The sequence below is a fragment of the Triturus cristatus genome, chromosome 2_2 (assembly GCF_964204655.1).
Source record: "Triturus cristatus chromosome 2_2, aTriCri1.1, whole genome shotgun sequence".
Classification (NCBI taxonomy): domain Eukaryota; kingdom Metazoa; phylum Chordata; class Amphibia; order Caudata; family Salamandridae; genus Triturus; species Triturus cristatus.
Window position 1 is genome coordinate 415885570 of NC_140582.1, and position 1153433 is coordinate 417039002.

Here is a 1153433-nt window from a genome sequence, read left to right on the forward strand (position 1 = left end):
AATAGGCAGTGTACTGCTTCCCACACAAAGGGCTGATTGCATCCTACTGATAGTCTGGAGCCAGTACTCCGAAGAAAGGCCCTGTGTGGACTTCAAAGACCCTACTTTGAAGTCACCCTACGTCAAAGGCACATTTGGGTGTAAGTACTGGGTGTCTGATGCCACCAACTCAGACACTTCTAGACCTACAATTGGACTCTGCCAGAAGAACTGCTGTGCTGTATAAAGGACTTACACTCTGCTGGACTGCTGTTGTTGAAGCCCTGCTTTTCTCTTGTGCTGTCCTGCTGTCTGTTGCTCTCTGACTCTGCTGAGGAGGCCTGGACTCTGCCTTGCACTGAAGTGGTCCCCAAGGGCTTGCTGGCTTGCCCCCTGTTGCTTAAGACTCAGGGATATCAAAGTCTCTACTCCTGCTCCTGTGCCTGGTTCACTGGAAGTGGACCCAGATACTTGCATCATGGAAATCAATGTATCTCCAGTCTGCATGTAGCAGAACTGGCGCATCGACACAGTTGTGGGTGTAGAATTGGTGCATCGCTCTCAAAACTAACGCATTGCCTTGGGAGCCTTGGGAACCCCAATGCATCTGAACCACACGGCTGTGTGGAGGGATCGAAGCATACTTCGACTGCTTGGAGAATCCCGGCTCATCGCACTTCAGAACCAATGCATCTCAGTGCTTCATCAGACGAACTGATGCATCTCCACCCATTCTGCATCTATTGACACATTGTTCTACTACGCCCCACATCTCGGGGTTTCTACCAGGAAAATGTATTTTGTTCACTGGTGCCTGCATGGGTCCAGTAGTCAGCATGTGCTTCATCACAGTCACCCCGAAATAATGACTTTGTTTTTTGCATGTTTCCTCTGCTAATGTTTTCTCTAGATATCAAGAGTCCAATTCTACAACTGCATTTTGTAGTAAGTAGTACTTACTTACTTACTACAAAATGCAATTCATTAAGTTATGACCGGTGACCTCCCTCTCTGCTATTATTTGGAGAACTTTGCCACTTTGGAGGAGAACTCCACACAAGTAGGTAAATTAATAAGTAATAAATGGTGGAGGAACAAGAGGGAATAGTAGCATCATGGGGAATAGGTACTACTAAAATAGAAGAGTTTAGGGAAATTTAACAAGGTTTTTAAGTTTGACATGCTAATAGAAAACAACCACTCACAAAAGATATGGGGCCTGATTGGCAACTGGGTTATTCCCTCACAAAGAAGATGAATGTACTGTTTGACTTATTACAAACCTTACTCCATTACCCTCCCGCGTAATTCTAAATCAGGCCATTGGATAATTGCAATTAATAAAATACAATTCTATAGTTACTATGGCCCTTAAGGTGTCAAACAAGTCTTAAATGTATTTCAGGGTATTCTGACAAAATAATCAGTATAAAAAACTTGTGAGACATAAATAGTGTGTCAGAAATATTGCGACAATATTGACAATATTGCGATGGCAAGAAAGTCATGGGATCAAACATACAAGGTAGAAAAATATTTTTTTATATGTTTAATATTATTTTATTATATAAAGTTACATACAATAATGTTTTTTATAATATATTTGTCGATAATAGTGTTGTGAATTAACTTGGTAAATTTAGTCATTAATGTAGTTATATAGTATTATAAGTTATTAGTGTTATAGCATTATTCATGTTTATTTTGCAAATCATCACAAGAAATGTATTTTGAAAAAAAAAAATTAACTAGGAATTGTAATTCAGTAATTGGTTTTTGGGTTTGTAGGCAAATAGAGGGGGATATTTTTAAGACGCAAATTATTATTTTTAATATATCATTATTTTTAAATGCTTTATTTAAATTGTTATGTAAATACATTCATTGATTATTATTTTTATTATTTGGTGATTTGTAGACAATTCCTATTTGGTTGAGCAATAATTTTTTTTTCTAGTATTAATTTCAATTGTTTTATTTGCTTTTTAATGTGATGATAATAATCTATCATTTTTTACACTTTTTCATTAGTTTTAGTTGTTTCTTGGTGTTTGTTTTTTAGGTTAGTAGGGCGGAATTTTAAATTGAAAATAGGTCAAATTTTTTAAAGAATTTTTATTTGATTGTTAATAATACATTTGTTTACCAAATTTGATTTCACTTGCTTTATACTTATTGAATACATTTATTATTCTTTTCTTGAATATCTTTTTATTGGCAGCCGTCAAAATTATACAGTGTAAATCGTCAACAAGGAAGTGTATGACAGAGGGTCCAAGTGGTGAAGGCATGCCAGCAGCCACCAGCTCCTGTCTATGCTTTCGACACCCTCTTGGAAACACTGGTCATGACAATTCTTAGCCAGACGAGATCAGGTACCCCCTGGGATCCCTGCCCCCTTGAGATCCTCCACCTGGCCCTGAGGGCTACAACTAGCTACCTTACAGATATCTTCAACTGTATTTTCTCCAATGGGTATTTTCCAATACCATGGAAGAAGGCATCTATCCTCCCACTCCTGCAAAAACCGAACCTGGATAGCACTGATCCAAGTAAATATTGGCGTATGTCTCGACTACCCCTCCTAGCTAAGGTCGTAGAGAAGGCCATGAACACAGAACTCACTCAGTTTATAAAGGGTAACAATCTCCTTGACAGTGCCCAATATCGTATTAGAAGCCAGCATAGCACTGGGTTGGCCCTGATTAATGTGTCGGAGGAAATAAGAGATGTCCTGGATAAGTGTTGGAAGACTGCCCTGATCCTCTTAGACCTCTCTGCGGCATTTGACATGGTGGATTATGATCTCCTAATAAACCGATTGTTTTCTGTTGGGATTAGGGGCAAGGCTTTGGCCCTTCTGAACTCTTTTCTCTGTGACAAGGAGCAATGGGCCCGATTCACAGATCTAACTTAAGACAAAATCCTAAACTTACTACTTTTGGTATTCACAGAAGGCATTTCGTAGTGGTAAAGTTAGGATTTTGTCTTAAGTCTGTCTTAAGTCTGTCTTAAGTTTGTCTTAAGTCTGCCCTAAGTTTGTCTTAAGTCTGCCTTAATTCTGTCGTAAGTTGTCTTAAGTCTGTCTTAAGTCTGTCCTAAGTTTGTCTTAAGTTTGTCTTAAGACTGTCTTAAGTCTGTCTTATGTCTGTCTTAAGTCTGTCTTAATTCAAACTTAAGTCAAACTTAAGACAGAATCCTAACTTTACTACTACTAAATGCCTTCTGTGAATACCAAAAGTGGAAGGACAGACTTAAGACAGACTTAAGACAAACAAGACAGACTTAAGACAAACTTAGGACAGATTTAAGACAGACTTAAGACAGATTTAAGACAAACTTAAGACAGACTTAAGATAGACTTAAGACCAACTTAAGACAAACTTAGAACAGACTTAAGACAGACTTAAGACAAACTTAAGACAAATTTAGGACAAATTTAGGACAGACTTAAGACAGACTTAAGACAGACTTAAAACAGACTTAAGACAAAATCCTAACTTTACTACTACTAAATGCCTTCTGTGAATACCAAAAGTAGTAAGTTTAGGATTTTGTCTTAAGGATTTTGTCTTAAGTTATTTCTATGAATCGGGCCCAATGAGTGGAGCTTGGCGGACACACATTGTCCTGGTTTACCTTTCCATGCACGGTGCCACAGGGCTCCTCGTTGAGCCCAACACTTTTCAATCTATACGTTGCCCCCTCTGTGCTCCCATTAGGTCTTTCGGATTCAAGACAGTGTTGTATGCCGACGACACACAAATCATAGCGTCCTTTTCAGGGGACTCAAATAACACTGCTCGGAGATTTCAGGACTGTATGTGCAAAGTTGGGCATTGGATGTCCCAAAACTGTTTGAGGTTGAACACGGGGAAAACCAAAGTACTTTTATTTGGGCAAGATACTTCCTTTTGGAAACCCAACTAGTGGCCTCAGGAAATGGGTGAGATCCCTACTCCCGCCTCAAAGGTGAAAAACCTAGGAGTCTACTTTGACACCAAGTTGTCCTTTGAGGGGAAAATTAATGCAATCCCCTCCATGTTTTTACATGATTAAAACTATCAGGAAAATTTTCCCCTACATTCCGTCAGAAGCCCAGAAATCAATGGTTACAGCCTTGATCCTGTCAAGAATAGATTATTGTAGTGGGCAGTTTCTAAACATATAGTCACGCCTCCTCAACAAAATGCAAGTCCTCCAAAACGCAGTAGCTCGCCTTTTACTTGACATCCCAAAACGTCAGTCAGTAGCCCATGCCCTCCCAATTTTACATTGGCTTCCAGTTAAAAGAAGAATAGAATTCAAGGCCCTCTGTATCGCTTTCAAAGCAGTACATGGCCTGGGCCCCGACTATTTCGCAGACAAGTTTAAGTGGTATACTCCAAAAAGGCAGCTGCGCCCTGCGACCTCCACAACTCTGATATGCCCCAGGGCCAAAACGGCCTCCTGGGGGGGAGAAGTTTTATCTTAGGTACAATGAGATTGTGGAATTCCCTCCCACTGGCACTCAAGAGAGAAAACAATCTACTGGGATTTTGTAAACTTTTAAAGACTCAGCTCTTTAACAACTAGTCCATCACAGCATTATAATTACCCACTCTGGTTAGTATATCAGGGGGAACCACCGCACCTAGAAACCTATGGGTATTAGTGTGCATTATAATCAAAATTTCATTTAATTTCAAACAAGGTAAATAATATAACAGAAGATGATGTTTAGGGCATGTTTTTTTTCTCTTAACTGTTCTCCTCCCCTTTTGTAAAACAAAATACCCAAATTTGCCCCAACCCCATTCCCAATTCCCAAACCATTCCTATCCACAACAGACAGATTTGATGGGCGGTAACATAGAGTTTAAGTTGATTTCCGGTGTTGAAGACTTATTTAGGAAAGTTGGCAAGAGGTCGCAAATCCATATGTGTAAACAGTAAAGGTAAGCTGCAGAATAAAGAGACCAATAATATAATTCAACATCAGGGAGAGTGCTTATGGGTGATGTGTATTATCCTTGATGCCACACATGAAAGCTTTGACAAGTGAGTCCCAATCCTGGGAAATGAGGTATTTACATAAGCCCACCCTCTCCTTCCCTGTGTAGATGTACACTCTCGGACGACAACCAGGGGGGTGACGTCCTGGCCCAAGTCTGTACCATCGGTGGAGTAGGGGCTCTTCCAATGTATTGGAAAGTGTAATTTAGCTATAAATAGGGTTATAGCCAAAATTTTAGTTGAGGCCCTGTCTGAGTTTAAGTGAGAAAAGAGGCCCAGTATCAGCTCCTATAGGGAATAATTCAATCTATGCCCCGTAACTTGGCAAAATAGATAAGTTATTTCCACCCAGTACTTGGTCAGCAACCCATCACAGGACCCAATGCTCTAGGTGCAATTTTTAGAACCCTCATGCTAGATGAGTACTGTCCCATGAATGGACTTGAGTCACTGTATTGGTAAGGGGTTTTCAGGCACATGCATCAACCACTTTTGCTAGCGCAAGCGCTGTAATTCACAACAATCGTCCGTTTGTGCCCGCAAAAAGGGCATTTGCAATGCATCAAGGGTCAAGGCACTTGCAATTTGAGAATTTGCAATGATTTGCGATTTCTCAAATTGTGATTGCATTTAAGGAATCACAATTTGCGATTCCTTAAATGCAATGCAAGAACCACTTTAGAATAGCGATTTCGCTAATAGGGGGCGCAAATTACCATGAAGTTGAGTTTGAAGGTAATTTGCAAAAAGTGCATTTTTCAAAGTTTCATGTTGTGCACACACATGCCCTTTGGGCATGTGTGTGCGCAAAATGGGTGCACATCACTATTTCAGGAGTGCAACAGGGTGTCATTTTGACACGCTTGAAATTGTATGTGCAATTTGCGAGTACCTATTGGTACACGCAAATTGCGCATGCAATCTCCCATTCATTTCTATGGGCCTGTAGGCCCATAGGATTGAATGGGTACCCAACCCTTAATTGCGACTCACAATTTGCGAGTCGCAATTAAGGAATTTGTAAGAATCACTATTTTCTCAGCGATTCCTACATGCAAAGGCATTTGCGCTTCCTAATTAGCCAATCCTTATTTTTCGCTAATAAGGAATCGCAAATGGCATGTTTGATGCATGTGCCTGTTTGAGTCTTGGACCTGAACTAGAGTTCTCAGTGATCATTTAACTTGTAAGCAAGAGAGGAAGAGGCCAGAGGGGATCTATAACTGTCCCTGAGAATATGCTTTTTATTTAAAGATATCTTCATTTGTTTGCCCTTTTTAACCTCTCCAAAGCCCAGCACTTTCTTCACTTTTTCATACATTTTGACTCCACCAAAGTCCAACACTTTCCCTACTGTTGCATAGATTGGAGTTGGGATTTAAATCTGACCCCTTCAAAGTCGAACAAGGTCTCTACTGTTGCTTACATTGCAATGGGATTAGTAAATTTGACCCGAAGTCCAACACTTTTCCTATGTTCCTTATGTTGTAGTGGAGTGGAATTAGCAAATTTAACACCTCTAAATGCCTCCAAAGTCCAGCACTTTCCCTATGGCTGCTTATCATGGAGTGGAGTGGGAGTAGTACATTTAACACCTCCAAAGTCCAACACTTTCCTAAATGTTGCTCAGGTTGGAGTGGGAACAGTAAACCTAAGCCCTATTTTTGTTCCCATTGAAGTGGGAGTATAAATCTGACCCCTCTGAAGTTCAACTCTTTCCAAAGATTTGCTTACACAACCTTCAAAATTTAAACTCTTTCCCTAATTTTGTTTACTTTGAAATAGGAAAAGTAAATCTGACTTCTCCAAGTCCAACACTTGTCCTAATTTTTCTTATGTTGAAGAGAAATAGTAAATCTGACGCCTCCAATAAACAACATTTCCCCATACAGTTGCTTAGATTGGCATGGGAATAGTAAATCTGATCCCTCTAAAGTCCAACACTTACCCTAGTTTTGCTTATGTTGGAGTGAGAATAGTAAATCTTATCCAATTGAAAGTCAAACCCTTACCCTACTGTTGGTTAGGTTTAAGTACCATTTGGGATTATGGCTCTTTTTAACACAATGACTTAAAGAAATAATTTAGAAACATAACATTAAAATTCCAGGTACGTTTAAAGCACCAGTAAAAAGAAGACAATTTTATTGAGGGTCACAGCAGCTAACTGTGAAAATTGGGGAAACAAGCCTCTTACAGATAACTCTCACCCACAAATTAATTACCCAATATATTAGAAACATTTCCAAAGAAAAAGGCGAGGTCTCAGAAATTAAGAAAACGTATGGGTATGATACAGAGTATGCAGTTTATAAAAAAAACTGGAACTAGTGCTAAGAAATTATGTAAAGTCTTCAACACCTTTTAATATGAAACAGTGTAAAGACAAATTACCTAATTATAAATGCCTGTTAAAGACAAAGAAATACAATACTGCTAAAACCTGGAGAATTAACATAGTATACAATCATACAACCAATCATATCCGCGATCTGAGGACTTTTTGAGAACACATCAAGATACACAGACTTCTTCCTTCAGCCCTATGTTCATTAACTCCCAGCATACATCAGGGACACAGGAGATTTTTTAACAAAAATATATGGTCATACATGGAATGACAATCTCGTATTTATGACATTGGATGTGCATACATTATACACCAGTATAAGACACAAGGATGGCCTGAATGCATTGTGCCACTTTCTGGGGAAACGGCCTATTGGTCTACTTCAACACACCATGATGCTGCTACAAATGGCAGTATGGTGTTTAGACAACAATTTATTTATTTTTGACAGACACAAGGCACAGCCATGGGTACTTGCTTAGCCCCAGCTATGCTAATATGCATATGGGCTGGTGGGAGGAGCAAGTACTCATGAAGACACAAAGTACATCTATGACTGAAAATGTGAGTCTGTATGTCAGGTAGATAGACGGCATCTTTATTTTGTGGCAAGGCTCAGATGAAAGTGCTAAAAGCTTTGCAAAAGAAATTAATAACAACATCTTTAATATAGCATTCAGCTGTACCACCAGTAGAGATTCCATCAAACTCCTAGATTTAGAAATGTATGCAGAAAATAACTAAATACGATCTAGGACATACAGAAAACCTACCTTAGGTAACGCAATCCTCCACGCTAGTAGCTTCCACCCCAGAGGCCTCAAGGAGAGCATACCATGTGCAAAATGCCTCCGGATGAAGCGTAATTGCAGCACACATGAGGGATTGAGACAATCTACGAAGGGCTTGTTTGAGAGATTAAAATGTAGAGGATACAGCACTAGAACATTATACAGCGCAGAACAGAAAAGTGCCAATGCCAAAAGGGAAGACCTGCTATTCTCCAAAAACACTAATAAAAAAACACACAATAAGGAGACAACACCCAGATTGATTACAGGTTTCAATGCTTACCATACTAACCTCCGTAAAATATTGCACAGGCATTGGCAACTAGCACGAAGCGATCCGGTCATAGGTCCCACCTGCGCCAAACTCCCCCAGGATTACATTTAGAAGAGCCAAATCCATGCACCAGGAACTTGTTTGTAATGCACCAACAATAGAAAAGGGAGCTGGCTGACTTAAACCACAGAGAGTAATTTACAAATGCTTTAAATGTAAAGCATGCAAACATGGTATAAATACCAAAACAGTCCCCCTGCCACTTAGACAGTCGCTTTTTGAAATTCTGGCAGTAACACATGTAAAACAGACTTTGCAGTTTATGTTCTCCAATGTACATGTGCAAAACAGTACGTGGGAAGCACTATACACCCCGTACACGTGCAGATATTACAACATCTTAGGGCCATCATTCACGATGACCCCACATATCCGGTAGCGAGACACATGAACACATGCCATGGTGGTAAGGCTCAAGAACTTTTCTTCTTTGTGATTGATAGTGTCCCCAAGAACATTAGAGGAGGGAACAGACAGCTATTACTCAGGAGAATAGAATCAAGGTATATAATTCTACTTGATTCCAAAATCCCAAACGGGATGAATGCAGACGAGGCACTAAATGTACATCTTTGATAAGCTAGCTGCTTGGCCTGTTCCTGATCCCTTTCCTTAGCGTTAGGTTCTTACACTTTAATCATTTTTGTAATTTTCTATTGGCACATTCTTCACGACTTAGTTTTAAATTTCTCAGTAGTTGCACGGGTTGCTAACTTCCAATCAGATCAACAATAATGGAGAAAGAGATCCTGGGGTAATTGCCCACTTGGGAATATACATCGTTCCTTTCCTACCCTACATTTATCAACAAACTCACCCATTACTTAGAGATGTCTGTATCTATGCATTTATTGGTGTACATTAAGGCATTTACTCCTTAAACAGCTCTAAGAATAACCGCATCCTATATTAATTGATAGGATAAGGTGAGAGAGATTTCTCTGTATTAGAATGAGGGGTGGAAAATGTTGCAGATGTAACTCTTCCCTTTCCCCTCTCTGTTGGGATGCAGATATACCCATAATCGACGCTGGTAAAATCAGTGTATTTTAGTATTAATGAGTATGTGGTTTATGTAATCTCACAGTTTGTATATTTTTGTTTATTTAGAAAAAACTGTTGTGGCGAGAGCACCAAAGTCTTAAACAACAGTGTGATACAATGTAATTTTGCACTGTCATGGTTTAACATGCCAATTCTTCAAGTCCTCCGCCTTAGATGGTTGCTGTGACAACTGACTGGATGTGCTTCACATACATATACTGAGTAAAATCAGAGATACCTGTGTAGTGAGCAAGGCAGTCCGCCGCAGAAAACGCGTCTAGGTCTTCCTTTAGGAATTAAAAATCTTTCTTTGATAAATTTCCCATGGAGTCAGCGCCTGTTCTTTATGGATGCCAGGATTGGTAAACTATATATATATATATATATATTACCTACTGGCGGTCGCCAGTAGGTAGTTATAGTTAGGACCCTGTTTCCATAGGAAAACCGCAACATTCTATTTGGAATAACTTTGGCGCCGGTCGACGAATCCTCGCGAAATTTTCAAAACTAATGGGGCGCTACGCTACACTCCTACCCTGAAAGTCTCGGGGGGATTCGTCAAGCAGGGGCTGTGAAAAAAGGGGGGTCCCAAAACGCTTTTTTCCCATGCATTTTTCCATAGGACCTTTAGACACAGCCACAGCCCGAACGGCTGAACAGAGTCACTTGAAATTTGGCAGAGAGGTAGTCTACAGGTCAAGGAAGTGCCTTTTCTATGTCTGGTGTAAATCTGTTCAGTAGTTCCTGAGAAAATAGCATTTAAATCAATATATATATCTGTGGCAGCTTACGGTGCGCTTACGGTGCGCTTACGGTAAGCTTACCGTACGTGTACGGTGCCGTGCGCGAGCGCGATTCTGATTGGCTGTTACAGCTTAGTAAACATTCGAATCGGTCGAAACCAGGAAGCGGCGGCCGCCATTTTTTCTCTCGCACTCTGAGGGGGGGAGGAAAAACAAAGGTTGAAAACATGTAAAGGGGCATGTTAGACAGCTCCTAACCACCTACCCTTGATTAAGGTTTCCTAATAGAACCCCCAAACAAAACACTGCAATTTAATTTTTTTTCGAAAAAACGCTGATTACGCTTACCGTACGCGTACGGTAAAAATTTAATATAAAAAAAAACTATCCACACTTTCCCACCCCCGTGTGCAAAAGGTGCCCGCAGGGCACCTTTTGAGCATAGCATATTCCATATTAGGAACAATTAATAGATTACCTTTCACAACGAAGCGCATAATATGTCCTCCGTGTGCGGACGGTGCGGACGGTGCGTGCACGGCACTAACTGCGTAAAGTGGGCGCGCGGTGCGCGAAGCGCACCGCGTGCTCACTGTGCGCGCACGGTGCGCGAAGCGCACCGTGCGCGCACGGAACGAACTGCGTTAAGTGGGCGCGCACGCCACGAACGGCGTAAAGTAACTTAGCATTTAAAAAACCATACAAATTCACTGAAAAAACCATAGGTTTCACACACGTTATAGTTAGGAATTAGCATTTAAAAAACCTTGCAAATTCACTGAAAAAACCATAGGTTTTACACATGTTATAGTTAGCTGGACATTTTACAGATAAAAAACAATTGAAATTCCCCCGTTATAGTTAGTGCAGGCAACTATAACTCACGCGACCGCAATCCTCTGCTGATGCTAATACTGTATTTAGACACTTATTTGCCCATGTCTTCTTCCATTAAATTTTAGCTATACATATATTACAAATATTTTTTTTTCATAAAGACACATATGTCATCAGCAGAGGATTGCGGTCGCGTGAGTTATAGTTGCCTGCACTAACTATAACGGGGGAATTTCAATGGTTTTTTATCAGTAAAATGTCCAGCTAACTATAACATGTGTAAAACCTATGGTTTTTTCAGTGAATATATATATATATATATATATATATATATATATATATATAGCCTTTGTATATTCTAACATATGCCAAAGGCAAAAGTGGAACTGGTCCAACCAATTTTGTCCGCAGATTGACAAAGCAAGAAAGCACGTCAACAAATCTATTTCTGCTTTCCTCAGAGACAATGGTATGGGTTCTATATACCACAACAACTTGCGTTACAACATGCAAGCCATTTATAGAGGAGACGGTGTACATTTCACTGATGAAGGCAACAGAGTCTTCCTCTTGAACTTTAGACTCTGCATCGGTACTTACTTATAGGTACCAAAAAACACTTCATAAACAAAACGGCTCTTTCTAGAGCCCCCAATATCTAAACACTTAAATTTGTTTTTTACTTCTATTTTTTTGATTGTGTTTTTTTTCGACCGTACGCGTACGGTAAGCTTACCGTACGCGCACCACGTGATTTTTCTAAAAAAATTTTACATTTATTTTTCATAATTTTATGACCTTCTTGGACCCCCGACAAATGCTAGGGGGTCTGCAACTCTCTTCGTTGCCCCCTTTTCACGTTCTCCTCCTTTGTTTATCAGTGTGAGACACACAAAATGGAGGCCGACACTTCCTGATTTCGACCGATTCGAATGTTTACAGTCATTTAACCACCAATCACAATTAAGCTCACGCATGGCAGCGTGCGCGTACGGTAAGCTTACCGCACGCGCTCGGAGCGCGCCTATAGATATATATATTGATTTAAATGCTATTTTCTCAGCAAATACTGAACACATTTATACAAAAGGCACATCCCTGACCTGAGGACTACCTCTCTGCCAAATTTCAAGTAATTCTGTTCAGCCGTTCGTGCTGTACCTTGGACTAAAGGTCCTATGGAAAAAATGCATGAGGAAAACACGTTTTGGGACCCCCCTTTTTCTCAGCCCCCACTTGACGAATCCCCCCGAGACTTTCAGGGTAGGAGCGGAGCGCCCCACCTATTTTGAAAATTTCGCCAGGATTCGTCAATCGGCGCCAAAGTTATTGAAAATAGAATGTTGCGGATTTCCTATGGAAACACGGTCCTAACTATAACTACCTACTGGCGACCGCCAGTAGGTAATATATATATATACACACCGGATTTCAATTAAGAACTTTTAAAAGCACGCAGAGGCATTTGACAGGAAGCTGGAAGTTTGACCGTGACTGCAACGAAGGCCTCTGAGGAAAGAGAGTGAATCTCTGAAACGCGTCAGGCCAAGGGGAGAAATACCGGAATCGAAGGCTGCCTGTTATGTTTAAATAAAGGATGTTCCTTTTGCCTCCAGTGAGTTGCGGCCTCAAGCGTTAGGAGCAAAAATTTGGGTAATGTTTTGTGGCGGCTCCAGTCACAGAGGGAACGTGCTATCCCGAGCAAGGAAAGGGAACCACACAGATGAACTGTCATTTGTAATTGGCGCTGAAGGCAACATAAATTAAGCAGGCACAATTTGATTTTGGGGGCCTAATGGAGGGCTTGAAACAGCACCCTAAATATTTCGTACAGAAACGGGCCCACAAGGGTGAAAATTAGCGTAAATGATGACAAATACCAGCGTGCATTGTGGAATAATTGGACTGCCAATGACACACCGGATTTCAATTAAGAACTTTTAAAAGCACGCAGAGGCATTTGACAGGAAGCTAGAAGTTTGACCGTGACTGCAACGAAGGCCTCTGAGGAAAGAGAGTGAATCTCTGAAATGCGTCAGGCCAAGGGGAGAAATACCGGAATCGAAGGCTGCCTGTTATGTTTAAATAAAGGATGTTCCTTTTGCCTCCAGTGAGTTGCGGCCTCAAGCGTTAGGAGCAAAAATTTGGGTAATATATATATATATATTCACTGAAAAAACCATAGGTTTCACACACGTTAGTTAGGAATTAGCATTTAAAAAACCTTGCAAATTCACTGAAAAAACCATAGGTTTCACACATGTTATAGTTAGCTGTACATTTCACTCGTAAAAAACCAGTGAAATTCCCCCGTTATAGTTAGTGCAGGCAACTATAACTCACGCGACCGCAATCCTCTGCTGATGCTAATACTGTATTTAGACACTTATTTGCCCATGTCTTCTTCCATTAAATTTTAGCTATACATATATTACAAATATTTTTTTTTCATAAAGGCACATATGTCATCAGCAGAAGATTGCGGTCGCGTGAGTTATAGTTGCCTGCACTAACTATAACGGGGGAATTTCATTGGTTTTTTACGAGTGAAATGTACAGCTAACTATAACATGTGTGAAACCTATGGTTTTTTCAGTGAATTTGCAAGGTTTTTTAAATGCTAATTCCTAACTATAACGTGTGTGAAACCTATGGTTTTTTCAGTGAATTTGTACGGTTTTTTAAATGCTAAGTTACTTTACGCCATTCGTGGCGTGCGCGCCCAGTTAACGCAGTTCGTTCCGTGCGCGCACGGTGCGCTTCGCGCACCGCGTGCCCACGTTATGCGCACCGTGCGCACATGGGGGACATATTATGCGCATCTTTGTGAAATTTAGTATCTTTAAAGTTCTTAGACATTAATAAGCCATGCTCAAATGGTGCCCTACGGGCACCATTTGCACACGGGGCGGCGAGGGTGTAGATAATTTATTTTTAACAAAAAATTTCCCGTACGCGTACGGTAAGCGTAATCGGCGATTTTCCCAAAAAATGTTTTTATTTTTTTTGGGCTTGGGGGTTGTTTGGGGACCCCTATATCAATGCTGGGTGGTTAGGATCTCAAGAAACTGCCTCTTTAGACATTTTTTGGCTTCGTTTTTGCTGCCCAACTAAGAGAGCGAGAGTGAAAATGGCGGACGACGCTTCCTGGTTTCGACCGATTCGAATGTTTACTAAGATCTAAGAGCCAATCAAAATCGCGCTCGCGCACGCCACCGTACGCGTACGGTAAGCGCAACGTAAGCGCACCGTAAGCTGGCTCAGATATATATATTGATTTAAAGGCTATTTTCTCAGAATCTACTGAACAGATTTACACCAAACCTACAAAAGGCACTTCCTTGACCTGAGGACTACCTCTCTGCCAAATTTCAAGTAATTCTGTTCAGCCGTTCGGGCTGTAGCTGTGTCTAAAGGTCCTATGGAAAAATGCATGGGAAAAACGCGTTTTGGGACCCCCCTTTTATCTCAGCCCCCGCTTGACGAATCCCCCCGAGACTTTCAGGGTAGGAGCGGAGCGTAGCGCCCCACCTATTTTGAAAAATTTGCGAGCATTCGTCGACCAGCGCCAAAGTTATTCAAAATAGAATGTTGCGGATTTCCTATGGAAACGTGGTCCTAACTATAACTACCTACTGGCGACCGCCAGTAGGTAATAAATATATATATATATATATATATAGCAGCAACTCCTCCACCAAGTAAAGAAGCAGAGGCCACAGCGGGGAAACTGGAGGAAGCGGTTTATTTGATGCAAGGCATAATGCATTTCGGCCGTAATTCGGCCTTCCTCAGATGCCATCAATATTTCTGGAGACTCCTTCCCCCGTTTAAATTCACCCTGCCACAGTTCCATTGGGTGGAAATCGCCACACCCCCTCATTGAGTTAATTGCTCACTGTTTGTAGTTCATGGGAACTGCAAGCCCCAGAGTTCATTGCCCAGGTAAGTGCTGCATGAGGTGTGTCCATATGGATTCTGCGATATGCGGCAAAGTTACGGTGAAATAAAAGTCAATATCCAGTTTGTTAGAATCACAACTTGCCTTCACCAGTCCCCGAACGTTCCAACCTCCCAACAATCATCGTCAGCCGGGCAGGGATCAAGAGGACAATGCTCTCCGGTCCTCCGTGAAATCACGGACCACGTAGCAGCCGCCTCGGATTCCGTTGTGAGGAGAGGCGGGCACCAGGCAATTCCAATACCTTGGATGTGAGAACAAGCCGCCGAAGCAGAAACCAGATGAGCCTGTGCCACTTCGAAGAACGGGGCCCCTGTAGCGCGTTTCTGGACACCGCGCAAAATATAGCAGCAACTCCTCCACCAAGTAAAGAAGCAGAGGCCACAGCGGGGAAACTGGAGGAAGCGGTTTATTTGATGCAAGGCATAATGCATTTCGGCCGTAATTCGGCCTTCCTCAGATGCCATCAATATTTCTGGAGACTCCTTCCCCCGTTTAAATTCACCCTGCCACAGTTCCATTGGGTGGAAATCGCCACACCCCCTCATTGAGTTAATTGCTCACTGTTTGTAGTTCATGGGAACTGCAAGCCCCAGAGTTCATTGCCCAGGTAAGTGCTGCATGAGGTGTGTCCATATGGATTCTGCGATATGCGGCAAAGTTACGGTGAAATAAAAGTCAATATCCAGTTTGTTAGAATCACAACTTGCCTTCACCAGTCCCCGAACGTTCCAACCTCCCAACAATCATCGTCAGCCGGGCAGGGATCAAGAGGACAATGCTCTCCGGTCCTCCGTGAAATCACGGACCACGTAGCAGCCGCCTCGGATTCCGTTGTGAGGAGAGGCGGGCACCAGGCAATTCCAATACCTTGGATGTGAGAACAAGCAGCCGAAGCAGAAACCAGATGAGCCTGTGCCACTTCGAAGAACGGGGCCCCTGTAGCGCGTTTCTGGACACCGCGCAAAATATAGCAGCAACTCCTCCCCCAAGTAAAGAAGCAGAGGCCACAGCGGGGAAACTGGAGGAAGCGGTTTATTTGATGCAAGGCATAATGCATTTCGGCCGTAATTCGGCCTTCCTCAGATGCCATCAATATTTCTGGAGACTCCTTCCCCCGTTTAAATTCACCCTGCCACAGTTCCATTGGGTGGAAATCGCCACACCCCCTCATTGAGTTAATTGCTCACTGTTTGTAGTTCATGGGAACTGCAAGCCCCAGAGTTCATTGCCCAGGTAAGTGCTGCATGAGGTGTGTCCATATGGATTCTGCGATATGCGGCAAAGTTACGGTGAAATAAAAGTCAATATCCAGTTTGTTAGAATCACAACTTGCCTTCACCAGTCCCCGAACGTTCCAACCTCCCAACAATCATCGTCAGCCGGGCAGGGATCAAGAGGACAATGCTCTCCGGTCCTCCGTGAAATCACGGACCACGTAGCAGCCGCCTCGGATTCCGTTGTGAGGAGAGGCGGGCACCAGGCAATTCCAATACCTTGGATGTGAGAACAAGCCGCCGAAGCAGAAACCAGATGAGCCTGTGCCACTTCGAAGAACGGGGCCCCTGTAGCGCGTTTCTGGACACCGCGCAAAATATAGCAGCAACTCCTCCACCAAGTAAAGAAGCAGAGGCCACAGCGGGGAAACTGGAGGAAGCGGTTTATTTGATGCAAGGCATAATGCATTTCGGCCGTAATTCGGCCTTCCTCAGATGCCATCAATATTTCTGGAGACTCCTTCCCCCGTTTAAATTCACCCTGCCACAGTTCCATTGGGTGGAAATCGCCACACCCCCTCATTGAGTTAATTGCTCACTGTTTGTAGTTCATGGGAACTGCAAGCCCCAGAGTTCATTGCCCAGGTAAGTGCTGCATGAGGTGTGTCCATATGGATTCTGCGATATGCGGCAAAGTTACGGTGAATATATATATATATATTCACTTAAAAAACCATAGGTTTCACACATGTTATAGTTAGCTGGGCATTTCCCTCGTAAAAAAACCAATGAAATTCCCCGTTATAGTTAGTTCAGGCAACTATAACTCACGCGACCGCAATCCGCTGCTGATGACGTCAGATATTACATCACTGTATTTAGACACTTATTTACCCATGTCTTCTTCCATTCATCTTTAGCTATACATATATTTCATTTTTTTTTTTTTCAGAAAGACACATACTCACTGTGCGCGCACGGTGCGCGAAGCGCACCGTGCGCGCACGGAACGAACTGCGTTAAGTGGGCGCGCACGCCACGAACGGCGTAAAGTAACTTAGCATTTAAAAAAACGTACAAATTCACTGAAAAAACCATAGGTTTCACACACGTTATAGTTAGGAATTAGCATTTAAAAAACCTTGCAAATTCACTGAAAAAACCATAGGTTTTACACATGTTATAGTTAGCTGGACATTTTACTGATAAAAAACCATTGAAATTCCCCCGTTATGGTTAGTGCAGGCAACTATAACTCACGCGACCGCAATCCTCTGCTGATGCTAATACTGTATTTAGACACTTATTTGCCCATGTCTTCTTCCATTAAATTTTAGCTATACATATATTACAAATATTTTTGTTTTCATAAAGACACATATGTCATCAGCAGAGGATTGCGGTCGCGTGAGTTATAGTTGCCTGCACTAACTATAACGGGGGAATTTCAATGGTTTTTTATCAGTTAAATGTCCAGCCATAACATGTGTAAAACCTATGGTTTTTTCAGTGAATATATATATATATATATATATAGCCTTTGTATATTCTAACATATGCCAAAGGCAAAAGTGGAACTGGTCCAACCAATTTTGTCCGCAGATTGACAAAGAAGAAAGCACGTCAACAAATCTATTTCTGCTTTCCTCAGAGACAATGGTATGGGTTCTATATACCACAACAACTTGCGTTACAACATGCAAGGCATTTATAGAGGAGACGGTGTACATTTCACTGATGAAGGCAACAGAGTCTTCCTCTTGAACTTTAGACTCTGCATCGGTACTTACTTATAGGTACCAAAAAACACTTCATAAACACAACGGCTCTTTTTAGAGCCCCCTAATATCTAAACACTTAAATTTGTTTTTTACTTCTATTTTTTTGATTGTGTTTTTTTTCTACCGTACGCGTACGGTAAGCTTACCGTACGCGCACCACGCGATATTTCTAAAAAAAAATTACATTTCTTTTTCATAATTTTATGACCTTCTTGGACCCCCGACAAATGCTAGGGGGTCTGCAACTCTCTTCGTTGCCCCCTTTTTACGTTCTCCTCCTTTGTTTATCAGTGTGAGACACACAAAATGGAGGCCGACACTTCCTGATTTCGACCGATTCGAATGTTTACAGTCATTTAACCACCAATCACAATTAAGCTCGCGCATGGCAGCGTGCGCGTACGGTAAGCTTACCGTACGCGCTCGGAGCGCGCCTATAGATATATATATTGATTTAAATGCTATTTTCTCAGCAAATACTGAACACATTTATACAAAAGGCACATCCCTGACCTGAGGACTACCTCTCTGCCAAATTTCAAGTAATTCTGTTCAGCCGTTCGTGCTGTACCTTGGACTAAAGGTCCTATGGAAAAAATGCATGAGGAAAGCACCCTAAATATTTCGTACAGAAACGGGCCCACAAGGGTGAAAATTAGCGTAAATGATGACAAGTACCAGCATGCATTGTGGAATAATTGGACTGCTAATGACACACCGGATTTCAATTAAGAACTTTTAAAAGCACGCAGAGGCATTTGACAGGAAGCTGGAAGTTTGACCGTGACTGCAACGAAGGCCTCTGAGGAAAGAGAGTGAATCTCTGAAACGCGTCAGGCCAAGGGGAGAAATACCGGAATCGAAGGCTGCCTGTTATGTTTAAATACAGGATGTTCCTTTTGCCTCCAGTGAGTTGCGGCCTCAAGCGTTAGGAGCAAAAATTTGGGTAATATATATATATATATATATGTATATATATATATATATATATATATATATATATATATATTCACTTAAAAAACCATAGGTTTCACACATGTTATAGTTAGCTGGGCATTTCCCTCGTAAAAAACCAATGAAATTCCCCGTTATAGTTAGTGCAGGCAACTATAACTCACGCGACCGCAATCCGCTGCTGATGACGTCAGATATTACATCACTGTATTTAGACACTTATTTACCCATGTCTTCTTCCATTCATCTTTAGCTATACATATATTTCATTTTTTTTTTTTTCAGAAAGACACATATGTCATCAGTGATGTAATATCTGACGTCATCAGCAGCGGATTGCGGTCGCGTGAGTTATAGTTGCCTGCACTAACTATAACGGGGAATTTCATTGGTTTTTTACGAGGGAAATGCCCAGCTAACTATAACATGTGTGAAACCTATGGTTTTTTAAGTGAATTTGCAAGGTTTTTTAAATGCTAATTCCTAACTATAACGTGTGCGAAACCTATGGTTTTTTCAGTGAATTTGTACGTTTTTTTAAATGCTAATTTATGTATTTATTAATATATTTTTTTAAACAAAACTTTTTCTCGGCGCGAGGACGGTGCGCTTTGCGCACCGTGCGCACACAGTGGCCTCGCAGTGCGCTTCGCGCACCTCGCACCCACTTTTCGCAGTTAATGCCGTGCACGCGCGGTGGGCACGGAGCGCTTCGCCCCCAAGGGCCAAATACATTTTTTTTTTTTTTGAAAAATCATGGAGTGCGCGCACGCTGCGCGAACTTCGCCGAATTTTTTCCGTTTGGGTGGTGCGCGCAAGGTGCGCGCACTCGGCGATTTTTCGAAAAAAAATTTAAAAAAAAATTTGCCCTTGGGGGTCCTTCTGGGACCCCCTGACCATGGCTAGGGGGTCAGGAACTGTCCACCCTTCCCCCTTTTCATGTTCTCCACATTTGTTTTTCACCCCCTCAGAGTGCGAGAGACAAAATGGCGGCCGACACTTCCTGGTTTCGACCGATTCGAATGTTTACTAAGATCTAACAACCAATCAGAATTGCGCTCGCGCGCGGCAAGGTGCGCGCACCCAGCGCGCACGCTGCACGCGTACAGATATATATATTGATTTAAATGCTATTTTCTCTGGAAATACTGAGCAGATTTACACCAAACCTGCAAAAGGCACTTCATGGACCTTATGGCTACCTCTCTGCCAAATTTCACGTAATTCTGTTCAGCCGTTCGGGCTGTAGCTGCGACTAAAGTCCCAATGGAAAAATCCATGGGGAAAACGCGTTTTGGGACCCCCCCTTTTTCTCGGCCCCCGCTTGACGAATCACCCCGAGACTTTCAGGGTAAGAGCGGAGCCGAGCGCCCCATTAGTTTTGAAAATTTCGCGAGGATTCGTCAATCGGCGCCAAAGTTATTCAAAATAGAATTTTGAGATTTCCTATGGAAACTCGGTCCTAACTATAACTATCTACTGGTGACCGCCAGTAGATAATATATATATATATATATGTATATGAGGGTTTGGCCGTGTTGGAGTCATTTCTGAGTAGTAGACCTAAACCTGAAAAGATCCCGACGAATTTCATTTTGGAACTAGCCACATTTGCCCTTAAGAATAACTATTTTTGTTTTAAAGATGACTTTTTCCTGCAAACTAAAGAAGTTGCGATGGGGTGTCCTTTTGCCCCAGAGCTGGCAGTCCTTTTTATGTCTAAATACGAGGATCGATTTGTCTATAACAACAACCCTTTCACAGTCTACATCACGAATTGGGTTCGATACATCGATGATGTTTTTTTAACTTGGACTGGAGATGAAAACCAACTACAAGAGTTTGTCCACTGGCTAAACAATAGAACACCAGACATAAAATTTAGTCTGAACTACTCCACATGCAAGATTCCATTTCTAGACGTGGAGATCTACCCCAGCAATGGCAGTCTAGTCACCACACTATACAAGCAAAAAACGGATAGAAATAAAGCATTACACTATTCAAGTAATCATCCACGCAGCTTAAGAGATAATCTGCCGTATGGCCAATTCTTGCGAATTCGTCGAAATTGTACATTCAAGGATGAATACTTGTATCATGCCGACAATTTGAAAAACAACTTACTATCCAGGGGCTACCCCAAAAAACTACTAAAGAAAGCCATCAAACGAGCCTGGTGGACCCCACGCGAAGCACTCCTGGAGAGAAAGGATAAATCTAAAACCAACAGGATTGTGTGTGTATCGACCTATAGCCCCACGTCAAATTGGCCCAAGAACACCATTTCTCAAAATTGGCATCTGATCAAAAATCTTGATGTTTCACTCAAAGATACTCCGCTATTCGCTTTTTTAAAAAAGATAAGAGCATCGCCAACCAGCTAGTCCGAGCTGCACTACCAAAAACTAAAAGTCCGGACATAAGAAGTCTCCTTAATTTACCTCCAATACAAGGGCATCACAAATGTGGGACATGTGTGTGTTGCGATTCCACAATCGAAGGGAACCATTTCACCCACAAGGGTGTTCATTGGAAACATAATACTTTCTCAAACTGTAAAACGAAATATGTAGTATACGGTATTTTTTGCCCTTGCGACAAGCTGTATATTGGGAAAACAAATCAGGAAATAAGGATAAGAATACAACAACATAAATCGAGGGTACGTAAGAACGTGCCTAATGCCCCGCTGGTGAACCACTGGCATCTTAACAACCACACAGAAAAAGATGTGAGATGGACTGTGATCTCAAAAGTCACACAAGACAACCGAGGTGGCGACCTGGACGCCAAATTGGTCAAGAGAGAGGCTATGCTTATCATCAAGTTCAATACATCAGTGGATGGACTGAATGAGTTATCCGAGATTTACAATCTGTAAAAAAATCCTTCAAGCTCTCATTAACCAACAAAAATTTGGTCCTTTTGACACCTTACGTGGTGCTTTATGAAATACACGAGGCGGTACATGTGTTTTAATGATGATGCACATCCTAGCACACCTTTTTCCACCCTTGGAAACTGAGCCCCTGAACAAGCTGACTGAGGTTTATTCTTTCCTCGGTCAGAACAGTTGGTGAATGGATTATTATAATTTATCAAGAGCCCAGTGAAGGAAGACTATCAACATATGGGTCAAAGAATAGCCCATGAACTAACCCTTGTTTTTGTATAAACCCGAGTGTTCAGCTATACAATGCCGTTCAGTTTGTTCATTCATATTGCACAATAAAGTTTTTTGTCAAAAAAAACGGCCGATAAATACAGCCTGAAACCGGGACAGATATTCCAACAACCACGGGCTTCCAAACATCACACTTCTAAATTACATCCAAAAGGCTGCCACTACATCGACCTTTTGATTCTCTAAGATGTTCTAAGAATTTCTGCTGTGAATTTTTTCTCCCGTTGTAAGGACACAAATCGTGGCCAAACTACATCTCCCAGAAACCTCTGGAGCTCCGCCCTGTAATTGGATGCCGTAATGTAACTACAAAATGGCTACCAACTTATTGCCCAAGCATTCGTCTTCGTGCACGGTCCACGATGGCTCCAATGGCGTCCGACTAACGGGACAAAAAGGTAAATACGATTAAGAGACCTCATAGGAGGTAGCTAGTGTGCGTGTGGTAATAGTGCTAACAGTACGGAGAACCATGGTCTAACGACTACCTTTCCTATATGTCCCCAGATTCCGGCTGGTGAATTAATTTACACGCTGCTCCTGACTAGCACATTCAACTCTGACCAGGAGGAGTAAGGGGTTATAGATGCACTCATAAGACACCGTATGCCCCTGCAAGTAAGATTTCGATCTTCACACCACTCCATATTGCATCCATTTTTGCAGCCATTAGACATCAGTTTAGACGTTGTGATCTTTCCTTTAATCTTTTTTCTTAAAAAACTTTTTCTACACTGCTGTCCACAGATCTTCCCTTTGGACGTTCATTTATCATCCATTAAAAGCCTTGGTTGCGTACTCTCAAGCTATAGGTAAGGTTCTTGAACAGAGTTTAGCGGCCCATTAAAACTTTTGTGGAGGGGCCAATTGGTGCTGTTCGCTTTTTGTTTCCCAGAGAGTTTTGGTCCTGATGAGAATCCCCGGTGAAGGGATTCGAAACGCGTTGACCCACCTTGACCTGTCTTCGCCTTTGGCCAATCAACTGCAAAAACAACTTAAAAATAAGCGTTTTTGAAATAGTGCAAGTGTTATTCACTGATGGCCTGTTGTTATTTCTTGTACATATAAGTGTAAATTATAAATTGAATGTTGTCTGTCGTCTGAATGTCTGAGGTACGCTAGCTGTGTGGTCATTTATATGTGTTTATGTAGTGTAAATATTTGAAATGCACCTTTTTGTAATTGTTAGTTTTTTCTGATTATTTTTGTAAATGCTTGAATCACTCTAATATAACCGTGCAAAATAATAAGAAAAATTTGCATAAAAATATTTTTGATTAAAATCAATCAAAAAATGGATAAAATGGATATGTTTAATTCAGTTCATTTGTCAAAATCTCTTTGAAAGTTCAGTGCAGCATCGGCACTCTCTTTGTTCTATTTACTCAAGCGTTAGGAGCAAAAATTTGGGTAATATATATATATATATATATATATATATATATATATATATATATATTTTCACTTAAAAAACCATAGGTTTCACACATGTTATAGTTAGCTGGGCATTTCCCTCGTAAAAAACCAATGAAATTCCCCGTTATAGTTAGTGCAGTCAACTATAACTCACGCGACCGCAATCCGCTGCTGATGACGTCAGATATTACATCACTGTATTTAGACACTTATTTACCCATGTCTTCTTCCATTCATCTTTAGCTATACATATATTTCATTTTTTTTTTTTTCAGAAAGACACATATGTCATCAGTGATGTAATATCTGACGTCATCAGCAGCGGATTGCGGTTGCGTGAGTTATAGTTGCCTGCACTAACTATAACGGGGAATTTCATTGGTTTTTTACGAGGGAAATGCCCAGCTAACTATAACATGTGTGAAACCTATGGTTTTTTCAGTGAATTTGTACGTTTTTTTAAATGCTAATTTATGTATTTATTAATATATTTTTTTAAACAAAACTTTTTCTCGGCGCGAGCACGGTGCGCTTTGCGCACTGTGCGCACACAGTGGCCTCGCAGTGCGCTTCGCGCACCTTGCGCCCACTTTTCGCAGTTAATGCCGTGCACGCGCGGTGGGCACAGAGCGCTTCGCCCCCAAGGGCCAAATACATTTTTTTTTTTTTGAAAAATCATGGAGTGCGCGCACGCTGCGCGAAGTTTGCCGAATTTTTTCCGTTTGGGTGGTGCGCGCAAGGTGCGCGCACTCGGCGATTTTTCGAAAAAAAAATTTAAAAAAAATTTGCCCTTGGGGGTCCTTCTGGGACCCCCTGACCATGGCTAGGGGGTCAGGAACTGTCCACCCTTCCCCCTTTTCATGTTCTCCACATTTGTTTTTCACCCCCTCAGAGTGCGAGAGACAAAATGGCGGCCGACACTTCCTGGTTTCGACCGATTCGAATGTTTACTAAGATATAACAACCAATCAGAATTGCGCTCGCGCACTGCAAGGTGCGCGCACCCAGCGCGCACGCTGCACACGTACAGATATATATATTGATTTAAATGCTATTTTCTCTGGAAATACTGAGCAGATTTACACCAAACCTGCAAAAGGCACTTCATGGACCTTATGGCTACCTCTCTGCCAAATTTCACGTAATTCTGTTCAGCCGTTCGGGCTGTAGCTGCGACTAAAGTCTCTATGGAAAAATCCATGGGGAAAACGCGTTTTGGGACCCCCCCTTTTTCTCGGCCCCTGCTTGACAAATCACCCCGAGACTTTTAGGGTAGGAGCGGAGCAAAGCGCCCCATTAGTTTTGAAAATTTCGCGAGGATTCGTCAATCGGCGCCAAAGTTATTCAAAATAGAATTTTGAGATTTCCTATGGAAACTCGGTCCTAACTATAACTATCTACTGGCGACCGCCAGTAGATAATATATATATATATATATATATGTATATATATATATATATATATATATGTATATGTATATATATATATATATATATATATATATATATATATATATATATATATATATAAATATGTATGTATATATATTGAATAAAAGATCTCCCGACGTTTCCCCCGAGTGGCCTCTACTTCCTCCTTGTGGAGTGGATTATTGTGGACATTGTTGCGCTGGCCAGAGGCGCATTAGAGGCCCCGTTCCCTGAAGAGACCGGAGTCTCACTGGCACCCGCTGCGGTTGCAGCTTTCTCGTCGTCATGGGATTGACATGACTCCGGCCCGCCTAGGAGTGCACGCCATGCCAGAAGCTGCTGCGGATTGCAGTCCATTATCTATGGGGAGCTAGGATCACTGAAATGCTGGCTCACGGCCCGGCTAGCAAACGCACATCAAGGCTGGAGTGTTGAAGGGGACTCGAGGGCGATCTACGGAACACCGTTACACAAGAACTCTTGAATTTTGACACTCGGCACCTTTTAGTTGTATTACCATGACCCACATAGGTTTCATTTCAAAGGTCCCTCGCAGGCAACACTTACCCAGCTATAGAGCATTCTGGGAGCTGTAGTTTAACTACAGCGAAGTTGTGAACACGTGACCATTGGTCAGCGGACTACCACCAATGGGAGAGACTATGGTTAACTAAAGGTGAGGGTGGAGCCATATCTTGTTCACAGCTGCATCTGAGGAAGGCCTCACAGGCCGAAATGCATTATGTTTTTGCTGTTTGAATAAAAGATCTCCCGATGTTTCCCCCGAGTGGCCTCTACTTCTTCCTTGTGGAGTGGATTATTGTGGACATTGTTGCGCTGGCCAGAGGCGCATTAGAGGCCCCGTTCCCTGAAGAGACCGGAGTATCACTGGCACCCGCTGCGGTTGCAGCTTTCTCGTCGTCAAGGGATTGACATGACTCCGGCCCGCCTAGGAGTGCACTCCATGCCAGAAGCTGCTGCGGATTGCAGTCCATTATCTATGGGGAGCTAGGTTCACTGAAATGCTGGCTCACGGCCCGGCTAGCAAACGCACATCAAGGCTGGAGCGTTGAAGGGGACTCGAGGGCGATCTACGGAACACCGTTACACAAGAACTCTTGAATTTTGACACTCGGCACCTTTTAGTTGTATTACCATGACCCACAGAGGTTTCATTTCAAAGGTCCCTCCCAGGCAACACTTACCCAGCTATACAGCATTCTGGGAGCTGTAGTTTAACTATAGCGAAGTTGTGAACACGTGACCATTGGTCAGCGGACTACCACCAATGGGAGAGACTATGGTTAACTAAAGGTGAGGGTGGAGCCATATCTTGTTCACAGCTGCATCTGAGGAAGGCCTCACAGGCCGAAATGCATTATGCTTTTGCTGTTTGAATAAAAGATCTCCCGACGTTTCCCCCGAGTGGCCTCTACTTCTTCCTTGTGGAGTGGATTATTGTGGATATATATATATATATATATATATATATATATATATATATATATATATATTACCTACTGGCGGTCGCCAGTAGGTAGTTATAGTTAGGACCCTGTTTCCATAGGAAATCCGCAACATTCTATTTAGAATAACTTTGGCGCCGGTCAACGAATCCTCGCGAAATTTTCAAAATAGGTGGGGCGCTACGCTCCGCTCCTACCCTGAAAGTCTTGGGGGGATTCGTCAAGCAGGGGCCGAGAAAAAAGGGGGGTCCCAAAACGCGTTTTCCCCATGCATTTTTCCATAGGACCTTTAGACACAGCTACAGCCCGAACGGCTGAACAGAATTACTTGAAATTTGGCAGAGAGGTAGCCATAAGGTCAAGGAAGTGCCTTTTGCAGGTCTGGTGTAAATCTGTTCAGTATTTCCTGAGAAAATAGCCTTTAAATCAATATATATATCTGAGCCCGCTTACGGTGCTGCAGAAAGAAAAATTAGGGCACATTTTGAGTGACTTCTCAAATCCTCTTCTATTTCATTAAAAAATTCTGACATGCAGACTGAAACATGCACTTTCAATACCAGCAGCAGTTTTCCCTGGTGAGCAGTAGCTTTACTACAGTGATCTAATGAGCAAAAAGAGTGCTAACATTCTGAATTTATGGCAAATGTGTGACACATCTGAATGCCTTCTTGATGGAATCAAAGTAAAAAACTGAAAGTATTTCCTACTGAGGAGACTGCAGTAAATGAGGAAATTAGGAAACTTTATAACAAATAAGTCTCCCAAGATGGCCACCAGAGACAAAAGAGCCCAAATGTAGCCCAAATATCACCCAGATGTAGCCCAAGTATAGCCCAATGACAGAATGTCCCAGAATGTTCTTAAAAACAACTAGAGCGCTTACTGTCTTCATTATGACAAAAGTAAGGCACACCTGAAGCCATCTTGATTGGAATAAACTGGTAACACTTAAAACATTTAATTTAAAAAGGAACACAATGAGGAGGTTCATTTTGCCATAGAAATTATGATTAATGCTGAAGAAAGAAAATGAGGGCACATTTTGAGTGACTTCTCAAATCCTCTTCTATTTCATTAAAAAATTCTGACATGCAGACTGAAACATGCACTTGTAATACCAGGAGCAGACTTCCATGGTGCAGTAGTTTTACTACAGTGATCTAATGAGCAACTAGAGTGCTAACATTCAGAATTTATGGCAAATGTGTGACATATCTGAATACCTTCATGATGGAATCAAAGTAAAAAACTGAAAGCATTTCCTACTGAGGAGACTGCAGTACATGAGGAAATTAGGAAACTTCATAACAAATAAATCTCCCAAGATGGCCACCGGAGACAAAAGAGCCCAAATGTAGCCCAAAATCACCCAGATGTAGCCCAAATATAGCCCAATGACAGAAGTGTGCAAAACACTTATTATTTTGTGTTTTTGCAGTGTTATATAGTGCAGACTTGTCAGGTATTGGAGTGCTTTACATGAGCATTGGTTACATCACACAAGAACAAATTCATTTTGGTTGTAGACATGGGGAGATTAAGTGATTTGACCAGAATCACAGAATGTCGAGCTGAAGCAGAAACTTCAACCTGGTTCCCCAGTTGCAAAGTCTGCAGTTCTGGAAGTAACACCACATCCTCTCCCCTAAGTGCAACATTTAATCAAGTGGTCAACTGGATAAAAAAACATAAAGATAACAAATAATTTAAAAGTGCTTTGTCGCTATTTGAAAACTCAGAAAATATGTCCTTATTTTAGTCTTTTAGAGCACTAACCATAATTTTGATGCCAATAAGACCCTCTCATATATGTAATTTCTAAAGGAAATGCTCTAGGTATTACAGTTTTGATTACATCAAGATGATGTCAGGCGTTCCACACTTTTGTAATAAATATAGAATGTTAGCAATCTAGTTGTTCATTAGGATACTGTTGAGAGGCAGAGGCCAGGGGCACGGACTCTGAAAATTGAAGGCAGGTAGGAGGGTGCAAAGGCAACAATTTAACCACACTGAGCAGGCAGGAAGGGCCGTGGAAGCACAACAGACTATGGAGGGCAGTGGAAAGGGGGGCAGGGGCAACAAACCAACAATACAGGACTTGCAAGAGAGGCTGTTGGAGGGAAGATCTATTACGGGTCAAGGAAGCTAGGGGCGGTCCCCAGATCCCCGGGAGCCACCACAGAACTGAGCAGGAGAGTGAATCAGGGACAAAAGGGGCACCTTAATTTGAGCCGGGATGCCTAGGAACGCTTGCTCCAAAAATGAAGAAAACAGACATATGAGACATGGAATTGGAGGCAGAATACAATGGCAGTTTAATGAGAAGATGCAACTTCAAAGAAACCGCAGAATAGAGACATAAAGTACAAAATACAGAATCCAGATAATCATACAGCTGTCATAATATTCTCTGTATCTCAATTAATGTACTGACAGAGAGAGAGAGAAAACACATCTATAAATGCATCATGAGAAACAAGTTACACCAAGGAAAATGTTACCTAGGAACACTCACGTTTACTCTTAGAGCAAGCATTCCTGCAATTACAATACAAAATCTTTTAAATGCAAAAGTAAAGAGAACAATGGTTAAACATAACATGACATTTCATATAGGTAAAATAGAATAAGATACTTCAAGCAAAGCAGAGCAAGACATTTTAAGCAAAGGAAGACAAGAGCTCCCAGCTCTTGGGGAAAACCTGCACTGCCTGTTAACCTACATACAGACGGCGAGGTAGTCCGTCGATATCTGTGGGTGCTCCCTTTTTATATCATTTTGTGGGCTCCTTTGCACGCTACATCTACCTACGTATGCTACCCAAAAGCTTCGTCTGCAGATTTTACCAGACATTTCGTCATTTACCCACTTAATGCTGACAATGGACTGGGTGAAAAGGTCAGTCTCTCAGGCCAATCGCTTATCATAAGTTCCATAGAGCAAGCAGAAAATAATGGGTATTGTACGGGAATTCAATATATTCATGTATAAAATCTCCTCAGTTCTCCTAACTTGACGCTCTGCGGTTGCCACTTCCTTAAAAGCGGGAAACCTGCCCAGGAAGCAAGTACCAGTCCAGGATGCAGCCTACTGTATGTCGACAGCTTCAGGGGGATGTTGAACTTTGATACCGAGCACGGAGCACTCGGGTAGGGTGGGGGCTACTAGTTTGGATCAGAAGGCCTCGCAGACCTGCCTTCAGACTGCTATACACTAAAATTGCAGAGCTATGGTCAATTTAACAAAGAGGCCTACATATTGAACAGAAGGGCCTACACAGGGGTTTTATGCTGGCTGAGTGGTAAGGATGTCTCAGGATAATTATATAGCAACACAGGACCCGCTGGTCAATTTAATACGGCCTACAAATGCAGCTGGCAGGGCAAGGACAAGGGTCTCATACTTCAGGTGTGGACAGAACGGGCCAGGGGCCCCCTGCGATACAAAATCTACCCTCCTTCAAGGCTGTGGCAATGTAATAGACCATTGTGGGCAGAAGGAAGAGGCAATGGTAGTACAACCATACATGCCAACAGACCCGATTCAGCCAGTAAACGTCCAATGTTTTTAAGCTCAAATGGGCTTTATTTGATCTGTCTCCTGTCTACAATATCCTCTTTTTCAATGTAACTCGAAGGGGAAAATCAATACCCCAGTTTTTTTTCAAAATCTCCCTCTTACCAAGTTCAAAATGTTCGCAAGTATGGTACATTGGATCATGGAAGGAAATGGGATAGGGACATGGACTTGGATAACAGAGGACAGGAGGGACATGGAGAGGTGCACCAAACTGACCCTGCAGGGCAGGCATCAGGGTTTGCAGCAGCACAATACACCACACAGGGCATGCAGGACGGGAGTGCAGCACAACAATCCATAGAAAGCAAGAGGGAGGGGACAGGACCATGCACATGGACAACAGAGAACAGAGGGGCAAGAGGCAATGGTAGCTAGCTGACCATAATGGACAGACAGGAGAGAAAGCTGCAGTATAACAGACCATAAAGGGCAGGAGGGACGGATCAGGGGCATTACAATGGAACAGACAAGCCAGGAGGGAGGGAGTAGGGCTGGGGGCAAGGGGGCAGGGCAGGAGCAGCAAGATAGCCATGGAGGTCAGGCAGGATGGGCACTAGAAGCAAGACACACCATGAAGAGCAACAGTGAGACTGTGATGGCATACACACAGACCATGGAGGGAAGGTGGGAGGGGGTCAGGGGCAGCTAACTGACCACACAGGGAAGGTGGGAGGGGCCATGGCAGCACAGAAGACCATGCATGGCAAGTGGGAGGGTTAGTGGCAGCACAATGGCTATGATGGGCAAGAAGGAGGGTGGAGGGGCATGCACAAAGGACGATGGAGGATAGAAGGAAGGGTCAGGACCTGTGCACAGACAAGAAAGTTCAGGGGAAGGGACCTCACAACAGACCACACGGGGCAGGCAGGAGGAGCAGTTGCAGCACAACAGACCAGGGAGGGCAGAAGGGTGTGGCAGTACAATGGACCATGTAGGACAGGAGGAAGAGGATAGGGGCATGGCATGTGGACAGGCAGGGTGGAGGTGGCAGGGACAGGTTACAGTCATCTGACAATGCTAGGCAGGTGGGAGGGGAGTGGTAGCTCAACAGAATACTCAGAGTAGATAGGAGTGGCAGGTCCATGGGACATGGTGGGCAAAAAGGATGGAGCAGGGGCATGCACAAAGACATCGGAGGGCAGGGGGAAGGAGAATAGGGGCAGCAAGCTAAGCACAGAGTTTAAGCAGGAGGTCAATGATGGGGCATAGAATTGGGCAATGGAGGGCAGGAGGAGTGGACTGGTACATCATACTAAATTGAGGGCAGTGGCAGCACATCAGACCATGCATGGCAGGAGGGAGGAGGCTAGTCCATGGATTCACACAACAGAGGATAGGGAGGAAGGGGATGGGGCAGCAAGCTAACTGTTCAGAGAAGGCGGGTATTAGGAACTTTATTGTTTTTAAAACATTGTGTCTGTGCGAACTACTTAAAATATGAACAAGTATGCAGCATAATCTCACTTTTATTCAGGAAGAAGAGGACGTTTGTGACTGTGACTCCGGGCTCAATTGGCAGAAACACCCCCTGACCCTCCACCCCCTATCGCAAAATGTAATGCCCGTGAAAAGGGTAGGTGAACACAGTGTTATATAGAACATAGTCCTGAGAGCACGATTGAAAATGAAAACTAGATATAGTGTATGGTATAAACTATGCACCAAAAAGTGTGACATAAGATGAACCGGGCGTGAAATATAATATGCAATACATTGTGCGCAATGACAGATTCATTGGAGAGCGCGAGATAGCACAGGCACTAGCGCGTGCTATGCGATATGCGCCTTGGAGTGTAATATGCACAGGGCAGTGTTGTGTAACCTAACTAGTCTCTAAAGTTGTAATATAAAATATTTGCTGGGGAGTGTAACGTTGCATATGCACTGTGACAAAGATATGGATCCCAGATTGTAATATGTATGGCATAGCACTGTGCGTTATAACATAGGCATCGAGGAAGGCACGTTAGATGGGGCAATATAACCCGTGCGAAGACAAGTGTGGCATGACATATTCACGGGGTGGTGTTACAGTGCACATGGGCTAGAGAGTGTCATAGCATATGCACTAGCTAGTGGAATACAACACAGAGGTGTGTGGCACTCGGCAGGCAATGGTGGGTGTAACACAGCGTTGGGCTCTGTCAGGAGCACGCTGTGACTCTCAAGTGATGTTCGTCCCCTTTCCAGAGAGTAAAATAAAAAGTATTACACATCCGGCAGTGGATGTGTGTTTTATTAACCGTGAGGGGGGTTTCTTGCATGGTTTTGGTCGAATTTTTGTCGAATCCCCTTTGAATGGCTTGGTGTGCATGTGTATTAAATGTGCCCGTCAATAGCTACCCATGTTTGTATAAATAAACGACAAGGGTGTCTACCAGGATTAGGCACGGTAGGGCATCAGACATGTCAGAGCTTCACTAGTGGTGTAAATACATTCCACGTGGATTCATTGCATGCATAGTCGCCTTTTAATGAATATCACGCAAATCGTCATGGTGATAGGTACGTACGGTTTGTCCAGCATGTCCTAGGTGTGTCTATAAATATATATTTTTTAAAAATAATAAAAAACAGTGGCCGGCCCTGGGGATTGGGGTCAAAAAAATATAATTAGGAGATTGGCCCTGGGGGATGGGGTCATCAGGGCCAATAAATTAGAATAAGAAGGGGAACCAAACAGCCCCCCTTCTTAAAAAACTAAAATAAATAAAAGACTGGCATCATGCCGGAGGCCATGCCCCCTCCGTGCAGCACTCTGCAAACGCGCCCCCAACAGGCATCTCCAGTATGCGCCAGGGAGCTGCGCTGCAGCCAGGTGTTCTGAGGCCAAGCCCCTTTTTACACCTCTCTGCAACGCAGCTCTGTGGCGCTTACTGGAGGTACCTAGTGGTCTAGTTTGACCCTAGGGACCCTTAGGATTCAGGGGGACTTAATCTCTCAACTTAGAACAGCCACAGGGCGCGTTTACACAGTGGTGAAGGGAGGGGACGGGGCCTGAGGTGACGTGTGCAAACACGCACTATGGCACGTTTTAAATTGGGGATATAATTTCCCTTCAATACTGAGGGCCCCTGGGGGCTAACTAGCCCACCAAGTGCTTCCAGTAAGCGCCACTGAGCTGCATTGCAGAGAGGTGGTCCAGGCTGTGCCACTTTTTACACCTCTCTGCAACGCAGCTCTGTGGCACTTACTGGAGGTACCTAGTGGGCTAGTTGGACCCTAGGGACCCTCAGGATTCAAATGAACTTAATCTCCCAACTAAAAATGGACACAGGGCGTGTTTACACAGTGGTGAAGGGAGGGGACGGGGCCTGAGTTAACGTGTGCAAAAACGCCCTGTGGCCTGTTTTAAGAGGTAGTTTTAATCCCCATGCCCTATTATACACTAGGGGCTTACAGAGGAGGTCATGCTAATCACAGGGGGACCCCAACGCATAATGTTCCCTAGTGTATGTAGGTGTTTTCACTGTATTCTAAGTGTCTTTTAACATAGCACTGGCTCTAGGACTGGTTAGTCAGACTCAGTTACCACCAGTATCCGTCTGAAAAAGTTGAGGGTACAGGATGATTTTGCAACAAGGCTTCTTTCTGCTCTTCTTTTTGTTCTTTCTGCACGTTATCCTTCTTCCTGCACTTATCTTCGTATTTGAGGACTTCTGTTGCTTCTTTCTGCACTTCTTTTGTTTCTTTCTGTGCATTTTTTCTTCTTTCTTCACATGTCCTATCTCTGTAGGCATAGTTAGAAATTAGCATTTAAAAAACCTTTGAAATTCACAGAAAAAACCATAGGTTTCAGGCACGTTATAGTTAGGAATTAGCATTTAAAAAACCTCAGAAATTCACTGAAAAAACCATAGGTTTCAGGGGTGTTATAGTTAGCTGGACTTTTCACTTGTACAAAATCATTGAAATTCCCCCGTTATAGTTAGTTCAGCTAACTATAACTCGCGCGCCCGCAATGCACTGCTGATGACGTCACATATTACATCACTCATGACATGGTCAGTGACATCACTCATGACATCACTGATGACATCTCAAATGACATAGGTTTCACACATGTTATAGTTAGCGGAAATTTTACTGATAAAAAACCAGTGAAATTGCCCCGTTATAGTTAGTGCTGGCAACTATAACTCACGCGACCGCAATCTTCTGCTGATGACATATGTGTCTTTATGAAAAAAAAATATTTGTAATATATGTATAGCTAAAAATGTATGGAAGAAGACATGGGCAAATAAGTGTCTAAATACAGTATTAGCATCAGCAGAGGATTGCGGTCGCGTGAGTTATAGTTGCCAGCACTAACTATAACGGGGCAACTTCACTGGTTTTTTATCAGTAAAATTTCCGCTAACTATAACATGTGTGAAACCTATGGTTTTTTCAGTGAATATATATATACATATTACCTACTGGCGGTCGCCAGTAGGTAGTTATAGTTAGGACCCCTTTTCCATAGGAAATCCGCAACATTCTATTTTGAATAACTTTGGCGCCGGTCGATGAATCCTCGCGAATTTCTCAAAATAGGTGGGGCGCTACGCTCCGCTCCTACCCTGAAAGTTTCGTGGTGATTCGTCAAGCGGGGGCTGAGAAAAAAGGGGGGTCCCAAAACGCGTTTTTCCCATGCATTTTTCCATAGGACCTTTAGAACGAGCTACAGCCCGAACGGCTGAACAGAATTACTAGAAATTTGGCAGAGAGGTAGTCCCTATGTCAAGGAAGTGCCTTTTGTAGGTTTGGTGTAAATCTGTTCAGTAGATTCTGAGAAAATAGCCTTTAAATCAATATATATATCTGAGCCCGCTTACGGTATGCTTACCGTACGCTTACGGTAAGCTTACGGTACGCGTACGGTGGCGTGCGCGAGCGCGATTCTGATTGGCTGTTAGATCTTAGTAAACATTCGAATCGGCCGAAACCAGGAAGCGGCGGCCGCCATTTTGTGTGTTTCACTCAGAAAAAAAAGAGTGAAAACAAGAAAAGGGGGCAATGAGGAGAGTTACAGACCCCCTTACATTTGTGAGGGGGTCAAAGAAGGACTGTAAAGTACAAAGAAAACATTTATTGATTTTTAAAAAAATCACGGGGTACGCGTACGGTAAGCTTACGGTAAGCGTACGGTAGAAAAAAAATAAAAAAAATAAATGAAATTCAGATTTAAGTGTTTAGATATTAGGGGGCTCTAAAAAGAGCCGTTGTGTTTATGAAATGATTTTTTAGTGGTACCTACAAGTAAGTACCGATGCAGAGTCTAAGGTTCAAGAGGAAGACTCTGTTCCCTTCATCATTGAAGTGCACACCATCTCCTCTATAAATGTCTTGCATGTCATAACGCAAGTTGTTGTGGTAAATGGCACCCATACCATAGTCACGGAGGAAAGCAGAAACAGATTTGTTGACGTGCTTTCTTGCTTTGTCAATCTGCGGACAGAAATGATTGGACCAGTTCCATTTTTGCCTTTGGCATATGTTGGAAAACACAAAGGCAGTTTTAGGGAAAAGTGAAAACAGTTGTGCAAAGGTGTCCTTCATAAGCATTTCCAGACCTACCCCAGTCAAAGTGCCTAGGTCATTGCCACCACAGTGCACTATTATGAGGTCAGGGTGTTGGATTTGCATGAAGGATTTCACCAATGGCATCAATTGGTGCCACTTTAACCCTCTCTGACCAATCCATTTAATGTCTACATTTGGCAAAGCAAGGTCTCTCACCATATCTGTTTTCTCTGCAAACTTTTCACTCCAGAAGACATAGCTGTGCCCTACAATCCACACTGTGAACATCTTCAAAGGAGAACTGGATGCACTCAGGAGGTGTCTTTCAGTAGAATGGCAATATGAAAAGAAAGACAGTTTGGAAATGGAGGCATACATATTTTTTTCAAAACAAAAAGAACTGATTGGCTGTTTCATACCATTCTAGAATAAAAACTAGGCTGTATGTGTAAATTAATAGAAGCATGTTTTGTATTGGTACAAAAAAATGTGTTACCAAAGAACAGTACTATGGATTTGCTGTTAGGTTTGAAAAGTCAAGCACTCTTGCTCTGTGGAATTGAAACATTGTGTGGCGAACTTCTGACCTAACTCCACACAGCAGTGTTCCATGAGCTGTTGCTATGGTAGCAGGCAGAAGTCAAGTTGGGGGAAGGGTACTAGGCAGAAGTCAAGTTGGGGGCAGGGTACTTTTGGAAAAGGGTTGGTTTTCAACCAATAGAAATGTGTGATTACATTTGAAAAAAAGGGGGAAGCACTGAGATTTGAAACTTACATGTATATGTGTGGAAAAATAGAGGGAAAGTTTGCCATTATCTGGTTCTGCTGAGAGGAGACAGGTGAACAGAACAGAGATCCTGGCTCTGATAATCTGCTGTTTGAGTGCCACATTTCTTTCACAACTAACTAATTTTAAAGGTGAGGTTAGAGTTTGAGAGGAGATGTATATGGTAAATTAAGAAATGAATAATAGAAATGGAAATTCTTTTTGTTGAAGTTGTGTTTATCATTTTCTGTTTTGGGAGAAATTTAAATGTGAGGAACATGTAAAATAATATGGACTATGTTTTCACAATAAATTAAGGTGTACTGGAAAAAAAAATAATAGTTTAAGGGTTTGAGGTTGGACTCAGTAATGCAAATACATTCAGCAGACTCTTAGCACACACCCATCTGCTTGCCATGTATAATCATGCACAGTATTTACAAGCGAGTGGGGTTTTCAGGTTTCAGTCTGTAATGCAAATACATTCAGCATCACTAAGGCTGGTTGCCCTTGCTGGAATGTAGACAGCCACCCAGGTTACACATGGTGGTGGTCTGAAAAAGCAGTTTGGGCATGTGCATTTAAAAAAATCAAAAAAGTGGTTTCATAATGTGTCAGTCTGTAAAAGTGATTTTCACTTGCCAAAAAAAAAGAGCAGTAAGTGTGCATTCAAATTGGCAAAGAAATTTCGTTTTGTGACTAATGTGAAAACATGACTCTGTGTGGAAATAGGAATTACAGGCAGAGATTTATTGCGTTTTTTTCTGGTGATTTCACAGTTGCATTAGTAGGAAAAAGGGGGAGCGATTTTTTGGGGGAAGAAGCAGACTCTTAGCACACACCCATCTGCTTGCCATGTATAATCATGCACAGTATTTACAAGCGAGTGGGGTTTTCAGGTTTCAGTCTGTAATGCAAATACATTCAGCATCACTAAGGCTGGTTGCCCTTGCTGCAATGTAGGCAGCCACCCAGGTTACACATGGTGGTGGTCTGAAAAAGCAGTTTGGACATGGGCTTTTTAAAAAAACTGAAAAGTGGTTTCATAATGTGTCAGTCTGTAAAAGTGATTTTCACTTGCCAAAAAAAAGAGCAGTAAGTGTGCATTCAAATTGGCAAAGAAATTTCGTTTTGGGACTAATGTGAAAACATGACTCTGTGTGGAAATAGGAATTACAGGCAGAGATTTATTGCGTTTTGCTCTGGTGATTTCACAGTTGCATTAGTAGGAAAAAGGGGGAGCGATTTTTTTGGTGCAGAAGCAGACTCTTAGCACACACCCAGCTGCTTGCCATGTATAATCATGCACAGTATTTACAAGCGAGTGGGGTTTTCAGGTTTCAGTCTGTAATGCAAATACATTCAGCATCACTAAGGCTGGTTGCCCTTGCTGGAGTGTAGCAGTCTGGACATGGGCTTTTTAAAAAATCTGAAAAGTGATTTCATAATGTGTCAGTCTGTAAAAGTGATTTTCACTTGCCAAAAAAATAGAGCAGTAAGTGTGCATTCAAATTGGCAAAGAAATTTCGTTTTGTGACTATTGTGAAAAGAAATGTAGTAATATATTTAAATAAAATAAAGGAATTTTTTTTTTAGTTTTTTTCAGGTATTGCTGAAGAGCAGTGAACAAAATTTAAGATGCCTACAAAATCCAGAGTTCAAAAAACGCTAAAAAAAACCTATATTTGAAGACAACTAGAGGACCAAAGTTAGTAGAAGATGCTGATGTTGGGAAAAAGAAAAAATCTTCTGGTAAGCAGAAAAAACAATTTCTTAAAAATATATTCAAAAGAATGAAAAATGTACAAAATGTCTGTACTCGAAAGGATGTTTTTAAAAAAAAAGGAGAGGAAAAAATTGACAATTTAGTTAATGCAAATATACCTTCAGCAACTGAAAAGATTTATATAAATAGAAAAACAGCGTTTAAAGAGATACGTAGAAAAATGTTTCAGAGAAGAGTTATGTCTAATTTGATGAAGGATGTGAAGAAATATAAGAAAAAGACAAAGTTTTATAAAAGAAAAAAAGAAATAGAAGCCATTGCAGCAAAGGCATTAGAATTAAAAAGGAAACTATTCATATTAATTTTGAATAGGATGCGTACATTAGACAAAATGGTTAATGTACTCAAATCACATAGCAAAAGGAAAAGAGTAGTGAACAGAACAAACTTTTGTAAAGTGTTTTTAGGCAAGTGGATGCATAGTTCAAGTAGTGAACCTTTTTTTAATGAAGAAAGCTATTTTCAAAGTAATAGTTTGCTGCATGCAGTTGACACCAGAGGTCGTTCATACGAAGTAAAAAATGGTTGCATAATGGAGAAGGAGATAATGGTTCCAAGAGATGAGGTACAAGTGATGGCAGATGAGGCAATGGGGAGACGTCCTAAAGCCCCAGTGTACACTTGGAATTGTAGTAGTATTTGCACTGTGCGTCAGGAATCTATTGACAAATTTCGAGAGTTTCTAAGAGAATATAGTAAAAAAAGTATAAAACAGAAGATTAAGGTGCTTCAAAGTCTGGATCCATGCAGAGTGAGAGAGAATACTGGTTTGCAGGGTCATTCTCTGGCTTGTCTATCTAGAAAAGTGTGCAATAGTGTTTTCCATCATTTTAGGATGCTGGCTGTTCATCATACTGAAATGAGAAAGTTTGTGAGACGGTTGTATTTTGCTAAAAGTCCAGCAATAAAGTTAGATGAATTGAATAGGGCTCTGTTCCGAGGAACGGTATCAGATGTAGAGAAGGTTGTTGATGAAATTCAGTTTTGTTACTTTGGTCCTGAACAAAACAGTGCAGAGAAGGACACACTAAATGAGGAAGAAGTGGAAGAGAATGTACAACCATTTGTAAGTGAGACATTTAATGATCACATAACAAAATTTGAAAAAATCTCTAATGAAAGACCAAATATTACTTGTATTTGTTGCCGCAGAACTCATTATAGAAAACAAACCAGGTATGTTGATCTGTACAGAAAGAGTGAAAATGAAGATAATTATAAGTGGAAGGATTTTGCCACATATATATTTCTTGAAAATTGTTTTGAATTGGGTGAAGTTCAGCGTATTTGTAGATACTGTTACAACAAGTTAGAGGAAAATAGAATGCCGACCAGAGCTGTACATAATAATTTAGAATTGGATGCTATTCCTGCTGAACTTTCTGAATTAAATACTTATGAGTCTATACTCATTCAATGTGTTCATCCGTTCCAGACCATAGTACGTATGGAGCCCAAAACTGGTAAATTACCTCCTTCTGATTTACTGAGAGGTTTAAAAGGTAGAGTGGTGTATTTGCCCTTGGATTTGAAAAAAAATATGGAAACTATTGATGCGGATACTTTGGAAACTGAACCATTAGTTATTCTGGTTAATGGTGTACCTACAAAGAATAAGAAGATTTGGCAGGAGCTGGTAGATGTACGGAAAGTACAAAGAGCAAATTTGTATTTGAAAAGGAATAACAAATGGTATGAATCAATTTATATAGAAGAAGAAGAAGAAGAAGATTTACAAGAAGACACAGAAACACCAACTGGACAAATTGAAAAAGTGGACAAGTCAAAGGAAGAAGAAATTTATGAACATTTTAGCATACATCCTCTTCATTCAAAAGAAGTTATGGGAGACAATATTGATCTCTTTCAGATGAAGAAAGCAAAAGGAACTCCCGTGAGTGTATGGGAGGAGAGCTTGGAAGCTCGATGTTTTCCCCAGCTGTTTCCTAAAGGAAAAGGAGGACGATACGATGAACGTCCAGAACAGATTCCAGCTTCTGAGTATCGGACTACAAGACTATATGCTGAAGATCCCAGATTTCGACAAAGTATTCCTTATTTGTTCCATCTTTTATTTGAAAGCGACTTGTCTGCACTGTCTTATGCAGTAAATCACATTTTAAAAAGTGGAGTACATTTACAAAATGTGTCTGCTAAGGATTTTATGGAGAAAGTGCAGCACCGAGATGATCATTTGGAAACACAACTGATCAATCTGATGGCTTGTCAGCGTGGGACAAATGAATATTGGTACCGACGCCATGGTGAATTAAAATGCATGTTACGGAATTTAGGAACTCCAACATGGTTCCTTACCCTAAGCTGTGCCGAGTACGCTTGGGATGATTTACTGGATTTTCTACGAGAGGCAAATTCAAACATTAAAAACATCGAATACAAGACAGCAGGAGAACTGTGCTCATTGGATCCGGTTAATGTTTGCAGATATTTCAATCATAGATTTGAGGCTATGATGTCCTTCATCTGCAATAAAAAAAATCCACCTCTTGGAGAAGTAGTGGATTTCTTTTGGAGAAAAGAGTACCAGGCAAGAGGTGCTCCTCATATTCATATGCTGTTGTGGATCAAGGATGCCCCAAAGTTTGGAACAGATACTGATGAAGCAGTGTTATCTTACATTGAAGAATATGCAACATGTGCTATACCAAAAAGCACAGAAGAGAAAAAGTTAAAGGAGCAAGTTTTACGTTTCCAAAGTCATCGGTGTGGAAAATACTGTCGACGGAAATACAAGAGCAAAGAAAAATACTACACTAAATGTCGATTTGGATTTCCTAGACCTGTTCTTTCAAATGGAAGAGTTAACAGTTTTATGTCAGCTGTGAGACATACTATCACAAGAAAATCACCTAAGAATACCTACAACCTTAAAAGAAAAGAAGAATCAAAAAATATAAATGACTACAACCCAGTCATTTTATCCATGTGGAACGCTAACATGGATATACAGTATGTAGCTGACAATTCCATTGCTGTTGCTCGATATGTAACGTCTTACATTACGAAATCAGAAAAAACAGAATTGAAGGAAATGTGGGAAGAGATTTCTCACGAGAAGACTGTCAGTAAGAAGCTGTACAGTTTCAGTTTGAAGATGTTATCGCATCGAGAAATTGGATCCTACGAATGTTCAGATAGGTTATCTTCTGCAAGTCTCTACTCGAAGTCAAGAAGAATAATTTGGGCAAGTTTAGGCCTTGCAGCAATGAGAAATCGGGTACTGAAATCTGTAGGAGAAATTGAATATTTGGCCGAGAATGACCCAGAAAGTACAGATATTTTGAAATCAAACATGTTGGACACTTATTATCCCAAGAGAAGTCATCATCTGGAGAACATGTGTCTCTATGAAGTGCTGCAGAACTACATTTATTCACGGAAAGCCGCAGAAGACATCAACAATGGAAAATATAAAGTCGTTGGTGAAGAAGGATGTTTGGTGAAGCAAACAAAAGGAAGTTTGATAAATCACCGGCAGATGAGTTGTGACACTACTGACAAGAAGGAATTTTACTACTTGGCTCTTTTACAGTTGTTTAAACCATGGCGTACAGAGGATGAACTACTGGGAGAATTTCAAAGCTATGAAGATTCTTTTAATACTTGCAAAGACAGCATACAATGCAGTACATTCTCAACTTATCTGCAAATGTTAAATGAAGAAATTGAACAGGAAACTACAATTGCAGCAGAAATAGCTAGAGACAGTTCTCAGGACAGCCAAAGTTCAGGAACACTCAGTCAAGATCCCCTAGGACAACCAATCGTTGAAAATGAAGCATCAATAGCCATGAATGAAGTGGAAACGGCTATGAATCAAGCTCAAGAAGAATTTATAGACTTAGAAAATTTGGAAAGACAACTGAATCAAGAGCAGCAACAAATTTATGAAGAGATCAAAAACAAAATTGATCACGGATTTCTACATGGAAAAAAAGAGTGCTCATGCACATCATTTCATCCAATCAGGATGTATGTAAGCGGACAAGCTGGAACTGGAAAAAGTTTCCTAATAAAAGTCATCAGAAGCTACCTACAGCAAAAAACGGATTCTACTTTGTCTTGTGTGGTTACTGCTCCAACTGGGTTAGCAGCATATAACATAAAAGGAATCACTTTACATCGTTTGCTAATGTTACCAGTGGAGCATGAGAACAAAATACAATACAACAAGCTAACTGGAGAAGCATCCTTGGAAGTTTCAAGAGTATTGAAGAAGATGCAAGTTCTCATTATTGATGAGGTGAGCATGGTATCAAACTTAATGCTTGCCTTTGTGCATTTAAGAATGCAGCAAATTTTGAAGACAGACTATGACATGTTATTTGGTGGAAAACACGTCATAGTTTTTGGAGATCTTCTGCAGCTTACTCCAGTTAAAGGACAACCAGTATTTAATACTGTCACACATGAAGACACGAAGAAGTCATTGGGAAGCATCGGAAATACAAATATTTGGTCCTTCTTTGAGTACAAGGAACTTACTACTAATATGAGGCAAGCAAGCGATGAAGAATATGGAAGTATTCTGAAAGATATCAGAATTGGACTACTCACAGAAGTTGGCAAAAAAGCATTACAGAGTCGGCTGCTACATAATTTATTTCCAAAGGAAGAAATAGTTGCAGAGAAAATATACAAGAATATTGCAGAAAACAAAAGTGTCATCTGCTTAATGCCAACTCTACGTGAATGCTCAATATTTAATGAGGAGCTTTTGAAATTGGAAAAGGAAGAGATCAGGAAATTGGAAGCAGTGGACAAAATTGAGGATGGAAGAATTACTGTCACAGTAACAGGCAAACTGAAAAATAAATTGGACTCACTAGAGAAGAACATCTCCAAAACAGCTGGATTAGAAAAAAATCTATATGTTTGCATGAACTGTAGAGTATTTTTAAGAAGAAATTTGGATGTTGAAAAAGGTTTAGTTAATGGAGCTATGGGAAGAGTTGTGGGTTTTATTAATTTTCAGAAAAAAGAAGGAATTGAATGTTTAAAAATAAAATTTGATCAGATAGAAGAAGTTAAAGATATTTGTCGTTGTACAGTTCGTTTCATGCTTGTGAAAGACTTATATGTACGTAGGAAGCAGTTTCCGTTTTCTCTAGCATATGCTGTAACTATTCACAAGTCTCAAGGATTGACTGTAGATTGTGCTTTTGTGAACATTGGTTCAACTGTGTTCAAAGAAGGTATGGCATATGTTGCTTTGTCACGAGTGAAAACATTATCAGGTTTATTCATGATAGACTTTGATGATTCAAAAGTTAGTGCTGATACAAACTGTGTAAAGGAGTATAATAGATTAAGAAGAAGCTATGCTCCTCATTTAGGTCAGTATCCTGTGTTGGAGAAACGTGTAGTTTCTCGTAAAAGAAAAAATGAGAATATCTGTAATGAAGATGTAGAGAAGAGGAAAAAAAAGAGGAGTGATGTAATTGCAAGCAAAAAGAAAAAGGAAAATGAAGAACAGGTTGTAGGATGTCATTTTGAAAATAGCTCTGGTGTCAACTGCTACGCAAATGTAGTGCTGAATGTTGCATTTTATCTGGAAAGTTTGCAAGAGCAGATAATAGTAAATCAGGGAAAAAGATTCTGTTCAGAGCTGAGTCTCCTTTTTCAAAAGCTGAGTAAAGATAAAACTCAAATAGAAAGTGCTACTGAAATTAGAAAACTTTTAGATATATGTTCAGGACGAACACAGTTTTCTCAAAATGAACAGCAAGATGCACACGAATTTTTGATGTATTTTCTTCAGGTAGTGGAAGAAGAAGGAGTTCCCATTGAAATTTTTTTTGGTCTCTCTTATAAATGGGAACATAGTTGTGAAAATTGTTATAATATATGTGGCTCTAATGTTGATAATGAAAGGTTTATTTATTTGACATTGCCAGAGAGTAAAACAGTCACTTTTGCAAAATTAGTTAAAGATGCTAATCATAGCATGAAATGTGGTGAGTGTAAATCTGACATGTTTTCAACATTAATTTTAAAGGAATACGGACAGTATGTAATTTTAATGATGCAACGATGTAGAGCTGATGGTTCAAAATTGGATACTTTAATAAAGAAGTTTACAGGACAGCAATTATCAATTTCAGGAAAAACTTTTGTAACTGTTGCAATAATTTTCCATGATGGACCTACTGTTACTTCTGGACATTACACAGTTTATCTTAAATGTGGAAAAGGCTGGACACTGTGTAATGATTCCCAATTGATTTTCAAACAACGTTTGCCTTTTGATTTAGCAAATTCCTATCTAATCTTCCTGAAACCTAAATTTTAGAGAGATTTGGCAAGATCTGGACAAAATAATTTTACCATTTTACTGGATTACCATTGCAATTTTGTAAAAAAAAGATTTTTTAAATTATCATTTGGCCTAATGGAAAGATAACCAATTGTAATGTGGACTTTTTTAATTTTTAATGAAACTTTCAAAAACCAATAATTTAGAGATAATCGGTAACATCTGCACAATTTAAATTTTGGAATGTTATTGGACTGCCATTGGAAATTTTTTCAAAAATGATTTAAAAAATTACTATTTGGCCATGTGGAAAAGTAACCAATTCTATTGTGGACTTAATAAATTATTCAAAAAATTGTCGTGAACCAAAATGTTACAGAGAATCGGTGAGATCTGGACAAATTAAACTTTAGAATTTTATTGGATTACCGTTGGAAATTTATTCCAAAAAAAATTTTTAAATTACTATTTGGCCTAAAGGAAATGGAATCAGATGTATTGTGGAGTTATTTGAGATATAATATTGTGATTATACTTCTGAAACAAACATATCAGACGGTATTTTAAAGAAATAAGTATTGGTATTAGATGATATTTTTTTAGATAATTATGCATTTCTATAATGTTAAGTTTAAGTAAAAAGAGATTCTGGGCTTTTTTAATACAATCTTTGTGATTGTTATTTTTTTTTGCCCGCTGTAAAATGATGAATGCAATTGCTTTCACAATTTATAGTGAAATGCAATATATTCTGAAAACAGCAAAAATAAGGCAAAAATATTTTTTGAAAAATATGTAAATATGTGTACTGTATTATAAAATGTTTTAAAAATATTAATGCTTTTTTCTTTTTTTTCAGATTGATATAGAAAAATTTCGAAAACTAGAACCATTTTTAAAGCTATTTTTTTAAAAAACAAATGAATAAATATTTTTTTGAGTGGGTATGGTAAGTCAATAATAATAATTGTAGTCTCTCAAGGACCTTGTAATGTGATAATTGATTTTTAGTGTTTTTAAAAAAAAAAAAAAAAAAAGTACGCGCACCGTACGCGTACGGTAAAAAAAAAAAAAAAAAAAGTTTTTAAAAACATATGTAAAAAAAAGATGAAAGATAAGGTTGGCTCTTAAAAGAACCGTTGTGTTCATGCAGGGACAGAGGAAAGAAAACATGGGAAAATTATTCAAAGCGACAAGTGTGCTGATCTATTTTGTTGTTCACTAGGGAAACACTGGTCTCCCTATGGCAAATTAGATCTTGACAAAAGGCGCATCGAATATCAACCCTCCGAAATCGAGGGTTCATTTCCAGAGGGCCAGCAAAAGGAGATGCTCCCCCCACAGATGAAGGGCTCACCTGACCTGCAGAAGAAGGAGTCAGCTCTGCAGATGATGGTCCAGGCTGAGCTGCTGTGGATGTACTTGCTTGTCTTTCTGAAGAGTTACCTCCAAAAAGATGACCATGTGTCCTTCTGTGTACATCCTTGAGGTGTCTCTTCATGGTATGATTCCCAAAGGAATACTTCCTGTCAGGATTACCTCTTGAAAGTACACGCTGACACAGCTTGCAAGTTACTAAGGGTGCATTCACCTTTTGCTGGCCTTCAGGAAAAGTAAAATAATCCCATACATAAGAGGGCTTTTGTTTCCTCGCTCTCTGCCTCAAAACAGTGCTGCTAGTGCTAGCCTCACTCTCAGAAGAGCTCTGCTGTTCTGCCATTGTATCACAAAGACAACCCAGCTCCTTCTCCTAAGGGATCACAAGCAGAAATGAGAGGAATGGGTGTGGTGTAGGAGAGTTCTAGAACTGAAAGTAGTTTCAACCAATCAAAAGTTGTGTTTCATGATCACATGACCTACCGTACGCTTACGGTGCGCTTACGGTACGCTTACGGCAAAAGTGCGCATGCGCGTAAAAAAGACACGCGCTTGCGCGCATGCGCATAACAGACACTACCCGACACTTCCGCGTAACGTGCGCGTGTAGCGTACGCGCGCACGCGTCCCACGCGGAGTACGCGCGGCTACGCAAATTGCGTAACTATACGCAAGCAGCGTAGAAAAATTACGGGCGTTGCGTAAACCGTACGCTTACCGTAAGCTTACGGTACGCGTACTAAAAAAATAATAAAAAAAAATAAAAAAAGTACTGCAAATAAATTTTACATGTTTATTTTAAAAAATATATAAAAAAAAAACATATTAAAGAATTTTACAAATTTAACCATAGTCTTTATAAAAGGTAAGAAAAATAAAATAAAAATATGTTAAAAAAAATAGAAGAAAAAAAAAACAATTAGCATTTAAAAAACCTTGCAAATTCACTGAAAAAAACATGGGTTTCACACACGTTATAGTTAGGAATTAGCATTTAAAAAACCTTAGAAATTCAGTGAAAAAACCATAGGTTTCACACACGTTATAGTTAGGAATTAGCATTTAAAAAACCTTAGAAATTCAGTGAAAAAACCATAGGTTTCACACATGTTATAGTTAGCTGGACATTTTACTCGTAAAAAAGCAATGAAATTCCCCCGTTATAGTTAGTTCAGCTAACTATAACTCGCGCGCCCGCAATGCACTGCTGATGACGTCACATATTACAACACTCATGACATGGTCAGTGACATCACTCATGACATCACTGATGACATCTCAAATGACATCACTGATGACATCACTGATGACATCATCCTTGTGATAGAGTGGCAGACCTCCTCTTCCCCTAATAAAACCTTTGATACACACAATCAAAAATAGAGACTAAAATTTTCAAAACAATGGACATACCAATACCAGTTACAACAACCTCTTCAGTAATTCTAAGATCCACATACACATCCACTCATTCACCAACAGTCCAATACAGTCACTCATACATGTACTCACTCATCATATGTACTCATACACCTATACATCCTATTACACAACGCCACTCATCCATAGAGTTACTCACACATACTCACTCATGCTAATAAAGAAACAAACATCCATTTACTTGCATATACAGTTAAACACACACCACCACACTTACTTCTACGGAAACTTACACATACTTAGTCTTTTTAACAATCACTTATAGAAACACATACTTATTCATACATGAACTCTTTCAATCTCTCACTCTCACATATACTCACATATATAAACCAATAGTCACATATACTAGTTTTAAACATATGTAGTTACTCATAAAGACACTATTGAGACAGTCATTCACTCACTAACACACCCATACACACACTCATCCACCCATGCAGTCCTGCACACATGCTCTGTTCAACACATACAAACAGTGAGTCACTCATTCATGCACCTATGCACTACGTCATACCCCCCACCGAACCATGCAGACACTCATACTGATACTCAAAAAACCAACTAATAACCTATATAGACACCCATGTAGCTACTCTCCAACCCATGCAGCCACTTATACACAAAGTGAGAGACTGATACAGATATTTATATATTTAAACATTACTCACTAAGCCATGTATTCACTATGATACACTTAATCAGTCAGTTACACAATCAATTTTTCAAAAAGAAATCATCCATTTAGACAGTAATATACCCATTTATTCTTCCATCGACCTTGAGATATACATATATAAAACATATTTAATTTTCAGAAAAACACACATTCACTGGATGATGTCATCAGTGAGGTCATCAGTGATGTCATTTGAGATGTCATCAGTGATGTCATGAGTGATGTCACTGACCATGTCATGAGTGTTGTAATATGTGACGTCATCAGCAGTGCATTGCGGGCGCGCGAGTTATAGTTAGCTGAACTAACTATAACGGGGGAATTTCATTGGTTTTTTACGAGTAAAATGTCCAGCTAACTATAACATGTGTGAAACCTATGGTTTTTTCACTGAATATATATATGTATATTACCCCCTGGCAAGTGTCAGTAGGTAGTTATAGTTAGGGTGCAGTTTCCATAGGAAGAGCATTTTTTCGTTTGACAATAACTTTGGCGTCGTTTGACAAATGCTTGCGAAATTTTCAAAACTGGCAGTCAGTCACTTCAGCTGATGTCTTGAATGTTTCAGAGCAATCCATTAAGCGGGAACCTGCAAAAATGGGAGAGTCCCAAAATGCTTTTTCTCTGTGCTAATTGTCATAGGTAACTTTAGACACGGGTACAGTCCGAACTGCTGAACGGAATTACACCAAATTTTGCAAAAAGGTAGCTCTTGGTCCAGAAAGCACTCTTTTTGTTGAATGGTGTGAATCTGTTCAGTATTTGCTGAGAAATTTAAAGATATATCAGATATACAACTGTGGCTGCGGTGGATCCATGACCCCTCACACTCTTGTGCCTGAGATTTGATTGGCTGCCAACACTTCAAACCAGGAAGTGTTGGCAGCCATCTTGTGACTCGGTTGAACTGAGTCACAAAAAAAACTTTCAAAAAAAAGAAAAGGGGGAAGGGTAGAAACACCCTGCCCCCTAGGCATCTTGGAGTGGTCGCACAGAGACCCCCAGTACCAAAAATAGCTTATGTGTTTATATTTTCTGTGGGAATTGCGGGGGATCCACAAATCCAGCTTAAAAAAGAAATGAAGCGCAGGTTCCGGTGCTTCGTTTAATTAAGGCGGAGGGTGGGCAGGTCCTGGGGGCAATTAAAAATAATGATGGGGTCATGTGGGTCTGCCAAAGGCCTGGGGACCACCACCTCCCCGGGGCTGATGAATAAGGAAATGCAGGGGTGACAAGGGGCCCTCCTGCAGCCCCAGGGACAGCCACCTTCCAGGGGCTAACTCATGCAAATGCAGGTGGCCACACAGCCCCCAAGCAGCACCGAGGACCGCCACTTCCCCAGTGCTACATTCAAAAATAATAAGTGGGTGGCTCCGGCTGGGGACTGCTACCGCCCTGGGGCAACTCTATATTTATTTACATATGGGGCGGTGGTTAATTAATGTTGGAGGGGGCTGCATGGCCCCCCTCATGGAGCCATAGATGGACCTAGGGACCACCAACTCCCAGAACCAGCTCCAGCAATGTCCCGGGGTACTCACCACAAGACGTTGCAATTTGCAACGGCTTGGGGGAGCATTAAAAATGCTTGCCTTTCCATAAAGCGGAGCAGAAATGTTTTTGGAGAGAAGGAGCTGCATGTCAGCAGCACCATCTCTCCAAAAGCAATGCCGGCTCCCGCAGGAGGTGGGGTGCCAGCAGGGACTGTGAGGGCTTTTAGGCTTTCCCCACGGTCCCCAGCAAGGTGGATATGCCCCGGGGGATGATATCCCCAGGGAAATATTGGCAAGGGGAGCTGTGCCGCACTGGCCACCTCCCCATTTAAAAAAAAATGTTATGTTATGTTATGTCATGTTATAGAAATGTATTAAGCACACTTATACCCAAAGGTGTCCTGGCGCTACGCTCTGACTCACAGGAAACAAAAGAGGGGTGCCTTATACCGTGACCATGTCTAAAAGAAAGGAGCTCCGAGGCATTCCTGAGATGCAACAGCAGACTTTTCCAGGCTTTCGCAGCACAAAAGGAAAAGCTGTTGCCTCCCCAGCTAGCTTTTGTTATTTGTGGAACAGCTACTAGTCTTCCTTCGGAGGAGCGCAAAGCTCTACTTGGAACATTCCATTCAAGGCATCTGCTCAGAAATTCCGGGCCACTGCCCATCAATGACTTAAAAACAGTGCACAGTGCTTTAAATTGTGCTTGTTTTGTTACGGCAGCCAATGCAGTTGCCGGATTCCCTCTAGAGTGGAGGCAAACCTTGGTATACCTGTTAGCAGTCTGGCTGCCACATTGTGTACTAGCTGTAGTGTGTACATGTTTTTTTTTCAAGTTCAGGTACGGACTATTACAGTAATCCAGCCGAGACATAATGAGGGCTGAGACTGCTGTCCTGAACCCGTCAACTGGAAGGAAAAATTAGAATTTTCTCAATAGTCTAAGGAGGTAGAAGCAAGTAGATACCACTCCGCTGACCTGGTCACCAAAATCAAGTTTGTGATCCATGATCACGCCCGAATTCTTGGCTTTAACTGTGGGACCTGGTAACCTTCCCATTACTTCAGGCCCCAGGTCAGGTGTCCATAGATTGTGATTGTTCCCAAATATAATTACCTCGGTCTTGCCTGCGTTCAATTTCAGGCAATTGGAGGCCATCCAGCCAGAGATATCTTTCAGGCAGTCATGGCATCTGGAGGCCATAACTTCTTCGGTCCCTCGTTGTATGGACAGCACAATTTGTGTGTCATCTGCATAGGATGTTAATTGCAGTCCAAAGGATCTTATCAGTGCCGCCAACGGGCTGACATAAATGTTAAAAAGCGTGGCACAGAGGGAGGACCCCTGCGGCACCCCGCATGGGAGAGCAAAAGGCTTAGATTTGTCCCGCCCCAGATCTACTGTTTGGATTCTGTCAGCCAAGAAAGATTTCAAGAGGCTCCAGGCCCTACCTTCTACTAGGGGCGGGCGGAATTTGCATAGTCGCGCTACGCAAAGCTCCGTCAAACGGTAAAAAATCTCTGCGAGCACGCAAAAGTTCCGCGAACACGCAAATTGCTTTTTCCGCCCTTTCGCAATGCTTTTTTCCTGTTTGCGAATGCTGTTTGCGTGCTCGGGGAGAAATATCTTGCAAACACACATTTTTAAAGCACGAACAAGCAAAAAATTCCGCGAAGCCGCGGATCGCGGAATTTTTGGCAATTCCGCGTTCTCCATGGAATGCAAAATTACCTAAATTCCGGAAATTTCGCGAGCAGAATGAAATTTACCGCCCAGGCCTACCTTCTACCCCCGCCTTTGATAATCGGTCCATCACCACATCGTGATGGACCGTATCAAAGGCCGCTGACAGACCCAGTAAAATCAGGACCGTCACAACTCCCAGATCAACCACTGCTCTAACCTCCTCTGTGGTCTTGATAAGGGCCAGCTCCGTGCTGTGTCCTGCATGAAAGCCAAATTGCGTGGGGTCAAGCGCGTTGGTACTCTGAAAGAAAGAGCTGAGTTGCCTATTGATGGCATTCTCTATCATCTTAGCTGGCAACAGGAGTCGAGATATGGGTCTGTAATTGTTGGGATTGTTTTTATCCAGCTTTGGGTTTTTTATTAGGGGAAGTATGGACGCGGATTTCCACATTCTGGGATATTCGCCTAGGTATATGATGGTGTTAAACAAGGGTGTGAGGGTGGTTGCAACGACCTCAGGAATGTTTTTCAGCACCGCAACTGGACAGGGGTCTCTGGGAGACCATGACCGAGTTGCCTGCAAAAGGTTTTTGACCTCTGAGGTCTGTAGAGGATTAAACCCCTCTAACCTATCTGACGCCGACGTCACCCCGACTTGGGGCTGGCTGCCCCATCACTCATCTCCCCTTGAGCCTTGGAAAAGGAGAAGAAGATAACTTCCACCTTATTGAGGAAAAAAGAGGCTAGCGAATCACACAGTGCAGAGCTACTGTGCGAGTTGGGTTTGGTTGGATTAGTCAAATTAGTGATGGTCCTAAACAGTTCTCTGGACGATGATTTGGCCTCTTTTATGTGCTCCCCGAAGTATGCTTTTTTGGTTTGTTGTACCCTTTCCTCCATGCCCTCTCCAGTCTCTTACAATCTGTTTTGTGCTTTTGCAAGTTAGCTGAAAACAAAGGTGCTGAGGTCTGGGCCCGCTTGGATGTGCATAACTTAGCCGGTGCAAATTTGTCACAAGCGGTTTCGATCCACCTCGAGTAGAGCGCCGCTGCCTCATCTACATTAGCTGAAAGATTAGGAGTAGCTAAGGTCAGAAAAATTCCCCAAGTCAGTGCTATCTATATTTTCCCAAGCCTGAATTGAAATGCTCTCCCTGGGTTTGGGATTAGACTGATTGAGAGGCGTTTGTAAAAGCGTAAAAATAATGCCCGCATGGTCAGACCACGGGAGTGGCAATATTTCCGATATAGCAAGACCGGTGTTGTTAGAGAATATTTCGTCCAAGGTGTGCCCCGCAACATGTGAAGGGCCAACTACCCATTGTTCTAAACCCCCTCCGCTCATTAATTGCATCAGTCTCATATTGTCCAAGTCTAATACATCCTCCAAATAAAAATTAAAGTCTCCCATGATCGTGAAGCAGTTCGCACACAGCCCCTCCTCCAAAAGCGAACTAATCGAGTCCAGAAATGGACCTCTAAGGCCTGGAGGACGATATATCTACATGGCTTTGAAAGTGTCCTGGGGGAGAAATGTACGCTGATTGACAGAGCTTCACAGGCTTGATTTGAGACTTTCGAAAGAGTGGGCCCAAGACTATTGTAACAGCCAACCCTCCACCTCTTCTTAAAAGGTCTGTCCAGCATGTGGCGCAAATAATTTGTGGGCAGGGCCTTAACGATATCAGGTCCTGAGGTATTGTCCGTCCATGCCTCAGTTATAAAGGCCATCATAATTTGGTGCTCTTCAAATGAAAAGACAATACTCCAGGCTGTGATTTACCAGGGACCTGGTGTTCAACAGTAGACAATTAATGTGAGCGGCTGCACGTCGCTTCATAGGGCCCTCCACCTCCTTGAAGGGAAATTTGCTGGGCTGGGCCAAGATGTGAGGGAGGGGACATTGGCAGTTGGAGAAAGCCGCTGCTAACTCTTCTGGCCTGACACTGGGCATAAACCTAGGGCAGCATGCCTTCCCACCCTCTGGGTCCAAACTCCCCAGAAAGTTAGAAGAATATGTTAAGGCATCTGGCCTAATTGAACCCAGGGGACTGGCCCCGAGCCCGAACTGAGTGCGGACGGGCGCAGATGGGCTTGCCTTAGGCGCGCCCACTGTGGGTGTCCGCTGTGCGGTCGCGCCAGTGTGGGTTTAAGTAAAAATGAAAGCCCACCCCATCCAATAGCAACAGAGTTCCCTGCCCCCCTGTCCCACCAATCAGCCGATCTGCTGAGCAGCGTCAGCAAGGGATTCCAGAGGGTCGGGTCTCGATGTCATGCACAAGCAGAACTCAGGTAAACAAGTTTAAAAAGTTAAAATCTTAAGGCTAAAAAGTATACGAGCAGCACAGCTGTAAATAGATTAAAACAGCGTTTTTTAAGCGGGAAACCTGGCGGGTATTGCACACAACCCGGGGATCCAGGAGTCAGCGCTGCGCAGTCGCACCAGCGTAGGTTTAATTAAAAATGAAAGCCCACCCCGTCCAATAGCAACAGATTTCCCCGCCCCCCGTCCCACCAATCAGCCGATCCGCCGAGCGGCGTCAGCGAGGGATTCCGGAGGGTCAGGTCCCGATGTCATGCACAAGCAGAACTCAGGTAAACAAGTTCAAAAAGTTTAAATCTTAAGGCTAAAAAGTATAAGAACAGCACAGCTGTGAATGGATTAAAACAGCGGGAAACCTGGCGGGTATTGCACACAACCTGGGGATCCAAGAGTCAGGAGATGGAGGTCTGGTGCCCGGTATGGGGTCCCCGGGGTGGAAAAATCCCTGCGCTGGCCCCCCTTCCCAATTTAAAAAAATAACATATAGGGAAGGCCCCGGGGGATGGTGTCCCTGGGTCAAAATTAGCCCAGGGAAGGAAAAGGCCGGGCCCTGGGGATGGGGTCCCCGGGGCTGTAATCAGCCCAGTTTGGGAGGCCACATGGCTCCTTCCCCATTTAAAAAGAGTGGCCCGGGGGATGGGGTCTCTGAAATCGGCTGAAGGAAGGGGGGGCTATGCAGCCAACCTTCCTTAAAATAAAAACATTAATAAAAACATTAATAAGAAAAAAAACTACAGCACGTCACCAGAGGCCACAACCCCTTCACCACCACTCTGCAAAGGCACCTCCTAGCACGCTCCTGGTTGTGGAATGAATTCCACTTTTATCCTGAGGGCCTCAGGACTAAAGTGGACTACTTCCCCCAACCAGTAGTGCATCAGGAGGCACATTTGCAGAGTGGTGGAAAAAGGGTGTGTGGCCTCTGGCAACTTCTAAGCAATTCAACTTTGTAGGTGTTAATGGAGGTGGCAGGAAGGGTAGTTGGCCCTCAAGGGCCCTTAAGAGCCAAGGAGACTTCATCTCCCAACTAGTAGTGCGCCAGGAGGTGAGTTTGCAGAGTGGTGTAGAGAGGGAATGTGACCACCAAACATCTTCCAGCAAATCCACTGTGTGGGACTTACTGGAGTTAACAGGTGGGGTAGTTGCCCCCCAAGGCTCCTCTGGAGCCAAGGGGACTACTAGTAGTGTCCATGAGTCATGTTTGCACAGTGGTAGAGAAAGGGGTCATGGAGTCTGACAACCTCTCAGCAGTCATCCTATGAGGGACTTATTGGATCTAACAGAAGGGGTAGCTGGCCCCCGAGGATGGCCTTAAAGCTACTCACATACCTACTCACTCACCATTATAGTAATTAAAGTAATATGTGAGGTCCTCAGCAGTGTATTGTGGGGATGCAAGTTATAGTTAGCTCAGCTCATTATAATTGCTGAATTTCTCTGTTTTTTGAACGAGTGAAACATGAGCCTAACTATAAAGTCCCTGTAACCTTTGGTTTTTTAAGTGAAATTATATATATATGTGATATAATTCTGAGTATACCGTATATGTAAAAGCAGAGTTCAAGTACCAGAGAGAATATCTAATTTTATATCTAAATTAAATTCTACCTTGTGGGCATGTTAGAAATATGAGTGAAATTCTAGACACCGAGAGATGTACAATAAGTAAGTCAATTCATGAAAGAAAAGGAGTAACAAACCATTCTTTAGCATATATGTTATTCCTGCTATGGGATTCAAATGCAAAAAAACCTATGTCAAAATTGAGTTGGGATTGCAGAAGAAAGGTTCCAACAATTAGTAATTCTCTAGTTTTAGGTCCTGCCTTAGTACTAACCGCCAAATGTTTGCATTGAACAATTTGGTGAAAAAGTACTCCCACACAGGCAATCTTTTGGTCTACTTTGTGGACTTCTGCACCTCTGTTGATCATGTGGACCACACTTTACTGTGGAAGAAGCTACGTACATTTAGAATGCTAGATGGTCTTTTGTCTATGATCTAATGTCTCTGTATTAGAACATTGGCTAGAATCCAAAAACTGAAACTGTGTAATGACCTTTAGAAAGGCTGTGATCAGCTTCCATTTTATTCACAGTTTTTGTAGCTTATCGTTTCAAGATGATTTTGAGATTTAGTTGTAATTGCAATCCACCAAGGGTATGGTCATATTCTTCTTTCTGAAGATGACTTAGCAGAATTAGATTGCACAGTAGCAGTTCTGTGGTTCTGTACTGTGAACAGATTAAATTGACTTCTAGAGTTAGTTAAACGCATTTACTGCAAATGATTGGAAAAGGGTACATTTTATTTTGAGACTAGGAAATAAAAACTAGTGAATACCAATAGCCACTGAAATCTAGGGATTGTATTTGAAGCTTCACTAAAATGATATGTACACAATTCTTTGGTTTGTAAAACTGCATTTGCAGGTACTAATGGAATGTGTATATGTAAAATATTTTTTTAAGGATGCACCATTAAGCAAGCAATAAAAAGGGACAGATTATATTATATATACAGAACCCCAGGCATGGAGGGTTCCACAGCTGGAGGAAGGTAAAGGGAGGAGTAAGGTCACAGGGGGTGGGGGATGGAAGCACTAGTAGAAAAAACATAATAAAGACCACAAAGATCATGTTGGATTAGGCTCCAGAATCTCAATGCAACTTGGGGATCAGGGTGAGGGGAGAGCGATGGAGAACTCTAGTGTAGATGTCTTAACATCGTATAACGGCAACTGTTAGAATAGTCTTATGCAACACTAATAATGTTAATCATCAGAATTTATGTAGATCTATTTTATTGTGGCTTAAGGTGTCAAGGGCTCAGATAATTTTGCTCCACGAGACACATTTAAAAGCATAAGCCACACTTCCAACGATGCCAAGTTTTATAGCATCCATCACAGCATCCATTATAGGTCCATCACAACCCCCTTTTGTACCAAGTTTTATAGCAAAGGCATTTGCACCACTACTAATTGAGCCTCGTGAGATTTTGTAAGTGTCTGGTTCGCAGTAAGCTCCACTTCAGTTGCCACAACCCTTGATTACAAGTCGGTCCATCTCTCCCCGAATAAACTACAGGTTTTAGTCAATTTATGAATCACTCCCTGCACTTTTCGTATTGCTGCTTGAGCCTTGTGTCCATCCTGTCTCGTCTCATCACGATGCAACGATATGGCTTGGAATATTGCTTCAAGCGTCGGGGTGGTGGTTCCCCCCTGGTTCGAAACTTGTTGTCCACTAGACAGTTGGCCCGCAAGTTGATTTATAGGGGTGTAGTCCCACGTGAGGTCCTTAGTTCCCGACTTTCTTTTTTTTCTTTTTCATAACAGTTTTTACTTTGCCACCATTAGCCTCATCCATATCACTGTTGGCCAGGTCCGTGGAGATATCTGAAAGATCCTCCGACCATTCACCCCCATCTGACAGTGAAAAAAAATAATCGCCAGACTCCTTGTCTGGCTCTTTTCCATCCCCAAAGTCTTTTTCCACACTCCCATTATTTATGCAGCCTGCTCCTAGAAGCTCATATGTCTGAGAAGTTGTCATTATCTGATAGTCCTGGGAAGAGGTTATTACTGTATTAACTGTATTAACCTGAGAGGAATCCTGCCCTCCAGTGCCCGCATTAACTTCACCTGGATTCTCATCAATAGTTATTGTGTTAGAGCCGGCGTCTGGATCATGCCCGGTGTTCCCCCGCCCCCCATTCACAGTCACAATTACTTGGGGATTATCTCCAGGCCTACCTTAAAGTTCATCCAGCTTAGTTCCCTGTGAGTCCGTATTCATATTGGGGGGTCCTTTTCCTTCATTTCTCCCCTTCTCCAAGCTGCACTCCTGGATCTGCCCAATCTGCCCGATCGTGTTGTTCTGGCACACCTCGCTGTGACTCAGAGCTGTTTTCTCTGCAGGGCCTCTCATTAGATCAACCACAGAGGGGCCGGCCGGTCGGCTCTTCACTGCTGCCCCACCTCTTCCTCTTCTCTCCGGGCATGAGTCTGCTGGCTGTATGCGGCACCCCCGGCCGGGGGTCCGCGCCGGCGAAATCAACGCTAGTGCTGGCACTTCCTCACTGGCTTCTCCCATCTCCGACTGGCCCCGCAATCCTAGTTGTGCAGCCCTTGTCTTGGCGGCAGCTCCTGTTGTTTTTGGTCCCATCGCCTCCGCCTCGATCTCAGTCTCTGCGAGCTTGGATTCCCGGTAAGGTTCACTGCCACTGATGTGAACTTTGGCAATCTCCGTCGAAAAGTGCCTCAGCACCTCAAGACCAACTAGTGTCCTTATTAGGCGCAGGTAGTGTCCGCAGCTCTTGGGGGTGATTAATGCCTCCTCATAACGACTTTCTAGGGTCATCACTGTGTCCCCTCTCTATTTCCACATCGGTGAATCAAGCTCTCTGTTGGGGCTGCACTCTGCTACCGTCTCAGACGACCGCCTTCTTGCCTCTCACAATGCTGTCCTGCTCCTCTGTATTCTTTCTGCTTTGCTCTCTAGTAGTGTTTATCAAAAGAGAAATGTGTCCTGAAGAGATGAGACCTGTAGGTGAAGATCCTTGTCACCTATGTAAAGGTGATATAATATGTTAATTTGTTTGAAAACCATGGTGAAATGTTTATGGTATAGGTTTAAAGAGTTGGGGGACACGATTGTCCCTTGATGTACTCCCTAATTTAGATGTGAAAGTGTAAAGAAATTATTTTTTATTTTGATCTTTTGAGATTAGTTATACAAGCAGGCAGAAAATCAGCCAATTGAAATCCATTCTTTTGTAGAGTACTGAGAAGGGTATTGTTATTCACTGTGTCAGAAGCTGTAAATTAATCAGGAAAGATGAGCAGACATAAGCACATCTTGTCTCGTAGGCGTTGTGCGTCATTGACACTTAGGGTCCCAATTTTATGTTGAATAGTATGGGATAATTAACCACACAGTAAACTCACATGCTCATTTACTGTGCAATAAATCAGCCCAGTACTGTGCAGTATGACCTAAACCCCATGGAATGGGGAATTAATATGCGTGGTTGGTCTGTCCGGCTGTAAAAGCACATGGAGCGCGTGAAGTGGAGGGTGAGGAAGAGGGGTAAGGGGAGAAAGGTAGGGAAGGGGAAGTATTTTCTAGTATAGGGTATTATTGTATGCTTTCCCCTGTTAGAAAACACATGAGAATGCGATTCGGCTGATGTTGCAGCCAAAGTCTCAAACGATTTTTCTGGCTGTTTTCACGGGCTAAAGAAATCCAGCGAGGTTCTACCACACCTGGAAAAATTGAGTGTGGAAAAACTGAACACCTAGTAATCAGGTCGAATGACATTAATACGTGAAATATGTTTTTTTTTTTTGCCTTAGTCTTAATATGGCTCTTCAAAGAAATGTTCATGAGTGCTGCATCTGTGTCTAAAATTGAGCTGCATACTGTCTAGAAGGTCATGTTCCCCAACACTGTTTTTGAGTTGTGACTCTATGTATCTTCCTAGAACTTTAGCTGTAAGTTGTAGGTTTATTACCAGTTTAAGGGGTCTATTAGGATGGTGTGAGGATCGCCGCCGCCAGGCTGGCGGTGGCAATCCGCATGCCATCACACCACAATTTACCCCCTGCCATATTACTATGGCTGGGGTACCGCCGCGGACGGAAAGTCTGTACGCTGCTTTTCAGCCGGTCGGATTGCCAGCCGGGCGGAAAAAGCACACAATATGGTGGCGGTGCCTTGTAGGCACCGCCATCCACATTAGTATGCCTGCGCTGGACATGCCTTTCCATGGCGGAGAGTCCGCCATGGAAAGGCATGTGGTAAATGGCTTTGGGGGCCCCTTGCGGGCCCCCGGGGGATGGGTGTCTGCACTTGGGGGTGCCTATGGTACCCCCCTTCATTGCCACGCACAAGGTGGTAGGCACCATGTGGTGCCTGTCACGTTGTGCATGCTAGTGCACTACATGCAGATTTTACATTGCGGCAGGTGCTGCTTACGGCACCGCCCGCCGCAATGTAAAAGATGCGAGATGTGACTGCCAGGGTGGCAGTCGCATCATAATTGGCCTAGCGGGACTGCCGCACCTCTGGCAGTCAGTCCCGTTTACCGTTACGGTGGTGGGCAGACTTTGTCATAGTAAAGGGGCCCTAAGTTATTTAAGCCCCCTGGTTCAGCCACTAGTTGTTTTAGTAACAAGGTAACCTGACATATTTCATGACATTCAGAGCCATATTTATCAAGTAGTTGCATCGCACTTGCCCCATTCAATGGGGCGCAAACGCGACGCAACTACTAAGTGGAATTTATCAAGCCACATGAGGCCACCTTGTGTGGCCCTGAGTGGCTTGATAATTCTGGAGTAATGAAACACAGGGTCAATCACTGCACTGAATTACTGTGCCCCAGGGAGGAGTTCCATGGGTGGTGCATGGGTGTTCCCATGCAACACCCATGGATTTTGACTCATTCCCACATTTACTATAAGTAGTAGCCGTGTGAATGTGCCAAAACAGCTATGTCTCATCTGGTGAGAAGTATCGAGTAGAAATATGTTTGTTTCTCCTTATTTCTTCCTCTTTTTATGTGTGTTGCATTCCGCACCACACATAGAAAGAGGAAAATGTCTCAGGGCATTGTTTTTCTGAAGGAAAGTGTCCCTTCATGCACAAAAACAATCCTGCGTACAATGCAGGCACCTTGTACCAAGATGCAAGGGTGCTGGCTCTATGCAGCACATTGTACGCCAGTGCTGGGAAAAGACAGGAATGTGCGATGTGATGGTAAATATGTTGCATTCCTGCCCTTTCCCTGTCCAACTGCACAGCGCAGCAAGTTCACTTGCTGCGCTGCATGACTTGTTGATAAATATACCCCTCAGGGACTACAACATCTATCTAAAACGTGTTGATAAGTCTCATTCTGTAAGAGATAGACACATATCTTTTAGAATACTGACTAGTATCAGGTCAATAACCCTCCGAACACTGTTTGATGTACCGGCCAATCTGCCATTCTGCCATTTTCCCAGTGGGTTCCAGGTTAGGAGTCTTCTACGAGAGGAGAAATGGGGCTACCATAACTCCACTAGCCCCCCATTTCCCCCTTATAGTCATTGTCTGCTGCACTTGGGGTTGATCTGAACACTTTGCCTTTGGTTTGCAGCTCAGCGTTCCTTCCAAACAGGTTATTTCAAATATTTTTCTTTCTGTTGCTGCCTTATTTCGCAGTGATGTACTTTCAAGTTTGTCCCAGTTGATGTTCGATATTTTCAGACTTCAATCAGTGATTTGCTATTCTTAAGACACGACAGTTATTACTCTCGTTTTTGTTGAAATCTTTACAAGAAAAAAGTTGCTTCTTTCTCAGTTTGGTGCATGACATCAATGCACACTTTGAATACATCTTCTAATAAGCTCGCGTTAGCAGCTTGCTATGAGAGAACAGAGAACTTTAATAGGACATATCACATTTCTGTCACAAAACACATTGGCGATCATGTTTTAATAAATGTGCTACATCTTCAAAGGACTTGTCAAAATTCGAAAACTGATCATGTTCAAATTGATGAGATACTTTGTTTTAATGGCTGTTTTTGAAAACTCTGATTACTGCCACTGTCAGCAGGAGGAAATACATGGTGACACAGTGCACATCATCAGCCCGTGCAGTCTACAAAATGACAGTTTGTGTTTTCTTTATTCTAATTTAAAAAATGTAATAGTTTTTATTTAAAACGAACTTGTATTCATGTAAACCAGGCCAAGAAAGGCTTTAGAATGCTATACACAAAATACAAATATTCCATATACAAATAGAGGTACCTGGAGATAAAGATACTATATTATTGTGCATTGACAATCATGGTATTATCTGACGTTGAGTCAGGATAAGGCACCATAGTATGGTCTCACCCTCCGTTAACGTCTGTGTAGGGGACAATCCAACATGATATTTTAAGAGTAAGTGTGAGAAAATTCTATAATGTGCTAGTCTGAAATGTGGAGTTGTTGGGTTCTATTTGACTGGAGAATTTTTCGAAAATGGTTGAGTCAGTGCACATTTCTTTTTGAACTTTGTTTTTTAAAGTCTGCATAGGTGTGTTCCTCATAACTGGAACCACCAATTAATCAATTGTCTGCCGTGCTTTTTCGAGAGTTGGGATAAAGGGCCTTGGAGGAAACACATATGGTTAGAAATATAGGGGCATATTTACAATAACTGGCACATCCCTGCATATCAGCAGGGATGCGCCAGTTATTGTGCGCCACAGCTCCGCCACCATGGATGCGCCGCATTTACAATGCGGCGCACTATGGTGCAAAAACGGCACAGATGCGTGCCGCATCTGTGCCGTAAAAGTGGCGCATTGCTGGAGTTGCATCGCAAGAGCGACGCAGCTCCAGCAATGGTCTGGTGGCCCTATCTTTTTAATGCTGCGTCAATCCTTACGCCTGCTTCAGGCAGGCGCAGGGTTTTGACGCAGCATGGGCCTAAAAGTGACTGAGTGAAATCTTGTAGATTTCACTCAGCTACATTTAGGAGGCGTTCCGGCGCCGGAACGCCCCCCCTGCGCAGGAACGCCTACATGTGGCGCAGGGCTTTACAATGTGACTCATCTCCCAGATGCGTCACATTGTAAGTACCCCACACCATGGCGCAGGATTTGCGCCACCGCTGCGTCACAAAAGTGATGCAACGGCGGCGTAAATGAGGCGCAAGGGGCTTGTAAATCTGCCCCTAATTTCATGCTTCAATAATGAGCAAATTCAATGCAGTTAAGACTGGGGTCATGTGCTCAAATTTTGTTGTGTTGAAAATGCGGCGAGCAACTACATTAAGTCGTTCTAGTATTAGTTAGTTTAGAGTGGGTTTTGGGAGGCCATTTTGTAAGCACTGCACAGTCTATTTTATAAGCTCTGCCATTGTTCATACATGATAGGAACAAGTCTTGAAACCAAGCGCTGGGATGCCCGTTTGGGTAGTCATGCGTTATACCAGTACAACTGAATAGAACTGAATGTAATCATTCTCAGGGTTTTCATGCTTCGAAGCAGGCATAGTTGATGCAGAGCACATGCAGAACTGATTTCTATGCCCTAATCAAGGTTTAGTTAGTAGTCTAGAATGAAGCAGCATGAATTTTCATCATAATGATTTGCGAGGCGCTGACCTATCATAGGGTAGTGTTCCAATAGGGGTCATGATAGGTTGGAGGAGAGTTTAGTTTTATCTGAGTTGACATCAAACTTTCTTTTACATAACATATGGTTGCAGCCTAGCAAGTGTGTCCATCAGTTCTTTAAATGTTAATAGTGAGGAATAGCTGATTGAACTCAGTGTATTGATGACATGATGTTCCAATACTTTTTCCCGAAACTTGGTTCTAAAAATATATAAACGAGTTTCAGGAAAAAAGCAACCCTGTGGAACTCGACATGGGTATTTCTATGATCTCAGAAGGTATTGTTTATTTTGACCTATTATGTCCTCTTTGAGAAGTAGCAGCCGAGCCGAGAATCTAGGATAGACCTCATGAGGAACACATAAATGGCCTTAGTTTTAGGTAAGAGAATACAATGTATTAAATGTAATTTAAGCCTTGAATATCCTCATCAATGATAGCTTGCACAGGATAACACCCTAGATCATATCTAGGGGCAGATGTACAACCGTTTTTTGCGGTCGCAAACTGGAATTCGGTCCGTTTGCGACCACAAAATTGGTCAGCCCCATGTACAAACCATATTTTGCGAGTCGCTAACCTACTAGTGACTCAAATTCAAATTCAAAAGTTGTATTGTTTAGTTTATTAAAAACAAAACAATGTTCCAATAAACAAGATACATTGTACCATTTTAAAAAAGCACACAGAAATAAATACATGTTAAAATTCATGTTTACATCCGTTTCTTTAAACATTCGGGTTGGAGGTGTAAGGTCGATATGAATAGGTGAATCACCACTTTATCATACAGTACGTGAATGATTTTTAAATTTATATAGTACAGTCGATGTTAAAAGATACAGACAATGGACTCTGAAGCAACGCTGTGCCTCACCAGTGTCCATGTTTTAACACTTTCTAGCAGCTGATTAAACATTTGGTTAAATGTCAACTAAACTGCGTTCGAGTCAAGGTATTTTAATATAGCAGTTCTTAAGGTGCAGATGCCTCTTCAGTAGTGTATGGCGCTGCGGGTCTAAGGCTGGGCAGATACATATTAGATGAACATGACTTTGAGCCCTGATACTTCCACCGGGGCAGGTTTGCATTGGAGGGCAGCTTCCCCATCGGTAGTGCTGAAAACGTCGTTTTTAAATAGGGAGAAAAGGAGAGACCCAGGTATGCAGCTGACTCTGATTTTGTATAAGAATGCAATACCATCTATGCGTGGGCTCGCTTGCTGGTCGTTGTTTTATCTTCTATAAGCAAGTGATTTTTTGCCGCCTTCTTTATGATAAGCTGAAACGAAGCCAGAGGTAGGTTCTGCTGCCAGAGGTCTGCCATCCTGGTGATTTTTAGAGATGCTTGTAAATACTTTGTGTAGGCAGACTAAGGGTCTCCTTGTAGAGTGGCCCGGAGCACGTTATTGATCTCGAACCCACGATTGAGCCAGATTTTATACCAGATTGTTATCACCACGTACCTTCTGTATAGTTGTTGTTGTTGTAGCCCAAACTCTAATTGGACCTGGGCAGTTGAGGAGGCATTTGGCAGGGAAGATACCTTTTTGTACACTCGTGTTTGGAGGCTGTCCAGGATAGCTGCATCATTCCCATGCTGGACTTCGCTTGGTAGAAGTTTGGCTTTGATGCATGCTAGTAGTTGAGTGAACAGTGGGCCTTTTATGATTTTTGATAAACTACAGAACACCAATATTAGGGCATTGCCCTTTTTTTGTGTGGCCTTATTCTGCTTTTGAAAAGATAATCTGCTGTCCAGATGTATCCCAAGATATTTATAACTGCTCACCACTTCCAACCTCACGTTGTTAATTGTGAACAATGTTTGTTTATGGAGACAGTGTCTTATGATCACGACTTTTGGTTTTGTGGTATTTATTTTCCATTAGGTTGGTCTTGGCGCAGTTACCCAGCTCATTAATTTCTCTTTCCAAGCTGATTCTTGTGTAGCTTAGGAGCACGGAGTCATCTGCATAGGACAGGTGTGTTAATGGCAGTGTACCCAGACGTGGAGGATGTGAGTTGACCTCATCCAGGCTTGGTGATAAATCCGCCATAAATAGGTTGAACAGGTATGGGGCCAAAACACAGTCTTGCCTCAGACCCTCACTTGTATAAATCTTCCTAGTGAGCTTCTTGCCATTGGCTATTTTTACCTGCATCCAAGGGTCAGTATATAGGTTCGGTATTGGTTTTAATATCGATTCTGGTGGACCCTACTGCTTCAGTTTACACCATAAAATGCATCTACTGACTCGGTCAAAAGCCGCCTTGAAATCAACAAAGCATAGATGTAATTTTTGTCTGCAATTAGGCCTAGCGCGAGGGCATTAGTGATTGTACCTGTGCCCCGGCGGAAGCCATACTGATTGATGGGGATTATTTTGTTAGCGTCGGACAAGCTTATTAAGTCGGCTAAAATCAAGGAGGCATAATATTTAGCCTCAACATCTATTAACGTAGCTTGCTGGGTCTGTGTGCTCCCCTCCTTTCAATACTGGATTATTTATTGAGCCTCCCCAGCTTTGCGGGAGGCAACTCGTTGTGCCTACCAAGCGAAACGGACAATACATTCTAGTTGCCCAGAAGTTAGGATCTTGCTTGTAGATTGCTTAGGGAATACCATTCAGACCCGGGGCCCCTTCGAGCCTACTGTTTACTATAACCTTGGAGGTTTCTTCTTCGGAATACGGTGAGAATGGTTGATGTGTTGCCCCATCACACTTAGAGTTATTTCCTGCTATTATTGCATCCTTGGAAATCATATCAACCCTATAACTCTTCTTTTTCGATACTGCGTTCGATGTTTGGTCTGCCTGTGCATAGTTTCGGTGCAAGGTTGTGTTTTGGTGCTCCGCTACAAGGGAGATTGATAATTCGAGGGACTTTTTCCCACCCTCGACTGATATTGAGAAGGTGGCAATTAGGTGTTGTACCCAGGCAAGTTCTGTAACACAGGTCACGTTTATGACTTTCAACATTCTCGACAGTGAGTTCACTTGCTTCCAGAAAGCTCTTCTGTTTGATCATGTATTGAGGTTTGGCCCACAAGTTGACGCGTTGTGTTCTTTTATCGTCCCAGATTTGATTTTTATGCTGCTTCTTCAGTTGTTGTACTTGCTCCCATGTGGCAGTAGATGTGCTATGTTGCTGTGCAGACCTAATAGCTCTTCTTAGTTTTTTTTCTTAAACTTCTGATGTAGGGATCTGCTATGGTTTATCCTCTTGCTACTTTGCAATTTTGTCGGTGTCACTGATTGGGAAAGATTTGCTAGGAAGGTGATCCAAATGTCAATGGTTAAGCATTTTGTGACTCAAGGGTTGCCATCAGGTCTTTTGCCCTCATGGCTATGTGAGGTAATGTGTTATTTGTTTATCGCAATCGCTATTAGCGACTCACAAAATATGGTTTGCGACTCGCTATTAGGAAGGGCCATGACAAGGGCATCCCTTCCTAATAGCAAGTCTGACTACAATGTATGATTGTTTTACGACCACTCGCAGTTTACCGCCCTTTTCAAAGGAGTGGTAAGCCACTTGCAAACAGGAAGGGTCCCCAGGGGACCACTTCCCCTTTGTGAATGGGTGCGAAAATATTTTTTAAGAGCAGGCAGTGGTCACAGAGACCACTGCCTGCCCTTAAAAAAGTTAAACTGAAAAGTTTCATTTTTCTTTTTTAAATGCATCCCGCTTTCTTTTTTGGAAAATGGGCTGCATTTTTTTTTAAATACAGCTTTATTAAAAAATCAGTCACAGACATGGTGGTCTGCTGACCCCAGCAGGCCACCATCCCTGTGAGTGCTAGCCATTCCCAATGGGGTCGCAAATTGTGACTGCTTCAAGAATATTAATGAGGCATGCAATTTGCGACCCCATTGGGAATTGCAAACAGTATCTGAGACACTGTTGCACATTCACTTTTGTGAGTCGCAAATTGCAAGTCACAATTTGATGCAATTTGCGGCTTGCAAATGTGAATGTTTGTACATCTGGCCCCTACTGTCTTATTGATAGATGCTAATGGCAGCCCTTTCTTACACATTTGGTTGTTCTTTTATTTTGCCCAGAAATAGGGCGAAGAGGTCTCAAAATAACTGGAGTGAATAAACTTGTTCTGTCCATTAACCAGCCCCTTTTATTTTTGGGTGTCATGTTCCAGAAATTAGCCATCCTACATATTCCATGAAAATGTACAATGTTGACATCAATATTTTTATTGTGGTTCACATGCATGTCATCTATCAGGAATGTTGGATATGGTGGATGTTTGTGTTGGCAGGGAGCTGGTAGTGCGTTTTCTCACTCCCTGTGCATTTTTCGCTTTTAATGGGGGGCTGTTTCACTCACCAGGGTATTGTTTTTAAAATCCTCTTTTGTGCTGCTTAAGGGGTGATATTTGTGATCACCTTCCCTCCAGTACTATTCACACTCTCCCTGATTTGCCGGGTCCATCAGTGCGAGCGGACCCACCATCTTGGGAGTTAGCGTTGCAGCTCTCCACGACGGGTTTGAATAAATATCGATGACGGCGCGACCGCGCAGTGGAAGCGCGGAGGGCGCACGCAGCGGGCACGCCAAAGGCTCGCCAAAGGCAAGCCCATCTGCACACGTCCGCGCTAAGGACGCGCTCAGCGCCAGCCATGCTACCCCTTTTGCTGGAAATCTGGGACCTGATAGAGGTGGTCGCCCTGTCAGCTATACTAGTGAAGAGTGTCACTATATTGGTGAGTGGGGTAAAGATAAGGGGGACTTTAGGTTTGCTGAGTCTGCTTCTTCGACCTCTGACTTTCTGAGTAAAGATCTTTTGAACTGTTGGATACTAAATTTAAGATCTTTGCCCAAGCACAGTGTGGAAATTCAATTGATGTTGGAACTTCATCATTTGGAGGTTCTGTTCATGACAGAGACCTGGACCCACTTAGACTGTGAGGTTGATCCTGGTTGGGCATGCCCGCCCTGTTACACAATCTGCCATAAACCAAGATTGAGGGGGAGGGGTGGCGGAGTCGGTGTGAACTATAAAGACACCTGGAATTTGGTCACCATCGATATTGATGTGGTTGAAGGTTTTGAATTACTTGGCTTTGCTGTTAAAAACGATCAGGCTCATGTTTTAACAGGGATTATCTGTTATAGACCCCCCGGGGCTTTTAGTGTGCTTCACCAACAGTCGTTGCTGGAGATCTTTACCAATATGGCCGCCGCTCACCGCAGATTGGTTATTCTGGGTGATTTTAATCTTTGGTTGAACGGACCCTTTGATTCAGGCTACTCTAATGTTCTCCACTCATGTGAGGACCTTGGCCTTTTTCAGCAGGTGGAAAGGCCAACTCATAATGGTGGGCACATACTTGATCTGATTTTCTCAGAGGCTCGTCACTTTAACAACGTGAAAATGTTTCCTATGGACTGGTCAGACCACTTTTTGAACAAATTTTTTGTGGACATTGCAACTCATAATTCTCGGGTAGCTGGTATCTTGAATGATTACGTTGGTAGAGATTGGAAGGCTCTCCTGCGCAAGAGGGGTTTGGCCCCTTTGTTTCAGGTATAAGACTGCTTCTCAGCAGACAAGCAGGTGGAGGAGAACTATGTATCCCTCTGCATGAAGATTACTGTGGTTCTAGACGCGCTAGCTCCATTAAAAAATCATAGAAGCAAGGGTAGACCATCGGCCCCTTGGTTTAATGATAATTTAAAAAACCTGAAATCAGTTTGTAAACGTGCTGAGAGGACGTGGAGACGGGGCTATTTGGATAAGGACAAACACGCATGGAAATTGAAGATTGTATATTATAAGAAGGAGATCAACAGGGTCAAGGTAGAATATTTTACTACTTTGATTCTTACTGCCCCCAATAGCTCAAAAAGCATTTTTAACATCTTGAATAGCCTCACTAGCCCTGAGTGCACTAAGAAGCGGATACCCCCCTCTCAAGAACTTTGCAACAATTTAGCCAAGTTCTTTCATGATAAAATGAAAATTATCATTGATGATCTGGGGGGGGATTGTCAGCAACCGCCACCTGGAACCACTGATACTATGGGTCTCAGTGATATTGTAGAGAGAGGCACTGATGCTTCTATTAGCACCTCAGAAAGCCTGGCCATTAGTTATTTAACGGAGTTTAGGCCTCTGGATGTGGAGGACTTCTGTAAGGCGGTTCGGGGTACCTCTTCTGGCTCCCCATTGGATCCCGTGCCACATAAAATTTGGAAAGAGTTTGAGGCAGAGCTGTTTCCTACACTTCGGTCAATCTGCAATTAATCCCTCCCTAGTGGAGTGGTGCCGTCCCATTGGAAACAGGCACTGGTAACACCTCTGCTAAAGAAGCCCTCTCTTGACCCGGAGTGTCCCAAGAACTATAGGCATATTTCTCTTTTGCCTTTTCCGGCCAAGATTGCAGAACGAGTGGTCAGCAGTACTCTTTCTAATCATCTGGAACAGCATAAATTGTTGGAGGAGGTCCAGTTTGGTTTTCGGCCTGCTCATGGCACGGAGACAGCCTTGGTGACCATGATGGATGAGCTTCAGATGCGGGCAGACAGGGATCAGGCAGCTGTTCTCATTTTGCTTGACCTATCTGCCGCCTTCAACACGGTCAACCATGGGACTCTGCAGAGAAGATTGAGGGAGGTGGGGGTGATGGGCTGTGCCCTTAAGTGGTTTCAGTCATTTCTTTCAGACAGAAAGCAAGCAGTGTCCCTCCCCCTTACCAATCTGCCTTTATTAATATCTCACATGGCATGCCACAGGGCTCGGCAATCAGCCCTATTTTATTTAATATCTGTATGAAACCCCTGATTGCGGTCATCAAAGAGCATAATATCAACATTGTAAATTATGCAGCTGACACGCAGCTGATTCTCTCCTTGGAGGGAGATCAGTCGACCTCATTGGAAGTGTTTCACTGCTGCCTGCGTGACACAGCTCTGTGGCTGAAGGGAAACTCGTTGCAGTTTAATGCGGGTAAGACCGAGGTGCTTTATTGTTTGGCTGACAGGGTTCCCTCTGTGTTGCCCAGCAACTTTTGGCCCAGCGAAACTTCAACCGTAGTTAGGCCAGTTGAAACTGTCCGTAACCTGGGGGTTATGTTCAACAATAAACTTACAATGGAGGCTCAGGTTACTAGAACAGTGGGCAGCTGTTTGGCTATTATTAGATCTCTGTGGAAAACTTTCCACTGCTGCCTCCCCATGCGCGTGCGCTAGTGGCACGAAGCACCATCCTAAGGAGATTAGATTACTGCAATGCCCTTTTGTTAGAGTCTCCGAAATTTCTTCTGGACAGACTTTTGAGGATTCAGTCAACGGCAGCCAAGCTAGTCTTAGGCTGACCCAGAAGGTCCTCTTCCTCTTTGGCCTTGGCAGAATTGCATTGGCTCCCGCTGGGACAGAGAATTCAGTTTAAGTCCCTCTGTTTAGTGTTTAAAGCCCTGCATGGGCTGGGAACTATCTCTATGCAGAGGAACTTTGGGGCATATCAACAACAACCGGCGATAATTATCGCTAAGCGCACTTAGCGCTAGGATAATTATCGCCGGCTGGCGTTGATTTTTATCGCTGAGATAGCGTGCTATTAGCAACGCTTATCTCAATAGCGATAAAAATCCTCACGCTAAGTGGCTAACGTGAGATTAGCGCTGGAAACCCAGCAATAATCTCATGTTAGCTTGTTGATAGGGACAGACAAATTTAGCCATGATATCCTCCTTCCATAGGATATCATGGCTAAGTCAGAAAAATACCAGACGTAAAAAAGCAGCGTTAACCGCGGTTAGTGCTGCTTTTTTTGTCCCTAACAGGGTTAGCGATATTCTTGATAATAGGAGAAATGTGGCTTAGCGACATTTCTCCTATTATTTTACTCTGGAACGCCCCCTTTGCATCTCATTAGAGATGCAAGGGGAAGCGTAGAGTAAAAGGGTGCTAACATGCGAATTTGCATGTTAGCACCCTGTTGTTGATAGGGTGCTAGTTTTATCTCTGCTTTTTTGGCTTTTAAAGCCAAAAAAGCAGAGATAAAGCCCTTGTTGATATGCCCCTTTGAGTGGTATGTTCCAGTTAGAAGCCTCAGCTCTTCGTCGGCGAGACTGGTTAAGACTTCAAGGTTGAGGAAAGTTAAATTGGGTGGTAGAATCTTTGGTGTAGCAGCTGCTAGACTTTGGAATGGACTCCCATTGGAAATGAGACAAATCAGTGATCTCCTTCTTTATAGAAGGAGACTAAAAACCTGATTGTTCCCCAAAGTCTAGTAAGTTGTCTGTTTTTTTCGGGCACATTTTTTTACACTGTACTCTGAGTTTGCTAGCACCAGAATTCTTGTTAGGTGACAGAGCGCTTTACAGATGAAGTAAATACATAGAAATAAATATTGTTAGAAATGGAGTCTCTAGTTTGAAGTGGTTTGCCCCCTGTCCAAGTAAGGACCCTCACTCTAGACAGGGTAAGTAAGTTACACACCTAAGATTCCCCCTGCTCAACCCCTTGATAGCTTGGCATAGAATATTCAGGATTACCCCCGAGTCAATGTGTAAAGTATTTGTACACAAACACACATACACACAGTAAATCAGTGAAAACACTACAAAAGGACTCCACACCAGTTTGAACAATAGCCAATATTCATCTTAATGAAACAAGACCAAAACGACAAAAATCCAACATACACAAGTCAAGATATGACTTTTCAAAGATAAATAAAGTTGTAATTCTTAATTATCAATGGATGAGCGTTATCAGGACAAAGAACCTTAGATGCATCAAAAATGAAAAATGATTTGAGGCACAGGGGATGTGAGGTGCCGAAAAAGCAGGTGATGCATTGACTCTTTACTGCTTCAGAGGAGGTGATGCGTCAATTCCTTACTGCTAAGCAGGGGAGGTGATGCGTCAGTTTGTTACTGTTGTAGGGGAAGTGATGCATAGTTTTTGAGCACACAGCCTTGGTTCCACACTACAGTGCCCAGGAGCCATGCGTCAAAAGTCAAAGAATGAAGCATCGATGCCCCAGGACAGTTGGTCACAAGCTTTGGTGATGCAGTGCTCGAGACTCATGTAACGGCAGTTCTTCGGACGCACAGCTATGAAAATCTGGGGCCTGCATTAAAAGCCACTGTCATTGAGTCAATGGGGCCCATACTCTGGTGCAGGCAGTAGCAAGTTTAGGTGCTGCTGCACCGAATCCAAACAACGCTAGGAGTCGATGAGTGGATTTGTTTCTTGGTATCACTAGAACTCACTTCCAAGGGCCCAGGAACTGGATTTAGCACCACTTGGCAAGACAGGACTCTCAGCAGAAGAGCCCAGGTACTAGTTGGTGAAGTCTTTGATGGCCCTGAGACTTCTTAACAGGAGACAAGCTCAAATCAAGCCCTTGGAGAACCTTGGGAGCAAGATGTATAAAGCAAAGTCCCGTTCTTTCACTCCCTGGACTGAAGCAGCAAGCCAACACAGCAACGTAAACAGCAAAGTGGCAGTCCCTTCTGACAGCAATCTACATCTTCTTCCTAGCAGAATGCCTTCAACCGAAAAGTTTTCTGAGTATACGGTGTCACAGATCCAGCGCTCATACCCATTTCTGCCTTTGAAGTAGGCATACTTCAAAGGAAAGTCTTTGTAGTGCACAAGACCCTGCCTTTCCTTGCCCCGGCTCTAGACACACTACAGGAGGTGGAGTCTCCTTTGCATGAGGACAGGCACAGACCTGTTCAGGTGTCAGTGTCAACTTTTCCTCCACTCTAGCTCAGGAAGTCTATCAGCCAGTTGATGGCCCATCAGTATATGCAGGGCACACCTCAGCTTCTTTTCTGTGACTCTCTAGAGTGAATGTACAAATAGCCCAGCTGTCATCCTAACACAAACATGTATGCAGAGACAGCCAGAGGCACAGAATGGTTTAAGTCAGAAAATGCCAACCTTCTAAAAGTGGCATTTTCAGACCAGCAATTTAAACATCAGCTTTACAAAACTATGTATTTTTAAATTGTGAGTCCAATGACACCAAACTCAATCTTTCTATTAGCTCCCAATTGGAAGATACACTTGTAAGAGGTTACAAATTAGTTCCAATGCTAACCTATTGGAGAGCTAGGCCTTGCTGAAGTGAAAAACGAAATTAGCAGTATTTCACTACAAGGACACAAACAACACAACAGTACATGTCCTACCTTTCATATACACTGACCCTGCCCTTGGGGCTACCTTGGACCTATCTTAAGGGGTTTCTTACATGTAATAAAAGGGAAGGTTTGGGCCTGCCAAGTTGGTGTACTTGCCAAGTCGAAATGGCAGTTTAAACAGTGCAGTGGCAGGCCTGAGACATGTTTTCTGGACTATTCATGTGGGTGGCAGATTCAGTGCTGCAGGCCCATGAGTAACATTAGATTTACAGGCCCTGGTCACACACAGTGCTCTGTACTAGGGTCTTACTAGTAAATCAAATATTCCAATCAGGGGAAAACCAATTACCATTACATTTTAGACACTGATGAGCAGTGGTCAAACTTCCAGAATCCTATCACCAGCAAAAATAAAAGGCAGCACACAGTCAAAAACAGAAGGTCAGAGGCAAAAAGACAGGGGAAACCACACCAGGAGATGTCAGGTCTAACAGTACACTGTGAAATCTTTGAATTTTTATAACTATATTAGAACAATTGATTTTGTAAATATAGTATTTGATTATATAACCCCTGTGTCTGTATGTTTATCTATCATTGTAGGTGTTCTGTAAGGTGTTTGGACAAAATATCAAGTTGCAAATATCAGGAGACAGAAACATCAGAAATAAATATCTTGATATTTAAACATTTTGATCAAAGAATAGCGTTGGCAAGAATAATGTTTTTGAGATACTTAATGTTGTTTTGAAAAATATAGATTTTTAAATAATGTGTTCAGTGATATAGTGTTTAAAATACAGCTTTTTAATTATTGCAATGTATTTTAGTTTATATATTACTTTATGTTAATTTTGTCATCAATTTGTTTTTTAATGTAGAAAGTAATTTTAAGTGAATTTATTAAATTTTTATAGTCATTTATAGTGTGATATTGGGTTGTTTGGTTTGTAGGGGGATAGGGTGGGAATCAATTAAGTATTATTTATTAATAAATTAATACATGGTTTTTAATTATATGATTGATATTTATTATGCACATTTCGTAATACTGCTTTAATTTTGTTATGAGTTTTTTGCGGGCTGTTAGGTTTATAGTGCTTTAGGGTGGGAATATAATTAAGGAATAATTTATTAATTTAATGTTGATTAAAAAATATTGATTTTTATTTATGCAATTTGTACAATACTTATTTAATTTACATATAGTTTCCCGCAGTGAAAAAAAAAACGAAGTACGGGCTTCCACGCATTTTTTATTTAGCCCCCGGGGGGGCCATGTCCCGGGGGCAATATGCATATTTGAATGGGGGCCCAGAGAGGCCCCCCAGACCCGGGGACCACCACCCCCTGGGGCTTTAATATAGATAGGTGGGGGGCTCAAAGGCCCCCCCAAATGCCCCGGGGAACGACACCTCCCCGGGGCACTAAAATATTTAACATAGGGGGTCCGTTACGGACCCCCAAGCCCCAGAGACCACCACCCTCCAGGGCTTTAAATTAAGTGAGAGGGGGGCCATGCGGCCCCCCTCCTGGAGCCTTGTCATGGCCCTGGGGACCACCACCCCCTAGGGCCGGCTCCTGCAGTGTCCCAGGGTGCCCACCCCCGGGACACTGTAGTTTGCAATGACAGGGCGGGAGCCTCGTGGCTCCCACCCTGTCATGGCAAACTGCTTTGCTTCATTGAAGCGAGAGCAGAAAAACCTGCTCTCACTTCAATGAAGCAAAGCAGATTGCTTTTCCACATGGGGAGCAGCTTGTTAGCAATGCCGGCTCCCGCAGGAGGTGGGGAGCCGGGACCGCGGGGGATTGGGGACCCCCCCACGGTCCCCAACGGAGGTGGCCAGGCCCCGGGGGATGGGGTCCCTGGGCCCAGAAGTGGCCCGGGAGGGGGGGTATGCAGCCCCCTCCATAAAAATATTTTTAAAAATTGGCCATGCCCCGAGGGATGGGTTCCTCGGAGCCCAGAATTGGCCACGCAGCCCCTTCCCGTAAATATTATTATTTTTTTTTAAATAGGGGGTCAGGTCCTGGGGGATGGGGTCCCCAGGGCCCCAAAAAAGTAAAAGGAAGGGGGGCCACACAGCCCCCCTTTCAAAAAAATTCAACAACAAAAAAAGACACGCGATCGTCCCTAGGCCCCGCCCCCTCACAAAAACACTCTGCAAACGCACCCTGTGGCGTGTTTTAATTTGGGGAATTAATTCCCCTTTAATACTGGGGGTCCCTGGGGGCCAACTAGCCCTAGAACCTTCAGTATGCACCAGGGGGCTGCGTTGCAGATAGGTGTTCTGAGGCCACGCCCCTTTTCACACCTCTCTGCAACGCAGCTCTGTGGTGCTTAATGGAGGTAGCTGGTGGGCTAGTTGCACCCCAGGGACCCTCAGGATTCAAGGGGATTTAATTCCCCAACTTAAAATGCGCCACGGCGCGCGTTTTCACTAGGGGTGGGCGGAATTTGCGAAATCCACTTTCGCAAATTATCACGAAAATGTTCAAAATTATCGCAAACACGCGGAAATATCGCGAAGATGCGGAAGTTTTTTTCCCGCATGTTCGCGAGATTTTCTGCATGGTTGCGGCTCGCCAACTTACCCATGTGGTTGCTCGCGGGTGCGGCCATCTTGTTTTCAGTTGTCTCGCGGTGCATGATCACGAGAAGAAAGACGTGATCGCGCGACGCATGATGTCACTGCAGGCGCGAGACAGCGCAAATGGCTAAAAACTATACAACATCTCATGGAGAACGCGACTGGATCAACAAAACTTGTCGGCGAACGCAGGGATTCAGGTAAGGCGATCGCGTGCGAGAATGTATTATTTTACAGCGTGGGCAAGAAACAAATTATCGCCAAGCTGCGGAATGCGGAAATTTTGACATTTTTGCGCTTTCCGCGGAACGCGAAAATGTCAAATTATCGCAAAGCCCAGGCATAGTTTTCACAGTGGTGAAGGGAGAAGGTGGGGCCAGAGGTGACATGTGTGCAAACACGCCCTGTGGTGCGTTTTAAGTTGAGGAATTAATACCTCTTTAATCCTGAGGCTTCCTGGCTGCCAACTAGCCCATCAGGTACCTCCAGTAAGCACCACGGAGCTGCGTTGCTGAGTGTTGTAAAAAGGGGCGTGGCCTCTGAACACCTCTCTGCAACGCAGCCCAACTTAAAATGTGCCACAGGGCGTGTTTGCAAACATGTCACCTCAGGCCCCGCCCCCTTCCTTCACCATTGTGCAAACACGCCCCCTGGCGAGTTGTAAGTTGGGGAATTAATTCCCCTTCAATACTAAGGGTCCCAGAGGGCCAACTAGCCCACCAGGTATCTCCAGTATGCACCAGGGAGCTGCGTTGCAGACAGGTGTTCAGAGACCATCCCCCTTTTAACACTTAATTTCCCATCTTAGAACTGACACAGGGCGTGTTTACACAATGGTGAAGGGAGGGAACGGGGCCTGAGGTGACGTGTGCAAACACGCCCTGTGGCGTGTTTTAAGTTGGGGAATTAATTCTCCTTTAATCCTGAGGGTCCCTGGGGGCCAACTAGTCCACCAGGTGCTTCCAGTAAGCGCCACTGCGCTTTGTTGGAGAGAGGTGGTCCAGGCCGTGCAACGCAGCTCTGTGGCGCTAACTGGAGATACCTGGTGAACTAGTTGGACCCAAGGAACACTCAGGATTCAAGGGGACTTTATTCCCCAAATTAAAACAGCCACAGGGCGTGTTTGCACACGTCAGCTCAGCCCCCCTCCCTTCATCAGTGTGCAAACGCTCCCTGTGGCACGTTTTAAGAGGTAGTTTTAATCCCCCTGCCCTATTATGTACTAGGGGCTTACAGAGGAGGTCATTCTAATCACAGGGGTACCCCAACGCATAGTGTTTCCTAGTGTATGTAGGGGTTTTAACTGTATTCTAAGTGTCTTTTAGCATAGCACTGGCTCTAGGACTGGTTAGTCAGAGTCAGTTACCACCAGTACCCATCTGAAAAAGTTGAGGGTACTGGATGATTTGGCAACAAGGCCTCTTTCTGCTCCTCTGTTTGGTCTTTCTGCATGTCTTCCTTCTTCCTGCACTTTTCTTCGTCCTTGTGAACTTCTTTTGCTTCTTTCTGCATTTCTTTTTCTTCTTTGTGTGTGTTTTTTCTTCTTTCTTCACATGTCCTACCTCTGTAGGCGTAGTTAGAAACTAGCATTTAAAACACCTTAGAACTTAACTGAAAAAAAAGTAGGTTTCAGCCACGTTATAGTTACAAATTAGCATTTAAAAAACCAATGAAATTCACTGAAAAAACCATAGGTTTCAAGCACGTTATAGTTAGGAATTAGCATTTAAAAAACCATAGAAATTCACTGAAAAAACCATAGGTTTCAGGGGTGTTATAGTTAGCTGGACATTTCACTCGTACAAAACCATTATAATTCCTCCGTTATAGTTAGTTCTGCTAACTATAACTCGTGCGCCCGCATTCCCCTGCTGATGATGTCACATATTACATCACTCATGACATGGTCAGTGATATCACTGATGACATCAATGATGACATCTCAAATCACATCACTGATGACATCATCCACGTGACAATCAGATACACCTCATCATACACTAGTATAGCCTTTCATCACTCACTGTAAAATACAGAGTACCATATTTGAATCCATTGACACTCAAATACAAGTTTCTAAAAACCCACTCAGTGATTCCTAGATCTACACACACATTTAATCACTTACCTATAGATTCACTCATACATGCTGTCAATGATCAAAAGAGCACTATCAAATATACTTATACACCTATATCGACATTACACACCAGTACACATCCTATTCACTTATGCAGTCATCCTACTCACTTATCCAAACAATGGATCATACTTACATTTAGTCAGCTACACACTTATGCAAACACCACTTCATTTATTCATATAGATAGTAACTCATACTTAGTGTGTTATAAAATCACTGTTACAAGTATACAGATATCCATACAGTCACTCATAGAATCACTGAGTCTTATGTATAGTTATTTATATACAACAACTGTCACATACACTGCCTTTTATTTTTCTAGTTTGTTGGACATATATTTGCTCATCACCACACCCATAAAGATATTCACTCACCCAAACAACTGTAATAACATGCAGTCTTAACCTCATATACCTACTGAATCAACTATTCACACATCTTTGGGCAGTCACACACACCCCACCGAACCACACACACATTCACTCTCCCATACAAATACTCAGTTAACTAATCAAAAACTAATATAGACCTTCAGGTAGCTAGTAACCAACTGGTGCAGCAGTTTACTGACACAGTGATACAGATATTCACACCGTTTAATCACTATCAATATATTTAGTGAGACACTATAAATTAGTCAAGTAAACAGTCAATCACACTGCTAGTAAATCCTCCATCCAGATATTTATATATCCACTCATTCTTCAATGCAGATTGCTATATATATAATACATATTTAAATAACGAACCAAACCAAATTCACTGGATGATGTCATCAGTGATGTCATTTGAGATGTCATCAGTGATGTCATCAGTGATGTCACTGACCATGTCATGAATGATGTGATATGTGACATCATCAGCAGTGGATTGCGGGCGCGCGAGTTATAGTTAGCAGAACTAAATATAACAGAGGAATTTCAATGGTTTTGTACGAGTGAAATGTCCAGCTAACTATAACACCACTGAAACCTATGTTTTTTTCAGTGAATATATATGTATGTATGTATATTATCTACTGGCGGTCCCCAGTAGATAGTTATAGTTAGGACCGAGTTCCCTTAGGAAATCTGAAAATTCTATTTTGAATAACTTTGGCGCCGGTTGACGAATCTTCGTGAAATTTTCAAAACTAATGGGGTGCACCGCTCAGCTCCTACCCTGAAAGTCTCGGGGTGATTCTTCAAGCGGGGGCTGAGAAAAAAGGGGGGTCCCAAAATGCATTTTCCCCATGCATTTTCCCATAGGACCTTTAGTCGAAGGTATAGCCCGAACGGCTGAACAGAATTACTTGAAATTTGGCAAAGAGGTAGTCCTCAGGTCAGGGATGTGCCTTTTGCATATATGTTGTCAATCTGTTTAGTAGTTTCAGAGAATATTGCAGTTAAAAGTACATAAATATCTATATGCGCGCACCGTGCGCGCACCGTGCCGTGCGCGAGCGTAATTCTGATTGGTGGTTAGATGTCAGTCAACATTCGAATCGGTCAAAATCAGGAAGTGTCGGACGCCATTTTGTGTGTGGCAGTGAAAAACAAAGGTGGAGAACGTGAAAGGGGGGCAGGGTAGAGAGTTCCTGACCCCCTAGCCTTTGTCAGGGGGTCCCTGAAGGACCCCGAAGGGTGAAAAAAACATTTTATATTTTTTTCAAAAAATTGCGGTGTGCGCGCACGGTGCGCGCACGGCGGCAAAAAATTCATAAAAAAATAGAATTAAATATCAAGTTTAAGTGTTTAGATGTTGGTTGGCTCTAAAAAGAGCCGTTGTGTTCATTGAGTGTTTTTTGGTACCTATAAGTAAGTACCGATGCAGAGTCTTTAGTTCAAGAGGAAGACTCTGTTCCCTTCATCTGTGAAATGTACACCGTCTCCTCTATAAATGCCTTGCCACACCCCTCACTATTTCTTCTTATTTCCTGGGAAAAGGAGCTGAACAGGTATCAATTTTACTTGAAAATGGCAGAACAGCAGTCTACTTCAGGGAGTGAGGAGGAGATCTGGATGCACTCAGAAGCATTGGTTCATAGTAGTTTGTGTTCCAGAATCTTCAAACACCACACCCACTCCCCTCACTATTTCTTCTTATTTTATGGGACAAGGAGCTGAACAGCTATCAATTTTACTTGAAAATGGCAGAACAGGAGTCTACTTCAGGGTGGTGAGGAGGAGACCTGGATGCACTGAGAAGGTGTCTTTCAGTAGAATGGCAATATGAAAAGAAAGATAGTTGTAAAATGGAGGCTTACATACTTTTTTTAATAAAAAGAACTAATTGGCTGTTTCAGACCATTCAACACTAAAAACTAGGCTGTATGTTTACATTTTTAAAAGCATGTTTTGTATTGGTTCAGAAAAATGTGTTCCCACAGAAGATTACTTTGGATATGCTGTTAGGTTTGAAAAGTCAAGCACTCTTGCTCTTTGGATTAGAAACATTGTGTGCTGAACTTCTGACCTCTCTGCTCACACCAGTGTTCCATGATCTGTTGCTATGGTAGCAGGCAGAAGTCATGTTGGGGGTAGGAATCATTTGAAAAGGGTTGAAATTTGCAACCAATAGAAGTGTGTGTTTCCATTCAAAAAAATGTGGGAAGCAATGTGATTTGAAGTTAACATGTATATGTGTGAAAAAAAGAGGGAAAGTTTGCCATTTACTGGTTCTGGTGAGAGGTGTACAGCTCAGAGATTCTGGCTCTGATAATCTGCTGTGTGAGTGCCACATTTCTTTCTCAACTAACTACTTTTAAAGGTGAGTTATGAATTTGAGAGGGGATGTATGTGGTGCATTTTGATATAAATAATAGAAATGTGTTTCTTCTTTTAAAGTTGTGTTTTAAATTTTATGTTTTGGAAGATATTTAACTGCCTTGAACTTGTAAGATATTATGGAGTATGTCTACACCATAAGTTAAGGTGTACTGGTATCACTCAGGAATACTGTTTTGTGCCTAGAATCACATCATGAGTCTGTGTGCACACAGGAATTGTTGTCAGAGATTTAATTTGTGTTGCTCTTGTTCTGTAAGACTTGCACTCGCAGGAAAGGGGCAGCTTGTTTTCTTGCACTGTGATGGTTAGCATTCAGCACAAATCAATATCTCACAAATGAGAGGCAAATGCTAACACATTTGAAATCAACATGGTAGATTTTCCTTCCACTCCTGCAATGGGTGAGGTAGTTCCTACATGTTGAAAACTCCAATTAACCCTTACCACACATGTACTCTTACATTCATCTCTGCAGTCTTCATGCAGTTGTGCAAGTGTCCATGCAGATCTCTCTTGCACCTGACAATACACAGTCTCCAGGAGCGCACTCTTAGCACACAGGCAGCTGATTTTCCTGCACTCCCATGCTTACTATTCAGCACTGTGTGGTATTTCAGATAGCAGTGTGTAACGCTAACACATTTAACGTCACCAAGGCTCATTTCCTTTGCTCTAGTCTAATCACTCACCCAGGTTCCACATGCTCATGGTCTCGAGTAGCTGTTAGGACGTGTGCTCTTTTCTGCCTCTCTAAGCTATAAGGAAAATGTGTCAGGCTGTTACAGTAATTATCACTTGCTCTACCACAGTAGTAAATGTGCTTTGAAATTGCCAATCAAATATCGTTTTCTGCCTAGAATCACACCATGAGTCTGTGTGCACACAGGAATTGTTGTCAGAGATTTAATTTGTGTTGCTCTTGTTCTGTAAGACTTGCACTCGTAGGAAAGGGACAGCTCATATGATACGATTTGAAAAGCTCAAAAAAATATAGTAATATATTTAAGTTACATAAAGGTATTTTTTTCTTAGTTTCTTTTAGGTATTGGTGAACAACACTGAAATAAATTAAACATGCCTATAAAATCAAGAAAGAGAAAAGAACAGCAAAAACATCTATATTTGAAGACAACTGGACAACCCAAATTAGTTGAAGAACCTCATGTTGGAAAAAAGAAAAAGTCTTCGGGTAAGCAGACTAAGGATTTTTTTTAAAATATCCTCAAACATAGAAAAAATGTAAAAAATATATCCACTGCAAATAGTGTTTCAAGTAGAAAACAACAAGACAATAGAAAGAAAATACTAAATGCTAATGTACAATCAGAAGCAAGAAAGAATGACTTAAAAAGAAAAACTGAATTTCAAAACATTCGTAGAAAAATGTTTCAGAGAAGAGTGATGTTCAATTTGCTATGGATGTGAAAAAATATAGGAAGAAAGCAAAATTTTATAAGAAAAAGAAACATATTGAATCAATTGATGCAAAGGCTTTGGAATTAAAAAGAAAACTATTCATTTTAATTTTGAACAGGATCCGTACATTAGATAAAATAGTCAATGTAATGAAGTCAAAAAGCAAAAGGAAAAGAGTAGTGAAAAAAAATAACTTTTGTAAAGTGTTCTTAGGAGAATGGAAGCATAGTTCAAGTACTGAACCATTTTTTAATGAAGAGAGTTATCTTCAAAGTAATAGTTTGCTGCATGCAGTTGACACCAATGGTCGAGCTTATGAAGTTAAAGATGGTTGTGTAATGGAAAAGGAGAAAATGGTTCCAAGAAATGAGGAAGAAGTGTTAGCTGAAGAGGTTATGGGGAAACGTCCTAAAGCCCCAGTGTACACTTGGAATTGTAGTGGTATTTGTACTGTACGATAAGAATCTATTGATAAATTACGTGACTTTCTAAGAGAATATAGTAAAAAAAAAAGAGTTAAACAGAAGATTAAGGTGCTTCAAAGACTAGATCCATGCAGAGTGAGAAAGAATACTGGTTTGCAAGGACATTCTCTGGCTTGTCTTTCTAGGAAAGTTGGTCAAAGCGTTTTTCACCATTTTAGGATGCTGGCAGTACATCATACTGAAATGAGAAAGTTTGTGAGAAGATTGTATTTTGCTAAAAGTCCAGAACTAAAGTTAAATGAGTTGAATAGTGCTCTGTTCTGTGGATCTGTATCAGATGTAGAGAAGGTTATTGATGATATTCAGTTTTGTTACTTTGGTCCAGAGCAAGAAAGTGCAGGAATTGACACAGTTATTGAGGAAAATGTGGAAGAGAATGTAGAACTCACTGTTAGTAAAATTTTTGAAGATCAAATGACAACATTTACTATCACCTCTAATGAAAGACCAAATATTAATTGTATTTCGTTGCCCGAGAAGCCATTATAAAACTCAAACAAGGAATGTTGATCTCTATAAAAAAAGTGAAAAAGAAAATAATTATGAGTGGAAGGATTTTGCTACATATTTATTTCTGGAAAATTGTTTTGATTTAGGTGAAGATCAGCGTATTTGTTAAATACTGTTATAACAAGTTAGAAGAAAATAAAATGCCAGCTAGAGCTGTACATAATAATTTAGAATTGGTTGATATTCCTGCAGAACTTAGTGATTTAAATACGTATGAGTCTATACTCATTCAATGTGTCCATCCGTTTCAGACAATAGTTCGTATGGAGCCCAAAACAGGTAAATTACCTCCTTCAGATTTACAAAGAGGTTTAAAAGGAAGAGTTGTCTATTTGCCATTAGATTTGAAAAAAATATTGAAACAATTGATGCAGATAGTTTGGAAACTGAACCATTAGTTATTCTGGTTAATGGTGTACCTACAAAGACTAAGAAAATTTGGCAGGAGCTAGTAGATGTACGAAAAGTACAAAGAGCAAATTTATATTTGAAAAGAAATAATAAGTACTATGAATCAATTTATATGGATGAAGATGAAGAAGTTTTACTAGCAGACACAGGAATACCGACTGGGCAAATTGAAAAAGTGGATAAGTCAAAAGAAGAAGAAATTTATGAACATTTCAGCATACATCCTCTTCATTCTAAAGAAGTTATGGGAAACACTATTGATCTGTTTCAGATGAAAAAAGCTAAAGGAACTCCTGTGAGTGTATGGGAGGAGAGCTTGGAAGCTCGTTGTTTTCCCCAGCTGTTTCCTGCAGCAAAGGGTGGATGATATGATGAACGTCCAGTACAGATTCCTGCTTCTGAGTATCGGACTACAAGATTATATGCAGATGATCCAAGATTTCGTCAAAGTATTCCTTATTTGTTCCATCTTTTATTTGAAAGTGACTTGTCTACACTATCTTATGCAGTAAATCGCATTTTAAAAACTGGACTACATCTACATAATGTGTCTGCAAAGGATTTTATGAACAAAGTGCAACAGCGAGATGATCATTTGGAATCTCAATTGATTATTCTGATGGCTTGTCAGCGTGAAACTAATGAATATTGGTACCGACGCCATGGAGAATTGAAATGTATGTTACGGAATTTAGGAACTCCTACATGGTTCCTTACCCTAAGCTGTGCTGAGTACGCTTGGGATGATTTACTGGATTTTCTTCGAGAGGCAAATTCAAATATTGAAAACATCCAAAACAAGACAGCAGGAGAATTGTGCTCATTGGATCCGGTTAATGTTTGCAGATATTTCAATCATAGATTTGAGGCTATGATGTCCTTCATCTGCAATAAAAAAAATCCACCTCTTGGAGAAGTTGTGGATTTCTTTTGGAGAAAAGAGTACCAAGCAAGAGGTGCTCCTCATATTCATATGCTGTTGTGGATCAAGGATGCCCCAAAATTTGGAACAGATTTTGATGATGCAGTTTTATCTTTCATTGAAGAATATGCAACATATGCTATACCTAAAAGCACAGAAGAAAAAAACTTAAAAGAGCAAGTTTTACGTTTCCAAAGTCATCGGTGTGGAAAATACTGTCGACGAAAGTATAAGAGAAAAGATAAATTCTACACAAAATGTCGATTTGGATTTCCACGACCTGTTCTTTCAAAAGGAAGAGTAAACAGTTTTATGTCAGCTGTGCGACATACCATTACAAGAAAATCTCCGAAAAATACCTACAACCTAAGAAGAAAAGAAGAGTAAAAATATATAAATGACTACAACCCAGTCATTTTATCCATGTGGAATGCTAACATGGATATTCAGAATGTAGCTGACAATTCTATTGCTGTTGCTCGGTATGTCACATCTTACATCACTAAATCTAAGAAAATGGAATTGAAATAAATGTGGGAAGAGATTTCTCACGAGAAGACTGTCAGTAAAAAGCTATACAGTTTCAGTTTAAAGATGTTATCGCATCGAGAAATTGGGTCATACGAATGCTCAGATAGGTTATCATCTGCAAGTCTGTACTCCAAATCCAGAAGAATAATTTGGGTAAGTTTAGGCCTTGCAGGAATGCAAAATCGGGTACTGAAATTTATTCGAGAAATTGAATGTTTAGCAGAGAACGAACCCAAAAGTACAGACATTTTGAAAACAAATATGTTGGACACATATTACCCACACAGAAGTCATCATCTTGAGAACATGTGTCTCTATGAAGTGCTGCAGAACTACATTCATAAACGGAATGCCACAGAAGACATCAACAATGGAAAATATAAAGTCATTGGTGAGGAAGGATGTTTGGTGAAACAAACAAAAGGAAGTTTGATTAATCACAGGAAGCTGAGTTGCGACACTACTGACAAAAAGGAATTTTACTACTTAGCACTTTTACAGCTGTTTAAACCATGGCGTTCAGAGGATGAATTACTTGGAGATTTTCAGAGCTATGAAGATTCCTTCAATGCATGCAAAGATAACATAGAATGCAGTACTTTCTCAAATTATGTACAAATGTTAAATGAAGAAATTGAACAAGAAGCTACAATTGCAGCTGAAGTAGCTAGAGCCAGTTCTCAAGACAGTCAAAGTTCTGGTACGCTCAGTCAAGATCCTCTAGGATAACCAATCGTAGAAAATGAAGCTGCAATAGCCATGACTGAAGTGGAAACAGCTATGAATCAAGCTCAGGAAGATTTAATAGACTTACCAAATTTGGAACAACAACTGAATGATGAACAACAACAAATTTATGAAGAAGTCACAAAACAAATTGATCATGGATTACTACATGAAAATAAAGAGTGCTCATGCACAACATTTGAACCAATCAGAATGTATGTGAGTGGACAAGCTGGAACTGGAAAAAGTTTCTTAATTAAAGTAATTAGAAGCTACCGACAGAAAAAAACTGATTCAGCTTTGTCTTGTGTTGTTACTGCTCCAACTGCGTTAGCAGCATATAACATAAAAGGAATTACCTTACAACCTTTGCTAATGTTACCAGTAGAGCATGAGAACAAAATAGAATACCACAAGCTAACAGGAGAAGCATGTTTTGAAGTTTCAAGACTGTTGAAGAAAATGAAAGTTCTCATTATTGATGAGGTGAGCATGGTATCAAACTTACTGCTTGCCTTTGTCTATTTAAGAATGCAGCAAATTCTAAAGACAGACTATGACGTGTTATTTGGAGGAAACATGTTATAGTTTTTGGGGATCTACTGCAGCTCACTCCAGTTGAAGGACAACCAGTATTTAATACTCTTACACAAGTCAGACACGAAAAAGTCGTTAGGAAGTATAGGTAATGTGAATATTTGGTCATACTTTGAGTACAAAGAACTCATTACCAATATGCGGCAAGCAAATGATGATGATTATGCAAGTATTCTCAAAGAGATCAGAATTGGACTACTCACAGAAAATGGCAGAAAAGCTTTACAGAGTCGATTGCTATGTAATTTGTTTCCAACAGAACAAATAGTTCCAGAGAAAATATACAAGACAATTGCAGAAACAAATACTGTAATCTGCTTAATGCCAACACTACATGAATGCTCTATATTCAATGAAGAACTTTTGAAATTGGAAAATGAAGAGATTATGAAAATGGAAGCCGTGGATAAAATACAGCATGAAGGAATAACTATTACATTGACAGGCAAATTGAAAACTAAATTGGATTCTCTAGAGAAAAACATATCGAAAACAGCTGGTTTAGAAAAGAATCTTTATGTGTGTATGAACTGTCGAGTAATTTTAAGACGTAATTTGAATGTAGAAAAAGGTTTAGTGAATGGAGCTATGGGTAAAGTTGTGGGTTTTGTTAACTACCAGAAAAAAAGATGGAATTGAATTTTTAAAAATAAAATTTGATCAGATTGAAGAGGTTAAAGACATTAGTCGTTGTTCAGTTCGTTTTTTGCTTGTGAAAGACTTATATGAACGTAGGAAGCAGTTTCCATTTTCTCTAGCATATGCTGTAACTATTCACAAATCTCAAGGATTAACTGTAGATAGTGCTGTTGTAAACATTGGATTTAGTGTGTTTAAAGAAGGTATGGCATATGTTGCTTTGTCACGAGTGATAAAATTATCTGGTTTAAAAAGTTAGTGCTGATACAAATTGTTTAAAGGAGTATAAGGATTAAGAAGAAGCTATGCTCCTCATTTAGGTCAGTATCCTGTGTTTGAAAAACGTGTTGTTTGTCGGAAAAGTAGAATTGAGAATATCTGTAATGAGGATGTACAGAAGAGAAAACAAAAGGAGAGTGATGTGATTGCAAGCAAAAAGAAAAAGGACAATGTTGAAGAGGTTGTTGGTTGTCATTTTGAAAATAGCTCTGGTGTCAAGTGCTACGCTAATGTAGTGCTGAATGTTGTATTTTATCTTGAAAGTTTGCAAGAGCATATAATACTAAATCTTGAAAAAAGATTTTGTTCTCAGCTGAGTTTCCTTTATGAGAAGCTGAGTAATGATAAAACTAAAATAGAAAGTGCTTCTGATGTTAGAAATCTTTTAGATGTCTGTTCTGGATGTACACAGTTTACTAAAAATGTCCAGCAAGATGCACAGGAATTCTTAATGTATATGCTGATGGTACTGGAAGATGAAGGGGTAGAAATAGAAAATATGTTTGGTCTCTCTTATAAATGGGAACATTGTTGTGAAAACTGTATGAACACATGCAGCACTAATGTTGATTCTGAAAGGTTCATACATTTAACATTACCAGAGAGTAAAGCAGTGACTTTTAGTAAATTATTTAAAGATGCAAATCACAACATTGAATGTTCTCAATGTAAATCAGAAATGCTATCAACGTTATTTTTAAAGAAATATGGACAGTATATAATTTTAATGATGCAATGTTGTAGAGCTGATGGAACAAAATTGGACACTTTAATAAAGAAGTTTATAGGAAATCAATTATCAATATCAGGAAAGACTTTTGTTGCAGATGCAATAATTTTCCATGATGGACCTTCTATAACTTCTAGTCATTACACAGTTTATCTAAAATGTGAAAAAGGCTGGACACTGTGTAATGATTCTCAATTGATTTTCAAGCAACGTTTGCCTGCAGAATTACCAAATTCCTACTTAATTCTTCTAAAACCAAAATTTTAGATACAAATTGCAGCATCTGAAGAAACCATTATTTCGATTTTATAAGATTACCATTGGATATTTCACCTAAAAAGGGTTTAAAAATTACCATTTGGCCTCAAGGAAAGGTAAATGTTTTTATTGTGGACTTCTTTGACAGATATTATTTTGGTGTATGTGCTTAAGCAACAAGATTTACAGACGTTATTTATTGCAAATAGTTATTGTTCTTAGAAGATATTTTTTAGATATATGTTACATTTCTATCAAGATATGTTTTACTGAGGATAGATTCAGGGCTTTTTTAAACAATCTTTCAGATTGTTTATTTTTTTTGCCCGCTGTTAAGTGATGAATGCAATTGATATCACTATTTTCAGTGAAATTCAATATATTCTGAAAACAGCAAAAAATGGCAAAAAATTACTTTGTTAAATATGAAAATATGTGTACTGTATTCTAAAATGTATTGTTAAATGTTACTACTTTTTTTCTTTTTTTTCAGATCGAGAAACAAAATTTAGGAAATTGAATCCTTTTTTCTTGCAATGAAAAAAACCCATTTATTTCTAATTAAGTTATTTTGTTGGTCAGGTAAGTTTAAAATATCTGTATTTCCAACCCCTTCATTTTCATGCTCCCTTTTGTTCACTTCTCCTCACTCTGCTTTTCTCATTCCCCTTCTCTCTCTCTTCTTCCTTTACTGCTCTTTCGTAACTCCCTCACTTCTTCTCTACTACTCCCCTAGGTTTACTGCCTCCATCACTATTTTTTCAACCATGTTTCTCTCCCTGTCTCCATATGTCTCAGTCATTCTAACTGCCTTACTCCTTCTCAGTTCCTTGCTCTCTGTCTCTGTTTCTGTTTCTCTCCCTTTGTCTGTCTTACCCTTAATTTCCTTAACATCTCTGGGGCAGATTTACAAGCCCCCTGTGCCACCACTACGTCACTTTTCATGATGTACTGGTGGCGCAGGGGGCTCCTCCATATTTACTAGGAGAGGAAAATCCACCCTGCGTGACTTTTCCTCTCCTTGTAAATACAGCCACTTCACACGCAGCACTATGCGTTGAAGGGGCGTTCAATGGGTGTTGTTGTGGGTGTTCCCACGCAACACCCATAGAACTAGACACATCTCCAGATTTACGAGAAATCGTAACTCTGGAGATGCGTGTGAATGCTACGCCACCCTAGAGGTGGCGTAGCGAGGCACAACGAGGAGAAATGTTTTCATTTCTCCTCGTTTTTTCCTCTTTCAGTGCGTGCTGCATGCTACACCACGCATTGAAAGAGGAAAAAGCCTCTTGTGATTGTTTTTGTGCAGGAAGGTGTCCCTTCCTGCAGAAGAACAATCTCCCCACCACGCAGGCATCCTTGCAGCATGGTGCACGGGGGGCTGCACCGGCGCATGGCTGCAGTTTGTGCGCCAGCGCAGGGGAAGCATAGTGATGCGATATATTCTTGTAAATATGTTGCATCTCTGTGCTTCGAAACTAACGCAGCATGGCGCAGTAAAATTACTTGCTGCACCGTGCTGCGTTACTTTGTTATAAATCTGCCCCTCTGTTTCTACCACTCCTCCTCTCTCCATCACTCATTTTCCATCTATGTTAATTTTTTAACTTTCTCCCTCATTCTCCTTCCCTCACCTTCCCTAACTGTCACTATCCTTTACTCATAGTCACTCCTATTCTCCTACTTCACTTCCTCCTGTCTGTATCTCACACCCCTTCACCTTTTCGCATTCTTTCCTTCACTCTCCCTCACTCTGCTTTGCTCATTGAAATCCTGACTCCCTTTCTCTCACTCCAGTTTCCTAAATCCTTCCATCCCCTCACTCCCCATCTCTCACTTTCTCTTACCCCATTTTTTAATCCTCATACCTGTTATCTCACCATCACTCCACTTCTCTTACTTTCAATCCCTTTACCCTGCTGTACTTCATCCGCTTCGTCTGTTACTCCCTTTAACTATCTCCTTCCCTTACTCTCCGTTTCTCACTCCCCCCTCCCTCTCTCTCCATTACTCACTGCCATTCCCTTACTCATTTACTCTTCTTACCTGTATCCTCTACCCTTAGTCCTTTTGTTGCAGTCAGTCTTTCACTTCCCTTTCATGACTGATTATACTTTCCTTTTCTCACTCATTCTGTCAGCCCTTTCCTCCTCTTCACTCAGTCATTTCAATCATTTCAATCATTCATGTATACACTACAAATTCATTCAATAAAATTACAACACAGTATATTAGGAATATAGCTCTTCTTGGGGAAGTGAAGTGAGTTCTGAAAAGAACTGTTTTTTTGTCTTTTTTGTTTTGTATTTTTTTTTCTTTTTTTACATTTTTGTATTTTTTTTGTTTTTTTTAGAGCAGCAAAAAAAAAACAGGGAATGAAAAAGTGTTCAACGGGAACAAAAAAAAAATGGAAAAAATTATAGGGTGGAGCATGTGTGCTGCTGGATTTTGTTCTCTATTAAGTTGATGCTGCTCTCACCATAACAGAGAACAACATTGCACACATTGCACCGTATATGAACCTTCTGGAACAGAGGGTGGATATCCAGAGGACTTGATGCAGGTGAATCTGCTGCCGCAGATGATGTGCTCGGCTGAGCTCCTGGAGGGTTGTCTCTTGTGGCTCTTGTCGATTCACAGGCATAAGCCACAGGATGCACTTTTTGAAAGTGCCTCAGCATAGTATAAATGCTAAAGGAGTATTTTTTTTTGGGATCTCCTCTAGAAAGGACAACTCCACAAACAGTGCAGGTGACTTTTGGGGCATTCACCTTCTTCTGCCCCTCTGGAAAAGTAAATAACTTCCATATGAAGGAGTCCTTTTGTTTCCTCGGGCTTGGTGGCACAAAGGTCTCCTCTTCACTCTCTGTAGAAGATTGCTGTTCTGCCATTCTCACGTAATGGAAAAGCTCTCCAGCTCCTTCTCCCAGGAAATAAGAAGAAATAATGAGAGGAGTGGGTGTGGTGTTTGAAGATTCTGGAACTGAAACTACTATGAACCAATGAAAAGTGTTGTTTCGTAATCACATGACTTGCCGTTTGTCATTTGAGATGTCATCAGTGATGTCATGAGTGATGTCACTGACCATGTCATGAGTGATGTAATATGTGACGTCATCAGCAGTGGATTGCGGGCGCGCGAGTTATAGTTAGCTGAACTAACTATAACGGGGGAATTTCAATCGTTTTGTACGAGTGAAATGTCCAGCTAACTATAACATGTTTTTTTCAGTGAATATATATATATATATATATAACCTACTGGCGATCGCCAGTAGGTAGTTATAATTATGACCAAGTTTCCATAGTAAGAGCATGTTTTGTTTTGCTTATAACTTTGGCGTCGTTTGATGAATCTTCATGAAATTTTCGAAACTCATTCTTTGTTCATATCTGTTCCTATATGGGAAGTATGGGGGTGATTCGTCAAGGGAGGCCGGCAAAAAGGGGGTCCCAAAACGTGTTTTTTCCATGTTAATTTCCATAGGAAACTTTAGACAAGGCTACAGGTCAAACGGGTGAACCCCAAATTTGGCAGGGAGAAGGGTCTTGGTCTAGAAAGCATGCTTTTGTCTATTTGGTGTAAATCCGTTCAGTAGTTTTTTAGAAATATCGAAATTTACAGATATCTATATTTGGGATTTCTGCTATCTGATTGGCTGAGGCGTTACGAGCACGAGCTTGCTGCTTATTGGTTGTGAGCGCTGCGAGCTGTTGCAACTAGGAAGTGTTGGCCGCCATTTTGTGATTCAGTCGAAGCAAAAAAAGTGGGAAAGAGGAGGGTAGGAGCACTGTAACCTCTGTGGGGTGTTTAGGGTGTGCTATAGACGGGGTGTGAAGCGAAGTATTCACCCCTAGCGGTGTGAAAGTGCTGGGCTATGGAAATTAAGTGAGGTATTGCCTAGAGTCTGATGCCGCTAAGGTGAGCTGGTGCGGGAGTCAGGGATTAAAGCGTGAGCCCAAATTGTGTGTCATATGCTGTGAAGTCATGTGCCGTGGCCACTGCACTACACCTGTGGAAGTAGTGTCAGCAATTGTTTATACCTACTAGGATGAACTACTGACCCGTACTGGTCTGAAAGTCCTGGGGTATGGGAAATATGTGAGGTATTGTGTACAGTATCATGGTGCCAAGCTGAGCTGCTGCCGGACTCGGAGATGAAAGCGTGAGTCCAAACAGTGTGGCATATGCTGTGAAGTCATGTGCTCTGGCCGCTGTGCCACATCTGTCCACGTAGTGTCAGTATGTAGTTATACCCACTCGGAGGAACTTTTGTTTCGAACATTGTAACTTGTGTATGGTGCTTAGGGGTGTTATACAGGGAGTGCGAAGGTAAATTTGCTCGTATCAAATCAATTAGGTATTTGAAAAAAGTGCAAACTACTCACTCCTATGGGTCTGAAGGCGCTGGGGGTATAAGCTGAACTGCTGACGGACTTGGGGTAAATCCGGTGAACTACTGACCCCTACTGGTCTGAAAGTGCTGGGTACAGAAATTAAGTGAGGTATTGCCATGAGCTGCTGCTGGACCCGGGTATGAAACTGTGAGCCTGTGTTTGCTATGCTGTGAAGTCATGTGCTCTGGGCACTGTGCCACACATGTCCAACTTGTATATGGTGCTTAGGTGGTATTGTACAGGGAGTGCAAAGGTAAATCAATACGGTATTTGTAAAGTGCAAACTACTCACCCCTATGGGGGAGTAGAGGTGCTGATCAAAGCGAGAGCTCTGTGCTGCAAAGTCAGATGGTCTGGCCGCTGCGTCACAGCTGTGTGGAGAATACATTTTGGCGAGGGTCCGGGAGTTCCCGTTACCTAGCCCTAAAATAGCGGGCCTAAGATGTCAGTTATAGGGTGGCTCTAAAAAGAGCCCTTGTGTTGATTAGTTGGAGCTACATATAAGTGCGGATGCACAGCTTCAAGTTATCCAGGAAAACTCTATTTCCGTGATCTGTGAAGTGTACTCCATCACTTCTGTAGATATCAGCCATATCAAAACATATGTTGTTGTTGTAGATGGACCCCAATTTGTGGTCTATGAGGTATGCAGACACAGCTTTGTTGAGTTTCTTCCCAAATTTTTCAATCTGAGGACAAAATAGTTTTGACCATTTCCACTTCTGTCTTTTGGCATATATTGGAATATACAAAGACAGTTTGAGGGAAAAGTAACATCAATTGTCCAAAGGTATTCTTCATAAGCATTTCCAAACCTACCCCAGTCAATGTGCCTAGGTCGTTTCCACCACAGTGCACAATCATGAGGTCAGGGTGTTGGAGATGCAAACAGGTTTTAACCAAAGGCAAAAATTGGTGCCACTTCTACTCTCTCTGTGCAAACCATTTAATGTCCACATTTTGTAAACCTAAGTCTAAGTCAATATGTCTCTGTTCTGCATACCTCTTGCACCAGAAAAGATAGCTATGTCCTACGATCCACACTAGCATTTTGAAGGTATGGCTGGAAGGTATGGAAAGGTGTCTGTAGCTCATGCAGTTCCTTGGTAGAATAAGAGATATGTTTAAAGATGGGGAACTACTTTTTATTGCCATACAAAACGATACGTGATTGGGAGATAAAAAGCATTCTTTTTTAAAAGTAGGGTGCACATTCGTTTTGTTGAAAAACATCTTTGTGATTGGTTAAGAAAAAGCAGTTTCAACGTGGAGTACATATCATAGGATAAAAGTTGTCAACTCAACCACACCTGCTACTTGCATTTGGAAGGCACTGTTCGAACTTAAAACAATCGTGAACTTTTAACATACACTTGCCGTTAAATGTTCGAGAAAATGTTGCAAAAAAATATGGTTAAGTCTAAAAACATTGATGAACTTTTAACCTGCACGTGTTGTAGAATGTTCTAGAAAGTGTGTTGATAGAATATGTTGCACTTCTGACTTCTATGTGTTGTTGAATATGAAAAAAACTGTTTATATGGAAAATTAAAAAGAAACCAAGAGAGAGAAGTTTTGAAACCTAAAAGAATCAAGGAACTATTCTAATTTGTTCTTTATATGTATTTATGTGTGGAGCAACACAATTATAGACAGAACAGCACCAGGAAGAGGAAGAAGCAGGGAGTGGGGGAATGGGGGGAGATGGGCAGAATGGCAGACATGTACAATTAAGTATAGCACAAGTATAGACAAACAATGGCCAACATGAAACACACCAACAAGTAGCACAAGTCACACAAGTCGCCAACATCACACCAGTGAACGAGCATAGGAGTGAAAACCACGCTGCATTCATAGAGGATGTGTACAAAGGCAGGTCGTTGGTGTTGTGGGATGTCTGCGACCGTGGTCATCATGGATGAGATGCCCAGCATGTGGCACATGGGTGAGCTCACTGTCTGTTACGTTGCAAACAGCTGCTCCTCCTTCCCACAAGCTCCCACACTTTTGTACGGTGCGTTATTGTATCTCGTGCACTCATATGGCACACCATTGTAGTGCCTACTTGCGCATGTGCTGCTGCATTCCAACTACACCATCACAGTGCCATTTGGAGATGATGCATGCCACTTTACAACATCGCATGCTGCAGCCCTTGTGGCAGGCCACACTTGAAGGCAGAGACACACTTACCGCACTTCCTGTACACGGAGATGTCCGAGACACCCCGTTTCCGTTGTCGGATAGGCACACCCCTGCGCTGACCTGTGTACTCCAGATCAGCACATGCCGGTTGTGCATGCAGGAGGATTCATGCGTAGCTACATGTCCAGGCTCACTACCAATGCTGAGGTGATAGCACACTGTGATGTTGCAGGGCTGGTGCCTATCATGCTAACACAATGACCAGAGGGACACACTTGCTCAGATGCGGGTTTGGGGGGCGTGGGCGGTCCCGGAGTTGTTCCGAAGAGTCTTGTGGCCCTCATGGGTATCCCTGTATCATGCTCGTTTATTCTATGGCACCTGTGGGTGTTCTGGTGTGGCTCTTGGCTGTGTTCTCTTTCATGGTGCAGGTAGTCGTCCTGCTTAACACCATCAGAAAGCAGGTGTAAAATCCCAGGGGCTAACGTAGCTTATCGCCGCAATTTGTTTTGTATTGCAGTTGGTGTGAAAGTTGTGTGTGATTTTTTGCATGTGCAGGACAATATACGAACTGGGCAGTGTATCTCATCAAGATCCAGCACCTGATGCCCGATTTCCAATCAATATAAATACAATAAGGTTTCCTAAATGATTTTGTGTGTACACTGTGAGTGCAGCCACTACGTCAGTGAAATTCAATACAGGGATTTAGTATTTAGAATAAATCGCAAAGGTGCACCTCGTGTCTTTTTGCACGGGAACGGCTGGACTGCATTTCATTATCAGCACTTTAATGGAAGTAAAGTTGAGATAAATCTAACACACTATTCAGAAGTTGGTGGAAACTGCAGACATCATCAGTATTTCCGCGATAAGTCCTCCAGAATTTAAGACCATGGTGAATAACAGTAATAAGAACAAGAAAGAGTTACACAGCAGTTAAGAAAACAACCAGAAACGTTATTAATTTTTTTTCAAGCTTTATTTTTTTTATTAACATATATCAACGATAAAGCAATAAACAACATTTATAAAAAAAAATACAATATAACAAGGTGGAACACTTCTGTGGGGACTATGGATGTGGACGACAGAGCCTGGAAAATAAAGCACAAAATAAGGACGTGTGTAATGCGCATATCAAAGGAGAGAGACATAGAGAAAAAGAGAAGGAAAAAAAAGCCAGAGAGAAAAAGAGAGGGAAGGAAAGAAAGGGAGTGAGAAAGGGAGAAGGAAGAGAGAGAGTTAGAGAGATAGAAGGAAAAGAAGGAAGAGAGAGAGAGAGAGAGGGAGAGAGAGAGAGAGAGAGAGAGATGGGGGGAGGGAGAGAGAGAGGCACTGCCGCCCCTGTGCATCCATGAGCAAATAATTATCTGGTGCCACCGGAGTGTGCATCAGTGGGCACTCCACATGCCCGTCAAAACTCATCCCAGATATGTCTCTGAGTCCTGAGTAATGAATGGCGGAGACCACATCAGGTGCTTGGCGGATCGCACAGATGTCGCTGAGTCCTGAGTCATGAATGGCGGAGACCACATGATCTTCTCCACGGCCCGGCAGATCTAACACATGTCGCTGAGTCCTGAGTCATCAATGGCGGAGACCACATCAGCTTTTGGGGCCGCTATGCCTGTGGAAGTTAAGTTCGTGCCACGTGGTGATAGGCCCCTGATGGCCATATGAGCTTCTGGTGGCACAAACCCTGTGCATCTGAAGTCCGTGCCAAGGGGGTGGTAGGCCCCTGAGGGCCATACAGATTAGGGTGTGAGTAACCTTCTGCGCACGTTTTGAAAGACTCTTTATGGTTGAGAAATGTAGAGCGTCCGGCATCTAGTCAGCACCGGCAATAAAGGATGTGACGTTGTCGATCTATTATATTTGCGTGGTCACATGGCCTGTGACGCATGTGCCAGATGGGTGTGGTATGTGGGTAAAGCTGCCCTCAGGGAGTGGGCGGCAGATGTGGAGAACTAGACCACTGGAACAGCGAGTACGCCTGGGACAGGTAGGTATGTGGGGCAGTCGTCGGAACATAATCTGAGTGGCGTGGCGTGGTGTGGCATTGCGTACGACCGAACAGGGCAGGGATAGCTACAGTGGCCCGGATGGCTTGTAGTACTGCATCTGTGAGTGGAGCCGACGGGCCGCAGCTGTCCCTCTGCGAGCCTTGGTGCGAACTGTTCATAACTCACACTACATAAGTATTGAAAAATCATTTTGTGATTCAGTCAGTCAGCTGGCATTTGTCCGAGGTATTTGTGAAAACATATCGGAGTTCTTTCTGTGATAGATGCCACTTTGATGCTGCCTCTCCCCACATCAGCAGGTAACGCACCCTCTTCCCACATTACCATCATACCCCCAACAACCTTCTTGGGCCCGGAAGTGTCCTTGTGCGGTTGGACAAAGAGGAGTCTTAGACATGTATAGATTTACATATAAAAAAAATATTTAAAGAAAAGAACAACAAATAAGACTGAAGGGAGTCTGGTGCTGTGGTCGCTGCCATGAAGTTGGGGTGACTGCCATTTAGGATTCAGGACACAGTTACACATGTGGGATTGGTTTGTGTTAAAGAGAGTTAGTGGGACGACGTGTCACCGGCCTTGCATATCGAAATATGCCTCATAAATCGAAGGGAGTATGTTGTGTGGTTGCTGCCTCGGAGTTGGGGTCACTGTCATTCAGGACTCAGGACACAGTTACACATGTGGGATCGGCTTCTGTTAAAGAGGGTTAGTGGCACCAGAATAATTGAGAGTGTATGAGCCTGTGATGATGCTTGGTGTGGACGGGCCGCACTGGGAGCAATGTGTCTTGGCTATAGGACTGCGTCATGTGGAATCACGACTCTATCTGAATTGTGAGGCCCGCTGATCATAGTGTAGGCAATAGGTAGCGGTGAGCAAGGGCCCACAGCCATGTGCATACGTTGGTGGCCTCACCGGCCTGTGTAGTGCAGGTTCAGTGGCACCACTTGTTGCCAGCCTTCTATATGAAAATACTCCTCACTAATCGAAGGGAGTGTGGTGGTGTGGTCGCTGCAATGAAGTTTTGGGTCACTGCATATGGAAATATGTCTAACTGATCAAAGAGAGTTTGCTGCTGTTGTGGCTGCCATGGACTTGGGGTCACTGCCATTCAGTTCTCAGGACACAGTTACACATGTGGGATTGGCTTGTGTTGGACAGTGTTAGTTGGCACCACATGTCCAAAATTCAAATTGTGAGGTCTGCTGCCCGCAGTGTAGACTGCTGAGTGTTCGTTTGTGCTTGAAAATGAATTTGGTGATTGTTCTAAAGGTATAACTGATATAAAAAATGTTCAAGAAGAAAGGATACTAAAGGGATATTATGTAGATTTGAGGCCTGTAATAGTTACTTGCCTAGTGGACTCTGTAGTCAATGAATGAAGAAATCATTTCCACTGGGAGCCCTAGTGAGTGCAGTGTAGGCGCATGATGAAAGGCTGAAATAAGTATAGAATACACTAACGAAGTGTTGTATTTTCTGAGTACAATCTTGTTGTTAGAAATTAGCATTTAAAAATGTAATTGCGAGCTGTACTGCCGGCAGTGTAGACTGCTATTCCATTTTAGTTTTCATTTGAAGATTAATTTGGTCATTGTAATAAAGCTATAACTGATATAAAAAAAGTTCTTGAAGCTAGGATACTAAAAGGGTAATATATAGGATGTAGGACTGTGATACTTACTTGCCTACTGGAGTCTGTAGTTGCATATGGAAATATCCCTCACTGATCAAAGGAAGTGTGGTGTTACGGAGTTGGGGTGACTGCCATTCAGGACTCAGGACACAGTTACACATGTGGGATCGGCTTGTGTTGAACAGAGTTATTGGTACCACGTGTCCCCGCCGTTGCATATGGAAATATGTCTAACTGATCAAAGAGAGTATGCTGCTGTGGTTGCTGCCATGGACTTGAGGCCACTCCCATTCAGGACACAGTTACACATGTGGGATCGGTTTGTGTTAAAGAGGGTTAGTGGGACTACGTGTCGCTGGCCCTGCATATCGAAATATGCCTCAGTGATCGAAGGAAGTGTAGTGCTGTGGTCGCTGCCACGGACTTGGGGTGACTGCCATTCAGGACTCAGGACACAGTTACACATTTGAGATCGACTTGTGTTGAACAGGGTTAGTGGTAGTACATCTACATTCGTAGTTTGAATTTCATAATGTGTACGACGGCAATAAATATAAACATAGTTGGGATTTTCACCAGAAACTACTTTAAACTTTGTTATTCCTTTTTCAAACTTCACAACAGGATTATCTTCCATTTGTTGATCAACTGCTAGACATATCCAACTGTTATTTTCTGTACAGTTCTCTTGACTAGCAAAGAAACGTAAGTCTATATCATCACAAATTTGTTTTAAAACATTTATATTAAAACTCGATTTCGTGCCGCAGGAAAACCTAGACTTATCCAGATGGTTCCTGTTGACTTTGAATATAAACTTGCAAATGTCTATCGATCCAAACATTGGTAGGAACCAATTTCTCAATGTGAAAGCATCTTCAAACTGAAGCTGCACATTTTTTTCCTATGTGTCTTCTCCTGTGAAATTTCTTCCCACATTTCTTTCAATTCTGTCTTCTCAGAGTTGGTAATATATGACGTGACATAGTGAGAAACAGCAATTGAGTTATGTGCATCATATTGTATGTTCATATTTGCATTTCACATCTTCAAAATCTCCGTATTGTAATCATTATTGTACTTTGATGCTTCTGTTCTTTTTAAATTATAAGTATTTTTGGGTGATTTTCGAGTGATGGTATGTCTCATTGCTGACATAAAACTGTTCACTCTTCCTTTGGAAATTACTGGACATGGAAAGGGAAATCGACAGTTTGTGTAAAATGTATCTTTTGTGTTATCTTTTCCTCTGCAATACTTTCCACATTGATGACATCGATATGCAAATACGCCACACTAATCGAAGGGAGTCTGGTGCTGTGGTCACTGGCAAGTTGGGGTCACTGCCATTCAGGACTCAGGACACAGTTCCACATGTGGGATCGGCTTGTGTTGAAGACGGTTAGTGGTACCATTTGTCGCCGGTCGCCCACAGTGTAGGGCAGAGGTAGTGGTGAGCTAGGGTCCACAGCCACATGCATATGTTGGTGACCCAAACAAACCTTGCGTAGTACAGGTTCAGTGGCACCACGTGTTGTCAGTCTTCCATGTGGAAATACCCCTCGGTGATCGAAGGGAGTCTGGTGCTGTGGTCGCTGCCATTGAGGACTCAGGACACAGTTACACATGTGTGATCGGCTTGTGTTGAACGGGGTTAGTTGGCACCACATGTCGCCGGTCTTCCACAGTGTAGGTTGGAGGCAGCAGTCAGCAAAGGCCCACAGGCAGGTGACGTTGACTTGAGCAGCACAGATTGGGAGCATTTGGTCTTCATAACCCATTATAGCTCTTACACAATTTGCGTCACTACTAATGTTGAATTGTGAACCATGTAACTCCAGTGTAGGGCGGTGGCAGTGGTCAGGATGGGTGCACAGCCACATGGCGTTGAGTTGAGCTGCACAGTTAGTGGCATCTGGAGTTCTCAGCATGAGCGCACCCTGCGATGAGACGTAGTTCCGGCGGGTTGCACCGGGAACAATGTGTTTTGTCTAATTAATTCTGCGTTGATAAGGCCACGTGGCGATGACTTTTGGTGCAGAGAGCTAGTAGTACTTGAAGCACACAGCGTGTGCGCACCCTGCGATGATGCGTGGTGTGGGTGGGCCGCACTGGGAGCAACGTGTCTTGCGAACTGGACTGCGATATCTGCAATCACCCCTACATCTGAATTGTGAGCTGTGCTGTCCGTAGTGTAGATCAAAGGCAGTAGTCAGTACAGACATAAGTCTGCGGTGCTGTGCCGCTGGGTTCGCAGGGGCCCAGTGTCGAGGAGGCCCGCGGTTATGGCGCTGCCAGGTGCCTGGATGAGGGCTGCCGTTCTGACAGACTCGTTGGTTTTCCCACAAGTGAACCACGCCTAGGGCCTGGTCTATTTATTCTAACTCCTACGCTGGAGTGGCGTACGTTGGAGCAGCCCACTCTGCTTCTGCTTCCAGGGGGGACAACACAGCTACATGACCGAGATCTTCCCACTGCCTGAGTTAACATGGTTGCGTCCACTGTGCACTACACTACAAGTATCAATAGTATATCTCCACATGGAGAGGTTTGTGCTTTGCATAGTGAGGTCTGTGCAGCACATGAGCATTTCACTTGGCATTGTGTGCTTCATCAGTGATGGGTGACTTGCCTCCTTCATATATAGTTGGTTGCTCATCTCCCAACATTCAGCTATTGTGTGGCTGAGGGGCATGGCGTTTTGGGAAGGTCCGTTGTTCTGTTTTCTGCTGCCTCGGTGGTAGTAGACGTGGTGGTCCGGGGGGAGGTTCTGGTGGTGGTGGGGCTGGGGCTGAGTGTTGTGGCGTTGTTGGGTGCCGGAGCTGCATGATCAGTAGCTGTATCACGTGTTGGTCTTTAGATGTGACTGTGAGTTGGGTCAAAATAACGGAGTATATAGTGAACCTCTTACACCAGTTAAAGGTTGATGTTAATTTGTTACTGCTAACTCGGCTTATCGCCTGCTTTTTGGATCACATTGCAGATTTGGCTGGTCGCTGAAAATGTGGGGAAGTGGTGTTTTCGTGTTTTTTTTGCATGGGAACGACTACTGTGTATTTCATTAGCGTTAGATGTGGCTCTTGTTTGTGGCGATTTTGTTGGTGTAAGGTATTAATGGAAGAGTGGTGAGATTTGCAGTTTTCACCAAGTTTAGAATGGGATGATAATTAAAAAACACAGAAAAAAAGATAGGTTTAATGAACATTGCAAATAGAAATTAGCATTTAAAAAACCTTTGAAATGTACTGAAAAACCGTAGGTTTCAGGGACGTTATAGTTAGAAATTAGCATTTAAAAAAACCTTACAAATTCACTGAAAAAAACATGGGTTTCAGGAATGTTATAGTTAGGAATTAGCATTTAAAAAAACTTTAGAAATTCACTGAAAAAACCATGGGTTTCAGGGACGTTATAGTTAGCTGGACATTTGACTCATATAAACCAGAGAAATTCACCTGTTATAGTTAGTTGAGCTAACTATAACTCGCGCCCCCACAATGCACTGCTGATGACGTCACATATTACATCACTCATGACATGGTCAGTGACATCACTGATGACATCACTGATGACATCACTGATGACATCATCCACGTGAAAATCAGATTCACCTGATTAGACCCTAATATAACACTTGATACACCCAGTCTAAAACACAGACTATAATTTTCGAAAATGTGAACACACCAATACCAGTTAGTGCATATCCATCCATTCATTCACCTATACACTCACTCATACATACAGTCAGCCCTCAATACAGCATTATAATATCCAGTCACATATCTATACAGACACTCACACACTGCCTGTAATTCGTAGAGTTATTCACACACCTAGTCAGTAATGGAAATAATCAATAACACTTTCAGTTACTCACCTGTACAGTTATACAGATACCACGTCACTTATTTAAACATATACTAACACATACTTACACTCTAATACAATAACTAATACAAGGACACACTGATCCATACAGGCACTCTCACAATCACTCATTCTCACATATAGTCATTTATATAGTCCAACATTCATATATACTGCCTTTCACATATGGAGTTACTCACATGTACCACTGAGGCATCCATTCACTCACCGAGACACTCATACACACACACACTCAGCCATACAGACCTTCACAGATACAGACTTGAACACATACACCTAGTGAATTAGCCACTCACACATCTATGCAGAGAGTCACAACCCCCCACTCACCCATGCAGACACTCATGTACTCATACAGGTACACAGACAAGCAATGAATAGCTCATATAGATCATCATTTACTTGCTAACCAAACCATGGAACTGCTTACACACCAACTAACAGCCTAAACTGTGTGAATGTCTATATCAGTCACTAACACATGCATTAAGCAAGACACAATTAATTAGTCACTTATACAGTTAGTCACACACCTACTGAATCATCCATCCTGAGTCTTATACACTCATTCATTCTTCAATACACATTGGCATATAAAACATATTTAAACTTTACAGAAACACACATTCACTGGATGATGTCATCAGTGATGTCATTTCAGATGTCATCAGTGATCTCATCAGTGATGTCACTGACCATGTCATGAGTGATGTAATATGTGATGTCATCAGCAGTGCATTGCGAGGGCGCAAGTTATAGTTAGCTCAACTAACTATAACAGGCGAATTTCTCTGGTTTTATAAGAGTCAAATGTCCAACTAACTATAACATCCCTGAAACCTATGGTTTTTTCAGTGAAATTCTAAGGTTTTTTTAAATGCTAATTCCTAACTATAACATCCCTGAAACATATGTTTTTTTCAGTGAATATAAATATACATATATATATATATATTTCTCCAACCGCTAAGCAGAACAAAGCGTGACGCACAATCTCAGAATGTATTTAAATTATTTTATTCTGCTCCCATCTGCAGACAAACGCGTTTTGGCCATGCTGGCCTTTGTCAATGTACTTATATATATATATATGTAAAGAGAAAGAGCAAGCTTGCAGGTAATCACGTTAGATTAACACTGTTTGAAAAGAACCATTTGGTTTCTTAAAAAAGCCCTCACTCACCAACCTGGTTGGTGACATGCTTCATCATTGGGCCCCACCAGGAGTGGCCAAGTGCCACCCTAGTGTGCTGCAACGCCAGATTACTGCGGAGCTGGTAAAAAAATTGTTTGAGTGAAAGGTGAATTAGGTGAAATTTAAAAATGTCCAAATTGTGTCAAAAAGAACTTTATTGATTTTGCCAATCAGACATAGGTAAAAAAATGTGTGGGATAAAGAACTAGAATTAAAAGTTCATGTATTACCCCTAAAAGTGTGGTCAACAACATGTTTCTTCCTACATGAATGTTATTCAGGCTTTCATCAGGACCAAAGGTGTAGATGTGAGAACCCGGCAGTATGAGCTCGCTAAGGCCCACCCTAACCAAGCGTTTATAAGTGTTAAAAACATCAAAAAACACTCAAAATAGATTCCGTCATGTATAGAGAGGAACCGAGTTTATTCTGAAAAAAGGTTCATTGTGATAAACGGAAACATACAACATAGAGAAACACAAAAGACAAACAAATATGTGTCAGTATACTTCTGAAGATGTCACAATTTAGACACATCTTACCCAGTAGTATACTTTGATATTTCGCCACTTTTGTGTTGGCCGATTTTCACTTGCTAGTATATACGTTACTTGGGTATTTCGATCTCCCATGAACCAGAGAGGGATCGTTTTTACGTTTTAGCATTCAGTTGGCAGTCCTTGTTAGTTGCACAAGTTCACGGATAGCAACACCGGATTTCTGGTTATTACTATCATAAGTGCACCTCGAAGAGCACGTTTGCATGTCTCTAAATTGTGACATCTTCAGAAGCATACTGACGCATATTTGTTTGTCTTTTGTGTTTCTCTATGTTGTACATTTCCGTTTGTCACAATGAACCTTTTTTCAGAATAAACTCGGTTCCTCTCTATACATGACGGAATTAATTTTGAGTGTTTTTTGATGTTTTTAACACTTACAAATCCTTGGTTAGGGTGGGCCTTAGCGAGCTCATACCGCCGGGTTCTCACATCTACACCTTTGGTCCGGATGAAAGCCTGATTAACATTCATGTAGGCAGAAACATGTTGACCGCACTTTTAGGGGTAATACATGAACTTTTATGTCTAGTTCTTTATCCCACACATTTTTTTCACCTATGTCTGATTGGCAAAATCAATAAAGTTCTTTTTGACACAATTTGGACATTTTTAAAATTCACCTAATTCACCTTTCACTCAAACACTTTTTTTTACCATCTCCGCAGTAATCTGGCGTTGCAGCACACTAGGGTGGCACTCGGCCACTCCTGGTGGGGCCCAATGATGAAGCATGTCACCAACCAGGTTGGTGAGTGAGGGCTTTTTTAAGAAACCAAATGGTTCTTTTTAAACAGTGTTAATCTAACGTGATTACCTGCAAGCTTGCTCTTTCGCTTTGCCACTAATTTGATACACTCCTTTGTTGATTGCTTGATTTATTTTGAGGGGAGTAGGAGTGTCTCTTCATTGTTCCCTTCCTCGCCTGTTGATTCCCGTATATTATCTACTGGCGGTCGCCAGTAGATAGTTATAGTTAGGACCCTGTTTCCATAGGAAATCCGCAACATTCTATTTGGAATAACTTTGGCGCCGGTCGATGAATCCTCGCGAAATTTTCAAAATAGGTGGGGCGCTACGCTCCGCTCCTACCCTGAAAGTCTCGGGGGGATTCGTCAAGCGGGGGCTGAGAAAAAAGGGGGGTCCCAAAACGCGTTTTTCCCATGCATTTTTCCATAGGACCTTTAGACACAGCTACAGCCAGAACGGCTGAACAGAGTTACTTGAAATTTGGCAGAGAGGTAGTCCTCAGGTCAAGGAAGTGCCTTTTGTAGGTCTGGTGTAAATCTGTTCAGTAGTTCCTGAGAAAATAGCATTTAAATCAATATATATATGTGGGCGGAGCCTAACCACACATCTCATCCTCCTGAGATCTGATTGGCTGTCAGCACTTCATCCAAGAAGTGTTGGCAGCCATCTTGGGACCAATATACATGATAGCACCTCATTAAAAAGCATTGCAGTTAATAGAAGATTTTAAGACTTTAGTTACATTATAAATCATTTGTTGATGGTACCATACTCATTTTAGGAATTGTGGTATGTTCTAAGGTGATTTCACCATGTGAAAAAGCCTTCTGCTGGGATATCATGATTGAGAGAAAAATATTTTCTCATGCTTTTACCACAGAGGTTTGGAAGGTGATCTATAAGCTAAACTGAGAGCTTATTTTCTGTAAATTCACATTATCTTTCTCAGTCATGTGAGAATGAAGTCTGACATTCTCAGTAAAACATGTACATCCAACAAGGGCAGAGACTGTCAGTTGATTCCTTTGTGTTCTACTGCAGCTTTCCAGAGTGTTCCAAAGAACTACTAGAGCGCTAACCGTCCTACTTATGATAAATGTATGGCACACCTGAAGCCATCTTGCTTGGATTAAAGTGGTAACTCTTAAAACATTTAATTTAAAAAGGAACAAAATGAGGGGGTTCATTTTTCCATAAAAAGTATGATTAGTGCTGCAGAAAGAAAAAGTTAGGGCACATTTTGAGTGACTTCTCAAATCCTGGCATGCAGACTGAAACATGCACTTTCAATACCAGCAGCAGTTTTCCCTGGTGAGCAGTAGCTTTACTACAGTGATCTAATGAGCAAAAAGAGTGCTAACATTCCGATTTTATGGCAAATGTGTGACACATTTGAATGCCTTCTTGATGGAATCAAAGTAAAAAACTGAAAGTATTTCCTACTGAGGAGACTGCAGTAAATGAGGAAATTAGGAAACTTCATAACAAATAAGTCTCCCAAGATGGCCACCAGAGACAAAAGAGCCCAAATGTAGCCCAAATATCACCCAGATGTAGCCCAAGTATAGCCCAATGACAGAATGTCCAAGAATGTTCTTAAAAACAACTAGAGCACTTACTGTCTTCATTATGACAAAAGTATGGCACACCTGAAGCCATCTTGATTGGAATAAACTGGTAACACTTAAAACATTTAATTTAAAAAGGAACACAATGAGGGGGTTCATTTTGCCATAGAAATTATGATTAATGCTGAAGAAAGAAAATGAGGGCACATTTTGAGTGACTTCTCAAATCCTCTTCTATTTCATTAAAAAATTCTGACATGCAGACTGAAACATGCACTTTTAATACCAGGAGCAGACTTCCATGGTGAACAGTAGTTTTACTACAGTGATCTAATGAGCAACTAGAGTGCTAACATTCAGAATTCATGGCAGATGTGTGACATATCTGAATACCTTCATGATGGAATCAAAGTAAAAAACTGAAAGCATTTCCGACTGAGGAGACTGCAGTACATGAGGAAATTAGGAAACTTCATAACAAATAAATCTCCCAAGATGGCCACCGGAGACAAAAGAGCCCAAATGTAGCCCAAAATCACCCAGATATAGCCCAAATATAGCCCAATGACAGAAGTGTGCAAAACACTTATTATTTTGTGTTTTTGCAGTGTTATATAGTGCAGACTTGTCAGGTATTGGAGTGCTTTACATGAGCATTGGTTACATCACACAAGAACAAATTCATTTTGGTTGTAGACATGGGGAGACTAAGTGATTTGACCAGAATCACAGAATGTCGAGCTGAAGCAGAAACTTCAAACTGGTTCCCCAGTTGCAAAGTCTGCAGTTCTGGAAGTAACACCACATCCTCTCCCCTAAGTGCAACATTTAATCAAGTTGTCAACTAGATAAAAAAACATAAAGATAACAAATAATTTAAAAGTGCTTTGTCGCTATTTGAAAACTCAGAAAATATGTCCTTATTTTAGTCTTTTAGAGCACTAACCATAATTTTGATGCCAATAAGACCCTCTCATATATGTAATTTCTAAAGGAATGCTCTAGGTATTACAGTTTTGATCACATCAAGATGATGTCAGGCGTTCCACACTTTTGTAATAAATATAGAATGTTAGCAATCTAGTTGTTCATTAGGATACTGTTGAGAGGCAGAGGCCAGGGGCACGGACTCTGAAAATTGAAGGCAGGTAGGAGGGTGCAAAGGCAACAATTTAACCACACTGAGCAGGCAGGAAGGGCCGTGGAAGCACAACAGACTACGGAGGGCAGTGGAAAGGGGGGCAGGGGCAACAAACCAACAATACAGGACTTGCAAGAGAGGCTGTTGGAGGGAAGATCTATTACGGGTCAAGGAAGCTAGGGGCGGTCCCCAGAGCCCCGGGAGCCACCACAGAACTGAGCAGGAGAGTGAGTCAGGGACAAAAGGGGCACCTTAATTTGAGCCGGGGTGCCTAGGAACGCTTGCTCCAAAAATGAAGAAAACAGACATATGAGACATGGAATTGGAGGCAGAATACAATGGCAGTTTAATGAGAAGATGCAACTTCAAAGAAACCGCAGAATAGAGACATAAAGTACAAAATACAGAATCCAGATAATCATACAGCTGTCATGATATTCTCTGTATCTCAATTAATGGACTGACAGAGAGAGAGAGAAAACACATCTATAAATGCATCATGAGAAACAAGTTACACCAAGGAAAATGTTACCTAGGGACACTCACATTTACTCTTAGAGCAAGCATTCCTGCAATTACAATACAACATCTTTTAAATGCAAAAGTAAAGAGAACAATGGTTAAACATAACATGACATTTCATATAGGTAAAATAGAATAAGATACTTCAAGCAAAGCAGAGCAAGACATTTTAAGCAAAGGAAGACAAGAGCTCCCAGTTCTTGGGGAAAACCTGCACAGCCTGTTAACCTACATACAGACGGCGAGGTTGTCCGTCGATATCTGTGGGTGCTCCCTTTTTATATCATTTTGTGGGCTCCTTTGCACGCTACATCTACCTACGTATGCTACCCAAAAGCTTCGTCTGCAGATTTTACCAGACATTTCGTCATTTACCCACTTAATGCTGACAATGGACTGGGTGAAAAGGTCAGTCTCTCAGGCCAATCGCTTATCGTAAGTTCCATAGAGCAAGCAGAAAATAATGGGTATTGTACAGGAATTCAATATATTCATGTATAAAATCTCCTCAGTTCTCCTAACTTGACGCTCTGCGGTTGCCACTTCCTTAAAAGCGGGAAACCTGCCCAGGAAGCAAGTACCAGTCCAGGATGCAGCCTACTGTATGTCGACAGCTTCAGGGGGATGTTGAACTTTGATACCGAGCACGGAGCACTCGGGTAGGGTGGGGGCTACTAGTTTGGAGCAGAAGGCCTCGCAGACCTGCCTTCAGACTGCTATACACTAAAATTGCAGAGCTATGGTCAATTTAACAAAGAGGCCTACATATTGAACAGAAGGGCCTACACAGGGGTTTTATGCTGGCTGAGTGGTAAGGATGTCTCAGGATAATTATATAGCAACACAGGACCCGCTGGTCAATTTAATACGGCCTACAAATGCGGCTGGCAGGGCAAGGACAAGGGTCTCATACTTCAGGTGTGGACAGAACGGGCCAGGGGCCCCCTGTGATACAAAATCTACCCTCCTTCAAGGCTGTGGCAATGTAATAGACCATTATGGGCAGAAGGAAGAGGCAATGGTAGTACAACCATACATGCCAACAGACCCGATTCAGCCAGGAAACGTCCAATGTTTTTAAGCTCAAATGGGCTTTATTTGATCTGTCTCCTGTCTACAATATCCTCTTTTTCAATGTAACTCAAAGGGGAAAATCAATACCCCAGTTTTTTTTCAAAATCTCCCTCTTACCAAGTTCAAAATGTTCGCAAGTATGGTACATTGGATCATGGAAGGAAATGGGATAGGGACATGGACTTGGATAACAGAGGACAGGAGAGACATGGAGAGGTGCACCAAACTGACCCTGCAGGGCAGGCATCAGGGTTTGCAGCAGCACAATACACCACACAGTGCATGCAGGACGGGAGTGCAGCACAACAATCCATAGAAAGCAAGAGGGAGGGGACAGGACCATGCACATGGACAACAGAGAACAGAGGGGCAAGAGGCAATGGTAGCTAGCTGACCATAATGGACAGACAGGAGAGAAGGCTGCAGCATAACAGACCATAAAGGGCAGGAGGGACGGATCAGGGGCATTACAATGGAACAGACAAGCCAGGAGGGAGGGAGTAGGGGTCTGCACATGTAAACAGAGGGCTGGGGGCAAGGGGGCAGGGCAGGAGCAGCAAGATGGCCATGGAGGTCAGGCAGGATGGGCACTAGAAGCAAGACACAACATGAAGAGCAATAGTGAGACTGTGATGGCATACACACAGACCATGGAGGGAAGGTGGGAGGGGGTCAGGGGCAGCTAACTGACCACACAGGGAAGGTGGTAGGGGCCATGGCAGCACAGAAGACCATGCATGGCAAGTGGGAGGGTTAGTGGCAGCACAATGGCTATGATGGGCAAGAAGGAGGGTGCAGGGGCATGCACAAAGGACGATGGAGGATAGAAGGGAGGGTCAGGACCTGTGCACAGACAAGAAAGTTCAGGGGAAGGGGCCTCACAACAGACCACACGGGGCAGGCAGGAGGAGCAGTTGCAGCCCAACAGACCAGGGAGGGCAGAAGGGTGTGGCAGTACAATGGACCATGTAGGACAGGAGGAAGAGGATAGAGGCATGGCATGTGGACAGGCAGGGTGGAGGTGGCAGGGACAGGTTACAGTCATCTGACAATGCTAGGCAGGTGGGAGGGGAGTGGCAGCTCAACAGAACACTCAGAGTAGATAGAAGTGGCAGGTCCATGGGACATGGTGGGCAAAAGGATGGAGCAGGGGCATGCACAAAGACATCGGAGGGCAGGGGGAAGGAGAATAGGGGCAGCAAGCTAAGCACAGAGTTTAAGCAGGAGGTCAATGATGGGGCATAGAATTGGGCAATGGAGGGCAGGAGGAGTGGACTGGTACATCATACTAAATTGAGGGCAGTGGCAGCACATCAGACCATGCATGGCAGGAGGGAGGAGGCTAGTCCATGGATTCACACAACAGAGGATAGGGAGGAGGGGGATGGGGCAGCAAGCTAACTGTTCAGAGAAGGCGGGTATTAGAAACTTTATTGTTTTTAAAACATTTTGTCTGTGCAAACTACTTAAAATATGAACAAGTATGCAGCATAATCTCACTTTTATTCAGGAAGAAGAAGACGTTAGTGACTGTGACTCCGGGCTCACTTGGCAAAAACACCCCCTGACCCTCCACCCCCTATCGCAAAATGTAATGCCCGTGAAAAGGGTAGGTGAACACAGTGTTATATAGAACATAGTCCTGAGAGCACGATTGAAAATGAAAACTAGATATAGTGTATGGTATAAACTATGCACCAAAAAGTGTGATATAAGATGAACCAGGCGTGAAATATAATATGCAATACATTGTGCGCAATGACAGATTCATTGGAGAGCGCGAGATAGCACAGGCACTAGCGCGTGCTATGCGATATGCGCCTTAGAGTGTAATATGCACAGGGCAGTGTTGTGTAACCTAACTAGTCTCTAAAGTTGTAATATAAAATATGTGCTGGGGAGTGTAACGTTGCATATGCACTGTGACAAAGATATGGATCCCAAATTGTAATATGTATGGCATAGCACTGTGCGTTATAACATAGGCATCGAGGAAGGCACGTTAGATGGGGCAATATAACCCGTGCGAAGACAAGTGTGGCATGACATTTTCACGGGGTGGTGTTACAGTGCACATGGGCTAGAGAGTGTCATAGCATATGCACTAGCTAGTGGAATACAATACAGAGGTGTGTGGCACTCGGCAGGCAATGGTGGGTGTAACACAGCATTGGGCTCTGTCAGGAGCGCGCTGTGACTCGCAAGTGATGTTCGTCCCCTTTCCAGAGAGTAAAATAAAAAGTATTACACATCCGGCAGTGGATGTGTGTTTTATTAACTGTGAGGGGGGTTTCTTGCATAGTTTTGGTCGAATTTTTGTCGAATCCCCTTTGAATGGCTTGGTGTGCATGTGTATTAAATGTGCCCGTCAATAGCTACCCATGTTTGTATAAATAAACGACAAGGGTGTCTACCGGGATTAGGCACGGTAGAGCATCAGACATGTCAGAGCTTCACTAGTGGTGTAAATACATTCCACGTGGATTAATTGCATGCATAGTCGCCTTTTAATGAATATCACGCAAATCGTCATGGTGAGAGGTACGTACGGTTTGTCCAGCATGTCCTAGGTGTGTCTATAAATATATATTTTTTAAAAATAATAAAAAACAGTGGCCGGCCCTGGGGATTGGGGTCAAAAAAATATAATTAGGAGACAGGCCCTGGGGGATGGGGTCATCAGGGCCAATAAATTAGAATAAGAAGGGGAACCACACAGCCCCCCTTCTTAAAAAAATAAAATAAATAAAAGACTGGCATCGTGCCGGAGGCCATGCCCCCTCCATGCAGCACTCTGCAAACGCGCCCCCAACAGGCATCTCCAGTATGCGCCAGGGAGCTGCGCTGCAGACAGGTGTTCTGAGGCCAAGCCCCTTTTTACACCTCTCTGCAACGCAGCTCTGTGGCGCTTACTGGAGGTACCTAGTGGTCTAGTGTGACCCTAGGGACCCTTAGGATTCAAGGGGACTTAATCTCTCAACTTAGAACAGCCACAGGGCGCGTTTACACAGTGGTGAAGGGAGGGGACGGGGCCTGAGGTGACGTGTGCAAACACGCACCATGGCACGTTTTAAATTGAGGATATAATTTCCCTTCATTACTGAGGGCCCCTGGGGGCTAACTAGCCCACCAAGTGCTTCCAGTAAGCGCCACTGAGCTGCATTGCAGAGAGGTGGTCCAGGCCGTGCCACTTTTTACACCTCTCTGCAACGCAGCTCTGTGGCACTTACTGGAGGTACCTAGTGGGCTAGTTGGACCCTAGGGACCCTCAGGACTCAAATGAACTTAATCTCCCAACTAAAAACGGACACAGGGCGTGTTTACACAATGGTGAAAGGAGGGGACGGGGCCTGAGTTAACGTGTGCAAAAACGCCCTGTGGCCTGTTTTAAGAGGTAGTTTTAATCCCCATGCCCTATTATATACTAGGGGCTTATAGAGGAGGTAAGGCTAATCACAGGGGGACCCCAACGCATAATGTTCCCTAGTGTATGTAGGTGTTTTCACTGTATTCTAAGTGTCTTTTAACATAGCACTGGCTCTAGGACTGGTTAGTCAGACTCAGTTACCACCAGTATCCGTCTGAAAAAGTTGAGGGTACAGGATGATTTTGCAACAAGGCTTCTTTCTGCTCTTCTTTTTGTTCTTTCTGCACATTATCCTTCTTCCTGCACTTATCTTCGTATTTGAGGACTTCTGTTGCTTCTTTCTGCACTTCTTTTGTTTCTTTCTGTGCATTTTTTCTTCTTTCTTCACATGTCCTATCTCTGTAGGCATAGTTAGAAATTAGCATTTAAAAAACCTTTGAAATTAACAGAAACAACCATAGGTTTCAGGCATGTTATAGTTAGGAATTAGCATTTAAAAAACCTCAGAAATTCACTGAAAAAACCATAGGTTTCAGGGGTGTTATAGTTAGCTGGACTTTTCACTTGTACAAAACCATTGAAATTCCCCCGTTATAGTTAGTTCAGCTAACTATAACTCGCGCGCCCGCAATGCACTGCTGATGACGTCACATATTACATCACTCATGACATGGTCAGTGACATCACTCATGACATCACTGATGACATCTCAAATGACATCACTGATGACATCACTGATGACATCATCCTTGTGATAGAGTGGCAGACCTCCTCTCACCCTAATATAACCTTTGATACACACATTCAAAAATAGAGACTACAATTTTCAAAACAATGGACATACCAATACCAGTTACAACAACCTCTTCAGTAATTCTAAGATCCACATACACATCCACTCATTCACCAACAGTCCAATACAGTCACTCATACATGTACTCACTCATCATATGTACTCATACACCTATACATCCTGTTACACAATGCCACTCATCCATAGAGTTACTCACACACATAGTCACTCATGCTAATAAAGAATCAAACATACATTTACTTGCATATACAGTTATACACACACCACCACACTTACTTCTACGGAAACTTACACATACTTAGTCTTTTAAACAATCACTTATAGAAACACATACTTATTCATACAGGAACTCTTTCAATCTCTCACTCTCACATATACTCACATATATACACCAATAGTCACATATACTAGTTTAAAACATATGTAGTTACTCATAAAGACACTATTGAGACAGTCATTCACTCACTAACACACCCATACACACACTCATCCACCCATACAGTCCTGCACACATACTGTGTTCAACACATACAAAAAGTGAGTCACTCATTCATGCACCTATGCACTACATAATACCCCCACCGAACCATGCAGACACTCAGACTGATACTCAAAAAACCAACTAATAACCTATATAGACACCCATGTAGCTACTCACCAACCCATGCAGCCCCTTTACACAAAGTGAGAGACTGATACAGATATTTACATATTTAAACATTACTCACTAAGCCATGTATTCACTATGATACACTTAATCAGTCAGTTACTCAATCAATTTTTCAAAAACAAATCATCCATTTAGACACTTATATACCCATTTATTCTTCCATCGACCTTGAGATATACATATATAAAACATATTTAATTTTCAGAATAACACACATTCACTGGATGATGTCATCAGTGATGTCATCAGTGATGTCATTTGAGATGTCATCAGTGATGTCATGAGTGATGTCACTGACCATGTCATGAGTGATGTAATATGTGACGTCATCAGCAGTGCATTGCGGGCGCGCGAGTTATAGTTAGCTGAACTAACTATAACGGGGGAATTTCAATGGTTTTGTACAAGTGAAAAGTCCAGCTAACTATAACACCCCTGAAACCTATGGTTTTTTCAGTGAATATATATATGTACACAACATCCAGCTCCCACAGAACCCTCCATGGAAGAAGGCACAGACTTGAGGCAGTCAGGATGCAGCATCTGTTTTATTTAATCAAGTCATCCTCAATCCCAAAGATAAAAGAGAGATGCAGTTTGGCTGACTAGAAGCCTTTAATATAATATGTATGGAACTAGATTCCAAAAGTCCCAATGGTTTGAATGCCACAGAGGACTTGCACACTTATCTATAAATAAGCAAAGATGGTAAAAAATTACCCAAACAGCATGAGACTCTGCCGCCTTTCTAAAACTTTTTTGCTATAAGCATTAGTACACAAGTGTTACATTTTTTCTCTCTTTTTTGTTGCACATCAATTTAATATTTGGTAGAACTTACCAATATGATGCAGCAACTAAGAGCCTCACAATTCATAGAAGTCTCCTTAAAATAAGGATTTTAAATTTGTTTGTTATATACTCATGTTTTTTAGTTTTTTGTTTAGGAATCTAATAATTATTGACAAAGGCTTTTGTCTAAAAATCAAGGTGATTTGCACATAAATTGCACTTTTTTTGCACATTAGATTAGTAAGTTAGGGATGCCAAATATGTTACAATGATACAACATATGATGAAAAATCATTACAACAAATCAAAATTCCCCTTAGGAAATGAATGGCACTTGTCGATCATTGTGAGACCGTTTTGATTATATATATGGACAACAGGAACATATGCATGGATAAAAAAAAGTTTTGACTTGATATTTAAATCAGAATGATTTTTAAAAATGTGGATTACCACTTTTTATCTATTTTTATGAAAACTGAAAACAGGGTTTTTATAATTGTTCATAATATGTTAGAAATGTTATTTATACATATTTATTTATTTATGTATTAATAAAGATTATTTAAGAAGTTTACAAAAACTAATAACACTGTTGTTCATAAAATAAGATGCCGACATTTGTATGTATTTATACATGTTTATACACAAGTTCTCGAAAAAGTTCTTCAAACAATGTATAAGGTATTTAACCAATATGTAACAAAAAGACGCAAACCCGAAACAAGCTACACGAATTGGTAATTAACACACTCTCACTTTAACACTTTGAGAAAAAAAGCACTGAAAAAGATTTATTTAAATAATCAGGTAACTTCATGGCGTGTCATGTGATCAAGGCTCTACGGAGTTGAAACGCGTCATGGCTGGCATACCTTGAGGAAAATAAATCAATTGTATGCACTGAAATGCGGTCCGTGCTCCTTTCTTTCAGCACAACGAAACGCTAAACGGCGGAGGAGTGTTTCGGATATATATATATATATTCACTTAAAAAACCATAGGTTTCACACAGGTTATAGTTAGGTGGATATTTCACTCGTAAAAAAACAATGAAATTCCCCCATTATAGTTAGTTCAGATAACTATAACTCGCGCGCCCGCAATCCACTGCTCATGACGTCACATATTACATCACTCATGACATGGTCAGTGGCATCACTCATGACATCACTGATGACATCATCCTTGTGAAAGAGTGGCGGTCGCGCGAGTTATAGTTATCTGAACTAACTATAACGGGGGAATTTCATTGGTTTTTTACGAGTGAAATATCCACCTAACTATAACCTGTGTGAAACCTATGGTTTTTTAAGTGAATTTTCAAGGTTTTTTAAATGCTAATTCCTAACTATAACGTGTGTGAAACCTATGTTTTTTTAAGTGAATTTGTACGTTTTTTTAAATGCTAAGTTATGTATTTATTATTATTTTTTTTTTCAAGGATTTTCACCGTTCGCGCACCGTGCGCGCGCTTTGAGCGCAGGGTGCGCTGCACGCACCGTGCGCGCACCCCGTGATTTAAAAAAAAAATGTTTTTTTTTCCTTGGGGGTCCTTCTGTGACCCCCTGACAAAGGCTAGGGGTCAGGAACTCTCTTCCCTGCCCCCTTTTCATGTTTTCCACCTTTTTCCCCCTTTCCTTTTCAGTGCGAGAGACAAAATGGCGGCCGACACTTCCTGATTTCGACCGATTCGAATGTTTACCGACATCTAACAACCAATCAGAATTTCGCTCGCGCACGGTACCGTGCGCGCGTGAAGATATTTATATGCTTTTACTTGCTATTTTCTCAGGAAATACTGAACAGATTGACACCAGACCTGCAAAAGGCACTTCCCTGACCTGAGGACTACCTCTCTGCCAAATTTCAAGTAATTCTGTTCAGCCATTCGGGCTGTACCTTCGACTAAAGGTCCTATGGAAAAATGCATGGGGAAAACGCGTTTTGGGACCCCCTTTTTTTCTCGGCCCCCGCTTTACGAATCACCCCGAGACTTTCAGGGTAGGAGCTGAGCGGAGCGCCCCATTTGTTTTGAAAATTTCGCGAGGATTCGTCAACCGGTGCCAAAGTTATTCAAAATAGAATTTTCAGATTTCCTGTGGAAACACGGTCCTAACTATAACTATCTACTGGCGACTGCCAGTAGATAATATATATATATATATATATATATATATATATATATATATATATATATATATATATATATATATATATATATATATATATATATATACATATAGATATATATAGATATATATATATACATATAGATATATATAGATATATATATATATATATAAAAATTTCACTAAGAAAATCACAGGTGTCAGGGACGTTATAGTTAGTTGGACAATTCACTCGTACAAAAACCAGAGAATTTACCCGTCATAGTTATTTGAGCTAACTTTAACTCCCGCCCCCACAATGCACTGCTGATGACGTCACATATTACATCACTCATGACATGGTCAGTAACATCACTGATGACATCACTGATGACATCTCAAATGACATCACTGATGACATCTCAAATGACATGACATCACTGATGACATCATCCATAGACTGGATGCATTTTTTAAAGTTTAAGAATGTTAATTATAGATACGCAAATGTGTATTGAAGAATGACTGGGTGTATGAGTGTCTGAATAAATGATTTAGGGGGTGTCTGACTGACTGTTTAAGTGAGAGATTAAACATGTTTTAGTGAATGCATGGGTGAATGGCTTATCTGTGTGAATGTCTGAATCAGTCTGTCAGTTTGTGTGTAAGTGGCTGCATGGGTTGGTGAGTAGCTACATGAGTGTCTATATGGGTTAATGATTGATTGTCTGATTACCTCTATGGGTGCCTGAGTGTCTGTGTGGGTGGGTGTGTAGGTGTGACTCCTTCCATGGAAGTGTGAGTGGGTGATTCAGTGGATATGTGGGTTCATGAGTGCATCTACAAGGGGTTGTATGGGTGAGTGAGTGTCCGTATGGCTGTGTTGGTAAGTAATGGATGGCTCAGTGGTATATGTGTGAGTAACTACATATGTGAAAGGCAGTATATGTGAATGATGGAGTATATACATCACTCTATGTGACAGTGAGTGATAGTGAGAGTGTATGTATGGAGGAGTGTGTGCTTGTGTCAGTGATTGTATAAGAGAGTAAGCATGTGTTAGTATCTGTATGAATAACTGAGATGGCATGTGCATAACTGTTTTGGTGAGTAAATTACAGTGTGATTGAGTCTTTGGGTGACTGACTAAGAGTGTGAGTATCACTGTGGATGAGTGGCAGTAAGTGAGTGTCTGTATGAGTGTATGAGTGCATATATCTGAGGCTGTATTGATGAGTGACTGCGTGTATGAGTGACTGTATCATGAGGGAGTGGATGTGTGTAGACCTATGAATCAGTGAGTGGGTATGTACTAACTGGTATTGCTGTGCCTACAGTTTTCGAGAATGGTAGTCTATATTTTAGAGTGGGTGTAAGGAAGGTTATATTAGGGTGTGAGGAGATGCATCAGATATTGAGTGGATGATGTCATAGTGATGTCATCAGTGATGTCACTGACCATGTCATGAGTGATGTTATATGTGACATTATCAGCAGTGCATTGTGGGGCCGCGAGTTATAGTTAGCTCAACTAACTATAACGGACACATTTCTCTGGTTTTGTACGAGTCAAATGTCCAACTAACTATAACGTCCCTGAAACCTCTGTTTTTTTCAGTGAATTTCTAAAGTTTTTTTTAATGCTAATTTCTAACTATAATGTCCTTGCAACCTATAGTCTTTTCAGTGAATTTCTAAGGTTTTTTAAATGATCATTTCTAACTATAACGTCCCTGAACTATGGTTTTTTTTTCAGTGGCGCATACTGATGTACCTGGTGCGCTAGTTGGCCCCCAGGGACCCTCAGGATTGAAGAGGAATTAATTCCCCAACTTAAAACACGCCACAGGGTGTGTTTGCACACATGTTACCATAGGCCCTGCCCCCTTCCTTCACCATTGTGCAAACGCGCCCAATGGCGCATTTTAAGTTGGGGGATTGACTCCCCTTCAATACTGAGTGTCCCAGAGGACCAACTAGCCCACCAGGTACCTCCGGTATGTGCCAGGGTGCTGCATTGCAGAAAGGTGTTCAGAGGCCACGCCCCTTTTTACACCTCTCTGCAACACAGCTCATTGGTGCTTACTGGAAGTACCTAGTGGGCTAGTTGGACCCTAGGGACCCTCAGGACTCAAGGGGACTTAATCTCCCAACTTAAAACGGCCGCAGGGCGTGTTTACACAGTGGTGAAGGGAGGGGACGGGGCCTAAGGTGACGTGTGCAAACACGCCCTGAGGCACGTTTTAAGTTGGGGAAATAATTCCTCTTCAATCCTGAGGGCCCCTGGTGGCCAAATAGCCCACCAGGTGCTTCCAGTAAGCGTCACTGCGCTGCATTGCAGAAAGGTGGTTCAGACCATGACCCTTTTTACACCTTTCTGCCACGCAGCTCTGTGGCGCTTACTGGAGGTACCTAGTGGGCTAGTTGGACCCTAGGGACCCTCAGGATTCAATTGGAGTTAATCTCCCAACTTAAAACGGCCACAGGGCGTGTTTACATGGTGGTGAAGGGAGGGGATGGGGCCTGAGGTGACGTGTGCAAACACACCCTGTGGTGCATTTTAAGTTGGGGAAATAATTCCGCTTCAATCCTGAGTGTCCCTTTGGTCCAACTAGACCACCAGGTGCTTCCGGTAAGTGCCACTGCGCTGCGTTGCATGGAGGTGATCCAGGCTGTGCCCCTTTTTACACTTCTCCGCAATGCAGCTCTGTGGCGCTTACTGGACATGCCTGGTGGGCTAGTTGGACCCAAGGGACACTCAGGATTCAAGGGGAATTTATCCCCCAAATTTAAATGGCCACAGGGCGTGTATGCACACATGTCACCTCAGGCGCCCCCTCCCTTCACCAGTGTGCAAACATGCCCTGTGGTGTATTTAAAGAGGTAGTTTTAATCCCCCTACCCTATTATGTACTAGGGTCTTACAGAGGAGGTCATGCTAATCACAGGGGTACCCCAACGCATAGTGTTCCCTAGTGTATTTAGGTGTTTTCACTGTATTCTAAGTGTCTTTTAGCATAGCACTGGCTGTAGGACTGGTTAGTCAGAGTCGGTTACCACCAGTACCCGTCTGAAAAAGTTGTGGGCACAGGATGATTTTGCAACGAGGCCTCTTTCTGCTCCTCTGTTGATTCTTTCTGCACACGTCTTGCTTCTTCTTGCCCTTTTCTTCGTCTTTGTGGACTTCTGTTGCCTCTTTCTGCATGTCTTATGCTTCTTTCTGTGTGTTTTCCCTTCTTTCGTCACATGTCCCACCTCCGTAGGCATAGTAAGAAACTAGCATTTGAAAAACCTTTGAAATTCACTGAAAAAAACAAAGGTTTCAGGCACGTTATAGTTATAAATTAGCATTTAAAAAACCTTAGAAATTCACTGAAAAAAACATAGATTTCATGGGCGTTATAATTAGTTGGACATTTCACTCGTACAAAACCATTGAAATTCCCCCGTTATAGTTAGTTCAGCTAACTATAACTCGCGCCCCCGCAATGCACTGCTGGTGATGTCACATAATTCATCACTCATTACATGGTCAGTGACATCACTGATGACATCACTGATGACATCTCAAATGACATCACTGATGATATCACTGATGACATCATCCAGTGACCGTCTGCAAAGTTTAAATATGTTTAATATATTTATAGGGAAAGGCGTATTGAAGAATGAGTGGGTGTATACGTTTCTGAGTGAATGATTTACTAGGTGTGTGACTGACTCTATAAGTGAGTGATTAAACATATCCTACTGAATGCATGGGTTAGTGACTAAACTGTGTGAATCTCTGTATCCGTCTGTCTGTTGGTGTGTAAGCGGCTGCATGGGTTTGTGAATAACTACATGAGTGTCTATATGAGTTATTCATTGATTGTCTGAGTATCTTTATGGGTGCCTGAGTGTTTGTGTGGGTGGGGTGTGTGTGACTCTGTGCATAGATGTGTGAGTGTGTGATTCACTGGGTGCATGGTTTCAAGACTGCATCTGTGATGGACTGTATGGGTGGGTGAGTGTGTGTATGGGTGTGTTAGTGAGTGAATGTATATCTCAGTGGTACATGTGTGAGTAACTACATATGTGAAATGTAGTATATATGTGTGTTAGAGTATTTAAATGGCTATAAGTGAGAGTGTGTGATTGTGAGAGAGGTTGTATGGATGAGTGTGTGCTTGTATCATTGATTGTATAAGAGGGTAAGAATGTGCTAGTATTTGTTCAAGTAAGTGAGCTGGTGTGTGTATAACTGTATAGGGGAGTGTGATTAAATATTTGCATGACTGACTAGGCGTGTGAGTATATCTATGTATGAGTGGCAGTGTGTGAGTGTCTATATAGGTGTATGAGTGCATATGATAGTCCTGTACTGAGTGACTGTAAGTATGAGTGACTGTACGGGTGAGTGAGTGGATGTGTGTGCAGACTTAAGAATCAGTGAGCGGGTATGTAGTTATAGGTCTTGGAGTGTCTATTGTTTTGAGAATGTCAGTCTGTAATTTAGAGTGGGTGTGAGAAGATGCATGACATCACACGAATTATGTCATCAGTGATGTCATTTGAGATGTCATCAGTGATGTCATCAGTGATGTCACTGACCATGTCATGAGTGATGTAATATGTGACATCAACAGCAGTGCATTGCGGGTGCGCGAGTTATAGTTTGCTGAACTAACTATAACGGGGGAATTTCAATGGTGTTGTATGAGTGAAATGTCCAACTAAAAATAACGCCCTTGAAACCTACGTTTTTTTCAGTAAATTTGTAAGGTTTTTTAAATGTTCATTTCTAACTATAACGTGCCTGAAACCTTTGCTTTTTTCAGTGAATATATATATAAATAGGCAGGCAGGTGCATGGATGGATGGATAGATGGATACTCTGGTCGAAACGTGCCGTTTTTTGTATGTATTTTTGTCACTGAGTTCATTAAAATAATGAATAACTGATCGCCGTGAGTTCTGGGATGGGAGACAAGGAGGGGATATTTGTATTGACATATATTAGAAACATGCTCACACCTTTTCTCTTGCACATGGTTATCACACTTCTCCTTTCATGTCCTATTCACTACTCACTGTTGTTGAGTCAGTAATATCACTTATAAAACATGTGTCTTCTGCCCCAAATTCATGATTAGAGTGTTCGACATTGAACTTTTAGAACTTTAAAACTAGTTTTCAATGTGACATAACTATGATGTGAGGTCCCAGTGCCCCCAGGGGCAGCAGCGCTTTGCACAAGGTTGTAGCGCTTTTCTAGATATAAAGGGCTCAGGTTTGTATTTGATAGCGCCTACTGTGGGGCCTTGCCCCCAACAGCGCCTTGCGAGTCGTGGACTGGTAACAGGGCGCTGTGGTCGTGTTCGACTGGATGCTCTGGGTTTAGGCGTCTGACAGAATTTTAGGATCGTGGGTGTCCATTATTATGATTATGGATGTCAGGCAGAATTTTTTAATCGTGGGTGTTTGACATAGCTGTATGTTTGTGCGTGTCTTACAAAAGTTGCGTTTTTTTGCTTTCTGACTCAATGTTGTGATTGTGGTGTCTGCCACAATGTTTTTGCAGCAGGTGTCTGCCAGAATGTTGTGATTGTGGTGTCTTCCACACTGTTGTGGCTGCAGGTGGCTGCCAGAATGTTGTTGCTACAGGTGTCTGCCAGAATGTTGTGATGATTGGGTTTTCTGCCACACTGTTGTTGCTGCAGGTGTCTGACAGTATGTTGTGATTGCGGTGTCTGCCACACTGTTGTTCCTGCAGGCTTCTGACAGAATGTTACATTTGGGGTGTCTGGTAGCAAGCTACGTGTGCAAGATAGGTGTGGCTATGTTTGCCTGATATAATGTTATACTTGTGGATATCTGAAAGACTGGGGCTCGATATCTGTGGCTAACACTGTGGGCTTGCCATAACGGGAACGCAATGTGGTTTCCAGGTGTGTTGTATGCAATGTGAGGCTGGGTGTCTGACAAATACATTGTGGGTTCTGTATTTCTGCAGAAGGATATTTGGGTGCCTGACCAGGTTTATTTATGTGGTTTCAATGTGACTGACTGTAGATTGTGGCTTTAAAATGTGGACTACAGTGTCTGACAGTGCACATGTGTGGTTTCAGTATGTCTGACTGTAGATTGTGGCATTGCAATGTAGGCTACAGTGTCTGACAGCACACAGGTGTGGTTTCAGTATGTCTGACTCTAGATTGTGGCTTTACAATGTCACTTGATGTGGGTTATGGATATCTGACTGTAGATTGTGGCATTTGCAATGTGGGCTACAGTGTCTTACAGCGCACGTGGTGTGGATTATGGATGTCTCGCCGTAGATTGTGTTTTCCCAAAGGGGGGCTATAGTGTCTCCAGTACATGGTGGGGGTAACTCTCACAGCACATGCCCCCTGCCCCTCTTCTCCATATAAACTCAGCTACACAAATAACAATGTTTCTTCTTGTGTGACGTGTCACACCGCACCCAGGTTTGTGTTTCCAGGAACAAAGGTGTGATTATGTTTAACACACGTCTTTGTGCTGTTCACAGCTCTCTAATGTCTGTAGAGTCAGTAATATTTTGGCGAGAACATACATACATCAGAGAACAGTATAATATTTGTGTGATGTATGTATTGGTGTTCTTATTGATATATCCTTTAATCAACGAGAAATATGACAATGTTATCATAATTAGGGATCATTTAAAAAGCTATTCTACAGTATTTAAAAATGCAAAACCATACATCGCCCACATGCACACAGAATGCATACAAAGATGACCCCTGGGTTCTGCTCCAAGGACAGAGATGTACTAAGCAAACAGGCTGAAGACAGCCACATTTGTATATTTCACCACAGGGTTTTAATATTATAGAGTGTTATGTGATGTGTTGTTTATTTGGGCGCCGATAGTATGTAAGTTACGTGCTTTTTCAAACAAGGAACGTTTTTTTTATTTAACTGAAAGTGAAATCCTGCACAGACTGTTCTGTTGTCTGTATAAACTGAACATACACAATTTTAGTGTGTACTTCAGAGGGTACTTTTCATGCCAGGACACTACAAACAACATATCTCGACTACGGAAGATGGAGAGTTTTGAAGCTGCTGTCAGCAGGGTTCAGGTGCCCCGACTGTGACTGAAGGTTCAGACTTTGTTTGCATGTCATTCCCACGACACTCCCTGAATAAAGGGTGTGTCGTGGAGCCGGCATCATGCATGAAATCTGTGTTTCATCACAATTACGTAATATGGTCATTAACATGAAACCACTGTGGAATATGTGCTTTAAAACCGCTGCGTAGCCCACTCTCTTTCTGTAAATAAGCATGGGTGTGTGCAGACATGTACATGTATGTGCATTGCATGATTATAAACATTCATCCTTAGGCACATGTGCACATCTGCACGAGTACTGGTGTGCGCCTAATGTCATCGCGTGCGCCTGTGTCTGAATAAATGTGGTACACCCCGGATGTGCACGTGCTTTGAAAAGAGGGGCTGATGGCCCCCGCTTTCCAAGGTCCCCCACAAAGAGCACTTTCTCTTTAGTGCTTCCCTAGATATCTCTGACCTTCTCTGTCCTTACCTCAATGTTATGTTTATGATTCTTGGAGCTCTAAAATTACATATGCAACTGTTTTTGTCTTACCGCACACCTGGAAGTTGTTTTTGTATCATGCAGCTTCAACTAACCCAAAATGGTTTTAAAAAAATCAAAGTTTAAATCAGAACAGGGGCCCCAAAATATGTGTTACCTGGGCCCCAAAAATCCTAAAGAAGGCGATGGCTTTGAATACTTAACGCTGTAAACCTTTGTATCGCGCACACTTGTGCATTGCACACCGGATCCTGTTTAACTTTTATTCTGCTCTAGGACTACCCTCAACTGCCCACCCCTCCCCCTTTCCCCCCCGCACTCAAATCCTACACAGCTGCTCAAATAACAATTGTTTTGTTACACATCCCTCCATGCCGCATCTCTCCCATTTATAAGTGCTGTAAATACCAGTTGTCCCTCTTACTCAATGTAATGGTGTTCAGTGTATCGGCCTCAGAAGGATGTAAGCCTTCATGTGAGCTCGGGATCGGCGGGCACCATCTTCCTGAGCCATCCTGACCGATGTGTCATCAAGTCCCGCATACAAAAGACGGAAAAATGTTAATAAAAGTGAACAGTCTGTCAATAAAAGTGAACAGTGCAGCGATTGGTGGGGGTGGTAACTCTGGTGACAATTTATTTATTTATTTATACAATGTATCGAGCGCACAACTGCCCGTGGGTGTCTAGGCGCTGTAGACTGTAATCACCGTCAGGAGGGTGCATATCTTACAGAGCCATGCCAAGGACGAACACAGCCCACGTGTCCGTTGGGCTGCGAGAGGGCTGTGGGGGGTGGGGGCCCCTCTAACACTCACACCAAACATTGTCACACTTGTGCAGGCCCCTCCCCAGGTGCCCACTCGCTGGCATGGCCCCTTTTATCCGGAACAGCAGTGTGGTAAGTGGCCGCCTGCCATTAAATTATCAGCGCCCAGACAACATAGACACTCGTTAGCAGGCTGCACTGGGGAGGGGTTGTGACTGAGGCTCCCTAGACTCCTCCTCAGCATCAGCAGAGGGGCTGCCCCTTCTGCCTTTTTATTCTGCTTTCATGCTCAGTGCATGACACTGTGGGCTGCCTATACACCCCCTTCTATCTGGGGTGGTGAGCTAGGGGAGAGCCGGACTCATCTCTCTATTAGTGGACTGCCTGTCCTCGCTCCGGACACTCTGCCTGCCCTCTCTCAGGCTATTACAGAGCGTTAAAGCGCCCCCGATAAGGGCCCCTCTCTGACAGGGAGAGATCTTATCCATGGCATTACCGGCTTCCCCAGTCTGAGGCATATTACATAGATATTAACGGCACTTCTACTAAGCCACCTCCAAATAAACTCCCCCCCAACCTCAGCCAGAGCTCACTCCAGCTCTCCTCCCAACTGCTTTTCAGATGCCTTTTGCTCAACGGCGCCTTATCGCTTATTGTACCCGATGCCGCAATGTTATTAAATGGAAATACCACGATTTATTGCATATTACACACACCATGACTTTATTACAAATAGATGCAGGGGTGTGGGGGCCCTCGTGGCCCAGGCATACATTATCAACTTTGCCCCGGGACCTGGCCCACCCGGGGGCTTATAGAAACGAAGAGCGGGAGCCCGTGCTTTGTTTTTTTTAATTTTCTCGGCCGGATTCGCACACCAAGCGAGAATTTGGCCGATTTTTTAAAATAAAAATGATTTTTTGGCCCCTGGGGATCCTTGTGAGAGCTCCTGTGCAGGCTTAGGGGGTCAGGGTGTTTGTACCCTGCCCCTTTTCTTGTTTTTTCACCTCTTTTTCACTGTTTTCTTATGACTCGATTGAGTCACAAGATGGCTGCCAACACTTCCTAGTTTGGAGTGTTGGCAGCCAATCAGGGTGAAGCTCATGCCCAGGAGGGTTCGCGAACCCTCCTCGGTGCTCAGATATTGATATATTTCTTTTTTACATTTCTCAGGAACTACTGAACGGATTTACACCATTTAACAAAAAGGTCGCAGTCTAACCCAAGACCCACCTTTTTGCCAAAATTGGTGTAATTCCATTCAGCTGTTCGAGCTGTAGCCTGTAATGAAGTTCCTATGGAAATTAACATGGAGAAAAAGTGCTTTGGGACACACCAAGGGTAAAAACAGCATGGCATCAACAGTGGTGAGCAGAGCAACCCATCAGGAATGTTTTAATATATTGAAGATCAAGTAGCAGCGGCACCTACAAGAGATTTTAACTTCTAAAGTCTCTAAGTACCATGAAGCACTGGGCTGACACGCCTATAGGGCGGGACTTAAGAACACCTATTTACTCACCTTCTCGCTGGTGATCCTAATATGCCATTCCTGTGACAAAGGGCGACAGGATGCCCGAAACGCATTAGGAATATAACGGCTGAATCCTGCTGTGCTGACAAAGTTGTGTGCGATGCTGCCTGGTGAAATAAAGATGGTTTCAACGCTGTGTGAGGGGCTCCAATTGTGGGTGCTTCTTCGATTGGAATATTGGCGGCCTACCCAGGTCACAGAGAACCCCGCACTGCGGTAGTGCGGGTCCGGCGCAGGTATGATACCTACGCGGAAGGAACAACGTGTGGTTTCACCGAGGGTAAAAACAGCATGGCATCAACAGTGGTGAACAGAGCAACCCACGGGGAAGTTCTAATATATTGAAGATCAAGTAGCAGCGGCACCTACGAGAGGTTTTAACTTCTAAAGACTCTAAGTACCATGAAGCACTGGGCTGACACGCCTATAGGGTGGGACTTGAGAACACCTATTTACTAACCTTCTCGCTGCTGATCCTAATATGCCATTCCTGTGACAAAGGGCAACAGGACGCCCGAAACGCATTAGGAATATTACGGCTGAATCCTGCTGTGCTGACAAAGTTGTGTGCGATGCTGCCTGGTGAAATAAAGATGGTTTTCACGCTGTGTGAGGGTCTCCAATTGTGGGTGCTTCTTCGATTGGAAAATATATTTATATATATATATATTCACTGAAAAAAACATAGGTTTCAGGGGCGTTATAGTTAGCTGGACATTTCCCTCATACAAAACCCTAGAAATTTCCCTGTTATAGTTAGTTCAGCTAACTATAACTCGCGCCCCCGCAATGCACTGCTGATGACGTAACATATTACATCACTCATGACATGGTCAGTGACATCACTGATGACATCACTGATGACATCTCAAATGACATCACTGATAACATCACTGATGACATCATCCAGTGACTGTGTGTTTCTGTAAAGTATAAATATGTTTTATATATTTATAGTGAAAGGCCTGTAGAAGAATGAGTGGGTGTACAAGTGTGTGAATGGATGATTTTCTAGGTGCGTAACTGACGCTATAAGTGAGTCATTAAATGTATCTTACTGCAGACTAGTGACTAAACTGTGTGAATGTCTGTATGTGTCTGTGTCTGTGTATAGGTGTATAAGTGGCTGCATGGTTTTGTAAATAGCTATATGTGTCTATATGGGTTATTGATTGGTTGTCTGAGTATCTGTGTGGGTGCCTGAGTGTTTGTGTGGGTAGGGTGTGTGTGACTCTATGCATAGATGTGTGAGTGGGTGATTCTATGGGTGCATGGTTTTAAGAGTGCATCTGTGATGAACTGTATGGTTGAGTGACTGTATGTATGGGTGTGTTAGGGATTGAATGTATATCTCAGTGGTACATGTGTGACTAACTATGTATGTGAAAGGCAGTATATATGCGTGTAAGAGTATATAAGAGGGTATATGTGAGAGTGTGTGATTGTGAGAGTGGCTGTATGGATGAGCGTGTGCTTGTATCAATGATTGTATAAGAGCGTAAGAATGTGGTACTATTTTTATGAGTAAGTGAACTTGAGTGTGTATAACTGCGTAGGTGAGTAACTGGGAGTGTGAATAATTATTTGCATGACTGACTAGGTGTGAGAGTACCTCTATGGATAATTGGTGGTGTGTGAGTGTCTATGTAGGTGTATAAATGCATATGATAGTCTTGTATGGAGTGACTGTAAGAATGAGTGACTGTACAGGTGAGTGAGTGGAGGTGTATGTAGACCTAAGAGTTAATGAGTGGGTATGTAGTTATTCGTATTGGAGTATCTATGATTTTCAAAATGGCCGTCTGAAATTTTGAGTCGGTGTATCAAAGGTTATATTAGGGTGTGAGAAGATGCACTAATTTATCACATGGATGACGCCATCAGTGATGTCATTTGAGATGTCATGAGTGATGTCATCAGTGATGTCACTGACCATGTCATGAGTGATGTAATATGTGACGTCATCAGCAGTGCATTGCAGGGGCGCAAGTTATAGTTAGCTGAACTAACTATAACAGGGGAATTTCTAGGGTTTTGTACAAGGGAAATGTCCAGCTAACTATAACGCCCCTGAAACCTATGGTTTTTTCAGTGAATTTCTAAGGTTTTTTAAATGCTAATTCCTAACTATAACGTGCCTGAAACCTATGGTTTTTTCAGTGAATTTCAAAGGTTTTTTAAATGCCAATTCCTAACTATAACGTGCATGAAACCTATGGTTTTTTCAGTCAATTTCAAAGGTTTTTTAAATGCTAATTCCTATCTATAACTTATCTCTAAAGATATCATGAAAAGCATTCTTTTTTAAAAGTAGGGTGAATATTAGTTTTGCGGAAAAGCATCTTTGTGATTGGTTAAGAAAAAGCAGTTTTAACGTGGAGTACATATCATAGGATAAAATTTGCTCAGCTCAACCACACCTGCTACTTGCATTTGGAAGGCACTGTTCAAACTTTAAAAAATCGTGAACATTTAACCTGCAAATGTCCTTAAATGTTCCAAAAAATGTTACAAAAAAATATCGTTAAGTTTTAAAACATTGATGAACTTTTAACCTGCACATGTTGTAGAATGTTCTAGAAAGTGTGTTGATAGAATTCGTTGCACTTCTTACTTCTATGTGTTGTTGAATATTAAAAAAACGGTTCATATGGAAAATTAAAAAGAAACCAATAGAGAAGTTTTGAAACCTAAAAGAATCAAGGAACTATTCTAATTTATTCTTTACATGTATGTATGTGTGCAGCAACAAAATTATAGACACAACAGCACTATGAAGAGGAAGAAGCAGGGAGTGGGGGGAGGGGGGAAGATGGGCAGAATGGCACACATGCACAATTAAGTACAACATACATATAGACTAACAATGGCCAAAATGAAACACACCAACAAGGAGCACAAGTCACACAACCAGCCAACATCACACCACTGAACGAGCATAGAAGTGAAAATCACGCTGTGTACAAAGGCCAGTCGTTGGTGTTGTGGGATGTCTGCGACCGTGGTCATCATGGATGAGATGCCCAGCATGTGGCACATGGTCGAGTTCACTGTGTGTTATGTTGCCAAATGGCTGCTCCTCCCTCCCACGAGCCCCCACACTTTTGTACGGTGCGCTGTTGTATCTCGTGCACTCGTAGGCACACCATTGTAATGCCTATTTGCGCATGTCCTGCTACATTCCAACTACAACATCACAGTGCCGTTTGGAGATGGTGCATGCCACTTTACAACATCGACTGCGGCGGCTCTTGTAGCAGGCCACACCAGAACACAGAGACACACTTACCGCACTTCCTGTACACGGACATGTCCGAGACACCCCGTTCCCCTTGTCGGATAGGCACACCCCTGCACTGAACTGTGAACCCCAGACCAGCACACGCCAGTTGTGCATGCAGGAGGATGCGTACGTAGCTACACATGCAGGCTCACTGCCAACGCTGAGGTGACAGCACACTGTGATGTTGCAGGGCTCGTGCCTATCATGCTAAGACAATGAACACAGGGACACACTTACTAAGATGTGGGTTTGGGGGGCATTGGCGGTCCTGGAGTTGTTGAGATGAGTCTTCTGGCCCTCATGGGTATCCCTGTATCTTGCTCATTGACTCTATGGCACCTGTGGGTGTTCTGGTGTGGCTCTTGGCTGTGTTCCCTTTCATGGTGCAGGTAGTTGTCCCGCTTAACACCAGCAGAAAGCAGGTGTAAAATCCCTGGTGCTAACGTGTCTTATCGCCGGAATTCGTTTCGCATTGCAATTGGTGTGAAAGTTGTGATGTGATTTTTTTCGTGTGCAGAACAATATACGAACTGAGCAGTGTATCTCGTCAAGATCCAGCACCTGACGCACTATTCCCAATCAATATAAATACAATGAGATTTCCTAATAGATTTTGTGTGTACACTGTAAGTGCAGCCAATACCTCAGTGCAATTCAATACAGGATTTTAGTATTTAGAATAAACCGTAAAGGTGCACCTCGTGTCTTTTTACACGGGAACGGCTACTCTCCATTTCATTATCAGCACTTTAACGGAAGTAAAGTTGAGATAAATTTTACACACTATTCAGAAGTTGGTGCACACTGCAAATATCACCAGTATTCCAGCGATAAGTGCCCCAAAATTTAACACCATGGTGGACTCCATCAAACAACAGTAATAAGAACAAGAAAGAGTCACACAGCAGTTAAGAGAACAACCAAAAACGTTATTAATTTTTTTTTCAAACTTTATTTTTTATAATAATAAATATATAAACGATAAACTATTTTCAAACTTTATTTTTTTATTAACATATATATGAACAATAAACTAATAAACAAAATGTAACAACAATAATACAAAACAACAAGGCGGAACACTCCTGTGGGGACCATGGATGTCGACGAAAGACCTGGAAAATCAGAAAGATTGTTAAAAAAAAAACAACATGGTATTCTCAACAAAATACCACGAGAAACAAAGCACAGACATATAAAATGCATACAGCTAACAAAATTTTATAAGTTTAACTTACAAAAACTGTAAATGTTGCCGCTTTAAAATATTTACCGAATCTGAGGAATTTTTTTTGCAGAAGGCACCACGCCCACAAAGTTTTTCTTCAGTGGTGAGGAAATGTTTTACTTTTCCCAAGGGGCAAACAAAGACCAATGCCACCTTCGTCACTCGCAAGATTTGTCAAAGAGTTCTGTTACGAGAGGATCCTAACAAAAAATACTCGTGCGGCATAGCAAGTATGATGAAACACCTAAGGACCCTTCATCCAAACAATCTTGCACGAGAAGAGTGCAAACAGATGAGAAACACTCCTGTATCCGTAAAAAAGAATCACAAATAAATGTATATTAATAACTTTCAAATTTATACTATTCCATTACTGTACAAACACATTTTATATAAAAACTGACTAAGAAACTATAGCCCTGAACCACAAGTGTGACGATCGTTAAAACACTACTTGCATAGTGCATACTACTTTGAAGCAGTTCATGTCCTAAAGCCTACCTCACTAAAAGACCACATGCTAACTGACTAAATGATTACAGTACTATAAGGAGACACACTGGGTGAGTGACAGGGTGTTTGCTAGAAGAGTATGAATACTAACTAGGGAATAGAAGGTGTGAAACACAACTGTGTAGGTGATTAGAGGACTGCATCCATACTGCATAGGCATTTAAAGCAGTCCATGTGCTAAGGCCTGGCTCACTGCATGACTACTTGGGTACTGACTGAATGATTAGAGTACAGCAAGGAGAGTGCCTAGGTGAATTTATAAGTGCTAGGCTTTTCGCACAGGGAATGGATTAGTACTTGGTACTGAATGGGTCACTAGAGGAGTGCAAAGGCAGTGACAAGTGCTGGACTGTATGGATACTGAATAGGAAATTGAAAATGTGAAAGACAAGTGTCTAGGTGGTTAGAAGACTGCATGGATAGTGCATAGGGGTTTGAAGCAGTCCATGTGCTAAGGCCTGGCTCAGTGTATGAATACTTAGGCACTGACTGAATGATTAGAGTACTGCAAAGATAGTATCTCGGTGAATTTAAAAGTGTTTGGGTTTTAGCACAGTGAATGGATTAGTACATGGTGCTAAATGGGTCACTAGAAGACTGTAAAGGGAGTGACAGGGTAGTTCCTGGAAGTGTATGGATACTGACTAGGGAATTGAAGGTGTGAAAGACAATTGTGTATGTGGTTAGAGGACTGCACGCATAGTGGATAAGGGTTTGAAGCAGTCCATATACTAAGGCGTGGGTCACTGGATGAGTACTTGGGTACTGACTGAATGATTAGAGTACTGCAAGGAGAGTGCCTGGGTGAATGTATTAGGGTTTGGCGCAGTGAATGGATTAGTGCATGATGCTGAATGGGTCACTAGAGGAGTGCAACGAGAGGGTGTTTGCTGGAAGTGAACGGATACTGACTGGGAAATTGAAGGTGTGAAAGACAAGTGTGTAGGTGGTTAGAGGACTGCATGCATAGTGGATAGGGGTTTGAAGAAGTCCATGTGCTAAGACCTGGCTCAGTGCATGAATACTTAGGCAGTGACTGAATCATTAGAGTACTGGAAAGAGAGTGTCTTGGTGAATTTATAAGTGTTTGGGTTTTGGCACAGTGAATGTATTAGTACATGCTGTTGAATGGGTCTCTAGAGGACTGCAAAGGAAGTGACAGGATGTTTCCTGGAAGTGTATGGATACTGACTAGGGAATTGAAGGTGTAAAAGACAAGTGGATAGTATGTTAGAACACTACATGCATACTGCATAGACATTTGAAGCAATCTATTTGGTACTTAGAAACTGACTAAATAATCAGACTACTTCTAGGACAGTGCTTAGGTAAAACTTTTAAATTTTCAGCTCTGCCACAGTGAACAGAATAGTACATGGTACTGCACCTTAGTGTCAAACCCTGACTCATTTTATCAATGCATAAGCAAAGACTAGCTTCTAATGCTACTAAAACTTGACAACATGAGAGGTTTTAAATTAGTTATCTGTCAGCACATACACAATGTTACCAAATGCTTCTATCACAGTGGTTCCCAAATGCACACAGACTCACAGTGTGATTCTAGACAACAACCACTATACCTAGGAGTTTACCAAAAATCATTCACTACTGTGGAAGTGGTAAGGGAACTGCACACAATCTTCATATTTCAGGACTGTACTTTTATGTCAAAGCCTGACTCATATAATCAAAGCATAAGCAAAGACTGGCTTCTAATGCTACTAAAACTTGACAACATGACCGGTTTTAAAACAGTTATCTGTCAGCAAATACACGATGTTACGAAATGCTTCTCTCACAATCCTTACCCAAATGCACACAGACTCACAGTGTGATTTTAGACAAGCAACACTATCCTAGGAGTTTACCAAAACTCATTCACTAGTCTGGAAAAGTTTATTGTACTGCACACAATCTACATATTTAGCTACACCACATCAGTGTCAAACCATGACTCATTTAATCAACGCATAAGCCATAACTGTCTTCTAATGCTACTAAAACTTGACAACATGACATGTTTTAAATCAGTTATCTGTCAGCAAATACACAATGTTACCAAACACTTCTCTCACAGTGGTTCCCAAATGCACACAGACTCACAGTGTGATTCTAGACAAACAACACTATCCCTAGCAGATTACCAAAACTCATTCACTACAGTGCAAGTGGTAAGGGAACTGCACACAATCTACATATTTCACGACTGCACTTTACTGTCAATGCCTGACTCATTTAATCAACGCATAAGCAATGACTGGCTTCTAATGCTACTAAAACTTGACAACATGAGAGGTTTTAAATTAGTTATCCGTCAGCACATACACAATGTTACCAAATGCTTCTATCACAGTGGTTCCCAAATGCACACAGACTCACAGTGTGATTCTAGACAACAACCACTATACCTAGGAGTTTACCAAAAATCATTCACTACTGTGGAAGTGATAAGGGAACTGCACACAATCTTCATATTTCAGGACTGAACTTTTGTGTCAAAGCCTGACTCATTTAATCAAAGCAAAAGCAAAGACTGGCTTCTAATGCTACTAAAACTTGACAACAAGACCGGTTTTAAAACAGTTATCTGTCAGCGAATACACAATGTTACCAAATGCTTCTCTCACAATCCTTACCCAAATGCACACAGACTCACAGTGTGATTTTAGACAATCAACACTATCCTAGGAGTTTACCAAAACTCATTTACTAGTCTAGAAGAGTTAATGGTACTGAACACAATCTACATATTTAAGTACAGCACATCAGTGTCAAAGCATGACTCATTTAATCAACGCATATGCAAAGACTGGATTCTAATGCTACTAAAACTTCACAACATGACAGGTTTTAAAAAAGTTATCTGTCAGCAAATATACAATGTTACCAAACGCTTCTCTCACAGTGGTTCCCAAATGCACACAGACTCACAGTGTGATTCTAGACAAGCACCACTATCCCTAGGAGTTTACCAAAACTCATTCACTACTGTGCAAGTGGTAAGGGAACTGACACAATCTACATATTTCAGGACTGCAATTTTCTGTCAAAGCCTGACTCATTTAATCAAATCATAAGCCATAACTGTCTTCTAATGCTACTAAAACTTCACAACATGACAAGTTAAAACAGTTATCTGTCAGCAAATACACGATGTTACCAAATGCTTCTCTCACAGTGGTTCCCAAATGCACATAGACTCACTGTGTTATTCTAGACAAACAACACTATCCCTTGTACTATACCAAAACACATTTCTTCATCTAGAAGTAGTACTACATTTTAGTATAGAAATATAACACAACTCATTTCACAAATTCATAAACAATGACTAGTTTCTAATTCTACCAAAATATAAAAACAGCACAGTTATCTGTCTACAAATACATGAAAAACACAAATGCTTATCACAGAATGGTTTCTACATGCACACACATTGTAGAGAAAAAAAGTACTCCCTACACTTTAGCAGGAGAAATACATTAGTCTGATTAAAATCAAAATAGTCTACATACATCCCCTCACAATTAAATAACTCATCTTTCAAGTTCTTTCGTAGATTAAGAAGTATATAAATCACTCACCATATTTTCTTTTACAGAATCTCTGCACTGTTCACCTCTCAGCAAAAACAAAGAATGGAAAAGTTTACCTTTCATTTTCCACACATATACATGTAAACATCAAATCACAATCCTTCACACATAAACTCAAAAGCAAACACACATTTCTATTGGTTAAACATTTCAACCCTTCCCCCAATCTGCCTTCTGCCTGTTACCATAGAAACATGTCATGGAACACTGCACTGAGCTCACAGGTCACAAGTTCAGCACACAATATTACTAAACAAGACAGGAAGTGTGCTTGACTTTTCAACATATCAGCTTATCATATATAATGTTCCTTACAATCTGTTTTTGTTAACCAATAAGAATCATACCTTTAAAAAACAGAAATATACACCCTACCTTTCAGTGTAGAAAGTAGTCATACAACCAATGATATCTTGTCTTTTTTAAAAAAACATTGCCGTGGATCCGCGCACCCAACGCGTGAGAATCCGTGCACCCAACGTGTTAGGATGCGCGCACCGTGCATGTATTTCGCCGTTTTATTTTTTTTTAAAAAGGGGGCCCCAGGGGATCCTTCTTGGACCCCCTAAGCACCTCTAGAGGGTCAGAGTATTTCCACTCTGCCCCCTTTATATGTTTTACACACTTATTCCCCTTGCTTCTTCAACCTCGCTTCTACCGAGGCAGAAAATGGCCGCCAACAGTTCCTGGTTTTGAATGTAGAGAGACACTCGACAGCCAATTAGCATTCAGCGTGCGATCAGGAGGGTGCGCACTTGGTTTGGGGAGGGTGCGCTTACGGTGCGGGTAGGGTCCGCGGATCCTCCCCGGCCATAGATATCACTAACTTTTTTACCCTAATTTTCTCAGGAACTACTGAACAGATTCACACCATTTATGCAAAAGACACGAGTCTGAACTGAGGACTACCTCTTTGCCAAATTTGGTGTCATTCCGTTCAGCGGTTCGTGCTGTAGCTGCGACAACAGATCCTATGGGAAATTGCATGGGGAAAACCGGTTTTGGGACCCCCTTTTTTCTCGGCCCCCACTTGACGAATCACCACAACACTTTCAGGGTAGGAGCGGAGCGGAGCTGACCAAAAGTTTGGAAAATTTCGCAAAGATTCCTCAATCGGCGCCAGACTTATTGGGAATAGAATGTTGCGCATTTCCTATGGAAAATAGGTCCTAACTATAACTATCTACCACCAGTAGATAATATATATAAATATATATATATATATATATATATACATATATATATATATATAAATATAGATATATATATAGAGAGAGAGATATAATATATGTATACGTATATGTATATATATATATTACCTACTGGTGGTCGCCAGTAGGTAGTTATAGTTAGGACCTATTTTCCATGAAAGTTTCGTGGTGAATTGTCAAGCGGGGGACGAGAAAAAAGTGGGGTCCCATAACGCGTTTTCCCCATGCAATTTCCCATAGGACCTGTTGACTCAGCTACAGCCCGAACTGCTGAACGGAATTACACAAAATGTGGCAAAGAGGTAGTCCTCAGTTCAGACTCGTGCCTTTTGCATAAATGGTGTAAATCTGTTCAGTAGTTCCTGAGAAAATGAGACTAAAAAAGATAGATATATCTATGGCCTCGGAGGATCCGCGCACCCTAAGCGCACCCTGAGCGCACCCTCCCTGAACCGAGTGCGCACCCTCCCGATCACGCGCTGAATGTTAATTGGCTGTCGAGTGCATGTCTACATTCGAAACCAGGAACTGTTGGCAGCCATTTTGTGCCTCGGTAGAAGCGAGGCTGAAGAAGTAAGGGGAATAAGTGTTAAAAACATATAAAGGGGGCAGGGTAGAAATACTCTGACCCTCTAGTGTTGTTTAGGGGGTCCCAGAAGGACCCCCTGGGGCCCCCATTTAAAAAAAAAAATCGGCGAAATGTGCGTAGGGTGCGCGGATCTGGCCGATTAGATAATTAATAGGGGGAGGGGGGTTGCGTCGCCCCCTCCTGGAGCCTTCGAGGACCCTGGGGACCGCCACCCCCAAGGGCCGGCTCCTACAGTGTCCTGGGGTGCCCACCCTGGGGGAGTTTCTCGCACTCCCATAGCAAACTTCGTTAGGATTTTGAAAGAGAGAGCAGGGAAACCTGCTCTCTCTTTCAAAATCCAAACGATATTGCTTTTCCACACGGGGAGCTGCATGTCAGCAGCTCCCCTTGTGGAAAAGCAATGCCGGCTCCTGAAGGACACGGGGAGCTGGCTGGGACCGTGGGGGCGTTGGGGCTCCCCCCACTGTCTCCAACGTTTTTTTATAAGCCCCGGGGGATGGGGTCCCCGGGGATAATAAAAATTAGTCATAGGGGCTATTTTTTTTTTTTACGTTAAAATTAGGAGTTGCGCATCCTAACGCGTTGGGTGCATGGTTTCTCTCGCATTGAGTGCGCGTTTCCTAACGCATTGGGTGCGCGGATCCAAGGAAAAAAAACTGAAATTTTTGGGAGATAAACATAAAGCTTAAGTGTTTTGTTCTTGAGTGGCTCTAAAAAGAGCCGTTGTGTTCATTGAGAGTTTTTGGTACTTATAAGTAAGTACCTATACAGAGTCTAAAGTTGTTGAGGAAGATTCTGTTTCCATCATCAGTACATCTCTTGCATATGAAAGCGCAGATTGTTATTGTAAATGGACCCCATTCTATAGTCTCGGAGAAAAGCAGTAACAGATGGCAGTTTTGGGAAAAAGTTAAAACAATTATGCAAAGGTGTCCTTCATAAGCATTTCCAGACCTACCCCAGTCAAAGTGCCTAGGTCATTGCCACCACAGTGCACTATTACGAGGTCAGGGTGTTGGATGTGCATAAAGGTTTTTACCAATGGCACCAATTGGTGCCACTTTAACCCTCTCTGTCGAATCCATTTAATGTCTACACTTGGCAAACCTAGGTCTTTGTGAATGTCTTTGTTTTCTGCATACCTTTGGCTCCAGAAAATATAGCTGTGTCCCACAATCCACACTCTAAGCATGTTGAAGGGAGGTCTGGATGCACTCAGATGGTCTCTGTAAATGAAATGGCAGTTTGAAAAGTAAGATTTTTCTAAAATGGTGGCTAAGATGCAGTTTTGAAAAAAGACAAAAAATCATTGGTTGTTTGACAACCATCTATGATCTGTTCCTATGGTAACAGGCAGAAGGCAGATTGGGGGTAGGGTTCAAACTTATGTCATTTGGAAAGGGTTGAAATGCTTAACCAATAGAAATGTGTGTTTGCTTTTGAATTTATGTGGGAAGGAATGTGATTTGAAGTTTACATGTATATGTGTGGAAAATGAGAGGGAAACTTTGCCATTCTTTGGTTTTGCTGACAGGTGCACAGTGCAGAGATTCTGTGTAAGAAAATCTGGTGAGTGACTGATATACTTCTTAATCTACAAAACAACTTGAAAGGTGAGTTATTTAATTGTGAGGGTATGTATGTGGTCTATTTTAATCAAACTAATGTATTTCTCCTGCTACAACAGGAAAAGGTGGACGATATGATGAACGTCCTGTGCAGATTCCTGCATCTGAATATCGGACAACAAGATTATATGCAGGAGATCCAAGATTTCGACAATGTATCCCTTATATGTTTCATCTTCTGTTTGAAAGTGACTTGTCTGGACTTTCATATGCAGTAAATCACATTTTAAAAACTGGAATGCATCTGCAAAATGTAACTGCAAAGGATTTTATGGATAAAGTGCATCAGAGAAATGATCATTTAGAATCTCAGTTGATTAATCTGATGGCATGTCAGCGTGGGACTAAAGAATATTGGTACTGTCGTCATGGAGATCTGAAATGTATGCTACGGAACTTGGGAACTCCTACATGGTTTGTTACACTAAGCTGTGCTGAGTATGCTTGGGATGATTTACTTGAATTTCTTCGAGAGGCAAATTCCAATATAAAAAATATTGAATTCAAGACACCTGGAGAATTGTGCTCTTTGGATCCTGTTAATGTATGCAGATATTTCAATCAAAGATTTGAAGCTATAATGTCTTTCATCTGCAATAAAAAGATTCCTCCTCTTGGAGAAGTTGTGGATTTCTTTTGGAGAAAGGAGTATCAAGCAAGAGGTGCTCCTCATATACATATTTTGTTATGGATCAAGGACGCCCCCAAATTTGGAACAGATTCAGATGAAACTGTTTTGTCTTTCATTGAATATTATGCCACATGTGCTGTACCCAATAGCAAAGAAAATAAAAACTTAAAACAACAAGTCTTATGATCCAAAAGCCATCGATGTGGAAAATACTGTCGACAAAAGTACAAGTCAAAGGATAAGTTCTATACCAAATGTCGTTTTGGATTTCCACGTCCTGTATTATCCAAAGGAAGAGTGAACAGTTTTATGTCAGCTATGTGACATACCATCACAAGAAAGTCTCTGAAAAATACCTTCAACTTAGAAAGAAGTGAAGAATCAAAATACATAAATGACTACAATCCAGTTATTTTATCCATGTGGAATGCTAACATGGATATTCAGTATGTTGCGGACAATTCCATTGCTGTTGCACGATATGTAACGTCCTACATTACTAAATCAGAAAAGACGGAATTGAAAGAAATGTGGGAAGAGGTTTCTCACGAGAAGACTCTAAGTAAAAAATTATACAGTTTCAGTTTGAAGATGTTATCGCATAAAGAAATTGGAGCATATGAATGTTCAGATCGGTTATCATCTGCAAGTCTACATTCCAAAAGTAGAAGATCATTTGGGTGAGTCTAGGTCTTGCAGGAATGCGAAATCGGGTACTAAAATCTGTGCAAGGAGTTGAATATTTAGCAGAAAAAGAACCAGAAAGTACAGATATTTTGAAAACGAATATGTTGGACACATATTACCCAAACAGAAGTCATCATCTTGAGAACATGTGTCTCTATGAAGTGCTGCAAAACTACACTTATAAACGGAATACTACAGAGAACATCAATGATGGAAAATATGCAGTTATTGGTGCTGAAGGATGTCTGGTGAAACAAAGGAAAGGAAATTTAATTAATCACAGGAAACTGAGTTGCGACACTGCTGATAAAAGGGAATTTTACTATTTAGCCCTTTTGCAAATGTTCAAACCATGGCGTTCAGAACTGGAATTACTTGGAGATTTTCAGAGCTATGAAGATTCATTTAATGCTTGTAAAGATAGCATACAATGCAGTGCTGTTGCAAATTATGTGAAAATGTTGAATGATGAAATTGATCAAGAAGCTACACTTGCAGCTGAGATTGCTAGAGACAGTTCTCAAGACAATCAAAGTTTTGCTGCACTGAGTCAAGATCCACTAGGACAACCAATTGTTGAAAATGAAGCAGCAACCGCCATGAATGAGGTGGAAACAGCAATGTATCAAGCTCAAGAAGATGTAATACAGTTAGGAAACTTGAACAGAAACAAATATATCAACAAGTGAAGGAGCAGATTGACCATGGATTACTTCATGAAAAGAAAGGGTGCTCATGTACATCATTTCAACCTATCCGAATGTATGTGAGTGGTCAAGCTGGAACAGGAAAAAGTTTCTTAATTAAAGTAATTACAAGTTATCTGCAGAAAACAACTGAGTCGCATTTGTCTTGTGTTGTCACTGCTCCAACTGGGTTGGCAGCCCATAACATTAAAGGAATTACTTTACATCGTTAACTAATGCTACCAGTAGAGCATGAGAACAAATTGGAATACCACACGCTATCTGGAGAAGCTTGTTGTGAAGTTTCAAGAGTCTTGAAACTTCTCATTATTGATGAGGTGATGCTTGCCTTTGTGCATTTAAGAATGCAACAAATTCTTAAAACAAAGTATGACGTGTTATTTGGAGGAAAACACGTCATAGCTTTTGGAGATCTATTGCACCTGACTCCGGTAAAAGGACAACCGGTATTTAATACACTTGCACATGAAGATACCAGAAAGTCTCTTGGTAGTGTTGGTAATGTGAACATTTGGATTAATCTTGAATACAAAGAACTGACAACAAATATGCGACAGGCAAATGATGCTGAATATGGAAGTATTCTTCAAGATATAAGAATTGGAATTCTTACAAAACATGGCAAACAAGCTTTGGAAAGTCGATTACTTTGCAATGTCTTTCCAAATGAAAATGTAGTTCCTGCAAAATTGTACATGAAAATTGCTGAAAATAAATCAGTGATATGTTTAATGCCAACACTGCGCGAGTGTTCCATATTTAATGAAGAACTATTGAAACTGGAAAATGAAGAAATTATAAAAATTTTAACCATCGATAAAATAGAGCATGAAGGAATCACTATTATTTTTACTGGAAAGTTGAAAACGAAACTGGATTCTTTAGAAAAAAAATATAAAAAACAGCTGGTTTAGAAAAGACAATGTATGCGAGCGTAAACAGTCGGGTAATTTTAAGTCAAAATTTGGATGTAGAGAAAGGGTTCGTTAATGGCGCAATTGGTAAAGTGGTAGATTTTGTTAATTATCAGAAAAAAGAAGGAATTACATTTTTAAAAATTTAATTTGATCAGATTGAAGAAGTTAAAGAAATTGGTTGTTGTTCAGTTTGTTTTTTGCTTGTTAAAGATGTATATGTCCGTAGGAAACAATTTCCATTTTCTCTGGCATATGCAGTGACTATTCATAAATCTCACGGATTAAGTGTAGACAGTGCATTGGTGAACATTGGATCTACTGTATTTAAAGAGGTTATGGCATATGTTGCTTTGTCGCGAGTCAGAACATTATCTGGTTTGTTTTTGATTGATTTGATGAGACAAAGGTTACTGCAGATGCAAACTGTGTAAAAGAGTATAATAGGTTGAGAAGGGTGTATGCTCCAAATTTAGGTCAATATCCTGTATTTGAAAGCGTGTGGTTGGTCGAAAAAGAAGGTTTAAGAGTATCTCTTCTGAAGGTGTTGAGAAGGGAATAGAACAAGATAATGTTGTGATTGCAAATACAAAGAAATTGGACACTTTTGAAGAGGTTGTTGGTCATCAGTTTGAAAATAGTTCAGGTGTCAACTGCTATGCTAATGTAGTGGTCAATGTTGTTTTTTATCTTGAAGGTTTCAAGAACAAATTATGCAGAATCGGCAAAAAAGACTTTGTTGTCTGTTTTTGAAAAATTGACAACAGATACAAGTAAAATACAATCTGTTTCAGATTTTCGTAATCTTTTGGATGTGTGTTCTGGTTCTACACAATTTACACAAAATATCCAACAAGATGCTCAGGAATTTTTAATGTATATGCTTACCATTTTTGAAAATGAAGGTGTAGAAATAGAAAATATTTTTGGCCTTTCTTACAAATTGGAACATCATCGTGAAAATTGCATGTTCCACTAATGTAGACACTGAAATATTTCTGTATTTAACATTCCCAGACTGTAAATCAGTTTCTTTTAATAAATTAGTTAAAGGTGCAAATCAAAACATGGAGTGTAACCAATGTAAATCAGAAATATTATCCACATTATTTTTAAGAAAATATGGACAATATCTAATTTTAATGTTTGCAACGTTGTACAGCTGATGGAAGAAAATTGGATACTTTAATAAAGCAATTTGTAGCAAAACAAGTATCAATATCAGGAAGGACTAGCAATTGCAATAATTTTCCATGATGGTCCTTCCACCACATCTGGACATTACACTGCCGTCTAAAATGTGACAAAGGCTGGACACTTTGTAATGATTCCCAGTTGGTTTTCAAACAACGTTTGCCTAGGGAATTGCCAAATTCCTACCTAATATTTTTAAAGTCAAAGTTTTAGGAAGATAATTCACTCTCTGAGAAATTTATTTAATAGGACTATCATTGGACAATTTACATAAAAACGAGTGCAAAAATACCATATGACCTCAAGGAAAGGTATATGTTTGAAATATGGACTTTTTCGTGCTCATTGACTCGGTGAATATTTTTAAGCGACAACATTTACAGTTTTTGTAAGTTAAACAGATAAAATGTTGTTAGCCATAAGCATTTTATATATTTGTGATTTGTATCTTGTGGTATTTTACTGAGAATAGCATTTTTTTTTTTTTTAAACAATCTTTTTGATTGTTTTTTTATTTGCCCGCTGTTAAGTGATGAGTACGATTGAAATCACTATTTCTATTGAAATTCAATATATTCTGAGAACAGCAAAAAAGGCAAACAAATTAAATTGTTGAAATTATGCTGTGTTGTAAAAAATGTATTATTACATGTTATAACAATTTTTTCTTTTCTTTACAGATCCTAATTCTAAAATAAGCAGTTTACATAAAAAAACAAATCTGAAAAAAATGTATATCATTTTTATTTTATTACTATGAAGGTAAGTTTAAGTAAATATAAATATGCAGACTGGGCAAATCTGCAAGAACCTACAAAGATTGAACATTTTTTTTAAAACAGTCAACTTCTGCACAAAAAAAATAAACACAAGTTTAGCACTTGTGATTTTGCTGCGCTCGGCAGATAAGTTCAATTAACTGCTCTCCATAACATAGCAGTTTGTTGCATTTAATGCAACAAATTTTTAGTTTTTTAGTGTAGGGGGTCGTGTGGGGGGTGGTATTTCAGGGTTTAGGGCAGTGCAGCAGTGTTCGGGCAGTGTAGGGGGTTGTGCAGGAGGTGGTGTTTCAGGGTTTAGGGCAGTGCAGCGGTGTTCGGGCAATGTAGGGGGTGGTGCTGGGGGTAGTGTTTCAGGGTTTAGGGCAGAGCAGTGGTGTTCGGGCAGTTTAGGGGTCGTGCTGGGGTTAGTGTTTCAGGGTTTAGGGCAGTGCAGCGGTGTTCGGGCAGTGCAGGGGGTGGTGCTGGGGCTGGTGTTTCAGGGTTTAGGGCAGTGCAGTGGTGTTTGGGCAGTGTAGGGGGTAATGCTGAGGCTGGTGTTTCAGGGTTTAGGGCAGTGCAGTGGTGTTCGGGCAGTGTAGGGGGTCGTGCTGGGGGTAGTGTTTCAGGGTTTGGGGCAGTGGAGTGGTGTTCGGGCAGTGTAGGGGGACGTGCTGGCGGTAGTGTTTCATGGTTTAGGGCAGAGCAGTGGTGTTCGGGCAGTTTAGGGGTCGTGCTGGGGTTAGTGTTTCAGGGGTTAGGGCAGAGCAGTGGTGATCGGGCAGTATATGGTGTCGTGCTGGGAGTAGTGTTTTAGGATTTAGGGCAGAGCAGTGGTGTTTGGGCAGAGTAGGGGGTTGTGCAGGGGGTGGTGTTTCAGGGTTTAGGGCAGTGCAGCGGTGTTCGGGCAGTGCAGGGGGTGGTGCTGGGGCTGGTGTTTCAGGGTTTAGGGCAGTGCAGTGGTGTTTGGGCAGTGTAGGGGGTAATGCTGGGGCTGGTGTTTCAGGGTTTAGGGCAGTGCAGTGGTGTTCGGGCAGTGTAGGGGGTCGTGCTGGGGGTAGTGTTTCAGGGTTTGGGGCAGTGGAGTGGTGTTCGGGCAGTGTAGGGGGACGTGCTGGCGGTAGTGTTTCATGGTTTAGGGCAGAGCAGTGGTGTTCGGGCAGTTTAGGGGTCGTGCTGGGGTTAGTGTTTCAGGGGTTAGGGCAGAGCAGTGGTGATCGGGCAGTATATGGTGTCGTGCTGGGAGTAGTGTTTTAGGATTTAGGGCAGAGCAGTGGTGTTTGGGCAGAGTAGGGGTTGTGCTGGGGGTGGTGTTTAGGGTTTAGGGCAGTGCAGTCGTGTTCGGACAGTGTAGGGGGTTTTGCTGGGGGTGGTGTTTCAGGGTTTAGGGCAATGCAGTGGTGTTCGGGCAGTGTATGGGGTCATGCTGGGGGGTGGTCTTTCAGGGTTTAGGGCAGTGCAGTGGTGTTCGGGCAGTGTAGGGGGTCATTCTGGGGGTGGTGTGTCAGGGTTTAGGGCAGTGGTGTTCGGACAGTGTAAGGGGTCTTGCTGGGGGTGGTGTTTCAGGGTTTAGGACAGTGCAGTGGTGTTCAGGCAGTGTAGGGGGTCATGCTGGGGCTGGTGTTTCAGGGTTTAGGGCAGTGCAGTGGTGTTTGGGCGGTCTAGGGGGTCGTGCTGAGGCTGGTGTTTTAGGGTTTGGGGCAGAGAAGTGGTAATCGGGCAGTATATGGTGTCGTGCTGGGGCTGGTGTTTCAGGGTTTGGGGCAGTGCAGTGGTGTTCTGGCAGTGTAGGGGGTTGTGCTGGGGCTGGTGTTTCAGGGTTTAGGGCAGTGCAGTGGTGTTCGGGCAGTGTAGGGGGTCGTGCTGGGGGAAGTGTTTTAGGGTTTAGGGCAGTGCAGTGGTGTTCGGGCAGTATAGGGGAACGTGCTTGGGGTAGTGTTTCAGGGTTTAGGGCTGAGCAGTGGTGTTCGGGCAGTGTAGGGGACGTGCTGGATGTAGTGTTTCAGGGTTTAGGGCAGAGCAGTGGTGATCGTGCAGTATATAGTGTTGTGCTGGGAGTAGTGTTTTAGGTTTTAGAGCAGAGCAGTGGTGTTCGGGCAGAGTAGGGGGTCGTGCTGGGGTTGGTGTTTAGGGTTTAGGGCAGTGCCATCGTGTTCAGGCAGTGTAGGGGATTTTGCTGGGGGTGGTGTTTCAGGATTTAGGGCAATGCAGAGGTGTTCAGGCAGTGTAGGGGGTCATGCTGGGGGTGTTATTTCAGAGTTTAGGGCAGTGCAGTGGTGTTCGGACAGTGTATGGGGTCATGCTGGGAGATGGTGTTTGAGGGTTTAGGGCAGTGCAGTGGAGTTCGGGCAGTGTAGGGGGTCATGCTGGGGGGGTGTTTCAGGGTTTAGGGCAGTGGTGTTCGGGCAGTGTAGGGGGTCTTGCTGGGGTGGCCATGCTGGGGGTGGTGTTTCAGGGTTTAGGGCAGTGGTGTTCTGACAGTGTAGGGGGTCGTGCTGGGGCTGGTGTTTCAGGGTTTAGGGCAGTGCAGTGGTGTTCGGGCAGTGTAGGGGGTCGTGCTGGGGCTGATGTTTCAGGTTTTAGGACAGTGCAGTGGTGTTCGGGCAGTGTATGGGGTAGTGCTGGGGCTGGAGTTTCCGGGTTTTGGGCAGTACAGTGGTGTTTGGGCAGTGTAGGGGGTCATGCTGGGGCTAATGTTTCAGGGTTTAGGGCAGTGCAGTGGTGTTCTGGCAGTGTAGGGTCCTTGCTGGGGCTGGTGTTTCAGGGTTTAATACAGAGCAGTGGTGATCGGGCAGTGTATGGTGTCGTGCTGGGGCTGGTGTTTCAGGGTTTACGGCAGTGCATTGTTGTTCGGGCAGTGTAGGGAGTCGTGCTGGGGCTGATGTTTCAGGTTTTAGGACAGTGCAGTGGTGTTCGTGCAGTGTATGGTGTAGTGCTGGGGCTGGAGTTTCCGGGTTTTGGGCAGTACAGTGGTGTTTGGGCAGTGTAGGGGGTCATGCTGGGGCTAATGTTTCAGGGTTTAGGGCAGTGCAGTGGTGTTCGGGCAGTGTAGGGTCCTTGCTGGGGCTGGTGTTTCAGGGTTTAGTACAGAGCAGTGGTGATCGGGCAGTGTATGGTGTCGTGCTGGGGCTGGTGTTTCAGGGTTTACGGCAGTGCATTGGTGTTCGGGCAGTGTAGGGGGTTGTGCTAGGGCAGGTGTTTCAGGGTTTAGGGTAGTGCATTGGTGTTCGGGCAGTGTAGGGGGTCGTGCTGGGGCTGGTGTTTCAGGGTTTAGGGCAGTGCAGTGGTGTTCGGGCAGTGTAAGGGGTCATGCTGGGGGTGTTATTTCAGAGTTTAGGGCAGTGCATTGGTGTTCGGGCAGTGTAGGGGGTTGTGCTGGGGGTAGTGTTTCATGGTTCAGGGGCAGTGCAGTGGTTTTTGGGCAGTGTAGGGGAACGTGCTGGGGGTAGTGTTTCAGGGTGTAGGGCTGAGCAGTGGTGTTCGGGCAGTGTAGGGGACGTGCTGGAGGTAGTGTTTCAGGGTTTAGGGCAGAGCAGTGGTGATCGTGCAGTATATAGTGTCGTGCTGGGAATAGTGTTTTAGGTTTTAGGGCAGAGCAGTGGTGTTCGGGCAGAGTAGGGGGTCGTGCTTGGGTTGGTGTTTAGGGTTTAGGGCAGTGCCGTCATGTTCGGGCAGTGTAGGGGATTTTGCTGGGGGTGGTGTTTCAGGGTTTAGGGCAATGCAGTGGTGTTCGGGCAGTGTAAGGGGTCATGCTGGGGGTGTTATTTCAGAGTTTAGGGCAGTGCAGTGGAGTTCGGGCAGTGTAGGGGGTCATGCTGGGGGGGTGTTTCAGGGTTTAGGGCAGTGGTGTTCGGGCAGTGTAGATGGTCTTGCTGGGGTGGCCATACTGGGGGTGGTGTTTCAGGGTTTAGGGCAGTGGTGTTCGGACAGTGTAGGGGGTCGTGCTGGGGCTGGTGTTTCAGGGTTTAGAGCAGTGCAGTGGTGTTCGGGCAGTGTAGGCGGTCATGCTGGGGCTGGTGTTTCAGGGTTTAGGGCAGTGCAGTGGTGTTCGGGCAGTGGAGGGGGTCGTGCTGGGGGTAATGTTTCATGTTTCAGGGCAGTGCAGTGGTTATTGGGCAGTGTAGGGGGATGTGCTGGGGGTAGTGTTTCAGGGTTTAGGGCAGAGCAGTGGTGTTCAGGCAGTGTAGGGTTCATGCTGGAGGTAGTGTTTTAGGTTTTAGGGCAGAGCAGTAGTGTTCGGGCAGAGTAGGGGGTCGTTCTGGGATGGTGTTTAGGGTTTAGGGCAGTGCAGTGGTGTTCGGGCAGTGTAGGGGATTTTGGTGGGGGTGGAGTTTCAGGGTTTAGGGCAGTGCAGTGGTGTTCAGGCAGTGTAAGGGGTCATGCGGGGGTGGTGTTTCAGGGTTTAGGGCAGTTCAGTGGAGTTTGGGAAGTGTAGGGGGTCTTGCTGGGGGTGGTGTTTCAGGGTTTAGGGCAGTGGTGTTCAGGCAGTATAGGGGGTCTTGCTGGGGTGGTCATGCTGGGGGTGGTGTTTCAGGGTTTAGGGCAGTGATGTTTGGACAGTGTAGGGAGTCTTGCTGGGGGTGGTGTTTCAAGGTTTAGGGCAGTGCAGTGGTGTTCGGGCAGAGTAGGGTCCTTGCTGGGGCTGATGTTTCACGGTTTAGTGCAGAGCAGTGGTGATCGGGCAGTATATGGTGTTGTGCTGGGGCTGGTGTTTCAGGGTTTAGGGCAGTGCATTGGTGTTTGGACAGTGTAGGGGGTTGTGCTGGGGCTGGTGTTTCAGGGTTTAGTGCAGTGCAGTGGTGTTAGGGCTGTGTAGGGGGTCGTGCTGGGGGTAGTGTTTCATGGTTCAGGGCAGTACAGTGGTTTTCGGGCAGTGTAGGGGGACGTGCTGGGGTAGTGTTTCAGGGTTTAGGGCAGAGCAGTGGTGTTCAGGCAGTGTAGGGGTCATGCTGGAGGTAGTGTTTCAGGGTTTAGGGCAGAGCAGTGTTGATCGGGCAGTATATGATGTTGTGCTGGGAGTAGTGTTTTAGGTTTTAGGGCAGAGCAGTGGTGTTCGGGCAGAGTAGGGGGTCATGCTGGGGCTGGTGTTTCAGTGTTTAGGGCAGTGCAGTGGTGTTCGGGCAGTGTAGGGGATTTTGCTGGGGGTGGAGTTTCAGCGTTTAGGGCAGTGCAGTGGTGTTCGGGCAGTGTATGGGGTCGTGCGGGGGGGTGTTTAAGGGTTTAGGGCAGTGAAGTGAGTTTGGGCAGTGTAGGGGGTCTTGCTGGGGGTGGTGTTTCAGTGTTTAGGGCAGTGGTGTGCAGGCAGTGTAGGGGGTCTTGCTGGGGTGGTCATGCTAGGGGTGGTGTTTCAGGGTTTAGGGCAGTGATGTTCGGACAGTGTAGGGGGTCTTGCTGGGGGTGGTGTTTAAGGGTTTAGGGCAGTGCAGTGGTGTTCGGGCAGGTAGATGGTCATGCTGGGGCTGGTGTTTCAGGGTTTAGGGCAGTGCAGTGGTGTTCGGGCAGTGGAGGGGGTCGTGCTGGGGGTAATGTTTCATGTTTCAGGGCAGTGCAGTGGTTATCGGGCAGTGTAGGGGGACGTGCTGGGGGTAGTGTTTCAGGGTTTAGGGCAGAGCTGTGGTGTTCAGGCAGTGTAGGGTTCATGCTGGAGGTAGTGTTTTAGGGTTTAGGGCAGAGCAGTGGTGATCGGGCAGTATATGGTGTCGTGCTGGGAGTAGTATTTTAGGTTTTAGGGCAGAGCAGTAGTGTTCGGGCAGAGTAGGGGGTCGTTCTGGGATGGTGTTTAGGGTTTAGGGCAGTGCAGTGGTGTTCAGGCAGTGTAGGGGATTTTGCTGGGGGTGGAGTTTCAGGGTTTAGGGCAGTGCAGTGGTGTTCAGGCAGTGTAAGGGGTCATGCGGGGGTGGTGTTTCAGGGTTTAGGGCAGTTCAGTGGAGTTCGGGAAGTGTAGGGGGTCTTGCTGGGGGTGGTGTTTCAGGGTTTAGGGCAGTGGTGTTCAGGCAGTATCGGGGGTCCTGCTGGGGTGGTCATGCTGGGGGTGGTGTTTCAGGGTTTAGGGCAATGATGTTTGGACAGTGTAGGGGGTCTTGCTGGGGGTGGTGTTTAAGGGTTTAGGGCAGTGCAGTGGTGTTCAGGCAGAGTAGGGTCCTTGCTGGGGCTGATGTTTCACGGTTTAGTGCAGAGCAGTGGTGATCGGGCAGTATATGGTGTCGTGCTGGGGCTGGTGTTTCAGGGTTTAGGGCAGTGCATTAGTGTTTGGGCAGTGTAGGGGGTTGTGCTGGGGCTGGTGTTTCAGGGTTTAGTGCAGTGCAGTGGTGTTAGGGCTGTGTAGGGGGTCGTGCTGGGGGTAGTGTTTCATGGTTCAGGGCAGTACAGTGGTTTTCGGGCAGTGTAGGGGGACGTGTTGGGGTAGTGTTTCAGGGTTTAGGGCAGAGCAGTGGTGTTCAGGCAGTGTAGGGGTCATGCTGGAGGTAGTGTTTCAGGGTTTAGGGCAGAGCAGTGTTGATCGGGCAGTATATGGTGTTGTGCTGGGAGTAGTGTTTTAGGTTTTAGGGCAGAGCAGTGGTGTTCGGGCAGAGTAGGGGGTCGTGCTGGGGTGGTGTTTAGGGTTTAGGGCAGTGCAGTGGTGTTCGGGCAGTGTAGGGGATTTTGCTGGGGTGGAGTTTCAGGGTTTAGGGCAGTGCAGTGGTGTTCGGGCAGTGTATGGGGTCGCGCGGGGGGGTGTTTCAGGGTTTAGGGCAGTGCAGTGAGTTCGGGCAGTGTAGGGGGTCTTGCTGGGGTGGTCATGCTGGGGGTGGTGTTTCAGGGTTTAGGGCAGTGATGTTCGGACAGTGTAGGGGGTCTTTCTGGGGGTGCTGTTTAAGGGTTTAGGGCAGTGCAGTGGTGTTCGGGCAGTGTAGATGGTCATGCGGGGGCTGGTGTTTCAGAGTTTAGGGCAGTGCAGTGGTGTTCGGGCAGTGGAGGGGGTCTTGCTGGGGGTAATGTTCCATGGTTCAGGGCAGTGCAGTGGTTATCGGGCAGTGTAGGGGGACGTGCTGGGGGTAGTGTTTCAGGGTTTAGGGCAGAGCAGTGGTGTTCAGGCAGTGTAGGGGTCATGCTGGAGGTAGTGTTTTAGGGTTTAGGGCAGAGCAGTGGTGATCGGGCAGTATATGGTGTCGTGCTGGGAGTAGTGTTTTAGGTTTTAGGGCAGAGCAGTGGTGTTCGGGCAGAGTAGGGGGTCGTTCTAGGGTGGTGTTTAGGGTTTAGGGCAGTGCAGTGGTGTTCGAGCAGTGTAGGGGATTTTGCTGGGGGTGGAGATTCAGGGTTTAGGGCAGTGCAGTGGTGTTCAGGCAGTGTATGGGGTCATGCGGGGGGTGGTGTTTCAGGGTTTAGGGCAGTTCAGTGGAGTTCGGGAAGTGTACGGGGTCTTGCTGGGGGTGGTGTTTCAGGGTTTAGGGAGAAGTGTTCAGGCAGTATAGGGGGTCTTGCTGGGGTGGTCATGTTGGGGGTGGTGTTTAAGGGTTTAGGGCAGTGATGTTTGGACAGTGTAGGGGGTCTTGCTGGGCGTGGTGTTTCAGGGTTTGGGGCAGTGCAGTGATGTTCAGGTAGTGTAGGGGGTCTTGCTGGGGGTGATATTTCAGGGTTTAGGGCAGTGCAGTGGTGTTCAGGCAGTGTAGGGGGTCGTGCTGGGGCTGGTGTTTCAGGGTTTAGGGCAGTGCCGTGGTGTTCGGACAGTGTAGGGGGTCATGCTGGGGCTGGTGTTTCAGGGATTAGGGCAGTGCAGTGGTGTTCGGGCAGTGTAGTGGGACGTGCTGGGTTTAGTGCTTCAGGGTTTAGGGCAGAGCAGTGGTGTTTGGGCAGTGTAGGGGTCATGCTGGGGGTAGTGTTTCAGGGTTTAGGGCAAAGCACTGGTGTTCGGGCAAAGTAGGGGGTCATGCTGGGGGTGGTGTTTAGGGTTTAGGGAAGTGCAGTTGTGTTTGGGCAGTGTAGGGGGTCATGATGGGGGTGGTTTTTCAACGTTTAGGGCAGTGCAGCGGTGTTCGGGCAGTGTATGGGGTTGTGATGGGGGTGGTGTTTCAGGGTTTAGTGCAGCGCAGTAGAGTTCGGGCGGTGTAGGGGGTCGTGCTGGGGTTGGGGTTACAGGGTTTAGGGCAGTGGTGTTTGGGCAGTGTAAGGGGTCTTGCTTGGGTGGTCGTGCTGGGGTGGTGTTTCAGGCTTTAGGGCAGTGGTGTTTGGGCAGTGTAGCAGGTCTTGCTGGTTGTGGTGTTTCAGATTTTAGGGCAGTGCAGTGGTGTTCGGGCAGTGTAGGGGGTCATGCTGGGACTGGTGTTTCAGTGTTTAGGGCAGTGCAGTGGTGTTCAGGCAGTGTAGGGGTCGTGCTGGGGCTGGTGTTTCAGGGTTTAGGGCAGTACAGTGGTGTTCGGGCAATGTAGGAGGTTGTGCTGGGGCTGGTGTTTCAGGGTTTAGGGCAGTGCAGTGGTGTTTGGGCAGTGTAGGGAGTTGAGCTGGGGCTGGTATTTCAGGGTTTAGGGCAGTGGTGTTCAGGCAGTGTAGGGGGTCGTGCTGGGGCTGGTGTTTCAGGGTTTTGGCCAGAGCAGTGGTGTTTGGGCAGTGTAGGGGGTCGTGCTGAGGGTGGGGTTTCAGGGTTTAGGGCAGTGCAGTGGTGTTCGTGCAGTGTAGGGGGTCTTGTTGGGGGTGGTGTTTCAGGGTTGAGGGCAGCGGTGTTCGGGCAGTGTAGGGGATTTTGCTGGGGGTGGAGTTCAGGGTTTGGGGCAGAACAGTGGTGTTCGGGCAGTGTAGGGGGTCATGCTGGGGGGGTGTTTCAGGGTTTGGGGCAGTGCAGTGGTGTTTGGGCAGTGTATGGGGTCATGCTGGGGGGGGTGTTTCAGGGTTTAGGGCAGAGCAGTGGTGTTCAGGCAGTGTAGGGTTCATGCTGGAGGTAGTGTTTTAGGGTTTAGGGCAGAGCAGTGGTGATCGGGCAGTATATGGTGTCGTGCTGGGAGTAGTGTTTTAGGTTTTAGGGCAGAGCAGTAGTGTTCGGGCAGAGTAGGGGGTCGTTCTGGGATGGTGTTTAGGGTTTAGGGCAGTGCAGTGGTGTTCGGGCAGTGTAGGGGATTTTGCTGGGGGTGGAGTTTCAGGGTTTAGGGCAGTGCAGTGGTGTTCAGGCAGTGTAAGGGGTCATGCGGGGGTGGTGTTTCAGGGTTTAGGGCAGTTCAGTGGAGTTCGGGAAGTGTAGGGGGTCTTGCTGGGGGTGGTGTTTCAGGGTTTAGGGCAGTGGTGTTCAGGCAGTATCGGGGGTCCTGCTGGGGTGGTCATGCTGGGGGTGGTGTTTCAGGGTTTAGGGCAGTGATGTTTGGACAGTGTAGGGGGTCTTGCTGGGGGTGGTGTTTCAGGGTTTAGGGCAGTGCAGTGGTGTTCGGGCAGAGTAGGGTCCTTGCTGGGGCTGATGTTTCACGGTTTAGTGCAGAGCAGTGGTGATCGGGCAGTATATGGTGTCGTGCTGGGGCTGGTGTTTCAGGGTTTAGGGCAGTGCATTAGTGTTTGGGCAGTGTAGGGGGTTGTGCTGGGGCTGGTGTTTCAGGGTTTAGTGCAGTGCAGTGGTGTTAGGGCTGTGTAGGGGGTCGTGCTGGGGGTAGTGTTTCATGGTTCAGGGCAGTACAGTGGTTTTCGGGCAGTGTAGGGGGACGTGCTGGGGTAGTGTTTCAGGGTTTAGGGCAGAGCAGTGGTGTTCAGGCAGTGTAGGGGTCATGCTGGAGGTAGTGTTTCAGGGTTTAGGGCAGAGCAGTGTTGATCGGGCAGTATATGGTGTCGTGCTGGGAGTAGTGTTTTAGGTTTTAGGGCAGAGCAGTGGTGTTCGGGCAGAGTAGGGGGTCGTGCTGGGGTGGTGTTTAGGGTTTAGGGCAGTGCAGTGGTGTTCGGGCAGTGTAGGGGATTTTGCTGGGGGTGGAGTTTCAGGGTTTAGGGCAGTGCAGTGGTGTTTGGGCAGTGTATGGTGTCGCGCGGGGGGGTGTTTCAGGGTTTAGGGCAGTGCAGTGAGTTCGGGCAGTGTAGGGGGTCTTGCTGGGGTGGTCATGCTGGGGGTGGTGTTTCAGGGTTTAGGGCAGTGATGTTCGGACAGTGTAGGGGGTCTTTCTGGGGGTGGTGTTTAAGGGTTTAGGGCAGTGCAGTGGTGTTCGGGCAGTGTAGATGGTCATGCTGGGGCTGGTGTTTCAGAGTTTAGGGCAGTGCAGTGGTGTTCGGGCAGAGGAGGGGGTCTTGCTGGGGGTAATGTTCCATGGTTCAGGGCAGTGCAGTGGTTATCGGGCAGTGTAGGGGGACGTGCTGGGGGTAGTGTTTCAGGGTTTAGGGCAGAGCAGTGGTGTTCAGGCAGTGTAGGGGTCATGCTGGAGGTAGTGTTTTAGGGTTTATGGCAGAGCAGTGGTGATCGGGCAGTATATGGTGTCGTGCTGGGAGTAGTGTTTTAGGTTTTAGGGCAGAGCAGTGGTGTTCAGGCAGAGTAGGGGGTCGTTCTAGGGTGGTGTTTAGGGTTTAGGGCAGTGCAGTGGTGTTCGGGCAGTGTAGGGGATTTTGCTGGGGGTGGAGATTCAGGGTTTAGGGCAGTGCAGTGGTGTTCAGGCAGTGTATGGGGTCATGTGGGGGGTGGTGTTTCAGGGTTTAGGGCAGTTCAGTGGAGTTCGGGAAGTGTACGGGGTCTTGCTGGGGGTGGTGTTTCAGGGTTTAGGGCAGTAGTGTTCAGGCAGTATAGGGGGTCTTGCTGGGGAGGTCATGCTGGGGGTGGTGTTTAAGGGTTTAGGGCAGTGATGTTTGGACAGTGTAGGGGGTCTTGCTGGGCGTGGTGTTTCAGGGTTTGGGGCAGTGCAGTGATGTTCAGGTAGTGTAGGGGGTCTTGTTGGGGGTGGTGATTCAGGGTTTAGGGCAATGGTGTTCGGGCAGTGCAGGGGGTCTTGCTGGGGGTGATATTTCAGGGTTTAGGGCAGTGCAGTGGTGTTCAGGCAGTGTAGGGGGTCATGCTGGGGCTGGTGTTTCAGGGTTTAGGGCAGTGCCGTGGTGTTCGGACAGTGTAGGGGGTCATGCTGGGGCTGGTGTTTCAGGGATTAGGGCAGTGCAGTGGTGTTCGGGCAGTGTAGTGGGACGTGCTGGGTTTAGTGCTTCAGGGTTTAGGGCAGAGCAGTGGTGTTTGGGCAGTGTAGGGGTCATGCTGGGGGTAGTGTTTCAGGGTTTAGGGCAAAGTACTGGTGTTCGGGCAAAGTAGGGGGTCATGCTGGGGGTGGTGTTTAGGGTTTAGGGAAGTGCAGTTGTGTTTGGGCAGTGTAGGGGGTCATGCTGGGGGTGGTTTTTCAACGTTTAGGGCAGTGCAGCGGTGTTCGGGCAGTGTATGGGGTTGTGATGGGGTGGTGTTTCAGGGTTTAGTGCAGCGCAGTAGAGTTCGGGCGGTGTAGGGGGTCGTGCTGGGGTTGGGGTTACAGGGTTTAGGGCAGTGGTGTTTGGGCAGTGTAAGGGATCTTGCTTGGGTGGTCGTGCTGGGGTGGTGTTTCAGGCTTTAGGGCAGTGGTGTTTGGGCAGTGTAGCAGGTCTTGCTGGTTGTGGTGTTTCAGATTTTAGGGCAGTGCAGTGGTGTTCGGGCAGCGTAGGGGGTCATGCTGGGGCTGGTGTTTCAGTGTTTAGGGCAGTGCAGTGGTGTTCAGGCAGTGTAGGGGTCGTGCTGGGGCTGGTGTTTCAGGGTTTAGGGCAGTACAGTGGTGTTCGGGCAATGTAGGAGGTTGTGCTGGGGCTGGTGTTTCAGGGTTTAGGGCAGTGCAGTGGTGTTTGGGCAGTGTAGGGGGTTGTGCTGGGGCTGGTATTTCAGGGTGTTAGAAAAGGTAGACGGACCGGGAGGGCCGGCCGGGGTCAGGGGGAGAGGTCTCCGGGGAGAGCCGTCTCCAGCGATCGTACAGACAAGTAACTTCCCCCCCACAGACAGGTATCACACACGGATAAGGTTCAGTGTTCTTTATAAGCACTTATTTAAGATACGGTGGAATGGTACAAGGAGGTCTGGACTCAGGGGTCCCCTCGATTAGAGTCTCGCAAGGTAGGGAAGGGGGTAGCGTGACAGTCTATTTACCAATCAGGTAGTTCGGATGAGAGGATGACGAGCTCACAATCCTCGAGCTTGGTGGTTAGGTGGTACGGACCGCGGCAGCGCCAGCAGGTCCCGGTGCGGGTGGTCGATACAACGGGCCGCGGCAGCGCCAGCAGGTCCCCGGAAGATGTACGGTCCGCGGCAGCGCCAGCAGGTCCCGGTGCGGCTGGTCGTTACAACGGGCCACGGCAGCGCCAGCAGGTCCCCGGAAGATGTACGGTCCGCGGCAGCGCCAGCAGGTCCCGGTGCGGATGGTCGTTACAACGGGCCGCGGCAGCGCCAGCAGGTCCCAGGAAGATGAAGGTTGCAGAAGGCCGCGGCAGTGCCAGCAGGTCCCGGTGAGGATGGTCGTTACAACGGGCCGCGGCAGCGCCAGCAGGTCCCAGGAAGATGAAGGTTGCAGAAGGCCGCGGCAGCGCCAGCAGGCAGGACGATGGTTCACAAGAGCGGCTACGGCAGCGCCAGTAGACCGTCAAGGTTGAGTTCACTCGGTGTCTCTCGACTCCAGGATACAACTGCCTTCCTGCTCCGGAGCTGCCTCAGTTATAGGGCTGGTGCCCTTTGATGTCCGGACCCTCGCACTGGGAGGTCGGAGGGTCCGGGATGAAGGTGTCCAGACACCCAGCAGGGGGTGGAGCCAGTGCCTGGGGGAGCTGGGGGCGATCGGCACCTGGCGGGGGAGAGTCCTTGATACTTCGTTCTCCCATTGACCTGCCAAGTGGTCCGCTCACCTCCTGGGTGGATGGTGGTGCCGGGATGTCGGGGCCGGCCAGGCCCGGGGTTAGGGTCGAGGTGAGGCCATGCGGCCGCGTGGTGCAGGGCCCAAGAGGGCGGCTTGACTCGGCCGGGGAAGCCGGTGGGGCTGGGCCCCGTGATGAGTAGGGGTCCGAGGGCAGAGGGTCCGTCGGGAGACGGAGTACGGGTGCTTGTCGCGGGGATATGCCAGGTGGGCCGGAGTTCGGGCCCTGTCGTGCGGGGGGGGAGCAAGCCGTCTGTGAGGCCTGTCCAACATGCGTCCCCCCCAGCTGAAGGCGGGGAGAGTCACCCATCTCCTTTGGGACTCTCTTCGTCGAGGCGGAAAAAGCGGGACAGGCCATCCGCGTTGGCGTGGTCTTGGCCTGGTCGGTGCTCCACGGTGAAGTCCATTCCCTGCAGGGAAATGGACCAGCGCAAGAGTTTCGGGTTCTCCCCCCGCATCTGCATCAGCCATTGCAGGGGTCGATGGTCGGTTTGTACCCGGAAGTGGGTACCGAAGAGATAGGGTCGGAGCTTTTTGAGGGCCCACACTACTGCAAATGCCTCCCTCTCGATGGTGCTCCAACGCTGCTCTCGGGCCAGGAGACGTCGACTGATGAAGGCCACCGGCTGGTCATGACCTTCGGGGTTCAACTGAGAGAGGACGGCTCCGATGCCGTGGTCGGAGGCGTCGGTCTGCACCACAAATTCCCGACTGTAATCGGGGGCCTGGAACACAGGGGCGGTGCACAGGGCGGCCTTCAGCTCCTCGAAGGCCGCTTGACAATCAGGAGTCCAATTGACCCGCTTCGGTTGGTTCTTGGATGTGAGACCCGTGAGGGGCCCCACGATGCTGCCGTAGTCCTTCACGAACCGCCGGTAGTAGCCGGTGAGCCCCAAGAAGGCTCGGACCTCGGTCTGGGTGACGGGGGGCAGCCAGGACTGGATGGCCGCAATCTTAAGTTGTAGTGGGGCCACCAGTCCGCTTCCCACTTGGTGCCCAAGGTAGGTCACAGACCCTTGGCCAATTTGGCACTTGCCGGCCTTAATGGTGAGGCCGGCCCGCTGGAGGGCTTGTAGGACCTCTTGGAGGTGACGGAGGTGGTCGGACCAGTGGCGGCTGTATACAGCGATATCGTCCAGGTAGGCAGCGCTGAATTCTTCGAGCCCCGCCAAGACCTGGTTCACAAGGCGTTGGAACGTGGCGGGGGCATTCTTCATGCCAAAGGGCATGACCTTAAATTGATAGTGGCCATCGGGGGTGGAGAAGGCTGACCGTTCCTGAGCCCTGGGGGTGAGGCCGATCTGCCAGTAGCCCGCCGTTAGGTCGAAGATACTAAGGTAGCGGGCGGCCCCCAGCCGGTCGATCAGCTCGTCTGCTCGGGGGATGGGATGAGCGTCGGTCCGGGTGACAGCGTTCAAGCCCCGGTAGTCGACGCAGAATCTCAGTTCAGGTGCGGTGCCGGGGGCAGCGGCCTTGGGAACTAATACAACCGGACTGGCCCAGGGACTGTCTGAGGGCTCGATGACCCCGATCGTGAGCATCTTGGCCACTTCCTCCTGTATGCAGGCCCGTACCCGATCTGGTACGCGGTAGGCCCGGTGCCGGACAGGGGGACTGTCCCCGGTGTCTACGTCGTGCAAACACCAAGGGGTGACCCCGGGGGTGAGGGAGAACAGGGCAGCGAACTGCAGCAGGAGGTCCCGGCAGTCCTGGCGTTGCTCCGAAGTGAGGGCGTCAGAGAGCCGGACCCCGTCCACGGAGCCGTCCTTCTCCTGAGTCTTCAGGAGATCCGGGAGGGGCTCGGAGTCTTCTTCTGTACCACTGTCTGTAGCCATCAAGAGGCTTAGTTCGGAGCGCACAAAGTGTGGTTTGAGCCGGTTGGTGTGGAGGACCCGAAGGGGGTTCCGGGAGGACCCCATGTCGATGAGGTAAGTGACGGGGCTTTTACGCTCGACCACTTTGAAGGGCCCCGTCCACTTATCTTGCAGGGCACATGGTTCGGTGGGGGACATCACCCATACTTGCTGCCCAGGCTCGAATTCAACGGAGGAGGCATTGTGGTCATACCACCTCTTCATGTCCTCCTGGCTGGCCTCGAGGTTCGCCTTGGCCATCTCCCGGAAGCGCCGGGTCTGGTTTCGTAAGGCCAGGATGTATTTGAAGACGTCTGGAGGGGTCGTTAAGGGGGCCATCTCCCAACCTTCCTTGACTAGGCTGAGGGGCCCTCGCACAGGGTGCCCGTACAGGAGCTCGAAGGGGCTAAAACCGAGGGACTTCTGGGGAACTTCCCGGTAGGCGAAGAGGTGGCACGGGAGCAGTACATCCCACTGGCGACGGAGAGGCTCTTCCAATCCCCCAATCATCCCCTTGAGAGTGCAGTTAAAACGCTCCACTAGTCCGTTCCCTTGGGGGTGGTGTTTAGGGTTTAGGGAAGTGCAGTTGTGTTTGGGCAGTGTAGGGGGTCATGCTGGGGGTGGTTTTTCAACGTTTAGGGCAGTGCAGCGGTGTTCGGGCAGTGTATGGGGTTGTGATGGGGTGGTGTTTCAGGGTTTAGTGCAGCGCAGTAGAGTTCGGGCGGTGTAGGGGGTCGTGCTGGGGTTGGGGTTACAGGGTTTAGGGCAGTGGTGTTTGGGCAGTGTAAGGGATCTTGCTTGGGTGGTCGTGCTGGGGTGGTGTTTCAGGCTTTAGGGCAGTGGTGTTTGGGCAGTGTAGCAGGTCTTGCTGGTTGTGGTGTTTCAGATTTTAGGGCAGTGCAGTGGTGTTCGGGCAGTGTAGGGGGTCATGCTGGGGCTGGTGTTTCAGTGTTTAGGGCAGTGCAGTGGTGTTCAGGCAGTGTAGGGGTCGTGCTGGGGCTGGTGTTTCAGGGTTTAGGGCAGTACAGTGGTGTTCGGGCAATGTAGGAGGTTGTGCTGGGGCTGGTGTTTCAGGGTTTAGGGCAGTGCAGTGGTGTTTGGGCAGTGTAGGGGGTTGTGCTGGGGCTGGTATTTCAGGGTGTTAGAAAAGGTAGACGGACCGGGAGGGCCGGCCGGGGTCAGGGGGAGAGGTCTCCGGGGAGAGCCGTCTCCAGCGATCGTACAGACAAGTAACTTCCCCCCCACAGACAGGTATCACACACGGATAAGGTTCAGTGTTCTTTATAAGCACTTATTTAAGATACGGTGGAATGGTACAAGGAGGTCTGGACTCAGGGGTCCCCTCGATTAGAGTCTCGCAAGGTAGGGAAGGGGGTAGCGTGACAGTCTATTTACCAATCAGGTAGTTCGGATGAGAGGATGACGAGCTCACAATCCTCGAGCTTGGTGGTTAGGTGGTACGGACCGCGGCAGCGCCAGCAGGTCCCGGTGCGGGTGGTCGATACAACGGGCCGCGGCAGCGCCAGCAGGTCCCCGGAAGATGTACGGTCCGCGGCAGCGCCAGCAGGTCCCGGTGCGGCTGGTCGTTACAACGGGCCGCGGCAGCGCCAGCAGGTCCCCGGAAAGATGTACGGTCCGCGGCAGCGCCAGCAGGTCCCGGTGCGGATGGTCGTTACAACGGGCCGCGGCAGCGCCAGCAGGTCCCAGGAAGATGAAGGTTGCAGAAGGCCGCGGCAGCGCCAGCAGGTCCCGGTGAGGATGGTCGTTACAACGGGCCGCGGCAGCGCCAGCAGGTCCCAGGAAGATGAAGGTTGCAGAAGGCCGCGGCAGCGCCAGCAGGCAGGACGATGGTTCACAAGAGCGGCTACGGCAGCGCCAGTAGACCGTCAAGGTTGAGTTCACTCGGTGTCTCTCGACTCCAGGATACAACTGCCTTCCTGCTCCGGAGCTGCCTCAGTTATAGGGCTGGTGCCCTTTGATGTCCGGACCCTCGCACTGGGAGGTCGGAGGGTCCGGGATGAAGGTGTCCAGACACCCAGCAGGGGGTGGAGCCAGTGCCTGGGGGAGCTGGGGGCGATCGGCACCTGGCGGGGGAGAGTCCTTGATACTTCGTTCTCCCATTGACCTGCCAAGTGGTCCGCTCACCTCCTGGGTGGATGGTGGTGCCGGGATGTCGGGGCCGGCCAGGCCCGGGGTTAGGGTCGAGGTGAGGCCATGCGGCCGCGTGGTGCAGGGCCCAAGAGGGCGGCTTGACTCGGCCGGGGAAGCCGGTGGGGCTGGGCCCCGTGATGAGTAGGGGTCCGAGGGCAGAGGGTCCGTCGGGAGACGGAGTACGGGTGCTTGTCGCGGGGATATGCCAGGTGGGCCGGAGTTCGGGCCCTGTCGTGCGGGGGGGGAGCAAGCCGTCTGTGAGGCCTGTCCAACATGCGTCCCCCCCAGCTGAAGGCGGGGAGAGTCACCCATCTCCTTTGGGACTCTCTTCGTCGAGGCGGAAAAAGCGGGACAGGCCATCCGCGTTGGCGTGGTCTTGGCCTGGTCGGTGCTCCACGGTGAAGTCCATTCCCTGCAGGGAAATGGACCAGCGCAAGAGTTTCGGGTTCTCCCCCCGCATCTGCATCAGCCATTGCAGGGGTCGATGGTCGGTTTGTACCCGGAAGTGGGTACCGAAGAGATAGGGTCGGAGCTTTTTGAGGGCCCACACTACTGCAAATGCCTCCCTCTCGATGGTGCTCCAACGCTGCTCTCGGGCCAGGAGACGTCGACTGATGAAGGCCACCGGCTGGTCATGACCTTCGGGGTTCAACTGAGAGAGGACGGCTCCGATGCCGTGGTCGGAGGCGTCGGTCTGCACCACAAATTCCCGACTGTAATCGGGGGCCTGGAACACAGGGGCGGTGCACAGGGCGGCCTTCAGCTCCTCGAAGGCCGCTTGACAATCAGGAGTCCAATTGACCCGCTTCGGTTGGTTCTTGGATGTGAGACCCGTGAGGGGCCCCACGATGCTGCCGTAGTCCTTCACGAACCGCCGGTAGTAGCCGGTGAGCCCCAAGAAGGCTCGGACCTCGGTCTGGGTGACGGGGGGCAGCCAGGACTGGATGGCCGCAATCTTAAGTTGTAGTGGGGCCACCAGTCCGCTTCCCACTTGGTGCCCAAGGTAGGTCACAGACCCTTGGCCAATTTGGCACTTGCCGGCCTTAATGGTGAGGCCGGCCCGCTGGAGGGCTTGTAGGACCTCTTGGAGGTGACGGAGGTGGTCGGACCAGTGGCGGCTGTATACAGCGATATCGTCCAGGTAGGCAGCGCTGAATTCTTCGAGCCCCGCCAAGACCTGGTTCACAAGGCGTTGGAACGTGGCGGGGGCATTCTTCATGCCAAAGGGCATGACCTTAAATTGATAGTGGCCATCGGGGGTGGAGAAGGCTGACCGTTCCTGAGCCCTGGGGGTGAGGCCGATCTGCCAGTAGCCCGCCGTTAGGTCGAAGATACTAAGGTAGCGGGCGGCCCCCAGCCGGTCGATCAGCTCGTCTGCTCGGGGGATGGGATGAGCGTCGGTCCGGGTGACAGCGTTCAAGCCCCGGTAGTCGACGCAGAATCTCAGTTCAGGTGCGGTGCCGGGGGCAGCGGCCTTGGGAACTAATACAACCGGACTGGCCCAGGGACTGTCTGAGGGCTCGATGACCCCGATCGTGAGCATCTTGGCCACTTCCTCCTGTATGCAGGCCCGTACCCGATCTGGTACGCGGTAGGCCCGGTGCCGGACAGGGGGACTGTCCCCGGTGTCTACGTCGTGCAAACACCAAGGGGTGACCCCGGGGGTGAGGGAGAACAGGGCAGCGAACTGCAGCAGGAGGTCCCGGCAGTCCTGGCGTTGCTCCGAAGTGAGGGCGTCAGAGAGCCGGACCCCGTCCACGGAGCCGTCCTTCTCCTGAGTCTTCAGGAGATCCGGGAGGGGCTCGGAGTCTTCTTCTGTACCACTGTCTGTAGCCATCAAGAGGCTTAGTTCGGAGCGCACAAAGTGTGGTTTGAGCCGGTTGGTGTGGAGGACCCGAAGGGGGTTCCGGGAGGACCCCATGTCGATGAGGTAAGTGACGGGGCTTTTACGCTCGACCACTTTGAAGGGCCCCGTCCACTTATCTTGCAGGGCACATGGTTCGGTGGGGGACATCACCCATACTTGCTGCCCAGGCTCGAATTCAACGGAGGAGGCATTGTGGTCATACCACCTCTTCATGTCCTCCTGGCTGGCCTCGAGGTTCGCCTTGGCCATCTCCCGGAAGCGCCGGGTCTGGTTTCGTAAGGCCAGGATGTATTTGAAGACGTCTGGAGGGGTCGTTAAGGGGGCCATCTCCCAACCTTCCTTGACTAGGCTGAGGGGCCCTCGCACAGGGTGCCCGTACAGGAGTTCGAAGGGGCTAAAACCGAGGGACTTCTGGGGAACTTCCCGGTAGGCGAAGAGGTGGCACGGGAGCAGTACATCCCACTGGCGACGGAGAGGCTCTTCCAATCCCCCAATCATCCCCTTGAGAGTGCAGTTAAAACGCTCCACTAGTCCGTTCCCTTGGGGGTGATAGGGGGTCGTGAATCTGTAGGTGACCCCGCATTGTTGCCAGAGGGACTTCATGTATTTAGATATGAAATTCGTACCTCGGTCGCTGACGACTTCTCAGGGAAAGCCTACCCGGGAGAAGATCCCCATCAGGGCCCGGCCAACCACCGGAGCTGTCACTGTCCGTAGGGGCACCGCCTCGGGGTAGCGGGTGGCATGGTCCACTAGTACCAAGATGAACCTGTGTCCTTGTGCCGTGCGGGGGTCCAGAGGCCCCACAATGTCTATCCCCACCCTCTCGAACGGGGTGGTGACCACCGGGAAGGGTTGCAGAGGGGCCTTCAGCTTCCGACCACTCTTCCCGCTGGCTTGGCATGTGGGGCAAGATCGGCAGTGGTTCAGGACGTCATTCCTCATTTTCGGCCAGAAAAAGTGGGTCACCAGGCGACTGTACGTTTTGTCCTGGCCCAGGTGTCCAGCCAGGGGGACATCGTGGGCCAGGTGGAGCAGAAAGTCTCGGAAGCGGAGCGGTACCACCAGAACTCGACCGGCCCCCAGCTCGGCGATTCTTTGCTCGCTGTAGAGCAGGTCGTTATCCCAGTAGACCCAGTGGGTTCCGGTGGTGTCCCCGGCGTTTTGGGTACTGGCTTGTTGGCGGAGTCCCTCGAGGGAGGGACAGGTCTTTTGTTCCTGGCGGAACTGTTCTTGGGTGGGCCCCCCTTCTTGACGCCACTGGGCCAGATCCGGAAGGTCCTGGGGTTGCGCGTCTTCCTCGGTAGTCGGGTCCGGGAGGTCGGACTCGCCGTTGTCCTCTACGGGGGCAACCGGGGGCGGAGGTGCTGGCCATTCGGTTTCTTCTGATCGGGGGGCGGCCCGGGCGGCCATGGATCGGGTGGTTATGCAGGCCCAGTCCGGGAGGCCCAGCATCCCCAGGTGCTCTCTTTTCTCGACGGTGGCCCACGGGGAACTCTCAAGGTCATTCCCCAGGAGGCAGTCCACGGGGGCATCGTCCCGGACCGTCACCTTCAGTAGGCCGGAGACCCCTCCCCATTCAAACGGGACGCAGGCCATCTTACACATACTCTCAGAGTTATCTGCCGAGCGGACGGGGCAGAGAATGTTCGGCAGGATCTGCTCGGGCTTCACCAGATGACAGCGGACGGCCGTCACGCTGGCGCCGGTGTCACGCAAGGCCTCGGCTCTCTGTCCATTAATGGTCACCCACTGACCGTATTTTCTGGTGTTGGCAGGTAGGGGAGCCCGCGGAACCATGTCTCTTCCCCCTAAGCACGCCAGGATCATGGCGGCCGGTTCCCACCCTTGCTGGGCCGGCTCGTACTCTTCGGGTCCCTCCGATGATTGCTCTTCCCCTAGGGCAGCGGCAGCTACCTGGCGGGGCTTGGATGTTTGGTTTAGCGGGCAGTTCGGGTCATTGGCGTAGTGGCCGAGTCGCTGGCATCGGTGGCACGTGACGTTGGCTCGGTAACCAGGCCGCAACGGGGGGTTGCCCCGGCCGGCCGGAGGCGGGGTGCTGGCCACGGGTGTTGCTGGTAAGGCGTCTCTCCCTCGCCCCTGGCCCCCTCCTCCTCCCCGAGGACGGTGCTGGCCTTGGTTGCTTCTGTTCTGGTCGTGTGGCCCTCTCCGGCCCACTCGGGTGCTTTCCCACCGGTCAGCTTCGGCGGCGAGCTGCCGGGGGTCAGTCAGCTTACTGTCGAGTAGGTGCTGCCTGAGCTCGACGAAACAGTTGTTTGACAGGTGCTCCCATACCATAAGGTTGAAGATTTGTTCGTAGGTGGTGACCTGACTTCCCTTGATCCAACCCTCGAAGGCCCGGCTGAAATAGTTCATGTATTCTACCCAAGTTGTACCTGGGATCCGGGTGCAATCTCTGAACCTCTGGCGGTACATCTCGGGCGTGAGGCCGTAGCGGGTGAGGAGGGCAGCCTTCATGTGGTCGTAGGACGACATTTGGTGATCGGGGAGCTGCAGCAGGGCATCGCGACCCTCGTTGATAAATCTCCCCCAAAGTCCGGCTCCCCAATCACTCCGGTCGATCCGGTGGGAGGTCATTGCGATCTCATAGGCTTTAAACCACTGTTGTATGTCGTCTTCTCGGACATATTCGCGGACAACATCCTTGGGGATGTGAACTTTTTTCTCACTTGGCCCCGGGGTGTGTGGTCGCTCAGGCACCCCCAGTTCCTTATTCTGTTTGCGCAGTTCTATTTCCGCTAGTCGGCGCTCGTGCTCGAGCGTTATTTTCTTCTCTTCCAGCTCTCTCTGTCTCTGCTTTTCTTCTCGTTCCTCTCGAAGCCGCATATGCTCGAGGTTGAGTTTCTGTTCAGCTAACTTGAGTTCCCCATCCATCTTGAGTCGTGCCATCTCCAACTCGTGTAATCTGACTCTGTCTCTTTCTCGGATCTCCTCTTGCGAGAGGCCCGTTCCCCGCTCCTCGGGAGCCGTGGCGTTCCCTTCTGGTGTGCTGCTGTTTTGGTCTGGTGTGACGCTGCTTTGGTCGGAGGGCCCTGTGACCCCAGTTTCTGTCCATGACTCAAGAGCGCGCTTTAGATCATCTTTGGTACTCAGGCCGGTGGTAGCAATGCCAAGTTCTATGCAAAATTGTCTCAGTTCGCGGTGGTTGTATTCTTCTAATTTCTCCATTTGGAATTTCTCGGTGGAGCTGCTATCTTTGGTCGACATCGTGCTTATGTCGTGGGGTGAGCTACTCTCTGTACGATTACGCGTTGATTCGGATCGCGCCGCTGGCCACCAATGTTAGAAAAGGTAGACGGACCGGGAGGGCCGGCCGGGGTCAGGGGGAGAGGTCTCCGGGGAGAGCCGTCTCCAGCGATCGTACAGACAAGTAACTTCCCCCCCACAGACAGGTATCACACACGGATAAGGTTCAGTGTTCTTTATAAGCACTTATTTAAGATACGGTGGAATGGTACAAGGAGGTCTGGACTCAGGGGTCCCCTCGATTAGAGTCTCGCAAGGTAGGGAAGGGGGTAGCGTGACAGTCTATTTACCAATCAGGTAGTTCGGATGAGAGGATGACGAGCTCACAATCCTCGAGCTTGGTGGTTAGGTGGTACGGACCGCGGCAGCGCCAGCAGGTCCCGGTGCGGGTGGTCGATACAACGGGCCGCGGCAGCGCCAGCAGGTCCCCGGAAGATGTACGGTCCGCGGCAGCGCCAGCAGGTCCCGGTGCGGATGGTCGTTACAACGGGCCGCGGCAGCGCCAGCAGGTCCCCGGAAGATGTACGGTCCGCGGCAGCGCCAGCAGGTCCCGGTGCGGATGGTCGTTACAACGGGCCGCGGCAGCGCCAGCAGGTCCCAGGAAGATGAAGGTTGCAGAAGGCCGCGGCAGCGCCAGCAGGTCCCGGTGAGGATGGTCATTACAACGGGCCGCGGCAGCGCCAGCAGGTCCCAGGAAGATGAAGGTTGCAGAAGGCCGCGGCAGCGCCAGCAGGCAGGACGATGGTTCACAAGAGCGGCTACGGCAGCGCCAGTAGACCGTCAAGGTTGAGTTCACTCGGTGTCTCTCGACTCCAGGATACAACTGCCTTCCTGCTCCGGAGCTGCCTCAGTTATAGGGCTGGTGCCCTTTGATGTCCGGACCCTCGCACTGGGAGGTCGGAGGGTCCGGGATGAAGGTGTCCAGACACCCAGCAGGGGGTGGAGCCAGTGCCTGGGGGAGCTGGGGGCGATCGGCACCTGGCGGGGGAGAGTCCTTGATACTTCGTTCTCCCATTGACCTGCCAAGTGGTCCGCTCACCTCCTGGGTGGATGGTGGTGCCGGGATGTCGGGGCCGGCCAGGCCCGGGGTTAGGGTCGAGGTGAGGCCATGCGGCCGCGTGGTGCAGGGCCCAAGAGGGCGGCTTGACTCGGCCGGGGAAGCCGGTGGGGCTGGGCCCCGTGATGAGTAGGGGTCCGAGGGCAGAGGGTCCGTCGGGAGACGGAGTACGGGTGCTTGTCGCGGGGATATGCCAGGTGGGCCGGAGTTCGGGCCCTGTCGTGCGGGGGGGGAGCAAGCCATCTGTGAGGCCTGTCCAACACAGGGTTTAGGGCAGTGGTGTTCAGGCAGTGTAGGGGGTCATGCTGGGGCTGGTGCTTCAGGGTTTTGGGCAGAGCAGTGGTGTTTGGGCAGTGTAGGGGGTCGTGCTGAGGGTGGGGTTTCAGGGTTTAGGGCAGTGCAGTGGTGTTCGTGCAGTGTAGGGGGTCTTGTTGGGGGTGGTGTTTCAGGGTTGAGGGCAGCGGTGTTCGGGCAGTGTAGGGGATTTTGCTGGGGGTGGAGTTCAGGGTTTGGGGCAGAACAGTGGTGTTCGGGCAGTGTAGGGGGTCATGCTGGGGGGGTGTTTCAGGGTTTGGGGCAGTGCAGTGGTGTTTGGGCAGTGTATGGGGTCATGCTGGGGGGGGTGTTTCAGGGTTTAGGGCAGTGCAGTGGAGTTCGGGCAGTGCAGGGGTCATGCTGGGGGTGGTGTTTCAGGGTTTAGGGCAGTGGTGTTCGGGCAGTGTAGGGGGTTATGCTGGGGGTGGTGTTTCACGGTTTAGGGCAGTGGTGTTCAGATAGTGTAGGGGTCTTGCTGGTGGTGGTATTTCAAGGTTTAGGGCAGTGCAGTGGTGTTCGGGCAGTGTAGATGGTCGTGCTGGGGCTGGTGGTTCAGGGTTTAGGGCAGTGCAGTGGTGTTCGGGCAGTGTAGGGGGTCGTGCTGGGTCTGGTGTTTCAGGGTTTGGGGCAGTGCAGTGGTGTTCAGGCAGTGTAGGGGTCGTGCTGGGGATGGTGTTTCAGGATTTAGGGCAGTACAGTGGTGTTCGGGCAATGTAGGGGGTTGTGCTGGGGCTGGTGTTTCAGGGTTTAGGGCAGTGCAGTGGTGTTTGGGCAGTGTAGGGGGTTGTGCTGGGGCTGGTATTTCAGGGTTTAGGGCAGTGGTGTTCGGGCAGTGTAGGGGGTCGTGCTGGGGCTGGTGTTTCAGGGTTTTGGGCAGAGCAGTGGTGTTCGGGCAGTATAGGGGGTCGTGCTGAGGGTGGGGTTTCAGGGTTTAGGGCAGTGCAGTGGGGTTCAGGCAGTGTAGGGGGTCTTGTTGGGGGTCGTGTTTCAGGGTTGAGGGCAGTGGTGTTCGGGCAGTGTAGGGGATTTTGCTGGGGGTGGAGTTTCAGGGTTTGGGGCAGTGCAGTGGTGTTCGGGCAGTGTAGGGGGTCATGCTGGTGGTGGTGTTTCAGGGTGTTGGGCAGTGCAGTGGTGTTTGGGCAGTGTATGGGGTCATGCTGGGGGGTGGTGTTTCAGGGTTTAGGGCAGTGCAGTGGAGTTCGGGCAGTGTAGGGGTCATGCTGGGGGTGGTGTTTCAGGGTTTAGGGCAGTGGTGTCCAGGCAGTGTAGGGGGTCATGCTGGGGTGGTCATGCTGGGGGTGGTGTTTCACGGTTTAGGGCAGTGGTGTTCAGATAGTGTAGGGGTCTTGCTGGGGGTGGTATTTCAAGGTTTAGGGCAGTGCAGTGGTGTTCGGGCAGTGGAGATGGTCGTGCTGGGGCTGGTGGTTCAGGGTTTAGGGCAGTGCAGTGGTGTTCGGGCTGTGTAGGGGGTCATGCTTGGGCGTGTGTTTCAGGTTTTAGGGCAGTACAGTGGTGTTCGGGCAGTGTAGGGGGTCGTGCTGGGGCTGGTGTTTCCGGGTTTAGGGCAGTGCAGTGGTGTTCGGGCAGTGTAGGTGCCTTGCTGGGCTGGTGGTTCAGGGTTTAGGGCAGTGCAGTGGTGTTCAGGCAGTGTAGGGGGCCGAGCTGAAGCTGGTGTTTCAGGGCTTAGTGCAGAGCAGCGGTGTTCGGGCAGTGTAGGGGGTCGTGCTAAGGGTGGTGTTTCAGGGTTTAGGGCAGTGCAGTGACGTTCGGGTGATGTCATCAGTGATGTCATTTGAGATGTCATCAGTGATGTCATGAGTGATGTCACTGACCATGTCATGAGTGATGTATGTGACGTCATCAGCAGTGTATTGCGGGCGCATGAGTTACAGTTAGCTGAACTAACTATAACGGGGGAATTTCAATGATTTTGTGAAAAGTCCAGCTAACTATAATGCCCCTGAAACCTATGGTTTCTTCAGTGAATTTCGAAGGTTTTTTAAATGCTAATTTCTAACTATAACGTGCCTGAAACCTACGGTTTTTTCAGTGACTATCAAAGGTTTTTTAAATGCTAATTTCTAACTATGCCTACAGAGATAGGACATGTGAAGAAAAAAGAAAAAACGCACAGAAAGAAAAAAAAGAAATGCAGAAAGATGAAGAAAAGTGCAGGAAAAAGGATAACGTGCAGAAAGAACAAACAGAAGAGCAGAAAGAAGCGTTGTTGCAAAATCATCCTGTACCCTCACCTTTTTCAGACGGATACTGGTGGTAACTGAGTCTGACTAACCAGTCCTAGAGCCAGTGCTATGTTAAAAGACACTCAGAATACAGTGAAAACACCTACATACACTTGGGAACACTATGCGTTGGGGTCCCCATGTGATTAGCATGTAAGCCCCTAGTATATAATAGGGCAGGGGACTAAAACTACCTCTTAAAACCCGCCACAGGGCGAGTTTGCACACGTCACCTCAGGCCCCGTCCCCTCCCTTCCCCACTGTGTAAACACACCCTGTGGCCATTTTAAGTTGGGAGATTAGGTCCCCTTGAATCCTGAGGGTCCCTAGGGTCCAACTAGACCACTAGGTACCTCCAGTAAGCGCCACAGAGCTGCGTTGCAGAGAAATGTCAAAAGGGGCACGGCCTAGATCACCTCTCTGCAATGCAGCGCAGTGGCACTTACTGGAAGCACCTGTTGGGCTAGGTGGCCCCCAGGGTCCCTAGGGATTGAAGGGGAATTATTTCCCCAACTTAAAATGCGCCACAGGGCGTGTTTGCACACGTTAACTCAGGCCCTGTCCCCTCTCTTCACCACTGTGTAAACACGCCCTGTGGCCGTTTTTAGTTGGGAGATTAAGTCCATTTGAATCCTGAGGGTCCCTTGGTTCCAACTAGCCCACTAGGTACCTTCAGTAAGCGCCACAGAGCTGCTTTGCAGAGAGGTGTAAAAAGTGGCACGGCCTGGACCACCTCTCTGCAACGCAGCTCAGTGGTGCTTACTGGAAGCACCTGGTGGGCTAGTTAGCCCCCAGGGGGCCTCAGGATTGAAGGGGAATTATTTCCCCAACTTAAAACGCACCATAGGGTGTGTTTGCACACTTCACCTCAGGCTCCGTCCCCTCCCTTCCCCACTGTGAAACACACCCTGTGGCTGTTTTAAGTTGGGAGATTAAGTCCCCTTGAATCCTGACGGTCCCTAGGGGCAAAATACCCCACTAGGTATGTCCAGTAAGCGCCATTGCAGAGAGGTGTAAAAAGGGGCACGGCCTGCACCACCTCTCTGCAATGCAGAGCAGTGGCGCTTACTGGAAGCACCTGGTGGGCTAGTTGGCCCCCAGGGTCCCTCAGGATTGAAAGGGAATTATTTCTCCAACTTAAAACGCACAAAAGGGCATATTTGCACACGTCACCTCAGGCCCCGTCCCCTCCCTTCACCACTGTGTAAACGCGCCCTGTGGCCGTTCTAAGTTGAGAGATTAAGTCCCCTTGAATCCTAAGGGTCCCTAGGGTCAAACTAGCCCACTAGGTACCTCCAGTAAGCGCCACAGAGCTGCGTTGCATAGAGGTGTAAAAAGGGGCGTGGACTCAGAACACCTGTCTGCAACGCAGCTCCCTGGCGCATACTGGAGATACCTGTTGGGCTAGTTGGCCCTCAGGGACCCTCAGTATTGAAGGGGAATTAATTCCCCAACTTACAACTGGCCAGGGGGCGCGTTTGCAGAGTGCTATTTTTTTAAGGGGGGGCTGTGCGGCCCCCCCTTCTTTTTCTAATTTATTGGCCCTGGGGACCCCATGCCCCAGGGCCTCCACCCTAATTTTTTTGTTGAAAAAAATAATTTCGGCCCTCCCAAGGTCTAATCAGCCCCGGGGACCCCAACCCCCGGGTCATGGCCTTTTTTTAAAAATTCTTTTACCCCCCTCATGGTTAATAAAACACACATCCACCGCCGGATGCATAATACTTTTTATTTTACTCTCTGGAAAGGAGACAAACCTCACTTGAGAGTCACAGCATGCTCCTGGCTGAGCCCAATGCTGTGTTACACCCATCAGTGCCCGCTGAGTGCCACACACCTCTGCGTTGTATTCCACCAGCTAGTGCGTATGCTATGACACTCTCTAGCCCATGTGCACTGTAACACCACCCCGTGAATATGTCATGCCAGACTTGCCTTCGCACGGGTTATATTGCCCCATCTAACGTGCCTTGCTCGATGCCTATGTTATTACTCACAGCGCTATGCCAAACATATTACAATCTGGGATCCATATCTTTGTCACAGTGCATATGCAATGTTACACTCCCCAGCACATATTTTATATTACAACTTTAGAGACTAGTTAGGTTACACAACACTGCCCTGTGCATATTACACTCCAAAGCGCATATCGCATAGCACGCGCTAGTGCCTGTGCTATCTCGCGCTCTCCAATGAATCTGTCATTGCGCACAATGTATTGCATATTATATTTCACGCCCGGTTCATCTTATATCACACTTTTTGGTGCATAGTTTATACCATATACTATATCTAGTTTTCATTTTCAATCGTGCTCTCAGGACTATGTTCTATATAACACTGCGTCCACCTACCCTTTTCACGGGCATTACATTTTGCAATGGGGGTGGAGGGTCAGGGGGTATTTCTGCCAAGTGAGCCCGAGTCACAGTCACAAACGTCCTCTTCTTCCTGAATAAAAGTGAGATTATGCTGCATACTTGTTCATATTTTAAGTAGTTCGCACACACATTTTAAAAACAATAAAGTTCCTAATACCCACCTTCTCTGAACAGTTAGCTTGCTGCCCCATCCACCTCCTCCCCATCCTCTGCTGCCTGAATCCATGCACTAGTCTCCTCCCTCCTGCCATGCATGGTATGATGTGCTACCACGGCCCTCCATTTAGCATGATGTACCAGTCCACTCCTCCTGCCCTCCATTGCCCAATTCTATGGCCCATCATTGACCTCCTGCTTAGCCTCTGTGCTTAGCTTGCTGCCCCTATTCTCCTTCCCCCTGCCCTCCGATGTCTTTGTGCATGCCCCTGCTCCATCCTTTTTGCCCACCATGTTCCATGGACCTGCCACTCCTATCTACTCTGAGTGTTCTGTTGAGCTGCCACTCCCCTCCCACCTGCCTAGCATTGTCAGATGACTGTAACCTGTCCCTGCCACCTCCAACCTGCCTGTCCACATGCCATGCCCCTATCCCCTTCCTCCTGTCCTCCATGGTCCATTTTACTGCCACACCCTTCTGCCCTCCCTGGTCTGTTGTGCTACAACTGCTCCTCCTGCCTGCCCCACGCGGTCTGTTGTGAGGCCCCTTCCCCTGAACTTTCTTGTCTGTGCCCAGGTCCTGACCCTCCCTTCTATCCTCCATGGTCCTTTGTGCATGCTCCTGCACCCTCCTTCTTGCCCATCATAGCCATTGTGCTGCCACTAACCCTCCCGCTTGCCATGCATGGTCTTCTGTGCTGCCATGGCCTCTCCCACCTTCCCTGTGTGGTCAGCTAGCTGCCCCTGACCCCCTCCCACCTTCCCTCCATGGTCTGTGTGTATGCCATCATAGTCTCACTGTTGCTCTCCATGGTGTGTCTTGTTTCTAGTGCCCATCCTGCCTGACCTCCATGGTCATCTTGCTGCTCCCGCGCTGCCCCCTTGCCCCAGCCCTCTGTTTCCATGTGCAGACCCCTATTCCCTCCCTCCTGGCTTGTCTGTTCCATTGTAATTCCCCTCCTGCACTTTATGGTCTGTTATGCTGCAGCTTTCTCTCCTGTCTGTCCATTATGGTCAGCCAGCTACCATTGCCTCTTACCCCTCTGTTCTCTGTTGTCCATGTGCATGGTCCTGTCCCCTCCCTATTGCTTTCTATGGATTGCTGTGCTGCACTCCCGTCCCGCATGCCCTGTGTGGTCTATTGTGCTGCTGCAAACCCTGATGCCTGCCCTGTAGGGTCAGTTTGGTGCACCTCTCCTCCTGTCCTATGTTATACGAGTCCATGTCCCTACCCCTATTCCTCCTGCTTACCATCATCCAATGTACCATACTTGCGAACATTTTGAACTTGGTAAGAGGGAGATTTTGAAAAAAAAACTGGGGTATTGATTTTCCCCTTTGAGTTACATTGAAAAAGAGAAGATTGTAGACAGGAGACAGATCAAATAAAGCCCATTTGAGCTTAAAAACATTGGATATTTCCTGGCTGAAACGGGTCTGTTGGTATGTATGGTTGTACTACCACTGCCTTTTCCTTCTGCCCACAATGGTCTATTATATTGCCACAACCTCTCTTGCCAGTCGTGTATTGTTGGTTTGTTGCCCCTGCCCCCCTTTCCACTGCCCTCCATAGTCTGTTGTGCTGCCACTGCCCTTCCTGTCTGCCCAGTGTGGTCAAATTGTTGCCGCTGCACTCTCCTACCTGCCTTCAATTTTCAGAGTCCATGCCCCTGGTCTCTGCCTCTCAACAGTATCCCAATGAACAACTAGATTGCTAACATTCTATATTTATTACAAAAGTGTGGAACGCCTGACGTCATCTTGATGTAATCAAAACTGTAATACCTAGAGCATTTCCTTTAGAAATTACATATATGAGAGGGTCTTATTTGCATCAAAATTATGGTTAGTGCTCTAAAAAACTAAAATGAGGACATATTTTCTGAGTTTTCAAATAGCGACAAAGAACTCTTAAATTATATGTAATCTTTATGTTTTTGTATCCAGTTGACCACTTGATTAAATGTTGCACTTAGGGGAGAGGATGTGGTGTTACTTCCAGAGCTGCAAACTTTGCAACTGGGGAACCAGGTTAGAGTTTCTGCTTCAACTCAACATTCTGTGATTCCGTTCAAATCACTTAATCTCCCCATGTCTCCAACCAAAATGAATTTGATCTTGTGTGATGTATCCAATGCTCATGTAAAGCACTCCAATACCTGACAAGTCTGCACTATATAAAACTACACAAAAAATAAGTGTTTTGTCAACTTCTGTCATTGGGCTACATTTGGGCTACCTCTGGGTGATATTTGTGCTGCATTTGGGCTCTTTTGTCTCTGGTGGCCATCTTGGGAGATTTATTTGTTATGAAGTTTCCTAATTTCCTCGTTTACTGGAGTCTCCTCAGTAGGAAATGCTTTCAGTTTTTTACTTTGATTCCATCAAGAAGGTATTTAGATATGTCACACATTTGCCATAAATTCTGAATGTTAGCACTCTAGTTGCTCATTAGATCACTGTAGTAAAGCTACTGCTCACCACGGAAGTCTGCTGCTGGTATTAAAAGTGCATGTTTCAGTCTGCATATCAGAATGTTTTAATGAAATAGAAGAGGATTTGAGAAGTCACTCAAAATGTGCCCTAATTTTTTTTTCTTCAGCACTAATCATAATTTCTATGGCAAAATGAACCCCTTCATTTTGTTTCTTTGTAATTTAAATGTTTTAAGTGTTACCAGTTTATTCCAATCAAGATGGCTTCAGGTGTGCCATACCTTTGTCATAAGTAAGACCGTAAGCTCTCTAGTTGTTCTTAAGAACACTCTGGGACATTCTGTCATTGGGCTATACTTGGGCTACATCTGGGTGATATTTGAGCTACATTTGGGCTCTTTTGTCTCTGGTGGCCATCTTGGGAGATTTATTTGTTATGAAGTTTCCCAATTTCCTCATTAACTGCAGTCTCCTCAGTAGGAAATACTTTCAGTTTTTTACTTTGGTTCCATCTAGAAGGCATTCAGATGTGTCACACATTTGTCATAAATTCAAAATGTTAGCTCTCTATTTGCTCATTAGATCACTGTAGTAAAGCTACTGCTCACCAGGGAAGTCTGCTGCTGGTATTCAAAGTGCATGTTTCAGTCTGCATGTCAGAATGTTTTTATGAAATAGAAGAGGATTTGAGAAGTCAAAATGTGCCCTAATTTTTCTTTCTGCAGCACTAATCATAATTTCTATGGCAAAATGACCCCCCTCATTGTGTTCCTTTGTAAATTAAATGTTTCAAGTGTTACCACTTTATTCCAATCAAGATGGCTTCAGGTGTGCCATACTTTTGTCATCAGTAAGACTGTTAGCGATCTAGTTGTTCATTAGAACACTCTGGGACATTCTGTCATTGGGCTATATTTGGGCTACATCTGGGTGATATTTGTGCTACATTTGGGCTCTTTTGTCTCTGGTGGCCATTTTGGGAGACTTATTTGTTATGAGGTTTCCTAAGTTCCTCATTTACTACAGTCTCCTCAGTAGGAAATGCTTTCATTTTTGTACTTTGATTCCATCAAGAAGGCATTCAGATGTGTTACACATTTGCCAAAAATTCAGAATGTTAGCACTCTAGTTGCTCATTAGATCACTGTAGTAAAGCTACTGCTCACCATGGAAGTCTGCTGCTGTTATTGAAAGTGCATGTTTCAGTCTGCATGTCAGCATTTTTTTATGAAATAGAAGAGGATTTGAGAAGTCACTCAAAATGTGCCCTAATTTTTCTTTCTGCAGCACTAATCATACTTTCTATGGCAAAATGAACCCCCTCATTTTGTTCCTTTTTAAATTAAATGTTTTAAGAGTTACCACTTTATTCCAATCAAGATGGCTTCAGGTGTGCAATACGTTTGTCATAAGTAGGACTGTTAGCGCTCTAGTTGTTCTTTAGAACACTCTGGGAAGCTGCAGTAGAACACAAAGGAATCAACTGACAGTCTCTGCCCTTGTTGGATGTACATGTTTTACTGTGAATGCCAGACTTCATTGTCACATAACTGAGAAAGATAATGTGAATTTACAGAAAATATGCTCTCAGTTTAGCTTATAGATCACCTTCCAAACCTCTGTGGGAAAAGCATGAGAAAATAGTTTTCTCTCAAACATGATTCATGATATCACAGCAGAAGGATTTTTCACATGGTAAAATCACCTCAGAACACACCACAATTCCTAAAATGAGTATGGTACCATCCACAAATGATTTATAATGTAACTAAGTCTTAAAACCTTCTATTAACTGCAATGCTTTTTAATGAGGTGCTATCATGTATATTGGTCCCAAGATGGCTGCCAACACTTCTTGGATGAAGTACTGACAGCCAATCAGATCTCACAATGAGATGTGTGGTTAGGCTCCGCCCAGATATATCTATCTTTTTAACTCTAATTTTCTCAGGAACTACTGAACGGATTTACACCATTTAAGCAATAGGCATGTGATTGAGCTGAGGACTACTTCTTTGCCAAATTTGGTGTAATTCCGTTCAGCAGTTCGGGCTGTAGCTGCGTCAACAGGTCCTATGGGAAAATGCATGGGGAAAACGTGTTTTGGGACCCCCCTTTTTTCTCGGCCCCCGCTTGACGAATCACTGTGAAATTTTTAGGATAGGAGCGGACTGGAGCTGCCCAAAAGTTTGGAAACTTTTTGCGAAGATTTGTAAATCGGCGCCAACGTTATTCCAAATAGAATGTTGCAGATTTCCTATGGAAAATAGGTCCTAACTGTAACTACCTACTGGCGACTGCCAGTAGGTAATATATATATATATATATATATATATATATGTATATATTACCTACTGGCGGTCGCCAGTAGGTAGTTATAGTTAGGACCCCTTTTCCATAGGAAATCCGCAACATTCTATTTTGAATAACTTTGGCGCCGGTCGACGAATCCTTGCGAATGTTTCAAAATAGGTGGGGCGATATGCTCCGCTCCTACCCTGAAAGTCTCGGGGGAATTCGTCAAGCGGGGGCTGAGATAAAAGGGGGGTCCCAAAACGTGTTTTTCCCATGCATTTTTCCATAGGACCTTTAGACAGGGCTACAGCCCGAACGGCTGAACAGATTTACTTGAAATTTGGCAGAGAGGTAGTCCTCAGGTCAAGGAAGTGCCTTTTGTAGGTTTGGTGTAAATCTTTCCGGTAGAATCTGCGAAAATAGCCTTTAAATCAATATATATATATCTGAGCCAGCTTACGGTGCGCTTACGGTACGCTTACCGTACGCGTACGGTGGCGTGCGCGAGCGCGATTCTGATTGGCTCTTAGATCTTAGTAAACATTCGAATCGGCCGAAACCAGGAAGCTGCGTCCGCCATTTTGTCTCTCGCACTGAGAGTGATTTTTAAAATATGAAGCCCAAAAACATGTAAAGGGGCTGTTTTGACAACTCCCACCCACATAGCCATGTTGAGGGAGTCCCCAAAGATCCCCCAAGAGCAAAAACGGAATTTTTATTTTTTCGGCAATTTCGCCGATTACGCGTACCGTACGTGTACGGTCAAAAAATTGAAATAAAAAAAACACTATCCACACTCACCCCACCCCCTGTGCTTCAGGTGGCCGAAGGCCACCCAATGTACATTGCATATCACAGTTGATAACAAACTAAATATCGTAAACATGGAATTAAAATTTCGAAATTATAAAAACACTATCCACACTGACCACACCCCCTGTGCTTTTGGTGGCCGAAGGCCACCAAAGGTAAAGGGCTTATTAAAGTTGATAAAAACCGTGCACGGAACGAACTGCGTTAAGTGGGCGCGCACGCCACGAATGGCATAAAGTACGGTAAAAAAAACGAAATAAAAAAAACGCTATCCACACTCACCCCAACCCCGTGTGCTTTTGGTGGCCGAAGGCCACCAAATGTACAGGGCAGATTGGTGTTGATAACAAACTAAATATTGTAAACATGGAATTAAAAATTCGAAATAAAAAAAACACTGTCCACACTGACCCCACCCCCTGTGCTTTTGGTGGCCGAAGGGCACCAAATGGACAGGGCTTATTAAAGTTGATAAAAACCGTGCACGGAACGAACTGCGTTAAGTGGGCGCGCACGCCACGAATGGCGTAAAGTAACTTAGCATTTAAAAAACCGTACAAATTCACTGAAAAAACCATAGGTTTCACACACGTTATAGTTAGGAATTAGCATTTAAAAAACCTTGCAAATTCACTGAAAAAACCATAGGTTTCACACATGTTATAGTTAGCGGAAATTTTACTGATAAAAAACCAGTGAAATTGCCCCGTTATAGTTAGTGCTGGCAACTATAACTCACGCGACCGCAATCTTCTGCTGATGACATATGTGTCTTTATGAAAAAAAAATATTTGTAATATATGTATAGCTAAAAATGTATGGAAGAAGACATGGGCAAATAAGTGTCTAAATACAGTATTAGCATCAGCAGAGGATTGCGGTCGCGTGAGTTATAGTTGCCAGCACTAACTATAACGGGGCAATTTCACTGGTTTTTTATTAGTAAAATTTCCGCTAACTATAACATGTGTGAAACCTATGGTTTTTTCAGTGAATATATATATATTTTCACTGAAAAAAACATAGGTTTCGGGGGCGTTATAGTTAGTTGGACATTTCACTCATACAAAACCATTGAAAATCCTGTGTTCTAGTTAGTTCAGCTAACTATAACTCGCGCACCCGCAATGCATTGCTGATGACGTCACGTATTACATCATTCATGACATGGTCAGTGACATCACTGATGATGTCACTGATGACATCTCAAATGACATCACTGATGACATCACTGATGACATCATCCATGTGATAATTTCATGCATCTTCTCACACCGTTATATAACTTTTGATACACACACTCTAAATTATAAACTTCCATTCTCAAAACCATAGACACTCCAAGACCTATAACTACATACCCGCTCACTGATTCTCAAGTCTACACAGACATCCACTCACTCACCCATACAGTCACCCATACTTATGGTCACTCAGTACAGGACTATCATATGCACTCATACACCTATATAGACACTCATGCACCACCAGTCATCCATAGATGTACTCGAGCCCCCCCACACAGGAATAATTTTAAAAAATAGGAGCCCCGGGGGGTGGCGGTCCCTGAGGCAGCGGAGGGGCTTGGATGCCCCCCCATGAAAAAAATCAAAGCCCCGGGGGGTGGCGGTCCCCGGGGCTGCAGGGTGGCCGCGTGTCCCCACGTAAATCATTCTGCAAAGCACCGGGGGTTGGTTGTCCCCGAGGCAACGTGGGGGGATTGGGGCCCCCCCACACTTTTTTTTCTTCCCCAGGACCTGGCCCACCCGGGGGCTTTATTTAAACGAAGCGCGGCAGCCCGCGCTTCTTTTTTTTAATTTTCTCGGCTGGATCTGCGCGTCCTTATGGGACCCCCTGAGCAGGCCTAGGGGGTCAGGGTGTTTCTAACCTGCCCCCTTTTCGTATTTTGTGCATTTGTTTTTCGCTTTTCACAAGATGTCTGCCAACACTTCCTTGATTGAAGTGTTGACAGCCAATTAGCATAAATCTCGTGATCGGGAGGGTGCACGGATCCTCTGTGCCTCTAGATATCACTATCTTTATTTCTTACTTTCTCAAAAACTACTGAACGGATTTACACCATTTTTAAAAAGGTTGCTTTCTGAGCCAAGCCGTACCTTTTGCCATATTTGGTGTAAATCCGTTCAGCAGTTTTTACTATAACAGTGTCTAAAGTTTCCTATGGGAAAATGATTTTTTCACCACTATTTGTTGAATTTCTCAGGAACTACTGAACTGATTTACACCATTTAAAAAAAGGGCACTTTCTGAACCAAGGGCTACCTTTTTGCAAAATTTGGTGTAATTCCATTCAGCAGTTTGGGCTGTAGCCTTGTCTATAAAATTTCCTATGGGAAATAACATGGGGAAAATGCGTTTTGGGAGCCTCCTTTTTTCTCGGCCCCCGCTTGACGAATCAACCCCAAACTTTTGGGATAGGAGCTGACCAGAACAGGCCATTAGTTTTGAAAATTTTGCGAAGATTCGTCAACCGGCGCTAAAGTTATTGGGAATAGAATGTTTCAATTTTCCTATGGATAATAGTTCCTAACTATAACTATCTACTGGCGATATATATGAAAATATTTAACATTTACTACTTCAAAGTCTGTTTATAGTAAAAAAAATATTTATGGAATATATTAGTGTCAACGATATTTTGTTCTGATATTTTGGTGCTTACCATTATAAGTATAGGAGCAACATATTATGGCAAATTATATGTTTGACACAATATTTTTGTCAACAATACTTTTTACCACAATATTGTGTCACTGATCCTTTCTGTAAGCAACGCAAAGCAATTCACATGTAGTCCCTGTCTTCCCGACCTATGAGCGATTTTCAGGATTACCACTGATTATGAAAATATTTTGCATCTAGATAAATTATTTGGAAAATTATATTATGTGAATGTCCAGAAATGAGGCATGGATCTGTGTTTCCTGGACCTATGATAGAACCCATTTCTAAAGCAACCCCTTCGGCAAGGAAGGTAAAATGTTTAAAGTTTTAAAACAGGGTGGATAATAGTATACATTTTGGTGCATATTTACAACAGACTGGAGAAGTGTGGCGTTAAGAAAACATTGCTAACGCCACGCTTCTCCATTCTGAAAGTGCAGAGATGCGCCGTATTCACAAAAATGCTACGCACCCCTGTCTTTCCCTAGCGCTGGCCCTGAGTTCAGCTGCCTAGCGCCAACGCTGGCCCCCTTGCACCATAGTGCAAGAGTGTGTCCATTGGGGGAAATTATTGTTTATGTGCAGGAAGGTGTCCCTTCTTGCACATAAAGAATCATTCATGGTGTTTTGATACGTCTATGTGTGATGCTTAATGCCGCACACATAGAAGTTGAAAACTGCATTTTTTTTAAATGATTGTTTATGTGCAGGAAGGGGGACCTTCCTACACATAAACAATAAGAGGCAATTTGCTGTTTCTATCTGTGCTTCACAATGCAGTACAAAGGGAACCAGCAAAAACGAGGAGAAATAAAGCATTTCTCCTTGTTTTGCCTGTTTAAGACCAGGTTTTTCCTGGTCTTTATTTTGGCACTGCCTCCCATTTACGCTGCACTTGTAAATAGGGGGGGAGCATCAAAATCAATTGGTGTTGCAGTGGAAAGCCCACCACAACACTTTTATTACCCTCCCCTTTCACGCTAAATACAGTGTGTAAAGGTGCCTTATTTACAAGAAAGCTTTAGGTCATGTTACGTGGCTTAACGCTGCCTTGCAAATAAAGCAAGGCCCCTATCACCATCACAACGTTACTCAAAAAGTGACGTTGTGGTGGCAATAGGGGCTTGTAAATATGCATCTTAATCTACTTAAACCATTTGTAAAGAACCAGACCATTCCATTTTTTAGATGTGATTCAAGGATGTTGCTGGTTTTAGATATTACATATTCAGAAACTTTGCATCATGAGTGTGTGCTTAGAATGGCAAAAAGGAGCAGATGGGAGTATGGTACAATATTTTTGTCACCTGTGAGTTGAGTTAAGATTGGAGTGGGAGGTCCTGAGGTGTAGATGTCTTCCTAAGAGACAGTCAGCCCATTGTATATTGCGGCATGTTGACTAAGACTATAATAAAATGATAATTTGCTGCACAATATTAACGCATAGAGGTTACTCGTTTCTTATCAGTAATGCTTGCTGTTGTCAGCCAAAATATCTAGAAAATTGTTTTTAATTTGCTTGAATAGTTACACAACTCAGAAGCTGAGCACCCAGTTCTGGCAAATCTATGACAAGTCAGTGAACTCCCTCGAACCCTTCTGCATGGCTTTGTCCCCTGTCCTTATGATGAGAACACTGTCTCTTTAACATCATCTGAAGGAACAGTGCCAATGTGCTCTATTCAAGCCTTGAGTAGGACTAGGGGCTACATTCTGATCCATGCCACAAATAGCAATCCATGCAGTGAATTCTGAGCTTTGCTCTAATTATGGAAACTCCATTTTAGCTCTTCATAGAATTCACCAGGAAAATCCTGCAGAAACTTATTAAGGGGAAAAGTCCAGATATAAAGGCAAAAAAAAAAAATTTGTTCTGATAAATACTAAGGGGCAGATTTACAAGCCCCTTGCGCCACTTTTGCCTCACTTTTAACATGGGAAAAGTGACGCAAAAGTGGCGCAAGGGGCTTGTAAGTCTGCCCCTTAATCTACATGTTATGCCTCCATGGACAGAACTCAAAATAGAAGATGTTTACTACACCCGTAAATATTTCACCTTGGGAAATCAATAACTTTCACCGGTTTTCTGAATCCACAATCTCTTCTCAACCTAAATCTTAAATGTTTGACTTTAAAACCATAAATAAAGTATTTCCCCATCGCCAGTCTAGGGAAATCACTGACAGGGACAAACTGAATGTCAAGAAACATTTTCGGGGAGATGAACGATCTGCTGTTGTAATAAGGGCCTTGCACGGGCAATTCATGTACCTATCTGTCGACATTCTCTTAAGTGTCCGAATAACATAATGTATGTTCAGAAACAAATAATGGATCAATTCAATATTTAAATGAACAGCATGCATAATCTCTTTCCCGCTTCCGAACTGAGGGGCATATCAACAATAGACAGCGATAAATACCGCAAAGCGCGCTTAGCGCTTTTGTATTTATCGCCGTCTATCGCTGAAATGTATCACCCGGTTAGTGCATTATTCACAACGCGTTTCTCCCGATCGATACATTTCCAGTGATAGGGGGGAAATGGCAACAACATCGCCTGAAAACACACGTTGAAATCATGGATACGGAGATAATCTTGCTGATACGACCATGTGGTCGTATCAGCATAATCCACCAGCAATGTTAAAACATACACAACACAGGTTTTTTGCAGACGTCTGGAAGCAGTGTTAAGGGCGAGTTAGCTCTAAAATGAATATTGCTACGCCGCTCGCGGCTTCGTTGTAAATATCGCAAAGCCCCGTTAGCGATATTCCACAATGAAGTTTCACGAGACACGCCCACCTTGCATCTCATTAGGGATGCGAGGCGAGGCGGCATGAAACCGGGCTCTAATGCAAGGAAACACGCGCTAGTGTGTCGTTGTAGATAGAGCAATAATATTATCGCCGCTTTTCGTCCGAAAATGGATGGTAAAGCGGCGATAATATTATCGCAAGCCCTTGTTAATATGCCCCCTAAAGCGCTTAATAGACATACATAAATGAAGTTTCTGTGCATATTTTCAAAAATTATATTTGTAAAGAAACAAATTAGAACATGATATTTTGAGGAGGACGCTCACAGGAAAACGACTGATGCGGAGGATGGCACGGCACACATAGGAAACTGGGTGCAGTGTGATATTGGTTAGAACAGATTTGATGAGAGGCATTCAAGATCTTGGCCCTGGTAGTGCATGAGATTGCTTCTTGGTCCTGTGACGACCTATTTTGATAAAGGCCAGATTAATTTATTTCTGCACCTCCTTTTGTTGCATGGGTACATTGCTATAAACTGCTGCAGGCCTTTTGTCTCGTCTGAAGATTTGTTCATTTCAATTTTCATGTTCCCAGTGGAATGTCGTCAGCTGTGGCTGGAGAAAAAGACTTCATGTCGTGAGAGCTGTTCAGGGTTTCTATACAAGTTTGTGATGTCTTTATTTTACCGGTAAAAATAACTTCTGTAAACTTTTTGCCATTTCTTCATTCTCAGCAACTCTGTGAAGTTAATTTAATATTGCAACCTGTGCTTAATTTCAGTCGGTGGTTGCATATGGAACCCACTGGCATTCTTTTTGAGGACCAGGACACATTTTTCATCATCAGACTATGACCCAGAACAAGAGAGAGAAAAATCAGTAAAGGGGAAATGTAGGAGAAAGAAAAAGATGGGAAAATAGCACATAATGGAGAAAACATGGGTAAAAAGAAGCTGAAATAATTAAATAAAGGGGCAGGGAATGTGTGGTGGCCGAAGAAAGAGCCATGAGGTGGAATCAAGGCTAGACAGCCTTGCAATTGGCAGCCTGAAATTCGGCAACGCTGACGGCAATCTTAAACTCCACCGTCACTTATTATTTTAGAAATTAAGCACTTATTGTAACTTTACTTGGATAATAGAAGCATATGCGCTCTATGAAGCAAATTGTTACTGATCATGAAAGCATGTAATTTTCAAATGTTACTGCCAAAACTTGTTCCCTTTTTGTTGTTTTTCACTGACCCCATAGTTACATTTAGAAAAGGTGTGCAGTTCCTGAGAGGACGTGGGTGGAAGACAGGTCTTTCTTTGTGATGCCCTCACACACCCCGAGAGGAGTCATGTTTCATCATTGGGCTTGTGCCCCTCGTCAGGCCGGCGCTGCAATCACCTGACGGGCTCCCGAAACCGGGGCTCTTTGCCGGGGATCTTTTGAAGAAGAAGCCATAAGGTGCGTGCGGGTGTGGGGGCAGGGTAGTGCACAATGAGGTGAAAAAAGTTAAAATAGGTGTAGAGCAGTCCTCAAATCAAATTTTAATAGAAGTAGGTAGCTCTGGCCTAATTAAAAAACAAGTGTGTGCCCCTGTGTGGGAGATAATGTTCCTGGGGGCAATCTATGTGGGAATGGTCAACATAATTCGTGCCTGGTCTTTCCCCTAACGGGTGAATTGGCACTTCGTCAGGAGTGATAAAGAAAAGTGAAATTAGTGTACTACCGCCTGGTATTCAGAATTCTGGCATAAATTACCAGGGGCGGTAGAAATGCCCTAGTTGATGTGTACTGGGGAGTTCAGTAGACTCCTAGAACAACGTCAAGGGACTGACGGGGATGGCCAGAGCACCTTGTTGCTCCGGTGATAGGCGTGGATGAGCAACTAGCTTCAGCGCCCCAGTTAATTTAATATTGCAACCTGTGCTTAATTTCAGACAGTGGTTGCATATGGGACCCACTGGCATTCTTTTTTGAGGACCAGGACACCTTTTTCATCATCAGACTATGACCCAGAACAAGAGAGAGAAAAATCAGTAAAGGGGAAACGTAGGAGAAAGAAAAAGACGGGAAAATAGGGCATAAAGGAGAAAACATGGGTCAAAACAAGCTGAAATAATTAAATAAAGGGGCAGGGAATGTGTGGTGGCTGAAGAAAGAGTCATGAGGTGGAATCAAGGTTAGACAGCATATGCGCTCTATGGAGCAAATTGTTACTGATCATGAAAGCATGTAAGTTTCAATTGTTACTGCCAACACTTGTTCCATTTTTGATGTTTTTCACTGACCCCATAATTACATTGTCATCTATGGACTTACGGACTGTAATTTCGGAAGAGAATGTGATTTGTATGCAATTTTTCAAAGATGCCTGAGCCACTCATGTTGGGACTGTATACAAATTTCTTTTCGTGGGTCACAAATAATGTTTTTTACTTTTGCTTGAACCACTTGGTCCATCTGTTTCGGGTCCAGTACCCATAGACAACTCTTTCCAATGCTTTTGCTGAGGATGCAGACTCCTTTGTTTCCATCACCAAGTTATATTCACTGTTGATATCTTGCTAAGGGAGTAAAATGTCCAGATTGAGGAAGAGGATGAATGCCTCGAGTCAACCACAAATCTATAAAGCATTTAAGCCCACAGCTACTAACGTTTTTCACCAGTGATTTCACTATGCACCACAACACAAAAATATAATGTATTACTAACCTTTGGAAAGTCCTGCAGGTACAGAACTAAACAGCTTTGTGTTGCATATACGTCCAAGTATAAGTATAAACATTTCCAACTTACATCTTTACTTTTCTGGTGTATACAGAGAATAATGCTTTTTAGTGTCTTTGTTGATAACAGATAATTACCAGTTTGTTTTCATTATACAATTTGAGACACAAAGTGGAATAGATGTTAGCCATTGTTTTCTTACCCAGAGCTTGAATTTGTGGCACCCCCATCTCTGCCCACCCTGGTAGTCTGATTGCGTTAAACATTCACATTAGCATAACGCTGACAGGGAGTCCTGAATCAATGTGCTATCTTGAACAACAATATAATGGTCATCATGGTCTTAAAGAGGTTCAAACAGTACATCTTCCATCCTGTGGCATGGTATTGAGCCTCTGTTTTTCCCAAGTCTGGAGGTAGCATGCTGGTCTCCTCTGGTTCAGAGTAAGGAGTGATTCATGTGATGATGGAACCTATTTGAGACAGCAAGGGGAAATGGATGGCCGAAGCCCCTAAGAACCCAAAACACAACTTGTTTTAGCGGATTGTAAATTTGGTGCCCTCAGAGCTTTAAAAAGGAGAATGGAAATACTGGGATAATTGGAGGCTCTTTAGCTATCTGACTTGGAGGTACAACCTTATGTTACGGGTGGGATTGTGGACATGGCTTGCAGCAGATCAAGAAAATTCAGCTGAGCTCCATACATCTGGCTCCAGTCCCCTGCTCATCCTGGGGATCCCAGCACCCAGACAAGCCGTGAACTGCTGAGGAACTGAGCAGGGAGTGGCGGAGTGCTCTACCATAGGGACAAGAGCAGCCAGTCCTGTTGCTGTGTAGTCAATCCAGTGGTGACGGTGAAGCTCTAACGGACCCATCAGTGCCATGGACTAAGGTCTGCTCCTGCTTGAGGAGGTGGCCCAATCTCAATGACTGGCTCCTAATGTGGGGGCTGTGACAGTTGTAGGCCTCCCATGCATATCCTGAGGTCCTAGGACAAACAGGACAGGTGGATTCCTTGTACCACAAAAGAGGAGAATTTGGCAGATGAAGCCCTGAGAGGCGCACAGAAACTCCATGAGGTGAGTGACCCATGGCAACATCTGTAGCCTCCTTAACATAGATGTCGGGCCCCCAGGCACTGCATGGCTGAAAGTACAGAGTGGGACTGAGTGCACCACTGGCCAGTGATCATTTTGCTGGTGAAAATCTTGAACTGTGGAGTGTGCAGGGTGAGTACTTAGGGGAAACTCATGTTTGAAGGACTGGGGAAGAGTGGCTGTCTCCATAAACACAGCCATCGACCATCTGGTGTAGGGTCTTTGAGGGACTGGCCTTCCCTGATCCAGTTGAGAGCAAGCCCCTCTATGCTGGTTTTGTAGATTCTTTGTATCAGAGTGTCATGGTCAATGGTGTCAAAGGCTGCTGAAATGTCCAAAAGAAGTTTTTGTAGCAACCCGTTATGGTGTACTGTGTTTTTAGAGTCATCCCAGATTGCGTTGACATTATATATTTGCCTCTTTTTCGGCTGAATCATGTTTGGTAGTCTGAAAGTATTGAGTTATCTTCACAGAAATGTGACATCTGTACTAATGCTGCTCTTTCTATCAGTTTGCCCAGGAAATATCCATTTGTAATTGGTCTATAGTTGGGGTAATGCAACCCCAGGTTAGTTCTCTTTAATAATGGGAGTATTCATGCCTTTTTAGGTCGTTTGGAAAGATTTCCATAGGTAAAGAATTAGAAATGATTCTTCTTACTGGTGTGGCAGCTGAAGTAGTTAAAAGAATGTTCTTGAAGATTTGTGGTGGAAAGGGTCAGGAGTGCAGCCTGGACTGCGTGCTTTGACGAGATCCATGGATTCACTTTGCGATATTTGCTTGAAGGAATGCAGAGGCTGGGTTAGCCTATTCTTTGAGAGGATTTTTGTAAATGGGTTAGTGCTGGTGTTTTTCCTTTATTTTAAATAGGAGCACAACATGTCTGCTTTGGTTGTGTAATGATTTTCCAATTTGTCAGTGAAATCTTAAGTAATGGGATGTGTTCCTCCTGTTCGTTTAGGTTTACAAAATTCGGTGAGAATTTTATAAAATTCTTTATTTGCATGTTTACTATTTTGAATTCTGTCTAAATAGTACAATTTTTTAGCTTGATGGTTGTCTTGCATATTCTGTTACGTTTGATTAGGTGAAGTATGTCTTGATTGCTGTTCCTTTTGCACCAGGTGCGATGCTGCTTTCTAATTTGTTGTTTTATCTTTTTTAGTTCTGTATTTCACTAAGGTGCTTGTTTTCTTCTTTCCTGTTTTGTTGTTCTTAGTGGTATTAGGATATTAAAAGCTTCCTGTAGCCACTCATAACGTTTTTGAATGGAATTTGTTTTGTCTGCATTTGTGTGTTTCTTAGTATTCAAAATTTAGTTTGTTCCATGCTCAATATGGGGATGCATTTGAGGTAGTCTTAGGTGTGTTGATTTGTGGTGTTTTTTGTTGGAAAGCTACCAAATGATGGTCTGACCATGTGACTGGAATAATCCTTTGACAGGTCACTAAGTCTGGATTTGCTAAAAAATATTTCTAGGATGTGTCCAGCGATGTGTGTGGCACTATGCACTATCTAATGTATGTTCAGCGTGACTAGGCTAGCGATGATAGTTTTTGAATGGGGCATATTGGGCTTGTCAAACCAAATAGTTAGTTCACCAAGAATGCATAGGTTGGATTGTCTGGGAATGTTGCATTGCTAGGTGGTAGTCTGTAAAGGAGGAGGAAGTTAAAGAAGGACGTTTTTGTATGGTTGTATCTTGGTATGAGGGCCTCACAATCTTATATGAAAATGTCATCAACTTTGGTGAGATGTATTATTTGCTTGAATATAGCAGCAAGTCTACCTTCTCTTTTGGCTATACAATTTCTGTGACAGTTTGATAGCCTGGAGGAACGGCATCATGTAACACTGGAGCCATGTCATCTCCCAACCATGATTCATTTCAGAAGAGTAAGTGGCGGAGTAGAAAATCTCACCACTTGTTGCCAGTTTCTTCCTCTTCAGAGTACCCTTCCCTTCTCCTCCCTGCCCAACCAGATAACAGCACTAAGTTTATGTTTGTGCAGGGTTTGCTCACCAGTGCCGATACGGTCATATGAATCACACAAGTCTTCTAACTCTGAGTCCGGGGCACAGAATCACAGGTATTCCATTCACAATCCTCCTCAATGGAAGTGTCAGGCAACCCATTCATTCAATGAAGTGAGAAACACTTTCACATCACAACCACTAAACAACAGGCAAACATTTAACTATCCAATCATAAGCCATCATACAGTATGCAATGCTCAACTGCCAGTGAAGAGCGATGACTATTCTTTTAGCCAATCACTAAAAAGAGTTTCTTCAGTGAATTTCAGCTAATATGGATTTCCCATCAGTAAATAAAATGTTTGCGCCCCGTGATTGGTTGTGAATGATCTTTATTACAGCTTTACATAGAGAATAGGCACCAAGTTACAAGGGTTTGATCTGAGACCCACCATTTATTAATTGTGGCGTCCTCCGCTCCTGCCTCCCTGCAGTGCTACAGGGTTTCCATGTGGTCTCCCTTTAGAAAGAGGAGCAATAGGAAGGGTATATTATTTTTAAGAGCTTTGCGTTACTCTCCAGGGAATCATGTGGTGAGGCAGAATGCAGGGGCTAATGTTTCTGGTTCCATTGCTTAGCGGGAAGAGGTTTGTACTGAGCATCAGCTGTTCACATCCCAGCAAGCTGCATAACAGCAACCAAGCTGAAGGGCAGCCCAGCGGCAGCAAATGACAGGGTGCACTGCTTGCTCCCCACCAGGGCTTCCTCAGGCAGAACAGTGGGCAAGCAGAAGCAAGCCACAGGCAAGTGGGAGGATAATGTGCACACTGGAAGCCTGTGCCATGACTGATATCACTGGCCACACAATGGTAGCATTGGACAGGTAAGGCAGCAGTCTGAGAGCGTAACTCTCTGGTGGATTTGTAAAAAATGTTTTGTGGCTTGCTGATGAAGCTACTATAGCGTTTACTACTCATATTTCAGACCAATGTGCTGCTGATTCTTCCCACTCCACAGAATTCCCCAGAATCTTGCTTTTCATTTTACTCTGGAATTCCACAAGTTGCAGCCACCCCTACTTAGAAGGCATTTTGTTGGGTCTGCATGAATAGGTGGTGGACATCGTGGTTCAGAGTGAGTTGGTGAGGTGTGTTGTGCAGCAGACATGGAGATGCAAAGTTGTGAAGAGTGGCATGTTGTTTATTTTGTTTTCTCTGCTTAGGTTGAGAGATGTATGGGATAAGAGGGATGGTGGAGTGTGGGGGTCATCTTTTAAGGCTCTTTTAAGGCTCTAAATTGGGCAATGGATGAGAAGTGGGTGAATAAGAGTTGTTGTGTTGACCTATTTGTGAGCATTGGTGGTGAAGATAGAACATTTGAGAGTAAAGACGGTTCAGGATGTTCAATATTCGTGTAGCATATGTTTCTATTTTGTGGCAGAAACTAATACAAAATTTTGTGTGTGTGAGATTTTGATGTGCTGCTGTGTGAGTTGTGTTTTGTTTTTGTGGAGTAGTTAGAGGAGATATTGATGTAGTGTTTTTCTGAGAAGATTTGTAAGTGAAGTACTGTTTGTGAGTGGAGGTTGAATGGTAAAGGGGTGGTGATGTGTTTTGAAAAAGAGTGCATGTGATATGTGAGAGGAAATGGACAAGAATTATAAGTGTTTGTGTTAGATTTGATAACCGGAATATCTAATATGTTTGGTGGAGTGGAGTGTGAGGATTGATTGGTTTTGTGTTTTTGGTAAAAACTAAAGAGGAAGAGGGTGTTGATAGATGATGAGATGGAGGGTTGAGTACAGGTTTGGAAGTGACAGAAAGGGGTCTGTTAGGAACAAGTAGAGGATAGAGCTGGTGTTTGTATGAGCAGGGAGTGTGTATTTGGATGGAGTAAAGTTATGTAAAATGTGGCTTAGTGTTATGTTGTTGATGTGTTGATTAGTTAGTGGTAGGTAGGGGTAGAAGGGTGTATAAATGTGGTTTGCGATTTTTGTAGTGGGGGTTGAGACATTGAAATGTGGATAGAGTTTGTTTGTAGGACTTGAGGGGAGTGCATTTGCTGTGAGTGTTTTAATAAATGTGATGGTCTTGATGAGTTAAGGTGGTGGCTGATGAATGGAAAAAGGTGCAGCCTCTCTTCCCTTAGCCTGGACGCCCGGGCTGAGATGCCCAGAGCCCTAAGGTTAAATAGCCCTAGGTCAGGTGACCTTTGGCCAATGTGAACCCTTGTCCAACCCTAATAGCCCTAAACCCAGGACCAAGATAAGACCTGTCCCTTTCAACCAATCACAACCCTAGCACTAGCAACCTATCAAAAACTAAACCTTAAGTCCCAAGTCCAATAGAAACCCTGCCACATATTCACTTTCACTGCTTGTTTTGCCATCGCACCCTGTAGCTGGGGTGGGACTCGGTCCCCTAGTGCCCCTCGGGCAGAAAGGAGGGGCCAGGAGAAGCCCAAAAAGAACAAAGGCACCAGAGCAGTCCTGCTGCGCTGGACGCCTATTCACTTTCACTGTAGCTGGGGTCAGACTCAGTCCCCAAGCACTCCTCAGGCAGGAAGGAGGGGCGAGGATTAAAAAATACAGAATGAGAATTTCCCACACCTATTGTGTGTAATTCATTTTATTGTGTCCAGGAATACAATGAATATTTTCACTACTGGGGCCAGAATGGATTCAAAGATTCAAAAGTTTGCACAATAAAGTATAAACTGCTTTGGGAACAGTGGCCCCTTACAATCTGATGGGGCTTACAATTGTGTCTTGGCGGCAGTGAAGTCATGCTCTACAGTCCTGTTGGTTTGGCCACAGTGCTCTGCTGACACCGGAACTGTTATAAAGGATTTGCGATTCTTCATAGGGACATAGGCAATTTGCACACAACATTCTGACCGTGGCCCCGTGTTCAGCTTTCGGGCTTACAAAGAAGCCATGGCAAGTTTTGGGTGTGGCATTGTGGTATGTCTCTCCGTATCATCCGGAAGGAAATTCGATTGTGGAAAGGAAAAAACGGGACTTAAAGCAATCCTTAACAGCAAGGGTCTTATGCTCTGGTGGCAGTTGGATCAATCACCTATATGGGGCCCAGAGAGCACTTAATAAAATGCCAAGAAGCTCCCTGGAAGGCTGTACTCCTTACGAGGTCCTGTTTGGGACCTGACCTCAATGGTGGCAGCACAGTGTAAGATGAAAAAGCTTTTGACATCAGTGATCGTTTGGTTGTTTTCCAGGAACTCAATTAATTTCGGGCACTACAAAGTTACGTCCAAGTAAAACGCACCAACATTAAGGAGGTTAAAGCTGTTCCAGCAAGACCTGCAAGGGTCCCAAATATCGGGTACCTGGTCAGAGAAAAGACTAAAAAGTATTTGGGCCATGTTACAGAATGCCTGTACCTGTCCTGGCCATCGAAAGAAGAAGAACAGTACTTCTTCTGCCCTATTACCTGCAAGAAAGAAAAGAGATTCATCTCCATTAATCTGATCAAACCACACTATGTGACCGATACTGAATAGCAGGCTGCATAGGCTCCTGGGTAACCGCCAGTCTCCTCTCTCTGCCAAACAGGAAGTTCAGACAGAAAGACCAATAACTTTTGAAGATTCTATTCTACGAAGTAATGGAGTTGCCAAAAATGGAATGGAACTCGTACCTATTGAAATTGAACAACAACAAAATTCAAAGGAAACACAGATTTCAATTTGGGCCAATACTGACATCTAGGTGAATATGTCTCACAACGAGTCATCTGCCAGTTCCACAAAACCTGCTGAGCTACCAGGGATAGATCGAACAGCATCTGCCCACTTTATAAATTTTGATGCCATTTCTCTGGGTCCCAGTGAACCTGAGTCATGGCCAGCCTCTGTTTCCCTCAAAGAAAAAGTATGTAACATCTACCTTTGGCTGAAAAAGACTCACTTTGTTTCTCCCTGGCTACAGCTCTGGATTGCAATTGGTCTACTGTTCCTAGTCCTCTGGATAGGTGAGGTGACTGTCTTTTTCCTGCTTCTGAATGGACATTATCTCCCAGAATGCTCCCCAGTACAACATGTGAACTTGGTCCTGAAACCTCATACGTCATCTCAATGTAAATGAAGAGACCTGTCCATTGTGAACATTACAGTAGTTCCGGTTCCTGAAGGAATAGTTTGGGACAGGGTTTCCTATGATGTATTTGGTCCCACTGAACTTTTGAAAATACTATATGTATTTAAAATGTCTTTGAAACTGTGAGTAGCATTCTATCTGATTTAGAACAATGTGCTGCTTTATCAAACAATGAATTGTATTATGAAACATCAGATTTTGACACTATATATTATTATCAACATTATGGTCATCATTTCTTGCACAAGACAAGTATTCCATGTAATATGTTTACTTACCATCAATGGGAACATTGCCCAACACCACCGAAAGGTAGTTCACAAACGTTTGCACAAAAGTTTGCTTATTTTTCTAAGTTTAACTCTTCAGACCCGACCGTATATTATTATAAGATTGCACCTACATCTGTGAAGAAAAATGTTCTCACCAACACAAAACAGATATACTCTACTTCCTTTATTTCCCAGCTGTCTTTACAAGGTTTCAGCTTTAGGAGGGACACTATAGACACAAAATCTGTCTGGGGGACTAAAGATTGGCAAGTTCAGGGAAATGAGGCGTTGTTTAGAGCATGCCTCATACAACAGCAAATTATCTTCCTGAACGAAACAATGCAACAAAGTTCCAGTCTTGGACTAGCCAAGAGTAAGGACTTTGAGGGTTGGCAAAATTAAATATCACGTAGTTAAGATACACTGAATGACATCATACAAGATGGCTCATACAATTCTTTAGACCCCAAGTGGAAGGGATGGATAGTTTGGCCTATTGACTCAAATGGGTGTCAATCAAGATTCAAGGTTACCACTCAAGGGTTTAGTATCCATAGCCCTGTCCAACGCTATGCACAATGAGAACATCAGGGGTTGGTGATATCTTACAGTGTTGGGTAGTTATGCCCAGATTGGCTAAGAACCTCAACACTGTCCCAGGTAAAACAACACTTATCCTTACTCTCAGATGACATAGATTTAAGGGTCCCAGGAAGCCTCATCGGAAATGCTTCATATACGTTATATACAAGGAAGTTTGGAAATTCTCTCAACAGGAAGCTGCAGAGAGGTTGCATGAAATTGACATGGTTAACCTAGAAGGCTTTGGTAGTGTTGGACACTGACATGACTACACTAACATCCAGGATGTATTCACTGGGCAACATTGTGTCTTCTGCTATACACATAATGTAACAGGATCTGTCCATTTTGCAACACGGGTAATCACAGTTGTGATCTGTAGGAAGGTGGAATATGACTACATGGTTGCCCCCACTTTTTTCTTGGTGTTTCGATGGTTTTTTACTTAGTTTGGCTGGGAACCTGCTATTTTGGTTCCCACCCTATCTGCTTTCTCTTATACTTTGATTCTATGTACCTTAGGTACACTCCAGATTGGATTCTGGGGAACACTTATAAGTCCCTAGTATATGGTATGCTATGTACCCAGGGCATAGCATAGGTACCACAGAGGCATACCAGGGGCTGCAGCATGTATTATGCCACCCCTGGGACGCCCTCCAAAATGAAACCACAGGTCTGCTACTGCAGCCTGGGTAAGGTGGTGCATGCACCCCTTACTGAGATATAGGTTCACTATATCTCACCCTTTTGCTGCACATATAAACCTATCAGTCACCCCTATGGCAGGCCTTATCAATCCTGAAGGTAGGGTGCTTGGTTTTATATGAGAGGGTGCCCATGCATGAGCAGAGCCCCTCTGCAGCCTTCGGAATCTATTCTCCGGGGTTGTCTGTGATGCAGCCTGACCATATACTCTTAATTGCATTATAACCTTGTGGTAAATGCTAACTTTGGGGTGGCTGCACGGAAACATGTTGTTTTTGGTGTCAAACACCTTGGAGTCATACCCCCACACCAGTAACTGGTGTGGGAGTATGATCCCACCCTTCTAGAGGGAGAGACATGACAGCACCGGTATACCAGCTAACAGAGCCCTGGCATTTCACAATGGATGCTGCCAGCCAGAGACACGGGTCTGGCCTCCTGCTGCTGACTGAAACTCTGGCAGGGGAGGCCTGGATAATAGGTTTCCTGTCACAGAGAGGTGTTACCACCTCCCAGACAGGCCTTAGTGGGTTAGGGTTGGGTGGGTGCACTCCAGGAGTGCTTTGAAGTTTAGCACTGGGGGCACATTTGGTGTCCCTGTGCATAGTCCAGTTCAAACCAGTTGTAGGGGCTACCAGCCCCTGCTCCGACGCGAAAGTGGACAAAGGAAATGGGTGTAGCCACCCCTCTGTAGTGTAGTTCCTATTTCCTTTATAGGCTCCGCGCTTTAGACTAATATAAACTATAGTTGTGGCATAGGACTGAGGTCAGTATGCCTCTATTGAGTACATTAAACTTAATTACTTTGTGTGGCAGCTAATTCAGAGGCCACTAGAAACTCCTTGAATAAACAAGAATTGAGTAGTTTCTGGCAACCACATAAACATGACAACTTTGTTTCCCTTAGAATCGGACATGTCTCAGAATTGTGCGAAACAACAGATTACAGTTTTACTCAGTCAATCGTGCATGCTTAGTTTCTTGAGAGTTACACAGAAATAAATAGACGGGTGTTTCAATAAAAGGATTTATTGAACAGTCTTGTTTCTCGTGTAAGAGATATGAGCTGTTTCAATCGAAAGACAGTATGCGAGAAATAATACGTACAGCGTAAGCAGTAAGAAGAAATAATACTGCAATAGCATTGTCTTCTAGCTATGACATATATTCACATACACATACATGAATAACATAGACTAAAAAGTGGATACTCATTTGATGCTTCTAAATAAATCTACCCCAGTGTACCTAACCTAAGTGTAGTACAAGGTAAGAAGTAGGCGCTGTATTCTATAGTATGGTATGCTATTGTTTTGCATATGCCAAGAGTCCCTCTAGGTTCTAGTCAACTCCATACCTTAGAATGAGAGAGGTGGGAATCTCTTTCCGGGTCTCAAACTCTAACACCCCGCGAAGGGAGTCAGAACACTGGAAGCTGGATTCTCTGCGAGCAGGGAAGACAGCTCCTGGTCAGTGCATCAGGTGGGGACTCGAATTCCTTATGAACTTGCTGTGGCAAGCCGTATCGAGCTGTGCAGCCGAGCGGTGGTTTGTCATGGTAAGGGAAGGTATATTTATACCTGGAAATTGCTTAGGAATGTTAGCATTGACGGAAAGTCGGGCAGAGGAAGACGCCATGAATGAACCTCTAAGGAATAGTAGTTCATGCATAATAGATGAGTTCTTGGAGAAATCAATAATCCTAGCTAGGGAAAGTCCCAAAGGCTTAAGGGTCTGGTTTGTAAGAACTCGTTGTGATGTTGGGATGGACGGATGTAGGTGACCATGCCTGTATTTGGATAGCATGGCTAATGCCTAAATAAGGACTAGGATTCTATGCCTAAATAAGGGCAATGCGAATTGTGCCTATATAAGGACATGATTTAGGAAAACCTATATACGGACATCTAAATCGAAACACAACACCCACTCCACTTTCGAATGAACGATAATACTAAATGCTGAACACTAAATGCTAAACATTTAAAACTGAGTACTGCATGTTTGCTAAAAACATTTGTAAAAGCATACTAAAATAAGTTTTTATGTTAAAAATGATTGCTAGACATGAAATGCAAAGGATACTGTACATATTAAAGCATTGGTTCATTCTAAGCATATGTTTACAGTGAATGCTAAGTGAATGAACAGAAATATATAAACACATGATGAAATGGCTCACGGTTACAGAAGAAAAGGTCAAAGCTATTTCATGTTTTGGTACATAAATGAAGTTGTAGTGAATAAAGGTGATAATGTGTCCCTGGAAGTGTTCAAAGAAGTCTGCTCTCTATGAATAGTTCTACTTTAAGCATGTTACTTTGCCAGAAAAAGAAAAAAATAAATTGTATGAAAAAGTTCCAAGGTTTTGTCTTTGTTTTGAAAAATGAAGGCCAGATTTGTAGCTTTCCCAGTACACTGTGAGCTGAATCAAAAGTCAGTGTATGGGGCTGGTGAAAACATAAATTCCTCTATTCCTGTAGACAAAAGCTAGTCTACCGAAGTCGGTGCTAGTTGGAATACCTCGTTTAGAAGATTAACTGCACATAGATGTGAAGCATCGCCAGTAGCAATGTTCCCTTCCGATATTACCTGTGTGCCCGCTGATCCATCTCGTATCTCAGCAGTAGAATGTTTTGTCTGTGAGATCTCAACGAATGCCGTCATCAGGATTGGTAGCCTCTGGGGACAACACAGAGCATGGGCCGTTATCGGGTCCAGCAGTGTATTGATATCCGTTGGCATGACTGATTGGAGTCTTAGACAGATGTCTAGCACACATTCTTCACCGCAAAGCAGACAGCGTAGATCAGGTAAATGGCAATCTTGCCAGATTGGTCTGCATGACAGACACCATTTGCTATTTAATTCTCGCAGACGAGGTAAGCTCAAATGTTGTACTCTGCACTCACAACACTTTCTTTCCAGGAGAGCTTTCTCGAAGGTGCTGGGAGTGACGCTGGTGGATTGGCTTGCCAAAGCGTAGTAGTAGGAATAAAAACAGAATTCCTGCAACGAGGGCTAGAATTAGCGGCAGACCACCAAACACCGAGTGCACGAAGTTTGGAATGATTCCGAGGACTGCTGGAAAAGGTGTTAACAGTCCTGAACATATGGTCTTAAATACATGCACAATACCGCTCATATCCGACATGTTTACGATACATCCCAACATTTCTGTGAAATGTGTAGGGCAGCTTGTACGTAACAGAGCCTGTATCTCAGTCGAAGTCCTTGCAATTTGTAGATCATAGGTTTCTTTGGCCGAGGTCAAAGGCACCGTTTGTTGTAAAAGAATGGCTTTCATTCTGCTTAAAGTATCAATTCGTATAGAAGAGATGTTCAGTGAAGGCCATAAAGGCGACTCCCTGACTGTGTCTATTTGGGGGAACAAAACTTGCATACAGCAAGTGACCCTGGAGCCAACCATTACTAGATATGGGATACCTGACAACATGCCACAAAAGCTCTGATCATTCAACATGAGGTAACTCCCATTTGAAAGTTGGCCAAACGTTGGATCAATCACTGCGGCTGGTGAACCTTGCAGGTGGCAGGATAAATTTGCAGTAGAACCGCTACAGGCCCTATGTAAACTAACATCCCGACATATGAGTGAACCGCTCAGTGCATTTTCACAGTGTGTACTGCTAAGAAACACTTCACGCCCCCCACTCCAACATCTGTGTGTGTAAGGTAAATCACAGGATGTCTTGATGTATTCTTTACCCAACCTTTCATATTTGCCTGCTTGCATTTGATTGAGGCAATACTGAAAATGGAAAGCTGTAACAGGCAGAGTAATTTTGCCATGAATGATCCATTCTGTAGCTGTTTTTTCTGCTACTGCAAATGGCAGTTTTTCCAGTTTTTCAATGCTCAGCACTGTATACTTTGCTCCCCTTTGTGCCATTTCGATCTGTTTTGTTTTGTAGTGTCCATCCTAATAACAGAATAAAACGTACTTGAGACTGGCCGTTAACCCATTGTCGACCACAGCGAGAGATTTCTCTAAATTAATACGATCAATTTCTCGTACTTTTTCGGTGGCGTCTGCTTGGGTAACCTTCCATATTTCATTATAAGCAGCATAAATGCCAGCATATATGATATGTTTTTGACGCGGTTTTCTTGGAACTAGCAAGAAATCCCTAAGGTCTGCGCCTTCTTTAAGTAAAGATAAGAGTTGTTTCACATCCTCTAGTGTAGATTTTTGTAGCCAATCAAGGCATAATTTTCCTACACTGTATGTTGTTACTTCCCTTGGATGCTGTCTTTGAACATAACGTGGGTCTGGTCTATTGATTGTAAAAGCCTATATTCTGTTGTGGAATCTTTCTTGACAGATGTTTGTGTCTGTGGGCCAGAGCAACCATTTTTCCCATTCAGGATTTGATCTGTTGTTTTGTAAAATAGTATGTTCTTCGCCCTCCCCTTGTGTAGTGCTATTACTTGCAGGTGTAGGTATGGATGGTGTGTTCATGTCTTTGATCTTGGCTAACCCAAGGCAAGATGTTTGTTGGACGGTGTCATTCAAAAACATTATTTGCTGTGGGATGATGCAGGCTCTAAACAAAGCTTCTATCCCCTGCACTTGCCAATCTTTTGTACCCCAGACAGATTTTGTGTCAATTGTGTCTTTCCAAAAGTCGAAACCCTGTCTAGACAGTTGGGCAATAAAGGCTGCAGAATAAATCTGTTTTGAATTAGTTAACATATTTTTTGTTCCTGTTTTGTTCACATTTCTAAAGTAAAATGTTTCCGGATTGGATGTATGGGTACCCTAAAAAATATGGAAACTTCATTGCAAATGTTTTTGAGCTACCCCTTGGTGGTGTAGGACAATGTTCCCATTGGTTATACATAAATACATTTCTAGGTGTTGCAGATCTATGCAAGAAATGATGACCAAAGTGGTTGTAACAATAAAGCTGTTCATAGTCTGTTGAACCCTCTAAGTATTCATGGTTAGAGAATGCAGCAGACCTTTCTAGATCAGACATCATGTTATTAACAGTCTCAAAGTCCCAATCATCAGAATAGGTACTGGAGGTAATAAAGTCACTTAATGACATTTTAAATAAGTGTGGAATCTTCAAAAGTTCAGACCGGCCGAATATATCATAATCCGTTTTGTCCCTAACTATACCATCCTATATAAGAGCGGCTGTGATGTTCACTGCTGACAAGTCTCTTCACGATGGGATGATTTGTGTGGTTTCAAAAGTAAGTTCACATTTTTACTTTCTGTGTCCAAGTGAATATATCTTCCATTTATCAGCATGCTCAGAGTCATTACTAAAGCTAGACAAAGCAGAAAGAAAAGTATTCCAGAAATAATCCATAGTTCAATCCATGGTTTAACCAGATAAGTCTTTTCCAGGAGATGAAAAAAGTCTTGTGCTCGTTCTTTGAAAGTTCTTTTGGCTGGCATCATTTCCGGTTCGCTTGGATCCTCAGAAAACGTATCGAAGTTAATGAAATAGCCAGAGGCAGTTCTGTCAATGGTTGAAATTGCATCAGGATTTGTTGAAATCGCTGGCACCAGTTGATCATGTGTTATGTTGGTGTAGACAGGAGTATCAGGACGAACTGTTATTTGGGTTTCAAGAGGAATGAGTTCCATAGCATTGTTGCTTAGTCCTTCATTTCTTACTGCTGAATTCTCTATGGTGATGAGTCTTTCAGTCTGAACCTCTTGGATGGTAGCTAGAGGAGTGCGTCTGCTACTTGGTCGGAGTCCACAAGGCCTACTGCTTAGTATTGGCCACATAGTGTAGTTTGATGAGGTCGATTGACACAAATCTGTTCTCCTTTTTTCCAGCAAGGGGCGGCAAAAGTACCGTTCTTGTTCTGTGGATGGCTAGGACAGGTAAGGGTTGTCTGTAAGAAGGCCCAAATTCCTTCTTGTCCGCGATCTTCTCCCTGACTAGATCCCCAATCTTGGGGATCCAGTCCGGCCTTGCTGGGACGGCTGAAATTTCCCAAATGGTGGTTGGCTTCAGGAACACGTTGCTTTGTTTCGACCTTAGTTCATTTAAGTCCTGTAAAACAGCTAAACGATCTTTGATATCAAATGTTTTATTTTCCACCACCGTTCCTTTACATTCGAGATCTGGGCCCACATTCTTGTCCCAAATAGGACCTCATATGGAGTGACCCCCCCTAGAGAACTTCTTGGCAAATTGTTTAATGAGCGTTGAACCCCATAAATATGTTTGACCCACCCATCACCCGAACCTAATACCCTAGCTGTTATAGACTGCTTTATGTCCCGGTTTTTCCATTCCACAACGGAATTTCCCTCAGGATGGAATGGAGAGGAGTACCGCAATGCAACGCCCAAACTGGCCATGGCTTCTTTGTAAGCCCGAGAGCTAAACGCAGGGCCCTGGTCAGAATGTAGTGTGCCAATTGCGTATGTGCCAATAAAGACTTGCAAATCTTTTATATCAGTTTGAGCGTCAGCTGAGCGCTGAGTCTATATCCATAGGAACCTTGAACACGAATCCACTGCGACCATGATATTATTACAGTTACCATCCCTTTGCAAGGGACCGCAGTGATCCACGTAAACACAAGCGAATGGTTTATCTGAAATTAACAGGGGCGTCTGCGCAGGACGTTTCACTGTAGAGACTTTCATCTGTTGGCATATTTCACATTCCAAAACACAGGTTTTGGTCTGTTCCTAATGCCAGGCCACCAATATCTCTGTTTTAATAACGATACTGTGGCAGAAACACCTGCATGGGCAGAGGCTGTCCCTTCATGTTCTGCTAGGATTAGTCCTAATCTACATCACATGTTTGGAATTACCTAACCCCCACTCCAGGGATTCGTGCAAACGGAACGTTGTTCGCATCAATTATATACGAGTATTTGAGTCGAAATTTTTTAGGTAACTCTGCACCACTGCCTTTGCTTGATGCATTGACAGTAGGCCTGGGCGGTAAATTCCGTTCCGCTCGCGGAATTTGCGGAATTTGCGTAATTTCGCGTTCCGCGGAGACCGCGAAATTGCTAAAAAGGCTGCTTTCCGTGATTTCGCGAAATTTTTGCTTGTTCGCGATCTCATAATGCGTGTTCGCGAGATATTTCTCCCCGAGCACGCAAACAGCAATTGTGAACAGGAAAAAAGCATCGCGAACAAGCAATTCCGCGTGTTCGCGGAATTTCTGCGTGTTCGCGGAGATTTTTTACCGTTTCGCGGAGATTTGCGTAATGCAATTCCGCAAATTCCGCCCACCCCTAATTGACAGCCAACAATATCTCACTATCTATTCTTGTTTTTGAATGAGTGATCGCAGCTACGGAAGCCGTTTGCACAGACCCCTTCGTGGCTTCATCAGCCAATGAATTCCCTGCAACGAGAACGCCATCACGTTGATGACTCAGCGTTTGTATCACATGAGTGTTTTGTAGTCCATTTTGCAACTGTACTACTTGTTCCCAAGGCGTTTTATGCTTGATTGTGCCACCTTTTACATCTTTGAAACCATTTTGAAGCCAAGTCTGTAAATATTCATTGTATGATTGAACATAGTAAAAAGAATCGCACACTATAAGTGTTGGAAATTTGCGATCCATATTTTCAAGTGCCATTTTGAATGCTTGTAGTTCAGCTCGCTGAGCTGTACAATCTCCTAGAGATTGTGATTTAGTGACCATTTGTCGGAGTTTACCATCGCGCAAGCGACCTTTTACGATTGCGCACGCTGCACTGTAAGCTTGCTTACTTTCCGTAGCGGGTTGTGCTGATCCATCAGTATAAATTATAAATTCGTACTGATCAAGAGGGAGAATCTCAATAGGCAGAGTACATTCATGTTCATATTGCAGGAATGCTTGTGTTTTTAAATAGGGATCAACAACATATTCAACATCCATTGCAGCAAGAGAATTAACCCATTGTATCCATCTTGGATGTAAAGCTTTTGCATTTGGAATGCTCACTTTTGTAACTACCTCCAAGGCTGATACCGGAGTCAAGACAATAATGCGTTTCCTGAGCTAGAGCTCTTTCTTTTGCCACTGGGATTTGAACTGCTGTCAGATTTTTTTCTGTCAAAGTGAAGCGCATTTCCGCTTGTGTATACAAATGTGATTTGTGTGCAATTGGTATTTTTTCACCTTCATTAAAAGTTAAGTAGGTGAATCCGCATTGACCCGAAATTATTTGGATCACTAAATTGCTTGTATTTACGCGTGTTTGTAAGCGATTTGTTGCTAACATGTCAGCTTGAAGTGAACGCAGGATATCTGTGTGTTCTTGTGTCCAATTTTTGATTTTGAAATCAGGTTTGATTCGTTCGTAGAGAGGTTTAACCCTTTCTGCGTAATTTAGAATGTAAGTTCTTCCAAAATTCAGGAAACCTAGAATCGACTGTAAGTTTTTCAGGGTTTTTGGAGGTTGGAGCAGTGTACACTTTTCTAAAAAGTTAGCTGCCAGGCTTTTGCTTTCACTTGAAAGCTCATATCCTAGGAAAAGGACATTGAGAAGGGCAATTCTGCATTTTTTAAAGTTGAATTTATAATCCTCAGAGGCGAAGCCCAGTATAATGGTATTCACCCTGTTCAAGTGCCTATCCAGGTCATCGTCTGTCAGATAGATGTCATCGACATATGACAATGCCTCCTCATCATAAATTTGTAGTAACTCTGTTACTCTTGCTGACAATAACCTCGGGCTGTTCTTGAACCATTGAGAAGGTCGACAAAAGTTACGCTAGGTCCCCATTATTGAGAAAGCTGTCAAGTACCTACTTTCAGGTACTATGTTTTGACAAAAGATACCATTTGAAATGTCTAATGTGGTTTTATATTTTTTATGCACAATGTTATTCATTAATGATGTACTGTGTGCATTTTGCACTGCAAACGTCTTAGAACAAGTGTTCAGGTGTCAGTAATCCAAAACTAGACAATATGTATTGTCTGGTTTGGAGACAGGAAACAAAGGATTGTTCATTGATGAGGTGCATGTTTCAATCACCCCTTGGTGTTCAAGTTGATCTAAGATCTCCCTGACCTGTTTTTTAGCTTCTTGCTTAATTGGGTACTGCCTTTGTGCAGTAGGTTGATTTTTTAGCTGTATCTTGTGGTGAAGTGAATCCTCATCCCATCCTAAATGATTTTTGTATAATGCTGGGGCCTGGGCAACTTCCAATTTCCTGGCATATGTATATTTTAGGTGTATTGGAACATAGTTGGAGAAGGCTGGCATAATGATGTCTTCGCCATGTGGGCACTTCTTGACATATTTTGGTGGCCAGTCCTGTTCTGCTAGAAGTATATCATGACCCCTTGAAAGATTCTCCCAAAAGAGTGCTCTCACTTTTCTTGGTGTGTCTCACTCCATCCGGAGTGTTATTTCATGTAATCTTTGTGAAGTACTAACCCTGGTGTCCACAGTCTCAACTGTGATGTACTCATTCAAGTTCACTATCTCCAGAAGTTCCTTCAGGTTCTGGCGAGGTATTGTTACATCTGCTGCACTGTCCTATATTTCATGAGCTCATTCTCCGTTCTTGAGTTGTGTTCTCAGAATTCTCGGCATGTCTGATCTTCAGACCTGCTACCTTCATCTTAGTGAAATGAGGTTTTGGTTTGTTTTTCTGAATGTGTTGATCGTCTTTGGACTTCATGCGTTCTTCTCAGTGATCTGACTGTCCTCTCCTTTCGGATGTCTGTGACGATATCTGAAAGGTACGGGAGGAACGTGTATCAGTATCTTGATACCTGTCAGGCTTTTTCAAATTATCCCTATTCCTGAGGTTATACCTCCTTTCAGAGGGCTCCTTTTGAGGAGACCTACCTCGGGATTGAGAACGTTTCTCTTTTGAATGTTGTTTGTTATTGTTCCACTTCTTTTTAGAAGATGTAGGATTGTGTTTAATAGAGTCCTTCTCAGGACCTTCAGACAGTTGTGGTTGAACTGGTTTTCCACCCAAACTATCTCTGCCTAATTCTTCATAGGATTTTTCTATTATTCTGGGTAGTTCTTGTTGATGTTCTGTTACATCAAATTCCCTTAAGCATTGGCGGATCGACACTGATGCTGCCTCTCCTTTAATATTAGATAATATTATTGATGAGACCTGGTCGAAGTTTTTTAGTAATTTCATACCTAAATTCAGAGCAGGCTCTGCCCCGTATTCATTTTGAATTTGTTTCAGGACATCGGGTATTACCCCAATAGATGGAACATCATGTGTTTCAGTATAGATGGCAGCAAAGACTGTTCCCAAAGTGGTGCCATCTTCCAGATTTGTGGTGACCCCTTTGGTAAACAGATTGTTAGGATTCTGTGTTTCTCATAAGGGCTAGTATTAGGAAATGCTACTTCGATTTGAGTCATTTTTTGAGCTATCCAGAATGGAATTTGTTCCTGTTTTGTGGGCATTTTACCCATGACTGCGTGTAAAGTCTGTGGAGTAATTTTTAGTGTATTCCCCTGGTGGGTGGTTGGACTGTGAAAGTCTGCATGACATATTGTACTGTCTGTAAATTTTTATTAACTCTTTAAGTTGAGTGAGTAATTCATCGCCTGACATCTCTTCGATGTCAGGATGAGGTGTGTAGCCGGCTAAAATCGGCCATGTTGCTCCTGGTCTACCTAGTGGACCGAGCCTGGTAATGTGATTGTAATGTTTTAGGTCGCCTTTAAACCAGAGATTATGCTCCTGGTATGTGAGTGGAGTTTCAACATCCTCGAAAGGAATATATTCCTCAGGTGGTTCATCTTCTTTATAGAAGTGAAACTTTTTTGTTACTGGATTTGATTCTGGGAATACTATCCATGAATAGAACACCTCTGTCTGAAAAGATTCATGTGCCTCTATCACAAAAGCTGCTCTACCACCTCTTGGTGTTAGGCCATGTTTTATACGTTTTAGAGTGATGGCTCTCCTTAAATTTGGATGTATGTTTATAACACCATCATCGGTTTCATTTCAACCTATAAGATTAAAATCTGTTAGGACTTGGTCAGTCATAACCTCACCGGTCACGGTATTATTATCCCCATTTTGGGACATTGTTTTTGAAAAATGTAGAACTTGTTTCAAGGAAACAAAGATAAGGTGCACAATATTTTGGAACACTAAATCCTTCAACGTTGAACAAACCAAACAGCTAACACATAGGATGTTTGTCCTACTCAGCTATGGCGGATATTAAACCTACCCACTCCAGACATCTTATGGAGTATGTGAGTAGGGGTCTCTGAGAAAAGCACGACTGAGGTACTTCAGTATCTAGCGTTAAATTAGTGCCTTACCAAACATGGTGGGTGTCATGTAGTGTAGTTCCTATTTCCCTTATAGGCTCTGCGCATTGGAATAATATACACTATAGTTTTGGCATAGGACTGAGATCAGTATGCCTCTATTGAGTACATTTTTTTTTTTTGCAGAGTTTTATATAGCGCAATCTTGACCCGAATCCAATCAGGTATCAGAACGCTTTACATAGCACCAGTTAAGTTACATGAGGACACATTCATTTTTTTGTTTGGCACAGGGAGATTATGTGATTTGCCCAGAATCACAGGAGCTTTAGTGTTGTTACCGAGACTCGAACCCAGATCCCCCAGGTCCGAGGTCGAGCGCCCTAACCGTTAGGCCAACTCCTCTCAAACTTAATTACTTTGTGTGCCAGCTAACTCAGAGGCCACTAGAAATATTTGAATAAACAAGAAGGGAGTAGTTTCTAGCAACCGCATAAACATGACAACTTTGTTTCCCTTGGAATCGGAACATGTTCCAGAATCGTGGAAACAACTGATAACAGTTTCACTCAGTCAATCGTGCATGCTTAGTTTCTTCAGAGTTTCACAGAAATAGATAGACGGGCGTTTCAATAAAAGGATTTATTGAACAGTCTTGTTTCTCGTGTAAGAGATATAAGCTGTTACAATCGCAAGACAGTATGCGAGATATAATACATAAAGCGTAAGCAGTAAGAAGAAATAATTCTGCAACAGCATTGTCTTCTACCTATTACATATATTCATATACACATACATAAATAACATAGACTAAAAAGTGTATACTCGTTTGATGCTTCTAAATAGTTCTACCCCAGTGTACCTAACCTAAGTGTAGTACAAGGTAAGAAGTAGGTGTTGTATTCTATAGTATGGTATGCTATAGTTTTGCATATGCCAAGATTCCCTCTAGGTTCTAGTCAGCTCCATACCATAGAATGAGAGAAGTGGGAATCTCTTTCCGGGTCTCAAACTCTAACACCCCGCGAAGGGAGTCAGAACACTGGAAGCTGGATTCTCTGCGAGCAGGGATGACAGCGTCTGGTCAGTGCATCAGGCGGGGACTCAAATTCCTTCCGAACTTGCCGTGGTGAGCCGTATCGAGCTGTGCAGCCGAGCCGTGGTTTGCCATGGTAAGGGAAGGTATATTTATACCTGGAACATGCTTAGGAAAGTTAGCATTGACGTAAAGTCGGGCAGAGGAAGACGTCATGAATGAACCTCTAAGGAATAGTAGTTCATGAATAATAGATGAGTTCTTGGAGAAATCAATAATCCTAGCTAGGGAAAGTCCCAAAGGCTTAAGGGTCTGGTCTCTAAGAACTCGTTGTGACTTTCGGATGGACAGATGTAGGTGACCATGCCTGTATTTGGATAGCATGGCTAATGCCTAAATAAGGACTGGGATTCTATGCTTAAATAAGAGCAATGCGTATTGTGCCTATATGAGGACATGATTTAGGAAAACCTATATACGGATATCTAAATCGAACCACAATACCTCTTTCCTGACCCTCCCATAGGTGGGTCCCCAGAGTATGTCCAACCTCTTCCTTGGGTATAGGAAAGGAACCCCTGGCTACAGGACTTTTGATTACACCTGGATGAAACTCTGCTACAGAAATCCTGGAACTTCAACGATCTACACGACTAGATGACTGAAGAATCTCCCTTGGAGTAAAGGAGTTACACCCCTGCTTGGCAGGCACCAAAGATGCATCTATCCGGTCTGCATCGCTGAAGCTCCAGCCGGACGCCAAAGACTTTGCAACATAAGAGGTGAGTTTCCAGACTTCCAAGAGGCTGACCCGAGTCCCCAGCACAGCAAAGATCTGTAGCCCTTGTGGGTACCGTGGAACCGGAACCCCTGGACACCATGCACATTTGCAAGTGCATCAGCTTCTCGACATCCTTTAGGGCTGTGCATTGGGTTACTTATAGCCCAGACCCCAAGAACCTTTTACACTGACGATTGCTGGCCTACACTCCACGAGTGTTCCGTGAGCCCGCCCTTTGTGTTTTCACTCGAGGCTCCTTTGCGATCCCTGGTCCGTTGACTGGTGGGTCCCTGTGAAGGCAACTCTTACTTTAATTGGGATTCCCTCATTGCTCCAGACGTGCCCTGACTCTCCATTGCTTGGGGAGTCCCCAGGACCTTGCTGGTCCACACCAAAGCATCTTTTCTCTTCCTGCGTAGGTTGTTGTTCCCAAGGCTTGTTGTGTCCAATTCGGGCACCGGCGCTGCAGCACTCGACATCCTTTGTGGGACAGCTCAAATCTTGCTCCTTGTTGTCCATGACGCCTCCTGGTCCTCGTGGCTGAAGAGTCAAGCTTTCCCTCTTTACACCTGAAGCACCTGACATCGGTGGGCATTCGTCTATCGGGCCCCTGGTCACTGGCAAGTGACCCAGGCTCTGTTCCTTCTGCTTTCAGGTTCTTCACATCTTCAATCCAGGCTTGGATCTCTTCGGACACTTCTCCTCTTCCTGGCATCAGCACTTTTCAGTCTCCTGTCATTGAAAATGACGACGCGACCCAACATCATTTGACACCTATGCACCTGGCTTCCCTGGGTGAGGTAACACGAGTACTCCGGTGCTCCCGTGGGTGTTGGCCCTAGAACCATCTAAGTCCAAAATGGTTTGTTCCTAGTCCACTCCTAAGTGTCCTTAAACTTTAAAATTCTAACCGCGACTTTCCCCATAGAAGCTAACGGGAACTCGCGGCTGTGTTTCCACACTGCACACGTCCCCCGTGGGTCCCCTGTGTCACTGTGATATTTGAAGTGTAACATATGTGATTTTACCTCTAGCCTCATAAAAAGACTAGTAGGGTGTGTTTAGAAATAAATACATATATTTTATATATACCTCGTGTGGTTCTCCTTTCATTTGGTCATTCAAGAGATTATAGACTGGTAAAACAAGCTGCTTTACATTACTTCAAGACTTAACCTGAAGGCTGCTCTCCATTGCTACCACTAGGATAGCTTTCAAATAAGGTTGTTTTTAACCTATCATCAATAAGTGGTTGTTTGGACTGGTGCAAGGTGCCCACTATAATCCATTCTATTAATAAGCTGGATGCAACAACCGTTGTCCTCTTGTCACATGCCCAAGCGATATATTAACAGTATGTCTCTGTGTTCTGCTTATAATTTAACAACAAGGCAGACAACAATGGCACAGAGAGATGCGAAGTATACAATGCTGCACATTGAAAAATTGGACCAATTACCTTTCACCATGGCTGAGTCACCGTCCACAGAATGGTTAATTCATGGCCATATATCATTGCCTGTAACAACATTCCAATTTCCATATTGCCTAGAGTACCGCCAAGTAGGCAGGTATGACACGTTAGGAATGCATCCATGAATCTTGAGACTTAACATATAGATTTAGATGCAGCAATGGGGACACTGAAGTATTTCTCAGCAGTTCAGACTGTGAGAATTCGTTAAGTGGGTCTCTAATTTGTCAGGATATTATCCTTCACAAAGCCTGCAACTCTTTGGTTGCAAACCTAACTTGCCACTTGAAAGGATCCCCAGCTGCCGTTATTCATCCAGTGTTCAAACTGCTCTTCAATGGGAGTTACTTAATGCTGAATCATCAAGGTTGCTGTGGGATGCTACCGGTCAGAGTATTTCCTGGGTTACTTGTTGTATGCAAGAATTGCTTCCACAGACCCACACAGTCAGGGAGGTGCTGCTACGGCCTTGGTTGAATGTTTCCCTTATGCGGTTTGATTCTCTGAGCAGACTGAAAGACATACTTTTACAGAAGAAAATGACCTTTACATCAGCTCAAGAGGATTTTGATCTCCAGGTTGCAACGTCTTCAGCCGAGATACAGGCTCTAGTCTTAACTAACTTCTTGCTCCATTTCGGAGAATTGATACATCGCATCTTTAACATGTCTGCTACTAGTGGGGTAGTACACCTATTTAACACCATAGGTTCTGGGCTGTTAAGCACCTTTCATTCAATCAATCAATCAATCAATCAGGGGTTTGTAAAGCGTGCTACTCACCCGTGAGGGTCTCAAGGTGCTGGGGGGGGTGCAGCTCCGGAGCAGTTGAAGAGCAAGGTCTTGAGGCTCTTCCTAAAGGTGTGCAGCATGGGGGAGCATTGGTTGTTGACTGGGAGCTTGTTCCAGGTCTTGGCTGCGACGTAGGAGAAAGCTCTTCTGCCTTTCAGACGGTTTTCAGAGTTATTCCATCTTGAACACACTCTGTATTTGGAACCATTTATGGAGGGCTTCAACTGTTCCTGATACTCATAGTGGGTAACCTGATTTAAATTTTTCTGCTACACAATGGACGTCTCCAATTCCAAGTAGATGAAAAAAATTGCTCTTAGAGTGACGTTGCTGTGAATGCAATGGTACTTCATCTGGGCACAACTCAGCTTAAGGAGCTAAGCGAGCATTGGTTTTTATCGATGAGATCAGTCTGTGTAGACTGAGTTTTGCCTGTACTCCACTGCTTATTCTGTGGACACGAATGCGTGTAGGAAATCTGTCTAACACTTTCATCGGTTGAGCTGGACGTGGCTGTAGTGCTGGAACTGCTAAAAGCCCATGTAGTACAGTGTCCTCAGCATATTTTAATCCTGATGACGGAATTCATAGAGCCACCACGGGATGCTTCAGCTTCTGTTGGAATGGACACCGGCTCTGTACCAGGCTTACAGGCATCAAGTGCTTCCTCAGCAATGGCTGTGGGAACCGGAGAAGATCCCCTTTGCTCCATCAACCTAATCCAAGAGGTGTTACAAGGACCGTCGTCTGCAAAGGCAGGCAACAGTAATGTTGCGTCTCCCACACAGGACTCATAAACATTTGGCTCTCCTTGTGCTGGGAACAATTTGGCCCTTTTTCAAAAACATCATTTTTTTAAAGATTTTCCTCTTCTGCTCTCACTGATTGCTATGGCTTTTGCCATGCTCCGTTGTTCTCAGAGTATATTGACTTGCTAGAGGACTCATAGGGCTTTTTTACGCCTACAGCATTTATTTGTTAACATATACTATGTTTTTAGATTTTTTATACTCATATTGAGGCAATGTTTTTATGCTTTTTTTAAACAGGCATATTTTAGCATTTATTATTATGTCGTCCAGTCGGATAAGGAGTGGGTGTTATAAACCCCAATGTAAGCCTTGGTAGTTACACAACCTTTTACCTACATCTGCCCTACCATTGTTCTACATAACGAGTCTGTTGCTGACCTTTTACCTAGTTCGGTGCTACATGATTGTCGTGTGGTTTTCTCCTAAAACTAGCCTCATGTAGTATGCATGAGGAGTCTCAGTATCACAGCAGGATTACCATCTTCTGCATAATAACTCTGTAAAAGGGTCACCTCTATAGTCATTCTTGCCCAACATGCCCATAGTACACTTCTGGGTAGAACCCCCTGAGGGTACCTTTCGGGTATATAAGCAATACATCTTCGCTGGGCAAACCAGAGAAGAAAAAGACTTCCATAATGAAACGCTGACGTGAGACGCTGTGTTTCCTGCATGCAGACACTCCAGCACGCAGTGGTCTGACATCCCTCGCGGAGTGTCCATCTTGAGACCAAGACGGGGTCCTTCGCTCTCCAACATCAGGTAATGGGGTTGGCTTTATCCTAATGGGATTCTTGGCTATACACCTACATACATGTTAGATACACTTATGTACATCTAGTTAGAGTTTACATCGTAGTAGTACGCATCATTACTATCAAGTATCTATAAGCCTGCATATATTAATTGTTTCAACACTATGGTAGAATTCTACCTTTTCTTTACTCTGCTGGTGCTTATAACCGTATATATTTGTTTCTGTCTCTTGGTTGTTGCACACATGTATTTTTTACTATAAACTGTTTGCAGGGGAAAGAAATTGAAATACCAGAAAAAAACACACATTTTTAATTTTAATCCAATGCCATTCATGGCCTAAATGACATTTAAATTTAACAGACACCACTGAAACAGTTGTTTTATGCACTCATGACTAGCACTAGGCCTACTGGCTGGAAGGCCCATTGGCAAACTAGGCCATATAGTGAATTAACCGATATTGCAAATGTATTAACAATTGTGGAAAAAATGTAGTGAACTTTGCAACATTTTATCTTTATAAAAGAAGAAAAATACATGCAAAAAAATAACTAGGCCCCTACTGAAACTGCAGGCCACCCAGCAAGATAAATTTTAAAAATCGATTAAAAGTCCAATTAAATCTAGGTGCAAGCCCCAATCAAACAAACTTGTTACAAGAAACAGGGGTCCCTGAAAAGTTAAAAGGTACGTATGCAATGAATATAGCCTCAATCAGTGCTATATTTATGCCAATATCCTGCCGAACAGAGGCACTTTTAATATATACAATAATTAACAATGGAACATAAAATGCAAGTCAAATAGCAGTGGGATACAAGCCTGTATCCGAAGACCTACATATCAGACAAACAGTAACGTGCAAAAGGCTCAGGCAGTTTGTGGTTGTTTCAATCAGTAAATACTTAAATGGCGAAACAACTAATATGCAAGAGGTCATCTTCACACAAAATTATGTACAAGAAATACTGTGTGTAAGGTTGACAACTGTGTCGGCAGCGTTATCAAGAGGATATCGGATCATCATCAGGACTAACGAATAAAGTGCCTGTAAACAATTGCCTAAGATTACACTATATAATGTACATCATAGATACAGAAATTAAAAAGGGGGAAATAACATATTATGGAGTCAGTAGAAGAATTGACAATGTAAAGAACAATCTACGTTAAACAGATTGAAACTAGAGTAGAGATATGTGCCAGTTACGCGTGTACTCAGAGAAAAAACGATGAGAGTAAAGGGCGTACCGCGAAAGTTGAAGGCACGACGTGGTAAGGATGTGAAGATGCGAGATGCAGACAAAAAGTGAGCGTGATGGCCATGCATTATGGAGTGAATCGGTAACTGCCCGGGTGGGTAAAACTTGCGTGCAAGCTATAGGCAGGGTGAAACGTCAGATCTTGTGTGCACGCGATAGGAGGGGGGACGTAAGTAGACTGGATTGTTACCTCTGAGGGCGGCCTGATGGTCGTGGGCTAGACAGAGACCCTCACATAATAAAGGCGGGTCTTGTGACCTGGGGATGAAAGGGAGTTCTGGATGAGTGAAAAGGGGCGGCGAGAGCACAAGAGATGGAGAGAATCTCGCTGTGGCTTACCTAATCAGATACAAGGTGGGCGCGAGTGATAAGTGTAGACCGGAGGGGCGAGATGAAGGAACCTGCGGAGAAGAAAACAGTATTGAGATGGGGGAAGGGGGACGTGGGTCAATGGGCGGTGCGTTTAAAGCGGTGAGTCTTACCTATATTAAGGAAAGGTAGACGATGCAATAATAATCCACAATCGCGGTGGGGGGACCAGCCTGCAAAAAATTAATAAATCAAGTCTAGGGGTGACAGGTGAAATACGCAGAGGCTGGGGAAAGTTCCTATAACTGGGGATGGCGCTTACCTCGGGTGATGGTTGAAGTGGCTTCCGACAGTCAGCGAAGTTCCGGGAGAGTGAGATGAGAAAAGAACGTGATATTTCAAGGGGCGTCATGTGATCACGTCTGAGGTCACGTGACCGGGTGGGTGGAGGGACGCGTGCGAGGAATGAAAAGTGGAAGGGTTGCTGTCTGCAGTGGCCACATTGGAGTGTTAGTGAAAAACACTAAGCCTGATGCAGAGGGGGACAGAAAGTGAAGCGCTTGCGTTCAGTAGAGAGATCGAAACCAATTACTGAAAATAATGACTTTAAGGAAAAGATACTGAATTCATTATGGATCTTAATCACATAATAGCATGCAGAGATGGGAAAAGCTGTGCCTAACTAAAGTTACTCGAAGAAGGTCTTTGCAGTGACAGAGAAATGTAGAGTCATGAGTAGTACAGTGAGGATTAAACAGTAGGTTGGCACAACTTTATTACAGCAATGTTGTCCAATCTTCAAGGCGGTTCAATCCCATGTGGATACTGCCCGTTTTGAGGATCCATTTTAATTCCTCTTTGTTGAGCAGTTGCGAGAGTTCAGCTCCCCTCGGGGGCACTTTCACCACACTTATTATAAACAAACAACACCCTTACACACCAGTTGTTCAACTTACTTGTGAAATCTCAAATATAAAGTCCTTAAAACCAATGGTATATATGCAGCAGACAAGGAGAGTGATACTTCCAGCTCCAAATCCCAATGAAAGGTGACCAGGAGAGGGACAAAGCACTGGGAGAAGCCTGCCTGACAAGAACAGGAAGTTGGAGACTCTGGGACACTTCTGTTCTGTTGGAAATAAAAAGAAGAAAAAAAAGAAAAGGACTCCTCACAGAAAAAACAATGCCAACCATCCATTTGAGGAGGTTTTTGACTCCTACTCATGATTGTGGGAAGATTTTGATGATTCTTGAGGAGAGATCTTCCCCAGGTTGCACCCGCATTGGATGCTGCGCGTTCGGGATTGTGTACTTCACAAAACATCTGCCAGAAGTCACTGGCGTGCCCGAATGTCGTGTTGGCGACTGCAGAAATCTTGTGAGAGCATGCAACCGGCTAGCAAATCTCGTCGCACTACCGAACGGTTCTCAAATCTCATGGGCGATCGCAAGCGCTTGGCAAGTCACTTCTGCGTGCGCGAAAGGACATTTTGAGCTTGCTAACAAAAAATAAATCTCTCTCCGTTGCAGAAAGCAGAGTTTATCGGTAACTCTGCGTTCTATGCAGAACGTTTAGTTACTGCGCTCTGCAAACTCCGCCAGGGAGCAGAGTTTTATGCCCAGGACTAGTTGCAATCTGTTTAGGCTGGTATTTCCAAGCACAGATGCTTTTTACAGATTCATTTGCAGATTTGTGCAACTATCCAGAACCCACCACTACAGTGGTCTTCTTCTGGATGCACTGGGACAAAGACAAACGGCCTGCATCACTGCCACTATGAACGTGCCACCAACTGTCAGTCTCTCCATAGCTTGGATAAGGGAGATATTAGTCTTTGCTACAAATGGTGGGTGTGCTCTTCGGGTGCATCCACGTCATCAGCTGAGTCTAGCACTAGGCCATCGACTTGCATTGTAGGCTTCAATAACATTTGACTCTTTCCAGCAGCCTGCACTAACGTAACCAGTGTATTAAACTGGAGGTGGGGTCAAGCTGTCTAAGTTTTAAAGTATATGCAGTCTATGCATATACTAAGGCTTTAGAGCATACGAAAAAATGACATCAAAAGAACATTATATGATACAACACAGGAAGATGGGATTTCATGCACTTGCAAACACGCTTTTCAATCCAGAATATTCTGTCTGCTGCAACTTAAGCAAATGCTGCCAGGTAATTGAAAAATGTTTTGTAGTATGTGTATCTGAGGGACAAACATATTTAGCTGCCCATTCCGAAACATATTGGCGATACTGTATCCCAAAACTAGTACACGGGTGCCTGTCCGAGCATGGTGAAGGTCAGAACAAGTAGGAGAACTCAGCTGAATGTGCTCGAGTTCCTCTCCTGCCAGGGTGCTCAATGTTTGTTCTGCATCGCGCTCAACGTGCCCACACTTTGGTTCAAACAACATTTTCTCATAAGCGTAAAATACATAACTATGGTTCATGCCTCTGAAGTTCGATAATGTATGCCAGCGTAGTTTATGGTTCCATTATATTTCCATCATTTTCATCACTAAATCAGCTCTTACGCTAGCATAACTCTGCTGTTTATGAGTTTGGAGAATCAAATTTTTACTTTAAATCTTAAATCACCATTACATTTGTAAAAATCAATTCTTGTACCCGGACCCTTGGGCTGGAATTCTAAATTGCTAAATCATTGTGAATGAAATCTTATTTTCACAGGACGTAGAATACTTGGTAGTCCCTACCTGGAAATAATAATTCATGCAAGCTATGGGCCATAATGGTACCTCACTTCAGTGAGACTCACTGAAGTAAATAGAATTGAATATATGTTGAGCTGTTTTTGAAACAGAAACTTTCCTGCTTAAGTGCATAGCGCACCCCACACATTTAACATATTGAAAATAACAAAGATGTCTTCCAGCTACTATTAACACAGCAAATTGGTTTTCGAGATGAAGCAAGAGACAGGCTGACCCACATAGTGCCAACGTGAATACCAAGTTCAGAGCGTTACTTATATGTTTGAAAGCAATATTTATTTGTTACAAGCTTAGAAAGGGCAACTCCTAAGAAAACCAGCTCCAGAGGCCTGAAAACCCCATCGGGCTGCATCAATGTGCCTTTCCCACTAATTGAACTGACAGCTGGAAGTTTAAACTTTTAGACACTATTTTCTTTCTGCTGCCAGTTTATGCAGAGCTGCTTTGTTGGAATATTGACCATAAACCAATAGGGCGGCAGTGGATAATAGCCAGATACCCAGGCCCTGACAGATGGCATTAGTACACAGACCCACTACCAAGCAAGGACCTTTGCAGTTAATGAAAGACAAATAGAACTCTGGTATTAAGACTGAATGTTACTTTGTATAATGGAGCCATGGCTCCTGGCATAAAAGAAGAGCACAGTAGGAACTGATTGGTCACCGAAGTAAACAAACCAAACAAGTAACAAAATGGATGTAAAGACTCTCAGTGATCTCAGATGACATTTGAAATGACTACTGCAAACAAGGTTTAAACACAAACCACTAAAGGTCTGTGTACACAGCGCATTAGGCCCCTGTGACAAAGAAATAAAATCATCTTTTTCAATAAAGGTAAAATATGTTGTATGAGAGGATTTCCATGTAAGCTTTTTGTTCAGAAAAAAGAATCCCCAAAAATAGTAAAATAAACTTACAGCATACACTCATAATAAAATATTCCTTTTCTTATGTGTAGCCTAAAATGAAGTGCTGACGAACAAGTGATGAACAGACAGATGTATGTAATTGTAAAAAATACATGCTGCTTTATAGAAACTGCTTTTTGCATTGAGGACTTCTATGACCTTGAAAGGCAAAATATTGGCAGATATTGTATTTCTTTCTAAGCATAGAACGCTGAGTTATCTTTCAGCATCCTCAACTCACACGTCCTGGGGCAGATTACTCTTTTTAGTACATATATGTCAGGATCCCAGGATCCTTATGCCTTGTTACGGCTTCTGCAAATCCCTCTTTTTCCATGGGTATCTTAGGATGCTGCCTGTCTTCATTCATTGCTGATAATCAATACCAGGTTATAAACACCTTAACAAAACAACTTACTCCACGTATAGGATTATTAACATCAACTTTACCCAATTAAAATGGCTGTGACACTCTGACAGGCACATGCATTTATATGAAAGAGGAAGATATATGATTATGGGCCAAGAACTATATAACCTGGCAATATTCACGAAGTGCATTCAACTCAAGGCAAATAGTCATGTTGTTCATATTCTACCACCTAAAGTTGTGCCTAATTCAGCCCTTTAAAGTTTTCTAGCGATGTTTATTCAGGCTGAATTTACAGCGTATCACCTAGAATAGCAATTTAAAGTCGTTCATAGGCAGAAATATGCAGTGGGAAAAAACATAGAGGCATCCCTAGGTAAAAATAGTGATCAGTAGCAATATGTGCTGACCACCTGTGCTGTGCTTAGCAAAGGTCACTTCCCCATGTTGGTAACCTTGATTTTTTTGTGAACTACTTGAAGCTTGGTTACTCTTTAGGTTTAATGAGCAATACAGAAGATAAGTATTTACAAATGCAGTCGGTTTGAACTTACAAAACCATTATCCCCAATCCCCGAGCAGAGGATGAGGCGGCCTTGGAAAGCGCACTTTTAGAGGACAAGAAAGCGCAATCGAGCAGGTTGAGTTGAAGATGGGTTAAAGGTTGTCCTTAGAAAAAGTTGTTTAAAAAAATTCGTTTCAAATAAATATTGTGTCAAAAATAATGTGTAACAGAATACAGAAGGTAAGAATACCGTTTATAGGTATTTTACACCATGTTTAATACAATTTTCCATTACGTCACTTTTCTATTACTTTGTGTTATATATATATATATATCTAGATGTCACAAACGGTTCACTTCTCCCCGATTCCCAGGCGCTCTGAGAGGTGAGTAACCAGCGTGGTTGAAACAAACCGCAATTCAATGAAAACAAAACCTCCAAGGAAGTAATTGGTCGCACTCCAGCAGTCTTCTTTTCAAAAAGTCTTAATTTATTCTTAAATCATTTTCCTTTTTCAGCCACAAAAACACAGATCAACCCACGCGTTTCGGTATATCCATATAGCTTGATCACGGTTGGTTTGTCGCATGATTAATTACATTTTTAAAAGAAACCCTTTGCAGGAAAAGCTGTGACATCATTTCCTGCTTTCTACCAGGATTTTCCCAATGCTTCTTGGGAGCTGTACTCCTGTTTTTAACAGTTAATGTATCCACATTTTTATTTACAGCTAATGCATTCAGGAGTTATATTATGTTCATTACCATTCCTAAAGCTATGCTTAATTATATATTTAACACCAAACTGTGTGTATGCTAACATTTATTTTTCATGTTATTCTTCCCTGTCCCGCTCTGTTTCATGTATTCCAGATACTTTAGGGTCAGGGGCTACCAAGGGAATCATATGTATATATTTATGTATATATTATTTGTCATTTTACAAAAGCCCTCCAGTGGGCATTTGTGGAGACATCGCACTGCCTGTGCTTTCATAGTCTCCTGTGCTTTACTCTCTTTCTACCCTCCGGTGGGTGATCCCCAATTTTGGCATTCCATAACTTGGACTTCATATGCATAGTTAATAGAAAACATCTGTCCTGATGCATTACTTGAGGGTAGCGGACAGTTTTTACAGGTGTATGTAAAGTTCCTATGACTGGTTCAAACCAAAAGGTGCCATGATTCTGAAATTTAAGATATGCCGGGACTCCTTTTGTCGCAAAGTCTTCTCCCTGTTACCTCCTCGTTCATTTGCCAGTATGGTCTCAATTCCATAAAACTTCAAAGATTTCCAATTTGCATTGTGGTATATCTCCATGTCTTTTGCCACAGCGTTGTTCCTGTCTTTGTTTTTCGTGGCACGTACGTGTTCCAGTATGCGTTTTTTTAAGTCACAGATGGTACTGCCTATATACTTAAGCATACAGGGGCCCTCAATTACGTATACCGTATATTGGCTTTTGCATGTTATCAGGTCTCTGTTTCGCAATTTCACATACTTTACAATTGTGACATTTAATAAAATCCTTTGTATTGAGCCATGTTTCCTTTTGTTTTTTTACTTTAAAATGGCTGTGCACTAGCCGGTCTTTCAAGTTATTATTGGATGGGGACCCATTTTTTCGCCAATAGTTCCATCCATGCGAAGGATTTTCCAATTCTTTTTTATAATTTCGGCTATTTCTTTGGACTCTTGACTAAAGTCCATGATGAATCTTATGGGTTCCCCATTAGCTGGTTCATCAACATTTCTTGGTGCCAGGCATTCTTCTCTTGGTTTGAGATGTCATCAGTGATGTCACTGACCATGTCATGAATGATGCAATATGTGACATCATCAGCAGTGGATTGCGGGCGCGCGTGTTATAGTTAGTAGAACTAACTATAATGGAGGAATTTCAATGGTTTTGTACGAGTGAAATGTCCTGCTAACTATAACACCCCTGAAACCTATGTTTTTTTTTCAGTGAATATATATATATATATATATATATATATTTATTTTTTTTCACTACAGTCTCTTCCACAGAGGAGCACGGCACTCACGATTCTGACAAAATCAACAATTTTACTCGGGGCTGAACAATCCCAGTCAATGAGTTTCGGTAGTCACAGGTACCTTGTTCACGATAAGGACACCACCATTAAGTAGACTATAAATACATTTACAAAGTCTGTAAACACTAACAATTGACAACCCATAAAGGGCATGTGTACTAGAACAATAAATCTAAAACTGCTATCTTGTACCAGGCAAAATCATGTAAGTAATATACAAAAATATGCTTTTATTTAAAAATCATAGTCTAAATGTAAATTCAGAATCAGTCATATTCAAAATCATCCCATCTGGGGCCTCTTTAAACCAAACAAATGCATCTATAAGTGGTGCACTTTATAAAGGTTTCTTTTTGGGTCAACCAGTTAGGTTTCTTGACAGTGATCCTGACATCACTTTTAACTAGTTGATCCCTCAGAGACTGATCTTTTAAAACATAATGACGGTTGCTTAGGCAATGTAGATCCAATAACATGGTCTGTTTTAATCAATTGCCAATGTTTGGTAAGTGCTGCTGGCACCTGCTGGTGTGCCTTACAGTAGGTAGTAATGAATCTGTGTACTTCATTCTTTTTGTCACTTTATTTGGGGGTAAACAGCAACTTCTCCCTATCTAGTTTCCTTGCATTTTTGCGATGCTGCAGCTATGATTTTCATGGAGTACCCTCAAGACCTTAATCTTGTTTTCATTTCTCTTTCAACCTTTTCATATTTTTCTATAGAGCTAATCACTCTTCTTGCCCTGGCAAATTCTCTATAGGGTATACTCCTAATCAGCAGGAAGGGATGTGAACTTTGGACATGCAATAGGCTGTTTCTAGCAGTTGGTAAATAGTAGAGCCCAACCTATAGCCTTCCACCTTAATAAGGACATCTAAAAACTCTATTTCTGTGTCACTGGTTTTGCTGGTAAATGTGAGATTGAACTCATTGTATTTGAGCTCATTCACAAGTTATTTAGCTAGTGCTTATGTCCCTTTCCACAAAAAGAATAATTTATCATTGAATTGTACTCAAAAGAGGGTTTTGCTGACCATTGTTCCCTTGATTTCCCCCGACCACCTGCTCCTCCCACCAGTCCATATGCAAATTAGCTTTGCTGGGGGCAAATCAGGTGCCCATAGCTGTCCCTCTTGTTTGCTGGAAAATGTCACCATTGAACGTAAAATTGTTCTTTGTCAGGCATCATTGTGTTCTAAAAATGTAATGAGAGTACTCTCAATAAGTGCTCTATGGCGTGTAATCCATCATGTTGTCATATGTTCATATAGAGCAAAGTAGCATCAATTGACATAAAGAGCATCCCCTCCTTCCATGAAATACTGATGATTCTATGCAGAAAATCAACTGTCTTTAATATTTGAGGGTAGAGTAGCTACTAGAGAGTTCAAGAAGAAGTCAATGTACTTTGCCAAATGTGAGTGGGTGTGTCAGAAGCTATGTAGGTGAATAAGTCAGAGTGTAAGTAGCTGTATGGGTGAGTGTGTGGCTGTTTGAGTGGCTGTGTGGGTGAGAGACAGGTTGTTTCAGTGGCTATATGGGTGAGTGAATAGTTGTGTGAGTGGCTGTACGAGTGAGCGAGTGGGTGTGTGAGTGCCTCTGTGGAGGAGTGATTGGGTATGTGAGTACTGGTATGGGTCTGTGATTGGATATGTGAGTGGCTGTATGGGTGTGAGAGTGGGTGTACAAGAGGTTATATGGGGGTGTGAGTTGTTCTGTGGATTAGATCATCAGTGATAATGTCATTTGGGATGTCATCAGTGATGTCATCTGTGATGTCACTGACCATGTCATGAGTGATGTAATATGTGAGGCCATAAGCAGTGCATTGTGGGGCATAAGTTATTATTAGCTCAGGTAACTATAACTGCTGAATTTCACTGGTTGTGAACGAGGAAAATCTCAGCCTAACTATAATGTCCCTGTAACCTTTTTTTTTATTTCAGTGAACTTCTAAGGTTTTTAAAAAAATCTATTAACTAACTATAATGTCCTTGTAACCTTTGTTTTTTTTAAGTGAATTTCTATAGTCTTGTAACTGGTAGTCACATTTGTAGAGTGGTGGAAAAATGGGGTGGGGACTCCTACCAGCCATCAGGAATCCCACAGTAAGGGATTTACTGGAGGAAACAGGAGAGTTTATTGGCCCCCATGGTCCCTCAGAATCCAAGAGGACTTTATCCCCAAACAGGATTGTGCCAAGGGGTGCATTTGCAGAGTGGTGGAGAGAGGGGGTGCAGCCTCCGAAGGTCTCACACCAATCGCACTCTGTGGAACTTAGGTAACAGGAGGGGTAGTTGGTCCCCAAGGACCCTCAGCATCCAAGGGGGCTTCATTCCCCAACTAGCAGTGCTCCGGGAGGCACATTTACAGAGTGGTGGAGGAAGGGGTCATGGCCTCTGACAACCTCCCAGCAATCACACTGTGTGAGACTTACTGGAGACCCTCTGGACCTAAGGGGACTTCTTGCTAAACAAGCAGTGTGCCAGGAGGTGCGTTTGCAGATTGGTGAAGAAAGGTGGCAGGGTCTCCGCTGAAATGCCATTTTTAAAAATCTTTTTTATTTTTTTGGGAGGAGGGGGGCCGTAAGGTCCCTCCTTCCATGGGCCAATTTTAGCACTGGGGACCCCATCGCCCGGGACCAGGCTTATTTTGAATAGGGGAGGGGGGCCACATGGCCCCTGTCCCCAGACCAATTTCAGTCTCTGGGACCCCATCTTCCAGGGCCCTGCCTTTTTTTATTTTTGAAATAATGGGAGGGGGCTGCAAGTCCTCCCTAGTGGGATGATTTTGGCCCCAGTAACCCCATCCCCTGAAGCCTAGCCTTTTTCTTTATTTTTGTAAAAATAAACAACAAGGAGAGGGGGCTGTGATTTTGGCCCTTGGGACCCCATCTCCCAGGGCATGGCTTCCAGTGTGGGTGCCCTGGTCCCACCCAGGGCACACATTGTCTACTAAAAGGGACCGCGGGGGAGCCTCACGGCCTCTGTGGTCCCTACCAGCTCCCCGCCTCCTGCCGGAGCTGCCATTGCTTTGACACAAAGGGAGCTACTAACATGCAGCTTCATCTGTGTAAGCAGATTAAAGTTTGCTATGGCTTGGCGGGAGTGGTAAAGCTCCTGCCAAGCCATAGCAAACAGCTACCTCCCGGGGTTGGGCACCCCGGGACATAGCAGCAGCCAGCCCTGGGGGCTGACAGTCCCCAGGACCATCTTTAGCTCCAGGAGGGGGGCTGAGTGGCCCTCCTCCTTTGATTCATTTAGCCCCAGGAAGATGGTGGTCCCTGGTGCCACAGACTTGCATTATATTATTTGAGTCCCAGGGAGTTGATGGTTCCCAGGCTGTGGGGGATGTGCTGCTCCCACATTTTGGTAATTGCCTCGGCAAAGAGCCAGTTCCCTGGGCTGCAAGGAGTGTGCATGGGCACCCTATGCGTTACTATGTTAATTGTCCAGGGGAGGTGGCGGTCCCCGAGGCTGGGTGGGGTCTGGACAGTGATCCCATTAATGAAAGTTAAAGCTCTGGGGGGCCAACATATAGTTTGCATAAAGCCCCGGGGAGATGCTTGTCCCTAGGGCTGCGAAGGGTCTGCAATGCCCATCCCCCACATTATTTAAGCTCAAAGCCCCAGGAAGGAGATGGTCCCCTCACTAATTTAACAAATAGCACTTGGGAGATGGTGGTCCCCAGGGCTGCGAGGGGGCTGTGTGGGCCTCCCGCATCAGTTTACTTGTGTTTGCCCGGGGTAGGTGGCAGTCCCCAGAGTGCAGGGGTGCCACATGGGCACCCCAAGCATTATTATAATTACTGCACCTGGGATTTATCCCACCCAAGGGCTTCATGAAAAATACGCTCCGGAGCCTGCATGTCAATTCCTTTCATGGACTCCGACTAGACTATACTTCATGTTTGTCTATTGTGATCTATTTCTGAGGTTGTGCATTTGGAAATAGGTTAATAACACTGTCTTCTAGTATTCCTGAACAAATTAAGACATTAGAGATGTTAATTACCTTGGAAAAATTGCTTATGCATTGTTTCATTAAATATATATAGCAATAATACTTTTGTGAACTTGCGAGAAACTTGAGGGCAGTGCACACAAAATCCCCTGCGTGGACTTCGAGTGGCTGCACTTTCTGTTCGGCTATCATGATCTACCTGTGAGATAGTGCATTTGCAATTAGGTTAATAACAGTGCTTACTTGTAAGTCTGAACAAATTAAGATATCAGAGATGTTGATTAGCTTGGAAAAGTTGATTATGAAAAGTTCCAATAAATATATAAAGCAATAATATTTTTATGATCCCACGAGATGCCAGAGGGAATCTCCCTAGAGGCCTGGGGAGAGGAAACACACCCTAAGGAAGGATTGTAATTAGTTCATATGGATGCCTTTATTTGGAAAAAACATTCCGCAATTTTTGCTTTATTTTCTTATAGGGTATTGGTGAGGGTAGATACATTTGGCTTGCTCCCTTACCTGTTTCCTTTCCACCAGAAAGATGTATTCATCAGATTCTGGTGAGCAGCCAGGGGGAGCTGCACTAGTTCAGCCACCTCAGCCTCCTAAGTAATCCTTGGTGGGGCAGTTGGCAAAAACGTTTCTGCAAAGGACTTCATCTGTAAACTTTACAAGAAGGAGTTCAAGCAGGGGTGCAGAAATCAACAGTATAGTTTCAGTACCGCAGGCATGTGGATGCATGTCAGATCTGTGCACCCACCATGGCTTGCTCGGGAAGAGTTGGCTCATGCTGCGGAATTGGACAACTCTTCCGGGGCATCCACATCATTTGCTCCCTAAGATACTGTGTTATGTGTCAATGGGGTAACCCGATAGACCACTGGACTCGGGTATATATAGTGGTACACAAAGGAAGGTCACAGTGGAATTAATTTGCAAAGTGTAAGAAAGCACATATGTCGGCAATGCATATAAATTTATGGCAACACCTGATAGATGCGATGAATGACTGTGATTTAATCAGTTACGCAAGTTTTTGGTCAAATGATCAACAATTCAACAGACATAATATATGTCAACATCATCATTTTAGTTAAAACAGGTGCAAATAAGGTGACAAGTGCAAGAGTTGGGATCAGTGCAAGTGATGTGCAAGGGGAAGGTGGTGCATATAGATACATCCACAGTACATTTAGGGACCTATCCTGCCAGTTTAGTGGCAAAAACAACAAATGTAACAGCATAAATAGAGAAAGCAGTTATAGAATCACTGTCAATCCGGTTTGTTGATGGAGGGAAAAAGAGAAAGTCGACCTTTCGACCCCTGTTAGGACCAACAAAGTGAATGTCTTGGAAGCGGGGTCTTCATCAGGACCAAGGGATGAAAGGGGGGGTCTATTGGCGCACCTAGCGACGATAATGAGGATTAATGAGGTGTGTCTAGATTGGGAGCGAATATACTAAGCATACAATAGAGCATCAATTACCAGCATCAGCAGGAGAATTTCGAGCTGGAAAATGAGAGTATGGGCCGACGTGGCTCCTGAGGTGGGAGAGACAAAAAAAACAGAGAGGAACAACTAGATTCAAACTTTGGAGGCAGAGGGTATCCTTAGTAGGCAACATAATGACTACAAATATGAACTATAATGCTTTTTATCTGTTATATCTACATAGAAGTTTGTAAAAAGACTAACTTCTCCACTGACACCTCTCTCTGGGCTGACAGGTGTGCATAGTAAAATGTGATGAGAACCTGCCACTCCTCTGAGAAGTCTGTCTGAGATAACGAGTAACCATAGCACAGTTTGTGGAGGGACTGGCCCCTCCACTAACACCCCTCTCTTGAATAACTAATTTTGTAAATGTGTATGGGGAGGGACTAGGCTCTGCCCAGACATTTGTTGCCATATCTCTCTCCACAGTGATGAGTATGTATAGTAGGGTGTGAGGAGCAACTGGCTTCTCTGCTGACACCTCTCTCTTGGATGATGGGTACACATAGTATGATGTGTGGAGGTACTAGCCTCAATGCTGGCACATATATCTTGGATGATGGAGCTGCATAGTACTGTGTAAGGAGGATTTTACCTGTTTGCTCACCCTTCTCCCGAGGGTGACAGATGTACAACTAGGATGTGGTTAGTAAACAACCGCTATGCTGAGAAGTGTGACTTGGATGACAAGCATAGAAACAAGACTATGGAGAAAGACTGTTCTGTCAGCTCAGATCACTCCCCAGAGTCTCACGTGTATCATAGACTGGGGACAGAGACTGGTCTGTCTGCTTCTACTGCTGTTCATTATGATAAATGTGCATAGTCGGGTATAGAAATAGAGTATCTTCTCTGCAGAAAACTCTGTGTTGGTTCACTGGTGTGGATAGTTAAATTTTGGGCACACACTTACGTCCCGCAGACCTCTCCCCAAGGACACAGGCATGCATAGTAGGGTGTGCACAGAGACATACCTCCCTGCTGAAATGTCTCTCCAAAGTGACAGGCATATGTAGTGACATCTCAAAAAGAACTGCCCTCTCCACTGCCACAACTATACCAGTTGACAGCAGTTCACAGAAGAGTATGAGGATAATGTTGTATGAGAGTTCCCTATACTATACTGTGGACAAGGACAAATCTCTCTACTGAGACTTCACTCTTGCGTGACAACTCACCATAGTTAAAAATTCAAATAATTGGCTCTTCCATTAAGAAGTCTCCATGGCATAAAACATGTGCATAGTATTGTATATATGCATATACATGTAGGAACCCTACTGCAATCCCTAACAATGGAAATGCCAGTTGCAGTTAACATTGCAATATAGTAGGAGATCTGGACTTGTTGGCGGGGCTATAGAGGGTTATGGGGGGGGGACGGAGTGTCTCAGTCTCCATTAAAAACATTCATGTACTATCGAAACCTTTAAATTGCAAATGGGTATATCAGAAGATATGAATATTTGTATTCTGTATCTATGTGGTTTGCTGACGCTGCTAATAAAAATATTCTTTAAAAAACATTGCAATATAGAAAGAGTATTGAAATCTATAGAATCTATTAAGCAAAGAAATCACTACTTAATTTAAACTTTTTTAATTACCACAAATCATTAAAAAACTACATCACCTATTTTAATCAGCTATTTGAAGAACTGTAAAACAAACAAAACAACCACAGCACTGAGACAGCGCTCATTAAAGCCACGGATTAACTTAAAACCATCCTTGATGGAGAAGGCAACGCGGCTTTGATCCTACTTGACCGATCCGCGGCCTTTTACACCATAGATCATTCAACACTATGCTGTCGTCTGGAAATTATAGCCACAAAAGGTACCGCTTTGGAGCTACTTAAATTGTCTTCAAAAGACAGGGAAAAACACAGTGATGCTAGAGAGCTTCAGCTCCAACACCATCGCTTCCATGTGGGGTACCGCAGGGGTCCTCACTTAGCCCTACCCTTCTTAACTTATATATATCAGAACTTGCCCCGCTGATTCGATCCTTTAGTTTATCACTTACCTCTTACGCAGACGCAAACAAATTGTGTTATCTGTTGCTAATGAGATTATGTACACAAGCTCTCTGTTTCTTAATAAGCCTGGGCAAAGCACTACGCTACGCTTGCGTAGTTTTGATGCAGGATCTCGGGCCACCATTTGATAACCTAAATACCATTCCCTAACTACCCTGACAAGATGAAGTGTTGATGTCAGGCCCCTGCTCCCCGACACAAAACCTGAAAACATGCTAAAGTTACCATATGTCCACTGAGCGTAGTGAATACACATAGAAGCCCATAGAACCCGTAAACCCAACATACATAAGCCCAAATAGGAGGCCCAAGGCCCAAAGCCCACCACCCCATGACATCAGTATGTAACATTCAGAAGTTACTAGGCCCGGGGTTTTCAGAGCTTGCATTTCAGTTGCACCAGAAAACACGAGAAAGCCCAAGCCATCAGAAAAACACAGTATTTTTCCACAGTTACAAGGCCATTGCACACCCACACGTAGGCAGAAAACCAGCTGGTACAAGTTGACACATTGTTTATCATCGCTGAAACCCTATTTTCGAAAGTAAGCTTGCTCAAGATAAACCGCAATGTCGGATGAAAACTGCGACTGCCTTGTGGTCCTCGGTCACATGCATTCAGTAGAAAATGTACGTGATCACAACATTTCTTTGTTTATACGTTGTGGTCAGGCATGACCTACCAACCGTTGTGCCACCTGGCCACCTAACCCCACCCAAGGTCTTAGAACACATGCGGTTGACCCTTTCCTGTATCCTGGAACACATGCGGTCAAGCCACCTGTTGGCAAATGCGTCAGAAAGTACGTCAGGTCCACCCCTGGTTCCCCATATCAAGGTATTTAAGATCCAACACGACAGTTGGAAGGTAGAACTTTTCTGTGCTGTCCACAGGCCGGTTCTCCAGCCGGCTGCCTATCTGATTTGGGACCTTACAGCCTATTTCAGGTGGTACATCCCCCATTTGGGGATTATTCTTTACCTCTTAAAGATATCCTTCTTAGCTCTGTATTTTTGATCCACACCCATTCCCTTGCATTTCAGCTTTTAGTAACTAAGTTTTATAGGACTACTTGTCTTAAATTGAGGTTGCCTCTGGGCGCTATGCTTCCCTAGGATAGCTCCTGTTTCAACCTAAGTTGCCTTAAACGTATTCTCAAAGTCTTAGTCATAGCAAATGTAGTCACTTTGAAATGTTTTAGCTACCTAGATCTTTATTCACAGACATAGCTTTACTCCAAGCGGTTATCTGCAAAAGAATGCATTGCATGAGCATCTAAACCTGTTGCGGGTTTAAATACGCCATATCATTAATCATTAAGGGATCTCCAACCGATTCATCTTATCATCTATCTTTAGTCAGTATATTGCATAAAAGTATGTGCTTATGATACTCAAATGCTTTCCCTGGCAGAGTGAAGCCAGGTTTTTGCTGAGGTTTTAGCCTGGGTAACGTGAACCCTTTTTCATATATTTAGCATGCTTGTGTTAATCAAATAAAATGTGCCACTCCAAAATAAATGCCACTGCGTCGTCTCACTTCTTTGTTCCTTATTTCAGTAATTGTCGAGCTGGTGCCTGTGATCACCCACGGAAGGTATTTCGCATTCTTGAGGGCCAGTGACCACGCCCTTGGGGCTCTGATCTAAGATCTCCCTTTCTTATCTGGCGCCCAACGTCTCATCGTACCACAGCCTACGGTGGAGGGGGTGCTCCTCCAGGGGCAGCCGTCGGGGGTCCGGCAGCGCCAGTACAGACCTCGGGTAAGACAAGGCTTTTTGTTTTTCCTTGCATTTCCTTGGTCGCCCCCTGGTTGCCTGCGGGTACCGCTGTCGGTGGGCCCTGGCTGATGCACACCTCGCACCCCACGGCACTCTCTTTCTGGTCACGATTTTCGAACTCTCTTTCCTTCCTGTGTGGTCCTGCCCTGCCTCTTTATCTTTTGGTCATAACTTCATATTCCATTATTTATCACCTGCAGGCTCGCTTGTAATGTTATATTCCTCTATCCTTGTAATATTTTATTCATTTATGCTACTTTGATTGATATGAGGACACCCAGGACTCGCCCTGGTGGGTGTCTCACGACTGGTGTATGTCTCACGACTGGGTGGGACACAGCTTTTTATGAGGGCACCCAGGATTAGCCCTGGTGTGTGTAGCCATAAAGTGTGTGTCTCACGACTAGGTGACTGTGAGACAGTGCTTTTTATGAGGACACCCAGGATTAGCCCTGGTGTGTGTAGCCATGATGTGTGTGTCTCACGACTAGGTGACTGTGAGACGGTGCTTTTTATGAGGACACCCAGGATTAGCCCTGATGTGTGTAGCCATGATGTGTGTGTCTCACGACTAGGTGACTGTGAGACAGTGCTTTTTATGAGGACACCCAGGATTAGCCCTGGTGTGTGTAGCCATGATGTGTGTGTCTCCCGACTAGGTGACTGTGCGACAGTGCTTTTTATGAGAACACCCAGGATTAGCCCTGGTGTGTGTAGCTGCTCCATCTGACCCCCACACCCTCCTCCATGGGGGCCGCCTGCCACTATTCATCTGTTTTGCCTCCTCCTGATTTCTGTCTGCAAGGGTTGGGTGTCTTTTTCATCGGATTCGATCTCCTTTTTCGGCTCTCTGCGCAACTTTTGCGCACCCCTCGCCCACCGCCTTTGACGGTGCCTCGCCCTGCGCACCCACACCAACAGGCAACACTTTGTGGTATTTGCAGATCTCACTATCCGACAAACACGCACTTCCTCGCCTGGCTCCTCCACGTTTCTCCGCCTCCCTCCACCTCCCCTCCCTGACTCTCCCGTGCTCCCTTCTCCACTACGCTTGCACTTCTGTCCCTCTGCCCCTCCCATGTTCATCCTTCTCTACACTAATACCTCTACTTTTCCTCTGTCTTTCTTTCCTCTCCCTTGCACTCCTTCCTCTACTTTTCCTCTGTCTCTTTTCCTACCAATACTTCCATGCCCCTCTCCATCTTCCTGCCACTTCCCGCATCTCTCTCTCTCCATCCTATCGCCATTAAATACGCGACGGCTCCTGCGCAGTATATTTTGGGATCGGGGTGTGCTGGAATGTTTCTATTTTGGGATTGGCTTGTCGTTCTTTATTTGTATTCTCATTATTTTTCCTTCTGTTTATGTTTTTATCTATTTGTCTCAATGTGCATTGCGTTTCTTTGTCCATCGTCGCCCTGTGTGCTTTCATGTTTCCGTTCTGTGCTATGCATACCAGGTGCTTTCATTGCTTCAGTGCCAGCGCCTTTTTGCTGTTTCATGTGCTTCAGTGCGCGCGCTCTGTACGATACCACAGTTTCTGCATTCCCCCGCACATGCTCCATTGCCCACTGGTAGTCTCCTTCCTTCCTTCAGCTGGGTTCCTCCGCTACAGTATCTGCACTCCACACGCACTGTTCATCCCCCAGCCCGCCTCCTTATCTTTTGTCTATCATTTGCTCCCGCCAATAATTGACAAAACGGGGGGATCAGGGGTCTCTTATTTGCACCCTTGCCTCCCTCCTGTGCCCCATCTGACAACCATGCCCAGCCTCCCCTTACCCCAGTAATGTCCCACACCCCCCCACGCATTATCTGTCGCACCATTCAGTTTGTACACGGCGTCCCACAGGCTGTCCACAATACCTCCACTGGCGAATTCATTCAGCTTACTGACGACGACCGCGATATACTGAACGACGCCTGGGCAATTTTAGGGGTCCCATTCACCACAAACACCCAAATTCGCATCTGTCCACTATCCTTGAACGATCTATTTGACGCCCTACCTGCCATATCCCTCACCCCACCATCCCCGGACACCACTTATCCGAACTTATTGTACACCGACGAACGTTCCAATTCATCCACCCTCTCTGTCCCTTACACCGCTACTCCTGCATACCCACGGTACCCCGACCACCCCTCCACCATTCTTCTCACGGACAACAACTCATCAATAGATTCCATCCAGACAATAGCTTATTCTGAAGCTGCTTCCATCCCCCCTCTTGACGGTCCCTATTCCCCAACACCCTCCGCCTCTGATTCCCATTCTTCCCAACAGTCCCAGGACGACACAGTACCACTCCTGAGAGCATTTCTGGGCGACTATTTCCAAAACTCTGCAGATTCCAGACCCCTGCCCAATATTGCTAACCTACCGCTCTGCCCCTTCTCGAAATAAAGGGAATGACTGACAACTGCCACAATAATATCACTGTATACCTGATCAATAACAATATCGTAGGTCTCTCTGACGGCCACCCAGCTTCCTTTATATATGTTACGCCCCTCACTAGTGCCGTCCTTCTCACAATTTTTCAGACGCTGAATATTGACTTCAGTCACCCTTGCCAAATTACTCTATCTCTCGCACCAGCATTCTCACGCCCCGCCGACTACACAAACAAGTCTCAAAAACAAAACAACAAATAGTGGTCCTTCACTCACTACCCCTCTGTAATACCGGCCTGTCACTCACCCGGAGCCCGACACGAAACAAGCCCCATGCAGGCACTCCATGCAGTATACGACAAACGAATATTTGGCACCTCAGTGCACAGAACACCCGACTGGATCTACATAAGGGTTCGGTTGCTGTCCCCAGGTTTAGAACTACCCACCGTATTTACATCCTCTTGGCCACGAAACCCACTGCAAAGCCAAATACGTCTTGCCTTTGCCCGCCACAATCTCGAATTTCCCGACCTTTCCCCAGAAGGAAACTACAGGGGACCTGATGAAATACACCTAAGATTCATACTGTACAACATTGTATGTTCGGAAGTAGGTGAGGAACTTATCAGAGACCTGCCTCCTCCTGACTGTAACACCACCTAAAAACACACACTCCACAGACCCCAGCAGCCCCAACAACTAGCCTAACAACACAGACACAGGCTGTCCGTCTATTCCAGCCACACATCACCCGCCATTTCCACGTAGTGCTACAGGTGCCACACACACGCACTAACTAGCCCTATGAACAGGATACTGAGTTCCACTGTATATAAAACGCATGCTGGCTTTCAAATATACTTTATTTTGCGCCTTGAAAGTAGGGGTGGGCGGAATTTGCGGAATTAACCTTCGCAAATTATCGCGAGAATGTTTAAAATTATCGCAAACAAGCAGAAATATCGCGAAGATGCGGAAGTTTTTTTCCGGCATGTTCGCGAGATTTTCTGCATGGTTGCGGGTCGCCAACTTACCCATGTGGTTGCTTGCGAGCGCGGCCATCTTGTTTTGAGTTGTTCTCGCGGTGCATGATCGCGAGAAGAAAGACGTGATCGCGCGACGCATGACGTCACTGCGGGCGCGAACTGTCGCGAGACAGCGCAAATGGCTAAAAACAATACAACATCTCATGGAGAACGCGACCGGATCAAGAAAACTTGTCGGCGAACGCAGGGATTCAGGTAAGGCGATCGCGCGCGCGCGAGAATGTATCATTTTACAGCGCGAGCAAGAAACAAATTATCGCCAAGCTGCGGAAACCGGAATTTTTGACATTTTCGCGCTCTCCGCGGAACGCAAAAATGTCAAATTATCGCAATTTCCACGAACGGAACGAAATTTTTGCCCAGGCCTACTTGAAAGTTGGAACGGACCAACAATTGTATCAGGTTTCTGGCCTAGAAATCCACTCCAATCTAAAATAGCTGACGCCTGCTTTGGCGGTCAGCTGACATTCCCAGGGTGCACCCCCTCTCAAAACATCGAATTACAGAACGGTATATATGACCGCATCCTTGAGGGTGTAGGTAGAGAACTAGTGCCAGACCTCTAGGGGCGCATAGATACACCACCTCAGGAGCCTAGTCTGCGACCACTCCCATATCCCACCATGGCGACGCCCCTTCAGCACGTTCTGAGCGTATTCAGCGGACAAGAGAAAAGGATACTCAAACATAGTAGGGAGCTCCATAAGTTGACAAAAAATATGGACTACCCTTGGCCCTCGGAAGGGAGCTTTAATAAGACCATTCTGGAGCACACCACTACCTTCCTGAACACCAAATACACTGGTACCAAGCTGCAAAAAAGGAAGGCCACTTTAGATCTCTGGCGCATCTTTAAAGACAATACGCAGGAGCACACGCCTACCATGCCCACTGCTCCTTCGGCACCCCCACCCTATCAGGCTAGTGGCATGTATCCTGCGATAACGACCACGGAAGGAAAAGAACTAAACTTACAGACAACCACTAATAGCATGCCGGCAGTAGGATACAGTCAGCTTCCCTGCGATATCAACGCAATATCTGAGCCCCCTCCGCCTCCCACCGACCATTGTATTGCCCAGCCACCACCGGCAGCACCGGCCACCAGCAGTGGCCCAAACTCCCCCATCACAGGACCAGCCCCGAGCATCCCGGGTGGAGCCGCCCAGCCCCCGTCACCTACCACCAACAACGGTCCAACCCTGCACGCCGCAGTACCTGGCCTACCAGGGCCAATAGACGCGCAATTTACATTAAGGCTCCTCCCCACGTCCGCCTCTGCCCTACCCACCGAAGGAAGCGATGAAGATGTAGATAATGTGTCCATCGCGCCATCTATCGCTTCCCACATATCATCACACCATTCGTCCACTCCATCTCACCACTCACTGTACCCCCACCGAGACCTCGACGCCCTCCGTGACGCAACTGCTCCGCAGCTCCAGGAGCAGGAAGCCACACTCCGAGACCGCATGCCTTTCTATAACCCAGACGCCGCCGACCAAAAGACCACATTCTCCTCTGTCCAACAGCAGATGGGCAAGGAGCAGTGGCTCCCTCCGGCACCACCCCTAGTCCATTACGACCAATGGAGACCGGCCCCAAACACACACGAAAGCCTAGAATGTAGTCCGACCGAAGACACCGCCACAGACTTCTTTGGCAGAACAGTGCTGCACCGCTCCGAGGCAAACTCACTACTTCCCACACTCCGACGCATGTCACTAAAAATGGAACAAATGAATGAGAGAATAACTGAGACACTCACCCTGGCCCGCCCCGAACAAAATGCTGCCCAAACGCCGACACGTCTTCCAACCACACAACATGTGCAAAAACATGCTTCCACAGCCATAGAAGAGGATGGAACACTAGGCTATAATGAACAACAGACCACCGACCCTCCACCCACGGGAGACGCAGACCCCCCTCAAGGAAAGGTGACAACACCTTTGGGGGCTTTTGAGGGCACAAGCAGGAATAACGCAACAGGCCACAGTGACCAGTCCCCATGCCCGCAGGTAGCAGCACCGACACCCCCACCGTCCCCACAAATTACGGCACCTGTGGTGGACCCATTCGCCCCACCATCCGCCACAGCCAGGGTACAGTCGTCCAGCCAACCACGGCTGGCGACAAATACCAACCCATTCTACCAAACCGATCAGGGACTGACGAGTTTAGGGGATACAGGGGGAAAAAGGAGGACTAGACTCACAGAAGTAGATAGATTAAGGATACTAGGAACGCACGGGTGCCCCGATGACACCATATATGACTTCCCTGATAATGACTTCCCTGCTACTGACGCCAACATCAACTATGATGTCACTGGTGTCGCTTTCTTGCGCAACACTCGACACAAGAAAGGTAACGGCATGCTCCTCAGTAGCTCACATGCCCTACAAAAGAATAATGGCATGACTCCCAACGAAATAGTGGAAGCCGGAGAGGGTTCAGATTATGCTGTCAACCCTTTCACGGACGACCTGGCTGGCTGGACGGAGTCTCTGGCCCCGCAGATGCTCCCATGGCCCAGAGACGGGTCTTTTGAACCTCAGCATCTAGCTACAGCCGTAGAATGCATCCTGCAGGGTGCAGGGGATGAGGACTGGGATTATGCCTACATGCGAGCCAGTCTAAAGATATGGCAGAAATATGCCAGACGGTATGACACCACAAGACCAACGCTTCAAGACGCGGGATTTGCTCGCCAAATGCCGCTCTTGTACAAAAGGAAGCAAGACCCCCCAGTATATCACTGCTGGTCGTTTGCAGAAAGGGAAGCCATTAAAAAGACCCTCCCCCCCCTCACGGAGGGTGCAAGCAAATGGATAGTGGCCCTAGAGAAAAATACAACAGGCACAGTACCAGGGATAGGCGATATGAAAAGTTTACTTATTTCCCTGATGGGAAGAGAAGCAGAAGAAATTTTTAAAAGTATAAGCAAAGGACTGATAACTATGAACGACACAACATACGATGGAGAACCATTTGACAAAATAAGAGCGGGGGTTTGGACAAAACTGCAACTAAAATACCCCGATGTCCCAGATATTGGGTCACTCATGTCATTGACAATGCAAGTCAATGAGGACCCGATTACCTTCATCTCTAGGATGAAGGAAAAGTGGCACCAAGAATTAGGCGACTCTTGGAATACCACTGGGGGGAACAGCAGACTTTTCTATCACATGGTTAAGAGAGGCCTGCCAGAGGAAGTACAGGAAAAATTAGATGCCGTAGTAGCCATGGAGGCCAAACCATGGCCTGAAATACAAGACCACATCATACATTTTTGCAAAAAGAAATAGAACACGAAAAGAATAGACAACTTGCCATAGAAAATGCAGCTGCAAAATTGGTGCAGCAGAAGCTTAACAAGAAAAGAGACACTGTGGATACTGTCATGTTGGCCGCTCCAGTCAACCAAATGACAGCCGTCACCACATTTCCTCAGGCAGCTCAAAATGTGCTCACCGCTAATACTCAGTCTACTCCGCAACAGGTGCAGCAGCCTGCTGTACAATATGCACAGGCACAACAGCCACAAGTACAACAACCAGCCATACAGTAAGTGCAAGCGCCGACACAACATACAATGCACCAAGTGCAGCCCCAGCCCCAGTCACTAGTACAGTATGTACAAACGCAACAGCAACCCCCAGTGCAAAACATTGCTGCACAACAGCACTATAATAACGACCAGCAACAATATTACAGTATGAACAGAAATAATACAGGCAGAAATACAGGCATGCAAGGCAGAAGTAATGGTATGGGCCAGCAGAGGGCCCAACAGCAGTCAGGACCGACAATTTGCTTTTATTGTAACAAACCAGGCCACATACAAAGATACTGTCGTACTAAGTCCATGGACCAAATTAGGGGCCAAGCACAGCCAATGCAGCAACAGTTCCAACAACAACAGTCATACCCGCAGCAACACCAACTACAGTACACCTATGCCCAACATGTCCCCCAGCAGAACATGCAGCTGGCACAGCTCCAAGCGCCAGTAATGGCACAAATTCAACAGGCACCCCAACAACAACTGGTCCCCATGCAACAGGCACAAGCTACCTTACATACCCCTATGCTTCAACAGCAGCAGATACCAACATACCAAGTGATGCCCCAAGGCCCCAGTTCGACACCCTTAGGGGGCATCATAGTTGCATCTACACCCAACAATTCGTCCCCACAAGGCACCATCCACCAATACCAACAAGGGGGGTACACTTGTTAGGCCAGCCCACAGACGACTCTTGTGTGCCCGGTTTTGTCATGTACCATGAGCGGTGAAGATGACCCCACCGTCCTGGTCACGATAAACAACAAAACTTACAGCTTTCTCATTGACACAGGCGCCGCGTACTCCTGCATTACTGGCGGACCTCTGCCCATTTCAAACCAGGTAGCGGACACACAAAGGGTCCCTTTCACCAAACCAGTGCCCATACAAATAGGAGACCGGGTGTTGGAACAGCCACTGCTGTATTCCCCCCGCTCTCCAGTGAACCTTCTGGGGCGCGACCTCATGACAAAACTAAACATGTCCATTCACTTCCATGACAATGGGACAATGATTTGCTCGATACCAGGCACCCCCTTGGCAAGGATGATGGCACTCACCGTTGACTCCTCCTTGGAAGCCCACATACGAGCTCGCCCTGTAGACGAGCAAGCATTTTCCACTGCAGTACATATCGTTGTGGCCAACACCCCAGAACTGCATAACCGCACTGTTCAGCTCCCAAAGGAGTTCATCTTCCGCCCACAATTCAGGAACGCCCAGATATCGGACAAAAGCATGATCTTAGGCATACTAGCCCTCCATATTACGCCGACATATGGGGCGTTCATTGCAGGTGACGACCATATGCGTTCCTGGGCCTGTGTAATATTCCTTGAGCCCGGACACCTGATGAGAGGCATCTCAGACGACCAGCTCTTTAGCGATCCCGATCAGTGCCCCATGACAGAGATTATGTACCAGTATGAGGTGCCCTTCTCGGTGACAGAAGAGAAAAGAACACCCACTGCCCCTCCAAAATGTGATTCAGTACGTGAGGAAGACTTAGCTCAAGTTCCGTCACACCTGTGGACCACCGGCCCCAATGATGTAGGTCTCATTCGTTCTGCCGCTCCATTTAAGATAACATTGAAAGTCGGAGCAATACTGCCAAGAATAAAACAGTACCCATTGTCAAAGGAAGCAGAAGAAGGCATAGCTCCCACAATACAGGCCCTGCTTGATCAAGGGGTAATATACCCATGCGTTTCCTGTTGCAACACCTGTCTTTTTCCGGTGCGGAAGGGTAAGACTAACCAATGGCGTTTGGTACACGACCTCCGTCCCGTGAACAACATAGTGATACCTGAATTTCCCATCGTCCCAGACCCTTCCGTCATCCTGACAAACATTCCCCCGAACGCGAAATATTTTTCCGTAATCAACCTGAAAAATGCGTTTTTTAGCGTCCCCCTCCACCCAGACAGTCAGTACCTATTGGCGTTCTCATTCAAAGGGGTCCAGATGACGTACACTCGTCTAGCTCAGGGGTACTGCGAATCCCCTAGCGTCTTCAACAGGGCTGTCAGAGAAGATCTATCCAACTTCCAATGCGACAGCACCTTGTTGCAGTATGTTGACGACATTTTGCTCTGCAGCACCACGGAACAGCAGTGTAGAGAAGACACCATCACTCTGCTCCAGACCTTAGCCAACAGAGGTTACAAAGTAGATAGGAACAAACTCCAGTACTGCCAAACAGAAGTACACTATCTAGGCCAAATACTGTCAGCCTCAGGGAGACGAGTCACGCCAGATAGAGTTGATGCCATAACTAGAACGCCAGAACCCCAGACTGTAAAAGACATGCAGAAATTCCTTGGACTGGTCAACTATGTCCGACAATGGGTCTTTGACTTCACAACAATAACAGCCCCTTTGCTGAAAGCAGTTAAAGCAGCTAAAGACAGACGCAACAAAATAAACTGGTCACCAGACATGACAGCCTCTTTCAAACAGCTAAAAGATGAAATAACAAATGCACCAGTGTTGGGTTCACCTGACTACACTAAAGAATTCTACCTGTTCACCCACTGCAATGGTCAGGTCATGACCGCTGTGCTCGCCCAGAAGTACCCTATGGGTCACAAACCCATTGCGTACTTTAGTGGTATGCTGGACTCTGTCATGAGGGGGCATTACCCCTGTGAGCAGGCTCTTGCTGCCGCCGCCTTTGCTGTAGAGAAGAGCACTCCCATAGTCATGGGATCCCCCCTGACACTATACACTGAACACGCTGTCTTCGCCATAATTCAAAAAGCCAAGACAACGTTGACAACACAAAGAGTGTCAGGATATGAAGTAATATTGTCATTGCCCTCTCTGAAAGTCGTCAAATGTCACACGGTGAACCCTGCTACATTTTTTGCCCATCCCATTGCAGCCTCAGACGATGACACTCATGACTGCGCCACATACTCCCCAGATGAGTCAGGAGCAGCAAAAGAGGACCCGATACCAGACAGCACTGTGTATTTCGTTGATGGGTCCTCTACCATTGACCAAGAAACAGGGATCAGGTATACCGGAGCAGCAGTAGTTCGGGCCCAGCAGCACAAGTCCTCTGACTCCCTAGACATTATACAGCAAATAACATTGCCTCCACATTACTCGGCCCAAGCTGCCGAGTTGGTGGCATTAATTGCCGCTTTACAACACGGGGCCGACGACCGCCTCACAGTGTACTCAGACTCTGCATACGTCACAACTACAACACATTCAAGCATACTGCGCTGGAAAAGGCGCGGATTTCTCAAATCAGACGGAACACCAGTATGTCACAAGCAATTGTTAGAAGAATTGATTGAAGCTCTGACACTTCCAGCTGAGGTAGCTGTTGTCAAGTGTGCTGCACACACCAATGGACAGGACTTTGTCTCCAGAGGGAATGCTCTGGCAGATTGGGCGGCCAAAGCGGCAGCCAGAGGCCCCCCACCTGTAACGTGGCCACATACTCATAACACGCCTATCCTCCTTGCACAAGCGCTGACACCGGCAGACAAGGTCTCCACGTATGATGACACACAAGCTCCGGTAGAGCAGACAGAATCACACGAAGATAGTGTAGCTCCACAACAACACACAGACACGACTAACGAGACACTGGACTCTAGCATTTCCTGCCCTATGGACAACACGCAACACTATGACAAGATCGCCCAACTGCACCTCAGGGAAATACAAGAAAGTGCACCACATCAAGAGAAAGAGTTATGGAAAAAGAGGGGAGTACAGCAGGACCCTGCAGATTTCATTTACAGACAGACCATGTCAGGAAAGCCCGTTATGCCGCTAGCTTTACTGCAGGTGGCACTAGACCAACTCCACCTTCCTGCTCACGTCTCCCGAGATAACATGTCCACTACATTACAGGCAGACTGGTTCATTCCCAACGCCTACGAATTAATACAACTCTTCGTTAATAAATGTCTCATCTGCCAACAATACTCACCAAATCCGACTCTCAAAACAGTCACTTCCACCATCCCCAAACCCTCTGGCCCTTTCAAAGAGCTCCATATCGACTATGTCGATATGATTGATCGGTGTCAAAACTACCGATATCTCATTGTTATAGTTTGCCCATTCTCACGCTGGACCGAAGCTGGACCATGCGTCCACTGCGACGCTAAAGCAGCAGCCACATTCCTACTCCGTGATGTCATCTCCCGCTTCGGGATCCCTGAGGCCATTCGGACAGATAACGGAAGTCATTTTTCAAATGCCATCTTCTCCTCCCTGACCACGATGCTAGGCATCAGACTCAAACTGACGTCTGCTTACCACCCCCAAAGTAACAGCATTTGTGAGCGCCTCAACGGCCTACTCAAGAACAAAATAAGCAAAATCAGCACCACCATCGGCAAAAAGTGGCTCTACTGCCTCCCACTTGCCCTCTTCTCACTAAGAAACTCACCAAGTTCGGATCACCACCTCACACCCCACCAACTTGTCACCGGACGATCCATAAATGTAGCTGTCCCTCCCACAAGGCCCAAAACGGATAGTGAGTCATCTTCTGAGATTGTTAAAGCTGAGCTTTACGAATTCCTGTGCACACTAAGCCGCGCTGCGCAGTTCCTTTCTGTACAGGTATCCAAGAGGAAGGAGAAGGGCCCCACCGATCCGGAGCTCCCACCAATACGTCCTGGAACTTTGATCTTTATCCGAAAGCACGTCCGGCGTTGGAAGGACCCCAAGTTTGAAGGACCTTTCCAAGTGATCGACTCATCCCCAACGGCTGTCCGGATAGCTGAGCGCAAGGCATGGATCCACAGGAAAGACGTCCGGCTCGACCCTGCCCCGCCGCCACAATAGACAATGGACTAATTGAGGAAATGGAAATGGCCAGCGTCCCCCTGAATGAAGACAGCGGCTGTCCCTCCACTGTGGAGGGAGAAGATGAGGACACTCACGTGCTGCTCCACGAATACAGTGGCCGTGAAGCAAAGATATGTATATTGTCTATAGTATTGTTTTGTATTATCATTGGAGTGGCACTAGCAACATTTAATTGGTATATCTTTTTCCTTGCTGTAAAGAGCTATCATGCCATAAGCAATAGTGGTACAAGAGCATCCACTGATGCCATGTTACCTACCACCCTAGCAACTGCACCAGCGGTCACACGAAGCATAGATATCACGACACATAGCACAGGATCCTCCGGAAACAAGGACACAGCCACACACCACACGACAGGCCCCGAACTCCCAGACTCCAGCGCCAGTAACGTACACACCATTGCACCTCCCGAGCCCCCAATGTTGATACTAGACGACAGAGGGAACACTTGGGATAAGACTGCCAATTCGACGGAAACACGAGCAGCCCATGGACACACGTCACGCCGCCACAGAGCCCGCAGATTCGCCCCCATCTCCCCATATATAGGGAAATCAAACCACCGGGTCATCCATGGTCTCCCTATCGACCAGAGACACAAGCCTAAGGGAATGCCATTTAAGACGTTCCAACACCTCGTGAGAATACAGGAAGGCCTAGGGCCTATGCTCAGCCTACCCCAATCCATAAGAGATCATTCAGTACACTCCTCCCTGGAAGAAAATTCATGGTACCGGGACATGACAGCCGTAGGAAAAAGGATCTCAAATGAGTCCTGATATGTGTGTTCATATGTCCCCCATGCAGTAGGTGCAGACAGACTAGTTTTCCCTAAAGAAGTTCCACCACAGACAGTGATGTGCCTACTACACCTGTACCTTTGCAGAATTGATGGGTTGGTTCAGATAGTAGGAGGGGCTGAAATATGGGTTGGACTTGTAAACACAACAGAATGGGACAACAACAAAGTGATATTCAGGGTTACTTCTGACAAAGGGGAAATAGAGCGGATGATACAAGAAAAGTACAGGAAAAATATACCCAATATGGATAGTCGAGCAGAGAGATTTAGGCAAATGAAATACATTTCAATTGCAACACCCCAGGCAGAATGTGATGTACAACCACGCCTCCATAGCCACACCCACCCAGGGGGGCTCCCTGGCCCACACTGTCAATGCCAGAACAGAACGCTCCTGGAAGTACAAGCCCGAGTATATTACAACGATGAGTGGAGCGAACCTGGCTACATATACTGTAAAGCAGCATCCCTGGGCCCCCCATGGTCTGGCGAAACAGAGTGGGAGGAAGATATTGATTGGGATGTAGAAGATGACTGTGCACAAATTTGGAATGAGGCAGGGAACAGATACACCTGGGGTGGGGACAGACTGTACAAACATAAAAAAGCATTTAAATTAAAAAATCCCTCTCTTTGCTTCATAGGCAATGGCTCCGTCTCTGTTGGGCGTAACACAGACTGTAACTCTACAATATTCAATTTCGATATGCAGTACGGCACCTCCACCCTGATGGACTACTATTGGGCTTGCGGAGAACACCTGTACCTTCAACTTCCTCCTCAGTGGCTCGGACTGTGTTCATTGGTGACTCTGCATGAGATACATCTGGTGGTACCAGCATCAAACGTCTCCCACATACTGTCACATCCAATGACAGGGGATGTTACATTCCTGCACCGCCACAGGAAAACAGCTGACTATTTCGCAGCAAAGGCACTTAGTAACGTTCCCCAAGAATTCCGCCTCTTCAACGAGGCCCAGCTGTTCTTCGGAGGAGCCGTTCCCCTATTTCAAACAAAGGCGAATGCCCGCTGGCTAGAAGTTACCAGGTATGAGGTCATGAAGGCCATCAACAGTACTAGGGATGGGCTCAATGCGATTAGGGAAGAGCTACGTCCCCTCAGACAGATGGTCTTGGAGCACCGTTACTACCTGGATATGCTGACCGCCAAAGAGGGTGGTCTGTGCCATAAAATAGGGAAATCGTGCTGCACGTTCATACCGGGAAACGACGAGGACAACGGATCAATTTTCAAGGGCCATTGAGGAGTTGACGAACTTGGGAAAGGAGATGATCGACGAGGGAGGTGCCCCTGCGGACATTATCCCAGCGGACTGGTTCGACTTTGACTGGATGCCATCCTGGCTAACAGCAATATTGAAACTAGTAATACCTGTAGTTGGAATTATGTTGTTACTGTGTTGCGCCTTTCAGATAGGGAGTCATTGTATTAGGAAACTGAGCACAAAAGCTGTAGGGATAAATTACGCTAGCACAGGGATTTACCAGGCACCAAAATATGAAGATATGGATAGGCCTCCTGGGGATGGGTCTGGAGTGCAGGTACAGATGATCGAGTTGCCCCCCATCGACTTACACTATGGTGCGCCTACGGCACCTCCGCTCCCACCAGGCAGAAATACATTAAACAATACATCTGCTGCTGTTCGGTATGAGCGTCTGATCAGTGAGCCAGCCCCAGGCTACATGCAGTTGAGTGCCAAGACTGATGAAGGAGCGGCCAGGCAGCAAGGGCAACTCCCCGGTAACATTGAATGCTATGACAACGACACACCATGGATTTCACCGGTAGCCGAGAGACCACCCCTCGCCAGCAGATATTCAGTTAGGAATGTGTTCATGATGAATGAAAAAGAGGAGGTAGATGATGCAGGGTCTCGGGCCACCATTTGATAACCTAAATACCATTCCCTAACTACCCTGACAAGATGAAGTGTTGATGTCAGGCCCCTGCTCCCCGACACAAAACCTGAAAACATGCTAAAGTTACCATATGTCCACTGAGCGTAGTGAATACACATAGAAGCCCATAGAACCCGTAAACCCAACATACATAAGCCCAAATAGGAGGCCCAAGGCCCAAAGCCCACCACCCCATGACATCAGTATGTAACATTCAGAAGTTACTAGGCCCGGGGTTTTCAGAGCTTGCATTTCAGTTGCACCAGAAAACACGAGAAAGCCCAAGCCATCAGAAAAACACAGTAATTTTCCACAGTTACAAGGCCATTGCACACCCACACGTAGGCAAAAAACCAGCTGGTACAAGTTGACACATTGTTTATCATCGCTGAAACCCTATTTTCGAAAGTAAGCTTGCTCAAGATAAACCGCAATGTCTGATGAAAACTGCACCTGCCTTGTGGTCCTCGGTCACATGCATTCTGTAGAAAATGTACGTGTTCACAACATTTCTTTGTTTATACGTTGCGGTCAGGCATGACCTACCAACCGTTGTGCCACCTGGCCACCTAACCCCACCCAAGGTCTTAGAACACATGCGGTTGACCCTTTCCTGTATCCTGGAACACATGCGGTCAAGCCACCTGTTGGCAAATGCGTCAGAAAGTACGTCGGGTCCACCCCTGGTTCCCCATATCAAGGTATTTAAGATCCAACACGACAGTTGGAAGGTAGAACTTTTCTGTGCTGTCCACAGGCCTGTTCTCCAGCCGGCTGCCTATCTGATTTGGGACCTTACAGCCTATTTCAGGTGGTACATCCCCCATTTGGGGATTATTCTTTACCTCTTAAAGATATCCTTCTTAGCTCTGTATTTTTGATCCACACCCATTCCCTTGCATTTCAGCTTTTAGTAACTAAGTTTTATAGGACTACTTGTCTTAAATTGAGGTTGCCTCTGGGCGCTATGCTTCCCTAGGATAGCTCCTGTTTCAACCTAAGTTGCCTTAAACGTATTCTCAAAGTCTTAGTCATAGCAAATGTAGTCACTTTGAAATGTTTTAGCTACCTAGATCTTTATTCACAGACATAGCTTCACTCCAAGCGGTTATCTGCAAAAGAATGCATTGCATGAGCATCTAAACCTGTTGCGGGTTTAAATACGCCATATCATTAATCATTAAGGGATCTCCAACCGATTCATCTTATCATCTATCTTTAGTCAGTATATTGCATAAAAGTATGTGCTTATGATACTCAAATGCTTTCCCTGGCAGAGTGAAGCCAGGTTTTTGCTGAGGTTTTAGCCTGGGTAACGTGAACCCTTTTTAATATATTTAGCATGCTTGTGTTAATCAAATAAAATGTGCCACTCCAAAATAAATGCCACTGCGTCGTCTCACTTCTTTGTTCCTTATTTCAGTAATTGTCGAGCTGGTGCCTGTGATCACCCACGGAAGGTATTTCGCATTCTTGAGGGCCAGTGACCACGCCCTTGGAGCTCTGATCTAAGATCTCCCTTTCTCAGTTTGCGAAGTTTGCGCTACTTTGCACTACGCGAATTGCACGTAGCACAGTGCAAACATGCGTAGCGTAGCATTGCGTAGTGCAGCGGTCATTTTTTGCTTGCTCGCGGTCCTCAACATCAAGTTGGCGACAGCAAGCAAGCAAAATTACATCCCGGCAAGACTTTTTCCTAGTTCGCGATCAGCAACATCAAGTTGCCGATTGCGAGCATTGAAAATGAACATCCCGGCGAGATTCTCAACGCGAGGAGGTCAGGTTTCTCTTTGCGAGTGGTCGCGTAGGCTCGCGGCCGCTCGCGATGAGAAACTACCAGTCCGCGTTGAGAAATCTTCCCCTCGAGTAAAAATCTACTCGATCAGCAGAAAACTACAGCTCGCACTGTGCAAGATGCCGTTTTCAATGATTGCACAGTGCCATATGCTTGTCCGCACTGTGAAATCATTGAAAACGACTTCTTGCACAGTGCGAACAGGGTACTACGCAGTTCGCGAAGTGCAAAGTGCACTTTGCGTAGCTTCGCGTAGTGCAACTTCGCGAACTACGCCCAGGGTTATTTCTTAACTGCATGAGAGAAATTGGCACCTGGATGGACAAGCACTGCCTTAAGATAAACTTGGATAAGACTGAGGTTATCCTCTTCGGAAAAAATCCCCACTTCTGGACTCCTGCTAGCTGGCCATCAGAAATAGGCCCACTGCCGACTTCCAAAGTCAAGAGTTTGGGAGTGATTCTTGATGACAACTAAACCTCAGTAAACAGGTCAACAACATCATATCTTCCTCCAATAATACTTTAAGATGCATTAAAAAAGATTTTCCAATACACACCTATTCAATATAGGAAAACAGTCATATGTTGCCTCATTCCATCTAAAATTGACTATTGTAATGGCCTATAAATCAATCTACAGAAACAATACATGAATGAAATGCAGGTCTTTCAAAACCTCATCACTAGATTACTCTTTAATCTTCCCAAACATCATTCAGTTTCCCAAGCCATCAAGGATTTGTACTGGCTCACTGTTAGGAATTGGATCAAATTCAAAGCCCTTTGCCTCACTTTCAAGGCCTTGCGTGGCATGGGTCCTGAATTTCTGGAACAAGCTATATCCTTGTATATTCCTATTAGGGACCTCAAATCTTTGGGAACCCATAAAGTTACAACCTTTAGGTTCAAGAAAACCAAATGGGGTGGTAGCAGTTTCTTCTCTGGAGCAACTAGACACTTGAATCTTCTGCCTCTACACATTGGATCTACCTCATTGCTACAGGTTTTCAGAAAACTTCTCAAAACTTGGCTTTTCAACCTGTAACTTCCTGCCCCTTCATCTCTTGTCTGCTGCTAAGTTGAGCACCAAGACACCCCCTGGTATACGTTGCGCTATACACTTTTTTTTAACATAACATAACATAAAATAACCTTAATTAATTCATAATGTCTTCATCATATTATAATGCCTGGTGAACTAGCAGCACTTCACCCTGGCAAACAGTCTTTGGTATAGCAGTTTTTTGTTTTCAGGCCAGCTATAAAAAAGTCTCATCAAAGTTTCTCATGCGTACAGATTTTTAAAAGGAGTTCACAAAGGCCAGCTCAGACAGAGGTAGTTTGTGCTGCTGAACTGGAGAACTCATCATGTGCGTCCATGTCTTTTCAGCCTGGATACACTGTGCCTGAACAGGTACTTACTGCTGAACAAGACAATAATCCTTCTTCATCTAATAAGGTTCCTCTTTACTGCTTATATAAGCGGATACTTTTTTGCATTAGAGACAAGTAGAACTGCAAAGGACAAGGATGAGCAAAACAACAAATGACCCCTAGGCAATAAGAACTTAATCACTTCTCCAATTAATAGTTTTGTTCCAAATTTTCCACACAGTTATTGTTTCTAGTTTCTTCAAATGTGAACACGTTTTCTTTTTTGCCTCCATATATTTTTTGACATGGTAGTTTTGTTTATCACAATTCGTGTTTTCCATTTTCCTCCTACTAAAAGACAAAATAAGCAGAAAATGAAAATTTACATATTGGTAAATAATTGACAACAGTGACTCATCAATATATCCTCTAAACCTTTCTACATTGTTCACTCACAATCACATATTTATATCTAATGTGCCACTAACTTGCTATTCCTTTCTCCTGAAAAATTGAACACCCCAAACCACTGCATTTTTTTCACTATTAAATTATAACATGCAGTCATCCTTGCTTCTATAAAACTTTATAAAGTAACACATTTGTCTTGATATATTTTTCCGAACAGTGAAAACAGTGTAAAATTCTATAAACAGCAAAATATCCACTCAAATGTCTCTTAGGGGTAAAGTATGTCTACAGTATGGTTCATAAAAACACCAGTGCTTGTATTAACAGCTTGCAGATCTTTTGCTTAATCATTTGAGAAATACTGCCCTTTTTACTTTCAACTACATACACGTTGAACAGTTAATTTTTTAACACAAAGTTGAATACTTGCTGATATCGCTACATGCTTAGGTCTACTTCTGAAACATTATATTTAGAAATCTACACCTCTGCAAACAGCTTTTCTCTCTGTAAAACCTGTGTACCAAATGTTTACTAACAGTAGTGCACTTACTGACACTTCTCAAGAAAATATATTAATAAATGCCTGAACTAGGAGCTATTTCTTGAATGTAGCTGAAGACACCAGTCCCTTTCAGTTCCAAATTAAGGGCCTGATTAAGAGTTTGGCGAATGGGGTACTCCTTCACACATGTGACAGATATCCTGTACGCTGTATTACAAGTTCTATAGGATATAATGCAATTGTAATTTGGCAGATGGGATATCTGTCACGTTTGTTACAAAATAACCCTATCTGCCAAACCTATATGCAGGCTCTAAGTCACATCAGCTGAGCACAACTCAAAGAGACGTTCTTCTCCTCCGAAGCACCAAGGACAATCTATCTGGCTCTGCATCCAGTCACATCACAGCATTTCTTCGACCATGTAAAAAGAATGCCAACTATAAATTTACCTTGGCCTCTTTTTTCTACTTCTCCCCTTAAGATCTTGCAAAATTCTCACAGGATCGTAAAACATCTCTGTGGCAGTAATTTTCCATGCTGGTCTCACTAGACGCTGGCTGGATTGAACGAGCCTTATGCAACACGCTTCAATCACTGAAGCTTGCAGTCTACACTTGAGAGATTCTTACGAGTTTGCAACAGTATTGTAGGGAAATAGTAGTACATGGAAAGGGCTAAGGTCTTCAAAGACAACGCTCTCTTGCATAATGGGTTTGCATACTAGTGTGTGAGGAGGGACGAACCTCTCCTTTTAAACCTCTCGCTAGGATGACAGGTTTGTATCGTAGGGTGTGTGTAGGGACTGCCTTTTCTGCAGAGACCCTTTGCTTGGACGATGTGTTTTATAGTAGGGTGTGAGAGAGACTGGGTCTCCGCTGAGACCTCTCTCTCAGATCACAGGTTTGCAAAGTAATGAATGGGGTGGAACTAGCCTCTCCTTTAAGACTTCTCTCTCACGTGACAAGTGAGTGTGGTAGGGTGTGTGGAGAGATTTGCCTCTCCCTTCGGACCTCTCTCTCAGATGATGGGTGAGAGTAGTATGGGGTGTGTATGGACTGGACTCTCCTTTTAGACATTTCTCTCATATTGTTGGTGTGCGTAGTAGGGTGTATGGGGAGCAACAGACCTCTCCTGTCAGAATTCTCACTCAGATGACAGGTGTGCATTCTAGTGATGGGGAGGGACTGGCCTCCCCTGTTGAAATTCTTTCTCAGATAACGGGTGTGCATAGAAGGGTGTGTGGATGGACTGGCCTCTCTTTTCAGTCCTTCCCTGAGATGTCGTATGTGTGTAGTAGGGTGTGTAGATAGACTAACCTCTCCTTTTAGACCTCTTTCTCAGATAACGAGTGTGTGTAGTAGGGGATGTGGATGAACTGGCCTCTCCTTTCAAATCACTCTTTCCCTCAGATGACAGGAGTGGCTAGTATGGGGTATGGAGAGTGACCAACCTCTCCTGTTAGACCTCTCTTTCAGATGACAGGTGTGTGTAGTAGGGTGTCTGTGGATACAGCTTTAACTCTACTCACAACACTTCCCAAGCTGATAGGTGTAAATAGTAGACTCTGATCAACACCATCTTTACTAAGGTTCCGTACTATAGTAATACCGGAGTGTATTCAAAGATCGTCTACTCCTTTCTACTTTTTTACAATTCCATGAGAGTCTTGTGAGATTATAAAAAATGTTAATAAGAAATAACTTTCTTCTCGTCACAGTATTTAACTCTTACACACTTTCTCTCAAAAAACAAGGACCACAATATGCATTCCTACCAGTAGAGTGTTTTGAGAACTCATCTACTGCTTTTTGCTGTTCACGATCCTGCAAGAGACCTGCAAGATCATAAACATGAGCTAAAAACAATACACATATAGTTTTTTCAAAATAACTATCCCTTAGACAACTCCTCTCCATATCTATTGGTTCAGTATACTTTTCTGCTGCCCCCTTATATAGGTTTACATACTTCATTTCCACAACATCTCCAATTTCTCACAGGAAACAGCAAACCATTTAGGGGCATATTCACAAGAATCTATCGCCGAGTCAACTGCACTTTATCGCAGCCAAAGTAGTGATAAACTTATCGCCCCAATCACAAGCTGATGTTAGCAGCCCACAGCAACAGTATACCCGCAATAGCAGCTGCAAAAAACATCGCCACTTATGACCCCCGTAACTATCACTAATGAGATGCAGAGTAGGCGTTCCCGTGTGAAAAGCCGTGACAACAGCACACCTCAACATTCTCAACTACCAGCCAGATCGGCGATAAGAACACAAAACAGGCGATAAGGCGCGTTAGCATCCGGAAACTAACACCTGTTCAGACCTGGTGCAAAGTCAGACGATGGCCTGCACCATATCGGAAGGGCAACAGATGCCATGGAGCCACTGGTCATGCGACCCGGACACCCAAGAGGGCCACAACACCCACCGCCACCACCCCAGGACCCCAACACCCACCCGGAACCCCCCCAGACCCCCACAGAGGCAGCGCAGACAAAGACAGCGGATCCCCAGGAAATGCACCAACCTCACAGACCCAACACCTGACAATGTCATTGTCTACTAGAGGCTCAAAAGAACAACCATCGTACGCATTCTGACCATCATCGGCCGACGGCACCAACACAGTGGACAACCAACATCCCACCCCACACAAAGCTGCAGGCTGTGCTGCACCTGTTGGCCCCTGGTACCCCCAACCAACACCCGCCAGAGTCAGAGGAGTCTCACAGCCAACCACATTCAAGTCCATCACACCTGTCCTGGACATAACCATCAGCCTGGTACACCAGTCCCTATATGTCCAACACAATGCACAGGATCCGCTGGAGACCAAACAAGGACCATACGCCATAGCTGGATGCATGCATGTTTTGGGGGCAATCCGCAGCACACATGTCCTACTAGTGCCCCCTGGTGACACAACATACTACCACATCAACAGAAAACACTTGTCTCACATCAATGTGCAGGCAACAACCAAACACTATGGAACCTCCACCAATGTTGCCATCAAATACCCAGCCAGTGTGCATGATACCTCTATCCTCTGACAGTCCATCAGCAACCAGTGTTCCCAGGATGGCACCAAGGGAAATGCACAGCCCCTTAGCCAGTTGAACCCCCCACTCACCTCAACTTCACAACCATGTAACTAACAACTCTGGCAATGCACACGTCACAAAATCACAACCAACTTGCAAAACAACATGCCCACCTACCAGACACGACAGAACAACTCACAATGGTAACCTGGGCAAGCCGTGAACATGACCCATCAACGGCATGGCATCCCAGCCACACAATAGCCCAATGTGGGGAGAGGTGCCAACCAGGCATGTGTGAAGGATGCAGGAGAACCATGATTGGGAAAGCACACAATGCCAAGAGTGGCGGAGATGTGCTGGACAGACCGCAGTATGCAGAACACACCCATATCCATGGCAACATACACCTCTGGGGTATGGAGTGTAGCGGACAGTGGATGCAACCATGTCACCCCAGCCAGTGGGGGAGTTCGCGGAAATGTTGCGTGTTATGTCCCCCCGTAAACATGAGTGGAGTGGGATGGCCCGGGATACCCCAGGCCAGTGTAGGGGTGTGAATAAAAAGCACGCAGCCCTGGGCATGGTCCCCTCCCGGAAAGCCCAATGTCTCTGCCAGGGCAGTGCCTCTCACCACGCCACAAGGCCGACGCCGTCCTCGTGAGCGGGGTTGCCTGTGATCCTGTGCGACTGCTATACCTCAGCCCACTGGACCCCGAACCGGTCAGGCCCACCCCTGCGCAGCTGGGCCACACTGATCCCCTTCTGACACTGGCGTGTGTCAAGGAGGGCCCACCACATGCCTGCGCAGGCTCCAAGCCCAAGGCCCGCGACCTTGGCAGCCTCCTCAGACCATCACGGCCTCCACGACACAGGCCCGCTTTAGTCCTTTCTCGTTGACATACTCTACTGCCGCCTCCGGCCTACACCATGGTCAAGCAGGTCACACATTTGGAACTGAGTCTTGATTACACAATGGCAGAGTACATATGTTCATTGCAGATTTTATATCAGTGTACTCTCTTCGATGGGGTGCCACCAACTCTGTGCATGGCATTCTTACGAAACATGTCTGTTGTCCCCTGCTGACTACTGCCTTTGGCCGACACTACGGACAAGTAGGTCACACATTTGGAACTGAGTCTTGATCATACATTGTCCATGTATGCACAAGAATGAAGATTCTAATTCACTGTATTCCTTCGGTCACGTGGCAGCAACCATGTGCATAGCATCCCAACGCCACGTGGTTGTGGGCCCTTGCTGACCCCTGCCCCAGCCTACACTGCAGTCGAATAGGTCACACACACTTTCGAATTCAGCCTTGATTTATTTATGGCAGACTTGATGTCATTGTACAGGCCTCATCGCAGACTGCATCCCCTTTCAGCCCCAGTGCCACTATGTCTATTCCCCGAGACCCATGGACACTTTGTGGTTGGACTTTGGTGGCGACTGAGTCCATGGACTTGGGGTTGTCGTCGCCATCATGGCGGTGATACTGACTTTGTCGTGAAAACGAGGGGGTTGCATTCCACCCCTCCATTTGCTGCTTCCGGACAGCTTCCACCCTCTGCATCATGCCCTGTAGGACACCTTCCACTGTCCCCCGCAACCCTCCACAACATACACCTCGGACATTGATGATCAGGTCGCATGGCCCATCTGACTGCACCGCAAGTCACCGTCCCGTGGCTGGGTGCCTGTGCTGGCCGCAGTGCATCCGGGGCCACTAACTCTGTGCTGGTCAGGTCCGGGACCCCTTTTTCTGAGATATTGGATGGCTTCTGAGGCGATGGCCTTAGGGTCACCAATGCCATTGGTCTGTTGCTCTGTGCTGTCCACTGCCTCCATCCTCAACTGCGGTCCACCAGGGCTCACACATCAAATCGAGTCCTGACCGGCATGGACGTCACATCACCGCAGGAGGCACAGACCACCACTACCAGGACCACCTCCAACCGCCATCTGCCAGAGTTGAAACGGTGGTCCTGACAGACTTACGGAGTTGCTCACACCTGTCATGGATGCCATCATCATACTGATGCCCTGCTCGGCACTCCATGTGCCACTGACTCAGTGCACTGCAAGCCATCATCCGTTACTGATTGAGTTTTGGCCTGTGGAGAGGTTGCACAGCAATGTCACCTCAAGCAGTGTGGGAGACCTGGGTTGTTGATGAGGAAGTTGATGCAGGTCTAACACACTCCACAGCATCTGCATCAGGAATATCTCGAAGGGACACAATCCAAGACTTTTTCTTCACATGGACGCGCTCAGCTGTAGTGCCCCAACCTCAGTGCACTGCAACTTACGGACACTTCTGTTTGCATGTTGGGTGTCCTCTGGACGTTCTCCGGCTCCATCCATGTTGCTCAGCAGTTGACTCTATTATGCAGGTGTTTTCAGTTTCCGTTGCACTGGTGTCCACTGTTCAAGAGGTTGCCAGCACCAAGCACTCAGTGCGGGCTGGCTTACACTCACCCCACACACATCCAGCACAGGCGTCACTGTACATGTGGCCATGCCAATAAAGGGGCCGGGTGCACGTGCCATGTAGCCAGTTCAACATAATATCTGCGTGTGTCCCTGTGGTCTTCTTGTATGCCTGAGGGCCTAGAGCCCTAGGACATTACATTGTGCTGTGTACAGCGGATGCAGACATGTCACCACAGGCAGCGGGTTAGAGCTTGGACATGTAGCTTTGTCATCACCCACTCAGTTCATAAGGGAAATGGCCTGGGCCTTCGTACACAGAGCCAACGTGGGTATGTGACTGCTATTTGCGTACCCCTGGGTGTGGTCCTGTACTGTGAATGTGCATCTACATGTGTCTCTATGGCAGTGTGGGTCTCCTTTGTGGGGTGTAGGTGGTCCCTGAAGAGTCATAGACACCAACTTATGTGATCTAGTTCGCTTTCCATGGGTTCAGCCCCCACCCACACCTGTTCAGCCACCTCCTTTTGGCGTGCCGACACATGGCATTGGGATGCCATGTGTGGGTGGGTGAAGTGTTGTGAGCCAGCTGTGCTTGCAGGTGCTTCCTCCTGTGTGGTCTGTTGCAGGCTCTGTGTTCTCCTCTAAGTAGCTTGGCTGCCCGGGTCTTGGTGATGGGTTGCGCGGGATGTCCATTGGCTTTTGTAGGGCATCGGTGTCAAAGGTGTGGTAGTCCTCTCCAACATCACAGATGTGTTGTCTTCTGTGCTCTGCTGGAGGTGGTGTGTGCCCCTCTGCAATGTGAAGGGGAGATGCATGTTGACATTGTGTTGACATGTATGTTGGCGCATTGTTCTGAGTTACATGCAGGCTGTATGACAATGAACATTATGAATGTGTGGGAGGTGTTGAATACTGCTGCGGGACAGTGTACATTTGGACTACATGACAGATGTGAGGTCGTACGCGTACATTTCCATTTCACAGTTTCCTGCTCTGTCTGATGTAGTAGGCATGTTTCTGTGCATGTGCGGAGCTAGTTGTTTCCTCTGTTCTGCAATGTCGGGTTTGCACATTGTACCACATTGTCGTCAATGTGGGTGTGCTGCTCTTGCTATGTGTGTGTTCTGCAGTGTGCCAAGGGGATCAGGGGCATTATCCTGTGTAATTGTGGGTGTGCAGTGTGCTACACCTCATTGTGCATGTGTGCCATTGTGCCCATCTCCCCCATCCCCCCAGTTCCTGGTCGCTATTCACCCTGTTGATGTTGAGTCAGGTCCTTTCGAGCTGTGTCCGTACTCCCTACTCCTTGCACCGTCTCCACACTGATGACTGTGTCCTCGGTTTCCTCCAGCTCCTCCAGTGGCACAGGACTGCCACCTCCTGTTGCCGTTGCAACCTTCCTGTTGGCAGCGGGTTTGTGCCTGGTTTAGGTTGTCACATCATGCCAGCACCTCTTGGCCTCCTCGATTGGCCTCCTCGGTACTCCAACTGCATTCCAGGTGGTCTACTTGTGGGTCAGTTGATGGTAGTGTTCTGTCACCTCTGTGATGCTGACTTGGTTTTGATGCGGACTGCACCCCGTCTTCCTCTCCCTCTTCTCCTCGGCCTTCCCCATCCCTCTTGTTCCTTGCTGGTGGTCTGTGGAGGTTGTGGTGTTTGCATTGGCTTCTGCGCTCGGTCAGGGTGCATCCATGTTGCTACGAGCTTTGGCTTATTTCAGGTGTGTTGTTTCTGTGGTTTTAATGGTGCATTTTCCAACCAGACGCGTGGGATTTTCAGGCCTGTGGATGGTTTTTGCTACTTTTTGTACTGCAATTAGCCTCATTGCATGATTTTTTGCGTTCGCATTTTGCATTTTTGCTGCGTGGCGTTGAATTTTCGCAGCCATTTGACACGTTATCTGGTGCCTATCGCATGCTGCTGCCACGTTGTGAATACTTGGTTGGCACGGCGTAATTTGACCGTGGTAGGCTGCGATGTTGAGAGTTGAGTTAAGCTACTCTTGCGGTAGTTATCACACGTTCTTGTGAATATACCCCTTCTAAAATTCTAACAGCAGGTCAATCAGAGCGCTTACTTTCGTTGAACTCACAAGACTCTTGGAATCCTCTCGCTCCTGTGATAGCGAGAAGGCTCACGGGAAAAATGGGGCTCTCCACAAATTACATGCTTCCATTTGTGATTTTGTGCTCTCACAAGATGCTGGTGAGACTCTTGCAAGCCCAACTGTTAAAATATACAACTATTTTTGACCTTTAATATCTCAAATTACTGAATGGAATTAAACCATCGGTGGACCATGATCTAGCTTCCTGACGAATTTGGTGCAATTCCGTTCAGCACTTTTTGCTATAACCTGCCTTAAAGAAGTCTATAGAAAATGCATGTGGATCTAACAGTTCGAGACCCCCTTTTTTGTTGGCTTACCATTAACGGATCACCCTGAAACTTTCTTGGAAGTAACTGAGCTGGTTGAACTCTATTTAAATGTAATCTGAGCCATTTCACTGTTACAGTTAATGAAATTGGAAATCCTGGCCTGTGAGTGCAAATCATTTTATATTGGCAACAGTATTACTGGCATGGGATTATAGCAGTGTGGTCCTCCTGCAATCGAGGATACACCACCAAACTACGAAGAGCGACACAGTACCCATAACAGTGGACCAAATGGAGGAGATTTAAAGGGCAGCTGCCACCAGCAATCAACCACTGAGATACAAACAGCCCTGACATGACACCGAACAGCAAGAGCATGGCAGTTAGCCACCAGAGGGCAGCCAACACTGAGTGACAGCCAGTAGGTAAGGAGGGAAAGGGGGCAATACAATTAAGAGTTTGATTGTCTGGTGGTTGGGTCCATTAAAAATAAAACAGTGAAAAGGATTAGAATTACCAAATGATTTAAGACAGTTAAGTATAATATTGAACAGTTCAGGAGGAGATTGTATATGAAGTGAACTGGCAAGAAACAAGGGATGCATGAGAGGCAAAACAGAATGCAATAATGACCACATTGTTTGATGAACAAAACAAACAGGCAACTACAGTAAAAGGAGCATGTATTCAAATCTCACTCATGCTAAGTCATTAGGACATGAGCAATGAACTGCCACAGGATTGGGTGGGACGCATTTTAAATTCATCCCTCAGCTTAGTAGTGATTTTAGTCAAACACACAGAGATAGCACTACAATCTATACAACAACAAATAAGGGAACTGGAAAAAGGACTAGAAAAAGTAGAATTATTGGAAGAACTTGAACAATTCAAAGAGGAATTAAATATTCAAATCCAAAATCATGAAGAGGATGTCAAACTCAAAACCAAACTGAGGGCCTCATTATGATGTTGGGCGTAAAGCCAACTGACAACTTGTTGGAGGCTTTTTGCCCGACATCAATGGTGTCCGTCCACGCCACTTCCATCTGGGCGGCGTATGTAAATATAACCCACAAACGACATCAGAGTCAGCCTCGGCTCCACAGTTGGGATTACAATTGCGCTTTCCACCTGCTCTTTCATGGTGATACACCCATCATGAAAAGGCTGGTGGGAAGTGATTTTGGGGGCCTCTAGCAGGGCCATCTGCTATGGGGCCCCCCTAAACAACTCTGCATTTCACCATTGCGGCTTGTGCTGCGAGTGGCAGCACAAACCGCAAAGAAAAAAATACAGGATCTGACCGCGAACATTTGTGTCAGATCGTAAACTGGGAAGCGGGACTTCTGACTCCTTGTCAGGCGGTCCCGCTTCTGCTACGATGCTGGCCAGAGGCATGTATGACGGCTTTGTAATTGGCCCCTAATTTCCAAAGAGATAAGGAAGATTATGAATAAGGGCAGATCTTTACATTCACAAGATGATTCAACACCCTCATGCAACAAGAACAATGAGACACGGTCTTAACCAACATTTCCTGCAGTGCAACCTCCGTCACAGACACTAATGTGTTTGAATGAGAAGGAAATTCCTATGCGGTCCTTACAGGACAGAATCAGTCCTTTTTTAACAAAATGTGCCTCACCTTATAATTGCCGCAATGGGGAAAGAACAAGGGGCACCAAGAGGCAAAGAAAGAGGAAGGGGTCATGGCAGGGGCACAAAACAAGAAGAGGAAAGAGAAAAAAAGAAAAGAATGACCAAGGTATTCGAATGAGGGGAAACCTCAATTACAACAAATCAAAGTGGAAAAAAACAAGAATTTAATGTATTTAACCTCTCCAAAAGGGCAATGACAGACTCAGAAATTACACTTCTAAAAGAAGGGATTGAACAATCTGCCCAGTAGCACATGATAATGCCAGTCAAACAAGAATAGGTGTCTATAAATACATAGGGACGATCAAACTGGCAAAGATATCTGCATAACTAAAAGTAAAACTAGGCATAGTAACACATTAGAAAGACTAACAATGGATCTGTCCACTGAAGACAGACCTGGACTAATCACTTTAATCAACCTGGAGGAAACAAACACAAGTCAAGAAATACCTAATCTGGATTATCAAATCACCCCCCTAGGGGCTTGCATGAGTGGAAAAAAACAAAGGGCCCGATTCACAGAACTAACTTAAGACAAAATCCTAAACTTACTACTTTTGGTATTCACAGAAGGCATTTAGTAGTAGTAAAGTTAGGATTTTGTCATAAGTCTGTCCTAAATTTGTCTTAAGTCTGTCTTAAGTCTGTCCTAAGTTTGTCTTAAGACAATGAAAGGGCACAAACTCCTCTTACAGGCACGGAAATATTATATGTATTTAAGCGTTTTCAGCAGCCATAACGCGTTTCGGTAACAGCCGTTACCCTGATCACATGGATATAATACTCCTCCTTCCCGTGACATCATCATGTAGACATAGTAAATAGACTCTTGACAATTGCTATCGTTTTCTATGTACTTTGATCCTGAAATCGGAAATTCCTTATACCTTAAAAATCTACTGTTTCAAACCATATTTATTAAAATATTAAATCTTGAAAGTGTATTGAGGCAGGCCAACAGTTAGAAATACTTCCCAATAATGTGTTTAAAAATATTCAAGTCTATACACATAAATTTCACACTTATAAATTGTGTAACTGCAACATCTGATTAACAAATAAATGTACAATAAAACATATTTGTCTTTCACCCAGTATAAATTATTGTCCGCTTGGCCTGTATAAATACTCTAAATAACTGCTTATGCATGTCGTATATCAAAATATGGTCTCCCTAAATAATCTCAGTTTAAATACATACTGTTATAATAATAAAAGGCAGATAAAAATATTCAAATTAGATAGCAGCAAGGTTAAAAGGAAACAAGAGATTCACAGCCTCAAAAAGTGCTAATGTGCATAAAATTTTATAAAGTGCCAGTTTCTAATACCTAAGTGTTTATGTGCAAAAATAGTGCAATCATTTGTGTCTGGGTGAGATATTCATTCACAGATAATTATTTTTTGAGAGAGAACAACCCTCTTTTCTTCTCTGTTTTATAATTGTTTTTGAATTTAATAAATTAAGTTAAAATCTACGGGAGACTAAACATGGAGTAATTTCATAAATAACCTTTGCTGTACCCACATAATTTTATTCTCAAAGCTAATTGACTTATAGATAATTATGCATGTCTTCATTGTTATTCAATCCATTGGGAGTCTTACTGTCCAGCTCGAGTATAAATTGTGTTTCTAGCTGGCGCAGCATCTTCTCTCTGTTACCCTCTCTTTTTTGGCTAGGCACTGCATCAGCTACAAAGTATTTAAGACATTCTAATTTGTTATTATGGATAGCCTTAAAATGTCTGCCCTCAGATTTTCAAGTGCACCTGTAGATTTGTGCTTCCTACATATTTTAAGCCACAGGTGCACATGAGGCTATAAACAGCAAAATCCGTTTGACAGTTGTAATTCCCCTTGATCTCTTTCAATTTTCGTGTCAAAGGCTGTTTCATGACGGGTGGTGTTAGTCCCAAATATGCAGGCTCTGCAAGCTGAGCACCTATAAAAACCATTTCGGGGTTTACGCCATGAGGTAGATGGGCTCAATTCAGGGCTAGTTTTAACCAAATGTATTCTCATAGATGGTGCTCTTTTAAATGTAATGGAGGGTGTCGTTGGTAATCTGGGGGCTAGAACAGCGTCAGTCATAACAATAGGCCAATTTTTATTGATGATAGCTTTTATCTGTCTTTGCTGACTACTGAATCTGGTTATGAGCCTAGCGGTTTCAATCTGTTCCTTACATTCAGGTGGGGATGTTGACGCACTATCTCCTCTGCTACTCTCTTTGTCATAGTATTGTGACAGGAGGGATTCCCTAGTTCTCAAGTTAGCTTTCTTAGCTGCCTCTGTCAAGATTCTGTTGGAATATCCTCTAGTTTTAAATCTGAGAATGGATTTTTCCATGATTTTAGTTAGTTCCTCTTTTGTGCTACAAATCCTTTTTAATCTTAAGGATGTTCCAAACGGAATGCTTCCCATAAGGTGTTTTGGATGAGCACTCTGGGCATGTAGTGTAATGTTACCAGCTGTGTTTTTTCTATGTAATGTTGTTTCAATCTTCATATCAGAGATATATACTTGCACATGGTGGCTGCTCCCCAATTGGGGCGTGGGGGCATTGCCCCCCTGCTTTCTCGCTGTGCGAGAAGGCAAAAACATAAATGGTAAAAACGACCATTTTATGTTTCTGCCTTCTCGCACTGCGAGAAAGCAGAAGTGCCTGATTGGGGGCGGTCCTGCTCAATGGCAGGGGAGAGTGGCTTGCCCACTGTTGTGTATAGTGACTGTTTGGTCGGCCCCAGGGCCGACCAAACAGTCAGTACGCACAACAGTGGGCAAGCCACTCCCCCCTGCCCTCTAGCAGGACCGCCCATTCTCCATATTTCTCTATGTAGGCTGCAGCAGCAGCCTACATAGAAAAAATGGCCCTGCTGGGGCGCGCTCCGCTGTACCTCACTATTCACAGCGCTGCCATTGCAGCGTTGTGATTGGCAGAGGGGAGGGAGGCTGCTTTGGTGACGATGAGAGCTGCAGCCAGGAATTGGAAGAGCAGGACGGCGGGAGTCGGGAGTGGACCCATCCTGAAGCTGAGTAGGCGCGGGACGGTAAGTTTTATTTTATATATATTTTTTAATTACCCCTCCCGCCAAAATCCACCCCCCCCATGAGGACCCACTCCCCCCCCGCCTGTCATGTCGGCCGTGACCAGAAAATCAGTTGCGGTTTGGGTTGAAAGCCAATTCTAGAAACAAGCTTTGCGAAAAGTTTTTAAGTGCTTCTGGGCTGCTGCCAGACCCTGAAAATATTAATCGTCAAACTAGCTGCAAAAAGACTCGTCGGTGAAGGTCAGTGTGGCGGCTCCGTCTTAGTAAGTGCTGTGGTAACACGAGTGTGTAGTGTCCTAGCATGGACACGTTCTAGTGTTCCTATGTCTGTATACCACTACACACCCACCCACCACCTACGTCACTGGGTCAGGTGACTAGGCTAATAAAAGGGCCGAGCGCACGTGCTCGTGGGCAGTTAACCCACTACCCAACCATGTGTCCTGTGTCCATGATTCCCAGCATGAGGGCCTAGGGCCCCAACACCACATTAAACACAGTTGAGTTCTTGTGGTTCACCGCTAGATGTTGCCGTTTATCTTTTAGTCCAGTCCTTTTCTTTATCTGTGGCGTGTGTTCTGTTTTTGCAGAAAGACGGGTCATTCGCAAGACACCCCTCTCACCAGGATGCCCCTCTCACAGGTGTTCCCCTGCCACGGGATATCCTTGAGGCCCTCTTCCTCAGATCTGGCCTGGGTTAAGTGTCCTGTATCGTGTTACTCCCATGCCGATAAGTGCGGGTGCGGAGGAGACGACAGGTCTCACCTCAGATTCCGCAGTCAGACCTGGAGGGTGGCTGTTGGCTCCTGTCTTTAGCACGCGAAGTCTTCATCCTCCTGGGACCTTTGCTGAAGGGCGGATGACGACCATCTCTCGTCGCGGGGATACTCTCTCTCACCGGCATCCCTGAGGCCTTTGCCCCTGAGTCACCACGGCTGGCATTAACCAGTGTCCGTGTAACCCCAAAGGTGGGTGTTTTCGAATGGTCCGGCCTGCTCACCTCTGCAGATCCCAGGTGTGCTGAAAGCATCATCAAACAGATGGTCTTTTCTCCGTGAGGATGTCATGTCACACTGACTTCTTCTTCTTCTTGCAGTGGCAACCGTGCCACTCAGATCTTTCTTTCCCCTTTTTCTATTAGTGGCAGACGTGCCACTCCGATGTCATCTTCCTTCTCTTCTTGTAGTGGCAAACGTGCCACTCCGATATCTTCTTCCCTCTTTTCTTGTAGTGGCAAACGTGCCACTGCGATATCTTCTTTCTTCGTAGTGGCGGACGTGCCACTCTGGTCTCTTCATCTCTTCGCTTCACGACCTACTCTGGACCGTTTCTGTTCTCCTCTTATCTGGCCAGGCTTCTCCATGCAGCGCGCGCACTCTGCACGTGCTCCCCCTGGTCTTGTCCTCGTCCGAGAACACTCTCTTCATCTTCCTCAGCATTCCGAGTTAGGGTCGTGACCTTCTCTTCATCTTCTACTTTTCACCAGTTACTTTGGTTGAGGTTCGTGGGGCCATGCTCATGGTCCGCTTCGTTCTTCTCCCTTTCACCAGGTGCTTTGGTTCTTCTTGAGCTTCTTGGACCACTTGACGGTCCGCGCTGCCGATCACTGGCAGGATATCTTCGGTCTTGTCGTCAGACCTCTTGCTTTATAGCTTCACTGACCCGTGCGTCGGTCACCTCCTTTTGCAACTCCTGGCGAGTCGGCTTCTGCGGTGCGACCATTTGGCTGGTCGGCTTGACCTTTGTGGTGCGACCATTTGGCTGGTCGGCTTGACCTTTGTGGTGCGACCGTTTGGCAGGTCGGCTTGGCCTTTGTGGTGCGACCATTAGGCTGGTCGGCTTGACCTTTGTGGTGCGACCATTTGGCAGGTCGGCTGGGCCTTTGTGGTGCGACCATTTGGCTGGTCGGCTTCACGAGGTGTGTCGCGTCGTGTGACTACCTGTGTCCGCTGCCTTGTCAGGCGCTGGTGCGTGCTACTCTTCGTACCGTCGTGGTACATCTTCAGTGTAGCGTTGCTCCTTGTACCATGATCACTTGATGTGGTGGCTTCTTGGCGCCACTGGGTGTGGCTCGACATCCTTGCCCGCCGGTGTTGGATACTTGCTGCGCCCATCCTCTTCAGTGGGTTCCTCTCCTGTAGGCGCTGCAGTGTACTGTCCGCGTCCGGGGTACATCTGCGCTGAGTCCATTTGTTCTCTCGAGGGTTCGCTCCACTTGATGCGGCGACAGCGCAGTCCTCGCTGGGGTGGATGTGGCTTGACACCATTTCCTTTTCTTCCTCCTTGTCGCTGCGGGATGGCGCTGCATCCCTGTGGCACACCGTCTCTTCTTCCTGTGCTTCTGTCGCGTTCCTGCGCTTCTGGCACATTCCTGTGCGCCTCCGTCACATTCCCGTGCGCTCACCTTCGCGCACCCGTCGGACCTTGCGGTACATGTCTTGCTGCCTCTCCTTCCTTGCGCTGCGATCCGTCGGTCTCCTGTGGCTGCTGGATTCCCTTGGTTTGCTGCATGCTTGTTTGATCCTTTGTGCTGCAGTACCACCAGTGGCCACTGGGTGGCAGTGTTGCTTTTCTTTTGCTTCAGCAGCAACCTTCTGTGCTGCCAGAACTCTATACCTTGTTTTCCTTTTCTCCAGGCTTCGCTCGTGAGTAGGAGAGCTGGAGGGGAGCTGGAGCCAGGCAGACCAGTGCAGTGCAGGACAGGGGCTGGGCAGCAGGTAAGTCTTTTTTTTACTTTTATTTATTTGAAGGCAGGAGGGGGCACAGGCAGTGTCAGTGGGCTGCTCACAGGGGAAGGAGGAGGCATCACTCGGGGACAACGGCAGTCTGTGCCATCACTCGCACAGCTTTGGTGTACTTTTTTTTTTTGCATTCATTTGTGTAGAGGCAGGGGGGGGCTCAGGCATGTAACAAAACAGCCCTCTGCTGTGCGCGAGTTGGGGAGACATGCTCCGTTGTCACGCTGGGTTTTCCGGCATCTTCGGAACTTTTCCATGCCGCCGTGGGTCCTGCAATGTGGGGGCATGTTCCGGACGGCCGGTGGCGGCCATTCTTTACTTCTGCAATCGCCCTCCCTGCTCGCGGCATCTTCCTGCAGTCTTAGCGCAGCAGGGAGGGGGAGAGTTTACCAGCATGTCCGTTACCATGCGGGGTGGGCACCCGCCAGTAGTGCCTGTATTTGCGGTCAGTTACTGGCGGCGCTGGCCGCCTGCGGTCGCGTACCGCTGCGGGTGGGCTCCGCTTTTACTTTTTTTTCTTCTTCCGCCCCAGACACGCCTTTGCTTTGTCGCTTGCTGCATGGCCTCGCGCTCTTCGCGCTTCCTTGAGCTTGGCCTTCACACGCGCCTCCGGCCACACGCTGACTCCTACGTTGCTCTCCGGGCTCACCTTCTGCCCGGTTGGGCGTCCTCTAACGCGGGTGGGCTCCGCTTGAACCAGGCTCGATGAGGGGGTCGTGGCCGACGCGGGTGGGCTCCGCTCGGACCAGGCTCGGTGAGGGGGTCGAGGCCGACGCGGGTGGGCTCCGCTCGGACCACTCTTCGAACCGGGCACCGCGGCAGGCTCGACGGGGTCGGGGTGGGCATCCGACTTCCTCCGGCTGAATCACGGCGTTGCGGCCGATGCGGGTGGGCTCCGCACGGCTCGCACTTCTCCTCCTTCACCGGGCAGGTCGCGGCCGATGCGGGTGGGCTCCGATCGGTCTGCTCGTCTCCGGGGCGCTTCCCACGCGGGGATCATGGCGGCAGACTCGGGGTGGGCACCCGGCCGCCACAGGACCTGCTGCGGGCTCCACCTCGCCCTGCCGGCTTCTCGGTGCTTCGCGCCTTCATGCAGGGGGGGAGGGGGTGTCCCCACCGGGCAGTCCTCTCTCCCTCTTTGTTTGCGATGGTGCGCCGATCGGGGGCTGCACACGCGGGTGGAAGTACCCGCCTCGTCGCCAATGTGGTGTTGGGGCCCTAGGCCCTCATGCTGGGAATCATGGACACAGGACACATGGTTGGGTAGTGGGTTAACTGCCCACGAGCACGTGCGCTCGGCCCTTTTATTAGCGTAGTCACCTGACCCAATGACGTAGGTGGTGGGTGGGTGTGTAGTGGTATACAGACATAGGAACACTAGAACGTGTCCATGCTAGGACACTACATTGTGTACTTAAGAATTGCACTATGTAAATCCTGCATTACACTACTGAATGGTTGGCTTTTCATCACTCGAGCAGGCTTCAATTAGGTCTTAAGGCCCATACGGGAGCACTTCTCCCCCATTCCAGCACACCTTGAGTGTTTAGGACAATGCACGCGACCAAAGGCCCCGCAAAAAGTGCTGTAAGGGACCCCAAGACCATACCCGGAGTGCCGTAAATGGGGGCCATTCATACTGATTTTATTCCAGTTTAGGACTTTGTGATTTCGTGCCAGTGATTTCCTCGGGCGCTTTCACAACAGATATGAGGCTACTAACTGAGACGTTATGGAATCAAACCCCCATGCGCTTCGCACCGTCATGATATTGCCTTTCATCCATTGTGAGGCCGATAAAATGAGTACTGTTGAGTGACAATAAACATCTGTTACTCCTTCGCATACTAGATTTGTCTGGCAGAAGCATCAAGAGGCATTTTGGGCGCACATGGCGCTATATTCAATAATCACAGGGGCACCAGACTGGGGTTAGTACGTAGCCGTCTGCATGACTTTCTAAGTGCGCAGTCTGTACTAAATAAAACAAATGACAGTGTCAAAAAACAACTAAATTAAAATATCTTAGATGATTAATGTATGTAGGCCGAGTGACCAACTTTGGCTACATGAGATAGATGTTCGCATTGCAAAGCAAACGAAAGCACCAGAAATTAGAAATACAAATACATTGTTTGAAGAAGTTACATTATGGACAGTTCGCAATTTACTTTTTCTGGCTATTGGAACTGCTCTGGGGAAACACGGCATATTGAACTTCTTTAATTTGCAATGACATTGTGGTATGCATTTAACATTGCTTTAAAACGTTTCCCCACAATGATTACAATGGTAGCCCCAGGGACTGGAAATGTTTCAGTTAAAAACACTGGTTCTTCAAGGCATTCAGCAGTTTATTGCATGGAGAAAATCCGGCATTTTGTTAAATCAGAAGCAATGGCTGGGGCCTTATCTGTTTATGGAACGTTGATATGGTTGTGACTTCCTTTTTGTCTATTTTTTTTTAAAGTCGATAGATGGATTTATGGATTGATTGATTAATTTATTTATCTTGGTCAGCCCAATTTGGCCACAGCCTTGCCTGAACTTTTTATGCTTTGCCATTGTTTGGATGGACTGTCTCTCAAGGCTATGACACTTTAAAGATGGTGACAATAACAATGACATACTTGTGTTTCCATTGGGTTTGAGTGATGTGGGGACAACCTAGTCCTGGTTCTCATTTATCTCCTGTGCTCATTAATTTGTTTTACTTTGCTATCACAATAACGCCTTAAACACACAAGAATGTCAAAACTTGATGGGGTAAACAGAATTTTTTTCAACTAAAGCATTTTTAGGCATAATTCTAATATAAAGTATTTTTTAAAGCAGTTGTGTTGCATATAGTTTTCTGAAAAATACCCTAGAAACATGTATTTTGTCTAAGTTTCACTCCTATTGCCAACTTGTGATTTAGCTTCTTCTGTCATTGCCTCCAGATATATAATATGATTGACATTAAACCTATAACCAGCCAGGACTATAGGCTTTGTCAATGGTTGTAAGTTGCATAAGATAAATAAGAGCAATGAAAACATAGGTGGTTCAGAGATGTGTTACAGATGGGAAACACTTAGAGGGCCTCTTTCCGTTGGTTGTATATGCTTGGCTTGGGGGTCATTTTGCAAGCATACCAGTTTGAGGATTGGGCACTCTCCTTTTGCAGTTCGGCCTCGCTCCCTTATTACATTAGGGTAGAGAACTTTTCGCTCACCACTTTCAAAATCCACCAGCCACCACTGCTTGCACATCAAGGAATTGTACTGACTTGTTACTGATATTAGATGTAAATTTTAGATGCAGATTATTGTCATTGATATCATTAATGAAGTTTATAGCACTAAGTTCACTCCCATTCCATACAATAATATATATAAATATATACTTGTGTATATATATATATGTAGTCACTCTCCTCTCCTCTGACAGAAGTAATCCAGCCACACAGGTAGGGCAGTAAATCATAAAGGGGTTTTATTCCGCATCACAAAAATAAACACAGGTCTTGGTCACATATACATATTGCGGTCGCCAGTAGGTAAGTATAGTTAGGAAATAGTTTCCATACGAAAATCATTTTTGACTTGCCTATCACTTTGGCGTCATTTGTTCAATCTTAATGAAACTTTCCCAAAAAAAGAATCACAGTAGGTTCTGTGTGTCATGGAAATCTTGGGGTTGGTCCAAGCAGTGTGGACCGAGAAATAGGAGCATGAAATAAAGGTGCTTTTGTAATGTTAATTCCCATATTAATGCTTTGTCAAAACTACAGCCCGAACCGCTGGACAGAATTACACCATATTTCGCCAAAAAGTAGATGCTGTTATACAGATTGTGCTTTTTGTTATTGGGTGCAAATACGTTTAAGTAGTTGTTGAGAAATATTCTTTGATTGCGAATGCGCGCACCAACAGGAATGCTCTGATTTGCTGGACACAACCTGAACAGAAAGTTGTGGCTTCCATTTTATCGATCGGGAACAGTTACCAGGGCTGAAAATGTCTGTGAAAGCTGACATAAGGGGTCAGGGTGGAGATATTTTGACCCCATGTTTCAGACTAGGGGTGTTAGTGACACAAGTTATGTGTCAAAATAGATTTTTTTAATCACTCACCATATTCAAGATAACGCCATGACCACAAGCATGGCTCCCCGTGTACCATTGAGGGGACATCATGAATATCTTGATGTCATCACAAATATTGGTGGAAATAAAAAACAATTATAGTTGTACACACTCACCTGTCACTGTCACAGACTCATGTGTACACTCATAAACTCACTCAGACTCTTCAACACCCATACACATACCCACTCACACACTTACACACTTATACATCTAGTCACATACCCAGTCAGACACCCATGCACCCGCACACATACCCATTCAGGTACTAATGCACCCACTTAGAGACTCACTTGGAGAGTGACACACCTATGTACAGTCCCACTGATACCCATGAACCCATTTACAGACTCACTCTAAGAGTCACATACCCACATATAGACCCACACAGAGACTCACGCACCCACTTACAGACCCATTCACACACTCACGTATGTACTCACAAACCCACTGAGATACTCATACACCCACTCACAGATCCACTCAGATACTCATTCACCCACTCAAACACCCAGACTTATGTACACAGTCACTCACTAAGACACTCAGAGAATTGCACACCCACTCACAGACTCACTCAGACATACAAGTACTCAGTCACTCACCCACTCAAAGACTAATACATCCACTCACAGACCCTGTCAGACACTCACCCTCCCAGTCTTCGAATAATTCAGAAGCTCATGCATGCACCTAGTTACTCAACCACTCAGAGATTTATGCTCTCACTCCCAGACTCATTAAGACTCATACATCAACTTACAGATCCACCTTGACACCCAAACAGTCACTCACACACCTATTGACAGATCCACTCAAAGACTTATGTACCTAGTCACTAATACACTCAGAGACTCATGCACCCACTCACAGTCCCACTTAGAGACCAATGCACCCACTCACAGAACCCCTTAGACACTCCTGCTCACAGTTATAGACCCACTGAGAGACTCATGCACTCACTCACAGACCCACTCAGACATTCATGCACCCACCCACTCACACACCCATTAAGACACTCTTGGATCCACTCTTGGATCCAGTCAGACTGTCATATACTTACTTACAAATGCACAAAGGCACTCATGCACCTACTAACAGATTGACTGACAGACTCATAGACACTCTGAGACACTGATGCACCCAGTCATAGGTGCACTGAGACAGTCACGCAGTTCATTACAGATTCATTGATAGACTGATGCACCAGCTCACAGATCCACTGAAATACTTATACAGTGGATGAGAGACTTGCTGAAACAGTGATGCATGGAGTCACAGACTCCACTGAAAGAGTTATATACTGTGTTCTAGAGATAGTAAGGGAGTTACCCAAGCTAATACAGATTATTTTAGATAGTAATGTGTTTAGTGTGATGGTGGCAATTGAATGTCTGCTTTTGTTTTGTCATTTCGCAATGTATTCTCAGTGATTGTGGCCACAGGCATTATCGCAAAGCTCAGCATCACCGCAAAACAGAAAATCAGTTTTAAAGATGGTGTTTACACAAACTCCCTGGAAAAATATGATTTTAAACAATGCACTACTTAACCCCTAGTGTCTAATATACTGTAAAAGGTGTACATATATGTGTTTTACACTTTATAAAAAAGGCACGATCATCACCGTTACCAACATCATTGTCACTTTAAGAGTAATCACGAAAATGGAAAATCGGTTTGAAAGATTGTTTTTATGCAAATTCCCTATAAAAATATGACTTTAAACAGTGCAGTAATAAACCCCTAGGGGTCTATTAGGATGGTGTGTGGATCGCCTCCGCTCTACTAGCGGTGGCAATCAGCACGCCAAAACACCCCGCCGGACGGCCTTTTACCCCGCCACATTAGCATGGCGGGGGTACCTCGGTGGACAGAAAGACCGTCCGCCGCTTTTCCATCAGTAGGCAATCATCACGATTGCCTACCAGGCGGAAAAGGCCCGCCATCCATATTATGATGCCGGCTGTTGGATGCCTTTTCAGGGCACAGACACCCCCATAGAAAGGCATGCGGAAATTTATTGTTGGGGCCCGTTATGGGCCCCTGGGGGGTGGGGGGGTTTGGCGCTTTACTGGGGGGGTACCAATGGTACCCCCCAACATTGGCATACACAAGGTGGCAGGCACTGCATGGTGCCTGTCACGTTGTGCATGCCAATGCACAACATGCTTATATTGCATTGTGGCGGGTGCTGCTTACAGCACCGCCCATCACAATGCAATATATGCGGGATGCGACCGCCAGGGTGGCGGTCGCATCCTAATTGGTGGTGCGGGACCGCCGCACCACTGGCGGCCGGTACCTGCATCACTAGGGTGATTCTAATAGACCCCTAGGTGCCAATTACGATCCGGTAAAAACCGGGTACGAACCGTCGGACGGAGCATATTCTCCGTCCGACGCGTACCCGGTCGTACAAATATATAAACATGGAATTACGATTCGCACGGGAACACCATTTCCGTACGAATCGTACAAAACCCCGACCGAACAAAAAAAACCTACAAATGCGATCCGGGAAAGCGCCGACCTGACGTCGGGACGCTCGCAGCCTGCCATTCACGAACCAGGAATTACGATTCGCACCGACGTCATCCCGCACGGTGATTATTTTCCGGCTGCCAAAAACTGCCAGGAAATCAGGACGACGCGAACAAGGACTACCAGTACGCGACGGACAGACAGGACGACGCAAACAAGGAGGACCAGTACGCGACGGACAGACAGGACGACGCGAACAAGGAGTACCAGTACGCGACGGACAGACAGGACGACGCGAACAAGGAGTACCAGTACGCGACGGACAGACAGGACGACGCGAACAAGGAGGACCCGTACGCGACGGACAGACATGGACCCGAACCTACGTGTCATCCCGGCCCTCATAGCAGTCGACCTCCTCTACAGGTTCCGACGCAGACGCCGCAGAAGGTCAGAACAACTAAGGGAGGGGAGAAAGTGGGGTGGGGTGGGGGTGGCAGGACCAGGGCAGGCCACAAACCCCCCACCAAAGTCACACAGCACACATGCCCTGGACATACCTGACTCCCATGCCCTGGTCACTACGAGGGGGTGGGGGCGTGTCCAGCTAAGCCAGCGACCGCCACAACGGAAGTCCGTCACGACGCGAACCGGCAACACAACCAGACAGGTACGTCCCGTACCCATGCCTGAAGAGCGTGGGTACGAGTCGTACCACGCTCACACCCACGTCACCCCAACAATGGCGGGACGGCTCGTACCCACGTGGCAAAGGCCTGGGTACGGGCCACACAAGCATCACATAGCGTGGGGACGGATATGTACGGACCCTACCCCCACCCCGTATGCATGGAGCGTACCCCCACCCCAACAGTGTAAGTACGACCCGTACCCCCACCCGCGTACGTATGGAGCGTACCCCCACCCCAACAGTGTAAGTACGACCCCTACCCTCACCTCGAATGCATGGAGCGTACCCCCACCCCAACAGTGTAAGTACGACACGTACCCCCACCTCGAATGCATGGAGCATACCCCCACACCAACAGTGTAAGTACGACACGTACCCCCACCTCGAATGCATGGAGCGTACCCCCACCCCAACAGTGTAAGTACGACACGTACCCCCACCTCGAATGCATGGAGCGTACCCCCACCCCAACAGTGTAAGTATGACACGTACCCCCACCTCGAATGCATGGAGCGTACCCCCACCCCAACAGTGTAAGTACGACACGTACCCCCACCTCGAATGCATGGAGCGTACCCCCACCCCAACAGTGTAAGTACGACCCCTACCCCCACCCGCGTACGTATGGAGCGTACCCCCACCCCAACAGTGTAAGTACGACCCCTACCCCCACCCGCGTACGTATGGAGTGTACCCCCACCCCAACAGTGTAAGTACGACCCCTACCCCCACCCGCGTACGTATGGAGCGTACCCCCACCCCAACAGTGTAAGTACGACCCCTACCCCCACCCGCGTACGTATGGAGCGTACCCCCACCCCAACAGTGTAAGTACGACACGTACCCCCACCTCGAATGCATGGAGCGTACCCACATCCGTGCATATCATGAGCGTACATATTGTGAAATTGGAGAGGTGAGTGCAGAGTCCTCCCAGCAGTGCCCTGAGACAGGAGGGGTGGGTGCAGAGTCCTCCCAGCAGAGCCCTGAGACAGGAGGGGTGGGTGCAGAGTCCTCCCAGCAGAGCCCTGAGACAGGAGGGGTGGGTGCAGAGTCCTCCCAGCAGTGCCCTGAGACAGGAGGGGTGTGTGCAGAGACCTCCCAGCAGAGCCCTGAGACAGGAGGGGTGGGTGCAGAGTCCTCCCAGCAGTGCCCAGACACAGGAGGGGTGGGTGCCCATCACTCCCAGCAGTGCCCATGGAACGCAAAGGGTGGAGTAGTCACAGATACCATGCCCACAAATGTCAGTCAGGTGCACAAAGACCCTGCAGTACATGTACCACATGTGTGCGAGGCTGGGAGTATACGCATGCATAGCGCAGAAAAGAAAACATGTCCACATGAAGTCATGTCAATAGGCCACATACACAAGTACAATGACTACCAAGGATGCCACGAATGATTCAGGTGGAGACATCGCTCAGCATGCATGTGCAAAGGTGAAGGACTAGGTCACACACCCAGCTAATGGACACACAGCTCTGTGCTAAAGTCAGGGGACACCCTGCAGGGAAGAAGTCAGGGTACACAGAGGAAGGGATACACCTTGGGACAATTGCAACATGCAGCAACTGCTTACATGAATGGAGAGAGGTAGCTAACACAGTGTGAGGCACACAGATCCCAGGGTCCCCCCTATGAGCAGCACACTACTACATTTCCCACACACCCAACACATGACCAACACCCACAACCATGTAGCAGCCCCACCAACAGCAATGCCAGCAATGCAGGAGTGTTCCAAGGGTAAAAAAAAAATATCTTTATTCAGCATGAGCAAAAAACTAGTATGACGTAAGTCCAATATTAACAAAGGCCATAGGGCAGTCCAGGAGTCCCAGCTGGATGGGGGGCACAGTGGGATGCGTGTCCCCTAGCTTGCCTGCACAGTTACAATCCATTGTCTTCCACAGGGGTGAGGGCATCATGTGGGGGGGAAGAAACAGGCACCGCAGGGACAGGAGGGTGAAGGGTAGGTGTCGTGGGTGCAGGGATGGAGGACTCCACCACAGGGGGTGGGGCAGGGCCAAAGGCGGAGGCCAGGATCTCGCTGCACACCTTAGCAAGGTCCTCCAGGGAATCCCCTGCACCCGAAGGAACCACAGGCCCCAAGGAGGGGGGGAGGTCAGAGGAATGGGTCGCAGCGCCACTGGGGGAGGGTGTGGACAGGGGGGGGACTCAACCACCCTGACCGAGGACTTCCTTGACCGCTTGCGTGGTGGCGTCACTGTGGGGCTCAGGGACAGAGCGGCCATGAAGGAGTCTTTGGGGGAGATGTGGCCAGGAGAGCTGAGGGGAGGGGATTTGGAGGGAGTGGATTGGGTGGAATGCGGACTCCCACTCTGGCTGCGTGTCACACGTTTGCCCCCTGACCCAGTGGGTGTGCCTACTGCACCCTGTGTGTGCGTGTCTGGAGTTGTGCGGCGGACCTTCCCTGCTGGTGTGGTGCCTGTGTCTGTTGTGGTGGGTGCATGCTGACGTCTGGGTGTATGTGGGACAGGCATGGGATTGGGAATTGTGGAAGGAGCAGGGGTAGGGGGTGGGACGTAGCGCTGCAGGAGACCCACTGCTGCAGTCAGTGTGGAGTCTATGGACCTCAGCAAGTTGCGTTGGTCAGCCTGCGATGAATGAATGCCCTCCAAGTATGCCTCCATGTTGTTGAGGACCTGGCTGTGGCCATGGAGGACATTAAGGATCGCAGTCTGACCAATCTGCAACTGCCGCTGGATGTCCACAGACTCAGCATTGGCGGCAGCAGTGGAGACAGGGGCAGGGGGTGCGGTGCCTGGCAGGAAGGAGACATGTGGTGACCAGGCACGTTGGGAAGGGACACGAGCACGTGGGAGGCGGCTGATGCCATTGGAGGGGGCGGTGCCAGATGTAGGGCTGCTGTCAGATGGTGGTGCAGCCACCGCCCACTCGGAGTGATCATCCTCGGACTCGTCAGCTTCATACTCTGTTGTGCCAGTCGACAGGTCCCCGGGTTCACTCTCCACCGCCTCAGTCCCACTTGAAGTGCCAGCCCCGATGTCACCGCTGGCACTGGTGCTTGGTCCCTCCGCGCCGTCTGTGTCCATGTCTCCCTCCGTGTCCCCCGACGATGCTGTGGGCAGGGTGAAGAGACAGAAAGTTATCATACACCTGTATACATATGTCACATGAGTCAAATCTACGTAGGTTACAGTGCATAGCCTGAAACAAAGGAAGAGTTACATCTACAAAACAAGGTACATATGTAGGGCATGCAAGACACAGTTTTTTGACCTACCATGCCATGGAAAAACTATGGAGAGCATGACACAATAGCAAATGAGATGATATGGAATTTTGACTGAGGAGCAAGGCCATGGGGACAATCCAGCACTGCATCTGCACCACACAGCGTGGCAGCAAATAGGGATGAGCAGGGACCATAGTCAGGAACTAGAGGCACTAGAGGCACATGCAGCATAGGTAATACTGAACATGCCCACCCTGACTGGCACACTGCACCTTGAGTGTATGTCCAGGCAAACATCACACACTGGCCAGTCCTAGCAAGGAGATATCAGGTCTTGACATGTCGGACATGCCCGCACCACCCACCCCCTACATGAGACAAATCTATGGAGACACAGGAAGCACGTACATCTCTTAGTCAGGGTGAAATACACATGGGATGCAAAACTTCTATATTGCACACAAACTACCCAAGGTGCGGCTGTGCAAATTATCATGTACAAATGGGCAGCATCAGATGATTGCAACAAGACACAAAGGCAATGGCCACCGTGAGTATGTAATAGGAAAATCAGGTCAGGCTGTACAGTGGACACTTGTAATACATCTCACGTCAATATACATGTTGCCAGGGGACAATGGCACAGAACACAACCTATGCTGTAGACACAGAGAGGTTGTCGACATTCTCGGATTACACACATGATACCTAGGAAAATATGCCCCTGGGGACAGTAGTGGCCACACAACTCCATGCTCCTGAATGGGAATGACTGCAACACACGCTAACATCCCTGCACTATGCCTAACGCACACTCATGCACATCATGTCACAGGCCACCACATGGGACATGCCTGCTGGAAGGCCTGGCACTCGAGAGATTAACTCCCATGTCTGGACTCAGCATTAGTGCCAACTGACATGGAACCCACAAGTCCAGAACTGGACAGGGCACAGGCAAGGTCACACAACCTGTTACACACCACCCCCACACATGATGCTGCAGGCATTGTACACTTGGAGAAGGTGTCAGGCTACATAACCTTGTGATGGAGTGACTACACACAGACCAGGGAACACATTGCAAGGAGGGGAAGGGAGGCAGGAGAGCACTGCAATACTGTGGGGAACAGGATCTGCACAGCACCATAAACCCTGGAAGTGTATCCATGGAACAGTGCACTTACAAATGCTGGTGAAACACAACAAACACACACATGTACCTACCCTCTTCCGGCTGCTGCATCTCCTGTAGGCCCTCAAAACAAGGGAGCCTAGGGGGTTAAAGGGTAGGTAGCCCCCCTCTCAGAGTCATGAAATACAACAAGACCTACCCCGTACACAAATTTATAAAAATTCTTATGTAGTGTACAGGTACTCAATGTCTGTAGTGCCTGCCTTACTCTCATTCACTGGTCTATTTACCGTATGTGTATAAAAAAGTTGTCGCCCACTGGTCCCAAGTACTATCACTTGGTAGTGGCAACAACCCCGTGATATTTAGTGTTGAAGTGTTTCCCTGTCCGGTAGTGCTGTAAAAACCTGCTGGTGCTCAGATCAAGTTCAAGGAAGGTGAAAGAGATAAAAAGGGTGTGATAGGACGACAGCGCCTCACGGAAGCAGCCCCAACGAGGTGTGTGTAGACAGGTACTCGCCTACTACCTCCTGTTGTCATCATCGGTCGCTGCCGCCCAAACAGAAACAGTAAAGGTGGAAAAGAAATGTATAATGTGCGTCACTAAAACCCTCGTGATAGTCCTAATGACTAATGTCTACAGGGCAACCTATGTGTTGAAATGGTGTAAACTAATCTACAAAAACAGGAAATGTCGACCCAAATTTGGTGAGTTGAGCCTGATCAGGACTCAAGTCACTCAGAAATAAAACCGAGCAGCACTACACTGGCTATACGGTGCTTTATTCTCAGCTGTGTCGCTGCTCATTAAAAACCGACATGTTTCGTTGCCATATTTACTTTACCGGCAACTTCATCAGGGTTGGGGTCGACTGGTCTCTCTGCAACGCTAGTGTGTGCCAGCGATAACTTTCAGTCAGCACCTGGGGAAAACACAATAAAAACACATATACTCAGTATCTCACCCACCAGGTCACCCCTGGTCTTACCGAGCGAATGCTCATCATCCAAAATAATGGTTTCACGATTGGCAGGGATATTTACCCTCAAAATGCTGTGTGGCAGCATACCTGCACCTCCATTGTGTAAGTGACTGGGGTATTTTGCACCAACCCTTTGGCTGTTTCAATCAGAACTGCGGAACTTCGTTTCTGAAAAGTGCACACATCAAAGAAATACATGTATCATAATCGGTGGAATAGCATGCTTTAAGAATTGGTATCAGAACTGTTTAGGCTCCTCTATTTGAATGTCATGTCAGAGTTCTTTAGCTGTATCCAGGTGTTGCCATGCTAACTCGATTAAAATTCGACATTCACCATTAAATGCCTTGACACTGGAGTATGTTTCCTGAGCGGTTACACCTAATTGCCAACTTGCGCCGTCTAGCTTATTTGACATGGTTGCCTGCTTTTTTATGCTTTTTTTAAAAAAACCGTGTAGGCATACTATTATGCGGACGGTACAACGTGTGCTTGTTAAGCCTGTGTAAACATCCTGCCGTGCCCCCTCCTCGTGGAGAACGCGTCCTGCCCTCGTTATCCAGCATTGAAAAGAGCGCGCCGCCTTGCTTAGCCCGGGAAACCGGGTCTTACCTCGTCAGTCTGAGAATCGGTGCTGGCCTCACTCTCGATCACTGGGAGGTGGCCCGCTTCCTGCTTAAATGTAAAAATCGCGCGGGAGCCGCGCTTGCACGTTGGGTGGTTAAAGGTACTGCGCATGTGCAAAAGAGTTCTTGAAGGGGTGTGCGGCCATCTTGGTTAAACCGCTACTGCCGAGTGCACTGTGGTGGTTGTATGCCTGATTCCTTAACATATTAGTGTCAGCTCTTAGCTCAACGGGCAGGATGCGATGTACCAACCTCCTCCCTGCTTAAGTGGTGTTCAATATACGCGGTCGGTGTGTTTATGCATCTAGCCCAATCTGTTCATAACTACTCTTCGCCGGGCTGTTTAAAAGGGCGGTAATGGTGGTGGTGAAATCCTACATTTTAAACAGGCCCCCGTCCGAGTGTATATAAGTGTAAGTAAGTGTATGCCTGACCCTGCTAAGTTCTTAGACAGTGATAATAGGTTGATTACTACACCTAGAGATCTATAACCACAGGATACAGTTATTTTTATATTTATATATTTACAGTGGTCAGGTTATACTACCACCTTATTCCACTCAATAAGGTCATTAAGACCCTGTTGGTCTACCTTCTCCTGGTAAATCCAACGGGCCTCTTTGGTCGAAAGCCTGGCTTCCATGTTGTAGGGATCGCCCATAACACGTTCAAGGACTACCCATTTGACATCTCTGGGGTTATGTCCAATTGTCAAGAAGTGTTGTACCAGCTTGGTGGTCAATTTGCCTGCCCTGATGGTGCTGAGGTGTTCCTGTATTCTGATTTTCACCTTTCGGGTGGTAAGACCAATGTAGTGCATGCCACAAGGGCATGTTAACCTGTAGATGACATTTTGGGTGTTGCAATTGCTAAATGCATTCAGATACCAGATCTTCCCATTACTCAAAGAGACATTCTTGGTAACGGTAGTGAGCTCACACACTGAGCACCCACCACATTGGTAATGCCCTGGTGGAATGCTGGTGTCCGTGGGCTTCGGCTGGGGTCGCGAGTGCACCAACCGGTCACGCAAACTAGTGGACCGCTTAAAGGCGAATCGCGGGTGTGGCATCGTCATGGATGGAGTGTTTAGTAAAGGCCAATGTTTTCTAATGACTTGTCTGATTTTGGTAGACAAGGGGCCAAACGTAGTGACCACCGGGATGCAATCGCTCTTGGTTTTCGGCGTTCTTTCTAATAGAGCAGCTCTCGGAGTGTTCATGGCTCGTTTACGTGCTTGTTTGATAATCTTCGTGGGATATGCTCTCTCCTCCAACTTGTTGGATAGGACTTGGGCTTGTGTAATGAATTCCTCTGTGGAAGAACAGTTCCTGCGGTAACGCAAGAACTGTCCCACAGGTAAGTTGTCTCTTAGAGCTCTGGGGTGATTCGACCTGTAATGCAACAGGGAATTCTTGTCGGTTGGTTTATGATGAACGTTGGTGACCAACTTGTAGTTTTCAGCCCTGATGTCCAAATCCAAGTATGTGGCTGTGGTGTCACTGATGGTCCAGGTGAATTTCAGACAATCATCCAAATTATTAAGCCATACAAGGAAATCTTCCAGGTCAGTCCTCGGTCCCGTCCATATACATAGAACGTCGTCTATGTATCGCTTCCAGAGGGCAATGTTCCTCTGGAAGGGGTTCTCATGGTGTAGGACGTATCCGGCTTCAAATTGCCCCACATAGATGCACGCTAGACTGGGAGCAAATGTAGCTCCCATAGATGTCCCGGACACTTGCAAATATAGCTGGTTTTTATAAGCAAAGAAGTTCCTTGTGAGGGCCAATTCAACACACTGGAGCACGAATGATTGTGGGACATCATAGAACCATTCACACGATTCCAGGGCCCGAGCTGCCGCTACCAGCGTGGCTGCCTGGGGAATACTCGTGTATAATGATTCTATATCGATTGTCACCAAAAACTGATGCTGCGGATCATAATCGATGTCTTGGAGGATCCTCAATACGTCGGTGATCTCTTTCACCTTCCTTGAACTTGATCTGAGCACCAGCAGGTTTTTACAGCACTACCGGACAGGGAAACACTTCAACACTAAATATCACGGGGTTGTTGCCACTACCAAGTGATAGTACTTGGGACCAGTGGGCGACAACTTTTTTATACACATACGGTAAATAGACCAGTGAATGAGAGTAAGGCAGGCACTACAGACATTGAGTACCTGTACACTACATAAGAATTTTTCTAAATTTGTGTACGGGGTAGGTCTTGTTGTATTTCATGACTCTGAGAGGGGGGCTACCTACCCTTTAACCCCCTAGGCTCCCTTGTTTTGAGAGATATAAGAACGGCAGCTTAGCCGTGAGAGCAATTTTAAAGTTCACATTGTAGGCACACATATTAGTTTATCTCCCACACTTCGTGGGGACACTCACTTGGTATCTCACATCTCCGGTCAGTTCTGTCATCCAGTACAGTAGAGCTGAGGTAAGGTCCGCCTTTTGCTGTACCACCCCCCGTAGATAGTTCCGGTTTACATCATGGACCGCTGTTGTTTGGCCTTCACAGACGACCACATTGCCTCTATCTTGTCAGGTCCTTCACTCCTTCCCAATGCACCCTTGAGTGGCGTAGGTTCAGCTAGGGAAGAATGGGAAAAACTGTCCAACATTAAAAAACGACAAATCAGGATAGCCCTACATGGCGCCCTCATGACAGAATACCTCAGAGCAGGGGCAGCACCAGCCAGTCTACTAGTCCGCATCGAGCCTAGGATTTTCCTGGAGGACAAGCGGTTCCGAGTAGACTGGAGCTATATAGCCAACAAGTGTACCCGCGACTGGTTGGTATTAATTATAAATACCGCCAAAAGGCTGAGCGAGGAGCTCCTCAAGGAAATCTTAGATCTGGAAACAGCTCTTAAAGCCGATACCACCATAAAAGATCTTAAGGAGCAATTTACAATCATCCAGAATGATGTGGCGGAATATCAGATCTATATGGTGAACCAAAAGATCAAGGGACTCAAAAGGAACCTTGAAAGGTTCAGCCACGAGTGGGCATTCCCGTATGTCGAGGACAGCCATTACCAGCAACCGCAAGAACCACCAACCTACACACGAGGGCCTAGGGGGGGAGGCAGACGCCAAGGTAGACGCACGTTCAATAACTGGACGTTCGACAACACGAGCAGTGAGGATGATGATCCCATTGAGCAACCCTCCACCTCAGGTTCCACTCCAGGCGCCAATCAAAGAGTGAGGTTCAACACCACCGATAGGTCTAATGAAGATCTAGGGGTCCTATTGAGGAATTTTTTAGAACAGCGCCCCCCGGACCAGAGAGGTACCAGCCACAGGGGCAGAGGCAGAGGCAGAGGCCGCCACAACAACAACGTACAGTGGCAGAACTCCTCACCCAGGATCACACGCAGCAGAGGCAGAACACCGCTCTAACAACAAAAAAGGAAAACAACATTGTGGTCAATCTGTCATCACACGTACTAACTATTGATGAACAGAGGGTTTTAAACAAGGGTTTGGGATATGTCTCAACACCTAAGCACAACAGTTTCAAATTGAGGAGTGAACTTCATGGCGTGATGAGGAAAATAAAACTCACAAAATTCTTTGAGGGAAAGGAAGCAGAAGCTCCATCGGTCTTCTCCACTAATCTCAGACGCCCTTCTCGATTCTGTCCCCCTATGCACTCTATTGGCCCTGAGGTTATGGTTTTCGAACAAAAGGTGATACAGGACATCACCGCCCTTGAGGAACAGCAACATAGCTACAACCGCAGCAATATGACACATGCTGACTGGTTAGCTGTACAATCTCTGCAGCAGAACGACACCATCACCATCAAACCTGCAGATAAGGGTGGGGCAGTGGTAGTGCTCAACACAACTGATTATGAAGCCGAGGTGTCCAGGCTTTTGGGTGCTCGCCAAAATTACCAACCATTGATGAGGGATCCCACCAAGACCCTCCAAGCGACTATCCACACTATGGTCGCAGAGGCCAAAGAAAAGAAATGGCTGACGGCTAAGGAGGCTGATTTTCTTATCAATGATAAGCCACGGGTCCCGGCTTTCTACATTGTCCCGAAGATTCATAAAGCACAAAGGCCCCCTCCTGGGCGGCCTATAGTCTCGGGTATTCAATCTACACTGGAACCATTGTCCCAATATGCTGATTTTTTCCTGAGGGAATGCGTGATCACACAGCCCTCCTACGTCCAGGACACCACCGACGTATTGAGGATCCTCCAAGACATCGATTATGATCCGCAGCATCAGTTTTTGGTGACAATCGATATAGAATCATTATACACGAGTATTCCCCAGGCAGCCACGCTGGTGGCGGCAGCTCGGGCCCTGGAATCGTGTGAATGGTTCTATGATGTCCCACAATCATTCGTGCTCCAGTGTGTTGAATTGGCCCTCACAAGGAACTTCTTTGCTTATAAAAACCAGCTATATTTGCAAGTGTCCGGGACATCTATGGGAGCTACATTTGCTCCCAGTCTAGCGTGCATCTATGTGGGGCAATTTGAAGCCGGATACGTCCTACACCATGAGAACCCCTTCCAGAGGAACATTGCCCTCTGGAAGCGATACATAGACGACGTTCTATGTATATGGACGGGACCGAGGACTGACCTGGAAGATTTCCTTGTATGGCTTAATAATTTGGATGATTGTCTGAAATTCACCTGGACCATCAGTGACACCACAGCCACATACTTGGATTTGGACATCAGGGCTGAAAACTACAAGTTGGTCACCAACGTTCATCATAAACCAACCGACAAGAATTCCCTGTTGCATTACAGGTCGTATCACCCCAGAGCTCTAAGAGACAACTTACCTGTGGGACAGTTCTTGCGTTACCGCAGGAACTGTTCTTCCACAGAGGAATTCATTACACAAGCCCAAGTCCTATCCAACAAGTTGGAGGAGAGAGCATATCCCACGAAGATTATCAAACAAGCACGTAAATGAGCCATGAACACTCCGAGAGCTGCTCTATTAGAAAGAACGCCGAAAACCAAGAGCGATTGCATCCCGGTGGTCACTACGTTTGGCCCCTTGTCTACCAAAATCAGACAAGTCATTAGAAAACATTGGCCTTTACTAAACACTCCATCCATGACGATGCCACACCCGCGATTCGCCTTTAAGCGGTCCACTAGTTTGCGTGACCGGTTGGTGCACTCGCGACCCCAGCCGAAGCCCACGGACACCAGCATTCCACCAGGGCATTACCAATGTGGTGGGTGCTCAGTGTGTGAGCTCACTACCGTTACCAAGAATGTCTCTTTGAGTAATGGGAAGATCTGGTATCTGAATGCATTTAGCAATTGCAACACCCAAAATGTCATCTACAGGTTAACATGCCCTTGTGGCATGCACTACATTGGTCTTACCACCCGAAAGGTGAAAATCAGAATACAGGAACACCTCAGCACCATCAGGGCAGGCAAATTGACCACCAAGCTGGTACAACACTTCTTGACAATTGGACATAACCCCAGAGATGTCAAATGGGTAGTCCTTGAACGTGTTATGGGCGATCCCTACAACATGGAAGCCAGGCTTTCGACCAAAGAGGCCCGTTGGATTTACCAGGAGAAGGTAGACCAACAGGGTCTTAATGACCTTATTGAGTGGAATAAGGTGGTAGTATAACCTGACCACTGTAAATATATAAATATAAAAATAACTGTATCCTGTGGTTATAGATCTCTAGGTTTAGTAATCAACCTATTATCACTGTCTAAGAACTTAGCAGGGTCAGGCATACACTTACTTACACTTATATACACTCGGACGGGGGCCTGTTTAAAATGTAGGATTTCACCACCACCATTACCGCCCTTTTAAACAGCCCGGCGAAGAGTAGTTATGAACAGATTGGGCTAGATGCATAAACACACCGACCGCGTATATTGAACACCACTTAAGCAGGGAGGAGGTTGGTACATCGCATCCTGCCCGTTGAGCTAAGAGCTGACACTAATATGTTAAGGAATCAGGCATACAACCACCACAGTGCACTCGGCAGTAGCGGTTTAACCAAGATGGCCGCACACCCCTTCAAGAACTCTTTTGCACATGCGCAGTACCTTTAACCACCCAACGTGCAAGCACGGCTCCCGCGCGATTTTTACATTTAAGCAGGAAGCGGGCCACCTCCCAGTGATCGAGAGTGAGGCCAGCACCGATTCTCAGACTGACGAGGTAAGACCCGGTTTCCCGGGCTAAGCAAGGCGGCGCGCTCTTTTCAATGCTGGATAACGAGGGCAGGACGCGTTCTCCACGAGGAGGGGGCACGGCAGGATGTTTACACAGGCTTAACAAGCACACGTTGTACCGTCCGCATAATAGTATGCCTACACGTTTTTTTTTAAAAAAGCATTAAAAAAGCAGGCAACCATGTCAAATAAGCTAGACGGCGCAAGTTGGCAATTAGGTGTAACCGCTCAGGAAACATACTCCAGTGTCAAGGCATTTAATGGTGAATGTCGAATTTTAATCGAGTTAGCATGGCAACACCTGGATACAGCTAAAGAACTCTGACATGACATTCAAATAGAGGAGCCTAAACAGTTCTGATACCAATTCTTAAAGCATGCTATTCCACCGATTATGATACATGTATTTCTTTGATGTGTGCACTTTTCAGAAACGAAGTTCCGCAGTTCTGATTGAAACAGCCAAAGGGTTGGTGCAAAATACCCCAGTCACTTACACAATGGAGGTGCAGGTATGCTGCCACACAGCATTTTGAGGGTAAATATCCCTGCCAATCGTGAAACCATTATTTTGGATGATGAGCATTCGCTCGGTAAGACCAGGGGTGACCTGGTGGGTGAGATACTGAGTATATGTGTTTTTATTGTGTTTTCCACAGGTGCTGACTGAAAGTTATCGCTGGCACACACTAGCGTTGCAGTGAGACCAGTCGACCCCAACCCTGATGAAGTTGCCGGTAAAGTAAATATGGCAACGAAACATGTCGGTTTTTAATGAGCAGCGACACAGCTGAGAATAAAGCACCGTATAGCCAGTGTAGTGCTGCTCGGTTTTATTTCTGAGTGACTTGAGTCCTGATCAGGCTCAACTCACCAAATTTGGCTCGACATTTCCTGTTTTTGTAGATTAGTTTACACCATTTCAACACATAGGTTGCCCTGTAGACATTAGTCATTAGGACTATCACGAGGGTTTTAGTGACGCACATTATAAATTTCTTTTCCACCTTTACTGTTTCTGTTTGGGCGGCAGCGACCGATGATGACAACAGGAGGTAGTAGGCGAGTACCTGTCTACACACCTTGTTGGGGCTGCTTCCGTGAGGCGCTGTCGTCCTATCACACCCTTTTTATCTCTTTCACCTTCCTTGAACTTGATCTGAGCACCAGCAGGTTTTTACAGCACTACCGGACAGGGAAACACTTCAACACTAAATATCACGGGGTTGTTGCCACTACCAAGTGATAGTACTTGGGACCAGTGGGCGACAACTTTTTTATACACATACGGTAAATAGACCAGTGAATGAGAGTAAGGCAGGCACTACAGACATTGAGTACCTGTACACTACATAAGAATTTTTATAAATTTGTGTACGGGGTAGGTCTTGTTGTATTTCATCGCATCTCCTGTAGGCGCCTGTCCAAGTCAGGAAAGACCACCGCCAGCACACGTTTCTGGATGTGGGAGAGACGGCGGCGCCCGCGGTTCTTGTGGCTCTCATGTGGTAAATATTTCGTTACCGGTACTATTTTTTATGCGGTAAAGTCTATTAAGAATAACTCAGTAAATATAAGAGGCAGAATCAGTGGTATTAGAGGTTTAAGAAGGCTTTATTCCTATACAAAGGAATACAATTCGAATTGTAGGCATTCTATTCCATCACCACGAAAGTTCAGGAAGGAAGGGCATATATTATTGACAGATAGGTAGTTTTATAGAAAATACATTACAGTGAAACAGATGCAAGAGGCGTAACAGCTGATAATACAGATAAACTGTGCATACGTAGCTAATAGAGGCGTATACATGGGCGTAATTTAATAAACGTCATCATACATGATGTCACAAGTGGGTGGATCCATGAGAGAATCCTGCAATGTCAGCAGAAATATTTGGCAGAGATGCGCGCGCAGCCGCATGACGTATGATTGACGTGCAACTAGAGGGTGAAGGGGACTTGACATTTAGCTCTACATGTGGAGACAGAAGTCTGGGGTTATGTCAACCTAATCCCAAATCATATCTAATATCCTATGTTTAAAGAACTGTGTTATCCAAAAAGAGAGGTCTCTTAGGATAGAATCTATTCTATACTGACTATACTGACTGTTAGTGCGTGTACAAGCGTCTAAGTGTCTACACTAGATGCGAGGGGGTAGGAATATTCCATGGTAACAGGGCTATGAATTACTTGCATGAGGGCAGCGAGGCCTGGCCCTGTGCACGGTAGCTGGAGGAATGTTTACCTAAACTACTAGACAGGAATGCATCGGATGAGGAGCGGAGAAGTTAATCTTGAAGGTGAAATACAGTTCTTGGCAGGCGACAGGCTGGATCAGGCACCGTTAGCCGCGCAGGGAGTAGGACAAAGTTCATGGAGACAGATGCAGGCTCAGACTGGAGCTTTCAGAGGCAGAAGGCAGAAAAAGGCTTGATGACAGAATTCGGGCCTACTCGCCTGAATCTGTAAAATGTGGAAAGTGAACCACATAAAGTCGGTGGCCTTTCATACTTAGGAATGGAATATCTGACCCATTCATGATGGTTCTGAAAGAGGACATGTTGACGGTGGACGCACATATATTTGCGTCTTCAAAACTGGAGCAGGAGGGAACATACATGTACTTATAGCATGTACATGGAGCCGTTGGGGTCTACGATAGGGGACATAACTGATCACAAAATTCATATTTCCTCATTCCCTCCTTGTCCCCTACGGACCCTCAGGAGATATCGATCTTCATCAATCCATCGATCTGTTCATATAGCATCATTTGTTCTTCTTTCTTCTTCCGGGATCTTGAGCGAAAACTTGGATGTGGGATACACAAGGTGGCACACAGACCACAAATCGCTGGCCCACATTGTAGACATAAGCAGCAACTGAATAGTATGAGAAAGCCAATACCTAGGAAGGATAGTATTCTCCATCCCCAGGCTGACAACACGCCCCAGAACCAACCGGACCAAGTCCAGGTGCCTGGACTCTGGTGTATCTGGCTTACAATCTTATGAAGGCGAGTTATGGCTTTATATACTGACGGCGAATTTTCTGGTATGAAAATGCAACAACTTGATCCGATGACCCTACAAGCTCCGCCCCTATCGGCCAGGATGACGTTAAGGACAAGACGATTTTGAAGCACAACAATCCGCATAGCAGACTGCTCTTCTGTTAAATTGCCTAAGGCGGAAATAGTTTCGTTCACTACTGCTTCAAGGGTTCTGGTTAATCTACGTATCAGTTTACTATTAGTGACTGTACCTATATAAGGAAAGAAACCTTTATTGAAATCTGTGTATTTTTCCCATGCTGTTTCAGTGTAATCGACAATTGGGAGATCTCTCTGCTGTCTATTGTGTACTAAATGGGTATTTCTATGATAATCAGGAGGGGCTAGGAAAACAGGTGGCAGAAGGAATGCTATGTAACAAGTACCATCCCAATCTCGAGGTAGACATATATATGCGGTCTGGCCACATATAAAGTAGGAATGGCGAGAAGCTCTAAATGTAGACTTGCCTTGATCACTGAATTTTATTACAGTGGTGCATTTACTATGGCCCATGTGTATGGAACCATTCTTTCTTACACATAATTCCCCTTTTACTGGGAATACTGACATGGCGGGCAAGATTGGTGTAGCTTCAGATTCAACGTTCAGGATCATGAGGTTAAGTGTAAAATTACCTAATCCATATACTTCATTTTCTAGATCAGTTCCTGTTCTTTTGGGGAGTCCCTCCTTGTTAGGGTAGCAGACTTTAAGCAAAACTAAGTTCAGGTTTCCCCATACCCAGTTGTCTTGATAAACTGCGGAATTCGAATCTAGGGAATTAATCAAACTAAACCATGCTCCACAGGAGCCATTGTGTGTGAACGGATAGGGAAAGAGGGGCAAAACTCCCTTATAGTTCTGATAGGGAGGGAGTCGGCCACATATCCAACAATTTGTGGCATTGCTGGTTTGATGGGAATGATGTAGCATACTAATGAATGTGTTGTTGCGCAGCGCAAATCTATAGGACAACTCATGCGGAGGTAATTCGCTAAAAGAATGTTCTGCAGTTATATTGTAAGCACATTTAGGAATAGGGTAATACATGTGCAATAGTATGCTGACAATGATGATCAGAAGACTTAGAAAAAACAAAATTAATAATGTTACTGTGCAGTGACTACGAAATGATTTACAATACGCATGCTTCTTGAGCTGCATCTGATGATTTCTTTCTCTATTCCGGTCTAGAGGATACATGTCAGAGACAAATTCAACCGATTCACCTTGGGGAGGACTTAAACAATCAAATTGTCTGACTTACTAGACCTCAATTTTAGTTTGTAAAGTTCTTGTTTTGTTAATTCAGCCAAGGGGAGCTTTGAGTCTGTCTGTGAGGGAATACAGGGTCGAGTATCTACACTGGATGGTAGTCCATAAAATTTCTTGATATGACTCGAGTGCAACCACCCTTTCCGTCCCTCGATTTTCACGGCTGTCCTTGTGGTGAGTAGAACCAACTTCGGTGACTTCCACCTAGGATCCAGTTGGGTCTTCCGGTCAAAATTCCTGACCAGCACCAGGTCCCCAGGAACCACGTCATGGGGCTTCACCTCAGTATTGTCGGGAAAAGCTGCGGATACCTGTGAACGACAAGATTGTAGTGCAGACATCAAGGAAGCCAGGTAATCTGTCAGCATATTACAGTCAACATCAGTGATTTTGCGAGGTATAGGCGTCCCCCACATATTTGGTGGTCTACCGAAGATCACCTCGTATGGGGATAGCCCTGTTCGAGAATGTGCTACCATTCTCATGTAAAAGAGCGCAACTGGTAAGGCTACTATCCAATCTACTCCTTTTTCTCTACATATTTTGGACAATCTAATTTTCAGAGTTTGATTATGACGTTCCACGAGACCTGCCGCCTCGGGATGTCGGACACAGTGGAATTTCCATTGGTAGCCTAATAGAAGGGAAACGTGTTTCATTAATTCGGATGAGAACGGCTGACCGTTATCTGAGTAGACAACACGTGGTAAACCGTACCGTGGGAAGAATTCTCGAACTAACTGTTTGGCAGTAGTCGGGGCAGTGTAATCTGAAACCGGGTATGCTTCTGTCCAACGGGAAAGAGCACAGACAACTACGAGAATATATTTGAATCCTCGACATCGTTCCATCTGGATATAATCCATCTGGAGGACTTCAAAAGCATGATCGGGAGTTTGAAATCCACCCTGTTCTACGGGGATGCTTTTACCTGGATTAAACTGACAACATATCATACAGGTACGAACTTTTTGTTTAGCTGCGGCTCGTAAATGTTTGTTGAACCAAATGTGCTGAATACTGTCTAGCATAGCTTTTTCTCCTAGGTGCGCTGGACTATGTATAGTGTTAATGATGACTTGGACCATTGAGTCGGGAAGAAACCATATAGATTTTTCCTTCGTCATCCATCCTTGATCTGTTTGGATCCCTCCTAATTCAGTCCATTTCTTTATTTCTTCTGGTGTAGCGTGTGTCTGTATGTCAATTACATCAAGGGCGGGATCCTTAACTGTCATGCAATGTGTTGGTGTCGGAACTATTGTCTTTGTCGTGTCAGTTGTATGAGTCTGATTCTGAGCAGTCTGTTTAGCTGTTCTGTCAGCTAGGTCATTACCCTGAGAAATGATATCGGTAACTTTTGTGTGGGCTTTGCATTTCATAATCGATATTGCAGTAGGTAGATGAATCGCGTCTAATAGGGCTTGAATGAGGGGTCCGTGTTGGATGTGGGCACCGTGAGAAGTCAAGTAACCTCTCTCTCGCCACAGTACGCCGAAGTCATGGACGACTCCGAATGCATAACGTGAATCTGTGTATATGTTGACTTTTTTATTTGTGGCTTGAATACAGGCTTGTGTTAGAGCGATGAGCTCTGCTGCTTGAGCTGACAAAGTGTTAATACAATTTGTTTCAATGACTTCAGTGTCTGTTGTGACTGCGTAAGCGGCCACTAACTCTCCTGTACTTGTTCTCATACATGACCCATCTACATACAATGTTAAGTCTGGATCTGACAAAGGGATGTCTGTCAAGTCTTGTCTGGGTTTCGTCGTGATAGTAATGACTTCGACACAATCATGTGCCAATGGATCTGTTCCGCCTACTGGTAACAGTGTGGCAGGATTTAACGTATTACAACGTCTGATTTCTATGTGTGGCTGGAACAATGTCAATTCGTAACCGGTGAGTCTCGCTATAGTCAAGTGTTGTGTTTGTGTGCGGTTCAAGAGAACCTCTACTGCGTGTGGTACTTGTACTGTCAATTGATGTCCTAGCACTATGGCATCGCTTTGTCTGATTGCTAAAGCTGTTGCTGCCACCGATTTCAGGCACGCTGGAAGAGCCTGAGCTACTGGATCTAATGTACTAGAGAAATAAGCACATGGTTTGTGTGATCCTGCTTGTTCCTGAGTGAGTACTGACAATGCCGTACCTTCGCGTTCTGTAACAAAGAGTGTAAACTGTTTACTATAACATGGTGTTGCTAGGACAGGTGCTTGGCATAAAGCTTTCTTTAAGCTTTCAAAGGCGTGTGTATGTTCTTGAGTCCAAGGGAGGACAGTCGATGTGGCTGCCTCCTGTGTTGTCAACTGGATGAGTGGTTTTGCTAGAAATGCATATTGAGGGATCCACTGCCTACAGTATGAAGTGAGGCCTATAAAAGCCCGCACCTCCTTTTGTGTCTTGGGTGGTGGCATGTTAGCAATTAACTGGATACGGTCGGGTGTAAGCTGCCTTCCCTCCTTGGACAGCGAGTGCCCAAGGTAAACAACTCGCTGGACACAAAATTGCAGCTTAGAAGGGGACACCTTGTGCCCCTTGTCAGCCAAAAATTTTAAAACCGTCAGTGACGCTTTTTCACATTCAGGTTCGCTTCGGGCGGTGATCAGCAGATCATCGACATATTGAAGCAAGGCAGTGTTAACTGGCATGTGGATACTGTCAAGTTCTTGTTTCAGTGCTTGGCTATAGATGCTGGGGCTTTCTGTAAATCCTTGAGGTGCGCGTGTGAATTTAAAGCTTCGTCCATTTAAACTAAAACCGAACAGATATTGACTTTCCGGATCGATTGGGACACTAAAGAAAGCATTCTTGAGATCGATTACAGTGAAGAACATTGCTTCTGAGTCAATAGCTGTGAGTAATGAAGAGATATCCGGGACCACAGGGTATTGTGGTACAATACATTTATTTAATTCGCGCAGATCAATAACTAATCGATATACTGGTGGTGCTTTTGGATCCGTTCTTTTAAGAATCAGAATTATCGGGGAATTGCATACATTGGAGTCTGTTTCGACAACCACTCCTTGTGCAATGAGCTCGTCAATGATTTGCAGTAAAGCCACTACAGCATCTGGTGGTAACTTGTATTGTCGCATTCGTGGTAATACTATTCCTGTTTTCAGTGTGACTCGATATGGTGTGATGTTCATGCAACCAACATCAGTGGGGCCTTGTGCCCATAAATGTGTAGGTAAATTCTGCAGTCGGTGATCCATGTCTCTGGATATGTAGTGACCTTTAAAGTCACGTAAAAATAGTCGTACTCCTTCCGGAGAACAACATATTATGGCTCCTAGAGCTTTCAATGTTTTTATGCCTAACAAGTTTTCTGGACATGATTTAGTAAGCAATAAATCTGTAGTACGTGTCAATGGACCGACTGTAAGTGGAAGAGGTTGTGTTACGTCATTGATTATAGGTTTTCCTGAGAATCCAAGGGAAATATTCTGTGAGCCTGAGAGGGGTGCCCCTGGAACTTCACTGCGCTTTATAGTTGTTCTGCTTGCCCCTGTATCAAGTAAAAACTTTCTGTCTTCCCCTAATAGTTCACTATGTACATAAGGTCCCTCTTGGTCTACTGGAACCTCAATAAGGGGTAAGCCAACTTCCCTCTCTAGGCTATCTCATGAGTATCGCTGATAATCGGGATAATCTGTTTGTGCGTACTGATACATCTGTTGTGTCGTTGCTTGTGTTGCAGCAATAGGCTGCACTTGTGGTGGTGCTACGATCTGTTGTGGAGCTGCCTGTTGCGGAGCTAGTTGTTGCGGAGCTAACCTAGGTTGTGCATGCTGAGGGATTTGTTGTTGATTCTGATCCTGTCTAGGTGGACGTGGTCTTTCATGGGTTCTACCTGTGGCAATATTATGTTTCAGGACTGGACAATCGTGTATATAATGACCTGGTTGTTTACAATAGTTGCATGTCCCTTTCGCAGGACCTGCGGAATCACCCTTTTGATGACCATCGGCTGGAACTGACTGTGCAACAAGCATTTTCATTTTTGTATCTTTCATACGTCTTTGTTCGTGTTCTTGTTCTTCTCTAATTCTATTGTGGTGATATTGTAACATCTGTAACATCTGTGATGGGGTATTACCTTGCCAGGTACTTTCGAACTTCAATACTCTATTCTTGACTTGTAGCAGAGAATTTTCAACTAATTTTGTCACAAACAGATGTGGATACGACTCACTACTGGCTTTTATGCCACTATTTATACTAAAACATTTTTCAAATCGGGAATAGAAATCACTAGTGTCTTCATCCGGCTTTTGTTTACAGGCTGAGATTGCACCCCAGTCTTCCTTTTTCGTAGTTAATAAACGTGGCAGTACCTGTATTAGTAATCCTGCTAGTGCTGTAGTCTTTTCCCCAAGCCCTGCTCCTGCAGCTCGGGCCTTTTCTTCGTTTTCTAATGCTGTCCAATCTATCTTTTGGTCTCCCACCTCCCATTCCTTTTCTTTGAGTTTCTCATAAACACCGGCGGGTAATAGGACTTTTAATATTTTCATAATGTCGGGGTAGGTATACTCTCCCATGAGTAACATGTCTTTGATCTCACGGTGGAAACCTGCTGGGTCCTTGTCATGGCTGGGTACTACTTTCTTCATTTCTAATAATTCCAGTTTAGTTATAGGCGTGTACACAAACACACGTGTAAAATTATCACCGGCACCTCTGATTGGGTGCACTTCGCGTAACGGGTTCTGTCTATCTATGTGATACATTTTTCTTCCCATAATGGGAACTGGAACGTGTTCTGGGCATACGAAATTTAAATATTGGTTTCGGGATTCTAGAATTTCCTTAATCAAATCAGTACCTGACCCTCTCCATATATTCGTGAGTAGTTCTGTCAATATGTCAGGTAAGGGTCCTGGATCGGAGTGTTGGCTTTTATATAATAGAAGGAGGTGTTGAATCATGTATATACTAGCTAAACGCTGTTCGTATGGGTCAAGATTCAGAAACGTGTGTGCAAGTACATCATCATTGTATTCGCCGGGACTGTCAGCCCATTGTACTGCTGACCTGGCTAATTCTTGTTCGTCCATGGAATCGAGCATGTGGTACCCCCTTCGATCTCGGAGTAATTTATCCGCGGCTTGGAATAGGTGTTCAGGGGATTTTGTATTTAACATAGGGTTTGGAAAATGTCTATTATATTCTGGACGTATTGGACGTATTGGGTCGTTAAAACCTCTGGTATTGGTATGGGGCCTTCCTCTACCTACATAAGCTATCGTTTCTAATTGCTCTGATTCTTGCTCCTCCTCCTCTTCTGATTCTACTCTGTCTGTTTCTCGTCTCTCTTTATGTATTCGTTCTACTTCCTTGCGGATCTTTCGACACATGGCGATTATACACGCCTGTCTATCATGTTTCTCTTCGGATATGTTCTGACCCCATTTGGCAAGTCTTTGCATGGTATCGTGATCTGCCCCAGGCCTGTCTTGATTCCTGATAACACAATTAATGAAAAAACGTAGTAGTTGTCTTTGGACATCCACTTTCTGGTATTCCATAGCTTCGTTAATACTTTCTGGACCTTGCCCTGTTTGGACAAAGCGATATATTTCATCTAGGTGTTCACCCATTCCTGGTATTGTCATTAAATATAATGTAGCTCGTCTTATACGTAGTGATGATATGAACAATTTATCCTGTCTACCTGGTACTGGGTCGTATCTACAATCCACAAGCTGTTCTTTAAACATGTCGGATGTCGCTAGTTGGGGTGTACGTTGGAGTGCTAAATCTCTAAGGGTCTGTTTATTTCGCGGTGGTGTGGCAAACATGTCTGTCGTACCTCCTGTAGCACCATCTGAGGTGCTAGGCACGAAAGGATTCGTTGGGCGTAGGATAGAGATTGTAGATGCGGGAAAAACTGTAGAAACGGACGGGACTTGCGTAGGAGTTTGTTGCTGCGGGGGCACAGAAGGATGCTCTTGGTGTTGAACACCATCGGCAAGCGGTGTGGGTGGTATGGCATTAGCATACTCGGGAGCTGCGTCATCTAAATAGGAGGAAAGGAAAACGTCCTTTGCTGTTTTGGGATGTGTTTTGGGATGTGCTTTTATCGGGAGCAATGGAGGAGTTAAGTCTTTTGGTATTTCCGGGGTAGCCTTAGGTAACCCTTCGGCCAGAAGTGGATACATACCATTCATAAGAGTGTTTCTTTGTCTATCTACCTGTTCTGATTTTACTCGGGTACCTTCCTCAAGTAATAGATTTTCTCGGGTTTTATTTGAATTCTCTCTACCTTTCTCTTCCTGTCTGAGTGCTTTTTCTGTACGTCTATATGATTCTTTACGCCATAATTCAATGGCATCTTTCTGTGACTGTCTGGCTTTCTTTTTCCATAATTCTTCTTCTACTCTCATGATGCAATCTGCATCCCAGGTCCCCGCTGCGGGCCATCTCTGACTCTCTGGTAATTCTTTGGTATAGTCCACCCATAAATCAAGAAATAATACGGCATCTAGGCCATGCTTATGATACATAAAGTACCCTGGAGTGTCCCTCGGTGGGATGGGAACAGCTTCTTCGAGTACACCTTTTCTAGTTTTGATCTGTCTTAGTTTCGAAAAGAGCGGCATTTTTAGATCTTATTACTAGAACACACTTTATACAAGAAAACACAATAATGAACAGTCATTCATACCACAGTATATAGAACGTATATTAAAACATTTAACACTTAACAGTTTTACGAACAATGATAACTAATAGAAAACTAGTTACTGACATAATACTAACACTAGATAATACTTATTTATACTTATTTATATACAAAACATACTATATATACTGCTAAACAGTACAGATACACTGCTAACACAGTGCAGACCGGATTTGTGTACCCAAACCCGTCTTGACCGGCACAGACTATGTGCACGTTAAATGCCTCCCCGGTAATGGTACTCACCGGGTAGCTCGGAACGGAAGGCCTCGGAACGGAACTGAAACTGGACCGGACTGGACTCGACTCGACTGGACTCGGAACTTCGGAACCTGGCGGGTCTCTGTATACCTCGGATCTTGCTCTCTCAGCTAGGCTCTGGTCGGGATACTTCGCACTTCTCACCGCCTCGTCTGGGTGTTGATCGCAGCCTCAGTCGTCCCCGCTTGGCCGGAGGGAGATACAGGAAATCCTGCAGATACGCGTTTTTGTCCGTTCAGCTGTGGCAGGAGACCGGGCCTGCAACGCACCGCCGGCGCGTGAGATGAGAAAGTGTCCCTGTTCGGGCGCCAATTTATGTGGTAAATATTTCGTTACCGGTACTATTTTTTATGCGGTAAAGTCTATTAAGAATAACTCAGTAAATATAAGAGGCAGAATCCGTGGTATTAGAGGTTTAAGAAGGCTTTATTCCTATACAAAGGAATACAATTCGAATTGTAGGCATTCTATTCCATCACCACAAAAGTTCAGGAAGGAAGGGCATATATTATTGACAGATAGGTAGTTTTATAGAAAATACATTACAGTGAAACAGATGCAAGAGGCGTAACAGCTGATAATACAGATAAACTGTGCATACGTAGCTAATAGAGGCGTATACATGGGCGTAATTTAATAAACGTCATCATACATGATGTCACAAGTGGGTGGATCCATGAGAGAATCCTGCAATGTCAGCAGAAATATTTGGCAGAGATGCGCGCGCAGCCGCATGACGTATGATTGACGTGCAACTAGAGGGTGAAGGGGACTTGACATTTAGCTCTACATGTGGAGACAGAAGTCTGGGGTTATGTCAACCTAATCCCAAATCATATCTAATATCCTATGTTTAAAGAACTGTGTTATCCAAAAAGAGAGGTCTCTTAGGATAGAATCTATTCTATACTGACTATACTGACTGTTAGTGCGTGTACAAGCGTCTAAGTGTCTACACTAGATGCGAGGGGGTAGGAATATTCCATGGTAACAGGGCTATGAATTACTTGCATGAGGGCAGCGAGGCCTGGCCCTGTGCACGGTAGCTGGAGGAATGTTTACCTAAACTACTAGACAGGAATGCATCGGATGAGGAGCGGAGAAGATAATCTTGAAGGTGAAATACAGTTCTTGGCAGGCGACAGGCTGGATCAGGCACCGTTAGCCGCGCAGGGAGTAGGACAAAGTTCATGGACACAGATGCAGGCTCAGACTGGAGCTTTCAGAGGCAGAAGGCAGAAAAAGGCTTGATGACAGAATTCGGGCCTACTCGCCTGAATCTGTAAAATGTGGAAAGTGAACCACATAAAGTCGGTGGCCTTTCATACTTAGGAATGGAATATCTGACCCATTCATGATGGTTCTGAAAGAGGACATGTTGACGGTGGACGCACATATATTTGCGTCTTCAAAACTGGAGCAGGAGGGAACATACATGTACTTATAGCATGTACATGGAGCCGTTGGGGTCTACGATAGGGGACATAACTGATCCCAAAATTCATATTTCCTCACTCAGGTGAGTCCCCCAGCAGGATCCGTGCGATCCTCCGCGTCCAGCACCGGATATCCTGCCAGCGTTTCCTCACCTGGGACGGGCGCCGCTTCCGACCATCCCCACTCCTCACAGCGCTGACGGCGTCCAGCCATATCTGCTCCTTGGCAGAGGCGTCTACCTGTGAGGATGAACAAGTGACACTACATCAATACACCTTGCACATGTCACGGGGACACAGATTAGAACACATTTGCTGTTTACAACAAGGCATAGTGTGCATCCAAGGCATTGCAACTTTGTCATAGGGACATGATCCTGTGGGGGAAGGCCAAAAGCAGTACGTGCCATTGAAAGGACACAGGTGGAATGAGGGCAACTACACAATCAATGAGCCAGGCTCACACTGTGCATCACACCCACCCCTCCTGTCTCTGGGCACTGCTGGGAGGACTCTGAACCCACCCCTCCTGTCTCAGGGCACTGCTGGGAGGACTCTGCACCCACCCCTCCTGCCTCTGGGCACTGCTGGGAGTACTCTGCACACACCCCTCCTGTCTCAGGGCACTGCTGGGAGTGATAGGCCCCCACCCCTCCTGTCTCAGGGCACTGCTGGGAGGACTCTGCACCCACCCCTCCTGTCTCAGGGCACTGCTGGGAGGACTCTGCACCCACCCCTCCTGCCTCTGGGCACTGCTGGGAGTACTCTGCACACACCCCTCCTGTCTCAGGGCACTGCTGGGAGTACTCTGCACACACCCCTCCTGTCTCAGGGCACTGCTGGGAGTGATAGGCCCCCACCCCTCCTGTCTCAGGGCACTGCTGGGAGGACTCTGCACCCACCCCTCCTGTCTCAGGGCACTGCTGGGAGGACTCTGCACCCACCCCTCCTGCCTCTGGGCACTGCTGGGAGTACTCTGCACACACCCCTCCTGTCTCAGGGCACTGCTGGGAGGACTCTGCACCCACCCCTCCTGTCTCAGGGCACTGCTGGGAGGACTCTGCACCCACCCCTCCTGCCTCTGGGCACTGCTGGGAGTACTCTGCACACACCCCTCCTGTCTCAGGGCACTGCTGGGAGACATCAGGCATTCCCCCCCCTGGGACCCCCCTACAGTACATAGCATGTGTGTCACACCTGGACACAATGGCAGAAGTCACAGTCACAAAAAAGGGACACAGTCTGTGGCAGTGGACACTGCACTCACCTGATAACCTGGTCGCCCATACAGCATGGGGTACCGTGGGAGGATCACATCCATCAAAGCCATGTTCTCCTCCAGGGTGAATGGCTGTGACCTCTCCACAGCCCTTGACATGGTTCCAGGGAATCAGTAGCAGCAGCTGGGTCGTGGAATACAGAGATGTGCAGGCAAGTGCTCCCTCATGGGACCTGGCTGCCTTATATCTGTCTTGCTGGCCCATCTCATGCACAGGAGTACAGAGTGATTGGTCACTCACATTAGCATCCTATGTTTCCTCCAATCCCTTCAAACCTAGCAGTCTGTGGGTTCTCTATCGGCTTCATTCTCCTGCATGATGTCAACCCCACAAACACATTGCAACAAAGTAGAAGAATTCCAACTGACTTCTGCTGTGCACCTTCCAGAACAAAATCGAAATTTGAACTTGGTCTCCATGACAACCAGCATGCATGTAGGCCTTAATACTTGTCCCTCATGTGTCCCCTATGTAATTTGGAGCTTCACACACAGGTACGGTGCGTTCCGGGGCCCTAGGGCACCCCAAATGCATTGCAACGGCCCGTACACGCGTGCCTACGTTCACTATCACTCTGGGTGTCCTCGCGTATGCGTACTCGTAGTGATAGTGAGCGTACATGCGCGTGTACGGCCCGTACCACTACGAGTACGCATACGCGAGGACACCCATAGTGATAGGGAGCGTACAGGCGCGTGTACGGCCCGTACCACTACGAGTACGCATACGCGAGGACACCCAGAGTGATATGGAGCGTACAGGCGTGTGTACGGCCCGTACCACTACGAGTACGCATACGCGAGGACACCCATAGTGATAGGGAGCGTACAGGCGTGTGTACGGCCCTACCACTATGGGTGTCCTCACATATGCGTACTTGTAGTGGTACGGGCCGTACACGCGCATGTACGCTCACTATCACTACGAGTACGCATACGCGAGGACACCCATAGTGATAGGGAGCGTACAGGCGCGTGTACGGCCCGTACCACTACGAGTACGCATACGCGAGGACACCCAGAGTGATAGGGAGCGTACAGGCGTGTGTACGGCCCTACCACTATGGGTGTTCTTGCGTATGCGTACTCGTTGTGGTACGGACCGTACAAATGCCTGTACGCTCGCCATCACGATGGGTACACATATGGCAGCACTCCCATAGTGATATGGGAACATACACAGGCCCTCTTAGCAGCAGTACGGCGGTTTTCACACATCACAGTGGTGATAGGCGGCACACAGGTAGGAATAGGGCGGACATACTTGTCCATGGATGGACATACTTGTCCATGAATGGACATCAAGGCATCGTCTGTGCATTACTACATGTGTGGGGCACAGGTGTGACAGGCTGTGATGTGGAACATTACTCCTGAGTGGAGAAGGCACCAGATGTATGATGAGATGTGTACAGATGTACTGTGTGACGGTGCAATGTGTGCCAGGCATGCCCTTGACTCCTTTGACATGTGTGCATGTTGTACTGCACACTTGGGGTGAGCGTCACTGGCATGGCACGGACACCAACACACGGAAGTGTCCCCTGATGCCCGGTACAGGGGTTACCACACCTGCCTTGTCACTACCCACGGTGCACAATGTGACAATGTCATGTATGTGTGGGGGCTTCCCATCAGGTTGATGTTGGAGCACCCTCAAAAGCTGCAGCTGTTGCAGCAACCAACATGTGTCTGTGTGTAGATTGACATCGCACACTGTTCCGCACACCATGCCACATGTGGTTTCGGATGTTAGGTGCGCATGTATGCATGGGACACGGAGTAGCGTGACAAGGACATGTCTGCATCCTCTCAATGAATGTGTGGTGAGTCATGACATGTGCACCTTCATGGCAAGGTGTGTGGGCTGTCCTAGTGTAATGTCATGTGACCTGTGGCTCTAGTGTCCCGCTACCAGTCTCTGCAATCGGCATCCTACTTCTGCTGATGTGTGGGCGTATGTCACTCCTGTCTTGCGTCTGGCTGTTCACTTGCACTGGGACACAGCTATTCCCATGGCATGGCATGGGGAGGTTCTCAATCTCCGTGTGTAGCTGGGTCTTGGTAGGAGTGTCACCTGGCAGCCATACGTGTCCTGGGCAGATAGCACATACCTGACTCCCTATGTAGCATATGTGTATTGACAGATTTACATGTGCTCAGTACATATGAATTGTTGTCGTAGTGCACTCACTCTTCCTTGTCACTTCCTAATTACTGCAGAGCGCCGCCTCTTGCCCGACCAATTCCGGACTTGGCTGCCATGCGGGAGAATGACAGCATCCGTTGCTACCGCTTCACCCAACCATTGATTCTGGAGTTGACGGCGAGACTGGCACCACACCTGCAACCGCAGCACAGGTATCCTACGGCACTGACACCCCAGCTGAAGGTAATGGCTGCCCTACATTTTCTTGCCATGGGTACCTTTCAATATACCATAGCTCATGTTGGTGGCATGTCCCAGAGCATGTTCTGCCGTGTGCTGCATGATTTCTTAGAGGCCATGTTGATTCACCTGGATGACTTCATCAAGTTCCCAACCCCTGAACAGTTGACTGCGGTCAAGCGTGGATTCTATGCCCTGGGAGGGATGCCCCATGTCATTGGGTCCATAGATGGGACACATGTAGCTTTGGTACCACCACACGCACGGGAGGTAGCGTACCGCAATCGGAAGCACTACCACTCCATCAATGCCCTTGTGGTGTGTCAGTCCAACATGGTGATTTCACATGTCTGTGCTCGTTTTCCAGGATCAGCACACAATGCCTACATCATGAGGCGTAGCAGGATGCCTGAAATGATGATGCAGCTGCGCAACGAAAGAGCATGTGTTGTTGGTGGGTACAGTCTGTCTGTCCTGTATTTTGCATAGCCTACCAGCACGACCGCTTCACCAGTTCTAACCATGTCCATGTGCTTCCCATGTAGGGGACGCTGGCTATCCCAACATGCCTTGGCTGCTCACACCTCTCCGCAAACCCATCACGCCGGCCCAGCTCCGCTACAACACCGCCCATGGCCGGACAAGGCGAGTGATAGAGAGGACGTTTGGCCTGCTGAAGAGCCGATTTCGGTGCCTCCACAAGACCGGCGGCGCGCTCCCATATGCCCCTGCGAAGGTCTGCAAAATCTTCATGGTCTGCTGCATGCTGCACAACATGGCAGTTGAGAAAGCTGTGCCACTCATCCTGGATCAAGATGACGAGGACCATCCACCCGTGGAGGACGAAGGGCTTGGCAATGGGGCTAGTGATGTGGAGGATGTGGAGCCGCAAGAGGACATCCGGACTCGGCTCATACGCGACTTCTTTGCTTAGTGGTGAGTACCAGTGTCTGAGTGTGCACGCAATGGTCCCCGTGTGGCATGTGTTGTGATGTGTGTCTCCACCTGCATGTATGGCACGTGAGTCAGAGGTGTGTGTGGGTGTGTCACTGGAGTGATGGTGGCAGTGATGGTTGTATTTCCCCAGTCATAATTGTGACCTAGCATGTTGTCATCCATACATGTGTTGAGTAAATGCACATGCAAGTGGCTGTGCTTTTTGTGGCTGACTTCTTGTGTGTCTCTCTTCCCCAGGTACTTGTGCATGCCGTCTGCTGGTTGCATTGTTGTGGCACTGCTATTCCTCATGGACACGTCATCGTGGGCTGACTCAGCGTTACAGGCACGGACACGTTTGGAAGTCTCCATAGGGTAAGGGATGCATCAGGGGTGTATTGGGTGTGGCAGTTGTTCACGATGTATGCACACTGCCCCTGTCGATGTTTGGTTCCTCTGCAGCCATGTAGCATCACCATGGGACACGACATGCAGCTGTGTACACCTGAATAGATGGCCTGACTGGTTGACAGTCATCAGTGATGGGATAGTGGATTGTGATGATGGCATCAATGTGTGTGACACTGACCTCGGACACATACGGTTAGCATTGGCTTGACATGGTGTGGGACTTCCACATCAGCGGATCTATGGTGTATGGCAGGCTCTCCGTGAGCAGCTGTGGGTGTTTAGCTGTTAGCCGACAATTGTGTGCCAGTTCCATGGCTAACACGCATTTGTGCTGCAGAAGGGGGGTGCCAGTGTTGGACCCACATGTTACTCCACAAGATGTGTTCATGTGTACTTCAAGTTGCCTCTGCAATCCCGAAAACATGACTAATAAAGGTGTCCCTATGCCTCCAAGGTGCCTCTTCTCAGTCAATGCTGGTGTGTTGCCACGGTGCATCCAGGATGTCTGGCATGGTTTTCCCGGATAGTGGCTATGTGTCGATGTGTCGAGTAGCAAGATGCAAGATGTGTGTGTGGGCTGAGACTGTGTATTGGGCATGATGTCCATGACTGTGTGTGTATTGTGACATGTGCCATCCCCATGCATCCACCGTTGGCCAGGCCCCCATTCTCTGCATCCACCGGACTCAAGCTTGCAGGACATGGTTCTGCCACCTGTCTACACATACCTGGGTGCCCCCCAGGACACTCCACATGATCCCTGACCTCTGCGCATGACTGTTTCTGTACTCAATGTGTCTGTCAGCACGGTTGTGCGGCCACCCCCTCAGCTGGTTGGGCCCATCACGGGTGTGTATGGTGCTCCATGTCTGTCTTGCCTAATACACTGTGACCCGTGTGTCCTGTGCCAGACTCAGGCCCCAGGGTGTGGATGGTTGTAGTCAAAAGAGAACTCAGGCATGTTTAGACTTTACAACACACATGTAAGGTAATAATGCAACCAGCAGGCATCTTCTCTTCATGGTGTAATATTTTATTTGGTGGGGGGGGATAAAGTGAGGGGCTTTCCGGGAGTTTGGAATCCAAAGTTCAGTAGAGGAGTTGGTGTCCTTGCCATTTGAAATCCTCAGAGTCCATGCCACAGTCTTTGTCAACATTGGTCAGACAGTGACCAGCAGGGCCATGTGGCAGAGAATGTCTCTTGATGCTGTGATGCTGTTGCTCCAGTGGGCCAGGTGCCAGGCCAGGTGTCCTGGGAGAGGGTGATGTTACGCCGACCCTCACGGTCTTTTCCGTGGACGACCCGCCCTCCTACGGGGACCCTCAGAAGCAGGCTGTGACGACGTCTGGGATGCTCCATCAGATGTTTCCTCCTCCTCCTCCTGCTCCTTCCCTGTGGGTGGTGATGTTCTCCGCCTTCTGGCACAGGGAGGGTCGGCCATGTTGTCGGCCATCCGACGGAGTGTATCGTGAATTCCCGTGTACGCCGTCACAAGCTCAGCCTGTCCGTCCTCCATCCTCCGTTGGTGTTGCAGTAGACAGGCATGTAGCTCCGCATGTTGCTGGGCCTGCTGGGTCTTGATCCCCTCGAGGACAGACACAACCTGGGCCAGGCCCGTGGTGTCCTGCCGGTATGTGTCCAGGATGTTACGGACATGGGAAAATACCGGTTCCCCAGCCAACTGGTCAGGCTCGCGCCTCCGCCGTCCTCCACTCCCACCACCCCTGCCCACTTGCACCTGTCCTGCCCTTGTGGGTACATCGGGTCTACGGGACCCCTGAGGTCTGGCATTGGCGTTGTCGCCTGCCTCCTCCTGGGTGCCCGGGACACCGTGTCCCTCCTGGCCAGCCTGGCTGCATTGTGGTGGTGGGGCAGGGATCCTGGGTGTCTCCTGGGATGTGGCAGGAGTGGGGGTGGTGGTTTGCACAGTTGTACCTGACGCAGGTGCTGCAGGTGGTTGGACACCAGAGGGGCCAGGTCGGTCGGGCTCGTCCACAGAGTGGTGAGAGTGGTCGCTGCCGGTGGGATCGAGCTCCTGCAGATCCGGGTCCTGTGAGTCTTCCCCCCCAGTGTTGGGGGGTGAACCACGATGTTGACCTGTGTGTGAGAGAGACAATGTTAATTTTGGTCCATGCAACATCCATGTTTCATCAGTTTCAAAGTTGGCACATTTCCTCTTGGAATTAGGATCTGTCTTGCATTCCACTCACAGTGCACTTGTGCATGGGTGTGTCCCTTGGCCACCACTTTGGCCCCTTTAACTATGTGTGGCACAGTCTTACTTGCTGCGTCAAGTGTGACTGCAGTCAGCAGTGGAGTGGGCAGGTGTGGCGAGCCATGCATTGGCGCCTTCCGTGTAGCACTGTACATGTGCACATGGAGTGGATCCACACACTTATATAATGCAGGTAGCTGTCGTTGTGCTCGTGAACAGGTTGTGACATGGACCTGTGTTTTGCCATGGGGAAGAGGGGGGGTTCTGGCACTGGCCACCCTTGGCTACATGCACGCGGTCTACCTGCTGACGAGCAGACATTCCCACACACCACACGGCTGATTTGCTCTCCCTGTGTCTCCCTCCCTCTCTGTCCCCCTCTCCCTCCCTCCATGTGTCAGCCTCCTCCCTCTGTCCGTGTCCCTGTGTCTCCCTCCCTCTCTGTCCCCCTCTCCCTCCCTCTCTGTCCCCCTCTCCCTCCCTCCGTGTGTCAGCCTCCTCCCTCTGTCCGTGTCCCTGTGTCTCCCTCCCTCTCTGTCCCCCTCTCCCTCTCTCTCTGTCCCCCTCTCCCTCCCTCCGTGTGTCAGCCTCCTCCCTCTGTCCGTGTCCCTGTGTCTCCCTCCCTCTCTGTCCCCCTCTCCCTCCCTCTCTGTCCCCCTCTCCCTCCCTCTGTTTGTCACCCTCTGTCACCTCAGCCCAGCTTCCTGGCCACACACTGTTAGCAGATGTTTGAATGGCCCTTGGCTTGTTGATGTGCGTTTGTTTCTGATCTCCAGGCACCCATTGGGTGTAGTGTGTGTCTGTGCACTGCTGCTGTGGTGGTGTGTGCTGCCACTCTTTCACAATGTTGGCTGTTCATTAGCTGCTGTCATGTGCAAAACAGTGCCTTCACCCCCATGTGTTGATGCAAGGCGTCCGCCATTTGCTGGAATGTCTTTCCTCTGTGGGTACACACTGTTTGTCTGGCTGTGACCTAGGCCATATGGGCAGAGGGCATTGTTGTCTGCTTCTGAGTTGCACTATGTGGGCCCACCCTCCCGCCATCCGGGTTACCTTGTCATGTGTTGGTGTCTTCTGTGGCCTGTGACTTGACATTGTCCAGCTGGGTGCATGGGGCATGGTGGCGGCAGTGGCATGTGCGTGTTCATGGAGTGTGGTTGAGTCATGCGATAGGTTGGGGTGGTTGTGTGCCTGTTAGTTATTTTGGTTGTGGATGACGTTCCCCCCATGTGAGGTGCGTTGTTTGTTTACTCACCCGGGTCTCGGAGTCCTCCTAATCCTTCGACTGCCTCCACCGGCTGTATGGCCATCACCCTCTCCTCCCAGGGCTGGTAGTGTACGGGTCTGCGGGAGGGCCCTCCTCCAGTGGCGTTGGCCTGGTTGTGTTCCTCCAGCATCTTGGCTCGGACCCTCCTCCGCAGATCGTACCACCTGGCTTGGCATTCCTGCCTGGTCCTTCTGGTGTCCGCAACAGCATTCACAGCATCGATGATGGTCTGCCACATGGCTGTTTTTGCTGCCATGCTGGTGTTTCTGACCAATGTTCCAAAGAGCTGTGGCTCGACTCTGAGGATTTCATTGACTAGAACCTCCAACTCTCGGTTACTGAACATTGGATTCTTGGTAGTGGGCATGGTGAGGGGTGTGGATGGTGGGGGGGGGTGTGGATGGTTGTGGGTGTGTGGGTGTGGTTGTGCAGGTGTGTGTGTGTGTGAATGTGATGAGGGGGTGTTTGTGAAGGTGGTTGTGTGAAGGTGTGCAAGTGTAAGGTGTGGTGTAGCTTGTAGTATGGTGCTGTAGGTCTGTGGTGTCTGGCAGCAGTGAGTCTGTTGCAAAGGCTCATGGTTTGTGTGTGTGGGCCCTTTTTATTGGTCCATTGGTGGGTGTGGCTGTGTTTGAAGTTTGGGTGGGTGTGTTATAAGGAGTGGTGGTGTATTGGGCCTCTGTTTGTTTTTGGCAGTTGCAGGTCAGTGAATGTGTTATTTTAGTGGTTGTTGGACATGTTTAGTGGCTTTGTGCCATTCGAATGGTGTATTATTGTGTTGTTTTGTTTTGTCCTGGTTGTGTACGTGCGTTTTTAGCGTGTGTACGGTGTGTACATGGGCCATTTGGTTGTACGGTGCTGTCCTTGTGTGTGGCTTGGTACGACTCGTACATGCGGTCGTGATGTTGGGGCATGGGGTGCGCTCCGTACTTAAGAGGTTGTGGTGGGGGTGAGACTCGAACGTACTGGGGTTTCCATACAGGGGGGTACGACACCTACAGGGGTGGGGGTTCGACTCGAATGTACTGGGGTGTCCATACACGGTGGTACGACTCGTACAGGGGTGGGGGTTCGACTCGAACGTACTGGGGTGTCCGTTCAGGGGGGTACGACACGTACAGGGGTGGGGGTTCGACTCGAACATTCTGGGGTGTCCATACAGGGGGGTACGACACGTACAGGGGTGGTGGTTCGACTCGAATGTACTGGGGTGTCCATACAGGGGGGTACGACACGTACAGGGGTGGGGGTTCGACTCGAACGTACTGGGGTGTCCATTCAGGGGGGTACGACACGTACAGGGGTGGGGGTTCAACTCGAACGTACTGGGGTGTCCATTCAGGGGGGTACGACACGTACAGGGGTGGGGGTTCGACTCGAACGTACTGGGGTGTCCATACAGGGGGGTACGACACGTACAGGGGTGGGGGTTCGACTCGAACGTACTGGGGTGTCCATTCAGGGGGGTACGACACGTACAGGGGTGGGGGTTCAACTCGAACGTACTGGGGTGTCTATACAGGGGGGTACGACACGTACAGGGGTGGGGGTTCGACTCGAACGTACTGGGGTGTCCACACAGGGGGGTACGACACGTACAGGGGTGGGGGTGCGACTCGAACATACTGGGGTGTCCATACAGGGGGGTACGACACGTACAGGGGTGGGGGTTCGACTCGAATGTACTGGGGTGTCCATACAGGGGGGTACGACACGTACAGGGGTGGGGGTTCGACTCGAACGTACTGGGGTGTCCATACACGGTGGTACGACTCGTACAGGGGTGGGGGTTCGACTCGAACGTACTGGGGTGTCCATACACGGTGGTACGACTGGTACAGGGGTGGGGGTTCGACTCGAACGTACTGGGGTGTCCATTCAGGGGGGTACGACACGTACAAGGGTGGGGGTTCGACTCGAACGTACTGGGGTGTCCATACAGGGGGGTACGACGCGTACAGGGATGGGGGTTCGACTCGAACGTACTGGGGTGTCCATTCAGGGGGGTACGACACGTACAGGGGTGGGGGTTCGACTCGAACGTACTGGGGTGTCCATACAGGGGGGTATGACACGTACAGGGGTGGGGGTTCAACTCGAACGTACTGGGGTGTCCATTCAGGGGGGTACGACACGTACAGGGGTAGGGGTACGACTCGAACGTACTGGGGTGTACATACACGGGTGGGGGTGTACATACACGGGGGGTACGTCTCAGACGTACGGGGGCGGGGGGGAGTGTTGGGCGCGTATGCAGGCACATGTCTCCATGGTTGCTATGGGAGTTCGGTGCGGACGGTGTTTTTTCCATACGGTTGTAACATCGGACGCACGGGATGGATCGTGATTCCTCGGTCGGACTTCACCTTTCACATTTGTAGGGTACATCGTCCGAGGACGTGTCGGACACAATTTCCGACCCGAGGACGTGTGGGAAATCATTCCCGATGCGGTTCGTATGGTCTTTTTACCATGCGAATCGTGATTGCCAGTTCGTACGGCACTTGTTCGATTCGTACGGTAAAAAGACCGGATACGAGTCGCACGGGGAATTTTTTTACCGGATCGTAATTGGCACCTAAGTGTCTAAAATACTGTAAGATGTGTGAATATATCTGTTTTACACCTCCTAAAAAAGTCATTGCGACTATCAGTGTCATCGTGACGATGGAAAGTCGGGTTCAAACACCATTTATTAAAAAACGTACAAGAAAAATATGTGTACAAACATGTTTTTTAAGCAGTGGTGCAGTTAGTAATTGTAATACTTAGAATAATATTTTTAAGTCAACATTTTTTAATGTGGTGGTGGTCGTTGAAAGTCTGCTTTTGTTTTGTGATCATTGCGACGTCATCATGAATTTCGAATTTCTTTAAAAAAATTTTTTTTTAATTATTTAACAAGAAAATGAACAATATTTTGGGCTTTTGAGCGTCTCTAACAAGAGTTTTTGTGTTGAGAGTGTGTATAAGACAGTTACAGATAAGACAGTATGCAGAATTTCAGGTTACTCAGAAACACCTTGTTCCCTGTGTCTTTAACTTAAACTCCATTACTTCTATAGATTACATGCATGCTAACATGCAGGTTGTTGTTGTAGATAAAGCCCATTTTATGTTCTTTGAGGAAAGCAGAAACAGGGTTAATAACATGTTTCCTGGCTTTGTCAATCAGTGGACAGAAGTGTTTAGACCACTTCCATATCTCTCTTTGTTATATGATAGACTACACCAAGACACTGTGAAGGAAAAGCATAATGAATACAGCAAAGGCATCTTTCATTCGGATTTCAAGTCCTACTCTAGTTAATGTGCCTAGTTAATTGCCACCACATGCGTTCAGAGGCTGGTGAATCCAGAATGGTTTAAACCAAAAGCAGCAATTGATGAAACTATAATCCTCTCTGCCCAATCCAAGTAATGTCCACATTTGCTGAACCCAAGTCCCTGGTAATATTTCTCTTTTTTGCAGCCTCAACAGCCCAATATACATACTTGTGGGCCACAATCCACAAGTATTTTGTAGGATGGAGTAACATCCAGGACATACAGGACAGGACAGGACATACAGGATAGGTCTGCAGTTGAATATCACAGTTGGTACAATGAAAGGCAGTGAAAATGCATGTGTGCTGGTGGTTTGAAAAAAACTAAAAATTTGATTGGGTGGAGGGAATATGCAGGTTAAAAAAATAGGTAGCGTTTGGAAATTATTAGTAAATAGATGTTTGATTGGGTCTGGCAAATAGAAAAACATGTAATAGCGAGTTAGATATGCTTCACAGTATGTGCAGTAGACCACACCTGCTGTAGTTCATTTTGTAACTATCAGGACCCTTCTGGTATATGTTGTGAACTTCTGACCTACTGGTTCTAAGTGTGTTTCTATGGAGAATCTGAAGGGGGTTTATTGGGGGAAAGGTGTTAAAAAAATAGTTATAATTTTTTTTCAAATTGGAGAGGTTTAGGCTCATTGTTTTATAAGGTAAGTAAAATTACCTAGTGAGGATTTTGCAAAAAAGTGTAGTATAGCATTAAAAATATAAAATTATGAAGAAAAGTATACTTTCTGACTCTTGTTTTTTTTTTTGCGAATTCATCGTGATGATCGCGATTACGTCGCAAGTGTTGACACAAAGGCAGCTGTTTTGGGCTATCTCTAAAAAGGATTGAAAGGGTTAACAGACAGTAAGCATTTAGAAATTCATTTATAACAATGAAATATGAAAGGAATGTTTTAATTCAATGACTTTTGTAGCATCAGGCAATGCAATGTTCAAAACGTTGCCATTTATGATTGCTTTGTATGAGAGTGGTATGCCATTCTTGTGCTAAGATTTTCAAACCCTGAGAATATTGCATCTATCTAATAAGAGGAGAAAAATATTTTACAAATGAACTCAATATGTTGGTATGTTAATTACATTTCTTTGTAAGGAAGAAAATCATTAATAAGATAGATAATAATGTCATATTGTGCTTAGATTATTGCATGGGTAGTGCCTGAGCAAAAGGTTGAGTGCAAAACTAATCCCTGCGTGATTACATGAGTGCATGTGTAGTACCTGAGAGAATGGATGAGTGTATGGGTAACATCTGACTGAATTGTTGAGTGCAAGAGTAGTGCCTGCGTTATTGTACAAGTACAGGGGTAGTACCTTGGTGATTGGATGAGTGCATGGGTTGTGCTTGTGTGAAAGGAAGAATGCAAGGATAATCAGGGTAGTATTTGAGTGAAACAATGACTGCCTGGCTGATTAGTATGCTCAGACGTGAGTCCCGTGCTCTCCATGCCACTGGAATCAAGCTATCCTGGCTGAAGAGGGGTGAAACCCCGAAACCGGTCCTAGGATGCTTGTTTCCAGTCCAGGAAGGACCTGGCTTGGCAGTTCTGGCTGGACTGTTCCCATGAGGCACAGGGTCAAGACTGATTTGCATATGGCTGCGTTCAAACAGGAATGGCATGGTGAGCAAAAAAACGATGGATTTCGGCCCAGATCTCTGTATTGGGGTGAATGTATGATGTTGTTCTGCATTCTGTCCATCAACTGTTATTTTGCATTTGTCACCCCAAGTGGGACGGGAATGCTTAGACGTGAATCCCGTGCTCTCCATGCCACTGGAATCAAGCTATCCTGGCTGAAGAGGGGTGAAACCTCGAAACCGGTCCTAGGATGCTTGTTTCCAGTCCAGGAAGGACCTGGCTTGGCAGTTCGGGCTGGACTGTTCCTATGAGGCACAGGGTCAAGACTGAATTGCATATGGCTGGGTTCAAACTGGAATGGCATGGTGAGCAAAAAAACAATGGATTTAGGCCCAGATCTCTGTACTGGGGTGAATGTATGACATTGTTCTGCATTCTGTCCATCAACTGTTGTTTTTGCATTTGTCACCCCGAGTGGGACGGGTATGCTCAGATGTGAGTCCTGTGCTCTCCATGCCACTGGAATCAAGCTATCCTGGCTGAAGAGGGGTAAAACCCCGAAACCGGTCCTAGGATGCTTGTTTCCAGTCCAGGAAGGACCTGGCTTGGCAGTTCAGGCTGGACTGTTCCCATGAGGCTCAGGGTCAAGACTGAATTGCATATGGCTGGGTTCAAACTGGAATGGCATGGTGAGCAAAAAACGATGGATTTAGGCCCAGATATCTGTACTGGGGTGAATGTATGACATTGTTCTACATTCTGTCCATCAACTGTTGTTTTTGCATTTGTCACCCCGAGTGGGACGGGTATGCTCAGCCGTTAGTCCCGTGCTCTCCATGCCACTGGAATCAAGCTATCCTGGCTGAAGAGGGGTGAAAGCCCAAAACCGGTCCTAGGATGCTTGTTTCCAGTCCAGGAAGGACCTGGCTTGGCAGTTCTGGCTGGACTGTTCCCATGAGGCACAGGGTCAAGACTGATTTGCATATGGCTGCGTTCAAACAGGAATGGCATGGTGAGCAAAAAAACGATGGATTTCGGCCCAGATCTCTGTACTGGGGTGAATGTATGACATTGTTCTGCATTCTGTCCATCAACTGTTGTTTTTGCATTTGTCACCCCGAGTGGGACGGGTATGCTCAGATGTGAGTCCTGTGCTCTCCATGCCACTGGAATCAAGCTATCCTGGCTGAAGAGGGGTAAAACCCCGAAACCGGTCCTAGGATGCTTGTTTCCAGTCCAGGAAGGACCTGGCTTGGCAGTTCAGGCTGGACTGTTCCCATGAGGCACAGGGTCAAGACTGATTTGCATATGGCTGGGTTCAAACTGGAATGGCATGGTGAGCAAAAAAACGATGGATTTAGGTCCAGATCTCTGTACTGGGGTGAATGTATGACATTGTTCTGCCTTCTGTCCATCAACTGTTGTTTTTGCATTTGGCTGATTACATCAGCAACATGGTGATAGTTTGCAACTAGTGTAAAGGATCAACATTATTTATACTAGAAACAAATAACATATAAACAAACTTCAAACATTTTTTCACGTTATCATGCATATTATATTATGTATTCTTACCATTTAAGTAGTTTAGATACATCAATCAGTAGAAATATTTTAGAATAGTATTCTCCTAAACAGCAATAAAACTCTTTTCAAACTTCAACAGTACCTTCTATAAAGAAGAAGAAGAAAAATTGTTATTTAATGATAATGTATTGCAGAAATTATAATATTATATTTTTAGGAACACAACATAAATTTAGAATTACATCAAATTTTCAGTTTTTCTTTTTTGCTGTTCTCAGATTCCTCTTAACTTCACCATACCCAGTGATTTCAAAGTAATATCATCATTGAACAATGGGGAAACAAACAATCAGATTGATTGTAGAAAAAAAAACAGCGTAGAGCATCATTTTCAATATGTGTAGCTAGGAGTTTTTCTATGTACACTTTATTAATTACTTCCTTCATTTAAATCTGGTACAATATACACAACAAAGATATGAATTAATTCCTTTTAGACACAATTTTCCAAATGCAATATCAATTAGCGCAAATATTATTCCGAACACTAATTATAAATACTAATTTGCAGTCCTGTCTACTTTCTGTTCACATCTTCCCAATAGGCTGAATGATGTATTAAAAACCTTGGCTTCAAAAATATCAAATACGAATTTGTTAATTCATAAGGCAATCTAGGTTTGAATTCTAAGTGGGCATCATTGCAATGTGTCCATCCTTTATTACACTTTAAAAACACAGTATAGTGTACTGACGTTGTAGTAGGTCCATCATGGAAAATATTGGATATTTGTCTTCCATTTCAATTTTTTTTAAAGTTTAAGAAGCTTTATTAATGTAGTGTTCATCATACAACGTGGGGCAAGATGTAACAATATTTAAGAATAACAAACATCTGTGATACAAAACATGCCATACAAAAAATCAGAAAGCTGTTTGCAATTTTAGGATTTACATAGAAAAAGAAAAGGGGAGGAAACGAGATGGGAAGGATAAAATATGCTGTGTAATTGAAGATAAACTAGCAATAAATACTCATTAGAATAAAAGAGGATACAATTAACATATTTCCATAGAAATTTTACAATATGAATGCTATTAAACAGGAGAAAGAAGGCAAAGAAATAAAAGAAACTTATGGAGGTTGAAGGTTTTCTGACCGGTGACAAGAAATCGGAGAAATAGAGAGCTTATTTAAATAAACAGTCAGGGGTAACCAAAATAGATCTCCATTTATCTGTGGGTTACAACAGGAGGCAAAAGCAGTATCAAATCTATGACAATGGTATACAGTATTCCACCAAGATTTGACTGTGAGCTTGTTTGGGTATTTCCAGTTGAGTTTAATTTGTTGAAAAGCTAAATCTAACATGAGGTCAAACAACCCACGTTCATGACATAATATCACAATTGACTCTGATAAACTTCCCATAAACAGGAGGGCATTTGATAAGGGAATATTTAGGTTAAAAATATTCAAGATCAAAGACCAAATTTGTAACCAAAAAGAAGCTATGGGAGGGCATGATAAGAGGAGGTGATGAAGGTCAGCCAAGGGATCATCACAAGACCAGCAAGTTTTATTATTAGAGTGTGTAAAATTGGCAAAGGAAATGGGAGTGAAATAAAGTCTGTGATATAGAAAAGACATAGATTGAGTAGTAGATGCAGATCTAGATATTTCCAATGATCTGGTCCATAACTTGCTCCATAATTCATTGCTTCAGTCACAACCATTATCCGCCTCCCAGGTGAGCTCTACCTTAGTCTTAGATTGATCCAAGACAGTGTAGTTGAGAAATGTATAAATGAGAGAGGCCCTTAGGGATACTGACAGAATTCTAAGAAGCGGATCTTGGGTAGACAAAGAATCTTCAGAAGGAAGGGAATAAAAGGCTTCCAAAATTGCTTCCTTAAGTAATGAAAACTTATGCAAAAATGAGTGGGGACATTTAAAATTAGTTTGGAGCTGGGGAAAAGAACACAAAGAAGTTCCATCAAATATGTCCTGAACCCAGATGATACCTGTAGATCTCCAGGAGCTCCAAAATAAAAGTCTATTATAATGATGAGAAGACGATTAGACCAAAGAGGAGAACACCAAGAAAGTGTTTCTAGACATTCTCTTTGGTTGACAGCAAGGTCTAAACAATGAGCAAGTGTGTTTAATTAATGGAAGAGATGTGAGACTGGTTTTGGCCGTTAAAGCCAAAACCTCCAGGAAAGAGAAAGGGGAATAAAGACGACTCTCAATACTTACCCATAAAGGGGTGAAAGAGGAAATGTTCACTTGGAGCCAGTAAGAGGCTTGTTTAAGACAAAAGGCTTTATGATATCATCTAAAATTTGGAAAATTCACCCCACCGGTGGATTTTAGTTTTCTAAGATGGAATAAAGAGATTCTGGAGTTTTTATTGTTTCACAGACATTTGGAAAGTAGGGAGTCAAGTTTTTTTAAATAGATAGAAGGAATGTGGACTGGAATAATTGAGAGAATATATAACATTATAGGGGTGATCATCCTCATGATAGAATCAAGGCGTCTCCACCAGGAAAGAAAAAGAGGATTCCAGAAGGAGAGTAGTTTGGAGATCCGATAGAGAATTTCTTTCATATTTTTTTTAATTGAGTCCAAAATAGAGTTGGTGAACCATTACCATAGGTATTTAATTTTAGAACTATTCCAATGGAATTCATTTGGATCAAAATGATGTTTAGAACAAAATGTGGTTATGGGAAGAATCTAATTTTTATCCGAGTTGATTTCATAACCCGACACTGCCAAAAAGTCTGAGGATTCTTGAAATAATGGGGGGATAGATGTTTCTGGGTTAGATATAAAGAGTACGGGGACGATTCACAGAACTAATCTGAGATAAAATCCTCAACTTAATTCTTTTGGTATTCACAGAAGACATTTAGTAGTAGTAAAGTTAGGACTCCTTACTTTACTACTACTAAACTGAGACAAAATCCTAACTTTACGACTTTCGGTATTCACAAAAGTCCTTTAGTAGTAGTAAAGTTAGGAGTCCTATTTTTACTACTACTAAATGTCTTCTATGAATACCAAAAGTAGTAAGTTTAGGATTTTATCTCAGTTTAGTAGTAGTAAAGTTAGGAGTCCTAACTTTACTACTACTTAATGCCTTCTGTGAATACCAAAAGTAGTACGTTTAGGATTTTATCTCAGATTAGTTGTGTGAATCGGCCCCTAAGATATCATCTGCGTAAGCAGAGAGCTTCAAGTGTTGATCTCCATTTAAAAATCCAGAAATAGAAGTGTTATGACAGATGCAAGCCAGAAAGGGTTCAAGGGGAAGAATAAAAAGAAGAGGAGATAAGGGGCAACCCTGTCGGACACCACGATGAAGTGAGAAACGATTTGAAACAAGACATTAAACTATAGTGGAAGCAGTAGGTGCTGTATAAAGTATAGAAACCAGAGAGATGAATTTAGGCAAAAAAAACATGCCAACGGAGTGACCTAAATAGGAAACACCATTCAACTCTATCAAAAGGTTTTTCTGCATCAATAGATATTGCAGCCAGAGAATAAGATAGAGTAGATGCCTTATTTAAAACATTGAAAAATAACAGAGAGTTATTAGAGGTTAATCTGCCCTTACCAAAACCACATTGTTCTGGACCAATTAGATGGGGTAGTAGTGATTCAAGACGTAATGCCAATAATTTAGCAAAAATGTTATAGTCCACATTTATCAAGGATATAGGGCGATAGTTTTTGCAGAGTTTAGGATCCTTACCTTCTTTGTGAATGAGACAAATGGAGGCTTCTAAGAAAGTACCGCTCGCCTTGCCAGTAGTACAGAAGTGTTGAAAGAGATTAAAGCATTTGGTGAGTAGACAGTTTGTAAGTAACATTCTACTGAGAAACCATCTGGACCAGGAGATTTATTTTTCTTTAGTGAGTTAAGAGAACTAGTAATTCAAATTATGATTGTGCACAGTGGTGGCAATGACCTAGGCACATTGACTGGGGTTGGGCTGGAAATGCTCATGAAGGATACCTTTGCACAATTGATGTTGCTTTTGCCTCAAACTGTCTTTGTATATTCTAATATATGCCAAAGACAAAAATAGAAGTGGTCAAATCAATTATGTCCACAGATTGAGAAAGCTAGGAAGAATGTCAATAAAGCTGTTTATGCTTCCTCAGAGATCATAGGATGGGCTCCATCTATAACAACAATCTATGTTTTGATATGCATGACATCTACAGAAGTGATGGAGTTCATTTCACAGACGAAGGAAACCAAGTTTTCCTCAACAACCTCAAGCTGTGCATTCGCAGTTACATGTAGCTTAAACAAAGTCATATTATAAACAACTGCTCCTCCCAGAGCCAACCTATAACCCAACAGTGAATCTTATTTATTTTTTAACGTACAAACTCTTTTTACATATTTTCCAGATTTGCGACTCCCAAAAAGAAAAAGTACAAATTCAATGTATTATAATAATAATATAACAAGAATAATAATAGTAATAAATAATAATGAATACAACACAATACACTTTTCAAATATTACTTTTAATTTTAATTTTTATATACTACTAAATTATTTATTTAAGGTGGATCCGCGGATCTACCGCAATGTTACATGGGGGGGCCGTGCTTAGAGCCATGATGGAGTCGCGACTCCTATCACCAAAAAAAAAACTATACCTCCTAGTTACATTGTCTGATATCGGCCCCATCCCTCAGGGCCTGGCCAATATTTAAAAAAGCTTTTTTTTTAAAGGATAGGGGGCCACTTGCCCCCTCCAGGCATTTTTGGGCCCCGGGGACCCCATCCCCGGTACTTGCCCAATTCTTTTTTTTAACACAATAGGGGGGCCAGAACGGCCCCTCTAGCAGGGCAATTTTGGGCCCCGGGGCTTGTCCTTTTAGTGGGGATTATGAGGGAGCCCCAATGCCCCTGCGGTCCCTTCCGGCTCCCCGCCTCCAGCGGGAGCCGGCATTGCTTATGGGCAAAGGGAGCTGCTGACATGCAGCTCCCTTTGCCCAAAAGCAATACTGCTTCGCTTCATGGAAGCTCCCACCCTGCCATAGCAAACTGCCATGTACTGGGGTGGGCACCACAGGGCCAAGGAAGGATCCTGGAGGGGGGCCACGTGGCAACGCACCCTGCATGTTTAAAGCTTTGGGTAGGTGGTGGTCCCCAGGGCCGGGGGTCCACAACAGACCCTTGCCCTTAATTTATGTATGCCCCGGGCAGGTGGTGGTCCCTGAGGCTGTGTAGGCAGGGCAGGAGCCCCACACACTTCTTTTTAAAAATTGAAGCCTCAGGTAGGTGGCAGTCTCCGGGGCTTGGGGCCCACGAGACCCCTTACACCCATAATAAAGGAATGCCCCAGGGAGGTGGTGGTCCCCAGGGCAGTGTGGGGGGATCAGGAGTCCCCTGATGCATTTTTTATATAAAGCCCTGGGGAGGTGGAAGTCCCCGGGCTGCTAGGAGGCCGCATGCCTCAATCATATTATGAACAAAGACCCGGGAAGGTGGCGGTCCCTGGGGCTGTGGGGGCCCCAAGGGCACCCGCATAATAATTATTCATTGCCGGGACCTGGCCCACCCAGGGGACCATGCTTCATTTATTTTTTGTGGGATTTACGCTCCTTACACATAGCTGAGCTGGCCTAGGGGTTTAGGGTGTTTCTACCCTGCCCCTGTTCTTATTTTTTAATGTTTAGTTCCTTTTTTCTTGTGACTCGGATCCACCGGGTCACAAGATGGCTGCCAACACTTCCTGGCACCAGATACTAATATTGTTTTTCAATATGAATTTCCAAGGAGTTACTGAACGGATTCACACCATTTAAAGAAAAGAGTGCTTTCTGGAAAAAAAGCTAACTTTTTGTTGAATTTGGTATAATTTTTTTCAGGAGTTCGGGCTGTAGAAGTCTCTAAAGTTTCCTATAGAAATTAACATTAAGAAAAGGCGTTTTGGAGCCCCCCCCTTTTTCTCAGCCGCCATTTAATGAATCAGTCTAAAACTTTCAAGACAGGAGCTGACCGGAGCACCCCATTAGTTTTGAAAATGTTGAGAAGATCCGTCAAGCGGTGACACAGATATTTCGAAAAGAAAAAAATGCTTTTTGATTAAAAACAATATATATATGCGTCGGCCGAAACGCATTATGACCGTTTTGCACTTTATGAAATAAAAACACGATATCCTGAACAGCAGAACACAGCTTACTGAACAGGCTGTTTTTCTCTGTGTGGAGCCTGCATGCATCTTGGATCGTAAACTTATATATATATGTATATATATATATATATATCTATATATCTATATATATATATATATATATTACCTACTGGCGGTCGCCAGTAGGTAGTTATAGTTAGGACCACGTTTCCATAGGAAAACCTCAACATTCTATTTTGAATAACTTTGGCGCCGGTCGACGAATCCTCGCGAATTTCTCAAAATAGGTGGGGCGCTACGCTCCGCTCCTACCCTGAAAGTCTCGGGGGGATTCGTCAAGCGGGGGCTGAGATAAAAGGGGGGTCCCAAAACGCGTTTTTCCCATGCATTTTTCCATAGGACCTTTAGAACGAGCTACAGCCCGAACGGCTGAACAGAATTACTAGAAATTTGGCAGAGAGGTAGTCCCTAGGTCAAGGAAGTGCCTTTTGTAGGTTTGGTGTAAATCTGTTCAGTAGATTCTGAGAAAATAGCCTTTAAATCAATATATATATCTGAGCCCGCTTACGGTACGCTTACGGTACGCTTACCGTACGCTTACCGTAAGCTTACGGTGGCGTGCGCGAGCGCGATTCTGATTGGCTCTTAGATCTTAGTAAACATTCGAATCGGCCGAAACCAGGAAGCGGCGTCCGCCATTTTGTCTCTCGCACTGAGTGTTGTTTATCAAACATGATGGCCAAAAACATGTTACGGGGCTGTTTTGACAACTCCCTCCCACATAGTCATGTTGAGGGAGTCCCCAAACATCCCCCAAGAGCAAAAACGGTTTTATTTTTTTTTCGGCAATTTCGCGGGGTACGCTTACCGTACGCTTACCGTACGCTTACCGTAAGCTTACCGTACGCTTACGGTAAAAAAATAAAAATAAAAAAAACACTATCCACACTTACCCCACCCCCTGTGCTTTTGGTGGCCGCAGGCCACCAAATGTGCAGGGCTTATTAATAGAGAAAAAAAACGTAATTTTGGCAACATGAAATTATAAAATCGAAATAAAAAAAACACTATCCACATTGACCTCACCCTCTGTGCTTTTGGTGGCCGAAGGCCACCAAATGTACAGGGCTTATTAAAGTTGATAAAAACCGTGCACGGAACGAACTGCGTTAAGTGGGCGCGCACGCCACAAATGGCGTAAAGTAACTTAGCATTTAAAAAACCGTACAAATTCACTGAAAAAACCATAGGTTTCACACACGTTATAGTTAGGAAATAGCATTTAAAAAACCTTGCTAATTCACTGAAAAAACCATAGGTTTCACACATGTTATAGTTAGCTGGACATTTTACTGATAAAAAACCAATGAAATTCCCCCGTTATAGTTACTGTAGGCAACTATAACTCACGCGACCGTAATCCTCTGCTGATGACATATGTGTCTTTATGAAAAAAAAATATTTGTAATATATGTATAGCTAAAATTTAATGGAAGAAGATATGGGCAAATAAGTGTCTAAATACAGTATTAGCATCAGCAGAGGATTGCGGTCGCGTGAGTTATAGTTGCCTACAGTAACTATAACGGGGGAATTTCATTGGTTTTTTATCAGTAAAATGTCCAGCTAACTATAACATGTGTGAAACCTATGGTTTTTTCAGTGAATCTATATATATACATATATCTCTCTCTCTCTCTCTCTCTCTCTCTATATATATATATATATGTATATATATATATATATATATATATATATATATATATATTTTCACTGAAAAAAAACATAGGTTTCATGCACGTTATTGTTAGGAATTGGCATTAAAAAAACCTTTGAAATTCACTGAAAAAACCAAAGGTTTCAGGGGCGTTATAGTTAGGAATTGGCATTTAAAAAACCTTAGAAATTCACTGAAAAAAACAGAGGTTTCAGGGGTGTTATAGTTAGCTGGACATTTCCCTCGTACAAAATCCTAGAAATTCCCCTTTTATAGTTAGTTCAGCTAACTATAACTTGCGCCCCCGCAATGCACTGCTGATGACGTCACATATTACATCACTCATGATATGGTCAATAACATCACTGATGACATCTCAAATGACATCACTGATGACATCACTGATGACATCATCCATGTGATAAATTAGTGCATCTTCTCACACCCTAATATAACCTTTGATACACCGACTCAAAATTTCAGACGGCCATTTTGAAACCCATAGATACTCCAATACCAATAACTACATACCCACTCATTAACTCTTAGGTCTACATACACCTCCACTCACTCACCTGTACAGTCACTCATACTTACAGTCACTCCGTACAAGACTATCATATGCATTTATACACCTATATAGACAATCACACACCGCCAATCATCCATTGAGATACTGACACACCTAGTCAGTCGTGCAAGTAATTAAACACAGTCCAATTTACTCACCTATACGGTTAAACACACTCAAGTTCACTTACTCATAAAAATAGTACCACATTCTTACGCTCTTATACAATCATTGATAAAAGCACACACTCATCCATACAGCCACTCTCACTATCACACACTCTCACTTATACCCACTTATATACTCTTACACACATATATACTGCCTTTCACATATGTAGTTAGTCACACATGTACCACTGAGATATACATTCAATCCCTAACACACCCATACATACACTCACCCAACCATACAGTCCATCACAGATGCACTCTTAAAACTATGCACCCATAGAATCACCCACTCACACATCTATGCATAGAGTCACACACACCCTACCCACACAAACACTCAGGCACCCACAGAGATACTCATACAACCAATCAATAACCCATATAGACACTCATATAGCTATTCACAAAACCATGCAGCCACTTATACACCTACACACAGACACATACAGACATTCACACAGTTTAGTCACTAGTCTGCAGTAAGATACATTTAATGACTCACTTATAGAGTCAGTTACGCACCTAGAAAATCATCCATTCACACACTTGGACACCCACTCATTCTTCAACAGACCTTTCCCTATATATATATTAAACATATTAAAACTGTACAGAAACACATACTCATTGGATGATGTCATCAGTGATGTCATCAGTGATGTCATTTGAGATGTCATCAGTGATGTCATCAGTGATGTCACTGACCATGTCATGAGTGATGTAATATGTGACGTCATCAGCAGTGCATTGCGGGGGCGCGAGTTATAGTTAGCTGAACTAGCTATAACAGGGGAATTTCTAGTGTTTTGTACGAGGGAAATGTCCAGCTAACTATAACACCCCTGAAACCTATGGTTTTTTCTGTGAATTTCTAAGGATTTTTAAATGCCAATTCCTAACTATAACGCCCCTGAAACCTTTGGTTTTTTCAGTGAATATATATATATATATATATATATATATATATATATATATATATATATATATATATATATTCAGTGAAAAAACCATGGGTTTCACACACGTTATAATTAGGAATTAGCATTTAAAAAACCTTGTAAATTCAGTAAAAAAAACATAGGTTTCACACACGTTATAGTTAGCTGCACATTTTACTCGTAAAAAACCAATGAAATTCCCCCGTTATAGTTAGTTAAGCTAACTATAACTCGCGCACCCGCAATCCACTGCTGATGACGTCACATATTACATCACTCATGACATGGTCAGTGACATCACTCATGACATCGCTGATGACATCTCAAATGACATCACTGATGACATCATGGATGACATCATCCATTGAGTATCTGTTTCTTAACAATTTTAATATGTTTAATATATATAGAGAAAGGCCTGTTGACGAATGAGTGGGTGTGCAAGTGTGTAAATGGATGATTTTCTGTGGTGCATAACATTATTCTTTAAGTAAGTCATTAAATGTATCTTACTGCAGACTAGCGACTAAACTGTGTAAATGTGTGTATGTATCTGTATGTTGGTGTATAAGTGGCTGCATGGTTTTGTGAACAGCTATATGAGTCTCTATATGTGTAATTGATTGGTTGTCTGAGTATCAGTATGGGTTTGTGAGTGTTTGTGTGGGTAGGGTGTGTGTCACTCTATGCATAGATGTGTGAGTTGTGATTCTATGGGTGAATGGTTTTAGGAGTGCATCTGTGATGGACTGTATGGTTGAGCGAGTGTATGTATGGGTGTGTTAGGGATTGAATATATATTTCAGTAGTACATTTGTGACTAACTACATATGTGAAAGGCAGTATATCTGTGTGTAAGAGTATATAAGTGAGTAGATATGAGAGTGTATGATTGTGAAAGTGACTGTATGGATGAGTGTGTGCTTGTATCAATGATTCTATAAGAGTGTAAGAATGTGATACTATTTTTATGAGTAAGTGAACTTGAGTGTGTTTTACTGCATAGGTGAGAAAATGGGAGTGTGATTATTTGCATGACTGAGTTGGTGTAACAGTAGCTCTATGGATACTTGTTAGTGTGTGAGTATCTATATAAGGGTTGAAATGTATATTATAGTTTTGTATGGGGTGACTGTAAGTATGAGTGACTTTACAGGTGAGCAAGTGGAGGTATATGAAGACCAAAGAGTTAATAAGTGGGTATGTAATGATTGATATTGCAGTATATATGTTTTTGAGAATGGAACTGTTAAATTTTTATTCGGTGTATCAAAGGTTATATTATGGTGTAAGAAGATGTGGTAATTTTTCTCATGGATGACGTCATCAGTGATGTCATCAGTGATGTCATTTGAGATGTCATCAGTGATGTCATGAGTGGTGTCACTGACCATGTCATGAGTGATGTAATATGTGACGTCATCAGCAGTGGATTGCGGGTGCGCGAGTTATAGTTAGCTTAACTAACTATAACGGGGGAATTTCATTGTTTTTTTACGAGTAAAATGTGCAGCTAACTATAACGTGTGTGAAACCTATGGTTTTTTCACTGAATTTGCAAGGTTTTTTAAATGCTAATTCCTAACTATAACATGTGTGAAACCCATGTTTTTTTCAGTGAATTTGTAGGGTTTTTTAAATGCTAATTCTTACCTATAATGTGTGTGAAACCCATGTTTTTTTCAGTGATTTTGTATGGGTTTTTTAATACAAATTCTTATTTTAAACGTATGTTTTTTTTTTAATTTGCAAGGTTTTTTACATTTTTTATTTTTTACTTTATATTCTCTAAAAACACTATGCTTAATTAAAAAAAATTCTGCAATATATTATTTTTTCTCATTTTTTTTTTACCAAACAGGAAAGATATATTACTATAACATAGTGATTCTTTTTTTCCATTTTTATTTTTTTTTTAAGTGCGCGTACGGTAAGCTTACGGTAAGCGTACGGTTTGCGTAATGTGCGTAATATTTTTACTCTTTTGGCGTATGGTTACACAATTTACGTAGCCGTGCGTACTGCGTACGCGGCGCGTAAGCGCATACGCTACACGCGAACGTGACGCGGAAGTATTGCGGCGTGCTTGTTATGCGCATGCGCACTTGCGCGTGTCTTTTATACGCGCATGCGTAATTTTACCGTAAGCGCTCCGTAAGCGCACCGTAAGCGCTCCGTAAGCGTAACGTATGCGCATGGAAGGTCATGTGATCAAGAAACAAAACTTTTGATTGGTTTAAAGTAGTTTCAGTTCTAGAACTCTCCTACACCACACCCATTCCCCTCATTTCTGCTTGTGATCCCTTAGGAGAAGGAGCTGAGTTGTCTTTGGGATACGATGGCAGACCAGCACTCCTCTTCTGAGAGTGAGGCTAGCAGCACCACCATCAGGCAGAGAAGGAGGAAACAGAAGAGCTCTTTTATATGGGAGTATTTTACTTTTCCTGAGGGTGAGAAAAAAGTGAATGCTGCATTAGTGACTTGCAAGCTGTGCCAGCGTGTACTTTCAAGAGGTAATCCTAACAAGAAGTATTCCTTCGGGAATCACACTATGTTACGACACCTTCACGATGTACACCCTAGGACACATGCTCGACATACTGGAGGAAACCCTTCAGTAAGTCGACCAAGCACATCCACAGCAGCTCAGCCGAGTCCATCTTCGGCAGCTCAGCTGAGCCCTTCATCTGTGGGGGCAGATTCACCTTTTTCTGATCCTGTGGAAACTAACCATCGATTTGCGAGGGTTACAATGCGGTGCTCAAATTGCCATGGTCTAATTGTTCATAGGGAGACCAGTGTACCCCTAATTAACAACAAAATAGACCAGCACATTTGTCCTACCAGCTAATATTCCCATTCTTCCTTTCCTCTGTCCCTGCATGAACACAACGACTCTTTTAAGAGCCAACCTTACCTCTCAACTTTTTTTAATTTTTTCTTAAAAACTTTTTTTTTTTTTTTTTTACAAAAACACTAAAAAACAATTACCACATTACAAGGTCTTTGAGGGATTAATAACGAAATACTGAAAATTTGTTTGAGGAGAAGTGGAAGAAAGGGACCATCTAATTTTTGACTTACCTGACCCACCCAACAATTTAATTATCAATTTATATTTAATTGAAATTGCTTGTAAAAATGTTTTTTTTTTTCGAAAATTTTCTTTTTCAATCTGAAAAAAAAGAAAAAAGTATTAATATTTAATAAAACATTATATAATACAGTACACGTATTTACATATTTCCAAAAACAATTTTTTACCATTTTTTTGCTGTTTTCAAAATATATTGCATTTCACTATTAATCGTGAAAGCAATTGCATTCATCACTTAACAACGGGCAAAAAAAAAATAACAATCTCAAAGATTGTTTTAAAAAAGCCCAGAATCTCTTTTCACTTAAACATAACATTACAGAAATGCAAAATATTCCAAAAAAATATCATCTAATAACAAAAACTTTTTCTTTAAAATACCGTCTGACAATTTTGTTACAGAAGCATAATCACAAAAATAATACATCTCAAATAACTCCACAATACATCTGGTTACCTTTCGTTTAGGCCAAATGGTAATTTTAAAATTCTTTTTTGATTAAATTTGCAATGGTAATCCAATAAAATTCCAAAATTTAAATTGTACAGATGTTACCGATTTTCTCTACAATTTTGGTTTCCAAAAAAAATAATTAGTAATTAAATAAGTCCACAATACAATTGGTTACCTTTCCTTTAGGCCAAATGGTAATTTTAAAAATCTTTTTTGATTAAATTTCCAATGGTAATCCAATAAAATTCCAAAATTTAAATTGTACAGATGTTACCGATTCTCTCTAAATTTTTGGTTTCCGAAAGATTCATTAGAAATTAAATAAGTCCAAAATACAATTGGTTACCTTTCCTTTAGGCCAAATGGTAATTTGAAAAATCTTTTTATTTGAAAATTCCAATGGTAATCCAATAAATTGGTAAAATTGTTTTGTACAGATCTTGCCAATTCTCTCTAAAATTTAGGTTTCAGGAAGATTAGATAGGAATTTGCTAAATCAAACGGCAAACGTTGCTTGAAAATCAATTGGGAATCATTACACAGTTTCCAGCCTTTTTCACATTTAAGATAAACTGTGTAATGTCCTGAAGTTACAGTAGGTCCTTCATGGAAAATTATTGCAACTGTTACAAAAGTTTTTCCTGAAATTGATAATTGCTGTCCTATAAACTTCTTTGTTAAAGTATCCAATTTTGAACCATCAGCTCTACATCGTTGCATCATTAAAATTACATACTGTCCGTATTCCTTTAAAATTAACGTTGAAAACATGTCTGATTTACACTCACTGCATTCCATGCTATGATTAGCATCTTTAACTAACTTAGCAAAAGTGACTGTTTTACTCTCTGGCAATGTTAAATAAATAAACCTTTCAGAATCAACATTAGAGCCACATGTATTGAAACAGTTTTCACAACTATGTTCCCATTTATAAGAGAGACCAAACATATTTTCAATGTGTACCCCTTCTTCTTCAAGTACCTGAAGAAAATACATCAAGAATTCCTGTGCGTCTTGCTGTACATTTTGAGAAAACTGTGTTCGTCCTGAACATACATCTAAAAGTTTTCTAATTGCAGTAGCACTTTCTATTTTAGTTTTATCATTACTCAGCTTTTCAAAAAGGAGACTCAACTCAGAACAGAATCTTTTTCTTTGATTTACTATTATCTGCTCTTGCAAACTTTCCAGATAAAATACAACATTCAGCACTACATTAGCGTAGCAGTTGACACCAGAGCTATTTTCAAAATGACAACCAACAACCTCTTCAACATTTTCCTTTTTCTTTTTGCTTGCAATTACATCACTCCTCTTTTTTTTCCTCCTCTCTACATCCTCATGATAGATATTCTCAATTCTCCTTTTTTGAGAAACAACACGTTTTTCCAACAAAGGATACTGACCTAAATGAGGAGCATAGGTTCTTCTTAATCTATTATACTCCTTTACACAATTTGCATCAGCACTAACTTTTGAGTCATCAAAGTCTATCATAAATAAACCAGATAATGTTTTCACTCATGACAAAGCAACATAAGCCATACCTTCTTTGAACACAGTTGAACCAATGTTTACAAAAGCACAATCTACAGTCAATCCTTGAGACTTGTGAATAGTTACAGCATATGCTAGAGAAAACGGAAACTGTTTCCTACGTACATATAAGTCTTTCACAAGCATGAAACGAACTGTACAACGACAAATGTCTATAACTTCTTCTATCTGATCAAATTTTATTTTTAAACATTCAATTCCATCTTTTTTCTGGAAATTAATAAAACCCACAACTCTTCCCATAGCTCCATTCACTAAACCTTTTTCAACATCCAAATTTCTCCTTAAAAATACTCTACAGTCCATGCAAACATATAGATTTTTTTCTAATCCAGAAGTTTTGGAAATGTTCTTCTCTAGTGAATCCAATTTATTTTTCAGTTTGCCTGTTAATGTAATAGTAATTCTTTCAGGCTGAATTTTATCCACTGCTTCCAATTTCCTAATCTCTTCCTTTTCCAATTTCAAAAGTTCCTCATTGAATATTGAGCATTCACGTAGAGTTGGCATTAAGCAGATGACACTTTTCTTTTTTGCAATGTTCTTGTATATTTTTTCTGCAACTATTTCTTCCTTTGGGAATAAATTATGTAGCAACCGACTCTGTAATGCTTTCGTGCCAGCTTCAGTGAGTAGTCCAATTCTGATATCTTTCAGAATACTTCCATATTCTTCATTGTTTGCTTGCCTCATATTAGTAGTAAGTTCCTTGTACTCAAAGAAGGACCAAATATTTGCATTACCAATGCTTCCCTATGACTTCTTTGTGTCTTCATGTGTCACAGTATTAAACACTGGTTGTCCTTTAACTGGAGTAAGCTGTAGAAGATCCCCAAAAACTATGACATGTTTTCCACCAAATAACACGTCATAGTCTGTCCTTAGAATTTGCTGCATTCTTAAATTCACAAAGGCAAGCATTAAGTTTGATACCATGCTCACCTCATCAATAATGAGAACTTGCATCTTCTTCAATACTCTTGAAACTTCCAAGCATGCTTCTCCAGTTAGCTTGTGGTATTGTATTTTGTTCTCATGCTCCACTGGTAACATTAGCAAACGATGTAAGGTGATTCCTTTTATGTTATATGCTGCTAACCCAGTTGGAGCAGTAACCACTCAAGACAAAGTTGAATCTGTTTTTTGCTGTAGGTAGCTTCTGATGACTTTTATTAAGAAACTTTTTCCAGTTCCAGCTTGTCCGCTTACATACATCCTGATTGGTTGAAATGTTGTGCATGAGCACTCTTTTTTTTCATGTAGTAATCCGTGATCAATTTTGTTTCTGATCTCTTCATAAATTTGTTGCTGCTCTTCATTCAGTTGTCTTTCCAAATTTGGTAAGTCTATAAATTCTTCTTGAGCTTGATTCATAGCCGTTTCCACTTCAGTCATTGCTATTGCAGCTTCATTTTCAACGATAGGTTCTCCTAGGGGATCTTGACTGAGTGTTCCAGAACTTTGGCTGTCTTGAGAACTGTCTCTAGCTACTTCAGCTGCAATTGTAGTTTCCTGTTCAATTTCTTCATTTAACATTTGCACATAATTTGTGAAAGTACTGCATTCTATGCTGTCTTTGCAAGCATTAAAGGAATCTTCATAGCTTTGAAATTCTCCCAGTAGTCCGTCCTCTGAACGCCATGGTTTAAACAGCTGTAAAAGAGCCAAATAGTAAAATTCCTTTTTGTCAGTAGTGTCGCAACTCAGCTTCCGGTGATTTATCAAACTTCCTTTTGTTTGCTTCACCAAACATCCTTCCTCACCAATGACTTTATATTTTCCATTGTTGATGTCTTCTGCGGCTTTCCGTGAATAAATGTAGTTCTGCAGCACTTCATAGAGACACAGGTTCTCTAGATGAACACTTCTCTTTGGGTAATATGTGTCCAACATGTTTGATTTCAAAATATCTGTACTTTCTGGGTCATTCTCGGCCAAATATTCAATTTCTCCAACAGATTTCAGTACCCAATTTCTCATTGCTGCAAGGCCTAAACTTGCCCAAATTATTCTTCTTGATTTTGAGTAGAGACTTGCAGAAGATAACCTATCTGAACATTCGTAGGATCCAATTTCTCGATGCGATAACATCTTTAAACTGAAACTGTACAGCTTCTTACTGACAGTCTTCTCGTGAGAAATCTCTTCCCACATTTCTTTCAATTCAGTTTTTTCTGATTTAGTAATGGAAAACGTTACATATCGAGCAACAGCAATGGAATTGTCAGCTACATACTGTATATCCATGTTAGCATTCCACATGGATAAAATGACTGGGTTGTAGTCATTTATATTTTTTGATTCTTCTTTTCTTTTTAGGTTGTAGGTATTTTTAGGAGATTTTCTTGTAATAGTATGTCTCACAGCTGACATAAAACTGTTTACTCTTCCTTTTGAAAGAACAGGTCTAGGAAATCCAAATCGACATTTAGTGTAGAATTTATCTTTCGTCTTGTACTTCCGTCGACAGTATTTTCCACACCGATGACTTTGGAAACGTAAAACTTGCTCTTTTAACTTTTTCTCTTCTGTGCTTTTTGGTATAGCACATGTTGCATATTCTTCAATGAAAGATAACACTGCTTCATCAGATTCTGTTCCAAAATTTGGGGCATCCTTGATCCACAACAGCATATGAATATGAGGAGCACCTCTTGCCTGGTACTCTTTTCTCCAAAAGAAATCCACAACTTCTCCAAGAGGTGGATTTTTTTATTGCAGATGAAGGACATCATAGCCTCAAATCTATGATTGAAATATCTGCAAACATTAACCGGATCCAATGAGCACAGTTCTCCTGCTGTCTTGTATTCAATGTTTTTAATGTTTGAATTTGCCTCTCAAAGAAAATCCAGTAAATCATCCCAAGCGTACTCAGCACAGCTTAGGGTAAGGAACCATGTTGGTGTTCCTAAATTCCGTAACATGCATTTTAATTCACCATGGCGTCGGTACCAATATTAATTTGTCCCACGCTGACAAGCCATCAGATTGATCAGTTGTGTTTCCAAATGATCATCTCGGTGCTGCACTTTCTCCATAAAATCCTTAGCAGACACATTTTGTAAATGTACTCCACTTTTTAAAATGTGATTTACTGCATAAGACAATGCAGACAAGTCGCTTTCAAATCAAAGATGGAACAAATAAGGAATACTTTGTCGAAATCTTGGATCTTCTGCATATAGTCTTGTAGTCCGATACTCAGAAGCTGGAATCTGTTCTGGACGTTCATCGTATTGTCCTCCTTTTCCTGTAGGAAACAGATGGGGAAAACATCGAGCTTCCAAGCTCTCCTCCCATACACTCACGGGAGTTCCTTTTGCTTTCTTCATCTGAAACAGATCAATAGTGTCTCCCATAACTTCTTTTGAATGAAGAGGATGTATGCTAAAATGTTCATACATTTCTTCTTCCTTTGACTTGTCCACTTTTTCAATTTGTCCAGTTGGTGTTTCTGTGTCTTCTTGTAAATCTTCTTCTTCTTCTATATAAATTGATTCATACCATTTGTTATTCCTTTTCAAATACAAATTTGCTCTTTGTACTTTCCGTACATCTACCAGCTCCTGCCAAATCTTCTTATTCTTTGTAGGTACACCATTAACCAGAATAACTAATGGTTCAGTTTCCAAAGTATCTGCATCAATAGTTTCCATATTTTTTTTCAAATCCAAGGGCAAATACACCACTCTACCTTTTAAACCTCTCAGTAAATCTGAAGGAGGTAATTTACCAGTTTTGGGCTCCATACGTACTATGGTCTGGAACGGATGAACACATTGAATAAGTATAGACTCATATGTATTTAATTCAGAAAGTTCAGCAGGAATAGCATCCAATTCTAATTTATTATGTACAGCTCTGGTCGGCATTCTATTTTCTTCTAACTTATTATAACAGTATTTACAAATACGCTGATCTTCACCCAAATCAAAACAATTTTCAAGAAATATATATGTGGCAAAATCCTTCCACTTATAATTATCTTCATTTTCACTTTTTCTGTAGAGATCAACATTCCTGGTTTGTTTTTTATAATGAGTTCAGCGGCAACAAATACAAGTAATATTTGGTCTTTCATTAGAGATTATTGCAAATTTTGTTATGTGATCAATAAATTTCTTACTTACAGAGGGTTCTACATTCTCTTCCACTTCTTCCTCATTTACTGTGTCCTTTTCTGCACTTTCTTGTTCTGGACCAAAGTAACAAAACTGAATTTCATCAGTAACCTTCTCTACATCTGATACCGATCCACGGAACAGCGCCCTATTCAATTCATCTAACTTTATTGCTGGACTTTTAGCAAAATACAATCGTCTCACAAACTTTCTCATTTCAGTATGATGAACAGCCAGCATTCTAAAATGATGAAAAACACTTTTACACACTTTTCTAGATAGACAAGCCAGAGAATGTCCCTGCAAACCAGTATTCTCTCTAACTCTGCATGGATCTAGACTTTGAAGCACCTTAATCTTCTGTTTAACACTTTTTTTTACTATATTCTCTTAGAAACTCTCGAAATTTATCAATAGATTCCTGACGCACAGTGCAAATACTACTACAATTCCAAGTATACACTGGGGCTTTAGGACGTCTCCCCATAGCCTCATCCGCCATCACTTGTTCCTCATCTCTTGGAACCATTTTCTCCTTCTCCATTATACAACCATTTTTCACTTCATAAGCACGACCTCTGGTGTCAACTGCATGCAGCAAACTATTACTTTGAAGATAACTCTCTTCATTAAAAAAAGGTTCACTACTTGAACTATGCATCCATTCTCCTAAAAACACTTTACAAAAGTTTGTTCTTTTCACTAGTCTTTTCCTTTTGCTTTGTGATTTCAGTACATTGACCATTTTATCTAATGTACGCATCCTGTTCAAAATTAAAATGAATAGTTTCCTTTTAAATTCTAATGCCTTTGCCACAATGGCTTCAATTTCTTTTTTTCTCTTATAAAATTTAGCTTTTTTCTTATATTTCTTCACATCCTTTATTAAATTGGACATAACTCTTCTCTGAAACATTTTTCTACGAATCTCTTTAAACGCTGTTTTTCTTTTTAAGTTAATCTTTATTGTTTCTGAAGGTACATTTCCATTAACTAAATGCTCAATTTTTTCCTGTTGTTTTCTATTTAAAACATTCTTTCCAGTACAGACATTTTTTACATTTTTCCTTTTTTTGAAGATATTGTTTAAAAAATCTTTTGTCTGCTTACCAGAAGACTTTCTCTTTTTCCCAACATGAGCATCTCCAACTAACTTAGGTCCTCCAGTTGTCTTCAAATATAGATTTTTTTTGTGGTTTTTCCTTAGTCTGGAGTTTTTTAGGCATCTTAAATTTTGTTCACTGCTCTTCATCAATATCTGAAAAAAACTAAAATAAAAATCCTTTATTTTATTTAAATATATTACTATATTTTTTATGATCTTTTCAAATCTTACAATACTATGTACCCCTTTCCTACAAGTGAACATCACAATAACACCATCACAAATTAAATATCTAAAAACAATTCCTCTTTGCACACAGAGTCATGGTTTGATATTAGTCAGAAAACGAAATTTCTTTGCCAATTTGAAAGCACACTTACTACTCTTTTTTTGACAAGTGATAAGTACTTTTATAGTCTGACACATTTTGAATCCACTTTTCAGATTCTGAAAACAGCACATGTCCAAACAGCTTTTTGAGACCAGGAACATGTGTAACCTGGGTGAATGACTACACTCCAGCAAGGGCAACCAGCCTTAGTGAAGCTGAATGTATTTGCATTACTGACTGCAACCTCAAACCCCACTCGGTTGTGAATACTATGCATGATTCTACAGGATAAGCAGCTGGGTGTGTGCTAAGAGTCTGCTTCTGCAGAAAAATAGCTGCCCCTTTCCTACTAATGCAAATGTAAAATTACCAGAGCAATACGCAATAAATCTCTGTCTATAATTCCTCTTTGCACACAGAGTCATGGTTTGATATTAGTCAGAAAACGAAATTTCTTTGCCAATTTGAAACCACACCTACTACTCTTTTTTTGGCAAGTGATAAGTACTTTTACAGTCTGACACATTTTGAATCCACTTTTCAGATTCTGAAAACAGCACATGTCCAAACAGCTTTTTGAGACCAGGAACATGTGTAACCTGGGTGAATGACTACACTCCAGCAAGGGCAACCAGCCTTAGTAAAGCTGAATGTATTTGCATTACTAACTGCAACCTCAAACCCCACTAGGTTGTGAATACTATGCATGACTCTACAGGATAAGTAGCTGGGTGAGTGCTAAGAGTCTGCTTCTGCAGAAAAATAGCTGCCCCTTTCCTACTAATGCAAATGTAAAATTACCAGAGCAATACGCAATAAATCTCTGTCTATAATTCCTCTTTGCACACAGAGTCATGGTATGATATTAGTCAGAAAACGAAATTTCTTTGCCAATTTGAAAGCACACTTACTACTCTTTTTTTGACAAGTGATAAGTACTTTTACAGTCTGACACATTTTGAATCCACTTTTCAGATTCTGAAAACAGCACATGTCCAAACAGCTTTTTCAGACCAGGAACATGTGTAACCTGGGTGAATGACTACACTCCAACAAGGGCAACCAGCCTTAGTGAAGCTGAATGTATTTGCATTACTGACTGCAACCTCAAACCCCACTCGGTTGTGAATACTATGCATGATTCTACAGGATAAGCAGCTGGGTGTGTGCTAAGAGTCTGCTTCTGCAGAAAAATAGCTGCCCCTTTCCTACTACTGCAAATGTAAAATTACCAGAGCAATACGCAATAAATCTCTGTCTATAATTCCTCTTTGCACACTGAGTCATGGTTCGATATTAGTCAGAAAAATTGAAATTTCTTTGCCAATTTGAAAGCACACTTACTACTCTTTTTTTGGCAAGTGATAAGTACTTTTACAGTCTGACACATTTTGAATCCACTTTTCAGATTCTGAAAACAGCACATGTCCAAACAGATTTTTGAGACCAGGAACATGTGTAACCTGGGTGAATGACTACACTCCAGCAAGGGCAACCAGCCTTAGTGATGCTGAATGTATTTGCATTACTGACTGCAACCTCAAACCCCACTCGGTTGTGAATACTATGCATGATTCTACAAGATAAGCAGTTGGGTGTGTGCTAAGAGTCTGCTTCTGCAGAAAAATAGCTGCCCCTTTCCTACTAATGCAAATGTAAAATTACCAGAGCAATACGCAATAAATCTCTGTCTATAATTCCTCTTTGCAAAAAGAGTCATGGTTTGATATTAGTCAGAAAACGAAATTTCTTTGCCAATTTGAAAGCACACTTACTACTCTTTTTTTGACAAGTGATAAGTACTTTTACAGTCTGACACATTTTGAATCCACTTTTCAGATTCTGAAAACAGCACATGTCCAAACAGCTTTTTGAGACCAGGAACATGTGTAACCTGGGTGAATGACTACACTCCAGCAAGGGCAACCAGCCTTAGTGATGCTGAATGTATTTGCATTACTGACTGCAACCTCAAACCCCACTCGGTTGTAAATACTATGCATGATTCTACAGGATAAGCAGCTGGGTGTGTGCTAAGAGTCTGCTTCTGCAGAAAAATAGCTGCCCCTTTCCTACTAATGCAAATGTAAAATTACCAGAGTAATACGCAATAAATCTCTGTCTATAATTCCTCTTTGCACACAGAGTCATGGTTTGATATTAGTCAGAAAACGAAATTTCTTTGCCAATTTGAAAGCACACTTACTACTCTTTTTTTGGCAAGTGATAAGTACTTTTACAGTCTGACACATTTTGAATCCACTTTTCAGATTCTGAAAACAGCACATGTCCAAACAGATTTTTCAGACCAGGAACATGTGTAACCTGGGTGAATGACTACACTCCAGCAAGGGCAACCAGCCTTAGTGATGCTGAATGTATTTGCATTACTGACTGCAACCTCAAACCCCACTCGGTTGTGAATACTATGAATGATTCTACAAGATAAGCAGCTGGGTGTGTGCTAAGAGTCTGCTTCTGCAGAAAAATAGCTGCCCCTTTCCAACTAATGCAAATGTAAAATTACCAGAGTAATACGCAATAAATCTCTGTCTATAATTCCTCTTTGCACACAGAGTCATGGTTTGATATTAGTCAGAAAACGAAATTTCTTTGCCAATTTGAAACCACACTTACTACTCTTTTTTTGGCAAGTGATAAGTACTTTTACAGTCTGACACATTTTGAATCCACTTTTCAGATTCTGAAAACAGCACATGTCCAAACAGCTTTTTGAGACCAGGAACATGTGTAACCTGGGTGAATGACTACACTCCAGCAAGGGCAACCAGCCTTAGTGAAGCTGAATGTATTTGCATTACTGACTGCAACCTCAAACCCCACTCGGTTGTGAATACTATGCATGATTCTACAGGATAAGCAGCTGGGTGTGTGCTAAGAGTCTGCTTCTGCAGAAAAATAGCTGCCCCTTTCCTACTAATGCAAATGTAAAATTACCAGAGCAATACGCAATAAATCTCTGTCTATAATTCCTCTTTGCACACAGAGTCATGGTTTGATATTAGTCAGAAAACGAAATTTCTTTGCCAATTTGAAAGCACACTTACTACTCTTTTTTTGACAAGTGATAAGTACTTTTACAGTCTGACACATTTTGAATCCACTTTTCAGATTCTGAAAACAGCACATGTCCAAACAGCTTTTTCAGACCAGGAACATGTGTAACCTGGGTGAATGACTACACTCCAGCAAGGGCAACCAGCCTTAGTGAAGCTGAATGTATTTGCATTACTGACTGCAACCTCAAACCCCACTCGGTTGTGAATACTATGCATGATTCTACAGGATAAGCAGCTGGGTGTGTGCTAAGAGTCTGCTTCTGCAGAAAAATAGCTGCCCCTTTCCAACTAATGCAAATGTAAAATTACCAGAGTAATACACAATAAATCTCTGTCTATAATTCCTCTTTGCACACAGAGTCATGGTTTGATATTAGTCAGAAAACGAAATTTCTTTGCCAATTTGAAAGCACACTTACTACTCTTTTTTTGGCAAGTGATAAGTACTTTTACAGTCTGACACATTTTGAATCCACTTTTCAGATTCTGAAAACAGCACATGTCCAAACAGCTTTTTGAGACCAGGAACATGTGTAACCTGGGTGAATGACTACACTCCAGCAAGGGCAACCAGCCTTAGTGAAGCTGAATGTATTTGCATTACTGACTGCAACCTCAAACCCCACTCGGTTGTGAATACTATGCATGATTCTACAGGATAAGCAGCTGGGTGTGTGCTAAGAGTCTGCTTCTGCAGAAAAATAGCTGCCCCTTTCCTACTAATGCAAATGTTAAATTACCAGAGTAATGCGCAATAAATCTCTGTCTATAATTCCTCTTTGCACACAGAGTCATGGTTTGATATTAGTCAGAAAACGAAATTTCTTTGCCAATTTGACAGCACACTTACTACTCTTTTTTTGACAAGTGATAAGTACTTTTACAGTCTGACACATTTTCAATCCACTTTTCAGATTCTGAAAACAGCACACGTCCAAACAGCTTTTTCAGACCAGGAACATGTGTAACCTGGGTGAATGACTACACTCCAGCAAGGGCAACCAGCCTTAGTGAAGCTGAATGTATTTGCATTACTGACTGCAACCTCAAACCCCACTCGGTTGTGAATACTATGCATGATTCTACAGGATAAGCAGCTGGGTGTGTGCTAAGAGTCTGCTTCTGCAGAAAAATAGCTGCCCCTTTCCTACTAATGCAAATGTAAAATTACCAGAGTAATACGCAATAAATCTCTGTCTATAATTCCTCTTTGCACACAGAGTCATGGTTTGATATTAGTCAGAAAACGAAATTTCTTTGCCAATTTGAAAGCACACTTACTACTCTTTTTTTGACAAGTGATAAGTACTTTTACAGTCTGACACATTTTCAATCCACTTTTCAGATTCTGAAAACAGCACATGTCCAAACAGCTTTTTGAGACCAGGAACATGTGTAACCTGGGTGAATGACTACACTCCAGCAAGGGCAACCAGCCTTAGTGATGCTGAATGTATTTGCATTACTGACTGCAACCTCAAACCCTTAAAGTATTCCTCATTTATACCAGTACACCCTAATTTATGGTAAAAACATAGTCCATAATATTTTACATGTTCCTTACATTTAAATTTCTCCCAAAACACAAAATGATAAACACAACTTCAACAAAAGGAATCCCAATTCTATTATTAATTTCTTAATTTACCACATACATCCCCTCTCAAACTCATAACTCACCTTTAAAATTAGTTAGTTGTGAAAAAAATGTGGCACTCAAACAGCAGATTATCAGAGCCAGGATCTCTGTTCTGTACACCTCTCTCCTCTCAGCAAAACCAGATAATGGCAATGTTTCCCTCTCTTTTTCCACACATACACATGTTAATTTCAAATCTCAGTGCTTCCCCCTTTTTTTCAAATGTAATCACACATTTCTATTCGTTGAAAACCAACCCTTTTCCAAAAGTACCCTTCCCCCAACTTGACTTCTGCCTAGTACCCTTCCCCCAACTTGACTTCTGCCTGCTACCATAGCAAGAGCTCATGGAACACTGCTTTGTGAAGTCAGGTCAGAAGTTCACCATACAATGTTTCATTTTCAAAGAGCAAGAGTGCTTGACTTTTCTAACCTAACAGCAAATCCATAGTAATGTTCTTTGGTAACACATTTTTCTGTACCAATACAAAACATGCTTCTATAAATTGACACGTACAGCCTATTTTTTAGTGTAGAATGGTATGAAACAGCCAATGAGTTCTTTTTATTTTAAAAAAATATGTATGCCTCCATTTCCAAACTGTCTTTCATTTCTTTTTCCCTTTCTACTGAAATACACCTCCTGAGTGCATCCAGATCTCCTTTGAAGATGTTCACAGTGTGGAGTGTAGGGCACAGCTATGTCTTCTGGAGTGAAAAGTATGCAGAGAAAACAGGTATGGTGAGAGACCTTGCTTTGCCAGATGTAGACATTAAATGGATTGGTCAGAGAGGGTTAAAGTGGCACCAATTGATGCCATTGGTGAAATCCTTCATGCAAATCCAACACCCTGACCTCATACTAGTGCACTGTGGTGGCAATGACCTAGGCACTTTGACTGGGGTAGGTCTGGAAATGCTTATGAAGGAGACCTTTGCACAACTGTTTTCAATTTTCCCTAAAACTGCCTTTGCGTATTCTAACATATGCCAAAGGCAAAAATGGAACTGGTCCAATCATTTTTGTCCACAGATTGACAAAGCAAGAAAGCACGTCAACAAATCTGTTTCTGCTTTCCTCCGAGACTATGGTATGGGTTCCATTCACCACAACAACTTGCGTTACAACATGCAAGACATTTATAGAGGAGATGGTGTACACTTCACTGATGAAGGGAACAGAGTCTTCCTCTTGAACTTTAGACTCTGCATCGGTACTTACTTGTAGGTACCACTAAAAAATCACTTCATAAACACAACGGCTCTTTTTAGAGCCCCCTAATAACTAAACACTTACATCTTAATTTTTAGTTATTTTTTTATTATTTTTTTCTACCGTACGCGTACGGTACGCTTACCGTAAACTTACCGTACGCGTACCCCGCGATTTTTTAAAAAAAATTAATAAATGTTTTTTTTGTACTTTTGTGTCCTTCTTTGACCCCCTTTCAAATGTTAGGGGGTCTGTAACTCTCTTCCTTGGCCCCTTTTCACGTTATCTCCCTTTTTTTTCTGTGTGAAACACACGAAATGGCGGCCGACACTTCCTGATTTCGTCCGATTCGAATGTTTACAGTCATGTGATAACCAATCAGATTTGAGCTCGCGCACGGCACCGTACGCGTACGGTAAGCTTACCGTAAGCGCACGGTAAGCGCACGGAGCGCGCTTACAGATATATATATTGATTTAAATGCTATTTTCTCAGGAACTACTGAACAGATTTACACCAGACCTACAAAAGGCACTTCCTTGACCTGAGGACTACCTCTGCCAAATTACAAGTAATTCTGTCCAGCCGTTCGGGCTGTAGCTGTGTCTAAAGGTCCTATGGAAAAATGCATGGGGAAAACGTGTTTTGGGACCCCCCTTTTTTCTCAGCCCCCGCTTGACGAATCCCCCCGAGACTTTCAGGGTAGGAGCGGAGTGTAGCGCCCCATTAGTTTTGAAAATTTCGCGAGGATTCGTCGACCGGCGCCAAAGTTTTTCCAAATAGAATGTTGCGGATTTCCTATGGAAACAGGGTCCTAACTATAACTACCTACTGGTGACCGCCAGTAGGTAATATATATATATATATATATATTCACTGAAAAAACCATAGGTTTCAGGTGTGTTATAGTTAGCTGGACTTTTCACTTGTACAAAACCACTGAAATTCCCCCGTTATAGTTAGTTCAGCTAACTATAACTCACGCGCCCGCAATGCACTGCTGATGACGTCACATATTACATCACTCATGACATGGTCAGTGACATCACTCATGACATCACTGATGACATCACTGATGACATCATCATTGTGATAGAGTGGCAGACCTCCTCTCACCCTAATATAACCTTTGATACACACTGTGCTGTGTGGTTCCCCTTCTTATTCTAATTTATTGGCCCTGATGACCCCATCCCCCAGGGCCTGTCTCCTAATTATATTTTTTTGACCCCAAACCCCAGGGCCGGCCACTGTTTTTTATTATTTTTAAAAAATATATATTTATAGACACACCTAGGACATGCTGGACAAACCGTACGTACCTATCACCATGACGATTTGCGTGATATTCATTAAAAGGCGACTATGCATACAATGAATCCACGTGGAATGTATTTACACCACTAGTGAAGCTTTGACATGTCTGATGCCCTACCGTGCCTAATCCCGGTAGACACCCTTGTCGTTTATTTATACAAACATGGGTAGCTATTGACGGGCACATTTAATACACATGCACACCAAGCCATTCAAAGGGGATTCGACAAAAATTCGACCAAAACTATGCAAGAAACCCCCCTCACGGTTAATAAAACACACATCCACTGCCGGATGTGTAATACTTTTTATTTTACTCTCTGGAAAGGGGACGAACATCACTTGAGAGTCACAGCGCGCTCCTGACAGAGCCCAATGCTGTGTTACACCCACCATTGCCTGCCGAGTGCCACACACCTCTGTGTTGTATTCCACTAGCTAGTGCATATGCTATGACACTCTCTAGCCCATGTGCACTGTAACCCCACCCCGTGAATATGTCATGCCACACTTGTCTTCGCACGGGTTATATTGCCCCATCGAAAGTGCCTTCCTCTATGCCTATGTTATAACGCACAGTGCTATGCCATACATATTACAATCTGGGATCCATATCTTTGTCACAGTGCATATGCAATGTTACACTCCCCAGCACATATTTTATATTACAACTTTAGAGACTAGTTAGGTTACACAACACTGCCCTGTGCATATTACACTCCAAGGCGCATATCGCATAGCACGCGCTTGTCCCTGTGCTATCTCGCGCTCTCCAATGAATCTGTCATTGCGCACAATGTATTGCATATTATATTTCACGCCCGGTTCATCTTATATCACACTTTTTGGTGCATAGTTTATACCATACACTATATCTAGTTTTCATTTTCAATCGTGCTCTCAGGACTATGTTCTATATAACACTGTGTTCACCTACCCTTTTCACGGGCATTACATTTTGCTATAGGGGGTGGAGGGTCAGGGGGTGTTTCTGCCAAGTGAGCCCGGAGTCACAGTCACAAACGTCCTCTTCTTCCTGAATAAAAGTGAGATTATGCTGCACACTTGTTCATATTTTAAGTAGTTCACACAGACACAATGTTTTAAAAACAATAAAGTTCCTAATACCCGCCTTCTCTGAACAGTTAGCTTGCTGCCCCATCCCCCTCCTCCCTATCCTCTGTTGTGTGAATCCATGGACTAGCCTCCTCCCTCCTGCCATGCATGGTCTGATGTGCTGCCACTGCCCTCAATTTAGTATGATGTACCAGTCCACTCCTCCTGCCCTCCATTGCCCAATTCTATGCTCCATCATTGACCTCCTGCTTAAACTCTGTGCTTAGCTTGCTGCCCCTATTCTCCTTCCCCCTGCCCTCCGATGTCTTTGTGCATGCCCCTGCTCCATCCTTTTTGCCCACCATGTTCCATGGACCTGCCACTCCTATCTTCTCTGAGTGTTCTGTTGAGCTGCCACTCCCCTCCCACCTGCCTAGCATTGTCAGATGACTGTAACCTGTCCCTGCCACCTCCACCCTGCCTGTCCACATGCCATGCCCCTATCCTCTTCCTCCTGTCCTACATGGTCCATTGTACTGCCACACCCTTCTGCTCTCCCTGGTCTGTTGTGCTGCAACTGCTCCTCCTGACTGCCCCGTGTGGTCTGTTGTGAGGCCCCTTCCCCTGAACTTTCTTGTCTGTGCACAGGTCCAGACCCTCCCTTCTATCCTCCATCATCCTTTGTGCATGCCCCTGCACCCTCCTTCTTGCCCATCATAGCCATTGTGCTGCCACTAACCCTCCCACTTGCCATGCATGGTCTTCTGTGCTGCCATGGCCGCTCCCACCTTCCCTGTGTGGTCAGTTAGTTGCCCCTGACCCCCTCCCACCTTCCCTCCATGGTCTGTGTGTATGCCATCCCAGTCTTACTGTTGCTCTTCATGGTGTGTCTTGCTTCTTGTGCCCATCCTGCCTGACCTCCATGGCTATCTTGCTGCTCCTGCCCTGCCCCCTTGCGCCCAGCCCTCTGTTTACATGTGCAGACCCCTACTCCCTCCCTCCTGGCTTGTCTGTTCCATTGTAATGCCCCGATCCATCCCTCCTGCCCTCTATGGTCTGTTATGCTGCAACTTTCTCTCCTGTTTGTCCATTATGGTCAGCTAGCTACCATTGCCTCTTGCCCCTCTGTTCTCTGTTGTCCATGTGCATGGTCCTGTCCCCTCCCTCTTTCTTTCTATGGATTGTTGTGCTGCACTCCCATCCTGCATGCCCTGTGTGGGGTATTGTGCTGCTGCAAACCCTGATGCCTGCCCTGCAGGGTCAGTTTGGTGCACCTCTCCATGTCCCTCCTGTCCTCTGTTATCCAAGTCCATGTCCCTACCCCATTTCCTTCCATGATCCAATGTACCATACTTGCGAACATTTTGAACTTGGTAAGAGGGAGATTTTGAAAAAAAACTGGGGTATTGATTTTCCCCTTTGAGTTACATTGAAAAAGAGGAGATTGTAGACAGGAGACAGATCAAATAAAGCCCATTTGAGCTTAAAAACATTGGACGTTTCCTGGCTGAATCGGGTCTGTTGGCATGTATGGTTGTACTACCATTGCCTCTTCCTTCTGCCCACAATGGTCTATTACATTGCCACAGCCTCTCTTGCAAGTCCTGTATTGTTGGTTTGTTGCCCCTGCCCCCCTTTCCACTGCCCTCCATAGTCTGTTGTGCTGCCACGGCCCTTCCTGCCTGCTCAGTGTGGTTAAATTGTTGCCTTTGCACCCTCCTACCTGCCTTCAATTTTCAGAGTCCGTGCCCCTGGCCTCTGCCTCTCAACAGTATCCTAATGAACAACTAGATTGCTAACATGCTATATTTATTACAAAAGTGTGGAACGCCTGACGTCATCTTGATGTAATCAAAACTGTAATACCTAGAGCATTTCCTTTAAAAATTACATATATGAGAGGGTCTTATTGGCATCAAAATTATGGTTAGTGCTCTAAAAGACTAAAATAAGGACATATTTTCTGAGTTTTCAAATAGCGACAAAGCACTTTTACACTTTTAAATTATTTGTTATCTTTATGTTTTTTTATCCAGTTGACCACTTGATTAAATGTTGCACTTAGGGGAGAGGATGTGGTGTTACTTCCAGAACTGCAGACTTTGCAACTGGGGAACCAGGTTGAAGTTTCTGCTTCAGCTCGACATTCTGTGAGTCTGGTCAAATCACTTAGTCTCCCCATGTCTACAACCAAAATGAATTTGTTCTTGTGTGATGTAACCAATGCTCATGTAAAGCACTCCAATACCTGACAAGTCTGCACTATATAACACTGCAAAGACACAAAATAATAAGTGTTTTGCACACTTCTGTCATTGGGCTATATTTGGGCTACATCTGGGTGATTTTGGGCTACATTTGGGCTCTTTTGTCTCCGGTGGCCATCTTGGGAGATTTATTTGTTATGAAGTTTCCTAATTTCCTCATGTACTGCAGTCTACTCAGTAGGAAATGCTTTCAGTTTTTTACTTTGATTCCATCATGAAGGTATTCAGATATGTCACACATTTGCCATAAATTCTGAATGTTAGCACTCTAGTTGCTCATTAGATCACTGTAGTAAAACTACTGTTCACCATGGAAGTCTGCTCCTGGTATTAGAAGTGCATGTTTCAGTCTGCATGTCAGAATTTTTTAATGAAATAGAAGAGGATTTGAGAAGTCACTCAAAATGTGCCCTCATTTTCTTTCTTCAGCATTAATCATAATTTCTATGGCAAAATGAACCCCCTCATTGTGTTCCTTTTTAAATTAAATGTTTTAAGTGTTACCAGTTTATTCCAATCAAGATGGCTTCAGGTGTGCCATACTTTTGTCATAATGAAGACAGTAAGCGCTCTAGTTGTTTTTAAGAACATTCTGGGACATTCTGTCATTGGGCTATACTTGGGCTACATCTGGGTGATATTTGGGCTACATTTGGGCTCTTTTGTCTCTGGTGGCCATCTTGGGAGACTTATTTGTTATGAAGTTTCCTAATTTCCTCATTTACTGCAGTCTCCTCAGTAGGAAATACTTTCAGTTTTTTACTTTGTTTCCATCAAGAAGGCATTCAGATGTGTCACACATTTGCTATAAATTCAGAATGTTAGCACTCTTTTTGCTCATTAGATCACTGTAGTAAAGCTACTGCTCACCAGGGAAAACTGCTGCTGGTATTGACAGTGCATGTTTCAGTCTGCATGTCAGAATTTTTTAATGAAATAGAAGAGGATTTGAGAAGTCACTCAAAATGTGCCCTAATTTTTCTTTCTGCAGCACTAATCATACTTTTTATGGAAAAATGAACCCCCTCATTTTGTTCCTTTTTAAATTAAATGTTTTAAGAGTTACCACTTTAATCCAAGCAAGATGGCTTCAGGTGTGCCATACATTTATCATAAGTAGGACTGTTAGCGCTCTAGTAGTTCTTTGGAACACTCTGGGACGCTGCAGTAGAACACAAAGGAATCAACTGACAGTCTCTGCCCTTGTTGGATGTACATGTTTTACTGAGAATGTCAGACTTCATTCTCACATGACTGAGAAAGATAATGTGAATTTACAGAAAATAAGCTCTCAGTTTAGCTTATAGATCACCTTCCAAACCTCTGTGGTAAAAGCATGAGAAAATATTTTTCTCTCAATCATGATATCCCAGCAGAAGGCTTTTTCACATGGTGAAATCACCTTAGAACATACCACAATTCCTAAAATGAGTATGGTACCATCAACAAATGATTTATAATGTAACTAAAGTCTTAAAACCTTCTATTAACTGCAATGTTTTTTAATGAGGTGCTATCATGTATATTGGTCTCAAGATGGCTGCCAACACTTCTTGGATGAAGTGCTGACAGCCAATCAGATCTCAGGATGAGATGTGTGGCTAGGCTCCGCCCACATATATATATGCTTTTAAATGCTATTTTCTCAGGAAATACTGAACAGATTTACACCAGCAAAAGGCACTTCCTTGACCTTCTGGCTACCTCTCTGCCAAATTTCACGTAATTCTGTTCAGCCGTTCGGGCTGTAGCTGCGACTAAAGGTCCTATGGAAAAATGCATGGGGAAAACGGGTTTTGGGACCCCCCCTTTTTCTCGGCCCCCGCTTGACGAATCACCCCGAGACTTTCAGGGTAGGAGCTGAACGGAGCGCCCCATTAGTTTTGAAAATTTCGCGAGGATTCGTCAACGGGCGCCAAAGTTATTCAAAATAGAATTTTGAGATTTCCTATGGAAACTAGGTTGTAACTATAACTATCTACTGGCGACCACCAGTAGATAATATATATATATATATATATACATATATATATACATAATATTTAAAAAATAAAAAATCATATACAAAAAAATCTGTGGATATACTGCAATGAATAATTTAATTGCACTATAAACTAAATTGTTGGAGGTTGTTTTGAGTTATAAAGTGTTGCATTTCCATTAAATTTTATATTATAGAGTTAGATCAAAAACGTACAGAACCTATTTCCATTTGTTTTCCTTTCATGGAAAAGAAACATAGACTTGACCACGGGCTCGTTTTTTAACTACTGTTCACAAAAGATATTTCATATAGATCAGGTTCTTTAATTGTGGGATCCCCCTGTCATGAAAAATATACAATTATACATCCAGCCTACACCCAGACTTAAATCTGATATACCTAAGTATAAAAGCAGACACACACTGAAAGAACCAGGTAGGTAGGTAGGGAAGCACGTAAACATTCACTCACACAGACAGGTACAACTAATATGTATCTTGGGCTAATGAAGGCAGTTTCACATATTCTTAAATATTGCAAAATTCACTAATACAAGCAGGAGGCAATTTATGCAGGTCCTTAGAGATGCATTTAGAGAACCACATATCGCACAAAGAGAGGAAGTAATGTATTAACTAATATACACACTCATTCAGATATCTCCTACACAACTGACACTTTCCATTTTGCTATGCAGAAAGTAGCCCTTGGATTATGTCTCAGGCCTGGTATACTTGAGCTTGGGCATGTAGTTTTACTTCTAGGGTTGTTTTATGATTTAAAACTGCTACACAAGGCATAGACTGTTCTTGTACCACATATAACTGAACAATGAGGTAGGCTGTAACCAGGCCATAGTGCAACGAGTTAAACACTCAAAAAATAAAAGATTCACTGTGATTTTTCAGTGAGCTGTATGCACTTTTAGAGACCTATGTGCCCAATTATATATCCAGCCTACACCCAATCCTAAATCTGACATACCCAAGTAAAAAAGTAGACAGACATTAAAACACCCATTGAGGTAGTTGGGGAAGAATGCAATGATTAACTCACACATACAGGCACAACTGATATGAATCTTGTGCTAATGGAGGCAGTTTCATACACACTTAAATAACCCGGTACTCACTGATATGCCCAGGAGGCAATGTATGCAGGCCGTTACAGACTTTTTTAGAGAACCATATAATAGACAAAGAGAAACAGTGATTTAGCAACTAATTTACATACACAAGGAATCACAGCTCTAGATAGGGTCTGAAACACTCATTCAGATATCTACTAAACAACTGACTCGTTCAGGTTTACCATGTAGAGAATGAGTCCATGGATAATGTCTCCGGCCTGCTATGCTTTAGCCCGTGCATGCAGTTTTACAGTTAGGCCAACCATCACAGACAAAAGTCCTAGTGAAGGCATAAACTGCTCTTTTACGATATACAACTCACCACTGAGATAGGCTGCTGCTAAGTAATATTCCAGGGTGTGACATGCTTAGAAACGTTACACATATACTCTGAGGTTTTAGTGAGCTACATGCAGTCCTAGAGACCCATGTGCTCAAATATATATCGACCCTGCTAGCGACACTTCAATCTGAAATACCTAAGTAGAAAAGTAGAAAAAGATTAAAACAGCCATACAGACTATAAAAAGATTACGTAAACATTCATATACACAGATATGCACAACTTTTTTGTATCTAGTGCTGATGGAGGTAGTTGCATATACATTTAAATAACCCTGGACTAGCCCACATCATGTCTCTGGCTTGGTACTCCTGAGCCTGTGAATACAGTTTTATGGCTAGGCCAACCTTTACATGTAAAGGTCCTAGGGAAGATATACAGTGGTATTTTACCATATATAAGTCACCAGTGACATAGGCTGCAGATAGGTCATAGTGTAGGGTGGTATATGCTTAAAATGATCACATATACTGTGAAGTTTAGTGATGTATATATACTTCAACAGACTTATGTTTCCAATTATATTTCTACCCTGCTACCCAGACATTAATGTGAGATATCTAAATAGAAAAGAAGAGAGACACTAAAACACCCAGGGCCATATGTAGGTAGCATACAAGTTACCACTTCTTAAATACCGTACTTTACCGATTCAGTATTTAAGAAGTGGTAACTCGTATGTAGGTAATTATTTGGTAAATATTACCGAATCGGAGAAAGTCGGTAATTACCGAATCGGTATTTACCGATTCAGTAATGAGGCATACCTTCCCATTGATTTAATCAATGGGAAGGTATGCCTCATTACCGAATCGGTAAATACCGATTCGGTAATGGGGGGAGCACATTCAAGGGTGGCAGGGTGTCACATTGACACCCTGTTGCACCCCTGATTCCTGCATGTGTGCACATGTGGCGCACATACATGCCCTAAGGGCATGTATGTCTGCCACATGGCACTGTTAGTCCAGCAAAATATTGCTTTTTGCAATGAATTCGGTATTTAGCACCAACATATATTTGGTGCTAAATACCGAATTATTTTCCCTACACATCACTCATTTGAGTGTCACCTACATCTGATTTCAGGATTCGGTATTTACCAAATCGGTAAAATTACCGATTCGGTAATTTTACTGATTCTGTAAAGTACCGAATCCTGAAATGTTCCCCCAACATAGCAAAAGCCTAAATACCGGTCGGTAACGGTATATTTACCGAAAATCGGCCTTTACCGACCGGTATTAGGCTACCTACATATGGCCCCCAGTGAGGTAATTAGATAACCACCTAAATACTCACTCACACAGACAGGCTGAACTGATATGCATTTAGTGGTAATGGAGGCAGCTGTACATATATTTAAAAAATGACCACTCACTAACAGACCCAGAAGGTAATCAATGCAGCCCTTTACAGACACATTTAGAGAATCATACGTGTCACATAGAGAGGCAGTGATATTATACACATGCAATAAAAGCCCAAAACAGGAACAGACACACGCATTCAAATATCTTAGAAAGAACATTGTGCTCCTCAGCTAACCCTGTAGCCGTGTCCGCAGCGCAGAGATACCCCTTTGGGGGTTGAGTCAGGCATATATAAATGAAAAAATAAATACATAAATGAATACATAAATAAACTGACACTTTCAACTCTACCATGCAGAGAAGTAGGCCTTGCATCATGCCGTAGGCCTGCTATACTTGAGCATGTACATGCACTTATCTTGCTAGGTCAATTTTCACATTGAAAAGTCCTACAAAAGGTATAAAGTACTCTTTTACCATGTATACCTCTCCAGTGAGATAGGCTACAGGTAGACCTTAAGGCTAGTTGGTATCTGCTTATAATGTGTGAAAAGTACTGGAAAGTTTTAGTCAGGTATATGTACTCCTAAAGGCCCATGTGCCAAATTATACATCCACTTTGCATCCCAGACTTCAATCTCACATATGCAAGTAGAAAAGCAGACAGACACTAAAACACCCAGTGAGATAGTAATATAAGCACCTGAACATTCACTCACACAGACAGGTAGACCTGTTATCTATCTATTGATAATGGAGGTAGTTGTACACACACACAGTTAAATAACCCACTAGTCAATAACACAACCAGGAGGAAATCCATGCAGCCCTTTGCAGACTCATTTAGAGAAGTATACATGTCACAAGGAGAGGCAGTTATTTAATATCAAACTTACATGGACATGCAATCACAGTTCCAGGTAGGAATTGAGACACTCATTCATATATCTGCTAAAGAACTGCCACATTCAAGTCTAACATGCAGAGAAGTAGCCCTTGCATCATCTCTTGGGCCTGCTACACTGCTAGGTCAACCTTCACATTTAAAACTCCTAGAGAATGCTTAAAGTATTGTTGTAACATGTATACCTCACCACTGAGGGAAGCTGTAGTTAGTCCATAGGGTAGGTTGGTATTTGCTAAAAGGTAACATAGGTATTCCAAAGTTTCATTGAGCTATATATGCTCATAGAAACCCATGTGCTCAATTATATATTCAAGTGCCACCTATACTTCGATCTGACACACCTAAGTAAAAAAACTGACAGGTACTAAAACATCCAATAAAATAATGACATAATCACCTGCATATATTCACTCACATAGACAGGCACAACTAACATGTATCTCGTGCTAAAACAAGAAATTGCATACAAATGTATATAATCCAATATTCACTAACACACCTAGGGCCAGATGTACGCCCCTTTTATTTAGCACCTCTCAATTTGCGACACATTGCGAGTTGCAAATTGCGAGGCGCTAAATAAAATGTACAACAGTGTGTTTACACTGTTTTGCGATTCCCAATGGGGTCACAAATTGCGAGGCCTCTTGCAATTTGCGAGCCCATTGTGAATGCCAGCCCTCCCAGGGATGGTGGCCTGCTGGGCTCAGCAGACCACCATGTCTGGGACTGCTTATTAATAAAGCAGCTTTTTTTCTAAATGCAGGCTATTTTCCTTAAAGGAAGACGGGAAGCATTTAAAAGAAAAAAAAAAAACTTTTTTGTTTCATTTTTTAAGGGCAGGCAGTGGTCCCTGGGACTACTGCCTGCCCTTAAAAAAGTATTTTGCATGCATTTGCAAAGGGGAAGGGGTCCCTGGGGACCCCTTCTCCTTTGCAAGTGCATTAACACATACTTGAAGTAGGTGGTAATTGTGAGTGTTTTTCAACCACAATTCGCAAAACATTAGTACATTGTTTTGAGACTCGCGATATGCAAGGGAATGCCCCTTCTAAATAGCGAGTCTCAAAACATATTTAGCGAGTCGCAAAACAATTGCGAACCACAACATGGGCTATGTACAATTTGTTTTGGAATGCGCAAACGGGTTTGCAAATCTGTATGCACATGCAAAAACGGGTCGTACATCTGGCCCCTAGGAAGCAATTCATGCAGTCCCTTACAGACACACTTAGTGAACTATAGAGGTCACTCAGAGAGGTAGTTATTTACCAACAAAGTTACATACTCATGAAATGTCAGCTCCTGATAGGGACTCACACAGTCATGCAGTTATCTACAAAAAAACTGAAACATTCAAGTCTAATATGTAAAGCCCTTCTCAAGCTTTAAGGTACTATTCTACCAAAAGAATGTTCCCTGAAGTAGGCTGTAGTCAGTCAATAGGGTATGCTCCTATAAGTTAATGTCTGTGTAAGTAAGTGTATGGATGAGTGAGAGGGTGTGTGAGTAACTCTATGGGTGAGTGAGTGAGTGTGTGTGAGAAGCTGTATGAGCAACCTCTCACTCACCCATAGATATAACTGAGCAGTAAGGCAGGCTGTGGGCAGTCAATTGGGTGGGTGATACGTACCTAAAAGGTAACACATGTAGTCTGAAGATTGGCTGAGCTATATATCCTAATGTAAATTAAATGTTTAAATAGTTAAAATATGTAATGTGATCATATGTACTTAAGTGATAAATTTTTGTTTTCAGACATCAATATCTACTTATCTACAGAGAAATACCATGCTAACCAAAAGTCAATGAAGAAAGAAGCAGCAACAAATAGCGAGCCTCAGAACTGAGAAACAAAAGGGGCACAATGCAGAAAAGACAGTTTTAGAGAAAAGCATTGCTGGTAAGAGGACCATGACATTTCTTAAAATTGTTTGTGCACAACTGGAAAAAGTGCAAAAAAAAGTAAAGAAAAGCAAAACTATAACACCGATTATCACAGCACAAAAAATCTCTGATATAAAAAGCAACAAGTTATTGAAAAAAGGAGACATTTTAAGAAGAAGGCAGTAGCAGTTCAAGGAAATCAGAGGTAGAATGTTCCGTACCAGATTAATTTTCAACTTGTTAGCATCTATGAAGAAGTATAAAAGTATAAAAGAAGACAAAATGAATATGTTGAAGGTGTAGTTGATAAGGTGTTTGCTCTGAAGAGGAAACTATTGATCTTGGTTTTATAAAAGAATGAAGTCACTGGACAAAATAATTTTGCCTATGAAGAGACAGAGTCAAAACAAAAGACTTTTTAACAGAATTAACTTTTGTAAAGTTTTTAGTGGTGAATGGATACATACTTCAAGTCCTAAGCCTTTCATTAACGAGGAAGGCTATTTGCAAGACAACACATCAGTGCATGCAGTTGATGCATTTGGTCTATATTATGAGATGAAAAATGGAACTCCTATTCCAAAAGAAATAATGGTACCTAAAAATGTTAAGGATGTAATTGCTGAAGAGATGCAAGGAAGGCGTAGATAGGTCTCTGTGTACAAATGGAATTGTAGTGGTGTTTGCAGCATTTGTCAACAATCAATAGATATATTGAGAAACTTTCTCTGTATTTTTGCTTCCAGAAGTTTAGAACACAAAATACATACTTTGCAAGGATTAGACCCATGCAAAGTAAGAAAGCGTTCTAATTTACAAGGAGACTCACTAGGTTGCCTATAAAAAAATGTGTGTCAAAGCACCTTTCATCATTTCAGAATGTTAGTTGTACAAACAGACAAAAATGAGAACTTTTGTTACATGGCTTTACTATGTAAACATTTCCTGCTCTATTTTTAGGAGACATTAATAGAACTCTTTTACCTGGTACTGTAGTGGAAGTATAAAAGGTTTTTGATGATGTTCAATTTTGTTTCTTTGGGCTGAAACAGGAGTGTAGGGAAAATGAAAAGTTGGTAACAACAGCAGTTGTGGAACAGAACAGAGGTATTAGTGTTGGTAATTTTGAAAAAGAGATTATAAATTTTAAGGCAGTTTGTTCAAAGCAACCAAACTGTGCTAGTATATGTTGTCATCACACTCACTATAAAAATCAAATTGTACATTAAAACTCAAAAAGAGAATAATGATAAATGGCATGAATTTGCTATTTATTTCTTTGTAGAGGGACGATTTGACTTGTCGACCCGACAAGTTATATTTAAGTACTGCTATAATAAGTTAGAGGGAACCAAAATGCCTGCTACAACAGTACACAACAATTTGGACATAGTACCTTTTCCAGAAGTACTTAACGTATGAATGTTTATGAAATCATATTAATACAGTCTATACATCCATTTCAAGCTATAGTATGCTTGGAGACAAAGACAAGGAAAGTACCTCCAACTGAGCTCCAGAATGGTCTCAAAGGTAGAGTTGTATACTTGCCATTAGATGTTACAGGAAAATATTGAAACTATAGGGGCACAGAGAAATTTGGAGGAGGGACTTGTAATTCTAGTAATGGTGTCCCAACCAAGTGTAAAAAGATATGGCAAGAGTTTGTAGATGTCAGTGAAGTTAAAAATGCAACTTCATGTCTGGTAGAAAATAACATATACTATGAAAATGCTGAAATTCTTCAAGAGATCACACATCTGAAGGACAATTCAGCATCATCGACAGGTCACATATGGGGCATGGCTTGGAGGCCAATGGTGGCGGATGTGTGATCTCCGAGCTCCGCGCCAGCCTACTCAATTATCCTATTATAAGTGCTGGTGCCCTGGTCCCAGGGGCACACATCACTAACCGCTGAGCCTGGGCAGTGCCTGGGACTGAAATTAAGAGGCATGAGTGATCACACTGCTGTGGCGGCGGGAGAGGAGACAACTGGAGCCCCGGTGAGCGAGAACCAAGATGCCGGCGTGAGCTTTCGTGGAGCGATTGCCTGCCATGGAGACAACCTGCTGGAGCCGCAAGCCCATCTGCATCATCCTGTTAGAGGAGTGGGGACTCTGGCAGCTCAGAATTGGAGCGTCATCAGCACTATGGGCTGAGGTGGGCTATATTGCACGGAACTGCTTGCCTCTGGCGTGGGGCTTAGAATGCTACTTCTGGACCCGTGCGCACTTGGAAGCTATTAGCGGCTGACAGAACTGAGTGGGGGCTGGGTCAGTGCCTGCCATTAAAGAGACATACACCTCTCCCGGTTTGCGGTGACCCTCCTTTGAAGGGGAATCAATGTGGCTGAGGGACCTTGTTGGAGTGTGCACTGGATTCGGCATCACCTTACCGCCATCACCATGGAGAAGGCCTTGTCCCTGCCTGTGGGTTCCCTGTTTGTGCTGCCGCGGCGGGGGGCCCTTAAAGCAAGTGGATTTTGGGGGCAGGACTGCCCCGTATGGGACAAGGGATCAGACGACTGCTTTTGCGGTAGAGATTGTATATATCAGGGCTGCGAGAGGCCGACGATGATTTTACTACCCTGCAGGCCGTGTAGCATCCATTCACCCCTGGTGTTGCTGGTTGAGACCAATGTGGGCACACTCGCTGATTTTACCTGCGCAGTACATATGGGGGAGGTGACCATTGGCCGGTCCTTCGCCGACCGGAGCCCTGCTGGTATTGGGGTATCTGTTTTGCCGGGGAAGTGCCTGCTGTTAATACTAACTGGGGCATTTACCACCAGAGCCTCGTGGCTGAGCGGAGGCCATTTAAATAGCTCCACAGTGCCTGATACCACTGACCTTTATTTTTCTCACAGCGGCCTGCAACTGGCGAGTGGAGCTTCACTGTTATCACTGGGACTAACAGAGAAAGTATCTGACTACCAAAACTGTCCTTTCGTACTGGGATTGCCCCCTCATCTCGGCTGGCAGCATCACTGGGAGGAATAACTGAGCACTGGCAGCTAGCGAGTGGTGCTACTCTTCTACACGCATGGGGAAACCCAGGGGTACACAGTTGGGGATACCCCTGGAGCCGGAAGACCCAGCTTCGGATCAAAAACAATCGGATTAATCCCAGGACTTAGTTGACAACCCGGTTCAGCAGCAATTAGCTCAGATCCTGGAGGCTATAGCGGACACTAAAGAAACACTGCATCAAGATATTAGCAATGTGGCAGTTGGGCTGGGTCTTTTGAGAGCAGAACATACCAAATTGGCTGAATGGGTAAAACAAACTGAGACATCACTTGCAGACCTGGCACTGGCGCAGCAATCCTTAAATGCTCAGATGGGAGCTATCTCTCACAGAGTTCAAGTGTTGGAGAAGAGAGCTGAAGATGCTGAAGGGCATTACCGTGGAAATAACGATAGAGTCTTGGGCCTACCGGAGGTAGTGGAAGGCGTTAGCATGATCGCATATCTGGAAAACTGTCTTTGGGATGTAGTGGCACCAGAGGGACTATCTCAGTTTTATAATTTGGAAAGAGCCCACCGGGTCCCTTCTCGGCCTCAGGCACCGGGAAGACCTCCACGCCCGGTGGTAGCCCGACTCCTTCATTTTAAGGACAGAGACCTACTACTGCAGAAAGCATGTATAACGGAGCCCTTCACAGTGGATAACAGCAAAGTCTTGTTGTTTCCTGATTACACCCTGGAGGTCCAATGGCTTCGCACCTCCTTCCTCACAGTTAAAAAGGCCATACGAGACAAAGGAATTCAGTACTCCTTGATGTTCCCGGCTCCACTGCGGATTCTATTAGGTGGACGGATACACTTCTGTTAAGACCCTAAGGAGGCGTGGGACTGGCCACAAACCAGTGGTGCAAGATCGCAAGGACTCCCCTGGGAGACAGACACAACAGAAAGATCGATGGAAGCGGCCCCGGCGTAAATCCATGCGGACACCTAGTATCTCAGACGGAGAAGGAGAGGGACAATGCACTACAGACGGTATCAGGGATGCTACAGGACCATAAGACACCATCAGATGCAGAAACTGGTTCGGAACAGGCCTCTGGTGGCTCAGACTCGGACACATCTCACAATGGCAGTGTTAAGTTACCGCATGTCACCCCTGCATATGAAATTGCTTGACTTCTTTTCTGTTCTTTTTCGCTCTGTCTCGATCTGCATCTTATCTTCTTCCTGCTGATCTTTCTTCTTTGGCCCTCGTATCCTGCAATGATGCGGCTCTCGCTGCTGTGATGTCTGGATGGTAGTGGGGGGCTTTGAAATACTACTGTGCGTCCCCGGATGGGGGACTCTGTGTTGATTGGGGCACATGTGCTAGGTTTATTCTTGATTATGTTGCAAGGCAGTGTCGACATGCAGCCGTGTCCCCCTTGTTCCTCTGTAGCCATTAGAGTGCAATGTGTGTATAGAATAGTTTGGATGGGGACTAGTGTCTTAGTGCCTGTTCTAGGGAGGGGGAGTTGGGGGTTTCATTTTAATAGGGGCTTTTTGTTGGTTTTCAGTGTGTCACCTTAAACGAATTGGCAGGGAAGTATTCACGATTATATTATGGGATCTCTATCTGATTTAAAGTGTCATGGAATGTGCGAGGCATGCATACAATGGTGTGGCACCACAAAATTCATGCATATTTAGTGCACAGAGGGGTTCAAGGTGCCTTACTCCAGGAGACACACATTACAAGCCAGTAGGGACTAGCCATGCAACACAGGTGGCCGGGGCAAGTCTTTTACATGAATTACTCGTCCTTTGCACGGGGAGTACTGATATGGGTCTGGCCGGGGATTCCTTTCCAGTGCACACAGCAATTTACGAACCCAGAGGGGCGGTATGTAGTGGTTACTGGGAGACTTAATGTCAGAGACATAGTTCTGGGTAGTATCTATCCACCCAATACGGAACAACCTGCATTTTTTACACAGCTCTCAGAGAGGTTAGCTCCTCTACTAACGGGGTCGGTAATTCTGGGTGGCGACTTCAATTCTGTCTCTGATATATTTCTAGACCGTTCCCATCCTCCTCTTCCTGACGCGCCCATTCACAAGATTTCTAATGCTCGGAGAGACCTGCATCATAGGTGGGGGTTGGTTGACGCATGGAGGGCAAGCCATCCGTAAACTCGAGATTACTCCTTTTTTTGGCTCTTCATGAACTCTATGTTCACCTAGATGCTGTTCTTTGTTCCCCCGATATCTATGCAGATGTCCAACATAGTGAATATCTCACTAGAACACTATCAGATCATGACCCGCTCCTTCTGAGGATACAATGGGTCCATGTGCACCCTAAAATACTGACATGGCGCTTAAACCTGGAGGCACTGGAAGATCAGGTTTTTTGCTAACTGTTTTTTTCACAAATACCGGTTGAGGAAAGTCCTTAGGGGACGCGGTTTTGTCAGAATCAAAAGCCACGAACAAGTTACCCTATTGTCAGAAGTGACGGGAAAACATTGATATCCACGATAGGAATAAGAAACGCGATCGAGGGCGGTTTTGGTTTCAAACAGACCTAATTATTTTGGATTGAGATCTTGAGTGTACTAATTTAAGGGGTTAATTTCCCTGGAGCCATACTGAATCACTCGAGTTAACCTCTTTTATATTGAAGATTCGATATTGCAGAGAAAGACATGGAGACGATATGAAAACCATTATCCAATCTTAACCAACAGTCATAGTGACCTGACAACCTTAAAACTGAGTGCAGTTGCACTGGTTTGATATAAAGTTGATATATGATCACTTTCTTTTTAAGAGGAGAAAAAAGCTAATGTCCTGAAGAAGGTGGTCCTATTGCGAATGTGCCACTGAAACACGTTGACGCCCACAATATAAGTTGTGTCAAATTTGGAAAAGTCGGCATCAAGCTATAGACAGGGAATTTAGATCTGTGCTCTATGCTGTCTATGTAGATAACCAAATTAACATGCAAAAGACATAGTGGATTGTCTCTGTATATTTTCCTTTTTAGCTGTGTTTTTTAGATTATTGTATCTTTACTGTATATGTATTTATGTGTTTTTTAATCATGTGATCAATTCTTTGTATATCGTATACATTTTTATAACAATATTTTGTTATATATTGATTGGAAAGTTGGAAAATCACGCACACCGTTTTTTTAATCCAAATGTAAATGATTCTTGAAAAGGTAATGGCGTGCTGCGAGAGGAGCGACCTCTAAACCAAGGTCGGTAAATTACAATGAGTGTTGCACTGACCCGTCATGGGTAGTGTCCCTCTGTATGCACAGCGCTGGTCGGTAACAAAGTTACCAAATGTGACACCAAGAGAATTTAAATCAAAGTTTGTTTAATCACGATATGATGCTCTTTATACTTGAGTTTAGAATTTCACATGTTATTTTAGTAGCGATATCAACGGAAATCCCCAATGCATTTCGGGTTGTAAACCCTTCATCAGGAGGAATCTTATAAGAGAAATAGGAGTCAATGTAGTCTACCCCGTCGGGAATTCAACGAAATCAATAATAACTGATAAAAATAGTGAGAGTCCTTAGGTTAGATGCTGAACTAAATACAATGGGTTTAGTGAAGGATCAAAAAGAGATTGGGTCCAAAACGTGCCAGTGGTAAAATCAAAACATATAAACGCGCCGAAAGTACACCGAAATATAAGTGGTGATGAGTCAAAGCGATAAAGGAAATACGAGTGTTTAGAACTGAATAAGGGATTGAGAAAAGGGGGGTTCAAGAAATCAGACGCAAATATACCAATAGTAAATTCAAAACGTGTATATGCGCCAAAGAGTACACCGAAATGTGACGAGTTAAGACAATAAAGGAAATGTGAATAGACCCAAATTCCAGAGTTAAGTAAATTAGTTTGGAAGATTACCTCGGTTGACGCGTTAGACGAGCATCGTCAGAAATGCTCTGAAGGATACGGAAGTGTATTGTTGGGCGAGTAGCCGGGTTATAGCGTAAAGCGGGTTATAAACAGAAAAAGAGGACTAGAAGTATGGCGGCCATCTTTATCGCTTTGGCTCATCACCACTTATATTTCGGTGTACTTTTGGCGCGTTTATACGTTTTGATTTTACCACTGGCACGTTTTGGACCCAATCTCTTTTTGATCCTTCACTAAACCCATTGTATTTAGTTCAGCATCTAACCTAAGGACTCTCACTATTTTTATCACAGTTATTATTGATTTCGTTGAATTCCCGACGGGGTAGACTACATTGACTCCTATTTCTCTTATAGGATTCCTCCTGATGAAGGGTTTACAACCCGAAATGCATTGGGAATTTCCGTTGATGGGCTAACTTCTTCTAGCTTTTTCATCTCTCGTGGCACTCGGCAAGGGTGTCCATTATCACCCTTGCTCTTCGCGTTATCGCTCGAACCTTTTCTCGTGGCATTACAAACGAATCCTAAAATTACCCCTTTCATACACGGTCAGAAACAATTAAAAATAACGGCGTATGCCGATGATATTGCGGTCTATTCAACCAATATTCCATTAGCAATACTGGGAATTACTGAGGAGGCTAACAAATTCGGGTTAGTCTCCGGCTATAAACTCAACTCACATAAAACACAAGTTATTCTTAATTATAAACCATCGATTCAAATAGTAGGGACCTGCAAAACAGCCACTTACCTTGGTATTAAAATCTCTTCAGACACTAATGAGATAATCAAACTTAATTATGAGACTCTTCTTAAAGAAACCGCTACAACTCTAAAAAAATGGCACAAGGTCCCCTTAAGCATGGTTGGTAGGATCAACCTAATTAAAATGAACATACTACCAAAATTCTTATATTTATTCAGGTCCATACCTCTTCTTGTTAGTAATGCATACTTTAAACGGCTTGATGGGATCTTTAGCAGCTACATCTGGGGATACAAGAAGGCCCGCAGGTCAATTAGTCTTCTTAAACTACCTCTTAACCAAGGTGGCTTGACCTTTCCCGATTTTAGAGTATATTATTTTTCTGCTTTTCTGAGCCGTCTCCGTGGCCTGTTTATCCGCAACATACAAACGATATACTGTTACCAATTCGCCCTTGGCGAGGACTCCAATATGTTTCTAGCCAAATCTACTGACCCAAACTACTTCAAACGGGTAAAATTTAAGACGATCAGAGACACGGTTAAAATTTGGCAACTTATTTTAGCCAAATGTAATACGTCTTTTTTTCATCCTCAACTGTCTCTATGGGCGAATCCCGGTCTTCCGGACATATTTCATGATGGTGTATTTCATAAGTGGAAGGCTGCCGGAATCGAAACACTCGGTGACCTTTATGGTAATGATGGACTATTGGCCTTTGAGTCACTAAGAGTAATCTTCAAACTACCTTCAGTTGCACAGTTTAAATACATTCAGATACATGACTACTTAATACGCAAAATAAAGTTACTTAAAATCGAAGATTCAGATATATGGAATTGCTTCTACACTGCTAAGGTTAGATCACTCATCAGTCTAGGCTATAAAGTTCTCACATCGTTCAAAACGGACGACTGCGGGAATATCGCGGATAAATGGAGCTCCCGTTTGGGGTTGAATATCACAGCTAACCAGATATCATCTTCACTTATTAGTTTTAACCGCTCGGTCCAATCTTCCAGCTTACGTATACAACAGTATAAAACGATATTTCAGCTATATTATACTCCGGAAAAAGTTTCAAAATGGTCTAGTAATAGTTCCAGCAGTGAACGGACAAGGTGCCCTAAATGTGACCTGCTAGCTGCTAATCTCGAACATATGATGTTCATGTGTCCCCGACTCACTGAATTCTGGTCTAAAGTTAGCCAGGGTATTACGCAGATTTTGACACAACCAATCATAATAAGCTTGGCCAATGTTTTGCTTGGCACTCCCCTGCTGAATCATCCATCTTTAGCCTCACAAACTGATCTTATTAATATCCTGATTGGTTGTGCCAGACTTACTATCGCTAGGACCTGGATCTCTTGCAACCCTCCACATGTGATGGAGTGATGGCTTCTTGTTAAAGAAATTCACACCATGGAAACTTCTCTAGCTAAGATCAGAGTCCACAAATTTTTACAAAAAACTAACAGAATCTGGGGCTCATCAACTCTAAGTAAAGACTGAGGGGGGGGGCTTTTATGGGTTTTTTTTTATTTATTTATTTATTTATTTATTTTTTTTTTAATTTTTTTTCTCTCTTTGTATTATGTCATTGAGTCGATTCTGATAAAACTGATACGGTTGCTGATCTGTATATACATGCTTTGTACTGTATTGCCTGTTCGATTTGATTAATGTGTCTAATTACCTGTTATTCTAATTATTATGTGTTGTCCCGCTCTCCTGTCCTGATCTCAATAAAAAATTTCAAAAAAAAAAAAAAAAAGGGAATTTCCGTTGATATCGCTACTAAAATAACATGTGAAATTCTAAACTCAAGTATAAAGAGCATCATATCGTGATTAAACGAACTTTGATTTAAATTCTCTTGGTGTCACATTTGGTAACTTTGTTACCGACCAGCGCTGTGCGTACAGAGGGACACTACCCATGACGGGTCAGTGCAACACTCATTGTTATATATTGATTAAAATATATTAATAATTTGACTAAAATAAGCAGTCGATTTATAAGTGCCTTAATCATTGAAGAGTATGATATGTGTCGAGCATAAGTATGGCAGGCTGATGAGTGTGACTTGTTGAATATAGGTCCCATCCAAATGGAAAATTTCTTTTAACTTGATAGTTACTGGGTGCTCTATCACTTTGGATTTAAGAGCCCCCTTTCCTTGATTTCAAGGTAGAAACTATAGATAAAAAGAAAAAATATATACAAGATGTTGTTTTGGATTTCCATCACCTGTGATCTAAGAGGGAAGATTTAACAGCTTATGTCTGCAGTCAGACACACTCTCACAAGGAAATCGCCAAAGAACACATGCAACCTCAGATGAAGAGAGGCTTCAAAATACATCAATGACTACAATCCTGTCATTTTAAAGATGTGGAATGCAAACATGGATCTACAGTTTGTTGCAGATAATTCAATTGCTGTTGCTCGGTTCATCACCTCTTACATAACAAAGTCAGAGAAAATCTAGATGAAGGAGATGTGGGAGGTGATTACAGAGGAAAAGACTCTTACAAAGAAATTGTATAGTTTTATTTTGAAAATGCTTACTCACTGAGAGATTGGCTCTTATAAATGTGCAGAACAATTAAGTTCAGCTAGTTTGTTTTCTAAATCTAGAGGAGTTCTATGGGTGAGTTTAGGACTTGTTAATATTCGTAACAGAGTACTGAACTATTTTCCTGAAATCCAATACTTCAGACAAAAGAGTTTTTCCATTTAGCCCTCTTGCAGTTGTTCAAGCCATGGTGAGCTGAAAGTGAGCTACTTGGAGAATTTGACTGTTATGAAGGCGCATTCAATGCTGTGAAAGACATCATTGATTGCTCTGTGTTTCCAATGTATCTTCAAATGTTAAGAGAGAGTTCGAACAAGAAGAAACTATTACTGTGGGGATAGGAAAAGGGAATGCTCAGAGCAGTCAAAGTTCAGTACCTGGAAGTAAAGATCCTCTTGGACAAACTCTCATTCAAAATGAAGCTGCAATAGCCAAGAATGAGGTGGATAATACAATGCAGCAAGCAAGACAGGAAACTATGGATCTAGAGCAACTAATACAGCAATTAAATGCAGACCAGAAAGACATTTTTGCTAAATTACAAGTTAAAATAGAACATGGATTTTTGAATGATAATAAAGAGTGTGTATGTTCTACATATAAGCCAGTTCTATTGTACATACGTGATCAAGCTGGAACTGGAAAAAGATTCTTGATTAAAGTACTGACAAGTTATCTGCAGAAGACAACAGCTTCCCTGCTGCACCAACAGGCTTAGCCACACATAATATTGAAGGATTTATCCTTCATCGGTTATTAATGTTGTATGTTGAACACAACAACAAATTAGAATACAACTAATTATCTGGTGATGATTGTCATGAATTGGCAAGAGTATAGTTAAAGCTACTAATTACTGATAATGTCAGAAAGGTGTCTAACCTAATGCTAGCTTTTATACATTTAAGAATGCAGCAAATACTGAAAATAAGTAGAACGTGCTTTTTGGAGGAAAACACTTAATAGCCTTTGGAGACCAGCTTCATCTAACTCCAGTCAAAGGGCAACCTGTATTCAAGACACTGCTACATAATGAAACTAGGAATTCACTATGAAATGTAAGCATTTGGGAAAACTTTGAATACAAAGAGTTAATCAGAAATATGTACCAAGAACCAGATAGGCAATACTGAGATATACTAAAAGATACAAGAGTGGAAGTCCTCACAAAAGAAGGAAAGAGAGCATTACAAACCTGTCTCCTCCAAAATTTGCTTCCAATTAATGTTTATCTTGTTGAACAGCATGCATGTTAAACACTGTTCTGCTTGGGCTTTCGGATCAGATAGAACCCGCACATCAGAGCCTCACTAACCCAGCCAGAACGTTACCCTCTCCCCCTCCCTAGGGCCTATTTACAATAGGTAACCACATATATCTACCACCTAAGGACAGGGAATTCCTACTCATACATACCAAGACCACTTATAATCGGCGGCCTCGCGATCCGATACGGATCCAGACCTCTCTTCCCATACGACAGTCTCAGCACAAGTGGCGGCCTCGCGATCCCATACGAATCCAGACCTCTCTACCCAGACGGCAGCCTCAGCACAAGTGGCGGCCTCGCGATCCCATACGAATCCAGACCTCTCTGCCCATACGACAGTCTCAGCACAAGTGGCGGCCTCGGGATCCCATACGAATCCAGACCTCTCTACCCAGACGGCAGCCTCAGCACAAGTGGCGGCCTCGCGATCCCATACGAATCCAGACCTCTCTGCCCATACTACAGTCTCAGCACAAGTGGCGGCCTCGCGATCCCATACGAATCCAGACCTCTCTGCCCATACGACAGTCTCAGCACAAGTGGCGGCCTCGCGATCCCATACGAATCCAGACCTCTCTGCCCATACGACAGTCTCAGCACAAGTGGCGGCCTCGCGATCCCATACGAATCCAGACCTCTCTGCCCATACGACAGTCTTAGCACAAGTGGCGGCCTCGCGATCTCATACGAATCCAGACCTCTCTACCCAGACGGCAGTTCATACGACAGTTCATCCTATGATCACCATAACATACAAAAAGGGAATCAGTCTCACTATTCATCAGATCACACAAGGACTGCCAGTTCGAGCATAGCCTGTTCTCCGGTTCGAGGGGCTCCTCTCTCCCTTATTCAGTTACCACTTACCTGATCAGGGTTAACATCTGTTCATATAGCCGCAGCTGACTAGAAAAATAGGCTACCCTCTCATACAAGAACACGCAGCACATGTTGGTTCACTACAAACTGGGTACTTTATTACTCATTACATATGCAATCACATAACATCACAATATAACACATAACCTGCAAAGACAAGTGAAAGATTAAGTTGTGCACTCTAATAAGAAAGGGTCGACATCACCTTAGTAGTGTGTAGCCTGCACTCAGTGGTCATCAAGGTTCCCTTCTCGTCTGTGCCTCGGCTCGCCTGGAAGTCACACCTCCGCAGTCACGGATACACGTCTGCACCACTATGCGCTGTTCTCTTCACCCTTCTCCGAGTCACTGGGACCTCTTCCTTATCGGCTACTCTCTCCTCTCTGGCTATTCTGCTAGGAGAGTATCTGTCTCTCGGTTCTTCTCCGCCTTCAAGATGGCGTCTGTCTTCCCTGGAATAAGTAGTAGCTTTACTGCTAACGGCTAGATGCCGCCTACGGACTGACCCTGTAACTGCCTCAGACTTTCACTAATATAGAGGTGCGTTTCCTCATGGAAAATTCCGGCCCGTAACCTGCCGCCCACCAAATTCTTGTACCTCCCCGTACCAAGGACACGTTCCCAGCCGGCCGGCCTGATGTAGTGTCTTCGGCATGAAGAAAAATACAATCCTTCGATAAGGGCCGGCCTGAACCGGTTCTCTCCAAGCGAATAACACCTCATAACTAAAACATTACATTTGACCTAGAAGCATCCCAAGCTGCCGGAGCAGAAAGAAAGATGGAGTCTCTCCCGTTTGAGGCCTACCAGGCCTGAATTCAGCACGGCTCCATGAAATACCCTCACTACAGGACAGGTTATCCCTAATACTAACGAATCTATCCCCTAGGCTATGTGTGCAAGCCCTGATCTATGGGGAAGAGCACAGGATCATGTCGAAGTGCCTAGTAAATAGGCTCCATTCACTACTCTAACCCTTAGACTTGAATGGTAAGAGACTGAAGTCACATTCAATCACCTTTCCTTCACAAGAAGGCCGGGAAAATCGAGCAGAACATTTCACCCTTGACTTCAGTCTATTATACATTCATGAAACAGAACTAATATCTGTGGAAGAATAATATGAAACAAAACTAACTGATCTATGTCTAGTACCAGGTGTGCAGAATTGAAGTAGTGAAGGAATACACTGAATAAAGCAACAGATAGAAATCAAAATGCCAATAGTAACCAGAATACCTCCTAATATCTGACGTAACATATACAAATCAGGTAACCAATTAAAGAGCCAGTCAAACCAGCCCTGGTCAATGTGTTTTCTAACTTCTTCTGTCAAGTCATGTAGTTTATCAATGTGAGCTTGAATGGATTTTGTATGATCAGACAAGTTAAAACAACAAAGACCCTCAAAATCAGAACAATCGTGTCCATGTTTAAGCAAAAGATAATCAATGGCCGCTCGATTTTGCAAGATAGCTCTACGTTCACCCTGGGCGTCTAATAGCATGTCAGACAGGACTGTAGAAGTATGATTAATGTATTTTACCATCCAGCAGGCCATTTTCCCAATAGATTTGGCATTATAAACTGCCAAAGCAGGAACACCAACAATTGAAATAGCCAGGCTAAGGTATTCAGACTTGGAATATAAATGCAAAGATGAGTCACAATCCTCCTGTAACCTCACTGTATCTCGAATCACACGAGAGTTGGCATTCGGATGTGATGAAAACATTAACAAGCTCAGTCTAGTAATGGCACAAGGGCCTCCAGAAATATTTGCGGGGATATATGGCCAGGAAGTATTACCACATGAGAAAAGCCATCCGGCAGGTAGTAACATCGTGCGATAATGACTGGGGGTAACTACCAAACTCTTGCAAGTCATGTTATTCTGAACAGAAGTACATGTTTTCGGTGTCCTTTGAAGGCACAAAGTTCGTTCATGAGCGGTGAATAAAGTGGCACCTTTCAATCTTAAATGCATACATTCAGAAATCGCACTAGGATCACAAGTAAGGAAAAAACACAAATCACCCTGTGTGATATTATAGGTAACTATTTGGGACTGGATGGGGGGTATCGGGTCTGACAGTACAGTACACAAGGGGCAATACTCATGGGTAGCAAAATCGCCCAGAAGAACATTGGGGCGAGCATTCGATATGTTGAAAATATGAGTCAAAGTCTCCAATGAAGCAGGGACAGCAACTAAACGAGTCGCTAGAATGTCAGTCACCGATCTCATCGGTGTCAAGCAGAAATGAGGGGCTTTAGTCACTCGTTTGGCTAACGTAGTCCAAAAGTTCGACGACGAATCCCACGCAGCGAAGGAACGCGACACTCGGGTTCTCAACTCAGCCCTGGTTGATGGGATCCCTCCTCTCCCGTCGTACCAGCCCAAAAGGAGTCCAACGCCGACACATCCTGCAGCAACAGTCCAAAGAATGATCTGAAAGAGAATCAAATACAGGCATTATTCATTCTCGTAAGTAACATTTATCAGCCGGGACTGCTTCCCAGCTATCTTTCCCTGGTCTCATAACTAAAATGGTGTTGTCTTGACCGGTTGCAATGACCTCTGCTTGTTCAGGGGGATTCTTAGGCGACTGCACCCAAACTCTGGCCCCAGGATTATCTGTGGAGCCAAAACCTTTCTGGCCTCGTACAGTTAGCAATGTTGGGGCAGTGCCTTTTGTGATCTCACCACTGAAAACAGGCATTATTAGCAATTGAGCCACTCGGTCAGTTTGATGTATCAGTAAGTCAACCTCACTGCTATTCAGCAGGAGCACCTTAATCTCTCCCTGATAATCACTGTCAATGATTCCTCCAAGCACCTGAACGCCTTTTACAGCCAGCCCCGATCTAGGGGCGATTAATCCGAAATTCCCAGTTGGTATATGAACACCAACACCAGTTTCAATGATGACTCGATCCTTACTTTTTATAACGGTGTCATCCATGGCATGCAAGTCTAAACCTGCCGACCCTGGGGTCGCTCTACATGGAGCCAAAGCTCCGGGAGTAATTTCCCAGTACATCACAGTCTCTCTGATTTCATTGGGCTTAGCATCAACATTCGGAGGAAACAAACGCATAAGTGGGGATTCAGCATTTAGAAAAGGACGGTTATTCAAAATCAATAGCGCTTGAGGCAAAAAGTCTCGCCAATTCTTATACTTGTCATCTGTTAATTTACGTAACTGATCTTTCAGCAGGCCATTCAACCTCTCCACAAGACCCGAGGCCTGTGGATAATATGGTATATGAAACACCCATTCAATATTGTTTTCCACACAGAATTCCTGTACCAATCTTCCACGAAAATGGGATGCATTATCAGATTGAATTTGGAATGGCACACCATAATACATCATAATCAATTCCAATGTTTTAATAGTATTCAATTGGGTAGCTTGCTTACAGGGAAGGGCCACCAGCAGGCCACTGTATGTATCAACAATAGTGCAAACATATTGACAATTCCTACTCATAGGAAGTGGACCGATGTAATCAATCTGCCAAATTTGAGCGGGCAATTTCCCGCGATGTAAATGACCTTTAACAATTTGGGGCACTTTGCGCTGCCTGATATGCTGACAAATGGGACAATGTAGAATAACATTTTTGATTAAATCTAGGGGAATATAAATTCCTCGATCAGCAGTCCACCTGCTAGTGGCTTTCTCTCCAAAGTGTCCTGCTTTGTGGTGGGCCCATTTCGCCAATCCCGCAATATCAGAATCTTGCCTGTCCACCACTGCCTCAGCAATTTTAGATTTCTCATCTGCAATGTTATGAAAGAATTTGTCAAGAGAGTCTATCGGGGTATGAGCATCCACATGGAAGATTGTAACAGTACTCTGTGGGAGCATTTCCCAAATTTCCTGCCATAATTCTTTTCCCCACAGTTCTTTTGAATGCAATTTCCAACTATGGGAATGCCAAGTCGGTAACCAAACTGCCAGTCCATTGGCAGTAGACCAAGAATCGGTGAAAATATGACATGTGCCAGGTAACTCTTGTTTCAGAACTTGATAAACAGCATAGAGTTCAGCAAATTGACTGCTCTTACCCTCACCAGTTGTACTCAGCAATTTTTGTGTGATCAGATTATAGGACACCGCCTTCCAATGCCGTTTCGTCCCTATGAACCTTGCTGAACCATCCGTAAACCAGACATGGTTTCTGTCCTCCGCGGACAAATCATCAAAAGGTCTACCCCACTTAACAGGAGACTCCTGTACTAAAGGTACGGAACATTCACTCTCAGTCTCAGTCGATGTCGCCCGCGCCACCTGCTCATGCAAAGATGCAACTCCTTTTTGTCCCACACGTGCCCTGTCTTGTATATACCATTTCCATTTAATCACACTCGCCTCTTGAGCGTGTCCAATTCGGTGAGTTTTCGGCGAACTCATAACCCCCTGCATGATAGGAATTTCAGGTCGCAAAACTATATCATGTCCCAAAGTCAATTGCTCGGTATCCACCAGAGCCCAATAACATGCAAGTAACTGTTTCTCAAAAGGTGTATAACGCTCACCAGCATCAGGTAACTTTTTGGTCCAGAAACCTAACGGTACTCTACTCTTGCCTTGTTTCTGCCACAAACTCCAATTCGCATAAAGGCCTTGTACAGACACATTCAAATCCACATCACCATCACATACAGGCCATAAATCCAGAGCATGCTGAATTGCTTCTTTTGCCAGACTGAACGCATCTTGCTGTGGTTTATCCCATTCAAATGCATTCTTTTTACGAGTGACACGGTACAAAGGGGCCAATATTTGACTCAAATGAGGAATATGCTGGCGCCAAAAACCAAACAAACCAATGAAGCTTTGGGCTTCTTTCCTATTCCTCGGAACTGCAAAATCAAGAATTTTCTGTTTAACCTGAGGGATCACTTCTCGGTGCCCCTCATGCCAATTAATACCCAAAAATTTCACAGCCTGGGACGGACCTTGTAATTTATCCGGGTTGATTTCCCAACCTTTCTCACGCAGGCACTCAATGACTCTGTCCAATTGGGTCTGAACTTCCTCTTGTGTTTCGCCTTGGATCAAAATATCATCAATATAGTGACATATCTGAATTTGCGGATGAACCGGTACCTCAGCCAAATGCTCTGCCACCAGCCGGTGACATATCGTAGGACTATGCACATAGCCCTGGGGAAGACTTCTAAACGTCATCTGACGCCCGTTCCACGTAAAACTGAATTGTTCCTGACACTCAGGGGCAATCGGAATCGAAAAGAAATGGACGCATACCATGTACCTGGATGTTTTTGGATTCTTTCAATTAGGGTAATAACATCCGGTACTGCAACAGTCAAAGAGGGTGTGTGTCTATTCAATTCTCGATAATCAACAGTCATGCGCCAAGAATTATCACTCTTACGTACAGGCCAAACAGGATTATTCCAAGCAGAAGTAACTGGGGTTATAACTCCTGCATCCACCAACTCCTGAATAGTGGTACTAATCTCTTCATGACCACCTGGAATACGATACTGCTTCTGACAAACCACTTTTGTCGCCTGGGGAACTTTTATGGGGGGCATTCTTAAACGACCAACCCGTACAGGCCTGGACGATATATAATCTTTAGTTCCAAATTGGTAACATCCATCATCTAAGTGCAAAGTCATTCCTTTCAACATATCAATTCCAATTATGAATTCTAAGAGTGGCACCACTGATACAGAGTATTCTTTTCTAGGAATTCTACCTATTCTCATTTCAAGTAAAGTTTGAACTGCGGGAGTTTCCTTTCCACCTAATCCGGTAATTGTAAAAGGCTGACCTTTAAACTTCTTTGATTTTCCATGAATAAGAGTGGCCTCCGCTCCTGTATCTACCAATGCTCGGGCCCTTTGGACATTACGATGTCTCCAATAAATATCAATATCTACATAGGGTCTATTATCTCTGTGAGCCCATCTGTGTACTGGAGCTTGACCTATTTCCTAGTCATTTTTACTGCGTTCTGTGTGCCAGGATAAATCAGGATAAAGACTCTCACGTTTCTCAGGTATCGATACCTCCGGTTCATATCCATCTCTATTACGAAATGGATTCCTGTCCTCTGCATTGTACTGCGGGTTTCGATCGGCCAATCAGTGTCGATCCTCTCTCCTTCTCAACTCAGGGGATTGATCCCTATCATCTCTACGTCTGCTGTTAACATAATCATCTCTCCCCCTTTCTCTTTTCCCCTCTCTCTCTCTGTCTCTCTCACGACGGGGGGACAAATCACGTACATAACGTTGATCAGCACGACGATCAGAGCGCCCACGGCGGTCGTCATCACCGCTACCGTCAGAAAAACCACGATCACATTCAGTCGTCCGAACACGCCGGGCACCCTCCTTTCGATCCAAGCCACGTTTGCGAAACATTTCCCACAAACGAGGAGTAGTCTCACCGTCAATGTCCTCCTTCCGCACACCATCGGCCACAAGACCAAAAAATATATCACGTCTAGTAAGTTTATTGTCACCAGGAGTACGAGTGTCAGGCCGGGACTGCCGTTCAGGTTTAAACCACTCACCCAACTCACCGAGTTGGCGTACCGATTCCAGCACCATAGATAACATGTTACCAGTCTGATTAATCAATAAAGTCATCATGACCTGCTTATAAGCAACAGGGGAAGAACGAATAATACGATTCCGCACAGAAGATGTCAACAAACCATCAAGCAACCTGTCAGCAGTATTCAGAAAAATTGCCGTTTTCATCACCTCCTCTTTGAGACGTTGTGCAGCATCGCGCAACGTATACCAAGGTTTGTCATTCACAGGCCAGTCAGACTCAGTAGGATATTTTTGATTACAACCCTCAGTCGCCAATTGAAGCAAAGTAATTTGACCACCACCATTAAAGTTACGAAAATGATCCTGTACAGTAGAATCCGAACTCAAGGAACTAAACTTCAAACAATCGCCAGCATCCAACATAATGCCAGCAGCGCCCAGTTCATAAAGGCGCACCATCCACGTGAGTAAGGTCTCACCAGCTCGCTGCCGAAATCGCTGCAAAATATCACTAATTTCTTGTTGAGTAAAATCCTCCAAAGAGTCTAAAGCAATACCATTCGGAACACCGGGAGCCTGCTGCAACTTCCGCCGAAAAACTGGATGCACCGAGACCGCGGGACGAGCATCACAAGGAGCTCGATCAGTACACGTAGAGGAACAATCAGTGTAAGAAGCATCGACCCCACTCGAAGGACGAGCGCAATCACGGGGTGCACCATCAGAGGCGCAAGAAGCAGACTTACAATCACGGTCGGAGCGAGAGGTCTCGTGCTTGGCAGACTCCTCACCCGAGGAACGAGAATCACTCGAGTTCCAGATATTACCATCCCATTCATCAGGATTCCAATCCAGTCCGGCTTTCGCCACGACCAGACGCACCTTTCGCGTCGAAACCCGACCACACCGATTCTTGTATTTGTAACGAGCAATTCGCACAGCCGCCCTCTCGGCAATAGTTTGGTAAGTCTCAAGTTTGTCAGCAAGCAACGTATTTTGACACCGCAACAAAGTATGAGCATTCTGAATCTCAACAAAGTTTGCTTCCACATCCCTATGCAATTTCTGTAACGTCAACAACCTCTCATGCAGAATCCTGTACGCAGACAGAACAATCCAACCTCTGCGCCCCAAAACGGGAAGCTCATCACCCTTAGTTACCGGCGCCTTCTGTAAACAAGTAATCACATTAGCCGGTTCCGCCAGCTCCAAAAAAGAATTCCAATTCTCACTCAAACCAGTAGAATCAGCCCACTCACGGGCTAAGGCTTCATAAGGCGTTGAATCCCAGCCGGGAATATCAACGGGCAACTTAAAAGTAGATTTTGACTTTCTAGAAAACATCTCGGAAAAGAAAGAGAAGAAAAAGAGAAAGGAAAAAAAAAACTATACACACAATTATATACAAATAATATACAAACGAAACCACGCACGCGCCGAAAGCAAACACGATACAACCACAACGCACACAGGTTTCGTAAACGGTTCGTGACGCCAAATGTTCTGCTTGGGCTTTCGGATCAGATAGAACCCGCTCATCAGAGCCTCACTAACCCAGCCAGAACGTTACCCTCTCCCCCTCCCTAGGGCCTATTTACAATAGGTAACCACATATATCTACCACCTAAGGACAGGGAATTCCTACTCATACATACCAAGACCTCTTATAGATAATCGGCGGCCTCGCGATCCCATACGGATCCAGACCTCTCTGCCCATACGACAGTCTCAGCACAAGTGGCGGCCTCGCGATCCCATACGAATCCAGACCTCTCTGCCCATACGACAGTCTCAGCACAAGTGGCGGCCTCGCGATCCCATACGAATCCAGACCTCTCTACCCAGACGGCAGCCTCAGCACAAGTGGCGGCCTCGCGATCCCATACGAATCCAGACCTCTCTGCCCATACGACAGTCTCAGCACAAGTGGCGGCCTCGCGATCCCATACGAATCCAGACCTCTCTGCCCATACGACAGTCTCAGCACAAGTGGCGGCCTCGCGATCCCATACGAATCCAGACCTCTCTGCCCATACGACAGTCTTAGCACAAGTGGCGGCCTCGCGATCTCATACGAATCCAGACCTCTCTACCCAGACGGCAGTTCATACGACAGTTCATCCTATGATCACCATAACATACAAAAAGGGAATCAGTCTCACTATTCATCAGATCACACAAGGACTGCCAGTTCGAGCATAGCCTGTTCTCCGGTTCAAGGGGCTCCTCTCTCCCTTATTCAGTTACCACTTACCTGATCAGGGTTAACATCTGTTCATGTAGCCGCAGCTGACTAGAAAAATAGGCTACCCTCTCATACAAGAACACGCAGCACATGTTGGTTCACTACAAACTGGGAACTTTATTACTCATTACATACGCAATCACATAACATCACAATATAACACATAACCTGCAAAGACAAGTGAAAGATTAAGTTGTGCACTCTAATAAGAAAGGGTCGACATCACCTTAGTAGTGTGTAGCCTGCACTCAGTGGTCATCAAGGTTCCCTTCTCGTCTGTGCCTCGGCTCGCCTGGAAGTCACACCTCCGCAGTCACGGATACACGTCTGCACCACTATGCGCTGTTCTCTTCACCCTTCTCCGAGTCACTGGGACCTCTTTCTTATCGGCTACTCTCTCCTCTCTGGCTATTCTGCTAGGAGAGTATCTGTCTCTCGGTTCTTCTCCGCCTTCAAGATGGCGTCTGTCTTCCCTGGAATAAGTAGTAGCTTTACTGCTAACGGCTAGATGCCGCCTACGGACTGACCCTGTAACTGCCTCAGACTTTCACTAATATAGAGGTGCGTTTCCTCATGGAAAATTCCGGCCCGTAACCTGCCGCCCACCAAATTCTTGTACCTCCCCGTACCAAGGACACGTTCCCAGCCGGCCGGCCTGATGTAGTGTCTTCGGCATGAAGAAAAATACAATCCTTCGATAAGGGCCGGCCTGAACCGGTTCTCTCCAAGCGAATAACACCTCATAACTAAAACATTACATTTGACCTAGAAGCATCCCAAGCTGCCGGAGCAGAAAGAAAGATGGAGTCTCTCCCGTTTGAGGCCTACCAGGCCTGAATTCAGCACGGCTCCATGAAATACCCTCACTACAGGACAGGTTATCCCTAATACTAACGAATCTATCCCCTAGGCTATGTGTGCAAGCCCTGATCTATGGGGAAGAGCACAGGATCATGTCGAAGTGCCTAGTAAATAGGCTCCATTCACTACTCTAACCCTTAGACTTGAATGGTAAGAGACTGAAGTCACATTCAATCACCTTTCCTTCACAAGAAGGCCGGGAAAATCGAGCAGAACAAACACATGAGTTAAAAGTTGTGCATGACTGTTTACCTTCTAAATAGCTTGCCCCCCCATTTCTCTATCGGCGTGAAGCTTGGTTGTTTAGCCTGAAAAATCCTCTACAAATGTGATTGTTCTTTGTATGTTCTTTATGTTGTGTCTGTTGAAGGACACAGGACTGTGTCCCACTCTATTCTGTTTGTTTCATACATAATTCATTACGTTGAATATTAAATTTACATGTCCGGCTGGACATTTCTAATTAATATAGTACTGATTCTGGGCTATATTTATTTTTCCTATACTAAATTGATTTCGAAGGACCATTTGTTTTTTGAAATTCCAATTAATGTTTCAGCAGCAGCAATAATGTATAATTTTGTTAAAGAAGAGAAGTCTATTGTTTGTTGTTTGGTAATTTCAATTAACAATTATTGCAACTGGAAAAAAGAGATCATCGAAATTAGAGCAAATGATAAACTAGAACGTCAAGGAGTTACAGTACTACTATCAGAAAAACTGCATAGTTTAGAAAATTCTGTGTCGAAAACTGCAGGATTAGAAAAACAGTTATGTATCTGTAAAAATTGTTGTGTAATTTTACATCACAATTTAAATGTTGTAGACGGGCTAGTGAACGGTGCAATGGGTAAAGTTATGACATGTGTTAAATATCCAAACAGAAATAGCCATAAAATTTGATGATGTTGGTGAAATTAAGCAGATTGGTAGATGCAATGTATGTTTCCTACTCAAGAGAGATTAGTATGTCCAGCTAAAGCAGTTCCCAGTGTCTTTAGCGTATGCAGTAACTATCTAAAAATCACAGGGCCCGATTCACAGAACTAACTTAAGACAAAATCCTAAACTTACTACCATTTTGGTATTCACAGAAGGCACTTACTCATTTCGGTATTCACAGAAGTTAGGAGTCCTAACTTTAGGACTCCTAAATGGCTTCTGTGAATACCGAAAGTCTTAAAATTAGGATTTTTCGCAGTTTAGTAGTAGTATAGTTAGGACTCCTAACTTTAGGACTCCTAAATGCCTTCTGTGAATACCGAAAGTCTTAAAATTAGGATTTTTCTCAATTTAGTAGTCCTAAACAACACTATCAACAAATTCAAGGAACGGCTATGGGCACCGGCTTCGCCCCCAGTTATGCAAATTTATTCGTAGGCTGGTGGGAGAAGCAGGTCACCTGGGCCGAACCATATAATCACTGGACTCAATGTATCATTTTATGGTACAGATATATAGATGATCTGTTCATCTTATGGAAGGGTTCTAAAATTGAGGCAGAGAAGTATATTTCAGCATTGAATGACAATACTTCACTTTAGTGGACAATTCAGTACTTCGCAAGTTCCTTTCCTAGATCTTAAAGATTTTGTGCAGGATGGGAATATTTGTACTACTCTTTTTAGAAAGGAAACTGCAGGAAATTCAGTACTGGAAGCACACAGTAGCCATCAAAAATCCCTAAAGAATAGTATCGCCTATGGGGAACTATTACGTCTTAAAAGAAATTGCTCTCGGGATGTTGACTTTCAGTGTGAGGCTTCGCTGCTATTGAAAGATTTAAATTGCGAGGCTACAGCCCCGATTTGTTAATAAAAACCTTAACTAAAGTCAACAGAATACCTCGGCAATCTCTATTAGTAACCCGAAAAATTGGTAATGAGTCAGAACAAGATACTTGCAGATTTATTACTACCTTCTCTAATGAGACTGGCCCTTTGAGAAAGATTCTCTGTCGGAATTGGCATATCCTTAAATCAGACGGAGTAATTGGCGATTCTCTACCGGCTTATCCACAACTAACCTTCAGAAGGAGTAAATCCTTAAAGGATAAACTGGTTAAAAGCCATTACGAACCAACACCGTTTGTTCAACGCATTAGCAATTTGACTGGTTTCTTCCCTTGTCTCAAATGCAAGGCATGTAGAAATAGCAAAAAGGTACTTACATACAGCGTTCCAGGTATGTAAAAACCAAGGAGTATCAATACATTTTTAATGTGCAATACTCCCTTTTGTGTATATTGTTTAACATGTCCTTACAACAAGCAATATATCGGTAGCACGATCCAACCTACCAAAAGACGTATTTTGGAACATACCAGAGCCATCGAAAAACAAGATCCTACCTATCCTGTGGCCAGACACTTTGCTAAACACCATAATAGTGATAGAAATGTATTAACATTCTTTTGTCTAGACCATGTTCCAATCAGTGATCGGATAGTTAATCGTGAACTGAAATTAAGAAGACTGGAATTTCGTTTTATAATTGATCTTCAAACCACGGCTCCCAATGTCCTAAACACTGAAGAAGAATTGGCATGTCACTTAGTGTAGATTACAGTAACTGAGTTCTTATATGTTTATTGGATTAAGATTTATGGAATGCTGAAGATTTATGTGCTTGTCTTCTTTCTGTTTGAATCTATTATTCATTATGTTTGTGTATCGGAGATTGCCCATACAAGGCTTGATTGAGTCATGATACATGCAGACTTGGTGTCCATCGTTCCCTATTTTGCTTAAAAGTGGCATCAAGAATATAATCATTATCGAATGGATTTCATTTGCCCATATAGGGCTTGATCAACACTTGATGCCTACTAATCAATTTCATTTTATTAGCACTACATTAGAAGTTTGATTTTCATTGACTGCTTGGTATATTCCGCAGCCTCAAATTCATCATTTTCAATGTTAATTTTGAAATGTATTACAATGTTGGCATAATCATGTCACCGTGCGAGATTAACGCTTTTTCTCATTTATAATAATTCGTTATTTTGTGAAAGTCTTTCGTTCATGTTGATTACTAATGAACCGGAAGTGTAAACAGTGAACCGGATATAATTGCACCTAATGAACTGCACCCTGTAAATACAGTTGAAAAAGGAGCTAATACCGAAATGCGTCCTGGCGTCTATCTCAGAACAATAAATTAAAATATCCGAGTACCTTGTCAGTGTGCGGTCCCCTTCATTCTTCGAGTGGAGTTTTAGAGCTGAATATATATATATATATATATATATATATATATATATATATATATATATATATATATATATATATATATATATATATATATATATATATATATATATATTACCTACTGGCAGTCGCCAGTAGGTAGTTATAGTTAGGACCTATTTGGAATAACGTTGGCGCCGATTGACGAATCTTCGCGTCATTTTCCAAACTTTTGGCCAGCTCCGGTCTGCTCCTATCCTGAAAATTTCACGGTGATTCGTCAAGTGGGGGCCGAGAGAAAAGGGGGTCCCAAAACGCGTTTTCCCCATGCATTTTCCCAAAGGACCTGTTGACGCAGCTACAGCCCGAACTGCTGAACGGAATTACACCAAATTTGGCAAAGAGTCCTCAGTTCAGACTCGTGCCTTTTGCTTAAATGGTGTAAATTCGTTCAGTAGTTCCAGTAGCTGTACTACAGTGATCTAATGAGCAACTAGAGTGCTGATATTCTGAATTTATGGCAAATGTGTGACACATCTGAATGCCTTCTTGATGGAATCAAAGTAAAAAACTGAAAGTATTTCCTACTGAGACTGTAGTAAATGAGGAAATTAGGAAAATTCATAACAAATAAGTCGCCCAAAATGGCCACCAGAGACAAAAGAGCCCAAATGTAGCACAAATATCACCCAGATGTAGCCAAAGTATAGCCCAATGACAGAATGTCCCAGAGTGTTCTAACGAACAACTAGAGTGCTAACAGTCTTACTTATGACAAAAGTATGGCACACCTGAAGCCATCTTGATTGGAATAAAGTGGTAACACTTAAAACATTTAATTTACAAAGGAACAAAATAAGGGGGTTCATTTTGCCATAGAAATGATGATTAGTGCTGCAGAAAGAAAAATTAGGGCACATTTTGACTTCTCAAATCCTCTTCTATTTCATAAACAAATTCTGATATGCAGACTGAAACATGCACTTTGAATACCAGCAGCAGACTTCCCTGGTGAGCAGTAGCTTTACTACAGTGATCTAATGAGCAACTAGAGTGCTAACATTCAGAATTTATGGCAAATGTGTGACACATCTGAATGCCTTCTTGATGGAACCAAAGTAAAAATCTGAAAGTATTTCCTACTGACGAGACTGCAGTAAATGAGGAAATTAGGAAACTTCATAACAAATAAATCTCCCAAGATGGCCACCAGAGACAAAAGAGCCCAAATGTAGCCCAAATATTACCAAAATGTAGCCCAAGTATAGCCCAATGACAGAATGTCCCAGAGTGTTCTAATGAACAACTAGAGCGCTAACAGTCTTACTTATGACAAAAGTATGGCACACCTGAAGCCATCTTGATTGGAATAAAGTGGTAACACTTAAAACATTTAATTTACAAAGGAACAAAATGAGGGGGTTCATTTTGCCATAGAAATTATGATTAGTGCTGCAGAAAGAAAAATTAGGGCACATTTTGACTTCTCAAATCCTCTTCTATTTCATAAAAAAATTCTGACATGCAGACTGAAACATGCACTTTGAATACCAGCAGCAGACTTCCCTGGTGAGCAGTAGCTTTACTACAGTGATCTAATGAGCAACTAGAGTGCTAACATTCAGAATTTATGGCAAATGTGTGACACATCTGAATGCCTTCTTGATGGAACCAAAGTAAAAATCTGAAAGTATTTCCTACTTACGAGACTGCTGTAAATGAGGGAATTAGGTACCTTCATATCAAATAAATCTCCCAAGATGGCCACCAGAGAAAAAAGAGCCCAAATGTAGCCCAAATATCACCGAAATGTAGCCCAAGTATAGCCCAATGACAATATGTCCCAGAGTGTTCTAACGAGCAACTAGAGCGCTAACAGTCTTACTTATGACAAAAGTATGGTACACCTGAAGCCATCTTGATTGGAATAAAGTGGTAACACTTAAAACATTTAATTTACAAAGGAACAAAATAAGGGGGTTCATTTTGCCATAGAAATGATGATTAGTGCTGCAGAAAGAAAAATTAGGGCACATTTTGACTTCTCAAATCCTCTTCTATTTCATAAACAAATTCTGACATGCAGACTGAAACATGCACTTTGAATACCAGCAGCAGACTTCCCTGGTGAGCAGTAGCTTTACTACAGTGATCTAATGAGCAACTAGAGTGCTAACATTCAGAATTTATGGCAAATGTGTGACACATCTGAATGCCTTCTTGATGGAACCAAAGTAAAAATCTGAAAGTATTTCCTACTGACGAGACTGCAGTAAATGAGGAAATTAGGAAACTTCATAACAAATAAATCTCCCAAGATGGCCACCAGAGACAAAAGAGCCCAAATGTAGCCCAAATATTACCGAAATGTAGCCCAAGTATAGCCCAATGACAGAATGTCCCAGAGTGTTCTAATGAACAACTAGAGCGCTAACAGTCTTACTTATGACAAAAGTATGGCACACCTGAAGCCATCTTGATTGGAATAAAGTGGTAACACTTAAAACATTTAATTTACAAAGGAACAAAATGAGGGGGTTCATTTTGCCATAGAAATTATGATTAGTGCTGCAGAAAGAAAAATTAGGGCACATTTTGACTTCTCAAATCCTCTTCTATTTCATAAAAAAATTCTGACATGCAGACTGAAACATGCACTTTGAATACCAGCAGCAGACTTCCCTGGTGAGCAGTAGCTTTACTACAGTGATCTAATGAGCAACTAGAGTGCTAACATTCAGAATTTATGGCAAATGTGTGACACATCTGAATGCCTTCTTGATGGAACCAAAGTAAAAATCTGAAAGTATTTCCTACTTACGAGACTGCTGTAAATGAGGGAATTAGGTACCTTCATATCAAATAAATCTCCCAAGATGGCCACCAGAGAAAAAAGAGCCCAAATGTAGCCCAAATATCACCGAAATGTAGCCCAAGTATAGCCCAATGACAATATGTCCCAGAGTGTTCTAACGAGCAACTAGAGCGCTAACAGTCTTACTTATGACAAAAGTATGGCACACCTGAAGCCATCTTGATTGGAATAAAGTGGTAACACTTAAAACATTTAATTTACAAAGGAACAAAATGAGGGGGTTCATTTTGCCATAGAAATTATGATTAGTGCTGCAGAAAGAAAAATTAGGGCACATATTGACTTCTCAAATCCTCTTCTATTTCATAAAACAAATCTGACATGCAGACTGAAACATGCACTTTGAATACCAGCAGCAGACTTCCCTGTTTTTAAGCTCAAATGGGCTTTATTTGATCTGTCTCCTGTCTACAATCTCCTCTTTTTCAATGTAACTCAAAGGGGAAAATCAATACCCCAGTTTTTTTTTCAAAATCTCCCTCTTACCAAGTTCAAAATGTTCGCAAGTATGGTACATTGGATCATGGTAGGCAGGAGGAATTGGGGTAGGGACATGGACTCGGATAACAGAGGACAGGAGGGACATGGAGAGGTGCACCAAACTGACCCTACAGGGCAGGCATCAGGGGTTGCAGCAGCACAATACACCACACAGGGCATGCAGGACGGGAGTGCAGCACAACAATCCATAGAAAGCAATAGGGAGGGGACAGGACCATGCACATGGACAACAGAGAACAGAGGGGAAAGAGGCAATGGTAGCTAGCTGACCATAATGGACAGACAGGAGAGAAAGCTTCAGCATAACAGACCATAAAGGGCAGGAGGGACAGATCAGGGGCATTACAATGGAACAGATAAGCCAGGAGGGAGGGAATAGGGGTCTGCACATGGAAACAGAGGGCTGGGGTAAAGGGGGCAGGGCAGGAGCAGCAAGATGACCATGGAGGTCAGGCAGGATGGGCACTAGAAACAAGACACACCATGGAAAGCAACAGTGAGACTATGATGGCATACACACAGACCATGGAGGGAAGGTGGGAGGGGCCATGGCAGCACAGAAGACCATGCATGGCAAGCGGGAGGGTTAGTGGCAGCACAATGGCTATGATGGGCAAGAAGGAGGGTGCAGGGACATGCACAAAGGACCATGGAGGATAGAAGGGAGGGTCAGGACCTGGGCACAGACAAGAGAGTTCAGGGGAAGGGGCCTCACAACAGACCGCGCGGGGCAGGCAGGAGGAGCAGTTGCAGCACAACAGACCAGGGAGGTCGGAAGGGTGTGGCAGTAAAATGGACCATGGAGGACAGGAGGAAGGGGATAGGAGCATGGCATGTGGACAGGCAGGGTGGAGGTGGCAGGGACAGGTTATAGTCAGGCAGGTGGGAGGGGAGTGGCAGCTCAACAGAACACTCAGAGTAGATAGGAGTGGCAGGTTCATGGAACATGGTGGGCAAAAAGGATGGAGCAGGGGCATGCACAAAGACATCGGAGGGCAGGGGGAAGGAGAATAGGGGCAGCAAGCTAAGCACAGAGGCTAAGCAGGAGGTCAATGATGGGCCATAGAAATGGGCAATGGAGGGCAGGAGGAGTGCACTGGTACATCATGCTAAATGGAGGGCAGTGGCAGCACATCAGACCATGCATGGCAGGAGGAAGGAGGCTAGTCCATGGATTCAGACAACAGAGGATAGGGAGGAGGTGGATGGGGCAGCAAGCTAACTGTTCAGAGAAGGTGGGTATTAGGAACTTTATTGTTTTTAAAATGTGTGTCTGTGCGAACTACTTAAAATATGAACAAGTATGCAGCATAATCTCACTTTTATTCAGGAAGAAGAGGACGTTTATGACTGTGACTCCGGGCTCACTTGGCGGAAACACGCCCTGACTCTCCACCCCCCATCGCAAAATGTAATGCCCGTGAAAAGGGTAGGTGGACGCAGTGTTATATATAACATAGTCTTGAGAGCACGAATGAAAATGAAAACTAGATATAGTATAAGGTATAAACTATGCACCAAAAAGTGTTATATAAGATGAGCCGGGGCGTGAAATATAATATGCAATACATTGTGTGCAGTGACAGATTCATTGGAGAGCGAGATAGCACAGGCACTAGCGCGTGCTATGCGATATGCACCTTGGAGTGTAATATGCACAGGGCAGTGTTGTGTAACCTAACTAGTCTCTAAAGTTGTAATATAAAATATGTGCTGGGGAGTGTAACGTTGCATATGCAGTGTGACAAAGATATGGATCCCAGATTGTAATATGTATGGCATAGCGCTGTGCGTTATAACATAGGCATCGAGGAAGGCACGTTAGATGTGGCAATATAACCCGTGCGAAGGCAAGTGTGGCATGACATATTCATGGGGTGGTGTTACAGTGCACATGAGCTAGAGAGTGTCATAGCATATGCACTAGCTGGTGGAATACAACACAGAGTTGTGTGGCACTCGGCGGGCACTGGTGGGTGTAACACAGCATTGGGCTTAGCCAGGAGTACGCTGTGACTCTCAAGTGAGGTTCGTCTCCTTTCCAGAGAGTAAAATAAAAAGTATTACACATCCGGCGGTGGATGTGTGTTTTATTAACTGTGAGGAGGGTTTCTTGCATAGTTTGGTCGAATTTTTGTCGAATCCCATTTGAATGGCTTGGTGTGCGTGTGTATTAAATGTGCCCGTCAATAGCTACCCATGTTTCTATAAATAAACGACAAGGGTGTCTACTTGGAGAGTACCCACCGGTGGGGGGCGCCGGGATTAGGCACGGTAGGGCGTCAGACACGTCAGAGCTTCACGAGTGGTGTAAATACATTTCACGTGGATTCATTGTATGCATAGTCGCCTTTTAATGAATATCACGCAAAAATGGTGATAAGTACATACGGTTTGTCCAGCATGTCCTAGGTGTTTCTATAAATATATATTTGTTTAAAATAATAAAAAACAAAGGCAGCCCCGGGGGATGGGGTCCCCGGGGCCATAAGTGGCCTGAGGAGGGGGGCAACACAGCCCCCCTCCTAAAGAATAAAAAAAAAAAGCCATGACCCGGGGATTGTGGTCCTCGGGCCGATTAGGGCCTTGGGACGGGGCCACGCAGCCCCCTTCCAAATTAATTTTTTTCAACAAAAAAAATTAAGGTGCAGGCCCTGGGGGATGGGGTTCCCATGGCCAATAAATTAGAAGAAGAAGGGGGGCCACACAGCCCTCCTTCTTAAAAAAATTAAAAAAATAAAAGACCGGCATCGCGCCGGAGGCCACGCCCCCTCCTTGCAGCACTCTGCAAACGCACCCCTGGCCAGTTGTAAGTTGGAGAATTAATTCCCCTTCAATACTGAGGGTCCCTGAGGGCCAACTAGCACAACAGGTATCTCCAGTATGCGCCAGGGAGCTGTGTTGCAGACAGGTGTTATGAGGCCACGCCCCTTTTTACACCTCTATGCAACGCAGCTCTGTGGCGCTTACTGGAGGTACCTAGTGGGCTAGTTTTACCCTAGGGACCCTTTGGATTCAAGGGGACTTAATCTCTCAACTTAGAACGGCCACAGAGCGCGTTTACACAGTGGTGAAGGGAGGGGACGGGGCCTGAGTTGACGTGTGCAAACACGCCCTGTGCCGCGTTTTAAGTTGGGGAAATAATTCCCTTTCAATCCTGAGGGACCCTGGGGGCCAACTAGCCCACCAGGTGCTTCCAGTAAGCGCCACTGCTCTGCGTTGCAGAGAGGTGGTGCAGGCCGTGCTCCTTTTTACACCTTTCTGCAATGGCGCTTACTGGACGTACCTAGTGGGCTATTTTGCCCCTAGGGACCCTCAGGATTCAAGGGGACTTAATCTCCCAACTTAAAATGGCCACAGGGCTTGTTTACACAGTGGGGAAGGGAGGGGACGGGCCTGAGGTGACGTGTGCAAACACGCCCTGTGGCACGTTTTAAGTGGTAGTTTTAATCCCCTGCCCTATTATATATTAGGGGCTTACAGAGGAGGTCATGCTAATCACAGGGGGACCCAAACGCATAGTGTTCCCTAGTGTATGTAGGTGTTTTCACTGTATTCTGAGTGTCTTTTAACATAGCACTGGCTCTAGGACTGGTTAGTCAGACTCAGTTACCACCAGTATCCGTCTGAAAAATTTGAGGGTACAGGATGATTTTGCAACAAGGCTTCTTTCTGATCTTCTGTTTGTTCTTTCTGCACGTTATCCTTCTTCCTGCACTTTTCTTCGTCTTTGAGGACTTCTGTTGCTTCTTTCTGCATTTCTTTTTTTTTTCTTTCTGTGCGTTTTTTTCTTCTTTCTTCACATGTCCTATCTCTGTAGGCATAGTTAGAAATTAGCATTTAAAAAACCTTTGAGGGGCGTGGCTTGGCGCCGGCGACGATGGCCGCCTAGAAGAAAGCTCTGCCGTAGCGGAGCCCTAATCCCCCTGAAATCCTTTAAAATCCGGCAGCTGGCACACCGGGCAGGGAGTGTGAGGCCCTGCGGAGGCGGCAGCACCAAAACTCAAGGAGCGGAGGTGCGGGGGCGCCTAGGATCCACAGCGGTGCCCGGTGCCGGTGGCGGCGGCTGTGGAGCCTGGACCGCGAGAGGCGGGATTCCCGCCGGGAGTCTACACGACGCCCCGGCGCTTGGGCCTGCGGTATTATTTCCATCGCAGGGGCGGCGGAGCTTCTGCGAGCCCCGGGCTCCCCCCCTTTTCTGCCTTCCTCCCCCCCGCCGGCTTCCGCTGCAGTGCCGCAGGATGAGGTGAAGGATTGGAGATCGCCCTTTGAGTGCGTGCGGCCACGACTCACGGCCGGCGAGCTGTTGGATGGCGGCGGGGCAGCCCTACGAGCCATATATAGAGGACGACGGGGCGTGAGCCAGGGTGGAGGTGCCTGCCCTCGCGGGGGGGACCTGGACGTGACACCCCCTCCCCCCCCATCATTCGGCCCACCGCAGCAACGGATGACAGGGGTAGCTGGTGGCACTGTGGCATGGACTACAGATCAATAAAGGAGCACAGCCAGCAGTGAAGACCCGGGGAGCCTCAGAGACAGTGAGTTCTGGTTGTCATGGAGTGGGCCTGCTGACCTCCGGTACTTTGCGTGGGGGGGAAGAGAGCCCCTGAGCGTCTTGATCATTGGTGTGACCCAGCCGGGAGAGGGGTACAATTGTCCCTAACGCTGGTGGACTCGGGGGCAGAAGAAAGACAAAGCTTGAGACTCTTGGAGGGGCGAGGAGGGCCCGGGTGGAGACCGGAGTGACTGTCGCTGGACGTGCAGTTCCCTGGGTGCATGGGCCCACCCCCCGTGCGGAGGGAGAGGGCCCCAACGTGGTCGCATCTGTCGTTCCCGGTGGCTGGCCACATAGCAGTCGATCTGGTGGTGCAGAACTACAGTCCCAGCTGGCCGGAGATGATCACTCGTGATTAAGGGTGTGGAGCTTGCGGTTTGAGTGCACGGCGACCCTGCTGAGTGGTGGACGAGGGCATAGAAGAGAGTGCGGCGGTGCCGTCGTGGGCCAGCGGAGCGTCCGCGACTCGGAACCAGCGCCGATCTGAGACACTCCGTGAAGCCCTGCGTACGGCGCACTATACTGCTGGGACGGCAAGATGAGGCCGAAGGGTGCTGCGGCTGCCCAGACAAACAAGCTTGACAAATATGCGGTTCCGAGGTCGGCCTAGCAGGGCGAAGGAGAGGTGGGGGGCCTGCAGGCGCAAGCGGAGCCCTCATTGGCCCCTATAATGGCGGCCATACAAACTCTAGGAACCACCCTTGAGACAAAGATCGACAAGATGTCCATTGAAATGAATCTCATACGTACGGATCTCAATAAAACATCGGAGAAGGTCAAGATCAATGACACTGACATCAAAGAGCTCCAGGCCTCCTCCAAGAAGCTTGAACAAAGAGTTAATGACCTTGTGCACCAGCACCGTCAGGTGGCCCTGAAGCTCGAGGATCAGGAAGGGAGGGCCCGACGGAACAACATTCGCGTGGTGGGAGTTCCGGAGGGCTCGGAAGGGCCTTGTATGGATTTATTAATTGAAGACTTGATCCTCAACCACCTCAAACCGAAACGACTCTCCCACATCTTTACAGTTGAGAGGGCGCATCAGGCTCTGGTCCCTAGGCCCAAACCTGGGGCCCCACCGAGGACCATCATCGCAAGAATCCTCAATTATAGGGATCGGGACGCTATCCTACAGGCCGCCAGACAGCAGGGAGACCTACCATATGAAAACGCAACAGTCAGGTTTTTCCCTGACTTTACACTGAAGGTGCAGTAGGAGCGGAGATCCTTCGATGGGCTAAAAGCAGTACTCTGTAAAAAAGGCATCCAATACATGATGTTCTTCCATGCAAAGCTCAAAATAATTGCTGGAGGTAAGTCCCTCTTCTTCGGCACGCCTTCGGAGGTGCAGGACTGGCTGGACGGAGGAACATCGCAGACGCCGGCGCCTGCCGGGGAGGGCGAGTGGAGAGGCGCACGGGCCAAATCACCTGGCTCCCTGGATGGCAGGTCGGACACTGAAAGACTGAGTCAGCGTTCGTGGCGATTGAGGTCCCGCAGTCCAGACATGGGAACGGCTTCAGGACTTTAACAGAGTCATGTAGATTGAAGGAACTATGTGTGGACCACTGCAAGAAGAGCCGTAATGTATACAATTTTATTATGATAATGGGTGCTGGAACCCCAAGAGGGCTGTCATCCGGGGGGAGAGATGTGTTCACTGTGCCTGGAACGTGTCCGCTTTGGTGGTGGGGGGGTGGCCATGGGCACTCCCTGGCTTAGTTCAGCGGCAGGACACGGACATGCTGTTTAACACAGCCCCCAGACATTGGTACTTACAGTTATCGGGGGACCGGATGTACCTTGGGGTGGGGTTGGAATTGATGCAGAATATGTGTGCCTATGCTTCGCAATTTTTTGAGGTAGGAGGAAGGGCGCTTTGCGGAGGGAGTTGGCGCCGGCGCATCTCCCCACCTAACAGTTTCTCCGAGGAGGGGGGTGAGGGAGGGGAAAAGGTTTTCACTCCTTCCTGTTAGGGTGAAAGGCGCTCTGCTAGTTGGGGATGTGGGTAGTTGTAAACCTGCATGGCAGGGTGGCAGGGTGGGGGGGTAAGGGGTTTTCGTGTTTGTTGTTGACGCTTGGTTACAGTTTAGGGGGTGGGTGGGGTCCGCGTTGGTCTGGTAAGATGTGCACTTGTGGAGCTTTTGTGGCATTGCAGGAGTTCAGGACTACACACTCAGACAATTTCCAGGAATGGCTACAAGGTGGGATAAAAGTCTTAAGATCCTTAGCTGGAACGTCAACGGGTTGGGGGACAAGCTTAAGAGGAGTATAGTGCTTCAATTTGTTAAGCGACACCGCCCAGATGCTGTCCTCTTGCAAGAGACACACCTTATCGGAAACACTGGCGATACACGCTGGCTTCACATCGGGGTCCTGCAGGATGGGTATACTGTTGCGCCGCAACCTCCCGTTTGTCACCGAACGTTCGGAGATTGACCCACTGGGGCGCTACGCGGTGCTCTCGGGGAGGTGGGAGGGGCGCATACTTAACTTGGTGACGGTTTATATCCCACCAGGTCTCCAAACACAGTCATACAATGATCTTGGTAAACTGCTCCTTTCTCTCCCTGAGGGTCAGCTTTTAGTTGGCGGGGACTTCAATGCAGTAGTGTCGGGAAGACTAGACAGACATCCACCCCGAGACATGACGACTGGGCAAATGTGGCTCTCCAACCTCCTGGAGGCGTTCGGATTGGTTGACCTTTGGTGTATGCGCCACCCTCACCTACAGCAATACACATTTTTTTCGGGGCCACACCACACCTTCTCTAGGATAGATTATATCCTTACATTGATGCAGCACGACACTACGGTTTGAGAGATTCATCATCTGGCGAGGGGTATCAGTGACCACTCCCCCGTATGGGCACACCTTACTATAGGAGAACAGAGGGCAGGCTGTGTGGCGCCCATCAACCCCTGGCACTTTCATAATCCTGAAACCAAAAGGAAGATTGGCCGTTCGATTGACCAATACTTCCAGGAGAATTCCGGGACGGTGGGCTCCCCTGCTGTCCTTTGGGAAGCATTTGAGACGGTGTTGAGGGGGGAAGCCCTCTCAATAATTGCCAGCCAGCGTAAAGAAAAGGAGAGCCAAATGCTTAACATTGAACGTGATCTCCTCGGGCTGGAGGGGGAGGCGCAAATTGACAGGAAGGCGGAAGTTTTGCACAGGATGCAGCTCAAGGCGGCCGAGTATAAGGAACTAGCCACCGATGCCACCAAAAACATAGCAAGAAACAGGGACGGCCGGCTGTATGATCAAGGGGATAAAGCGGGCAAATTGATAGCCTGGTTGGACAAAAAGCAGAAAGCGCAGAGGGTGGTATCGGAGCTTCGGACTGAAGGAGGCGCTATCCTTACTGAGCCGCAGGAGATAATTAGGGAGTTCGCATCACATTTTAAAAATGTATACAGCAAGGGATCTATGCAGCCGGAGGAGGCTTCCTCCGAGCTTCTTAAAGATATTGGGCTGCCCACTCTTTCGGACAAAGACCGGGAGACTCTGGACAGTGTGCTTACCTTGGAAGAACTGACCAAGGCAATCAAAGACCTCCGACCCGGGAAAACTCTAGGACCCAATGGCCTCCCTATCGAGCTGTACAAGCTCAAACCCGACTGCCTGGGCGTGCATCTTAAGAACATGTTTGAGGACAGTAAGGCGCGGGGGAGGCTTCCGAGGGACCAGCGTATTGCCACACTGGTGGCCATCCCTAAAGAAGGGAGACCTAGAGAGCTATGCGCCTGCTATAGGCCTATATCGCTACTGAACGCTGAACCCAAAATCCTGGCGAAGCTCCTGGCAAACAGGATCAAGCCGATCATTACAAAGTTGATCGACCCGGATCAGTCGGGCTTTATGCCACACCGTAATACAGCGCTCAACCTGCGACGTCTCCATGGAGTAATGGGACGCAGTCATACGATCCAGGAAGATGCGGTGGTCGTATCCTTAGATGCCGCTATGGCATTTGACACTCTCGAGTGGGCCTATATGATGGCGGTCCTCAAAAGGATGGGCTTCGGCCCTAACTTCATCGGATGGGTACACCTCCTCTACACTGAGCTGCTGGCCCAGGTGGTAGTAAATAACAAGATCTCAGAAGTCTTTACTCTGCAGAGGGGGACGCACCAGGGGTGTCCCCTCTCGCCCTTGCTCTTTGCCCTTTCCCTGGAGCCTCTTGCGGCCTGGGTATGACAAGACCTTTCACTCCGGGGGCTCAGATGGACGGATGGGTGGGAGGACCGGATCTCGCTTTATGCGGACGACATTCTTCTATATCTCGCCTCCCCCACAAAATCCCTACGAATCGCATTAGATATATTCGCTTGCTTCGGGAGTTATTCGGGCTACAGTATTAACTGGGGTAAATCACTCTTCTATGTCTTGCATGCCCCCCCCTCAATACCGCGTGACTGTCCGATTAAGAGGGCCACGGAGGGGTTCAGGTACCTTGGAATCTTTATCTCCTCGAACGTGCAGACTCGCTACGAGAAGAACCTCCTGCCACCGTTGCAGAGGTTCAAGAGGGATGCTGCTATTTGGAAGGGGCTCCCACTGTCCCTGTTGGGTCGGGCGGCCCTGTTCAAAATGATGTCCCTGCCGCGTTTCCTATATGCTTTGCAAAATTACCCAGACCTGGTTCCACAAAAGTACTTTTCGGATATCGAGGCCGCTCAGAGAGAGCTACTATGGGCTGGAACACCGCCCATGTCGCTTCAAAAACTCACACTGGGGTGGTACGATGGGGGAATAGCACTTCCAGATATTCGGAAATACTATTGGGCGGCACATCTCTCAGCCATAAACCAGGGAACATATAGTGGCGGGAATGACCCCGGCTATAGTATGGACAGATCGCTCCTCCCGGGGGGACATTTTGAGGCTGTGCTCTATTCTAAACCTAATAAATACCCACTCACGGGCCCTACCAAACACTCGGTCCAGCTCTGGCATAGTGTGAACCGCAACCTGGGATGGGCTAACAAACTTACTTTGGCCACTCCACTTTGGGTCTCTGAAAAACTGGGGGCGCTGGGGCGTACAAAAGGGTTCCGTGAGTGGGATCTGATAGGGATCTCCCGCATAAAGGATCTGTGGGGGCCCACGGGGATGGTGACTTTTGCCTCGCTACAGCACACCTACGACTTAGCGCAAACTGAGTACTATAGATATGTGCAGATCAGGCACTCACTCCAGTCCAACATCCCACCCGGCACAACGCTCCCGGAGTCCTCTCCCCTTGAAGACAGGCTGCTTGACGGTCATTTGCCCGAAAAAGCTATCTCCCTCACATATAAAAAACTCATCAACCACACCCCAGACCCCTTGTTGGCACTTAGAAGGAAATGGGAGGCCGACGGTCTGGAGATTGAAGATGACGAGTGGAGGGAGGCCCTATCCTCCCCCAAAGAAGTAGCAATATCAGCTAAGCTGAGACTGATACAACTAAAAATACTCCACCGAGTCTGCGTCTCGGGTACACGACTAGTGTTGATGGGTAGGAGTACAGACGGGCTATGTAGGAGACAGTGTGGGGAGGTGGGGACGTATCTTCACATAATTTGGAAGTGCCATGTAATACAGGCATACTGGAAGCGGGAGCATGAATGTATACGTACAGTATGGGAGGTTGACCTGCGACCCGAGGTTAAAAGATGCCTCTTGAACATCTGGGAGCCCACGGACCTATCAGCAAAGGGTAAATTATGGGCTACGCTCGGACAGGTGATTGCAAAGCGTAATATAGCACGCAGGTGGGGAGCCGGCACACCGCCAATGCTTAGTGAATGGAAAAGAGATATGGACTGGTGTATGCTGCAGGAGAAAACAGTCTATGTGGCCCGGGGGTGTCCTCAGAAATGGGTGGCGGTTTGGTCAAACTGGAATGAATATCATGGACACTTGTGTGAACCCCCTGCGATTCCCTCACTTGACGAACCTTTAACGCAGTAAAGACCCTTGTAACATCAGTAAACTATATGTTAGAGCATCTTAAGTGCAATGTGTGTATACTAATCTGTAATTGCCGCAAGGTACGTAAATGTGATTATGTATGCGTAATGACCAACAAGTTGCAAATAAAAAGAATTGTTTAAAAAACCTTTGAAATTCACTGAAAAAACCATAGGCTTCAGGCACGTTATAGTTAGGAATTAGCATTTAAAAAACCTTATAAATTAACTGAAAAAACCATAGGTTTCAGGGGTGTTATAGTTAGCTGGGCTTTTCACTCATACAAAACCATTGAAATTCCCCCGTTATAGTTAGTTCAGCTAACTATAACTCGCGCGCCCGCAATGCACTGCTGATGACGTCACATATTACATCACTCATGACATGGTCAGTGACATCACTCATGACATCACTGATGACATCGCAAATGACATCACTGATGACATCACTGATGACATCATCCTTGTGATAGAGTGGCAGACCTCCTCTCCCCCTAATATAACCTTTGATACACACATTCAAAAATAGAAACTAAAATTTTCAAAACAATGGACATACCAATACCAGTTACAACAACCTATTCAGTAATTCTAAGATCCACATACACATCCACTCATTCACCAACAGTCCTATACAGTCACTCATACATGTACTCACTCATCATATGTACTCATACACTTATGCATCCTTTTACACAACGCCACTCATCCATAGAGTTACTCACACACATAGTCACTCATGCTAATAAAGAATCAAACATCCATTTACTTGCATATACAGTTATACACACACCACCACACTTACTTCTAAAGGAACTTACACATACTTAGTCTTTTAAACAATCACTTATTGAAACACATACTTATTCATACAGGAACTCTTCCAATCTCTCACTCTCACATATACTCACTTATATACACCAATAGTCACATATACTAGTTTAAAACACATGTAGTTACTCATAAAGACACTATTGAGACAGTCATTCACTCACTAACACACCCATGCACACACTCATCCACCCATACAGTCCTGCACACATGCTGTCTTCAACACATACAAACAGTGAGTCACTCATTCATGCACCTATGCACTACGAAATACCCCCCACCGAACCATACAGACACTCAGACACTCAGACTGATACTCAAAAAACCAACTAAAAACCTATATAGACACTCATGTAGCTACTCACCAACCCATGCAGCCACTTATACACAAAGTGAGAGACTGATACAGATATTTACATATTTAAACATTACTCGCAAAGCCATTTATTCACTAAGATACACTTAATCAGTCAGTTATACAATCAATTTTTCAAAAACAAATCATCCATTTAGACACTTATATACCCATTTATTCTTCCATCGACCTTGAGATATACATATATAAAACATATGTAATTTTCAGAAAAACACACATTCACCGGATGATGTCATCAGTGATGTCATTTGAGATGTCATCAGTGATATCATGAGTGATGTCACTGACCATGTCATGAGTGATGTAAAATGTGACGTCATCAGCAGTGCATTGCCGGCACGCGAGTTATAGTTAGCTGAACTAACTATAACGGGGGACTTTCAATGGTTTTGTACGAGTGAAAAGTCCAGCTAACTATAACGCCCCTGAAACCTATGGTATTTTCAGTTAATTTCTAAGGTTTTTTAAATGCTAATTCCTAACTATAACGTGCCTGAAACGTGAATATATATATATATATATATATATATATATATATATATATATAAAAATATATATATATATATATTGTGCTTCTCGCATGCAACTTCTACTTCCAGACTTTTAAAGATGGGCAAGGACCCAAGTAAGTGCTGAATTTCTTTATTGCCACCAAATTAGTCCGCCATATATATATACCGACTGGTAACGGCTGTCGAATATTCATAAACATTTCCATATAAAGTGTGCCTGTGAGTCTTATTGTGGATGGACAGTTTTGTGGTGATTCATCAAGCGGGGGATGAGAAAAATTGTGGTAAAAAAATGTGTTTTTCCCATGTTAATTCCCATAGGAATTTTAGACACAACTACAGCTGCAACTGCCAAACGGAATTCCACCAAATTTAGCAGAAAGGTGGGCCTTGATTCAGAAAGCACCCTTTTTGTTTTTTGTTGTACATCCATTTAGTAGTTTTGGAGATATTAAAGAAAATCCAAATTTGTATATTTAGGGATGTGGACCATTCGCAACTCCAACGCAGAACTTTGCAAACCCAAGCGCCAGTATCAGTTTTGTGATTGGCTGGCCGCAACCTGTATAGAAAGTTGCATCTGCCATTTTCATAACCAGGACAATGTCCCGGACACAAACTACAACTTACACCCCTGCAATACACTGCTTATGACCTCACATATTACTTCACTCATGAAACGGTCAGTGGCATCAATAATGACATCCCTAATGACATCTCAAATGACATCACTGATAAAGTCATCCAGCTAGTGTAAGTTTTTTCTAAATGTTTATCAGTGTTGCACATATTTGCTAAGCTACAACAGAAATGTAATTTGCTTACTAGGTGTACTATTAATTAGTGATAATACTTCTAACATATATTATGTGAGTAGATGTGTGACTGTGTATTCATGTGTGAGTGGTTGTATGGATGTGTGTGTGGGTGTTTGAGTGGTTTTGGGGATGTGAGTGGGTGAGTGAGTGGTTGCATGTGTTTGTAAGTGGGTGTGTGATTGTTTGTATGGGTGTGTGAGTGTGTCATGGGTTGTGTGGATGTGTGAATAGGTGTGTGGATGTGTGAGTGGTTGTAGGGGTGTCAGTGGTTTTATGGGTTTCTAAGAAGGTATGAGAGTGGCTGTATATGTGTGTGACTGGGTATGTGAGTGGTTGTATGGATGTATGAGTAAATGTATGAGTAAATAAGTAGTTGTGTGACTTGCTGTATTGGTGAATAACTAGGTGTGTGAGTACCTGTATGGGCAAGTGAGTGGCTGTATAAGTGAGTGTGTGTGTGTGTGTGTGTGTGCGTGTGTGTGTGTGTGTGTGTGTGTCTATGTGTGTGTGTGGCTGTATGAGTGAGAAAGTAGCTGAGTGGATGGCTGTATGTGTGAGTGAGCAGCTGTTTGAGTGGGTGTTTTCTTAACTGAGTGGGTATATGAGAGGCTATATTGGAGAATGAGTATCTGTGTGAGTAGCAGTATGGGTTAGTGAGTGGGCATGTGAGTGTTTGTATTGATCTGTGAATGTATATTTAAATGGTTATGTGGATGTGTGAGTGGTAGTATGGGTGAGTAAGTAGCTCTGTTGAAAGGGTGAGTAAGTGGGAGTGGCTGTATGGGTGAATGAGTCTCTGTTTGAGTGAGTGTGTGGTTAAGTGAGTTGGTGTGTGACTGGCTGCTTTGGAGAGTGAGTGTCTGTGTGAATGGCTGTCTGGGGGAGTGAGTGGATGTGTGATTATGCCTTTTTCCAAGTCAGTGTCAATCTCTGAACTAGGTCCACCGTCCGGTTTCATGGACTACCTCTTCCCTGAACTGTTTCTCTCAGAGAGATGCGTCCTTCTAAGATTGTCAAATTTCATTACAAACAAGAAGATCTGACCACGATCATAGTCTATCTTATCACGCCTAAACTTCTGCGCTTTTCTTATTTTAATAAAGTCCTCCAATTTACTCAATATTTCTTTAACTTCAATGTTAAACTTTTTCACAGCTTCTTGGTCAACTTCTTTGCTGATATCAGCATGACTACTTTCTATTTCTTTTAGGAACTTTTTCCTGTCATTGTCAGCATATTTAAACAGTATTCACAGCATCCGCCTTGATGAATCATTACTATTATTCACTCACTCACTCAGCATATAGGGGTTAGGATTCTCATAGCTTATTGCTAATAGTATTCTCAGTCCTCAAGGTATGCATACTATCTCTAGTTAGTGTTGCAAATATTTACTCTCCCACCACCTCGATATTTTGCTCCTTTTCAATTTTTCTAACTTCTTTAATTTAGTTGCCAATTCACTTTCATGCTGCACAGCTCTACCACTTGTACAGGTGCCCACGGAAGTGATGGTTACATCATCGAAAACTTTAAGTGCAGCCTTCTCTCTCTTACGAACCTCAGTAGCAGACATTTGCAAACTCGTAATAGGGATATACTGACACTGCATTCTACACTTGCCATGTGCTCCTAATTCCACAGTGTACTTATGCGGTGAGTTTGCCCTATCATGGTGTGCCCTTTTACCGCCTGCTGTCAATCGCTGCCTTAACAGGAAAGGCAGTCGATCTGCCAAGGGCCTCAGACTCATGGGCTCCTATTCTCCTCACACAACTACTGCACTTCCACATCTGATGAAGTGGGGGCTCAACAGCATTAATCACATCCAAAGCTGTGAAAAGGTTTAACATTGATGTTAAATGAAGATTGAGTAAATTGCAGGGCTGTATTAAGGTAAAAAAAAAGTGCAGACTTTTAAGGGTGATAAGATAGACTACGATCACGGTCTGATCTTTATGTTTGCTAAGCAATTTGATAATTTAAAAGGCAGCATCTCTCTGAAAAAAACAGATCAGGAGAAGTGGTAGTCTGTGAACAGGACACTGCACCTAGTTCAGAGGTTGATACTGACTTGGAAGAAGGCATAACCGCTGGCTCTAACATTTCCTCTGTCATTGATGAACTTGATTTTTATGACAAGACAGCAGGTTCAACCTACATTCTCAAGAACAACCAAGTCAAAGACCTCAAAGAGCAAGAGCAGAGGCGGAAGAGGTACAACCGCGCCAGAGAGAGAAAATCAAAGCAGAGGGAAGCAGACAAAATGGACAAATAATTAATTCCCGCTACTTCAGATAACAGCAGCAACATGATGATCAATTTGACAGAGATTCATCTATCACCAGAAGAAGAAGCACTTCATAATTGGGACTATCATACTTCCCTATGCAACACATGCAGTACACTCATACCAAGATCTATTTACTAAAATGTATAAGAGCTATGAAACTCAAAATTTTCGTTTTGCTCCAACCTAAGAAGAAGCCCAGGATTTCTCAACAAGCAAGGAGTGTGCAAAACTTAATTTAATTTTGAAATGATGTTATTATTTTCAATATTGAACATATCGCAGAAGCAGAAAATGGATTTCAAATAATACATGTATTAAATAATCAATAGTGATTTAAAAATGTAGCTTTAAAATTGACAAGTATGTAAATTCAGATCTATAAGTGAGCAAACAGAAGCGCGCCCCCTGAGAGTACACTTCTGTCCCATGTGAGGGATTCTGATGTGCAGGACTGAGAAGCAGCCTCTTACCCTACATATTTAAGTATTGTTAACAGGTTTATTCTTGACTATTGCAGTTCTGACTGACATGCAAGCATTTGCCACTTTGATACAGAGTGTGGATCTCTTTGGGGAACCCCTTTCATTGGATTAGCCATAAGCTACCTTTAGCAAAGAAAGCGTTTTTTAGGCAAATGCTGCATGGGTGTGGTGAAATTACTGATCTGCTAAAGGCACCAATCTGAAATGTACATATATTCCTCACATGAAGTTGGCAGGATAAGGGGATTGAGAACTATTTGGAAGGGAGCCACTTGGTATCTCTTAGTCCAAACCATCTTCTAATTGTAGAACAATACATCTGAGCAGGAGAAGAAGTACTGATTTGAGAAAAGTGAATTAAGGGTAGATGTTTCTTCTGTATTTAAATTGAATAGTGCACCAATAATCGCTCAACAGGACCCTTGACCAAGGAATTGATGATTGGAGGAAGGGTCCCTGCTTATAGCTGAAGTAAAATCTGTATAATTCAAGTCACTATGTGTCTGGCAAACAAAAATATAATGATGAAAATATATAAGTGGTTCTGCTAGATACCTGATGATCCCTCCTCAATCTCATTCAAAAGAAGGGATTTTAAATGTGCCACTGTTTTGGAAAGTGAAACAATGATATGGGTCAATACGATGTACTTTAAAAGAAGCTAAAGGATGTCTCTAAATTAATTGGCTTGTAATCCAGTGACAAACAATAAAAATTGCTCTTGTGCCACATAATCCCTCTGCCAATAAATAAGAAGTACCCTACTGCATGTAAAAAAAAACACGAGGAATATTAGAACAATAAACGCAAGCTACATTATAAGGGTTTGTAATGTTAAAAGCACTTTTAAAAATTATCAGTTTGAACAGGCCTGTGACTATTAATGCAGCCGTTGAGTAACTCCAGATAAAAGTTTTGCCTCATACTCTGGGCTAACCGTGGTCCGAGATACAGGTCAAACTTTCTGTTCCTCGATACTAGTCACAAATTTGTCACAGAAGGTCCAAACTCAGACCACTATATCTTAACATCAGCAATATTTACTGGCGCTATAGTCTTCTGCACTGGACTCTAACCCCACTAGCACTGATGGAACAGAGACCTTGAGGGCATATTATCAAGAAATGGCGTTAAGCGATAATGGGATTGATAATATGCCCTTGAGAATTCAGATATAAGCCCATGTTCTGGTGTCAATCTGGGCTTCTATTGGAATTCTCTGCGGCATATTATCAAGCCCATTATCGCCGCTTTAGCGATAATTTTAACGCCGTACTTGATAATATGCCCCTACGTTCTGAATTAGAGCTTTGGGGGTGTGTCACAAATGCTACAGATGTACTGTCCACCTTATAACAAGTGCATCAGGATATAATGTACTTGTTGTTAGGTGAACGAGCTATCGGTGACGTTTGTGAGTACCCGTCCACCAAAATCTAAATCAGGCCCTTAAATTGTGTTATTACTCTAAATTTGTCACCAGCATGTGTGATAATTGTTTTTAATAAAAGTAGCAACATGCACCGAATTTTCCTGTAAGGAGATACAATTATAATAAATGCACAGAGGAATATAATAATTCTAATAAATACAACACCAGAGCAACGTGTTCTGTATTTTTATTGAGGAAAAAGTAAAACAGATAAGTGCAACCCAGTGAAAATGTGCTGGCATATATATCTTGTAAGCACCCTTAATATAAGGTGCACTAATTTAACAACTAATTGTGGGACATTAGGTACAGCTATATTTTTCATGTGATATAGAGATGTCCGCTACATGCATGTTAGAGTTTATTTCCATTTTATACTTGCAGTGACAACAGGTCTGCAATATTTTCTTCTTCCTGAGCATCATTTCCCTATGCATCCAAACGACATCTCACAAATGACATCAGAGCATGGTAAACAATATCAGTGTTCCTCAACAAATTTGATAGATGGGTGTGTTTTTTTTTTACTTCAAAACAACATTTAATGTGTCAACAAATGGTTCACACTCTTTGTTGTCACAGTTCCGACTGACTCCCCTGTCTGTCATGACTGACTGACTGAGGGTATTTGTAGCGCGCACTTATGCTGAGGCGTCTTGGCGCTAGGTAGAGTGATCTTAGAGTCGCACTATGATTGGCATTGCATGAAAAGCCTGGTTTTAATTCCTTTCCTGAAGATGGTGCGTGAGGGCTGGAGTCGCGGCGAGACGTGGTGGGAATTCCATAATTTGGCTGCTAGGAATGAAAAGCGTTTCCCGTTGATCATTGGAATACCATATGAAATTAAGCCTGCTTATGACAACTCAGCTTCTAGCCGAAAGTGGACACGAACAAATGTACAACAGAAGCGAGAGGGAGGGAAGTGCAGTGTATAATATGGACGAATGGCTCAGAACGACCCCACTGGCGCTTGGAACACTCATAAATGTGATCAATACACTTATCTCTTAGACTTTTCCCTGGTGTGTGCCTCACTTGACCCACCCGTGCAACGCAGCAGCTATTTGACCTTTGACTCAAATGAGGAAAGCAGAAACATGATCATGCCAAACCGATGTAATATGATAAAAGTAAGATAAAACATGGTATTCTGGAATGGCTCGGTGCTTGCTAAAAGGGGCTTTAACTGCTATTTTTTCAGGAATGGACAGGAAACATAAACTGGTCCCGGATTTGTTTTATTTTTTAGGTCTCGCCTGACCCAGCGCATGCGCTAGTCTGGCGAGACTTATTGAGAGGGCTCCAAAAAGTGCTACCAGGCCAGCCTAGAGCTACAGTGCATGTGCCCGGGCGCGCGCGCCGCGCTTTACCGCGATTACTTTCACTTTCCCGGCCCGACGGCCGCTTTGATGTTTGATCGCGATCACTTTAACCTTCACGGCCGCACGGATGCTTGGCATAGCCAATAGGTCTCGCTTTTGGGACCTTATAAGTATTTAGTTATGCAACTGTTGCATGGCTAAACACTTATAAGGTCCCAAAGGCGAGACCTATTGGCTATGCCAATGCTTATTTATTTCTGCATTGAGCAAGTGAGCGTAGCTGGCCAGTCCAACGTACTTCAGGAGTGGCTTGGAGAATTATTAATGCCTTTACTGAAAGTTTACACTGACAAAATGGGAACCACTGGTACAGAGTACACCAGGAAATTCTAACAATATGTGGCTCTAAACGAACAGATTTTACAGACGTTTCCAAAGGAGAATAACTATAATATTGTAATACCCCAGTAGTCTGGTTTGACACTGTCACTGCATGCATAGTATCAGCGTCAGGCAGTGCCTAATTTATAGACATATAAGTAGCAGGTCCCAAGATTTTTCTCAGGAATCCTCAGCGGCTTTCGCCTCCATGCTCCCTGCCACCGCTGCCAGACACGAGTAACAACGCTACTGAGTCACCATCACATTCCTACAAATTCCTGTCGACTCACAGCTGTATGAGGGGCTGGCACTATTTATTTTTAGGTTGAGCCTATAGCAGCAGCGCGGTTGCGCTGCTCGCTTTGGGAGGCATGCAGTATTCAGTATGGAGTGGAAGCTCCGTCCACTCTTCTCCCATCTTTTTCATTGGCTTGTGTCTTAAATGCTGCCTTCTGATTTGTTTTAGACTTGTTAGTCCCTCCTTATGACGGTCATTTGTGTCCTTCCATGGCTACTGGCCCCTTTACTTCGAGTGTAACACAGAACTACTTTCTTCCCGTGCCCCCCTCCCGCAGTCCGTGCCTTCTCGCCCACCCCAGCCTGCCCCCTTGTTCATGCCTTCTCTCCAGCCCGCACTCCCGTTTGCAATGCAATAGGTTTCGCATAAATGCTAGTCCTATTGCATTGTAAATGCCTGTTCCTGTTAGTGCCCATGGCCTAACCGTAGGCCTTTTAATCACCACATGGGTGAACCCCAAACCCCACTGCAGTGCATTGTCTAAACTCCACTCTTCATTCTTTCGGCGTTCCAAGCAAGGGCTCCAGTAGTCTACCGCGTACACTTCATTGCTTTTGCTTTTAACTGCCCCACCCAATTTCGTCATCCTCTTAGACCATTAACAGCGCAGCTCGTCACTTGCAAACGCATGCACGGACGACTCACAGTCAAAACCTTTGAGTCACATGAGTAAACGTCATCTGTTTGCGACAGAGCGACTTTCAAGTGATCCATACGTAGCTGTACATTACCTGTGAACAACACAGAATCTCATCAGAACACAGCACCAGATCCTCTTAAAACAAAAAAAAGTGGGTGCCCAGTTTAACTTCCTTTATACCCTGCATGCACAGTATGTTGTTGACTGTAAGGCTGGCTTAAAACGCAATGATCCTAACCTTCGGAATAATGTATTTTTATGTAGCTCGGTAAGGTGTACTAGGATTCTGTGTTGTTTGCATTGCTATGAGTGTTACTGCTATTTAAATTGGTGGTATTCCATTTATTACATCTCTGTGATACTGTGTACTCGCACAAGTCAATTGCTGAAAAGTCGTACATGTTCTCCACTCTGCAAGTGCACTTTAAATGGACGGAACAAATCAGCGGAGGGGCCAGCAGCTCTCCCAGTAACTCAAACCACTCGGTGAACCCCTACCAAGGGATCTTGGCATTGGAAATCCCAGCCTATTCCAATAGGCAGATTGACAGCAGCTCATTTTCAATGTATTGGGAATCATTGCAAAAGCCTGACAGAGCGACACACTCCGTCACAATCTTTTCTCCTTCGTGTCTGTTCTACTTGTCTCGGCAGAATGGCTAGGAGCAGGGGTGGTGCATCCATTAGGGCGCTTGGGCATTGCTCCCCCACTGAGCTTTGCCGTCAGTCACTCTCTCACTCTGACTCTCGTCTCACACAACTCAATCATTCTAATCTATCCCAGCAGGCCGCCGGAGCCGGAGGCAGTCGGCTCAGAAGGGGGCAGGACAGCACTACAGAGTTCAGCTGCTACAAGTGTCAGTCTAAAAGATTGACGTCATCCACATGCATCAGGTGCCGGTGGTCGGCGGAGCGCACAACACCAAGAGTGCGCATGCTCTGTTTAGGGACAACCGCAATGGACCGCACTCCGCTAGCTCCTCCTCCGGGTCGCCCCAAGGGAAGCTGGTACATGAAGTTCTTGAGTGGTTCACCCCAGTGGGTGCAAGTAAGTACTTGTTGAACTGATGATCTCTGATGGAGTTCTTGAGTGGTTCACCCCAGTGGGTGCAAGTAAGTACTTGTTGAACTGATGATCTCTAGACCCGATACATGTCCCGGGTTTTAAAATATCGCCCGAGACATGGCTCGGGTTTCGGGATAACTTCCCTCCTCAGTAGAGAAAATAGTTAGGGGTGGAAGAGAGGGCCGCCACACAACCGTCATGCCTGTGCGGGCACTGAGGCCTTTGACGGTTGCTTGGCGGCCCTCTCTTCCACCCCTAACTATTTTCTCTACTGATGAGGGAACTTATCCCGAAACCCGAGCCATGTCTCGGGTGATATTTTAAAACCCGGGACATGTATCGGGTCTAGAGATCATCAGTCCAACAAGTACTTACTTGCACCCACTGGGGTGAACCACCCAAGAACTTCATGTACCAGCTTCCCTTGGGGCGACCCGGAGGAGGGGCTAGCGGTGTGCGCTCCATTGCGATTGTTTCTAAAAATGGCTCCCTCGAGCTTCGAGCTGACGAGCTCCTGGACGACGCACCTGCGTGCCTGTGCGGGCACTGAGGCCTTTGACGGTTGCTTGGCGGCCCTCTCTTCCACCCCTAACTATTTTCTCTACTGATGAGGGAACTTATCCCGAAACCCGAGCCATGTCTCGGGCGATATTTTAAAACCCGGGACATGTATCGGGTCTAGAGATCATCAGTCCAACAAGTACTTACTTGCACCCACTGGGGTGAACCACCCAAGAACTTCATGTACCAGCTTCCCTTGGGGCGACCCGGAGGAGGGGCTAGCGGTGTGCGCTCCATTGCGATTGTTTCTAAAAATGGCTCCCTCGAGCTTCGAGCTGACGAGCTCCTGGACGACGCACCTGCGTGCCTGTGCGGGCACTGAGGCCTTTGACGGTTGCTTGGCGGTCTCTCTTCCACCCCTAACTATTTTCTCTACTGATGAGGGAACTTATCCCGAAACCCGAGCCATGTCTCGGGCGATATTTTAAAACCCGGGACATGTATCGGGTCTAGAGATCATCAGTCCAACAAGTACTTACTTGCACCCACTGGGGTGAACCACCCAAGAACTTCATGTACCAGCTTCCCTTGGGGCGACCCGGAGGAGGGGCTAGCGGTGTGCGCTCCATTGCGATTGTTTCTAAAAATGGCTCCCTCGAGCTTCGAGCTGACGAGCTCCTGGACGACGCACCTGCGTGCCTGTGCGGGCACTTAGGCCTTTGACGGTTGCTTGGCGGCCCTCTCTTCCACCCCTAACTATTTTCTCTACTGATGAGGGAACTTATCCCGAAACCCGAGCCATGTCTCGGGCGATATTTTACAACCCGGGACATGTATCGGGTCTAGAGATCATCAGTCCAACAAGTACTTACTTGCACCCACTGGGGTGAACCACCCAAGAACTTCATGTACCAGCTTCCCTTGGGGCGACCCGGAGGAGGGGCTAGCGGTGTGCGCTCCATTGCGATTGTTTCTAAAAATGGCTCCCTCGAGCTTCGAGCTGACGAGCTCCTGGACGACGCACCTGCGTGCCTGTGCGGGCACTGAGGCCTTTGACGGTTGCTTGGCGGCCCTCTCTTCCACCCCTAACTATTTTCTCTACTGATGAGGGAACTTATCCCGAAACCCGAGCCATGTCTCGGGCGATATTTTAAAACCCGGGACATGTATTGGGTCTAGAGATCATCAGTCCAACAAGTACTTACTTGCACCCACTGGGGTGAACCACCCAAGAACTTCATGTACCAGCTTCCCTTGGGGCGACCCGGAGGAGGGGCTAGCGGTGTGCGCTCCATTGCGATTGTTTCTAAAAATGGCTCCCTCGAGCTTCGAGCTGACGAGCTCCTGGACGACGCACCTGCGTGCCTGTGCGGGCACTGAGGCCTTTGACGGTTGCTTGGCGGCCCTCTCTTCCACCCCTAACTATTTTCTCTACTGATGAGGGAACTTATCCCGAAACCCAAGCCATGTCTCGGGCGATATTTTAAAACCCGGGACATGTATCGGGTCTAGAGATCATCAGTCCAACAAGTACTTACTTGCACCCACTGGGGTGAACCACCCAAGAACTTCATGTACCAGCTTCCCTTGGGGCGACCCGGAGGAGGGGCTAGCGGTGTGCGCTCCATTGCGATTGTTTCTAAAAATGGCTCCCTCGAGCTTCGAGCTGACGAGCTCCTGGACGACGCACCTGCGTGCCTGTGCGGGCACTGAGGCCTTTGACGGTTGCTTGGCGGCCCTCTCTTCCACCCCTAACTATTTTCTCTACTGATGAGGGAACTTATCCCGAAACCCGAGCCATGTCTCGGGCGATATTTTAAAACCCGGGACATGTATCGGGTCTAGAGATCATCAGTCCAACAAGTACTTACTTGCACCCACTGGGGTGAACCACCCAAGAACTTCATGTACCAGCTTCCCTTGGGGCGACCCGGAGGAGGGGCTAGCGGTGTGCGCTCCATTGCGATTGTTTCTAAAAATGGCTCCCTCGAGCTTCGAGCTGACGAGCTCCTGGACGACGCACCTGCGTGCCTGTGCGGGCACTGAGGCCTTTGACGGTTGCTTGGCGGCCCTCTCTTCCACCCCTAACTATTTTCTCTACTGATGAGGGAACTTATCCCGAAACCCGAGCCATGTCTCGGGCGATATTTTAAAACCCGGGACATATATCGGGTCTAGAGATCATCAGTCCAACAAGTACTTACTTGCACCCACTGGGGTGAACCACCCAAGAACTTCATGTACCAGCTTCCCTTGGGGCGACCCGGAGGAGGGGCTAGCGGTGTGCGCTCCATTGCGATTGTTTCTAAAAATGGCTCCCTCGAGCTTCGAGCTGACGAGCTCCTGGACGACGCACCTGCGTGCCTGTGCGGGCACTGAGGCCTTTGACGGTTGCTTGGCGGCCCTCTCTTCCACCCCTAACTATTTTCTCTACTGATGAGGGAACTTATCCCGAAACCCGAGCCATGTCTCGGGCGATATTTTAAAACCCGGGACATGTATCGGGTCTAGAGATCATCAGTCCAACAAGTACTTACTTGCACCCACTGGGGTGAACCACCCAAGAACTTCATGTACCAGCTTCCCTTGGGGCGACCCGGAGGAGGGGCTAGCGGTGTGCGCTCCATTGCGATTGTTTCTAAAAATGGCTCCCTCGAGCTTCGAGCTGACGAGCTCCTGGACGACGCACCTGCGTGCCTGTGCGGGCACTGAGGCCTTTGACGGTTGCTTGGCGGCCCTCTCTTCCACCCCTAACTATTTTCTCTACTGATGAGGGAACTTATCCCGAAACCCGAGCCATGTCTCGGGCGATATTTTAAAACCCGGGACATGTATCGGGTCTAGAGATCATCAGTCCAACAAGTACTTACTTGCACCCACTGGGGTGAACCACCCAAGAACTTCATGTACCAGCTTCCCTTGGGGCGACCCGGAGGAGGGGCTAGCGGTGTGCGCTCCATTGCGATTGTTTCTAAAAATGGCTCCCTCGAGCTTCGAGCTGACGAGCTCCTGGACGACGCACCTGCGTGCCTGTGCGGGCACTGAGGCCTTTGACGGTTGCTTGGCGGTCTCTCTTCCACCCCTAACTATTTTCTCTACTGATGAGGGAACTTATCCCGAAACCCGAGCCATGTCTCGGGCGATATTTTAAAACCCGGGACATGTATCGGGTCTAGAGATCATCAGTCCAACAAGTACTTACTTGCACCCACTGGGGTGAACCACCCAAGAACTTCATGTACCAGCTTCCCTTGGGGCGACCCGGAGGAGGGGCTAGCGGTGTGCGCTCCATTGCGATTGTTTCTAAAAATGGCTCCCTCGAGCTTCGAGCTGACGAGCTCCTGGACGACGCACCTGCGTGCCTGTGCGGGCACTTAGGCCTTTGACGGTTGCTTGGCGGCCCTCTCTTCCACCCCTAACTATTTTCTCTACTGATGAGGGAACTTATCCCGAAACCCGAGCCATGTCTCGGGCGATATTTTACAACCCGGGACATGTATCGGGTCTAGAGATCATCAGTCCAACAAGTACTTACTTGCACCCACTGGGGTGAACCACCCAAGAACTTCATGTACCAGCTTCCCTTGGGGTGACCCGGAGGAGGGGCTAGCGGTGTGCGCTCCATTGCGATTGTTTCTAAAAATGGCTCCCTCGAGCTTCGAGCTGACGAGCTCCTGGACGACGCACCTGCGTGCCTGTGCGGGCACTGAGGCCTTTGACGGTTGCTTGGCGGCCCTCTCTTCCACCCCTAACTATTTTCTCTACTGATGAGGGAACTTATCCCGAAACCCGAGCCATGTCTCGGGCGATATTTTAAAACCCGGGACATGTATTGGGTCTAGAGATCATCAGTCCAACAAGTACTTACTTGCACCCACTGGGGTGAACCACCCAAGAACTTCATGTACCAGCTTCCCTTGGGGCGACCCGGAGGAGGGGCTAGCGGTGTGCGCTCCATTGCGATTGTTTCTAAAAATGGCTCCCTCGAGCTTCGAGCTGACGAGCTCCTGGACGACGCACCTGCGTGCCTGTGCGGGCACTGAGGCCTTTGACGGTTGCTTGGCGGCCCTCTCTTCCACCCCTAACTATTTTCTCTACTGATGAGGGAACTTATCCCGAAACCCGAGCCATGTCTCGGGCGATATTTTAAAACCCGGGACATGTATCGGGTCTAGAGATCATCAGTCCAACAAGTACTTACTTGCACCCACTGGGGTGAACCACCCAAGAACTTCATGTACCAGCTTCCCTTGGGGCGACCCGGAGGAGGGGCTAGCGGTGTGCGCTCCATTGCGATTGTTTCTAAAAATGGCTCCCTCGAGCTTCGAGCTGACGAGCTCCTGGACGACGCACCTGCGTGCCTGTGCGGGCACTGAGGCCTTTGACGGTTGCTTGGCGGCCCTCTCTTCCACCCCTAACTATTTTCTCTACTGATGAGGGAACTTATCCCGAAACCCGAGCCATGTCTCGGGCGATATTTTAAAACCCGGGACATGTATCGGGTCTAGAGATCATCAGTCCAACAAGTACTTACTTGCACCCACTGGGGTGAACCACCCAAGAACTTCATGTACCAGCTTCCCTTGGGGCGACCCGGAGGAGGGGCTAGCGGTGTGCGCTCCATTGCGATTGTTTCTGCTCTGTTTAGGGCTTAACATTTTTTCAACCATCCCGAACATGCGCACTAGGCAGTGCTCATTAGAAGAGCGAGGGTCGTTCCATGCCGCTCTTCTAATGAGCAGCCTAGTGCGCATGTCCGGGCTGGTCGCAAAAAATGTTAAGCCCTAAACAGAATATGCGCACTACTGCTCAAGCCAATCCTGGTGATGATGCAGAATCTGAATTGGCTGAGACCGACGCAGGCGGTACTTGCCAAGGCACCATTGCGGGAGACGGACCCCGGCCCAGGACGTAGAGGACTCAGGACTCGCAGAGGGGACGCGGACCCGGTAAGTTTAGTTTGCTTAATAATTAAAATAATGCTGCATGCTGCTTTATTTTAATCTCCCCCGGGCCCCACACACGCACACGACCCCCAACACCTCCGCCCCACAAATATTGGAGCGCGATGCGAGCCACGACTGGTTAAATTATAAATATATGAGAATGTGGTGGTATGGCCAGAGCTGCCAAGTGAGAAGCTCAGGAAGCTGGTTAGAGTGACGACAGTGGCGCAGCATCCTGTGTTTCTTTAGACGTTAGGTAATGGATGGTTGTGCGCTTCCCAATAAGCATTTTGTTGTTGTGCAATTACTGATGTTGCTGTAAATGTCTGTATGCAGCGGGAATACTGCATAGCAAAATGATGTTGAAGGGCACTAGGGCAGGAGTTAAGGTGCAGTAGTGTGCGAGCAAATGGGGAATACGCTACTTTGTGGGCTAATGGGCTGTTTGTAAAAAAAAGCTTGTAGCACTGCGTCTGTGTAAACATGCTTGGTTGCACAGCGGCAGAGCGTGCGTTATAATCATTGGTGAATTGTTGTGGTGGAAGCTTTTAAGTTGAATAGCGTACGTTTATAGGTATGTGGGGCTTTAACTTCCAGCAATATATAACGGAAGAAGGAAGGGCGCGATGGGAAAAGGGAAGGAGAGGCAAATGGGAGTCCGTGTATGAGCGCGACAAATTAACGTGCAAGGTAGGCTAAGTATTTAGGGCATGTGTGTGGGCTGTGGAAAGTATGAAGGTCAAAATGTTTTATTAAGGGCAAAACCAAACGTGCAGAAACGTTTTAAAATGTTATTAGTGATACTACGTGGGGTGATGGTTACTTTCAATCAGGGGGCTAAAACTAGAACAGCGGTTGTATACACCTATACGGTGTTCTGACCAGCACCAGCAGAGAATGCTAAAGGAGAGGCAAAAGGGGGGAGGTATGAAATCTGAAAAGGAGAAGGGATCTAGATTCTATTGGTAAGGCAAAAAAGATGGTGCGAAAGTTAAAATTAGGAAATGTGCCTTTGAAGCAGTAGAAAAGGGCTGGAGGTCATGTGGTTAAGCTGATTGTAACTAGTCGCGTTGGTGTGTGACTAGCACAGGTATAAACTGGAGGGAGGAAGGGCTGGGGCGAGGAGACAAAGTGAGCGCGCAAAGGGCAAATAAAGTTTGTGGCTCAAGGTCACCCAAATTATATTAAAAGGCATAGAGGCCGCAGGTGTAAATTATATAGGCAAAGGGGAGTGTGTACGGGTATACGGACGGTGGGAGCACAGAAGCAGCAGAGGGTGAAGGGGATACATATAAATAGTAGCAGGGAGGGGAAGGGGAGAAAAGAGAGTACCGACTCGGGTACAAAAAATTTCGCCACACCACTTTGAAAATCCACCAGCCGCGCCTGGCTAGGAGTGTCCGACATTTGTGTAGTTCGCTTCTATGCAATTACGTGGAATTCTACAAAAATTACGTCAAGTGCAGCATGTAGCATTAATTTTTAGCACAAAATGCATCCTCTCTTTCATTTTGAATGCGGAAATGTGTTTCATACAAAAAAATGGTTCAAAAACCACAAGAGCCATGAGCAACTGCCTCTTTCGTTCTGGTCGTTCACTTCGCTCCTGTGCTCTCACACAAAATTGTACCACGAATAAGGAGTAATTACAACACCTAACATAATGGTGTAAATTTGAATAACATGCTTAAGGCAACACCAATAACCATAATAATGGCCTGTGGTGAGTAATCTGTAGGTCATGGTCGACAGCAGGGCCCACTTATCTTGTCATCCTCCTTAGGTCAACTCAAAGCAAGGAGTTCTGTTGAGGAAGGCATTAAAAATGCATGCTTTCTTTTTAAAAATCAAGAAATTATGTAATTTTTATTTTGTGATGGAATACATATGATTGTGATAGAATTGCACACTATGACTTAATGCCAAAGCTCATCTCTAGCCAGGTTTACTACATCATGCTACTGCAGTAAGCACATGAAGAAAATAATAAGGCACGATGAAAAATACAGGAAGCTATTTCATGTGTGGCTCCCAAGAATAAACATACTTCAGCTGTGCACTTCATTATAAAGATTACGAACAGTAAAACATTTGAAGTGGAAGTTCCTGTAGTCTGACATTTCCTGAACTTTTGCTTTATCCTTGGAGCTAAAACGTTAGCATTTCAGAATTTGTATAGCAGCAGCTTCTGCACATGCCTGCGTTCTGAGATAAAACCATTTCATGAAAAGCGGTAGAGGGATTTTGCATGGATATGTCTTCATGAGAGAAAGTACCTTTCTTACTGAACATTTATTAGTATTTGAATAAAAATATGGATTCCCATTTTGCACTTTGTCATTTAATTGAAAATGCCCTAGTATTTGTCTGGTTAAAAAAAATAATCCGTCCGACCTCGCTCTGATACTATTCCATCATAAGGCTAGTGGCAGAAAACAAGCGAGTCACACAGAGAGTACTCTTTGATGAACAGAGTCCTGAGATCTTGCATTAAAGTAAATGTCCTTAAAGAAGTTTCTGTCTTCCACTAGTAGGCTGGACATGTGGTAAGCACGGGGTCCACTTCTTGGAGACTGCGCTCTGTTTTTTTTGTGCCCACATTAATAGTGAACGCGGGGCCCTCTTCAAGGACACAGCGCTCAGTTACTTTTTTTTTTTAACTTTAAAACAGAGCGTGGACACCTCACAATTCTACAAGTATTTGCAGCTCCGCCACACCATTACTGTACATATCCCAGCCGGTACGTCACTACCTGAGTTTAGCCCGTTGGAGGCACAAGTCATGATGGGCAATCTGGATAGAGGAGGGGTGTCACGGATATACCGCTCCCTGGTGAACAATGGCCCAACCACTTTAGACTCGCTCCGGGCCCGCTGGGAAGGATGGCTGGGCCCCCTAGAGGACACGGATTGGCCCGATGCCCTTATGGCTCCCAAAACCCTTACGACCTCCTCCAAACTACGCCTCATTCAACTCTATTATCTTTACATGGCCTATCTTACTCCCTTGCGCCTACACAGGGTGGGGCTGTGCCCCTCCCTGGACTGCACACGCATCGTGGTGAAGTGTTTTCCCAGTACCTTAGGTTGCAGAGTCCCTTAGCCAAGCCAGTATTGCCTAGTATAGAAGACACCACAGCCACTATAGTCAGGCTAGTATTTCCCTAGTATGGGCAGCCCTATCCACTCCCTAAAGACCCTTCCTTAGGCTAATGTCCGTGTTGTTCTTGTATGTAAAGCTTTACTTGTGCCCAAAAACCCAGTGATATTCGGCGGGATCATCTGAGGCCTCAGGAGCTTGAAATTGGAACAATATCTTACATGTGTCTCTGAACGGGGATGCCTATGAGTTGTGATTTATTTTCTCTGTGCAAATTTATATGTAATTTGTCTATTAACATTCGATGTGAGTATATGGCTGTTGTCCTCCTCTTCGATCATTTTTCCTTTATACCTTGCTTTTGATTGCTCCAGTTCCTTGCCTACTCCAGTCTCTGACAATTTTCTCCCAGTCTCCAATCTCTTTTTTAATTCCCATTGCTTCTGTTTGCTGCTTGCTCCTTGCTCTGTCATCTTTTGAATATATTTCTCTACTGCCCTCCCTTCCATGTGTCATGGTGGTAGCCCTGTTTGAAATCCAAAGGCATTGGCTAAGCCAACAGGAGTGTCCGGCTATGTTTAAAGTATAGAAACATTATGTTCTCTACTTTCAAGGTGGCCGCCACACTGCAAAATGAAACATGTGTTTCATCATCGCGTTGCGCCATGATTTCATGGCAACCATCTAGAATGGACAGAAAGCAATGGTTTCAATATTTTCTGAGTGGCATCCATGTTGCGAGGTGCAACATGCATTGCACTATCATCTTGAATCAAGCATCACAGTTGTCATCTTGAAAGAATAGAAAACAATTTTTCAATATGTTTAACATAGGCGATCAGACATTGGCAAAGCCAATTGTATGACTCGATCAGTAATGGAAAAAATAATACCAATTGGATTTGCCAATGCTTGTTTCAGAATGACAATAATAAGAAGTTACATTAAGGAGCGCGTGTTGCGGTCCAATGCTAATGAATATCTGTGATATATGGGATACTCATGGCGCCTCATTACATTTTGTGGAGGGTGGGGCATCATTTTGCATTGAGCCACTGGGTATTTTTTGCTATTTCTTTGTACTTTAAAAAATGGCTACATTATTGTCAAACTGAGTAAGGCTCATTTACTGATCCTAAGTAGCCAGCATTGTTAGGGTTTACCCTGCGCTTTCGACATTATGCACTATTGTGAGCAGCAAGCACCCTTCTCATTGCCAACTTAGAGTGCCTTTAGCAAAGTGCTCCTCAACTAGAAGGTCTCACTCTATGTCTGCTGGTGTTACAAGTGAAGTTTACTATGCTGGCACACTGAGGTGACTCTGCGGAACTGCATTTTGGCACCTACAGTTCTGCATTTTCTGTTTTACATGTAGGTCTTCCATAACCTAGGAGGGAAGAAAACACAATCTAGACTGGCTGTAAAGCAACTCGTATTCTGATTCTCTGCGGGACCAGTAAATCTCTGTCCTGAAAATTCAAATCCACAACATGCCATTAAGGCAGGAGGGTCAGACACTGTCATGTATGTCTGTATGCAAGAGGCAGACCTCCAAAGAATAATGGCAAACTGAGTTGTCTTAAGTAGGAGTGGACTATGTGGAGGAGGCATGCAGTTGTTTTTATGCACAAACACATTTTCTGTTAAGAAAATGTTAAGGAAGATGCATTGGGACAAGAGGCAGCCAGGGCTCCTCCTGAAACAATATGTGAATGCCATCTGTTTGAGGTGTATTCCAATAGCAAATTGTTCAGTTACCTCTACAAAGGAGGGCAGATAGATTGAACCAGGAATCTATTAAAATGCATTTATATTAACAAGGTAGAAGCCAGCAGTTCTGGGCTCTGTTGTTAGCAGCAGAGTATATAAACAACAAATCCGATAGTCTGTTAGTTGAACAGAGGACCAGACAAACATATAACATAAAGAGTACTACACAGTAATCATAAACAAAGTAACAAGACCCTTGCGAAAAATAGGATTTCAATCAATTACCTGAGTGGTCAGTGTCATCATTTGGATATCCTTCCTGCCATCCACTAGTACCTCTTAATCATAGAGGAAAACTATGTGGATTTAGGTTTCGATCAGGTCAAAAGGAAGGAAACAACAAGGGGACAAGCTGTCGAATAACCACAATCATTCAGTGATAGACTTTGGTGCAGTGCGTGCATGTGAGATCAAAAAAGGATTTAGAAGAGAGAACACTTTAATTGAATATATCTCTTGTAATCCTTATTAAAAATAGTGCAGAAGCAGCTTGAAAATATATGCTGCCTCACAATGCGGTTGACATGTTTCAGCCCTTTCAACTTCTAGTCATGGGCTTTCTTCAGGACCTTGATGGAATTTGAATTGCTACTGCATTATGAAAGAAGTGAAAAAGTGATACAAATTTAAAAATTCAATACAGCCTTACGACTTGCGTTCCTCTGTACATACAGGATACAGTTGAAACCTATAACAAAAAATATATATATACAATGTAGTACTCAAAACGAAACAGTGAATCATGTTCCAAAACAACTTCAAAAGTGGTTATATATCCTGTGGACCGTCAAGAATAACCACAGTCACTCATGCTTATGTGATATATATAGCAAAAAACATATTCACTAAACTAATTTGCTCACCCATTTTGTAGGAGGATTGGACCTCACCTCACCCGGCAACAGCTTAGGTCTAGGAGGCCCCGCTCTGGGCAAAAAACAATAAAGAGAGAGGAAAACAGATGAGTAAAACTATCAAACTGTCCCTCATATTAATTAAAAAAAATTAGATAATACCCCGAGCATTCTGGATAGCATTTCCAGCTCTTCAGGACCGAATGTTGATGACTGGGGCAGAGTACTTGTGTTGAAGAAATCTCACTCCCATGCTTTGATACACAGTGCTATAATGGCTGAATATTTACATGGCAATTGTGCACCCTCGGGTTTGATTGTCACAAATGCTCCGTGCTTATTTCTTCAAGATAAAGCCTTTCTGAAAGATTGGTCTTTAATAGCCTGGCGCGGCACGTGCAATTGGCTTATCTTGATAATAAGCACGGCAAAACGGGTAGCTGACTCTATTTTAATAGAGATTCAAGTATTGGAAGCTCAAATTCAAACTACCATCACGACTAATCTTGTCACCAGGGTTGGAGCTCTGCTACTTCTGGGTTGAGTCCTTATTAGATATCATGGTAGCATAGCATTGCCACTAGGGACGGGATTTTGCTCCTCTTGGTTTGAATCCATATTATACTTCCAGGTGGCTTAGCACTGCGGACGGGGGCTAGGATTGCTAAGATTTTGTTGCTGTTGGGTTGGTGCCATATTTTAATTCATATGAATATAATGCCTCTGACAAAAAACATTGTACTTGAGTAGTTGGATACGTCTTTGCTAGTGGTACAGTTATCTTTAGGAAAAACAACTTTTTTAGACGAAACATTAGCGAGTGAGGACAACTTCTCCCTATTCTTGTTCAACACCGTATAAAAAGTGATTTTCCATTTTGTTCACTGAACGTAAATTGAGTTATCATATTAGAGGAGTGGAAGACACACTCAAATAATAATCGCAATCTTTGTCAGGGTGAGCTACAAAAGTCACTAAATAAACATATGCTTAACCGTCTCGTAGCTTGGCACGAAAGCAGTCAGGTATAACCCAAAGACAATGTGTAAAGTAATATGCAGCACTCGAAAAGTAATAATGTGAAAACACATTAGAAAAATTGAGTGAATTTTAAGAAATAAAATGACAAAAAAACATTCAGTACAATTAAAGATATCAGTTTTTGAAGTTCTATGTGACAATAGTGCTAAAAGGCAGAAATGCGCTCTCACAGTTATCTCATCATGCTGGATTGAGGTAAAGTCACAAGTTCAGACAGACCATGATGGAGTGCTGGTCGAATACAGGGACAAAGTTCATCCTACTGAAATATTACCAACTCAAGTTTGCGCGAAGAGGGGCATTTGCACTGGCGGAGGTCGTGAAGAGGACGTTAATAGGGTGAGGAGCAGGTCAGTTCTGTAGCATGTCATTACTGGAGATTTACATTGGAGGTTGATGTGAGCTGTTGCTGGCGGTGTGAAGAACAGATCTCGCTGCAACTTCACACTGGTGATAGTCATGGATGGTTTGTCAGTGCGGGGAGGTCACTTTGTGTTGTGAGCAGCGAAAAACTTCTTCTTTGAAGTGCTGGAAGAACAGGGTACAGCTCCTCCCCAGCCAAGCTATCAGAAAGACCTATTTCCCTCACATCTAGGCCTTCTTTGTTCCCATGTTTGGAAAGAATAGACACGTCAGAACAGGAACATCAGTTACAGGCTTGTGCAAGCAATTTAGCAGTGCCGTGCTGTGTCTTTTAAAAAATGCATGGGATGCATTGTATTCACCAGAATAAGGCTCACCCCTGTGTTTTTCCTTGTGCCGACGGTAAATAACCTGCCTAGCGCCAACGTTGTCACCCTTGTGCCATGGTGCAAGGGTGCCTGCATTACAGGGAATTATCCCTTCAATGCAGTCACCCTTGCACTATGGTGCATGGGTGCCTGCCTTGCAGAGATGTTTGTTTATATGCAGGAAGGGACACATTCCTGCACATAAACAATCATTAAAGCTGGTTTTCCCCTTCTATGTGTGCTGCAGAATGAAGCACACATAGAAAGACAAAAAAACGAGGAGAAATAAAAGTATTTCTCCTCGCTGCACTACACTAATGCCGACTTTTCCGTGGCATTCTTTTTGGCTCTGCCTCAGATTTACAAATTCTTGTAAATCTGGGGCAGCATCAAAAAGCAATGGCTGTTGTGGTGGAAAGCCCACACCCATTACACGTCCCTTGCACACAGATACCTGCATGAAAGAGTATGATATTTACAAAGCAGTGTTAAGCCACGCAAAGTGGTTCAGCGCCGCCTTGTAAATATTGAGCACGGCATTGCACCATCGGAGCGTCGGAAAAAGTGACCGTTCTAGACGGAGTGCACTACCATTGTGTATTGGATCGTCAGATACCCTTTATATACGTTCTGAAAGAAATAATAGCAACGAATACCATGTAGAGCATCTTGACTGACCCATAATATCATTAAGATTCACAGATACCTTGTACACGAAAAAGGGCTGGATGAAATACATTTTCAAAGTGAGAGGGGAACAGAGCAACCCCCAACTTCGTGGGGGAAGAGAAAGGGTTTTGCTGTTGAAGAAAAAAAATTTCCTAGCGGAGAAAAAAGAATACAAAATATGCCCTTGCACAAAGTCACCACCAAGAGACATAGTAATTTTTAAATATAAATAGATGATTTATTTTTAAGTTTTTTTTAACGGACTTTCCTTTAAATTCAAATCACAGTGCTGCCAACAAAAAAAGTGCAAGCTTTAGGAAGGAAAAAAACGGCATGCAGTCCCAGAATCCTCTTAAACGTGATTAGAAGGCTAAAATGAATAATGTCAAATTAATCTAACAGCATCACCGTCTCTGAACTATTATGCTGCACAGTTTTCTCCCAGTGGTATTCTACTTTTACAATTAATTTTTGTCTACCCTACCTCCCTTTCTAGCACGGTCTTATGTCGCGGTAAATATTTTATGAAGCAATATAATGAAAAGGAAACGAAAATATGTGTCAATACTATGTTGAAATTATTTTCTCAAATATCGTATTAGTGCTGTGGCACTGTCTCATCCATTATGCAAGCCTGCTAAATAAAGAAAAGGCCCAAAGTCGGGCGCACAAGCACAATTAACATCAGCAGCCAGGATCGGCAAAAGAAGAAAGGAGACAGAAAATGGTGCCAAAGCTGCAACTTAAAAGAATTCAATATCATAGTTGAAATACGTAGCCTTTGGCAACTATGTGAGCATGAGAGACTAAAGGGGGAATCACGCACTGTCGGTGTACAATAGGTCACTCTTGTGGTAGGAAACACAATGAACAGCTGTTGATTGACTGAATGATGGCTGAGGAACCTGCCGCTACGTGTGTTTTTAAATTATATTCAGTTCCAGATTTTTCATGCTTTCTCTCTTAAGCAAGCTTTGCCAAAGGCAATAGGTTTGACTTGTTATAATGCATGCATACTGACACACGCATTGAGAAAGATCACAGATACATTCACATATGCACGCATATGGCAACATATCTGCACACACACACACATCATGAGAACAGCATCCTCCATGGTCACATACCATCAGATATAGAGGCACCCATGCCAGCTGTATGCGGTCACCTCAAGACACATGACGGATAGTTGAAGAGACAGGAATGCCATCATACCAGCCTTTCCACACAAAAAAATTCCCATCCACTGACATCAGCAGTTTTTGAATCCTGTTTCACAGTAGCAACACTCTGGCTGAATTCTACTGTTCAGTCTTGGCTTAAGTCAAATGTGTTCAAATAGGGTGTTGTATTTCCTAACTTTCATATCTTTATAAAAGCTGCAACAGCTGAATTTTGAAAGCTGTAACAGCAGTGCAGAACGCCCATTGTTGACCCTGTTTTGTTCTGTGTTGTATCATCGTGTTCTTTCTCCAGCCAATAATAAAAAAACAGGAATATGTGTTAAAGTGCTACAATTTTCTGAAGAGAGTTATCACATTCATAATAAAACCTTTTATTTTGAGAAACCATTCACAAGCTTTAAAAACATGTATACACGACAATAATGGGTATTTCTAGTGCATTGGCTAGAGCCCTGTGGAATCATTGGGGCCTTTAATAGTGCAATCTGAGGCTAACACGTTCTTTTTCCAAAGTAAGGTTACAATATGTGTTCATTCATTAGATGATGTTTACGTCGTGTGGTGTCAAAGTATATGTGATTGTCATCCCAGATCGGTCATTCTTTTGATTGCTTTCTTGCCCTGATTCTGTGTATGTGCTTAGATACAGAGATCATGGCAGTCAATCATCTCAGGTGGGTACCGGAGTTGTGTGTTATCACCAATTCAATTCTTGTTTTCTCCTTGCAAAATTCACTTCTAGAGGGTGATGCTATGCCTGATTTTCCATGCCCATCACATTTCTGCCATAGTTTCAATGAATGAATAACGTTTTTTTTTAAATATCTGTTTGCAATAACATATTGTACTACTCTGCTTGTCCATTTTATCTTTGGGTTCTTTGGAAAAAACAACTTCATATGCATTACTGACTTTCTGTTCCTGCCTTTCTTTGGGAATAAAATACTTCATTTCAGGGTGGACAGTTTGTTCCAATTCCACAGCACTTCGCGTAGGCAGCCCTGGCCAGATGTAGAGTTTAGCAGGCAGGGTAGTCTGTCACAAACGTGGGAGAGAACTGTGCCCGCCAATCCCCTTGTCCACCCGCTCTATCTAGAGTGGGGTGTACCGTCATCTTTCTGACGGGGTTGCTATACTGGCTCTTACCCTGAAGATCCATCAGAGTAGGTCCTGCCAGAGTTAGAACATCAGACTTCTCACCCTTTTTACAGTGGATGGTCGGATGTTTAAGTACTCTGTCCGTCACAGACAGAAAAAACCTGGTGGTATTGGATACAAATAAAAGATGAATGATTCTCACATCCTGGGTGAAATGTTTCATAACTTTCTTTTTTTTAAACCAGACTCTTGCTTTGGGAGCTTGTCAGTGACAAACAAAAATGCTTGGTGTGCAGCCACCTGACAGGTGGTAGCTGCACACCAAACGTGCAGTGCTTTCAGAGGAGCCATTGTGGCAGTAGTTCCTCTAAAGAAGCACAGATCCCACTGGGCTGGTGGTGATCTCTACATATGGAAGGCTTTAGTCCATCTGGGTGGTGGAAGTAATGTCCCCTGCTATGCTGACGCGTGACAGGGGGAGAATCGACACATTTTGAATCAGCTCCTTAGTATTCAATCTATTTAGTGTAGTCTGTGCTACCTCTAGACTGATCTTTGACACCACACAATCGAAACACATTATACAGTACCAACATCTTTAAAATCTCGGCCCCTAGAGGAGCACTGCTCTTTTAAAATTGTCTCTTACATACAAATCCCTCAGACCAAATACACTGGGCTAACTTGCATTCAAAGCTGTTGTGCTGGAACCATTTTCAGTCTGGAGGAGCTGGCCTGTGGTGTTAGTTCACTAAAGACATTGGGATTTAAAACAAATCCCAGTGTTACTGAATGCACAAGGGTCACCACTGTGAAAAAACCTTTGTACGCCAATGTTTGAGTCCATGAGGGAAGCAAAGTGAATAGTGATGAGGTGACAGTTAATAATTTTTCAAAAATGTCCTCCAGAATGCAGTGTTTGATCACTTATAGCAAGCAGATTCTGGATTATAAGTGTGTCTTGGGGCTGATCTCCAGAAACAGCCATGGAGCAACCACATCTGACACTAGTGAAACAGCTGGGTCATAAGATTTGTCACAAATAACAGCAGCTACTTTTTAGAATTTGCATGTTCAGTGTATCTCATCATCATTCATAGCTTTATTTCGGTCAAAAACCATAAAAGCAAAGGTATATAGTACAAAAATACAATGATAAAAATTCACAATACATATCAGCCATAATACAATAGATAAGATAGTTAAAATATGCTTAAAAAGCAATATCAAGAATAAAAGCAGTTAATGACCAGAAAGAGGAACAGTAAATCTGTAGATAAAACAACATAATACTACACATGGTTTGCCTTTGATCATTGCATTTCTTACGAACCACATGGAGAAGAGAAATATCGAAGTGGCAAAGACAAACACAGGGGTCGTATCATATTTTAATAGTCTAAAAACTTCCCTGAAATCCCTAAGACCTCTTAATTTGCAAAGGGAAATGATCCATTTATAACGAGCCCTGTGATAAGAGGGACAGAAAAGCAAAACATGCACATCAGTCTCCTTTACATGCTCGCAACCAGGGCAGGGGCACCACCTAGATGGCGAGGGCATCCATTTGTTTGTGAAAGCCCGCAAAGGTAAGGATCCGTGTCTGAACTAGAGATAACGTTGTTTTGCTAGCGAGGGCTGGATGTCATCTAAAAAGTTTTCAAAAATATAAAATTCCTTCACCTCTAAAAATTTAAGAGACAGCCTGCCCATGCTAGAGTCCAGATCACGGAGATTCAGGTGATGCTGTTTGTGAATGACCCCCAACGCCCTCTTGCTAGTCAGAGGGCATGATGTTTCTGGTGAGGTCCACAAATCTCCCCTATGTATATCGTAGCAGAGTTGTTTGACATGTTTAAGCCACGCAATTTTGCCCAATCAACTTATAGACAAAAGGTCGACTAACTCCTCCTTATAGCTTAATAACTCTGTAGTAGACCAAAGTCTCCTCCAGTAAAACAGAGGTCGATGAAGAATAGTCCCCTGAATAGGGAACAATCCCAAATCCAGTCTTAGGGGGATCAAAGGGGTACTCTTAGGGAGATTTAAGAGACGTCTAATAAAATTATTTTCAGTGATGGACATGGAGCTGGCGTTAACATGGCCCCAAAGCTCTACACCGTATAGTGCCGCTCCCCTAGCCTGAGCCCAATAGATTTCCACTGGGGGGCCCACGGGTTTATAAGAACATTCATCAAAAATCTTTAAGATTCCACCTGATGATTGTATTAACTTAAGATTAGCCTTGACCATATGGGAATCCCACTCCATCCTGTCATTCAGGGTAGCTCCCAAATAATCAAATGTAGAAACTTTCTCGAGAGAACATCCCTCCAAATGCGGACGGGGATAGGTTGATGGTTTGGAATTAAAAAACATATATTTGGTTTTAGAAAGGTTTAATTCCAAATTTCTCAAAGAGCAGAAAGAACAAAAGGCCTCCAATGTTCGCTGGGCTCCCATTGGAGATTTTGAAAGTAGGAGGGTGTCATCAGCGAACATTAGGACCGGTATTCTACGTGCTGCTAAAATCGGGGAATCAAGATCCTTTGCCTCCAAAAGATGAGTAATCAAACCGTTGATGAATAGAGTGAACAAGGTGGGGGCCAACACACACCCCTGCCTAACACCCCTGTCCACCGGGAAGGGCGCAGAGAGCTCACCATTCCTACCATAGCGAATCCTTGCAAACGTTCCAGAATGGAGTCACCTGAAGAGGTCGCAAAGGTAAGAGGGGACGCCCATCTCGAGTAAGATTAACCAAAGCTTATCCCTCTGTACCAGATCAAAAGCGGATCTAAGATCCACAAAGATCAGGTAGAGAGAACCCTTCCCCAGGAACACCGTTTTCCAGAATACCAATTGCAACCTAAACAGTTGGTCAATTGTGGAAACTCTAGGGCGAAAGCCTGCTTGGAAGGGCGATAGAATATGGAATTCTTCCATCCAGCTTTCTAGCCTAGTTAATAGGATTCGGGCGAACACCTTCTGGAGGACATCGATAAGGCTGATAGGCCGATAATTTACTGGATCTAAAGGGGAGGCCTTTTTATAAACAGGGATAATTTCTGCGCCCTTCCAAGTATGAGGGATAGCCATACCAGAAAGAATTGCGTTATAATAAATCAACAGGTATGGAACCCAAACAGTTGGTTCACTTTTAAATAAATCCCCAGGGATCCTATCTAGACGAGGGGCTTTACCAGAAGAAAGACTCAGTAGGGCAGCCAGGATTTCAGAAGAGGTGCGGAGAAATGGATCAGAATCCCTTGCTCCGATAGGGGCATGGGGAGATAAGTTAGTTTAGAAAGGTGAAGGTTCAACCACAATGTCACTTATCGGATCACTAAAGAGGGGCTTAAAGTGCCTCAACCAAACCTCCTCACTGAGACCAGGTGTTATAGCTGGGGATCCTTCACTACTACCACACCTGTCTAAATTCCAGAAAGTCCTGGAATCATGACTATCCAGGGCGTCCTTTATATTTGCCCACCTGTCTACCTCCCAGTCTTTTTTAGCTAGAGATATAACAGATCCTCTGATGCTATGAGACGTCCCATGTCTCACCTCCCATAAGAGGGCCCGTTTAGCATCCTTACAACTAGAATTATGCCAATTGACTTGTTTCCTTACCCCATTTGGCTTAGGTTTTATCGTGATGTAAAAAAAACTAGAGGCCATTGAAAAAGGTTTTGTGTGGATAGTCTCCAAGGCTTCACAATTAAGTAAACCCTGTCTGGCCTCCATGAGAACAGATACTTCGGCTAAATGGGTGACCACCTGTAAATAAAAAGCCGCAATTTTATTTGGGGTAGACAAAAACTGAGCCCACCTGATGCGACGTCCACCAGCCACCGCTAGTAGATTGGGTGCTACAGATTGAACTAAGGTCCCTGGGGCTCGAGCTGGATCCAGATGATGTAAGAATTCCAGACTGAGGAGAGTATGGTCACTATCAACCCTGTCCACTATAGTAAGGGATTTAAGATGAGACCAAAACTCCACAGATACCAAGAAGTAATCAATGGTTGAACTTTTGCCCAGTCTGTTGTAAGTATGCTTCCCGGGGGTATCTGGGGCAAGTCTACCATTGCAAGCTCGCAATGAATGAGATACTACGAGATTGTTAATCTCAATAGCCACAGGTGTAAAACGCAGAACAGGGTATATAAGACAGTCCTGTATATTCCAGGATAGATCTACCTCAGAAGTAACAGAGGGTATGCCAACCAAGGGTTCAAAGTGGCAATTGAGATCACCACCAATGATCTTATATGGAAGTGCAGAAAACAAAATCAGGAGGTCATTGAGGGCATTAAGAATGGTAAGTCCTAGATGAAAAGGAGTGGGGCGTAAGTAGATGTTAATTACTAGTATCGAAGTGCCATCCCCGAACTTAAGAATTATACAATGAATATCCGGGGAATTGAAATCAATAACACTAACTGTACACCCCAAGTTGGTAGCCACCCAAGTACATACACCCCCCGAGTGACGCCCCCTGGGGCCCTGCACAGCCGGGACATTATAAGAAGCAAAACCAACCTTGACCGGCGTAGACGTCATCCAAGTCTCTTGAAAGAGACAGAGGTTGTACTTATCTATCAGTGCCTCCCAGTCGGGGTTGGAAAGTTTAGTACCCAGCCCCGCTACATTCCATGACCCTATTAAGGAGCCAAAGTTTGCGTCATCGGGGAAGCTAGGAGAAGCAATCTCTGAACTTACAAAATAACCTCGGTGAGATATTGCAGACAAACCTACATCATCATCAGAAGTACCAAGATTGAAGCCAGGAATGAAGCCAGGGGTGTCACGGGTGCTTTAACAGCGCAAGCCATAGAAAGACCTCCCTCTACACTCACCCCCTCCGGCTTGGAAATGTTAGGCCGACCATAAAGTGGACCAGTTGCCCCCACACAGGGAACTAGTCAAGCCTCGTTGTCCAAGCAGCCAAAAGAGTTAGCAACAGGATTACTATAGGCAGCAGTGTGTGGACCAAAATGGGGATTCCTTAGATCGGACCTTACCAAGCCAACTGGCCGTTGATAGAAATAACTCAGAGGCAGGGTAAAATTAAACTCTGGGAAGACCGATCATGACATTCAAGAATAAAATTGGCCACTCTAGGATCCCTGAAATTAATAATGACACAATCCCCACCTTTGTCTTTTTGATTCACTCCCAGCCATCCCACCCTTCGCACAAACAAAATTTCTCCGGAACTCCCTCTTGGTAAAGATCTATAAGTATTCAACCAATGGGTAACCTTATTCTTCAATTCGTGGTAGGATTCCTGGCGTGCACCAGACAGTGGGGGAACACCAGTGAGAACCACCACATATGGCAAGGCCTCTGGAGGTAAGTGTGGAGAAAGTGATGGTGGTGGTTGCCCAGTACTATGGACATTCCCACCTTTAAATTGGGATATAAAAGCACTAGCCTCTCTCCTCCTACCCGATGTTGGATTAAAAAGAGTAGAAGGAGGTGGAGGCATACTAGGAACAGTTGTAGGCAGCCTAGCAAGTAAGGGGGGGTCAGATACGCTTAAACCCAAAGTAAGAGGGGGTATGTTCTTACTAGGTAATGCTCGTGCCCCACTGTCATTAGAACCAGAAGGGCAAGCAGTAGAGCTGGTACCTTGATGGCTAGGCAAACAAATTGTGGTGGGCTTGTGGGAAGACTCACTCCCAGAGGGGGCAGCCAGATACCCAGATGGTTTACTGTTAATTAAAGATACTACTTGATCAATCTTACTCATCAGAGTTTTAAATTGAGAATTGATGAGTGATTCCAGTTGGGTTTGTAAATCAATTAGAAGATGGGTGGCCCATATCAGAGGTGTTAGAGGGGCAGACAGTTGAGTTGGACCTGCATTGAAAGATGTTCTAAGTGCAGAGTTATTCATAGGAGATTTAGTACATGTCTTAGCCTTTTTTTCCCCCCCGGGGTTTTTGGGTCCTAGATGTGACTTGGAGACCCTGGGGTAGTGGTATGGTGTTTGATAGAGTACCCACAGGGCTGGCCGCGAAGATGGTTTGGGCACAGGGAAGCTCAGCAAAAGACGATACAAGAGACGAAACCAAGTTGTTGTCTGTAGGAATAGAGACATTCTCAAGGGTTGGAGAAGAAATTAAACTTGGGGTAAGAGACAGACGTCGCTCAGTATTTTCAATTGCATTTGCCACCACCCCTATAGTTTTTTGCAACATTTTATCAATTGCCGTAAGGCTTGGAAGAGGGGTATTGAGAGGAACATTTTGTCTAGTACGAGGACGACTTGTCACTATTTTGGTTTTGCCCATTATCTCAAGCCTATTAGTTCTCAATATAGACCAGTACTACACTCTCAAAGCAAAAACCAGTACAGCAATATAACAACCCTCAAATGTTATACCAAATTATTCGAAACAATTGGCAACAAAAAGAAAAGAAGTAGAATAAATACACCCTAGTTGCAATGTAAACAAACCTCAAAAATGACATTAGATCTCCTGGGAATATCCTCACTCTAACAAGCAAAGAAACTGGCCGAACCCAGCCTCCTTCGGCCTCTGACGGCCTAAGACGGCCCACCCTTGTCCCGGGCTTGTCCCGCGCGTGTCCCGCAGGACGAGGTTCCACCCAGTCCTTTATGCGCCCCCTGGCGCCTGTGAATTGCGTGATCGGCATCGTCCGGAGCAGCGGGAATGCTGGGGGATGTAGTCCGGGCGTACCGTACAGCAGAGCTATGCCCGGCTGTAGAGGGTATCACCAGTGGTAGCAGAGCGGAGCCAATCCCAGCTTAGGAAGAAAGTCACCAGGGGTAACGGAAGCAAGCGTGGCCAGAAGGAGTCCAATTTATGCAGCACAGGGGCCTCAGCCCCACACAGTCCTTTATGTGCCCCATGGCACCTGTGAATTGCGTGATCGGCGTCGTCCGGAGCAGCGGGAATGCTGGGGGATGTAGTCCGGGCATCCCGTACAGCGGAGCTATGCCCGGCTGTAGAGGGTATCACCAGTGGTAGCAGAGCGGAGCCAAACCCAGTTTAGGAAGAAAGTCACCAGGGGTAATGGAAGCAAGCGTGGCCAGAAGGGGTTACCCAATTTATGCGGCACAGGGGCATCAGCCCCACACCGTCCTTTATGCGCCTCCTGGCGCCTGTGAATTGCGTGATCGGCGTCGTCCGGAGCAGCGGGAATGCTGGGGGATGTAGTCCGGGCGTACCATACAGCAGAGCTATGCCCGGCTGTAGAGGGTATCACCAGTGGTAGCAGAGCGGAGCCAAACCCAGCTTAGGAAGAAAGTCACCAGGGGTAACGGAAGCAAGCGTGGCCAGAAGGGGTTACCCAATTTATGCAGCACAGGGGCCCTCAGCCCCAAACTGTCCTTTATGCGCCCCCTGGCGCCTGTGAATTGCGTGATCGTCGTCGTCCGGAGCAGCAATGTCAGTGTATCTATATAGGCTCAGATAGAATGCCCAATCCTTGCAAAATTCAACACTGGAAACCGAATGTACAGTGGGTCATTTTTACTATATTATGATACTGTTGCTTTATTCTGCTTAATGTCTAAATCCACTAACAGCTATACTTGCAGATTCAATCTTCATAATACAGACTCATTCAGAGTTCTATTGCTTAAATTATTTAGGATCCCTCATAGATCTGCTGTTAGGAAAGCCAAGAAACAAGTTTTGCCTGGCACTCAGAGCTCTGGTACTGATAATAACATCTAGTACCGATAATATCCAAACACACTTATACCGCAGCTTTAGGTACAACCCAAATTCACCCAAAAGCTCTACCTTTTTGCAATGCAGTCACTCAGTGTCACTCATATTTATACACTTGATAATTCAGATCCATTGCAAAATGTATTATCTATAATACCTATACCATACTATAGATATTTTGTTGCTGAAGTCCAGAGTGTTTCAGAGCCTTTCATTGGGTACTAGGCTCACTCTTAGTTCTGCTCCTTATAATTGCACCTTGTAAGGATAAGACTGTTTAACGGATAACACCTAGACTTACTAAAAGCAAGACCAAGAATTACTCAGAATGAACACACACAGACACCTATATATATAAATATAAATATAAATATATATATATGTATATATATATATATATACATATATATATATATATATATATATGTATGTGTACTGGTTTTGATTTAAATGAAATTGTAGACAGTATACTTAAGCATTAGCACTCTTTCAAAGAGAGTGCTGTTTGGATAAAATTATTAGCACTTTTTTGCCGATTGGTTATTTATGAAGTAAATGTCGAAATCAAGCACTAGCACTTTAAAATGTTAACAATCTTTGCCGTATTTATAATTCTATATTGGCACCTAGGAGAACAAGTAAAAATAGCCACATGGCACTGACCATGTCATGAATGATGTAATATGTGACATCATCATCAGTGCATTTCGGGCGCGCGAGTTATAGTTAGCAGAACTAACTATAACGGAGGAATTTCTATGGTTTTGTACAAGTGAAATGTCCAGCTAACTATAACACCCCTGAAACCTATGGTTTTGTTCTGTAAATTTCTAAGGTTTTTTAAATGCTAATTTCTAACTATATCGTCTCTGAAACCTATGGTTTTTCAGTGAATTTCAAAGCTTTTTTAAATGCTAATTTCTAACTATAACGTCTCTGAAACCTATGGTTTTTTCAGTGAATTTCAAATGTTTTTTAAATGCTAATTTTTAAGTGTGATAGTAGTTATACCTATTTTTTTGTACTGATTTTCTAGAGTTTTTTTAACTGTTTATTTATAAATATTTTATTCATTAAATAACATTATATATTTTTCTGAAAATTGCAAAAAAAAACAACAGCAAAAAACTGAAATATTGTTGATTTTTTAACAATTTTTTTAATTTTAATATATTTATATTATTTTCTTTAAAAAAAAATAATTCAAAAATGTTTTCGGAGTCGCGCACCCAAAGCGTACACATCACGGTGGGTGCGCGGATTCTAGCCACCATTTTAGAAACGTTATGAAGGATCCACGTACGGTGTGCTACGGCTGCGTGTTTTTCAGTTACATCATATACATTTAATATTACGTGATGTGCGCGATTGGTATGCGACCAGTCCGCGACTCCTGCTCCAGCGCATTTGCGACATTTCCGCATTACGGTATGCAACGCTTGTGCGGTGGCGGGTCCCACGTGACGTCATATACGTGCTGGGGCGAGCTGGGTGCGCGACTCCCGCAAATTTGTTTTATGTTCCGAAATGATATGTATGTGTGTTTCATATACAGTGGATCCCATATGACCTAAAAAAAAAAGATTTAATTGGTTCATAACATTTCCCACTGTAACTATTGAAGGACCCCACCCATTTTAATCATTCTTGTTGGAGCATCTTTAGAGAGACATCTCTTTTCCTACAAGAACCCATTTTGCTTGTTTTTTTGATGTTTTTCAAAAAATATCAAACAAAATGGCATCTGGAGAGCAGCAGCAGCAGGAGGAAGTATCTTCTGAAGAAGAAATCTTGCAGGAGGCACCACGTCCAGAGGCCGGAATCTGTCGTGTGTAAATTCTTCACTTTTCCACCTGGAGAGAAGAAAGTAAATCCGAGAAAGGTGACGTGCAAAATTTGTGACCGAGTCCTGTCAAGAGGCAGTGAAAAAAAATACTCTTGTGGCACTGCTTCTATGTACAAGCATCTCCGGACCACACATCCTCTCAATCTTGCTCGGGAGAAAATGAGGTGAGCTGCTTTGAACCCCTCACCTGCTGTGGCAAGTACATCTGTAGTGTCCTCAGGAACACCTGCAATGGACATTAGACCAGAATTCGCCTTTCGTGAAAAACACTGCGTGAAGTGTAAGAAACTTATATGCTTCGGTGAACAGTCGGTGGATGCAGTTTGTGCTGCGCAACGCAACCATCGTTGTTAATTTTTTAGTTCTTTTGTTTTTGGAATGATAAGTAATTCCAAATGTTTCCTGTTTTGTTCGTTCTTTTTTTGTTCATTTTTTGAAAAAACAAAAAAAATACAAAATTGTTTAAAAAAATACAAAAGAAAAAAGAAGAAAAAAAAGTTCTTATCAGAACTACCTTATCTGGTTAAAGAAAGAACTATAATTGCAAGGTAATGTGTGAAAGTTTGGTTGAATATATGTATACAGCATGATTGACCGAAAGAATGCATTAGTAGTGGAGAGGTGTGGCTCACTGGTTAGAGGCGGCAGACCCGTAAGCAGAGAATCGGCCAGGGACCAGGGTTCAATTCCCAACGCGGCAGGGTTGTGGACCAGGGTCAAAACGGACTCGATAATTCTCGCCTCGGTACCTATTCTAACCAGTAACATACTCGGCAACTCTGGGCATTAAGCTTGCCTCATCTCTACAACGGCCCCCCACAGACGCCAGGGATGCTTGGTTTCACCTTGGAGATACCCAGAAAGGGACCATCTCACAGGGAAAACCAGGACGGGTTCCCCAGCGGTCATCAGCGCCAGGATACTCCATGGAGTCACAGTGCGCTTTACAAGTACACTCACATTTACATAGTGTATGGTGAATTTATAGGTGAAGATTTATGAGGAAGTACTGCAGCGTGACACTCGAAGCTCTTTAGCTGCACTGCACTGTGGCACTTCCGAAGCACAGGGATGTGACATATGTACATGAATATGTTGCAACTCTGTGCTTCCTTCTGCACTGCTGCACAAACTGCAGCCATGCGGTGACACAGGCACCCTTGCACCATGGTGTAAGGATGTCTGTGTCGTGTGGAGATTGTTTCTGTGCAGGAAGGGACACTTTCCTGCACAACAACAATCAGTAAAGGTATTTTCCTCTTTCAATGTATGCTGTGGAATGCAGCATACATTGAAAGAGGAAAAAATTAGGAGATGTGTCTTGTTCTATGGGTGTTGCGTGGGAACACCCACAGCAACACCTATGGGATGCCCCTTCAACGCAAAGTTCTGTGTATGAAGGGGTCGTATTTGCAAGGAGAGGTAAAACCACGCAGGGTGGCTTCTCCTCTCCTTGTAAATATGAAGGAGTGCCTGGCGCCGTCACTACGTTACAAAAAGTGACATACTGGTGGCGCAGGGTGCTTGCAAATGTGCCCCATAAGTGCTTAGGTATTGGCAGACTTGTAGAGATTTGTAGGGATTATGCACAGAATATTGTATGTGTACTTGTGTTGGTGCCTAGGTCATTCTATAAGAATACCACTATTAACTGGAATGATGACAGTTCTGCAAACAAAGTGAACACTTAATTTCTAAGTGCTTACATATTGGTGGAGTGATAGGATAAGTAGATAGTGGTAGATAAGTGATTAAAGAAGTGCATAGGACAGACTGGACGATTCCTACACTACATGAGTACTAACTGGGTATTTAGAAGAGTGTATCAATAGTATGTAGCAAGTTAGAGGTCTGCTTGGATAGTGCACAATTCTTTATAGATTTACTTGTGTTAGTAGCTAGGCCATTCCAAAAGTTCATGACTAGTAACTAGAATAATTACAGTATTACAAACAGAGTGTATAGTGAATTTATAGGTGCTTAGGTATTGGTGGAGTAACAGGATAAGTAGATAGTGCTGGATGGGTAATTGGAGAAATGCATGGGACAGACAGGAGGATCCCTACACTGCATAGGTACTAACTGGGTATTTAGAAAAGTGTATCAATAGTTTGTAGCTGGTTAGATGTGTGCATGCATAGTGGACAAAATATTGTACCTGCACTTGTGTTAGTGGCTAGGCCATTCCTTAAGTATTTGACTAATAACTGGAGTAATTTCAGTGCTGCAAAGAGAGTGCATGGTAAATGTATTAGTGCTTAGGTATTGGCAGAGTGATAGGCTAGGTAGATAGTGCTGGATGGTTGAATGGAGAAGTGCATGGGACAGACAGAAGGATTCCTAGACTGCATAGGTACTAACTGAGTATTTAAAAGACTGTATCAAAGCTATATAGCTGATTAGAGGTCTGCATTCATAGTGCACAGAATATTGTAGCTGTACTAATATTGGTGTGTCTATGGTTTCGAGAATGGTAGTCTCTATTTTAGGGTGTGAGGAGGTGCATCAGATGATCACGTAGATGATGCCATCAGTGATGGCATTTGAGATGTCATCAGTGATGTCATTGACCATGTCATGAGTGATGTAATATGTGACGTCAGTGGCAGTACATTACTTTAATCCATAAAGCTGGTGGCCATATTGGCCTGGTCACAATGTGAAAATTCAGCAATTGATACAATAAAGAAAAGAAAACAAGTGTTAATATGCACACAATGTCATTTCAGCATATCTTGCACCGTGACCGCCATACCTGTATGTTCGTCAACATGACTTATTCATAATAAACATACTTAGAATTGCAAACATCAACATAAACAATGGACTACACGTTACTTTAAAGTGAAAGGCTATCGGCCATATTAATCTGGGCATGTTGCGTATTATAATGGTTCTTACAAGAAAAAAAAGGAAAACAAGCATTTGCAATGCAACAGGTCTCGCATTTAGTTCGAGCTATTCGCATTGTAAATTACAATGTCTTTTATTTATGTTTTGGTTTTTAAAACAAATAAAAGGCATTCTTATTTGCAATACTAGTAGCTTAAACTCTCGCAAATGCGAGATCTATTGCAGGCATGGCACAAGAAATATACTGGCCAAAATATCGTGTTGCCAAAATATTGTATCCTAATGATCATATGCACGATACTGCTGTCCTGTTTTCTAACAATATTCTAACATAAAACCCGGAAGCAGGTCACAGAGGAGACAACCAGGTTTGTTGCTGTCAGGGGAAGGGACGCTTCGGCAAAATCCATTCTGCCTCACTCTCTTCAAAAATCACATTTGCTATTCACTAATTTCCGTAGATTTTTCACTTCTCGTGTAACCCCTTTCCCTCACTCATTTGCTCATTCCATTCATCCTCTGCTCTCCCCCAACTCTGCTATTTTCCTCCCTTCCTTCCACTCCCACCCATTTAACCCCCACCCTTTGCTCGCCCAACCTCCCCTTCATCTCCCTCGTCCCTCCCAGCACCTGTCCCTTCATTTCCCCCTCAGCTCCCTCCCTCATCGCTGGAGACCTGTTCCTCCACACTGCCCCCGACTCTTAAAGCGCCCCTTCACTCCAGCTGTTTCGAATTTAAGCTGGTGCGCCGCTCTTACAGCCTTTGGTTGTCCTGTTTATTAAATACTTCAATAGCAGCACTCTACGGCAATATAACTGTATAAACAAGGCCACAGTACAGACCTGCGATACCCTCCTCCTCTGCCCCCAGTACTGAGCTCAAGTACGGATCTGCAGTTCACCCTCTTTCGGAGGGTACCGGCGCCAGGTGACATTTATTGCGCACCTGCTTACCGATTACGGCCATGTAACCTGCAAGTTGAACACAGATTTCTGCGGCAGGTGCAGCAACCCCCTCCTCTATATTGATGGGATTAGAATCTGGGCTGTGTTGGTCACTCACACACACTTGTGCAGAAAGCATGTTTTTACTTTTTTTATTTTTTTATTAAACGGCAAGGTCTATGCAGCAAGCGCATAGATTGACTGAGCTCACGAAGTGTGACCTGCATGTTGCACACAGATCACAGCATCAAGACAGCTTGCTCATTGATACAATTTACTGTGATTATATCCCGAGGCCGCAGTTTGCACACAGACTTCAGCAGCCGTATTTGCCCAATAAGGTGTCCCACTAACAACATCATTTTTACCGAAAACCGCGCACCTGACGCTGCTCTTCAATGTGTGTAGCTTGAATGGACCCACTGAGTTCCACCGTCTGGAATCCAAGATACGGCTTGCTGAATGCATGTGTGTCTGTACTAAACACCCAGAGCAATTTGGCTGGGACACAAATAAAGGCCTGCACCAGATGCATCAATCTTCTGAGCTAAACGTTAGAGATACATACTTTCAGGTTATATGCATTTAGATGCTACACTTGTGATAAGCCCTTAATATATTAAACTTGATATCACACGTGTCACCTATATGTTGCATACGGTTCTCTTTCTGCAGAAGGTGCGCACATTTACCCATAAACTTTTATTTCGATTGGGTATGTATCTGACAGATCTCAGCAGCAGCTGTAGCTACCCACCAAGCTACCGCCGTGTTACTGCACACTATGAGTGCCCTGCTAGATCAGCACATCTCCTTGGCAGGGGTACGGTCAAAACCTACGGTGCTCTCCTACCTTGTAGGCGCTCACCGCCTCCTGGATGGGCATAAAGCGGTGGCCATGGTGCTGGGCAGCGTCACTGCACACCAGGCAGGCCAGGCGCCCGTCGTCCCGGCAGAACAGGCGCAGGGTCTCGCTGTGCTCAGGGCATCGGTCCCGTGCCCCGCCCTGCCCCCCGGACGTCCCCCAACAGGCTGCGCTCAGCACCCGGTTGGGGGTGCAGCGGCTCTCAGGGAACACCTCGCGGCACTTGGGGCAGAAGATGAGGGCGCTATGTGGTCCCAGACCCGGTCAATGCAGGCGCGGCAGAATCACCGGGTCTCTGAAGAGCTCCAGGAAGATGGTGCAGGTGAGCTCATCAGACAGGTCGGTGCTCTGTCGGGGCATTGAGCCCGGTGCCGCCGCCTATGCCATGGGCTCTGCTGCCACCCACCCCTGAATGCCACTTGTGCCCATTGACTGTCAGACATGCACAGCTAGGGTATGAGTCCCTGAGCACTGTTTACAGTGTGAGCGTAGGACGGTGACAGGGGGGGGCTCCTCTCTGAACAGGAGGAGGAGGGGGGACTGCAAGACCCACACCTCCCATTGGCTGAGCCCAGGAAGCAGGAGGGGGTGCTGGGGTGCAGAGGAGGAGGGTGAGGCTGAGGGCTGAACAGCTCCCACCCTAATAACGCCCTACGGATCAAAGGAGCAATTAAATCCTGCTCCGGCGGTGAATGCTTGCAAGAGCAGGAGCTAATAGATCAAGCGCTCGGTCGGAGCATGTGAAAGTGCCTATCACTACAAAGGAGACTCCAGAGAGGTGACGCCATGCGCATCGTGACGTATTTGCTTGGCTTTTCCTGCCGGCCTCGCCTACCAAAAGGTTTCTTGTCTTTATGGGGCCATGTGTTTGGCCCCATAAAGATAAGAAAGCTTTTGCGACCAACGCAAAGCAAGCGAGTCCGTCCAAATGGGACGGCTCGAAAAGCCAAGAAAATACGTCACCGACACCTCTTTTCCAATGGCTGGCCACCGTTTAGAATAAATGGTGACACCAGCCAATGGAAAAGAGGGGCGGGGCTTAATGCCCCTTACTGAAATACATGTTAACACTAAATCTCGCCAGCGAGACTGCGCATGCGTGCAGCTACTCCAGGCGAGACCTAAAAAGGGGTGTTAATATACACACACTATCCCTAAATAAAGTTCTAGCGATTATAGTTCCATTCCATTCACAGCTCATTTGAGATGTCATGAGTGATTACATGAGTGATGTAACTGACCATGTCCTGAATGATGTAATGTCAGAGGTCATTAGCAGTACATTGCGGGGGCGAAAGTTATAGTTAGCTCAGGTAACTATAACTGCTGAATTTCACTGGTTGTGTATGAGTGAAATCTGAGTCTAACTATACCGTCCCTGTAATCTATGTTTTTTTCAGCAAATTTCTAGTTTTATTTTAACGTTAAGTAAGATGCATATCACAATGGATGGTGTGGGTTTGAAAGCAGGGCCTGGCATTGTGCTGCCCGCACCCAAGCTTGCTGCTCCTGCCTTCCCTCCTCCTAGCCATCCATTGTCCAAGTCCATGTCCCTGCTCCCTTATTACAGCCCTGTGTGGCCGTTGTTCTGCCACTGGCCTTCTCAACTTCTCTGAACAGTTAGCTTGCTGCCCCATCCACCTCCTCCCTATCCTCTTTTGTCTGAATCCATGGACTAGCCTCCTCCCTCCTGCCATGCATGGTCTGATGTGCCGCCACTGCCCTCCATTTAGCATGATGTAGCATTCCACTCCTCCTGCCCTCCATTGCCCAATTCTATGCCCCATCATTGACCTCCTGCTTAGCCTCTGTGCTTAGCTTGCTGCCCCTATTCTCCTTCCCCCTGCCCTCCAATGTGTTTGTGCATGCCCCTGCTCCATCATTTTTGCCCACCATGGTCCATGGACCTGCCACTCCTATCTACTCTGAGTGTTCTGTTGAGCTACCACTTCCCTCCCACCTGCCTAGCATTGTCAGATGACTGTAACCTGTCCATGCCACCTCCACCCTGCCTGTCCACATTCCATGCCCCTATCCCCTTCCTCCTGTCCTCCATGGTCCATTTTACTGCCACACCCTTCTGCCCTCCCTGGTCTGTTGTGCTGCAACTGCTCCTCCTGCCTGCCCCGCGTGGTCTGTTGTGAGGCCCCATCCCCTGAACTCTCTTGTCTGTGCCCAGGTCCTGACCCTCCCTTCTGTCCTCCATGGTCCTTTGTGCATGCCCCTGCACCCGCCTTCTTGCCCATCATAGCCATTGTGCTGCCACTAACCCTCCCACTTGCCATGCATGGTCTTCTGTGCTGCCACGGCCCCTCCCACCTTCCCTGTGTGGTCACCTAGCTGCCCCTGAACCCCTCCCACCTTCCTTCCATGGTCTGTGTGTATGCCATCATAGTTTCTCAGTTGCTCTCCATGCTGTGTCTTACTTCTAGTGCCCATCCTGCCTAACCTCCATGGTCATCTTGCTGCGCCTGCCCTGCCCCCTTGCCCCCAGCCCTCGGTTTCCATATGCAGACCCCTATTCCCTCCCTCCTGGCTTGTCTGTTCCACTGTAATGCCCCTGATCCATCCCTCTTGCCCTTAGTATTATTATGCTGCAGCTTTCTCTCCTGTCTGTCCATTATGGTCAGCTAGCTACCATTGCCTCTTTCCCCTCTGTTCTCTGTTTTCCATGTACATGGTCCTGTTCCCTCCCTATTGCTTTCTATGGATTGTTGTGCTGCACTCCCGTTCTGCATGCCCAGTGTGGTGTATTGTGCTGCTGCAAACCCTGATGCCTGCCCTGTAGGGTCAGTTTGGTGCACCTCTACATGTCCCTCCTGTCCTCTGTTATCCGCGTTCATGTCCCTACCCCAATTCCTCCTGCCTTCCATGATCCAATGTAACATGCTTGCTAACATTTTGAACTTGGTAAGAGGGAGATTTTGAAAAACGACTGGGGTATTGATTTTCCCCTTTGAGTTACAATGAAAAAGAGGAGATTGTAGACAGGAGACAGATCAAATAAAGCCCATTTGAACTTAAAAACATTGGACGTTTCCTGGCTGAATCGGGTCTGTTGGCATGTATGGTTGTACTACTACTGCCTCTTCCTTCTGCCCACAATGGTCTATTATATTGCCACAGCCTCTCTTGCCAGTCCTGTATTAATGGTTTGTTGCCCCTGCCCCCCTTTCCACTGCCCTCCATAGTCTGTTGTGCTGCCACTGCCCTTCCTGCCTGCCCAGTGTGGTAAATTGTTGCCTCTGCACCCTCCTACCTGCATTCAATATTCAGAGTCTGTGCCCCTGGCATCTGCATCTCAACAGTATGCTAATGAACAACTAGATTGCTAACATTCTATATTTATTACAAAAGTGTGGAACGCCTGACGTCATCTTGATGTAATCAAAACTATAATACCTAGAGCATTTAAGTGCAAAAACACAAAAAATAAAAAGTGTTTTGCATACTTCTGTCATTGAGCTACATGTGGGCTACATCTGGGTGATATTTGTGCTGCATTTGGGCTCTTTTGTCTCTGTTGGCCATCATGGGAGATTTATTTGTTATGAAGTTTCCTAATTTCCTCATTTACTGCAGTCTCCTCAGTAGGAAATGCTTTCAGTTTTTTCCTTTGATTCCATCAAGAAGATATTCAGATATGTCACACATTTGCCATAAATTCTGAATGTTAGCACTCTAATTGCTAATTAAATCACTGTAGTAAAGCTACTGCTCACCACGGAAGTCTGCTGCTGGTATTAAAAGTGCATGTTTCAGTCTGCATGTCAGAATTCTTTAATGAAATAGAAGAGGATTTGAGAAGTCACTCAAAATGTGCCCTACTTTTTCTTTCTTCAGCACTAATCATAATGTTTATGGCAAAATGAACCCCCTCATTGTGTTCCTTTTTAAATTAAATGTTTTAAGTGTTACCAGTTTATTCCAATCAAGATGGCTTCAGGTGTGCCATACTTTTGTCATAAGTAAGACAGTAAGCGCTCTAGTTGTTCTTAAGAACACTCTGGGAAGCTGCAGTAGAACACAAAGTAATCAACTGACAGTCTCTGCCCTTGTTGGATGTACATGTTTTACTGAGAATGTCAGACTTCATTCTCACATGACTGAGAAAGATAATGTGAATTTACAGAAAATATGCTCTCAGTTTAGCTTATAGATCACATTCCAAACCTCTGTGAGAAAAGCATGAGAAAAAAGTTTTCTCTCAAACATGATTTATGATATCACAGCAGAAGGCTTTTTCACATGGTAAAATCACCTTAGAACACACCACAATTCCTAAAATGAGTATGGTACCATCAACAAATGATTTATACTGTAACTAAAGTCTTAAAACCTTCTATTAACTGCAATGCTTTTCAATGAGGTGCTATCATGTATATTGGTCCGAAGATGGCTGCCAACACTACTTGGATGAAGTGCTGATAGCCAATCAGATCTCACGATGAGATGAGTGGTTAGACTCCGCCCAGATATATATGTGATTTTACTTTTGATTTTCTCAGGAACTACTGAACAGATTTACAGCATTTAACCAAAAGGCCCTGAACCAAGGGCTACCTTTTTGCCAAATTTGGTGTAATTCCGTTCAACAGTTCGGGCTGTAGCTGCGACTAAAGGTTCCTTTGGAAAATTGCATGGGGAAAACATGTTTTGAGACCCCTTTTTTTCTCGGCCCCCGCTTGACAAATCACCCCAAGACTATCAGGATAGGAGCGGACCGGAGTTGGCCAAAAGTTTTGAAAATTTTGTGAAGATTCGTCAACCAGCACCACAGTTATTGGGAATAGAATGTTGCGGATTTCCTATGGAAAATAGATCCTAACTATAACTACCTATTTGAGATGTCATCAGTGATGTCATAAGTGATGTCACTGACCATGTCATGAGTGATGTAATATGTGCCGTCATCAGCAGTGCATTGCTGGCGCATGAGTTTTAGTTAGCTGAACTAACTATAATGGGGGAATTTCAATGGTTTTGTACGAGTGAAAAGTCCAGCTAACTATAAAGCCCCTTAAACCTATGGTTTTTTCAGTGAATTTCTAATGTTTTTTAAATGCTAATTCCTAACTATAACGTGCCTTAAAACCTATGGTTTTTTCAGTGAATTTCAAAGGTTTTTTAAATGCTAATTTCTAACTATGCCTACAGAGATAGGACATGTGAAGAAAGAAGAAAAAACGCACAAAAAGAAAAAAAAGAAATGCAGAAAGAAGCAACAGAAGTCCTCAAAGACGAAGAAAAGTGCAGGAAGAAGGATAACGTGCAGAAAGAACAAACAGAAGAGCAGAAAGAAGCCTTGTTGCAAAATCATCCTGTACCCTCAACTTTTTCAGATGGATACTGGTGGTAACTGAGTCTGACTAACCAGTCCTAGAGCCAGTGCTATGTTAAAAGACACTCAGAATACAGTGAAAACACCTACATACACTAGGGAACACTATGCGTTGGGGTCCCCCTGTGATTAGCATGAACTCCTCTGTAAGTCCCTAGTATATAATAGGGCAGGGGATTAAAACTACCTCTTAAAACACGCCACAGGGCGTATTTACACACGTCACCACAGGCCCCGTCCCCTCCCTTCCCCACTATGTAAACATGCCCTGTGGCCGTTTTAAGTTGGGAGATTAAGTCCCCTTGATTCCTGAGGGTCCCTAGGGTCCAACTAGACCACTAGGTACCTCCAGTAAGCGCCACAGAGCTGCGTTGCAGAGAGGTGTAAAAAGTGGCATGGCCTGGACCACCTCTCTGCAACGCAGAGCAGTGGTGCTTGCTGGAAGCACCTGGTGGGCTAGTTGGCACCCAGGGTCCCTCAGGATTGAAAGGGAATTATTTCCCCAACTTAAAACGCGCCACAGGGCGTGTTTGCACATGTCACCTCAGGCCCCGTCCCCTCCCTTCATCACTGTGTAAACGCGCCCTGTGGCCGTTCTAAGTTGAGAGATTAAGTCCCCTTGAATCCTAAGGGTCCCTAGGGTCAAACTATCCCACAAGGTACCTCCAGTAAGTGCCACAGAGCTGCGTTGCATAGAGGTGTAAAAAGGGGTGTGGCCTCAGAACACCTGTCTGCAACGCAGCTCCCTGGCGCATACTGGAGATACCTGTTGGGCTAGTTGGCCCTCAGGGACCCTCAGTATTGAAGGGGAATTAATTCCCCAACTTACAACTGGCCAGGGGGCGCATTTGCAGAGTGCTGCAAGGAGGGGGCGTTGCCTCTGGCACGATGCCTGTCTTTTATTTATTTTATTTTTAAGAAGGAGGGATGTGTGGCCCCCTTCTTTTTCTAATTTATTGGCCCTGGGGACCCCATCCCTCAGGGCCTGCACCCTAATTTTTGTTGTTGAAAAAATACATTTGGAAGGGGGCCACGTGGCCCCCCTCCCAAGGCTTTAATCGGCCCCCCCGGGAGCCCCAACCCCCGGGTTATGGCCTTTTTTTTTTTTATTCTTTAGGAGGGGTGCTGCGTTGCCCCCTCCTCAGGCCACTTATGGCCCCGGGGACCCCATCCCCCGGGGCCGAGCCTTTGTTTTTTATCATTTAAAAAAATATATATTTATAGAAACACCTAGGACATGCTGGACAAACCGTATGTACCTATCACCATGACGATTTGCGTGATATTGATTAAAAAGTGCCTATGCATACAATGAATCCACGTGGAATGTATTTACACCACTAGTGAAGCTCTGACGTGTCTGATGCCCTACCGTGCCTAATCCCGGCACTCCCGCCGGTGGGTACTCTCCAAGTAGACACCCTTGTTGTTTATTTATACAAAATGGGTAGCTATTGACGGGCACATTTAATACACACGCACACCAAGCCATTCAAAGGGGATTCGACAAAAATTCGACCAAACTATGCAAGAAACCCCCCTCACGGTTAATAAAACACACATCCACCGCCGGATGTGTAATACTTTTTATTATTCTCTCTGGAAAGGAGACAAACCTTACTTGAGAGTCACAGCGTGCTCCTGGCTGAGCCCAATGCTGTGTTACACCCAGCAGTGGCCGCCGAGTGCCACACACCTCTGTGTTGTATTCCACCAGCTAGTGCGTATGCTATGACACTCTCTAGCCCATGTGCACTGTAACACCACCCCGTGAATATGTCATGCCACTTTTGCCTTCACACGGGTTATATTGCCCCATCTAACGTGCCTTCCTCGATGCATATGTTATAATGCACAGCGCTATGCCATACATTTTACAATCTGGGATCCATATCTTTGTCACAGTGCATATGCAACGTTACACTCCCCAGCACATATTTTATATTACAACTTTAGCGACTAGTGAGGTTACACAACACTGCTCTGTGCATATTACACTCCAAGGTGCATATCGCATAGCATGCGCTAGTGCCTGTGCTATCTCACGCTCTCCAATGAATCTGTCATTGTGCACAATGAATTGCATATTATATTTCTCGCCCGGTTCATCTTATATCAGACTTTTTGGTGCATAGTTTATCCCATATACTATATCTAGTTTTCATTTTCAATCGTGCTCTCAGGACTATGTTCTATATAACACTGCGTCCACCTACCCTTTTCACAGGCATTACATTTTAGGATGGGGTGGAGGGTCAGGGGGTGTTTCTGCCAAGTGAGCCCGAAGTCACAGTCACAAACGTCCTCTTATTCCTGAATAAAAGTGAGATTATGCTGCATACTTGTTCATATTTTAAGTAGTTCGCACAGACACACATTTTAAAAACAATAAAGTTCCTAATACCCACCATCTCTGAACAGTTAGCGTGCTGCCCCATCCACCTCCTCCCTATCCTCTGTTGTCTGAATCCATGGACTAGCCTCCTCCCTCCTGCCATGCATGGTCTGATGTGCTGCCACCTCTCCTGTCTGTCCATTATGGTCAGCTAGCTACCATTGCCTCTTTCCCCTCTGTTCTCTGTTGTCCATGTGCATGCTCCTGTCCCCTCCCTATTGCTTTCTATGGATTGTTGTGCTGCACTCCCATCCCGCATGCCCTGTGTGGTGTATTGTGCTGCTGCAAACCCTGATGCCTGCCCTGTAGGGTCAGTTTGGTGCACCTCTCCATGTCCCTCCTGTCCTCTGTTATCCGAGTCTATGTCCCTACCCCAATTCCTCCTGCCTACCATGATCCACTGTACCATACTAGCGAACATTTTGAACTTGGTAAGAGGGAGATTTTGAAAAAAAACTGGGGTATTGATTTTCCCCTTTGAGTTACATTGAAAAAGAGGAGATTGTAGACAGGAGACAGATCAAATAAAGCCCATTTGAGCTTAAAAACATTGGATGTTTCCATGCTGAAACGGGTCTGTTGGCATGTATGGTTGTACTACCACTGCCTCTTCCTTCTGCCCACAATGGTCTATTATATTGCCACAGCCTCTCTTGCCAGTCCTGTATTGTTGGTTTGTTGCCCCTGCCCCCATTTCCACTGCCCTCCATTGTCTGTTGTGCTGCCACTGCCCTTCCTGCCTGCCCAGTGTGGTCAAATTGTTGCCTCTGCACTCTCCTACCTGCCTTCAATTTTCAGAGTCCGTGCCCCTGCTTCTCAACAGTATCCCAATGAACAACTAGATTGCTAACATTCTATATTTATTACAAAAGTGTGGAACGCCTGACGTCATCTTGATGTAATCAAAACTGTAATACCTAGAGCATTTCCTTTAGAAATTACATATATGAGAGGGTCTTATTTGCATCAAAAGTATGGTTAGTGCTCTAAAAAACTAAAATGAGGACATATTTTCTGAGTTTTCAAATAGCGACAAAGAACTTTTAAATTATTTGTAATCTTTATGTTTTTTATGCAGTTGACCACTTGATTAAATGTTGCACTTAGGGAAGAGGATGTGGTGTTACTTCCAGAGCTGCAGACTTTGCAACTGGGGAACCATGTTGGAGTTTCTGCTTCAGCTCAACATTCTGTGATTCTGGTCAAATCACCTAATGTCTACAACCAAAATGAATTTGATCTTGTGTGATGTAACCAATGCTCATGTAAAGCACTCCAATACCTGACAAGTCTGCACTATATAAAACTGCAAATACACAAAAAAAAGAGTTTTTTTCACACTTCTGTCATTGGGCTACATGTGGGCTACATCTGGGTGATATTTGTGCTGCATTTGGGCTCTTTTGTCTCAGGTGGAAATCTTGGGAGAATTAATTTGTTATTAAGTTTCCTAATTTCCTCATTTACTGCAGTCTCCTCAGTAGGAAATGCTTTCAGTTTTTTACTTTGATTCCATCAAGAAAGCATTCAGATGTGTCACATATTTGCCATAAATTCAGAATGTTAGCACTCTAGTTGCTTATTAGATCACTGTAGTACAGCTACTGCTCACCAGGGAAGTCTGCTGCTGGTATTGAAAGTGCATGTTTCAGTCTGCGTGTCAGAATTTTTTAATGAAATAGAAGAGGATTTGATAAGTCACTCAAAATGTGCCCTAATTTTTCTTTCTGCAGCACTAATCATACTTTCTATGGCAAAATGAACCCCCTCATTTTGTTCCTTTTTAAATTAAATGTTTTCAGAGTTACCACTTTATTCCAATCAAGATGGTTTCAGGTGTGCCATATGTTTGTCATAAGTAGGACTGTTAGCGCTCTAATTGTTCTTTAGAACACTTTGGGAAGCTGCAGTAGAACACAGAGGAATCAACTGACAGTCTCTGCCCTTGAGGGATGTACATGTTTTACTGAGAATGTCAGACTTCATTCTCACATGACTGAGAAAGATAATGTGAATTTACAGAAAATATGCTCTCAGTTTAGCTTATAGATCACCTTCCAAACCTCTGTGGGAAAAGCATGAGAAAATAGTTTTCTCTCAAACATGATTCATGATATCACAGCAGAAGGCTTTTTCACATGGTAAAATCACCTTAGAACACACCACAATTCCTAAAATTAGTATGGTACCATCAACAAATGATTTATAATGTAACTAAAGTCTTAAAACCTTCAATTAACTGCAATGCTTTTTAATGAGGTGCTATCATGTTTATTGGTCCCAAGACGGCTGCCAACACTTCTTGGATGAAGTACTGACAGCCATTCAGATCCCACGATGAGACGAGTGGTTAGGCCCCGCCCAGATATCTATCTTTTTAACTCTAATTTTCTCAGGAACTACTGAACGGATTTACACCATTTAAGCAAAAGGCACAAGTCTGAACTGAGGACTACCTCTTTGCCAAATTTGGTGTAATTCCGTTCAGCAGTTCGGGCTGTAGCTGCGCCAACAGGTCCTATAGGAAAATGCATGGGAAAAACCCGTTTTGGGACCCCCCTATTTTTCTTGGCCCCCGCTTGACGAATCACCGTGAAATTTTCAGGATAGGAGCGGACCGGCGCTGGCCAAAAGTTCAGAACATTTTACGAAGATTCGTCAATCGGCGCCAACGTTATTCCAAATAGAATGTGGCGGATTTCCAATGGAAAACAGGTCCTACTATAACTACCTACTGGCGACTTCCAGTAGGTAATATATATATATATGTGATCACGACCGGGTTTCCCGGTCGAAACGCGTCATGCTGCTGTTAGAAGAATAAATCTTGTAGCCACGGAGTGGTCTGTTCCAGCTGCTTGCATTATTGTGCATTGTGAAGGACTTTGGAAATCATATATATATATATATTCACTGAAAAAACCATAGGTTTCACACATGTTATAGTTAGCTGGACATTTTACTGATAAAAAACCAATGAAATTCCCCCGTTATAGTTACTGTAGGCAACTATAACTCACGCGACCGCAATCCTCTGCTGATGCTAATACTGTATTTAGACACTTATTTGCCCATATCTTCTTCCATTAAATTTTAGCTATACATATATTACAAATATTTTTTTTTCATAAAGACACATATGTCATCAGCAGAGGATTACGGTCGCGTGAGTTATAGTTGCCTACAGTAACTATAACGGGGGAATTTCATTGGTTTTTTATCAGTAAAATGTCCAGCTAACTATAACATGTGTGAAACCTATGGTTTTTTCAGTGAATTAGCAAGGTTTTTTAAATGCTATTTCCTAACTATAACGTGTGTGAAACCTATGGTTTTTTCAGTGAATTTGTACGGTTTTTTAAATGCTAAGTTACTTTACGCCATTTGTGGCGTGCGCGCCCACTTAACGCAGTTCGTTCTGTGCACGGTTTTTATCAACTTTAATAAGCCCTGTACATTTGGTGGCCTTCGGCCACCAAAAGCACAGGGGGTGAGGTCAATGTGGATAGTATTTTTTTTATTTCGATTTTATAATTTCATGTTGCCAAAATTACGTTTTTTTTCTCTATTAATAAGCCCTGCACATTTGGTGGCCTGCGGCCACCAAAAGCACAGGGGGTGGGGTAAGTGTGGATAGTGTTTTTTTTATTTTTATTTTTTTACCGTAAGCGTACGGTAAGCTTACGGTAAGCGTACGGTAAGCGTACGGTAAGCGTACCCCGCGAAATTGCCGAAAAAAAAATAAAACCGTTTTTGCTCTTGGGGGATGTTTGGGGACTCCCTCAACATGACTATGTGGGAGGGAGTTGTCAAAACAGCCCCGTAACATGTTTTTGGCCATCATGTTTGATAAACAACACTCAGTGCGAGAGACAAAATGGCGGACGCCGCTTCCTGGTTTCGGCCGATTCGAATGTTTACTAAGATCTAAGAGCCAATCAGAATCGCGCTCGCGCACGCCACCGTAAGCTTACGGTAAGCGTACGGTAAGCGTACGGTAAGCGTACCGTAAGCGGGCTCAGATATATATATTGATTTAAAGGCTATTTTCTCAGAATCTACTGAACAGATTTACACCAAACCTACAAAAGGCACTTCCTTGACCTAGGGACTACCTCTCTGCCAAATTTCTAGTAATTCTGTTCAGCCGTTCGGGCTGTAGCTCGTTCTAAAGGTCCTATGGAAAAATGCATGGGAAAAACGCGTTTTGGGACCCCCCTTTTATCTCAGCCCCCGCTTGACGAATCCCCCCGAGACTTTCAGGGTAGGAGCGGAGCGTAGCGCCCCACCTATTTTGAGAAATTCGCGAGGATTCGTCGACTGGCGCCAAAGTTATTCAAAATAGAATGTTGAGGTTTTCCTGTGGAAACGTGGTCCTAACTATAACTACCTACTGGCGACCGCCAGTAGGTAATATATATATATATATATATATATATATATAATATATATATATATATATATTATCTACTGGCGGTCGCCAGTAGATAGTTATATTAGGACCGTGTTTCCATAGGAAATACGCAACATTCTATTTTGAATAACTTTGGCACCGGGTGGACGAATCCTCGCGAAATTCTCAAAATAGGTGGGGCGCTCCGCTCCGCTCCTTCCCTGAAAGTCTCGGGGGGATTCGTCAAGCGGGGGCTGAGAAAAAGGGGGGTCCCAAAACGCATTTTCCCCATGCATTTTTCCATAGGACCTTTAGTCCGAGCTACAGCCCGAACGGCTGAACAGAATTACTTGAAATTTGGCAGAGAGGTAGCCCTCAGGTCAGGGATGTGCCTTTTGAAGGTCTCATGTAAATCTGTTCAGTATTTCCTGGGAAAATAGCATTTAAATCAATATATATATCTATAGGCGCGCTCCGAGCGCGTACCGTAAGCTTACCGTACGCGCACGCCGCCGTGCGCGAGCGCGATTCTGATTGGTTGTTAGATCTTAGTAAACATTCGAATCGGTCGAAACCAGGAAGTGTTGGCCGCCATTTTGTCTCTCGCAGTCTGAGGGGGAGAAAAAAAAGGTGGAGAACATGTAAAGGGGGCAGAGTGGACAGTTCCTGACCCCCTAGCCTTGGTCAGGGGGTCACAGAAGGACTCTCAAGGGAGAAAAAAACAATTTTTTATTTTTTTAAAAATCGCGAGGTGCACGCACCACGCGCGCATGGCATGCACTGCGAACCGTGGGTGCTCGGTGCGCGAAGTGCACCGAGTGCCCACATAGCGCGCACGGGGCGCGAAGCGCACCATGCGCGCACGGTGCGCGCACGGTGGAAAACCTGAAAAAAAAGAAAAATAATAAATACATAACTTAGCATTTAAAAAAACATACAAATTCACTAAAAAAAACATAGGTTTCACACACGTTATAGTTACGAATTAGCATTTAAAAAACCTTGCAAATTCACTTAAAAAACCATAGGTTTCACACATGTTATTGTAAGCTGGACATTTCACTCGTAAAAAACCAATGAAATTCCCCCGTTATAGTTGGTGCAGGCAACTATAACTCACGCGACCGCAATCCTCTGCTGATGACGTCAGATATTACATCACTGATGACATATGTGTCTTTATAAAAAATAAATATTTGTAATATATGTATAGCTAAAGATTAATGGAAGAAGACATGGGTAAATAAGTGTCTAAATACAGTGATGTAATATCTGACGTCATCAGCAGAGGATTGCGGTCGCGTGAGTTATAGTTGCCTGCACTAACTATAACGGGGGAATTTCATTGGTTTTTTACGAGTGAAATGTCCAGCTAACTATAACATGTGTGAAACCTATGGTTTTTTAAGTGAATATATATATATTACCTACTGGCGGTCGCCAGTAGGTAGTTATAGTTAGGACCACATTTCCATAGGAAATCCGCAACATTCTATTTTGAATAACTTTGGCGCCGGTCGACGAATCCTCGCGAATTTTTCAAAATAGGTGGGGCGCTACGCTCCGCTCCTACCCTGAAAGTCTCGGGGGGATTCGTCATGCGGGGGCTGAGATAAAAGGGGGGTCCCAAAACGCGTTTTTCACATGCATTTTTCCATAGGACCTTTAGACACAGCTACAGCCTGAACGGCTGAACAGAATTACTAGAAATTTGGCAGAGAGGTAGTCCTCAGGTCAAGGAAGTGCCTTTTGTAGGTTTGGTGTAAATCTGTTCAGTAGATTCTGAGAAAATAGCCTTTAAATCAATATATATATCTGAGCCAGCTTACGGTGCGCTTACGGTACGCTTACCGTACGCGTACGGTGGCGTGCGCGAGCGCGATTCTGATTGGCTCTTAGATCTTAGTAAACATTCGAATCGGCCGAAACCAGGAAGCGGCGGCCGCCATTTTCTCTCTCGCACTGAGAGTGTGGATTAAAATACAAAGCACAAAAACATGTAAAGGGGCTGTTTGGACAGCTCCAAAACACCTAGCCATGTTGAGGGAGTCCCCAAAGATCCCCCAAGGCCAAAAACGGATTTTTTTTTCCGCTAATTTCGCCGATTACGCTTACCTTACGCGTACGGTAAAAAAATATTAAAAAAAAATAATTATCCACACTCTCCCCACCCCGTGTGCAAATGGTGCCCGAAGGGCACCATTTGTGCATTGCTTATAAGAGGTGTGAAAAATTTAAATATTACCTTTCAAAACGAAGTGCATCATATGTCCTCCATGTGCGCACGGTGCGCGAAGCGCATCGTGCGTACATGGCCCATATAGCGTAACGTGGGCACGCGGTGCGCGTAGCGCACCGCGTGCCCACCGTGCGTGCACGGCACTAACTGCGTAAAGTGGGCGCGCGGTGCGCGAAGCGCACCGCGCGCTCACTGTGCGCGCACGGTGCGCGAAGCGCACCGTGCGCGCACGGAACGAACTGCGTTAAGTGGGCGCGCACGCCACGAATGGCGTAAAGTAACTTAGCATTTAAAAAACCGTACAAATTCACTGAAAAAAACATAGGTTTCACACACGTTATAGTTAGGAATTAGCATTTAAAAAACCTTGCAAATTCACTGAAAAAACCATAGGTTTCACACATGTTATGGTTAGCGGAAATTTTACTGATAAAAAACCAATGAAATTCCCCCGTTATAGTTAGTGCAGGCAACTATAACTCACGCGACCGCAATCTTCTGCTGATGACATATGTGTCTTTATGAAAAAAAAATATTTGTAATATATGTATAGCTAAAAATTTATGGAAGAAGACATGGGCAAATAAGTGTCTAAATACAGTATTAGCATCAGCAGAGGATTGCGGTCGCGTGAGTTATAGTTGCCTGCACTAACTATAACGGGGGAATTTCATTGGTTTTTTATCAGTAAAATTTCCGCTAACTATAACATGTGTGAAACCTATGGTTTTTTCAGTGAATATATATATATATATATATATATGCGTTAAACTCCATACGCCGCTGCAGCTTCTGGCCATAAACACCAATGGAGGACGGACCACAAGTTCGTGCGAAAATCAGTTTATTGTTCTCCCTTGCTCCCTCGCACTCGCCTGACGAGTTTCGATCGTCTAGGGATCTTGATCACATATATATATATATATATTTATATATATATATATATATATATATATATATATATATATATATATACTTACCAAGAGTGCCTTCTGACACAGACTCGAAGTGTTGAGACCATGATATTCCCTTTAGCGCCCATTGTTGGATTTTAACCATTCACGACAAGGCATTTTAGTTTCGCAAGCATGAAGATTTTGGGAGAGAATGTAGCCTTACGGCTAGAGCAGTCGACCTCGGACATGGGGAACCGCGTTCGAGTCTTAGCAATGATGCTCAGCATCCTGTGGTTCTGGACAAATCACTTAATCTACCCAGCCTAACAAAAATGTATGTGTTCATCTGTAATGAAACTGGTGCTCATGTAAAGCACTCTGATACCCAATGCCTTGGGTCTAGTTCACGCTATATAAAACTCAAAAAAAAGAAAAAAAAATATTTGTTACACCTGCAACAAGATCATTTGATAAAGGCAGTTGTGCTGAAATGCGTTATGCATGTCTCAATGAAATTTTCATGCCTTGAACCCGCGTGTGCTCAGATCCTTTCAGGAGAGAGGAGTATGTGTCTTGGATTTATATATATATATATATATTCACTGAAAAAAAACATAGGTTTCGGGGACGTTATAGGTAATTAGACATTTCACTCGTACAAAACCATAGAAATTCCCCCGTTATAGTTAGTTCAGCTAACTATAACTCGCGCCCCCACAAGGCACTGCTGATGATGTCACATATTACATAATTCATGACATGGTCAGTGAATTCACTGATGGCATCACTGATGCTAATTTCTAACTATAGCGTGCCTGTCTGGGTTTACCCACCATGGGGAGGACAGACCCGAAGCAACCCCAAATCGCCTTCGACCAGTGCAGGTTGACTCGCCTGGACGGAGCTGGTTCAGACAGTGGCGATCCTGCAGCCCTCGTGTACGCGCCTCCTGACCGTGAAGATGACCTGAAGGCTATCATGCTGGATGTGAAGTCGACGGTCACTGGGATTGCTACCCAACTGGACCAACTCTCTGCCCGGCTGGACTCAGTAAAGGCACGTGGGGACTTGCACGACAATTGTCTCCTCTGCGTCGAACCCAGGGTCTTTGACGTCGAGGATGCCGCCACTCAGGACAATCAGAGACTGTTGCAGATGGATACAATTCTTGCCCTCATCTAGGAGAAAAACGAGGACTTGGAGGCGCGCTCCCGTCGGAGCAATCTCCGTGTAATTGGTGTTCCAGAATCCACCAATACCTCCCGCATGGAGGACTTTGTGGAGCGACTGGCCAAGGAACTTTTCAATGACGTGCTCTCCTCTGTTTTTTATTGTTGAACGCGCACATCGCTCTCTTGGCCCACGCCCAGGTCCAGGATTGCCTCCTCGCCCCATCATTGCTAAATTACTTAATTTTAGAGACTGGGATTTGCCATCCTCCGTGCAGCACGCGACAGGGGTAAAATTACTCACCAAGGCAACTCTCTTTCATTTTATCCGGACTACACTCCCACTGTCCAGGCTGCCCAGTGCGAATTTCTTCCTGCAAAACGGATTCTGCAAAAACACGATGTCTCCTCACCTTTGCTAAGAGACTTGAAAAATCAGCACGTTCTCCTTCATCTAGCTCTCAGCTTGTCGCCTCAGAACGCCTCAGTGACAATGATTGAAATGCTGTAAGATGCACAATATTTTCTTCTCTGCATGACGTCTGATGTTATTTTAGCTTGGCCACCCTGCGTTATTGCAGGGGAGTACGCTGAGTCCTGCCATGCCCTCATGGGATAATTCCCACCTTCTATGTTGTTTCCCCCTCTCCTAGTTGTGGGTTCCTGGGGTGGGTTTGGGTGGTGTCTCAGCCTAGTTGGGGGGTTGGAGTGGGTGCGGGGTTGGGGGTCCTTCTGGTATTGTTTTTTGGGCTACATGGGTGGGTTGGTAGGGTCGGGGATGGATTTCAGGGAATGCTGACGATATTTGGCATGTTACTGCTTCTCAAGCCTCAAGTTCTCCTATTGCATTGTAAGGGGGCAGATGGGTTGGGCTGGGATGGGAGGTCACATTGTGGTTGGTTGGGCGTGGGGTTCACTGGGTCTTGGTCGCTTGCATTTACTCTGCTTCTTCTGCGCCAGGTTCTTGTTCCTGAGTCATTGATTGAAACTGGGATTGGATGGGGTTGGGGCGGGGGGTCTCTGGGGTTTGTTCTTCACTTTATGACGACTTTATTGTTGTTTCGTTGTTTTCCACCATGCTGTCAGTCAGTTTGCATCACTGCATCGCTAACCATGCTTATCGCAGCAGGAATGTGCACGATCTCCTACTCATCCTGATTGGCACTGCCCCTCCCCTTCCCTCGCCTTTCCTGCACCCTGACGACTCTTCCCATGACTGGGCTTCCTTGTGCTGCAGGCTGCATGCGTGTCCCACAGTGCGCCACTGGGATCTGCCCCGCTTTCTCTTTCGTTTGTCCCTCAATGCCACTGCGCTCCCTCTGGCTTGCTCCACTATCTAGCCGCTTGCTTTGCATCCCATTTCTCCTATTCACAGCACAACGTGACTGATACCATCTGTTAGACTTGGAATATCCGTGGTCTTAATGATCACCGTAAGGCCAGACTCATCCATTCACACCTACAATGGCACAAGGTAGACATTTGTCTCTTACAGGAGACTCACTTGTTGCTTGGGACCTCCTCCAGATTTCAGTCACACCATTGGGGTGAATCGCATTCTTCTTTTTATTCCTCTTATTCTCGGGGGTGTCCATTTTGATACGTAGGGGGCTCCTGGCAAACCGCTCAGGTACTTACGAATCCAGACGGTCAATATGTTATTCTGCATGGCTCCCTATTGTCCCAACCCGTGACAATTACTGCAGTGTATGGTCCCAACTTGGATGATTCCGATTTCTTTACTCATATTTGGCACCTCATTTCATCCCTTGGCCCGGCAGCCCTTCTTTGGGGGGTGATTTTAATGTCACCCTCTCAGCGACCTTAGACCGTTCTGGCCCCCATACCTTTCGCCCGTGGGCGGCTGCTCTCCTTCAGTCCATACTCGTGGATAATTCACTATATGATGCCTGGCGTCACCTTTGGTCTGAGGCTTGGGAGGGTACTAGCGTCTCTGGAGCTCGGGGCTGTTGGTCCCATATCAACTTATGGATAACCTCACCGGATGTTCTCACTTGGCTCATCTCCGCCACTCATATGGCACACACATTTTCGGATCATGCCCCAGTCCAAATCTGTATTCGTTTTCCTCATTCCCCACAGCGTGCTTTTACTTGGCAGATTCCTCCGACTGCTCTCCATGATCCCGTCTTCTGTGACGAGATCCAAAATGCTATTACCAACTATTTTGATTAAAATGTTGGCTCGGTCGATTCGGCGTCCATCTTGTGGGAAGGCTTTAAAACAGTGATACGTGGCCAGTGCGTCTCCAAACAAGCCGGAGTCCTCCGATTCATCCGTTCAACATTGGACAAGCTGGAGTCTGAAATTAAAGCGTTAGATGCCACTCAGGTGGCCCACCCCGGACCTGTGATCTTTGCGCGTTTACGGGAAAAGCATACAGAATTTGCTGTCCTTGATAGAGGGGCTCGAGCCCGTCGCTTCGCTGAGGGTGATCGGCCCGGAAAGACCCTGGCCCATCTGCTACGGCCCTCCCGGGCAGCATCGTATGTTGCGGCTCTCCAAGATGGTGGTCCCACCAGAACCACTTCCCAGGACGAGATTAAGTCTCGCTTTTTGGACTATTATTCGCAAATTTATTCCGCCGGCCCCCCTCCATCACGTGAGGCCTTTGAACTATATTTTGACACAATCGCATTGCTTTGGCTGGAGGATCATCTCTGTGAATAATTGGATGTGCCCTTCACTAAGGAAGAGATACTTGCTGCCATAAACAGCCTACCCAGTGATAAGGCCCCCGGTCTCGATGGCCTTCCAGCCTCTTTCTATAAAACTTTTGCTTCACTCTTATAGCCACATCTGCCTGCCATGTACAACGATGCTTTTGACAATGGTCTCTTCCCGCTGTCGCTCCGTGAGGCAATGATAACGCTACTCCTCAAGACGGACAAACCAGCTGATTGCCGTGATTCCTATTGCCCCCTCTCTCTCATTAACATTGACAACAACATTTTTGCTAAGTTATTGGCCTCCCGCCTTCTTCCCCTCATGCCCCTCATTGCTGTCACCGATCAGTCCGGTTTCATTCCTGGCCGGGCTACCTCACATAACCTTAGGACTATTTTTCCAGTTCTCCACCAAATCAATCCTAGTCTTCCTGCTGTGGCCGCGCTACTCGACGCCACCAAGGCGTTTGATAAACTGGAGTGGCCTTTTTTATTTTTACTGCTACCGCGTCTAGGATTCAGCAATATGTTCATACATAAGATATCTCTCCTTTGCACGCGCCCCTCCGCCCGCCTCCGAACTAATGTTCAGATATCGGATCTCATTTCCATCGAGCGTGGCACCCGTCAGGGATGCCCTCTGTCCCCTATGCTCTTTGCCATCGCAATGGAGCCTTTCGCGGCCAGACTCCGGCAGCACCACACTCAAAAGTGTATAGGCTTCTCGGCTCGTTCCCTTCTTGTCTCCATGTATGCTGATGACATCACATTGTACATCCGTCATCCCCAAGACAACCTCAGCCCTCTTGTGCAAGAAATTATACGATTTGGTGGACTATCCGGCATACAGGTGAATTGGGGCAAATCGGTGCTGTTCCCCCTTACTGACGCAACCAAACCCAGATTTCCTTTTTTTTTTGGGCCTTGGGCCCCACCCATTATCTGGGTATTTGGCTGAGTAGGGACCTTGATGACCTCTGGAGGGCCAACTTCGGGCACGCGGTGGACTGGCTAGAGTCTAAAATACTTCATTGGAATCGCCTACCACTGTCCCTCGCTGGCCGTATCGCCATAGCCAATATGGTGGTCCTCCCGAAATTCCTATTCCTCTTTTTAAATATCCCCATTCTTCTTACTGCTCATTTTTTCCGTAAACTTCGCTCCTTGATCATCTCCCTCGTCTGGGCTGGCAAACAGCCCAGGATCACGTATGATGTCCTCACTTTGCCCATGGCAGTCGGAAGTATGGGTGCTCCTAATTTGAAGCTTTACGCCTTAAGTGCTCAGGCCAGTTTTTTAAATTTTTGGATTCACCCCTCACCGTATCAGCCACATACGGTGGTTGAGGCCGATATTGCGACACTCTGGCTGCTGAACACCTGTTTCGTTTGCACCGGCGAGTCGCCCGCGTGCTGAGGTAGACACGGTCGAGACCCTGCGTTGGGCCTGGTCCGGACTGCGCCGTGTTTCCAATGCTCCGCTGTTATCGGCCAACACCATGCCGATTGTACGCCATCCTGCTTTCCCTCCTCTGCAGCCAACCTGCATGTCTAAACATACTACCCACTTGGGGCTGACGACATTGGCAGATCTCTATCCTGGTGATACGTTCTATTCTCTCCCTGCTTCAGCTGTACCGATGGACAAACTGCTTTTTTATCAGCTGCGAGCTATCTGCAGGGAGTTGCACTCCACGTTCCCCCAGCTTCCACCTACAATGCCTTCTCTTGACTTTATATATACATCTCCTTCTCGTAAGTTGGTGAATAAAATATATGCTTTCACGTTATCATCCACCTCTATCTCCACTGACCGTGCATGCTTGGCTTGGGGTGAGGACTTGGGCATGGATATTGCTCAGACTGACTGGCTTTATTGCTGCAACCAGACAAAGAAATTATCACCTAATTATCAGCTCCATCTTATACATTTTAAACTTCTGCACAGGCTATATCGTACCCCTGCTCAGCTCCATAAACTGGGACTCGTCCATACTGATAGTTGCATGTGCTGCGCTTCCCCTGCTGCGGATTATATTCATTAAGCATGGTTGTGCCCTAAGGTGTCAGAGTTCTGGCTGGCAGTGTGTGCCGCCATCTCTGAGATTACCTCCGCAGCGGTACAGCCGGACCCGCCATTACGCCTACTGGGCTCTGTTAAATTTTGCCCAGACCCGTCTCGACGCCTGATTGCAATGCTGCTCATCCTGGCTAGGCGTAGGGTGGCTATGTGCTGGGGTCGCAGACCGGCGCCTCGATTCTCTCACTGGCTGGAAGATGCCTCCAGTTGTCAGACTTTGTTGTCTGAATTTTGGGACTTATTGCCTGCGCGATCCTGTCCAATAGACATATGGGGCCCCCTTGTGACATATCTACATGCTTGACCCCACCTGAGTCATGCTGCCTCCCCCGCGCTCCCCGCCGGCTCTCTGTCCGCGGCGGCCGCCGGCGATGGTCAGTGAACGCCCCATTCCACGCTCCTGCTTTCCCCTCGGGCAGTGCCTGTCCTTGACTTCACAGTGGTGACATTGTCTCCTTCAGCATTGGGTTGTTTATGATACCATAGTCATGCTGCACACCATTTGGCTTGTGTATGATTGTATTCTCATGATCTCTATGGTACTCGATTCTTGACCTGCTGTGTACGATGCTCTAATCTGATGCTAAGTGTCTTTGTATATGCTGAACTTGCCAATAAAGGTTTAAAAAATGTATTTAAAAAAAGGTTATATTAGGGTGATAGTTGGTCTGCCACTCTATCACAAGAATGATGTCATCAGTAATGTCATCAGTGATGTCATTTGAGATGTCATCAGTGATGTCATGAGTGATGTCACTGACCATGTCATGAGTGATGTAATATGTGACATCATCAGCAGTGCATTGCGGGGGCGCGAGTTATAGTTAGCTGAACTAACTATAACGGGGGTATTTCTATGGTTTTGTACAAGAGAAATGTCCAACTAACTATAACGCCCCTGAAATCTATAGTGAATTTCTAAGGTTTTTTATATGCTAATTTTTAACTATAATATGCCTGACACATATGGTTTTTTCAGTGAATTTCAAAGGCTTTTTAAATGCTAATTTCTAAATATAAAGTGCTTGAAACCTATGGTTTTTTAAGTGAATTTCAAAGGCTTTTTAAATGCTAGTTTCTAACTATGCCTACAGAGGTAGGACATGTGAAGAAAGAAGAAAAAAAGCACAGAAAAAAGCCAAAGAAATGCAAAAAGAAACAACAGAAGTCAACAAAGACGAAGAAAAGTCCAGGAAGAAGCAAGACATGTGCAGAAAGAACCAACAGAGAAGCAGAAAGAGGCCTTGTTGCAAAATCATCCTGTGCCCACAACTTTTTCTGACGGGTACTGGTGGTAACTGACTCTGACTAACCAGGCCTAGAGCTAGTGCTATGCTAAAAGACACTTAGAATACAGTGAAAACCCCTACATATACTAGGGAACACTGTACGTTGGGGTACCCCTGTGATTAGCATGACCTCCTCTGTAAGCCCCTAGTACATAATAGGGAGGAGGGAATAAAATTACCTCTAAGTCAGAGGAGCAGAAATATGCTACTTTAACTAGTAGTCATGTTTGCAGAGTGGTAAAAACAGGGTGCTGGGCGTCCAACCAACGCTCAGGAATTCCACTGCATAGGACTTACAGGAGGTTCCAGGAGGGATTCTTGGCCCCCAAACTCCCTCAGGACTAAATTGGACTTCATCCCCCATCCCGTAGTCTGCCACGAGGCACGTTTGTAGAGTGGTAGAGAAAGGGGGCCATGGCCCCCGAAGATGTCTTAGCAAACCTACTGTGTGGTACTTACAGTAGGTAACAAGAGGGGTAGTTGGCCCAAGGACATCCTTGCGGGCCAACTTCCCAAACTATTACCTCCAGTCAGTCCCACACAGCAGCATTGTTAAGTACTCGTGCCAGGCCATGCCCACTTTGCCTACCACTCTACAAACGCACTCCCTGGCACGCTCTTGGATAGGGATTGAAGTCCCCTTCACTGCTGGGTGTCCTTTAGGGGCCAACTAGCCTACCTTTTACCTCCAGCAAACTCCACGCAGTGGGATTGGCGAGAGGTAGACAAAGGCCATGCCCTCTTTCTCCACCACTCTGCCAACACGCCCCCTGGCGCAGTGTAATTTGAGGGATTAAGTCCCCTTGAATCCTGAGGGTCCCTGGGGTCCAAATAGCCCTCCAGGTACCTCTAGTAAGCGCCACAGAGCTGCATTGCAGAGAGGTGTAAAAAGGGGCATGGCCCGAGCCACCTCTCTGCAACGCAGACCTGTGGCGCTTACTGGAGGTACCTGGAGGGCTAATTGGACCCCAGGAACCCTCAGGATTCAAGGGGACTTAGGGCCATATGTAGGTAGAACGTGTTTTGCGATTCTCTAATTGCAATTTTTAGGGAATCGCAATTAGAGAATTGCAAAACGGAATGTAGGTAGGATTAGCATATAATTTTGCGAATCCTACATATTCCTTAATTGCGAATTGCAAATTGCAATTCGCAATTAAGGAATACCTACCCATTCATTCCTATGGGCCTAGAGGCCCATAGGAATGAATGGGAAGACATTCTCAATTTGCGATTCTCAATTAGAGAATCGCAAATTGAGAATGCAATTTCAAGTGTGCCAGGGTGTCAAAAGGACACCCTGTTGCACCCCTGAAATGAGCATGGGTGCACATGTGGCACACATACATGCCCTAAGGACATGTGTGTGCACCACATGCCACTTTGAAAAATGCAAAAATATGCATTTTTGAAAGAAATCGCAAATTACCACCAACCTGTAGTTGGTGGTAATTTGCGATTCCTTAAGGCCAAATTGCACTTTTTTTGGTGCTTCATACATTGCATTTAAGGGATCGCAAAATTTGCGGTCCTTAAATGCAATTGCAAAATAAGGAATCGCAAATTTAGCGATTCCTTATTTTGCACGCAGATTTGCCTTCCTACATACCACTTAGCAAAATTTGAGATCGCAAACGCTGAAATTCGGCGAATTTCGGCGTTTGCGATCGCAATTTTGCTTTCTACATATGGCCCTTAATCCCTCAAATTACACTGCACGGATTTTGGTATTGTTTCCCTGCCGGATGTTATGTGGGCCGGGAAACAGATCTAAATATTGCTCCCTCCCACAGGGAGCAGGTAACAATGCTGCTCCCTGTGGGTAGGTGTAATGCCGGCTCCAGCCAGATTGTGGGAGCTGGCTGAGGCCACAGGGGCATACAGGCTCCTCCTATGGACCCAACAATTATATGGTGGGTGCCCTGGGAGGGCACCAGAGCACACACATTCTATTCTGCAGAGTCCAGGTAAATGGGTTCACTTGGGCCGAAATCAGCCTGGGGTTGGGGAGCACATGTTGCTTCCCCTAATATCAACTCTGGCCCCTGGGGGTAGGTGTACCTGGAACCAAAATCAGCCTGGTCACATGCACCCCTCACCCTAATATGAATGCCAGCCTGGGGAAGGGGGCTGCATGACCCTGCCCCCTTTAAGATGGTGATAGTCACATAGATGGGGACCCCAAGGCTGATATCAGACCAGGGATAGGGTTGCATTCCCCCTCCTCCTTCTAATTGGTGCCAGGCCCCAGGGGAAGGGGTAACCTATAGTGCACATGGTGTTCAATCTGTATACAAATGTTCAGGGAAAACCAAGTTCCTCCTGATACTCAAGCCCTGTTACTTAACTAATGTCCTGCTACAGACAGTCTTTACCTGTATCAAACCCCTGGCAGTCACTGAACCTTATATTGAGAATGAAGTGGATATGAGTAGAAAAGTGGGAACTGTTAACACTGTTTACTCTATGGAGAAAGTTTACTCTGTACAACATTGTTTGCAGACAATGAAACTCTCCTGTGAAAAACACCACAGAGTAGTAAAAATAATTATGTACACTCTATGCAAAACTCGTCCAGATAGTGTCTATTACTCAAAATAGCCAAGGTCTGAAGGTGTCAAAGATCATGCTGTGTGCAACCTTCAAACTGTGGTGAACACTTTACAGATAGCCCATCTTTTGAAGCAAAACAAGCACATGCTCATGGATTCAATTCTGCCCAGTAACGTAAGGCTGCCTAAAATATTTAGGGGCAGATTTACAAGCCCCTTGCGACACTTTTACACCGCCGTTGCGTCACTTTTGTGATGCAGCGGCGGCGTAAATTATGCGCCACGTTGCGACATATTTATAACGTGACGTATCTAGGTAGATGCGTCACGTTGTAAAGCTCTGCGCCACATGAAACCTGCGTCAGGTTTCATGTGAAGTTCTGTCGCAGGGTGGGCGTTCCCTCGCAGGAAAGCCCCGAAAAACTGACGCAGTGAAATCTACAAGATTTCACTGAGTCAGTTTTACGACGCCGCTGCGTCAAATCCTTACGCCTGCTTGAAGCAGGTGTAAGGAGTGATGCACCACGTTGAGTATGGGCGGCCCCTGTGCTTGCAACGTGACTCCAGCAATGCGCCACCTGTACGCCACAAGATGCATCGCGCATCTTCCCCTCCTTGCACCATGGTTCGCCGCATTGTAAATGCGACGCATCCGTGGTGGCACAAGGGGGGATTACGTGACGCATCTGTTCTGGCGCATCCCTGCTGATTTGCAGAGATGCGCCAGAAGTCCCCATTGTACGTGGTAGGTAGTAGGTAGAATTTACCCTGCTAGAAACTGTTTGTGCCATACCAAAAAACTTGTGTAGAACATAATCAACACAAGTCAACTGTCACCTGCAGACAGACTTAGTCTTCAATACAAACATTTATAATGTGTACCTTTACACACCTATGGTACATTAGGAGCACATGCATTTTTTAAACACATACCAATTAGCTGGAGACAGCCTGTACAAAACTAGGTAGAAACACACAATATAGAAGTTGCCTCCCAATATATAACTGTAAAACAAACTAACACACTTATTGGACAATGTCATCAGTGATGTCATAAATGATGTCTTTTGAGATTTCATAAATTATGTCATAGTATATGTAGTGAGCAAGTGCGCGGCCAGGCCCTGCAGCCGACCTCTGCATGCAGACAACCCCATGCCGCACTCGGCCTTTGGACGTGCACTGTGGGACATTGGCCACGGGGCCTGGCCTAGGCCCAGGCCTTGGGGCCAACCCTTCGTATGCAGCCAACTCCTTGTCATGCACGGCATTCAGTTATGCCCAGTGAGGGGTTCACCACATCCCCTAAAGGCAGGCAACCTACAGGCATCTTGCCCCAGGCCACTTTTGGCCCCATGGACTCCATTCCCTGGCGCCTCGTGCATTTTTAAGAGGGGCATGGAACCCCCCTCCAAAGTTCATTTTTGGCTCTGGGAACCCACTCCCTGGGGTCTGGCAACATATTTCAGGGGCCGAGGCGCTAAAAACGTTTTTTACAATACCGCAGCAAAATCGTGGAGGATCATCAAATTTGGGGCAAAATTGAAAACAAACTGCAAGCACTGTCTCCTGTGCTTGTGTTTTATGCCCCATTGGTGGGCCAGTTGGGGGGGAAGTGTGCCTCACTAACTTCACCTAGCTCATACCAGGTGCAACTCACACAAGCCACACTCAGGGTGCTTGAGGATGTCACCAGTGTTGTGAGGCACTATGTCCAGGGAGACAAGGGCTTGCCTGATGTAGGGACTGCACAAGAATGCTGAGAGGGCCATTCTCCCTTCCTGGCCCTCCTGACACTTGTCAGAGGTTCCCCTCTGCACATGCCTCGAGCCCCAAGAAGCAGAGGAGCAATGGTAGACAGTGCTGGGGAGAGTGCAGACTCATGCCACTGGATGGCTGGGAGATAAATCAGGGGAGTCAGTCTCTTCTCTGCTCCTGTTACAAAAAAACAATGGTCCTTGACCAATCAATTCAGAAATTAATCTATTCAAAGTGATAATCATTGAACCTATTCAGAGCTTACTAAGTGTCAGCTCATGAACGTATATAAATCGTTGGATTCTTTACCAGAAACATGAAGTGCAGTACAACAATGGTTATTTTTACCATGTGTTTATTGAAACTAAGGACTGAGTTTAAACAAACCTCTGAGGGTCATAAAGGAGAATAGAATTATAGAAACGAGTGAAAAGAAGTGCTAAAAAATACGGGGGAGTCAAGAGGACTCAAAGTTGGTCAAACAGAAGATGAAGAGCATATATTTACATACAGTTACAAAAACTGATATTAGATATACAGTTCAATGCAACCTGGCCATATTTGAAAAACAGTCATTTTTAAATGATATATTTTTGTAAACAAAATTAAATTGTTCTTAGCAGGGATAAGGGTAGTGGGAGCAATGGTCCAGGTGCTTGAAGGGAATAGCGTCGACGTTTCGATACGACTATCGGCCATGCGGATCTTCCTCAGGACAGGGGAAGGGATGACCCTACATGATGAAAAACACATTTTCAATGCAATAGGTCTCGCATTTACATGAGTTTAAGCTATTGGCATTGTAAATGACAATTCCTTTTATTTATGTTTTCGTTTTTAAAACCTAAAAAAAAGGCATTGTCATTTACAATTCCAATAGCCTAAACTCGCGTAAATGCAAGACCTATTGCATTGCAAATGCTTGTTGTTCATATCTGTAGGGCATCAGTATTAAATATTGTAGGAACGTTGTCTGTCAACAAAGCTCTTGCCTGCCAACTACTGGCTCACTATAGTAAAGGCAGCTTTTCTTCATGCTCGCATGTTTCCGCTCAATGCGTTTGTTGTCTCCGTCGATACTATTATTATGCTGTAGTTTCATACCTGAGTTATGTGGCCATGTCCCCAAGCTTTGCTTGGAAGGCATTGCGCTATGGCTTGCTGCAGGGAAGTGGGTTTTATAAAAGATTTAAAGGTTTAAAAATAAATAAATATGGCAATACATTATAAAGTGCCGGCGGACTGATAGAAGGATTCTGATATTTCCCCCAGGCTGAATGATAAATATATCCTACCCACATGTTTCAGTATAAAATGCTATCTTTATTTATTGCCCCTTCCTATCTGATTATAAATTAAGGTTTAAGAAAACATGCTACATCAGCTAGTACTCTTGTTGTAGAATGCGTTAAACCAGGGTGGATTTAGTATTTCTGCAAGAGTAGCCTGATTTACAACGCTGTTTTCAGTCGTGTGTCATTGCCCCACTTCCTCGCTCGATCTACCTCAGGCATTGCTGAATTGACATCGAGGGGTTTAATCTTGCAGGAAATCGTAAGTTATGTAAATATATTTTACCGCTGCTTCACAAACCGAGGGATATCCAAGGAACATATCATTAAAATCTGTTTTTCTTCAGTTAGCCATGTTACACCCCAAATGGATACCACAAATACTCTGTGATTGTCAGTGTGCAGGCGCCGGGGTTCCCCGGGATTTAGCAACAGAGAAGGGAGAGGATTAGCGGAGTGTTCCAGGATGCAGTGTGATTTGAGGCCAACTAACATGAGCAGGTGAGGTAGTACCCCCTCACGTCTACACCATTTACTCATACATTACCTTGTGAATGTAGACACCATTGTGTGTTCGTCCACTACGCGGCAGACAACAGGGGCACTTGCAAATGTTTGCAGTGTACTGTGTACGTTTATGGGTAGACGTAAGTGAACTTTCATGTGAAGTGCTGTAATGCATCAGTAAATCAGAATATGTGTGAAGCAGTGGATTTCATGTGTCAGGGAAGTGTTTGTTGAGAACGTAATTAGCAAGTTCACTCCATTTAGTGAATTTCTAAAATTACATTTATTCACCATTCACGCAACTTGGACGTTATGGCCGAGGCCGGTGGCATGAGTAGGCACAAGTCCGTTTTCTTTCATACGGTGAGGACAATATGTCTGATGAAGGGCACAATAGTAGGCGCAAGTTTGTTTTCATTCACACAGTGAAGACACTCAGTCTCGCAGGCCATGTCTGTGTCCAGGGGAAAGCAAAAACACGCCAAGCGCACGTTGAGGGAGCCAAGCCGTATGCGCGCACATCGCCTGTCCGGGCGCGTGCGTGCACGCCTGTCCGGGCGCATGCACATCTCCTGTACCCCTTCACTAGCAAAACCGTTGAAAATAGATCTCGCCAAGGCGAGCAGCGCATGCGCTGCGTCACTAGGCGAGACCTAAAAACAAGGTTTAGTGTGGGTACCTAGTACGGTTACCAAATTGTCTGCACATAAGGGGATAGGAGTGCATCCCACCTTGTAAAATACCTCCCCACCTAATGGGTCCAGAGTTTTCCAAACAGTTCCTGTAATACAATAATGACAACCGTTGCCAAAATTCTCTCTATGTGGCTGGGTGAAACTTCCCTGAATGTAGGGAACGGGTAGAGGCTCGTGGGGATCCCAGATGGTGGCACCAATACAATCCAAGGTGTGATGGTATCGTACGGCCCGTAAAAACAAGGCCAGCGGTTTGCTTTGATAAACGGATAATTAATCACGGCAGTCTGACACAGCTAGAACAGTCTATATGGGGAGCAAGGAAACAGAGTGAGTGGTCCGTTTCTCATAGTATGCTGGAGCAGATAGCAGGGAATAAATACCTGGTCTGGAAGGTTTCTCTTCTAACTACTTGGCTCCAAAGCGGTTGTAGACAGTTTGGCAGCGCCGCCACGGTAGATTAAATGTACCGCATGTGTGGGCGCAGTAACCAAGGGAGGGGGCTGGGGCAGTGTACCTAACGCAAGGGCTGAAAGACTCAACTCAATCTCAGGTGGGTGGCCTGAAAAGAGAATACCGTCTCCTACTGAGGCGTAGTGTTGCAGCTGCTAGTGGTGTCTCGGTAGAGGATGGGTATCATAACTTAATATAATAAAACAACGCACAATTATACGACAAAAAGGTGATACGTTACATTACAGTGCATTGGTGCGAGAAGAAACGTGCCTTTAAATTATTTATATACATGAATGCAATGTGATCCAAGAAACAAATCCATAAATACATTAACCAACACAGTGTTACATACACTGATGAAACTAATAAGGGTCACTTAACTTGGGTGTCAGCTCAATGTAACCCACAAGTCAACATGAATAATTTAAACAACATAATTACATATGGAGGATCACAATGCAATATTGGGGTGAGATAACATTTATACAAAAAATACAAAACTAAACAAGCATACTGATAGTATTTACAGACTGTGGCATTAAGAGACAGTAGCATAAAGGTGCAAAATAAGGTCACACAAAGCGACCCTTGACCCTGTCACCAGGCAGGTCGCTCCCCTCACCACCACACAGCCCCACCTGTGTCCCTGAGCCCGCTGCTACCGTTCACTAGCTGGTTTGTGCCCCGCTCATTCTACCGCGTTACTGTCAGTGATATTGTCTGTCTCACCGTATCTTGCACTGTTGTCTTGCCCGTTTTATAATTATATTTTTTGCACTGTTGTCTTGCCCGTTTTCAATCCCACAGTTTGCGCTGTTGTTTTTGTCATTTTTGGCCCTTGTGCCCTCTTTTCCCTTCTGTAAACCCCCGCCTCGCTTTTCCCGCCACTGCGTCCCCTGCGGCCTCACCCCCCCCCCGCAATCCCATTCGCCGCCCTGCTCCCGCCTCCCAGCTGCTCCTCCCTCCCACACCCCCTCATATGGAAGCCGCACAGCGGTGAAGAGAGCGAACCTTGACCCTGTCACCAGGCAGGTTGCTCCCCTTGCCGCCACACAGCCCCACCTGTGTGCCTGAACCCACTGCTGCTGTTCACTAGCTGGTTTGTGCCCCGCTCATTCTACCGCGTTACTGTCAGTGATATTGTCTGTCTCACCGTATCTTGCGCTGTTGTCTTGCCCATTTTTTAATTATATTGTGTGCACTGTTGTCTTGCCCGTTTTCAATCCCACAGTCTGCGCTGTTGTTTTTGTGCTTTTTTGGCCCTTGTGCCCTCTTTTCCCTTCTGTAAACCCCGCCTCGCTTTTCCCGCTGCTGCGTCCCCTGCGGCCCCGCTCCCCCGCAATCCCATTCACCGCCCCACCTCCCAGCTGCTCCTCCCTCCCACACCCCCTCATATGGAGGCCACGCAGCGGCTGCGCCGCTGGCGCGCCTAAGGCAAGCCCGTGTGCGCCTGTCTGCATCTGGACCTCGCCCAGCGCCAGGACGCCTGGCCCCCGTGAACGCCACGACGCCCGCCCCTGCTACGACTCCAGCACCCTCCACGTACTCAATGCCGGATGATCACGCACCTGCTGCCTGGCCACCCCGAAGCGCACCCAAGGACCCTTCTCCAGTCGGAACTGCAGCTTCACCAGCATCCAGCCCGCCAACCCAGCTACCGAAGAACCCAACTTCCTCAGATGCATCCTGCTCAACACCCGCTCCGCCAGCAAACACGCTGTCGAACTCTGGGACCTACTCGACACCAACGCCCCAGACGTCGCCTTCCTGACAGAGACCTGGCTGAACCCCTCATCGGCACCCGACATCGCCAAAGCCATCCTGGAAGGCTACAAGATCACCCGCAAGGACCGCACCAATGGAGTAGGAGGAGGAATTGCCATCGTCCACAGGAATACTCTCAAAATCTCGACAGACACCGACGACACTCTCAGCACCGCCAAACACCTGCACTTCCAGATACACACTGACCCCAACACCACCCTCAGAGGTACCCTCATCTACAGACCCCCCGGACCCTGACCACAGTTCAGCGACTCCATCGCCGACCTCATCAGCACACACGCCCTCGCCTCCACGCATTACATCCTCCTCGGGGACCTGAACTTCCACCTTGAGAACAACAACGACTCCAACTCTTCCACCCTGTCCACCAACCTCGGACTCAGACAACTCGTCACAACACACACACACACACTCCACTGCCCAGACGCTCGACCCATCTTCTCAGCAAGCTCCCACGTCTTCTTCAACCGTACCACCGAACTCCACTAGACTGACCACCGCTGCATCCACTTCACCTTCCGGAAACCCACCACACACCACCGCACCCAGCAGATGCTGCGCCGCCGCTGGAGCAAAGTCACCGAGGACCAGCTAACCACCGCCCTCACCCAGAGGCCACCCACAGAACCGACCTACCCGACGCTGCAGCCCATTGCCTCAGCCAGTGCATCAACGACTTGCACCAACACCCTCGCCCCACTCAAGAAGCCCTCCAACACCCACACCAGCAAGAGAGCCAGCTGGTTCACCGAAGACCTCCAGGCCTCCAAGCGAACCTGCCGAAAACTCGAAAAAAACTGGATCTTTGAACGAACACCGGAGAGGTACACAGCCCACAAGAAAGCCACCCGCAGACACCACCACCTCATCAGATCTGCCAAAAGGACCTCCTTCAAAGATCGACTAGACAACAACGCACACAACAGCAAAGAGCTCTTCAACATCGTGAAGGAACTCTGCAAACCCAGCTCCAACACCAACGACATCCCACCGTCACAAGACCTGTGCGACTCGCTGGCCAGCTTCTTCCATCGCAAGATTGCAGACATCCACGACAGCTTCAATGCCGTCACCACCCCGGCAGCCACTGAGACCCCCGCTCCCACGACCACCACCCACACCAACCGCCTGATCGCTTGGACCAACATCAACGACGACGACACCATCAAGATCATGAACACCGTCCACTCCGGATCCCCAGAAGACCCCTGCCCACACCACATCTTCAACAAAGCCAGCAGCACCTTCGCACCCCATCTCCGGAAAACCATCAACAGCGACCTTCCCGGAGAGCTGGAAGCATGCAGAGATCAACGCCTTATTCAAGAAACTCAAGGTGGTCCCCAAGGACCTCAAGGACTTCCGACCCGTCTCCCTGCTCCCGTTCCCGGCGAAGGTCATCGAAAAGGCCGTCAACAAACAACTGACCAGCTTCCTCGAGGAGAACAGTATCCTAGACCCGTCCCAGTCTGGGTTCCGCAGCAAACATCAGCACCAAAACTGCCCTCATCGCTGCCGCCGATGACATCAGGACCCTGCTTGACAACGGAGACACCGCGGCCCTCATCCTCCTGGACCTGTCAGCCGCCTTTGACAAGGTCTGCCACCGCCCACCACAAACACGCCTCTACGATGCTGGAATCCAAGAGAAGGCCCTGGACTGGACCACCTCCTTCCTCTCCGGAAGAACACAGAGCGTCCGCCTCCCCCTTCTGCTTCGAAGCCACCGGGATCACCTGCGGCGTACCCCAAGGCTCATCCCTCAGCCCAACGTTGTTCAACGTCTACATTGCACCGCTCGCCCACGTCGCACGACGGCACAACCTCGACATCATCTCCTACGCCGACGACACCCAGCTGATCCTCTCCCTCACCAAAGACCTCCACACCGCCAAAACCAACCTCTACGAAGGAATGAAGACCGTTGCCGACTGGATGAGAAACAGCCGACTGAAGCTGAACTCGGAAAGACGGAGGTCCTCATCCTCGGATCCACCCCCTTGGCCTGGGATGACTCTGGTGGCCAACTGCACTAGGAGCTCCCCCTCCACCCACCAACCACGCACGCAACCTAGGGGTCTTCCTCGACTCCACCCTTTCCATGACGAAGCAGGTCAACGCTGTCTCCTCCTTCTGCTTCAACACCCTCCGCATGCTTCGCAAGATCTTCAAGTGGATCCCCACCGAAACAAGAAGGACGGTCACCCAGGCCCTCCTCAGCAGTAGACTGGACTACGGAAACACACTCTACGCAGGAGCCCCGGCCAAACTCCTGAAATGGCTCCAATGCATCCAGAACGCCTCCGCACGCCTGATCCTTGACATCCCTCGCTGCAGCCACATCACACCCCACTTGAGAGACCTGCACTTGCTCCCCATCAACAAGAAGATAACCTTCAAACTCCTCACCCACGCACACAAGGCACTCCACAACGCCGGACCAGCGTACCTCAACAGTCGACTCAGCCTATACACCCCCACCCGCCAGCTCCGCTCTGCAGACAGCACCCTCGCCACCGTCCCCCGCATCCGAAAAGTGACCACTGGTGGCAGATCATTCTCCCACCTCGCCACCAAGACATGGAACACCCTCCCCATCCGCCTGCGTCAGACCGAAGACCTTCTAAACTTCAGGAGACTTCTTAAGACCTGACTCTTCGAACAGTAGCCGCTTCCCCCCCAGCGCCTTGAGACCCTCACAGGTATGTAGTGCGCTCTATAAATGCTATGATTGATTGATTGATTGATTGACAAACTTCAGCTATTGCAGAGTGTGGATGCCTCTCGGCTAATCTCCTCATATTCATTAAGTCCTCTTGCTACAGTATCGAAGCGGTGTATCAATCTACACTCACGGAAGCTTAAAATTCTCCCCCCCTTGGGTTGGCTTGGACATTTTCCAGTACACACCATCGAAGACTCTCGCGTTTGTGCCCAAATGTTTTAAAATGTTCAACAAGGGGTGCTCCTTGTACTTGACAGCGTATGCGGCTGCAGTGTTGCAGTATCCATCATTTACGTTTTTGTATGGTTTGTCCGATTTATACATAACCACAGGGGCAGGATATGGCATAGATTACCCCCAAGGAGTTGCAATTTGTGTGTTCTTGAAGTGTTTGTGTGTAGTTCTTGTATGTAAATGTTTTTAATTCATTGGACATAGGACAGGCCCGACATTGCCCACACTTGAAATGTCCTTTGAGTGGAGGAGCATTCCATAGGGTATTCTGTGTGGATGTTGTTTTCCATGGTAACAAGGACTTAACAACATGCTCCCTGACATTTTCCCCTTTGCGAAATGCATGCATCGGTGGTGGTATGCCACCAAGGACATCAGGTACTAAATGCCAATGGCTATTTATGGTCTTTTTATGGAATTACTCTTCGTGCAAAAGGTGGTCACGCACACTAGCCTATCGGGGTCCCTGGAGTCCCGCTCTTTGGGTTCCAGAAGGAATTCTCTGTGATTGAACCACGCACGTTTACTTGCTTTTGTTTAACTGTCTTAGGGGATAACCCCTATCTGTCAACCGGGACATAAGTTCTTCTGAAAATAGTCTTCCTTTTCGGAACAAATCCTCCGCATTCTTAGGAAGTAGCCAAACAGCAAATTGTCCCTAAGGTTGTGTGGATGATGGCTGGAGTAACGCAATAAGGTGTTACGTTCACTCACTTTTCTGTAAAGGCTGGTATATAGTTTGCCCTCTTCTGCTCTTATGGTTAGATTTAAGAAATTAACAGATGATTTACTGTAGTCCAATGAGAATTGTATGTCATCGGAGCAGCTATTCAGCCATACATGGAAATCTTTAAGTTGGTCTTCATTACCTTGCCAGATAAGTAGTACATCGTCAATATACCGATGCCAAAGGTCGATACAATGACTGTAGGGATTTTTTTCACTGAGGACATGAGTATGTTCATAGATGTCCATAAATATTATTGCTAAGTTAGGTGTGAAGCTCGCCCCCATGGTGACTCCCTTGGTTTGAATATAGAAGTCGCCCAGGAAGCTAAAGAAGTTTTTAGTCATCGCCACATCTAGAAGTTTGATAATAAAATCAGTAGGAACTCTGTGGTCTGGGACGTTTTTCTAGAGCTTCTCTTCTCTGCTCCTGGTCTTTAGGATGTTGGGTTGTGTCATTCTTCAACCAGTTCTGTTAGCACTTATAGACTGACCACAGATTCTCATACAAATGTGGACTATTTTGCCCTGAGGGCATATGTTGTGTCCCTTTACTGCAGCCTGTTCTGTGAGTATCGTGTCAAAATGAAGATGCCATGTTGAAGGTACCTAAAACAGACCAAAGCCAATACAATTGGCCATCCAGCAATACATATAAGACAATTCACATAGTCAAATTCTGGAGAACTCAGTCTGTGACAAAAATCAAAGTGGGGCAAAGCAATATAAACAAAATGACCATGTGTCTAAAGTTTCCTCAACAAACACCTTTCACCTGGTTTTCCCAGAGCTTGACCTTCCTAATATTTTACCCTAACATACACCTCTCATCTTCACCACAAGATTTGCTATAACAGTCAAAGCTATGACATTTCACAGAATACTTACCCTCAAGAGAAGAAGTTGTTGATGAGAACTTGATGCAAGTCAGCTCCTTCCTCTTCACCACTATCATCACTATTTGGAATTTCAGGATCCTCACCCTGTGGCACTATGATATAAGGAATGTTTTGTTGCAGAGTGATGCTGTGGAGCTACAGCAGCCCACGATGATGTGACACGCGTTCCCAGGTAAGTTGAGGAGGACTATCTCAGTCTTGTCCAGACATCTAAATTTGGCCTTCAGGAGCCCAAACGCCCGCTCCACTGGCGGCTCTGTCCTCCCATGGCCCTCATCGAAGTGGACCTCCCCTGGCATTGTTAGATTCCTCAGCAGTGGTGCCAACAACCATGGATGATTAGAAAATGTTGGGTCTCCTAGATGGAAAACAGACATAAGTGCAACAATAAGTTTCACACTTCCTGATTATGCTACCAGACATTACCCAAACAAATCTAGGACAGATCATACCAACAAGCCAGGCCCTCTCCTGTAATAGTTGTGATATCAGCTGGGACACGGTTCTTTTGCTCAGTACAAAGGAATCATTGGCTGATCCTGGTAACAACACACAGGCATTTGAGATATACAAATCCAGCAAGCAGACAACTTGCAGGTTGATGGAATGGAAGTGCTTCCTGCTACGGTAAACTTGTTCCATGCCTTGTGGAGGTACTAAGGCAATATAGGTGCCATCAATGGTTCCAACCACAGGTAGGAGGGGATCAAATCCATAGAAGTAAATCTTCACACTAGCTAAATACTCACATCTGGAAAACTGGATGTGGCTGTCCATGTGTGTCATCATTGCTGAAAGCACTTCTTGTAGTACACCATTAAACACTGGTTGTGACATACCACCAGATATTGCGACAGTTTACTGAAAGGAACCTGTTGCCAGAAAATGCAATACTGCAATAGGTTTCTCAATTGGTGAGATACATGTGGGATTAGTGTTTTGAGGAAGGAGACTAAGCTCCAACTGATGACACAAATCCAGGATGGTTTGCCAATTCAAATGAAACTTCTTGATGATGTACCTTTCTTGCATGGTCTGAAGGTTTGGAAATGGGTGGTACAATGAAGGCTGTCATCTCCGCCCTCTCCCAGGGTACCTATATGCGAATTCAAAACAGTTTTCAATGATGGTCACAATGTCCACAGTGATATATGTGAAGAGTAATCCAAAACCCATGTGACAGTACATGAATGTTTCCGATAGCAATATACACATTTACTTTGAAAAAGTATATTGTGCAACATCCATCACAAATACCCAATGTGGCCTTCACATGTGTCTTGACCATTAATGTGTAAAAAATACATCTTCGATGTATTATGTGCACCTGTATTTTTAATTTTTTTTGGTTTTGGGCAAAATACCGTCACTGGCAGTGTACACAGCACCAGGCTAATATAGCCTTAATGCACAGTAACACACGGCACAAATGAAAAATGTATCTAAATATTTTATTGCCAATGTATTTGACCACATTTAAACATGTAACTTCGAATTTGGAGTGGTGGTAACGCAGTTAACAGTCACCAATACAGTACTAACAACCGCTAAAATGGCAGCTGCCTGATCTCACATCTTGGACATTGTGCTTCTGACACCACTGGTGAAAGTGGACCGCACTGTGGGTGGTTTATTCCACAACAGACACAGCCATAAGCTAACGTTGGTGATTGTGATGGTAAAGACCCAATTGCCATGTGTATATATCCTGATCACCATGTACGTTGCGGTTTGAAAAATATCTCACTTGACTTCTGACACTGCTGCTATGAAGACATCCTAAACTTTAGATGTTTTTTGCCACCTCTGGGAGCAATTATGCTAGGCCAATCAGTTGAGAGGGCCCCTGCCTTTTCTGCAGAGGAGCTGGAGTTTCTGGCTGTTGAGATCCTTTAACAGTGTGGCCAGTTCTATGGCTCCATCAAAAAAGGCTGCACGCGGTTTGCGGGTCACTGTCGATTTGCACAGCCTTATGCACACTGGTATTTCAATTAATACACATTCACCATCGTATTTCCAAATTTTGTTCCATTATATTTCATCTTCTTAACTCCAATTTTGTCCATCACGTCAAAGGTACGAGATCCCATTGTCTTATGCATTTTCATTGCTCTAGAATTGCCAATCCGGGCCTATTCATAGGTATTTAGTGAACCCCGAATCCTCCGAATCATTCCAATATGATTTCTCCCAATGCATTTCGATCAATAATGACCTTCGTCAGGGTTATCTATGATTGACAAAAATATGTATCAACCACATGTGTTCAACATTCCGCACAGTACAAAATTATCAAAGTGATACAAAAAATAATCTTAAAAATGAACATGCATTCATATGCCCCACTCTTTAAATGAACATAATCCAAAACATTAATCAGCTTCCCTCGTGTTGTTTAATCCCAATATAACTGAACCAATGTTGTTCTAATAAGCAACATACGTTTATCTGCCCGTGTATAAATATCGAGTCACCCAATCTTTTAACCTGAATGACTACTGCCTGTGAATACCCCAGAAAACGTTCTCCTGGCTCCCTAACTCATAAATAAAACAATAGCAAGCATCAGTGCATACCCCATATTTCTGTGTTTAAACGACTGTGGCATCTAACTAGTGCAAAGCAACTGAATTTTAACGTGCGATATCCTCCCCACCTGTAAACTGTCAAGAGTCACATGACCCCGTGCCCACGCCCCCTAAATCCCAATATGTGCCACTACTTAAAGTAACTTCACCACAATATCAATATCCTATTACCCAAGTTGCATTATCCCCATGTGTGTATAACTGCAAATTTGTAAGACTAGTTAAAAAGTAAAACCATGAACTCATATCCCTGTCGGAATCCTGTTTACACATATGGTTAATCCGTATTCAACAGTTCCTCCGTATCGGTAATGTGGTGAATTGCCTTTGACGTGAAAATGTTGTGATCAAAAGGTTCTTTACTTCTTTACATCGGGGTGCTAAAACAGGATTGGAACGGCATAGTAACAATGAATAAGTCAATGTCCTGAAGCACACCAATATTTTTAAACTTTGAAGTTCCTGTCTGTTTTTTGTCAAGTTTGACGTGCAACACTCGTATGTGCTCCGTTCCTTTTACACATTATCTGAGACATCAAAAAAGGTAGCACGCGGCTTGCAGGAGAACATTTTCTGGGGTTTTCACAGGCAGTAGTCATTCAGGTTAAAAGATTGGGTGACTCAATATTTATACACGGGCAGATAAATGTATGCTGCTTATTAGAACAACATTGGTTCAGTTATATTGGGATTAAAGAACAAGAGGGAAGCTGATTAAGGTAATATCCTGGTAGACCTGCAGATCCTTGGACGATCCCAAAATTAGTTTTCAGAAACAATAGTTGCCCTGATTGCTTTTATATCGACTCCATTCGGAATGTTGTTTTGACTGAGATAACCACCTGACATGCTACTTCTTTCCATTGACCCACGTTGTCATTATGTGTCATTTCCTAATGCCAGCCCCCTTATTCCCAAAGGTCTGTTTTCACTTTTCCATAAGTCATGCTTGCAGTGTACAGGCCAATTTCACATGCGACACGTTAGCAGTGCAGATAGTTGGTTACTTCAGAAGAGGTTTTGATATGTGAATCATCAGCTTTATTCCATTTAATCAATCAAACTAGAAATACAATGCTATGTTGATGTCATCCCTGTAACAGTGCTACATATGTCAAAAGCTGTGTCCTGTGATGGCCGTACATACCACACAAACTCAATCAGACGTAGTATGATATCCCATTAAGTAGTCCACATGTCCATACATCCCCAGAGAGGAAGCTCTCAGTGACATACATGGCAGCCCTTTTATAGTGACCTAAGTATTAAGATGTAGTCTATACTATGGTACCAGGCTCTATAAATCGTATGCATCAAGTCAATGGGCCTGACTGTAAAGATGTCTGTACAATAATGCACAAGTAGTTTACCCTTCGAAATGTCACATTGGTGTATCGTGTTTCATAGTAGCTCATATCACAGTACATGTAGGATGGCCCTGTGCTACATGATCTCAGAGGGCAGGCTTAGTCAGTATAGGACATCACATGACCAGCGTCTTTTGCAGAAAAAGGTAGGAGGACCTGAGGCGCTGGACCCAGAAGCTTGGGGAGGTCCAGCTGGTGAAACCCTTCCAACGTGGACAGGGCACATGCCAAACCCTTATCCCTTTAATGGCCCGCATACAGGCTGTGGCCTACCCTGAGCTTGATGGGCAGTTGAGAGCCTGACAGCACCTACAAGGGGGGGAGTCCTGGCCACAGTTGTGCATGTTACATTGCAAACCTTTTTTATCACAGGCAGCCATTTCCCCATCAATATTGGGGGTGACCCATATCCAATGCAAAATAAGAGTTCTTGTTTGTGTGGATCTGGTAGTAGGTGCACTATGATGTGCTTTGCCTATTGCCCTTTTGACCAGGAATAGAGATGTGTGCAGTACACTACCAATTTATTGTCTTGAGCAGACACTTGGCAGAGTAAAGTAATTAATCACCGCCTGTTCTTTGAGGTTCGGGGTGACAGTTGTACCAAACAGGCCACTTGTCTTCATTGTGTCATGAGTGATGCTTCCTCACTACTGTGTCTCATGTGATGGTAGCCCTTTTGCATGTGACATGGCATACAGTGCATTTTATATGTAGTGACTGGACAACACTTCCCATTGGTAAGTTGTGATTCTACAGTAACTTGAGTGTGCAAACATCACTGGTGACATCAGCATTAATGCCTACATATTGCCCAGTGTACCTTTTCCTGTTTTTGTTTCATTTTCAAGAGTGGGATGTAGATATGTAGAGATCATATGTGACTGTCTACACTGAGTCCTACAAGGCAGTTTGAGTTGCTATACTAAATGGTGCTGTGATGTGCTATCCCATTAGGACTAAAGTGATCCCACCTCTTCATGGCATAGATATGAACAGACACACAACAAGACTTCAAAGGTGTATTGACTTGTGGGAATGCAATCTAAGAATGGTGTTGCCACCAGTAGCAAGCAGGATTGAGGATGTTCATAGGGCTATCTGAACTCTTATGCTGTGTGCATTTAGAGTATCAATCTCCCAGTACTTTGGCCCTCAATGTCTCCAGGCTAATTTTCTATGCTACATGAGATACGCAGCAAAACTACTTCAGTCATCTTTCATTTGACTTTTTTGAAAGTGTACATATGATAAAGTTACAAGTAAAAAGTGACGCCACTGTAAAATGAGCATTTGCATGTGACATTATTTCTGATAAAGCACATATTCTGCTACATTGCTGTATAACTTGACCTTTATGACATCATGGTATTGTTTAAGGGAAATTAACATTTTCTGAAATCGGGGGCTTCTGTGAACAGTGTGGAAATGTATATTTATTAGCCATCTTATTTGGAGACATCAGTTAACTGAGGCATACTACAAGGGCCAAAGTATACAAGGTGATCAACTATCCAAGTATAGACAGAAGGAAGGAGTGTAGACAAATACATTAATGATATTGGAGCTGTCTGGGGTTATGACATCACTGTGATCACCTGTTTCATGCATGCATGTGCTCATTCTAATGTTGAAGACTATAAAGTGAACCATGCAGCTGATGTAATCTGTGCACTTTAGAAATGTTTTGTATTGAAATCTGATGGGCAGGTGTGTTAGCACAGTTGGATTAAGCCAATTTAATATGTTATTTCAGATTCATTTTGGGGCAAGCGAAGGAGGAAGGGCCAACATCGTGAAAGCTGGTCACAGTGGTTCCAGCCGTGACAGTATGGAAACAATAGGACCTAGTGACCAAGAGGACATGGGGCTGCAACGGAGAACCTAAGCTCTACTTTATCATCTTTAGAGTTATACTCCATGGAAAACTCCTGAGTGGTGGTGGGCCCTACAGGATTTGTTCCAACGTTGTCCTTGTCTGCCACCCCCAGCTCAATCGTCACCCTCCCTGTTGCTCCCCAACTAGTTGAACGGGCCCGGTCCCCTAGGAGGGAAGATGTCTCTTTTACTCCAGGCACATCAGCACCTCACCCTGTCCCCCCCCCTCTGCCCAGAGTGAGGAAGCTATTGACCATCTGAGAAACATCTCTTGTGGTCAGACTGCACTACTGAATGCCATCCAGGGGCAAGGCAGCCGTCTGCACCAGATGGTGGCCTACATGGAAGGCATTTACATTGAAATGTCTCTCCGACAGAGATCTTTTCAGGCTCTGTCTTTCTCCCTCAGTGCATCCTCCCATCTCCCAAACGTGTTTCCCTCCCCCACCCCTTACCCATACCAATACCTTATTCCCAAACCTATACAAAGCACACACAAACATTTGCACACAACCACTCATACAGACACAAAGAGCATATCCACACATAAGCAAAAATCTCCCAATAAAAGCAGGCATGTATCTAAACAGACAGACACCGCACCCACACCAAAACCACTGGCACTCCACCACATCACATCGACAACCACCACTGACACCACAACCAGATACTCACACCACTGCCATATCACATCCGCAAAAAGCACAGATGACAGCACACACGAATGCACACACCACATCTCCACCACCACATCCAGAGCCAGCACAGACAACACCACACTCACCCCAACCACTATCACTTTCATACACACAACCACACCCACTGTCACCACCACATCAGCATACATAACACACAAACCCAGTACATCCACTGTCACAATATCCACAGATACACCGCTCACATTCTACGCACATAACAAATACAGATGCACATAATCAAGCGCCCAACAGACACCACACAAAAAAACACACCCCAACTTGCAGCACATACACATGACACACATGCACCTGCACCCACAACAGACACATGTACATCACACATAATGACCCCCTCTACCTCCAATACCCCACTCCTTACCATTCCCACTACTAAGTACCATATTGAAAAGCCCTCTTTTTCCTGTGCCTTCATCCCTTCCAAACCTCCAACCACCACTTCCAAGGACCTTACTACCCCTCCCATACGCAAGACCACTCCTTCCACCTCTAAATCCACTCCTCTTAATGACCCATTTACCCCTTCTACTTCCCAAGGCACCCCTGCCAAATGTTCCTAGACTTCACATTGCCAAATCCCTTACTAAAAATAAGTCCAGCCTTTCCTCTTACAAAACCACTACTTCCCAAGACAAGGTCGCCCCTCCCAAAACCAAACATCCCCATCCCAAATAACACCTTAGAAGTGCCTGCTCTGCCCAATTGATGCCCCTTTGTGAGAAGGTTACCCTAGCAGTCAGTCAGGGCACATTTTGTGGCACTGCAGTGTGCTAAGCCGCACCATTTAACTATGGACTGGCCATTGGCCTTTTGTTATGTTTTGTCCCTGTTGTTTATTTGGACTAATTTAAATCTGCTTTGTCTTTGAACACATTAGTCCTGGCATTACATTTTCCTAACTAAATTTGGGAACCTAGCAATGTTGCAGAGGTTAAATTGTAATGCAATGTTTTTGTGTTTACACATTATGGCAGGTTATACTACAAATATTTTTGAGTGTGCTTTGTTATGTGATTGCACAATTTAATATGGTATGTAATGGTGATTACTTTTTATGGACAGGCATTCATCATAGTGTTGATCACTTGCACCACCAAATTGATGTGATTTGTTACATTGGAATGTGTGACTACAGGTGTGTTTGTTTTACCCTGATTGGTGACCAATATGAACAAGTTTGTATATTTACAGGTTGGAACCAGTGCAGGAGGCACACAGGACAAGGGGAAATGTTCCATGGGTGAATATGTAGGATGATTCCAAATGGGGCCAGACATTAATTGTGGTGGTATTTCACATGATAAAGGTTTCAGCTTATCTTGAGCAATGTCTACATAATTTTGCTTGCACTTCTCCCTACGATGTATGTTGTATATGTTTTCAGTGTGCGCAAGTTAGTTATCTGTTTATCCATACCTGGAAGCTCGTTAATTGTCATACCATTCTGTGTTATGTTTTTGGAGATGTGTCATTATTTTGTGTGTACCTTAAACCTACTTTAGGTATATGAGAAGATTGCTGTTGCTGATGTCTCTTTTTATATCCTGCACTTACATATTACATACATATGCATGGCACTTTTGTGTTGCTGTTGGTTACCCTGATATAATTGAAGGCACGGGTCTGTGCCCAGAGACATTTAGAGGCAAGGAAAAAATGGGCTCTGTCCCAGGGAACCAGACTTTCAGGGTGCCCCCCGATTGAGCCAAGCCTGTTCTACAGGGAGACTTGCATTCAGGACGTTGAAATACTTCTTCTACTGCTTGGTTTGATTAACATTTTCCAAAAACTACTTTTTTATGTGGGTGATATGAGAGTCTATTACAGAAATTTTGCAGAGAAGGTGTGTTTCTGTTTCATCAAACATCCATACTTAAGTTTATTTCATATTAAAAATGCCCTAGTATGTGAGAAATGGGAGGGTGGTACAAAGCCTATTTGATATAATGTTAGTGAGGAGCTGCTGTTGTGTTATAATATTACAATCACACACCACTATCCATGACTATTATTAAGAAACACTTTTGGAATTTGGAAGCGTGTGCCTGTGCTGTGTCAGTGACAGGGCCTAAGTTGGCATCAAAGAGGTGTATTTAGATCATTCACTCAAAGCTGTTCCGGACAGGGACTTACAAAATAGGTTTGGGCCAGGGCACACAAACACTTTAAGATATTCCTGCCTGTTTATCTGTTAACTGGGAAGTCAAAGGATATTGGTTAGATTGTGACTTACCTGTGGTGGCATACATAAAGGTGTTGGTTTTGGATGTCATCAAGCAGAAGCAGCAGTGGCAGGACGTGTATGATCGGCTCCATTGTGGCACAGGACATGTGAAGCTGATTACAGGTGAGTTTCAGTCTTATGTCTATCCCTTTCCGCTAGCTCAGGTGTGGCAGTTTGACTGCCATGGTCACATTGGTGGGAAAGCACATCATGATTGGGCTGGCAGAAACACTGGTGGTCTGCTCCCCATCAGATGCATTGGCCTATCTCACTACCGCCTTGATTGAGATTACCTGGTGGCAGTAGTGCTGTGGCGGTCTTTCGTCTATGGAACAGCAATTTTGATGGCGGTACCCTTAGCGGTAAACTCCTAATCAGGCCGCTAGTAATATATTATGTTGCAGTATACCAAGGTAACATTGCAGTATCCTGCAGTATATGATGATAAGAAGTCAGTATCGGATTGGTACATGGCTGTCTTTACAAAATGCAAAAGACAGCCACCTAGTTTTTAACATACTTTCTCGACATTCTGTGTTTGGGTCATATATATATATATATTCAATGAAAAAACCAAAGGTTTCACACATGTTATAGTTAGCTGGACATTTCACTCGTAAAAAACCATTGAAATTCCCCCGTTATAGTTAGTTCAGCTAACTATAACTCGCGCGCCCGCAATCCACTACTGATGACGTCACATATTACATCACTCATGACATGGTCAGTGATATCACTCATGACATCACTGATGACATCTCAAATGACATCACTGATGACATCATCCAGTGAATGTGTATTTTTCTGAAAATTAAATATGTTTAATATATGTATATCTCAAGGTCGATGGAAGAATAAATGAGTATATAAGTGTCTAAATTGATGATTTGTTTTTGAAAAATTGATTGTATTACTGACTGATTAAGTGTATCTTTTTGAATACATGGCTAAGTGAGTAATGTTTAAAAGTGTAAATACCTGTATCAGTCTCTCACTTTGTGTATAAGTGGCTGCATGGGTTGGTGAGTAGGTACATGAGTGTCTATATAGGTTATTAGTTGGTTTTTTGAGTATCAGTAAGAGTGTCTGAGTGTCTTCATGGTGCGGTGGGGGGTATTACGTAGTGCATAGATGCATGAATGAGTGACTCACTGTTTGTATGTGTTGAAGACAGCATGTGTGCAGGACTGTATGGGTGGATGAGTGTGTGCATGGGTGTGTTAGTGAGTGAATGACTGTCTCAATAGTGTCTTCATAAGTAACTACATATGTTTTAAACTAGTATATGTGACTATTGGTGTTTATAAGTGAGTATATGTGAGAGATTGGTAGAGTTCGTGTATGAATAAGTATCTGTTTCTATAAGTGATTGTTTAAAAGACTAAGTATGTGTAAGTTTCTGTAAAAGTAAGTGTGGTGGTGTGTGTATAACTGTATATGCAAGTAAATGGATGTTTGATTCTTTATTAGCATGAGTGACTATGTGTGTGAGTAAGTCTATGGATGAGTGGCATTGTGTTACAGGATGTTTAGGTGTATGAGTACATATGATGTGTGAGTACATGTATGAGTGACTGTATAGGACTGTTGGTGGATGAGTGGATGTGTATGTGGATCTTACAATTACTGAATAGGTTGTTGTAACTGGTATTGGTATGTCCATTTTTTTGAAAATTTCAGTCTCTATTTTTGAATGTTTGTATCAAAGGTTATATTAGGGTGAGAGGAGGTCTACCACTCTGTCACAAGGATAATGTCATCAGTGATGTCATTTGAGATGTCATCAGTGATGTCATGAGTGATGTCACTGACCATGTCATGAGTGATGTAATATGTGACGTCATCAGTAGTGGATTGCGGGCGCGCGAGTTATAGTTAGCTGAACTAACTATAACGGGGGAATTTCAATGGTTTTTTACGAGTGAAATGTCCAGCTAACTATAACATGTGTGAAACCTTTGGTTTTTTCATTGAATTTCTAAGGTTTTTTAAATGCTAATTCCTAACTATAACGTGTGTGAAACCCATGGTTTTTTCAGTGAATTTGTACGTTTTTTTAAATGCTAATTCCTAACTATAACGTGAGTGAAACCCATGGTTTTTTCAGTGAATTTGCAAGGTTTTTTAAATGCTAATTTTTTTTTTTTTCTTCTTTTTTTTTTACATATTTTTATTTTAATTGTCTATCCTTTTTTAAAGACTATGGTTAAATTTTAAAAATTCTACAATATGTTTTTATTTTACAATTTTTTTAAAATAAACAGGTAAAATTTATTAGCAATACATATTTTTTTTTTCCTTTTTTTTTTTTTTTTTAGTGCGCGTACGGTAAGCGTACGGTTTACGCAATGTCCGTAATTTATCTACGCTGTTTGCGTATAGTTACGCAATTTGCATAGCCGCGCGTACTGCGCGTGGGGCGCGTACGCGTGTACGCTACACGCGCACGTTACGCGGAAGTGTTGGGGAGTGACTGTTATGCGCATGCGCGCGAGCGCGTGTCTTTTTTACGCGCATGCGTACTTTTGCCGTAAGCGTACCGTAAGCGCACCGTAAGCGTACGGTTGGTCATGTGATCATGAAACACAACTTTTGATTGGTTGAAACTACTTTCAGTTCTAGAACTCTCCTACACCACACCCATTCCCCTCATTTCTGCTTGTGATCCCTTAGGAGAAGGAGCTGGGTTGTCTTTGTGATACGATGGCAGAACAGCAGAGCCCTTCTGAGAGTGAGGCTAGCAGCACTACCTTGAGGCAGAGAGCGAGGAAACAAAAGACCTCTTACATATGGGAGTATTTTTCTTTTCCAGAGGGCCAGCAAAAGGTAAATGCACCCTTAGTGACTTGTAAGCTGTGTGGCCGTGTACTTTCAAGAGGGAATCCCGACAGGAAGTATTCCTTTGGGAATCACACCATGATGAGACACCTTAAGGATGTACACAGAAGGACACATGCTCGACTTACTGAAGGTAACCCTTCAGTAAATCAACCAAGCACATCCACAGCAGCTCAGCCTGGACCATCATCTGCAGTGCCGAGTCCTTCTTCTGCAGGTCAGGTGAGCCCTTCATCTGTGGGGGGAGCATCTCCTTTTTCTGGTCCTCTGGAAACTAACCCTCGGTTTCTGAGGGTTGAAATACGGTGCGCCACTTGTCATGATCTAATTTGTTATAGGGAGACCAGTATTTCCCTAGTGAACAATTTAATAGATCAGCACACTTGTCGTACCGTCTAATATTCCCATTCTTTCTTTCCTCTGTCCCTGCATGAACACAACGGCTCTTTTAAGAGCCAACCTTACCTTTCATCTATTTTTTATATATGTTTTTAAAAACTTTTTGTAATTTTTTTTTTACCGTACGCGTACGGTACGCGTAATTTTTTTTTTTTTTTTAAAAAAAACACTAAAAATCAATTATCAGATTACAAGGTCCTTGAGAGACTACAATGAAAAACTGAAAATGTGATTGTAGAGAAGTGGAAAAAAGGGACCATGATATTTTTGACTTACCATACCCACTCAAAAAAATATTTATTCATTTAAAAAAAATTTAAATTGCTTTAAAAATGGTTCTAGTTTTCGAAAATGTTCTATCTCAATCTGAAAAAAAAGAAAAAAGTATTAATATTTAATAAAACATTTTATAATACAGTACACATATTTTTCCCCAAAAAATGTTTGCCTTTTTTTTGCTGTTTTCAGAATATATTGCATTTCACTATAAATTGTGAAAGCAATTGCATTCATCATTTAACAGCGGGCAAAAAAAAAATTAACAATCTCAAAGATTGTTTTAAAAAAGCCCACAATCTCTTTTTGCATAAACATAACTTTATAGAAATGCATAATATTCTTTAAAAATATCATCTAATATCAATACTTATTTCTTTAAAATACCGTCTGATATTTTTGTTTCAGAAGTATAATCACAATAATATATCTCACATAACTCCACAATACATCTGGTTCCATTTCCTTTAGGCCAAATAGTAATTTTAAAATTCTTTTTTGATTAAATTTCCAATGGTAATCCAATAAAAATCTAAAATTTAAATTGTACAGATCTCACCGATTCTCTGTAACATTTTGGTTTCCGAAAGATTTATTAATAATTAAATAAGTCCACAATAGAATTGTTTACCTTTCCGCATGGCCAAATAGTAATTTTAAAAATCTTTTTTGAATAAATTTCCAATGGCAATCCAATAACATTCCAAAATTTAAATTGTGCAGATGTTACCGATTTTTTTCTAAATTTTTGGTTTTCCAAAGTTTCATTAAAAATTGAAAAAGTCCACATTACAATTGGTTACCTTTCCATTAGGCCAAATGATAATTTGTAAAATCATTTTTTTTTTAAATTCCAATGGTAATCCAATAAAATGGTAAAATTGTTTTGTACAGATCTTGCCAAATCTCTCTAAAATTTAGGTTTCAGGAAGATTAGATAGAAATTTGCTAAATCAAAAGGCAAACGTTGCTTAAAAATCAATTGGGAATCATTACACAGTGTCCAGCCTTTTTCACATTTAAGATAAACTGTGTAATGTCCAGAAGTTACAGTAGGTCCATCATGGAAAATTATTGCAACTGTTACAAAAGTTTTCCCTGAAATTGATAATTGCTGTCCTGTAAACTTCTTTATTAAAGTATCTAATTTTGAACCATCAGCTTTACAGCGTTGCATCATTAAAATTACATACTGTCCGTATTCCTTTAAAATTAACGTTGAAAACATGTCAGATTGACACTCACTGCATTCCATGCTATGATTAGCATCTTTAACTAATTTAGCAAAAGTGACTGTTTTACTTTCTGGCAATGTTAAATAAATAAACCTTTCAGAATCAACATTAGAGCCACATATATTATAACAGTTTTCATAACTATGTTCCCATTTATAAGAGAGACCAAATACATTTTCATTGGGAACCCCTTCTTCTTCCAGTACCTGAAGAAAAAACATCAAGAATTCCTGTGCGTCTTGCTGTACATTTTGAGAAAACTGTGTTCGTCCTGAACATACATGTAAAAGTTTTCTAATTTCAGTAGCACTTTCTATTTGAGTTTTATCATTACTCAGCTTTTGAAAAAGGAGACTCGACTCAGAACAGAATCTTTTTCCCTGATTTACTATTATCTGCTCTTGCACACTTTCCAGATAAAATGCAACATTCAGCACTACATTTGCGTAGCAGTTGACACCAGAGCTATTTTCAGAATGACATCCTACAACCTGTTCTTCATTTTCCTTTTTCTTTTTGCTTGCAATTACATCACTCCTCTTTTTTTTCCTCCTCTCTACATCTTCATTACAGATATTCTCATTTCTCCTTTTACGAGAAACTACACGTTTCTCCAACACAGGATACTGACCTAAATGAGGAGCATAGCTTCTTCTTAATCTATTATACTCCTTTACACAATTTGCATCAGCACTAACTTTTGAGTCATCAAAGTCTATCATGAATAAACCTGATAATGTTTTCACTCGTGACAAAGCAACATATGCCATACCTTCTTTGAACACAGTTGAACCAATGTTCACAAATGCACAATCTACAGTCAATCCTTGAGACTTGTGAATAGTTACAGCATATGCTAGAGAAAACGGAAACTGCTTCCTACGTACATATAAATCTTTCACAAGCATGAAACGAACTGAACAACGACAAATGTCTTTAACTTCTTCTATCTGATCAAATTTTATTTTTAAACATTCAATTCCATCTTTTTTCTGATAATTAATAAAACCCACAACTCTTCCCATAGCTCCATTAACTAAACCTTTTTCAACATCCAAATTTCTCCTTAAAAATTCTCTACAATTCATGCAAACATATAGATTTTTTTCTAATCCAGCTGTTTTGGAAATGTTCTTCTCTAGTGAATCCAATTTATTTTTCAGTGTGCCTGTTAATGTGACAGTAATTCTTCCATCCTCAATTTTGTCCACTGCTTCCAATTTCCTGATATCTTCCTTTTCCAATTTCAAAAGCTCCTCATTGAATATTGAGCATTCACGTAGAGTTGGCATTAAGCAGATGACACTTTTCTTTTCTGCAATGTTCTTGTATATCTTCTCTGCAACTATTTCATCCTTTGGAAATAAATTATGTAGCAGCCGACTCTGTAATGCTTTTTTGCCAGCTTCAGTGAGTAGTCCAATTCTGATATCTTTCAGAATACTTCCATATTCTTCATCGTTTGCTTGCCTCATATTAGTAGTAAGTTCCTTGTACTCAAAGAAGGACCAAATATTTGTATTACCGATGCTTCCCAATGACTTCTTCGTGTCTTCATGTGTCACAGTATTAAACACTGGTTGTCCTTTAACTGGAGTAAGTTGCAAAAGATCTCCAAAAACTATGACGTGTTTTCCTCCAAATAACACGTCATAGTCTGTCTTCAGAATTTGCTGCATTCTTAAATGCACAAAGGCAAGCATTAAGTTTGATACCATGCTCACCTCATCAATAATGAGAACTTGCATCTTCTTCAATACTCTTGAAACTTCCAAGCATGCTTCTCCAGTTAGCTTGTTGTATTGTATTTTGTTCTCATGCTCCACTGGTAACATTAGCAAACGATGTAAAGTGATTCCTTTTATGTTATATGCTGCTAACCCAGTTGGAGCAGTAACCACACAAGACAAAGTAGAATCAGTTTTTTGCTGTAGGTAGCTTCTGATGACTTTTATAAGGAAACTTTTTCCAGTTCCAGCTTGTCCGCTTACATACATCCTGATTGGATGAAATGATGTGCATGAGCACTCTTTTTTTTTCATGTAGAAATCCGTGATCAATTTTGTTTCTGATCTCTTCATAAATTTGTTGCTGCTCTTCGTTCAGTTGTCTTTCCAAATTTTGTAAGTCTATAAATTCTTCTTGAGCTTGATTCATAGCCGTTTCCACTTCATTCATGGCTATTGATGCTTCATTTTCAACGATTGGTTGTCCTAGGAGATCTTGACTGAGTGTTCCTGAACTTTGGCTGTCCTGAGAACTGTCTCTAGCTATTTCTGCTGCAATTGTAGTTTCCTGTTCAATTTCTTCATTTAACATTTGCAGATAAGTTGAGAATGTACTGCATTGTATGCTGTCTTTGCAAGCATTAAAAGAATCTTCATAGCTTTGAAATTCTCCCAGTAGTTCATCCTCTGTACGCCATGGTTTAAACAGCTGTAAAAGAGCCAAGTAGTAAAATTCCTTTTTGTCAGTAGTGTCGCAACTCAGCTTCCTGTGATTTATCAAACTTCCTTTTGTTTGCTTCACCAAACATCCTTCCTCACCAATGACTTTATATTTTCCATTGTTGATGTCTTCTGTGGCTTTCCGTGAATAAATGTAGTTCTGCAGCACTTCATAGAGACACATGTTCTCCAGATGATTACTTCTCTTGGGATAATATGTGTCCAACATGTTTGATTTCAAAATATCTGTACTTTCTGGGTCATTCTCAGCCAAATATTCAATTTCTCCAACAGATTTCAGTACCCGATTTCTCATTGCTGCAAGGCCTAAACTTGCCCAAATTATTCTTCTTGATTTCGAGTAGAGACTTGCAGAAGATAACCTATCTGAACATTCGTAGGATCCAATTTCTCCATGCGATAACATCTTCAAACTGAAACTGTACAGCTTCTTACTGACAGTTTTCTCGTGAGAAATCTCTTCCCACATTTCCTTCAATTCTGTTTTTTCTGATTTCGTAATGTAAGACGTTACATATCGAGCAACAGCAATGGAATTGTCAGCTACATACTGTATATCCATGTTAGCGTTCCACATGGATAAAATGACTGGGTTGTGGTCATTTATATTTTTTGATTCTTCTTTTCTTTTAAGGTTGTAGGTATTCTTAGGTGATTTTCTTGTGATAGTATGTCTCACAGATGACATAAAACTGTTTACTCTTCCATTTGAAAGAACAGGTCTAGGAAATCCAAATCGACATTTAGTGTAGTATTTATCTTTGCTCTTGTATTTCTGTCGACAGTATTTTCCACACCGATGACTTTGGAAACGTAAAACTTGCTCCTTTAACTTTTTCTCTTCTGTGCTTTTTGGTATAGCACATGTTGCATATTCTTCAATGTAAGATAACACTGCTTCATCAGCATCTGTTCCAAACTTTGGGGCATCCTTGATCCACAACAGCATATGAATATGAGGAGCACCTCTTGCCTGGTACTCTTTTCTCCAAAAGAAATCCACTACTTCTCCTAGAGGTGGATTTTTTTTATTGCAGATGAACGACATCATAGCCTCAAATCTATGATTGAAATATCTGCAAACATTAACCGGATCCAATCAGCACAGTTCTCCTGCTGTCTTGTATTCGATGTTTTTAATGTTTGAATTTGCCTCTCGTAGAAAATCCAGTAAATCATCCCAAGCGTACTCCGCACAGCTTAGGGTAACGAACCATGTTGGTGTTCCTAAATTCCGTAACATGCATTTTAATTCACCATGGTGTCGGTACCAATATTCATTTGTCCCACGCTGACAAGCCATCAGATTGATCAGTTGTGTTTCCAAATGATCATCTCGGTGCTGCACTTTCTCCATAAAATCCTTAGCAGACACATTTTGTAAATGTACTCCACTTTTTAAAATGTGATTTACTGCATAAGACAATGCAGACAAGTCGCTTTCAAATAAAAGATGGAACAAATAAGGAATACTTTGTCGAAATCTGGGATCTTCAGCATATAGTCTTGTAGTCCGATACTCAGAAGCTGGAATCTGTTCCGGACGTTCATCGTATCGTCCTCCTTTTCCTTTAGGAAACAGCTGGGGAAAACATTGAGCTTCCAAGCTCTCCTCCCATACACTCACGGGAGTTCCTTTTGCTTTCTTCATCTGAAATAGATCAATATTGTCTCCCATAACTTCTTTTGAATGAAGAGGATGTATGCTAAAATGTTCATAAATTTCTTCTTCCTTTGACTTGTCCACTTTTTCAATTTGTCCAGTTGGTGTTTCTGTGTCTTCTTGTAAATCTTCTTCTTCTTCTTCTTCTTCTATATAAATTGATTCATACCATTTGTTATTCCTTTTCAAATACAAATTTGCTCTTTGTACTTTCCGTACATCTACCAGCTCCTGCCAAATCTTCGTATTCTTTGTAGGTACACCATTAACCAGAATAATTATTGGTTCAGTTTCCAAAGTATCCGCATCAATAGTTTCCATATTTTTTTTCAAATCCAAGGGCAAATACACCACTCTACCTTTTAAACCTCTCAGTAAATCTGAAGGAGGTAATTTACCAGTTTTGGGCTCCATACGTACTATGGTCTGGAACGGATGAACACATTGAATGAGTATAGACTCATATGTATTTAATTCAGAAAGTTCAGCAGGAATAGCATCCAATTCTAAATTATTATGTACAGCGCTGGTCGGCATTCTATTTTCCTCTAACTTGTTGTAACAGTATTTACAAATACGCTGATCTTCACCCAATTCAAAACAATTTTCAAGAAATATATATGTGGCAAAATCCTTCCACTTATAATTATCTTCATTTTCACTTTTTCTGTAGAGATCAACATTCCTAGTTTGTTTTCTATAATGAGTTCTGCGGCAACAAATACAAGTAATATTTGGTCTTTCATCAGAGATTATTGCAAATTTTGTTATGTGATCATTAAATGTCTTACTTACAGAGGGTTCTACATTCTCTTCCACTTCTTCCTCATTTACTGTGTCCTTTTCTGCACTGTTTTGTTCAGGACCAAAGTAACAAAACTGAATTTCATCAACAACCTTCTCTACATCTGATACCGTTCCACGGAACAGAGCCCTATTCAATTCATCTAACTTTATTGCTGGACTTTTAGCAAAATACAACCGTCTCACAAACTTTCTCATTTCAGTATGATGAACAGCCAGCATCCTAAAATGATGGAAAACACTATTACACACTTTTCTAGATAGACAAGCCAGAGAATGACCCTGCAAACCAGTATTCTCTCTCACTCTGCATGGATCCAGACTTTGAAGCACCTTAATCTTCTGTTTTACACTTTTTTTACTATATTCTCTTAGAAACTCACGAAATTTATCAATAGATTCCTGACGCACAGTGCAAATACTACTACAATTCCAAGTGTACACTGGGGCTTTAGGACGTCTCCCCATAGCCTCATCCGCCATCACTTGTACCTCATCTCTTGGAACCATTATCTCCTTCTCCATCATGCAACCATTTTTCACTTCGTAAGCACGACCTCTGGTGTCAACTGCATGCAGCAAACTATTACTTTGAAAATAGCTCTCTTCATTAAAAAAAGGTTCACTACTTGAACTATGCATCCATTTTCCTAAAAACACTTTACAAAAGTTTGTTCTGTTCACTACTCTTTTCCTTTTGCTTTGTGATTTCAGTACATTAACCATTTTATCTAATGTACGCATCCTATTCAAAATTAAAATGAATAGTTTCCTTTTTAATTCTAATGCCTTTGCTGCAATGGCTTCAATTTCTTTTTTTCTCTTATAAAACTTAGTCTTTTGCTTATATTTCTTCACATCCTTTATCAAATTGGACATAACTCTTCTCTGAAACATTTTTCTACGTATCTCTTTAAACGCTGTTTTTCTGTTTAAGTTTATCTTTTTAGTTGCAGAAGGTATATTTGCATTAACTAAATGTTCAATTTTTTCCTCTCCTTTTCTATTGAAAACATTTTTTCCAGTACAGACATTTTGTACATTTTTCCTTTTTTTGAATATGTTCTTTAAAAAATCTTTTGTTTGCTTACCAGAAGATTTTTTCTTTTTCCCAACATGAGCATCTCCAACTAACTTAGGTCCTCCAGTTGTCTTCAAATATAGGTTTTTTTTGTGGTCTTTCTTTACTCTGGATTTTGTAGGCATCTTAAATTTTGTTCACTGCTCTTCAGCAATACCTGAAAAAAACTAAAAAAAAATTCCTTTATTTTATTTAAATATATTACTACATTTTTTATGTTCTTTAGAAATCTTAAAATACTATAAACCCCTTTCCTATAAATGAAAATCACAATAACACCTTCACAAATTAAATTTCTAAAAATAATTCCTGTGTGCACACAAAGTCATGCTTTGAAATTAGGCAGAAAACTGCTTTTTCAGACCAGCACCATGTGTAACCTGGGTGACTGCCTACACTCCAGCAAGGGCAACCAGCCTTAGTTATGCTGTATGTATTTGCATTACTGACTGAAACCTCAAACCCCACTCGCTTGTGAATACTGTGCATGATTCCACAGGGTAAGCAGCTGGGTGTGTGCTAAGAGTCTGCTTCTGCACCAAAAAATGGCTCCCCCTTTCCATCTAATGCAACTGTGAAATCACCAGAGCAATACGCAATAAATCTCTGCCTGTAATTCCTATATGCACACAGAGTCATGTTTTCACATTAGTCACAAAACGAAATTTCTTTGCCATTTTGAAAGCACACTTACTACTCTTTTTTTTGGCAAGTGATAAACACTTTTACAGACTGACACATTATGAATCCACTTTTCAGATTCTTAAAAAAGCACATGTCCAAACTGCTTTTTCAGACCAGCACCATTTGTAACCTGGGTGACTGCCTACACTCCAGCAAGGGCAACCAGCCTTAGTGATGCTGAATGTATTTGCATTACTGACTGAAACCTCAAACCCCACTTGCTTCTGAATACTGTGCATGATTCCACATGGTAAGCAGCTGGGTGTGTGCTAAGAGACTGCTTCTGCACCAAAAAATGGCTCCCCCTTTCCATCTAATGCAACTGTGAAATCACCAGAGCAATACGCAATAAATCTCTGCCTGTAATTCCTATTTGCACACAGAGTCATGTTTTCACATTAGTCACAAAACAAAATTTCTTTGCCAATTTGAAAGCACACTTACTACTCTTTCTTTTGGCAAGTGATAAACACTTTTACAGACTGACACATTATGAATCCACTTTTCAAATTCTTAAAAAAGCACATGTCCAAACTGCTTTTTCAGACCAGCACCATTTGTAACCTGGGTGACTGCCTACACTCCAGCAAGGGCAACCAGCCTTAGTGATGCTGAATGTATTTGCATTACTGACTCAAACCTCAAACCCCACTCGCTTGTGAATACTGTGCATGATTCCACATGGTAAGCAGCTGGGTGTGTGCTAAGAGTCTGCTTCTGCACCAAAAAATGTCTCCCCCTTTCCATCTAATGCAACTGTGAAATCACCAGAGCAATACACAATAAATCTCTGCCTGTAATTCCTATTTGCACACAGAGTCATGTTTTCACATTAGTCACAAAACGAAATTTCTTTGCCAATTTGAAAGCACACTTACTACTCTTTTTTTTGGCAAGTGATAATCACTTTTACAGACTGACACATTATGAATCCACTTTTCAGATTCTTAAAAAAGCACATGTCCAAACTGCTTTTTCAGACCAGCACCATTTGTAACCTGGGTGACTGCCTACACTCCAGCAAGGGCAACCAGCCTTAGTGATGCTGAATGTATTTGCATTACTGACTGAAACCTCAAACCCCACTCGCTTGTGAATACTGTACATGATTCCACATGGTAAGCAGCTGGGTGTGTGCTAAGAGTCTGCTTCTGCACCAAAAAATGGCTCCCCCTTTCCATCTAATGAAACTGTGAAATCACCAGAGCAATACGCAATAAATCTCTGCCTGTAATTCCTATTTGCACACAGAGTCATGTTTTCACATTAGTCACAAAACGAAATTTCTTTGCCAATTTGAAAGCACACTTACTACTCTTTTTTTTGGCAAGTGATAATCACTTTTACAGACTGACACATTATGAATCCACTTTTCAGATTTTTTAAAAAGCACATGTCCAAACTGCTTTTTCAGACCAGCACCATTTGTAACCTGGGTGACTGCCTACACTCCAGCAAGGGCAACCAGCCTTAGTGATGCTGAATGTATTTGCATTACTGACTGAAACCTCAAACCCCACTCGCTTGTGAATACTGTACATGATTCCACATGGTAAGCAGCTGGGTGTGTGCTAAGAGTCTGCTTCTGCACCAAAAAATGGCTCCCCCTTTCCATCTAATGCAACTGTGAAATCACCAGAGCAATACGCAATAAATCTCTGCCTGTAATTCCTATTTGCACACAGAGTCATGTTTTCACATTAGTCACAAAACGAAATTTCTTTGCCAATTTGAAAGCACACTTACTACTCTTTTTTTTGGCAAGTGATAATCACTTTTACAGACTGACACATTATGAATCCACTTTTCAGATTCTTAAAAAAGCACATGTCCAAACTGCTTTTTCAGACCAGCACCATTTGTAACCTGGGTGACTGCCTACACTCCAGCAAGGGCAACCAGCCTTAGTGAGGCTGTATGTATTTGCATTACTGAGTCCAACCTCAAACCCTTAAACTATTCTTTTTTTATACCAGTACACCTTAATTTATCGTGAAAACATAGTCCATATTATTTTACATGTTCCTCACATTTAAATTTCTCCCAAAACAGAAAATAATAAACACAACTTCAACAAAAGGAATCCCATTTCTATTATTCATTTCTTAATTTACCATATATATCCCCTCTCAAACTCTAAACTCACCTTTAAAATTAGTTAGTTGTGAAAGAAATGTGGCACTCAAACAGCAGATTATCAGAGCCAGGATCTCTGTTCTTTACACCTCTCTCCTCTCAGCAGAACCAGATAATGGCAAACTTTCCCTCTCTCTTTCCACACATATACATGTTAGTTTCAAATCTCAGTGCTTCCCCCTTTTTTTCAAATGTAATCACACATTTCTATTGGTTGAAAACCAACCCTTTTCCAAAAGTACCCTTCCCCCAACTTGACTTCTGCCTAGTACCCTTCCCCCAACTTGACTTCTTGCCTGCTACCATAGCAACAGCTCATGGAACACTGCTGTGTGGAGTTAGGTCAGAAGTTCACCAAACAATGTTTCAATTCCACAGAGCAAGAGTGCTTGACTTTTCAAACCTAACAGCAAATCCATAGTACTGTTCTTTGGTAATACATTTTTCTGTACCAATACAAAACATGCTTCTATTAATTTACACATACAGCCTAGTTTTTATTCTAGAATGGTATGAAACAGCCAATCAGTTCTTTTTTTATGAAAAAAATATGTATGCCTCCATTTCCAAACTGTCTTTCTTTTCAGATTGCCATTCTACTGAAAGACACCTCCTGAGTGCATCCAGTTCTCCTTTGAAGATGTTCACAGTGTGGATTGTAGGGCACAGCTATGTCTTCTGGAGTGAAAAGTATGCAGAGAAAACAGATATGGTGAGAGACCTTGCTTTGTCAAATGTAGACATTAAATGGATTGGTCAGAGAGGGTTAAAGTGGCACCAATTGATGCCATTGGTGAAATCCTTCATGCACATCCAACACCCTGACCTCATAATAGTGCACTGTGGTGGCAATGACCTAGGCACTTTGACTGGGGTAGGTCTGGAAATGCTTATGAAGGACACCTTTGCACAACTGTTTTCACTTTTCCCTAAAACTGCCTTTGTGTTTTCTAACATATGCCAAAGGCAAAAATGGAACTGGTCCAATCATTTCTGTCCGCAATTTGACAAAGCAAGAAAGCACGTCAACAAATCTGTTTCTGCTTTCCTCCGTGACTATGGTATGGGTTCCATTTACCACAACAACTTGCGTTACGACATGCAAGACATTTATAGAGGAGATGGTGTGCACTTCAATGATGAAGGGAACAGAGTCTTCCTCTTGAACTTTAGACTCTGCATCGGTACTTACTTGTAGGTACCACTAAAAAATCACTTCATAAACACAACGGCTCTTTTTAGAGCCCCCTAATATCTAAACACTTAAATCTGCATTTCATTTCTTTTTTTCTTTTTTTTTTTACCGTACGCTTACGGTGAGCTTACCGTACGCGTACCCCGCGATTTTTTTTAAAATCAATAAATGTTTTCTTTGTACTTTTCTGTCCTTCTTTGACCCCCTTGCAAATGTTAGGGGGTCTGTAACTCTCCTCCTTGCCCCCTTTTCTTGTTATCACTCTTTTTTTTTCTGAGTGAAACACACGAAATGGCGGCCGCCGCTTCCTGGTTTCGACCGATTTGAATGTTTACTAAGATCTAAGAGCCAATCAGAATCGCGCTCGCGCACGCCACCGTACGCGTACGGTAAGCGTACCATAAGCGCACCGTAAGCTGGCTCAGATATATATATTGATTTAAAGGCTATTTTCTCAGAATCTACTGAACAGATTTACACCAAACCAACAAAAGGCACTTCCTTGACCTGAGGACTACCTCTCTGCCAAATTTCAAGTAATTCTGTTCAGCCGTTCGGGCTGTAGCCCTGTCTAAAGGTCCTATGGAAAAATGCATGGGAAAAACGCGTTTTGGGACCCCCCTTTTATCTCAGCCCCCGCTTGACGAATCCCCCCGAGACTTTCAGGGTAGGAGCGGAGCGTAGCGCCCCACCTATTTTGAAAAATTCGCGAGGATTCGTCGACCGGCGCCAAAGTTATTCAAAATAGAATGTTGCGGATTTCCTATGGAAACGTGGTCCTAACTATAACTACCTACTGGCGACCGCCAGTAGGTAATATAGGCAAGTATTAGGTTTATATTTGTTCCCAACCTATTACCATTTTATAAAAGTGATAATAGTTAAAGAAATGTATTTATAATTTTCTATATATTTTTCCCATAGTTTAGCATGGTTTGGAAGTCATTGTGCCATCCTTCCACGGCACTGTTTGTTTTTTACTTCCTGTGCCGAGGTGCTGCCATAGACATTCCACTATGGTATTTGGTATTAGGGTCACCTCTTTGTCCGGAGCGATGGAGTCTGCCAACCCAAGTGTCTTCAAATAATCCATTACTAGGCTTAGTTTGTCTTAATTTTCTTGGCAGAAAAGGCTTTTTATTAGTAAAGTGTAGGGGTTGGCTACCTCTGTGACAAGGACATAGGCTGGTGCTCCTACTTTATTTTTTTAAATCAAATAGGCTGTTTGTAGAATATTCTACACTTAGGGCCTTATTTCAAGTACAGTGGTCCTCAGGACTGCCGTAATCGTGGATCGGCCAGTAGTATTCTGAGAGTGGTGATCAGACTGCCACAAGACCACCAGATCTGCCAGAATTAAGGATCCCACTGCACCGGTGGTCTGCAACTGGCCTCAATACGCTTGGGGTGCTGATGCCGGCACCGTTGAGCATCTTAAGAGTTGGCTTTCCACAGCCTATTTCATGGTGGTGAGACTGCCATGAAAAGGGTGGCAAAGAGGCAACTAAGGGGGCCCTGTAGCTGGTTCTGGGCCTGAGGATGCATGCAGTAGGGCACATGTTGAGCCCCCCTGAAATTGCACCCATGTCTGCCACATCATGCAGGAAAGTGCAGCAGGTGCTGTCATGGCAGCGATCTACTGTTAAGGCTCTCCTGTAAGCCTTACAGGGCTTCTGTCATGAGTACGTCGAAGCACCAACTACCCGTCCTGGATTACACTTGTAATCCAGCTACAGGTACACGACAGGCTTGATGGTCCTCCTGGCTGTGCGGCGTGGCAGACTGATAGGAGGACAGACAAACTCATAATAAGGCTCTTAGGGCAGATTGAAATGATAGTGGCAGCCTTGTTTGGCTGTGTGGGGTTACATTTTTAAATGGTTAAAATCATGGCTTGCTCAAAGTCTATGATTATATTTGGGGTAGTATTTATTTATTTTATGTTTAATGTGGTGTAAGAGGCTGTAGTAAGTGCTGCTTTGTTTATTTGGTACTAGGGTATATATAAGAGGTATATGTATATGTTGAAATTCACTATGTAAGGTGTATATCTGAGTGAATGGTTTGGGATACATTTTGAAGATCCCATTCATCAGCCACAGTTGATGGATGGGACATTGCCTACATTTTAGTAAGTTATTTGCATCAGAACGTATTAGGATTCAGTACTGTCATTAATTAGGTTGTCATGTAAAAGGGAAGGTTCATCATTATGTGTCAAAGTTAAATGCTCAGGTATTTGTATGTCTTGCTATCTTCTAGAGGCAGGAGGAGTATTGCTGGTGTCTTTTTTAGTTCATGCAAATACATCTTTAAAGTGGGGATAGGTTGTGGTTGGCCTTTGATCTGTTCTGGGACTGTAGGCAGTATATCAATAAGGATGTTGGTTGTGGGATCCTGTGAACTAGTACTTGCCTCTCTTCTATCCTGCAATATCTCTCCTACTTCTTTTTCTGTCAAATTTGGGGGGGGTGGTTGAGTTCTCTGACATGAATTACAACATTCAAGTATTGTAGTTGCCCTCCCATGCACTTGAACAATATTTGATACACTTCCAATTCATATATTTTCTGATTATGCATTTCCTAGGCTGAAGGTGTAGCCCATGTTATTTAGTAACTGCTTTCTTTTCTGTGAAGTTATGTACTTTGCTGCCCCTATCATTTTATTTGAAAGTAGTGTAATAATATAAATGTATACATTATTTTGTAGTTTTTACATTGGTTATTTACATGTATGATTATGCAACTACTTCTAGTTTGTATACTTACATGTATGTTCTGTTTATATGATCCACATATCTTTTCACTTTTTTCGTTGGGAGTTCTAATGTGGAACCGGCACATTCTTTTCTATTGATGAAAAAACAAAATTCTAGTTACATTTTAAATGTTAATTTGGTGGTAGTTTGTAGAGGTTGAGGTCATTAGGTTTATGTATATTTGCTATTTTGGTGAGTTTACAGTTTTTAATTCTTTATGGCAGTTTATTGCTTTTTCAAGTAGCACTTTTATCTTTTAGGAAGTCTATGTAAAGAGATAGACATTTCTGAGGTTTTTGTTTATTTGTTATTTTTTTTCTCTCCTTAAATCTGCTGAAACAGTCATCTGAATCATCTTCTGGATGGCAGCCATAGAGTGGTCTTCAGCTGTCTCCCATGTGTCACCCTCCACATTATGCGTCTTCTCTTTACACTTCCCCAACTCCATTATGGCAATACCATATGGAACCTCCACTTCCTACTTGTAATTGTTCAGAAATGTGAATGACAATGCCCTAAGATTTTTCTCAGTTTAGGAGTCTTACTCACATTTTCTGTTTTGTCTCTCTGCACCCTGTCACTTCCATGCAGTGAAACATCGCAGGTTTTATTTCTTTCTTCCTCGTGGTGGGAGCCGGCACGCTTCGCACTCCATCATAACAATCTGCGCCGTTGGTAAAGCGCTTCAAGGAAACTGAGGGATTACCCCCACAGCGCTCCAAAGCAGGACGGGGCTGGAGAGGGTGCCCAGGAGCCACTGGACGACTCCCTCAGGCCCGTGTACTGGTACAGTGATGGGGAGCTCAGCCGGAACCCCGAGTCCCTGTGCGACAAGCTGCGCTGGCGGCCTACTGAGGACAAGCAGCTGGAGAGGGACCCGCACCTCTCCTGTACCGTCTGGAACAACCTGGTGATTGCCTTCCACATGCCGGGCAAGAGTGAGGTGCTGAGGATCGAGCGGGGCTGTCAGCTGGCTGAATGGAGGCCTGCTCGATGCTGCACCCCAAATGACAGTGGGTGTGCAGCGCCTGGGAGCCCGCCAGGGACAAGGCACCACTGGAGCCAGGCAAGGCGGGTGAGTAGAAGTGCTCAGCTGTAATGTTTAACTGGGACTGGTTCACGCCGATGGCTGACTTATATTCTGTGGTTGCAGGTGCCACTGGGATTAGCAAGCAGGCAGTGTGGAGGGTTGGTGTGCAAAGGAGCAAAAGATTAATTGCCAGGTCAAAGGGGTATTGGATGGTGAGGGGGTGGTTGCTACATATATTCAGGGAAGGGGCATGAGGTGCAGATAGGCAGGGGTGGGCATGCACCTGGCCATGAGTGATCTGAATGAGACGGACAGACATGCAGTCGGGTATGTTTGAGTAAAGTTAGTGTCTTGTGTTGGATGTGACACGGTGCAGGCACATATCCAGCGGCGATTAGTATCTCTTTATGCAACCATTAGAAATGCCTTGTGGAGGGGAATAGACATCAGTGCAATCAGACAAGTTGCTATGTGGCATCTACTCTCCAGAGGCTTTGAATTGTCATTTGACTTGTCATTCGCCTTGCAGAGAATGCCACAAATGCAGTTCATTAAAAAAGTAGGCAATTCAGTTCACACACAGTCTATTACCCCTTCCTTCAACAAAAGTATTAATTATGTCCAATTTGGCTTAAGGTTGCTGCAAACATTCCTTCTGTTCAGGCTCATGCATATGGTGTCTGAAGCATTGTTCCAAAGGGCTAGCCCAGAGTGTAGGAAGCTACACCCTAGGTACAATTTCTGCACATTTCCGACCCACACACTGGTGGTGAGAACAGTGACTAATGAGGAACCCGGCAGTATGGCATCAGTATACATTCAGGTGCAGTGCGAATCCTTGGCTGTGTGGAGTAACTGCTAGAACAGTGTGTAACACAAGGCTCTGGAGATGGGGCTCAAACTGTGGATGGCATTGTGGCCCCATCATGTTGCAGGCTTAATTCCTGCTGGGGCCTGCTCTGCTTACTTCTGAATCAGTCTCATTAAACTGTGTAGTTGACTTGGTATTCAGTGGAAACATTGTATTAAAACACTATAAATATGAGTTAATTTAGTAACTACGAAGAAAGACAGGGATAACCTCTAGGTGTAGAAACACCAAATCCTCATATAAGTCAGTTTTCAACATGGGGTGCCGGCACCCTCAGGGTGCGACAGAGAGGAAGCGCGTTTGTATTTACACAGAGTTAAAAGCGTATTATTTTTAGTTCAATTTGTTCACCCACAGTACTGTATGTGGTTCAATCTGTGGTATAAAAAATAAAAGACTCCTTTTAAATGTAAAATTAGAGGTTAGTGGACCAGGTTTGAGTCTGGCTGGAGACTCAAACATCCTGTTCAAAGCTTTTAATCCCCCTGTGCCTAAAAATTGAAATGTCCGTCTGTTATGCATCTGATGCTAATGTAAAGCGCTCTGAAACCTTCCGGTCAGGTACGCGCTATGTAAAACTGCTAAAAACAAACACAACTTTTGCAGGGCCTGCAACCCTTAATCGAACATTTCCGAGGGGTACAGGGTATAGGAAAGTTTGGGAACCCCTGAAATAAGTAAATCGTATTCATTAGCCTCATCTGCAAACTTACGACCAATAAACAACTTATATATCTATATTTCCACTCCTAATTGACACCTCATTCTCAGCCTGTGACTTTGCTCCTTACTGAAAGTTATCACCACAATAAGCACCCTGAACACATTTCTCATTGCTCCACCATCTTGTGTTAGAAGTATACCACCTCTGTCACTGACGTTGTTCTTTCCCATGCCCCTCCAGTTCTTCCCTGACATGGTGTACACTGAGCTCTAAATCTACAATGTTGATCCCTCACCCCCTGCAAAGTATTGTCCGGGACTCAGTTCCCCTTCCTTGCAAGATATTAGAAGGTTTGGTTTTGAATTTCCTCACACCTTCTTCTAATGGTTTTAACCCCACACAGAAGCAGTCTTCAAACATTTTAATGACCCCATTTCCGGAAAAAATGGTTGGAACGTAGAGTGGCTGGCACCTTTTGCACACTTCTATAAAATTGGCAGCTCCAAACATTTAGCAATCAAAATGTGTGTATACACTTAATGATCCGTTTTAATAATGCAATTAAATACCCGATATTCAACCTGCTCTGACCCCCCACACTTACTTCCAGTCAGGCATGGCCACCAAATGTACTAATCGTCCATTACTTTTTATTTTTTATTTTTTTATTAAGCATTTCCAAAAAATACTAATACGTCAAATATCAATCAATGATATAAAAACCAATTAGTACAGTATCGAATCAAATCAAATCAAGGAGCATTTATTTAGCGCACACATCACCCGAAGGTCTCATGGCGCTAGCGGACGACTCCCCTGTTATCAGCAAAAAAAAGAGACAGAGCTAGTGTTCAAACAGCCAAGTTTTTAAATTCCGGCGGAAACAATTATGGTCAGAAATAGTACGTACATCTGGAGTGAGAAGAGATTTGTTACAGGATCTCAAAGGCCTACTTGGCTGGTACCAGCTAAGTTTTTGTTTCCAGTAGCCTGGACATCTACCATACATATTTTTATGTGTTAGGCATAAGATCTTAAAACATATTCTCTGCTTCACAGGTAACCAATGAAGATGTCTAAGGCTAGGCACTGAGGGGGTTCTAGATGGAAGGTTTAACACCAGCCTGGCCGCAGTGTTCTGCAAGACCTGAAGTCTAGAAAGGAGGTCTGCATTTATTTCTGACAGCAGAGCATTACCGTAGTCCATACGGCTGACAATCAGTCCCTGTACGAGTGGTTTCCTAGCTTCTAGCGGGATCCACTTAAATACCTTACGCAGATTGCGCATAATACCAAAACAGGTACCAATTATGTGGTTCACCTGTTTTTCATTTATAACTGATTATCAATTTGGATTCCCAAATTCCTCACTGTCTGCTTAGGGGAAGGACAAGAGCCCAGATTTTGGGGCCACCAATCATCTGACCAATGCTCATGGGCTTTACCAAAAAGTACAATCTCGGTTTTATTTCCATTCAATTGTAGGTGGTTGGTATTCATCCATTTATATATATGAAGCATGCAATTCTTGAAACAAGACTTTGTCTCGATAGGGTCAGGACCAAGGGTGATCAGAATCTGGGTGTCATCTGCATACAACACTACATCAAAGCTGTATGCTCTGATCACCGTGGCTAGAGGGGTCATATAAAGATTGAATAGCGTGGGGCTCAAAATTGAGCCCTGAGGCACACCCATCCTCACAAACCTGCTGCAAGAGACCAAATCGCCAATCTGTACTGCTGAGACTCGGTCACTTAGATAACTTTTTTGCCACTCCAGGGCCTTCCCCCTGACACCAATATCCCAGAGCGGTTGTTCTAAAATGCTGTGGGATATGGTGTCAAAGGCTGCTGATAAATCCAGCAGGATGAGAATGGATGGCTGCTCTCTATCTAATGCAAGTCGGATATTATCAGTGACTTCTGCCAGTGCCGTTTCAGTGCTATGTGCGGCCCTGAAATCGGACTGTGAAGGGTCTAATAGGCCATGTGTCTTGAGATGGTCTACGAGCTGCCTATTGACCAGAGACTCGAGTACCTTCCCAAAATATGGAAGCAGCGAGATAGGGCGATAGTTGGTTAAAAGTTTAGGGTCTGCAGTGGACTTTTTAAAATTGGTCTAACTCTGGCTGCTTTCCAAATCCTTGGGACAACTGATGTTGAGAGTAGGGGTGGGTGGAATTTGCGTAATCACGTTACGCAAATCTCAGCGAAACGGTAAAAAATCTCCGCGAACACGCAGAAATTCCGCGAACACGCGGAATTGCTTGTTCGCGATGCTTTTATCCTGTTCACAATCGCTGTTTGCATGCTCAGGGAGAAATATCTCGTTAACACGCATTTTGAGAACGCAAACAAGCAAAAAATTTGGCGATGTCGCGGAAAGCAGAATTTTGGGCAATTTTGCGTTCTCCACGGAACGCGAAATTACCCAAATTACCCAAATTCCGCGAGCGGAACGGAATTTACCGCCCAGGCCTAGTTGAGAGTGACCAATTAAGTAGAATTGTAATATTGTCCAAAAGCACCGGAAGAATTTTAGACAAAAAACGAGGTGATACAGGATCAACTGGTGAGCCTGATTTGATTTTTCCCAAGTCCTTGGCCACTTCCTCAGAGTTATATTGGGAGAAATCCTCTAAGAGGGGAAAAGGGTCATCAGAGGGGGCGTGATGGTTTTCCTGAGTGTTTAAATGTTGTTGCAAAGGAAAAGAAATGTGAATGATGGCAATTTTATTTTCAAAGAATTCAGAAAGGGAATCTGCCCACTCCTGTGAAACAGGAATTTCTGGCTGACCAGGGGGCATGGTAAATTCCTTTAAGATGTTGTAGAGTTCTTTATTAGAGTTCGCCGCTTTTTCAATTCGGTTTAGGAGAAAGTTTGTTTTACTTTGCCTAATAGTATCCATGTAACTACGATGGACATTTTTATAGTTTTTTCGATTGATTTGGGCTTTGCTTTTTCTCCATTTACGTTCTGCTGTCCTACAAGAAACCTTTAATGTTTTTAATTGTTCTGTGAACCAAGGAGCAATTCTAGATTTTATATTGACCTTGGTAAGGGGAGCAATTTGATTTAGTGTAGTTGTTATTTCTCCCTCAAAGAGAGAAGCTGCCTGATCAATATTCTCCTCTTTACATAACAGGGGAAGGTTGAAATGGGCTGCAAAAGAGGTAGAGGTAACTTTCCGGCATGATCTTCTCCACATTGTCTTACTCCTCCTCTCATTTTGACTGATCTGAATGGGAATTGTGAACGTCAATAGGTCATGGTCTGACCACAGTAACGGAAAAGGGGGCTCTACTATGATGTTAATAGCATTCGAAAATAAGAGATCAAGCGTATGACCTGCAACATGGGTGGGGCCTATCACCATTTGAGTTAATCCCAGAGTGCTCATGGTGGTGATCAACTCATTTGTATCAGAGTCCAAAAGAATCTTGCCATGATAATTAAAATCACCTATTAGAAGAAAAGCATCTGCTGCCAGAACATGAGGGGCAATAGCCTCAAATAATTTATGGACAAAATCATTTTTTGGAGCTGGAGGTCTATATATTAAGGCTCCTCTCAGAGTGCTTTGTTGAGCTATGCTACATTAGAGTAGTTATAAAAAGCAGTTGATACAGTAGATGCAGTTTGATCCATTAAAAAGACGTTTAACCCTTAATAAACTCAAACTTAAATTTTTTTTTTAAAAAAGACGTTTAACCACACCTGTTCAGTACCTTGTTAATATCTAAAAGGTTAAGCAGTTCATTACAGCCTACCCCTATTGGTGCCATAGGCCACCTCGATTAGCTTCCTCCTATGCCACCCTTGAATCTCTGCTCCAATCGGCAATATATGCCCAAACCTTCCGCCCCCGAATTCTGGCCTGTCTGCCCCTACAGGCGTAGATAGCCCTCTCTTGATTATAAATTCCGAGAACCCTAGTTAGACACATATAGAACGTTGGTGGTTCAGCATCTTTCCATCTAGCCGCTAGTAAAATCCTATATACCACTGTCCCCAAAAACAGGCAGTATTCCTGCTCGGTACTAAGACCCATAGTGCTATCATAGCCAATGATCAACAGAGTAGGGGATAGTTCTAGTCTTTTGCCAAATAATTCCTCCCAATACCCTAGCAACCCTTTTTTTAACAGAGCTAGTTTGTCGCAGTCATACAACATATGGATCAGGGTGGCTGGTACTAGCCCACATCTGGATCACGTATTGTCGATCATTTTCCCCCATGTATACAGTTTGGCTGGTGTAAAATAGAGATTAACAATAGTTTTGTACAATTGGGCTTTTAAATTCGAGGATAACAGTATTTTGGCCGTTAAACAGAGGCTCATATAAATATCCACATCGGGGTTTCCCAAATTCATTGCCCTGTATGTTTAAACTTTTTCTAGATCGTCTGGGATCTTATCAAGAAGTAAACTATAAAAGTTCCTAATTCTGCTGGACTTCCTGGTTATGGCGTCCAGAATTGGCATCCTGTCGAGCTTAATCTTAGGGCTGCATAAGGTGAGGATGCTCCTGATCTGTACAAATTTAAAATATTGGTTATCCGGTATGCCAAAAACCCGCTGTAGCATGGGAAATTGAAAATCTTGCTCTCCCCCACAAAAGTCCCCAAATGTTCCTACACCATACCTTTCTCACTTCTTTCCCATGGCATAGTTGAACTGAGATGGAAATTGCGATGAGCGCCAAAGGGGGGTATATCTACAGACTTTTGGGATTGCCATAAGTTTGGAGACCTGCTTCCATACTTTCCATGTGCTATAGATCTCTTTAAACCATACCTTCTTATAGTAGCTTGGTTCCAGTTGCCTCAGTAGCAGCCCTAGAGTTTCCTTCCCTATTGAGAGTTTGTAAATAGTGGGTATTTTCGGGCCTTGCTCTGTTCCAGTATCGTTATCCATGACAAACAGAGTGGCCATTTGATGGAGGAGAGCCGCCCAGTAATATAGGGTGATGTTGGGGATTGCAAGGCCGCCCCTATCTTGCGGTAAAGCTAGGTATTTCATCGCCCTCCTGACCTTCCCGTATTGCCATATAAAACTAGAAAAAGTTGACTCCAAGTCCTCAATATGCTATCTTCCACAGCCAGCGGTATAGCACGAAACAGATACAATATCTTCGGTAGCATGGTCATTTAATAAAAAAAAAATCCCTTCCCTATAATGGACAAATGTAACCCATTAACTCTCCTTAGATAATTCCCTATGGTTTTAATCAAAGGTTCGAAATTACATTTGTTGATTTTATCCACCTTAGCACTTATTCGGACCCCAAGATAGACCGCTGTATCTGCTTTCCTTGGATCATTAAAATCTATGTTATCTGTGCAGAGTACAATAGTTTTTCCCTTATTCAATGCGTATCCGGAGAGAAGCCCGTAGCTCTCAGCAATTTTATTTATCTCAATAATTGCCTCCGCTGGGTTCGGGGTCAACAACGCAGCATCATCAGCATATTGCAATACTTTGGTTTCATACCCGCCCGTAGTTATTGGCTTAATGCTTCGGCTCAGTAGGAGTTTAACCACTAAGGGATATATATAAGGTAAATAAAATTGGGGAGCAGGGGCATCCCTGCCTGATCCCTCTTGATATGTTAATGTTGTTGGATTCCTTTCCCATAAGTTGCAGTCGGGCCTTTGGTTGACAATACATTGCCTTAATTGCTTTTATAAGTTGCGACCCAAAACCATTTAACTCCAATATCCTCCATAAAAACTCCCAGGACACCCGATCAAAAGCTTTCTCGGCGTCGAGAAGGATCATAGCCATCTGGCCCCCCGTCCCAGTTGTGATGCTGAAAAGAGAGATAACTCTGCGGGTATGGTCAGTTGTTCCTTTACCCGTGATAAAACCATGTTGTCAAGGGGAGACCAGGCGTTATATGACCCTCCCTAGTCGATTGGCCAGTATTTTAGAATATTGTTTAGTATCTGAGTTGATCAAGGAGATCGGCCGGTATGAAGATGGATTGTCTACCGGCTTACCTTTTTTAGGAAATATTATCATGTCTGTCTCTTTCCAGGACTCGGGGGGGGGGGGGGTTCCGCTATACTGCACTCACTTAAACAAGTCCAGTAGAAGGGGTGTTATACCTGTTCATAAGATCTTATAAACCTCAAGCGGAATCCTGTCAGGGCCTGCAGCTTTCCCTGACGCCATTCCTAGCAGTGCTAGATGAACTTCCTCTTCTTCTTCTGGTTCATCACTTATTGGCTTATCCAAGCCCTCCTTCTAGTTCAGAGCCGGAAATCAGCCCTGCTAAGCCCTGCGCGACTTCTGCTCGATCTTTATTAATGTCATCCAGGTACAGGTTTTCATAATAATGTTGAAACCCTTTGACTATGTCTTCTGGATCGGAATGTACTTGTCCGTCTATTTTAATGGAATGTATTACGTTAGAAGAAATCCTCTGCCTAGCACGAAGAGCTAGCCTCTTGCCAACTTGCTCTCCGTTTTCATAAGTACTATTCCGATGGGATTGATATTCCTCTGCCGATCTCTGTGATAGCCAGCTATATAATTCTGCTTTTAAGGCAATTATCCGATGTTGAATTTGGCCCCCCTCTTGTCCCTTCATTATTGTCAAGACATAGTCCTCTTCTGCCCTGGCCAGCTCCCAAGATATTTGTTGGTTCTTGGTCTCCCACTGCGTCTTAACCCTGCCAACAAAGCTTACAGTTTCCCCTCTAAGACTGCCCTTAAATGAGTCCCACACAGCCCCCCTGCTAGTGCTAAAGCGGTTAATATTAAAATATTCCTGCGCCCACTTTTTGATAAATTCAATATTTTCATTGTTCACTAGCAACTTCCCATCAAACATCCATTTACTCTGTGGTCTCTTAAAGCTAGGTATATCAATTTCTAAGATCCGAGGGTTGTGATATTATTTGGGGGAGTTTCTTAATCCCATCCTGTTCTAGTAGATCCCTTGTACCATAAAAGTAATCAATCCTGACAAATCTTTTGTGCGGGCTGGAGAAATATGTATAGCCAGGGTTAGTCGGATTTTTTAAATCCCAGATGTCCACCAGGCCGTGACTATTATTGAGGGAATTTAAAGCACTGTAAACTCTAGGTTTACGACTGGATTACCCCCCCCCCGCCTCTGCTTCCCGTTACCAATATCTATTGAGATATTTAAATCTCCACGAAAATTTAAAGGGTTTGGCCATGTAGCCAGTTCAGTTTCCAAGACTTCAAATATCTGAGGATCATCTTGGTTAGACCTATAGACCGAACATACCGTAACTCCCGTTGCAAGTTCTACTATGGCCCACTACCCCAGAGCATCCACTGCTTTGTGTTTAGCTAGGCCTAATGATGTTTTGGCTAAAGTGGCCACCCCACGGATATTAGAGGTCTGAGTTGTACAAGCTAGGATATTATACCCAGCGACCCTCAATAGTTCTCTTTTCCCCCAGGAGATGTGTGTCTCCTGTAAGCAAACTGCATCCATGGAGTTCAACTGCATAAGTTCAGCACATCTAAACCTCTTTGCCCTATCGTTCAGTCCTGCTACATTCCATAAACATATAGTTATCCTCCCTATCATAATTTAGCTTCAAATTCCAGGGATACCCCCTTTAGTAGTCTCTTACTCTTACACTCATCCATATTAGATCTCTCATTCTGCCTTTCATTAATCTCTTTTGACTGCTTCTTTATTTCGTTGATAATTCTGGAAATGCTTTTTTTCCCTGCTTTTTACCCACCACCTTTCCTTTCCCGCTGCCTCCCTTCTGCCTCCCCCCAACTCCTCTCACCACCCACCTCCCCAGCGCCCCCACCTCCCCAAACGAGGCGTACAGACTCAATCCTGAGTCTGTTCATGATGAATGTGCTACACAGAGCGAGAGCAAAAGCCCTGATGCTAAGACCTTCCCCTAGTATTTGGTACATGCTGCTCCCAGAATCCCAATCTCCACATATAGTTGTTCCTTAAACATACAATTTATTCAGAGTTTTTATTCCATTCCAAGTATATCCAAAAATCAAAACAAAAAAAAGAACACAGTACTCTTTAACTCCTTTTACCCCTCCCACTTAATTTCCCCCTAGTGAATGATTATGAACTGTGGACTAGTTGGTGCATTGACAACTGGTCCGAATCTAGCCAGATAGACCATCCAGGTATTCTTTAGCCTTTATATCTGACAAAAATAATTTAGTTTGCTCCCCCCCAGATCACCTTAAGCCGAGCTGGATTGTTTAAAAAAGCTTGCGCTTTTTTGTCTTGGAATGGCTTAATAAGCTGACGCAGCCTCCACCGTCTTTGGACGGTGGAGTGGCAGAAGTCTGGGCGGACAAAATAGGAGATCTCGTTCCTAGTTCTTTTTGCTTCTGGCCTTGCTTTCTCAAAAACAGCTTGACGTAAAAAAAAATTGCCAAAATACACCAGGATGGCACGAGGGAGAGCCCCTGTCCTAACTGGCTGTTTCTGAACAAAAGGGACACGGTGTGCACGTTGCACCTCTAATTCCCAATTCCAGTCGGTAAGTTCCGGCAAGGAGTCTCGTAACAAGTCCACCACATATGAGTGAACATCTGCCCCCTCTACCCCTTCGGGAACCCCCAGCACCCGTAAGTTGTTTCTCCGTTGACGATTCTCAAATTCCTCCAGCTTCCACTTGATGTCAGCTAGCTGTGCCTCGTGGGAATCCACTAACGTTTGATTCGTGGCCAGGTCCGATTCAGTAGAAATGATCCTAGACTCGAGATCAGTCATCCGCTCCCCAAATGCACTGCACATCTTGGTCAGTTTTGGCACAAACCCTTGCATCATACGCATGGCGACCTGAGCCTTGCGTCCATCCTGGCTCATTTTTTCCTGATGCAATGAGATAGCCTGGAAAATAGCCTCTAGCATTGGAGGGGTTGGCCCAGGGGGGTCAGAATTAGGTTGAGCGATAGGCATGGGATTGGTAAGTTGGTTTGTGGGGGTATAGTCCCAGGCCAGTTCCTTCCCCCCTGTCTCTTTTTCTTTTTCCTCAAAATAGTTTTTGATTTAGTCCCCTCTACCTCTTCCTGGTCGCTATAGCTCATATTTGTAGTGTATGACGAGTCATCTGACCATTCGCCGCCATCAGACAAGGAAAAGAAAAAATCGCTAGGCTCCTTATCCAGATACGCTGGCCCAGTATTAACATTGCTCGCTTTAGAGGTGACTTGAAGTTGACTTGTGTGAGCAATGTTGAGGCCCGTGCTAAAAACACATATTGAAGCAGTGTAATGACAATGTCTTTCGCCCCCACAGCCCCCCCATCCAAATCCATTGAGTCACCAAGATTATGGGCTTTACTGGTTTTTGCTATGGCTGGCATATCGGTCTGTACAACAGGCAAGAAACCTTCTAACCCCCCGGCAACAGTCGCAGTCGAAGGCAAAGGGGGAGAGCCCCCAGGCATACCTTCCGTGTTAACTGGTCCCTCGTCCTGACCGCCTGTCTCCATGTTAGGCAGATTCTCTGCCTCAATCCACTCTTCTGGTGCAGCTCGCTCCACATTCGGTGCCTCACAGGTATTCACAGTATTCACGGCGTTCATGATCAGCTCGGGACGACATTGCACTGAGTCTTTCCCTCATGACCCAGAGCTGTTTTCCCGGCCAGCCCTCTCGGCAGATCAACCACAGTGGGGCCGGCCGGGCGTCCCTCCAGAGCCAGCCCGCCTCTTCCTCTATTTTCCTGGTCAGGGTCGGCCCCGATCCCTCGTCGACCACTTCTCGGAGTCTGTGCAGGCGACTCCACTGCCACCGAGGCTGCCTCCGTCTCCATGCGTGCATCGCTTGACTCGGATATCCCCCGCAGCGCCTGTCTGGCTTGGCTGCTCTTGCCTTGGCGGCCGCAGCCACTGCAACCGTCTTGGGACCCATCACAGCAGACCCAACAGGCTCCGCCGTGCCAACGGACTTCGCTGTCAAGCAAGGCCCCCTATGGTGGACTACGTCGGCCTCAGAGAGTATGCTGCCAAGATGCCACAACACCGCCAGTCTGATTGCAGTTCCCAGCAAGTGAAGGTAGCTCCTACCAGGCTTTGGGGAATACTGTAGCTCCACGCTGCTAATTTCTAGGTTCATCCCTACAGGTTTCTTAGCACAGCAGCATTAATTCTTTCCGGCTCTCTCAGCTCTGTGTGTACCAACGGTCTTGCCTCTCCCTAGAAAGCTATGTTCTAATTGTCCATTACAAAGATGTTCCCTGACATTCCGTTTCTTCCACTCCGCCTAGTTTGAAGACCTCTTCTGTACAGTTAGTTGTACATACTTCACTTTCCTCCATTGGTAACCCAGTCTAATCTTGGCTCCCTGGCAGCACTGTGCTGGCACACACACCTTTCTAGTTTTTGGGCAGTGATAGGAAGAACAAGCAGTTGGGAACCAGGACTTTGTTTCTTGCCCCCCTCCCAGAACACACACATCAGTATATTTCTGTAATCTTATTTCATCTTTCCTAACCATAGGCAATATTTCTCTCCATGTGTTCCCATACCTGGCGTGTTCCACAGGTTGGTGCTTACTTTCCCTCCATGTTAAAGAACAGTGGATGTTTCAGCATTCAGACTAATGCGCTGCATAGCTAACTACATATAAGGTCCCAAAGGCGAGACTGATTGCATTGCAAATGCGTGTTTCCTTTTAGTCATTTGTTTCCAAAAGAGGCAATGTTTCTAGTTTGTTTCAAAATGCAAGAGCAAAAGCTCACGTCCAGGGTTTGTTTTGATAGAATTTCAAATCGCTTATCAGGACAGAGACTCGGAAAGTGGTTTGTAATCTACCATTTGTTGAAAGGTCCTTTTTTGTAAACCTATTTTGAATTTCCCTTCAAAAGAATGTCCAGTCTGACTTTGAAATGACTGCAATTTGTGGGATCTGCCTGTTACAGCTAGCGTACATAGAGGGTGAAAAACCTATGTTTTCTACTTCCTCAAAACCCAATAATGAATTTCAATAATAAATTGCTATATACAAAAAAGACAGCAGTACAGCCTCATAACAGTTGGTCCCTTAAGTGACACCATATGGGCACAATTTCCATAACTCTGTTGTTGCCTTTAGACAAATCATTTTGTTTAATGTTTATGTTGAGTAGCAATATTTTGGAGAAGGTTTTCTGAGATATCTGAAACAAATGTCCTTACCGGCCTGGGTCATGTTTCAAGCTTAGCAGGCAAACGAAATATCATTCAATTCAATTGAACAAACTTTGCTAACTGTTTTTAATTGAAGCTTGGTCAGAAACTGTTGTTGAGATGTGCAGTTTCCTGGCTTTACCGGCTTACGTTTAGCCCAACGCAATGGGATATAATCCATAACGAATGAAGTTTATTCAGTTTTAGCACTGCTATAAATTAATTATTTCAGCTTTAACAAACCCTGTTCTAATAACGTTGTGATAGATTTGTTTGATTTGGTGCACATACATTACCATGGATCACAAAGAAGAGGATGTGTTGTAATGGCAAGAGCTGCCGATTTTTAAAGCTGGCGGACAAGGGGGCGCATTAGGATGGCGGACGGACTCAAGTCCGGCCGCCATCCTGGTGTAAACCGGGACTGCCCACCATGCATGCGCCAGTCACGCACACCCGATCACGATGCGACCGCTACCATGGCGGTCGGATCTTGATTGTTAACATTGCAGTGGGTGCTGCTGAGAGCGACACCCGTGGCGATGTAAATTTGCCATGTTGCGCATTTCACAGCACTACATGGCAGGCACCACACGGTGCCTGCCACATAGTGCTCTGAAATGTTACCCCCACAGTGCAGCCTTGCCTCCCCCAACACAAGGTGGGCCCACAACCAGCCCCCTAACCCAATCCCCGCCAGCCTTTCTATGGCAGTTCCACCACCATGGAAAGGCTGGCTACAGCCAAAATCGTAATTTGGCGAACGGTGCCTGCTAGGCACTGACGCCATTTTACTGATAAAGACCGCTCCACCAGGCAATCATATGGATTGCCTGTGTTGGTTCCATGGTAGACGGTCTTTGCGACCACCACACTCAAGGTCGGATTCCCCCCTAAATTAGGTGAGGGAAAATAGCGGTCCTTCTGCAATCCTAATGAGCCCCTAGGTTCGAGTCACAGCATCAGCATAACAATCTCAGTGCAAACCAAAAATGGATGTGTCCTTGTATAAGGTAACTGGTGCTAGTGTAACACACTCCAAGTTACCATACCTACGGGTCAATTGTGCACTATATAAAACGGTAAAAAAGTATTCTAATTCTAGTTTTTCCACAACGTGCTCAGTCTTTATGCACACCTAAAGCAAACGTGGGTACACAAAAAAGATAGCTTAATTGGCATAAGTCACAATTATAGTTCAGAGAATCAGCAGGAGTGAACATTTACACCTATTCTTAATGTGTACTTTAGTGCCAGACACTTTCAAGTAGGTAGTTTCCTACACCACATATATAGGACACTCACTTCAGGGATAATAGTGTGCATACAGAAACATCCCTGCCAAAATTTAAACTATCTCTGTTTTGAAATGATGATCTAAAACAGCAGGTGATTGAACACTCTCATAGGCCCAGTTGAGGTGAGGTGACAGAAGCCCCCGCTTGTGGGTGTTCTGAATGTCTGCCCCTCAGTAACAATGGAAGAACCCAAGTTCACAGAGTGGATACCTCTTACTCTTCCCAGTTCCCACGCAAAGGCATGGACTGGATTCACTCAGGGGGCGCACTAGTGCAATATATGTATATACTTTTTCATAGCCGAGGTACACCAATAATTTTTAAGCTATCAATTCAAATTGTGGCAAATTGTACTCACTGTCACTGACCAGACACTGTTTCAACAGTGCAATTAATTCAAGTGCTAGTTGCCACTGTGCTTGGCCCAGTGTTAGGGAGAGGCCTCGCTTGGCTCGGAAGATCAAGCCATGCGGTGTGGTCTCACTTGTTGAAGTCTTACCTCTTTCTTCACGCTCCCTTGCATGTAATGGAAGGCGCATGAAGAGGGGAGGGAGAGAGAGGCTGAGAAGCAAGGGCAGAATGGCCAATCACTACATGGCTTCACAATAAAGCCCTACAGTGATTGATCATTAATGCTCCAATTGCTCTGAGTCACAAGCGGAGCCTCTCACCCCTGCTGCCCCGGCAGTTTGCCCAGAGGCCATAGTAATCCGACTTGGAGCCTATCCATACGCTGCTCCTTTGCTATCAACACAGCATGAGAGCAGCGCTAGTATTGGCCTGGGCAGTCCAACTCTCCGCTCATTTGGAGACCCAGGGACTGCAGCTTTCTATACAGTGTGCAGAAGCAATAAAGTTATCAGGGTTAGTAATCTTGAGACCAATGAGTGCTTAAAAAACCAGAGTGCTGAACCTAATCAATTGCTATCTGATAACCTTGAAAGACTTATGCTTTCCATTGGCTCTCAATATTGGACTCCTTCTATACAAAGAGTCAAAGATCCAGTCTGTGAAGTTATTGTTTGTGATGTCAAGGTTAACACGATGGCTGACTCCGGAGCACCAAACACCGGTCACCATCATCTCAGATACACTTTTTGAAGAGCAATGGGCTTTAAAGAAACCTTTACAAGCTTTGGATATCATACCAAAGGCCTATGGGGATCACATCATTGAAATGCTTGGATATTTTACTGAATTCATCACATGTTTAGAACGCAAAATTTTAACTAAACTGTATGTGGCTCCTAAAGGTAAGAATATTGTTGGATGGCAGGATGTAGCTAAAATGGGCCTGAAGTTGGTTTCTGGCTCTGATAATCCGGTTCAAATTAACCCCTTCGCTGCTAGGCCTTTCCCCCCCCTGTGCTAAGCCTTTTTTGGGCTATTTGGGGTAGTGCGCGCTTAGGCCCCTGTAACATTTTGACCACATAAGGTATCCACGCCAAATTTGCGTCCTTTTCTACTAACATCATGGGGATTTTAAAGGTACCCAGGGTTTGTGGATTCCCCTGGAGGGGTCCCAGAAATTAGCGTCTGGGTTTTTCTCTGCAAATGGTATCAAAAAAGGGTTTGTGGGGCTGAAATCACAATTTTCCCAGCTTTTAGGGAATGACAGACTTTTGTCAGAAAACCAACATTTTCTACACAGTTTTACCATTTTTCTGGGACATAGCCTATTTTTGCTATTTTTTGTGCTTTCAACTTCCTTCTAGTTAATGGTAGAAATTCTGAATTCAGCAAGGAGTCATTTGTGTGGATCCATCAAGGTTTCTTTATAGAATCTAACAGTTAAATATAGGAAAAATTGAAAATTAGTTGAAAAAAACAGCCTTTTGTGTAAACGTTTTCACCTGTAACTTCTTCTAATTATGACAGCTCTTTGAAAGCAATATACCATTACATCCGCTGGACGTTCCTGGTTGTGGGGATATATAGGACTTGTAGGTTCACCAAGAACCAGACGAACCCAGAGTAAAAAACTGAGCAGCAATTTGCAATGGTTTTTATTATGTTCCGGGTATATAGCAATTATTGTGGGAAAATGTATACATGGAAAAATCGGTATGACAGACACCTATGTATTTCTGAAATGGGAACACATTATAGAGTTTAGAAACAGCACATATTTGCACATTTTGCGAAATTGGGAATACTCACACTAGCATGAGAATTGTCGGTCATTTTGCAAAATGACTTTTTTTTTTTACACAATGTCTTTCATTTGGAAGGCAGAAATGCATCAATAACCAATAGGTAATAACAGTTGCTTTACAAATCTGAATTATGCTAAATCTCCCGATAAAAATGGTACCTCACTTGTGTGGGTATGCATAGTGCCCACAACAGGAAATGGCTCAAAACCCAACATGAACACACCACATTTTCACAATGAAAATGAACCCTTTTTTTGCGAAGTGTCTAGCTGTAGTTTTTGAACATTAGCTCTGCCGGCACCTAGGGAAACCTAGTAAACCTATACATTTTTGAAATCTAGACACAAATGGGAATCTAGGATGGGGTGACTTGACTGCCTTCCACCAGGTTCTGTTACCCAGAATCCCTTGCAAACCTAACAAATTGTCAAACAAAAACACATTTTCCCCACATTTCTGCGGTGGAAAGTTCTGGAATCTGCGTGGATCCACAAATTTCCACCCACCCCGCGTTCCCCGAAGTCTTCCGAGAACAATGGTACCTCACTTGTGTGGGTCGGCCTAGTGCCCGCGACAGGAAACGGCACAAAATGCAACGTGGACACACCTCAATTTCACAGTGAAAAATGACCCTTTTTTGGCAAAGTGCTTAGCTGTAGTTTTTTAACCCTAGCTCTTCGGGCACCTAGGGAAACCTACCACACCTATACATTTTTTAAAACTAGACACCCAGGGGAATCCAGGATGTGGTGACTTGACTGCCTCCCACCAGGTTCTGTTACCCAGAATCCCTTGCAAACCTAAAGAATAGACAAAAAAAACACATTTTCCCCACATTTATGTGGTGGAAAGTTCTGTAATCTGCGTGGATCCACAAATTTCCAACCACCCTGCGTTCCCCAAAGTCTTCCGAGAAAAATGGTACCTCACTTGTGTGGGTTGGCCTAGTGCCCGCGACAGGAAATGGCGCAAAACGCAACGTTGTCACACCTCAATTTCGCAGTGAAAAATGACACTTTTTTGGCAAAGTGCCTAGCTGTAGTTTTTGAACCCTAGCTCTGCCGGCACCTTGGGAAACCTAGCAAAACTATACATTTTTGAAAACTAGATACCCAGGGGAATCCAGGATGGTGTGACTTGACTGCCTCCCACCAGGGTCTGTTACCCAGAATCCCTTGCAAACCTAAAAAATTGTCCAAAAAAACACATTTTCCCCACATTTCTGTGGTGGAAAGTTCTGGAATCTGCATGAATCAACAAATTTCCACCCACCCCGCGTTCCCCAAAGTCTTACAAGAAAAATGGTACCTCACTTGTGCAGGTCGGCCTAGTGCCCGCGACATAAAACGGCACATAACGCAACGTGGTCACACCTCAATTTCGCAGTGAAAAATGACCCTTTTTTGGCAAAGTGCCTAGCTGTAGTTTTTTAACCCTAGCTCTGCCGGCACCTTCGGAAACCTAGCAAATCTATACATTTTTGAAAACTAGACACCCAGGGAAATCCAGGACGGGGTGACTTGAGTGCCTCCCACCAGGGTCTGTTACCCAGAATCACTTGCAAACCTAAAAAATTGTCAAAAAAACACATTTTCCCCATATTTCTGTGGTGGAAAGTTCTGGAATCTGCGTGGATCCACAAATTTCCACCCACCCCGCGTTCCCCAAAGTCTTACGAAAAAAATGGCATCTCACTAGTGCGGATCGACCTAGTGCCCGTAACAGGAAATGGCGTAAAACGCAACGTGGTCACACCTCAATTTCGCAGTGAAAAATGACCCTTTTTTGGCAAAGTGCCTAGCTGTAGTTTGTGAACCCTAGCTCTGCCGGCACCTAGGGAAACCTAGCAAACCTATACATTTTTTAAAGCTAGACACCCAGGGGAATTGAGGATGGGGCGACTTGACTGCCCCACCAGGTTCTGTTACCCAGAATCCCTTGCAAACCTAAAAAGTTGTTGAAAAAAACACATTTTCCCCACATATCTGTGGAGGAAAGTTCTGGAATCTGCGTGGATCAACAAATTTCCACCCACCCCTTGTTCCCCAAAGTCTTTCAAGAAAAATGGTACCTTACTTGTGTGGGTTGGCCTAGTGCCCGTAACAGGAAACGGCGCAAAACGCAATGTGGTCACACCTCAATTTCGCAGTGAAAATAGGACCCTTTTTTGGCAAAGTGCCTAGCTGTAGTTTGTGAACCCTAGCTCTGCCGGCACCTAGGGAAACCTAGCAAACCTATACATTTTTTAAAACTAGACACCAAGGGGAATCCAGGATGGTGTGACTTGACTGCCTCCCACCAGGGTCTGTTACCCAGAATCCCTTGCAAACCTAAAAAATTGTCCAAAAAAACACATTTTCCACACATTACTTGGGCCTCCCACACAAGTGAGGCCCCGGTTTTATTGGGAGACCTGGGGGAACACTGGGTGGTGGGAAATTTGTGTGGGCCCGGTGATGCTACAACTTTACCACACAAAAATGTGTGAAAAAAGTGATTTCTTCAGCTAAAATTGAGGTTTGCGGGGGATTCTGGGTAAGGAAACGTTGGAAGATCCACACAAGTCATACCTCCCTGCAAGCCCCCGGGTGTCTAGTTTTCAGAAATATGTGGGTTTGGTAGGTTTCCGTAGATGGCCGCCGAGCACGGGGCCTAAAACCCAGGTGACCTCCCTTGCAAAACCAGGTGGTTTTGAGATAGGCAATTTTGATGTCACCTCACTACGTTTTGGGCCCTTGCCTGTCGCGGGTTCTTGGGCCTCCCACACAAGTGAGGCACCATTTTTATCGGGAGACATGGGGGAATGCTGTGTGGTGGGAAATTTGTGCGAGCCCGGTGATGCCACAACTTTCCCACACAAAAATGTGTGGAAAAAGCGATTTTTTTTTCAGCTAAAACTGAGATTTGCAGGGGATTCTGGGTAAAGAAACGTTGGGGGATCCACGCAATCCATAGCTCCCTTGAAGCCCCTGGGTGTCTATTTTTCAGGAATGTGTGGGTTAGGTAGGATTCCCTAGATGGCCGCCGTGCCCCTGCCCAAAAACTCATGGGACCCCCTTTGCAAGTTGGTTTGTGATAGGTAATTTTGATGTCACATCAATAGGTTTTGGGCCCTTCCCTGCCGTGGGTACTTGGCCCACCCATACAAGTGAAGTACTATTTCTATTGGGATACTTGGAGGAATGCAGGGGGGTTGGAAATTTGTTGTTACTTTTCGACGTGTGAAATTTGGGCAAAATAATGCAAGGAAAATGTCACAGTCACATTTTGAGTTTTGCAGGACATTGTGGGTAAGATAACTTGTTGGGATCCACAAGAGAGACATCACCATGCACTCCCATGGGTGTTTAGTTTACGACAAAAACTACAGTTGTTAGGTTATTCTTAAATGAAATGTACAGCTTGGCAGAGAGACAAAACAGACAAAGATTACTGCACAGCCATCTATTCCTCAAGCACACACACATACTGGTTGGATTTGGCACGAGGGTGAGCGATGGTTCAGTATATATAGTTATATTAACCAGAGATTTCACAAAGAAGAAATGCACTGTTAATAATTGAAAGTACGAGAAACTGAACCATTGACTCACAGCTCGTGAGCTGTAAGGCCACGACAAGGCACCAACCTCTTTACAGGCCATTCATACACTTTTCATATGTGTGACACATATAAAACCATCCACACCGCTAGCCGCGGGCCCAGCACATTACAACACTCACACCAGCAGACAGAGCCATTCAAGGGCCCATCACTTTCACACGCTCACATTCCTGACACAGCAACCACACCAGCTCACGGATTGCGTGGAGTGGTGTTTGGCTAGCAGTGTTTGTAGTGACCAGCAGCTAGTCACTACTCACACACCGTCAGCCAAGCGCCAGCCCACTGACTGCCAGCCAAGCACCCAGCCACGCATGCTGCCATCCAAGGGCCAGTCCACTCACCGCCAGCCAAGCGCCAGTCCAAACACTACCAGCCAAGCGCCGGTCCAAACACACCACCAGCCAAGCGTCAATCCACGCACGCTGCCAGCCCAATCACTGCCAGCCAAGCACCAGTCCACGCACACTGCCAACCAAGTGTCAGTCCATGTACACCGCCAGCCAAGTGCCCATCCATGCAAATTACAAGCCAAGAGCCAGTCCACTCACCGCCAGCCAAGCGCCAGTCCAAACACACCACCAGCCAAGCGCCAATCCACGCACACCACCAGCCAAGCACCAGCCCACTCACTGCCAGCCAAGCGCCAATCTACGCACACTGCCAACCAAGCACCAGTCCACACACACTGCCAACCAAGCGCCAGTCCACTCACCGCCAGCCAAGCGTCAGTCCACACACACCGCCAGCCAAGCACCAGTCCACACACACCGCCAGCCTACCGTCAGTCCACGCACACCATCATAATTATTTTTCAAACAAGAAAGAAAACACAAACCAAGTGGAACTAGATACCAAACTATAACTACAAAAACAACAGCAAAAACGAAAGACATCATTCTATTGCCAAACGTGAAACTGAACAACTATATCAAACCATACAGACCAGGCAGTACACTATTAGACTCACGGTTGCTCCCAAAAACTCTTTTTAGTGTGATACAATCTGAAACATGTGGGCACACACAGCCCAGGAAGGATTAGAAGGACAATCGGCACAGTGCATACGACTCTCCTTCCGCACACTTCTTCGCAAGCAGACTCTACATCGCTTACAGGGATTGTTTTTTTTGGGCGTGGGAGGAATTAAATCAGGAAAATGGCGATCTTTCAATCTAGCCACATCCTCCACCACTCCAACTCTAGGAACACTTGCCTGTTCCACAACAACAAGGCTTCCTATCACAGACTGCTGAAACTGAACAAAAGTCAACTTTGACTCAGGAGAACACTCCTTGTACACAACAAAAGCATTGAAAGTTGCTAAATTGAAGAGATGGATGGCCAACTTTTTGTACCAAATGTACGCCTTACGAATAGCAGTGTAAGGTTCCAACCTCTGATCTACTCTATCAACACCACCCATGTGCTTATTGTAGTCTAAAATGCACACCGGTTTGCGTACTTCAGCAATCTGACCCCAAACAGCCACAGGTGAAGTACTCTCATCATGGATGGTGGTCAGCATGTACACATCCCTCCTGTCCACAAATTTCACAGCTAGTAGTTCATCACTATGCAAGGAACTACACTGCCCCCTCTGAAGTTTTTTGGAAACAAGCTCTTTTGGATAACCTTTACGGTTAGAGCAGATTGTGCCACAAGCAAAAGTGTCCACTTTGAACAATTCCTTAAACAATTGCACAGCAGTGTAGAAGTTATCAAGGTACAAATGGTGGCCTCTGTTAAACAGTCCTCTAGCAAGATCCCACACAATTTTCTCTGAAACTCGAAAAGTAGACGGACAACCAGGGGGGTCAATAGTGGAATCCCTACCAGTGTACACATGGAAAGTAAAAACATATCCTGTCCTACTCTCAGACAACATATACAGCTTAATTCCATAACGTGCCCTCTTGCTAGGGATGTACTGCCTAAAAACCAACTGCCCTTGAACAGGACCAAAGACTCATCAATAGATATTTTTATCCCAGGAGTATAGATCTCTGAAAATCGATCTACAAAGTGATCAAGAACAGGCCGAATCTTAAAAAGACGGTCACAGTGAGGGCGATCTCGTGGCAATGCCAAAGTATTATCAACAAAATGCAGCATACGAAGCAAAAGTAAATACCGAGCACGGGTCATAATCGCAGGAAATATGGCCGTTGCCATCAATGGACTGGTAGACCAATATGAAGCCATGGGCTGCTTCCTTATCAAGCCCATCAAAAAAGTCAAACCCAAAAACTTCTTCATCTCATCCAGATTTGTGGGAGTCCACTGGGTAGCTCTAGAGTGGGGCTTAAGTGTGGCACTGTGGTCCCTCAAAAACTGTTCAGCATAAAAATTAGTCTGCTCAACAATCTCAGCCAAAAATACATCATCCATAAACAACTGAAAGAACTGTATAGGCAAAAAAAAATCACAATCCACTCTACACCCTGCATCCACACTAAAGGCAGGCAACACCGGCTGCACCATGTTTGGATCAACCCAGAGTCCAGCACTTCCAGTAGGAAGCCTTGTAGCCTCAGGCTGCAATACCGGTGTCTCTTGCTGCACCAGTGCCCCCCTCCAAAACAGCCACTTAATCCGCACTGGGGGTACCTTCATCCACACTGGGAGTATCTTCATCATCCGATGATTCCATGTGGAGAGAAAACTCACTGCCTGAAACTTCCCCTCCCTCCTCTCCCTCAGACGCACTGTCTGTCTCATAATCCTGCTCAGAGGAAGATTCAAGCAGCATACCAACAACCTGCTGAGCAGTCATTCTACGGCTAGCCATAACCCTTACTAATAAAGGTAACTTGTCAAACAAGTCAACAACAAACACTTTGAAAAATAAGTAATAAACAAAATGCCTCTTTATCAGAAAGACCTGTATACTCCAAAACGTTACCACTCACTTGCCAGAAGCAGCTAGACTCACCACCACCTACTCTGCACAGACACAGTAAGGATCAACAATATCCCACTAAAAAAGAAAAAGAAATTAAAATTACACATAAGACAATGCAAAACACATCGCAAATAATTACATGCTCAAAACACTAACAAAATATGCTGCCATTACGAAACCACTTTCAAAAAAATTCATTCATGCATGACAATAATACTCATTTGGAGTAAATACAACAAAAACATTTTTTCTTACCAAAAAAAGTCAACTACGCAAAACTGCAGAACAACCACTGTCGAAACCGCAAACAGGAATCAAAAGTTTTACACTAGAATAAAAAGGAGAAATAAAACATTACAATCACATATGCAAATAATGCACTAGTCCACAAACTAACCACAAGCCAAAGGGGTAGGTGGGCCTAAAAGCATAAGGCCGATCTGCCCCAACAGGGAGCAGAAGCAGCCCAAAAATTCACCCTCAAAGGGGGAGCAACCCTTGCCCAAGAGGTCACTCCCCAACACCAACATTTAAAAAGCCCTGTTATCTACTGGCTTCTTCCCCCCTAGGGGACAGATGGGCCTGAAAACATATGGCCGATTTGCCCCCAAAGGGGCAGAAACAACCACAATAAATACCCCATAAAGGGGAGCGACCCTTGCCCAAGTGGCCGCTCCCAACAACAAAAAGACAATCCCTGGTGGCCTAGTAGGCATACAATAAAATACATTGTTTAATTTGCCCTTCCAAGGGGTCAGAAACGGCCCAAATAAATGTTCCCCAGAGGGGAGTGACCCTTGCCCATGAGGCTGCTCCCCAAAACAGATAGGGCATTTTAAAAAAATAAAATAAACATACAGGCCCAGTGGGGCCACACACACAGTTTTTTTTTAAATAACACGAATCTGCCCCCCCCAAGGGGGTCAGACCCTGCTATACAATTTTTCCCCCAAGGGGGAGCAACCCTTGCCCAAGAGGCCGCTCCCCAAAACAGATTGGGCATTTAAAAAAAAAATCAACATACAGGCCCATTGGGGTTACACACCGTTTTAAAAAAAAATAACACGGGTCTGCCCCCCCCCCCCCCGGGGGGCTGACCCAACTTCAAAATTTGCCCCCCATGGGGAGCGACCCTTGCCCAAGGGGCCGCTCCCCGACACAAATTGGGCCATCAACAACTACAAAAAAAAGCATTCCTGCTGCAGGAATGCATTTTTCAAAAGACATCGGTGGAAAGGAAAATCCTTTCCTTTCCTCCGATGCCTTTGAAAATACACCCTCCACGAGGCAAAACTCACCTCTTAGTTTCCTGATGCGCTGGAAGCAAATGGCTTCCAGCGCATTGGGAAACTAAGGGAAACCTCCAATGAAGTCAGCGCGCCTCGCGCGCTGACATCATTGATGACGTGGAGGGGGGGCGGGCGGAGGCAGGGGAAGGGCTTCCCCTGCCTTCCCCGGTGCAGGCCTCAAGATCGATGTTCCACGGGGGAGCGCCAGCGCTTCCCCCGTGGGTGGGTGTCACGACGGCTGGGGGCCGTCAGGAGCACACGCCCACTGTGTGCCATGACGGCTCCCAGCCGTCCTGAGCACCAAAGGGGTTAATGAGGATATTTCTGTTTCTTCTGTTTTAGAAAATAGCATTACTGAGTTTCTAGATATTTCTGCAAGTATTTTCTCAGAATTTCCTGAAGTTTTTTCTTCAAATATAGGAAAAATTACAAAGGTGGAGCATGTTATCAAGTTGAAAGACAATGCCATACCCATTTCACACAAGGCCAGGCCTATTCCTCTAAGTATTAGAGATGATCTTAAGATTCTATTAGACAAACGTGTTACTGAAGGTATTATCAAGCCTACTGAATCTTCCGAATGGGTCAGTCCCATAGTGATTGTAAGAAAAAAGGATAATTCACTTTGTTCATGTGCTGACTTGCATTCACTTAACAAAAATATTGTAGTGGATTGTCATCCGTTACCAAAGATTCAGGACTTGTTGTCTAATATTGCTGGTGCAACTTGTTTTACCATTCTTGACTTAAGATCAGCATACCATCAAATACCTTTATCGGCGTATAAGTATCTAAGTCTGCCCTTTGGTTTAGCCTCAGCTGCTAGTGTTTTTTAGAGATTTATGGATCACATGTTGGAAGGTATTGGTTCAGTACAAGCCTATCAGGACGACGTTTTAATTTTTTCAAAAAACCGTGCTGATCACATATTAACCCTAAGAAGGGTTCTCAATAAGTGCAAAGAGTGTGGGGTTATATTAGGAACTGAAAAATGCTAATTCATGGTAATTTCACTTGATTACTTAGGTCACACAATTTCAGCTTCAGGAATTAATCCAAAATGTTCCTTTACTCAAGCTATAGATCAAGTTGTAATACACAAAAATAAATATCTACTCAGATCATTTTTAGGCATGACTGAGTACTATTCAAGGTTTATTTCAAACTATGCACAGGTTGTTCAACCCCTGTGTGTATTATTGAAGAAAAATGCTAGTTTCTCATGGAATAATGAAGCACAACAAGCTTTTGATCTAATCAAAAAACGTATTCTTCAAGCTCTTGCACTTTCGCCTTTCTCACCTGGTCATAAATGTATTATATCTGTAGGTGCCAGCCAACATGGCTTTGGAGCAGTTCTTTGTCAGTGGGTCAATGGTAAGGAGAATACAGTTGGTTTTTCATCGAGCTCTCTGACGACTAAAGAAGTCAACTACAGTACAATTGAGAGGGAGGCTCTGGCATTCACATGGGCTGTAGAGAAATTTAGAACATTCATTTGGGACACGCATTTTGAAAATTTTGCTGATCATAAACCTTTGATACATTTACTAAATGGGAATGGAACAGGAAAAGCTTCTGCAAGACTTGTTTGCATACTCTCACGCTTGCATGAATACAATTTCATTATAAAGTATATACCCGGAGGTCGCAATGGAAGGGCAGATTCAGCCTCATGCATCAAGCCAAAATCCAGTCGGTAAAATACCGATTCGCTAATAGCTCCCGGTATTGAGTTAAAAATACCCAATCCCAATGCATCAACCCAAAAGCAAAAATCGCTATTTAAGGAATCCTTAAATAGCGATTCCTTAAATAGCGATAGCATTTAAGGAATCCCAAATTGAGATTCCTTAATTTAAGGAATCTCTATTTGGGATTCCTTAAATGCAATGCATGAAAGTAAAAAAATTAGCGAATTCGCTAATAGGGGGAGCAAATTACCATGAAGATGAACTGCATGGTAATTTGCTAAAAGTTTGAAAAATGCACTTTTGTGCATTTTTCAAAGTTTCATGTTGCGCACACACATGCCCTTAGAGCATGTGTGTGTGCAACATATGTGCACATATCAATTTCAGGGGTGCAATAGGGTGTCATTTTGACACCCTTGCACCCTTGAAATTGCATGAGCAATTTGCGAGAACCTACTGGTACTCGCTATTTGCTCATGCAATCTCCAATTCCTTCCTATGGGCCTGGAGGCCCATAGGAATGATTGGGATGGCATTCCTTAATTGCTACTCGCAATTTGCTAGTAGCAATTAAGGAAAGTTAAGGAATCGCTATTTGAATAGCGATTCCTACATGCATAGCCTTTTGCTATTCCTTATTAGCGATTCCTTATTTTTCGCTAATAAGGAATCGCAAATGCCAATGTTGATGCATATGCCCCATTGTCTTTCCAGACTGTCATTAGAGGATGATTCTTCATCTTCCAGGTTTGATGATGTGGAATGTGTGGTGGCTACTGTTGAGGATTTTATTAATGATTTACCTCATATTACTCAAGAAGATTGGCTGAAAGCCTCTGAAGAGGATTCTGTTCTTGTTGCAGTCAAGAACATGATTGTTGCCGGTTGGCCAAAAGAACGCTCCTTACCTGCTCCTTTAAAATCCTTTGCCCAGGTCAATCAAGAACTTTCTGTTCTTGAAGGTTTGGTCATGCGTGGTGATCTTGCAGTACCCCCACATCTCTTTGTTCAAAAATTTTTAAGATTGCACATGAAGGGCATTTGGGAATGGGAGCTACCTCTAGAAGGTTGAAAGAAAATTGTTGGTGGCCTGGTTTGGAATCAGACGTTGCAAATTGGATAAACTCATGTAAAACCTGTCTTTTGTCTGATAAACATTGAAAAACCATGAAACACTGTTACATAATGTACCAGTGCCAGAGGGTGTGTGGACAAAATTAGCTCTTGATTTTACGTGAACTTTTGAGGTTCTTTCTACTGATAAGAAATATATTTTAGTATTGATAGATTATTTTTCGAAATGGGTGGAGTTTGAATTTTGTTCTTCTCCCAACTCATCAGACATCTGTGATTAATTTTCTCTCAAGAGTTTTTCTCTCTGAAGGATTCCCAAAAGAATTGGTCACAGATAATGGTTCACATTTTACTTCAACATCTATGGAAATTTTTCTGATGTCTCATGATATTAAGCATTTAAGAGTGGCTTTATATTCCCCTTCTGCAAATGGTTTGGTGGAACGGATAAATAGATTTATAAAGGAAGACATTCAGTCAGCTTTAGCTTCTAATGCACCTGTTGAAATGTTTAAAAAAAAAAGATTTAGTTGTATCTTACTACGCCTCATTTTTCAAAAAGGCATTTCTCCCTTTAGACTTCTCAAAAAGAGAGACCCTAATGGAACACTTTGCCCTTCCTGGCTAAAAATCTTGAGAAAGGAGGATAATTCATGCTTGGTATGCAAGGATAAACAAAACATGCTTAAGAAAGTTGCTGTTCAACAATTTATACAAAAGAAAAAGTTTGATACCAAAACTTGCAACAGTATGCATCTCCCAAAAAAGTAAAAAAAAGGTCTTTCAAGATTTTCGCTTCCAGTGCAAATTCTCAAGTTGTCGAAAGTCTCTTTGTTTTTGGGTCACAAAGGTTGGTGGAATAATATAATGTGAGTTAAATTAACACCTGATCAAGCTTGCAAAATATTGTCCAACAAAAAATATGATTCTCATGATAATTTACATTTTTCGTACTTTTCAAATGATTCAGGTCTAGATGAATCTTTAATTTCAACTGAAAGTGATTTTCAGGTCCCAGATTTCACTAACTCTTCGTGGGACTCTTTGTCTACAAATGTCCCTTTACAAACTAATGATTGTGTCAATTCTACCCCAATTTCTGTAAGACCTTCTCGCAATTGTGCATTCCCTTCAAAATACAAAGAAATTTATTTGTCTTAAGTATACAAGATTTACGCTTTTGTTGTTTGTGAAAGGGGGAGGGTGATGTCAGTCAGTCAAGAAGGCTTTATTTCGATATAAATATATCTTAAAAGCATACATAGACAAGGTACAGATTTAAAATATTAAAAGACATCAGTGCATTAAAAAGATAGCCAAACATTTCAGAACAGCTGCTGGTGTCAATAATTTAAGTAAAAGCCAATGTATTTGACTAAAAAACAGATTAAACAAGATAGGAAAGCCTAGTTGATATAATGCGCCAAGCCCAACCTAGGAACTTGGCTAACCCACAGGCAAAAAGGGGCCGTGGATCATTTTTTAAAATTCGCATGGCCTCTGTGTGGAGCCTGGTTCCGAGTACTCTGCAAAGAGGCTTGAGCCATCTACTCCGGGGGGCTGCATAAGCCGGCATTCGAACAGAAGGTGGGTACAGACTCAAGCCTATTTTCACAGAACGGGCAGAAGGAAGTTGTCTGCGTTGGAACCTTCCACTTGGATGTCAGATCACCAACCGGGAGTAAACCTACTCTGAATTGGAAGTACAAAGCCCTATCTTTGCGGTTTGAAATAATGTCCAGGTAGGGTTCACAAAAATACACTTCCTTAATCAGGAGAAAATCCATGGATGACCTACACAATTTGGAATCGCTACTTCTAGTGCCAGCTACCCAGGCCCAATAGGTCTTTTTCAACTCTAACTTAGCAGGTGCAGTTCTATTGGTCCAATTTTCGCCGAGGCCAAGGTTGAAGAGAAGACGCTTGACTTCCCTCAGCCAAGGAATCTTGGCCCAGGCTAATGAACCCAGCACATCGGTTAGGCCGTCTGCGTAGCTGGATAGTTCTGGTGTTCTCCATATTCTTGCCCATAGGAGGAGAGGGCGAAGCTTTGCTTGATCGCTCAGTGGGCGAATACCCGTATCTAGAAACAAAGGGAGGGTTGGGGTGCTATAGGGAAGCCCCATTAGATCTTTAAGGAATTTATTTTCTGAGCGGGAGAGGAGATCTACCCTTTGAACCCCCCAAAGTTCGGCCCCGTATAGAGCAGCGCTAACAGCCCTTGCCCTGAAAATGTCCAGAACAGCAGCGATGGGTTTTATGGATGAGGCGCGGTGTTCCTTGAGCAAGGCACCCACCACCCTCTTATGGGTCAACAACATCTTTTGAAGGTGGCAATTCCAGCTCATAGAGTCACAGAGTCGAACACCCAGGTAATCGAACTCTGAGACTCTCTCCAGAGCGACAGAATCTAAGGTCGGTGGTTTGGCCAGTTTTTTAGGGGGATTAAGGACCAAATACTTGGTCTTTGCAGTGTTAATAACTAGCCCTCTCGCGTCACAAAAAGACTTGAAGTTAGTTAATAAACTCTGCAAACCTGCCGGGGATTTTGAGATCAGGAGGGTGTCATCTGCAAATAGAAGGGTAGGTATTCTTCTGCCAGCCAGGGATGGTGCATCTGCTGGGTGTTGAAGCAGGTGCTCCACCACTCCATTAACATATAAGGAGAACAAGGTAGGGACAAGAACACATCCCTGGCGTACCCCTCTATTTACAGGGATGCATGCTGTTTTTTGCCCCTGACTACCCAACCTGATCTGTGCAAAGTTGTCCGCGTGAAGATTTATTAACAGGTTTAACAGATAGGGTGGGATGCCCAGTTCGTCGAGCACTCTCCAGAGTTGGCTACGGGGGACTAGGTCGAAGGCAGTCCGCAAGCCTATAAAGGCAAGGTATGGACTGCCCTTGGCCAAAAGAACAACCTTCCAGTAAAGCATCATTAGTCGAAAGGATTGCTCTATTGTCCCCGTGCCTGATCTAAACCCTGCCTGAAAGTCAGAGAGAATGCCCTTATCCTCCACCCACTGCAATATCCTGGTTAAAACTACCTTTCCAGCCACCTTTTGTGAGGTACCTAGGAGACGTATTGGACGGTAATTAGCTGGGTCGTTCCGACAGCCTTTCTTGAAAATAGGGACAACCTCAGCGCCCTTCCATGAAGTCGGAAAAGTTGCCCCTTCAAAATTAGAATTTAATAGGGCAGAGATGAGTTTTCCCCAATGTTCTGGATTGGTGCGTAACAGGTCTCCGGGAATGCCATCCAAACCTGCTGCTTTGTTGGGGACCGGATTATTTATTGCCCCCTCCACTTCCTTGGGTGTAAACAGAAGCTCATCCTTAAAAAGAGCAGAGTCGTAAGGGTGTCGTACACTCAAGCTAACCCCCACTTCCTGAGCCATTGAATAAAGTTTAGTGAAGTGGTCAACCCACGCACTCTCTGGTACATTACAAGTAATCGTTGTGTCCGCAGGTTTCTCCCTGGATCTCAAAAGGTCCCAAAAACCCTTTGCATCCTTCCTTGTGCTTGCGGCTTTGAGGTCGCACCAAAACTGGTCTTCCCAATTTGCCTTTGCTTTTATTAGTGCCCTCCTGTAGTTACCCCTGGCTGCACATACAAGGGTTCTATTCTTAGCTTTTACTGCTTTTAATAGTTCCCTTTTGGCCGCTCGACATGAATCTGAGAACCACCCGGGTGGGCCCTTCCTTGAATCTCTCTTAGCCCCCTTGTCCGCATTCTTGGCTATAAATAACTCACCTATAGCCTTTGTGGTTTGTGCAAAAACTGCAGATTCCTCTGGTGCACTGATGGAGGGGGAGTCTAGGCGAGGTGAGATATTATCCATTATAGATTGTGCCTCCCGCATCTTGGCCTCATTGCCAATAAAGGTCTTCCATTTCAGGCGCCTACCGCAGTTAGAGGGACATACTTCGTGTGATAATTTCCATACATGGGGAGTTGGGATAGGAGGGCTACCCTTCCACAAAGGGGACAGGGACAAGAGAAAGGGGTTGTGGTCACTGTCTATAGACGGACGGACCTCCATATCCACCAAGAAAGACCACAGGCAAAAGTTCAACATAATGTAATCAATCCTGGAGCAATGGCCTATTCTGTTGAATGTATGTGCCCCCTTTTGGTCAGACTTAGATCTGCCATTGGTAGCTCTCAGTCCGTATTCCAGACAGAGCGCATTGAGGTCTATAGCATTTTGAGACCATCTTTTAATTGGGGCAATTGACAGTGGCGGGATGCCTCTTCTTGCATCATCATCTCTATAACCCAGCACATCCTCCGCTGCAAGAGGTTCGAAAGTGCAGTTAAAATCCCCCGCTAATAGGACAAGGGAGTTTGAGCCGCAGTTTTTAAGTTCCTCATCAATGCCGGTTGGAGAGAGAATAGATCCTCCACCCCTAGAGCCTCTAACATAAATATAAAGTATTTCAAGTACCCGCCCTCCACACGGGCCTCGAAGTGAGAGTCTCTGTAAATCCGGGGAAATAGTGGCAATGCATTTAATAGAACACCGCAGGGAAATGCTTACCCAAATTAAAAGCCCGCCGGAAGGGCGCCCCTTGCCTTCCTTGGGTCGAACAGCTGGGACAAAATAGGTAGTGAAGCCCAGCTTATGCTGTGGTTCCAGGCACCAAGTTTCCTGGAACAGGCAAATTCCAAAGGTTTCAATGAATGCATTCCAATCAGGGATGGCTAAGTTTCTCGCTAAACCGGCAATATTCCAGCTAGCTACCTTCAAAGGCGCAGTTGGGTCTTTTCCCTGACCTAGGGCTAATACACTTGTAGTGAAAGTAGAGTTAGAAATATTGTTTACATCACCAACAAGTGGAGCCACGTCATAAGTAGTCAAGAGGCTCTTAATGGGCGAATCCCTACTGGAATCATGTGTGGCCTGAGAGTGTCCGCAAGGGATCGGTAGAGATGGGAAAATACAAGTGGAAAGACTCCCCAATTGATCTCCTATGGGAGAGTTACCGATGACTAATTCACCAGGTGCTTCAATGTGGCACTCCTGTCTAGGGCAAGTTGCGTGTCAATAGCCTTGCCAAGGACAACCCTGTGGCTGACTGAGGTTTATATTGAATAAACTGAATTTAGAAGTGTTACCACGGGAAAGGTAGCTATCCCAGCTCTCCCCCATGTGGAGTCCACTTTGGCTCCCGAGCGGATTAGGAGGATTGAAATAACTAAGATCACGGGTATCAATTGAGCCCACACTGCTTACTGAGCTATTTCCCTTCCTAAAGCCCCTACATATTTAGCTGCCAACCTTTGGGTCTTCAAAATTCACTATAATGCAATCCCCTTTGGTGGATTTTTTCCTACTTCCAATCCAACCAACTCTGCGTACATGGATTATCCGGCCCTCCCATGACTCGGGCAGGGGTCTATTCTCTTTGAGCCAGAATAGGGTCTTGTTAAACAAGTCAGTGTAGGGCTCACTCTTGCCCGGGCTAAGGACCGGTACACCAGTCAGCACAACCACATAGGGCTGGCAATCAGGAGGCAGATTTATATTGGGGACCCGCGTTAAGGAAGGGGCCTCATCAGGCTCCACTGTGTTTGCCTTTGCAATTCCAGTTGAACTAGCGGTTGGGGTCTCGTTTGTACTACGAGCTGCTGGCTGGGTAGACATAATAAGAGAATTTTCGTCACCTGAGCCAACCGGGACTAAGGGTCGTGTCATCTTGTTGCCTGAGATATGGCTTGGAACCTTGGGAGTCTTGGATTTAGCCACGTGCTTGTGGGAGGGGTGAACTGGATAATTGGCAGTGTCCTCCACCAACACAGTAGGGTACAGGTTACAGTTAGGTGTTTCCAACCCAACTGGTATCCTGTCGGTGGAGGTGGATGAGCTATATAGAGCTGTTGACAGCGTATTGCCATCATGCCCCCCCCCAAGTCCTACATCCCTCGTCTTCAGCTGCATTTTTATGAAAGATTTTAGGGAAAAAAAGTTGTCTAAAGTTGTCTGTTCCAATTTATCCACACGCTCAGTTAGCCCTTTAATTCTGTCAAGTACCGGAAGGAGTAAGGATTTTATTATATCCTCCATTTTTTTGGTGGGGAGGGAATCTAGGGGGAAAGTCGCTGCACTATCCACAGCAGGATTTTTGGACACAATAGCAACAGGCCCCTCAAGGTTATTTTCTTCCTGAAGCGATCTAAGTGCTCCTTTCACTACTTTATTGAGATCACCCCTCCTAACGCCTACCCGCCTCTTGTTCTTACGATTCTTTAACAGTCTGGTTATCCGGGGGGTGGCAGATCTTGCACTCTTAGTAGTGGCCGGATGGATTTCAGCCTGTGCCCCAGTGTCCGCCATAGAAGGCGAACTTAGGGAAATGATGGAATCAACCGAATGGGGGGAGGAAGAAAAAGTGCATAACTTAGTTTCTGCTGGGATGGGAGCCACTTGATTTTGGGTGTTAAGTGTCGTGGCCGACAGGCTTTCGAGGCCTTCTATGTTGGCCCTCAAGGCCGCAACTCGAGGGTGATCTATGGAGTGGGGGGCGTGGGGGAGCGAAGTTCGGACCGGGGAGGATATTTGGGCTAGCTGGCCAATCGATGAGCGCCTATCAATCAACGGACTTTGGGATAGCCGGCGTTCAGCCATAATAATTTCCTTGTCAATGACATTGGCCACACGCGTGATAAATTGATCCATGGTGCCCACCGTGCCCCCCTCGTTCCCCCTCAGACTTTTCCCGGAGCGATTTGGCATTACTGTTACTGGACAGGGCTTTACCTGGAATCACAAAAAAGCCCTGAGACAAACTCAGCAGTCCAATAATAGCGCAGAATAACCCGCACGCTATAGTGCTTACATTCAAGGAAAGATGCCGTGGAGATTAGTCCGCTACTGACGATCCCAGTCCACAACCTCTGTAATATGCAGGAAATCACAAGGATCAACAACAGTACCTGTATGGGGCCGGTTATGGAGAGACCAACGATTTAGGGGGTGAGCCCAGACCGGCCTCTTCCGGTCTAGGACGGCCACAGACGGCCCGCCCTCTGCCCGGGCTCAGCCCGGCGTCGCCCGCGCGCGTCCTGCGACGCGGTGGAAGCCTCGTGAATTTCAGCGCCTCCGGGCGCGATGTCGGGCGGAAGTGCCCGCTCGGGACCCTGGGAGCTGTAGTCCTCTGCGGCCGTCGGTGTCAGGACGGCGGCAGGGCACACAGGACGAAGACAGCGCTTGTACAGCCCACGGGAGCCTCTCGACCCTCTCGCTTGCTTGGTGAGTTTTAGGATAATGCCCCCGCTCCTCCGTGGGAGCCTCGCGAATTTCAGCGCCTCCGGGCGCGATGTCGGGCGGAAGTGCCCGCTCGGGACCCTGGGAGCTGTAGTCCTCTACGGCCGTCGGTGTCAGGGCGGCGGCAGGACACACAGGACGAAGACAGCGCTTGAACAGCCCACGGGAGCCTCTCGAGCCTCTCGCTTGCTTGGTGAGTTTTAGGATAATGCCCCCGCTCCTCCGTGGGAGCCTCGCAAATTTCAGCGCCTCCGGGCGCAATGTCGGGCGGAAGTGCCCGCTCGGGACCCTGGGAGCTGTAGTCCTCTGCGGCCGTCGGTGTCAGGGCGGCGGCAGGGCACACAGGACGAAGACAGCGCTTGAACAGCCCACGGGAGCCTCTCGAGCCTCTCGCTTGCTTGGTGAGTTTTAGGATAATGCCCCCGCTCCTCCGTGGGAGCCTCGCGAATTTCAGCGCCTCCGGGCGCGATGTCGGGCGGAAGTGCCCGCTCGGGACCCTGGGAGCTGTAGTCCTCTGCGGCCGTCGGTGTCAGGGTGGCGGCAGGGCACACAGGACGAAGACAGCGCTTGAACAGCCCACGGGAGCCTCTCGAGCCTCTCGCTTGCTTGGTGAGTTTTAGGATAATGCCCCCGCTCCTCCGTGGGAGCCTCGCGAATTTCAGCGCCTCCGGGCGCGATGTCGGGCGGAAGTGCCCGCTCGGGACCCTGGGAGCTGTAGTCCTCTGCAGCCGTCGGTGTCAGGGCGGCGGCAGGGCACACAGGACGAAGACAGCGCTTGAACAGCCCACGGGAGCCTCTCGAGCCTCTCGCTTGCTTGGTGAGTTTTAGGATAATGCCCCCGCTCCTCCGTGGGAGCCTCGCGAATTTCAGCACCTCCGGGCGCGATGTCGGGCGGAAGTGCCCGCTCGGGACCCTGGGAGCTGTAGTCCTCTGCGGCCGTCGGTGTCAGGGCGGCGGCAGGGCACACAGGACGAAGACAGCGCTTGAACAGCCCACGGGAGCCTCTCGAGCCTCTCGCTTGCTTGGTGAGTTTTAGGATAATGCCCCCGCTCCTCCGTGGGAGCCTCGCGAATTTCAGCGCCTCCGGGCGCGATGTCGGGCGGAAGTGCCCGCTCGGGACCCTGGGAGCTGTAGTCCTCTGCGGCCGTCGGTGTCAGGGTGGCGGCAGGGCACACAGGACGAAGACAACGCTTGAACAGCCCACGGGAGCCTCTCGAGCCTCTCGCTTGCTTGGTGAGTTTTAGGATAATGCCCCCGCTCCTCCGTGGGAGCCTCGCGAATTTCAGCGCCTCCAGGCGCGATGTCGGGCGGAAGTGCCCGCTCGGGACCCTGGGAGCTGTAGTCCTCTGCAGCCGTCGGTGTCAGGGCGGCGGCAGGGCACACAGGACGAAGACAGCGCTTGAACAGCCCACGGGTGCCTCTCGAGCCTCTCGCTTGCTTGGTGAGTTTTAGGATAATGGAGGGTGATGTAATGTATTGTACATACTATGTGCTTCTTATATTACTACTGTGTATTCATAGCAGCTCGCTCGTGCTTGTCACGCTATCCTCCACATTCTGTTCGTTGACATGCGCGCTTGTTCTGTTATGCTCGCATGCTGTACAATTGATGCATCCTCGTGCATCCCACCTCCTCCTTGAAGTATGAATGTACCTAAGAGACATTACCCGTTTGGACTTCAAGGAGGAAGGATGCACTCTAGTGGTGTCTTCGTTATACTGGAATAAAGCTTCTCAGTTTTCTACAAACTACCACTCTTCGTTTCAACTTTATTTGATGTGAAGCTCAACATTTTAGCTCCACTAATTATGTTAGTGAGATTCCTTGAAAGTGTGCATGTCGGTCTGAACAGGGAAAGGCACCAGTCCAACCTGATATATGTTCTTTGTTGCGGACTGGTTATAGCTATTGCACTGTCAATCATAATCTGAAGCCCCTTCCCCATGACGCGTGCACTGAGGCTGTAAGGATTATGAACTGGCCCGCAGCAATCAGCTGACTGCTGCGGCTGAATAAACATTTATAGATATGTCTAATTACATTAATTTAGGGCCAGGAATCAAAAATATCAGAGGGGCCCGATGCCCCCGCGCCCACAGGAAGAAACCGCCCCCTTATCCCCATCCTCGGTATAATATCTGCTAACAGAAGATTATCATCTCATAGGGTATGTCACACTGTTAAATGATACTGTGCATGTTAACTGGAGAAATAGTAGGTGTGTGCATCAAGGCATGTTAAGTGGAGCAGTGTTTTGAAATTCCTCTGTGGTGTGTATATAGCAAAATGAAAGTGCTGGACATTCATGCAGGCGCTGTGTGTGTCTTTCAAATGATAGGATCTATACATCACAATGAAAGCCATTTGTAAATGTATTTTCCACGCTTCCATTTCTGTTAACAGTCTTCCTCCAGTCAGAGGGACACCCGCAGGAGCCTGCTAGCAAAATGAACTCGAAGTTTCGAACGTGAGTTTCATTATTTGCTAAGTGTGATTACCTCTCTCCCTAACATGCAATTGAATATCCTGCAAATGGATTCAAGTGCATTCAATTCTCCATCCCTTAAATGGAATGCTGGGCACGTGGCGCTGCTTTCTGTAAATGTAATCACGGAAAAGCAATACTATATCCGGCAAATGACATCGCAGCTTCATTTGCACTGCCTGTCATAGAAACTACCCCCCAGTCCGTCTCCGCGTTCTGTATTGTCGCTTGACTGTTTTCCGTTTACACTTTTCGACGTGTCTGAACTGTGGCCTAGTTTTAAGAATCGAGGTTCATGTTGTTTAGAGAAAGTCGCTTGCCGTGGAAAAATACATAAAAATGGGGAATTATCAAGAATTATCTTTTGAATACAGACTGTGTTCGTAGCATTTGCTTGTTTATTTTGCATCAGACGAATCTTTTGGACATATGAATACTACACACGTTAAACAGGTTTCAATAGGAACAGGTTTGCTTCATGATAAAATGTGTTTTGATAATGTAGAGAAGAATCGAATCGTAGAAGGGCTTGGTTTGAATTTACAAAACTTGACTCGGAATCCATAATCGTATTATGTATATATAGCCACAATGGGAGTAAAATTGTTCCCAGGCGAATAAGGAAGGTTTCGATTTGGCAATGCCACATAAAGTTACTGAACATCTAGACACGTGAGAGTATCATCGAATTTTCCATAATCTTTTACCACCCTGGGAAAGATGGTGATAGACTATCAAGGGCAGGTGTAAGAGACCATTGAAATGTAAAATGGCCCCTGGACATCTCCGTAAGATGTGTGTGCCTGTTTACGTACAGAGAATTTCTGGTGTTTTTGTGACTGAGGGGATTGGCATGTTCTAATGCACTTTCGGGAACCATTTACCCATATGTGATTGTACACATGCACGATTATGCATGTGAAACTTTTTATGTATGTAGTGTTGGAAATATGTAAATGTCACAGCTTCCCAGAAATACCCCTGACTCTTTTTAGAAAACATAACATTTGTAAACTTATACCCATTTTTTCGAAAGGTATGTTCGTTGTAAGCTTTCTTATTGGGTAAATTCACAAATGTTTACACAACCAAAGGAATGCTCACATTTGCCCTGGATTGCACAGTAGTACAATAAAATCCACCACAGAGAGGTGTTATTTGTTTTAAATAATGCACTTGTGTCAGTCTTTCACTGTTTCTTTGTTCTTCCCCAGATTTTTCCCTGATCACCACCCCCACAGAATACTTTGGACAATATAAAACAAAGTCTGAGTGGATCTCGGGTTTCTAGCATAGATTATCACTGATATAACAATTTAAAGACTTAAGTGGTCAGATACAAGATTTTGAGGAAACCTGTTGTTAGAACCGGCGGTCTCTAGTTGGCAGAGGTATACACTTCTGACAAATAGGGACCAACCAACTCTAGTCAGGGAAAGGGGATTACACACTCAGATAACCCCTGCTACCCCCTTGGTAGCTTGGCAGAGCAGACAGGCTTATCTCAGAGGCAGTGTGTTAAGCATTTATGACCACATCCAGTAATAAGGTGAATACACTACAGATGGACACGACACAGAAGTTATTATAAAAATAGTATTTTTATATAAGGCCTAGCACAAGACCAAATAACGACAAAAATATACCACAGTCTTAATAAATACTCTTTGGTAGGAAAATAATAGTTCAAGTAAGGTTTCTTCTTGGCAAATCGTTCTTTAGCAAAGTATTCTTCTGAGCACAGTTCTTGGGCAACAATGTAACCCCCACAGGAGTCACACGACGTCGAGTCTACAAGATTCCCAAGGTTCGGCGTTGACCGCGAGGAGCGCTACGTCGAGCCTGGAGTCGCAACAGACCCCACAAGTACAGTACCTTGAGAAACGAAGAAAACGAGGATCCACGGCGTCGAGATGTCGGCGTCGAGGTCGGCGTCGATCGTGCCTCGGAGTCGGGTCAATCCGCAGCGGCGTCGAGGGATGTCGGGCCGGAGCAGCGCTCACGGCGTCGAGAAGGGCGTCGAGTCGATGCGATCAGCAGCGGCGTCGGGACGGGGTCGCTTGGAGGTGGAGCCGATACTCACTCCTCACTGGCGTTGATACCGGCGTCGAGAGGGGGTCACTTGGAGCCGGGGCCGATACCCACTGCTCACTGGCGTTGCTGCTGGCGTCGAGACTGCAGATTTTCCCTTGTGTACTGGAAACAACACTTTCCAGCAATTCAGCAATTCAGTAGATGGTGAAGTCCTTTGGCCCTGTGACTTCAACAGGAGACTGGCACTCTTCCAGTCCTTGGAGATTTCCTAGCAAGTGTTCAGAGAGTACACACCAAGTTCCTCTCTCCTTGTTCCTTGGCAAAAATAAAGAAGCAGCTTTCAGGTTCCTCCACAGCAAAACAGCACTCTGGCAGAAAGGGGAGGCAAGTCCTTAGATCAGCAGGCTTCTTGTCCTTGGTACAGGTTTCCTTGTCAGAAGTGATCTGAGTTCGTGGTTCAGGGGTCCTTCTCTTATACCCCTTTTTCCCTTTGTTCCCTTTGTCCAAGCAGGGAGATTCCCACCAGCTCAGGTTTGTTGTGGGTGTTGCCAGGCAGAGGCACCTGGCCTATTCACTGAGCAGGGCAGAGTCCTCAGCCGCCCAGCAGGAGGCGGAGCCAGTATTGTGTCAGGCAGGGCAGGCTACTCTTCCCTCGCTCTATGTGTAAACGCCCCATTCACCCCACACTGACTCATCAGACCTCTGGAGCCACCCAGCCCCTGACACACACACCAAACCAGCAGAGACCGGTAGATAGTTGGACAAGAAAATAGCCACTTTCTAAAAGTGCTATTTTCAAACATAGAATTTAAAAACCATCCATCCTAAAGGGTGTGTTATTAAATTCTGAGTTCAGGGATACTAAACTCGACTTGCTACCATGCTCCCTGAGTCAGATAGATTATAATGGAGTTAATAATCAGTCTGCCCAGTCTGGCCTATTGGAGGCAGGTAGCCCTTCAATAGTGAAAAACGAAAATGGCTGTAATTCACTATTAGGTCATGCCACACACATCAGGGCATGACCTACCTTTTACCAACAATGCACCCTGCCCTAGGGCCTACCATAGAGGTGTCTGAAATGTGGCAAAGTGAAGGTTTAGAGACTGGTAAGTAGGTTTCCTTACCAAGTCGACATGGCAGTCAGGGACTGCACGCAGGCGCTGCGGTGGCAGGCCTGAGACACATTTTACACGCTGCTTCTGTGGGTGGCACAACCAGTGCTGCAAGCCCACCAGCAGCAGTTAACTTACACGCCCTTGGCACACGCAGTGCACTAGACTAGGGTCTGAACAGTAAGTCAACCAAGCCAATCATGGTAACACCAATCAATGTAACAATTTATCATAGGGAGCACTTGCACTGTGGCACTGATCAGCAGTGGCACAGTGCCCAAAGCAATAATCCAGCAAAAACATCGTAAACAGAGGAGGCAAACAGAAAAAAATGGAGGAGAGACTCATGCCAATAATGCCAGGTCTAACACGTGTCCCCTCCAGCTGAAATGTGGGGAGAACTACCCTTCACCCAGGGAGTCCTCATCACTAAGGCGGAAAAATCTGGACAGACCATCAGCATTGGCGTGATCTGTACCAGGGCGGTGTTCCACCGTAAAGTCCATCCCCTGTAGGGAAATGGACCACCTCAACAGTTTTGGGTTCTCACCCCTCATCTGCATTAACCATCTGAGGGGCCTGTGGTCTGTCTGAACCCGGAAGTGAGTCCCAAACAGGTAGGGTCTTAGCTTCTTCAGCGCCCAGACCACAGCAAATGCCTCACGCTCTATCGCACTCCACCTTTGTTCCCTGGGAAGTAACCTCCGGCTGATGAAGGCTACAGGTAAGTCTCGGCCCTCCTCATTCATCTGTGCTAGAACAGCCCCCACACCATGCTCTGAAGCGTCTGTCTGGACAATGAATTCTTTTGAAAAGTCGGGTGCCTGGAGGACCGGTGCTGTACACATTGCAGTTTTCAGGGTGTCAAAGGCGTTCTGACCGGCGTCAGTCCAGATCACAAGTCTCGGCTGCTTCCTGGAAGTCAGCGAGGTCAAGGGGTGCACAATGTTGCCATACCCCTTGACAAACCTCCTGTAGTAACCCGTGAGACCCAAGAAGGCTCTCACCTGAGTCTGGGTTTTGGGCGGTTCCCAAGCCAGGATGGTATCTATCTTGGGTTGCAGGGGGGCCACCTTGCCGCTCCCTACTTGGTGCCCCAAGTACACCACTGAACCCTGCCCAATCTGGCACTTACTAGCCTTGATTGTGAGGCCTGCTCTGCGCAGGGCCAACAACACTTCCTGGAGGTGGCGCAAGTGTTCCTCCCAGCTGGCGCTGAACACTGCTATATCGTCCAGGTAGGCGGCGCTGAAATCTTCCAGCCCGGCCAATACCTGGTTAACCAACCTCTGGAATGTGGCAGGAGCATTCTTCATCCCAAAGGGCATCACACGGAACTGGTAGTGCCCATCTGGTGTGGAGAATGCAGACCTCTCTTTTGCCCCATCAGTCAAGGCGATCTGCCAGTACCCAGACGTTAGATCAAACGTACTAAGGTACCGGGCAGCCCCCAACCGATCGATGAGCTCATCAGCTCTGGGGATGGGGTGCGCGTCAGTCTTGGTGACCGAATTGAGTCCTCGGTAATCCACACAGAACCGAAGTTCTGGTGAAGCACCAGGCGCTGCAGCCTTTGGGACCAAGACCACTGGGCTGGCCCAAGGACTGCTAGAGGACTCAACCACCCCTAAGGCAAACATCTTGGAGACCTCCTCCTTGATATATGCTCTGACCTTTTCAGTCACCCTGTAGGCCTTGTGCCTCACCGGAGTGCTGTTCCCAGTGTCCACATCATGGACACACCACTGAGTGACACCAGGGATTAAGGAGAACAGATCAGGGAATTGTACCAACAGATGGCGACAATCTTGCTGCTGCTCAGGGGTCAGTGTGTCAGAGAGGACAACACCATCCACTGACCCATCTTTTTCTTTCGCACACAGGAGGTCAGGAAGAGGCTCACTCTCCTCCTCCATCCCAGCATCTGTGGCAAGGAGCATGCCCACTTCGGACCTTTCTAAGTGGGGCTTTAACCGGTTGACATGCAGGACCCTTAAGGGGTTCCTGGGAGACTTCAAGTCCACCAAGTAGGTGACATCGCTCTTTTTCTCCACAACCTCAAATGGTCCAGTCCTCCTGTCCTTGAGCGCACAAGGTTCCACAGGGGCCATGACCCAAACTTTCTGACCAGGTTGAAGCTCAACCAGAGTGGCATTCTGATCGTACCACCGCTTCATCTCTTCCTGGCTGGCCTCCAGATTTGCCTGACCAAGATCTCTGAAGCGCCGAGTCTGGTTCCTAAAGGCCAGCATGTAACTATATACATCCTGGGGAGGTTTCCTGGGAGATTGCTCCCAGCCTTCTTTGACCAGACTCAAAGGTCCTCTTACCGGGTGACCATACAAAAGCTCAAAGGGGCTGAACCCTAGAGACTTCTGTGGCACCTCACGGTAAGCAAACAGCAGGCATGGCAAGAGGACGTCCCATTTACGCCTCATTGGCTCTTCAAGACCCATGATCATGCCTTTTAGGGTCCGGTTGAATCTCTCAACCAGCCCATTACCTTGAGGGTGGTAAGGAGTGGTAAACTTGTAGGTTACCCCACACTCCTTCCACAGAGACTTCATATAATTCGAAATGAAGTTGGTGCCCCGGTCTGACACCACCTCTCTGGGGAACCCCATGCGGGAGAAAACACCCATCAGTGCCCGTCCCACCACGGGGGCCGTCACTGTTCGGAGAGGGATGGCTTCCGGGTACCGGGTGGCATGGTCCACCAAGACCAGTATAAACCTGTTGCCCATGGCTGTCTTGGGGTCCAGTGGCCCCACAATGTCAATTCCCACTCGCTCAAAGGGGGTACTGACGACGGGAAAAGGTTGGAGAGGAGCCTTCTGCTTCCGCCCACTTTTCCCACTTGCCTGGCAAGTTTGACAGGTCCTACAATGGATATCTGAATCCCTTCTCATCTGGGGCCAATAAAAATGGGTGACAAGCCTGTCATAGGTCTTGTCCTGCCCCAGATGTCCAGCTAACGGAACGTCATGAGCCAACCCCAGTAGGAAGGCTCTGAAGCGCTGGGGTACCACCAGCACACGGGCTGACCCAGGTTCAGCAGCCTTAGGCTCGCTATACAGGAGGTCGTTCTCCCAGTAGACCCAATGTGATCCTGACTGATCACCTGTCGTTTGGGCTGAGGCCTGCTGCCTCATACCCACAAGAGAAGGGCACACTTTCTGTTCAGCACAAAATTCCTCCCTGGAGGGACCACCATCCTGCTGCCAATGGGTCAGCTCGGGCAGGTCTCCCAGTTCGGCCACTTGTTCTCCTGTCGGTTCCAGGGCATCCCCCTCAGGGTCTGCTCCCTCCTGGACCGCGGGAACGATGGGGGACGGTTTCCCGCGCCCCCTGCCCCTTCTCTTCACGGTTGGGACCTGGGCCATACTTAAAGGCTCCAGGGCCCCATCAACACCCTTACTGACTGACATGGACCGGGTGGTCGCACACACCCACTCAGGCAGACCCAACATTTCCAGATGCGATTTTCTCTCCACCTTAGCCCAAGGGGAGTCCTCCAAATCATTGCCCAAGAGACAATCAACAGGCATGGCGGGCCTCACAGCAACCTGAAGAGTACCTGAGACCCCCCCCCACTCAAAAGGAACTTGAGCTACCTCACACTGACTCTGTGAGTTGTCAGCAGCTACAACGGGGTAGAATGCATGCGGGACCACCTGCTCTCTGGACACCAAGTGACACTTGACAGCTGTCACACTCGCTCCGGTGTCTCTGAGAGCTTCCACCCTATGGCCATTAATGGTCACCCACTGCCTATATTTCTTAGTGTTACTAGGCAGAGGGGTTGGAGGGACCATTTCCACGTCTCCTAAAGAGACCAGGGACATTTCTGCGGGACCCCACCCACCGGGGGCACCCATCTCATCCCCTCCCAGGGCTACACTCGCTACCTGACGAGGGGGTGCACGCGGCGGTGCATTCGAATCCTTCATGGGACACTGGGGATCATAATAACGTTGTCCCACCTGCTTACAGGCATAGCAGGTCATGGGGCCCCTGTGAACAGGCTTACCTGTCGGGGCCTCTGGCTTCTTTACAGGGGGAGGCTGGGAACCCTTCCCTTGGTTCCCTTGGGGACTACTTTGGGGCCCTTTCTGAAACTCCCTCTGTTTACCCCTGTCCCCCCCACTCTTCTGCTGGGGACCCTGCCCACCTTTGGCTGAGTCTCCCACTGGACCCTTGTGGACCCTGGTACTGACCCAGCGGTCCGCCTCCTCAGCAAGTTTTCTAGGGTTAGATATCTTGCTATCAACAAGGTGCTGGCGTAGCTCTGGAAAACAGTTATTAGACAAGTGCTCCCAAGCAAACAAATCATAAAGAGCATCATAACTATCAACCTTGCTACCCTTTATCCAACCATCCATGGTTCTGCAGAAAAAAGACACATATTCAACCCACGTAGTACCAGGCAACTTCTTACATTCTCTAAAGGTTTGTCTGTACTTTTCTGGAGTTAAGCCATATCTCAGCATTAAAGCATCTTTCATATGAGTATAAGACATCCTATCCTCAGCAGGAAGGCTCAACAAGGTATCTCTCCCCTCGTTTGTAAAGCGGCTCCACAACCCCGTTCCCCAATCCTTCTCAGGGACCCGGTGGGCCAATAATGCTAACTCATATGCTTTAAACCATTGGCTAATATCTTCATTCTTACTGTAATCTTTGATCACATCTTTAGGAAAATAAAACCTACTTTCTGCAGGCACAGATGGAGTGCTGCCACCAGAGGGATTCAACTCTAAACTCTTCGTTTTAAGCTCCATCTCCCTCACCATCTTCTCACGTTCAAACGCTAATTTCTCTCTCTCAAAATCTAATCTTTTGCTCTCCATTTCAGCTTCTCTCTTGCTTCTTGCATTCTCTAATTCCAACTGCCCTCCTAAATTAAGTTTTGCCATTTCTAACTTGTACCCCCTCTCCTTCTCCCTGTCTTCTAATTCTTCGGGGGAAAGGCTCCTAGAGGACGCACTACTGCCTGGAGGTGACACTGGCCCACCTGTGGGCTCTTCCTCTTCCTCTTCTTCCTCTTCCGGTACCACCACCGGATCAGAGGGATTTCTGGCCTCTAACCAGGCCTTCAGCGCTTTGAGGAAGCCCTCTTTCTTTGAGACACCTGTGGTAGGAACTTTAAACTGCTTGCAAAATCCTTTTAGATCTTTTAGCGTGTAGGAATCTATCTTCTCCTTATCAAATTCCCCCACAACAATCTCCACAGGTGTAGTAGCTCCGGCATTCTCCATGGTCAAAACTGGCAGTGTTTAAAAAATAAGCTCCAGGAAAGCGGAGAACAAAAATAGAATATCCTACCAAACAGACTGTGGCTGCGTTATGGTCTGCTTTCACTATGTAGCGTACACTAATCACTGCACATGAGTCATAAATGCAAAGTTCAAATCCTCACCGCTGACCACCAATGTTAGAACCGGCGGTCTCTAGTTGGCAGAGGTATACACTTCTGACAAATAGGGACCAACCAACTCTAGTCAGGGAAAGGGGATTACACACTCAGATAACCCCTGCTACCCCCTTGGTAGCTTGGCAGAGCAGACAGGCTTATCTCAGAGGCAGTGTGTTAAGCATTTATGACCACATACAGTAATAAGGTGAATACACTACAGATGGACACGACACAGAAGTTATTATAAAAATAGTATTTTTATATAAGGCTTAGCACAAGACCAAATAACGACAAACATATACCACAGTCTTAATAAATACTCTTTGGAAGGAAAATAATAGTTCAAGTAAGGTTTCTTCTTGGCAAATCGTTCTTTAGCAAAGTATTCTCCTGAGCACAGTTCTTGGGCAACAATGTAACCCCCACAGGAGTCACACGACGTCGAGTCTACAAGATTCCCAAGGTTCGGCGTTGACCGCGAGGAGCGCTACGTCGAGCCTGGAGTCGCAACAGACCCCACAAGTACAGTACCTTGAGAAACGAAGAAAACGAGGATCCACGGCGTCGAGATGTCGGCGTCGAGGTCGGCGTCGATCGTGCCTCGGAGTCGGGTCAATCCGCAGCGGCGTCGAGGGATGTCGGGCCGGAGCAGCGCTCACGGCGTCGAGAAGGGCGTCGAGTCGATGCGATCAGCAGCGGCGTCGGGACGGGGTCGCTTGGAGGTGGAGCCGATACTCACTCCTCACTGGCGTTGATACTGGCGTCGAGAGGGGGTCACTTGGAGCCGGGGCCGATACCCACTGCTCACTGGCGTTGCTGCTGGCGTCGAGACTGCAGATTTTCCCTTGTGTACTGGAAACAACACTTTCCAGCAATTCAGCAATTCAGTAGATGGTGAAGTCCTTTGGCCCTGTGACTTCAACAGGAGACTGGCACTCTTCCAGTCCTTGGAGATTTCCTAGCAAGTGTTCAGAGAGTACACACCAAGTTCCTCTCTCCTTGTTCCTTGGCAAAAATAAAGAAGCAGCTTTCAGGTTCCTCCACAGCAAAACAGCACTCTGGCAGAAAGGGGAGGCAAGTCCTTAGATCAGCAGGCTTCTTGTCCTTGGTACAGGTTTCCTTGTCAGAAGTGATCTGAGTTCGTGGTTCAGGGGTCCTTCTCTTATACCCCTTTTTCCCTTTGTTCCCTTTGTCCAAGCAGGGAGATTCCCACCAGCTCAGGTTTGTTGTGGGTGTTGCCAGGCAGAGGCACCTGGCCTATTCACTGAGCAGGGCAGAGTCCTCAGCCGCCCAGCAGGAGGCGGAGCCAGTATTGTGTCAGGCAGGGCAGGCTACTCTTCCCTCGCTCTATGTGTAAACGCCCCATTCACCCCACACTGACTCATCAGACCTCTGGAGCCACCCAGCCCCTGACACACACACCAAACCAGCAGAGACCGGTAGATAGTTGGACAAGAAAATAGCCACTTTCTAAAAGTGCTATTTTCAAACATAGAATTTAAAAACCATCCATCCTAAAGGGTGTGTTATTAAATTCTGAGTTCAGGGATACTAAACTCGACTTGCTACCATGCTCCCTGAGTCAGATAGATTATAATGGAGTTAATAATCAGTCTGCCCAGTCTGGCCTATTGGAGGCAGGTAGCCCTTCAATAGTGAAAAACGAAAATGGCTGTAATTCACTATTAGGTCATGCCACACACATCAGGGCATGACCTACCTTTTACCAACAATGCACCCTGCCCTAGGGCCTACCATAGAGGTGTCTGAAATGTGGCAAAGTGAAGGTTTAGAGACTGGTAAGTAGGTTTCCTTACCAAGTCGACATGGCAGTCAGGGACTGCACGCAGGCGCTGCGGTGGCAGGCCTGAGACACATTTTACACGCTGCTTCTGTGGGTGGCACAACCAGTGCTGCAAGCCCACCAGCAGCAGTTAACTTACACGCCCTTGGCACACGCAGTGCACTAGACTAGGGTCTGAACAGTAAGTCAACCAAGCCAATCATGGTAACACCAATCAATGTAACAATTTATCATAGGGAGCACTTGCACTGTGGCACTGATCAGCAGTGGCACAGTGCCCAAAGCAATAATCCAGCAAAAACATCGTAAACAGAGGAGGCAAACAGAAAAAAATGGAGGAGAGACTCATGCCAATGATGCCAGGTCTAACACCTGTGACATAGTAAATAGTTAAGAACGTATGCAATGCTAAATGTGTTATGTATTAGAAGTCCCAAAATGAGGGTCTCAAGTAGCTATCTAGCCTCGAGCTGGGATGTGAAAAAGTAGCAGAGAAGGTGAAATAATCACGTGGATGCATATACTGTGAATTTAGGTGTTCTAAAACAGAACATCTCATATGACAGCCTATCAGCATTTAAATAAAAGAGGACGTCCATCAACATTTGAGAAGATTATTAGACAGGCATAATCTTAAAAAGACCTCACAGGTCATAGGTTTCTGCCTCGTTTTCAACTCTACTCCAGCAAGGCAGATGTGAGCGCACACTTTGGAATACACATGACCACAGAATAAGTGATTGAGATTGATTAAGGCAGTGGATAGAGAAAAAGAAGCAGCACCGCCATACTTCCACAACCTCCAAGCGAACAGACTTCAACAAGGCCATGCACTCAGGACAATTATGTTACATATAGATGTCTGAATGCAAAACGTAATGTATTTGTGTGTGTTAGTCTAGAGAAGGTTGACTTTGAATTTGCAGCATCTTCGCGGTGGTGCACTTTGCTGGATTTTGAGTGTTTCCCTTGTTATCAGGAACATGAATATGGCTTACTCCAGAATGAGTTCTGCAATACCTTTTCAAACAACTGTGCTGGTTACCAAGGGTATCGAGACTACCAAAGAAATAATACTGTCAAAGGCAGGAAAAACATTATTCCCTGTAGAAGTCGAACTTTAATCATTCTTGATAATCCAAAATATCGTTGGAGTGCTTTTTTAAAGGAATTTAATCTCATTCTAATCAGTATGTGAAAAATTCATGAGTAGGTCACACATAAAACATATGACATATCCATTCATAGAAATTTGCTTTGCAAATCAGGCATCTAAATTCAAGAGTAACTCACCTTTTACAGGTATAAAACTAAAATTATTTGATAATCAGACCCTGTTTTACCTGTCCGCCTTAAGCTGGTCTTACATCAACTTTTTGCCTTACCAATCCATATTTTTCTGGTCTCATTTTTGTTGGCCTTAGGCCTCTGTGTATTTTACGATTGCTAACCAATACTGAAGTGTGTTTGCTCACTCATTAATACATGGTAACATTGGGTTATCTCCAAATGCCAATTTTAATTTTCTTATAAGTCCTTAGTATACTGGTATTACATGTACCCAGGGCCTGTAGATTAAATGCTAACAGAGAGACTGCAACACTTATTTTGTGAACCCACTTAAGTAGCTCATGATACATGTCATAGGACTGCCATTGCATTCTGCGTGTGCAGTTTCAAGTCGGCACATCAACCTGGCAAAAATACCTTTTACCAGGCCCAAAACCTTCCTTATTTATGTATATATATATGTTACCCCTATGGTTGGGTCCAAATAGCCCATATGGCAGGGTACAATGTATTTAAAAAGTAGGACATGTACTTTTAAGTTTTACATGTACAGATAGTGAAAAACCTAAATTCATTTTTCACTATTGCAAGGCCTACTATTCCTGTAGGATAACATTGGAGTTACCTTATCACGTTAAGTATGGATATCTTCCAAATGGGAGCAGTTAAACTGTTCATGTTTGGTATCTTTGGGCTTGTAGTGAAAACGCACCTTTGATGGTAAAGTAGGATTTTGAATCACAGTTTTGAAAACGCCACTTTTAGAAAGCTGGAATTTTCTTCCTTAGTAATTTAGTGCGTGCAGCCTGTCTCTGGGTCACATGACTAGGTGTATTTGGCAGTTGGTCTTTGATCATTCCTCCTAGACGGCCACACATAATTGAGAGCTGAGATGTGCTTGGATTGGCTAACACTGCCAGGATGGATGTGCAGAGCTGGGCACAGCTCCACTTACACCTGAATAGGCTATGTCCTGCCCTCACACATAGGATTGCATACCCTCTTTAGTTAGTCTGGAGCCAGGACAGGGGAGGCTGGAAACCCGAGCACTTCCAAGAAATTCCTCTGAAAGCTTCTCCCGCTTCAAAGAAGGCACCAGGTATAATTTTGGACCTTAGACACCAACTCTTCAGTATACTTCTGGACCTGGGGAAGACTTTGCCGCGAAAAAGGTCTGCTATGCTGCTGAAATGAATTCCACTCGACTCTACTGCTGTCCTGCAGTGCTGACATGCTACCCACTTGCCTGGGTGAGAAGGACTGGACCTGCAATCTAAATCCAGGTCCACCAGAATGACTCCGAAGCCTAGTCTCTTGTAACCAGCATTTGGACTGTGCCATTGTGACTCCTATCCTGCCAAATGATGCCACATAAGGATACAACCCCTGGAAGTGGGCCTGAAAGTGTTCTGTCAGCCATCTGTGGACCTAGCAGATCCAGCGCATCTCATCTGTTTTGCAGCATGACCCAAGCAGAACCGATGCATCACTTCTCCTGCATGGTCTTTCCTGCCACAAGGACTAAGCATCAGCTATGCAACTGCAGCCTCATCAGAATCACTGCTGCGCGATGCAACCCCAATGCAGACCCTTGCATCGCAAGCCTCTCATCGATGGCAGTCTTGATGACGATGCAGGAATCTGCATAGCAAGCTCTGCAACTTCTTCGGGAACCAGCCAGTGCCAGGGCATCCTCAACACGGGACTTCGCATTGCAAGCCCCTTTGCAATTTTCTCCCGGTCCTGCAGGACCAGATAAACACAGCTGGCGCTTTATGCTTTTTGGGTCTATGTGTACCAAAATATTTAAAATTGCATATCTGCAATTCTTCTGGTTGGGTTTCTGTTGTTTTGATCTTGTTTAATTTATTATAATTTACTCTATGTTCCCTATCTGGTGTGATATTCTCCTTGTTGTGTTGTGATTTCACTTTATTACTGTTTGAATGACTGCATCAATACTTTACACTTTGCCTCAAACGCAAGCCTGACTGCTTTTGTGCCAAACTACCAGAGCTTGAGCACAATTTTGGGATTGCCTCTGACTACACCTTAACCAGTAACCCAATGTCTTACAGACCTAAAATGTCTTGTTAGCTAGACTGAAATTGGTGGTGCAAGGCTTTGGCAATCAAATGAAAGGCTGGTTCGTAGGGTTTGTTAGAAAGAGGTTTACGATTCCTGCACCCTTGATGATATACATCGTCATGTGAGAGACAAGAGTTTTCGATGATAAATCTAAATGAACACACATGTGATAATCATGCAGCCTTCTTCCAGAGTTCAAGCCATATGAGTATCCACACCCATTACATTTAGAACTCACTCAAAACTGTCGTCCTTTGACACCCACAATTGCTATACTCAAGATAGCAAGTGCTCTTCAGAGTGCAAAGATATACATGCACACTATTATGCTTCTGTTGTACATTCCAAAAATCACTTAATATAAACAATGCATGATGACAACATAAAGAAACGTGAAATCTGTTCCTAAAATAATCCCAGAGATAGTAATAATAGAGCCCATTTCTAAGAAAACGAAAATATGCATAAATAACACATTAACATTGATGGGACATGATTCTTCTCCAAAATGGTTGAAACATACAGTGGAGTAAACAGTGCAGTTTAAAAATGATTATAAGCTCACTCCTGGTGGTCTCTTGAAAAATTCACTTGAACAATCCCCATCAATTTACAGCACCACAGAAAATATGCCACTATGTACAAAATATCTGGAATTCAGAAAGCCACAACCCTACAGAAACACTAAAGGTAACCACTCTCACCCATGCAAAAGAATAGATACTGAACCAGAAACTTAAGCATCACCTATTAGGACTAAACACACATAATCGCATCAGGTCCTAACAATTTCAAAAGTCCCTCAAAGTATGCGCATGTAGTAAAGATGCCATAATTCTCTATGCCAGCATAAAATACACTTCAGAAGCAGGGTTTGAACCCTGAGTGCTTGTCAATGAGATATTTTGTAAAAGATGGAAGCTTACATGTTTCTTTTTTTAATTGAATTGCTCACAATATAGTCAAAGGAGGAAACCGCATTCATTCACAAAGTATAGCTCGTGTGTTTACTTTAACACTTATTTTAAGCGTGTTGAACAAAAAAATGAACCATAAAATAATGTTGTCTTTCATTCACTTCATAATAACTTGATGTACCTGCGGCAGACGTTATAAAGAAAGATTCTGTCTTCAGAGAGTTTAATGGCAGTTCCCTCAAATTAAGAAGTTTGGCACTATATTGCAAATTGAACCTTTCGAATGCACTCCTATATATTTAGTGCAACCCATTGAGATAACTGAGGAAAATGTAAAGCAATAGGTGAATAACTCGCGGACAGTGATGCTCAAACACCAATTCCTACTGCCATTTCCCAATTTGGCGGCCAAAACGTGTAATGCCTCAGGAATTAGTCCCAGGTAAAATAGAAATGCCTCCACTATTGATGATTCCTCAGTCGTAATTTCTGGGTTAATGTTCCCATCGAACTCATAATAAGGTTCATTGTGGAGGTAAAAAGAATAGCAAGATGCTGGAGAATGTTGGGGCTCTAAGTCAGATGTTCTTGACCTGGGAATGTTTGCTCCTGAATGTTAAGACCTTCTAAGCATTTTCTGAGAGCAATTGTGACTTACTCCACCTCTTAGGTGTGACCAACTCCTGAAAGAAAGTCTTACTCCTGGAAATTCAGGGCTAAGGCACAGCTAATCATGGAGTAACACAATGCTACTCACAGAAAATCCATTGAATCTTGCCCTGTTTTAAAAACCTTTTTCAGAAAGGAAATGTCAAGGAAAGAGGTGGTAAGCTACTGAGAGCATGGGCTCTTAAACTAAAAAGGACTGTAGATACACATAAAGATTAGCTAAACCCCATAATTCCTATTTACTGCAATTCCGTGCCGCACATAGCAACTTCTTGAAATTGACATAGCAAAAGTAGAATATTGTATTTTTCCCCTCGTACATGCTCTATTAATCACTCCTTATTGTAACTTGGATTTGACTTGACTTATGACTCTGTAAAAGTCTGGTGAAATGTATTGAAATTCTCAAAGTGAAAGAGGAGCGACCTCACCTAAGTTCATACCCAAAGAGGCTTGCATCAATTTTATATTAAAGGTAAACGTTTTCTTGTTCCCTCGCATGCTAATAAGTACCTTTGAGTGATGATGAGCTACCCATCAATAGCATTTCTTTCTTATTTTTGATGTTGCAAATTTGGGTTGAAGGTTTCTTAACAATCAGGAACGTTGTGTCATAGGGCAGATACAATTGAAAGCCTTTCCATGGGAGAGGAGTGCAATGCAGAGACATCTTAAGGATTTTTGGGGGCCTGGGCCGAACGTATTTTGGGGACCCCTGGTCAGAACATCTTTGAATTTATGATCGTATGTCAGCTCTTTCATGCCAAGTCACTGACGGTGCACAGGTAGACTAGTCTAAATTATAAATGTGTTTACATTTAATATTTTTGGAATGGGGCCTGTGTTTTTAATATTATAACACAGCAGCACCTCACTAATACTGCAAATAATCTCTGTTCCACCCTTCTGTTTCTCATATGTGAGATCTTGTTTTGATCTAAAATAATCTTTTTTTAATGGCTCTTGCATGAAACATAAACAACATTTCTCAGAAAAATGTCTATAATAGACTCTCACGCATCACCCACATTAAAAATAAATTAAAGGAAAATGGTGTTTCAACAATTTGTTTGAGAATCATTCAAGGTGATTAGGACAGGACTATGTGGAAAACTGAGCCGGATCTATCAGACTAAAGCCCTGGGCCAAAGCACACTTTGATCATGCCTTAAAACATATCTGGTGAAAAGGTCTTGCTGGTTCATTAACACATTTGAGACCTGCTTGTTAACGTTGCACAAGAATTCTGAAGGGATTTGAAAAAAAAACATTTTGCTGCCCATGCTTTCCTTTCAGTGGCTTCTGCTCCCACTGCTTTTTTACCCCTTAATTGTATTTTGAAGGATATTGGGATGAAAATATGTGAAGTTATAATTACCTATGGATAGACGTTTAATTAGCTATTTGCACTAAACACAGTAATATTGAAAAGGATAGATGGACTAGCAGGGGATAATTACCCGATAAATCCAACACAAATTTTTACAGTGATAGTCAACATGTTTCTTGCCTAGTAGCCCCTACAGGTCAGTCACAATCATCAGGATCTATTTATAAACCCTAATCTAAATGATAAAGGCCTTCTAGTCTCATAAAATTTCTACATATGGCTCCACAATTATCTGTGTAAATGCGCATATCAGATTTATGTGAATAAAGATCGCATTCGACCTTATCTATGTTGCTGGCTTCCTTAGTACTGGAAGATAATATGAGCAGATTTAAACATGTTGTAGAGAGGTTCTACCATTGGGAAGAATATACATTAACTATCATATACATGAGCGGGTCAAGGCCCCGTGGTGTGGGAGGATATGGTGTCCTCTTAATCACATTCTGTAAAGTATAAGGCAATATGCTTCAATCCTTAAAGAGCAATTTGCCTTTACTACCTGCATGTTGCCTGTATTCATAGTTCATAAGTATACCCACTGCATCTCGAGGTAGCACCAACTCTGCAACAACACTTGCAATTCCACCTATCCCGAGATGTGACTGAAGGCTGGTGTTCCTGCTTTTTAAATCCATGTAGTTTGGCATTCTTCCTGGTCCAGCCCATCTGGTGATGGTGTTGAGCAGTGGCGTACCACAGAAACATGTGGTTTCAGCGCTCAGCAGCATTCAGTGGAGATGATTCCATGGGCCTGATTGAAAAAATATGGGTGACATTCTCAAACATGGTACTAGAGAAATATTCCTATTTATAGGCATTGTATATTCTGGGGGTTGTATTCCTCTCTGGAGACTGCCACAACCCTGAAATTATGGGATGCTGTGGCTCGTAAGCATTGACTGACGACATTTCCCTCGCCTATAATGCCAATTATTGATAATCTCAATTTCCCCCCAGGGGATCACCTCCGAGGTCTTCAAGCGCTGGTGCGAACGGGGCTGCAAGTACGTAGGCTTGCTTTTCGACCCCTCTGTGAATATCCCTTTTCATCAGCTGCAACTGGACTACTCACTCCCGTCATCAGATGTGTTCCAATATGCACAGTTGAGACACTGGGTGACCTTCCCGAGCTATAATCCTTGGTCCTCACCCACTTTGAGAGATGGTTAGTGTGTAAAGATGGAGATAAGCACCTCATTTCTGAACTCTATGCTCTACTATTGATAGGGGGTTCCACACCCAAGACCAAGGGCCAAATACACTGGGAAGATGAACTAGGATGCCCCCCTACAACAAAGAATGGAGTGACATTTACTACAGGGTACATCACACAGTGCATGCCATGTCTGGCCTGGAGTCTGCCTATAAAACTGCCTTGCACCTGCACACATACATAGATGGAATAATGGGTGTCTGAATAAATGCTGATGGGGACGTTGTCAAACGGGCTCCCTCCTTCACTTTTTGTGGCATTGTCCAAAGCTGGCCAGGTTCTGGGACCAGGTCTTGAATGACATTGACCTAGCGTTTGACACCACTATACCCTGTTTCCACACATACACGATCTTAGGGCTCCCCAACCCCCAACCTTACCAATGTGGATGGTTCTGTACAGGCAAATGGCGGTAGCATTAGCGCTGCATGTCAAACATTCCTCGCATGCTGGGATGACGGAAGAAGTCCCGTATCACACAGTGTGGTTGCACAAATTATGGGTTATCTGGTGAAGATTGACAATACAGTGGCCGTATTCAGAACTGTGGGCCCCTTTTATTCAGATCTTATCAGTAGATTTCCGAGATATGACCTGGCCGAAATACCTGCAGATATTGTACTTGATCCCCCTAGACGGCAGTGAGGACACCTAGACCCTATCATGGGACTGGGCGCCGATCCTGGCCCTCAAAAAATATCTCTTTACTGGGCATGAGATGATGGTATAAGCATTCTGAGGAGTTGGGGGTGGGGGTAGGGTGGTTGGATGGGATCTTTCCTTCTTTTGGTTTCTCTTTCTCTGTCCCTTTCCCCTTTCTTGACTCTCCTCTTTGAAAGTTCACTGAGGATGTTGAGCGCTGCTGGACTCTGGGTTGTAGGCTCAAGCTGTGTATCATTCGCCACAATCTGATATTACTGCTGGTCTCTGGTTGCAGGCAGAAAGCTCTGTCAAAGAGATGCAGACCTTAACAAACAGAATTGTTCCATAAAAGCACTGTATACTGTAAAATAAAAGTCATAATGAGTTCTCGCGGGTAGCTTATCCATTCTAATATGGGCTTAGGAAGTTGTTACTGTAAAATGCAGTAAAAAAATCAGAATGGATTAGGTCCCCTAGATCAGAAATATTTCTCAATTCAGAGTTTTGGTGTATAAGGCATTATAAAGGTAAATTGCCTCTAAATATTTTTGACTATAAAAAACAGAAATGTTGTGTTCAGTTTAAACATATCAGGAAAACTCAGCTTATCAGAGAGCCTATTTGAGTCTTTTTAATTTCATTCTAATGATCTCAGTCAGGCTAACTGATATATCTATTTGTTGGACATTGTGAAAAGGTTTTTCTGACCATCTGAGCCGCCTGGATTTTTTGCCTTTCGAGCACCTAATTTTTTAGCTTTTACTGTGGTAGAGTCTCTTAAGCAAGGACTCACCCACAGTGAACTAATGAGGAAATAGACTGCTTGTGGAATTCACCAGTCTCTGCCTTGTGAAAGAAGGTCGCTGCTCTGCAGCCAGGGTAAGGGGCACTGTACTGGTTAAATGTGGGCACGTGTGCACATGCGTGTGCACCCATGTAAGGGTTGCATAGGGGAGATTCCTGTCATGTGCTGCCCAGGAGTAGGTACAGATAAAATGGTGTGGCAGGAATTATGCAGAGTTGGGTGGTGACCTGGAATAGGCTTTATAATGTCGGGGGACACATGTAAGGGAAAGTCAGTGTGCTTTACTGTTTAACTGTAGGAACACTCCATTACTCTCCTATGGATACAAAGACCACATGGGGTAGTTTCAGTTCCCTAGGGCCTACAAATTACAGACATGCACCAAAGTACACTGTAAGTTGTGTAAAAAGAAATATTTTGTTGAGTCCAAAGCCAGACTTGTATTGCTACTGGGTCATCCAGGAATGTCATTTTCCCCTGACTCAGCTCATAACCAAAGCCCGGCCGGTTGTGACCCTGCCAGGCTGTATTAATTACCTTCCTCTCCAAGCTGTAGCATCAGAGGCCGATCCCTTCACTGCAAGCATTCCCAAGGGTGAAGGTCTTCTCTCGATGAGGGAGAGATGGGGTGAAGCTGCATGTTACCCATCAGCAGCTGTCATCTGGTGCCACGCACCATGCCTGCTCCTTGGCAGCAAAGGGGGGAAGGGAGCTTCTCAGAGACCATGTGGCATGAGACCCCTGGACAATGCCATCTTGAAGTATACTGGAGGTCTGTGCAGGAAGTAGGGAGCAGGGGCAGAGAGGTGATGTGTCGCTGTAGGATAGGGCAGAAGTGCCTTCCTGCTAGCCCCCTCCAAGTTCTCTTGAAAGGTCTTGCACAGGAAGAGAAGCTCTCTCTGGGGTATGTCTTGCTGAGGAAGACAGGTGCTGGAGCCTGGCACCATGGCAGTTGGAAGGAGGAACCCCTTGAATGTCCCAAGATTCTGGACTGCGCCTTTGAGGGAGTCCATGGCCAGTGAGGAGAATCATGGGCTTCTGCACAAGGAGAAGAGTGGCCCAGAAGGAGATCCAGGTGAAAGGCTGGGGCAGGGAGCCAGTGAAGACAGATCCTTGCTGAATTCACCCTCTTGGAGGCTAGCAGGGCGACAAAGAGTGCTCCAGGTGGCTAGGACAGGCAACCAGGAGAGAGAAGAGGCCAAGATTGTAAAAATAGGCTGCCAGGGGGCCGAGAAATGTCCCCCAGAAGGTAGGAAACCTTTGACCTCTGAGCAGACCGACGATGAAGCGTGTGGGGCTCCGCCGCTGGTCTTGGATATGACCCCGGGGTGGGTCAGGTCCTGGGGGTTGCCCCCAGAAGATGGAGATGCCAGGGAGCGCCATTGCATCTCCCATGAAGGTGCCTGTGGGGCCCAGGCACTCCATCCTGGGCCCTCGAGAAGTAAAGTCAGGGAGCAGTGTTGTGCTCCCCATGAAATGGCCCCCTGGGGTGCCAGGAGCCCACCCAGGCCCCTGATATTGCACCCCTTGTGAACTTGTGCCAGGGGCCCGGGACCTCCAACTCCAGGTCCCGCAGAAGTCGGGGGCTGCCATCGCACCTCCGTGAAGACGAAAGTTGGGAGCACCGTCGTGCTCCCCGTCAAACTCCTGGGGCCCAGGATCCCCAACTCCGGGCCCCAGTGTCAGCGGCGAGGAGGAGGGAGTGCCATCACATTCCCCCACAGTGGGACGAAGGAGGGGGGAGTGCCGTCACACTCCCCCACAGCCCTGCCTGACCAGCGGTAGCATCCATGTCTGCCTGCAGGAGCGGGCAGACCAGAATGAAGAGCCGGTTCCCATGGCAGCACGCGAGGGTGCTGGCCAGTCAGGGAGCCGGTGAGAGCAGTCGGGTGTGGGCTCCCCAAGCTGCTCTCCAACTTACAAGGATGTGTGGTGCCCAGGTGGGACCGCCCCCCCAGGAAGTAATGACACGGTGAGGGCCGCCAATGAGGCAGTGCGGTTCTCCCTGGAGCAGGGGGAGAGCTGCTGCTACAATATGCATGCGCTGGAAGAAGCGCCCCATAATGCCTTGCAGGGCCCAGTTAGGCCTGCTAGGAAAAGCGGCTTGTTCTTTGCGAGTGGTGGCCCCAGGAGGATGGGGCCACTGCCATTTGTTGGCAAAGGTACAGGGGGAGCTGCAGGAGCAACACAGACTCCCCCAGCACAAAAGTGAAATGTCCCCACCCTCAGTCTCTGGGGACTGGAAGGAAAGAACCCCCCTAGGGCTCTTCATGTTTGTTAAAGGTGACCTAATGCTGGAACGTTTGTTTTGCAGCTGATGCTTAGGATTGCACTGAAGTGTGCGAGGATAAACATGTATTGTTATCGAGATGATGCGCCCTGGCTTTGAAATGATGTCGTTGCACAAGTGGTGCATTTACATGATTTTTTTTTAATGGGATCTGAAAGTTACATTCAATATGTGAAAGGATAAGTAAATTGGAAATATGATGCTAGTCATTCCTGCCAGGGTGCCTGTTTGAAATTGCATAATCATGTCATTATAAATGTGATGCCTTTCAAGGGCTTTGATTGACTTGCATCATACATGTATCAGATATGATAAGTACCTGTCGTTCCAAGTGATGCCTAGACATGTAGTCTTGCTACTGCGTTAGTTGAACAACCCCACTGTCAGCCACTGTGATTTAAATGTGTATACTGTATGGTCAGTATGAGATGCTCAACAGGGTTATATGTCACTATGGCAGGTGTTCCCAATATAAATGCTTGTTGAGATAATGGGATGGGCTGTGTTAGAATAGACAAAATCATGTTTGCGCATTGTTCTATGTATGTTAGCATTTGCAGCGCCATTTTCTATGTCAGCGCTATTTTGAGTGGTATTCAAAACTTATTCTCTGCTATTTGCGAGAAAAGGTCTCTGTTGAGTTGGGTTTCTCCAAGTTTTGCTTCACTAATGAATGCACTGTTCTTATTAGCACATACCTTTCCCTTTAGATAGAGGCCTTCTCCCACTTGTATAGTGGCGGGCACCGGCGGAGCGACCTTGAGTAATAGATAGCGTGTGCCCGGCCTTAGAATCAAAACCTATCCTTTGCACTTCATTGTTAGCTGCATCTGCTTGGAAAATTCCATTGTGGCCGTGCCTTGATTGGTTCAGAAATGTACATAATGTATCTTTATGCTTGCTGATGTCAGTCCCTCTGCAGCACTTGTAAGCGACTGGGCAGACTGGGCTCCACTCTCAGTGTACCTGAATAAACAGATATTGGTTTGTATTCTCTACTGTCTGACCGACTCTTCACTTGGTATGGAAGGCTGAGAGGTGGTCGTGAGTGACCCGGGTGACCCTAATCGGGCCACTTCCTTCAGTTGGCGCCCGAATAGGGACTCCTTTTGGTGAGTGACAAATCCCCTTCCCCAGATGGGGGAGGTCAAGGCCATCGGTTCAGACTGATGGTTCAGGGATCCCTGCATGAGGAGCATTGATTGCTTGCAGCTGCCCCTTCCGTCCTGCCAGACAGTGTCTCGCCCAGCAGTTATCCTGATTGGAGTCCTAAACAGCGAAACCCTTGGATCTGACCATTTGGTCTGAAGAGTCGGCAATGGAGAATAAGTTCCCTTGACCTGCATATATCAGGTGAGTTTGTTTTTGTTCTTTGTGGATATGGTACCATTTTGGTTTGAATTTGGTATAGTCTGAGGACCGTCTTTGGGACATAGCATTTGCAATTGCTTTGCCAGGCATAAATAGTGAATTTGTTTACTTTTAAGGGGGCCTGCTATCAGTGAACTGTTTTCTTTGTGCTATCGTTGTTCTGTAAATGTTCGATTGGAAAAGGCTCAGCCAGCGCCTCCAGAAGGCACTCCTAATTTTCATATGTATGTGAAGCATGGTCTTGGCCCTATTATGTTTAGTACATTATGGCACAAATATACGAGGCACAATGCTGAGTTGCTGTGGCCGTTGACGGGCACTGTTGATATTTACAGGTATTTACAGGAACAGTTATTCAAAAGACGAAGTAGACAGTCTGGTGCCGATCACGATCCTGTAAAAACCGGGTACGAACCGTCGGACGGAGCAAATTCTCCGTCCGACGCGTACCCGGTCGTCAAAATCTACCAACATGGAATTACGAATCGCACGGAAACACCATTTCCGTACGAATCGTACAAAAGCCCGACCGACGAAAAAAAATTTACAAATTCGATCCGGGAACGCGCCGACCTGACGTCGGGACGCTCGCAGCCTGCCATTCACGAACCAGGAATTACGATTCGCACCGACGTCATCCCGCACGGTGAATATTATCCGGCAGCCAAAAACTGCCGGGAAATCAGGACGACGCGAACAAGGAGTACCAGTAAGCGACGGACAGACAGGACGACGCGAACAAGGAGTACCAGTACGCGACGGACAGACAGGACGATGCGAACAAGGAGTACCAGTACGCGACGGACACACAGGACGACGTGAACAAGGAGTAACCGTACGCGACGGACAGACATGGACCCGAACCTACGTGTCATCCCGGCCCTCATAGCAGTCGACCTCCTCTACAGGTTACGACGCAGATGCCGCAGAAGTTCAGAACAACAAAGGGAGGGGGGAAAGGGGGGGGTGGCAGGACCAGGGCAGGCCACAAACCCCCCACCAAAGTCACACAGCACACATGCCCTGGACATACCTGACTCCCAGGCCCTGGTCACTACGAGGGGGTGGGGGCGTGTCCAGCCAAGCCAGCGACCGCCACAACAGAAGTCCTTCACAACGCGAACCGGCAACACAACCAGACAGGTACGTCCCGTACCCACGCCTTAAGAGCGTGGGTACGAGTCGTACCACACCCACACCTACGTCACCCCAACAATGGCGGGACGGCTCGTACCCACGTGGCAAAGGCCTGGGTACGGGCCGCACAAGCATCACATAGCGTGGGGACGGACATGTACGGACCATACCCCCACCCTGTATGCATGGAGCGTACCCCCACCCCAACAGTGTAAGTACGACCCGTACCCTCACCTCGTATTCATGGAGCATACCCCCCATGCCAACAGTGTAAGTACGACACGTACCCCCACCCGCGTATGCAAGGAGCGTACCACCAACCCCAAAATTGTAAGTACGACCCGTACCCTCACCTCGTATTCATGGAGCGTACCCCCACCCCAACAGTGTAAGTACGACCCGTACCCTCACCTCAAATGCATGGAGCGTACCCCCACCCCAACAGTGTAAGTACGACCCGTACCCTCACCACGAATGCATGGATCGTACCCCCTATGCAAACATTGTATGTACGACACGTACCCCCACCCGCGTACGTATGGAGCGTACCCCCACCCCAACAGTGTAAGTAGGACCCGTACCCTCACCTCGTATTCATGGAGCGTACCCCCACCCCAACAGTGTAAGTACGACCCGTACCCTCACCTCGAATGCATGGAGCGTACCCCCACCCCAACAGTGTAAGTACGACCCGTACCCTCACCTCGAATGCATGGAGCGTACCCCCATCCCAACAGTGTAAGTACGACTTGTACCCTCACCTTGAATGCATGGAGCATACCCCCTATGCAAACATTGTACGTATGACACGTACCCCCACCCGTGTACGTATGGAGCGTACCCCCACCCCAACAGTGTAAGTACGATCCGTACCCTCACCTCGTATTCATGGAGCGTACCCCCATCCCAACAGTGTAAGTACGACCCGTACCCTCACCTCGAATGCATGGAGCGTACCCCCACCCCAACAGTGTAAGTACGACCCGTACCCTCACCTCGAATGCATGGAGCGTACCCCCACCCCAACAGTGTAAGTACGACCCGTACCCTCACCTCGAATGCATGGAGCGTACCCCCTATGCAAACATTGTACGTACAACATGTACCCCCACCCGCGTACGTATGGAGCGTACCCCCACCCCAACAGTGTAAGTACGACCCGTACCCTCACCTCATATTCATGGAGCGTACCCCCACCCCAACAGTGTAAGTACGACCCGTACCCTCACCTCGAATGCATGGAGCCTACCCACATCCGTGTATGTCATGAGCGTACATATTGTGAAATAGGAGGGGTGTGTGCAGAGTCCTCCCAGCAGTGCCCGGAGACAGGAGGGGTGGGGGCCTATCACTCCCAGAAGTGCCCTGAGACAGGAGGGGTGTGTGCAGAGTCCTCCCAGCAGTGCCCTGAGACAGGAGGGGTGGGGGCCTATCACTCCCAGCAGTGCCCTGAGACAGGAGGGGTGGGGGCCTATCACTCCCAGCAGTGCCCTGAGACAGGAGGGGTGGGTGCCTAACACTCCCAGCAGTGCCCTGAGACAGGAGGGGTGTGTGCAGAGTCCTCCCAGCAGAGCCCAGAGACAGGAGGGGTGTGTGCAGAGTCCTCCCAGCAGTGCCCTGAGACAGGAGGGGTGGGTGCCTAACACTCCCAGCAGTGCCCTGAGACAGGAGGGGTGGGTGCCTATCACTCCAAACAGTGCCCTGAGACAGGAGGGGTGGGGGGCTATCACTCCCAGCAGTGCCCTGAGACAGGAGGGGTGTGTGCAGAGTCCTCCCAGCAGTGCCCCGAGACAGGAGGGGTGTGTGCAGAGTCCTCCCAGCAGAGCCCAGAGACAGGAGGGGTGTGTGCAGAGTCCTCCCAGCAGTGCCCTGAGACAGGAGGGGTGGGGGCCTATCACTCCCAGCAGTGCCCTGAGACAGGAGGGGTGTGTGCAGAGTCCTCCCAGCAGTGCCCTGAGACAGGAGGGGTGGGGGCCTATCACTCCCAGCAGTGCCCTGAGACAGGAGGGGTGGGTGCCTAACACTCCCAGCAGTGCCCTGAGACAGGAGGGGTGGGTGCCTCTCACTCCAAACAGTGCCCTGAGACAGGAGGGGTGGGGGGTTATCACTCCCAGCAGTGCCCTGAGACAGGAGGGGTGTGTGCAGAGTCCTCCCAGCAGTGCCCTCAGACAGGAGGGGTGTGTGCAGAGTCCTCCCAGCAGAGCCCAGAGACAGGAGGGGTGTGTGCCTAACACTCCCAGCAGTGCCCCGAGACAGGAGGGGTGGGTGCAGAGTCCTCCCAGCAGAGCCCAGAGACAGGAGGGGTGTGTGCAGAGTCCTCCCAGCAGAGCCCAGAGACAGGAGGGGTGTGTGCCTAACACTCCCAGCAGTGCCTAGACACAGGAGGGGTGTGTGCCTAACACTCCCAGCAGTGCCCTGAGACAGGAGGGGTGTGTGCAGAGTCCTCCCAGCAGTGCCCTGAGACAGGAGGGGTGTGTGCAGAGTCCTCCCAGCAGTGCCCAGACATAGGAGGGGTGGGTGCCTATCACTCCCAGCAGTGCCCAGACACAGGAGGGGTGTGTGCAGAGTCCTCCCAGCAGTGCCCAGACACAGGAGGGGTGTGTGCAGAGTCCTCCCAGCAGAGCCCAGAGACAGGAGGGGTGTGTGCAGAGTCCTCCCAGCAGTGCCCTGAGACAGGAGGGGTGTGTGCAGAGTCCTCCCAGCAGAGCCCAGAGACAGGAGGGGTGTGTGCCTAACACTCCCAGCAGTGCCCTGAGACAGGAGGGGTGGGTGCCTAACACTCCCAGCAGTGCCCTGAGACAGGAGGGGTGGGTGCCTATCACTCCCAGCAGTGCCCATGGAACGCAAAGGGTGGAGTAGCCACAGATACCATGCCCACAAATGTCAGTCAGGTGCACAAAGACCCTGCAGTACATGTACCACATGTGTGCGAGGCTGGAAGTATACGCATGCATAGGGCCAAAAAGAAAACATGTACACATGAAGTCATGTCAATAGTCCACATACACAAGTACAATGACTACCAAGGATGCCACGAATGATGCAGGTGGAGAATGGCTCAGCATGCATGTGCAAAGTTGAAGGAGTCCGTCACACACCCAGCTAATGTACACACAGCTCGGCGCTAAATATTGGGAACACCCCGCAGGGAAGAAGTCAGGGTACACAGAGGAAGGAAAACACCTTGGGACAATTGCAACATGCAGCAACTGCTTACATTAATTGAGAAAGCTAGCTAACACCGTGTGATGGCACACAGATCCCATGGTCCCCCCTATGAGCAGCACACTACTACATTTCCCACACACCCAACACATGAACACCACCCACAACCATGTAGCAGCCCCACCGACAGCAATGCCAGCAAAGCAGGAGTGTTCCAAGGGCAAAAAAAAAATTGCTTTATTCAGCATGATCCAAAAACTGGTATGTAGGAAGTTCAATATTTACAAAGCCCATAGGGCAGTCCAGGAGTCACAGCTGGATGGGGGACACAGTGGGATGCGTGTCCCTAGCTTGCCTGCACAGTTACAAGCCGTTGTCTTCCACAGGGGTGAGGGCATCAAGTGGGGGGGACTGAACAGGCACCGCAGGGACAGGAGGGCAAAGGGTAGGCGACGTGGGTGCAGGGATGGAGGACTCCACCACAGGGGGGGGGGCAGGGCCAAAGGCGGATTCTAGGAGCGCGCTGCACACCTTGGCAAGGTCCTCCAGGGACTCCCCTGCACCCGAAGGAACCACAGGCCCCAAGGAGGGGGGGGGTCAAAGGGATGGGTCGCAGCGCCACTGGGGGAGGGTGTGGACAGGGGGGGGACTCAAGCACCCTGACCGGGGACTTCCTTGACCGCTTGCGGGGTGGTGTCACTGTGGGGCTCAGGGACAGAGCGGCCATGAAGGAGTCTTTGGGGGAGATGTGGCCAGGAGAGCTGAGGGGAGGGGATTTGGAGGTAGTGGATTGGGTGGAATGCGGACTCCCACTCTGGCTGCGTGTCACACGTTTGCCCCCCGACCCAGTGGGTGTGCCTACTTCACCCTGTGGGTGCATGTCAGGAGGTGTGCGGCGGACCTTCCCTGCTGGTGTGGTGCCTGTGTCTGTTGTGGTGGGTGCATGCTTACGTCTGTGTGTATGTGGGACAGGCATGGGAGTGGGAAGTGTGGAAGGAGCAGGGGTAGGGGGTGGGACGTAGTGCTGCAGGAGACCCACTGCTGCAGTCAGTGTGGAGTCTATGGACCTCAGCAAGTTGCGTTGGTCAGCCTGCGATGAATGAATGCCCTCCAAGTATGCCTCCATGTTGTTGAGGACCTGGCTGTGGCCATGGAGGACATTAAGGATCGCAGTCTGACCAATCTGCAACTGCCGCTGGATGTCCACAGACTCAGCATTGGCGGCAGCAGTGGAGACAGGGGCAGGGGGTGCGGTGCCTGGCAGGAAGGAGACATGTGGGGACCGGGCACGTTGGGAAGGGACACGAGCAAGTGGGAGGCGGCTGATGCCAATGGAGGGGGCGGTGCGAGATGTAGGGCTGCTGTCAGATGGTGGTGCAGCCACCGCCTACTCGGAGAGATCATCCTCGGACCCGTCAGCTTCATACTCTGTTGTGCCAGTCGACAGGTCCCCGGGTTCACTCTCCTCCGCCTCTGTCCCACTCGAAGTGCCAGGCACGATGCCACCGCTGGCACTGGTGCTCGGTCCCTCCGCGCCGTCTGTGTCCATGTCTCCCTCCGTGTCCCCCAACGATGCTGTGGGCAGGGTGAAGAGACAGAAATTAATCATACACCTGTATACATATGTCACATGAGTCAAATCTACTTAGGTCACAGTGCATAGCCTGAAACAAAGGAAGAGTTACAACTACAAAACAAGGTACATATGTAGGCCCTGCAAGACACAGTGTTGTGACCCACCATGCCATGGAAAAACTATGGAGAGCATGACACAATAGCAAATGAGATGACATGGAATTTTGACTGAGGAGCAAGGCCCTGGGGACAATCCAGCACTGCATCTGCACCACACAGCGTGGCAGGCAATAGGGATGAGCAGGGACCACATCCAGGAACTAGAGGCACATGCAGCATAGGTAATACTGAGAACATGCCCACCCTGACTGGCACAATGCACCTTGAGTGAATGTCCAGACAAACATCACACACTGGCCAGTCCTAGCAAGGAGATGACAGGTCTTGACATGTAGGCCATGTCCGAACCACCCACCCCCTACATGAGACAAATCTGTGGAGACACAGGAAGCACTTACATCTCTTAGTCAGGGTGAAATACACATGGGATGCAAAACTTCAATATTGCACACAAACTACCCAAGGTGCGGCTGTCCAAATTATCATGTACAAATGGGCATCATCAGATGATTGCAACAAGACACAAAGGCAATGGCCACCGTGAGTATGTAATAGGAAAATCAGGTCAGGCTGTACAGTGGACACTTGTAATACATCTCACGTCAAAATACATGGTGCCAGGGGACAATGGCACAGAGCACAACCTATGCTGTAGACACAGACATTGTCGACATTCTCGGAGTACACACATGATACCTAGGAAACGATGCCCCTGGGGACAGTAGTGGCCACACAACTCCATGCTCCTGAATGGGAATGACTGCAACACACGCTAACATCCCTGCACTATGCATAACGCACTATCATGCACATCATGTCACAGGCCACCACATGGGACATGCCTGCTGGAAGGCCTCGCACTCGAGAGATTAACTCCCATGTCTGGAATCAGCATTAGTGCCAACTGACATGGAACCCACAAGTCCAGAACTGGACAGGGCACAGGCAAGGTCACTAAACCTGTTACACACCACCCCCACACATGATGCTGCAGGCATTGTACACTTGGAGAAGGTGTCAGGCTACATAACTTTGTGATGGAGTGACTACACAGAGACCAGGGAACACATTGCAAGGTGGGGAAGGGAGGCAGGAGAGCCCTGCAACACTGTGGGTAACAGGATCTGCACAGCACCATAAACCATGGAAGTGTATCCATGGAACAGTGCACTTACAAATGCTGGTGATACACAACAAACACACACATGTACCTACCCCCTTCCGGCTCCTGCATCTCCTGTAGGCACCTGTCCAAGTCAGGAAAGACCACCGCCAGCACACGTTTCTGGATGTGGGAGAGACGGCGGCGCCCGCGGTTCTTATGGCTCTCAGGTGAGTCCCCCAGCAGGACCCGTGCGATCCTCCGCGTCCAGCACCGGATATCCTGCCTGCGTTTCCTCACCTGGGACAGGCGCCGTTCCGACCATCTGCACTCCTCACGGCGCTGACGGCGTCCAGCCATATCTGCTCCTTGGCAGAGGCGTCTACCTGTGAGGATGGACAAGTGACACTACATCAATACACCTGGCACATGTCACAGGGACACAGATTAGAACACATTCGCTGTTTACAACAAGGCCTAGTATGCTTCCAACGCATTGCACCTTTGTCATAGGGACATGATCCACTGGGGGAAGGCCAAAAGCAGTACGTGCCATTGAAAGGACACAGGTGGAATGAGGGCAACTACACAATCAATGATCCAGGCTCACACTGTGCATCACACCCACCCCTCCTGTCTCAGGGCACTGCTGGGAGTGATAGGCCCCCACCCCTCCTGTCTCAGGGCACTGCTGGGAGTGATAGGCCCCCACCCCTCCTGTCTCAGGGCACTGCTAGGAGTGATAGGCCCCCACCCCTCCTGTCTCAGGGCACTGCTAGGAGTGATAGGCCCCCACCCCTCCTGTCTCAGGGCACTGCTGGGAGGACTCTGCACACACCCCTCCTGTCTCAGGGCACTGCTGGGAGGACTCTGCACACACCCCTCCTGTCTCAGGGCACTGCTGGGAGTGATAGGCCCCCACCCCTCCTGTCTCAGGGCACTGCTGGGAGGACTCTGCACACACCCCTCCTGTCTCAGGGCACTGCTAGGAGTGATAGGCCCCCACCCCTCCTGTCTCAGGGCACTGCTGGGAGTGATAGGCCCCCACCCCTCCTGTCTCAGGGCACTGCTAGGAGTGATAGGCCCCCACCCCTCCTGTCTCAGGGCACTGCTGGGAGTGATAGGCCCCCACCCCTCCTGTCTCAGGGCACTGCTAGGAGTGATAGGCCCCCATCCCTCCTGTCTCAGGGCACTGCTGGGAGTGATAGGCCCCCACCCCTCCTGTCTCAGGGCACTGCTAGGAGTGATAGGCCCCCAACCCTCCTGTCTCAGGGCACTGCTGGGAGTGATAGGCCCCCACCCCTCCTGTCTCAGTGCACTGCTAGGAGTGATAGGCCCCCACCCCTCCTGTCTCAGGGCACTGCTGGGAGGACTCTGCACACACCCCTCCTGTCTCAGGGCACTGCTGGGAGGACTCTGCACACACCCCTCCTGTCTCAGGGCACTGCTGGGAGTGATAGGCCCCCACCCCTCCTGTCTCAGGGCACTGCTGGGAGGACTCTGCACACACCCCTCCTGTCTCAGGGCACTGCTGGGAGACATCAGGCATTCCCCCCCCTGGGACCCCCCCTACAGTACATAGCATGTGTGTCACACCTGGACACAATGGCAGAAGTCACAGTCACTAAAAAGGGACACAGTCTGTGCCAGTGGACACTGCACTCACCTGATAACCTGGTCGCCAGTACAGCATGGGGTACCGTGGGAGGATCACATCCACCAAAGCCATGTTCTCCTCCAGGGTGAATGGCTGTGACCTCTCCACAGCCCTTGACATGGTTCCAGGGAATCAGTAGCAGCAGCTGGGTCGTGGAATACAGAGATGTGCAGGCAAGTGCTCCCTCATGGGACCTTGCTGCCTTATATCTGCCTTGCTGGCCCATCTCATGCACAGGAGTACAGAGTGATTGGTCACTCACATTTGCATCCTATGTTTCCTCCAATCCCTTCAAACCTAGCAGTCTGTGGGTTCTCAATCTGTTTTTTTGTCCTGCATGATGTCAGCCCCAGAAACACATTGCAACAAAGTAGATTTATTCCAACTGAATTCTGCCGTGCAGCTTCCTGAACAAATTCAAAATTTGAACTTGGTCTCCATGACAACCAGCATGCATGTAGGCCTTAATACTTGTCCCTCATGTGTCCCCTATGTAATTTGGAGCTACACACACAGGTACGGTGCGTTCCGGGGCCCTAGGGCACCCCAAATGCATTACAATGGCCCGTACACGCGTGCCTACGTTCACTATCACTCTGGGTGTCCACGCGTATGCGTACTCGTAGTGGTACGGGCCGTACGCGCGCCTGTACGCTCCCTATCACTACATGTACGCATACGCGAGGACACCCAGAGTGATATGGAGCGTACAGGCGTGTGTACGGTCCGTACCACTATGAGTACGCATACGCAAGAACACCCATAGTGGTAGGGCCGTACACGCGCCTGTACGCTCCCTATCAGTATGGGTGTCCTCGCGTATGCGTACTCATAGTGGTACGGACCGTACACGCGTGCGTACGCTCACTTTCACTATGAGTACGCATACGCGAGAACACCCATAGTTATACGGACCGCACACGCGTGCGTACGCTCACCTTCACTATGGGTGTTCTCGCGTATGCGTACTCATAGTGATAGTGAGCGTACAGGCGTGTGTACGGTCTGTACCACTATGGGTGTTCTCGCGTATGCGTACCCATAGTGGTACGGACCGTACACGCGTGCGTACACTCACTATCACTATGGGTGTTCTCGCGTATGCGTACTCATAGTGATAGTGAGCGTACAGGCGTGTGTACGGTCCGTACCACCATGGGTGTTCTCGCGTATGCGTACCCATAGTGATACGGACCGTACACGTGTGCGTATGCTCACTATCACTATGGGTACACATACGGCAGCACTCCCATAGTGATAATGGAACGTACACAGGCCCTCTTAGCAGCAGTACGGCGGTTTTCACACATCACAGTGGTGACAGGCAGCACACAGGAAGGAATAGGGCTGACATACTTGTCCATGGATGGACATCAAGGCATTGTCTGGGCAGTACTACATGTGTGGGGCACAGGTGCGACAGGCTGTGATGTGGAACATTACTCCTGAGTGGAGAAGGCACCAGATGTATGATGAGATGTGTACAGATGTAATGTGTGATGGTGCAATGTGTGCCAGGCATGCCCTTCACTCCTTTGACATGTGTGCATGTCGTACTGCACACTGGGGATGAGCGTCACTGGCATGGCATGGACACCAACACACGCAAGTGTCCCCTGATGGCCGGAACAGGGGTTACCACACCTGACTTGTCACTACCCACGGAGCACGATGTGACTGTGTCATGTATGTGTGGGGGGTTCCCATTGGGTTGATGTTGGAGCACCCTCAAAAGCTGCAGCTGTTGCAGCAACCAACATGTGTATGTGTGTAGATTGACATTGGACACTGTTCCGCACACCATGCCACATGTGGTATCGGATGTGAGGTGCGTATGTATGCATGGGACACGGATTAGCGTGACAAGGACATGTCTGCATCCTCTCTATGAATGTGTGGTGAGTCATTACATGTGCACCTTCATGGCAAGGTGTGTGGGCTGTCCTAGTGTAATGTCATGTGACCTGTGTCTCTAGTGTTCCGCTACCAGTCTCTGCAATCGGCATCCTACTTCTGCTGATGTGTGGGTGTATGTCACTCCTGTGTTGCGTCTGGCTGTTCTCTTGCACTGGGACACAGCTAATCTCATGGCATGGCATGTGGAGGTTCTCAATCTCCGTGTGTAGCTGGGTCTTGGTAGGAGTGTCACCTGCCAGCCATACGTGTCCAGGGCATGTAGCACATACCTGACTCCGTATGTAGCATATGTGTATTGACAGATTAACATGTGCTCAGTACATATAAATTGTTGTTGTAGTGCACTCACTCTTCCTTGTCACTTCCACATTCCTGCAGAGCGCCGCCTCTTCCCCGAGCAATTCCGGACTTGGCTGCCATGCGGGAGAATGATCGTATCCGGTGCTACCGCTTCCCCCGACGGTTGATTCTGGAGTTGACGGCGAGACTGGCACCACACCTGGAACCGCTGCACAGGTATCCTACGGCACTGACACCCAAGCTGAAGGTAATGGCAGCCCTACATTTTCTAGCCACGGGTACCTTTCAAAATACCATAGCTCATGTTGGTGGCATGTCCCAGAGCATGTTCTGCCGTGTGCTGCATGATTTCTTAGAGGCCATGTTGATTCACCTGGATGACTTCATCAAGTTCCCAACCCCTGAAATGTTGACTGGTGTCAAGCGTGAGTTCTATGCCCTGGAAGGGATGCCCCATGTCATTGGGTCCATAGATGGTACACATGTAGCTTTGGTACTACCACACGCACGGGAGGTAGCGTACCGCAATCGGAAGCACTACCACTCCATCAATGCCCTTGTGGTGTGTCTGTCCAACATGGTGATTTCACATGTCTGTGCTCGTTTTCCAGGATCAGCACACGATGCCTACATCATCAGGCGTAGCAGGATGCCTGAAATGATGATGCAGCTGCGCAACGAACGAGCATGTGTTGTTGGTGGGTACAGTCTGTCTGTCCTGTATTTTGCATAGCCTACCAGCACGACCGCTTCACCAGTTCTAACGATGTCCATGTGCTTCCCATGTAGGGGACGCTGGCTATCCCAACATGCCATGGCTGCTCACACCTCTCCGCAACCCCATCACGCCGGCCCAGCTCCGCTACAACACCGCCCATGGCCGGACAAGGCGAGTGATAGAGAGGACGTTTGGTCTGCTGAAGAGCCGATTTCGGTGCCTCCACAAGACCGGCGGCGCGCTCCCATATGCCCCTGCGAAGGTCTGCAAAATCTTCATGGTCTGCTGCATGCTGCACAACATGGCAGTTGAGAAAGCTGTGCCACTCATCCTGGATCAAGATGATCAGGACCATCCACCCGTGGAGGACGAAGGGCTTGGCAATGGGGCTAGTGATGTGGAGGATGTGGAGCCGCAGGAGGACATCCGGACTCGGCTCATACGCAACTTCTTTGCTTAGTGGTGAGTACCAGTGTCTGAGTGTGCACACATTGCTCCACGTGTGGCATGTGTTGTGATGTGTGTCTCCACCTGCATGTATGGCACGTGAGTCAGAGGTGTGTGTGGGTGTGTCACTGGAGTGATGGTGGCAGTGATGGTTGTATTTCCCCAGTCATAATTGTGACCTAGCATGTTGTCATCCATACATGTGTCGAGTTCATGCACATGCAAGTGGCTGTGTTTTTTGTGGCTGACTTCTTGTGTGTCTCTCTTGCCCAGGTACTTGCGCATGGCGTCTGCTGGTTGCATTGTTGTGGCACTGCTATTCCTCATGGACACGTCATGGTGTGCTGACTCAGCGTTACACGCACGGACAAGTTTGGAAGTCTCCTTAGGGTAAGGGATGCATCGGGGTGTATTGGGTGTGGCAGGTGTTCACGATGTATGCACACTGCCCCTGTCGATGTTTGGTTCCTCTGCAGACATGTAGCATCACCATGGGACACGACATGCAGCTGTGTACACCTGAATAGATGGTCTGACTGGTTGACAGTCATCAGTGATGGGATAGTGGATTGTGATGATGGCATCAATGTGTGTAACACTGCCCTCGGACACATACGGTTTGCATTGGCTTGACATGGTGTGGGACTTTTACATCAGCGGATCAATGGTGTATGGCAGTCTCTCCGTGAGCAGCTGTGGGTGTTTAACTGTTAGCCGACAATTGTGTGCCAGTTCCATGGCTAACACGCATTTGTGCTGCAGAAGGGGGGTGCCAGTGTTGGACCCACATGTTACTCCACAAGAAGTGTTCATGTGTAATTAAAGTTGCCTCTGCAATCCAGAAAACATGACTAATAAAGGTGTCCCTATGCCTCCAAGGTGCCTCTTCTCAGTCAATGCTGGTGTGTTGCCACGGTGCATCCAGCATGTCTGGCATGGTTTTCCCGGATAGTGGCTATGTGTCGATGTGTCTAGTAGCAAGATGCAAGCTGTGTGTGTGGGCTGAGACTGTGTATTGGGCATGATGTCCATGACTGTGTGGGTATTGTGACATGTGCCATCCCCATGCATCCAACGTTGGCCATGCCCCCATTCTCTGCATCCACCGGACTCAAGCTTGCAGGACATGGTTCTGCCACCTGTCTACACATACCTGGGTGCCCCCCAGGACACTCCACATGATCCCTGATCTCTGCACATGACTGTTGCTGTACTCAATGTGTCTGTCAGCACGGTTGTGCGGCCACCCCCTCAGCTGGTTGGGCCCATCACGGGTGTGTATGGTGCTCCATGTCTGTCTTGCCTAATACACTGTGACCCGTGTGTCCTGTGCCAGACTCAGGCCCCAGGGTGTGGATGGTTGAAGTCAAAAGAGAACTCAGGCATGTTTAGACTTTACAACACACATGTAAGGTAATAATGCAACCAGCAGGCATCTTCTCTTCATGGTGTGATATTTTATTTTTGTGTGGGGGGGGTATAACGTGAGGGGCTTTCCGGGAGTTTGGAATCCAAAGTTCAGTAGGGGAGTTGGTGTTCTTGCCATTGGAAATCCTCAGAGTCCATGCCACAGTCTTTGTCAACATTGGTCAGAGAGTGACCAGCAGGGCCATGTGGCAGAGAATGTCTCTTGATGCTGTGATGCTGTTGCTCCAGTGGGCCAGGTGCCAGGCCAGGTGTCCTGGGAGATGGTGATGTAGCGCCGACCCTCACGGTCCTTTCCGTGGACGACCCGGCCTCCTGCGGGGACCCTCAGAAGCAGGCCGTGACGATGTTTGGGATGCTCCGTCGGATGTCTCCTCCTCCTCCTGATCCCTCCCTGTGGGTGGTGATGTTCTCCGCCTTCTGGCACAGGGAGGGTTGCCCATGTTGTCGGCCATCCGACGGAGTGTATTGTGAATATCCTGGAACACCGTCACTTGCTCAGCCTGTCTGTCCTCCATCCTCCGTTGGTGTTGCAGTAGACAGGCATGTTGCTGGGCCTGCTGGGTCTTGATCTCCTCGAGGATGGACACAACCTGGGCCATGCCCGTGGTGTCCTGCCGGTATGTGTCCAGGATGTTACGGACATGGGAATGTACCGGTTCCCCAGCCAACTGGTCAGGCTCGCGCCTCCGCCGTCCTCCACTCCCACCACCCCTGCCCACTTGCACCTGGCCTGCCCTTGTGGGCACATCGGGTCTCCGGGACCCCTGAGGGGTGGCATTGGCGTTGTCGCCTGCCTCCTCCTGGGTGCCCGGGACACCGTGTCCCTCCTGGCCAGCCTGGCTGCATTGTGGTGTTGGGGCAGGGATCCTGGGTGTCTCCTGGGATGTGGCAGGAGTGGGGGTGGTGGTTGGCACAGTTGTACCTGACGCAGGTGCTGCAGGTCGTTGGACACCAGAGGGGCCAGGTCGGTCGGGGTCGGGTTCATCCACAGAGTGGTGAGAGGCGTCACTGCCAGTGGCTCCGTCATCCTGCAGAGCCGGGTCCTGTGAGTCTTCCCCCCCAGTGTTGGGGGGTGATCCACGACGTTGACCTGTGTGTGAGAGAGACAATGTTAATTTTGGTCCATGCAACATCCATGTTTCATCAGTTTCAAAGTTGGCACATTTCCTCTTGGAATTAGGAACTGTCTTGCATTCCACTCACAGTGCACTTGTGCATGGGTGTGTCCCTTGGGCACCACTTTGGCCCCTTTAACTATGTGTGGCACAGTCTTACTTGCTGCGTCAAGTGTGACTGCAGTCAGCAGTGGAGTGGGCAGGTGTGGCGAGCCATGCATTGGCGCCTTCCGTGTAGCACTGTACATGTGCACATGGAGTGGATCGACACACTTATATGATGCAGGTAGCTGTCGTTGTGCTTGTGAACAGGTTGTGACATGGCCCTGTGTTTTGCCATGGAGAAGAGGGGGGGTTCTGGCACTGGCCACCCTTGGCTACATGCACGCAGTCTACCTGCTGACGAGCAGACGTTCCCACACACCACACGGCTGATTTGCTCTCCCTGTGTCTCCCTCCCTCTCTGTCCCCCTCTCCCTCCCTCCGTGTGTCAGCCTCCTCCCTCTGTCCGTCTCCCTGTGTCTCCCTCCCTCTCTGTCCCCCTCTCCCTCCCTCTGTGTCACCCTCTCCCTCCCTCCGTGTGTCAGCCTCCTCCCTCTGTCCGTGTCCCTGTGTCTCCCTCCCTCTCTGTCCCCCTCTCCCTCCCTCCGTGTGTCAGCCTCCTCCCTCTGTCCGTCTCCCTGTTTCTCCCTCCCTCTCTGTCCCCCTCTCCTTCCCTCTCTGTCCCCCTCTCCCTCCCTCCGTGTGTCAGCCTCCTCCCTCTGTCCGTCTCCCTGTGTCTCCCTCCCTCTCTGTCCCCCTCTCCCTCCCTCTGTGTGTCAGCCTCCTCCCTCTGTCCGTCTCCCTGTGTCTCCCTCCCTCTCTGTCCCCCTCTCCCTCCCTCCGTGTGTCAGCCTCCTCCCTCTGTCCGTCTCCCTGTGTCTCCCTCCCTCTCTGTCCCCCTCTCCCTCCCTCTGTGTGTCAGCCTCCTCCCTCTGTCCGTCTCCCTGTGTCTCTCTCCCTCTCTGTCCCCCTCTCCCTCCCTCTCTGTCCCCCTCTCCCTCCCTCTGTGTGTCACCCTCTGTCACCTCAGCCCAGCTTCCTGGGCACACACTGTTAGCAGATCTTTGAGTGGCCCTTGGCTTGTTGATGTGAGTTATTTTCTGATCTCCAGGCACCCATTGGGTGTAGTGTGTGTCTCTGCGCTGCTGCTGTGGTGGTGTGTGCTGCCACTCTTTCACAATGTTGGCTGTTCATTAGCTGCTGTCATGTGCAAAACAGTGCCTTCACCCCCATGTGTTGATGCAAGGCGTCTGCCATTTGCTGGCGAGTCTTTCCTGTGTGGGGACACACTGTTTGTCTGGCTGTGACCTAGGCCATATGGGCAGAGGGCATTGTTGTCTGCTTCTGAGTTGCACTATGTGAATTTTGGGGCCCACCCTCCCGCCATCCGGGTTACCGTGTCATGTGTTGGTGTCTTCTGTGGCTTGTGACTTGACATTGTCCAGTTGGGTGCATGGGGCATGGTGGCGGCAGTGGCATGTGCGTGTTCATGGAGTGTGGTTGAGTCATGCGATAGCTTGGGGTGGTTGCGTGCCTGTTAGTGATTTTGGTTGTGGATGACGTTCCCCCCATGTGAGGTGCGTTGTTTGTGTACTCACCCGGGTCTCGGAGTCCTCCTAATCCTTCGACTGCCTCCACCGGCTGTATGGCCATCACCCTCTCCTCCCAGGGCTGGTAGTGTACGGGTCTGCGGGAGGGCCCTCCTCCAGTGGCGTTGGCCTGGTTGTGTTCCTCCAGCATCTTGGCTCGGACCCTCCTCCGCAGATCATACCACCTGGCTTGGCATTCCTGCCTGGTCCTTCTGGTGTCCCCAACAGCATTCATAGCATCGATGATGGTCTGCCACATGGCTGTTTTTGCTGCCATGCTGGTCTGTCTGACCAATGTTCCAAAGAGCTGTGGCTCGACTCTGAGGATTTCATCGACAAGGACCTCCAACTCTCGGTTACTGAACTTTGGATTCTTGGTAGTGGGCATGGTGAGGGGTGTGGGTGTGGATGGTGGGGGGGGTGTGTGGATGGTTGTGGGTGTGTGGGTGTGGTTGTGCAGGTGTGTGTGTGTGTGAATGTGATGAGGGGGTGTTTGTGAAGGTGGTTGTGTGAAGGTGTGCAAGTGTAAGGTGTGGTGAAGCTTGTAGTATGGTGCTGTAGGTTGTCTGTGGTGTCTGGCAGCAGTGAGTGTAATAAAGTAAATCCACACCAGATGAAGATATGTGGTAAGAGGTATTTATTACAGCCTCAACCAACAGCCAGCATATCAACTGTCATCATAGAACCCTCACATGACAGAACCTCAGAACAAGCTGGTTCCATGCCTAGTGTTCTGGCATGGAGCCATGTTACATCATTACACTTCTTCCTCTTTACATTAGAACAAAAGTAACATGAGAGCAATAAACACATTTGAACAACAAGAAAAAGAATGTAGAAAGAACTACACAAAATCACGTAAATGCAAAGGAAACCTGCGTGTTCTGACACCCCTACAAGTACTATCAGACCTTACATCAATGTCTGAGGGAAAACGATAAGAAGTATCATCCCTCCTGTCGGCCACACCACACCCCCGAAAATGTGCTATACGACTATGATTCCAGATGCGACCATCATCCGTCTTGACAGCATTTTTAAACAGCTTAATGATAGTTTTTGGAGAGGTATATTTTGACCAATTTTGACACCCAACAGGAGCTCTGACCTTTACTTTATCTCCAACCTCAAAATTTGTAACTTTCGCATTATTCCTTCTATCAACATAAATCTTCCTTTTGTTTTGCAGAGACACTTCTTTGTCTCTCCATTCCCCAATACCATTGTCTTTCAAACCCTTCCCAGCAACCATCCAGCCAGGACACAAACAAGTATTTGGAGACCTTCTCCTGAGCAGTTCAAAAGGAGTCTTCCCCGTTGATGCATGAGGAGTGTACCTGTAGGCTGTTATACGACACTGCAGTTCTTTTCTCCAATCTAAACAGTTTACCTTTGCTAATTGTATACTCTCCTTTAAAGTCCTGTTAAATCTCTCCAAAGCACCATTTGCCTCTGGATGATATAATGCAATTTTTTTATGTTCAATTCCACATTTTACAAAATACTCCTCCATCTGAGCAGAACAGAACTGCGGACCATTGTCAGAAAGAATAGAGTTAGGAAAACTCTCTCGTTTGAACACAGATTCTAAAAAACTGATCACAGAAAGAGAAGTGATCTCTCTCACCAAACTCACCTCCACCCATCGTGAATACAAATCCAGCAACACCAACAGGTAAGGAGTCTGATGTTCTCCATGCAATGGTCCCACAATATCGATAGCTAATTCATCCCATGGACTTTTTGGTAAACTTCTACAAACCATAGGTGAATATCTTGGTTTGAGCACCTTATCACTAGCTTGACAAGGCGTACACTCCCTAACAGTACGTTCCACCATCAAATCTAATCCAGGCCACCAGAAATCCTGTCGGATGCGCTCTTTGGTTTTAGAAATGCCCATATGCCCCTCATGAGCCATGTTCACGATGACTTCTCTCAAACTCAATGGGGGAATCATTCTTGTGCCCCTCATTAGAACCCCATCAACAACAGCTAACTCATTCGCAACTAAGGACCAAGGTTTAACCAGACTTCGAGACTTATGCTGTTCCAAAAGAGACATCACAGAACACAATTCACTATCCTTTTGCAACTCATCCCTCCATTCATCTTCCTTTACAGCCCCCAGCGTAACGTCACAAACTCTTATGCCACACTCAGCATCACACTGATCATTTTCATCCTGAGATTTATCATTCTCTACCACCTCCACCAATCTCGACAGACAGTCTGCCGTTACATTTGCCTTTCCTGGAATGTATTCAAACATGAAGTTATACTCCTGTAAGGGAATGACCCATCTCCTGATCCTCGAGGAAATTGAGTCCAAACCCTTCTTCTCAAAAATTTCTTTCAGGGGTTTATGATCAGACCTGACAACGAAAGAAGATCCCCACACAAACTTTCTGAACTTGTTTATGGCCCAGAAAATTGCCAACGCTTCCTTCTCTATAACAGAATAACCTATCTCCGCACCTTTCAAACATCTTGAAGCACAAGCTATTAGCACCTCTTGGTCCTTCCTGATCTGAAAGAGAAGAGCACCCAGCCCCTTTATACTCGCATCAGTAACAATGAAAGTGGGATTCCCAGGTACAAAAGCTTGTAAGTTTGGTGCATTCCTGAGATCATTTTTTACTTGTTTAAACTCAGCACCACACTCTTCCGTCCAAACAAACTCTGCATTCTTACACATCAACTTCCTTAGATTTACTGTCTTATCTGCAAAATTTCGTATAAATTTGTTATAAAATTCTGCCATACCTAAGAATGAAGAAACCTCATCTTTTGTACACGGTTCTTTTAACATTTCAATAGTGTCCACCAAATCCTTTTTTGGACTTACCCCCTGCCGTGAAATATGATGACCCAAATAGTCCAGTTCAGTGACTCCAAATTTACATTTGCTTCGCCTAAGAGATAACCCAGCATCAAACATCCTTTTAAGCACAGCATGTACCCTCTCATCATGTTCTCTCACGTCTCTCCCACATATTAATACATCATCCTGGTAGCACTTTACGCCTGAAATTCCTTTAAAAAGATCTTCCATAATCCTCTGGAATACAGAGGCCGCAGAAACAAGCCCAAACGGCATACGCAAAAACTTGAAGGCCCCCATTGGCGTAATGAAAGCTGTTAATTCTTGACACTCTTTACTCAACGGAACCTGATGGTATGCTGATGCCATATCCAGAGTGGTAAAATAACCAGCACCATCCAACGATGATACTAATTCCTCAATATTGGGAAGTGGGAACTTGTCAACCACTACTTCTTTATTTAAGGCACGAAGATCCACACATAAACGGATTTCATTATTTGGTTTACGTGCCACAACAATGGGAGCTAACCACTCCGTTGCCTCTACAGGCTGTATAACACCAGTGGACAACAATTTATCTATCTCTTTTTGTACAGCATCTTGTATACAAATGAGAATGCGTCTAACTTTTGCCACAACTGGTACTGCACCCTGTTTCAACTTAATATGGTGATTGTACCCCTTTAAACACCCCAAGGTGTCACTGAACAATTCACCAAATGCTCTCACAAACTTGTTTTCGTCACCCTCAATAGATTGTACCTGAACAGATGGATGTGCATTAGGATTGAGAATGACACCCAAACGAGCTTGATGACTCCAGCTCAACAAATTATCACCCCTCTCAGCAACATAAATCCTAGCATCAGTGAACCTACCATTGTACTCAATGCAGTCATCAAAATAACCTAATAACTTAATTGGCAACCCACCATAACCCGTAGGTTTAATATTAGGTTTGGACAGTTTCTTCCTTCCTTGAAAATTCTTCATAAAAAGATCCTTTGAGAGAAACGTGATATGAGAGCATGAATCAAATTTCATTTTGACTCTAACATCCCCCACCAAAACCCACTCAGAGGGATGTTCCACCTCACTCTCACTAACTTGAAAACTGACTTCCTTTATTTCTGATCTGTTACATCATTACAGTGAGTCTGTTGCAAAGGCTCATGGTTTGTGTGTGTGGGCCCTTTTTATTGGTCCATTGGTGGGTGTGGCTGTGTATGAAGTTTGGGTGGGTGTGTTATAAGGAGTGGTGGTGTATTGGCCCTCTGTTTGTTTTTGGCAGTTGCAGGTCAGTGAATGTGTTATTTTAGTGGTTGTTGGACATGTTTAGTGGCTTTGTGCCATTCGAATGGTGTATTCTTGTGTTGTTTTGGTTTGTCCTGGTTGTGTACGTGCGTTTTAGCGTGTGTACGGTGTGTACATGGGCCATTTGGTTGTACGGTGCTGTCCTTGTGTGTGGCTTGGTACGACTCGTACATGCGGTTGTGATGTTGGGACATGGGGTGCGCTCCGTACTTAGGAGGTTGTGGTGGGGGTGCGACTCTGACGTACACGGGTGTACATACACGGTGGTACGACACGTACAGGGGTGGGGGTAGGACTCGAACGTACAGGGGTGTGGGTACACGGGGGTACGACACGTACAGGGGTGGGGGTAGGACTAGAACGTACAGGGGTGTGGGTACACGGTGGTACGACACGTACAGGGGTGGGGGTACGACTCGAACATACAGGGGTGTAGGTACACGGGGGTACGACACGTACAGGGGTGGGGGTACGACTCGAACATACAGGGGTGTACATACACGGTGGTACGACACGTACAGGGGTGGGGGTACGACTCGAACATACAGGGGTGTACATACACGGTGGTACGACACGTACAGGGGTGGGGGTACGACTCGAACGTACAGGGGTGTAGGTACACGGTGGTACGACACGTACAGGGGTGGGGGTACGACTCGAACGTAGAGGGGTGTAGGTACACGGTGGTACGACACGTACAGGGGTGGGGGTGCGACTCGAACGTAGAGGGGTGTAGGTACACGGTGGTACGACACGTACAGGGGTGGGGGTACGACTCGAACGTACAGGGGTGTGGGTACATGGGGGTACGACACGTACAGGGGTGGGGGTAGGACTTGAACGTAAAGGGGTGTACATACACGGTGGTACGATACGTACAGGGGTGGGGGTAGGACTCGAACGTACAGGGGTGTGGGTACACGGGGGTACGACACGTACAGGGGTGGGGGTACGACTCGAACGTACAGGGGTGTGGGTACACGGGGGTACAACACGTACAGGGGTGGGGGTACGACTCGAACATACAGGGGTGTAGGTACACGGGGGTACGACACGTACAGGGGTGGGGGTACGACTCAAATGTACAGGGGTGTACATACACAGTGGTACGACACGTACAGGGGTGGGGGTACGACTCGAACGTACAGGGGTGTAGGTACACGGTGGTACGACACGTACAGGGGTGGGGGTAGGACTCGAACGTACAGGGGTGTGGGTACACGGGGGTACGACACATACAGGGGTGGGGGTAGGACTCGAACGTACAGGGGTGTGGGTACACGGGGGTATGACACATACAGGGGTGGGGGTACGACTCGAACGTAGAGGGGTGTGGGTACACGGGGGTATGACACGTACAGGGGTGGGGGTACGACTCGAACGTACAGGGGTGTAGGTGCACGGGGGTACGACACGTACAGGGGTGGGGGTACGACTCGAACGTACAGGGGTGTACATACACGGTGGTACGACACGTACAGGGGTGGGGGTACGACTCAAACGTACAGGGGTGTAGGTACACGGTGGTACGACACGTACAGGGGTGGGGGTAGGACTCGAACGTACAGGGGTGTGGGTACATTGGGGTACGACACGTACAGGGGTGGGGGTAGGACTCGAATGTACAGGGGTGTGGGTACACAGGGGTACGACACGTACAGGGGTGGGGGTACGACTCGAACGTACAGGGGTGTGGGTACACGGGTGGGGGTTCGACACGTACACGGGTGTACATACAGGGGGGGTGTACATTCACAAGGAGTACGACTCGAACGTATGGGTGCTGGGGCTAGTGTTGGGCGCGTATGCGGGCACATGTCTCCATGGTTGCAATGGGAGTTCGGTGCGGACGGTGTTTTTTCCATACGGTTGTGAGATCGGACGCACGGGTAGGATCGTGATTCCTCGGTCGGACTTCACTTTTCACGTTTGTACGGTAAATCGTCCGAGGACGTGTCAGACACATTTTCCGACCCGAGGACGTGTGGGGAATGATTCCCAATGCGGTTCGTATGGACTTTTTCCCATGCGAATCGTGATTGCCAGTTTGTACGGCACTTGTACGATTCTTACGGTAAAAAGACCGGATACGAGTCATACGGGGACATTTTTTACCGGATCGTAATCGGCACCAATATGTTTAATTCTCTCAAAATGTGACAGAAAGCAGCTAGGCAGACACGATTGAAGACAGAGAAGGAGGCACAGAGAGGGAAGATGCAGACAGTGACTCAGAAAGCTGTAGCATATAATAGAGAAAAACAAGAGAAGGGAGTTGAATGTGAAGATAGGAGAGTTCGATTGCATGTTGATAAATCGTATTTGGCTCAGAAGGAAAAGGATACTTTTGTAGAAGAATTGGTACACACCCAACCTCCACCCCCTTATGCCCCGCAAAGGATATATCTCACTGTCCGAGTGCCATCATAGCCGCCTGTTACAGCTGCTGCCACTGTCCCTGTACCTACTGCTGTTGTCTCAACGACTGTGGCTTCAGCTCCTCCTCCTCTTTTTTTGCTGTTGCTGTCTGTGGCAACTGTGGCTGTAAGCACACAAGGCACACCTATTGTTTCAGCATCCCTATCTCCAGCTCTCCCTACCCCAGCACACCTGCCTGCGACTATCCGTCCCGGTGCTTCTGTTGCTTCTCCATCTTTGATGGTTCTTTTCCCAGCGTTAATGGGTGCTCAGATGCCAACACATGGATTTGAAGATAGAGATTTGACAACATTGAAAGAATGTATAGGCCCTTTTTTACGGTCTTCGGTGGGAGATGAGGAGAAAAAGGTAGTAGCTACTCAGGCTGCGCAGTGGGGTCGTAATCCCATTTATAGAGTGGAGGATATCTGGGGTGTGATGAAAGATTATGAGCCTTTTATACAGCAGCATGCTCTTAAACATATGTCCTCTATGTTGATTGGCCTCTGGCAGCAACATTTTGGGGATGATGCACCACAAATTTTATTCGATATTAGAGATAGCATGTATATCAGTGGTTTGCACCCAGGCCAAGTTTTTGGGAACATTACCCCATTGGTTGCCGATAGGGGCAGGTTGCATGAGAAGAGTCCTACCAAGGTATCTTAGTTTCCAATGCGAGAAGTTCATCCCATATATAACCCAGAGATACCAGAATTAACGGATAAGCACGGTAATGATACTCAAGCTGGTGTAGCTGCCCGTTTCCAGGAACAATGGGTTTATACTCCGTGGAAAAAAAGTGAAGTTTTATCCCTTAAAATTAATTTGCCTGATCCTAGGAAAAATATTACTGCTTATTGTAAAGAACTGACTGGAGCTGCCCTTCTACTGGAATGACTCTTGCTGACATTGAACTGTTCTTTGGTCTCCTCGCTCCGGTTGATATTTGGAGACAGGTTCATATTCAAGATCATGGTGCGAAATTGGGTGGTACATGGGATGTGATTAAAGCATAAGATCAGGAACGAAGGCCAGGTGATAAGCCTCGAGCCGAGAAACTTGCTTTGCCAGGTCGCATAATTACATACATGCATTCTCTTATCCCACCGGAGAAAGAAAGCTGGGACGAGCTGACGGCTTGTCGGCAGAAGAAGGATGAAAGTGTATCTGATTTCTTTACTCGGTTTGAAGATATGTTTCTGGATTACAGTGGGCAGGATATGTCTATTGAGGGAGGTGTTCGATTTTTTGTAGATAGGTTTGTTTCTAACTTATTCCCTGAAATTGTGACTCATTTGGAGACATCTGAAAGTACTTGGGCCACCTCTTCCCCCTCTGTTATTTTAAATATGTCTCAATATTATGAACATTGTGATCAAGGAGAGAATGAAAAGATAAAGAAAGAAGAATAAGGATTTAAAGACGAAGGTGCTGTTGCAAAAAGCATTTCGAGGGATTGGCCGAGGACGTGGTGGTCCTCCCCGACAGCTTCCACGCAATAGTAGGCAGCCGAATATGACGCCTTTGGGGCCAAATCAGTGTGCATATTTTAAGGAGGAGAGTCACTGGTGTAGCCAGAGTCCTGTGATTTTGCAGAAGGTGGCGGCCCCTAGAGGACGAGGGATGAGGTTCTCGTGGACCGGGTCGTGGACCTGGTGGGGTTGATAGGGTTCAGAAAGCTGCAGCCTCACAGGGTCGCTCTGTTAATAATATATTTGATGACCCCCACGATGGACAGTACTACCATGATGACTATGATATAGATGAAGAGACAGGAATGTCTTACATCTAGAACAGCCAGGGACAAGGTGAGGGAGCAGTTCCGATACCTGTACACCAGCGTGGTCCTTATGTAATAGTGGAACTGCAAGGTTTGACTAAGGAATTTTCTGGAGGATACTGGTGCGACAAAAAGTTCTGTTTCTCGAAATATGGTCCCTGGGGTGGCTCTGTCTGGCCATTATAATGTTTCATTAGGTTTTTCAAGTGTACCGGTTGTGAACCCCATTTTAAGACCCCTTGCATTGAATATTGGTCCCTTTACTGTAGATTCTCTATTTTGTTGACATCCAATTTTGGTGAGAATTTGATGGGTTTGGATTTGTTGAAGAAATTACATGCCACTATTTATTGTTCCCCAGTAGGTGTCTATATATGACAATGGGCCCAGATGTAGGAGGTGTTAAACAGTGTTTGTCCAAGGATGCGCCTCTTCCTGTTGAATTTGCTGAGGTGCCACCCACTTTGTTGGCAACAGGTGATATAGATATATGGTTCTTGCATATACCACCGGTTTCGATACAGGTCAATGACAATGCTATTTTGCCTCGTATTCCTCCGTATAAAATACCACATGCAGGAGAGTGAGCTTTATTGCTTATTATTCAGGATTTGATCATGAAAGGAGTGGTTGAAGAGACGTTTGTCAACATTCGTAATAGTCCCATTCTTCTGATTCTCAAATGGGCACCCTTGGGTTCTCCTGATGATCAAGAAGATGTTTACCGTTTTGTGATTGAGTTGCACGAAGTTAATAAAATAGTGGTTTCTCAGTATCAAGTGGTTCCAGATATTAATACACTTTGACAATGATTCCTTCCACTGCTAAATTCTTTTCTGTCATTGACTTGAAAAACGCATTCTTCAGTATTCCTATTCATCCAGATAGCAGATATCTTTTTGGGTTCACCCTAGCTGGTAGAAGCTGTAGATTCTGTTGAGCTCCTTCAGGGCTATACTGAGAGTCCAAGTATTTACAGTCAGGCTTTAAAGACTCAGTTGGATTCCCTTTCGCTTCCCGCAGGTAAAGTATCGGTGCAGTGTGTTGATGATCTCCTTATAGCTTCCGATACCAAACAAGGTTGCAGAGATATCACTGTTCAACTATTGTTACATTTGGCTGATCATGGACATAAGGTTTCTCTTTCTAAATTTCAGTTTGTCGACAGGAGGTAGCTTATTTAGGTCACCTTCTGTTGAAGGAGAGCGGGAAGTTGACCCTTGAGCGCATCAGTACCATTGTTAAAATGGTTGTATGACATAATTTCGACAGACAGAAAATCGACCTACAAATTTATCGCAACAAAAATATCGATGTCAAGAATATCGACATCCTATCTACAACATGGTAAGTACAAAAATATCGAAAATTAAATATCGATGTCAAAAATATCGTTATTAAAAATATCGTTTTTCTTTTACTTTAAAAATATATGTAAAATAAACCAAATTATACTTAGAAATTAAATAAACATAATTAAATGTATTGTATAATATTTAAAATGTATAATTAATATATATAATTTTATAAAACTTTAATTAAACATATAATATAATATATAATATATATACTTACTTAATAATTAATTTTACTAATAATTTCTGTAACGTATAAATTATTAAATGTTTTTAGAAATTACCAATACATCTATACACATAAAATAATAACATTAATAAATATTTAATAATTACATATAGCAAATAATAATCAATATTTTTAATGTGAATAATTTTTATTATTAATGATATATTACAATAGCAAAAATAATACAAAACATATGAAATATCAGACACAATAAAACTACTAGTCCAACTCCAACAAAAAAACAGTAAGGAAAATGTTGGATACCGTAGGGGTAAAAATTACTATTCCAACTCCAAAGAGTGCAACAGTAGGGAAAGCGTCGGATAGCGTAGGGTTAAAATTACTATTCCAACTCCAGAGAGTGCAATAGTAGGGAAAGCGTTGGATAGCGTAAAGGTAAAAATTACTATTCCAACTCCAGAGAGTGCAACAGTAGGAAAAGCGCTGGATAGCGTAGCGGTAAAAATTACTATTCCAACTCCAAAGAGTGCAACAGTAGGGAAAGCGTTGGATAGCGTATGGGTACAAATTACTATTCCCACTCCAGTAAGTGAAACAGTAGGTAAAGCGCTGGATAGCGTAGGGGTAAAAATTACTATTCCAACTCCAAAGAGTGCAACAGTAGGGAAAGCATTGGATAGCGTAGGGGTAAAAATTACTATTCCAACTCCAAAGAGTGCAACAGTAGGGAAAGCGTTGGATAGCGTAGGGGTAAAAATTACTATTCCAACTCCAGAGAGTGCAACAGTAGGGAAAGCGTTGGATAGCGTATGGGTACAAATTACTATCCCCACTCCAGAGAGTGCAATAGTAGGGAAAGCGTTGGATAGCGTAAGGGTAAAAATTACTATTCCCACTCCAGAGAGTGCAACAGTAGGGAAAGTGTTGGATAGCGTAGGGAAAAGAATTACTATTCCAACTCCAGAGAGTGCAATAGTAGGGAAAACGTTGGATAGCGTAGGAGTAAAAATTACTATTCCCACTCCAGTGAGTCCAACAGTAGGGAAAGCGTTGGATAGCGTAGGGGTAAAAATTACTATTCCCACTCCAGAGAGTGCAACAGTAGTGAAAACGCTGGATAGCGTAGGGGTACAAATTACTATTCCCACTCCAGTAAGTGAAACAGTAGGAAAAGCGCTGGATAGCGTAGGGGTAAAAATTACTATTCCCACTCCAGTAAGTGAAACAGTAGGGAAAGCGCTGGATAGCGTAGGGGTAAAAATTACTATTCCAACTCCAGAGAGTGCAACAGTAGGAAAAGCGCTGGATAGCGTAGGGGTAAAAATTACTATTCCAACTCCAGAGAGTGCAACAGTAGGGAAAGCGTTGGATAGCGTAGGGGTACAAATTACTATTCCCACTCCAGTAAGTGAAACAGTAGGGAAAGCGCTGGATAGCGTAGGGGTAAAAATTACTATTCCAACTCCAAAGAGTGCAACAGTAGGGAAAGCGTTGGATAGCGTAGGGGTAAAAATTACTATTCCAACTCCAGAGAGTGCAATAGTAGGGAAAGCGTTGGATAGCGTAAGGGTAAAAATTACTATTCCCACTCCAGTGAGTCCAACAGAAGGGAAAACGTTGGATAGCGTAGGAGTAAAAATTACTATTCCCACTCCAGAGAGTGCAACAGTAGTGAAAACGCTGGATAGCGTAGGGGTACAAATTACTATTCCCACTCCAGTAAGTGAAACAGTAGGGAAAGCGCTGGATAGCGTAGGGTTAAAAATTACTATTCCAAATCCAGATATTAAAACAGTTGGGAAAGCACTGGATAGCATAGGGATTCTATAAACATAATAACCAATTAAATAATTAGTTATAAAAAAATAGCATATTAATAATTAATTTACAAAATATGTATTATTAAATACCAATTATTTAAAATAAATATTCATATAAATAACTTTAAATTACATCCCACACTATTCCCCCTTTAACACACAACACACTACACATACAAAATACACAATACATTTAAATATCAGTTTATCTATTATTTACAATTAATAATACATTCTTTATAATTAATATACTTATTATTTACAAATGTATACATATTAACTACCAAATTACAATTATTCACAAATTAATTATTAATTAACAATACATTAATTAGCAATAACAACAAATAACATGGAATAATACATTATTTATATTTACTATATTTAACGTACTAATAACAATTAAATACCAATTAATAATTAATTAACAATTAATTATTATTAATTACAAATAAATAAAAATTATCAGTAATTATTTGAATTTAATTACATCCCACCCTATTCCCCTATAAACCCACAACCCACCACACATAAAAACTCACATAATTAATGTAATCATCAATTAATCACTTAATAAAATTAAATCACCAATTAATTAGTAATTAACAAATAATTAATTAACAATGCCAATAAATAAATATTAATATTAAACTAATTATAACTTATATAATTAACCAATTAATAAAATTAATTTACAATTAATAATTAATTAACAATTAATCAATTAATATATTTAATTAACAATTAGTAATTAATTAACAATTAATTAATCATAAATACCAATTAAACAATACATATTAATTAATTAATTATAATTAAATTACTTCCCACCCTATTCCCCTACAAACCCACAACCCGCTCTGATACTAAAACGCTAAATTATATTTTAAATAATTATTAATCTCTAAACATTTATTTTTAAATGTATTAAAATGCATTACAATAATCTTTAACATACAAATAAAATACATATTAAAATACATTACACTAATAAAATATCGATATTCTTGACATCGAAATTTTTGATTACGATATTACTTACATCTATATTAATGACTTCGATATTATTAACTTCGATAATACTTACCTTGGGGTCGATATTCTGTCCATCGATATTCTTGACTTCGATATTCTTTACCTACGATATTTACAACTCGATATACTTGTAGTTCGAAATTTAAAACTCGATATTTAGACTGCTCACCTGTTAAAATGCCCATTCAACAAACTCAAAAGGATGTGCGTACTTCTGTAGGTATCACTTCCTACTGTAGGCAGTGGATACCTAACTACTCCTTACTAATTAAACCCCTGCTTGCACTAACAACTAAAGAAGTGCTTGAGCCTTTGCCTTGGACGTCTGAATGTCAGCAGTCTTTTGAGCGATTGAAAATTGTGCTTTGTTCGGCTCAAGTGCTTGGCACACCTAATTACGCAAACTTTTTCTGTTCTATGTGCATGAGATGGCTGTTTCTGTGCTTTCTATCCTAACACAAAAATTTGGAGATAAGCAATGGCTGTGTGCTTATTTCTCTCCTGTTCTTGATCCAGTCACGAGAGCCCTCCCGAGTTGTCTAAGAGCAGTCGTGGCCATGGCCACTTCGATCAGACATTCTGCTGGACTTGTACTGGATACTGACCTCACAGTCATGGTACCCCCTGCTGTGGATACACTTCTGAACAAGATGAAGACAAAGCACCTCACCAGTGCACGTCTTACCGGCTATGAATTGACAGTATTTGCTAAACATATAACGATCAAAGGATGTGCTACTCTGAATCCAGCCACGTTACTACCCCTCCCTTCTGAGAGTGATGAAGTCGACAAACATGACTGTATATTCCGGACAGAAGAAGTGAAAGGACGGGTAGACTTGACTGATGTTCCCTTATCTGACCCACAAGGGGAACTATACATTAATGGCTCTTGTTTCAAATTACCCGATGGCACCACAACTGTGGCTTATGCTATTACCACACTTCGTACAGTAGTAAAGACATCACAAGTCCCTTATCAGTCATCTCAAGCTGCTGAGCTTGCTGCCCTTATTTGAGCGTGCACATTTTGGGGCCAATTCACAGAACTAATCTGAGATAAAATCCTAAACTTACTACTTTTGGTGTTCTCAGAAGGCATTATGTAGTAGTAAAGTTAGGACTCCTAACTTTACCACTACTAAACTGAGATACAATTCTAACTTTACAACTTTTGGTATTCACAAAAGGCATTTAGTAGTACTAAAGTTAGGAGTCCTAACTTTACTACTACTACATGCCGTCTATGAATACCAAAAGTAGTAAATTTAGGATTTGATCTCACTTTAGTAGTAGTGAAGTTAGGAGTCTTAACTTTACTACTACTAATTGCCCTGATTGATTTGGAGTGATAACGGAAGTTATCCAATTGATTTGTGATGGTTTACACATAAAGCAAAAGTTGCATGCTGCCAATCATCCAAAGTCATCAGGTTTGTTTAAGAAGTACAATGGTACTCTCTAGCTCAAACTGGCAAAAATTCAGGAGACCACAGGGTTAAAGTGGCCAGATGCTTCGCCGTTAGCTTTTTTGTCAACAAGAATGACAGCACATTCTAGGACAGGATTGTTACCATATCAGGTCATGTTTGGGCGCCCGGCAAATGTCTGAGGTGTCCCCCGACCTTGGAGTTTTTTTATATTGAGTACCCATTGTTGCTTGATTATCTTGGCCAGTTAACTGAAAGTTTGCGTTCCATTCACCAACAGGTCCGGGACACCCTGCCAGCTATAGCAGAGAGGCCTGAGTACGAATTTCAGCCTGGTGATTTCATTTTGATGAAAACATTTCAGTTGAAGAAAAGTTTGGAGCCATGTTGAAAGGAGCCAGAACAAGTCCTCCTAGCAACACGTACCGCGGTAAAGGTCTCTGGCCGTCAGAACTAGATTCATGGGACTCATTGTCACAGGATTCCTTTGCCCCTGCCTTACGGCCAGTGGGTGAAGGATGGAGTATGGGACTCTGAGTGCGAGACGGTGCCTGAGTTTGTTCTTTTCAGTGATGCCAAGTTGACCTGGACACAAACAGATAAAGAAGAAGATAACGTGCAGAATGCAGCAGTTCCTACGGAAATATGAGCTATCCAGGAGCCCCTGTTTGTTGACTATTGTGTGCCTGGAGTCATCAGGTACAATTTGCACCCTCGGCTGAGGAACTGTGCACAAAAGGAGAAGAAAGATTAGCCAGGGATGGACCGTGTAAGTCAGGGTGTACTTTGCTATAGTACCAACGGAGTTAGTTCAGGATGATGAGAGTTTTGTGCACTGTTTAAACATTGGACAGGATTGATCGATATATCCCTTGGAGTAATATTATCCTGATCAACGTGTGATTCGAGCTTAGGACAGAGCAAGCTTCACCGCCGGTGCTCAAGAGCACCAATGTATTGATGAACAATAGGAGCCTGTAACAGTGAGGCTCTGACGGACACTGGGAACTTGTATATTTCCTTGTATTTTGCCCCCATTTCATCATTCATTATGTATCCGTTTGGTAAAATGGTTGCTGGGGAAGAGCAGCCTGTGATTCCTATTGCCCAGCACAATGCAGTGTAGACTCGTAAACAAAAGCTATCATGCATTGCTCTTGCGATTGTGCTGTTATTCATATTATGGGAGGTATCATGGGTTTTGGAAAGTGTTCAAAGCATACCTTTACATAGTAAGGATAAGGTTGTTCTTCAAGTCCAAAAGAAAAGGACAGCCCCAAGCAATATGTTTCTAGATACACACAAGAAGCTCTTTGGAGAAGGGACTGCTTGTTACCCCACTGAATCTCTCACTAGTCTATGGATAGCATATCCATTTTCAATTGTCAATTATACCTATACTCGACTCCTTGAATTCGTAGAAGTTCAAGGAGTATTTGGGTTTGGCTCTCCAGTTCCTTGTTTATATCATATAAATCCATGAGCATGGGTTATCCGGGGTGTGAGAACAACACTTATTGCAACAACTTGTATATGGAATAACCAAATATAACACTGGTGGGTTACCAGTATAAGGAATTGACAGATCCCCGAGAAGCTGGTTACTCCCCTGCTTGTTTTCCAATTATCAATTTTACTGACACTATATTGAATGTCAATTGTTCAGGGATAGTATTGCGTAAGGGCATGTACTGTTTGGTGAATACAAAGGACCCCAGTACCTTTGGGAGGAATTCCAAGTATTCTGCAGTAGATTATATTAGACTGGTGTATGCACATCCAGGGCTTTCCTTTTTGTCTAATGGGACATGTTTGAATGTCCATAATGGTACGGATGATGTGGCACTTGGGATGGTACTGCCTTTGTGTGTACCTTGCAAACATGCAAAGCCTAAAGTAAGATGGGCTGAAAGGAAATTGACCAAAGAATTCTGTGAAGCAGTGGCCGATCTCGAAGTCAATATTTATAGTAATGGTATTACTTCTGGATACATTCTTTCCTCCATAATTACATTTGTTGATACTGCTATGGCCAAGGGTGAGAAAGCTGGAGAATATTTGAGATGTAAGCTGCAAATATTGTCTAACTCCACAGTAGCAGCTTTGCGTGACATCACCACCCAATTGGAAAGTATGCGAATATATTCGAAGCAGACTAGATATGCAGTTGACTTCATCCTAGCTAAGAGTGGTGGTGTGTGAGCTGTAGTAGTAGGCCATTGTGTAGTCTGGATCACAAATATGGAAAAGAATATTACCCAACACATTTTAGGCATCTTGAAAATATTTAAGGAATGGAAAGTGGGAACTGCAGTTGGTCTCTTTTTGGCAGCTGGGATTGGATCCTTGAAAAGGTGATTTATTACCTTGTGATCTTGGTCTCTTGCTGCGTCTTTGTTCAATGCCTTGCCTTCTGTTATTCTTATTGCACCACTCTTCTCACTTCTAAGAGGAAAATATTGATTCATGACACCAATGCTGCAATTATGGTTCAAAAGGAGATCGATGACATCATGCAGATAGATGAGGGCACTGTTGAGACTTCTACCCTCTTCAAGGTCTCTCTTCTTGATGTTGACAGCATGAAGTGTGTCTAAGAAGTTTACCCATGACTTTCCCTTTTATTGCTTTATATGCTCTTTGTTATTAATAGAAAATGTTTAGCTCATGCTAAAAGGAGGGTCTGTTAGAATAGAAAAAATGATGTTTGCGCATTGTTCTATGTATGTCAGCATTCGCAGTGCCATTTTCTATGTCGGCGCCATTTTGAGTTGGAATTGAAAATTCTTCTCTGCTATTTCTGAAAAAAGGCCTCTGTTGAAATAGGTGTCTCCAAGGCTAAGTTTTGCTTCTCTAATGAATACTCTGTTCTTATTAGTGCATACCTTTCCCTTTAGATAGAGGCCTTCTCCCACTTGTATAGTGGTGGGCACTAGAATCAAAACCTATCCGTTGTACTTCATTGTTAGCTGCAACTGCTTGGAAAATTCCATTGTGGGCATGCCTTCATTGGTTCTGAAATGCTCGTAATATATCTTTATGCTTGCTGATGTCAGTACATCTGCAGCGCTCCTAAGCAACTGAGCAGTCTGGGCGCCACTCTGAGTGTACCTGAATTAACAGATATTGGTTTCTATTCTCTATTCAGCCACCACTGGGATGGTGCCAGTGGGCGAGGGCCCTCGCTCCAGGTTATGGTCAACCCACTGCATTTGGAGCAAGATGATGTGCATACATGTGAGTGGTGATACTAGACCCCATGCGGGAGGGATGGGAAGGTAATACAATGTCAAGAACTATTTCCAACACCTTATGTATATTTGTAAATTGATGCATAGTATTGAGTAGTGTGTGTGTAATAAATGTACTCTTCATTTTTATTATCAGTGATGTCATTTGAGATGTCATCAGTTATGTCATCAGTGATGTCCCTGACCATTTCATGAGTGATGTAATATGTGATGTCATCCGCAGTGCATTGCCGGGGCGCGGGTTATAGTCAGCTCAACTAACTATAACATCCGAATTTCTCTGGTTTTGTACAAATGAAATTTCCAACTAACTATACCGTCCGAAACCTCTGTTTAGTGAATTTCTAAGGTTTTTTTAAATGCTAATTCCTAACTATGACGTCCCTGAAACCTATGGTTTTTTCAGTGAATTTCTAAGGTTTTTCAGATGCTAATTCCTAACTATAATGACCCTGAAACCTATGTTTTTTTCAGTGAATTTCAAAGCTTTTTTAAATGCTAACTTCTAATTGTAGTGTCCTAAAAATGCTTTTCCTAAATTTTTCAACTTTTATAAAAATATTGTGATAGTTTCTCCTCTCTAAAATAAGCATTTACATTTTCTTTTTAAAGTGGATTTGAGTACCGATCGTTGTACCAGTCATGGTGGTTGCGTAAATCTTCGAATTTTGCTGCCATATTGGTTAAGTTTTGTATGATGTGTGTTTGGTATGTGAAGGGTGCGCGGTTCTCAGCCCTGTGCAACGTCACATACATATTTCCAGGGGTGATGCCAGGTGCATGAATCCACTATAATTTTTTTTGTTTTAAAAGTATATGTATATAACTATTTGTATATATTATACCAAGAGATTATTTAACATAATTGTAAATATCATATATTTGTAACTGGAATAAAGATATATTATTGTTAAATATATTTTTGGGAAATCGCGCAGGGTGCGCACTGGTTGCGCTCCGGGTGCGCGAATCCCACATGACTTTAAAAGAAAGCTTTTTATTGGTTAAGAAGCTTTTTGGAAAAGAGTTTACAGCATCCCACCCACATTTCACATTCCTCCAACAACATCCTCAGGAGACACAGCTTTTGTGTTTGCTGCTCTTGTTTGTACTAAAATGGCATCTTCAAATCCACCTGACAACATCCTTGGTGAAGAAGATGACTGGGCGGAACCAACAAAACAGTGGCAGGAGGGTGTCGTCTGGGCCTTCTTTTCCTTTCCACATAGTGAAAAGAAGGGTAATGCAAGAAAGGAGACCCGCACTCGGTGTCAACAAATCTTATCTCGGGGCTCCGAGAAGAAATACTCATGCGGTACTTCGTCCATGTTGAAGCATCTGCAAACTATGCTCTTTTGTCACCTAGCATGAGAAGAGCATCAGTGTGAGCTGGAACGTCAACCACAGCAAGGTGATGAGGTTGCAGGGCTTAGCACCTCAGCTGGTACATCATCATCAAGCAAAGGACCTGACATGAGACCAGAATTTGCTGGTCCGAAACAACGCTGCATCAAATGTAAACAAATTATTTGCTATGGTGAGCAGTCAGTAGATGCTATTGTTTTTGCAGCAAAAAAATAGTTGTTCATTTTTTGCAATTTTTTTTAATTGCAAAATGTTAGAGAAAGTTTTCTCCGTTTATTATGTACTTTTTTATTAAAACACACCAAAAAATACGAAAAGAGTTGAAAAAACACAATATAATATGAAAGAAAAAAGAAGAAAAAAATGGTTCTTTTTAGAACTGTGTATTTGGTTACAAATAGACACATTTGTAAGAGTTGCATGAATTGTGGCAAGTGTAATATATGGAGAAGTGTATGGGTAGTGCATGTGTGATTGCATGAGTGCACGAGGGCATGTGTAGTGCCTGAGTGATTGGAGAAGTGTATGTTTACTGCCTGAGTGATTGCATGAGTACATGGGTAATGCCTGGATGATTGCATGAGTGCAAGGGTCGTGCCTGTGTGATTAGAGGAGTGCATAGATAGTGCCTGAATGATTAAAGGAGTGCATGGGTAAAGTTTCGGTGATTGCAAGAGTGCATGGGTAGTGCCTGCATGATTGGAGGAGTGCAAGGGTAGTGCCTGGGTGATTGGAGGAGTGCATGGATAGTTATTGGGTGATGGAGGAGTGCAAAAGTAGTGCCTGGGTAGTTGAAGCAATGTATGGATAGTGCCTGGCTGATTGGATGAGTGCAAGGATAGTGGTGGGTGATTGAAGGAATGCATAGATAGTGCATGGGTGTTTGGAGGAGTGCATGGGTAATGCATAGGTGCATTGAGGAGTGCATCAGTAGTGCCTGTGTGATTCAATGAGTGCCTGGATGATTTTATAAGTGCAAGGGTACTGCCTGAAAGATTGGAGGACTGCAGGGATATTACCTGGGTGATTGCAGAAGTGCAAGCATAGTTGTGGGTGATTGGAGGATTGGAGGAGTGCATAGCTAATGCATGGGTAATAGGATGAGTGCAAGGGTAAAGTCTAGGTGATTGGAGGATTGCATAGATAGTACTTGGGTGATTGAAGGAGGGCAAGAGTAGTGCTTGGGTTATTGCATAAGTACATAGGTAGTGCATGGGTGGTTGCATAAGTGTAGCAATACTGCCTGGGTGATTGCATGAGTGAATAGGTAGTGCCTGGATGTTTTTCTCAGTGTATATGTACTGTCTGGGTGATTAGCAGAATGCATGGGTAATTCCTTGGTAATTGTATGAGTGCAGGGGTAATGTCTGGGTCATTGGAGGAGTACATGGGTAATGCCTAAGTGATTGCATGAGTGCAGGTGTTATGTTTAGGTAATTGGAGGAGTGCATGCGTAGAGCCTGGGTGATTGCATGAGTGCAGGAGTAATGTATGAGTGGTTGCATGACTATATTGGTAGTGCCTGGGTGATTAGAAAAGTGCATAAGTTGTGCCTGGGTGATCTGTTAAGTGCATGGGCACTGGCTGGATGATTGGAGGAGTACATGGATAGCGCTTGGATGATTGCAGCAGTGCAAGAGTACTGCTTGGTTTATTCTGTGAGTGCATAGCAGTGCCTGGGTGATTGCATGAGTGCAAGAGTCAGGGTGGTTGCATGAGTGTAGTGGTAGTCCCTGGGTGACTGCAGGAGTGCAGAAGTAGTGCCCGGGTGATTGTAGGAGTGCAATGGTAGTGTCTGGGTGATTGGATTATTGTATAGCTAATGCATTGGTGATTCCATGAGTGCAGGGGTACTGCTGGGGGGGTTGGAGGAGAACATAGGTAATGCCTGGGTAATTGCTTGAGTGTATGGGTAATGGTTAGCTGATTGTATGAGTACAGGAGTAGTAACTGGGTGATTGGACGAGTGCAAGGGTAGTGACTGGGTGATTTAATGATTGCATGGATAGTGCATGGCTGATTGGAGGAGTGCATGGGTAATGCCTAGGTGTATCAAGGAGTGCATCAGTAGTGCCTGTGTGATTGCATGAGTGCATAGGTAGTGCCTGTTTGATTGTATAAGTGCAGAGGTACTGCCTGGGTGAGTGAAGGACTGCATGGGTAAGACCTAGGTTATTGCATGAGTGCAGGGGTAATGTCTGGGTCATTGGAGGAGTGTATGTGTAATGCCTGAGTGATTACATGAGTGCTGGGGTAATGTGTAGTTAATTGGAGGAGTGCATGGGTAATGCCTAAGTGATTGCATGAGTGAAGGGGTAATGTCTAGCTGATTGCATGAGTGTAGAGTGTAGGGGTAGTGCCTGGAGGATTTTATGCCTGAAAGGTTGGAGGACTGCACGAATACTACCTGGGTGATTGCAGAAGTGCAAGAATATTGTGTGGGTGATTGGAGGAGTGCATAGCTAATGCGTGAGTGATAGGATAAGTGTAAGGGTGAAGTCTAGGTGAGTGGAGGAGTGCATAGATAGTGCTTGGGTGGTTGGAGGAGTGCAAGAGTAGTGCCTGGGTTATTGCATAAGGACATAGGTAGTGCATGGGTGATTGCATGAGTGTAGGAGTACTACCTGGGTGATTGCATGAGTGCATAGGTAGTGACTGGATGATTTTATAAGTGTATATGTACTGACTGGGAGATTAGAGGAATGCATAGGAAATGTCTGGGTAATTGCATGAGCGAACAAGTAGTGCCTGGGTAATTAGAGGAGTACATACATAGTGACTGGGTGATTTTATAAGTGCATGGGTCCTGCCTGAGTGGTTGAAGTAGTGTATGGTAATGCCTAGATGCATGGAGGAGTGCATCAGTTGTGCCTGTATGATTGAAAGAGTGGTAACGCCTGGGTGATTTTATAAGTGTATATGTACTGCCTGGGTGATTGGAGGACTGCATGCATAGTACTTAGGTGATTGGGGGAGTGCAAGGGTACTGCCTGGATTATTGCATAACTTCTTAGGTACTGCCTGAGTGATTGCATGAGCACAAAGGTAGTGCCTGTGTGATTAGAGCAGTGCAAGGGTAGTGTCTGCGTTATTATATAAGTGCAGGGGTAGTGCCTGGTTGATTATACAGGTGAAGGGGCAGTGTCTGGGTGATTAGAGGAGTGCAAAGGTAGTGCCTGGGTGACTTTATAAGTACATGGGTACTGACTAAGAGATTGAAGGAGTACAAAGATACTGCCTGGGTGATTGAAGGGGTGCAAGGGTAGTGTATGGGTGATTGGAGCAGTGTATAGGTAATGCTTTGGAGATTTCATGAGTGTAGGGCTAATGTCTAGATGATTGCATGAGTTTGGGGGTAGTGCCTTGGTGATTGGTGGAATCCATAGGTAATACCTGAGGGATTGCATGAGTGGAGGGGTAATGTCTAGCTGGTTGCATGAGTGTAGAGGTAGTGCTTAAATAACATTACACAACAGAGGTAGTGCCTGGGTGATTATATAAGTGCATGGGTATTGCTTGGGTAATTGTATGACTACAGGGGTAGTGTCGTGGTGATTGGATGAGTGGAAAGGTAGTGACTGGGTGATTGATGGATAGAGCATAGCTGATTGAAGGAATGCATGGGTAATGCCTAGGTGCATTGAGGAGTGCATCAGTAGTGCCTATGTGAATGCATGACAGAATAGGTAGTGCCTGGATGAATTTAAAAGTGCATGGGTACCACCTGAGTGATTGAAGTACTGCATTGGTAATGCCTAAGTGATTGCATGAGTGTAGGGATAATGTGTAGGTAATTGGAGGAGTGCATGGGTAATGCCTAAGTGATTGCATGAGTGCAGAGTTTATGTCTGGGGATTAGAGGAGTGCATAGGTAATACCTGGGTAATTGCATGAGTATAGGGGTAATGTCTAGCTGATTGCATGAATATAGGGGCAGTGTCTGGGTGATTTTATAAGTGCATAGGCACTGGCTGGTTAGTTGCATGAGTACAGGGGTAGTGCCTGAGTGATTGGAAGTGTGCAAGGATAGTGCCTGGGTGACTGAAAGAGTGCTTGGGTAATGTCTGTGTGATTGCATGAGTGCAGTATTTATGTCTGGGGATTAGAGGAATGCATAGGTAATGCCTGGTTAATTTGCATGAGTGTAGGGGTAATGGTTTGCTGATTGCATGAGTGTAGGGGTAGTGCCTCGGTGATTGGAGGAATGCATAGGTAGTGCCTGGGTGATTTTATAAGTGCAAGGGTTCTGGCTGAGTGATTGGAGGAGTACAGGGGTAGTGCCTGGGTGATTACAGGAGTGCATAGGTAGTGCATGGGTGATTTTATAAGTGCATGTGTTCTGCCTGAGAAGATACAAAACTCAGTAGAAGTATTTTACAGTAGTTTTGTTGTAAACTGAATTAAAAATCATGAGTGAAGGGGTAATGTCTAGCTGATTGCATGAGTGTAGAGTGTAGGGGTAGTGCCTGGATGATTTTATAAGTGCATGGGTACTGCCTGAAAGGTTGGAGGACTGCACGAATACTACCTGGGTGATTGCAGAAGTGCAAGAATATTGTGTGGGTGATTGGAGGAGTGCATAACTAATGCGTGAGTGATAGGATAAGTGTAAGGGTGAAGTCTAGGTGAGTGGAGGAGTGCATAGATAGTGCTTGGGTGGTTGGAGGAGTGCAAGAGTAGTGCCTGGGTTATTGCATAAGGACATAGGTAGTGCATGGGTGATTGCATGAGTGTAGGAGTACTACCTGGGTGATTGCATGAGTGCATAGGTAGTGACTGGATGATTTTATAAGTGTATATGTACTGACTGGGAGATTAGAGGAATGCATAGGAAATGTCTGGGTAATTGCATGAGCGAACAATGAGTGCCTGGGTAATTAGAGGAGTACATACATAGTGACTGGGTGATTTTATAAGTGCATGGGTCCTGCCTGAGTGGTTGAAGTAGTGTATGGTAATGCCTAGATGCATGGAGGAGTGCATCAGTTGTGCCTGTATGATTGAAAGAGTGGATAAGTAATGCCTGGGTGATTTTATAAGTGTATATGTACTGCCTGGGTGATTGGAGGACTGCATGCATAGTACTTAGGTGATTGGGGGAGTGCAAGGGTACTGCCTGGATTATTGCATAACTTCTTAGGTACTGCCTGAGTGATTGCATGAGCACAAAGGTAGTGCCTGTGTGATTAGAGCAGTGCAAGGGTAGTGTCTGCGTTATTATATAAGTGCAGGGGTAGTGCCTGGTTGATTATACAGGTGAAGGGGCAGTGTCTGGGTGATTAGAGGAGTGCAAAGGTAGTGCCTGGGTGACTTTATAAGTACATGGGTACTGACTAAGAGATTGTAGGAGTACAAAGATACTGCCTGGGTGATTGAAGGGGTGCAAGGGTAGTGTATGGGTGATTGGAGCAGTGTATAGGTAATGCTTTGGAGATTTCATGAGTGTAGGGCTAATGTCTAGATGATTGCATGAGTTTGGGGGTAGTGCCTTGGTGATTGGTGGAATCCATAGGTAATACCTGAGGGATTGCATGAGTGGAGGGGTAATGTCTAGCTGGTTGCATGAGTGTAGAGGTAGTGCTTAAATAACATTACACAACAGAGGTAGTGCCTGGGTGATTATATAAGTGCATGGGTATTGCTTGGGTAATTGTATGACTACAGGGGTAGTGTCGTGGTGATTGGATGAGTGGAAAGGTAGTGACTGGGTGATTGATGGATAGAGCATAGCTGATTGAAGGAATGCATGGGTAATGCCTAGGTGCATTGAGGAGTGCATCAGTAGTGCCTATGTGAATGCATGACAGAATAGGTAGTGCCTGGATGAATTTAAAAGTGCATGGGTACCACCTGAGTGATTGAAGTACTGCATTGGTAATGCCTAAGTGATTGCATGAGTGTAGGGATAATGTGTAGGTAATTGGAGGAGTGCATGGGTAATGCCTAAGTGATTGCATGAGTGCAGAGTTTATGTCTGGGGATTAGAGGAGTGCATAGGTAATACCTGGGTAATTGCATGAGTATAGGGGTAATGTCTAGCTGATTGCATGAATATAGGGGCAGTGTCTGGGTGATTTTATAAGTGCATAGGCACTGGCTGGTTAGTTGCATGAGTACAGGGGTAGTGCCTGAGTGATTGGAAGTGTGCAAGGATAGTGCCTGGGTGACTGAAAGAGTGCTTGGGTAATGTCTGTGTGATTGCATGAGTGCAGTATTTATGTCTGGGGATTAGAGGAATGCATAGGTAATGCCTGGTTAATTTGAATGAGTGTAGGGGTAATGGTTTGCTGATTGCATGAGTGTAGGGGTAGTGCCTCAGTGATTGGAGGAATGCATAGGTAGTGCCTGGGTGATTTTATAAGTGCAAGGGTTCTGGCTGAGTGATTGGAGGAGTACAGGGGTAGTGCCTGGGTGATTACAGGAGTGCATAGGTAGTGCATGGGTGATTTTCTAAGTGCATGTGTTCTGCCTGAGAAGATACAAAACTCAGTAGAAGTATTTTACAGTAGTTTTGTTGTAAACTGAATTAAAAATCGTTTCAAACTTTACCATTACCTTCTGTAAAATAGAAGAAGAAAAACTAATATTGCATATAATATTATACTTTTAAGAACACAACATAATTTTAGAATTCATAACATACTCAGTTTCCCTTTTTTGCTGTTCTCAGATTCTACTGAATTTCCCCATGCACAGTGATTTAAATGTAGATCATCATACAACAGCGGGGAAAAAAACAATGTTTACCTATCTACAATTTCTAAATTACATTCTTCAACTGCATTAAACCTTTTATTTATTTCAAGTACATTTTGTAAAATATACACTCTCATTTACAATGTGTATGATATAAAGATCAAATACATAAACTACTTCTTTAAAATACAATTTTACAAATGCAATAAGAATTAGCGCGAACAATAATCCAAACAGTAACTGTTCACATCTTCCCAATAGGCCGAATAATGTTTCCAAATCCATTTGCATTGAAAATATCCCAAATAAACTTGTTAATTCATTTTCACATCTTCTCAATAGGCCAAATGATGTTTTCCAAATTTTGGCATCAAAAATATCAGACATGAATTTGGTAATTCATAAGGCAACCTACATTTGAAGTCCAAATGGGCATCATTGCAATGCCTCCATCCTTTATTGCACTTTAAATGCACAGTATAGTGTCCAGATGTTGTAGTAGGTCCTTCATGGAAAATGATAGCCACTGCTTTAAAAGTCCTTCCTGAAATTGATTCTTGACTTGGCACAACATTTAAATTTTGGTTTCCAATATTCTTCCATTTTCTCTACAACATTGTAGCTTTAAAATGACATATTTTCCAAATCTTTCTATATATAATGTTGACAACATTTCTGATATGCACTGAGAATATTTCATATCTTGATTAGCTGTTTTTACTAATTTGTTAAAAGATACTGATTTTGAATCTGGTATCGTCAAGTATATAAATCGTTCAGTGTCTATTTCAGTGGTAGAGGAAAAGGTACACTCTTCAAATGTATGATCCCATATGTAACTTAGTCCAAATACATTTTCAATTTCTATTCCTTCATCTTTCAATACTACAAGCATTAATATAAGAAATTCTTGTGCATCTTGTTGTATATTGAGTGCAAATTGTGAAGCAGTTCATACCTGAACTATTTTCTAACTTGTATCCTACAATATCAGCAATCGTGATCATTTTAATTTTCTTTGCAATTTCATCACTCTCTAAAATTGTTTTCCTTTTTTTATTCACAGTGGAATATTTGTCATATTTCCATTTTGGGCACACTACACGTTCCTTATATGCAGGATATTCACCTAAGTTAGGAGCATGAAGTCTTCTTAAACGATAGTACTCTCTTACACAATTTACATCAGCACTAATCTTTTTCTCATCAAATCCAATCAAATACAAACCAGATAATGTTCTTACTCGAGACAATGCAACCTATGCCATGCCTTCTTTAAACACTGTACTGCCAAAATTTACCAAAGCACTGTTTACACTTAAACCTTGAGATTTATGAATGGTTACTACATATGCTAAAGAAAGATGAAACTGTTTTCTACAAACATACAAGTCTGAAACTGTTTTCTACAAACATACCAGTCTTTTACAAGCAAAAAACGTGCAGCAAAACATCCAATCTGTTTTACCTCTTCACTCTGATCAAATTTAATCCTCAAAAATACAATTCCATCTCTGTTCTGATATTTAACAAAATCAACAACTTTTCCCATTGCTCCATTTACTAAACCTCTTTCTACATCCAAATTACTCTGTAAAATTACCCGACAGTTTACACATACATATAAAGTATTTTCTAAACCAGCAGTCGTAGAGACAGACTTCTCCAAAAAATCTAATTTTGACTGTAATTTCTCTGAGAGAAGAATAGTAACTCGTTTGTGGTCCATTTTTTCAATGGCTTCCATTTTCACTATTGGTTGTTTTTCCAGTTTCAAAAGTTCTTGATTAAATGAAGAACATTCGTGCAGTGTTGGCATTAGGAAAACTATAGACTTATTTTCTCCAATTGTTTTGTACATTATTTCAGGTGCAATGTTTTCATTTGGAAACAAGTTCATTAGTAACCGACTTTGTAAAGCTTCTTTACAATGTTTTCTCAAAACACCAATTCTTATATCTTGAAGAATGTTTTCAAAATGTTTATCACTTGCTTGTAGCATATTCTTAGTAAGTTCTTTATACTCAAAATGAGACCAAAAGTTCACATTTCCAGTACTTTCCAAAGATTTCCAAGTGTCTTCATGGACAAGTGTTTTGAAAACTGGTTGTCCTTTCACAGCAGTAAGTTGTAGTAGATCGCCAAATACAATGACATGTTTTCCTCCAAATAAAACATCGTAATCTGTTTTTATAATCTGTTGCATTTTTAAATGTACTAACGCAAGCATTACGTTTAAGACCATGCTCACCTCATCAATGATCAGAAGTTTCATTTTCTTCAGTACTCTTGAGACTTCACAACAAGCTTCTCCAGATAACTTGTGATATTCCAACTTTTTTTCATGTTCAACTGGCAGCATGAGTATTCAATGTAATATAATCCCTTTAATGTTGTGTGCTGCTAACCCAGTTGGAGCGGTTACAACACAAGATAAATATGATTCAGTGGTTTTGTATAGATAACTGGTCAAAACTTTAATTAAGAAACTTTTTCCTGTTCCAGCTTGCCCACTGATGTACATTCAAATAGGTTTAAATGATGTGCATTGGCATTCTTTATTTTCATGCAGTAAACCATGCTGCATCTGTTGTGTCACTTGCTGATATATTTCTTTTTGTTCAATATTTATTTTTTCTTCTAAGTTTCCCAACTCAATAATATCCTGTTGTGCTTGTTGCATTGCCTTTTCTACTTCATTCATGGCTACTGCTGCTAAATTTTCAAGTATTGGTTGTCCTAGTAGATCTTGACTTAGTGGAGCAGAACTTTGACTATCTTGAGAACTGTCTCTAGCTATTTCCGCTGCAATAGTAGTTTCTTGTTCAATCTCTTCATTTAACATTTGTAGATAAGTTGGAAAAATTGTGCATTGAGTGCTATATTTACAAGCATTAAAAGAATCTTCATAGCAGTCAAAATCTCCAAGTAATTTCATTTCACTACGCCAAGGCGTGAAGAGTTGCAGAAGAGCTAAATAGAAAAAATCCCTTTTATCTGGATTTTCGCAACTGAGTTTCCTGTGGGTAATAAGATTTCTCTTGGCAGGTTTTACCAAACATCCATCACATCCAATTACTGCATATTCTTCATTTTTTTTATTTTCAGTAACATTTCTCTTAAAGCTGTAATGTTGCAGTACTTCATAGAGACATATGTTTTCCAGATGTGGACTACTTTTGGGATAGTCCGTATCCAATATATTCGTTTTAACAATATCTGTACTTTCCGGTTCATTCAATGCAAAGTATGCATTTTTTGTAGAGATTTCAATACTCTATTTCGTGTTGCAGCAAGACCTAGACTTACCCAAATGATTCCTCTTGACTTTAATATAAACTTGCAGAGGTTAACAGATCTGAACATTCGTGGGATCCAATCTCTCGATGGGAAAGCATGGTCAAACTAAAGCTGTACAATTTGTTACCAAGAGTCTTCTATTGTGAAATTTCTTCCCATATTTCTTTCAACTCCGTATTTTCAGATTTCATTATATATGATATAACATAGCGAGCAAAAGCAATCAAAATATCTGCAACATAATGCAAAGCCAAGTTTGCATTCCACCTTGTCAAAATCACTGGATTGTAGTCATTAATATATTTACGTTTTCAGTTCTTTTTATGTTGTAAGTATTCTTTGGAGATTTTCGAGTTGTAGTATGCCTTACTGCTGACATGAAACTATTGACTATTCTTTTTGAAATTACTGGACGTGGGACTCCAAAACGATATTTTGTATAAGATTTTCCCATTGACTTGTATTTTCATCGACAACATTTTCCACATATATGACTTTGAAACCCTAGAACTTGTTGTCTTAAGCACTTCTCCTCTTTTTGGTATGGCACAGGTAACATAGTCTTCAATGAAAGACAAAACAGTTTCCTCAGAATCGGTTCCAAATGTAGGTGCATTCTTGATCCATCATAGCATGTGTATATGTGGAGCACCTCTGGCTTGTTACTCCTTTCTCCAAAATAAATCAATAACTTCTCCAAGAGGTGGATTATTTTTATTGCAGATAAAAGACATCACAGCTTAAAGCCTATAATTAAAATATCTGTACACATTTACAGGATCCAAGGAACAAAGTTTTCTAGCTGTCTTCAATTCAATGTTTTTTGCATTTGAATTTTCTTTTCGTAGAAATTCAAGTAAATCGTCCCATGCGTATTCAGCACAGCTAAGCATAACAAACCACGTAGGGGTTCCTAAGTTTCTTAACATACACTTAAGTTCTCCGTGACGACGATACCAAAACTCATTAGTACCACGTTGACACACCATCAAATTACTTAACTGAGATTCTAAATATTCGTCTCTCTGTTGAACTTTGTCCCAAAATTCCTTTGCTGAAACATGTGAAGATTACCTCTTGTTTTTATTATGTAGTTGACTGCATATGAAAGTCCAGACCAGTAACTTTCAAACAGAAGATGAAATAAATATGGAATACACTGTCGAAATCTTGGATCTTCTGAGTACAATCTTGTTGTACGATATTCTGAAGCTGGTATCTGTACTGGCCGTTCATCATATCGTCCACCTTTTCCAGTGGGGAAGAGCTGTGGAAAATAACGAGCTTCTAAACTTTTTTCCCACACACTCACCTTTGCTTTCTTCATTTGGAATAATTCAGTAGTGTTTCCTATAACTTCTTTTGAATGTATATGATGTATACTGTAATGGTATACATTTCTTCACTCCTGGAGTTGTCCACTTTTTCTATTTGGCCAGTTTAAATTTCTCTATCATCTTCTAACGATATTTCTTTTTCTTCCACTTATACATTTTTATAATAAATGTTGTTTTGTACAAGCTATAATGTAGCCTTTTGAAGTTTGGTGACATTTACTAACTCTTGCCATATTGTCCGACTCTGTTGGTACACCATTAACTAGAATAACTACAGGTTCACTTTCCTCTCTCTCTATACCAACAGTTTTAATATTTTTTGTAAAACTGAAAGTTAAATACACAACTCTTCCTTTTAGACGTCTTTGTAAATGTGTTGGAGGCAGCTTACCTGTTTTAGGCTCCATACGAACTATAGCCTGAAATGCCAGTTCCAGAGGAACAGCTACCAACTCTAGGTTGTTTTGTACAGTTCTAGCTGGCAGTTTGTTCTCTTCTAATTTGTTGTAACAATATTTACAAATACAATCAATCAATCAATCAGTGACATTTATAGAGCGCACTACATACCCGTAGGGTCTCAAGGCGCTGGGGGTGGGGGGGTGCCGCTACTGCTCGAACAGCCAGGTCTTCAGCTTCTTCCTGAAGGAGAGGTGGTCTTGGGTCAGGCGCAGGTCGGTCGGGAGGGAGTTCCAGGTCTTGGCGGCCAGGTAGGAGAAGGACCTTCCTCCTGTAGTCGCTCTTCGGATGCGGGGGACGGCGGCGAGGGCGTGGTTGGCTGATCGGAGGTGGTGTTTGGGAGCGTAGAAGTTGATTCGGCTGTTGAGGTAGCTCGGGCCTTGGTCGTGTAGGGCTTTGTGTGCGTGGGTGAGGAGGCGGAAGGTGATTCTTTTGTTGACGGGGAGCCAGTGCAGGTTTCTCAGATGTCCGGAGATGTGGCTGGTTCGTGGGATGTCGAGGATGAGTCTGGCTGAGGCGTTCTGGATCCGCTGGAGTCTCTTCTGGAGCTTGGCGGTGGTGCCGGCGTAGAGGGCGTTGCCGTAGTCCAGTCGGCTGGTGACGAGGGCCTGGGTGACGGTCTTCCTGGTCTCGGTGGGGATCCACCAGAAGATCTTCCGTAGCATGCGAAGGATGTTGAAGCACGCCGAGGAGACGTTGTTGACTTGCCTAGTCATGGAGAGGGAGGAGTCCAGGATGAAGCCCAGGTTGCGTGCATGGTCTGTCGGTTTGGGTGCGGTGCCCAGGGCGGGAGGCCACCAGGAGTCGTCCCAGGCGGAGGGTGAGGATCCCAGGATGAGGACCTCCGTCTTGTCCGAGTTCAGTTTCAGGCGGCTGGTCGACATCCACTCGGCTACCTCTTTCATCCCTTCGTGCAGGTTGGCTCTGGCGGCGGCGGGGTCGTTGGTCAGGGAGAGGATCAGCTGGGTGTCGTCGGCGTAGGAGATTATGTTGAGGTTGTGTTGGCGTGCGATGGCCGCGAGGGGGCTCATGTAGACGTTGAAGAGGGTGGGGCTCAGTGAGGATCCTTGAGGGACGCCGCAGATGACTTCGGTGGCCTCTGACTTGTACGGTGGTAGACGGACTCTCTGTGTTCTTCCGTCGAGGAAGGAGATGATCCATTCCAGCGCCTTGTCCTGGATTCCGACGTTGCTGAGGCGCTGTACTAGGGTGCGGTGGCAGACAGTGTCGAATGCTGCGGAGAGGTCTAGGAGGATGAGGGCCGCTGTTTCTCCGTTGTCCATCAGGGCTCGAATGTCATCGTTGGCGGCGATGAGGGCGGTCTCGGTGCTGTGATTGGCTCGGAAGCCGGACTGTGAGGGGTCGAGGGATCCATTTGTCTCGAGGAAGGTGGCCATCTGCTTGTTGACGGTCTTCTCGATGACTTTGGCTGGAAACGGGAGGAGCGAGATGGGGCGGTAGTTCTTGAGTTCGGTGGGGTCCGCTGTGGGTTTCTTGAGTAGAGCGCTGAGTTCGGCGTGCTTCCAGCTCTCAGGGAAGGTGGCGGTGTCGAAGGATGTGTTGACGATGTCTCGCAGGTGGGGTGCGATGACAGCGTCAGCCTTGTTGAAGACGTGATGAGGACAGGGGTCGGTCGGTGATCCGGAGTGGATGGAGTTCATCGTGCGGATGGTGTCTTCGGTGCTGATCGGGGTCCAGGCGTGGAGGGTGGTGGTGAGGGGTGGTTGTTCGGTCTTGGTGTGCGTTGGTTGGTTGTTGAAGCTGTTGTGTATGTCCGCGATCTTGTTGTGGAAGTGTGAAGCGAGGGAGTTGCAGAGGTCTTGCGATGGGGTGATGTCGTTGTTTCCTGCGCTGGGGTTGGATAGCTCTTTCACGATGTTGAAGAGTTCCTTGTAGTTGTGTGCGTTGTTGTCCAGCCGGTCCTTGAAAGCAGTTTTCTTGGCGGCGCGGATCAGCTGGTGGTGCTTCCGGGTGGCCAGCTTGAAGGTGGTCCTGTTGTCCGGTGTGGGATCCCTTCTCCAGACTTTCTCGAGGGCTCGGCAGTTCTTCTTGGAGCTCTTGAGTTCGTCGGTGAACCACGGGGCTTTCTTGCTGCCGGGTCTGCTGGGCGGGGTCCTCATCGGGGCGAGTTCGTCCGCGCAGTTGCTGATCCACTTCGTGAGGTTGTCGGCGGCCTGGCTGGGATTCGCTGAGCTGGCAGGTGGGTGCTGGTTCAGGGAGGTGGCGAGCTGGTCTGCTGTGATCTTGTTCCAGCTTCTGCGGGCGGCCTGTTGCTGGTGGTGGTGGGACGTCTTTCTCTTGAAGGTGAAGTGGACGCAGCTGTGGTCCGTCCATTGTAGCTCTGTGGCGTGGCTGAAGTCGATGTCTGTGCAGGACGAGAAGACTGCGTCGAGTGTGTGTCCGGCGAGGTGGGTGGGGGTGGACACCAGCTGCTTGAGTCCGAGATAGGTGAGGTTGTCGAGCAGGGTGCTGGTGTTGCGGTCGTTGTTGTTCTCCAGGTGGAAGTTGAGGTCCCCCAGGAGGATGTAGTCGGCGGAGGGGAGGGCATGCGGGCTGACGAAGTCGACGATGTCCTCGCTGAATTGTGTGCGTGGTCCCGGGGGTCGGTAGATCAGGGTGCCTCTGAGGGTGGTGTTCGGGTCGGTGTGGATCTGGAAATGCAGGTGTTCGGCGGTGGTCAGGGTGTCGTCGGTGCTGGTCGTGATGCGGATGGTGTTCCTGTGGATGATGGCGATGCCTCCTCCTATCTGGTTGGCGTTGCGGTCCCTCCGGACGATCTTGTAGCCCTCCGGGATAGCGATGGCGATGTCGGGAGCTGAAGAGGCGTTCATCCAGGTCTCTGTGAGGAAGGCAACGTCAGGGGCTGTGGCGTCTAGGAGGTTCCAGAGTTCGACGGCGTGTCTGTGGACGGAGCGGGTGTTGAGCAGGATGCACTTGAGGTGGGTGCTGCTGGTGTTCGACTTGTCGGCTGCTGGTGCGAGGCAGGTCTGGATGCAGGTGAATTTGCAGGCGTGGCAGCTGAAAGGTCCGTGGGTGCGTCGTGGTGTGGCTTGGTGGCAGTCTGGAAGTCGGCCGGTGTTGAGTGCGATGAGGGTGGCGGCGGAGTACGTCAGGCGGGTAGGTCGGGGTCTTCGAGGGCCAGGGGTCCTGGCACTGGGCACGGTCCAGGCGCGGACGGGCGCAGACGGGCTTGCCTTTGGCGCGCCTTCGGCGCACAATCGGCGCGCCCGCTGCGCGTGACCGCTGCGCGTTCGCACGGTCGCCATATAAGGCGAAGTGCGCGGGTGGGCGGATCACTATCCAACTCAAACGACCTTCTACCAACAAATAAGCACCAAATTGGTCCCACTTATCATTGTTTTCCTTTTCACTTTTCAAATACAAATCTCCATTCCTAGTTTGACTTCTATAATAGGTACATCGACAACAAATACAAACATAGTTTGGTTTTTCACAAGAAAGTACCTTAAACATTGTAATTTCTTCTACAAACTTCTCAGTACTACTATCTTCCACCTCTTCTTCAACACCTGCACTTATCAAACTCTCACTTTCTGTACACTCCTCTTCAGGGCCAAAGAAACAAAACTGTGTATCATCAGAAACTTTTTTTACATCCAATACTGAACTTTGCAAAATGGAATGGAATGACATTTATAAAGCGCGATGGCTACCGGTAGGCCTCCCAGCACTGCGGACTAAACAGGCAAAGGACAGTGGGTGAAGACAAAAGCTAAAACAACCAAGTTTTTAACAGCCTGCGAAAGATAGAAGATTGGGTTCTTTCCACAATTGAAGTGGAAGAGCATTCCAACCAGTGGCACCAATGTATGAGAAGGATCGACCCCCACATCTGACCCTCCTTATTCTGGGTTGAAGTAATCCGAGATTGGAGAATGAGTGGGCCATACTTCCAAAAGGCTTTATGGGCCAAACACATAGCCTTAAACTGGATCCTTTCCCTAATTGGCAGCCAGTGCAAACTCTTTAATGCTTGTTTGGCGGACTGCCGGCGAGGAATCTGAAGAAGTCTACGTGCAGCACAGTTCTGAATGACTTGGAGCTTGTTGATGGTATACTGCGGAGCTCCCAGACATAATGCATTTCTATAATCCAGGTGAGAGAGGATCAGAGCTTGGACCATGATCCTTCTAGCGTGGAAAGGAAGAAGGGGAAGAACCTCACGAAGCATCCTTAGTATCCCAAAGAAGGTTGCAGAAAGCTTTGCTGCCTGATGACTAAACGTAAGGGAATGATCAATCCAGATGCCCAGGCTCTTGATTTGATTTTTAGGGGACGGGCCTAGGCAGTCTGGCCAAAGAGATGCTGGATCGAAGACAGGGGAATTGCCCAGGAGCATAAGCTCCATCTTGTCCCCATTAAGTTTAAAGCAAGAGAGTTCCATCCACTTGGCAACCTCCTCTAGGCAGCAGCCTAGAGTGCTAGAAGACCCCTTGGAGTGGTTGAGTGCCACAACGAGCTGGGTATCATCTGTATAGGAGATGATTTTTATGACAAATGGATGGACAATCTCTGCCAAGGGTCTCATATATATATTAATTAGCGTGGGGCCCAGGGCAGAGCCCTGAGGAACCCCACAATTGAGAGGGAACTGGTTGGAGACTACATCTCCCTCAAAGACCATGAAAGAGCGGTCACTGAGAAAAGATTGCAACCACTCTAATGCCATACCGGACACTCCCAAATTCTTGAGTGTGAGAAGCAGAGTAGTATGGTTAACCGTATCGAATGCGGTGCTGAGGTCAAGAAGGATAATAGCCGCAGTGCCCCCTTGATCTAGGATCCTTCTTGCTTCCTCTGTCACCGCAAGGAGAGCAGTCTCAGTACCAAGCTGGGGACGAAACCTGGTCTGGGAGGGTTGCAGTAAATTATTAGTTTCCAGAAAGGCTACCAGAGTATTGTTTACATGCCTCTCTAGAATCTTACTCACTCATGGCAGGAGGGAAATAGGGTGATAATTAGCCAGATTGGCCTGATCAAGATTAGGTTTTTTTAAACTTTAATTAAGAAACTTTTTCCTGTTCCAGCTTGCCCACTGATGTACATTCAAATAGGTTTAAATGATGTACATTGGCATTCTTTATTTTCACGCAGTAAACCATGCTGCATCTGTTGTGTCACTTGCTGATATATTTCTTTTTGTTCAATATTTAATTAAGAAACTTTTTCCTGTTCCAGCTTGCCCACTGATGTACATTAACCATCGCGCATTTCCACGCCAACGGTACTGCACCTGAGGAAATAGAAGAATTCACCAGGTCCAAAATTGTGGGGCGAATAGTATCCGCCACTAAGGTGAGGGCCTGGGGGGGAGCTGGGTCTGTGGGAGAGCCCGATTTTATGTCTGCCATAATTAAGCCCAGCGAGGCAGAATCAAGGAGAGGAAATTGTGCAAGACGGGTATGGGGTCCTGCAATCAGCTCAGCAGGGGCGGTCGTGGAATTGGTGGACTGAGAGGGCGAGAAAGCCTGATGAAAAGTTTGAATTTTCTTTTGAAAAATCTCTGCCAGATTGTTGCAATGAGTCAAGGTATCGTTCGACATAGGAGGTTTCTGAGGCAGTTTAGTAAGTGTTCTAGCAATTTTAAAATTTTCTTTAGCAGAGTTTGCTGCTAATTCAATTTTCTATTCATAATATGTAGCTTGGGTAATTTTGATTTCAGATTTGTAGCGTCTGATAGATTCGCTGTATTCTAATTTACTGAGATCTGAATAGTCCAACCTCCATCTCCTTTCAAGCCGTCTGCAGCGCTGTTTAAGTTCCCTCAGGTTATGAGTAAACCACGGTGCATTTTTCAGCCTATTGGTTATATAAGCGGGTTTCTTAGGGAGTACTATGTCTAAGGAACCTTGGATCCAAGAGTTAAATCTCTCATTAGATTTCCCCAGATTGAAATTTACCTCACAGGATGGTCTATTAATTTCCAGGACCGAATTCCACTGATCAGTTGGGAGTTTAGACCAGTTTCGCTCACGAACCGGAATTATATTAGGGGAGCGAACGGGTCCGGGAATTTCCCAAATTAACAGGATTAGGAAGTGATCAGTCCAATGAAGGGGGATGCGGAGTCCAATAGTAAGTTCACTACAATTACTAAAGACTGGGTCCAATAGGTGACCTTTGGAATAAGTAGGTTTCAACACTTTCTCCATAAGCTGGAGTGCTGATAAATTCTCAATCAGCTCTATAGCCAATTTATCAGAAGAGATATCTAGGTGTTCATTAAGGTCACCCAGTATAGTGAAATTGACTGGTTCCCAGGCTAGATCTGCAACTATAGTGGGTAGTGCATTGAGGAATTGTCTAGCATTACCTGGAGGGCGATAAACTAGGATGCCAGAGAAAGTGCTAGTTGGAGAGATCTCTAGGGAGAAGACCAAACTTTCGCTGTCTGATAAGGGATCTGCGATGATACGACAGAAAAAAGTATGTTTAAAAATGATGGCTATACCCCCTCCTCTACCAATCTTCCGGTCAATCCGGTTTATAGAATAGTCAGGAGGAATTGTTTGCACAAGAGTGGAGTCTGACTCATGATGGAGCCTTGTCTCCGTTAAAAAGAGGACGTCGGGTTTTAGATCTTCCAATAATATTGCAAGTTCCGTGGAATGTTTAAAGAAGGATCTACAATTAAGAAAGAACATTTTTAAAAAGGACGGGGTATCAGAACATTCTGAAACTTTGGTAAGGGGCGAAAGAGCAAAATCACAGTAAGGGCATTACACATCTCCATTCAGCGCATTAATGGAGTGCCGACAGGCTTCCATGGTAACTGTACAAAGCGCATGGAGAGAGTGAGGGCTATAGGAAATAGGTCCGACCCGAGAGCAAACAGGGATTGTGGCCCTGTGTTTATTTCACTTAAAGATAATGCAGGACTTTTCACAAAGTACAATCTTCTTACTAAAGTCAGCATTTCTGAGTGATGTACTACTAATATTCTTAAATGATGAAAAGTACTTGAACACACTTTTCTTGAAAGACAAGCCAGAGAATGACTGTGCAAGTTAGTATATTTTCTCACTTTACAAGGATCTAGTCCTTGCACCATCTTAATCTTTTGTTTGACTCTTTTTTTCCCATAATCTCAAAACAAAATTTATAATATATAAATAGTTTACTGTCAAAGACTACTACAATCCCACTTATACACTGGAGCTTGTGTAAGTCTCCCTTGAACTTCTCCAGCTATTACTTTTTCAAAATTTCTAGGAACCATCTTATCTTTTTCAATTGGACAACAATTTTTTACCTCATAACAACGACCACTGGTATCAACTGCATGAATTAATGTAGTTTGTTGAAAATAGATTTCCACATTAAAAAAAGGTTCAGCACTAGATGTGCTTCCATTCACCCGAATTTGTTTTGCAAAACTTACTTCTATTAACCAGTCTTTTTCTTTTGCTTTTCTCCTTGATAAAGTGCATTGTTTTATTCAATGTTTTCATTCTCTCCAATACCAATATAAACAATTTTCTTTTCAATTCGAAAGCCTTTTAACTACACTTCCAATCGGTTGTTTCTTCTTGTAAAATGCTGATCTTCTTTTATATTTTTTGCAATCTTTCAATAAATGTTGTCGTACACTACTTTTATACATTCTCTTTTTAATGTCTTTATATTCTTTCATCCTTCTTTCAATATAGATTGCTTTCCCATTACCTGATTTTACATGTAATTTTTCCTTTTTTCATTTCATTCAGATTGGTTGTACATTTTTTCTTTTTCTGTTCCCATTTTGAAAATTCAATATATTCTTTTAAAGTTGTTTAACAAATTATTTAGTTCTCTTACCAGATGTTTTTGTCTTCATTGCGCATGTTGTACTTCATCTAATTTCTGCCTTTCTCTCTCCTTTAAATATTACTGTTTTTTTGTTGTCTTTTCTTTTCAACTTTTCTTGTCATACTGAATATTTCTTAATAATAATGGAGAATATCTGAAAAAAAAGAAAAGTTTAAAAACTTTCTAAACATTCATTATTTAATATTATTACAATATGTATATACAAATATTCTCAACTATTACTAAAGAAAAACCTTCAATTTAAAAGGTACAGATATATGCATATATAGCTTTTGGAATATGGTGAGACTAACACCTGAGACATGTCATAAGTTTTTCCTTTATATTTGCCTAGGCCCAACACCCTGAGCATTACTAGAATGTTGAAGCAGCAGGACAAAAGTGACGTTTAAGGCATGTTAGGAGATGTATTAGTTATTATACTGCTTTGTATAAGTCTGTGGAAAGGAACACTTCAAATATACCACATCATTTTCATTACCTACTTCAACATGTATTCTGATACGCATTATGCATATGAACATGCTATACATATAAAACACATGTATACATCTAATTGGATGTTTCTTTTGTATATGATGCTCCTGGGAAAAGGTACAGACATATGCATGCATACTTTCAGGAATATGGTGATGCTTATAGCTGACATATATGATATATTTCTATTTTATATTTGTCTAGCCCCCACACCATAACGAATCACAGAATGATGAACCTCCACCACAAATGTGAGGTTTAACACATCTTACGAAATGGATTAGTGATTAACCTAATTTGTATGAGTGTGTGGATAGGTACTCTTAAACTACACCACATAAATGTAGTTGTGTGTTTAAAATGTGAAGTCCAGTCTCTCAAGTTATAAGATCTGTACGGTATTCTAACTGAAGGATACGTCTGTTTACACATCTATTCTGATGTGTTATGCATCTGAAGATGCAATATGTGTAAAACACGTTATACTTCAATTTTTATACTTCTTTTATATATGAAATCAATAAAAAATGTATAGATACATTCAAGCACAGTTGAAGGAAGATGGTAACACTTATAGAAGACACATGTGAAAGGTTGCTCCTTTGCCCTTAGCTATGCTCAGTACTCAAATAGTAGTACAATAGTGAATGAGCAGCAGTAGAAAAGTAATGTTTAAAATACGTTTGGTGAGAAATTAGTAATTACGCTACTTTGTATGAGTCAGTAGAAAAGTTCACTTAAAGTATGCCACATAAATATAAGTGTGTGTTTGAAATATAAAGTGCAATCTGTTAAGATTTAAAACCTTTATAATCTTGTAACTGAGGTATGTCTCTACTGCCATAGACATTTTGATACATATAATGCATGTAAGTTGATAGTCATATAAAACACAGGTATACATCTCTTTGTATATTACTTCTATATAAGAATTTGCTAGAAAAATTAACAAACAAATGTTTACATTATTTCAGGAACGTGGTGAGACCTACAGCTGAAACATGTGATAGTGCCTGGGTGATTCATAGACTGCAACAGTAGTGCCTGGGATATTGCATGAGTGCAGGGGTTGTGCCTGGGTGATTGTATAAGAACATGGATAGTGCCTGGGTGATTGGAGGAGTACTAGGGTAGTGCCTGCATGATTACAAAAGTTCATAGGTAGTGCCTGAGTGATTTTATAAGTGCATAAGTACTGGCTAAGTGATTGGAGGAGTGCATAGATACTGACAGGGTGATTGGAGTAGTGCAAGGGTAGTGCCTGGGTGATTGAATCAGTGTATAACTAATGCATTGATGATTGCATGAGTACAATGGGAATGTCTGGGGGATTAGAGGAGTACATAGGTAATGCCTGGGTGATTGCATGAGTGCAGAGGTAATTTCTGGGGGATTACAGAAGTACATAGGAAGTGACTGGGTGATTTTATAAGTGCATGTGTACTGCCTGCATGATTGGAGTAGTACTGTGGTAGTGCCTAAGCGATTGGAGGATTGTAAAAGTAGTGCCTCAGTGATTTTATAAGTGCATAGGCACTGGCTGAGTGGATACATAATTACAGGGATAGTGCCTGCTTGATTGAAAGAGTGCAAGGGTAGTGCCTGAGTGATTATATAAGTGCATAGGTAGTGGCTGGGAGATTGAAGGACTGCAGGAGTAGTGGCTGGGTGACAGAAAGAGTGCATAGATATTGCCTGGGTGAAAGCATGAAAACAAAGGTAGTGTCTGGGTGATTGGAGGATTACTAGGGTAGTGCCTGGGTGATTAAATTAGTGCATAGGTAGTGCCTGAGTGATTTTATAAGTGGATGGGTACTGGCTCAGTGATTGGAGGAGTGCATAGATACTGACAGGCTGATTGGAGGACTACAATGGTAGTGTCTGGGTGATTGAACTAAGGTAAAGCTTATGCATTGGTGATTGCATGAGTACAGGGGTAATGTCTGGGGGATTATAGGAGTTTATAGGTAGTGCCTGTGTGATTGAATGAGTGCAGGGATAATATCTGGGGGATTACATGAGTACATAGGAAGTGCCTGGGTGATTTTTTAAGTGCATGGGTACTGCCTGGGTGATTGGAGCAGTACTGTTGTAGTGTCTGAGTGATTGAAGGAGTGCAAAGGTAATGCCTGGGTGATTGTATAAGTGAATGAGTAGTGCCTGGGTAATTGTATGAGTGCAGGGATAGTGCCTTGGTAATTGGATAACTGCATAGGTAGTGTCTGGGTGATTTTATAAGTGTGTGGGAACTGGCTGAGTGGTTACATCATTACAGGGATAGTGCCTGTGTGATTAGAAGAGTGCAAGCGTAGTGCCGACTGATTATATAAGTGCCTGGGTAGTGGCTGGGTGATTGAAAGACTGCAGGGGTAGTGGCTGGGTGATTGAAGGAATGCAAGGGTAGTGCCTGGGTGATTGGAGGAGTAGTACAGTAGTGCCTGCATGATTGCATAAGTGCATAAGTAGTGCCTGAGTGATTTTATAAGTGCATGGGTACTGGCTGATTGATTGAAGGAGTGCATTGATACTGACAGGGTGATTGGTGGAGTGCAACGGCAGTGTCTGGGTGATTTAATCAGTGTATAGCTAATGCATTGGTGATTGCATGAGTACAGGGGTAATGTCTGGGGGATTGGATGAGTTCAGGGGTAATATCTGGGGGATTACAGGAGCACATAGGAAGTGCCTGGGTGATTTTATAAGTGCATGGGTACGGCCTGGGTGATTGGAGGAGTATTGTTGTAGTGCCTAAGTGCTTGAAGGAATGCAAAGGTAGTGCCTGGGTGATTTTATAAGTGCATAGGTACTGACTAAGTGATTACATAATTACAGGGATAGTGCTTGCATGATTGGAGGAGTGAAAGGGTAGTGCCTCAGAGATTTTATAAGTGGATGGGTAGTGGCTGGGTGATTAAAGGAGTACAGGTTTAGTGCCTAGGTGATTGTATAAGAAGAAGGGTAGTGCCTGGGTGATTGTATGAGAACAAGGGTAGTGCCTGGATGATTGTAGGAGTACTAGTGTAGTGCCTGAATGATTGCATAAGTGCATAGGTGGTGCCTGAGTGATTTTATGAGTGCATAAATAATGCATTGGTGAATGCATGAGTGCAGAGGTAATGTCTGGGGGAGTACATAAGTATATAGGAAGTGCATGGGTGATTTTATAAGTGCATGGGTACTGCCTGGATGATTGGAGTAGTACTGTGGTAGTGCCTGCGTGATTGGAAGAGTGTAACATTAGTGCCTGGGTGATTTTATAAGTGCATGGGCACTGGCTGAGTGGTTACATAATTGCAGGGATAGTGCCTGCGGGATTGGAAGAGTGCATGAGTAGTGCCTGAGAGATTGTATAAGTGCATGGATAGTGGCTGGGTGATTGAAGGACTGCAGGGGTAGTGGCTGGGTGATTGAAGGAGTGCAGGGGTAGTGCCTGGGTGATTGCATGAGAACAAAGATAGTGCCTGGATGATTGGAGGAGTACTAGGGTAGTGCCTTTGTGATTGCATAAGTCCATAGGTAGTGCCTGAGTGACTTTATAAGTGCATGGGTTCTAGATGAGTGATTGGAGGAGTGCATAGATACTGACAGGCTTATTGGAGAAGTGCAACACTAGTGCCTTTGTGATTAAACTAGTGTACAGCTAATGTATTGGTGATTCCATCAGTACAGGGGTAATGTCTGGTGGGTTAGAGGAGTACATAGGTAATGCCTAGGTGATTGGATGAGTGGAAGGATAATATCTGGGGGATTACAGGAGTACATAGGAAGTGCAAGGGTGATTTTATAAGTGTATGGGTACTGCCTGGGTGATTGGAGGAGTACTGGTATTGTGCCTGAGTGATTGAAGGAGTGCAAAGGTGGTGCCTGAATGATTTTATGAGTGCATGGCTATTGGCTGAGTGATTACATAATTACAGGGATAGTGCTTGTGTGATTGGAGGAGAGTAAGGGTAGTGCCTGAGTGATTATATACGTGCATGGTTAGGAGCTGGGTTGTTGAAGGAGTGCAAGGGTAGTGCCTGGGTGATTCTATGAAAATAAGGGTAGAACCTTAGTGATCGGAGGAGTACTAGGGGAGTGCCTTGGTGATTGTATAAGTGCATAGATAGTGCCTGGGTTATTTTATAAGTGCATGGGCACTGGCTGAGTGGTTACATAATTACAGGGATAGTGCCTGTATGATTGGAAGAGTGCAAGGTAGTGCCTGACTGAATATATAAGTGCATGGGTAGTAGCTGGGTGATTGAAAGAATGTAGGAGTAGTGGCTGGGTGATTGAAGGAATGCAGGGGTCGTGCCTGGGTAAGTGCATGAGACCAAGGGTGGTGCCTGAGTGATTGGAGGAGGAGTAAAAGGTAGTGCCTGGATAATTTTATAAGTGCATAGCTAATGGCTGAGTGATTACATAATTACAGGGATAGTGCTTGTGTGATTGGAGGAGTGCAATGTAGTGCCTGGGTGATTATATAAGTGCATGGGTAGTAGCTGGGTGATGGAAGGAGTGCAAGGGTAGTGCCTGGGTGATTGCATGAGTGTAGGGGCAGTGCCTGGGTAATTGTATGAGAACAAGGGTAGTGCCTGGGTGATTGCAGCAGTGCATAGGTAATGCCTGGATGATTTGAAGACTACATGAATAGTTCTTGGGTGATTTTATAACTGCATGAGTGTTAGGCCTAGCCAAATATATACCAGCAGTCTATGACATGACTTAACTCTAAGTCTCTCCAAATTGTTGAAACATGCATGCATAGGTCTCTACCTTTTCAAATCATCATCATATCTAAAAGAAATATACAAACAGATGTATACCTGTATTTTATACATCTAGTATCTTCACATAGCAGACATGAGAATACATGTGCAAGTAAAGACATGCAGACCATAAACTTAAAACTTGACCTACTGCACTTTACATTTCAAAGAGATACCTACATTTATGTGCTGTACTTCAAGTATACATTTCCCAGACTCATAGAAAGTAGCCTAATCACTAATCCCTCTTCCAACATATCTTAAAACTCACTTCTGTGCTGTAGCTTCACCATTCTACACATACTCAGAATGTTGTGCCTAGCCAAATATAAAACAGTAACCTATCAGATATCTCTGCCGTAAGTCTCACCATATTCCTAAAACCAAGCATGCTTGTATCTGTATCTATTGCAAACAACACAACAATACATGTGTGAGTAGAGACATACCTCACTCACTAGACCATAAAGGTTTTAAAATGTGACAGACTACACTTAAAATTTCAAACACACACCTAAAATTATGCGACATATTTGAAGTGAAGTTTTACATGGACTCTAATAAAGTACCATTATCACTAATTCCTCACCCAACATATCTTAAACTTCATTTATCTACTACTGCTGCTTCACTATTCTACCACTAATCGGGTAATGTGCATTGCTAAGAGCAAACCAGCAGCCCTTCACATATCTCTGTTGAAAGTCTCCACATATTTCTAAAAGCATGCATACCTGTGTATGAACCTTTTCCTAGTGCCATCATTTATAAAAGGAACATATAATTAGATGTATACCTGCATTTTATAAATCTAACATCTTTAGACATATAACACATACCATAATACATTTGCAAGTACACACATACCTCACTCACAACACCATCCACATCTTAAAACTAGACAGACTACACTTCAAATTTCAAACAGACACTGAACATTATGCTGTATTTTTGAACAATAGCTTTTCACAGACTCACAGAAATTAGTCTAATAAGTAATCTCTCTACAAACATGTGTTAAACCTCACTTTTGTGCTGCAGCTTTACCAATCTACATCTACGTAGAGTGTTACACCTAGCCAAAAATAAAGTAGAAACCCTTCACATGTCTCAAATGTAAGTCTCACCATATGCATATGTCTGTACCTTTTGATAACAGCATCATATATAAAAAAATACAAATAGATACATACATGGGTTTTATACGTCTACTATCTTTAGATACATAACACACATCACTATATATCTCCTAGTAAAGACGTTCTTCGATCACAACACTATCCACACCTCCAAACTTCACAGAACTCATTTTCCATTTCAAACAAACACCAACAATTATGTGGCACATTTCAGATGTACCTCTCTACAGACTTATAAAAAAGTAGCCTAATCACTAATAGCTTATGTAAATGTTTTAAACCACACTTTTGTGCTACAACTTTGCCATTCTACTACTACTCACACTCTTGGGCTTAGCCACATACAAAGCAACAACACCTCTTTGTTATACATAATGCATCTCCAAATCTATAACACATATCAAAATACTGTAAGGCCTGTTCGGCCAGTCCCTTTCGCAGAGATTATATACAAGGACTTAACCGCAGAGAGATAACCCAATTCCTTACATGTAGCACTACTTTCGTTATATATGTAATTGAATGTCCCTGTAACCTATATTATATAGGCAGTACTACCCTTATGGCTAAGAAAAGGAAATTAGAACATAAGCGGGCGATTAACAACAGAGACCCCAAATATCCTGTAGCGCACCATTTTCAGGAGAGACATTACTCAGATTCTTCTCTTCTGAAGTATTTCATTCTGGAACAAGTTCTCATTGATCACAGAGGTGGGAATAGAACATTGAAACTCAGACAGAAAGAGTCCAGATATATTATTGATCTACAAACCAAAGCCCCATGGGGTATGAATCAGGACGAAGAAATGTCGATCCATTTAAAAAAAGATTAAAAGAATAATATGGCTATATTTATGTGGATGTTTCAGTTCATAGTGGACCTTTTCACCTTGGACTATCGGGCTCTGATACTTGCAGTTTTTACTACAATATAATGTGATTTTCATTCCATGTTTTTATAGTCTCTCTTCTAATCTCTGCTATTCTACTTAAACTTCTAAAGTAATTTCATTGTTTAATTTTAACCTAATGCATTGATAATTCTGTAAACTTTCATTTTCTAATCCATGCATATCATGATTTTTTACAGGAGAGAAGGAAGGTACCTACCCACTTCACTGGTTACCTAACCTTTTCTTCAATGTCACTTTATCACCATCACGTCAGTATTGGGCACTGCATTGCGACTGAAGACTCCTATGATGGGCACGATTCTACTACAGGATAAGTGGTTTTTGGGCTTGATATTGTACTTTTATCTACACTGACCTTACATTCCCTCTCAGTGCACCTTTTCTGATATTTTTATACTTAGTTCCGTAGCGTCATGTCCAGCCTCAGGCCAAGACTGATCGCTTTGGAGGCATAGTACCCTCATGAGCACTATGCTTTGATACATACTCTCCAGTAATACCGGAGTTTGTTCTTTCAGTACATGTTTACAGGCACTATGCTTTGACCTACTATTCAAGTACTGCTGGCAATTCTTATGCTCTGTACATACTTGGGGTTTGGTAATTCAGGGAGGTCACTTCGGAAACAAGCACTATGCCTGTATAATTTCGGAACGATATGTTCTAATTACCTTCTGACCCTGACTAGCTCTACATTTGAGCGTACGCACGCAGGGGGAGGGTATTGCAGATGTCCTCACGCCAAATATTATACAGATGGGGCAATACGACATACTGGATTGTACACTAATACTAAGTGGTTTTATTTTTGATTCTATTATGTTTATTGTACACAGTATTCCTATAGGTTGCAGGCTTCGACTATTATGTCCTCGTATACAAAAATGACTTCGAGGCGCACTTACTTTTGTATATACTTTATTGACAATTGCCTTGGACAATACGATTAACTGTGATGTACACTTATATTATGGGACTATATTTCAGTTTAAGTATGTTTACTGCACATAGGATTTTCTTATGCTGCGAGCCTTGATAATTATGTCCTTTTACACAGAAATGATGTACAATAGTATTTAACTTCGGCTCACTAACTTTTGTATACAAACTTTACTGACAATTGCCTGAAAAACTCGTGAGCATTACGATGGTGTAACTCATGTATCAGTTTTTTGTGTACGCTGAGCACATATGATATGTCGCCTCATAGCCTCCTTATTTTCGTTCCATTTGGCATGTTTATTTTGGTATTTTGTCATTTGTATTATACTTATATTGTTGACCTATGTAAGATGGCGGCCATTTCCAGTCCTGTTTCTATTGTGACTGTCACGGTTGAGTGTCCGCTGTATTTAGTCGCGAGCTGCCCTATGTTGCACGATCTTCATGTGAGCAAGGCTGCGGACGCAGTCGAAACGCGTCATGAAATAAACCTGATCACTTCTACTCTTTGGTCGTGTTATTTACCTGCCTGAGAGCGTACTGAACTTTGGTTATTTTGGATATCAAAATACATATACAAGTACAGACATACTTTAATTACAACTCCATGCACACCTTAAAACTTGACAGACTACACATCCAATTTGAAAGTGATACTTAAAATTATGTGGTATACTTCAATTCTAGATTTCCAAATACTAATAGAAACTTTCATAATCACTAATGCAGCTTCCAATATACACATATTATGATACACAATGTATTTCAAACAATATTTAACTACAATAAAAAAACTACAATACACATCTCTACATTTAATAAAATATTTAAAACATCACAGTTCTTGAATAATTTTTAAAGTTTGAAAAATAGGACTAATGTATAATACACCTCACAAATATATAACTCACCTTCCAAATATTTTTGTAGAGTATGCAATATCACAAGCTCAAAATATTTTCTTATGCACACAATCAATGTAATACACCACTCTCAACAAGGTAAAAACCAGTAATGGCAAAGGTCCCTTCTCTTTCTCCACTGAAATAAATGTAAGTAACCAATCACATTGCTTTCTACATCATTTCACATTTCTATTGGTTAGACATATTAACCCCTACCAACTGACTTCTAACTGTGCCCAAACTGGTTCTGGAATTTTTGGTAATCGCAATTCCACCGTGCACCAATGCAATGGATCCGCAAATCCACACGGGAGTTCAAAAATATAATACTAATAAGAATAGCACTGTTTTTTAAGAACACACCAATTCTGAACACAATACTGACTTGGAAAACCTTACTTTAATAACATATTACTTATATATAAATTAGGATTCCATATTTTAAAACCACAGTTAAGATACAACACTTCCCCCATACTGCTTAATCCCAGTTTCCATAGTAACAGTTTTTGCAGCATTCAACTGAACAAGCAGGTCACAAGTTCACCATATTTTCAAGTTCAGCACACAAGGTTACAAATGCAAACAGCATGTGTGGTTGACTTATGCAGAATATTACCTTATCCTATCTACTGTACCTTTGAAACATTTTTAATTAAGCAATAAGAAGCATGCTTTTTAAAAAGATTAACATGCACCCTATTTTTGAGTATACAATGTTCAAAAGCAGCCAATCAATGCACTACTTTTTTTAAAAACAGCATATTGTCCACCATTTTATATACCTCCTATTCTACCAACTGACTACCTCAGCCACAGACATCTTTTCATTACTTCCAGACATCCCTTCAAGATGCTTACAGTATGGACTGTTCGACGCAGCTATGTTTTCTTGTGCAAAAGGCATGCTGAATACAGAGGCATTGACAAAGACCTAGCTTTACACAATGTGGATATTAAATGGATTGCACAGAGAGGATTAAAGTGGCACCAATTGATGCCTTTGGCTAAAACCTTTTTTCATCTCCAACCCTCTGACCTCATGATTGTGTACTGTTGTGGCAATGATCTAGGTACATTGACTGGGGTAGGTCTGGAAATGCTAATGAAGGACACTTTTGCACAATTGATGTTGCTTTTGCCTCAAACTGTCTTTGTATACTTTAATATATGCCAAAGACAGAAATGGAAGAGGTCAAATCAATTCTGTCCACAGATTAAGAAAGCTAGGAAGAATGTCTTACCTCAGAGGCCATAGTATGGGCTCCATCTATAATAACAATATATGTTTTGATATGGATGACATCTACAGAAGTGATGGAATACACTTCACAGATCAAGGAAACAGAGTCTTTCTCAACAACCTAAAGCTGTGCAGCCGCATTTACATGTAGCTACAAAAAACTCATAATGAAAACAAGGGCTCTTTTTAGAGCCACCCTATAAGACAATGGTGAATCAACATTTTTTCTACGCATACATATTTTTTTGGGGTGGATTTAAGCACCCGACGTATTTATTTTCACTAACTCTATCAATTTTAATCTTATCATTAACTTCAATCACACTACCTTCTTAAAACAACTTTACAAATACAACACTGCCTTCTAAATTTATATACTACTAAATTATTTATTTGAGGTGGATTCGCGAATCCAACCTGACGTTACATGGAGGACAGCGCTGAAAGCTGCGTTGGGGTCGCGACTCCAAAATAGAAAAGTAAACACCCCACTTGCATTATTCGTATTGGCCCCCTGGGACCCCATCCCCTGGGGCATTACCTCTATTAATAATTTTTTTAAATTAAGGGATGGGCCATGTGGCACTCCTTCCCTGGGCCACCATTGGCCCCGAGAACCCCATCCCCCGGGGCCTGGCCAGCATTTTAAAAAAAATTGAGGGCAGGGGGCGGCATGTCCCCCCTCCTGAGGTCAATAATAGCCCCGGGGACCCCATCCTCTGGGGCATTCTAATTTTTTTTTTTAAATAAATAGTACGGGAGGGGGGCTGCGTGGACCCCCTTTCATTGGCCACTTCTAGCCCCGGGGACCCCATCCCACGGGGCATTACCTCTATTATTATTTTTTTGAATTAAGGGACGGAGCACTGTGGCACCCCTTCGCTGGGCCACTATTGGCCCTAGGGACACCATCCCCTGGGGCATTCCTCTTTTTTTTATAAATAGTATGGGAGGGGGGCTGCGTGGCCCCCCTTCCAATGGCCACTTCTTGCCCTGGGGACCCCAGCCCCCAAGGCCGGGCCTGACAGGGACCACAGGGGGAGCCTCAATATCCCCACAGTCCCTGCCGGCTCCCCGCCTCCTGCTGGAACCGGCATTGCTTTTGGGCAAGGGAAACTGCTGACATGCAGCTTCCTTTGCCCAAAAGCAATTATGCTTTGCTTCTTGGAAGCAGGAGCAAGTTTCCTGGTCTAACTTCCCAGAAGCAAAGCAGTGTTTGATATGGCAGGGCAGGAGCCATGCTCCCGCCCTGCCATAGCAAACAGCAATGTCCCAAGGGTGGGCCCCCTGGGACATTGTAAGAGATGGCCCTAGGGGGTGGTGGTCCCCAGGGCCAAAGAGGGCTCCAGGAGGGAGGCTGCGCGGCCTCCCTCTCAACTGTTTAAAGGCCCAGAAAGGTGGTGGTCCCCGTGGCAGTGTGGGGGGCTCAAGCCCTCCTACACTTTCTTTTCCAATTAGCCACAGGGAAGTGGCGGTCCCTGGGGCTGCGGGGGGCCATGGTCCCCTGCATTTAAATCGAGCCGGGGAGGTGGCGTACCCCGGGGCCTGGGGGCCCACTAGGCCCCCCCTCCCAAAATAATTTAAAGCCCAGAGTGAATTTGACCGATTTTATTATTTTTATACTTTTTTGTTTGCCTTGTGGGACCCCCTGAACAAGCCTAGGGGGTCAGGGTGTTTCTACCCTGCCCCCTTTTCTTGTTTTTTTATCTTTTTTCTCAGGAGCGTCCTCCTCGGTGCTCAGATATCAATATTTTAATTTTTTTAATTTCTCTGGAACTACTATAACAGATTCACAACATAAAAAAAAAGAGCGCTTTCTGAACCAAGAGCTACCTTTTTGCTAAATTTGGTGTAATTTCGTTCCACAGTTCGGGCTGTAGCCGTGTCTAAAGTTCCTATGGAAATGAACATCGGGAAAACGCGTTTTGGAGCCTCCCTTTTTTCTCAGCCCCCACATAACGAATCACCCCAAAACTTTTAAGATTGGAGTTGACCTGAGTGAACCATTAGTTTTGAAAATTTCATGAAGATTTGTCAAACAGCGCCAAAGATATTGACAAAAGAAAAAACACTTTTTGAATAGAAACAAGGTCCGAACTATAACTACCTACTGGTGACATGTTGGCCTGCTTTTGTTGCAAAAACAGCAGTGGCTTCTAAATAAATATAAATTTCATCCAACTGGAGGTCTAGACTAGTCTGATATCCCTTTCGCTAATTAGTCTCTATGCATTACAGTTCCTTAATATAATGTCAGCCCAAGACCACTCACAAGCTTCACAATATAACTTTTTATTAGCATTCTTTTCATAAAAGGTAAATTTAGCAAATGATTTCCACCTATTTAGTCCCCCAGGATTTTTCACGTTTAGCCACACAGTGTTTTTACGATTACAGTGAGTGAATATCACCACCTGAAGCTCATTCACTGTAAATTCACACTAATCAGATTTTGAGCGCTAACTACCACTGTCCATCTTTCAAGATATGGCTTCAGCTGTGCAGTTTAGCTATGAGGTTCTGAACTGGTTAAGCATAAACACTGTATGAGACTCACTCATGAGAGTATTGTCTTGTGTAGCACAGTATCTGCATACTGGTAACCAGTCACAAAAGGGACTCTTCGGGGTTTGGTGGTAACCCGGGTAGTAGGTCTTATAATGTGAGGGAGCATTTATAGTGTAGGCCTGCAGTGCTAACTGAAGGTCTGTGGTGCGTATACAGTATCATACATCATAGGGGAAGTCTGATCTAAAGTCCAATTTCCCCCACCTAGGCCTACAGGGTCCGTGAGGTTCCAATCTAGGGGTAAACATGTACCCAAGCTTAGATTTACGGGTGGTGTTGGACAGTTCAAGAGAATATGTAACATATTAATAGTTCGGAATTGTTGGCAGGTTCATGTGCAATTCAGTCTTTTACTCAGGGAATGTTGACATTTTGTGTAATAATTTGCAAGGACTACATGTCAGTAGATCCTAGCGGATTCGGCAAATGGCTGTAGGGAATACTGTATGAGCAAGGGAATTTCTGTAATGGCAGAACATATTCCTGGTCTAAGCAAATGAGTAGCGGATTGGTATTTCGAGGAATTTCAGTGATGCAAGCAATTGGAGATTGAACAGTAAGATATGTTGGGGAATTCAGGAGAAATATTTACCTTTGGGTGTAGATCTTTTTGCAGACAGGCTGAACACACAGTTGAGATGGTTTTTCAGCTCTAGACCAGACCCAGAAGCTTGGAGAGTAGATGCTTTCCTGCAACAACACAAATTATTAAAGACTATATTCTACCCATATTTTGAGTCAAATGAAAAGCTGTGTGTAATAAAATGTTTAAAGAGTATGAAAGAAGGACTGAGAGTTTGAGGAATAATGTTGCACAATTATTACTTTCGTACAGGTGGCCTCATAGGGTGGCTTCACCACCAACTTTGGCAAGATGGGTGAAAGAGGTGCTGAGAAAAGCAGGTGTGCATGTGAGTAGATTTGGAGCACATTGGCTTAGGGGTGCATCAGATTCAAAATCATTTGTTTGGCGTGGTGGACTGCACAACATTTTAACAAATCCAAAGTGGTCTAATGAGAACATGTTCAGAAGTTGCTACTATAAACCTGTGGTGAATGCAATTGACAATGTTTTAACTTCACTTGAAAAGTGCATAATATTAGCCTCCATTTCCTGACATAAAATATAGATTTCCCACAGCCTGGTGGGCAGAAAATGTATTAAAGACAGGAGGCTAAGATGATCCCATCAGATTAATAACCCACCCAAATGGAATACACTCTGTTCTTGTTTATTTCTGAGTAAGAAGACTTCAGAGAAGAAATGTTTGGGTAGTGACAGAATAAGACATTTTGGATTTGGAATTCTGGTCTTGAGTTTTAGAATTTATCTTATTTGCAGCATTTGAAGAAGCAAAATAGCTGTATGTTGCTGTACTTTATAGCCTAATGGAATGTTTTATAGTTGAATTTCTCTCTATTGTTGCTGCTGTGAGCGGACAATAAAAGGAGTACTGCATAATCTTAGCCTCTGTCTCTTCAATAAAATGCAGATTTTCTACCCATCAGGCTGTGGAAAATCTATATTGGTCCAAAATGCAGTGAAAGAGAGCTAAGACAGGGGCGCAGTAATGATAACCACCCTAGGATTGGTCAGGGCTGTCTGCTTCTACAACTTTCCACCCCCACTTAAAAGCCATGCACTGGTGAGAGACAGTACCTCTGTTGGGAGGTACAACAGAGAAAGAATACCCTCTGGTAAAAGAAGCCATTTGATGCCCTGCAAGGATGGACTTTGAGACTTTGATTCCAGCTTACCCTAAGGACTATGATAGGACTTTCCAAGGTCAGTCGGGTTGGCCTCTTTATGCCCCTGAGGAACATCTGTGGGAATGGAACTACTAGGGGACTCTGGATGGTTCCCTTGGACCTTCTGTGGACTGGCTCTTCACTCTGCTTCCTACAATGACGTAAAGCCCCTAAGGTCTGACTCCATTTTATTTGGGGCCCCCTCTCCATCTTCAATGGTGGAGGTTGCCATTGTCTCAATCTTAGACAATGGAATGCGCCATCTTTCTCAATTTATGCAGAATCATTGTCATGTGTGCCATTTGACGCAGATGTTTTCTGACCTTATCTTTAAAACAACGGTGAAACCATAAAGGCATTCAACTAATGAAATAGATACAACACCTGATCCAACATTCCTAAACTTATGTGAGAAAATCTAATTTCTGATAAGATTCTGTATATAAGGACTACCACTTGACCCCTTTTCAGAAGAGGTCCTTTACCCAGATTATTACACACTAGATTCTGCTACAGACAGTCTCGCCTTCTGCCTGCACACTTTGCACCATCTCACCTGAAACTAACCCTGGGCGTAGTTCACGAAGTAGCACTTCGCGAAGCTACGCAAAGTGCAGTTCGCACTACGCGAGCTACGCGTAGCACTTCGCGAACTGCGTAGTACCTTGTTCGCACTGTGCCAGATGTCGTTTTCAATGATTGCACAGTGTGGACAAGCAACCGGCACTGTGCAATCATTGAAAACGGCATCTTGCACAGTATGAGCTGTAGTTTTCTGCTGCTCGAGTAGATTTTTACTCGAGCGGCAGCTTTCTCAACGCGAACTGGTAGTTTCTCATCGCGAGCGGTCGCGAGCATACGCGACCACTCACAATGAGAAACCTGACCTCCTCGCGTTGGGAATCTCGCCGGGAGGTTTATTTTCCATGCTCGCGATCGCCAACTTGATGTAGCTGATCGCGAACAAGGAAAAAGTCTCGCCGGGATGTCATTTTGCTTGCTTGCGGTCGCCAACTTGACGTTGAGGACCGCGAGCAAGCAAAAAATGACCGCAGCACTACGCAACAATACGCTACGCGTGTTCGCACTGTGCTACGTGCATTTCGCGTAGTGCAAAGTAGCGCGAACTTCGCAAACTACGCGAGCGTAGCGTAGTGCTTTGCCCAGGCTTACCTGAAACTAATAAAGCGCAGAGGCATATTACTCTTTCTATGTGTGATGCAGAAGGCGTCCGGTACAGAAAGAGGAAATACCGTGGAGAAATAAAGTATATATCCTACTTACGCATCTGTCATGATGGCATACCATTTTGGCACAATGCCAGATTTTCTGATTTTGGCATATCTGGGATTACATTCATTTCCATTGGTGGATGCACCAGAACACTCATGCTCTACCGATTGAATGCGTACCACTAACACATGTAACTGAACGTAGTGCAAACTGCTGTGTTCTTTACAAAGGTCACACAAGGCGTTACAAATAGCACTTGCATGGCTATGTAAATATAATTTAAGGACTTGCCATGCCTTGCAAGAACTTGCATCACACAAGGACAGCACAAGTCCTTAATAAATCTGGACCTTAGCATAAAGGAACCGAACATCCAAGCAGTTAAGAGGCAACATGTTCTTGCTACTTGGATGCTTAAATTGTTCTGGGTGCAGTCAGTCCACAAATTTGATTAAATGACTCTTTCTCCTTGACCTGGAATTCCAAGATCTCAGGCCTAGCCAACACCACAATCCAGTAATCCACAACTTTTCTGTCCTCATTCTTTTTTTACATGTGCTTATGGCTCTGGTCTGCTCAAACCTCCAGTGTTATTCCGGCAAAGTAGGAAATGTATGCCATTCCATCTAAACATCGCACTCATGCCAAATTGAGTACTGTTATGTAGATAGGTGGTATTCCTTAGCAGTGCGGAAAAACCAACAATGCATTATTGACAGTCCTGCAAGCATTGAAGAAGCAGGTAAAAAAAACCTGATGCACCATAGTCAGGGCCTTATTATCACTTTGGTGGTCTTCCTGTAGGACCGGCACCATGGCAGTCCTAGGAAGACCACCAAGCAATCGGCATTCTTGCCCGTCCAATTACAATTTTGTAACTGGCCTGTGGTGGCAGCATGCTTTGTTGGAGGATCACATCCACCAGTCATGCGGCCTCCGTGGGACCACTGACCCGTCGGGTGCACTGTATGGCATGCACTATGTTCTAGGGGGAGCACAACATGTGCCCCCCGCATGCGCCCCCATGGGCAGATTCACCCAGGGGCCCTGTTTGGGCCTCCTTCCCTGCCAATCTGCCTGGTTGGCCTGGCATTGGCACTGCCAGAATTTTCTCACCACTGCTGCCTCAGTGGGACCCTGGATCTTGGCAGGGACGGCAGTCTTATGGCGGTCCCACCACCACCATCGTAATTGGGTGGGAGGCCCGATGTGACAACAAGTCCTGTGCACACTCATATAAGTAGTTACAACATTAAAGGTAATCGTTGATTACAAAATGATGACAGAGTATTCTTTCTTCAAGTGTAGATTTAATGGTGTGTTGCTTCACAGGCCAGCAAACAAATTTCGTCATTGGGTGTATAACCCTTGACTTCTTCAGGGCTCGAGTAGAATATGGTAAGTCTTCGGACCTTTCAACTGGTGATAACTCTGACCCAGCGGGTCCTAACAGTCACTCCGATGTGTACGTTTTCTTCTTTCAGTCTTTCAGTAAATCTCTTAGTGAAGGTAATAATTTTCAAATTCTGTCGTTAACTCATTGAGTCTGGCTTTGTGTGCCACTGTTATATTCCTCAAAGTTCCATGCCAGTACGCCTAATTTAGGCAAGATAAAAGTACAGCGACATCATATGCCGTAGAAAAGCTGTGGCGAGTACACCCTGTAACTTCTCACTCCGGCACCGTGTTTCACCGGGAAGAGCACCGCATTGATAACCCTCCTTTTGCTACAATCACGACACTGGGCAAGCGCCGTATCATACCCTGTGATAATTAACACCCCCCTTTTGTCTCCTGGGAGGCCCGATGTGATGGCGGCGGTTATAACTCTATCCACAGGTACGCTGGTTCCAGTAAGGGTACCCACAGAATAAATCATCGAGCTGGCATCTTTGGCACTTAAAAGAACTATTTCACTTTTGGAGGTGACTTCTTTTACCAGACTAAAGGGGTAGCAATGGGATGCCCCTTTGCTCCAGAATTAGCGGTACTCTTCATGGCTATGTATGAAGAAAGGTTTGTCTAAAACAACAACCCGTTCTAACAGTTCATCGCTAATTGGATGCACTTCATAGACAACATCTTCATGGTGTGGACAGGAGATGTTGAACAACTACTCCAATTCTATGAATTGCTCAATCGAAGGACACCTGATATTAAATTCACCTTAAACCACTCATATCATCGAATGGCTTTTTTGGATGTAGAAGTGTACCCGGCTGAAGGTGGCCTTGTGACAACCCTGTACTAAAAGCCAACAGATAGAAATAAGGCCTCACATTTTTCCAGCAACCATCCAAGAAGTCTGAAAGAGAATTTGCCTTACGGACAATTTTTAAGAATACGTTGTAATTGCTTCTACAAAGAGGAATACACTTTACATGCAAATAACCTGTTGAATAGGCTCCTGTGTCGTGGCTACCCAAAAAAACTAGTAAAAACAGCTATGAAAAGAGCGTGGTGGACCCCCAGGGAAACATTGCTTCACAAAAAAGAAAAACCGTCCATGCAACAAGATGGCCGCCAATATGTGAGCTCCGCGTTTGGGGGCTCGTTTTTACCAACGAATTCCAGCTTTTTTATATTACAAGACTCCAGAAAGATCTCTAGCAGCCCTGTGAAGCCTTCCTGCTGCTGAGACATAGTTTTTCTGGCGCTGAATACATCTGAAGACATCGGGAGCAGTGTTTTTCTTCCTCCGGTGGCTGCTTGAAGCTCCTCATAAGGTACTGTCCAGATTTCCTGTCAGGTGGGCGGAGCAAGCTCTCAGGAAAAGGCCTTGCTTTGGCCTGACCACTACAACAGTCCACTTTAGCTGCTACACCAGCCTTTTATTTGCTGCATTTTTCTGCATTCATCCTTTTTCTTTATGCTTTGCAGTTATTTACTTCTTCATATTTTTTTCTTATAATTACGAAAATGGAGAATAAAAATGCACAAAACCCCAATAATAAAAGGAAACAACAGATTTCTCCTCCTCCTGTTAAGTCTAAGGGGGTGGAATCAAGTGAGCCCTCTGTCATTAATTCTCGACGAACTTCATGCTCTACGTGCCAACACTGATCTGCGTAAAGACATGGCTAGTATGTCGATGAGGGTTTCTGATAATTCCATTAAAATTCAGGATAACAAAGTTAAAATCGATGCCTTTACACCTCTGATGGCTAAAATGTCTCCTACGTCTGCTCATTTGTTGCATATGGAAAATCGTAACAGGCAATACAATCTGCATATTTTTAATTTGCCAGAGGATGTTGAAGGCTCCAATTGCAGACTATGGGCCACATGCATCAACGAGAAAACTGGTCGCAAACGGGCAGATTAGCAGAATCTGCCCCTTTGCGACCGGTATTTTTGCATTTGGGATGCATCATCCCAAATGCAAAAATCGCAATTTAAGGAATCTCTAAATAGCGATTCCTTAAATTGCGATTGCATTTAAGGAATCCCAAATTGAGATTCCTTAAATGCAATGCATTAAAGTTAAAAAATTAGCGATTTCGCTAATAGGGGGAGCAAATTACCATGAAGTTGAACTTCATGGTAATTTGCAAAAACTTTGAAAAATGCACTTTTGTGCATTTTTCAAAGTTTTATGTTGCGCACACACATGCCCTTAGAGCATGTGTGTGTGCAACATATGTGCACAGATCAATTTCAGGGGTGCAATAGAGTGTCATTTTGACACCCTTGCACCCTTGAAATTGCATGAGCAATTTGCGAGTACCTACTGGTACTCACAATTTGCCCATGCAATCTCCAATTCATTCCTATGGGCCTGGAGGCCCATAGGAATGATTGGTACGGCATTCCTTAATTGCGACTCGCAATTTGCGAGTCGCAATTAAGGAATTTGTGGGAATCGCTATTTTTATAGTGATTCCTACATGCATAGGCTTTTGCAATTCCTTAATTGCGATTCCTTAAAAATCGCAATTTAGGAATCGCAAAAGTCTTTGATGATGCATGTGCCAGTATATCTGGAGAATTTGATTCCGGGTCTTTTAAATGTTTAATTTCCAGAGAAATTTGAAATAAAGCGCATAGGATTCCATCCCATCGCAATCCTCATCATACCAAGCCACGACAAATGATTTTTAAGGTCCTTCGTCATCATCATTTGGTTTTGATAAGGAAAGTGGCATGTGAAATTCCTTCCTTAATGGTAAATGGCAATAAAAATTGTATCCACAAAGACTTTGCCGAAGAGACTGTTAAGATTCGCAAAGCATTCACCGGCTATAAGAAAATGTGATAATATTAAAGGAATCAATACTAAGGACGTCATTATTAAAACCTTAGCTTATGCTGATGAAGTACTTTTATTTATTAGTGATCCTTTATACTCATTCCCTTCCCTATCAGAGATTATTTCGAAGTATTCCACAGTGTCTGGTTATAAATTGAATACTAATAAATCTGAATTGTTTCCTTTAAATATTTATTGTACTCCTGATATGATTCCTATGAATTAAATTATTTGGCAAAAGGATACATTTAAGTATCTTGGTATTCTTTTCTCTTCATCCATAAAATCAAGAATAACATTGAACTGTGACGTTATCTTTAATTATATTAAAGATAAAACATCCAAATGGTCTTCACTTCACCTTTCATGGTGGGGAAGAATGGATTCTATTAAAATGACTATTGATCCTAAAATCTTCTACACCCTTGCCATGATTCCTACACACTTTCATTAAAATTTTACAAAGACATTGACAAACTTCTCTCCAAATTTCTTTGGAATAAAAAATCACCTTGTATTAGTTATATAAAATTAAAAATGCCCAAATGTAATGCAGGTTTTGGTGTACCTGACTTTTTTCATTACCACAAAGCCTTTTTAAATAATCCACCTAAGTGGCTTCTTATCGAAAAATCTATAGTTAATCCATTTCCATTACCCACTTTGTTAACCATGTCTAATAAATCAAAAAATTTTCATAAATCTGTTATTCTTAAATCCACTAAATTGATTTTTAATGATTTAGATTCAATTTTCCAATCACCCATGTTTACTACAGAAGACATTTCATTATGGCATAGCACAGTCATTAAATTAAAAAGAAATATCAATTTCTGGTATTCATGGAATAATGCTGGTATGTATTTTTATCTTAACAATGTCTAGTACAATAATGCTTTCATATCATTTGAGGCTCTACAAACAAAATTAAGTTTACCTCAGTCTGACCTTACCAAATATGAATATTTGTGTAATTCGATTTTAGATTCATTTCCTCATGTTATTCTTTATACTGTTAAAGCTGATTTATCAATTTATCATCAAACTGTTTCCACATCATCTCATGATGTTTATATTTTATTGAAAAAATTATCTAATCCTCTAGGAACCAACATTAATATGATTTCAGTATTTTGGAATAATGAACTGTCAATCTCCTTATCTGTTGATATATGGAAAGATATTTGGCTTATCAGTATTTCTGGTTGATTACTTGTCTCACTTTATCAAACTAGTTCTTATATTTTACTCAACTGTTTATGGACTCCATTACATTTATTTCAAGCTAAACTTCTTCAATCCTCAACATGATGGCACTGTAAACTACATCCTGGTACATTACAACATATGCTTTTTGATTGTCCTTTAGTTTCTAAATTTTGGACAGATGTTTGGGATGTTATAAAAAAGATATTAACTATTCATGATGATGTTTCATTCAAAATGTTAATATGCAAATCTGCTGTTCTTTCTCACAACTTAAAAGACTTAGATGGTAAACTTTTTAATTTTCTAATATCAGCTGCTTTAAAATCCATTACATTTTGTTGTAAAGATGTTTCACTATTATTGGTGCATGACTGGGGGTCATGGGTGATTTTTACAAGAAGAGGAGCTCAGTTATCCTTATCTGGTATTGGTCATAATTCTAACACGTATCATTCTTTTTGGAAACCTGTTGATATATATTTATCTTCCTAATTATATATTTATATCTAGGTTTTTGTTTATTGCAATTATAATAGACACATATTCACACTATAGTAGCTCTATATTTTATAGTTAATGCAATGGTTTTATAACTGTTTCCTTTCCCTTTTCCTTTTATTTTCCATTGAATATTTGTACTGTTGTTACCTAATGTAATTCATTTGATGCTCTTGTATCTATATATTATGATTAGGTATTTTCACCCAATAATATTTTTATGTATTGTCCTTGTGTATTGCTTAATATGAAAACTCAATAAAATCTTTGGAAATAAAAAAAAAACTGGCACCTTATTCAGGATCTCGATCAATCTCTTGCAAGTGATCCATTGTTTGCTTTTAAAAAAGAAAAAAACATCTCTAACCATGTGGGTAGAGAGGCAGTAAAGAAACTGCCTAAACCATAGTTAAGGGAACTCATGGGTCTGACACCAGTGATGGGACACTACAAATACGGGACATGCGTATGCTGTGAACAGACAATTGAAGGAACACTGTTTTCTCATAAAGGTATCCGTTGGAAACATGAGACTTTCCCGAACTGCAAATCAAAATTTGTAGTCTATGGAATAGTATGTCCATGTGCAATGCTGTACATTGGAAAAATAAATCAGGAGGCACGGCAGAGAATTTCGAACACAAGTCCAGAATTAGGAGAAATGTAGAAACAGCACCATTGGTGAACCATTGGAGAAACAAAGCCCACACAGAAAGAGATTTGCAAGGACAATAATCTCAAAAGTTGAGCATGACCCAAGAGGAGGTAATATTGATCTGAAATTAATCCAACGCGAGGCAATGCTTATTGTCAAATGTAATACTGCAATTAATGGATTAAATGAATTGTCAGAAATCTATAAGCTGTAACCTTTCCACCTCTGTTTTTCAAGCACTACTGTAGTGACTTTGGGTGGTCTCCTGTGACCATTTAAAACCATTCATTATGATTACAATTGAGTACGATTTTTGGATCAACATGCAGAGTTTCCACTTACAAGCTTTTGGTACACTCGCTAGTATGTTTTTAGGACTTCAGAAAGCATTCTATGTACCATTTCATGCAGGACTCGTAAGTGAGGTCGCATTCCATTTAATATTTGCATGATTGCACATTTCGCATTCATATTTTACAACCAAAAAATCTTTTCACAAAATCCGCCCCGGAATGAGTATCCACCCGTATATTAGTCAAATACTACATCTCCCTGAATTCATAGAGGGTGGCCACACAATGCCTTGTGACCCAGGCGAACATCCGCATTTAATACCATTTTCGGTGTTACACCAAACCCCGTACGGCTGGTCCCGAAAAGGTCTTACGCACTACTAATCAAGAAACACTCTGAACATCAATAAAACTATTAATTTTGGTCATTGATTTTTAGATCTCTAAAGAGTTACCCAGAAAAGATATATGCTGATACGGATAAGGAGCAATGACTAACGATTGAGGTGCCTGCTTCATATCCTTAAAGGAAATTGTAAAACTATCCATCTTCATTCTAGTGCGCGTGTCACATTAAACCTCTTCAGTTTTTCAGTTTCCACACGGTTTTATCTACAAAAAAGAAGGGAAGTACAGAGGAGCAGAAGCACCCGCACCTCGACCACGCAACCCGCTGAGAACCAGCTGCTCAAAATTTAAAAACGTTTACTCTGTGACACGACCGAGGGTCTTGACTACAGCAACCTAGTAAGTTCAACTGACTTTTTCCTATATCGACAGCACAGGGACAAAAACTGTTTTTTAATTTTGTCACATCTTTACTAAGCCCCCCGTAGTGTAGTTCCTATTTCCCTGATAGGCTCTGAGCATTGGAATAACATACACTATAGATTTGACATAGGACTACGGTCAGTATGTCTCTATCGAGTATATTAAACTTAATTACTTGTGTGTGCCAGCTAACTCAGAGGTCACTAGAAACGTCTCAAATATACAAGAAGGGATTAGTCTCTGACAACCGCATAAACATGACAACTTTGTTTCCCTTTAGAATCGGAACAGTCTCAGAATCGTGGAAACAATAGATAACAGTTTTACTCAGTCAATCGTGCATGCTTCGTCTCTACGGAGACGGGCGTTTTAATAAAAGGGTTTATTGAACAGTCTTATTTCTCATGCAAGAGATATGAATTGCTACAATCGTAAGACAGACTGCGAAATACAATATGTACGAGGTTAGCAGTAAGATAAAATAATACTGCAATAGCATGATTTGTAGCTATGACATATATTAATCAAACTACATACATAAATAACATAATGCTAAAATGTGATACTCATCTGATGCTTCTAAATTGTTCTACCCCAGTGTACTTAACCTAAGCGCAGTACGAGGTTTGAAGTAGGTGCCATTTCTAAAGTATAGCTAGCTATATTTTAGTTTAGCCAAGAGTTGCCAAAAGTTTCTCTAAGTTCTAGTCAGCTCCATACCTGAGAATGAGAGAGGTTGGAATCTCTTTTCTGGACTCGATAGTCTAACCCCCCCGCAAGGGAAGTCAGAGAGTACTGCAGCTGGATTCTCTGTGAGGAGGATGGCAGCGACAGATCAGTGCATCAGGCTGGAACTCGATCTCCTTCCGAACTTGCTGTGGCGAATCGCGTAGTCTGGGTTGGATCGAATCCTCTGGGAACTGCAGTTTGCCAGGGCAAGTGCTGGTATATTTATACCTTGAAGGTGTCTAGGAATGCCAGTATTGAGGTAAAAGTCGGGCAGAGGAACATCATGAATGAACCCCTAAGGAATAGATGTTCATGCATACTTAATGAGTTCTTGGAGAAATCAATATTCAAACTGAGGGAAAATCCTAAAGGCTTAAGGGTCTGGTTTTCCAAGAATTCGTTGTGACGTGGAAGGACCGATGTATGTGGCCATGCGTGTATTTGGTTTATGTCTAAATAAGGGCTGGGTTTTTATGTCCAAATAAGAGCAATGTGAATTGTACCTATATAAGGGCATAAATCGGGAAACCTATATACGGAATCTAAATCTGCACACAACACCCTCTCCAGTTTCGTATGAATGACGTTACTAAATCCTAAACATATTAACATATCTTAAAACAGAGTATCACATGTGTTTGCTAAAACAAGCTGAAAACATATCTAAAACATATGTTCTAAAAAAACATTACAAAACCTTTGCTATGCATAAAGTGTTGTACATAGTAAAGGCAATGTAAGCATAGGATCACATTGGAATGCTAAATGAATGAACCAAAATATATACATGTGATGAAATGGCCTGTAAATATAGAAGAAAAAAGGTGCCGAAACCATTTCATATCAGGTTACATAAGTCAAATTGTTATTCATGACAAGGTGGCATACTATCCCTGGAAGTGTTATCAAAGAATTCTGTTCTCTATGAATAGTTCTACTATAAGAGGATTACTGTGCCAAAAAATGAAAAATACCATTTTGGGACGGGGAAGAGAAAAGAATATAATCATAGAAAAAGTTCCAAAGTCAGTATTACATTTGAAAAAGAATGAAGGCCAAATTCAGAGTCTCTCCGGAACACTGTGTGCCTGAATCAAAAGCCAGTGTGTGGGGATGGAGAAAACATAACATTTTCTAATCCTGTAGACAACAAGTTGTCTACCATTGTGGGTGAGAGTTGGAATACCTTGTGTAGAAGATCAACAGCACATAGATGTGAACTATCGCCTTCGGCATGGGAAGCATCAGCAATGTCCAGATTGGATGTTACCTGCGTGCCTGGTGTCTCCTCTCGTACCTCAGCAGTAGCATGTTGCGTCTATGAGTTCTCAATGAATGCTGCCATCAGGATTGGTAGCCGCTGGGGACAACACATAGCATGGGCCGATATGGGGTCCAGCAGAGTATCGATATCCATAGGCATGACTGATGGGAGTGTCAGACAAATGTCTAGCACGCATTCTTCACCACATAGCAGGCAGCGTAAAACAGTGAAGAAGCAATCTTGCCAGATTGGTCTCATTGACAGAAGCCAAGTGGTGTTTAATTCTTGTAGATGAGGTAAACCCAGAATTTGGACGATGCGCTCACGACACTTCATCTCCAATAGAGTTCTTTCCATGGTGAACTGGGTGTCGCTGGTGATATGGCTTGTAGCAGTAGGAGCAAAAATAGTAACTCTGCAACGAGTGCTAAAAGGAGCGGCAGTCCGCCAAACACAGATTGCATGAAGTTTGGAAAAATTCCGAGGACTGCTTGAAAGGGTGCTAACAGTCCAGCACACACGTTCTTAAATACATGTACAATACTGCTCGTATCAGACATGTTTAAGATACGACCTATCATTTCTGAGAATTGCACAGGGCAGTTTGTATACAAAAGGGTATGTATCTCTGCTGAAGTCCTTGCGACTTGGAGATCATAGGTTTCTTTGGCAGAGGTCAAAGGCACAGTTATTTGTAAAAGAATGGCTTTCATTCTGCTTAGAGTATCAATTCGTATAGAAGAGATATTCAGTGAAGGCCATAAAGGCAACTCCCTGACTATGTCTATTTGTGGAAACAAGACTTGCATACAGCAAGGGACCCTGGATGTAACCGATATGGGATACCTGGCAGCATGCCACTGCAGCTGTGATCATTCAACATAATGTAACTCCCATTTGAAAGTTGACCAAAGATTGAATTAATCACTGCTGCCTGTGAACCGTGCAGGTGGCAGGATAAGTTGTAGGGGAACCATCACAGGCCCCGTGTAAGTTAATAACCTGACAAAGGAGAGAACCGCTTAGTGCGTGTTCACAGTTTTCACTGCTAAGAAAACACTTCACGTCCCCCACTCCAACATCTATGTGTGTAAGGTAAATCCCAGGATGTCTTGATGTATTCTTTACCCAACCTTTCATATTTGCCTGCTGGTATATTTTGTAGGCAATACTGAAAATGGAAAGTCGTAACAGGCAGAGTAATCTTACCATGTATGATCCATTCAGTAGCTGTTTTTTCTGCCACTGTGAATGGTAATTTCTCTAGTTTTTTAATGCTTAGCACCGTATAGTCTGCTCCCCTTTGTGCCATATTGATCTGTCTATCAGTGAGATTGAATTCTGAAAACAGTGACATAGTATTGATTAAGCGCCAAGGCACATAGCCAGAACGCAGGTTTTGAAGCATCCAGCCTAATAGCATGATAGAACGTACCTGTGACCGACCATGTTGCAACATGGCCAAGTCTTGTTCCATGATGTCTATGACAGAGGATACAAAGCTGTTCAAAGAATATATTCTGGACGACAGAGTCGTTAACCCATTGTCTACTACAGAGAGAGATTTCTCTAATTTAATACGATCAATTTCTCGTATTCGTTCTGCAGTCTCTGCTTGGGTGACTTTCCATGCTTCATTATAAGCAGGGTAGATACCGGCATATATGAAACATTTTTGACACGGTTTTCTTGGTCCTAGCAAGAATTCCCTATGGTCTGCACCTTCTTGAATTAAAGTTCAGTGTTGTTTTACATCCTCTAGTGTAGCTGTCTGTAGCCAATCAAGGAAAAATGTCCCTACACTGTAAGTTGTTACTACCCCCAGATGCTGTCTTTGTACATAACGTGGGTCTGGCTTATGAAAGGTAAAACCTTGTGTTTTGTTCAGGAATCTATCTTGACAGTTGTTTGTGTCTAAGGGCCAGAGCAACCATTTTTTCAATTCAGGATCTGATCTGTTATTTTTCAAAATAGTATGTACGTCGACCTCCCCCTGTGTAGTGCTTTCACTTGTAGGTGCAGGTATAGATGGAGTGTTCATGTCTTTTATCTTGGCTATTCCAAGGCATGATGTTTGTTGGACAGTGTCGTTCAAAAACATAATTTGCTCATGGATGATACAGGCTCTAAACAAAGCTTCTATTCCCTGTACTTGCCAATCTTTAGTACCCCAGACAGTTTTTGTCTCAATGTTGTCATACCAAAAGTCGTAACCCTGTGTAGACAGTTGGGCAATAAAGGCTGCAGAATAAATCTGTTTGGTATTCGTTAACATACTTTTCATTCCTGTCTTATTGACATTCTTAAAGTAAAATGTCTCTGCATTCGAGATATTAAACGCTGAAAAATATGGAAATTTAATTGCAAATGTTTTTGAACTACCCTTTGGTGGCGTAGGACAATGTTCCCATTGGTTATACATAATACATTTCTAGGTGTTGAAATTTTATGCAAGAAATGATGACCATAGTGGTTATAACAATACAATTGTTCATAGTCTGATGAACCTTGTAAATATTCATTATTAGTGAATGCAGTTGACATCTCTAGATCAGACATCATATTATTAACAGTCTTGAGGTAATAAAGTCACTTAATTAAATTTAATAACTGTGGAATCTTCAAAAGCTCAGACGAGCCAAAAATGTCATATTCGGTTTTGTCACAAACTATACCATCTGGTATAGCAATCGCTGTGATGTTTACTGCTGACAAGTCTCTTGCTTCACGATGGGATGATTTGTGTGGCTGGAGAAGTAAGTTCACTCTTTTACTTGCTGTGTCCATTTGAATATATCTTCCATTAATCAGCATACCCAGAGTTATTACCAGAGCTAACCAAAGTAGAAAGAAGAATATTCCCAAAACAATCCATAGTTCAATCCATGGTGAAACCAGATAAGTTTTTTCCAGTAGATAAGAAAAGTGTATTGCTTGTTCTTTGAAAGTTGTTTGTGCTGGCGTTGTTTCAGGCTCGCTGGGATCCTCAGAAAGCATATCAAAGTTCATGAAATAGCCAGAAGCAGTTCTGTCAATGGTTGGAATTGCATCCGTATTTGATGAAATTGCTGGAACCAGTTGATCACTTGTTACTTTGTTGTAAATAGGTGTAACAGGACAAACTGTTATTTGGGTCTCAAGAGGTACATGGTCCATAGCATTGTTGCTTATTCCTCTATTTCTTACTGTCGAATCTTCAAAGGTGATGAGTCTCTCAGTTTGAACCTCTTGGATTGTAGCTAGAGGAGTGTGTCTGCTACATTGGCGGAGTCCACTTGGTCTACTGTTCAGTATCGGCCACACACTGTGGTTTGATCAGGTCAATGGACACAAATATTTTCTCCTTTTTACCAGCAAGGGGCGGCAAAAGTACTGTTTTTGATCCGTGGATTGCTAGGACAGGTACTGGTTGTCTGTAAGAAGGCCCAAAGTCCTTCTTGTCCGCGATCTTTTCTCTGACTAGATCCCCAAGCTTTGGGATCCAGACAGGCCTTGCTGGGACAGCCGTATTTTTCTCAGTGGTGGTTGGCTTCAGGACCACGTTGCTTTGTTGCGTTCTAAGTTTAATTAAGTCCTGTAAAACAGCCAAACGATCTTTGATATCAAATTGTTTGTTTTCCATCACTGTGCCTATCATATCTAATCCCGGAACCAATATTCTAGTCCCAAACAGGACCTCGTATGGAGTGACACCCCCTAGAGAATTTCCTGGCAAGTTGTTAAGTGCGCGCTGGACCCCATATAATTGTTTGACCCACCCATCACCCGAACCTAATACCCTAGATGTTTTAGACTGCTTTATGTCCCGGTTTTTTCTTTCCACAACAGAATTTCCCTCAGGATGGAATGGAGAAGAATACCGCAATTCTACGCCCAGACTGGCCATGGCTTCTTTATAAGCCCTAGAGCTAAACACAGGACCCTGGTCAGAATGTAGTGTGCCTATTGCTTATGTGCTGATAAAGACTCACAAATCTTTTATAACAGTTCGAGCGCCAGCCGAGCGCTGAGGCCACATCCATAGGAACCTAGAGCACGATTCCACTGGGACCATGATATATGTATAGTTCCCATCCCTTTGTAAGGGACCGCAGTGGTCCAGGTAAACACAAGCTAATGGTTTATCTTAAATTACCGGGGCATCTGCGCAGGACGTTTCACAGTAGAGACTTTCATCTTCTGGCATATCTGACAGTCCAAAACATAATTTCTAGTCTGTTTCCTAATGCCGGGCCACCAGTACCTTTGTTTTAATAATGCTACTGTGGCGGAAACACCTGCATGGGCAGAGGCAAGCCCCTCATGTGCTGCTAGGATTAGCCCTAGTCTGTGTTCCATGTTTGGAATTACTCTATCCCCCACTCCAGGGTTTTGAGCAAACGGAACACCATTCGCATCAATTATATATGAGTGGAAACTTATTAGGTAATGCCGCACCGCTGCCTTTGCTTGATGCATTGACAGCCAGCATTATTTCGCTGTCTATTTTCGTTTTTGAATGAGTGATTGCAGCTACGGAAGCCGTTTGCATAGTCCCTTTCGCGGCTTCATCAGCCAATGAATTCCCTTCAACGTGAACGCCATAACGTTGGTGACTCAATGTGTGTATCACGTGAGTGTTTTGTAGTACGTTTCGCAACTGAACTACTTGTTCCCAAAGCAATTTGTGCTTGATTGTGCCACCTTTTGCATCTTTGAAACCATTTTGAATCCAATTCTGTAAATATTAATTGAAAGATTGAACACAGTAAAAAGAATCGCACACTATTAATGTGGGGAATTCGCGATCCGTGTTTTCAAGTGCCATCTTAAATGCTTGTAGTTCAGCTCGCTGAGCTGTACAATCTCCTAGAGATTGGGTTTTTGTGACCAGTGGTCTGAATTTGCCATCTCGCTTGCGACCTTCAACGATAGCACATGCTGCACTCTAAGCTTACTTTCTCCCCGTAGCGGGTTGTGCAGATCCGTCAGTATAAATTATAAATTCGTACTGGTCAAGAGGGAGAATTTCAGTAGGCAGAGGACATTTGTGTTCATATTGCAGGAATGCTTGTGTTTTTAAATATGGATCAAAAACGTATTCAACATCAGTTGCATCAAGAGAATTAACCCATTGTATCCATCTCAGATGTAAAGCTTTTGCATTTGGAATGCTAGCCTTTGTAACTGCCTCTAGGACAGGTAGAGGAGTCACAACCATAATGCATTCCCCTGAGCTAGGGCTCTTTCTTTTGCTACAGCGGTTTGAACTGCTGTCAGACTTTTTTCTGTAGAAGTGAATTTAATTTCTGCTTGCGTATACAAGTGGGATATGTATGCAATTGGTACTTTTTCACCTTCGTTAAAAGTTAAGTAGGTGAATCCACATTGACCCAGAATTATTCAGATCACTAAGTTGCGTACGTTTGTAGTGAACGCAAAATTTCTCTGTGTTTTTGTGTCCAATGTGTGATTTTTAAATCAGGTTTGATTAATTCGTAGAGAGGTTTAACCCTTTCTGCGTAATTTAAAATGTAAGTTCTCCCAAAATTTAGGAAACCTAGAATCGACTGTAAATTTTCAGCGTTTTTGGAGGTTGGAGCAGCGCACACTTTTCTAAAAAGTAGGCTGCCAGGCTTTTGCCTTCACTTGATAGTTCATATCCTAGGAAAAGGATGTTGAGGTGGGCAATTCTTGACTTTTTAAAGTTGAATTTGTAACCCTCTGAGGCGACGCCCAATATTATGGTGCTCACCCTGTTCAAGTGTCTATCCAGGTCATCGTCTGTCAGATATATATCATCGACATATGACAATGCCTCGTCATCATAAGTTTGTAGTAACTCTGTTACCCTTGCTGACAATAACCCCGGGCTGTTCTTGAATCCATGTGGCAGTCGACAAAATTGACGCTGAGTCCCCATTATTGAGAAAGCGGTCAAATATCTGCTTTCTCGTGCAATATTTTGACAAAAGAAACCATTTGAAATGTCTTATGTGGTTTTACATTTTTTACGCACAATGTTATTCATTAATGCTGTACTGTGTGCATGTTGCACTGCAAATGTTTTGCAACAAGAATTTAAGTGTCTGTAATCCAAAACTAGATGATATGTATTGTCTGGTTTGGAGACAAGAAACAAAGGATTGTTCATTGAAGAGGTGCATGTTTCAATCACCTCCTGATATTCAAGTTGATCTAAAATATCCCTGACCTGTTTTTTAGTTTCTTGCTTAACTGGGTACTGCCTTTGTGCAGTCGTTTGATTTTTTAACTGGATTTTATGGTGAGGTGAGTCCTCATCCCATCCTACATGATTTTTATACAGTTCTGGGGCTAATCTATATTTGAAATGAACTGGAATATGGTTGGAGATGGCAGGCATAATGATGGCCTCGCAATGTGGGCACTCCCTGACAAATTCTGGTGGCCAGTCCTGTTCTGCTAGAAGTCTATCTTAACCCTTTGAAAGATGTTCCCAAAAAAGTGCTTTCACTTTTCTTGGTATGTCTCCCTCCATCCGGAGTGTTATTTCATATAACCTATGTGGAGAAATAACCCTGGTGTCTACAGTCTCAACTTGTATGTCATCATTCAAGTCCACTGTCTCCAGAAGTCCCTTCAGGTTCTGGAGATCTATTGTAACTTCTGCTGCACTGTCCAGCATGGTCTGGGCCCATTCTCCGTTCCTGAGTTGGGTTCTCAGTATTCTAGGCATTTCTGATCTTCAGACCTGCTACCTTCTTCTTGGAGAATTGAGGTTTTGCTTTATTTTTCTGAACGTGTTGATCGTCTTTGGACTTCACGCGTTTTACCTTGATTTCTGACCGTCCTCTTCTTTCGGATGTCTGTGATGATATCTGAAAGGTACGAGAGGAACATGTATCATTATCTTGACATCTGTCAGGTTTTCTCAAATGATCCCTATTCCTGAGGTTGTACCTCCTTTCAGAGGGCTCCTTCTGTGGAGTAGACCTGCCTCAGGAATGAGAACGCTTCTCTTTGGAATTCTGTTTGCTATTTTCCCACTTCTTTTTAGAAGAGGTAGGAGTGTTTTTAGGAAAGACCTTATCAGGATGTTCAGACAGTTGTGGTTTAACTGTATAGTTCTATTAGCTTTTGTATGTTTTTTTAGTAATTCCTCGTCTGACATTGATTCAATGTCAGGGTCAGGTGTGTAGCCGGCTAAAATCGGCCATGTTGCTTCTGGTCTACCTAGTGGACCGAGCCTGGTAATGTGATTGTACTGTTTTAGGGTGCCTTTAAACCAGAGTTCATGCTCCTGGTATGTGAGTGGAATGTCAATATCCTTGAAAGGAATATATTCCTCTGGTCGTTCATCTTCTTTGTAGAAGTGAAACAAGTGTGTTACTGGATTTGATTCTGGGAAAACTATCCATGAATAGAATACCTCTGTCTGGTGAGATTCATGTACGTCTATCACGAAAACTGCTCTACTACCTCTTGGTGTCAGACCATGTTTTATAAGTTTTAGAGTGATAGCCCTCCTTAAATTTGGATGGATGATTATAACATGCTCATCCGCAGCTCCACCAGTATCGGTGTTTGTGCCGTTTTCGGACATGTTGAAATGAAAAATGCAGAGCAAGTTTCAAGGGAATAAAGATAAGGTGCACAATATTTTGGAACACTGTATCCTTCAACGTTGAAAAAACCAAACAGCTAATACATAGGCCTTTCGTCCTACTCAGCTATGGCAGATATTATCCCTACCCACTCCAGACGTCTTATGGAGTTTTATGAGTAGAGGGTCTCTGAGAAAAGCACTACTGAGTTACTTCAGTATCTAGCATTAAATTAGTGCCTTACCAAACCGTTGGGTGCCATGTAGTGTAGTTTCTATATCCCTGATAGGCTCTGCACATTGGAATAACATACACTATAGATTTGACATAGGACTACGGTCAGTATGTCTCTATCGAGTATATTAAACTTAATTACTTGTGTGTGCCAGCTAACTCAGAGGTCACTAGAAACTTCTCAGAAATACAAGAAGGGATTAGTCTCTGACAACCGCATAAACATGACAACTTTGTTTCCCTTTAGAATCGGAACAGTCTCAGAATCATGGAAACAATAGATAACAGCTTCACACAGTCAATCGTGCATGCTTCATTTCTACAGAGTTTCACAGAAATAGAGAGACGGGCGTTTCAATAAAAGGGTTTATTGAACAGTCTTATTTCTCATGCAAGAGATATGAATTGCTACAATCATAAGACAGACTGTGAAGTACAATATGTAAGAGGTTAGCAGTAAGATAAAATAATACTGCACTAGCATGGTTTGTAGATGTGACATATATTAATCATCATCATCAAAAATCTTTATTTCGGTCACTATGGACCATAAAAGAGAACAACATGGATAAAATGGTATAACACTTAAAAGAATAAAAGAGGTGGTTGCTAAAACCATTACACATCAATAAAAGCATTTCATACTTCACAAATGGTATCCTTGGGCATAATTAATCGTTTTCGAATGAACCACATTGAAGTTAAAAATTTTGCAACAGCAAAAACAATAGGTGCGGAGAGATCGGACTTTAAAATTCTATATGCAGGGTAGTATTTGCTAAAGCCTAAGTTCCTAAGGAGAGGGACAAGCCAATAACTCCTGGGTTTATTGTAAGCAGGGCAGAAGAACATAATGTGCAGCTCATCTTCTCTCCAAAGAGGGCATACATGACAATTAGGTGTAGTGTGCTTGTTAGACCAATGTTCAGTGTATGCCCTCAGGGGGAGAGACCCATATCGCCATTGCAAATATAACTTCCTTGTCATCGATGGTCCTACATCATCAAAAACTAGTTCCAGGTGATAATGATCTTTGATGTGGAGGAAGTGTTTGGATAAGGATTCTTGGCGTAAGGGCTCAATTAAGGCCCGCAGCTTGTACTCGTAATATGCCTTTGCTAGACATCTACGAGAGATAGCAGCGCAGGCAATTACTGGGTTGGACCACATTTCACGTTTCCCCATCATTTCAAGAGAGTGCTTTATATATTTAAGCCAAGGTATTTGAACAGCTTTGGGGAGGCGCAGGATATCTACAAGTTCTGCTCTATAGCTAGATAGATCCTGCGAACTCCATAATCTGTGCCAGAAGGTTAGTGGTTTGAGTCCTAACTCCACTGTGATTGGCCTTAGGCCAAGGTCAAGTCTTAGAGGGAGGAGTGGGGTGCTAGCTGGTAAAGCAGCCAATTGTCTGATAAAGTTGTTCTCAGTAATCAGAAGTTTGTTACTTGCTGCATGCCCCCATATCTCACCTCCGTAAGTTACTGCCCCTCTAGCCTGGGTTTTGTAAATATGGAGGGGGGGGCCAAAGGGTTTAAAGGAAGACCTGGATACCATCCTGTGTATACCGCCCGTTAGCTGGGCTAGTTTTAAATTTGCCTTAATCATGTGCGAGTCCCAAGTCATGGTTTGGTTAAGGGTTACCCCCAGATATTCAAAAGTGGAGACCCGTTCCAATCTAACGGTCCCCAGGATAGGGTTTGGGCGGGATGAGAGGGGTGGGTTGAAGACCATAAACTTGGTTTTACTTGCGTTGATTTCCAGTCCACGCCCCTCGCAGAAGTCCATAAACCCATCCAACAGACGCTGCAGACCCATGGGGGATTTGGACAGCAGCAGGGTGTCATCAGCAAACATGATTGCCGGGAACCTGCTGCCGTTCAGCTTCGGTGCATCGGTATTGCTTAAGCCTGTCAGGAAGCTTATAACCCCGTTCACAAAGAGGCAGAACAGGGTCGGAGTGAGCACACAACCCTGTCTCACCCCTGTGTCCACGGGGAAACTTTCAGAGAGGGCTCCCCCTCTGCCGCAACGAACCTTGACGAAATTGCCCTGATGCAGTCTCATCAGCATTGATAGAATGTCAGCCGGGACACCTATGGTATTTAAAACGGTCCATAATTTGTCCCTAGGTACCAAATCAAATGCCGCTCGTAGGTCCACGAAGACCGTATACAGAGTGCCACCCTCAATTAATGCGGTCTTCCAATATAAAATATTAAATCGGAAGATCTGATCTGTCGTTGACACGCCCTCTCTAAACCCAGCTTGGTACGGGCTCAATATTTCACGCTCCGCAATCCAGGCCTGAAGACGGTTTAGTATTAATCTACCAAACAATTTTTGGGGAACATCGATTAGACTAATTGGTCTATAATTGGAGGGGAGCAGAGGGCATCCCTTTTTAAATATTGGGACGATCTCTGCGCCCAACCATGTGCTTGGAATCTCCATACCGGCCAAGATGGAGTTAAATAGGGTCAGTAAGTATGGTGCCCAAACTACAGGTTCGTGTTTGAATAGATCACCAGGTAAACCGTCTAGACCGGGTGCCTTTCCTGATGCAAGCCTAGCTATTGCCTCTTGAACCTCGATTAGCGTGAATGGGAGGCCCTTTGACTCTACCGGAATAGAAATAATTGAATCAGATCTGGGAGCATCGGGGGCGCAGTATAGTGATTTAAAGTGATTTTGCCAGACAGTGGCTGCGATGTTCGGCTCAACTGCACTATTTTGGCCTTCAGTTCCAGTATTTACAAGGGACCAAAATGTACGTGAGTCACCTCGTGCAAGGATGGTTTTAAGTTTCTCCCATTTATCGTGCTCCCATTCTTTTTTGGCGTGAGCAATCAGATGTTTATAGGCAGTTCTCCTTGCCCTAATAACCTCGATCCCCTTCCCCTCCTTCAATGCATCCACAAGATCGGATTTAGCCTTGCGGCAAGTGGAATTGTACCAGGAAGGACAAGAAGGGCGTTTTTTGGTCCCCTGTGATGTTAGAAGAAAAGTGTCGGATAGTGCGAGGATTAAATCTTCGTGTAACGTACCCCACACTTTCAAGGATTCAGCAGAACAGCAGTCTTCTGTAATTGCGAGTGCTTTTGTGAGTACTGGGATAGCCTTAGCATAAAGCCTGGGTAGATTGTCAGATTTGGAGACGAATCTCTCCCATCTCACTCTGCGTCTATTGCTTGAGAGGACTAGGGCCGTGTGGGTTGGCAGCCTCTGATCACTCTGGGGCTCAAGGAAAGGGAGATTGTATTCCAGTTCAAGAGCATCGTGGTCACTATCCGTCCTAGGAAGGATGCGAAAGTCCGTAATAAGGGACCACGATGCTAGAGGTACAAGAATGTAATCCAATCTTGATGTCCTTCCACTTCTATATTAATCAAATACATACATAAATAACATAATGCTAAAATGTGATACTCATCTGATGCTTCTAAATTGTTCTACCCCAGTGTACCTAACCTAAGCGCAGTACGAGGTTTGAAGTAGGTGCCATTTCTAAAGTATAGCTAGCTATATTTTAGTTTAGCCAAGAGTTGCCAAAAGTTTCTCTAAGTTCTAGTCAGCTGAGCTCCATACCTGAGAGTGAGAGAGGTTGGAATCTTTTTTCTGGACTCGATAGCCTAACCCCCCACAAGGGAAGTCAGAGAGCACTGGAGCTGGATTCTCTGCGAGGAGGATGGCAGTGCCAGATCAGTGCATCAGGCTGGAACTCGATCTCCTTCCGAACTTGCCGTGGCGAACCACGTAGTCTGGGTTGGAACGAATCCTCCAGAAACCACAATTTGCCAGGGCAAGTGCTGGTATATTTATGCCTTGAAGGTGTCTAGGAATGCCAGTATTGACGTAAAAGTCGTGCAGAAGAACGTCATGAATGAACTCCTAAAGAATAGATGTTCATGCATACTTAATGAGTTCTTGGAGAAATCAATATTCAAGCTGAGGGAAATTCCTAAAGGCTTATGGGTCTGGTTTTCCAAGAATTCGTTGTGACGTGGATGGACGGATGTAGGTGCCCATGCCTGTATTTGGTTTGTATGGACAATGTCTAAATAAGGGCCGGATTTCTATGTCCAAATAAGGACAATGTGAATTGTACCTATATAAGGACATACATCGGGAAACCCATATACGGAATCTAAATCGGCACACCACACCCCTTGTTGTCTGCTGTCGTTTTAGAAAATTTACATCAGGAATTCAGGTGTGATTTGTGAATCTCACATTTAAAGAAATGGTAAGACTGCTCTTTGAGGCCTATAAAAATGGTGGTTGCGCACTTTTTCAACAAGGTCCTGTAAGTAAGCATTGTTTGTTTTTTCTTCTTTCACAGTACAGTTTGGTCCGTAAGAGAACCCTATAATGAAGAGGGTTCGAAATGCGTCAACCTTGTGTTTATGATTGCCAAACAAACGTTTTCATAAAGTGTCTGTCTTTTGTGCACTTCTGAAAAAAATCTTGTGCTAACATTGAAAGGTTATTGTTATCTTGTGTAGTGCACACACAATTGTATTGTGTCAAGTTTCATGTTGTTTGGCTTGGTTCCTTGGTTCAAGAAAGTGAAAAAAGGTGCTACATAACCAAGGAAGTGTTGTGTGAGCAGAGTGAATGTGACGTGTAATCAGTATTGTGTGATGTTTGTCGGATGTTTGAATATTTGGGAGTGAGAGTTGTTAGGTAAGCCCAGATGGTGGATAGTCTCTGTTGGATATTTGTCTTAAGAGCTTAGGTTGTGTCTTTATATTGTGGTATAGATTGATAAAAAGTTACATGCATATATAATAAAGAAAACTATTTTTCTAAAAATAAAAAACTATTGACTGGTTCCGGCTGTCATTGATAAGTGTTCATGCGCCGTGTTGATTTACTTGAAAAGAACATCAGTATTTGCAACTTTGGTGATTTTGCTTTTAGAAAGTGGGCATTTTCTTGCTTCACCATTCTGTGCCTCCGCCTTTCTGTGGACTCCACGTCTGAGGGAGGGTGACAGTTGGGCTGTTTGTGCATTCACTCTAGACAGTCATACAAAGTGAGCTAAGGTTGGCCCTGCATATCCTTTTGGTCCATTACCACGCTCATGGGTCTTCATGAGCTAGAGTGGTGAAAGGAGTAGTCACTGACACCGGAATACGGCTGTGGCTGTCCTCACACAAAGCTGTCTCGACCGCCCTGTAGTGTGTCTGGAGCCAGGTAAGCAAAAGGCAGTGTATTGTGCACTACAGAGACTTTCCTTGGAAGTATGACTACTTCAAAGGCAAAAACTGGTATAAATACTGAAGCTGTGACATCATAACTTCAGAATACTTCTGGATAAAAGGAGATTCTACCAAGAAGAAGAGTTGAAGAAGCTGTAGGGGGGGCTGCAACTCTGCTTGTTGCTGTGTTCTGGACTACTGCTTGCTGTTTCTGTCTTGGAGAGTGGAAGGACTGGACTTTGTTTTCATTATACTGTTTACTGAGGTTGTCTAAGGGTTGTGTGTGCTTGCCTTTGAAGTCTCAGGGACATCAAAAACTTCACCTGCAGCCCCTGAACTCCTCTGGGAGTTCTGACCTGCAAGGTGGTGCAAATTCCAGGTCTGGCTCCTTGGAGGTGGCTGGCTTCTCCTGCAAGAAGAGAAGAAAATCCATGCACCGGCCTTCAGGGCCTGTTTTCCCCACCACAAGCTTGCTGTGCAGTTGAAAAACCAATGCATCACCACACCAGAAGAGTTGACGCATTGCCTGACACTTGGCTCTAAGATCGCTGCAACCCAAGTCCGGAGCACTCTGTCTCAGACGTCTGAGACACCCGCTCTAAATCCGATGAAGGTCCTGCTGTGTGGCTGAAGATTTGACGCATCACCTGCTGGCGGCTGGGTAAATTGACACAAAGCCTGATTTAACTGCCGCTGCATTGACCCCAGAGCATCTGGATTTTACACGCATTACACCTGTGCACCATGTTCTTCATCGACGTTGCCCAACAGTAAGGAACTGAGGCCGTGTGTCTGGATTTTGTCGTATCACTTCCTCTGACAGCAAGGAACCATCGTATCACCTCTCCTACACTTCAATCAGCAACCAATGCATCACCACCCATGGCAGTAAGGAACTGACACATCACCTCCTCTAGGAGTAAGGAACTGACACATTGCTTTTTTGTCCAGCACCTCACCTCCCCTGCACCTGTTTTCATCTTTGACTTTGATGCATCCCAGGTACTTTGAGATAAAAGTGATGCATCCTTTTAAAAGTGATATCTCTGCTTGTGTTGTTGGAGTTTTGTCATTTTGGTCTTCTTTTACCTAGAAAAAATTGCTATTTTGCTAAACTGGTGTAGTGTCCATTTGAATGTGCTGGAGCAGAGTTTTCTGTTAGAAAATTCTGGGGCTTTTGAAGCTCTGGCATGTCTATGCGTTTTATTAATTTATTAATAATTAACAACTAATTATTTGTCTTGTGCAAGTGTGTTTCACTAATCAACCTGTTTGTCCTAACACAAGAGAAGGTTACACGAGGGTTAGCATGTGTGTGCTGTTTTTGTATTTACAATAACGTGCAAGTCTTTCATGTTTAAACGTTGCTGTGTGCTATTTATTTTGAGCACAAAACGCTGTCTGAATTAATGCTTTATATGTTGCAAAGCTAGATAAACGCATACACATAAGGGTGTTAGTGGGGTTAACACTGTTTAATCATTATGATGTAGTAATCTTTATTTTGTCTCTTTAATTAAAGATGGTCTATTGTGGCCTATGGAGGCCTTCATGAAATAACTGAGAATAATTTGAAGCTTGGCTGAGCTGTGGTGCCGGCAAAAATCTGTGATGTGACAAGGGAGACCCCTGCTGGAGTTCAGTTAACAGAAAAACTGACGGTAGTCCTTATATGGAAATTTCCGGGAGGACATCAGCAAGCTTGGAGGATCTCCAAAAGAAATGATGTGTCCTTGGTGAACAATGAGCCTCAGAAAAAACATTGTGCTAAAGCCGGTTTGCCGAGGGAAATGAGCGAGATGGATACTTTAATAGTTTCTAGTTCTTGGTTCCTGTTCCGTGATTTGCGTATTATGACTTTTCCTGAGCGGAGATTTCAAGATGTTGCAAAGTTACATCCCTTCCTTCTCGTTCTGCTCAGTGATACAGTTTTACTTGTCAAATTCATGTGTGTTTTCATTGTATTTTGTATTATAAAATGTTAGCTTAGGGAGGGCTCTCCCCACACTTTCTTTCGTCGCCTTGCTGCGTGAACTTGCGTTGCTGAGGACTGATGCTAAGGACCTTATCCTGAAAAGACTTTTCTGAGAGACTGGTCCTGACCCGTTCTGACACTAGTTAGAATAGGTAACTATGAGAAATGATTTATTCTGATTTTATTCTGACTAATTTTAGATAAAGCAATATAACTTTTAAACATGGTGTTGGTTGTTTTTTCCTTGTCATTTATTGAAGATTTTTTTATTATTGTTTATAGATTGTTTATATTATGTTAGGCAACCACTAAACTGGTCCTATCGCCTAGATATAGATGCAGGGTGTTTTCTTCCCACAGGTTCGCTGCTGGTAGAGTATTGGAGCGTATGTTAGTGAAATGGGCCCTAGCGTATGATGAATGTATGTGCGTGTAACTGTGAAATTACTCTATTAGTGGTAGTGGGCATATTTCTGATACCCTGATCTGTATCAATTTCTCTGGTAGCAGAGGATGGTTTAGATGGTTGTCTTGATCTGATAAGATAAGATTGCTTGTAAATTAGCTTATTGATTATTGATCTATTTTGATGTTTTTGGTATATGTACTAATACTAAATGTTGGAGTCGTAATGTTGAGTTATATGTAGTGCTTCTGGAACTTGGAAGCTGTGGAAGCAGTTCCGTAGTAGGGCAGAGGAAGGTGTATATGCTGCTCTCGGGAAAGACGGGATTGTAAGGAATTACGTGTGACAATTGAAGTTGCGCGTTCACATTGTCTGGGTTCGGAATCGGTGACATTGTTGTATGTTACTATTAGACATTTCTAGTATATAAGGAGTGTGTATCGTAGTGAAGGTTATCTGTGAAACTCTGGTCTTAAGTCCCAGGGATCCGTAAGGATTGCCGTTAAAGCTTATTGCGGGAGGAGTAATAGGTATTCTCTGAGCTTGATTGCAAAACTGAGCGGAGGTAAGCTGCTTAGTTGTTGTGAGTTATAATTCTGTACAGAGGCAGATTGTGCGCTGTTCTCAAGAAGCAGGATTTTGTGTGCATGTACTATATTTTTCTCGTATGAATGTGCGTGAATGCATATACATTTATTGATTGTAAGACTCTTTTGGATACGTCCTAGAGGAAACAGTTATGAGATGTATGTAAAATTGTTGACTCTTGAGAAATAGACTCTCTTTTTACTATTCTGTGGTTAGCGAAGCAGACAATGGAGATGTTTTCATGTTGTAACTAATAGATTTTGTAGAAATTTTGACACACGAAGTCTACTGAGAGTTTTTTGTAAAGGAGGGGTAGACGAGTGACAGAGACAGGAGACAGAGACTGCAGCGGTTGCTGACGTCAGAAGGTTCGCGCACTGATTGGATAGTGACTCAGAATAGGGTTCGCGCTAGGATTGGTGTGTTAGTGTGAGTCGCGCAGGGATTGGAAGAGCTGCTTAGTGACGTAGACGCTCCAGGACTGGTGAGTTAGCGAGAATTGAGTTTTCAACCTAGAAAAGTAGAGAGTTTAATAAGTGCTTGTTAAGATGTATTATCAAGAAGAGAAAAAGAAAAAGACGTTCTTTGGAAAGGTTAAGAAGTGGTTTAGCAAGGATAAAGAGGTTAAGACAAGAGAGGGTGAGTTGCTACCTCCAGCGAAAACACCTGCATCCTTCATGGTTGCGAAATATGGATTACATACCTGTATATGGTTGCAGAATTGGGTTGGCTATACTAAAGAAGATGGTGTTTTAGCATTCCCAGAACATGGTTCATTTAATCTGGCCGTGTTGAGAAATTTACGGGAAAAGATGGCACATCTGGACCCGAAGCCGAGACCTACACAGTTCGAGGCTTTAGTGGAATGGGAAGAAGAAGTATTAAATCGAGAAAGACAGAGAACTGGAGGTCAGTACAGGTACATGTTTGGGAGGAGACATGATCGTGAGACACATCAAGATAGAATGAAAAGATGGCGTGATGCTACCATGTCAGATGGATTATATCCTATGAGAACAGTTGAAGCTTCGGCTCCTTCAGAAGAAGGGGTTTCTGAGACAGATAGGAGAAGATATGGAGAGTTTGAAGATGAGGTCTTGAATGATATGATGTACAAGAGACCACCTCCATATAGATCAGAATCGGAAGAGAGTACACCAGTTGTTTCTCCGATAAGAGATACAGTTGAGAAAGAAAAAATGACATCTGAATCAAGAAATAATAGTTCTTTCAGAGAGGAAAATGCCAGGAATGCCAGACAATTAGCAAAGACGACAACAGAACTGACTGAGAAAATTAGAGAGTTAACGATGAATATGGAAGCTGTTACAGTGCCTGTTACTATAGGTCCGGTAATTCCTATGTTTGATGGACAGAGAGTAAGTGAAAATGGGCTGGTAGTTCCATATATTGCAAATAATTCAGCTGGTCCTTCAGGAGATTCAGGTAAAGGAACAGGGAGAAATGACCTGAGACAAACAAGACATGAGACAGGTAATGAATTCATGAATGTTAGTGATTCTAGTAGTTTAGGGATGCCAATTTTAGAACCGCAGAGAAAAATAGTTTCAGCGAGAAGAACTGCGGAAATAACAGTTGACGACCTAAATGACTGGATGAAAGTACTTCAGAAAAAGGATAAAGATTCACAAGTTGTTGATGTGGTTAAATTACGTATAGAATTAGAAGAGCTTGTGACAGGAACGGTTCCGACAGAAATCCTGAAAAGTCATCATGATGGTGAATTATTGTTCATGTGTAAGAGCATAACATGGAGGGCAAGAAGTACACATGATAGACTGAGAGCGATAGCAAATGAGCAAGGAGTTGACATTGATAAAGTAAAGGCTTTACAGAAAACGTACAGGATGGATTTCACAGAGAAGGACATAGAGAATTTGAATAATTCTGGTAGAACAGGACAGATTAAAGAAATGGTGGCATTATTGCGTAGATGGGGTGATGTAGAAAAGTGGAAGGATAGGTGGTATAAGAAGAGGGATGAATCTGAAGATAGAACAACTTACTCAGCATTTCCAGTGAGAGAAAAAGAGAAACCAGTGGAGCAGTTTCCTATGAGAGAAATACCTGGAGGAGGATATGTACATGTTCCATGGACCAGACAGGATATTTTATCATTTACGAATGATTTCCCTCGATTGAGAGAAAAGCCCGTCGAGTGGTATAGGCAGGTAGATAGGTTTGTGAAATTGTCAAAAGTGCTGTGGGTTGACCTGAATAGTCTGTTTGATATAATTGTTCCAGCAGACTTGTGGACTGAGTGTAAAATAGTTGTGAGTTGGCCTAGTGAGGAATATCCAAGAGATCCGAGAACAGGGGCACCAGATCCAGAAGTGATGAGGAAGTACGATCAGGTGATGGTATACCTGAAGAGTAAAGTTCCTCCAAAAGAGACAGACTGGGTTAAAATAGATCGAACACAACAGGAAGCAAAAGAATCAGTTCATGCTTTTTACGAAAGGCTGATACTGGCTTTTAAACAATTCAGTGGAGATGAACACCTGGGTGACAAGGATTTGAGTCATTTTGTATACAGATTTGTATATGGTCTTAGACCTGAAATTGGTGAGAGAATTCGTGAACACACAGTGGATTGGCAGAGTAAAAAAGTAGATGAGATTCTGAGACATGCAAAATATTTCAGTGATGAAATTGAAACAAAACAAAGAAAGCTAAAAGAAAAAGCAATGTGGGCACAGGTGAAAGTTGCAGAAAGACAAGAAGCACAGTTAGTGGAACAGGCAAATAATCCAGGAAATAATACAGGAAATAGACCAAGATTTGCAGGTAAAGGAAGGGGAAGTCTTGAGGAAGCAAAGAAAAAGTTCCCGTGTCACAACTGTGGCCAACTGGGACACTGGAGATCGGAATGTCCTAATCCACCATTAAATGAGGGTAAATCCTTAAATCAACAGGTGCAGAATGAAGGGAATAACCAGCAGCAACAGCAACAACAGCAGAAAGTTGTGAGACAGCAGCAGAGTCAAGAGCCAAAACCACCTTTACCGCAGAATAGAGGGGTACAAAAGTACAGTCAGGATTCGGGATTCTTCAATGATGAGCAGGTAAACAAACCAAGACGTACTAACAAAGTACAACAGTACTTGTTAAAGAGTGAAGGGAGTGAGTCTGAAGGTGATTATTGACGGTGCCGAGGAGAGGAAGAAGAGTGCATACTTGGTGCAACTCTAGAAATAGACCAGGCAGGACCATTTGTGGATGGGAAAATAAATGAAGAGAGTGTTACTTTTTTAGTAGACACAGGTGCGACAAGATCAACTGTCAGGTCAACAGATGTTAGAAATCTTCCTCTCTCGGATGAAGCAATCCAAGTAGTTGGTGTAGCCAATACACAAATTAGAACACGTCTTACTGAACCAGTGAAAGTACAGATAGGGAAATTTTCAGACATGCACAGATTTATTGTCTGTGACACAAGCCCAGTGAACCTGTTAGGTAGGGACTTATTATGTAAAATGAACTGCACAATTTTCTGTACACCAGATGGAATAGCTTTTGAGACACCAGATGATGATGTTTTCTACCGGATGACTCTAGAAAATAGAGAAAGTGAATTAATTGGTACATTTCCAGTGTTCAATCCGGAAGATCTGCCTCAAGTGCTGAGAGACACAGTGGAAGGAGCAGTTTGGGATTTTACAGGAGAGGATGTGGGATTGATGAATAATGTAGATCCAGTGAAAATTGCAGTGAAAGAGGGAATTGCATATCCTAACATTCCTCAGTACAAAATGACACCAGAGATAATTGAAGGGATAACTCCTATAATTGAGAAAATGATTCAGCAAGGAGTCCTAAGAGAACTACTGAGTAGTCCGTGTAATTCACCGATAATGGGACTGAAAAAGCCTAATGGCAAGTTCAGGATTGTACAGGACCTGAGAAAAGTTAATCAGATTGTGGTGGCATGTTGTCCCATCGTGCCAAATCCATCAGTGATTCTGTATCAAATTCCACATGATGCTGAATGGTATACAGTGATTGATTTGTGTCATGCATTCTTTTCAATTCCATTGCATCATGACAGCCAGCCAATTTTTGCATTTAGGTTTGGCCAGCGTATTTTAGCATGGTGTCGTATCCCACAGGGGTATACGGAGAGTCCTTCGATATTCAATCAGTTATTGAAAAGATCGTTGGAAAGTCTGATCATGCCTGAAAGCTCAGTGCTAGTGCAATACATTGATGATCTGCTTGTGGCATCAAAGACACGTGAAGCTTGTGAAGTGGATACCATAGCTTTACTGAATCATCTGGCAGATGGAGGGTTAAAGGTATCCCCAGCCAAATTGCAGTTTTGTAAGAAAGAGGTGCATTATCTTGGACATAATATTGAGAAGGGTCTGAGAAAAGTGACTACTGACAGGATCAAAATAATCAGAGAAATGAAAGCTCCAAAAACTCAGAGAGAAGTGAGAATGTTCCTGGGTATGGTGGGATATTGTCGTCAGTGGATAATTAATTTTTCCCTGATAGCAAAGCCATTGATTAAATTGACAAAAAGTGACATGACAGATCCATTGGATCTAGATGCCGAACAATTGGCAGCATTTGAAGAGCTCAAAACAAAAATGTGTGAAGCTCCAGCTCTGGGTATGCCAGACTATGAAAAAGAATTTGAACTGTACTGCAGTGAGAGAAATGGATGTGCACTTTCAGTGTTAACACAATGGAAAGTATAGTTCCCAGGCAAACATATACGACTATTAGTTCGAATTGATAAAGCACAGAAGTAATAAAACAAACAAATAATGCAGTTCACAATTTTAATTAAAAAAGGACATAAAAAAATCACATGAAGTGAAATAACAATGTACAATAAAATTGGACTTTTCAATAATACAATTCAATAATATAGATTATACATAGTGGCAAAACATAAAATATCTTCACGACGCGCGTTTCGGCACAGAGTGCCTTCGTCAGGAGTAGCCACAACAAATCTAAAGAGTTAATGAAAACAATAATTATTATACATACAATTCTGTGCTACAGTTTTGATTTAACAATGCTGAGTTTGTCTGAATTATGGTACTTTTCTTAAAAGACTTACATGCAACTGATAATCTCATTAACGTGATATTTAAAGTAGGGAGAGAAAGAGAAAAGGAGAGGAAGGAGAAAAAGAAAAAGAAAAAGAAGAAAGAAAAAGAAAAAAGAGAAAAAAAGAGAAAAAAATATAGAGAAGAAAGCAAAGAGAAGATAAGAAGGGAATGTGAACGGAATAGGCAGAGAAAAGGAAGAAAAAATAGAGGGAGGGGAAGAAAAAGAAGAGAAGAGAGAGAGAAATAGTAGTGAGTGTGATGAAATGATTCCCAAGAAGTATGTGGTCTATGAACATTCTCCATGATTATAAATATATAACACACCCGTGGTGAAAAAGAGAGGGGGTGATGAAAAAGCAGTTATAACTTGTTATTTCACTTCATGTGATTTTTTTATGTCCTTTTTTAATTAAAATTGTGAACTGCATTATTTGTTTGTTTTATTACTTCTGTGCTTTATCAATTCGAACTAATAGTCGTATATGTTTGCCTGGGAACTATACTTTCCATTGTGTTTGTACCCTGTCCCAGGAATCAGACCATTCCACAGGGGGTCCTTGATACTCACATGTCACTTTCAGTGTTAATCCAGAAACATGGGCAATTGAGAAGGCCTATTGCGTACTTCTCATCGACGCTTGATCCTGTAGCTGTGGGTTTACCAGGTTGTCTAAAATCTGTGGCTGCAACATGCAAAAGCCTGGAACAGAGTGAGGGAATAATAATGGGGTATCCTGTAAGGGTATTCGTACCTCACAATGTGGCGATTCTTTTGACAAGAAGCAGAACTCAGCATATGTCAAATAGTCGGTTGACTAAGTATGAGAAAGTGATTTTGGGAGCATCAAATGTGACTCTTGAAAGATGTACGAATGTGAATCCAGCGACACTTTTGCCGGATATTGAGAATGTGGGTATAAAGATGGAAGATGATCATGATTGTTTGGATGTGCTTGAGTACTGTACGAAACCAAGACCAGATATCAAGGATGTTCCCTTGCCTGAGAATGATCATGTGCTGTTTGTGGATGGATCATGCCTGAGAAATGATAATGGTGTGCTATGTGCAGCATATGCAGTGTGCAAAGTTTCAGAGGTTATGGAAGCATCGCCATTGAAAGGAGTAAAATCTGCGCAAGTTGCTGAATTAGTGGCATTGACGAGAGCTTGTGAGATTGGGAAAGATTTGAGAACAACTGTGTTGACTGATAGTCAGTATGGGTTTGGAGTGGTGCATGATTTTGGCCAACTGTGGCTACAAAGAGGTTTCTTGACATCGGGTGGAACTCCGATAAAGAATGCTGAGCTGATTGGAAAATTGCTTGAGGCGATACAGCTGCCTAAGGAGTTAGCAGTTGTAAAATGTGCAGCACATGTTTCAGGAGAGGATTTTATCACTGTTGGCAATAGATATGCTAACGATGTGGCACAGTATTGTGCGAAGCTAAATCAGTCAATTAACAGGGATAGAAAAAAAAAAGAAATGTCTTTCCCTTCTGTGATGTTTACTAATGTCCTAGAAACGTGGGATGAAGTGAAACAGTTACAGGATGAGGCAGGAGAAGAAGAGAAACGAGATTGGGTTAAGGCAGGGTGTGCTCCAAGGGAAACAGACCATGTTTGGGTCTACAGAGATGGCAGACCAGTGATGCCAAACTCAATTTTGTCGTCAATGGCAAGGATGTATCATGGCCAGGGACATCTGGGGAGGGACGCGATGATTAGGTCCTTTAAACAGACCTGGTACAATGCAAAGTTTAGGACAATTGCGGAAAGCATCTGTCAAAGGTGTTTAATTTGTCAGCAGTTTAACACTGGGAAAAAGACAGTGGTGAGTTTAGGGACAATTGGCAGAGAAGGAGGTCCTTTCACAAGAATGCAAATTGATTTCATTGAAATGCCCCAAGTGAACAGATTGAGGTATGTCCTAGTGGTAGTCTGTTTGTTTTCAAGGTGGGTGGAAGCTTACCCGACAAGGAGGAATGATGGATTAACAGTGGCAAAATTACTGTTGAGGGAGTTGATTCCTAGGTTTGGGTTTCCAGTTACAGTTGAATCTGACAGAGGTAGACACTTTCAAAATGAACTCATTGGTTTGATTTGTGAAGCATTAAAAATACAGCAGAAGCTACATTGTGCCTACCGACCAGAGGCTTCTGGTGTGGTTGAGCAGATTAATGGCACAATAAAAAACAGAATTGGAAAGATGTGCTTAGCCACTGGCATGAAATGGCCAGATGTTCTGCCTCTAGTCTTGATGACTATGAGATCTACTCCAGACAGAACTACAGGATTGAGTCCGCATGAAATCATTATGGGACGTGCAATGCGCCATGCATTCGTGCCTGTGAATAAGTTGATGACAATAACTGATGACATGATTTTGGATTACTGTAAAGGCCTGGCTGACGCAGTTCATTCTGTGTTTCACCAGGTTGGAGAAGAAGCTACCACACTTGAGAAGAAGCAAGCCCATGATCTGAGTCCAGGTGACTGGGTAAGGATTAAGGTACACAGAAGAAGAAATTGCTTGATTCCAAGGTGGGGAAGGCCAAGACAAGTTATTCTGACTACAACGACTGCAGTAAAGTGTGCTGGAGTGAGACACTGGGTACATGCAAGTCATACTCTGAGAATTCCAAGTCCGAGAGAAGGAACTGGTGAAGAGTATTATGAAGAGTCAGATTCCAGTGATGGTGAAGATCCTGAAAATACAGAATCAGTGAGAAAAGAAGCAGAGAGAGCTTCAAGAGATTCACTGCGAGTATCAGAAGGAAGATCAGATTCTGATTCTGTGAAAGAGCCTGAAGTTTCGAATAGCAGTGGAGGAAAAAGAAAAGAAAAGAGAAAACACATTGAGACAACTCCTGAATCAGAAGAGGAGGAGATTGAAGAGCCACTTGAGATTATTCTTGAAGAAACAGGGTCAGAAGAAGATAGAGAGGGACAGATTGCGGAAGACCCCCGAGGAGGTGTAGGGAACATTGATGAGGAGCTAGGTAAAGGGACAAATAGACAGCAAGAAGATTGCGTGTCGGAGACCCCAGGAGGGAGGGAAGTAGGGAAGTCTCAAACAGTGGTGAAAGAATCTGTGCAAGAAAAGAAAACTGCTAAGAAACGAAAGCAAAAGGCAATTGAAACAGAATCGGATGAGGAGAATGAGCAAACAGAAGGTCGAGTTCTGAGAAAAAGAACTTCGATTGGAGAAAGGAGTGTTAAAGAAAAGCCGAAAAAGGTTGTGAAAGGAGATCGTTGGCCTAACAACAGAGTGAAAAGACTGAGATACAAGATAATAAAAGCAAATACATCGGAAGCTGAACAAGTGAATGAGGTATCCAGTCAAACTTCAAAGGCTGAAGAAGAAGAATCAAAGAGAACAAAAGAACCAGTAGAAATAAAAAGAGTTAAGAGACCCAACCAAAAGTACAGATCACCGGAATGGTCTTATGTGACACTGTCTGAAGAAGGAAAAGAAGAAACAGTGACTCAAGATAATCCGGAAGTGGTCTTGAGAAAAGTGGTTGAGGAAGATACTGGTGAAATTCTGAAAGTACTCTTGACTGACATTGGAGAAGAGTCGAGTACTGAGGATTCCGATGTTGAAGATCTGATACAATTTGATGTTGAAGAAATTGGAGTGAAAAATGATGAGTATCCAAACTGAGTAAAAAGGATTCACTTGAACTAAGTGAACGGAAGGATCTTTGAAGAAGCTGAAGAGTTTGGAACAAACGTTGGAGATTTGAAGTTCTAATTACTGTAGTGGAGTAGAAGTTAAAGCAGAATGGCTAACATAGAAAATAACCCAAATAGATGTGCCTTCTTTAGAAGGTGGTGCAAGATGTGCTGCTGTTGTACTGGAATATTAATGCTTCTATGGGGTGTTTTAGTTTTATTAGTTACTTTTAAGGTTGAATTTGGAATGGATATAGAAAACATGACTAATATAGAGAAGAATTCACAAAAAGTAGTTCCAATTAGAAATAGTTACATACACAAGGATAGGTCAATTAATAATTTTTCTAGTAATGTTTTTTCTAAACTGTTATATGAATATGTGAAGACAATGGAAGTAAGGGATTGCTATGTCTGCATGCAGTTACCTGCATCCGTTTCAGAGGGTGTTACTTATCATCATTTACCAGCTACATATGGTATTTCTTGTAGTATTTTAAGTAGTGTTTTCTATTTGTTAGGGAAAATAAATTATAACATGTCTAACAGAGATAGTATTTTTGGGAATTTGCCAATGAATAAAGAGCTGAATCCAGCTAAAGAAGCTAACACTTTTGGTGAGATTTTTATTGAAGAAAAAGGACTAACATTAGATTACATTTTTAAGAATAATTTAACTTGTAGTTTGAAAGAAGAGGAGAAAGCTTTCCTGGATATGGTAGAGGAAAGGAGAGTGAACATGCATGAGAAAGCAGGAAAATATGAAGTGAGTGAGACAATTTGGGACATTGAAATGGGAAAAGAGTTGAGAAATGGGGCTAGTCCAACTTTAGCTCTAGATGCACCGCAGAAGGGTAAACTATGCATTACCAGAAGGAAATCCCAATATGATACATACTTTGTAGGGACTAGTGAGTGCCATGATACATACTTCGTTGCGACTGGTTGGGGTTTCAGAGGTGGAGAAGATACTATTTTTCCAGGAGTGTACTATGTGTGTGGGAACAAGGCTTATTACAGGTTGCCTGACCATTGGTATGGCACATGTTATGTGGGTTTAGTTTTCCCTAAAATTTTTCATACAGATAAAATAAGTGATGTAGAAGATATTAACCTATTAAAACGTTTTAAGAGAGAAACTTGGTCTGAAATTGTGGGTGATATTTTTGGGGTTTTGATTCCAGCAGTGGGAATTTCTTTAAATGCTTATGGAATTCGGAAATTGTCCACAGTGGTTGATCGTTTATCGACAAATACCGCAGGAGGATTTCTTTTGGTAAATACGGAGTTAAGTGCCGTACGTGCCATGTCTATGCAAAATCGACTTGCCCTTGATATTCTTTTGGCCAAGGAGGGTGGAGTTTGTGGAATTTTAAAAGTTCAACATTGTTGCACTTACATTCCTGATGAAAGTAGAGACCTGAAGGTCTATATCAAAAATATTACTGATTTGCATGAAGATTTAGTACCACTTGAAACTGGGAGTTTATGGACTAAACTAGCTAATAAAATGATAGCTGTTAAGGATTTTATTGCAAAAATAGGTAGTACTATCGTAGGTAGAATATTGTTTCCCTTGTCTTGTATAATTGTTGCTTTGCTGATACTGAGATTAGTGTGTGTGTGTTATAAAAACAGGAGAGGGAAAGAGAAAATTTTAAAAAATAAGAATTCGAAAAATTCGAAAAGAGAACCAGAAGAGATTGAATTAGAAGAATTGAGGGAGAGTGTTTATTTAGAGACTAAGAGAGATGATGAAAGAGTGACTGGTGTTTAATGTTGTGTAAGGGGAAAAGACATTTCTGATTTCTCCTAAAATGGGACTAAAATTTTCACAAATTTTTTTTTTGGGTTTATTTGGTGATAAAATCACCAAAGGGGGGATTGCTGGAGCAGAGTTTTCTGTTAGAAAATTCTGGGGCTTTTGAAGCTCTGGCATGTCTATGCATTTTATTAATTTATTAATAATTAACAACTAATTATTTGTCTTGTGCAAGTGTGTTTCACTAATCAACCTGTTTGTCCTAACACAAGAGAAGGTTACACGAGGGTTAGCATGTGTGTGCTGTTTTTGTATTTACAATAACGTGCAAGTCTTTCATGTTTAAACGTTGCTGTGTGCTATTTATTTTGAGCACAAAACGCTGTCTGAATTAATGCTTTATATGTTGCAAAGCTAGATAAACGCATACACATAAGGGTGTTAGTGGGGTTAACACTGTTTAATCATTATGATGTAGTAATCTTTATTTTGTCTCTTTAATTAAAGATGGTCTATTGTGGCCTATGGAGGCCTTCATGAAATAACTGAGAATAATTTGAAGCTTGGCTGAGCTGTGGTGCCGGCAAAAATCTGTGATGTGACAAGGGAGACCCCTGCTGGAGTTCAGTTAACAGAAAAACTGACGGTAGTCCTTATATGGAAATTTCCGGGAGGACATCAGCAAGCTTGGAGGATCTCCAAAAGAAATGATGTGTCCTTGGTGAACAATGAGCCTCAGAAAAAACATTGTGCTAAAGCCGGTTTGCCGAGGGAAATGAGCGAGATGGATACTTTAATAGTTTCTAGTTCTTGGTTCCTGTTCCGTGATTTGCGTATTATGACTTTTCCTGAGCGGAGATTTCAAGATGTTGCAAAGTTACATCCCTTCCTTCTCGTTCTGCTCAGTGATACAGTTTTACTTGTCAAATTCATGTGTGTTTTCATTGTATTTTGTATTATAAAATGTTAGCTTAGGGAGGGCTCTCCCCACACTTTCTTTCGTCGCCTTGCTGCGTGAACTTGCGTTGCTGAGGACTGATGCTAAGGACCTTATCCTGAAAAGACTTTTCTGAGAGACTGGTCCTGACCCGTTCTGACACTAGTTAGAATAGGTAACTATGAGAAATGATTTATTCTGATTTTATTCTGACTAATTTTAGATAAAGCAATATAACTTTTAAACATGGTGTTGGTTGTTTTTTCCTTGTCATTTATTGAAGATTTTTTTATTATTGTTTATAGATTGTTTATATTATGTTAGGCAACCACTAAACTGGTCCTATCGCCTAGATATAGATGCAGGGTGTTTTCTTCCCACAGGTTCGCTGCTGGTAGAGTATTGGAGCGTATGTTAGTGAAATGGGCCCTAGCGTATGATGAATGTATGTGCGTGTAACTGTGAAATTACTCTATTAGTGGTAGTGGGCATATTTCTGATACCCTGATCTGTATCAAATGTTTTCACTGTTTTACTGTATGTTTAGGTGCAAATACTTTACATAATACTTCTGAGATAAGCTGCACTGCTCGTGCCAAACTACCAAGGGGGTGAGCAGAGGTTATCTTGGATGCGTAATCCCATTACACTGACTAGAAGAAAGGGTCACTACTTGGTCATGGTTTAAGCCACTGCCGACTAGAGACCCAACAAAAGACTCAGAAAAATGTAGATAATTTGGTTATTGTAGTCAGGATCCAACATCAACACATATAAATAACACGTTAAGCAACTCTGTCATGAGCCTCACAGCTCGTAGTTTAAAACTACACATTCAGTCGAAGTAAATCTATTCAAAACAAGTTATCTGGTAATAAACATGTTAAATTCATTATTGTATTAATCCTGCTGTTTCTACATATTCTAGTACCATTTTACGGTGCTGGTACTTCAATGTTTCTCAGTTCGAGTGCTGGTTTTCTAAACGTGTGCAAAGTTCACATTAGAGTTTCGTTGTCATAATTAGGGGTGGGCGGAATTTGCGGAATTAACCTTCGCAAATTATCGCGAGAATGTTTAAAATTATCGCAAACAAGCAGAAATATCGCGAAGATGCGGAAGTTTTTTTCCGGCATGTTCGCGAGATTTTCTGCATGGTTGCGGGTCGCCAACTTACCCATGTGGTTGCTTGCGGGCGCGGCCATCTTGTTTTGAGTTGTTCTCGCGGTGCATGATCGCGAGAAGAAAGACGTGATCGCGCGATGCATGACGTCACTGCAGGCGCGAACTGTCGCGAGACAGCGCAAATGGTTAAAAACAATACAACATCTCATGGAGAACGCGACCGGATCTAGAAAACTTGTCGGCGAACGCAGGGATTCAGGTAAGGCGATCGCGCGCGCGCGAGAATGTATCATTTTACAGCGCGAGCAAGAAACAAATTATCGCCAAGCTGCGGAAACCGGAATTTTTGACATTTTCGCGCTCTCCGCGGAACGCAAAAATGTCAAATTATCGCAATTTCCGCGAACGGAACGAAATTTTTGCCCAGGCCTAGTCATAATCAGTTTTTGTGTAGTTTAAAGAATAATCTGCTTTTGCGCTGTACCACTACTTAACCACAACTCACCCCAATGCACTGCTCTTGCTCTTAAATTAGCTTGCATCACAAATGACAGTGACATTGCTCATTGCACCAAATACCAGATGACCTTTGGCATTATCAGTGACATCACTATGGATTTGTTTGGTAGCACTGCTCATGACTTTACGTATTCTCACGGATAACATTATAAATTATATTATGAGTGTCCTCTCTAGTGACTTTACATATCATTTCACCTTTGACTTGATCAATGGCATTATATCGGATGGTTTTGCAATGGTTGACCAGGGCCACCTCTAACATCCGAAATTTGGGAAGCACAAATCATCTGCAGGAGCCTGCCATTCACCATAGTGAGAGAGGAGAGAAACTGCTCCTCCCCTCTAATGATAAAAGGATGTACAGATGTCAATTGGGTGAGATGACTCTCCTTCAGGGCATACCATCACCATACAATTATTGTGAAAACGAATGCACCTACCACCTCACTATACAGGGCTGGAAATTACTTTACAGGAGCTAAACCTTCCCAATATTGAGTTAACTACTATTGGCTGCTACTGGATGCCCTTTTGGGGTCTGCACCAAACAGGGGCTATTAACGGTCTATGACACTACACATTTGAAGTTTATCCAACAGGGCCACCTAGTAACAGCCTGTAATGCAATAGTAGACGATCTTTCGAAGGTAAGCATCAAAAGAAGGCTGTCACATAGGGAGTTGCTTGATGTTCCAGGGCAGTTCATAGCCTTGTGTTGATTCTACAGCTTGCGGTAGTAATGGCCCGCTGTACTGTACTTATTTTAATGTTTGTTTTGGAAAATATATTTTCATGCATTGCATTGGATTGTCAGCATTAAAATATAATCCCTAAACATAAACATACGTGTATATTTAAGGAGGAGTGTTCTGACAATTTTGACATGAATAAGCCAAGAGATAGCTACGTTACTGAGCAGCTTACATCCAAAGGTGACTGGCCATGGTAGAAAGGTCAAGTGCATATGGGCCTCTGGTCATGGTGACTTTACAAGTGGCCTGTTCCTCTCAGGCATTTGGAGAAGATACGCTGGTCAAAGTTCATGGTCTTTTGTCACACTCAGTGCCCAGAGTTCATTGGCACGGTCAAAATCCATGACGTGTGCTCTGGGGGCAGTGGGATTAGGCACCTGTCGTGATCAAATTCCATGCCTTTTGCTCAGACATTACCAGTGAGTAATTTGTAAAAAAACATAAGTGCATGGGCCCTCGTCACGAAGCCACTTCTGCTTGCAACACCCACTGCCGCTGTCAGCACTGCCCATTATAGTATCAACAAGGCTACCAGCCATCACACTCATACAAGTGTGAAAAGTGTGACTGCTCCAAGCCACCAAAGCTATAGGAATGGCTTTGGCAGCAGGTATTTATCATTTTAATGTACAGTGAATTAATGAACAAGTGTTAGTGTTCTCGCACCTAAAACTGAAATACATCACCACCAGGTGGCAGACGGTCATAAGTGCCAGTGTCGCAAATTAAGTGCCAGTGCCAGTTCCGAGCACGGAACTACCGACTTAAATTAAGCACTGGACCTTACTCTACTTTGGCTGTGTGTAACCTGCAAGCTTAGTTGACACTAGGTGTGTAGTGTTTCCCCAAGGTCCCAGGGAAGGCGTAGTTTTCTGGGCAGTCTCCTGTGTGGGTACTGTCATTTACTATTGTGTTCCAAGGCCACATTAGTGGTGCACTCAAACTGGATAGAAACATTTCTCCCTTTAGGCACCTGATTATCAGGCTAGCAAGGCTGAGAAGTTGAGACTTTATCCAGGAGGTTAAAGTAGTGATAAATGCAGATTCAGTGTGACAAAATAAATATAACAGGTGATGCTAACACCTCTGGAGGCTGACATAAAACCTCAAACATTATCGTAGCTTCCTAGTGAAAGGCACTATAATTGTGTTACCATTAGCTGTTTATCTAATGTTATCATACAAGTCTTGATCAACTCAGAAAACATTAGAAGCTATTCAGATGTGAAAGCTAAATTGCTGCTACAGGCTTCTGAAGGGGCTCTGTAGTTTTTGTTTTTGGATACCAGATGGATAGTTTAAAGATGCCTAATTTAAATTAGTCTTGGGAATGGAAAAAGGTATCAACCTAAAAACGGAGAGAATAAACAGTCAACACCTAATCAATGTGGAACCCACCCAAACAAGTCCTAACACAGTTTTCGTTGCTTCAGGTAATTGCCGTCTTGGTGACCAAGTGTGTGGTTAAGGACTGTGGCCATTCATCTAGAGTCCAGGAACCACTTATCCGCCCAACTGGTTCCTATAATAGGAATAGGACTGATGGAATAACGTGTTACATGATCAGTATAAAGTAACAAGCGTGACTCTATAGTGGCCTATATTTCAACATCTTCGAGTTGTGGTCAAAGTTTACTTGTGGCTGAGGATGAACTGGACTTTGGGAACACGCAGCATTCACCAGAAGAACCACTCGCACTTCTGAAGTTATCAGGTTAGGATTAGTGCCCTAAAAAGTCTGCTAGCATGTGTAAAGTTGCATAACATGGCAAAAGAGTGTACTCTGTGTCCAGAAGTTGCTTGGCTTGGCCACATGCCCTGCAGACTCTAATGACAAGGTGAGGCTAGCACTGCCTGGCCAAGTGCTATAATCTATGCCCAGAGCATCTCTGGTTGGGGACCTGGTGCTTCATGTGGCCAAAGACAATGAAATATGCTCAGAAAATGTTTTGAGCACAGGGCATGGTCTTCTGAGTCTGGTTTCAGAGGAAGTCGTTACAAGTTATGAATGAAGGGTGTGGTTGGTGGGTCCTAAGCCAGAGATATTGAATGTAGGACTTGGAAAAATGCCATGACTGATGCCTGGAAATTACTGGACTTGGAAATGCCTTGTGGGATCGTGCTGGGGGTCATAGTGGACATTTAACATTATCAGACACTAAAGCCAACTTGCACTTTTTAACTCTTACTATATATGAATCATCACGAACAATGTTGTGGCCATAGCCATTTGTAACCTATTCCTTGACTGACCCTTTATCTATTGTAGGTAGGCAGTTTAAGCATAGGTCTACAGAGATTGACCCTTCCGGGGCCTCTTACTCAAAACTCACAGCCTTTATGCAACTAATGATTCCCACAACATTTGGGACTTCCGGTTCCTTTTCAGAAACAATTTTCTCATAAGAACGTAGTGCATGAAATAATGTTGTGAGAACTTCATGTGAAACCTGTCATTAGATTTGTGTCTGTTTTCTTTAAATGAAAGCAAATAGTAGTTCATTGTACCCACTAGAGCCTTTTAGAATACATTTGTAATTAGCACTAAAATACGGAGAGAATACTTGCATTGCGTTTCTATTAATTCTCGAAAAGCCTTGTGTGTGTTTTCATTATCCCTTGATGCAACTGAACATTGCTTTCTACTTTAATATAATGTATGCTTATTTTTCCCAAAGACTACTGCTGGGACTAATAACAATACCGCGTCTGCACCATTATGCATTTTAATGAGTGCCCCTGAAATTCTGGGCATCCCTGAGGAGCTGAAAATGTGTGTTTTTTTTCTGGTCGAGTTCTTGATGTACTTTTGTTGTTTCCAAATCGCAGTACGATGAGGAGAATTGTGCAGCCTTTATGTAAGTTGAATATGTTCTATTTCTGATGGCATAATTCTTTCAGTTTATGTGTAGTTACCTATACATTTTGCACAGATACATGGTTGCTTCTAAACAATGGGACTCATATATGAAGACATGGTTGAACCTTGGTTGGTTGTTTGACAGATAATTCTAAGCCATACCGAAAAAAAGAAAAATATACACAAAAAAACACAATCAAAGCACTGATTTTCTAATTTTGTGGTGTGCTCTTTGGACTTTTTATTGGTAAGTAAATCAACACAAGCTTTACATTCCTCTGCGTCATTCCACCACCCAGCTAAAATGGCTTTCAGTGTCAACTTTTACACTGGTAAGGGCCAAAAGCCGATCATTTGTGTCAAATATACGAACAACAAGAACAGCATGAGAAGAAGGAACCAAAAACGTCTGTGTTATTGTCAGAAAACTGTCACCAGAGGCAACACTAGGGATAGAACAAGTAAAGGCTACACTGGTCCCTGTAACCAGGAAGGGATACGAGAATCCTTTGAGGAAGTAAACATTGAGGCTAGTGGTGATGAGAAATGTCGTTGCGTCTTGAAAAGTCATTTCCCCTAGACGCTTTCTTCAGATGCAGTCATCAACATGTTATTATTCTGTCTAGCTTTGAGATGACATTCTACTCGCAGGTAGTTCATTACACATAAGTGTGTTGCACAGTCTGCGTGCATTTACATAATCTGCCAAGCCACCTAATTAATCACAAACATTTCAGATGCAAACATCTATTGACCCAAACAGTACATGATGTAGAACATGTAAGAGATGGTTCTGTAGTATCTGTGGTAACGGAGCCTTCCGGCCCGTTCAGCTACGCTGAGCACGCACCCACGCACCCGGAGGCGGGCACGCCCGAAGGCTTAAATAAACGGGCGCAAGACCGCTCGTGGTCTTCGGCCCACACCAGTGACCCTGACTGCTGTGTCCCGCATTTCTCGTAGAGCCCCTCTGCCCTTAGGCCTGCCCCGCTTACCCCATATACCACATTGGCGACGAGAGCGGAGCCTACCCGCGCATCGCCCCTCCCGCGCACCTGCATCGAGGTGATCCTGCTGGCGGTGTTCTGGGCTGTCCGCGAAGGCGGAGCGCTGCAAGCCTCTTCACGCGCGCCCTCGCGCTGGCTGGCTGGGCCGTGCGTGCCTTTCCGGAGCCCTGCTGGGAGATCCTCGTCTTGCCCACAGCCGGTAAGCTCACCCCGGAGGGGGGAATCGGCCCTCGTGAGCCCGGCCCGTGTCTGTGTGGGGAGGGGAGTGCACGTCGACGATCTGGTGTGCAAGGCCCCGGGAGAGACAAGTGGCAGGGGCGTCCTCAGCGGTGCCTGCCGGGGAGATCGGTCTACTTCAAAAAAAAAAGACCGTTGGTCTCGCCTACGCGCAGCAACAGCCAGGCAGCCTATCTGCTTCGCAGAATACAGCCGTTGGTCTCGCCTACGCGCAGCGACAGCCAGGCAGCCTGCATCGTCCCCAAGCGGGGGAGGAGAGTGACAGTGGTCTCGCCCGGAGAGCAGACCTGCAGCCACGGCCAGTGAGGTGGGTGGTGACGGAGAGGGGCAGCAAGCATGTCCGCCCCTACCACCAGCGGAGGAGGCACTACACAGCCGCCACAGCAGTGGGCCGCGCAGCCAGCGCCCGCCACGCCTGGACACAGTGCGGTAGCCCCGTTGCCCCCGTTTAGTGAGCTGTCGGACCCCTCCACGGCGGCAGTGCAATGGCGCTCATGGATCGGACGGTTGGAGCACTACTTTGTCGGGGTGCGGGAGACGGATGAAACTGTCAAGAGGTCTCTCCTCATGTGCTACGGTGGCGAGGAGCTGTACGACCTCTTTGAGACCCTACCCGATAGAGGGAACGCCAACGACTATGCGGGTGCCATAAGGGCCCTAAATCGCCATTTTGACCCCCAAACCAACCCCGACTTCGAGTGGTTCAAGCTCCGCCAGGCGCGACAAGAGGAAACAGAAAGCATCGACGTTTTCTATGCCCGCCTTCGAAAACTCTTGCTATCATGCGAACTACCGGACCAGAGAGCAGAGATTCGGGCGCAGCTCATCCAGGGTTGTAGGTCGGTCCCATTGCGGCGCCTCATCCTACGGCAGCCAGGCATTTCCCTGGATGACATCTTGATCCTGGGCCGGTCCCACGAGCTATCCAACGCTCGGGCGGACGTGATGGAAGCAGCCCTCAACCGGCCGGCTGCGGCCCCGAAACCGCCGGCAGTCAAGGAGGAGAGGGTGGATGTGCTGCAGAGGCGACCGAACCAGCAGCGCGGAGCCACGAGGGCTCCGCAGAGGGATGCCTGCGGCAACTGCGGCCTAGGTCACCCGCCTGGCGGACGGTGCGTCGCGAGAGGACAAACGTGTCTGAAGTGTGGACGGGCGAACCATTTCGCGAAGGTCTGCAGAGGCAGAAGGGTGCGCAGCGGTGCTGGGGGCCCGCGAGGTGCAGCGGCGAGTGTGCACCAACTGACAGTGGAAGAATCCGCCGCCCTGAGAGACAACACCAAGACGGAATTCGAGGAAGAGGTGGAGGATGATGAAGTATTCTTCGTCTCGTTCGTTGGCAGGGAAGGCACGAGGCGAAGGCCGCCGCCCATGTGTGACATCATGGTGGCCGGGTCCCCGGTGAGCGCTCTCATCGACACGGGGGCATCAGTAAACGTAATGGACAGCTGCCAGTATGAGAGACTGTCGCCACGACCACCCCTGAGACCCTCCAAAGCCCAAATCTTCACATATGACAGTGACAAGCCGCTGTCCCTGCGAGGGGTGATTGAAGTTGAAGTCGTCAGTGACGGCAGGAAGTTGGCCACGACGTTCCACGTGGCGGAAGGCAATCGGGGCACCCTGCTGAGCTGTCACACCGCCAAAGATCTGGCGCTGGTGTTTTTCGCGAATCAGGTGCATGACCTGCACGCCAGGGAGATGTTGAAGGACTTTCCCATGCTATTCCGAGGTCTAGGATGCCTACGCGGGAAACAGTTCAAACTGCACGTGGACCCGACGGTCCGGCCCATGGCACTACGACACAGGAGAATACCATTCCTCCTGAGACCACGAGTGGAGGAGGAGTTGAAGAAGTTGGAAGACCTGGGGGTGATCGAAAAGGTATCGGGCCCCACCCCGTGGGTGTCCCCCCTAGTTGTGGCGCCCAAACCCAAGCAGCCAGGCGCCATCCGCTTGTGCGTCGATATGCGCCTCCCGAACGAGGCAGTGAAGCGCGAAAGACACCTCACACCCACCATGGACGATATCGTGGCCGACCTCAACGGCGCACAGTGGTTCACAAAACTGGATCTCAACGCAGGATACCATCAGCTAGAACTCCACCCGGACAGCCGCAACATCACCACTTCCTCCACCCATGTGGGCCTACGGAGATACAAGCGGCTGAGTTTTGGGATCTCGTCAGCGGCTGAAGTGTTCCAAAATGCCATACGGGAGACTCTCTCTGGACTCCAGGGAGTCATCAACTTGAGCGACGATATCTTGGTGTTCTCGAAGACTCTGGAAGAGCACCACCGGCATCTTCGAGACACGCTGCAGCGGCTGGCGGACAGTGGCCTCACCCTGCACGAGGCCAAGTGCTCCTTCTACCAGGAGTCGGTCGAGTTCTTCGGCTACGTCTTCTCGAGGGAAGGCTTGAGAGTTGATCCGAAGAAGGCGGAAGCAATCCGAGCAGCCCCGAGGCCCACATCCGCCACCGAGGTCAGGAGTTTTCTAGGGATGGCAACTTACTGTGGACGTTTTATTCCCAACTTGGCGTCCCTGTCGGAGCCGCTCCGGCTTCTCACGAAGAGCGGCCAACCCTGGACCTGGGCAGCGAAGGAAGATCTCGTGTTCCAGGCGGTCAAGGACGCGCTAATCGACGACAAGGTCATGGCGTACTTCAGACCCCAAAGGCGAACAGAGGTGGTGGTGGATGCGAGCCCCGTCGGGCTGGGCGCAGTCCTGATGCAGGAGACGGAGGCGAAGGAATGGGTCCCGACCGCATACGCCAGCAGGGCCCTGACGGCCACCGAGATGCGGTATGCGCAAATTGAGCGGGAGGCACTGGCCATCAAGTGGGCCTGTCAGCACTTTCATCTCTACCTGTATGGTCACGACTTCCGGGTGGTCACCGACCACAAGCCCCTTGTCCCGCTCTTCGCTGGCACGGTATGTTTGGGCCCACCGCGGATCGAGAGATGGGCAGTCCAATTGCAAGCCTACAGGTTTGAGGTCGTCTTCCGACCCGGTGCCAATAACCCGGCGGATTTCCTGTCCCGACACCCGGCGCCGGCCCAATCAGACCCCGATCAGTCGGATGAGCGCGGCACGGAAGAGTTCGTCAGGATGGTGTCGCAAGCAGCGTGCCCGGTGGCCACGGAGCTGGATGAGTGCCTCGTCAAGGTGAAGCGCACGTTGGCGAACCGCAATTGGCGGAACTTCCTGGATGGGGTGCAAGCCCTCACTGAAGACGAGAGAGTCTTTCGGCAGCAAGTGTGAAAGGCGCAGAGTGAGCTCAGCGAGGGGCCGCATGGCGTGGTCATGAGAGGGGCAACACTCGTCATTCCGAGGAGTCTCCAAGGAGAGGTGGTTCGCTTGGCGCACCAAGGGCATCAAGGCGTCTCCAAGACCAAGGCCAGGCTGCGGAGCAAGGTGTGGTTCCCTCGGATGGATGCCATGGTTGAGGAAGTCGTCCGCAACTGTCACTCGTGCAACATCACCGGGGGCGAGCCGGCACCTCATCCGGTGATCACGGAGGACCCATGTCTAGAACCCTGGTCCAAGCTGTGTGTGGATTTTGGATCTTTCCCGGATGGGCGACACACCTTGGTAGTGGTGGATTCGCACTCCAAATTCCCGGTGGTGGAAGTGGTTTCCTCCACAGCATTCAGCCAGGTGAGAGCGGCGCTGGACCGTATATTTGCCATGATGGGCCTACCAGAGGAAGTCCGGTCGGACAATGGGCCTCCTTTTCAAGGAAGAGAGTTCCAAGACTACCTGGCAGCCCGAGGAGTCAGGCACCGGAAGATCACCCCGCAATGGCCCCAGGCTAATGGAGAGGTGGAGCGGTTTATGCGCACGATGAACCGGGCGCTGAGGATCGGAGTCGAACAAGGGGAAGATGCGGATCAGTGCCTCTCACAGTTTCTCAGCGTGTACCGCCGGACACCCCACTGTACCACTCAGTGTGCGCCTGCGCACCTCTTGTTCAAGAAGGCCCCCAGGGAGAACATCCCGGCGAGTCAAGTGTGGCAGCCTCGACCGCTGGACCAAGGGGCGGCTCAAGATAGAAGGCGGACTTCCAACGAGAAGGCCAGTCGGGCGAGGATGGCCCAGGCGAGGAGTTTCCAGGTGGGGGACAAGGTCATCATGAAAGACCGTTATCCAAACTGGAAGTATCGCACCCCGTTTGAACCGGAAGTGTGGGAGGTGATCAGAGTGCAGGGCACCATGGTGTCAGTCCGGAGAGGAACACGGACCGTGACTCGAAATACATCCTGGTTCAAACAGGTCACCACGGCCCCCCCCGAGACCGACCCGCAGGAGGAGGAGCTAGAGGCCGGAGAAGGGGGCAGCTCACCCGGAGGGCAGGCGAGCACATCGCGGAGCGCGCCCCCACCGTCTGGCGTGGAAGAACGAGAGAACGGGTCCTCTGAAGGCGTGGGGGTACCCAGTGGAAATGGAACCTGTGGGACCGGACGAGGAGACATCCCCCGGAGCCAGCCGTATGGCCTCCGGCCAAACCCGGACCCTAATCGGAGACTGAGGGACTTTGCGTGGTGTGCGCAAGAGCCGAACTGTTCCGTAGTGAATGATCTCTATATCTGAAAGATTGGAGGGATGTGGTAACGGAGCCATCCGACCCGTTCAGCTACGCTGAGCACGCACCCACGCACCCGGAGGGCGGGCACGCCCGAAGGCTTAAATAAACGGGCGCAAGACCGCTCGTGGTCTTCGGCCCACACCAGTGACCCTGACTGCTGTGTCCCTCATTTCTCGTCGAGCCCCTCTGCCCTTAGGCCTGCCCCGCTTACCCCATATACCACAGTATCCACAGCACACATTCCCCCACTAAAGGTGTTATCTGAACCCACAAACCGTATAATGGTCCCAGCTTTAACCAGTGTACCTAAGGGAATTCCCAAAGCAGACACAACAACAAATAACTGGTGTTAGTAACTACATAAACCTTGCTATTAAAATCATCATGACAGGCTCCAAGCATGATAGATAATTCTGAAAAACACACTGGGGGAGATAAAAAAAATCTCCTCACAGTGCAGCGCAGCCCCCCACGACGCTGCGCTGCATTGCGTGACAGGGAGGGAGCAGGAGAGCGCCATATTTTTAAAGATATGTCTCTCTCCTCCCCTTTCCCTTGCGCCTATGCTGATTTCAGCTGCCGTGCACCATGCACACACCTTACCGCCATAGCGCTAGGGTGTGTGCATCAGTGAGGCTTAGGTTTTGTACAGGAAGGGTACACTTACTGTAGAAAATACTATGCTACGTATGATGCAAAGCTTTTCCCACTTGCTGCACAGTGCAGCACCCATGAAAAGTCGGAAAAGGAAGAAGAAATAAAATAATTTCTCCTTCCTTGTGCCTGGTTGAAAAGGGCACAGTTTAGCGTGAGAAACCTTGGGGGGTTGCATGGAAATGCCCAAGCACCACCCTTGGTATGCCCCCAAGGAGCAAAGTAATGCGAAGCAGCACATTACTTTTACATTATTTCCAGCGCTGGAAAGTTAATTAGGAAAAAAATATTTTGCGCCATTTTGCATCACTTTTGTGACGCAAACACGGCGCAAAATCTTAGTAAATCTCCCCCAATGCATCATCATCATCTGAAGCAGTGTCTCAAATCCTAATTCTGGGTTATAGTTGAGTAAACAGACTATTGTGTAGGATCAAATTACATGAGTTATCATAGTGTCTGAATATTTAACTAGGATCTATATCTCAGCATTGTCACCAAAATAGCAGAGATAACGGTGACATCACATGCCCCGTGAGTCAGGCCAATAACATCACAGCAAATTACTTCATATGAACTTTGATCGAGGTGACAACATGGAGCAGTTTATCACTTGATCTTTGACCCTGCTGGTATCATGATTAAAAAAGAAAAAATCGAAAAAGAATGATGACATGAGCAGGCAAAAGTAGGTTTCAGTTTCCAGCCATATATTAGCTGTACTTCTATCAAGCTATACCTGGGATGCAACATTGACAAGTCAAAAACACAGCCATCGTAGACCAGGATCACAGCAATCATGAGCAAGTTACTATAATCATACTCCCAAGCATATGTTATACTCATGCACCGACTCGAATGCCCAGACTCCACTTTAATTTGCAAACCACAGCCATCATTTGCCCAGGGCCAAAAATCATAACAGGCCTGCACTAGGACTCAAATAATCGACTACAGCTTCAAATGTGCATGCAGCATCTCTATATGCTAAGGAAAACCAATTTATGCCCACGTATAACTCCATATATTGAGTGCTATGTCATTAAAGAATTGCCATTATTAAGAGATTCTGCTTGGGTGAAATGCTTTCGATAGCCAATCTGCACCGATTCTGCACAGAACTATGCCTAGGCACAAACATGTTCACCCAAATTGAGACCCTCACTGCACACATTTAACAATCCTTGCACCCAAGCCCATGCTGGTGCCCAAACTCCCACTCTCGCTCAACCCCCAGCAGTTCATGGCCAGGGCCATATTTTCCACCACAATATCAAACAGATCTATGACAACTTCGACACCCTAGCCCCTGCCACTTCGGCCGCCATCACTGCATGCAACCATGCGCACCCAACAGACCGTGCTCTGCTGGACCCAATTCACAACAGAGGAAAAGCTCATGACCATGAAGAGCATCCACTCAGGAGCCCAGTCGGATCCTTGCCCACACCACATCTTTCACAGAGAAGATGCCACCATCACCCCCCAGCTTCCCCACTCATTCAACTGCTCCATCGAAACTGCCACCTTCTACGAAGACTGGAAATATGCAGAGATCAACCCCCTGTTGAAAAAGCCATCCTCAGACCCGACTGACCTCAAAAACATCAGACCCATCTCCCGCCTCCTCTTCCCAGCCAAGGTAAATAAAAAAAAAATGTAAATCCAGTATTTCTAAAGCGCACAGCTACCCGGAGGCATCCTGGCGCTGGAGGCCGTCGGGAAGATTAAGCAAGCTATTGCCCAGAGTCACATGGTGCTGGGCTGACCTGCCACCGGTGCTGGGAATCGAACCGTGAGCCCCAGCGTCCTGTGTCAGTCGCCCTGGCCACAGCGCCACACCTCTTCCCCGGTCATCAAGAAGGCCATTAATGTCCAACTTTCTGCATTCCAAGAAGTTAACCGCGTCCTGGACACCTCCCGATCTAGATTCTGAGGCAACCACAGCACATAGACTGCACTCCTCGCTGCCACTGACGACGTCCGCTCCCTACTTGACTAGGTCACAACCACAGCCCTCATCCTATTGGACCACTCAGTCGCCTTTGACACTGTCTCCCACAGCACCCTAATCACGAGACTCTAAGATGCCGGCATACGCAGCAAGGCACTTGACTGGATCCACTCCTTCCTCACCTACCAGACTCAGTGAGTCAGACTACCCCTGTTCCTCTCAGAACCTCCAGAGATCAGTTGCGGTGTAGCCAAGGGTTCCTCCCTGAGCCCCACCCTCTTCAATGTCTACATGGTCTCTGTTGGACTTGGCCTTTTTTGGGGGGCTGCTAAAGTTCCCTAAACTTTTTGCTTTCCTCCTAGACCTTTTTCTGACATGGTGTTGCCAACTTAGATGCTTTGGGCACCTTGCCACTGCTGATCAGTGTCAAAGTGCAAGTGCTCCCTGTATAAAGTGTTACAGTAATTGGTTGTCCATGATTGGTATATTTGTTTTACTAGTAAGGTCCCTAGTAAAGTGCACTATGTGTGCCAGGGCTGGAAATGCACATGCTACTGGTGGGCCTGCAGCACTGATTGTGCCACCCACCTAAGTAGCCCTAAAGAGAGGTCTTAGGCCTGCCACTGCAGTGCCTGTGCGCAGTTTGTTAAACTGCCTTGTTGTCCTGACAAGTGCACCCACTTGCCAGGCCTTACCCTTCCCTTTTTATCAGACACCCCTATAGTAGGCCCAAGGTACCCCTTTGGGCAGGGTACAGTGTATATGAAAGTAGGACATGAGGTGTGTACCATGTCCTGACAGAGAAAAACTGCCAAATTCGTTTTTCACTGTTGCAAGGACACTTGTCCATAGGACAGAAAGGGGAATGCTGTGTAATATGTTTTCAGCATAACTTCCCATAGGCATCAGATGGAGAGGTGAAGTTTAGTGTGCCTGAACTCACAATTTAATAACATCTTTTTGTGAAGTTGGTTTTTGAATTGTGTGTTTAGAAACCACACTTTTAGAAGTGGCTGGTTCTTGTCCTAACTATTCTGTGCTCCTCTGCCTGGCTGTGGATTGACTGTCTGGATTTGGATATGATGGGGGTCTGGAAAGTGTCATGAGACCGGGAAGGAGTAGGTGAGACAGCAACAGGCTGGCCTGCCTTTGAAGTGGGGGGGAGGAGTAGCCCCCTGGAAGGGAAGCGGCCTGTGCAGCTGCCATAAAGAATGGCTCCACGTCTGCAGAGTGTCTGAGGAGCCAAGCCCTCATTATCAAGGGAAGAGGGCATGCACTGACAGGATGAATCCTGGAACTGGTTTGGACCGGGTTCCAAGTCCCTTAACACAAAGACTTCAAAGGCTTTTAGGGGTATAAGTATTAGAGCCCCATGTGTTTTTAAAGGTGGCTGTTGCAAGTGCTGTTCTTGTGACTGGGGGCTTGTTGATATTGCTGGGCTCCCAGAGGAGCCACCACGAGGGATGGCCTCCCTGCTGGAGGGCCCCATGTGCTGGCCTGCCTGGGCCCAGCCTTTGCCCCCTGAACTTTGGACTCTAGCGCCTTGTGAGCGCTTTACTTTTATTCTGAACAGCGCTGGCATCTGGCAGCAGGCTGCAGAGGTGTCTGCCGAGCATTGGGATTCCCCCCTGTGCGGCAGACCCCATGGGAGCCTACCCCGCATCTGCCTTTACTTTTGCGGGTGCCCACACCGCATTTGTGCATTATTGACAAGACGGTGCCCATCCCGCATTTAAATTTCATTGCGGGATCCCACCCCACATTTTGCGCCGAAGGAAGGTTGCCGGGCTGCTGCCAACACGACCCGGAAGTCAGGCAAAGCTGCCTGGTGGTAGGTGGGGCCGGCGGCCTCTCGGACGTCCGGAGCCTAGCGGGCTCCACGTCGAAGGCACAGTCCCGGGAGCGGGGACTGGGTGAAGTGAGGAGTGGAAGGCGTGCGAGCTCCGGACAGAGAGCAGGCCCCAATGAGCTGAGCGGAGCCCAACGTCCCTGCTCTGAGAGTGACGGTGCTCGAGGATCTTCGGTGGAATCGGGTGCAGAGGGACCGGCTGTGCGGCGTGAGCGCAGCCCCCACAAGAGGAGTCCGAGCGAGAGGAGAGCTCGGTGAGTGTGGCTCTTTCAGGTATTGCGGGCTCCCCCGAGGCGCATTGTCAGTGCCTTCCTCCTGAGACGAGAGGAGCCTGTTGGAGAGCCCCACATGTAGCGGAAGAGAGGCAGCTGCTGCGGGGTGAGCCCAAGGCACATTGTCGGTGGCTGCACCACTGCATTAGAGGAATCTCGGAGTAGGTGCCTCGAGGGCTCCAGTGGCTGCAAGGAAGAGAGTGGGCTGATCTGACGAGGCCCCAAGAAGGCAGCCTATTGAGGCACGTTGTGGTGCCTGAGGACCAGCATGGAGGTTTAAAGAGAGGTCCCAAGGGTGGGACCTGTCGGAGCACCTGGTCAATGACCGGGGATTGGCCAGCAAAGCCCTGCAGAGTCCCCCAGAGAGCCCGGTGAGTTGGGCTCAGTTGTGAACTTGGTGTAGGGAGGTGTGTCGGGGCATAATGTCGGTGCCCACCCCCGTGTGGTCACTCTGAGGGCACCGTAGGTGCCAGTGCTGTTCTCACAACCGCAACGCCTGACTGTGTGCAGACGACTGCAACATTGAGGCAACGTGAGCTTGAGTCCCGGTGGGGCTTGGGAGGCAATCTAAGTGTCCGAACTGCTTGGGTGCATTGTCACAGCTGCCCTGCAAGCGCATGGGCAGCTGCAACATTCGGGGGGCCAGTAGGAGAAGGAGGGGTGAGTGCACACCATGCCCCCAGCGCCTGTGCGCACTTGGTGTTTGCTGCATTGGCAGCCAGAGGACCAGTAGACAGTCCTGGAGGAGCCCTGATATTTTGGACATAGGGCAGTTGAAACTTGAACCCCAGAGGAAGGCCATTTGGCCGGGGGTCATCTGTGGGATGGTGAAAGGGTGCAAGGCCCTATTGTGATGTATGCACCAGGTCAGTGTACTGTGGTGCCCTGCTGATTTACGCATAATGTGTTTTATGCCTACAGAGGTTGCGTAATGTGTTTATGCGTTGGAGATTTATGCATATTATGATTTATGCCTAAGTGCTAGTGCCAGTAATTACTGGTTGTGTTTTACATTTGCTGCTAGTGCTTTTGTGATGGTTCTGACAGTGGCCCGATTGGCCCTGTCTTGTATATTATCTCCTGTGAATATTGCCCAGTGCCAGTTGGCACAGTGTATATTGTGGGATTACTATTCTAATGTGTTTTGGATATTACAAAGCCTATTTTTATATATAACTTTGTGTGGAGTTTCTTTTGTGGTGTGCCTAGTGTGTCGCTGTTGTGTGTGTGTGTTGCGCAAATGCTTTACACTTTGCCTCTGGCATAAGCCGGACTGCTTGTGCCAAGCTACCAAGGGGGTGAGCAGGGGTTATCTTCAGCGTGTAACTCCCTTATCCTGACTAGAGTGGTGCTTTCTGCCTGGCTTAGGCGTATGCCCTAGCCAACCAGAAATCCCCTTTATAACAGCCCCCGCAGCCATCTTCAGAACCCACTGACTCAACATTTTCTCCTATCCCGTTACACCCAGCTGAATCTCTACCTCAACAATGAACCCAAAACTGCCTGAGCCAACTTCCATAGTGGAATGAAAGACGTTGCTACCAGGATGAAAGAGAACTGCCTCAAACTCCACTCGAACAAGACTCAAGTACTCATCCTGGATCCCAGGCCAGTCGCAAATCTAGAAAGACAGTCACACAAGCACTTATCATCAGCAATGCACTCTACACCTGCGTCACCCAGAATCAGCTCAAGAAACTACAGAACATACAAAATGCTGCAGCCAGACTGGTCCTCGACATCCCCTGCCACAGCCACATTACCAACACCTTCAATAATTCCACTGGCTCCCAGTCAACAAGAGAATCACCATCAAGCTCCCAACACATGCCGACAAAGCTCTCCACGACGAAGTACCAGCATACCTGAACCACCACCTTGCATTCCACATACCCACCAGACAACTCCATTCCGCCCAACTCGCCCTAGCCTCCGTTCTCAGGATCCGGAAGACATGGAACACCCTGCCCCTCCACAGCAGGCAATCCGTGTCGCTGACCCAATTCAAGAAGAATCTCATGACCTGGCTCTTGGAATGATCCTACACCCACAAGGACCAGCATCCCCAACTCAGCACCTTGAAACCCTCACTCAATCAATCAATCAGGGATGTGTGAAGTGAGCCACTCACCCATGAGGGTCTTAAGGCTGTTTGGGGGCGTGCAGCTCCAATTCAACCAAAGAGTCAGGTCTTGAGGCCACACTGAAGGTGTACAGAGTGGGGGAATGTCTGATGTCGAGGGGAACCTCCTTCCAGGTCTTTGCAGTGTTGTAGGAGTAGGCTCTTATGCTTGCTCTTGCTCTGCAGATACGTGGGGGTCCGGCGAGGTCAGCGGACCAGAGTTTTCACCTGGGTACATGTAAGGAGACTCTTTCATTGAGGTATTGAGGTCCGGTATTGTGGAGGGATTTGTAGGCATGAGTGAGTAGCTTGAAGGCTACTTTCTTCTCGACTGGGAGCCACTGGTGGTCTCGTAGGTGGTGGGTGATGTGTTCATGTTGTGAGATGAAGAGGATAAGTCTGGCAGCTGTGTTCTAGATGGTCTGGAGTTTGTGGAGCAGGGATTTGTTGATTCCGGCATAGAGGGCGTTTCTGTAGTCCAGTCTGCTTGTTATGAGTGAGTGGGTGATGGTCTTTCTGGATTCGGGGGGATCCACATGAAGGTCTTGCGAAGGATGCAGAGGGTGTTGAAGCACAAGGAGGAGATGGCGTTGATCTGTCAGGTCATTTTGAGGTAGGAGTTGAGTGTGATGCCGAGTTTCTGGGCGAGTGGGGGGTTGACAAGGGCAGTGGGCCACCAGGTGTTGTCCCATGCTGAGGGGGTGGGTCTGAGCATGAGGACTTCTGTCTTCTCTGAGTTGAGCTTCAGACAGCTGCTGCTCATCCAGGTTGCAACGTCCTTCAATCCTTCCTGGAAGCTGAGTTTGGTGGTGTCAGGTTGCTTTGTGAGGCAGAGGATGAGCTGGGTGCCGTCGGTGTAGGATACTATGCTGAGTCCATGCTGTCTGATGATGGTGGCGAGGGGGGCTATGTAGATGTTGAAGAGCGTGGGGCTGAGCTATGATCCGTGGGGTACTTCTCAGTTGATCTCTGTGGTTCAGAGAGGAAAGGCGGGAGTCTGATTCTTTGGGTTTGTCAGGGGAGGAAAAAGAGCATCCAGTCGAGGGCAGTTCCCTGTAGTCTGCCGAGGGTGCGGTGGGAGATGGTGTCGAAGGCTGCGGAGAGGTCTAGTAGGATGAGGGCCTCAGTGTGTCCCTGGGCAAGGAGAATGCAGATGTCATCTGTGGCAGCGAGGAGGGCAGACTTGGTGCTGTGGTAGCTACAGATTCCAGATTGGGAAGAGTTAAGGATGGAGTTGGCTTCAATGAAGTTTGTGAGCTGGATGTTGATGATCTTCTCGGTGACTTTGGCCACGAAGGGGAAGAGAGAGATCGGTCTGTAGTTTTTGAGTACGTAGGATCTGCGGAGGGCTTCTTGAGGAGGGGCTTGACTTCTGCATGTTTCCAGTCATGAGGAAACGTGCCAAATTCAAAGCTGGCAATGGTGGTGCGTTGTAGCTCAAGTGCTATGGCTGCTCTGTGGTAGAAGTGCGGCATGCAGGGGTCCGTGGGGGCTCCTGAGTGAATGCTCTTCATGGTCTTGGTGATGTCTTCGGTGGTAACCGGGGTCCAGGTGGAGATGGTAGGCTGGCTGGCGTTACTGAAGGTAGGTGTGGTTTCAGTGTCTGGTGTCTGTTTGGTGAAGTTCTCGTAGAGGGGCTTGATCTTAAGATGGAAGTAGGAGCTGAGCTTGTTGCATAGGTCCTGGGAAGGTGTGACGTCTATTGCTTCACCAGGAGGTTTGGTTAATTCCTGAATGATGATGAAGAGTTCCTTCGAGTTGTTGGAGTAGGCGAGAATGTTTTGGGGATAAAGGTCCTTTTGATGGATGGTGTAATCAGTGGTGGTCTCTCCAGGGGGTTCGCGTGGCATGGCTGAAGTGGATGTTGTTTCCTCAGGCGAAGATGGGGTCGAGTGTGTGTCCTGCTTTGTGGGTGGGGGTAATGATGAGCTGTTTCAGTCAGATGTTGGCAAGGTTGTCCAGGAGGGTGGTGGAGTTGGAGTCACTGAGGTTGTCGAGATGGAAGTTCAGGTCTCCGAGCAGTATGTAGTGCATGGAGCCGATGACGTGGGTCACACTGAGGTCGGTGAAAGTTGTGGTGAACAAGGTTCATGGTCCAGGGGGTCTGAGGGGGAGGGTGCTGCATAGGGTCATTCTGGGGTTGGCCTGGATCGGGAAGTTTAGGTGTTCTGTGGGGGACGAGGAGTATTTCCTTCTGGAAGTGGTGAGTAGAAGGGAGTTCTTGTCTGTGATGGCAAGTCCACCTCCTGGGTGGTTGGGGTGGTACTTCCTTTTAATCTTGTATCTGCGGGGATGGCTGTAGCGATGTTGAGGGCAGAGGTGGAGTTTGTCCAGGTTTCAGTGAGGAAGAAGACTTCTGGCGAAAGTGTGTCAAGGAGGTCCCAGATCTCTATTGCGTGTCTGTGCAGGGAACGTATGTTGATGGGGATGCACCTCAGGGTTCGGGTGTCGTGGTGTCCAGAGCGTGGGCGGTGGCCATGGCGGTTCGGAGGTTGGTGAACTTTTGGTGGCAGTGTCAGCAGGAAAACTGGCAGTGGGTGGTGTTCTGCGTTGACAGCTGGCAGTTGTTGTTTTTTCTGGGGTTGAGTGCATGGAGGGCACCTGAATCGTAGTGGTGGGGCTTCGGAGAACCAGGGTCCCTGAAGCTGGTCGCAGTCAAGTTGTGGAAAGGCACAGACGGGCTTGCCTTTGGAGGGCCTTCGTTGTGTCAGTAGTGCAGCTGCGCAGCGGCTGCCATTAAGTAGGGTCCAGGGGAGGCAGCCCAGCGGGGATGCGGGCACCGGCAAGGGAGGTAGGGGCCGTGAGGGCAGCAGTGGCAGAAAAGGGGTTGAGAAAACAGACACAAGGGCATAAAATCGAAAGAGGACACAACAAGGCACAATAAAAAGTGAGAAGGATTAAAGAAACAGGCACAATAAAAAGAGCAGACAGAAAAGACATTCAATAACAGAAAAACAAAGAAAAACAGAGAAGGCTGGCCGAGCGGACCAGAGGAAGAGCAAGGCTCTTCCATTGGACCACCAGGGATGAGGCGCAGGCAGGAGCCTCTGGGTGGAGGAGGGCCTTGAACTACTACCTGAGAGCAGAGCGGTGCTGGGGCAGTGTTGCAATGACAGAGCTGCGTGAGGGAAGAGCAGAGTTCCCTGACCAGGAGGTAAGAGATCTTGCTCAACCTGCTCATGCAGTGGCTACCATTAAATAGGGGACAGGGGAGAGAGCGCAGATGGGAGGTGGTAGAAGGAACCGGCAGGAGGGAGGGGCTACTGGGGCAGCAGCGGCAGGAAAAGGGTAGAGAAAACTGACACAAGGGCACAAAATGTAGAGAGGGCACAACAAGGCACAATAAAAAGCGACACTGATAAAAGAAACAGGCACAATAAACGGGGCAGACAGAAAAGACAGACAATAAAATAAAAACAGAGAAGGCTGAAAAAGACGACGAGCAGACGAGCAAGGTTCTCCCACTAGACCACCAGGAGCCTGCAGGTGCAGGTGGACTAAAACACCTACCTGAGAGCTGAGAGGGGCTGGGGGCAGCGGTGCAACAACAGAGCTGTGCGAGGGGAGAGCAAAGTTCCCTGACCAGGAGGTCAGAGGTCTTGCTCAACCTGCTCGCGCAGGAGCCGCAATTGAGTAGGGGGGAAGGAAGCACAGCTGGGAGGTGGGAACCAGCAAGGGGGAGGGGCCGCGGGGGCAGCAGCAGCGGGAAAAGGGTGAAGAAAACGGACACTAGGGCACAAAACAAAAAGAGGACACAACAAGGCACAATAAAAAGTGACAAGGATAAAAGAAACAGGCACAATAAACAGGGTAGACCGAAAAGACAGAGACAATAACAGAAAAATAAAGAAGGTTGGCTGAGAGGACCAGCTGAAGAGCAAGGCTCTCCCACTGGACCACTAGAGATGAGGCGCAGGTAGGTGCCTGTGAGTGGAGGAGGGCTTCCAACACCTATCCGAGTTCAGAGAGGTGCTGGGGTCAGTGGCGCAATGACAGAGCTGTGCGAAGGGAGAGCAGAGTTCCCTGACCAAGAGGTCAGAGCTCTTGCTCCTCACAAGTGAGTAGCCACGCTACACAAGCCCCTGATTGAATGATTGATCGTGGCCCCTCTCCCTGAAAAAATGCTGCTAAATCATGCCAGTTGTGCATTGGTGGAAAAGATTAAAAAAAACAAGAGCGGGCTTCCATGCTTTCTTTTAAATGATCCCTCTGGTGGGCCAGGTCCAGGAGGCATAACATAAAAATGCAGGACGCTCCTCCTTGGGCTTATAAAAGCCCTGAAACAGCCACCTCCCTTGGGCAGTGCTTTTCATTCATGCAGGGGGTGCCCGCACTCTAATGCCCATGTCCTGGGGACTGCCACCTCCCCAGGGCAAATCTCAAATATATGTAGGGGGGCCACGTGGCCCTCCACAGCCCCAGGGACTGCTGCATACCCGGGGATAAGCATACAATTATTGCAGGGGACCCGTGCAGCCACCTTGAAGCCCCAGGAACAGCCACCTCCCAGGGGCAATTATTTTTAAATAAGAGGGCATGCAGCCCCCTTGCAGCCACTTCCCTGGGGCTGAGATAATTTAATGGAGGGGATACACCTGGCACCAAGGACCGCGACCACCCTAGGGCTAACATCTACTATGTAGGGGACCCATTTATGGCCCTGGGGACTGCCACCCCCAGGGCTAGCTCCTACTACCTTCCTAGGTGCCCACCCTTATGAGGTAGCTGTTTGCTTTTGCTTGGTGGGAGCTGACAGCTCCCACCAAGCAAAAGCAAGCATAACTCCGCTTTCTGCAAGCAGCTCCGGCTCACAGAAAGCAGAGTTTTCATCTTTTTCCCTGCATGCAAATACGCTTGCAGGAAAACAGATGAAAACATTGCTCTAACAGACAGGGAGCTGCCCTCAAGCAGCCCCCTATCTGTCAGATCAATGCTAGTTTCCGCAGTAGGCGGGAGCCAGCAGATACTGCAGGGGCATTGAGGCTCCTCCCACAGTCCCATTGCACACAATGGGTGCCCTAGGGGCACCCATGTGACCTGACTGGGCCTCATGGAATGGAGGCTTCCGGGCCAAAATTGTCCTGGGAAGTAAGGCTGTGCACCCCCTCCCTATGGTAAAAAAAGAAGCACTTACTTCTGTAAGGTACAAATCATCCAAGAGTGTTTTCTCTGCATTTCTAGCACGGAAAGTTATCTGTAATCCATGATGGAGTTGTTTGCAGCCTTACTTTTCTTGAGTGCAATATCTCATGTAGTGTCTGTGATGTGGGAGTTCTTTCTTTTCATTTGCTGCTGAGACCAGAGATCGTGTCTTAAAGTATTAAAAAGAAGAAGCAGGTAAACGTGTCTAGAAACCACGTCCGTTTGGCCCTGCCTCATACACATTAAACAGTATGCTGCATCTTCTTGCACTTTTCTCAGGATGATGCCCAGCTTAGTAACAGCCCCCCAAGTGTGTTTCCAAATGATTTTGGAGACACTTTCTTGATGCCTTAGAATATGATTGCATCTCCACCAAACAAAGAAGCACCAAATTCTGTAAAGTACAAACCATCTAAGTGTGTTTTCTCTACAGTTCCACCTTGTGAAGTTATTAGTTGAAGATGCTTGAGCAACAATCACATTGGCAAAATTACAAATGCACAAGGTCACTGGAGACATTTCCTCTGCATCCTTTATGCAGCTGTAGTGTAGGCGATACACTATACATTTACCCAACGAAGTGGCAAGTACTAAATATCCAAAAGAAAGTACTCCAGTTGCTAATAGCTGTTGCACAAAACAGTGATGTCTTCTTGGATAAATACGCAGGGCAGGATTCATTCTGGCACAATCACATTTCACAGAAATGAAACCTCAACAGAAAGCACTAACAGATATAAACAAAGCAGGTGCCTGAGTTGAAGCTCCACTTCTGTAAAGTACTAATTATCCTATCTTCATATGCATGGCCAAGGCAAAGCAAATGTGTTTTCTCTGCATTTCCACTGAAAATGTTATCTGTAATCCATGATGGATTTGTTTGCACCCATGCTTTTTTCAGGCGCAATATCTCACCTAGTGTCTGCGATGAGGGTTTATTTCTTGTCATCTACTGCTCAGACCAGAGATCATGTTCTAAACTTTTAAAAACTTTTAAAGAATAGAAGTATGTAAACTTGCCTAGAAGCCCCAAGTGTTTGGTCCCACCCATATTCAATAGTGGTATGCAATGTTTCTCGCTCTTTTTCCAGAATGATGGACAGCTTACTAAATGGCCCCTAAGTGTGTTTCCAGCTGATTTTGGACATGGGGTCTTGATGCCTACAAATACAATCACATCTCCAGAAAACAAAGAAGCACTTACTTCTGTAAAGTTCAAACCATCCATTTTGTGTTTTCTCTGTACTACTACCTTGTTAAGTTATCTGATGAAGACGCTTGTGTCACATTGGCAAAGATTCCGACACACAAGGCCATTGGAGAGATTTCCTCAGCGTTCTTTACACGGCTTTAGTGTAGGAGATACACTATACATTACCCAACTGGGTAGCACTTACTAATTAGCCAGTAGAAAGTACTCCAGTTGGGTAGAGGTGTTGCACAAAATGGTGGCTTCATCTTGGATGAATACACAGGGCAGGATACATTCTGGCACAATGCTCATTTCACAGAAATGATACCTCAACAGGTTACAGTTAGGAAATACACTTTGAAAAAATGCTGAAATTCACTGAACAAAGCAAAGGTTACAGGGACTTTATAGTTAGGAAAAAGAATTTAAAAAAATCCTTAGAAATTCACTGACAAAACCAAAGGTTTCAGGGGCATTATTGTTAGGAAATAGAATTTAAAAAAAAGTAGAAATTCACAGAAAAAAACAAAGGTTACAGGGACGTTATAGTTAGGCTGGCATTTCACTTATACAAAACAGTGGAAATTCAGCTCTTATAGTTACCTAAGCTAACTAACTAACTTACTTACCCTGAATGTACTGCTTCTGACCTCACATATTACATCACTAATGACATGGTCAGAGATGTCACTGATGACATCTCAAAAGACATCACTGATGACATCATCCAGTGATTGTGAGTGTTTTCTAAAAGGTACTGAGTGTTAAACATATATACTAAGTTAAGTGACTGTGGGAGTGCCTGTATTGGTGAGTGAGTATTTTTTTATGTGGTGTATAGAAGAATGAGTGAGTCATTGAGAGACTGTATACATGAGTATACCCCCTTTATTTATATTTTATGCCCCAGGAGATGATGCACCCTGGGAACTATAGGGAAAAGGAGGTGGGCTAGCGCGGTCCCCTCTTATTAGGTTTTAGAGCCCTGTGGAGGTTGTGGTCCGCAGGGCTCCTCTGGGCCAGAGGAGGGGGGTCCGCTGACCCCTTTGAATTTTCCATTAATGCGCCCCCTCCCAACTTCATTATATATTCAAGGCCCTCGGGACCTAGCCCAGCCAAGGGCTAATCATTCAACAAGCATGGGAGACAGTGCTTGTTTTACTAAGACATGTTGCCACAGATGCATAGTTCCTCCCATGATTTCATGGCACGTTGTTTTAAAAAAAAAGCTTTATTGCCTTAGCGTGGTTGCTGAGAACCCCCAGCATGAGGGCTAGGGTGTCAATGTGTTCTTACTCTGCCCCCTTTTCTTTTTGTTCACTTTATTTTAGTACACAGCTGAGTCTGAGTCCCAAAATGGCTTCCAACACTTCCTGGTTGAAGTGCTGGCAGCCAATCAAATATCTACGAGGGGATTGTTGGATCCACGGAGGCTCTGTGTCCCTAGATATCTTTAGTATCTCAAAAACTGCTGAACAGATTTACACCAAATAACAAAAAGGGTTCTTTCTGGATCAAGAGCTACCTTTCTGCTAAATTTCAGGTAATTCCTTCTAGTGGTTGGGCTGTAGTCGTGTTCAAAATCCCTTTGGAAATTGCACGGGAAGATGTGTTTTGGGATCTGTTTTTTTCTCGTCCCTCACTTGGCGTATCACCTTGAAACTTTCAAAACAGCAGCTCAAGTAAGTGGCAAACTAGTTTTAAAAATTTCACGAGGATTTGTCAAACGGCATCTAAGAAAAAATGCTTTTCTTTTTCTATGGAAACTAGGGGCCTGATTCCAAACTTGGCAGATAGGATAGCCCGTTCTATAGGTCATATTGTAATCAGGTGGACGGACTATCCGTCACGTTTGTGATGGAGTAACACTGTTCACCAAGATTGTAATCTTAATTATAATTACCTACTAGCGACGACAAGTAGGTAATATAAAAACATATATATGTATATACGTATCTACATATATGTGTACATACAAATGTCTATATGTGTGTACATATATATGTATATTATCTACTGGTGGGTGCCAGTAGGTAGTTATAGTTCGGACCTAGTTTCCATAGGGAAAGCGTTTTTTGTCTTGCTTATAACTTTAATGCCTTTTGATAAATCTTCCCAAAGTTTCAAAACTAGTTAGATGCTCACTTCAGCTGTTGTTTGAAAATTTTGTGGTGGTCTGTTAAGTGGGGGCAAGATAAAGGAGGGTCCCACAACATGTTTTCCCCATGTTAATTCCTATTGGGACTTTAGACATGGCTACAGCTTGAACAGCTGGACGGGATCACACTAAATTTAGCAGAAAGGTAGATCTTCGTCCAGAGTAATGCCTTTTGATATTTTGGTGTAAATCCGTTCAGTAGTTTTGGAGATAATAACCAAAGTCCAAATTTGTATATCTTGGGATGCAGATCCTCACTGGACCCACATGCAGAGGATCCACAGGGCCACGCACCACAGCAGGGCCCTGATTGGCTGGCTACAACCTGACAGAAAAGTTGCAGCTGCCATTTTACAACTTGAGCAAATGGTTCTCGGGCTGACATTTTGTTCAAATTGTAAGTGAAGGGGTCATATGACATGTTCTCTGAACTCTTCTGTTTGTTTAAAATAAAAGTGAAGCATGCTTAATGTCGTGGAAAATAGTTAAAAAAATATTTTCCTCCCACTTGTGATATCCACAGACCCACCATGGTGTGTCCCCCAAAAAAATATATATGAAGCCACTTTTACCACTCTTATTCTCAAAGACACTGTAATACACTCTGACATATCCATACAGGCACTGTCGCACCACAGTAACACATATAGAAACACTCTCACACCCACTCTCAGATCTACTCAGACACTTATGCACCCAGTGAGAGACCAACTGAGAGACTCTTCCATACAGTCACAAATCCACACAGGCACTTATACACCTACTCACAGGCCCATTCTGTGGCTCATGCACCCACTTATAGACCCATTCAGACAGGAAAGCACCCACTTACGTACCCAGTTAGAGATCATGCTCCACAATGACAGACCCACTGAGGTACTCATACACCCACTAACAGACCCACTTAAAGACTCATGCACCCACTTAGGTACTTATCCACCCATTTACAAACCCAATGGGTCACTCATGCATCCATTCATACATCCACTCAGACACTCATACACTCACTCACAGATCCATTCAGAGAGTCATACAGCCACTCACAAAGCTGCTCAGAGGCTTATGCACCACTCACAGACCCACTCAGAGACCCATACACCTCATCACAGATCCAATATGACACTCATGCACCCACTCAAAGACCAACTTAAACAGTGACACAGTTACTCTCAGACCCAGCCAGAGACGTATGCACCCATTCACACACATACTCAGTCATGCACCCACTCACAGTTCCACTGAAAGGCTCATGTGCCCAGCCACAGTCCCAGTGATATACTGATATAGGCACTCAGAGATTCACTCAGAGAATTACACGCCTACTTAGAGACCCACTCAGACACTCATGTACCCACTTACAGACCCATTCTGAACTCATGCATCTACACACAGACCCACATAGACACTGATGTACCCACTCATACCCTCACTCACACACTCATGTACCCACTCACAGACCGACTCAGAGACTCACACATTTACACACACCCTCACTCAAAGAGTCATGCACATACTCACAGACTCACTGAGACATTCCTAGACCCACTCACAGACCCACTCAAATACTCATATAACCCCTTATACTCTCACTCAGACACACATGCACCCACTCAGACCTACTGAAACACTCATGCACCCAGTAACAGACCCACTCAGACACTGAAGTATCCAGTGACAGACCCACTCAGCGACTCATGCACCCACTCAATGACCCTCTAAGACATTAATTCACCCTTAGGTGCATTCAGAACTGCATTCAAGAAAATGTTTGATATGCTGTTTTGCATTGAATGTGTGCTGTTAGTTTGCAGATCCACAGAGTTGAGAATTTGTTTTTGATAAAAAAGTATTTACATAGAAAATTAAAAAGTGTCTGGAGAATAGGTTGGCTCTGAAAAGAGGCTTTGTGTTTATTATTTGTATGTCATCACTACACATAAAATAGAATGCAGTCTTTCAAAGAGTTAAGAAATACCCTGTCACCTTTTTCTGTGAAATGTCATCCATGTCAAAGCACAGGATATTATCTTTATATATATTAATGTTATGGTCCCTGAGAAATGCAGAAACAGCTTTATTCACATGTTTTCTAGCTTTGTCTATCTGTGGACAGAATTCAGATGACCACTTCCATTTCAGCCTCTGGCATGTGTTGGAAAACACCAAGGCAGTGTGAAGTAAAAATGCCATTAGTTTTCTAAAGGTATCCTTCATTAGGATTTCCAATCCTACCCCAGTTAGAGTGCCCAGGTCATTGCCACCTGTAGGACACTGGCTCTCTAAAGTGAAGTACACTGTACATAGAGTTGAGTCACGAGTGGATCCCCGATAGGTGTGCAGAGGTAACAGGAGATAATCCAAATGCTCTTTTTGTGGTAATGTGAGTGAGCAGTTAGGCTTATCATGGGATAGTGCTAAGCATTTGCTGTCAAACCCAGAGGCAATTAATGAAACACACACTCAAGAATAAGTCAGATACCAATTAGGGAATAAAAAATTGTATCTTTATATATACTTTTAGAAACAAAGATCATAGTTCAACAGTTATTAAATGCTTTGTATGTCGGTTTTAGCCACATGCAGTTCAAGACACAAATGTTTTTAGTTTTTAAGCAACAGCGGTCAATACTGTCAGACTGAGACCATTGCGTTGAAGAACATCATAGGGTTAGATAGTGGAGTACCAGCAACACATTTACAGTCATTGTCAATAGAAGCAACACTCTGCCACAAGTCTTGGTAAGGGGTGCCTGGGGTGGCACAATTCAAGCTGCAGCCCCAGTGAACCCTCTTCAGTATCTAAGCTGTAGGTACCTGGGGTGCCATTTACTAGGGACTTACAATTGTAGCTGGAGTTGTGCTAATCATGGAACAGTTTTGAGAAAAAGATCAGGTGTTGGAAACCTGGTTAGCAGCAGGCTGGCTACTGGATGCTGCTCTGGGTTCTATGGCCATTGGCTTTTGTCCTTGCTTCAATAAGTGAAAAGCAAATAAAAGTCGTAAATTTCACCAGTCTCGCTAAAGTGCTTTGTATATTTTCAGAAAAGCGCATATCCGACGCCTCCTTACAGCACTTAACCCCTTTTGAACAACATAGCGGGAGAATCAGGTAGTGCCGTACCTGACAGTTTAGGACAGGAACACAACAAATAAAGCCAGGATTATTTTCAATAATTACATGACCTATACGAGGTTACTTCATCTTGTCAAACCCAACCAGGACTGAAGTCTGGCATTGGCAGTGCAATTAGCCTCATTAAAAGAATTTTCATATAGGTCTGGATTGAGAGTGCTTGTTTAAAGTATGACTGTGCTTTCCCAGAAGAATAAGAAGCACCAAAATGCCTCCGTCAGGGCACTAGATTTTAAACTGCCAATGTCCCGTTCAAAAGACGTTAATTGCAAATGCCTGTTCAAGACATTTTTCCAAAGCAAGATTTCTTGGAGATGCAGGCTATTTGTCGTGATTTTCAGAGTGCTGGTTGCTGTTGCTACCTGTATCTGCCAAGGAGATCCTGCTGCATTGAAGATGGCTTTCAAATGATATTTGAGCGAAGACTCTGTGGCCTGCAAGACCCTGAGGTAGAACTTTATTAGATCCCCTGGCCCACAACGTCATGGAACCCGAGGCCCAGCTCCAGCCTCAACCTTGTTCTTCTTGCTGGTGGGGTATTGTTTGCTGCACCGCGGAATGGCCGTTGAGTGAGCTCCGCTGGCCGGGAAGACATCCTACACTTATCCTGCACCCCGGAGAGTTGCCAGCTAGCGGTCCCCGGGAGGCGGAGGTCGGCAGACCCAGGAACCAAAACTTCTGGTGATTGCGCTTGGTTCTGGCTCGAGCTGCACGGCCTCGGACCTGCCGCTGGAGGCCCTTGATCCGTGCTCTCTGGCAAGATTGGGCTGCTGAACAATCGAGCCCGCGGCTGCTGTGGCGAACTAGGTCCGGCCCTGGTGGAGCGGTGACGGTGGCCCGTTGCCCTTGCCCTGGCGGCCCCGCTGAATGTGAGGGTCCTGCAGGCTGCTGGACATCGAGAGGTGCCTGGCAGCCGGGTGGCTGTGCCCGACGATGCCGGACTTGCGCTGGCCCGGGGGCCGGGGCCGCCATCTTGCAGCTTTCTACAACGAGTGGCCAATCGAGCAAAGACTGGCAGAGTGAGTGACTGCGAGGCCTGTTGACATCGTACTGGCAGCCCCCGTTTGCTAGGATGGTCCTGATGGCTGAATATTCCTGAGGTGTGCCCTAATATCAAGTGGTTGTGCCTGTAAACGCTAGACTCGCGAGTCGGGCCGCCATTTTGCTGCATTCCACAACGAGCGGTGGATCAGGCAGAGCCTGGAGGGGTGAGTGCTTGCAGGGTGGCTGAGGCCATGGTTGACACTCATGTGGGATACTTGAATGTGGAACGTTCCATTGTGGATGACTTTTGGGAGATGACTGTTGGGATGCTGATGTGGAGCACTGTACTCCAGTAACGGCCCTACGCCCTGGATGACACCATCTTTGGACTCCCCCCTTCTTGATGTGACACGAGTACTGGGACGGAGGTTCGGGATCAGCTGATATGCAGCACAAATTGCCACGCTCGCGACGCTATTGATGCCTAATCAGGCAAATTAACGACGTCACGTCTTTGTGCATGGCTGTGGGCGAGGGGGTGTTTGGACATTTTTGAAGTGCTACTGTGTCCTGATGCTCCTGATGCTCACAATCCAGCGCATTTTTTGTGGGCCTTAATTCCTGAGATTGCCACTGCCTCTCCTGTGCTGTCTCGCGGCATGTCAGTGCTGTGCCCTGCTTGGTGTGAACCCCACAGCATAGTGTACTATATTGGTGGTCGTGAGGCCTTGTTAATAGACTTGCGCTCCCACTTTGGAGACGGGTTGTGGGACCAGTGGCCGGATAGGCACGAGGCTGACATCACTGTGCGTTGTACTCTTTCCCAAGCACTGGAATCATAGGAAAGCAAGATGCTGAACAACCCAAGCTAACTTTTGAAAATAAGCGTGCCACGAGGAACACGGAGCCGGACTTGGAGGCGCAGGGGGATGGTCACCATGAACAGAGAGCAGACGACCAGGGAGAAGAACTGCGGTCTCTTATGCTGGAGATGCGCTCCAGCTTGCGTAGCATCGACTCCCAATTGGACACCCTAACCGCACAGATAGAGTCTGTCAAAACACAAGTGTCAACACATGAGACTCAACTGGATGAGCTGGAAAATAGACAAACAGAATTCCAAGTAGAAACTAAAGAACAGTTGCTTCATATGGACAAACTGCTGGGTATCATCAGGGCCAAGAATGATGACTTAGAAGCGAGGTCGAGAAGGAACAACCTCCGCATTACTGGCATCCCGGAGACTACCGCCATTTCCAAGATGGAGACCTTTGTGTCAGAACTCTTACACAAACTCTTTGATCCTCATTTATCATCAGTATTCATAGTTGAAAGAGCACACTGTTCTCTGGGGCCTAGACCTCCTGTTGGCGCTACACCCAGACCAATTCTGGATAAGATGCTGAACTATCAAGACCGTGATCTTATCATGCTCTTGGCCAGGAAAAAAGGACAGATATCTCACAAAGGCAAAACTATCTCCTTTTATCCGGACTTTACTCCAGCGGTCCAGGCGGCTCGTCAAGAGTTCCTTTCCGCTAAGTGTATACTCATGCAGGCACAGCAGGCACATATTCCATACTCCCTACTATACCCTGCAAAACTCAAGGTGTCCCATGATGGCACAGCTCACTACTTTAAGGATGCTAAATCGGCCCTAAAGTTTGCCAAACATGTTGGAGGAAGAAAAGTTAAAGACAACCAGATGGCAGGGAAATCTCCAGAGGATCAGCTATGTGATAATGACTAATTCAGGGACTTTGCCTGCTATATAACTGTGCCTTAATATTGCTTGATAAGGTCTTACATGCCTGTGGGGTCTTGTTTTCATTTCTCTCCTCTTTGGCTTTATTTTTATATATTTCAGTTGGGTGGCCCCCTGGACTTCCGCAGCCTGTGGACATTTTACTGAACTTACTATTGGTTACACATGCTGACAGCCTCTCTGCAGTACTCCCGGCCACCCTGTGTCAACAGGGGTGTTGGCGGTGATTCCATGCCCCCATGGGAAGATTCCCAATATTGCTAATTAGTTCTTTGGCTTTTTGGTTTGGGGAGGGTAATTCACAACCTGTTTGGGGGGTTGGAGTGGGTGGAGGCCGGTGGGTAGGGAATGTTTTATTGTTAATAGCCAGTACAATTGTCGGTCATAGGTCAGGATGTTCGAAAATCACCTCAGTGGGGTCGAGTGGACACTGCTACTGCCACATACAGGGGCTTAATATACAAGAAGAAACGTTAACACCAGGAACTTCCTTACATGGAACATTAGAGGGTTAAACGACAACAGGAAGGCAAGATTGGTGCATGCATATTTTTGTCAGGCACGATATTGACGTTTGTTTACTGCAGGAAACACATCTCAACGTTAAACCATCACAAAGGCTTAGTTACAACAGGTGGGGCAATGTGTGCTCCTCTGTATATTCTAATTATGCCCGTGGGGTGGTGGTGTTGGTGAGGCAGGGAGTGGACTGGCGGGAGGGACACATCATGGGGGGCATCCTGGTCGGAATTTCACTAGCAATAATAGCTTTTTACGGCCCCAATGTAGAATCCCCAGACTTCTTTCATGACATTTGTACTAGGGTCAAAACGACAGGCTTCACCACGATATTGTGGGGTGGTGACTTCAATGCTATCTTAAATGATGACCTCGACAGACATGGCGCTGCTCGTCCCCTACACCCAAACGCGAGTGCTGTCCTACATAGCATAATATCTGATGGTGATCTTATTGACATTTGGAGGAGGAGGCACCCCACACTCAGAGAAGGTACATGTATCTCTAGTTAACATAGTGCTTGGTCCAGGTTGGACTATTGGCTGGTCTTGCGAGACGTAGCCTGTTGGTCCTTGGAAGTCTCGCATTTAGCACGTTCCCTCTCTGACCACACTCCATGCTTGCTGAAGCTGCAACTCCCCGGTGCACTTCCCCGTGTCTTTACTTGGCGCCTTCCGCTGCATTCTTTACTTGATGAGGCCTTCAAAGAGGAAATACGCTCAGATATCCAAGAATACTTTATTCATAATACAGGTTCAGTAGGCACTGAGGCTTCACTGTGGGAGGCGTTCAAGATTGTTATTAGGGGACAGTGCATTGCCAGGCAGGCGGGAGTTCTGAAGGCAATCAGGGGCACACTCAGCTCCCTGGAGACCCAAATTAAAGATCTTGAAAACCGTTTTTATTCCACTAATGAGCTAGACACTGCCGCCCTCCTCAAGGCTAAGTTGCTGGAATTTGCTGAAGAAGCCCAGCGGGAGGTAAAATTCCTGGGCAAATGCGCTGAGGCGCGGAGGTATGGCGAGGGCGATCGCCCGGGCCGCACACTAGCTGGTAGGATCCGCCCCTCTTGGTCCGCCATGTTTATCCACGAAATTCACACTCCTCATGGGGATGTCATCAGGGGACAGATGGGAATCCTGGATGCTTTTTCCGACTTCTACTCATGCCTCTACACTCTACTAGCCCTGGTCTGGTTTAATCAAAACCATAGAGAATACATGGATCTCCCCATCACAGTCGAGGATGTAGCACAAGTTATAAAAGGCCTGCCACTAGATAAAGCCCCAGGCCCTGATGACCTGACCTCTTCATTCTATAAGACTTACGTGGAGGAATTACCGTCTAGGTTGTTGGTGGTCTATGAGGAAGCTCTAGAGGAGGTCGTTCTACCCTACTAAAACCGGGCAAGTCAGAAACGGAGATCGATTCCTACAGGCGGCTTTCACTCATAAACGTGGATGCCAAAATTTGTGCAAAGTTAATTGCGAACCGGCTGCAACCTATGCTACCCATGATTGCACTGCCTGACCAGTCGGGGTTCATCCCTGAGCGGTCGACCGCTCATAACTTGCGGACCATTTTCTCTGCGTTGCACTATCTTCATCCATCAGTACACGCTGCTGTTGTTTTCCTCGACGCCACAAAGGCGTTTGATACGCTCGAGTGGCCTTATTTATTTGCTATTCTAAATCGCATGGGGTTCAGCCTGCTTTTCATTAACCGCATTAAGCTGCTGTATTCTTTGCCCGGCGGTCCGGAATAGGGTGAATGGCTTATTGTCTGATCCCTTCCCGATCTCACATGGTACCAGACAGTGGTTTCCACTTTCCCCCCTGCTGTTTGCTATCACGATGGAGCCACTGGCCGTCCACATTAGGCAACATCATAAAGCCCGTGGCATTGTCTTCAGCACTAGAAGTTTGCTTATCTCGCTCTGCGCAGATGATGTGACACTATATATCATTAATCCCACGGAAAACCTTGACCCAGTACTTCCAGAGTTTATCTGCTTTGGAGGGCTAGCAGGTATTTCGGTTAATTGGGCAAAGTCGGTCGTGTTCCCCCTGACTGACGGCACACCTCGGGTGGTATCCGAATTTCCTTTGAGATGGGAAGCTGAGGCAGTCAAATATTTGGCCGTATGGGTGAGTCGTGACACACAGGAAATTTGGCAGTTAAATTTTGGCAGGGCGATCACCTGGCTTGAAGAAAAGGTTAAAATATGGTCCAGTATGTCACTTTCCTTAGCCAGGAAGATACCATTAGTCAAAATGGTTATCTTACCTAAGTTTTCATATCTGTTTGTTAATATCCCACTTCCTCTCACTCAGCACTTCTTTTCTACCCTCAAATCGCAGTTGATCGCCCTGGTCTGGGCCGGGGGGCAGGCTAGGGTATCCTGGGACCTACTGACTCTCCTGCTGAGACAGGGGGGCTTAGCGGTGCCTGATATGCATTTATATGCGCTCAGGCATGCACTATGTGCTCAGGCCCAATTTTTACACTACTGGGTCCATCCCATGCCCTATCGGCCACATGTGGCAGTTGAGATCGATGCGGTTGCCCCTGTTCTGATTCAGGTTGTGCTTTATCAGACCCCACGGTACCCTCACGGGGACATAGACACGGCTGCGACTCTGCGATGGGTTTGGGGAGAATTACGTAAAAGAGCTGCCACTCCGCTGTTGTACGCCCCTTCAATCCCGCTGGCACAGAATCGCATGTTGCCCTGTATTCGTGATGGGGTAAGTAAGGCCCTCACTCATGACATGAACCTGCACACGTTTGCTGATTTGTATCCTGGTAACACGTTCAGGCCGCCTCCTGAGGCTGGTGCAGATAAGACGATATCTTTCTCAGAGCTCTTTTTGTATCATAAACTGCGAGCAGCATGTCGAGCCCTATGGGATGGTTTCCCTACAGCTTCTCCATCACTTCCTGCACTGGAAAACGTGTTGAAATCTCCTTCTCCCAAACAACTCATTACACACATATACACCCAAATGCTAAATACAAGTCCATTGGTGAAGCCTAACTCCTTCCAATGCTGGAATGGCAAGCTCAATATAAATAAAAACAGAGGCACAATTCCCCCACTAGTACAATATTCATAGGCAATAAGTCCATAAGATAGGATGTACCCACAGACCAACAGTAGTTTTTATAAAATATTTTATTCATTTATTTATCAAAAATACTTTTATACTTTTTTATATAAATACTGTAGTGATATCACTACTAGTGTTCATTTTTGTAAAACATTTTTTGTTCATGATTAACACAATATATAACATAAAAAGAAATAACAATACATCAGCCCGACAAGAGAAACATATATGCAAAAGCTCATCACAGTCAATACATACACAAGGCACAAAAAATACCTAAAAAGAAAAAATACTAAACAAGACAATGTATTACACGGTACAGTAAAACATACATGAAAGACAATAAACAGACAGAAAAGCGCTTGTCGGGCTGATGGATTGTTTTCCTTTTTATGTTATGTATTGTGTTAATCATGAACAAAAAATGTTTTTAAAAAATGAACACTAGTAGTGATATCACTACAGTATTTATATAAAAATGTATAAAAGTATTTTTGACAAATAAATGAAAGAAAATATTTTATAAAACCTACTCTTGGTCTGTGGGTATATCCTATCTTATGGACTTATTGCCTTTAAGTATTGAACTAGTGGGGGGATTGTGCTTCTGTTTTTTTTATATTGATTATTCCCTGATTCCTTTCCCCTCCTACTGACTGTTTCAGGGTCCCTCTACGTTTCTCTTGTGGAATGGCAAGCTCACCACTCCACTAACTGAAGCACAATGGAATTTTTTTTGTGGTCAATTGGCTGAACGCTCCCCGAACTATAAATTGCGGTTGATACACTTCAAGTATTTACACATATACTACAGGACACCTGTGAGTCTATGTCGCATGAACCTCAGAGATGACGGGGATTGCTGGCGCTGCGGACATGCCCCTGCCTCCTTTCTACATGTGGCATGGGACTGCCCGTGGATAGCAGAGTTCTGTTCACAAATTTTTATAGCAACAAATCAAATACTTGGGAGGTCTGATGCTCCGACCCCAGAAATGGGCCTATTGGGGTATGTTAAAAATATTCTGCCTAAGTAATACAAGTTACATGCTCTCTTATTGCTTTTTGCTAAGCGACAGGTCGCACTACACTGGGGGAGAAAGAGGGTGCCCTCATTCAAGGGGTGGGTTAATGATGTGACATATGGTCACACACAGCTGAGCACATTTTGGGAACTTATGCCCCCGTCCTCAAGACCCCGTGACATATGGGAACCTTTTTTGTACTGGGCTCAAAATCAGTCTGGATCTTCGACACTTGCACACACGGGGGCCGACGCAGGGATGGAGTGAACATCATGTTGGCTGTCACTTTTAACGTTATTTTCACTAATTGTTAACTTTCCATTGTCAAGGGGTGGAGTCTGCCTGTCCCTTCCCTGATTTTGCATCTTCCGTAGCCTGATGGATTGTATTGTGTTTTATATTGTAGAAATGTGCCTGAGGTAGTTGTCCCTGTGCCTATTTTGCGGCGTGGTAGGGACGTGCCCTTCGATGCTCTCCCCGCACCTTTGTAATTTATTGATCATGACTGCCCAATCCTTTACGATATTTTAACACCATGCTGGCTTTTGTTACTTTGTATTTCTCTTGTCAAAACTCAATAGTTTTTTATTTTTTTTAAACCTTGTTCTTCTTGCTTGTTGAGGGGTGAGTAGAGTTTTGTTGTAGGCCTTAATAATGGAATTTATTAGAAATGTGTCCAAGGCACCGAGGAATGCCAAATGACCATAGTTAAAGGCTAGGATGAGTATTGCTGGGCTCTGTTTGCCGCTTTCAGAAAGCCATGCTCCACGGTAGTTTTAGGCTGAAGTTGTCGTAATTTGGAAGTCTCCCCTCTGCCATTGAAGTTGTTTTTTGTGCGGGAATTTCCCAAATATAACAAGCTTAGTTCACCTGAAGATTATTAGCTTGGTTGTAGTAATGAAGTGCTTTGAGGGCTCCTTGAAGGCCGACTCTAGTATGATCCAGGATGACAGTATTGTCAGTGTACTGGAGGATAGGAAGGTGCAGCCCTCCCAGCCTTGGTGCTACTAGTCTGGATCCTTCTAGAGCTGCTCCCATATCTGCGGTATAAAAATTGAAAAGGAGGGCAGCCAGCACACAGCCCTACTTAAGCCCGTTATTGGTAGGGGCACAGGCTGTGACAGTGGTGGGGCCTGTTTTGACCCAAACCCATGTCCCCTGATACAGTGATGTAATTACCCTGAGAAGCGAAATAAGTTCCCCCAGGCAGCTATCTTCCCCCAAAATGTGCCCTAGTCTACCCTGTCAAAGGCAGTGATGTAGTCAATGAAGCAACATAACATGGGTGGGTGCTTTCTTCTGGACACTTGTACTTACAATTCAAAATCACATCAGGCAATGTGGCACTTTCCCCAATACTATAGATAGTCACTCATCCATACCTCACTCATACATCTACTCACTCACCCATACAGCCACTAATTCACCCCCTCACTCACACATACAACTGCTCACTTGGCTTCTCACTGAACCATACACCTACTCACACATCCCCTAACTCATCTTTTCAGTGACATACTAACTCATTCACTCACTCACCCATACAGCCACTCACATACCCAGTCACTGACACATACAGCCACACATGTGATGCACACACTCACCCATACATGCGCTTACTGTCACCCACCAATATTACTACTCACAGAGATAGTCACTCATCCATACAGCACTCACATGGCCACTCACTCATATATCTTCCCATACAATGCTAACAAGGCCAGTCACATTCCCATGCAGCCACTGAAATACCCAATCACTCACCCATACAGTTACAAACACATCCACTCACTCACTCACCCAAACAGTCATTCATATACCCAGTCAGGCCCCAATACAGCTGCTAACACAACCAGTCACTCACCAATACAGCTACTAACACACACACAGTCTCTCATATAGTCACTGACATACCCACTCACACACCCACTCATGCACCCTCTCATATACATTTTACAGCCACTCACACACCTCCTCTCTTATCTATTCAAACACTCACACTCATTCACAAACCTATGAAGCCGCTCACTTACCCATTAACACACACATCTACTCACATACCCACTCAATCACTCATGAAGCCAGTCATGCATCCACTCATTCACCAATACAGCCACTCATGCAGCTATTGACGCACCCATACAGCCACTCATACCCACTCACTCATCAATATACCCACTCATACACCCACTCACTTAGCCATACAAACACTCACACAGTCAGTCACCTTTTTTTTGTAAACTTTCACAACCTCCTTTTTAAAACATTTTTTTATGCAAATAAAATGGCAACTGTAAAAGGTTTAAACTCAAAAACTCAAAACTGGGGACACAAGTGTTATTCGACAAAAAACAAAGAAAAACAAAAATGAAGTTTTGCTGTCTCCAGAACTGCAGGAATTCATTGATCGTCTACAGTGAGGACATTTTGATGTCCAAACAAAATGTTCAGATCCTTTGGAGCTCCGGGGACTTAATAGAAAGATGCTGCTGGACCACGGAATGGATGTCACAGCTGGCATTGATCCATCTGCTGCACTGCACTCCCTCTGGGCTCTCGCCATGTGGTTGGAATGGTACGTCTTCAGGTAGGTCAACATACTTGTTGTGCCACATGTATATTTCTTTGACATACCCCTGTAGAGGGTTTTGTCACACAAAGAGCACTTTATGCTCTGTGCCGGCATTTTCTACCAGGGGAGATGCTAAAAAATTTCCACAAAATGGATTGGCCCTTCATTAGACTTTCCTCCTCCAAAGAATTGTCTTAAACAGGGTGTGGCTGCTTAGCTTTTGTGCCACTTTATTTAGAAAAGTTTCCCAGAAAACTGCAAAATACATTTTAGAAAGAAAAGACAAGGTGCTGAAATAAGTACTTCCAATATCGGCACTGGAGTGTGAAGAAAATAAAACAGGGTAAGGTCTTCCTTTCTAGAAAGATAAAACATTTTTTGTCCAATGAAATACCTTTATTCCATACTCATGCAATATTCACGAATACTGATGTATTTGAAACACCTATGTATTTGCGATTACAGAAAATATTATAAAACAGCATGAAACCGTAAAATTACTTAATAAAATCTCCCTTTAAATGTCATAATTGTAAATTACTGACCACAAACAATAATTAAAATGTGTATATAAATGATTTTTATTGAAAAAAATCACACAGGTTTGGTGAATGTCCCTGGTAGTGGAACATACATATTGCAACTTTTCACAACAAATTTGTGAATATAAACATTTTTTTTTTAAATCCTTCTGGGCTCATCTGTTTCTTGATGCAGAATAAAATGATGCTGACTTCTTGATGAAACAATAAAATGAGGACATCCCCACTGTTATATTCCATATAGGTACCCTATAGAGGTGCAGGTAACATTGCAACCTTTCACCTTTATTCTTCCCTACATTACATACATAACGGTTCATAGGGACTGACCTGTTACATAGATACAACAATGCATTCAGAACGCATTTTTTTATCCAGTTAGAATCTCATACATTATGCATGAGGCTTCTTGGAAACACAGCAGGACTAACAGTAGGACAAACATTTACCATATAATATCTTTTTTATGAAGGTCATGCCCGACGTCATTCTTTAGACTGAAACAGTAACACAGCAAGGTAGGACCCCCAGGGAGAACTATGGGTTTATATACATCATGTCTTGCTTAGAAAGAGAGAGGAGACCGAGACTTCCCGGCCGACACACAGACCAGAGAAGCTGAGGTTGCTGCATGCAGATGCTCCAGTTAGCAGTGGTCTAACATCCCTTGTGTTGTGTCCAACTCAAGACCAGGACAGGGTCCCATATTCGCTCATTCTCAGGTAATGGGGTTGACTAGATCCTAGAGGGATTCTTGGCATAACACCTACACAGATGCTGACTACATCTAGTTAGGGAGGCATCGTAGGAGTACGCACCTTTTATAATGTGTTTTACATACTTGTATGTATTAATGATTATCGCAAGATGGTAGAGCTATGCCATCCATTTACTTTCTTAGTGCTGCTAACTATATATCTCTGCTACTGTCTAATGGTTGTTGCAGCTCATCTATTCCACATTAGAATAACAACTGTTCAATACATTCTTATTGAAACGCCCAGACTGTTTATTCTGTGTATCTCTGAGACAAACTAAGTGAGCACGAGTGACTGAGCGAAAGGTAGTATATTGTTTCCATGATTCTAAGGGATCAGGGTTGTCATGTTCTGAGGTTGCCAGAATCTATTCTCTCCTTGGTAAGAGGAGATTATAGTGGCACTGTGAGCTAGCTGATACAGACAGGCTAACGTATCTGGTGGAGTTGCACAGAATCAGTCTGCCACCATTCTAGGTTATACAGGAACTACACGACACCGCCAAACAAAGAAGCTCTTGCTGCATATAGTTAGGAGAAAGTACCCATGTTTAGTAGAGATTTACCTCTTTGTAGTGTCATTGTGTTCTCTGTAGGACTAATCTTGTTACCTCTGATTTCTAGACGAAGAGACAAGAGGAACTATCACATTGCAAAAATCCACAGAAGCTCACTAGAGACATTTCCTTGTGATCCATTATGCAGTTATAGTGTAGAATATGCATGTAACATTGACCAAATGAGGTAACACTTACTAATTAATCAGTATAATCTAGTCCAGCTGGGTCGACATTTTGTGTAAAACTGTTGACTCTTGTTGGAGGTGAGGTTCCTTTCTGGCCCAGGTACTCATCTCATAAAAATGTAACCTCAACAGGAACAAATATATACATAGAGGGTGCCCCAGCCCAAGCTCCACATCAGCAAAGCACAAATGATCCTAACTTCTTGGCCTTTGCAAAGACAAAGCAAGTGTGTTTACTCGCGTAGTCCATGCTAAAAAGTGATATGAAATCCTTAATGGAGGTGAATGCACTGTTAATCTTTTGGAGCGTAATCTTATCTATAGTGACTGTCACAGGCAGTTTCTTTCTTGTCCTGTCCCGGTGAGAGCAGAGTCTATAGTTTTCCCTTTTAAATACCCTTAGTATGCAAGTGCCCAAAATACTTAGCTTCACACACACCCTCTCACAGACACACACAAATACGCACACACCCACTCACTGACCCACTCTGACACTAATGCACCCACTCACACACCCATTCAGACACGCATGCGCTCATTCACAGACACACACAAGGTTTCATGCACTCGCTCACAGACCCACTCAGACACTCATACACCCACTAACACACTCACACAGGCACCAATGCATCCACTCACAGACCCACTCACAGACCCACGAAGACACTCACAGACCTACTCACAGACCCACTCAGACACTCATGTGCCCACTCCCAGACCCACTCAGACACTTACACAGCACTTTCAAAGGTTACAGTTTGCAGTTAGGAAATACATTTTTTTTTAAATTGAAATTCACTGAATAAAACCAAAGGTTGCAGGGTCATAATAGTTAGGAAATAACATTTAAAAAAAATAGAAATGTATTGAAAAAGACCAAAGGTTACAGGGGCGTTATAATTAGGAAATAGAGTAGAAAAAAACCTTAGAAATTTACTGAAAAAATTAATGGTTATAGGGATGTTATAGTTAGGCTCTGATTTCACTCATACAAAACCATTGAAATTAAGCAATTATAGTTACCTGAGCTAACTATACCTTACTCCCTTGCAATGCACTATTTATAACCTCACATACTTCATGACTCATGACTACTTCCAAACATACCTCTCATATCAGGTGCACTCATCCTTTACCTTCTTTAACATGAAAAGGTACATAAACACAAACCTTAAGTGATTCGCAAACAGAGCAACATAATTGTCAACAAACCCAATGGCCCTGCCTCTAGAGCTTACGCTATTCCATGGTATGGACCCAGTTCGAGTACACTCAGTACCTCTATGATGCAATTGATTATGTCATTATCAGTGGTGTCATTAGTGATGTCACTAAAGATAACATGTGAGATATAATCAGTGATGTCATCAATGATGTCATATAACAAGTCAAGTTTGAACTTATATGTCAGGTCATAAACATTACATGGCCGTTGTGCAACTTACAATTTGTTCAACCAATTGCAACTGGTGAGTTTTTGTGTTTTTAATTTTTTTAAATTAGTTTTTACCTTATGTCAACACCTAACTATAACGTGCCTTTCACCTTTGTTTCTTTCAGTGAAGTTCCCAATTTTTTTTTTTTACATCGGCCAAGATTTTATGAAATACTATAATGCTACTTGTATCTTTGGTTTATGTATATATTCATCTAAAATTGCAAAACTGCTGAGAAAGTAGAATCCGCACACTTGACCCCGAACTCTCAAATGACAGATTTATGTCCAAGTTTTCAGCAACAAGAATCAAGATTAACTGAAATTGAAACAGATTGAAACTCAGGTCAATGAGTTACATATTTCAATTCAGAATTATGTAAAAGAGATAAGTTCCCTGAATAAGAAACAAGAGTTTATCACAGCCAATCTGGAAAGACTGGAACATTTCTCTGGGAGAAACAAAATCAGACTGCTAGGAGTATGGGAAGAGAGCTCCAAGAAAATTAATCAAAAGAGATGGCAGTAGCATAAATGTATCCATAAATTCAAGCCCTCCGGCTATGCCATTATCTTGCAAAACTTCCAGCTTGAAGGTGTGCTTGGATGGCAAAAAATACTGAAAATAAATTACTATTCTATATAGTAGTCATTAGCTTCCCATTTAGATTTATAGTTACTCAGAGCTGTAAAATGGGAGTTCCTCTGGGAAAATTAGTATATGTCTATGGAGGAAGAGTCACTAGGGTCAGAAGACACTAACATGAACATAGCTGTCAGTGAAAAAATAGGAAAAGATATGTATGACCCGGTAGAACAATACCTCTTTTTATAATTAAAACCCCATTTTTTTGACCGATGCTGATGTGTTGTTTGATTCTGTGCACTGATACTCTGCAAACAGTCTCCAATGCAAATGCTCTTCCCCGTAAAACATTTAGAAATTGGTAGCTATACTCATAATTGGCAAATTTAACTTACCTGCTTTTCCCTATTATACGGTACAAAGTGTACCCAGAGCCTGTAAATTGAATGCTAGTAGTGGTCTGCGGCACTTATTTTGCAACCCACTACAGTTATTGTGCAAACATGATTTCAGACCTACACATCTGTGCTGTTTTATAACTGTAAATATGACCTCTCAAAATAACCTCCTTTGCACGTTTAACATATTTAGTACAAGCCCAATTCACTGATAAGTTGAGTTTGTAATATTTTTGATAGGGGACTTTTAAAAAGTCACCTTTTCCTGCATAAAGCCTCTAAAATCCCATTTTCACGGCATTCCACCTGTCACCCAGGAGTTGAAAAGCTTCTTTATGAGGTGTGAACTTGCTCTAAGAGCTAAGACAAAGGCTTTGGGTATGGGGAGGTGTTCGGTTTCTCTGGCAGGAGAACCATCTGAGCAATGCCCAGGAACCTAATTAACTTCAAAGAGGCCTACTATGACAGAGGCAAATCATAGCTGACACTCTAACCTGGTCCTCTTTTGTCTTATCTACCTAGTCAGCCAGACACCAAACCCAGTGAGAGCTGAGCTACCCCTAGATCTGGTTTGTATTGACCACAGAGGAGGGATTGCTCATTTCTTATGCCACACCCCTGGAGTGGGGACAGGATCCCTGCACAAGGGAAGAAATATTTTGCCATGTTGGATTTACGTAGAGGTGGGCACCATGGAATTGCTTGCAGTAGGATACACAGGAAATGCTGCACAAGTGGGTAGTGTTATCACTGGGAACATTTTCCTATTGGCTAGGTAGGATTCAGGGGCCACCCCTACACACAAGCTAGCAACAGGCATAAATGTGGTACCCCTGGGGCACCCTCTTCATAACACCACTGACCTGTGAAAAATAGAAGAAGGACTGCACCTGCTTTTGAGACCTGTGAGGCGACATGAAAGACTAGACCTGCTTTTACTAATACCTAGGAGAAAGAAGTGGTCAGCTGGTGTACCTAGTAGTCTACAGAATCAAAACAAGATGCTAGAAGCATTCTTTTCCAAAGTCTGAATCTGACAAGTTTCCGCTGGACATTTTACTGGATCCTGCTGGTGACTTCTGCTGCAGTGAGTCCTGACCCCCTAGTGCTGTTCCTGAGGTCCTGACCCTGTGACCCGTGGCTGTGTCCGAATGTACATCTCCTAACATCCTAAAATCCTAGGACTTAGAAACTGGTTTCTGTATCCGGCCTGTGCTTCATTTTAGTCTGCTTTAAACCACGCTTAGGTGCTGGACTGTAGCTGGTGCTTCTCACTTTTTGTTGTTATTTTAATTTGAACCTTCAAAAAAATCCCCTAATTGAGCTCAAGTTTGAAGGGGCTTATTTAAATTTAGGCAGACAGGGTCATTACAGTCACCATGATGGAGTTCCCTGCCTACCGTATTTAGAGGTGCCTGCTGCTCCTGTGGACATTTCTTGTATTTTCAGGAACCATTGGAATGGCTGTTCTTGGAAATGCATTGTAAGTTTGACGAACTGCTCCTTCAACAAAGCACATCAAACTTACAACATTTTTTATGTTTTAAAAAAGAAAATCCCAAAGTGGGATTTTCTTTTGAAAAATAAAAATAGAAAAATGATCCTCTCACCCTGGGATGGAGTACCCTTTTTGCCAACATTTAAGTAAGGCCCTAAGTTTCGGAAACCTTTACTGGACCTAAGAATAATAGTGACATCATTTCATGTGGATGAACTATCAACCATTTCAACTAATCCACTTTCTCACAGTCCCCCACAGAATTAAATTTATAGTTGGTGACATTTCTTTGGTTAATGATTGGGTATAAAAAACATAATTTCCTAAACTTTTAATGGCATTTTACTTAGTGGAAAGAATTGATATGCAATTTTTCAAATTTACAAAAAAAAACACTAAAGCTGAAATCATCTTACTATAAGTAACTCAGTTCAGTTCATGAAGCTTTATTCGGTTCATAACATGTGATGACCATAAAAACACACGGAAAAATGCAGAAATACAAAAAATACAGACGAAATAGAAACACATTTAAAAAGTCATACTTCTCCTGTAATAAATAGATTTACAGATAAAACTGGCAGTATAAAAACATATATCTGGAGAGTTCATATTAAAAAGCAACCTCATTGCATCTTCCATATTAGAAACACCATATTTTAAAAACATGGGTTTTAAAAATGTAATCCTTACATTCAAGAAGAGAGTGCAGATAAGCATAAAGTGCATGCTGCTTTGTTTTGAATGACCATCGCACGGGCAAGGGCCGACAGGGTACCTTTTTTGTTGGGGGAAGGCCACTAAGACATGTACCATTCCTAACCTTAATCTGGTTAAGACAAATCTGTGAACTGGTCGGGTTACCATGTTCAGATACTGCTGGAAACCCTCACTTACAGAGTATTTGTTATAAAGTTGAACAGTAGTGAGGGGACCAGTCCCAGCAAAACGTTTTTGGGTTCTAAACAACATAAAAGATTTTTTCATATCATGTTTGACAAGAACTCGGGGGGGACAAGAATCTAGCAACAAGTTCAACCCGAAAATAGCCAGGTAGCTCTCAACAACATACTTGAGCCATGGGATTTTCATACAATTATCTAATTTGAGGCAATCCTTAATAACAAGTTGGTTGAACTCGGTCTCTTCCTTGTGGCAAATTGCTTGGTAAAGCGACAAAGTCCTAAGTGAAGCAAGGTCACTCAAATAGGCGACCCCAACCTCTTTATGAATCAACTCTGTTGAGGCAGAAGCAGGTAGACACATTAGTTTCTTGAGGAATATGTTTTCTTCCCTCTGTAAGCAACCAACATTAGAGTAACCCCACAACCCTGCCCCATATAGGGCAATGGAGACACTTTTAGCCTTGTATATCTCCATCATGTCTCTGATTCGCCTATCCCCTATCTTTGCGGAAAATTTAAATATGCCATAGGAACTTTTGACCATTTTGGTCCTAACACTTATTAAGTCCTGGGCCCAACTACCATCACTCGAAAAAGTGACACCCAAATAGCAAAAATTATTTACTTGCTGCACTTTCACACCTTCTATAAAAAAAGCATGATTCTTGCTAGTCTTGGCCCCGCAAATCATGGTGTGGGTTTTGCTTTTGTTTATCAGCAACTTCCTCTCCCCTATAAATTCAGAAAACTGGTCCATTAGGCGCTGCAAACCAATAGGTGTCCGAGATAGGAGCACAGCATCATCCGCGTAAAGCAGAACTGGCACACTAATCCCGGCAACCTGAGGTGCATCAGCCTTAACTGTTTTCAGGACGGTTTCCACCCCATTAATAAATAAAGTAAACAACAAGGGGGCGAGGACACAGCCCTGTCTTATTCCGCGTTTCACACTGAAATTCGGGGTACACTCCCCGTTGACCCCATATCGAACACACGCTTGCATCTTATTGTATAATCTAGCAAGGAAGAAAATGATTTCCTTGGGGGCGCCTAATACTAACAAAACTGACCAAAGGAGCGAATGGTTAAGTAGATCAAAAGCGCTACTTAGATCGGCAAAGCAAAGATCCAAATTACCATGCATAGCCTTAGTAAACTTGCCGATTGATAATTCTAAATTCAAGCACTGATCTAGGGTCCCACAGCCCTTTCTAAAGCCATATTGGGAGTTGGCAAGAATCCCATTCTCCTCAGCCCACGTTTCCAATCTAGACAACAGCACCCTGCTCATAATTTTCACCGATGAGTCCAGCAGACTAATCGGCCGATAGTTATAGGCTGATGTCTTGTCCCCCTTTTTGTAAATAGGGACAATAATTGAATCTCCCCATGTGGGTGGAATCAAAGTGGTTACCGCTGCATTGAGGACCAAAGTAAGTATCGGTCCCCAAATCAGTGGTTGGGCCTTATAAACATCAATAGGGACTCCGTCGGGCCCCTGTGCCTTTCCCCCCTTGCTAGCTTTAATACTACATTCCACCTCACCTAAGGAGATGTCTAGTGAAACCATGGGCCATTGCCTTTGCTCGTTGTCAGTCGGGGCACTATCTTGGAAAATGGCTGAGAAATGGGACACCCAGGCCTCACTCCCCACATTGGAAGAAAGTTGGGGGATTTTATCATCTTGTAGGAAGGGGTAATTAATGGTAGACCAGAATAAGCGGCTGTCCAAGGTTTCTGCCGCCTGTGTTAAATTATCCCAAGCTTCCTGCTGTAGTTCCTTCTTCCTTCTAATAAGTGCCATTTTATAATCGTATCGCAGAAGTGTGACTTGATTCTTATCCCTTGGTATAAGGGCTAAAGCTTGTTTAAGTTGGGAAAGAAGGGCTGTGCAAGAATGGTCAAACCAACCCTTACCCTTGCCTCTCGTACCCGGGTTGTTTCCCGTAAATATGTTATTAATAGTCATATTGATATTAATAAAATTAGTCACAACAAAGGTAGACAAACACCCTAATGTTAAAATAGCGTTAATGTCTACCAAGTTTTTAGATATGATTATGGGCACTACTACTGCAGATTTTTCCCCTTTCCACCTTAGCCTAGTCCCGTTTACTCTATGCGGCTCAATGTTAGCTAAAATTCTTGGCGCTGGCTGGTCTCTACACTTCCATGATTCGATTCGCATAGTAATACAGTTATGATCGCTCAAATTAGAGGCATCCCTTATCTTGATCAGACAATGGGGCACTAAACTAGATGAGACCAAAATGTGGTCGATGCTAGAGTTAGCGTTCCTCCCAGTGAATGTGGGAATAGAATAACCACTGGCCTCTACATCAGGCCTCACCAGCTCTAAATCATAAGTTGCCATTACACTATTAATAGCCTCCCCATAGGCATTATGTGGGAAATGGGGCGTGTTCTCACCACTGTTATTTTGTACCCCGCAAGCCCTAGAGGAGGACAAACCACAGGTTGTGGAATTAAAATCACCTAACCAAATGAAAGTAAAAATAAATTTTGCTTCTGCTACAAGCTTCATGAGGGCACTATCAAGCTCATCTATCACTTTGTGCCGAGAATTATTAAAAATATTATTATAAAAGTTTATTAAAAGCAACTCTATGCCTTCTGGTAGTCGCACCCAGAGAATTTGGGAATGGGTTCCGACTGACAGATGTTTTACAACCGTCAGCTTTAGGTCTACTGATATAAGAAAAAGCAGTCCCCCCTTGGCTCTTCCATGTCTGGACTCTGAAGCTTCTAGGCTATAACATACATAACCCTTGAAACTTGGTTTAACAGTACACCAAGTTTCTTGGAGACATAGAATGTCGTATGATCTAATCAAAGCCTCCCATCCCAGTTTGTTTCCCTTAGAGGCTCAACCGGCTATATTCTAGCTGGCGACGGAGATACCCCCAAAGGAACAGCTATTGGGATCATCTTGGGCAGTGTTGGAGTTATCTCCATCACCACGTAGTTCAATCAGTCACACCCAAACTCCCGTCTACATCATTAATCAATTCCTGGTTACTCTCAGTGACATTTGCTACTGTTGACCCGCTGTTAATAGTTTCCAGGTTGTCATTAACCTGAGGACCCGCAATGGCTAACCTTGTCACACTAGATTGATTAGACAGGGCACTCAGGGTAGTGGCCAACTGTGGTCCAGATGCCTTCTGATGTCAATCATTCTGATCTAGGGAACTCAGGGATTAATATCTGTTCTGGACAGGGATTTCAAAAACTGATCCGTAATTGGGGAGAAATGATCTATCTCTAGTGGTGGCATGATTAGGAGGGAAGGCTCTATCTCTGTTAATAGCATGAGGCGTCTTGCTAAAATGATTGTAAAAGTATCCCAAAGGTCGTACAATTACATCAGTCTCATTCTGTGTTATGGAGGCTGCTCTTAACAAGATCGTCGCAACATGCTGGGGGTGTTGGAAATTAACGATGACACAGTCACCCCTACAGGACTTTCTTGTATTACCGATCCAACTAACCCTTCTGGTTGATATAATTTGGTCAGAGAACTTAACCGGGAACCCACAGTGCCTGTTTAGCCAGAAAATCGCTTTGTTTTTTAATGAGTCCTGCGACTCTAGAATAGTTCTGGTCTGGCTAAGATTTAGAGAGGGGACATTGGATAGAACAACAACATAGGGTAAACACTCAGGTGGAAGGTCTACGGATCGATTGTTGTTGGGTGCAGCTTCCCTTACTGGTCTTGCAGTCACTACAGGCACCTGCACGGTTCTACTTGTCTTACAAGCCGACACTCCACTCAAACTTGCTGGTGCTGCTTGGGCCTGCATCGACCCGACTACCTGCTTGTGAGCCTAATGTAGCTGCTTTCACAAAGCAGGCACTTCCATTAACTAGCTTAGGGGCAGATTCAACTCCTGGACCATCCCTCACTGGGGGCCTAGGATTAACCATCTTAATCGTATGCCCATCTAGAACACTCCCTAGTCTAGATACTTCAGCTGTTAATTGATCTATTTTAGTAATTAATGGTTTGACAATCAGCTCAAGTTTACTCTCTATAATACCAACTAGCAGGTCAAATTTATCGGTGTTAATAGTAACTGTATTGTCCTTAGTCAGGGTCCCCTTGTCACAAACGGAATTCTTAGGTGCAGGTTCTGCTTTTCTTCGGGTAATATTTCCTCCCCGTTTAGCAGTCACTTTTCTGCATGCCCTCACTAAACGCGGAACCGGCGGGCATTGCTGTGGAATATCCTCCGGGGCTACTAGTAGATCTTCAATCGGGGCGCAGACATCTAAAACTACTTTGGATAAAACTTCGGAATTACAACCGGTGACCACAGACTCAGCAGTGTCAATAGTATCCTCTTTGGAAAGTCCCAAGGGCAGGTCAGATAGATTATCTCGTCCTAAGGATTTTCTCCTGTCGCTGTTAATCTTGCTTACGACTTTAACTAGGTAATTGTCCATGATTGACATTTGTTTAGTCATTATGGGATTAACAGTTGCCACAGCTACTTAAGGGTGTACTTAAGGGTGTACGGGCTGTAGGTCTCAGGGGGTACTGATCGAAAGTACTCAATGTCCCAAATGCATGGGAAACACACTAGCTCCCACAGTCTTACACACAGTCAAGGAACACTTACTGGAATCTGGGTGCAGCAACCAAGGGGAATGGCCCGGCCCGGCCTCGTTCGGCCCTCAGAGGGCCACAGAGGGCCCGCCCTTTGCCCGGGCTTCGCCCGGCTCGTCCCACGCGCGTCCCGCGTGGCGGGAGGTCCAGGTCAAATATATCCGTCAGGTGATTGGTTCCAGGTGGAGGTGGGAGGGGCGGATTCACACACACAGCCCCCGCGGCAGCCTGGTCGCTGTAGGCGCTGCTTGTCCTTCTCCCCTCAGTGCTGCGTCTCCCGTGGAGCGGGAAGCGCAAGATGTTTAAATGCCCAGTTGAAGCTTCCAGGTGGTGGTGGGAGGTGCGGATTCACACACACAGCCCCCGCGGCAGCCTGGTCACTGTAGGCGCCGCTTGTCCTTCTCCCCTCAGTGCTGCGTCTCCCCTATAAGTAACTCATTTTCCTCTGAACCAAATTAATAAACGTAAAACTGCTTGAGCCTCACTGTTGTTAGCCTCCAGTCAAGAAACAACAATTAGAGGTACTGTAATCTTGACAAGGAAAAAATCAAGCTTGGTGATTCAAGATGTTAAACCTGATAAGTTAGTATGATGGGTGGGTGTTATTCCTCCATTTCAGACACAGGGCCTGATTTGGATTTTGGGCGGTTGGGTCACCGACAGGCTGTGTCGGTGCTGGTTCAACCGCTGGCATCCCTTCGGTCTGACCACTTCATTATTGATAGTAACTATCATACCCAGTTCTGTATAATGTAAGACCGCCGCCTCTACCAGGATCAGAGATCCCGACAAGCGGCGGTCAGAGCCGCACCCTAGAATGGCGGTGGTGCTGAGGTAGGCACCAGCATAGGGATTACAAGATCTCTTTCCAACAGCCTTTTAATGGAGGGAACACCACCATGAAAAGTTAGTCAGAAACAAATATGGGGGTCCCAAACAGGGCCCCCGTTTTTCGAGGGCCAGCGAAAAGTGGCCTTGGGGGCACATGTAGGTCTCCTAAACAGCTCTGCGCATCCTGTACCATATGCAAGGCACACGGTGCACAGACGTGCAGGAGGTGTAGTTCAGAGGAGGCATGTGCAGTGGCCCTTTTACCTCGCCATGACATGCCCCAGCAGAGTTTCCAACTGCTAACCTGGCAGTTGCATCATAATGCGGCAGTCAGATCACACACATCCATTTCAGTGTTCTTGTGATGGCTGCAATAACGGTCGGCGGTCCGACCATCCAGCAATATATTGATGCCCAAAATATTAACAGTAGTCAGTTTTTATGACCAAATAATAATATAATTCTTCTATTGGAGAGGGTTGATAGTAACTTGGTATACCCAGCCTTAGTGAATGAGGAGATCTGTGTTTCCAGTTATTTTATTGCCAATTGTGGACATTCCTTGCGCCTTTCAAATCATATATGATTTATCCTTTGGACATGCTCATTGATATGTTTACAATTATTGGACTTTTCAACTTTTTATGTACGTACGTATTCATATAACTATGCTTTCTACTTTTGTCATTACCAATGCTATTTTACCTTATGTGAATTTTAACAATATGGCCTTAACTTACCGACTGTTTTTCATCTTTTGTCTTTTCTCTTGTTCTCCTCTTTGCTTTTACATTCATACTGGGTATGCCCATGGGGGTTGTGGTGACTATCCATTTACATTCTCTCTATATTCTGTCTTTTCATACAATATCAGCCTTGAAAAAACCTGTCTTGCGCACCAATAGGGGGCAAAACACGTGTTGTCTGTGCACTTTGAATCTATGATTTTGAATTTAGAGAGTCACATTGGAGTTCTGGCTGATTTCGGAAAATAAAGACAAAACAAAAACACAACATGAGATACTACCAATCTTTTACTAGAATTGACGAAATATTTCAAGAATAACCACTTGTCCTTGTTTTTATGTATACCTTTTGATATAATGCAGTTAGAAATTGAGCTAAATACTATGCAGAAACCCATTATTCCAAGATGTTATTGGAATGCCACTCTGAGTAAATGGATAGAAGCCAAAAGAAGAGAAGAATACGATTCATTAAAACAAATATGAGCTTGTACAAATTAATAACATTAACTATTGAAACCATCAGAGATTTGTACTCATTTAAGGACCCTCACGGCCCTGGTTACACTTTCTGCTCTTATACATTTTATTCTTCTTCTAAAATGTACATGTTTTTCATTTTAAGGGAATTAACAGACCAATATTTGGATGTATTTTTATTCCCAAAACATATCTCAGGTAATACCGGGATTTCTTTTGAGTTGAAAAATGATGGTGTGATCTACCCTTCTTGATCTCTGATCAGTCACTTCTAGAAGAAGAATTTATCTCTTAATTAAATCTAGTGCATAAGAGTTCAGAGTTTATTCGGTGCAATAGTGGCCCAGCTTGTTCTTTTTTGGTTTGGGACACACTAAAAGCTCATTTAGGGCCTGATTATGATGTGGTAAGGAAAGGCTCCGACCCTCAGTCGGAGCCATCCTTACAACATCATAATCTTCTGTTTGTAATCATTTCCGAATGACCCATTTTGATGGAGTAAGTCGGAACTTATCACAAATATGAGTTCCGAATGCCTAACGATAGAGTCGGAGAGCCCATCCACCATTCGGAAGGCCTTCAGCAATCCCTCGGCCGGCTCTTTCCGGCCGAGGGATTTCCATGGCAGTTTCCCACTGCCTTTCTGTGCCGGCCTTTCGGACACAGAGAGGCATTGGGAAACTGTCTTTGGGGTCCCCCAGCAGGGCCCCCATGGGTACAAGGCTACCAAATGGCGCCCCCCCCCCTGTTGATCCCTGCACCTGGTGGTAGGAACCTTGAGGCGCCTGCCACAGGGTGCATGAATGAATTGCACCCTGCTCTTTGCTATGAGAGCATGCATTCCATTTGGAATGCATGCTCTCATAGCAAAGTATAGGATTGTGACCGAACAGGGTTCGGTTGCATCCTAATAACTGGTCTGGATCCGATAGCAGGAGGTCGTTTGGTTCTGTTTCCAGAGCGATGTCGGACGGACTCCAGCCCGCCGGCATCGCAATTGGGCCCCTAAGAGGGTGTGTACAATTATTTTTTAAGTACAAATTAAAATCAGGAAAGAAAAATCCTGGGGTGAGATCTCTAGGTTTTCTCTCATTTTCTTTCTATTTGAATGTATCATTGCCATTGTTTGGATAAATGACTAATTGTGACAAGTACTAAGGTAAAGGTGTGTATTTAACTACTTGAGTTACAATGATTTGCGTTTTTGATCAACAGAATTCAGAAGTCTGAGGGCTTACTAAGAATAGAAGGAAGGCAAGGACTCTACACCTCTTTTCCTGAACATATGGTTCTATATATATGACACATATGACACATCAGGACTTACTGCCATAAGCAATGGCTTTCCACCATATAAGCCTGGTTGCAGAGAGTCTACTTGAAGATAAAGCCCCAGAAAAAAAGTTTTTATCCCTCTTGCTAGTTTCAACAGACAAGTACATATATAGAGCTCGATATAATGAACTAAAATGGAGCCCCCTTTGAAAATTCTTGAGAAGTGCAAGTGTGTATAATTCAAAAGCAGGTCTCTCATCTTGAATATGCAACATTCCTAAGCAGACACTTTTAACCTAGCCTAATTTCTTTCTTAACTGGTGAGTTAAAGTGCATTCATCAACTCAATTTGGGTAAGGCTGTGACAGGTCACTCTACATGCAGGTTACCTGGAGCAAAGCCATTGCCAGGTATGAGACGAAGATGGTAAAGAAGAGAAGAAGCCAAGAATCTTAGTGTTATTCTCCAAAGAACTGAACATCTGGAGCACCGTCCCAAGAAAGATCCAATATGCTCCATTGCTCTTCTATTTCTGGAAGCAACTGAAGGTACTTTTTGTTAAGGATAAGATCACCTTCTCTACAATTAACTACTGCTGCTATACCATATACTCTAGGAGTACATCTGATGAATGTCCATAGTATCTGCATATCAGTTGGGCTAGTCCTGCTCAGTATTCTTCCCCTCCTCATGAACAGTGCTCCTTTGCTCTTGTTCTTCGGCTAGGATTGGGCTCTAAATACAGGAACACAGAAAGAAATTACAATTAGGGAAGTTTGCAAAGTTTCCAACTTTAACAAGTTCCTGTTTCAGTCCATCTTATGATGCCCTGAGGCTGGAAACATTTGGATAGATTTACCTGTTGACTTAACCTCCTTGATCAAATAATAATTTTTCCTTGATAACTTCTCAGCTGGTAGCTAACGCCTAGGGGACATTCTCAAGAACGTGTGATAACTACCGCAAAAGTAGCTTAAAGCAACTCTTCACATCGCAGTCTATCGCAGGAAAATAACACAGTGGTAACGTGGTATTCTCAACACAGCGGCACCATGCAATAGACCCATGACAACTCATCAAATGAACGCGTTCAAACCAACGTGACGCCGCAAAAATGCGAAACACAAATGCAAAAAAAGCTGCGATGAGGCCAATCGCGATACAAAAATCAGCAATAACCAGCGATAGGCCCGCAATTCCCATGCGGGAAAAGGCACAATAAAAGCAGAGTACAAAAACGGTGAGATGACAATGTATGAGCACAACCCCACATCCGTGACGTAGAACAAATGGCCATTGGCCCGCTTCACATAGGCATCTCCTCACAGTCACAATATACTTTGACATGCAGTATGCATGTCAACTGAGCCAATGCAGACACATGCATGGAACACAGAGTGCAACCGCATCTCCCCTTCACATTGCAGAGGGACAAGCAACCCCTCCTTCACACAGAATTGTCATTGCCATGAACAATAAATAATGACAGCGTGGACGAATGTAGGGGCAGTGACTCCCACTTACGTACATGTTGCCCATGTTGTGGGACTTAAGTCACAGGGGGCATCCCTGCATCAAGGTGGTACATAACTGACCCCAAAAGGAGCCCTGTTGTCACCTGTAGGTCACAAATGGCAGCCAAAATGGAATGACCTTGGACACAAGTGAAACGCCGAAGAGTGGGATACCCTACTAACTGTGACACACAGAACTGGCAGTTTGAATATGTGACACCCCAAACAGCCCCTCTGCACAGAGGTGACACACCGACCATCCATGAACACAACATGAAATCGTCATCAACAGATGTCACACTCACACTTGTCTGACTGATGTGCCCGAACAGATGAGTGACATGTACTTAGGGAATGTTATTTTGGAATGCATTTATTTTCACATGCTGTGCCTGTGGTTATTCTGTACTGTCCCATGATTGCCAAGGACTGTCGCAATGTGACATGCTCATCAGAATAAATTTGCAATGATGGTGTCCCTGCGGGCTATTACTGCTGCGGCTGCAGTGGGGTGTGGTCCAGGTGCCTCATCTTCATCATCATCGCCTCTGGAACTGGTATCCATGGTGCCTTGCTGCGTACATATATGTTGTGCAACACACAACATGCAACGATCATCTTGCACATGATGTCAGGGCTGTACAGGAGCCTACCACCTGTGACGTCCAGGCACCTGAAATGTGACTTCAACACGCCAAATGTGCATTCCACGATGCCCCTGGTGCGTTTGTGGGTCAAATTGTACTGCCTCTGGGCCTGTGTGTTCGGGGCTCGGAGGGGCGTCATCATCCAAGTGCAGAGTGCATATCCTTGGTCACCAGTGACAGTGCAGAGACATGAGTCAATAGTTGATTCTGTTAAACAAAAAAAGAGAACTACGACTGACTACTAGTTTGGCACTTAATATCCCAAAGTCTCTCATTAAGTATTTAGATCCTGTGCACAATGCTTCCGGAGTGCGTCGTAGAACAACCCCACTGGCAAGCAGTTACAGATAAGATAAACAACAAATGGAAGGTGCACCAGTCAGTAGAAGTCCAAAACAAATCGGTATCTTTAGTTATCTCCTTTATTTTTCATACGGATACTCAGCCAACGCGTTTCGTTCCACACTGGAACTTCTTCAAGGCAAACGTAAGTCTTTGGACCAAGCGAATATGGCAATGAAATGTGTCTTGATCCCACATTCATCAATAAAGTTCAAAGCAAGACAAATAATCCACAAAAATGGAGATATATGACATATAATGAAGTGTTCTAGGGTTGTCAGCGCTGTAAGCCTAAATTTGACTTACGCTTCCACACAACGAAAGTGTACTGCCAATTGGCAGTACACTTTCGCCTTCCGTATTATGGGACTTCCTAGACTATTGGAACCCATCTAACTTTGGTTCGTTGTGTGGAAGCGTAAGTCAAATTTAGGCTTACAGCGCTGACAACCCTAGAACACTTCATTATATGTCATATATCTCCATTTTTGTGGCTGAGTATCCGTATGAAAAATAAAGGAGATAACTAAAGATACCGATTTGTTTTGGACTTCTACTGACTGGTGCACCTTCCATTTGTTGTTTATCTAATAGTTGATTCTGTATGATGTGTTGGCAGGCTTACTGGTACATTGGTGTGTGATATGTGTGACTTTGTGATTCATGTATGACATGTACTGCCTGTTGCAAATGAGCGGTATCACTGTGTATTACATACCCTCACTGCTGCTCCTCCCCCCGAGCCTATTCACTAGTGTGCGCAGCGCGGTTGCATCATTGCACCCCTACGACACACCATTGTCATGCCCGTCTGTGTATGTCCACAAGCCTGACAACGACACAGTGATGTTGTGTGCTGAAGGTGGGCGACCATGTGTGTGTAGGCCTATGGTAACGATGGGGTGGACACAGATGTAGAGGTCATGCCTGGCTGAACTCGCCCTGCGGTTGAGGGTAGATCTTTGGCTTGTATGACCCGGACCCCGGGCGGGCTTGCTCACCCGCATGTACCCCTCGGCCGAGTCCGCAATCTGTGTGCATGCTACATAGCAACATTGCACATTGCGTGATGGGTGGCGCAGACACTACACATAAACAAAAGGGATCCACCCATGGGTATAAGAGATCTCCCGATTACTCAATATGCATCCCACGGTCGTGGAGAATACACATTAGTTGTTTAAATACCCCTCACACACCAAAAGGGCCCTTGGTGTCATGCTTCATCATAGGGGTCTTCCTGCCCCTCTACGGGACACGGCGTGCTACGACCTACGAATACGTGGGAGCACTGTTGTTAGTGAGACAGCTATGTGTGATGCGGACATGTTTCGAAGCTTCCCCGTGCTTCTTCGTCAGGACCTTAAGGATCCCTTCATATAGGTAGCCCACCTGGCACGCCCACCAATCGGTCCACGAGCTCATGAGGTTATTTACCTCCTTTTAGCAAGAATGTCCATACTTTGGGGATCTTGTTACTGGCATGGATATACACTGAATTAATGCGGGATTTCAGTCCCATTCTGAATAGAGTGTGTGCTTTCTGTTGTATGTTTGTTATGTCCAATGTTGTATGTTCATTTGTCACACAGTGCCTTCATCACAGATCACGTGATAACGTTACGGATATCGTTAAGAGACCAGTACTCTTCACCTTTTTTTCAGATCACCGTACTCACACGATGGATTTAATTACCTCCTACGTAACTAATATGCCTTTATCTCACGTTTATTCCCTTTAGGTTAATAGGATTATGTAAGACCTATTAAGGCATTACGACTTCTTGGAGGCTATTTACTTCCTTTTTTCATTTTTTTCTTACAATTTTTGTTTTAACACAACACAGTTAGTGGCAGGAAGGGATCCTTAAGGTCCTGACGAAGAAGCACGGGGAAGCTTCGAAACATGTCGACAACACTCGGAGGCATAGCTCATTGAGGCATACACCCTCCTCACCCCACCTTTTACTAATACCAGCTCGAATGGCAGAATAAATCTTTCAAGTCCAGAGAGCCAGGTATTTTTTAACTCACTCCTCATTTCACTCCTGACCCTTCCTCTCACACCCCCGCATCACACATAGCTGTCTCACTAACAACAGTGCTCCCACGTAGTCGTAGGTCGTAGCACGCCCTGTCCCGTAGAGGTACAGGAAGACCCCTATGATGAAGCATGACACCAAGGGCCCTTTTGGTGTGTGAGGGGTATTTAAACAACTAATGTGTATTCTCCACGACCGTGGGATGCATATTGAGTAATCGGGAGATCTCTTATACCCATGGGTGGATCCTTTTTGTTTATGTATAATTGACCGGGAGGAAGTATCCACCTCCACCACTCGCTGAGTGGTACCTCTCTACTCCTTTCTTGTTTTCCTTTTCGGCGCAGACACTACACCAGAGACAAACGCATCAGTCAGCTCTTTGTCAAGGCCTAAACTCAACCATGCCCAGAGTCATGTGTCGAATGACTACACCCCAATGCCGTACTGACGTATGCCCGTCCACTCCCTTACACTCACAGGGGGTCCGGCACAGCCACATGTCCCAGGTCTACCCCACTGCCTGAGGTGACAAGGCTACGCACGCCGTACACAGCACAATGTGATATGGTATGGCCCGGGGCCCTCATGCATACATAATGACCACACAGACACACTGAGAGAATTTGTGGAACTAGCTACTGTCGTACTTTAAAATTTGGGACCACGTAGAAGGCAGGGCTCTACCCCTGTCTATCCCGGTATTAGCGAACCGCGAATGGTCAATGCGGTATGTACAAGTGCTTTGTGTAACGTTTTAGCTATGAATGCACTATGTATACGTTATTATACATTGACTCCGTGGGTTCCATCTTGGAGCGGTGGCCATCTTATAGTTGCCCTCACATAGGCTACACTTTAAGAACAAATACAGGCCTTGATGAATATAGGCCCCAGGTAGGCCCGCAAGACACAAGGGTTCGCTCTCCTGTAACGGAATCTATAAGGAAGTTGGCACGGAAACTGCAAAGTACAAACACAGCATTTATTAACCCTTAAGGGTGGTCCTACAATCCACACAACACTCTTCAGTATTGCATGGAGTAGCACAAAGAACATTCGTACACAGTCCCCTTTTATACACAACAGAGGGGCTCATAAGTGGGTGGATACAACATGAGGCCGAAGAACATTACCATTTATGGTCATTCTCAATACTGAATCAATACATGGGCGGAGCCAACACACTCCTTGAGCCCGCGAAACACATGGTCAAGCAAGGCTAATTATAACAGATGTGGTCAAGTCTGGGCATGCGCCAGATGGACAGGAGAGAGCTATTTATAAACTGTTACTAGGCAGATTACAAGAGCAACTAACACAGAGGTCGGACTCTCCTCGTGGTGAACACATGGCAGCATGTCAATACAAAATGGAGTCCGGACTTCGGTCAACATAACGAAGAAAACATGATCTAAAGGGAAAGCATTAATGTCTTTAGTAAATGCTTAATCACATTCTGTTTCAATTTACAACAGACGACCCTTTCAGCATTTACTGAAGACATCCGGTTTCCAAAAATCATCATATATGTCAATTATCATCATTCCTTTAACCTCTTTAGCTAGACGCTTCTGGTGAGCAACATCGGCAATAGTTTTCTTATCTGGAATGCAGAATGAAATGCATACAGAACAGCACAATGGTCCACATTGAACACACACACAGAAAAAGAACAGAATGGCTATAATAATACAGAGACCAGTTAAGACCTTCCATCCCCAGGCAGTAACCAACGCCCAGAACCATCCAGAAAAGGACCAAGTGCCGTTTTCTGTGTGGATTTCAGCTGCTATTTTATGCAGCTTGTTAATGGCGTTATAAACGGATGGCGTATGATCAGGGATGAACACACAGCAGCTACTTCCAATAATTTTACAGGCTCCACCTCGATCAGCTAGCATTACATCTAATACCATACGATTCTGTAATGCAACAATCCTAGTTATTTGTAACTCTTCCGTAAGATTCCCAAGAGCAGCAGCAGTCTGATTGGTCACAGCTTCTACCACTCTTGTTAATCTTCGGATCTTCCTACTATTCAAAGCGGCTCCAACAAAGAAAAACAGTCCTAAGTTAAAATCAATATACTGTTGCAAGCTGGTATCAGTTTGATCCACATCATCAATTGATAGAGTACGTTTATACCTATTTACAGTCACATTATTCAACAATTTCAAATCCTTATGATATGACGCGGGTGCTAGAAATACAGGAGGTAATAGGAATGATACATAACATACCCCAGACCACCCAGCCGGCAAACGGTAATAACCTTTATTTCCACATACAAAGTAAGTATTATGGGACGCTAGGAAGGTACTGTTGTTCAACCCGTCAATATTCAGTACAGTTATGCAATCACTGACACCAACAGGGATAAAACCCACACTCTGGACACACAGGTCCGCTTGAGCTTGTGCCACTTGGATCACGAATTTGTCCTTCCCCACAGTGTCTCTGGTGTTCGTGAAGATATAGGGAATGGATTCATTGTCCGGTCGATACTCTTCCCATTCCCAAATTGTCCCATTCGCTTGTGGATACCCATTCTTGTCTTGATGGCATTCTCTATTAAGTCTAAAAAGCAATCGACCCACTGTCGGTTTCCGAGTGGCAAAAAGCAAAGTGTACCATGCTCTACAAGAGCCATTATGAGAGAAAGGGAGTGGTATGAATGGCGTACCTCCTTTCTTCTGATGGGCCGGCATCATCCCACATATCCAACAGTTCGTAGCGTTCGTAGCAACGTGGGTATGATGCAGCATCTGGATGAAAGTGTTGTTCAAGTAAGATTGTCGATGCTTCAACTCTTGATACGGTAATGTATAAAAGTAGTGCTCCTCAGGCACCGGAGTTGTCAACACAAGTGTTTTCCGAGCAGGAGTTACCTCCTCCACAAACCATGTGGTTATCCCAACAATAGCTACTGTTAGCATGAACCCCAACGCACAAAGGATTTTCTTCTTCTCCATGTCAAAAGAAACAATACCCTGATATCTTCCTGAAACTAAAAAGGTCTGTCAGAACTCTTCCCCTTGGGCAGCGGTTGATTTCTTCACCAGCAGGCCAAGACGGGTGTCACTACACTAATGCAGGGCTGATCCCCCCCCCTTGCCTCATCGGCTCTCCGTTTCACTAACCCAAGGGCCGTTCTGACAGTATGTCCCGGCACTGGAAACCTTACTTCCTTGGTCGAAGATGATATCGCCTTCCTCCAGAAGTCGTGTGGTCCGGAAAGAGCTCCTCAGTGTCTCGTGGCTCAGCAGCACGACCTGTCTCTGCTGCCAGGATTTCTCGTTGATCGGTCAGCACGGCAGACTCCACCAATCCGGGCGGTACCTTTCGACAGTGCAAGGAATGGATCCAATTCTTTCGGTTCGAGACTCGCACAGCCGTCCTCGTTGCAAGGAGGACTTGCTCAGGTCCTACCCATCTCGGCTCCAAACTGTTCGTTCTGTCGAAGACTTTCACCATAACATGATCTCCAGGCCGGAGACCATGTCCTTCGCCGGTAGACCGATCAGGGAGCGCCTCTCGGACCTGTTGATGAATAGAAACCAAGTTATCCGTTAACTGTGCCAGATAATCGCTCATCATTACACAAGGTACATCATACACAGCCTTAGGCCTTGGTGGACCCCAAATGTTCATTGGGCGTCCGAATACTATTTCGTACGGCGTAAGGCCGGTTCGAGAGTGTGGCACTGACCTAATTGACAATAACGCCAGTGGCAGGGCGTCTGGCCAAGTCAAAGACGTTGAAGCTTGGATTTTGGCGATCTTAAGCTTCAGTGTACCATTATACTTCTCGACTAGTCCGGCAGACTGGGGGTGAAACACGGCATGAAACTTCTGAGTGATGCCTAGGCCCTTCAAGACATACTTTATAACATCCGCTACAAAGTGAGGGCCATTATCACTCCACAGAAGTCTACAGACGCCGTATCGAGGGAAAAACTCTTTTAGCAGTAGCTTCGCCGTGGTCATTGCAGTATTGTCTTTCGTAGGGTACGCCTCAACCCATTTACTGAAAGCGCAAACCACTACTAGAACATACTTCAAATTGTTACAGCGCTCAAGCTGGATGTAATCCATCTGCAGAACCTCAAAGGGTGCAGTGGGTGTCGCAAATCCTCCTGCTGGAGTTCGAGTGCCTTTCCCTGGGTTATACTTCAGACAGATCATACAGGTCTGCACCACCCTCTTTGCCGTGCTAGCAATCTCTGGATGCTCCCAGACTTGGGTAAGCAATTTCACAATTGCGGAAGCTCCAACATGTGCTAGCCCATGTGCCATCTGAACCATAGGTTGTACGAAAGCCGTGGGTAACTTCCATCTATCCATCTGTTTATTTCTCCAACAACCCTCATCATCCAACTCTCCCTCGCTAGCCCATTTCTCCCGCTCTTTATCAGAAGCGGTCCTTTGCATTTCTCGCACTTCCTCCTTCGCATCACGCCATCTCTCCACCTGTGATTTTACTACATACATGGCAGTAGCGCCGGGCTGCATCGCAGTCTCCCGTGCTACTCGATCCGCTAACGCATTCCCTTCTCCAACTTTATCAACCACTTTCCTATGGGCGCTACACTTAACGATAGCAATTTTCTTTGGGTATGTCAATGCAGTTAAAAGATTATGAACTAACTCTCCATGCATTATCTGTACTCCATGTGACGTTAAAAAACCTCTCTCCTTCCAGAGTAGGCCGAAGTCATGCGCTACTCCGAAGGCATAGCGGCTATCTGTATAAACATTCACACATAATCCTGTACTGAGCTCACATGCTCGTGTTAATGCTATCAGTTCCGCTGCTTGAGCTGATTTCTGTGGTATGCGTGCTGTCGCCACTATCGTGTGTAATGTGGTAATTGCATACGCTGCTGAAGTCGTACCATCTGGTAGCTTCAGGCATGATCCGTCTACCCACAACTCTCCATCTACATCTGAAAAGGGCGTATCCTGGAGATCAATACGACCCTTTGTTTGTTCCTCAGTCACAAGAATACAATCATGCGCTTTCTGCGCCTCAGGCTGGGTCTCGGGGTATGGCAACAATGTGGCCGGGTTTAACGTTACGCACCTTTTCAACGTAATATGAGGAGCCAAAAGCGTCAACTCATATCCCGTTAAGCGGGCACTGGTCAAATGCTGCGTCTTTGTTTGATTGAGCAGGGCATCCACAGCATGGGGAACTAACACCAACAATTTATGGGACAACACAATTCCTTCACTTTGGCGTATTGACACAGCTGTCGCCGCTACCGAGCGAAAACACCCTGGTAATGCTCGGGCGACAGGATCAAGCACAGCCGAAAAGTATGCACAAGGGCGCTGCTTGTCGCCGTGCATCTGCACTAAAACTGACAATGCACATCCATCTTTCTCATGCACATACAACGAAAAGGGTTTTGCATAATCAGGGGTCCCTAACACTGGTGCTGAACAAAGGGCCTGTCGCAGTTGCTGAAAAGCAGCATCACACTCATCTGACCAAGGGATTGGGATAGGCGTGTCTTTTGTCAAAAGAGCTAGTAATGGCTTAGCTATGTGTGAAAACCCCAATATCCACTGTCTACAAAAAGAAACAAGGCCCAAAAATGCACGCACATCCTTCTGCGTGGATGGTCTCGGTGTGTCCAAAATTACTTGGATACGATCTGGTGTGAGTGCACGCCCCTCCTTAGACAAAAGGTGACCTAAATAAGTCACCTTTGGTCTACAGAATTGCAATTTCTTCCTAGATACTTTATGATTGTGGGATGCTAAAAAGGAAAGTAGGGATAACGTGCTCTTCTCACACAATTCCAGGGTGTCAGCCGCCAACAAGATGTCATCGACATATTGAATGAGGGCGACCCCCTCGAGTAAAACAAAGGAATCCAACTGTCGTTTCAAAGCCTGACTGTAAATACTAGGGCTTTCTGTGTAGCCTTGGGGAATTCTACAAAAACGATAAGATCTATTGTTTAATGTGAACCCAAAAAGAAATCGGCTATCAGGGTGAATGGGAATGGAAAAGAAGGCATTCTTCAAATCAATCACTGAAAACATGGTCGCCGTAGGCGGGACCAAGGTAAGCAACGTCGTGATATCGGAAACCACCGGGTACTGAGGTATCACGATCTTGTTCACCTCCCTCAAATCAATTATGAACCGATAGACCTTTGCATCCGTGTCCTTTTTCAGAATAGGGAGAATCGGACTGTTACAGATATTATAGGGAACTTCTTCCACTACCCCTACTGCGATCAAGTCTTGCACAATCTGTATGAGAGCCTCCTCGCCCTCCTGGGAAATACGATACTGCGGGAGGCGTGGTAACACCGCCCCCTCCTGGACACTAATGTGGACCGGAGGAATCACCATTTGTCCCACATCTGTGTCCGAAGTCGCCCATAAAGCTCGGGGGAGGGTAGCCAACAACGCATCCTCTGATATCGTACACATCCGCCCAGACCGGGGGTAGTTGTCATTTAAGATCACCCTCACACCCTCAGGGGAGCAGCGGATTGTAGCCCTAAAGTACTTTAACATATCAAGGCCCATAATGTTATCCGGTGTATACGGAGCAAGCAGAAACGGACAGGGCGCAGAAAAAGAATCAACCTTAAATGTAAGGGGCTGTGAAAGAGGGCTTCGGGAGAGTGTACCGTCAAACCCTACCGATGTAACCACTGAGCCGGATGGGGGAGCCCCCGGAACCAAGTACCTAGACAATGCACTACGTGTCGCTCCTGTATCTACGAGGAACTGATCAGTAGAACCTAAAACCTCAGCCGATACATAAGGACCCGTCTGATCGACCGGCACCTCAACTGATTCAGACCCCCATCCAACGCATTCCTATGCATGCTGCGAATCGTGATATCCCGATCGATCGATGTCCGACACATGATACTGGTGCTGGCGATCGAAAACATTTGAGCTATCTCGGTGCTGCCCAGCAGTATCGAAACGGGCATTATCATTAGAATTCCCTCTAAAGTTCGAGGAACCCCCTCTACCTCTCGGGCCACCCGGAGTATGCCCCTGACGTGAAGCACGCAACACTGGGCAATCCCTGGCCCAATGGCCCAATTGCTTACAATACGCACACTGGTTCCTATTCAAATAAGATCGGCCCGAAGGGGGACCATAAGATCCGCCCCTTCCTCTATTATTACCCCGTCGGGGCGGGCCATATACTTGTGCTAACATCACCTTAGTCTTGAGGTCTTTCGATTTCTTCTCTTCCTGGCCCTTCGCCTCGTGCTCCTGACGCTCATAATACTGAGCGATAGTCAGAAGGGCCGTCGGCGTCGCGGAGGACCAGGAACTCTCGCTCGCTTTTAACCGGGCCGCAACTGCCGGTAGCAGATTAGCCACATATTTGTCCGCGAAAAGGTGGCGGCCCGTGTCGTCAGTAAGCGACTGGCCACTAAAATCATGAAACGTCTCCTCAAAGCGCGTAAAGAAGTCCGCAACTGACTCGTCAACTTTCTGTTTACATGCAGCTAACATATTCCAGTCAATCTTTTTAGGGGGGATAATCGTCTTCAACTTAGCCACAATAGCCGCAGGGAGATCTAAAATATTCTGGGGTGGTTTCTGTGCGGGCTTCCGTTCCCTATCCTCATCCTCAAGGTCAGACCACCGGGCCTTGAAGGCAACCGCATCATCTACCTTTCGGACAGAGCGCCACGTATCCGGCGGTAGGATAAGGCCAAAGAACAGGTCTATATCCGCTAAGGTCATAATGCAAGAATTCAAGGCCCCCTCGACTTCTTCATAGAAGGCCGCTGGATTCTTGCGGGGGTCAGGCAACGCATTCTTTAATGCCATAACATCGGCCCTATGCCATGGAGTGTAAACCCAATTATATACAAAATATCCCCTTGCATCGGCGGAGTTAATGTCCGAGCTAGTCCCTGCTCCCTTAGGAGGAACATACAAAGGCGCCGCCTCTCGCATTGGTTTAGCATGCACTATGTCATCCTTATCTGACTGGGAGGCAGATGGGTGGCCCCCTGCTGCAGACGAATCCGACTGCTTCTCCTCCTCCGTTTGCTGGCGTGCTTTCTCTCTAAGGGCCAGCACCTCGTCCCACAAAGCGAACAGCCGCCGAGCCGCCTCAGGAGCCTTAGGGGGAGAAAAAACACCATTACGTAATGCTCCGGCATCCGAAGACACTTCGTCAGGCTCAAGGACACTAGAATATTTTCGGAAAGCAGCAATTACTTCATCCGCGAAATGAGACAGAAAATACACCCTCTCTCTATCTTGCCACGACCCCCAAGTATGGAACAACTCCTCCTTAGACATCTTGCCCTTAAGTGCACGGAGGGAAAGTTTCCGAAGCTCAGCCATATGCTCGGCCGATAACATGGACCGTGTGTCTACCTTACCCGAAGCCGGGCCAGAATCTTGCGGCCGCGGAGCGGATGCGCCAACATAAGGGGGCGGAGAGCGATCTAGTAAATAAAAATCATCATCAGGATTATTAAGGACAGGATAAAGTGGCTGACGAACAACATATTGACCCGAGACCTGTAGCCTACGCTCTTTCTCTTGTCTGTCCGTTTGCTCTTTGTCCTCCCGACGCTTCGCTTCCTGCGCTCGCACATGATCATTCTTCCGTTGCTCTTTATCAAACAGCGCTTTCTCACGTTTCTCTCGCTCACGCACTTCCTTCACCCATAATCGCACACACTCAAACATATCCTGACGAGCACGTCGCTTACACATACACTGTTCCACATACTCAATCTTACGTATATCAAACAATCCATACAAAGGCCATCGCAACTCAGGATCCTTCTTCGTGTATTTCCTCCATAGTGTGCTGTACAATATGGAAGAAAGACCATGCTTCACATACATATCCCTATTAGGAGTCCCCTCTGGGGGAGCTGGAGCAGATTCCTCGAGGTTCAACCGGTTACCAAAACAGCAGCACCACTTACGGAGTGCGCTAAAAGCAGGCATGCTAGGAATAATGCAAAATATGCAATATTATAAGGAAAAATGGCACTTAATCGTTGCGCCGTTCAAAGTTTACACAGCTCCGGAGAAATCTCTCCACATTACCTGCCTATATGTGTTGCAACGCATATATTTTCACAAAGACAAATTCAAAATATGACTAGTCATCATCAATCAAACTCAAATAGCCAACCCAGGCTTCAAAAACTCGGAGCAAGTACCGTACAACGGTTCTTACCAATCAAGAGTCCAGGTTCCAACTGCCAAGCTCCACAATCGCCCAAACGGCTCTCACGGCAGGACCGACAGAAGAGGTCTCAGTCGATGACCGGCGCCACCCAGACGGTCAGCTCGGAAGGGAAGGAAGAAAAACCTCGGGATGCCAGGGCTAAAACGCCGCTGGCAGTGATCACGTCCCCGGCCAAACTCCTCACCTTCGTCGCGACCAGTCCTTCGAGCATCCGAGTCGCCGATGAGCCCCACGTGACGGGCGCCAATTGATGAATATAGGCCCCAGCTAGGCCCGCAAGACACAAGGGTTCGCTCTCCTGTAACGGAATCTATAAGGAAGTTGGCACGGAAACTGCAAAGTACAAACACAGCATTTATTAACCCTTAAGGGTGGTCCTACAATCCACACAACACTCTTCAGTATTGCATGGAGTAGCACAAAGAACATTCGTACACAGTCCCCTTTTATACACAACAGAGGGGCTCATAAGTGGGTGGATACAACATGAGGCCGAAGAACATTACCATTTATGGTCATTCTCAATACTGAATCAATACATGGGCGGAGCCAACACACTCCTTGAGCCCGCGAAACACATGGTCAAGCAAGGCTAATTATAACAGATGTGGTCAAGTCTGGGCATGCGCCAGATGGACAGGAGAGAGCTATTTATAAACTGTTACTAGGCAGATTACAAGAGCAACTAACACAGAGGTCGGACTCTCCTCGTGGTGAACACATGGCAGCATGTCAATACAAAATGGAGTCCGGACTTCGGTCAACATAACGAAGAAAACATGATCTAAAGGGAAAGCATTAATGTCTTTAGTAAATGCTTAATCACATTCTGTTTCAATTTACAACAGCCTCTAGAACACATGCGCCCTCCTTTGACTTCTCTGTGACCTGTGCAAACTGACTCCACTGCCCGAGGTCAGCCCTGTCCGTCCGGTTCCTTTTACTGCGGCCAAATGGGATTAGCATCAGGGCCCGAGGCATCATAAATTCCTTCTTCCCACATGAACCCTGACTAATCTCTTTCACACCTGACTCTTCCTGCTTTATGGCTTGTTTTACAAACAGGAGGTGCCCGTGTTTATTGGGGCCTGCTGATATCTGATGAGGGATCTGAGCCTCGCTGGGTAAATAATTGCGGGCTGGCTGAACTGAAATGTGGGATTGTAATCATGACTCTGCTTGTTTTTTGAAGTAAAATATGTGAATGACCAACTGCAAGAGAAGGGCGGTGTTGCCCAGAGCGTAATATTCTCCATAAAAGAGAAGACTGTTTTTTGTTCTGGAGACTGCCTCATTCAGTTGCTAAGGCTTCTGTGCGACGTAGTCTCACTCATTTGAGTTTAATAAAGATGTCTTTTCATATTTCAGCTTCTTTGCCAAGTTCTTTGTTATAGTACCATGTGAGTGGAATTTTATAATACTACGCCATCATGGAAAACGAAGTCATAGGGTGCTACCCCTGGCACCGCTGGGGTCCTAAAATCCCCGGTACTTCACTACAGGCACGTGCGCCCGGCACCTTTTATTGCCAGGGTCACACGTCCAGTGAAGCCTGTGCTGGATGGGTGTTGGGTAGTGTAAGCAACCCCTCAGGGGTTGGTCTGTGCTGGAAACAACTACAACAGTGATCAGACAATAAGAAGTTCAAAGTACAAACAGTAAGGGTCCATGACATGAGCTGCACAGAGTTAGTGGCCCCGGATGCCCTGCGGCTGGCACAAGCACACCTGCAAGGGACGGTGACTTGTGGTGCACTGAGATATGGCCACGATTGCTGAGCGGGTCCTCGTTGATGTCCAAGGCAAATGTTGCGGAGACTTACAGGGGACAGTTGAAGGTGTCCATCCAGGGCATGATGCAGAGGGCAGAAGCAAGCAGAAATAGGCATTATGGAGGAGTTGAATGCTCAGTCTCCTTTTTCCCACCATGTCAGTATCAGCTACATGATGAAGACAACCCCCAGGCCATAGACTCAGACGCCAACAAAGTTCAAAGGGAGAGTGCCCATGACTCCCGTGGCACAGAGTCAGTGGCACCAGAGCTGTGAGGGGATGCAGTCTGTGATGAGGCCTGTATGATGATATTAACTCTGCAATGAACAAATCAAGACACAGTTCCAATTCTCAAACGCAACGTGGGCCGGAGGCAGTGGTCAGCGTAGGACAACCGCTGTGCAGCCTGCTCCTCCTGGATCTCTAGCACACGGCGTTGGAATGGCATGTGGATAAGATTCCTGGTTGACGGAGGTGGGGGCACCAGAGCTGAGAGGGGGTGCACCCTGCCACAATGCCGTGTCCTGCCTGGGACAGACTGGATTGGATTTGTCTGAGGCCTGCTGGACCGGTTTGTAGGCCTAAGGCAGAAGTCCTCAGGGGCCCACAGACACGTGTTGTAGGAATGCTATGCACAGAGTTGGTGGCACCACATCGAAGGGAGTATAGGGATTTAAACGATGCCACGAATATGTACTCTGCCATCGTGTAATCAAGACTCAGTTCCAAATGTGTAACCTACTTGTCCGCTGTGTATGCCAGTGGAGTGCGTCAGCAGGAAAGGAGTACTGCGGGTCTTGCTCACAGAGTACGCAATGGTTTGAGGAGGGTGCCAAGGTCGCGGGCCTCTGGCTTGTAGCTGGCACAGGCACGTGGTGGGCACTCTTGGAGACATGCCGGTGTCGGAAGGTGAGCAGTGAGGCCTGGAATGCGCAGGGGCAGATGAGACTGGTTCAGGGAATAGCGGCCCGAGCTGCGGTAGGCACCTAGGATCGCAGACACGGCCGCACAGGGTGTCGGCCTAGTGGCAGGGTGAGGCACCGCTCTGGCAGACACGTTGGGCATTCCAGAAAAGGACCACGCCCAGAGCTACGTGCTTTTTATTCACATCCCTAAGTTAGCCCGGCAGATGCCGGGCCGGGCCAACCCACACCGCACACGCTTATAGGGGGGACGTAACAAGCTACAGTTTGGTGATATTCCCCACGGGCTGGGGTGAAATGGTTGCACCCACTGTCCCCAACACTAACAACACCAACATTATATGTCAACATGGATATGTCTGTGGTCTGCATACTGCAGTCTGTCCAGCACATCCACGCCACACTTGGCATTGTGTACGTTCTCATTCATGGGTCACTTGCCTCCTTCGCACATGCATGCTCCCCATCTCTCCCCACATTCTGCTATTGTGTGGCTGAGGTGCCATGCCGTTGATGGGTCATTTACATGGCTAGCCCAGGTTGCCACAGTAAGTTGTGCTGTCCTGTCTGGTGGGTGGGAATGATGTTTGGCATGTTGTATGTGGGTTTGTAACATGTGTATTGCCAGAGTTGGGAGTTGCATGATTGTGGATTGGAGATGTGTGATGTGTTCATTTGGTACTTACCAATGAGCACTGCATTTCTGTAGGTGCCATCCTGAAAGCGCCGGTTGATGATGGACTGTCGGAAGATGCATGAGTCATGTACACTGCCTGGGTAGTTGGTGCCGACATTGGTGACGAGTCCCTGGTAGTCCACTATTGCCTGCACATTGATGGAATGTGTGTGCTTTCTGTTGCGGTAATTGTGTGCAGTGTCGGCAGGGGGCACAAGTAGGACATGTGTGCAGTCAATTGCCCCCAACACATGCAGGGATGCAGCTATGGCACAGAAGCCTTGCTTGGTCTCCAGCTGTTCCTGGGCAGTGTGGGGGAAGTATAGGTACTGGGGTACCAAGCTGATGATGGCCTCCAGGACATGTTTGAGGAACTTGGATAGGGCTGGCTGTGAGACTCCTCCGACTCTGGCGGTTGTTGGTTGGAATGTCCCAGAGGTCAACAGGCAGCACAGCCAGCAGCTTTGTCTGCGGAGGGATGTTGGTTGTCTGCTGTGTTGGTGCCGTCAGCCTGTGGGCAATGATGTGCAGGATGCGGAGGATGGTTGTCCTTTTGATTCTGTAGTGGGCAAGGACATACTCTGGTGTTAAGTCTGTGAGGCTGGTGCGTTTCCTGAAGGTCCGCTGTCTTTGTTTGCGCTTCCTCTGTGGTGATCCGGGGGGGCAGTGGGGGCCTGAGGGGGTCGTCCTGGGGGTGGTGGCGGTAGGTGTTGTGGCCCTGTTGGGGCCCGAGCTGCATGATGAGTAGCTCCATGGCATCTGTTGTTCTTCAGGTGTGGCTCTGGGCTGGGCTCCCTTTTCTGGTGTCGGTTGTCATCCGGCTTTGCACCAAGTCAGAGCAGGTGTTAATTTCCTGCTGCTAACACATCTTATCGCATGTTTTGTGATCTTTTCGCCGGTATGGCTGGTCGTCGAGAATGTTGCGGAGTGGTGTTGTTGCGGCTTTTTGCTCGGGAACACCTACTCTGCATCTCATTAGCGTTAGTTGCTGGGGTCATATGTGCTGATATTTTTGGAGATTGCTATCGCTGGAAAGCTGGTGATATCGGCTGTTAGCACCGGTTTGAGAATGGGGCGATAAATTTAGCGCAACTTTGGCTGCGCTAAAGTGCCAATAACTCGGCGATAACTCCTTGAGAATATGCATCCTAATTCAAAAATAGTTTTTCCACATAAATCTCAAAATTAAGTACACATAACCAATTTCCAATGGTCAATGCTCAATTCAGAAGTGCAGAACAAATCAGTATGGAAATACTTTTACCCTTGTAATGGAGTATCCCAATTCTGAAATTCTACCACCCTGTTTCAATATTCACAGTCATGTTCCTAGGGATCTGCCCCAGTTTATGGGTGTTGCTTGGAGGTTTTACCTGTTAAAGGAGGTGAACACCCACAAATTTAAATGATTGTTGGATTGAATGGACGTTCACAAAATAGTGAACCCTTATGTGGTAGAAAAATATCTTCATGGATAGATGAAAATATCTTTAATTTGGAAATGGATATTGGAAACACATTTAAATATAAAGAATTTTCCACCTTGTCACAATCAATGTTCCCTCTAATTATTTTCCTCTGTGTGCGGCAGAGTAAGGTCTCTGTGCGCTGCAGCCAAGGCTATGTGCGCCAAGAACCTGACCGCGCGTGTAGACCAAGGCTTTGAGTGGGATGAAAATACTCTGGGATCTTTCAAAGGGGCGTTACCGATGCAATTAAGGGTGTGGCTTAAAAGCAATTAAGCTAAAAATATGTGCATCGCATAGTGTGCCACTCTACTGATATTTTGCTGCTTCTGTCATTGCATCCAGATATATAATACAAGTAACATTACACCTACAAGAAGCCAAGACTATTAGCTTTGTCAATGGTTGTTTTTTGCATCAAGTTGTATATAATATTGAAAATGCTTCTGCTCTTGTGGTTGGGGTTGTGGCTTAATGTTTGAGCTGTCAATTTAGGAGATGGGTTTTTAGTCTCGGGTCAGCCTAACATCCTGTGATTCTGGGCAAATCAATTAATCTCCCCAGGCATACAAAAAAGTATATAATAATAAATCATGTATAGCGCTGCAATACTTTTGGGTTGAGTTCGCACTATATAAAAACTTGCTGCATTTCTTTTCTAAATGCGGGGTAGAAACCATAACAGATGGAGAAAGAATGAGGAAAATAGAGGGAAAGTGAAAGGGAGGGCAGAAAGGAAGAATGAAATATATAAAATATGAAAAGAAGGAAGAAACTGCAACAAGAGAGGTCAATAAAAGGATGGATACAACGGTGAAAGGTTTGAGAGATGAAAGAGTAAAGTTATATTTGCATGGGTAGGTGCACGTAAGAATGGATTGAACGATGAATGTTTGGATAGATGGATGGAAACCTGGATGGAAAGGTGAAAGGATGGGTGATTGATAAAAGGTGGGTGAAATGACGGATGGATAAATGGATGGGTGGATGGATGGATGGATGGATAGGTGGATGGATAGATGGATGGATGGAATGGCAAAGGAAGGATGGATGGATTAGATGAAAAGACAGACGGATGGGAGCATGAATAGATAGGTGAAATGGACGCTGTATGAATGGCTTAAAGGGTGGAGAGATTAATAGATAGGAGGGATAAAAGGACCTCTTCTAGGGAGGACAGACCTTACTAGCTTGACTCTCCTGATGGCATTTGAGGTACCGATCGAATTGGGGGGGTGGGGTGTATTAATTTGCTTTTTGCCTACCCCTGTGTCCACAATACGCCTTTGACAACAGCTAAAAGCTGTCTATAGGCGAGACCTGGAAAGGCCTGGCTAGGGGAAGGTTTAAAGTTAGTGGCCCCCGAAGCCCAAGGGCATGAGGGGCCCACAGCCATCTCTCTTTTACTACCAGATGATGGGTTGGAGAAAATCATTTAAATGTAAGGGGGTATTGGTTCTAATCTTGTGGAATGATTACTCCTGGCTTTTTCTTATGAATCATATGGCAATAAAAGCACTAACTTATTATTTATGTCTTTTGAACTCTTAAACAAAACAACCGAGGGGATGAAGGAAAGGCAATGTCTTTCGGATGTACAGCACATGCAGCTTTTAGAGAAATGCATAGCTGACAATTTATGCAGCTCTCTGATTTTCTACATGCGCCGCTATCACATGGTGTTTACTCCTACGTGTCATACTGGAACCATTTGACAAACCTTCATTTCACACATTAACCTCTGCTTCCTTTTATCTTGAATGATGGTGCTATAACTCTATCTGGCACTGTGAATTGAATGATGTTAATTCACGAGTTTGATGAAGTGAGTGTATAGTGCTTTTTGAAGAAATTGGTTTTGAGCTTTTTCTGCATTCAGTATGGGTCATCTGGATTTTCTTGGACGTTACATGTGAATTATGTGGGCATTTGTGAAAGTATTCCTGTTAATCACAGAGCCCGTCATGCGCTGCAATTAACAGGAATACTTTCACAAATGCCCACAATGAGCCCGCAGCCTCTCTTTATTGAGAAAAGACATGCAGCAAGTCCAAAAGCACGACTTGTGCTTTACACGTCGTGCTTTTCGACTTGCTGCATTTTTAATGGATCCCGGCTGCAGCTGATTGTGGGCCTTTGTGAAAGGATTCCTGTTAATCACAGTGCCCATCATGCGCTGCAATTAACAGGAATATTTTTACAATGGCCCACAATCAGTGGCGTAACGAAATTTGAGGGGGCCCCCCAGCAAGGTGCATGGAGTGGCCCCCGCTCCGGATTCTATCAGGAGCTTTCGAATGACAGTACTGTGCTAAGGGGGCTCCCCTGCAACTCAGCCCCCCCGCACCCCGGGGGCTGCGGGGGCCTGTGTTATACCACTGCACCACCATCCTGCAGGCCTGTGTCTCCAGCTCGGTGGGACTTCCAGTGCATCTCTACCTCCCTCTTGCAGATCTCTACCTCCAGTGGGGCTTCAGCTGGGTGGGGCCTCCAGGGTATCTGGGCCTCCTTCCAGCCAGCATTTGTTTCCACTGAGACTGTTCCCAGCTGACTCCAGGCAGTTCTGCTGTGTCACACAGATGCCCTCAGAAGATGCACTCACCCCCAGGGAGTCTCACTGAAGTCCAAAGCACCTGTGCCAGTCAGTGCCAATGTCCTTCTCTCCATCACCCTCTCTGGTTCTTTCCAGAAGGACTCATTTCTATCCTCTGGTAGTAGGACAGGCTTGTTGTGCTAGGGCACAGCTGGGGATTCTATTGCTGCGAAAGGGGAGGGCCCGAAGCCTGTGCCAGCACACTGGCAATAGATGGCTTGTGCATCCACTGGCAATAGAGGCTTGTGCATGCCACCATCTCTTCAAGAGCGGGCAAAGGGCTACATTATGATACAATGAATTGCCAATTAAGTTTTGATAAAGAGGGTGAAGCAAGTTCAACTCAACCAATGACCGGGTGCATGACCCTAGCATGCGTAGTGAGTCCTCTGCACTGGGGTATCACAGCAGGTTCAGACTACCAGCCAAGGCTGGTTTGTGCCCTCCCTGGGCTGTTGTTTGATTTCCAGCGCCAACACTCTTGGCTCACTTCCCTGGTCTTGGTTCACCTGCTCCGCCGTATGTGGAAAAAGCTCATCTACACTTTATTTAGAGACGTAGTTTCCTGCTCTCCCTTCACTCACCCGGGAGTAAAGGTTAATAAGGCTTACGTGCACTCCTTAGTATTCTCTGGTGCAGGCCCTTCGTCTCACAGGGGCGTTTCTGCGAGATTATATTCAGTTATTTTACCGACCTGCTCTCCAACCGTACATGATGCAATGCCACAAGTCAAGTGAGGCGAAAGCTATGCTCATATTTCTGTTTATCATGCTGCTGGAGAAATAACCCCCTCACCAAACAAAGCAACAACGCAAACTCTTTTATTTCTCATAGCCATGTCACTGCAATTGGAATTTCCACTGTTAAAATGTGTTCGGATAGAATAATTAATATATCTAATCTCGGCCCAAATCTCTTAAATATTGTTAGATCTTTACAACGGCTGTATGGGCGGTGGGGTGTCTTGTTCAGCCTGAGGAGGTCGGGCGTCAACGGTCACATTTGTCAGGATGGAGAAGCAGCACGTGCGGACTTGCACCTCGCCAGGTACTCAGCCATTAGCCTCCACCCGAGGCGCCCGGCATTAGCATGAGAATGCAGCCATTTTGGGTTTCTGGTTGCTGGCATTCACTGGACTGTGCTGATGGGGCCCCTGGAACTTGGGTGGCCCCCCGCAATGCGGGGACTGTGGGGGGGCTGTGTTACACCACTGTCCACAATCAGCACCCAGCCGCGCTCTATTTTGAAAAGAAATGAAGCAAGTCTGAAAGCACGACTTGTAAAGCACACGTCGTGCTTTTGGACTTGATGCATGTCTTTTCTCAATAGAGAGAGGCTGCGGGCTGATTGTGGGCATTTTTGAAAGTATTCCTGTTAATTGCAGTGCGTGACGGGCGCTGTGATTAACAGGAATCCTTTCACAAAGGCCTCAGGCACCTGGTAAATTGCCACTGCGCGCTCGGGGCCTTCAAGGTGTGCGTGCGTGCGGGCATGCACATTAGAGGGAACACTGGTCACTATCTGCATGGGGAGATTTTATGCACTGGAGTGCTCAGTTAAATCTATGACTGCTATTTGATCCTCGGATTCTTTGTGACGCATATGATTGTCAGTACTTTTCCCTAACTGGAAGCAATTGTATAGGAGCAAATATCTGACTTTGAAAGTCCTGGATTTCTCTTGTAGTTGTAAGTATTTATAGTTCAACCGCGTGCTTTAATATTCTACAATACTCAAGGGCATATTAACAAGCCCCAAGCCCCAAATTCCCAATGATTGTTTATGTTCAGGAAGATGACCCTTCCTGCACATAACCAATAAAAAAAATGATGTTTTGCAACTTCTATGTGTGCTGCATTAAGCTGCACACATAAAAGTTACAAAACGTAATTTAAAGATTGTATATGTGCAGGAAGGGAGACCTTGGAGGAGGTAGATTTTAGGTAAAGTGTCATGGTGTTGCGGAAAGTAGGCCTGTGCACTTTAGCGATGGTTAACTGTTCGGGAAGGCACGGTATAGGAAGGGGTCTTTTTGGAGTTTTTTACTTTTACAAAGGACGGGATAGTCCTAATATCCGCTGGGATGGAGTTCCAGATTTTGGGTGCGTTTCCAGTAAAGGATCGTACAGCGTTTTTTTGTTTGCGTGTTTTCATAGGGATTAGCAGTAGGGAGTTGGAGCTCCTGAGGTTCCTTGTCTGGGCGGCGATTTTGAGTTTGGAGGCCAGGGATTCAGGTTTCCCTGTGTGGAGGGCTTTGTGCGTGAGGCAGGCAGTTCTGAAGCTGGCACGCATCTCTACTGGGAGCCATTTTAGTTCTTTAAGTGCGGATGTAATGTGATGGTATGTCTTGACTCCGTTGACCATTCTGGCTGCTGCATTTAGAGTTGTTTTGAGGGGGGCTAGGTATGATTTAGCTGTACCGGTGAGGATAGCATTTCCATAGTCAAGTCTAGATATCACCAGGGATTGGGTGGCTTGTTTGAGGTCTTTGGGCGGGATGAAGGGTTTTATTTTGTTTAGAAGCTTCAGATTGAGGAAGGCACTCTTAGTGGAGTTCTTGATGTGTTTGGCCATGCCGAGTTTGGGGTCTAGGTTCATTCCTAATGATTTTACAGAGTTGGACAGAGTGCCATTATCATTAAGAGCATCGATAGCTTTAAGCCATTCCATGATTTGGGGTTTTTCTTCTTTGTTGGAGATGAGGAGGGTTTTGGTTTTGTCTTAGTTGAGTTTGAGGTGGTTTATGGCTAGCCAATGTTGGACTTCTTTGAGTGTGTTATTTAGTCTCTGAATGTCTTTAATGGAGGAGGTTTCAAGATAGATCTGGGTATCGTCTGCATATAGGGGGAAGGGGATGTTGACTTTTTTGAGTAGGGAGGAGAGGGGTTCCATATATATGTTGAACAGTTGAGGGGAGAGCACTAATCCTTGGGGGACGCCTCCGTTGATGGGGTGTAGGTCGGACATGAAGCTTTTCATTTTTATCCTTTAGGAGTGGTTGTGAAAGAAGGAGGAGAACCATTGTATGCCCACTTCGTCCGCAACTACGCTGTCTCGAAGAGTCTTGATGAATAGATTGTGATCAACCATGTCAAAGGCTGCCGATAGGTCCAGGAGGATGAGTAGGCAGCATTGGTCAGTATCTAGAGACTTGTGCATGTCATTGATGATGCGAAGGATCGCAGTCTCGGTGCTACAGCCTTTTCTGAAGCCCGATTAGTGGGGATCAAGAAGGTTGATGCTGTCCATGTGCTGAGTCAGTTGTAGGAGAATGCACTTTTTGAGGATTTTGGCAAGGAGGGGGAGATTGGAAATGAGTCAGATCGTTGGTGTCAAGGCCTGTTTTTTTAGTAGTGGTGTGACTTGGCCAACTTTGAGGCAGTCAGGTATAACGCCGGTTCTCAAGGAGCTGTTTATGATCTTGCACCAGATTGGAGCTAGGGAGAGTTTCAGCTTTTTTGTCAATTGGGTAGATATAGAATCTAGTGCTTCAGATGCGGGTTTGGAGGTGGAGATCAGTTTAAGAATTTTGGCTTTGGGTATGAGGTTGAAGGATTTCCAGGCTTTCATGGGGTGCTTGCGTGTGTTGGCTTTGGTTTCTGGGGTTGGGTTTGAGCATGAGGGGTTGGGGTTGATGTCTAGTAAGAACTCAATCTTGGTGATTTTGTCTTTGAAGAAGTTGGCAAATTTGTTGCACAGGTCTTTGGAGGCCTGACCTGGGGTAGCGGAGGGTTTGGACGTTTGTTGTCTGATGATGTTGAATAGTTCTTTGGGTCTGTTTTTCGCATTGTCCAGGGCTGTGTAGAAGAAAGTGGTTTTTTCATTGTGGATGTGTTTTTTGTATTTCCTTCGGTTTGCTTTGAGTTGCTCGTGGAGGTTTGTAGAAGGGTTGTTCCTCCATAGTCGTTCTATAGGACCTTGGTGATATATGCACTCCTCCACCATCGTGAGGATCCTTGGGCTAAAATTTGAACAAGAGCCATTCTTCAAATAGACCTGGGCCGCCACAAATTTTACCATATTGACATTTTTAAAGAATGACACTAAAATTCCTTCCAGTCTATACCCTCAAAATAATAGCACATACGTTGGTTACCTCTAGTATGGTCTGTGTGAGCTCCCAACTGGCCTCATTCAACACAGTTACAGATGGTCCGAATGCAGCAGCAAGGCTGATTCTTCATCTGCTTAGATGGCAGTCCACTTCTCATTACCTGAAGCAACTAATGTGGCTGCCAGTGGACAAAAAGTTAAATTGAACTTACCTATCACTTTTAGGGATGTCCATAATGAGGGTCCTCTCTCCCTTAGTACTACTCTTCGGAAAAATGCTCCTACCAGATCCCTGTGATCAGACAATCAGGGCCTCCTATGTATCCCTAGAATTCGCAGGGGTGCTCTCTCCTTATTTTTTTAATAGCCAAGCTTTGAAAAGAGTTTCTTCTAGCCCTGAGAATGTACACCTCTGATAACTGCTGCACTTTTTTTTGTTTAGTAATTTTTGATTGAAAGTTAAAGAAGAACATATTGATGTAAGTAATTCACAGAGTAGCACATTCACTGGAGTCTATTGTCATTACAGGTACATCTGTGCTATTGCAAAGAAAAACTGAATAGAACAAAAGGAATGGAGGGAGAGAATATGGGGTACAAAAGAACAAGGAACAATAAACAAGAAAGGGGAAGAGTGGGAGGGATGGGATGGAGAAATATTAAAAAAGGGGGACAGGGTATATATCCACATCAAGGAGATAAGCCCCCCTTCATAGTGTTTAACATTAGAGTTGATTGTGCGGGGATGGACTCTAATATTATGATCTGTGGTAGATAGTAGACTAGTTCGGGGGACTGGATACAATCAATGATGAGGAATCCTCACCCTATTTTTTTTAATATTTACATCTTAGGGTGTCGTGTGGTAGGTAGCAGTGGCATTTACCCTCAAAGGGGGAAACATGGGGGGAGTGGGGGAGGAGGGGGAGGTCGGGGAAGGCAAGTGTCTCTTAGGACTAAGCTGGGTTGGGATCATGCTGTGTGTTATGCCCAGCACCTCTCTGCATACAAAGACATCAGGTGGGTTAGTCAGGGTGAATCTTGGAGGAGGAGGCGAGGTTGGACATATGGGGTAGTGGGTGTGTGGGGGCGGGTGGTGATGCTAGGGGGCAAGGGAGGAGTGGAATTATGGCCTCCTTGCCCAGAAGGGGTAGAAGGAGAGGAAGGCTGGGGGTGGGAAGGGGAGGGGGAGCAGACAGGCGGAGTGAATGAGGGGGGGCGGGCGTATGATGCACTTTTTAAATGTCTGTCATTTATTACGTTCATTATTAGCAAAGCATGAGTCATTTCTCAGCATAAGATGTTCATGTATGGTACACTGAAAAAGCCTTGTTCTTATTTTGGGCTAAATTTAGAGGAGGACAGTAACTAGGAATGCATTACAAAATAGCAAATATGCTCTTATGGTAACTGAACTGGTCAAATTTGAGTTGGATCCGTGGTGGATGTCCTGGTGGTGGAAGCACCTCTATGTCTCTCAATGGGCCTGCCATTAGGAGTTAACAATACCTTAAGAAATGGCTGCCCCTTAATTTAGGATGGCTCATCTAGGTGGAAGTAAGTCTACTACCGACAGCTGTAGAGAGGGTGGTGGACTGTCAAAGAAAGACAAGTATTGCCTTGCTTCCTTAGTGGACTACAGCCCCAAGAAGGTATGGAGTCAGAAAATTGGTTACTTTGTGTGTAGCCTTATCTTTGAGGTAGAGCAAGATCAAGATCAAGAGAATTTATATCGCGCACATATCACTCAACATGAGTCTCATGGCGCTTGCAGATTGCCCGAGTGGACGAATCAGGCTAATTGACATAGAGCCAGGTTTTCAGCTCTTTACGGAATTTACCATGTTCTCCAATGCTACGGAGATGGAAAGGCATTTTGTTCCAGAGCGATGGTGCCAGAAAGGAGAATGAACGGCCTCCTTGTCTGACGGTGTTAATTCTTAACGGAGTTAGCAATGCCGCATCACTGGAACGTAGCGTTCTGGACGGGCGGTACCACTGCAGCTTTTTATGCCAATATTTTGGCCCAATTCCAAGCATGGACCTATGCGTAAGACACAGCACTTTAAAGCAGACTCGCTTTCTGATCGGGAGCCAGTGGAGAGTGTTAAGACAGGCTGCAGAAGGTGATCTATATGGACGGTCAAGAACCAGTCTTGCAGCTGTGTTCTGTAGAACCTGGAATTGGTCTATAAGATCTTCATTTATTGACAGCAGTAGTGCGTTTCCATAGTCCATTCTATTTGTTATCAGATCTTGTGTCAAGGGTTTACGCGCCTCCATAGGGAGCCATCTAAAAACCTTTCTGAGACTGCGCATGACACCAAAATAGGTGCCAATAACGTGTTTAACATGGCTACGCATGGATAGACAATCATCCATGTGAAAACCCAGATTGCGGACTGTGTTCTTTGGAGTAGGACAGAGTCCAAGTTCAGAAGGCCACCAGTCATGTGACCAATGGTTGATGGCTTTACCAAAAAGCATAATCTCTGATTTTGCCCCGTTTAGTTGGAGATGATTGACTCTCATCCATTCGTCAACATTTATAAGACAGTCTTTAAAACGCTTTTTGGTATAGCTTGGGTCGGGACCTAGGGTGATCAGAATCTGCGTGTCATCAGCGTAGGATATGACATCAAAGCCGTGTGATCTGATCACCCCAGCCAAAGGGGTCATATAAAGGTTGAAAAGTGTGGGGCTCAAAATAGAGCCTTGTGGGACTCCCATTTTTACTAATCTTGCACAGGAAACAAAATTTCCCATCTGGACAGTAGTGGTGCGTTCGGACAGGTAACTGATAAACCATTTCAGGGCATTCCCCCTGACAGAAACCTCCCATAGCCTTTGCTCAAGGATTTTATGGGAGATGGTGTCAAAGGCAGCAGATAGGTCGAGCAGGACAAGGATAGCCGATTGGTGTTTATCTAGGGTTAATCTGATATTATCAGTAACCTCAACCAATGCCGTTTCTGTACTGTGTGCTGCTCTAAAACCGGATTGAGAGGTGTCCAGAAGATCATACCTCTCCAGATGGCCCACCAGTTGCTGATTTATAATAGATTCCAATATTTTTCCAAAATAGGGAAGCAGTGAAATTGGACGATAATTCAGAAGCACCTTAGGGTCAGCAGCTGGCTTCTTTAGAATTAGTCTAACACTAGCTACCTTCCAAACAGATGGAAAGACCGCATCAGACAGAGATTGATTAAAAAGTGCAATCAGACTGTCAAGAACAGTAGGTGCCATTAAAGAAAAATATTTAGAGGGAAACGGGTCAGCCGGAGAGCCGGATTTTATTTTTAACATAGATGAGGTGACGGATTTATAGTCACATTCGATAAATTTATCTATAAGACCCGAAGGGTTTGATAAAAAACAAGGTGATTCTACTAAATGACCATGATTAGGTATAGGGGCGAAAGTCTTATGAATAGTCATAACTTTTTCCTCGAGAAAATTTGACAGCGAATCGGTCCAGTCTTGGGATATGGGTATAATGGGTGGATTTGTAGAAGTAGTAAAATCTCTTAAAATATGAAAAAGTTAGCTTGAAGAGTTATCTGCCATAGTTATCCAGTTCAGCAGATAGGATTTTTTTTTGCCTGTTTTATTTTGTTCATATAGGAGTGATGCTGTTTTTTATAGCCTTCGTCATTTGCAGGGCTTCTATTTTTCCGCCATAATCTTTTGGCCCTTCTACATAGATTTTTAGCAGTTTTTAATTGATCAGTAAACCAGGGAGCAATTCTGGTCTTAGGGTTTACCCTCTTCAAAGGGGCAATTTTATCTAGAGTAGTCAGGATATCTTTATTGAATTGTAGCTCCCTTTGGTTTGTGCTAGTTTCCAAGACCTTATGATCAGAACAAAAGAGTTTTTGAAAAAGATGGGGGGTAACCTTACGCCAAGATCTGCGCAGGACAGTTTCATTATCTGAATTATTTTTTTCTATTAAGGCCGCAGAGATAGCAAATTTCAATAAATAATGGTCAGTCCATATCAATGCTTCTGGGGGTTCCATGGTAGTTTCAGAAATATTTGTGAACAAGAGGTCAAGCGTATGCCCAGCCTGGTGAGTAGGACCGTCGACCAATTGTACAAGACCTAGTGAATTCATGTTGGTAATTAATTTGTCAGTATCTGAATTTAGTAGCATCTCTGCATGGTGGTTAAAATTGCCAATCAAAAGGAAATGATCAGATGCTAAGACATGAGGCGCAATGAATTCTAATAACTGATTTGCGAAATTCCCTTTAACACCTGGGGGTCGGTAAGCCAGAGCCGCTCTCCACGTACCATTTGAGGGACCAGTGATCTTAACGGCACACACTTTCATTTGGGGATTCATTATTTCTCCAGGATTGTGATCGTTAAAATATCTTTGTGGGTAATTAATAGACCACCCCCTCTTTTGTCTTTTCTATCAACTTGAACGATTTTATAGTGTGAAGGAAAAGCAATATGTATATCTGGGCCAGCGTCTACATGAAGCCAGGTTTCGGTGATGAAACATATATCAGGGTTATTTAGATCTAATACGTCCCATACCTCGGTGGAGTGCTTGGGAATAGAGCGAGCATTTAAATAAATCGCTCTAAGGGGCGTGTTGTATTGACTGGACTTATGATGGCTTTTTGGAGTCTTATAACCAATAGGTATAGAAGAACGCCAAATGTCAGGGACACTAGACAGATCCGTTTCCCATACACCCGTATAGCTGCCAGTATGAATATTCAAGTCTTTTAATTCTTGGCCAGTATATTGAATGAAACCCATAACTCCAGGAACGTGCTAGAAACGGCGGTGATACAATATAAGAAGAAATAGCTGTGGGGTAGCTAAAAACGGGGTAAAACCTGAAGAGACCAAGGGTCCTGGCTCCTGGCTACGGTCAAGCGCGGATGGGCGCAGACGGGCTTGCCTTTGGCACGCCGCCGGGACGCCGCTGTGCACGTCCGCGCCCTTCGTCAGACTAAATAGGGGGGGGCGGAGAAACTACAATGCTGACCTGCTGCTTCCGGTAGCAACCCGGAAGCGAATAATAGCCCCAGCGACCCTCCGCTCAATCGACACACGCCGTGACGGAACGGGGTCAAGGGCAGCCAGGCAGGGCGGAGCTTCAATCAGTATGTATTCTACAATTTACTACTTTGAGTTAAAAGCAGATTGTGCAAAATGGCATTTACTACTTTCAGTTTTAAAAACAGATTGTGCAAAAATGTCAATTCAGGTTGTGCAAAATTAGCAATTTAAAAATAATAGTGGTACCGTCAGCTGGATACATAAAATACCGCCTACAATCAATAGCATCAGCAGCGGCCCAAAACTCGAGCAGCGCTGCGCGCATCCGCGCCCTTCGTCAGACTAAATAGGGGGGGGGCGGAGAAACTACAATGCTTACCTGCTGCTTCCAGTAGCAACCCGGAAGCGTATACTAGCCCCAGCGACCCTCCGCTCAATCGGCACACGCCGTGACGGAACGGAGTCAAGGGCAGCCAGGCAGGCGGAGCTTCAATCAGTATGTATTCTACAATTTACTACTTTGAGTTAAAAGCAGATCGTGCAAAATGGCATTTACTACTTTCAGTTTTAAAAACAGATTGTGCAAAAATGTCAATTCAGGTTGTGCAAAATTAGCAATTTTAAAATAATAGTGGTACCGTCAGCTGGATACATAAAATACCGCCTTCAATCAATAGCATCAGCTGCGGCCCAAAACTCGAGCAGCGGCCCAAAACTCGAGCAGCGGTACCTTTCTATAACCACTTAGAATTTGAACAAGAGAATTTTCTCCCAAAGTTGCTCCTACTATGGCAAAGACACCTTATTGAGGGACATCTCTGCCACAATTGCAGAGAATTAAAGATGAGGTGGAATTAGATAGCAAAAATGCATTGGATTTAGGGGCGATTTTTGCTGACATATCTGGTTTGTAAAGAAATGTAATGCAGCGCAGCATCTTGTGCTGCCTTGCATTACATTTCATTCTGTGAGGCATTCCAGGAGTGGAGCATGGGTTTACAAACCTGGGATTGCGTGAAATCTCTACACCTCTGAAAGCAGGTGCGGCCAGCACAGTTAACAGTGGTGGGGCAGTTGGGCTGGAGCGGGGCGGGGTGGTGGTGGGGTAGTGGATAGGGAAAGTAAAATAGAAAAATTATAAAACCACTTACCTTGCACTCGCGAGTCGGTGATGCGGCAAGCGCAGGGTAAGTTTTTTTTCTTTCACCTTGTTATTTTTTCTTTCTAAAGCATCACAATAGAAGGTCTAGGTGTTGGCAGAAAGGGGTGAATGAAGCTGTTACCTTGCACCCTTGCACTTCAAAGGCACTGGCTCAGGTCACACACAAAGACCTTCACACTAGCCTATTGCACCCCCCAGGGAGACTTGGGAGAGGACAGGGAGGCAGGAAATTCCAGACACCTCTGTAGGAGGAAACTCTAGAAACGTCTCCTACTTCAAAGCAGGCACCAGGTATAAATGCTGGCTCCTCAAACACAACTCTTAAGACCACTTCTGGACCTGCGCACTTTGACAGAAAGAAGGGCTGCCCAGCTGACAAGCCTGCCCTGCAGCCCAAGCCCTGCTTTGCTGACAAAGCACTTTTTGCTGCCCCAGGTCCGCTGTTGCTGCACCAGGACTCTTCTGCTGTGGTGAGCAGCCCTGCAGAATCCAGCCTGCCTGTGTGGACCCATGCTCCAGGAAATATCCAAGGGTCAGTCGGCAGGCCCCCGTTTAACCCATAGGGGCATAACAGGCTTCTTTTTATGTCGAAGTAAATCTACGCATCTCAAAGCAGCTCACCTCCAACACCTGCCAAATGCGTCACATATCATCCTCTGCACTGCTGCATCGCAGTGCAAGGCTTCACAGCCCCAGTAGTTTTCTTGCCGATGATGTAGGACCTTGCATCGCAAGCTCCCATCTTTGCCTTCATTGGCTCCACCCCTGCACTACGCAGCTTTGCATCGGACCTTGGATCACTGTTCCCCATCCATGACTCCTCAATACCAACCCACGCTGCTCAATGCAAGGACTTCGCATCTCAATGCTCAGGCCACAAGATACTTTCTCAGTGGCCTGAACTTAGATGGAGCATCCGGCCCGTGCTCCATCGTGGTCATCTTCAGTTTGTAACTTGGACCTTTTGTACTGCAACCAGATAACTGCAGTTAGCACGTTTTGCTTCTTAGTGCCTGATTTTTCCACAATATTTACCATGGAATATCTTCAGTTCTACTGATTGTTTTTTTGTCATTTTTAATGATGTTACATAATGTATGACATTTTACACATTTACAATGTTCTTATTTATAAAGTTGCATATTGTGTATGTAAAGGTTTCTATTAATCAAACATAATACAATTACTGGCTTTCTTGTGTGAGGTTCTCAATTTTTACTGTTTGTGTACTGCATAAATATTTCACACATTGCCTCTAACTTAAACTTGATCATTTTTTTGCCAAGGTACCAGAGGGTTAAGCGCAGATTAATTTTTTAACCTTTTGTGGTTCACCCTGACAAAGATTGTGCCCTCAACCAACAACCCAATTTCTCACATTGCCGTTCAGCGTGGGATTGTGCAATACCATACGGTGATTTTGTGTAACAGTAAAATCCCAGATAAATAACGTGATGCCATATTCAACCTTTCTTCTTTAATTCTCTTTGATTGGCCCTTTTTTTTTTATTCACTCTTATTCTGCCTGATTGTCTTTGCCTGTGACCATACTTACAAGAATGGAATTTGAGCTCATCAGTCTGGAGAGCCACATTGTGGCTGGGCTCAAGGAGTTCTGTAAGGAAAGGGGGCTTGCAACAAAGAGGAGCGCCAAGAAGCTAGAGGTCCAGCAGTCTTTGAAGGCCTGGGCAGAGACTCACCAGTTTCTGGCAAATACAGAGGGCCAGAATGAGGAGGAGGGTATGGAGGAGCAGGAGGAGGACCTGGGCACAACTGGAGCACTCAGAGAAGGAGGACAACATACCCATGTTAGTGGTGCTGCCTACAAGACTAGGGAGCAGTGTTTCCATGCATAGCTGGGCTGAGAGGGAGTTTCAGCTGCAGACGGCCATACTGGGTCTGCCTCTGTTACACACTCAGCTAGGACACAAAGACAAAGCGTGACTAACGTGCTAGCTAAGGAAAGAGATACATAATAACCACCATGAGAACTCACTAGGGTGGTTTTCCTGTTCTTTAAACTGTGTGAAGCATGGAATTAGATGTTAAGGGAAGTATACATGGGAATGAAGACTACAATTCCGATGATTCCTCTGCTTCCTCATGAACCAAGAAGAGGAACCTCTTCAAGGTTTGGAAGTTCAACCAGGAAGTATTTAAATGGCTTCAGACATCTAGGTGGGCAGATTATTCCGGTTACGAGGCCCGTGGAAGCGCTGCAGAAATTTGTGATCTTTTCCCAGTATTGTAAGGGTGCTTGCACAATTTTCTGATTCTTTTTTGGGCTTCTGCAGTTGGTGAATGTCCCAATCTCTGAGTGCACTTGTAGACAGTGTGGTACAACGAGAACTTGCTGTTCTTGGAATTTTTGGATCACACTATTTGGTTCTAAAATATATACTGTCTTTTGCTGAGGGGATAGGCTTTCCTCTATAAATAGATATTTTCGGATCCTAAGGATGCAATGAGCATTACTGTGTTTCAGTGCAAATAATTCTACGAGACATTTCTTGAGTAGCATTATTCAGACTACCGTTACTTGGCATTCACAGACTATCCTAGGGATATGACGAAATACCCAATCATCTTATACTTCTACAAATACGGCTCCAAAGCATAAGTGGAGGTAGTACACTTTTTGTTAACCTGCATTTATTATTTCCCGTTTATTAACAGGGTTTAACGTGAGTCCTGTCAAGTTAAGGTTACCTCTTGTGATGCAAGACATTATTAATTGTTAGGTGGGTACATCAAATAACATTTCAAAAGAGAGATTTATAAAGAGGGAAGAGAGAGTAGTCATTGGAGAATGGACAGGTGTTACCAATATTGTTTCTTTGTTTTTACAGTTAAATGAGGTATCCTTTCCAGGTTATAAGCCAATTTTTATTGAAGAGTGAGCGGTGTTACATAAAACCTATACTAATGTTTATCTACATGAAGATGCACTCAGTTTCAAGTGTTGACACAAAGGTTTTCTTATTGTTTACAGGTACATTAAGGCGTTCATGATATGTTTTGCACAAGTGACCTCCAAATTCTGGTCTATTTTGTCATGCAGAATTGAGGCTATCAAGAGGTGGACCTATTGCGCATCAGAAAAACCCTGAGGACCAACCCACATCCTTACAGCCTCACAACACACATCTGGCATTTTACCTGGGACAAGACAAGACCTTTGCCAGGCTTGTTTCTCACTTTTACTGGTCCCCGATGAAGACGGCCTGCAGGTCATGTCCCACCTGTCGAGCTAGAGGGAAAGCAGGGAAAAAGCTAAAGGCTCCTCTGGTACATTTTCCTGTTAGTGCCACCAGATACCCAGAGCCATTCCTCTGTGATCTGTTACTGCACCTGCAGTTGGTAGTGCCCTGATGGGGATATTTACCTGAGTGGGATTCCCCAAAGAAATGGTGTCTTACAGAGGCACCAACTTCGTTACACCGTACAGGAAGTCCATGCAGGATGAGTGTGAGGTGACCTACAAGTTCTCCGTACCAACAAATGGGCTTGTGGAGAGATACAACAAGACCCTCAAAGACACAATTATGGGCCAGCCTGACCCCATGAGGTGAAGTGGGACTTCCCCTTTGCCTACAGGGAGGAACCACAGAAGAGAATTGCGTGCTCTTCTATAGACACCCTGTCAGGGAATCTCTTTTAACCTAGTGAAGAAGGAATGGAAGCAAGCTCCTAGAAACTCCACAAGTATGTAGTCATCTAGATACTGGCTCTATGAAACCAGACACAGCCCTTTTGGAAGAAGGCAAATTAAATTCTTGAGGCCAGCCAAGGGGTCATGAAACTCATGTATGACAAGAATGAAGCAAACACACAGAGATGTTGGACAGCACTCTGAAACTTTTCAGACACTCTCCCCCAGTCACGGATCTGTGTCCAAGCCATCATCATTCTTTAGCTCACTTTGCCACCCTAGTTCAAACCCAGCCACATGCAAATCAGTCTTGACCTTGTTCCTCACGGGAAGAGCACTGTGGTCAAGTATGAACCTGGCTAAAAAGTGTAGATTAAGGAGCCCCTGCAACCCAGGGCCCTCCAAGACAGCTGGTTTGGACCATAGGAGGTAAAGGAGCAAGCAGTAGGAGTCACCTAGCTGGTGGATGTTAAGGCCCCTAGGAACCCCCTAAGGGTCCTCCATGTCAACTGTCTGAAACCACACTACAAGAGGCCAAAGATTACCATTCCTCTGGCAGGGCTGGACTGGCTGAAATGTTCCCTGGTGACTGGAAGAGTGGGGGGAAGTTTTGCAGCAGTGGGGGTGCTTTTTTTGTTACTGGGGAACAGTTTTTCAGCAGTGTCTGGAATATCGACCCCTAGTACCAAAAGCAGTTGTGCTTCACACTTGCACTGCCCCCCCTGCGGCAGTCATACAAAATTGCCAGGGCTACGTACCCAGTCTGGGCTTGTGTGAGAAGTTGGCCTGGCATATGCTGGTCACTAGTTAAAGTGGCCACCTTGCAGCAGCTCAATTCAACTCTTATGGTAGATAGGTTTAAGATAACCTTTTAAAGAAAGCTATCCTAGTGGTAGCTGTGGAGAGCAGCCTTCAGGATAAGTCTCAGAGGAATGTAAAGCAGCTTGTTTTACCTTATAATCTCTTGAATAACCAAATGAAAAGACACCACACAGGTATATCTATAAAATATATATGTATTAATTTCTAGACACACTCTACTAATCGCTTTATCAGATTATAAGTCAGGAACATATGCACAAATCAATGTTTCACAACAAATTAAGCACTTATATGGCTGGGGCCCTAGGGGCGTACCAGACCATATACTAAAAAAGAGGTATAAGAAGAACGACTTGAGAAGGGAGAAGGCCTAAGGTCTTCAGAAGCGCTGGGGCCTCACTAATCCACCCAAGGCAGGTAAGTAAAGGACCCACGGGAGACGCATGCAGTGTGAGAACACAGCCGCGGATCCCAATAGACTTCAAATGAGCAAGTCGCGGTTGGAATTTTAAAGTTTTAGGATACTTCGGGAGAGTCTACAAGCAAGTCACTTACAGGGTAAGTAGTTCTAGAGCCAACACACACAGGAGCACCGGAGTACTCGAGTTACCTCACCCAGGGAAGCTGGGTGCATAGGTGTCTTTTGGTGTCGGGTCGCGGTATCGTTTTCAATGGGAGCCAAAGAAGACTTGCTGCTTGTGAAGACAGGAGAAGTGTCCGGTGGAATCAAAGGCTGGATTCTGAAGAAAGAAGACCTGAAAGCAGTGGAGACAGTGTTCAAAGTCACTTGCCAGTGACCCGGGGCCAGGAAGCTGGATGCCCACAGAAGTCGGGTGATTTCAGGTGATCACAGGTGTCTTGACTCTTCAGCCACGAGGTCCAGGAGGCGTCAATGATGACCAGGAGCTGGATTTGGGGTGTCCCACAAAGTCTGTAGCTTATTGACATGTTGGCAACTGGATTGGATCCAACAGGCCTTGGCAACAGCAAGTCTTGTGGAATGTGAAGAAAGTCAGCGGTGCAGACCAGCAAGGTCTGAAGGACTCACCCAGCAAGGGTAAGTCAGGGTAGGCCTGGAGCAACTAGAGGAGCCCTTTAGTTTGATGAAAAAGTCTTCAGGAGACCCACAAGCCAACCGGCAAGGGATCGCAAAGACGCCTTGTGAGGATTCAGGATGAGGTAGGCCTCTGATTCTCAGTGAAAATCATGCTGGAGGCTTGGACCATACATGGTTCATAGAATGTTGTGAAGGGATTGCACTCAAAAATAGTTAACGGTAGCCGGGTATTGCTGTTCCTCATCACTCGTGGGGTCCACTTGTCTCAGCTCCTCTGGGTAGGCCTGGGCGGTAAATTCCGTTCCGCTCGCGGAATTTGCGGAATTTGCGTAATTTCGCGTTCCGCGGAGAACGCGAAATTGCTCAAAAGTCTGATTTCCGCGATTTCGCGAAATTTTTGCTTGTTCGCGTTCTCAAAATGCGTGTTCGCGAGATATTTCTCCCCGAGCACGCAAACAGCAATTGTGAACAGGAAAAAAGCATCGCGAACAAGCAATTCCGCGTGTTCGCGGAATTTCTGCGTGTTCGCGGAGATTTTTTACCGTTTCGCGGAGATTTGCGTAACGCAATTACGCAAATTCCGCCCGCCCCTACCTCTGGGGACTCACGATGGCCGTCGAGAGGTCAGGAAATCCACTTCCAGGGCTGCAGGGACTTCGGACTCCGGCGGGAGCGGGAAAGTTTGCGACCGTTGATTTAACATTTTGGTGCCTGCCAAGCAGGGGAGTCACTCCTTGACTCCAAGGGAGATTCTTCAGTCTTCCAAAGGTAGTGGAATGCCAAAGGTCCAGGATTCTTCTTGTAGAGCGTCGTCCAGGGATATCTAGTTTGCTATGGCAAGGGTTCCCTATCTTATACTAAAAGAAAGGGAGGGACTAGCTCTATGACCACTCCTCTGGGAGGGTTAGGGGAGTGGGTGGTTACACCCACTTCCCTTTGTCCAGTTTGCCGCTAGAGCAGGGGCAGGTAGCCCCTGAACCGGTTTGAGCTGGCATATGCACAGAGGAGCCTATTGTTCCCCCAGTGCAGGACTTCAAGGCACTCTAGGAGTGCACCCACCCAGCCCCAATACACTAAATCTGTCTGGAAGGTGGTGACACCTCCCTGTGACAGGATGCCTATTGTTGGGCCTCCTCCATGGTGAGTTTCGGTCAGCAGCAGGAGGGCAGCCCAGTGTCTGTGCTGGTGGCATCCATTGTGTGATGCCAGGGCTCTTTCAGTATTCTACCGTGTTTCCACAGTAGGTACATGTCTTCCCCTCTAGAAGGGTGGGATCATACTCCCACACCAGTTACTGGTGTGAGGGTATGACTCCAATGCATTTGACACCAAACACGACATGTTTTGAGGCAGCCATCCCAGAGTTAGCATTTACCGCGAGGTTATAATGCATTTAAGAGTATATGGTTTAACCGCATCCACAAACAGCCACAGAGAATAGACTCTGAGGGCTGCAGAGGGGCCCTGCTCAGGAAGAGGCACCCCCTTACATGTAAACCAAGCACCCTGCCCTCAGGATTAATATGGCCTGCCTTAGGAGTGACTGATAGGTTTATATGTGTGTGTAAGGTGAGATATAGGAACCCGTACCTCAGTGAGGAGTGCTAACACTACCTCACCCAGGCTGCAGTAGCAGGCCTGTGGTGTCAGATTTAGTCTGCTTCCCAGGGGTGGCATAATACATGCTTCAGCCCCTGGTAGGCCTGTGAAGTACCTATGCGCTTGGTACCTAAGGTACCATATACTAGGGGCTCATAAGGTATCCCAGTATCCAATCACTAGTGCATCTAGTATGCACTCCAAGTTGTTTAGAGAGAACAGAGAGGCTGGGGCCCTGATTAGCAGGGACCCAGCCAGACTATAGCCAGAAACCAGTGTAAACATCAGAAAAAAAGTAGGGGCAACATAAGTGCAGATCCTACTCTCCTACACCTTGTGAGCTGACAGATGATGGGATGGAAGAGGAGAGTGAACGTCTCCCTGACCTTCTACCTTACCGGGAGCCTAATGGGTCAGTAGATTGTGTCAACCTCTCCCTTACTCTGACTCCAGAGCAGCAGAGGGATTGTCACCGACTGTTGGGTCAGCTTGCTTCCCAGTTCTCCCTCACCCCTGGACTTACACACTTGTATAACCAAAAACATTGATACTATAGACAGCATGCCTGTGAAGAGTAAACTTTGCAGGTTGTTGGACAAGTTGAGAGCTAGTTTTGAGGAGAAAGTCTACAAGCAGCTGCCTTTAGGGGTGATTGAGCTCTCTAGCAGTCCGTGGTCCATCCCAGTTGTGTTGGTGCCCATTGCTCCCCACCAAGCACCACCCCAAACTCAGATTCTGTGTGGACTACAGAGGACTCAATTCATTCACCAAGACCGATGTTCGCCCCATTGCCAAGTTGATTAGCTCAATGACAGGCTTGGTGCTGACAAGTTCCTCAGTACCTTTGATTTCACATCAGGGTAATGGCAGATTGCTCTGACTGAGAAGGCAAAAGAGAGGTCAGCATTCTCGACCACAGAGGGCCACTTCCAGTTCAGGGTCATGCCCTTTGGTCTTAACAATGCTCCTGCCGCCTTCCAGAGTTTGGCGAATCAGTTTCTGGCTGGGAAGGAAGCCTTTTGTGCCACCTACATGAATAACTTAGATGCCTTCAGCTCAAGCTGTGAGGAACACCTGCATCACCTCCAGGTGTTGCTTGAGACCCTGCATCAAGCAGGCCTGGCTATCAAGTTCATTAAGTGCTAGCTAGAGCAAGGCTTTGCGGTGAACCTGGTGATGAATAGAAGCCCCAGCTAGGCCCGCAGGACACAAGGGTTCGCTCTCCTGCAATGGAATCTATAAGGAAGTTGGCACGGAAACTGCAAAGTACAAAGACAAAGTTTATTAACCCTTAAGGGTGGTCCTACAATCCATACAACACCCTTCAGTATTGCATAGAGTAGCACAAAGAACTTGCGTACACGGTCCCCTTTTATACACAACAGAGGGGCTCATAAGTGGGTGGATACAACATAGAGCGAAATTCATTACCTTTTAAGGACATTTTCGATACAGGATCAATATGTGGGCGGAGTCAACAATTTCCTGGGCCCGCGAAAACATGGTCAAGCAAGGACTAACTGATAACAGATGTGGTCAAGTCTGGGCATGCGCCAAACGGACAAAGGAGCTATTTATAGACTGTTACTAGGCAGATTGCAAGAGCAACTAACACGAAGATAGGACTCTTCTCGTGTTGAGCACGTGGAGACAGGACAATACAAAATGGAGTCCAGACATTAGTCAACATAACGAAAGAGACAAGTTCTAAGGAAGGAGAATTCATGTCTTTAGTAAATGCTTAATCACATCGTCGTTTCAATTTACAACAGACGACCCTTTCAGCATTTACTGAAGACATCCGGTTTGTTAGGATAATCATCGTATATGTCAATTGTCATCATTTCTTCTACTTCCTTAGCTAAATGTTTCTGGTAAGTGACATCGGCAATAGCTTTCTTATCGGGGATACAGAATGATACACATGAGGAACAGAGCAAGGGACCACATTGGACACAGATGCAACAAGAAAACAGAACTGCTACAATAATACAGAGACCAGTTAAGACCTTCCACCCCCAGGCAGTGATCAACGCCCAAAACCATCCAGAAAAGGACCAAGTGCCGTTTTCTGTATGGATTTCAGCTGCAATTTTATGCAATTTATTAATAGCATTATAAACTGATGGCGTGTGGTCAGGAATGAACACACAACAACTACTTCCGATAATCTTACATGCTCCACCTCTATCAGCTAACATAACATCTAATACCATTCGATTCTGCAGTGCTACAATCCTAGTTATTTGCAATTCTTCAGTAAGATTCCCAAGAGCAGCAGCAGTTTGATTCGTCACAGCCTCTACAACTCTAGTTAATCTTCGAACTTTCCTACTATTTAGGGCAGCTCCAACAAAGAAAAACAATCCTAAGTTAAAATCAATATACTGCTGCAGACTAGTGTCAGTCTGATCCACATCATGAATTGATAGAGTGCTTTTGTACCTATTTACAGTCACATTATTTAACAACTTCAAATCCTTATGATAAGATGCAGGTGCCAAGAATACAGGGGGCAATAGAAATGCCACATAACATACTCCGGACCAACCGGCTGGCAAACGGTAATAACCTTTATTTCCACATACGAAGTATGTATTATGGGATGCTAAGAAGGTACTGTTATTCAATCCGTCGATATTTCATATGGTAATGCAATCACTAACACCAACAGGAATATAACCCACACTCTGGACACACAGGTCCGCTTGAGCTTGTGCCACTTGAATCACAAATCTGTCTTTTCCCACAGTGTCTCTGGTGTTCGTGAAAATATAGGGAATCGATTCATTGTCCGGTCGATATTCTTCCCATTCCCAAATTGTCCCATTCGCTTGTGGATACCCATCTTTATCCTGATGACATTCTTTATTGAGTCTGAAGAGTAATCGTCCCACTGTGGGTTTTCGGGTGGCAAAAAGCAAAGTGTACCATGCTCTACAGGAGCCATTATGAGAGAAAGGAAGAGGTATGAATGGCGTTCCTCCTTTCTTCTGATGAGCTGGCATCATACCACATATCCAACAGTTCGTAGCATTCGTAGCAACATGGGTATGATGCAACATCTGGATGAAAGTGTTATTCAAATAAGACTGACGATGCTTCAACTCTTGATACGGTAGTGTATAAAAGTAGTGCTCCTCAGGCACTGGAGTAGTCAACACAAGTAGCTTTCGAGCGGGAGTCACATCCTCCACAAACCATGTGGTTATCTCCACAATAGCTATGGTAAGCATAAAACCTGTTGCACAAAGGATTTTCTTTTTCTCCATGTCAGAATAAAGGATCAATATCTTCCTGAAACTAAAAGGTTTGTCAGAACTCTTCCCCTTGGGCAGCGGTCGATTTCTTCACCAGCGGGCCAAGACGGGTGTCGCTACACTAATGCAGGGCTGATCCCCCCCCCCCTTGCCTCATTGGCTCTCCGTTTCACTAACCCAAGGGTCGTTCTGACAACGTGTCCCGGTACTGAAGAATTCACTTCCTTGGCCTGAGATGATATCGCTTTCCTCCAGGAGTCGTGTGGTCCGGGAAGAGCTCCTCAGTGTCGTTCGGTTCCGCAGCACGGCCTTTCTCTGCAGCCAGAATTTCTCGTTGATCGGTCAATACAGCAGGCTCCACCAATTCGGGCGGTACTTTGCGACAGTGCAGAGAATGGATCCAATTCTTTCTGTTGGAAACTCGCACAGCCGTCCTCGTTGCAAGTAGGACCTGCTCAGGACCAACCCATCTCGGCTCCAAGCTGTTCGTCCTGTCAAAAATCTTCACCATGACATAGTCGCCAGGCCGGAGACTATGTCCTTCACCGGTGGACCGATCAGGGAGCGCCTCCCGGACCTGTTGATGAATAGAAACCAAGTTATCCGTTAACTGCGCCAGATAATCATTCATCATTACACAAGGTACATCATACACAGCCTTAGGTTTTGGTGGACCCCAAATATTCATTGGGCGTCCAAAGACAATCTCGTACGGTGTAAGACCGGTTCGAGAGTGCGGTACTGATCTAATTGACAATAACGCCAGCGGTAAAGCATCTGGCCAAGTCAAAGACGTCGAAGCTTGGATTTTAGCGATCTTGAGCTTCAGTGTACCATTATACTTCTCGACTAGCCCCGCAGATTGAGGGTGAAACACTGCGTGGAACTTCTGGGTGATGCCCAGACCCTTCAGCACATACTTGATAACATCCGCTATAAAGTGGGGTCCGTTATCACTCCACAGCAGTCTACAGACGCCATACCGAGGGAAGAACTCCTTCAATAGCATCTTGGCTGTAGTCATTGCAGTATTATCTTTCATAGGGTATGCCTCAACCCATTTACTGAAGGCACAAACCACTACTAGAACATACTTCAAATTGTTACAGCGCTCAAGCTGGATGTAATCCATCTGCAGAACCTCAAAGGGTGCAGTAGGTGTCACAAATCCTCCTGCTGGAGTTCGAGTACCCTTTCCTGGGTTGTACCTCAGGCAAATCATACAGGTCTGCACCACCCTCTTTGCCGTGCTAGCAATCTCTGGATGCTCCCAGACTTGGGTAAGCAATTTTACAATTGCGGAAGCTCCAACATGTGCTAGCCCATGTGCCATCTGAACCATAGGTTGTACAAAAGCCATGGGTAATTTCCATCTATCCATCTGCTTATTTCTCCAGCAACCCTCATCATCCAATTCTCCCTCACTGGACCATTGCTCCCGTTCTTTATCAGAGGCGGTCCTCTGTATTTCTCGCACTTCTTCCTTCGCATCGTGCCATCTTTCTACCTGTGACTTCACTACATACATGGCAGTAGCACCGGGCTGCATCGCAGTCTCCCGTGCCACCCGGTCTGCTAACGCATTCCCTTCTCCAATTTTATCGACTACTTTCCTATGGGCGCTACATTTAACGATGGCAATTTTCTTCGGATATGTCAATGCAGTTAAAAGATTGTGAACTAACTCCCCATGCATTATTTGTACTCCATGTGACGTTAAAAACCCTCTCTCCTTCCAGAGCAGGCCGAAATCGTGCGCTACTCCGAAGGCATACCGGCTATCTGTATAAACATTCACACACAATCCTGTACTGAGCTCACATGCTCGTGTTAATGCTATCAGTTCCGCTGCTTGAGCTAATTTCTGTGGTATGTGTGCTGTCTCCACTATTTTTTGCAATGTGGTAATTGCATACGCTGCTGAAGTCGTACCATCTGGTAGCTTCAGGCATGACCCGTCCACCCACAGTTCTCCATCTACATCTGGAAAGGGCGTATCCTGGAGATCAATACGACCCTTTGTTTGTTCCTCAGTCACAAGAATACAATCATGTGCTTTCTGTGCTTCAGACTGAATCTCGGGGTATGGCAACAATGTGGCCGGATTTAACGTTACGCACCTCTTTAACGTAATATGAGGAGCCAAGAGCGTCAGCTCATATCCCGTTAAACGGGCGCTGGTCAAATGCTGCGTCTTTGTCTGATTAAGCAGGGCATCAACAGCATGGGGGACTAATACCAACAGCTTATGAGATAACACAATTCCCTCGCTTTGGCGTATTGACACAGCTGTCGCCGCAAGCCGAGCGAAAGCAACCAGGCAACGCTCGGGCAACAGGGTCAAGTACAGCCGAAAAATATGCACAAGGGCGCTGCTTGTCGCCGTGCATCTGCACTAAAACTGATAATGCACATCCATCTTTTTCATGCACATACAGTGAAAAAGGCTTTGTATAATCAGGAGTCCCTAACACTGGTGCTGAACAAAGGGCCTGTCGTAATTGCTGGAAAGCAGCGTCACACTCATTTGACCAAGGAATCGGAATAGGTGTGTCTTTTGTCAAAAGGGCTAATAATGGCTTAGCTATGTGTGAAAACCCCAATATCCATTGCCTACTAAAAGAAACAAGCCCCAAAAATGCACGCACGTCCTTCTGCGTGGAAGGCGTCGGCGTGTCCAGAATTACTTGGATACGATCTGGTGTGAGTGCACGCCCCTCCTTAGACAAAAGGTGACCCAGATAAGTCACCTTTGGTCTACAGAACTGCAATTTCTTCCGAGATACTTTGTGATTGTGGGATGCCAAAAAGGAAAGCAAGGACAACGTACTCTTTTCACACAACTCCGGAGTGTCGGCCGCCAGCAAGATGTCATCGACATATTGAATGAGGGCGACACCCTCGGGCAGAACAAAGGAATCCAATTGTCTTTTCAAAGCTTGACTGTAAATGCTAGGGCTTTCTGTGTAGCCCTGAGGGACTCTACAAAATCGATAAGACCTATTATTCAGAGTGAAACCAAAAAGGTATCGGCTATCGGGATGAATAGGAATCGAAAAGAAGGCATTTTTCAAATCAATAACTGAAAACGTGGTCGCCGTAGGCGGGACCAAAGTAAGCAACGTCGTGATATCAGAAACCACTGGGTACTGAGGTATAACGATCTTGTTTACTTCTCTCAAATCAATTATAAACCGATAGACTTTGGCATCCGTATCCTTTTTCAAAATGGGTAGAATCGGGCTATTACAGACGTTGTAGGGAACTTCCTCCACTACTCCCACCTTAATCAAATCCTGCACAATCTGTATAAGAGCCTCCTCCCCCTCCTGGGAAATACGATACTGTGGGAGGCGTGGTAACACCGCCCCCTCCTGGACACTAATGTGAACAGGCGGAATCACCATCTGTCCCACATCAGTATCCGAAGTGGCCCACAAAGCACGAGGGAGGGTAGCTAACACAGCATCCTCTGCAACCACACACATCCGTTCAGACCGAGGGTAATTGTCATTTAATATCACCCGCACTCCAGCAGGGGAGCAGCGGATCGTAGCTCTGAAGTGCTTTAACATATCAAGGCCCATAATGTTGTCCGGCGTGTTCGGGGCAAGCAAAAACGGACAGGGTGCAGAGAAAGAATCAACCTGAAATGTGAGGGGCCGCGAAAGAGGGCTTCGGGAGAGTGTACCGTCAAACCCTACCGATGTAACCATTAAGCCAGATGGGGGAGCCCTCGGAACCAATTGTTTAGACAGCGCACTACGAGTCGCTCCTGTATCCACTAGGAACTGATCAGTAGAACCCAAAACCTCAGCTGATACGTAAGGACCCTTCTGATCAACCGGCACCTCAACTGATTCTAACCCCCATCCAACGCATTCCTATGCATGCTGAGAATCATGGTACCCAGAGCGGTCAATCCCCGACACTTGATACTGGTTTTGTCGATCGAAAACATTAGGTCTATCTCGTTGCTGCCCGGCAGGGTCAAAACGAGCGTGATCGTTAGAATTCCCTCTAAAATTCGAGAAACCCCCTCTACCTCTCGGGCCACCCTGATTATGTCCCTGACGCGAAGCATGCAACGCCGGGCAATCTCTGGCCCAGTGTCCCGATTGTTTACAATACGCACATTGATTCCTGTTCAAATCAGATCGGCCCGAGGGAGGACCATAAAATCCTCCCCTACCTCTATTAACACCCCGGCGGGGCGGGCCATATACTTGTGCTAACATCACCTTCGTTTTTAAATCTTTTGATTTCTTCTCCTCCTGTCCCTTCGCTTCTTGCTCCTGACGCTCATAATACTGAGCTATAGTCAGGAGGGCTGTCGGGGTCGCAGAGGACCAAGAACTTTCACTCGCTTTTAGGCGGGCTGCGATCGCCGGTAGTAAATTCGCCACATATTTATCAGCAAAGAGGTGTCGACCCGTATCATCCGTAAGTGACTGACCACTAAAATCATGAAACGTCTCCTCAAAGCGCGTAAAGAAATCTGCAACTGATTCGTCAACTTTCTGCTTACACGAGGCTAGCATATTCCAGTCAATCTTTTTAGGGGGGATGATTGTCTTCAACTTAGTCAGAATAGCAGCAGGGAGATCTAAGATAAGCTGAGGTGGTTTCTGCGCGGGCTTCCTCTCCCTATCCTCATCCTCAAGCTCAGACCACCGGGCTTTAAAAGCGGCAACATCGTCCACCTTCCGCACAGATCGCCACATATCTGGTGGTAAAATAAGCCCAAAGAACAGATCTATATCTGCTAAAGTCATAGTACAAGAATTCAGGGCCCCCTCCACTTCTTCGTAGAAGGCCGCTGGATTCTTGCGGGGATCAGGCAATGCATTTTTTAATGCCATGACATCGGCCCTATGCCAAGGAGTATAAACCCAATTGTACACAAAATATCCCTTAGCATCGGCGGAGGTAATATCCGAACTAGTCCCCGCTCCTTTAGGAGGAACATACAAAGGTGCCGCCTCTCGCATTGGTTTAGCATGCACTAGGTCGCTCTTATCTGACTGGGGGGAAGACGGCTGCTGGTCGTCGCCTGCAAGGTCAAGCTCTCCTCGTCCTTGTTCCGACGCGCTTTTTCCCGCAGTCGAAGCATTTCATCCCGTAGCGCAAACAGACGTCGGACCGCATCAGGCACCTGGGAGGGAGAGAAAGTACCATTACGCAGTGCTCTAGAATCCGACACTATCTCCTGCGGCTCAAAAACATCAGAATATTTCCAAAGGCAGCAACCACTTCATCAGAGAAAACGGCAGCAAAATACACTTTCTCCCTATCCTGCCATCCTTCCTGATCCGGTAACAGCTCTGAAAACGACAGCTTATTTGAAACTGCACGATAAGAAAGTTTCCGAAGCTCACCCGAGCGCTCAAGAGATAACATGGATCGCGTGTCTTTCTTATCTTTACCCGATCCAGAATCCTGAACTGTCGGAGCAGACGCACCTACATAAGGTGGCGGGGAACGATCTAATGGGGAAAAATCTTCATCAAGATTAGTAAGGACAGGATAAAGAGGCTGCCGAACAGCATATTGACCCGACACTTGTAGCCTACGCTCCTTCTCTTGTCTCTCCGCCTGTTCTCTTTCCTCCCGACGCTTCGCTTCCTGTGCTCGCACATGATCATTCTTCCGTTGCTCTTTATCAAACAGCGCTTTCTCACGTTTCTCTCGCTCACGCACTTCCTTCACCCACAACCGGACACACTCAAACATATCCTGACGAGCACGTCGTTTACACATACACTGTTCCACATACTCAATCTTACGCATATCGAACGATCCATACAAAGGCCAACGCAACTCAGGATCCTTCTTGGTGTATTTCCTCCATATTGTGCTGTACATTATAGAGGAAAGACCATGCTTCAAATACATATCCCTATTAGGAGTCCCCTCTGGGGGAGCTGGAGCAGATTCCTCGAGGTTTAACCGGTTTCCAAAGCAGCAGCACCACTTACGGAGTGCGCTAAAAGCAGGCATGTTCAAAAATAATGCAAAATATGCAGTATTATCAAAAATGGCACTTAAACGTTGTGCCTTTCAAAGTTACACAGTTCTGGAGAAATATCTCCACATTACCTGCCTATATGTGTTGCAACGCATATATTCTCACAATAGCCAATACAAGATATGACCGGTCATCACAAATCAAACTCAAATAGCCAAACCAGGCTTCAAAAACTCGGAGCAAGTACCGTACAACGGTTCTTACCAATCAAGAGTCCAGATTCCAACTGCCAAGCTCCAAAATTCGCCCAAACGGCTGTCACGGCAGGACCGACAGAAGAGGTCTCAGTCGAGGACCGGCGCCACCCAGATGGTCAGCTCGGAAGGGAAGGAAGAAAAACCTCGGGATGCCAGGACTAAAGTGCCTCTGGCAGTGATCACATCCCCGGCCAAATTCCTCACCTTCGTCGCGACCAGTCCTTCGAGCATCCGAGTCGCCGATGAGCCCCACGTGACGGGCGCCAATTGATGAATAGAAGCCCCAGCTAGGCCCGCAGGACACAAGGGTTTGCTCTCCTGCAATGGAATCTATAAGGAAGTTGGCACGGAAACTGCAAAGTACAAAGACAAAGTTTATTAACCCTTAAGGGTGGTCCTACAATCCATACAACACCCTTCAGTATTGCATAGAGTAGCACAAAGAACTTGCGTACACGGTCCCCTTTTATACACAACAGAGGGGCTCATAAGTGGGTGGATACAACATAGAGCGAAATTCATTACCTTTTAAGGACATTTTCGATACAGGATCAATATGTGGGCGGAGTCAACAATTTCCTGGGCCCGCGAAAACATGGTCAAGCAAGGACTAACTGATAACAGATGTGGTCAAGTCTGGGCATGCGCCAAATGGACAAAGGAGCTATTTATAGACTGTTACTAGGCAGATTGCAAGAGCAACTAACACGAAGATAGGACTCTTCTCGTGTTGAGCACGTGGAGACAGGACAATACAAAATGGAGTCCAGACATTAGTCAACATAACGAAAGAGACAAGTTCTAAGGAAGGAGAATTCATGTCTTTAGTAAATGCTTAATCACATCGTCGTTTCAATTTACAACACTGGGACACCTAGTGGGTGGGGGCAAGGTGCAGCAACCCCAGGACTAGATTGAGGGCCTTCCTGGGATTCACTAGTTACTATAGGAGATTTGATATGTATTATTGCACCAGTGCTACCCCTTTTAACTGAGCTGACTTCTAAGAAGAAGTCCAAAAAGGCTATATGGGCGGAGACCTGTCAGAAAGCCTTCGACACCCTCAAGGACGCCATGTGTATGGCACCTGTACTCAAGGATCCTGACTTCTTCAAAGAAATCAGACCATAGCACTGGGGCTGTCTTAGTACAATTAAATGTGGAGGGCCTAGACCAACCTGTAGCCTTCAACAGTAGGAGGTTACTTCACCAAGAAGAGAGGTAGAGTGCTATCAAGAGAGAAGCCTTTGCTGTGGTCTGGGTGCTGAAGGAGCTGGGATCCTAACTATTTCGTACTCACTTCTAGATTCAGACGGACCACAGGCCCTTCAGATAACTCATGGAAATGTAGGGTAAAAGTCCTAAACTGTTGAAGTCGTCCATTTCTCTACAGGGAATGGACTTTACGGTGGAACAGCACCCTCGGTCAGACTACACCAGTGCTGATGGTCTATCTAGGTTCTTCTGCCTTAGTGATGAGAACTCCCAGGAGGTTGGATAGTTCTCCCCATGTTCAGTTCATTGGGAAACATGTTAAACTTATCACCCTTAGGGTGGTCTTCTCCCAAAGTTGTGCCTTACTTCTCCTGTTTTTTCTGAATTTGTTTTTGGTGGCCTTAAAACTCTGCAACCTTTACCACTAACAACCAGAACTAACATGCTTGTGCTCTCTCCTTTAACCATGGCAAAATTGGCTTACACCCAATTGGGAGAGCTTAATGTATTTGTAAATCCAGAGTAAAGTGGTACAACATATACCCAGGGTCAGTAAATTGGATGCTACTGGTGGACCTGCAGCACTAATTGTGCTACCCACTTACGTAGCCTTTTTAAACATTTCTCAGACCTGCCATTGCAGCCTGTGTGTTCAGTTTTAAACTGCCATTTTATGTGACAAAATAAACCTTTAGTCAGGTCTACCCGTCCTTTTTAATACATATAAGTCACTTCTCGGGTAGGCCTTGAACAGTACTTAAGACAGGGTGCAGTGTATTTAAAAAGTTGGTCATGTCCTTGTAGTGAAAATCTCCTAAATTTGTTTTTCACTACTGCATGGCCTACCACTCCATAAGATCGGATTACCTTACTTCATTTAAAAAGTGATACATTTTGATTGAGAGCATGTAGGAAAGTCATGTTTGGTGTCTGAGGAATTCAAATTAAAAATCATCTTTAATGGTAAAGTCAGTTGATTTCGAGTCATAATTCTGAAAATGCTGCTTTTAGAAAGTTGGCATTTTCTAGTCCCAACCATTTGTTGCCTTCAGCCTTCTCCTGGGTCATATGACTAAGTGTAGTTTGCAGTTGGCCTTTGTGTATTTCTCAGGAACAGCATCACAATGGAGGGTCTGGGTTGTTGCAGGATGGGCCTTCTCAGTCCGGAAGGGGGGGTGGGCTCTCACCTACCACACTTGCAATTCAAAGGCACTTGCTTGGCTCAGACAGAAAGGACAACACATTGCCTATTGTGTCCCGAGACAGACTGGGACAGGATAGGGAGTCAGAAAATACCAAACACCTCTGGAGGGAAAAACTCTTGACGCTCCTCCCACTTCAAAGCAGGCACCTGACCTAGCTCTTTACACCACGAGTGGACCTGTGGACTCTACCGGGAATAAGGACTACCCAGCTCTGAAGTCTACTCTGCTGTCCAAGACCTGCTTTACTTCACTGGCACTGCTGTGCTGTCCAAGGCCTGCTGTCGCTGCACCAGGACTCCTCTGCTGCTGCGAGCTGTCCTGCAGAATCCAGCCTGCCTGTGTGGACCTAGGACTCCAGGAAATCTAGAAGGGTCAGTATGTTGGCCGCTGCTCAAGCTACAGGAATATAACAGGCTTCCTCGACATCAACACACTCTGCACATCTCAGTGCAGCATGACATATCTCGTCCTACTTTGCCAAAACATCACAGCACAACTCTTTGCAAATCCTGGTGGTTCCTTTGATACTGACACAGTTTTACACCAACACTGGCCCAGCGTAACGCATCTTGTCCTGTGCATCAATGCATTGCAGCAGAAGTCCTTGCAGCATCATTGGCTTCCTCAATGATGGCTCTGGACCTCGCATCACAAACTTCCATCAACAGCTTCACCAGCCCCACTGCTGCACAGTGCATCTTGACATCAGGTCTTGCATTGAGCTCCTCGTCGACAACTCCTTGACACTGGCCCGCGCAGCTCAATGCAAGGACTTGATATCTCTCGAAACTCAATACACAAGGTATTTTGTCAGCAGACTGAACTCAGTCTTGTATCCAGTCTGTGCTCCTTTGTGGTTAGCCTGAACTTGTGATTTGGACCCATTCTACAGCAACCAGATAACCGCATTTGGTGTTATTTGCTTCTTAGCACTTGATTTCTACAAAATCCTAAAATTATACATCTCCATTTCTCCTGATTAGATTTTTGTTGTTTTGGTGTCAAATAATTTATTAAATTGTACTCAGTTTTTCTAAATTGGTGTGGTATTTTCCTTGTGTTATGTTTTCACTTTGTTACTGTTTGTGTGCTGCATACATACATACTTCACAATATTGCCTCTAAGTTAAACCTGACTGCTTTTGTGCTAAGTTGCCAGAGGGTGCAGCACAGGTTAATATGGTAACTTTTTGTGGTTCTCCCTGACAAGGATTGTGGCTGTTGCTTCAGTAGGGTTTCACCCCCCTCAACCAACAACCCGATTTCTCACAGTAAATAATTGTGCCACTTGGTGCTGGTGCAAAGCATTTGGATATCCGAATCACTGCCCCTATCATGTAACCACATTCATGTCAATTGAATGTCTCAAAACAACAAAGAGAGATACAGAGACAGATGGCTTTCTCTCAGATACAGATATGACTTATTAGAAAGGTTATGACTACAGAGACTCCGAAATCAGGGCAGAGAACTCCACACATACAAAGATAGGCCTGTCATATATTTTTGTGTGCAGAGTTTTCCATCTAGACTTACATTCACTCGTAGTTTGTGAATACAAAAATAAATGGTAAACTTGCACAAACGTGTAAGTTTACTCTTGGAAATCAGGCCCTGAATGTATGTGCAACCAATATTGTACAAGGACATGCTGAAGAATTTGCAAAACTGGAGCCAGCAGCTGCCACACAGATGTGCTTTAAACAAGGAGTTCTCAAAAGATATTGTAATGATCATTAAGGATATGGTTCTGTTGCTTAAACTATTTAGATTTATTTCTGCAGCTGCCTGTTTTTCAGCAATGACCTTCACCGCCAGAAAAATATATGTTGTTGTTTTAAAAAACAATGTACTTCCAAAAGAATGTTTATCATTAAAGAAAGGATACACTTTTGATCATGAAAGAATGATGCAACAGCACAGCTCAGCATAATCAACTTCTCAACATAAAGAAAGTGAAGAATTTATCTGGCAAGTAAATCACAATATTTAAACTGAGGAAAACAAAAATGTCAGGGTTGGATTGCCTGAATACACCTAATTCACTGGCAATTACTCTGGAATGCAACCCCAGTCCATCATTCCAGCTTGAGTTCTATTGGACAGTGAGCTTAAGGCTTAGATTCGGCCATACAAGGGGTATGCCCATAATCGGGTTTCATGCTCATTGTGACATACAACTCAGGTTTCACCCAATTAACAAGGTCCAAATAGGCAAAATATGTTTGGAGTTTCTATTGTTATCATTCCGCCTGGACTTGTTCAGTCAGTTCAGACTGGACTGTTCATATTGGAGCAGGGCCAAGACTGAGTTGCTTGTGACAGGTTCCTGTTTGTGGTGGTATGGTGGACAAAAAATATGAAGGCACGATGGACAAAAAATATGATGAACTGGATTGTGTCTCAGAGCAATCACAGTAACTGAATTTAATCAATGCAATCCACCCATAATTTTTTGCTTTCCTCAGTGCAGCCTAAGTGTAACAAGTAGGTCCAGATGTAAGTCTTGTGCTTAATGTGTTTTAGGACTCAAGCTGTACTCTACTGACCAGTCTGGGGGTGCTTGCGTTACCGTTTATGTTGACCAGACTTGGACATTCATGCATGACCTTTCCTTTTGGGGCAGGACCAAGAATGATTTGCACATGGCTGATTTCCTGTTTGAGTCAGCATGGTTGGCAAAAGCCGATGAATTACGTTGCAATTGTTGTTCAGACAAGTCTAAACAATTGATGAATCACTGTTTTGTTTCCCCCAGTCCAATGCCCTAGGTGGTATGGCTATGACCCAGAGGTCAGTCCTTTTTCCACTGTGGGAAGGACTCAATCTGCAATCTAGTGACCAGGGCCAAATAGTCTGAAACCTGTCTGGGTTTCCTGGTATTCCCATTCAGTGTGGACTTGGCCTGACAGTTCAGGCTGGGCTTTTCCTGTTAGAGTAGGACTAAGGATTATTTTGATTTGGCCATTTCCTGTTGGAGGTGGCTTTGTGAAAAGAAACTATAGACTGGATTGCTCCCAGAGTAGTTACCAGTGTTCAGATTTATTCAAGGAATCAGTCTATCTCTTCTTTTGTTTTCCTCAGTGTGACACACTAAGTACAATACAATTACCGAGAAGTGGGTCTTGTGCTCACTGTGCTATCAAACTCAATCTACACCCAAATAAAAATTTCCAAATATACCAATACCACTGTAGGGTTTCTTGCATTCTTTTTTAGAGGAACGTGGATTGGCAGGTAAGGCTGGGCTGTTCCTGATGGAGCTGGACCAAGACTGATTTGCATGTTTGCATGTTGTTGAATCCTGTTTGCATAGGCATGATGGGCAAAAAAATGTTGGGCTCTGTTGCAGTCATAGTTCAGATTACTTGAAGCAATCCACTCATAAAAATGTTGTTTTCCACAGTGAGATACCCTGTGTGCCATCAGGATGTCCAGACATCTGGCCTGAGTTCATTGCACCACAGGACTCAATCTGCACCCTACTGATGAGGAGCATATAGGCCAACAATGCTCTGGGGTTGCTAATATCTCTATTCAGGGAGACCTGGTTTGGAATTTCAGACTGGACTGTTCTCATTGGAGAAGGACTAACCCTGATGTGTGCATGGTTGATTCCTTTCTGGGGTAGCATGGTGGGCAAACCCCACTAAGTAAGTATTAGCGCCTAGGATTACATTCAAGCAATACACACATCACTTTTTTGTTTTCCTCACAGTTGAAAGAAATCAACCATGGGAAAAGAAGGCTTTCTTGTGCCTAGTCTGGTGATGCAATGCAAAAATACGACCACTTCCGTACCCTGTGTACAACCAGATGTTCACAGGTTTGAATCCTGATGGATCCACTTCACATTGCAGACTTCTGATGTCAAGACAACTAATATCCCTGGTTGGATAATAAGATTCATCTTTTATTCAGCACCAGTGTGCCTAATTGGAAACATTGTACTTTACCAATATATATACTTTTGGAAAGGCTATATGTAATGAATATGTGGAGACAGTTTTACTGCTCATTTTGAAGACCTTTCTATTAAATTTATAATTGTTTGCTTTGCCTTTGCTTTGAGCTGTCTAATTGTGCACAATACTTATGGATCTTGGCTACAGACAGCTTTTGCCTAGATATTATCAAACCAAAGAAGATACAGGGTGATAGCACCTCACTATATTACTTCTACTGTATTTGTGCACAATACTCCAGCACCTGTCACTCTTTGGTGCCACTAGTTACAGATTCATGAGATAAATTGAGCAAACTATAATCGAATAGCAATTTACATAGATCAACAGAGTACAGTAATGAGTAGGTGATTTGTCTTTAACTGTTAGTTTTGCAGCTGGTGGGTGGAAAATGAATATGTGTATAGGAAGGATTTCAAGTATTTTCTGAATGGTCCTCTTGTTATGTTTCTTAATTAGGCCAATGTAAAAAGGCTGCCATCTTTTCCTGTGAACATGTTTCTTACATTGCCTTCCCTTTCACAAAGTCAATTTTTACACACATTTGCGTGCTTGAAAATGTTGGATTAGTTTCTCTGAAACGGCTTCGCTTGCAGATTCTGCTTCGTTTAGCATTTTCACGACTCCTTAAACACCATGTACAAGGCCTCGACATACATTGCGCTAATGTCGCTCCATTGTTCATCCCTGGGTCAACACAGCTATCTGTAGACCATAACAATGCTGGCTTGCACAGGACTTGCAAGAATGCTTTTCATTATAAATGAATAAGTATTTCTGGATTTAGTTAAAGGAGTGCTTTGCTTTCATTGGCGAGATCTCTACACGCTCAAGCTTTGACGCAGCAGCTTGCAGATATCTCCGCAACTGTCTTGCTGATGACCAAGACAAAGACTTACATTCCTTCCCGTCAGGTAACCGGGGTTGGATCATCCAGTACGGGGATTCTTGGCAGAACGTATCCACACGCCCTGCACATTTAGATTTGGGACTGCATTGTAGGAGTACGTCCAATTTTCCATATTATTTTATTATAATACTAATAATAATAAGTGATTTGTAAATCGCTTGGTTACATTGCTACAGTGCATCCCGGTGCAGGGACCAAAATCTGTGAAAGGCTGAAGATATACAGACTTGGCACATGTAGGTGGGAAGCAAAAGAAACTGAATACTAAGGGGAGCAGAACAACCAGGTTTTCAGCTTTACACTGAATATTTTCTCAGAGGGTTCTGCTCTCAGGTAAGGCAGAAGCGAGTTCCAGGTTTTAGAGGATAGAAAGTCAAAACAACATGCCTCAAGTCTGGCCTTGCTTACCCTGGAAACCTGTGCTAGCTTGGCTAAGGAAGATCTAAGGTCGTGAGAATGAGCATAAAGTTGGATCAAAGAGCAAAGATATTTGGGACCTTGCTGAGAGAGAATTCTTTGACAAAAGCATATGGCTTTAAAACTGATTCTTTTTTCCACTGGAAGCCATTGAAGATGGACAAGCACTTCTGATGCCGATGATCTTCAAGGGAGGTTAAGTACCAGGTGTGGTGCCACATTTTGGACTCATTGAAGCTTTTTCAGATTTCCCTTGGTGGCTCCCAGGTATAATATGTTACAGTAATTTAGCTGTGACAGTTTTCTGTGACATCAGAGGGAATAAATTGTAAATTTTTCTTGGAGTCTTAGGAGTACCGCCTGCATATGTACTTTGTCTTATCACAAAGGTGAAGCTTTTTATTCTGTTTACTGTCTTGGTACTTCTACTAACTTTCATCTCCTTCTGTCTATAGATCATTGCTGCAGATATATTCTATACAAGAATCACGTAGGTTCAATAAGCTTTGAAAACATCTCTTGGTGTATTCCTTTGATATTTCTCTGATAATAAGAGAGCGCGAATGAGTGAGCAAAATGGTCCTAGATCTGTTATCACAATTCCTGGAGGATCAGGGTTGTCATGTTCAGTGGTTGCCAGAACCATTTGCAACCTGCATAGATTTAGTGGTACTTATGGTGCCACTGTGAGCTAGCAGGCCTATAGGACAACATATCCTGAGGAATCAGCCTGGCAACATCCCAATGGTTATGTCATCCACAAACATGCAGTTCCTACCATAGGGTGGAAAAGACACAACATGATGCTGCCAATGTTGTTTGGCCCTTTTTTGAATGGGGTGCCTGAGTAGTTCAATCGTGCCTTCTCAGAGACATCTCCTTACCTCCAAACTGGAGACGTCTATGGTGGTAGGGAACATCCTCCTCAGCTGAGTAGGTAACCCCTATGTATTGGGCTAGCAACCCTCAATCGTTTTCACGCTTCTTGAGACTGCCCACGATATTTGGAAATGCGTATTTCACGTCACCTGCATCACCTCCCTTGATGGGACTTCTCCTTTGAGGTGGGAAGTCAATGCTGTAGATGGGAGACTGAGGCTGAGGCCGCGGTTTGCACGCCTTGAGAGGCGACACGCTCTGTGGCCACATTACAGCACTGCAGGGATGTGGCTGCAGGGAGTGCTTTCCGTGTGAATCATCTTCAGAGGAGAAGGAATATGCTGCAGGTCCTGGGTCCTTTTCTATTTAATGCTACAGCCCTTTAAAAGGACGCCGGAAGACGTGCCGGAGGAAAGATCCAGGGGAACACCAGGCACCAGAACACCTTCTTTGAGGGAGCAGGAAGGAAGACTGGATACCGGAGCAGGACAGAAAACAGCTGTCGTGAAGGTCCTGCTATTGCCGCTTCCTTCCATTTGAACTCCTGCTCGCTGTTGCACCCTGGTGGGACGAGGTCCCAGGGTTGGAATTACCGCATTGCTGCACTGCTGTTGTTTGCACTCGGGAGGAGGACTTCATCTCCCAGAGTGCCATCTTGCTGCTCCAGCTGCCGCGAGTGAAGGGGAGACATGTCACCGCCCATATAGCGCTGCCTCTCCCCCCGCAGCGCGGGACGCACGCGGGACGAAGCCCGGACCAAGGGCGGGCCCGTCTGAGCCCGTCCGAGCCTGGCAGAGGCTGGGCTGGGACCAGACCTGACCTCTAAGAACTGGGACTCGAGACTTGAGGTATTGACCCCCATACGTGGGGACTGGACTCTGGTCCAATTATGAGTAAACGTAAAAACACCCAATAGGGCAGGGGCTGACGGGGACACTAGATGCGTTTATTTTAAGAGCTGAATCAGTTTTGATACACGAGATCGAGTTAACGGAACGCAGGCTTTCATTAGAACCCCAGCCACTACCAACTAATTTAACACAGATTGCCCCTATTATAAATCCTATTCTGCCTGATAATGTAACGGTTCTTCAAGGAACCTCAGAGCCAGGCAGTGTTATAGAACACACCCCAGTGGTAGATCCTCTAAACACAGATAACACTTCACCAATATTAGCAATTGGGCAGGAACCTCATATTGTGCATAACTCTAGCCAGGAACCACCTATTAAGAAGAGGAAGGGTAGGGGCGCACAGGGAACATCTCAAAAGCCAGATAGCCCGATGATTACTAGGCGAAAGTTTAAAAATATAGGAAGAGAAGTTAATAAAATCCCTCTTAGTCAACAACATCTAAGGGTAACAAATAGTATATCTCCGCCAACTCAGGATGATGAATTCTGGAAAAGAATGGAGACCATGATATCAGTTTTACTGGACCCTCTGGCTCAGAAATTGGTTCTAATAGAAGATAGGCTTCTGAAATTGGAAGGGCCCGTTATAGATATCATCTCTGATATTAATAAGATAGCTAAAGGAGGGGAGCCCAGGATCAATATGGGACTCCCAGGAGATAATCCCCCTGTAAAAAATAATGCGCTTACCCGACCTAGTAATTGGCAGTCAAGTTCAACCACGACATCAAATACTAATCTAGCTATAATCCAGACGCAGGGACAATCGATTACTACACAAAGATCTCAACCCCCCGCTCCTTTGATAGCTAACCAGTTGCCCCTTGGTGGACTAAACCACGGAAATGAACAGGGCCCTATATCCTCCTCTACAGCCCCTTTAACAACTAGTGGAGGTTTTACTATGAGACAAGGAACAGGAACATCTGTATCAAAAAATATTCCCAGTCGTAATAATGGTGCTCAAACTAATCCAAATATGTCTTTAGACCTCCCTCCAGAAGCTATACCATACACAATCGTATTAACCAATGTTCCACCCTTTATCCATCATGGTGCGGAACATTGGTCTACTTTAAGGAATAGATCTTTACACCTGTTATCTAATAGGACCGGGATGACTGATATTCTCTTTACAGAATTTAAAATGGTGCGGCGTATACCCTGGGTTGGTAAATCACCAAAGAAGATGGAAGGAGATTGTGTGGTTCTAACTTTTAGATCCCCTAGACTAGTACAGTCCATTCTTAATATAGCAGGGACACAGTTTATTTCCACACATAATATTAGCATATTACCCTTGGGGTTCTTTTATCAGCCATGCATCTTCTCTGGAAGATTCCAGAGGAATAGTCCTGTGGTGGAACAATACCTAAGTAAAGATTGGTGTAGCTACTCTATCCCAGTTAATAATCGCTACGGTGTTTTGGGTACGTTAGATGAACAAGACTAACTTGATCGTCCAATACGCCTTACTAGAGGAAATAACTACTGTTGTGTTACTACGCACAGCGGCACAAATTCAACATTTGAGGGAGATCTCTCTCTTTCAGGGAAGCACAGGATATAGTCTCTATGAATCTAGTTAATAAGATCACTTGTGAACCCAGATCTATCAATATACCAGATCCGCCCAAAATGGTGCAGTGACCCATTTAATTATCCCTACTAATCAGATTGCGATAGAGAAAGCATGTTGGGAAATAGTGTCATGGAATATCGCTGGTTTGTCATCTAATCAATCAAACCCACTGTTTGGGGATTTTATTAGCTCCCATAATATCATATGCCTGCAGGAAACCTGGGCGAAGGAGCCAATCCATATAAATGGGTTTAAGACACTGCATACTCCAGCCGTTGCAGGAATAATGGGTAGAGCAAAAGGGGGATTAGGAACTTATATTTCAAACAGGTTGGAATTGAAAAAAATAGTTTTTCAGCCCGAGGAACAGTATTATCAAATAATTTTACTCCATATTGATAGTACACATTGTATATTGCTTGTGAACCTCTATAATAATATACCCCCTCCTTGGTGAATGATGTTCTAACGTAATTATGTAATAAGTTGCAGTCTGCACATGGAAAACATTATAGAGACATGATGGTGATTTTGGTTGAGGACTTTAATTGTGTGTTGTGCTCAACTGAAGGAGACAAAATTTGCAGTGTCACATTAGAGGAGGGGTTGTGCAACACGCATTTTTGTCATTCCCCTCTAGGTGATTTGTATATTTTGATTTTTAGTATGAACATGGGTTTTGTAAATGATTTAATCAATAAACCTGTACTCATGCCCTCCACCTTTAATGGGAGAGGATTCCACTCTACAATAGATTACATCTTAATATCAAATACCCATGCTCATAGATTGAAAAATTTCCATGTAGATGACAACTCCTTGAGCGACCATTTTCCGTTGTGTCTTTCAGTCTTGTCAACAATTAATACATTTAGTAGGCATGATCAATCAGACCAGATTCTCTCGGACATCTCGCTTCATAAGATAAATGGTTACAACCTGCGATGGTCAAAAGTGGATCCCACAGTTATTACTAGTAAAGTGATAGGCAAGTGTAGACCAGCCATTAATACATGCTTGGATGAGACCGCCTCCCCAGTTGGTATTCTCTCCGCCTTTGTGTCTATCTCTGAGGCAGTTAGAATTTCTCTATCTGTCCCGCTGAAGAAAAAAATGAACTGTCGAGGTTGGTTCGACAAAAAGTGTTCCCAGGCTTACTCCAAATTAAAAAGGGAACTACACAGGATTCCTAAAAATGTAGACAACATAAGGATGGCCAGAAGGGACTATAGAACTGCCCTTAGAGAACGTAAAGTTACAGTCAGAATAGAGACATGGGAAATGCTGGAAGAAGCTTCTCTGAGGGGTGATAGCTCGGCGTTCTGGAGGGTGATAAAAGCACCCTTCCTAAGCGCGGGGGAGGGGCCATCAGTAGAGATTGCTATTGCTGAAAATGAATGGATTGATTATTTCTCGGGGGTGTATAACATAGATGAAACCTCTGTTAGAAATAATGTGGGTGCTTATGAGGAAACTATTAGTAACCCTGAGTCTATGTATGCTGACCTCAGGTTTACTCTGGAGGAGGTGAATCGCGCACTTTCTGCAAGTTTGAGGGGGAAGGCTCCAGACCCAGACGGCGTCCCCATAGATCTTTTCAAATTCAATGTTGACTTGTGGGGGTCAATTATCACTCAGGTCCTAACAGCCAGCTGCGTTGCCCCTTTTCCAGAAACATGTGTGGAATCAACTATTATCCCCATTTTCAAAACAGGTGATCGTGAGGACCCAAAGTGTTATAGGCCCATTTCTCTACTAGATGCCCTGACAAAAGTGGCCGGTCGTATATTGTTAGAACGCTTGAATGACTGGGCCGAGGAAAATAATATTCTGTCTGATATACAATATGGTTTCAGGGCTGGATTAGGTACAGTGGAACAGAGTCTAAACCTATCTATTCTAATGGGGAAATATATGCGAGTAAAAAAAGGCAGACTCTTCTTAGCCTTTGTCGACTTAACAGCTGCCTATGACTCTGTAAGGCATGAGGAATTGTGGGAGATACTCGAACGCCAAGGGGTAGATGTGCAAATTGTTCTCTTTCTTAGACGCTTATACAGTGGCGCATGGGCGCGGGTATGTTTTGAGATTGAAGGAGATCGAACGGACCCATTTCCCATTGAAAAGGGGTTTAGGCAAGGTTGTGTCCTGGCCCCTTTTCTTTTTAATCTTTATATTAATGGCCTTTGCGATGCTTTAATTAAGGATAACTGCGATTTCCCACAAATAGCGGCACGCTCTTTACCTGCACTTCTATATGCAGATGATGCAGTTTTAATGTCACTCACCCAAATAGGTTTACAGAGGGTTTTAAATAGTTTTATCAAGTTTATGGGCCAATTGAATCTCAAGGTCAATACCTCAAAGACATACATTATGAGATGTGGCCCTGGGAGCCAAAAATGTAGGGATATGTACCTGGAGGGCCAGAAAATAGAGCATACACCCAGCTTTGCTTATCTGGGAATATTGTTTGATCGCTGTGACCGTTGGTCGCGTACAATTATGGCCAAAAAACTTATACTGGCAAGAGAAACAATGGCACTAGCCAATTTTGCAAAGAAATTGGGAAGAAGACCACCACGGGAGTTATTGCAGATTTATAAAGTAAAGTGTGTCTCAGCAGCCATGTACAGAGCGGCGGTATGGGGTTTTGTGGATACGCAGTTACTCCAGAAAGTGGAAAATATCTTCCTGCGATATATTTTAGCTGTACCTAGCAGTACATCAGCATACGTTTGCCACGCAGAGCTGGGACTTCTATTCATTTCATATTTGATAAAAATGGAGCCTATTCTGCTGTGGCACGGAATATGGTCCAAAGCAGAGACTAAGCTAAATCAGGACATTTTAGCTGATAGTATGAAACTTGAAGGAGCGTTGCTGATTTCGTGGCTGAGATATATTAAACATTTTATGACAGATCTTGGCCACCCAGAGTCTTACAAGTCTCTGGGTACTATGCACACAATTTCTAGAAAGGAATTAAAAAAACAAGGAATGATTCTTTTAGATACTATAAGATTAGCTAAGGAGTGTACTAAACCTGCTGTTCAGCATAATCAATTGATTTTATCTTCTTTTAATATTCAGTCATACTTGTTGTTTGTACCAGGTGGCTATGATAGATTACTACTAACCCATTTTAGATGTAATATCTACCTTAGGCTCGTGAGTTTCCCATGTATAAATGATTGGTCACGAACCTTAGGCCCATGCCCGTGTGACAATTGTTCAGAGCAATCGACTATGCATGTTCTTTTATTTTGTAAATTTTATCGTAACTTGAGGAAAGTCTTGCTTGTCCCAATAATGAGGGAGATGGGTTTGAGACAATGTTGTCCAGCCTTTCTTGTGCTGCAATTACTGGATGATATTCACAGAGCCTGGAGGATATGTATGTTTTTAAAGAAAGAACTTATGTACAGGAAAACAATTGCTTTGTAATCAAGGATTTTAGTATGTCTTTTTAGTATGACGACCTCTAACTGTGTTTACTTTTCTCTTTAAAAAAAATCTTTTTATAACTTTTAAAGTTCTATTGTTATTATGTACTTTTATGATTGTCTTACAAAGCAATCGAATAAAGTCATTTTTGATTGATTGATTGATTGTATTGCCTGTAGGCTGTTCAAACTTTAAAGGATTTACTTCCCAGGATATATCTATAATTCATTCCCTATCATGTCTGGAGACCAAAATGCCCAGGAATCAAACATTTCAGAGAACTGCAGACATGTGGTTACTCTAAAACTATTACACCATGGTCTCTTGGCCAATCAATCATTCAGGGAATTTTGAAGAGCGCTACTCACCCGTGAGAGTCTCAAGGTGATGAGGGGGTGCAGCTCCCGTCAGTTGAAGAGCCGGTCAGTGGAAGAGCCAGGTCTTGAGGGTCTTCCTGAAGATGGGCAGAGTGGGGGCGTGTCTGATGTTGATTGGGAGCTTGTTCAAGGTCTTTGCTGCGATATAGGAGAAGACTCTGCCACCCGTTCTGGCTCAGAGGATGCGTGGGGTTTCGGCAAGGTTAGCAAAATGGAGATTTCTCTTGGGTACGTAGAAGGAGGCATTTGTAGGCATGGCTGAGTATCTTGAAGGTTACTCTCTTCTCCACAGAGAGCTAGTGGAGGTCTGGCAGGTGTTGGGTGATGGGTTTGTGACGGGGGATACCGAGGACGAGTCTGGCTGCGGTGTTCTTTATGGTCTGGAATTTGCAGAATTTGTGGAGTAGAGATTTGTTGATCCCGGCGTAGAGGGCATTTCTGCTGGTTATGAGTCCGTGAGTGTAAGTCTTTCTTGATTCAGGGGTGATCCATTTGAAGGTCTTGCCAAGGATGCAGAGGGTGTTGAAGCTGGTGGAGGCGATGGTGTTGATCTGTCAGGTCATGGTGAGGGAGGAGTCGAGTATGATGCTGAGGTTCCCAGCGTGATCTGTGGGCGAAAGGTGGCTGCCAAGGGCAGTGGACCACCCGGTGTCTTGGCTGAGTTAAGCTTCAGGCACCTCCTGGTCATCCAAGATGTGACATCCTTCATTCCTTCCTGGAAGCAGAGTCTGGTGGTGAGTGGGTCCTTGGTGAGGGAGAGGATGAGCTGGGTGTCATTGGTGTAGGATACTTTGCTAAGTCCATGCTGTCAGACAATGGCGGCGAGGGGGGCTATGTCGATGTTGAAGAGCGTGGGGCTAAGCGATGATCCTGGGGTACTCTGCAGTTGATCTCTGTGGGTTCGAAGAGAAAGGGTGGTAGTCTGACTCTTTGGGTTCTGGCGGTGAGGAAGGAGTGGATCCAGTCGAGGGCGGTTCCATGAATGCCGATGTCATGGAGTCTGGTGGTGAGGGTGCAGTGGGAGATGGTCTCAAAGGCTGCAGAGAGGTCAAGTAGGATCAGGGCAGTGGTGTGGCCTTGGTCAAGGAGGGTGCGGATATCCTCTGTGGCGGCGAGTAGGGCAGTCTCGGTGCTGTGGTTGCTGCAGAATCCTGATTTTGAAGGGTCGAGGATAGAGTTCCCTTCGATAAATTTTGTTAGTTGGATGTTGATGATCTTCTCTGTGACTTTGGCCGCTAAACGGAGGAGAGAGATGGGTCGGTAGTTCATGAGGTCCATCAGATCTGCTGAGGGCTTCTTCAGGAGGGGCTTGACTTCTGTGCAGTTCCCGTTGTCGGGGAACGTGCCGGCTTCGAAGATGGCATTGATGGTGCATCATAGATGTGCAGAGGTCCATTGGGGCTCCAGAGTGAATGCCTTTCATGGTCGATGCGGTGTCTTCGGTGGTGACTGGGGTCCAAATGAGGATGGTGGGCTGCCTGTCGTTGCTGGGGGGAGCAGTGGGGTCGTGTCCGGAGTCTGTTCATTGAACTTGTCATAGAGGGATCTTATTTTCAGGTGGAAGTAGGAGTCGAGTTTGTTGCAGAGGTCCTGTGAGAGTTTGATGTCCGTAGCTTTGCTGGGGGGCTTGGTGAATTCCTGAATGATGCTGAAGAGTTCCTTGAAGTTGCTGGTGTTGGCATGTATTTTGTTTCTGATGAAGGTCCTTTTCGTGGATCTGATGAGTTGGTGGTATTCTGTCATGGTGTTCTTGTAAGTAGTGAGATCTTCTGAAGCTTTCCTGTTCCCCCAGTTCTTCTCAAGGCATCTGGAGGTGCGTCTGGATGCTTGGAGGTCGGCAGTAAACCATGTGGCCTTCCTAGGGTGATGTCTGTCGGGGTTGGGGAGGGGGGCAAGCCTATCTGTGCATTTAGCGATCCATCTGTGAAGTTCTTTGTCTGCAGTGTGGTGTCAGTCGAGGTGGGGGGGGTCATCGCTTTTGAGGTTGGAGTTGAGGTTCTCCCCAGTGACCTTGCTCCAGTTCCTTCGCGGAGGGCGGGGTGCAGGTTTAGGGGCAGTGGGTTTGATGATGTGGAAGTGTACATTGTAGTGGTCCATCCAGGGGAGTTGCATAATGTGGCTGAAGTGGATTTTGTTACCTCCTGCAAAGAGAGGGTTGCGGGTGTGTCCTGCCTTGTGTGTGGGGGTGGTGATGAGTTGTTTAAGTCCAAAGGTTGGTGAGGTTGTCCAGGAGGGGGCTGGAGTTGGGGTCACTGAGGTTGTTGAGGTGGAAGTTGAGGTCTCCGATGAGTATGTAGTCCATGGAGGTGACAGCTGGGGCGCAATGAGGTTGTGATGGTGGTGGTGAGTGCAGTTCGAGGTGCCTGGTGTGTGTAGGCGAGGGTGCCATGTAGGGTCGTTCTGGGGCTGGTCTGGATCTGGAAATGGAGGTCCTCAGTGGTGGATGGGGAGTCACTTATGCTGGAGGGCGCGAGTCGGAGGGAGTCCTTGTGTGCGATGGTGAGTCCTCCTACTGGGCAGTTGGGTTGGTCATTCCTCTGAATCTTGTATCCATTGGGGATGGCGTTGGTGATGTCGGGGTAGAGGTGGGGTTGGTCCATGTTTCCGTGAGGGAGGTGGCATCCGGCGAGAGGGTGTCAAGGAGGTCACAGATCTCTACAGCATGTCTGTGCTTGGGGGTGCTAGAGTCTGGCATAGGGGTAGAGGCTGTGGGGGTGCAGAGGTGGTAAAGGATTGTCAACAGTGTCAGCAGGAGAACTGGCTGTGGGTGGTGTTCGGTGTAGACAGCTGGCAGTTGTTGTTCCTTATGGGGTGGAGATGTTGCCTTCATGGTTGTGGCACACAAAACATTTATGACAGCTGTTCTGTTCTTGGGTTACATTCCCAGTGCCAGGCAATTTTGCACAATTATTGCACACCTACATTGAGAATGAAAAACGGGATATCTTAACTTCTTACGGCAAAATTGAAGTTCTTCTCACTTTCTAAAAACATATGGTTTAAAGGCACCCTCCCACACACAACAAGAAAAGTTAGAACCAGTCTGCTCAGCAATTATGGAGCGGCATGGCCATTCTTAGCGGAATACACACAGCATCCTAATGCTGATAATTTACCAGCAGCAGAGGTGCAAATGTTATAGAAAGATTTAGTAACTACATGCAGAAGTCTTACACAGTTTGTCATGCAAACATTGACACTTTACCATGCACAGACTGCTCTAGCTGCACAACCACAATCGGCTACAATGGGCATTAGCCCAAACGCTAAATTCAGTCATGGGAAAAGTTCCCATCAGGCGAGAAGAGATTCTGCTCTTGATTGCACAAAAACAAGTCCGCTCAAAGCAGTGTTTCCCCATATTTGCAGCAGTATCCACCCTTATGTTGAGTAAAATAAAGGGGGAAGCAGCAGCATTGCCCATACTTCAATGCCTAAGGGATTTGACTCATGCACAGCAGGAGCGCAAATTACCTAAAATTATCAAAGAAAACTATGTCATGCTAGGTAGATATAATTTGGGAGCCAGACTTGGTAAACCACCACTAAAGAGTAATTCTGAAAAGGAGAACTCTAAGCGAACACCCTATACTTCAACAAAGAAGAAGTGAGATAGTAAATAAAAAAATAATAAAGACAATACAAAATCACAGAGTGGGTCTCCTCAACAGGAAGCCACTGAAATATTACACAGTCTCTGAAACCATGGTAATAATATACCCCCTGAGAGGTATCAAGATACTGATGTATGTTTGACTTGTTCCTTTCGGGAGTCATCCGATAAACGTTTGGAGTGAGGTGGGCAGTCAGAGCAAAGATTGGAGGAGCACATGAAACCAAAGAAGGACTCACAATGCTCATCTAGCTACATAATAAAACAGGAAGATAAATGGAAAACTTCCAAACCAAAATTCAAAAATAAGAAGAAGGTAGCTGGACTAAAGGTCAGGCATGCTCCGGATATTGAGGACTCAGCTTCTGAGCAGGGAGTGGCAAGTGACAATGCTAGACAACACTGCAGAAGTCAAGATAGTTGACCGAAACCTGATGGATTATCTTGTGGTAGTAGCGCTGAGTAACCATATCAAGGTGAAATCACCTGATACTATGGTAAGAGTTCCCCATCGGTTATACTAAATGCAACCGCAGTTGGAGGGGGCTTACCCAGATACATCAGCGTTCTCTTTTGAGAGGACTGAAATCCCAAATACAATATTCTTTTGGCTGAAAAACTTTGGCCACCTGATTTTGTGATGGAGTTTCCACATGGGGAAATGGTAATTTGACCTGCTTTCTCGGCCCTCATCACAGAAACGGTACAACAGTTGCACACCAAGGAGTGTGTGTTAGCACTAACTCCTGTCTCATACCACAACCATGTGGGGTAGGATGAAGGTTACCCTCATCATGAGATCTGATCGAGGACAACCCCACAACCTCAATTAAAATACTCAATTAAAAATTTAGCTGAAAAACAAGTTAGGGAAATCCTAGATTAACTTGAATACCAGCGTATGAAAAAAAGTTGCACCTAATCTATCAATAATCTATTGTTTGCAGTAAAGAAACCAGCCAATTCATGTTGTCTAGTATTAGAATACAGACATATAAACACAGCTACTCATACATTTGCAGTAGAGATTGCTCACAGTGCCACACTAATGAACAACAGTGTGCGGAAGAAATAAAAAACAACACTAGGTATCTTGAATTAATTTTTCTGTCAAAATATAGCACCCAGAAGCAGATATTTGACTCTCTCCAGTGCACTGGGCTCTCAGAAGCAATTCTGTTATTTTCTTCAGGGCTATAAGAATAGCCCTGGGCTATTCTCAGCCAGAGTAACAAAGCTACTACAAAAATTTGATGAACAGACATTGTTCAATGACATTTATCTGTCGGATGATGACCTTATGGAACACTGGACAAAAGTGGATCCCATAATCTTGGGATTTGCTCACATGGGCTACAAATTAAAATATAAAAAAATCAAAAATTGCCCAGCTCAATGTCCTTTGTTTGGGATATGGGCTGCCAAGCGAAGGCAAAATGCCTTGCAACACACTTCTTAGAGAAATGTGTGCTGTTTCAACCACCAACCCCATTGTAAAGACTACAATCCATATTGAGAATCCTAAATTATGGAAGAACATACATTCTAGATTACGTTGAATGGGTTAAACCGCTCTACGACTTGATATGTCTATACTTCACAAGCACACATTGGACACAGAAACATACAAATATTTTATGTTCGGCACAAGCTGACATGATAGCTTTCAAACATTTACAAACACATGTCAACACAATGAACCTGGTGATCCGCGTCATTGGGGGATCATCAGGATACACTTATGTCAAGTTCACCAAAAGTGACACAGTACCTATTGCATACAAATCACATTTATACACCAATGCTGGAATGAATTTTGCACCTACCGAAAAAATCTTATTGGCAGTGCAAACTGCTGTACTGAGAGAGCAAGCCCTGGCTCAGGGTAAACACATTACAGTTGTGACCCCGGTGCCGAACTTAGAGGCCGTCACCAAGCAAGCATTCCAAACACTAAAGCTTTACATCCAAGATGGAGACAGTGGGCTAACTCACTCACTGCAATAGATGTAAACTAAATATTTGATTCAACACAACAAACACAAGCCTTTCTGCAGTATGACCAAGAATATCCTCTCCCTAATGAAATAATCTCCCTAGATTATTATGATTACATTATATATACTTATGGGTCTGCCCAGCCTGTGGTAGGGACAAAGCACCAATACTCAGCAGCTTGCGCAATCATAAAGGGGTGCATGCACAATGAAGAATTCTATCCTGAGAAAGCCTAAACACAGTTACTTGGTCACTGCACAGCACAGCTTGCAGAACTAAAGGATCTAATGCTGGCACTAAAAAATACGGACCATGAATTTCCCACACTAAGAATGTGTGGTTTGTACTACTGTGTCCAGTCCTATGATTGAATGCTTACACTATTGAAGCAAGAATGGATTCAAAGATTCAAAGGGTTGCACAATAAAGCACAAGTTGCTTTGGGAGTAGGTAGCAAAGCTGAAAGATTGCTTGCCACAAACTCATGTAATACACACATTGAGTCATCAATTTGTTGGCTTTCATTTTGTAGGGAATTACATGGCTGATGAAGCCACAAAAGCAATCACTTTCTCTAGCATGAGGCTAGACAGAGACATCATGGTGGCTGTCAGTGCTGAACCTGATGGCACCTACTATGGGTGAAGCGGTGATTTCTGGACTCTTAAAACCCGGCAAAGACCCTTAAAATTGCTGATATTACCGCCCTATAGAGCTTCTAAACCTATATGCTAAACTCTATTCTAAAATAATTGAGAGCCTCCTACCTGAAATCATACACCCTGATCAGTCAGGATTTATCAAGGAACGCCAAACACATGACAATGTGCTAAATGTGATCCACCTTATTGAGAAGGTGAACAAGAAAACAATCCAAGGAATCATACTGGGATTAGACGCCGAGAAGGCGTTTGACCCCATGGATGGTTAACGGGACAAGCTCAAACATATTTCACCACAAGAGGGGGGTTAGACAGGGATGTCCACTTTCCCCTCTCCTATTTGCATTAAGTATAGTACCCCTAGCAGCTACGATCAGAACTAACCAGTCCATCACAGGTATCTATTTTGAGCGGACAGAGCACAAGATATCACTCTTCACGACAATATTATATTGGCCCTTTCAAACCCTCGGGACTCGCTCGTGGCATTGCAAGAAGAGCTCCAACATTTTTAACCCATAGCAGCGTTTTGCGTTGACCTGACTAAATCCTTTATTCTAAACCTGACTTTGGAGCGGGGAGAAGTGGAACAATTAAAACCCCTCACCCCCTTCCAGTGGGCCCTGAAGGAGCTCACTTATTTGGGTATTAAATGAACGTCCCATATTTCTAATCTTTTTTGGGCTAATTCCCCCCCCCCTGTATTCAGAAATTGCAGGGGGATCTAAAGTGCGGGCCTCCTCTATACATCTCCTGGATGGGCAGGATCCAAGCAATTCAAATGGTAGTGCTACCCAAATTTCTACATCTCTTTCAGAGTCTTCCAATTACTATAGAGAGGGACTTCTTTAATTCCCTGCCCACTCTTTTAAATAAATTCATATGGCAATGCAGAAGAGCTCGACTGCCCTACAGACTTTTCCGATGCCTGAAAGATGAAGGTGGACTGGCCTTGCCCGATTTCAATTACGGGTAATGACGGAATGGTCACAGAGGGTATTGGACAAGCACTGGTTTCATATGGACCGGGCGATAGCCGGAAGGGACATATGGGACCTATTGTGTGAGCCAAAGGTGGACCACCCGCGCAATGCCTATCTCAGCACCCTAATGGGCACAACTTTAAGAGTATGGGACGAGGTGTTTAGAACAGCGGAGTGGACATCTTTCTCCGCACCCTTTACCCTGATTCACTTCAATCCGGCCTTTACTTTGGCTCAACAGCAAGCGCCCTTCGAGGCTTGGATGGCTGGGAGTTGCCTGATCCTCTCACAGCTTTTTCACAACTGGGATTTTCTCACCTTTGATAATTGCAAAAGAGAATTTGACTTACCTCATAATGAACACTATCACTACTTACAATTATGTCACTGGGCAATGCAGCCAAAGGTGAGAGAAGCGACAAGAGATTTGTCACAAATTGAACACTTTGTGAAAAGCACAAGAGTGGGCAGAGGCACAGTCTTATTTCTATACTCTCTGCTGCTTCACACTCTACCCTCCTCCAGCCATGTTACACAACTTTTTTGGAAAAAACATTGAGCACGAAATACAGGATCACCAATGGAAGGCACTATGGAAAGATATAATACAACAGAACCGCTCCATGGTCATGAGAACGGCCCATTACAAAGTGCTTTATGATTGGTACCTCTATCTTACGAAGCTACATAAACTTTTCCTCAACACATCAGAAATGTGTTGAAGGGGTTTTGGGCTACGGGGAGATTTCCAACATATATGGTGGGATTTCTCTACAATACGACGTTTTCGGGCTGAGATCCTGGCCCAGCTCAAGGAGATTCTCAGCTACCCTTTGCCTTTCACCCCGACTATGTCCTATTGGGCCTTAGTGATCACTATCTATGCCACCAGACCCGATCAGATCAAGCAGTAAATTGGTTAAGCCTGGGGGCAACCGAGCTGACACTAGCAGGTGCATGGAAGAAATTGGAGACTCCCATGCTGACTCAATGGCATGCAACATTGTGGCTTGCCATCACTATGGACAGAATGAGCTTCATCTTTCTGAACAAATTCAAGAACTTCGAGTACATTTGGGGCCCACTGGTCACCTACTTGTCACGGGGCCTCCCACTCACTGTGTGCCCCAGCAGGACCCGAGCACTACACCTTTTTCAGATCTAATATGACAGTCTGCCACAAATGCCACCCACGAGCAACCTCACTCTAGAGATATCCCCTCATTACATTTTGTTTTATTTTCCTAATTTTTGGTTTTCTTTTTGTTCTTTCTACTTTCTGAGGGGTAACTTTGGATTAAGGGCAGGAAGGGGTGGGATGGGATAGAAGGGAAATTTAAATGTTAGATTAATTTGATGTTAACATGTTGATATTGTTGATGCAGAAAGAAAAGTGGTATCATCAGGGGCTATCCCGTGATATTGTGTCTGATGCTGTAGCTTTACAGAAGAGAAAGACTGGATGTATAGGAGATGTAATATATCTCCCACGATTACACTGCTTGTTATGGTATTCTCATAAATTGCTAATAATAAAAGATTCTTGAGAAAAAAAAAAATAGTGCTTCGGCCTTGACACACATCGTGAGGGCAAAGACAAGTTTGAGCTGTTCGCACTGCTCTTGCAGTCTGCAGTGGTTGTACTGCTGTCATCTGTTTATTGGATCACTCAGTGTAGCTTAAACCTTGTTTCAGGCCCTGGTGACCTCTTAAACTCCCATGCCCTGGGTACCACTGGTACCATTTACCAGGAACTTAAAAGGGAGTAAAAGTCCTTAACAGTTGGGGTTACCAAGTCACATGTATCAGTTTTAGGGAGAGATAACTGGCACTGGGGCCTGGTTAGTAGGACCCAGTGCACTTTCAGAGTTAAAACCAATAGCATTGGAGCAATAAGTGGGGGGGGGGGTGACCATTAAAAGGTCTCTTTTCGGCATTACTGTAGTTTCATCACAGTTTCTCACAATTCTCTCAGAGAGAGACTAAAAACAGAATTAATAGAGTCATACTCGACTGAATTAGCTCCTACCTTAATGGCAGGTTAAGCATCATCTCAGTAATACCATTCACATCCCCACAGTACAACATCAAGTCAGACATACTTATTTTTTTATTTTGAAGGTTTTATAAAGCGCAAACATGACCCTTGCGGGTATCAGAGCGCTTTACAAGAGTCATGCATGGGAAACACAATGAACATATGAAAACATAGGTAAGAATTGAACTATAGGTCTTAATTGCGTGGATGCAAATGTACAAGATTTGACATATGTCTAGAGTAGGAACAAAAGGAACGTATGAGTACATAGTTAAAAACTTGAGATACAGTTCTCAGTTACGTAGATACAAGTGTACAAGACTTGACATACGGATCTCATTTCAGTAGATTGAAATGTATCAAGATTCATGAGAGTTTCTTTAAAAGTAAGGATTTTACTTCTTTTATAAAAGAGAGGAGAGAAGGGTTCTGTCTAGTTTCGGGGGCAGTGCGTTCCAAATCCTAGGAGCGATTCCAGAGAAGGCACGGTTGTAAGTTTTCTTTTTTGTGAAGTGTTGTGTTTTCAGAAGAAGATTACTGGTACTTCTAGAGGATCTGTTTCCACAGGATAGCACCAGTTTTTGTGCCAGGTTTCTCGGAGTATTGTGATGTATGGCTTTGTATGTCATGTAGGCAATTTTTTGTTGAATTCTAGCTTCGAAAGGAAGCCATTTAAGAGTTTTGAGGTTAGGGGTAATATGTGAATTTCTTTTTGAGCCCATGATTAGACTAGCCACTGAGTTGAGAGAAGATCCTAGAGGGGCCGTTGATGATCTGGGAAGACCGCTTAGTGTTGCATTCCCATAGTCAAGTCTTGGGATTACTAATTCTTGAACAGCCAGTTTGAAGTCATTAGCGAGAAGGAATGGTTTTTGTTTTCTCAGGTTGTTGATCTGGATATTTGCTCCTTTTGTTGCAGCATTGATATGTTTCTGCATGTTAAGATTTCCATCCAGTATTAGACCTAGCGATTTTGCTGAGTCAACAATATGAGGTTGGCAATTGAGTGCTGTGAGTTGTTTAATCCATTCTTCGATACTGGTGGTTTTGTTGGGGGGGGCGATTAGGAGGAATTCAGTCTTGAGGGTGTTTAATTCTGGTGGTTGGTCACCAGCCAGGTCTGGGGTTTTTCCAGAGTTGAATTGAGGGCTGTGATATTGTCCAGAGAGGTGATCTTTAGGTATAGTTGGGTGTCGTCAGCATACATATGATAATGGATATTTGAGGAGCTGAGAATTTCAGTCAGGGGTTCCAAGAAAAGGTTGAAGAGTGTAGGTGAGAGGGATGAGCCTTGTGGAACTCCTAGAGTGACTGGTACAGCCGTGGATAGGGATTGATTAACCTTAAATCTTTGGGATCTATTATGGAGGAAAGAGGTGAACCAATTTAGGACTCATCCTGATAGGCCCATTCTAAATCTTAGAAGGTCTAGAAGATTATCATGTTTGACAGTGTCGAATGCTGAGGAGAGATCAAGAAGGATTAGTAGACAGGCTTCATTCTGGTCAAGGATTTTGGGGCGTCATCTATTATGTGAGTAATGGCTGATTCCATACTGTGCCCTACACGAAAGCCAGATTGTAATTGGTTGAGCAGGTTTAACCGGGTCAATGTGGTTACCCAGTTGACAATTGACACATTTTTCAAGGACTTTGGCCAGAGTTGGAGTGTTAGAGATCGGACGGTAGTTATTCAGGTCAGTGTGGTCTCCCGTTAGAGACAGAAAATTGGTCCATAGAGGCAGAATCAGTGGTATTAACTCTTTTAAGTAATTGGCAGGGAGAGGATCGATGAATTGGTTAACGGGTTTGAGTGACATGATTATTTTTAGTATTGCATCTTCTGTGTAGAGGTTGAAGGAGGTCCATTTAGCATTATTTTTGAGGGCGAACTTTGGAGAGAATGGGCGGGGGAAGGTTAGAGGGGGAGGAGGGGTGCTCTCGTGAGTGCCTTTTAGAGTTGCTAGGGTCTTTAGCAGGTCAGTTTTTAAGTTTCTGTCTTCTCAGTAAAGAAGGAAGCAAAGTTTTCGCAGTTGGGTTGAGAGCTGGGATCGGCGTGTGGGGTGTGAGGTAAGCCTTTAGATTGTACTTTAATTAGTTCAAATAGTGTTTTAGGTCTATTTTTGGATTGGTCTAACTAGTATCTAAAAAATTTAGCTGTAGTAGTCTCTCCTTTAGTTCTATGTCTATGCCCTTGGCTACTATTACCTATGATGTCACTGTCATGGCAATAGAACATTATGGTTTGAATCCCAGGAGGAGTTTATCAGTTCCTGGAAGCTATGGAGATGAACAGTCTATAAATCTTGTGCTCTTACACTTACTTGTGTAGCGTAATCACTTCAAATTTGGCGACAAGAACTGTTCCTGTCTCCACCCACGTGTGCGGTAAAGGTCTCCTGCATGTCAAAATCCCTGTTCAGCGCAGCTGTGCAGCTTTTACTCTCTTTGAATACAAATCTCCTCACAAATTTGGATCAGTCTAGAGAAGAGTTTCTTGGGTCCCTGCCTTCTGGACATATTACATCACATCCAAGCTGTGGGCACTATGTGTTAGGTGAGCTCATATTTATTCATTCACCCCATCCGCCTTTGTGCATTTGTGAATAAATTAACTGAAGGGAACCCACTGGCACGTCACCTGTTGAGTTGTTGCATGTTTGAATCCGGAATTACCGCCTGCGTGATCGTGTGGCATTTTAACTGTTGGAAGCACGATCATGCGCTGTGGTTCCTGGGCGCATCGACAGTTGGAGTTTCTTTGGAGAGAGGTCCTTCCCCTGCTGAGTGTCTACCCAATTGATGACGCAGTGATACTTTCAGTGGGAGTCAGCACTGAAGGATTACGCGTCACAGAGTGTCTGAGGAGTGTTCTACGTGTAGCCGTACTCAAGCAGGAAGTCAAACAGTGAATTAGTACGTAACAGGCTGTGTCTTTTGTTGCCTAGTTACAGAGTTTCAGAGGAGTGTTCTGCGCATGTGCGTGTCGCCACACGGAAGCAGGAAGTCGGACAGTGAATGATTACAAGAAAGCTTTGTGATCTGTGTACATTCCTTGTGCTTCAAGGGCGCTCCCTGATCAGTGCACAACGCTTACATGTCGTCACGTAAGCGGAGTACGTTGTGTTTGGTCAGCTTCAAGAACCTTGATCATGAGTACCACAACTGCGCGTCAAGATATACATATTCTATCACGTTTCCAAGCACAGCAGCGTGTCAGTACTGTCAAGTCGTGTGTTTTATAGCATCATCTCAGACTTCTTCCTCATGAGTTAAATAGCACAACATTGGCTCATTATTTTGGTGCATCATCTCCGGCCGTTTTAATTTTCATTTGGCAATGGTTTACCATTGAGTCTGAGGTCTATGAAGTGACTGATTACTGTTTTCCTGAATGCACCACCGTCCATCTGTTTATGTACTGCAGCACAGTCTTGGATACACCAATTCTTTTTGATGATGTCACTTTCACTAAATGTGCTTAGTGATCTTCAATAGTTCTAATAGTACATCATCTACAGTGTCATTCTAATTTTTCATTTTTTGTTGAAATTTTTGGTTATTCTTCTAACTAACATTTTTTTTCAGGTGTGTCAAAAGACTTTATTGTATTTCATTGTCTTCACCATGCATTATGTGCAAGCCCCTCCCCCGTTTTAACAGCTTCCAGGTGATCCACCAGTCAAATGGAAAGTTTGGTATAGAGCCTTTGAAAAATATTTAGGGGCAATAGGGGGTTCGAGGTTCAGCGCTGAGAGGAAGTGTTTTGTAGGTCAAGCTGTCTTAGAACATTTACCTCCCATCGCTGTGGTTGCGGGAGAGGAGGAGTTAAATGCTTACGACCAAGCTGTGGGAATGTTAGAAAAACAGTTTGATGTGGAAAGCAGTCTTGTTGTTTCTAGACACAATTTTTGTACGAGAGAACAGGAGAGTGATGAAAGTATAGTTTCCTATGTAGCAGCTTTATGCATTTTAGCGTCAGAGTGTGAGTTTGAGCACTTCTGTTCACAGCTTATTCAAGATCAAATAGTAGTGCATTGCAGGGATTGGAAAGTTCAACAAAAATTACTTACTTTAAAGAATCCTTCTTTAGAAGAAACGATTAGTATTGTAAAAAGCATAGAATTGTCGCAGAAGTCTTCAAAGGAACTCAAACCAGAGAAGAATCTTGTGGGGGTTGTTAAAGACCAAAAAGACCCTAATGAGAAAATACAGGGAGGCAAATTCAAAACCAAAAATGAGCAAAAGGTTAATAGATTTGTTTCAGGAAAAAAGGGGTTGTGCTCAAAAAATCTATGCAATAAGTGTGATTTCCCATCACATTATCCTGACTCGCGGATATGCCCGGCAAGAAACGCAGCGTGTCGTAAGTGTGGAAAACAAGGACATTTTGCGAAAATGTGTGGTTTTCGTGGGAGCGTCAATGTTGTGTACTCTGAGAAATCAAAACATGGCCCAGTGTGTGAAGTGGTTAGTTCACTTACTGATTTTGTAAGTAGTGGTAAAGGATGAATCAGAGGATTGTGTTGATCCCATAGTTGATATCTTGGTGGATGGAAGATGTCTAAAATTATTGGTTGATTCGGGAGCAAGCATGACTATGATTACTGAGGAACTGTTTGAGAGTACTTGGGGAAACAGACCCCTTCATCCTCTGGATCGAGGCCCAGTTTCTTACGAAGAGAGACGTATTGATTTAACAGGATTTTTTGAAACTTCTTTGGTTTTTAAAGAAAAAAGCGCATTCAAGGGAAGATTTATGTAGCCAAAAAGGGGCTCAACATATTTGGGTGGTATCACCAAGGATTATTTGGAATGACTCTCAGACCTGGCACTTCAGGACAGGTTTCTGTAGTGGGTGATCAACCTGTAGAGGAGAGTTTGGTCCAGTGGTCTAAGAGATTCCCGAAAGCTTTTAGAGACGATTTAGGCTGCATTACATGTTTTAAACAGCTGATTAAAGTTAAAGATGGGGCTTCATCGGTTAAACACAAACTACGCAATGTGCCTTTTAGCATTAGGGATGATCTTTCTGCTGAACTTAAGAAAATGTGTGAAAGGGGAGTTACCTCTTTGGTTAAGTCCCTTGGTGGCTGCAAGAAAAAAAAATGGTAATCTCATGGTATGTATTGACTTGCGTAGTCTCAACAGAAAAATCTGGATTGACTTGCACCCTCATCCACGTATCGATGACATCCTTTCTAAATTTGCCGGTGACAAGTATTTTTCTCAGATTGATTTAGCCTTGGCGTATCATCAGTTCAAACTAGATCCTGTTTCCAAACATTTGACTCTTTTCGTGTCACCAGTTGGCACTTTCCAGTTCTGAAGGATGCCTTTTGGGCTCGCCTCGGCGGCTTCAGTTTTCCACCGTATTATGGAGAAGGTGTTGGAGGGTGTTTCAAACACAGTAGTTTTTCAAGATGATATTTTGGTGCCTGGAAAGAGTAAGGATGAACATGACATGAATGTCTCCAAAGTTTTGGAGAGTCTGGAATCTAGAGGTATTGTGGCTAACAAACTCAAGTGTGTTTTTGGTGTTAAGTCCATAGAGTATTTGGGTCACTGTATTTCTGGTGATGGTATAGTGCCAAGAGTGGGTCTCGTTGAAGCTATATCCGATGCTCCGTGTCCCATCTCGAAAGAAAAGGTGTCTTCCTTTTTAGGTTTGTGTGAATTTTACACAAAATGTCTCCCTAATTTTGCCGCCAAAACTGTTCACATGAGAGATCTGCTTAAAAGGAAGGCCGTTTTTATTTGGAGTGATGCTTGTCAAGAAGAATTTGTGCAGATCAAGAAAGAGTTGGGTTCTTGTCAGATTCTCACCCCTTTTGATCCTTCTCTTCAATGTACAGTATCTGTCGATGCCAGTCTAGATGGTCTTGGAGGTTTGATCTCTCAGTCAAGCAGGGTAAGGAGTATACCGTGGGATTCGCATCTCGAGCTCTGCGACCGAGTGAAAGAAACTACTCAGTTATTGAGAGAGAATTACTTGCGTGTTGTTGGGGTGTTGAGCGGTTCAAATGTTTTTTGTGGGGGAAGACATTTACGCTTCTTACGGATCATAAGTACCTCATTCCCATTTTTGAGGGTAGAATTGTGAAGGATCACACTCCCAGGAATGCTAGACTAAGTTCTAAGGTGTTGCAGTACAATTTTGTTGTTGCTCACATACCAGGTGGGAAAAAGACGAGGGCTGATTATCTTTCTAGATCTCCTTTGCCCTTAAGGAAAGATGATTGTGATGTCAATATTACTGTTGTATAATTGTTGCGGTGGATGCCTGTTGTGTGGGTTGTTTTTCTGAATGTGATTGGTTTTGTGAGATGGAGTCTGACATTATGCTTAAAAAAGTAAAAGAATTGATTGTGTCAGATTGGCCAAAAGAGAAGCATCTTGACACTGATCTCCATCCTTTTGCCAAGATTGCTGAGGAGCTTTCTGTGGAGGGTGGTGGAATAATCATGCAAGGAGATAAATTAGTTCCTCCGGAGTCTCTTAGAAGTCGCATCCTTGGTTATGGTCACGCAGAACATTTGGGTCAGACCAACACGAAGAAGAGATTACGTGCTGTGTATTGGTGGCCTTCCATGGACCATCAAATAAATGATGTTGTGGAGGGGTGTGTTACATGTTGTACTAGCGATAAAGTCATTAAGGTCATTTCACCTCCTTTACAGTGTGTTGAGGCACCTAAGGGTCCTTGGTTGAAGTTAACCATTGACTTCGTGGGACCGTTCAATATTTTATCCAGCAAGTATAAGTTTGCATTGGTTATTGCTGATTATTTCAGCAAGTGGTGGGAAGTTCATTTTATGACAGATCCCAATTCGCAAAAGGTCATTAAATTCCTCCAGAGTCTTTTTGGTAGAGAAGGTTTTCCCAAAGAGATTGTGTCCGACAACGGTGTGCAATTTACATCAAAGGAAATGTCTGATTTCCTTAGTCAATCTGGGATCTCACACCGGCGTGTGGCTTTATATCACACACAGGCTAATGGTTTTATTGAGGGCAACAACCGCATTCTGGTCGAATGTGTTCAGTGGGCTGTTTCAGCTTATATCTATATTAAAGAGGCTGTGCAGAGTATGTTGTGGGTACATCGTACAACTCCAAGCACTATTACTGGTTCTAGTCCTTTCGCACTACTTAGAGGAAGACAGGCTTCTTTTCACATGTGTCCAGCCTGGATGAAGAAATGGGGTATGTTATCTAAAATTTGTGAGACAAAAGATATAAGGAACTTGCAATCCTCTCCATGTCAAAGTGAGTGTAGTGCACCTCCCCGACCAATGGTTTGTGATGTAGATTGTTTTAAATCTAAAATTAAAGTAGGGGATTGGGTGAGGATTAAGTCTCCTCATAATGTCCCTAAGGAATTGTCAAAGTTTGGTCCACCTGTTAGGCTGGATGCCTCTTCACGTTTTGCCATAAGAATCAATGGCAAAATTGGTGGAATCTTTCTAGAGTTTTTAAAATCCCTTTGAAAGTGGTGATGCAGTTGGGTCTCGATTCGGAAAATACTGTTCAGCCCCAACTTGGTTTGAAAACATCTTCAGTTAAAGAGAAGGAGTTGAGACTTCCCAGGGTTGAAACTTCTTTGAAATATGTCCCTCCGCATAGAACTAGTTGAACCAGTGTCCCGTCAGATCGTTTCAATTTGTAGTTCGTATTATGTAGTCACTTTTATCCATTATATTGTATATTTCTGACTGTTTGTATTTCTTTTTCTTCTTTTATTTTCTTGCTCTTTTCATCTTGAATTAGATGCATTTATTGTTGTATTTTCATTTCTTTGTTATTTTGTGAATTAATTGAGAGATAGGAGATGTTGTAGTAGTCTCTCCTTTAGTTCTATGTCTATGCCCTTGGCTACTATTAGCTACGATGTCACTGTCATGGCAATAGAACATTATGGATTGAATCCCAGGAGGAGTTTATTGGTTCCTGGAAGCTGTGGAGACGAACAGTCAATAAAGCTTGTGCTCTTACACTTACCTGTGTAGTATAATCACTTCATGAGCTTTTGATCTTCTGATTTTTCTGTTTTAGGAGTTTCTGGTAGCTCTTAGAAGCTTAAGGTGGTCAAGGGATGGAGATGATCTCCATTTGCATTCCATTAGTCTTAGCGAGCGTCTATCCTCATTGAGTCTGCCATCATAGCAAGGTTTGGAATCTTTTGTGGATATCTTTTTCAATTGTAAGGGTGCGACTGAGTCTATTCCTGCGGTCATGGAGGTGAAGTAGTGGTTTGTCAGCGATTGTACATCCGATAACTCTGTAGGGGGCAACAGCAGTTGGCACTAGATGATAGGAGTAAGTCTGTGCTGACACTCTTTGGGTTCCTTTTCCATATTTTGGGTTTTGTGGGTTGGGCTGAGTGTGTTCTTACTGATTTATCAATAAATAAAGTGATGAAAAGGTGGTCGGACCAGTCGCAGGGGAGAATTGTGTTCAGTTGAATGGAGTCGGCGTTGGAGATGACTAAGTCTAGGGTTGCGCCCTTGTCATGTGTGGGGCTGTTGCAGATTTGGGTGAGGTTTAGGTCCGTGAGGAAGTCTTTGAGGCTATTGACTATGGGTTCATTGATGTCTTTCTAATGGAGATTGAGATCTCCGAGGAATATTTGGGCAATCTGGTGACCGGTATTTGTCGTTACGATATCCATGAATTGTTCTGCGAAAATGAGGTTGTCGCCATGGGGTGGTAGAAAGTATGTAATGCGCATACTGGTATGTTGTTGCTTATGATGTCCATGCAGAGGTATTCACATGATGAAAGTAGAGGAGAAAGTGATCGGTTCACTGATAGACTATTTTGGTGAATGCAGGCAATACTGCCCCCTGGTCTATCAGATCTATTAAGTCTGATGATTTCGTGATTTTGGGGGACCAGAATGTCTAGGATAGGAGAAGATGATTCAGTTAACCAAGTTTCGGTCAATATTAGAAGTTAGAATGAGGTCTGCTATGTCAGCTGCATGTCTTGAAGCTGATCTACAGTTGAGTAGGATGCATTTGAGATTTAGCTTAATGGTGGTTTGGTGTTCTTGTGTGATGGGGACTCACGTTAGATTGTTTGTGGATATTCCTGTAGTGTTGCGTCGAGGAGCTCTATGTGAATTAGAGAGGATGGTTAGGATTAGATAGGGTTTATTTAAGGTGTTGTTGAGACATATTGTACTCTGGATGGGGTAGGGAAGCTCGTAGGAGCGGAGTAAAGAGTGTATGTCATTGGGTGACAAGGGGTCATTTCTACGTACCGGTCGAGATGTGTCGTTGGTGTATTGGACAGTTCTCCATTTCGGTGTCAGATAACTGAGGGGGGGTGGCAGCATATTGAGTGAGGGGTTTAGTTGTTGTGGGAGTGGGGGGCGGTTACTAAGGACGTGTGTGGAAGACTCTCTAACCTTCCTTCTGCTGTTCGGTGTATTGAGAATCAGATCTTGTAGGAGTTGGATGTCTTTTTTGACTTGTTGTAGTGAAAGTATGATTTCATCAAGTCTGGGGTCAGGCGTGGATTGTGCGCTTGTTGTATGGTATGTGTGTGGGGGGATGGTGGGTCTGGAATGTGACTAAGGGGCTTAGGACGGCCTAGTTAGGCGAGATGATGTGTGATGGGATGAGTAGGGGGAGAGTGGAGAGGCGGAGTGATGCTAGGAGGCGGGGGATGTGGCAGATGTATGTGAGGAGGGGTTGCAGCAGAGGAGATGTTCAGGATAGTTGGGGTGAGGGTGGGAGGGAAGCTACCTATGTGAGATTTAGGTGATGAAAGTGTGCTGTTGGTTTTAGCAATGTGGTTGTCGTATCCTGAGGTGTCTATTAGGACAGGTGTGTGAGGCTGTGTGAGATGGTTTGTCATGTGGGTTTGATTTGTGGGTGTGTTTGCACTACTGTTCCATGGAGTTGGGGGGGTCGGGGAGAGGCAGTGTGATCGCCTGACTTTTTCCTTAATTAGAGAAAAGATATTACCAAATGGTAGTAGGTTTCGGTCTGAGGGTTGCATGAGTATGATTCCATTGTGATAAATGGTGATAGTGGCTGCAGCTCTGTAGAATATGGATGGGGTGATTGAAATCTTGAAACCATGTGCTGTCTTTCTAGTGGATCAGAACGCAAATAAGGCGAGAAAGGCTTTTTGCCATTGGGCTCGTCTATGCTTATAAAAATCGTTAGTTATAATTCCGTTATTTGTTGAGAAATAGGGGTCTCTGGTTTAGATTTTAATAAGTTGTGCTTGAAATTTTTGGCTGCCTTTTTTGAGAGGTTGGGGGGGTAATTAATGGTAAATGTGTGTTGACCTGCAGGTTCCATTGTGCAGTCACTACTTATGGGGTGGGGTGCAGAGATGAGGGGAGTAACTGCGAAGGGAGTAAGTAGGGGCAATTGTGAGGGGTAGGTTATGTTAAGGGGAGTAGCTCCTGTGTGAGAAAGAAGGGGAGAATGCTACAGGAGAGGAAAGTAAGGGGGAGGTATGGGTAAGGGAGTGGTATGTGGGGGAGACTGGGGCTGAGCCAAGGAGACTTGAATGTGTCAGTGGTTTGCTAGGGTAGAGATGGGGTTGGGTAGTGATCTCATCTGTATGTAGTTGGATTTGGATTGTTATAGTAAGATGCTAGGTTTAGCAATGGTTTTCCCCTTATCAAAGCAGAATGTACAAAATGGTTGACTCTTGTGTTCAGATTTGTGTTTAGGGCTGATTTAGGACTGTGGAAAGGACTGTTAGTTTCATCCTAAAAAGGACCATTGAGGAAAGTAGCGTTTAGTCCTATGTCTCTTTCCATGGTGCTGTGTAGAGGGGGTGAGGCCTTTCTTTGTTTCCTTTTTAAGTGGATTAGTCTTCCATTTTGAGGAGGGAATGGGAAAAGAAGGACTCCTGTGAGATCCAAAGAAGGGTCTCTGTACTGCCCACTGCAGATCATCAATTTTTACAAGAGCCTCTTGCAAGAATAAGGCCACATGTGTAAACAAAAAGTGAAAATAGTGGTCGTACCATTAGATTTGAGGAAAAACGGTGTTCTCGCTCAGGGGATAAGGGCAGCAACTACCACCTCCTCTACGTATGATCCCGCCAGTGTCTATTTCTGAGGGGGTGGAAACCGATTCATAGTTGCTGCAGCAGGGGTGGATGGGTGCGATGCTGGACCTCCTCTAACTCGCTGGTCCAGGAGCGCCGAATCTGGGGCAGCCGAAAGCTTTGTCCAATACCGTTTCTATCCCCTCATGTTACGCCACATTAATTAACTTTTGGTTTAATGACCGACGCCGTGCCTTGGTCTGGCAGCACGTTCTGCGCTGACAGAGGGAGAGAGCGAGTGCGCCCGCTGGTCTCCAACATACCTCCCGCTTGCCTCTGCCGAATGGGGGAGTGCCGCTTGCCACATACCTTAAGGATCGATCATATCTCCTCCTCAATGTGCACTTTAGTCCACTCCCTGAACTACTTCAATCTTTTAAGAACACCCGGTACATCCCTTTATGACAATGGAAATGCCAGGTGCTTTTGATGATAAAAGACAAAATGACTGTGTCTGAACCCTTGATCAGTGGGTGCTAACAAACCACCTGCACTCAATGCATCCATATTAAATATTCATTAATGCGGAGATTGAAAGAATGATGATCCTCTGTCAACATGATGCCAAGAACCTTGAACACTAAAAACAACTTGCAAGAATTCTTCGAGTTATCATGGACTCAGATCTCTGCAGGACCTGCAACTAAGCAAGTTGCACAAAGAGGTGTTTGGATGCTGCTAGTACATGCCTTACCACATCTTCACTTTTCACAGAAGATCCAGGGATGGCCTCCTTCATAATATCATAGTTGGACTACACATATGGTCTGTTTAATGGTGTATCACTTACTGCCACGTATAAGTTACAAAAAATTCAGAACACTGCAGCAAGACGACTCCTACATGTACATCTATCAGATCATATCTCCCCTGCCTTAGAAGAACTTAACTGGCAAAATGTCGGGTCTTTTGCATTACACATTTAGCCACCAATGGCATAAGTTCAGGCTTTCCACAAGTAAAGGTTGTAAGATACTCTCAGGAAAAGAAACTGAATAGCAGCACAACTAATCATGCAGTCATTCGAAAATAACTATTTAAGTAGCACCACTTTCTTCATCCAAGCTGCCACACCTTGGAACTAACTTGTTGCAAGAATAAGAACCTTTAAAAACAACCTGGATATAAGAGAATGGTGAATACCTGTATTTTCCGTAAAATAGGCTGCAAGCAGACAGACTAGTCAATAACTGTTGAGAAATCGACTTGAAAGTCCTAATTACTAACAGTAGCAGAGACACCTCATTTTGAAAAGATTGCAGTCTTTGAATTTATTTTTGAGATAGCCCAAGGAAGAAGGTGGGTGTCCAACGGAGGCTGGTTACCAATCAGCCTTCCGTATGGAATAATCTCCAAATAAATACTTTAAATTTAAATGATAAAAGTTCACTTTGCAACCTGAAAATGTGGCCTTTATCATCAGCATGTAAAAAACAGTGACACAGTGATTGAAAAGGATGGAACTCAAAACCGAGCCACGTGGAACACTCCAGGGATGGTTTGAGAAGTCTGAGGTTTGTGAGACTGGCTGAGCTCTATTAGAGATGAAAGATGTTATCCTCCGCACAGTGTTTATCAACAGGAGGCAATTCACGAAGCACTGATATATTTCAAATGCTTTTAGCGAACGAGGAGGGTAAAGCTTAAAATAGTGAATCAAATTCATAATATTATTATTTGAAAATAATTGGACAAATCGTCATAAAGTGATTGAGAAGGAGGACAATATTGCTGACCACATTTTGAGTCGCTCAAGTACTTTAGAATACTGTTTTTTTATTTATTTATTGACAGCCCACTGAATCAAAGGGCTATAAATACTTGTCGTGGTGGTGTGGGCAAGTTTCTTGTGGTCCCGCAGGCAATTAGAAAAACCAGTTTATCAAGAGTGGTGTAAACAGACCTTCATTTTTGTTCCAGACATTTACATTCGCTTTTTTGTCTCTTAGCCCCGAAGATTAACATGGTGCAGATGACCGTGCTCAATGGCACTTAAACAATGTAAGAGGAAGTTTTACCAAAAGTGGATAGGATCCAAATATTATACAAGGCAGTGGATATGTTGATAACTGAAGAGAAAAGGCAACTTGACAGAGCGAACGGTTTGGTCATATCCACTATCATGGACCTGGAAAGCTTATGCCAAGCTCCATTTAGATGGGCATTAACTCTTAAATGATAATGAGAAACAAATAGCAAGGTGATTGACAAATCCTACTTAAACTAGACCAAATGGTCTCTCAAAGTCTATTTCAGGAACACATCTGATTAATCATGGGAATGTCGGTCACTGTACTGAAATGCAATTAAATGTCCTACATAAAGTAGTCTGCTGGGTAACCTGTGAATTACTACTACTCATTTCATACTTACAGGCATGACCCTTGCACGACTGCTTGCGTGACTTTAAAAATTAGTGGTAGCCTGACCACAGGCCTGGCCACTTGCATGGTTTTGTGAATGACCACTATTCAACAGTCCATATAATCATCTAAATCAATACTAGCATGACCGAGTGTATAATCCATCAAGGAATTGCACAAACATCTTTCGCCAGACTGTACAAGGGTGAGTGACTGCCTCAAGTAAGAGTTTGTATGACAAACTGCATGGAAGGCTTACAAATAGTGTGACAATTGCTTATTAAACTCCATGATAAACTTGACCTAAAATGTATAACGAGAATGCCTAAATGTATAATGGAGTAACCACAAAGCGTGTCAGGAGGGATGGAAAGCTTTATGTAAATGTCTTTCCAATGCAATACTATCTTTCTGAGTTTAATCTCCTATTTTGAAAAAAGCATTGTGTACTTCAGTATGATCCATTTGTGAGGAGATTCCACTGATAGTTGCTGACCACTGACCTTCTTTGGCGAGCTCCACGTAAATGCCTCCTGTTGAAAGAACATGTTTCTCGTATGTGATTTGTCTTAAGGAGGCAGCCTGATCACTTTCAAAAGTTCTAAAACATTCTGCACCATCTGTTTTCTGATGCCGTGACATTGTTTTGCGACAAAATAAATCTCCCTTCTTTGCAGCATTGTCCTCTGCCATATTTATAGCTAGATGTGGTGCACACACTCACCTGTTGCACGTTTCTAGTACCAGAATGACTGCTAGTGGTACAATGACTGTGCACAGATAGTTTAATGTGTCAGACATGCCTGTGCATGAACTATCTACGAATGAAGACGTCATATATGTACAATTAATGTTCGTGAAATCACACATATGAGATGGGAAACTTTCAAACACATTTCCCGCCATGCATTGGTTTTCTTCTGTTTAAATGTGCATACTCGCTTTAGCAGAGGCACACCAGCATTTTTCCTGTGTACAGATTCATGTTATCCATATGTGGAAAATCAGTGTCATGAGAAATGATCACTCCATGTAGAGTCTTCAAATTGTTTACCATCCACCTACTCACTGGTCGTTGTTCCGATTAGCATTTCCAGGTTCCTCTGTAATTAGAAAAGTCATCATTGAAGTCTGTCAATGATTGAAGCACTGGAGTATTGCTCATACCTGACAAAGGCCTCGTTGCTGGCAGTGGCGTCTCGTGGTGGGAGTGCTGTGGGGAAGTGGGGCAGGGCGGGGTAAGAGCAGGATGCGGGTAGTAAACTCCGGCTCACGGCCAACCGGAGTAATATAACTAAGTAAAACAAATTTCATTGTGCATGCTGTTACGCCAAATGCGCTTCAGCACACGCAATTAAATGAGTTTTATTTATTTATTTATTTACATTACTCTGGTCGGCAGTGAGACGGAGTTTACGACCACCCACCCTGCCCCTCCCCGTCCCACCCCACCCCACCGCCATGCAGCACTCCCTCCACGAGCCGCTACTGGTTGTTGGTAATGAAGGGTTCTGCTAGCACAGAGCACCAGCACAAATTGGTAACAGAAGACAGTACATGGCTTATGTCGTGCTCTGACCTAGAGCTGTTGTAGCACCTTTTATTCATATCTTTCGGCCGCGCCCAGCTGTCATATTGCATGCGTTATTCCTTTTTTACGTAGTGGCCGGGTGGCTCACTACATCCCATCCAACCTTTGGACAAATACAATACAAAGTTCACCCAACACATTAAAAAACGTTGATATAAGTCCTAACCAGATTCTAATCATAACATGTCTAACAATCAGAGTTTTGCAATTATAGATATGGTGAGAGATAGAGAGGAGAGAGAGAGAGAGAGAGATAAATAATTATATATACTTTATCAATAACAGGATAGCCTACCACCAAGTCCTGTGAGAACCATTGCTGACGGGATGCATACATAGTCTCTGAATCTTTGACAGGGCCGGGGTTGGCCCCCGCCACTTCATACTCCAGATAGTGTGGCCACGCCACACTCAATCAGATTCTCATCTCTCGATCAGCAGGAATCGCTCCAACTACTCTCCTCTAGTGCTGAGAACCACTGTCCTCAAGTCTTTGATCCACACCACTGGTATCCAGTTCGCACCATGAGTTGTTTTTCAAAACCTCCCTCTTAATTTCTGGATTGATTCTCCCGTATCAAGATGTGTTTCTGGATATTTTTGTGTCAAGCCTTCTAGTGTCACCATGGTTCCTTTGACATTTACGACCTCCCAAGGTTCCATTTCAAAATTTCCACTACGGGTGCACAAAGGTGATCTCTTAAATCCACATGGTTCCCTGTCCTGAACGTCGGTTCTGCCGCTCTCCTGTCTCGACTAGCCCTATAATTTGTACGCTTTTTTTCTATTGGGCTGCATTCTTGTCAATGACTGCTGGCTGCCAGGAATCACTTGCTGGTGGCAAATCCTGAATGTGCCTTTTCATTAACAGGTTACATCCCGCTGTACTATGGCATGACTGGAAGAAGGCCCTTAAAAACTGGTGCCGAACATTGAGCTGTTGGAGATTCTCTTGAAACTCTTGGGTGGCCCATTGTCTGTTTGGATCTCTTTGGGTATTCACAGCACGGTGACTACTGTTTCGAGTGCAGGCCACACCTATTCAAAAGCAGTGGGCCTAATTAGTTAAACCACTGGAAATTTGGTGTGGCGATCTATTAAGACCATCATCATATGGTTGTTCAGGAAGCCGACAAATGACCAAGGCTGTGTGGGAGCATTTTCAGTAAGTATCGGCATTACAGATGGTTCAGGGCCTGTGATGATGCATGCCTGACAGCTCTTTACACATTTTTCTACCATTCTGTCCATCTCTGGGAACCACACCTTTCTTTGTAGACGTGCTTTCATTTTGGCCATGCCTTTGTGCCCTTGGTTTTCTAGCTCAATAATGCGATCCTGTAGTTTTATCGGTATGACTATTTGATGACTTCTCAACACGAGCCCTTCCTCACTCTGTGCTCATCCCACCAACGTCACAGGTGTCTGGGGTTCCTACTTTTCTTCACTGTCAGCTCTCTCCCTCCATTAAGGACATTTCTCCATCGGTGATTATAGGGAGCCTCGATCACTTGGATGAGACAGGTATCTTCCTTAGTGGCTTTGACAATGTCTGCCACCAACAAAGCTTTTGGGCACGCCATTTTGGTAATCATTCAGATGAGCTCTTCTGAGCCTGGACCAACTTCCATTGAATTCCCGCAATCTACAGTCAAATGGTGGCGCGACAAATAGTCAGCAGTGTTATTCACCCTGGGCTGGTAAGCAACCTCAAATGAGTAATGTTGAAGTTGAACGGCCCATCTCTCGATTCTCAGTGGACTATTGCGAGCTGACCCTGCAAATAGCAGCACTAGAGGCTAGTGATCTGTTATTATGTGGAAGTGGTGTCCACAGAAGTATACCTGGAAATGCTTGCAGGCCCATCTAATGGCCAACACCTTTCTTTTTGGGCATAGCAAGTCTCAACAGCTAACAGTGATCTGCTTGCGTACACAATGGGAGCCCATTGACCTTCACTTTTAGCCTGTAGAAGCACAGCTCCCAGCCCGACCAGATTGGCAACAACAATTAGTTCCATCTTCCAATAGGGGTCAAAGTAGGCCATCGTAGCACCCTGTAAGAGGGCATTCATGACAGCCTTAAACCCCTGAGCCGCCTCACAGTTCCATTCCCAATTCACATCATTATGAGTTAGGGCCCTCAGCAGTTCAGCAAGCATGGCCTGGTTCGGGAAAAACCTCCCGCAGTGGTTGGCCATTCCCATGAAACTGAGGACTTCAGAGGAATTGTGAGAAACTGACACTGCTTTGATTGCCGCAGTTCTTTTTGGATCCTTTTGCAATCCTGCTCTAAAAAACATCTTTCCCAAAAATTAATTATTTTGCATATAACAGACATTTCAGATAATGTAGGGTTAATCCACACTTGACCAGTCACTGCATTGTGGATTTTAACCCCACATAATGTTCTTCCAGTGTTTGAGAATATCAAGATGTCATTGCTGCCATTCATCACCCCAATCAGCCCTGACAGCATGTTCCTTATTGCCTCCTGGACAGTTAAGCTTCCAAGAACACACCAAAACTGAGGTGATTGAACCTCGGGAGCCCTACACAAGTAGAAAACATGGTAGTGTATCTGCTCGACTCCTTCAACAGGAGTTGGTGACATCGAGAATTGAGGTCCAGTTTAGAGAACTGTTTGGCACCATTAAAGTCAGACACTATTTCATCAATGGTTGGCGTGGTATGCCGCTCTCTGTGTATGGCATTGTTCTGCAGTCTTATGTCCGCACAAAACTGTAGTGCGCCAGGCTGTCTGGGTGTAGGAGCTATCACCATGATAGACACCTACTGAGCTGGCCCTGTCACTGTTTCAATCACCCCTGCCCTCTCCAGTTGTACATGGTCCCTCTCCACCTGAGCGTGAAGATGAAAAGGCAACCTCCTGTGCCGCAGTGCCAAGGGACATATTGTGTAGTTAACCTGACACCTTTCAGGCACCCCAAGCCTCAAAACAGTTCAGGGAATTCCTCTAGAATATTATCTTCATGAGAGTGATGGATTTGTTTCGTGAACACCACTAACCCCAAATCTTCGGCAGAGTAGCAGCCGAACAATGTTCCTGTTCTTTCCTTGGATACATGAAATTTGACCTTTGTCTTGTCGTCTCTACTGACCACCTCCACCTCTATGACTCCATTTAGGGGAATGGGAACTGTGTCCTCATAGCTGTATATTCTAGCCTTTGTTGGCATGACTGTGGGCCTGAGGTTCAATTTCTGAGATTGCACCAAGTCAATAATATTTACTAACGCTCCAGCGTCAATGTCGAGATCTTCAGTCTGTCAACCTCAATTTGGCACATCAATGGCAGCCGCTATCTTTGATTGCCCCATCCTGTGTAGGATATTGTGAAGGCATCCTCTTCCTCCCCGTCTTTTAGCTGGCCTCTACTGATCTCAACAACTGGCTTGCCACCACCTTCGCCATCTCAGATTGAGAGCTGTCAGATGTTCATAGGTCATTTATGTCTGGCTCCCGAACCTGTCCCTGCAGCTGAACTGTGAGACATTTTTGCTAAATGATTAAGTTGACCACACTTAAGACATTGTTTTCCTTGACCTGGGTACCCTCTTAATGGATGTCGAGCCATACCGCAGTTCCCACAAGCCTTGTCAATGGTTTGAACTGTGGCACTTGCCTTGAGTTTTGCAGGTTAATATTGTATCACCTCCATGTGCTCCTCTAGAATCTGCCCACGACCCGTGACAGGATCAGCTGTGATGATTTGCCCAAGAGCTTATTTCATGGCTCCCACCCTACTGTCTGAGAGTTCATGAGACCTGGCAAAAATGAGGATTTTTTAGAGTGACATACCAAGTTGGCGCAGAATCAATTTGCAAAGATTGGATGATCGGCAGCTCCAAATCAGTTGTGCTCAAATTTCATCCTGCTTGTCTGTCCCGGTGCACATGTTTGACAGCTTGCTGAGTCTTGCAAAATCAGGGTCCACAGACTCTCCCTCCATCTGATACTCCTGGTGGAGGTTAAATCTCTTTTAATCAGGGTTAATTTGCGAATCAAGCTGTCTATTTAATGCTGCCAATGTAGCATCAAAGTCCTCAGGCGCTCCTGTGTTCGGTAGGTTCTGGAGCAGGTCATATAGTTCATACCCTCCCATGTGTAGCATTAGGGAGCATTTCAATGCGTCCTCTGTTTCAAGCATGGCATAGAAGAAATGTTGCAATCTTCCTACCAAGTTTCGCCATCCGTATGTGGCAGTCGCTGTATCATCCAATTGGCTGAATGGTGGAAGAGCACCCACTGGAGCGTGAGCACACAGACGCTGTGCCCTTGGCGCAGGAGATGGTGGCACACGTAAAAACAGGGACATGATTCAGTTCAGGACAAATCAGAGGTGGGAATCCTAATACATGTGAAAAAACAAAGTACCTCTGACAACATAAATCAAGAATTCACTTTTTCCCAAAATATTTTTTAATTATCCCTGGGTTATAATCATATCTATTATATTACTTTTTGTTCATTTGTTTTATAAAACCTGAAATCCCATCATGAGACAAGCTAGAACAAAGCCCACTTGCCTTCTTTTATATACATCAAAAAAGAATTTTGAAAATTGTGGTCAACAGTTATATACAGTGCATTCAAAAAAACTTAAACATACAGTGCTTTTTCAATAAAGATGTATATAACAAACACACTGTTGCCAGACCAAAAGTCTAAATTACATATAACATCCTGGAAGATGCATAAGGCAAAAGGTAGCCCTGTTGAATTCTATCAATTGAAAGAATGCGAAGACTAATTTTAATATCCTGTCCTCAACATAAAATACTCTCTGGGCCAAGGAGAGGCCAAAAAAGATAATCAGAACTCGATGATAGAGCCCTATTTAATGGGCTCTATTGTGTCAAATTTCGGGACCTATATTCTACTCGGTTCTGTATGGAGCCTCTCTACAGTTAGAATCAACGTGTTTCGACCTTCTAAACGGCACGTCTTTATGGGAAGGTCTTCATCAGGGATGGACATTTTTCAAAAAGGACTTGTGTACCTGGGTGAATTAAAAACATAAAATTAAAACTATCGTAATTATCAATGTCATGTGCAATATTTTACAAATGTGAATCTATTGTGAATTGGGAACTAACACATACCGTGTATACATCTTCTGGAGCGGAGCAGGGGAATTCCTTTGTCTTTGTTGTGTTCGCACCAGCGTGGCATATGCTAGAAAAGGCAATTAATTGCATGTTAACTGAAAGGACAGATCCTGTTCTTAGTATTATGAGCGATTTACTAATATGCTTTTAGTGTGGACTATTCTGATTGTGTGGGGAAAAAAACCGGGAGGGTCAGAGACATTATCGAGTCAACGGTGACGCTCCGGGATATATTTAAATGAGAACTGTGCAGCCCTTTCGCTTGAGCGTTTTATCATACGGACGGCATCTTTGACTGGAAAGTGGTTAAAGAGTTGCATCCGTGCCGCCCCTCAAGTGCTGCATGCACTGTGCGCATTACATAGTTTTTAAACAAGTTATACCTTATCTCTTTGACTTCTTGAGATACGGTAAATTGTTAGGCCTCCGCTAGGGTTGCAATTCCAATGGAAGAGGTCCAGGTTCTCAATTCACTTCGCCGATGTGTAGTGTGTTCCTGTTTTATTCGATCTCCTCTAGCAGACGGACTTCTGTATTTCCGGCTCGTTGTTTGATTCAAAGACGCCGTATGTCCATCTTTTGTGCAATTATTACCCAGCAGAGGAGCCGGTATAGCATTTCCGCTTATGCAACCGGAACTCGAGTTGCCTGACCGTGTCTCGTTTCCGGTTGTTCATTTTCATACTTCCTGACTTCTCGATCCGAATGGCCGGTTCGATCCTGCTGTGTAATTTGAATACTGCATTGATTGCAATCAAATGAATAAAATTCATGTTGCATAGTAAACGCTTCAACCACAGTAGCACTGTTGTGCACTGGTTTGAATATGAATCATTGAGTTTGAATTTTAGTGGAAAGAAGCAGTCCACAAGGATATGACAACTTGCTATTTTTGCCCAATTCCATAGTTAGATGTTGTGTTGACTTATAGTGCATAGCCACTGGTGGCGTTTCTTGCAGCCTAAAAACAGGAGGAGAAAAGAGGATCCATCGGACTTTCATAACCCATGGTTGATCTCACTCATCTCATTAAGCCCATTATAAAATGTGTTTAGATACATGATAGTTTTTGCCTCAAATCTTGATAGGAGGGTGTCCATGTTGTTTCCCGACACATGCTTCAAAATGGTCCATTTTATGTCATCGGGGCCATGATGGTGTTCTAAGCAGTGTGCTACTATTAGTGCGCTTGTGATGCTGCATCATATTCTGGAGCAATGTTGCGTTATTCTTTTTTTGATGGCCTGGTTGGCCTTTCCAATGTATGCTTTAGGGCAAGGACACACTATGCAGTATATTACTTTATGGGTATTGCAGTTTGTAAACTCCTCATGCTTTACAAACCTGTTGCCATATGTAAATATGGAACCTTCTATAGTGCTTGCGTACGATGAACGGTTCTCGCATCTTTTATGCCCTTTGATTGGTGGTAACAACAGTAAATTTTGAATTGGCTGGCTGTTCTTTTTCTTCATAATGTTTGCCCGAACCACTCTGTCTTTTATGCTCCTATTTTTCTGAAGTGCAAAGATCGGAGCCTCTGCCAGTGGTTCCAGTGCTTTCACTGTGTTCCAATTCTTCCATACAATTTTCTTGACATCATTTGTACTGCCAGAAAAGGTGGTTACATATACTAGGGGTAGACAGTCGCTCTTTTCTTTTGGTACAATCAATGACTCCCTTGGAGTGTACCAAGCTCTCTTCATCGCCCTTTTTTTCTTGAGTATTTGTGTTCAACAAGTTTTTCCAAAAGTATTTTGGCATTACAGAAATAATCATCCTTCATGGTGCAGTTTCGTCTTGTCCTCAAGAATTGGCTAAATGGCAGGTTCTCACGAAGGTTCCGTTGGTGAAAACTTGAGAAATGGAGTAGAGTGTTTTTATCTGTTTTCTTTGTATATAAAGTTGTATACAGGATGCCACCTTCTTGTTTGTCTCTATTCCTGTTGTTCAGCCAGTTTTGGAACTCCATCAGTTGGTCTCGTGTTCCTCTCCACAACATAAAAACATCGTCAATATAACGATACCACATTTTTATGTGGCCGTCATATGTATCATGGTTGTAAATCAAGTTGTCTTCGAATAGAGCTGTGAACAAAATTGCCATTTCAGGAGCAAAGGGACAGCCCATGGCTACTCCCTTGATTTGTAAAAATTGGGACTCATTAAACCTGAAAAAATTGAATTTTAAACAGATTTCCACCAATTGAAGTAAGAATGTAGTTGGCACGTTGTGAGGTCTTGCCCGTTTTTCTAAGAAAAATTCAATGGCTTCCAGTCCTGCCTTTTGAGGGATGTTGGTATAAAGACTGGTAATGTCCAATGTTACTATATATTTTTCCTCTTTTTCGAAGCGTTGGCCCTCCAGTAATGTGATAGCCTGCATTGTGTCTTTTATATAGCTAGCTGTTTCGCCTACTAATGGTTTTAAAAAGGTGTCTACATATTTGGCTGGTCTTTCCAGAATTGAATTCACTCCTGAAATGATTGGTCTGCCAGGAGGATTTTGTATGTCTTCATGAATTTTGTGTAGAACGTAAACCAATGGTATCCTTGGATTGTCATTAATCATGTACTGTGCTTCTTTTTTTGATAGCCATCCTTCTGTTTCTCCGAGTGATGTTAAATGGATTAGTTTTTTTTAATCAATTTCGTAAAATCTTCATCAGATCTCTTATAATGGTCCTGGTACGACAACTGTTGCTCCACTTCCGACTCATACTTTTCTCGCTGCAAGATAACAATGGCACCGCTCTTGTCTGTGGGCTTGATTATGATTTCATCATTCTTCATCAATTGTTCTATTGCTGATTTTTCTTCTTTTGTCAAATTCCATTTTGTGTAGATTTTTTTGTTTCCCAGTATATTAAGATCTCTCATTACATTCTTCTCGAAGGTCAATAATTCGATTGGCATCAGGTCAGTGACAGGAAAGAAGGTGGATGGATTTTTTAGTCCCGAGTGGTTTTTAGTTGCTGTCTCCAATTTGTCCGCGAAAAAAACATTAAGCCTAATTTTTCTGAAAAGCTGCAACATCTCCAACTTTGTTTGACCGATATCTGTTTTTACGGTCGGTATGAAGGATAAGCCTTTCTGCAATACTTTTATTTCTTCTTGAGATAGCACATGATTAGACAAATTTTAGATTGGACTCTTCAAATCATCTACCGTCGATATACCCTCCTCCTGGTCGTAATTTCTCCTTGATATTGTTGTGGAGGAGGTGGGCAATTGTACCATTGTCTTGGTCTTGTTCTCCCTGTGGGTCTTCCGTGTCCTCTCTCTAAAAAAGGCCCTGGTTGGTAAAATTGTCTGGATTGATTTCCGCTGTTACTGGTGGTGGGTTCTGAATCGCTGAAGTTATCTGAGTAAGAGGAAGCGTCAGACAAAGTTGTGTATTGTCTCCTGCTCCTTCCACCGAAGGTGCGGAGCATGTCAATGTTAGCTGGCTGTTTATAATAGTCCTTGTCAAGATAAGGATAAGTCTTCTTCTCTGAGAAGTTACTGATGTCTTTTTGAAGTTTTGTTTATATTTTCAGTGTTTTTTTCTAAATTTCACTCTCTTTTTCTAGTTTTATCAAAAGTGCTTGGGCATTCTGTGCCGCTGCATTGTTTAAAAATTCCTCTTCCAGGTCTTTTATTAATTCCAGTTCCTTTTGGCACAATCGTTCAGCTGTTTTAATAGAGTGGAACATCCAGTCCCGTGAACATTTCGTTCCTATATGGCTGAATCCATCTAAGTATTCTGGTTGATCTGTGAAAATCCCTGGTACGTTTTTCACCTGTGATCCGGCTGGTATTGTCCCTGCCCTTAGATGTTCTAATAGGACTTCTCCGTGTAGGGCCGTGCGTACTTTCTTCTTTTTTAGTCGGGTAATTTTCTCCAGATCAGATTGTTGCCCTGGATTAACTGATGTATTGCCAGGATTTAATTTTGAAGGACGCTTCAATAGTTCCTCAATTTCCTCCTCCCTGGTTTTTAGTTCAGACATAGAAAGACCTGGTAGTCGTCTAATCAAGAGTATTTAATGGTAATACTTGTTATGTTGTGTTCCCGTGTTCAATAAATGTGACGAGGAAAAGTGGTGATGTCTAGCTTTGGGTGGCTGTAGTGACTATGGAAAACTGTTTTGCAAAAATACTATTCCGCCAAAGGTATCCAAATACATTTGGGCTGGCACCTATGTTAGGCCGTTTTTTTACTTTTGTGTGTACCTTCCCTCATAGACGTGGCACCATAAATCAAGAATTCACTTTTTCCCAAAAGATTTTTTAATTATCCCTGGGTTATAATCATATATATTATATTACTTTTTGTTCATTTGTTTCACAAAACCTGAAATCCCATCACGAGACAAGCTAGAACAAAGCCCACTTGCCTTTTGAGGCAAAAACTATCATGTATCTAATCACATTTTATAATGGGCTTAATGAGATGAGTGAGATCAACCATGGGTTATGAAAGTCCGATGGATCCTCTTTTCTCCTCCTGTTTTTAAGCCCCAAGAATCGCCACCAGTGGCTATGCACTATAAGTAAACATAACATCTAACTATGGAATTGGGCAAAAATAGCAAGTTGTCATATCCTTGTAGACTGTGCTTTCCACTAAAATTCAAACTCAATGATTCATATTCAAACCAGTGCACAACAGTGCTACTGTGGTTGAAGCGTTTACTATGCAACATTAATTTTATTCATTTGATTGCAATCAATACAGTATTCAAATTACCCCCTTATGTGCCCATGACGAGCTGGACTCGTCATGGAGCACAGTCGCGCTGTGCCCAGGAAGAGTCCAGCTCGTCATGAGGCATTCCCTGGGGAATCCCTCTGGTGCGGGCACCAGAGGGATTCCCTTTCACTGAAAATAGCCTCGGGAGCTGGGGAAGAGCTTCCCCAGCTCCCGAGGCCCCCCCCTGCTTTCAGTGTAATGACGATTGGCGCGCACGTCGCGCCAACGTCATTACACTGAAGCCGAAACTTAAATGAGCCAAGAGGCTCATTTCAGTTTCACTTTCTAGAAAGACGGGAGAGGTATCGTTGGAAAGGGGAGAATCTCCCCTTTCCAATGGATCCCTGCTTGGGGTTTGTCACAGGAGGGCGATCCCCAAGCAGGGATCCACCCACTAGACACCAGGGAGGGGGGAGCGGCCCCTTGGGCAAGGGCCTTTGCTCCCCCTAATTATGTTGGCACCATGGAGTCTTTTTGCCCCCCCTGGGGGGCAGATGAAGGCAGTAGCCCCCAATCTGCCCCCCCTGGGCGGCAAAAAGCCCACTAGACACCAGGGAATTTTTAAAAAATAAAAATAGGGGTGGGGACTGCCCAAAACGGGCAGGCCCATGCCCCCACCCCAACCCCCAATTATCACAGTCTTTCTGCCCCCCCAGGGGGCAGATGGGGCATTGGCCCCTAATCTGCTCCTTTGGGGTGGGCAGAAAGCCCACTATACACCAGGGATTTCTTTTCAGTTTTTTTTTTAGGGTGGGGGCTGCCTGAAACGGGCACGCCAATGGCCCCACCCACCCACCACCATTACAACCTTTCTGCCCCCCCTAGGGGCAGATGGGGCATTGCCCCAAATCTGCCCCCGGGGGGGCAAAAGACCACTAGACACCAGGGAATAAAAAAAAAAACATAGGGGTGGGGGCTGCCCAAAATGGGCAGGCCCATGCAAATTATTACAGTCTTTCTGCCCCCCCCAGGGGGCAGATGGGGCATTGGCCCCTAATCTGCCCCTTCAGGGGGGCAGAAAGCCCACTATATACCAGGGATTTATTTTCAGTTTTTTTTAGGATGGGGGCAGCTCACAACGGGCACGCCAATGCCCCGACCCACCCACCACCATTACAGCCTTTCTGCCCCCCCTGGGGGGCAGATAGGGCATTTGCCCCAATCTGCCCCCCCGGGGGGGGCAAAAAGACCACTAGACACTAGGGAATTTTAAAAAAAAATTGAAATAGGGGTAGGGGCTGCCCAAAACGGTCAGACCCATGCCCCACCCCACCCCCCAATTATTACAGTCTTTCTGCCCCCCCGGGGGGCAGCTGGGGCATTGGCCCCTAATCTGCCCCTTCGATGGGGCAGAAAGCCCACTAAACACCAGGGATTTGTTTTTAGTTTTCTTTTAGAGTGGGGGCTGCCCGAAATGGGCACGCCAGTGCCCCCACCCACCCGACATCATTATAGCCTTTCTACACCCCCTGGGGGGCAGATGGGGCATTGGCCCCTAATCTGCCCCTTCGGGGGGGCGCAAAGCCCACTTGATGATATGGATTTTTTTCGCGCAAATTTATTTAGGGTGATGGATTTTATTTAGGCTTGGAGGCTGCCCGAAACGGGCACGCCAATGCCCCCACCCCCGCCATCATTACAGCCTTTCTGCCCCCCAGGGGGGCAGATGGGGCAGCAGCCCCCAATCTGCCCCCCCCCCCAGAGGGTCAGAAAGCCCACTATCCACCAGGGATTTGATTTCAGTTTTTTTTAGGGTGGGGGCTGCCCACAACGGGCACGCCAATGCCCCGACCCACCCACCACCATTACAGTATTTCTGCCCCCCCTGGGGGGCAGATAGGGCATTGGCCCCAATCTGCCCCCCCTGGGGGGCAAAAGACCACTAGACACTAGGGAATTTAAAAAAAAAATAGAAATAGGGGTGGGGGCTGCCCAAAATGGGCAGACCCATGCCCCCACCCCACCCCCCAATTATTACAGTCTTTTTGCCCCCCCCGGGGGGCAGCTGGGGCATTGGCCCCTAATCTGCCCCTTCGATGGGACAGAAAGCCCATTAAACACCAGGTATTTGTTTTTAGTTTTCTATTAGGGTGGGGGCTGCCCTAATCTGCCCCTTCGGGGGGCGCAAAGCCCACTTGATGATAGGGATTTTTTTCGCGCAAATTTATTTAGGGTGATGGATTTTATTTAGGCTTGGAGGCTGCCCGAAACGGGCACGCCAATGCCCCCACCCCACCATCATTACAGCCTTTCTGCCCCCCAGGGGGGCAGATGGGGCAGCAGCCCCCAATCTGCCCCCCCCAGAGGGTCAGAAAGCCCACTATCCACCAGGGATTTGATTTCAGTTTTTTTTAGGGTGGGGGCTGCCCACAACGGGCACGCCAATGCCCCAACCCACCCACCACCATTACAGCCTTTCTGCCCCCCCTGGGGGGCAGATAGGGCATTGGCCCCAATCTGCCCCCCCTGGGGGGCAAAAAGACCACTAGACAATAGGAAATTAAAAAAAAATAGAAATAGGGGAGGGGGCTGCCCAAAACGGGCAGACCCATGCCCCCACCCCACCCCCCAATTATTACAGTCTTTCTGCCCCCCCGGGGGGCAGCTGGGGCATTGGCCCCTAATCTGCCCCTTCGATGGGACAGAAAGCCCGCTAAACACCAGGGATTTGTTTTTAGTTTTCTTTTAGGGTGGGGGCTGCCCTAATCTGCCCCTTCAGGGGGCGCAAAGCCCACTTGATGATAGGGATTTTTTTCGCGCAAATTTATTTAGGGTGATGGATTTTATTTAAGCTTGGAGGCTGCCCGAAACGGGCACGCCAATGCCCCCACCCCCGCCATCATTACAGCCTTTCTGCCCCCCAGGGGGGCAGATGGGGCAGCAGCCCCCAATCTGCCCCCCCCCCAGAGGAGCAGAAAGCCCACTATCCACCAGGGATTTTTTTTGCGCAATTGTTTTTAGGGTGTGTGCTGCCCGAAATGGGCACGCCAATGCCCCCACCCTCCCGCCCACAAAAATGACAGTCTTTTTGCCCCCCAGGAGGCAGATGGGAGCTGTAGCCCCCAATCTGGCCCCCCCTGGGGGGCGCAGAATGCCCACTCGAAACCATGGATTTTTTTGTTTTATTTGTGTAGTGGTAGGGGCTCCCCAAAATGGGCATGACAATACCCCACCCCACCCCCAGAGAAATTCCAGTCTTTCTGCCCCCCGGGAGGGCAGATGGGGCAGTGGCCCCTGATCTGCCCCCTGGGGGGGCAGAAAGCCCACTAGGCGCCAGCGAGTACGCAGACTTTTTTTATGCGTGGGGGTGGGGGCTGCCCAAAATGGTCATACCAATGCCCCCACCCCCACAAAAAATAGCCACAGTCTTTCTGCCCCTTTAGGGGCATATCAGGATGAAACCCCCTTCCCCGATTCCCCCCCAGTGCGGAAGAAAGCCCACTGGGCTCCGATTTATTTTTAGCAATGTGCATACCTGTGGATTTTGGGCCCTAGCGCAGTTGACACGTAGGGAAACCTAGCAAACCTGCACACTTTTTTAAAACTAGACACCGAGGGGAATCCAGGATGGGGTGACTTCACTGGCTCTCACCATATTCTGTTACCCAGAATCCATTGCAAACCTAAAAATGTGTCCAAAATAACACATTTTCCTCATATTTCTGTGGTGGAAAGTTCTGGAATCTGCGTGGGTCCACACAATTCCACCCACCCTGCGTTCTCCAAAGTCTTCAGAGAAAAATGGTACCTCACTTGCGTGGGTAGGCCTAGTGCCCACGTCAGGCAAGGGCCCAAAACCTATTGAGGAGACATCAAAATTACCTATCACAAAACAACCTGGTTTTACAAAGGGGGTCCCATGAGTTTTTGGCCCCGGGCTTGGCGGCCATCTAGGGAAACCTACCAAACCCACACATTTCTGAAAACTAAACACTCGGGGGATTCCAGGGAGGTATGGCTTGCGTGGATCCCCCAATGTTTCCTTACCCAGAATGCCCTGCAAACCTCAAATTTAGCTGAAAAAAATCACCTTTTTCACAAATTTTTGTGTGGGAAAGTTGTGGCATCACTGGGCTGACACAAATTTCCTACCACCTAGCGTTCCCCCGGGTCTCCCGATAAAAATGGTGCCTCACTTGTGTGGGAGACCCAAGTACCCGCGACAGGCAAGGGCCCACAACGTAGTGAGGTGACATGAAATTTGCCTATCTCAAAACGACCTGGTTTTGCAAGGGGGGTCACTTGGGTTTTTGGCCCGGTGCTCGGCGGCCACCTTGGGGAACCTACCTAACCCACACATTTCTGAAAACTAGACACCCGGGGGATTCCAGGGAGGTATGGCTTGCGTGGCTCCCCCAACGTTTCCTTACCCAGAATGCCCTGCAAACCTCAAATTTAGCTGAAAAAATCACCCTTTTCACACATTTTCGTGTGGGAAAGTTGTGGCATCACTGGGCTGACACAAATTTCCTACCACCCAGCGTTCCCCCGGGTCTCCCGATAAAAACGGTGCCTCACTCGTGTGGGAGGCCCAAGTACCCGCGACAGGCAAGGGCCCACAACGTAGTGAGGCAACATGAAATTTGCCTATCTCAAAACGACCTGGTTTTTCCAAGGGGGTCACTTGGGTTTTTGGCCCGGTGCTCGGTGGCCACCTAGGGGAACCTGCCAAACCCACACATTTCTGAAAACTAGACACCCGGGGGATTCCAGGGAGGTATGGCTTGCGTGGATCCCCCAACGTTTCCTTACCCAGAATGCCCTGCAAACCTCAAATTTAGCTGAAAAAAATCACCTTTTTCACACATTTTTGTGTGGGAAAGTTGTGGCAGCACCGGACTGACACAAATTTCCTACCACCCAGCGTCCCCCCGGGTTTCCCGATAAAAACGGTGCCTCACAAGTACCCCATCCTGGATTCCCCTGGGTGTCTAGTTTTCAAAAATGTAGAGGTTTGCTAGGTTTCCCTAGGTGCCGGCAGAGCTATGGTTAAAAAACTACAGCTAGGCACTTTGCCAAAAAAGGGTCCTTTTTCGCTACAAAATTGAGGTGTGTCCACGTTACGTTTTACGCCGTTTCCTGTCGTGGGCACTAGGCACTAGGCCAACACACACAAGTGAGGTAGCATTTTTCTCAGAAGACTTTGGGGAACGCGGGGTGGGTTGAAATTTGTGGATCCACGCAGATTCCGGAACTTTCCACCAGAGAAATGTGGGGAAAATGCATTTTTTGGGGCAATTTTTTAGGTTTGCAAGGGATTCTGTGTAACAGAACCTGGTGGGAGGCAGTCAAGTTACCCCATCCTGGATTCCCCTGGGTGTCTAGTTTTAAAAAATGTATAGGTTTGCTAGGTTTCCCTAGGTGCTGGCAGATCTATGGTTCAAAAACTACAGCTAGGCACTTTGCCAAAGAAGGGTCATTTTTCACAGCGAAATTGAGGTGTGTCCACGTTGCGTTTTGCGCCGTTTCCTGTCGCGGGCACTAGGCCGACCCACACAAGTGAGGTACCATTTTTCTCGGAAGACTTTGGGGAACACTGGGTGGGTGGAAATTTGTGGATCCAAGTAGATTCCAGACCTTTCCACCACAGAAATATGGGGAAAATTTGTTTTTTATGGCAATTTTTTAGGTTTGCAAGGGATTCTGGCTAACAGAACCTAGTGGGAGGCAGTCAAGTCTCCCCATCCTGGATTCCCATGGGTGTCTAGTTTTCAAAAATGTATAGGTTTGCTAGGTTTCCCTAGGTGCCGGCAGATTTATGGTTCAAAAACTACAGCTAGGCACTTTGCCAAAAAAGGGTCATTTTTCGCTACGAAATTGAGGTGTGTCCACGTTACGTTTTGCGCCGTTTCTTGTCGCGGGCACTAGGCTGACCCACACAAGTGAGGTACCATTTTTCTCGGAAGACTTTGGGGAACGCGGGGTGTGTGGAAATTTGTGGATCCACGCAGATTCCAGAACCTTCCACCAGAGAAATGTGGGGAAAAAGTGTTTTTTTGGCAATTTTTTACGTTTGCAAGGGATTCTGGGTAACAGAACCTGGTGGGAGGCAGTCAAGTCACCCCATCCTGGATTTCCCTGGGTGTCTAGTTTTCAAAAATTTATAGGTTTGCTAGGTTTCCCTAGGTGCCGGCAGAGCTAGGGTTAAAAAACTACAGCTAGGCTAAAAAAGGGTAATTTTGAATTGTGAAAATGTGTTGCGTTCATGTTGGGTTTTGAGCCATTTCATGTCGTGGGCACTATGCCTACCCCTACAAGTGAGGTACCATTTTTATCGGGAGACTTAGGGTAATTCAGATTTGTAAAGGAACTGTTATTACCTATTGACTTTTGATGCATTTCTGCCTTCCAAATGAAAGACATTGTGTAAAAAAGAAGTCATTCTAAAAAATGACTGATAATTCTCATGCTAGTATGAGTATTCCCAATTTCGGAAATGTGCAAATATCTACTGTTTCTAAACTCTATATTTTGTTCCCATTTCATAAATACATAGGTGTCTTTCATACCGATTTTTCCATGTACACATTTTTACAGAATAATTACTATATACCCCGTACATAATAAAAACCATTGCAGGTTGCTGCTCAGTTTTTGCCTCTGGGTTCGTCGGGTTCTTGGTGAACCTACAAGTCCTATATATCCCCACAACCAGTAATGTCCAGCGGATGTAACGGTATATTGATTTCAAAGAGCTGTCAAAATTAAAAGAAGTTACAGGTGAAAACGTTGACACAAAAGGCTTTTTTTTCCACAAATTTTCAATGTATCCTATATTTAACTGTTAGTATCTATAAAGAAACCTTGATGGATCTACACAAATGACCCCTTGCTGAATTCAGAATTTTGTCTACTTCTCTAAAATGTATAGCGTTCCAGGATCCATTATTGCTTTTGTACCCATTTCTACCATTAACTGGAAGGAGGTTGAAAGCACAAAAATAGCAAAAATAGGCTATGTCCCAAACAAATGCCAAAACTGTGTAAAAAACGTTGGGTTTCTGACAAAAGTCTGGTATCCCCTAAAAGCTGGGAAAATGGTGATTTCAGCCCCACAAACCCTTTTTTGATAACATTTGCAGGGAAAAACCCAGATGCTTTCATTTGCAGCCCGTTTTTCCCATTTTCCCCCAAAAAATCTACATTTTGCTGTATTTTGGCTCATTTCTGTGACCCCTCCAGGGGAATCCACAAACCCATCCACAAACCCTGAGTACCTTCAGAATCCCCATGATGTTGGAAGAAAAGGACGCAAATTTGGCGTGGATACCTTATGTGGTCAAAAAGTTACAGGGGCCTCAGCGTGCACTACCCCAAATAGCCAAGAAAGGGCGTGGCACAGGAGGGGGAAAAGGCCTGGCAGCGAAGGGGTGAACCAGCCATTCGGATCGAGAAGTCAGGAAGTATGAAAATGAACAACTGGAAACGAGACAGGGTCACGCTACTCTGCTGGGTAATAATTGCACAAAAGACGGACATACGGCGTCTTTGAATCAAACAACGAGCTGAAAATACAGAAGTCCGTCTGCTAGAGGAGAGCAAATAAAACAGGAACACGCTACACCTCGGCGAAGTGAATGGAGAACCTGGACCTCTTCCATTGGAATTGCATCCCTGGCAGAGGTCTAACAATTTACCGTATCTCAAGAAGCCGAAGAGATAAGGTATAACTTGTTTAAAAACTATGTAATGCGCACAGTGCGTGCAGCACTTGAGGGGCGGCAAGGATGCGACTGTTTAATCACTTTCCAGCCAAAGATGCCCTCCGTATGATAAAACGCTCAAGCGAAAGGGCTGCACAGTTCTCATTTAAATATATCCTAGAGCGTCACCGTTGACTCAATAATGTCACTGACCCACCCGTTTTTTTTCCCCACACAATCGGAATAGTCCACACTAAAAGCATATTAGTAAATCACTCATAACACTAAGAACAGGATCTGTCCTTTCAGATAATATGCAATTAATTGCCTTTTTTAGCATATGCCACGCTGGTGCGAACACAACAAAGGCAAAGGAATTCCCCTGCTCCGCTCTACAAGATGTATACACGGTATGTGTTAGTTCCCAATTCACAATAGATTCACATTTGTAAAATAGTGCACATGACACTGATAATTACAATAGTTTATTTTTTATGTTTTTAATTCACCCAGGTACACAAGTCCTTTTTGAAAAATGTCCATCCCTGATGAAGACCTTCCCATAAAGACGTGCCGTTTAGAAGGTTGAAACGCGTTGGTTCTAACTGTAGAGAGGTTCCATACAGAACCGAGTAGAAGATAGGTCCCGAAATTGGACACAATAGAGCCCATTAATTAGGGCTCTATCATCGAGTTCTGATTATCTTTTTGACCTCTCCTTGGCCCAGAGAGTATTTTATGTTGAGAACAGGAAAATAAAATGAGTCTTCGCATTCTTTCATTTGATAGAATTCAGTAGGACTACCTTTTGCCTGATGCATCTTCCAGGATGTTATATGTAATTTGGACTTTTTGTCTGGCAACAGTGTGTTTGTTATATACATCTTTATTGAAAAAGCACTGTTTTTATGAATGCACTGTATATAACTGTTGATCACAATTTTCAAAATAATTTTTTGATGTATATAAGAGAAGGCAAGTTGGCTTTGTTCTAGCTTGTCTCGTGATGGGATTTCAGGTTTTGTAAAACAAATTAACAAAAAGTAATATATATGATTATAACCCAGGGATAATTAATAAATCTTTTGGGAAAAAGTGAATTCTTGATTTATGGTGTCAGAGGTACTTTGTTTTTTTCACAAGGAGATGGTGGTACAGGCACTTATCATTGATCAGACATTGCGGCGTAGTATCCCTATTATGAACATGAATGGAAGATTTTCACCCCTTTGTAGCCTTGTGCCTCTGCTTGTCCCACACGCACCTGCCTCTCTGACACTTTGGTGTTGTCTTGTTATCTCCTGCCTGTGATTGAGAGCACTCATGCCGGTAATTTTGCCCTTGTTTGTGGTCTCCTTTCCAGCTCTGCACCCCTTAGAAGGGGGATGTCCTTATGCAGGATAGTGCATATCAGCTCTCCCCTCTGGTACCAACAGTTTTGCAGGCACACTTGTTGCAGGCTCACACCACACAAGTGCCCCTGCATGTGTTACAGGTCTGCCACCCAACTTTTCCTGCTCATGCTCTCTCAGCAAGTTGCTGCTAGGGGTCAACGTAGCTCCATTACCCTGTAGCCACGTGTTCTAGAGTATATGGGCCAGTTCGCTTCACCCGATTGTGGTCGCATGTGTGCCGATTCTCGCTGGTGCTCGCCTCACGGCTGTCAGCACAGCACCTGCAGATGCTTTGTGGGGGAGATCCCCCATTTGTCAAAAATGTGAAAGACCTCATTGCTGGTGATGAAGGCCTTTGCTTGCACAGCACACTGGCGCAGATTGGTGACACAAGACAGTACAGTGCTTATATTGTGTTCAGAACTTGAGCAGTCATAGCACCTTTTATTTATTTAGTTCGGCTCCATCCTGCCCTCAGATTGGGTGTGTCACTCCTTTCTTACATAGTGGCTGAGTGGCTCACTACAATATCAAGGGTGATATATTTGGACAACATCATATCATAATAATAATATCACTTATAAAGAGCCTGGTTACACCAGCTGGTGTGTCCTTGCGCTGAGACTAACTTTTCGGAAGAGAGTTTCCGATGGTCCAGCACGGAGAGTGAGAGGAAGTGTGTTCCAATTTTTGGCTGCCAGATACCTGAATGAACGTGCGTCCATTCTTACTTTTTGTACTTTAGGCACTTTGACCAGATAAGTCCCAGTCGATCTGAGATGGCGAGTAGGGTTATAAGGAGCAAGTAAGTCATGAAGATAACTTGGACCTTTGCCCTGCAGGCTACGATGACTAATGCATAAGGCTTTAAAAATAAAAATTTTCTTAACCGGCAGCCAATGCAAGTCATCAAGAGCCTTCCCAGTGGACGCTCTCCAAGATAACTTCAGAACTAAGTGAGGCACAGCATTCTGAATACATTGCAGCCTGTGAAGGCATTTTTTTGTTGCTCCTAGATAGAGAATGTTTCCGTAGTCCAGTTGTGATGTTACCAGGGCATGGACCAGGGTTTTCCTAGCTGGGGTGGGGAAAATGTCCAGAGTTTTCCTATCCTTCTAAGGATTCCAAAGCACTTCCCTGCCACCTTTCTGGTATGTGCCTCAAAAGAAACAGTGGAGTCCAACCAGACTCCTAGGTTTTTAACCTGTTGTCTTGGAGTAAGGGTAGGACCCAGTGACTGTGGCCAACATGCGGATGACCAAATGGAGGGGGATTTCCCCACCACTAAGATCTCTGTTTTACTATCATTTAATTTAAGGTGGTTATTTGTCATCCAGGACGCCAAGTCCTGCAGGCAGAAAGAAAACGTGGTGGTTGCTATTTGTATTGTATTGTATGGAGTTGGGCTCAAAATGGAGGCTTGAGGAACCCCTTCAGACAGAGCTATTCTTTTGGAAATATATGGGCGTTGTGTAACCTGGAAGCTTTGGTCCCGCAAGAAGGAAGCCATCCATTTTAGTGCGGCTTCGTCCAACCCTCCTGATCTGAGACATTGTAAAAGCAGTTTGTGGGACACCATATAAAAAGCAGCGCTAAGGACCTTCATCCACATGTCTGGTTATTGTCTCCGTAACCAGGAGCAGTTCTGACTCCCTAGAGTACATGGCTCTGAAGCCTGATTGTGTGGGATAGAGTAGATTTTGCCGATTAATATGTGCAACTAGTTGGGTATTCACCCCCTTTTCTGCTATTTTAGATAAATAGGGCAGAGGAAAATAGGGCGTAAGTTCTCCAGCTGACTCGAGTCAACTCCTGGCTTTTTCATTAGAGGGAGAACAATTGCTTGCTTTCATATATTTGGAACCATGCCATCAGAAAAGAAGAGATCAAGAAGCTGCCGTATGTAAGGCATTATTATCTCAAGGCCTTCTCTTATAATCTTAGGTGTAGTTGGATCAGTGGGAGAGCCAGACTTAATGCTTAAAGCTACCCCTTTTAGATCTTCTAGTACGGGTGGATAGAATTTGGAGAGGGATTTGGCCCAATCCATAGAAGTCCTCTCAGTTTGGCAGAGCATCCCTTACGAGCCTCATCCAGTAAGGTATCATATATTTTGACTACCTTCTCGGTAAAAAAATCAGCAATCTGGTTACATAAATCAGATGAGCTGGTAGCAGGAGCCACAGTTCTCTCAAGCGAGAACAAATCTTTAAAGATAGTAGATAACTCTTTGGAAGAGGTATATGCCTGTTCTATTCTTTCATTATAGTGGGCAGCACACTTTTTTTGGTATTGCTTTAAAAGCAGCTTGTAGTCAGGCTTATTATGGTTTGAAAAATCTATCCTCCATATGCGTTCTAGACACCTACAAGATTTTTTTGCTAATCTTAGGGCTTCATTAAACCATGGTGCTGATATCTTTGATGGCTACAGTTGTGCACATTCCTGAGGACATCACCAGGTCTAGAATGACCTCAAGAAAGGTCCATGCACGAGCAGTGAATAAAGCCAAATACTTGTATTTGATTCACAAATGCCATTTAGCGAATGGATGATGCCATCAAAGCATAAACACATGATTTGGTGCCTCAGAATTGGGATAGGCAGGTGCATATTGAAAATCATCACAAAGTCATAGTACGAGCTTGGACCGAGATGAAGTAAACTGTAGTTTTGCACTAGACTACAACTCCCTCATCCAGCTTTGTTTGAGTGTCATTTCATTTACACTCTGCATTTTGCACATATATGCATTAAACCAAGGAACTTTTCTCATTGCTTGTTTTTTTAATAAAATGCACAATGGGTCATACCTTATGCTCAATAATCAGGTAAAACAACTCTCCCTATTGTAAGCGGATAATTAATTTTTGGGTGAATGTCTGTGTTTCTACTATAGCATTCTTGCACATGAACATTGTAAAATTCTCTTACTAGGGATGGGTGCTCCTACTCCCCCTGTTATTCACTGACCTGATAATGCAGGATGCTTCATAAATAGGAAATAAGTAACACCTTGCTATGGTGCACATGAAACTCATTTATTAAGGTAGGGCCTCTTCCAGCATCTTGGTTGAGGTCGCTGGCCCGTTTGCCTATCACACTGTTTTTCTATTGTGGAGGATTTGATGGTAAATGTATGCTTAATCCTCTACATCATGTCCATAACATCCCTCCCAATTTACATGTGCATTGAAGGTGCAGTGAGGAATGTAAGCTTTTCTTTTAATCATACCTCTCCTACATCACTGTAACCAGTAAGAGTTGCCAACTTTTATTACATTATCAAGCATTCTTACTTTAGCCCCTTGAGTGCCCCGCCCTTTCCCCGCCCTGTGCCGGCCCTTTCATTAGCGGGCGGGGTTCATGACGAGATAGTCTTGTCATGGGCACAGCGCAACCGCGCTCCATGACGAGACCATCTCGTCATGGGCACTGAAGGAGTTAACAACCTTATTTCGTTTTTTGGCGAGGGATCTGAACAGCTACACAAAGAAAACAATAGCAATATTATTTGTATACAGAATAGAACACAGAGCGGGGGAATACTTTGGATACCCCAAAAAAAAAATACATTTGATCAACGACATTTCACAGGAACAAAAGACACTACTGATACATCATCAAGGGAAGATATCCCAATATTGTTCAAGAGGCCCTGCCACTAGATTCCATCGAATTTTATTCTAGTAGAGAGAGTTAATTCACATATGTTACTTCTGGAAAGGCATGTAATCTCTTCATAGTATTGTGTATCGGGTAATCAGTGTTATGTTGTTGGATTATACATATTGTCCATAACACAAAACAGACTGTGTGTCTGAAGAATTTGAATTTCTTAACGATAAAAACAGTTGGCGGCAATTTAAATAAATTTGTCAACAATGACAAATGCATTGTATGGTTCAATATGGAGCTAACATCAATCAATATGTAGTTATTAACAGGAGTCTATAAAACATTGTTTTATAGATCCCTAAACTTTTCGCCTTCCACCTGTATTTTTTCTGACCTGTTGTTGGCTTTTTTATGACTCTGGGCACCTTACCACTGCTGACCAGTGCTAAGGTGCATATGCTCTCCCTATGGTATGATGTTCATTGGTGTCCATGTTTGGCTTATTTGGTTTGCTATCAGCCCCTAGTAAAGTGCACCAGGAGTGCCAGGGCTTGTAAATACAAATGCTGCTGGTGGGCTTGCAGCACTGGTTGTGCCACCCACAGAAGCAGCCTGGTAAAATGTATCTAAGGTCTGCCATTGCAGAACCTACGTGCAGTCTGGTACTGTCATGCTGACTGGGCAAGTGCACACACTTGCCAGTCCCTAAGCCTTCCCTTAACTTCATATCAGTCACCCCTATGGTAGGCCCAAGGGCAGGGTGCATTGTAAGCATAAGGTAGGACAAGCCCTGATGTGTGTGGCATGTCCTAATAGTGAATTACAGCCATTTTCGTTTTTCACTATTGTAAGGCTACCTGTTCTCCATAGGCCAGAATGGGCTGTTAGAATTGTTACATTCTATGATCCTAACAGACCCAGGGAACATGGTAGAAATTCGAGTTTAGTATGCCTGAACTCAGAATAATCAAATACATCTTTTAGTAAAGTTTATTTTAATATTCTGTGTTTGCAAATACCACTTTTAGAAAGTTGGTATTAGCTTGCCTGACCATTTCAGCCCGCCTCTGCTATGATGTGTATCTGCCTGTCTGGTTGTCTGAGTGACAGGGCTGGGGAAACCCAGAGGGGCAGGGCTAGGTAGCCTGGTGGTGAATAGGAAGATTGGCAGCCAGATGGGTGGGAGGAGTACACCTGGACTCTGAATAGGTTTGTGCTCTGCTACCACAATGCTGGCTCCACCTCCTGCGGAGCGGCTGATGTCTCTGCCGTGCTCCCTGAATAGAAAGGCAGAGTCATGTCAACAGAGTGCTCAAGAACTGGTTTGGACTGAGCAAAGGCCCCTTAACCCCAGAGGAACAAAGGAATTAGGGGTATAAGTATTGGGATCCTGCTCCCAAGAAATGAGATCCTGCTGAAACAAGAAGAACCTCTGCCAGAAGAGAAGGAACTGGGAAGCTGTAGGAGGAGTAACTGTCCCTGACCTGGGGGATTGGCCTGCAGTGGTTGCCTTGCTGCTGAAGGAGAGGAGAAAGACTGCTAAAGACTTTACTTCAACTTGTGCTTTGAAAAGATCTCCAAGGGCTTGAACTGAGCTTGCCCCTGAACGAAGTCCCAGGACCAGTGGACTTCACCCCCAGCTCCCCAGAGTCTTTTGGAAGTGCCTGCTGCTGTTGTTGGGCCTTCTGAGGGACTGCGTGTCGCAAGGAGCTGGAAGCGCGACGCAAGGAAGAGAAGCGTGCCGCCGTCGGAGCCACTGTCGTCGCATCTCGCAGAGCTTGTCGCCGCTGCAGCATCGCATCGAGCGGAAGCGTCTCGCATCATTCCGGAAGTATCTCGCAACGCGGAAGAAGCGTGTCGCCATCACAGCCATCGTAGCTGTCGCATTGCACCGCATCGAGAGAAGAGTCTCGCACCGAGGAGGAAGCGTGTCACCATCGCAGCCATCGTAGTTGTCGCATTGCACCGCATCCAGAAATGTGCCTCGCATCCACGGAGAAGCGTGCCGCCGTCAGAGCCGCTGTCATCGCATCTCGCAGAAGGGGTGTCGCCGCTGCAGCATCGCATCGAGCGGAAGCATCTCGCAACGTCAGAGAAGAGTTCCGCTGCCAAGGCCGCTGTCGTCGCATCTCATCAAGAGTGACGCCGCTGTAGCTGACGCATCGAGTCGAGTCTTCTCGCAACATCGGAGAAGCGTAACGCATCTGGAAGATCCCGTCTTTATTTCTTTTGCACCAAGAACTTCAACGCATCTGCATCGCTGCAATACTTTCGTTGCCCTGCGTGTCGCATCTAAGGTACATTGACTTAAAGTGTCGCATTTAAGAATTTAAGAGAAACTAAGCAATCTTCTACCAATTAAGCAACCATATTGTGTATTTGTAATCGTTTAATGGTCTTGTGATAATCCTATATAAAGAATTCCTATTTTTAATATAAATACCTGTGTGGTGTCCATTTGTAGTGTTGTCACTTGGTTACTGTATGTGTTCACAAACGGTTAACCTATAACGCTCTGAGATAAGCCTTGTCTGCTCGCGCCAAGCTACCTAGAGGGTGATCAAGGGGTTGTTTTAGTAGTGTAACCCCTTACCCTGACTAGAGGAAAGGTTCCCTGCTTGTCACAAGTACCTACCTGTGCCAACCAGAGAACCCGGATTCTAACAAACATATTTATTAATATAGGTACATCCTTCGACATATGCCAAGATTAATGTTGTTCAAGATTGGCTTGGTAGAAAAGTTGTGTTATTGCTTTAAAACCTTTCAAAATGTCCCATTAAGATAACTTAAAACAATAGTTGCTATAGCTGGAAATCTCTTCATGTTACTGGTTGTGCTCCTCCTCCCCTTAAAACTAATCAAAATTCATCCCTATTTAAAAATACATCTACAGAAATAGATTTCCTTCCATGGAGCTGCAGGCGCGCGCTGCAGAATATCATAGTCACGTCTGCATGTGCCTTTTAATGAGTTGATTCCACTTCAGCTAAATGCAGTATGTTTGATCACTTAAGACAAGAAAGATTTGTGAACAAAAAATAAAGTTGAATTTTAACTAATTACCCTTAGAATCACTGTCAGCTGATTAACGGGTCCAACTTTTGGGATAAATTTGTATAAAATACTTTAACCCTTATTCCTTAAGGCCAGAAGTGTTGTTAATTAGATAACTATTTAAAACATAGCACATACACTGTGACAAGCGGGATAAAACTGTAACCTCCAATGGTGTAATCCGAAACTAATTGAAAGAAATACTAAAATAGCCTGGTTGTCACATCTAATATTTTCCCTTAACATGAACCTGTCAAAATAGTTTAGAAGGGCTTTTTGATATAGCAACAGTTTGCGGTACTGTCTTTCAAAAAAAGCTTCATTATTTCCACCATCTAACTGATAATTTTTGTAGAGTCCTTTAGGTGTTGTAATTAGATTTTCAAAACTGATTCACAAATTGTTTACGCGCAATTCAATTGCGCACTTAATGGTTGTATAATTAGGACAATTAACGAAAGATTGATTGCCCCTCGTCACAGAAACTATATTATTTGTTTCAATGCAATTTTCTTCCATAAAATCAAAATGTGGTAATTACTAAAAGGGCCATGAAATGTTGCTTGCAAAATCCAATGTAATATCCTTGTTTTCAATTGAGAGTTACTAATGCGAGCAGACTCAGTGAGGAAGAGCGCATGAAAAATTAATTATTGTAGTGCAGGTGAATACAAGAATATCACGTCTCCCTTTCATATTTTCAGCGGCGTTATAGTTCCTTTTATAGCAGTGATTTGTTGAAATTGAATATTTAATGTAATTGAAGCATAGTTTTTTCATATTTTCTTTATCCTGCACAGAATAAAAAACTTTGCAGTGGCCAAACACAGTCCGTCTTGTTTTAGGGAGCAGCTCTCTATGGCTACTGAAGAATGGTTTTTGACAGTCTTACAAAATAAATATTTAACTAAAGTAACTGTTCGACAGGAGCTCATAGGGTCCTCTGAAATACTGTTCTAGAAGGTGCATCATGCCCCACTACTGACTTTTGAGTCACTTGGAAAAGTATACAGTCACTGAAAACATGTGCCTCCATCTCAGTTGGTGAGAAGATCACTGCTGCTTTTAGAGGTAAAAAGGAATCATATTTTACATCTGGGGAGGTAAGTGAGATATATATTTATAATACGTTGGGTTCTGTAATCCATGTATAAACGTCAGTCTCTATTTTTTTTATTAGTGACGTGATGAAACCAAGTCACTGGAAAGATGTCAGAACTTGACTATTATAAATCATGACAGTTGAGTTCTGATGTCACAATGCTTGCTGCCAAAGCCAGCAGCTGATGTTAAAGGTAGGTCAGGTCTTGGAGCTTAATTGAAGCAGCTGTTTAAAGCAATGAAAACCGGAACATTGCTTTTATTTCTGATGCTCCAGTTTAATACGTTACAATGACAAGCAGAGAGAACATTTTTATTTCTTGCACTCCTTAGCTAGTTATAGAAAAGCCAAAACCTTTCCGCATGTTTCTCCACATTCCAGCTAATTCAGCTTTTTTTTTAAAGATGACTTGTATTGAACTGTTTCTAATATCTGTTTGCAACAAATATATAACATGTTTTTGATGTGCTTAATTTTGCACTAAAGGCTTTATCTTTGTTCTTGATGTTTGCAAATATGCTAGTTTTTTATATGAAATAGCTATGCACCACATTTTTTACTTGTTTGTGGTGAAGTTGATGGTGTAACCATGTGTTATATTGGATGAAGTGCCCCTTGGTATACGTGATAAGAATATTCACCTCGGAGTTCCATGACCATCTAAAGAAACTTGGCCTTTGGCCTCTGTCCTCTATATGGTTATGCAACTCTTTAGTGACTTGAAATATCCATATGATATACAGCAGGTTGTACTTTATTCCGTATACCCTTCATGACCAATATGAGTGCAAGCAGACTTAAAGAGAAGTAGCAGTGTCTTCATATTCTTCTTTTTGTTAGTCTAGAACTGAATCTGAGATGGGTCTGTATCTGTATAAAAAATAAAATATTCAACTAAATACACTGCTGTTATTCTGGAATGGCCACGAGACACCATTACACCATAAACACCCTTGTTTTTATCTCTTTTCTGAAACAAATGCCTATTGGACAATTACACTCCAACATCCTATTTCTGTGTATTTTAAGGACTAGCCAAGCGACAGCGCGCATGCGCTGTTTCCTCTGTGAGACTGCAGTACTAGAGTGTGGGAGAGAAGTGGCGCACACTTTCCTACCATTTTTTTCGTTGGCTTGTGTCAATGTCTTTGGTGAATGCTGCGTTTGAATTCACTGATAGGCTTTTTAGTCCCTCCTTAGGATGGCCTTGTACCCTCCCATGGCAACTGGCCCTTTTACTTCAGTTGTTACATAGGACCTGTTATCTAGTCTGTAAACACTATTTATTACTATATTGAGTTTCTCTTACTTCAGGGCAGCATGGCCTGCTTCAGCCAAAACTGTTTGTGTTTGTTTTTTAAACAGCATGGCGGCCCCCATAACATGGGCGCCTGCTTTCAATCACTTTAACCCGGCATTATCTTGTGTCTGTTACAAGCCACTAGGTAAATTGGATTTAGAAATGATTAGCAAATTAAGTCATGTGAATTCCACGTAGCCCATAATCCTGTGGTAATGGGCTGAAGCTGACAACTGCACATCTGTGTTACATGTCATCTGTACTAAAGCCACCAACAATACAACCAATACCAACAATACCACAACAAATACCCCCACCACCGCCAATACCACCACCACCATCAACAGCACCAATACCACTACCAATACTACCATTATGACCAAAACCACCAACACCCCCACCAATACCACTATCACCAACAATACCACCACCCCCAATACCACCACTCCCAATACCACCACCACCACCAATATCAAAACCACAAATACCACTACAATAAATACCACCACCACCAATACAACACCACCACCACCAAATACCGCCATCACCATCAACACCACCAATACCACCACCACTACCACAAACACCAATACCACCACCATCACTACCACCACCAACACCACCACCAATACCACCACCACAAATACCACTACCACCACCAATACTACTGCCACCACTAATACCACTACCACTACCAGTCCCAACACCAATAACCTTAACACCAATACCACTTCCACCAATACCACTACCACCAATACCACCACCAATACAGCCACCAAAGACACCACCACCATAACCAGTACCACCACCAACATCACCACCACCAATACCACTACCACTCCTACCACCAATACAACCACCACCAATACCACTACCACCACCACCAATACCACCACCACCAATGGCACTACCGATACCACCACCATCAATACCACCACCCCCACCACCACCAATACCACCACCACCAATACCACCACCACCATCAACACCACCAATACCACAACCAATACCACCACTACTACCACCAGCAATACCACCACCACCACCAATACCATAACCTCCACCAATCCCACCACCACCAATACCACCACCACCAATACCACTACCACCAATACCGCCACCACCAATACCACCACCACCACCAAAATCAACATCACCAATACAACTACCACCACTACCAATACCATCACTACCACCAATACCACCACCAATACTACCACCACCAATAGCACCACCACCACGACCAATACCACCACCAACACCACCACCACCTATAACACCACCAATATCACCAGCACCACCAATACCACTACCACCACCAGCAGCACCACCAATGCCACCAATACCACCACCACCACCAATACCACCATCAATACCACCACCACCAAAACTGCCACCACCAATACCAGCACCACCAATACCACCATCACAATACCAATACCACCACCGCCAATACTACCACTAATACCATCAATACCAGTACCACCAGTACCAACAAAACGACCACCAATACCACCACCATCACGCCAATACCACCATCAATACCAACACTAATCCCACCACAAATTCTACCACCACCAATACCACCACCACCACCAATACGACCACCAACACCAATACCACCACCACTACCACCACCAATACCCCCACCACCAATACCACCACCAATACCACCACCATTAATACCACAAATACCATCACCACCACCAGTGCTGTCTCCACCACCAATACCACCACCACCAATACCACCACCAACACCATCACCACCAATTTCACCACCACCATCAATACCACCACCAGTAACAAAACCAGCACCAATGCCACCACCACCAATACCACCACCACTAGTACCACCACCACCAGTACCCCACCACCACTAATGCCACTGCCAATACCACCACCAATACAACCACCACCATTACCAATACCACCAACACCAATACCTCCACCACCAATACCACCACCAATACCAGAACCACCACCATCAATACCACCACCACCAATACCAATACCGCCACCACCACCACCAATGCCACCACCACCACCACCAATTCCACCAATACCAGCACCACCAATACCAATACCACCACCAACACCAATACCACAAATACCACCACCAATACCAATGCCACCACCACCAATACCAACTCCACCACCTCAGCACCTCTCGCTCACTAGTAATAGTAGGGGCACTGTATGAGGCCAGAGCTGCAGCCAAGGCCATCCCTCCCTCCCTCCATGCCTGCCTTCAAGCCGAGCCCTCCTTGCACCAGGAGGTGAACCCAGGGCCCTACTACAGCTGGTGTGTTTTTTATTAGGCCAAAGATAGCAATGACAGTACGCAATGTCGCACTGCACACTCAAATCACGGAGAGGGCAGGAAATAGCCCTCCGTACCGCTCTTTCTCGTGAGCCACAACAGTGTAATCACAGCGCGAAAGGTGTTGGAGCTCTTTGCTAGTGTTAATAGCTCAGATCATAGATAACTCTCACTTCACACTTTGTGTCTGTATAATTTACAACACTTACACATGTTCTTCACTGCACTATTTATCACTACTTTGATGACTCCTTTAATAGGTAAAACATTTAAGCATTCACACAGGTAAATCCACATGGTGGATTGGAAAGTGGATACAATTAAATAGTATTCCTTTACTATAATATAGTTTATGGTCTGCAAAGGAAAAATAAAAAATAAACTTGCTTTTGAGATCGATGGTTGGATATGATTATTCAGACCCACATGCAGAACCAGTCAATTCAAGGGAAGTGTTTCTACTGTTAGGTGTTCTCCTCTCTACTAGCCGATGAAACATTACTCCCAAACATCCAGCAATGACAAATAAAGGCTGGGCCATCTTAAGGAGGTACGAACCTATAGACACCTCCCTCCTTGATCAAGCTTCTACAGTATTTTTGAAAACACCACTTTTACATGGGAGGAGTATTTTCAACATTTGAGTCCAACAGTTTATAAGCAGGGAATCTGTATTTGGCAATATAAAACATAGTGGGCCAGATGTATGACCCTTACAATTGGCAAGATGCAAATTGTGTTGTTTTGCGACTCGAAATTTGCGACTCACAAAATATAATTTACAACAGTGTCTCAGACACTGTTTGCGATTCCTAATGGGGTCACAAATTGCCTGCCTCATTAATATTCATGAGGCAGGTGCAATTTGCGACCCCATTGGGAATGGCTAGCACTCCTAAGGATGGTGGCCTGCTGGGACCAGAAGCCCACCATGTCTGTGACTGCTTTTTAAATAAAGCAGTTTTTGTTTTGAAGTAGATTCACATTTTCCTAAAACAGGATGCATTTAAAAAAAAAAATGAAACTTTTCTGTTTCCTTTTTTAAGAGTAGTCAGTGGTCTGTGGAACCACTGCATGCTCTTAAAAAAATATTTTTGCACACGTTCACAAATGGGAGGGTGTCCCCTGAGGACCCCTTCCTGTTTGCGAGTGGCTTACCACCTACTTGAAGTAGGCGGTAAATTGGCAATGTTCTGCAACCGCAATTGCGGTCGCAAAACAATCGTAGATTGAAATGCGACTCGCTATTAGGAAGGGACGCCCTTGGCATGCCATTCCTAATATCGAGTCTCAAACCCTATTTTGCGAGTCGGTAATAGGTTACCGACTTGCAGAATAGAGTTTTTCAAAGGGTAGGCCGATTTCCCATTTGCAACTGCAAAAAACGGTTGCACATCTGGCCCATTGTTTTTTAATATATTGTGAAAGAGTTTTTTCATAATAAAGTCGATAATTAAAGAATAACCTAATGTTTAACATCAGTACTGTACTTTAACATAAAGGACAAAAATAAGGTTTATAGTTACTAATAAATAATAAATACATACATAATATTACAGAGCACCGATTGATTTATTGGCACTGTTATTGCCAATTGCTGTGATTAAAGAAACCTTAATATGCAGAGATATCATTATTACATAGGGCCAGTAATTGAGGCTTGTTCGTGTCCAATGCCATTAAGGTTCATTATGTCCGTTGCCCACTGAGGCTCATTAATGCCTGGGCAATTGCAAATTATTAATGGCTTGGTTAATAAAAGGGTTGTGTAACTGTTTTAACTCCTAAGACTCAAACACCTGCATTTGTTTAATATATTTCCATGTTTGCTCACTTTTAAGGATGCAAGGTCAGAGGCTATTCATAGAAACAGGAAACAGTTGATCTTGCTACAAATGGCAACGCAAAGCAATGGTTGGACAGGCTCTACTTAGCAGCCTTTCCCACTGCGTTGTTTGGAGCTACCTCTTCCCCACCTCTACTCTTTACCCCACCCTGTAAGGATTAATCAGCCCTCAGTAGCCATTCTGCCCTGTTTTCTTGAATGCCCCGCTATGCCCACCTAGATCTTGCACCTTTAGCTGCACTGGACCCTACAGCCAGGGCTGGCTTTAGCACTGGTGGTGCCTGGGGCGATAACAATTTCTGACTCTTCCCCCCCCCCATGAACACCTCCTAGGATTCCCTCATAACCACTGGGCAAAAGTGCCCTCATCTCTCTATCTCTCTATCGCCCCTCTCTATACATTTCGTTTGTTTAAAAGCACTGGTAAAGACTGGCTTTACTAATAAGAACGAATATCTACCCAAACCAAGCCCTTTGACATTATGAATAGATAATAAAAGACTGGGAAATAAAAACATAAACTCGTAACCTTTTTTATGCAGTTTACATGCAAATCTTTGATGACAGTTAATGTTCTATATTAGGGTGGTATCCAATGAACTCCAGTAAAAAAAGGATCTCTGTGACAAAAGCAGTAATCTACACGGCTGTCCGCATAAAATAAAATCTGTGATCTGCACAGTACGTGTTCTTTGCAGCAGGCATATTAACCCTATGTGCTAGTTTATAGAGAGTCAAAACTGCCACTAGACGAAACTCAGATCTTTTTCCCTAGCAAGAACATTAACCACAAGCGTTATCTTGACATATTTTTTACTACCTCAATGTTGGACGCACAAGTAACTCTGCAGCAGGCTCTTTTAAATTGTAAATTATTGCAAAACACAGCACCCCCCCTTGAGGTCCGTGCTCCCTTCCCAGGTAAGCGCCCAGCTCATCCGCACCAGTCACACTGCCCTAAAGCAGGCCCTTCCCACAGCCACCCTACCAGGGTCAGATTGGTCTATAGTGCCCTCAGGCTGGGCTGATGGGCTAGTCTGACAGGTCAGTGTGTGAACTGGACTTTCGACTGTTTGTGGGGCTGTTTATGGTCTGCACAGCTGGATTTTAATGTTGATTTCACTGATATTAAAACAAACATTGCGCAGCACCAAACTCAGATCCATGCAGTCTTCCATAACTTGCAAAACAATTATACATCATATCTGTACAAGTTTAAAAATGCCCCTAACATTGCCTAACACCAACCCTTAAATCCATGCAGTCTACCATACGTTGCAAAACAAATGTACATAATGTCTGCAGGTTCAAAAATGCCCTAATTTGCAAACCTGGGACACTTTTTTAGCTATCTACTTCTAGGGAAAAAACCTTTACTATGCAGCTTTTACCCCACAATACTGTCACAACGCGGTCATTACATCGACCACGTTGTTACTATGCAGAGCCTTTACAACTTGCGCTATATGGCGTTCTAGACTAAGAAATAGTATGATCTACTATTCCAACACCTTCCCTAGTGTTGCACACACTGGAGTTGGAATAGTAAAGTATACTATTCCTAAATCCAGCTCGCCATCTAGACTTGTGTTGTAAAGGCACTGGGTGGTAACAACGCGGTCGAGGTAACGACTGCGTTGTAATGGTATTGCGGTGTAAAAACCACGTACTAAAAGTATATATTCCTAATTCAATAATGGTGGCAACATTTAGTTTGGTGCCTGGGCCTATTTTCTGTCCCATTCCGACCCTAGTCCACACACCTCTGCCCAATACACCTTACCTTGTAATTGAGGGAGACCTGTAGACTTTGCTTCACAAGAGTCATAAAACAATTATCCGCTTCACTCAAAGAGGCTCTTTAGTGCCTGACATCTTTAATAATATGTGCCTCAATGACAATGTGTATGCATGCCTGTTTCCTTTTAGGTCTCTCTGGGTCTTTTAGTTACATTGGTTTGTCTGTAAATGACAAATGTGGTCATGTAGCTCAACTCCGCAGGAATTGTATGCATTGTCTAGTTCAATTTGTGTTTAAATATTATGTATTTGTGAGCATGTGTGCACGCACTATATAAAAGTCAAACATAATATTTGTAAAGAAGATGACACAATAATTTCTGCTGCCACTTGCTAATCTGCTAAATCATGGAAAAATACCATCCGCAAAATAGTGGTCTTAATAGTTTTAGAGTGTGGCATTAATGAAAATAGGTACTTATACAGCAAAGTTACACCTATACATTTCATGAGCTCAGGGGGAGAGTGTATTCCAAAACTTGCTAAACAGAAATGAAAGTTAATGTTAATAAGAACTTAGATCATCATCATGATGTAGGCAAAGGTAATGTCTCTGTGTAGACCTCAAAACTGTAACTCCATATTCCCCGATCATGACCACCAGTGGTATTTGCTCTTGCCTAAAAAGGGGTGAGCCAGCTTTGGCTGGAGGTTTTCGAGCAGTGGTAGACATCAGCATGGCAGTGCAAACTCCTCTATGTAGATGTTTGTTTCCTTTGGTCCTGGGGGGCCACCTAATGACAATATAGGCCCTCGGAGGGCATCACATCCTAGGGTTTCTTCAGAGATGCAGTGTATAGATGGTACAATGCACCCCTGTGCTGTGGACAGGGAATTTCTTATTTGTACCATAGCACGGCGATGGCAAGAGAAACCTCAACATTCCTTTTGTCAGGTGGTGCGTGCTCACCCCAGACAAGCTGGTGTTTGGGATTACAAGCCTATCTTGATATGCAGGAGCTGCCTCACACTTCCTGGGGCTCAGGGAAATTTCATGTGGCAGAAATTCCAGCAAGTTTCTCAGTGGCAAGGAGGGGCAGATGGGAGCTACATTTAGCCAAAAGAGGATGAACTCATTGTAACTAACCACCATTGTGCCATCCTGCCAGCTGATATAAGACAAAAGTGGCTCATGCTGCAACTCAGAACTGACATGTTGAGAGGTTGGCGGCCACTGGCAGTGGTGGAAGTGGGACAGTGCCAACTGAATGATTCGATCCCCACCTCTGCTAATGTCTTGTAAGTTACAGCACAACTCACCTGCCCTGCTCTCATCCCAGGATCGGATTACAGTTGGTATAACTTTGATAAACATCTGTTAATGGATATCATTAAACGATTGATAATTGCCTTGCCAATCAACACTATTATCTATGCTGCCATTCACCAGCCTGGTCATCTACAGCATGTGTTTTCATTCTTCAAAGGAAGTTATATTTTGCCTTGCTTAAATGTGCAGGTGTCTGATCCATTGTTATTGTGTACTTCCGAATAACCGGCAGAGATGTGTGGTGGGTGCTGGAACCGTGGTGGCTGATCGTCTTCCTCTGGCATGTCTAAATGAGGACTTTCGGCGTATTGCTGAAACAACCACGGATAAGGTTATTTTTGAAAAGTGCTAACACTTTTAGACTCATTTCTCAGCTTCATATCTGAAAATATAGCAGCCGCTGACTATCAGCTGCGGTATCATCGGGTGTTAATTGCAGTCTATTTACACTTTACAAACAGCCAAACGTTGATCTCTTTCAAGAGTTTCTGCAAAAAGAACATTATTGAGGAGAGCCCGGAGGCCAGTTATGAAATATCGCATTGTAGCCTGCTGTATTTATGAAACTCTTCACATATGAAATATGTGAGGAAAGTGGAGGTCTGGTTCCCAACTGCAAGTGTACATCTGGCCAGCAGCTAGAAACGATATGGAGGACATTGAAAAATGCTAGGTTTCGTTATCCTACAGTTCCTTTAATGTAATTATGTAGAATGCAGCATGCTTTAAACAGATAAGATATTGTGTTTCATCTGAGGGTGAGCAGAGGCAGGTACATGTGCTGGTTGTGGACCCTGCATCAATCTACCTTAAAGTAGAGCTTCATGAGACCTTCATAATACCAATACAATGCTTCCACAATTGCTTGAGGAGTCGCAGGGAAGAACACTTACCTGAGTGATTTATTAAATGACATTTTTGTGGCTGGCAGGAGAATTGTGGCATGCAATGTAACAATCTTCTAGACCACACCTGATAAAAACCCAGGCAAGAACAGGGCATTTACTAAAATCCGGGTGTTAAAATTAGGGTTATTGGTTAAGGGGGTTTGTGAGAAATTGGGTTATCGGTTGAGGGGGTAAAACCCTTCTCAAGCAACTACCACCAATCCTCGGCAGGGCGATATTCACAAAGTCACTAAATTAGCCTGTTCTTAACGTCTGGAAGCTCGGATCAAAAACAGTCAGCATAATTTAGCCGCAATGTGTAAAGTATTTATGCAGCACACAAACAGTTATAAGGTGAAAACATAACACAAATATGTTGAAAGGTGGTTTATTAGTAGGTGCAGGTAGGTAGCTACAGATAGTAATAACTTTACAATCACAAATAAAGTCCAGTCAAGTCTCAATAAATGAATCCTTGCTCAACCCTTGGTAGCTTGGCTGGGAGCGGAGAGGCTTAATTTAGGAGACAGGTATGCAAAGCATTAAATAAGTAAGACAATACACAATAAGAATCAAACACCAATTTATAAAAATATTTGAAAGACTAAAATGACAACAAAATGATAAAAATCCAATGAAGGGAACCGGAAATATGAAATTATAAAGATGAAATCTAAAATGTGCTTTCTAGTGCCAAAAAGTGAATGGCACCAACAGGGGCTACCTGGTCACACTTGACTGGGACCAAGTGAAATTTCAGGCAGACCGCGATGGAGCGTGGGTGGAATACGTTGAGTGTTTAGGGCCGGTCAAGTTTTTACCTTCTGGCTTAGTCACCTTTTTGATTCTTTTTCCCTAGACGTTAAGTGATCCTCCTCTGCAAGCCGGGCTGCAGTTCGACGACGGAAGCCTGCTTTAGTTCAATGCCTTGGTGGCTCCTGCAGGGCCTTGTGTTTGACATCGACGGTGAAGAGCTCTGGAGATTTCAGTGGAGCAAACCTGGATTTCAGGCCTATTCGGGGTGCAAAGTCACCGGCTTGACTCTCGTTGTCGGGGACAGTGAACTTATGGAGATTTTTACCAAAAGTTGTCTAAATGTTCCTAAACTTTTGTATCTTCTTCCAGAACGTCTCTTTAGGGTCTTTGAGGGTCCACAACACAAGCTAAGGGTCTGAGGTGTCTCTTGGAGGTTTGGGACTACATTTCTCACAATTCACCTGCTCAAATTCTTTAAAGTCCATGTCACTTTGGCTTGTCTTGGTATGTGTTGAAACTGAACGAAATGAACAACACAGTGATGCATATGTTGTGCACCTTGACGACAAATGACTTGATAATAGAACAATAGGTAACATTTATCTCATGTTTATTTCTGGACTGCAGTATGCACCTCATTGGAGTCAAGGACCATGCACTATTGTCAATGAGAAAGCACCCACATGTAGTAAGAGAAACAACATCACACATTGAAAGTGAAATAAGTACCTTCTATGGATGAATAATTTAAGTTTCTTGTTGTATTGGGTGGGTGCAGAAGATCCCTCACATAACAGAAAATAACACCAGAATGTGCGATGGGATTTGGATCTGTTTTTTTAGCTCTATGATGATTTATTTACAATATTTAATTTAGATATTTGTGTACCACCTTTTATCCTTTCTCTATTCTATTGTTAGACAATGATTTAGAAATAAACAGATATCTTGATTGGACAATTAGTTTTCAAACTCTGAATATTTTTAAGAAACTATGGGGGATATTCTTAAGGACCTATCGCCGAGTTAGCGGCACTTTATCGCTGCCAAAGTTGCGATGAATTCATTGCACTATTCACAAGCTGGTGCTAACAGCCAATATCACCACTTTTCCTGTGATAGTAGCCGCAAAAAACATCCTCACAGATGACAACAGCAACTAACGCTAATGAGATGCAGAGTAGGTGTTCTCGTGCAAAAAGCCGCGACAACACCACTTCACAACATTCTCAATGACCGGACAGATTGGCGATAAGTTCACAAAACATGTGATAAGGCGCGATAGGGATTTAAAACCTGCTTTTACCTGGTGTAAAGTCGGACAACAACCTGCATCACGAAGGCGAGCCCAGCCCAGAGCCACACCTGCAGAACGACAGATGCCATGGAGCCACTGATCATGCAGCTTGGAACCCCAAGAGGGCCACAACACCAACCGCAACCACCCCCAGGACCCCCTCCGGGCACCCCACCCCCCGGACAAAGAGATATCGCATCAACTGTATGAAATCAGGAACAAAACAATTTGCCTGATGTCACACAATCACAACAATCAACAATCATGTGTGGTTTGAAAAAGGCGAATCAGTCATTCATCTTTTAATTTCAAAACAAAACAATGTATTCAAGTTAAACCAAACACAACTATGTGGAAGAGTCATGGCGTGTCTTCTCTGGACAATCTGTAAGTCACAGCCTGCACGACAAAATTTAAAGATAAGAAGGTGTGTCAGGCGCTCATCCAAGGACAGAGAGAGAGAGCGAAAGAGAGAGATCATGAAAGGGAGAGAGAGAGAATGAAAGGAAGAGAGGAAGAGATAGAGAGAGAGAGGGAGAGAGAGAGAGAAAAAGAGAGAAAGAGAGCGAGAGTGAGAGTGAGAAAGAGAAGGAGAGCGAGAAGGAGAGCGAGAAGGATAGCGAGAAAGAGAAAGAAAGAGAAGAAGAGAGAGAAAGAGAGAGAAAGAGAGTGAGAAAGAGAGAGAAAGAGAAGGAGAGCAAGAAGGAGAGCGAGAAGGAGAGCGAGAAAGAGAGCGAGAAAGAGAGTGAGATAGAGAGAGAAAGAGAAGGAGAGCGAGAAAGAGAGAGAAAGAAAAAGAGAAGGAGAGAGAGAAAGAGAGCGAGAAAGAAAAATAAAGAGAAGGAGAGAGAAAAAAGAGGGAGAGAATGAGCGAGCAAGAGAGCGAGAAAGAGAGAGAAAGAGAAAGAGAAGGAGAGAGAGGATGAGAGAGAGAGAGAAAAAGAGAGAGAAAGAGCGAGACAGCGAAAGGGGGAGAGAGAAAGAGTGTGTCAACACACTGCGGACCCAGGCCTCACTGCTCACATGCTGCCACCGGTGTGTCTCAAACCACGTGCTGGTACACACTGCAGTCCAACAGGTTCCTCATCTGAAACAGATTACCGAATCATGAATGGCAGAGTCTACATCATTGCACACGACATCAGTGCTTGCCCGCACCTGCGCACACAGTCTGCTGCACACCAGTCCCTCCCGCCATCCATCGGTGATTGGCCACCCCTGCGCAACCAGGCCTCACTGCTCACCTTCTGCCAATGGCGTGTCTCCAAGAGGGGCAAACACGTGCTGGTGCAAGCTTCAAGCCCAGGTCCCGCGACCTTGGCAGCCTCCACATCATGCAGCCCCGCACTGCGTGCCAGAAGGTCACACACCTGATTCTGAGTCTTGATTAAACAATGGCAGAGTTCACATCAGTGCCCAGGGCATCATCAAAGGCTGCACACCCGCCCAGCTCTTTCAGTGGCACCAACTCCGTGAACGGCGAGGCAACGCCAAGTGGTGGTAGGCCTGCGCTTCCCCCTGGCTCAGGCTTACACTGCGGTCCAGCAGTGCTCAAAGTCACCGTGCCGTGGCAGTAGGCCTGTGCCGGCCGCAGTGCATCTGGTGCCACCAACTCAGTGCAACGCATGTCATGGACCCTCTATAATTGAGTTCCGTGATATGCCAGGTGGATGCAGCCATGTCACCTCCGGCAGTGGGGAAGAACTGGGACACGTAGTGACATCGTCCCCCCCTTTATTCGTAAGCCGTGTGGGCTTGGTCGCTCTACGCCAGACCAGCTTAGGGGTGTGAATAATTATCCCTGGGCTCTGGGCGTGGTTCATTTCTGGGCTGGGCAGGAAACCAACTGATGCATGTGTCTCTGTCGCCGTGTCAGCGCCACACGGCCCGCAATCGACCATGTTGCAATTTAGCATGCACCGGAGGGTGGCCACGCATGAAGGGATTGTACAAGGAGCACAAGACCGCTCAGGCTTCTGGATCATACATGCCAACTGTTGTGTGTGTTTCCCCAGTGGTGCACCATAAGCCTAAGGCATAGCCTCATTTCCAGCGCAACAGCAACATCACATTTCCAGAATGCAAGCAGTTGTCGGACTAACATTAGGGATGAAAACACCTTTGTCTCAATGCATAATGTGGAAGGACATCTGTTCCTCTGACCTTGGTCTTGCATCTGCTGGCACCCCCTGAGAGAGATACTATAGCAGATGATGTTGACTCCCACACTACTCTCAGCCCAAATGAAAGAGCAGCGTATCCACACCACAGACACAGAAGTCCTGGCTCGAGGTACTCTTGCATGGAATGCCCTTGACCCTTATATACACAACTACCCATGCGTCCAAACGTTGCACACACATACGACTCATTGCTCCGAGCTGTGGCATGTCATTTACATAACTGATGCATGTCAGAAGAGTGCCGGTACTACGAGAGCCACCAACGCAATGGCAGGACATCCCGGGCACATGCACAACGGCTGTCATGTGTAACTGTACCGTGACAGAATGCTGCCTGTAAGTGTCTGATGCATTGGTCTGCATGTTGTGGCCCTTGTCCTGACGTACGTACACCCACATGCAAAATAAGTCTACGCAACTTCACTGGTGCCCAATTGTGATGAGTGTTGATTACAATGACAAATCGTGTGCCTCAATGAGCATTGTCCGTACACAGTGAGGGACTGACTGACACATTTCACTGAGCGGTGAGTCCCCATTGCCAGCTCCACCTCTGTGAGCCAGACATTGTGGTTGGGATAGTTTCTGATAGACGTGTCTTCAGCAATGTGAGCATGTTGTCCAACTTCTTGCCATGTGTATCAATATGACCCATCACTACAGGCTGTGTCCACCCATTTGAGTGTGAGTAGGTAAGCGAAGAGATGTTCTGTTGTCAAATGTGATGGGGAACACTACTTTAGGCCTGCGCATCAGCAAGAAAAATGTGCAGTTCACTTCGTGTATTCATATCTTCGTAACTAAAATGCTAGGCACATTTGCCGACATAATTGTAAAAAAACAGAAATGCTATGTATTGTTCATGTTCATTTTCTGTTCATAATTGCTGAAGTAAAGATGAGAGTAGCCAAAAATGAAGTCCACAGGAAATTGTTCAAATCCAGGCCAGCATCATGTGGGCAGTTCACAGAAGAATTATGCTTTTATATTTCATCAGCGAAAAGAAAGGATAGAAATTGCAATTTCAATATCTTAAGTGTTTTGTCAAAGTGTCTGTCCTTAGGAACATAACATGTTTCATTTATTCACTGGCCAGGACTGTTCATTTGGCACATTTTATTGAATGACTCATATCTAATCCCTTATATAATTATGCTGCATAATCCTTCACATAATTAAACTGCGTTTGACAAGCTTTAGACTAATTATGCTTAAAATAAAGAGAACGACAAACGTATGGGGACATTTAAAGGTGATTACAAAATGTACAGCACTTGGAAACAGAAGCCAGCTTGATTCCTTTATGACAATATAATGGAAAAGTTTTCCAGAAAATACATCAAGATTGCTGTAATGTTTCAGTGTGAGTAGAGTGTCAAACGATCACGTTGTACCTGCTCTGAAATGGCATATCACATTTTGCCAAGAGCTTCAAGGTTATGAATAGCCTGGCCTCTATTCACTCTCTGCAAGTTAGTAATAATGCCGAAAGGCTGAATGCAAAAGGCTTTTACACAATCATATTAAATAATCCTGCCGTCATTTAAATAGAAAAACGTGTTCTTAATAAAATATTTTTTGTATATTCTAGCTTCTGTTTGGGCATATATTGATATTTAGAAGCCATATAAACGTTTAAATGTGTATATTTGTTTATGTATTTATTTAGAAATGTTATATAGTGCTGTACATCTCTTCCTGTACTTCAGAGCATTGTCCAATTCCAGAATAAGCATTTGGATTCTGTGGTAACCTTCCACGATATTCTTCATGCGCTTCCACCAAATATGTGATCAAGTGAAAGGCCAGTCTGAATAAGTCGATTATTAGGCGTTTTTGGGACGGCAGATATTAAGGTGCTGCCTCCAAATAAAGGTTCTATGCATTCAATATATTTGAGCCTTCACCTCCTACAGATCTGACTCTGTATTTTTGACTCATAAAGTTTGATGGCTATGTAAATGTGATGTAGCCGATAGGTGCTTCCTGGGTGGACAGTAATTGGGGCATGATTGTGCATAACCTCAGGGATCTTCCAATATGCTTTATCTACCACACAAAGAACTCTAAACTTAACTTTTCCAGATTCTGTGTCTATTAATTGGGAATAGACTTCTGCTCCACTCTGCCAAATGCAAGGCTTTGCTTCATTCAGACAAATACATATTCTTTCTTCTGCTGGTAAGCTTGGATGTCAGACCCGGTATTTTTGGTGTGGTGTACCCTGACTGTTTGCGCCCTCTGACCTCCTGTTTTTGACTGCTTTGCTGTATTAGGTTTTGTTGGCTTTAGGAATATGTGCACTTTTGTACTGCTAACCAGTGAATTTGAAGTTTATTTGCATAAGTTGACAGACATACAAATCTACTTTATTCGGTTAATTAATATCATAAAAGTACAAAACAAACAATGTTCAGCACCAATATACAAGAATCTTGATTAAAATAATCTTAGGCTTTGAACGGGTCTCTGGCCTTCGGCTGCACCCATCTCGGTCATGCTTTGATTGGCAAACCAATATTCCCTTACGTAAGCAGTCCTTTAAATATCTGGGTGTGTGGGTCGCCCTCCTTCTGGAGCTCGAATGGGCCTTGAACATTGAGCCCCTGGTCACCAGAGCCAAAGCGGACCTTAAGAAGTGGCAATCCCTCCCTCTTAACCCCTTAGGTCGTAGTGCCCTTTTTAAAATGATGGTCCTTCCCCGTTTTCTGTACATTCTACAGAACACAACCACCCACCTCCCGAGCAGCTGGTTTCGGGAGATGGACGGTGTCCTCGTTCGCTTTCTATGGGGTAACGGGAGATCACGAATGTCCCTAATGCACTGTCGCATCCCTCCCTATGGGGGTTACTAACCTGCACCTTTACTACCTAGCCACATGACTTATCGTGATCCATGACTGGTTCACAGGTGGCTGGTCGGATCCGGGGTACCAAGTGGAACTCAGAACCCTGGACTTTTCACGGATCCAGGATTACCTATGTGGGTGTCCAGTCCCGCGGGACCTTTCTTCCATCAAGAAGTCGGTGATCCAGGCCTGGCGCACGGCTTTGCACTACGTCCGGTGGGACTGGAAACTCACCAGGCAGATGCCCTTGTGGAATGGAGCATGGTTGAGGGAGGTCTCCTCCCTTCGAGACTTCCGGCGCTGCGACCTCGTAGGGATCTCGCTGCTGGGGGACATCTGGGTGGGGGATCACATTAGAACTTTTGCAGACCTGCAACAGCGTCACTCTCTCCTTCCCTCACAATTTTACAAATACCTCCAACTTCGACACGCTCTCCAGGCGCACATCCCTAACCCTACTACCCTTCCAGAATTCAGTCCCTTGGAGGCTCAGGTGTTGATGGGGAACCTTGGCAGAGGGGGGTGTCGAGGATTTACAGATCCCTGGTTAACAACGGTCCAGCATCTCTCGCCCGACTATGCACCCGGTGGGAGGGGTGGCTGGGCCCCCTGGAGGAGGCAGACTGGAGGGATGCCCTTATGGCACCCAAGACCCTGACAACTTCCTCCAAACTTCACCTTACCCAACTCTATTTCCTACATACGGCCTACCTCACTCCGGCGTGGTTATATAAAGCTAATATGCGGCCCTCCCCTGCTTGCGTGCGTTGCTCTCATACCTCTGCGGACTTCTTTCATGTGGTCTGGCAATGCCCCGTTATTGAGCCGTTCTGGAGGGGAGTGGAAGAGGAACTCACGGGCACCCTAGGTTGGGTGGGTCCCCATGATCCGCTGCCCCTGCTGCTAGGGGTGTTGGATGGCCTGGACAGATCCTGGGCAGATAAAAGCCTACTGGGAACGGCGGTGGTGGTACAAGCGTACAAGCGGGACATTGCTGCCTTGTGGTCCCAAGCCAGACCACCCACTGTGCGGTGCGGGGGGTGGGTTGGTGCAGAGCCCAGGAGGAGCCACTTTTTGCAGCCAGAGGTTGTCCTGAGATGTTTGGCAGGGTATGGGATAAATGGTTCAATCTCCATCCCCCGTGAGTGCCCGATTGCGTAAGAGATAATGCTAGTCCTGATACAATGGTCTATCTATTCTATCTGTGTTTTGTGAGCATCAGCCTTGATAACTTGATTATACCTCACCTGACTAATGTGTTGCTCTGCTACCGCTGTAAGTTTGTGTTGGCATTGATAACTATAAATGCAATAAAGATTACTATTAAAAAAAATTATAATCTTAGGCGCCATACAATTAAAATATAATTGATATGAAGCTAGACAAAAGTATCTTTATAAAATCTTCTAGGTCAAAGAGCACAGTCATGCCTGACTGTAATTTTCCTACATTCATGTCCTAAAATTATACCCCAAGTTTAAAAAGTGCAAGCATTAAAAAAACTTTGAACATGATCCAGAAAGAACTACAGCATTTCTATGCTAGAGGTGCCTTCTTTTCCTCCCCCTGACCGCAGCAACTAAAAAGCTAGCAATGTTGTAAACCTCCCAGGTATTATTCAGCATCTGAAGGTACACCAAGGCCAGCCATACCTGTGTAGGACCTTTTCCCTTTAGAATTGGCAATACAAACTTTCTACTAATTTCATAAAAATGATCACAGAAAATGATAAAGTGATAGTGTCTTGTGTTTAATAGTTATCGGATGAGCAAGTCCCTAGATCTTTCATCCTGCACCACCCCATAAGTTCGGCCAATGTACAGTGCAAGAGATAAAAATTAAATCTAGTTAAAAGAAAACAATGGTATGGCTTTGTTACAACTTTCAAGTAGTGTTCCTTCGACGGTGATGTTTTTAGCAAAAAGATATGCTCGTATCATGGGTTTTGTTAACTCCTTTGCCTCTCTTTCTAGGTACATCATATTTAAAAAATGTTTCTTGACCCAGGATAAATCCTCTTTCCTGACATTGTCTGGATTGTCAAAGAGATCAGGACTTCCTAATGCCTTTGTAATCGTCTTCATGTACTGTAGCCACGGGATGCAACTGGTTCTATCCAGAGCTAAGCAATCACGGGCGATCTTCCTATTCATCAGAAATTCAGGATTTGACCATATCGATATCCAACATACAAGTGGAGCCAGACCTATTAGGTTGGATACAAAGCCGGAACCTAATTCTTGGTGAATAATGTACGAGGGAGTAGATTGCGGGACTGCCAACAAATTCCTAAGGATTTTTTTTTCTACTATTTGTAGGTCCTCTACCGGCTTGTAGCCCCAAATAGCTGACCCATAGTTAGCAATGGCAGTGCATTATGGTCTATAGATGTTAAGCATGGCTTTGATTGGCTTGGCCCTGAGCCTCTGTGAGAAGCCAAGGAGGGCTACTGTGGATCATAGCCTACATTTTAGCTTTACGTTGCAGCACCATCGAGCCCCTTTCATTGAACAAGACCCCTAAGTATGTGAATGAGGCCACTCTTGCCAATTCAGAACCTTGGCAATAAAATGTTTTATACTATTTAGGTCTTTGACCAACCTCCATAGTATGTGATTTAGGGATGTTAACATTTAAGTCCAAGGATCCCATAAAGTCCGCAAAGGAATCCAGGAGTCTCTGAAGCCCCACTGCTGTGTGGGCTAATAAGACTGCATCATCTGTGTATAATAATGCCGGGATTAACCATGCCCTAGCTCTAGGAATATGTTGAGATGCCATGCACAATGAGGTCTCCAGATTAATAATATATAAGATGAAGAGAGGAGGAGCTAGGATACAGCCCTGTTTGACGCCCCTTCCTATACGAAAGTGCTTAGTATAACTACCCCTCTGATCAAATCTCACCCTGGCATGGAGATCCCTATGCAGGTCGGCCAGGAAATTAACTATACTGCGGTCCATGCCCATGTCTATTAATAATACCCACAGTTTCGATCTGGTAACTCGATCGAAAGCCGAGGACAGGTCTGTGAAGGCTAGATGTAAGGTCCCAGTCTTGGCCTCTGTATATTTCCCAGCTAGCATCTGCAAATGTAGGCATTGGTCAAGTGTACTCCTTCCCTTCCTAAAGCTGTACTGCAAATAAGACAGGACCCCGCTCTCTTCAAGCCAGACCATCAGTTTGCTGAGAATCGCTCTTCCCACCTCTTTCACCACGGAGTCTATCAAAGATATTGGCCTATTACAACTTGGGTCATCCCTCCTGCCCTTTTTAAAAAAAGGGATTATAGTGGATCAGGACCAAGACCTTAGGAACCCGTACTGAGTAACACCGTTAAAAACGTTAGTTAAAATTTTTGCTCAAAATGTTACCTTCATTTTATAAAGGTCGGCCGGGATGCCGTCTGGCCCTGGGGCCTTATTGCTGGACATTTGCATATTTGCAAGCCCAACTTCTTCCTCATTAAAAACCAAATTATGTGAACCCTCCCTTTGAACACAAGTTAATTAAATCCATTGCAAAACAGTAAAATAACATTGAAAAAGAACCATAATATCTGTGCTTGGTCCTTGCGCCAAAGTTAAAAAATAGCTAAATTACTTCTGGTTGTGTGCAGGAAGCTGTGCATTGTTCATTGAACCGTGCCCGGTAAGCTTAGTCTCCATTTTTTGTGGTCTTTCAATACTTCCTCTCTACAACCCTCTCCCTTTAGCAGCGGGAGCTTTGCCTATGGGCCCAACTCTCTGGGAAGGTGCAGGTGCTATGTGCTATCATGTAGTCCGGGACTTGAATTTCATGTTCACAATTGTGCATTCCTATACAACCAGCCCTGGTGGAAATTGACCCCGTATAACTCATCCGTTTTCGGGTTCTTCCATTCTTTCCTTGCCCTTTAGCATCATGTGCTCTGGCCTTGATCCAAGTGCTCTGATAAAGTACTCGTGCTTTGCGGCTTTATGAAGTTTAAAACAGACTTAGTTAGCTGGATTTGAGATCCACCGGAGAGCTGTGTATTCCGTCTGCACACGTGTCTTTCGGAGAATATGAACATGACTCCTGGGTTTTATTTCTGGTTGGCAAATGTTCATCTTCTGGCTTCTATTTGAAATAATCCAGAATCAGTTTTTGGGTTATGCGTGGGCACGATAGAGGATCAGAACAGGGCTAGAAAGCATGCCTGATTGTTTGTATACATTTTCCACAACATGCTATGGTGGAGGGCCTTTTGTGAGAAACATAATGCCAAAGCCTCTATGCAGGTGCTTGCATTTTCCCTCAGTTATATTTCCCTGAGAAGAATTCTCCTTTCGTTCATTATGGCTGGGCAACAGCAGAAGAGGTGCAGCCATGATTCTCGTGTGTAGACACATATGGGCCATATGTAGAAAGCAAAATTGCGATCGCAAACGCCGAAATTCTGCGAATTTCGGCGTTTGCGATCGCAATTTTGCTAAGTGGTATGTAGGAAGGCAAATCTGCGTGCAAAATAAGGATTCGCTAAATTTGCGATTCCTATTTTTGCAATTGCATATAAGGAATCACAAATTTTGCGATTCCTTAAATGCAATGTAAGAAGCACCAAAAAAGTGCAATTTGGCCTTAAGGAATCGCAAATTACCACCAACTACAGGTTGGTGGTAATTTGCGATTTCTTTCAAAAATGCATATTTTTGCATTTTTCAAAGTGGCATGTGGTGCACACACATGTCCTTAGGGCATGTATGTGTGCCACATGTGCATGCTCATTTCAGGGGTGCAACAGGGTGTCCTTTTGACACCCTGGCACACTTGAAATTGCATTCTCAATTTGCGATTCTCTAATTGAGAATCGCAAATTGAGAATGTCTTCCCATTCATTCCTATGGGCCTCTAGGCCAATAGGAATGAATGGGGAGGTGTTACTTAATTGCGAATTGCAATTTGCAATTCGCAATTAAGGAATATGTAGGATTCGCAATATTATTTTCTAATCCTACCTACATTCCGTTTTGCAATTCTCTAATTGCGATTCCCTAAAAATTGCAATTAGAGAATCGCAAAACACGTTCTACCTACATATGGCCCATAGTCTGCATGCTCCTCCAGTTTTTTGATTTGCACAGGCCTGGCTGAAATCCACTATTGGCAGTGCCAGCATATACATGCTCTCTCTTCTGGTTTTAAAATTGAGAGAATCAGAGAGGTAAGGCTGGGGTTTAGTTACCAAATATGGAGAATTTAGCAGAGCCAAGAAAGGAGATTTTTTTAGAGTAGCCTGGTCTTGCTGAAATGAGGCTGATTTCACTTGTTTATTAATGGTCTTTTTCCAGATTGCATATCTGATAAAAGGCAGGGCGAGTGCTGCTTGGTTTATTCCTGTGGTGGCAAGGGTTTTTGTAAGCCGAGTATTCAATGGAGATCCTGTTTTTTCAAATATGCCTCTAGGGCAGCATGTTAAGGATTTTTCCAGAGATTTCAAAATACAAACGTGGTATTTAAGGAGGTCAGCTTCAAGGATTAATGCTTGTTTAACCAGTCCGAGCTCCAGCCTGAGTCCCACCCCTATTTTGGGAGTTTGAAGATCTTTTTATAACCCACCCACTGCACCCGTTCCAAGATTTCCACGCAGGCACCAGGGAACGATTGGTGACCATATGAGAGTTCTGGAAGGAGGGATGTTTGAATGGCTTTCCTGATTCCCTCTGCTGATGGGCTTTTTAGCTTGTTATTGAGTTTGGTTAAACTGTAAGTGATGGACATTGATTTTTTTGTCAGATCTTTTTTAATGAGCAGATGGTTGAGCAGAATCTGTGAACTAGACCCCCAGGTACTTGTATTTTGGAGCAGACTTGATGGTCATAGAACTTATGGTACATAAAATGTGTTTTTTGTTCTTTTGCCGCCCAAATACAAGGTTCTTTGCCTTTTTCTGGGTTGATGGCAAGGTGATTCATTGCACTGTATATGTGTAGGCTGGTCAGTGCACGTTGAAGTCCCACTTTGGTGTGGTCCATGATGACTATATCATCCACGTATTGAAGATTGTGGCGTGGGCGATGGCTAGGCATCTGTTGGACAGACTTTTCCGAAATCCGCTGTGTACAGGTTGAACAGTGAGGGTGCCAGCAGGCAGCCTTGTTTCAGACCTCCAGTCGTAGAGATTTTAGCTGAGAAAGATATCAGGCCTGTTTTCACTTGTACCCAGGTTTCCGAGTAAAGGGACATAATGGCCTTTATTAGTTAAGGTGGAATTCCCCATTTTGATAGTTTCACCCAGAGAGTCTGTCTGTCGACCCTATCAAATGCTGCGGACAGATCAACAATGCAGCAGAAAAGTGTGGGTTGGTTCTGCTGTTTAGCTTGATGGCAGAGGACTGATAACGCTATGATGTTGTCAGTTGTAGAGGCTTCTTGATGGAAACCTGTTTGATAAAAGGGGAGCAGCTCGTTCTCTTGTGCCCAGGTTTCCAGGGCCCACGGACCCAGTGCTATAGTGCTTGTGCTTTTTACCTAAAATGTGGCAACATTGCTTATCTACAATTGGCATATTAAACTTACTTCTAAGTCCCTAGTAAAGTGCACTACCTGTGCCCAGGGCCTGTAAATTAATTGTTACTAGCGGGCCTGCAACACTGATTGGGCCACCCTCTTAACTAGCTCTTTAAAAATGTCTCAGGCCTGCCACTGCAGAATCTGTGTGTGCAGTTTTAAACTGCCATGTCGACCATGCAAGCTAACTTACTTGCCAGGCCCAAACCTTCTTTTTAATTACATATAACTAAGGCAGGCCCTGGACAGCCCATGGGCAGGGTGCTATGTATTTACAAAGTAGGATATGTACTTTTAAGTTTTCTAAGTCCTGGTAGTGAAATACATTAAATGAGCTTTTTACTATTGCAAAGCCTATATATCTATTATAGGATAACTTTGTGACTACCTTATTACGTTTCAAATTGCAGCTCTGAAAATGCCAGTTTTTGAAAGTTGGAAATTTCTTACTTAAACCATTTGATGCCTTCTGCATGTCTCTGGAATACATGTTTGGTTTGGTGATAGCTGGCTTCCTGCATTTCGTCTAGACAGCCACAAACAAAGGTAGGGCAGGTGTGGCTGAGTAGTCATCTGCATGTTGATGGTCATTCTGAGCAAGATAGGAGGGAGGACATGACACTTTACACCTGAAAGAGCTGTGTCCTGTCCCCACACAAAAGATTGCCTATCCCCCTGTAGTGAGTCTGGAGCCAGGGCATGAAAGACAGGGCCTTGTGCACTTCAAAGCATCTCTTTGAAGTCTCCCTACTTCAAAGGCTCAACTGGGCATCTGACACCATGAACTCAGAGCACTTCTGGGACTAAGAACTTTCTACCAGGAAGAAGGACTGCTGTGCTGCTAGGAGGGACTGCCACTTTGCTGATCTGCTTTCCTGTGTTGGCCAACAGATTTTTTCCTGGGAGTGAGAAGGACTGGGCCTGACTCTCAATATCCCAGAACCTAAGTATCTACAAGACCTTGTTGACCTGCATCCTGTTTCTGAAGTATCAGGTGTAGAAAGACGTACCTCTGCAACTTGCAACTAGAACCTGGACTCTGTCTGCTATGAGTCTTGCTCTGCAAGTGACACCAAACCAGTCCTGGGCCCTTGGGAGTGAGTATTTGTGCTGCAACCCAAGAAAATCAATGCATTAATGATGTTGCACCAATTGGAACCACTGCATTTCATTTAACAACCAACACCTCTTGTGGGCAACCCGAACCGCGGCAAAAACTTCGCCGAGCAGGTCAGGCATCGTCTCTGACTTTATGCAGCTCAGTGCCAATGCATCGCTTTGTGCTGCTCACATTACTTACAGCCCAGCGGTTCAACAATTATGCATTGTCTCGATGGCCACAGCATCTTGACTCTTGATGCATCCTCAACTCTGTGCAGCTCAGAACTGATACATCACCTACACCTCTATGATCGACAGCAATGCATCACCTCCTTTGCTCCATGCATCATCCTCTACACATCCAAGGTACTGTTCAGCACGCCTGCATGGCTTCTGTGTCCAGCCAGCACACCATCGTTGTTGGCCTGCACTTTTGGAGTTACCCTGGTCAAGCACGGCCCGAGAGTTCTGGTTGGCACTACCTCCTTCTAAGCACTGCAAAGCGGCTTATTCATAAATAATTCAAATCTTGAGTTTGACTCCAACTTATTGGGCATTTGTCATTTTGGTCTTGTTTTTCTCATGAGCATATTGACTATATATCTAAACTGATGTGAAGACTTTTGTGATGTTTTCACTGTGTTTCTGTGAGTGTTGTGCGCTACTAATACTTTACGGGGAACAGCCATCACAAAGCGGATTTTACTCCGCGTACCATTACATCGCATGCGTTACAACGCATGTGATGTAACTACGCGTATCCATTGCTACGCGTACCATTACATCGCATGCACTTTTACAATGCATGCGATGTAATGGCTATCCACATCGTTGTGAGGAAACTGAGGCTGTTTCCTCACAACGACGTGCACCGCCCCTGGAAGCAGGAAGCAGGAACCGGGAGCAGAGACGGCGACGCTGGAACCACGAGGAAAGAGTTAAGGTTGATTGTGCTTGGGGTATTGTCGTAGTGTTTTAGGGTTAGGGGTAGTGTAGGGGTGGGAGTAGTGTGGGTAGTGTTGTAGTGTCTTAGGTTTTAGGGTAATGCAGTGTAAGGGTGGGAGTAGTGTGGGTAGTGTTGTAGTGTAGATTTTAGGGTAGTGTAGTGTAGTGTAGGGGTGGGAGTAGTGTGGGTAGTGTTGTAGTGTATTAGGATTTAGGGTAGTGTAGGGGTGGGAGTAGTGTGGGTAGTGGTTTAGGATAGGGTAGTGTTGTAGTGTTTTAGGGTTAGGGGTACTGTAGGGGTGGGAGTAGTGTGGGTAGTGTTGTAGTATCTTAGGTTTTAGAGTAGTGTAGGGGTGGGAGTAGTGTGGGTATTGGTTTAGGCTAGGGTAGTGTCGTAGTGTTTTAGAGTTAGGGGTAATATTGTAGTGTATGTGTAGTGTAGTGTTTTAGGGTTTAGGGTAGTGTTGTAGTATTTGTGTAGTGTAGTGTTTTAGGGTTTAGGGTAGTGTAGTGCTTTAGGATTTAGGGTGGTGTAGTAGTGTTTGTGTAGTGTAGTGGTTTAGGGTTTAGGGTAGTGTAGTAGTGTTTTAGGGTCTATGGTCATGTTGTAGAGGTTGTGTAGTGTAGTGGTTTAGGGTAGTGTAGTAGTGTTTGAGTAGTGTAGTGCATTAGGGTTTAGGGTAATGTTGTAGTGCGCGTGTGTAGTGTAGTGTTTTAGGGTAGTATGGTAGTGTAGTGTAATTGTAGTGAGAGGAGTAGGGGGCGGAGGAGGGTTGTATAGGTGTAGGGTAGTCACTTACCTTGCAAACTAACCACGAGTATAGCTTTACAACGCATGCCTTTGCGTTGTAATGGCATGCGTGGTAAAGGCATATTTGTGGTAAGAGTTTGCGATGTAATGGAATGCGATGTCATTGACATCGCGTAGTAATACCCGCTTTGTGATGGCATGTGTGGTATTAGTACGCGATGTAATGACATACATCCATACTTTACACATTGCCTCTTAGTTAAGCCTGACTGCTCTGTGCCAAGGTACCAGAGGGTGAGAACAGGTTAATTTAGAGTGTGCTACTGACTAGGATTGTGGTTCCTCTTGGACTGGGTGCAACAGTGGAAAAGGCGAATTCTAATTTTATTTTAGTCTGTTGGAATGTATCCAGTTCACTGTGATTCTGGGTGTAAGCATAGACTTACAAGTGTACCCTCTTGTCCTATGATGTGGGAATGGGGAAATGTATATTGGTTGAGCAAAAAAAATGAGTGAACAAAAACCATATGACACTTTCTGAAATGAGACGCTGTGGACCCAATTTAACCTATCTGGCAGCGATAGAGTAGAAAGGAGCCAGTTTAGCCTAAAGCTCTTCTGGTGGTCTCCAGTTTACTCGCAAGTAAGTCAGTGTCTTTTTAAATTGTTACGTACATTTGGTTTTTAAAAAGGAATAATAGTTCTGTCATGAATAATATGTACTGTTTTGAGAAACGAATACTGTGGCACACCTTTTTGACTCTGATTGAGCTATTTATATTGTTAAAAGATGTTATTTGAACTGAAAAAGTTGAACATTTAGATACTAGAGAATCACACATGTGGACTGAAAACAGAGCACAAAACATTAGGGGGCAGATTTACAAGCCCCTTGAGCCTCTTTTGCGTCACTTTTAACATGGAAAAAGTGAAACAAAAGTGGTGCAAGGGGCTTGTAAATCTGTGCCCAGGGATTTTGCAAGTTTGAATACATGAAACAGTGTAGGGTGGAGTCACACGGTTTCACTTTTCAGTGGGAACTATTTGTTTGTGGGACAACATAAACGTTGGGATGGTGCCAAACTGATTCCATACATCCCCTCAGGATATGTTGGCCTATAGACCAGCTAGCTCACAGTACCACCATAAGTACCCATAAACATAGCAAGATTACAAATGGTTTGGGCAAACTTAGAACATGACAACCCCGACTCCACAGGGAATTGTGGTAACAGATCCAGAATCCTTTTGCTCAGTCACGCATGTTCACTCAAAGGGATACACAGGAAACACACAAAGGGGCATTTTCAATATTTATTGGACAATTATGATTCTTGTATAAAATATATGTGCTGCAATGAACAATAGACAGAAGCAGATAAAAGTGATTAGCAATATAAGAACACTGAAAAGAATGAACGATTTCACCATCGTGCTAATACAATATGTATAACCTGTCACATAAGTACTGGATATAGTGTACTCCGACTATGTGCTCCTTAACCTAGTTGCCTAGGGTGTGTGTTCTGCCAAGAATCCTTCACTAAATGATGTAAATCTCCATTACCTGAAATCAAGGTATGTATATCCCCGTCTTGATCATAAGTTGGACAACCCTCCTCGCAGAGGGTAAACAGAAATCATCTGGGCTGAGACTACGACAATAGCAATGACCTCACAAATACAGCAGAGGGGTCCACTAATTTGAGCACGGAAATATGTGTGTATTTGTAACAAGAGTATCCATGCTTCCATGTCTAGGCTTTATCCAGGGTGACGTTGTTTGTCTCTGTGATAGCTCTGTTGCCTCATGGACGAATAATAAACAACATTTGCACAATGTGTATTTAGGCTTTGTACTAATTGTTCAAGGTGTCATGATAGTGTACTTCCAAAGTGGAATTGTAAGCAAGGTTGTTTCAGAGAAACTAATCCTGCACTTTCAAGCAAATGTGTGTCAAAAGTCATTGTGTTGGAAAAGTCTACATGTAAAATGGCAGTGTTTCTTCATGGGCCTAACTTAGTTACGTGGCAGAGGTTGGTTAAAGAATAGATCGACTAATCTTGTAAATTGTCCTTTATTTGCTGAGTTTGACCTAGTGAAGTATAATAGTGGACGAATTGTAATCCCAATTTTTGTCCAAACACCTGTTCATATCCAAATTAAGGAATCCTGGTGCACTCAAAAAGAGACTCTATCAATGTAAAAATATTTCCTAGAATATGCACAGCAAACACATTTACTTAAATTTGATTTAAATGTGGTTTCAATCCATAACTATTCACAATATGCAAAAGCTGTCGCATTCTCTCTTTTGACTTTGTATTTTAGAATAAAAGCCTCGCTAGATGTGCTTTGTTATTTGGCACATTGTATGAAGACATTTGTAAAGCAGCAAGGATCTCGCATAATCTCTCTATCTTCATTTCTGAATAAATTGTGCATTTATAACATTTATAAAAAGTCATGCTAATTAATCCCACTGGTTCAGTTATCTGTGTCGAGTCCTTCAGCTCCCCCAAGGCACTCGAAGGTGATAATGAAAGCTGAAACAATATTACATGTCCTATTGTTCTGAGATATGTTGGAAATTTGAGAACTTAATCCAGTTATACAGTGCGTATTGATGTCTCTCTAGGGGAAAGTAATGGTAGAGTTAGATTAGAAACTAAAAATGTCATTGATAATATCATAAACGTAGAAACATATTTGCTATATGGCAAAAATATATATTTTAAATAAAAGGAGGGTGGAACAAAACACTAACATGTGCAGTGCGACAAAAGGCATGAGGGCATTGAGCAAAAATAGACTTAGGGCCTTATCTAGAGTTTGGCAGAAGGTTACTTTTTAAAAGTGAATTATATCCCATGGCTCTTGTAATGAGGAGGTCAACATATTTGTCACGTTTGTGAAGAAGTACCTGCCCATAAAAGTCTAAATCAGGCAGTTATAAACAAGGAGCACTGCCTTGTCATTTTTACATACAGCAGTTGCCACTGGAAACCCATACCTACTGTTGCAAATTGAAGAAAATCAAAATTTTGCGTATTTTTAAACAGCTGAGCTTTGAATAGTACAAAATTTGCCAAGCTTAAAAAAGTTAAAGAGCTTGCATTCGCTGCCAATCACTACACTACACTCCGTTAGGGTGAAGGGATATCCAACCTCCTAGATATTTTCTCTTAAAGTAGGTCAGTAAGCATGAACCGACCAGCAGACATTAAATACAGACAACAGCTGGTCTATAAAACTATACATTTCAAATCACACCACTCCTTACAAGACAAGTATTAGTTTTCACAAAAACTAGTTACATATGTGGGATTACAAAGAGAAGGATACAGTACTACTTGGAGTATCAAAGATAACCAAGTCCAGATGAATGTATGATGTTACAATGCATACATTTACAACGCATTCTTTAGCATCGCACGCCATTACATAGCATTTTCAGAAACTACCTTTACAACGCATTCCATTACATCGCATTATACCTTTACAACGCATACCATTACAATGCATACCATTACATCGCATTTAAGGTAAGTGTTGGATAGTATAGGTGTAATAATTACTATTCTAACTATAGTGAGTGCAACAGTAGGGTAAGTGTTGGATAGTGTAGGGGTAAAAGTTACTATTCTAACTCCAGTGAGTGCAACAGTAGGGTAAGTGTTGGATAGTGTAGTGGTAAAAATTACTATTCTAACTCCAGTGAGTGCAACAGAAGGGTAAGTGTAGGATAGTGTAAGGGTACTATGCGTTGTAATGGTATGCATTGTAATGACTTGCGATGTAATGTCTTCGTTGTAGTGACATGCGTTGTAATGACGTGTTGTAGTGACATGCGAAGTAATGGCTGTGTTGTAATGACATGCGATGTAAAATATGTTGCGATGTAATGACTGCTATGTAAAGGTAGTGTGATGTAATGACTGCGTTGTAAAGGTTGTTTCCCAGGCCAGATATAGAAATGAAGCACAGACAATATATTTTCCTCTCTAGATGAGAGCTTAGGGGGCAACAGAGTCTTGTTAGCCTCACAGGCTAAATTATATAGGCCTGGGCTAAAATTTCGTTCCGTTCGCGGAAATTGCGATAATTTGACATTTTCGCGTTCCGCGGAAAGCGCGAAAATGTCAAAATGTCCGCATTCCGCAGCTTGTCGATAATTTGTTTCTTGCTCGCGCTGTAAAATAATACATTCTCGCACGCGCGCGATCGCCTTACCTGAATCCCTGCGTTCGCCGACAAGTTTACTTGATCCGGTCGCGTTCTCCATGAGATGTTGTATTGTTTTTAGCCATTCTTGCGAGAAATGCGCATGCGCGGGCGTCCACGCATGCGCATTTGTCACAAGAAGTTGGAAACGAGGAAGAGGGAACCCCAGAGACGCTGCGCTTCAGGTAAGTCTCTTTACTTTTAATTATTTAACATGCAGGGTATTATTTAAAAGGAGGGTGGGCGGGAGGTGGGCGGCGCATAGTGGGGCTACGCGGAGTGGGCGAGTGTGCGTAGATTTGGGCACACTACGCGCTGCTTCACGTAGCCCCACTACGCCCACTATGCCCACCCTTATTAAATACCAGAATGGCTTTCTGCTGAGAGACTTTCTTTTTTTTCTTTTTCTGGCAACTGACTCTATTTAACTTTCTTAATAGAAAATGACCGGCAGAGGTCAGTAAAATACCAGAATAACTTTAGCATTCTCTAGATTCCAGACCATAGAAATTGTCTTCCACGAGCACCCGTAGACAATAATATTTTTTTCAAATCTTGTATTTTCAGTGATATGACCACTAAAGATCCTGATTTTATATTAAAAACAGCTTTGGACTATACCATTTCCCGCCGAAAGGCTATATTTCTCTCCATGTGTTCCCATACCTGACGTGCAATGCAGTTTGGTGCTTACTTTCTCTCCATGTTAACGAACAGTAGATGTTCCAGCACCCAGGCTAATGTGCTGCATAGCTAAATACATATAATGTCGCAAAGGAGAGACCGATTGCATTGCAAATGCTTGTTATTATTGACAACAAATTTATGTAACTGGTTATGTGAATACCGCCCTTTGGAGGGCTCCTTGTAACCCCATGTCAGTCTGATCTAATATAACAAGATCATCTGCATATTGGAGAATTTTAATCTTTTGTGAACTGATCCTATGAGGAAACGATATGGCTTTCATACGTGCGTCCCCAATAACCACAGTGAAAAGGTTAAACAACAGGGGGGCCAATACACATTCCATTTTCAGTCCTATATCAGTATCTATCCTGCCAGACACCATATAAACCGCGATAATGACTTTCAGCAATGCCATAGGGACATCCCATTTGATCAGTATGCACCATAATATTTGGCTATACACCTCATCAGCAGCTGTTCTATGATTTATAAATGAAGGAAAATAATAGGATACTATATTGGTTGGGGTAGATGGTAGTCACCCACAAGTCTCAATGGCAGTATTCTTGTTAGGTCCAGTGAAGGATTCAGTAAATTTAAAGCTGAGCTTAAGACCTGATAGTTATAGCACAGAGCAGATCTATTAACTTAAGAAAATGTGCAAAGCCTTTACGAGTGGCAACACAGTTTAAAAGCCGAAAATACAATATACTACAATTTATAATACTAGCATATAATTTAAAGAGCAACCCACAAAAAATGACAAAAGTCCAACAAGGGGAACAAGAGACATGCATTTAATTTTTTTAAAATAAAAACAGAGCCAACAAGTGCAAAGCACCAACAGCAGGCAACTTGTTGCACTAGACAGGGAAAGGTTTTAAGGTTGACCGCAATGGATCGTGGGATGGATACCCATCTCAGATTGTTCAAGTTGAAGATTACCTTCACATTTTGAAAATTTTAGAGAAAGGAGTACTTTAATGGGGTAAGGCTTCAGGCTGAATCCTGTGATGGGCATGTTGACTACAAGTATATTAAAGACAAGGTCTTGGTAAAGCCATTTACAAGCTGTAGGTGAAGAGGTTTCAACGTCCTTGAATGACAGTTGGCATCAGGCCTACTGAAATGGATTTGCTGCTGCTGAGAAGACTGTAGGGGAGAAGCGGTGACATCAGGATGACCGCTGATGCATGCTCTGTGGACTGGCTGGCAGGTTAGTCCCTGTCCCATGACCATTTTCCAGGCAAAAAAATTGCAAAAAAATGTAAGGACCAGGTTTCTAGGATAAGGGGGGAGAAGTACAAATTGACACCACCCAAAGGTTCCGGGATTTCAGGAAAACCATTTGGGTGTTGGTACTCACTTCAACAGAAGCCACCAGCAGGGCCCAGGTCAGGTCAAGTTGAAACAGCTCAGCTGGGTTATTTTAGGAAAGTTGGCTTCTTGCAACTTTTGTGTCTCAGTAGCCTAACATAAGGTCAGCTGACTGACTATTGGAGGCCACTTCTTTGTACTGGATACATGTAGGAGCAGGTCCAGGCTTTTGGGTCTCCTCACAAGTCTCAGCAGCAGGTAAAGTCCTTCTTCTGTCTTTGACAGGTACAGTGTTGTTCTTAATGGGCGCCTAAGGGTGTCATATTTATGACTGTGGGTGGGAGCGGCTCCTTGTAGAAAGGCTGGTTATTAAAAGGCGCAGTTAGGTACTTACAGCTAATAATAATACCACAATCACTAATAAGGTCCAGTCAAGTCTCAATAAATGAATCCTTGTTCAACTCATTGCAACTTAGCAAATGAGCAGTCAGGCTTAACTTAGGAAACAGGAGTGTAAAGCATGTAATATCATCAAAACAGTGACTAAGTAAAACACATAAGACGATTTAAATCCAACACCAATTTAAAAAATAGAGAATATTTGTATCTTTAAAATGACACATGAAACAACAAAAATCCAATGCAGAGAACCGGAGATATGAATATTTAAAGGAAAAACTGTGGTATAACGGTTCTAAGCATACAGTGTGAACCTCAGCTATCTGGTCACACTGGACCGGATCAAATCTGAAAATTCAAACCAACCGCAATGGGGTAAGGGGAAAATACAGTTCCAGTTTAGTCTAGCTGAAGTTTTACCTTCTCAAGAATTTTGGCAAGAGTCCCATTTGGGGACGATCGCTGGGCAAAAGGAGAGTGTCATTGGTGGTGGCCTGAGTGACCGGACTAACAGACTGAAGACTTGCAGTTGTGAGCGGTGGTACTTGCTGTGTGAAGAGATTAACTTGATCCTGCTGATCTTTCATGTAAGCAGTGCATTTCCAGAGATAACTGTTCTGTTCACATCGTGAACAGCTCAAAAAGCTTGAATTTAGGAACTCAGAAAGCCCTCCAAGGGCCACAACCTGAGAGGCGCCTCTTGGAAGTCCGGCACTCATTGCAGATGGGTCCAGAAGCTGTAGTTTTGTTGGAGCTTGGTTCCTTCTAAGAGATCACTGTCCTCTAGCACTAGCCAAGAGTGCTGGATTGCCACTTGGGTGCTAGGACTCAATCTCCCACAATGCACCTGTTTAGTCCAGGAAAAAAACTGGTGTAGCTTGTCAGCTGGAGTAATCCTCTCTTTGGGCTGTTGAAAGTAGCTTCTTCCAGCACTTTCCTACCTGTTGCTGCTCAGGAAGTCCACTCCTTTAAGGCAGGTGCAGTCCTTTCTCATATGGAGCTTTGAGAGCGCAGCAGTTGCAGTCCTTCTGAGTGCAAGCCTTCTGTGGTGCAGTCCAACGGGTCAGCAGGGCAGTCCTTCTTCTCCAGATTTTGGCTCCTGCAGATATTCCATATTTATTCCCCATTCTGGGCTGGCAAGTGGGGGTAGGGGGGTGCACTAACTAATGGGGTTCAAATTGCCATCCTTTGCTATGACCACTTCCTGGGAATTGTGGCATATTTTTACCCAGAATGCATAGTTCTCCAAAAATCAAAATGGATAAATTCTCTCCTTGGAGTGTTGATCTGGCTAACACAGATATGGCTATCTTTTACCTATACTCCTCTTTTAGCCCCTCTCTCAGTATAATTAGTGGGGCTCCCATCTGGCTAGTGATCATGGAAGTGTGGGTTGACCTGGGTCATGTGATGTGTGTTCTTCTACCTTTGAAGTTTAGTTTATCTCCAAAGCCCCCTTACTGTCCTAGGCTTCCCACCAAATTGCTGTATCATTTCAGGCCTCTTTGCGCCTACTCGGGGAGCAGCTTGGTTCAAAACTTAAACCCTCAGAACCCCTTACTGCATAATTAGCTGTTAGTAATCTAGCCTACATAACGGCTCCAGAGTCCCAAAGCATGGGAAGCACCCAAATGAGGGTGGGCTGGGCCACCCCTCTGTGAGTGTTAATTCTATCACTGGACAATGAGGTGATATACTTCTTGTGTCTCTTCTCAAATTTCTAATTTAAGTATGGGAAAACGCAAGATGGTTGGAAGCTCTGGTCCCCCACCTCAACCCACAAACATACCTACCAGTATAGAATCCATGTTAGAGCACGTCCTGGGGTGGGGTCAAATGAAATTGATCTAGTAGAGCACAGGCTTTCTTTGAGGCCGGGGAATGGTGTTGGAGGCCCAGCAAAGGGATCTGGCGCAGATCAAACTAGCAGCCCCATGGAAGAAGTTGTCACCAAGGCTGCAGGCAAAACTGTGTCCCTCCACCGGTACCATGCAAGGACCTATTATTACTAAAGCAAAGTCTGGCATCTCCCTGTCCCATTTGAGGTCGGACAGCCATATTTCCCCCACTGAACCTGCAACAAAATGCAAAACGTCCAGTGCCCGTGCTTCACGGTCAAAACCAAGATGGGAGAAACAATGGCAAAGAAGGGGCACAGGGCTTCAATTATGAGCAATGTGGATATCAAGGTAATTTATCATCGATTTTCTACTATTTTTGTGGCCCAACTACAGCCAATAATGGAGTGCCTTGTGGCAACTGAGACCCACATAGCTAATGTACTCAAACTTTGCTATATAACCAAGGTTAATATTAATTGCACTACAAGTTCAGTTGGTCCTTCACGTAGTGGCAGGCCTCAGGACTGTGTGGATGAAAAATCCTCCCAGGGTGAGGTAATCTCCCAAGTCATGGCACCACCATCTACTGTAGCACAGAATGTTGTAACACAGAGCGCTATAGGCAGCAGTAAAAAGGATTATCTAGGTATCTCCTTTAGTGAAGAAGGTAAAAGCAAAAATAATTTAACAGTAGTAGATTAAAGTCAGAAACACGCAGGCAAGCCATGCAGAGATGATAGGTATATGGATAATAACCCTTGCCTGGGGTTATAGGGTCGTAAGTTAATTAAGTAATAAATAGTGGCAATGTGTTTTAATTGATTTACCATTATTAAATTGGTCAATAATTATGTCCATTGTTTAATTGTTTTATACAAACAATTTTTTGGGGTTGGATATAAAGTTTATGTATTTTTATTAAATTAATGGGGTTATGTTTATATCTGTTATGTGTTTGCTGTGAATCACTTTCCCTGCTGTTTCATAGAGTGGAGTGGGAATAGTAAATTCTACCCCACCGAAGTCCAGCACTTTCACTACTGTTGGACAGACTTCAGTGGGAAGAGTAAATGTTACCTTTCTGATGTACAATGCTTTCCCTACTATTGCAGACTGGAGTAGGGATAGTAAATGGTAGCCCTCTGGAGTCCAATGCTTTCCCTACTGTTGCACAGACTGGAGTAGGAATAGTGCATTTTTCCCCTCCGAACTCCAATGCGTTTCCTACTGTTGTATAGATCGGAATGGGAATAGTACATTTTACCCCTCCACAGTCCTAAACTTTTCCTACTAATGCACATGCTGGAGTCGGAATAGTAAATGTTATCACCCTGGAGTCTAATGCTCAGTAGCGGCCCGTGGAAGGAGTGGTGCGGGGCGATAGGGTTGGGCATGGTGGGGGGTATTAAACACTGGAATATGGATGAACGGAGGTAAGTAAACAATTAAATAAATAAAACAAATGTTGTTGCGTGCGCTGTATCGCATTTTGCGATGCAGCTCGTGCAGCGAAATTCATTTTATTTATTTAATTGTTTACTTACCTCCATTCATCCATATTCCGGTGTTTACTACCCCCAACCCTGCCCCTCCCACACCCCGCCCCACCGCCACGCACCACTCCCTCCACGGGCCACTACTGCTAATGCTTTCCCTCCTGTTCAATAGACTGTAGTTGGAATAGTACATTTTACCTTACAGGAGTCCAACGGTTTCCCTACCGCTGCCCAGACTGAAGTAAGAATAGTACATTTTACCCCTCAGGAGTCCACTGATGTCCCTTGGGTTGCAAAGAATGAAGTGTGAATAATTCATGTTAACTCTCTGATGTCCAATGCTTTCCCTACTGTTCCAGAGATTGGAGTGGGTATGGTATATGCATTATTCCCAGATTTTAATATTTTTTTATGTTGTTTTAATATATATAATTTTATTATTTGTTTAATTTTATACATTTATATATATGTGTGTATTATTTCTTAATTTTTGTTGTTTGTTTTAAGTAAATGTTTTCTATATCTATTTTTGTAATTTATTTAATATTTTGCATTTGAATTGTTGATATTTTTTTTTGTTTTATATATATATATATATATATATATATATATATATATATATATATATATATATATATATATATATATATTCAATGAAAAAACCATAGGTTTCACACATGTTATAGTTAGCTGGAAATTTTACTGATAAAAAACCAATGAAATTCCCCCGTTATAGTTACTGTAGGCAACTATAACTCACGCGACCGCAATCCTCTGCTGATGCTAATACTGTATTTAGACACTTATTTGCCCATGTCTTCTTCCATTAAATTTTAGCTATACATATATTACAAATATTTTTTTTTCATAAAGACACATATGTCATCAGCAGAGGATTGCGGTCGCGTGAGTTATAGTTGCCTACAGTAACTATAACGGGGGAATTTCATTGGTTTTTTATCAGTAAAATTTCCAGCTAACTATAACATGTGTGAAACCTATGGTTTTTTCATTGAATTAGCAAGGTTTTTTAAATGCTAATTCCTAACTATAACGTGTGTGAAACCTATGGTTTTTTCAGTGAATTTGTACGTTTTTTTAAATGCTAAGTTACTTTACGCCATTCGTGGCGTGCACGCCCACTTAACGCAGTTCGTTCCGTGCGCGCACGGTGCGCTTCGCGCACCGTGCGCGCACAGTGAGCACGCGGTGCGCTTCGCGCACCGCGCGCCCACTTTACGCAGTTAGTGCCGTACACGCAAGGTGGGTACGTTACGCACCGTGCGCACATGGAGGACATATTATGCGCTTCCTTGTGATAGGTAATCTGTTAAATTTAATTTGTAAGTGATGACAATAAAATGCCATGCACAGAGAGTGGTTTTTTTTTTTATTAAAATTTTTAGCGTAAGCGCACCGTACGCGTACGGTAAGCGTAATCGGCGAAATTTTCAAAAAATAAAAATTTACCGTTTTTGGCCTTGGGGGATCTTTGAGGACTCAACTAACATGGCTATGTGCATGGGCGCTGTCTAAACAGCCCCTTTATATGTTTTTTGCCTTTGTTTACAGCCCCCCCCTCAGAGTGCGAGAGAGAAAATGGCGGCCGCCGCTTCCTGGTTTCGACCGATTCGAATGTTTACTTAGATGTAACAGCCAATCAGAATCGCGCTCGCGCACGCCACCGTACGCGTACGGTAAGCTTACGGTAAGCGTACCGTAAGCTGGCTCAGATATATATATTGATTTAAAGGCTATTTTCTCAGAATCTACTGAACAGATTTACACCAAACCTACAAAAGGCACTTCCTTGACCTGAGGACTACCTCTCTGCCAAATTTCTAGCAATTCTGTTCAGCCATTCGGGCTGTAGCCCTGTCTAAAGGTCCTATGGAAAAATGCATGGGAAAAACGCGTTTTGGGACCCCCCTTTTATCTCAGCCCCCGCTTGACGAATCCCCCCGAGACTTTCAGGGTAGGAGCGGAGCGTAGCGCCCCACCTATTTTGAGAAATTCGCGAGGATTCGTCGACCGGCGCCAAAGTTATTCAAAATAGAATGTTGCGGATTTCCTATGGAAAAAGGGTCCTAACTATAACTACCTACTGGCGACCGCCAGTAGGTAATATATATATATATATATATATATATATATATATAGATATATATATAGATATATATCGTAAAGAGTTCCCAGATTCCAGCAGATAACTGAAGCAGGTACAGACCACCACACGCTGAGATCGTTTTTAAGGCAGGTTTATTTTCTTAGTCAGTCAGTATGACGCGTTTCGGCCGTGTTGCCACGGTCTTGATCACATGACACCAAATCAACCATACAGTGTATATATAGTAAAATGTTGATACCTCCCTCATGTATAAACCAATGAAATAGTGGCTTACTTGACAGTAAATTTTCAGATTCACATTCTGGGTGAATATAGACATAGAAGAAATATTGAATGTCAGAAAACATATCCTGTTCAACCATAGTGGTTGTGCAACTAAAATTCACCCTGACGTGAAATGTTAAGCTCACATATCCCATTTTAATTTTCATTTATATGGGACAATCAAAAAGGATCAACATATCACATTCTTTAAAATCCTAAATAGATAAAGTCTTTTCATGCGGATCACCCTCTTCAACCTACTCATATATAACCTTGTATTATACATAAATAACTTTCTTTTAGTGTGGATCATCCTATAGTATTAACAGTCTAGAAGTATGTTATTTTTTCCTTTTTTTTTCCTTTCATAGATATAGAGCTGCAGATTACATACTGGCATTAATGTGCACATGAGAATATAAATACATATAGAAATAAATATATAAATATATAAATATATGAATTTTGTGCGCACAATTAATAAAACCAGTTCAAATATCTGAAGTGCAAATGCGTTGATCTAGATATTATATAGATATATCATAGATAAAGTGCAAGTGCATCAGTGCATATATAAATATGTATGGCATATAACATTTAGTATGCAAATGCAAAGACTAAACACTTTGTATATCTCTGGCCTCAATAGCCATACTGCTGATAATGTCTCATAGAGACAGCAGTATTAAAAATAAAGTGCAAGTGCATTAGTGCAAAAATAAGCAACACATGTGCAAATAGCAGGTAGCAGGATAGTATAGCAGCAAAGAATTAGGAGAAATCAAGGAAAGATACTAGACTTGACTGGACACATTACACAATAATTAAAATTACACAATAATTAAAATCACCTCCCATATTAGGGCTGTCCATTAAATAGTTCCTATAATAGTAATTCATTAAATCAGCAATTCATCTCAGCACAATGTCAGGATCAAGGATGAGGATTCAAACTATACCCCAAAGATAAAAAGTATTGTAGAAAAGTGTTGTAAAGAGAATATGTATTGTGTAAAACAATGTTCAATGCAGTGAAAAATAGAGTTAAATAATGGGGTTGTTAACAGAGTTTTCCTAGCATCCAAAAGATAAAGTATTTGTTATATAGTCTAAAGTTTTCTTCAAAGGAAAGTATGCATATCTTCCCCTGTATTTAGGCCATTAGGCATCTTTGTGTCTAATAAAAGAATATGTTGGGTTTCCAATTGCCTAAGGCGCTTCTCTCTATTCCCTCCTCTAATCATTTTAGGCACTGCATCGATAACAAAATACTTTAAGTCGTTCAAGTTGTTCTTGTGGACTAGATTAAAATGTCGGGCAACAGGGTAGCTTGAATCCGAATTTCCGACTTTCCCTACTGTTGCACCGACTGGAGTAGGAATAGTGCATTTTTCCCCTCCGAACTCCAATGCGTTCCCTACTGTTGTATAGATCGGAATGGGAATAGTACATTTTACCCCTCCACAGTCCTAAACTTTTCCTACTAATGCACATGCTGGAGTCGGAATAGTAAATGTTATCACCCTGGAGTCTAATGCTCAGTAGCGGCCCGTGGAAGGAGTGGTGCGGGGCGATAGGGTTGGGCATGGTGGGGGGTATTAAACACTGGAATATGGATGAACGGAGGTAAGTAAACAATTAAATAAATAAAACAAATGTTGTTGCGTGCGCTGTATCGCATTTTGCGATGCAGCTCGTGCAGCGAAATTCATTTTATTTATTTAATTGTTTACTTACCTCCATTCATCCATATTCCGGTGTTTACTACCCCCAACCCTGCCCCTCCCACGCCCCGCCCCACCGCCCCGCACCACTCCCTCCACGGGCCACTACTGCTAATGCTTTCCCTCCTGTTCAATAGACTGTAGTTGGAATAGTACATTTTACCTTACAGGAGTCCAACGGTTTCCCTACCGCTGCCCAGACTGGAGTAAGAATAGTACATTTTACCCCTCAGGAGTCCACTGATGTCCCTTCGGTTGCAAAGAATGAAGTGTGAATAATTCATGTTAACTCTCTGATGTCCAATGCTTTCCCTACTGTTTCAGAGATTGGAGTTGGTATGGTATATGCATTATTCCCAGATTTTTATATTTTTTTATGTTGTTTTAATATGTATAATATTATTATTTGTTTAATTTTATACATTTATATATATGTGTGTATTATTTCCTAATTTTTGTTGTTTGTTTTAAGTAAATGTTTTCTATATCTATTTTTGTAATTTATTTAATATTTTGCATTTGAATTGTTGATATTTCTTTTTGTTTTATATATATATATATATTCACTGAAAAAACCATAGGTTTCACACATGTTATAGTTAGCGGAAATTTTACTGATAAAAAACCAATGAAATTGCCCCGTTATAGTTAGTGCTGGCAACTATAACTCACACTACCGCAATCCTCTGCTGATGCTAATACTGTATTTAGACACTTATTTGCCCATGTCTTCTTCCATACATTTTTAGCTATACATATATTACAAATATTTTTTTTTATAAAGACACATATGTCATCAGCAGAAGATTGCGGTCGCGTGAGTTATAGTTGCCAGCACTAACTATAACGGGGCAATTTCATTGGTTTTTTATCAGTAAAATTTCCGCTAACTATAACATGTGTGAAACCTATGGTTTTTTCAGTGAATTTGCAAGGTTTTTTAAATGCTAATTCCTAACTATAACGTGTGTGAAACCTATGGTTTTTTCAGTGAATTTGTACGTTTTTTTAAATGCTAAGTTACTTTACGCCATTCGAGGCGTGCGCGCCCACTTAACGCAGTGCGTTCCGTGCACGGTTTTTATCAACTTTAATAAGCCCTGTACATTTGGTGGCCTTCGGCCACCAAAAGCACAGGGGGTGGGGTCAATGTGGATAGTGTTTTTTTTATTTCGATTTTATAATTTCATGTTGCCAAAATATAGTTTTTTTAGTGATGTAATAAGCCCTGTACATTTGGTGCCCTACGGCCACCAAAAGCACAGGGGGTGGGGTAAGTGTGGATAGTGTTTTTTTTATTTCTATTTTTTACCGTACGCTTACGGTAAGCGTACGGTAAGCGTACTCGGCGAAATTGCCGAAAAAAAAATAAAACCGTTTTTGCTCTTGGGGGATGTTTGGGGACTCCATCAACATGACTATGTGGGAGGGAGTTGTCAAAACAGCCCCGTAACATGTTTTTGGGCATCCTGTTTGATAAATAACACTCAGTGCGAGAGACAAAATGGCGGACGCCGCTTCCTGGTTTCGGCCGATTCGAATGTTTACTAAGATCTAAGAGCCAATCAGAATCGCGCTCGCGCACGCCACCGTACGCGTACGGTAAGTGTACGGTAAGCGTACCGTAAGCGGGCTCAGATATATATATTGATTTAAAGGCTATTTTCTCAGAATCTACTGAACAGATTTACACCAAACCTACAAAAGGCACTTCCTTGACATAGGGACTACCTCTCTGCCAAATTTCTAGTAATTCTGTTCAGCCGTTCGGGCTATAGCTCTGTCTAAAGGTCCTATGGAAAAATGCATGGGAAAAACGCGTTTTGGGACCCCCCTTTTATCTCAGCCCCCGCTTGACGAATCCCCCTGAGACTTTCAGGGTAGGAGCGGAGCGTAGCGCCCCACCTATTTTGAGAAATTCGCGAGGATTCATCGACCGGCGCCAAAGTTATTCAAAATAGAATGTTGCGGATTTCCTATGGAAAAGGGGTCCTAACTATAACTACCTACTGGCGACCGCCAGTAGGTAATATATATATATATTATCTACTGGCGGTCGCCAGTAGATAGTTATAGTTAGGACCGTGTTTCCATAGGAAATCCGCAACATTCTATTTGGAATAACTTTGGCGCCGGTTGACGAATCCTCGCGAAATTTTCAAAATAGGTGGGGCGCTCCGCTCCGCTCCTACCCTGAAAGTCTCGGGGGGTTTCGTCAAGCGGGGGCTGAGAGTGACTTCTCAAATCCTCTTCTATTTCATTAAAAAATTCTGACATGCAGACTGAAACATGCACTTTCAATACCAGCAGCAGTTTTCCCTGGTGAGCAGTAGCTTTACTACAGTGATCTAATGAGCAAAAAGAGTGCTAACATTCTGAATTTATGGCAAATGTGTGACACATCTGAATGCCTTTGGAATCAAAGTAAAAAACTGAAAGTATTTCCTACTGAGGAGACTGCAGTAAATGAGGAAATTAGGAAACTTCATAACAAATAAGTCTGCCAAGATGGCCACCACAGACAAAAGAGCCCAAATGTAGCCCAAATATCACCCAGATGTAGCCCAAGTATAGCCCAATGACAGAATGTCCCAGAGTGTTCTTAAAAACAACTAGAGCGCTTACTGTCTTCATTATGACAAAAGTATGGCACACCTGAAGCCATCTTGATTGGAATAAACTGGTAACACTTAAAACATTTAATTTAAAAAGGAACACAATGAGGGGGTTCATTTTGCCATAGAAAGTATGATTAATGCTGAAGAAAGAAAATGAGGGCACATTTTGAGTGACTTCTCAAATCCTCTTCTATTTCATTAAAAAATTCTGACATGCAGACTGAAACATGCACTTTTAATACCAGGAGCAGACTTTCATGGTGAACAGTAGTTTTACTACAGTGATCTAATGAGCAACTAGAGTGCTAACATTCAGAATTTATGGCAAATGTGTGACATATCTGAATACCTTCATGATGGAATCAAAAAAGCCCAAAATCACCCAGATGTAGCCCAAATATAGCCCAATGACAGAAGTGTGCAAAACACTTATTATTTTGTGTTTTTGCAGTGTTATATAGTGCAGACTTGTCAGGTATTGGAGTGCTTTACATGAGCATTAGTTACATCACACAAGAACAAATTCATTTTGGTTGTAGACATGGGGAGACTAAGTGATTTGACCAGAATCACAGAATGTCGAGCTGAAGCAGAAACTCCAACCTGGTTCCCCAGTTGCAAAGTCTGCAGTTCTGGAAGTAACACCACATCCTCTCCCCTAAGTGCAACATTTAATTTAAAAGTGCTTTCTCGCTATTTGAAAACTCAGAAAATATGTCCTTATTTTAGTCTTTTAGAGCACTAACCATAATTTTGATGCCAATAAGACCCTCTCATATATGTAATTTCTAAAGGAAATGCTCTAGGTATTACAGTTTTGATTATATCAAGATGACGTCAGGCGTTCCACACTTTTGTAATAAATATCGAATGTCAGCAATCTAGTTGTTCATTAGGACACTGTTGAGAGGCAGAGGCCAGGGGCACGGACTCTGAAAATTGAAGGCAGGTAGGAGGGTGCAAAGGCAACAATTTAACCACACTAAGCAGGCAGGAAGGGCCATGGCAGCACAACAGACTATGGAGCGCAGTGGAAAGGGGGGCAGGGGCAACAAACCAACAATACAGGACTTGCAAGAGAGGCTGTGGCAATGTAATAGACCATTGTGGGCAGAAGGAAGAGGCAATGGTAGTACAACCATACATGCCAACAGACCCGATTCAGCCAGGAAACGTCCAATGTTTTTAAGCTCAAATGGGCTTTATTTTATCTGTCTCCTGTCTACAATCTCCTCTTTTTCAATGTAACTCAAAGGGGAAAATCAATACCCCAGTTTTTTTTCAAAATCTCCCTCTTACCAAGTTCAAAATGTTCGCAAGTATGGTACATTGGATCATGGAAGGAAATGGGGTAGGGACATGGACTTGGATAACAGAGGACAGGAGGGACATGGAGAGGTGCACCAAACTGACCCTGCAGGGCCAGCATCAGGGTTTGCAGCAGCACAATACACCACACAGGGCATGCGGGACGGGAGTGGAGCACAACAATCCATAGAAAGCAAGAGGGAGGGGACAGAACCATGCACATGGACAACAGAGAACAGAGGGGCAAGAGGCAGGACCATAATGGACAGACAGGAGAGAAAGCTGCAGCATAACAGACCATAAAGGGCAGGAGGGATGGATCAGGGGCATTACAATGGAACAGACAAGCCAGGAGTGAGGGAGTAGGGGTCTGCACATGTAAACAGAGGGCTGGGGGCAAGGGGGCAGGGCAGGAGCAGCAAGATAGCCATGGAGGTCAGGCAGGATGGGCACTAGAAGCAAGACACACCATGAAGAGCAACAGTGAGACTGTGATGGCATACACACAGACCATGGAGGGAAGGTGGGAGGGGTTCAGGGGCAGCTAACTGACCACACAGGGAAGTTGGGAGGGGCCATGGCAGCACAGAAGACCATGCATGGCAAGTGGGAGGGTTAGTGGTAGCACAATGGCTATGATGGGCAAGAAGGAGGGTGCAGGGACATGCACAAAGGACGATGGAGGATAGAAGGGAGGGTCAGGACCTGTGCACAGACAAGAAAGTTCAGGGGAAGGGGCCTCACAACAGACCGCACGGGGCAGGCAGGAGGAGCAGTTGCAGCACAACAGACCAGGGAGGGCAGAAGGGTGTGGCAGTACAATGGACCATGTAGGACAGGAGGAAGAGGATAGGGGCATGGCATGTGGACAGGCAGGGTGGAGGTGGCAGGGACAGGTTATAGTCATCTGACAATGCTAGGCAGGTGGGAGGGGAGTGGCAGCTCAACAGAACACTCAGAGTAGATAGGAGTGGCAGGTCCATGGAACATGGTGGGCAAAAAGGATGGAGCAGGGGCATGCACAAAGACATCGGAAGACCGGGGGAAGGAGAATAGGGGCAGCAAGCTAAGCACAGAGTTTAAGCAGGAGGTCAATGATGGGGCATAGAATCTGGCAATGGAGGGCAGGAGGAGTGGACTGGTACATCATACTAAATTGAGGGCAGTGGCAGCACATCAGACCATGCATGGCAGGAGGGAGGAGGCTAGTCCATGGATTCACACAACAGAGGATAGGGAGGAGGGGGATGGGGCAGCAAGCTAACTGTTCAGAGAAGGCGGGTATTAGGAACTTAATTGTTTTTAAAACGTGTGTCTGTGCGAACTACTTAAAATATGAACAAGTATGCAGCATAATCTTACTTTTATTCAGGAAGAAGAGGACGTTTGTGACTGTGACTCCGGGCTCACTTGGCAGAAACACCCCCTGACCCTCCACCCCCTATCGCAAAATGTAATGCCCGTGAAAAGGGTAGGTGAACACAGTGTTATATAGAACATAGTCCTGAGAGCACGATTGAAAATGAAAACTAGATATAGTGTATGGTATAAACTATGCCCCAAAAAGTGTGATATAAGATGAACCGGGCGTGAAATATAATATGCAATACATTGTGCGCAATGACAGATTCATTGGAGAGCGCGAGATAGCACAGGCACTAGCGCGTGCTATGCGATATGCGCCTTGGAGTGTAATATGCACAGGGCAGTGTTGTGTAACCTAACTAGTCTCTAAAGTTGTAATATAAAATATGTGCTGGGGAGTGTAACGTTGCATATGCACTGTGACAAAGATATGGATCCCAGATTGTAATATGTATGGCATAGCACTGTGCGTTATAACATAGGCATCGAGGAAGGCACGTTAGATGGGGCAATATAACCCGTGCGAAGACAAGTGTGGCATGACATATTCACGGGGTGGTGTTACAGTGCACATGGGCTAGAGAGTGTCATAGCATATGCACTAGCTAGTGGAATACAACACAGAGGTGTGTGGCACTCAGCAGGCAATGGTGGGTGTAACACAGCATTGGGCTCTGCCAGGAGCGCGCTGTGACTCTCAAGTGATGTTCGTCCCCTTTCCAGAGAGTAAAATAAAAAGTATTACACATCGGCAGTGGATGTGTGTTTTATTAACCGTGAGGGGGGTTTCTTGCATAGTTTTGGTCAAATTTTTGTCGAATCCCCTTTGAATGGCTTGGTGTGCATGTGTATTAAATGTGCCCGTCAATAGCTACCCATGTTTGTATAAATAAACGACAAGGGTGTCTACCGGGATTAGGCACGGTAGGACATCAGACATGTCAGAGCTTCACTAGTGGTGTAAATACATTCCACGTGGATTCATTGTATGCATAGTCGCCTTTTAATGAATATCACGCAAATCGTCATGGTGATAGGTACGTACGGTTTGTCCAGCATGTCCTAGGTGTGTCTATAAATATATATTTTTTAAAAATAATAAAAAACAGTGGCCGGCCCTGGGGATTGGGGTCAAAAAAATATAATTAGGAGACAGGCCATGGGGTATGTGGTCATCAGGGCCAATAAATTAGAATAAGAAGGGGAACCACACAGCCCCCCTTCTTAAAAAATTAAAATAAATAAAAGACTGGCATCGTGCCGGAGGCCACGCCCCCTCCTTGCAGCACTCTGCAAACGCGCCCCCTGGCGAGTTGTAAGTTGGGGAATTAATTCCTCTTCAATACTGAGGGTCCCTGAGGGCCAACTAGCCCAACAGGCATCTCCAGTATGCACCAGGGAGCTGCGCTGCAGACAGGTGTTCTGAGGCCAAGCCCCTTTTTACACCTCTCTGCAACGCAGCTCTGTGGCGCTTACTGGAGGTACCTAGTGGTCTAGTTTGACCCTAGGGACCCTTAGGATTCAAGGGGGCTTAATCTCTCAACTTAGAACAGCCACAGGGCGCGTTTACACAGTGGTGAAGGGAGGGGACGGGGCCTGAGGTGACGTGTGCAAACACGCACTATGGCACGTTTTAAATTGAGGATATAATTTTCCTTCAATACTGAGGGCCCCTGTGGGCTAACTAGCCCACCAAGTGCTTCCAGTAAGCTCCACTGAGCTGCATTGCAGAGAGGTGGTCCAGGCCGTGCCACTTTTTACACCTCTCTGCAACGCAGCTCTGTGGCACTTACTGGAGGTACCTAGTGGGCTAGTTGGACCCTAGGGACCCTCAGGATTCAAATGAACTTAATCTCCCAACTAAAAACGGACACAGGGTGTGTTTACACAGTGGTGAAAGGAGGGGACGGGGCCTGAGTTAACGTGTGCAAAAACGCCCTGTGGCCTGTTTTAAGAGGTAGTTTTAATCCCCCTGCCCTATTATATACTAGGGAGCTTACAGAGGAGGTCATGCTAATCACAGGGGGATCCCAACGCATAATGTTCCCTAGTGTATGTACGTGTTTTCACTGTATTCTAAGTGTCTTTTAACATAGCACTGGCTCTAGGACTGGTTAGTCAGACTCAGTTACCACTAGTATCCGTCTGAAAAAGTTGAGGGTACAGGATGATTTTGCAACAAGGCTTCTTTCTGCTCTTCTTTTTGTTCTTTCTGCACATTATCCTTCTTCCTGCACTTTTCTTCGTCTTTGAGGACTTCTGTTGCTTCTTTCTGCACTTCTTTTTTTCTTTCTGTGCATTTTTTCTTCTTTCTTCACATGTCCTATCTCTGTAGGCATAGTTAGAAATTAGCATTTAAAAAACCTTTGAAATTCACAGAAAAAACCATAGGTTTCAGGCACGTTATAGTTAGGAATTAGCATTTAAAAAACCTCCGAAATTCACTGAAAAAACCATAGGTTTCAGGGGTGTTATAGTTAGCTGGACTTTTCACTTGTACAAAACCATTGAAATTCCCCCGTTATAGTTAGTTCATCTAACTATAACTCGCGCGCCCGCAATGCACTGCTGATGACGTCACATATTACATCACTCATGACATGGTCAGTGACATCACTCATGACATCACTGAAGACATCTCAAATGACATCACTGATGACATCACTGATGACATCATCCTTGTGATAGAGTGGCAGACCTCCTCTCACCCTAATATAACCTTTGATACACACATTCAAAAATAGAGACTAAACTTTTCAAAACAATGGACATACCAATACCAGTTACAACAACCTCTTCAGTAATTCTAAGATCCACATACACATCCACTCATTCACCAACAGTCCTATACAGTCACTCATACATGTATTCACTCATCATATGTACTCATACACCTATACATCCTGTTACACAATGCCACTCATCCATAGAGTTACTCACACACATAGTCACTCATGCTAATAAAGAATCAAACATACATTTATTTGCATATACAGTTATACACACACCACTACACTTACTTCTACGGAAACTTACACATACTTAGTCTTTTAAACAATCACTTATAGAAACACATACTTATTCATACAGGAACTCTTTCAATCTCTCACTCTCATATATACTCACTTATATTCACCAATAGTCACATATACTAGTTTAAAACATATGTAGTTACTCATAAAGACACTATTGAGACAGTCATTCACTCACTAACACAACCATACACACACTCATCGACCCATACAGTCCTGCACACATGCTGTCTTCAACACACACAAAGAGTGAGTCACTCATTCATGCACCTATGCACTACGTAATACCCCCCACCGAACCATGCAGACACTCAGACTGATACTCAAAAAAACAACTAATAACCTATATAGACACCCATGTAGCTACTCACCAACCCATGCAGCCACTTATACACAAAATGAGAGACTGATACAGATATTTACATATTTAAACATTACTCACTAAGCCATGTATTCACTATGATACACTTAATCAGTCAGTTACACAATCAATTTTTCAAAAACAAATCATCCATTTAGACACTTATGTACCCATTTATTCTTCCATCGACCTTGAGATATACATATATAAAACATATTTAATTTTCAGAAAAACACACATTCACTGGATGATGTCATCAGTGATGTCATTTGAGATGTCATCAGTGATGTCATGAGTGATGTCACTGACCATTTCATGAGTGATGTAATATGTGACGTCATCAGCAGTGCATTGCGGGCGCGCGAGTTATAGTTAGCTGAACTAACTATAATGGGGGAATTTCAATGGTTTTGCACAAGTGAAAAGTCCAGCTAACTATAACACCCCTGAAACCTATGGTTTTTTCAGTGAATTTATATATATATATATATATATATATATATATACATATATATATATATATATATATATATATATATATATATATATATATATATATATATATATATATATATTATCTACTGGCGGTCGCCAGTAGATAGTTATAGTTAGGACCGTGTTTCCATAGGAAATTTGCAACATTCTATTTGGAATAACTTTGGCGCCGGTTGACGAATCCTCGCGAAATTTTCAAAATAGGTGGGGCGCTCTGCTCCGCTCCTACCCTGAAAGTCTCGGGGGGATTCGTCAAGCGGGGCCTGAGAAAAAAGGGGGGTCCCAAAACACATTTTCCCCATGCAATTTTCCATAGGGACCTTTAGTCCAAGGTACAGCCCGAACGGCTGAACAGAATTACTTGAAATTTGGCAAAGAGGTAGTCCTCAGGTCAGGCATGTGCCTTTTGCATATATGGTGTCAATCTGTTCAGTATTTCCTGAGAAAATCAAAAGTAAAATCACATACATATCTGGGCGGAGCCTAACCACACATCTCATCGTGAGATCTGATTGGCTGTCAGTACTTCATCCAAGAAGTGTTGGCAGCCATCTTGGGACCAATATACATGATAGCACCTCATTAAAAAGCATTGCAGTTAATAGAAGGTTTTAAGACTTTAGTTACATTATAAATCATTTGTTGATGGTACCATACTCATTTTAGGAATTGTGGTGTGTTCTAAGGTGATTTTACCATGTGAAAAAGCCTTCTGCTGTGATATCACGAACCATGTTTGAGAGAAAACTATTTTCTCATACTTTTCCTACAGAGGCAGGGGTGGGGGAATCATATCGCCCGACGCCCGAACCATGTTGTTTATATTGACGGGCAAGAAGATTTATTGTCTATTTATGTCCGAAGGACATGTAGACATTAATCACGTTTTAATCACGTTAAAACAACAGGCTGTGGGCACTCTGGGGCTCACAGCCAATCCGAAGCTTGCAGAGAGCCTTTGGTGGCATCTGATTGGCTAGCAGCCCATGACTGGGCTCTAGCCAGTGATTGGCTGGGGGAGTGAAATGTCACTCAGCCTCTGCAAGCAGTAGTCCGTGGCCGCCACGAGGCTTGCAATAAGCATTCAGGTAAAATAAGCAGTTTTGCCCGCTTGAATTGTGTGATATTGTGACGGAGGTGCTGCAATTTTCTTCTATTTATATTTTTAGAAACCGTGCGTGGGTAGATTAATTAGTACAAAAGCCTAGGCCTGGCCGGCCTCGGCGCCTCAGATGAGGACGTCAAAAAAGCGTATCGCAAGCAGGCGTGCTGCGCTACCACCGCTTCATGGGGGATAAACACCCATTACAACGAATTCAGATTCACGCGCTGCCATCGCAACGCGGGTTTAACATCGCGGGTCTGGAGCCTTCCTACTGCAGATGGAAACAGATCTGCAGATTAATGCTTTCAAAAGAGACATCCATTGGTGACTTGCAATTTATAATTTAAATTCCTAATATAGAATAGTGAACTATTAACTTTCAGCCCAGAACTGCATAAACACACCGACAAATATACATTACAAAATTGATTAATGTTGCAAAGAGGGTACATTTGGCGAAAAAAACGATTCTTATTATTAAAGGAAGCTCCCAACTTTGCTGTTTCTTTTTCGATTCTGCGTTTGTGCTTCTCCACACCAAGCACTCTTAAACTACTGCCTACCAGTATGGGTGACATGTGAGTCCTACACTTTCACTCCTTTGGCTTATGGGCAAAAAAACATTGTCGCACACGGCGCAGCCAGCACTAAAAGCTTTCGAAGCACCTGCTGCAGCGTTTCTTTCCGCCGGCAATTACCAGGCCTCACAGAAGTGTGTAGGAAACTTGTGTGATGAATTACCATCCTGGAAAGAGATCCGTGTTTTGTATAGTTGAGGTTGTGACCTCGGTGAAGTTAGTGAAGAGGGTTAATATGCCTGCTGCAAAGAACATGTACGAAGTCGATTACAGAGTGCATAGGATGGAAACAGATCTGCAGATTAATGCTTTCAAAAGAGACATCCGTTGGTGACTTGCAATTTATAACTTAAAGTCCTAATGTAGAATTGTGAGCTATTAACTTTCAGCCCAGAACTGCATAAACACACCGACAAATATACATTACAAAATTGATTAATGTTGCAAAGAGGGTACATTTGGCGAAACGATCCGTGTTTTGTAGAGTTGAGGTTGTGACCTCGGTGAAGTTAGTGCAGAGGGTTAATATGCCTGCTGCAAAGAACATGTACGAAGTCGATTACAGAGTGCATAGGATGGGAACAGATCTGCAGATTAATGCTTTCAAAAGGGACATCCGTTGGTGACTTGCAATTTATAACTTAAAGTCCTAATATAGACTAGTGAGCTATTAACTTTCAGCCCATAACTGCGTAAACACACCAACAAATATACTTTACACAATTGATTAATGTTGCAAAGAGGGTACATTTGGCGAAAAAACGATTCTTATTATTAAAGGAAGCTCCCAACTTTGCTGTTTATTTTTCGATACAACTTACCGATTCGCAAGGAACGTAGGGCTCACGTCTGGCCAGCTGCAAAAGTGAGGGGGAAATGGCAGGAGGCACGCTGGCTGACACCTTTTATATCCCACCCATACGTTTTTACAAGGGTGACGGTAAATTAGTACATTACGTATGGTTTGAAATGTACGTATTTTGTGGTAATAAATACACAGCCAAGGGTGACGGTAAATTAGTATATTACGTATGGTTTGAAATGTACGTATTTTGTGGGAATAAATACACAGCCAAAAAAAATGGAAAAAAAGGGGAATAGAAATAAAAGAATTGCCGTCAGGGTTAAGGGGAGGGGGCGCAGGGGGGCAGGAACGCGATAATATCGCTTGACAAGTTTTCCTTTAGCATTATTATTGCACAGCATTCAATGGTTTACTGATTTTAATAAAGCAAAAATATATTAATGTTTCTCTGTCAGCCGGAGCCCTTAGGTTTGATGTGGAACGGAGGTAGGTGGGGCAAGTGGATTTTACAGGACATGTAGATCTCAGTGGCATTTTGTCCCTTGGACAACTAGATTATTTGGAAAATTCCACACCCCTGCAGAGGTTTGGAAGGTGATCTATAAGCTAAACTGAGAGCATATTTTCTGTAAATTCACATTATCTTTCTCAGTCATGTAAGAATGAAGTCTGACATTCTCAGTAGAACATGTACATCCAACAAGGGCAGAGACTGTCAGTTGATTACTTTGTGTTCTACTGCAGCTTTCCAGAGTGCTCTAAAGAACAACTAGAGCGCTAACAGTCTTACTTATGACAAAAGTATGGCACGCCTGAAGCCATCTTGATTGGAATAAAGTGGTAACACTTAAAACATTTAGTTTACAAAGGAACAAAATGAGGGCATTCATTTTGCCATATAAATTATGATTAGTGTTGCAGAAAGAAAAACTAGGGCACATTTTGACTTCTGAAATCCTCTTTTATTTCATAAAAACATTCTGACATGCAGACTGAAACATGCACTTTGAATACCAGCAGCAGACTTGCCTGGTGAGCAGTAGCTTTACTACAGTGATCTAATGAGCGACTAGAGTGCTAACATTCAGAATTTATGGAAAATGTGTGACACATCTGAATGCCTTCTTGATGGAATCAAAGTAAAAAACTGAAAGTATATCCTACTGAGGAGACTGCAGTAAATTAGGAAATTAGGAAACTTCATAACAAATAAATCTCCCAAGATGGCCACCAGAGACAAAAGAGCCCAAATGTAGCCCAAATATCACCCAGATGTAGCCCAAGTATAGCCCAATGACAGAATGTCCCAGAGTGTTCTTAAGAACAACTAGAGCGCTTACTGTCTTACTTATGACAAAAGTATGGCACACCTGAAGCCTTCTTGATTGGAATAAACTGGTAACACTTAAAACATTTAATTTAAAAAGGAACACAATGAGGGGGTTCATTTTGCCATAGAAATTATGATTAGTGCTGAAGAAAGAAAAATTAGGGCACATTTTGAGTGACTTCTCAAATCCTCTTCTATTTCATTAACAAATTCTGATATGCAGACTGAAACATGCACTTCTAATACTAGCAGCAGACTTCCGTGGTGAGCAGTAGCTTTACTACAGTGATCTAATGAGCAACTAGAGTGCTAACATTCAGAATTTATGGCAAATGTGTGACATATCTGAATACCTTCTTGATGGAATCAAAGTAAAAAACTGAAAGCATTTCCTACTGAGGAGACTGCAGTAAATGAGGAAATTAGGAAACTTCATAACAAATAAATCTCCTAAAATGGCCACCAGAGACAAAAGAGCCCAAATGTAGCCCAAATATAACCCAGATGTAGCCCAAATGTAGCCCAATGACAGAAGTGTGCAAAACACTTATTTTTTGTGTATTTGCAGTTTTATATAGGTATTGGAGTGCTTTACATGAACATTGGTTACATCACACAAGATCAAATTCATTTTGGTTGTAGACATGGGGAGATTAAGTGATTTGACCAGAATCACAGAATGTTGAGCTGAAGCAGAAACTCCAACCTGGTTCCCCAGTTGCAAAGTCTGCAGCTCTGGAAGTAACACCACACCCTCTCCCCTTGGATGCAACATTTAATCAAGTGGTCAACTGGATAAAAAAACTAAGATTACAAATAATTTAAAAGTTCTTTGTCGCTCTTTGAAATCTCAGAAAATATGTCCTCATTTTAGTTTTTTAGAGCACTAACCATAATGTTGATGCAAATAAGACCCTCTCATATATGTAATTTCTAAAGGAAATGCTCTAGGCATTACAGTTTTGATTACATCAAGATGACGTCAGGCGTTCCACACTTTTGTAATAAATATAGAATGTTAGCAATCTAGTTGTTCATTGGGATACTGTTAAGAGGCAGAAGCCAGGGGCACGGACTCTGAAAATTGAAGGCAGGTAGGAGAGTGCAGAGGCAACAATTTGACCACACTAGGCAGGCAGGAAGGGCAGTGGCAGCACAACAGACTATGGAGGGCAGTGGAAAGGGGGGCAGGGGCAACAAACCAACAATACAGTACTGGCAAGAGAGGCTGTGGCAATATAATAGACCATTGTGGGCAGAAGGAAGAGGCAGTGGTCATACAACCATACATGCCAACAGACCCGTTTCAGCCTGGAAACGTCCAATGTTTTTAAGCTCAAATGGGCTTTACTTGATCTGTTTCCTGTCTACAATCTTCTCTTTTTCAATGTAACTCAAAGGGGAAAATCAATACCCCAGTTTTATTTCAAAATCTCCCTCTTACCAAGTTCAAAATGTTCGCAAGTATGGTACATTGGATCATGGTAGGCAGGAGGAATTGGGGTAGGGACATGGACTCGGATAACAGAGGACAGGAGGGACATTGAGAGGTGCACCAAACTGACCCTACAGGGCAGGCATCAGGGTTTGCAGCAGCACAATACTCCACACAGGGCATGCGGGATGGGAGTGCAGCACAACAATCCATAGAAAGCAATAGGGAGGGGACAGGACCATGCACATGGACAACAGACAACAGAGGGGAAAGAGGCAATGGTAGCTAGCTGACCATAATGGACAGACAGGAGAGAAAGCTGCAGCATAACAGACCATAAAGGGCAGGAGGGACAGATCAGGGGCATTACAATGGAACCGACAAGCCAGGAGGGAGGGAATAGGGGTCTGCACATGGAAACAGAGGGCTGGGGGCAAGGGGGCAGGAGCAGCAAGATGACCATGGAGGTCAGGCAGGATGGGCACTAGAAACAAGACACACCATGTAGAGCAACAGTGAGACTATGATGGCATACACACAGACCATGGAGGGAAGGTGGGAGGGGGTCAGGAGCAGCTAGCTGACCACACAGGGTAGGTGGGAGGGGCCATGGCAGCACAGAAGACCATGCATGGCAAGCGGGAGGGTTAGTGGCAGCACAATGGCTATGATGGGCAAGAAGGAGGGTGCAGGGGCATGCACAAAGGACCATGGAGGATAGAAGGGAGGGTCAGAACCTGGGCACAGACAAGAGAGTTCAGGGGAAGGGGCCTCACAACAGACCGCGCGGGGCAGGCAGGAGGAGCAGTTGCAACACAACAGACCAGGGAGGGCAGAAGGGTGTGGCAGTAAAATGGACCATGGAGGACAGGAGGAAGGGGATAGGGGCATGGCATGTGGACAGGCAGGGTGGAGGTGGCAGGGACAGGTTACAGTCATCTGACAATGCTAGGCAGGTGGTAGGGGAGTGGCAGCTCAACAGAGCACTCAGAGTAGATAGGAGTGGCAGGTCCATGGAACATGGTGGTCAAAAAGGATGGAGCAGGGGCATGCACAAAGACATCGGAGGGCAGGGGGAAGGAGAATAGGGGCAGCAAGCAAAGCACAGAGGCTAAGCAGGAGGTCAATGATGGGCCATAGAATTGGGCAATGGAGGGCAGGATGAGTGGACTGGTGCATCATGCTAAATGCAGGGCAGTGGCAGCACATCAGACCATGCATGGCAGGAGGGAGGAGGCTAGTCCACGGATTCAGACAACAGAGGATAGGGAGGAGGTGGATGGGGCAGCAAGCTCACTGTTCATAGAAGGTGGGTATTAGAAACGTTATTGTTTTTAAAATGTGTGTCTGTGCGAACTACTTAAAATATGAACAAGTATGCAGCATAATCTCACTTTTATTCAGGAAGAAGAGGACGTTTGGGACTGTGACTCCGGGCTCACTTGGCAGAAACATCCCCTGACCCTCCACCCCCCATCACAAAATGTAATGCCCGTGAAAATGGTAGGTGGACGCAGTGTTATATGGAACATAGTCCTGAGAGCACGATTGAAAATGAAAACTAGATATAGTATATGGTATAAACTATGCACCAAAAAGTGTGATATAAGGTGAACCGGGGCGTGAATTATAATATGCAATACATTGTGCGCAATGACAGATTCATTGGAGAGCGCGAGATAGCACAGGCACTAGCACTTGCTATGTGATATGCGCCTTGGAGTGTAATATGCACAGGGCAGTGTTGTGTAACCTAAGTAGTCTCTAAAGTTGTAATATAAAATATGTGCTGGGTAGTGTAACATTGCATATGCACTGTGACAAAGATATGCATCCCAGATTGTAATATGTATGGCATAGCGCTGTGCTTTATAACATAGGCATCGAGGAAGGCACGTTAGATGGGGCAATATAACCCGTGCAAAGGCAAGTGTGGCATGACATATTCACGGGGTGGTGTTACAGTGCACATGGGCTAGAGAGTGTCATAGCATACGCACTAGCTGGTGGAATACAACACAGAGGTGTGTGGCACTCGGCGGGCACTGGTGGGTGTAACACAGCATTGGGCTCAGCCAGGAGCACGCTGTGACTCTCAAGTGAGGTTTGTCTCCTTTCCAGAGAGTAAAATAAAAAGTATTACACATCCGGCGGTGGATGTGTGTTTTATTAACCGTGAGGGGGTTTCTTGCATAGTTTGGTCGAATTTTTGTCGAATCCCCTTTTAATGGCTTGGTGTGCATGTGTATTAAATGTGCCCGTCAATAGCTACCCATGTTTGTATAAATAAACGACAAGGGTGTCTACTTGGAGAGTACCCACCAGCGGGGGTGCCGGGATTAGGCACGGTACGGTGTCAGACATGTCAGAGCTTCACTAGCGGTGTGAATACATTCTACGTGGATTCATTGTATGCATAGTCGCCTTTTAATGAATATCACGCAAATCGTCATGGTGATAGGTACATACGGTTTGTCTAGCATGTCCTAGGTGTTTCTATAAATATATATATATTTTTTTAAAATAAAAAACAAAGGCCGGCCCCGGGGGATGGGGTCCCCGGGGCCATAAGTGGCCTGAGGAGGGGGGCAACACAGCCCCCCTCCTAAAGAATAAAAAAATAAAAAAAAGGCCATGACCTGGGGGTTGGGGTCCCCGGGGCCGATTAAGGCCTTGGGAGGGCCAAATTAATTTTTTTCAACAAAAAAAATTAGGGTGCAGGCCCTGGGGGATGGGGTCCCCAGGGCTAATAAATTAGAAAAAGAAAGGGGGCCACACAGCACTCCTTCTTAAAAATAAATAAATAAAAGACCGGCATCGCGCCGGATGCCACGCCCCCTCCTTGCAGCACTCTGCAAACGTGCCCCCTGGCCAGTTGTAAGTTGAGGAATTAATTCCCCTTCAATACTGAGGGCCCCTGAGGGCCAACTAGCCCAACAGGTATCTCCAGTATGCGCCAGGGAGCTGCGTTGCAGACAGGTGTTCTGAGGCCACGCCCCTTTTTACACCTCCATGCAACGCAGCTCTGTGGTGCTTACTGGAGGTACCTAGTCGGCTAGTTTGACCCTAGGGACCCTTAGGATTCAAGGGGACTTAATCTCTCAACTCAGAACGCCCACAGGAGTGTGGCGCGTTTTTAAGTTGGGGAAATAATTCCCTTTCAATCCTGAGGGACCCTGGGGTCCAACTAGCCCACCAGGTGCTTCCAGTAAGCACCACTGCTCTGCGTTGCAGAGAGGTGGTGCAGGCCGTGCCACTTTTTACACCTCTCTGCAACGCAGCTCTGTGGCGCTTACTGGAGGTACCTAGTGGTCTAGTTGGACCCTAGGGACCCTCAGGATTCAAGGGGACTTAATCTCCCAACTTAAAACGGCTACAGGGCGTGTTTACACAGTGGGGAAGGGAGGGGACGGGGCATGAGGTGACGTGTTCAAACACGCCTTGTGGTGCGTTTTAAGAGGTACTTTTAATCCCCTGCCCTATTATATACTAGGGGCTTACAGAGGAGGTCATGCTAATCACAGGGGGACCCCAACACATAGTGTGCCCTAGTGTATGTAGGTGTTTTCACTGTATTCTGAGTGTCTTTTAACATAGCACTGGCTCTAGGACTGGTTAGTCAGACTCAGTTACCACCAGTATCCGTCTGAAAAAGTTGAGGGTACAGGATGATTTTGCAACAAGGCTTGTTTCTGCTCTTCGGTTTGTTCTTTCTGCACGTTATACTTCTTCCTGCACTTTTCTTCGTCTTTGAGGACTTCTGTTGCTTCTTTCTGCATTTCTTTTTTTTCTTTCTATGCGTTTTTCCTTCTTTCTTCACATGTCCTATCTCTGTAGGCATAGCTAGAAATTAGCATTTAAAAAACCTTTGAAATTCACTGAAAAAAACATAGGGCCCGATTCACAGAATTAATTTAAGACTAAATCCTAAACTTACTACTTTGTGGTATTCACAGAATGCACTTACTACTTTTGGTATTCACAGAATGCACTTACTACTTATGGTATTCACAGAATGGATTTACGACTACTAACTTTACGTCCGCACTCGGGCCAGAAATTCCTGCCCGGAGGCGGAGCTTCTGGGCCGGAGGCGGAGCTTCCGGGCTGGAGGCGGGGCTTCTGGGCCGGAGGCGGAGCTTCCGGGCCGGAGGTGGGGATTCCGGCCGGTGGCGGAGATTTAGCCATGGCCGAAATCTCCACCTCCGGGCCGGAAGGTCCGCCTCCTGCCCGGAAGCCCCGCCTCCGGGCCAGAAGCTCCGCCTCCGGGCCGGAATTTCCGGCCCGAGTGCGGACGTAAAGTTAGTAGTCGTAGATCCATTCTGTGAATACCATAAGTAGTAAGTGCATTCTGTGAATACCAAAAGTAGTAAGTGCATTTTGTGAATACCACAAAGTAGTAAGTTTAGGATTTAGCCTTAAGTTAATTCTGTGAATCGGGCCCCTAGGTTTCAGGCCCGTTATAGCTAGGAATTAGCATTTAAAAAACCTTAGAAATTCACTGAAAAAAACATAGGTTTCAGGGGCGTTATAGTTAGCTGGACTTTTCACTCGTACAAAACCATTGAAATTCCCCCGTTATAGTTAGTTCAGCTAACTATAACTCGCGCATAGGCAAAGCACTGCTGATGACGTCACATATTACATTACTCATGACATGGTCAGTGACATCACTCATGACATCACTGATGACATCTCAAATGACATCACTCATGACATCACTGATGACATCATCCAGTGAATGTGTGTTTTTCTGAAAATTAATGTTTTATATATGTATATCTCAAGGTCGATGGAAGAATAAATGGGTATATAAGTGTCTAAATGGATGAGCCCATCGGCCATTCAGAGGCCACACATCATACCCTAAGGACAGCGTTTCCGCCGGTGGGACTATGATGACAGTTTCTGACAGGTTTTTGATGTCACACTTTTTGACATGACAAGCCTGTCAGAAAGCAACTTTGGGCCTCCGAAGTCTCTGGTTGGGGTCCTGGGGGGCACCTATGGTGCCCTCTGTAAATCTCTGCACAGTGTTACAGGCACCAAGATGTGCCTGCCACGCAGTGAAGGGATGTACAGAAACTCCCATTCCTCTATGGGAGCTTGTGCTGTGGCCAGTTTCCGACTACCTCACAAGCTCCCATAGGGAAATGGGAGTTTGAGACCGCACCACGTGCGGTCACTTTGTAATAGGGTGTTCGGAACCGCCGACCTACGGTCGATCAGTTTCTACACCGAGACGTTGTCAGTCAGACGCAACTCCGACCGCCATTGTAATTTGGGCCTGAGTCTTCAACCAATCCAACTCCATGAATCTAACTTCTGAGATACTTACAGACCTGGGTCACAGAGAAAGGAGTAGTTTCAGGATTCTACTCCTTACTGGTATAAAAGAGATTTCCAAATTCTCTGACACAATGTTAGAGTCGGGGATCTCTGGTTGTCGCAAGGTTGCCCTTGTGTCAAGCAGGAACCCTCTCCTCCCCGTCAGGGCGCAGGATAACCCCTCGCGAATGACCCTTGCTCACCCTCTAGGTGCGTGGCGTGAGCAGCCAAGGCGATTCCTCAGGCGTTGTTGGTTAAGCACTTACAATCATACACACAGTAAATACATCAATCCCCCCAGAAACGGACACCAGACTTGGATATATATAAAAATACGCTTCTTTATGTAAAAATAAGGATATATATCTCAGCAGACTTATCACAAGACCAATAACGTTTTCGATAGGCCACCAGGTTGTAAAGCAGGCAAATGTTCTTTGTTCGTAGCTTCAAATGGAGACCTTGTAGTCTCTTGCAAATGTTACTTGTGGTTCCAGTACTCACAGAGATCGGCTCCTGCGAACGGGGAAATAAGGCGTTGCGGGCCCCGAGCCCGATACTGGAACTTCTTTCGTGAGGTGGAGAGTCAGCACCGGTCGGTGCGACTCTCAGCTTGGGAAGTGTTCTTGGGTCCTCAATCAGCAGGTGTGGGCAAGTAGGCAGGCGCGGCCAGCGACCCTTTAGCACGGCGGTGCCGGAGGGTCTCCACAGCGGGGGCGGCGTGGCCTGAGATGTCCGGGGATAGCGAAGCGGGGTCGCAGGGCACGGTCAGTGCAGCTGGATGACCCGGCGTAGATCACAGTCGTCGGACGGCTTCCGGCGGGAGGGGTGATAGCGCGGTCAGCGCGCTCCAGTAGCAGGCGGTGACAGGGATGCAGGCGGCCTGGCCCGGGGACAGAGAGCGGCTCTGGACAGAGCGGGGCTCTCACGGGTTTGAGGCAAGCAAGCTTCTGAGTGTCACGGCCCTAGGAGGGGCGATGAGGGGCGCAGTCTCTTTCCAGCGGGATGCACACACGGCTCGAATTGGAGGACGAGCAAAAGCACAGAGAACCCACTGGTCCTGGGGTTCAGTTCAGGGGGCAAGCTCAGATCAAGCCCTTGGAGAATGTTCAAGCACAAAGTAGCAAAGTCTTTTCAGTAAGTCTCTTCCTCTCCTTTCTCAGCAAGGCAAACAGCAGGCCAGCTCCTCCAGCGTCTTCTTCTCCTTCTAGTCGGGCAGAGGTTCTTTGTGGTAAACAGGATTCTGATTTCTTAGGAGCCAGGCTCCTACTTTTATACCATGAGTCTTTTGTTCTTTAGCGCCAGGGGGCCTAGGCCTGGCTCAGTCCAGTTCTGGAGCACTTTGTTATGGTGACTGGGCTCTTTCCTTTCAGCAGCAGGGCAGAGACATCAGCCGCCCCACAGGGGGCGGCGCCGGCTTTGTGGTGGCAGAGCACAGGTCTATTCAAGAGTCAAGGTGTACTCCTCCCACCCATCCTGGTGTAATCTCTCTACCCACCACCTGGCAGCCAACCTGTCTCTGGGGATCCCCCCACCCTGCTCCTTACTGTTGCTAGGCAGAACACACACACACACAGCAGAGGCGGACTGAGATGGTCAGGTCAGTAAATACTAACTTTCTAAAAGTAGTATTTACAAACCCAGGATATTAAAATAAACTTGACTACAAGAAGTATTTTATTATTCTGAGTTCAGGCATACTAAACTTGACACTCTACCATGCTCTCTGAGTCCACTGGGGTCACAGCGTTGGCGTGATCCCAGCAGCCCATTCTGGCCTATGGAGAGCAGGTAGCCTTCAATAGTGAAAAACGACAAGGGCTGTAATTCACTACTAAGACATGCCACACACATCAGGGCATGTCCTACCTTATGCCTACAATGCACCCTGCCCTTGGGCCTACCAGAGGGGTGGCTAATATGTAGGTAAGGGAAGGTTTAGGGACTGGCAAGTGGGGGCACTTGCGCAGTCAGCGCGACGGTCCCGGACCGCGCACAGGGTCTGCGGTGGCAGACCCTAGGCACATTTTACACGGCTGCTTTCTGTGGGTGGCGCAACCAGCGCTGCAAGCCCACCAGCAGCATTGGCATTCACAAGCCCTGGCACCCCTGGTGCACTTTACTGGGGACTGACAGTGAATCCAATAAACCAATCATGAACATCAATTACAGGTACACTTTACTTAGGGAGCACTTGCACTGCGGCACGGATTAGCCGTGGCGCAGTGCCCTGAGCGGACAACACCAGCAAAACAGTCGAGGCACATCATCAAAAAGTGGAAGGGAAACTCACGCCAAGGTGCCAGGTCTAACACACAACATCTTAGAGTTTCGCTGATTGCAATTAGAGTTTACTGATGAAGTTAGGACAGACCTACCTCTAACGCATGATAAATATCTGCATGAAGCTCAATTGAGCTTCTATGTTAGGTATCTCCCTTTCTTTTTGATTGTTGGTATTCATGCAATATTTCTTTAACAATAAAATTAGCCTTGGGTCACAATACTCCTACTGATTCCGATTATTGTGGTTTATTTCTCTTGTTTATACAAAACCTCAATAAAAACTGAGTTACCATAAAATAATATAGAGGTGGGATTGGACGCCAAGGAGACTGGGTATAGTGAATCTGTGCCCTAATACTGAATATTGGAGATGTAAATAGGTCAGCTGTGAAATTGTTCATTTTGCTTGGAAAAGTCCCTGTTTGCCGAGCTAACGGTGAGAGAAGTATGAAGAATGGTGAGTGCTACGCTAAGGGGTCGATTCCGATCCGGGTCGGACAGCTCTCCGAGAGCTGTCCGTAGCCTTACCTTGCGACCAACACGTACCCGGTCCGTCCTGTTGATGAAGTACGATGTGCATAACTGCCAAAATCCCGAACGACACGTAGGCTGTGATTCAAGCTCCATTCTCCGTCCGAGCCGTAACTCCTAACGCCGAACTGAGTCACCCGGAAGCAGTATCCATAGCAGTTTCCACCCTGACAAGTATGATGCGTACTTCCTACGCGCCAGATGGGTCACCACGTACGGCACGTAACAGCATCCGAAAAATAAGCATATCAGCTACGATTCGCGCCACAACTCAATTCACGGCTACGAGACGGACCAGCTTGCAACGGGTACGAGACAGAGCAATAAGCAGCGTGTACGAGACGAACACATCATGAATCCCATCGGGCAGGTCATACCAGTACTCTACATCTATGACGGATCAGGAACAGACGTGGATGGGGCAGACGGTAAGTCAGACACCTACCACACAAACAAATAACACGTACCCGCAAAATGGCACAAACACACACAGGGGATCCACATCCTGGTCACTAACAACAGGCCACCATAGTAATTGTATAGCCAGCATCACTACCACCCCCACCCATAGCGCTCATGTTGACCATCACTAATGCCACCTACACTCATAGGGGACCTGTTGCCCATCACCCCTGACACCCCCAGTCATAGGGGACCTGTTGCCCATGACCCCTGCCACCCCCACCCATGGGGGACCTGTTGACCATCACTAATGCCACCCCCACTCATAGGGCTTATGTTGCCCATCACCCCTGCCACCCCCACTCATAGGGTTTATGTTGCCCATCACCCCTGCCACCCCCACTCATAGGGGGCCTGTTGCCCATCACCCCTGCCACCCTCACCCATAGGGGACCTGTTGACCATCACTACTGCCTCCCCCACGCATAGGGCTTATGTTGCCCAGCACCCCTGCCACCCCCACTCATAAGGGACCTGTTGCCCATCACCCCTGCCACCCCCACTCATAGGGGGCCTGTTGCCCATCACCCTTGTCACCCCCACCCATAGGGGACCTGTTGCCCATCACCCCTGCCACCCCCACTCATAGGGCTTATGTTGCCCATCACTAATGCCACCCCAGCTCATAGGGGACCTGTTGCCCATCACCCCTGCCACTCCCACCCATATGGGACCTGTTGTCCATCACCCCTGCCACCCCCACCCATACGGGACCTGTTGACCATCACTACTGTCACCCCCACTCATAGGGCTTATGTTGCCCATCACCCCTGCCACCCCCACTCATAGGGGACCTGTTGCCCATCACCCCTGCCACCCCCACTCATAGGGGACCTGTTGCCTAATCACCCCTGCCACCCCCACCCATAGGGGACATGTTGACCATCACTAATGCCACCCACACTCATAATGCTTATGTTGCCCATCACCCCTGCCACCTCCACTCATAGGGCCCGATTCACAGAACTAACTTAAGACAAAATCCTAAACTTACTACTTTTGGTATTCACAGAAGTTAGGATTTTGTCTTAAGTTTGTCTTAAGTCTGTCTTAATTCTGTCTTAAGTTTGTCTTAAGTTTGTCTTAAGTCTGTCTTAAGTCAGTCTTAAGTCAGTCTTAAGTCTGTCTTAAGTCTGTCTTAAGTTTGTCTTAAGTTTGTCTTAAGACAAACTTAAGACAAAATCCTAACTTCTGTGAATACCAAAAGTACTACGTTTAGGATTTTGTCTTAAGTTAGTTCTGTGAATCGGCCCCATAGGGCTTATGTTGCCCATCGCCCCTGCCACCCCCACTCACAGGGGATCTGTTGCCCATCACCCCTGCCACCCTCACTCATAGGGCTTATGTTGCCCAGCACTACTGCCACCCCCACTCATCGGGCTTATCTTGCCCATCACCCCTGCCACCCCCACTCATAGGGCTTATGTTGCCCATCACCCCTGCCACCCCCACCCATAGGGGACCTGTTGACCATCACTACAGCCACCCCCACTCATAGGGCTTATGTTGCCCATCACCCCTGCCACCCCCACTCATAGGGCTGATGTTGCTCCTCACCCCTGCCTCCCCCACTCATAGGGGACCTGTTGCTCAGCACTACTGCCACCCCCACTCATACAGCTTATGTTGCCCATCACCCCTGCCACCCCCACTCATAGGGCTTATGTAGCACATCACCCCTGCCACCCCCACTCATAGGGGGCCTGTTGCCCATTACCCCTGCCACCCCCACCCATAGGATGGGTGATGCACCACACAGCCATCATACTCCAACATTAGGTATTTCAGCAAAATACATCCCCCCTAACATCATGACAACAGTGTGTAGTCTGTGACAAATGCCCACAACAGTGATGATGACTTCGAACATACAATGTAACTAACAGCACATGTGTGACCAACAAATGAGTGTGGCCGACACAAGGGAAGCATCACTATAGCACTGTGTCAATGTAAAAATAACACCCCCTCACTGTGTAGAACAAAAGTTAAGTGTGGGGTTCCAAACTGCAGCAAATGTCGAGCATTGTGGTGATGGGGTCTAAACCCCCCCTCATCACAGTGACCAAAAGGTAAGTGTCATCATGGTCAAAGCTGCAATGCCAAACAGGTTGATACTTGACAGCTACCCTGCTTAGACCGGACGCCAGATATAAGGATTACACTGCACATCCTTTAGGAATATCGCCAACTTCAATGTATCTCACCATTAGGACCATATGAGGGTCCATTTTGTGTATACATCTACATATGAATAACGACACGCAAGGAATGTAATATTTTTCCTATGGTTTCCTCATTCTGTTTGAGACTAAACGAGTCTTAAAGGACCATATATACCGTCTTTGGAGTATGGCTCTGCATTTGTTCGTGTTTAAATCATAAGAATAATAAGAATAAAAAGAAAGAAATATTATATTACTTGGACTATTTGATTTAATGTGATTCAAACTTAATGAGTGCCCCTTCCACCTTTGGATTAATGCCAAACAGCATGTTCGATTCCCGGTCCCAACTCATTAAATACTTTTGGGGCATACTAGTGGTTGTGTCCCATACCCACAGAGATGTGGTGAGGCTAACAGTGCTGTGAAAACAAAACATACTCTCTGCATTGTGCAGATAAGCACCACACATGGGGGCTGACAATGCATACAGTGTACAATGACACAAGATCAGAAGTGACCATCACAAAGCATACACACATCTCGTAAATAGACACACTAATCAAAACAACCTGTGTAGACTGTAGGTGTCAGGTCACAAACTCCCATTCCATGCCAGCAATGGCACCTAACAACCATGATGAATGTGCAGAATGATGTGATATGACTCACAGGGACAGCAGGGAAAATCACAGAAACAGCATCCAGACAATGGCCCACAACAGCAATACCAATGCACTGATGCAGATGCACAAACACAAACAGGCAACCTCATACTGCACATCTGACACAACATGTGTGTGTGTGTGTCTCAGTATCCCCAGGCAACTACACAACACATGAGGGGGGCTGAACCACAGTGACACAGATGTGGATACAGTACCATACAAAAGTAAACCTTTCTGTAAACAACAGGGGATTGATTCTCTTAACCTCTTCAGCGCTGCGCGGATTCCCGCGCGGTGCTGAAAGTTCTGAGCGCGGGCGGGGCCATGACGGAACGGTTCCGTCATAAGCACAGCCCAACCGACGTGCATGACGGAACCGTTCCGTCATCGGCGTCAAAGAGGTTATGGAGAACAGAGGTTGGAATCAAGGGAACTGCTAGCAAAACATAATAACTCTGTCACCATAAATAAACTTATTTTCTTTTTAAGCAGCAGGTTTTTATTTTCTACTACTTGTATTCACTGCACATGTATTACAAGTCCTATTCTTACATCAAGACCTGTTGATTCTGTGCACCTGTGACTATATAACACAAATATTTCAAAGAACTTACAAAAATCAAATGACAAATAGACACAATGTTATATACTTGGACAGTCTTCACATATAAGACCACAACATCATATACTTAGACAATCATCACATAACAGACGACATCAAGTCTATATACTTAACACAAAAAATCTCCTCCTACTATTCCTAAACAACTGTGTGTGAAATGTTGTATATATAGGAGAGGTCCTACGTTGTTCGTATCAAGTTCCAGGGACTCATATTTTTCTAGTCCGCTCGAAATTTTACTTTGTTAAGGTGCTAATTCGAGGTAGCCTGAAGAGTATTTTGGAAACCAAGTTAGAAACACTATTTTTTTAGTTTGTTTTCAGTGTAGTCGAAGACTTTACGTCTTTATGTTTCCTTAATTCTTTGGGGCTTGCCTCATCAAAAAACCAACGCGTTTCGACCTTCAGTGTGGCACTTATTGTCGAAGGTCTTCATCAGGGTGGACAGTGGTTGAACAGAGGACTGGAGGTATCACAGGCGTATTTGCAGATGTAGGATTCCTGGTTCTTACATCTCCGAGTTGAAATCTGTTTGACTCAGTGACCGTTGAAGCGGGCATATATACTCCTTTTCAGGTCGCTCGCCTCGAAAAAAGCGCAAATTAGTCGCGTGGAGGCTCCGGAAGGTGAGCCTGGGCGGTGGAGCGAGCAATCTGCTAGTGCAACTCGGCTCAGACACTCGTGAGTAGGTACAGCGTATTCGTGTGTACGTGACAAAGTAAACCATCATTGAGACACCCTTAGTGGGCAATCAGGCATTGTGAGATGAGAGGGAGCACAACAGACACATGTGACACAAGCTGGAATGAACACAAACTAACACAGCAAGAGACTGACACACAACAGCACTAACCCCAGGGACCAGACATTGGGGTGACACAAGCAAGCATGACACGTCCACTGTGATGACAAAGGTAGATGTCTTACAAACTGTGAAAACCAGACATGTGTCCTGTGCCACAAACGTACATCACATCTAAACAAACACAAATCACTCAGCATGGCCCGTTGTCCATGGACAAACGGGAGCTAGGTGCACATCCATGCAAACATTTCCATCACTCCACCCTCAACACCACACACCCTGAACTGCAACAATGTGCATCTGTGAAGCCCACATGGACTGGTGACATTGCACATGCACCCATGACAAACACAGGAATGTTGGGAGGAACTAAGGTGCACAGACTCATCACACAAGGACAGTTCACAACCCTGGTGAATTACAGACATACTGCACAGTATGCGGTACCTGGCCATGATGTCAAAGGTCAAGTAACCTTCAGAATACCTCCCACAGTCCCAGGACAATGCAGAAGCCAAGGAGAACCACAAGGCACACATGCTGACACCTGCAAACATTGCAGCCCTGAACCGGACAAGTGGGAGCAGTCACACACACATACACATGTCTCAATCACTGAAAGGTATCACCTAGGGACAACTACATGATATTGCGAACTAACAAGTGCCTTGGAGACCCCTGACTGTGTCCTATCTGCGTCTGACAACATCACCACAACTCAGAACTGAAAACTCCCAATGATGAAACACCAATTAACAGTAGTGTGTCATGCACCCACACATCTGGTAACCCATGGCAAAGTTGTGGGATGAACACAGTACCACTCAGTAAGCATAAACAACAGGAACATATCAGGGGAACACTGCCTGTGTATGAAAAAGGATGTGGACACACACACACATGCTCACATAACACACACCATGGGCCCAGGCTGTGTCACGGATCAACACATTGCCTGAGGGGACCCAACTCCTGTAGAAGCCCAGCTGTGCCAAACATAGTCACAGCACGTCTCACTCATGTCAGCAGAACACTTGGTCAGTCAGCCATCAGTTACCACACAATGAAGGCTCTGGTCACAACAGCCTGGGTACGTGAGTCTCCCCTAAGTCATCTGCACATTCTCAACACATATGTACAGCAAGTTGCACAGAGGACCCAGTTGCTCCTATACCAATGATGCCCACACCTGTAGGTCCAGTTGTGATGCGCCCAAAGTCAGGGAAATAGACAAATTGGACAATGGGAAGCACATCATATGTGCATGGGTGCAAGCCACAGATGTGACCATGCCAATGAAATGTTCACAGAGATGTCCACAAATTGTTGATCATGACACACCCAGTTAGCTGCAAAGGATGACATGTATACCGACCAGAATAGGATACATATCTCATGGACCACATGGAGTACCTCACATCAACACCTCAGTATTCAGCATTGGAAACCAAGCATTACAGGTGCAAGGGCATGCTAAACATCATCATCCTAATGTACAGCTAAATCAAGTTCACGAGGATAAAGAAAAAAGCTTTATTCAGCATATGAAAATGTAAACGCTCGTTCAAACAAAAGGCCAATGGCCAGTCCATTATCAAATGACAAGGAGTGAACTTGAGTGACAACTGTCACACGTTGCTTGCCTGCACTGGTAAAGACAGGGGACATCCCCTTGGAGGGGCATACATGGGGGCAGGCCAGGCACCGCAGGTACAGGATCAGGGTGCAGCAGAAGGAGGCAGTGAAGGGGTGGTGGATGCAGGAGAGTCACTTGCAACTGCAGTGGAGCTGACTGAAGTGGTGGTTGCAGTCACAACTGTGGGGCACAAGTCAGATGGCGTGGGTGTCGGCACAACTTCAGTGGGCAGGTCAGATGGAGTGGATTGGGTTCCCACTGCATTGCCCAAGTCAGACAGGGTGGTCGTGGACTCCACTGCAGTGCCTTAATCCATGTGAGTGGAATGGGGAGCAGGTGAGGTCGGCAGGACAGAGGAGGGGGACACGGTTCCCACATCAGTGGCACTAACCGTCTGACCGGGTGTGGAGGAGCAAGTGGTAGGGGGGAGGGCCTCAGCATTTTGGGGATGGTGTATCTGTGGGTGGGGGTACCCAAGGAAGGGTGTGGTGGGGGAACCTCTGGAGTGGTGGCCTGGGGGATAGAGGACAGAGACTTTGCCTTGGAGCTTCGTGGCAGCGGTGGGGTCTTGCTCTTCCGGCTCCGGGGGGACTTGTGGGTGGGGGGCTTCAGTCTGACTGTGCCTGTGGGAGGGTGTCTGGGTGTGAGGGGCACTCCCCTCTGTATGTGGGGAAGAGGCCAAGGTCACAGAGGAAGAGCTTCTGTGGAGATGGGGTTGCAGGTGAGGCAAGGGAAGGGGGCTGGGAGGGAGAAGTTTCAGAGGACTGCGGAGTGGTTGTGGATGACTGTGTGTGTGTCTGCAAACCAGCCCCTGTGAGTGTGGTATCAGTCCCCTGCGCTTGCTTGTGTGCACGTCTAGCCCTTGGTTTGGGTGTTTGTGTGCTGCCCGTGTCTGTGGCTTTGTGAGAGTGTGCAGGTGTGTGTGCTTGGGACAGGTGGACTGCTAGGAATCGTGGGTGGTGCAGGGGTAGGAGGGGTGAGGGACTGTTGGAGGAGGGACACTGCTGCCATCAGGGAGGAGGCCACGGCCTGATTGGTCCTCTGTAGGGCAGACATGCCCGTTGAAATGCCCTCTATGAATGACACCAGTTGCGTCAACAGAGTGGTGTGTGCATGGAGGACACTCAGCATCGATGTCTGCCCTACATGGATCTGTCTAAGTAAGTCCACAGACTGCTCACTCAGGGCAGCAGGGGACACAGGTGCAGGGGGTGTGGTGCCTGGCACAAAGGAGACATGCTCCAGAACACAGGAGCTTTCACGGACCTCTGGGATGGGAGACGATGGGAGGGTGGTGATGGTGGCGGTGGGGGCGGTGGCGGGGACAGCCTCACTAGCTGGGGTTTGGTGGCTGCTGACACCCGCCTCCACAAGGGAGTCATCCTCAGAGCTGCTGTGGTCCTCAGCTGGGGTGGATGGTGCTGACGACTCCTCGGTGTGGCTCCACTCGCTCTCCGTGCCACTGGGTCCCCCCGACTCCTCTCCTTCTGTCCCTGTCAGGCTCTGTGGCTCCTCCTGGTCCATGGAGCTGTCCCCTCCTGTGGCCGTGGATGTATCTGGATAGGAATAGGAAGAAAGAGAACAACATCAGTCAACTGCACTGACTGCACACACCACAGTGAGTACATCACATCACAGGGCAAGCCCTGGCATCATCAGCTGAACACTGCTCAAAGTGCCAACACTGTTTACAATAAGCCAATTGTCATTCTCAGCATCAACCATGGCACACATATCCCTCCTTGACTTGCACCCATATGTCTGTTGCATGGTGGATGCTAATACCCCAATGTCCCGACATGCACCACCCACACATTAGTTGGACATGCAAGTGAACATGTAGGAGTATGTCACTATACACACAGCACATCTCTTGCCACTGACTCAGTACAGGTGTCCGGATGAAGGGATGGGCAGAGACTCATTTCACATGCTTGTGATGCATGCCAGCAACACACACTATGATGTTATCATGTCCTGATAGTCAATGCCACAATGGGGTGCATGGTGCACACTTGAACACAATGCAGGATCACTCATAGCAAGTTAAATGCCATGGCACTGGCATGCCTGGAAAGTCAGTCAATACTGTCTCCTGTCACAGGGGCAGGACATCCAGACAAAAACAGTATGCACTGTGTCACAATCATAGCTCAGGGGTAAAGCTAACGCTGCAGATGACAAGTGCACTCGCCCATTCCCTGCAAACAACATATCCAGGACCCAGAAGACCCCACATCATGCAAATCAGACATATGAGTCTCTGCAAACACAACTCCCTGTATATTAGCACATCACAGTCTGCCGTACATGTAACCCAGCTGCCTGAAGTACACAGTTGCATACACCATTGTGCATTGTCAGATGATCACACATATATGTCACACAGGTCTTGTCTCTCACAGTCACATCTCAGATGTCCTGCTGACCCTTTAAGTCATAGACACCCCAGTTGTACGTAACAGGAAGCCACACCATAATTACACAGAGGCAGACACCTGAAGGCACATGTCACTAAGCACAACCTGTAAGTTGATACACAGGAGTGGGATTACAGAGTGTTTCTAAATGCCCTTGAGGAGGCATGACTGCCCAGGTCTATGTGAAACAGTGTTCGGCCCTGGACAGTAGTCAGGTGGCTAAGCAAGGGTGACGTACTTGATATACATACTCTTGAGGCCCCAAAATTAGACTCCCCTGCTGCATGGGTTTGTTTGGAATACCCCAGCCACATGTGACGAGTCAGACCAGCAATTGGAACACATATCGAGGGCACACACAGATCACACGTCAGATCCCAGCCAATGGGTAAACAATTGAACCACCCATGAAACACACAACAGAGTCACTGGAACAGATGCTGTCTGGAATCTGAAGCATTGCTGACTACAGGGACACAGTGCCCTACTGACACAAGCAACAGACTGTAGGGGCCACATCTGTGGAACAGATGAGGAGGGTGTATCACACAATTGAGGGACCTAAGTATTGGAATAAAAGACCTACGTAATGTGGAAGTGTGACCAGGCCAAAAGACTGCCATTAGCATGTCAGACATAGTACACAGATTAGGCATGGACTTACCCCCTCTTTGCTGCTGTCTGGCCTTCAGCTCTCTATCCAGGTCTGGGAAGACCACCGCCAGGATCCAGAGCATGTGGGGGGTCAGGCCCCTCCTGCGTGGAGGTGACAGCTTCAGCTGGACTCTTGCGATCCTCCGGGTCCGGCCCGAAGGTCCTGCCACCTCTTCTGGCAGTTGCAGATCCGGCGCTTGTAGACCCCCACCAAACGAACTGCCCGGGCGATGGTCAGCCATATCTCCTGCTTCTGGTGGGCATCAACCTGTGAGGATGACAAAATTAAAAGTCCATTAACACACATGGTCCATATTTGTGCTGTACACAGTTGGATATACATGTTGTCATCACAAATGAAAATGAGTTACACAGGTAGTGCACCCATGGAAATGGACAAATAGCCTGCATGTCTGACATGTTAACAATGCCTGGGAAGTTTAAGCTTGCACTAATGCACTTTAGCAGCAGAACACCTGTTCATTACATGTACCTACACACTTTGGGAGATGAAAGTAATCAGTGAGAATGCTTGCCACTGGTGTACACACTGCTAGTACTGCTAGTCAGACAACATGCACAATTAGGAAGGCAGTGGACTACACACTCACCTGCTCCCCTGGTTTCCTATACAGCTTGCTGTACTGTGGAAGGGGTCCATTCAGCAGGGCCTGGTTCTCCTCCTCAGTGAAGGCTGGGGTCCTCTCCAGAGTACGTGCCATAGCAGGAGCCAGAGGATGCAGAGACAGCAGCAGTGGTAGCAGGGATGTGGTCCAGTAGCATGTAGTGCAGGCAAGTGAGCTCCCTGGGGGCCAGCCAGCCTTATATCTGTGCTGCAGAGGCAGACTCTGTGCCATGTGTCCCCAGTGATAGGTCCAACACAGTTGCATTCTATGAATCTGGCCAATCCATGGAAATGTAAGACTCGTACACGTCTTCTGCATCGTTCAAATCTTCACCTTCATGAAACACTAGGAATTGCAACATTGTTGTAGGCATCCAACTGAATTTCCAGCACACAACTCGTACAAGTTTTGAATCTGCATCCGTCTCCATGACAGTCCAGAGCCAATGGGTGCGCCCGGCTCGGTCAACTGACTGTACAACGCGTATTTTTGAAAATACACATGCACCCGTCTCCATACGATTCAATGGCCAAGGCAGACGCCTGTCTCGGACCATGCCTGCCCGACACGCATGCATGATAGTCACCCGCGTCGGGCCTCATTGCAGTCAATGGCAAAGCGTACGCACAGCTCGGTCATGAACCGTGCAATGCGTACACATTGTCACCCGCGTTAGACCTCATTGCAGCAATGGCAAAGCGTACGCACGGCTCGGTCATGAACCGTGCAATGCGTACGCATTGTCACCCACATCGGACCTCATTGCAGTCAATGGCAAAGCATACGCATGGCTCGGTCATAAAACCTTGCAATGCGTGCGGATTGTCACCTGCGTCGTACCTCATTGCAATCAATGGCAAAGCATACGAACGGCTCCGTCATGAACCGTGCAATGCGTATGCATTGTCACCCACGTTGGACCTCATTGGTGTGACTATTTGACGGATTCAACACACAATTACTTGCCAGGGACACCTGTGCACACCTACCACACTACAGCATTGGCCACACAGTGTCCCATGGCATGTAAGGCTGCATTCCCTGTGTGTTGGGGGGAGTGTAACATTTGGTTTGTTGGGTGACACTTTTGTTCAACCACTCCCAGGCTGTGCACATGTACATGGGGGCAGAATCCTTTGTGTGTTGTGCACATTACCACTGTGATGTGCAAATGTACAGTAATGGGCATGAGTCACGGACAAAATTGCAGGTTGGATATGTTTAGGACATGTCACATACACCCTGAGTCCTGGTGGAGAGGTGTGGCTCACTGGTTAGAGGCGGCAGACCCGTAAGCAGAGAATCGGCCAGGGACCAGGGTTCAATTCCCGACATGGACCAGGGTCAAAACGGACTTGATAATTCTCGCCTCGGTACCTACTCTAACCAGGAACACACTCGGCAACTCTGGGCATTAAGCTTGCCTCATCTCTACAACGGCCCCCCACAGACGCCGGGGATGCCTGGTTTCACCTTGGAGATACCCAGAAAGGGACCATCTCACAGGGATAGCCAGGACGGGTTCCCCAGCGGTCTATAGCGCTGGGACACTTCCGAGTAGCTGTGCGCTGAATAAATTAAAATAACTTAACATAACATACACCCTGAGTCCTGGGGGTGATAGCATGTACGTCGCAGTGAGACCTGTAGCCACAATTCAGATTTGCACCCACAGTCTGTGTGCATGTTGTGTCTCAGATTTGTCTGATCAAATGTGCCCAATGGGAGACAGTCTCCACATCCATGTGGTATATGCAGCAACCTTGATTGTGTGTGTGTGTCTAAGAGATGTACATGTAGGGCCTGCAGGGACAACAGTTGCCACTACCTGTGGGACTCACGCTTGCCTTGTGGTGTGTACGTGATACGCCATGTCCATGCCAGTGTCGATGTGGCAATACAGGGACCCTGGGTATCTGCATGGCAAAGATCCGTGATGCCTGGGAGACATCAGGCCTCACTTGTCCCTGTGGTGTGTGTTTGTAACATCACAGCAGTGCATAGGTTGGGTGACACAGCCAAATGATTGGCCATTGCACTACATGGGACTTATGTGGACATGTGGAATTGAGATGTGAGGTGATGGTCATGTAGGTGACATATGTGTCCATGCCCAACAGCACTCACCTCAGTACATTGTGTAATGTCATGATGTATCATGTGATATTGAGCCTGGTCATGGCCACATGGGTGGATGAACCGACAATCTTCCTTTGTTCATCTCTGTTCTGCAGGGCACCAGCTGTCCATCGACCGTTCCCAGACCTTCAAACTATGCAGGAACGCGACTACATCTGACGGTACCACTTCATCAGGCCACTGATTGAGGAGTTGGGGGAGCAGTTGGCGCCACATCTGCTACCTGGCCGGACATACCCTACAGCACTGACCCCAGAGGTGAAGGTGATGGCAGCCCTGCACTTCTTTGCTACTGGTACCTTCCAGTACACTGTGGCTGCAGTAGGTGGGATGTCGTAAACTATGTTTAGTTGTGTGCTACGCGATGTCTTGGAGGGGATGTTGCATTTCCTTGACCTGTACATCAAGTTCCCTAGTCCAGCTGAACTCCCTGAAATAAAGGATGCCTTTTATACACTGGGGAGGATGCCAAACGTCATCAGATCTATTGATGGGACACATGTGGCCCTGATACCACCACAGGCACATGAGCAGGCATACCGTAACAGGAAACATTTCCACTCGATCAATGCTCTGGTGGTATGTCTTGCAGACATGTGTATCACACATGTGTGTGCACGGTTCCCTGGTTCTGCGCACGATGCTGACATAATGAGGAGTAGTCGCATTGCAACGCTGATGTCACAGATGCCAGATCAGCGTGCCTGGCTTGTCAGTGTGTACTGTCTGTTTATCATTGAGTGTGTTTGTCAATGTTGTATTCCGCACTCCTACAAAACTCAGCTACTTGTTCATTTTTTTGGGTGTAGGTTACTCCGGATACCTCAACATGCTGTGGTTGCTGACACCCCTCAGGAACCCTGTGACACCAGCCGAGATGTGCTACAATGAGGCACATGGTCAGAGCAGGAGGGTGATTTAGCGGACATTCGGCCTCCTGAAAAGCCGCTCTTGCTGCCTGGACAAGACCGGAGGGGTCCTCCCATATGAGCCTGCAAAGGTGTGCAAAATTATCCTTGTATGCTGCATGCTACACAATATGGCAGTGTGGAAGAAGGTGCCTCTCATCCAGGATGACGATGACCAACCTCCACCACCTGTGGAGGATCCCGGCCTGGGCCACGATGCCAGTGATGATGAGGATGAGGGTGACATCTGCTCACAGCTCATCAACAACTTCTTCACCTGAATGTGAGTTTCCAGGGTTGTTATGTCAATGTATGGAGTTAGCCTGAAATGTGTTGTGGCTGCTCTGTTGCTGTATGAGTGTGTCTGTGTGCCACTTGACTGGATGTGTGCAGTGATGTATCCATTCAGGTGATGTGTACTCCACAATAGGGTAGTACTGCTAACTTGTTTCTGTGTAGGTTTCTTGTGACATGTTTTGTGCATGTGTATTGCATTTCTCTCCTGTTCTGCTGTGCTTTTGACTGTGTCTTGTGTCTGTCCTTCACAGGGTAATTTGCCTGTTGTTTGGTCAACACTGACCCCCAACAACCAGAATCCGACACCAGTGTGGGAGTAGTCAATTGACATCAAGTGATGTGCCACACACCCCTGGACTACAATTCTCAGACACTCTGTGACCGTGTGTCCACCGTAACGTACAATTGCCTTGCAAATATTTTTGAATAAACATGTTGCTGATGTGTAATGAACCTGTGCTATGCTTTGTTAGGTGCGTTGTCTGGCTTCCCACATCTGAGTGACATTTGCTTATCTCACCTGTGGACTTGTTACCAATGACTGTGGATAGGTGTTGTGTTTGGGCATACCTATGTGTTTCAGGTCAACATCATTGTGTGGGATGAGTAACATGGCCATTGTGAGTATGTGTTTTGTTGCCATAGTGATGTGTCTCCCTCACATGTGTCACATCACCATGACTCATCTAACGTTGGTCACATTGTTGCAGCATTTGGCATGCACTGTGTTGTGTAGCAGATTGACATCTCCATGACACATGACAAGTTGGAATCACAACAGAGGCAAGTATGGTGTTCTGGTGAGTTTATTTTCGAACATGCGTGAGGAAAGTGCACAGGATGGTGGGTGCTGTACATTGGTTTTGGAATCCAAAGTTCACATTAGAGTTGGAAGTGCTGGTAGATGAAATGTCCAGAGTAAAGTCCACAGTCATCTGCTACATTGGACCAACATGAACCCTCCATGTCATGTGCGCGAGTTATGTGCGTTTGAACAAGATAAACGGGTTGCACACAAAGAACATTGTCCAGAACAGGTTTAGAGGGGATGTGCTGGGACATCTGCCTCTCACATGTCCTTCTTCGGATGACCCCTCTTCTTCTTGGGGGGGAATCCTCAGGTGCAGGCCTCTGCGTTGCAGGGGACTCTCCACCAGAGTCCTCCTCCCTCCCTGTGGCGCTGGCAGATGGTGTTGCAACAGATGTTGTGGCAACACAGGGAGGTGTGGACAGGTTTGTGTTGATCTGGCGGAGGCATTGGAGTATGTCCCGATGTACCTCAGTAAGGGCATCCCACTTTGCCTCCATGCAGGCATGGTGGGCAGCCTGCTCCTGTTGTATGTCCTTCAGGATCACCACTACCTGGCCAAATCCTCCGGTGCTATCCTGGTACGCATCTATGATGCGTGCCAGTTGGGGGTCATCATGCAGTCCAGACCCCTCTGCAAGGCGTGCGCTCTGCCTCCCACCCCTCCCAGCCCCCCTATCCACATGGGCAGGACCAGCGGCGGGACGCATAGGTGACCCTGGGACCCCTTGGGTGGTGTTGCTGGTGGTGTTTGTTGTAGCTTCCGGGGGGTCCTGTGTCCCTATGCTGTGGGTGTTCAGGGACATTGGTCTGTCCGTGTTGGCGGGGTTGCCCTGTTGGTTTCCAGATGCTGGAGGCGTGGGTACAGAGGGTGCAGATGTTGATGCTGCAGGTGCTGCATGATGACTCACAACGGAGGGGCCAGGTTGGTCATCGTCATCCAAAGAGGACAGAGACAGAGTAAAACCAGAGAGCTCAGTGTCCACCAGAGTCTGGGACTGGGAATCCTCTTCATTTGGTGCTGGGTCCCCAGCACCACCTGCGTTTGGAAGAGACACACAATGTAAGTTTTGTTTCTAAAGGCATCAATGGTTCACAAACATGACATTTTCTACTGTACGAATGGATGCCTGCCTGTGCACTGCTTTTTTCCAGCTTGTCACGGACATAGTTTGCTATTGTTGTTGCCCATTTCCCAGCAGGCCTTGTGCTCCCCACAACAGAGCCCAGTGTCAGACATCTTGTCAGTCCCTTCCCACTCCCTGTGAGGCGAGCATGGTTCAGTGTGAGCTTGCTGGGCCATGTGGGTGGGTGTGGATTGTCTGTGACTGCAACACCCATCATACTCTTGGCTACACCCCCTTCCCAGCATGCCCATACTTCCTCCCTCTTGACTCTGATTCCCTGTGAGGGGGTGTGACAGCAATGGCAGGATGGCTGACTGTGAAGTCCTGGTGTTTGTTGTTGCCCATTTCCCAGCAGGGCCTTGTGCTTCCCACAACAGAGCCCAGTGTCAGACATCTTGTCAGTCCCTTCCCGCTGAACGTGAAATCCTGGTGTTTGTTTGGCTACAAGTCCAAAGAGAGCCCCTGTGCTTCACACAGCAGCACTCAGTATGGGGTATCTTTTGCTGACATTTCACAGAGGTATGGGTCAATGCATTCTACCCGGTGAGTTATGTGGAGTTTGTGTTGAGGTGGGGTGTGTCTCCACATGCTGGTAAGCATGGTCAGAGCTGTCAGTCCTCCTTCCCACCCGGCCAGACATTCCACCATGAAACGTGCTTCCATTGGAGGGCGTGCAAGTTGTCTTTCAGGATGTCAGTCAGTGGCGTCCTACTTCTGATTTGCACACAACCCCTACCAGGGCCTAGTGCTCCCCACAGCAGGACCCAGTGTCAGCCGTCTTGTCAGTCATTTTCCACTCCCTGTGATGTGGGCATGGTTCAGAGAGGTCTTGATGGGCCAATCAGGAGGGGGAGTATTATCTGTGACTACAAACCCCATCATGCTTTTGTTTACACTCACTTCACCTGCATCCCCACTATTCCTTCCTGTCAGTCAGCTGCACTGTGAGGTAGTGTGTTTGTGGTGACAAACGGTCTGGCAGTGTTTATTTAGCTTTGTGCCACTGCCTTGCTCTATTTGTTTGTAGGTTGCTGCATGTCATGACCCAGTTCCAAGTCACTATGAGATGGCAGGTATTGTGTTTGTCTGACTGGCATACACATCTTGGGATGATTATCTATTGGTTACTTTGGCTTTACTTGCAGTGCATGGTTCCACTGTCCCCTTGCCACACAATATTGGGTATGTTGTTTGTGTACTCACCAGGCTCTGGTATGTCTGTTAGACCATGGACGCTCTCTGGTGGTAGGATGTCCCGCACCTTCTCCTCCAGGTCCTGAAGTAGACTGGTTTGGCAGGAGGGCCACCGCCGCAGCACTGACTCAGGGCGTGATCTTTTTCAATGAGTTTCTTGACCCTCCTGCGTTCTGGATATTGTCCTTTGTGCACCTTGCTGGTGCTTATCCACAATCCTCGCCCACATCTTGGTTTTCTGTGACATGGGGATCCTTTGGATCAATGTACCAAACAAATGTGGCTCTACTCTGATGATCTTGTCTACCAGCACTTCTAACTCACTATCTATCTGTGAACTTTGAATTCGTCTTTGGGGGCATGGTGATGGTGGGTGATGTGTGTGTGAGGGTGCAAGTGAGAGTGGGTTAGTGTTGATTTTGCTAGCTGTATGTGTGTGTGCTTTTGGATGAGATGCTGGTTGGTGTGTGAGTTGTGTGATGGGTGACTTGTGAGTGTGTCTGTAGTTGCTGTGTGATGGTGTTTGCTGCTGGCTGTGTGCCCTATGTGCAAGGGATCATGGTAGTGATTGTAGTCCTTTATATAGTTAAAGTTGTGGGTGTGTCTTTGTCCCAGGTTTTTTTTATTTGATATTTATTGGCTTTGTCTTTGCTTGTTTGGTCTTCTTCTGACGGAAACGGACGCTGATGTTGGCTCGTGCGGGCTTCTCCGCCTCATTCACGCTGACTATCTTCTGTGTTTCATACGCGTTGGTTGCGGAGATCTCTATTACTTGTGGGCCCAGTTTTCTGTGCGTGATGGTCGTGTGGCTTGATCTCCGTGTGAGTTGGTCTGGGTTTACACGCATTGCATCGTACTGCGCGGATCGGACCTCGCGGGTACGTGTCGATCGGGTTCATTCCGGGTTCGTGCCGGTCAGTGAAACTCGCGTCGGTTTTCCAGCCGGATCACTATTTTCCCTACGGCTCGGTGGTACAGCTTGTATTCCGTATATGTCGGTTGTAATTCACACGCGTTGCATCGTACTGCACGGGTCGTACGGCGCTGGTACGTGTCGGTCGGTGGCCGGTCCGGGTCCGTGTTGGTCGATGTGATTTGGAGCCGGAATCAGAATCGACCCCTAAATATTTCAGTAAACACTTCTAGGGTGCCGACAGGTGCTTCGGTTTTGCTCCACCATAGTGTGCAGACAGAATATCAAGTTTAAAATCTCGAGTTGCACAAATATTGAGTCAGAAATATATCAGTTTAGAAATATTGACAGCAAGAATATTGTGGTCAAGACTATCGAATTAAGGTAAACAATATCGATTTTGAAAATATCGAGGTGTTTAATATTGTTTGCAAAAATATATTTGTTAAATATATCGATTTTTAATTAGTGTCATGTATTTTAGTATATGTGTAAAATGTATATGATGTGTGTTTTTTGTATATGACTTTTTTGTATTTTTAATATATGTGTTACATTTTTAGTAGTTATTAATTTTTTTTAATTTACATTTTGCGTTTTTAGTTCCGCAGCGGGTTGTGGGTTTATAGTGGAATAGGGTGGGAAGTAATTTAATTATATTCAATAATGAATTATTTTTTATTATTAATATTTGTTTAATTGAGATGTTATAGCTTTAAATGTGTAAAGTAATGTATTATGAATTAATTAATACATGTGTTGTTAATCAATAATAATTATTTAATTCATAATTAATTCTGGCAATTGTGAAATCAATTTTAGGTGTGTGTTTTGTTGTTTATAGGTGTAAAGGGTAGGAATTAATTTATTTTCACTTGATGAATTAATCGTTGGTTGTTAATTAATTTTAATTAATTAATTGGCAATTAATTATGGTAATTGTGTAAATAATTTAGGGGTGTGTTTTGGTGTTTATAGGTGTAAAGGGCGGGAAGTCATTTTTGTTGTTGTTGATTAATTAATAGTTGATTGTTAATTAATTGTAATTATTTAATTGGTAATTAATTGTGGTAATTGTGTAATTGATTTTAGAAATGTGTTTTGGGGTTTTTAAGGGTAAAGGGTGTTAAGTAGCTTATTTATTTTTTATTAATAATTATTTGTTAGTTGATATAAAATTAATTTAAAAAGTATTATGGCAATTGTGTAATTATTTTACGTGTGTGTTGTGGTGTTCATAGAGGTAATGGATGGGAAGTAATTTTTGTTTAATTAATTAATATATAGTTGTTAATTAATGTTAATTATTTGATATTTATTTTTGGTAAAAAAATTGTGTGTGTTTTTACTTTTAAAGGGGTAAAGAGTGGGTATTAAATAGATTTATATTACTTTATAATTGGTTGTTAATAGTAATAGTTTTTATAGTTTAATGTAAGTGCTTGTTGTTATAGTGTTAAAGTGGGTTAGCTAATGAATGTTTATTAGTTTTTGTTATAATATTTTTTGAATTGATTATTAATTATGGAAGTACATTTATTTAAAATGTCGAAGTGTTTTGTTATTGGTGTGGTGTTATAGGGTAAGAAATACAATAAATGCATTTATGTTTTAAATAATGTTTTTGTTTGTAAATACTTTCTCGTTTAAAACAATTATTTTTTAAATAAATTTGTTATTTAATTTTATATAATATTTGTAGGTATATGTTATATGTAATTAATATTATATTATGTTTTCTTTTTATATTTTTATATAATATATATTTTTTCAATTTTAAAATATTATTTATTTATTTTTATTATTTGTCTTAGTTTTTGGTATATCTTTTTTTTTAACTGTTGGGGTGTGAATAGCAATTTTTGCCTCTGCGCTATCCAACACTTTCCCTAATGTTGCACTCGCTGGAGTGGGAATAGTAATTTTTACCCCTCCGCTTTCCCTACTGTTGCACTAACTGTATTGTGCAATTTAAGTATAAATATTTTTAATAGTTTAATGTTTTAATTTATTATAGAGTTTAGTTTTTTTATACTTTAAATCATTGATATGTATTTAATTTTTTATATAATTTTAAACTTTTAACACAAATGAAAAGAAATGGTTTATTAACTGTTTTAAATTAAATATATATGTATTAATAATTTTGTCTGTGTGTTTAGCTTTTGTAATTAAGTTTATTTGTTATAGTTTACTAAAATGTATATTACATTTATTTTATTTTGTAAAATAAAAGTTAATATTTAATATATTTAATATATATTATTTTATTTTATGTTTATATCAAAGTCGATATTTTATACATCAAAATTGTTTACATCGGTTTTTTTTGCTCAATATTTTTGTACTTACCTGGTTAAGTATAGGAGTTGATATTTTTGTTGTCTATATTTTTACTTGATACTTTTTACATCGATATCTATCACATTGATCTTGTGTCAGTGAACCCTCCACCATACTTCAGCATACCCAGAAACCACAACCCACAATGGTAGATGGTGTGCCACAATGTGTACTTTAGTTGTGTAACATCACAAATTGACCTCAATTAGAAAAATGGGTGCTCGTAATTTTGTTATGTTTGACAATTTTGCTGTCAAACTATTTTTGGGTACTATATGCCGTCATTTCCAATACAGAGTTTTTATTCCAAAAAATGGGTGTTTTATAATAGGATCACAATATTTTTTGTGTTTTATTGAAACTTTTTGTAACCAAACCAGTTAAGGGATATGTGTCTTTACAAAGACTCTTTTTCTTCATTTTCACCTTAACATGTTTATTCCTTTGGGCCAGATGTATGACACATTTTACTGATCACAAATGGCCAATGAGGCCTTTGCGAATGGTAAAATGCATTTTCCTATGTACCAGCCCTATTTTGCAAGTCAGTAACCTATTACAGACTCACAAAATAGGGTTTGTGAGTCGCTTTCAGGGAGGGGCATTTAAAGGGTATCCCTCCCTAATAGTGAGTCTCACTGGTATGTATGAATGTTTTGCGACCAATAAAATTCTGTTGCAAAACATTTGCTGATCACCACCAATTTCAAATTGGTAGTAAGCCATTTGCAAATGGAAAGGAGTCCCCAAGGGTCCCTTCCCTCTTTGTGAATGAGGGCCCCAAAATTGTTTCAGAGCAGGCAGTGTGTAGTATCCTGCATGTTATATTGTAAGGTGTTTTGCTAGACCTGTGCAGCCAGTGCCTGTGCTCTGACTCATTAGAATGTTGGAGTCTGATGATGCCTCGGAATGTTGGGACTGGGAGAGGCAGAGCGACAGTTGGTCATGGGCTGAGCAGCTGACAGGCAGCTCCTGGTGGGGCTCTGATCTACAACATAACTACATGATGTCCTGTACCTTACTACATGCTATCTTCATGGAATAAAGCGTCTAGAAATATTACCTCTTGTGTGGACCTTCATCACTACATTTTATGGCGACGAGTTGGTGACTTTCAAGTGGACCTGGCGAAATCTACTGCAACTTCAACAAAAAGTACACATGGAGGTATCCACAGGAAAGGATCAACTACGAAAAAGAAACATGTATGTTCCTCACAGGACAACCAAGATGGATACAAGGAAGGAGCAAGCTTCTCAAAGAAAAGAAGACATTATGAAACAAGTAAGCATGAAGCACTACGCCTTTTAGCCCCACCAGTGGCCTCACCATCGGCCAGCCCTAAGACAGGCGAGCTGTGCTCATCTACACTACTGATTTTGGACTTTGGCTTACTCACACACAGCTCTTCGCTTCATCTTGATTTTCCAACACCAGTAATTTGTGGCTGCTGAACGTACATTTAGCTGTGTGATCTTGTGCACCTTTCTCCTACGCTGTGTGATCTGCTGCACAACCACGCTACATATTCTTAACTTTGAATCCTACTACTATTGATTCCTGTGATTCAACTAACAGCCCACCATCTGCTTATCAACATTGTTGGGAAGTATTTCCTTCCCTACAAGCTTCAACACAGAGCTGAGGTAACATGTGTTTGGTGTTTTCTCATCTTTACACCACCTCTGGGTTTCATCTAGCCTTCACTTTGCCAGAAATGATTTTCTACGAGTGGCTTTGAGTTTGAATGTCACATTCGGCAATGATGAGACTGTCTGTCATCTTTTTCATGAAACATTCGGGGCCTCACTTCATGCTCGCTTTATGCTGAGGGAACAATGCTGGCACTATTCTCACTTCTGTGTCATTTGACATTTTTTTTACTTTGCCTACGTGTTCAGTGGTTCCTATGCTGTCTGCTAGAGTGTGCTGCATGTTACGACCCTAGATATGTGGAAAGTTTCACTGGCATTTTATTCACACACCATCTGGGCCGTTATATCCGTTTTTACAGTTAATACTTTATGCACACAAATTTACCTCGCGGATTAACGCCTCTTCAACTGCCTTTCAGAGTGTCACGAGCACCAACGGTGACGCATTGCTAACAGTGATTATTTTTGGCGCAATTGTGCGCCGGTAGCCTTCCGGCATGGCGTGCCGTGCGTTCCGCCATATTTCTTGCTTATGATCCTCCGGGCTCTAGTTGTCACTGCCAATCCAAAGGGAAGCTGGCTCCGCTACTGCCAGAATCAATAGTAAAGACGCTTTGGGCAAATCTTCACATCTCGTACTCCAGCTATATCTGATTTTTTCTTCAAACGCTCCTTTTCCGGTTTCAAACGGAGCCGCCAATATTATTTGGCTCCCACGATTTGCCATCCCAGCTTTGAGCAGACGGTTTTCTCAAGGTGAGAGCAACAGGGAACATTCAAAAAGAGTTGGTGCATGTCTGTTGACCTCGGTGTGGCCCATTTCCATACTTACCCTCCGTTTCACGATTGCTGCACAAGGTATGGGTTCTGCAAGGAGCACAGTGGACAGTTCTTTTCCGAACTGCGGGGTCATGCAGAGCAAAATTTTGACTGCCAGTTTCTATCATTATTATTCTGTTTGTTACAGTAAATTGTGTTCGCGCCTGTATTTACTGTGTAGCTAACATGATTATGATGGTATTTCCTTGTTCATTCCTTCCTAGGGATACATTTTGGATTCATGGACTTTGGGCACTCACCTTTGATGATCATTGTACATTCTTATTGTGTACTATTTTTACACTTTTCAGTACCCTACACAGGGAGGGCTATGGGTTTTGGTCCCATTTCTTTACATACTCTTGCCTACTTGAGCTAAACCTTACGATTATGGACCTTGGGTACTTATCTGGTTGGGTTAATTTTACATGCGTACGTGTAACGCTATATTGTTACCCTACATAGGGATGGGAATGGGTTCCAGCCCCATTTGCCCATATACTCTTACCTGGGAATGGGTACTAGCCCCATTTCCCTACATAATTTTGCCTACATAGGTAAATTACGGTTTTCACCCTTACACAGGGCACGTGTTATGGGTTACAGTCCCATCTTACATTTACATAGTACCCTTACACAGGGCACAATTTTATGGGTCTTTTACCCATTTACATTTACTTAGTCTCCCTACATAGGGCGTCTTATGGGTCACATTCCCATCTTACATTTACGTAGTACCCTTTCACAGGGCAACATTTTATGGGTCTTTTACCCATTTACTTTTACTTAGTCTCCCTACATAGGGCGTCTTATGGGTCACATTCCCATCTTACATTTACGTAGTACCCTTACACAGGGCAACACTTTATGGGTCTTTTACCCATTTACATTTACACAGTCTCCCTCCAAAGGGCGTCATATGGGTTCAGTCCCATTCACATAGCTCCTCACACTCCTGCACAGGAGTAGAGGGCGGTCATGGGTTTTAGTCCCAGTGACTGATATTGTCTTCTTACATTATGTAATTTTGCTGTTTAGAAGAAAGCAATGTTACTCTCACATCGTATTGTTATTGTATATTGAAAATGGGGGTAAGCAATAGTTATACTGTATGTATCTACTTTGCCTCCCCTCCGCTTTCTTATTCGTCCAGTTTTCCTCGTGGTGTCATTCTTATTTGCCATCCTTGGTTTCTGGATCTATACTCATTGTTGTCGTCTTTTGTCTCCAGTCTTCCCTTGTTCGCACTTTCATTCTTTTCCTTCCCTGTTTAGGAGGAAATCTGTAACTCCCTCTTTCCTGGGTCTGTGTGGAGGCTGGTGTCCGTTTTCTGTCGTGCCTTGTTCTTTCTTCCCTTCTTGCCTGCCTGGCCAGTGGGTGCGTTCGGGGGTTAGCCTTTGGTGCGTCTGTGTCCTTCTCCCCCTTGTGGTTTCCATCTTCTGGTTAATTGTGTTTTCTACCACCTGTTTATTCGCGCTGCTTTGCTTACTACTTTCCTTGATGTTGTTTCTGTTCCTCCGCTGTTCTTCCTTGTTATCTCTTCGTTGGTTTTCTCTCGTTATTTGTTATTCACTTATTGGTTTAATGCTTCTGTTAGAACGAAAGGGGATATGTAGTATCCTGCATGTTATATTGTAAGGTGTTTTGCTAGACCTGTGCAGCCAGTGCCTGTGCTCTGACTCATTAGAATGTTGGAGTCTGATGATGCCTCGGAATGTTGGGACTGGGAGAGGCAGAGCGACAGTTGGTCATGGGCTGAGCAGCTGACAGGCAGCTCCTGGTGGGGCTCTGATCTACAACATAACTACATGATGTCCTGTACCTTACTACATGCTATCTTCATGGAATAAAGCGTCTAGAAATATTACCTCTTGTGTGGACCTTCATCACTACACAGTGGTCTGTCTGAAAAGATTAAATGAAATTTTTCCTTTTGAAATGCATCCGTTTTCCCTTTAAGAAAAACAGGCTGCATTTATTAAAAACTGCTTTATTTAAAAAGCAGTCACAGACATGGTGGTCTGCTGACCCGAGCAGGCCACTATCCCTGTGAGTGCTGGTCATTTCCAATGGGTCGCAAACTGTGACCTGCCTCATGAATATTAATGAGGCATATCCCTTGCAACCCATTTGGGAATAGCAAACAGTGTCTGAGACATTGTTGTACATAAGGTTTTGCAACTCGCAAATTGTGAGTCGCTAAAAATCACCATATGCAAGTGGCAAAACCTGACAGTTGTACATGTGGCCCTCAGTTTGCTTAATTGTTTGCAATAAAATCTTATCACTTACTAAGCCATGGTATGGGCACTGGACACTATCTTTTTGTATTGTATGGTTGATTGGTTGGTTTGTTAAAATACCACTTTTTCGACGTTTTCTCTGCAGAATACCTTGAGGCTCAGGTTCAATATGTTTACCTCTGGCAATCTTACTGTTGCTCCCTATAGGAACTCAGCCTCAAGTCGCATCAGGACTGTGATCTCTTTCTATTGCCTGGCAGGCACCCTCACCATTTCTCCCAGTAAAGCAATCTATAAAAAGATCAACAAATATTATAACTTCGAAACACTGTTCCTTCTCCTAATGAAGTCTTTCAAGATAAGTTTCCAAAAATGTAATCTATTTACTTCCTGTGGCAATCGTAAAACGCCTCCAATGTATGCTACAATTTCGTATGACTTCTCATAAAACGTCTTATACAATGTTTCTGGTGAAAATGACTAAACTGCTAATAAAGGCGTAAAAGGAAGATTTAGGGAGTATGCTATGCTATAAGAGGTTTAGAAGATGGAGCCTGCATTGGAATGAGTCCTGAACATCTAATTGTAGTCACATTATATACATAATATTATCATTAATAAGATATTGCTTTTTAAATCAACAGTCATCTATCTTTAATGTTGTTAGCGTGTGACTGTTTTCGAGGTACAATAAATGTGCAAAATATGCAGCTATGTAGAAAACCAAAGCAATTTAGAAATATTAAATATAATGAAATGGTATTAGGTGACTCCCTAGAAGAACAGTTATCCTAGATGTAAGTTCAGGCAATGCTTGAAGTGCTCGATGATATGAAAGTAATTGGATTTTGGTGAACCCGGCATTATTTATCTAAGCAGTAGCAGCTCTTGAGTTCTTGTTCTTAGGTGACATAATAAAGCTGTGTATGATTGTATCAGACATGTGTGTGCTCTTGTTAAGTCAGTCCATTTTATACCACAAAACCAATTTGGATAGTGGAGATGTGATAAGGAATTGTACTCATTAATCACAAGACATCATAGTGTACTCCATGAAATCCTATTAAATGCAGTGAATTAACCGGAGGTACTTTGAGATACCCTCGGATAAAAGAGAAAATAACTCATGTCACTGCACTGAGTGCCAAGGCCTTTCCCTTATTGATCATCTTTCATTATGGCGGGCACCAGTAGATAAATGCGAAGTTAACTTTAAATGCTTTCTTTTAGAAAATGACAAAATAACATTTAAATGTGTTTTTTTTCCCATCATAATACAATTCTTATATGTCACCATATTTCGGAATTGACTAAACGAGCCATTATTGTTCATAAAGTGGTCCAAACACATACAGACACTTCTCACTGTGGTAGCGACAGTGGCCAAAGGAAGTCTGAAAACACGATTATTCCACTACTTAAGTTGGTCTACAAGCAAACAAATACAATATTTCATTTTTATGTGTATCGTATCGTCGTTTTTTCCATTCCCACTTCAATTATGAACATTTTTAATTACTATTGCATATTATTTTTACTGTTGCATATTTACCTGCACTATATTCATAACAGATAGGCAAATTATCTGATGAACCGTCTACAGCCTGGCTGTTAGGGTAACGAGAGTTCTGTTAGAGTTTGGACTAATGGAGCTCACGTAGGCTGCTTCCTCAAGCCAAGGAAGGGCACGATGCTTCTCTGCATCTTGGGAGAGCTTGCAGAGAGAGGAAGCTGGTAGCTCTTTTGATCTTGTGATCTGATTGAAAGGACGTCTACTAATATTGCTTCTTCAAGAAAAAAGTAGTCTGGGCCTTTCAGAGCATTTTATTTGTTTATACACGTTACTATGTCATTTTTTAGATGATGACTCTTTATTGTTACTGTATGCCAATTGAAGATGGGATACACAAAAGAGCCTAATGAGCAGTCTATCTGGAATTAAAAGCCGCCCTAGCGACAATGCTCAGAATAGCCCCTCTCTCTATCTCGCTCTCTGGCCATCTATCTATTTAGTGGTAACCGGCATGGCTCACGGGTGGCAGGGTGGGTGGGAAAAGGTGGGGGGAGTGGGGGTTGGAGAGGGTGCGGGGCACAATGAAAAAAAAAATACACTTGTCTTGACGCCGGGTCTTGTGTCTAAGCTCCAGATCTCCTCTGTCTCCAGGAAGAACAGCTAGGCTCCCCTGACCAATCACAATGCTGCAATGCAGCATTGTGATTGGTCTGAGCGCCATGGGTCGGCTCTCAGCCAGGGACTGGGGGCCTGAGCATGTTCTCCATGCAGGGTGTAGTGCACCCTGCATGGGGAACAGGAAAAGTGCACATGACTGTTTTGGGCTGCCCAAGAGGCCCGCCAAACATTCATTCTGCACTTAGGAGGGTTCTGCCACTCCTCCCCTGCTCTGCAGCCTGCCCTCGTCCTGTGATGCAAAGCGGCCACAGCAGGAGGACAAAATAAAATGATAATAACTTTGCGTTATTATCATTTTACTTTTTGTCTGCCCCAAGGCAGGGGGGCAATGCTCCTCCGCCTTAGTGGAGGAGTCACCACTGTATCTATTCTCAGTCTTTCCTCATTTATACTTTCTGATCTCTCCTTCTCTTTCACTTCTGATGACCTTGTTGCGCCAGCTGTAATTTTCCTCGGAGATGTGAAAAAAGTGACAGAGGTGACATCCTCATTGAAGTAATGACAGACGCAAAAGTAAGTAGTTTCTTCTTTCTTCATCTATCTGTACATCTACATCTCCAGCTTGCCGCCAGCGCTAGTCCTCGTCAGGCTCTCTGTCAACATTCCATGAGAGCCTTCCTCACAACATTCTAGTAAGGTACCAACAGTGCAGGGAGGAAGGGGGGGGGCAGGGAAATACCAACAGGGGAAAGATACAACACATCTCCCTCCCCAAAGGGAAACAAAGCGGACTACCTGCGATGAACCTGGAAAGGCAGGGGAAAAGTCGCCCTTCAACACATCATGTAGTCTTTGTGCCAAGTAGGAGAATTTCTGGGTCTTTGCCCCCTTCGCTCCTGCTCCTCTTCCCGTCTGCTACTCTGACAATGTGTCTTGTCTACTTCTCTAGTCCTAGTTTCCACGTGATCCGTGGCCACTCTATCCATACTCCACATTTTCCCATTCTCTAGTATGACCACATTACTCTTTACCTCCTTGATCCTTTCAGGGGGAAAGAATATGTCACCTTTGTTGCCAAAACCATACGGTTTTCTAATCCAAACTCTTTGCCCAGGGACTAGTGACTTGTGTCTGGTACCCCATTTCTTGTCATACCACTCCTTGTATTTTTGTTGTTTGTCTGAAACTTTCTTTCTGAAATCCACCGGGTTGACTACCCTTTTTTTTTCCTGCGGCATCCAATTGGGAGATAATTTTGAGCCCGCCTTTCTCCCCCTCAAAAGCTCAAACGGGGAATACCCGGTGGCCAGGTTAGGAGAGGTATGGTATGACCACAACATATCTCTTACAGCTGATTCAATGGGCTTGCGTGATGTGGCAGCCAATTGAATGCAACCCTTTAACAATCTATTAGCTCTCTCCACCTTTCCATTGGATTTAGAGCAATACAAAGGTGTGCGTATGTGCGCAATAGACATGTCTGCAAGAAATTCCTTCATTTCCTCTGATGCAAACTGTACCCCATTATCTGTGACGATAGTGCTCGGGATACCCTCTATTGAAAACACCTCTGTCAAAAACTCTATGAGCGACCTTGTGTTGATCTTATTCACAAATTTATGTGTAATCCAGTTTGAATAGTAATCAATTAGGACCAACATATACATTTCCTGTGGACCTAACCCATGCAGAGGGCCCGCTATGTCCAAGCCCAGCTTGTTCCAGGGATCCTCAGGTACCTCTACCGGTCTCAGAGGAAACCGCCTGGTAACCTTGCTTTTGTCACTCAAGCTGCATGCCTCACATTCACTCACTTTCTCCTCCATCAATTGATCCATGCATGGAAACCAAAAATCAGATCTTAATCTCGCTTTGCACAGACTTTTACCTAAATGTCCCTCATGCAAGAGGTCAATAATGTGGTTCCTGGGGGAACTAACTTTCCTGACTTTAGAAGAAAATCCCCTTCCACTGACAACTCATCTCTTACATTCCAAAAGGGATGTACTTCTTCAGGAAGTGCCTTACACTTGGTTGGCCACCCCTTAATTACATAGTTTTATACAGACTTAATGGTACCATCTTGTTCCATATGGAGGTCCCATTGGTCTTTTGCCACCGCTTTTAGGGAAATCTCCAGAATTGCCTCCTTCCCCTCTTGACCCACTACTTCTGATTCCATAGGAGACCTTGAAAGAAAATCTGCCACCTTGTTCTGTGGTCCTGGTATATACACCATCTTGTAATTGTAACCCTGGAGCCCAAGCACCCATTTGGCAATGCGAGGAGTCATATTCTCCATTTCTTTTCTTGTGAAAATGGCCAGTAGGGGTTTGTGATCCGTGCACAATTCGAATGGCACACCCCACACAAAAAACTTGAAATGTTGTATTGCCCAGTACACAGCCAATGCCTCCTTTTCCACTGTTGAGTAGTTTGATTCTGCACTTGTCAAGGTTCTAGATGCAAATGCTACAACACGCACTTTATTATCCACTTTCTGAGCCAAGGTAGCCCCAATCCCTTTGCTACTAGCATCCGTTGTTATCAAAGTATCCCTTGTTACCTCAAAATTACCTATGAAAGGGGCTGAAATGATGGCTTCCTTTATCTGCTTGAAGGCTTCTTCTTTCCCTTTTTCCCAGGTAAATGTCGAATCTTTCTTTACCAGATCCCTTAGGGGCTGAGATAACGTGGAAACGTTTTTTATATACTTTGACATAAATTCTGCCAAACCCAGGAATGACAAGACATCCTCCCTACACGCGGGAGTAGACGCCTTCCTGACTGCGTCCACCAAATCGATTTTAGGTTTAATGCCTTCCTCCGATATTGTGTGCCCCAAATAGTCCACTGATGTCACACCCAATTTACACTTACTCTCCTTTGTAGTAAATCTTGCCTCCTTCAATCTATTGAGTGCCATTTCTACATTTTTCCCATGTTCCTGCTCACTTGAACCATACACCAAAATGTCATCCTGAAAACACATGGTTTTCTTACAATCTTTTAGAATATGTTGCATTATTCTTTGGAATGCAGCAGCGGCCGACGCCAAGCCAAATGGCATCCTCACAAACTTATAGTTGCCAAAAGGGGTGGTGAAGGCCGTCAAAAGCTGCGACTCAGGGTGAAGGTCCACCTGGTGGTAGGCCGAGGATAAGTCTAGCACACTGAAAAATTTTGCACCATGGATTGTGCTCAACATTTCGTTTATCCTTGGTAAGGGATGTCTATCAACAAGAATATTCGTGTTCAAATCTCTCAAGTCCACACATAACCTGATGCTGCCCCCTTTATCCTTGGTTGTATTAACAATGGGTGCCAACCACTCAGAACTCTCTATTTCCTCGATCACCCCCTGCTCTACCAATTTCCGAAGTTCCTCCTGTAAAGGTTCCCTCATGAGCAGTGGAATAGACCGGGTCTTGTGCACCATCGGTTTCGCTCCCTCCTTCAAGACAATTTTGTGCATGTAATTCTTCAACTTACCCAGTTTATCAGAAAACACCTCAGGAAATTCTTGAATGAAATCATTGCTCACCCCCTGAGGTTCTACCAACATAACCTGTTCTTCATTGTTCGGGTCCAATGTAATGCCCAAATCCTTCTGGTGCTTCCACCCTAGAAGATTCGACCCTTGCTTGGTGATATATACCTTACCTACAGTGTGTCTATCCTTAAAAGTAATTCTCATTCTCACCATCCCAACTAATGGAATGGGTTCCTTGTTGTACCCCGAAGGATTGATGTCTGCATTCTCTATTTCTATCTTTTTTCCTGTAAACTTATCTTTAAACCCCTTCTCCTCAATGAGTGTGAATGGTGAACAGGAATCTGCATACATTTGAAATTTTTCTCCCTCCAAGATAACATCACAAGAGGGATATTGTACTTTCTCAGCCAAGCTCCCATGACCAATCTGGAAAATATACGTTTTTCCATCCCCCAACTCAGCCTCAGCACACCCAATTTCATGTATTTTGGGTATAAACGCTTTACACACCTTCGCCAAATGTCCCTTCTTGTCGCATTTCCTGCAAACAATGCTCCTAGCTGGGCACTTCCAATTATTTGCCAAGTGATTGGGACTGCCGCATCTGAAACACAGCCAACTCTCCATATGTTTTCTGGGAGCTTCTTTCATTTTTTCACCCACCTCACATACTGCCTCCTGAGTTAGGCCAGCTTTAGTCTCCCCTTTTTCTCTACTCTCACTTGAGGACGCTCTTATCTCCTTCATGCCTATAGCTGTGTGTTCTAAACCCTTCGCAATGCTTATCGCCTCCTCTAGGTCTGTGTTCCTTGTCAACAATTCTTCTTGAACCTTCATATCATTGGTACACCGCACCAACTGGTCCCTGATAAGGGAATCCGTTAAAGCACCAAACTCACAGATTGCTGATAAACCGCTACATACGATGAAACCTTCTCCTCCCTCTTCTGACTCCTTTTGAAAAATTTGTGCCTTTCCAATACTACATTTATTTTATGTTTGAAGTGCTCTTCCAACTTCCTCAAAGTATATTCATATATGTCCCCTCCTACATCCTCATCATCCATCTCATCCTCAACTAATCTTCCAGTGATGTCCTCAAAAACCTTCCTTCCTTGAACCCCAAGATTGTGCAACAAAATGTGCTGCTTTCTCACATTTGAAAAATTACCACCACCAATGGCAATGAGGTATGACTTAAAAATACCCTCCCACCTATGCCACGGTATGTCAGGTTCTCCTACTTCATTCAAGAACGCAGGTGGTTGACTCATGCCTGCTCCTGCCATATTCGTTGGAGAAAGAGATAAACAGAAAAAAAAAAAAAAAAAAAAAAACCCAGACTTCCAGAGTGGCTTATTAATACACTATTCCCCAGTAAATGCTATGCTTAGCACTCAATCCCCAAGAATATGCTCTTTACACCGTAAAGACTTCTTTCAAACGTGTATATAAAGACCAGTCCCTCTAAAATGCAAAAGGTTAATAGCATCTCCTTCACATGCATGCACCTTACTTCCACAATATTCCGAAAATGTCACTGTATCTGTCCCAAAACCCCCTTGGTAACTTCAATTCACTGGCTGTTCATTTCCCTCCGTAGACTCAGTCCCTCCAAGCCGGAAATACTTGTATGGTGACAAAGCAAATGTAGTTTATTTTCTCAAGCGCCGATTGCCTGCTAAAAGCGACTTAAAAGTACAGTCTTTGTATTGAAATTCAGTTTGTCGAATCTGTCTCAAAGCATCACAGACTAGTTTACACCTTCGAATGCTTCACCCGGAACTCCGTTGTTCCTGTGGAAAGATCTCCTCAGAAGTTCTTCTCGCAGCGTATACCGGAGCTTCACTGCCCCGCCTCACGTGAATGCGCCACCAAAAGCCCTACTTCACTCTCGGGCAAACCAGTCCCGGACTCTCACCCTCAGAATCCTCCTGGCTCCTCACCGTGTCTCCTCAGCAGAGTGACGACCGTAGGATCTCCTCGGCTACGCGCCGTGTCTCCTGAATGGAACGAAACGTTTACTGGGGACTCCGCTGCTACTCTTTTCTTGAATGCGCCACCGCAAGCCCTGCTTCACTCTTGGGCCAACAGCTGTCAAAACCAGCCCCTTGACGCACAAACGCAGGATTCGCTTGTCACCCCACCGTGTCCTCTCCGCGGTGTGCCTGCCCGATGTGACCAGACAAATACTGCCTCCTGCATCAGCGCAGCGTCCACACTTCAAACTCGCCCCGATAAACGCCTCACCACTCCTTTAATATTTCATTGAAATTAATTTCCTCAGGTGGTAGCTGACTCACCTATTTTTTTCTCTTGAATCATGGGTACACACCACTGAATCAGTTGCAGGATGGTGTCACTATTGCGATGGAATCAACCACCAGCTGGCAAGACGAAACTCACAGGGGAAGATGCAGCGCTGTCCCTGGCACAGCATCCCGTCCTCGTCGCCAATAAATGAAGTAATGACAGACGCAAATGTAAGTAGTTTCTTCTTTATTCACCTATCTGTACAGCTACATCTCCAGCTTGCCGCCAGCGCTAGTCCTCGTCAGGCTCTCTGTCAACACATTCCATGAGAGCCTTCCTCACAACATTCTAGGAAGGTACCAACAGTGCAGGGAGGAAGGGGGGGGCAGGGAAATACCAACAGGGGAAAGATACAACACTCATCGCCATGTTAATGATGGTAAGATAAGAAGTCTTCATTACCAAGAGCATTCATGTGCAATCGCCACAGGATGAAAGCTCAGAAATAACTGACAAATTAAATAAAGGTCAGAACGGTGCCAGATGGAATTCCACACAGAGCGTCCTACCTGGGCGAAACTGCGGGTGAAGGAGGGGTTAACAGGACGAAGGTACCAACTGCATAAAAGAATATACAAGGTACACTATAAAGAGACACAAGCAATTGAAAAGAACGATCATAAATTAATATAAGATAGAATACAACACAGTGCCTTGCCACCTGTTCTTCAGAAACTGGCCTCTTATACCGGGACGGCTGGTATTCGTGGTTATAAGGGGCAGTGCCCTGCCAGTTATGGGAGGAGAAAGGAGAAGGAGAATGGCAGGAAAAGTTCAGGGCGAGGGTCTGCAGCAGAGCATGATATTCAAAATGGCGCCTTTTTGGGGAGATGAGTGAAAGTGCGCATGAGCGGGCTGGGGGACATAATATGGGCCCTTGAGTGTCAAGTTAGGATACTTGCGTCATCAGTGGGGTGTAGTTACATTTCAGCACCTTGTGCACTAGGTCGCTGAATGATGTGGCCCAGGGCGGAGTCTGGATATTCTTCTTTAGTTAAGGGAATAGGGCGATTTATGGAAGCATTTGGCTTTGTGACAATACCCACGTTAGGTTTTTCTTTCAGACAGGCTGGAGGGCCCGGAGTGGAGTCTAGAAGGCAGAAGCTGTGCACAAAGCTAGTTCTGGTTTGATTCTTGGGCTGTGAAAGGTTTTTCAAAGATTTTCATACTTAGAGTGCTGTGAGACCTGTGTTACCCTGCGGCCTGCTCCTTCATCTGATCTGACCCCGGGCTCGTAAATAATATGAGCAGAGTTTCTGTCTTGGCTAAACTTTAGAAGATGCAGCCGTGGTAACTTGAACAGCCTGCTTGCTGCAGGATCAGAGGTGGTGTTGCACCAGGGACTCCCTGCTCTTTCTGTGAATATCTCTGCTGCCCAGATTCGCACTGTTTTGTTCCCTGCTTTCATTTTGTAAATTCCCTCCACTGTATGAGTGCGCCCCGTCTGGGGTAGAAAGACTCCTGAGCCACACCACTTCCCATTGACTCAGTCAGTGCCAAGGCGTTGCTGCCTAGTGAATAGTCCCTTCCAGAAGACAGTAGCTCTGCTCTTAAGCGTCAAGGCACACACGTGCGTTATTTAAGTAGGATAATGAACAGTCATGTTTCCCCTGCAGTGATCAAGGGGAGAGGGAAATGGGCTTTAGGTAAAGACCTCCTCCTCCTCTGTACAGGATCTCCGGTTCCATTTAGCCTTCAGTTAGTAGAGAGGAAGTGGGGTTGGAGAGGGCCAGATGCATCACACAGTATCTGTGCTCAGTCCAAACCAGTTTTGTCCTCTCTGGCCCAGCTTCCCAGTAGGTGGTGGAAACAGCATTGTCTACAGCAGACCAGGACCATTCAGGTGAAAGGAAATCTCCTCCCACTACTCTAAATGCAGGCCAGGTCTATTCATCCCAGCCCAGATTCATCCAGACTCTCTGGAGCCACTGCACATCCCCAGTCCCTGTCATTCTAAAGCCAGACACTCAATACATATCCAAGCAGAGGCACACAGGATGGCTGGGTAGGAGAATAACTTTTCTAAAAGTGGTATTTTCAAACACAGAATGTAAAAATCACCTTTACCAAAAGATGCATCTTTAGATTCTGAGTCGATACATACTAAACTTTATTTTCCTATCTGGTCTGATTGGGAAGTGATATTTATAAGATGTTATAGTTAAACTCCCATTCTATTCTATGGGACAGATAGCCTTTCCATAGTGAAAAACTAAATTGGCTGTATATCACTACCAGGACATGCCAAACACATCAGGGCATGTCTTACCTGTTACTTAAAATGCACCCTGCCCACAGGAGTACCTTGGGCCTACCTTTGAGGTGACATATGTAGAAAAGGGAGGGTTTAGGGACTGGCAAGTGGGTGCACTTGCCAAGTCAACATGGCAGTCCCAGACTGCAAACAGGCTCTGCAATGGCAGGCCTGTGCCATATTTTACAAGCTGCTTCTGTGGGTGGCACAACAAGTGCTGCAATCCTACCAGCAGCATTTGATTTACAGTCCCTGGGCACCCATGGTGCATTGTACTATGGTCTGACAAGAAAATCAAATAGCCAATCATATAGTCACTAATCCATTACAACACTTTACAATAGGGAGCACTTGCAACTTGGCACTGAATAGCAGTAACAAAGTGCCCAAAGCATCTAGACCAGCAAAAATATAGCAAAAACACAGGAGGCAACAGCAAAATTTGGAAGGGAGACCCACGGCAATGGTGCCAGGTCTAACAGTATGTTGTCAAGAAATGTGTAATATATGTGTGTTAGTAGGACTCTGTGTGTGGTGAAAGTATAAGTAGTGGGATAATGGGTTCCATTTAGGATTGCAACTGGTTTAACACAGCATACATTGGAGGATGGATCAGCTTCCCTAGACAGTAAAAGTGTATTGTCTGTATTCCTGCCTTGTTAGCCAACGGCTGTTCATTATTTCATCCTGGGCACTTCCAGTTGGTAGCTGGTAGGTGTGAGTGGTGGGACTGCAGTTTCTGTTGTAGAAGGTATGAACGTTTTTAGACAGGGATTGAACTTTTGTCTGTCTATGATTACTGTAACAATACTTTATTCTGCTTTTTACAAGTATAAAAGTACATAATACATATACAGTACATAAAGGATAAAAATCAGCAAAAACATCCGAAATTAATTGTCATCAGCAATCAATTCCAAGACTAAAACATTTCAAAGCAAATAGATCTTAAATTAATCTAAAATCCAAATTTAAAACATGTCCTGAATGGCAAACAATATCGACAAGAATACAAAGAAAGGCGCAGAGTAATTTTATAATAGGACATCTAAAGCTGCGCTCATCAGACCAGGAAATACATCCTGGACATAACAATGCATTGCACTATATGCAAGTAATACAAAATTAATGTGTTTAAGCAAACAGTTGTCTTCAAAGATCACATCCACCCACAACATTGAATGAAATGCATTCTAGAGTTTGGACATCAGTTTCAGCAGACGCTGGGAGGTATCTCGTAAGAGGTGACAGCAAAAAATAGGGTATACCCAAGGAATAGTAGTGTTTAAAATGTAAACATAGTATGCCACAGGGAGTTTACTAAGAGCGTTAATAATGTTCCTAGAGCAAATCATGTGGGTGAAACAACCCAGGCATACAAAGAAATACTTCATTAAACCTTTCTACTAACTTAAAGAAGAAGGCCAGAACTCCGTGCTTGCCAAAAGAAACAAGCATTTGCAATGCAATAGGTCTCGCATTCGCAGGAGTTTGAGCTATTGGCATTGTAAATGACAATGCCTTTTATTTATGTGTTTTGAAAACATGCAAGGGGTGTGTAAACATGCATTTTGTACTTAATGTCCTTGCTTAGAAGAAGCAAGGCTGTCAGTAAAAGAGGCGCAGTTACTGCCAGCTTTGCTTCTCGTAAGCAATGACTATAAGTACGTGTTTACGCATTGCTTTCAGGTTTTCTAAACACATAAATAAAAGGCATTGTCATTTAGAATGCCATTAGCTCAAATTAAAGCAAATGCGAGACCTAAAGCAAAAACGTTATCATTGCTACATACCACCCATTTATATAAATAAACAACTGAAGAGTTTGCTGAAAGCAGGTTCAAATCACAGCGCTAGCTCACCATTTTATTATTGTGGACAGACTTGTAATCCCCATGCCTACAAAAAAACATAAACGTTGTATTTCTGTAATATCAGTAGTGCCTTGCTAAACCGCTTCAGAACAGTAAGTCTAACTTTGCGCCATCGCCCAAATTGCCCAAAAACAAAAAAAATAATTACAACCCTAAACTGCCGCGAAGTCAAAATATATTTTTAAACCAGGGGTAAATGCAAAAACCTAAAGCACATTTTCACCCGTCGCAGCACCTGCTTCAACAAGAACCACTTTAATACCTAAATAAAGTGTAGTGGTAATAATGCTTAAACACAGCGGAGTCATACGCAATCAATACAAACAGGTTACATAGGGCAAAACTTGCCGACTTTGGAGTTTGCTGGAAGCAGGCTCAAGTCACAGCGCTGGCTCACCATTAAATAATTGTGGACAACCTTTGAATACCCGTGCCAACGGAAAAAAAATAAACATTGTCTTTCTGTCCACCTAAACCTCCTTCCTTAATGTAAAGCAGCCGAACGTTTTTATACAGTTAATGCCATATAAAGCTGACTCGGCTATCAAAAAATCAAGGCAAAACCGTTATCATTGCTACATGCCACCCATTTATATAAATAACCCACCACTAATAAAAAACAGATTCTGCAAATAGATCGCATTGTTCAAATGCTCCACAAAAACATTCTGTTCAAACTTATAAACAGGAAAAGTGTCCTTCCTACTTGCACAGCAGCTTTATTCACACACAGGCCACAGCATGAAAAACAGATGGCACACTGCACTTCAAAGAAGTGCAAACAAAGCGGAAATAAACTGTAGTTAGTCGCCGCTGAATCGGGACTACACGGAAGTTACCAAATGACCGACAGCCAACAGAAACACACATAACAACAACAATACCACACTTAACCCCTTCAGCGCGGCGGGAATTCCCCCGCGGTGCTGAAGGGTTCGAGCGCGGGCGGGGCCATGACGGAACGGTTCCGTCATGAGCACAGCGCAACCGATGCTCATGACGGAACCGTTCCGTCATGGGCATGGAAGGGGTTAAACCAATAGGAAATGGATCAGTCGACGTCACTGCGATATTTTCCGCATACGCCAAAAACAGAAAATGGAGTACCATTTACATAAAAAGGCTTGATACGAGGGTTGTTGCCCAGCTGCTCATCAAAAGGATTTATATATAAGGCAAACAAAAGTGGCGAGCAGGGGCAACCTTGCCTGGTGCCTCTGGTGATTCTAACAGGATCAGTTGATAACCCCATAGCGGTAATTCTACCGATCGGTGAAGTGTATAGTACCTGTAAAGCTTTCATAAATCCCGGCCCAAAACCAATCCGTTAATCAATTGCAACAGATACTCCCACTCCACACGATTGAATGCTTTCTCCGCATCCAATAGGATTAGCCCTAAATCTCGTTTTTCAGTGTGGGCGACATCAAACAGTGTGATGACTTTATTTAACCCCTTCCCTGCTCATGACGGAACCGTTCCGTCATGAGCCACGGTTGGCGTTTGCTCATGACGGAACGGTTCCGTCATGACAATCCTGTTGGCGGCCGCTCCGCCTGCGCGGCGCTGTTTCCCCGCCTGTGCGAGGGGACAACGCAAATGGGCGGAGTCATGACGGAACCGTTCCGTCATGAGCACAGCTCAACTGTGGCTCATGACGGAGCGGCTCCGTCATGAGCACAGGTCCGCCGCGCTGCCCCCCTGCCCCCCCCAGCGCTGCAGCGGAATGTCCGCAGCAGCGAAGGGGTTAAATGAGTAACAGTCCCACGAGCTGGTATAAAGCCATGTTGATTTAAAGAAACTAATGAATTTACAACCTTGGATAAGCGCATTGCCAATATCTTAGAATATATTTTACTATCGCAGTTTAACAGCGAGATCGGACGGTATGATCATACTAATTCCGGGTGTTTTCCCGTTTTACAAAAAAACACTATAGTGGCTTCAGCCCATGAATTGGGAGCATGGCCCATCTGGGCAGCCTGAAAAGTATTCAACACTTCGTCCTTCAAGTGATGAAAAAACAATTTGTAAATCTCTGCCGGCATTTTGTCAGGACCGGGCAACAGATTGAACATCTAGCAATATTGTTCAGCCAGATGTCTGGTTATAAACTCAACGTAAACAAAACACAAATCCTTTGTTCAGATAGTATTGACTTGCAGGATACTAGAGTGTGAAATGAGGTGACTTATCTGGGCATTAAAATTAGGACATCAATGTCAGAGGTGGTCGATGCCAACTGGAATGCTATGCTACAGAGTGTTAAGGACTCGCTTGATAAATGGGGACGACTGTATTTTGCTTTAATTGGTAGAAGCAATATTATTAAAATGAATATCTTACCAAAAGTTTTATATATATTTAGATCAATCCCCTTGGAGGTGACAGCTACTCAGTTGCAACATCTTCATTCCTTATGCATGAAGTTTATATGGGCTCCTGGTAAACCAAGACGAGCGGTTAGATTTATGACGCTACCAGTGGAGAGAGGTGGTTTAGCTATACCGGATTTTGCTTTTTATTTTTATTTATGTTTCTTGTATTATTGAATGGAAACGGAATGGCTAATATTGCCGATGCCCCTTCGATTTTTGAGATCTTGTTGGGATCTTAGGCCCGACATTGTCTGTTTAAAGAGATAGATGGCAGTTATTTTAAGCGAACAAGATTTAAAGTGGTGGAAGGAGCCTTTAAAGTATGGAAGAGAATACGGAAATTATGTTTATTGGAGAAATTATCATACTATACACCAATGAATGCCACTAAGATCCTTCCTCCCATTTTCTGGGCTAACATTGCTAACGTGTGGAGGAACAAAGGTATCACTACACTAGGGGATCTTTTTTCCCAGGGGGGGTGTCTTATGTCGTATGAAGAATTGGGGAGATATTACAATTTGCCAAACTTTCAGTGTTTTAAATTTCTTCAAGTTCGGGATTATTTAACAAAAGAAAGGTTGTTGTCGCTCCCAACTTAATTATAGAGGCTGAAAGGCGGCAGGAGAAAATTGGGGTCCTGTATAAGATATTGCTATCATATAGAACAGATGATTTAGGGAAACACAACATCAAGTGGGCAAGAATTTTGGGTGTATATAATATATCTGTTGAGGATGCCATTGCTAGATCTCGGGCTGTGTTAATGTCCGCTAGTTTGAAAGTGCAATTTTTTAAATCTGGTTTTGATTTGTATTATACCCCTGCTCGTATGTTTAAGTGGAGGGGAGGATATGATGGAAAATGTTTTCGTTGTCGCGGGAATAATGCTGATAGCCTGCATATTTTTTTTTATTGTTGTAAACTGTTCAGATTTATAGCGAATATAGAGATGTTTATGGCTAGAATTATTGGGAGACCGCATACGATCACACCAGCCATAATGTTACTAGGGATGGGGCCTGAAACTGACAAAGGAACTTGACAGTTGCACGGCTATGTTTTGCCTCTAATTGGCTCCAAATGGAAACCCCTGTATTTGAATAATGGCGGGCTAAAATGTATAATCTTTTCAATTTAGAACTAAGTTTATTTTCTGTCAAGGGGCAAAAAAACGCAAGACTGGTTTGAGTATATGGGGTGCATTTTGTGACCATACATGAATTTTTGAAATTTATATATGAACAATTACACTGTATTCCTTTGTTGTTCTTTTTTTTGTTTCTGTTTCAATGCTGCTGTGGAGCAATAAATATAAAAAAAATATTTAAAAAAATAAACCAATAGGAAGCGCAGAAACAGATTACATAAACTTTAAGCCAACGTTCAGATTACTTTAGGTCTCGCTGAGACAGCGCACGCATGCGCTGCCAAGGCGAGACCTAAAAAGGGCTCAGGCCAGTGACTTACTTCTAATACACGAGCTCCAGTGTAGATATTAGAAGACTGTACAGACAATGGGCTGCCAGGATTCTGTGCGAAGAAGCCTCAAGGCTTCTTGCAGCTGTCTAACCCAAGCTGTTTGTCAATAAGAATAATCCAAGCTTTTCTAGGACGAGCATAGCCCGGGCAGAAGAAGATAAAATTAACCGAAGATTCCTCTGCCTCACCGTCTGACTGGCATGGGGCGCATTACTAGCTTTGGAGTTTCATTTGGCTTTTAAAGACAGAAAGGCAAGGTGCCATATAAAATTTAAGACACAGTTGCCTTGCAGCAGGCAAATCAATTTAGTCTAAGAAAGGTTCAAATGCATAACCCGGTTTACAGAGACCCTATTGTCACATTCTTCAATTTCTTGGACTGCATGAATTCCCAAAAGGTGTCCTTAAGGGCGGCTCTAGATACATTTCTTGTGGCGGAATAGACTACCAGGCACATGCATCAAAGCTATTTGCGATCGCAAACGGCGCGAATCGCAAAAATCGGCCGTTTGCGATCGCAAAAATAGCTTTTGCGATGCATGAAACAACTTGCCACTCGCAATTTAAGAAATCGCAAATTATTGTGATTTCTTAAATAGCGATTGCATTTAAGGAATCCCTAATTGAGATTCCTTAAATGCAATGCATTACAGTTTAAAAAATAGCGATTTCGCTATTAGCGTGAGCAAATTACCATGAGGCTGGACCTCATGGTAATTTGCGAAAACTTAGAAAAATGCACTTATTTGCATTTTTCTAAGTTTCATGTTGCCCACACACATGCCCTTAGAGCATGTGTGTATGCAACATTTGTGCAGAGTGAACATACATGGGTGCAATAGGGTGTCATTTTGACACCCTTGCACCATCGACATTGCGGGAGCAATTTGCGAGTGCCTACTGGTACTCGCAAATTGCTCCCGCAATCTCTAATTCATTCCTATGGGCCTGGAGGCTTGGAGGCTTAATTGCGATTCCTTAATAATCGCTAATTAGGAATCGCAAAACCCTATGATGATGCATGTGCCTGTGTAACCGCAACGCAAGCCCTTTGGCTGCGCCATGGTGCAGCACTTTCGAAGCACAGGAAGGCAACATATTTACAATAATATGTTGCATTCCTGTGCTCTCTCCTGAGCTGGGGCACAAACAGCTGCCATGCGCAGGCGCAAGCACCCTTGCACCATGGTGCAAGGATGCCTGCGTCATGGGGAGATTGTTTTTGTACAGGAAAGGGCACTACAGGCATTTTCCTATTTCAATGTGTGCTATAGAATGCAGCACGCATTGAAAGAAGAAAAAAGAGGAGAAATTAAATCATTTCTCCTCGTTGTGCCTCACTACGTCACACTAGGGTGGCGTAGCATTCCAACGCATTTCAAGGGTTACGTTTCCTCGTAAATCTGGAAATGTGTCTGGTTCCCACAGCAACACCCATGGAACGCCCCTTTCACGCAAAGTGTAGCGTATATATGGGTTGTATTTACAAGGACAGGAAAAGTCACGCAGGGTGGCTTTTCCTGTCCTTGTAAATATGGGGCAGTGAAACGCACCACCGGTGTGTCACGAAAGGTGACGCACTGGTGGCGCAAGGGGCTTGTAAATCTGCCCCTCTGAGCCAGATGTCAACACAAGGTAAGGGCGGATGCTGCACCTCAATATCTACCACCATGGCCAACAACTCCACAGCACCTCTGCATCCCACTCTGGGTCCCAGACACAGCCCCAGCCAGGTCTCTGGGCCCCGGGCACTGTCCGCACTTTCAAGGTTTCGGATGCCATGGTGTTGCAAGGAGTGTGCAATGAAAAGTGATGCATCGCTGGTTTGGCACAGTGATGTGCCTCTTTTCATAGATGTAGCCCTGAATTTCCTCTTCCAGTGGGACTCTGGCTGGTCAGCCAGGCTGTTGGGGAGGGTGTTGATCTGTACTGCACTTAGCCCTGGCTGCTTCATTCTATATTCCATTGGTTTTTATTTTCTATTTTTGATTGGAGGTGGACTTATAGGCTATTGTTGCCTCTAGAGGCAAAAAAAGTCACGTTGGGCTGACTAACGTGAGTTTTTTTGCTGCTAGTAGGCCTTTTGTCAGTTTTCAACCACAAACGTAAGAATTTGTATACCCTTCATGCTTTTGTTACTGGCAGTTTTCACCGCAGCTACTTGAAACTATTGCCATGTAGCGACGTATTGTAAATACATCGCTAACAGGGCGGTAGCTTTTGGTGATAGGCCGCATTAAGAAAACTGCAGCTAACTAGCGTTAGCGTTAGTTAGCAGTAGTTTTTGTACATGTGCCCCCAGGTTTGTCCTAGTCAAAGAGTTACCTTTGGATTTAGAAAAGATCTGAGAAGCAGAAGTCTTCAGCAGGCCGTGGCAGAAGATGGGCTGGTAGATGTCAGGGAGCCAAAGGACAAGACTTGAGCAGCAAAAGTCAAACTTTTGCACACACACAGGTCTAGATGCCCAATGAATGCAGAAGGAGACTCGGGTCAGTGAAAGTTTCTGTATTCAGACTTAAAAATCATTCTGGAATTTGGATTTCCTCAGAGGGGCAAGGTTGCAGGCTGTAACCAAAGAGTGCTAGGTATCATTAGATTTGGCTCAACAATGACTCTGCTGAATTGGATTTGTTGCTGCAGAGAAGAGCATTGCATGAGCTGAGAAAACTCAATCCCAGCGGCATGCAACCTCAGTGGATTACATTTGCAGGCTGGTTCAGTCTCTTGGTGGTTCTTCAGGCGAAAAGTTGGTGAACCATTTCCAAGACTGAAGTTTTAGGGTTAAGCAAGAGGAGTACACTTTGACTACAGCCAAGGATCCTGGGCCTTGGGAATAGCACATGAGAGGCCAAGACTTACTACAGCCTAGGCCATAAGCAGGATCAGGGCAGGTCCTTTTGGATCTCGTCACTTAGGAATTCAGGAAAATGGAAAGCTTGTCGTGTCCACTTACTCAACACCAGGGGTCAGTCAACTGACCCATGGAGTCACTATGGGGTCTCAGATCAAGCAGGGCAAGTGTTTCTTTAGGTTCTTTAGGGAACAGGACAGCCCTTATTCTGATTCTTGTCATGTCAAGGAGTGTTCTAAGGAAGGTACTGTGTATGCCACATGTATGCCCAGTGCCACCGTCTGGGTGAGGGCAACTCCTGGCCAATCCCAACAAATAAGGTAAATGTTCAAAAGGGTGGCCCTACCCACGTTTGAAGAACTTCCTGTGTGTGTTTACTGTTACCTATTGCATAGTGCCCATCTCTCCCTGAATTTGACAATGCAGAACTATTATTCCTCTAGTCAGAGCTCCTTTTGCCCACCCAGAGGAGTGGGTATGGTAATGGACAAACCCTTCTTTGTGGTCACTTCAAACCAGTTCTGGGGTAGCTCTCCCTCCCATAGGGTATACTCCATTAAAGTGTAGCTAATACTTGGGTACAGACTCCAGGCCATCCCGTTAAGGGAGGCCTGCAGCTCCCCAAACCTATGCCCTTTGTCTTCTGTCTGGGAGAAATCCACATCTCGCCACAAGGGAGCCATTAGCAGTCTAGTGACAGTTGAATAATGGCAGATAGGCCTTAAAAGTTTCTGATATAAAATTTGACTTTACCAATAAATTGGATTTTTGGACATGACAAATATTACATTTATACATGTCCTACTTTAAATACCATGCAGCCTGCCTTCCTGGGCACTAAGGCTACCTTAGGGGTGACTTACTTGCATTAAAAAGGAAGGTTTAGTCCTTCCAAAAATGTTTATTTTGACATGTTGACTTGACATTTTTAAAATGTATTTGCCAGGGTATAGAGGCAGGTGTGGTATTGGGTTTGTTGTATCACTGAAGTGTGTGGCAAAAAGAATGGTGCAGCCCACTGCTAACATTTAATTTACAGGCCATGGGTACACTTACCACCATATATTGGCTAAGGTCAATTTGCCATTCAAGTGTACACCAATTTAATCATGTTTAATGAGTGAGCACTAACACTTTACCACTTGTTAGCATCAGTAAAGTGTACAGAGTTCTATGGCCAGAACACAGGCTAACACAAACATATGAGTGAATACCATGTAAAAGTTTGTCATGTCTAAAAATGATATATCAGATTAGCAAAATCATTGGAGCATAATTGCGGGGAAAGCAAAAACGTAACCACTACCAAACATGAGTCCGAGAAATATTATCTGAAATCACACCTTCACAGTGGCCCTGAAAGCTATCAAATAGTGAAATTACTCTTTGGGAAAAGCTCACAAAAATATGGCAATAAAACAATAAAAGCTTGGGAAGAGTAGTCATTTTTATATAATTAACCTAGGCAACAAGAGTTAAAAGACAATAATAATTCAACTTATTTCACAAATGAATGCTGAAGTACCTCTTGGGAAAGAAATGGTTTTAGCTGAGTTCAATACTATCACAAGGGTACTAAAATAACACAGTAAAAACAATTACGAGGTGTGGAATTTTTACAGAAGTCTCTTGTCTGGTAATGGCTGGGCAGCATTGTAGTCCATTGTTTCTCACTAAGTATGCCACTTCAGAGGAGACCAACCACATCCAGTTCTGCCTTGGTCCTGGTCCAATATGAATAGTCCATCCTAAACTGTGGTCACGTGGTTAGGATAGGCCCAGTTAGAAACACCCACATTTTACATGCTCTTTCTTTTACAGTGACTTCTGACATATATTTGCTTACATGTCTGTGCAGGATAATATCCTCTGAAACTGCATTGCTTGCAATTCCACTTTGTAGGCATACTAGGTAGGTGGACAAAGCAATCACAATAGGGTAAAAATAGGGGTTCGACATTGCAGCCTGGATGTGATTATTATATATACATAATTGATTCCTTGTTTGAGGGAGAAGAGCATTTTGCAGACACTGTGAGGTTGCTGCATGATGGAATTCCATCCCAGCTGATTCCTGTTAACCCTACGAAAAGTAATATACAGCTTACAACCAAGATGTGTACCATTATGACACTTACCCACGGGTAATTACACCACTGGGCAGGGATTTGTCAGAACACCGACCCTAGGCAAACTAGGTTAGGAAGCAACAGGTAGGCGTACACTATAATACTTTACTTTTATGCCAGCATATATTCATTGCTAAAGCACAATGGTGGAATTGTTCATCTTTTTTACTATTCTCATAAGACTATTTATGGTATCCTGTTTCATTCTACTGATTATCGCAGTGCACATCTTTCTAGAAGAAACATAATGCTTTAATAAATATTAAGGAATATGAAAAATAGGGGATTGATTCAATGAGGGTACCAGAGGCCAGAATCAATTAACTATTATAAACATATGTTTACCTCTGAACCCATAAATCACAGTACTATTTGATCATCAGTCCTTTTTATTGACTGAGAGAACCAATATCATTTTGCTTTTTTCACAATTTTCTATATACAGGGTAAACTCTACAACAATAGGCTCCTATGTTTTTTACACTATTCACACAAATATCCTGTACATAATATTTACATTTTTTTACACAGACATATACAAAAAACAAATAATATGACGTTATGTAACTAGGTTATACACCGTTAGTTTTTTCATAAGAAAAAAGTCCAATATTATACACCCTTGGGACCTTAAGCTAATTGTTCCTCAAGATAGTTAGATTTTGCTGGTCCTAAGCAGAGTCAGAAACAATGTTTTCGATGTTCAGGCAGGGGGTAACCTTATATTTATTAGGTTCCTTTTATTTAGGGGAGGGAAAAAAAGGAAGTTATTTCCACTATCCCTGTTTTTCAGGATCTCTGCTAGACTGATTTTTATATAGCCTACGCGTTTCGACCTTTGTATATGGACCTACAAAGTCGTGGAAAGGTCTTCTTCAGGGCTTGTTTTGCTGTGGTATGGACATATATTCTTGCCGGTCTCCTGCAAAAATAACAGTGAACCTTATTTAGGATGTGCAATCATGAAAGTTATGGTAGATCTGGTGAATCATGATCAGAGTTACGTACCTATATTCTTGGTTAGCCAGTGTGGCTCAAACCGGTAGTGTTTTCTTGGCCTGTAATGTCGTAAGTGTATCTGTATTAGTGCTTCGTTTGGCAAAAAGCTAGTATAGTTTATGCTCTGTTGCTTCATTGTTAGTGGGCACCTACCAGGCTGTTTTCCAAATCGATGGAGGGTGCCTGTGCGTTTCTTTGCTGGTATTTCTTATGTTGTTATTAGATGGATTCCAAAGCCGTTTGAAGTTTTCTAGAAAAGAGGGGGGGGGGGGGAATTCGTCATATTTAGGATGTTGTTCTGACAGTACTCAGTTCCTTTATTTGCATGCTCCAACACCCGTGTTCAAAGGGAGAGGGGATTTTTTTGAGTTATGTATTGACTGTGCAGCGTGTTCACTAGCTCCTGGTTCTGACCTGTATACTGCATCAAGCATTAGTATTACTCGGTGAGGGCTAGGGGTCGGTTCTCCTTTTCACCATTTTAGACACCGCCGTGAAGTTAATGTGAACAATAGCTTCCGTTATCTGAAAAGCACTTACGATTTTCAAAGGGAGAAGGCTTGAAGTTCCTTTTTCGCTCTTCGTAATCCTCGCGTTCTCGCTACTGTGGAGCCGTCAGCGCTTCCTGGGTTGGTACATCCTCGTAACTTGACTGGTGCGTGACGTCGCTACGTCATTGCGTGGTTTGTTACTTAGGATCTGATTGGGCTCTCGTCATTTTACAGCGGGAGTGTTAGCGTCCGTGTAACCATGGCAGAGTGTGTTTTTTTTGGTTTGATGAAACAATAAAGCGTTGTGTGTACTGGCTTCGTTGTTTAGCCGAGTATACTATCAAATCGACTGGCATTTACGCATGTATGATCTATCGGCTTTACTTATGTAAATTTCTTCTTTCGGTATATTGAGCTGGCACCGACGTTGTTGTTGTGGATTAATTTAGGGAGAACAATAAAGTTTTCCGATTTCCGGAGAGCAATAGATTGATGCCGGTATTGATCTCTGGCCACAGTATCATCAAGTTTACGTCTCCCATGTGGTTCTTGAGGTGTCTGAGCTAATGTATTGCTGGCTTGTGATCTTGTGATGTTTGGTTTTCCTCTTGAAGGATTTTTCGACTCATGTCCTCTTTTTTCGTGAGTTACGTTGGAGTTGGATCTGAGTGGTGGGTGGAGGCAAAACGTGAGTTTAGGATGATTATTTTATATTATATTCCCGAGTTCTGTCATCTCATTAAGGCCATTGTCCATTGTACTCAGTAACATTATCATTCTGGCTTCCGTCCTGGACAGGCGTGATTCCGTGTTACTTCCTTTTATGTGGCGTAATACTGTCCATTTTATTTCATCTGGTCCATGGTTTTTTTCGATACAGTGTGACACCATGGGTGCGTTGGGTGTCCTGCATCTGATGCGTGACCTGTGTTGGGAGATCCTGTTTTTTACGGCTTGTGATGTTTTTCCGACGTATGCTAAAGAACACGGACACACCACGCAGTATACAACATTGTGGGTGTTACAGTTTGTGAAGTTTTCATGGTTTACAAATTTCATCCCATATATGAATTTAGTACCCTCAATGGTGCTTTCACATGAAGTACAGTTCCCGCATTTTCTGTGGCCTTTTATAGGTGGCATAGACCACAGAGTACGTAGAGTGGTTTCAGGTTTTGGCAAGTTAGTATTTGCTCGTACTAATTTTTCTTTTATGCTTGTGTTTTTTTTCAAGGCAAAGATTGGTGTTTGTTTAAACGGGTGCAAGTCTTTCACTGTGTTCCAGTTGTTTCGGATGATTTTTTGTATTTCGTTGGTGCGTCCTGAAAAAGTGGTAACACAAACCAATGGTGTGTCGTCCTGCTTATCCTTTGGGGTGAGGAGAGACTCTCGTGGAGTGTACCAGGCTCTTTTCATCGCCTTTTTTAGAAGTTTTTTAGGATAGCTACGGGTTTTTAATTTTTCCAAGAGTTCTGTCGCATTTTTGAAATAATCTTCCTTTTTTGAACAGTTGCGTCTTATCCTTAAGAATTGACTGAATGGTAGATTTTCTCGTAGATTGCGTTGATGGAAGCTTGAAAATTCTAAAAAGGTATTCCTATCAGTTTTCTTCGTGAATAGTGTGGTATATAGACGGCCTTCTTCATGTTTCACCAGTATGTCTAGAAAATTCATCTCTGTTTTGTTTGAATTCATGGTGAATTGGATGTTTTGGTTTCTGTCGTTTAGCCATGTCAAGAAAGAATGTAATTGATCTATATTACCTCTCCAGAGCATGAACACATCGTCTATATAACGACGCCACATTTTGATGTGTCCGTCATGGGGATTGTTGTTGTATATCCACTTTTCTTCAAATAATGCCATGAACATTATGGCCATTTCCGGCGCAAATGGACAACCCATAGCAGTACCCATGGTTTGTAGGTATTGAATATCATTGAATTTGAAAAAATTGTGTTTTAAACAAATTTCCGCAAGTTTTAATATTGCCAGAGTTGGTACAATGTGTGGTCTTGGTCTTTTTTCTAGAAAAACTTCTAGGGCTTCCAAACCGTCTTGTTGTGGGATATTGGAGTAAAGACTCACAATGTCCAATGTAACTAAAAGCTCATTTTCTTCATCAAAGGGTTGATCTTCCAGCATATTGATGGCTTGCATGGTATCTTTGATGTAACTTGGGGTCTCCCAAATGAGGGGTTTGAGAAACGTATCCACGTATTTTGCCGGACGCTCTAAGATGGAATTGACACCCGAGATTATTGGTCTTCCTGGTGGTTTTTGTGGGTCCTTGTGTATTTTGGGAAGGACATACATGATCGGGGTCCTGGGGTTCTCGTTGATCAGGAATTGTGATTCCTTTTTGGAAAGCCAACCTTCTTCTATTCCATTATTTACAACGGACATGATTTTGGTCTTTATTATTTGGTTCCAGTCTTCATTTGTTTTCCGATAATATTTTTCATCGGATAGTTGGCGTAATACTTCCTGTTCGTAGCTGTCTCTGGTCCAGATCACTATCCCACCACCCTTGTCTGCGGGCTTGATTATCAAGTTCTTATTTTTGGCGAGATCGTCCAGAGCCTGCTGTTGTTCCTTTGTGAGATTCCACTTGGTGAACACTTTTTTCTTGTTCAGTTTGTCTATGTCTCTAAGGACGTTCTTTTCAAAGGACAGCAATTCGACTGGCATGTTAGTTGTGTTCGGAAAGAAGGTAGAGGGATTTTTTAAGCCTGAGGGATTTCGTGCAGTCAACTCCATTCTGTCCTGGAAAAAGATTTTGAGCCGCATTTTTCGGAACAGCTGTATTATTTCCAGTTTAGTTTGGTTCAAGTCCGGTCTTACTGTGGGGATGAAAGAAAGGCCCTTCTGTAGAACTGTTTGTTCGTTTGTTGATAACTCATAGTCCGTTAAATTGTAGATGCAGTTGTTTACTGCTTCTGTGTCTTTATTTTTCATGGTTACCAACGGTATACATTCCTTCTTGTTGTGATTTCTCCCTGGTATTGGTTGGAGCGAGCATTGTGCCATCTGTTCGCTCGTGGGCATCCTCTGGGTCGATTGGTACCCCTGCCTAAAAAAGGAGCCGGTTGGTAATTTGTTCTTTGTTGATTACTTGCTTCGTTGGAGCTGGCTTCGTTATCACTTGAGCTTCCAGAAGAGGATGGATCTGAGAATGTTAGAAAACGTCTCCTGCTTCTACCTCCGTATGTTTTTAACACTCCTGTGTTGTACGGGGTTTTGTAGTATTCCTTATCCAGGTATGGATATGTCTTTTTCTCGGAGAAATTTGATATATCCTTTTGAAGTTTTTGGCGTTTTTGATCTTCAGTATTTTTTTTGAAGGTTTCGTTTTCTTTTTCCAATTTTGCTAGTAGTGACTGTGCATTCTCGATCGCTGAATTGTTCAATAAAGCATCCTCCAGTTCTTTAATTAATTCCAGTTCTAGGAGACTGAGACGTTCAGCAGTTTTGATGGAGTGGAACATCCAGTCCCTGGAGCACTTTGTCCCAATGTGGCTGAAACCTTCCAAATATTCAGGTTGATCGGTAAATATCACCGGGATGTTTCTTACTTGTAGGCCTGTAGGTATTGTGCCGGCTCTCAGGTGTTCTAAAAGTACTTCTCCATGCAGAGTTACGTACCAAATATTAGCTTAGATTCAACAAAAACCATCTAGAACACCTACTTGGTCTATCGACAAATGTCAGAACCTAAAACCCTAAGTATAAGGGAGGAAGACATCGAAGAACTACTAAAACGCCCATCGATACTAAATGTAGGCAGCACCACCGCCACAAACTTTGGCCAACAATCAGAAGTAGAAAAGATAACAAGACTGAAGAAAAAACAAATAAGGACCGCTCTGCATGGAGAAGTACTTTTAGAACACCTGAGAGCCGGCACAATACCTACAGGCCTACAAGTAAGAAACATCCCGGTGATATTTACCGATCAACCTGAATATTTGGAAGGTTTCAGCCACATTGGGACAAAGTGCTCCAGGGACTGGATGTTCCACTCCATCAAAACTGCTGAACGTCTCAGTCTCCTAGAACTGGAATTAATTAAAGAACTGGAGGATGCTTTATTGAACAATTCAGCGATCGAGAATGCACAGTCACTACTAGCAAAATTGGAAAAAGAAAACGAAACCTTCAAAAAAAATACTGAAGATCAAAAACGCCAAAAACTTCAAAAGGATATATCAAATTTCTCAGAGAAAAAGACATATCCATACCTGGATAAGGAATACTACAAAACCCCGTACAACACAGGAGTGTTAAAAACATACGGAGGTAGAAGCAGGAGACGTTTTCTAACATTCTCAGATCCATCCTCTTCTGGAAGCTCAAGTGATAACGAAGCCAGCTCCAACGAAGCAAGTAATCAACAAAGAACAAATTACCAACCGGCTCCTTTTTTAGGCAGGGGTACCAATCGACCCAGAGGACGCCCACGAGCGAACAGATGGCACAATGCTCGCTCCAACCAATACCAGGGAGAAATCACAACAAGAAGGAATGTATACCGTTGGTAACCATGAAAAATAAAGACACAGAAGCAGTAAACAACTGCATCTACAATTTAACGGACTATGAGTTATCAACAAACGAACAAACAGTTCTACAGAAGGGCCTTTCTTTCATCCCCACAGTAAGACCGGACTTGAACCAAACTAAACTGGAAATAATACAGCTGTTCCGAAAAATGCGGCTCAAAATCTTTTTCCAGGACAGAATGGAGTTGACTGCACGAAATCCCTCAGGCTTAAAAAATCCCTCAACCTTCTTTCCGAACACAACTAACATGCCAGTCGAATTGCTGTCCTTTGAAAAGAACGTCCTTAGAGACATAGACAAACTGAACAAGAAAAAAGTGTTCACCAAGTGGAATCTCACAAAGGAACAACAGCAGGCTCTGGACGATCTCGCCAAAAATAAGAACTTGATAATCAAGCCCGCAGACAAGGGTGGTGGGATAGTGATCTGGACCAGAGACAGCTACGAACAGGAAGTATTACGCCAACTATCCGATGAAAAATATTATCGGAAAACAAATGAAGACTGGAACCAAATAATAAAGACCAAAATCATGTCCGTTGTAAATAATGGAATAGAAGAAGGTTGGCTTTCCAAAAAGGAATCACAATTCCTGATCAACGAGAACCCCAGGACCCCGATCATGTATGTCCTTCCCAAAATACACAAGGACCCACAAAAACCACCAGGAAGACCAATAATCTCGGGTGTCAATTCCATCTTAGAGCGTCCGGCAAAATACGTGGATACGTTTCTCAAACCCCTCATTTGGGAGACCCCAAGTTACATCAAAGATACCATGCAAGCCATCAATATGCTGGAAGATCAACCCTTTGATGAAGAAAATGAGCTTTTAGTTACATTGGACATTGTGAGTCTTTACTCCAATATACCACAACAAGACGGTTTGGAAGCCCTAGAAGTTTTTCTAGAAAAAAGACCAAGACCACACATTGTACCAACTCTGGCAATATTAAAACTTGCGGAAATTTGTTTAAAACACAATTTTTTCAAATTCAATGATATTCAATACCTACAAACCATGGGTACTGCTATGGGTTGTCCATTTGCGCCGGAAATGGCCATAATGTTCATGGCATTATTTGAAGAAAAGTGGATATACAACAACAATCCCCATGACGAACACATCAAAATGTGGCGTCGTTATATAGACGATGTGTTCATGCTCTGGAGAGGTAATATAGATCAATTACATTCTTTCTTGACATGGCTAAACGACAGAAACCAAAACATCCAATTCACCATGAATTCAAACAAAACAGAGATGAATTTTCTAGACATACTGGTGAAACATGAAGAAGGCCGTCTATATACCACACTATTCACGAAGAAAACTGATAGGAATACCTTTTTAGAATTTTCAAGCTTCCATCAACGCAATCTACGAGAAAATCTACCATTCAGTCAATTCTTAAGGATAAGACGCAACTGTTCAAAAAAGGAAGATTATTTCAAAAATGCGACAGAACTCTTGGAAAAATTAAAAACCCGTAGCTATCCTAAAAAACTTCTAAAAAAGGCGATGAAAAGAGCCTGGTACACTCCACGAGAGTCTCTCCTCACCCCAAAGGATAAGCAGGACGACACACCATTGGTTTGTGTTACCACTTTTTCAGGACGCACCAACGAAATACAAAAAATCATCCGAAACAACTGGAACACAGTGAAAGACTTGCACCCGTTTAAACAAACACCAATCTTTGCCTTGAAAAAAAACACAAGCATAAAAGAAAAATTAGTACGAGCAAATACTAACTTGCCAAAACCTGAAACCACTCTACGTACTCTGTGGTCTATGCCACCTATAAAAGGCCACAGAAAATGCGGGAACTGTACTTCATGTGAAAGCACCATTGAGGGTACTAAATTCATATATGGGATGAAATTTGTAAACCATGAAAACTTCACAAACTGTAACACCCACAATGTTGTATACTGCGTGGTGTGTCCGTGTTCTTTAGCATACGTCGGAAAAACATCACAAGCCGTAAAAAACAGGATCTCCCAACACAGGTCACGCATCAGATGCAGGACACCCAACGCACCCATGGTGTCACACTGTATCGAAAAAAACCATGGACCAGATGAAATAAAATGGACAGTATTACGCCACATAAAAGGAAGTAACACGGAATCACGCCTGTCCAGGACGGAAGCCAGAATGATAATGTTACTGAGTACAATGGACAATGGCCTTAATGAGATGACAGAACTCGGGAATATAATATAAAATAATCATCCTAAACTCACGTTTTGCCTCCACCCACCACTCAGATCCAACTCCAACGTAACTCACGAAAAAAGAGGACATGAGTCGAAAAATCCTTCAAGAGGAAAACCAAACATCACAAGATCACAAGCCAGCAATACATTAGCTCAGACACCTCAAGAACCACATGGGAGACGTAAACTTGATGATACTGTGGCCAGAGATCAATACCGGCATCAATCTATTGCTCTCCGGAAATCGGAAAACTTTATTGTTCTCCCTAAATTAATCCACAACAACAACGTCGGTGCCAGCTCAATATACCGAAAGAAGAAATTTACATAAGTAAAGCCGATAGATCATACATGCGTAAATGCCAGTCGATTTGATAGTATACTCGGCTAAACAACGAAGCCAGTACACACAACGCTTTATTGTTTCATCAAACCAAAAAAAACACACTCTGCCATGGTTACACGGACGCTAACACTCCCGCTGTAAAATGACGAGAGCCCAATCAGATCCTAAGTAACAAACCACGCAATGACGTAGCGACGTCACGCACCAGTCAAGTTACGAGGATGTACCAACCCAGGAAGCGCTGACGGCTCCACAGTAGCGAGAACGCGAGGATTACGAAGAGCGAAAAAGGAACTTCAAGCCTTCTCCCTTTGAAAATCGTAAGTGCTTTTCAGATAACGGAAGCTATTGTTCACATTAACTTCACGGCGGTGTCTAAAATGGTGAAAAGGAGAACCGACCCCTAGCCCTCACCGAGTAATACTAATGCTTGATGCAGTATACAGGTCAGAACCAGGAGCTAGTGAACACGCTGCACAGTGAATGAATGAATGAATGAAATAGATTTTATCACGCGCAACTTAGCCCAATGGGCGTCAAGGCGCCTAAATCAAAATACAACAACTCGCAGATCAAAAACCAGCAGTATCTCATTGATAAGCCATAGTAAAAAACCACGTCTTCAGAGCCTTTTTAAACAAGTCAATTGAGGGAAGGTTTTTAACCTCAATTGGAAGAGAGTTCCAAAGCTTGGGGGCGACTACAGAAAAAGCTCTCGCTCCCCATCTGGCTAGTCTTGTGCGAGGCACTACCAATTGAGATAGCCCTGCCGACCGAAGTGATCTGGAAGGGATATAACGAATCAGCAGAGATCCCAATGCATCGTTAGAGCCAGCCATAAGAGCTCTGTAAGCAAGGCAAAGAACCTTGAAGGAAATTCTGTACTGAACAGGGAGCCAGTGAAGCTTTTTTCTAGCCGTCGTAGTTGAGGACGCCAAGGGAAGGGCTAGGACAAAGCGTGCAGCGGCATTCTGCACGATTTGCAGTCGCTGTATAAGGCCCTTGTTGGACTCCACATACAGGGAGTTACAATAGTCAAGCCTGGAGCCAACAAGGGCAACTGCAACCTGCATGCGTGCCTGGGGAGAGAGATAGTCACGGATCCTATTCAGGATCCTGATAACCCCCCAACATGTAGCTATTGTCCTATTCACTTGAGGGATCATAGAGAGTGAGGTGTCAAAGATCACACCCAGATTCCTGGCTGATTGGGAGGGGGTGGGGCAAACACCAAGAGATGTAGGCCACCAATCACTCGACCAAACATCATATTCTTTCCCAAAGATCAAAACCTCCGTTTTATCGCCATTTAGCTTTAGTGAGTTGATGATCATCCAGTCTGCAACAAGTTGCATGCAAGACCTAAAGCCGATGGCAGATGTATGAGCGGAGGAATGAGACAGAGACACCATAATCTGGGTGTCGTCTGCATAGGAGACCACCTCCATCCCCTGAGATTTTACTAGTCGGGCAAGGGGGGCCACATAGATATTAAACAAGGTCGGGCTAAGAGCCGACCCCTGTGGCACCCCACATTGCAATGACTTTGCAGGGGAGAGAAAGTCTCCGAGCTTCACTCTCTGTTCTCTCCCAAGAAGGAAGGAGTTGAGAAGATCCAAAGCCTGCCCAGTAATCCCAGCCTCCCTTAGCCGAGATGTTAAAATGGCAGGAGACAGGGTATCAAATGCAGCTGTAAGGTCCAAGAGGACCAAGATCGTAGTTTGGCCGCCATCCACTTTACGACGGATAGTATCGACTACTACAGTAAGTGCGGATTCAGTGCTGTGATGTTTTCTAAATCCGTGCTGTGTGTAGTCGAGATATTCACTGGTCTGAAGGAAAGTGGAAAGATGGAAATTAAGATGAGCTTCCAGTATTTTTGCAGAGGCAGGAAGCAAAGAGATGGGCCTAAAGTTTTTAAGGAGGCCGGGATCTAAAGAGGGTTTCTTTAGAAGAGGCTTTACAATAGCCTTCTTCCAGATTGAAGGAAATAAACCCTGAGTAATGGCCCTGTTCATAACTCCCAGCATAAGCGGAACAATGCTGTTTCTGCATTCCTTCAATGATTTTAGCGGAAGCGGATCCATAGGGGAGGAAGATTTTATCTTGTCAAGAAGAAGGTTAAGTCCTTCTAACGACAGTAGTGGAAACTGCCTAAGAAATTTAGAAGGTCCTTCAACCAAACTGTCCAGCTTAGCTATAGCGGGAGGAATGCCCTTATCTAGAGAGCGGCATTGGGCTTCCAAAGCAACATGTATATCCGAGATTTTACTAAAGAAAAAGTCAGAGATATTATTGCAAAGATCCTGGGAGCTGACTACAGGATCAGGAAGTTGGAGAGAGCAAAGTGAGTCCGCAATTTTAAAAAGCTCACTAGATGAAGTAAGGGAGCTCGTAAGATTAGAAAAATAATCTTTCTTCTCCCATAAAACTCTCTGTTTATATTCTCGTAGAACAGATTTATATGTCTCACGATCATTCGGGTCCCAAGACTTCCTCCAACATCTCTCGCTACGCCTACATTTCTGTCTCAGAAGTCTCAAGTGTTCAGAGAACCAGGGTGCAGTTGGTTTCTGTCGCGCTACATATCGGAGGGAGGTAGGAGCAAGCTCATCCACTACTTTGATGATAGAATCCGTGAGTTCTTGAGCTGCCTCATCAGCATCCTTCAAAGAAAAAGATTCTGATATCCCAATATGAGAGCCCACAGTATCATCCGTGATATTTCTAAGATTTCTCCTAGGGATAAATCGAGAGTTAAGACGCTTAGCTGAGGACAAGGAGGAAAACTCGAATTTGAGTGGAACAGCAAAGTGATCCGTCCAAATCAGAGGCAAAGGCAGTCCAGCAGATAGCCTAAGATCGCTAGAAAATACCCCATCAAGGGTATGGCCAGCTATATGAGTGGGGCTGCTCACCAGTTGAGACAAATCACAAGCCCCAAGTGACTCTAGTAGTGTTAAAGTATCCTTCGAGTTGACTTCCTCAAGGTGGAAGTTGAAATCACCCAAAACGGAAAGATCCGTTCTCCCAAAGTAGGGTTCCAAAATTCGGAGCAGATCAGAAGGAAAGCTGGCCCTAGGGCCGGGGGGTCGATATAGAAGAATCCCAGTAAAGGAGACAGATGGAGTGCAATGAATGCAAAAATATAGTGCCTCAAAACAATCCCCGGGCAAGGATATGGATTTAACAGAGCATGATAAGGAAGATTTGAAAAGAACAGCGATTCCTCCACCTCTACGCAGTTGTCTATCCTGCCTCAATAATGAGTAGCCATCAGGGATGGCCAGCAGTAGGTCATGGCCAGAAGAATCTGAAGCCCAAGTCTCTGTAATGAAAACCCAGTCAGGCTGTCTTTCCACTACAAATTCATGAAAGAGAACATTATGCTTAATCAACGATCTAGCGTTGAGTAAGAAGCCAGTTTTAAGCTGCAGAGCCGGCAAACGTCCAGAGTAAGAATGGGATCTGGTAATAGTAGGGGTAGGACAGCAAAAGGAAACCTTGCAGATCCGGCATCGCTGAGAATGCAAAATACCTTCAGGAGAGAAGCGGTGAGCGCATCGCTGCGCTATAGGTCTGTAGGTCAAGAGTTCCGAGATGGAGTAGTGTCTATACATCGCATTAGATGAAGTACTACGATCCGCCGAGTCCAGCCCGCCCTGCAGCACGTCCTCAGCGCGGACGGGCGCAGACGGGCTGAACTCAGGCGTAACTCCGGCGGAAGTCAGGCGATGACGCTGCGCGATGACGCTGCGCGAGGACATGGCTGCTATTTATACAGGTGGAGCCTCCTAAACGAGGACTAGACCAGGATCTCTCTCACCCCTCACCCAATATGGCCGCCAACGAGGCAGTGGCGAGGGACCCGCGAAATGCGGTGGAATCGGATTACAATGCAAGTGAGAGTGACTGCGTGCAGGTAAGCGAGGCCAGCACATAAAAACAGGGTAAATAAGGGCTAACAAAACCACAAACCCAAATAGCAAAAACGGGATATTTTAAAAGCAAAGCAGTCAATACATAACTCAAAAAAATCCCCTCTCCCTTTGAACACGGGTGTTGGAGCATGCAAATAAAGGAACTGAGTACTGTCAGAACAACATCCTAAATATGACGAATTCCCCCCCCCCCCCTCTTTTCTAGAAAACTTCAAACGGCTTTGGAATCCATCTAATAACAACATAAGAAATACCAGCAAAGAAACGCACAGGCACCCTCCATCGATTTGGAAAACAGCCTGGTAGGTGCCCACTAACAATGAAGCAACAGAGCATAAACTATACTAGCTTTTTGCCAAACGAAGCACTAATACAGATACACTTACGACATTACAGGCCAAGAAAACACTACCGGTTTGAGCCACACTGGCTAACCAAGAATATAGGTACGTAACTCTGATCATGATTCACCAGATCTACCATAACTTTCATGATTGCACATCCTAAATAAGGTTCACTGTTATTTTTGCAGGAGACCGGCAAGAATATATGTCCATACCACAGCAAAACAAGCCCTGAAGAAGACCTTTCCACGACTTTGTAGGTCCATATACAAAGGTCGAAACGCGTAGGCTATATAAAAATCAGTCTAGCAGAGATCCTGAAAAACAGGGATAGTGGAAATAACTTCCTTTTTTTCCCTCCCCTAAATAAAAGGAACCTAATAAATATAAGGTTACCCCCTGCCTGAACATCGAAAACATTGTTTCTGACTCTGCTTAGGACCAGCAAAATCTAACTATCTTGAGGAACAATTAGCTTAAGGTCCCAAGGGTGTATAATATTGGACTTTTTTCTTATGAAAAAACTAACGGTGTATAACCTAGTTACATAACGTCATATTATTTGTTTTTTGTATATGTCTGTGTAAAAAAATGTAAATATTATGTACAGGATATTTGTGTGAATAGTGTAAAAAACATAGGAGCCTATTGTTGTAGAGTTTACCCTGTATATAGAAAATTGTGAAAAAAGCAAAATGATATTGGTTCTCTCAGTCAATAAAAAGGACTGATGATCAAATAGTACTGTGATTTATGGGTTCAGAGGTAAACATATGTTTATAATAAAAAATTAATAAATATTAAAACAACTTGCTGAGTATTTCTTGTGTATCTCTTTGAGTATGCATGAGTAAACGAAAGGAAGGGTTCTACATCTGTTACAATGCTTTTCTTGGGCGATCAGGGTTGTCATGTTCTGAGGTTGCACACCCATTTTTTACCCTGTAAGGTTAGGAGTGCAGATGGTGAGCAAGCAGGGACACAGGACAACATATCTTGAGGGTGTCCATATAATCAGTCTGGCACAATTCTGATGTTTCTGTTGTCTAGCAAGCACACAGTTTTACCAAGGAGGAACAAACCGTACAACATGGTGCTGCCAACTATCTAGGTTGGGTTACTTTATAATGGGTCGCCTGAACAGTTTTTTTTCTGTACCCAAAGACCCCTACTCACCTATTAACAGGAGACATCCTTGGTGTTTAGGAACATATCCTCATTACATGAGTAGGTTAACCCTATGTATTGGCCGTAGGTTGTCAAGTTTGAACCTTTCAAAGGATCTCACTGTAGTGGTACCCTCTCTGAATTCGACATATTCTCATGGAAGACCCAGCAGCACTAAACACAACCGAAAACTGCATACATGCAGCTACTCAGAAGCTGCTCAAACATGATGTCACACTTACCTCTGTCCAAAGTGCTTTGTGAGCCTCAACCACTTAGATAATGTCCCTTATCTATGTGGTTGAGGGTCACAAAGAATATATGACAGGGGTATTCTATTCACAGGTTACATTCCCAACTGCAAACGACCGATCAAGGCGTTTTCACACTTATACTGCAATTGATTTTCAAAATAACTGTAGAGCTTACAAAGGGCTATAAATACCATTAACTTACCAAGAACAGTAAAATTGATTTGAAGGCACCCTACCACACACTACAGAAGTTAGACTAGGTCCCCTTAGTAAAGAGGGAGCAACATGGCCACCCCATGCCGGCTACACACTACATCCAAACATAGCTAATATGACAGCATCACAATTACTTCTTAGATTATCTAACAGTCTAGTCAGAATATATAAAGGTATGACACAGTTTGTCATGCGAACAATGATACTAATTGTACAAGAACTGCTCAAGCTACACAACCAGGCATAAGACCACAAACGCAATGCAGTCATGGGTAAAATTCCTGTCATACGGGAGGAAATTTCGTTCCGGATTGCGCAAAGAACAAGTCAGCTCCAATGACAAACACAAGAATCTTACTATTTGATTGTCAGTGGGGATGGCCCCCCCATTAGAGGACTACACCACCTGAGGTACAGCTTTTGCTGCAGTATATACCAGAACACACTGTTTTGTCAGAGGTGCTTTAACAGATCCAGAATAAGTACAGGGCAGGCCCTGCCCTGAATTTGGGGATGGAATTGACTGGCAATTTTACCACAGTATCCACAATTATGTTAGGCAACATAACATTAAAGGGGAAGCAGCAGCAATGGCTATACGCCAGAGCCTCTGTGATTTGGCACTGAAAGAACAGGAGTGAAAATTATCAAAGAAACCTACGCAACATGGGTAGAGATAATTTGGAGCCAGACCTATTAAAACACAATTTAAGAGCAATTTTAAAAAGTATAACTTAAAGCAAGCACCCAAATATTCTGAAAAGAAGTGAGATAATAAAAAAACTATAGAAAAGACTAAATCAAGTGCAGATCTCCTCAAAAGGAGGCCACAAAAAGTGCTATAATCTGCGTAACCATGATAATATTAAAACACCTGACAGGTATCAGGCACTGAGTACACTGTAATACTTTGCATATATGCCAGGATATATATTCACTGCTATAGCACAGTGGTGAAATTGTTCATCTTTTTCACTATTCTCATAATGCTAATTATGCTATTCTGTTTCATTTTACTGATTATCGCAGCACACATATTTTACACAAGAATCACAATGCTTTAATAAATATTGAAATGTGTTCTGAGTATTTCTTGTGTATTTCTTTGGGTATGCATGAGTAACCAAACAAAAGGTTTCTAGATATGTTACCACAATTTCCTTGGGGGATTAGGGTTGTCATGTTTTAATGTTGCACACACATTTGTTACCCTGTATGGTTAGGGGTGCAGATGGTGCACTGAGTGCTAGCAGCAATACAGGCCAACATATCCTGAGAATCTGCACGGAATCAATCTGGCACAAACCTGATGTTTATGCTATCTAACAAATGCACAGTTTTATGGGAGGCGTAAGACATTGCCAAGCCAGGTCGCTCTCTGAGTTAGAACACAAGCAACTTCTGACCTGCCAACTTAGGCCTTATCAGTGAGGTATAGTTTGAGGGCTGTGGTTCAGTGAACATGAGTCCCACGCCTGGGCAAACCTGTCTCTCTTTGGGTGTTGCAGTAAGGGAAACACAAAGCTGCTAAATAATAATGCTTGCAAAGGTCTCACTTACTGGCAGTCACCCTTGTCACATTCAGGCTCATTATTTTTCACCCAATATGCTACTTTAGTTTGATGCCAGATGGAGAAAGAACAGCCATTCACAAATAAGCCTTTGTTCTGCTTAAAAAGAAATAGGCCTATCAAAACAGCCAGGTCCTACTCCAACTGAACAGGAAAATATGCAATTTGAGAATGGTGTCACTATATTTAGGCCTCAATATTGAGGTATTGCTTGACTTCTGAAGTGCACTGAGCTTAGGACTCATGCCTAGGCATACCACAGCATTAGTGGCCATTGTCTAGGGTCAAGCTGGGATTGGCACAGAAGTGGCTCAGCTAGGTCCGGCTATGGCTTACACCTTTCTGACTTTCTGAGAAGCTTATGTGCCTCCATGCACTGCCATCTTGCCTAGTTCGCCCAGCATCGCAAGCCCCCATTACTCCAAGTCTGATTACCTCCATCAGCTTTATCAGTGCCAGCATCAGCTGCACTAGCACCCACTTGCTTTCAGATGCCCTCGTGTATAGGCCGTCATGAGATCAAGAAACATCTATTGCGACAACGAAGACAGCAAAAAAACACGGGGGCACAGGAAGGGAAAGCCCGAGACTAACCCCAAGACTCCAGCATCGAGAGACAGTAAATGAGTCAAGAAGGGCGGATAATATGGCAACAACTATTATTAGTACTAATCTCTTTGGTTTAAGAAAGGCAAAGATAACCGACTATTTAAAATTTGCCTCAGAAATGCATAACACACCTCTGCATGCCAATTGTTCTCTTCAGCCAATTTTGCAAGATACCTCACCCCACCAGCCATTTCGAGGGCCAAGGTAGGAAAACGAACAGATACTACTGAACAAGGCCCATATCCACACACCCAAGGCAACTACTTAGTAGACTTCATCTTAGGCTTCATTGATTTGCACAGGGTGTGAGGAGAGGATGGAACATGAATCCCCAAATATGGCAGCAACATTAAGTATGGACACTCAATCCAAGGCCCACCTTTTGGTCAAGGTCCAAGTTCACACCACGAGCATGCACCAAACAATCAAAGGCTCCCAATAGGAAATTCAAACACCCCGCACACAGGGTCTCCTGGCAACCTCAGGATGGTGTGGTAAATAATTTAATTACCGGGACTTAATTTGATACAGAAACATAATAAAAATAGCTCAGTAAATAAGAGGCAGAATCCGTGGTATTAGAGGTTCGGAATGGGCTTTATTCCAATGGACGATTCGAATCGGTTGCTCCAAGTTCCATCACCACGAAGGTTCAGGAAGTGAAGTACATACATTATTGATAATTAATCACTTTTATACAATAGGCATTACAGTGAAGCAAATGCAAGAGGCGTAACAATTGATAGTGTAGATAAGACATACATACATAGCAAAAGTAGGTGGAACTGGGAGTAACAAAGAAACGTCATTGGATGTGATGTCACATATGGGTGGACCTATGAAATAATTTCGCAATGTCAGCAGAAATACTTGGCAGAGATGCGCGCACAGCAGCATGACGTGTGATTGACGTGCAACTAGGGGGTGCGGGGACTTGACATTTAGCTCTACATGTGGCGACAGATGTCTGGAGGGTCAAGTCAACCTAATCCCAAATCATATCTAACATCCTATGTTTAAAGAACTATGTTATCCAAAAGAGAGGTCTCTTAGAGTAGAATCTTATTCTATACTGACTATACTGACTGTTAGTGCGTGTACAAGCGTCTAAGTGTCTACACTAGATGTGAGGGCAGGAATCTTCCATAGTAACAGGGCTCTGAATTACTTGCATAAAGACAGAGAAACCGGGCCCTTGCTTGGTAGCTGGAAGAATGTTTACTTAAACTACTAGACAGGAATGCATTGGGCAGGGAGCGGAGCAGATAATTTCGAAGGTGAAATACAGTTTCTTGGCAGGCAACAGGCTGATGTCAGGCTTCGAGAGCCGCGCAGGGAATGAGACAAAGTTCATGGTCACAGATGCAGGCTCAGACTGGAGCTTCAGAGGCAGAAAGCAAGAAAAGCTTGATGACAGAATCAGGGCCTACTTGCCTGGACTGTAAAATGGCATAAGTGAACTGTATAAAGCCGGTGGCCTTTCATACTTAGGAATGGAATATCCGGCCCATTCATGGCGGATCTGAAAGAGGACATGTTGACGGTGGACGCACATGTGTTTGCGTCTTCATAACTGGAACTGGAGGGAACGTACATGTACTTGTGATTCATACATGAAACCGTTGGGGTCCAAGATAGGGGACATAACTGATCAGAAAAATCCATATTTCCACATTCCCTCCTTGTCCCCTACTTGCCCGTCAAGAGATATCAATCTTCATCAATCCATTGATCTGTTCATATAGCATCATTTGTTCTTCTTTTTTCTTCTGGGACGAACGAAATCTTGGTGGTGGAATACACGATGTGGCACACAGACCACAGATCGCTGGTCCACATTGTAGGCATAGACAGCAACTGAATAGTATGAGGAAGCCAATACCTAGGAAGGATTGGACCTTTCATCCAAAGGTAGATAATACACTCCAAAACCAACCGGACCAAGTCCAGGTGCCTGGATTCTGGTGTATCTGGCTTACAATCTTATGAAGGCGAGTTATGGCTTTATATACAGATGGCGAATTTTCTGGTATGAAAATGCAACAACTTGATCCGATGACCCTACAAGCTCCGCCCCTATCGGCCAGGATGACGTCAAGGACAAGACGATTCTGAAGCACAACAATCCGCATAGCAGACTGTTCTTCTGTTAAATTGCCTAAGGCGGAAATAGTTTCGTTCACTACTGCTTCAAGGGTTCTAGTTAATCTATGTATCAGCTTACTATTAGTAATGGTACCTATATAGGGAAAGAGACCTTTATTGAAATCTGTGTATTTTTCCCATGCTGTTTCAGTGTAATCGACTATTGGGAGATCTCTCCTTTCTCTATTGTGTACTAAATGAGTATTTCTGTGATAATCAGGAGGAGCTAGAAAAACAGGTGGCAAAAGAAATCCAATGTAGCAGGTACCATCCCAATCTAGAGGTAGGCGTACATATGCCGTCTGACCACATATGAAATAGGAATGGCGGGAAGCTCTAAATGTCGACTTGCCTTGATCACTGAATTCTATTACAGTGGTGCATCTACTATGGCCCATATGTATGGAACCATTCTTTCTTACACATAATTCACCTTTTACTGAAAATATTGACATAGCGGGAAAAATTGGAGTAGCTTCGGATTCGACATTTAGGATCATAAGATTAAGCGTAAAATTACCTAATCCATATACTTCATTTTCTAAATCAGTTCCTGTTCTCTTGGGAAGTCCCTCCTTGTTAGGGTAGCAGACTTTAAGTAAAGCTAAGTTCAAATTTCCCCATACCCAATTGTCTTGATAAACTGCAGAATTTGAATCTAGGGAATTAATTAAACTAAACCATGCTCCACAGGAGCCGTTGTGTGTGAACGGGTATGGAAAAAGAGATAGAATTCCTTTATAATTCTGATAGGGAGGGAGTCGGCCACATATCCAACAATTTGTAGCATTGCTAACCTGATGGGAATGATGTAACATACTAATAAACGTATTATTGCGCAGCGCAAATCTATAAGACAACTCATGCGGAGGTAATTCACTAAAAGAATGTTCAGCAGTAACATTATAAACATGCCTAGAAATAGGATAATATATGTGCAACAATATACTTGCAGTAATTATTAAAAAACTTAGGAAAAACAAAATTAATAACGTCACTGTGCAATGACTACGCAGTGATTTACAGTATGCATGTCGTTTCAACATTTTTCGGGTGTTTTCTCTATTCAGATCTAAGGGATACATGTCAGGGACAAATTCAACCGCTTCACCTTGGAGAGGACTTAAACAATCACATTTCCCGACCGGTTAGGTCTGAGTTTTAGTTTATATTGTTCGTGACTACTGGTTTCAACAAAAGGAAGTTTTGAGTCAATGGGTGAAGACACACGGGGTGTGGTGTTTACGTCCGATGGTAGTCCATGAAATTTCTTGATATGACTTGAATGTATCCAGCCTTTTCTGCCCTCGATCTTCACGGCTGTCCTTGTGGTGAGCAGGACCAATTGCGGTGACTTCCACCTAGGATCCAGCTGAGTCTTTCGATCAAATTTCCTCACTAAAACGAGATCCCCTGGAATTACGTCATGGGGTTTCACCTCAGTGTTGTCAGGAAAGGCTGCAGCTACCTGTGAACGACAAGATTGTAGTGCAGACATCAAGGAAGCCAAATAATCTGTCAGCATATTACAGTCAATATCAGTTATTTTTCGTGGTATAGGCGTCCCCCACATATTTGGTGGTCTGCCAAAGATCACCTCATACGGGGATAGCCCTGTTCGAGAGTGTGCTACCATTCTCATGTAAAAGAGTGCAACTGGTAAGGCTACTACCCAGTCGACACCTTTCTCTCTGCATATTTTGGACAATCTGATTTTCAGGATCTGATTATGTCTTTCTACGAGACCTGCTGCCTCGGGGTGTCGGACACAGTGGAATTTCCACTGATAACCTAACAAAAGCGAAACGTGTTTCATTAGTTCGGATGAGAACGGCTGGCCGTTATCTGAGTAGACAGCACGTGGTAAACCGTATCGTGGGAAGAATTCTCGAACTAACTGTTTGGCAGTAGTCGGGGCAGTGTAATCGGAAACCGGGTATGCCTCTGTCCAACGGGACAGAGCACAGACAACTACGAGAACATATTTGAATCCTCGACATCGTTCCATCTGGATATAATCCATCTGAAGGATTTCAAAAGGGTGATCAGGAGGCTGAAATCCACCCTGTTCTACGGGAACGCTTTTTCCTGGGTTGAACTGGCAACAGATCATACAGGTACGAACTTTTTGTTTAGCTGCTGCTCGTAAATGTTTATTGAACCAAATGTGTTGAATGCTGTCTAGCATAGCTTTTTCTCCTAGATGCGCTGGACTATGTATAGTGTTAATAATAACTTGGACCATTGAATCAGGAAGGAACCACACAGATTTTTCCTTCGTCATCCATCCTTGGTCCGTTTGAATCCCTCCTAATTCAGTCCATTTCTTTATTTCGTCTGGTGTAGCATGCGTCTGTATGTCAATTACATCAAGAGCGGGATCTTTAATCGTCATACAATGTGTTGGCGTCGGGACTATTGTCTTTGTCATGTCGGATGTTTGAGTTTGAGCCGTCTGTTTAGCTGTTCTGTCAGCTAGATCATTGCCTTGAGAAATGATATCAGTAACTTTCGTATGAGCTTTACATTTCATAATTGATATTGCAGTGGGTAGATGTATTGCATCTAATAAGGCATGAATGAGGGGTCCGTGCTGAATGTGGGCACCGTGAGAAGTTAAATAACCTCTCTCTCGCCACAGCACGCCGAAGTCATGTACAACTCCGAATGCATAACGTGAATCAGTGTATATGTTGACTCTTTTATTTGTGGCTTGAATACAGGCTTGTGTCAGAGCGACGAGCTCTGCGGCTTGAGCGGACAAGGTATTTATGCAGTTTGTTTCAATGATTTCAGTATCTGTTGTGACTGCGTAAGCGGCCACTAACTCTCCTGTACTTGTTCTCATACATGAACCATCTACATACAACGTCAGGTCTGGGTCTGACAATGGGACATCTGTCAAGTCTTGTCTGGGTTTCGTCGTGATTGTAATAACATCAATACAGTCATGAGCTAGTGGGTCTGTTCCGATTACGGGTAAAAGTGTGGCAGGATTCAATGTGTTACAACGTCTGATTTCTATATGTGGCTGAAACAATGTTAATTCATACCCTGTAAGTCGCGCTATAGTCAAGTGTTGTGTTTGTGTGCGGTTCAAGAGAACCTCTACTGCATGTGGTACTTGTACTGTCAATTGATGTCCTAACACTATGGCATCGCTTTGTCTGATTGCTAAAGCTGTTGCTGCCACCGATTTCAGGCATGCAGGCAAAGCCTGAGCTACGGGATCTAATGTACTAGAAAAATAAGCACATGGCTTGTGGGATCCTGCCTGTTCCTGTGTGAGTACTGACAAGGCAGTACCTTCGCGTTCTGTAACAAAGAGTGTAAACTGTTTATTGTAACATGGTGTTGCTAAAACCGGTGCTTGACATAAGGCTTTCTTTAAGCTTTCAAAAGCTTGTGTATGTTCCTGAGTCCAAGGGAGAACAGTCGATGTGGCTGCCTCCTGTGTTGTCAACTGAATGAGTGGTTTTGCTAAAAATGCATACTGAGGGATCCACTGCCTACAATATGAAGTGAGGCCTATAAAAGCCCGCACCTCCTTTTGTGTCTTGGGTATTGGCATGTTAGCTATTAACTGAATGCGGTCGGGTGTAAGCTGCCTTCCCTCCTTGGACAGCGAGTGTCCAAGATAAACAACTCGCTGGACACAGAATTGCAGCTTAGAAGGGGACACCTTGTGCCCCTTTTCGGCTAGAAATTGTAAAACTGTCAGTGATGCTTTTTCACATTCAGGTTCGCTTCTAGCGGTGATCAGCAGATCATCGACATATTGAAGCAGGGCAGTGTTTACTGGCATGTGGATACTGTCGAGTTCTCGTTTCAGTGCTTGGCTATAGATGCTGGGGCTTTCTGTAAATCCTTGAGGTGCGTGTGAGAATTTAAAGCTACGTCCATTTAAACCAAATCCGAACAAGTATTGGCTTTCCGGATCTATAGGGACGCTGAAAAAGGCATTCTTGAGATCAATTACAGTAAAGAATGTTGCTTCAGAATCAATAGCTGTCAGTAATGACGAGATATCTGGGACCACAGGGAATTGTGGCACAATGCACTTGTTTAATTCGCGCAGATCAATAACCAATCGATATACTGGCGGGGCCTTTGGATCTGTTCGTTTAAGAATCGGAATTATCGGTGAATTGCATACATTGGAGTCTGTTTCTACAACCACTCCTTGGGCAATGAGCTCGTCAATGATTTGTAGTAAAGCCACTACAGCATCTGGTGGTAACTTGTATTGTCGCATTCGTGGTAGTACCACTCCTGCCTTTAGTGTAACTCGATATGGTGTAATATTCATGCAACCAACATCAGTAGGGCCTTGTGCCCATAGATGTGTAGGTAAAGTCTGCAGTCGGGGATCCATGTCTCGAGACACATAGTGACCTTTGAAATCACGTAAAAACAATCTTACTCCTTCCGGAGAACAACATATTATAGCTCCTAGAGCTTTCAGTGTTTTTATACCTAACAAGTTTTCTGGACATGATTTAGTAAGCAATAGATCTGTAGTTCTGGTCAAGGGTCCTATCGTAAGTGGAAGAGGCTGTGATACTTCATTAACAATAGGTTTTCCTGAAAAACCAAGGGAAATATTCTGTTAGCCTGAGAGGGGTGCCCCTGGAACTTCACTACGTTTTATGGTTGTTCGACTTTCCCCTGTATCGAGTAAAAATTTTCTATCTTGGCCTAATAATTCACTATGTACATAAGGTCCTTCTTGGTCTACAGGGACCTCGATAAGGGGTAAGTCAACTTCCCTCTCTAGGCTGGTTCATGCGTATCGTTGATAATCAGGATAGTCGTACTGTGCGGTCTGGTACAGCTGTCGTGTTGTGGTTTGTGTGGCAGCAACAGGCAGTGCTGGTGCAGCTGGCACAAACTGTATAGACTGTTGTGGAGCTGGCATGGACTGTGCATGCTGCGGGGCTCCTTGTTCATTCGGATCCTGTCTAAGTGGCCGTGGTCTTTCTTTTGTAATACCTGTGGCGATATTACGCTTCAGGACTGGGCAATCGTGTATATAATGACCTGGTTGTTTACAGTAGTTGCATGTCCCTTTTACAGGTCCTGCTGAATCACCGGAATGTGTCGTGCCCTTTTTATGTCCTTCAGCTGGAACTGTCTGGGAGACTAGCATTTTCATTTTCGTGTCTTTCATGCGTCTTTGTTCATGATCTTGTTCCTCTCTAATTCTATTGTGATGATACTGTAACATTTGTAACATTTGTGATGGGGTGTTACCTTGCCAGGTACTCTCGAATTTTAATACTCTATTCTTCACTTGGGGCAAGGAATTTTCAACTAATTTTGTCACAAACAGATGTGGGTATGATTCGCTACTTGCTTTTATGCCACTATTTATACCAAAACATTTTTCAAATCGTGCATAGAAATCACTAGTGTCTTCATCTTGCTTTTGTTTACAGGCTGAGATTGCACCCCAGTCTTCCTTTTTCGTAGTTAATAAACGTGGCAGTACCTGTACTAGTAAACCTGGTAGTGCTTTAGTTTTGTCCCCAAGCCCCGAACCTGGACCTCGGGCCTTTTCTTCATTTTCTAATGCTGTCCAGTCTATTTTTTGGTCTCCCACCTCCCACTCTTTTTCCTTGAGTTTTTCATAAATGCCAGCAGGCATCAATACCTTTAATATTGTCATAATGTCGGGATAGGTATACTCTCCCATGAGTAACATGTCTTTAATTTCTCGGTGGAAACCCGCTGGATCTTTGTCATGACTGGGTACCACTTTCTTCATTTCTAACAATTCTATTTTCGATATGGGCGTATATACAAATACACGTTTAAACTGATTGTCCTCGCCCTTTATTGGGTGTACTTCTCGTAAGGGATTCTGTCTGTCCATGTAATACATCGGTCTTTCCTTGATGGGCAGTGAGACATGTTCTGGACATACAAAAAGAATGTACTGCTTTCTTGATTCTAGTATTTCTTTAATTAGCTTAGTACCTGAACCTCTCCATCTATTCGTGAGTAATTCAGTCAATATATCAGGTAAGGGACCAGGATCTGAATGTTGGCTTTTATATAGTATAAGAAGTTGTTGAATCATATAAATCCCAGCTAAACGCTGTTCATCTGGGGTGAGATTCAAAAATGTGTGGGCTACGGTATCATCATCATACTTTCCGAGACTGTCAACCCAATGAACGGCTGACCTGGCTAGTTCTTGTTCATCCATAGAATCGAGAAAATGATAACCCCTTCGTTCTCGCAGTAATTTGTCAGCGTCTTGGAACGAATGCTCGGGGGACTTTATATTTATTATAGGTGTTTGGAAATTCCTGTTATTATCTGGACATATCGGAAATATCGGGTCAGTAAAACATCTAGTACTATTACAAGATCTTCCTCTACCTACATTGGCTATGGTGTCTGACTGTCCTATGGGCAGTCCGGATCCTTCCTCCTCGCTTTGTTCGAACTGGTCTACCGCTAATCTCTCTTCGTGTAGGCGTTCTATTTCTTTACGGATCTTTCGGCACATGGCTATTATACAGTTTTGCTTATCATGTCTCCCTTCTGATATATTCTGGCTCCATCTGGTAAGAGTTTGCATTGCTTCCGGGTCTACCCCCGGTCGGTCTTGATTTCTGATCACACAATTTATAAGGAAACGTAACAGTTCCCCTTGTATCTCCACTTTCTGGTATTCCATAGCTCTGTTAATACATTCAGAATCTCGCCCTGTTTGGACAAAATGATATATATTATCTAAATGCATAGTCATTCCTGGTAACTTCCCTAAATACACCGCGGCTCGTCGGATACGTAATGCTGCCAGGATCATTTCGTCCTCTTTGCCGGGCACAGGGTCATATCTACAATCTATAAGAAGTTCCTTAAGCGTACGGGCATTTATGAGTTTGGGGGTACGTGGATGTGCTGATTCTTGAAAGGTAAGTTTATTTATTCTGGGTGGCGTAGAAAAAATATTGGTAGCACCTCCGGTAGCCCCGTCTGGGGTATCGGGCGTGAAAGGATTCGTTGAACGCGATACAGCAACTATAGGTGTGGGCACAGCTATAGAAGTAGCTGTAGGAACAGATGTGGAAACAGATGTGCTTGCCGGAACTTGTGTCAGGATTTGGTGCTGTAGAGATACAGATACAGGATCTTGGCGTTGAACCTCCCCGGCCAACGGTCTATGCGGGGCGGGGTTAGCATACTCGGGAGCTGCGTCATCTAAATATGAGGAAAGAAAAACATCTTCTGCGGTTCTAGGATGCCCCTTGGGATGTACTTTTATTGGAAACAATGGGGGTGGCAAGTCTTTTGGTATCCCCGCAGTAGCCTTAGGTAATCCCTCGGCCAGAAGGGGATACATACCCTTCATAAGGGCATTTCTTTGTCTGTCTACTTGTTCTGATTTCACTCGTGTACCTTCTTCAATTAATAGATTTTCTCGGACTTCATTTGAATTCTCTTTACTCTTCTCTTCCTGTCTACGTGCTTTTTCTGTACGTCTATACGATTCTTTACGCCATAATTCAATGGCGTCTTTCTGTGATTGTCTAGCTTTCTTTTTCCATAATTCTTCCTCTACTTTCACGATGCACTCTGCATCCCAGGTCCCAGCTGCGGGCCACCTTTGACTTTCTGGTAATTCCTTAGTGTAGTCTACCCATAAATCAAGAAATAATATGGCGTCTAGGCCATGTTTATGATACATGAAGTACCCTGGAGTGTCCCTAGGAGGAATAGGAACAGCTTCTTCGAGTACCCCTTTTCTAGTTGTGCTCTGTCTTAATTTCGAAAAGAGCGGCATTTTGGGAACTGATCTGATACTTGATCTTGAACAAACTTAATACAATAAACACGATAATGAACAGTCATTCATACCACAATATGCAGAACGTATTAACACATTTAACATTTAACATTTAAATGAGCAAACAATGATGATGACGATCTAAGGAAAACTTAATCACTAAACATAATACTCGGCATTATCTGGATTATTCTGAATTTATATACTTGATATACTAGATATACTGCTAAACAGTACAGATACACTGCTGAAACAGTGCAGACCGGATTTGTGTACCCAAACCCGTCTGGACCGGCACAACTTATGTGCACGCCAGAACGCCTCCCCAGTAATGGTACTCACCGGGTAGCTCGGAACGGAAGGCCTCGGAACGGAACTGAACTGAACTGGACCGGACTGGACTCGTCTCGACAACTTCGGACACTTCTGAGCTTCGGAAACCTGGTGGGCCTCTGTATACCTCGGATCTTGCTCTCTCAGCTAGGCTCTGGTCGGGATACTTCGCACTTCTCACCGCCTCGTCTGGGTGTTGATCGCAGCCTCAGTCGCCCCCGCTTGACCGGAGGGAGATACAGGAAATCCTGCTGGTACGCGTTGTTGTCCGTCCAGCTGTGGCAGGAGACCGGGCCTGCAACGCACCGCCGGCGCGTGAGATGAGAAAGTGTCCCTGTTCGGGCGCCATTCATGTGGTAAATAATTTAATTACCGGGACTTAATTTGATACAGAAACATAATAAAAATAGCTCAGTAAATAAGAGGCAGAATCCGTGGTATTAGAGGTTCGGAATGGGCTTTATTCCAATGGACGATTCGAATCGGTTGCTCCAAGTTCCATCACCACGAAGGTTCAGGAAGTGAAGTACATACATTATTGATAATTAATCACTTTTATACAATAGGCATTACAGTGAAGCAAATGCAAGAGGCGTAACAATTGATAGTGTAGATAAGACATACATACGTAGCAAAAGTAGGTGGAACTGGGAGTAACAAAGAAACGTCATTGGATGTGATGTCACATATGAGTGGACCTATGAAATAATTTCGCAATGTCAGCAGAAATACTTGGCAGAGATGCGCGCACAGCAGCATGACGTGTGATTGACGTGCAACTAGGGGGTGCGGGGACTTGACATTTATCTCTACATGTGGCGACAGATGTCTGGAGGGTCAAGTCAACCTAATCCCAAATCATATCTAACATCCTATGTTTAAAGAACTATGTTATCCAAAAGAGAGGTCTCTTAGAGTAGAATCTTATTCTATACTGACTATACTGACTGTTAGTGCGTGTACAAGCGTCTAAGTGTCTACACTAGATGTGAGGGCAGGAATCTTCCATAGTAACAGGGCTCTGAATTACTTGCATAAAGACAGAGAAACCGGGCCCTTGCTTGGTAGCTGGAAGAATGTTTACTTAAACTACTAGACAGGAATGCATTGGGCAGGGAGCGGAGCAGATAATTTCGAAGGTGAAATACAGTTTCTTGGCAGGCAACAGGCTGATGTCAGGCTTCGAGAGCCGCGCAGGGAATGAGACAAAGTTCATGGTCACAGATGCAGGCTCAGACTGGAGCTTCAGAGGCAGAAAGCAAGAAAAGCTTGATGACAGAATCAGGGCCTACTTGCCTGGACTGTAAAATGGCATAAGTGAACTGTATAAAGCCGGTGGCCTTTCATACTTAGGAATGGAATATCCGGCCCATTCATGGCGGATCTGAAAGAGGACATGTTGACGTTGGACGCACATGTGTTTGCGTCTTCATAACTGGAACTGGAGGGAACGTACATGTACTTGTGATTCATACATGAAACCGTTGGGGTCCAAGATAGGGGACATAACTGATCAGAAAAATCCATATTTCCACAATGGGGTTCAACCACACCCTCAGATGTGCCGTAAAAGTCAGTGCCCCAACCAACTACATATTGTGCTGTAGTATGAGGCTTCTGAAGACTCCACATTGGGGCAGGTGATGCTTTTAATCATGTTTGATCAGTCTACTGATCTGTTTAGAATATCCCATATTTCCACTCCAAAGCATTACTACAACACCTTGCTCTTACTTAATTACATTGCTGCTTGAGAACCAAGAGCCCCCCATGGAATGCCCGGGAACCAGCACCATCAAAGGTGAACTGCCAAAAAGAAGTCTAGGTCCGTCCAGTTTCTCACTATGGCTTAAGGAGGGCCACACTAATTCATGAAACACTCCACCAGATCATACGTGAAGGCACATCTCAGATACGCCAAATCCTCCTCTAGTCATGTCCATCAGGTCCTCTATGTTGAACACCATGGCGGTGATGTCGATGGCATTAACATTTTGCGCAGACATACTGGAAACATAAGATGACCTTCTAAACACCCTCACAGCCCATCTTCAGGGTATTGATTGAAAGCTGCAGGTTTTTAATGGCATGATCAAAAGAGTACAACGAGATCCTGCTATGATCTACGGGCCCGATTCACAGAACTTATTTAAGAGAAAATCCTAAACATACTACCATTTACTCATTTTAGTATTTACAGAAGGCACTTACTCATTGATGAGTAAGTGCCTTCTCTGAATACCGAAATGAGTAAGTGCACTTACTCATTTTGGTATTCACAGAAGGCACCTACTCATTAATGAGTAAGTGCCTTGTGTGAATACCAAAATGAGTAAGTGCCTTCTGTGAATACCAAAATGGTAGTAAGCTTAGGATTTTGTCTTAAGTTAGTTCTGTGAATCGGGCCCTACCATTCCTGCAATGTGAATTGATACTGGACCTCCATTGCATCAGTCCGCTTAGTCTTATCAGAAATATTGGATGAAGCTAAGTTATCACAACTCGTCCTTTCTCTCACAATTGTCAGGTCTTGGGGGGATCATTACTATCCCAAGAGTTCATCAACAGGTGCTTCCATCTCCTCCCATAAAGAGGACGAGCCTACGGAATGCAACAAGACTGAAAATGGGCCAACATCATCAACAGGGTTACAACAAACAAATGATGGACGGAATGCTGACAATGCAGACATTCTCCCCCAGTCAAGAGATCTGGGTTAAATCCATAGTTCTTTTGCCCACTACGCCACCCAGTTTAGACATGGCCATCTGCAAATCAGTCTTGACCCTGTGCCTCATGGGAACAGTCCAGCCCGAACTGCCAAGCCATGTCTTCCCTGGACCGGAATCAAGCATCCTAGGACCGGTTTCTGGCTATCAGCCGTCATCAGCCAGGATAGCTTGACTCCAGTGGCGTAGTGAGCACGGGTCCCACGTCAGGGAATACCCATCCCACTTAGGGCGAAAAGCATTACAACAAACAAATGATGGACGGAATGCTGACAATGCAGACATTCTCCCCCAGTCAAGAGATCTGGGTTAAATCCATCGTTCTTTTGCCCACTACGCCACCCCAGTTTAGACATGGCCATATGCAAATCAGTCTCTTGACCCTGTGTCTCATGGGAACAGTCCAGCCCGAACTGCCAAGCCATGTCTTCCCTGGACCGGAATCAAGCATCCTAGGACCGGTTTCTGGCTATCAGCCGTCATCAGCCAGGATAGCTTGACTCCAGTGGCGTAGTGAGCACGGGTCCCACGTCTGGGAATACCCATCCCACTTAGGGCGAAAAGCGTTACAACAAACAAATGATGGACGGAATGCTGACAATGCAGACATTCTCCCCCAGTCAAGAGATCTAGGTTAAATCCATCGTTCTTTTGCCCACTACGCCACCCCAGTTTAGACATGGCCATATGCAAATCAGTCTTGACCCTGTGCCTCATGGGAACAGTCCAGCCCGAACTGCCAAGCCATGTCTTCCCTGGACCGGAATCAAGCATCCTAGGACCGGTTTCTGGCTATCAGCCGTCATCAGCCAGGATAGCTTGACTCCAGTGGCGTAGTGAGCACGGGTCCCACGTCTGGGAATACCCATCCCACTTAGGGCGAAAAGCGTTACAACAAACAAATGATGGACGGAATGCTGACAATGCAGACATTCTCCCCCAGTCAAGAGATCTGGGTTAAATCCATCGTTCTTTTGCCCACTACGCCACCCCAGTTTAGACATGGCCATATGCAAATCAGTCTTGACCCTGTGCCTCATGGGAACAGTCCAGCCCGAACTGCCAAGCCATGTCTTCCCTGGACCGGAATCAAGCATCCTAGGACCGGTTTCTGGCTATCAGCCATCATCACTGGGGGAGAATGTGTGCATTGTCAGCATTCCGACCATCCGACCATCATTTGTTTGTTGTAACGCTTTTCGCCCTAAGTGGGATGGGTATTCCCAGACGTGGGACCCGTGCTCACTACGCCACTGGAGTCAAGCTATCCTGGCTGATGACGGCTGATAGCCAGAAACCGGTCCTAGGTTGCTTGATTCCGGTCCAGGGAAGACATGGCTTGGCAGTTCGGGCTGGACTGTTCCCATGAGGCACAGGGTCAAGACTGATTTGCATATGGCCATGTCTGAACTGGGGTGGCGTAGTGGGCAAAAGAACGATGGATTTAACCCAGATCTCTTGACTGGGGGAGAATGTCTGCATTGTCAGCATTCCGTCCATCATTTGTTTGTTGTAACGCTTTTCGCCCTAAGTGGGATGGGTATTCCCAGACGTGGGACCCGTGCTCACTACGCCACTGGAGTCAAGCTATCCTGGCTGATGACGGCTGATAGCCAGAAACCGGTCCTAGGATGCTTGATTCCGGTCCAGGGAAGACATGGCGTGGCAGTTTGTGCTGGACTGTTCCCATGAGGCACAGGGTCAAGACTGATTTGCATATGGCCATGTCTGAACTGGGGTGGCGTAGTGGGCAAAAGAACGATGGATTTAACCCAGATCTCTTGACTGGGGGAGAATGTCTGCATTGTCAGCATTCCGTTTATCATTTGTTTGTTGTAACGCTTTTTGTCCTAAGTGGGATGGGTATTCCCAGACGTGGGACCCGTGCTCACTACGCCACTGGAGTCAAGCTATCCTGGCTGATGACGGCTGATAGCCAGAAACCGGTCCTAGGATGCTTGATTCCGGTCCAGGGAAGACATGGCTTGGCAGTTCGGGCTGGACTGTTTCCATGAGGCACAGGGTCAAGACTGATTTGCATATGGCCATGTCTGAACTGGGGTGGCGTAGTGGGCAAAAGAACGGTGGATTTAACCCAGATCTCTTGACTGGGGGAGAATGTGTGCATTGTCAGCATTCCGTCCATCATTTGTTTGTTGTAACGCTTTTCGCCCTAAGTGGGATGGGTATTCCCAGACGTGGGACCCGTGCTCACTACGCCACTGGAGTCAAGCTATCCTGGCTGATGACGGCTGATAGCCAGAAACCTGTCCTAGGATGCTTGATTCCGGTCCAGGGAAGACATGGCTTGGCAGTTCGGGCTGGACTGTTCCCATGAGGCACAGGGTCAAGACTGATTTGCATATGGCCATGTCTGAACTGGGGTGGCGTAGTGGTCAAAAGAACGATGGATTTAACCCAGATCTCTTGACTGGGGGAGAATGTCTGCATTGTCAGCATTCCGTCCATCATTTGTTTGTTGCAACGCTTTTCGCCCTAAGTGGGATGGGTATTCCCAGACGTGGGACCCGTGCTCACTACGCCACTGGAGTCAAGCTATCCTGGCTGATGACGGCTGATAGCCAGAAACCGGTCCTAGGATGCTTGATTCCGGTCCAGGGAAGACATGGCTTGGCAGTTCGGGCTGGACTGTTTCCATGAGGCACAGGGTCAAGACTGATTTGCATATGGCCATGTCTGAACTGGGGTGGCGTAGTGGGCAAAAGAACGGTGGATTTAACCCAGATCTCTTGACTGGGGGAGAATGTGTGCATTGTCAGCATTCCGTCCATCATTTGTTTGTTGTAACGCTTTTCGCCCTAACTGGGATGGGTATTCCCAGACGTGGGACCCGTGCTCACTACGCCACTGGAGTCAAGCTATCCTGGCTGATGACGGCTGATAGCCAGAAACCGGTCCTAGGATGCTTGATTCCGGTCCAGGGAAGACATGGCTTGGCAGTTCGGGCTGGTCTGTTCCCATGAGGCACAGGATCAAGACTGATTTGCATATGGCCATGTCTGAACTGGAGTGGCGTAGTGGGCAAAAGAACGATGGATTTAACCCAGATCTCTTGACTGGGGGAGAATGTCTGCATTGTCAGCATTCCGTCCATCATTTGTTTGTTGTAACGCTTTTCGCCCTAAGTGGGATGGGTATTCCCAGACGTGGGACCCGTGCTCACTACGCCACTGGAGTCAAGCTATCCTGGCTGATGACGGCTGATAGCCAGAAACCTGTCCTAGGATGCTTGATTCCGGTCCAGGGAAGACATGGCTTGGCAGTTCGGGCTGGACTGTTCCCATGAGGCACAGGGTCAAGACTGATTTGCATATGGCCATGTCTGAACTGGGGTGGCGTAGTGGTCAAAAGAACGATGGATTTAACCCAGATCTCTTGTCTGGGGGAGAATGTCTGCATTGTCAGCATTCCGTCCATCATTTGTTTGTTGCAACGCTTTTCGCCCTAAGTGGGATGGGTATTCCCAGACGTGGGACCCGTGCTCACTACGCCACTGGAGTCAAGCTATCCTGGCTGATGACGGCTGATAGCCAGAAACCGGTCCTAGGTTGCTTGATTCCGGTCCAGGGAAGACATGGCTTGGCAGTTCGGGCTGGACTGTTCCCATGAGGCACAGGGTCAAGACTGATTTGCATATGGCCATGTCTGAACTGGGGTGGCGTAGTGGGCAAAAGAACGATGGATTTAACCCAGATCTCTTGACTGGGGGAGAATGTCTGCATTGTCAGCATTCCGTCCATCATTTGTTTGTTGTAACGCTTTTCGCCCTAAGTGGGATGGGTATTCCCAGATGTGGGACCCGTGCTCACTACGCCACTGGAGTCAAGCTATCCTGGCTGATGACGGCTGATAGCCAGAAACCGGTCCTAGGATGCTTGATTCCGGTCCAGGGAAGACATGGCTTGGCAGTTCGGGCTGGACTGTTCCCATGAGGCACAGGGTCAAGACTGATTTGCCCACATCATCAACAGGGGCATCAATAAACCACTGTTCTGATGTTCCAAGTGAGTTACTCCCCCAAAAAGGGCAAGTCTAGGACCCTCCTCCAGCAAGTCCACAAAGATCCCTCTTGCAGAGAGAATGTAAGCGACTCACAAAAGCAAGAAATAAATACAGCAGAAACCACAGTGAAGTGCCCCAACCCGTCACAAAACTAAATCCATCATAATAAATTCAAGGAGAAGAAGGACCCTGGCAGAGAAGAGGATACGATCCAAAATTCCTCATTATATCTGATATTTTGGCCGCTGGAAGGCCTAAAGAAATTGTGCCCCTTCAAACACAGGAATGATTTTTTCACAACACTAAGTAATGCCAGAGCAACAGATCACCCTAAAGTGAAGTTTGCAGAGACAGTAACATCACCAGCACCTTTCTGGGGTACAGATGCTGCAACGGCAATATCACAATTAGCCAGAGCCCCATCCTCGAGTGCCATCTTCAGTGCTGAAACCTCCTATTCCCCTCACCCAAATGATCACCAATGCAGCAACCCATCTACCCCGCTTGGAAACAACGTTCACAGATTGATGACTCTAGTGCCTCACCACCCACCAAATCAAAGAGTCCCCGAGTCACGACCTCTGCCACTCAAGGCAATCCCGACAAGCAAAGTTATTTGTGGTGCCACCACAGATGTCTGCAACCATGAAGCACTTACCAGGTATCAGCAGCTTGAAGCAGGTGAAGGCAAGGCTCAAGCTGATACCTTTTTACAAATCCCAGGGGAACCATGACATTTTCAACAAGTGTGCAGACCTAAAGCTGATCAGAGCACTAGAAGGCCTAAACCATTTAAGATCAACTTAGAAATGGTTGATTTAAACCCAACCCACTGATATCAGGAAATTAAATTACAACCATCATCTAAATGGATGAAGGTATTGTTACCTAAGTCATTGCTTCCGGTTTTGCCTATCCCACCAGAGTCATCTAGCCGTTAAAGAGGGCAATTTGTCCTGTGCATCCAAAAGCAGCTTGGGAGGGTTTACAAATGACCAGATCACAACTGTCAGACCATGGAGTACATTTTACAGTAAATCCTGAGATCCAGGTGCCACTGCTATATTCCAGCACTAGGACATTTAGGGTTGCATGAGAAATGCAATGCAGAGCCTCCTCCCCCATTCACCTTTTCATATTCTGCTCTTGGAGTGTGACTTCCTAAGCTTCTATGAGATTTTGATCTGCTGTTGATAAAGGACACCTGGGCACAGATGCCAACCCCATTGTAGGCTTTAAAGAATACCACAGTGAAGCTTCAAAAGCATCCAGGTCATGGAGGGAGAAAGGGAGGCTCTTGCTCTACATTGCTACTGATCCTTTGTGGGATAAAGAACACCTGGACCTGGGTTTATCATAGATACAATCCTCCTCATATTACCCAGAGCAGCACCTCACATTATAAATCTTGAACCAATACATCCATCCAGGTAAGAAGAATAAACCTGCAAATATAGAGACCCTGAATGGCCTATTTAAAACCCTCCAATCCATTTACTCACAAGCTCATATTTTGCAGTCTGGATATTGCATCATAAACCTACTGCAATGCCCTGATTTCAAACCTTCCATCCAAATTCTGCAAATAATCTGTAATCAGGTTAGAACAGGCCAGTTCTGCAAGACATGCAACATTGCACTTGAAGCCTTGGGTTTGTATATGTTAAAATGGCAACCTCCTCAGGATTAGCTAGCAGTGTTTACCAGATTGATGGATAGGGCAAATTCCATCTTGGACTACACCCTGGCAGACACTCAACTATTCACGTAATCATCAACTTCTCCATAGATTCCAAACTAGAGACTGACCATTCAACCCAAACATTTGCACTAAAGATAAACCCCCAAAGGGCCCCAGTGGCAAATGGTCTATCTTCATTTCCACAGTTGTTCAACTTGGAAAGACACAAGAGCAACTAGGATCATAGACTTTGTCACCCTCTACTTTGAAACGGAGCCATTGAGAGCGACTACCATTAATTTGCCCATACAGGCCTGGCAAGGCTTCACCAAGGCTCTTGCAATCGCATTTCCAATCGCATTTCCAACCATACCTCTTCTCAAGAATGGTTGTGGCCCAATCAGGCCTGAATGGTGTATGCCTCAGCAACTGAAAATGAAAAAGCAACTCAATAAGGAGATCAGACGACCACTCCTATTGAGCTGTCACGTCAATAATGAACCCAAATCTAAAACTTCCAAAATGAAACAATTCTACAAAAAGCTATTTGGATGGCCAAGTCAAAGAGGCATTTGGAAATAATTTCTCCATGCATGAAAGCAACAAATTTCGAAACAATTCTAGGCCAAAATCAGCAAATTAGTAAATGGCCCCCATGGACATCACAACACCGACAGTACGGAATCCACCTAGTCAACACACATAGCTGCAGTATACACCCGAGGTGATCTGGTTTAGCCACCATGACGGCAAGCGGAGGTCCATAGGTTTAATTCTCAAAGCCTACATCCAACAAAGGAGCCTTCAATATGCTGAACCAAGCAGTGGCAATGCACATTCTGAAAAAATGATCAGGTCTGAGGGGGCACCAGGCCTCATTTGCCTTCCAAATGTGCTATTTAAAAAAGACCTCTCATTCTGGTTCTCCCAGTTAATGCCGTTATTCAATCATGCATTTTTCCCAAATTCTATCTCAGGCTCCTGGTGTGGCAGCACACTACAGCCAATCTATAAAATAAGCATGCACCTACAAACGGTAGATTAATCACCCTAATTGATGTAGAGACCTGGGTCAAGCATTCAAATATCATTCCAAAAACACAGTCTGTCTTCTGAGCAGGCATGAGCACAATAACAAATCTGCTGGTGGTAAGTCTCCTTGCAGAAAAAGCAAAAGCAAAATCTAACAAGCTTCCTGGCTGCCTAGTTGATTTTAAGGCAACCATCGACGAGGTCCCAAGGGAACTGCTGTGGAAAGAAATGGCTTGTTGGGGGTTTTCACCCGAACCTTTAGATCCAGTCATTTACACCAATACTTACACCTCTGTACAAATCAAGATCGGTGACAGTGGAAGAACTACACATAAAATCAGCAACAATACAGGCCTAAAACAGGGGTGCTTACCGGTCCCCTGTCTATTAAACATCTACATAGCTGACCTTGACAGCCATCTGGCCAAAGTGTCGAGCGAACTCCCCAGGCTAGGACAGGAAAAACTCAAATGCCTTCAATATGCAGATGATATAGCCTTGGTCAGTCAAACACTGTTCAAACTTCAGTGTCTTATAGATCAATTAAGTGTATATATTTACAATTTGCCATTGAAACTCAATTTCAGCAAAACTAAATTGATTTGCTTTTCGAGTCCCTTTGACAAATTGCAGCCCAAGTTCACTTGTTGGGCCAATGACATTGCCTTAGAATTGATGAAATCTTAAAAGGACCTTGGTGTCTACTTAGACTCAAACTCAACCTTTGAAACTCATCTTTCATCCAGAAGAGCAATAGCGAACAAACTCATGTTTGCATTCAAATCTCTACAACATAAGACTTTTAAGACCTCGACACATCATCTCCTTCAGGTAATTGGTGTAAGATTCATGCCATCACTAACTTTTGGTTATTAGTTGCTAAAAGGGAAAGATGTGCCCATTTTAAATACATTTCACTCAAGCATCTTCAAAAAGCTCTTTGTATTACCACAATATGTTTTCTGAGCTCCAATTTGGATAGAGTTTGGCCTACACCACCAGGGCCCAGTAAGGAACGGGTTGTTAGTTAAATTGTGTTAGAGGCTGAGATCAGCACCATTGAACACAATCTGCCACAAGTATTGGCTGGAAATTGAAAAGCAGGCCCACAATCTGAACTCATGGCACTTTGCCATCCAACAGTCAATCAAAGTCCTGCAATTAGAGGATGCATGGAAAACAACTATGAAATACGCCACCTTTAAGCAGATGACCAACAGAGCAGCCATGGTTTTATCAGGAACCTTAGACAAGGCTGAATTTGCTCACTAACGCCATGTGTAAGCAGTCCTACCTTCGAATGCGACCTGGGATACAAAGAAATACCTGATACATCCTTTCTCTGCAGTCAGGAAACATGCTTCACTGCTCGTCCACCTTGGTGTTTTCAATCAAAGGATCTTGTCCCCTCTGGGAAGTAGTCTTGGTCCATTAACCAGTGTTGCTTATGTGGATATATCCACGAAACCCTGCTCCACCTACTATGTGTGTGCCCTGTCCTCTTAACCCATAGGGAAAAAAACTCTTACGACTAGCTCAATGAACTTTGCAAGTCAGGTTATGTCCCAAAGTAGTAATAGCTCTAATAAGCAGGAATCCAGTTCAATTATCCTGCAAGGCAGTGAGATTCCTCATCTATGCTTCCAAGAAGCTGTAAGGGCATTGAAACTGCTGGTAGGGTGGGGGCCCAGAAGCGGTTTGTTATAAACACACTTTTTTTCGAGACTGGATCACTATTTGTTTTTATTTAATGCCTCAAAGAATATTTCTTTTCTTTTTATTTATTGTTTTATTACGTTAAATAGTGTGTATTGTAATGATTTTAATTAATCAAGCAATAAATACATTTAGAATTTTTTTTAAGTTGAACTGCTAGCCAGAAATGAGCCTAAACAGGAAAGAGTCTGACTTAGCTACAGCTTTTAGATAACAATAAAAACATAATCACTGAATATCTTTTGTTATCTTTCTTTCATATTCCGTCTTCAAGATGACATTTACTTTTGTTCAAATTTTACCATGAAATAACTCTAAGCTATTTCCAACGATCTTTTGTAAATAAAGTCACCAAACATCTTACCTTAATTAGATCAGTGTCCCTTCTTCATCCCTGCAAATTAGTTTATCTCTGGGAAATGTTCTCCCCTCCAGCATCTTTGCATTTGTGATTTTTGCATCACAGCTCATAAAATCTATCACCAGTTCCATGGATCTGAGTTTTTTAAAATATTTTTTCTATCTCTCATCTACCTATCCAAACAAGAATCCTCAAAGACTCCTCTGAGAACGTTAAGTGCTTTAATTTTATAGAATGGATTTCTGATCTGTACCCTGCTCAGTTGAATTGTTCTCCTGCCATGATACTTAGATGGTCTTGTCTCCCCCCCGAATAACATCATATTTGCCATATAATAATGTGGTGTTCCACCCTTAGTCCATCCTTACTGGGAGGGCCCAAGCAGTATCTATCTCTCGCTTTGTCTGAATTCAGACCTCTGCTATAAAGTATAGCATTAATATCATCTTTAGGCCATGTCATTTTAACACCTATGTTGCACAACTAGCATTACTGATCTGACTCTATGGAAACACCTTTTATACTTATGGTGAAAGCATTTTACTAACTTGCTTGCACAATACTCATGCAGATGCTTCTGGCTTCTGCTAATTTTTAATCTTGTATGGTATTAGTAGCCTACTAGATGTCAAAGGGTACACCGAAATCGAATCCTCAAAAAATAGATGTTCTCAATTTGAGTGGTCTCACACCTTTTGGACTACCCACTGGTGGCATATGGCTGTGTGTCCTCTGTTCTAACCTGCAAGTAGCACAAGGGAAGAGGACTGCATATAAATACTGTCTCAGATGATAACCTGTTTCCTAGTAAAAAGGAGATTAGCCCAAGCCGTGGATGGTGGTGTCAGTCAGAGAAGTTTTTCATATTCGTATGACCGATGCTGAAGAGTAAGTGATAGCAAGTACAAATCATTTTTGATGATGGTCAGGCCAATGCGTTCACGTCAGGAGCATGCTACAGTTGCTTTGATGATCTGTGTATAATTCATTGCTGTTAGCTTGCTCCCACCAATAATTTTTATCTGCACGAACAAAGGTGGTGCCAGGCACATCACAAATTGTTCACAATATCCCAACATCAATACAGTCACTTACATCAGCAATTTTCAGCTGTAATCTCAGTGGTGAAATGGCCCACCTAAAACAAGGTTCTTTAAGCATTTGATGATCCTTTTGGCACCTGTTTTTCTACAGCATCTATGAAGTAATTGATCATTTCGATTCAGGCCTTCCATCTTGCGCAAATATTCTGCTTTTTGGCAGTATCGAAAGGAGGTGGTGGTTTTAGGAACATAGCTGAACCATATTTGACGCTCTTCTCAGCAGCCATTGAAAAATGTCACTATTGGGACGGCCTTTCAGTGTATTGGATGCTACTAGCCATTTTGCACGCATTCGCGACTAAAGTGGTCTAGGCTGTCACACCCGATTCCCTTGCTCATGCTGGTAAGAACTTTTGTACTTTCCATAACCGGTTTGTTGCTGCCTTTAGCGCTCTCTTATCCATGGTTGTTGGTGCCTTTAGCGTTTCTTTGCACCTGTTCTTCTCTGCCTCTAGTGATTTCTTGCACCTGGCTGTCGCTGCCTTTTGCGCTTCTTTGTACAGGTTGTCACTGTCTTTAGTGTTTCTGCTTTGTATCGGTGCTGGCTGGCTCTATTATGCTGTGGCGCAGTATGTCTTCCTTCGGCCTTACCAGTAAATTTTTGTCAGGCTTACTGACTTTGCTACTCTGTAGGGCCTTCACCTTCTTAAAGGGCCCCTCAAAAGCTGGAGTTGCGCTTTGACTCCACAAATGCCAAGATAGACTGCTGTCAAGCTCTCAGGGAGAGCAGCTTTTTATCGTTGTATCGTTGGGGGCACATATCTCCTATCTTGTTGACAGTTGTAGCATCCTCCCTAGCCCGGGAGCATTTAACAGACCATGCCACACACCGAGCTCCGGTTTGCATACCTTTATTCTTCAGTATGAAACCGTTAACTAACTAACTTTATTTACCACACCAAGACACTCCCACCAGATTATGTAACACTGTAAGGAGTCTGCTGAGGACCTTTAGTGGCTCATACACATAAACACAAGATAATACAGATAGTTCTGCACCAACAAATTTTACAAGCAGAAACCATTTTATTTTAAAGCAGCCTATGTCAATTAAATATAAAGTTGCCTCCTTTTTAGGCTGCTGACACAATTTCCCCAGAAATATCTGTCTCATGAGGATAGCTTGCCCTTTGAGAATAATTTGCTAGCCAAACTCAGCAGTTGGTAATTTAACAATGATTTTCAACTGCAATTGCAGTTACAAACCACTGCGAATACCTAATTGGAGAGGGCTGCTTCTGTAATGACCAGTGCTATTTGTGATTCCTAATGGATTGTAAAATGACTTATACAAGTCAAGAAGTATTTTCCAACTCAAGAATTTTAAATGTTTTTTAGGGCACAAGTCCTATGTTTTTTACGAGTCACAAGTTCTGCAACATGTTTTGTACCTGAGGCCCATTACTCCTACAGGTAGGAGTTATGAATACTAACAATTTCTAGAAGAAGAGTTGTGCACACCAGCAGTTCTTAGCAATCCTCTTACTGGAGAAATTGTTCAGGCCACTGATTTCTATTAGCACCGTCACAGGGGGAGTATCATTAATGACAACAAATTTGAGTGGGACTATTACAAGGGAACAGAGGGACTTTGCAGACACAGTCATTTCTATCTGGAGATCCAGAAGGGGATGTCAACTACACCAACACAATTTGGGAGTACTCCCACAGGGGAAATTTACAAAAATACTTAGAAAAGTTGCTATCATTTCTACAGGGCTGGTAATAGACACTAACCATTTTTAATGACTCTACTTCGGGGACTTGCATTTACCAGTAATTACTAATATCCCCACCCTTACTCTAGAAATCGGGCAAATTTACATCATTAGATGTATTTACATAGGGCAGACTTGCACACACTAACAATTTTTCAAACAAGGGGGAAATCACATCAACAACGTTCATCTGAACTCAGCTTTAATGGAGACATAATTTACATTATAACATACTATCAATACCTGTCTCGCGACAAGGAATACATCCACATTAAGTTGCAGCAGTGAGTAGCCTGTTGCAAAAAGGAAGGATTACAGATAGAGCAACTTTTGTGATGATGCTTTACCTCTTGCCACCAAAATGCAAATTTTGTCTGGCTTCTGAGACTGTTTTTCAACATTGTTCTTGATCTCACCAATACATAAACACCTGAGAATACTGTGTGGCATCGGTCTAGGAATTGTGTGTGAGGATATGGTGCCATCACTTTGTGAGCAGGGGGACACTTTAGGAAGCGTGCTGAAGGGCAGGTTTCTGCAGAGAATGACCTCATAGACTTTGATCATGTTAGATCATATTATCCTCTTGACTGCTGCTTTGAATGAGAGGTGTTTGATCAAGAGTATTGTACGTTTATTGTACACTTTTTAGAAAACAAACCACCATGGGCCAGATGTACGAGCTATTTTAGCATCCGCAAATGGTTAGCGGCCAGTTTGCGCATGCTTAAATTGGTATGGCCATGTACCAAGCCTGGGACCACTGCATGCCCTTAAAAAATTAAACAAAAATGTTTTTTTTTTTGTTTTTTTAAATGCATCCGCTTTTCCTTTAAGGAAAACAGGCGGCATTTAAAAAAAATAAAGACTGCTTTATTTAAAAGCAGTCCCAGACATGGTGGTCTGCTGAGCCCAGCAGGCCACCATCCCTGGGAGGGCCTGTCATTCCCAATGGGCTCGCAAATTGCCTGAGGCTCATTAATATTAATGAGTCTCGCAATTTGCGACCCCATTTGGAATCGCAAACAGTTTTAAACACACTGTTGTACATTTGATTTTGCGACTCGCAATTTGTCGCAAATTGTGAGGCGCAAAATCAAATGGTCGTTCATCTGGCCCCATATGTTTTCTGGTGCCAGAATAACCTGGAATTGGGTTTCTGACCATGGCCCTATTTCAACGGAGCATGATAACTTTTGCATCGGGCCACAGTGATAATTGTGCTGATTGCTGAAAAACTGGATGTGTTAAGAAGTTACATGTATGCCCAACTGGAAAGCAATTCCCATTTGAAGCAACTGCTGGATATAGAATTTATATTCTGGACACTCTAAGGTAGAACACAGTGCACACATTAAAGATTGCATAAAGAAACTAAAAATTAAACCAAAAAGGGTTCTTGGTTATTGTTAGGTCATTGCACAATGGGGTGACGTACCAGGAGAATGAGCTGTTTGTTGGGAAAATAAACCAACGGCAGAGCTGCTACAAATCCAATGTAAATAATATACCTACAGGGATTTGCATCAGCTGAAATGATTCCATATATTTATCCTTAAACTATATGCCCTTATTGAAACAAAAGGAAGAAACAAATGTAATTGCTGGTTTAACCTAGCTTAAAAGTTAGACCTGAATCTTAAAGTTCCTCTACCGATCTAGACTTCCACTTTTTTCATTTTGCGAACACAAGCCATCAAAGTCATACCTTGTTCAGAGAAAATGAAAAAGTAGCCAAATTGATGCACTAATAGTATTCGTACAGTACATAGGGGACATTTTTGCAGTATTCCTATCTGGGTCTGACATCGTGGACATTGTGGTTCTAGAGAGGAATAGGGCCACCACACACATGGCTCCAGCAAGTGCAACCTAAATAGGGTGTGTCCTCTGATGTCCTAATTGTCAGTGACTTCATTACTGCTTCTACTGCTGGAAAAACCTCCATCCCTGACCTCCAACTAAGGCAGGGGATGAATGAGGTGGGCAGATGGGATAGATACCAACCTCTCGTTCTATCTCTCTCCCGCTCTCATTCCCTACTTTGTGCCTAGTTTGCAAACTTTAATTTCACTCTCTCCCTTTCTGTCCCATCATTGCCACTCCTTAATGTAAAAGTTATGTAAAAAGAAAAGGATAAACGACCAGGAGACAAGGCATCAGCAGGCTATGACAAGGAAGAGAGTTATAATTATTAGTCTTTCAACAGGCTATTTTCAGTTTTGGCTGTGACTGACTGGGCTAGAGCTGAATCGAACAAACCCAAATTAAATTGTGTTTTGTATGGATCATTTGATTTATTATTTAAGTGATTCAATAAAATTGTTGAGTAGTGGACCTGAAAGCTTGAGTAGCTGAACTACAATGGTTCCTTAAGAGTGAGTTTATTTTCTAGGAGAAACATACTTTTTTTTGAAGTGTCAGTGTCATTGTCACATTGAATCCCAAACTGAACTGAAGCCCCACTCTGTCTGCCTGTTACGACTCTTGGTGTCCCCCAATGCTCGGAACCCTCTACACCCGTGGACCACGCATGAAACTTCAGCACCACCCTGGACTCCTCGCTCTCAATGAACCACATGATCAACGCGCCTCGTCCTCCTGCTTCCACAAGCTCCACCTGCTCCTGAAACTTTTCTAAGTGGATCTCCACTGAGTCGAGGAAAACAGTCACCCATGCTCACGTCAGCAGTAGACTTGACTATGGCAATGCACTCTGCGCCGGCACCATGCAGAAACTCCAAAGAAGATGCAAAACATCCAAAACACCCCTGCCAGACTCATCCTGAACATCTGCCACCGCATCCACATCTCCGACCACCTGAAAGACCTCCACTGGCTCCCAGTCAACAAAAGGATCACCTACAAACTGATCAACCACGCCATCTCAATTCAGGAGGGACCTCAGGGCTTGGCTCTTCGAATGAACAGAAGACTCCCTTCCCCTCAGGCCCTTGAGTCCCTTACGGTTGAGTATTTGTGCTTTACAAGAACACTGGTTGATTGATTGAGACTTTAAGTGGATGAAAGACAAACAATTGTGTGTGTAGTGTTTCTTATGGCAGCATCATTGGGCTTTGAGTCCGAGGAGAGGGATGACATAGCTCATTGTGCGTGGTTCACAAAGCTTGCATTTGCACACAAGAGTATCTGGTCTCATGACCACCATCATGACAGAATGCTTCAAGGTTATGGCCTTTGCCCATTTTTCTGTTCCACATTGTCAGTCACAGTGGCAGTCTCATTTTTAATCACTTCTGATTGTAAACTAAGGACCACTATTGTGGCACATGGTTAAATGACCTCTGTTTTTTCATTATATGAAGTTGAATATCATTCCATTTACTGATGCAGATGGTCATTGTGTCAGCAGTGAATATTGCTTTGCCTGTCTGTCGCATGCCAACATACCAAAGTCGATCATATCAACATACAAATATATCAAGTCCAGGATATTTATTTCCAGGACATCATTAAGGTAAGCATAGATTTGTTAATATAGCTTTAATATTTCAACGCTACATCTGCTTACCTTGAAAATATGTTGGTAGTCAATATTGTGCAGCTGATATAAATGCAGGTGAATATTAGTACCTCTGTATTTTGGTAGTACATTCTCAGGTCATTATACTCAAAACTCAGATTTAAAACCTGACGGTCATATAGAAAATTGAGGGTTTGTTTCATTCCACAATTTGAGATTCTGCTAGTGAAAGAAGGCTATTCTGGTACCTACCTGACCTTCCACCCGTCTTGGTTCTTTCTGGCCACTCTGGCTCAAGACATTTGCTCTAGTGACTAGTCTTTTTAAATGTTCATGGTTTCTCAAGTTAACATACTCATCAGACGATGTTTAAAAAGAAATGTTTCTCTAAAGTTGGATATTTAACCCCAGTCCTTTCCCGCCAGGTCACTGGCCTAGAGATGTACTCACTTGAGGTCAGAGTCACATCTTAGAGGGTAGGGTATCAATTAGAGTCTGAAAAGATGAGACTCTGTAATACAGGTACAAAACGCAAAAAACACTTAGCCCCAGATTTACTGAACTGATGCAATGCACCACAAAGCAGCAAGGGGAGCTACTGTCATGGTTGCATCAAGGAACAGATCAGAAATGTGCCAAATGTACTGAGATAGGGCACAGTTCTGCTTTTGCATACCTCTAGCGAACTTTTGGCTGCCTAGCATCAATGCAGGCATTGTTGCAACACAAGGGTGCCATCATTGTGATCAGAATAATATCCCTTCCTGCAGAACACCATTCTTAGATGCGTATTGCTCATTGTATGTGTGTTGCAAGAAAAGAGGAAGCAGCTAGAAGAAATAAAAATATTTCTCCTTGTTACACAAGCCTCGGGAGGCACACCATTGTGGTGCAAACCTGTGTTTACTGACTTTAGTAAATGTAGGTTTGCGTCAAAATACATGTTTAGATGCATGACATTGCCCATGCTCCACCCATGAAACTGCTCTCCGGTGCAAGGTAATGGAAGGTAGTGTTATGTGCTGCTTTGCGTTATCATTTTTTACAAAGCCAAACAAATTGGGGTCCTCGTGGATTCATTAATCCCAAAATAGTTTTTGCGCCAAGGCCTGAGTAAAAAAGCAGACGCAATCCCAATCCAAAATCCTAGTAAATCTGTTCCTCGTGCTTCAGGTAATAGTAACCAATTAAATATTCACAGAATCTAGAGGTAAAGGTGGTGTAATGATGTGTGCACTGAGAAGAACTTACACATCATTTTCAGAAAAATGCAGATATTGAAACTGTTCATATAAAACACATACAATAATTCCACATGGAGGTTTGTCCAATTCGAGGGAAGAAGTATATTTTAAGGAAGCACTACTTCTGTAGTACTAATGGGCAACCAATATGTAGAAGGAGGGTTTCCGCAAACATGGAGACAAGCTTGAGGATTCCATGGTGAAATCACCACGTAAGCAATGGGAATGCTAGGTTCTTCAGCATGTAGCATTTTGAGTGTGCACTTAAAATGAAAGCCCTTCTTTTCATTACCTACACCCAAAACAAAGAAACAAAATAATTTAACAAAGTGCAATAGTCTTGTCGAGCCTCTTTATTATTTTCGTCTGTCTCACAGCTATTCTTCTCTAACACACGTTTATGGGAGAAATTGAAATTATCATACAAAATTCAATATTTGTAATGTAAGTGATTTATGAGGGTTGTGTTTCCCATTAAATAGACAACCAAATGTGTCCCTCTTAACTCAAAGCACGAACTTTGTGCACACTAACATTTGTAGTAGTCCCAGGCGGTTGTCATGATAACGCCTTATTTTATCCCTTCGTAAATTCCATAAGACATTCTTATGTCCCCTTTCACGCTTAATAAGCACAAATATATGTCTCCCAGTCAATATCAGCCCTGGCCCTCACACCCAGGCCTGGCATTCAGGCCGCAACCCCTCAGCCAGCCTCAAGTGTCATACCCGATAGGAATATTAACAACACCCGTATAAATGTTACTGTTTTCACTGAGGACTTACACCACATCCAGCAATGTCAGTCAGACCATTTTCAAAACTCAGAGAAACTCACAATAAATAAACAAGTAAACAGTGAAACAAATATGAAACTAACATTCTTCCTTCTTCACTTGAGTTGTTGTGTTGAACTGCAAAAGGGTTTACTTTACAACTAAACTATTTCTGCCAACACTTTCTGTCTCGACCTATGTCTGTGTTTCATCTTTTTTGCTCCCCCATGTTCTCTTCCGTCCATCCCTGCTTCCCCATGTGCTCCTCGTTCCGGGCCATTTCATTCTCATGTATCTGCAGTGCCTCATGATTCCACGCACACCCTATCATCTTGTCGCTCCATCCTGCCCCTCCCTTGCCTTTTCACTCCATGTCCAACTCACCAGGGCTTTCCCGGGTGGCGGCTTCTCATCCCTGCTGCCAGTATGGGGTATTATTTGTTTTTTCCCAAGAAATAAAAGGCTCTCTTGTCTACAGCACAGTTCTCTTTTTTTTCTATGTCTAAGAAGGTGGACTGGCAAAAGAGCCCTCATTATAGTGCTTCCTTTCTTTATAAATCATAGAAACTAAAGAAGGACTATAATGATGTCTTCTTCTTTAAAAAAGAAACAAAAACAGGACTGAGTCGAATGAAGAGGACCCTTCATTAAAGTCCACCTTTGGATATTTTTGCCTAGGTTTAATGTACTCACACTGCATGCATTAGCAAATGAAACCCAGAAGTATTGGCTTTTCGAATACTTATTCGCTTCTGCTATCACCTATACCATGGTTTGCACTAGCATGCCATTTCACTCCAATCTGCATTTTCACCAGTACTATCTAACAAAAGATCAGTTTGAGATTGTCTAGAATGTTATGAGTTTTCAACATCTTTCTTCCACCAATTAAACAGCAAATGTTTTTCAACTGGAAACGTTTGCACAGTCTGTAGTCCAAACGTGCATTGAGATGGTACTGTGGCATCATATTTTTTTTATACATGTATAATTGTATTAAGTAGAATTATGTTCATTAAGTAAGTATTAAATGTTTATTCTGGAATTTTATTTCCATAAAACATACAATAAATCACTAGACATTTCTGATAATACCTATTGTCAGCAATAGCTCCTTCTGTTTCCTCAAGTGAAAAATATATATCTAGGGAAGTCAGATCAGGGATGAGGTGAGTAAACTCCATAGGCTCATCAGGAGCGCAATCATATAATGTAGTTAAAAGATTCACCCGGAGTCCCGGATTCAAGTAGCAATCAATCAGTATCTCAGATTATGCACTCCTGTGAGCAATAATTTCCAAGAAAGCCTACTGTCACAGACCTTGCCGGCACTACTAGGTCGCTCTAATTAGCATCATCCGACTTGCGCCTTGCAGAACTTAATGTCTTCTTATACCTATCTTTCTTTATGTGAACCCCAAGCGTGGTTGTAGTTTCAATGCAATCACCAGAGGGTTTTAGGCCAGGATACAGTTCTTCATACACTATGAGTTGTTAATACTGTGGGCCCTCTAATTATGATGCTTTCTTGTGGTAGGTTTGGTCAATATTAATGTTAAAAAATCTACCAATTTATTATGGATGTCAATTATTGGGACCTCAGAGGACCTAGAAAGTGTAGGTGTTCACTAATGTTGGAGTGATAGTTGTAGCTACTGGGGCAAGCTGGTGACCAATCCTTAGTCCCAAAAATTAGAGATGTAAGAGGTAGTAGTCACTCTCTTCTCTTCCTTCTATTTTAAAATCTTCCATCCTATCGCACATATGAACGGTGATCAAGATGTAATTGATTTTTGTTCTCATTGAGCCTCTCCTAAATGTTGGTTTGCACTATGTATCTGATGAAGGCCTTCCTTTACAAGCCCTTAGCACCAGTGATATTATGTGGTGAAAACCCTGCATGGCAGCCACTGAGTTCCCAAAGTGATATTTAGCATTGAGAGAGGGTATATCCCAACTCTTGTCCTCTTCTTCTGGGACTAGGTCTGTGCCATAGATGGGTTCAAAGTTGATGTTCAAATCTCCACCTATATAATCATATCCTTATATTTGATAGACCTTATAAAACTTTGCAGGGTAGCTAAGGGTGGAAATTCTGTACCCATACTCCTTGGCCTACTGATAAACATTAAAAATATACATACAACTCCCCGATGTTAGAAACATTTTTACCTTAAGATACCAGGAGACTCCATGGTCAGTGTTTCAGTATGCACATTTAAGTCAATCTTAACCCAAACCAAAATGCCCCAGAGGTCCTACCATAAGCAGAAGGCAATGCATTGACATAAAATATAATGTAACCAGATTTGAACAAGGGATCAATTGCCCAATTCTCTTGGAACATACAAATGTCAAATTGCCTAATATATTCCATCTAATCAGGAACAAGCATTTTGTTCTTTAAACCAGCGATGTTCAAGGAAAGAATGCTGGTTCCTCCAATTGGGTTGCCATTTTGGTCACTAAACAAATGCTCAACAATTGTGTCCACTTGTCTTTGGAGTGGATTATTAAGAGTAGTCGGATCCTGGAAATAAATAGATGTTTCCCTTGTTGTGGGCAAATTTATGGTATCAGTAGGAGCATCGTTGGAGTCGCTCTGATGGGTTCACAATTTTGGTAGCATTCCAATAACACTATTTGGGGGGATCGGGCACTGTCAATCTTGATCATCCAGTTGTGATACGACTTCAAACAAGTTCTTAGTGGGGATGTTGAAGGTTGTTTGATCATATTTGGAGTGGTGTGGCTCACTAGTTAGAGGCGGCAGACCCGGAAGCAGAGGTCGGCCCGGGACCAGGGTTCGATTCCCGACGCGGCAAGGTCTTGGGCCAAGGTCAGCGGACTCGATAATTCTCGCCTCGGTGCCTACTCTAACCATGGATCCCACTCAGCAACTCTGGGCAATAGCTTGCTTAATCTCCACTTACGGCCCCATCAGCGCCGGGGATGCTTGTCTTCACCTTGGAGATGCCCAGTAGGGACCATCTCACAGGGAAAGCCAGGATGGGTTCCCCAGCGGTATACAGCGCCGGGACGCCCCGTTGCTGGGGCAGCTGTGCACTTTACAAGTATACAACATTTACATTTACATAATTGCTGATTGTACCATCTGGCCTTAGCATAGCCCAGGTAGAAATAGGAATAATGACAGGCCTGTAAAAGTCCCCTAAAGGAAGTGCCTTCATCCTTCTAGACAGTGTTGTCATCCTCTTTAGTCGCTGTATTAACATTTCAACAATCAGAGGGTTCTTGAAATATACAAATAGACAGTCCCCTTGGGAGTCTTTAGGACGGATGCCTAGCCATGGGGATCTTCTCACTGACAAGACCTCCTGAGCTAAGTCTTCCAACCACCCAGTGAATTAATTTGTTCTTCAGGGCTAAAAAGTCTTCGCTTGTACTTTAAGATAATAAAGGGACATCTTTGAGCACAATTAGATATGGCGTGCATTTGGGGGGACATTTGAGGATATATTATGTAAGATCTATCAGCGTGGGTAGTTACTTTTAGACTTCCACTTTCTTCTCCCTGTTCCATCCCAGTGCTACAGCGGATGCCCTTCTCCAACTTATCCCCTAATCTCTGGCTATTAACAGTTACAGGAAAGTTATTCCATTGCTGTGGGGGGGTAACTTTTTTCTCCCCTGAATCCTCTGTGCAGTTGGGTGTAAATGCTCAATGACAGTTGGAGTACTATTTCCTATAGTTGTGGGTGTGGGAATCTTTAGGTCCTCTAATTTGTTATCTATCGAGGAAAGCGACTAGGGTGGCAGACTCCATCTTTATTATCTCCATAAATGTGGTCATGTATGATTGGTTCGACGGTTAAGGGCCCTCTTTTGAATCAAGAGGCAGAGGAGGGCTAGGTAGGTCATTGCACTGAGAGTACTTCTCATGTAATAAACGTGCATGTGCAATACCAGGACCAAAAACCTTCTGCTTCTTGACAGTTAATTTAGTGCAGGTAACTCTGTTGGACTTGTTATTGAGGGCAGACAGGTTATTGGATCAGGGCCATGCTTATCGTTATTATGATGGAATCTGTTGGTTGTACCTAAAACAGTTTGTTTGGGAGGGTGACTGGGCACAAATAGAGGTGCCTGAAGAGTAATGGGTGCTATATCCAGAGCTGGAGGTGTCACCATTGTAGGTTGAGAAGCCAGCATGGGAGAACCTGGGTTTAACAATAGCCTCCTTTCAGAAAGGGCAATCTCTGTGGTCACTACTCCTAATGCCCTCTCCAACATACGGTAGATGGAGGTAAGTTTCATAGTGCAAGGGTAAGTAGGTGCTTCCCCTGTTATCATTTCCTTTCCCATTCTCACCAGCAAAATACTATACCCTGCAAATAATGTTTTATATCTCTAATTAAATGCAAGTAGTGTGGCTGGAATGCTAAATACTTCTCTATCCCAAGCAGGAAGGGCCAAAGGGGGGGTTCAGCCTTTTCTGGCCCAAGATGGGCTAAAACGGCCTCATCCTGGCCCAGTCTTTGCCCGAGCACATGCATGGCCGTGACCTGCGTGCATCACGCACTGCAGGACACCTCTGTTGATTGAAAAATGCTCAGGTGTTTTGGTCTGCTCCCTGTTACTGCTGTAACCGCTAGGAAGGCTGGGGGATGATGTCCCACCCCAGCGAGATCTGCAAAGTTTAGTGCGGCAAGGTGAGGGCCGGAAAAGAATTATGTAAAACATTGCATATATTTAATGACTATCATGGACATGTAATAAAAATCATATTACCAGAGAATAGACACAAATATATTTGGTGTTTCCATAAGATTAAGATTTTGCAGTCTATGATATTGAATTTCAGTTAGGCACTTTGTGTCCCTTATTCTTTCACTTTAAATTAGGATACTTAAGGAATGTATGTAATAGCATATATATTCTGAAAGTTTGCTTCAAACAGACTCCCATTACACATACCAATAAAGATCTTTATTCTGCTATTGTACCTTATCTGTTATCATAAAAAAAGCAAAATACATATATTTAGATTCACCTTGGTATGTTGAACTCTCAATATGATGTTTTTGAAGCCGGTCTCATATTTCTAAGGAATATCTATTCATTAGATGTCTTAGTACCTGATTTCCTACAGAATTGCTGTTTTATTAAGTGTTATCTGTGCATCTGTGAATAGATCTGACATTGATGATGTTCCACAAATAGAGATAATCAGACAAATGTGATAATCTATACCTAACCCTTAGTTGCATCAGCAGTCTTAAACCTCCTATGTTGAAGGCAAATATGAGATCTTTCTTCATTCAGTTGCTAGATTGTCAGTTAATTGATTCCCTTTCCGCACAGCTCCGCCAGGTAGCTGCTGCCTCTGACCCTTGCTGATCGGTGTTCTAGGCCCTCCTCCACCCTCAGGCACCCGACTGTGCCACATCCCTGGTGGTCCAGTGGAGAGCTTCTCTGCTCTGCCGCTGCTCTGCCCTCTGTATCTCTGATTTCTGCCTTTCTCTTTCCCTCCTTTCATTTTGCTTTGCTTTTTATTTTCATCGCTTTTATTTGCCTCCTTTCATTTGCTTTGCTTTTTATTTGCCTATTTTCTCTTTTTTTCTCTCTTGCCTCTTTTTGTGCCTTTTCCCTCCATGTCCCTGCTCGTCCCCAGCTGCCCCCCACCATACATCATTACTTCCCACTTTCCCGCCTCCCAGCTGTCAAGCCCTCCCCCTCACACTACTTATGGTGGCTGCTGTGTGGTGAAAAGAGCTATCTCACTGACCTTGTCAGGGAACTTATTCCCTTCCTGAACAGCTCCACATTGTGGCTGCTGCCCCTGAACCTTGCTGCTCGGTTTTTGAGGCTCTCCTCAACCCGCAGGCACCTTCCTGTACCTCATCCCTGGTGGTCTAGTGGGGAGCTTCTCTGCTCTGCCGCTGCTCTGCCCTCTGTCTCTCTGCCTTCTGCCTTTCTCTTTCCCTCCTTTCATTTTGCTTTGCTTTTTATTTGCATCCTTATCATTTGCCTCCTTTCATTTGCTTTGCTTTTATATTGCCTTGCTTTTTATTTGCCTATTTCCACTTTTTCCCTCTCTTACCTCTTTTTGTGCCTTTTCCCACCGTGTCCCTGCTCGTCCCAGGTGCCCCCCACCATACATTACTAATTCCCACTTTCCCGCCTCCCAGCTGTCAAGCCTTCCCCCTCACACTACTTATGGTGGCTGCTGAATAGTGAAAGGAGCTATCTCACTGACCTTGTCAGGAAACGTATTCCCTTCTTGAACAGCTCCGCCTTGTAGCTGCTGTCCCTGAACCTTGCTGCTCGGTTTTGGAGGCCCTCCGCCACCCGCAGGCACCTTCCTGTACCTCATCTCTGGTGGTCCAGTGGGGAGCTTCTCTGCTCTGCCCTCTGTCTCTCTGCCTCCTGCCTTTCTCTTTCCCTCCTTTCATTAAGCTACGCTTTTAATTTGCCGCCTCTTTATTTGTTTTGCTTTGACTTGCTTTGCTTTGCTTTTTATTTCCCTCTTTTCACTTTTTCCCTCTCTTGTCTCTTATTGTGCCTTTTTCCTCTGTGTCCCTGTCGCTGCTTGTCCCCCATGGCCCACCCCCCTACAGTGCCGAATCCTGCTCCCCGCTTTCCCACCTCCCAGCTGTCCAGTCTTCCCCTCACACTACAATTGTCGGCAGTTGCGGGCTGCACAGTGGTTGGGCACAGTATGTGTGCCAAAGGCAAGCCTGTCTGTGCCCATCCGTGCCTGGACCGCCCCCCAGGGCCACAGACCCTGGTTCTTGGACCATCCACCTCTACAATGTCACCACTGGGCATTGCCGATGGACACCTTAGGCCCTTTTTCCTGATGGAAGTGCAGCTGCGCCTTAGCCTGCCACTGCACACCAGCCCTGCCCACCACACAAACACTGGACCCAGACATCTCAACTGCAAACTTCTCAACACTCGTTCCCTCCACAAACACGCTGTGGAGATCTGGGACCTGCTCAACTCCATTGACCCGCCATCACCTTCCTAATGGAAACCTGGATGAACTCCACCTCTGCCCCGGACATCGCTACCGCCATCCTGGACAGCTACAAGATGATCCACAAGGATCGCATCAGCTAACCAGGGGAGGCATTGCCATCGTACCCAAAAGCACCCTCTGCCTCACCACCCATGCGGACGGCTTCTTGCCCAACATGGAGAATCATCACTTCCAGATTCAGACCAACCTGAACACCACCCTCTGCGGCACCCTCATCTACAGACTCCCCAGAACCCTGCCCACTCTTCAGCAATTCCATCATCGACTTCATCACAGTCAACCCTCCTGCCTCCACAGACTACATCTTCCTCAGCGACCTAAACTTTCATGTGGACAACTACAATTTCAAAAACACCTTGCCCCTGCTGAAGAACCCTGCTACCTTCGGACTAAAAATACTGGTTACTTCCCCATCCCACTCAACAGGACACATGCTCAACCCCATCTTCTCTGCCAGCAACAACATCTCCTTCAGCCACACCACGAGATCCAGTGGACCGACCACTGTGGCGTCCACTTCTCCTTCACCACCACGCCCATCACTACCTTTGTGGAAGTTGAAACAAGGTCATTGAAGAACAGCTCACCACCTCCCTCAGCAAAACCACTCCACTGACATCCACAGATGCCATCACTACAGCACAAAAGCTCCAATGTTGGATCTCCATCTGCACCAACAGTTTGGCTCCTGTGAAGAAAGCCCCAAGCAAGCGACACTCCAAAAAAGCCAGCAGGTTCTCTTCCACCCTTTATGAGTCCACACGCACCTGTAGAAGGCTCGAGAAGAGATAGAGGACCAGCAAGACCCCGTAAGACAACTCAGCCTTCAAGACCGCTATCACTGTGCACCTCATCAGAACAACAGAGAAAGTGTCCCTATAAAAAAGGATGAACTCTGATGCACTCAGTAGTAAATAATTTTTCAGAGTGGTCAAAGAATTTCTCAGAACCTGCACAAAGACAGCAGACATCCCGGTGAGTGGACTGTTGCTACTCAGACTGATTGCTGCTAGCACCGGGCACTTTGCTTTTATACATTTCTCAGAATCACTGTTTTATATTTAGGGCTGTTTTTAGGAACCCTGGGCAGGTAACTCAGCTCCGCCAATGGAGTTTGCGGAGATTTGCCTACTCCGCGCTCCGTGGCGAATGCAGAGTAGGCAAACATTACGCCTCCGTGGCGGAGGGGAGTTAGCCTCTCCTTCCCCCTGCCAAAGTCCTTTAAAAATGATTTAAAAAGGCACTTACCTGTTGTTTGCCGCCTCCCCTGCCTTTGCGCTCCCTATCCTGCTCCTTGCATCTTCAATAATAGAAAAGGCGCACCAGACGTACAATGTCATTTTTTTCTATTATTGAAGACCCGAGGAGCAGGACAGGGAGAACAAAGGCAGGGGAGGCGGCAAACAACAGGTAAGGGCCTTTTTAAATCATTTTTAAAGAACTTTGGGAGGTGGGAGGGGGCGTAGCGGTGCATAGCGTATTTCCACTGAGTTTTTTTTTTAACTCCGGGGAAATACGCGTAGAGGCACTATGCCTGCTATGCCCACCCTTAGTTTTTACAATAACTTGCCTTCCTTTTACCGTTGTTCATTTACTCTGAGGGCACGCCTCACTTCCCTGGTCCGCCGCGGCTCCGCCATTTGTTGCAGAGGGAAGTGAAGCATTTTTTCATACTCCTCCTACCTTCTTCAGGTTGTTGACAGAAGATGGCGCCGCGCTCTAGTTGTTTTCCGACCTAGCCTATATCTGGGCATGCTGTGTCGGACACGCAGTGGTGAGTGGACTGTTCCTACTCAGCCTGATTGCTGCTAGCACTGGGCACTTTACTTCTTTTTTAGACACTTTTATGAATTTCTCTGAATCACTGTTTCATATTTAGGGCTGTTTTTAGAATAACTCACCTTCCTTTTACTGTTGCTCATTTACTCAGGGGGAAGGCCTCACTGCCCTGGTCTGCCGCAGCTTTGCCGTTTGTAGCGGAAAGAAGTGAAGCATTTTTTCCATACTCCTCGTACCTTCTTCCAGTTGTTGACAGAAGGTGGCACCACGCTCTAGTTGTTTTCTGACCCAGCCTAAATATGGGCAAGCTGGGTCGGACGCGCCGCAGGTGCGCCATAGGCGTGCCAAAGGTAGTCCATCTGCACCCATCCGTGCCAGGACTGGGCCTTGCGCCAGGAACCCTGGCCTTCCCCCAGTATTACAGATCTTACCGGCCACTTATACTATGGAAGAGCTTTTAGATCTGCAGCAGATAGGAATCCCCTGCTGTCATCAGGTGGGCATGGAGGCCTTAGTTGGAGCTCAGCTATTTGTCTGCCCTTCTTGCAATTTTCACATGTCCCAGGCATGTGTTGGCTATTCGGAGAGATTCTCGCCCTCCCCTTCTTTCCTCGACCACACCTACATGGGTTTTCTCATCAATGCAAGTTCCCTTATTAAGATTAAGATTGCTTTTAGGGACTTTGTCTCACTTCGCAAGCCAGATTGGGTATTTGTCGCTAAGACGTGGGCTAGAAACTGCTCCCGCCCTGATCTTGTGGAGGCAATTCCTTCTGGTTATGTCTTTGCGAGATTTGGCAGGGTTGGTAGATTGGGTGGAGGTCTGGGCATTCTTTATAAGGATGGATATGCCTGTCGCACCGACCCTCTTACTACATCCCTTGATCCATTTCAGGCTTTATACTTCTCAATAACATTCCATCCGACCAAAAGCTTCACTGGTATTGTGACATACCGCCAACCTGGACCTAGGTCATCATTTAGCCAGGATTTTAGCACCCTTATAAAACCGTAACTGGCAAGACCCAATCTCACCCTTTTGGGTGATTTTAACTTTCACCTGGACAAAACTCTATGTAAGGATACTAGAAATTCCGTGGAAGCTCTAGACTGCTGTGGTCTACCTCAATTGGTCAGGAGACCCACTCATTTAGCTGGACACATACTAGATGGTATATTTTCTAATGACTCCAAGATCATAGTACAAGAGCCTATACCTCTCTCCTGGTCAGATCCCTTTCAGCCTCCTGATCCCTCCCAATAAAAGGGTAATGGAGAAGAAGAGAAATCTTAGTTGCATTAGTGAAGAGGCTCTTCTCAATTTACTTAATACCCAGCATAGCCCCCCCTTCGGATGCTAATTTTGCAGTTATTGACTTCTCCAACTGGCTTTTAGCAGCCTTGGACACTTTAGCTCCTTTAAGGAGCACTATGCGGTGAGAAAAAATCCCTCCGCCCTCTGGTTCTCTGATAGACTGAGAAGACTGAGAAAATTGTATCGCAAGCAGGAAAGGATCTGGCATTAAGACCTTAACCTTGCTGGAAGAGATTTACATAAACAACGTTTGAGGGAATATAAAGCCGCTATTATTGAGGAAAAGGTATCATTTTACTCAATGGTTACAGAATCCCTTAGGTCTCCCAGTGACCTTTTTTATGATATCATCTCACTTTCCTCCCCCTCAGACCCTAATTTAACAGACTCCTCCCAGGAGCTCTGCGATAGAATGGCAGATGTCTTCCGCTCACAAATTATGGATATATATTCTGCCTTGGAAACTTGTCTGAACTGGGGTGGCAGAGTGGGCTAAAGAACGATGATGGATCAAACCCAGATCTGTTGACTGGGTGTGAGTGTTTGATTGGTTCTGATGCTCCGTCCATCACCACCCACTTTTGTACCGCTTGGAAACTTGTAAAGCAGGGAACCCCCTATCGGTCCCCCCAATTCTCCCCAACCCCTTTGTAATAAGTCCATAACCACGCCGGAGACACCTAAGTTTCACTACTCCCCCCGTCTCCTGAGCAGATGGACCTCTTGTTAGGGGGTACTACATCAGGCTCCCTGATGGAGGCATGCCCTTTGAAGATTTGGAAATTAGGAAGGTAGGCTATTGTTTCCCCCTCACTTCAGTACTTAATGCAGCTATCTCAGTGGGACAGTACCCCAGCCCCTGGAAGAATGCAGTGGTTAAACCTCTTCTAAAGAAACCTTTGTGAAAATGTGTCCATTTCACTCGGCTCCCAACCATCTGTTATGTGGAGCTCTTCTCTGAGCCCGACCCTTTTCAACATTTATGTTGCCCCATTGACTAGGGTCGCTGGATCCTTTGGATTGGAGGTGTTGTCCTATGCCGACGACACACAAATTATGGTGTGTATTACCCACAGCATCGGGGAATCTGCCACTAACTTTAAACACTGTATGCAGCCAGTCTCCAGGGCCGGACTGGTCATGGCGGGCACCGGGCATTTCCCTGGAGTGCCAGGGTGGGGGCCGGTTTTGGCCCACTGGAGGCCGTTTTTATTACCGGGGGTCAAAAAAATCAGCCCCCTGTAACAAAATCGGCCAAAACCAGCCCTAGCAGAACGCTCAGCTGCACCCCCCTCCACCTCAGGGGGGTCCGGCCAAGCAGTTTTCCAGGGCCGGTTTCGGAACCCAGTCCGGCCCTGCAGTCTCCTCTTGGATGGTTGAGAACTTTCTTAAACTTAACGGAGACAAGACAGAGGTCTTGATCTTTGGGAATCAACTGAATGTGTGGTCCAATGATTGGTGACAAGAGACGCTTGGTGCCTGTCCTTGTCCTGTATCACATGGAAATAATCTAGGGGTCATTGTAGACAATTCTCTCTCTTTGAGCCTTCAGATAAATAGAACGGTATCCACCTGCTTTGGGATTCTTAGGATTCTTAGGGATCTCTCTAATTTCCTTTCCTTTGCCTCCCGAAAGCAGGCAGTTGCATGCCTTAGTGCTGTCCAGACTGGACTATTGTAATGCCCTTTATTTGGGCATGAACAAGGGCCTTGTATGTCGTCTGCAGCTGGTACAGAATGCAGCAGCCAGGCTGGTGATGGATCTTCCCAAATATCACTCAGTCTCTGGCTCTCTCAGCAAGTTGCACTGGCTCCCCTCAAATTGAAGAATTTTGTTCAAGGCTCTCTGCCTTACTCATAAGGCTTATTATGATCCAGGCTCAGATAGATTAGTCCCCAGGTTTAAGATAGCTAGATGGGGAGGCAGAGCATTCTCAGTGGCTGCTGCCAGGCTCTGGAATTCCCTCCCTGCGGAGATTTCTGGACAAGTGCACCACTCTCTTTCCCGCAAAGCTTTGAAGACCTGGCTTTTTACAGGTACGCTTGTCTGAGTCCTACTCTATTTCTGTTCAACAGTCCCCCTCGCTGTGCCTTGACGCCTCCAGGCTAAGTTTGTGCTTTAGAAAATTAACATTCATTCATTCATTCATTCCCAAGACCTCTGCAACAACCTTGGCACCTACTTCCACCCAATGTCAAGGAGATATACAACAGCTTCAACAGCTTTGATACATAAAATCCTCTGGCCCCACCAGCAACCACCGCACCCTAAGACCCCGGATCCCAACAGACCCTCAGCTGGACTCTCCTCACCACGGACGACACCTTAAAGATCACGAAGATCATCAACTATGGAGCACCCTCTGACCCCTGCCCAAATCATAATCTTCAACAGAGCAAGCACCACCATCACCCCTGAACTCTGCCGCACCATCCACTGCTCTATCAACTCTGCCACCTTCCCGGAAGACTGGAAACATGCAGGGCCCGATTCACAGAACTAACTTAAGACAAAATCCTAAACTTACTACCATTTCGGTATTCACAGAAGGCACTTACTCATTTCGGTATTCACAGAAGTTAGGAGTCCTAACTTTAGGACTCCTAAATGCCTTCTGTGAATACCGAAAGCCTTAAAATTAGGATTTTTCTCAGTTCAGTAGTAGTATAGTTAGGACTCCTAACTTTAGGACTTCTAAATGCTTTCTGTGAATACTGAAAGTCTTAAAATTAGGATTTTTCTCAATTTAGTAGTAGTAAAGTTAGGACTCCTAACTTTAGGACTCCTAAAGGCCTTCTGTGAATACCGAAAGCCTTAAAATTAGGATTTTTCTCAGTTCAGTAGTAGTATAGTTAGGACTCCTAACTTTAGGACTTCTAAATGCTTTCTGTGAATACTGAAAGTCTTAAAATTAGGATTTTTCTCAATTTAGTAGTAGTAAAGTTAGGACTCCTAACTTTAGGACTCCTAAAGGCCTTCTGTGAATACCGAAAGCCTTAAAATTAGGATTTTTCTCAGTTCAGTAGTAGTAAAGTTAGGACTCCTAGCTTTAGGACTCCTAAACTGAGAAAAATCCTAATTTTAAGACTTTCGCTATTCACAGAAGGCATTTAGGAGTCCTAAAGTTAGGACTCCTAACTTCTGTGAATACTGAAGTGAGTAAGTGTCTTCTGTGAATACCAAAATGAGTAAGTGCCTTCTGTGAATATGAAAATGGTAGTAAGTTTAGGATTTTGTCTTAAGCTAGTTCTGCGAATCGGGCCCGCAGAGATCAACCCTTTGCTGGAGAACCCCTTTGTCGACCCGACAGACTTCAAGAAATTCAGACCCATCTCTCTTCTCTCCTTCCCAGCCAATGTAATCGAGAAGGCCATCAACGCCCACCCTTTTGAGTTCATTGAAGTGAACCACATCCTGGACCTGTCCCATTTCAGCTTCTGGAGCTACCACAACACCGAGACAGCCCTCCTCGCTGCTACAGACAACATCCACGCCCTCCTCAATCGAGGCGAAACATCAGCCCTCATCCTCTTGGACCTCGTGGTCACCTTTGATACCGTCCCTCACTGCACCCTATAGACAAGACTCCACGATGCCAGCATCTGCGAAAATGCCCTGTAATGGATCTGCTCCTTTCACAACTACCAAACACAGAGAATCAGACTACCCACCGTTCCACTCGGAACCCACAGAGATAAGCTGCGTAGTGCCTCAGCAGCCAACACCTTCATGGATCCACTCACAGCCATTGTCAGGAACCATGAACTCAACATCATCTCCTACGCCAATAACACCAAGCTGATTTTCTCACTCACCAACAAACCCACAATCGCAAAAAACTACTTTCTCGATGGGATGAAGGCTGTCACTGCCTGCATAAAGAACAGCTGCCTCAAGCTCAACTCCGAGAAGACTGAAGTCCTCATCATGGGCTCCACCCCCTCTGCCGGTGATGACTCCGGTAGCCCAGTGCACTTGGAACACCCCCACACACCCACATACCACTTGCAGAACTTCAGCATCATCCATGCGCCACCAGATCAAAGCCATCTCATCATCCTACTTCCACACACTAGGCCTGCTCCAAAAGAAATTCAAGTGGATCCTCACCATGTCCAGAAAGACAACACCCACACTCTCATTAGCAGCTGAATTGACCATGGCAATGCACTCTATGCCAGCATCACCCAGAAACTCCACAAGAAACTGCAGAACATTCAGAAAGCCTCCGCCAGGCTCATCCTTAACGTCCCCAACTGCAGCCACATCACCGCCCACCTAAGAGACCTCCACTGACTCCCAATCAACAAAAGAACCATCTTCAAGCTCTTCACACATTCCTACAAAGACCTACATGACATGGGACATGCATACCTCAACTACCACCTCACACTCCACATACCCTCCAGAGACCTCCTCTTGCCCAACTGGCCCTGGCCTCCATCCCACATATCCACAAGACTACCGCCGGAGGAGGACCCTTCTCCTACCCTCGCAGCAAAGACCTGGAACACCCTGCCTCTCCACCTCAGGCAACCACTGTCACTACCTCACTTCAGGAAGGACCTCAAGACCTGGCCCTTCGACTGAACCACAGTGCTTCGACGGACCAGCAGCTCCCCCCTAGCACCTTGAGACACTTACAGGTGAGTAGTCACGCTTTACAAGCCACTGATTGATTGATTGAAGATTGATTGAAGTTGTGGGGTTATCGTTAGCTGAATTCACCACACTTGAATATCACATTTGGAAAATCTAGGAAGTTCCATCTCGAAGAATATTTTACCAACAATCTTTCCCTTTCCAAAAACATGTTCCAGAATGTTCAACTGGGCATAAAAGTCAGAGAATGAAATCATTTTAACTATATTTTCCTTAACAATAATTGTTTTTGAATCTCTAGCTAACTGAATCAGAATAGTTTGGTTATTGTAAAACTTGGAGAAGATAGCACTCAGCGAACGTGTTTAATAATTAGTTTGATTGCCAGATTTCAAGCCTGATCTTTGACCAGTTGATTAATGTTGGAGAAGTTCAGGGTCTCTGCTGCTGGTTTGAACCAATTTATTTTTTATTTTGTTAATATTTTTTTATTTGTGTTGTTCTTGTACTCTTAAAGTTGTATTTGAGGACTGACATATATTACTTGCAATTAATCTGATACATATTTGGTTAGAAATTACTGTGTCAAAGTGTTTGCACTTTAATAACTGTTAGACCTGACATCCTTGATGTTGTTTCCCCAAAATTATTTTCCTTCCCTCCCTGATTTTGCAGCATTAGGACTCTGGGCACTTCACCCCTGCTAATCAGTGCAAACATGCTTGTGCTCTCTATGTCAAACGTGGTAAAACCGGACTACACCTAATTGGCAAAGTTAATTTATTTTTAGGTCCATGGTGAATGGTATTATAGGTACCCATGGCCTGTAAATTACATGCTTACATTTTAAAAGTCCTAGCAGTGAAAAACATGTTTAGTTTAGTTTTTCACTGCAAGGACATATAAAATGTAAGCATTGCAGTACGTTAGCAGTGAAAAATTAAACTACACATGTTTTTCAATTTTGTAAGGCCTATATTTCCCATTGATTAACACTGGGATGCCTTATTACATTTAGTAAGCTCTAATTTTAGATTAGGAGCAAATAGAGGTTTGTTGTTTACAGTCAAATGAATTGTAATTTAAAATCCTCTTTAATGGTACCGTTGGATCTTAAGTTACAACTCTGAAAATGTACTTTTATAAAATTGCCATTTTCTTATCCCAACCATCTGTGCCTTTCTGCCTGTGTCCTGGGTCACATGACTGTCAAAGGCTCTGCTACTGGGGATTGTGTATTGCTCCCATACTGTATTTCAAAGTGGGTTAAGGTGTGGACAGAATGGGCGATCCTGACCTGATCTCTGAGGAGAAGGTGTACCCATTCATTTTTACACTTTAAAGGGATTTGTCAACAGCACACATAAACGAGCCTGGCATCAAGCCTGCCCTTCCTTATGTCACCCCAGGCAGTTTGGATCCTAGACCAGGGAAAGGGGAAAAGCTGATAGGAACCGGTTGTGGACATAGGACAGGGAATTCTCCCACATCTAGTCTGCCACCAGTTGAAAAACAGCTCCCTCAGAACCACTGATCAGAACATTCCTGTACCTGTAGAAGATTCAGAAAAAGGCCTACCCTCCTGCCAGAAGGACCGCCCTTCTGCGTGAAGGACTGCCTTGTTGTCTGAAGAAAGATATATAGACCTGCTTGCTATGACCTCAGGCTACCCAAAGTGATTCCAAAGGTAAGTTGGCTGACCTACTGTGTGAGCGTCAGGAAAATCACTAGCTTTCAGAGACCTCCCTGCAACTACTCATCTGAAACTGGAACTGGAACTGTCTAGACCTTACCTAGACCTGTCTGAGCTTTGCTGCTGGGTTCTACTAGTTAGACTTGATCCCAAGGAGGTTCCCCCAGGTCCGGGATACTTGTCTGACATCAGTAAAAGCTCCTTCAAGAAACTAAAGGTTACAAAAAAACAGAAGAGCATTTCATGAGCGTGAACGGGCCCGTTTGTGCTGAAACTCTGCCACCTACGACAACCGCCAATGCATAGCTCCAGTTTACCAACTCACATATAATCTACAATCGCGTCTATACGGAAGGAAATCGCCTGTCTATGGGATCAGAAGAAACGTGTGTATCGATCTATTTAAAGGCACCAACTGCTAAAAGCCATGCCATTGTCTATACGCAATACAGACACCGTGCTAGATTATCACTGTAATAAATGTATTATAAAAACAAATGAAAAACCACTATAGCGGCGTGGATATAACTGCGTGTACACGATTCAATCACTTCCGAACCAGCTGATAAAACACTAGCTGCGCCCCTGAGTCCCTTATTTGTGTCCATGGTGGAATGTAAGCTAATTGATATTGTCTATGGGTTGCTATGTGTAACCCTGGTTGCTCAATGTTATACTGATGTGTCACATTAATGCAAATTCCTGTTTTGCCATGTGTATGACCTACATATAACATGACATATCTAATCTGTCATTGAGCCCTTTTGGGATCATGGTATCAAGAGTTTTTATCCAGTACACTTCACGTTGAAGTAATTTTTTGTTGTTGTCTACCCCTGGATGAATGTTAACTTTTTTAATTATTTGAAATCTGAGTTGCGAGATTACATGATTAACCTCAGTCCAGTGGGTTGCTAGTGCTGAATTTAAATTTTTTGTTCTAATCCTGCTTTTATGCTCTGTGAGCCTGGTCTTTATGTTCCATTCTGTTTTACCAACATAAACTTTTCCACATGGTCATTTTATACAGTATATTACATTATTCGTATTATAGTCACTTATGTGTCTCAGCTTGATGTTTGCTCCTGAAATGGGGTGTGTTAATATATTGCCTGTAATTGCATTATTGCAGTGTGTACAATTGAAACATCGCAAAGTACCTTTGGTGTCCTTAAGTTGATTATCAGTAGTTGTTGGTTTTAATAGTTCCCGCAAGTTTCTCCCTCTGGTGTAGGCATGAAGTGGCTTGTTAACAAATATGCCGTTGAAGTCGGGTTCATTTGCTAAAAGCTCCCATCGTCCGTTAATGATTTTTTTGATGGCTGGTGAGCTAGTTGTGTATTTGGAGACAAATACTATTTCATTAATTTTTTTAGTAGTGTTAATGGTGAATAAATCTTTACGTTCTTTACTTGCTGCTCTGTCAATGCAATCCTTTAAAATCCTGTCTGGATATCCTCTGTGTCTGTACCTCTGTTTATATTCTTCTGTTTTTTTCAAACATACCTCGGGTCAGAGCATATTCTTTTTATCCTGATGAATTGAGAATATGGTAAGTTCCTTATGAGACTCCTGGGGTGGAAACTTGAATGCACCAATGCGTTGTTCGGGTCCATGGCTTTAGTGTATATTTCGGTATCTACTCCTGTGCCATCCTGTTTTTTTAATATTGTTACATCCAAATATTCAATCTGTTTGTCATGAATTTTATAAGTGGACTGGATTCTGGGATCAAAGGTGTTTAATGCGTTTAACATTTCTTCCAGAGTTTCTCTAGTGTCCATCAATACCATGAAAATGTCGTCAATAAATCTACAGTATAATTTAATCTTGGACCACCAAGAGGGGTTACTCATTAAGTGCTGATGCTCAAATAGGGCCATGAAGATATTCGCGTACGCGGGCGCCCCCGAAAAACCCATAGAGGTTCCAGTTAGTTGAGCGTAATAATTGTCATTCCATGTGAAATAGCTGTATTGTAGGCAGAAATTTAGCAATTGTACCAGAAATAAATTTTCAGTATTAATATCTTCAAGCTGGAATAATGCCCACTCAACTGCTTCCAGTCCACCTGCGTGTAGAATCGATGTATAAAGTGCTACCACGTCAATGGTACGATTACACAACATATACATAAACAACAATGGAGGCTAGAATTGATAACTTAATGTATACAACATGTGTACAAACAATTATCACTAGTCAATAAGAAATTCCCTTTTCAAATGACAACGTGGATATATGTGATATTGGGCCCATTTGAACAGCCATTGAGTGTAATTTGTTATGTTTTGTGTTTCATTTACAGATTGGCCCCTGAGGAAGGGACTTTTTTATGTCCCGAAATGCATTGGGCATCATTTAAAAATAGCATGATATTGTTAACAGAATATTGTTTTTTGACAAAAAAGTGTATAATAAGTACATAATGTGAACTGATGTATATATTGCATTGACCAAATGATATGTACAGTCACATTGCTTTATCAGTTAAGAAATTGATTTGATATAAAAAGAATATAGTAACTATCAGATCAAATATTGAATGTCAAATATGTGGTGTTAGCACCAAGTGAATAGTGCACAGCACATGCAAGTACTAACTAATCATAAATACAGCAAGAGTTGACAGCCCTTGTCCTGCTGCAGCAACCGAAGAATAAAATAAGCAAAACCACAAGAGAAGTTTGTTTTTTAAAAAGGGAGTGCACGTCGAACCACATAAATAAATGAGGGAAATGTAGGCCAGGATTTATTAACCTTTTACACAATGCAATGCAGCAAGGCAGCTTTCTGCACTGCATTGCCTGAAAGGGAAAGATCAGAAATGAGTCACTTCTACTAAGATATGGCTCGCCTCTGCTCTCTTGTAGCTCTAGTGGGAAACCTTCACAATGCAGTCATTACATTGCACTACCTTTACATAGCAGTCATTACATCGCAACATCCTTTACATCGCATGTAATTACAACGCAGCCATTACATCGCATGTCACTACAACACATGTCATTACAATGCATGTCACTACAACGCAGGCATTACATCGCAAGTCATTACAATGCATACCATTACAACGCATAGTTCCCTTATACTATCCAACACTTACCCTACTGTTGCACTCACTGGAGTTAGAATAGTTATGTTTACCCCTACGGTATCCAACACTTACCCTGCTGTTGCACTGTCTGGAGTTGGAATAGTAATATTTACCCCTATACTATCCAACACTTACCCTACTGTTGCACTCACTGGAGTTAGAATAATAATTAATACCCCTATACTATCCAACACTTACCTTAAATGCGATGTAATGGTATGCATTGTAATGGTATGCGTTGTAAAGGTATAATGTGATGTAATGGAATGCGTTGTAAAGGTGGTTTCTGAAAATGAGATGTAATTGCATGCGATGTAAAAGAATGCATTGTAAAGGATGTTGCGATGCAAAAACTGCGTTGTAAAGGCATGCATTGTAAATGTATGCGTTGTAACGTCATACATTCACGCTAGAACCCTTCAGGCAGCCTAGCTCCACTTCTGGCAGCCTTGTGCCAATGTGAAGGGTGCCTGTGTCACAACCAGGATTGTTTTTATGAAATAAGGTATAACTTCCTGCACACAAACAATCCTTAGAGGCATATTCCTCTTTGTATGTTTGCTGAAGAATGCAACACCAATTGAAAGAGGAAGTAACAAGGAGAAATCAAGATATTTCTTCTTGTTACATCTCTCTCGGATATGAATACCATTTTGTCACAAACCATAGTTTACTGACCTTAATAAACCTAGGTTTCCACCTAAATACATGGTGGATACATGGAAGCGCCCATGCGTCACCCATGCAACGGCTGCCCTATGCAGTGTAATATATGCAGCACAAGGCTCGACTTTATAATACTTTTTTAACACAGTTACCCAGGGTGACACAAATCAACCCTTCAGTGGCTTTGCAAATCTCAGCTGGCATTTTGCATTACGGCTATGCCAAAAAAGTAGTGAAAACCCAACGCAACATGTTAGTAAATCAAGGCCCCAGTTTCCCTTGGAGCAAAGTGTTTCTCAATGGAAATCTGTCCCTGCAACCCCTTGTTCAGGTCCTGACGTGAAGTAACATTGAGTGGTGTTTGGGGTTCAGTAACTGCACATAGTGATTATACTTACTGGCTTCAACATGTAAATTAAGTCCATTAGCCTGTAAAAACAGTGCTTATTTTCTCTATTTCTTTAAACACTTTGGGCCGTGTTATGGTAAATGCACATTCTCATTGTTTGCGCTGGGCGCACCTTTAAAAGGGTGCGCCAGGTGCATACAGTGAAAATGCACCCTATTACCATGTATGTGCTTCCCCCAGCGGAGCTGCAAACTCGTGCTGCCCTGGGGGCAGAGCATTCCTGTGGAAAATGGAGCGTTCGTTTTACAGCTGCTCAGTGTTTTCACAGTGCAGGCGGCAACCTGCCTGCAATTTTGAAGGGGATTAGAGATCCCCTTGCAGGTGGCTGCTGTCAGAGGCTGCACCCGCCTGCAAGGGGATGTCTGGGGGGTCCACGGGACCCTCTCTGCCCCTTCAAGAGGGGCTGCCATCAGGGGGCAGTGGGCCACCTTTAAGATGATGCACTATCAGTGTGCCCCCCTGAGGGCTTCTTTGCCTCTGCGCCACGTGAATAATTAAAATGATTGGTGGAATGCTTGAATTATTCTCAGTCACTGGTGATTACTCTGGGCCATATTCTAGTCCATCTAATCTATCACCGTACACTCACCAAGGCACTATACGGTGCTATGTAGATTCCACACTACAATCAGACAGGCACACCACTCTCCCTACATTCACAGACTGCTCACCTTTTACTCACATATGTACAATTCACCTTCACTTATATAGATCCACCACTTCCTCATACATAGGCACTCTTCTTTCCTTGGCCTCAGGCATATAAGTAGGCACAACTGTCACCATCCTCTCATCCAGACACACTTCTGCAGATGGATGCAACACACCACTCTCCCTGCGCTCACACAATGCTCTCCCTGCACTCCTAGGCACCATACTCACCTTGCACTGATACAGATTCAACTATAGATGTGGACAGACACACCGCTCACCCTGTACTTATACTAACTCAGCACTCACATTGCTCTCACGTAGGCATATTATTCACTACTCCCATTTCACATGCATAGTGTTACCCTGCACTCACGAACTGTTCTCTGAACTCTCACACTGCTCTCCTGGATCCACAACCATTCTCCTGTACTCACCCTCTCTGCCTCACTCTCACAACACTCACCCCGCATTCACACACTGCTCACCTTGCACTCATGCACTGCTTATTGAGTACTCACACACCACTCACCCTGCACTCACATACCGCTTTTCTGCAGTCGTACATCACTAACCTTACAGCTGACTTTAAAAGGGGGCATACTGTTACTGTTTCACCGCCCATTCCCTACCATCAATGTGTAGGTCCTGTAACCCAAATCAACATGAAGCTGCATTGCTTTTGACATCTCAGAGAGGAGAGGTGAGCCACAGAAAGCTCACGGGCTACCACCAAGCGGGTCCAACCATCAACTACAGTCACCATACTAGGCCAGACTTGCTTGAACTTCCCATGTTGCTGCTGTGACACCGCCCGTCCTCCCTTTAAATCTCTATCCTCCCACCCAGAATTATGGATGACAGCAGCAGCATGTGCCTCGGCAGAAAACAGATGTCACCGCCCTGCAAACGTTTACTGCTCAATCCTGACTCTTGTTTGATAAGTTGTCACACAATCTAAACTGTCCCAAACAGTGTAACGCCTGCAAACTGGCGTAAGTCACATGCACAAACTTCATGGCCACAGATCACTTCAAAATTATATGCAGTGCACTAAGGTCATCTAATGGGCCAATAATTCTTCAATACCATATCACCTTATGTACTACGAGTCCCTCTCAAATTATGTCCTGCCATGGGATTGGCTGTCGGGCAGTCTGAAATACTACCTAACACCACCCTTCCTCCACTCAAGCTTACCTCCTATCATCTAGAATCTTGAGTGACAACAGCTGGATGTCCCTGTGCAGAGACTGGCTGTAACTGTGCTGGTAAAGTGTAATAGTGAGTCCTCACTCAGGCCTTGGATCATCCACCACTAACGTGCAGTCGGCTCTAAATTGGTCGGTACCTGTGAAATGGAGTAGGTAAACTCCTCTAGTGTTTCCACTCCACAGAGGCCTGCGCAGGCTCCACAGCGAGAGAGCATTCAGAATTATGTGCAATGCATCAGGATTGGCTTATATGCTGATAATGCTCCAATCCGACGTCACCTTTAAAATTATGATTTCTTCCCACTCCCAGAATATGTTCTAAACATGCGACTGGCTGCCAGGCGATCTGAAAGTTGTGAAATTAACAAGATATATCACCCATTCCGAGGTCAATATCGGACAATAAGCTGAATTTATGACTGGAACATGTGAGAAGTGGAGAGGAGGCCAACTTAACCTGCACGCGCAGATGGATTTTCTAGATTTTACACAGTTCTTCATCATAGGTGAGGGAGGCCAGTAGCAGTGCAGGATGAGGGAGGATTACCTTTACCCACCGCTGCATCATTACATTTTTTATTAGGTGAGGGAAGAGCCTTCCCCAGCCAATAGGAGTTCCATACAACCACTTTTTTTGGCAGAAGTGCACAACTTCTACCCAATCATATAATGTAAGGAGGAAGATTAAGGTGGGCAGAGGCAAAGCCCCCCACTCAATAATGCTTTGTGACACACTTTTTATGCTGATCACATAAGGTCTAGAGACAGCTGAGCTGTCAAGCCAGACCTAAAAAGATGGACTAAAATATAACACATCTGCAATGTTGTACACTCTAGTTTCTTGGATGTTTTATTGTTAAATTGAAGATGCAGAATAGAACAGTCTGTTGGCAATGGATTGGAAAATCTCACAGATAATGATTGCATTTGTCAGTAAGACTTTATCACTGAAGCATCGAAGCCAAAGGCCAATGTCTTCAAATTGATTAGAAAAACAAATGCGCCCCATGCTGCTCAGTCACTGCAGTTCTGGTGTGTTTAAGAACTTGTAAGTTGCCTTTAACACTTGTACTGATTCACCTCTCAGAGAAATGGTCACTTGAGCACAGTTTTTCAAATTGCATTTAGTTAACTTATATAGATGTGAACTCCATGTACCACATTCTTGGCCCAGATTTACTAAATTATCTCCCAGCACAGAGCAGCAGCCATAAGTGCTGCGCTGCACTGCGTGAGAAGGAGAGAGTAGGAGAGTGGCATATTTACAGAATATTTACATATTTATTTGCACTCTCCTCCCCTCTCCCTATTGCCGAAAAAGAAATCTGCTGCTGTGTTCCATGGACACACCTTTGTACCATAGCGCAAGAGTGTCTGTGTCAGTCTAGCATAGGTTTTTTAGTGGAAGGATAACCTTCCAGAAAAAATACTAGGGGTCCTCATTTACAAAAACGGACACATCACTGTGTTGCATCAGCAATGTGTCAAAATGAATTGCGATTCGCAAAAACATTTTTAAATGACATGGATACATTATATTTAAGGTATGGTGCATCATGACAAGGATCAGGCTGCATACAAAAATGGCACTCCTGTGGGCATGATGTCTTAGTGGAAACAGACGCATCAGTAGCTAAACTGATGTAAGACTGGTTAGCAGCACGTAAAATGATGCTAACCACCCTAGTGCCACTTTTCAGTGCATCTAGCATCAGAAAACATATGAAAAAGTTAGCTTTGAAAAAAAAAAAACACTCTTTCCAGAAGGAAGCCATGGAGCGGGTGGAACAGAGTAGCAACCAGGACAACAATCCCAACAACCCCAGCACCAGCCAGGAGGTCCAGACAGACTCCCAAGGTAGGAGGAGAATGATATCTTGTTCACTGAGGTGACAGAGCACCACCATCAGCTCTTTGACACCTCGAAATTGCCATTTAGGAAAGAAAGAAGCCATTTGGCAGTCCATAGTGGCCAAGATCAGCAGTGTGGGACAAGCCAAGGGGACAGTTACTGACTACAAAAAATGCTGGCATGACTTAAAGTGCAGGATGAAGGAGAAACTGGGCAACACCCTGAAGGCAGCAATGCAGACCGGAAGAGGGAGCCCGGCGCCACAGGAGGAGCTGGATGGATTGGAGAAGCAGGTGGCAGCTTTCATCCCAGAGGAGTTGGTGGCAGGAGTTCTGGGAAAATACAGGGCAGTCCATGAGGAACAACAAGACCTACACGGTAAGTCACAACAAGAGGCAATGTGGGGGGAAAAGGTCATGTTGTGCAGTGCAGCTAACTAGGTCCCAGTGCTACACTGTACTGTGTGCAAGGCAAAGTGCAGGAATCTGGGTCATGTACCATTAAACATCATACACATTCAAGTCACACTGCCCAGTCACATGTAGTGCAGCTCTGTCCAGCCCCCTCATGTTTATCCCTTTCATGTGTGAAGTGCAGCCCCACTTCGAGTTTAACTTTGTATACAGGCTCATGTAGCGCTATGTATAACAGGAGTCACCTGAACTACAAGTCACACAATACAAAGCAAAAAAACATGGAATAGAATAGCACATCATTCATGGACACATTAACCCTGCCCAACCGGCGTGTTACAATGCAGACCACCCTGCACCACGATGTCACTGTGTCTAACTTGGAATCAGGCACACAAATCTGACTGTAATCCAATAGAATGCAAAGGGATTGGCAGAGGAGAAACTGCACACCTGAGAGGGGTCAATTGTGGGGCATGTGAAGGATTAACACAAAGGAACATGCCAAGAGTCAGGTGTATAGTAAACTGCATGAAACTACATAGCACGCATCTGTCCTGATCTGGGGGGTGAAGGCACAGTGGTGTCAGGTGGCATGGTACGGACCTGCCAAACTCCTGTTATTGACAAAATTAGACGGAGGGCCTCCTTTACAATTGTTTGACACAGGGCTGTGCCACAAGACTTCGTTCTGCGCTGCCCTGCATTAAAAGGAAAGGGCAGGAATGCACAGTGTTAATCAAATATGATATAATGCTATCCTTTCTACGTGTGCCGGCGCACAAATTGGTGCCTAGTGCCAATGAAAGCAACCTGGTGCCATGGTGCATGGGAGTCTGCGTTGTTGGCATGATTGTTTTTAGGGAGGGAGGGACACCTTCCTGCTCAAAAACAATCGATGGAGGTGTTTATCTGTTTCTGTGTGTGCTGCAGTTTGCAGCACAAATAGAGAGAGGAAGAAACAAGGAGAAATAAACGTATTTCTCCTCATTACACCTCCCGTGGGGAGAAGCACCATTTTTGATGACTTCTCATGAAACAGATCCTTGTAAATCTAGGAATTTGTCAAAACCCATGGGTGTTGAGTCGGAAAACCAACTGAAACACCCACGGAATTCCTTATTAGTGTAGCGTGAGGAAACGCAGAGCTTTCTGCTGCCTTGCCTTACTTCATATCTATGAGGCCATGCAAAGTCACTCAGGGTGACTTTGCATTGCCTGATATACATGATTGAGAGGTCTGTGCTCCCGGGGCGTCATAATATGTGATGCACACCAGAGGACCATATGTGCTTGAACAGAAGATGGTGTGTGGCCCCAGTGATGGCCCTCATGACTCGCAGGTGGCGGGGTGGTGTGGGAGGGGAGGGGGGCCAATGGGGTGCAGGTTTGCACAATAAAGCAAAAATATATACACTTACCTCGCCTCCGAGTTCCACATCTCTGCTCCTGCTCTCTTCGTGGTACAGGAAGCTAGCAGCCAGGAAGAACAGACAGGCTCCCCTGACTAATCACAAAACGCCAATGCAGCATTGTGATTGGTTTGGAGTGTCCTGGTTTGACGCTGGGGGCCAGAGCATGTTCTCCACGCAGGCTGTAATGCAGCCTGCATGGAGAACGGGGACAGTGCGCATGACTGGTTTGGGCGGCCAGAGAAGGCCAACCAAACAATCATTGCACACCTAGGAGTGGCAAACCACTCCTCCCCTGCCCTGCTATGAAAGCAGAGCAGCCCCAGTCCCAAACCCACAATGGAATCATAAAATAAAGAATAACTGAACGTTATTATAATTTTATATTTTCTTTACTTTACACTGCTCAAAATCAGTGGGGCGACGCTGCTCCGCCATAGCGGATTAGCCACCACTGTGTGGCCCTGGCGAGCTCCTGGTAATGTAGTGCATTGTAGGCGCTGGCTGAGCATGTCAAACTGCCACTGCGTCTGAATGGGGAGACATTGCATAGCAAGGAGGTGAGAAGGGATATGTGTACTGCAAGACCATGACACATGCACTGCCGTGTCTAAAAGGCTCACACTTGTGTCACAGCTGGGATGGGATGAGGGTGAAGAGACCATTGTGGAAGCACATCCTTCATGTGATGTGGACCTGGGTGAAGATGTAGCTCGTGGCAGGAGGCACTCTGAAGGCAATATGTCTCACAATGCCCCATATGTCAAAGTGGGAGGATGTGAAACCGGGATCTGACAAGGTATAGTATGAACTACTTTGCCACCACACATGGCAGGAGTCAGGGATGGTTTGAGACGAAGTGAATGGGCCCCGTTTGTGTGGCAACCCTGGATAGGTACATTTCACCAATCCAGCACTGCTGCCATGTAGGCTACAGCTCATTCCATACCCCCAAAAACAGCCAGCCAAGTCACTTAATCGGATATAATCAAGCAAATTGTTGGCGTTGTAGGCACTTGACAGTCAATGTATCTTCTGGGTACCATCAGTGTGTGGCAGTAACTTGAATGCCAGGCCAAGAATCGGGATTGCCAGAGGAGGCATATACACGTAAAAGTGAATAGGCCTGAGTAAAAATATGTCTGAAACTCTGAAGATCATGTCAATGATGAAATGGCCTGTCAGTGTTAGCAATCTAGCTAGTTTGACTGGGCCCATCCCTTCAGAGTTTCTACCGTGTCCATTGTCCACAAATATGGAGCCAACTGTGTGCTATGAAATCACATGAGTAGACACATCTAGGAAACCCCTGGAAAGTACATGCCCTCACACATTCCTGCAGCGTAGCAAGATTGGAAACTGTATAGAAGTGTGCAGGATATGTGTGAAAAATGGAACCCATGGTCACATAAGTACACAATGTGCATGCAAGACAATACAATAAGGCAGAGTATTGTGGTGTACTGTGTGAAAAGCACACTGCTTGCTCGATTATAACTAATTCATAAGCAAACCCACTTCACCTTCACAGGAGCTGTTGGCTGAGTACTGGTCACAGGGAATAGGCACCCTTGGGACTAGGTGTAATGTGCAATGTAGTATTATCAAGATGTCAAAACACAATAAGTATAGGTATCATGAAAAACAAAGCTATTCACCAAGGCAGAGGTGGACTGTACTTCATATCACATGTGAAGGAATAGCAGGGTCAGCAAGCTGTGTAGCTTTGTCATGACACAATAAGTTGGGCTTGTCACACAGTGGTTGTGTGAACAATGCAGAGATACTGCCATATGAAAGGCAAGATGGCCTCTAAACATATGAGGATCAGATGTCCTAAGCATCAATGTTAACCTGACTGTGAATTAGTAGGAAGTATGAATGGTAACTAAATTACTCATGTCACCATCTAACATAGATTACCAACAACATAAATACTTTTAATTGCGGAGGCTGTACCAGCAACTCATGACTAGCTGCCTTTCCTGGATAAGGATCCAGCTGACGATGACAACCTGCCAACCCTTGACAAGGAGACCCTCCAACAAATTCTGTACCCAATTCAGGCATCATCTCCAGTCGCCAGAAGGGCCGACAGCATCGCACCATCTTCAGAGATTCCGCCTATCACTCAACAAAATTTAGCAACCTGCCCATCCCCAGCCCTGGACTCCGATGACTCCCAAGTTTCCAGCATTGTGGTGTAGGAGTACAGTAGAAGTTGGTAGAAGTGGTGTGGGTAGGGATGAAGACCATAGCAGGCTCCCTAGAGGGAGCCCATAGGTGCCGCATTCCCAATAAGGACACCTCAGACACCATAAGAGGCACATAACCTTCCCTCCATTGTGTTCAACAGTCCGTGGCTGTCATTGCTGGTGTCATGAGGCAGAGGCATGAACAACTGCCCTGCTGAAGTGGCACCAGCGAGGTTGCCAACCAGCTGGGGGGGTTCCACAACACCATGGAGTCCATGGAGCAGAAGCAGGACTCCTATATAGCAACAATGGGTGCCTTACACCGAAACATTGTCACTGTGCTGTCAAACCAATAGGTCCTTCTTAGTGCTGTGCTGCCTTAATTGCTGGTGCAGAGAAATGTTGCTGGGGGCAGAGGATCCACATCTTCTGCTGCTGAAGTGTGTGCTTCTGTCGCCACTAGCACAATCAACACCCCCTCACGAAAAACACCACACACATCAGAGAACGAAGATGTGGACTTCCCCTATTTCAACCAAAAATCTGTCTGTAACATTTCCCTATGCCACATGACCAGCTTCTCTATTAACCTGTGCATATGGCCATAATAGTGCACTTCTCAACTGGTACTGCCCTCCATTTGCTTTTCCACCTATTGATCTCACCCATTGTGGACTGTCTATGTAGCCTATCTTCCCTAATGGCAATTTGGTCCTACACCTCGCTGAAACACTCTTCTACTCCACATGTCCCATGACACGTATCACCCATTGACTCTGTCTGTTATGTTATGTCGTTATGTTAAATGGTATTTGTAGAGTGCACAGCTACTCAAGAAGAGTGTCCAGGCGCTTATGAACCTCGGAGCTAGGCTGGTGCAATCTCTGAAGGGGGAACAAATCTTAAGGTTGTTGCTCTAACAACCAGGTTTTCAGCAGCTTCATAAAGGTTAGTAGGTCTGCTACCTGTCTAAGTGTCACTGGCAGAAGGTTCCAAACACGGGCAACCTGAACTTGGAAAGAGCGGCCTCCAGTACGGGGGCGGGAACATTTGAGGACAACCACCTGATGCTGAATAGTTGAACTCAGGGTTCAGCCGTGGACATAGTGTGTGACTCTTCTCCTAAGGTAGGGTGCCCCCATACCTTGTAAAGGCTTGAAAGCTAAAACCAGGGCTTTAAAACAGATTTGTTTGGGGACAGGAAGCTAATGCAGCGCCTTCAGATGGGCTGAGATCCGGGCTCTCCCAGCATAAGGACCACCCTGGCAGCCGCATTCTGGACCACCTAAAGTCTGTTCAGTAGGTACTCCGGGAGGCCTAGGTATAGGACATTGGCATAGTCTATCCTAGAGACAATGAGGACTTGGACCACAGTCATCCTGTGGGTGAGAGGCAGTAGGGGGAGAAATTTATTTAAGCATCTGCAGGAGACCAAAACACGATCCAGCGACTGACTGGATTTCGGCTTTCATGAACAGGGTGTCATCCCACTTAACACCCAGGTTCTTGACCGTGTTCACCGAGGCAAGGGAAGGTGACATGTCTGACGGCCACCATTGTTTCCACTCGTCCTGAGATGAAGAACTGAAGAAGATTATCTCCGATTTCTCTGGGTTTACATTTAAGTTGATTCGCTCTGAGCCTTGTGGAAACTTCAGTCAGGTATTTGTTGACCTCTGTCCTGCAAAGTCCTCATCCTTTTCACATGTAAACAGAAGCTGCGTGTTGTCAGCATAGGAGATTATTGTCGCACCACAAGCTTTTGCCAGGGGAGCAAGGGGGGACATGTAGATGTTGAAAAGTGTCGGGCTCAAAATAGAGCCCTGAGGAACACCTACCTTCAAATGAGGAATGCGGGCAGCGAAAGGAGGGGACCAGACCTCCTTTGTCCAGCTTCTCCTTAATGGACTCAGAAATTTTGAGCAGGTATGTCTCTGTGCTGAAATTAGATTTAAAACTGGACTGGCTCTGGTGGAAAAGGTTGCTAGTTTCCACATGGTCCATGGTGACTGAGTTCTCATATTTCTCTAGGCCTTTAGAGAAGAATGGGATAAGTGAGATCGGTCTATAGTTAGATGCCACAAAGGGGTCGGCAGAAGGCTTTTTTAGCGGTGGTAAAAATTAGGATTTTTCCACCTACATGGCACCTGGCCATTCCTGAATAAGGCTTTGAGGACAATATTAGCAGCTGGGTTAATAACCTCGGCCACCGTTACTAGCACTTTGGCAGGGCATAGGTCCGTGGGGGAGCCTGACTTAAGTCCTTTCATAATCTCCAAGGAAGTCTCCATTGGAAGAGGGGTAAACTGTGTTAGAGATGGACCCTCCACTGGAGTGCAGAGTGTTAGATATTCTGGGCTCCATCCCTCAACCGGGAGGGTCTCCACGAGGGAGTCTTGGATAGTTTTGATTTTGTCATGGAAATATGAGGCAAGTTGGCTTGTCCATTCTATAATGGGAGTGAAAGGTCTGGCAGCCACATTTGGGGAAGAAAAGTCTTTCACAATTTTGAAAATTTCCTTGCTTTTATTTTCCAGATGACTCAATTTTGGAGGAGAAAAAGGATTTTTGTGCCTCGGGGATTTTATTGTGATGGACTTTTAAGGCTTGCCTATAGGTTTCTTTGTCCTCTAGGTTCAATTTTTTCTGCCATACTCTTCGCAGCTGTTTGCAGGCACTTTTGCTCTACCTGAGAACTTCATTGAACCAAGGGGCCAACTTACACACCTTACAACTAATCAGGTAATGATCAAACCATACTAACGGTAAAGGCACATCTATTTGAAGTTCTGGGTTAGAAAAGATGTGATCAAGTGTGTAACCCTTATCATGGGTGGGATGACAGACATATGGGGACAGATTGAAGATGGCCAGGGACTCAATCAGTGAGATGGTCTCCTGCTCTGTTGGTTTGTCCAGATGGATATTGAAGTCACCCAGTACCAGTAAATGCTTATACTTGGGGACTAAGGGTGAGAATGACTCTATGAAGGACTTGAGGGAAATCCCGGCTGGACCAGGGGGCCTATATATTAAGACTACGGCCAGGGATTGGTGTGCTGATAATACACAATGGAAGCCTAAGCATATATGGCAGGAGATGTCCTTAGGATCTGAAAACCTGTGTGAATGACAGTAGCAGTGGTGGGGTTAGAGGCCAAAGTGAGCCACGTTTCTGTCAGAAACATTATGTCTGGGCTGGACTCTTGCACCAACTCAGAAACATGCAGTTTGTGTCTTCTTTAACCCCTTCGACGCGCATGACGGAGCGGTTCCGTCATGCACGTCGGTTGCGCTGTGCGCATGACGGAACCGCTCCATCATGGCCCCGCCCGCGCACGGAACCTTCAGCGTGGCGCGGAAATCCGTGCCGCGCTGAAGGGGTTAAGAGTGTGTGTTGAGTAAGAGTTCCTTCAAATGACCACTTTTGCTAGTGAGGAAGCCCGTTCTGTGACCGCTGTCTACATTATCCTCCCTCTCCGAGTTGGTTCCACTATTGTTGTTAGAAACCACCCAGTTACAGTGTATACACTTTAAAGTGGTTCTATCAGAGTTTGAAGCAGTATGGTTGTGGCAGCGTGATTTCTTACCAGTGTCTAGTAGCACAGCTCCTCTCTAAGTTATGCGCTGTTCCCAGTATGCAAGAAAACCGGCAGCATAGCCGGCGCCAGCCACCTCAGGGACACTGACTGGGGCATACAGGCTTGCCTTAGGCATGCCTTTGGCGCACCAGTAACGTGTCCGCGCAGCGCAGCTGGAGCGCTCACCCAACAAGATGGTGGTGCTCCGTGTCAGCGTTTAAACTCTCTGAGCAGTGTTCGAGTACCACCCTCCCGCCAACACAGTCAGTTTCTAATTCAGATATTGACAAGAGTAAGCACAGTTTAAAAAATACAGCAGGTTGAGCACAAATTAAAACAATGTGAAGTGCAGAGTGTCAATTTTGAAAGGTGAATTAATTCAAGATACGGAAGTGCAAAGAGTCACCCGTCAGAAGGGGACAGAGCAATAAGACTAGCGTGAGACCAACTGTGTCCGCGCAGCGCCGCGCCTTTAATAAGCCAGAGCTGAGCAACTAGAGCGCTCACCCAACAAGATGGCGCTCCATGTCAGCGTTTGAACTCTCTGAGCGGAGTTTGATTTGCACTTTCTACCTACACAGTCAGTTTTAAATTCAGGTATTGACAATAGTAAGCACAGTTTTAAAATGCAGCAGGTTGAGCACAAATTAAACCAACGGAAAGTGTAGAGTGTCAATTTCAAAAGGTGAATTCATTAAAGATGCAGTGCAAAGAGTCACCCACAAGCAGGGGACTGAGCAACAAGTTTATCGTGAGGCCACTGGACATCTGGACATCTAATAGCTCACAAACTATGTTGGGGTTTTTGCCCCAAGGACTGTCACTTGCTCCTTGGTTCATGTGTCAATAAAATCAATACCGGAACCAGCATATTGTATATCTCTTTATGATTGGACCAAGTAGACCATGGTGGATGAGCTGCCCCTAGAGACACAGCATGTTATCCAAATGGAATTGAGTTCAATAGACCCATGACAAAATCTGCTCAGGCCAAGGGCAATATATATGTGAACCTTATGTTCATCTGAACTAGTAAGTAGTTAGCAAACACAAAGAGATGATGAACGGAGAGATGAAACTATTCGAACACTCACCCCCAATCACAGGTCTGGGTTGAATCCATCAGAGTTCTTTAGCTCACTTCGCCACCCCAGTTCAGACCCAGCCATATGGAAATCAGTCTTGACATTTGTTAGAAGCTGGCATGGTATATGATGTCCACTAATGTAAGTGGGCACCTTGCACCAGTCCAGACAACCCTTATGGTGATTTAGGAGGTCTCAGACAACCTTAGACAGCTATCCAAGTGGTAGCTGTGGAGAGCAGCCTTCAGGATTAGTCTTGAAGGAGTGTAAAGCAGCTTGTTTTACCAGAATGCAATCTTATCGTATAGATTAAATGAAAAAGAACCACACAAAGTATTTATAAGAATATGTATTTGTTATATACCACTATCTAGTACGTTACAGTATCTCCCACAAGGAGATAGACACAAAAGACACAATACCTTAGCAAAGAAATCACAGTAAATAGCACTAATACACAGTTGGTCCCAGGGGGGGACCAAACCATATACTAAGAAAGTGGTATAAGAACCAAGACTTAAGTAAGGACGATGTCGAGAGGACATAGAATTGCTAGGGATCCGCAGGACCGCGCAAGGTAAGTAGCTAGGGGAACCATGGAGAGCCTGTGCAGTGTGTGAACATGTCCGCGTGCTCCGTACAAGTCTATTTGCAAGTCACAAGTGCTTTTTTTAAGATTAGGGACCCTTCCCAGTCGATCCTGAAGAAACCCAGTGGAAGACAGAAGGTTGGAGAGCCACCCCACCCATGGATACCATGGTACAGAAGTTACCTATCCCAGGGAAGCCGGGTGCATAGGTGTGAAGTGGCATCGGAAACTGCCATTGAACCCAATGGAGGACTTCAGGAAAGTGCCGCTGCTGGAAACGGAGAAGATATCCAGAGGAATCCAAACGTGGATCCTTGAAGAGGAGTATCTGAAAGCAGAGGAAACAGAGTCTATGTTACTCAGCGGTGACCAGGAGACTTGGAAGACGAATGCCTTCCGATGTCGGGTGCTTCAGGAAAGATGATGGTAAACTTGACTCTGCAGCTGCAAGGACCGGCCAACTCTGAGGATGACCAGGACCTGGATACTAGCTGTCCCATGAACAATGTCGAGTGCTGAGGGGGCGGTGTCCGGCCGAAGCACCAACAAGCCTTGGCAAATGCAACCCACGCAGAAAGTCAAGAAGGTGCAACGTTGGGACCAGCAAGGAACAAGAGACTCACCACAAGCAGGGCAGTCAGGGCGGGCCCTGAGAAATCCTGCAAGCCCAAAAGAAACAAGTGTGACCCGCAAGTGGACCCACAGGCCAGAGGCACATGATTAGCAAGATGACCTGAAGCAGCTCACCAAAAGATGTACAAGTTGTGGTGTGGCCAAAGATTTTGGTCACTGAAGGTGCTCAATTTTGGGGCTACTTGGAGCCCGAAGATCTCTTTGCAAAGAAGACAACAAGCCTTTGCAACTGTAAAGTGGATGAGGTACTCAGGGGTGCTGTTATTGCAACCCCCATGGAGTCTACTGGCCTCAAACTTTGTGAGAGGGTAGAGCAGCCCTCAGGAGCTGTGGAGAACCACCACCTGTGATGCAGAGCCCACAGAGTCTGGAGGAGCTCAGGATCTGCAGACCGGTCAAATTAGTTGCAGTGCTGCAAATGCAGGGGAGTGACTCCCTCAAATCAAGGGAGATTACTTTGGTTGTCTTTGATGCTACACAGGCCTTGGAAGGTTCCTGTTTGATGCAGCAGATTGGAAGGGAGACAAAGTCAGGCCCCAGCGAAGTCCAGTGAAGTCCAGCGAAGTCCAGAGTGCCAAGACGGTAGAAGTGCAGTGGTTTCTGTTCTGAATCTTATACTACGACGAATCTAGGGACCTACACCCAGGTAAGCCCTTAAGTACCCCAAGAAAAGGATTGGTACGATTCAGGGGACCCTCCCAGGGGAGGGGCTGGACAGGGGGGTGTTTACTCCCATGTCCTTTGTCCAGTTTTGTGGGAGAGCAGGAGCCAATGGCTCCCAGGACTGGTTTAAACTGGACTATGGACAGGGACACCAAATGTGCCCCTCATGCAGACTTTCTGGTGCTCGAAAGCTCACCCACCCAGCCCTAATACACTAAATCCTTTCTTGGAGGTGGTCACACCTCCCTGTGACAGGATGCCTCTTGTTCTACCTTCCCATGCTCGAGCTTGGCTCAGCAGCAGGAGGGCAGAAATATGTCTCTGGTCGGCAGCAACCATTTAGTGCTGTCCGGGACTGGAAGGCTGGTACTGGGAACACTGAGAGCCTAATGGAGGGCTCTTCCAGTGCTTGGTGTCATACCTCCCACACCGTTTATGGTGGGATGTATGATTCCAGCATGTTTGCTACCAAACATAATAGGATTCGTTGCAGCCATTTTGTAGATAGGCATCACGCGATTAGTATATGGCTTCTTCACTGACAACCCGGTAGAATGGACTCTGTAGGCTTCAGGGGTGCCCTGCTCATGCAGGGGCACCCTCTCTTTTAAAACCAAGCACCCTCCCTTCAGGATTGTAAAGGCCTGCTATTGGGGTGACTTATAGGTTTTAAGTGCAGTAACCCTTACATATAGTAAACCTATATCTTTAGTAAGTGATGTTTGCACCAACATACACAGGCAGCAATGACACGCCTGTAGTTCCATTTTGAATGGTTTCTCATGGGTGGCATATTACATGCTGCAGCCCATGGGAGACCTCTGGATTACCTATGCCCTCGGTACATGGGTACCTTATACTAAGGACTGACAACGGTACCCCAGTAGCTAATCTGGGATGTACCTAAGCAGTGAACACAACAATTTAGATAGAAAGCAGATTTACTGGGGCTCTGATTAGCAGGATTCAAGTCAGCCTAGTCATAAACAGCATTACATCAAGCTAAAAGTGGGGATAACCATGAGAAGCAGATCCTACTTTTCTACAACCCTGTTCTTCATGGGAACAGTTCAGCCCTAATTGCCATTGCAGGTCTTTCCAGGACCTGAAACAAGCATTCTGAGACAGGTTTCGGGTAACACCCCTCCTCAGCCAGGCTACCTTGAATCCAGGGGCAAGGTGAAGAAGGGACCCACGTCTGGGCATATCTTGCCAACTTAAGGTGGACAAAGCAAACAGGAGGATATGATGGACAGACCGCTGTAATATTTCAGACACTCACACCCAGTCACAGATCTCGGTTGAATCCAGAGCCCAGTGGCGTCATTCCATATCCAGCATGAGAGTAAAGCACCAATAGAGCACAGAATCTAATACCTAACTCTGCTGGTGCTATCCCTGCATCTTTATCCTTGATTAACTAGATATGCTTTAGGAATAATTATAATGCAAAAAACTCATATGATAACTAATCATACTCTATTACTTTGAATTGAATCATATGGAGGCATATCAACAACGAGGCGATAGAAAATTATTGCTGCTTTTGCGGCCGTTTTCGGCCGAAAAGCGGCGATAATTTTATCGCCTAATTAGCAAGGTCACGCTAACGCGTGAAACCTTGCTTTAGCGTAGGAAATCTTAACGCCCAGCTTTGCATCTCTAGTGAGATGCAAAGTGGGCGTTACTGACCTGACATGACAGGAGAAATGTTGCTAAGTGACATTTCTCCTATCATCAAGCCCCACGCTATGAAGCATAGCGGCAGGAAAAGTAGCGATAACCCCTGTTATCGCTACTTTCCTTCCGCCTGCTTCAGGACTGACTTAGCCATGATATCCTATGGAAGGTGAATATCATGGCTAAGTTTGTGAGGCCCTATCAACAAGCTAACGCCACATTTCGGGAGTTTATCGCTGGGTTTCCAGCGATAATCTCACGTTAGGCAGTTAGCTCTAGGATTTTTATCGCTTTTGAGATAAGCGTTGCTAATAGCACGCTATCTCAGCGATAGAAAATCCACGCTAGCCGGCGATAATTATCCTAACGCTAAGTGCGCTTAGCGATAATTTTCCCCGGTTGTTGTTGATATGCCCCGTAGTTCTGTAATGAATATAGAAATGCATTTACTGTGAGCTATATATATTGTAGCTCAACTAGAAACCACTCACTCCGCCCTCCGACAGGAAACCTTATCTGTTCAACTTAACAGTTCCCTTGGAAATCCAGGACTAAAGTGGAAAAAGCCAAAAATTATGTGAGCTCACAGTGGTATCTGGTCCCAGTGTTTCTAAGGAAAACAGCGTACTTGACATAAGGATTGCCTAACTGCCTTTGAGTCACAAAAGCCCCTGAAAAATGGCCTGACAACAGTTGTTTAAATGCTGGAAATATAGCAGGTTTACGTAAGCTGACCACAAGGTGCACATTTGCACGAAATTGCACTGCTGCCTACGCTGTAAACATAAATGTAACATAACCCAGATTGTTTAGAAAGAAGCTGTTTTTACATTACCCTTTTAAAAATCTTTATTTTACCCCCTGGTGTTAAATTCCTTAATAACTGCTGCTGATGAATAATTGGAAGCAAAAAAAGATAAAGAAATACTTTCATGCAGAACTTGGCAGAACCCCTCTTTAATGTGATTCTAATGTGCACTTGAGAGAGTTTAGACTGCAGGCGACAAAAATAAAATGTGCCCACAAAACACAATCAACCAGTGTTTAAATTACAAAAACAATAATAAAACACTCTTCTCTTGGCTCCTCTATAAATGTCACACCCTCACTCCTCCCTTCAACATTAAAGCAATGCCGTGTCCTTGGGCGTGCATCAAATCCAAATTGAGATTTTGTAAGCATACTCTGTTCCACTGAGGTATTCTTGTTGCAGCAAACTCCCTAACAAACAAGAAAAGAAAGTAACGCTCACAAATAAACATTACTTGGTATTTATTTTTCTTCCAGCTATGCGCTGAAGTAAAAATGCTCTTGTGATTCTAAATATCCCTTGTGTGACTCTTCTTGGAATTCTTGTTTATCAGCCTACTAAATATTAAATAGCTATTTAACTTCTTTTACAACTGAGGGCATTTCTAAATTATCTAAAATCAGTGAAACAAAAAACCAACAATGTGGATCAATAGCATGCCATTATAAATAGCCACTTTACAGTAGTTCATGCTCACATTACATCCATTTCAGGAAGAATGCCTTTCGCCAAGAGATCGATGGCTTACAAGTCACCGTTCAGGCAGGTATGGTAGGAACACAGTATTCGATGTAGTTTATTACTGTAAGTGTCTATGCCAAGGGATTAGGAGAAACCGTGCTTTTTCCCAGTGGGCAAATATCCAATGACAATTATGACTTTTATGGGAACAGCCAAATCAAATAAGACTAAACATGAGAGTACACTATATGTCTGCAGAAGCAGCAGTCACCTTCAAGCACAAAAACTTTCGGACGGATCATAAAACATTTCGGCTGACGCTACTTCATAAACTTGGTAGTAAGTTAAGGTAGTGTTGCTACAAAAACCTTTTAACACCGTATAAGGAAAACATGATTAAGGAGGTGGTAACTTTGGACAAACATAGGGGCATATCAACAACAACCGGCAATAATTATCGCTAAGCGCACTTAGCGCTCGGATAATTATCGCCGGCTAGCGTTGATTTTTATCGCTGAGATAGCGTGCTATTAGCAACGCTTATCTCAATAGCGATAAAAATCCTCACGCTAAGTGGCTAACGTGAGATTATCGCTGGAAACCCAGCGATAATCTCATGTTAGCTTGTTGATAGGGACAGACAAACTTAGCCATGATATCCTCCTTCCATAGGATATCATGGCTAAATCAGAAAAATACCAGACGTAAAAAAGCAGCGTTAACCGCGGTTAGCGCTGCTTTTTTTGTCTCTAACAGGGTTAGCGATATTCTTGATAATAGGAGAAATGTCGCTTAGCGACATTTCTCCTATTATTTTACTCTGGAACGCCCCCTTTGCATCTCATTAGAGATGCAAGGGGAAGCGTAGAGTAAAAGGGTGCTAACATGCAAATTTGCATGTTAGCACCCTGTTGTTGATAGGGTGCTAGTTTTATCTCTGCTTTTTTGGCTTTTAAAGCCAAAAAAGCAGAGATAAAGCCCTTGTTGATATGCCCCATATTTGTGCACCTTTGTTTTGTGACAATTTGTTGTAGTTGTGATGAGTTCTGTTTTCTTTCTTTTTTGTGTTACTTTGTTTTTATGCTGCCTTATTGCGGTCCAATGTTGTTGTTTTGTACTGCAGTTGCTTTGCAACGTTCTGTTTGAATGTACTGTTGTAAGGTGCCATGTTTTGATTTAATTGTGTTGTATTGTAACTTTATGTATGTTATTCTGTTAAGTTCTGTTGTTTACTTTGGATATGTTTGATACATTTCCATCCAGAACAGTACATGACTTGAAAGGTCCTGTGACTAGCAACCATTTACCTCTGCCTAAGTTTCTAAAATAGTGCTGCTCCTGTGACACCAGTGAATGCAAAACTGTGGTAGAGAGTGTGCCTCAACTCAGGCCTCTCTGTGATCACTTTGTGTGTGACGGACCATTCACTTGAAAATCCCTTGATAATTCCTTGAAGAATACCCAGTTTCATCAATATTGTTACTGCATTGGGGTATGACACCGGATGGTGGATGGGGACTTTTGAAAGTGGTGAGGCATAAAACAATAGTCGTACGGCACTGCGCGAGCGAGCCCGAACCACCTACAACGGGTTAGGGGGGGTTTCTCCGCCCAAGAAATTTTTGAGAAAAGAGTGGGCAAATGGTGCATTTTCAAGCAAATTTGAGAAAGCAGGAAGGTGTCAACCACTCTGAGGTCTGATGACCCCGTCGACTCCCTGGCCCAGCCTCTCCACACCCTGTGGGTCCTAATAAGGTCACCCCTGTGATCTCTATTGCATTACACAAATCAAACATGGGGACATTAAGAGACAGGTAATAACCTCTCTGATGTTGTCCCTGCAGGGTACCCCCATGCACGTCTGCTCAGGGCGGGCTTTCACTATAAACGGAGGCTTTACTGTCTAGCTTAGCATTGAAATCCCTGGCCAAAATCACGTTCAGCCTACACCTCTGTGATTGCAACTCCCCTATAGAGTGGTAAAAGCAAATAAAAAAGCAGGGCAAATTTGGGGTTGGAAAATGAAATACATGTGAAATTCGTATTATTAAAATGTATAACACACAGATTAAAACCATCATCCCATACCAAGTGGAAAGCCTATGTTAAATCTGAATCTGTGTTTAGTGCAGCAATCCCACTCCTCCTTTGCTTCCCTCCGAGCTACTGCACAATATTCTATTGCAATAAATGCGACATTGGTTATAATGCCGCTAATAAACAGGTGGGGCACAGTTTTTACCATTGAGAAGCATAGTGTTCCAGCAGGCACTCCGAGTCCTTCTGCAAAGGTTGTTGGGATGAGTGCTGGATGTTTTTACCTCTAGCACACATGTTGGAGGCCTCTGAGACCTGAACAGAGGAGGAGCAGACTGCGATACATCGCAAGGGTGGTGGGCACCACACATGTGTAGTATCTGATGGAGAGCAACTAGGGATTGTCAGAAGTGGATGTATACTGTGACAACCAGCAATCTTTCATAAGGGAAGGAGAGCTGTTCTGATTGACAGGGCACCTCTAATTTGTTTGTAATCTTTGTACACCTTCCTTACCATTTCTCCACGCATGGATAGTGTATAATGTGGTATCAGAACACCCAGCTGGTTTGCTATTCCTTAATGGCACTGTGGCATGTTCGGACTTGAGCATTTGGTGGCTGTTAATTTTTTGAGAAAAGAGCAGTAAATTGCATGCAACTCATGTTTTAGCTTCGGAGATGGAAGTGATACATGTCTTGTGTGTGGTACGGTTAAGAGTTCCGCATCAGCTTTTAATGTTTTTATACACAGCATATACCATCCGGACCTTAGATCAGACCAAGGCTTGCAGTTCACTCTTGAGCCAGTGACCAGCGCTCCAAATGAAACATAGTTGAATGTAGAAGGCAAAGAATAGTGCCATGTTGCTTCAGCTCCACCCAGACAAAAAAGACAAAACTCAACTTTTCCTAACTTGAAACAGTGACATTCCACAACTCACACGCAATTCTTAAGCCTCACACAAGTACCAGGCAACCTAGCATTCTCCCCCCTTTTCTCTACTGGCCACCTTCACATATCAGAAAGTTCATTATTTCATCTTGGCCAGGACATTGCATGCTGGCACAAAGTGCGCCAAGTGATGGTGTTTACGATCGTAGTTTTGCCCTTTGGATCAGACTTGAAATGGGAGTCACTTGGCAGAGGTCTATTCAATGCTGCACCTTGTACGAGATGCATGCGATGCGGGGGCAATGGTCTTTGGTGAGTTTGTGTTGGTATTGACCCGCACAAGGTGGACAGTATGTGCATACTGGGACCTGTAGTTTTCCTTGTTTCAAGTAGAAATGTGACCCCCGCCAGTCCCCGCGTTCAGATTGTTATCAGCTCTATAAGAGATGTTTGGCTGAAGGCGAGCTTGCCTGTAAAAGGACAGTACGGTGCATTCTGGGACCTGGAGTTTTTTCCCATCATAAGTATGAATCAGCCCCTACCTTTGTGCAGAACGTTGGTGGTTGTTAAACACATATGTTTCAATGTAAACCCATGCCTATCGCAGTGTGTGAATTCACCCACACAGGCGCATCGGTGGGTTGGAGATGGTGCTCTGCTGGTATGGAGCCATCAGGTATAGATGTGAATAGGTGACCCAATGGCTCCATATCAGCAGACCCCCGTCTCCAGTGCAGCGTTCTCATTAAACAACAAACGGCACCATGGGAATTGTAGTCCTCACTCACTTCTAATTGTCTAAAATTCTAGACTGTGTCTTCGAGGTAGCATCATTTGGTAACTAGTGGTGAATGATGAACAAATCGCAAAAGGGAATATCTTAAGAAATAGAATCTCCCTCTCGAAGCAACAGCAATGTAGGGAGGCCTAAGGTGCGTAACAAGACCACTTCGAGAGAGTTCTTTCAGGCAGAGCTGCTCGTCTCAGGCACGTGCCACCTTAAACGCTATTCCATCTTAACTGCTCAGAAGCACCCAGTGCTCTCAAACTCTCACATGCCCCTGGATTGTAAGAATAACTCAAAACCAGGCCAATATGGACACACCCACTTCTCCCTCTGCCGTCTTCAGCCTGGAAGCCTCACCAGGACCCTCTAATCCTGCAAACTTTGGCAGCGGGACCGGGATCCCTGTGCTTGAAGGGGCCTATGCCAGTGAAGAACTGTGCTTGTGGCAAGCAAGGTCTGTAGTTGGGGGAGTGTAAACCCACAGTGAGGAAGCCTGCAGCTAGAGGAGCAGGAGTTTGTAGCTGGGAAAGGGCTTGGGGACATTTCCACAGTCCCCACTACGCTGCTGGTGCACCTTTGTTGCCACACCCAGCTGGGAACTGAGGCTTGAAACAAAGGCAGCCGCGGTAACGCTTCCTTTCACTGAGGAGGCCTGGGGATTAAACAGGCGGGTGAGTTCTCGTGGTGGGGCGGTATGGTAATCAATATAAAATAATAAACGTACCTTCCTTCGCGATCGCATCACGTGCTGTCGCCTCAGCTCCTGCTGCTCCTGGAGAGTTTTAGGCAGCTTCCCTCCTCCTGCTTCCCTAAGCCAATCACAACACTGTAATGGCAGCATTGTGATTGGTGTGGGGCAGTGGACAGCGCCCCAGCCGGGCTCCAGTAGGGAGGCCATTTTCTCTATGTAGGCTGCTTGCAGCCTACATAGAGAAAATGGAGTTGCGGATGACTGCTTTGGTCGGCCCTGGGGCCAACCAAACAGTCAGGGCCATAACTTTGGGCATGCCACTCCCTCCCTGCCTTCGAGCAGGACCACCCACCACCTGCCCCCAACCAGGCTCTTTTGCTTTCTCGCAGTGCGAGAAGCTGAAACCTAAAATGGCAGTTTTACCATTGTATGCTTCTACTTCTCGCACTGCGAGAAAGCAGTGGGTTGATGCCCCCACGCCCAATGGAGGAGCCGCCACTGATACCAACCCTCATTAATAAATTATCAGTTCTAAATGGAGCCGTAACGCATGTGGTGATGCCACAGCAATATTGCCACATATTATTTGCATACATTTTAGCCCTATCCAACTATCAAACTATGCTGGCTCATAATAGCAACCATGGCAGAAAACCTTTGATGTAAGTACCATGGTATGAACCAGAATTTCGTGAATGTTATTGTTTACTATCTTTCTTTTGGGCAATGGTAGTACTATATGCAGCACTATCTATTTTATAGTCTACAAAAGAAAACTGAGTTTTTGTTGAGGGGGGTGAGAACCCACTCAAATAACAATCACAATCCTTGCCAGGTTGAACCACTAAAGTCACTAAACAAAACCTGTGCTGAATTGTCTGTTAGCTTGGCAAAAAGCAATCAGTAATGAGACATCCAAAACCAATTTAGAAAAAATAAATTAGATAATATTTAATAAATAAGGTAGCATCAAAGCGACAAAAATCGAATAAGTAGAACCAGAGATATGATTTTTTAAAATTTTGAATAAAAAATGATGCCAAAAAGCACAAATTGCCAACCACAGTATCTTGTTTCGCTAGACCAGGTCAAAATCAAAAGTTACATCAGACAGCGATTGACCACAGGTCGGCTTCAGGGATCAGGTTTGTCCTGGTGGAAAGTTTACCTTCTAACTTAAAAAGAGTGGTCAGCAATGAGCTGATGGCGGGTAAAGCTGCAAGCATGATTTGAAGTAAAACTCAACGACAGCAGGATGCTGAAGAACGGTGTCCCAGCATGGTCATCAATGATAATGGCAAAGCTCCAAGCAGGTGTAGTCTGGAGTTTGCACCCTGAACGGCCTTGATGTTGATCGGCTTCACCTTAGAGTCGGTCTCGATGATGCCCTCTACATTCAGACCTAGAAAAGTTTCTGGACATTGGTTCTCCAGGCGAAACATTTCTAAGTCCCACTACTTGTTTTCTGTAGACAGGAGGAGTCAACTCTAACACCAGTCAATTGTCCAGGATCTGGGGTGCACCCCTTTTTGGTTACGATTCAACTCCAACAGAGGCCAGCAGCAGGTTGGAGGTCAGGTCCAGTTGGAACTTATCAGCTCAGCAGTTGCATGGAGAGAGGTCTCTGGAAATTTGTTGTATCCCTGAGGCCCAAACAAGAGGTTAGCCAAATGACCCTTGAGACACTCCTGAGGTGCTTGATTTAAGGCAAGCAGGCCCAGACTTCCTTCAGGTTCTTCTATTGGGACAGTGAATGTGTTCAGAGCATGGACTAAAGTTAAGATCCGAGAGATGAGGGAAGCTTTAGCCTGTATAGTTTCTATGCTGTAAATTGACCCTGGATGCAGTAATGGTTAATATTTGGCTCCTGGGGGAAGATTATAAGTTTGTGTTAGAAATTGGGTTTCTGGCCGGCAGAGGTATGCACTCTGTCCAAGCAGGAGCCACAATACTAGTCAGGGTAGGTTGCATACACACCATAAATTAACATGTGCTCACCGACTGGTAGCTTGACAGAGTGCAAGCAGGCTTAACTTAATAGACAATATGTAAAGTATTTGTGCAACACTTCAAACAGTAAAACAGTGAAAACACCACAAAAACACTCCACATCAGTTCAGAAAAACAGCTTGGATTGGCACCACTTGGCAGGATAAGACTTGCAGGAAGAAAAGTCCAGGTACCGTTGTAGGATGATTTGAAGTCATTGATGTCCCTGAGACTCAGGACATGAGGCAAGCTAGCATGCCCTTGGAGTTACTCTGGGTTCAAGTGAGACAGGTCCAGTGCATCCTCAGTTGTAGCAGAGGGTAGCATGCAAACTGCTTTCCTAGAGCATCAGTCCAGCAGAGTGGCAGTCCTTGTAGCAGCACAGCAGTCCATCCTCCTGGCAGGGTTCTTCACAGGTCCAGTAGTGTACAGAAGTGGTAGGGTCAGAAGTCCAGTTCTTATAACCAGTGGTGCCTTTGAAGTGAAGATGACTTCAAAGAAGCATTTTAAGTGCACAGAAGTCCTCTCTACCAGCTCCAGACTCACTCAAAGAGCTCATGCAGCCCTTTGTGTGGGGACAGGACACAGCCTATTCAGGTGTAAGTGTCAGCTCCTCCCGTCCATCCTGCCCAAGATGACCCATCAGGATGCGAATGGCCACTCAGTCAGTTTGTGTGTTGCTGTCTTGGAGATAGGCTTTAGGCACACAGGGATAAGAGCAGAAAAATGCCATCTTTTTACAAGGGGCATTTTTAAAACAGTAATGATAAATTCAAATGTACCAATAAAGAGAATTTATCATAACCATTCCAATGATATGAGGCATGACATATCTACTCCTTCTCTATCAGGAATTACAGCTTAAAAGTGCAATAAGGAATTCCCAATATTAACCTATGAGAGGGATAGGCCACACAGTAGTAACACATTAATTTGGGTGTTTCTCACAACCAGGATATGCAAAATGTAAAAGTACACCCCCTACCTTTTTAATTACACAGAGTCCTGCCCTATGGGCTATCTAGGGCCTACATGAGGGGTGACTTATATGCAATACAAGGGGAGAGGGGAGTTTAAGGTTTGGCAAGGGCTTTTAAATGCCAAATCGACATGGCAGTGCAAATAGCACACACAGGCTCTGCGGTAACATGCCTGAGACATGCTTAAACTACTTATATGGGTGGCACAATCAGTGCTGCTGGTATACTAGTAGCACTTAATTTACAGGCCTTGGACACATGCAGGGCACTCTACTAGGGACTTAAAGCAAATTTAATATGCCAATTGTGGATAAGTCATCAAACCATTTTTAGTGGACAGAGCACATGCACGTTATCACTGGTTGCCAGTGTAAAGAGCTCAGAGTCCTAAGCTCAACAAAAATAATTCAGCACATTTTTAGGCAAGCAGGCAAAGAGTTTGGGGAAAGAACACCCTAAGGCTGACAGGTGTAACAGCTTGCCCCTTAAAAACCATGCACTAAATCAGGAAGACTGCCTTCTGCCCTTAGTTTTCTGCTAGCCTCAAATAGGAAAGAAAATACTGCAAAAGCCTGGAGAGAATATGAAGATGACAGTACTCCATGGTACATAAGCTAAGGTAAAAGGAGACCCTTAATGTCATATGAATTCAAAATATGTGCACCGAAATTACCACACCATGAAAGTAAATAGGGCCAATAACAAGCTTAAAGAGATTTTTAAGATTGTCTCAGATTTTTTGCACCCTCATCAATGGCACTTCCAACTCCCAGTGCGGACTTATGTACAAAGCTTGGCGAGTTATTTGAAGAAAAATTGTCAAAAGTCTGGTAAATCTCCTAGCTCACGGACAGTCTTCGAATGTGAGGCATTGCTCTTTGAACTCATCAGCTGTCCAGGACTGTGGTTTGTTTCAATTTGGGACAATTGAGCAGGTGAAGCTAAGGACTGGTTTTCTGATTTGTTGATCAAACTCTCTTGTAGATCCTTGTCCCCCCACATTTTGAAGCGGGTTGGTGATATCATGAATCTGATATAAGTCAACTTATGTATTACTTCTATATGCATAGGAGAAGTCCCTACTATCTCATACCATTCGTTGCACGTTCAGGGCTTGAACAGAGCTCTCAATGAATTTGTCCATGTATCCAACATTGCTGCTGGGTGAGTTAAACTGATCAGTCAGGGGCAGATTTACAAGCCCCTTGCAACACTTTTGCGCCGCTGTTGCGTTCGTTTTTGTGACTCATCGGTGGAGTAAAACAGCGGCCAAGTTACAACATGATGCACCTAGGGAGATGCTTCACCTTGTAAAGCCCTGCGTCACATTATACCTGCGTCAAGTATAATGAATGCTGGTGGGAGTTACCATGCAGGAGAACCTCATAGAATTGACGCAGTGAAATCCACAAGATTTCCCTGCGCCACTTCTAGGACGCCACTGCATCAAAACCTTACACGTGCTTGAAGCAGGTGTAAGGAGTGACGCAGAACATTAAATATAAGCCTCCCCATGGATTACTGGAGTTGCATCATGCTTGCGACACGACTTCAGCAATGCCTGACGTTTGCGCCAACAGATACGTCAGAATTTCTGGCGCATTTTTCAATCGTTGCGCCATGGTGCATTGTATTTACAATACAGCGCATCCATGATGGCGCAAGGGTATCGCAGGCTGGCGCAGGAAAAAATGACGTATGTCTACAGATGCGTCAGTTTCTTGTAAATCTGCCCCTCCATTTCTAGCCTTCGTGACTACTCTTGAAATGCCTTCAAAACAATTGTTAAACAAATATTTATTTTCAAATTTTATCTCAATATTCTTCATGATCCTATGAGCACATATGTTACCACAAGCCGCTGTTCCCAAAACAGCATGGTTCTACCTAAGAGACTCATCGTGGGTAGTTACTTTCACCGCTTAAGAAGTTCATTGGCTCACAAGACTTACATCATGTGGCAAACTTAAGTAAACTGTACACATCCAAGCAGGTCACTATTTTCCAGTGTTTGTAAACTCATATTGCTAGCCTGAGTTACAAAATAAAGTTGTGTCCCAAGTTTGGGAAAGTGTGTTTGATATTACTGTGGTGGTGCACAGAGGAAATAAAGTGGCTCCGCTTCAGCTTTATTTCTACTTCTTGGAGGGCAAACAGCATTCCTTCAAAGGTACTGAAGTAAGATTGTCTCTACTACTATTCTACAGAGTAAGTCACTCAACCCATTATAGAAACGATTTTATGATAACCAAAGGCGTAGTAAAGCCCTTATGCTTTCTCTGAACCTCGTTATCTTAAATCTACAGTAGATACCGCCTACTTTGACTGTAGCTTCTCATGAAGTGAGGTATGTCACCTCTGATAAACTGTGTTGAGTAAGTGCTTATTTTGTAAGTATGTAAGTGCCAAGACCTAAGGTATTTCAGAGGAGCTACTACAGAGAGCACCGCCCACTGCTGCTGAATGCCATTGCCATCATTTCCTGCTAACGATCACGCTCAAACAGTTGTCACATTTTGAAGTATTCTTGATCACCTCAAAGGCCTGAAAGTGTCTGTTTTATATTTAAAGAAATATATTTTAAATAGTTAAACAATCCACGAGTGAACTGTGCTAATAGAAAAAGACACACTACGCAACCATGTGATGGAACCCCATAAATATGTGCCGCTATTTTGAAATGCGTTGTGCACAAACACCAGCACAAATTAAGGGGCTGATTACGATTGCAGGCGAATCTTCACCACCCGCCATCAAAAAGTGATTTACCCACCACCATATTATGATGGCGATGGGAATCACTATTGTTCCGCGGTCCTTTTCCGCCCTCCTTGCGGAACCAGGCAATCATTGCGGCGGTGCCTTGTAGGCACTGCCGTAGTGATTACAATGGGCCTCTCCACCTGTCTTTTTTTGTCGGATTCTCCGCTGCAAAAAGGCAGGCGGTGACTGGTTTTGGGGGCCCGTTGCGGGCTCCCAGGGGGGGTCAGCTGTGCACTGGGGGGGTACCCATGCAGGGAAATGCACAACATGGCCATTTCACATTGTGGGGGGTGCTGCAGCCAGCAGCACCTGCTGCAATGTTAAATGCCAGATGCGACTTCCGTGGTGGCTGTCACATCATAATTAGGGTGGCGGGACCACCGCCTGGCAGGCGGACATTCCGTTATCGCTAGGGCCTAATGACCCCCTAAGTGCTGAGGACAAGAAATCTGGACACCCCATAGAACTTTTAAAAAATCAGATATTTTTCAACACTCTGGAATTCAAGGTGTATTTGCAATGCTACATAAGATTTCACACGTTGCTGTTTTTGGGGACGTTTTTGGGAGCTGTTACTTACTGTTTTCGGTTTCTGTTGCATTGTAAGGCCTTTCATCCCAAGCTTCATATTTTGGTCAGCTCTCTGAGCTAGCTTTCTAGGTTCAGTGAGATGTATATATCCCAGGTTCTTGTACAGTTGAACAGAGCATCCAACCAGAAAACTTATGATCAACAATTATAAACAGCTGCTGTGAAATGACATCTTTTTATCCTAAGTTTGACTTGAATTCCTTCATCCTACATTCCATTTTTCACTCAACCTCAGCAAGGGGTTTTTTCGTTTTTTCACATGAGAAGTACATTTCAGGTGCGGCAAGTGTAAATTGATCTCTCTAACTGAGGTTCTTCATTTTTATGTTGTGTTCTGAAAATAATCTAATGGTCAATAAATTAATCAAAAAATCTAAGCTGCCTAACAACAAACACATATTAAGGGATATTGAGTCTAGATTGTGACAGGGCAACATTCACTAGGGCTTGTAATGTTATAGCAAAGAAAATGTCTCTTCGGGAAGATGAAATAATCCTGGCCAAACGAGGACATGCATGGACAATAATAAATTCCTACCCACTCTTGACGCTGCAAGGCTACTTATCAGCACACTTTCACCTAGCGATAAAAAGGAGTTTTATTCAGTACTGATTGGGAGCACATGACTCAAAGGATTTGCTACCAACATGGAAAGGCAGAAAATAAAACGCAAACTGCTGTTTATGTGGATACTGACAAAACAATCCATACGCCATTTGATGTGTGTATGCCTGCAGTCAAGGACTTAAGAAGGACACCCCTCAAACTAATTTTTAATAAACTAAATATCCTCACATGTAGGCAAGCCGTAATCCGCTAGATAGAGGGGCACATCCAACATATTGATTCAATGAGGGGTAACATTTGTATTACAAATAATTAACCTGCTCCAAAAAGCGGACACATAACAGTCAAGGGGCCACACAAAGGGTCAGTTTCTGCAAACTTTAACAGAATGAATTTGCCAGAAATGAGTGCTCAATATTTATGTTAAATATCATAGATGCAAATGTAAACTATTTTATGGAATATATAATTACCTTTTAACTTTTGTATATAGAACATTTTATAAAGTGACAAAAAAGATTATTTTTATACTGCACTTTATGGTTATGAAAAAACGAAATCTAGTGTATGTAACATTTATATCAACATCACATAATTTCAACAATGAACTACACAATGTGCATGAAAACCAAAAGCGAACCAACAATCTCTGTATTTCTTTACAAAATAAGCATTGTTTTTATTGATAATAATATTAGAAAAATCATGTCATGTTAAAAAAGATCTCATTTATGCTCATTCATTCATCTTCATTCATACAACATAGAGCTAACATACAATAAAAAATCACAATTTCCTATGTTTTGAACAGGTACAATGATAACAATTGATAGTCGTGGGGAGATAATGTGGCACAAAAGTAGTGGATTTTTGTGTTTTATGCGCGTTTCGGGACAGAGCAGTGCCTTCATCAGGAAAAGAGGCCACAGTAGATCAAAGTTGATTTCTTTGAAAGGAATATTTTATATCAGATATGTGGTTCTCACTTTATGATGAACTATATGCTACTACGAAAGAATGCACTGTTTACTGTTTGCAATTAATTGAAATATCAGGCAATAGAGTGAATCAAAATAACTTGATCAATTTCAGACTAATAAGTGTAAGACTAAATAGAAAATAGAATATTGTTTTGAGATAACGAATTAGAATAAAGGAGGAAGAGATAGAGAGAGAGGCCAGAGGACTTTTTATTCCTATTGCAGTACATAGCAATACATGGACAACAAAGCAAAGCATCCACATACTTCATTGGCAGGTATTTGTATTTATTTTATTATGCACGATTAATTAAAACCTTTGCATATACAGAAATAAAATTCCGCTCGATACATGATAAAATCGCTATATAAAATTAAAACTTGTTTGTCACAATCATAAAATTATTAACACAAATTTTACAAAAGTTAGCTATTGTTGTTTTTTTTTGTAATTGTAGCTGAAGGTATTTTAATCTGAAATTCATATAGAACTTATCCTTTCAGCGGCTCAGGCCGGGTTTTTTAGTCTCTTTGCGGTAATGTCAAGAAATTTAATTAACCTACAGTTTAACTGTACCCAGTCGGGGTTAAAGCACAACGTTAATGCTTGTCTGCATGATCTGACACCATGTTGTTTAAAGGCGGGTTTTAATAGGGTACTCCTGATGTCTTTTAACTTTTTACAGATGCATATAATATGGATTGCATCTTCTGTACCGCTACAACATAGCCTGCATTGGGCGTTTTCATCCTTTCGCTCCCACGGAGGCAAGAAATGGTTGAAGGGGCCTGCCCCCAGTCTTAGTCTGAGGAATTTTTCCTTTATAATAGTCTTTAAACCCACTTTCAGGTAGGGCTGGGGTGCGAGTTTATTATAGGTATGTAAGACCATCCAGCCATGTGATCTTTTAGCTAGGGTTCTTTTATCCTCTAGTGCGGATAGGGGTACGAGTTACGTTTGTGACTGGTTTTTTTTTAATTTGGTGGTTACCCTGGACTTTCCACAGTTCTGTGAACCCCAGCTGTTTAATCGCTTCCTGAAGGTATACATTTGCCGGAGAATTTCTTGGAAGGGAGAGTTATGTCCAGAGTAGCTCATTCAGGGTTCCCTTGTCATCGTTCTTAATTTTGTGCAAGCATTTCACATAAGCTCCCATACGTTTAAGGACTGTTTTTGAAGACCGAATTCTGATCGAATTTGAGCGGGGGAGGCCGTTCGAGGAAGATGGAAAATTGCGCGGTATGCCTTGGATATTATATTGTCAAGAATTACAGCATCTTTTCCCTTCAGCACTTCGCTCCCATAGTATATGGTTGGTTGGAATTTTGCTTGCATGATCCTAAGCAAGGGGTCAAGTGACAAGTCCAGTAAGAGCTTCTTTAGGGGTTTAATTGTTAGATATGTTGTTACCCCTTTTCTCCGCACGGCTTCTAGCTGTGGTTTTGCTGAGTTGTTTTGATCCAAAATGACCCCTAAGTATTTATAACTAGCACATTGATCTAGGCGATGTCCATCTAGTAACCAACTAAGATGTTTTTTCTTGTGGTAGTTAACCGCCATGGTTTTTGTTTTAGTATAATTTATTTTTAGTGCGTTATCTTGCGAAAATTTTAGAGTGACGTTCAGTAGGTGTTGTAGGCCAACGGGGGTCCTGCTTATCAAAATCAGGTCGTCCGCGTATAATAAGCAAGATAGGGGGACATTCCCTAGTTTTGGTACGTGGCCTGTGCTGCTGCTCAGTAAATCTGGTAGATCTGCAAGAAATAGATTGAATAGCATAGGCGCTAAAATGCATCCTTGTTTAAGTCCTTTTGTGGTGGGAATTTTTCTCGATATTTTGCCACCATTTGTTAGCTCTATCCTAACCCATGTATTTGTATGCAGGTTCCTTAGTTGGGAAAGTAGGTTAGAAGGAATTCCCCAACTGTCCAGTTTTTGCCATAATTTAGTGCGGTCAACATGGTCGAAAGCTGCCGTGAACTCTATAAAACATAGGAAAAGTGGGTATTTTCCCTGTTTAGCAGCGTCCATGAGCAGGGTCAGTGCCATTGGCAGGTGCATTTTTGCTACTAAAAACTTTACACTAATTTTGATGCTGCGCTGAGTCATTTTGCACATAAATTATATTTTGCATTTAAGTGTGTTTTTGCTCCAAAATATGATTTGTCCTGTGAAAAATATTTTCAGCCAGCTTCTGAAGTTGCACCAGAGGTGATTGTGAAACAATGTTAGTTTGCACCTAAATGTGATATTAGAACCCCGTTTACTTTGCAGTAAACATGACTTTGTATTTAAACTTGATTTACACTAAAAATACGTAATATGTGCTCCTAAACATTTCCTACACTTATGCTATTTTGGCACCAAGAGTAGTATTGCACCTCGGTGTGATAAAATTTGAGTTCAGATTGATGCATGCCTTTTAAATTTAACGCAACATTTTATCACTCAATGTTCTCTCTGTAACGAGTAATTCCATGTATCTGAATATTGTGGCTATCCATGTTCAATCTGCTTCTGAAGATCAATAAAATCCAACTTTTTTGTCTGATTTCATTATGGCCTCAAAACCTGAAATAAAGAGAGCTATGTATTAGTTCAGACACCAGGATATATGGATCAATAAATTAGAAATCATATTCTCACTGTCCTACCATTACCTACGCTCAAATACCTCAAACAATGAGCCCCGATAGGCAACACATGCTAGTGTTTGAGAATATACTTCATTTAAACTGTTCTACTCTTGTTATTTCTAAGGTCATATCTTTCTCGAACTACAGACTATGGGCCCGATTCACAGAACTAACTTAAGACAAAATCCTAAACTTACTACCATTTTGGTATTCACAGAAGGCACTTACTCATTTTGGTATTCCCAGAAGGCACTTACTCATTGATGAGTAAGTGCCATCTGTGAATACCAAAATGAGTAAGTGCACTTACTCATTTTGGTCCTCACAGAAGGCACCTACTCATCAATGAATAAGTGCCTTCTGTGAATACCAAAATGAGTAAATGGTAGTAAGTTTAGGATTTTGTCTTAAGTTAGTTCTGTGAATCGGACCCTAAGCCTGTCCTCTTATTCTCAATGAATGGGTAATACTGTATGAAGGAAAAACCTTCTATTTAGGAAGCATAATCAATCTCTTGAGCTACACATTACTTTTTTTAATAAAAATAGGAAGGTCTTGTTCCAAGCCTTGGATAATTTCCTCCATACATTCACCACATTGTAGGACACCCTTGAGCCCATGAAAGCTTCTACCATGGCTCAGATGTTAGCAACAATACCATGTCTATATCTATACTGACTAGTGTGATGCCACTACCTCACCATCTACCAATCTCCAATCTCTCTATTATTCTCCACACTATCATGAGCGAATGAATGCAGCCAGCATAACGGCAGTATAACGTAGGTAACCTAGACGATATCCTGGACCTACGCTACTCCTACAATGTCACATATGTAAATACTGCTAAGCCAGAAAACCACGGACCACCTGGGGAATGCCCGCCTAAGCCACTTTTTACACTTTATTCAACACATCTACCACTGAAGAGAACAATAGACACACCAATCACAGTGCTCCAGAGCAATCCTCTGTGTAGTGCCTCTGATGCACCCCTCATGTCAAAATGTTTGTGTTCACACATTCCACAGCACACACTTTTACCACGGTCATCAAAGCTAAAGGTTCAAAGTCTGATCAAATATCCATCTGCCAAAGTAACCTGGGACAAATCACCTGCACTCAACCCAATGACCAATTGTCTACATATCAAATGAAAGCTACTTTTTGAACTGCAGCTCTGTCAGCATCCAAATATGTGTCTTTAATGCTATACACTCAGGCAAGCAGGGTTCAGTATGTCTTCCATACTACTATCTTGCCACTAGGATACAATATCCTTTAACTTGATAGTGATGGAGCAGGGTTTTCGCGAAACAAACTCCTCATTGTGTGAATTATTAACCAAATGGTGTGAAAATTAACAGTGCAAAACTAAAAGGGGAAAGATAAAAACTGTGCAAGTGCATTCTGGGGAAAGTTAGTGTAGGCCACAAATGCACATGATTAGTGCAGAAAATAACAGCTAAAAGTTGTGAGTTTCTTTTCACTAACTGTTTGAAAATAAATGTGTAAAGCGTAAGAAAATGCAAGTTAAACGTTTATAGAGTGTTTAATAATGGAGTTTTATAAAATAATAATGATAATCACACTTGTATTTTTTTTTCCGAGAGTGCATTTAACTGCTCTGCAGAGAAGGCCTCAAGAGATTGTTTTTTTAGTTTTATTTTCATTGATTGGAATATAGAGATGAGGAAATATGTAACCTGTCCTTCGTGAGTTCCTGATGATGGCCAAGGTTGTGTAGAGGAAGCAATGAATATTATGAATGGAACTTCCTTGCCGAGCGGAGTATGTGTACTCCTGTACTGCAAGATTGATACATTAGTGAGATGGAGAAATGTACGAGCCGCGGAAAGAGCGATATTAGAATTTCCTCTGCTGAAGGTTGATGATGTGAGCTGTTTAAAACAAAGGAACTGTTGAAAAGTTAGGCACATTGAGAGTGGAGTGATTAAACACCCCTTGTTTTAGCCAATTAAATTTGAGCTTTTATGTGTGATGATACATGAGGGGTTGGATCTTTAGTGAATTTAGGGTACAACTATTAGTAGTAAGAGGGTGGGGGTTAGAGCACGTTTTTCTTTCTTTGCGAGAGGAGAGAGTTGCGTTGCTGTTTCCTAAACTTTACTGGATGGCTGTTGTTCTGCTGTATTGTACTTGATGAGCAATTCACATTATTTTAGATAAAGCATATTGACCTATGAACAGAGTTTGTCATTATTAGCATCGATTATTTAGTTATATTGAATGACTATTCTTTATGATAATACTTCTTTAGAATTCTAATATTATTTGCCAATCCCTATCTACTAAATAATGTTCATCGAAGAAGGAAGAGGATAAATAAAACGATAAGCAAATTGGTAAGGTTTGGTTTAAACTAAGACTGCGTGGAAGGAACGGTTAGGTATTAAATTGCGTCCATATGATTAAAACGTGCATGTTCCCAAATGCTGGATCCGTTTTTGGTAGCATACTTGATGGTTTTATGGATTAAAATGGCAATTTAATAGGTCAGAATTAATAATTTTGATTATTAACATACCGTACTATTGTTATATGTTGTGGTCCATCATTGACCTTAAGAAAGACGGGTCCGATGTGGCCTAAGGTCCTGGGACGATATTAGCCTAATGGGCAGATTTCGTGTGGCATTCACTAAGTAGAATTGTGTTGCCTGCTGGTGTGATATTAAGCAACAGATGGGTTGGTAATATAGCTTTATAGCCATCCGTAGTGGGCTATACCGGCTATTAAAGGCCCGCTCCAGCGTTAATGGTCTGAGCCGAAGGACTTTAACAAGGGATTGGGAAATTAATAGCTGGTATAGCCCAACTACGAAAGGCTATAAGGCTATTAGAACACTAGAAGGCAGAATTTTCTAACAAATAAAACAAAGGTTTCAGGGAGCGCAAGGGGATTGAAATCCCCTCAGGCTCTCTGAAGCCTTTGTTCACAGCACAGTTGTGAACAAGGAAAAATTGGAATATTGAAGCTCTGGGCTTATGCCAGTCATTATAAGACCGGAGCTACTCAATTGTTTTCAATAGAGTTCCCAACATTGCATTACAATGTTCTAATATTCCATAGGGAACTCTGAAGTTAATATAGTGGAGATTTATTTGGGTACCTTTAGAAAGCACAGCTGAAGAAGTCCTGAAAGAATTCTTTGAATGATTGAATCTACCTCTTTCTTTTAGTGGGGCAGACAAAACAGGTTTTTTGTTGTTGCTTTTAATTATGTTTTCTTTTAAGAAAAGTTTGTACTTCACTGTTGATTATTTTTGTGAAGGGAGGGTGAGTTGTAGGAGTTACACTGACATCACAGAGAGCAGCGCTGGCATTGGTCAGCTAGTGTAAATCGTCTGAAAGGGTGCTGTGCTGTTATTGGCTGGTTGGTGTGAGCTGCGCTGGTATTGGGCAGCGTGAACAAATAAAGTTTGTGGATATATGGAAGAGTTTTCTTTGATTTGCTTGGATTTTCAGCGTAGCGAAAGAAATAGAATGAAGTTATTGAAAATTATTAAGACCTTGTTTAGAAAAGATGAGCCTATACCTATTAAAGAGGCAATTCCTATACCGCCTGATGGTACGCCTGCGTCTTTTATGTCTTTAGAACAAGGATATCATACATGTACCTGGTTAGAGAATTGGTTGAAATACATAGAAGGAGATGGGAATATGGTGTCTCCAGTGTATGGTACTTTTAATGTAAGGGTTTTAGAGAACCTGAGAAATCAAATGAATCAATTGAGACCAAACCCTACTATGCAGTACGACACGCTTGAGGAATGAAAGCATGAGGCATATAAGAGAGACAGATAAAAACTGTGAGTAGCTATTCAGAGGCAAATTGGAATGTACAAATGAAAAGATGGAGAAGTTATGTGATTGTAGCAGGTGAAGGTCTATATCCAGTTGTTGTGGTTGAGGATCAGGCTGGAGGAAAGTGTAAAGAAAAATGTACAATGTTCAGATCCAGATCCAAATGAAATTGATGATGAGTTATTAGATGAGTTATTACTAAACAAACCTCCACAATATCAGGAAGAACAGGAAAGAATAATTACCCCAAATGCTAGATTGATTCAAGTAGAGGTTCCTCAGTCTTCACAAGTTGGAAATGCAAATATAACAAGTCAAATAAAAGATGATTTGACACAAAAGATTACTCAATTAAATCTGAACGCAGAAGCTTTATCTGTCCCTGTGACGATTGGTTCCATAGATCCACTGTATAGTGAGGGTCCGAATATTTCACAAGTACATACCTTGACAGTACCTGTTAATAATGATAGGTTATTGGCGATGCTGATGTGAAAGAGATAGGAACATTGATTGATATTTCAGAGAGATCAGTAGAAACCCCTAAGCGTAATGTACAGATGGAACCTAGAAGATTAGTGCAAAATGTGTGAGAAGTGATACCTACTTCAGGAGTTTCAATAGGACCATCACCAGAAGAGTTGGATGAATGGATTAGAGGGATGTTGTTTAATAAGGTTGATATAAGCATGGATGTGAGTAGATTAAAAGCAGATTTGGAGGAAATGATTCTAGGTAAGATTTGTCCAGAGAGATTGAGTAAATATCAGGAAGAAGAATTGTTGTTTTTGTGTAAGACTATTGCAATGAGAGCGAAGAGTCTTCATGAGATGTTTGCTGAAGTTGCACAAACATATGGAGTAGACATAGAGAAATCAAAGGCTTTGCAAAAAACATATAGGTTGGATTTTAGTGATAAAGATTTGGAGAGTTTGGACGCTTCTGGTAAGCGATTACAGATTAAGGAGTTCCTTAACACATTGAGACAATAGGGTGAATTGGAATGTTGGAAAAAGAAAGAAGAAATGATTTCAAATAAAGTAGCATCATCTATGTTTCCAGTGAGAGAGACAGTGATTGAGACAACAATGACTGAAATTTTAAATCCAATGAGAGAGGTACCAGGAGGTGGATATGTTCACATTCCTTGGTCAAGGCAGGAAATACTGTCTTTTACGAATGAGTTTCCCAGATTGAGAGAGAAACCGGTTGAGTGGTATAAACAAGTAGAGAGATTTGTAAAAGTTTTAAATGTTTTGTTGAAAGATTTGGATGGGTTGCTTGACTTTGTGGTTCCGGCTGATATATGGACTGAGTGTAAAATTGCAGTAGATTGGGCAAAAAAGGAATATCACAGAGATGCAAAGACTGGAGCATGATCCGATGAACTGATGAAAAAATATAATCAATTACCTACCTGAAGGGAAAGATTTCACCAAAAGAGACAGATTGGGTAAAAATAGATAGAACGACTCAGGAGACAAAAAAGACAAGCTTTCTATGAGAGGGATTTACAGGTGTTTAAACAGTATAGTAGCTTTGAAAGCATAACTGACAAAACTATGGGACATTTTGTGTTTGGTTTGAAACCAGAGATTAGTAACATGATTCAACAGCATTTGATTTGTTGGCAAAATAAGAGTGTAGATAAAATATTCCGGTATGCAAAATATTGTAGTGATGAAATTGAATCGAGACATAAGAAGTTGAAAGAGAAATTGATGTGGGTACAGATGAAAGCAGATGAAAGCAGCACAGAAAGTTGGTAATTTTTTTAATTATACTCAAACACGTTTCCAAGGGAAAAGTCAGAATCAGAATACTCAGAATGGTCAGATTTCTAACATGGTAGGTGTTAATATGAATGGAGGTGTTCTTACTCAAGGAAAGGGTAGAGGTAGAGGTAATAAAGAAGAGAGAAAAAGAAATATCCTTGTCATGAGTGCGGCAAGTTGGGACATTGGAAACACGAGTGTAAGGTTTTTCTAGAGAATAATTAAATGAATCAGGACTTTAATCAGCAAATGCAAGCGGAGGTGTATAGAAATCAGGTACAGTCACAACATGTAGTTACACAGGTACAAATACCACAAGCCCTGATGCCAAACAATGTGAATGCTCAAGTACAAAGATACAGTGCGAATGTGGGTTTTCATACAGGAGACTGAGATAATAATTAATAATCAAAATGCACAAATGGCTTCTCAATACTGTTGGTAGTGCCAGAAGTGTGATTCAGATACATCTCAATGACGGTGCTTGAGAAGGGAGGAGTAGTGCGTGCTTGGCGCATCCCTAGAGGTAGATCAGTGTACTCCTTTTGTAGATGGAGAAGTCGAAGGTAATGTAATTGCATTCCTTGTGAACACTGGTGCTACTCGTTCCACTGTGAGAACTGCGGAATTCCCCAACCTCCCCCTCTCGGGAGATACTATTCAAGTTGTAGGCGTTTCAAATCAATTGATCAAAGCTCCAGTGACAAAATCAATGAAGCTACACATTAGAGATTTTAGAGATTTGCATCGTTTTGTGGCGTGTGATAAAGTGTAGATGTGTATTCCCCTAATTGGACCTTTTGGGACCGATCTTCCAGGAAAGAAACGATCCATTGGAGGACTGTCCCAGTAACTCCCAGCCGCCAGACCCGGGCCACCAGCTGTGCATGGTTCATCGTGTCGAACGCGGCTGAGAGGTCCAAAAGGATCAGTGCGGAGGGGATCTTCCTGTCGACAGTGACCCTTAGCTCATCCAACACTGAGAGCATCACCAACTCAGTGCTATTGTGGGCTCTAAATACTGCCTTCCGAACATGTAGCAGCTGGTGGTCTTCCAGAAAGGACAAGAGCACTCTAAGCACATGTTGCTCAAGTACTTTGGTCAAAAAAGGAAGTCTTGAAATGGGTCAGAAGTTTTTCAAGTTCTTGCTGTCTGCCCCAGTTTTCTTTAGTAGTGGGATCACCATGGCTTCCTTAAATTTTTGTGGGACCTTCCCAGTTGCCAATGATAGGTTTAGCAGGGACAAAATTCTGGCCCCAGCACCGGGAAGCCCATTTTAAACACTCTAGGAGGACAGGAATCTTTTTGTGACCCAGATGTTACTTTGGCCATGGTATGGGCTAGACCGTTTAGGTCAAGTGCAGGAAAGACTGAGATTGTGTAGCCCTGAAAGTCTGGTGGGTCTGACAAAGGAAAAGGACAGGGACTTATACGGGTATTGCCTATTTCCCTAACCATGTCTTGGACCTTGATCAGGAAAAAAATCCTGTATCCTGTCACAGTCAACCTGGTTGGCGACCGTCCTTTTTTCTTTCTTTTGGCTCACCTCTCTAAGTACATTAAAGGTCTCTTTCTGTATGTCAGTGGCCTCCTTAATCTGCAGTTCATAATAGATGGATTTAGTAGTAGTAATTGATGATTTATAAAGGGCAAGTTTTGCTTTGTAATTCTCCCAGGCCTTTGGCTCATAAACTTTCCACCAATGCCTTTCACTTTGACGAAGGGCCTGTTTATCCCTTCTTAGTTCTTCAGTATACCATGGGGCACCCTTAGTTCTGTCAGTTTACTTTTCCCACCGGGCATGGGCCACCCTGTCGATGGCTTTCCTTAGCCGATGAGTGCATTTTCCACACTCCAGATCAGGGTCACCGGACTGTGTCCCTGTGTGAGCTATCTCATTCAATGCTACCCTTAAGCTTGCGTACTCTATCTTGCGCAAGTTCCTTACTGATCTCCACACAGAAGGTAGGTGATCTGGTTGTGATCTTGTAAATGAATCCTCCCAGAACACAGAAAGAAGTTCAAATGTTCTTGGGTATGGTTAGATGCTGCAGACAATGGATCAGTAGCTTTTCACTGACAGCCAAGCCATTACAGAGATTGACACATAAAGATGTGTCCGATCCAACTGAACTGGATGAAGACTGCATGAGGGCATGAGTAGAGTTGGGAGACATCCTTTGTCGAGCACCTGCATTGGGAATGCCAGACTACAGTAAGGACTTTGCACTATTCTGCTGTGAGAGAGATGGTTGTGCACTTTCAGTTCTAAAATAAACACATGGAATAGCACGCCGTCCAGTGGAATATTTAGCTACCAGGATGTTTAAAAGTAGTTGCTGCTACTTGTGTGAGTTTGGAACAGAGTAAATCGATTGTGATGAGACATTAATTGAGACTGCATGTGCCACATTCTGTTGAGATCTTGTGGACACAAACTCAAACACAGCATCTTACAAGTAGTCTGTTTACAAGATATGAGCGAGTGATTCTGGGAGCAGAGAATCTGACTGTGATAAAATGAACAAATTTAAATCCAGCTACATTGTTACCAAGTCCAAGTTGTGAGGAAGTGGCGGACGAAGCAGATCATGGTTGTCTGGATGTGACTGAATTGTGTACAAAACCAAGGCCTGCTATTAGAGAAACGCCATTGCCTGAATATGAATGTGTAATGTTTGTGGATGGATCTTGCCGGAGAGATGATGAGGGTACTTTGCGTGGTTCATATGCTGTTTGTACGGTGGCCATGGTTCTTGAAGCTTCATGCTTAAAAGGAGTAAGTTCCGCACAAATTTCTAAATTGGTCACATTGACCAGGGCATGTATAATTGGCAAAAGTTTTATAATAATCATATTTCCTGATAGTCAATATGGTTTGGGGGTTTTGCCCGATTTTGGACAATTGCGATTGCAACGTGGATTTTTGACCTCATCTGGTTCACCAATTCGAAATGTGAACTACGTTATGGCGTTACTAGTTGCACTACAATTTCCCAAAGAGATTGGAATTGTGAAGTGTTCTGCACACAAATCAGGAAATGATTATAAAACAAATCGTAACAGATACGCTGATTAAGTTGCATGTTTTTGTGTCCAAAATTCAATTTCGATTAACAAAGAAATGCAGAAATCTGATACAAATTGTCATCTAATGTTTTGTTCTGTGGAGACATGGGAAGAAATTAGGCAATTGCAGGAAGAAGCTAGTGAGGAGGAGAAACAAACTTGGATCAAAGCAGGTTGTTCACATAGGGCTGAAGATGAAATGTGGGTGTAAACTGATGGAAGACCAATAATGCCAGACAGCTTGCTGTCACAAATGGCAAGAATGTACCATGGATTAACACATGTAGGAAGAAATGTAATTATTAGGCTTTTTAAGCAAACGTGGTATAACCCCAACTTCAGGGTCATTGCAAAAAGTCTTTGCCAGACATGCATAACTTGCCCGCAGCAAAATGCAGGGAGAAAAACTGTGGTCAGATGGGGCTGAATTGGAAAAGCAACAGGTCCATTTACCAGACTGCAGACAGACTTTATCAAGCTCCCTCCATGTAATGGTTTGAACTATGTTCTGTTAGTGGTCTGTCTGTTTTCTCGTTGGGTAGAAGCTTATCCAACAAGATGAAATTATAGTCTAACTGTTGCTAAATTGCTGCTAAGAGAGATAATACCCAGGTATGGATTTCCAGTCTCTTTAGAAATGGATCAATGAAATAATTCGGATGATTTGTGTAGCATTACAAATTGAGAAAAAATTACATTGTGCCTATTGACCAGAAGCTTCAGGCATGGTCGAACAGATTAACGGCACTATTACATCAAGACTTTCAAGTGTGTGCGTCCACAGCACTAAAATGGCCTGATGCTTTACCCTTAGTTCTAATGAGTCTGAGAAGTATTCCTGATAAAAAAGACTGGATTATCACCTCCCGATTATGGGGAGAGCAATGAGGCAGCCCATAGTTCCAGCAAATCAACTCATGAATATAACTGATGACCTAGTGCTCGATTATTGCAAAGGATTGGCTGATGTGGTGCGTTCTGTGTTTCATCAGGTTATCAGGTTGAAGAAGTTGCAACCACAACAAAGCAAGAACAAGCACATGACCTAAGTCCAGGAGAATGGATCCTGGTGAAGAAACATTTGAGAAAATCGTGTTTGGAACCATGTTGGCATGGGCCATACCAAGTGATATTGGTGACAACGACAGCAGTGAAGTTTGGTGGCTTGCTGAATTGGATCCATGCAAGCCACACAAGAAACTTGAAAGATCGGAAACAAATGAAAGTGATAAAAGAGATCAAGATCAGGCTGAAAGTTAAAGAGAGTCTGAACAAAGTCGAACAAAGAGGGCACCAGCTACTGGGTGTTGTGAGACTGTTGTCAAAGTAAATGAAGACGTTTTGAAACAAGACTTGAATCTGGGGATGATATACAATTGAAGATGGCAAGAAAAGGAGATATATGGACATAGGAAGTGAAAAGTTTGAAATACACTCTGAATAAAAAGTTTCCAAATACAAAAATTGAAGTATTGAGCCAAACAGAACAAAGTGACTGTGAAGAAGATACAGTTCAGAGAACAAAAAGGACAAGAGTTCCAAACACGAAGTACATAGAACCTAACTGGACATACATGGTGGCTGAAACAGTTGAAAACACAGATCAGTGTGGGGAAAAGGCTGTTGCAGAATCGAGTCGTAAGAACTGTTATGAGCCACCCTAAATGAACTGAGTCAAAAATTGGGGTGCAGAAGATTGAGAATAAAAACTGCAGAACGTTAAGCTGGAATTGAATTAAAGGCTGTGAATATATTTTTTTTAAAGGGAGAGGGGTGAAGCTTGAAAGCTTAAGATGTGCTTGGATACACTACCCAAAATGTTTTACTATTATTTTTTTCTCCTAGTTTTTTGTTTTTTTAGTTTAGGTTTTATTTTAGTTTAAGTTTTTAATTTTTTTAGAAAATGGCAAAGGCACATTTTCAAGAGACTGGATATCAAAACCAAAGTTTTAAACATAGATGTATTAATGCTTGCTGTATTATAAGTATTTTACTATTAATGTTTGTTTGGTTAACACTAATTGTTGTTGTGCCTTATTGTATGTATCCTACTAAGAATAATATTACTAATAATATGGTGAGTGAAAAAGTATATATGTGTAATCTTAAAGAAGAGCCACAGACTAACAATGAGTAAATAACAGGTGAGAAAATATATCACCAGGATAACTCAATTAATGATTTTCCGTTAAATGTTTTTCCTAATTACTGTATGAGCATCTGGATACTATCGATGCAAGAGATTGTTACGTGTGCATGCAGTTACCTTTATCTGTGTCTGAGAGTGTGACTTATCATCATCTTCATTTAACATATGGAGTTTTGTGTAGTGTACTAACAAGTTTGTTCTATGAAAAAGGAAGCCTGCAGTATTTCTCTTCAAATTATGATTTAGTATTTTCTGAAGTGCCTATTAGAAAGAATATGAATAAGGTGAATAGTTTGAAAAATGCTGAGTACTTTGGTGAGTTCTTTTATACTACCAAAAGGATAGATACCGTGTATGCACATCGTAATAATTTAACTTGTAGTTTATGTTAGGAGGAGATTGAATTAATACATTTAGTAGAAGATAGGAGACAGAGTTTGAGGAAGAAAGCTGCTGAGCAAAAGTCCCATATACCTCCTTGGGCTTTTAGAAAAGGTGATTACAAAAAGGGTGAAACATATGTTGCAATGACTCTGGACTGGCATCATAGAGGAAAGCTTTGCTTACTAAGACAGAAAACTGATTTTAATAAATATTTCATAGGTTCTCTGGAATGTGATCATATTTTCCTAATTACGGGAGGATGGGGAATACGACATGGTACGTATCCTGGTTTCCTTGGAATATATTGTGTGTGGGAAGAATGCCTACTATAGGTTGCCTGCACATTGGTATGGGTGATTGTATATGGTGATCATCTTTCCCAAGGTCTATCATTTGGATACCAGTGAAAACAAGAATGAACTAACACAAAACAAAAGGGAAATTAGTGCTGCAGAGATTGTGGGTGATATTTTTGGAGTATTGATACCTTCAGTTGGAGTAATTTTATATTCACAGAACATTATAAAATTGTCTATAGTGGTTGATCGTTTATCAACGGACACTGCTGGTGGGTTCTTAAGGAATGATACAGAAATGGTTGCTGTAAGATCTATGGTCATACAGAATAGACTTGCTCTTGACATAATATTGGCAAAAGAGGGCGGAGTCTGTAGTATGTTGAAAATTCAATAGTGCTGCACATATATACCTGACAAAAGTAATAACCTGGAAGGATATATTAAAAATATTACAAATTTACGGGAAGACTTAACTGAACTGAAGTTTGACGGTGCTTGGGAGAGTAAGGGTTTCTCCTCAGTGGGTAATTGGTGTACTACTTTTGGTAATAACTTGTTAGGGAAAATACTAACGCCAATAGCTGCTGTTGCTACAGGGATACTAATGCTGGTATTAATATATAAGTGTTGCAAGTGCAAGAGACAAACACTAGATACTAAAAGAATGGCAAGAAAGAGCAAGAGAGAAGAAATAGAATTGGAAGACAGAAGAGGAAATTACTATGAAATAGTAAAGGATATAGATAGAGTTATGTTGAAACAGAAGAAAACTACTGCTTTTTAGGAACTATAACATGATGACAATCAGATTTTTGGGTTGGTTTTTTATGATGGCTCAATTCACCATCTACGGGGTGATTGATGGAGCAGGGTTTTCGCGAAATAGAACCTGTATGGATTGAACTCCTTATTGTGTGAAATATTAACCCAATGGTGCAAAAATGAACAGTGCCAAACTAAAAGGGGAAAGATTAAAAAACTGCGCAAGCGCGTGCTGGGGAAAGTTAGTGTAGGCCACAAATGCACACGATTAATGCAGAAAATAACAGCCAAAAGTTGTGAGTTTCTCTTCACTAACTATTTGAAAATAAACGCGCCAAGCATAACAAAATCCAAGCAAAAGCACTTATACAGTGTTTAATAGTGGAGTTTTATAAAATAATAATGATAATCACACTTGTATTTGTTTTTCCTAGAGTGTATTTATGTGCTCTGCAGGGAAGGCCCCCTGAATATTTTCTTTTAGTTTTAATTTGCTTGTTAGAAATATAGAGGGGAGAAAATATGTAATCTGTTCTTCGTGAGTTCCTGATAATGGCTAAGAATGTGCAGAGGAAACAATGAACATTATGAATGGACCACCCTTGCTGAGTGGAATATGTGGACACTTGTACTCCAAGATTGATACATTAGTGAGATGGAGAAATGTACAAGCCAAGGAAGAGCGATCTTAGAGTTTCCTCTGCTGAAGGTTGATGACGTGAGCTGTTTAAAACAAAGGAACTGTTGAAAAGTTAGGCACATTGAGAGTGGAGTGATTAGACACCCCTTGTTTTAACCAATGGAATTTGAGCTTTTATGTGTGATGATACATGAGGGGTTGGATCTTTAGTGAATTTAGGGTATAAATATTAGTAATAAGAGGGTGGGAGCTAGAGCGCATTTTTCTTACTTTGCGAGAGTTGAGAGCAGTGTTGCTGTTTCCTAAAATGTACTCGATGACTGTTGTTCTGCTGATCCTGGCTCTTTAACTTTGCTCCTCGATTCTTTTTGGGGATGCCCAGCTTACTCCTATGGCCAGAGGGTAGCTTTCCTGATTTCTAGAACTTTACATAATCGGTTAGTATGATATTCTGAATTTGCATAAATCTTATTTGCAAATGTCTATATCTTTTGTCTCTCCACCTATCCACTCTATCATTGCACTGAATATTGAGATGTACAATTGTGAATTATTTCTTTACTGTTCTTTGTGTGATGATCTATGATTCGAGCTGTGGTGTACTTGATGAGCAATTCACATTATTTTAGATAAAAGATATTGACATATAAACAGAGTTTGTCATTATTAGCGTCATTGATTTAGTTATATTGAATGATTATTCTTTATGATGATACTTCTTTAGAATTCTAATATTATTCGCTAATCCCTATCTACTATATAAAGATTCATCAAAGAAGGAAGAGGATAATAAAATGATAAGCACATTGGTATATTTGGTTTAAACTCATACAGCGTGGAAGGAACTGTTAGGTATTAAATTGGGTTGAGATGATTAAAATTTGCATGTTCCTAAATGCTGGATCAATAGACAGAAAAAATTGTTAAATTTGACTTAATCCACAAGGATACCCTTAAAAGCAAGTTGGTTAACTTAGCAAACCCCCCTTCATTCCAGCGGATCACTGAAAATCGTGTCACCCACCTGGCAGCTAAAAAGGATTTTATTGTTGATTTTACTGATTACTGCACTGATTAACTCACTTTCTCTAACCAAACAATGATATCCACACATCCATCCTCAAATCTTTCCTGTTCGAAAACAACCTAGTACAACATTGCTCCTTTCCTGTAGTGAATATGTGCTTTTCCCTGAACCTGATTTTCATATGGGAATAACGAATACAAATTAGGTTACTAATATCACTTCTTCATTATTTTCACATGTCTGATCTTGAAACAAGATCCTATACTAAACCCTGAATGGAAACTGTAAATTGCATGACCTAGCGACCTCAAACACATTGACAACAAGCACTGGCTTCCTACAGAAAACATGTGCCTTTAATGTGCTGATACATGTACACTCTGGAATGAACACATGTGCACTGGCTATATGTGGGATGACTCTGTGAGCTGGGGGATGCCTTCTGTAAGCTTGTGGGGATCGTGCCATGCGGCAACCATAATGGGAGGGACATTAATAGGAAAAGGTCACAGGCATATGCGGCACAAAAAGAAACAAGGTGCACAGAGACAGCACTTGTGCATGTCGGTGTAAGCACAATCAAAGTCAGATGATCAGCTTTGCTGCTACTTGTTCTTAAGTGCAAGCTGATTTTATTGTAGACAATCAGCACTCTAAGATCACATTATATGTTTGCTTTGATGAGTAATAGTAGGAAAATGCCTTTTTTTGCATAATGGACAGATGCTCTTGGAATTTTTGACACTGTGCACTGGGACTCTGCTAACCTAGCCCTAGTGCATGTGCTCTGAAACATGTCGAAATTTGATGTTTTCCTAAAGGGCATATTTATCTTACCTATATATCCCTACTGTATGGTAAAAACTGTGTGATGGTCTGTAAGTTAAATGACACTAGTAAACTGTAGCACATATTAATCCACCACTAAAGTGACAATGCAAAACAGTACTTCAGGCCTGTCACCAGTAACCTGACTATGCAGGATTAAAATACAAATTTCACCAAATTTGATAGACTTAAACCCTCCTTAGATATTAGAAGGTCGCCCCTAATGAAGCCTTTGTGCCCAATAAGGCAGGGTTAAATGGTATTCAAAAGTAGGACATGTAAACCTTTGATGTAAAAAAAAGCCTTACAGTGACAATGTCCCAAAAGCTATTTTCACTGTAGTAGGGGTAGCTGTTCAATAGAATACCAGGAGTTATAAATAAATATAGTCATCTCTGCCGATAAACGAACTGAAAGATTAATTATTGGACTTTTTTAATGTATTTATTGCAAATTCCATTAGTTGGTGAAGTCATATTTGTACAGAAAATTTGCAAAAATGCTTTTAAGAAGTCAAATTTTTCCTGTCTAAAGCCTCTAGAAACTCCTTTGTATGATTCTCCAAATGTCACACTGGAGCTGAATAGCTCCTTGCTGAAGTGTGGCCTTGCTCCCAGAGATGAGACAAAACCCTTGGCTGTGGGGCGGTGTTCTCTTCCTCTGACAGGATGACTATCTGGATTGTGCCCAAGAACATATCTTCCGAAATGCCTACCCTGTCACAGGTAGGTGTAGCTAACACCTGAGCCTGCCCCTTCCTTTGTTCCCCTCAGTGCTTAATTTGTAAAATATTAAGTGCAGGTGCTCTAATTTTTTTAGGAGGACACGCCCACTTCCCCAGCCCGCCCACTTCCCCAGCCCGCCCACTTCGTACTGTGGCCCCACCCACTTCCTTTATTGACTCCACCCACATCCACAAGCCTCAACACGTCAGAGTCGCTTCCTCACTCCTTGAGTTCCACAAGAAGCTGAAGGCCTTGCTCTTCACATAAGCACCTTGGCGCCTCACATCTACATACCTGCACAAGTGTGTGGATACTCTCTCGGGTCAGTGCACTATACAAATCAATATAACATAACAATATAAAACATGGAACGCCTATGACAATTACTTAAAAGTGAACTCAAATTAGGGAATGTTTGTAAATCTCAAAATGCAGCTTTAGGAAAGGTCATTTGAGTACTTGAGGCAGCTTTACAAACTAAAGAGAATGGGGCATATGCATCAACATTAGCATTTGCGATTCCTTATTAGCGAAAAATAAGGAATCGCTAATAAGGAATAGCAAAAGGCTATGCATGTAGGAATCGCTATTCAAATAGCGATTCCTTAACATTCCTTATTACCGAATCGGTAATACCGAATCGGTAATAAGGAATACCTACCCATTCATTCCTATGGGCTTGGAGGCCCATAGGAATGAATGTAAAGCCATTCTGTATTAGCGATTCGGTATTACCGAATCGCTAATAGCGGGAGCACTTTCAAGGGTGCCAGGGTGTCAAAAGGACACCCTGTTGCACCCCTGAAAATGATATGTGCACATATGTTGCACACACACATGCTCTAAGGGCATGTGTGTGCGCAACATGAAACTTTGAAAAATGCACAAAAGTGCATTTTTCAAAGTTTTTGCAAATTACCATGCAGTTCATCTTCATGGTAATTTGCTCCCCTTATTAGCGAAATCGCTAATTTTTTAACTTTGATGCATTGCATTTAAGGAATCTCACTTTGGGATTCCTTAAATGCAATCGCTATTTAAGGAATCGGTATTTAAGGAATCCCTATTTAAAGAATCGCTATTTAAGGATTCCTTAAATACCGATTTCTGCTTTTGGGTTGATGCATTGGGATTGGGTATTTTTTACTTAATACCGGGAGCTAATAAGGAATCGGTATTTTACCGACTGGATTTTGGCTTGATGCATAAGGGTGAATGTGCTTGTACTGTGCTGTTTAAAAGATAGGAAGGGATGAAGTAAGGAATATATTACAGAAAGCAGCAACAAAGCAGGCAGGAAAGGGAGTACTGGTGTGAGGAAATAAATAAGTAATGTATGACAGAAGAAGGGAATAAGAAAAGAATGTGAAAGAAATAAATGAAGGGACAGAGGGAGAAAGGAAGGGAATGATGTGTGATGGATGAATCAAAAGAAAGGAAAAGAGGGAGAAAAGTCAAAGAAAGGGTTGAGGATAAGAGAGTAAGAAATTGAAGAAGGGGTGAAGGAAGGAGCAGGAAAAAAAGAAAGTAAGGAACGAATGGAGGAAGAAGGAAGAAATGCACCAAGGGATGGGGAATGAATGAGGGTGTAAGGAAGCAAGAATGGAAAGAGGAAAGAAGGCGTGGCTGGAGGTACTGAGGAAGAGAAAAAGGAAAGGCAAAAGGCGGGACGAAGAAAAGGAAGGAGGTCATGGGAATGGATACGAGTATGACAATTACTGGGTGAGGGTGAGGCAGAGGGAATACTGTCAATGTAATATTGCAAAGAAATTGAAAAACAAAAGATTAAAATACATTTGTGTCCTTATCACACCATGTATGTTTATAAAGCACATTCTCACCAGAGGGGGCCTTAACACCAAATTAAAAATATTGTTATCCAACTCAATGGCACTAATTTTATCGAGCTCAGAAAGATGAAAGACCGGGCACCACACCATTATTTAAATTTATGACAGATCAAACACAGATTTCTGGAGTGGATATATTAGCTAACTGATGAACCAGACCTAGCAAAAAATTTCTTGAAATAAAAGGCAAAGAAGGTGAACAGGAAGTATCTAGATTACTCTTCTAACTAAATCTATGGAACACGGCTTAAAGCTTTGCCTAAGTGCATGGCGGATTGAGCATTGTATGAAATCTGCAAGAGGCAACTTATAATGTCATCCGACACACAGATACTTCTCACATAATAGACAAGGAGTTAAACAACAGACTGTATTGAGACCTACTTTCCTTGAGAAATACAGATGAAATCTATAACGACAGCCAACAGCGTATTGACAGCCCCACTATGGCAGATAACAAGTGGAGAAGCTATCAGTTGCATTACAATGCTGCAAAGGTCACCAGTGCAAGTATGACAAATGGGCCTCTATCACTTGCCCCTTCAAGTCCAAGTGCCACTGCAGCCTGGAGCGTATGTCTGTCACTGGCACTCTCTCAGAGTCAGTAATGATAAGAAGAATATCAAAACAATATAAAATTCAGAACTCGATACATACACCACAGATGCATACCATTTAAATGTGTGCTCGTTGCAGGTATTGTGGCATTCCAAACCTCTCAAGTGAATGTGACATGCACACTCTATAAAGGGAAGAGGTAGCCTTGAGCAAACTTTAAAGGGTTGTTTTTTACATGTTTAGTGCAAGCTCCTCTACGGTCTACTTTTTATTTTACATGCTGTAGAAAATGATAATTTGTCAAAGCAATCTATACATGAGACAGCCAAGATAAGGATAATGGAAATTGTGTAATTATATTCATCATTTTCACAGCAAAATGCACAACTCTTCAATTTAATTGATTTCAACAGAAAGTACAACATGAAATATTCTGAAGGCAGCCAACATGTGCTTGCAAGCTAAAAGGTACTAATCTGTTAAATATGTTCAATAGCTCTAGGGGTTTAGGGGTGTCGCTGTGCTGTAAAGTAAGTGAAGTACAGTGTTTTGCTACTTACTATCAAACATCCTCCATGCTATGGTGGGTGCACCTCACATTAGAGGAGTCTGGGAGTCCATACCTGCGGCCTTTACATGAGGATGGTCATGGAACTGAACTAAAGCAGACTGGTATGCGATCACATTCCCTATAAGAGCCCCTGCAGAGTATGAGGGTATCATCACACTCAGTCTATGAAAGTCCTGCAGGCATGGAGAGTATCACAGTCAGAATCTGCACCTAAGAGACTAGAAAGGAGTCCCATTCAGTAAGAGAGGCCTGCAGATTAGAAGTAGGGTCCATACCAAGAGTACCACACTCCACCATCCATATCAAGAACACCACACTTCAGAAGGTATCACAGTCTGTATGAACACTGTTGAACACCAGCGGAGATCACGCCCTCTGCAGCAGGGACCGGGCTGACCCATATTTGCAGACTGAACTAGTGGGAGTCACCAGAACAGGCTACACATTTCAAGTCCAGGTTGGATCTCGCCAATGGGGTTTCTGCTGGTGATGCAGAGTGAGGCATTGATACCCCTCACAATCCACATTCATCTACCTTTCCACCGGCACTTAAGCCCCCCTCATGCCAGCTTCTCATATAATAATTAACATGATATCCCAGCATGATTGTGTGATAATCTGAAGCTCACTTCGCCCCCATTACTGATGAGGTATTTCCCTGTGTGCAAGGCCACAAAGGTATTCCTCCATAACTACGTTACATTGTTTTTAAAACTTTGAACATTTTAGCTACTGGCCCAAAGTATACACAGTTGAAAATTCTCTCACAAAACTTTTTTCTACATGGAAAAGTTCCTCAAACGAAGTAAGGCACAGATGGTAAAGTCATCATACTTTGTGAACTGAGCTAAGTACAACATGCTCAATTTTGAGGTGAAGTTTGCATACCTTGCCCACCTGTGACTCTATCATGAACACCATCAGACTCCCTATTGAGAGGCCAGTAAGATGCACACTCTGTGCTAACAGCTTAAACATGCTTTAGTAAACCAACTAGTTGTTTTTTGCTTACATTGACTTGTTCATTAGGTGGATTAACTTACTAGAGGTTATACTTGCTGTTTAATTTTAAAACTGCTTTTTAAATTCTAACTCTTCGTTGAGTGCATCTGTGCAGGCAAAGGGGGCAGGATTGGACTGGGCCTGAAAATAACAGGCCCACCAGACCATAAAACAGGCCCACAAAGAGACAAAAAATTGGCCCATACACACCAGCCCATCAGGAACGACCTGATTGCCCCATAGGCCAGTCCGACCCTTGAAGGGGAGTCTGCAATGGGAAAGTACAGTGAAAAGAGGAGGAAAAAATCGCTGCCCTTAGGATGTCAAAATGAAGGGATTAGATATTATGGATCAGAGCTTCCTATTTAGGTGGGAGTGCAATGTGTATAATCAAGAAAGCAGCTTTATTTCCTCCAATTGAGTGCAAGTTAATGGCAAAATTAGGTTTGCTCACTTGCTGTCCGAAATGTTCCTTTTTTTTCTGTCTCCAAATGGTGGCCCCATGATGTCGAGTTGACTTTTGTTTTCCTTTAATACTGGGCCCTCCATGTCTCTGCCTTTCAAAGGCAGGAATTTCCCGCTCTCTCTTTCAGCAGCCTCTGCAGGAAGCTTGCCATCATTTTGAGCTACCACCTTCTGTGTTCTCATCCTCACTGTCCTAACAGGCAAATACCTTTCATAGTTTACAAAGGGATCTCCCGCCCAGAAAAACATCCTCACCCTCCAAAAATGATTAAAATCAATGGAATTCAACATTGGCATAAGTAAGTATAGAAAATGGGTCCCACTCCCCCTGGCTAGGTAGGAAAAACCAGTCTTGGGGTGAATTTACAAATATAACACGAAACACTGGTACACAGCTGGTGGCAGAAAAACAAGACTAGCTGAACGTGAATTTTTTCTCGAGTGGCACGTTCAGGTATTCTTGTTTCTCTCAGAACACACATAGGGGCATATTTACAATGAGGCGATGAAAAATTATCGCCGCTTTAGCGGCTGTTTTCGGCTGAAAAGCGGCGTTAATTTTATCGCTATATTAGCAAGGCCACGCTAACGCGTGAAACCTTGCTTTAGCGTGGGGATGTCTAACGCCCAGCTTTGCATCTCTAATGAGATGCAAAGTGGGCGTTCCTGACCTGACATGATAGGAGAAATGTCGCTAAGCGACATTTCTCCTATCATCAAGCCCCACGCTATGAAGCATAGCGTCAGGAAAAGTAGCGATAACACCTGTTATCGCTACTTTCCTAACACCTGCTTCAGGACTGACTTAGCCATGATATCCTATGGAAGGTGGATATCATGGCTAAGTTTGTGAGTCCCTATCAACTAGCTAACGTGAGATTATCGCTGGGTTTCCAGCGATAATCTCACGTTAGCCAGTTAGCGCTAGGATTTTGTATCGCTGATGAGATAAGCGTTGCTAATTCACGCTATCTCAGCGATAAAAATCGGCGCTTGCCGGCGATAATTATCCGAGCGCTAAGTGCGCTCAGCGATAATTATCGCCGGTTGTTGTTGATATGCCCCCAAATACTCAAAAAAGGGGGGGGGTCCAAGGGTATGTATATTTAAAGACCTGCAAGAAATAATACCCCTATAACAATGTATTTTAAACACAATGGATTTCTTGGGTCTAATACAGCTTATAAGCAATACAGTGAAGCAGCAAGAGAAAAAGAAGAAAAAAGAGTAATGAAAGTGTCTCTTAAGTAACAATTTTTATGGGGGAAAATCCCTTTTTAAGACGTTGGGTATTCCGTATCAAGAGTGATACCACAGGATTAAATGAGGATATTCCCTGGCAATCGCTATGAGTATTTTAGCGAAGAGAGGATACCAGACTTAACTTGAGAGGGTTGAATTTTTGTCCCCTTTTATAATTATTATGATAATGGATGGACACTCCCTACATCCCTGGTTATCGCTATAAGCACTATGGTGAATAGAGGATTTTATATCATACTGGTGAGGGTTGGAATAATGTTACCTGTCATGAATCATTATGGGCGTTCCACATATCCCCCACCAACAATAAATCAGGGTGATTCCATTGGTTGGAATATAGACATCTTACAAGGGTGGTCACTATGCAGATAGTACTTGCATTCAAAATCATACATTATCATTAATAGATATCATCACATTGTTTGTTTCAATAAGGGTTTCTTTTGATACATATATGTCCTATCAGCATTTCGATTTTGATTAATATAGAATTCCTACAACGATTGCCTTTTCAAAGCACTGTTTAGCTTATTAAAGTTATTTTGAATTGTCAAATACCCGGTGAGCATGTGCAGTACAAAACACTGACTTGCAGCGCATGTGTGGTATTTACACAGGCAATTCTGTCGGACACCTTTGGGTGTCCGTTTCATTTGGCAGGAAGGGAATCAATGCAGTTACTTAAGAAAGCAAGCCGCCCCCGTCGGGACCTCCGGTTGCAATTTCATTCCACAACGGAGTACCGACGGAGAGGTGAGTGGGTCTTATATTCACACATATATCTTTAGATATCGGCATGATTTTGTCAGATCATAACATCTCCCAGCCAGAGGGCGAAGAAGGTCACATTTTTAACATTCCCTTTGGTCTTTTCTTACTCGTTCTCTATGGCGCCTAACTAATATCATTGCCCTGAGTGTCTGCCGTAAGTTCATGCTTTAGTGGACGAGGTATGCATGCAGCCACCGCGAGATTTATTCGCACGGATGGACTTGTCTCTCTCATGTGAATTATAAATATCGTTGCGGAGAGAGATTAATGTGTGCGTTTCACATTTCAATACTGATAAGCACTATTGCTTTGTGTCATTATCAAAGTGATTCCTCTGCTGCTGAATTAACATTGTGTGCCTTGATCTGTGCTAATAGCTTATGGCCACTATTGTGAATACTAGGGGATTGGGGCACCAATACATATCAGGAAGTTGCAAGTACTAGCGCGCTTCGTTCAACAAAGTTATCAGATTGTTGCCTTTAATTATAGCCTATAGATCACATGGCATAAGGCAAACACTGTTTAAATTGATTTCAATATGAGTGTCACCATTTGGTCACTCGCTTATTGCTTTATTGTAATTTTCACTCTTGTTAGTAGTTTTTAGACGGCTTTACTTTCATTTTTTGAAAAACACAGCAATGCTGACTTACTACATGTTGGTTTTTTGCTTGTGATTACAGAGTGGGGCTCCCTTTCCTGAGTTGTGACCAGGTAGAGGTGGGCTTACTTGTCCTACTATATGGGTGAGTTAACACATGTTGGAGTACCTAAATGGACTTGCATTTGAGGATTGATGAGTGAGTCATCCTCATGAAGTAAATGAAATCATTTGAGAGATGGTTGATTGGAGAGTAATTGTTCTTTTTGTGTCTCTTTTCGTTTAGACAAGTTCCAGTGATACCGTTTCTGTACTTGGATTACTGGTTCTGTACTAAGTACTAAGTATACAATTTTAGTTTTTTCTGGTGACTGAGTTGTATTTTGAATCCTTAACTTACCGGTGGGCTGAACTCTGAATTTCCAACTTAACGGAGGACTCTGCAGGGCGGACACAGTATGGGACAGCTGATTTTTCTGTTCCCCTGAAAGCATCCGGGACTGCGAGTACCAGCGGCCCTTCTGCCTGAGTGAAATCGGTCGCAGCTGGTGGCTCTTCCCGACCCCTCCCTCCTCTACTACAAAACGCCTCGCGGCCCCCGCTTTGCGGGAGCCGCTCGGAGGCTGAATCTGGTGACTGAGTTGTATTTTGAATCCTTAACTTACCGGTGGGCTGAACTCTGAATTTCCAACTTAACGGAGGACTCTGCAGGGCGGACACAGTATGGGACAGCTGATTTTTCTGTTCCCCTGAAAGCATCCGGGACTGCGAGTACCAGTGGCCCTTCTGCCTGCGTGAAATCGGCAGTAACTGGTGGCTCCTCCCACGTTCATCTGTATAATTGTGCGCCCATCTACGCGTACACAGGACGCGTCCCGGGCGGCCTCCTGGGCCAAGCCCGGGCCAAGGGCGGGCACGTTCTAGCCCGTTACAGACTGAGCAAGACCGGACCGGGCCACATCTCTTTCTCTTGCTCCTTGGACTTGGACGGTGTTGCTGGTAACTGCACCTATTTAACTTTTAATGTTCATTAATGGCTGCCAAGGGAACACGTAGCAAATGCCCCTCGATGAACACTTCTATTGCAGGCACCCTTGATTCCTTTTTAGTTAGAGCGAACTCAGTACTCAGTAATGAGATAACGGCTTTGGAGAGGCGCCTGTCGATAGGCATTGAAAATCCTAAGAGATCCTCCCTCGGCCACATTGCTAATGTGAGAACGCCCGATAGAGATGTTATCCTCCAAACGCACCCTTCTCCTCTCCCTACTTCTGAACCCTCCTTGCTGGTAGCTACTGATTGTCTTCCTGCCAATTCTGGTGCTTTGCCACTTCTTACAAAAGGGTCTAACTTCTCCTCCCCCCTACCACAAGTTCGTAAGCGCCCCAGAGCTGCTAGGGAGGGGGCTATTCCTAAGAGGAAAATGGGTCCGCCTTCAAAGAGAACTAAGTCTCGCAAGGCCCTGATTTCTTCTCACCTGTGTAATGATTCGGGGGCTATCACAAATCCGAACATGAACTCTGTCATAGCGCAAAACCCTATACTCCCCCAGCCCACTCTGACTCTTCTCACTCCTCAGATAACCCCTGTACCACATTTTGCTACGGTGGGTACTACTGTTAATAGAACTACAATGATTGAACCCCAATCCCAAGACCTGGAGGTCTTGTTGAAACCATACTCAACCCTCTGCACACTAAACTGGCTCAAATTGAGGATAGACTAGCAAACATGGAAAGAGCGCTCGAGTTGCATCTAGACCCCAGTCTTACTCTTCCATCTGTACCTAGGGGGCGGGTTAACATGGTAGATAAGGAGAGCCAAAGTGCCCCAATACTTTTACAACCCCTACAATCAGTGGAAAATTCCCATTCGCATCTGAAGAATGCCATTACACTCAACCGTTCTGTCTCTCCTTTCCCCCCTCGAGATAACTTTACTTCTGCACCAAGGCTAGTGGGAAACATGTGGGAGGAGGTCACTGCTTCAAATGTGTCTATCACGGGAGCTCACCAAAATCTACATCTCCCCCCAGAAGCAGCACCGTTTGTTGTTGTTCTAGCGGGAGTTCCCAAGCTAACTGAGGGAACCATTGAACCCTTTGCATCACTTAAGAACAAAGTGATGAGCTGGCTTACAAAACATAGACCACTTCCGCGAAAATACTCAGGCGAAATCTTGATGGTCCGTAGGGTTCAATGGGTGGGCCCCACTAAGAAGGATCTTGAGGGCGATTGCGTGATCATTAACATGAGGGATAAGGGTGCAGTCTCTTTTATTTTGAGTTCTTCCCATTTAGGGACACAGTCTTCCATTAAGACTCTCCCATTAGCTTCTTTCTATCCTCCATTGAACAGTAATCAGAGGCAAGACCTTGAACTGGGGTGGACAGGGGTGGGACGGAGAGGCTTTCCTGTTGAGCATAGAATCGGTCAGGATCTCCACCCCCCCGCAGCGCATTTCAGAGACTATAATCGATTTAGGTGCCTTAGTGAGATTGATTGACTAACTAATCATTCTATCTTGGATCCTCAGCTAGATTCCTTAGGGCTCCATTTTGGTAGTACAGTCATTAATTCTAATCTCAATAGTTTACTAATCCCGGGTACTATAGGATCGGAATCGGCTGACTTCCGAGAAGCCCGGCCTCCAAATACCTTTTCCATGTGAATTCCCTCACAGGTTCTCAGGGGGGGGCTAATAAGTTCAGTGTATCCTGTAGAAATTGTCCAACTGAGCTAGAAACTCCAATTCTAATTGTAGATTCACCATCTTTATCCACTTACAGCGGGGCTAATATGATTGGTGGGAATCCCATAGCTGGAGTAGATAGCTCAATTGCAATTGTTGACTCACCGTCATTCCTTTACAGCGGGGATAATGGGATTGGTTTATGTACGGGTAATTCCATAACCGAAGCAGATAACCCATCTGTAACTGCAGATAAACCATCCTTGTCCCCCCAATTAAAATTTTTATCGTGGAATGTAGCTGGTTTGGTTAATAAACTGGGGTGTCCTGACTGGGGTCAATTTATAGACACTATGGATATCTGTCTTTTTCAAGAAACCTGGGCAAGGTCACCACAGTTTCGTAATGCCTTTGCTTGTTTTTCAATTCCAGCTCAGTGGCAGGGCCGCGACAGACCATCAGGTGGTTTAACTATCTGGGTACGTACACACTTGGGCTGCAATGCGTCCGAAGTGAGTGCAGATTCCCCAGATATTCAGTGCGTGACTCTGACTTGGCCGAATGATGTTCATCTCACTCTGGTAAACGTATACTCCAGGCCAGTTAATCCGACCGCGGAGTCCGTAACCATCACTCAGCTTTCGCAATTTTTGAGCAGCCTTCCTAAGTGCTCCACTGTGATAATAGGTGGTGATTTTAACTGTCACCTTGAACCCCTCCCTGGTTTGATAGACGGTGATATACAGGTGGAGGATGATTATTGGAAAATCCCACCATCTGTTGGAAATCCCCCTAGGGCTTGGACCCCACTGTTAGTACAGATCACGGCCTTGACTCTGCAGTATTCTTTCAGGGCCTGCAATGGCCGTACTAAATCTGATGTCCCTGCCAAAACTACATTCAACAAACCGGGCCACGAGTCCCTGCTTGATTATATATTCGTGGAGACAAGAGCGTGGGACAAGGTTTATGATTTTATGGTTCATCCGTGGGCTGAAAGCGACCATAACCCATTACAGTTATGTTTTTTTCTCCAGGGGGTTTGAAGAATTTTGGATAACGACAGTGATATAACGAGCATTGATACTGGACTTGTAATTTCAACCAATAGAAGAAGGGTGAGGTGGGAAAATCTGGTCATGAAGCCTGGAGCAATTGATGATCTCTATGTCAAGGCACTTCCATCATTGGAAGCAGTCCAACACTTACCACTCCGAGCTCCTACCAAGGCCACTTATGTAAGATTTGAGGAATTAAATTGTGAACTTATCATTGCACTGGCCAGCGTCCTCAATCCTATAACTTCCAAAGAAAGAAAGCCTTCTGCAATACCTAATTGGTACAATGCATCTTGCAGAAAAGTGAAAACTCAGCTTATTGCTGCACTTAAATCTGCAAATAAAATATTAATAAAACAGAAACGCAGAGAATATAAAATATTAATTGCTCATGCAAAATCTGAGTGGGATGCAAGTAATTGGGAGAATTTAACTCAGGCATTGAAAGACAATGATCCACGACTATTTTGGCAAATTGTCAACACAGGATCAACGGCCCCTCTCCCGGCAGTAATGCCCAATGTAGCCGCTAGTGTCTGGGAGTCTTATTTTTCAGCTCTCTATGCCTGTAATAATCCCCCATCCCATGAAATCTTGACAGAGGAGGCTAACTGGGAGGTTAACCCGGAGGACCCTGGCTTTTACCAACTTGTGGATGAGTTTCAGATCTCTGAAGTAGCAGATATTCTGATTAGTCTCCCTAATGGGAAAGCCCCGGGCTTGGATAAGCTCCCCGGCGATCTTTTTAAAAGTGAGCCGACAATATGGGCCCCTTATTTAACTGCACTATACAATGCAGTTTTAAAAGGTATGGCAATTCCCACTTCCTGGCTTGGAGCAGAGATAGTTCCAATCTTTAAAAAAGGCTCTCCTTTACTTCCGGCTAATTATAGGCCAATTAGCCTTATAGACGTCTCCCAGAAGATTTTTACACGATTAATTTTAAATAGATTGCAAGATTGGATGGAGGTCAATGCTATCCTCAGTCCCTATCAGGCTGGCTTTAGGAAAAAGGTATCCACGGTAGATCAAATCTTCCGTCTCATGCTTATATATTGGAAGACCGTACATGTTGAGGCTGGATCTCTTTATACTGTGTTCGTCGATCTTCGCGCGGCTTTTGATCTGGTCCCCAGGGTCAAACTCTGGACCGTCTTAGCAAACCTTGGAGTGCCTGCCCCCTTGTTGAATATTATAATCCGCCTACACAAGGGGAACTTCGCACAAGTAAGATATGGGAAGTCGGGTATACTTACTCCAAGATTTGCTGTAGAGAAGGGAGTTAGGCAAGGCTGCGTCCTTGCACCTACCCTTTTCTGTCTTTTTGTAAACGGAGCCTTTACGTACTTGAACAGGGTTGTCAACAGTGATGCTCCTAAGTTGGACCGCAAAAGGGTCCCGGCGATAATGTTCGCCGACGATACCCTGCTGCTCTCCAAATCACCCCTGGGTCTGCAGAGGGTACTAGACGGGTTTCAGCTTTTTTGTTGTGAACAGGGATTGGAAATCAACACGTTGAAAACTAAATTTATGATTTTCAACCCTCCACCTAAAACGCGCCCAAACCCCTCTATAGGCGGCATTATCCTGGAAAGAGTTCATACCTTCGACTATCTAGGCCTTACCCTAAACGAAGGATTATCCTGGTCCTCGCATCAAACAAAAGCCCACCTAAAACTAGCCCAGTCGACTGGTGCAATTTTAAAGTTTTATAATTCTTCATCCGAAAAGCCCTTAGCCCCACCCCTTGAAATATACAAGCTTCAGGCCCGTGGACGGATTCTATACGGTGCAGAACTTTGGGGTTTCAAATGCTGTAATGAGATACCACTCTTGGAATCCAAGTTTATAAGAAATCTAACAGCGTTACCCCAAAGTACCCCTTTACTTCCCGTAAGATTGGATTTGGGTCTACGACCGATAGAAGAAGTCATTGGTCTGAAGCCATTGATTTTTTGGAGAAGGATATGGGCAACACCTGAGCTGGAGGTCTACAAAAATGAATTAGCGGAAATATTGAGTCTCCCAAGTGCAGCCAAATTCCCCTGGTTATCCTATGTAAAGAATCAATTGGCTGCCATTGGATTATTGGATCTCTGGTTAGATCCAGAGTCGGCCTGTACTACTATCTCTCGGGAAAAACTTAATAAAATATACTACGATTATAAACTAGCAGAGATCATTTCTAAATCTCAACCTTCTATTTTAACTCAATCTTTTTTAAAAGTTAAAGACGATTATCACTTTGAGTTGGCTTTAAGTGAGATTAGACCTTATTTTACTAGGAAATTGTTTTTGCAGTGGAGATACGGCACACTGCCCCTAAGAGCATTCACAGCTAAATGGTCGCATTCCACGCTGCAAAATTGTCCGAGCTGTGATGCAGAGTTAGAGTCAGATTTACACATGTTATTTTTTTGCCCCGCCTACAGAAGGAGTAGGAAATATTGGATTATACCTATCTGCAGGAATTTAGGGTTCTCACATTGTATGGAAGCTTATAGAGTTTTTAAATCAGACTCCTCTAGGCAAATAGTATTTGCAATCTCCTCATTCCTTGCAGCAATGTGGAGGACAAGAAGACACAATTGTCCTAGTTGAGTTGGCCAACTTGATCTCTGTTTTAAATATGGATGATTGTCTACCGTGCAAGATAACTTGTATTTTATTACTTTATAGACTGGACTGTACTGCAAAGGCTGGAGTTCTTGAATGATTGTCCTACATCTGCTTCATTTTATGACAACTGTATTGTTTTTATTCATGTATGTGCTTTTATGACTAAATTAGTCGCAATGAAGTTAAAAAGAAAGAAAGAATTTCATTCCACAACAGAGTACCGACGGAGAGGTGAGTGGGTCTTATATTCACACATATATCTTTAGATATCGGCATGATTTTGTCAGATAATAACATCTCCCAGCCAGAGGGCGAAGAAGGTCAAATTTTTACCTTTCCCTTTGGTCTTTTCTTACTCGTTCTCTATGGCGCCTAACTAATATCATAGCCCTGAGTGTCTGCCGTAAGTTCATGCTTTAGTGGACGATGTATGCATGCAGCCACCACGAGATTTATTCGCACGGATGGACTTGTCTCTCTCATGTGAATTATAAATATCGTTGCGGAGAGAGATTAATGTGTACGTTTCACATTTCAATACTGATAAGCACTATTGCAATGTGTCATTATCAAAGTGATTCCTCTGCTGCTGAATTAACATTGTGTGCCTTGATCTGTGCTAACAGCTTATGGCCACTATTGTGAATACTAGGGGATTGGAGCACCAATACGTATCAGGAAGTTGCAAGTACTAGCGTGCTTCGTTCAACAAAGTTATCAGATTGTTGCCTTTAATTATAGCCTATAGATCACATGGCATAAGACATACACTGTTTAAATTGATTTCAATATGAGTGTCACCATTTGGTCACTCGCTTATTGCTTTATTGTAATTTTCACTCTTGTTAGTTGTTTTTAGACGGCTTTACTTTCATTTTTTGAAAAACACAGCAATGCTGACTTACTACATGTTGGTTTTTTGCTTGTGATTACAGAGTGGGGCTCCCTTTCCTGAGTTGTGACCAGGTAGAGGTGGGCTTACTTGTCCTACTATATGGGAGAGTTAACACATGTTGGAGTACCTAAATGGACTTGCATTTGAGGATTGATGAGTGAGTCATCCTCATGAAGTAAATGAAATCATTTGAGAGATGGTTGATTGGAGAGTAATTGTTCTTTTTGTGTCTCTTTTCGTTTAGACAAGTTCCAGTGATACCGTTTCTGTACTTGGATTACTGGTTCTGTACTAAGTATACAATTTTAGTTTTTTCACTTGTGCAGCAGCTTTGCTATTGGTCCTGAAGAAAGCCAACACTTACTCGTTAGATGTTGAATGGCTGAAACATGTCGACCCCTTTTTCATTCTAGCAGTTTTAATACATACTGCTCAGCACTGTGTTTTAATCCTGCCAGTATAGATGAGCTAATAAAGCTTTCTTTTCATCTGCACTAGGCAGTTTTAGATTCACATTGTTCTATTTTGATTTGTTGCGCTGCACACTCGCATCACCATCTTTTGCTCACATTTGGGATTTTAGCATCCATCTCTGAGGTTTGAATATCAAAACATCCCAGAGCTCCCACCTCTCATAGAGGTGGTTGTAGCCCTCAGTGGGACTAGGGTTTCCCACTGGGAGGAGAAAGCCCAAATGATGAAGCATGTCACCTTTGGTGAGTGAGGGCATTCGTCCTAAAAAGGGATTTTCCCCCATAACATTTTTTACTTAAGAGACACTTTCATTACTCTTTTTTCTTCTTTTTCTCTTGCTGCTTCACTGTTTTGCTTATAAGCTGTATTAGACCCAAGAAATCCATTGTGTTTAAAAAAACTTCTTGTTTCTCTGCCATCAGTTGTTTACCAGTATTCAGAGTTATATTTATCTAAAGTATTCACATGGCTCAATATGCAAATTAATATAGTGTGGGGCCCACGACTGTAGCTTCTCCTCAGCTGCTGCTGGCTTTTAAGTTTAAAAAAGATTTATTTTGCTGCGAAAGTTAAAAGCCAGCAGCTGCGGAGGAAGAGCTGCAGCCGTGGGCCCCACACTATAAAATATTATTTAGCATATTGAGCCATGTCAATGCTTAAATATACACCATAACGATTATTAGAATCGTGATACAAAGTGAAAGTATTCACTTACCGGGACGGACAGCCTTCATTAATCTGCGAGGAGACATGCTGCGCAACACGCTGCTTGCTTCGTTCGTCGGTTGATAATTACCCCTCCAGCAGCACAGTTCTGGGCGGACCGCGGGGAAAAATAATGCTTATTGATCCGAATGTGGGGTGGGCACACACTTGAAGATTCGCCAAGGAGGGACGGGGCAGGCTATTAATATATTTTGCAATCGTTCATTGGTAGCGCAAAGCGCATGAACGATTGCAAAATGTGGTGTGACAGTGACCTACACCGAGGCAGGGACCCAGGAAGTTTGATTTTCTGGCAGTAATATGTGGCTTGTAAAAAGGCGGGCACCAAGCAGCTGCATCCAATTTGAAATATTTTAGCAGCACGCAGTCACTGGCAATATCAACTCTTCACGGGGGAGGCTGGGGCCCTACTCTGAGCTTAGTGAGCAGCGCGCAGCCAATTTGTACCCATATTGCGTGTAGAGTAGAGGCTAAAGTGTAGACCCGGCCCTGAGAAATAAGTGCCGGTGCTAAGCACCGGAAAGCACCGGCACAAATTAAGCACTGGTTCCTCTAGCCAGCTAGGCACCAGGCCCAGTGGGAGAGAAACTACGCCCAGAACCTGTTTTTAGTGACCACAAAGGAGGGGTTTCACATTTTCCTGGCCATACCTCTAGAGTGGGCAAAAGCGCACTGCAAAGGGATAAAAAGGTTCTGACATCTTTGTTTTATGTAGAGAGGGCCACTGTGGGAGTGGTTACAGTAGTGCATGCAGGAACTACTGCAAAAGCGGTTAGGGCTTCCCTTTTCGGTTAGGGAGGGGCCAGGAGCCACCCCCTTGCATTAACTAAAAACAGGAATAAATATGGTACTGATGGGCACACTTTTCAGAACCCTACCGGTCTTGTGAAAGACAGAAGAAGGACTGCACCTACTGTTGAGACCTGTGATGATAACCTAAAGGGCTGAATGCTCCCATTTGTACCCTGGACAAGGAAGAGGACTCCAAGGGTAAGTTTGCGGACCACCTGTTATGCTAGAGGGACACAAAGCCCACTTTCCTGGAAGAAACCAGCTGGGTAGTTACATCTGAATGTGCCCCGTTTCCTGCTGGTGGCTTCTGTTGGAGTGAGTTCTGACCCACAAGTGCTGTTCTTGAGGTCCAAGAACTCTTGGCTGGGGTCAGAGTATACACTTCCTGCCTAAACCTACAAAACCTAGGTCATACAAACTATTTGGTAAATTGTTGCCTGGAGAAACTTTGTGGGACTGGGACCAACCTTCCTGACAATCTGCCGAGGGTGCATCACCAATGGGCCTGACTTCACTGCACCTCCCAATACTTTCCTCTCTACAGCAGCAAATCTGATTGAGCAAGACCAACATTGACCAGCATTCAATGACATTGAACCCCTATCAGCTACAGCCTGAAGCCTTGCCCCGCTGAAGAAATCTGTTTTCCAGAAAAAAGTCTAAGTTTAAAGGTAGAAATCTTCATCAGGCTCAACATCGAACAGTATCGATCATTGTCAGTGACTTCCAGGTCAAGAAATCTGGACTTTTCCTGCTCAGTGCTTTTCGTCTCTTCATCATCAGCTTTACCACAACCATGTCCTTCATCAACCCAATATCTACAAGCCTGTCTTCAGCACCAGCCTGCAGTCTCAGTCCACTAAAGACTCTAACTTAATTTTTTTTATATTTTTTATTTTTTATTTGGTGGTACAATGAGCCAATGCAAATAACATTATTACAAAGACAATCGGTTGAAAAATGTGTAAATATATAAAAATCCCAGTGAATAGATATAAATACAATGATTGATATTGCACACATTCCATATTCCTATTGCCTTTGAAGCCTACTGATGAACATGAACTCACAGATATGTACATATAACATAATCGCAAGAAATTGATTACAAGATCCAACTTAAAAAAATAAATATTAATATGATACATCACATATTCCTAAATGCCTTAAACATGATCCTAATAATGTATATGCCACCCAGATAGATGCCTCTTTATTCAACATGCAAACTGCTCCAGAAGTCTACCAAATATAGCAGTATTCCCAAAGTGAACAGAGAACAAATTCTGTCTTTGTCTTACTTTCTTCATTTCCCTAATCCCTTATAAAAATGAGGGAATTTGTTTACTCCTTGACTTGTCATACTATCTAATGCTGAGATAAAAATCAATTTTTCCGACAATTCCAATGCGGTTAGGAAGGCCTCCTAACGACATTTGCTCTGTCCAAATCGGAACGTGTACGTGTATTTCCCACCGACTTGGAAAGTTTTCTGACCAACCGACTACCCGGTCGGTCAGAAACCGGTTGGTCTATCCCAGTCCGATTCAGTCGGAAGCAATTCCCAAACCCATTCGATCCGGAAGCTTTCCAAACCATATCGGAATTGGGCCCTTAAAATAGCATTTTGGGAAAATGAGCATCCCTTAGTATGGAAATATTAAATGAATTAATTTTACCCCGTATTTCTTGGGTTAAAATGATATCTTATTTTTTCTCCCATTTACTAGAAATTTTATGACAAAAATTTATCAGTGGTGATGAGGTATTTTTCCCAAATCTCTAGCATTCTTCAACGTGGATGTTCAATTAAGCTTGTAAATAAATTCTTACTGCTATTTATCATCCTAACATATATAGTTTTTAGCACAGACTATATAGCATTAAAAGACCACTGTAGCCGCTGCCTATTGATGGTAATTAAAGTCACTATTTCGGGCCGGGTTTTCCATCTATTCCCTGTTGCAAAACCCAACAGTTTTGCAAAACATCTGGCTAAAATCGCCTGATTCATTGTGCCCCTTTCCACATTCTAAATTATCAATGTAAGTTTCTGTAGTATTAATATAAGTAATGGAATAATATTGTTAAAATTCAGCTTTCCTTTTAGAAAGCCATTGTAAATATTTGAATTGTACTGTTCTGGCGGGTTTGATGAACCTTAACTATATTTGTTCTGAACATCATCTTCATCTAGTGATTTTAAACATATGTACACATTATTTGTACCCTTGTTAACCCTATTGCATATTGTGCAAAGTGTGCATATTAATAGGTTTTCAGGTTAGGGAGTGCTAATCATTCTTCTTCCACACATCTGTATAAAGTGCTTAGTGCTAAACTAGGATTTGAAACTCGGCATAGAAAGGATGTGACCATAGACTCTATTTGCTGAAAAACAGTTGAATTTAATACACACGGCAGAGCTGAGAATAAAAAGTTAAACAGTGGAAGGACTGCTATTTTAATTAAAACCATCTCTTCCTAAAAGAGTGAGTGGAAGCGACTCATACTTTGCTAGCAGCATTTTTAATTTACTAATAAGGGGTTTATAATTCTGATCTTAACGACCCTTTAAATTTTCTGTATATTTGATCCCCAAATAGTGTTTGGGTTGAGTGTGCACACAACTTTGTAATTCGGGTAGCAAACTTCCTATGTGACAATTACATTAAATGATTTCAGTCTTGGCTATGTAGCCTCCTAAGGTCTGAAACATGGAGCAAATGTCAAATATTCTCTCTTGTATTTCCTTCTTTGGACTTAGGATCCTCATTATGGGAAGCGTCCTTTTGGGTGAAGCTGGAATCACGCTGTACCTACATAATGCCGGCAATAACAAAATTGCGGCATTAGCATGAATTCAACTTGCTTTTACGGGGGGCTACTGGTGGAATGCTGTTGGATTTACAGTCTAACACCTTCCCTACTGTTGCGCAGACTGGAGTTGGAACAGTAAATTACACTATTACAACATGTAGAACCCCCCTAAAGCAAGTCGTTAAAACAACTTGCGTGCTGAACAAATGTGTCCTAAAGACACGTTCATACAAAGACAGCGTTCGTAAGGCATGTGTCCTAAACACATGCGGAATACCATCATACATTCCCACACTACATGTTCTCTATAAAGTTTGATCCTAGCCATCTTTAGCAAAGGGACATGATCTCTCCTACTGATATGAAGAGCCATAGCCAATTGTTCTGTAACAAATGTAAATAAAATAGGGGAAAGTAGACAGGCTTTTCTAGCTCCTTACTGAACTTAGAGAACAGAGACATTGTAACTTTTATTGCCAAAAGTCTTAATGAAGAAATACAAACTTGGCAGAGAGACACTGAAGGCTGCTGGTGTTTGGTAAATTGCACATTCACTTCTGTGCATGTAACTATAGATACTTTCTACACTCCTATGGAGAATAATCCAGGACCTTTCATGAATGTGTTTCAATGACTATTGACGTAGTCAAGAAAAAGAGTGGCTGGAAGAGATTTTTAAGAACTCTGCCTTCTTGGAAATGTTCGAAATGTGGAGGTAACTTTCTGATTGCCACCAATCCAACATTTGTATTTGACCTGCTCTACTTCATGGTCGGCCTACCCTTGTCCCGGCCTGAAGCGTCCAGTTGCTATTTTTATTTATAACTTTAAAAGTTATATCTCCTGTTTCCCTTATTAGATTTTTATCGTACTGGTGTAATTTTGTTCATTAAATTATTCTCTATTTTTATAAATTGGAGTGGGATTTTTCTCATATTGTGTTTACCAATTTGTAACTTCTTTGTGTACTTTAAAATGATGTACACATTTTCTTAAGTTGAGCTTAAACTAAGCCTGTAACTCTGTCCCATAGCTACATAGCCACCAGGGGTTGAGCTCAGGCTTAAATTGCTAAAACCTTTACTGGACCTAACAAGAACAGTGACACTAGTACTTGTGGTGGACTACCATCCACCTGAACTAATTAATCCACTTTTGCATACTAATCATCTCTAAGGGACTTATTACGATTTTACAGTCCCAAGACCGCCATACCTGTGGTGGCAGTCCAAATGCTGTGACCTCTGCGGTCCGACCACCGTATTGCGAGATTGTCGGATTACAGTTTGAAAGACCACCGGTGAACCACCGACACTGCTGGCCAACTCCAGCCGCGGTGGCCACGGAATGAGGCAAAGAGGATGTGGGGGGCTCAGACTGCCAGTGAAACCAGAGGCCCAATTACGAGTTAGGTGCTTTACAGCAGGTATGACCATGGCATTACAACCACCTCATCTGAGACAGCGGGAATGTAGGGATATAAGGCCAAAACACACCTTTATTCACCTCCAAACATCCTCTGCCACCATGGAGCCCATTGGGCACACCCTGTCTCTGCTGTACCTGCTCAATCATTTTAAAACCCACTACGTCATGTACAACATCGGCAGCAAGTCATAGAACTACCAGTGTCCATGGACTCTTCAGCAAAACAATGCTCTGTCATGAACCAGGCAAGTCAGTTGGGGTCCCTAAGCAATTTACACATTTACAGATACCCTGTCTGGGACAGCTTCATAAGAAAAATCAAAATTACATCTGTAGGACGCCCTCCTAGGCCAAAACACTGATACTTCACAGGCACACTGTACACATATGGAAATGTGTTTTCAAATTATATTCAGTGATAGTGATGTGTGCATTATTTTGTGTTCCATATTGGCACCTCCTCGTCAATATCACAGCTATTAATGTCTGTCACACATGTCTTTTGCCCATTGACACTTTTTGGGCATGTTACAACTGATCTTAACACATCATGCATCTTACCATTTCCTAAGTGTTGGTAAAGTGAGATTGAAGTGACTACAACTACCATGAGACTCTGCCACTGCACCTCAGACCAAGATGCTATAAGGAAGTGACACACTCACATTGCACATATTCCTGATCCTGTTTTGGCATCAAAGAAACATCTGTATGGATGTGTCATTAAAGTGAAACACATCTTCTCTGCTACAACTCTGTATTGGACTCTCACACATCACCCACATGAAAAGGCAATGTCAGTCAATAGGATTACATAAAATCAGTGTGAGAAGGATTCTAAGGGCAGAAGGGAAACACTCTCTGTGGGATAGCTATGCCTCTATCAGGGGGAATTCTCAAAGGTTGGGGCCCTGGAGCACAGTATATTTTGCACATGCATGACAAACTCAATGTGCACTGAACCTGGGAATTTAACCCCGTGGGTGCTCATGACGAGCTGGACTCGTCATGGCACACAGTGGGCGTGTGCTCATGACGAGTCCAACTCGTCATGACACCAACCCATGGGGAGGCGCTGGCGCTCCCCCCGTGGGATGCCGATCTGGGTATTTTTTAGGCCTGGGTGGTAAATTCCGTTCCGCTCGCGGAATTTGCAGTATTTGGGTAATTTCACGTTCCGCGGAGAACGCGGAATTGCCTAAAATGATGCATTCCGCGGCTTTGCGGAATTTTTTGCTTGCTTGCGTTCTCAAAATGCGTGTTTGCGAGATATTTCCCCCGAGCACGCAAACAGTGATTGCGAACAGGAAAAAAGCATTGCGAACAAGCAATTCCGCTTAATCGCGGAATTTCTGCATGTTCGCGGAGATTTTTTGCCATTTCGCGGAGCTTTGCGTAGTGCGACTCCGCAAATTCCGCCCACCCCTAGTATTTTTACCGGGGAAGCCCTTCCCCTGCCTCGCCCGCCCCTGTACACGTCATCAATGACGTCATCGCGCTGGGCGCGTTGACGTCATTGAAGGTTTCCATTTGTTCCCCAACGCACAGTAAGCCATTTGCTTCCAGCGTGTCGGGGAACAAAGAGGTAAGTTTTGGGGCTGGGGAGGAGGGGATTTATCCAAAAGAGGCATCGGGGGAAAGGAAAGGGTTTTCCTTTCCCCCGACGCCTCTTTTGTGCATTCCTGCTCCCCTTAGGGGGGGTAATAATTTTGGCTTTGTCTGCCCCCTTGCGGGGGCAGATTTAGCATATTTTTTTTAAACAATGGCCCACTGGACCACCAGGGAGAATTTAGTGGGGAGTGGCCCCTTGGGCAAGGGTCACTCCCCTTTGGGGGCTATGTTTTTGGCTGTCTGCCCCCATGAGGGGGCAGATTTCTCCATTTTTTAATTTCGGGCCCACTAGGCAACCAGGAAGTTATTTGTGTAGTGTGTCCCCTTGGGCAAGGGTCGCTCTCCTTTGGGGGCAATATTTGTGGCTGTGGCTGCCCCCCAGGGGGCCAGATCGCCATGTCTTTTTAAAATTAGGCCATCTAGACCACAAGGGATTTGTTTGTGGGGAGTGGCCCCTTGGGCAAGGGTCGCTCCCCTTTGGGGAGCATTAATTTGGCTGTTTCTGCCCCCCTGGGTGGGAAGATCAGCTGATTTTTTTTTGAATGGCCACTAGGCCACCAGGGATTTATCTGTGGGGAGTGGCCCCTTGGGCAAGGATCGCTCCCCCTTGTGGACATTTTTTGTGGCTGTCTGCCCCCATGGGGGCAGATTTCGCCATTTGTTTTATATTGGGCCCACTAGACCACCAGGGATTTATTTGTGGAGAGTGACCCCTTGGTCAAGGGCCGCTTTCCTTTGAGGGCAATGTTTGTGGCTGTGTCTGGTGGGCAGATCTCGCCATGTTTTTTTTAAATTGGGCCCACCAGGTATTTCTTTGTGGGGAGTGGTCCCTTGGGCAAGGGTTGCTCCCCTTTGGGGAGCATTAATTTGTCTGTTTCTGCAACCCTGAGGGGCAGATCGGCGGATTTGTACTTTTGTAGGGCCACTAGGCCACCAGGTTTTTTTTTTGTGTTGGGAAGGGCCGCTCCCTTTTATGGGAGAATGATTGTGGCCATTTCTGCCCTCTTTGGGTGGAAGAATAGCAGTATGTTTTTAGGCCCATCTCCCCTCAAGAGGGGCAGAAGCCACTAGACACCAGGGTTTTCTTAAATTTTTGTGTTGGGGAGTGGCCTCAAGGGCAAGGGTTGCTCCCCTTTTACGGGGGTGAATGATTTATTTATACTCTTAGGCCCACCTACCCCTTAGCCTGGCTGGTGGATTGTGTGTGGACTGGTGCATTATTTGCATATGTGATTGTAATGTTTTTTTCTCCTTTTTATTCTAGTGTAAAGCTTTTGATTCCTGTTTGCGGTTTCGACAGTTGTTGTTCTACAGTTTTGCATAGTTGCATTTTTTTAATAAGAACATTCTTTTTGTTGTATCTACTCCAAATGAGTATTATTGTCACGTATGAATGAATTTTTTTGTAAGTGGTGTCATAATGGCAGCATATTTAGTGAGTGTTTTGAGCATGAAATTCTTTGCGATGTGTTTTACATTGTCTTATGTGTAATTTTTTTTTCTCTTTCTTTTTTAGTGGGTTATTGTTAATCTATACTGTGTCTGTGCAGAGTAGGTGGTGGTGAGTTTAGCTGCTTCTGACAAGTGAGTGGTATTGTTTTGCAGTATATAGGTATTTCTGATAAAGGTGCATTTTGTTTATTACTTATTTTACAAAGTGTTTGTTGTTGTTGACTTGTTTGACAAGTTACGTTTATTAGTAAGCATTATGGCTAGCCGTAGAATGACTGCTCAGCAGGTGGTTGAAATGCTTCTTGAATCTTCCTATGTCCAGGATTATGAGACTGACAGTACGTCTGAGGGAGGGGAAGATTCAGGCAGTGAGTTTTCTCTCCACATGGAATCATCGGATGATGACGGTACTCTCAGTGCAGATGAAGCTACTCTTGGCGTGGATGAAGCTACTCTCTCCGTGCCGATGAAGTTCCTGTTTTAGAGGAGGATACTGCTGTGCCAATGGTTCAAGAGGCATCTGGATTACAGCCTGAGGGTGCTAGGCTTCCTTCTGGAAGTGCTGGACTCTGGGTTGATCCAAACATGTTGCAGCCGGTGTTGCCTGCCTTTAGTGGTGATGCAGGGTATAGAGTGGATTGTGAATGTTTTTTGCCTATACAGTTTTTTCAGTTGTTTATGGATGATATATTTTTGGGTGAGATTGTTGAGCAGACTAATTTGTATGCTGAACAGTTTTTGAGGGACAACAGTGACAAACGTAGGCCCCACTCTAGAGCTACCCGGTGGACTCCCACAAATCTGGAATAGATGAAGAAGTTTTTGGGTTTGACTTTATTGATAGGTTTCATAAGGAAGCCGTCCATGGCTTCATATTGGTCTACCAGTCCCTTGAGGGCAACGGCCATATTTCCTGCAGCTATGACTCGTGATCGGTATTTACTTTTGCTATGGATGCTGCATTTGGTTGATAATTCTTTGGCGTTGCCATGAGATCACCCTGACTGTGACAATTTTCAGAGATCTATACTCCAGGGAAAGAAATAGCAGTTGATGAGTCTTTGGTCCTGTTCAAAGGCCGTTTGGTTTTTAAGCAGTACATCCCTAGCAAGAGGGCACACTATGGACTTAAGCTGTATATGTAGTCTGAGAGTAGGACAGGATATGTTTTTAATTTTCGTGTGTACACTGGTAGGGATTCCACTATTGACCCCCCTGGTTGTCCGTCCACTTTTGGAGTTTCAGAGAAAATTGTGTGGGATCTTGCCAGAGGACTGTTTAACAGAGGCCCCCATTTGTACCTTGATAACTTCTACACTGCTGTGCAATTGTTTAAGGAATTGTTCAAAGTGGACACTTTTGCTTGTGGCACAATCCGCTCTAACCGTAAAGGTTATTTAAAAGAGCTTGTTTGCAAAAAACTTCAGAGGGGACAGTGCAGTTCCTTGCGTAGTGATGAACTACTAGCTGTGAAATTTGTGTACAGGAGGGATGTGTACATGTTGACTACCATCCATGATGAGTGTACTTCACCTGTGGATGTTTGGGGTCAGATTGCTGAAGTGCACAAACCTGTGTGCATTTTAGACTTTAATAAGCACATGGGTGGTGTTAATAGAGTAGATCAGAGGTTTGAACCTTACACTGCTATTCGTAAGGCTTACATTTGGTTTAAGAAGTTGGCCATCCATCTCTTTAATTAAGCAACTTTCAATGCTTTTTTTGTGTTCTACTGCGTCAAAGTTGACTTTTGTTCAGTTTCAGCAGTCTGTGATAGGCAGCCTTGTTGTTGTGGAACAGGCAAGTGTTCCTAGAGTTGGAGTGGTGGAGAATGTGGCTCGATTGAAAGATCGCCACTTTCCAGATTACATTCCTCCCACATCCTCAAAAGACTTTCCCACTAGGAGATGTAGAGTCTGTTGGCGAAGAGGTGTGCGGAAGGAGACTCGCATGTACTGCCCTGAGTGTCCTTCTAACCCTGGGCTGCGTGTGCCTGCTTGTTTTAGAGCGTACCACACGCAAAATAATTTTTGGGAGCATCCATGAGTGGTAAAGTGAACTGCCTGGTCTGTATTGTTTAAAACTTTTTATTCTGTTTCAAGGTTGGCATTAGTGCAATGTATTTAGTTTCAGATTTTGTGTTAGTAGATTTGGATCTATTTGCAATTTGTTTGTGTTTTCTTTTTTGTGTAAAAAAATCCTAAATGTGATGGCGGTGTGTGTAGGCTGGCGCTTGGCTGGTGGTGTGCGTGGACTGGTGCTTGGCTGGCGGCGTGCGTGGACTGGCGCTTGGCTGGTGGTGTGTGTGGACTGATGCTTGGCTGGTGATGTGCATGGATTGGCGCTTGGCTGGTATTGTGCGTAGACTGGCGCTTGACTGGTGGTGTGCATGGACTGTTGCTTGGCTGACGGTGTGCGTGGACTGACGCTTGGCTGGCGGTGTGTGAATAGTGACTTGCTGCTGGTCACTACACGTATTGCTAGCTGAGCGCCACTCCACGCAATCCATCAGCTTGTGTGGTTGCTGTGTCAGGAATGTGGGCATGTGAAAGTGATGGGCCCTTGAATGGCGCTGTCTGCTGGTGTGAGGGTTGTAATGTGATGGGCCCGCGGCTGGCGGTGTGAATGGTTTTGTATGTGTCACACGTATGAAAGGTGTATGAATGGCCTTAAAGAGGTTAGTGCCTTGTTGTAGCTTTACAGCTCACAAACGATTCAGTTTCTCGTCCTTTCAGTTATTAACAGTGCATTTCATTTTTGTGAATTCACTTGCTAATACAATTGTATATACTGAACCATCACTCACCCTCGTGCCAAATCCAACCAGTATGTGTGTGTGCTTGAGGATTAGATGGCTGTGCAGTAATATTTGTCTTTTTTGTCTTTTTGAAGCAGGTTATACCTTGTGCCTTTTTGTGAATGTTCTGATGTGTTAGTTTCGTGCCTGGTGGTGTGAATGGTCTTGTGTGTATTACGTTAGAAAGGTGTGTGAATGGCCTGTAAAGCGGTTGGTGCCTTGCCGTGGCTTTACAGCTCAAGAGCTACGAGTCACTGGTTCAGTTTTTTGTCCATTTAATTATTGCCAGTGCATTTCATTTTTGTGAAATCTCTTGTTAATAAAATTTTATATACTGAACCATCACTCGCCCTCGTGCCAAATCCAACCAGTATGTGTGTGTGTGTTTGAGGAATAGATGGCTGTGCAGGAATCTTTGTCTTTTTAGTCTCTCTGCCAAGGTGTACATTCCATCTAAGAATACCCATGGGAGTACATGGTGATGTCTCTCTTGTGAATCCCAACAAGTTATTTTATCCACAATGTCCTGCAAAGTGCAAACCTCAAAATGTCTGTCACATATTCCTTGCAATATTGTGCCAAAATGTTCACGCTGCAGAAATAAACAACTAATTATCTCAAAACGATCTGGTTTTGCAAGGGGGTCACCTGGGTTTGTGGCCTCGAGCTCGGCGGCCATCTAGTGAAACCTAGCAAACCCGCATATTTCTGAAAACTAGACATCCGGGTGCTTCCAGGGAGGTATGGCTTGCGCGGATCCCCCAATGTTTCCTTACCCAGAATCCCCTGTAAACCTCAACTTTAGCTGAAAACAAATCACTTTTTTCACACATGTTTGAGTGGGAAAGTTGTGGCAGCACCGGGCTCACACAAATTTCCGACCACCCAGCGTCCCCCAGGTCTCTCAATAAAAATGGTGCCTCACTTGTGTGGGAGGCCCAAGTACCCACGACAGGCAAGGGCCCAAAACATAGTGAGGCGACATCAAAATTGCCTAGCTCAAAACCACCTGGTTTTGCAAGGGGAGTCACCTGGGTTTTTGGCCCCGTGCTCGGCGGCCATCTAGGGAAACCTACCATACCCACACATTTCTGAAAACTAGACACCATGGGGCTTCTATTGAGGTATGGCTTGCGTGGATCCCCTAACGTTTCCTTGCCCAGATTTTATGAGGGAAAGTTGTGGTATTACCGGGCTCACACAAATTTCCCACCACCCAGCATTCCCCCAGGTGAGCCCGGTGATGCCACAACTTTCCCACACAAAAGTGATTTTTTTCAGTTAAAATTGAGGTTTGCAGGGGATTCTGGGTAAGGAAACGCTGGGGGATCCATGCAAGCCATACCTCCCTTCAAGCCCCCTGGTGTCTAGTTTTCAGAAATGTGTGGGTTTGGTAGGTATCCCTTGATGGCCACCGAGCACGGGGCCAAAAACCCAGGTGACCCACAGGCAAAAGCAGGTGGTTTTGAGATAGGCAATTTTGATTTCGCCTCACATTGTTTTGGGCCCTTGCCTGTCACGGGTACTTGGGACTCCCACACAAGTGAGGCACCATTTTTATTGGGAGACCTGGGGGAATTCTGGGTGGTGGGAAATTTGTTTGAGCAAGGTGCTGCCACAACTTTCCCACTCAAACATGTGTGAAAAAAGTGTTTTTTTTCAGCTAAAATTGAGGTTTGCAGGGGATTCTGGGTAAGGAAACGTTGGGGGATCCGTGCAAGCCATACCTCGCTGGAAGACCCCGGGTGTCTAGTTTTCAGAAATATGTGGGTTTGGTAGGTTTTCCCAGGTGCCGGCAGAGCTATGGTTCACAAACTACAGCTAGGCACTTTTCCAAAAAATTGTCATTTTTCACTGCGAAATTGAGGTCTGTCTACGTTGCGTTTTGCGCCGTTTCCTGTCGCGGGCACTAGGTAGACCCACACTAGTGAGGTACCATTTTTCTCGGAAGACTTTGGGGAACGCGGGGTGGGTGGAAATTTGTGGATCCACGCAGATTCCAGAACTTTCCACCACAGAAATGTAGGGAAAATATGGTTTATTTGCAAATTTTTTATGTTTGAAAGGGATTCTGGGTAATAGAACCTGATGGGAAGCAGTCAAGTAACCCCATCCTGGATTTCCCTGGGTGGCTAGTTTTCAAAAATGTATAGGTTTGCTAGGTTTCCCTAGGTGCCGGCAGCGCTATGGTTCAAAAACTACAGCTAGGCACTTTGCCAAAAAAGGGTCATTTTTCAGTGCGAAATTAAGGTGTGTCCATGTTGCGATTTGCACCGTTTCCTGTCGCGGGCACTAGGCCGACCCACACAAGTAAGGTGCCATTTTTCTTGGAAAACTTTGAGGAGCGCGGGGTGGGTGGAAATTTATGGATCCACGCATATTCCAGAACATTCCACCACAGAAATGTGGGGAAAATATGTTTTTTTTGCCAATTTTTTTGGATTGCAAGGGATTCTGGGTAACAGAACCTGGTGGGAGGCAGTCAAGTCACCCCATCCTGGATTTCCCTGGGTGTCTAGTTTTCAGAAATGTGTGGGTTTGGTAGGTTTCCTTAGGTGCCGGCAGAGGTATGGTTCAAAAACTACAGCTAGGCACTTTGCCAAAAAAGGGTAATTTTCCACTGCGAAATTGAGGTTTGTCAACGTTGCGTTTTGCGCCGTTTCCTGTCGCGGGCACTAGGCAGACCCACACTAGTGAGGTACCATTTTTCTTGGAAAACTTTGGGGAATGCTAGGTGACTGGAAATTTGTGGATCCACGCAGATTCCAGAACTTTCCACCACAGAAATGTGGGGAAAATATGTTTTTTCCCCCCAATTTTTTAGGTTTGCAAGGGATTCTGGGTAACAGAACCTGGTGGGAGGCAGTCAAGTCACCCCATCCTGGATTTCCCTGGGTGTCTAGTTTTCAGAAATGTGTGGGTTTGGTAGGTTTCCTTAGGTGCCGACAGAGCCATGGTTCAAAAACTACAGCTAGGCACTTTGCCAAAAAAGGGTCATTTTTCACTGCAAAATTGAGGTGTGTCCACGTTGCGTTTTGCGCCGTTTCCTGTCAAGGGCACTAGGTCACCCACACAAGTGAGGAACCATTTTTCTTGGAAGACTTTGGGGAATGCGCGGTGGGTGTAAATTTGTGGACCCACCCAGATTCCAAAACTTTCCACCACAGAAATATGGGGAAAATGTGTTTTTTTTGCCAATTTTTTAGGTTTGCAAGGGATTCTGGGTAACAGACCCTGGTGGGAGGCGGGCAAGTCACCCCTTCCTGGATTAACCATGGTGTCTAGTTTTCAAAAATGTATAGGTTTACTAGGTTTCCCTAGGTGCCGGCAGAGCTATGGTTCAAGAACCACAGCTAGGCACTTTGCCAAAAAAGGGTCATTTTTCACTGCAAAATTGAGGTGTGTCCACGTTGCGTTTTGCGCCGTTTCCTGTCAGGGGCAATATGCTGATCCACACAAATGAGGTACCATTTTTCTCGGAGGACTTTGAGGAACGCGGGGTTGGTGGAAATTTGCGGATCCAGAAAGATTCCAGAACTTTCCACCACAGAAATGTAGGGAAAATGTGTTTTTTTTGGCAAATGTTTTAGGTTAGCAAGGGATTCTGGGTATCAGAACCTGGTGGGAGGCAGTAAAGACACCCCATCCTGTATTCCCCTGGGTGTCTAGTTTTCAAAAACTGTATAGGTTTTCTAGGTTTCCCTAGGTGCCGGTAGAGCTATGGTTCAAAAACTACAGCTTGGCACTTTGCCAAAAAAGGGTCATTTTTCACTGTGAAATTGAGGTGTATCCACGTTGCGTTTTGCGCCGTTCCTGTCGCGGGCATTAGGCCGACCCACACAAGTGAGGTACCATTTTTCTCGAAAGACTTTGGGGAATATAAGGTGGGTGTAAATTTGTGGATTCACGCAGATTCCAGAACTTTCTACCACAGAAATATGGGGAAAATGTGGTTTTTTTGCCAATTTTTAAGGTTTGCAAGGGATTCTAGGTAACAGAACCTGGTGGGAGGCAGTCAAGTCACTCCTTCCTAGATTAACCATGGTGTCTAGTTTTCAAAAATGTATAGGTTTACTAGGTTTCCCTAGGTGCCGGCAGAGTTATGGTTCAAGAACTACAGCTAGGCACTTTGCCAAAAAAGGGTCATTTTTCACTGCAAAATTGAGGTGTGTCCACGTTGCGTTTTGCGCCGTTTCCTGTCAGGGGCACTAGGCTGATCCACACAAATGAGGTACTATTTTTCTCGGAGGACTTTGAGGAATGCGGGGTTGGTGGAAATTTGTGGATCCACACAGATTCCAGAACTTTCCACCACAGAAATGTGGGGAAAATGTGATTTTTTTGACAATTTTTTAGGTTTGCAAGGGATTCTGGGTAACAGAACCTGGTGGGAGGCAGTAAAGACACCCCATCCTGTATTCCCCTAGGTGCCTAGTTTTCAAAAATGTATAGATTTTCTAGGTTTCCCTAGGTGCCGGCAGAGCTATGGTTCATAAACTACAGCTAGGCACTTTGCCAAAAAAGGGTCATTTTTCACTGTGAAATTGAGGTGTGTCCATGTTCTGTTTTGGGCCATTTCCTATTGCGGGCACTAGGCCTACCCACGCAAGTGAGGAACAGTTTTTCTCAGAAGACTTTGGGGAACGCAGGGTGCCTAGAAATTTGTGGATCCACACAAATTCCAGAACTTTACACCACAGAAATGTGCGGAAAATGTGTGTTTTTTTACAACATTTTAGGTTTGCAAGGGATTCTGGGTAAAAGAACCTGGTGGGAGGCAGTCAAGTCACCCCATCTTGTATTTCCCTGCGTGTCTAGTTTTAAAAAATGTATAGGTTTGCTAGGTTTCCCTAGGTGCTGGCAGAGCTATTGTTCAAAAACTACAGCTTGACATTTTGCCAAAAAAGGGTCATTTTTCACTGTGATATTGAGGTGAGTCCTTGTTTCGTTTTGGGCCGTTTCCTGTCGCAGGCACTAGGCCTACCCATGCAAGTGAGGTACCATTTTTCTTGGAAGATTTTGGGGAATGCAGGGTGGGTGGAAGTTTGTGGATCCATGTAAATTCCAGAACTTTACACCACAGAAATATGAGGAAAATGTGTTTTCTTTGACAAAAGTGTAAGGTTTGCAAGGGATACTGGGTAACATAACCTGGTGAGAGGCAGTCAAGTCACCCCATCCTGGATTTCCCTGGGTGTCTAGTTTTCAAAAATGTATAGGTTTGCTAGGTTTCCCTAGATGCCGGCAGAGCTAGGGTTCAAAAACTGCAGCTAGGCTAATTATTGCCAGTGCATTTCATTTTTGTGAAATCTCTTGTTAATAAAATTTTATATACTGAACCATCACTCGCTATCGTGCCAAATCCAACCAGTATGTGTGTGTGTGTTTGAGGAATAGATGGCTGTGCAGGAATCTTTGTCTTTTTAGTCTCTCTGCCAAGGTGTACATTCCATCTAAGAATACCCATGGGAGTACATGGTGATGTCTCTCTTGTGAATCCCAACAAGTTATTTTATCCACAATGTCCTGCAAAGTGCAAACCTCAAAATGTCTGTCACATATTCCTTGCAATATTGTGCCAAAATGTTCACGCTGCAGAAATAAACAACTAATTATCTCAAAACGATCTGGTTTTGCAAGGGGGTCACCTGGGTTTGTGGCCTCGAGCTCGGCGGCCATCTAGTGAAACCTAGCAAACCCGCATATTTCTGAAAACTAGACATCCGGGTGCTTCCAGGGAGGTATGGCTTGCGCGGATCCCCCAATGTTTCCTTACCCAGAATCCCCTGTAAACCTCAACTTTAGCTGAAAACAAATCACTTTTTTCACACATGTTTGAGTGGGAAAGTTGTGGCAGCACCGGGCTCACACAAATTTCCCACCCCCCAGCGTCCCCCAGGTCTCTCAATAAAAATGGTGCCTCACTTGTGTGGGAGGCCCAAGTACCCACGACAGGCAAGGGCCCAAAACATAGTGAGGCGACATCAAAATTGCCTAGCTCAAAACCACCTGGTTTTGCAAGGGGAGTCACCTGGGTTTTTGGCCCCGTGCTCGGCGGCCATCTAGGGAAACCTACCATACCCACACATTTCTGAAAACTAGACACCATGGGGCTTCTATTGAGGTATGGCTTGCGTGGATCCCCTACCGTTTCCTTGCCCAGAATCCCCTGCAAACCTCAATTTTAGCTGAAATAATCACTTTTTACACACATTTTTATGAGGGAAAGTTGTGGTATTACCGGGCTCACACAAATTTCCCACCACCCAGCATTCCCCCAGGTGAGCCCGGTGATGCCACAACTTTCCCACACAAAAGTGATTTTTTTCAGTTAAAATTGAGGTTTGCAGGGGATTCTGGGTAAGGAAACGTTGGGGGATCCATGCAAGCCATACCTCCCTTCAAGCCCCCTGGTGTCTAGTTTTCAGAAATGTGTGGGTTTGGTAGGTATCCCTTGATGGCCACCGAGCACGGGGCCAAAAACCCAGGTGACCCACAGGCAAAACCAGGTGGTTTTGAGATAGGCAATTTTGATTTCGCCTCACATTGTTTTGGGCCCTTGCCTGTCACGGGTACTTGGGACTCCCACACAAGTGAGGCACCATTTTTATTGGGAGACCTGGGGGAATTCTGGGTGGTGGGAAATTTGTTTGAGCAAGGTGCTGCCACAACTTTCCCACTCAAACATGTGTGAAAAAAGTGTTTTTTTTCAGCTAAAATTGAGGTTTGCAGGGGATTCTGGGTAAGGAAACGTTGGGGGATCCGTGCAAGCCATACCTCGCTGGAAGACCCCGGGTGTCTAGTTTTCAGAAATATGTGGGTTTGGTAGGTTTTCCCAGGTGCCGGCAGAGCTATGGTTCACAAACTACAGCTAGGCACTTTTCCAAAAAATTGTCATTTTTCACTGCGAAATTGAGGTCTGTCTACGTTGCGTTTTGCGCCGTTTCCTGTCGCGGGCACTAGGTAGACCCACACTAGTGAGGTACCATTTTTCTCGGAAGACTTTGGGGAACGCGGGGTGGGTGGAAATTTGTGGATCCACGCAGATTCCAGAACTTTCCACCACAGAAATGTAGGGAAAATATGGTTTATTTGCACATTTTTTATGTTTGCAAGGGATTCTGGGTAATAGAACCTGATGGGAAGCAGTCAAGTCACCCCATCCTGGATTTCCCTGGGTGGCTAGTTTTCAAAAATGTATAGGTTTGCTAGGTTTCCCTAGGTGCCGGCAGCGCTATGGTTCAAAAACTACAGCTAGGCACTTTGCCAAAAAAGGGTCATTTTTCAGTGCGAAATTAAGGTGTGTCCATGTTGCGATTTGCACCGTTTCCTGTCGCGGGCACTAGGCCGACCCACACAAGTAAGGTGCCATTTTTCTTGGAAAACTTTGAGGAACGCGGGGTGGGTGGAAATTTATGGATCCACGCAGATTCCAGAACTTTCCACCACAGAAATGTGGGGAAAATATGTTTTTTTTGCCAATTTTTTTGGATTGCAAGGGATTCTGGGTAACAGAACCTGGTGGGAGGCAGTCAAGTCACCCCATCCTGGATTTCCCTGGGTGTCTAGTTTTCAGAAATGTGTGGGTTTGGTAGGTTTCCTGTTGGAAACGCCCACTCCCACTCCGCAGGGTGGTGGTGGACTCCCCGAACACACTGTGGTAGCTTGGCTCGAGTGGTCAGGAAACAGGCGCAGTGCTAAGCATACAATATACCCATACAATAACCATGCGTGCATCCGTTCCAAAAACGACTCTACACCGTAAAAATTATGAAAATATTCTTTCTTTATCTTTTTCTCTTAGTTGCTGATTGGAAAAATAAATAGGTCAATCACAATATACAAGTTTCAATTAGTGCAGGTCAAATAAATATTGGCTGTTGAATGAAATAAATAGGGGTGATCATAAATAACAGGGCATAAATACAAGTGCAATATATACAGACAATTAAATACTTTGAGGCAATAAATACTGTACCAATAAATATTGTACACCAGCAAGTCCTGTGGACCTATAAATATAGTGCAGCAATAAATAGATAAAAATTCAATAAATACAGTATCCCCAATAAATAATTACAAGTATACAGCACCCCTCATATAATCAGATGACACTTCACTTCTTAAGGGCTGATTTGGCCCAGGCACAGCTTGTAGGGTTGTGGAAGGCTTGAGGGGGGAGGCTACTCCCTGGCTGGGACAAGGCTGAGGCCTAAACTGAGGTAGATCAAAGGGGGGAATACCAATGCCCTGGCTTTCCTTCTCCACACAACCTCTCTAGGTTAATCCCAGTTCACCCCAGGCACAGTCAGGTGAGTTTCAGCACCTCCCTAGCCCCTTAGAGCAGTCTCTCAGGTCTCCACAGGGCCTTAGGCGCCCTCTACTCCACTTACTGCCCTTTTTCTGATGTTCCGACGCCGCTGGAGTCGTGTCGACGCCGTGAGGCGGTTCCGGTTCGGTCTCGGCGGCCTCGGCACAATGTCAGTTCTTTGACGACGCCGGCAGGCGGTTCCGGTCCGATGTCGGTGGCCTCGGTTCGATCTCTACCTCCGATTTGACGGCGTCGGGCAGTCTCCTCACGATGTCGACTTCGGGCGGCTCCGGTCCGATGGCGCTCTCGGCTCCGATGACGTCGGCCGGCCTGGCCTCGATGTCGACTTCCGGCGACTCCGGGGTGCGATCCTCCCCCCCGACCTCCGGTGCTCCTCCTCACAGGCTCCGGGCGACTCCGGAGTGCGATCCTCACTCCCGACCTCCGGTGCTCCTCTACCTCGGTCTCCGACGACTCCGGAGGGCGGACTTCACTCCTCCGATGACGCCGCTCGCTCGACCTCGGTTCACTTCCTCCTCGACCTCTGGTATTCCTCACGACCTCTGTCGGCGCCCTCTCACGACCTCAGGCGGCTCCGGGTACGACGTCTGCTACTTCAGTCAGCGCCGCTTCTCCACCTCGGGCTCCAGGTCTTCAGGCTACTCGACGCCGGACTCCAGGGAAACCAGTTCTCAGGTCAGAATCTTGCTGTTTTCTTGGTTCTAAGGCCTGTTCCTGCTGTCCAGGTCCTTAGGATAAGTTTCTTCTGTCTTCTTCCCACACAGGGCTATAGGCTGGGATCCATCAGTAGGGACAAGTATCAAGGGTGGGTTTATGGACCCCACTCCAGGCACAAGTTTCCACCCCTGCTGCTTCACTCCTTCCTCCTTCACTGTTGTGCTCCTCTCTCTTCACCAGTCAGGTGCCAACTGCCAGCTCCAACTGCCAACTGCCTCTCTTATCCTCCCAACATTCTAAACCGCCTCCAACGGTCACAGGGTTCTGGAATCTCCTGGAATGTTCTGGAAAGTGCTGGTAGGTTTCAGTGGATGCTGGTGATGTCACAGGTGGCCACCATTTTGTGCTTCAGGCCCTCAGACAGAAGTTTCAGGGGTAGCTAAAATGGCTCCCTGAATCTGTAGCAACACGAAAAAGTCTGGTGGTTCCCAAAAAGAAAAATTCAAACAGGGTTTGAGGCAAAAGTGGGACAAAATAAATAATGATGAGGAGGGACCACCCAAAGGGCTGACAGGTCTAACACGCGTCCCCCCCAGCTGAAAGTGGGGAGAGCTACCCAACCCCTTGGGAGTTCTCATCACTAAGGCGGAAATACCTTGAGAGACCGTCTGCATTGGCGTGGTCCACTCCAGGCCGATGTTCCACCTGAAAGTCCATCCCCTGTAGGGAAGGCAGTCAAGTCACCCCATCCTGGATTTCCCTGGGTGTCTAGTTTTCAGAAATGTGTGGGTTTGGTAGGTTTCCTTAGGTGCCGGCAGAGGTATGGTTCAAAAACTACAGCTAGGCACTTTGCCAAAAAAGGGTAATTTTCCACTGCGAAATTGAGGTTTGTCAACGTTGCGTTTTGCGCCGTTTCCTGTCGCGGGCACTAGGCAGACCCACACTAGTGAGGTACCATTTTTCTTGGAAAACTTTGGGGAATGCGAGGTGGCTGGAAATTTGTGGATCCACGCAGATTCCAGAACTTTCCACCACAGAAATGTTGGGAAAATATGTTTTTTTCCCCCAATTTTTTAGGTTTGCAAGGGATTCTGGGTAACAGAACCTGGTGGGAGGCAGTCAAGTCACCCCATCCTGGATTTCCCTGGGTGTCTAGTTTTCAGAAATGTGTGGGTTTGGTAGGTTTCCTTAGGTGCCGACAGAGCCATGGTTCAAAAACTACAGCTAGGCACTTTGCCAAAAAGGGTCATTTTTCACTGCAAAATTGAGGTGTGTCCACGTTGCGTTTTGCGCCGTTTCCTGTCAAGGGCACTAGGTCACCCACACAAGTGAGGAACCATTTTTCTTGGAAGACTTTGGGGAATGCGCGGTGGGTGTAAATTTGTGGACCCACCCAGATTCCAAAACTTTCCACCACAGAAATATGGGGAAAATGTGTTTTTTTTGCCAATTTTTTAGGTTTGCAAGGGATTCTGGGTAACAGACCCTGGTGGGAGGCGGGCAAGTCACCCCTTCCTGGATTACCCATGGTGTCTAGTTTTCAAAAATGTATAGGTTTACTAGGTTTCCCTAGGTGCCGGCAGAGCTATGGTTCAAGAACCACAGCTAGGCACTTTGCCAAAAAAGGGTCATTTTTCACTGCAAAATTGAGGTGTGTCCACGTTGCGTTTTGCGCCGTTTCCTGTCAGGGGCAATATGCTGATCCACACAAATGAGGTACCATTTTTCTCGGAGGACTTTGAGGAACGCGGGGTTGGTGGAAATTTGCGGATCCAGAAAGATTCCAGAACTTTCCACCACAGAAATGTAGGGAAAATGTGTTTTTTTTGGCAAATGTTTTAGGTTAGCAAGGGATTCTGGGTATCAGAACCTGGTGGGAGGCAGTAAAGACACCCCATCCTGTATTCCCCTGGGTGTCTAGTTTTCAAAAACTGTATAGGTTTTCTAGGTTTCCCTAGGTGCCGGTAGAGCTATGGTTCAAAAACTACAGCTTGGCACTTTGCCAAAAAAGGGTCATTTTTCACTGTGAAATTGAGGTGTATCCACGTTGCGTTTTGCGCCGTTCCTGTCGCGGGCATTAGGCCGACCCACACAAGTGAGGTACCATTTTTCTCGAAAGACTTTGGGGAATATGAGGTGGGTGTAAATTTGTGGATTCACGCAGATTCCAGAACTTTCTACCACAGAAATATGGGGAAAATGTGGTTTTTTTGCCAATTTTTTAGGTTTGCAAGGGATTCTAGGTAACAGAACCTGGTGGGAGGCAGTCAAGTCACTCCTTCCTAGATTAACCATGGTGTCTAGTTTTCAAAAATGTATAGGTTTACTAGGTTTCCCTAGGTGCCGGCAGAGTTATGGTTCAAGAACTACAGCTAGGCACTTTGCCAAAAAAGGGTCATTTTTCACTGCAAAATTGAGGTGTGTCCACGTTGCGTTTTGCGCCGTTTCCTGTCAGGGGCACTAGGCTGATCCACACAAATGAGGTACTATTTTTCTCGGAGGACTTTGAGGAATGCGGGGTTGTTGGAAATTTGTGGATCCACACAGATTCCAGAACTTTCCACCACAGAAATGTGGGGAAAATGTGTTTTTTTTGACAATTTTTTAGGTTTGCAAGGGATTCTGGGTAACAGAACCTGGTGGGAGGCAGTAAAGACACCCCATCCTGTATTCCCCTAGGTGCCTAGTTTTCAAAAATGTATAGATTTTCTAGGTTTCCCTAGGTGCCGGCAGAGCTATGGTTCATAAACTACAGCTAGGCACTTTGCCAAAAAAAGGTCATTTTTCACTGTGAAATTGAGGTGTGTCCATGTTCTGTTTTGGGCCATTTCCTGTTGCGGGCACTAGGCCTACCCACGCAAGTGAGGTACAGTTTTTCTCAGAAGACTTTGGGGAATGCAGGGTGCCTAGAAATTTGTGGATCCACACAAATTCCAGAACTTTACACCACAGAAATGTGCGGAAAATGTGTGTTTTTTTACAACATTTTAGGTTTGCAAGGGATTCTGGGTAAAAGAACCTGGTGGGAGGCAGTCAAGTCACCCCATCTTGTATTTCCCTGCGTGTCTAGTTTTAAAAAATGTATAGGTTTGCTAGGTTTCCCTAGGTGCTGGCAGAGCTATTGTTCAAAAACTACAGCTTGACATTTTGCCAAAAAAGGGTCATTTTTCACTGTGATATTGAGGTGAGTCCTTGTTTCGTTTTGGGCCGTTTCCTGTCGCAGGCACTAGGCCTACCCATGCAAGTGAGGTACCATTTTTCTTGGAAGATTTTGGGGAATGCAGGGTGGGTGGAAGTTTGTGGATCCATGTAAATTCCAGAACTTTACACCACAGAAATATGAGGAAAATGTGTTTTCTTTGACAAAAGTGTAAGGTTTGCAAGGGATACTGGGTAACATAACCTGGTGAGAGGCAGTCAAGTCACCCCATCCTGGATTTCCCTGGGTGTCTAGTTTTCAAAAATGTATAGGTTTGCTAGGTTTCCCTAGATGCCGGCAGAGCTAGGGTTCAAAAACTGCAGCTAGGACTTTGCAAAAAAAAGGTAATTTTTCATTGTGAAAATGTGGTGTGTTCACGTTGGGTTTTGAGCCATTTTCTGTCGTGGACACTATGCCTACCAACACAAGTAAGGTACAATTTTTATCGGGAGACTTAGGGTAATTTAGATTTGTAAAGCAACTGTTATTACCTAGTGACTTTTGATGCATTCCTGCCTTCCCAAATGAAAGACATTGTGTAAAAAAGAAGTCATTTTAAAAAATGACCGATAATTCTCATGCTAGTATGAGTATTCCCAATTTCTGAAATGTGCAAATATCTACTGTTTATAAACTATACATTTTGTTCCCATTTCTGAAATACATAGGTGTCTTTCATACCGATTTTTCCATGTATACATTTTCCCACAATAATTGCTATATACCCGGTACATAATAAAAAGCCATTGCAAATTGCTGCTCAGTTTTTGACTTAGTGTTCGTCGGGTTCTTGGTGAACCTACAAGTCCTATATAATCCCACAACCAGTAAGGTCCTGTGGATGTAACGGTATATTGCTTTCAAACAGCTTTCATAATTAGAAGAAGTTACAGGTGAAAATGTTGACACAAAAGGCTGTTATTTTAACTAATTCTCATTTTTTCCTATATTTAACTGTTACTTTCTATAAAGAAACCTTGATGGATCTACACAAATGACCCCTTGCTGAATTCAGAATGTTGTCTACATTTTTAAAATGTATAGCTTTACAGGATCCATTATTGCTTTCATACCCATTTCTACCATTAACTGGAAGGAGGTTGAAAGCACAAAAAAATAGCAAAAATAGGCTATGTCCCAGAAAAATGCCAAAACGGTGTAAAAAATGTTGGTTTTCTGACAAAAGTCTGTCATTCCCTAATAGCTGGGAACATGATTTCAGCCCCACAAACGCCTTTTTGATACCATTTGCAGGGAAAAACCCAGACGCTTTCATTTGCAGACCTTTTTTCAAATTTTCTCCCCAAAAATAAAAATATAGCTGTATTTTGGCTAATTTCTGGGACCCCTCCAGGGAAATCCACAAACCCCAGGTACCTTTAGAATCCCCATGATGTTGGAAGAAAAGGACGCAAATTTGGCGTGGATACCTTATGTGGTCAAAAAGTAACAGGGGCCTAAGCGTACACTACCCCGAATAGCCAAAAAAAGGCTTAGCACAGGGGGGGAAAAGGCCTAGCAGCAAAGGGGTTAAGTATATCAGGGACACCCAATAGCATGTGCAAGTGTCATGCTTGTGTAGGGAATGAGTAAGTGCAACTCATGAAAGCAAGCACAGCACTAACAGCATGCGGCTCACATCTAGATAAAGTAGGTATAAGGTACACATGAGAAAATGGACTAATTTCCATGCAGAACGCCAGAAAGGTATGGCAAGTTAACAGTCTCCATGTGTGGATGAACAAATATCTAACTTCAATTATCCTGTGTACATCATAGGAAGGTGTGCAACCTAAATGACAGTGGCCAGGCCAAGCTTAAATACTTACCATGTTACATGTCACCCAATGCAATGTTTGCCCCATTTGTATTTCAATCCACATAGACATCCATCCAACATTTCCCCTTGTCCTGAGGAACTCCAACCCTGAGTCCAAGATCACATTGTACACACCACTTAAACTAGATCAGCAATGAAGGATGAAACAAACACAACAGTGGTCACGCATCACTAGCTATACAATGATATCAAATAGTTAGAAAAGCAATGGCAGGACCAATGTCTTCAAAACTATGAAAATATTTTAATGACAGTTGTCACAAGAGGATTCTAAACAAAGGCCAATGGCCAATGGCCAGTCAGTTCAGTGAACATGTGCCACAGCACAATGATGTACCACCAAACGTGCCCTTACTGACACTGCCAGGGAACCTCCCCACAAAGGGGCATCCTTTCGGCACAGCAGGCAGCTCAAAGATGGTACTTGGGACAGGGGGGAGCTGAGGTTTAGGGAGGAGTGGGTTTATCCCTGGGAAGAGTTATGTTTTTTTATTTATTTTGGCCTGGGTTCAGGGAGGCGGGGATGCTGTTTCTCTGGAGTGGAGTGGAAAGTGTAAGTGGTGGGTTTGTCAAAGGGAGGGCTTCTTTGATTTGCTTTTTTAATTTGGCCTAGTTTCAGGGGGTGAGAAATGGATGCTGTTTCTCTGGAGTGGTGTGGGGAGTGGAAGGGGTTGTCCTTGGGAGTGGTTCTTATTTTTTTTATTTTGGCGTGGGTTTAGGGGTTGGGGAGGATTTTTATCAGTGGTGGAGTGGAAAATGGAAGGGATGGGTTTGGGAGAGCTTTTTGGGACTTTGAGAGGGGGGTCAGCTTTTCAAGGGAAAAGGGCAAGGGAAAACAAGACATCTTCACAGGGTAAATTGGTAGGATGTTCGGGATGGAGGAAGAGGGAGTGGAAGTGTGAGCTGTGTCTGCTGTCTGCACAGCATATTGTGTTGGTGTCTGGTATGTGGGTGACTTGAGTGTTTGCATTTTGTGCCTGTGTGTGCTGTGGACGAGCTTGGTGTTGTGGAGGGGTCTGTGTGTGCTGTGTGTCATCTGCTGGTGTGAGTTTGGCTGGGGAGGGCTCTGTATGTTTTGCTATATCATCTGCGGGTATGAGTGTGGATGTGGAGGGCTCTGTGTCTGTTGCTGTGTTGACTGTGTGTATGAGTGTGGCTGTGGAGGGCTGTGGAGGGCTGTGTCATCTGTTGGTATAAGTATGGCTGATTGGGGCTCAGTGTCTGTTGCTGTGTTATATGCAGGTGTGAGATGAGTGTACCTGTCAATGACTCTGTATCTGTCATTGTGGTACCTGGGGGTATGCAGGAAATGGTAGGGGTGGTGGTGGTAAGGGGGCGTGAGTGCCTGCTGTGTGCATGTATGTCTGAATTTTTGGGGTGTTTTCTGTTTGTTTGTGGAGGTGTGTGGTGGTCATGTCTGATGGAGTGTGTGCATATTTAGGTGTGGGTGTACATGGGATAGGAATAGGATTAGGGAATTTGGAAGGGGAAGGAGCAGGAGGTGGGGTAGAAGGTTAGGATGGGGAGGTCTGTCATGAGGGAGGAGTCCAAAGCCTGAAAAGATACATGCAAAGTGAATGCCTTCTAGGTAGGTAGCCATCTTGTTCAGCTGGTTGCTTTGCCCCTGGATTGCATTCAGGACTGCATTCTGGCCCACAAAGATGCTAGAGAGGTCAATAGCCTCCTCCATCAGGGCAGTGGGGCTTACAGGGGCAGGAGCTGTGGTCCCTGGAGCGAAGGAGATCACTCCTTTCTATGGGGAGCAGGAACGGCCAAATTTTGGGGGACAACAGGGATGGTGCTGATGGAACTGGAGGTGGTAGACAAGGCTGAAGGTGGCAATGATCCTGTTGGTTACATCACCACTCGGAGTGTTCACCAGAGGATGACTCAGGCAATGGCGATCTTGAGCTGCTGTCCTCTGTGGCAGTTCTCACACCCTCCTAATCTGTTTCTGACGTCTAGAATCCGGAACTACTGTGGCCAGCTGTGTCCCCACCAGCATTGGCCCTTTCTCCTCCACTTATCCGGTATGTATCTGAAATGACATTTAAAAAGGGTTTACTGCAATTGCGTTTCCACCCCTCACCATCACAAATAAACAGAAAACAATGAGGAAGTCCACATATCACACCAGCTTCATAGTTCCGTTCACTCTATAGGCTTACAATTTAGCATGATTATATGCATGCATGCTACATAACCTGAAAACCATTGGGTCCACCCATGTCATAAAACCAGAAAGGCCCAAATGCATTGATGCAATTGTCTACACTCCAGCCTTATGTCCATACTAGGACAGTTGATCGCCTTGCATACTTTGGCACTGGAAGTAAACCATTGTAAAACGATGTAACCAAATAGGATGTATTCAAGTGTGAGATATACACAATGCTCACACAAGACCCAGGGTAAAAAAAATCTAATTATTACTCATAACACATCATGATCTCAAGAAGGTGAAGTTGAACACCAATGTATCATCAATTAGTGTTGTGGCACACATCATGTCACATGCAAATGCTCATTGCACACTGATGACACTTTGGAATAAAAATGTCTTCATATGTCCACTACATGAAGAGTCAAATGAAAGCTGTACACAAGTAGTTTAGCTATGTATCACATTTGGCAGATGTAGTTCCCCGAAAACGTTGAGGTCTAAACATTTGGGAGATAGATACTCAGAATTCCCACAGCACAAGACTCCATATAGCCATATGAACATCCCTAATCCGGCTTTGTGCAGGTGATGACGCAAGTCATAAATTGAATATCTACAAGCGAAGGTTTTGGGTGTCCCTGAACATCTATGACATGAAGATGTGGGATCACTAGAGTCCCAATGGGCAGGCACATCACACCACTCTTTGGTATTGCATACTCAGATTGCCTTGTAAGGATCAGTGTAAACACTTATATATGATCCCTACAGTTCTATATCTCACTGTCTCATGCATGTCACCAGTCTGTGAATTAGTGTTTTGAAACACTATTGCAGGTGAACCATCAACTGGCAAACACACTGGCCAGCATGTAGACACTTATGCTGATGGCACCAGTGATGTTTGAACTCTCATTTCACAATATAACCAGTACTTACCAATGGCAACTGTTGTACAGTCACTGCATGTATTGTGAACTCTTTCATGTCACATGAGAGGCAGTCGTGAGGGCACATCACTCCTCACACAAGCAACACAAGTTGCCAGTGTGGTACAATTGTCACACATGTTTACTTAGAAAATTAGATGATTACTTACTTCCCTCAGCCAGTTGTCAGTTGAAAAGGAAAAGACTTAATGTGGACAGGAGTCTGCTGTATTACAGGTCAGAAATAAACTAGGCACAGCAGCATGCACTTACTACCACATTTACACTATGACTCATCCTGTATATGGCACATGGGCCACCACCAATAGAGTTGGTGAAATACCTGTCTGTAACACTTGAAGTTGGCAATTTAACATGTGTTACCTTTGCTAGGCCTCATCTCCATTTCGGTGATGTTGGACCCTTAACTGCCCATCAAACTCCGGTAGGCCACTGCCACTATGTGAGCCATCAGTGGGATCAGGGTCTGGCGTGCGCCCCTTCCATGTTGGGAGGCTTTCCCCAGCTGGACCTCTGTGATCTTCAGGTTCCAGCGCCGCAGATCGCCTGATCTCTTCCTGCAGAGGACACAACTCCCAGGTCCGCACCTTCCGGGCAATGGCTCTCCAAATGGCCTTCTTCTGATGGGCGTTGACTTGTATGGATGCAAAGGATATAGAAACAGATTGTAACTGGAAGTTTGAGGATAACTGTCAGCTTGATAATCATTTTGTTAACTTCTAGCACAGGCATTCATCAAACGTCAACATATTACATGTGTCCATACCACATGCTAAGCATGGATACAGACTTTTGTCGTCATCTGATGAGTGACTTAAACCCTGGTCATGACCTACACTGATTGCGCCAGCCCACTAACATCATGTAGGCTAGGGCCATCCTACTTGGAATGTGATGTGATTTACCATAACACAACCTGTGCCTGATTGTCGAGACACTGTTACTGCCTGGCCCATTTCATTGATGTGTATGGTCCATAGAGGCGAGTGCCATAGTATACACAACATCCTAAGAATAGGTCACAAGGTAAGGGCTGGTATGTGTGACACTGAGAGCCACCTCTCTAGGTAGGGGTTTACATGTGGACGACTTGTTGAAATATCCTAATTATTCCAAAAATGTTTGTGTGGTTTGTACTTCCATCACAGGACACATCTTTTGCAATAAGTGTCACTGTAATATGGATGGCAATCAGCATACCATTGTGTTGTGTGATTGGAAATATTGTAGCCAAGCAGATGATTCAAATTTCTAAATCAATTCAAAAGTAACCCAACACCTGTACTGGTCATGCCTTAGATGGGCTTGTACAGTGGAAGCATCACTATTAGAAAAGTGTCAACAGACCTATGTGAGTAAGGGGGAGTCATTAGTGACAGACACATTGACACTGTGGGTGAATAGAAAGAAGTATCAGATCAGGGGGTCACCTCAATCACCATGCCTAATATTATCAATGTAACAGCTATCAGGCTACTAGTGGAACAGATAACTCTTCCTGGGTACATCCATGGATCAGCAGCTGTACTTGGACATTACTCTGTGCATCAATTCTCCTCCCATAATAACTCTGGGCCCAGACTGCCCACATATCAATGTAAGGCCTTGTTCTTTGCAGGCTGAGGCGACTTATCTCACAGGAACCTCACATTTCCACCAATTCAATACATATAAGTGAAACATCTGCCCATCTCATACATGAACTTATGGTTGTGTGGCACTCTGAAGGTGTTTGTGAGGTATAGCTACAAAGTTACAATTTACAAAGTCTGATGTAGGCTGAGTGATCTGTGAAATGGTACACTTGGCTAACATCATCCTCAAATGCTTATAACAGTATACATGCATGTTTCATGTTGTGAAGCCTAAACATAACTATGCACATACACCATAATGTGATTTGAGAAGTAATTCTCTTTACTAAGAACTTGAGCTCTCCATAGATATATGCATGTAACACAAGTAGATATCAGCCTTATCACACATTTCGATAGTGACCTTCTCTTCACAAAGTAGAGGCCCCAAAACCCATTACATATGTGTCCTATAAAGGGGCCACATCTTGTATCCAATCAACATAATGCTTACACTCTGATACCCAGAGGCACATTGTAGCCTATGGGAATAGAAAGGAAGCATTTAAATATAGTAAAATGTGTATGTGACTGTTTCCTATTACTATCTATCTCGTATGATAACTTGTTCCTAGCTGCTCAGCCTGTGTGAGTGTTCTGAGTGGAATGTTTGGTGTATGTGCTGTGAGTGGAATGCTTGGGTGACTGGATGAGGATGACAGTTGGTGAATGGGGCTGAACAGCTAGCAGGCTGCTCCTGGTGGGACTGTTGATGGATATCTAGGTCTGCTGTTATATACCTGTTGATGATGATTTATACTTGTTTATTTACTACTGGAATAAACCTACCTTGGCTTCATCACACCAGCATTGTCCTGATTACTACACTTATTTTTGGCGATTAATTGGAGACGTCCCCACGCTCAACAGTGGGTACAAGTGGCCTGAGAAACCTCATCATGCTTTCTACAATATGCTGGAGAAAAGATACCACAAGTAACGGACGACTGGCAAAGCAACAGGAACATCACACCGGACAGCCCCCACACAAGCGTGCTATACCCCACCTCTAGAGCCAACTTCAACAAGAGGCTTCATGGACGCTGACCAGAGTGAACTTTCAAACACAGTAATCCTTTCCTTTTACTTCAAGGTTGCTGCGCAGAGTGTGACTCACATGTACATTTTTACAAGGGAAAGACTGTCTGACTTTGCTTGTGTCTGCCTGAGGCCTGAAGGCACTGGACCACCTGTTCCTACACACTGGGTCTTGCACCAGCTCTTGCCTATAGTCATGTTTCAAGCTGTGATGGCAAAACCACACCTACTCCCTCATCTCATCTGTGGTTGTGCCTGGAAGACTGAAGAAAGGTGACAAGACGTATTTGGGGGCACACAGCTGTGATGTTTCCCAAGCCCTGTGAGTGGTGTGAGGTGAAATGGACTTTGCTTGAAGATCCAGAAACAAGCCTACTTGTTAATTCAAGACATGATTTATCTTTCTGGTTCTGATTCACATGGTGGAACTGGCTTTCACATGGTGAAACTAGCTGTGTGGATGTGTTTTACACGGTTTATTGCGTTGCCAAACGTGCCCTTATACTACTGTCAGGTGAGACACATTTTCGTCTTTGTTTTTTTGGCTCCGTTGAGACCTGATGCCTGCGCACTTTCCCAACCACCGTTTTCATCTTTTAAAAGTAACGCTGCATGAGCTTTTGTCAGCGCGTGGGTTTACCTCCATTGTGAAGATGCGCTGACGTTGCTGTTTCCACCTGGATCCGACGTTGTGGACTCCACGATCTGTGTTGCTGAAGGACGTTCCGAGGTGCAAACGTGCCGAGAGCCACTCAGCGTGACGTGAACAGCGTGCGGCCATTTTAGGTTTGGCCATGCATCATTTCTATTGTGAGTGCTCTGATCTTGATTTCGCCAACCATGTCTTCATCAGGTCTGCCGTTTTCAATAAAGTTAATTGACAGTTTAAGCCTGACAGGAAAGCCGCAGTGGGAGCATGTACCATACATCAGCTCTGTTTTTGCCTGCTCAGTGTTCTCGTGATTGCAAGAATTACCAGGTACTTTTGTGCACAGTGGGGGGGGGGGCGTTACTGTTCTCCCAAAGATTAAGGAACCTGAAAGAACCGGAAATTGTCTACTGCTAATTCGTGTGAGACATTGCTCACAGGTGTCGCCTTATCCAGATATATGACTTTGACTGATTTTTGGGCATTTTTACAGTTTGCTTGGAATGTTGTCACAGATTTACATGGTTTTGTTTTACATATTCTTCCTATTGCTTTAGTATTTTGCACGTTGTTCATTCTATTCCTCACATGAGGGATGACATTGGGTTTTCTTTTCCCTAACTTACATTAATGGGTTCTTTCTCCCATATTTACATGGGTAACTTCTGTGATCTCATTTGGGGGATTGACGTTAGAGTGCTGTTTTTCCCCTAGGCACATGTATGGGTTCCTAGTCCCATTTTACTCTGTTTTATTTGCGTACCCTTACATGAGGGTGATTTTACTCATAGCACATTGTATTTGGTTGCAAGCCTGTATCTGCCTTTCGTGCTTAAGACGCATTGTGCCGCACAAGTTTTTGTTGCAGGTGTGGGTCCCTGCATGCTTAAGACGCCTTGCGCTGCACGGATTGTTGTTGTTGCAGGGGTGTGTCCCTGCATGCTTAAGACGCCTTGCGCCGCACGAGTTTTGTTTCAGAGTCTTTACCTTGCTTGCCTCCTCACATTGGAGAGCTTTCACGTTTTATTTCACAGGTTGTCCCTTAGTTACTAGTGGGGGCAGGACATTGGGTACTAGTTCCTTTGTTCTCATGACATTATATTCTTTACTTAGTGTGATTTTTTACAAATCACAGGTTGTTCCTTTTGGTTGGTGGGGGCAGGACAATTGGGTATTAGTCCCTCTTGGGGGACGGAAAAGACATTACTTGTCTTAATACTGCCCTTACACAGTTTGCAGTGTCATGCTTCATCATAGGGCCGCATCAAACGTCCAGGCGCAGAGCAACGCTCTGTTAGTTTTAGCTATATGTATCTGCACTGTTTGGTCCCTTCTTGAGTGAATATTCTTTCCTCTGTATTTAGTGTTTTCTTTTGTGTTTTTGTCCCTTCATGTTTTTTACCCTCACCACTATTCTTCATACATACCAAAAAAACGCGCTCCGTCTAGAGCGTTGGTCTGTGCCTGGACATTTGATGCGGCCCTATGATGAAGAATGACACTGCAAAGTGTGTGAAGGCAGTATTAAGGCAAGTAATGTCTTTTCCGTCCCCCTGTTGCCCCGTATGTTTTACTTTATGGTCCACCCATTGGAGGGTTAACGAAGAACATAAACTTCCTCTTCCTTCCTAGGGGTGCGGTAGTTTGTTGATTGTAGCACTTCTCTGTTTTGTGAGTTATCAGGTTTGGTAGGGGAGACAGAGAAGGCTTATTCCTTTGTCTCTTCTTTTTTTGTGAGATATGTTGTTTTAAACTGCCAAATTGACCTGACAAAATAAACTTTAAGCCATGCCTAAACCTTCCGTTTTAACACATAACAGTCAACCATATAGTAGGACCTAAACAGTCCATAGGGCAAGGAGAATTGTATTTTAAAAGTAGGACATGTGTTTTTAAGGTTTACATGTCCTAATAGTGAAAAACTCCTACATTAGTTTTTCACTTCTATGAGGTCTACCTCTCCAATTGGGTAACATTGGATGACCTTATTACATTTGTGGTAAACTTTAATTGAGAACAGGTCAAAATTAGGCCTGGGTGGAATTCGCAAGTGACCAAAAACTGCATTACGCGGATTCTGCAAGCGCTTTAGGTCATGCTATTCTTACTGATTTTTAGCGCTGGGTGTCTGTCCCACCCTGGAAATTCAGCGTGAATGGTATCATGCACAGCGCAATAGGGCGATGCTTCTCCACTTGGGTAGATATTCTACTTGAGCAGCAGTTTCTTCAACGCAAACCTATGGTTTCTCTACCTAAGCAGTTGCAACCATCTGCAACTGTCTGCATTGAAAAATCTTGCTGGGAGGTGGTCTAACTTTGGATTTTCCTTGCTTGCCAACTTAACGTTGAGGAGCACAAGTGAGGAAAAAACTCTGCTCCGCTTTGCCTGGTAGAAATTCTCATGTTTGACCTAAATAATTGTAATTTAAAATTCTCTTTAATAGCAAAATCAAATGTTACGTCACAATACTGAAAATGGCACTTTTATAAAATTTACATTTTCTTGTCCTAACCATTTGGTGACTGTAGCCTGTGTCTTGGGTGGCATGACCAAGTGTACATGCCAGTTGGCCATTCTGTATTCCTCCCAGACAGTGAGATAATGTGGGACTAGATGTTGGCAGGGAGGGCCATCCTGTGAGGAAGGGTGGGGAGGAGCTGTTCCCTGCCCCAACTTATATTTCATAGAGCTGTCTCCAGCACACTCACAAAGTAACTTGACACCTGCCTATTGTTACCCCCAGACCACTTGGAAGCTGTGCATGTGACGGAAAGAAATTACCAGAGGCAGATGGATGGAGAGCCTCGGCCGGTGGCAGAGATTTTGAAATCTCTGCCACCTGTTCTCCACCATCGGGCCGGAATTCCCACCTCCGGGCCGGAATCTCCACCACCGGGCCTGAATCTCCACCACGGGCCGGAATCTCCGGCCCGAGTGCGGACATAAAGTTACTATGAGTAAGTGTATTCTGTGAATACCAAAATGATTAAGTGCATTCTGTGAATACCAAAATGAGTAAGTGCCTTCTGTGAATACCAAAATGAGTAAGTACCTTCTGTGAATACCAAAATGAGTAAGTGCCTTCTGTGAATACCAAAATGGTAGTAAGTTTAGGATTTTGTAGTGAGTTAGTTCTGTGAATCGGGCACAGTGTGTGCGCTTGCGACTGTGATAACAGATTTGGAAGAGTCCAGCGCCTGCGCCACATTGAAATTAAGAATCGAGATACAGCAAAAACAATGGCCTTGCGGGTGTCAAACTTAAGTGCTCTAAATGCCTCCTCATAGTGCACGAACCCATGATTTCTGCACAGCTGTATAAGCCAGCACTGCCTTGCTGGTTTATAGTCAGGGCAATAAAAGAAAACATGGAGCTCTGACTCTTCCTCACAGTTGCAGGCAGGGCACCCTCGCAAGCAGTTGTTGACCATTTGCAGGAAAAGACATGGAGCGGCAGGGTACCAAATCTAAACTGGACATATAATTTCCTTGCCAGGGATGGTTGGATACCATCCAGGAAGGGCTCTATTATATACTCGTCTTTCGTTATCAGAAATTCGGCTGTCAAGTGTCCTAAAGTCGAACTCCCTTGGATGGCTGCAAGTTTGTTTATTCAATGGGTTTTTCCCAATTCAGAGCATGAGATTGCAAGACACGCTTCCTCTGGATTACTCCAAAGACTTGGTTTTCCCAGTCTACTGAGTTCATCCTTTATGTATGCAAACCAAGGGATTCTTTCTACACCCGGGAAACTCAATAGCTCTTTTAATTCTGATTGATAGACTGCCAGTTCCGGGGTCACCCACAATCTGCGCAAAAAAGTTAGGGATCTCATCCCCAATTGGTCTAATTCCTAGGTCCAGCCATAGGTGGATTAGGGGGGTACTGGAGGGGAGACCCAAAATCTGCCTCATAAAGCTATTCTCTACTTTACTCATGTTACTGCAGCAACAGTGACCCCATAATTCAGCCCAATGCATTGTCGCACTCCTGGCTTGCACCTTATAAATCTCTGCTATAGACCCAGCGGGTTTGGAGGAGTAGTTTCCAAGTAATTTTGCTATTCCCCCGGTAGTCTGGGCTAACTTAAATTTAGCTATGGCTATTTGTGGCCCCCTCTCCATATTTTCTGTCAGGGTGACACCCAAATATTCAAATACCGACACTCTCTCCAGCATGGTGCCACCTAGACAAGGGTTAGAGCAGGGTGTTTTGGCTGGGTTGAAGACTATAAACTTGGTCTTCCGGGTGTTAATCTCCAGCCCCCTGTTGTTACAGAAGATAACAAAGCTATCTAAAACCCTCTGGATTCCCATGGGTGATTTTGACTAAGGGCGGGCGGAATTTGCGAAATTGATTTTCGCAAATTATTGCGAAATTGCGCAAAATCTCCACGAGCATGCGAAACTTTCACGAAGATGCGGAGATTGATTTTCCCGCCTGTTAGCGATGTGTTTTTGCATGCTCACGGGGAAACATAACTCCAACTTGCCCATGCGGTCGCTAATGGGCGAGGCCATCTTGCTCGCGAAGCTTATTTCCTGGTCGCGATCGCAATGACGTGTTCGCGATCACAAACTCTTGCGGGATAGCACGACCGGCTACCAACAATTCAACATCGTGTGGCGCGCGCGAACGGATATGAAAACTCGTCGGCGAACGCAGGGACCTGGTAAGTCGCGACCGCACGTGCGAGAATGCATTTTTAAAGCACGAACAAGAAAAATACTTCCGTTTCGCGGCAGGTTGCGAAAGTTTTGACATTTTCACGCTCTCCGCGGAACGCGAAAATGTCAAAATATCGCAAATTCAACGAGCGGAATGAAATTTACCGCCCAGGCCTAATTTTGACATTAGTGCAATCAGTCCTTAGCACACGCCCTCTAGTCAAAAATAAAATTATTTCGTGTTTTCACAAAATGTGAAAACACGAAATAATTTTATTTTTGACTAGAGGGCGTGTGCTAAGGACTGATTGCACAACTGTTTAGAGCTAAGGCTCTTATTTCTGGGAAGTCAGGCGGTACTTCCCACCTTATAGCACCGTCATACTACTTAGCAAGTAAAATAGATAACGTATGTGAAGTTTCCCTGTGGCGCCGTTACCTAAACCCAAAACCCCAGTGACAGCATTATAGCTAATTTTGACATTAGAAGGGTGTCATCCGCAAATTTCATTGCTGGCACCTTTGTACTTGCTAGCTTAGGGGCGTCGTTTTCCTTTACCTCAGTGAGTTGGACAACCGCTGCGTTGACAAAGAGGCAAAACAGGGTAGGTGTGAGCACAAACCCCTGTCTTACTCCTCTGCTAACTGGGAATCAGGAAGTTAGTTCACCTCCTTTCCCCACACCTTACTTGGGCAAAATGACCTTTGTGCAATCTCATGAGCATGCTCAGAAGGTAGTGGGGGATCCCCATGTCTTTAAGTATCCCCCATAACTTATCTCTGGGCGCTAAATCAAAGGGCGTCTTCAGATCCACTAGGATTAAATAGAGGCTGCCACCCTCCATTCTCACTGTTTTCCAAAATATTAGTTGGAGTCTATATATTTGATCGACGGTGGAAGTGTTCTTTCTGAATCCGGCTTGATATGGGCTCAATATTTAGTGTTCTTCCATCCACCCCTGGAGACGATCAAGAAGTACCTGTGCACACAGTTTTTGCGTGACATCGATCAAACTGATCGGTCTGTAGTTTGCAGGCAGAAGTAGTGAGCCCTTTTCGAAAACTGGGACAATTTCTGCCCCTCCCCAGGTTTCAGGGATCGGCATACCTTTCATGATAGCATTAAATAAAACCCATAGGTAAGGTCCCCATATTTTCAGTTCTTCCTGGAAAAGGTTCCCCGGAAGCTTATCCAATCCCGGTGCTCTGCCAGAGGGAAGCTTATTTATTGCATTTACAACTTCGAGCAGAGTGATCTCTGTGGCTTCTTTGTAAATGGCCCTTGTTGGAATTGTGGGTATGTCATCATAAAGGCCGGGTGCTTCCTTCGTGGTATATAGAGATTGGAAGTGTACTTCCAATGCTTCTGCTGCTATGTTTGGTTCTATTGCTGGCTTACCTTCACCACTGCCCGTGCTAACTATGGACCAGAATTCCTTCATATCTTTATTGGATAGGGAGGTTTTTCAGGCGTTCCATTTATACAATTCCCAAGTCTGTTTTGCTAGTCATGTGGTCTCTTTATACAACACCTGCATATGTTTAGTTAGTGACTCATCTTTAGCTTTAATGGCCTCTAACAAAGCTTGTTTCATCTTTCGGCAATTATCATTAAACCAAGATCGAGTGACCCGTTTTTTCACCTTGGAGTGTACCTTTGGGTAAAATATATCAGCCAGTTTAGATACCAGACCTGCATGCAAATCTGCAACTTTGTTAATAAATACTGAATTACCCGCCACTGCGGCAGCTTCTCCCAATTCTAGGACTGGAACAATTGCTGTATATAGCATATAGTGCGGTCAGCTTTTCAGGTGACTGCTGAATTACCTCCCATTTTATTCCTCTCCTGTTGTTGGAGAGTATTAGTCTAGTATCTGGAAGGAGTGTTAGTACTGACCAAGGGGCATATGTATCAAAAAAACGTATTTGCGATTCTCAAATAGCGATTTTTTTGAGAATCGCTGTTTGAGAATTGCAAAACGGGATGTATTTAAAAATTCGCACATATTTTGCGAATTCTTAATATTCCTTAAGAGGCCCATAGGAATGAATGGGAAGTCATTCTCAGATTGCGATTCGCAAAGTGCTAATCGCAAATTTAGAATAATTTCAAAGGTGCAAGGGTGTCATGATGACACCCTGGTGCACCCCTGAAATGAGCATGTGTGCGCATATGGAGCACATACATGCCATAAGGGCATGAATGTGCGCCACATGGCACCTAGAAAAATGCCCAAAAGTGCATTTTTGAAAGAATTCGCAAATTACCACCAACTTGAAGTTGGTGGTAATTTGCGATTTCTTAAGGAGAAATCGCACAACTTGGGTGCTTGTTACATAGCATTTAAGGAATCACAATTTGCAATTCCTTAAATGCTTATGCAGAATTAAGGAATCGCAAAATTAGCGATTCCTTATTAGTGCGATGCGAAAAAGGCTCATACATCGCGTTTTGCGATTTTGTATTTGCAAATGCTGTTTTCATGCAAATCGCAGCGTTTGTGAATATAAAATCGCTTGAATCATATGCCCCCAAGACAATTCCAATGTCCGGCAACATCAATTCCATGGACAAAGCGTTGTGATCGCGATTATGCCATGGAAGGACAGCGAAGTCAAGAATTCCAAGGATGGAATCCAGGAGGGAGGCTTGGCCTATTGAATGTTAGATTCCCCAGTGTGTCCGATACTGTGTGACTGTTGCATGCTCTCAGGGAATGGGTCAATGTGATCGCATTGATCTGAAGTGCCAGCGGGGACCAAGCCTTAATAGGTGGAATTTGTGGATCAAAGATTAGGCATTGCGATCCTCCTCACTAGGGATTGTGTCAGTAATATTGTCAAGAGGCTCTAATTGACAATTAAAATCTGCCCCAACAATTAACCACATATTTGGTGGGACAGTAGGAATAAAAAGATTCAATTGGTCAAACACATTGGATATCATTAGACGAGGAGTTCAGCTGATTAGCTTTACAGCCCAGGTGTGAGCCAACCCAGACATATAGACCCCTGGACGGTCTACCCCTACCCCTTGAGGTGGCTGGAATAGTACATGACGCAAACCCCACCCTTACAGAGTCTTCCCGTGCCCATGTTTGCTGGAACATGCAGATATCATATTGGTCCACAAAAAGCCCCCAATCAGAGCAAGACAATTTGCTTTTAAGACCAGCAACGTTCCAAGAAAGAGACAGCTTACTCTCTGTGTTATGCTTGTTAGTAGAAACATCAAAAGCGTGGATGCCAGGGGTTTGAGTACCCCCTATTAGGGCCGAGGGGAGGTTACCAAATGTTCTGATGGGTTGTTCTGCCTCGTGGCGCTGATGTTTAAGGGATCGAGGATTGTGGAGGCTAGTGGTCCAGGGAACTCTTCCTGTGACCCTACTACACCACCGGTCACCTGTTGTGTTAATATATCCAGGTCCCTTGGATCTGTTCCTACCCTGGGGTAGGTGGACTGGCTTGGTTGACCGCAACCGAGCTCCTCTAGTTCTCCAAGAGACCTTGAGGTTCTCGTTCCCTGACCTGTTCCCATTATCACTACTTGTCAATCCACTTCTTCCAGAACCCCAAATCTGTTTGTTACAGGTATATTATAGAGCAAGGGTCAAAAAGAGGGATACCTATGATGTTCCAGTGGCCACCTACCAGGATCTAAGATGATAGTGACCCTATCTGGTATATAGCAGTGGGAGTAAAAATAGTCCAGTGGGAGGGCCCTAACCTTGGTGTGGGGTTCTGGGGGACTGCGTTTCTGGCTTAATAGCCTGCATACGATCTGAGGATTTTAAAATTAATGACCACACAGTCCTCTTGTGTTGTTTTTTAGCTGTTTCCCACCCAACCAACTCTGGGGACCATTACAATTTCCCCTGCCCTGTCATAGGGGAACTGTCTACGCCTTGCTAGCCAAATCAGGCTTTTGTTACGGAGGTCCAGATGTCACTCCCTCTGGCCGTTTTTAAGTTCTGATACCTATGTCAAAATGATCACGTAGGGGGATGAGGCTGGGGGTAAATATAGTAGGCTGGATCATAACTTCTGTCCTACCCACTGGACTCTCTCCCCCCCCCCAAGCTCTTCTCTACTCTCACTAGGCCCTGTTAAGGTATTGTTGCTTTTGTTTATACTCCGCATGGTGAGTGCTGTGTTGTCGTTCCCAACCTTGCAATTAACATTCCTTGGTGCTGTGTAGGTAGTGTGATCTTGTGCCTGCTGTGCACCTAGACTTAGTGCAGGTGTCGGGGTGGTTTTATCTCTCGAGTTATCATGGTTGTTGGGACATCCAGAGCCCCATGGACTGGTGGAATCTTGGTTCCTTGGCCTACCTGGCTTGTCTGGGGGTGTCAAATTTGGGCTGTCTACCTGGCAGCTAAAATCCATACCCCTAAGTAAAGTTTGTGTGGTATTAGTATATATGTGTGCTTGCCTAGTGTCCCCTAATGTTGTCAAATGTGTGTATACGATCAACTAGGGGGGCAACTTCTTTCTTCACAATCGCTCTATGTTAGGTCAATAGATCAGTTATCAGGTTCTGCACCCAAGATGGATAAACCAGATCTGTTTGAGTGCTGACAATACATTGTACGGTTGCATCCGGGATAGCCAAAGGCTCCATGCTAATTGTAGGCCCCCCTTTGTCTTTCTTACTTTTGGGTACCCCCCATTTACTTGCGTACGCTTCCCATTCTGTTGTGGAACTGGTGGAATTTGGCGACTCCACATTACTGTTGTAGCGTAGAGTACTGCCCAAATTCCGCCAATCACAATGTGGCAGAATTTTTTTCTGTCGAAGCTCCATAAATGAGAGCTGGTGATTGATATTTTGCCATCCCCAAGCATGATATTTTAACACAAGCGGTTGTGGTCAGAGAGCTGCTTCTCGACTAGATTTGATGCTGCTTGTGTAGATTTTCTATTTGAAATGCAGCAAGATCAATTCAAGCATGATGCCATTTGTGCTGATTTTCCAGCGCTGCTCGTGGTACTGGTGCTAAATTACCACACGAGCAGCACCACCTGCATATTTTCCCACCATGGGTGGAACTCCATGGAATCTCGTGAAGTGTTAATGTAACTCCGCAGAATTTCACGTCAAGTTCTGTTACTTCCATCCACCTCTAAATCAGCATACCATAACACTATCTTAAGAGATAGTTACTCTCTGTTCAAGTCTTCGAGTGTGATACAGGGAAACACAATACAATGATCTGCGTCGTGTCCATCGAAAGGAATTCTTCTGAGAAAGATACATTTGAGTTGGACTTGTCTTGGCTGCACGTTACATTTTTTACAGCGTGTGCCAAACTATTGTTTTAACTTACTTGCCAAACTTACTCGTTTGTTGTTGCGAGGACAATTTATGTTTGGGTTGAACAATTATTCTTTTTATATTAAAATATGTTTACCTAAAGAATCTATAAAAGGAAAAATACTAAAGTCATATTTACTTTTTGTGCTGACAAGGCTATTTAACTACACATTTTAAAACAATATTTAATTTATATGTTGGGCTCTATGCTTAATTATAATGACCTTTCCTTTTCTTTGAGAATGGATTCTGTAAAACACATTTCACGAGCTCTGGTTCATTATCTTTTTAATTTCAATCATCTTTAATGACACAGCATTTAATTAGGATTGTTGTGCTGCCAGTGACAGTTATATGTCTTTTTCATCGCATGTGCTTTCATTTGACTAACATAATAAATCTTTCTCAGCCCAATGGCATCATCTATTACAAAAGCTAATACAGCATGCAGTTAACTCAGCAGGATCCAGGTTCATTATGGCGCATTTCTTTTGCCTGGTCACTCACTATGTGATAAGCCACACATATTAAACTGCTTCGCCTGCAGATATATATGTTTTCGAAGACATTTATATGGTGTCTAGACCTTGGGTAGAGCTTATAACCTTTTATAATTTCCCAGAATGTGTTTTTTTTAAATATGCGTCTTCCTGGTGGTCGGGCAGAGGGTTCAAAGAAACTCATTCCCATTTAGTAACAATGGTCTCTGGCATTCTTTCGCTTACAATATATGTATCAACCAGCCAGTAAAATAAGAAATACGACTCTGCAAAGCTAAACAAAAAAAAAATACACAAGACATAGGAGACAATGGCAACGTAATGGAGTACTAAAAAAAATCGCTTTGCAAACAGGTAGGCAAATTAATAAGAAAAACATCTTTGTAGGTGGATTTCTAAAGAAGTAAGGGGCTTATTATGAGGGCTTTGCATCATGCTTGCAACATGCAGCAAACCTTTAACTCATACTTATAAAGTAACGCAAAGCCACTCTGCGTGGCTTTGAATGGCTTAAAAAATATGGAGTAAAGTAATACAGTGCAAATTGCTGCATTGCATTACTGAGCGCAAGAGGGGCGTTCCATGGGCGGTGCGGTGGGTGTTGCCAAGCAAATCCCATGTTTTTGGCGCTTTAGTATTGGCACACAAAGAACTCCATGACATCTATAGATCGATCAAAATAACAGACTAAAATGTCCACTTCTCAAATTTCATATTTCGCTATACTAATTCACCACTAATCCTTTATGGGTTCCAGAGTAGCATGCTACTCGCTGAGAAATGCCTCATTAGGGGGTAGCAAGCACTATATAAATGCAAACCTTTTTTCCCTCTTCTATTTCTTCTCTATCCTTCTCAATCCAAATAACTGACTAATATCCACCACTCAAATTGATTTCATATTTCACTATACTAATTCACCACTAATCCTTTATGGGTTCCGGAGTAGCGTGCTACTCGCCAAAAAAGTGCTTCAGCACCCCATCAGGGGTAACAAGCATCTATATATATATAGCAAACCTTTTTCCCTCTTCTATCCCTCCGCTATCCTTCTAAATCCAAATAACTGACTAACCTACCACCACTCTAATTACTTTCATATTTCACTATACTAATTCAACACTAATCCTTTATAGGTTCCGCAGTAGCGTGCTACTCCTGGAAAAAGCATTTCGACACCTCGTCAGGGGTAGTAAGCGCTATATAAATGCCATAACAATATAATACAATACAATAAAATAGATAATGGGAGCAGAGTTGCATTATTCATGTCTCACACCACAGCACCAGGAAACAACTGCCACTCCGAAAAAAACACTAACTACTAACATTCCACACAGAATATAGAATTATTACGCTCTAAGCATTCTATGAACACTTCACAAGTTCATCAATTAACTAGGCCTGGGCTAAAATTCCATTCCGCTCGCGGAAATTGCGATAATTTGACATTTTCGCGTTCCGCGGAGAGCGCGAAAATGTCAAAATTTCCACAATCCGCATTTTACCGGAAATGGTCTGCTTGCTCGCGCTGTAAAATAATACATTCTCGCGTGCACGTGATCGCCTTACCTGAATCCCCGCGTTCGACGACAAGTTTTACCGATCCGGTCGCGTTCTCCACGAGATGTTGGATTGTTGGTAGCCATTTGCGCTGTCTCGCGACAGTTCGCGCCCGCAGTACTGTCATTCGTCGCGCGATCACGTCTTTCTTCTCGCGATCATGCAACGCGAGACAAGTGAAAACAACATGGCCGCACCCGCGAGCAACTGCATGGGTAAGTTGGCGAGCCGCGACCATGCAGAAAATACCGCGAACGGGCGGGAAAAAAACTTCCGCATCTTCGCGATATTTCCACGTGTTTGCGGAGATTTTTAACATTTTCGCGATAATTTGCGAAAGTGAATTTCGCAAATTCTGCCCACCCCTACAATTAACCCATAACAGAATGACTGAACATGGTAACATTACATCACCACAACATTTTCTTCCCTTTAATAAACCGATAAAAACAAATATTAAAACAAATCCTTTAACATAGACTGTGCACTTCAATAAACATGAATGTAAGTTTAGCATTCGCAAGAGTATCGTTTTCAAGTGCGAGTTCCTTATCATTCTTCTTTCTCTGCTACTAACTTGACCTTTTTCTTACTGATATGATACAGAAAAACCCTCTCTTGGTTCTTCTTGGGAAACTTCATGTTATTTGTTCACCTTCACCACCATACTTAGATTCAACCATTCATGCCCTTTTATCCTGATTGCATTTCCCTTGACTACATCTACTGGTCAGAGAAGAAATCAGTCTTTTTGTAGCTCTTGGTTAACCAATGCTGTAACAGTGTGTCTTTCTGGCTCCAGTTGTTAGTGGTATTTTGACCCCTAAGACATATGTAGGGCCATCATCAAGCCAGAAAACAAGCGGTAGAGCATAGGTATATTCTATCTTGCTTGGAAAAACTATCCTAGAAGGGAACCCGTCAACGTTTGTGGCCTGGAACAAGACATAATGGAAAAATGAAAGACTAAAATGTGATAAATAGATACCTATAGGAAAACAAATCAGCAGTCCTTTGCTGACATGAACTTTGTGGACTTTCTAAAGGGGGCCCTGTCCCCATCCTCCTTTACCTTAGTGTATGTCTCCACCCTCCAGCCACGAGAATGCAGGCAATACACTGCCTCAAGAAGCTATATTCATACTCCATATGGTACTATGCCAAACCAGGGGCATTTTAAATGGATCTTTTAGACCTGTCAGTCCTAATGTGGTCTCCCCCTAACCCTTTGCCTCCGCCTCCTTTTTTCTGAACTCGTTTTTTGTTTGCCTTAGGACTCTGCAAACTTTACTATTGCTAACCAGTGCTAAAAAGCATGTGCTAACTCCATAAAACATGGTAACACTGACTATCCCCAATCGGCGCATTTGATTTACATGCAATGTAAAGTGGCACTGCATCTGCCTAAGGTCTGTAAATTAAATTCTATTAGTGGGCCTGCAACACTGATTGGGCCACCTACATTTCAGGCCTGCCATTGCAGTCTGTGTGTGTTTTAAAAGGCCATTTGACTAGGCAAAATAAACATTTTGCCAGGCCCAAACCTTCTACTTTGATACATCTAAATTACCCACAGGGTAGGCTCTCAACAGTACAGAAGGCAGGCTGCGATGTATTCAAAAAGTAGGACCTGTACTTTTTGAGTTTTGCATGTCCTAGTAGTTAAAAACTCTTAAATTCATATTCAACTACTCCATGGCCTGTCTTTCCCATAGGATAAATTGGTGTTGCCTTATTACAGTTTATAAGTGTACATTCCAAATAAGAAGAGAATAACTATTTCATGTTTGGTGTCTCGGATATTAAAATTTAAAATCCTAGCTTATGCTGAAGTCAAATTTTAAATAGCAATTCCAAACCCGCCACTTTTAGAAAGTTAGTAAAACGAAAAGATGATGGACAGAATGCTGAACATTGTCAAACATTGTCAAACATTCACCCCCAATCACAGTCCTGTGTTAAATTCATCGTTATTTTGCTCACCATGCCATCCCAGTTTGGACCCAGCCATATGGGAGCAGTCCAGCCTGAAATGCCAGGTTGGACTGGAAAATAGGGATTCTGGGACAGTTTTGGGGATATCACCGCTTATCAGCCAGACTAGCTTGAATCCAGTGGCATAGCCAGCACAAGACCCACGTCTGGGCATACCCTTCCACAGCAGCACAAAATATAATGGACAGAATGCTGAACAGTGTCAAACACCCCAAAACCAGTCCCAGGATGCTTATTTTCCAGTCCAGGGAGGACCTGACCTGGCACTTCAGGCTGGACTGTTCCCATGGGGAGCATGGTCAAGACTAATCTGCATTTGGCTGGGTCCAAACTGGGGTGGTATCGTGAGCAATGGATTGCATTCAGATCTGTGACTGGGGGGGAATGTTTGACAATGTTCAGTATTCAGTCCATCTTCTTTTGTTTCATTGCATGTTGTTGCCTTATCCATTTAGTGTCTGTAGTCTGTCTCTTGTTACATGACTGGGTGTAGCTGACAGTTAGGCTTTGTGTATTCCTGTCACACAGCCACACTCAATAGGGAGTTTAGGTGTGCCTGAAAGGCTTATTACTGGAAGGACAGGAATGGGAAGGAGGAGCTGGGCACAGCCCCACTTACATCTGAATAGGCTGTGTCCTGTCTCCACATAAACGGCTACATAACCCATATGGAGCTAGGACAGGGAAGTGAGGATGCCTGTTGTGTTCAAAGGGAAATCTCTAGAAGCTTCCCCCCACTTCAAAGGCACAACTGGGTATAAATACTAGACCTCAGTCACCACCACTTCAGTACACTTCTGAATCTCTTAATACTGTGCCAGAAAGAAGGAATGTTGTGCTGCCGAAGGGCTGACACTCTACCAGGCTGCACTCTACTGGGCTACTGCCTGGCTGACCTGCTGTTTTACTGTGCTGACCTGCTGCCTGCTGCCCTCCTGCCTGGGTGAGAAGTACGGGCCAGTATCTCTTGAACCCCTGGTGACTCCAATGGCCAGTTGGCTGGCCTCTTGATCTGAAGCCTCGGGGACATAATAGGCTTCCAACAACTTTGCACATGGACTCTGCCACCTGTGAGTCTACCCTGCCAAGTGTTGTCATCTCAGTCCTGAACCCTTGGAATTGGGCTTAAGGTACTTACCAACCTCTGTGGATCGAGCAGAACCCTGAGCAACATCGACCCATTGCCACTGCTGCATGGATTAAACCTGTCGCAAATACCGGCATCAAATTAAATCCTTTCAGAACCGCTGCATCACCCTGACTGCATGACACATCCTCGGCCCATGCCCCTGCATTCCTCGTCCATGGCAGCTTCAAAGACAACACTGAACTCCACATCACTGCCAAACAGCTCTCTGGAACTGACATTATCACAGCTGCACACTGCATCCTCAATGCCAGAGTTTACATCACAAGCCTTGTTGACAGGATCCCCCACATCGAAGCAGACCCTTTCATTGCAGCCTTGATGCATCATGGAGCAAACTTCGGCTGCACATGGCATCTTCATTGCTGATCCTTGCAATGCCCCACACCAGGCTTTAAGGTTTATTTGTTCAGTTGGCCTAACTGGGTCCCTGTATCTGGCCCACAGCACTCCATCATAGTTGGCCTGAACTTGGCACTTTGTCCCTGTACAGCATGAACTGATATCCACAGTTGGTGCTTTATGCCTTTTATCTGTCCTACTACTTTTGGTATTCACAGAAGGCATTGAGTAGTAGTAATGTTAGGATTTTGTCTTAAGTTTGACTTAAGACAGACTTAAGACAGACGTAAGACAAAATCCTAACTTTACTACTACTAAATGCCTTCTGTGAATACCAAAAGTAGTAAGTTTAGGATTTTGTCTTAAGTTAGTTCTGTGAATCGGGCCCTCTGTCCTTCATCCCTCCAGTCATTGCTGGTTCTTCCTTTATTCTCCATTCCTTGCGTTCCACAGCTTCCTTGCATTTTCTGCTCTTTGGGCTCCTTTCTCTTTACGTCTGGCCACACCTCCTCTTTACCAGTGACAGCTCCTCTGCTAAGGAGGAGAGGTGTTGCCCACTGCTATTGCAGCAGCGAAAAAATGAAAAAGAAAATTATAATAACAAGACGTTATTATAATTTTCTTTTTCTTTTGGTAGTTGGAGTGGAACTGGCTCCCTGAGGCCAGAGCAGGGGAGGAGTGGTTTGCACTCCTCTAAGTGCCCATGACAGTCATGTGCAATTGGCATGTTCTCCATTGGGCTGTGTTAAAAAACCCCGTGGAGAATATGCCCAGCCTCTCCAGGCACCGCCTGAGCACCAAACCGAATGCTCAGGCCAATCACAACACTGCTCCTGCAGCGTCATGATTGACTGGGAGAGCCATGAAGCCTGAGTGCTTCCGGTGCTTCCAGCAGAGGAGGAGAAGTATGTAGCGGTGGGAGAGGTGTGGGGTGGAGAAAGCACATTTTTTATTTTTGTTTGATACCCCCTGCACAACCCGTCTACTAGCCCCATTATGAGTGAGCCACAACTGCTCTCTACCTCTCCCTCTTCAATGTTTTTTTGTCCAGCTTCTCTTTCGTGGGCATCTTATGGCTCCGGCAAAATAAAAAATGCTCTTTGTTTGTTTTTACGTTTGTCGTAGGGAATTGTTTAAACTATTCCTTTGATTTTTCAGCTGCAGAGGATGTCGGCGACCAGGAAGGAACCTCAGGTAAGTCATACAGTTTGGGGTCCATGGGGGGACATCATGGGTTGTGACGTATCTCCTACCTCAGATTTTCCAGATTGGGGCAAAGGGGAAATCTGGAAAGTAAATCAGCTTTACCCTGTTCCTGCACCTTAAAATGTTGTATTTCAAATTGGAAATGTTGAAGGGACAAGAACCACCTGAGAACTGTTGGGTTATTCCCTTTATTTCTTGTTAACCAGGTCAGTGTAGCATGTACAGCATACAGAATGAAGGGTCGCCCTTCTGAATATTATTATGATTTCTCAATTGCCTACTTAACTGCCAGACATCCCATTTCTATAATGGGATAAGACATCTCCTTCTGAAATAGTTTACGACAAATAAATAGTAGGGGTCTTTACTCACCTTCTTTTGTTGACTGTAAGACTGGTTGAGGGGAAATAAAATGCGCATGTTTTTCAAAGGCCTCTAGAGCACATTCAGATGGATTTTGATATTTCTTGGCTATTTAGATGTTTACTAAGAAAATCAGTTAAAGGTCCTGCTAGGTGGACATATTGTGGGATAAACCTGCAATAGTATCCTGGGAGACCTAGGAAGGCTCTCATTTATCTCTTTTTATGTAGGGAAACGGGTCTCTGTGATGGCCTTAACCTTCTCAACTTGCGGTTCTATTATACCCTCTCCTAGGGGCATATTATCAAGCACAGCGTTAAAATTATCGCCGCTTGAGCGGCAGAAAACTGCTGCTAAAAGCGGCGATAATGGGCTTGATAATATGCAGCTGGGAATTCCAATAGAAGCCCATGGTGACACCAGAGCATGGGCTTCTATGGAAATTCTTAAGGGCATATTATCAAGCCCATTATCTCAGCTTTAGCGGCAGTTTTCTGCTGCTAAAGCGGCGATAATTTTAACGCCGTTTCTTGATAATATGCCCCTTTATACTTAACATAAATATTGAACTTTACTATAGGCAAATTGGAGTTCTTGGTGTTTATGTATAACCCTACCCCCTTCAATTCGGCCAATACTGCCTGAAGGTGGTTAAGATGTTCCTCCCATGTGGTACTAAAGATATATATATATCTCATCAAGATAGGCTGAGACATATACATGGTGTTGCCTCAAGAGGTGATTCATTACCGCTGAAAGGTAGCCAGGGCTCCACGAAGTCCAAATGGGTATGCTATTGGGGTAACAAGTGGCAGAATGAACTAATACCAACACATATTTATACCCCTTTGAGGAGTGGGATTGAGGTCCTATGAGGTCCATTCCCACCCATTCAAAAGGTTTAATTATAATGAGCACGGTAGTCATTGACTTGGGCAACCCTACAATTGTGATCCAAAGCCCATGGTTGCTGAGTAACTTGAGCATTCTGTGCCTCTCCTTTTAAGGTTTCTTGTAACAGGTTAGGAAATTGGGTATTATCAGTGCCTAGGATTACATCTTCGGACTGTTTCCTAAGCACTCCCACCTCAAATATAGTTTCATGTCCTTTTACATCCCTTACTTTTATTTCAGCTACTGGGTATGTCTTCACATCTCCATGTACGCTCCTAATTCAAACTTGCTTATCTGGTATTATTTGGTGAAGGAAGACTAAATTATCTTTATTTACAGATTGTCTGCAACCTGAATCTAAAAAAGCAATTACCCATTTTTGGTTGACTTGTAAACTCACATAGTAGCTGGGCCCCCATCTCCTGTGTGAAATATATAGAGTTGGGTACATAGTTATCTTCGATAGGTTGCTCTGAACTTTTTTTACTCCTGCAGAACCTTGCAATAAGGCCACATTCTCCACATTCATAATATTGTGGACCATTGGTAGAGGCTGTCTCAACTTTTGGTAGTCGTTGTTTTGTCTGCTCTGAGAGAATCTTAAGATTTTTCTTATCACTTCGATTATGGAGGGAGAGGTGTGTCCGACGCGACACGATTCCCTCCTCCAAAGGATTTTGTTAAGTTTGGATCCTCGAAAAAGAAGTAGGCATTTCAACTGCTTGATCTAAGGTCTGGCCTGGATGCTGCTGCATCCATCTCTGGACATTCAGGAGTAATGTGTCTAAGTACTGTTCTAAATATATTTAAGTCATTATTTCCTCTTTGCTGGAATCTTGCGTTTTAAGCCACTGATCTGCAGCATCTTTCATCTGAAAGAATAATCTCCTCTGCATATCACTGGGTACTCCTTACTCAATAATTCACTTCATCCACTCCTAATTATTCGAGTATACTTTTCTTTGTGTCATTCATGGAGCATCACCAGTAACATTCACTGGCAACTTAGGGGCATATTATCAAGACAGGCGATAAAATTATCGCCGCTTTAGCGGCAGAAAACTGCCACTAAAACGGCGAGAATGGGCTTGATAATATGCTCTATGGAATTCCAATTGAAGCTCAGGTTAGATGTCCTTCACATCTAACATGCGCTTCAATTGGAATTCCATAGAGCATATTATCAAGCCCATTATTGGCGTTTTAGCTGCAGTTTTCTGCCGCTTAAGCAGCGATAATTTTATCGCCTGTCTTGATAATATGCCCCTTGGACTTTCCAAGTCAACAAAGGGACTCAATAAAATGGCCATATTTCTACAGGGCATGAACTGGCTCAAGCTTCTCGCTCAAAATTAAATAGAAATGCTTCTGTCTCCTCCCTGAGTACATACTTCTGTAGCGATTCCGTAGGTCCTACTGGCACTACACCTTTACTCTGTGTGAACCTGGATGCTAATTGGAGCTGACTTTCAGAAACCTTGGTCAGCTATTCAGCCTGAATTTCAAATGTATCCCAAAAGACACTACCTTTAGTTTCTGCAGTGGTCAGATAGCTCTCCAATTCCCATTTTAGTTTACTTTGACCATCAGTCAATTGCTGAATTAGGTTCTCCATCTTGTATAAGACAGATTTATCTCAGCAGTGCCTCCACGTGTCAGTTTAAGACTGTAGCAAAGAAGTGGCACAATTAAGAGAGTTTGCACAAATGCATTCTTATCTTCTTCTTGTTAAATACTTCTCTTCTTCTTGTTTAAATACTCCACAGTTCAGTTTATATATGCAAGATAGTCGAAAATAAACACAGTCTATTTGCAGTATGAATAAGTTAAATCATTTTCTGAAGGTTATAGTCCACTCTTATTGGTGAAAATTCCAACGAAAATAAAGTCCTTTTATAGTTGCTTCTTTCTTTCTATCTCTAGGCAGTTCCACTCCTTCCACGCCGGAACCCTGAGAAATAAAAAACAAAGGTAAGTAAATGGAACCCTTTCTAGGAAACCTCTTATTTACTTCCTTTATGTCTTTCCAGTCCTGTTCTTACAAGTGTTTTCTCATTATAGACTTTCCTGTGTTTGTCTATGTTCAATGTAATCTTGAGTTTAGGCTCTTCTTCATTTTTTGGTTATTTCTATCTTTCTTCTGTAGATAGGGATACAAAAGAAAACCAAATTATTTCTGGGATCAGCTTCTCCCTCTTGCTAGTTTGCATTCAGAGTCACTTAAAAAAAAAAGTCTCCTCACTTCTAAAGTCAAAATTAAATTCAATATGTAAAGTTAGAGCTAAGGGAAAACAACCTTTAATGTTGTGTACAACTCAGTACCTTCACTTCACTTTACTCATATAACTGCTTTATGGGTATCCATTCCACCTTTCTCAGTTAGGGTCTCCCTCTTCCCTCCAACCCCACACCCAAGCACGCACCTGGTGCTGCCTCACTCTTCCTGTAACATGGCAAGTTCTGCTGTTACCACAGCGGGGGCCGTCTCTGGCTGTAGGAGCTGGGCAGACTGCGTCTTGGGAAGTGCTCTTGCTGCTTCTATTGACGTAGAGTCAGTCAGATGGTGTATTCTCTTCTGAGAAGGTTTGCACTTGGGAAAAGGCCATCTCTCTGTTCTCGGTCCCTCCACAGTTTCTGTTCTTCCTCTATTCTATGTTCTTCGCATTCCGCATCTTCCTCCGTCTTTCCAAACTTTGGGCTCCTTTTTCTGTCTGTCTGCCCACACCTCCTCTCTACCTCTTCCCTTTTAAGATCCTCTCTTTCGTGGGTTTCTTCTAGTTCCTGCAAAATGGGAAAGTCCTTATTTTGTTTTTATGTATGTTTTAGGTCATTTTTTAACATTTCCTTTCTTTTTTTTTCAGCTGCAGAGGATGTTGGCAACGAGGAAGTGTCAGGCCAAGAATCTCTGCTAACCTCAAGAGCCAGAATCCAAAGCAGCGAAGATAGACCCCCAATCTCCCAAAAGGCAGTGCCTCTATGAGGATATAGGATAACTCAGTCACAGGCTATATAGGATAACTCAATCGCAGGCTATTCTCTTCTTGGAGATAGGAGAGATATTCATGTGAAGGACCACCAGAAAGGAAGACAAGACTGCATAAACCCACTCAAAGCTAGCACCCTACGCTTTCAAGTAGGGACAAAACTCTGAATAAAGAAAAAACAAGAAAAGAAAAAAAAAAGAAAACAACTTTCTTTTGCTACTGACTTCATGTGGTTTCACTCTTTTTTCTTTCGTCCTCCCCCTCTCTTCCTCTATGTTCTCTGTGTAAGACCAAATACTCACTCACCATGAATTCTCCCAAATGACCAGGGAGATAGATAAAGGAGTTAATCTCACTCCTGAAAGAGGTTCTTGGTAGCACTCTTATTTTAAGAAATGCCAGATTGATATTCTCAATTGTATATAAGTTCAACATAAGTATACTACTAAGGAAAAAGTTTTTTTTGTCAATGCACTGACCTTGCTGGATGTCCGGCATCACAGGTCTCTCCGATTCCAAGAGGCTCAGACGTTCGTTCAAGCACAGCCATGGCTAAACTCTTCTCTAAGAACCCCTGGCAAGCACTAATTCAGGGAAACTGACAAGATGAGCGTGGGCAGCTCGTCCCTCCACGAGAATCTTATGAGGAAAGAGACGCGGAGTCAGCCGACTCAAACATGTAGCCTGAGGATCATGCATAGAGGTGGAAAGGAGGGAAAACGACAACTAGACCGTATCAGATATTTCCGGAAGCAAGAAACGTAACACAATGTCTTCATAGGGAGGGGCGTTGTTCCAATCCAAAACACGAAAGGTAAGCCAAGCATCGTTGCCGGGCTAACACATCCTTTAGATATGATTCTCAAGGGATGTAGGCAAAAGTGTCATTTTTCCAGTCACTGGAGTGGTAAGATTCTGATCCAAACACAGAGAAGGCACTCTACTATCTAGAATGAGCTAAGTTGTGATGAAAAGAGGAACTAAATATGTTACAAATGCGTATATCGGCCCCATGTAACCGAGCATGCCTCTCGAGGTGTAACAGGAAGGAACCTCATGTAAGTAATCCAGTTCAGGATCCTTATGTGCACGTTGTGGGTTGTGACAGAAGGTTAATTTAGTGTTTACTGTGTCTTCACCTTGAGAAGAATTCTGGTTGCTCCTTGAGAAGGGTTGTTCAGCAGTGAGGATTGGACTTGTGTTTGTGCAGTCCCTTACAGTTCTCTTGTGTTACACTATCACCCCACATAAATAATCTAAGACCAATTCAAGTTTACATTCTCCTTGATTGGCTTCTTTTAGGTTTTTTCTCCAAATTCTTACCCTGACTTTTGTGCCCGAAACTACACCTGCAAGGGTGGAATTTAAGCTGGCCAACACGGATGTCCACACAGTGGTCTAGCTCAAAGAGTTCTTCAAGGAGAGGGGACTTCCTACCAGGAGCACCACCAGGAAGGTGGAGTTGCAAAAGGCGCTGAGGGCCTGGCAGAAGCCCATTAATCTCTGGTTGAACCCACAGAAGGGGTTGATATGATGGAAGGACAAGGAAAAGACTTCCCTGAAAGGCAGCCTTCAACAGAGGGGTGTAGTTTGTGGAAACACATACCTACATTGGGGGAGAACACCCATCTTACTGTAGAGGTTGGGGATCAAACCATGTACTCCACCATGAAAGCCATCTTGAGTGGAGTTCTACCAGGGGCCGGGATGGGGGCTGGACGGGGCTCCGTGAACTGATCGATGCCTAACCGCCTCTTGCCTACTGACACATGATCTTGTTTCTGGCCTGGCGAGGCTCAGCCGGCCGATCTGCGCACCTCCGGCACACAGCACCTCAACCTTGGCTGGACCTGAGCCCCCCTGCTGCCTCGACCACTTCCATGTCCATGATTTTGGGTCCCCGCTCGTGCCTCCAACCTCACAGGTGTTGAGGATCCACAGAGCTGAGTTATACCGGAGTCCAGGACGGGGACTGAACGGGCCACCGTGAGATGACTGATTCTTTGCCGCCTCTTGCCTACTGACGCATGATCTTGTTTCTGGCCTGGCAAGGCTCCGCCAGCTGCTCTAACCATCTGGAGAGCCGAACGTGACTCGATTTCTCTTGCCTGAGCCTTGTCTGAGCCTTACTGCCGCGCTGCATGGCCCATAACTTGTCTCAGGGCCCTTCCGCCCACTGGAACTTTCGGTCACCCTCTGGCTACATAAATATAGCTGATGTCCTGATGTGCCTTCCCCCACTCCAGCGACGCCTAAGGGCTACCGACCACCAGATGGATATTGACCGCATCCACCCTGCTGTGTTTTGTTGTCGGTTTGGCCCCCCGTTCATGTACGGACTCTGCCCTACTACCTTTTGGGTTAGCGGAATATGAATGATCTGACGCTGCACCCTGCTTTGTTTTGTTGTCGGTTTGGGCCCCCACTTTGTGGCTGACTCTGCTAAAACACTACTACCATTTGGTGTGCCGGACTATGAGCAAACTGATGCTGCACAGCCACACGGCCCTTGATATTGGTTTTATGTAAATTTCCCATTTACCTTGTACTCTATCATTTTTCTTGATTACCAACTTAAACAAAACTACCTACTTCCTAAAATGGTGGTATTCCACCAATTACAAAATGGCGTTGATCCACTCCTCACCTCAAGAGGTCTAACCTCGCAGACATACAATTAGGCCAGAGCGAGTCCTTCCTCTCTACCCCTGTGACCTCTCCATTATCTAGACCGATGGCGCTCCCCCGGCGCACATACTGCCTCAGCCCAGGTGAAATAACTAAACCCTGCTGATGGATTGATATTACCAATTGGGTACTATCTTCTGATACCAATCCTCCTCAACTTTGCAAACTTTGCAAACAGACAAAAAGAAAATTGTTCGCAGATAATTCTGAATACTATTACACCGTTGATGACCCCATAGACCCGCTATTGTTATTTTTACTATTTTCTCTGCCTGCAATTTCCGCTCTGCCCAGTTTACAGTGAATTCAGAATACTATATCTCCACTGTTGACCTACTAGGCCCTCTATTGTAACTCACAATAATATCTACACCTGTAATTTATACTGCTCTCTTTGCCTGTGAATGCTCCTGTAACTTATTGCCCTACGCCCACAATTTACAGTGAATTCAGTGAACTCAGAATACTTTGTCTCCGTTGTTGTCCTACTAGGCCCTCTATTGTATCTCACTTTATCATCTACACCTGTAATTTATACTACTATCTTTGCCTATGAATGTAATCTACTGCCCTACACCAACACTTTTTGCTAAATTCTCGCCCCTCATTCCCCCTATCCTCTCTCTACCTCTAGTACCATCCTCCCCTCTCCTCTCCCTCCATCGACCCCCCTCTCCTTCTGATAACAAATATGACTGTTTAATTTTTTCTCCATCTCCTAATGAACTCATTGTAGCCACTGTCAACACTGTTCAACTGTCGCCCATCTAGCAGTGACCTCGCTCTCATCCTCTGACTCACTCCTGGATCTCCCTTCACCTCACCCCTGTACAGTCCGCCCCGCTTCCTCTCTCCTCCCCCGGACTCACCACCCCCCCCCTTGCCTTGCCACCCATTTTTCACGCATTGCGTTCTTCAACTCTCTCCATCTCATTTCTGACCCTACATGCCCCCCTTTACTCACACCCACATTCCCATGACTCCACTCTCTCCAAACATGGACTTGACTCATGGACAATACGGTACCCCCAAGTTATCAAAAAACACTAAGAAATACCTTGAACACAAACTACTCATCGAGAATCCCTGAAACTCTTATTGTTGATAACTACCTCAGCCTCACTTTCCCTGTTTTAACTAACTACATCTTCTATTTCAAATGCCCCTCCAAATGGAAAAGCATCTTCCTACGACATCTCCCTGTCATTAACTCAACTAAAATTCCTTATGGATTTAAACTATCCACCACTCCCTCCCCAACTTTTCTAGGTGAAATCGACATCTCCATTTTCAAAATGGGTAACATCCTCATACAAGTCACTGAATCCCACCTCACCATCTTTAAGCACCACTTCGGCACCTTATCTCGCCACCGAGACAAATCTGCTCTTAACCTTCTGCCTATCCAACCACTCAATGCCCCCCACTTCCTCCCTTTCCTCTGACCTCATTCCCCTCCTCTCTTATCATCCCTACAGCCAATGCCATCCGCCAATCTCCGTCATCTCTCTCCCCCTCCCCTGACATCTCTACAGCCATTACCATCTCCCAATCATCGACATCCAAATATTCTCTCCCCCTATGAACCTCCCTCTTCCTGACACTCATACTGCACACCCCCTATCATTATCACATAAGCACTCTAACACCCTGTTCCCTCCTCCCTAAAGACCCTCCCTCTTCCTGACATCCCTACTGCATACCCCCTCCCAATCACATATACACTCTAATGACCCTCCAACTCCTAATAAAATTCTTACCCCATCCTCCCCTCTTTCCCCCAACCTGAATCCCTAACCCTCCATCCTGTGCACCCCCGGCCCCTTCATCCCCCTCTTCGATTCCATCATCCCACCCCCCCGAATTACCCCCCTGTTAACCCCTGAAACGGTTTTCCTACATGCTTTTCACTCCCTTATAACATCTCTTACCCCATCCCCTGAGATCTTAAATCTCCTGTCTCCCATCTCGCCACCCTCCAAGCTCAACAGCCTTAACACGCCTCTTCCCACCCCCACGGGCCCCGCACACCATACACATAACAGACCTCCTTCCACAGCTTACACAGATCATTCCCTATCCCCCTCCTCCTCCCCAACAGTGTTCCCCCACACTCTAATAACCCAGACTCTAGGCAACATTCAGCACGATCTCTCCAAGTTGACGAAAAAACTCTCTCAACTTAGAGAAGATTTTAACTCCCTCAACTCCAGAACCCTCCACAACCACGCTAACTCCCCTTACTCTGACTGTAATAACCTCACTAACTACAAACATTGCAGAACTACCCCTCTCTGCTGCAATAGGCATAGGCCTTGCCGCTCCCTGAGCCTTCGCTCCCCGTTCGACCTTTCCGACCCATTCAACTCTTGCCATCTTAGCCCATCAATCAGCAATCCTCCTTCCCCCTACCCTAACATTCGCGTTATTCTAGGAACCAGCCGAATCACCTCCTCCCCCAGCTCCCCCAGACCCCATCCTCAACTCACCACTATCCACTCCTGCCTACCCCCTAAACGTTTCCCCAAACCTCTCGGCTGCATGCTTGTGAACTGTTGATCCACTTTTCGGCATGCCACTGAAATCTCTGAAACCATCCTAAGCCAATCCATTGACATCGCGTTCCTCATTGAAACCTGGCTCAATGACCACTCATCGAGCATACTTGACCTACTCTCCCCCCCTGGATACTCTTTCCTTAGAAAAGACAGACTCAAAAGAACAGGGGGCGGTTTAGCCATAATCTTCAAAAACAAACTTCAGCTCACCCTGGCTAAGAATTCTGGCCACACCACCTTTGAATACCTTGAAGCCGAACTAAAGATACAAGGTTCCCTCCCAATTCATCTACACAATATCTACCACCCTCCTGGAGATCCTCATCCCTTCATTGATGAAATATCTGACCTTCTGACAGGATCCTCAATATCCAACTCAAAACATTTCTTCCTGGGGGATCTCAACTAGGGGTGGGCGGAATTTGCATAGTCGCGCTATGCAAAGCTCTGCGAAACGGTAAAAAATCTCTGTGAACACGCAGAAATTGCGCAAAGACGTGGAATTGCTTGTTCGAGATGCTTTTTGCCTGTTCGCGAACGCTGTTTGCGAGCTCGGGGGGAAATATCTTGCAAACAGGCATTTTGAGAACGCGAAAAAGCAAAACATTCAGCGAAACCGCGGAACTCAGAATTTTGGGCCATTCCGTGTTCTCTGCGGAACCCAAAATTACCCAAATTCTGCAAATTCCACGAACGGAACTGAATTTACTGCCCAGGCCTAATCTCAACCGCCACTGGAACAACTCCAATGATCCCACTACCATCCTCATCACCAATCTCCTTGAGATTAATGACCTCATACAATTATGCCAAACCACACCAAAGGAGCCATCCTGGACACCATAATTACCAATAAGGATTTAGCCTTCCTGACCAATATCATCCCCATCGACTGGCCTGACCACCATCTCATACTGTTCAACATTGTGACCACGACACACCCCCCCCCACTGTAATCAGTAAATCTAGGAAATGGACCAGAAATCTAAAACCTATTCCCCCTGGTGAACTTGAGTCCAAACTCCAAGCCCAACTCCTCCTCACTCCTCTTTCTCTAAACGCAAATGAGGTTACAGAACACTATAATAGAGCTGTCACTGATTTTCTAGACCAATTGGCCCCGCCCAAACTTAAAAATCAAAGAAACATCCCTTCCAAATCATGGTTTAACTCTGAGCTCAACAACAAAATGCGCTCACTAAGACTGATGGAAAGAATTTGGAGACAATATCCCTCACCCTCACATATAGCAGTCCTCAGATTAGCTAGTTCCACATACAAGAAACACATTTTTAACAAAAAAGCATCCTTTTTCCGTACCCAATTTGATCGGGCCAAAAATAGACCCAGAGAACTGTTCAACATTGTTCTAACCAAACCTCCCCCGCACCCCCAAATCCGATGGCTTTGACTGCTAGATGTGAAGAAATTGACCACTTCTTGCATAAAATCGCAAAAATAGATCAATCCTTTCTCCTTACTCAGATCCCAACCAACTTTCTACTTACACCTGACTTCACCTCCAAAGCCCTTACCACATTACCCACACCCCCTGATCCCTCCTCGCACTTGCCCCTTCCTCTCCTCACCCCTACTTTTACTCACACATACCTGTTACTACACCCCCCTAAACTAATACCCATACCTACCCTCAAATACACCACCTGAAACCATAACTCACAACCAAAAAACAATGCCTCCTGGCATATTTTCCTCCCTGTAACTGAGCACGAGGTTCTGAATATCATTGCTAAACTCAAACCATCCTCCCATACCAAAGACCCCCTTCCTTCTAACCTTGTTCAAAAACACATCATTGACCCATCTTGCACCACAATCATTAACACCTTCCTTGCCACGGGATGTGTACCTATCTCCCTTCAACTTGGTCGAATCACCCCCATTACTAAAACTCTTAATGCCGACCCCAATGACCTAAATAATCTCCGTCCCATTTCTAACCTCCCCCATCTTTCCAAAGCCCTCGAAAAATGTGTCTTGCTCCAATTAGACAAGCACATCGATAATTTCAACTTACTAGACCCCCTACAATCAGACTTCAGGAAAGGCTGCAGCACCGAAACTGCTATGCTTAAAATTGTTGATGACATCCACCATTCCCTCGACCACGGCGAGACCTGTCTACTTATCCTCTGTGATCTCTCCGCAGCGTTTGATACTGTTAATCACTCTGCACTACCTAATGTGCTAAGAGAACGTTTCGGCCTATATGGCACTACCCACAAATTGTTTGTCGCCCACCTATATGACCAAACACAACTAATCAAAATCCACGACTGCCTATCTAACCCCACTCCAGTCTCCCTAGGAGTCCCCCAGGGATCTATCCTCTCTCCCTCTCTGTTTAACCTCTTCATGGAACCCCTCATCCTCATTCTAAATCAAGATGGAATTAACTACTACCTCTATGACGCTGATACCCATCTCTACTATAAGATCAAAAGCCACGCTGACATCCTACATCTTAACAAAACCCTCAATAAGATCCATTCCTGGTTCTACTTAAATCATCTCAAACTCAACCCTAAAAAAACTGAAATCATTCTTCCCCCCTAAAAATAACCCTCTCCCCATTCAGACCTGGATCTCAGACCTTTATGCCCTCAACTGTCAACTCTCCTTGTCTAACTCAGTTAAATCTCTGGGTATCTCCATCGACAATAGCCGAACTCTCAATGCTTGTATCAAAAATCCGGCTAACGGTGCCCTCTCTACTCTCTGTCATCTCAAGCAAATTAAGCCCTTTATCCCAACTGATGACTTCAAATTAGTAGTTCAATCCCTGGTCCTTTCACGAATTGATTACAGCAATGCAATCCTCACCAGAATCCCCAAGGTCCACCTCGCTCCAATCAAATCTGTTCTCAACCTTGCAGCCAGGCTCATCACCGACTGCAAACTTTTTGACCACATCTCCCCAGCCCTCAAACCTCTTAGATGGCTCCCCATCGAAGGCAGATCTGCTTACAAAACCGCTTGCATTACACACAAAGCCCTTCATCAAAATTCACCACCATACCTCGCCAATAAACTCTGCAAAGCTGGCACCACACGTCCTATGAGAAGCACCAACGCTCTCCTCCTAGTCCCACCCCTGCTAAAAAAGAAATCCACACAATCCCGCTCCTTTGGAAATGCCCCAAATTTCTGGAATGCCCTTCCCAAAGACCTGCGATGCAACCCTTCCTATGTCAGCTTAAAAAATTACCTCAAAATGCACCTCATCAATAAATATTGGGGGTCTCTACCTGCACCCTGAATTAGTTCTCACATTTCCTTGTTTATATGTATATACATTTTTCCCCATCTAACTGTTTACTTGATATGTATAATTTCTCAAGCATCTTCCTATTTGCTAACTTGTTGGAATTCCATGCTGTTTTTTACAGTTAATATCTTCACTCTAATGTAAAGCGCTCTGATACCTATGGGTCTAGCCAGCACTATATAAAACCTAAATAAAATAAATAGCTAAGGTTGGAATGACCTCTTAAAAGTACTGCTAGAGGTTCAGAGACAATCAGAAGCTTCCCCTAACATGTCCTGGGTTGATTCTGTGGAATACTTATACAGGGCACTGAACGGTTTATGTGGGGCAGCAAAGTTAATAACTACAGTAGTTTGTACAATCTAATTCTGAGAGAGCGCATTTTCATTATTTATTTTCGAGAGCTGTGCCAGCTTCTAGTTGACAGTAAGCTAACTGACCACAGGAAGACTTGCTGGGGATCAGACCTCTGGGCCAGCACCAGAGTGTCAAGAATGGTATAAGAGCAGGTACTCCAACAAGGGTGGTCAGAGGTCCCACGAGAAGAAAGAGGGGGGACTTAAAAATGAGTTCTCAAAAGGCCCTTAAAATAATTCCCAAGGGAACAAGCCACCAGTCCCAGTCTAAGCCTGAAAAGAAGTGGTTCTTTGGTAATCAGTAGGGAGGTTAGTACCCCAACAACAGAGTGCAACAAGTTTGGGCACTCCAAGGGTGACTCCAAATGTCCCAAGAGGGCACACCTTCACACCAGTGGGCAGACACTTGCGTTGGTTTGTGTACCACTCGTGGATAAGGTAGTCACAGTTACCTTTTGGGAGCACACAGAGGTGACTCTAGTTTCCCTGGGGATAAGGAGTTGTTGCTAAATGCCCATATGCCTGCTATCACTCCAAAGTGCAGGCAATGGGTCACAATCAATGGGCAATGGGTGGAAGCTCTGAAGGATGCATATACCAGCATGACCACTGTAAGGTGTCAGCTGGTGTCCTCAGAGCAGGTCCTCCCTAACACACTGCCCCAAGTCATAGTAGCCAACAGCTGTGAGCGACACCTACTGGTGGATCTGGTTCCCTTTGAGTGGGGCGTCACAGGATCTCTAAAAGTAGCTGTAAGCCCTGCCTTACTTGTAGATTGTCTGTTGGGCAACAACCTGGAGCACACTGGGGAAAAATAGAACTCAGGTCAAACTTGGAGACTTTGGGATTTGCCTGAATGGGTCTGTATGGCCACAAGTGCCATGGCTACTTGAGCAGGGAGTCAAGGGTGCCTGGTGCCTGGAGCCTGGCAGCTACCACAAAGTGTGGGAACAACAGGCATTGAAAACCAGCCCCTGAAGTTCCCCCATTTCAGGTTGACAGGCCACCAGAGGAAGATAACCCTGAGCCAACTGGGGAGAACATTGCAGCCCTGGGTGTCCTGCCTGAGCTTGTTGGTTGGCAAAGTTCAAAGTGGGCCCACTACGGAGGAATTCTGCAAGGCAGAAAAGAGTGCCCCACTCTACGGGGCTTGAGGCTTCAAGCTGAGGCACAGGCAGCTGGTGACACCCCTGGAGATTGTCTGATCTATTTGGAGATTTACCTCCTATATAGTGAGCCTAAGGTTCCTAGACATTGGGTTCCACCAATTCCGCCATCGTGAGCCGCAGGGTAGGTTTTGACCACGTTTTTCAGGAGTGGTGCCTCCTGTTGTATCCTGTCATGATTTCATCTTTAATTCCACCTTACTTTTCTGCAGCTCTCCCCTTATCTTGTTCCCTCATTGGGGCTCTGACACAGGGAGTTCGTTTTTGCAGCTGCCTTGGTGCAAACCTTGTTGTTCCCAGTGGGACCCCACCATCACATTTATAGCATCATTGGGCATACATCTGTCACGTCACTCGTGTGACCTCTTTTTATTCTCCCCCACGTGACCTACTCTAACCTGAGCATTTGCACGAATACTGAACCTTCCCTGAGGGCTTTGGCCCTTTGTTTGCCGATGGGTCAGCTTACTTGCATGCCATACAATTATCTTGGCATTCGACTTCACCCACCGCACACGTTTTCTCTATATTCACTTCAACTTACTCAAACCTGGTCGGTTTTTCGAGTACATAGTAACCTCTCTCCTCTGTTTCTGTTAATTCTCCTTCTTTTCATTTCCACCCCTTTATTTCCCCCCTCCCTTCCTTCCTTTCTTCCATCTCATACAAGATACCTCTCAGGGATATACCTGTGTGTCCTGATGATGATCCACCTATTTGAGCTGGGATCAAAACATTGTCGATTTGTACATCTTGACTCTAAATTGGATCACTTGAATTTTTGTGGCGCATAAGATGCTTGTCCCATTGTGACTGTTCTGAAGTTGTATCCTTTGATGAAGTCACTTTTTGTATGAGTGCCTGAGGTTCCAAAATCTGTTAACTTCCAACATTTTTACCCGTGTGATTTTGTATATATATTTACCTTGTGTTTTTTTATTTGGTGTTTAATAAGTATATTGTCTCTCCATTAGGAGAATACTGACACAGGTCTTAACATGGTTCTGTGAACCATTGTCCTTAAACTCTTTTGTAGGGACATTGCCTCTCATAATACATTCTCTACCCAGAGGTCATTCTTCTGAGGTCAGAATGTGGAGGTGTCCAAAGAGGTATTGCCTTCCAGAGGCCCTAACTATATGTCTGTTTGCATGAGGTCTATGTTGGATGAGTATGGGGTAACTTATAGGTTCTCCACACCTTATCACCCCCAATACCAACGGTCTTGTGAAGAGATTCAACAAGACTCTGAAGGACATAATGATGGACCTACCGTTCCCATGAGCCATATGTGGGATGTCCTCTTGCCATGCCTTCTCTTTGCCTACAGTGGGGTGCCCCAGAAAGGAGCTGGGTTTAGTCCCTTTGAACTCCTCTATGGCCATCCTGTTAGGAAACCTCTTGTCAATGAGGGGTGGGAGCAAGTTACAAGGAGAAACCCCCTCAGGATGTGGTCAGCGACATGCTGGCCCTTTGTAACCAGAATAATCACTTCTGGAAATAGGCAAACATTAATCTTGAGGCCAGTCAAGAAGTGAAACCATGATATACCCTGAGGCTACTCTTGTAGAGTTTCAACATGGCCAAAAGGTGTAAGGTATGGAGCCTGTGTAACCCAGAGCTCTGTAGGATTGCTAGACAGGTCCATGCGAGGTGAAGGAGCAGAAAATGGAGTCCACCTACGTGGTGGATTTCAAGACAGTAGCAACTCCTTAAGGGTGCTCCACATGAACTACCTCAAACCGCACTTTGAGAGGTCAAATTGAGCATGCTCCTGGTGAGGGACGAGGGAGTGGATTTGGAGAGCAAGCCTCTCCCTGACCTCCTGTCTTTCCAGGAACATGATGGGTCAGTGGAGGGTGTCAAATTTTTTCATCTCTGTTCTTCCACATCTCTGGACTCACACACCTGTGCGTCCACAACATTGACACTGGAGACAAACAACCTGTTAAAATAAGATTTGCAGGTGGTCAGACAAGGTGAGGGCCAGCATCAAGGAGGCGACCTCCAAGATGCTGATTTTAGAAGTGATTGAGCCCTCTAACAGTTCCTTGTCAGCCCCATGCTACTGGTACCCAGGCTGCCCCACCAGGCGCCACTCCAGAACTAAGGTTTTGTGTGGACTACTGGGGTCTCATACCATCACAAATACTGATGCACACCCCATCCCCAACATCATGAGCTCATCAACAGGCTGGTAACTGCCAAGATCCTGAGTACTTTTGATCTTACATTAGGACACTGGCAGATTTCCCTGTCTGAGGGGGCAAAATAGAGATCAGCATTCTCTATGCCAGAAGACTACTTTCAATTCAGAGTGATGTCAATTGGATTAAAGATGCCCCAGCTGCCTTCCAGAGGTGTATAAACAGGGTCCTGGCTGGAAAGGAGGCATTCAATTCCACCTACCTGGATGACATAGCTGTCTACAGTGCCAGCTGGAAAAAGTACCTGTTCCACCATCAAGAGGGGCTTCAGGCTCGCAGTAGGTGGACCTGCCTATCAAGCCAGTAAGTGCCAGATAGGCAGGGTTCTGAGGTGTATCTGAACCACATTGTGGGCAGGGGAAGGGGCAGCGCCTTCAGGCCAAGATAAAAACTAACCTGGCCTTGCAGCTGCCTAAAACACAGACTGAGGTAGGGGCCTTCCTGGGTCTCACAAGATGCTACTGGAGGTTTGTTAAGGGATATGGCACAATTGTTGCCCTTTTAACAGAGCTGACTTAAAAAAAGCAGCCAGACAGGTGATCTTGACAGAGGCCTGCCTGAAAGCCTTTGACACCCTCAAGGAAGCCATGTGTGCAGCACCCATTTTCAAGGCTCCTGAATTCTCTAAGGATTTCATAGTGCAGACCAATGCTTTAGATTATGGCATGGGGGCTGTCTCAACACAGATAAACAACGAGTGCCTAGACCAACTGGTATAGTTTATTAGATGAGGTTGCTTCCACAGGAATAGAGGTGGAGTGAGATAGAAAGGGTGGCCTTTGCCTTGTTCTGGGCACTGAAGAAGCTGAGACCATATCACTTAGGTGTTCAGACAGATCCTGGACCCCTCAGGTGGCTCATACAGATGAGGGGTAAAATCCCAAGCTGTTGAGTTGGTCCATCTCAAAACAAGGAATGGACTGTATGGTGTAACACCGCCCTGAGCAGACTATGCCAATATATATCTAGGTTCTTCTACCTTTGTGATGAGAGCTCCCAATGGGTTGAGTAGTTCTCCTCATTTGCAGCTGGGAGTGACACGTTAGACCTGTCAGCCTTAGGGCGGTCTTCCCCACAAATGTTTGTCTTCCTCCTCCATTTTTCTGATCTCATTTTGCTGGCCTTAGGACTCTGCGCACTTTACCACTACTAACCATTGCTACATCGCATGTGCTCACTCATTAAAACATGGTTACCTAAGCCATCCCTAACTGGTGTATTTGATTTACTTGTAAATCCCTAGTAAAGTGGCACAACATGTGCCCAGGCCCTGTAAATTAAATGATATTGGTGTGACTGCAGCACTGATCGTTCCATCAACATAAGTAGCCCTTTAAACATACACAGGCCTTGCATTGTAGCCTTTGTGTGTGCAGTTTTAGACTGCTATTTTGACCTGGCAAAATAAACCTTTTTCCATGCCCAAACTGCCCTTTCTAATACATCTAAGTCACCCCTAGGTTAGACCCTGAACAGCCCAGAGACACGGTGCAATATATTTTGAAAAGTAGGAAATGTACCTTTAACCCCGTCATGCGCGTCGGTTGCGCTGTGCGCATGACGGAACCGCTCCGTCACGGCCCCGCCCGCTCAATAGAACCTTCAGCACGGCGCGGTAATCCGCGCCGCGCTGAAGGCGTTAAGGTTTACATGTCCTGATAGGGAAAACTAAGCCTTGGCGAAGTTCACGTAGTGAAGTTGGAAAAAACTCTACCACGCTACACGGAGTTCCATGAGTGGGCGGAGTTGCTTGTCCTGCCCGTTCGTGTGACGTTCCTGCCGTACGTCAACATGGATTGCTTGTTCAGGTGGAAAAATCACGCGAACTGTACCACGCCGTCATACATGGGCATGGCCATATTGTTTCTTACTCTGTTTATGGTGCTGGGGCCTACTTTTCCATCCTTACTCAATCTTTGCAATCCTTGCATTCTAAAACATTTTTTTCAATATTTTTGATTTATTATGTTACCCTTTTGTCTTTCTAAGGCACGCAAGTAGCAGCCACCTTCCTTGAGGAAGGCGGCCCCAGGCAGGGGTGCAGCCCTCTGCCCTGTTTTCCGAGGTGGAGGTGGCAGCGCTGGTTTTTTATATCCAGCACCACCTCCCCTCCACCCTGGCAGCAGGCGGCAGTTACGTTTTCAAATATTATGTAATAGTCTGTTATTCTAGACAGGTGCTTATCTTACTTAGCACTACCCACCTGACCTAGTTATCGAATTGTACTTGTTGCCGCTCGCTGGGGCTGGTGTTATTAGAAATGATTATGTAAGATGCTCTGTAATTAGTTATTTGTAATTTTGTAACCGCATGGTGCATGCCACACGAACGGTGCAGGGATGTTTGTGAACAAAATCATTAATGCAAGCTTGTGCTGCGGGCCTTTTTCGCCATCAACACAATGGCCTATGGGAGATTGCATCGATTCGTAAAAGACTAGTGCGGTTGTCATGACCGCGGCACAGACCTAAAGTTGGGCGGTTCCAGAACCGCAACGGCATCCGCCCGACATTGTTGTAATCATTATAATAAGGCCCCTAGTGATTAGTCCGTCATAGGGGGTTGACTTGAGACTAAGAGATTGAGACTGAGATTTGAGAAGAATCAAACATCATTAGTTGCAATTTATTATTACTAATTCAAAAATGCAGTTTACCAAATAGGAGTGGACTAGGTAGGAAGGTATTGGACATTTTTAATAGGACAGGACAGTCCACTATATTCTTCTACTAGTTGATCTGATTTTGAAAAGTTCATTGTTACTGCGATTGCCTTTGCCTGTCAAAATATATTTTAGGGAGATATTATTTATTACCACTAATCTTATTTTGTCTTTATGTTTACATCAGCATCGAGGAGCAAGAAGAGGGCTGAGGCATGTCAGGGTCTGGGAAATGGAGCTGGACGTGCCTCCCAGAGCTCCTCGACCGATGGCCCTGCTGGCCCCAGCAAGTCCTCCTGGTGTATACATTAATATATTTATTCCCCTAATTTTTTGCTCCTTTTTGATAATGTGTTGTCTACACATTCTGTATTATTTTTCCAAATCCTCTTCGATCTATCCATTTCTAAATTCTTGTTAACCCTGCATTATCCAATTTACTTATTTTCTATATTTCAATTTTATGTACTTTACGTCAAACTGTCTCTAGTTATTAGTCTGTATGTAGCTTCCTTTCTACTGCTTTTTCAGTCAGCTTTCCCTCTCCCCTTTTGTGGACTGCCTAGTGGTGGTGCCCTAAGACTCAGAGAACCCATTGGTCACATACTACTACTACTACTACTCCTCTGCCGTTCAGATTGCATTGCCATTGCCCAAGCAAGGAATTCTACGCATGTATGTTGAGATGAGATGGTTCAATCACTAAAACAAGAGAATGGCAATAGTCACATTGGACACCCCAAAGTTGTGTCTTATTAGCCACGCTTAGTATTATTAGCAGCAGTTGGTGAACTGATGACTGTGAACCATGTCTGGGAGAAAGTACAAGGAGGATGGCCCCATTGCGTTTGCCAACCAAGGTCATTTGCTATTTTTTTCTCAAAACATCAGAATCATCGATCAATAGCTTCAGCCACTCCTTAACAGCTTGTCTCTTCCCTTGACTTCAGGCTTTTTTTTAAATTGCCACCAACAAAAAGCCCAACCTGATATTTGATAGAAGATACTGTCTGTAATTTATCCAAATTGTAGTAAATGATATGTGTGTTTTTTTCCCATTTTATTATAAAACAATTAATCGGGTGAGGTTTATCTGGCATCTACGAAATGTGTTATCTTTTTTTTCTAGCCGCACTGACCACCAGTGCCGGGGCCAGCAGTGACGGCGCCAGCTAGTCTACAGATGCAGCAACAGAAGGGGGTGAGCCAGCAGCAGTGGCGGGCGGTGGTAAGTCATATTGCTTGCTTATTGACAATTAATTATAAAAATAAACTCACTTTGAAGGTGCAGTCTTGTTGACTTGTGAACAACAGGTGAACACAGCAGGAGTTGAGCTGAGTAAATAATGGCTGCTCCTATCTTCAAAGAACGTTTCATGAACAAGACCTTTAACTATGGCTTGATGGAAAAGGGAAGGATGGAAGGGGAAAGGATGGACAAAATGTAATATATATGACTGAAAGAAAAGGATGTGTGGGTAAAAGCGCTGGATGCATAATTAGTACTATGGGCTGCTGATAGCTAGGATGCATGGGTGGGTGAAGGATGGATGGAAGGTATAAAGGTAGGAAGCTTGCCTGGGTGGGTGAAAGTGTATGTGTGAAAGGATGCCTGCCTGGGTGGGTGATTAGAATCCTGTGGTGGTTTCTTTAGATTGAAATAAACTTAAGGACGCATTAGTGGGTAAATGTCAAATCACAAATGTATGTTGCTGAAAGGTTTGTACTTGAGATCATGAGACTAGAGCTAGACAGTGTGCCCTGTTTGGATGGATGGCAATATGGATGGATGGGTAGTTTGAGTTTCAATGGTGAAGAGTGGATTGAGAGAATGTAAAACTTAAATGGTAGTCAGTAGCAAAGACAAGGGAGAAGAATAAAAATAAAATACTTGAAGAACAATGCAATAATGAATGAAAAAATCCTTGAGGAGAATAAGGGACTGGGGTGCTCCACTGTAGTGGTGTTCTTCTCACCTTTACTTGACTGGAATGGGTTTTTCGAGGTTTGAGGAGATGGGTTGAGGAGGTGGTATTTCAGACTCCTGCCTGGACTCACAGTAGTTTTCAAGTGCAACATTATGTATGTATCCTTCCTACCCACCGATCATCAATCCTCTCTCCATACTGATGGCATAATTTTCTGTGTTTTGTTAAGAACATTGATTACAATTTGTCTTTTTTCTTTTCTGATATGTAGCTACGTCGGCTGCTCCAAAACACTGACAGCAGAAAATGGTGACCATGAGGGCAGTGTACCAGTGACTTGTAGCCTTAGAGTATGAGGCAGAAGCTGCTGCAGATGCCCCAGGCCTCAGCCAGGCCACAACTCCATTGCCGTGGTCCAATTGGTGCCCACCGGCGTCGCCCTCATTCTGCCAGCACTGCTGCTCCCTCTTATTTCTGCTGGTTTGAGTGCCGCATCGTAACTAGGGTGGCGAATATTGAAGCCAGGCAGGTATGGATTGACAGGCACCTCAAGAAGCTCCTAACCCGCCGTTATTGCTTTCTTCAGCCCCCTTTTTAGGTCTCGCTGATTCAGCGCGCATGCGCTGCGCGGAGAGACATTTTCCATGTGAGTTTTTTAAGTGCTGCTGGCTGGCCTAGCGCTTGCATGCACGTGAGCATGCACGCGCGCAGCCGCCATGCGCTAGGTCAGCCAGCAGCACTCAAGAACGCTTTTCTGCATCATCGCGATCACTTTCGCTTTCACAGCGATCGTGATCACGATGATTTTCATGGCCAATGCTTGTTTGTTGTTGTGATGCTGCTTATTTATTTTTAACGTCAAATTCTTCCTCATCGGCCTGTCACAGTGTCCGTGTACATGCATTAGAGGACTTTCAAGATTCGGTCGACTCCTGTCTGCAACTTCTTTTAGCAGCGAGATTCCTGAAAACCCTTCTGCCATGTAGTGGGTGTTATTTATTATGCAAGAGCTAATTCCTGCTTAGCCCCTGTGCTGCGCTACCCTCAGACTAGCATAGGGTTGCTTCTTTTCTCCGTCCGTCCGGGGTGTCTTCACATCCCACAGCACTCGGTGGCAAGGAGCAGCATCTCCAGTGTTACAAGTCCATCCAAAAAGGTAACCAAAAGCTCTGCGAGGAGCTAGACGGAGTGTGCGCTCTGCACCAGTCCCCCTCTCATTTGTTCTAAAACCTCCAGGCTTTGCTTTCCCTCCCTCAGTGGCAAAGCCAATAGGTCTTTCCTATGTGAAAACTATGGGCTTTGCCATGGTCTTTTATCCATGTTGTACCGAAGCGTGGCTGCTGTGCAGCATGGCTAAAAGTTATTTTTTTAAAAAGGTGCCTTAATAAAGTTATTTTTAAACAAGCGCTATGACGCAGGATGGTACAAAAGCACTTGTGGCAGCCACAATACTGTAAAACATGGCTAAAAGACATTGCCAATAGTTCTCAAATAGGCAAGACCTCCTGGCTTTGCCAGTGCTTGTTTTTGTTTGTTGTGCGCTGTGATTTAATGTGCGCATAAACATCGTCCGTTTTGCCCAGAACGTATCACGTTTTTAAACTACACTTTGCCTCCCTGCTACATTGAAGCCAGCATTGCAAGTTGCAGGCAGGCTAACTACAGTGTGCTGCGAAGGGACTGGGGGAGGGGTGAAGAGTTGTTTGAGTTTGTCAATGAAATGATAAAAAAAATTGTTTAAAATGCCAATTATAATTTTAAGCGTTTCTCCTTCATGTCTAAAACGGGCCATTATTAAAAGAAAACAATATTACAAAAATACATGTAAAACCCCATTCACTTCACGATACTTTAAAAATGTACAAATAGTATGTTGCTTTCACATACATTTATTTTTTGCTTTTTTGTTTAATTAGGAAGTAACTTTGGCAACTGAGATTGCAGTATAGATGCTGTTTAATCCTGCAAATCATGTACATTTTATGTAGACCTTCAAATTAAATGCCCAAAAGTGTATAATTAAATGTAAAGCATGAGTGAAAGTTTTTACTTTTCTGTGTTTTTTTTTGTTTTTTTAATGCCCGTGTTGCTGGCATTTTTGTTTCAGTTTTGGGGTGCTTTTCCCTGCTGCCGTTCACTTGGGAAGTGTGTGCGCCGTTGCAAATGTCAGCTGTATTCTAATGAAGCCAGGGCATTGTTTGTTCCCGAAGGGGCTGGCACATTCCAGGGCTCTACGGTTATTATGAGGCGCAGTGTGGATGGCAACATTTGGTGTCTGCCTCTTGGAGCAGGGACTGGATTGGCAAGTTTCTCCAGCAAATAAGATCTTACCATGTCTCTGAATTCCCTTTAACAAAAAGATTATTTTTCCATTCTGTGATTCCTTGTATCAGCACGTGCATGGCAAGATATGATACAGAGCTGCTTGCTGTGCCCTGTATGCAGAGAGAATTTATGCACAATCAAGCATGAATGGCTAGTTTTTAAAACATATTTTTGCATATTACTGTGTTCATCATTCCAAGGGACAAGGCATGTTTTCTTTTGACTCGTCCTGACTTAATGTCTCGAAATGCACTTGTGGAATGGCATGTACGTCAATGCAAATGTGGTGTCAAAGTGCTCAAATGTATTCACTACAAACACTCTTGGAATTCAGAGTCTAGAGTGGGCCGCCTGATCACTCTTTTATTTTGCACCGCAGTAGCTGCCATGGGGCTAGTCAAGTTTATGGAAATTCGATGGAAGAGATTAAAGAAAGATATAGATCTTTTTCAGATGTAAATGAGGTGGCTTTGTTCATAATTCGCAAGCAAAGAACCTAAATCAAGTAGAGAATGGAGGGAGAAGTAGTGAGGCTTTGAATTGTAATAGAACAATGGTTGAATTCTTATTCCTTGCTCTGGTGATAATTTGTAGACATTTCGCTATAGCTGACCTTCTGTGCCTGAACTTAATTTCTATCCTTAATCTGTGCATATATGCTGGGGTGGCTCCCCAGGTACCTGTTTGGAAAAGACCTCCTGTGGGCTTACCAAGAACGTACACTGGCTTTTAGCCCACCCATTGGTTACCCTTGGTTGGCTTTAATGTCATTCGCATTTACATATTTCTTTGTTGATGGCTTTTCTTATCCATCTTGTGTTTGTCTCTTCCCTGGAACGTAGATTCTTTACAATTTTCTTGATTTGACTGACTTGTGCGTTGATCTCCGTTTAGCTGTCGCTCTCCCTCAGAGTCTCCTCTCCCCCCACTCTCCTGCTGCTCTTTCACACCAGCCACCTCACGTGCTCTTCTCTCTGCCCTCCATCACTAGCTCAGTCCTGTACTTTAATCTTCTTGCTGTCCCTCAGTGCTACCTCGTTTGCACCCCCCATGTTGCTCTTCCACACCACCCACTCAAGTGCCCTCCCTCCCCAGCCCCCTCTTGTGCGTCGATCTCCATTTAGCTGCCGCTCTCCCTCAGAGCCTCCTCTCCGCCCCCTCCCCTGCTGCACTTATACACCAGCCACCTCATGTGCTCTTCTCTCTGCCCTCCCTCGCAAGCGCACTCCTGTACCTTAATGTTCTTGCTTTCCCTCAGTGCCACCTCGTTTGCACCCTCCCACGTTGCTCTTTTTCACCACCCACTCACCTCGCCAGCCCCCTCTTGTGCGTTGATCTCCGTTCTCTCCCCAAAGTCTCCTTGTTTGCCCCTTTCTTCTCTCTCCAGCCTCCATGTGCATCTTTCTCTGCCCTCATGAGCTCTCCCTCACCTGCCTCCTCCCGTCCCCTCCACCCCCACCCTCTTGCTCGAGCTGCTTCAAATGCCTACTCTCCTTCCCCATGCTCTCTCACAAGCCTTTGCCCCCCGCAGTGTCCTCTCTACCAGCTTCCTCCTTTCCCCAGCGCTCACTCCCCCTGCATCTCGCTAGCCTCCTCCTATGCAACCCCCCCGCTCTCACCATCATCTCCGATGTCGTACTCTTTCCTCCCACTGCTCTCCCTCACTAGCCGCTCCTTTTCCATTTACTTCGTCCAATGGTTTTCTTCAGTAGCCTTTTCCCGGATCCCTCCTTTTGCACCAACCCAGACCTCCCTGTATCTCCCCCTCCCCAGCCGTCTACTTTAACCTCCACCCTGCCTCTTTTGCACTCTCCCCTTTGTGGCTCCCCCTAGCAACCATCCTGACCAGACCGTGTCCGTACCCATCTTTATCTCTCGCCTCAAACCGCTCTCCCTCACAAACTTCGTTAGGACTTCCTGCCCTCCACCTGCACTCTCATGTGCCCCCCTTGCCTCCGTCATGTTCCCCGTGGTAGAACCATCTATTCGCTAACTCAGCCCACCTCAACACACCCTCACCTTCATGCCCTTTCACTCTATAACCAGGTGTTCATTTTCATGGTTTTACCAGTAGTCTCTCCCCTAGTTTCCTCCACCAGACCCTTGTGGCCCTCTTTACCCCTAGCCTCTTTAACACCTGTCGTGCCCTCCTCCACTCCATTTCTTCAGCCCCCTCCTCTTTTGGACACTCGCATTCAGGGGTGGATACCACCAAATATTTTCTGTCTCATTTTATTTTCATTCTTCCCCTTTTCTCTCCCTCCCATCTGTCCCCTTTACCAATTTAGCTCCCTCCTGATTTCTTTACATGCACCTGTCGTTTGTTATCTCTGCCTCTTGCTATCTCTGTCACTTTGCTCCTCTCACTTTTCTTCTCTCCTCGATTTTTACCATTCCTCCCCTCTTTCAATAATGTCTCCGTTGTCTCTTAACTCACTCCTCCCGACCCCTTACTGTCCCCACTTCCTTCATCTCTCGCTGTACCTTCCCCTCTCACTCCTCCACATTTTGTACCATTCCCTCCTCAATCTTTGCCTTTATTTGCATCTATCTTTGAGTCCCACCCACCCACACTCTTTTGCCTCCTCACTCAGCTTCCCAGCTCTTTCTGTATCTCTGTACCCTCCTCTATACTCCTCTCTTTTCTTTAGTTCTCTGTGGCTCTCCCTCCACCACCCTTTCTGTTACCACCTCCTCTGTGTTTATCCCACTTTATTTCTTTCTCGCTCTCTAGCCTTCTTTGCCTGTGTGCCCTGCTCTTTACACCAACACCCTTTATGCCCTATCATGCTCCCCCTTTTTTACAGCCTACACCTGTCCGGTTTCCTCTTGTCGCACTCCCTCCTTTGCCTGCATTCTCTCTCCTCCTTTCTTGCAAACCTTCTCCAGCAGTTTCACATACGTATTCTCTCACTTCCACCTCTTTGCTTGGTTTGATTTCCCTTTACAACTTCAATTAATGCCCCCATATGCCTTCTCCTCACCCTTACTCCTCCTGCCCACTCATGTTAACTCAGTCTTTACTTCCGCCCTCAAATTCCTACCTCGGCCCTGCCTTTCCTCTCTTGACCCATCTTTGCTTCCCTACAACCCCTAAGGTCTCTCTCACCCCCACAGCCATAGATTCTTTCCTCGCCCACTTCACAATCCTTAACTTCTCCGAAACCGCTCCACACTACCCGTTTATCCCTCACCCTGAAAATGTCTTCTAACCCTCTTCCATATCTTCCCTCCCACGCCCACTTTCGCTGCCCTCCCGTACTCATTTGTCTCCGACACCAAAATTCTTTGAGTCCTAGCTTGCCTCCACAGCCCTCAGTGGATCCCCATCTCACTTCCACGACCCTCATACACTCCTTCCCTCGTGCATTCATGCCCTCATTTTACTACCCGCCCCATCCTCACCGTGATACTTCACCTCCCTCATTCCTTGTCTCCTCCTTTACCACCTCACCACATCCTTCGTAGCCATGCCCATTCTTTCCTTCACTCACCTTCACCCCCTTTACTCTTCAGTCCTTGTTCCGCCAGCCATCGATCACACCTGCTTCTTGCCCTCTTTCTTCCCCATTTCTCTCCCACTGAGATCCACTCATCCCGTTTCCCCCATCATACTAACAAACTCCACGCCCACTCATTCCTTCACCCATTCTGTGTCCTCGGGGTTGTACGTGTAGCACGTGCTCTGCATTTACCTTGTATTGTGTACTTTACTCTGCATACTCTCTTCTTCTGGTACTTGATTTACGTGGACAAGAATGTATCAGTTTGCTAATGTCCACATTTATGGAATAAATGTATCCCACAATTTACAGCGGAAAGTAGGTGGAAAATGAGCAAAACCTGTTTAAAAGATAACATTTTTAACAAGCATTGGCATAGCCAATAGGTCTCGCCTTTGGGAGCTTATAAGTGTTTAGCCATGCAATACTTGCTGTTGTTGCACCAAGGATATTGTGCTGGATAACTTCAGCACAATATCCTTGGTGCAACAACTTCAACTGTTGCATGGCTAAACACTTATAAGGTACAAGATTTATCCATGCAACAGGTGATGTTGTTGCACCAAGGATATTGTGCTGCAAAACTAAATACTTATAAGGTCCCAAAAGCGAGACCTATTGGCTATGCCAATGCTTGTTAATCTGTTTTTGGGTGGGTGGGTGGGAGTTGGGGGATTGTTGTTTATTTCTTTATTTATGGACATTTTTTGTATACCACTTAGACATTGGTTGGGGTTAGGGAGAGAGGTGGGCCAGGTGTGGGTTTGGTTTAGATTTGTTCAGGGAATAAACTTTTAATACTTTTGTATTTTGTGATTATGAATGATTTTTTTAAAAATGGTGGGGTATTAATTGTTTTACTTCGCACTGCTGTCTTTGCCGAATGCCAGTTTTAAAAATCTGCTGATAGTGTAAACAAAATAGTGATGCGGTACCCTCACTTGTCCTACTACTCTCTCCTCCTAGTCTCTGTAGTCTACTCTGCTACTATTTATTATTATTAACCCCTAAGGACTCAGAGGGAGTGGGGGGGGGTGAATTACCATTATTTAGAATGATTCTCATTCAACAATGATCACTTAACCACAGTTCACTGCTCTTACCTGATTAGATGAAGCGAGGGCTCCATGGTTTCCTAATTTTCCATCATGGTGGTGGTAGTAGTAGCAGCATGCATTGCTTGTGTATCTTTTGATATTGAAGGCAAACTCATCAGAACTGATGGGAGGTCCCACTACCTCCTAGGCAAACTAGAACTGTAGGATAATGACTCGTAGAATAGGGACTATTTATCGGAAGTTAACAAATTGAAATCAAGAAAACTAGGTCAATGCCGTTAGTTATTAGATGCAAGCTTGATGACTGTCACCAGATGTTAGACTACTAGAACAGGCTCAGTTTCAGAGAGTGTGATTGATAAGCCATGAAAAATTGAATTAATCAGAAAAATGTTGAGCTACTACGAACTGTACAAAGTGGACAAGCTTAACCTTAGAGGCAAATTAATAGAGTGCCTGAATGATGATGCTGGTAATGTGCTGGGGTCGATAATATAATATATACTGCCAGTGTGGGCGATATTAGCAAAAGAAAAAGATCCTCCTCACCCTGCACTGAGTTTCACCACATCCCCCCCCACTAAGTGTGTAATCAGTTAATGGCGTGAATTGTTAAGTCACACCTCAATAAATCACACAGCCTGAGCGAAGAGGGTTAGAGGTTTGATGAATGGTTGGGAAGGGGGATTTGAGGGAAAGGTTTGACAAAGACAAACATTACACATAGATAATACTTATCTTGGCAGTCAACCATCATAAATCTGTTACGGGAGGAAAAGGAAATGCATGCATAATGATGAGTGGTACTAGACTAGTACAGGGCAGTATATTAATTATGCAATTTTATGTCTGCCCCCAGAGAGACCAAAGTTACATACATTATATTTATGTTCTGTTGTACCAGCTTAGAAAGATAGCAAATACAATGAAAATATCTGTAGGAGTTAAAAAGGCAAACATAAACTACACACATAGTTGTAATGATTTAAGAGAAAAAGATATTCCATAAATTGGGAGTTGCATCTCCACATTCCTCCTGGACTGTCAGCCCGTCAATTTTGGGTACCTGGCGGAAGCAGTTTGGTAAGGTAAGTGTGAGTTTTTTTTCCATTATGGCGCAGGGTAAAGGGCCTGTAGATGAAAAAACAAAAAGGATATTGAAAAATCAAGGCATAAACAAAAAGTTAAACTACATAAGGAGTGCTAAAAGAAGACTTTCAGAGACAGCATGGCTAAATCAGACTCTGTTTCCGGCAGTTACCTCCAACAGGCCACCCCCACCCAAACTCCACTTAGTTTCGGATTTGAGCCAGACAGCACTGAGCACACATACATACACACAGCAACATAGCATTTTCTAAATGAAGTAAAAAATCAATGCACCGCTGTCAGTCACACCACACTCGCCGCCCACCACCACTACACAGACATTTAGGTCTGGTCTGTTTTGTTGTTTACCTTTAGGTCACTTCAAAGTCAACATCAATCATCCAAATCTGTTGGTTTCAGTTAATTTGAAAACTTCCATCTTCTCCTGGCGGCATTTCTCTAAGTAGTCAAGTTTACGCCCTGAGTTATTCCATCAATCATCTCTGATCCTCCTGATCAGACTCTGACTGTGAGTGTGGTGTCCAACTCCGAGTCCATACCAACAGTGTACGACTCCTGAGTGAGTCCTCTAGACACGTCCCGACTCACAATGCAATGGATCGGCCTGTAGTAGTGCAATTTTGTTATTGAACAAGGAGAAGGGAAAGATTGACCTGAGTCACTTTGTAGAATAGTTAACATTCACAACTAATAACAATCATTCAGTGTGCAATACATGCCATCATTTACCTGTTCTTCCGCGGCAGTCCCTCTAGGTTAGGAAAGGATAGCTAGATAGTCAGGGCCCAGGGTTGGAAGCCGGCAAACATTTGCTTGAATTCTCCATCCAATGTCTGGCTTGAGGGTAATAGCTTTTAGGCGAGTCAGGAGTGGACTTTACTTCTTCACTGACTGCACACAGTTGCAACTCCGATTCGGCAATAAAAAGAGTAAGACGGTGGGGATGGATTTGTGAACCAGAAAGACAAGTGACACACACAAATAGTAAAGTCAATAATGTTCCTTAACTATATATTTGTATTTTTTTTTTTTAGCATCAAACAAAGAAAGAAAATAACTGGAAAATGAAAGAGCCTAGTTGTCAGGGAATAGAGCTTGTACTCAAACTCTGGTGGTTCGCTCAGAAGTAGGTCACTTAACACACTACTTCCATGGCCTGAGTCGCCTTCATCATCTTCCTGCTGTGCTACTTCAGTTATGATGTAATCCAGTGGTATAAAGTGCTGATTCATTTTTATCATGGTTAATCTCTCCACGTTTTGGGGCGAGAGACTGGTCCTTCTCATTGTCAGAACAGCACCAGCAGCACTGAGAACCTGTTCAGCACAAACACTTGCTACGGGGCAAGCCAGATAGTTTTTCGCCAGCCTCTTGAGCACTGGCCATTGGCGACTTTTCCCACACCAATACAGCAATGGGATTTGATCAAAGTAGACCTCTAATGGGTCATTCAGATAGGCCTGGACCATCCGCACAATGGTCATGGGTGCTCTGCTTTGCTCGACCTCTTTTGCCTTTGCCTCAGCACTGGACTTAAGCTCTGCCTGTAGAAACCATTCCTGTGCTGATTTTGGAGCTGATGCTCCGGTTCTTGGTGCTGTTGTTCTTGGTGTTGTTGATGGTTTTGGCTGCTGTGAGCCAACCACACTGTCCTCAGGCTCTGTAGGTGAACTTGAAGGCTGCCCTGCAGTAATTGTTGTGCCCTGGAGGAGTGGGTCTCTAAATTCCGAACGTTCTTTTTCTAGCTGACTGGCTTGCACAGCTATCCAAGTTTTATAGCTGGCAACATCCTCACCTGAAAAAGGAATTAAAGTGTGCAGTAATGGTTTGTACTGTTGATCACAATGTCTCTTTGCACCCTTGTATTTTCAGATAATTAAAGGATTAAGGTCTCCACCAACTCATATGCTTCTTTTTTTTACTCCACACATGCGTACATTGCAAACACCTCCTTTAGCAGTTCCTGTAGCATGTGCAACAATAGGACAGCCTAGCCCATGGTGCAGTCCTCCATGCTGACTTCACGTGTGAAGATCTCGAAAGGAAGCAGCATCTCTGTCAGGCCCCATTGGTCCATCTCAATGATCATGCCTTTCACAGTCGCATCCCCTCTTTGTATGACATATTCATTGATTGGTCTGTACTGCTCAAACAGACATTCAAGCATGTAATAACTTGAGTTCCAACGTGTTAGCACCTCCTGGATGAGTGCTTTAACTGGCATTCTATTATCACAATGAACGATCCTCAGCTGCTTCTGGACATTAAATTAAAAAAATGGCTAAAATGTGTGCAGATTCTTCTGCAGGTAGTTAGTAAGATGCTGACTTGGTCTTCTTTTTTCAGAAAGTCTTGAACAATGCAGTGTGCCAATTACAGGACCCTGAAATAGCCATCATCGGCCATGGCCTTAACTATCTTACTGCCATTGTCCGTGGCAACAAAACCAATGTTAAGCTCTCTTGGTCGCAGCCATTCTAACACTTTGTTGTCAAAGTCTTCCAAAATGTTTGCAGCAGTATGAGATTTCTCCATGGCGAACATGGCTACTGTTGCATGTTTGCTAATGGCATTAAAAATCTCAGCAGTGTCAACATCTGCAGATATCTTTTCTCTAACCCCCACAAAAGAGATCCAGTGTGCAGTGATTCACATGTAATCAGTGGCTCTGCAACTGGTCCACATATCTGTCATCTCTTGTCAGGTGGATAGTGTGAACAGCACTCTGCTGCAAAGCTTGTCCAAGCAATTGCAGCACGTCGTGATGTAGTCCTGGAACAGCAACTCTGGTGAAATAGGACCAGCTGGGAACCTTCTGTTTCGGGGAGATGGTTGCCACAAATTCAAGAAAACCTTCCCCTTCACCAAAGAAAAAGGGAGGAGGTCCAGAGCTACCATTTTAGCCAGCTTCACATTGTACAAACATGCCGTTGGGTGGTTGCATTCGTACTGCCCCTCCGACCTAAACATGCTGAGAATGGTAGCCTGGATTTTTTTCATTTCTGGTGCCACTGATGCAGGTGACTTCTTGACACTAGATGTTAGGCTCAATGTGCGTTTTTTCATTGTGATACTTTCTTGCCTTGGACCGCTTCATGTCTCAGCCTGACTTTTGTGCCATTGAGATGTTGCTGATGATGATGTGGGAAGTACCACTGCACAGCTGGGGACATGGTTGCTTTGTGTTCCAGAGAAAATGTCTACCTCTTGTTCATCTTCCACCCCGATGGAATCTTCTTCGTCCCCCCACACCAACACCACTTGCAGTTTTTTGCCTGCTAAAGTGCGCCTCCCACTGGATCAAGTGGTGTTTTCTCAGATGGGTTGTTTGGCCTCCGGTTCCATAGTTTGTACCAATCTTCCCCGACTAACACCTACTCCACAAATGGAGCATATAGCATTGTTCACCTCATTCCTGCTAACCGAAAAGAAGTCCCAATTTGGGGAGGTCAACTTTCTGACGCTGCTGGTACCACTTACAATATTGGATGAACTTGTAGGTGGGCATGATGTTTGACTCTATGCAGTACCTACTTCTACTGAGGTGGTTGTGGCAGATGTTGGCCACTGCCGGGACTTTGTAGATTTGGCAGCTAGAGGTGGTGTTTGTGGAATCTGTGTTGGTGGTATCTCTGCCATATCCCTCACAGCAATTTGGGATGGGGTAATGTCGGTCTCCACAGGGCCGGGGCTAATGTCCATATTGACTGGCTCATCAACATCCTCCTCTTCTACATCTATCTCCATAAATCTAAGGCTTTCAGGAACCTTCCTTTTCCCTAGCCTTGTCTCGTGGCATGTCTCACTCTTAGACTGTGGTAGGATCCAAGCGGCGTCTAGATCATCAGAAGGGGGGCCTGGAGAAGAAGTTGATGGACTAACCCTCCTTTTCCTTGCTGGTGGTCTGAAAGACAATAGATCTTCTGAAAGAGTGGCTTGCTCTTCTTCTTCCTCAGCAGGAAGCTTGATCTCCTAAACTGCCCCTACTTTGGGGGGGAACAACTACTATTGGGGGTGGTTGCAGCTGTTCTTGCCCACTCATCCGAGTTTCCTGCATTGATTGGGTACTGCTCTGCGATAACAATAAGTCAATTTCAACATCACTGCTCATCAGCGTTTTTGTGATTAGACTGGCTGCCTCTGCAACAGACATGGGCTTGGGCCTAGGTTGGTGGGGTGGATCCACTGATGAGGTGGTACTGCTCCAGCTTGCTCCCCGGACACTGCTGCTGCAGGTGCAATTTTTGGTTTCCCAAAAACAGGTCTTGGGTGACATACCGGTGATAGTAAGTGGCAGTGCCTTCTTCTCACTGGCAACTTTCTTGGTACTGGACCTGGTACCTTTCTTTGGGGCCATCTTGAAGGTGTCAGTTAGCACGCAGTGGCACAAGTTGAAGAGATGTCTGTCTGTGGTCACACGCCATGTGATGTCATGCGCAGTGTGCAGGCCTTCTGTTTGGCAGTACAAGGGTGATGTTGTCTCCTCCTCTTTCGTGCACCTCAAAGCAAAGAAGCAAGAAGAACATCAGTAAAACGTGGCATTGTTGTGGTTCAATTACTAGTACAAACACATACAGTATAATTTAGTGTGTGGTCACACTTGCTAGTGTTATTATCTCAGTTATTTTAATAATTAACAATACAGTGTAAACATTTGTGAGACTTTGACAACAATGAGGGCTTTCATGGTGTACTGTGTACACTACAGTAGTACACTTAGATAGGATAGGAAGGAAGAAGAACAGCAATAAAAATACAAATGTATCTGTTTGGCATTGTGCATCATGTGGGATGCAGCACTCAGGGAGCTGCAGCTGACAAGTGACAATGGAAGCAATAAGCCAAGGGGACACAGGGAAGACAAACATGCAGGCCCATATGGCAAAAGCACACTAACTGCCTCCACGAAATGGCCACCAGCCACATGGTCACAACACAACAACAACAAGCAGGAGGCCTGGAAAACAACAAACTCAAGCAGGCCTATATATATGGACACAGACGTTACAAAATGACCCCTGGCAACATAGGGAGGCTCAGCTAAGGCAAATGATGGCCCACTATTACATACACACTCACACACTGGCCAGACAAAGGTGGCATGCTAAACAACACATCTTTAATGCAACAATGCCAAAAATGAAAATCCACAAGGCTAAAAAAAGTTTGCAAGTTACAACCTCACACATCCAACAAAGGGATTTATCACACATGAAAAAAGAGAAGTACCCCCAAAAAACATAATTTGTATTTCAATCCAATGCCATCCAAACCCTAAAACATGTTTAATTCAACAGACACCACACAAACAGTTGCTTCATGCACCCATGAGGAGCTCTGGGCCTATTGGTTGGAAAGCCCGTTTGCAAACTAGGCCACAGGGGAAATCAATTCAAATCAATAATATTGCAAATATATTAAAAACATGGAGAAAATGAATTTAGTGAACTGTTCTACATTTTTTGCTGAATAAGAGAAGAAAAGATTGCATGTCAAACAACAACCAGCAAGAAGACATGGCCACCACAAAGAAGGTATGCAGGCCTATGGAAGAAGCATACTGGCTGCCTTCACAAAATGGCCTCCAGCCACAGGGCCAGGCCACAACAACAAGGAATAATAATACTACAAAGGGAGGACAATGCAGGCCTATGCCAAAAGCACACTGGCTGCCTTCACGATATAGCGCCCACCACACACAAAAGATAAGGGGTAGGAAGAAATATCACCCCACTTCGACCTCCTGAAACAACTTACACTCACAAGTAGAAGTGGGGCTTTGTGCCTTTAATAGCTGTGATCTAAGGGTGGGAAAACACACCAGGGTGTTAAAACTGCCCTCACACACAGAAGCCTGTGTCATGCTTCATCATAGGGCTGCTAACACACCTCCGCATAGACCAACGCTGGAAGTGGAGCAATAGGAAGGGGGAAGACAATACAACACACAAAGAGAAACAATATGGGATCACAAGTGAAAAAATGGTGCAGAAATAACAATTTAAAAAAATCTGCGGGCATTCCAAATTCAACTTTAATATTGGATTCCCCGACCAGCGTAAAAGGGTCACTAGAAGACCAGTCGATGGTGGTATGGTAGGCTATAACGAGTCCCCTACCCCTCCACTCTGCAAAAACGTTGACATGTTTCAGCCGACTACCTACTATACCCCGGCTTTCATCAGGACTCACAAAAGGAAAGATTCCATGGGTACTAACCCTACCTCCTTGTTCCAAGGGTAGAGGGAAGACACCCTTCTGAGTAAATGCTCAGAGAAAATATGGTAGAGAAACTTGCTCGCCAAGGGAAACCAAGTTAATTAAAAACAAAGCTTGAACTGGCGTGGGAGCGAGGACAGCTCCCTACAGTCACACTTTTGTCAAGGTGAGCTGTATCGGACGATTTGTCCCTCCCGGCGCCCTGCAGTTGGAAACTCACAAAATAGCGACCAGACACATGGCAGGGCCACAACAACAAACAATAAGCCTACAAAAGGAAGACAATGCAGGCCCATGGCAAAAGCACACTGGCTGCCTTCACAAAATGGCTGCCAGGCCACAAAAACAAGCAATAAGTGTACAATGAAAGACAAGCAATGCAGGCCTATGGAAAAAGCACACTGGCTACCTTCAAAAAGTGCCCGCCAGCCACATGGTCACAACACAACAACAAGCAGGTGCCTGGAAACAGATGAACTCAAGCAAGCCTATATGGACACAGACTTTACAAAATGACACAGGCCACATGGGGAGGCCTAGCCAAGGCAAATGATGACCTACTATTTACAAAAACACTCACTCACAGGCCAAATAAAGGAGGCATGCTAAACAACACATCTTTAATGCACCAATGCCAAAAACGAAAATCCACAGGGCTAAAAATAGGTTTGCAAGTTACAACCACACACATCCAACAAAGCCATTTAACACACATGAAACCTAAATGAAATATCCCATTTTGTAATTCAATTCAAGGCTGTCCATGCCATAAATGATGTTTAAATTCAACAGAAGCAGTTGTTTCATGCACCCATGAGTAGCTCTGGGCCTATTGGCAGACTACTGGGCTACATAGTAAATTAAATAAATATGGCAATTTAATTTGAAACGTTGGATAAAATGTAGTGAACTGTGCAACATGTTTCCTTTATAAAAGAATAAAAATTACTTACAGAGAAACAACTAGGCCCCTACTGACACTAGAGGCCACCCAGCATAATACATTTTTTTTAAACAATGAAAGGTACAAAGAAATCTAGATGCATGGACCCAATCAAACAAACAACACCAATTTTCCAAATTAGTTGTGAAATCACAAATTCAAAAATCCTCAAATCCAATGATATATGATGCAGCAGACACAAAGAGCGATCCTTCCAGCTACAACTGCAAATGAAAAGTGACCAGGAGATGGAAAAAGCACTGGGAGAAACCAGGTGGACAGAAACAGGAGGTTGGAGACTTTGGGTCACTTTCTTCCTCTTCAATAAAAAGGAAAAAAAGAAAAAGGTCTCCTTGCACAAAGAAAAATAGCCAAATGTATATTTGAGGAGTTTTTTTTAATCCAAATCCTTTCAAAAAGGATGTGATGCTGCCCGGGCAGAGAACCTTCTCCAGATTGCAGATTCTGCCCTTTCGGGATGCCCCGGAAGTCCGCTGGCATGCCCGAATGAAGTGTTTACGATCTCAAACTGTTGCGGGACCATGGGGATGCAAAGCAAATCTCGTGGCGTTCATGATCGGCTCGGGAAATCTCGTTGGCGATCGCAGGCACCCGGTAAGTCGCTCCTGAGCATGCAAAAACGCATTTTGGATGCTCGAACACAAAAGAACTCCACTCCATTGTAGAGTGTGGACTTTTTTGGCAAATCTGCGTTGTACGCGGAGTTGCCAAAACTCCGCAAACTCCTTGCGCGGGTGGAGTTTTACACCTAGGGTTAGTGAAAACCTCCTGAACTAGTATTTTACTAGAGCAAGGCCTACTTCTCCCATTAGATAACATTGTTGTTGCCTTATTACAGTTTATCAGTATCATTTTGAAATGGGAAGAGATACCCAGTTCATGTTTGGTGTCTCTGGTATCACAATTAAAAATCCTAACTTATGGTGAAGTTAGATTTTATGTTGCAATTCTTAAAATGCCCCTATTAGAAAGTTGGCATTTTCCTGACTTATCCATGTATTGCCTGTAACATATCCCTGGACACATGAATGGGTGTAGCTGACAGTTGGGCTTTGTGCATTCCTTCTAGACAGCCACACAAAATAGGGAGCTTAGGTGTGCCTGGATGGGCCATCACTGACAGTATGGGGATGGGAGGGAGTATCTGGGCACAGACCAACTTACACATGAACATGCTGTGCCCTGCCTCCACATAAAGGGCTGCATACCACCTCTAGTTAGTCTGGACCCTAGAGAGGCAAAGTAGAGTGCCTTCAGACTTCAAAGGGTTACATGTAGAAGCATCTACTCCATTTCAAAGGCACACCTGGGTTGAATTCCAGACCTCATACACCACCACTTCAGTACACTTCTAGACCTGTGGATAGTCGGCCAGGGAGAAGGACTGCTGTGCTGCTGAAGGGCTGCCTGTTTGCCATCCTGGACTCTGCTGGATTACTGACTTTCAGTGCTGCTGCTTTACTGTGCTGACCACTACCTGCTGCCCTCCTACCTGGGTGAGAAGGACTGGACCAGCATCTCTTGAACCAAGAACCTAAAGTGTCTCCATGGACTAGTTGGCTTGCCTCCTGATCTGAAGCCTTAAGGACATTCCAGGCTTCCAACAAACTTATACCTGCACCTGGACTCTGCCATCTGTGAGCTACCCTGCTGTGTGTAGTCACCCCAGTCCTGGACCCTTGAAAGTGGGCTTAAAGTGCTTACCAGCCTCTGTGGTTCCACAGGACCTTAATGCAGCTCCTCTGCTACATTGTGCAAACATGAACAGAACAGACACATCTCCGCTTCTGTGTTCATTGAACACATGGCAAAGACCCTCATAGCATTGCAGCCCTTCAGAACTGCTGCAATGCCCCAACTGTGCAACACATCCTTTGCACAGGCCATCACATCCCTCATAGGTAACAGCCTCAATGATGATGCCAGACTCCTCATCGCAACCTCTCACCTCTTTGGAAATTACACATATGCCAAACTGTACGCTGTATCCTCGATGCCGGACTTCGCATTGCAAGCCTCATCGATGGGATCCTCAATGATGATGCAGGCCCTCCCTTCGCAGCCTCATCGCCTCTCTGAACGAACGCATTGCTTTGGCTGCAGGACACATCTTTGTCCCAGGTCCTGGAAAAGCCCAGCAAACCAGGATTTAAGGTACTTTGTTCAGTGGGCCAAACTGGGTGCCTGTAGCCAGCCTGCGCTTCATTGCGGTTGGCCTGAACTTGTGACTTTGTCCCGGTCCAGCGTGACCAGATATCCACAGTTGGTGCTTTATCCTTTTTGGTGCTATGTTTTACTAGTTGGATTTTAGTTGTTCTGGTCTTGTTTCCTCTACTTTTTTTAAAAACTTTTCTGTGACCTTCTATTGTGGTGTGTTTTTACTGTTTGTAGTGCTGCACAAATACTTTACACATTGCCTCTAAGTTTACCCTGACTGCTTTGTGCTAATCTACCCAAGGGTCGAGTGCAGGTTAATTTAGAGTTTGCGTTGACTTCACTCAGAAGTTTAATGGTTGCTACCTGTGAAGGGAAACCCTGCCACCCCCCAATCAGTAGCCCAATTTCTTACAGAATCCCACTATCTCATTCAAAGCACATTGTCCTATTACCACATGCACTGTGAAAAGACATCACTCAACATGCAAAGTGGATGTCAGCCCTCGATTGTAGGTTTCAAATAACAGCGGAACTTTACACAAGCATGATCTTAAAAGTTTGTTTCATTGTAATTCTCCTTCTCTTCATTTTTCAAGAAGACTGCTCTCTATGCTTGCTGGTCAACACAGTTTTTGTAAGACTTCCATGAATAAAAAAGGTTTTGCCTGGTGACGTGGCATTGAAACAGACCAGACGTTGTGGGCAAAGCATCCGGTGGTATGGTAACACCACATGGTGAGGAGTACACATACATTGACCTACAATTAGAACCAACGTGCATTTGGAGTGCAGTCTTACAATGAAAAATAATGATTACCTACTATAGAAGAGCATGAGGTCACCTGGTCATCTGTTATGAATGCAGCATATCATTAGTGGATATAAAAACAGTATGCACGATCATATTTCAGAGATGTGAGATGAAATGTCATGAGTGAAACCACAAGGATCCTCAACTGGGATATACAGACATATGGCAGTGTAAGCGGAATCTGACTTCTAGACAGGTATCCTTTCAAAACGTCATAATTCAGCTAGCCATTTGTCTTCACTGGCACATCGATGATTAAATACTGGTTCTTGCTACGTCCTTTTAAATGTCATTTGTTTCAATTACATCATTGAGCTTTATTATGGAACTCAAGTGTGTTATTTTAATGATTTCATCCTTGGTCACCCTGACCTCCATAAATGTTTGAGGTGAGGTAAAGTCTAAATTGTTGTTGTATGCATTCGAAAGAGAGCGGGACACCCACAATTACGTTATTTGCCCCCTTCTTTCTGATAGTGAAGTCCTGCCAGAAACATCAGGGGAGTAGGAACGTAGGAGCACAAGTTCATTCATAAAATGAAAACGTTCAAAAAAGCTCCACCAGATCCAGTCCTCTCTACCCTCTATCTTCTGGTGGCGAGTCTAGTTTGTATATAGTTCTCTGGCAGAAGGCCACTGAGGGCTCAGCTCTTTGTTTTCTTAACATAAACTCAAAAACAGGCTTGTTAATAATAGTATCAAAGTCTGGAGAAACCTGGTGGGAGCTTGTGATTCAAGATTCAAGGACCAGGCTGGCTTAGCGGCAATCACTGGTATAACAAGCATCGTCAGTGCCAATAGGCTTGGCTTAAAAATGCCATATCAATACGGACCTGAAAATCTATGCATGTTTGTGACTGCCCTCCTGAGATCTGTGCTGTTGCTGGGAGAAAAAAGCTATAAATTATCTAGTTATGGAAGACACTTTAGTAGCATTACAATGGCATGTCTTTGCCCTTTAAATTGTAAGCTTTAT